General features: G+C 43.5%; 8 protein-coding genes, 5 non-coding genes and 6 pseudogenes across 54 annotated transcripts; 11 read left to right on the forward strand and 8 right to left on the reverse strand.

Moving 5' to 3' along the window:
• The first annotated feature begins 11,600 nt into the window (after positions 1–11,600).
• Positions 11,601–11,707, forward strand: LOC132223384 (U6 spliceosomal RNA). The gene has a single exon (XR_009450468.1). It is a non-coding gene; the product is annotated as a U6 spliceosomal RNA (small nuclear RNA).
• Positions 11,708–12,748: 1,041 nt separating this feature from the next.
• On the forward strand, positions 12,749–48,348 carry HEXA (hexosaminidase subunit alpha). The gene is made up of 14 exons (XM_059657962.1): positions 12,749–13,049; positions 37,356–37,448; positions 38,348–38,413; positions 39,929–39,975; positions 40,733–40,843; positions 41,759–41,860; positions 42,346–42,478; positions 43,082–43,262; positions 44,241–44,327; positions 44,594–44,666; positions 45,618–45,801; positions 45,975–46,065; positions 46,689–46,793; positions 48,103–48,348. The coding sequence occupies exons 1-14, from the start codon at positions 12,797–12,799 to the stop codon at positions 48,164–48,166; spliced, it is 1,590 nt and encodes a 529-aa protein (XP_059513945.1). The 5' UTR covers positions 12,749–12,796; the 3' UTR covers positions 48,167–48,348.
• A 22,080-nt stretch (positions 48,349–70,428) lies between these two features.
• Positions 70,429–107,323, forward strand: CELF6 (CUGBP Elav-like family member 6). Of its 6 annotated transcripts, XM_059657985.1 has the most exons (13): positions 70,429–70,763; positions 74,418–74,500; positions 83,337–83,385; positions 96,051–96,179; positions 96,288–96,367; positions 96,535–96,678; positions 96,792–96,924; positions 97,016–97,162; positions 97,382–97,444; positions 97,712–97,789; positions 97,874–98,017; positions 98,615–98,770; positions 99,594–107,323. In XM_059657985.1, the coding sequence occupies exons 1-12, from the start codon at positions 70,502–70,504 to the stop codon at positions 98,740–98,742; spliced, it is 1,440 nt and encodes a 479-aa protein (XP_059513968.1). In that variant the 5' UTR covers positions 70,429–70,501; the 3' UTR covers positions 98,743–98,770; positions 99,594–107,323. The 6 variants fall into 6 exon arrangements, with proteins under 6 accessions (XP_059513968.1, XP_059513960.1, XP_059513993.1 ...); XM_059657977.1 differs by having other exon boundaries at positions 97,712–98,017; XM_059658010.1 differs by lacking the exon at positions 98,615–98,770.
• A 25,455-nt stretch (positions 107,324–132,778) lies between these two features.
• Positions 132,779–175,171, forward strand: PARP6 (poly(ADP-ribose) polymerase family member 6). 15 transcript variants are annotated; one of them, XM_059658035.1, is made up of 24 exons: positions 132,779–132,927; positions 134,265–134,521; positions 141,836–142,031; positions 142,674–142,751; positions 143,967–144,061; positions 144,231–144,291; positions 144,596–144,686; positions 145,133–145,199; positions 149,111–149,260; positions 150,114–150,324; positions 151,082–151,135; positions 152,954–153,049; positions 153,628–153,720; positions 154,283–154,408; positions 155,600–155,665; positions 156,566–156,633; positions 159,330–159,378; positions 159,625–159,737; positions 161,033–161,105; positions 162,488–162,557; positions 173,488–173,567; positions 173,955–174,018; positions 174,408–174,492; positions 174,815–175,171. In XM_059658035.1, the coding sequence occupies exons 3-24, from the start codon at positions 142,029–142,031 to the stop codon at positions 174,915–174,917; spliced, it is 1,896 nt and encodes a 631-aa protein (XP_059514018.1). In that variant the 5' UTR covers positions 132,779–132,927; positions 134,265–134,521; positions 141,836–142,028; the 3' UTR covers positions 174,918–175,171. The 15 variants fall into 15 exon arrangements, 13 of the variants coding, with proteins under 13 accessions (XP_059514018.1, XP_059514046.1, XP_059514057.1 ...); XM_059658063.1 differs by having other exon boundaries at positions 159,628–159,737; XM_059658074.1 differs by having other exon boundaries at positions 150,114–150,264.
• On the forward strand, positions 145,210–146,831 carry LOC132212437 (small ribosomal subunit protein eS1-like; annotated as a pseudogene).
• A 1,209-nt stretch (positions 175,172–176,380) lies between the features above and the next one.
• Positions 176,381–176,520, reverse strand: LOC132224840 (small nucleolar RNA SNORA1). The gene has a single exon (XR_009450740.1). It is a non-coding gene; the product is annotated as a small nucleolar RNA SNORA1 (small nucleolar RNA).
• A 10,067-nt stretch (positions 176,521–186,587) lies between these two features.
• Positions 186,588–216,226, forward strand: PKM (pyruvate kinase M1/2). 4 transcript variants are annotated; one of them, XM_059658184.1, is made up of 11 exons: positions 186,588–186,745; positions 197,390–197,556; positions 198,190–198,281; positions 204,571–204,702; positions 205,178–205,364; positions 205,955–206,225; positions 208,197–208,347; positions 208,559–208,711; positions 212,691–212,857; positions 214,594–214,775; positions 215,487–216,226. In XM_059658184.1, exons 2-11 carry the CDS (start codon positions 197,403–197,405, stop codon positions 215,591–215,593), a joined length of 1,596 nt encoding a protein of 531 aa, XP_059514167.1. In that variant the 5' UTR covers positions 186,588–186,745; positions 197,390–197,402; the 3' UTR covers positions 215,594–216,226. The 4 variants fall into 4 exon arrangements, with proteins under 4 accessions (XP_059514167.1, XP_059514174.1, XP_059514147.1 ...); XM_059658191.1 differs by lacking the exons at positions 186,588–186,745; positions 198,190–198,281 and adding an exon at positions 194,738–194,786; XM_059658164.1 differs by lacking the exons at positions 186,588–186,745; positions 212,691–212,857 and adding an exon at positions 212,117–212,283.
• Positions 216,227–216,654: 428 nt separating this feature from the next.
• Positions 216,655–264,084, forward strand: GRAMD2A (GRAM domain containing 2A). Of its 5 annotated transcripts, none has more exons than XM_059658218.1 (12): positions 216,655–218,071; positions 255,681–255,773; positions 256,624–256,681; positions 257,027–257,102; positions 257,682–257,785; positions 258,415–258,513; positions 258,641–258,712; positions 259,233–259,295; positions 260,293–260,437; positions 260,675–260,774; positions 261,564–261,668; positions 261,934–264,084. In XM_059658218.1, the coding sequence occupies exons 1-12, from the start codon at positions 218,031–218,033 to the stop codon at positions 261,935–261,937; spliced, it is 960 nt and encodes a 319-aa protein (XP_059514201.1). In that variant the 5' UTR covers positions 216,655–218,030; the 3' UTR covers positions 261,938–264,084. The 5 variants fall into 5 exon arrangements, with proteins under 5 accessions (XP_059514201.1, XP_059514231.1, XP_059514221.1 ...); XM_059658228.1 differs by lacking the exon at positions 216,655–218,071 and adding an exon at positions 236,229–236,370; XM_059658248.1 differs by lacking the exon at positions 258,641–258,712.
• Positions 264,085–300,248: 36,164 nt separating this feature from the next.
• On the reverse strand, positions 300,249–331,526 carry SENP8 (SUMO peptidase family member, NEDD8 specific). Of its 3 annotated transcripts, XM_059658468.1 has the most exons (3): positions 331,359–331,526; positions 321,932–322,065; positions 300,249–301,527 (listed from the first exon to the last, which is right to left on the reverse strand). In XM_059658468.1, exon 3 carries the CDS (start codon positions 301,489–301,491, stop codon positions 300,853–300,855), a length of 639 nt encoding a protein of 212 aa, XP_059514451.1. In that variant the 5' UTR covers positions 301,492–301,527; positions 321,932–322,065; positions 331,359–331,526; the 3' UTR covers positions 300,249–300,852. The 3 variants fall into 3 exon arrangements, with proteins under 3 accessions (XP_059514451.1, XP_059514442.1, XP_059514459.1); XM_059658459.1 differs by lacking the exon at positions 321,932–322,065 and having other exon boundaries at positions 331,359–331,524; XM_059658476.1 differs by lacking the exons at positions 321,932–322,065; positions 331,359–331,526 and adding an exon at positions 322,735–322,756.
• Positions 331,527–331,562: 36 nt separating this feature from the next.
• Positions 331,563–815,368, forward strand: MYO9A (myosin IXA). 13 transcript variants are annotated; one of them, XM_059658340.1, is made up of 46 exons: positions 331,689–332,095; positions 400,625–401,535; positions 437,639–437,733; positions 442,481–442,543; positions 474,813–474,912; positions 477,024–477,080; positions 495,655–495,752; positions 500,437–500,563; positions 526,501–526,590; positions 531,774–531,890; positions 536,405–536,539; positions 567,438–567,559; positions 583,122–583,263; positions 598,368–598,563; positions 616,538–616,657; positions 636,305–636,380; positions 636,668–636,703; positions 674,825–674,968; positions 676,277–676,316; positions 688,173–688,295; positions 688,570–688,650; positions 691,776–691,886; positions 692,867–692,989; positions 696,349–696,498; positions 697,876–698,195; positions 698,775–700,367; positions 717,548–717,647; positions 718,160–718,229; positions 718,326–718,372; positions 726,944–727,056; positions 740,733–740,875; positions 748,460–748,683; positions 749,135–749,251; positions 749,977–750,165; positions 751,670–751,717; positions 764,019–764,130; positions 766,115–766,176; positions 778,336–778,528; positions 780,432–780,560; positions 782,115–782,220; positions 782,967–783,098; positions 784,440–784,563; positions 785,861–785,914; positions 807,673–807,875; positions 810,094–810,236; positions 810,743–815,368. In XM_059658340.1, the coding sequence occupies exons 2-46, from the start codon at positions 400,696–400,698 to the stop codon at positions 811,177–811,179; spliced, it is 7,845 nt and encodes a 2,614-aa protein (XP_059514323.1). In that variant the 5' UTR covers positions 331,689–332,095; positions 400,625–400,695; the 3' UTR covers positions 811,180–815,368. The 13 variants fall into 13 exon arrangements, with proteins under 13 accessions (XP_059514284.1, XP_059514323.1, XP_059514332.1 ...); XM_059658349.1 differs by having other exon boundaries at positions 718,163–718,229; XM_059658301.1 differs by lacking the exon at positions 331,689–332,095 and adding an exon at positions 331,563–331,657 and having other exon boundaries at positions 718,160–718,372.
• Positions 419,920–420,024, reverse strand: LOC132224073 (U6 spliceosomal RNA). The gene has a single exon (XR_009450590.1). It is a non-coding gene; the product is annotated as a U6 spliceosomal RNA (small nuclear RNA).
• Positions 534,225–534,373, forward strand: LOC132224608 (small nucleolar RNA SNORA57). Its single transcript, XR_009450702.1, has one exon. It is a non-coding gene; the product is annotated as a small nucleolar RNA SNORA57 (small nucleolar RNA).
• On the reverse strand, positions 543,312–548,847 carry LOC132212459 (inositol polyphosphate multikinase-like; annotated as a pseudogene).
• Positions 554,083–554,916, reverse strand: LOC132228226 (deubiquitinase OTUD6B-like; annotated as a pseudogene).
• On the forward strand, positions 603,582–606,517 carry LOC132228231 (golgin subfamily A member 5-like; annotated as a pseudogene).
• Positions 646,057–646,185, forward strand: LOC132225179 (small nucleolar RNA SNORA11). Its single transcript, XR_009450812.1, has one exon. It is a non-coding gene; the product is annotated as a small nucleolar RNA SNORA11 (small nucleolar RNA).
• On the reverse strand, positions 713,110–713,677 carry LOC132212555 (large ribosomal subunit protein uL15-like; annotated as a pseudogene).
• LOC132228236 (large ribosomal subunit protein eL36-like) lies at positions 724,484–725,962 on the reverse strand (annotated as a pseudogene).
• Positions 815,369–819,939: 4,571 nt separating the features above from the next.
• On the reverse strand, positions 819,940–825,453 carry NR2E3 (nuclear receptor subfamily 2 group E member 3). 2 transcript variants are annotated; one of them, XM_059658446.1, is made up of 8 exons: positions 825,360–825,453; positions 824,719–824,845; positions 824,506–824,609; positions 824,171–824,419; positions 823,894–824,069; positions 822,871–823,117; positions 822,529–822,634; positions 819,940–820,114 (listed from the first exon to the last, which is right to left on the reverse strand). In XM_059658446.1, the coding sequence occupies exons 1-8, from the start codon at positions 825,439–825,441 to the stop codon at positions 819,982–819,984; spliced, it is 1,224 nt and encodes a 407-aa protein (XP_059514429.1). In that variant the 5' UTR covers positions 825,442–825,453; the 3' UTR covers positions 819,940–819,981. The 2 variants fall into 2 exon arrangements, with proteins under 2 accessions (XP_059514429.1, XP_059514420.1); XM_059658437.1 differs by lacking the exon at positions 825,360–825,453 and adding an exon at positions 825,061–825,330.
• Between the last annotated feature and the right edge of the window lie 4,291 nt (positions 825,454–829,744).

Raw genomic sequence — 829,744 nt, forward strand, 5'->3', positions numbered from 1 at the left:
GGCCACTTCATATTACTAAGGGAATGATTCAACAAGAAAATATAACCTTTGTAAACATATATGCATTCATTATAGGAGCACCCAAATACATTAAAAAACTCTTGATGGATTTTAAGGGAGAGATTGACAGCAATACAATCATAGTGGGGTACTTTAGCACCCCACAGACATCATTGGGTAGATCTTCCAGACAAAAAATTAACAAGGAAACATCAATAATTCCAAGAGCTGATTCTTTGAAAATATAAACAAGATTGATGAACCCTAGCCAGACTCATCAAGAAACAAAGAAAGAGGACCCAAATAAATAAAATCAGAAATGAAAGAGGTGATATAACAACAGACACCACAGAAATAAAAGGATTGTAAGCAAATACTATGAACAACTCTATGCCAACAAACTGGACAACCTGGGTGAAATGGACAAATTCCTAGAAACATGCAATCTTCCAAAACTCAATCAGGGAGAATCAGAAAACCTGAGTAGGCCAATAACAACTGATGGAATTGAAGCAGTAATTTAAAAACTTGCAGCAAACAAAAGTCCTGGACTGGTGGATTTACAGGTGAATTTTACCAAACATTCAAAGAAGAACTAACACCCATCCACCTCAAACTTTCCAAAATAACAAGAGAGCCCACCGTATTGGATAACATATTTGCCAATGATACATCTGATAAAGGGTTAATCTCCCAAATTTATAGGTAACTAATACAACTTAACAAAAGGAAGATAAAAAATCCAATTTAAAAATGGGCAAAAGACCTAAATAGACACTTCTCTAAAGTGGATGTACAGAAGGCCTATAGGCAAGTGAAAAAAATGTTCAAACTCACTAATCATCTGAGAGATGCAAAGCAAATCAACAATGAGGTACCATCTCACAAGTGTCAGAATGGCTATCACCAAAAAATCAACAAACAACAATTGCTGGTGAGGATGTGGAGAGAAAGGAACCCTCGTACACTGCTGGTGCAGCCACCATGGAAAACAGTATGGAGTTTCCTCAAAAAATTAAAAATGAGACTCCCATTTGACCCAGTGATCCCACTTCTAGGAATACATCCCAAGAAATCTGAAACACTCATCAGAAAGAATATATGCACCCCTATGTTCATAGCAGCACAATTTATAATAGCTAAGATTTGGAAACAGACTAAGTGCCCATCAGCAGATGATGGGATTAAAAAGGGGTGGTACATCTACACAATGGAATACCATGCTGCTATAAAAAAGAAAGAAGTCTTACTATTTGTGACAGCATGGTTGGACCTGGAGACCATTATGCTAAGGGAAATAATCCCGTTGGAGAAAGATAAGTATTACATGATCTCACTCATTTGTGGAATATAATGAACAACATAAACTGATGAACAAAAATAATTCCAGAGACACAGAATCATCAAACAGACTGGCAAATCTCAGAGGGAAGTCAAGGGAAGGTGGGCAGGGTAGGAGGATGGGAGTGGGTGGGTAAGAGTTCAACCAAAGAACTTGTATGCATATAAGCATAACCAATAGACACAGACAATGGGGGAGGGGTGAAAGCCTGACTGGGGGGTGAGGGCAGGCTGGGAGAGGCCAATGGGGGGAAAAGAGGACATATGTAATACTTTCAACAATAAATAATTTTTTAAAAGTACCATTTAAATGTATAGTTTAACATTTTTAAATAAATTGACAGAATTATGCATCTATTACCAAAAAACAAAAAACAACAACAACATTTAGACTATTCTTTGCTCAATCTAAATCTTTGTCTCTTAATGGGAAGATTTAACCTATTTACATTAGTGTGATATCAACACTAATAAAAGAGAAAAATGGTAATTGGCGTACGAGCTACCCTTTTCATTGGCTAATCAGGGCTATATGCAAATTAACTGCCAACTAAGATTGGCAGTTAACTGCCAACAAGATGGCGGTTAATTTGCATATGTAGGCACAATGCAGGGAGGCGAAAGGGAAAGCAGGAAGAAGCCCCCTGCCACTGATAGTGATCGGAAACCCAGGGGGGAGCTAAGAGCTGGGGGGCAGGGCAAAGGCGGCCCTGGGGCCGCCTTTGCCCTACCCCCCAGCCATGATTGGAGAATCAGGTGCCTTTTCTGCCCTGGCCAGTGATAGCAGCAAGTAGGGGTGGAGCCAGCGATGGGAGCTGGGCATGGTCGAAGCTGGCAGTCCCAGGAGCTAGGGGTCCCTTGCCTGGGCCTAAAGCGAAGCCCACGATCGCGGGGCCGCTGCAGCTGCAGGTACCCGCTGCCCGGGCCGGACACCTAGGCCAGAGGCGTCAGGCCTGGGCAAGGGGCCGATTCTGCGATTGGAGGGTGATGGGGGTCAACGCCTGAGGGCTCCCAGTATGTGAGAGGGGGCAGGCTGGGCTGAGGGACACTCCCCCCCCCCCCCCACACACACACCCAGTGCACGAATTTCGTGCACCGGGCCCCTAGTTTAGATATATTGGGCTTATCCTATTTTCCTAATCTTTGTATTTTCTGTTAATTACATGTTCTTGTTGCTTCCTTTCCTTTACCCCTTATTTTGCCAGAATGAACCAGTTTTCTTTGGTCCGTTTCTTTTCCTATAATGATGTAAAGTTATATGCTCTGTTTCTGTTTTGCAAGAGCATATTTATCAATTTTATTAGTTACTAGAGGCCCAGTGCACAAAATTTGTGCACTCGGGGGGGGGGTGTCCCTCCATCCCACCTGTGCCCTCTCAAAGTCTGGGAGTCCTTGGGAGATGTTTGACAGCGGAGGAGGGAGAGGCTTCCACCACTGCTGCTGTGCTCGCCCGCCATGAGCCTGGCTTCTGGCTAAGCGGCGCTCCCCCTGTGAGAGTGCACTGACCACCAGGCAGCAGCTCCTGCATTGAGTGTCTGCCCCCTGTTGGTCAGTGCATGTCATAGCGACTGATCATTCTGCTGTTTGGTTGATTTACATATTAGCCTTTTATTATATAGGATACCTCTTTAAAAAATCCAAGGCATCAATGGTAGCAATGAAGAGATAACACTAATGTTGGAGGAGAGTAATGAAATTGATATTTTCACACATTATTGGTGGAATGTAAATTTTTCAGTTTGCAGGCCGACACTCTATCCACTGAGCCAAACCGGTTAGGGCTGGGAATGTAAATTTTTATCCTGTGTTTCTGTTTATAGCGAGGGGATGAGGAAAGTAGCCCTGATTACATGGTTTAAGCCAGGGAGGGCCTGGGGATGTGGTCAATTTCATCCAAGCTGCAAAACTAAAGGATGAAATTTCCAAGTGAAAAATGAGGTATTAATAGTGAGAAAGGATAAAAATAGATGCTGTCACAACAACCAATATCCTCTATAATTGTCATTGTAGTATTCTTTATATCTGAGAAAATGTGAATCAATGTAAATGTGCATTAATAGGGAACTGGGTAAATAGACGATGGAACATCTACAATATTCCAACTCACTATATAATCTTGGGTGAGTTATTTAACCTCTCAATTCGGGTTTCCTTATTATAAAATGGAAAAAATAAGAGCACCTGTATCAATCATAAAGTTATAGTAAGGCTTAAATAAATTAACTTATAATAGAGTCCTTAAAATAGTGTCTGGCACATGATAAGTACACAATAAATTTTATTTATTGTTATTGTTTTATTATTCAGCTTTTAAAAACAATATTATGGTGCTGGAGAGGGGGAATGGAAGAAAGTGGTTAAAAGGCACAAACTTGCAGTTATAAAATAAATATGTACTAGGAATGTAATGTACAGCATGGTGACTATAGCTAACACTGTTGTATGATGTATAAGAAGTAGTTAAAAGAGTAGATCCTAACAACGTTCATCACACAGAAAAAAAATGCATATATTTTTGTATCTATATGAGGTGATGGACATTACCTAAATTTATTGTGGTAATCACTGCATGCTATCAGTAAATCAAATCAATATGCTGTAAAACCTAAACTTACACAGTGTTGTATGTGAATTATATCTTTATGAAACGGGGGGGGGGGGCAGAATATTAGCTCTTTTACATAAGGCTATCTAATAAAAGAGTGATATGCAAATTAACCATCACTCCATCACTCCTTCATGAAAATGGTGGCAGCCACAGAGCTGGAGTGAGCAGGAGGCTTGGGTTGCCCCCGCCGATGGAGGAAGCCCTGGCCGGCACTGGGTTCCACTCAAGGCTACAAAGTTTCAATTATAGAAGATAAATAAATCCCAGAAACCTGCTTCTAGGCCGCCATGGAAAAAAAGAAAAAAAGGAGAGGCTGAGAGCTTGGGTCACTGGGGGGCGCAGCCAGCCTGAAAATAGCCATCAGCCCCTCACCCAGGCTGGCCAGGCACCCCAGTAGGGACCCCCACCCCGAAGGGGCTGTGGCCAGCCTGAAAACGGCCCTCAGCCCCTCTCCCAGGCTGGCCAGGCACCCCAGTGGGGACCCCCACCCTGAAGGGCGTGTGACCAGCTGCAAACAGCCATCAGCCCCTCACCCAGGATGGCCAGGCACCCAAGCGGGACCCCCAACCTGATCCAGATCACCCTTCAGAGCAAACCAGCTGGCCCCCACCCATGCACCAGGCCTCCATCCTGTATAATAAAAGGGTAATATGCAAACTGACCCTAACAGCAGAAAGACTGGGAATGACTGGTCACTATGACACACACTGACCACCAGGGGGCAGACACTCAATGCAGGAGCTGCCCTCTGGTGGTCAGTGCTCTCCCATAGTGGGAGCTCTGCTCAGCCACAAGCCAGGCTGATGGCTGCCAGCACAGCGGTGGTGGTGGAAGCCTCTCCCGCCTCCTCAGCAGCACTAAGAATGACTGACTGCAGCTTAGGCCTGCTCCCCGCTGGTAAGTGGACATTCCGGGCTGCCAGAGGGATGTTTGACTGACAGCTTAGGCCTGATGCCCCTGGGAGCGGGCCTAAGCCAGCAGGTGAACATCCCCTGAGGCGTCCCAGACTGTGAGAGGGCACAGGCCAGGCTGAGGCACCCTCCCGAGTGCACAAATTTTTGTGCACTGGGCCTCTAGTATATTAATAACGGAAAAATTTGCAGAATACTGCTTACTTTATGCTCTAATATTTTGTTGTTAAAGATCTTCTGGCCTCAGCGGGGAAGAGGGACTTTGAGGCAACTTTCCAGACTCCAGCAGATACATGGGGAGATAGACTTCACCCTGAGCTGTGGCATCGCTGACAAAGCAAACGACTTTCAGGGCATGAAGGACGACATCCAAGTACTGCCCCTTACGATACACCATCCCCGGGCGTGGACTCACGGTGTGGAGGCAGGATCCCTAGATGCACCTTCCATACCAATGCACGGGACATAGGCCGGAGAGGAAACCTTTGACTAAAAGTACGAAGTTTCTCAGTATCCAAACGGTCAACTTTTAGGAGAATTTCTAATGATTTCTTTTCTTCAACTCCACGAAAACCCACTTTCTCATAATATACTGACTGAAAGTTTCTCTGAGAATCCTCAGTCATGTTTCACTCTCCAGTAGTGGCAACCCTGGTTGAGACAAAGTGGTTTGGGGGAGGCCGCGGAAACCAAGCCACTGGCGCTGACGGGCGGGCGGGCGGGCGGGCAGGCGGGCGACGTGGGGGCCGGCTGGCCTGGGGACCGGGGCGGCACTAGCGCCCGGGCCACCCACCCAAGAAACAGCCTCCCCACCACCCCACCCCCGCTGCCGCCGATCGCTGCCTGTTTTAATTTTTAAAACCAAATATGTGTTGTTTTTATAATAAAGAAATGGCCATCATTTGCCTTCCCACATATCCTCTTCTAAGTGAATCCATTCTCTCACTAGCACGAGTTCTTAGCTGGTTCACTCATATTCTCTCTCTGGAGAATTTGAAACTGGAATACTAAGGGAATAAATTAGGAAGAGCAAGAGAATGAAGCAGATGCAGGGATGGAGATGACAGACAGAATGGGTCCTGAGAGACGAAGGAGTAACATTGATTCCTAATAGATATTTCAGCCCATTTGACCCTGGCTATAATTAGCTTTAGATGCTGGTGAAGATAATAAATTTCCCACTGTTGAGCTAGTTGGAGTTCTCTTCCTATCAACTAGATCTCAGATCAAGCATTTAACATGAAGGATCCTTTTCATTTCTGAAGCATTCTTATATTACATATCTCATTGGGAAAGATCACTGTTTCTTTTAAATTTGTCTCCATGGTTAGAGCTCTATGTGTTCACTTGTTGGCTCTGAAAAATTCCTTATCCTTCTACTGGCCTCCTACCACTATCTGGTTCACAAGAAAGGTTAGCAGATTTTAATATCTACCTAAGCAAACTATCCTTAGGAAGATAAATCAGCTATTTCCAAGGGAGAAAAGCATTGGTCAAACACAATGACTTGTAGAACATTTACATCATTGCTTCTTTGTAGTTCTAAAGTAATTGAAAGTTGCCCCATGCACATTTTAAAAATATATTTTATTGATTTTTTTACAGAGAGGAAGGGAGAGAGATAGAGAGCAAGAAACATCAATCAGCTGCCTCCTGTACACTCTCTACTGGGTATGTGCCCACAACCAAAGTACATGCCCTTGACCGGAATCAAACCTGGGACCCTTGAGTCCGCAGGTTAATGCTCTATCCACTGAGCCAAACTGATTAGGGTGCCCCATGCACATTTAAATCCAATAATCATTTCTCTCTAGAATAAAACAGTGGGCTAAGATCAGGATGTAGGCATAGTGGGCTCCATTATCAAACTGCATTCAATTTTGAGACTAGATGACTGCAGGCATTTTCAGAGGCACATCTATGGTCTGTTTCCAGCCATAACTCTCTCTGAGTATGGTCACATTTGGTTGAATAATATCAATATACACATTTATTGGTGTTCCTACTGTATGCAAAGCACTGTACTATGTCTAACGAGGAATTAATTTAGTAATTTGAAAGCATCTATCGAGCACCCACTATGTACTTGACACTTTGCTCAGTGCTAGAAGTATCACTATGATTAATATCCTAGTCTTGCTTTTGAGGAATAGCACTTCACTTCCCTGGTTCTCAGTTCTCCTATCTTAAATGAGAGAAGTGAAATAGATAATTTCTAAGATCACATCTAGGTCTATACTTTTTGATTTTCAAAAATTTCCCTTAGATCTTTGTACTTCTTTCTGGTGTGTGTGCAGAAATTGTTGTTGTTTTAGTTCAAGGAGAAGTTTACCAGTACAATAGAGGCTTAAGCAAAGTTTTCAAATATACATTACAAACAATATATAATGGTTTGCATTCAGTAGTACAATGCTTTTTTGTTAGAGGTTAATTCTTTATAGAATTTTATGGATGATTGGTCTTTTTAAAAAATATATCTTTATAGATTTCAGAGAGGAAGGGAGAGGGAGTGGGAGATAGAAACATCACTGATGAGAGAGAATAATTAATCAGCTGCCTCCTGCATGCCCCCTACTGAGGATGGAGCCTGCAATCTGGGCATGTGCCCTTGACTAGAATTAAACCCAGGACCCTTTAGTTCACAGGCCGACACTCTATCCACTGAGCCAACCTGGCTAGGGCTGGTAGCTTGGTCTTTATTCAAGACTAGTGACCTGGAGCATGAAATTTGTGCACATTAAAAGGGAATTAATTAGAGAAAATATTTTAATATTTCTATTTGCCCTTTCTCTATAATATAAGTGTCAGAGATGAAAGAAAATTAGTAAAATGTATGTGAAAATCTTCCTCCTGTCAGAATCTGAGGCCCACCATGGGAACCAGAGTCAAGTCCCTGCCCACCCATGTGTGCCTCGAAATTGCGTGAGACCCAGACCCGGCCATCCCCACCCCCATTGGGCTAAATCCAGACCTGGCTGGCCCCACCCCAGTCAAGTCCTGCCATGCGGGGGGCGCAGCCTCAGGTTCCCCCACCCAGGGCAGGGTGCGTGGCCTGAGGTCCCCTGACCTGGGCTGGGGCAGTGGGCATGCCTTGAGGTCGCTGTCAAGTCCTGCCGGGTGGGGGGCATGGCCTCAGGTCCTCTGGCCTGGTGCCAGGGCGGGGTGCAGCCTGAGGTCCCCCATCAAGCCCTACTGGGCAGGGGGCACAGCCTGAGGTCCCCTGTCAAGCCCCGCTGGATGGAGGGCACGGCTTCAGGTCTCATGGCCCGACATTGGAGCTGGGGGTGCGACCTGAGGTTCTCTGTCAAGCCCTGCCAGGTGGGTGGCATCCCCATCAAGCCCTGCCAGGAGGGGGGCGTGGCCTGAGGTCCCCTGCCTGGGCCCAGCACCATGCAGCATCAGGTCCTTGCTGATTGCTCGTTAAGACTACTATGGGAACTCGGCCTCTGTTGTGGGCATAGCCATCTTGTGTTACAGAATCCCTGCCTCTGCTGTGGGCGCAGCCATCTTGACCATTGTGGCGTGAGGGTCAATTTGCATATTCCCTCTTTATTAGATAAGATAGCACAATCTTCAAATCATTAAATTCTGACCAACTGCTTAATGTGGCTATAACCCTGCCAGATCTCTATGGGAGAAGCATGCTGAGGATACTCTATGCCAGGGGTCCTCAAACTTTTTAAACAGGGGGCCAGTTCACTGTCCCTCAGACCGTTGGAGGGCTGGACTATAGTTTTTAAAAAAAACTATGAACAAATTCCTATGCACACTGCACATATCTTATTTTGAAGTAAAAAAAAAAAAAAAAAAAAAACGGGAACAAATACAATATTTGTATTTGCATGTGGCCCGTGGGCCGTAGTTTGAGGACCCCTGCTCTATGCCAAGGACCATTATAGCTGGGGCCTTGACCCAGATCTCTATTGAATACTCTATATAGATGATCTAGGCATCATCACCTGGCACCTTCAGCCTAGACTACATCCTGCTCCAATCCAGGCCCAGGGCATTTTCCGTGACACCCACATTGGAGACAAATTTTAAGAGGGATAGTCAATCCCAACGTGAAGAAAAGGAATCCAAGAGAAAGATCCAAAAGCTGCTCCCAACAGAAGAAAGACTTTTTACCTGATGCTCTTAGCACTAAGAAGTCCACCTGTAGCATCAGTGAAATTGGACATTTTAGAAATCTGTATCACAATCATATGGCACTAACATTTCTAAAGCCAAATGGTAACAGATGGCTAAAGGAGAGAAAAGTTGAAGGTATCGGTGCTCTAGAGTTCCTGGAGACTGTAGTCTGGCTACTAGGTAAGAATGGAAAATAATTATGGAAGACCCAGGCAGGAAGAGAATGGGAGGAAAGCAAGGAGTGAGTGATAAATCTTTCAGGGCAATCTGGAATTCCAGTGGGCGATAATGTAGGGTCTGAATGATTTTCTGTAAAGGACTTATATACTCAGGTTATGGTTTAATTGACATCCCACTTAAGGAGTTTCAGATTATTACTTTGGATTTGGCCAGCATTAGCATCTATAACCATTAAGGCTATAGGCAGGAAGGCCTAAGAGTTCAGACTAAAGACAATATAATTACAGATAGAGCAGCCATCAGGATACCTGGAACAAGATGTAGTTTAAGCAAAAGGAGCCCTTATTTAAAGGGCCTTAAACACCACATAATTATCTTAACTATATAAATTTGTTCTATTTGGGTCTAAAAATCCTAACATCAGAGGCCCTGGTTTAGGCTAAGACCTGAAGGATATGTAGAAGCTGCTAACTAAGAAAAGAGGTATTCAGGGCTCTTCAGCCGTTCACTTAACAAATCTTCATTGAGTATCTACTCTATGATAGACACTGAACACAGAATCTGTTGTTTGAGGACCTTTTACTTTAGTGGAGAAGACAGACAAATGGACAGGCAATTACAATACTATGAGATAAGTGCTCTGATGGAGATAAGCTCAAAGGGTTATGGGATTTTACCCAAGTTTGAGGAATCAGAGAAGATTTGCAGGGTGGTAAAATATAAGCTTAAACTTTCAGGTAGGTGGTGGGAGTAGAAGTGGGAGGTGGGAGAGGGATTCTAGGGAGAGGGGAGTATGGTAAAAGTGAGATAATCATGGCACATGATTACTAGTATCTTCTTCTGCTATTCCATAAGCCCTGTGGATCAGTGTGGAATTTTCTTTCACACCCCTGTGCTTTCTCTATACTCTCCTTGCCTGATTGGCTAACTCATGCCTTGGGAGTTAGCTCAAAAGTCACATCCTTTGTGAAAGACTCCCCCAGATAAAATTAGCCATTTCCTCCTTTCTGCATCTAGAGTGGCGACCAAAAATCTGGGCACATTATCTGACGGTGAATTATTTTTCTGTTATGTAAACTAATTTACCAGAAGCTATAGATATGGAAGTTAAAGCATGTTTTATTCATTTAATAACCTGTCTTTAATAAAAGGAAACATAGCCCTGGCCAGTTTGGCTCAGTGGATGGAGTGTTGGCCTGCAGACTGAAGGGTCCCAGGTTCGGTTCTGGTCAAGGGCATGTACCTTGGTTGCCGGCACATCCCCAGTGGGGAGTGTGCAGGAGGCAGCTGAATTGATGTTTCTCTCTCATTGATGTTTCTAACTCTCTATACCTCTCCCTTTCTGTAAAAAATCAATAAAATATATTTAAAAAAATAAAAGAAAAAATAGACAAAACAACCAAATATTATATTATTTTTGTTATTTATCTACTTTCAAAAGTGGGTCCGGGATTTTGTTGAATGCTTTTTCTGTGTCTATTGATGTGATCATGTGATTTTTGGCTTTCAATTTGTTTATGTGATGTATCACATTTATTGATTTGTGAACATTGTACCAGCCTTACATCCCTGGAATAAATCCCGCTTGGTCATGGTGTATGATCTTTTTAATATATTGCTGCATCTGATTAGCTAATATTTTGTTGAGGATTTTAGGATCTATGTTCATCCGGGATATTGGCCTGCAATTCTCTTTCTTTGTAGTATCTTTATCTGGTTTTGGAATCAGGATAATGCTGGCCTCATGAAAAGAGCCTGGAAGTGTTCCTTCCTCTTGGATTTTTTTTGGAATATTTTTTGAGTATAGGTGTTAGTTCTTCTTTGACTGTTTGGTGAAACTCCACTGTGAAGCCATCTGGATCGGGCTTTTGTTTGGTGGGAGTTGTTTTTTGTGTTTTTTTTTTTATTACTGCTTCAATTTCGTTTTTTTGTTATTAGCTTATTCAGGTTTTCTCATTCTTCCTGATTCAGTTTTGGAAGATTGTATTTTGCTAGGAATTTGTCCATTTCCTCCAGATTGTCCAGCTTGTTAGCATATAGCTGTTCATCTGAGCCCTTTATTTTGAAAAGTTCATTTTCCTGACCTTCACACTTTTTCTAATACTAAAATAAAACTTTATGATTTAAAAAAACTTATGTACCAGCCAAATAATGCCACACAATAGCATTATTTTATTCTCCTTTTTTAGTCTGTGATTCAACTACACTCTGATAATATAACAGTGAAAAAGGAAGACAGTGTCCCTGACTCAAGAAACCTCTCTTGTATAAAGCCCTGTGCTTCTGAATACCCACTATTTCCTGGATCTATAGCTCTCTTCCTTCCCCACTGCTATAATTCAAGCTTTCCATTTACTTTTTTTTTTTTTAACTAACTGGATTCATCTTCATCCAACTACTCAACATGAGATTTCTAAAATGCAGATATCGTGCTCGCTTCGGCAGCACATATACTAAAATTGGAACGATACAGAGAAGATTAGCATGGCCCCTGCGCAAGGATGACACGCAAATTCGTGAAGCGTTCCATATTTTTTTGAACAATAATAGATACAGAGGCAGAGCTGCCTCAAACAGATTGTCAAACTGCAGCGGGAAAGCCGGGGAGGGTTGGGGGGCAGGAGGGACGGGGGTAAGAGATCAACCGAAGGACTTGTATGCATGCATATAAGCATAACCAATGGACATAAGACACTGGGTGATAGGGAAGGCTAGGGGACTGTCTAGGGCGGGGGGATAAAATGGATACATATGTAATACCCTTTGTAATACTTTAAGCAATAAAAAAAAAATAAAAAAATAAAATAAAATAAAATAAAATGCAGATATCAGGGGATGATTTTCAATTGCACACATAATGAAGTCCTGGCCTTGGACTTCTATATAAGCTCCTGTAGGACCAGGCCCCTGTCTTATTTCTGGGCATTCTCCATATTGAACCTAAAGTTCAACCATTGTCTTACTACTTCCAGTAAGGACAGACCCCCAGTTTGTGAAGTTTTGGCTGGGGGGAAGGGATTGGGGGACAGTTACTTGGAGATTATCAACCATCAAGAGAAGAGCCACTAGAAGCAGGAATTGGGACACCTCGAGCTTGCTCTGAAAGCACATCCCTCCCCCCCCCCCCCATTCCCAGTTATAAGTAGATCATATTTTTGTGATCTTATGATCTCCTCTCTAGAAGGGCGATTCCTACTACCTAATCCTAGCCCCACAGCATTTCGAATCACAATCTGTGGTTTTAATCCTCTCTTCTGCTTCCTGGCGAACTCTTATTCTTCCTTCATGATTCAGCCTAGAAGTCCCCAGTCTGAGGACTTTCCTGCTCCCTTCGTAGCACTTCAATAGCCTGGGGCGCTCACAGCGCTATGATGAGTGCAGGCATGGCATCGGCGGTGAACACCAGCGAATGCGCCACCAGGCCATCGCCGATGCCCATCACCCTCGGCTGCCCAAGTCGCTGGAGGCCCGGGGTCGCCAGGAGAAGGGGGCAGGGTTGTGTTCCGGAATCGCGGGTGAAGAGCAGCACCCGGTCACGTGACACGCCGGTTGTCACGCGGGCGCCGCTCACCTGACCCGGCAGTCACGTGGTCCGGCCCGCTGGGACCGAGGAGACTGGCGGGCCATGGCAGGCTCCAGGCTCTGGCTTTCGCTGCTGCTGGCGGCAGCGTTCGCTGAGCCCGCCACGGCCCTGTGGCCTTGGCCCCAATACATCCAGACCTCCGACTGGTACTACACCATCTCCCCGCACAGCTTCCAATTCAAGTACCACGTCAGATCCGCCGCGCAGTCGGGCTGCTCCGTCCTCGACGAGGCTTTCCAGCGCTACCGTGACCTGCTCTTCGGTTCCGAGTCTTGGCAACGTGCTGCCCTCACAGGTGAGCCGGCCCTGCCCTGCCTGGTTCTGGGCTCTGAGGCTGCCTGCCTTGGGACAACGCCCCAGAGACTTCCTGAGACGCCCTTCGTCGGGCTTTTGCCCTACCCTGTAGTCTAAACTTTCTCCTGTCCTGTCCCTCCGGCTGTCCCAGCCTCCCCAAGGTTAGCCCACTAATGCCATTCACTTCGCTGAACTCCTGCCCTCGGACTGTATTTCACCCAAAATGCCTGCTATAGGACTACAGTTACTGTGCCAATGGACGTCTAAGGACATCCCTCTTACGGTGTTCAGGGTCATAGGGTCCTCGTGAAGCTGTGGCCAGGGCTGGGTAGAGACCAGAGCTGACATCCAAAATTCGTATAACAAAACGTGAGAAATGTATTGATTTACGCAAAATTACATGACAGTGTCTGACACATAGCATGTTCAGAAAATGTTTAAACCATGAGAGAAATCATAGAACACTTCCGTAAGAAAATGAGTTTTGAGCAACCACCTATAGTGAGGTGGTGAATATAATGGGCTGGACTGAAAGGAGGGTATTCCAGGAAGGGGTACAGGGCTTGAGCAGTCACAAAGGTTATGATTGATCTCAAAAGTGCTGCGCTGATATGTGTGATGAGGGTGGGGGCTGGGGAGTGGTGAGGAATGAGGTTCGGGAATGGAGATGAAGTGGGATTAAATGAAAAGTCAGGAGTGCTTTGGATATTGGTTTTATCTAAATTAGCAGGGGTTAGCAATTTTCTTTAAGGCAGCTGCTGAAAATTGTGTTTGAAGATTATTATTTTAAAGCAAATTAATGAGTGCAGTCAGCAACACAAAAGAATCAAATTCTATTTTATGGATGTAAAATTTAGAGTTTTGAAAATCTGGAATCTAGTTCTCTGGTTGTGACGTGTAGGTGTTATGAGTGGAAACCATATTTATGGTTGGGCCATATGGTAACATCATTTGAGTGATATTTCAACTGTGCTTAAATTACTTTCACAAAAATTTTCATTTGATATAGAATTAAAAGCATGTAAATAAACAGATGACAGTTAGAGAATGACAGTGTCTTGGCATCAAGGTGAAATGCGTTAGGCTGGGAGGATAAAAGGCCTGCTATTGTTGTGTGGTATATCACATATTTCTCTTAGTCCTTTGGGACAAATATTAGAATGCCTTACACAGGATTGGCACTCAAAATATGTTTAGTTTTATATAAACAGGGCCTGGCTTTGTGCCTATCCTAGTGGTGGGCTCTATGGATGTTATAAGAAAAGTAGAAGACCTAGGTTCAAGTTTTACAGTCCAAGTGGGGAAATATGAAGCAAAAGGACACAGTGTACTATAAAATGCTCAAAAGGTAGGTAATTAGGATGTTTACTACTATTGTATAAATTAGGATAATTCCTGTACTTCTAAATTAAGCCTTTACCTCCATTACAGTAGAGCTACAGTTTAATCAAGAAAATAGAAACCATGGTTATGTGACAATAAGGTGCTGTAAATTCCTAATGAAATAGATTTGGAGACAGATAAGAAATTAAATAAAGTGTTTATTTAATTTTATTACCTTTTTGTGAATGAATTTACTCTACTAGTTGAGGAGTTCTTATCCATTGAAAGATAATAAAAACTGGTTTGGATGAACATTACCAAAGACATATGAGTAACTTCTTTCTCTGTTGTCCTTCCCATGGAGCCTTCCCTTTGAAACAGTTTTCTGGTGAGGCTTTCAGATGACTTGAGCTATAATCCTATTTCTGGGGAGGGGGTAGGAAGAGATGAATTGATGGAGAGGAAAGTACCATCAACAAGGCTCAAACAAGGTTATATTTCTCCTGGGGGCTGATTTTAGTAAAGAAAACAACATATGCAAGTTAAATCTTAGCTAACTGCTTTTCACCCCGTTCCTCCAAATAACTTCCTTGTAGTTGTAGACCAGTGTTTTTCTTAATGTAGCACAACTTCTGGTTTTGATCTGAACCTCGAATTCAGTGAGATTCATACTTCCCTTTTCTGAAAACAAGTCTAGTACTGAGTTTCCATTCTATTCTGAATTCACCTTCAAGGGTTAGCCATAGCCCTCCAGCTGCTAAGTGATCTATGGAGATGTTTAGGATTTGCTACCTGTCATTGAGAGGTGTTTCTGTCACCTGGATAGTGTGTGCTACATATTGTTAAACCTGTTAAATGGAATTATTTTAGGCTCTAGATATCTAGTTCTGTGTTTTGGTTATTAAGCCACATTCTGTTTGCAAATCAAAGATCTGATCATTTGGGATGGCACCCATCTAATGTTGCCCAAATACTTTTTTGGGTGATTAATGGAACTGATAAAGCCCTAATTTTTCAGATTAAGTGGCTAAATCTGATTATGTCATTTGCCTGCTGTCTTCTTTGCTTTCCCTGAAACTAGTTGATTTAAGCCATAGTATTTAATGGCTGGAGAGAAAGAATAATGCTGATTGGTTTTCTCCACTCTAATTGGACTAGTGGCTGTGTATTTTAACCTTTCCCATAACAAAGACAAGACCAAGTTAATTATCATTGACTTGATTTCCACTAAGTTTCTTCTTTTAAAAGCAAAAGAGGAAGAAAGCAACATAGAATTCTGTAGTAGAATTATTTTTCTTGTGAAGGAGAATAGAGGGACACATAAGGAGGAGAAATAATAAGATTTGGAAAGGGGATAGGTAGAAGGATCTAGTTTTTAGGAGCAAAATAATTGTTGTGCCTCAATCAGCCTCTCCTCTCTGGTTTTTTCTTTACTACTAATTTGTAATACTTTTTAGATAATCTGGATAGTACTGAGCCCAAGGAGCTCTGCTTGATCAAGGTGTGTGTGGTAGTCTAGGCCTGGATAATGAAAAATTCAAGTCTTACTTCCTTGAGCCAGTGTTGATCCCCCTGCCTTGTATTTTCTGCTTGAAGACTGTATACAGTGGAGCACTTGGTCTGGAGCATGATTTATTCAGGAATCAGCCAGAGAATGTTTACTAGTCACTTATTTAACTACTAGCAGCCCGGTGCACAAAATTCGTGCATGGGTAGGGTCCCTAGGCCTGGCTGGCGATCAGGGCTGATTTGTGGGGCAACTGGCAGGGCGATTAGGGAACCCCCAGTGGCACCCGCCTTTGCTGTCCTGGGTCCTGCGGGCGGGGGCAGCTCCTGTGTTGAGCATCTGCCCCTTGGTGGTCAGTGCACATCATAACGACTGTTAATTCCACCAGTTGTTCCGCAGTTCGGTTGATTTGCATAGGCTTTTTTTATTATTAATATTTTCTTTATTGTTTTATTGCTTAAAGTATTACAAAGAGTATTACATATGTCTCCTTTTTTTCCCCGTCCTTGACAATCCCCTGGCCTCCCCTACCCTCCAGTGTCTTATGTCCATTGGTTATGCTTATATGCATGCATACAAGTCCTTCGGTTGATCTCTTACCCCCGTCCCTCCTGCCCCCCAACCCTCCCCGGCTTTCCCGCTGCAGTTTGACAATCTGTTTGAGGCAGCTCTGCCTCTGTATCTATTATTGTTCAAAAGTTTATAATGGTCTTTATTATCCATGAATGAGTGAGATCATGTGGTATTTTTCCTTCATTGACTGGCTTATTTCACTTAGCATAATGCTCTCCAGTTCCATCCATGACATTGCAAATGGTAAGAGTTCCTTCTTTTTTATAGTAGCATAGTATTCCATCGTGTAGATGTACCACAGTTTTCTAATCCATTCATCTACTGATGGGCACTTAGGCTGTTTCCAGATCTTAGCTATGGTGAATTGTGCTGCTATGAACATATAGGTGCATATATCCTTTCTGATTGGTGTTTCTGGTTTCTTGGGATATAAGCCTAGGAGTGGGATCACAGGGTCAAATGGGAGTTCCATTTTCAGTTTTTTGAGGAAACACCATACTGTCTTCCATAGTGGCTGCACCAGTCTGCATTCCCACCAGCAGTACACGAGTGTTCCTTTTTCTCCACATCCTCTCCAGCACTTGTCGTTTGTTGATTTATTGATGATAGCCATTCTGACAGGTGTGAGATGGTACCTCATTGTTGTTTTGATTTGCATCTCTTGGATGATTAGTGACTTTGAGCATGTTTTCATATGTCTCTTGGCTTTCTGAATGCCCTTTTTTGAAAGGTGTCTATTTAGATCCTTTGCCCATTTTTGGATTGGATTGTTTATCTTCCTTTTGTTAAGTTGTATGAGTTCCCTATAAATTTTGGAGATTAGGCCCTTATCAGATATGACATTGGCAAATATGTTTTCCCACGCAGTGGGCTTTCTTGTTGTTTTGTTGATGGTTTCTTTTGCTGTGCAGAAGCTTTTTATTTTGATGTAGTCCCATTTGTTCATTTTCTCTTTAGTTTCAAGTGCCCTAGGAGCTGTATCAGTGAAGAAATTGCTTTGGCATATGTCTGAGATTTTGTGGCCTTTGAATTCTTCTAGAATTTTTATGGTTTCCTGTCGTACATTTAAGTCCTTTATCCATTTTGAGTTTATTTTTGTGTATGGTGTAAGTTGGTGGTCTAGTTTCATTTTCTTGCATATATCTGTCCAATTTTCCCAACACCATTTATTGAAGAGACTATCTTGGCTCCATTGTATGTTTTTGCCTCCTTTGTCAAATATTAATTGAGCATATTGGTTTGGGCCGATTTCTGGGCTCTCTATTCTATTCCATTGATCTATAAGTCTGTTCTGGTGCCAGTACCAGGCAGTTTTGAGAACAGTGGCTTTGTAATACAGCTTGAGATCCCACCTACTTTGTTCTTTCTCAGGATCGCTGCAGCTATTCGGGGTCTTTTTTTATTCCAGATGAATTTTTGGAGAGTTCGTTCTAGATCTCTGAAGTATGCCGTTGGTATTTTAATGGGAAGTGCGTTGAATTTATAGATTGCTTTGGGTAGTATGGACATTTTAATGATGTTGATTCTACCAATCCATGAACATGGTATGTTCTTCCATCTGTTTATGTCTTCCTCTATCTCTTTTTTCAACGTCCTGTAGTTTTCTGAGTAGAGGTCTTTTACCTCTTTAGTTAAGTTTATTCCTAGGTAGCTTAATTTTTTTGGTGCGATGGTAAACGGGATTGTTTTTATAATCTCTCTTTCTGAAAGTTCACTATTGGTGTATAGAAATGCCTCAGATTTCTTGGGGTTAATATTGTATCCTGCTACATTGCCAAATTCATGTATTAAGTCTAGTAGCTTTTTGATGGAGTCTCTAGGGTTTTGTATGTATAATATCACGTCGTCCGCAAATAAGGACAGTTTTACTTCCTCTTTTCCATTTTGGATGCCTTTTATTTCTTCTTCTTGTCTAATTGCAATGGCTAATACTTCCAGTACTATGTTGAACAGGAGTGGTGAGAGTGGGCATCCCTGTCTTGTTCCTGTTCTTAGGGGAAATGATGTTAGTTTTTGTCCATTGAGTATGATGTTGGCTGTGGGCCTGTCATGTATGGCTTTTATTATGTTGAGGTATGATCCTTCTATTCCCACCTTGCTGAGAGTTTTTATCAAAAATGAGTGTTGGATTTTTTCAAATGCTTTTTCTGCATCAATTGATATGACCATGTGGTTTTTTTCTTTCAATTTGTTTATGTGATGTATCACGTTTATTGATTTGCGGATATTGTACCATCCTTGCATCCCTGGGATAAATCCTACTTGGTCATGGTGTATGATCTTTCTGATGTACTGCTGGATCCGATTTGCTAAGATTTTGTTGAGGATTTTGGCATCTATGTTCATGAGGGATATTGGCCTATAATTCTCTTTCATTGTTTTGTCTTTACCTGGTTTTGGTATTAAGGTGATGCTGGCTTCATAGAATGAGCTTGGAAGTGTTCCTTCCTCTTGAATTTTTTGTAGTAGTCTGAGGAGGATAGGTTTTAGTTCTTCCTTGAATGTTCGGTAAAACTCCCCTGTGAAGCCGTCTGGTCCTGGGCTTTTGTTTGATGGAAGCTTTTTGATGACTGCTTCAGTTTCTTCCATAGTTATTGGCCTATTGAGATTTTTAGATTCTTCCTGATTGAGTTTTGGAATGTTGTATTTTTCTAGGAATTTGTCCATTTCCTCCAGGTTGTCTAGTTTGTTGGAGTAGTGCTGTCCATAGTATTTTTTAACAATCATTTGTATTTCTGTGGGGTCTGTTGTTATTTCGCCTCTATCATTTCTGATTTTATTTATTTGGGTCCTCTCTCTTTGCTTCTTGGTGAGCCTGGCTAGAGGTTTGTCAATCTTGTTTATCCTTTCAAAGAACCAGCTCTTGGTTTCATTGATTTTCTGTATTGTTTTTTTTGGTCTCTATGTCATTTATTTCTGCTCTAATCTTTATTATCTCCTTCCTTCTGCTCACTCTGGGGTTTTCTTGTTGCTCTCTTTCTAATTCTTTAAGTTGTAGAGTTAGTTGATTTACTACCATTTTTTCTTGTTTTTTGAGATAGGCCTGTAGAGCTATAAACTTCACTCTCAGGACTGCTTTCATTGTGTCCCATAGGTTTTGGATTGTTGTGTTTTCATTGTCATTAGTTTCCAGGATGTTTTTAATTTCTTCTTTGATCTCATTGGTAACCCATCAATCCTCCTATTTAATAAAAGAGAAACATGGTAATTGGTGTACGACCGCTACCCTTCCCATTGGCTAATCAGGGTGATATGCAAATTAACTTCCAGCCAAGATGGCGGCCGGCAGCCAGGCAGATTGAAACTAACATGAGGCTTGCTTGCTTCAGTGACGGAGGACTCCAACGTTCCCCGCCTGCCGCTGCAGGCCTCTGAGCTGGCAGTTTGAAACAAAGTTACAAAAATAGAAGCTAAACAAAACCCCAGAAACCAGTTTTCAGCTAGCCGGGATCTCAGACCTGGAGTTGATACAGAGTTTCGATTGTAGAACCTAAACAAACCAGATACCTGCTTTCAGGAGCAGAGGCCTAAGAGCTGGAGCCTCAGAGCTAAAGCTGGCTCAGAATAAAAGAGAAAAAAAAAGAAAAAAAGGAGCAGTTGGGAGCTTCAGTCCCAGCCTGAAAACAGCCCTCAGCCCCTCACCCAGACTGGCCAGGCACCCCAGTGGGGACCCCCACCCTGAAGGGTGTGTGACCAGCTGCAAACAGCCATCATCCCCTCACCCAGGCTGGCCAGGCACCCCAGTGGGGACCCCCACCCTGATCCGGGACACCCTTCAGGGCAAACCAGCCAGCCCCCACCCATGCACCAGACCTCTATCCTATATAGTAAAAGGGTAATATGCCTCCCAGCACCGGGATCAGTGAAGCCGCGAGGTCTCCCGGCACCGGGATCAGTGTGACAGGGGGCAGCGCCCAAACCCCCTGATCGCCCTGTGGCTCTGTGTGTGACAGGGGGCGGGGCCACAACCTCCCTATCCACCCTGATCTGTTCCTGACAGGGGAAGGCGCCCCAACCCCCTGATCGGCCCTGCTCTGTGCCTGATAGGGGGGAGCTCCCCAACCTCCTGATCGCCCTGCGGCTCTGTGTGTGACAGGGTGCGGCACCCCAATGCCCCCACCCCACGGGCCCTGCTCTGTGTGTGACGGGGTAGAGCCATAACCTCCCCATCAGCCCTGCCCTGAGTGTGAGAGTGGTGGAGCCCCAAACCCCTGATCGGCCCTGCTCTGTGGGTGATAGAGGGCGGTGCCCCAACCCCCCCACCCCACGGGCCCTGCTCTGTGTGTGATGGGGTAGAGCCATAACCTCCCCATCGGCCCTGCCCTGAGTGTGACAGTGGCAAGGCCCCAACCCCCTGATCGGCCCTGCTCTGTGCGTGACAGGGGGCAGCGCCCCAACCCCCTGATGGGCCCTGCTCTGTGCATGACAGGAGGTGGCGCCACAACCTCCCCATCGACCCTGCCTTGAGTGTGACGGGGCGGTGCCCCAACCCCCCAATCGGCCCTACCCTGAGCGTGACTGAGGGTGGCATCGCAACCTCCCAATCCACCCTGCTCTGTGCATGACAGGGGGCGGTGCCCCAATTCCCCAATCGGCCCTGCTCTGAGCCGTACCAGGGGCTGCACCTAGGGATTGGGCCTGCCCTCTGCCACCCGGGAGCAGGCCTAAGCCAGCAGGTCGTTATCTCCCGAGTGGTCCCAGACTGTGAGTGGGCACAGGCCGGGCTGAGGGAATCCCCCTCCCCCCCGAGTGCACAAATTTTTTTGCACCCGGCCTCTAGTATTTAATAACATGCTATTCAGCTTCCAAGTGTTTGAGTATTTTGGGTTGTTTTTATTGTAGTTTATTTCTAATATTATGCCATCGTGGTCTGAGAAGATGCTTGGTATGATTTCAATCTTCTTGAATTTTGGGAGACTTTGTGACCCAATATGTGGTCTATTTTTGAATATGTCCCATGAGCACTTGAGAAGAATGTATATTTCGTGGCTTTGGGGTGAAATGTTCTGAAGATGTGAATTAGGTCCATCTGATCTAGTGAGTCATTTAGGATTGCTGTTTCTTTGCCAATTTTTTGTCTAGAGGATTTATCCAGTGATGTCAGTGGTGTATTAAAGTCCCCTACTATGATTGTATTGTTGTTGATCTCTCCCTTGTTATCTTCCAGGAGTGTTTTTATGTATTTGGGTGCTCCGGCATTGGGTGCATAAATGTTTATCAGGGTTACATCCTCTTGTTGTATTGATCCCTTTAGTATTATGAAGTGGCCTCCCTTATCTCTTGTTATGGCCTTCACTTTGAGGTCTATTTTGTCCGATATAAGTATTGCTACCCCAGCTTTTTTTTTTCATTTCTATTTGCCTGAAAGATATTTTTCCATCCCTTCACTTTTAGTCTGTGTGAGTCCCTTCTTCTGAGGTGGGTCTCTTGTAGACAGCAAATGTATGGGTCATGTTTTTTTATCCATTCAGCCACTCGATGTCTTTTGATTGGAGCATTTAGTCTATTTACGTTTAAAGTTATTAGTGAAAGGTACTTGTTTGTAGCCATTTCTATTTTTGTGGCTGTTTTCTTTCTGAGCTTTTTATTTCTTCTTTTTTTACACCAGTCCCTTTAGCATTTCTTGCATTGCTGGCTTGGTGGTGATAAACTCCCTTAGCCTTTTTTTTGTCTGTGAAGCTTCTTATTTCCCCTTCCATTTTGAATGAGCCTTGCTGGATAGAGTATTCTTGGATTCAGTCCTTTGCTTTGCATCACTTTGTAAATTTCTGTCCATTCTTTTCTGGCCTGATGTGTTTCTGTTGAGAAAACATTTGATATTCTAATGGGAAATCCCTTGTATGTAACTTTCTGTCTCTCTCTTGCAGCCTTTAAGATTCTCTCTTTGTCCTGAACATTTGCCATGGTAATTATGATGTGTCTTGGTGTGGGTCTTTTCGGGTTCACCTTGTTTGGGAGTCTCTGTGCTTGTGTGACTTTTTTCTTTCCCACCTCAGGGAAGTTTTCTGATATTATTTCTTCAAATGGGTTTTCTAAGTCTTGTTCCTCTTCCTGTTGTTCTGGCACCCCTATTATTCGTATGTTGTTTCGTTTCATGTTGTCCCATAGCTCCCTTAGGCTCTCCTCCTGTCTTTTAATTTTTTTCTCCAATTGCAGTTCAGTTTGGGTGTGTATTGTTTCCCTGTCTTCTAATTTGTTAATTCGGTCCTCCACTTCTCCTAGTCTACTGTTGAAACTTTCAATGGTGTTTTTTATTGCAGCTATATCACTCTTCATTTCTTCTTGGTTCTTACATAATTTATTGGTTTTTTCATCTGTTTCTTCTTGTTTCTTGCATAAGTTGTTGATTTTTTCCTCCATCCGGTTTACGCATTCTAGGACCCTTAATCTGAATTCTTTTTCTGTCATGCTGCATGCCTCGGTTTCACTTAGCTGCTTTTCTGGCAAGTCCTCTTTTTCTTTCCTTTGGGGGTTTCTTTGTCTACCCATGTTTGATCTCACCGACAGATCTAGATGTTGAGTCGTTCAGGGGCTGCTCCTGGGTGGCAGTGGCTCCTCGGGCTGTGGTTGCTCCTCGGGCGGTTGTTGTAGCAGCTGCTCCTTAGTTGGCAGGAGCTCCTGTGGTGGGTGCTGTTCACCGCTGTGGTGGCTCCTCTGGCTGGTGGGGGGGAGGCTTCACACACAGCTGCTGTTCCTCAGACAGAGGATGTGCTGATCACGAGGCTGCTGTTCCTTGGATGGGGCGGGCTACACACGCAGCTGCTACTCCTTGAACTGGGGCGGACTGCTCACGTGGCTGCTGATCCTTGAATGGGGGCTGGCTGCACACTGCTGTTGTTCCTCTGATGTGGTGGGCTGCTTGTGGGGCTACTGCTCCTAGGACTGGCTGCTGCTTGTCGGACAGGTGCAGGCTGTTGTGGCTTTGCTCCTCGGACCGGTGCGTGCTGCGTAGAGCTGCCACTCCTCGGATGTGGGCCGTCTGCTCGTGTGGTTGCTGTTCCTCGGACCGGGGTGGGCTGCCGCTGCTCCTCGAATGGGGCCGGGCCGCTCGCAGAACTGTTGCTCCTCGGATGGGGGCGGGCTGCTCACACAGCTGCTGTTTCTCGGATTGGGCAGGCTGCTCGTGCAGCTGCTGCTGCTCGGGCGAGGGCAAGGTGCTTGGGCAGCTGCTGCTCCTTGGACTAGTGCAGGGTGCGGGCTGTGCGCAGCTGCTGCTCCTCGGATGGGGGTGGGCTGCGCAGGGCTGCCTCTCCTCAGACGTAGGAAGACTGCTCGTGTGGCTGCTGCTCCTCGGACAGGTCAGACTGCTCGCGTGGTTTCTGCTCTTCAGACGAGGAAGCGGGCTGCTCACACAGCTGCTGCTCCTTGGACAGGGGCAGGCCACATGAGGCTGCTGCTCTAGGCTCAAAGCTGGCTGCTCACGGGGCTGATGCTCCCTGGACAAGAGCGTGCCGCTCACATGTCTGTTGCTCATGTGGTGGAAAAAATAATGTGAACAGAAGTAGGAAATAAAGGAACAAACAAAAAAAAGGAGAACAAAGAAAGAAGAAAGAAAAAAAGCAACAACAAAAAGGGAAAACAAAGAAAAAAGCAAAACAAAAAGCTAACAAAATAATAAAAAAATAAAATTGAGAAATTGAAATGTCATTCCTTTGGCTGGCTTAAGATCCCAGTTTTCTGGAATGTCTGTGATTCTCTGCATAGGCTTTTATTATATAGGATGTGCCTTCAGGCAACCTGCTTAATTTCCAAGTAGCTACTGCTGCTTTTAAAATAATCTGCCTATATTCCAAACATTTCTGAAGATAACAAGGAGATAGTGATGAATGCCTTTACATGTAAGTAGAAGGAAGAATTCAGTGATTTTTTTTAAAAAACAAAAATAAAAAGTCAGTCTCAGTGGTGTCCCTCCTGCTCTTCTTTCACCCACCAAACGAGTGAAGCAGGGCATTGTAGAGTTTTGCCTGTTGGTACCTTCTTTTTTTGGTTTGTTTTTGTTTCTAATAGCAGGTTTAGGCTTTTTTTCTTCTTCTTCTTCTTCTTCTTCTTCTTCTTCTTCTTCTTATAGCTATACAGCCTCTTTCTGGGGCTCATTGTCAATATATTAGCCTGTTAAAGGAATAAAACTAATCCTTTTCCCGTTGATTATACAGAAGGAAAGTTTTATTGCCTAACCAATTCTTCTTTTAGAAATGAAGAAGGTCACTGTTATGTTTCTGCGTTTTTGTAAATTTCCCCTACTGGCCCTGGAAATAAGTGATAAGAGTAGAGTCAGTGTGCACCATCAAGAGGTTTAACCAGTTGGATTAATTAGGACCTTCCTCCCACTTTGTGGGGGCACTGACAGCAAGGTCAGCTGAAGAGAGGAGGTTGTGTCTGTAGACGTGAGATAGGTTTTTGTGGAATGGTTTTCTGTGATCTGCCTTAAGGTTTATGGTCTGTAGTTCATTGTCATAGAGAAACGGATTTGCTTCTCTTCTCTATTCCTGGTTCTAGCTAATAAGATCCATTATTGAGTCAGGAACTTCTCTCTTTCATTTCCTTTGCTTCTGTTTTAAGCTTCTGTTATTGCTTAACCAGTGGTCGCCAACCTTTTGGACCTCACGGACCACCAGTGGTCTGTGGACCACCGATTGGCAACCCCTGGGAGCTTCCTGAAATGCACTCAATCCTGATTTCCAGCCAATAGTGGTGTGCTACCATTGTGGCCACATTTGAGGTTAGTTGGGGTTTGGCTATAGTGTAGAGCTCTTTGCTTTGGACATGTGTGCTCAGGTGTAGAAATTTGGGCATTTGCCAGCTCAGGTGTCAGTAAGCAGCTTCCCCTTTTGTAAAGCTTTGGAATGGGAGCAAGGGAAATGGCTTACCAGGTACACTGGATGAAAAGTTTTTAATTCTGTCCTGTTTGACTTTGTCCTGATGGTAACCAGTACTGGGATCCCACATTAGTAGCTTTGATCTTTTGACTGGGGCCACAGTCCTAGTTTGAAGCAGATTCAGAGTTCCAAGCTTATGTTCCTCTTACATGTTGAGTGTCAGCCTGTTTGTTATACAAGGTGGCATCACACAGTCATGGAGCCTTCAGGCCTCTGAAAGAAGTTCATGAAATGCCCTTGGGGAAGTTGCTGCTAATGGTATGGTTATCCCACAAGGCCCCCAGCCCCTGACCTATGGGGAAAATGGAAGTAGAAAATGGAAAGAAACTAGCATTTGTTGAATGTTTGGCACTTGCTGTATACTATGCCCTTGATCTTCATAACAATTCTATGAGGTTGGTATTATCTCCATCCTTCAGAACTGAGCCTCACAGAGGCTGAATGACATGTCCAGGGTTACAGTTGGCAGGAGCAGAGCAAAAATTCCAGTCAGGCCTGTTGTCTGCAGATATTGTGCTCTTTTTACTGTACAATTGTGGGGCAATCGACTCGTAAGTGTCTTCATCAAGTATTATACCAAATAGCGATTTGAATCACACTCTAGTGTTAATTACTTCTAACATCTAATTATTTAATTGATAGCACTCAGGCTATGAATATTTTGATACCTGGCCCATCATTATCAATATTCCGGTAGTATTTCTGGCTGGCTTCTTTCCTTCCATCTATCTTAGTACCAGTAGGATTTTAAGCAACTATAGTTTTTCAGTAGCTCTGGTCCAAAGAATATTAATTGAACTGCCCCCCTCCTTAAAGAATTTACAGTCTCTGGAAGTGGGAATTCAGACATACAAAGAAGTGTGATTTTTGCTGATAATTGAGGTACAATGTGCTTTGGGAGCACCTGACCCAAGTGTGTGTGTGCATTTGTAGGTACATTTGAGAGGCTTCCATAAAGAGCTGTCTAATCAGATCTGAAAGTAGGAGTTGGTGGAGGTGGACGTAGTAATCCACATAAAAAGAACTGCATGTGGGAAAAGCCTTCAGGAAAGAAGCTTTCATGCCATATTCAAGGAACTCGAGGTCAGTATGGTTGAAGCACACATTTCCAGGGTGAGCCAGCAGTTTCTGAAGCTAGAGAAGTAGACGCAAATCATCTGAGAAACACTCCAGATTTATGATGTAGCAATTTGAATGTCTTCTGCTGCCATTGACAAAGATGGAAAACAGCAGGAGAGGAAGGGAAGGGAGGAAGGATGGAATGAAAAGAGACAGATACTGATTAAGAGGCTAGAAGTGGGGTGAGAATAATAAAAAGTAAGTTTGATTTTGGACCTGTTAAGTGTGAGGTGTCTAGTTTCTAGCAAACAGCTACATGGTACTGAAGCTTGAGAGAATGAGTTGGAGCACTTCCAGGGGACAAGAATTTCCAAAAGATGACCATGTGGGGGTGGGGGTGAGGAGGAAAAAGGTGTTGGATAACTCCTAAGCCAGAATGTGGGTTAGTTCTTCCTCTTGAGTATTAAAATTATCTGGGATAATAGCAAGCTTTAGGATGGGGAGGAAGATCCAAAGTCTTGGGTAAATAAAGAAGTAACCAGGAAGTTGCAGGCTGTTGTGACAAGGAGAGGCTCAAGATTTTACAGCTGGATGGCATGAGCCACAGAAGAGCATTTTTTTGTGATTTGTTTTTTTAATACATTATTGATTTCAGAGAGGAAGGGAGAGGGAGATATAGGCACATTAATCATGAGAGCGGATCATTGACGGCTGCCTCCTGCACGCCCTCTACTGGGGATTGAACCCACAACCCAGGCATATGCCCGTACCCGAAATTGAACCGTTACCTCCTGGTTCATAGGATGATGCTCAACTATTGAGCCACACGTCAGGCGCGTTTTTATTTTGTTCTATTTTGTTTTCACTTGATGCTAAAAGGCCTGACAGCAACCCCAGATCCCAACCCGAGGATTGAGAAGGAGCTGCCTCAGAATGACTTGTAGGAGAGGCAGCATTCCTAGGAGAGCCAACTTCTGTTAAGGAGGAAGTAGAAAAGACTAATAATTTGATAGTTAAATAACCATGGAACAAGATTCTAGAAGGTTTGTGGGAATGGGTGACATGTAGTGCAGGTGGTTTGTGGAGGAGAGCAAACACTTACAGGAATGGGAGTGTGGGTCCAAAAATGAGCAGAGGCAATTATATATTGGGCAGAGTGACAAAAGGTGATAGAAATATGACATGGTAGATTTCCCTGCCTGTAAGGTTGCCAAGAAAATAAGTTCCAGAAATAAATAAGAGTTCATATATACATGAGAACTTAATATGTGATAAAGGGTGAATTTCCAATTAAAAGTGAAAAGCTAGATTCGTCAATAAATGGGTAGGGATGGCTTATTATCCATTTAGAAAAAAATTAAATCTTTACCTCATATCAATCACAAAAGGAAATTCCAGGTGGGTTAAAGATCTAAAGATAAAAGGTATGCCATAAAAATATTAGAAGGAAATAAAGGAGACTATTCATATACTCCTAGGGGTAGAGGAGGACTTGCTAAGCCAGCAAATAAAGGAAACCATAAAGGAAGAAATGAACAGATTTTACTGTATAAAAGTAAAGTAAAATAACCCATAAGATTAAAAAATAAAAGTCATGCCCTAGCCGGTGTGGCTCAGTGATAGTGTTGGCCGTTGCACAGAAGGATCCCGGGTTTGATTACCTGGGTTGTGGGTTTGTCCTCAGCCCTGGTTAGGGCACGGACGGGAGGCAACCAATCTATGTGTCTCTCTCACATTGATGTTTCTCTCTGTCTGTCTTTCCTCTTCCCTCTCTCCCTCCTTTCCATTCTCTTTGAAAACCAATGAAAAAACATCCTCAGGTGAAAATGAACATGAATGAATGAATGAATGAATAAATGAATGAATGAATGAATGAATGAAAGAAAGAAAGAAAGAAAGAAAGAAAGAAAGAAAGAAAGTCAAAATAGAGTGAATATTTGCAACCTTAGAAGACAAGTTTAAAATCTAGGAAGACCTTTACAAATCAATAAAAGAAAATTAACCAAAAAAAGTACAAAGAATACAGCCAGTAAATGCAAAGCAGTGCTCAAATTTATTCATTATTAAAGAAATACAAATTTTAAAATGATATATTTATCAGGCTGGCCCTAATGAAAAAGCATTGAGACAGTCTAGTTTTGGAAGGATTTGAAGAGATGGGCCCACATATGTTGGTTCAGATATAAATCAGTGCAATAATTTTGGAAGAGTAATTTGGCAGTATCAAAACAAAAATCTTTCATATCTTTGGCTTAACATTTTCACCTCTAGGAATTTTCCTACAGAAATCTCTCACAAACACTTTTTAAAAAGGATACACACAACTATTTACTAGATGTTGTTTATAATGTCAAAAACTTCAATGTCCAGATGTCAACAAAGAGGAGAGAAGTTAGGACTTTAAATCTTTGAAGTGGATCTCAAAAATGGGATTCTATTCAGCATCTACAAGTGATGTAGATTTATATATGTTGATATTAAAAGATTTGCAGATCATTTTTGTAAGTGGAAAAAAAGTTACTAATATGTATTAGGCTCTCTTTTTGTTTTAAAAATTAATAATCTTTGTCTTTTCAAAAATTGAAACACTGTGCAATATGTTAACCAGGTTATCTCTTGGAGTGTATAATTATAGGGAGATGTTTTCAATGGGGTCATAGGGGAAGAGGAGGAGAATGCATCAAGTTTTAAAAGTAGAGGGGAAAAGAAAACTTTTAACTACAACTTACAAAAGAAGACGGAAGGAAGAGCATCCAGGATTCATCTGTGGTCTGGACCAGTTGCACTTCTGCGTAGGAATTAGACGTCTCTGGAGGATGCACAATCTTGGGACTCGGGAGGATGCACCATGGTCCAAACTGAATTCAGCAGCACTATGGAGGGGCTCCAGGCTCAGGCAGCTGGCTTCTCAGACTCCTGCTTTACTGGGATAAGAAGTTTGACAGGGGTGGCCTTGCCTCTTTCCCTACCCACACCAGTGTACTTTTGCACTAACTGCTTCCCAGGCTTTGGAGTACCTCATCCCCTCTTGATGGCCTGGCAAACACCAACTCGGGGTTCAAGGTTCCTGGGCAGAGGTTCCCTCCAAGGTTAAGCCTGCTTCCCTTTTTGGAGATAGCTATAATATCTACTGTAGTCCTTATCACGCTGTTTTGTAACTGTTGTTTGTATTTGTCTCTCCCACTAGACTGTGAGCTCCTCAAGGGCAGGGACCAGGGCTTGTTTTTCTTTTTAACTGCCCAGCACCTAGCATAGTTCCTGATGCACAGTAAGTGCTCAATATATTTTGGTTGGAATAAAAAAATGAGTGGGAAATGAATTATTTCAAGGGTTTTTATTAGGTTGAGTATCCGGAAAGGAAGCCTGGATGTTATGTATATAAAGGGGTTAGAGGGAGGGGGACAAAGTGGACGTGGAGAACCAGTAACATTGGCACCAGCCTAGGCAAGTACAAGGACATATAGGGCTGGGTAGACCTGAAAGAGTGGGAAGGTGCCAAAGGCTGGGTTGACTTTCCTAGTTTCCGCTCCAGAAACCAAACCAAATGCCAATTTATAACCAAAATGAATGTGTTTTCTCCATGCTGCTAAGATTCTATGAATTAAACACATTGATACGTTAGAAATGTTTTGATTGAGGGAGGAGAAGGGCTGGTGGAAGGAGAGGCTATTGTGCATTGAGGTAAAGACAGAGTTTCCAGATAACCTAATGTAGCAATGAGTTGTTCTGTCCAGAAAAGTGAAAAGTCATGAATCTTTAGATTTAGGACCCCTTTTCAGAGCAGTGTCTAAAAAGGTACTTTCTGTATGCCTGTGTATCTTCTTACCATCTGCACCCCAGTCCCAAAATACTAGGTTTGGGTGTATAAAAGCAATCTCTACATTAACTGTCTGTCATTTATACCTGATTATCATGTAGCATAATCATTATGCATAGATAACATTAAGTATGCATTTTTAAATTCTAGCATCATTCATTATTTTCAGGAAATATTTATTGTGTCAGGTACTGGGAATACAAAGACTCTGAGATTGGTCCCTGCTGTTGAGGAACTCACAGCCTCAGTGAGGAAATGGACAAACAACGTATATTAAGATAAATGTCATGAAAATGTATGTATGTATTGATTCGTGATCACATAGGACGGTCTCTTAGGAAAGGGAGGGGGGCTAATAGCAAAGCTTTATAAAAGGAAAACCAGCGCTGTTTCTTAATCAGGTGAGATGTGGAAGCAATGCAAATTTGTTTCAATTGGAAAAAGCAATGTGTGCAAAGAAAAGTATGGAGAAAATTGGGGGTATTCAGGGTTCTGTAAAGAGTTCATTGTGCTACTGTGAGAGTTTCTATACAGAGTTTCTACAACAGAGAAAGACACGGCTGGAGTTCTTACTGTCATCCAGTGGATTCTGTACTTTATCCTGAAAGCTATGGGAGCCATTGGAGGACTTTGAGCAGAGATTGTCATAATCTCATTTTCATATTAAAAGATCACAAAGGGGAGAACCAAGATGGCGGCATAGGTTAACGCCGGAGTTTGCTGCTTTGAACAACTACTTCAAAAGTGAAACCAAAAAACGGAAGGGACATCACCCAGAACCACAGGAACGCTGGCTGAGTGGAAGTCCTACAACTAGGAGGAAAGAGAAACGCATACGGACACTCAGAGGAGGTGCAGTGCTGAAGTCAAATTCTGAGGTGCGGAGTGCGCGGAGCGAGCTGGCGGCGGAGGGCACGGTTGTTGTTTTCAATCGGGAGGGAGTCGCAGACTCTGAGCTCCAGATACAGGCGAGTCTTTAGGGACCCAGACTCAAACGGGAGAAGCGGGACTGTCTGGCTTCGGTCAGAGCGAGTGCAGCTTTCTCTCTGAGTTTTGCAGCGGGTGCTGGGACTCAGAGAGGCAGAGCCCCTGGGGACAGGACTGAGAGCCGCCATAACTGCTCTCTCCAGCCCACCCTATTGATCCTGTGCGACCCGCTCCGCCCAAGCCCTGCACAGAGGCATTTGCCGGATAGCCTCAGGCAAAGGCTAGATTGGCACCTCCCTAGAGGACAGAAGTTCTCTCACTGCTGACACAGCTGATTCTCATAGCCACTTGGCCTGGAGGTCAAACCCTCCCTGGAATTAGCTACAACAATCAAGATTTAACTATAAGACTGCGAACAAAGACCACTAGGGGGTGCACCAAGGAAGCATAACAAAATGCGGAGACAAAGAAACAGGACAAAATTGTCAATGGAAGATATAGAGTTCAGAACCACACTTTTAAGGTCTCTCAAGAACTGTTTAGAAGCCGCCGATAAACTTAATGAGATCTACAAGAAAACTAATGAGACCCTCGATCTTATATTGGGGAACCAACTAGAAATTAAGCATACACGGACTGAAATAACGAATATTATACAGACTCCCGACAGCAGACCAGAGGAGCGCAAGAATCAAGTCAATGATTTGAAATGCGAGGAAGCAAAAAACACCCAACCGGAAAAGCAAAATGAAAAAAGAATCCAAAAATGCGAGGATAGTGTAAGGAGCCTCTGGGACACCTTCAAGCGTACCAACATCCGAATTATAGGGGTGCCAGAAGATGAGAGAGAGCAAGATATTGAAAACCTATTTGAAGAAATAATGACAGAAAACTTCCCCCACCTGGTGAAAGAAATGGACTTACAGGTCCAAGAAGCGCAGAGAACCCCAAACAAAAGGAATCCAAAGTGGACCACACCAAGACACATCATAATTAAAATGCCAAGAGCAAAAGATAAAGAGAGAATCTTAAAAACAGCAAGAGAAAGAAACTCAGTTACCTACAAGGGAATACCCATACGACTGTCAGCTGATTTCTCAACAGAAACTTTGCAGGCCAGAAGGGAGTGGCAAGAAATATTCAAAGTGATGAATGCCAAGAACCTACAACCAAGATTACTTTATCCAGCAAAGCTATCATTCAGAATTGAAGGTCAGATAAAGAGCTTCACAGATAAGGAAAAGCTAAAGGAGTTCATCACCACCAAACCAGGATTATATGAAATGCTGAAAGGTATCCTTTAAGAAGAGGAAGAGGAAGAAAAAGGTAAAGATACAAATTATGAACAATAAATATGCATCTATCAACAAGTGAATCTAAGAATCAAGTGAATAAATAATCTGATGAACAGAATGAACTGGTGATTATAATAGAATCAGGGACATAGAAAGGGAATGGACTGACTATTCTTGGGGGGGGGGTGGGAAGGGGTGTGGGAGATTCGGGAAGAGACTGGACAAAAATCGTGCACCTATGGATGAGGACAGTGGGTGGGGAGTGAGGGCGGAGGGTGGGGCAGGAACTGGGAGGAGGGGAGTTATGGGGGGGAAAAAAAGAGGAACAAATGTAATAATCTGAACAATAAAGATTTAATTAAAAAAAATAAAAAAAATCACAAAGGATAGTAGATTGAAATGGGGTATACATGGAGGCAGGGAAAGACCACCTGGGAGATTTTTTTATAGTCATCCAGGTGAGAATTTATGAGAGGCTGAATTAAGGCATTGACCAATGGAAATGGGAAGATGGTGATGATGTTGTGATAATAAGGATTTGTAGTTATAAGACTTAATTGGATCTTTCTTTTCCACAGTTGTAATTTCAGTGCTTAACACAGTGTTTGATACATAGTAGACAGACAGTAAATATTGAATGAATTAACGAGATCTACTTAAAAAGGTAGGGGGAGGAGGAGGTTTATGGTCTGGGTTTATGATCTATTGATTTAATAGATGGTGCTGTTCTCAAACTGAGAGAGATGATCAGCCAGGAAAAGGAATGAAGAGTTGGTTCAGTTTTGTATTTAAGATTCGAGGTGCTTTTGAGACATTTGAGCAGAGGTGTATGAGTCTAGAGCAGCGGTTCTCGACCTGTGGGTAGCAACCCCTTTGGTGGTCGAACGACCCTTTCACAGGGGTCGCCTAAGACCATCGGAAAACACATATATAATTACATATTGTTTTCGTGATTAATCACTATGCTTTAATTATGTTCAATTTAGGGTCACCACAGCATGAGGAACTGTACTAAAGGGTCATGGCATTAGGAAGGTTGAGAACCACTGGTCTAGAGCTTCAGGAGGGTTGGCATACAAATTAAGGTTTAAGAGTCATCAGCCGTCACTAATCATCCGAGAGATGCAAATCAAAACAACAATGAGGTACCATCTCACACCTGTCAGAATGGCTATCATCAACAGATCAACAAACGACAAGTGCTGGAGAGGATGTTGAGAAAAAGGAACACTCGTGCACTGCTGGTGGGAATGCAGACTGGTGCAGCCACTATGGAAGACAGTATGGAGTTTCCTCAAAAAACTGAAAATGGAACTCCCATTTGACCCTGTGATCCCACTCCTAGGAATATATCCCAAGAAACCAGAGACACCAATCAGAAAGGATATATGCACCCCTATGTTCATAGCAGCACAATTCACCATAGCTAAGATCTGGAAACAGCCTAAGTGCCCATCAGTAGATGAATGGATTAGAAAACTGTGGTACATCTACATGATGGAATACTATGCTGCTGTAAAAAGGAAGGAACTCTTACCATTTGCAACGGCATGGATGGAACTGGAGAGCATTATGCTAAGTGAAATAAGCCAGTCAATGAAGGAAAAATACCACATGATCTCACTCATTCATGGATAATAGAGACCATTATAAACTTTTGAACAATAATAGATACAGAGGCAGAGCTGCCTCAAACAGATTGTCAAACTGCAGCGGGAAGGCCGGGGAGGGTTGGGGGGCAGGAGGGAGGGGGGTAAGAGATCAACTGAAGGACTTGTATGCATGCATATAAGCATAACCAATGGACATAAGACACTGGGGGGTAGGGGAGGCTAGGGGACTGTCAAGGGCGGGGGAATAAAAGGACACATGTAATACCCTTTGTAATACTTTAAGCAATAAAAAAAAAAAAAGTCATCAGCCTATGTGGGAGTGGATGGGATTGTCCAGAGAGAGCATAACTGAGGAGAAAAAGAGTAGTCTATGACTTGGGGAACACCAACACATAGACATTGGTGAAAAAAAGAAGAATGATGAAGCATATTCAAGAAGTTAGAAGGAAAACCAAGAGAGAGCAGTGTTTCCTAAGCCAAGGGAGAAAGAAAGCAAAGGTATATACCTTGAGGGAAGAGAGGAAGAAGAGGAGGAGGAGGGAGGAAAGGAGGGGAAGAGGAAGAGGAGGAATCTGTGACCCCTTCGATAAGCAGGCCGACACTCTAACATCTGAGCCATACTGGCCAAGGCCATGCTGGGTTCTTAATCTGAAGGGTTTTAAAGGCAGAGGAGCTCATCAGTTTTTCCAGGTGTGTCCTATTAGGGTCGTGGTCTCCACTGATTGGTCAGTACCATGACAGGGGGTCATTAGACATCACAGCTGATCCTGCTGTCAGCCATGATGGCACCCCTGTTGGCCTTGCTGCTTTTCTGGGCCTGGAGCTGAAACACAACTGAGGTCTAGATGTTATCTCTAGTGTGGCCAAAACTCTATCTCTGTGGTCAACAGACAGAGGCTTTGTTCCTGAGATTATTTGATGAGGGCCAGAACCTCATTGTCCTGAGGGTTTAATGCCTAAGAAAGTTGTATGGGAGTTGTATAAGGCTATTTTCTGGCTCTCTTGTTCCTCCTATATAGGAGTCTGCCAGGGGAGGGTTTGAATCACATAACCAGTGATATGAAAGGTTAGGACAGTGGTTCTCAACCTGTGGGTCGTGACCCCTTTCACAGGGGTCGCCTAAGACCATCGGAAAACACATATATAATTACATATTGTTTTTGTGATTAATCACTATGCTTTAATTATGTTCAATTTGTAACCATGAAAATACATCCTGCATATCAGATATTTACATTATGATTCATAACAGTAGCAAAATTATAGTTATGAAGTAGCAATGAAAATAATTTTATGGTTGGGGGTCACCACAACATGAGGAACTGTGTTAAATGACTATGGATTTAGAGAGTAGAGTGCAGATGTGTTTTAAAAAAATAAGATAGAGCAACAACAAGAAAAATTAGTTGTTTTCTTGTCTTCAAGTAATAATTCAGATAAACCTGGCGTTTGTATAGCCTCTCTTGTCCCTGGGACAGTGACCATGGAAGTTGCATACAGATTATTTGTGATTTCTCCTGTTTGGTAGCTTGAGTGAGATTCAGAGGATTAATACTAAAGTAATGACTTTGCCCTCCTTGGGAAGGCTGCCTGGATAGATAGGCAGATGCACTCTCCACATAGTGATATTGAGGCTCTGAGATATGTGACAGAGTGGGGACAAGGAGGTACAGGATGAAGGCATAGTTTAAGGAGGAATAATCTTTTATAGTTTCTTCACCACCACCTCTCAGTTGAGTCCTCCTTTGAGATTGGTCCCGGCCCTGAAAGCCTGATTGTCCTTCTGTGTTTATGGGGTTGAGTTTTTAGGGTTTAAAATGGAGTTGTGAGTTGGCCTGGCCCAGGGTAACCTCAAATTCCCTTTTCCCTGCAGAGTTTAGGTAGGTATTAGAGTGAGGATACAGGCTGTTCACTGGGAGGGAAGAGAATCTTTTCGTTCAGGATGGTTGGAAAGGGCCCCTTATTGTTCCTTCTTGGCATACCAGAGAGCTCAGATGCAGCCAGGTGGTCATGCTCTGGAGGGGTGAGCAAGCTTTCCCTGAGATGGTTCAAGGCTCTTGGGTTCCTTCTGTCTAGAGACAAATAACATTTGGTATTCCAACTTGGTTCTGGATTCTCTCTCCCTGCCTCTGCCAGGCCATTCTGTCCCTGGCTATGTAGTCCCGTAGGAATCATAGATGTTGCGGTGCCAGTGGGAATGCATGTGGCCCCAGAAAGGAGAGAGAGAGAGAGAGAGAGAGAGAGAGAGAGAGAGAGAGAGAGAGAGAGAGAGAGAGAGAGAGAGAGAGAGAGAGAGTTCATTGACCTTCTGTATGCCATAAGCATCTATAGACACAAGGATGGTTTCCATTTTGGACGCGTGGCAGTTAACTGGTTGAGGCTCAGGCTTGGGACAGTGCAATCACAATTGTACTGAAGGTCACAGAGAAGAACTAGTAGGAGGGTGAGAAGAGACAGCATTGGAATTTTGTCTTTTTTTCAGCGTATACTGGGTTTGTCAGACTCTATGCGATAGCATGTTGGGCTCAGACTACGTGGCTTTCCACTGTTGGGAAAGAACCTGGGTAGAGAAGAGGAGGGAAGGAAGCAGAATGGGCTGATGACCATATGCCGTTGCTGGGACACCAGCTGGATCATCTCAGGCCTCCTTTGCATAGGAGATCCCCTTGTCTTCATCTGCTCCCATTAGCTCCCATCTTACAAGGTTGGAAAGTCTTCATCTGGAGCCTTCGAGAGCAGTGCTACGTCAAGTGCCAGTCTGCAATGAGATGGGAAGCATACATACCAGAATGTGAAACTGTTCCCTTCATCAAGACCTTGCTATGAAAAAAATGTTAGAACTAACAGTGTGTTTGTTCTGACATCATTGATTTACATTCTGGCATCATGTAAGCTTCCTGTCTGGTGACCAACCAGTAACACAGTGTACAGATCAGCAGCTGACCCACAGACCATACTTTGAGTAGCAGTGCTCTAGAGCTGCCTCTAGTTTCAAAGCAGTTGCTAGGGCCTTAAAACTGTGTCTTTAGACTGTAGTAAGCCAGAAATCTATAGTCCTGGTTACAAAGGGCTGACCCCAGATCATTCATACATGGTCAGGGTGGGTCACTGGGGAGAGAGGGGAGCGCAACCAAAATGAAAGTCACACAAGTGACTAGGCAGCGCATGTGCCAAGGGTGCATGCCCTGCTCTGCCTCCCCTCTTGCCACAGGCAGGCAAACTGAAGGGACTAGAGCTAGGAACCCTCCTTTGGTCTTTGGTTTTGCCTGCTGCCTCAGATGGCAGGTCAGCCACATTAAGTTACACTGTCCTTGCAGGAGAACAGCAAACATTGGAGAAGCAGTCACTGGTTATCCTTGTAGTCACTCCTGGATGTGAGCAGCTTCCTTCTTTGGAGTCAGTGGAGAATTGTAAGTACCCTGTTCCCATTCTAGAAGAGCAAGCACTTGTCTGGAGCTGGAGCTCTGGGTGGCCTGGCTTAAACTGCTGAGGCTAGGCCTGGAGCTATCCATGCCTGCGAGGACTAAGTGCCCAGAGCCATAAACGGTGAGTTTTTCCTATGCCCTCTAACCAGTGTCTGCAGGCTGACTGGACGGTCACACTGGCTGTTCACTGAGTCCCAGAGTACGCCTACCTTCTGGACTGAGCATAATTCTTTTGCCATTTTAGGAATATGTGTATACTTTGCTGATATTGTCTAAGAGATCCTACATAGTAAAGAGGAGGAGTTTTGGTCATTTGAATTGAGATGAGGCAGTCCTGTAACTGCCTCCTGTCTTTCCTGATCAGCAGCATTTGGGCACTTCTCAGTCTCCAAAGTGAAATTCAAGTCTTGGCTTCTTCCTCACATTCTTGGATGAGGTAGCTGAAGCCTGGGGAAAGGAGGGTGGTTACAAAGTCTTTGTGAACATCAGAACCCTGGACTCACCCCCCCCCGCCCCCCCGAGCATCACTGTTCCCTTTGCCAGCAGGTGACTTCATACTTCCAGCTAAAGGCTGGCAGGAGTTCATGTTTCTTGGGGGAGAAACTGACCCTCAAGCAGGTGTTGGCTTGTGGAGGACTCTGCTCTAGCCTGACCCTCGTCATGTGTCATCTCCTAGGGTCTACAGAGCCCCTAGGTAACCACCCTTCGACTCTGGCTCCAGCCTGGCCGCCTGCAATTGCCCTGCTCTGGGAATGTCTCCTCTTTGAAAGAAAAAGAAAGTGATCTTGCTGTTGTCTTTTAATCCAAGGATTTGTACAGAACATGTGGTATGTAATCTGAGAGTAGAATTCTTTAACCACGTTGGGTCATTTCTGTCATTCCAGACACCCTGACCATAAACAATGAGCAGTGTTTCCTTCTGTCTGAGACCGTCTGGGGAGCTCTTCGAGGTAACAAGGTGGGGCTGATGCTGGGAGAGAGACCGGCAGTGATGTGGGACAGTTGGCATTGGTGGGGTGGGAGGACAGGACTGGGGAAGCAGCGACTACCCGCATACCTGCATTTTAAGAAGCTTTCTTTGTAGAGGGCAAGTGGCATGTTCCCCCATCCCCCTGGAAAAGAGTGTTCTCCTTCAGCTTTCCCTGGAAGTTGATGGGTTTTACCTGTGAGTGGCAGCAGCTCCCCCGGGCGGGTGCTCTGGGGAAACAATGGGAGACCCTGCAGGCTGCTGTTCAGGGTGCCAGTGGGGCCAGGTAGCTGAGGAGAGGGGCAACTCTACCACAAACACTGCCTGTCCAGCTCGCATTAAAGATACACAGTTGGCCAGGTTTTATAAAAAGGAAAACTATATCAAAGAAATAAATGTTAAAAAAAAATGCCCTTCCTCTTGGTTTACTGAAAAGGAATTGGTCCCTAGATACAGACTTAGCCAAATACCTCTACTTTTGTTAAAACATCTGCTAGTAAAGGATGAGGGACATTCTCACAGAATTCCAAACCTGGGTTTGGTTTGTCTTTATTCCTTTTCCTCGCCTCTCCCCTCTCCTATGTTTTGGAGAAACAGCATGCCAACTCCCTTTCCGCCCTCTTGTACCTTTTGTGCAAATGCTAATGATTACTTTGGTCAGTTAGGGGAAATCTGGGACTCCAGAGCGCTGGGCATCAGAGTCAGAGTGGAGGAAAGCCAAACAGTATCCTAGCAGTCTGCCTCAAATTAGGTGCTGAGTGACCATGGATTCTCTCATTCTGAAAATTTGAGACTCTGGGATTCCTTCGTGGGGCCTCCAGCTGTTGAGAATATACAATGCTCTGGACTCAACTTGCCTGCCCTTGGGCCTAGCCAGAATCTAGGAGCCTGTGTCCTGTCGACTGGGTGGCTGCTGCCTGCTACACCTCAGACCCATTTAGCTGAGTCTCTTCTCAAGCCCCGAGGAGGAAAGGGGGATGATTTCTTGTAGGTCCAGATGTGGACCCAGGTATCTTGGAAATCAAGCTTATGATCTCGTCTTCACAGTTCAGTCTGGGAGATGTGAAGGGGCAGCAAACTGGGGACTCTTTTTCTCAGCTCCCTTAGCTCTTCTGAGTATTATCTTTGGAAAGCCTTAACCTCTTGCAGGTTGACTATCCCTGCATCTGTCCTTACAAGCACACATCTTTTTAATAACCTTGTGAGTTCACACCTTTGGAAATATGTGTAGGAGGGGTGTAGGTTTTTAGGGTTAATGTGTTTCTAGAAGGGGCACTAAAGCCCCTTACATAGCCACCTTCCAAAATAAAATAGAGTAAAAATTGATACTGGCTTCCTAATATCCCCCTTTCATAGTGTTGAGAATCATCAAGCCTCCGTTACAACCACTTTAACTTTGTTTCCCCGACGTCATCCCCTGCCACACAGGGCACCTTCCAAATGGATCCACCTTTTCCCACCTCCCAAAGTCTTTATTCTGCCTCTTTACTTCCTGTAGGTTTGGAGACTTTTAGCCAGCTTGTTTGGAGATCTCCTGAGGGCACGGTAAGTGTGGGCCCTCTTTTTGATAGATCCTATTAACACTTAACAGGGCTCCTTTAAATCTTGGGTTTGCTCCTAGTGTCCATAGTCCTGGAAATCTTACTTTGCTGTAAGACAAAGTCCTGGAGGCTTGAAATGGCCCCAGCAAGAGTGTACAGCGCGGAAACTGGTTCGGTAGATTTGGCCTGTTTGGAGTCACAGTAATTTAGTTCCTCGGAGTCATTATTTAGTAACTAGAGGCCCCGTGCATGAATTCGTGCATGGGTGGGGCCCAGCCAGCCTGCCCGATTGTTGGTTGGCCTGCCCGACCCCCAATCGGGGTGGGGGCGGGGAGATTGGGAGGGCAGGCCAGGGGGAGGGGCTGCGGGCAGTTGCTTGGCTGGCCCTGCCATCTGGTCGAACTCCCAGTTGAGGGGAAAATTTGCGTATTAGCCTTTTATTATATAGGATGACTTGAGACTTACACACCGCTCTGAAGAAAACAGCGTATTAATAGTGAAAATGCAGACCGTACAGGCTGAGGTTGTGGGACAGCTGTATTTGGCTAGCCTGGGGCAGTTGCTCTCTGGGCAGGTTCCTGCTTATGGTCATTGGGGTAGAGCGGTGGGACATGTGGGGAGACACCCTGCAGCATGGTCACAGGGTGGCTTTTCAGAGATCTTGGGAGACTTTTCCTCATCCCCCCACCTCACCCAACCCCCCTCCCCCCCATAGTGAGTTCCCTTTGAATCCTGACATGTTTACTGTTTGGTCCACACAGTTCTTTATCAACAAGACGGAGATTGAGGACTTCCCTCGCTTCCCTCACCGGGGCTTGTTGTTGGACACATCTCGGCACTATCTCCCACTGCCTACCATCCTGGACACTCTGGTACCCAGGCCTTAAGGCCTTCTTTGGGGTGATGGGTCAGGGGACAGCCCAGGTGCCATATGCCTCAAGAGTTAGAGAGTATAAGTAATTTTATGGACTCCTCGGAAAAATGTGAAGGATGATGTGCTCTAAAACTCAAAAACATAACAAGAGTGATTTAAATCTACCCCAGTGGCTGCTATGGACCAGTGTCCAGCCTGTCTCCTGGGGTGCAGAAGGTGCTTTGGGATTGGCTTCTTTGACCAGCAAAGCTAACTTTAGTTTAGTTACGACAAGGTCGTAGGAAGGAGATGTTCCAAAACCGTAACTGGGGGTGTTTCTCACTATCTTGAGTTTGATGGGCAGTCTTATCTGACAGTTGCTGATCCAACTCAGGTGTCTGTCTTTTCCTTTGCTCCTCTGATGGAATCAAAGGAGTGGAGGCATCCATCAGTCTTGGCTCCTGAGATTTATGGGTTATGGGGCTACTAAATTCACAATAGACCGCACAATTTGGGTAAATACTGGTCAGTTTGGGAGCAGTTTGTTTATTTACTTGCTTGTTTGTTTAATACCCAGAACAAATGGCAGGAGGAAGTGTTAGTCTTCGGGGTATTTGGGAGCTTTTAGAAGACTCCAGGGGACCACATAACTACAACCCTCCTCTCAGTGTAGCTACAAATTATCTCAAAAAGAGGAGGCACTGTTTCTGTCAGCCATCTTTGGCTGTGCCCTGGGGAAAGAAGAAATATGCCGGTCATCCCTCCATGTCAGGCACTCCCTGATGGGAAGGTTTGATAGATCCTATTAACACTTAACAGGACGCTGGGGCTGGCTGAGGGTGTGTGGAGCAGCCTGGCAGTGTGCCCAGCTTCCCAGGCTAGAGGCTGAGTCTGGAAAATCTGGTGAGTTCACAGTGCATGCTCTGACTTACAGGATGCCATGGCATACAATAAGTTCAATGTGTTCCACTGGCATCTGGTCGACGACCCTTCCTTCCCATACGAGAGCTTCGCTTTTCCAGAGCTCACCAGAAAGGTATGTCTTGATTTCGCCCCAACCAGGTTTATGGGATGATGTTTGAACCTGGCTGTGGTGCCGATGGCAAGGACACTAGCTCTCCTCCTACCTAGCCAGTTTTAGGGACACACTGACGTGGGAAGGGCACTGGATTTGAAATCAGGAGACCTGAGTTTGAGTCCAAGCTGTGCCATAAATTTGCTCTGTAACCTTCAGGATATAATCTCTCTGGTCTCATTTTCTTTTTGTTTGTTTGTTTATATTCTGTTAGCTGGGCATAATACCTACCTTGTTCACTCCACTGGTGTTGTGGCACACAAATAAAACAATATATGTGATAACTTGTGGGAAGTTATGAATAAGTTCTATGAAGATAGTCCCTGATACCAAAGGGCTGTGGGTAGATTTTCTGATATCCAGGGAGTCCTGGAGGCATTTTTAGTATCCACTAATATATAAGCCTTCAGGAAATAAGATCCTTAATGATGTCTTGTGCCTTTCAGGGGTCCTTCAACCCTGCCACACACATCTACACAGCACAGGATGTGAAGGAGGTGATTGAATATGCACGGCTTCGGGGGATCCGTGTATTGGCAGAATTTGACACTCCTGGCCACACTCTGTCCTGGGGACAAGGTAAGAATAATTCAGGGGTTGGAGGAAGTCTACTGGTCCTCCCCTCCTTGGGGCTTTAGGGCATTAGCACTTGGATGCGCCATGCCTTCTCCTGGAAGAATGTTTTCTGTCAACCTCTTCCACCTGGCAATTAGGCAGAACTTACTTTGGGCGAAGGAGAACACTTCTTACTATTAAAATATGGGCAAATTCTTCTCAGGTATCCTTGTCTTAATGAATCCCTTGAAGATTGCGGTGCTCTAGAGTGGGAAGAAAGATTTTGCCTATTTGGCTGGATTGGTTCTCTGCTTTTCCTAGAGGCAGTATGAGAGCTGCCTTTGGGAGTGAGGGTGACCCCTGCTGGAAGCAGTGTGTCAAGGCAAGAGTGTGTGTGCTGACAGTTTGACTACACACCACCCTCTGTCTGTGATTGTGGATATAGGTGTATTTCTTTGATTGTGACTAAACGCTCATGATTACCAGTGTCTTTGAGTCCCTGAGTGTTTCTACCTGTGTGAGTATAATGTTTATTATACTTAGTGTGACTTAATGTCCTTATATCTATGGCTGGGCATGGGAGTCTATGTATTTGTGATATTTGTGTGGGGTTCTCTACTGCCTTAGGTGTCTCTGGATTATTGACTCCTTGCTACTCTGGGTCTCAGCCCTCTGGTACCTTTGGACCAGTGAATCCCATTCTCAACAGTACCTATGAGTTCATGAACACATTTTTCTTGGAGGTCAGCTCTGTATTCCCGGATTTTTATCTTCACCTTGGAGGAGATGAGGTTGATTTCGCCTGCTGGTATGAGCCCTTTGATATTCCCCTCTCAGCCTGATGAATTGCTTGCTCAGAATAGAGGTTAGGCCCTGACAGGCTACCTATCTCAGGTGCTGCTCAGGGACTAACCTCTGAGACAGCATTCTGTCTCAATCTAGATGGCTCAGGTCTTGGGCCTTTCCCCTCTAAACTACAGAGAGGCCCTGTCTGATTTTGGCAAGGCTGTGAATGTGAAACTCTCCCTTCCTCTTGTCACATCTTTGAGATATTTATGGGAAAACCAGCTCTAGGTACAGAATTGTCTTGTTAAAATCCTGGATAGGGAAAAATAATTTATGCTTTTGAAGGCTTAATATAGTCTGGTTGAAGAGGCAAGACACAAATGAATTTGAGACTAATAGATGACAGTGTTAAATTGTAAGTTCCAAATCCTCAGATCTACTTAGCTCAAAAGAGGTTGAGGGGCTTCTCTGAGAAGTGTGCACTAGAGCTGGATCTGGGGAAGTAGTTTGGTTTTTTCAAGACATGGAAGAGGAGGAAAACTTTCCAGGAGAAAATGTGAGCAAAATACAGACATTGTGGGGCAAGGGAGTGGCAGCAACACTTGTAGCCAACTGGAACAGAGAATACATAGTAAGGGGGAAACACAGTATATACGCCCAGGGTGGAGGTTAGAGAGGGAAGCCAGAATCCAGAGTGCCAGAGCCCCAGGTCAGGACCTCGAGAGCTACATGCCACAGTCCAGAGAGATCAATATGTGTTCTCTTAGTTTGAACTTAAAGCTGTTCAGGTCCACGCTCAAACTTTCTCAGCCTGTATCAATGGCCCCCTTAATACAGCCTTGTTCAGCCACACCTTCCATATTTTGGGTCTCTGAAATCCTCAGTTGATTATTATTTCAGGTGAAAAAGGAGGTTGTGGGAAGCCAGGTGACTAATCCCCAAGCTTTGGAAGGCTTTTGGATGGTGAAAGAATTAATCCTCATTTTCTCTTGGGATTTAGGAAGTCCAACCCAGATGTCCAGGCCTTTATGAAGAAGAAAGGCTTTGGTAATGACTTCAAGCAGCTGGAGTCCTTCTACATCCAGACGTGAGAAAGAAAGGAAGGAGGGCGGGCAGGGTCCCTTGGGTCACCCCATATGGGTGACCATACCAGGGCCAGGTCCTTCTTGACAACTCTGAGCCCCTGAAAAAGAGTCTCTTGTCCTATATTTTCAGGTTTGGCGTGGTCATTTCCAAAGTAGGGAAGACACTGCTTAATCAGGAATGGGCTCCTAGCTAGGCTCAACCCCCAGATCACTGGTACCGCAGCCTAGAGCCTGTCGGAGCTGAGCAGACACTTTCTTTACTCTTCAGGCTGCTTGACATCGTCTCTGCCTATGGCAAGGGCTACGTGGTGTGGCAGGAGGTGTTTGATAATAAAGTAAAGGTGAGCCAGGGGCAGGAGGAGAAGGAACCACCTTCAGTGCCTCCTTCTGGTCTTCCAGCCCTTCCCTACATGGCCTGGTCCTCCTGATTTGGAGCAGGCTTTAATGTTCAGAGCACTAGGAGCCATCTCTTCCTTTCCCTCGAGAAAGGTTGCAGAGATCTGGGTGTGGGTTTTGGAGCCTCTCTCTAGCTTCCCTCACTACAGATTGATCAAGAGTTATTTCTGCTGCTAGGTAACTTGGATTCCCAAGACTGGCTTAATGGGTTGGGTTTTTCTTCCTGAGTCTAGACCAGCCGTGGGCAAACTACGGCCCGCGGGCCAAATCCGGCCCGTTTGAAATGAATAAAACTAAAAAAAAAAATAAAAAAAGACCGTACCCTTTTATGTAATGATGTTTACTTTGAATTTATATTAGTTCACACAAACACTCCATCCATGCTTTTGTTCCGGCCCTCCGGTCCAGTGTAAGAACCCATTGTGGCCCTCGAGTCAAAAAGTTTGCCCACCGCTGGTCTAGACTAAGGTCTTACAGGTCTGCGGAAGCAGGGTTTCCCTCTTCTTCATTGTTGAGCAATGAGATCCCAGCCTCCTTCCACATGCCGGGGGTCCACGGGAACCTTGTCCCATCCTCAGAAACATCTGGAGACTCGGACATGGTAGATTCCAATGAGTCTGCTGGGCCTTACTGCTTGCCTCCCTTAGCTCACAGCCAGTATTACCATCTCAGTGTGGAGAAAGACGGGGACGAAGCAGCAGGGAGCTCTCCTATGGCCTATGGAATCCTTGACCTCTGCACTGGGCTAGGAGCTCAGTGGTTCAGAGTCACAGAGAAGTACTTTGCTGTTGGAAAGCAGAGGGAGTACACACCCCTTGGTCTGGTTGCCTGTATAAAAATGTGGCCCAGGAACCTCCTCAGCTTTAGCCATTACCACCCTTTGGCCTTTGTGACAGGTTCGGCCAGACACAATCATCCAGGTATGGCGAGAAGAAGTACCAGTAAGCTATATGAAGGAGCTGGCACTGATCACCGAAGCCGGCTTCCGCGCTCTGCTTTCTGCCCCCTGGTACCTGAACCGCATAAGTTATGGCCCTGACTGGGAGGACTTCTACAGGGTGGATCCCCTGTCATTTGAAGGTGAAAGCAGGGTGCTCTCCTTACTGACCAAACGAGGCTGGGCTTGGGCATAGGGTGGAAGGCAGAAGCGTCTGGGCTGGGTATTTGAGGTTAGGAGATGAAACAACCTATCTGAGGAGAAGGTGGTTGAAGGGGAACCTTAGAGCTGTCTGTTGTTGCTTGTTTTCCCATAGGTAGTCCCGAGCAGAAGGCTCTGGTGATTGGTGGAGAGGCCTGTATGTGGGGAGAGTATGTGGACAGCACAAACCTGGTCCCCAGGCTCTGGTAAGGGTTTTCTGAAGACATGGAAGTTGGGTTTGTGGGTATAGGGGCTCCCTCACAGACTCAATCCTGTCTAACCACCCCCCAACTAGGATCCTCCTTTCAGGCCTGAGAGGGGGGCACTGCAGTGACCCTTCTGTTTGTAGTAATAGCCACCTCTCACCTGACTTCCACCTATGCTTCTCCAACACCTATTAGGCATGTAGGACAGAGAGAGATACTGAGGCCTGGTGAGCACAGATGATTTGCTCAGGATCCAGCATGGGAGTCCATGATTCCTGTAGTAAGACTTTCCTAGACTACCTCCTCAGCAGCCTCACCAAGCCTGGGTGGGTATGGAGTTGATATTCTCACAACACCTGCCACTGCCGCTACTGTCAGTAACATGATGCCTTTAAGACTTGCTCTGGTTCCCATGTCTGTGGGAGAGAAGAGTGGGACCACTTATCACATTTAATGAAGACAGAGCTGAACTTGAGGTCCCGGGAGCCCTTCATCCAGGTTGTCGCTCTGAATAGGTGGTCATATCCCTTGGCCCTGAGCTTACACAAGAGGCAATAGCCTGTGGGTGTCCACCTCCTTGCAGGGAATCCAGGGAAACCTGGTGCATATCCCCTTTCCTCCAGGCCCAGAGCAGGGGCTGTTGCTGAGAGGCTGTGGAGCAACAAGGTGGTGACTGACCCGGACTTTGCCTTTAAACGTTTGGCACACTTCCGCTGTGAGCTGCTGAGGTAAGCAGGCTATTGGGCCTTCCCAAGGAGGTTGGGGTAGGGGGGTGTTCCCAGGTCAGGGGGTTGGGACCTCTTACTGACAGGAAAAGAACACAATAATAGCTAACACACTGGTAGAGACTTACTGGTGGTAAACACTGTGCTTAACCTTTTACAGGCATTATTTTGTTGAGTCTTCACCACAACTCCATCTAGCAGATATATCCTCATTTTAGAGATAGGCATCGAGGCACAGAAAGGTTAAGGAACTTGCCCAAAGTCGCTTAGAATCAGGATTTGAACCAGGCCAACTTTAGAGACTAAGCTGTGCTTTACTGGGCTCTTATGACCCCCTTTGCCCCTTTTGGGGATAAGACTATATAAGATGGTTATTTCCCTGATCGATTTATTGACTAGGTCTTGAGGACCTGAGGGATACTGCCTAGTGCAGAGCAGAACCCCAGGCTGAGAGCCAAGGTCTCGACTGTCTGTAATTCGCTGGGTGACTCTGAGCTAGTTCCCTGCCATCTCTAAGCACATTGCTTGTTTGGATAATGAAGGAGTCATCCCTAGAGGTGAGGCTGAGAACTAAGGGCAGATTTTCATGCCTGTATGGATTGGATAGCATCTCAGTCCCCTCCCTCCACCACATTCACAGTATTTTAGGACCCTTAAAGGGGGGCTCAGAGGGCCAATCAGTCAATAAAAAATTTTAAATAAGATAAATTTCAAAAGAAATAGGTAAAGGCCAAAGGAGGGGGACTTAAGGGTGGGTGGAGGTGGGCAAAGGGGGAGGAATGGGGACACCTGCAATTATGTCAACATTAAAATTTTTTAATAAAAAAAAGCTCAGTACCTAACAAAACATTGCTGCCAAATTAATATTAATTCACATCCCTTTGAAAATCAGTAGTATCTTATAGACATGGCAAAAGCATGTATACATTTTAGATTCTAGAGATGGAACAGATTATTGTTGAAAATGAAATGTTTGACTAGGACTATTAATCTTCACAGAATAATAAAATAGTCTTCAATTATTTGGAAAATAATAATAAAATAAATTTTAAAAGAAATAGGGAGGTGCTCCCCAAAGTTCCTGGGTGTCCCTGTATCAGAATCATCTGGAGCACCTGTCCAGAATGCAGATTCTTGCCAACACTTGGCCCCACCCCAAGTGAGAATCTCTGGAGGTGAGAATCCAAGTAATACTGGTAGACAGTGACAGTTTGTGACACACTGAAATATGGGAAGGGAATACTTGGTTGTGGTGAAGGTGTTGCTGGGGCCTAAGACTGATGTCATCCTGTTTCTACATGTCCTCTTGCAGACGAGGTGTCCAGGCCCAGCCCCTCAGTGTAGGCTACTGTGAACAGGAGTTTGAACACATCTGAGCGAGCAACTCAGGCACCGAGGAGGGTGCTGGCCCTAGAAGAGTGATGGTGGGGCCAGGCTCCCACTGTTTCCCGGCTGGGGGGTCGGAGCCCCTTGCCCACATGCCACTGCCTGGAGAGAACAGCGCTGGTGCTGTGCTGGCGTTCAATAAAGAGTGATGGTGACATTTTTCAACCATGAACATGGATTATCTGTGTAAAAAAATGTGAGTGGCCCTGAGGGGGAAAGGCGGGGGAGCTGCCAGGACTGGAGTCTGCTCCTGAGTGGTGGGGCTCAGCAGGGCCCGGCCAGGTTGGGTTCAGTATCTGCCCCTGGAGGGATCTTGTAAGTTAAAGACTGAGAATGAAACCCATAGCCTTTGTGCTGTCCTGCCTCTCCGCGCTCACATATAGTCCAGATACAGACCCCATCCTAGATACTTCCCTCCAAGTGGTGGGGTCACTTAGACCTCCAAGGCTTCTGTATATAAAGACATAGAGGGGTTCGAAGAAATTCTGGCAGTAGCAAGGGCTCCAGAGCTTACCTGGCCACAGAACAGCCCTGCCCCGTGCATGCCACATACTTCCCTCTCCGAAAGCTTTTCTGCTCTGAGTTTCTTGTTACTTCAATTTCATGCAACCATTATTTAAATGTTACAGAACACATATTATGGTCTTGGCACTGTGGTAGGTATTGAATATGAAGGACTTGGTCCCAAGAGGCCCCCAGAAGCCAATGAGTTCCATCCTCCCATTCATTCATTTTTGGCCTAATTACATCGTTTTAGAGAATTTATGGCACAGCTGAGACCAGGAAAAGAAAGTCTCGGGGGTCCAGGAGGTGGGCATATTACTCTTTGAACAAGTGACCAGTTTTCTGTGGGAGGAAGTGGCTCATGGTGGACACAGGCTGTCCCCGGGGGGTTCCGTGTTCAGAGGTGACAGTGCAGCCCTGAGGTGGGGGCATAGTGCACAGCAACAGTTTTAGATAAGGATTTCTTTGACCATTACTGACGTTCTTTTACCTGGTCCTGGTCCTGAAAGATTCCCAGGCATTTCATTCATTCTTTCTTTCTTTTTTTCTTTGTTTATATATTTTATTGATTTTTACAGAGAGGAAGGGAGAGGAATAGAGAGTTAGAAATATGGATGAGAGAGAAACATTGATCAGCTACCTCCTGCACACCCCCTACTGGGATGTGCCCACAACCAAGGTACATGCCCTCGACCTGAATCGAACCTGGGACCCTTAAGTCTGCAGGACGACGCTCTGTCCACTGAGCCAAACGAGCCAGGGCCCCAGGCATTTCTTTCAGAAAGTTTCCAGTCTGGTGGACTCAGAAGCTTGGGGAAGGCAGGACTGAGAAGGGGTCTGAGTAAGATTTGGTCCTTAAACAGCATCCTTCAGTCCCGCAATCTTTCTTTGGGGACCTTGTCGGAGGGACACCAGCCCTGCCTTCTTGTACTGTCTGTAAGGACAGAGTCGGCACCTTTTACCTGCAGAACCCTTGGGGATGGGGTTTTCACACAGCCCAGAGAAGCCATGCCTAGGGCTCTGGCCTAGAGAAACACCACGTGTACCGACCAGGGGAGCCCCCTTATGTCCATTACCCAGTGATTCCTGTGGGGTGGCCCGGTCAAGACCTTCAATGGTGGGATGTGCTGTTGGGCCCAATGAACTGCTGACCACAGCAACCACCCAGTTGCTCCCAATGCTTCCCCACCTCAGCTCCTTTCACCTGGGCTGTGGATTTAGTGCCCCACCCTGCCCAGCCTGCCTGTGTTCTCGGCACCACCAGGGATGGAGAATTGCCCAGACTTATTTGCTGGTTCCAGTCATCTTGTGGCACAAAGAGTCTGCCCCTCACTTTCCTGTGACTCTCTTATGGATGAAAGCAGGCCTAGTGGGAATACAAGTAAAGGAGTGAATGGAGGCTGGGAACACATCCAGGCCCCCCTCTCCTTGGTAGAAGTTGAGGCCATGTGCTAGGTGCCCACCCCTTCTTGGAATCTGGTGTTTTCAGGTACATCTCAGTGGATTAGCACATTTATGGGGGGCAAAGGACTAGGCCACAGGTGCTCCACAACACTAGAGATGGGGCAGCAAGGAGGCGATGAAAGTCAAACGTACTGGGAAAGGGTGCAAAAGAAATTATATGGGTATAGACTAAATTTATACAAATGTAGATATACATCCCTTTTAACAACATTAGCACTCTAAAGTTTAGATTTTTATCATTTTTGTCAATTTCATTTGCAAAATTAATCAATACAGGCCATCACAATTGTGTATCATATACATTTTTCCACTGCAAAATTAGGAATTGGGCCCAACTAGTGTGGTTCAGTGGTTGAGTGTTGACTTACGAACCAGGAGGTCACAGTTCAATTCCTGGCCAGGGCACATGCCCAGATTGCAGGCTCAGTCAATGATTCTCTCTCATCATTGATGTTTCTGTCCTCTCTCCCTCTCCCTTCCTCTCTGAAATAAATTTAAAAGTATATTTTTTTAAAGTAGGAATCGGGTGATTTGTTTATTAGAACCATTCTGTATGTTTTTCTTTGTAAATAAATAAACTCTGAAAGTTTGAAAATTAGTGTTCTTTTAATATATGTACAAAAAATGTTAAATATGTTAACATTTTTAAATCCATATGTTAAGTCCATATTAACTAGTTTTAGTGAAATGTTTAATATATATATAGTCCCAAAAATGTATACACACACTTTAAATAATTATAAAGGCGATGTTTATTAAAATACATAAAGTGTATATACATTTTGGGGGACACCCTTCAGTCCTGACAGTTGTTTTTAAAATCCTTTTTGAAGCAGTCCTTGTGTGTTGTGTGTGTATGTTCCTGCATTTTTCAATGAGATCTTTAAAATGAAATTATCACTCTGCTGGTGTGGCTCAGTTGGGCAACATCCCTTGCACGAAAAGGTTGCTGGTTCAGTACACCACAGGAAACATGCCCAGGTTGCTGGCTGTATCCCCAGTAGAGGGTGTGCAGGAGGCAGCTGATCAGTGTTTCCCTCTCCCTCTCTCTCTAAAAATCAATTTAAAAATCTTTAAAAGGGTTAGCTTGAAGATGGCAGCATAGGTAAACAGCTGTACTTGCTGCCTCCCACAACCACAACAAAATTACAACTAAAATACAGAACAACTGTCATCCAGAACCCCAGGAAAGCTGGCTGAGTGGAAGTACTACAACTAGAGAGGTAAAGAAGAAAGTGCATTGAGACTGGTAGGAGGTGCAGAGGCATGGAACAGGCTGGCACCCCAGCTGTGCTGTTTTAATCAGGAGGGAGATACAAGCTCCTGCTTGCTCTGAGCTCCAGTGCTGGCGAGACTCTGGGGACCCATACACGTACGGAAAGAAACTGGACTATCTGGCATCAGGGCAGGAACGGGGGGCAGCTTTCTTCCAGACAGAGATGCTTGAAATGGTCATTGTTCCTGTTATGGGACCTCCCCGGTGCAGGGCTGACAGGCATCCATTGCTGTTTGCCCTGGAGATTCCCTGAGACACCGTCCCACCCAGTTTACAACCCCACCCAAGCTGTGCACAATGGCTTTTGCATATGAATGGCCTGCCCTTTCTCAGCCAAAACTTGTCAAACAAGCTGCAATTGGGTCAGGGAGCCCCAAAGTTATCAAAAGAAGGCCCAAGGGCAGCACCAGCAGCAGCCTGCCTTGCTTCACAGCTGGGCCTCGTCTGGGAACTTTCAAACATGATACAAAGAGAAGGAATCTGCAGATCTCTCTGTAGCTCCTGCTGGGTGGCCCCAGGCAGTGGCTGACTTTGCACCTCCTTGGAGATCCAAGAGCCAATGCACCCAGTAGTCAGTGTGAGACTATACCAGATTACAACTCTTCACATCCATAAGTGACACACAAGGGGCAGACTCAGTGAGCACCAAAGCCCCACTGGAGCAAGTCCTGCCCCATCAAGGTGTCTCCTGCACAGCAGCTCTTCCATTGTAGACACAGCTGGTCCTCACAGCCAATTGGCCTGAAGGTCAATTCCTCCCAGTGATACCAACAGCAATCAAGGCTTAACTACAGCAAGACTGTGCACACAGCCCAAAAGGGGTACACCAACAGTGTCCAACTCAGGTGACTGGGAAGGCTGAGCCACTGGGTCCTATAGGACACCTACTACACAAGGCCACTATCAACTCCAGGAGACAGACAGTGGGGTGGCAAAGGGGTGGGGTGGGAACTGGGTGGAGGGGAGCTATGGGGGAAAAAAAGGACATCTGTAATAATCTGAACAATAAAGATTAAAAAAATATTTTTAAAAATCTTAAAAAAATAAAAGTAAGTAAAATTAAAATGTCCATGAATCTTGCCTACTTCCACAGCAATCATTGTACTCTAACCACAATCATGTTATGTCTTCCCTACCACAGTAAGTACTTTTATTTTTAATGATTTCAGATATTTCAAACAAAAATGTACAGAATAAAATAATGAACACAGTGTAACCACCACTCAGCTTTATCACATCTTAATAGTCATGTTTCTTCAGATATTATTTAGCTGAAACATTATTTACTAGGGGCCCGGTGCACGAAATTCGTGCACTGGGTGTGTGTGTCGGGGGGAGTGTCCCTCAGCCCAGCCTGCCCCCTCTCACATACTGGGAGCCCTCAGGCGTTGACCCCCATCACCCTCCAATTGCAGGATCGGCCCCTTGCCCAGGCCTGACAGAGGTGTCAGGCCTGGGCAGGGGACCCTCATTTCCCCCCATCACTGGTTCTGCCCCCAGCCCAGGCCTGATGCCTCTGGCCCAGGAATCAGGCCTGGGCAGGGGACCCCCAGACCCCTCCAATTGCTGGCTCTGCCCCTTGCCCAGGCCTGATGCCTCAGCCAGAGGCATAGACCCCCATCACCCTCTGATCACCTGATCGGCCCATTGCCCAGGCCTGACGCCTCCGCCAGAGGTGTCAGGCTTGGACAGGGGACCCCCATCTCCCCCGATCACTGGCTCTGACCCCCGCCCAGGCCTGAGGCCTCTGGCCCAGGAATCATGCCTGGGCAGGGGACCCCCATCTCCCTCTGATCGCTTGCTCCACCCCCCGCCCAAGCCTGACGCCTCTGACCCAGGCTTCAGGCCTGGGCAAGGGGACCATCATATCCCCCCAATCCCCGGCTCAGCCCCCCGCCCAGGCCTGATGCCTCGGCCAGAGGAGTTGACCCTCATCACCCTCCGATCACCAATCACCGGATTGGCCCCTTGACCAGGCCTGAGGCCTCCGGCAGAGGTGTCAGGCCTGGGCTGGGGACCCCCAGCTCCCCGTGGTTGCAGGCTCCGCCCCTGCCCAGGCCTAACGCCTCTGGCCTAGGCGTCCGGCCCGGGCAGCGGGGACCCGCAGCTGCAGCGGCCCCGCGATCGTGGGCTCCGCTTTAGGCCCAGGCAAGGGACCCCTAGCTCCCGGGACTGCCAGCTTCGACCGTGTCCAGCTCCCATCGCTGGCTCCACCCCTACTTCCTGCTATCACTGGCCAGGGCGGCAAAGGCACCTGATTCTCCGATCATGGCTGGGGGGCAGGGCAAAGGTGGCCCCAGGGCCGCCTTTGCCCTGCCCCCCAGCTCTTAGCTCCCCCCTGGGTTTCTGATCACTGTCAGTGGCAGGGGGCTTCTTCCTGCTTTCCCTTTCGCCTCCCTGCATTGTGCCTACATATGCAAATTAACCACCATCTTGTTGGCAGTTAACTGCCAATCTTAGTTGGCAGTTAACTGCCAATCATAGTTGACAGTTAATTTGCATATAGCCCTGATTAGCCAATGAAAAGGGTATCGTTGTACGCCAATTACCATTTTTCTCTTTTATTAGTGTAGATGCCCCCAGTCCCTTCCCAAAATAAGAATTTATTTTAATTCTCATTTCCTCTGGCTGTCTGATACTTAGCTGTGATTTTTCTTCATTGCTAATAAATTCTTTATGACTCACTATATAGCAAATTACAAAGGGATGTTTTAGAATCAACTCAAAAATTGTGTTTGTGAGAGGAGACAGACCAGCTGGCAGGCAGACAGGGGCTGGGAAATGGGGCATGTCTGTGCTGTGTTGGTGTGCTGCTGAACATTAGAAGGGACAAAATGGGGGTATCTGTGTAATCTATAATAATAAAAGTGTAATATGCTAATACGACCAGACAGCTGAACAACCTTTTGGATGTCATTCCAGATGTCCTTCCAGACAAAGCCGCCGTGATGGGGGCTGAGGCAGAGGCGGTTAGGGGCAATCAGGCAGGCAGACGAGTGGTTAGGGGAGATCAGGCAGGCAGGCAGGCTAGCAGTTAGGGGCAATCAGGCAGGCAGGCAAGCAGTTAGGGGTGATCAGGCAGACAGGCAGAGGCGGTTAGGGGCGATCAGGCAGGCAGGCAGGCAAGCGAGCAGTTAGGAGCCAGCAGTCCCGAATTGGGAGAGGGATATCCGACTGCCAGTTTAGGCCCAATCCCGGGATAGGGCCTAAACTGGCAGTTGGACATCCCCTGAGGAGTCCTGGATTGTGAGAGGGTGCAGGTCGGGCTGAGGGATCCCCCTGCCCCCTGCACAAATTTCGTGCTCCGAGTCTCTTGTCTATTATGAAAAAGAAGGTATTCAAACATGAAAATTCAGAGAAAACTATGTAAGTCAGAAATTTGAATGAAGATATTGTGGCGATACATCCAGGGGAATGAAAACACTGACATTTTTATGTGCTTGCTCTTTCAGGCACTGTTATAAGCACTTTATTGGACATTAACTTCTTTAATCTTTATCCCAACCACTGATATAGGTATCAGTATTTTCTTCATTTGACATATAAGTAAACAGATGTAGAAAGGTTAAATGACTTGTTCATGGTTACACAGCTAGGCTGAGTCAGAATTGGTACTCAGAGAATATGGAATAAGCTGTGGATGAAAAGAGGCCACATGCTAACCTGACTAGCTCAGAGACCTAAAGTAACCACAAAAAATTAAAACTTTTTTTTAACTAAAGGCAGTTTATGGTGGGTAGTCATGTCGTAGGCTTGTATCTTTCTTTTTTTAAAAAATATATTTTATTGATTTTTTACAGAGAGGAAGGGAGAGAGATAGAGAGTTAGAAACATCGATGAGAGAGAAACATCGATTAGCTGCCTCCTGCACATCTCCCACTGGGGATGTGCCCGCAACCCAGGTACATGCCCTTGACTGGAATCGAACCTGGGACCCTTGAGTCCGCAGGCCGATGCTCTATCCACAGAGCCAAACCAGTTTCGGTGGCTTGTATCTTTCTTGATAGAGGTCAAACTTTACCTTAACTGAGCCTGTCTATGTTGTCTACGATAACATATCGTTGAAATGTCAAAGTAATTTACCTTTTTCTAAACCCCTCAAAGCACAAGCACTGTTCTGGAGAGACCACAAATCCCCTCATTGTCATTGAGTTAATTGTTAACTATCCTGTACCTACCTAAGTAAAAGAAGTATGTGTCCATCATTTTACTTTTAATCCAATCCCAGAGATTTCCCCGCTTTGCTTTCTCCTGACTCCCTAATCTACTGCCAATGGGTTTCATGTAACCAACATACATCTCCTCTTTTTATTGTAATGTATAAAATAAGGTGCAAAACTGCCATTCTCCAGAGCATTAACTCAATCCATTGAGATTTTGCTTCCTGGCAATTGTTGACAGTTTGGCTCAAATAAACTCACAAAACGGGTTTGACAAAGCTCATGTAGTTAATTCTGCCCTGTACCTCACCGGGCCATCAGCCATTTCCCACTCTGCACCAGACAACTTGCAATTTTGGCTGCTTCTCTGTTTCTGTGTTTCTGTGTATTAGAGAGATCTGCTATGTCTCCCAGTCTTGGTGGGGTGGCCTTATGTACTAGGTCTTCTGTGGGACCCAGATGCACAATCTCCCTGATCACCTGAGTTGAGTGCTCCAAGAATGTCGCTTATGTGGGTTTGTGAGCCTTCCTGTTGTAGTTGAGTCTTGATTGCTATTGGCTCTTTCATGTGTGTGGTCGACCTTCAGGTTGACTGAAGATCAGCCCCGACCACAGTGTACAAACTGCTGTGCAGGTGCTGACCACATGAAGCGGAATTTGCCTCAGTAGGGTCTGGTGCCTGCCGAGATCTCCCTTTGGATGGGCTCCTTGTCAAGTTAATTGGATACTGCTCTGATGTCTGAATCCTGCCACTGGGTATGTTGGTTCTGGGGCTTCTTGGTCAATGTCAGACACTACATGCATGTGACTTGCCCTGAGCAACCTGTTTGAAACTACAGAGTGATTCAGTTTGTGGCTGCCTCTGCTGAGCCTGGGTATGTTGGGTAAAGACCACGCTGTGCACCAAGGCCATCTGCCAACAGCTCTGAGCCCGGAGCAGGTCAACCTAAGGCCCAAGGCTTGCCGAGATCCACCTCTGCCTGCTTATGCCTACCAACTGCCTGTTAGGCTTGGTGACTGGAAGAGCCCCTAGTGGTACACAAGTTGCCTGAGGTAGGTTCTCAGTGAGTCACCAAGTAGGGGCAATTGGTGTTCATGTGGTCAGCCCCTGTATCAGGGTGGTGGGACTAGCTGCTAGTGGATCTCTCATGGGGGAGCAAAGCTAGTTCAATATTTGAAAACCAATTCATTACATTAACATGCTAAATAGGAAAAATCATATGATCATATCAAAAGATACAGAAAAAGCATCTGACAAATTTCAATACCCATGCATGATAAAAACTCTTAGTAAACTAGGAATAGAGGGAAACTTCCTCAACTTAATGAACATCTACAAAAAACCTACAGCTACGATCATACATAATAGTGATAAACTAGATGCTTCCCCCCACAAGATCAGGAACAAGGCAAAGAGTTCCCCTTTTATTCACTCCTATTCAACATTGTACTTGCTAATGCAATAAGACAAGAAATGGAAATAAGAGATATACAGATTGCGAAGAAAGGAGTAAAACTGTCTTTGTTTGCAGATGAAATGAATGTATATGAAGAAAGTCCCAATGAGCCAACAAAAAACCTCCTGGAACTAATAAGCAATTACTGTGAGGTTGCATGATACAACAGTAATTTTAAAATGTCAACTGCTATCCTGTATTATCAACAATGAACAATTAGAATGTGGTATTAAAAAACAGAGTACCATTTACATTAGCACCAAAAAATAATATTTAGGAATAATAAATGTGTACAAGATCTATAGGTAAAAAACTACAAAACTCTGATGAAGAAATCAAAGTAGACCTAAATAAATCCATAGATATTCCATATTTGTGTATAGGAAAATTCAATATTATCAGTTCTTCCCCATGTGACCCATCTCAGCAAGTTATTTTGTGAATATGAACAAACTGATGCTAAAGTTTATATGAAAAGGCAAGAAACCCAGAATAGCCATTACAATATTTAGAAAGAAGAACAAAGTTAGAAGACTGACAATCTCTAATTTAAAGATTTGCTGTAGAGCCACTATAATAATTTAAAAAAAGACAATGAAAGTTTTGGTTTTATAAATAGATCAACTTTCTAAAATATTTAAATTACTAGATATTCTTCCTAATCCATACATCTTCAACTCACTAGACATGTGCCACATATAATATAAATATACTAGAGGCCTGTTGCATAAAAAGATTCGTGCAATAGGCCTTCCCTTCCCCTGGCTGCCAGCACCAGTTTCCCTCCAGCACCCGGGACCCAGGCCTTCCCTCCGGCCGGAGCCACCTTCAAGCCTTCACTGCTCCGGCCAGAGCTGCATTCAGTCTTCACTCTGCTGCTTCGCGTCTACGTATGCAAATTAACCACCATCTTTGTTGGCGGTTAATTTGCATATCTCGATGATTAGCCAATGGGAGGTGTAGCGAAGGTATGGTCAATTACCATGTTTGTCTATTATTAGATAGGATTTGACTTCAATAACTCCATTAATTTTTCCATAATTTAAACTAAACTAATGAATAATTCTGTTTTAATGAACATTAAAAATTTTTAAGTGTGGGGGGAAAAAAGCCACTCCAATCAAGAAAGTTTAGTATTTGGTAAAGAATAGACAAATAGGTCAATGTAACAAAATAGAGAACTCAGAAATAGATTAACACAATTGATCTTTAACAAAGGAGCAAAGGTAATTCAATAGAGAAAAGATATTCTGTTCAACAATGGTGCTGAAACACTGGACACCTACATGTAAAAAAATGAACATCCCAAATCAATTAATATAGTACAGCACATTAATAAAGACAAAACCCACAGCCTCATCTAAATAGTAACAGAGAAAACAATTAAGAAAATAAAAACCCATTCATAATAAAAGCTCTCAACAATGTAGGAATAGAAAGGAATTTTCACAACCTATAGTTGATATTTAATGGTGAAAGACTAAATGTTTTCCCCTAATATTGCAAACAAAGCAAAAATTTCCATTCTCACCTCTTTTATTCAAAACTGTACTGGAGGAGAATAAGTTCCAGTTTTCTGAGTTTTATTAATTTAACTCTTGTATTGCTTACTGAAGATATGTGCTATGGACATTTATGTAATAATTAGTGATATAACATATAATAAAAAGAAGCAAAAGTGCTTAAGGTAGAGCTTCTATAAATTATTATTATGAGACCGATTGTGAGGGTAATTTTATGTTATAAGGGTAAACTCTTAATGAAGATATCCTATATAATAAAAGAGAAACATGCAAATTAACTGTCCATCTGTTATGCTCAAGCAACGCCCACAAGCCAATCAGGAGTGAGTATGCAAATTAACCCAACTAAGATGGCAGCGGCCACAGAGCTGGAGCAAGCAGGAGACTTGGGTTGCCCCTGGCAAAGGAGGAAGCCAAGCTTCCCGCCTGCCCTGGCTGGCCCTGGGGTCTGCTCCTACAAAGTTTCAATTATAGAAGATAAATGAATCCCAGAAAAAAAGAAAAAAAAGAAGAGGCTGGGAGCTTGGCTCGCCGGGGGGCGTGGCCAGCCTGAAAATGGCCCTCAGCCCCTCACCCAGGCTGGCCACACCCCAATGGAGTGAGGGTCCCCACTGGGGGGCTTGGCCAGCCTGCAAACAGCCATCAGCCCCTTACCCAAGCTGGCCAGGCACCCCAGTGGGGACCCCCAACCTGAAGGGGGCGTGGCCAGCCTGAAAACGGCCCTCAGCCCCTCACCCAGGCTGCCCAGGACCCCAGTGTGAACCCCCCACCACCCTGAAGGGGCTGTGGCCAGCCTGCAAACAGCCATCAGTCCCTCACCCAGGCTGGCCAGGCACCCCAGTGGGACCCCCACCCTGATCCAGGACATCCTTCAGGGCAAACCAGCTGGCCCCCACCCATGCACCAGGCCTCTATCCTATATAATAAAAGGGTAATATGCAAATTGACCCTAACAGCAGAACGACTGGGAATGACTGGTCACTAAGACACACACTGACCACCAGGGGCAGATGCTCAATGCAGGAGCTGCCTTCTGGTGGTCAGTGCTCTCCCACAGGGGGAGCTCTGCTCAGCCACAAGCCAGGCTGACAGCTGCCTGCACAGTGGTGGTGGCGGGAGCCTCTCCCACCTCCTCAGCAGCACTAAGGATGTCTGACTGCAGCTTAGGCGTGCTCCCTGCTGGCAAGTGGACATCCCCCGAGGACTCCCAGCCTGCCAGAGGGATGTCTGACTGCCAGCTTTGGCCTGATCCCCCGGGGAGTGGGCCTAAGCCAGCAGGTGGACATCCCCCAAGAGGTCCCAGATTGTGAGAGGGCACAGGCCAGGATGAGGGACCCCCCCAAGTACAAAAATTTTTGTGCACTGGGCCTCTAGTAATATATATAAATCTTAAAATCAACATAACTTAGCCTCAAACAATGTAATACAAAAACTGGTAGAAAATATATATGTATGCATACATGGCAAAATGGAAACACATAGTTGTTAGGAGAGTTGTTGGGAGAATGTAACCCACCTCTCTTACAATAATACTTCATGTAAAGATTGTTGGATATAGAGGGTGTGTACACTATAACTGAATTAATACATATCTATTGAACTTTACACCCCAGAATGTTTTATCAGGTTGGCAAACTAAACACAGCTTTGCTCTTCTGTCCCAAATTATAGAACTGTTATTACATATATTCTGTAATTGGAGTAGATCAAAGAATTGGATAAAAGTTATTAGTAATTTTTCTAAGACAGAAATTAAATAGGATAGGATTATAGATGAAGCCTCACCCCAAAACATTATTGCAATAAGTGAAATAGCATTAGGATAAGTTAAGGAGTAAATACAGGGTGGTGCAAAAATAGGTTTATAGTTGTTTGTATGGAGAACAATACAATTACTAATAAATAATAATGCAAGAATAAACTGTGTTTTGCATACTCACTACTGTAAACCTACTTTTGTCATACACTGTAGATAGGGTAAAATCGCCATACTGACAGATGTATCAGAAAAATCAGAGTAGTGACAAGTAGTTGCTTCTGAGAACTACTCCCTACCAAGTAGCAAGTAGTAAAAGATGCAAAAAAGATGGATGTAGAAATTAATGGGAAAAAAATGCAACACAGTTAATACCACAATAAGATGACTGTTTAGAAAATCCAATCTTTAGTCAAACATGATGGAGAAAAAGAGAGAAGAAAAAACTTTAAGAATGAAAAATAAGATATAGCTGCAGCAATTGAAGAGATAAAATTGAGAAAAAATATTAGGTGAAAAAGTGTAAAAATACATTTAATGCTCCAATACAATTAGTTTTTTAAGGAATATATTAATTACCAAAATTGGCTCAATGGTAGGTATGAGGATATTTGCATGGTAACAGATATTTGTGTGCAAGAAATACACCACACCTTCAAGGAAGGATTCACAAACTTTTTAAAATAGAAGTTTTATATTTTTTCTAGAACATAGTTTATTACACTTTTCCAAACAATGTAGTGCTAGGAAATTTTGTAAAATAATAATCTACACTAATAAAAGAGAAACATGCAAATTGGTGTCACTCCACTACACCCACCGGCCAATCAGAGCAACTATGCAAATTAACCCAACAAAGATGGTGTTTAATTTACATACACAGGCGCCAGAGCGAAGACTGAAGGCTCCAGTTGGAGTGAAGACTGAAGACTGAAAACTGAAGACTGAAGAGGCTTGGCTTCTTCCCTCCGGCTGCAGTGAGGCTTGGCTTCTCCGCTGCAGCCGGACCAAAGGCCTGGGTCCCGGGTGCCAGAGGAAAAACGGTGCCGGCAGCCAGAGGAAGGAAGGCCTATTGTGCGAATCTTCGTGCAACAGGCCTATAGTTCATAATAAAAATAGCTAAGAAGAAAATCAGTGAGCTAATCTAAAGTGGTAGTTCTTAGGAAATTACCCAGAATGTATCCAAGGAAGTCAAAGTGATGGAAACTGAGAAAGAGGTAAAGAGATAGGAAGTCAGAGTGAGACAATCTGACATATCTAATCACAGTTTCAGGAGTGACTAGAAAGAATGAGACACTGCCGGTTTGGTTCCTTAGTAAGCTGTGTCTTAGACAAAGTTTAGCATGTAGGGTGTTTATTAAGGAATGTTTTTGGAATCAATTCCCACAAAATAGAGTGAAAAATTTCAAGCAATTGAAATAAAAATAATTGTACACTTACACACATCATTTTGAAAGTGAAGATTACCTAAAGAAATGAAAAGTTCTTAAAATCAGCCATAGAGAAAAGCCAGTTACCTGCAGAGAAATGAAAGTTAACTACCGATTTACTTCACATAACTAAAGATGGAAACCAAAGTATGGTAAAACAATATCTTCAAAATTTTGAAAGAAAATAACCGTAACTCACTAAGCCATCATTCAAGAAGTGGGTCAAAATAAATAATTTCCAAATAATTGTAGCAGAGTTTACCACTAACAGACTCCTCACTAAAGGAACTTATAAAATAGTAGTTTTTAACCTTGTTTGGTTATTGAAATTGCTGGGTGGTACCTAAGCGTAAGTATGTTTTAAGCCCACTGGAATCAACAGGGTGGCTTAAAACACTTATGCTGAGATTTCACCCCTGCAATTCCAATTTAATTAGTCTAGGCCCATGGTCAGCAAACTGCGGCTCACGAGCCACATGCGGCTCTTTGGCCCCTTGAGTTTGGCTCTTCCTAAGCCTTAAGAGTACCCTAATTAAGTTAAAAACAATGTACCCTACCTTTATAGTTTAAGTTTAAAAAATTTGGCTCTCAGAAGAAATTTCAATCGTTGTACTGTTGATATTTGGCTCTGTTGACTAATGAGTTTGCCGACCACTGGTCTAGGCTGTGGCTGTAACAAGGTATGCCTTCTCCTCCCCAATACCAAGATGGTGTCAGAGCAAATCAAATGGGGAGATAGGACTTTCATCCACACTTAGTATTAACAAGCTCTTCTTCTGTGGGTTCAATGGAAGCCACATGGGACTTCTCTCCCTCCTTGCTTTAATGGTGTCAAAGGAGGCTTTCCAATTCCATCCAATAGTAATGTGATCCCCTTCCCTCCTATTCAGGGTGGTTTTGGCAGAGACATGGTAGGAAAGCTGAATTTCAGCCCCTACCTGTCAATTACAAGGCAGTGTTTCTCAACTAGAGTAGGGTCAAAGGAGACCTGCTAAAATAGTAATTTTAAATATGCAGAGATTCATAATAAAATATCCAGAGTTTCATAACAGGCACCAACATTGATATGACACTGATGTTGGAACTGTGAAAGATTGTAAAGAAGCCATCATAAAATGCTTCAACAAACAATTACAAATACACTTGAAACAAATGAAAAAATAAAAATTCTCAGCAAAAAGTAGAAGATATAAATAAAAACCAAATGAAAATTTTAGAAAATTACAACCAAAATGAAGAACTCTCTAGATGAGCTCAACATCAGAACAAAGATGACAGAGAAAAGAATTGGTGAACTTGTAGAATAGAACTTACCCAATCTAAATGACAGAGAGAAAATAAGTTTTAAAATTTTTTAAAATATATTTTATTGATTTTTTACAGAGAGGAGGAGAGAGGGACAGAGAGTTAGAAACATCGATCAGCTGCCTCCTGCACAGCCTCCACTGGGGATGTGCCTGCAACCAAGGTACAAGCCCTTGACTGGAATCGAACCTGGAACCCTTCAGCCCGCAGGCTGATGCTCTATCCACTGAGCCAAACCGGTCAGGGCAAGTTTTAAAATTTTTAACAGGGCCTCTCAGGGACATGTCTATATATATATATATATATATATATATATATATATATATATATAGCCAGCAACTGAAATGCCATAACAACCAGACAAAGATGACAGAGAAAAGAATTGGTGAACTTGTAGAGTAGAACTTACCCAATCTAAACGACAGGGAGAAATAAGTTTTAAAATTTTTAGCAGGGCCCCTCAGGGACCTATCTGTCTATCTATCATCTATCTAAAGCCAGTGACTGAAATGCCGCAACAACCAGAATGACCGGTTGCCCACTATGGCCAGTGAACTGGCCCGATCAGGGGGTAGGGCCAGCCAGCCAACCTCCCACGGCCCCTCCACCCAGCTGGCCTCACCCTTGATCTGCCTCTCCCACCCCAATTGAGGGCAGGGCAGCCAGACAATCCCCCTGCAGCTCCTCCCCCTGGCTGGCCCTGCCTCCAATGGGCCCCCACCACCCCAATTGGCCTGCAGCCCCTTCCCCCAGCCGGCCCCGCCCCTGATTGCCCCCCCCCCCAACAGGGAGAAGGGCAGGCCAGCCAACCTCCTGTAGACCCTCCTCTCACCTGGCCCCACCCCAGATCGGCCCTCCACCCCAATCAGGGCTAGGGCTGGCTGGCCAACCACCCATGGCCCCCTCCCCCAGGCCGCTGGTCCCCGATTGGCCCCCACCTCATTTGGGGGCAAGGCCAGGTGGTCCACTGCCCACAGCCCCTCCCCATGGCTGGCCCCACCCCCATCAGCCCCCATCACCCTGCTCAGCCCACGGTCCCTCCCCCCAGCCAGCTCCACCCCCAATTGCCCCCCCCAACCCAAGTGGGGGTAGAGCCTGCCAGCTGGCCCGGCCCTGATCGGGCCCGATCGGGGCGGGTCAGCCGGCCACCCTCCCACCGTCCCCTCCTCCCAACAGACCTGGCCCTGATCCACCAATTGGGGCCGGGCCGGCTGGATCCCACTCATGCATGAATTCGTGCACTGGGCCTCTAGTAGAATTATAACAAAAGATCTAACACTCCTATCATCATAGTCCTGGGAGACAGGAGGAGGTAAAAGGGGCTGAAAAAATATTTGAAAAAGTAATGGCTAAAAACTATCCAAATTTAGCAAAAGACATAAATATGCAAATTAAAGAAGCCAAGCAAACAGGATAAAGCCAAAGAAATCCATATCAAGAAACATCATAGTCAAACTTCTGAAAACTAAAGACAAAGATAGAATTATGAGAGGAGCAAGAAAGAATTGACACCTTGCTTATAGGGGAAAATGCTTAGAATGACAACAGATTCCTTATCAGAAACGATGGAGGCCATGAAGAAGTGGCACAACATTTTTCGAATGCTCAAATAAAAGAACTTTCAGACCAGAATGCTATATCCAGCAAAAATATCCTTCAAGAAGGAAGGGAAAATTGATATTTTCAGGTGAAAAAAAACTTAGAAAATTTGTTACCAGAAGAACTACCTTAAAGAAATGGCTAAGGAAGTTCTTAAAATGTAAAGGAAATGACAAAATAAGGAATCTTGGACTATCTGGAAGGAGGAAAGAACAATGTAAAAAAGAAAAATATGTTCTGACTGGTTTGGCTCAGTGGCTAGAGCAGGGGTGGGCAAACTTTTTGACTCGAGGGCCACAATGGGTTCTTAAACTGGACCGGAGGGCCGGAACAAAAGCATGGATGGAGTGTTTGTGTGAACTAATATAAATTCAAAGTAAACATCATTACATAAAAGGGTACGGTCTTTTTTTTAAGTTTTATTCATTTCAAACTGGCTGGATGCGGCCTGCGGGCCGTAGTTTGCCCATGGCTGGGCTAGAGTGTCGGCCTGCAGACTGAAGGGTCCCAGGTTCGATTCCAGTCAAGGGCATATACTTTGGTTGCAGGCACATCCGCAGTAGGGGGTGTGCAGGAGGCAGCTGATCAATGTTTCTCTCTCATTGATGTTTCTAACTATCCCTCTCCCTTCCTCTCCATAAAAAATCAATAAAATATATTTTTTTTAAAAAAAGAAAAGAAAAATATGGGTAAATGTTGTAGGCTTACTGCTCCTCTGAATTTTCCAAATTGTTTTTGAATAACATTGTCTGAATTGATTCTCAAAGTATGTAGAAGACATGTTTAAGACAATCTTATATAATAAAGAGGTAATATGCAAATTAACCCTCATGCCTTCACAAGATGGCTGCCTACAATCAGGCTGGCAGGGGGGTTAGTGAGGGATGACCAAACGACTGAACAGCAGACTGCGTGGGGTGACCAGGCTGGCAGGGGGGGCAGTTGGGGCAACCAGGCCGGCAGGGGGAGCAGTAAGAGGCGACCAAGCTGGTGGGCGGGGGGGCTGTTAGGGGCAACCAGGACAGTGGCGGGGGGGTGCAGCTGGGGGTGACCAGGCCGGTGGGGAGGGGGGCATTGAGGGGCGACTAGGCTGGTGGGGAGTGCAGTTGGGGGCAACCAGGCTGGCAGGGAGGGGGCAGTTGGGGGTGACCTGGCCCGCAGCAGGGGGCAGTTAGGGGCGACCAGGCAGGTGAGCGATTAGGAGCCAGTGGTCCAGGATTGTGAGAGGGATGTCCGACTGCTGGTTTAGGCCTGATTCCAGGGGGTCCCAGATTGGAGAGGGTGCAGGCTGGGCTGAGGGGACACCCCCCCCCATGCCCGAATTTCATGCACCAGGCCTCTAGTTATGTTATAAATGAGGGCCGATTAAGGAAATTAAAGCTAGGTAACTTTTATATACTTTACTTCAACTGGTAAAATATCAACACCAGTAAACTATGATAAGATATGTATGTTTTATGTACCTACTAGAGGCCCAGTGCACAAAATTCGTGCATGGGTAGGATCCCTAGTGGCTGCCGGCCGGGGCCTCCCTTCACACCTGCCTTGGCCTGGTGCCATCCGCTCACCTGCCCCACCATCCCATCACAGTCCCACTCTCATCAGGGCCCATCAGAGCCAGCAGCATCTCCACTGCTGCCCACTGCCAGCACCGCATCATGACATCCACCATGTTCCACACTGGCCCCTGGTGGTCAGTGTACATCCAACTCCTGATTGGTCGAAATCCTGCCAGTATGGACAATTTTCATATTAGCCTTTTATTATATCTATAACAATAAAAGCATACTATGCAAATCGACCGAACAGCAGAACAACCGTCCAGATGACCTTCCGGACAACCATGCTATGACATGCACTTACGCCAGGCCAGCCAAGATGGGTGCGATGCAATTGGTTGGGGGGCCCGGCCATTGCCCCACAATCACCCCCTCTGCAGGGTGATAGATGGGGGAGGGGGTTCCACAATCTATTGCCCCAAAGAGGGAGACCCAGGCTACCCGGCCAGCAGCCACAGAGGGAGGTCCAGGACACCTGGCTGGCAGCACTGCAATCTGGGGCCCCACAATCAATTGACCCACAGAGGGAAGCCCAGGCCAACCAAGCAATCACACCCCATGCCTGTCACCTGCAGAGGGAGGTGACTGGTGGCAGGGGAAGCAGGGGGAAGCACCGCACAAATGGCAAGCAGTGGTAGAGGTGGGGGTGGGGCCAGCTGCTGGAAGCCATGGGAAGGAAAACCCCAATAGGCCTTGATCACCAGCCAGGCCTAGGGACCCTACCTAAGGGGTCCCAGATTGTGAGAAGGTGCAGGACGGGCTGAGGGACAACCCCCACCCATGCACAAATTTCATGCACCAGGCCTCTAGTAGGATTATAAGAAACAAGTAACCCATAGGAAGGCAGAAAAAATAAAACAGGAAAATGAACAGAGGGAAGAAAAAGAAAACAAAAAAGTGTCAGATTTAAGCCCTAACATGTTGATAATTATATTAAGTGTAAATGGCCTAAATACAATGATTAAAAGGCACAAATTGGTGCCCTGATCTTTTTAATGACCCATCACCCAGCCAGTGTGGCTCAGTGGTTGAGCATTGACCCATGAACCAAGAGGTCACTGGTTTGGTTTCCTGTCAGGGCACACGCCTGGGTTGTAGGCTCAATCCCCAGTAGGAGGCATTTAGGAGGTAGCTGATCAATGATGTTTCTCTCTCCTCTGTGTTTCTACCTCTCTCAGTCCATTCCTTACTCTCTAAAAATCAATAAAAACATATTTTTAAAAATGACCCATTATATGCTGTCTACAAGAAACTCATTTCAAATATAACAGTATAGGTAAGTTGGAAATGAAAGGATAAAAAATATACTATGCAAACATTAACCAAAAGAAGTCAGGATTAGTTATCAGATAAAATAGATCTCAGAGCAAGAAATTGATCCCAAATTCAGAGTAATAGTATAGTATAACTAGAGGCCCAGTGCACGAAATTCATGCACAAGGGGCGGGTACCTCAGCCTGGCCTACACCCTCTCACAATCCAGGATCCCTCTTGCAATTTGGGACTGCTGGCTCCTAACCACTTGCCTGCCTGCCTGCCTGCCTGCCTGCCTGGTCACCCCTAACCACTCTGCCTGCTTGCCTGATCGCCCCTAACTGCCTCTGCCTCGCCCCCCACCAGGGTGGCTTCATCTGGAAGGATGTTCAGAATGATGTTTGGAAGGTCGTTCAGCTGTCTGGCCCAATTAGTATATTATGCTTTTATTATTATAGAAGATAAAAGAAGACATAGCAATCCTAAATGTGTATGCACTAACCAACAGTTGAAAAATATATAAAGCAAAAACTAATATAACTGAAAAGAGAAATAGATAAATTCACAATTATAGACTTCAAAATCCCTCTCTCAACAGTTAACAAAACAACTAGACATAAAGTCAGCAAGAATATAAACCTCAACAACACCATCAACCAACAGATCTAATTAGCATTTACTGGTAAGAACACTCCTCTCAACAACAGAATATACATTCTTTTCAAGTAACAACAAAACATTAACCAAGATAGATCATATTCCGAAGGTCGTAAAACCTCAACAAACTTAAAATAATTGAAATCATACAGAGTATGTTCTCTGACCATAATGGGCTCAAACTGGAAATCAATAACAGAAAGATAACAGGAAAATCTCTAAATGTTTGAAAACTACAAATACATTTATAAATAATCTCTGGTCAAAGGAAATTTCAAAACATGATGAACTCAATGAAAGTTAATTAAGAACTAACTTTTATTACAAGTTTAAAATAACTTTTTAAAAAATCACAATTTAGCCTGGCGGGTGTGAGTCAGTGGTTGAGCATCAACCTATGAACGGTTGATTCCTGGTCAGGACACATATCCCGGTTGCAGGTTTGATCCCCAGTGTGGGGTGTGTGAAGCTGATCAATGATTCTCATTCATCATTGATGTTTCATCTCTCTCTATCCCTTCCTTTCTGAAATCAATAAAAATATATTTTTGAAATCACAATTTATTTCCGAGTTTGAATTTTGCTGTGATAATATTTTGTTGATTCCAATCCTACTGCTGCTCTTGAGAAGTTTCTTAAAATAATCAGTGGACACAGGTTAGAAATTTTACTTGGAAAGAAAGACAAGAAAACATTTTCTAAAATAAATTTATGTAATATATAAATTATTTATCTTTATCGTATTACTCCTCTGCCCAAACATCACTGGCCCATCAAGAGAATTCTCAGACATGAGCAAGAGTAATAATATTCCATCAGCTCAAATATTTTGCCAACTTGGTCATATAAGAAACAGCTTTATATATTTTTTCATTTTTATTATGAATGCGTATTTGTAAAAATGGGAGACAAACATTTTAACTTGACTTTTTAAAATCCTCACCTTAGGATATGTTTATTGACTTGAGAGAGAGAGAGAGAGAGAGAGAGAGAGAGAGAGAGAGACATCTTGGTGTACTTTTTTTTAATCCTCACCCCAGGATATTTTTCCATTGATTTTTTTTCTTTTTTTAGAGAGAGTGGGAGGGGTGAGAGAGACATATCGATTGGTTGCCTCCTGCACGACCCCTCCCGCCCCCAACCCCGCCAGAGTCCAGGCGGGGAGGAGCCTGCAACCGAGGTATGTGCCCTTGACCAGAATGGAACCCCGGACCTTTCAATCAGCAGGCCGAGGCTCTATCCACTGAGCCAAACCAGCTTGGGCATCTTGGTGTACTCTTCAACCAACTGAGCCACCCAGGCAGGGTGACAACTTTTAAACATGTAAACACAATTTGTCAGTTTCCATTTCTTCTCTTGCCCTGGGTTCAGCAGATGTTAGGGGTGAGCCTGATCTAAATCTCCTTCACTCTCAGACCCTCAGCTTTCTTGTCCAGAAAAGGTAGAGAGCACTCTTTAGTTCACAAATTTGGAATGAACCAGGTATCTGATCATATGGCTAATATAAGTTCCCTCACTCTCCTGAGGAGAAATCGGTGTTCAAGGAGTGTTTTTGCTTTATTCAACTTTTTTCTTTAAAATTAAAAAAAAAAAGGCGGGGGGAGGGTAGGGGAGAGATGCAGGGAAGACAAACGTGTTTGACGCTCGTGGGTAAGGAAATGGTTGTAGACACCAAAGAGAGGTGTGATGGGGTGGAGTAGGATGACTCCGAGGAATTGGCCTTGGCAGTGGGAATGCAGAAGAGTAATAACCATCTCAGGTAGTGTGCCCGTGGGTGCCAGCGTGTGAGGAAGGGGGTAACTACGACTCCCACAGACATCACCACGCATGACGAAGCTACTTCCCCTCATGCGATCCAAGGCGCACACGCGCGATTCACGGCCACGCCCGCTCACACTCACAGGGAATCTGAAGGTCTGGTTGCCATGGCGAGCAGGAGCGCGTGAGTCCAGCAGCCCCTTCGCCCCCACCAGAGCCTCGTCAACTCCTGCTCTGATTGGCCGCTGCTGCCTTATTATGCAAATTATTTGCGTAGACTCCAAGGACCGCTGCCTGACGTCACCAATCACGAGTGTGGAGCCCAGGGCTCGGCTCCGGGAAAGCTCGGGCGGGAGCCCAGAGAGCTCCGGACCCGGACCTCAAGCCAGACCCCGCATCCCGCCGGCTCATTCTGGGCCTGCCCCGCCCACGGCCCCGCCCCCTTTAGTCCGCCCCACCCTCTTTACGCCCCTCCACCAGGGACCCCGCCCCCTGGGCAGCGTCCCCGCCCTTGCCGCCCTGGCCCCGCCCTCTCCCTCCTGGCCCTCGCCTCCGGTCCTGGGAGGGGACGGCGGGACCGGCGGGACCGGCGGGACCGGAGGGAGGGAGGACTGATCAGGGAGATGGCCGCGGCGCCCGGAGGGTCAGCGCCGCCCACCGGCCCCGTCCCGCGCTTGGGTTTCAGCACCACGGACAGCGGCGTCGGCTTGAGCGGGCTAAACCCAGGTCCTGCCGTGCCCATGAAGGACCACGACGCCATCAAGCTCTTCGTGGGGCAGATCCCGCGGGGCTTGGATGAGCAGGACCTCAAGCCGCTGTTTGAGGAGTTCGGCCGCATCTACGAGCTGACGGTGCTGAAGGACCGGCTCACCGGCCTCCATAAAGGTGCGCGGGGTCAGCCCAGCCCAGCCCAGCCCAGCCCAGCCCTCCCCAGCCCTACCCACCCCTACCCAACCCTGCCCTGTCCAGCCCTGCCCAGCCCCAATCCGATTAGAGTTCGGCCCAGCCCGAACTCCAGCCTCAACCACAGCCCCAATTGTAGCCCTACCTAGATCCAGTCTTACACTAGTCTAACACCAGCTTCACTTCAACCCACTATCCTCCCCAGTTCACAGAGCCCCGAACCCAGAATTTTCTCTGACATGCTCCCTCTGATCATCACTCTAGTTCCCTGACATGTTCTGCACTCTAACCTCCAACTTCCTACACCCCAACAGTCCCCGCCTTTCAGTTGGACCTCCCTCCACCCCTCTCATCAGACATCCCAAATCCTGGAATTTGGAAACTTATTCCACCTTCTTGGTCTCTAATACCCTCAATCTCCCAAATGCTGGACCAAATCATTCCTGAATATCCTCATCTGGTGCCACCCTACTCAGACCTAACCATCCACACACATATCTTGGACTTGCACCACTCATTCTGGCCTCCAAGCCCAGCCAACCTCCAGAGCCTTCTTTTGACCCTTTGACTGCCAACCTGAAATGCCACAGGTCCAAACTCGACCCTTCTTCAGAACCCAGGCCTAGTTAACTCACAAAATCCAATCCCCCTCCTAGCTCCAAATTCTACCCTGATGTTTAATAGTAAATCTCTCCAACCCCTGCCAGAATCACAACATAGTGTTCTTCTGATTTGAGTCCAGAACCCTAACCTCAGTTTGGAACTCGTGCTCCCTCATCTCAGGTTTTCTCTCAACGGAACCCACACTACTTTCATGTTCTAATCTCCCCAATTCTATGCCTCATCTTTGTCCCTCCACAATCCTCCTATAGCGTTCTGCTTTCCCTCCCTTACAGTCTAGTCCTGGACCAGAGCCTGTGGACCAAAGCCTTAGGGTGGGTCAGGTTGAAGAGGCAGAAAGGGTCTTTTCCCTGCCCTTGCTAGAGAGACAGAGATAACATAGTCTTGTGCAGCCACACCCCTTTCTTCTGTAGAGAGAGGGAGGAGGCTGTTTACATGCAGACAAGTCTGTCCAAGCTAGCTGGAGTAAGAGAGTCAGAGTCACATGTCATACATGGGTGGGGGAAGGAAATGATATGAGGAGAAACACCTTTATCTCTCCTTACCTTCATCATATTGTGGTTTCAGGATTTGGTGAGGAAGGCAGTTTTACCTACTATCCTCCATGATCTTTTTAGAAAAGAAGTTGGGGGCCCTGGGTAACAGCTAAATGTACTTTCCTAAGGGCTGAGAGCTGTAATCAGGCTGCCACCTCTTTCCACTGGGACATCTTGGGGGGTTCCTAGGCACACTAATATAGGGACTTCAGTAAAATAAATGCCCATAGAAGCTCTAGGACCAGCTAGGTAGCAGTGTATCTTCTACCTTTTGGGCTGAGGTTATATTAAATGGGGCATAAAAGGACAAGACTATACCACCCAGACTCCTTCTAATTCAGTCCAGCTGCCTGGCTGTCCATATCCATAGCAATTTATTTTCTTATTTCCTAGACACTTATTTCAGTATGTAAGTTCAAGCTAATCTTTTAAGGCCATCTTTACAATAAGGGCAGTGTATGGAATACCTTTAATTGTCACTCTTTTCACCATCAGAGTCTCTGACTATTTCCTTATCCTCTCTCTCCCTTCCTCCCATTTTTCCTCCCTCCTCCTTTCTCTATTTAGCTCTAATTCTTCCTGTTTTTCATTCATCTGTCTTTACATGCTTTCCTGTCTTTCCATCCCTTATTCTCCCATCCCCATCCCAGTAGTCCATATAGGCTCCCTTAGGCCACAACTGGGCCCCTGAACCTTTCAGACAGGGCCCCAGCCCTGCCCAGTTCCAATGTCAGCTGATATGGTGTGTTGACAGAAGATGGAGCAGAGATGTAAGCAGAATCAGGTGTTTGGTGATTTAGCTCCCAACCAACCTGCAACTCTCCAAGGCAGGGTTGCCTTGCAAGATGATCAGGGAGGGTCTCCAAGTCAGCATCTTCCCCCTCCCTCTCCCCAGCAGTAGTGATGTCCAAAACCAGAGTGACTCATTTTCCTTTTGGTGGCTGGGTACAGAGGGAGGCAGCCACAGTGCTTTGAAAACAACCTTAGCCTAGGAGTTAAGAGACTCCAAATCCGATCCTGCCACTGACACACACTCTGGGCTTCAGTTTCCCTATTGATACAGTAAGTGTTTGTCCCAGGAGTTCTCTAAGGTTCCTTTCATGCAACAAATGGCAGATATCCACCCACCTTCAGGGGCCACCCAAATAGAATACATAGGAGAAAATGTTTCCATTTACCTTTCTAGTCTGCTGAGATCTAAGTCGAAAATTGCACCAAGCTCCTTCCTACATCTACTTTCTCTTCAGTCTTCCTCCTTCCTACACTCAAAGACTCTCTTTAGAAACGTATGTCACAACACTGCTTAAAACCCTTTAGTAGCTCTCCACTGCTCCTAGGAAAAAAAGTTCAAAATCCAGACAAGATTATAGATGACCTGATCCCTAAATACCTAACTGGCCACTCTGCCCCCATTACCAATCTTCAACCATACTAGCCTTCCATCCATTTCCCCAACACACTGGATTCTTGACTGAGTTTTTATATGTGCTATTTCCTCTGTCTGAAATAATCACCACCCTTCTTGTCATCTGGTTAAACTCTATTTATTGTTGAGAACTCGATGTACTCTGAGATACTTCTCAATTCTTTGGACTCAGATGCATGCTCCTCATGAGCCTTTACATTATTCCCCTGAGGGTGGAGAATGTGTCTGTCTTGTTGCCACTTTATCCCCAAGTCCATTGTAATGCCCCATCAAAATAAGTGAGTGAGTGCTCAATGCCTGTTGGAAAGGAAGAGATCCCTGACCTAATGCTTCCTAGCAGGCTAAGGTTCTGAGGCTGAACAAAGAGGAGTAGGACTGACCCTTTGGTTCAATTCAGACTCCTCCTCTGCCCTATTTCTACTGGCTGTTTTAAAGAAGTCAGATTTAGGCACAATAACCCTTTAAGAGGCCCTATCTTGAAGACTTGGGAGAACTAACAAGATCAAGCTCCTTGGATAGGATGGGAGAGCGCTAGAAGTTTTTACTTACAGGAAGCCCTTAAACCAGCCTCATCTTCCAAGCCTCAAATTAACCCATTCCTTGGCTTCAAACTAGGAGGAAGGAAGTGTTAAGAAGTTGTGGGGTTCTGGGCTTGGATCCCAACCCTTCTCCTTCTCTTCTGCCTCCTCTCATTGAAAATGAGTTGGGAGACAGTATGATTCCAAAAAGGAAAAGGAAGGCTGGGGTTAAAGCTGAAGGCAAAGTGGCCTAGTGAGGTTTAACCCCAGCACGATTATGGCTGGAGTGGTGAGGAGAGATGTGGGGTTGTATAAGCATGTGACTGGGTGTGAGCACACATGTTCCCTAGGCCAAGAGAAAACAAGAGTCAGAGGCACATGAAGCCCCTCCCTTCAGAGAAGGTAGGAGGCAGAGAAGAAGCAGTGTCTTTGGTTAAAGGAAAGTGACCTTGAGTTTGTCAATTTAATGGGATCTTTATAGGAAGAGTATTTGTGGGTTTCAGGAAACCCCCTGAGCCAGCCTCTTCCTCCCCAGGCTGTGCCTTCCTCACCTACTGCGCCCGGGACTCTGCTCTCAAGGCTCAGAGTGCACTGCACGAGCAGAAGACCCTGCCAGGGGTAAGTCCACCAGCACTTGGGGGGTGGGGATGGGAATCACCTCAGACGTGGGACATGCCCTGCATGCATGCCAAAGCAGCATGTAGGAGCTGGATTGGAACCAGAAACTGGCAGCAGCAGCATCTTTGTAGAAGAGGGCTTACGTGTGCCCTGAACAGCTACAGGTTCTTTTTTATATTCAGTCTTCTGGATCAAAGGAATGAGCTCAAGACCCTTGCCTCAAGTGTCCCACTCCATCTTTTAGGAGAGGCATCAGTGTTGTGAGCCATACAATTTGTTCACCTTGGCTGAAATTATGGCTTCTAGTGACATTTGTCACTGGTGTGAACATGGATGCAAATACATAAGCAGTGGTTCTCAACCTTCTGGCCCTTTAAATACAGTTCCTCATGTTGTGACCCAACCATAAAATTATTTTCGTTGTTACTTCGTAACTGTAATGTTGCTGCTGTTATGAATCGTCATGTAAATATCTGATATGCAGGATGGTCTTAGGTGACCCCTGTGAAAGGGTCGTTCGACCGCCAGAGGGGTCACAACCCACAGGTTGAGAACCGCTGGTTTAGAGGCTCTGCTGGGATGATATTCCATGTTCTCCAGTATTAGGATTCTTGATGGCAGGTCCCTCTGGTCCTCTTCCTGTAATTTTTTGGGATACCTTGACTCACCAAGATTGCCTTCCCTCTATACCTTAAACATTTGGCTAAAGTTAAGAGAGACATGATTCTACAAGGTAGCTGGGCCATTATATATCAGTGGCACCTAGCATGGCCTTGGCTAATGGCTAATCACTGGCCAAAAGGCAAAGTGGGATCTATTGACCATGTGGCAGGAAGAAAGTGGTGATTTTTAGGAACTAGCTTAGGTTCACCAAGATCCAGTAATCATAGTACCCATCCTCATTTTCTCTTGTCCAAGGAGTGATGTGTCTAGAACAAAAGCACTATTGAAATGCCCCTAGTCAGGTCAAACCTGGGACTATATCCAGTTCTAGGCTTCAGATTTAAGAGGGTCATTAGCCTACCATAAAGAGACCATGATAGGAAATAAAATATACTAATATATGGAATGATAGTTTGAAGAAATTGGAGATATTTATCTGAGAAGATAGGATTTAGTCGGGGAGCTTTATTAGGGAGGCATCATAACATAATAATTAAGAGTACTAGTTTTCTAGTCTCAAAGACGTGGATTTGAATCCCAGCTCTGCCATTTACCAGTTTGGTGTCTCTGAATACATTACATAGCTTCTTGAACTTCAATTTCCTCATGTATAAGGAGTGGGCTATACTAACACTTAGTTCACTAGGTTCTCATGAGGATTAACTAGAGTTTAGCAAGAGCCTGTCACAGAGTAGGATCTTGATAAACATTACTATCAGGGGTGGGGATAACCATTTTCAGATTCTAAAGAGGGATTTGTTTTTTATATGGCTCCAGGGTCCAGGATTAGGATCAGTGGGTATAAAGAACAGACACAATAATTTCAGTTCAGTATAAAGAAGTCATCCCTTTGAATTGCATATGCCATGAAATGGGACAAACTTTGCCTAGAGCTGATCAAGCTGTTAATGGGGTGTCAGATCCTAGAATCTTAGTGATTGAAGCAACTTGAGCCTCATTTTTGAAGATTCAGTGTCAAGTAACGCCAACATATTACCCTCACCAATCCTCTGTATGCAGGCTCTGGAGTTAGACAGACCTGGGTGTGAATCCGGGCTCCACCACTCACTAATTCTGTGACATGGAGCAAGTTTTTATCTCTCTAAGCCTAACCTTCCTCTCTGTAAAACGGAACTCATAGGGCTGTTATAATAACTAAATAAACTAAGTTAACACAGTACTTGGTAGACAGTAAGCAGTCAATAGTTAGCTAGTGGTAGTAGTAGTAAAATGGCAGCATTAGTAGTAGGAGTAGTAGAAGTCATTCATTCAACCATAGGAATAAATGACTTCTGCTGCTCAAATTAGAATTATCACTGAGGCAAACTGTAACATTTCATGTAGGAAACAGCATGGTAAAGGTGCAGAGACAAAAGGAACAGGCTGGGTGTAAAATGAGGTTGGAAGCATGGAGGAGGGCCCATGGGAGCATGGGCCTGGCCACAGAGAAGATCCACAGAGGGCAGTGGTTGAAGAGGAAAGTTTGGATACCAGGCTGAGGATTTTGGATTTTATCCTGAAAGCAATTGAAAGCCCCTGAAAAGAATTAAGATGGACTTTGGGAGAATAAAACCCCTCCTCAATGAGCCATAGGACTCCACAAAATAAGGGAAACCTAGAGGATTCTATGAACTGAGGGCACCTGATATAAGACTACTGGGATAATTTCTGGGGGAGAAAAAAAGAAATACAGAAGGCAATATTTATTGATTCCAGAACTTTACATGTTCAAAGTCATTAATCCTCTATGAATAAGGTTTTGTTATTGGCACTCCCATTTTACAGGTGAATAAATTGGACGTAGAAAACAAGTGACTTGCCCAAGGTCATGCAGCTACTAATGGGAAGATCTGGGCATTAAGGCCAGCTAGTCTGGCTCCAGAATTCATTCTGTTACCTGAGCCAATGTGGTGACAGACAGAAGTCTAAGATTCTGGAGGGGTTGGTGACTGAATACTTCTGCCCCCTCCGACTATTTCATCTGCAGTCTTCCAACATAGCCTGGCTTCCTCTGGTACTGCAGGAATTGGCTTTATTCACCCTCCCTAGTTTAACAAAGTGAAAATTAATATTTAATTCTCCTAAATGAAAATCAATGGCTTTGTTGGCTAGCCCCAGCAATGTCTGTGCCATCAATCTTTTCTCTGGGCCTGCCAGGGGCAGTGGCAGCTTTAGTCATCTGGCCTCACCCACACCAGCATGGGGGGAGGTAGGTGTCCAGCTCTCTGCAAGCACTAGGTCTTGGGCATAGCTGCCATCTGCTGGAGAGCAGGAATAAGATCAATCTGGGCTCCTGGAGACAGGCAGGACTATCACTGTGACCAGGAAATGTTGGGTCAGCTCCAAAGAGAAACCCCTAAGGTAACTGCCGATCTGGGACCTCTCCTTGGTTCCCTTCCACCTGCTAACTTTTGTCACCTATCAAAACTTGGCTTCCTTCGGACTTCAGTCATCTGTTCCATCTTCTGCAGCTCCTTCTCCATGAAGCTAGAAACACTTCTTTCAGTCTCACTTTAGGCTCTAGACCAGGGGTGGGCAAACTTTTTGACTCGAGGGCCACAATGGGTTCTTAAACTGGACCGGAGGGCCGGAACAAAAGCATGGATGGAGTGTTTGTGTGAACTAATATAAATTCAAAGTAAACATCATTACATAAAAGGGTACAGTCTTTTTTTTTTTTTTTTTTTTTAGTTTTATTCATTTCAAACGGGACGGATCCGGCCCGCGGGCCGTAGTTTGCCCACGGCTGCTCTAGAATGTACCTGAGGAAGGTGAAGCCCAACCTCGCCCCTCCTTCAGAAGGTGCCCTCTTCTTTGTCTCTCTCCCTGCTTATGGCCTTCTCTCCCTTGGGCATCCAACCCTTCAAACCCTGTGAAGGAGTCAGATAGAACTGAGTAGATTTGCTTTTGCAGGTTGTGCCCTGCACAAAACAGCTTGAGTGGAAAGGACAGATAGGGGCTAAAATCCAGCCATGTTCTACTGACTAAGCTATGTGCATTTGCACAGAAATGTGTCATCCAGAGAATGGGACAGATTTTTTCTAAGTCACACAGAGGCATTTATGTGCTAGCAGCCACCCAGTGAGTGAGTCAGAGCCTTTGTCCTCAAAAAGCTTCAAGCCTAGAAGTAACTCATTGCATCTCAGTGGGGTTCACATCTAAGTGTGTAAAAGAAGCATCAGGAGTGAAGAGGGAGAAGCTTCACAGAGGAGATGCTATCAGAGCTGAATAGTGATCAGATCCTATATAATAAAAGGCTAATATGAAAATTGTCCCCTCGACAGGGAGTTCAACTAGGAGTTCGACCAGGGGGTGGTGCCGGCCTGCCAACCACCAGTGGCTCCTCTCTCTGGCCAGCCTGGCCTGATAGGCCCGATCAGGGTGGGCCAGCCAGACCCCACCCATGCACGAATTTGTGCACTGGGCCTCTAGTATAATCATATTTGAGTATCTAGAAACCTAAAGACAAAGGCCACTTCTGGAATTCTGGGGTCAGTGTGAGAATTGGTAGGGAAGGTGTCCAGCAAAGATGGCTAAGGCTCCATGTGAATGGAGAGTATTGTGTATCTTGTGCAGCAGGGCAGGCAGGACTCACACATTTTGACTGCCAGTCTTGGGATTGGGATCTCAGGCTTTACTGGGAGGTTTGCAATGGAGAACTGTTGGAAGATTTTAAGCATGGGAGAGTGAGGGACTGGTTTTAAAAGATCACTCAGGCTACAGTGTGAAGGTTGATTTGGAAAGGAAGCAACATTGGAGGCAGGATGACTCTTTAGAACACTGTTGCTTGAGTGCAAATGAATGATGACACTAACCTGGAGCTGGGGATAGGGCAGGAATGGGAGAAGAGGAGGAATTTGAGGATCTTTATATAGATTCTAGAACCAATGAGATTTGGTAGTAAATTGAATTAGAGAAGGGGGATAAAGTAGAACAACATGCTGAAAATAGTGATGTTTGCTTTTTCTCTGCGTTACCCTTCCCTGCACCCATGACACCTCTCTTAGAATCACCAATGGTCCCTTCTTCAGGAAAGTTCTGGTAAACACTCTTTCCATGGTAGGGAAAGGGACTGAGGGCATGAGTGCTGAGTGGAGGGAGGATTTGGCATCAGAACAGAAGAGCCTGAAGAGAGCAGTGCTGAGTCTAAAGGCAGGAATTTTAGGCAAGTCAAGGAGAAAGAAGGGGTAAAGTGTTGCCTTCTCTCTGTTGATGGGGGCAAGAGGACCAGGGTATCATGCCTATCTGTACTGCCTCCAACCTTCCCCACTTCACTGCCTGGAGTGGGTTGTTCTCTTCTCTTTCTGATGTTCTCTCTCTTGATTTCCCATCCAAGGCTGGTTCTGAAGAAGACATGAGCCTGGACTCTGGCTAAGAAACTATCAAGGGAATAGGTGCTCAGCCAACCTCAAGAGCTCACTTGAGTTCCCATGAGAAGTTCTTGGCCAAGGAAGCAAAGCCTTCCTTTCTCCAAAGGGGAACCATGATTATCTCATCCCACTCCCAAGTCTGTCCCCTGGTTGTGGCAGGAACAAGGCAGGGCAGGGTTGCCCGGGCAGTTCATGTGGGCAATCCTTTTTCTCCTTCAGCCACGCAGACTACACCTAAATTGTGGGTGTCCTCCCTAACCACTTCACAGTGAAAACCGAAGGCCCAGAGCTCAATTTTGTCCTCATCCTCTTGTGCTACTCTCCTGCAGACTTCCCCTGCACCTCCAAACTTCCAACTTCCCCAAAACCTAAGCTATAAACTGAGAGTCAGCCAACATTTTCTCCTTTCCCTCAATCCCCACATCTGCTAGAACTTTAGTCCAGTTAATTCTCCTGAAACATCTCTTGAATCTGTCCATTTCTTTCTGCCCTGCTCTAGGTTACCCTCCCCCCCTTACCTGTATCACACTGGTTTTTCTACCTCTAATCTTCCCTTTCAAATCTTTTCTCTGCATGGTTGACAGCTCATGGGATCTTTCATAAGATTATTCCCCTAGTTAAAATCCTTTCCTGGATCTTTATTGCCTTTGAAATACAACGAAGTCAAAATTCCTTGTCATGGTTTTCAAAACTGTCCTGTTGTGGCCCCTGCCTACCTTTGTTTCATACCCTCCCATTAAAAAAAGAAAAGAAAAGAAGAAGAAGAAGCCCATATTACATTTGATGCACTTACTAAGACGTAGCCATTGTCATTTTCACCACAACCCTGCAAAGTAGGGTCATGATTTTCCTTTTTACTAATGTGGCTCAGAGAACTTAGTTGACAATGGTTGAGCTAGGATTTAAATCTATGTCTATCTGACTCTAAAGTAATTTGTTCTCTGCTGACTACCTCCATGCCCACCAGAACCCTTGCTCCTTATTCAGCCTGGCAGCTCCCTCTCCATGCCAAAGGCATCTGGAGTGCTCAGCTTGCCGCCCTACCTCTCCCATTATCTCCACATGACCCAATGACTCCAGTCCTGCAAATGACCCCCCAGGTCAACTCTGCCTCCTCCATGAAGTTTTCCCTGAGTCAACCACTCCACCTGGAGTCAGCTTCTCCCAGAGCACATTACCTTGCACTCCTCCTAAGGCTCCAGTCCCTCTGTGCCCCTTTTCTTGTGTTCATGTCTGAAAAACAGAGTCCAGCAGCTCAATGCAAAAATCAATGACTTCAGTGTCAGACAGAACTGGGGGCAAATTTTAGCTCAACTACTTACCTACCATGTGACCTTAGACATGTGACTATCCTCCCCACCTTCAGCTTTCTCGTCTATAGTATGGAGACAATGGTATTACCTTGCATAGTGGTTGAAAGAAATTTAGAGACAATGTATGTAAAATGCCCCAGGAAGGGCCTGGCGCACACTAGGCTCTCAGCAAATGGTGGCATTATGTTCCCCTCTGTGAGACTTTGAGGATAGGGTTCCTGTGGTCATCACTGTCTCCCCTAAAGGCCCCAGCCTGGGGATCTTCACAGAGTTCAGAAAATGCTAGTAGCATGCCCAAGTGGTGGAAAGCCTAGCTGCCCAGCTTCTCACTCCTGGTCCTTGTAGGACATGTACATACCACCTAATGCCCACTCTCCATCAAAGAGTGGGGAAGTTGGAGAGGAGTGCAGGGGCATCCCCCAGAACACCGATGAGCTCTATGCCCCCAGAAATCCAGCCTGGGGAGGCAGCTGCTGTGGAAACCGCTGCTGTCACATGTGCTCATTTCTCTATGCTCCAGACAGAAATGCTCAATATTTATTTAAGCTTCTCTCCTCTTCCCTTTCCCCCTAGCACGCTCCTCCCTGCCTTTCCTTCCTGACCCCTTGTCCCCTCATTTCCTTCTCATCTCCATCAGTATTTCTCTCTTCCCTTGCCCCTTTCTAGGTCTGTCTCTTACTCTTTCTCATGATTTCTGCCTTCCCATTTCTCTTCATCTCTTCTCATGTCTCCACTCTTCTATCTCTTGGTCTCTCCTCCACAATCACAAGTGGCCATGCTAAGGATGGGTCCTGTCCTCCTGGTCCCTGGTCCAGGCCAGTCCGGACCTGTCCAGCTCATCCTGATCTGCTTGGATTGATCTGTCACCCTCTCTAGACTGCAGCCTGAGTCCTGCTGGTGTCTTGGTCCCCACTCACAGTGGTACACTGCGGGTGCTCCACCACCAGTGATGGGCGTGTCAGAGCAGATAAAAACATGAGCTTTGGGTGAGAGGGTAATAGCACTGATTGAGGCTTGGCCTGTTTTCCTTTCCAAAAAAAAAGCCTTCCTCACTCTCCATCTTCAAATTTTATCAAAGGAAATTGCTCAGCTGCGACTGCCAAGGCATTACCATGGTTACCGGGTAGCACTTGTGGCTATGGTAACAGGAAGCTGCCTGTTGTCTCGGCAACAAGTACATTGGTAGAGGATGGAGTGGCTCTTGATTGGTGCAAAAATAGTGCATGTCCTGAGAGGAGGGAGCCAGAGCATAACCTTCTCAGGCCAGAGAAGGCATCAGTACTCTTTCACCATGACTTGGAAGGCCACTGTTCTTTCCTCCTGGCAATCAGCTGTCTGTCCCAACAATAATTCCTCACACCCTATGCACCCAGCTCTTGGACATTTACAAAGACCTTTTGTGTCCCCATTATTTCATGTGATCCACAACACCCATGAGAGGAAAGTGAGGTGGGGATTCAGTCATGAATTCTCTCAGGGTGATTGGGGGATGGGAATGTGTGGAGTGGAGTATATTTACATCACCTAAGAACTTGTACAAATCCCCCAGCTTAAGAGTCTGATTTGGTTCCCAAGTGATTTTTATCCACCCCTGATCAGGGAACCCCTGAATTAGAAGGTGAAATTGGTTGGGGGGATGGGGGACAGAGGAAGGAGTCAAGCTGTTTTTTTGGGCTTATAGCTTAGATGACTGGAAGAATCAGATTTGAGCAAAAAGATGAACTCTGGTTTTGATGTGTCAAGTGGAAGGTGCCAGTGAGACTTTCTAGTGGATGCCCAGCAAGCAGCTGGGCATGTGGGTCTGAAGCTCGGAAGAGAGGTGGTTGGATGAGATTATCCAGGAAGAATGAGAGGAACAGAATGAGCAGGGCCGAAGATGATGCCCTGAAGAACTCTAACATCCTCAGGGGAAGGGGGACCCAGGAAGGGACTGAGGCATAGAAACTATGGTGACACAAAAGCTTAGTAAAGGTTCTCCCCCATTTAACAACTTGAATCAGAAAGTAGATTACTGGAAATCATACAACCATTAAATGGCAGAGTTGGGAATAGACAGCACTAAGTCTGTCTGGTTCCAGATTGTTTAAACTAAATGGTACAGAATTATATTCTATTTGAGGCCATAAATCTGCAATATCAGTTCTACTCTCCCATCCAAAGCCTTTAAGGAAGTCCAGGAGCCAGAGGGATAGGCCTCACATGGTCCCTGCCCAGAGCCCAAGGCAAGAGAATCTCATTAGCCTCCACAATCTGTCCTGCACTTGCCACTGAGCTTCCTAACACCCAACCCTTCCGGTTTTAAGCACCTTGTAAATTCCCAGGTTTATGGAAGGAATCTTGGAGAAAATCTATAATCCCAGGTGAGACCGGTGGAGTGCAGAGTTCAAAGGTGCCAGAGCTTAGATCCTGAGGAGTCAGGGATGGAGAAGCCGGGAGGCCCAAGGGCCAGGCAGGCATGCTGACTGGGTATGTTGGTCCGATGTCTTTCAGATGAACCGTCCAATCCAAGTGAAGCCAGCTGCCAGCGAGGGCCGAGGAGGTAACTTCCCTGCCTGACAAACCTCAGGGTATCACCCGTGTAGGGGACAATGGATCCACTCCTGGAGTCAGTCCTACCAATGGTTTATTACTAGAACGTCCTTGGGTAAGGGGACAAGTGGGATCCAGAGTTGCTCCATTCTAGAAACAGCTTAGCCATCCCAGCTCAGACTAAGAAGGGATGAGACCTGGCTGGTGTGGCTCAGTTTATTGGGCATCATCCTGTGCACCAAAAGGTTGCCAGTTCAATTTCTGGTCAGGGCACATGCCAGGGATTGTTGGGTCCATCCCTGATAGGGGGGTGTGCAAGAGGCAGCTGATTGATGTTTATCTCTTTCCTTTCCTCTCTCTCTAAAAATCAATTTTAAAATCTTAAAAATAAAGAAGAAGGGATGAGACCCCAGGGTCCCCAGACCCAAAAGAGGCTGGAAGAGCCTAAGCAGATGCTGGAGATAGAGGAAGGAGGCTCTTGTCACCTTTCCCCTTGAGAGGGTTCATTCTGTTTTTCCAGGTTCTTCTTTGTTTGAAGAATGAGGCTAGAGTTAGTCTCCTTTTCTAGATTCTTCTGATTGCAGAGAACCCAGTCCATTCTAGGTTGGGCCACTCATTCCTTCATTGTAATTGCCTGGCTATTCATGGTCAAAGATGAGACTGATATAATGGAATTTGTAGGCCATATTGAGGAATTTGACTCTATGCTGAAGACCATGGGACGACTTTGAAAGGCTTTTAACTGCACTGTTTCCTGGTGCAGAAAGACCAATGCTCCTTAAGAACAGGAGCGGTTGAAACCTGTACTTTTTGACAACCAGCTGTGTTCTGATCAGCTTCCATGCTGGAAAAGCAATGCGAACATTGGTGTCAGTTCTTGATTTCTTTCTCCTCTTTCTTCGCTGGTAGCCCTCCCTGATGTCTGCTGACTATAATCCTTAGATAAGCCTCTGCCTGCCTTACCCAGGATCAGCCATGGCTTTGTTAGGAGAAAGAAGCTCTCCAAGGTCAAGGAGAGAATGGCATCCAACTGACAGACATGTACTGACCTCGACTCATTCTGCATACCTTCTCAGACTTTCTGCTCAGGACAAGGGGCTCTGGTCGCTCCATGGTTCTATTGTAGAGTTAGTTCCTCTAAGAAATTCTTCTTTCATCCTTTTAGATTCTCTGACCTTTGGTCCCCAATTCTCAGTTTCTGGTCAAGATGTTATCACCCCTTCTTTGCCTGAAGAGATATTACCAAGCTTCCTTCCTCCTCTCCACACACATATCCTTCTTTCCCATCTCATTCTTTTTTTTTTTTTAATTGATGAGTTAGAGTTCATTAAATTGAAAAACTTTGCTCTGTGAAATAAATGTCAAGAGAATGAGAAGACAAGCCACAGACTGGGAGAAAATATTTACAAAAAAATCTGATAAAAGATTGTTATCTAAAATATACTAAGAACTCTTAAAACTCATCAATAAGAAAACAAACAACCTAATTAAAAAATGGAACAAAACTAAAAAATTTATACAGGTGGCAAATAAGTATATATAAAGATTTTCCACATCTTATATAAGGGAAATGAAAATTCAAACAACAGTGGGGTAATACTACACACATATTATAATGGCCAAAATTAGAAACACTGACAATATCAAAAGCTGACAAGGATGTGGAGCAATTGGAACCCTCAGACATTGATGGTGGAAATGCAGCATTTAAAACAAACAAAATAATAATAATTTGCACTAATAGTTGTCAATCCTAAACATACACTAGTACCTCAAAGGGGGCTTTATTTAAAAAATGCCAGTGGACAAGTCACAACAATAAATATTGCTAGACATTGTGTTAAGGCAGGGGCACTGGTGTTAAATAAATTTCTCTGCTGTTTCCGATGTTCAGTAAGCATGAAAAACATTGCATTGCTCCATACTTTTATATAGTTCCTAATATAATTTGTTACCAAGACTGTTACATTCTCTTGAAGGCACAGAACTAGCAGGTGCCGTTAGCACCTGACAAAGATTCCTTGACCAAACTTCAGACAGTTTCCTCTGAGCCCTCTTTTTGACTATACCTATCCCTGGGCCTTGTCCTCAAATCTTCCTCTCCCATCTCATTCTTTCCAGCCCGGTCTTTGAGAAGTTCTAGGCCACATACCAAACCTCTGGTTTACTTGTCCCAAAAATTTCTGTTTGAAATTCTGTTAGGCATCAAGACCATTGTTGGCCAGCTTCTATGCCCTACCTACAAACACTACAGTCCCACAGCTGAGAGCACCCAATGAGCTAAGAAGCAGATAGGCTGGGATGCAGTTCATTCAACCATCCAACCAATATCTTCTGAGGAAATACTCCACATTAGAAATATAGATGTGAGCAAGGCAGACCTGGCACTTGGCCTCATGGAGCTCAAGAGCGATGTACAATTCAGTGTGATCAGTTCTTTTCAAGTCCTGGGGGAACTGTGAGGACACAAACAAAAGGCACATAACTTCGGAAGGTCAAGGTGGACTCCCAGAGGTAGAAATATTTAAGCTGAAATGTCAAGGATGAACAAGAAGCAGTCAATAGAAAAGGGAGAAAGGGGGTGGGCAGGCATTTCAGTCAAAGAGAATAGCATGTCTAGAGCTCAGAAGAACATGATGCAACTTGGAGTCTGGTTCAGGAACTAAGTTCACAGTGCTGGGGGCTCTCCTGTTGTTTGGAATCCAACACAACTTGTCAGGGTGAGGGCAGTTGCTCAAAGGAAGCCTCCATGCCAATAATAATGCTTCTTGTTCTGGCCCATATGTCCTGGTCATCTGGGCCCCAGCCAGTGGCACCAGCCTGAGTTTTATCATTTTTTTCTTCCTTTTTGTACCGTTTTTCAACTATCACATTATTGACAAATTCTGTGCATGTGAATCCCACCTCAATACCTGTTTATATTCAGATCAGCTCAAGAGATCAAGAAAAGCAAGTCTAGCTGGAAATAGGTCTGTCTGGCAGTAGAATTCACAATTTTAGTAGTTACATGTCACACATATTTCTTGACAAGTGACAGGTCTTAAGGAATATATACTCCAAATGCATCCATGGATAATCCTTCTTGCAGGTTTTGATAACAAGATCTCTCAATCCCTCCCTCTTCTCACTCCTAGTTTCTAAATGTTCTCTGCCACATATTTAAGAGAGAGGAGGCATGTGTACTAAGTCTTGGGCCTTTACAATTTCTAAGTATTTTACTACCAACTGACCTGTGTTAGATAATCTTACTAATCAAAATGTGTTCATTTTCTTCAGTGTTATCACATATCTCTTCTAAAGTTCTAGAAACCCAACTTTTAAAATGGTATTGGATTTTGCTTTTGAAATGTAACATTTGACACCAATGTGGGTCATCTTGTCCCATTCAAGTCTTATCTCTGTGATCTCAAACATTCTATAAATCTTTATAGTTAATGGTCACAGCCTGTGTACCTGCATATTTTTTATTATTCCTAAATTAAATCCCTAATAATGATTGCCTAACAGTAATTTTTATATCTGATAAGAATACTGGAATCAGCCCTAGTTGGTTTGGCTCAGTGGATAGAGTGCTGGCCTTCGGACTGAAGGGCCCCAGGTTCAATTCCAGTCAGGGGCACATGCCTGGTTGTGGGCTCAATCCCCAGTAGCGGGCGTGCAAGAAGCAACCAATCAGTGATTCTCATCATTGATGTTTCTACCTCTCTCTCCCTCTCCCTTTCTCTCTGAATTCAATAAAAATATATTTTTTAAAAAGACTGGTATCAAGGCATAATCCAAGGGGTATCAAGGCAAAAATAATCTTCCAAAATTCTGCTATTTTTTTCTTCAAAGGATTATTAGATTTTTCTTTCCATAAAATTGGAGTCACCAATTCAAATGCTACAGGAGTCAGGTAAGTAACCCTAAGTGGATGAGACTGTCATAATTTCAGTTAAAAAATACATTTTAATTATATTAAATGTTGCCAACTAACTCAATTCTTAAAGTGGACCAGCACTGTGAGAGTCTAACCAAACCTATCAGGTTTGCTTCTTTGGCCCAAAGACTCCTTTTTCCCCCATTTACCTTCTACACAAAAATGCTTGCTTTACCTTATGCCAATCAACAGAGTAGTCTTTCTCTTGTTTTTAATGAAGAGACATGAGGTTTGTGGTTGAAATATCCTGCATTTTAAACACATTGTATTACTTATAGAAGATATTGGTAACATGCACATTCAATGCCTGCAACAAATAATAGCAGTAACACAACAGGACCTGCCTTTTAGGAGGTGCTGGGGTCCTCTTCTTCCAAGGCCACCCCCTACAGCCTTGGTAACACTTGGAGTGCCAGATGGTCATCCAGGTCTTCATGACCATATTATAGCAGCCTTTTAATGTATCCCAACCAGTTCCCATAAATTTTGTAGCTAAATTCACGCTGTTCATATACTCCATGCCTATATTTTATATCCTGGAGCACTGAGCAGTATACTCTCAAAGGAAGATGCATCTAATTTTCCTAAATAAAATTATCTTCTAATATACTAAAGGCACCCACTTCTACAGTAAACATACATAGTGCCAAAAACTTTTCCTGAAGCATTTGGATTTATTTAAATGTAAACGTTAAAATCTTGGCCTGCATAATAATTCAAGGTTCATACATTTCAAAATGTTAACCTCAAATTATATGAGGTCAGAGCTTAGAGATCCCCAGATCTCTCAGACAATGGTAACTGAAGAGGTCTATTTTATTTTGCTCTTCAGCAAAATGAAGACTGTGGTTGATTTTTCCTAACTTATGGTATTTCTACTATGAAAGCACTAAGAAAAATACATTAAATTATAAGCACCAATCTTATAGGAAAAGTATTCTTCAGTCCTAAGGCAAAATCTACAAAATCATTGAACTGTATATTCTATCCTCTCTTTCAAATTTCATAGCATAAAATCGATAACGTCATAAATCACAATGGTGATTGCTCTGCTTGTTCCATTCCCCAACTTTGCTGTCTTTTTTACTAAGCAAATATTTCTGTATCCAAGATTCCTAAGGTACAGAAATAGATTAAGTAATCAATCCATGCACTCTTTTCACTTTATTTTTTAAAGATTTTTTATTAATTTTTAGAGAACGAGAAAAGGAGAGAAAGAGAGAGAAACATCAGTGTGAGAGTAGTGAGACATCAATCAGCTGTCTCCACTAGAGACTGAGCCTGAATGTGCCCTGACCCAGAATCGAACCAGCAACCCTCGGTGTACAGGACACGCCCAACCAACTGAACCACACCAACCAGGGCCACTTTTATTTTTTTAACTAAAATTTTAAGCATTCTCTGAGGTGAGCATCTCTTTCTTAATCTTGAAACTTGATTTAACTCAAAATCCAGTCATTTGTCTTCATATCAATCCTTCTATCCCCATCCTATAATTAAGTAATTTCTGCCTGAATTTGCAAGGGCTTGTTTAAATATCAGCCTAGATTTTGAGTAATAGACATATATTATTATCTAACTAGGTGAGCCCTCTTTTCCAAATTTTCCTAAGATTTTATTTAATTCAGTATTTAATAACAACTGAACATTGAGTTCCAGTTAAATTTTAAGCTAGACTTTTTAGTATTTCATAATAGTGGAACATGTCCTCTGACTGAAATAAAGTATGAACCTTAGCAGCAACTACTCTGTCAGTTGGCAATCATCTCTGTCTTTGATCCTTATACTTACTTAATTCTAAAAAGTATTCTTCCGACTAAGACCTGGCTGGATAAGTTTCATGGTACTGCTTAAGACTTTACTCAAGTTAACATTTCACTTCCTAAAATGCATTCTACTTCCAAAGGTAAAAAGAAATGCTTTCTGCCCTGCTGGCGTGGTTCAGTGATTGAGTATCGACCTATGAACCAGGAGGTCACAGTTCAATTCCTAGTTGAAAGATCAGAAGGATCTATCACCGGTCAGGGTTGTGGGCTTGATCCTGGTTGTGGGCTGTGCAGGAGACAGCTGATCAATGATTCTCTCATCATTGATGTTTCGATTTTTCTCTCCCTCTCCCTTCCTCTCTGAAATCAATAAAAATATACTTTAAAAAAAGAAAGAAATGCTTTCCTTCAGCTTAGCTCAGAGTGGTTTGGCCAAAGCTGATCGTTGTAACACTTTTAGGCCATGGACATGGCGGAATGTCTTACAAGCCCTTCAGGTACAGTTGCACAGCCTGCAAAAGGAAAAGGCACCATGGGAGGCTGAAAGTCTTCTCTTTTAAGGGAATCTGGAAGTCATGCTGGGTTTACCTTTCCTATTCCCCTCCTGGATTAGGATGATGACACAATACTTTTTTGATCTAAGTCCCTAATTTTTGGCCATCCTTAAAGCCCTTCTTTACCTTATTTTTATTTATTTTTTATTGTGGTAAATTAGAGATAACAAACTTTACCATTTTTAAGCGCACAGTTCAGTAGTGTTAACTATATTCACATTGTGTGAAACCCTTTTCCAGAACTCTTTCATCTTACAAAACTTAAACTTTGTACCATTAAACAATAATTCCCCATTCATCCTCCCTCAAGCCCCTGATAGCCATCATTCTACCTTCTGTTTTTATGAGTTTGGCAACTCTGGATACCTTATATAAGTGGAATCATGCGGTATTTGTCTTTGTGACTGGCTTATTTCACTTGGCATATTGTCCTCAAAGTTCATCTGTGTTGTAGCATGTATCAGAATTTCCTTCCTTTTAAAGCCTGAATAATTTCCATTGTATGTATGTACATTTTGTTTATGCATTCATTGGCTGATAGACATTTGGGTTGCTTCCTATTATGGATAATGCTACTGTGAACATGAATGCACAAATATCTCCTGAGACCCTGTTTTCAATTCTTTTGGATATATACCCAGAACTGGTATTGCTAGATCACATGATAATTCCATATTTATTTTTTAAAAAAATAATAAATAAGCCAGTCACAAAGACAAATACTGCATGATTCCACTTTTATGAGGTATCCAGAGTTGCCAAACTTATAAAAACAGAAGGTAGAATGATGGTTACCAGGGGCTTGAGGGAAGATGAATGGGGAATTATTGTTTAATGGGTACAATACTGTAAGGAACCACCATACTGGTTTTCATAGTGGTAATATCATTTTACATTCCCACCGACAATGCACAAGGGTTGCAATTTCTCTACATCTTTGCTGCAACACTAGCAGTTTTTGTTTTTGTTTTTTATAACAATCATCCTAATGGGTGTAAGTTGCTAGCTCATTGTGGTTTTGATTTGCATTTCCTTAATGCTTAATGTTGTTGAGCATCTTTTCATATGCTTCTTGGTCATTTGCATATCTTTTTTGGAGAGATGTCTGTTTAAGTCCTTTGCTCATTTTTAAAATAGATTATTTGGTTTATTATTGTCAGGAGCTTTCTATATATTCTGGATATAAACCCTTATCAGGTATATGATTTGCAAATATTTTCTCCCATTTTTTAGATTGCCTTTTCACTCTGATTGTGTCCTTTGATGCACAGAAGTTTTTAATTTTGTTGTCATACAATTTATCTATTTTTACTTTTGTTGCTTATGCTTTTGGTGTCTTATTCAAGAAATCACTGTCAAATACAAGGTCATGAAGCTTTCCCCCTATGTTTACTTCTAAGACTTTTATGGTGTTAGCACTTATGTTTAGGTCTTTGATCCATTTTCAGCTCATTTTTTATATGATGTGAGGTAGCAGTCCAACTTTATTCTTTTGCATGTAAACATCCAATTTTTTCAGCACCATTTGTTGAAAAGACTGGCACTTGTGTCAAAATCATTTGACCATATATGCAAGGGCTTACTTCTGGGCTCTCTATACTATTCCACTGATCTAAGTGTCTGTCTGTATGCCAGTATCACATTGTTGGATTACTATAGCTTTGTAATAAGCTTTTACATTTTATTTTTTAAATATGTTTTCATTGATTTTTTTTTAGAGAGAGAGGAAGGGAGAGGAATAGAGAGAAACATTGATGAGAGAGACACATTAATCAGCTTCCTCCTGCACACCCTCTACAGGGGATCAAGCCCACAATTGAGGCATGTGCCCTTACTGGGACTCAAATGGAGGACTTCTTGGTTCATGAGTTGATACCCAACCACTGAGCCATACCGGAAAAGCTGTAATAGTTTTAAAATCAGGAAGTGTGAGACCTTCAACTTGCTTCTTTAAAAAAGAAATGTTTATTGATTTGAGAGAGAGAGAAAGGGAGAGGGATAGAGAGAAAAACATCAATCGGCCACCTCCCCCACACTCCCTAACCAGGGATTGAGCCTGCAACCTGGACATGTGCCCTGACCAAGAATTGAACCAGCAACCTTTCAGTACATGGATGATGCTCAACCAACTGAGCCAGAGCACAACTTGCTTCTTTTTCAAGATTGCTTTGGTTATTCAGAGTCTCTTAAGATTCCATGTGAATTTTAGAATGGATTTTTATTTCTACCAAAAATGCCATTGGGATTTTGACAGAGATTGCATTAAATTTGTAGATCACTTTGGGTAGTGTTGACATTTAACAATATCATGTCTTTCAATCATTAACAGGGATTATCTTCCATTTATTTACATCTTTAAGTTCAGCAATATTTTGTAGTTTTCAGGGTATAAGTCTTTTGCCTCCTTGGTTAAGTTTATTCCTAAGTTTATTCATTTTGATACTATTATAAGTGAAATTATTTTCATAATTTCCTGTTCATATTGTTCACTACTAGCGTAGAGGAATACAACTGAGTTAAAAAAATTATTTTTGATCCTCACCCAAGGATATTTTTTCCATTGCTTTTAGAGAAAGTGGAAAGAGAGAGAGAGAGAGAGAGAGACATCAATATGAGAGAAATACATCAATTGGTTGCCTCCTGCACATGCCCACTGGCACTGGGAATTGAACCTGCAACCCAGGTACATGCCCTTGACCATAAATCAAACCAACACTCTAACCACTGAGCATACCTGCCAGGGCCACAGCTGACTTTTATTTGTTAATTTTGTATTCTGCAACTTTGCTTAATTTATTAGTTCTAAGAGGGATGTGCGTGTGTGTGCAATTAAAGGCCTTCTTGACACTCATCAGATCTTGCCAGAAGACTCTTTGCCTTGGATATTTCCTTCATGTTAATTCCCAGTCTTCCTTGGCTCCTTAAGCTTCAGTTATCCCTAAGAACACAGGGAGAGATGCTTTGCTCCAAATGCTGCCACCAGCAGAAACTCCTGGGTTGGTATTTGGAAGGAAAGGTGGACTAGTATTTTTAGGATGTGTTTGGTGGTTGATGGTTGGTATCTCAATGCTGAAACCTTGCCCTTACATAGTTTGTATAATCATGACATCCTATATGGAGGTGAGTGGGTATGAGGGACCTAGAGGCCAGAAACTTGAAAATACCTCAGGAATTCCTCTGGGACAACTTGAGGCAAGGCCTCCCTTCTTGAATAGCATTTTGGTGCCATTCCTGAGGAAGATGGAGTGGACTGACTCTGGACTCTAAACCCCACCATTTGCCAGATTAGAGTCCCTGACCTGTTTGATCAGCATCATGGGGATAGGACTCTTGGACCCAAACAACTTGGTTCAGTTTCAAAAAAGTATTTGATAAAAGAGCAAGGAGTACACATTGGTTGCCAATAGAAAAATGCATACCATTCAACTTTCCAACACCATGTCTCAACTCCACACTGATGCTATCTTTTTGATTCCTCCCACTTCAGGAAGGTTGAACCTCCCTGACTGATATTCTGATCTTTCTAGGGACCCACCCACCACCCAAGGGATGCTTTTATTCAGCCATTTCTGACCTACCTCTTATAGACTCCTTTTTCTTCTTTTTTCTTTTTTACCAAACTGGTAGAGTTTGACCTGAAGGAAATTGAATTATCTGGACTAAATCACATCATTATCTCTCCCTTGGGGCATTGATCAGCCCTCCAAATCTTGAGGCCTGTGGAAAATGTATTCTAACATTTAAGAATCACCTAAGACTTATGGTCACTGTCACTTGCTGAACACCATTCAGATCCCTGTAAAATGGCAGAGAGTATCAAGATTCAAGGTGATACCTGGGAAACAGGCAGCACAGAGCCCAGCCTATATCCTGGCCTCATTTCAATTTCAAATTCTGTACAGCCCAGTGGCCCAGGGCCATAGGGTTGATGCCTTGTAATGGAAATGGAAATTTGAAACTTGGGAGACTCTAACTGGAAAAAAAGGATCATAGAATTTCATGGTCTGTAATATGACCTTGAACTGACAACTACCTGCAGAAAAGATCAACAAGAAGAAGAGCAGATAAAAGATAAGACTACTATCCACACAACTCTCTTTCCCATCCTGGGGGTGTTATCCTGGCCTTGACATCTCTTTTCCTACCTATCTGAATGCTGGTCCATAAGGCATGACATCTTACCTAGGTACAATGACTATCTTGTAGACCCTTCCCAATGACACAGCTGCACTATAATTTAGGGCATCATGAAGCCACTTTAAGTTTGGGACTCTGGAGGCCCTAAGATTTTCTCCAACTCCTCCTGGGCCTTATGCAGCCCCATGGATATATTTAAATGTTCAACCTCAGACCAATGACACAGTCTTCTGGGGTTTGATTCCCTGACCAAATGAGGCTTATCCTCCAATGGCAAAGCAAAGCCACCAACATCATACTGGTCAAGAAATTCATGAAAGACCTTTCCTGTCTTCTCAGGTGTCTAAATAGGATGATCACAGATCCCTCTTCATACACCCTCTGGAACTCTATTCTCTTTTTAGGTCAGTGGTTTTCAAAGAAGTTTCCTTGGAGCCCCATCTAGGGGATATTAGGGGGAAATGAAGCAAGAGGAACTCCAGCATGCAGACACACACACACACACACACACACACACACACACACACTTCTCTGACCTCAGTCAGAGAAGTTTTGCTTTTCTCCTATATTTTGAGCTTCATCCTAATATTTTGTTAGAACAATGGATTCCACTGCTTTTTTTAAAGGTTGAGAAACCAGTGGTATGTTCCAATGGCACTGTTTTGTGGCTAACACTCCCAGAAGTGGAGCACACCCACCAGATTATACTCTCACTACAGAAGGTCAGCACCTCCTCTAGAATTCTGGCCACAAGTACATTATCTATCTCTTCTCCCTCAGGGTTGGCTGGGCAGTAATCCTCTGGACAGATTCTGCTGAAACACACTATGCCTGTCTCACACTATTCCTACAGCCCCCACCCTCCACACAAACACAGCATTGACTGACAGACACCTCTGGGTACCCAGGAAAGCCTGGGCTGAATCCCACACCATCCAGGTGAAATATGGACACACATATAGCCTTGTTGGAGATTCCCTCCACTGCTAACTTCAGACAGTCTGTTCTTCCTTTTGACTCTCACCAGCCTTGCTCTGTTGCGCCTGGGATCCAAGGACCCCATGAGCCTAGCCATGCTTGTGAAGGAGTAAAGGACTTTGGGATGGGTTTTCTTGGGCTCCAGGACCTTGAAGGTGAAGCCTGAAGCCAGATTCCCACCCACTTCCTCTCTCCCAACTTGTATCACCTGGAGAAAGGCCCATCCCAAATTCAGAGACTTGCCTTGATGCAGAAAGAAGCAGGGCTTTGACAGCAGGTCCTGTGGATTAGACCTCTCTACCCCAGGCTCCTGGATAGCATTCCTGAGGCCTGATTTACTGAATGTCCAGCTCCAGCTCTCCAGCTTTCTCCAAGGAACATAGTCCAGCTTACAGCCCCTTTCCTGGTCTCTCTGCCACTCCCAGAGGAAGGGTGGACACAGGGAGGGATCAGATTTATTCTCAGGTAGCCATCCAGGTCTATAGGCAGAACTTGTTCCTCCTGGAGAGGGATCAGGACAGGAAAATAGAGAAAGTCAGAAAGGGCTCAGTGAGGGCTCTGGCAGCTCAGTGAGGGAAGGGTGGATGTGGGAGGTAAGAAAAGGGGTCAGGGGGTTAGCAAGTATAGTGGGAGAAATGATAATGCTGGAGGCTTAGGAACCCAAGATTCCTGCCCTCTTTAGGTCTCTGGGAGCACCCAAGTTGAATTCGGTGCTGGGGTTTGGGAGTCGTCATTCCATAGTTCAGTGTCAGGGGATGAGACAGAATGATGAGTTAACTGCTTCTGGTGCTGCTTTTTGATCCAGAACCCTCGATTGGAGCAGGAAGGTACATCGATTCTATCCACTGCCATCAGGCTAACCCACAAGGGTATAATTCTCTTCTCCAGACCCAGTATGAATACAAAGGCCTTCTCTGAGGACCTCCTCCCTTAATAGGACAGAAATGGTCCAAAAATGGCCTTTTCCAAACTTTAAGAACAGAAAGGTCACACATATAAAAGATGCATACAGGGCTCCACCCAACCAAAGATATCAAACTAATCCATTTCCACAAGAGCAGCAGTGAGTCTTTCCACTTTTTCTAAGACCCTGGGTTTCCTGATGGAAATCTGGGTTGAATTCCTTTACTCTAGATCTGTCTGCCGATCATCCTGCCCCTCAAAGAAACCCAACCTCGTAGCCCCCCCCCCCCCCCCACCTTCTCACTCCCTACATCTCTTCCTTGCTAGACTGGTGGGCTACCTTCCTAAGTTCCTCTGGCTACTCTGGGGAGTCCAAGAGGACTTAGGGTCCCTAAATCACTCCTGAATTTGTCCCCAGAGGACCGAAAGCTGTTTGTGGGGATGCTGGGGAAGCAGCAGGGTGAGGAGGATGTCAGACGCCTGTTCCAGCCTTTCGGCCATATCGAGGAGTGCACTGTCTTGCGGAGCCCGGATGGCACCAGTAAAGGTGACTTGAGCCGACCCCAGGATTTCCTGGTGATCCTGACTCTCACTGAGCCACATGACCCTTTGGCCCCTGTGGCCTGAGCCACCCAATCCCTCTGTCCTGCCCCAGGCTGTGCCTTTGTGAAGTTTGGGAGTCAGGGGGAAGCTCAGGCGGCCATCCAGAGTCTGCACGGCAGCCGGACCATGGCGGTGAGGGCGGGCACCAGGGGCCGAGGGTGAGGCCAGTGGGTGGGGACGGGCTCCTCCTCCCCACATACGATCAGTGCCCTAGGAAAGGGCCTGATGTGCAAGGCGCTCAGCCCAGGGCCAAGACTGGGGTCTGGACCAGTCACCGTGGCCTCCCCTGCCCTGCCCAGGGTGCCTCATCCAGCCTCGTGGTCAAGCTGGCGGACACGGACCGGGAGCGAGCCCTGCGTCGTATGCAGCAGATGGCGGGCCAGCTGGGCGTCTTCCACCCGGCGCCGCTGCCGTTTGGCGCCTGCGGAGCCTACACCACGGCGGTAGGTGCCCGGTCCCTGGAGGACGCAGTGGGCTGGCGGTGGGCCAGGCCGGGTCGGGAGCTGGAGCAGCTGCCCGCCGCTGGGCCATCCACAGCCCCTCTTTCCTCCCAAAGATCCTGCAGCAGCAGGCGGCCTTGCTGGCAGCGGCCCAGGGCCCGGGACTAGGCCCGGTGGCTGCGGTGGCCGCACAGATGCAGCACGTGGCGGCCTTCAGCCTAGTCGCCACGCCGCTGCTGCCCGCGGCAGGTACTGAGCGGGGCGAGGGGGACGGACGAGGCGGGGAGAGGCCCGGAGGGCGGCTGCGGCCTGACTCTGCCACCTCCTCCGCCACCTGCAGCCAACTCCCCTCCTGGCGGTGGCCCGGGCGCGCTTCCGGGGCTCCCGGCACCTTTCGGAGTCAATGGATTCAACTCCCTGACCCCTCAGACCAACGGGCAGCCGGGCCCTGACACCCTCTACAATAACGGGCTCTCCCCTTACCCAGGTGGGCCCCCTCCCGCCCCCGCTCCGCCAAAATCTCCCCGAAATGGAGTGAGGAGCGGGGGCGAAGGTGAGGGGATACGGGGGAGTTGGGGAGAGCAGGGTGTGTGTGTGGATTGGGGGGGGGGGGTCTCCCTGGAAAGGATTTCTCCTCTCTCCCTGTTGCCTTTCACCCTGCCTACCGGCAGGCCTTCACTGTGGCCTTGTGCCCCTCTCTCCCCAGCCCAGAGCCCAGGTGTGGCTGACCCGCTGCAGCAGGCCTACGCTGGGATGCACCACTACGCAGGTTTCACTGGGCTCTGCGCAGCCTGGGAGGGTTTGAAAGGTCCCAGAAAGGAATAGGGAAATTGGGGGTGAGGAGTGGGGGGGATTATGCTCTTTTCTGAGGAGTCAACCCTCCCATCCCCCGACCCCTGGGCCTAGAATGGCCTCTCTAAGGGTGAGGGTTACCGTGGACTGGGCTGAATTGGTCAAAGTTGGCCAGGCAGATGGGGCCCTGCTTGGGGGATGGCTCCTGGGGTTCACTGCCCACTCCCACCTCTGTCTTCACCAGCCTACCCATCAGCCTATGCCCCAGTGAGCACAGCTTTCCCTCAGCAGCCTTCAGCCCTGCCCCAGCAGCAAAGAGAAGGTGAGGGACAGGGCTGGACATCAGGACCTGGTGGGGCTGGACTCAGGGTCCCTTCCCTGAAACAGCCTGCTGCTGTTCCTGCAGGCCCCGAAGGCTGTAACCTCTTCATCTATCACCTGCCTCAGGAGTTTGGTGACGCAGAACTCATACAGACATTCCTGCCCTTTGGAGCTGTCGTCTCTGCCAAAGTCTTTGTGGATCGAGCCACCAACCAGAGCAAGTGTTTCGGTAAGCTGAGCCCAATCCCTGAGCCTCCCCCACTGCCAACTTTAAGATTCCTTACAGAGCCTAAGATTGTTCCTCCGTAAGTCAATGATTCCCAAAGACTGAGCATATAGCACAAAGCAGAGTTACAGACCAGTGGTGGAGCTAAGCCCAGACCAGGAACAAGTTTAATTCAGGTTTATCTGGCAAGGTCAGGTATCTGGAAGATGTTTGACCAGGTCAGGCTTTAGAGTCTAGCCAGGACAGGAGGTGTCGGGGTCTGGACCAGAGATCCCTTCCAACTCCAACTGAAGTTCAGAAGACAAGAATGGGAGTTGAGGAGGGAGTCAACCCATGCTAGGGAAAGACAGGAAAATACCCCAGCCAACACCCACATACTCAGAATTGCTTCCTGTCCTTCCAAGACTCACACTTTTATAAAATTCAAACCATTTGACCATGTAAGTATGAGTGTGTGTACATGTACGTACAAACAATGGAGGGTAGAGGAGTATATGTTTGATGGAACTGGCCTGAGGGGAAGGGAGAGGAGGCTGGTCAGAGAGAAAAGAGGCTCTGCCAAGCAGAGTTCCCAGCTAACCTCTGTGCCTAAACCCCCAGGGTTTGTTAGCTTTGACAATCCAACCAGTGCCCAGACAGCTATTCAGGCCATGAATGGCTTTCAAATTGGCATGAAGAGGCTCAAGGTCCAGCTAAAGAGGCCCAAGGATGCCAACAGGCCTTACTGATCTGCTCTCACTGACCAGTCACAGAAAGGTGAGTCCTTGGTGGACCCCAGGCAAATGGGGTTTGAGTGACAGAGACCCTCTCAGCTTTCTGTTCTTTTTGGGATGTTGGGGCATTCATTTATGAAAAAGTCTGGAAGAGAAGAGTCAGGAGTTAGGAGGAATCCTTAGTTTGAGACTTTGTGATTTTCCTTCAGTTCAAGAACTGAGATAAAATAGACAACATTTCCCTTCCCCATATTCTGGGAGAGATAATTAAGAACTAGATCCAACCAGTTATTTTTACTCCAGAGATAGCCACAGGGGGCCATGGGAGTGCAGGGGGATAGAAAATGAGACTAGAAAAGTAGGTTTGGGCAAGGTTGTGAAGGGTCTTAAAGGCCATGGTTTTGAACTTTATCCTGAAGATGATGGAGAATCATGAAGAATTTAAGCAAAAAGGGAACATGATGTAAGAGCTGGGGAAATGGCAGTTAACATGGAGATAAGGAGAGAAGCAAGTACGCTGAAGAAGCAGTACCTGCAGGGCTTGGTGGGTGATGGGGAGGGAGATGACAGGCTCTGTTAGGTTTCTGGTGGGGCTAGCTGCCTGAAACTTTTAGAGATTCGCTATCTCAGAAGGTCCTCATGGCCCTGCCTCACTTGAGCTACCCCAGGGAGCCCCTCTGGGGTGGGTGCTGGGCTAGGGCGCTGACCAGGGCCCTGCTGTAGCTGTGCTCCTCCAGAAGAGAGGCCCAGGCACTCACCTAAGATGTAGCTGATGGGGCAAGCTGCTATTCTTATCTTGCCCTCCAGACTGACTTTTGCCTCCCACCCCCTACCTCCCTGTCCCTTATCATTAATACCAACAACAGATTCAGAAGAGTGAGAAGAAGAAAAGAGAGGAAAAGCACAGAAGCGCTTAAGCAGCCCTTCTTGAAGGAGCAGCCGCAGACGGAGGTGGATTGGGCCCAAGGCCAGTGCCTGGGGCTCAGGCCACTTTAAGGATTGTCTTCATCAAGTGGGCTGTTCTATGCCTGTGGCATAAAGCTCAGGCTGGAAAAGCAGCTGGGACTGGCTGAAGATGAACTGTCAAGGGAACCAGCAGAGGGACTTGGTGGTGCCAGAGGCTTCTCTGCAAGGGAAGCTCAGATTTACTTCATTCAAAATCATATCATTCCTTAGAGTTTAGGGACCAAAGGACTATTGCTTTTTAAAGAATATATATATCAAAACAAAACAAAACACATAAAAGAGAAACACAAAGATAGAGTCTCATAAAAGCTGCCTTTAAATATCCCTAGGAGACAGGGTGAAGGAGACCTTTAAAAGCCCAAGCCTACTCAAAGGGAGGCTGTAGAAAGATTGTTGTTCTGTGTCACATAGTCTCTTAAACCATCTCCCCACACTGCCTTTTTAAAATAATTAAGGACTTGAAGTCTAGGCTCAGATGCAGGTGACAAGAGAGTTATGGAAACAGTGAACCCACAGTACCCAAACACAGAGAGCATCACCGAAGAGGCTTCAGGAGGAACTCTGGCCTGCCCTGGCCTTTACCACCAAGAGTGGGAACCTGCCTTTCTTTCCTGACAGCCTTTCCTGTGGAACCACTACTTCTCTGGGCTGGAAGAAAAAGGGAGTTTTGGCCACCCTAGCTTTTCCCTTTCCTCTCCATATAGACAGAGGCCCTGCCTTTGGCTGAGCCGAGACACCTCCTAATTGCCCACACGGGGAGCCAGCCCCAGTGTCCCCTTGCTCCAGGCCACCTTCTATTTCTAAGTTTGACCACCTGTAAAGTAGATTCAGAATACATGTAGAGGGCTGTGACAACAGACTTGGAAGTTTGCTGCTGTATATACAGCCATTAAGAAGGGAGTAATTTTCAATATCTAGAAGGTTCAGAATTTAAAGTCCCTCTTTACCCACGACCTGGGAGAGTAGATGTTTTGCCAAAATACTTCTTCATTCCTTTAAAAAGTATATCTTTCTTATGCAATAGTGTTTCACGTGCTTATCCAAGGTGCTTCTAGATGGTGAGCAGTGTTCAGCTTAGAAGTGGTGTGTGCTTTGTCCGTCTTTGTCTGTCTGTTGTATACTGTGGGTGCCATATAAAGCTGACCAATGGTGGTACTTCCTGCTTGCGTCTGTGAGATGGGCAAAAGATTTCAGCTTAGAACGCCATGATTCATCTTGCCTTTGCCAGCCTTTCCTGGGCCTGCAGGGACTTGCACATATCAGAAGGATAATTTTCTCTCCACCCCATAGACATGGATTAAACTGGTCTGTGGCCCCACCTGTGTGGTGGGCACTCTGATCCTCAGATGTTGCTGAGGCTGGAGGCCTTTGATCTGATAGCAAATCAGAGAGCAAAGGATGTGAGGGTGGGATCAGAGGGTTCGTCCTTTATAACAGTTTTTAAGAAAACCTATTCCTACCTTTTCCTCTGTCTTTGACTCATTTTTGGAAGGAATGGGATGAAAAATAGATCCAGTAATAAAATTACCAGGTAAGGTATGGTATATATCAATTAATAATTTTCAACTGAGAGAAGAACCAGTGTTAAGGGCATCTGTACATCAGCACAATGCTGACACATAGACTGACCACCCTAGACACTGATGGAGCTAGGTAGCACCTACATATTCAAACAGATGTTCACATAGAGGTATAGAGGCCCCCTCAGTACTAGGTTCTAAGCACTGTGCTAGGAACCTGGGCTCAGGCATGTTCTAAGTACTCAAAGTTAGGAGGAAAGACAGACCAATAATGTAGTTATAATGGAGGGCCACACATGGTCTATGATAAGAAGAGTACCTAATTCAGACTTGATTGGTAATTCAGACTTGATAGATCAGAAAAAGGTTTCCTGAAGGATATTAAAAGAAGGGTCTTCGAGGATGAACTGGGACTTTTGGACAAAGACATTTGGACAGTGCATCATTTTGATCAATTAACTTAATTACCAAGAAATAATAACAATTACCATTTATTCAGTGCCTACTATGTGCAGACAATGGGCACCAAGACTCTTTTCCCATTACAAAGTCACGTTAAGAGACTTGAACCAAAATGGTATTTAAAAGTATTTTGCTTCATACTTAGGAACTGCCAGATTGTGTGCCAATGGCTGCAGAGGTCGGCAGAGTCTAGGTAAAGGGTCAGCAGACTATGGTTTGTGGACAAATCTGGCCTGCAGTCTATTTTTGTATAGCCTATAGGCCTTAGTTTGTAACTAAGGATGTTTTTTACATTCTTAAAGGATTGTAAAAAATGTTTTAAATAATACAGAGACTATGTGTGGCCCACAAACTCTAAAATATCTGATCTTTTAGATAAAAAGTTTGCTGACCCCTATAAGATCATGGAAGACTTGTAAAATGTCTAATGAGTTTGAACAACATGGTGTTTGTGTCTCTGTTGTTTGTGCATTTAGTAGTCTGAACCCTTTTAGCTGCAAGTGTCAAAAACTCAACTCAAACATGTTTAAGCCAATAAGAAATTACTTGGGTAATGTAATTGATAAATCAAAGGATATATCTTCCTTCAGGCATGGCTGGAACTAGGGGTTCAAATAATGATGTCTCCATCTTTTGGCTTGGCCTCACTAGTTCTAGCTCTAAAGTCCTAGGGAGAACTTTGGCCAGAATGGACATGTGCCCACCTCTAGGGTGGAAGAGTAGACCACCATAATTGACAACTTCACCAGGACTATGTGGAGGGGAGGAATGGCTCCCCAAAAGAAGGGATGATGGACAAATAAGCAATGTGCATCTACTATATTCCACTTCTTTATTGCTCAGCATCCACCTGTAGTTTTCTTGACAAACATACAATTTCAAAAGTGTGCCTGCCTATCAATGCAATGACCAAAAAAACATGCTCACTTCCCAATGGAAGACAAAACAGGATCATGTCCAGTTGCTTTATTGAACGAACCCCCAGTCCAGGATCCCTCTGTAATGTGCAATTCTTGATCAGGTCTGGATATAACTTCTCATGATTTTGCAATCCATATCCAAAAGATAAATTTAGCTACTTCTATATAACCAATATAAAATGGGGGAGGAAAATAGGATAACCAGTTTTTAAAAAGGAAAAACACACCTTCCATTTGGAATAGGGGAGAAGAGAAAACAGTGGTCACTGATCTATAGCATATAGCACATCCTTCTGGACAGTGGAGCAAGCTTCTTGATCAAAACTGATTGTTCTTCATCCTTTCCACTGGGAAGTACCCTTACCTATTTTCCTTTATGGGCATCCCTGAGAGGATGTCCCTTCTGGAACTGAAGCTTCCCTCTTCCCTTTGGGCATGATTTTGGGCCCAAAGAATGTCTTAGAGATTATACATTCCCAGAACCTCATTTGCCAGGTATGAGGATTTTCTAGTGATACAATTCCTTTCAAACTGATTGATTTGATTCTAGGGCTCTTGTGAGCTACTAACCATCAGCAAGATCTTACTGAGTCCTTGTCCTTGAGTCTGGATCTGGCCTTTGGAATTTCTGTCTCTCAGCAACAGACCACACTTTGTCCATTTCCTTCTCTCTTAACATCATGGCTTCCATAGGGCCTGTCTGGCAATAAGTCAACCTTAATCTGCTCAACACCCCCAGAGACAGATTCCCTATTCATTACTTGGGTGGCTCATGCTCCAGTGGCCCTGAGCAGATAGTCACAAACCCCTGAGTTGCACTGGCTCCTAAGCCTCAACCCAAGGAGATGCTTAGCACAGGAGTGAGACAACCACACCACCACTCATTCTGGCCAACCTGCAGGTTGCTCTACTCCTCACCCTCTGGCCATGGTCTATTATTACACTGAGGCCAGTTCACCAAAATATTCCTGAAGGGAGTATGGCAATGGACACCAAATTTGGGGAGCCTCAAGAACTTATATAACTTGAGGACCACAGGCAGAGCCTTTAGCTGTTAACCTTTCTCCTAGAGTAGGTCAGAAATGGCTTGATCTGGCAACCTTGGCACTGGGCCCCTTACAGAAAGCCAGCAGTCTGGGCTAGATTCCCTGTTTTTGAGCAGGAAAAAGTCAGTTGTGTCCTCATGACTTTCTTGTTACTATTGGGACCAATGTTGAGATGGGGTCTTTGATTGTGGCCCCTGTCTTAACCCAAGCACTCTAGAAAGCAGACTCTAGGCAAGGATTAAAGAACTCATACTTTTTTGGAAGATGGAAGCCCAGGATGGCAAAAGGAGAGACTTGTGAGGCAAGGAAAGATGCGGAAGGATGTAATACAATGCCTTACTGTGTTGACCACAATTTTATATGAGCCAGGGGGAGAGAGAAGATCTGACAGGTTTGTTTGCTAAGCACAAGGTGTTTGCAAGGAAAACCACACCTTGGAGCAGGTCACAAAGAGGAGAATTGAGGGGGAATTTGTCTATCTGTTCCCTTCATGTCTCCTGTTTTCTATTGGCCAAGGTGCACCCCAAAGGGTACTAACTCACTCTGAGTTGCATCATTGTCCTCTGGGCATCTGCTTGGGAATTCAGATCCCATGGCCTGTCATGTGGCATTTCTACTATAGATGTGGCAGTGGATGGGCTACTTGGCATGGGTGGGGTGCCAACTAAGGAAGAGTAAGAAGGAGGTAGCCTAGAGAGTCCAAGAAGGAGTATGAGGTTTGTGACCAATACATCCCACTCTCTCCCACAGGATTCACAGCCAAGGTCCCCAGGCACCAGAATCCTTGGCACTGTCTGAATGCTAAGTGAAATAAATACTGTTTAACTTGGGAGAAAAAAGAAGCATTCAGGTGTGGCTTGGAGGATCAGTCTTTATCTCTGGAACTTCCCAAGCCCTAAGCTCCAGTATCTCCTATTGGATTTCCTATTTCTATGCCTTTATTCTCACTCACTTTAGCTGGGGGAGGAGGATCTGGTTTTATCATCTATAAAACGCATCATTACTAGACCCTTGGCAGTCTTAGCTTGCTAGCCACAAGCAGAAAAGGCAACTCTAAACAGCTGTATACAGTTCTGGTTCTGCCAGCATAGAAGAAAGCTGAACTGCAGAACCTTACTAAAAATCTTGAGAAAAGGCCAGCATACTCCCATATCCAGACATCTTCCCAGTGTGTCCCTGAAATCTCCATCTATGATGGATGCATGACCCAAATCTCAAGATAAAACAGAAGATCATTTAACTAGCCAACTTGATACCAGATAACAAGGATTTCCAACTTCTCAACCAAGGACCATCAGATACCCACTGAAATTTCACTTCAGTTCTGACAATTCCACCTTCTGGAGTCTGTTCTTTTTACACTTCCATTTCTGTATGAGGGCTGGTTTAATTAGAAGTGATAGGAACCAACACAAACCAGCTTAAGCAAGAAGGGAACTGTGTAGTGGTATTACTGACTTCAGGTAGAGCTGAATTCGGGACTCAAACAAATGTTACCATGTCTCTCCCACTCCATCTCTCAGGGCTCTGCTTTACTTTGTGCCTTGGTCTCATTCTCTTTCCTGCCATGGACACACATTCTCCATGTGACAGAGATAACTAAATGCTAGCTGCTTCAATCTTATATGCTTCTACCACCATGTCCTCAAAAATAAGATAGCTTTGAGGGGAAGTTTATGATTGGCTTTATTAGGTCACTTCCCCATATCTAAACTAATTATTTTGGTCAGGGTGATAGAGTCCCCTGCCTGGCCTGATGGGTCATCTCTATGGAGTGGAAGGCGGTGGGGGCGGGGGGGGCAGGTAGAGGTGGCATTGTGACTGTCAGCCCCACCAAGTACTTTTTCAAAAATATTTTTTTATTGATTTCAGAGAAGAAGGGAGAGGAAGAGAGATATAGAAACATCAATGATGCATCCCCCACACTGAGAATCTAGCCCGCAACCCAGGCATGTGCTATGACAGGGAATTGAACCGTGACCTCCTGGTTCATAGGTCAATGCTCAACCACTGATCAATGCCAGCTGGGACCAAGTACTTTTGGAGTGCAAAAACATGTACTGCATGGTCTGGGAAAAATGTGTAATTTTCCTGGGTGGAGTATAGGATGCAGGTGAAAAGGTGGTGAATGTCAAGTAGGAGGCAGATCCAAAGAAAGGGTATAAGTTTTATCTTGGGGCCAGTAAGGAGCCATGGAAGGATTTACATAGAGGAATGAAATGATTACTTTGGGTTTTTGGAAAGATTCCCTTGGGCAGCTAAGTAGAGAATAGGTCGGAGGAGTAGATACCGGGATAAGGGGTCTAGTTAGGAAGCTAGAACAATGGTTCTAATGAGGAGGAATAGGAATATAAAGGAGGGATTGATTTGAGATGCATTAAGAGGTAAAATTGAAGATCTTCATGAGGTAAAATTGGTTCCATTTAAGTGATGACGGTGGGAGAAATCTAAGATGCTTCCCTCTCAAGGTTTAGACTGAACATGTCAGAGGTGTTATTTACTAAGCTAGGAACATGACGAAAATGCATATTGAAGAGGTGAGTTTGCCTGTGGAGACTTTTCTTAAAAGGCAACTTATCCACCTTGTCTGGTGTGGTTCAATTGGTTGGAGCATCGTCCCATGCACCAAAGGGTCAGGAGTTCAATTCCCAGTCGGGGCACATACCCAGGTTGTGGGAAAGGATGGATATACAGATTTGGGAGTCAGCAGTTACACAGGCTGATTTAAGCAGAAAAGCCATTTGTTGGAAAGGCACTGGGTGGGTCATAGAATTGCCAGGCAGGAGACACAGACTTAGAAAGTAAGCAGGAACAATGGGATGCCAATCCACCAGAGCAAAAGTCAGAATCAGATGCCAGAATCAGATGCTGGTTAACCAAAGCCTAGTGACAATACTGCCACTGTCATCATCACTGGACACTAAGTATCACCATGGCCAGTGCCCACATCACTACAGCCCTCCTCTCCCCCAGCATGGGATAAAGCTGACCCTACTGTGGCCACTGCCGCCAGGATGAACTATCTGTTGTTCTAGTTCTCCTAATCACTTACTGCAGAATCTACATTTCTGGGGGCTACTTGGTCAGGCCTAGGTTTCATGCCTCTGTTTTAGTTGCCAAAAAGCTGGGAAAGCAAAGACCCAACCTTTTCTATGTCAGTCATGGGAAGTGGGCTGTGTTTACCTTCAAGACCTGTAACATAGGAGATTCAGAATCTGGACATCCCCAAATTGCCAAGGTCTGCTTCTGGTAGAGACTAATGAGGTCACTAGGAAGAGTGATGAGGGTAGAAATGAGTATGAATTGAACTGTTTTTAATCTATTTAAATAGTGAATGATAGAAAAGGAGTCTATTAAGGATGCTATGAAGAAGCCATATTAGGTGTAGGAAGAGCATAGCCTATAGGAGCTAACAAAGGAAAGAGATGCAGGGATAGGGTGCCTAACAATGCCAAGTGACATTAATTAGTCGAATAAATCAGAAAATTTCCAGTGAATTTAGTAGTTTGGAAGTAATTTGAAACTTTGGTGAAAGTGTGTTCAGCATAGATTTTGGGGAGAGGTCAGAGGGCACTAGATCCAAGGAATAAATGGGAGGAGAGGACATGGAGATGAAGAGTGTAGACTACTCCCTAGAAGCTTGGTTGAAGACAAGAAAAAGTATGTAATAACCAGTAGTATGTGGGATTAAAATTGGATTTTTTTAAAAAAGGTTTGGCTAGTTCGGTGGTTGGCAAACTGCGGCTCGCGAGCCACATGAGGCTCTTTGGCCCCTTGAGTGTGGCTCTTCCACAAAATACCGACTTCTGCGCATGGGCCATGAACTTTCACGCACCCGCACATGGTATTTTATGGAAGAGCCACACTCAAGGGGCCAAAGAGCCGCATGTGGCTCATGAGCTGCAGTTTGACAACCACTGGGTTAGTTGATCAAGTTTATATGCTGAGATAAAAGAGTAGAGGGGAAGAAAAAATTGAATAGTCATGAAGGAGAGTCATAGTAAAGGAGGAAAAGGAATGAAATACATGTTACAGTGAACAGATTAACCTTGAATTTGAAGGGAGACCTCTCTACCTCTAAGAAAGAAAGGGTGGGAAAGATTCATGTTTGGAGGCTGCTCAAAATTGAGAGTTTTCCCCCATAGCGTTTATTTTCTCTGTGAAGCAGAATGGGGGATGATAGCAGAAGTGTGTAAAGACTGCTGGTTACACCAAGGGCCCAGCTGAGGAGGCTGAATTTGTAGTAGCTCTGTGTTTGGTACAAGTTAACTTAAGCAATTTATTGTAATAAAGGCGACTCAGGGGCCAAAAGATCAGAGGGCCTCAGGAAGGACCTGGGAAGCTTCCAGAAACCAAAGCACAGTCTCACCATTCTGGTCTCTGCTTCTTCAAAATCTGTTATGGGGCTCTTGCTGGTGAGTTGTTTTAGGGAGCAGAACCAACTCCTTTCCCAAGCATTCTGAATTTCTGCTCTCTGAGACTAAGGCTATAAGTCCTGTTATTTTATATCCCTCACTTTTTTCAGGTATTATAAGCAATGGGTGTAACAAACATACTGAGACAGTGTTGTGGCCCACGCTGAGTGGTAAGGGGAGAAGAAAGGGCATCAAAAAGTAGAATCAGAAAGGAAATGCTGTGGATATCCAAATGTAAAAAAGTCTCTGGGGAAATTTTAGTTGAGGCTGGCTCAGGAGGGATAGAAATGACATGTTCATATTACTTAGGGCCAAAGCCTTCCTTGTAAGTGCTATGTCCAGCTAAAAAGAGGGAGTGAGGAAGGAGAATACATCTAAGGTAAGTCTTTCCCCATTAGTGCTGATGGAAAAGAGGAGCAAGTAGGAGCCAAGACACCCAGTTCATAAGGATGAAAGAAGATCTGGCCATGTCTAACCATAATAACCACAGTTATAGCTTCTATTTATGGACTACAGTAAGTCCTCACTTAATGTCGCTGATAAGTTCTTGGAAACTGTAATTTTAAGTGAAACAACATATAAGAAAACCAATTTTATCAAAGACTAATTTATATAAACAAGAATTAAGTTCATATCAGAATATCTCTGGTCACAAAACATCACCAAACTTCTACATAAAGACCCCAACAACTTCTAATATTAGGCATTGATATAAATGTGAGTTATATATACATTTAAGAAAGATGAATAAAAACAAGTAACAGAAAGATTATTTAAAATGCTTATTCAAGTTCAGGGTCAAGGGGGGCTGGAGCCTCTCACAACAGCTCATGGTGCAAGATAGGACCCACCCTGAACAGGATGCCCTTCCATCGCAGGGACACTCATGCCCCCTCCCACTCACTCAGACTGAGACAATGAAGACATGCCAGTTCACCTCAAATTTACATCTTTGGGATGTGGGAGGAAACCAGAATCCCCGGAGAAAACCCACAAAGACATGGGGAGAATGTACCAACTCTACATAGACAGTGGCCCAGCTGGAATAAAATTTTTTTTCCTCATCAAAGTTACAATGAAGAAAAAATTAATGTAGAGAAATCAAGATGGCGGCATAGGTTAACGCCGGAGATTGCTGCCTCGAACAACCACTTCAAAAAAAACAACTAAAGACGGAACGGACATCATCCAGAACCACAGGAAGGCTGGCTGAGTGGAAATTCTACAACTAGGAGTAAAGAGAATATCATACCCAGACTCAGAGGAGGCGCAGTGCTGAAGTGAAATACTCAGGTGCGGAGTGCGCGCAAGCGGGCTGGCGGCGGAGGGCGGGGTTGTTGTTTTCAATCGGGAGGGAGTTTCAGACTCTGAGCTCCAGATCCCGGCGAGTCTCTAGGGACCCAGACTCAAACGGGAGAAGCGGGACTGTCTGGCTTCGGTCAGAACTCGAAGGCAGCTTTCTCTCTGAGGATTGCAGCGGTTGCTGGGACTCTGTGAGGCAGAGCCCCTAGGGACAGAACTGAGAGCAGCCATAACTGCTCCCTCTGCCCGCCCTGTAGATGACTGGAGGACTCGCCCCGTCCAAGCCCTGCACAGAGCCATTTGCCAGATAGCCTCAGGCAAAGACTAGATTAGCACCGCCCTAGAGATCCAGCACAGAAGCTCTCCCACTTGCAGACACAGCGGACTCTCATAGCCAGTTAGCCTGGAGGTCAAATCACCCCCGGTAATGCCGACATCAATCAAGGCTTAACTACAACAAGACTGCGCACAAAGACCACTAGGGGGTGTACCAAGAAAGCATAAAAAATGCGGAGACAAAGAAATAGGACAAAACTGTCAATGGGGGATATTGAGTTCAGAACCACACTTTTAAGGTCTCTTAAGAACTGTCTAGAAGCCGCCGATAAATGTAGTGAGATCCTCAAGAAAACTAATGAGACCCTCGATGTTATGATAAAGAACCAACTAGAAATTAAGCATACACGGACTGAAATAACGAATACTATACAGACTCCCAACAGCAGACCAGAGGAGCGCAAGAATCAAGGCAAAGATTTGAAATGTGAAGAAGCAAAAAACACCCGACCGGAAAAGCAAAATGAAAAAAGAATCTGAAAATACGAAGATAGTGTAAGGAGCCTCTGGGACAGCTTCAAGCATACCAACATCCGAATTATAGGGGTGCCAGAAGATGAGAGAGAGCAAGATATTGAAAACCTATTTGAAGAAATAATGACAGAAAACTTCCCCTACCTGGTGAAAGAAATAGACTTACAGGTCCAGGAAGCGCAGAGAACCCCAAACAAAAGGAATCCAAAGAGGACCACACCAAGACACATCATAATTAAAATGCCAAGAGCAAAAGACAAAGAGAGAATCCTAAAAGCAGCAAGAGAAAGAAACTCAGTTACCTACAAGGGAATACCCATACGACTGTCAGCTGATTTCTCAACAGAAACTTTGCAGGCCAGAAGGGAATGGCAAGAAATATTCAAAGTGATGAATACCAAGAACCTACAACCAAGATTACTTTATCCAGCAAAGCTATCATTCAGAACTGAAGGTCAGATAAAGAGCTTCACAGATAAGGAAAAGCTAAAGGAGTTCATCACCACCAAACCAGTATTATATGAAATGCTGAAAGGTATCCTTTAAGAAGAGGAGGAAGAAGAAAAAGGTAAAGATACAAATTATGAACAACAAACATGCATCTATCAACAAGTGAATCTAAGAATCAAGTGAATAATCTGGTGATCATAATAGAATCAGGGACATAGAAAGGGAATGGACTGACTATTCTTGGGGGGGGGAAGGGGTGTGGGAGATGCGGGAAGAGACTGGACAAAAATCGTGCACCTATGGATGAGGACAGTGGGTGGGGAGTGAGGGCGGAGGGTGGGGTGGGAACTGGGAGGAGGGGAGCTATGGGGGAAAAAAGAGGAACAAATGTAATAATCTGAACAATAAAGATTTAATTAAAAAAAAAGTTACAATGAAATGTCATTGAACAAAACATTATTTGCTACTAGAGGCCCGGTGCACAAAATTCGTCCGGGGAGGGGGGTGGTGGGGGGTGGCCCTCAGCCCGGCCTACACCTTCTCCAATCTGGGACCCCTCAGGGGATGTTCAACTGCAGGTTTAGGCCCGATCCCTGTGGGACATCCCTCTCACCATCTGGAACAGCTGGCTCCTAACAGCTCGCCTGCCTGCCTGCCTGATTGCCCCTAACCGCTTCTACCTGCCAGCCTGATCATCCCCAACTGCCCTCCCTGCCAGCTTGATGGCCCCCAACTGCCCTCCCCTGCCAGCCCGATTACTCACAACTGCCGGGACCCGCCTCTTCCTCCGGGACCTGCCTCCTCTGTGTCGTGCAGAGCCGCAGGACCCCCAAGCCTCACTGTGTGGAGTGGCTGCCAGGCCCTGCCTCCGTTGTGCACAAGGCCATCTTGTGATGGTCATCTTGTGATGACGTGAGGGTGTGACGCCACCTAGACTATTATTAGTATAGATACTTCCTAGTCCCAGGTATTCTGCTGATTATTTTATATGTACAGTTGACTCTTAAACAACACAGGTTTGAACTGCTCAAGTTCACTTGTATCCAAATTTTTTCAAAAAATACACAGTCACCCTAACCGGTTTGGCTCAGTGGATAGAGCATTGGCCTGTGGACTCGAGGGTCCCAGGTTCGATTCCAGTCAAGGGCATGTACCTTGGTTGTGGGCACATCCCCAGTAGGGAGTATGCAGGAGGCAGCTGATCGATGTTTCTCTCTCATCGATGTATCTAACTCTCTATCCCTCTCCCTTCCTCTCTGTAAAAAATCAATTAAAAAATATATTTAATAATAAAAAAATACACAGTCAGCCCTCTGTATCCCCAGGTTTTGCATTTGTGGATTCAGCCAACCCCAGATGGAAAACAGTTTTCAATACACACTTGGGAATCTGTGGTTGCAAAGTTCCAACTGTATGCATTGCTCTATGCCATCCTATATAATAAAAGCCTAGGTGGCGTCACGTGGCGCCCTTATGTGGCCACCACAAGATAGCTGCCGCAAGATGGCCAGCAGGGGAGAGCAGTTAGGGGTGACCAGGTCTGCAGGGGAGGGCAGTTGGGGGCCATCAGGTTGGCAAGGGAGGGCAGTTGGGGGTGATCAGTCCAACAGGGGAGGGCAGTTGGGGGCAACCAGGCCTGCAGGGGAGAGCAGTTGGGGGTGATCAGGCCAGCAGGGGAGGGCAGTTGGGGGCGATCAGGCCCCAGCAGGGGAGGGCAGTTGGGGGTGATCAGGCCAGCAGGGGAGTGGTCAGGCATCAATCAGTCTGTCAGGGGAGCGGTTATGGGGTGGTTAGGCTAGTAGGCAGAAGTGCTTAGGGGCAATCAAGCAGGCAGGCAGGCGAGCGGTTAGGAGCCAGTGGTCCCAGATTGTGAGAGGGATGTCTGACTGCCAGTTTAGGTAGGATTGGGTCTAAACTGGCAGTTGGACATCCCCCAAGGGGTCCCAGATTGGAGAGGGTGCAGGCCGGGTTGAGGGACACACACCCCCCAGGCACAAATTTCATGCACTGGGCCTCTAGTTTTATATAAAAAACTTGACCATCCAGGGATTTTTATATCATGAGGAGTCCTGGAACCAATCCCCTCTGGATACAGAGGGATAGGGATGACTGTAGTTAAGTTTTGAGGAAGTTAAAAATTACATCTGGATTTTTGACTGGGGATGAGGCAGGTTAATAAGAAGCTAGGAAAATTCTTTGGCAAGTAGACTAGGGACACTAAGACAGATAACCAAATAAAATGGTTGAACAATTTACAGCCAGGTAATAAATCACAAGGACTTATCTTCCCTAAGCAAGGACACTTAGGAGCAAATGGTTTACACCAAGCATGTCAAACTCAAAGGCTAACACGGGACAAATAAAAAGGTTTAAGTTTATGTGGGCCTCAAAAAAACAAAAGCTTCAATTTTCATAGAAACATAGGCTTATTTTGATAGAGACATGCTGAATACAAAGGGCTGAAACAAATGAGTAATCATTAACATAAAATAATAGAACATTTTAATAAAAATTATTTTTTTGAACATTAACTTACCAGACACTGAATAAATGCACAAATTAATAAGCGTAACACAAATAAACCTATTTTTCTTATTCTCTGAAAGCGAAATATTTCCTGTTCAAGTCAGTACAAGACATCATTATGTGGCAATCAGCTGCTAAACTATTCACTGCTGGTAATAGTGGAGAGAAATGGTGTGCCTGTGTGTAAGGCGCATAAGGGAAATGAATGCAACACGATTATAGCAGTCAGTCATTAGCGAACGTTGTAGTTTGTTATTAATAACTAGGGGTCCAGTGCACGAATTCGTGCACCTTGAAAGAAACTGTGGGCCATGAGGCTGCAGTGGGCACATCCTCCACGACCCCGCCCGGCCCCTCCCACCATGGCTCCAGTCCCCTGTCTGCCCGCAGCCCCGCTCCCCGCTGCTGTGCTACCACGTGCTGACGGTGCAGAGCAATTGGGACCAGTGACAGCAATGGGTGTGAGCAGGACTGATGCTGTCAACAGGTGCGAGTGGCAGCTGTTGCCCCAATCGCCCCTCAAGAGCAGGGGGAGGTGGAGAAGCCCTGAGGGGCAATCAGGGCCAGCAGCTGCTGCTTGCACCTGCTGAAGGTGCCGAGCAATTGGGACCACCACTAGGCACCGGCAGCAGGTACGAGTGGGGCCAGTGCCAGCAGGTGTGAGCGCTGGACAAGACTGCAACATGTGGGAGCAAAGAATTTTCAGTAACCACCAGAGGCTTGCCCTGATGACAGTGACTGGCACCCTGCCTTGGTCTGGTGCCCCAACTCACCTGTTTCACCATCCCGCTGTGGCTGATGCCATGTTCCACACTTTGCAGCTTGCTGCTGACACCCGCCATGTTCCACGTGCGCCCCCTTGTGGTCAGTGCATGTCATAGCTACCAGTTGTTTGGCTCGGTTTTTCTGGCATTCAGTCTATTTGCATATTAGCCTTTTATTATATAGGATTATATGTAACAGGATATTGTAAAAATTAAGTTACAAATTTTTTAAAAATATATTTATTGTTCAGATTGTTACAGATGTTCCTCTTCCCCCCCCCCCCCCATAGCTCCCCTCCACCTGGTTCCCACCCCACCCCATGCCCTTATCCCCCGCCACTGTCCTCATCCATAGGTGTAAGATTTTTGTCCAATCTCTTCCTGCACCCCTCAAACCCCTTCCCCCCGAGAATTGTCAGTCCACTCCCTTTCTATGCCCCTGCTTCTATTATATTCACCAGTTTATTCTGACTTAATTTTTAGATTCACTTGTTGATAGTTATTTGTTGTCACTTTGTTGTTCATAATTTTTATCTTTCCCTTTTTCTTCTTCTTCCTCTTCTTAAAGAATATCCTTCAACATTTCATATAATCCTAGTTTGGTGGTGATGAGCTCCTTTAGCTTTTTCTTGTCTGTGAAGCTCTTTACCTGATCTTCAATTCTAAATGATAGCTTTGCTGGGTAGAGTACTCTTGGTTGTAGGTTCTTGCTATTCATCACTTTGAATACTTCTTGCCACTCCCTTCTGGCCTGCCTGGTTTCTGTTGAGAAATCAGCTGACAGTTGTATGGATACTCCCTTGTAGGTAACTACCTGTTTTTCTCTTGCTGCTTTTAAGATTCTCTCTTCGTCTTTAGCCCTTGGCATTTTAATTATGATGTGTCTTGGTGTGGTCTTCTTTGGATTCCTCTTATTTGGGGTTCTCTTCACTTCCTGGACTTGTAATTCTCTTTCTTTCATCAGGTAGGGGAAGTTTTCTGTCATGATTTCTACTAATGGCTTTCAGTATCTTGCTCTCTCTCTTCTTCTGGCACCCCCATAATTCGGATGTTGGTACGTTTGAAATTGTCCCAGAGTCTCCTTACACTATCTTCATATTTTTGGATTCTTTTTTCTTTTTGCTTTTCAGGATGGGTGTTTTTTGCTTTCTCATATTTCAAATCTTTGACTTGATTCTTGGGATCCTCTAGTCTGCTGTTGGATCTCTGTATATTATTCTTTATTTCAGTCAATGTATGCTTAATTTCTGACTGGTCCTTTTCCTTTTTTTTTTTTTTGGCATTCTCATTAAGATCTTTGAAGGTCTCACTAAGTTCCTCAGAGGTTTGTAGAAGATTCTTGAGTAACCTTATAACTGTGGTTTTGAACTCTATGTCTAGTAGTTTGCTTTCCTCCATTTCTTTCATTTGTGACATGTTTCTTTGTCTCTGAATTTTGGCTGACTGCGAGGACCTGCTGTGTCTATAGTGGAAGAACTGCTGTGCTGGAGACACCCTTATGAGGTAGGACTTGCTTCAGTGGGGCTTTGGTGCTCACTGAGTCTGCCCCTTGAGTGTGTCCCTTATGGATGTGAGGAGTTGAAATCTGGTATCTGACCACTGAGTACCCTGGCTCCTGGATCTCCAAGTCAACCACTGTGTGAGTCCACCTAGCAGTAGCTACAGCGATATCAGCAGATTTCTCCTCTTTGTTTGGGGTTTGGAAGTTTGGAGCTCTCTGACCCAGCTGCAGTTTGTTAGGTAAGGCTGCAAAAGGGCAGGCAGTGCCTTTGCCCTGCAGCACACAGCTTGGGTGAGGATGTAACTTGAGTGGGGCGGGGTCTCAGAGAATCACCAGGGTGGAGCAAACAGTGATGGCTGTTGTCAGCCTCTCTGCGACTCCGCGCACGTCTCCGCGTCTCAGTGTCTCTGTGTTCCAGAGTCTCTGAGTCCTGCACTCCCACAGTAACAATGATCCCTGCAAGCAACTCTGCGAGAAAGCCACCCTCACTTTCCAACCTGCTGCAAGACAGTCCAGTTTCTCCCCATAGGAGTCTGGGTCCCCAGAGTCTCGCTGTAAACAAGTTCAGTGCTTTCAGGAACTCGTATCCCCTTCCTATTGAAAAAAACTGCGCACCCAGTTGCAGCCCACCTCACGCACGTGCCTCCATACCTCTGCTCTTGGCGCCTCTGCACCTCCTACTCAGTCTCAATGTGCTTCTTTCTTTCCTTCTAGTTGTAGAACTTCCACTCAGCCAGCTTTCCCGTGGTTCTGGATGATAGCTGTTTTGTCTTTTAGTTGTAGTTTTAATGTGGTTGTGGGGGGGAGCATGTACAGGTTTATACCTTATGCCGCCATCTTGGTTCTCCTCCCGTGACGAAATTTTTATTGTGGGCCACATGTGGCCTGTAGGCTGCAAGTTTGACATGCTCGGTTTACACAGTCCAGACCATATGGAGACAGACCCATCTTGGTGCTGGTCCCTTTCCAGTGACATACATTTTAGCACCACAGATGGGACCTGACGTTGTAATCTCTCCTTTACTCTTCCTTTAATTCATCTTTCCTGTCACGCCTCATCATTGGTGTGGTGTAAATCTACCTGTCAGCTGTGGAGTAAATCCTTCATGAAGAGGCTCCTCATCAACACTGGGACCAGAGGTAAGTCTGTCCTCTGGACCCAGAGTAACCAACCCACACAACCATCCTCAGGTTACTCCTGGGTTATGGGGTCGGGTGAGTAAGGGCCTGATCACCCCTGATATCCAAATGGACACTCTCCCTACCCATTTTGCCTGTGTGGAGTTGAGTCCCCTGTCTGAATAGAGTCAATCAAACCTCAGGGTATAAGGCCACCACCATGATGGTTGGTAAGTCTGCCTTCAGGACACAGGATAAACACAGGCCTCTCTCTTAGGAACCTGCCTTTCTTGACTTGGTTCAAGGCACATTAATTAGGCTCCCAAATGATGCTACTATTGTGACTCATACTATAACTCCTAGTCCTCTATTTGGGGCATTTATTACTCTGACTTTGAAAACTTCATTCTTGTCATATCACACCTTATCTTCTGTCACCAGGTTTTTCTTTCTGGTTCCAGTCCTCATGTGATGCACCTCAGCTATACCTGGTCAGAGGGGAAACTCATAATCCTCTGGGAAATTCTCCAGAGCCCCTATTTATCCACTGTCTGCTGGACCACCTCCCTAATCACTTCCTGCACCCTTTCCATATTTTCCTTTGTTGACAACCAGGCCACTTTTCACTGGGATCAATCCCTTAACTGGATTGACTCTCCATCCTGGGCCCTATATCCTGATACTGGAGGTCTAATAATTGGTCACCAGCTGTACTGATCAGGTAAAAAGAGACAAAATGAGTGGTGTCAAAATCATTCTCTGAGATTCTCCCTAGGGTGTCTCTATAACAATTGGGTCACCTATAAGGGTAATAATTAAAAGAAACAGTGCCTCATTTTCTTTTGTTATGTTACCTGGCCCCAACACAAACTGAGGGATGAAGAAGTCTAGCCTATAAATGGATCTCTCAATTATAACACTATTTTCCAGTTAGATTTTTTTTTTTTTTTGCAAAAATGAAGATAAATGGAGTGGAAAACCTTAAATTCAGATGTTTATGGCCCTTTACCAGGATAAAGGAAGTCTTGTAGGATGTGTGCTGCCACAATGTCTGGGTCAGATGAATTAGAGAACACTTTCCTCTCAGTCCCAGCAAGAAGCTGGCCTCTGTCCCAAGCAGATCATGCAGAACTCATCCCAAGCATGGAGTAACTTGTCCCCCAGGTCACTTCTCTGTTGTCTCCCAAAATGCAGCCACTGCCTAACCCCTCCTCCACTGGAGAGCCACTGGCACCTGCCCCTGCTTGTAGTCCTGCCATTACCAGGAACAGATTCAATATCACCCAAACCCTAACATGTTACCTCTGAGGGAAGTAGCAAATGGGGAGCCTGGTGGGAGAATAAGCCAGGTATATGTTCCCTTCTCTATGTCTGACCTGGCCCTTTGTAAAGAAAAATAGTTCTAGTAAATTCACAGAGGGGTTTAATCACTTGACACTGGCTTATGGCCTAACTCGGAGTGATTTAGATCGTTCTCTCCCACTACGGTATTGTAGATGAAAAGCAGTGCATAACAGGAGCTGCTAGGGCCTATGCTGATGAATTAGCTGGTCATCATGCTCAACATCATATACTAGTATACTGACCAGGGGAGATGCAATCCCAGATCAAGACCCTAACTGGGTCTATCAAACCCGGTCAGATGAAGGACGAGAGGGAAGGGACTGCTGGTCCCATATGATTACGTGCCTCATAGAGGGGATGAAAAGATGCACAATTAAGCCTGTTAATTAAGATAAAATAAGAGAGGTTATTCAAGAAAAGGATGAAAACCTCACCCTTTTTCAGGGTGATTAAAAGCAGCTTTGCAAAAGTATATAAATGTTGACCCTGAGGGCCCAGCACTTCTGGGGATGCATTTTATCCAGCAGGCAGCCCCAGACATCTGGAGAAAATTACAGAAACTAGCCTTGGGATCCCAAACTCCCATTGAGCTACCAGTATGGATGGCTTTCAGTGTTTTTAACAATGGAGACAGGGCAGAGGAAACACAAAATGCAGCCAATGGAAACAAAAGGCTCACTCATTATCTTCAAGTCCTAGGTCACCTCAGGGTTACCTGGCCCCCAGGCTTCAACAGGCATTGAAGGGACAATGCTATTCCTGCGGACAAGAAAGGCACATAAAGGAGTGCTCACAACTGGCTCTGGCATGACTGCCTTCATGTCCCCTCTGTAAGGAGGAGAGACATTGGAACAATGAGTGTCCTAGGCTCAGAAGGAAACCTAGTACTTCTAAAACAATGAAGGTGAAAACATCAGAGAGTTGATGGTGCCTAAGGCCTCCCACCAGAGCACCTGGCCATCACATCAGAGTAGCCTCAGGTAACCCTTGATGTGGCAGGTAAGCCCATTATATTTTTACTAGAGGCCTGGTGTATGAAATTCATGCACGGGAGAGGGGGATGTCCCTCAGCCTGGCCTGCACCCTCTCACAATCCAGGACCCCTCGGGGCTGCGGGATCGGGCCTAAACCAGCAGTTGGACAGCCCTCTCGCAATCCGGGACAGCTGGCTCCTAACTGCTCACCTGCCTGCCTGCCTGATTGCCCCTAACACTTCTGCCTGCTTGCCTGATCTCCCCTAACCACCTCTGCCTCAGCCCCCATACCCGGGACCCAGGCTTCCCTCCTCCGGCTGGCTGCAGGCACCCGGGACCTGGGCTTCCCTCCCTCTGGCCAGCTACAGGCACCTGGAACTCCAGGGAGCTTTGCCTGGGCCCCAGCTCTGTCAGGAAGGATGTCTGGAATGATGTCCAGTCTATCAGTCTAATTAGTATATTACCCTTTTATTAGTATAGACTAGAGGCCCGATGCACAAAAATTTGTGCACTCCAGGGGGAGAGGGGGGTCCCTCAGCCCGACCTGTGCCCTCTCGCAGTCTGGGACCCCTCGGGAGATAATGACCTCCTGGCTTAGGCCTGCTCCCGGGTGGCAGAGGGCAGGCCCAATCCCTAGGTGCAGCCCCTGGTCGGGCTCAGAGCAGGGCTGATTGGGGAGTTGGGGCGCCGCCCCCTGTCATGCACAGAGCAGGGTGGATCGGGAGGTTGCGATGCCACCCTCAGTCACGCTCAGGGTAGGGCCGATTGGGGGGTTGGGGCACCGCCCCCTGTCACACCCAAGGCAGGGTCGATGGGGAGGTTGCAGCGCCACCCCCTGTCACGCACAGAGCAGGGCCCATCAGGGGGTTGGGGAGCCGCACCCTGTCACACTCAGGGCAGGGTCGATGGGGAGGTTGCAGCGCCACCCCCTGTCACGCACAAAGCAGGGCCCATCAGGGGGTTGGGGAGCCACACCCTGTCACACTCAGGGCAGGGTCGATTGGGAGGTTATGGCTCTACCCCGTCACACACAGAGCAGGGCCCATGGGGGAGGGGGGTTGGGGCGCTGCACCCTGTCACACACAGAGCAGGGCCAATCAGGGGGTTTGGGGTGCCTTCCCCTGTCACAAACAGAGCAGGGCGGATAGGGAGGTTGTGGCCCCGCCCGCTGTCACACATAGAGCCGCAGGGCGATCAGGGGGTTTGGGCGCTGCCCCCTGTCATGCTGATCCCGGTGCCGGGAGGCCTCACGGCTCCGCTGATCCCGGTGCTGGGAGGCATATTACCCTTTTACTATATAGGATAGAGGCCTGGTGCACGGGTGGGGGCCAGCTGGTTTTCCCTGAAGAGTGTCCTGGATCAGGGTGGGGGTCCTGCTTGGGTGCCTGGCCAGCCTGGGTGAGGGGCTGATGGCTGTTTTCAGGCTGGCAGGTGACTGAAGCTCCCAACCGCTCCTTTTTTTCTTTTTTTTTAATTCTGGGCCAGCTTTAGCTCTGAGGCTTGGCTCCAGCTCTTAGGCCTCGGCTGCTGAAAGCAAGTATCTGGTTTGTTTGGGTTCTATAATCGAAACACTGTTTCAACTCCAGCTCTGAGATCCGGCTGGGTGAAAGCAGGTTTCTGGAGTTTGTTTAGATTCTATATTTGTAATAATGTTTCAAACTGCAAGCTCAGAGGCCGGCAGCAGCAGGCGGGGAATGTTGGAGTCCTCCATCACTGAAGCAAGCAAGCCTCATGTTCGCTTCAAGCTGCCTGGCTGCCGGCCGCCATCTTGGCTGGCAGTTAATTTGCATATCTCCCTGATTAGCCAATGGGAAGGGTAGCGGAGGTATGGCTAGTTACCATGTTTCTCTTTTATTAGATAGGATAGATGGGGTAAAAAGAAGGTGGGGTATGCCACTGTCAGTCTTCAGGAAACAATAGAGGCAAAACACCAGCTCCCTAGTACTTCATCCAAAAAGTTGAATTTACAGCACTCACTAGTGCAGCGGTTCTCAACCTGTGGGTCGCGACACCTTTGGGGGTCGAACAACCCTTTCACAAGGGTCACCTAAGACCATCGGAAAACACACATATAATTACATATTGTTTTTGTGATTAATCACTATGCTTTAATTATGTTCAATTTGAAACAATGAAATTGGGGGTCACTACAACATGAGGAACTGTATTAAAGGGTCGTGGCATTAGGAAGGTTGAGAACCACTGCACTAGTGCCTTACAATTAGAGAAAAGCCTCTGGATTAATATCTATACTGATTCCAAGTATGAGTATCTAGTATTACATGCCCATGCTGTTACTTGGAAGCAAAGAGGACTTTTTTAAAATTTTTATTTAGTTATTTATTTATTTAATTATTTATAATCCTCACCCAAGGATATTTTTTCCATTGATTTTTAGAGAGAATGGAAGAGAAAGGAAAAGACAGAGAGAAATATCAATGTGAGAGAAACACATTGATTGATTGCCTACTGCACCCGGACCCAGGCCAGGGAAGAGCCTGCAACCTCAGTATGTGTCCTTGACTGGAATCAAACCCAGGATCCTTCAGTCCGCAGGTTGAAGCTCTATCCACTGAGCCAAGACAGTTAGGGCAGAAAGAGGACTTTTTTTCTTTTTTTATTATACATGTTTATTGATTTCAGAGAGGAAGGAAGAGGGAGAGAGAGATAGAAACATCAACGATGAGAGAGAATCATTGACTGGCTGCCTCTCGCACACCCTCGACTTGGGATTGAGCCCGCAACCCAGGCAGGTGCCCTTGAACAGAATCAAACCCGGGACCCTTCAGACCGCAGGCTGAGGCTCTATCCACCAAGCCAAATCAACTAGGGCAGAAAGAGGACTTTTAACAGTTAAAATCTCCCCCATAAAACACCATAAAGAAATTTTAAAACCCCTGGTAGCTGTAACACTCCCCCAGGAAGTAGCAGTAATAACTGATGGGGGAACACAGACATAATTAGAAGCAATGCACTGGCAGATGGGGCCATTAAGATGATAGCCAGGTCTTCATCAATGGCCCTAGAGGCAGCTCTGTTCACCAACCTCCCTCAGACCCCAGAAGGCCCCTCCTATACCACAGAAGAGGTCCCTCAGGCCTTAGAGAATGCATTCTCTAGAGGCCCTATAGGCTGGATGTTAAGGGATAATAAACTTTTATTACCTCGAATTTTAAAATGGAAATACATCAAAATGCTCTATGATGACACCCATATGGGGAGGGAATGCTGTTGCCACTCTTGTCTCTCAGCTGTTTGTGACATAGGCTTCATAAGACTATAAAAGAAGTGATCCAAGGTGTGTACTCTGCTCCAAAAATAATCCCCAGAGTCACCTCCCTCTTCTTCCCCAATACCAGGGCTCATACCCTGAGGAGAATTGGTAAATTGATTTCACTCAGATGCCCCCTAAAGCTAATATTTGTAGACACTTTCACTGAATGGATTGAGGCCTTTCCTACCAGAAAAGTTGTCTTGAGTCCTAGCTACAACCAAGATAAAGGGCCCACATCGGGTCCTACTAAGCATCCTGACTGCAATAAAGCTCACAGGAGTAGCCAATTGGGTTCTCTTATCTCAAATTAAACCTGTTTCTTGTGAGTCCTCTCAGGAACTATAACCCAAGACTTACTCTTGTGAATTCTTAAGCTCCTCTTCAAGAAACAAAAACCTGACATGACCAGGTGACTCAATTGTTTGGAGCACCGTTCTGTACTCCAAAAGGCTGTGGGTTTGATTCCCGGTCAGCGTACACACTTAGGTTGCTGGTTTGGTTCCCAGTTAGGGCACGTATGAGAGGCAACCGATCAATGTTTCTCTTTCACGTAGATGTTTCTCTCTCTCTCTCTCTCTCTCTCTCTCTCTCTCTCTCTCTCTCGTCAATAAACATATCTTCAGGTGAGGATGAAAAAAAAAAAAGGAAGAGCCTAACCGGTTTGGCTCAGTGGATGGAGCGTTGGCCTGCGGACTCAAGGGTCCCAGGTTCGATTCCGGTCAAGGGCATGTACCTTGGTTGCGGGCACATACCCAGTAGGGAGTGTGAAGGAGGCACCTGATCGATGTTTCTAACTCTCTATCCCTTTCCCTTCCTCTCTGTAAAAAATCAATAAAATATACTTTTTTAAAAAAAAAAACAAAAAACGAAGAAACAATAACCTGTCAGAGGTAAGTAATGTGGTGACTGGGCTTTAATATAATTGTTTCTCATATTTCTGACACTTGTCCTATTAGCCTGTCAATATGCTCAGCTTCCTCTCCCAGGAAAAGAATTTTTCTGTACCTGTTGGATTGAATCCTTATCAGATTAAGTCCCAGTTTCTCTGCTCTGCTCAAATTATTCAAATTCTAACCAACAATGTATATCTTTCTTGTTTTCATGGCCCTACTGTACCCTATCTTGACCCTACATGACCCTATCTTCTTTTCAGGATCCCTACGAAGAGAATGGGAGACCAACACACTAAACTTTTCCATTATCATTGCTACTGGAAATCAACTTTCCAATGGCTGGATCTGCCATAGTCAGCCAATCTCAACAGCTCTCCTACCTCAGTTTCAATCTACAGCAGTGATTGCAAAATTTCTGAGCTCGGCATGTCAGCATTTTGAAAAACCCTACCTTAACTCTGGTGCCGTGTCACATATAGAAATTTTTTGATATTTGCAACCATAGTAAAACAAAGATTTATATTTTTGATATTTATTTTATATATTTAAATGCCATTTAACAAAGAAAAATCAACCAAAAAAATGAGTTTGCGTGTCACCTCTGACACGCATGTCATAGTTTCGCCATCACTGACCTACAGTTTTCAACTTGAATCTAATTCTACTATCAGTGTCTCCCAAGGATTTAAAAAAGGCCAGTGCTTTTTTTTTTTTTAGTAAATCTCCTTCCAGTTCCTGGGGGCTTTCCTGGCACCAACCTCACCCCAGTTATCAGGCAGACTAGTAACTGGTCAATACAGATACTCTTATGCAAGACCCTGAAAAAACCCTGTTGTCATTGTGTTACAGCCAATAAATGTATCAATAAGCCTGAACTAGATGATTCCATCCCATCTCTGATATATCCAAAGATATTTTCTTTTTTTTAATTAAATCTTTATTGTTCAGATTATTACATTAGTTACTCTTTTTTCCCACCATAACTCCCCTCCACCCAGTTCCCACCCCACCCTCCGCCCTCACTCCCCACCCACTGTTCTCATCCATAGGTGCACGATTATTGTCCAATCTCTTCCCTCACCCCACACCCCTTCCCACCACACCCAAGAATAGTCAGTCCATTCCCTTTCTATGTCCCTGATACTATTACAATCACCAGTTCATACTGTTCATCAGATTATTCCCTTGATTTTTAGATTCACTTGTTGATAGATGTGTATTTGTTGTTCATAATTTGTATCTTTACCTTTTTCTTCTTCTTCCTCTTCTTAAAGGATACCTTTCAGCATTTCATATAATACTGGTTTGGTGGTGATGAACTCCTTTAGCTTTTCCTTATCTGTGAAGCTCTTTATCTGACCTTCAGTTCTGAATGATAGCTTTGTTGGATAAAGTAATCTTGGTTGTAGGTTCTTGGTATTCATCACTTTGAATATTTCTTGCCACTCCCTTCTGGCCTGCAAAGTTTCTGTTGAGAAATCAGCTGACAGTTGTATGGGTACTCCCTTGTAGGTAACTGATTTTCTTTCTCTTGCTGCTTTTAGGATTCTCTCTTTGTCTTTTGCTCTTGGCATTTTAATTATGATGTGTCTTGGTGTGGTCCTCTTTGGATTCCTTTTGTTTGGGGTTCTCTGCACTTCCTGGACTTATAAGTCTATTTCTTTCACCAGGTAGGGGAAGTTTTCTGTCATTATTTCTTCAAATAGATTTTCAATATCTTGCTCTCTCTCTTCTTCTGGCACCCCTATAATTCTGATGTTGGTACGCTTGAAGCTGTCCCAGAGGCTCCTTACACTATCTTCGTATTTTCGGATTCTTTATTCATTTTGCTTTTCCAGTTGGGTGTTTTTTGCTTCTTCGTATTTCAAATCTTTGCCTTGATTCTTGCGCTCCTCTGGTCTGCTGTTGGGAGTCTGTATAATGTTCTTTATTTCAGGCAGTGTATGCTTAATTTCTAGTTGGTCCTTTATCACAACATCGAGGGTCTCATTAGATTTCTTGAGGATCTCACTACATTTATCGGTGGTCTCACCAGTCTTCTTGAAGATCTCACTACATTTATCGGCGGTCTCACCAGTCTTTTCAAGGGCCTTATTAAGTTTATCAGTGGCTTCTAGACAGTTCTTTAAAGACCTTAGAAGTGTGGTTTTGAACTCTATATCCAGCAGTTTGCTTTCCTCCAATTCTGTCATTTGTGTCCTGTTTCTTTGTCTCGGCATTTTTTATGCTTCGCTGTGTCGATAGAGTGCCTCTCTGTGCTAAGTGTCCCAATTACCTGAGGTAGACACTCTTGGTGCACCCCCTTGTGGGCTTTGTGCACAGTCTTGTTGTAATTAAGCCTTGATTGTTGTAGTTATAACTGTGAGGAATTGACCTCCAGGCCAATTGGCTGTGAGAATCAGCTGTGTCTGCAGTGGGAGAAGTTCTGTGCTGGAGACACCCCCCTGGGGGTAGACTTGCTTCGATGGGGCTTTGGTGCTCACTGAGTCTGCCCCCTGAGTGTGTCTTTTATGGTTCCACGGAGCTGCAAACTGGATGGTCCCACTCTGACCTCTGGGCCCAAAGATATTTTCTAACCGTGTCTTCTGTAGCAGACTGGTGTTTGTCCACTAGTCTGAATGGGCCAATCAGGTATCTGGGAGACTAATTCTCAAAATGATCCCAAAACACCTGCAGCTATTGGCAAGGAGAAACTAATTTTAACTGGAAATTCCTTTACCAGATCCCCACAGCACACAGAGCCCCCAAAGGGCCAGGGGACCCACTCCTAAAGGGGGATCTCTCTCCCCTAACTGCAAGGGAGACACCTACTGGGGTCTAACTCTACAAGGTTGTTATTTAATAATACATCCAGCAAGGGTACACCCCTCATGGATTCCTCTTCCCTTGTGGACACCCCCAAAATAGCCTACATTATGATGGCAGACCTTATACCAAGTTCTATCAGCCATTACCTGCTCTAGCCTACTCATGTGTCATCAACACATAATTTCAAGGCCAGAGAGAACCAACATGGCGGCATAGGTAAATACCGGAGAATGCTGCCTCGCACAACCACTTCAAAAATACAACTAAAAGACAGAACGGACATCACCCAGAACCACAGGAAAGCTGGCTGAGGGGAAATTCTTCAACTAGAAGGAAAGAGAACAGCATACCGAGACTCAGAGGAGGCACAGTGCGGAAGTAAAATACTAAGGTACAGAGGCGCACGCGGAGCGGGCTGGTGGCTGAGGGCGTGGTTGTCGTTTTCAATCGGGAGGGAGGCTCAGGCCCTGAGATCCAGTTCTGGGCAAGTTTCTAGGGACCCAGACTCAAACGGGAGAAGCGGGACTGTCTGACATCGGTTGGAACACGAGGGCAGCTTTCTCTCCCAGGTTTGCAGCGGTTGCTGGGACTCTGAGAGGCAGAGCCTCTGGGGACGGGACTGAGAGCAGCCATAACTGCTCCCTCCGCCCGCCCTGTTGATCCCATACAACCCCCCCCCCCTTGCCCAAGCCCTGCACAGAGCCATTTGCCAGATAGCCTCAGGCAAACGCTAGATTAGCACCGCCCTAGAGATCCAGCACAGAAGCTCTCCCACTGCAGACACAGCAGACTCTCATAGCCAGTTAGCCTGGAGGTCAAATCACCCCCGGTATTGCCGACATCAATCAAGGCTTAACTACAACAAGATTGCGCACAAAGACCACTAGGGGGTGCACCAAGAAAGCATAAAAAATGCGGAGACAAAGAAATAGGACAAAACTGTCAATGGGGGATATTGAGTTCAGAACCACATTTTTAAGGTCTCTTAAGAACTGTCTAGAAGCCGCCGATAAATGTAGTGAGATCCTCAAGAAAACTAATGAGACCCTCGATGTTATGATAAAGAACCAACTAGAAATTAAGCATACACGGACTGAAATAACGAATACTATACAGACTCCCAACAGCAGACCAGAGGAGCGCAAGAATCAAGGCAAAGATTTGAAATGCGAAGAGGCAAAAAACACCCGACCGGAAAAGCAAAATGAAAAAAGAATCTGAAAATACGAAGATAGTGTAAGGAGCCTCTGGGACAGCTTCAAGCGTACCAACATCAGAATTATAGGGGTGCCAGAAGATGAGAGAGAGCAAGATATTGAAAACCTATTTGAAGAAATAATGACAGAAAACTTCCCCTACCTGGTGAAAGAAATAGACTTAGAAGTCCAGGAAGCGCAGAGAACCCCATACAAAAGGAATCCAAAGAGGACCACACCAAGACACATCATAATTAAAATGCCAAGAGCAAAAGACAAAGAGAGAATCCTAAAAGCAGCAAGAGAAAGAAACTCAGTTACCTGCAAGGGAATACCCATACAACTGTCAGCTGATTTCTCAACAGAAACTTTGCAGGCCAGAAGGGAGTGGCAAGAAATATTCAAAGTGATGAATACCAAGAACCTACAACCAAGATTACTTTATCCAGCAAAGCTATCATTCAGAACTGAAGGTCAGATAAAGAGCTTCACAGATAAGGAAAAGCTAAAGGAGTTCATCACCACCAAACCAGTATTATATGAAATGCTGAAAGGTATCCTTTAAGAAGAGGAAGAAGAAGAAAAAGGTAAAGATACAAATTATGAACAACAAATATGCATCTATCAACAAGTGAATCTAAGAATCAAGTGAATAAATAATCTGATGAACAGAATGAACTGTTGATTATAATAGAATCAGGGACATAGAAAGGGAATGGACTGACTATTCTTGGGGGGGGGGGTGGGAAGGGGTGTGGGAGATGCGGGAAGAGACTGGACAAAAATCGTGCACCTATGGATGAGGACAGTGGGTGGGGAGTGAGGGCAGAGGGTGGGGTGGGAGCTGGAAGGAGGGGAGTTATGGGGGGGAAAAAGAGGAACAAATGTAATAATCTGAACAATTAAGATTTAATTAAAAAAAATTTCAAGGCCAGTGCACTTTAGATTTTCTTTGCCTCAAGGGATTTCTGTCACTGCTCATAATGCCACTCATCCTCAAAATAAAAGGGCCATTGGTCTCATTGTAGCTGGCACAGGGACAGCCATCAGCCTAGAATCCCCATAGGGAGAATTTGCCTATCATGAAGCCACCTTAAGAAATTTAACAGACAGTATAACTGCCCTAGAAAGAAGTACTGTGATGCCCTCAAAAACTTACAATTTCTCTTGCTAACTTTGTGCTAGATAACAGATTAGACCTCAGTTACTTACTGGCAGCAGAAGGGCTGGGAGCAGTCATAAGCACAACCTGCTGCACTTGTACTAACTCTTCAAGTCAAGTAGAGGAAGACATAAAAAAAAATTTATGACCAGGACCCCTGGCTTCAGAACTTTAGAAAGGGGAACCCTTCTGCTAGCTCATTCTGGGATTCTGTAAAGTCTGCTCTCCTCTCCATTACCTGGTTTTTATCCCTCCTTGCTCCTCTAGTAGTTATAGTTCTCCTCATCTTTGAACCATGTCTTCTTTTTTTCTTTACCATTTATTTATTTATAAATCCTTGCCCAAGGATATTTTTCCATTGATCTTTCAGAGAGAGTGGAAGAGAGAGAGAAAGACAGAGAGAAACATCAATATGAGAGAAACACATTGATTGGTGCCTCCTGCATGAGCCCTGAACAGGGCCTGTGTCAGGGAGGAGTCTGCAACCGAGGTACATGCCCTTGACTGGAATTGAACCCGGGACCCTTTGGTCCACAGGCCAATGCTCTATCCACTGAGCCAAACTGGCTAGGGTTTAACCATGTCTTTTTAAACTTCTTGTCAAAATTTTCACCTGGAGGATACAACAATTCCAAGATGATAATGCTTCAGGGATTCTGGCCCATCCCTACTTAGAAGAATCAGCTTACAGCCTCGCTGTTCCAGTCTCAGATTCCATTCCCTTATCTCCCTTTGACCAGGCAAGGAGAGACTTCCATACCCTACGCAGGCAGGAACCATGACCCTTGTCACTAGGAAGCAGTTACTGAAAACAGACCCTCCTCCTTCATCACCCCTAAAAGACTTCAGGGATGGAAGTCTCTGAGGGGTAAATGAGGCAGGTTAGTAAGAAGTTAGTAAAATTCCTTGACAAGTGAAACTGGGAAACTGAGACAGCTAGCTGAACAAATTGGTCGAGCAATTTACAGCCAGTATCTTCCCTAACCAAGTACACTTAGGATCAAATGGTTTACACATTCCAGACCATGCTGGGGCAGACCCTCCTGATCCCAGTCCCTCTTTAATGGCATTCTTTGGAGGTAAAATTGACCAGACAATGACCCTGACCCCTCTTTACACTCATTTTGATGAATCAGCATATTGAAAGGCACACCTGGAAAGCTGACGAATATTCTATTAAGATCTTTTCAAGACCAACCCTAAAATTCCCACTTGTAGAAACAGATAAAACCCCTCAAGGTAAAGGAAGCCACCATGTACTCTCTCTAGAGCATGCCTGAACTGCGTCCAGCATGGCCAGGGGTGAACATGAGAAGGGGCGGTGAAGGATCAAAGAAGACAGACAAGAGAATACAGTTGGGACCAGGTGGGATCACTGTGCCTGGATGAGGAAACAATGAGCCGAAGTTTTATTTTATAGTCAGATCACACAAAGCAAAACAAGGGGAGTGGTCAACATGTTTACAATGTTCTTGCGAGTTTCAAATCTGTTTTGTTACTCAAACCTTTTTTTGGCAGCACTTGCCAAATTAGCTACCTAGGAACAAGGGAGGACTATAAGGTCAAGCTTAATTGTGCTAGGAGGGCTCTGCCCTCCAAGCTGGGACTAGTATGTGGCTCTGCCACAAGTCAGTCCAAGGCTTGACCCTATAGCCGCTCCCTACACATGCCCACACCCCTCTTTTCCTCAGATGTGTATTTTTGCTCTCTTTCTTCTAAAGTCTAAGTGTCCGGACAAAGCTTGCAACCAGAGGAATAACAGGCAGTGGCAGCTCATCCTGGGCTAATACTTTGAACCTGTTTCTAAGAACCCTTCTTTTGTCTAACTTTTCAGTGAGCTGAAAAGCAGCTCCACCGAAGCTCACTCCTTGCCTCTTCTATCTTAAGCTCTTTGTTTGTTACACTGTCCCCAGCTTTAATAAATGTACTCCCCAAATCACCTGGACTCTAATTACAAAATCTTTCTTACATGAAGTCAAGAACCCACACATTCCAGACCATGCTAGGGCAGATACACCTCAGTTCTTGTCCTTTTCTGGTGACAAGGTTACACCCCTAACCATGGTATTGTTCAAGGGTCAACTGTATTAGTCAAATTTCCTATATAATATGCAAATTGACCATCACACCCTCACACAAGATAGTCGACCCCATGTGGGCACAATATGGCCACCACAAGACGGCTGGCAGGGGAGGGCAGTTGGGGGGGACCAGGCCTGCAAGGGAGGGCAGTTGGGGGTGATCAGGCCTGCAGGGGAGGGCAGCTGGGGGGGACCAGGCCTGCAGGGGAGGGAAGTTGGGGGGGACCAGGCCTGAGGGCAGTTGGGGGCAACCAGGCCTGCAGGGGAGGACAGTTAGGGGTGACCATGCTGGCAGGGGAGGGCAGTTAGGGGTGACCAGGCCAGCAGGGGAGCAGTTAGGCATTGATCAGGCTGGCAGGGGAGTGGTTAGGGCAATCAGGCAGGCAGGCGAGCGGTTGGGAGCCAGAAGTCCTGAATTTTGAGAGGATGTCCGACTGCCCGTTTAGGCCCAATCCCAGGATCGGGCCTAAACAGGCAGTTGGACATCCCTCGAGGGGTCCCAGATTGGAGAGGTTGCAGGCTGGGCTGAGGGACACACCCCCATGCCCCCCTGCATGAATTTTGTGCACCGGGCCTCTAGTCCTATATAATAAAAGGCTAATATGCAAATCGACTGAATGGCGGAATGACTAGTCGCTATGACACGCACGGACTGCCAGGGGGCAGACGCTCAACACAGGAACTGCCCCCTGGTGGTCAGTGCGGTCCCACAGGGGGAGCGCCGCTCAGGCAGAAGCCAGACTCATGGCTGGTGAGCACAGCAGCAGTGACAGGAGCCTCTCCCGCTTCCGTGGCAGCGCTAAGGATGTCTGACTGCCAGCTTAGGCCCACTCAAACCGGCAGTCGGACATCCCCTGAGGGTTCCCGGACTGCAAGGGGGCACAGACCGGACTGAGGGATACCCCCTCCCCCGCCAAGTGCACGAATTTTGTGCACTGGGCCTTTAGTCTATATATATAAAAGGCTAAGTGACCATCCAATTGTCCGGTAGGTATGATGCACACTGACCACCAGGGGGCAGATGCTCAATGCATGAGCTGCCAAGCTGTGGTGACTTGGCAGCGGTGGTTCTTGCGTGACACACCCTGGAACCAGAGAGGAAGGAGCCCAATTCCTCATGGGGCCCCATGATTCCACCTTCGGTCGTGGGTTATGTTGTTGCTGGGGCACTGTCGGCCCTGAAACTGGTTTACTGCACACTAGCGTTTGTGTGCCACACTTTACAGAGTGCCCTCTTGCAGTCTGGGACCCCCTCGGAGAGCCAGTTTTGGCCTAATCCCGCCGGCCAGGCTGAGGGACACCACCTGTGGGAGGAACTCCTCTCACTTCGCAGATGCCCTTTGAGCCGCAGCACCGCCCCAGGTGTGGCTGGCAGGGGAGAGAACGAGGGAAGTTGGCTCCAGGGCATGTCCTGCCCATCTAGCCCATTTCCGTCCAGCCCTGCTGGCCACCTTCTAATCAATTTCCTTTCAATGTGCATGAATTCTTGCACCAGGGCCACTAGTATTCTAATAACAGTAAATAGTGTCAGGGGGTGCAAGATTTATAAGTGATCCTTAAATAAGTTATGTAATGTCTAATCACTGGGTTATACATCTGAAACTAATATAATCTTGAATGTCAACTGTAATAGAAAAACTTTTAAGTGATTAAAAAACATTTACAGTGAATAGTAACGGTACACAGGCAACAAGATAACAAGGAGGAATTTCATGGTCTCCTGTTCTAGTGGTCTTGTGCACTGTTGTCAGTGGTTGTGTCTCTGAGGGGTTCTGGAAAAGGAAATTACTATGACAATTCAAGGGTATGTTATCCTAGAAGTGTAAGTATAACGGACAGGGCTCACTTAAGGTGAAGCTTGACCTTCCATGACCTATCCAGTTAGGAGTCTCGATCAGACCATCCTGTGTGCTTACTTTGGGTTACTGAGTATGCCAGGCCTGCCAAGTAGCCCCCTGAACGTGTCCCTTCTACTATGTTCCCCCTTTTCTCCACAACCCCACTGTCGGAACAGACGGTCTTTTCAGCACACCGCAGCCGCCAGGGGAGGAAATGTATTAAACGTAAGAATTGAAAAACCCTGAGCTGTTTGACTTCCATTACAAACCAGAGATCTCTGGAATCAGCAGGGCCTCAGGAGGCCCTTCTCAATCTCCATCTGCCGGCCTGACTTCCAACACCCTCCAATGCCCAGAGGCAGCTGCGGACTGCCTGCCCTGTTCACTCCTCCCAACCGCACGGGGCGCCAAATGCCAACGTCTCTTTTGGAGGGCCTCCGCGCACCCGCAGAGCCCCTCCTGTTTGTTCACGCACCCACCTGATATTTACGGCGTACCCCCACCTCCTCCCAATCGCACCCCCTGCCCCACCGCCCACCCAACCAGCCAGCACTGCGCAGGCTCCGCCAGCCAGGCGTCCCCAGCAGCTGCGCGCCCAGGGGGCAGGCCGCATGGTGGTTGGTCCGGAGCGGGCCACGTGGTCACGGGATCGCCGTGTGCGCATGCGCAGAATAGTTCAGCGCGCCCGTGACGGAACGACGGGGCGGGGGGGAAGCGCGACCTCGCCCGCCCGGCCCGGCCCCCGCCCCGCGCTCTGCCGCTCCGCCCCCGCGGGGCGTCCCGGGCCGCTCGTCCCCTCAGTGGCGGCCGCGCGCGGCCCGGGGTCGCCGTGAGTACTCGCGAGGCCGACCTGTGAAGCGGCTTCCACGGGGAGGGGCGGGGCGGCTGGGACGCGTGAAGGGTGCGGGGCCCGCCGCGCCGGCCGGGGTAGAGGAAGTGAGGGGCTTGCACCGGGTGGCTCTGAGGGGCTCCCCTCGGCTGGGCAGGCTCCGCTCCAGGCCGGGCGGCGGGCCACACAGTTCAGGCGTAGACCTGCTTCCCCGGGAAGCAGGAGTCCTTGGGGTCTCCGGAGGAGACTTAGACTCCCCCACGGGAGGCCTCCGGGCCTGTCCTGGAAGCGCGGTGGCGGCTCGTGTTTGGGGGGCAGACCCCGCTTCCTCCCTCCACGGGGTACCCGAGATAGCGTTCTGCGAGCACCGCCCTCGGTGGGTTCTCCTCCGCACTCTTTGTTCGGTGGCCTCGTCTTTCTGAGAAAGAGCACTCGATACGGAGCAGAGTAACCTCCTTTCCCAAGACCCCAAGCTGGGAGTCAGCCCCAGAGTTAAGCGTGGCGATCTTTGACTAGATGAAGCTGTCGCACCGAGAGCGCCTGTGGACCAGGGGAGGACCTTTGTGATCCAGACCGAGGTTTACTCCCACTCGGTCTGTTCCCAGGAAAATCCACAAAGCATTCTCGGAGCTGGAGGACGCCCCTCGACACTGCTCACACACATTTGGCCCCGCTTCTTTTGAAAAGGGCCCCTCCTTTACCTCCTGTAGATGAATCAGGTCTTTCTTGCTTAACTCATTATGAACCCCTTAAATTAGTTAAAATCACATCATGTAAAGATAGATATAATTAAGACCTGTCAAATATGCTTAAGTTTCAGTTCCTCAGTGGTTCTCAACCTTCGCTGCACATTAGAATCACCTGGGAATCTTTTTAAAATCCTGATTTCTGGCCCTCATCCTCCGGAAATTGTTTCTTCACCCCATAACAAAGAAACAATTTCCGGAGGATGAGGCCCAGAAATCAGGATTTTAAAAAGATGATTCTGATGTGCCGGCCAAGGTTGAGACCACTGCTCTATACTAAGCAAGTTGCTTGACCTCCCTACACCTGTAGTCTATGTATAACATGAAAGCTTTGAAATTGGTTATCTCTCAGGTTTATTCCTCTTGAAAAATATCTGAGTCTGAATTTCATGACTCACCACTCCCATTCCCCCACTCCTCACCTTTTAAACCCATTCTCCATCTCTTGAGAGGAATGGGCATTGTTAGTAGAAAGTGGCAAGTATCTTTCACTGAAACAGCCTGTTTTGGAAAAGATGCTAGTTTCTGAATTGTTTCTTCCTGGACAAGAAAAATCCTCTCTGAACTACCTTTTTCTCCTTGTGTTAACAGCAGAAACCAAGCAACAACAGCCCTTGGAGAGAGGCTGTTTCTTGACTTCCACAGTGACAAAGACCTGGAGGAAGTTAGTACTTCTGACCCACTCTGCCGTCATCCTACCGCCCAGCTCAAGACAGCCTAGGCTGGACATTAGTGCCTCCTCCTTTGTTCCTCTGTGATCATCCAGATTAGCACCTGACTGTTCATTTTCAAGTCTCACAAACCCAGCCCCCAGATCTTCATATTCCGGTTCTCAGCTGCTCTTAAAGGTGAATGGAGTCTTGCTTTTTAAAATCCTTTTTGAATGATTTTGTCTATGTGTAGGTGCATTTAGGTGCTTAGATGTATTTGCCCTTTGACTTAAGTATCCAGCAGACAGTTGATTGATTCATTCATTCATTTAATAAATAGGTGTTGAGAATCTGGCAATAGAGGCAGTGAAAACAGTCAAAACTTATGCCACCACAGACCTTACTTTGTGGTGGAAGATAAACACAATAAACAAACATTTTGTATGTCAAAGCATGATAAGTGCTGTGCAACAAAATAAAGCAGGGCAGGGGGGATAGAGTGCGCTAGTATGTTTGTGTTGGGGTTTTGCTGTTTTATATAGGATGGTCAAGGCGAAATTAGAGTAGAGATCTGAAAGAGTGAAGGAGCAAGCCATGTAGACATATGGGTGAAAAGCATTCCAAGAAGTGGGAACAGCAGGGGACAAAGGCCCTGTGGTGGGAATCTGGTTGGTATGTTTGAAAAATAACAAGGATGCATTTGTGGAGTCTCAGGGATAATCTTCCTGTTTACATTTAGAGTTGACTTTTTAGGGAGAGCCCTGGTAAGAGTCCAAGAATAGCCTCTGATTTTTTATTTTTAAACGTTGAGAGTACAAGAAACCCTCATGTACCTGTCACCCAGTTTCATCCATAATTGGCATTTGCCATTCTTATTTCATCTATCCCTCTCTTTTTTTTGTGCTAGAGTGGTATTTTAAAGTAGATCTCAGAAATCAGGCTATTTCATCTTTAAGAACCTCACTTTCAATTTCCTTTTGCATATTTTTTTTTATGTTTTCCTATATTCCTATATAATAAAGAGGTAATATGCAAATTGACCATCATGCCCTTGTACAAGATGGCCACTCCCTTGTGGTCATAAGATAGCCATCAGGGGAGGGCAGTTGTGGGCGATCAAGCCAGTAGGGGAGGGCAGTTGGGGGGACCAGACCTGCAAGGGAGGGCAGTTGGGGGCTTCCATGCCTACAGGGGAGGGCAGTTGGGGGTGACAGGGCCTGCAGGGGAGGGCAGTTGGGGGCGACTGGGCCAGTAGGGGAGGGTCGTTGGGGGCGATCGGGCCGGCAGGGGAGCAGTTAGGCGACGATCAGGCTGGCAGGGGAATTGTTAGGGGGTGATCAGGCTGGCAGGCAGAAGCGGTTAGGGGCAATCAGGCAGGCAGGCAGGTGAGCGGATTGGGAGCCAGCAGTCCTGGATTGTGAGAGGCATGTCCAACTGCCAGTTTAGGCCCAATCCCACAGGGATCCCAGATTGGAGAGGGTGCAGGCTGGGCTGAGGGACATCCCCCCCCCCCCACCCAGTGCACGAATTTCATGCACTGGGCCTCTAGTGTCCTATCTAATAAAAGGGAAACATGTAAATTTACCATCCCTCCGCTATGCTCACCAGCCAATTAGGAGTGAGTATGCAAATTAACCTGACAAAGATGGCAGGTTAATTTGAATACACAGGCACCGGGTGGAGATCAGAGTGGGAGAGCTGGTGGAGAGTGGAGTGGCTTGGGGAACTTGGCTCCCCAAGCTGCCAGATGGAGAGCAGAGAGGGAGAGCTGGGGGTTTAGAGGACTTGGCAGAGTGGGAGGCCATGGGATGGAGACAGAGCAGGAAGGGAAAACTAAGAGCATGGGGAGCACCAGGAATGCTGGGAATCGTAGTTCTGGTAGCAGACGGATCTAGACACTAGAGCAGGGGTGGGCAAACTTTTTGACTTGAGGGCCACAATAGGTTCTTAAACTAGACCAGAGGGCTGGAACAAAAGCATGGATGGAGTGTTTGTGTGAACTAATATAAATTCAAAGTAAACATCATTACATAAAAGGGTACTGTCTTTTTTTTTTCAGTTTTATTCATTTCAAACGGGCCGGATCCGGCCCGCGGGCCGTAGTTTGCCCACGGCTGCACTAGAGCAAAGTGAGCCTGGAGCACTATTGTGGTGGGGGATGGAGGGAAAGCAAAGGTGAGAGACATAAGTAAAATCAGACTATCTACGAAAAATTAAAGGGAAGATATCCTAAAACTTCCAGGAAATCTCCACCAATGAAGCAAAGGAAAAAAAAAATGCCTCTATTATTCTGTGAGTAACAAACCAAACTGAGTTGGGGGTCTCAGACAATTTGCTCATCTGATTGCAAAGACAGACAGAAACTCCCAGATTGGAGAGGGCTCCCATATTGGAGAGGGTACAGGTCAGGCTGAGGGACCCCCACACCCCCCAGTGCATGAATGTCGTGCATCAGGCTTCCAGTATATATATGGAAGGGACGCCCGCCACCCCCTGTCACGCACAGAGCAGGGCCAATCGGAGTTGGGGCGCTGCCCCCTGTCACTCACATATACATATACATACACACACACACACACACACACACACAAACAAACATACATATACTAGAGGCCCGGTGCACAAAAATTTGTGCACTCTGGGGGGGGGGGGTGTCCTCAGCCCGGCCTGTGCCCTCTCGCAGTCTGGGACCCCTCGGGAGATAACGACCTGCTGGCTTAGGCCTGCGCCCAGGTGGCAGAGAGCAGGGCAGGCCCAATCCCTAGGTGCAGCCCCTGGTCGGGCTCAGAGCAGGGCTGATTGGGGAGTTGTGGCGCCGCCCCCTGTCATGCACAGAGCAGGGCGGATCGGGAGGTTGCAATGCCACCCTCAGTCACGCTCCGGGTAGGGCTGATTGGGGGTTGGGGCACCGCCCCGTCATACTCAAGGCAGGGTCGATGGGGAGGTTGCGGCGCCACCCCCTGTCACGCACAGAGCAGGGCCAATCGGGGTTGGGGCGCTGCCCCCTGTCACGCACAGAGCAGGGCCAATCGGGGTTGGGGCGCTGCCCCCCGTCACTCACAGAGCAGGGCCCATCAGGGGGGTTGGGGCGCCGCACCCTGTCACACACAGAGCCGCAGGGCGATCAGGGGTTGGGGAGCTCCCCCCTATCAGGCACAGAGCAGGGCTGATCAGGGGGTTGGGGTGCCTTCCCCTGTCACGAACAGAGCAGGGCGGATAGGGAGGTTGTGGCCCCGCCCGCTGTCACACACAGAGCCGCAGGGCGATCAGGGGGTTTGGGCGCTGCCCCCTGTCACGCTGATCCCGGTGCCGGGAGGCCTAGCTGCTCCACTGATCCTGGTGCTGGGAGGCATATTACCCTTTTACTATATAGGATAGAGGCCTGGTGCACGGGTGGGGGCCGGCTGCTTTGCCCTGAAGGGTGTCCTGGATCAGGGTGGGTGTCCCCACTGGGGTGCCTGGCCAGTCTGGGTGAGGGGCTGAGGGCTGTTTTCAGGCTGGCGGGTGACTGAAGCTCCCAGCTGCTCCTTTTTTTCTTTTTTTTTATTCTGGGCCAGCTTTAGCTCTGAGGCTTGGCTCCAGCTCTTAGGCCTCGGCTGCTGAAAGCAGGTATCTGGTTTGTTTGGGTTCTACAACCAAAACACTGTTTCAACTCCAGCTCTGAGATCCCGGCTGGCTGAAAGCAGGTTTCTGGGGTTTTGTTTAGCTTCTATATTTGTAATGTTTCAAACTGCAAGCTCAGAGGCCAGCAGCGGCAGGCGGTGAACGTTGGAGTCCTCCATCACTGAAGCAAGCAAGCCTCATGTTCGCTTCAAGCTGCCTGGCTGCCGGCCGCCATCTTGGCTGGCAGTTATTTTGCATATCTCCCTGATTAGCCAATGGGAAGGGTAGTGGAGGTATGGCTAGTTACCATGTTTCTCTTTTATTAGATAGGATATTGTCTGAAGTTTTACATATGTCTCCCTTTTCCCCAATTTACACCCCCCACCCTCCCAGCCATTTCCACCCTGGGCAAGCCCCCACCGCCCCAGTGTCTGTGTCCATTGGTTATGCTGCATATTGTTTTTGATGGGTCAGGTAGTGTTGGCTGGGGAACTGCTATGCTGTTTGTGTTGGCTTTGTGCCTTAGGTCGCCATAATGGGTCAGTTACCAGGCTTAAGTTGGTATCTGAGGGAAACACCACAGGTCCTTGGAACACAAGGATTTAGAACAGTGATTCTCAATTTTTATGCACCAGAATAACTTGAAGGGCTTGTTAAAAAACAGATTATTGGCCCAAGCTGGTTTGGCTCAGTGGATAGAGCGTTGGCCTGTAGATGGAAGGTTCCTGGGTTCGATTCCAATCACGGGCACATGCCTGGGCTGGGGGCTCAATCCCCAGTAGGGAGTGTGCAGAAGGCAGCCAATCAATGATTCTCTCTCATCCTTGATGTTTCTCTCTCCTTCCTTCTCTGAAATAAAAATACAGTTTAAAAAACAAAAAAAACAAACAGATTACTGCCCCCCCCCCCCCATCTCTGGAGTTTCTAATTCAGTAGATCTCAGTAGGATTACTTGGATTTGCATTTTTAACAAGTTCCCTGGTTGTACTGATGCTACAGATCTACAAAGCCCATTCAAAAACCTCTGATCTAGAAACCAAGAAGGTTCAACAGAACCATATTAGAAACCAAGAAGCCCTCTGTTTAAGGTTGGAGTGGGTGAGACATATAAGCAAAGCCAGAAAGGCCCAGAATAGTGGTTCTTATTTTTTGAAAGGACTATGGGTTCGTGTTTTTCTGAGCATTTATTGGGATTATTATTGCATTTTGGTTTGGGAAAAGGTGCCAAGATGAGTCCAGGGCATTATTTTGGCCATAACAGCTCAGACTGTGGGTATTCAGAGGGTATTCAGTATAATTGAAGACTTTTTAAATTAGCTATGATTGTCATATAAAGGTTTCTAGTGATACTGATGTTTAATAAGAGATAATGATGACTTATAGAAGTAATTGGGGGTAAAAACTTCCCAAATAATCTGATTCTGATGGAAGTTGGTACTGTGAAAAATGTTCCAAATAAACTGATGTAATAGAGTAGCATAAACACCTGGTTGTCTGCAAGGGTTGGTACAGTGTTATGAACTAGAGCAGGAACTTTCTCCACTCCCAACTCTCCAGCTTAAATAGAACAGTAATGTCTTATATTTCTATAGGGCGTTCAGGGTTCGTTATCTATAAAGATCTATGTGTACAAGTGTATGCACATGCATGCAAGTATGTCTCGGTGTATAAGTGTCTGTACATATCTATAACTAGAGGCCTGGAGCACAAAATTCATGCATGGGGGGGGGGGGCCCTCAGCCCGGCCTGCACCGTCTTGCAGTCCAGGAGCCCTCAGAGGATGTCCAACTGATGGCTTTGGCCCACCCCCGTAGAGGGGAGCAGGCCTAAGCCATCAGTCGGACATCCTTAGCGTTGCCATGGAGGCAGGAGAGGCTGCCACTACTGCCCCTGCGCTCGCCAGCCGTGAGCCCAGCTTCTGGCTGAACAGCGCTCCCCCTGTAGGAGCACACTGACCACCAGGGGGCAGCTCCTGTATTGAGCGTCTGCCCCTTGGTGGTCAGTGCGTGTCATAGTGACCAGTCGTTCCCCTGTTGCGCCAAACTGGCTCTCCAACATCCCCCAAGGAGTTCCAGATTGCAAGAGGGTGCAGGCCAGGCCAAGGGACCCCACCAGAGCACAATCAAGGCTGGGGAGGGATGCGGGAGATTTGCCAGCTGGGGAGGGACCGTGGGAGGGCTGCAAGGTGTGTCTGGCCTGTCTTGCTCAGTCTCTATCGACCGGACCTCAGCAGCAAGCTAATGTACTGGTTGGAGCGTCTGCCCCCTGGTGGTCAGTGCATGTCATAGTAAACAGTTGAGCAGCCTTAGCATATCATTAGCATATTATGCTTTGATTGGTTGAATGGCTGACCAGACCACTGGACACTTAGCATATTAGGGTTTTATTATCTACACTAATAAAAGACAAACATGCAAATTGACCGTACCCTTACTATGCCTTAAGCCATGCCCACCAGCCAATCAGAATGACAATATGCAAATTAACCCAACCAAGATGGCGGCCGACAGCCATGGAGCGAGCAGGAGGCTTGGTTGCCTGGGTGATGGAGGAAGCCAAGCTTCCCCTCCAGTCCTGAGCTGGCTGTGGCCTCTGCAAAAGGCAACAAAGTTTCAATTATAGAAGGTAAATAAATCCCAGAAAAGAAAAAAAAGAAAAAAAGGAGAGGCTGGGAGCTTCCGTCACCGGGGGGCTTGGACAGCCCGAAAACGGCCCTCAGCCCCTCATTCAGACTGGCCAGGCACCCCAGTGGGGACCCCTGACCCTAAAGGGGGTGTGGCCAACCTGAAAACAGCCATCAGCCCCTCACCCAGGCTGTCCAAACCTCCATTGGGTGAGGGTCCCCACTGCGGGGGGGCTTGACCAGCCTGCAGCCATCAGCTCCTCACCCAGGCTGACCAGGCACCCCATTGGGGACCCCCACCCTGAAGAGGGTATGACCAGCTGCAAACAGCCATCAGCCCCTCACCCAGGCTTGCCAGGCACCCCAGTGGGGACCCCCACCCTGAAGGGGGTATGACCAGCCTGCAAACACCCATCAGCCCCTCAACCAGGCTGGCCAGGCACCCCACAGGACCCCCACCCTGATCTGGGACACCCTTCAGGGCAAACCAGCCGGCCCCCACCCGTGCACCAGGCCTCTATCCTATATAGTAAAAGGGTAATATGCAAATTGACCCTAACAGCAGAACGACTGGGAATGACTGGTCACTATGACACATACTGACCACCAGGGGGCAGATGCTCAATGCAGGAGCTGTCCCCTAGTGGTCAGTGTGCTCCCATAGGTGGAGCTCTGCTCAGCCACAAGCCAGGCTGATAGCTGCCAACACAGTGGTGGCGGCGGGAGCCTCTCCTGCCCTCCTCAGCAGCACTAAGGATGTCCGTCTGCTCCCTGCTGGTAAGTGGACATCCCCCGAGGGCTGCCGGGCTGCCAGAGGGATGTCTGACTGCCAGCTTGGGCCCGATCTCCAGGGAGCGGGCCTAAGCAAGCAGGTGGACATCCTCTGAGGGGTCCCAGACTGCAAGAGGGCATAGGCCGGGCTGAGGGACCCCCTCGAGTGCACACATTTTTGTGCACTGGGCCTCTAGTATAGGATAATAAAAGGGTAATATATTAATTAGACCCAATGTCCTTCCAGGCGTCATTCCGGATGTCCTTCCAGACAAAGTCAGGGTGGAGGGAAGCAATCCAGGTCCCAGGTGCCGGTGGCCAGAGGGAAGCCCGGGTCCCGGGTGCTGGAGGGAAGCCGGTGCCGGCAACTGGGGGAAGGAAGGCCTACTCTTGCATGGATTTTCGTGCTTCGGGCCTCTAGTGTATAATAAATGTGTATCCATAAACATGTGTGGCTGTGTATATACACTAGTTTTTATCTGGTGATGAAACCAATTGTTGTCTACTTTCTACAGGACAGTGACTTGTTACCACCACAGCAGCAGAGCCTACCATCCCCAGCAGATCTCCAGTCATCTTCTGACATCACTCCCCTCCCTTGTCTCCCTTTTTGGCCTCCTAAATGCCCATCTCGTTGGCCTGGGTTCAGCTGGTGGTATGGAGGGGTGCTGCCTAGCACTGACGGAGTGTGTGTGACCCATTGACCCAATGGTGAGGACTGACTGCCCACCTCTGCAACTGATCATCCAAGGGGTAGATGGGACAAAGCACAGACTCATCTTTTCCTGGTATTTTCCCTCCCACCCCTTTGGAAGGTAGACTGGTTCTTTGAAATTAAAGGAAGGAGAAGAGGCATGGAAACAGTATTACTTGATGTGTGTATAGGTTGATTTTCTTGGGAAGGAAAAAGATAGAAAGGGAGTGATGAGACAAGAGAGTTTACATATGCTTTGGAGCTGCCTTGGGTCGCTAGATGATTCTAGAAGAGACTAGCTTATATAGAACTTAGATAATGCCTAGGAACCAACCTTGACATTGAATTCTTTTGCATCCTTCCCCATTCTGGCTGCCAGACCCTCAATCATAGCTGACGCTTAAGAAGGTCAAAATTCCCTGTTTTTCTCCATCCTACCAAAAGAGAGCTAGGCCATGGTTATAACCAGATTCAGGAGAAGACTTAGATGCTCCCGAAGGATGAGGTGGGGGGAATAAAGGGATAGTGACTCAATTATGCTATCCCAAGGGACCTTCTTCCATTCTTTGTGGGGATCTATTTTCCACCCTGTCACTCTTCTCTGTTCCATGGGATAACAGGGATCAATAAAGGGTTATATGCTTCTTTCTCATTACTAGGACATCAAAGGCCAGTTTTGGAATGATGATGATTCGGAGGGAGATAATGAATCAGAGGAATTTCTGTATGGAGTTCAGGTGAGATTTAAGCGTCTATCATCCATGTTGGGTGGTGGAAATGTGCTTCTCTCTGGATATATCAGGAGTGAAAGAGATTATTCTGGACCAGAGATACAATGTTGGTGTAGTTTGAGCTTTATCTTGTTAGAGCTGATATATCCTTGCTCTTGCCTGGGACTCATACCTCTCCTAGAGTAAAGTACATCCTCTCTACATGGAGACTACCCAAATGTTCTTTTGTTGTTGTTGTTAATCCTCACCCAAGGTTATTTTTCCATTGATTTTTAGAGAGAGGGGGAGGGAGGAAGGGAGAAAGAGAGAAAGGGAAATACCGGTTGCCTCCCATATGGGCTGACTGGGGATTGAACCTGCAACCCAGGTATGTGCCCTTGACCTGGAATCAAACCCATGACCCTTCAGTACGTCGTGGGTTGACACTCTAACGACTGAGGAACACCAGCCAGAGCTACCCATATGTTCTTTGGAAATAATTATTTTATAACTTCCCTCACTAGCCAGTGGGATCATTTCAATCATTATGGGAAAATTACCCTGCCAGTGCCCTGGCCAGATGACTCAATTGGTTGGAGTTGTCTCAGGCACCAAGAGGTTGCGGTTCAATTCCCAGTCAGGGCACATGCCTAGGTTGTGGGTTTGATCCCCAGTTGGGGTGCATACTAGAGGCAACCAATCAATGTTTTTTTTTCCTCACATTGATGTTTTTCTTACTCTCTATCCCTATAAAAAAAAAAAATTAGTAAAAATATACTCTTGGGTGAGGATTAAAAAAAAAAAAAAAGTACCTGCCAATGATTGCTTAATGCCATCACTACCCAAGGCATGATCTTGAGCCGGAATGTTGGACTCTTCAGATAAAACCTTGCTGAGTTAAATTCTGTATTCTTCGGTCTGTTCTGAGTTTTCATAGAAGGGACACCTAAGTATTCTGGTCAAGGTGTGAGAGGGAAAGCTGAGACTTAAGGATGTGAATTCCTTAGCAAAGCCTGCAGTTGTCTATTGAAACTTCTTAGACTGGTGATGGAGAGAGACTGGTCTGTCAATGAAATCCACAACTAGGGCAGCCACCAAGAGCCCCTTTGTATACATAGCTTTTTGCTTATATGTACTGCTTCTGTTTAATTTTCCTGCTCCTGGTGTTTCTTCATTTTATTTTTCACCTCTCTCTTTACCCCTCTGTTTTCCTCCCCTCTACTGTTTTTGCTACTGACTCAGGGGAGCTGTGCAGCTGACCTATATCGACACCCACAGCTTGATGCAGACATTGAAGCCGTGAAGGAGATCTACAGTGAGAACTCTGTATCCGTCAGGTGGGATTCCACTTCAGAGATGGCAGTGGACAAGCCATTTCTTTCTGAGTACAGAGATACCTTCTACCATTCCCTCTCCCCTAGCCCTGGCTCAGTTCTCCTACCTCAGTCTCTGTTCCCTTCTTTCTCCCTTAATGAGTCTCACCTGTGATTGCCTGTATCTCTATAGAGAATATGGAACTATCGATGACGTGGACATTGACCTCCACATCAACATCAGCTTCCTTGATGTAAGTGGTGCTAATACCTGCCAACAACATATCTAGCTGGACTTAATGGATTTTGTCATGTAGCCCAGGAGTCTTATTCCTGAATGCTATATTTGGAGCATGTATTTTCCATCCCTGTCTTTTTTTGAACATCAATACACAGATGTGTGTACTGTTATGTGCATGTGTGTGTGTCGCATAGGAAAAATTTCAGGTCTCTTTCTCTCTGTTGCTAAATTGGAAACTGTTTCCCTTACTCTTCTGTTCTTTTTTATTTACTTATTTATTTTGGTGCTGTGACTCGGGTACGACCTTATTTTTTTAGGAGGAAGTTTCTACAGCCTGGAAGGTCCTCCGGACAGAACCTATTGTGTTGAGGCTGCGATTTTCTCTTTCTCAGTACCTTGATGGACCAGGTAAAGGCAGTGACTTTGGGCAAGTATGAACTAATCCAACGTCCTAAATTAAGAGAGATGAGAAGTGCTAGGAAGGAATCAGGCCCTTGGACATGATCTGCAGGCCATTGGTAGGGGCCTTTCAGCATCCTCTCACTTGTGTCTTCATTCCCTGTCAACTGGTAGTAAATTCTCCAATCCTTCTTGGTTAATGAAATTGTTTTCTTTGGTTCACAGGTATTATTTATTCTTCCCCTTCCCCTCAACTTCCTTACAGAAGTTGAGGATATTTGAAATTGGTCAGTCAGCTCCCAGACTATACCCTTTGCTGCAAATGTTTTCCTTCTCCACCATTATTGTTTACAGTATCGTTAGAATCTGAGGAAGCTAGTCCACTGAACTGGGGCTTTGGATTCCCAGGAGTATAGAGACATATACATACTAGGAGCTTTCTCTTCTCTTTGCAGAACCATCAATTGAGGTTTTCCAGCCATCGAATAAGGAAGGGTTTGGGCTGGGTCTTCAGTTGAAAAAGTAAGAACTTTGATCTTTCTGGTTATAGACATAGGTGGATGTACAGGCAGATGGAATGTTTGTCCATCCTTGGATGGAATGTTTTCTTCCAAAATGTCTTTCTGAGATATACCCAAAAAAGACTAAAATAAATTTGGGGAGCCAAATTTATGGTTAGGCACAGGAGCCTGTGGTTCTGGGGTATCCGGCCTTGAGACATCTTGAAGGTAAAAAGATAGGTTCATTAGTATTTAAGCAAAAGTACAACCCTGGAATTAGAGCCATTCTCTTCACATTTCCTCTTGTAGTTTTCTCAGAGTGGGGTCTAGGAGCTCAGACAGTCTTAATTTATTGAATGTGTTGAGCACCTTGCTAAGTATTTTGTGTATAAAGAGAATTGGGCTACCGAGTCTACCCTCAGTGAATTCCAGATAGAGTCCAGTGGAGATACATGTTCTAATACAAGTGAATACACAAGTTTTAGAAAGAACACAGAGGAAGGAGTGACTCAGTCTGGTGGCAGGAGGAAGACTATGAATGAATGAATAAAAGGGAGATGAATAATGATTTTCTAGGATAGATGAGAGTTGCCTGTATAAACAGACTCATAAGAGTGAATAACATTTGCTAGGGCACAGTAACATGAAGCAGCATGTATGTAGGAAGCTTCAGGCAGTTAATATTGCTAGTGAAATGCAAGGGAAGAGTGGCAGGAACTGAAGCCAGAAAAGCAGGAAAGGGTCCAAATCAGAGAGGATCATGGGCTTTTATGTTGTCGGGAGTGGGAGTTTTATAGGGTTTTAGGCAGAGAAAGGACATAGTTGATTTAACTTTAACCCTTTTCGGGCCAACGTGGAGACTGACTCGACAGACCAGGCGCTAGGAGCAGGTCCAACGTCGAGCTAAGGTCTAGTGAGACAGATAACTTCAACATTCAATCCCGTCAATTAATTTGGACCAGACTGTTTGAATTCCAAAAATAAAATTGGGCCGCAAAGGGTTAAAAACACTATTCTGGTAGCACTGGGCAAAATAGGTAGAAGGGGTTGAGACAAGAGATCAGAACTAGTTTATTAGGAGGCTTTTGTAGAAGTCCAGACATGAGATGATGAGGGCCTGAATCAAAGTGTGACTGCAGGTAAGAATAGAGATGAGAGATAGACTGGAGAGATTTATGAAGTATAGAATCAATAAGACTTGCTTTTTGGCTCTCTGAGCAGCATCATGTCAGTCAGCAAGAACAAGTACCTTATGAAGGGTGGCAAAAGGAGCAAAGAAAAAAGTGGTTGATCCATTTTCTAAGAAGGATATGTGTGATGTGAAAGCACCAGCTATGTTTAATATAAGAAATACTGGGAAAACACTAGTCACCAGAAGTCAAGGAACCAAAATTGCATCTGATGATCTCCAGGGTTGTGTTTTTGAAGCAAGCCTAGCTGATCTGCAGAATGATGAAATTGCATTTAGAAAATTCAAGCTAATAATTGAGGATGTTCAGGGCACAACTGCTTGACTAATTTCCGTGAATCTTACCTGTGACAAAATGTGCTCCGTGGTCAAAAAATAGCAGACCGTGATTGAAGCTCTTGGTGATGTCAAGACTACTGATGGCTATTTACTGTGTCTATTCTGTGTTGGTTTGCTAAAAAAAATGCAACAATCAGATTCAGAAGACCTCTTATGCTCAGCATCAACAGGTCCACCAAATCCAGAAGAAGATGATAATTGTGACCTGAGAGATGTAAATGACTTGAGAGAAGTGGTCAATAAACTGATTCCAGATAGCACTGGAAAAAGACAAAGAAAAGGCTTGCCAATCTATTTATCTGCTCCATGATGTCTTTGCTAGTAAAGTCAAAATGCTGGAGAAGCCCAAGTTTGAATTGAGAAAACTCATGGAGCTTTCTGGTGAAGGTAGCAGTTCTGGAAAAGCTACTGGAGATGAGACAGGTGCTAAAATTGAACAAGCTGGATGGATATGAACCCCCAGTCCAAGAATCTCGTTAAAATTCAGACATTTAATGGTGACAAAAAATTCTATTTGTGATATATTTTTTTAATCAGTAAGACTTGAAGATTGATTTGGATATATTGTATGTGGTCATAAGCCAAGGAGTAGTGGAAAGTTACTCCTCGGTTTCCATCCCAGATATCTGGGTAAATTGTAATACCACCAGTTTAAATAGGGATTTAAAAAAGAGGAGCAGGTTTGTGGAATGAGGATAGATAATTAGTTCCATTTTAAACATGTTGTTTAAAGGTAACCTTGGGATATTTAAGTGGCTATGCTTAGTAGATACATATGTAGATTTAGTACTTACAGGAGAGATTAGGATTGAAGATGTATATCAGTCTACGGGTGGAGATTACAACCAGTGTAGAATTGGAGATTGCTAGAGGAGAGCATGATGGAATGAAAAGATCAAGGGCAAAACACCTTTTAACATCCAGACAAAATACCCAAGAAATTATCAGGGTAAGCAGAATAAGAAACACTGGAGATGGGTCAGAGAAGTTGGAGAAGAATGGGAAGAGAATGGTGTCACAGAAGGCAAAGAGAAGAGTTTCTACAAGGAAGACTAAGTGCCAGAGAGGATAAGTAAGAGAACTTAGAAGTTTCTGTTGGATTTAGCATCAAGATGGGAGCAGTTGTGGTGGAGTAGTGAAGGTAGGATATGTTGAAAAGTGAGTGGTTAGCAATAAAGTAGAAACAATAGTGTAGATTGAGAAATTTGAATGAGGATAGGAGGAAAAGGGAGAGGTAGCTAGGTAGCCAAACTGAGGGGCAGAAACTTGAAACTTTTTGTAGACTGGGAAAGGAATTGATAATAAAGGGGGATAATTGATGGATCAAGGTCCCTAAAGAGACAAAAAGGGGCTGAGAGCTGGAGCACAAACAGAGGCATTGATCCTTAATAATAGGATTACCTTGTCTCCAAAGAATGGAGGGATTGTGGTAAGGGTGAAAATAGAAATAGATTTTTTGGTAGTTAGGTTGGAAAATTAAGAGAGCTGATATTTGGTGGCTTCTATTTTTCTCTAAAAGAAAGGGAGGTCATTTGTTGAAGGTGAAGTTAGTTGCTTAAAGAAGGTGATAAGGATTTAAGATAATAGTTTAGAGCAGCGATTTTCAACCTTTTCCATCTCAATGCACTAAAATTCTGCAGCACACCAAAAAATATTTTTTCTACTGGTAGGACAAAAAAAAGTATAATTTTTATTAATTCAAACCAGATGGCTATAGTTGTGTTGAGTGTTGTCATTTTAAATTTGACAATCTAAGGGAAAAGAGGTCAGTGCCCCTGACTAAATAGTCAGGTATTACATGTTTTAAAAATTCTTGCGGCATACCAGTGTTGAAAATCGGTTGAAAATCACTGACTTAGAGTAATACTAGAGAGACTGATCGAGGGCAAATAAAAGGATTGAGAAGACTAGCTGAGGGCCCAGCTCAAATTGAAAATCATAAATTTGGGGATGTAATTTTTCACTTGACAGTGTCAATACCTCTCATGTCCTTAGTTTTTTTCTTCACTATTCACAAGGCAGAGGGTGATACTTACTTCTCTACCACTATTTTTGTTTCACTCTCAGTATATAGTCATTCTTGGCAACAAATTCCAAGGTTCACAACTTTCGTATGCTCACCTTTGAGATCTCCCTCTAAAGGCAAAGCATCTCAGAATCCTTAAGGTCTATTAGACTAGGTAATGGGAGTGGGCGTTCACCCCTAGTTAGGTAAAGAGGTACATTAGGACAGTACATTTTCATGTGCTAAAGTCATACGGGAGGGGATTCAGACACATTCTGCCACCACAACTACTTTTGCAGTCCCTGGGTCTGGATTTTAGATTAGTTGCCTTTCATAGTCCTATTTCTTGGCCTATTCCCCTGCCTGAGCTTTCCTAAGCCCTTGTTCTTTCATTCCTTAGGATCCTTGGTATGTTCACATCCCAACAATGGAAACATCTCAGCAACGATTTCTTGAAGACCCAGCAGGAGAAGAGGCACAGTTGGTTCAAGGCAACTGGTACCATCAAGAAGTTCCGAGCTGGCCTCAGCATCTTCTCACCTATCCCCAAGTAAGTGCTTTTCTGGGAGCTAATCATCTCGAGTCACCTTGGTCTTGTCTAATCCCCCACCCCACCTTCTTGATTACCTAAATATATCTATTCTGTCCTCTCCTTGGGTCCTCTGAATTCTGTACCTTTAACTACTAAAAGTATCCACATGTGCTCCTTGTCCTTCTATTCCTGATCCCAATTTTTATACCTCGCTCTTTATGTAAATCACAATACCTAACTGGTATGTATTTGGAAAAATGTATGCTAATCTTTCCATATTTATTTGACCCTTGACCTTATTCCCTATCCTAAGGAGGCAGAGTCAGAGAGCAGACACCAACTCCTTGCTCTTATGCAAGGGTACATTGCTTTATCAGTTATCTAATAAATAAAGCATCACCCCTCCTGTGCTTTCTGATCTTCCCAAAGGCAAATACAGGCCCAGATTTGCAGCTTCCCAGGCACTGTTGTTGATAGTCAGGACATCAGGCTCTATGGGATGAAACTAATTCTTGCCTAGTACAGTATTTAGCACTTAATTATATGTATATACCAGTAAATAGACACACACACACACACAATGTGTAAGTGAAACAAGCATTCTCTCCAAGGGATCATTCCATACCTGGTAAGGGTGAAAATAGAAATAGATTACCAGAAAAATACATAGATAATGACATAAAAATCAATTCAGATGTATGATCTATTTATTTATTTTAACAGTTTTTAGATCCAGTAGAACTTCCTTCATACGTCCATCTTTGACTTAGGTTACTTCACTTATTCTGTCCTAGGATCCACTGTCTCCAAACCTCTCCTAGGACTCATACTGAATCCCCAGTTTAATCACTTCTCCTTGCTCTCTCTCCAGGTCTCCCAGTTTCCCTATTATACAGGACTCCATGCTGAAAGGCAAACTTGCTGTACCAGAGCTTCGGGTTGGGCGCCTCATGAACCATTCCATCTCCTGTACCATGAAGAACCCCAAAGTGGAAGTGTTTGGCTACTCTCCCAGCCCCCAGGCAGGTCTCCTGTGCCCCCAGCACTTGGGCTTCCCTCCCCCAGCACGGACCTCTCCTTTGGTACATGAGCTGGGGCGGGTTTGACTTGGGTATCAGGAGGGTGGGAGTGGAATTGTGGGAGTATAGCTTCTTAAAATGAGGTGGAAGAATGGTTTTCCAAGCATCATAAATCAAACCTGGGCATGTACCATGACTGGGTGGAATGGAACACATTTTTTAATAGCTGAAAACTTATTTATATCTAAGCTATTGAGCAAGCTTCTCTGATAGCAGGCCATAAAGCAGAAAGTCTAGGGTTGGGTATCCCAATGAAATATCATTTTATGATTTTATTAGGTATGGTTAAGACTTGATAGCTGCTGTACTAACCTATTCTACCTACCTTGAAGAAGGTTAAGGATGGGTCAGCTCTTTTTAAAGAAAAAATTTTTTTTATTGATTTTAGAAGAAGAGAGAGGGATAGAGAGATAGAAATGCCAATGATGAGAGAGAATCATTGATCAGCTGCTTCCTGCATGCCCCCTAGTGCTGATCGAGCCCACAACCTGGGCATGTGCCCCGACCAGGAATAGAACCAAGACCTCCTGGTTCATAGGTCAAAGCTTAACCACTGAGCCAGACCGGCTGGCTGGGCCAGCTCTTTTTAAGAACCTTTTGCAGAAATGTCTAAAGGTCTCTCCAGCTTTGGAATTACTTAAGCTGACTGGAGCTAGGGCTTAGCTACTTTAGGAGAATCCTAAGTGAGGGTGTGTGTGATGTCTATACAGGTGCCAGTTTTATAGGAGGCTCATGGGGTCTGTCTTTTTACTCTTATCAGGTCAGTGGTCACTGTAAGAACATCCCTACTCTGGAATATGGATTTCTTGTCCAGGTAAATCAAGTCCAAAGTTTCATTTCAAAGCCTTTTCCCTGTTGTCTGATCCATCTGATCCCCTAACATCTCCTAGTTCCTCAGTCCATTAAATATTTCCCAAGTTACTCCCAGAACTATACTAAGTATTATGTGGATAAGAGAAAAGAAGACATAGTTCCATCCTCAAGAAGCTTAGTGCATTACTGGAAAGACTGTTTACAGACCACTTATGATCAAGTGCCAAATGGTACACTGCAGATTTTAAATGCCTAGGTCTCGAGATGAGAAAGTAATTGACACTAATTTCCTTAAGATCCCTAACATTCTTGCTTAAGTAGTCTTCAATTTTCCTTATAGTCCTCTTTCACTGCTCAGCCATTACTGGTCATTTTTTCTTTTTTAAATCTTTTTATTCCTGGACATGCTTTCACTTTTGTATCCCTTTTACCTTTGTTCATGTCCTTTCTTCCACTGGATTTCCTCTCTATTTCTGCAGTCAAGGCTCAGTGTCATCTTTTTCATAAAATCTTCTCCATCACTCCAGTTATAACTCCAGTTATATTAATTAATTAGTTGAAAGTGATGTCTCTTCTTACTGAGCTCTCATGATGCTTTTTATTTTTTATGGCACCTATATGTCACACACCAAATGCTGCCTTGAATTGTAATTTGTATACACACCATATCTCCCCTATTGAAGTATAGGTTCTGAGAAGACAATTCTATCTAATAATAGACAAACATGGTAATTGACGGTACCTTCGCTACGCCTCCCATTGGCTAATCAGCGTGATATGCAAAGATGGCGGTTAATTTGCATACGTAGGCTCCAAGTGGTGGAGCAAAGCCTGGCGGCCCGGGGCCGGTAGAGCAGCAAGGCCTGACGTTTCCGGGTCGGCAGAGCAGCGAGGCCTCATGGCCCCGGGGCCGGCGGAGCAGCCAAGCCTGACGTTTCCAGGGCCGGCTCCAGCCAGAACTCAGCCAGAGCGAAGGCCTGGGCCCGGGTGCCGGAGGCAAACCAGTGCCAGCAGCCAGGGGAAAGGAAGGCCTATTGCGTGAATCTCTTCGTGCAACAGGCCTCTAGTCTTTTATATTATTGCATAATCAAGGAGACTTTCACTTGACCTGGGTACATAATAGGCATTCAATAAATTTGAGTGAAAAGCCCTTGCATGTCCCTTTACCAGCCCCAAAGTATTTGAAATGGGAATAACTTTATTTATACACGAAATGTACCTGGTTGAAAAGCCATGTTAAGACAGAATGCTTTAAAAAATACTTTAGAATATTGCTGCATGAGCTCTGGATCTATTCTCCCTTGCCAGCACAGAGTTGTATCTGGTGTGACCAGTGGATAGGCTGATTATTCTAGGTAGTTGAAATGGCTTCTTAGGACCCCCTGCCATCAGATAATCTGCAATTACTACAACTAATGTTAATAGTTTGATTAATAGTTTTAAAAATACTTTCATAGAAATCATCTTATTACTCTTAATACCTCTATGAGGTGAGTAATGTTCCACTTTAGAAACCAAGGCCTACATTAACTGATTTGCCTGAAGTTATATGTGGTATCAAGTAGTGAGGAGGGAAATCTTAACCCAGATCTCCTTCCAGGGTGGGTTGTTTTTTTTGTGTTTTTTTTTTTTACTTTTAATATATAGTCTTAGCTCTGGAGTTTGGCCATTAGTTTAACTAAGTGCAGGGCCCAGGAAAAGATTCTTTGCTAGGTACAGGGCTGGGAGGAAGGAGAGTAGCTGGGAAAGAAGTTCAAAATAGTTCCCATATCTGTGCCTGTGCTTCCATAAGATTTAATAGAATCTTTTCTCTCCCCAGATCATGAAGTATGCAGAGCAGAGAATTCCAACATTGAATGAGTACTGTGTGGTGTGTGATGAGCAGCATGTCTTCCAGAATGGGTCCATGCTCAAGGTATAAACCCTTGCTCTGTGACCCTCTTCCTTGGACCCTTAGTCAAGGCCCTTTTCCTCCTCATCTCTCCTTTATTCCTTTCTTCCTGGTTCTATGGTAAAGGTGGAATTCTGTCCTTACTCCCTGAGATTCTAGAAATAATTGTTTTACTCAAAAAATAAATGTCAGCAGTCCTACTAGGAAAGATGAGGCAATGTGAATATTTTCGAAGATATAATCTCCACCCAACATTTAAAAGTGGGTATCAGATATTGACCAAGATAATTGGATATGATACTGTCCTTAAGGACTCCAAATCTAGGTGATTAGACAGACACTTCACTATCCGTGTATAGAAGAGATGTGAGCAGTGTTGGGAAGCCCGAAGAGAGAGCATCTAACTACCTAGGGAGGTTATGGAAGGCTTTGTATAAGAGACAGCATTAATTCTCAAACTTATCAGTAAGTTTGACACAGTGGGCCCCAAACTCCTGCCTCATTATAGAGTTATCTGAAGTCAGGATTATCCCTTCCTCCCTACATTACCTTTTTACTGCATCTCCCCTACCACCACTGCGTGTTTTAATATGTCCATTTAGCCAGCCGTCTGTACTCGTGAACTGTGCGTTTTCTCCTTCTACACACTGGGAGTCATGTCTGGAGCTGCAGAGGAGGTGGCCACTGGAGCAGAGGTATCTCTCATCATTGATGTTTCTATCTCTCTTTCCCTCTCTCTTCCTCTCTGAAATCAATAAAAAAATATAATAATAATAAAAAAAAAAGCTGGGGAACCTATCAGTTTCATTCCTTGGAACTTAACCTCTGGAAATGCTTTCATATGTAAGGATATTCATGATAGTATTATTTGTAATAGTAAAAAAAAAAAAAAATGGATACAACTCCCATCTATAGAGCATCCAGTTAAATTATGGTATGTCCTTACAGCGGAAATACTATTCAGCTATTATTTATGGATAGAATATTATAACCTGCAACCTTGGTGTATTGAGTCAACACTCTAAACAACTGAGCTATTCTGCCAGGGCTTTTTAATCACTTTCTAAATCATTGTTACTTAAAATTTTATGAGTTTATATTATCTAATGAAAAACCATAAACACATTTGCTTTTAAAAAGAAGAGCAGAGAAAAATGCTGAAACTCCAAAAGGTAGACTTATTCTGGATACTACGTGTATTCTAGAACTGAGAAATCATTTGCCTTCTACTGACCCCCTTCTCTCCTTTCCCCTAAGGTGGTGGATCTGCTGGTGGCCATGTGTAGGGCAGCTTTGGAGTCCCCTAGAAAAAGCATCATCTTTGAGCCTTATCCCTCTGTGGTGGACCCCACTGATCCCAAGACTTTGGCCTTTAACCCTAAGGTATAGTTGTCAGGGCTAAGGAACAGAAACAGTGGAAAATAGTGGGAGACTATGGTATGTCATTCTAGTTACACAGCTTCTTGGAATAAGAATCAGAATAAATGAAAGACTTGTTTCTTGGGAACTCTTGAGCCCTAAGTTTTAGCTGTTTTAGTGAATAAATAACTGACTTAGTCAGAAGAAGGAGAGAAGAATTAATATTAATTATGGCATGAAAGGGAAGAATAAAGACCTTGGAGCCAAACAGACCTGGATTCCACTTGAGACTCTGTTGTTCCCTAGCTGAGTAGTGTTAGACAAGTCAATTAACCTTAATGAACCTCAATTTCCTTATCTGTAAAATGGGATAATATTTACCTTTTGGATTGTTATAAAAATGAGGGATAATATGTAAAGTATTGCATTGGATAGAGTTCTCCAGAGAATCATAACCAATAGGAGATTTATTATAAGGAATTGGCTCATATAATTATGAAGGCTCAGAAGTCCCAGGATTAGCAGTTAGCAGACTAGAGACTCAGGAGAGCCAATTATTTAAGTTCCAATGCAAAAGCTAGCAGTCTCCAGATCCAAGTCCAAAAACAGGAAAAGACCAGTGTCCCAGCTTCAAGAAGTCAGGCAGGAGGAGCCTCCTACTTGGCTTTTTTGTTCTATTCAGACCTTATACTGATTGCATGAGGCCCACACAAATTAGGGAGGGCAATATGCTTTACTGATTCAAGGGTTAATCTCATCTAGAAACCCTCTCACAGACACTCCCCAAAATAATGTTTGACCAAATGTTTGGGCATTCCATTGTCCAGTGAAATTAACACTATTAACAATTGACATAATTAATCATCACAGTACCTGACTATTATTCATTGTTATATGTCACATATTATACCAGGTTCTTTACATATGTTCTTTCAGAACATCTAGATTAGGGTAGTGGGAATTTTTATCTTCATTTATTCATAGGATTACTGGGCTTCTAAGAGGTTAAGTAACTTACCCTATTATTCTCAATTGGTAAAGAGAACTAGCATGTGATACCAGAACTATCTGACATTACATCTGTTTTCTTTCCATGATGTACTACCCTTCCCCTAGGGCCTAAACTTTTTTTGTATATCTGCGCCTACTTTTTTTCACATCTTGACTCTCCATTTTTCTTCATCTGATTTTTCTCTTCCCATTGATTCCCCACAGAAGAAGAATTATGAACGACTTCAGAAAGCTCTGGATAGTGTGATGTCCATCCGGGAGATGACCCAGGTACTCTACCCTTTTCCTGCCCTCTGCCTATTCCACAAGTGTTGTATTCTGCTTGGAATTCATGGAAGTGGAGTGAAGACTTAGAGATGCTACTCAGATTCCTCACTGTTTACTTTAGTCTTCCCTCCTGTTCTGTTTTGTTTTATTAACTCTATTACTACTCTTCTTTCTTACTCTTAATGTCTCCCTCAACCTTTGCTTTTGTTGCTAATTCCTTAACAGGTTGTTCATATTTAATGTTTATTTTTTCATAATTCTTAGGGAATTAGGTGAGGGAAAGACCTCTGCCCAGGGTTGGGAGGTTAAGAAGGGGGGCTTGGAGGTAAGGGACCTCCATCTTCTATCCTTCTAGGGGTGGGGCAGCCACATGGAGCAGTGACCATCCTTTGACTCAAAGCTGTCCCTCACCAGACTTCCCCACCCCTGGTCTGCAATCTCTGCATGAATAGACATTCATTTGTGCTCATTTACAGGTCGGCCTCTTAGCAAATCCTATATATCACAGTTTATATTAATACATAAGATACACCAATGAGAGATGATTTGCTTGTCAAGAACTCCTTGCTTTATGTAAAGTTTTACCACAGGATTCCTTAACCTATTCTTTCTGACATTGATTTCATTTATTTTTTATTTACAATCAACTTTGTAGGGTGGTAGGAATTGCATAAAATGAGGGAGACCCACCTACATGTTGTTTTGTAAGCATCTTCACTCATTTTCATATTTATTTATGAATCTTCCCAATCTGACTGGGTTCCTTGTGGGTGGGAACCCATCTCCTCTTGCCTTTGTATGGCCTTCATTACCTACCTTGCCCTGGGCCCTGATAGTCATCTGTGGAAAGTGGAAGGGCTCTCACTGCTCCTGGAAGTTAACTTTATGGCTATTGTTTTATAGGGATCATATCTGGAAATCAAGAAGCAGATGGACAAGCTGGATCCCCTGGCCCATCCTCTCCTGCAATGGTATGGATAGAATGGTTCATCTTTCCCAGAGTGGGACAGGGACATGGTATTAGACATGGAGCCTACACCTTCTCTTAGAGACAGTTTCAGCTTCCTTCCTGAGGTTATATATATATATCATGGCTGCTTTTTCTTGTGTTTTTGTTGACACCAGGCTTTGACAAGAACTCAGATCCTATAGAGAACCCACAAATTCTGAGATGTCTCAACTTTTTTTTAGGAGTTTCTTATTTCTCAGTAGGTTTTTGATGCCCCTTGCATGTAGAAATTAACACCATTCACATCAAATAACTTCAGTGTACCCTTCTACTCCCTTTTCCTGTCTCAAGGTCTTCCCCGGTGACATAGACTGTCCAGAGCCTTTCAGCAAAGATTCTGACCATTCTCTACTGCCCTCCCTCTCTGATTTATTTATTGTTGACAGTATTACAGATGTCCTCCCACCCCCCCACCCCCCCCCCCCCCCAGTCCCCGTCCGCCCAGCCCCTGTCTCTCATCACACTATTGTCTTTTCTTTGGTTAACCTCTTCCAGTCTCCTTCCTCCCTCCCCCAACCCCTCACTTCCAAAATATGTCAGTCTGTTCCATGCATCCACACCTATAGACCTATTTTGTTTTATCAGTTTATTTTGTTCATTAGATTCCACATATAAGTAAGATCATGTGGTATTTGTCTTTCTCTGACTGGCTTATTTCACTGAGCATAATGCTCTCCAGGTCCATCCATGCTGTTGCATAGTGTAAGGAGGCCCCTCTTCTTTTTTACAGCTGCATAGTATTCCATGGTGTAAATGTACCACAGCTTTTTCATCCACTCACCTACTGCTGGGCACTTGGGCTGTTTCCAGATCTTAGCTATTGTAAATAATGCCGCTATGAACATAGGATGCATATATTCTTTCTGATTGGTGTTTCAGGATTCTTAGGACATATTCCCTAAAGTGGAATTACTGGGTCAAATGGCAGTCCATTTTTAAATTTTTGAGGAAACTTCATACTGTTTTCCACAGTGGCTGCACCAGTCTGCATTACCACCAGCAGTGTACTAGGGTTCCCTTTTCTCCATAGCCTCACCAGCATTTGTTGTTTGTTGATTGATTGATTGATTGATTGATTTTTTAAAATTTTTTTTTATTGATTTCAGAGAGGAAGGGAGAGGGAGAGAGAGATAGAAACATCAATGATAAGAGAGAATCATTGATTGGCTGCCTCCTGCACACTCCACACTGGGGATCGAGCCCGCAACCCAGGCAAATGCCCTGACCGGGAATCGAACTGGTGACCTCCTGGTTTCTGGGTCAGTGCTCAACCGCTGAGCCACACCTGGCTGGGCATTTTGTTGATTTATTGATGGTAGCCATTCTGGCAGGTATGAAGTGATACCTCATTGTAGTTTTAATTTGCATCTCTCTGATAACTAGGGATGTTGAGCATTTTTTTCATGTGTCTATTGGCTATCTGAATGTGCTCTTTGGAGAAGTATCTATTCAGGTCCTTTGCCCTTTTAAAAAATATATATTTTTATTGATTTGAGAGAGAGAGAGGAAGGGAGAGGGATAGAGGGATGAGAGAGACACATTGATTGGCTGCCTCCTGCATGCACGTCCCATCCCCCACCCTCCACCCCCACCATCCCACCCCCAGCCCTGGAATCGAGCCTGAAACCCAGGCATGTGCCCTGACCAGGGATTGAATTGGTTCCTCTCGGTTTATGGGTCAACATTGAAACACTGAGCCACACCAGCCAGGCCTTTGCCCATTTTTTTAATTTAATAGTTTGTCTTCCTGGTGTTGAGTTTTATGAGTTCTTTATATATTTTGGAAATTAACCCCTAATCAGATGTATCATTGGGGAATGTTCTCTCATACAGTGGGTTCCCTTTTCCATTTTGTTGATGGGTCCCTTCCTGATCTTGATTCTTGTTCTGTTTTCTTGACATGGCTTTTCCCTTTCTTTTTAGTCAGCCTTTGACATCAATAGTTTCTCAATGCAGTATGCTCCCTCTTAGCATGAGGAATGACCAGGCATAGATCCTCCAGAATGGCATCATAAGTACATGGGTAAAACACAAAAAAACTAAACCATCCACTATAGGAGATAATGCTCCTTTGCTGACCCCTCAGTGTTTCATGCCTTTGTTCTCTCTTGTCCTCTGAATCCAGCCTACATATAGCCTAATCTATCCTTGAATCCTCAGGAAGTTTATTCTAGTTTCTTCTGCTTCTTTCTCCTGTCCAAGCAGTAATTTTCTATCCATTCTTCACCATCCCCAAGAGCATTCAAGCTTCCTCTGAGCTCAAGTGGGATGGTCCTGAGCTCAGTTCTAAGTTTCTAAATCCCAAGGGTAATTCATCACCATCCTAATACAGATTGCTCTCTAATTTTTTTAGCTGACGTCTTGTTCTCTTCCTTTTGTTCTATTCTTTTCTCTCCCTAGATGTAGCAGCTCACCTCCCAACCCTCTCTTTCATCTGTTATTTAACTATCAGTAACTAGCTTTCCTTTTACATTTTTATATGCAAGCATTACTACCCAAGGGAATATTCAGATGGTGGCCTGGATATTTCACACAATTCAGACAACCCTGGAATCCTTGCTTGTTCTCCCAAGGGCACAGCAAGGCTGCTGCTTTGTTCACAATGGCCTAACCACACACGTATTCTGTCATTTTCTTTATTTATCTGTTTTGTCCTAGGATCATCTCTAGTAACAGGTCACACATTGTCAAACTACCTCTCAGCAGGGTAAGTGACCTTTTTCCCTCTAAACTTAAATATCTGATGAGAGGCAGAGAGGGGCCTCCAAACCAACCAACCACATTGGTCCTAGATTTTCCTGGTTGTCTCTGCCCATCAATAATAATATTTGGGCCTAAGCATATTTCCTTTTTGGGGGGTCATTGCAAGCCTGATTTGCTCCTTATCCCCAATCCTTCTCTCCCTGATCTCCATTTCTGCTCTGTTTTTCTGACCCCACCCCCACCCTGGCAGCAGCTGAAGTTCATGCACACCTCACACCAGTTCCTCCTGCTGAGCAGCCCTCCTGCCAAGGAGGCACGGTTCCGGACTGCCAAGAAACTCTACGGCAGCACTTTTGCCTTCCAGTAAGAGCGGGGTGGTGGGGAAAGTGGAGGGCAACAAATGTAAGGTGATGGGAGAGTTTGTTTGAGATTAATGAGTTTGTGTTACCTATGTTCATCAACCAGTTATATTGTGGTAGATTCTGTAGAACAAGTATGTCAAACTCATGGCCCGCAGGCCGCATGTAGCCCACAACGAATATTTTTGCAGCCCAACCAATATAACGGTATGTCAGAAATGTTTTACTAAAAATTTCGTAACCTAATTTTTACAATATCCTGTTATTCACGATTATTAATAATGAACTACAACATTCACTAATGACTGATTACTGTAGTCATTTCCCTTACGCGCCTTGTACAGGCACACCATTTCTCGCCACTAATACTAGCAGCAAATATTTTAGCAGTCGATTGCCACGTCATTAGTCATGTACTGACTTGTTGAAAAATAGGTTTATTTGTGTTATGTTTATTAATTTGTGCATTTATTCAATGTCTGATAAATTAATGTTCAAGAAAAATTTTTTATTAAAATGTTCTCTTATTTTATGTTAATGATTACTCATTTATTTTAGCCATTTGTATTCAGCATGTCTCTATCAAAATAAACCTACGTTTCTATGAAAATTGAAGCTTTTGTTTTTTGCGGCCCACGTAAACTTAAACCTTGTTTATTTGGCCCGTGTTAGCCTTTGAGTTTGACATTCTTGCTGTAGAAGATAAAAAGACAGCATATGATATGGTCTTTACTCTCAAGCTACTTATGATGTAGTTGAGGAGAAATGGCATTTGCACATAAAAGGATGGTTGAAGAAACAGATTAGAGGGATTAGATTTGAAAACTATTTGGAGGAAATCAATTGATGCATAATTGTGGGAGAAAAGAGAGAAAGAAAGAGCTATATTTAAGGGTAATGCAAAGGGAGTGGTGGTACCATTTTCCCAAAGTACACCTGAATTCAGGACTGGAAGCCATATTTGCATTCAGTGATAAGTTTGTTGGGTTTGAGAAGAATTCAATTTGAAACATAGGGGAATAGGCCAATGAAAATGCTGAATCATCAGTTGAGGGTTTAGAATGGGCCTAGCTAAAGCATGGAAGAGATAGATGATGGGACTGGAAATTAAGATATAAGAGGTTAGTCACAGATACATCTGCATGCCTGTGACTATGTCCATATGCATGCCCATCACTAAGTATATGTGTCCATCTTCATGTCCTGTGTGTGGGTGAGAATGGGTGGGAATGGCATTCTTGAAAGTGCTCCTGGGAACCGCATACTGTGAAGAGACATACATTCTACCCTGCCTTACAGTGGGTCCCACATTGAGAACTGGCATTCGATCCTGCGCAATGGGCTGGTGAATGCATCCTACACCAAACTGCAGGTGAGGCTGTGCCCCTTTTTTCTTTTTCTCCACCCCGTTTTCTGCCCCACTCAGTTTTGGGAAAGTCTACCCTGGAGTACTCAGCTGTTTTTGCCTCAGCATCCTTAAATCTAGTCTGCGTGTGGCTTCCCTAGGGAAGAAGTTGGAAGTGTATGTATAGAATGAATGTAGCTTTTATATATTTTACCTCCTATGTTTTTCGGTGGTTTGGGGAATGGGAATGTAGCTATATGCAGGAGTATGGATTGCTGATTGCAGCCATTAGATGAATTACCCTATTAGAACTTTTCAATATATGTGAATATTCATTCAGAGTTATATAGTATCACCAGAGAATTAAATTTCTCCTATGTTCATGCGAGTGGGATGGTTCTTAAGGTACCACTGAAATAAGCATTTTCAGAAGCCCCATGGGAGAATGAGATGTGGTAAAAGGCTGTATTGGTGGGAGTTACATTCCTCAGGTTCCAAAGTCCCATGCTCCTTAAACCAGTCCTGAAAGAGTGCAGCTGGGGTTCCAATAGAGCCAAAAGGAGGGCCAGTGTCCAAAGTGACTGTTCCATGTTGAAGCTGGGTCCAGTGCATTTAGTCCAGATTCAGTCCATTAATCCATTGTGTGGGTCCCACATGGCCGTGAGCCACGTGGGTGCAGGGTAGCTTGCCCCTGCAACAGGATAGCCAGGAGCTCAGCTGCGTGAGAGAGAGAAGCTCCTCTGTTCAGAAGCTTAAATATTCAGGTATAGTGCTGCAGTGGCCACACGCGTTCTGGCCACTGATTCTCTCCCAGGTGTGACTGACAGACAGGTAGGCATCTTCCACATCACTCAGACCTTACTCGCATTAGTCCAAACTGCCTTTGTTCACTCCCTTCCCACATCTCTCTACGGGGAACAGACTTTAAGAGTGTTAAATTAGCAAAGCCGTGTAAATGGCATGCCTATATTACCTAGTCTTCCCTTTACGCCTTTTCTGTTAAATAATAACCTGGTTATTATAACGGTATCAATAGGAGACTTATTTCTTTGCCCTGAGAAACCCCAAGGAACAGTCATTGTTCCTCTTCCTGGCTATCTATTCTGTAGTTCTTTTTTTTGGAATCTCATATATACCGACACCTGGGGACAGGAACATGGATTCCAAGGGACTGACTCAGTGGCTGTGCTATTCCTCACTCCAAGGCTTCAATATTTATTATTTCATAGACAAAGGGGTTAACTTGGAACCGATGTTCAGCCAATCGGGATTTTAAGAGTAGGTGCCTAGAGCCATCTGAATGAGTGATAATGGAGGGAAGAGAGGGCTGGCTAAGCCTCGTGGCTCCCTAATACACAGTCATGGGAGGGCCCAGGCTCATATTGCTCATCCTGGTGTTTCCCTGCAAGCTGCATGGAGCAGCCTATGGCAAAGGCATCTACCTGAGCCCCATCTCCAGTATTTCCTTTGGATACTCAGGTAAGAAATACTTTCTGGCCACCTTGACTCTATTTATACTGCATCCATTTTGTGAATATACCATCTATGCTCTCCTCCTCTTCTACCATGGATACTTGGTCTATGTCAGCTCTTTTCCCAGTCGTGGATACAAACTCTGTCTTTCTCAGTTTCCTCTCATTAGAAATTTGGATTCTTCCTTTTTTCCATGGGGATAGTTTTATTCATTATAGAGGCTTGGCAGTGGGAACTGGGAAATGAAACTAGGCTTTTGGTAGACAACATTTTTGGTGTTAGCAATAGCCCGTCATTATAAATTGTGTATGTACACATGTGCATGTGTGTTTACCTATAAATACACTTGAAGGCTCGAGTCCCTTCTGTTGGCTTACATTTCTGAAGACACTGTTCTTCTCCCTGTCAACTCTCTTTTCAACTATGTATAATTACACATTATACTATCAGTCACATTGAATGCAAGAGAAAGCATTTCATTCCAAAGATAAGGCATGAGTGAGGTCCAGAATCTGATTAGGAGATGAGTCTAGTTTTGTCCTGCTCAGAAAATGATTCTGACTTAAAATTCTCTCAGTATTCCAGGTTCATGTCTTCATTCCTTTTCTGTTTTCTTTTGTTCTTGTTCTGTATGAAAGAGAGCCACCATGTAGTTGCATGTATACCATATGAAGGAGACAGTGCTAGAGTCTTCAATATATATATTTTATTGATTTTTTACAGAGAGGAAGGGAGAGGGATAGAGGGTTAGAAACATTGATGAGAGAGAAACATCGATCAGCTGCCTCCTGCACACTCCCTACTGGGGATGTGCCCGCAACCAAGGTACATGCCTTGACCGGAATCGAACCCGGGACCTTTCAGTCTGCAGGCTGACGCTCTATCCACTGAGCCAAACTGGTTAGGGCAAGTGCTAGAGTCTTTGTAGATTATCATTTAGTGTCCTCCAGTAATTATAACTGTATAAAGATTAGAAACTTAGCTCCATAGGTGTAGAACTAGAATAGTTGCTAACATAATAAACTAAAAAAGTAGAAAAAAAGAGATAATATAGGTAAGAACTGAAATCAACCAAATAAAAATAGGTACAATAGGTAGAACCAAAAAAGCAAAAGTTGATTCTTTTTAAGAACTAAAAAACAAACCAAAAAAACAGATACAGTTGGTTAGATTGAAGAAAAAGAGCACAGATATATGGAAAAGGGAACATAACTACAGATGTAGCAAAATTTAAGAAGCTAATGGGACAATTTTGTCAACTTTATGTCAGTACTTTGAAAACTTTGACAAAATGGATAAATTCTTAGAAAAATATAACTAAAAAAATGATTCAGGAAGAAATAGAAAGCCTAAATAGTCCTAAAACTATAAAAGACATTGAATGGTAGTTTAAAATTTTACACCACACTCCACACTGCCCTCCTACACATGCACACATATGCACACAAAACCCAAAAATCCTACCTAGCTCAGATAGTTTTCAAGTCAGGCTAAACTTTCAAGGAACAAATTATTTCACAGTTTTACACAGAATCATCCAGAGAATGAAAACATGAATTCATAAGTCATAAAAGATTGGTAAATTTGATTTTATCAACACTAATAACTTCTGTTTATCAGAAGACATCTTAGGAAAGTGAAAAGATGCCCTAGCCAGTTTGGCTCAGTGGACAAAGCATTGGCCTGTGGACCGAAGGGTCCTGGGTTCATTTCTGGTCAAGGGCACATGCCCAGGTTGCGGGTTTGATCCCAGTAGGGGGCATGCAGGAGGTAGCCAATCAATGATTCGCTCTCATCATTGATGTTTCTATCTCTCCCTCCCTCTCCCTTCCTTTCTGAAATCAATAAAAATATATTTTTTTAAAAAAAGAGAAAAGACAAGCTACAAACCAGGAGAAGACATTTATAATACACATAACCACAAAAGATTAGTAATAAAGATATATTTTTAAAATCCTTAGAAATTGCCCTGGCTGGGTAGCTCAGTTTTAGACCATCGACCTGTGCACCAAAAAGTTGTGGGTTCAATCCAAGGTCAAGGCAAGTACAGGAAGCAACCAATCAATGTTTCTCTTTTTCCCCCTCTCTCCCTATCCCTCACATCCTCCCTTAATCTCTCCTCTCCCTCCCTCTCTAAAAATCAAAAACATATCCTTGGGTGAGGATTTTTAAAAAATTCTTACAGATAAATAAGAAAAAGACAACCCAGTATAAAAATTGGCAAATGAGAAAAAGATTACTGGTCAAGATGGCCATGTAGGTAAATGTACTCACCTTCTCCACAACCATATCAAAATTGCAACTAAAGTACAGAGCAACCATCATTCAGAACCACCTGTAATCGAGCTGAATGGAAGTCTTACAACTATGAAATTGGAGAAGCCACATTAAGACTGGTAGGGCAGAGACCTGGAAGTGCTGGTCCCACACATGTGTGGCGCATAAAAATCAGGAGAGATCTCGGCGCTGTAGGCCTCCCCTGAGGAGTGGGGGGCCCCAGTCCCACACCAGACCTCCCCACTGAGGGTTTCAGTGCCAGCAAGAGAAGTCCCAGTAACTTCTAGCTGTAAAAATGAATATGGCTTGAGGCTGAGGAAGGCTTACACTGCTGGAGTGCCAGGGAGTTTCTCTTAAAGGGCCTGCACATGGACTTCCTAGCACTCACTCTTTCTGAGCTCCACCATGGGGGAGCAGCTTGAAAGGCACCAGAGACATATGAGGAGAAACTGCATTGTTTGGCATCTAGGTGAGAGCTGGAGGGACAGCTCTCTCCCAGACAGAAGTGCTGGCAGAAGCCATTCTTCCTTTGATGAGCCTTTCCCCCACAGAGCTATCAGAGAGGTGCCATATCTGAAATTCCATCAACCTAGCTTACACTGTTTGCTCACCCTGGTGATTCCCTGAGGCCCTTACCACCCAACTTTTTGGCCCACCCAAGCTGTTTCCAGTGGCTGTACTATAGGAATAGCCTGTCTTGATTGGTGCTTCAGATTTTCCTAAAATCTTTCAAATAATCAGCTTCTGGCATCAGCAAGCCCTTCTCCTTAAGTGGCCCCAGGCCCAGTAGCCTTGCCTGGGCACCTCTAAGCCCAGCACAAGAGACAGCCATCTGCAGGTCACTTTGTAGCTTATGCCTGGTGGCCCTCGGCAGAACACAGGCAATGGCTGATGTGGGGAGCCGATACAGGGTTAAGCCTCGGACTAACAAGTCCCTGTTCAGGCGCCAGATGTTGTAAATGTTTACCTCCACGTCCCACGTGGTTCAGGGTTCAGGATCTGGAAGAGGAGCCGCACACAAATGAAAGAGAAAAGACAAGAGATAAATTGGGAATATTGGGGGGCCAGGTGGGTAAGTCCAACTCAAAAGGAAGGACTTCCACCGGTGCTCAGGCCACACCAACCATTTTATAATCAGAGGTAAACAAGGTAGTGGTTACCATAGTTACACTGTTCTTGTGAATTTCACTCGTTTTGACCATAGTTGCACTTCCTGCACTTCCCTCAGCCCATTAGCTTCCCAGATAATATCTAGGGAGTGTTATAAGGTCAAGCCTAATTATGGTAAGAGGACTGTGCCCTCTAAGCTGGGACTTGTTTGTCAGTCCAAGGCTTAACTCTGTATCAGCTCCCCACAGACTGACACTGGCCTGCAACTCCTAGGAGATCCCAAAGCCAGTGCACCCAGTGATAGCTTCAGGCAACATTGAAGCACCACCACCCAGCCACCTCCACAAGTGATACACTGAAGTGGTGGAATCAGTGGGTACCAGAGCCCTGCTGAAGCAAGTCTTGCACTGTGTGGTGGGCCCCAGCACAGCTGATCTACCAAGGTGATCGGAAGTTGGTGGTCAGCTGATCAGTCTGAGTAAATCCTTTTAATTGATGTGCCAACAGCAATCAAGACTCAATTACAACAGAAGGGTGTACAGCCCACATGGGGGGTACACCTGTAGTGCCAAACTTGGGTGATCAGAAAGTCTGTGCTGCTGGACCCCACAGGTCACCAACTACATTAGGCCATGCTACTATGCCTAGGAGACATAGCAGCACTACCTAATACACAGAAACAAGGAGGTGACCAAAATGAGGAGACAAACATCCCACATGAAAGAATGGAACAAAACTCCAGAAAAAAATAAACAAAATGGAGACAAGCAATCAACTAGATTCAGAGTTCAAAACACTGGTTATAAGGACGCTCAGGAAACTTAGTGAGAACCTCAACAGCATTAAAAATAAAAAACACAACTAATTGAAATAAAGAATAATTTACAGGGAATCACCAGTAGAGTAGGTGAAGCCAAGAATCAAATTGACTTGGAATATAAGGAAGAAAAAAAAAATCAGAACAACAAAAAAAAAGAATCCCCCCAAAATGAGGGTAGTGTAAGGAGCCTCTGGGACAAATCCAAGCATACCAACATTCGCATCATGGGGGTGCTGGAAGGAGAAGAGAAAGAGCAAGAAATTGAAAACCTATTTGGAAAAATAATTACAGAAAACTTACCTAAATTGGTGAAGGAAACAGACATAGAAGTCCAGGGATTGCAGAGTTCCAAACAAAATGAATCCAAAGAGATCCACACCAAGACACATCATAATTAAAATGTAAAAGGTTAAAGACAAACAATCTTAAAAGCAGTAAGAGAAAAGCAGTTGGTTACCTACAAGGGAGCTCCCATAAGACTGACTGTCAGCTGGTTTCTCAAAAGGAACTTTGCAGCCCAGCCGGCATGGCTTAGTGGTTGAGCATTGACCTATGGTTCAATTCCTGATCAGAGCACATGCCCAGATTACAGGCTCAATCCCCAGTAGGAGGCATGCAGGAGGAAGCCAATTGATGTTTCTTTCATTGGTTTCTCTTTTTCCCTTTCCCTCTCTCTTTTTTTTTTTTTTTAATATATTTTATTGATTTTTCACAGAGAGGAAGGGAGAGAGATAGAGAGCCAGAAACATCGATGAGAGAGAAACATCGATCAGCTGCCTCCTGCACATCTCCCACCGGGGATATGCCTGCAACCCAGGCACATGCCCCCGACCGGAGCCGAACCCGGGACCCCTCAGTCCGCAGGCCGACGCTCCATCCACTGAGCCAAACCGGTCTCGGCCCTTTCCCTCTCTCAAATCAATAAAGGTATATTTTTTAAAAGAAAACATTTTTAAAAAAGAAACTTTGCACGCTAAAAGGGAGTGGCAAGAAATATTCAAAGTGATGAAAAGCAAGGACCTACAACCAACATTACTTTATCCTGTAAAGCTATCATTTAGAATTGATGAACATATAAAGAGCTACCAGCCAAGAAAAACTAAAGGTGTTCATCACCACCAAACCAGTATTACATGAAATGTTAAAGGGTCTTCTTTAAGAAGAAGAAAAAAGATAAAAATATGAACAATAAAATGGTGATAAATACATATCTATCAACAATTGAAACTACAGACAAAATGAACAAGCAGAATAGAACAGACTCATAGGTACAGAGAACTTTCTGTTGATTGCCAGATGGGAGGAGGGTTTGGGAGATGGGCAAAAAAGGTGAGGATGTAAAGTACAGCTTAGGGAATCTATGCTAATAAAAGGGTAATATGCTAATTAGACCAGATAGACCCAACGTCCTTCCAGACAAAGCCACAGTGGCTGCGAGGGCCAAGGAGGGCAGGTGGCTGCAAGGGCCGAGGAGGGCTGGCAGCCGTGGCAGGGTGATGGGGGCGGCACCTTCCCCTGATTGGTCCGGTTGCCTCCCACCATCAGTAGGACATCCCCTGAGGGCTCCTGGACTGTGAGAGGGGGCAGGCCAGGCTGATGGACCTCCCCCCCTCCCCCCCAGTGCACAAATTTTCATGCACCGGGCCTCTAGTATAGTCAGTAATATTCTAATAACTAGGTGTGGTGCTGGATGGGTGTAGGATTTATTGTGATGATCACTTATTAAGTTATGTAATGTCTGGTCACTGGGGTGAACACCTGAAACTAAAGATGAATGTCAACTGTAATTGAAAATGAAAATGATTGAAAAAATAAGCAGATGACATGAACAGGTATGTCACTGAAGAAATGACCAAAAAATGTGAAAAGCTGTTCAGCCACTATTAATCAAGTAAGTAAAATCAAGACCAAAATGACTTACCATTTTAGCACCCAAATGGATTAGCAAAAATTAAGAAATCTGATAATACCTCTGATTGTACCAGAGTTATAGATCATCAAGATTTCTTTTATTGCTTATGGGGATATAAATTAGTATGACTCTTTGGTGTTAAATTTGGTGATAATATAAAGCTGAGAAATTTTATCCCATTGACCCAGCATTTTCATTCCTGTATATGTGCACCCAAAGATGTGTACAAAAATGTTCAAAGCAGCCCTAACTGGTTTGGCTCAGTGGATAGAGCATCGGCCTGCAGACTAAAGGGTCCCTGGTTCGATTCCGGTCAAGGGCATGTACCTTGGTTGTGGGCACATCCCCAGTGGCGGGTGTGCAGGAGGCAGCTGATTGATGTTTCTCTCTCATCGATGTTTCTTTTTTTTTTTTTTTTTTAAATATATATTTTATTGATTTTTTACAGAGAGGAAGGGAGAGAGATAGAGAGTTAGAAACATCGATGAGAGAGAAACATCAATCAGCCGCCTCCTGCACACCCCCTACTGGGGATGTGCCCGCAACCCAGGTACATGCCCTTGACCGGAATCGAACCTGGGACCTTTCAGTCCGCAGGCCGACGCTCTATCCACTGAGCCAAACCGGTTTCGGCTCTCATCGATGTTTCTAACTCTCTATCCCTCTCCCTTCCTCTCTGTAAAAAATCAATAAAATATATTTTTTAAAAAAATGTTCAAAGCAATACTGTTTGCAACAGCAAATCTTGGAAACAACCCAAATCAGGATATATTTTAATACATTCTTACAATTGATTATTCAGCAATGAAAATGAATGAACAGTGGCATTCAACATCATGGAAAAATCTTAGTAATAAGTTGAGGGGGAAAGGCAAGCTCAAAAGACTAGTCTATACTACCTTTTTTTAATGTTGTTCAAAAGCAAATAAAATTAAACATTAGGCGTGTGTGTATGTTTCTGTGTGTGATAAAACTAAAGAAATTTCAGGATGGTGGTTACTTCCCAAAGGGGATGCAAGTAGTTGGGTTAGAATAGCAGCACATAGATGTAAGTCATCGGTAATGTTTTAGGTCTTGGGTTTAGTTCTTAGGTTGGATCTGAAGATATTTATTGTCCTATCAACACTAATAAAAGAGAAAAATGGTAATTGGCATACGAGCTACCCTTTTCATTGGCTAATCAGGGCTATATGCAAATTAACTGCCAACTAAGATTGGCAGTTAACTGCCAACAAGATGGTGGTTAATTTGCATATGTAGGCACAATGCAGGGAGGCGAAAGGGAAAGCAGGAAGAAGCCCCCTGCCACTGACAGTGATTGGAAACCCAGGGGGGAGCTAAGAGCTGGGGGGCAGGGCAAAGGCGGCCCTAGGGCCGCCTTTGCCCTGCCCCCCAGCCATGATCAGAGAATCAGGTGCCTTTTCCGCCCTGGCCAGTGATAGCAGGAAGTAGGGGTGGAGCCAGCGATGACAGCTGGGCACGGTCGAAGCTGGCAGTCCCAGGAGCTAGGGGTCCCTTGCCTGGGCCTAAAGCGAAGCCCACGATCGTGGGGCCGCTGCAGCTGCGGGTCCCCGCTGCCCGGGCCGGATGCCTAGGCCAGAGGCGTCAGGCCTGGGCAAGGGGCCGATCCTGAGATTGGAGGGTGATGGGGGTCAACGCCTGAGGGCTCCCAGTATGTGAGAGGGGGCAGGCTGGGCTGAGGGACACTCCCCCCCTACACACACCCAGTGCACGAATTTCGTGCACCGGGCCCCTAGTCCTATATAATAAAAAGCTAATATGCAAATCAACCGAACAGTGGAACGACCAGTCGCTATGACACACACTGACCACCAGGGGGCAGATGCTCAATGCAGGAGCTGCCCCCTGGTGGTCAGTGTGCTCCCACAGGGGGAGTGCTGCTCAGCCAGGAGCTGGGCTCACAGCTGGTGAGTACAGCGGCAGTGGTGGGAGCCTCTCCTGCCTCTGCGGCAGTGCTAAGGACCCCTCGGGGGATGTCCAACTGCCAGCTTAGGCCGCTCCCTGGCAGGCGGACATCTCCCAAGGAGTCCCAGACTGCGAGAAGGCGCAGGCCCAGCTGAGGAACCCCCCTTTTCCCAGGCCTCTAATTAAATATATGATAGTATGTCATGAACCAAATATTAGTATTAATCCACACAGGGTAAGTGCCCAATAAATATTTGTTAAATGTATACATGGATCTCATTCTGTGTGCCTGGTGTCTAAAGTAGGGTGGGGTTGGGGTAGTCTTTTTTGCTTTTTTGTCTAGGTTCCTCAATTTTTATCTTTATCACAACCTGAGCTTGCCTCTAATTAATCTCTTATTATTTTCCAAATAGTGAAATTCTCCTGGTTCTCAGTGCCCACAAGATTCTTTCTTCCTATCTATTTTCTCCCTATTCTCTCCCTCTGTCACTGGCCTTTGCTTACCATTAAGTGCCTGAAAGCCATTAGTTATCAGATGGAGCCAGGTGTCTTTACCGACTTCTTCTCTTTCTTCATTACTTTACCTATTACTTAAAAACATCATATGATACCATCCTTCTCAAAAAGGTCAATTAACTATAGATACAAAATACCATAGGATTTTGGTATTAGAGCTGTAGGTCATTTTGTCCAATCCCCGTTATTATTTAGATGAGAGCTGAAACTTGAAGATATTAAGTGACTTTGGAGTCACACAGATGAGTAGCAGAGATAAGACAGAAATCCAGATCTCCTAACTTTTGGGACAGTACTCTAACGATTATATTAGACTGATGGGGTAGGCTTTGCTTGAATGACTGACTCTGTGAGGGCCCCATAGATATTTGAGCCTATATAACAGTGGGTGGAATGTATGCAAGTGTCCAAATAACTGTAGTTACTCTAGAATTTGGTCAACTTTATCTTACTGCGTGTTTCCTTCCACCCTATTCTGCTCTGCTTTGTTCTTTCTCAGGGTAGGATTCTTAGCCAGCAGCATTGGGTGCCTTCTGGGAGCAGTATAGAGAGCATCCCTTTGACTATCAGAGCCTCCAATGACTTGGCTATAGTATGCACATTAAAATGAAGACCAGTGAGAAAGGAGATGGTAAACTCCATCTATTCAGTCCTGTTTAGAGACTTGGAATAAGTATATACTCCAGACACAAAACATCCAGGGATTATTCTAGCCATCATGTTCTTAGGGTCTGGTCTTGACAAACTGAAGATCACTGGGGCAGTATGGACAGGACAGTGTGCAACAGGGTCGGGATGGGATAGGATTTATATTGTAAGGACCATCTCTAAAACAGCCATAGAAGTCAGATTGTTCTTTCCTGTATTCTGGGGTATAACCTAAATGAGAATTTCACTCAGAATCTTGCACTGAAATAACCAGGCTAAGAAGTCATGTTTAGATGCAGAGCTAAACCTAGTTCAGGCTAATGGAGAAGGTGGAAATGGGTGGTGAGTGTAGTGCTATAGGAGGAAGAAATTAGCAGTTGAAATCTTGAAGCTCTCCTGGCCCTGAATTTTATTCAGGCCACAATTCTGTCATAGGACTTTAGTATGAGTGCATGATGAATTTACAGCCTGATCAGTAAAGAATGTTAGTCCAGTGGTTATCATTCCCACAGCAACACCGTGGCCATCACAAGACCAAAAATTGAAGCAGAGTGGAGTTAGTAATAATAGAAAGTTACAGGGTGCAGTGGTTGATAAGGGCCCTGCTTATGGCCTGTAACGATAGCATCATTCCCCATCTTCCTCTCAGTCTCACACACACGCACGCACACACGAGAGTCTGTGATAAGGCTGCCTGTGCTAAAGCTGAGCATAGAGATTGAAGTCCTAATCACAGGCGAAAAGAGTTAGGAGCAGGAGCACACAAGCACTGTTTTGTATCTAAGAAAAATCCAAAATGAGTCTATAAATGGTTATAAACAGGACTATTCACTGGTGGGTAAGGATGGTGAAGGATTTATGGATTTAGAGAGGGTGGAAACCAGGGAATTGGCAGCACTTCCTAAAGTGTGGGGAGACTTTCTGAAGGAAGCAGAATTCTTCGAGGTTTTTGCCATTGTAGTTATCTGGAAAATTAGTTATCCCTTACTGTTGTGCTTTCTCCCCTTTCTCTTGAAACACTCTGTCACAGTATTTTATGTAACTTTGAGACTAGAGCAGATCTGACGTGCTCTGCTTGCTTCCTTTCTACTCATTTCACTCAGCCTGACATTTGATCCGAAGTGCTGATGTCACCACTGTCTTGGGCACCTCATTCCTCTCATTTCATGTGTTACTCCCCTATCATAGAACCCTTCAGTGATTCCCTGATGTTCTCAGGATGAACTCTAGTTGCCTTAACATGGCCTACAAGGACTGATTGAACTGATCCTAGCTCATGTCTTAGCCATCATCTCTCACCACTCCTCTGCCATTGACTATGCTTCGTACAAACTAAGGCATACTGATTTTTCCCTCCAGACCTTCTATATCCTGTTACCTCTGCCCATAACATTGCTCCCTCTTCATATAAATTTCTCATCCTAGAGTTCTCACCCTAGCTATCACCAGGAAGTCTTCTTCAGACCTCTAGGCTAGGTTCCTTCTCTGCCTCTGACTTACACAGTGCTCTCTATTGTCCCCATTACAACACTTGGCATATTGTTTTGTAATTACTTGTTCTTTGCCTGTACTCTCCACCAGACTAAAATTTTGTGAGGAAAGATGCCTTGTTTGTTTTATTCACTCCTGTATTGCCAAGTGTCTAGTTCAGTACCTGACAGTAGGCACTTGAGTAAATGTTTGATTAAGGAATGGGTGAATAAACTGGGTTTGTTCTTCTATGACAGGAATGGGAAAAGGACAGCACAGGATGCCCTCCAAGGATGAGCTGGTCCAGAGATATAACAGGATGAATACTATCCCCCAGGTATTAATACTTGGCCCTACTCCACGGAGTCAGTACCCTTCTCCTGGGATATGTTTCGGTTACTGAGATGGATGGGGAAACAATGGTGGGGATGGAGGGTAGTTTGAAGATCATTTGAAGGAATCAGGCACATTCTAAGATGAACATGCTTCCAGTCATAAGTGGCTTTAGTCATAACTATGAAAACAGAGACTGAATTTATGAAAAAATGCAGTGACATGTAATTGTAAAGATGGAAGCTGTGAACTCATCCAGACTGGCTTTGGAGCGGGGTGGGAGAGGGTGGCTGGAAGCCTAGGATATCCCTGATCCCACCCATCATCAGCGAACAGCCTCTATAGAGAAAATTGTAACAGTCTACCTGGCCCTGCTCTCTTTCTCTTCCAGACCCGATCCATTCAGTCAAGGTTCCTGCAAAGTCGGAATCTAAACTGTATAGCACTTTGTGAAGGTAAGTAGCTCAACTAGTCCCTGTTTTCTAGGTCCCCAAACTTTCATATATGTGTGTGTGTGTGTGTATGTTTATTGGTTTCAGAGAGGAAGGGAGAGGGAGAGAGATATAAATATCAATGATGAGAGAGAATCATTGATTGGCTGCCTCCTGCATGCCCCACACTGGGATTGAGGCCACAACCTGGGCATATGACCTGACTGGGAATCAAATCATGACCTCCTGGTTCACAGATCAACACTCAACCACTGAGCCACACTGCTGGGCCTAACCTTTCTTTTTAGTGCAACTAATGGCGCATGATCCAGCCAAGGGTCATGTCTTCCCTCCCCTGCCTGGACTCTGACCTAAGCATTATATATATATAACTTCTGGCCCCCTCTTCTCAGTCATTACATCTAAAGACCTCCAGAAGCATGGGAACATCTGGGTGTGCCCTGTGTCCGACCATGTCTGCACACGGTTCTTCTTTGTGTAAGTCTAGGAGGGTACCTTGGGGATTACTCTGAGGAGGGAGGGTGGGGGTGTCCTGGGGTGTGACTGCTGTTATCTTAGACTTGCCCCTGGCTACCTGAGTGCAGCTGGCACTGGGACTTTCCCCTTGGAGGTTGGGGATGCCTATATATCACCGTCTGTTTAGAGGAAACCAGGTAAGTTGAATCTCTTCCACCCTAAGGAGAACCAAGAAAGGGTTTTTATTTATAGGATGGTCCACCTCCAAATACAGTTCCACTGGTTGACATTATTTCTAGTATTGTTCTCTCTCTTATGCTCACACTTGCCCTATCTTTGGCAGATATGAGGATGGTCAGGTGGGCGATGCCAACATTAATACTCAGGACCCCAAGATACAGAAGGAAATCATGCGTGTGATCGGAACTCAGGTTTACACAAACTGAGGGGGCCCAGCCCTCGTACCACCCCGTTACCCCAGGATCCATCTGCCCTTATTAAAGGGCTCCGGAGCAGCTGGGGAGGCTGCCCTGAGGAATCAAGGGATCATTACCAAGGGCAGGAAAAGGATAGAAGAGGCGGCCTTCGTAGTGGAGATTGACCCAGGAACCACTCCACATTGGGATGGCCCAGACTGACCCCTGTCCCTGATTTTCCCAGTTGACTTCACCCTGTTTGTAAATAAAACAATAAAATGGAAGGTGCTGTGGACTGGATATGATCACTGTGGTCTGACTGGCCTTGGCCCAGCACCTGCCCCAAGTAAAGAAGGTAAAGGGGGTGTGTGGAGGGGGGAGTGGAATATCATGAGGGTTGGGATTATTTACGTTAGGTGGAGTCAAAGCTGAGTTCATCTAGTGTAGAGTTCTACAGATCTGTCAACATTTTAATCAATTAGATAAAGAAGGGAAATGAACAGTTATGCAGATTACACAAACTGAGACAGATAATTGAATACAACAACACTGATCAACTGTTCCTCACGTTTTAAAAGGACCATTGAGGCCAAAGCAGCTCAGACTTCCCACCTCTGGAAATTAGGTCACATTAGACCTCTGCTTTCTGCACAAAACCTGTCCATTTTCCCTGCTCTGTATCTCGGGCTGGGCCCTTAGACTCTTCCTCCTCCCAGGTACTTGTTTGGGATAGGGAAGTAGAGGAGAGCTGAAAGTTGGGTTTGTCTCTAACTTGAAATCTATAAAAAGATCCTAAGGAAATGTAACCTCCCATAATGAAATAAAATTCAGATTCTCCAAGGCCAGCCAGCAAGGTGAGGGAAAACTGCTATTTCTAGATCTAATTCTTCAGTGAAATCCATATCCCTGTTGAAATTCCCACTGATAACTTCTATAGCCTTTGTGCCCCATGTACCTACAACACTTACTTGTAAGAGATAGGTTGGACATTGATAAATAGTTTGAAATATTAATGAATAAAAACAGGAATATAAGCACAGAAAATTTTTATTAAAAAAGCATTTAAAGAAGCATTTTCTAGTACAAGCACGCCTTGGAGGTACTGTGGGTTCATTCCAGCCACCACAGCAAAGCAACTGTTGCAGTAAAGCAAGGCATAATCTCTGCTGACAGAGGATAGTGCCTTCAATTTGTTTAAAAAGAAAAAAAAGGTAACCTCTGTGAAGTGCAATAAAACGAGGTCTGCCTCCCAGTAAATTCAATTAATAATTATTTTTTAAAATGAGGTCTACCTGTATAGGCTTTTTGTGTTGTTATTGTTATAACTTCTTGATTTACAAAGCCAGTGCTAGATCAGCTATTTTCTTTCATTACCTTCACCCTACTTTGGAGATACCCTTCTTTGCCTGGGTTCTTTACCTGCTTTGTAGTTACTGACTTGCCTTCACTTGGAAGTACCATTCTTTTTCTTTTTTTTTTTTTTTTTTAGCAAAAAATGTTACAGGTCTCATTGTCACCACTGTAATAAGATTACTGTGATGGAAGCATAACCTGTGTCTCAATGTAGCCACATTAACAAATTTCTGGACACCGTACACAAAAAACAGTGCCCATTTTCATATAGAATGAAGCTTGGAAGTACCATTCTTAAGGTCCAACCCCCCCTCTCCCTCCCTGTTTCTTTACCCGTTCTTGATCAAGACTACTACATTCTGACTCTACAAGTCTTCTAAGGCTCTCTCCCCATTCTGGTTTCAGGTCCAGCAGAAACTGTCTTCACTAAGTAAATGACCCCATCAGGGAGCCCACCTAATTGACATTCCTGCCTCCTGGGATGACCCTTGCAGCTTATCTGTACAGTTATCAGAGACAGCTAACATTTTAGTTTTTACTAGGTAGGTGCTAGGCATTATCCTAAACACTTTACTAATTTGCTAACACTTACTTACTTACTATATGCTTGGCATTATAAGCTCTTTACATGTATTGACTAATATAATTCTCTGAAGAAGCCTAGAAAGTAGGTGCCATTATCCCCACTTTGTAGATGAGAAAATAGAGGCACAGAAGATAGTGATTTGCCCATGTTGCACAGCTAGTGACGGACAAGCAACCTGACTCCAAAACTGCTCTTCTGGTTCTATACAAGATAGCCTTTCAGATTTTACAAATGTTTTCATTTAATCCTGACAACAAAAGGTGAAAGGTAGGTTTTCTCTAGAGATCTTAATGTGTCCAAAGTCTCATAGCTGGTTAGTGGCAATGCAGGGTCTTTAATCAGATCTGCCCAACTCCAGAATCTAAGCTGTTAACCATTCTTTTACTTCCCCTGTGGTTCTCAAACTGCTCCCACTGGTGTTCCAGCAATTGTACCTCGGTGCTTGACTACTCAAATAGTATAACATCATTTTTACTCTATTTTCAAAAACTGTCAATAGATTTTTCTGTTGTAAGCATTTCTTTTTGAAAAAAATATTTTTTATTGATTTCAGAGAGGAAGGAAAAGGGGGAGAGAAAAACAACAATGATGAGAGAAAATCATCAATTGGCTGCCCCCACACACCCCCTGGACTGGGGATCTGGGGCTCGAGCCCGCAACCTCAGGCATATGCCCTGACCAGGAATCGAACTGTGACCTTCTGGTTCATAGTTTGATGCTCAAATACTGAGTCACACCGGCTGGGCTATAAGCATTTCTTCTTTTTCTTTGACAGAGCAAATACTAGTAAATGATGGAATGAGAAGTAATGAACAGATAGGGTATGTTACCTGAGAAATGCAAATTCCTAAGCTAGTCTCATGGGTGTCTTTTTAAAAAAAAAAAAAAATATGCATGATGATCTTTTTTTTTTGGCCAAAAAATTGTAATGAAATTAAGCAAGTCCTCAAATAACATGTCTTTATGTTGTTGATGAGATACCATAGGAACTTAACTGTTTTTCTCACCAATTACCCTGTGATAAAATTGGTCTACTTGCATACAGACCTTAAAGCAGTGATGGCGAACCTTTTGAGCTCGGCGTGTCAGCATTTTGAAAAACCCTAACTTAATTCTGGTGCTGTGTCACATATAGAAATTTTTTGATATTTGCAACCATAATAAAACAAAGATTTATATTTTTGATATTTATTTTATATATTTAAATGCCATTTAACAAAGAAAAATCAACCAAAAAAATGAGTTCGCGTGTCATAGGTTCACCATCACTGCCTTAAAGTCACAGAAAGCTACTGATAACATTAAGTGAAGACTTACTGAACCCCATTTTAGTGTTTGAAAGCCATACATAATCATAGCTTAAAAAATTTAAAACGTGTGTGGTATAAAATAAATCTGATTAAAACCCTATAGCAAGAATGCCTTTATTGCAGGGGAACTTGCTAGATTGGGCCATGAGTTTCTAGAGTGGAATCCTCCCACAGCCTGGAGGAGGAATTGGGGGAATATTGCCCCTTTCCCCCACCCACGCCTGGCTACCTTGGAGGAGCGGGGTGTGAAACCCAGGTTTGAGCAAGACATTGTCCTTCACAGAGGACAAGGCTATTACTAATACTGCACACAGATGTTGACAGTGGCCTCCTACCTTTCATATAGTCCTGGGGTCAAGCAACCCTACTTCATTGAGACCTGGATATGCTTACTTAGGGATAGGGCCCAGGGCCAGGAAAAGAACTATTTTCCTCAATCAGTTCCAGGTGGAGAGTAGATGGCTGTGATTTCTGGACTGAGAACTCAAAAACCCTGGGAGCTTAACTTTCTCTTTCCCTCTCATGGTGATTTTCCATCCATGTAGGGTGTGGCCATGACTCAGTTTGTGGTGAGGATATAGACATCCACAGGGGAGGAGCCTCCTGCTTGATTTTGCCTTTCATTCTAGCCTGTGGGGAGAGGAAGGGAAGAATCTGGTGCTGAGTCATAACTGGGTTACTTACTAGCTCTCCCAGGATGAATTCTGAGCTGGAGGTTTGGAAAATGTCTCAGCTCTAGGCCCAATTTAGGAGTGATGGGAAGGAATTCATGGGTCACAGAATTCCCCCAGAGCCCTCCTCCCAAAAAGGGTGGGAATAAAGTAGGTTTAATTCATTTATGTTTGGTTTTTGTTGTTATTTTTAATATATTTTTATTGATTTCAGAGAGGGAGGAGAGAGAAATAGAAACATCAATGATGAGAGAGAATTATTGATCAGCTGCCTCCTGCACACCCCATACTGGGTATAGAGCCCACAATCTGGGCCTTTTCCCTGACCGGGGATCAAACCGTGACCTGCTCAACCACTGAGCCACACCGGCCAGGCTTAATTTATTTGAAAGGGCATCATTCTCTCTGGAGTATGGGACTTTCCATATATATTTCAGACCCCCCTGCAATGAGGCCAAATATGCCACCCTAAATTAAAGCATTGTCTACCAAAATGATTTTATTTAGTAGTGGGACCAAAGTTTCCTTAATCCTAGCTGTCATTTTTGGGCTAAGTGGGTCAGGTTAGCTGGTAGCCAGTGAGTAGGGAGGTAGAGACTAGAAGTGTAACTGGACAATCAATGGGTCCATGCTGCCTGTCACTACTTGAGCCAATTAAGCAAAGACAGGGTTGAATCATATGTGACTGTTTATTCCAATACTGCCAGCAGTATGGGAGAGCAGCAGGTCATCCACAAAAATCGGCTCTGCAGCCCTCCATAGGCCAGCTGCTTATATAGCGTAGGACAAAGTTTACACAGGGAAGTAGGAGGCTGGGGTGGGACTCCATTGTTTGGGCAACAAGGTTGTTAATCTTTCCATGATAACAGGCAGTTCCTGAATAAGAATGATTCCAAGGTTGACTCCCAGGTCCTAGGGGCATACAACTCCCAGCCAGGTCAGAATGTCCCTTCTTTATCTTATTTATTTGTTTTTAAATAAATCTTTATTGTTCAGACTATTGCAGTTGTTCCTCTTTTTCCCCACATAGCTCCCCTCCACCTGGTTCCCACCCCCCCTCTGCCCTTACCCCCCCACCCCCCCCAACACTGTCCTCGTCCATAGGTGTATGATTTTTGGCCAGTCTCTTCCCGCACCCCACACACTCCCTTCTCCCGGAGAATTGTCAGTCCACTCCCTTCTATGCCCCTGATTCTATTCTATTCACCAGTTTATTCTGTTCGTCAGATTTTTTATTCACTTGATTTTTAGATTCGCTTGTTGATAGATATGTGTTTGTTGTCACTTTGTTTTTCATAATTTTTATCTTTAACTTTTTCTTCTTCCTCCTCTTCTTAAAGAATACCCTTTAGCATTTCATATAATACTGGTTTGGCGGTGATGAACTCCTTTAGCTTGTTCTTATCTGTGAAGCTCTTTATCTGACCTTCAATTCTGAATGATAGCTTTGCTGGGTACAGTAATCTTGGTTGTAGGTTCTTGCTATTCATCACTTTGAATACTTCTTGCCACTCCCTTCTGGCCTGCATGGTTTCTGTTGAGAAATCAGCTGACAGTTGTATGGGTACTCCCTTGTAGGTAACTAACTGTTTTTCTCTTGCTACTTTTAATATTCTCTGTTTTTTGCCCTTGGCATTTTAATTATGATGTGTCTTGGTGTGGTCCTCTTTGGATTCCTTTTGTTTGGGGTTCTCTGCGCTTCTTGGACTTGTAAGTCTATTTCTTTCACTAGGTAGGGGAAGTTTTCTGTCATTATTTCTTCAAATAGGTTTTCAATATCTTGCTTTCTCTCTTCTTCTGGCACCCCTATAATTCGGATGTTGGTACACTTGAAGTTGTCCCAGAGGCTCCTTGCACTATCTTCATATTTTTGGATTCTTTTTTTCCGGTTGGGTGTTTTTTGCTTCTTCATATTTCAAATCTTTGACTTGATTCTTGGGATCCTCTAGTCTGCTGTTGAATCTCTGTATATTATTCTTTATTTCAGTCAGTGTATGCTTAATTTCTAGTTGGTCCTTTTTCATATCCTTGAGAGTCTCACTATATTTCTGGGAGGTTTCTAGGAGATTCCTGAGTCGCCTTATAACCATGGTTTTGAACTCTATGTCCAGTAGTTTGCTTTCCTCCATTTCTTTCATTTGTGACCTATTTCTTTGTCTCTGAATTTTGGCTGCTTCCCTGTGTTGATAGAGTGGCTTTGTGTGCTAGGTGTCCTATAGGGCCCAGTGACTCAGCCTCTCTAATTACCTGAGGTGGACACTCTTGGTGCACCCCTTTGTAGGCTGTGTGCACAGTCTTGTTGTTAAGCCTTGATTGTTGTTGGTACCACTGATAGGAATTGACCTCCAGGCCAATTGGCTGCGAGGACCAGTTGTGTCTACAATGGGAGAACTTCTGTGCTGGAGACACCTTTCTGGGGCAGGACTTGCTTCAGTGGGGCTTTGGTGATCACTGAGTCTGCCCCCTGAGTGTGTCTCTTATGGATGTGAGGAGTTGTAATCTGGATGGTCCCACTCTCACCACTGGGTAGACTGGCTCTTGGATCTCTTAGGGCAGTGATGGCAAACCTATGACACGCGTGTCAGAGGTGACACATGAACTCATTTTTTTGGTTGATTTTTCTTTGTTAAATGGCATTTAAATATATAAAATAAATATCAAAAATATAAGTCTTTGTTTTACTATGGTTGCAAATATCAAAAAAATTTCTATGTAACACGGCACCAGAGTTAAGTTAGGGTTTTTCAAAATGCTGACACGCCGAGCTCAAAAGGTTCGCCATCACTGTCCTAGGGGGTGAAAAGTCACCCACTGCCTGAGGCTACCCAGCAGGAGCTACAGAGAGGTCTGCAGATTCCTCCTCTTTGTTTGGGGTTTAGAGGTGCCCAGAAGAGGCATAGCTGTGAAGTAATGCAGTCTGCTGACGAGCCTTAGGCCTTTTGGAAGCTCTGGGTTTCTCTGACCCAGCTGCAGTTTGACAGGTTTTTAGGCTGAGAAAGGCCAGGCCATTGGTATGCAAAAGCCTCTGCCCACAGCTTGGGTGGGGTTGTAAATTGAGTGGGGCGTGGTCTCAGGGAGTCACAGGCAGTACAAACAGCAATTGTTGCCGTTGGCCCTCCCCGCATAGGTCCTTGGGTCTCTATGTCCCTCAGCCCTGTGCAGAAACAATGAACGCTGCAAGCACCTCTGCGAGAAAGCCTCCCTCACGTTCAGGCCCAATGCAAGACAGTACAGTTTCTCTCCGTATGTGTTTCGGTCTCCAGATTCTCACCCAGAACTGGACTTCAGAGCAGTCGTGAGCTTGTATCTCCCTCCCGGTTGAAAAAGACAACAGCGTACCAAGCTGCCAGCCCCTTTCGTGCACACCTCTGCACCTCCTACCGGACTCAATGCACTTTTCTCTTTCCTTCTAGTGGTAGAATTTCCACTTAGCCAGCCTTCCCATGGTTCTGGATGCTATTCATTTTGTCTTTTAGTTGTAATTTTAATGTGGTTGTACGCGGCAGCAAGTTCAGGTGTTTACCTACCCCGCCATCTTGGTTGTCCTCCAGAATGTCCCTTCTTTAACCAACACAAGGCAATCATGGTTAACAGAGCATGATTAATATTTCCCATAACTACAGCTAGTCCCCAGTATTCTATCTTTGCCCCTAACAGAAGCAAGGTGCCAAGGAAAAGGCAGATGGTTGATTTGCAACAGGACTTCCTGGGGAAGGGGGCACTTGATCCATTGTTCACTGATACCTTTCTTGGTCAGTCCTCCAAATCTTGATTACTTTTGGGAGATGGGATCTGCTTACATTCGTATCTTAGGGAGCCTGAGTTCTGGCTACACTTGTAGGGAAAAGGGCCTCCAAGGGAGTGGTTTGGTGGACAGGTTAACCTGCCTAAGGAGGCTTGTCCTGTGAGCCCTAGCAGTCCTGGACTAGAAAAAGATTGCTGGTGGTTACTTTAGCCGACAGGGTCATGTTGGCTGAAGCAGTATTTCTGCTTCTTCCCTCTTGCTTCTAAGTGCTGATGGGGCATTTCTTCAAGGGGGCACCAGATATATGGCTGCATTCAGAACACGTTCTTTACTGTTTCTTTCCCCTGGAATGGCCTTCCTATACCCATCTCTGTCCTGACTAACCCTCCATCTCTTCCTCCATGAAACCTCTTTCCCAGACAACCTGTTTTCCCTTTATCCTTAACTCCAAAAGGCCAACTTTCTCTTCCATCTAGGATTTTCTGGAGGGAACTCTGGAATTAACATTTTGTGCTACCCTGGTGGGCCTGAAGAGATCTTGGGAGTCTAAAGGAAAACACTGAATAAATGTAAATGTCTACTTGGTCTGGCTCTGGAAAGGGCATATAAAGGCCAAAGTTAAAATACTTCTGCTTTAAACCTGACATTCAGGGCCTATAGGCTGCTCTGGAAATCTGTATTGTCCTGAGAGAGAAATAATATTGCTGTTTCAGGTAGAGGCCAACAGGTCACATAATGGTAAAGCCTATAACCAGGGTCAAAGCTCATCTTTGGGCTCCAAGATTGGATCTAGTATCGTTTGCTGACACACCTACCCCACCAGTAACTCCAAATGGCCTTTGAGAGTTAAGCCATTAAACTCCAGATTATGTGGTTCTGTGGCCCAGAATCCAAACAGGTAACAGCAATCTATATCTCATTCACACCCCAGACCAGTGAATCTTGCGGCTATCCCTCCCATCCTGCTAGGTCACGGAGCACAGTGGAAGGACTGGCTCTAGGGAGAGGGGCCTGGCCTCCAGGAGAGTCTGTCCTTCCTCAGCTTTCCAGTTTCCTGTAGTCCTGGGATTACTTGTTGCTGGGTTGATAGAAGTGAAGATTCAGGAGGATGGCCAATAGAAAAGCAAACTGAGTTATTGGATTCAGAAAGATGTCCTGGCACTAGTCACAAGAACAACCCTCCCGAACAAGTCAATTCCCAAAGAAAGAGGATGCCTATTGGGCCTTGTGCTGACATCATCTGATCAAACCCCATCCTATGAAGCAGGAATTGTCTTCAGTTTACTTTTTTAAAAATTTTTCTTTCCTTTTTTTAAATTTAAATTCTTTATTGTTTAAAGCATTGGTCACCAACTGGTGGTCTGCGGGACCACTGGTGGTTCGTGAGGTCCAAAAGGTTGGCAACCGCTGGTTTAAAGTATTACATGAATCTCCTTTTCCCCCCATTGACCTCTCCCCAGCCACTCCCAACCCCCAGCACATGTCCTCATCCCCTACTGTCTGTGTCCATTGTTCAACTTACTTTTAAGGAACTGGACTCTTACACATTAAATTCCAGGAATAGTCATAGGGCTAGTGAATGGAATTGTAACTAAGATATAACGATGAAACACAAGCTTTCTTCTATACTATGCTACTTTTTAGCAAAATGACAATCAACTTAAACTCGATGTGACAAATTTTCAATATGCATCTAATGTGAGCAAGGATATGCTGCATTTGTCTCTGCCAGAGTTTCATGGACAGCATTTTTATAACTATTGGATGATCAACATCTGTAACCAATAGTTTGCAACCAACTCTCTAGTTTAATAAATGTGCATTTCAATCTTGGAAATACAGTCAAACCTCAGTTCTCAAACATCTTTTATCACGACCAAGTTGTTCACAGAAAAAATGTCTCAGTTGTTGAACCAAACTTCGGTTTTGGTTTTCGACCTGACAACCTTTTCTTGCTGATACCTCAGCATGACAGCCTCTGTCTGGCAACAAGGAGAGAATGCTTTTGTTGCTGGCGAAGTTTTGTTGCTAGCACAATTTTAAAATGTAAGGAGGCCATCAAGAGTGCTAATGTTGCTAAGGGTGTGAAAGAAACAATGACCATATACAATTGAAGAGGTAGAAAAACTTATAGATTTGGAAAAACATTTAAAAATACATTTTTATTGATTTCAGAGAGGAAGGGAGAGGGAGAGAGAGAAATATCAAAGATGAGAGAGAAACATTGATTGGCTGTCTCCTCCAGGCCCCCAACTGGGGATCGAGCCCCCAACTTGGACATGCACCCCTGACCCAAATCGAACCTGGGGTCCTTCAGTTCCCAGTCCAACGCTCTATCCACTGAGCCAAACCAGCTAGGGCTGGAAAAACATTTTTACCCAAAAGCAGACTGACAGCATTTCGGAGGCAGTGATACATGAGCAAGCAAAGATGCTGCATGCTGAAAAACACCCCTGGGACGTGTGCTGAGAGAACTTCGTTTAAGGCTAGTAGGGGGAGGTTTGATAAATTTAAGAAAAGAAGTGTTTATTTATAGATTAAACAGTATATAAGAAAGGTTAAAACGGAATCATTTGTGGGTCTGGAAAGGATTAATTCAACTTGCATTATTTCTGATGGGAAAAAAATGATTTCGTTTTCGAACAAATCACTTCTTGAACAGCCTTCCAGAACAAGTTATGTTCAAGAACCAAGGTTCCACTGTATATCTAGATTTAGAACTTAAAAATGCAACAGAGTACAACATTGACCAGATCACTATCCCCCCATCCCTCCAGAGTTGTCCACCACTACTTATCGAAGGAGCCAAAGAGGGCCACTTAGCCATTCCTCTCTCTGAGTAGGGAAGAATATTATGTCCTGTCTTCAACTAAAGGACCCAAATAGGCTCACAGAAGAAACTGAAAGATTTTATCTCAAACAGAAATTTACTTTTGGGCTCGCTTTTTCCTCCCATCTTATCTGAGCTAAAGGAAAGCAGAATGGAGGCCTGTGATTCAGCTGCAAGCAGTGTCTGCCTGAGCAGGTCACATCCATTGGTCTAATTTTCCAGGAAAAGCAAAGAACCTAAAAGAAGAGTCTTAACGATTTTTAATGAAGCAACATTGTATCTGCTCTCAAAACTTCGCTGAATAAAGGCAAGGGTTTACATTTGTTTCCTGATGCAACTTCTGTTATCACTGGTTGTTAGCCAATTACTGAGAAACTGGAAAATGCCTTGGAGAAAATGTAAGAAAAACAACAATATTGATAGAAATATACAAGGTTGAAAACAGAAGTGCTGACTCCAGCAAAGATCATTGGCTCTCATATTCTGACGTAGTATTTCCTGATGGTCAGTTCTGCACTAATATTAATACCTTCTATAGGATTCTACTCTCAGGGATTTCAGCTCTACTAAAGTATTCACATGGCCCCAATTTGTGCTTCCTGACCCTAAGAACGGAAGGGCCTTGCGCTCGCGCTCCAAGTACATTGCGCCCTCCCCAGTTCTCCCTTCCCCCACTCCCGAGTCCGAGCGCCCGAAAGGAGGGCCCAACCTCCAACCAGCCCACGATCTCCATCTCTCCCCACCTTCTGATCCCATCTCAGGCTCCCCAACCACCTTTTCAGCTCAGTCTCCGAGGTGTGCGTTAGGATGGGCATCCGGAGGGGTGGGGCGGCGCTGAGGGAATGCTGCCGGGGACCCCTATATCTGGGTACCGCCCCAATAGGCCAGGGCATCTGGGTGGCCTGGACCGAGGGTCAGGAGAGGAGCCCTCCTCAACGTGCTAATTGGCGGCAACAGGTGACCAAGGCGCCCGAGGGTCTGGGGGGGAGGGGGAGGTCTGCGGGGCTCCGAGGGCGGATCCTGCCGCCTCTTCGCTTCCTCATTGGCCTCCACCGAGCGTCACCGTGAGTCAATGTACAGTGTCCTTCCGCCACAGAATATAGTCCTTCCCAAAAGGGCAACCTGCAGGCCCGTTCCGGCCTCGCGGCACTTCCTTCTGAATTGACTGCTCCCCGTGAGCACGCAGAAGGGCGGGCCGGGCGAGCGGGAAGCCAGGATTGGGTCGGGGGCGGGGCGGCGGAGGGATTGCGGCGGCCCTACTGTCGGGATAACCTTGAGGCAGAGACAGCAGAGCCTGCACAGGAGTGACGCCTCCGGAGCCTCGGGACCTCCCAGCCGCAGCTCCTGCCGGACCACGCCAGAGGTGAGCGGGGGCCGAGGTTGCGCCATGCATGCCCACGTGGGCCCCCTCGGCCCGGCTCGTGCGGATTCCTGGCACCCATTCCACGGCGGTGTTGGATCCTGGGCATCTTGGACCTGGTGGGGCTGGGGGAGAGAAGCTGCTCGCACCCAGGGCCTGTTCTTCAAAGCCCCCAGCTCCCGTTTCTTCCAAAGTCAGATGGGTCAGCCAGCCCCTTTCCTGCCTCAATCCCTACTCTCATTCTGGCCCCATTCTCGCTACCCCCTTTCCCTCCTAATCTGCTCCCCGCTCCCTTTCTCCCCTTCCCGCTCCCTTGCTCGCCTCCTCCCCTTCCCCCTTAATACGATGCCTTTCGCCTCCTCATCTTCAACCTGCCGTTACCCCCTCATTCTGATGCTTTCCTTGTAACCTCTCCATGAAAGCCCTCTAGCTCCCCCCGCCTCCGTTCCTCCCCACGCACGTCCTCGTGCCCTCTGCACACCCACCCCTGCCCCATTCATGCTCCGCTTCTCGCCCCTCCCCTCCATTCGGGTCACGTCTGCTCCTCCGCATCCTTGTCCTCCGCGCCGCGCGGTCCTCGCCCCTCCCACTCCGTTCTGGTCACGTCCGTCTACTCCCCGCCCCCATCGCCCATCTCCCATCGCCCATCTCCCATCGCCCATCTCCGTCCAGTCCCTTCTCCATCACGCATCCGTCTTGGAGCCCCGGGCGCGTGGCCCCCGATGGGCAGGTTTGGCCGGGTGCAGCCGCGATGCAGCGGTGGCCCGGGTTATGTAACCCGTGACCTTCCCCGCCCCCGGGGAAGAAAGGGTGGATGCTCCTGGGACGCCCCAGATTCGATGGGGGTGGCCGCGGCGCTGCGACCGCCCGCGAGAGCGTCTCCGGGCTCCATCCCGCCGCGGTGGGGCTGCACGTAGCGGCCGGCGTCGGGGACCCGCCCCGCGGCGCGACTGGCCTGCGACGGGCCTGCGGCCGGTTTCCGCGCGGCCGCACCTGCAGCGCGATCTGCCGCGCAGCCGGCGGAGGCCACGCCTCTGCTTCCCGTTGCTTAATTAACAGACGCTCCCGACTGTGGGGCGCGGGGTGGGATGGAGTAGGTGTGGGCTGGCACCACGGACCGCGTTCACTCAATAAAAACTGCCGGGAGTTGTTTGGGGGAAAGGGATGGAGACCGGGATGACTGGATCGGCCGTAGTCCACAGTGTTCGCATTCTTACTAGAGAACTCACGCTGGTTGTGTGGTGCGGAAGGGACGCCCTTCCTGCTCGGGGAAGCGAGTGGCGGGTGCCAGGAGGCCTCACGAGCTGGCATCACTCTGAGTTTGAATAAGTAGGAAAGCACCTTATGGTCTGAAGGTTATTTAAAGGCAAGGTCATGGAAAGACTTCTTATGCATGTCTTCAAAACAGGATATTGCTCCTCTCCAGTACCAGAGAGCCTGATGGATAGAGGCATTGGGAAGTTGTCAGCAGGCTTTTAAGATTAGGTTTGACTCATTAACATACTGATAAGAATAATGAAAGGAATTCGGCCTCAGGACCTCAGTTTTCCCTGTAGGAACCTGGAGTAACGTTTTTCTCCTGATTGTTTTTAGACACATACACACACACACACCACGTTGAATAGTCAGTGCAGTGTCTAATCTATGGTGAGATCTCAGAAATGCCTCCAAATGTATACTTTTAGTCACTGAACAAATTAATACATAATTGGGCACGAAGGCTCTTCATGCCATCCCCATACACAGTTCATAGTTATCCTTGGGAGTCTCTAAAGCCAGATATCTCCTCAGGGACCCTGGTACACAGTGTTTACAAAGTAACTAATAGCGTTACTTTGAAACTCTCCATTTGCAATGGGTTTTCGTCCCCTGAGAATAAGGACCTCTTGACAAAAAGGCAAGGGGGTGGGGGATTTCAGTCTTTAGTGTTTGGCTATAAGAAAAGAAACAAACTTGCAACCCCAAGACTGAAATCTTTACCTTTTACTCCCAACTTGCCTAGATTCTAGGATTTGCCCAGCCAGCTGGTAAGGGTGAGATAAGGATGGCAGTACTCCCCCCCCCCCCCCTACTGGAGGAGTGGCCACTCCCTAGGGTGATAGGAGGGCCTAGGTCAGGACTCCCACTCTGTAGCATTGTTAGCAAATAATTTGTCCTCTGGTTATTCAAGGATGCTGCTGGGAATACAGTGGGGCTGTTCAGAAGGGCTGGGTATGTTACTATCAGCATCTTTGGGGGTGGGGGTGGGGAGGCTCTGTGGGGAAGATGACTCAACCTTTCAACTTAACTGCTTTTGAGAGAATTCTCTTCGTTGGGTGAGTGGGAAACTATGTTATGATCTTTGCAGGTTTAAAAAGTCCCCTCTCCCCTTTCAGTGAGTCAAATAATGAAATATGCATTTGCCCTGGTTAAAAATATCTCCGCTACAGTGAAAAGTGGTTGGTCCAGGTCCCAGGCTCAGTACTGCCCTCTCAGAGCAGAAGTGCAGTGCAGCAGAGACCTATCCCCAGTCTGTGCACATTCCAGAGCCTTCTGTGGTGGGTGTGGCCACCTCCAGATAAGGGCTGTAGTAGATATGAATAAGGCCTGAAAGAATGTCCTAGAACTCATTTCTGAATTACTGGATTTGAGCCAGAAGATATGGACATTAGAATCTTCCTGACTACTACAGCTGCTCTCATTTTAATCACTGCATTAGAAGTAAATTTAGTGTTGAATTTACAGTTTAACCAAGAGCATTAGTAGGTCTTTAAGAAATGTACCCTCAGTGATTTGGCAAATTTGGTAGCTGTGACTCCAAACAGCTAACACCTATGGGAGTTATTTCTGAGCCTTGAATGTTGGGACATCAATGTGGAGTCATAGGAAAAACCATTTCATTTTTTAAAACTGTTTATTTCTTAATGATGAGGCAATGGAAGAAATGAGGAAATGGTTGTGAGTGGGAAGGTAGAAAAATGCCACTCTTGCATTAAAAACTCATACTACATGAGTTTTAATCTGTTTTGCTTCAGCTTTTATGAAGACATGCCAGGAGGTGTTATTCTGACCCAGAGCTAAGGCTGAGATCAAGGCGAGGAAAGTGACTCATTTGACATTATTGTTATTTCTGAATCATTTTGGGGATCCAAAAGATGAAATCCCAATTAACTGGCACACCACAGAATGTGAGCAGAGTTTTCTTGCAATCTTACGCGATGTATAAGTGATTTATTTGGTAAAAAGTCTTATAGTACCTTGAGTCATCACTTTAAGCATCACATTCTGGTACAGATTGGGATAGAGTTAAATGAAGACCATTCTTAATGCCACCATACATTCTCTGAGAGGCAGCCTTAGACTAAATAAATGAGTAGTCTGCTTCTTCAGTACTTTGTCAAAGAAGCTTTTTGGGGAAAGGTGAGCCAAAGGGGATGGTAGGTGGTGTAGTGCAGCCTGGGCTGGGCCACTGAGCAGTGCTGCTCCACCCCTGCAGTGGTTCGTGCCAGTCTGCACGTAGGAGAGCGAGACTGCAGTACCTCTGGTGGCCTCTGAGACTAACCTCCCCCACTTCTGACCACCGGCAAAGCTCCTCTGGTGCTTTAAGCCTCTCTCCTGATGTCAGCAAGCTGTGTTTGGAAGTCAGACAGGGGCTGTGGTGGGGAGATGCCAGGACCCTACTGTGATAAGGCAGGGAGGTTGCTGGTCGTAGCATTTCTGAGTATGAGGCAGGTTAGCTGATACAGTCCAAAAATTTTTCTGAAAGTAGCCCCATCCCTTCTAAACATCTTTAATCAACCTACAGAGAGAGAATATTTCTTTCACTTCAGACAGCAGGTGTCTCTCCTGTCTCAGGTGTGAGTCAGCTGCGTCGGTTTGGTATGAGGCAAAACCGTGCACATTTTGGCGAAGCCCTGGAGTTTTGATCTAGGTAAAATGTAGGGAGGCAAGGACTTGATATCTAATATCCCTCTTTTGTTATTATTTTAGAAAGCAGACTCACAAAAGTTACCCATCAGATGGTATCAAATGTTGGCGAAGGGGTGGTAAGGCAAGAGCGGACATACTGGTTATTGTAAATGGATAGAACCACTTTGGAGAGCAATTCAGCAATATTTAGTAAAGTAGAAAATAAGCATACCCTGTGGCCCAGGAATTTTATTTCTAGGCATATAGAAGCTCACACCTGCACAGTGAGACATCTGCTAGGAAAGTTACAGAATTGAAAGCTGAGGAAAATTGGCATAATGGGGGTGGGCGGGGGGGGGGGGGCGGGGGGAATGGCCAGCCAGTAAGGAAATACATAAATAAAGCATCTAGCTGTGCAGTGGGCTGGTGTCATAGTTCACATGAATTTATTAGATCTGTATATCAACTAGATAGATGTTAAATGTGCTGAATGAAAAACCAAGTGTGATGATATTTGTACAGTATACTATATTTAGGGCATTTTAGAGAACAGCAATATTACGGGGCTCGGTATAGCTATAGACACACTTAAATGAACCAGAAGGATAAAAAATGTGTGATATTGGTTGGTGTCAATGTTTTTGATGGGGTGTGGAAGAGGTGAGGAGACCCGGGGATGGAGAAAAATAATCTATAAAATTGTAATTGTTTTTTTAAAAGTCTAAAAAGAAATCTGGCTAAATGTTAATGGTCAGTTCTGGGTGGCAGACATACAGATGTTAGTAGAAATACAGATGTTAATATTTCTTTAGTTCAAAACAAAAAAAGAAGTTAACCTATTAAGGTCACTGTAGGAAGACCAGTCACACTAACTAGGTCAGTGCTCTTGCTCAGCTGGCACTGCCTTCCTTCCATCCCTCCCTTTCTCCCTCCAGCTATGATGCAGGTCGGCTCCTCTAAATGCTGAGGCCACCACCCAGCCTGGTTGTACCTGACTTGGAAGAGCCCTAAACCAAAATATGAATCCCATGCCTGGAAGCACTGCCTCATTACCTTAAGCCTAGTAACACAGCAAAGCTTCGACCAAACTTCCTCCTCGGGCTGAAACGAGTCCTCCGCTCTGAGCGTGTACAATCAAACCAAGAAATCCTTGGCATCTGAGGACAGGGAGGTTTCCCTGACTTGGGACTTCTGCCCTGGAGTTGTCTGTTCCATTTGGGATTGGGCCCTTTTAGGCTCAGCTTTTGTGTCCTATTCCACACTCCAGTTTGAAAAAGGACCTTAGGCTCCTGCTTATTAGGTTTAAGTCACTTCGTTCTAGCCCTGAATAAATAAAAGCAAGGGAATTTTACTTGAACCCACAGGTGGGTTCATTCTGTGTAACCAGGTAAACTAGACTTTGCTTTCTGTTATGGGCCTGCTGAGGGTAGCACAGACTGCTGATTCACATTTCTTAGTTAAAAATTGCTTATCCTCCATAACCCACTCTGTATGCAAATACACTGTTCGTTACTCTAACTGTACATCAGGATGCATGCCCATTCACTCCAGACCCTAGGTTCTGTGGCTGGCCCAGTGCCTGCTTGCATCTTCTTGCTGACATCGTCAGATGAGGGCCACCCTTGGGAGTTATATTCATTGATGAGAGAGAAACATCGACCAGCTGCCTCCTGCACACACTCCCTACTGGGTATGTGCCTGCAACCAAGGTACATGCCCTTGACTGGAATCGAATCTGGGACCCTTCAGTCTGCAGGCTGACACTCTATCCACTGAGCCAAACCGGTCAGGGCATGTTTGGGTTTTTTGTATGAATCCCCCAACTCCCTGCTGGTTTCTGAAGAGTGGCACAAATGACACTATAGCTTTAGAGAGCCAGGAGCCACTTGAGAAGAAAGGAAAGGTGGAAATAGGAGCACCTGGAGCTGAGCTGACTGCCTACTCTGTCCTGTCAGCCTGTCCTGAGGCCTCTGATGGTGTCTTGTTTCCAACACAGGAGAAATGGCTCTGAGGAAGATCCTACTGCAGGGCCTCAGGCTCAAGAGTAAAGCTCCTGTACCTGGGCACGGCGTTTCCCGCCATCAGTGGATACACCGGGCTTCCACTGCTGCCCGGAGGTTGGCTCTGCATGTCTGTGCCTCCCAAGGAGGAGGATGCAGTAGTGAGTCAGCCTGACAGGGCTGGGCAGCATGTCCTGGCAGGCACTGTCCGGGCGGCCAGCATGAGGAAGGGAGTTCTTCCCAGAGGCAGGCCCTGCAAAACCAGGACTGGCTTTCCAGAAAGTGTTTTAGGCGGAATTCTAGGTGGTGGGTGGGATTGGCAGCTTGTCCTCTGGAGAAGAGGCTCCTGGAGGTCCTTGGAGACAGGCAGGGGGACCAGTTAGTTGGTGAGCCAGGCATAAAGCATGAGGTCTCTGGTTTGGTAGAAGCTTTAAGAACTTGCTGAGACCTTGTAGGAGTCTGGTCTCACTCGCTGACAAGGAAGGTTTTTTTTTATTGCTGGTATGTATTTCCACTCAAATACCAGATAAGGTTTTTTTTTAAATATATTTTATTGATTTTTTTACAGAGAGGAAGGGAGGGAGATAGAGAGTTAGAAACATTGATGAGAGAGATACATCGATCAGCTGCCTCCTGCACACCTCCTACTGGGGATGTGCGCGCAACCAAGGTACATGCCCTTGACCAGAATCGAACCTGGGACCATTCAGCCTGCAGGCTGACGCTCTATCCACTGAGCCAAACCGGTTACGGCCCAGATAAGTTTTTATTAGTTATTTTTGTGAACAAATATAACTGGATGAACATAAGATCAGAGCTTGTAAACCTTGATTTAATTTGAGATGGTGAAATAGGGTTAGTGTTTGAGCCCAATATAATTGTATCTGCTAATGGCATTCCCTGGTCCTGGAGGCAGGCCTTCTGTACCAGAACACCTTTGTAACAAAGATTTTGCTATGAAGCCTGAGGACAGACTAAACAAGAAAAGAAGCTTGCTGGATTTGGTCACATAACTAACAGGTTTTGGCATTAAATTTTTCTATGAACTATATTATTAATATTTTTATTTTATTTATGTGCTTTGAGGTTCTGAATGCAGCAGGTTGACCTTTTTTTATTTTTTAATGTTTCGGAGAGGAAGGGAGAGATAGAAACATAAATGATGAGAGAGAATCATTGATCAGTTGCCTCCTGCACGCCCCCTCCTGGGGATGGGACCTGCAATCCAGTATGTGCCCTGATGGGGAATTGAACCATAACCTCCTGGTTCAAGGTTGTTGCTCAACCCCTGGGCCACACGGGTGGTGGTGGGGGGCGGGGGTGACCTTCTTAAGCCGGTGAAACTGTCCAATTGTGACCTAGGGCCTAAGATGCATTATCTTACTGGCCACACTTAAACAGGGTATTCCTAAAGTATATAAAACAGCAATTGCGTAATAGAACCCGGAGATTCATATTTGTATTTTGTTTTTTCTATATGTATTTAGGTTCTGGCCACATTTTTTTATTGATTTCAGAGAAGGAGAGGGAAGAGAGAAACATCAGTGATAAGAGAGAATCATTAATCGGCTGCCTTCTGCACGGCCCCTACTGGGGATTGAGCCTGCAACCTAGGCATGTACCCTTGACCGGAATCAAACCCAGGACCCTTCACTCCCCAGGCTGACGCTCTGTCCACTGAGCCAAACCAGCCAGGGCATCATATTTGTTTTTAATTTCAACACTTTTACCAGGATGCTTGTAAATATATTGTTTTTGAAGAGATATGTTTGTAATTTTTCTTATTATAGAAGTTTTTCATATTAGTAAATTCATTAATAAAGACAAGAAAAAATTTTGCTGTACTTCTATCATCCTGACAACATACTGTTAACATTTGGGTAGCTATCCTTCTAGCCCTTTTATGTATGCTTAATTCGGTAACATAGCTGAATCTCTAGGAGCAGCTGCCACCTGGATACCTGGTTATTAAAGTAATTTTTCCATTACCCCAAAGAGCTTTAGTTATACTCGGCTTTCACACCTGCATCCTTGTACAGCTCCGCAGGGAAAACCTTACTCAGCTCCGAGCAGTCTTTGCAAGTGGGGCCAAGGAGCCACCCTGAGCCAAACAAAGAGCATTATGTCGCCGGAGGCCCAAGCCCAGAGAGCACGAGGTATGACCAGTAATCAGTGGCCCCGGGCAGATCTTCGCAAGGAGACCCTAATGTCTCAGGTCTAGTGAAGAGCAGGCTGATGCTTTTTTTTTTAATATATATTTTATTGATTTTTTTACAGAGAGGAAGGGAGAGGGATAGAGAGTTAGAAACATCCATGAGAGAGATACATCGACCAGCTGCCTCCTGCACGCCCCCTACTGGGGATGTACCTGCAACCAAGGTACATGCCCTTGACCAGGATCGAACCTGGGACCTTTCAGTCCGCAGGCCGACGCTCTATCCACTGAGCCAAACGGGTTAGGGCCAGCTGATGCTTTTAAAGAAGAGTGGGGTTAGTTACTCCAACCCAGTCACTCAGACCTTATTTTGTTCATGACACAGTCTTTGGGTTGGATGGCTCTCTCTACGTGGAGGCCCCAGTGAGGCCTTTGTGTCCCAGTTGCCCCATAGGCCACCTGCAGGGTACATGTCCTCAGTCATGTTCCCTTAACAGCCATACTTATTTAAGCCTGGCTGGGTGTTCTGAAGGCACGCAAGCCCTGCTTCAACTGTGAGTGCAAGTACAAGGACCTTGGCTGTCCAGCCATCCTGCTGTAAAGCAGAAGTTCCTCAGATTTGGCATGGGAGAGTGGAGGTACAACTTGGATTTTGACAAAGAGGCATTAAGTCACACGAAGAGGTATTCAACAGACACTGGGATATGTCCAAGTGCTTAAAGGTACAGAACAAAATAGGTCATGGAGGAGAGGGTTGACGTTGATTTTTTGGAGACCTAGTAAGTATTAGGGAGTTACTAGGAAATGCACATTGAAAAGGAACAGTGTGTTTGGAATGTGGACTAGTTAGCCGGTATCTTGTTTTTTATTTTAAAAGTTTTAGGTTCTGTGGTTGAAGACTTATAGCCATTAGTTTTTTTTTAAAATATATTTTATTGATTTTTTACAGAGAGGAAGGGAGAGAGATAGAGAGCTAGAAACATCGATGAGAGAGAAACATCGATCAGCTGCCTCCTGCACATCCCCCACTGGGGATGTGCCTGCAACCCAGGTACATGCCTTGACCGGAATCGAACCTGGGACCCTTGAGTCCGCAGGCCGACGCTCTATCCATTGAGCCAAACCGGTTTCGGCAAGCCATTAGTTTTTAACAGCTGACAAAAGGGTTGCTCACAACTGGTCACAAAGCTTTTGGGGCTTTTACCAGGTTTCTTAAAGATGGCAGAGATGAGTTTAGTTGTATGCTCTTCTGGATCCACCCAGAGTAGCCACAAAGTCAGGGATGGAGGAGGAGAAGTAGTAAGGTTATACGTATTGGAAGGGTGTGGGGGTATTTGGAGCCCTGAGACTGAGGAGGAGGTGGGACAGGGCTAAAGAGGGATTTGTTCCTGAGCCTGGGCTGAAGCGTTTAAGCTTGAGGACTTTCGAAGGAATGGCCCTTGGTCTGAGAACCGGAGGAAAGGGACAGCCTTCTGATGAGGAGTGTCAAGCTTCTGTGGGCATCCTTACCTGACAGTTCTTCCGAGCACTGGCCACAAGCTTCTCACTTCTTTGTCTCAAATCAGCTAACGAACTGGCTGAGTGAGTTTAGTTATAAGTCAGTAATGCAGAAAAGCAAAGGTCAGGACAGTTGTCAGGATTGTAACCTTTGCTGATTAATTACCTGGAACAGATGGTCTTTGTTACTGGGAGTGGTGTGCTTGTCAGACTTCAAAGGGCAGTTAGGATGGTGCATCAGGAAATCAGTTGGGAAAAAGATTTGACAAGCAACTTTAATCTCCTCTTGTTGCAAATACAGCTCATTTTAGAACTAGACTAGAGCCATTGTGGTTATCCTTGATTTTATGCAAATTGCTTTGCACATCCTAAAGTCCTGAGCAAAAGTAGGTGTGGTTTTTAGGTACATACTCCTGGGACAAAAGATTTTGCATTCAGAATTCCAGTGGGACTTTGTTTCGTGCCCGGGGATTGGTTTTTATTGCTTATCAGTGGACCTCCTTGGGCGAGTCAAATGAATTTATATGGTGCTTTGGGTGAGTGGAAATCTAGGACTCCGGAGCTAGGAGGACTGCCTGAGTGGTGGTTTTCTTCAGAACCAGGAACATCACTTGGGAGTTTGAGTGGGGATTGTTAAGATGCAATATGAATGCCCCACCCTTCGCAGATATTTGTAGCTTTGAGACAACTTATCATACAAAGGTCTAGATTTACAGAGGTTCTAAACTAGGCGTCAGTTGTTTATATCACTGGAAGGTGGTTACAATTTTCTTTGGAGGAAACTCCTTTGGGGCATGTAAAATGATAATATTTATAGGATTATCAGGAAAGCTGTCAAGGTAGAAACTCGGCCAGTGTGAGGGAGATCTGCTTACAGTGGATGCCTGGGAAGTACATGCATTGATTGGGGCTGAGGCTTTAACTTGCTCATGGTCCTGGAGCCCTTTGCCTGACTTGAGGAACACCCACATAGTCACTCCCTGTGGCTTGTGCACAAAACTTGCTTATTGAGTTAATGTGTAAGCAGGAAACGGCCTCCTGTGCCAAGCAGTGTCGAACCACCCGGGCTTCTCAAACTCATCATGCTCTTCAATCCCCCGGACCCAGGACCTCAGAAGCCATGTCGAAGCCCCAGAGCGATGTCGGGACTGCCTTCATTCAGACGCAGCAGCTGCATGCAGCCATGGCTGACACGTTCCTGGAGCACATGTGCCGCCTGGACATTGACTCACCGCCCATCACGGCCCGGAACACTGGCATCATCTGTACCATTGGTGAGTGGGTGTGTCCCTCCTCTAAAACAAGGCTTCATGTGAAGTGATCTTTTCTCTCCTAAAAAGAATAAATGCAGCAAACCTGGGTGGTGAGTGAGATTCTACACCAGTGATGGCGAACCTTTTGAGCTCGGCGTGTCAGCATTTCGAAAAACCCTAACTTAACTCTGGTGCCGTGTCACCTATAGAAATTTTTTGATATTTGCAACCATAGTAAAACAAAGACTTCTATTTTTGATATTTATTTTATATATTTAAATGCCATTTAACAAAGAAAAATCAACCAAAAAAGTGAGTTCACATGTCACCTCTGACACGTGTGTCATAGGTTCGCCATCACTGTTCTACACAGATTCTTGTGGGAACTCAGACCATAGGAAGCTGCGATAAAGAATAAGTATGCTTTGTTTCTGCTAACGGCAAAATGAAGGCATCTTCCTTCACGTATCTCTGTAGGATCATCTCCAAGACCAAGCAAGATCTTCTTGTCATTCTCTGTGCAACCAAGATTCTTTGGTTGGACATCTGGCTTCAGGGAGAGCAACATATCAAGAGTTCTTTAATCCTAAGCAAGTTTCAAGTGTTAATCCTTTGAATAATTAAGACTTATGTCTTTAAAACTTTGTTCACTAGGCCCTGCTTCCCGATCGGTGGAGATGTTGAAGGAGATGATTAAATCTGGAATGAATGTGGCTCGCATGAACTTTTCTCATGGAACTCACGAGGTGAGCCTTGGTAGACAGTTTGGCCACTGAGATGGCTTGTAAGATGCAGTGCTTATTTGGCACCAGTGGACCAGGGAAGAACGAGTCTGGGGTTTACAGCCAATGGAAAAATGGCCTTCACTAGCCTATTCCTTCTCTCCTTTTCCCCTCTCCTGCCATCTCATCTGGCCATGTCTCCTTAAACAAAGACCTTCTTTGTCAGTGGCCATGGTTCTCCCACATACCTGGGCTACCATTAGTCCTCACAAAGGAAAGTGGAAGGATTCTACTGGAACCCTCCCTGAGCCATTAGGTGTCTTGGCCATAGGGCTTGACACTCCCACCCAGGGTTTCTGTACTAGCTCATAATGCAGTGACGAACCAGAAGGTCACCCTACATGTTGATTCTGGCCTAGTTTAGACCAAGATAACTAGGCAGGTCCAGGAGAAGGGTTTCCACTATGGCAAGTTAAGGACTGAGTTTAAAGCACTAGCAGGTGCGCTGTTGGCACAGTAGGTAGTGCGTCAGTCTCACAAAGCACTAACTGTCTGGCATTTATTCCCAACTTCATCAGCATTGTGTTCCCAATCTCTCCCTTCCCAAGGGTTCAAGTCCTAGCACTTTCCCAGGAAGCTGGTAGGATTGTATTAGTGCTGGGCTGTTTACAAGCTGACTTGACCTGTGGACACTGGCCTTACCAGGGACCAGGCAGCTCTTGGGAAGCCCTCCATTCCTGCTTCTGTTCCCAAGGTCAGAATGCCGTTTAAAAGCCTTAGGCTCAACCATAGGCCCTGAGATTTCACACTGGCATTGATAGAAGAGTAATGGATGAGCCAAACTTTCCCTGCTCTTTTTTGTTGTTGTTGTTGTCTTTTGTTAATCCTCACCTGAGGATATTTTTACATTGATTTTTGGGAGAGTAGAAGAGAGAAAGACAGAGAGAAACATCGATTGGTTGCCTCTTGCATGAGGCCTGACCAGGGCCTGGGCGGGGGAGGAGCCTGCAACCAACGTACGTGCCCTTGATTGGAATCAATCCCGGGACTTTGGTCCACAGGCTGACACTCTATCCACTGAGCCAAATGGCTAGGGCCAAACTTTCCCCACTCTTGACTTCTGAATAAAGAGAATGCTACCTTATATGGGCGGGGGGGAGGGGTTGTCCTCTGGTATTTGGAAGTTGGTGTTAAGTTTAGACTAAAAATAAAGCCTCAGAAAGAGCAATCCAAGAGGTGAATTCCTCCTCTCTGGAAACATGAGACTTCATCATAGGTTCCCAACCCATTTTCCGTAAACAGCCTATGGCCTGGCAGGTAGCCGGCCTCCAAATGTCATGGAGACCTGACCAGGTTCAGAGGAACTGTGCTCAGCAGGCACCTCAGGCAGGTAAAAACATGCCATGACATTCTGTAATTTTCCAAAGGAGGTTCTCCGCAGGAGTCATCAGGAATTACTTAGCCCAAAGAGAGCTAAAGCCATTAGTGAAAATGGGTTCACACTTGATCCCTGCTGCTAGATCAGGGATTCAGGGTCTCCTGTGTGCAGGGGAGGGAACAGAAATAGAGTTTGAGATGTTGACCTTTCACTGGGCTTTGTGGCCTCTTCCATCCAGTAAAATAAAACCGCACAGCCTTGAAATGGCCAGGGCAAGTGCTGTCTGCTGCACCTGCTGGATGGGGGCGGGCTCAGGGATTTAACTTAGAGACATTTGGAGGTAATCTGTGCTTTAACTCTTATTCGCAGATTAGAATTGGAATTGGGGAAAAAAGCCAAGTCCCTCATGTGGGTTTATTTTCGGTTTTGGGCCAGGATGAGGTTGTCCCTGGGATCTGGGCTTTGGAAGCTGATCTGAAATTGTTCTAATATTATATAATGTAAACAAGTTATAGTTTATGCATCGTGGCTCTTAACATTTTAAATCCTCTTCTAAGCAGAACATTGAAATTGTTTTTTCTCCCTCACTCTGACAGAGGAATATCCACTGGCTGCATTTGATCTCTTCACAGCTTTACCACAGTATCTCTAGCCCCCACTTTTTTTTAAAAAATATATTTTATTGATTTTTTATGGAGAGGAAGGGAGAGGGGTAGAGTCAGAAACATTAATGAGAGAGAAACATTGATCAGCTGCCTCCTGCACATCTCCTACTGGGGATGTGCCCACAACCAAGGTACATGCCCTTGACCGGAATCGAACCTGGGACCCTTCAGTCCACAGGCTGATGCTCTATCCACTGAGCCAAACCCGTTAGGGCTAGCCCCCACTTTTATCAGTTCACATGGGCATGTGGTCCCATAATACTATGTTGGCCAGAAATACTGACTTGACCAACCTAAATTTAGACTTTTCCACAAGGGCAGCATTGAGAGATGCAATTCTTTACCAATTGGTAACATCCAACAAAGCCACAGCCACAGTGGAAGACTTCAGTAAGCCTACCAAAAGATGACCAACTTAGTGGATTTGGTAATATAATACCTGATGATCTAATTGGTTTGTGTATATGATTTTATCTACAAGACATAAATGCCTGATTATCTAACACGTTAAGCGCTATGTCAGTCACCAGTGACTGACACTATACTTTCCGTCTGGAAGACGAAACAGGCTGGGCGGTTTAAAAACACTGATGTTTGCCAGGCTGGCGTGGCTCTGTTGTTGAATGCCTGTCTGTGAACCAGGAGGTTGTGGTTCGATTCCTGGTCAGGGCACATGCCGAGTTGCAGACTCGATCCCCATTGTGGGAGGTGTGCAGGAGGCAGCCAGTTGACGATGCCCTCTCATCATTAAATGTTTCTATCTTACTCTCCCTCTCCCTTCCTCTCAAATTAGTAAAAATATTTTTTCAAAATAAAAGAAAATATGCTAATAATTCAAAAATATATTAGGCATCAAAAAAAACTAAAGTTTTATAAAGTAGAAATTATATAGGCCACATTCTCTGGCTTATCTTTTTATGGAAATTGAGAATAAAGTCTAATATAGTAATCAGAAAATTTGTAAACTTAAATCCACTTGTCAGAAAGCAAGAGTCTGAAAGTAAATGAAATAAATACATATTTAATACAAAATACTAGAGGGGAAACCTAAAATAACTTTAAAAGAGTGAAAAAAAGGAATTTACTTAAAAGAATAGTTTAATGAAGTAGAAAATAAATTTGACAAATTGAGCCATGAGCTGATTTTAACAGTCTAAACCCAGTAGTGTATTAAAGTCATGACCCTGACCAAGTAAATTTTATTCTAGACACACAGTTCACAATGGAATTAAAGTGTGATCAGTGTAGTAGAAGTTGATAATAGGTAACACTCATTAAATAATTACTATGTGCTCATTTCTGTTCTAAGTGCTTCATGTATTCTCTTACATCAATTCTGAAGAAGAGGTATTTGACAGTATTCAACACCCATTCCTTTAAACTATTCCTGTATTCTGTTCTATACTATTTTACTGCAAGTCGGCAATAGAAATTTTCATAACTTTTACAATAAGGGCCTCTACCTCAAAAAAGCCAGTGGTCCTCATTATAAAGTACTAGTGGCCCGGTGCACGAAATTCATGCACTGGGTGTGTGTGGGGGGGAGTGTCCCTCAGCCCAGCCTGCCCCCTCTCACATACTGAGAGCCCTCAGGCGTTGTCCCCCATCACCCTCCAATCGCAGGCTCCGCCCCTGCCCAGGCCTAACGCCTCTGGCCTAGGCGTCCGGCCCGGGCAGCGGGGACCCGCAGCTGCAGCGGCCCCACGACCGTGGGCTTCGCTTTAGGCCCAGGCAAGGGACCCCTAGCTCCTGGGACTGCCAGCTTCGACCGTGCCCAGCTCCCATCGCTGGCTCCACCCCTACTTCTGCTATCACTGGCCAGGGCGGAAAAGGCACCTGATTCTCCGATCATGGCTGGGGGGCAGGGCAAAGGCGGCCCCGGCTCTTAGCTCCCCCCTGGGTTTCCAATCACTGTCAGTGGCAGGGGGCTTCTTCCTGCTTTCCCTTTCGCCTCCCTGCATTGTGCCTACATATGCAAATTAACCGCCATCTTGTTGGCAGTTAACTGCCAATCTTAGTTGGCAGTTAATTTGCATATAGCCCTGATTAGCCAATGAAAAGGGTAGCTCGTACGCCAATTACCATTTTTCTCTTTTATTAGTGTTGATGCCTGAATTAGGAGCTGAGGCTTTTCAGACAAGCTTTAGGCAACACCATGCTTGGAGATTAAACTCTGGTTCAGCTCCTCTCTCTGGCCTCATACTTGCAGGAGCCGCTCTCCTGGGCAGTGGTGGTTAAAACACAAGGCCCACACAGTGCTGAATGGGGTGCCTCTGTTACCAGCAATGCCATATTGATTACATTTTTAAAGAACTTTTGACATCTTAGCTTTGAGTCAAACGGTAATGGCAAGTGGAAAAGAGAAAGGGCTTAAGAAAGAAGATTGACCCAGCCAGAGTGGCTCAGTGGTTGAGTGTCAGCCTATGAACCAGGAGGTCATGGTTCGATTCCCAGCCAGGGCATATGCCTAGGTTGTGGGCTCCATCCCCAGTGTGGGATGTGCAGGAGGCAACTGATCAATGATTCTCATCGATGTTTCTATCTCTTTTTCCCTCTCCCTTCCTCTGATATCAATAAAAATTATTTAGGAAGGAAGATTGAAGTCAAGATTGTTGCAAGGGAGAAATGAAAATAGCAAAGGGCAGTTAGTTCAGAGAAAGGCATACTTCCATCTTTCCCTATTCCACTTCAGTCTCTAGAAAGTAACTGTGAACATAGGCCGGCATGACCTTAGGAATAGGCCACCTTTTATTTAGCTTGGGCCACTGTTACTTAAGTAAATAACTTTAAGTTTGAATTGTAGCTGGAATCAATAGAGGAAAAGCTCAGAATTACCAAATCTACTCAGCATCTGATTGACAGACCAGTATTATCCAAACACAAGCCTGGACCTTTTACTCCTGTTGTCTGCTTTATTTGATGAGTTCTGAGAAAGAAAGAACCATTGAGGGGACACGGGCTTCTTCCCCTCCTGCCCCCCAAATTATTGGGAAGAAAGAAAAAGAGATTTTAGTACATAAACCCTACCAAATCAACCAGGCCGAAGATACATAATACCAATAATAGTTGCAAAGTTCCTCTTTGTTTTTGAAATATAACAGAAAATACCCATGTAAGAAATGGAAAAAAGTGTTGCAAATGCTTCTGAGGAGTGGAATTAGAGGTATAAGAGGAAGTACTCTTTTTTAAAAATTATTATTTATTGTTGAAAGTATTACATATGTCCCCTTTTCTCCCCATTGACCCTGTCCAGCGCCGCCCCCCACCCCCACCCCAGGCCTTCAGCACCCTATTGTCTGTGCCCATGGGTTATGCATATATGCATGCAAGGTCTTTGGTTGATTATCTTCCACCCACCCCCCTTCCCTCTGAGATTCTGCACTCTGTTCCATGCTGCCATGTCTCTGGATCCACTCCCTTCATCACTTTGTTTTGTTACTTAGATTCCACATATGAGTGCTATCATGTGAAACTTGTCTTTCTCTGACTGACTTATTTCACTTAGCATGATACTTTCCAGGTCCCTCCATGCTGTCTCAAAGGGTAAGAGATTCTTCTTTGTTACTCCTGCCTAGTATCCATGGTATAAATATGCCACAGCTTTTTTATCCACTCATCTACTGATGGGCACTTGGTATTTTCATTTGCTATTTTCATTTCCCTTTGCAAATAGCAACAATCCTGACTTCAATCTTCCTTCCTTCCTTCCTTCCTTCCTTCCTTCCTTCCTTCCTTCCTTCCTTCCTTCCTTCCTTCCTTCCTAAATAATTTTTATTGATATCAGAGGAAGGGAGAGGGGAAAAGAGATAGAAACATCGATGAGAGAGAATCATTGATCAGTTGCCTCCTGCACATCCCACACTGGGGATGGAGCCCACAACCCAGATCTTAGCTATTATAAATTGAGAACACAGGCTTCTTTATGTTGAGACGTGTTTACACCATGCCTTTAATGGTTTTTAGTGGCAATACTCCGAAAAGTTTTACCTTTGAAGTGAATGAGTGCTGTGGTAGAAGTGGTGGAAGCCAAGGAGCTTGAAATAAGCAGGGCGGGTACTCAGTACACGGATGAGATTAGACCAGTGGTCGCCAACCGGTGGACCACTGGTAGTCCGTGAGGTCAGAAAGGTTGGCGACCGCTGGACTAGACAATGGTGGAGGAGGTCTAGAACATCTACAGGTCTTTCCTGAGTGATCAGCATCAGCTCCAGTGCTAGACCCTGACCTGGCGTGTGGGAGGACGCTTATCATTGCCCCTCCTTTCCCCCAGTACCATGCAGAGACTATCAAGAACGTGCGCACGGCCACTGAAAGCTTTGCTTCTGATCCCATTCTTTACCGGCCAGTTGCTGTGGCCCTGGACACTAAAGGACCTGAGATCCGCACTGGGCTCATCAAGGGCGTGAGTATCCTGGGGAGAAGTGAGGGGGAAGGTGCAGGGGTCGGGGCCCAGAGATGTCCTCAGCTGTCCCCACCCTCCTGGAAGCCACATTCCTCAGAGTTTAGGAGTATAAATGAAGGTTGTATTCGTCGCTGTAAAAATGTTGATTTAATCTACTTGGCTAAGAAACGATACTAAAAAGGAACCCTTTTTACTCTAAAAAAACTACTTCTAAATCTCTACCTTTGGGGAGCAATTTGTCTCTTTTCCCCTATCATTAAATAGCATAACTAGAACATTATAGGCATTTCTGGGGTTATTTCCTTGAAATATACTAAGTTAGGCAATATGATGATTTATTCCCCAAGGAAAAAATCTTTACTGTTACTTCTACACAAGATTTGAGCATTGTTCCCTGGAGGAAAGAATTTCTTTCCCTGCCAGGGCCTGCTTGGCCTCTGAAGTTTAGACGTGGGGCTTACTCTCTTGTCTGCAGAGTGGCACCGCGGAAGTGGAGCTGAAGAAAGGGGCCACTCTCAAGATCACTCTAGATAACGCCTACATGGAAAAGTGTGACGAAAACACCCTGTGGCTGGACTACAAGAATATTTGCAAGGTGGTGGAAGTGGGCAGCAAGATCTACGTGGATGATGGACTTATTTCTCTGCAGGTGAAGGAGAAAGGTATGTTTAAAACCAGCTTCCATCTCTAAATTTCTTGGACACAGGAAGAGAGGTAGCTTATTCGGCTGACAGCAAGATTGAGTCTGTATTCCCAGGAATTCCCTTTATAATAACTCCTTATCCTCAAAAAAAGACTTGAGTCCTGCTTAATCATGCTCTTGGGAAGTATATAAGATTTCTTTTTATGCATCCTCACTGCTTTGAGCTTTCTGCTTCTCTCCTCCATTCATCAATGTGATATGTACAGGACTCCAGTGTTTCTGGGAATGATAGCTCATTTAAGTGCCAGGCACTAGTCTAAGCATTTTACATGGTAATTTGTTTAAATTTTAAGACAACCTTATGAGGAGGTATTATTCCTATTTAACATGTGAGGAAACTGAGTCACAGAGAGATTAATTCACTTGCCTAAGGTTACAGTCAGTGGAATTGGGGTTTGGACTCTGGCAGTATGGCTCCAACTGCCCATGCTGTGCTGCTTCCCGGTTCACTGTCCTGGGGACAGAGGCAGCGGCTTTTCGTTTCTCCCCTTCCTGGTGAGGACACATGCCCTCATTGCCCTGCCTCCCCACCTACTCCATTGTGCACAGGTGCTGACTTCCTGATCACAGAAGTGGAGAATGGTGGCACTTTGGGCAGCAAGAAGGGTGTGAACCTCCCTGGGGCTGCTGTGGACCTGCCTGCCGTGTCAGAAAAGGACATCCAGGATCTGAAGTTTGGGGTGGAGCAGAATGTAGATATGGTGTTCGCATCTTTCATTCGCAAGGCATCTGATGTCCATGAAGTCAGGAAGGTGCTGGGAGAAAAAGGAAAAAACATCAAGATAATCAGCAAAATCGAAAATCACGAAGGAGTTCGGAGGTAAGTCCCGACCGTCTATCCCCGCCTTCTTCTGCCCCAGCCCAGCTCTCTGAGGAAACAGGTGTACCCTGTGAGTACCCGGCTGCCTGTGCATCAGAACACAGCCTTAGCTTGTTCCAGACCCACTGAACCAGAATATCTGCAGGGGAGAATTGGAAGGCGTTGGTATATGTTTTTAAAAAGCTTTCCAGGTGATTGGAATGCCAGATTCTTGTCATTGTTCCAGAGACCCAGGGATCAGCCTTGGAGAGGACAGGGTCACTGTTCACAGGATCAGGAGCCATGGGGCTACATGCCTAACCAGGAGTACTACCTGTGTTTGCTGGGATGGGGTGCCACCCAGAGGAAAGGCAGCAGCGGGCTCTTCGGAAAGGGCCGTGTGGAAGGAAGCTCAGGGCCTGGGGCTGATGCTGAAGATTATAGCTTCCTAGTCTTCACTTAGAAAGCAGCTGGCTGGGTGACCGGGCTAGCTCTGGCGTGATATCAGCTTCCTGCAGGGGGCATGTGGTTCTCCTCTAGGCTTAGATTGTCCCAGCTCAGCTCACAACCTCCCCAGTGCCCACCAACGAGAGTCAAATGATTGTGGCCAGCGTGGTGACATCTGTTCTTTGGCTTCCTACTAAAAACATAACTCAATGCAGCTAAAACCCTAGACTAGGGGTGGGCAACCTTTTTGTGAGTGCGTGCGAAAACCAGCAAAACCTCTGGCTCAAAATTCTTCTGCGTGCCAACCCTAATTTTTTGAGGACATGTTACCCCTACTTGGTATCTCTTAAGGTGTATGTAAGTGAAGAACCTTGAAGAAATAATAAAGTTCATTCACGCAACAAAAACACAGTATATGATGATGAAAAATACATTTATTTACATTTATTACACTGATAGTCCGACAGAAAACTTTATGACTCTGTTTGATATTATCAGTGGGACTTTTGCTGCTGCATCACTGATGACAGAGATTTTACATCAGGTTTATATTTCGTGACCTTCAGAGATATGCACGAGCTACTGCTTTCACCCGTCAGGCTACTCCTATTACAAGACTTAACAAAATTCATCACTGAGAACAAAGATTCACAAGCATATGTGGATGAAAACATGGAGAGTAACGCTGTTGCAAAGTTTTTTAAACAAAAAATTTTCTGGAATGGCAATCCAAGTCCTCAATAGTTGGTTTTTGACACTTCTCTCTGGTACTCCTGTCTCTAATGGCTTTTTTCAATGTTTTCCAAGTCAACTCTAAGGTCAATAAATTTCTGCTTCCAAATAAAAAAGTCGATATTAAGAAAAAAATTGTAAATGGAAGTTATAAGAGAGGGTTTCGAGTGCCAGCAAAAGTTACTGGCATGCCATGTTTGGCACGCGTGCCAGGGGTTGCCCACCCCCGCCCTAGACCTACTCGTGTGGATTAGGCGTGTGCTTGAGGATGGAAGGAGCAGCCCTACCCACTGTTGTGACCTTGTGGTCCTTGACCTTGTGTAGATGTCCTTTGTATTAGGTAAGCCAGCTGACCCTGGACCCAGGCCAGGCAGAGCCATATGTCCTCTTCCCTTCGGCAAGTTGGAGGGGGAGCAGCCTCAAGGAGCAGCCCTCGGGTTCCTGGGCTGGAAGAGGCCATGGACCTTTGTGTTGGGAGCTTTTCGCAGGCCTGAGGTTTCCTTCCTGCCTTGGGAGTGTAGCTAGCAGAGGGGCCGCAAAAGATGCAGATGGAAAAGAAATGAGCCTGTGGGGCTTGAGAGGAAACCTCACCCCCGCGCCTGTCCCTAATGAAGCGTCCATACTGCTGCTGAAGAAACCCAGCAGGCTAAACTGTTGGGCCATGCTAGGGAATGAGGTAGCTGGAACTCCCACCTCCATATCAATGGTGACATCATGGGTGGCAAGGATAGCTAAGGCCGAGGATCCCAGGAAAAGTTCCTTTGCATTACCATACCCCTGTTCCACATAACCTCTCTTTCACCTTTCCATCAGGTTTGATGAGATCCTGGAAGCCAGTGATGGGATCATGGTGGCTCGTGGTGATCTAGGCATTGAGATTCCTACAGAGAAGGTCTTCCTTGCTCAAAAGATGATGATCGGGCGGTGCAACCGAGCTGGGAAGCCTGTCATCTGTGCCACACAGGCATGTGCCTCTTCTCACTACAGATGCTTGCCCTGTTTCTTCCACAGACCCTTCCCCACGTCACACACACATACACACATGTTCCTTTCCCCCTGTGCACCTACACAAAGCCATACTCTGTGTACATACACACTCTCCAGGGAGTCAGCTTGCAGTCATTCATCTCTGAAGACAGCCCAGGCCCCGTCTCACTAATGCTGTCTCCTCCCAGATGCTGGAGAGCATGATCAAGAAGCCCCGTCCCACCCGGGCTGAGGGCAGTGATGTGGCCAATGCAGTCCTGGATGGAGCTGACTGCATCATGCTGTCTGGAGAGACGGCCAAAGGGGACTACCCCCTGGAGGCTGTGCGCATGCAGCACCTGGTGAGTTCTTGGGGCCTGCCTGTCTCCCGGGCTCGGGCTCGGGCTCAGGCTGGGGTGGAGGCAGCTCTTGTACAGAGCCAATGCCTTTTAGGCTTCTGCACCCACATTTTTTTATTATCCTTCAAATTGCAACAAGAGTGAGGAGGTGTGTGTCCTTTGTTTTTTTCTGTTCTGCCTTTCCTCCCACATCCTCCCTCCTATTTCCCTCTGTTTTGGAGTGTTCTCCTTCATCAGACATAGCCCAATCACTCTGGCTTCTTCCTTTGGCTCAAGTATCAAGATACTTGTACCTCTTCCTCTGCACAGCCCAGAGGACCTCGTACCTCTGCCCTGCTCTGGAAAAGGCCAAGGCCTCCTGCTCCTAGCCATCCTTTGTTTGGCTTCCATTTGATTCCCCACCTGTCCCACAGACAGGGGGCTCCCCCACAGGGGCCTCTGGGCCTGTACTGGAGACTGTTGTCCACACTGAGTTGACTGTGAGCTGGCCTTGCATGGTGTCTGCAGCTGGACCTGCTGTGCTGAGTTGTTGCACTCACCCTAGACTAAAAATGGGGTTTAAGTGACAGGTGACAGGTTCACAAATAGAGACTGGTGGAAGGATGGCTGATCCTGGCTGGCCCTGGAGTGAGAGCATCTGGTGGAGCCTTGGAGGTGACTCTTCCCCCCTCCCCTCCCCCCTCCCCCCTGCCCAGGGAGCTAACTAGCTTTTCAAGGCTTTTCTGCTCTGCATGTCCCACTGCCTGGCTGTGTCACGGTTTGTCTGCTCCTGCTCTAGAGCTTACTGAAGAGTGAACGTAGGGATCGGCTATCAGGGTTATGATACCCGAGAAAATGAGTGCTACAAATTAATGTGCCCATAATAGTCTTAGGTCAGTGTTTATAATGTGTAGCTCAGTGAATTTGTATCTTATCCTGAAATGGGTTTTCTTTAACTTCCTACTCTCTTTCAATCAACAAAGGACCCCATGCCCTTTGTGCAACACCTCTCCTGCATTTCCCCAAATTTAAAACAACCCCCAAAAAGAACCTCTGGACTAGGTACCTTCCTTTCCTCCATTTTCTGTGTCCAATTATTAGGTTTAACTAGCTTCCAGAGAAGATGTCATTTATAATTTCATACCATTTCAGTGGTGAACTGAAACATCTTTTTTTTAAAAAAATATATTTTATTGATTTTTTACAGAGAGGAATGGAGAGGGATAGAGAGTTAGAAACATCGATGAGAGAGAAACATCGATCAGCTGCCTCCTGCACACCCTCTACTGGGGATGTACCCGCAACCATGTGCCCTTGACGGGGAATCAAACCCGGGACCCTTCAGTCTGCAGGCCAACGCTCTATCCACTGAACCACACCGGTCAGGGCAGAACTGAAACATCTTAACAAAAGTTGTCCTTTGGGCTGTCTTCAGCATCCCCCATGGATTTCCCCATGAGGAAATCCTGTCCCTGGCATGTCTGTGTACCTTGGCCCTGGCGAGTATGCACCCGTTTGTGAGACAAGCTTGCTGTTCTGATGCTCAGGTACCCTGAGCCATCCTCTCTCCCATCCTCTCTCCAGTGGGCCTTGAACCAGTGACCTCTGGAGTGGCTGCTGGTGTATTTATGGGCCTCTCCACACCTCACCAGTCTCTAATTGCCTTGCTTAGATGTATGGCCTCAGGTACAAGAGTGACCTGATACACTGAACCATGAAACATGTAGGGACTTTAATGTGTCTCAAGGCCTTATCTGTAAAATGAATTAGATGGGATATGTTTAATTATAAACTTAACATTAAATATTCACTGTAATTATTAAATGTCTGTTAAGTCCCTGTGTAGACTGATGTAATCTTCATAGCCTCCATGAGATATAGAAGTCACCCAATTTATAGATGAGGATTACATGGTAATATAAAGCCTGAGTTTGAACCAATATCTGACTTTGAAGCCAGTGTTCTGTCCTGCACCATAACACTCTAATCTCACAAGAGGTAAGGCCAGGTCTGGGGTCAAAGACAAAGAATCAGGCTCTGGGCTCTCACTTCATGTCCATTTTTTCCAGACCCTAATCTTCCCTATAACAGATGGACACCTTAGAGAGAACTGCAGGGCTCGGATTACATGGCCCTGCTCATAAGATAAGTTATGGGGTCCAGGCCAGGTGGTGCTGGCCTGTCCTTTCCATGTCCCTAGTTAACACTGGCTGACAGCTTCTCTTAACTGTTAACTCCTTTCTCCTGTGTCTTAACTGATGCAGTAAATGGCCTGTAACTAAGGACTAGGCAGTACCGGGTATGGTTCTGTTCCTCTCCCCGGTCCTTTGGGCTGCATGCATTCCATTCTTGAAGAGAGAAAACTAGTGAATCCTGCCACATACCTGTCAAATTAATGAGATGATATTACTGATTCTTCCCTCACCCATTATTCTCTAAGCCAGTGGTTCTCAACCTTCTGGCCCTTTAAATACAGTTCCTCATGTTGTGACCCAACCATAAAATTATTTTGTTGCTACTTCATAACTGTAATGTTGCTACTGTTATGAATCGTAATGTAAATAATCTGATATGCAGGATGGTCTTAGGCGACCCCTGTGAAAGGGTCGTTCGACCGCCAAAGCGGTCGCGACCCACAGGTTGAGAACCGCTGCTGTAAGCTGTTGACGATTGCATTTTAATCCTCTAAAACTTAAATTTTCTTTCTAATTTTTAGTGTTATGTGAGCAGGTGGTCTGTAAATAACTCAGTGGCTTTCTCATGACTTTTCATTAGATTTTAATCAGATGTCTTGTTCAACTTGCTTCCACAGGCATCTGTCTCCACATGGCTGTTCAGTCATCCTGACAAATTTGCCAGTTTTCTACCTTCCTGCTTAGAATGCAGTGAAGCCGCATGGCTTTCAATTTCCAGCGCTGCTCAGTGTGTTTCCATGGCAGGCCATCGGAACACCCCTGTGCCCCGTGCCAAACCAAGCGCTCCATGGAGAACTAGACAGCCATGTGAGGAGGGCGGGCCTGTTTCTTCCTGTCAGCTGTGTCATGAGGCAGTGTGATCCAGCCCTGCCAGGCAGTGGCCCGGGCCCAGCCTGGACATGTTTCCATGCTAAGGTCCCAGAACCTGCCACCACATTGTCTCCTCCACCCCCACCCCCAATCCAAATTCCTTCCAGAATGGAAGAACCAATTTCCCCTCGGATGGAGGGGAAGCAGCCGCAGTTGAGGCTGGAAATTCTTCACATACCCCTGAACTGGCTTGTGTCACCCTGCCTCTGCATCTGCCTGTGGGACAGATTTAGCCAATTAACCTAAAGTTACCTTCTCTTTATTCTCTGATTAATTCCTCATTCTGTCTTTCCATGTTGTTGTCTCTCATATTTTTTTCCTCCTCCTCCCCTTTCCTCGCCTCCCTTCCCCCTAAACCTTACAGATAGCTCGTGAGGCTGAGGCAGCCATGTTCCACCGCCAGCTGTTTGAAGAACTTGTGCGAGGCTCCCGTCACTCCACAGACCTCATGGAAGCCATGGCCATGGGCAGCGTGGAGGCTTCTTATAAATGTTTAGCAGCAGCTTTGATAGTTCTGACGGAGTCTGGCAGGTAGGGCCCTAAAGGCAGGTAACTCTGTAGGATAACCAGCCTCTTGCTCCAGCTGCTCTAGAAAACAGCCAGGGCCCAGCCCTGCACCTGGGGCCTGGGCTCACAGCCTCTTTTTTTCATCTGCAGGAAGCTAGCCAAGGGAGCTCAGGGCAGGGCAGAACCAAAGGGACTGTAGCTCGGCAGGCACAGGTGGTGTCACAGGCACCTGGTGAAGGACTGGTCCCTGCGAGTCTTGATCTTGGTCAGCTCAGAACCTACCGTGACTGGGTTCCTTTTGGCCTTTGCACCCAGGGATGTGTTCCCCACCAGCTGTCTGTGCAACTCTTCCCCTCCCTCTCCCATTGTGACACAGCTCTGACAAAGCTCTGTCCCCCTCTCGTTCCTCTGGACGGATGTTGCTCCCTTAGATTGCCCGTGAGGCAGAGGCCGCCATCTACCACTTGCAATTATTTGAGGAACTCCGCCGCCTGGCGCCCATTACCAGCGACCCCACAGAAGCCACCGCCGTGGGTGCCGTGGAGGCCTCCTTCAAGTGCTGCAGTGGGGCCATAATCGTCCTCACCAAGTCTGGCAGGTAGGAGGTGGCAGCAGCTCCCTGGGAATGCCCTGCTTAGTGGCACCTTTCCTTGGGGGTCCTGGGAGCAGTGCATTGAACAATGCTCAGATGACATGAGCCAAGGTAAGACCCTGCTGCCTGCCACCTGGACCCTGCAGGGAAGGAGCTCCCTCAGCCCCCAGGCCAGGATCCAGGAATAAGCAGAGCCCATTCCCTGGGCGCAAAGGACTCCAGGCAGCACTCAAAAGGCATGGGACCATTTGACTCCAAAGCAAGTTTATATCATCAAGACTTCGCTGTTAACTACAGATAGACTGACTACAGTTGATTACTTGGTATTTAAAGGCTGGTCTTCTAAAATGGTAGTAGGCCTCCAGCTTTGCTTCTTTCAGTTATTGTATGCTCTTTAAAAGTTTGGTTTGGAAAATTAGTGCTGTTCACTGACATGCCCTTTGGTTGGTGCGTGAGCCCCTGTCTATCTTTGAACTCCAAAGACGAGTGGTTTCTGGCCCGGGAAAGGTCACCATGTTGCCATGCAGCCAAGCTGGGGCCTGTTTGGCCATGGACTTAGGATCCCCAGGACAGTTTTGGGGTATGCTCCTCGTGCCTGTCCACAGGACAGCTAGGGTTTCCTGGAAGAGGAGCAGACAGGCAGTCCCCGTGCACTGAGAAGCAGCAGGAGGGGCTACCCAGACACTAGATCTATGCAGATTCCCTCAGCAGAGAGCTCAGGGTAAACAGCCCAACCATTGGGTTGACATTTATGAAAAGGTCCAACCTTTGCTATCTGGCTATTTTTAGCTCCTGTCTTCTTGGATTTCACTCTCAGCCTGTCCTGATTTCAGCAACTGCTTCCCTTTGAAAGTCTTATAGAGGCCAGGCTTTAAGCTGGGCATTCTCTGCTGTAATATGGTGTAGGTTTCCTTGACACCTGTTGAGTGTCCTCATAGCTTGCTTTCTGGGGCCCAGTCACTCCTGCACACTATTCTCCAACTCCTGAGACACATCTGCAACTGCAAGTATACAGGAAGTACCCAACACTGGGGCTCCAGAGGGTCCCCTACCTTCCGGAGGAACCTGCCAGAGCCTCCCACACCACACTTCCAGTTCCTGGTCTTGCCCTCACTTAGATACGCAGGTTTGACTCAATCTTTAGAGCTCAGTTGCTGGAACTATTTCAGGACCTGGAGACCTGGGGGCCACATGGGGCTGGGAGGGTCTAACCGTATGGAAGGCAGCTTGTGTTGTAGATTCCCAGGGGGTTGGTAGGCTCTGTTCCTGTTCTTTGCAGATGTCAAGAGTCAGGTGCTATTCACATGCTGCTTGGCTTGTAGGAGTTACTGGCATCTAGAGAAATGGGTACTGGTGAGCTTGGGTGAGGGCTGCCTCCCTGTGCCAAAATGGAAAAGTTCGGAGGGAGCATTCTGCCAACTATGGGCCATGTGAGGAAAGTGGGTGAAACTGATCATTCTGGGTCAGGAGGATTTCTGGGCCTGTGAGGAGGGGTGGAGGACAAATGGGTCTCGCAACTATGAAGAGGAGCTACATGCTGTGGAGGATACAGGAAGAGGGGCTTCCCAGCCATGGGAATTCCCACAGGGGCCCAGGGGATAGATGTTTAAGTGGCCAAAGCCTCAGGCTGGCATAGTGAGTTGGATTAGAAGATAAACTGTTGGAGCCCCTGAGGGGCTTCCTGGGAGGCTTCTGGAACATTATGCAACGGTCTCTTCTGCCTGTCCTTCATCCCCTCTCAGGTCTGCTCACCAGGTGGCCAGGTACCGCCCCCGTGCTCCCATCATTGCTGTGACCCGTAATCACCAGACAGCTCGCCAGGCCCACCTATACCGAGGCATCTTCCCTGTGGTGTGTAAGGACCCAGTGCAGGACGCCTGGGCTGAGGATGTGGACCTCCGGGTGAACTTGGCCATGAATGTTGGTGCGTGACTGGGAGCAAGGGCTGGAGCCTGGGGTGGAGGTGCTTGCACACTGAGCTCTCTGGGATGCTAAGGAAAGGGAACATGCAGACCTTAGGGTGCAAGAGTCCTGGCTGGCCACTGTCAGTGGGAATGTTCTCTCTGATTCCTCCATCCCCATCTTTGAAGTCTTGGGCTGAGCCCAGGAAGGAAGAAGGCCTTTGAGTCGTGGGGCTAAACAGTCTAGTTTGTCTCCTCCCTCTTCTAATCTAGGGCCCAAAGCCAAAGGACCTAAGCAAGCAGGATTGTCCATTCTTTGGCATCTGCTCATTACTGGGTTTTGTGTGTGTGTTTAATAAAATTGGCCAGAGCTCCTGCACTGTGGGGTGGCACACACACAGATTATGTACTGATGTGGCCTTTGTCCCAGTGTAAATGTAGGGTGCCACTGAATGAGAGGAAGCAGCTAGCTCTAACCTTGAGCAAGGGTCTCCATCCTCCAGTGTATAAAATGAGTGATGTCCAAAGGTCCCTGCCAAGTCTGCCATCGGAGTGATAGGGAAATCTCAGGACTGCCCTCATCCCTTTTACCTGGCTTTGAATCTGGGGCCACCTTGTGGTGTAAAGAAGTAATAGTCAGCCAGCCCTGCTTGCTATCTGGCTGTGGGGCAGTGTCCCAAGTTCATACCTGCCTGACTTGGCATTTACTCACCCACATGCCTTCTCTTCTTCAGGCAAGGCCCGAGGCTTCTTCAAGAAGGGCGATGTGGTCATCGTGCTGACCGGGTGGCGTCCTGGCTCTGGCTTCACCAACACCATGCGTGTAGTGCCTGTGCCGTGATGGGCCCCAGAGCCCCTCCTCCAGCCCCTGTCCCCTCCCCTTCCCCAATCCACCCCTTAGGCCAGCGATGCTTGCAGTGCTCACTTGGGGCTGTAGTATGGCACCGATGGGCTGGGGCTCCAGGGAAGAAGATTAAGGCCTCTGTAAAGCATGGCGATTTCTAAGACCCTGCTCAAGTGAGGTGTAGTCCAGAGCCAGGCTGTCCATCTTACAGCCCTACCCAAGCAAGGGAGGCAGGGGTGCAGGACTGGAGGCTCCGAAGCTGAACATAGAGGGCAATCGCTCCTGCTTCTCTGTGCACTCCATTCAGTTCCTGTAGAAATGGACACTCGGAGAACTCCCAAGCCTGGCCTGGGTCAGAAGATAGCCGGCTAGAGAGGGCAGTGGTTCCAGTGTCAGCAGACTGTCTGGCCCTGGCCTTCACTTGCTTCTCCAATCCCCTCAGCCTCCCCCACTCCCATCTTGTGCACTGTGCACCTCTGTTCCTCACTCCACTCAGCTGTCGCTGCAGACAAACTCCATCCTCCACCTTGATTATCCCCACTACTGCAGCCGCCTCTAAGCCTGTTGCTATAGAGCCTACCTGTATGTCAATAAACAGCAGCTGAAGCATTTGTTGCCTCTTTTCTGAAAGGGTTGGTGGTGATCTCTGCCCTCTGAGAAGGGCGAAAGGGCATGAGCCTCAAGGCTCCTGCTGGGGACTCCCAAACAGCTCAGGCCGCCTGCCATACTGTCCATCCCCAAGTGCAGATTTGCACAGTGAGTTGGATTAGAAGGTGAACCGTTAGTAGCCGACTTGCATAGGTTGCCCCCTTTAGGTGGCTGTGTAAAAGCTCCTGAAGCCGCCCTGGCTGGTGTGGTTCAGTTGGTTGGAGTGTTGTGTGCACCAAAGTGTCATGGGCTTGATTCTGGTCAGGGCACATACCCAGGTTTTGGTATCCATCCCTGGTTGGGAAGCAAGTAATGTTTCTCTCTAAAACAGTTCTCAACCTGTGGGTCGCGACCCCTTTGTGGGGGGTCAAACGACCCTTTCACAGGGGTCGCCTAAGACCATCGGAAAACACATATATAATTACACATTGTTTTTGTGATTAATCACTATGCTTTAATTATGTTCAATTTGTAACAATGAAATTGGGGGTCGCCACAACATGAGGAACTGTATTAAAGGGTCGCAGCGTTAGGAAGGTTGAGAACCACTGCTCTAAAATCAGTACCCAAAACTGCAGCTGGGGAAGTTTTTTTTTTTAATCCTCACCCAAGGATATGTCTTTATTGATTTTTAGAGAGAGGAGAGATGAGAGAGAAACTGATCAGTTGCCTCCCCTACAACCTGGTTATGTGCCCTGACGATCAAACCTGTGACCCTTTGGTGCAAGCAAGGGACAATGCTCCAACCAACTGAGCCACGGCCAGGGCTGCAGCTGGGGAAATGATAATGGCTTGTTTGAGTCAGATTGGAAGGCAGTGACCAGGGCCCTTTCCTCCTGTTCTGGTGGGTAAACTGAGTGGAGTAGTCCTTGCCCTGCCCGCCCCTTAGGCCTTCATGCAGTAGAGGCCCCTGATGGGAGCTGTAGGACGAGACCTGGCTCCTGAGACAGCATCTGCTCCAAAGTTCCCAGAACAGTTTCAAACCTGGGCTCTGTTAGTGCCCCTTGCATCTTCCTATGCCCTCCCTCCGTGGTACAGCTGGGTGAAGGAGGTGGGGAGAAGAGGTTTGGGAATGGGACCAAATCCACTTGCACCTTTCCCAGTCTCCTGACCACTCCCAAGGACTAAGCTCTACCTGGTGGGGGTAGGAGGGAAGGGGCCTGCAGGCCAAAAAGGTTGGGGGAACCTGAATTTGAGCCGGTTCTCAAGGCCCAGTTCTTTGTCACCCCCATTGACACCACCAAGCCCCACTCTTCATTTCCTGGCCGTCTTCAGTCCTCCCCAGACTTATCCAAAAGTCTTTGCCTGGCCACAGTGAAGTTTCCAGCTCTGGGCAAGGTGCATGGCAGCATTTCGCTCACAGTTTGACTTGTTCCACCATTACCTCTAGTATTCCCCACTCAGGCCCTCAGTAATCCGGTGTGGAGAAAAATGGAAAGCTGCCCTGGAGTTCAGTGCCGGGAGGGTTTATTTAGGGAGGGCTGGAATTGGTTGCTGCAGAGCTCCGCGAAGAGACCCGGAAAGATGAAGAGGAAGAACGTGCAGGGGCCCCAGGCCCTTGCAGTGCAAGGCTGGAGGAGCAGACCCTGAAAGGGGCGTGGAGATCTGTGAGGCGTTTGGGCCCCACCTTGAGTCTGGAGAGGGTGAAGGACCTGCCAATGGGCAGGGCCCGTCCCGTGCGGGCAACCAATGGGCAGGAGGAGGTGGGCCCTCCCGGCTGCGAGGACGAGGACCGGCTGGTGGCAGTCCGGCCGCTGGGTCTCCCGCGCTGGCCGGAGGCGCATCTATGACTGCTCTGAGCAGGGGCGAGACAGTGGCGGCTGGCAGGTAAGGGACTGCAGCCCGCCTGCCTGGTTCAGGCGAGGGGCGGGACGGGGCCCGACGCGCCTGGGTGCCTTCTGCCCGGAGGGCAGGCACTTCCCGCCCGCCGAAATGCAGGCTCAGCTCCAGAGCTGCGCTTCTCAGGTTGCGGGGTGTTTGCGGCTAGGCACGTTGTCCCGGCTGCTGTGCTCCGCGCGAGGGGTCCGGGCGTGGGGATGAGGACGTCCGGGCAGCGGAGGGCACCCTTCTTGGGACATCTCCGTAGCCCACCACCACCACCACCCTCTGCCATCATCCCTGTTCGTTCGTTCGTTCATTCATTCATTCATTCATTCATTCATTCATTCATTCATTCATTCCCCAGCCCTATCGACCCCCAGCCCTGACTGCTCCCCACCCAAAGGCTGATGCTTCCCTGCTGGCCCGGGGTGGGGTTTTCAGCCTTTCTGCCCTCCCAGCTGAGTGTGCAGTTATGTCTGGCCGCGGCTGCCCAGGAGACAGTGTGGAGCTGTCCTGGCACGAGTGGGCCACCCCCGTGCATCAGGCCCGTCCTGGTCGGGCGGGCTGGGGCTGGTCTTTCAGCCTCGAGATTTGATCCAAAGTCGCCCTGGGAGGAAGGAAATTCTTGCACCTGGGGAAGGGGCAGAGAGGCAGGGCAGGTGGAAGGTGGTGTTTAATGTGACATCAAGAATTGTGGCCTCTGCCCCTGAGGTCTTGGGGCTTTTGGCGGGGGTGCGGGGTGGGGGGAGTGGAGAAGTGGGGATATTTGGTGAAGAAAGATCCAGTGGGTGAGGCTGTGAAGTCCTGCCCCTGCTGTAAGTTCCCAGATGCCACAGTCTGAGCTCTGGAGGGCAGCCTGCCCCCTAGTCAGCCAGCACTGGGGCAGGTGACATGCCTCCTCCACAGTCCTCAGATCACATTGGCTGGAGTCCAGTCCAGTCCATGTTGGCAGGCACACTCAGGTGTGAGGCTGCAGTTTGACAGGACCAGTAAAGCAGTGAGCAATTCTAGAGCAAATGGGCAGTCTAGAGGGTGAACCTGAAAGAGGCTGGCACTGAGCTTCCAGGAGTTTCTGCTCGGGGCAAATCAAAATTCTCCTTCCTGCTTTGAAGAATGTTTTGAATAGCCTCGAGGGGACAGCCCAGGCCCTATCTATGTCTTGATGTTACTGGTTGCTTTCAAATTTAAAAAAAATTTTTTTTAGCTCAGGCAAGTCCTCAAAGCCTTAGTGCAGACCAGAAAGACCTGTGTGCCAGTTTATCCACCTAGGATGCCCCCCAAGGTTGAGGTTGCCAGTACTCAAGGTGGCTTTATGCCAGCCAGCCTCCCTGAAGCTCTTCACTGACCTGCTTGGGTGGCTCCACCCAGGCCTTAACCTGGTTAAGTTGTGGCTATGGCCCTTGAATGCCACATACCATATTTATCAGACCAACATGAAGAGCCTCATTCAGGGAATCAGAAGTGAGTTCTCAGCCTAATACTGTTCCTATTTTGCTGTGACTTGAAAACAAGTCAGGTTTTCTCTTTGGGCCTGCTTTGCCCATTTACAACTCCAGCTGGCTCTGAAGTCTAGCTTCTTTCAGAGCAAAGACTTCCAGAGTTGTAGAGAGAGAGAGGTGAGTAGAGGGTGTCTCCTCTACCCATTAGGTAAGGCAATTGAACTGTAGGTCCCCTAAAGCCCTTCTCCATTCAGTCATTCTGCTACCTAGCATGTTTCCCCTTTATTTCCGAAGGCATTTCATTTCTTTTTATTTACAATTTCTTCTTCACTGTAACTACTTAGGGAAAGCCCATGAATTTGAGAACAGTGCAGCATTCCGCTTTGGTGCCCAGTGTCTGAGTCCAGACACCAGAAAATCATTTGTTTTTCCTTTCTGAGAAGTGAAAATCATTCTTTGGCATGAAGTCCATCTTGACCACTATGCTGCTATTCACCCTGGATGCAATTCACCTGGGCTGCAGGGCATCAGTTTGTCACCACCTGTTCTCTATCACCAACCTTTGAAGCTTTGATGAATTTCCAACCTGTTTACTAATGTAGGAAAGGAAAGGGGATGGGGGAGAGCAGAAGCCTCTGGCATGGAAATTCCTGTGTAATTCAGAAGGAATTGTCTCCCCAAAGAGGATGTGCCTACTCAGCACAGATGACAGGAGGAAGGGGTTGTTTTCCATAATATAAACCTTTCATTTCTTCTTTTTTGTTTTTGTTGCAATGTATTTGTTGAAGAAATAGGATTATTTGTCCTATACCATTTCCCAGTTTCCTGGTGTTGTTTAAAATATTCCCCTGACTCTTTTTTTCCCCCCAATATATTTTAATTGATTTTTTTACAGAGAGGAAGGGAGAGGGATAGAGAGTTAGAAACATCGATGAGAGAGAAACATCGATCAGCTGCCTCCTGCACACTCCCCACTGGGGATGTGTCTGCAACCAAGGTACATGCCCTTGACCGGAATCGAACCTGGGACTCTTCAGTCCGCAGGCCGACGCTCTATCCACTGAGCCAAACCGGTTAGGGCTCCCCTGACTCTTGTATTTCCTATAAATAGTCGGTCTAGATGTTGCTCAGTTTCAAAAGGTATTGAGCATTTGAGGAAGAACATTAGGAAGCACATCTGGTTATTTCTCTTTGGAGGATGTCAGCAGGCATTGATGATCATTTTATTTAAACCCGTTATTTCATTAGGGATTGTAGAATGGTATTGCTCTAATTCTATCACTCTTTCATCATTTATTGGCTTGAATCTTCCCATAAAAAGAAATGTTTCCTCTTTCAACTATTTGTTTACCCTGAGGTATAGCTAGTACTAGAAAGACAGAATTAAAAACGTAATTCTTTCTTTTTATTTACAATAAGTTTATTGCTAGCTGAGTATTTACTTTTTTTAAGTAACAGTTTTGGAGTTTATATTTTAAATCCATTTTGTTGCTGATCAAATTAAAGTTGTATTTCCTATCATTTTGGTAGTCTTAGGTACATTAAAAATCTAATAAAAGTGAAATGCTCTCTTTCCAGATGCATACCTCTTTGTTCAGATATAACAATTTTGCCCAAAATTTCAGGAGTTCCCAGGCCCACCCTGAAACTCTTGCCTGGACTCTGGGGTCTCTTAGACTGTCAACTGTGGTCCATAAAGATGGAGGACTGGAAATAACCAGTTGGCTCCCTGTAAAAGCAGCAGTAGGAAAGCTATCGGGTCTTCCAATATCACTCAGGAGAAGAGAGGTTATAAGTGGTTATAGCCCAGACTCTGCAGTGGTCGCACCAACAGTGGAAATCTAATTTTATCAAGGAAGGAACATGGTGACAAAGGTTTGTTCCTTGATGAAAGACCACTAGATAGAGTTAGGCTTATTTGAGTGTTGGAAAGAACTTTCTAGTAATCAGGGCTACAGTGATATACATGATGAATGATATTCACATGTAGGCACATACTTTGAAACTTCTTGCCCTGGCCAGCTTGGCTCAGTGGATGGAGCGTCAGCCTGTGGACTGAGGGGTCCCAGGTTCGATTCCAGTTGAGGGCACATGTCTGGGTTGTGGGCTTGATCCCCAGTAGGGGGTGTGCAGGAGGCAGCCGATCAATGATTCTCTCTCATCATTGATGTTTCTATCTCTCTTTCCTTCTCCCTTCCTCTCTGAAATCAATAAAGAAATATATTAAAATAAATAAATAAATAAATAAATAAATAAATAAATAAATAAATAAGGAACTTCTTGTGCCCAATTAGATCGCCACCATTTTTCCACCCACATGAATATTTATTTAGTTCCTTTATATGGATAACAGTGAACAACTTCTTTCTTTTCCTTTAAGTCTTTCGCAGATGTAGTCACTGTGACATAACAATAGGAAAAGCATGCGCTTTCAGAAAGAGTTGGACACAAATCCTTGCTCCAGAAATGAATGCTGAGACACTACTGGGTCTGAGCCTCCCTTTCTTCATCTATCATCACATCTGGTTCATTTAAAGGTTCTCAGGTGGTGTAATAGGCTGGTCACCAAAAGTTAGTTTCCCTTCAGTGCCTCCAGCTTTGAGAATCTGAGACCCAGACTCTCTGATAATTTAGCCCCAGCTCTAAGAAAAGCTTAGCATGTTTACTTTTTCAAGGTGCAAAGTTCATTTTTAATACACTTTTTATTTTCAAATAATTGTAGATTTACAAGCAATTATATAAAATAATACAGAGATCTCATGTATCTTTCACTCAGTTTCTCCCAATGGTAACATCCTACATGACAGCAGCACAATAACAATCAGAAAAATTAACATTGATATAACGCATCAACCTTGTTCAGTTTACACCAGGTTTCCACGCACTGGTGTGTGTGTGTGTGTGTGTGTGTGTGTGTGTGTGTGTTTAGTTTTGTAGTTTTATTACATGTGAAGATTTGGCAAAGTTTATTTATTTTTTAAATCTATTTTTATTGATTTCAGAGAGGAAGGGGGAGAGAGAGAGAGAGAGAGAGAGAGAGAAACATCAATGATGAGAAAGAATCATTGATTGGCTGCCTTGAGCCTACAACACAGGCATGTGCCCTGACGGGAAATTGAACTGTGACCTCCTGGTTCATAACTCAACCACTGAGCCATGCTGGCCAGGCTCAAAGTTTATTTTTAAAATCAATGTCATTTTTTTTTTTTTTTTGATTCTGAGGGTTTCCATGTAGGAAGAATGAGGTTTTAGGAATTTGGAATTTTAGAGGTATCTATTAGTTAATATTGCTGTGCTGTAGGAATAAGTTTTTATGTTGTTGTTTGTTTTGCTATATCCTCCTTCTTCCTTTGAATTCTTAGCTACAAGTGAGATTGTTTGTTGTGATCATAAAAATCAAGCAGAGCCATAACTGGTTTGGCTCAGTGGATAGAGCGTCGGCCTGTGGACTGAAAGGTCCCAGGTTCGATTCCAGTCAAGGGCATGTACCTTGGTTGCAGGCACATCCCCAGTGGGAGGTGTGCAGGAGGCAGCTGATCGATGTTTCCTTCTCGTCAGTGTTTCTGACTCTCTATCCCTCTCCCTTCCTCTCTGTAAAAAATCAATAAAATATATTTTTTAAAAAAATCAAGCAGAGTATATGGAAAAGTCTAAAGAAGAAAATTAAAAAAATATCTAAAATCCCAATTCATGAAGAAAAATATTGTTAGAATTTTATGAGCATCCTTCCTACATCTATTATATTATACATGCTGTTCTATATAATGCTTTTTCTTTTTTTTTCTTTTTTTAAATATTTTATTGATTTTTTACAGAGAGGAAGGGAGAGAGATAGAGAGTTAGAAACATCAATGAGAGAGAAACAGCTGCCTCCTGCACATCTCCCACTGGGGATGTGCCCACAACCCAGGTACATGCCCTTGACCGGAATCGAACCTGGGACCCCTCAGTCCGCAAGCCGACGCTCTATCCATTGAGCCAAACCGGTTTCGGCAATATATAATGCTTTTTCAATGTTATGTAATGCTATCTGTCCATGTTAATAGACTGTTTTTAATAAATGTTTTAATAAATAACTTGATACATATTATTTTAATAGTTACAAAGCCATCTATTCTATGAATAAATCATAATTTTTATGCCTTATTCTTTCTCTTCTAACTATACTTCGTGAACATTCTTGTGCATTTAAATGGGTCCAGTTATTTTCTAACAATAAATTGTTAGAAATGGAATTTATGATCTGAGGTTATCTACATATAAAATGTATCTACTCTTCTCACACTGCCCTAAACACGACAGTATGTGAGACTGTCCATTCACCAACATGCTGATCAACAGTAGGCATTATTGGAGTTGGTGCATATAGAGACTGGCAACAGTAGCTAGATCCTAACAAACAGCTGCCATTTCCAACCACTTCCTTTGAGCCATGCATGTAAGTGTTTAATGTCAATCAACTCATTTCAGTCCTCACAACAACCCAGAGTCCCATCTCACAAGTGAGGCCATTAAGGCACAGAGGACAGGAGGAGCTTACCTAAGGTCATGGTAAGAAGTAGTAGTGTCAGGGATTCCAAAATGGCTGTGGGGTAAGTGGAAACTACACTGATGCTCTCCCAGTACCAAACTGGAAATACAACTAAATTACAGAAGACCCACTCTGAAAAATCAACTGGGGACTAGCTAGACAGAACCCTGATAAGCAAGGGTGGAAAGTGGAGACCACACAGAGACTGGTAGGAAGTGCAGAGGTGTGCAAGGGCTGACGGGGCTCCCACAGAAAACATCTGGAGTCCTGAAGGGATATCTCAGTGGTGACGGGTTCCCACTGAGAATTCTGGGGTCTAAACTGCAAACTGGGCTCCCCAGCCCAGAGAACCAGAACTGAGAAAAGTGCACACAGAACATCTGGCTGTGAAAAGCAGCAGGGTTGCTATCAGCCAGCAAGAGATGGCTGGAAATGCAGGAACCCTCTTAAAGGGCCAATACACAAAATTTCATGTGTAGCCACTCACCTTGGAGGCCAACAGAGGGAGGGCAGAGTGAACTGGAGTGGTGTGAGGACAGTTCAGGGTGGGGGGCTCTGGGTTGGAGCTCAGAGGGCAGTCACCCTGGTTTCCTGTGCTGATTTATTCCTTCACGTGTGGAGACCATCTTTCTCCCATGGACCTTTCTAATCCAGGCAGTTTTGCCTGGGGGGAAGGCAGTTGTCCCACCCTGTTGGAAAAATCCCTCACCCTACCCTGTGGTCGATAGCCTGAGGTTAATCAAGGCTGATAACAATCAGACTGCAGGAAGAGGAGGATCTCTGGAGGCGTTGAGTTTTTGCCTGATCTCCTTCTGGGCATGGGGCCAGGGAAAGCAGACCCTGGTGTGCATATTGGTCCTTTCCAAAGGCACCCAGTTCCAGCAGAGGGAGCCACAAGCTGTGTATTGCTGATAGTTCCAAACAGTACTCAGGGCCAGTCACAGTGTCTGACATTGTCTGGCACTACAGACTGGAAGTCATGGCAGATCTACCTACAGACATAAACCCAAATAGGCAGACAAACAAACAAACAAATAAAAACAAGCTTGAAATGAAAGAACAAGAGAATTCCCCAGAATAAGAGCTAAATGAAATGGAGATAAGAAATTTATCAGACATAGAGTTTAGAATAATGATGGTAAAGATGCCCAACAGCATGAAAAAAAGATATAGTAACTATAAAGAATGACATGGCACTAATAAAGAACACAGTGGAAGGAATACATAGCAGATTAGGCAAAACCAAGGATTGGATCAGTGAATTAAAAGACAGAGTAGAAAAAAATCACTCAATCAGAGAACCAAAAACAAAACAGGAGGACAGCTTAAGGAAGCTGTCCTCATTTAACAAGTGTGCCAGAAGGGGAAGACAGTGAGTAGGCAATAGAGAACATGTTTAAAGAAATAATGGCAGAAAACTTCCTTAACCTGGTGAAGGAGGCACAGAGAGTCCCAAACAAGAAAAACCCAAACAGGCCCACACCCAGACACATCATAATTAAAATGCCAAAAATTAAAGACAAAGAGAGAATCTCAAAGGCAGCAATGGAAAAGCAATGTGCTACCTACAAAGGAGCTCCCATAATGCGGTTAGCTGATTTCTCATCAGAATCTCTACAAGTCAGAAGGGAATGGCATGAAGTATTCAAGGTAATGAAAAGCAAGGATTTGAAACCATGATCACTATATCCAGCAATGTTATCATTCAAAATAGATAGTGAAATAAAGAGATTCCCAGACCAAAAAATAAAAAAGGCTAAAGGAGTTTATCACCACTAAATCAGCACTGCAAGAAATGCTAAAGGGACTGCTACAGAAAGAAGAAATATATATATAGAGAAACATAGGTATAAAGAATTAAAATGGTGCCCGGCCATCATGGCTCAGTGGTTGAGTGTCAACCTATTAAACAGAAGGTTACGGTTCGATTCCCGGTCAGGGCATATGCCTGGATTGCAGGATTGATCCCCAATGTGGGGCATGCAGGAGGCAACTGATCAATGATTCTCCATCATCATTGATGTTTCTATCTCTCTCTTCCTCTCCTTTCCTTTCTGAAATCAATAAACAAATATTTTTTAAAGAGAATTAAAATGGCAATAAATAAGTACCTATCAATAGTAACCTTAAATGTAAATGGATTAAATGCTCCAATCAAAAGACATAGGGTAGCTGAATGGATACAAAAACATGACCCAATTATATGCTATTTACAAGAGACCCAGTTCAGACTAAAAAACTCACACAGGATGAGCATGAAGGGATGGAAAAAATTTTCCATGCAAATGGAAAGGAAATAAAAGCTGGGGTAGAAATACTCATATCTGACAAAATAGACTTCAAAATGAAGGCCATCACAGGAAACAACACAGGTCACTACATCATACTGAAGGGATAAATTCAGCAAGAGGATATAACCCTGGTAAACAATGTGCCCAGTAGATAGATAGATATATATAAGCAAGGATTTGAAACCATGATCACTATATTCAGCAATGTTATCATTCAAAAAAAAAATATATATATAACTTCTAGAGGACTTTAAGGGAGAGATCGACAGCAATACAGTCATAGTAGGGGACTTTTAATACCCTGCTGACTTCACTGGATAGATCTTCCAGACAAAAAATTAACAAGAAAACAGAGACTCTAAATGATACACTGAATCAGATGGATTTAACTGACATTTATAGAACATTTCACCCCAAAGCTGCAGAATATACATTCTTCTCAAATGCCCATGGGTCATTCTCAAAGATAGACCACATATTAGGACATAAAACAAGTCTCTACAAGTTCAAGAAGATTAAAATCATATCAAGCATCTTCTCAGTTCACAATAGAATGAAATTAGAAATCAACTACAGTAAAAACACTCAAAAACATTCAAACACCTGAAGGCTAAATAGCACGTTGTTAAACAACTAGAGGCCTAATGCATGAAATTCTTGCAAGAATAGGCCTTCCCCAGGCTTCTGGCACCGGCTTCCCTCTGGCACCGAGACCCGGGCTTCTCTTGCAGGCCTCGGCTTTGTCTGGAAGGTTGTCTGGAAGGACGTCTGGTCTAATTAGCATATGTGAAATGGAGTTGTTGGGTCAAAGTATTTGCATTTCATAAGGCATTGATATATGGCAGAAAGGTTAACTTAGCTTTCACTCTCATTGTGAGGTATAAAGAATGCTTATTTTCTACATTCTTGGTAATGTTGAGTACTATAATTTTTAAATGTTTATGAACAAGATAATTAAGAGAGAGATTTCTTTTGTGACTGGCCTGTTCATATTCTTAATCACTTTTCTATTAGTTTACCTTTTCCTTTTGCCTTGGATGAACTCATTAAATATTAAAAAGTACCAATTCATTATTTGATGTACAAAGGTTTTTAATTTTTATGTGATTCTGAGTTTCATATTTTTATGTGTTCTGGGTTTTATATTTTGCTTAAACATTTCCTGATATTTTAATAATTTCCTCCATTTTATTTTAGTATTTTATTAATTTAGAAAATATTTGGATTTTTAATCTACCTTGAATTTATTTTGTGACTGATGTTTGGTAGCCAATTGTCCCAATACCATTTATTGGACAATCCATTCTTCTCTTACTTATTTGAAATACGTTCTTAATTATATACCCACTAGAGGCCTGGTGCACAAAAGTTCGTGCACTCAGGGGGCGGGGGGGGGGGGGTCCCTCAGCCCGGCCTATCGCCTCTTGGAGTCTGGGACCCTTCAGAGGATGTCCACCTGCTGGTTTAGGCCCGCTTCCTGGGGGATCAGGCCCAAGCTGGCAGTCAGACATCTCTCTGGCAGCCCAGCAGCACTCAGGGGATGTCCACTTACCAACAGGGAGCAGACCTAAGCTGCAGTCGGACATCCTTAGTGCTGCTGAGGAGGCAGGAGAGGCTCCCGCCACCACAGCTGTGCTGGCAGCCGTCAGCCTGGCTTGTGGCTGAGCAGAGCTCCCCTTGTGGGAGCACACTGTCCACCAGGGGGCAGCTCCTGCATTGAGCATCTGCCCCCTGGTGGTCAGGGTGTGTCATAGTGACCAGTCATTCCCAGTCGTTCTGCAGTTAGGGTCAATTTGCATATTACCCTTTTATTATATAGGATAGAGGCCTGGTGCACGGGTGGGGGCTGGCTGGTTTGCCCTGAAGGGTGTCCTAGAATCAGGGTGGGGGTCCTGCTGGGATGCCTGGCCAGCCTGGGTGAGGGGCTGATGGCTGTTTTCAAGCTGCCCAAACCCCCTTCAGGGTGGGGGTCCCCACTGGGGTGCCTGGCCAGCCTGGGTGAGGGGCTGAGGGCTGTTTTCAGGCTGCCCAAACCCCTTTCAGGGTGGGGGTCCCCACAGGGGTTCCTGGCCAGCCTGGGTGAGGGGCTGATGGCTGTTTTCAGACTGACCAGGCCCCTGGGCAACCAAAGCTCCCAGCCTTTCCTTTTTTTATTTTTTGTTTTTATTTGCTCCAGCTCCATGGCCACGGAGACTGGAAGCAGGTATCTGGGGTTTATTTACCTTCAATAATTGAAACTTTGTTGCCTTGAGAGGAGGCAGCAGCCTGCCTTGAAGCTTGGCTTCTTCCATTGCCAGTGCAACCAAGCCTCCTGCTCACTTGAGCTCCGTGGCCATGGCAGCTGGAAGCAGGTATCGGGGGTTTATGGCCGGGGCAACCAAGCCTCCTGCTTGCTGCAGCTCTGTGCCTGCCGGCCGCCATCTTGGTTGGGTTAATATAGTTGCTCTGATTGGCTGCTGGGCGTGGCTTAAGGTATAGCGAATGTATGGTCAATTTGCATGTTTGTCTTTTATTAGATTAGATAGGTCATGTTCTGAACTTATATGTTCTATCAGTATATTAATCTTTACTAAACTAGTAAATACTGTGTTATGTTAATTGATTTGGCTTTGTCATTTGTTCTAACATATGGTAGGGCAAAGTCCTTGAATTAAATTTGAGATAAATTTGCTTCTTTAAAACTTTGAATCTTCCCACTCAAGAACAGAGTTTATCTCTCCATTTATTCAAGTCTCCTTTTATGTCATTTTAAAAATGTTTGTGATTTTTCTCTCACATTTCTTTACATTTTAAAAAATATATATTTTATTGATTTTTTACAGAGAGGAAGGGAGAGGGATAGAGAGTTAGAAACTTCGATGAGAGAGAAACATCAATCAGCTGCCTCCCACACACCCCCCACTGGGATGTGCCCGCAACCAAGGTACATGCCCTTGACTGGAATCAAACCCGGGACCCTTCAATCCGCAGGCCGATGCTCTATCCACTGAGCCAAACCGGTCAGGGCTCTTTACGTTTTAAAATGTTTATTCTTGGGTATCTTATGTGTGTTGTTGACATATAAGAATAATTTTCCCAAATATATTTTACAACTGTTTATTGCAGGTCTACAGAGAAGCCACTGATTTTTTTTTTAAGAGAAAGAGGAAAGGGGAGGGGGGGGAGAGAGAGAGAGAAAGAAAGAGAGAGAGAGAGAGAGAGAGAGAAATTGATGGGTTGCCTGGGACCTGGAACGGAGCCCACAACCTGGGTATATTCCCTGACCAGGAATCCAACCCGCCACCTTTGGGTGCATAGGACCACATTCAGCAACAGCCACACCAGGCAGGGTGAAACCACTGATTTTCATGTTAGTCTTGTAACCAAGTAATAATTAATTCCATAAGAGGTCATTATGTTTCTATTCCAATCACAGCTCTGCCTAGCCCAGTGCTAAATATAAGAATATCTGGGCCAGTTTCTTTCAGTTGATTATATATCCTCTGGATAACCTTACCATCTTTCAAATTATAAGAGTCTTTTTAATATTTCTTTTTCTTGCCTTTGTGTGATGTCTAGAACCTTCTGAACAATGTTGAATAATGGTGGCAAGAGCAGGGAGTTTCCATTATTTGGACAATCAGGGGTTCTCCCTGGAGGAAAAGGTCCCAACAAGCTCCTTAAAAGTAGGTCATCGCTCAGGAATGTGAACCCTTAGCTGGAGTACAGCTTGGGGCGGCAGAGCTGGCCAGGCCTGCTTGGAGTGCCTCAAATCCAGCCCGCTGCCGGATACCATGCAAGAGGGGTTCCATGATGGGGTGGGGGCTTCCTTTGCAGGGAGGCCAGGAGGCGTGGGCGTGTGGATGCACCTTCCACAGGCCCCAGGCTGCACCAGCTTTTACTCCCACGCCTAGGGACCCACCAGCCCCACCGACAGGCGGGCGTGGTCTCTGGCCTCTGGTCTCTGGCGCCAGGGCCTGGGCGGGCTGACTGCTGTGCTGGAATTCTGGGCGTGGCTGCCCTCTCGGCGCAGAAAATGGACTTGTGGTTTGAGGGCTGGGCAGAGAGGCCCGGAGTGGATTAGTGTCAGGGGAAAATGGCTGGGGACAGTGGACCAAGCTGCAAGGCTGAGGGCAAGAACAGTACCTTCTCCCTCCCTGACCCCAAACACCCCTCAAGGAGTCAGGAGAGGAACAGACAATCCCTCCTCCTGCTCACACTCCAGTATCTCTGTGGTCTTTCCTGGGAGGAAAGCAGAATCCAAGGCTGGTGTGGTGCTGAGCCGGTGGTGACCTGAGTTTCAGCTGTGCTCAGCAGCGTCCTTACTTGTGCCCACGGGCCTGTCCTCACAGTCCTTCCCTGGGCTGCAGTCGCAGGCAGGGAAGGAGGAAGGAGGGGCAGGCCTTTGGCACCAGAATCTGGATTATGCCTGCCTTTCAGGCTTCTCCGGGCCTCTCAGTAAACTGCACTGCCTCCCCATTCCTCCTTTTTGAAACACTCCTTGGGCTTTCATAACAGCCGATACACCTGACTTTCTTTCTACCTCGGGGCCTTCTCTCCTAAGCTACCTGCAGGACTGTGTTGTGGTTCTTGAGGGCCCAGACTTCTCTCCCCAACCCCTCCTCCTGGAGATACTGTTGGCCCTACATCCTCTGGCTTCACATGCCTCGATTCAGTCAACCAGGGATCGAAAATATTCTTGGGAGGGGTGGGGGTAGGGCGAGAGTCCCAGAAAATTCCACTCTGAATCCCCTCGAATGAGTGATATGTAGGCGAACCCTGCTGAAGCCTATATAGGTGACATAAAGTACAACACTATTTTATTTAAAGGGCTTGAACATCCTGGAACTTTGGTATACATGAGGACATGGGGGGAGAGGGAGCTGGATCCAATCCCCTTGTGTATACCAAAGGACAACTGTATAATTTACATACCATAAAATTCACCCTTTTAAAGTGTACAATGTGTTGGCTTTTAATAAATTCACAAAGTTGTGCCACCATCATCACTAATTCCTGACCAGTTTCATCATCCCAAAAGAAACTCTATGCCCATCAGTCACTTCCATATTCCCCTCCCCTCAGCCTCTGGCAACTACTAATCTACTTTCTGTCTCTATGTGTTTGCCAATTCTTGGTATTTCCTGTAATGGAAGCATAATATATGTGGTCTTTTGTGACTGGCTTCTTTCACTTAGCATAATGTTTCCAAGATTCATTCATGTTGTAGCATGTATCAGTACTTTATGTCTTTTTGTGGTGAATAATATTCCACTGTATATATACCACAGTTTATCCATTCATCAGTTGATGGGTTTGGGATTTACCTTTTGGGGCTATTATGATGACTATGATTATAATAAGGATTATTATGATTATTATGATGACAGTGATTATAATACTTGTACAAGATTTTATGTGGACATGTTTTCAGTTCTCTTGGATATAAACCTAGGAGTGGAATTGCAGGGTTATACAGTAACTCTGTGTTTAACCATTTGAAGAACCACCAAACTGTTCTCCAAAGCACTTTCATCAGCAATATATGGGGGTTTCAATTTCTCCACGTCCCACCAGCACCTGGCACTGATCATAGTCTCCTAGTGGGTGTGAAGCAGTATCTCATTGTGATTTTGAGATGTTGAGCATCTTTTCATTATTGGTCTTTGATATCTTCTTTGGAAAAAATATTTACTCAAGTATTTGCCCATTTTAGTTGGATTTTTTGTCTTTTTATTGTTCAGTTTTAAGAATCCCTTTTTAAAAAGTTTTAAATTGTGGTTAAGAAAACGCATAATAACTAGTGCTGGTGAGGATGTGGAGAAAGGGAGCCCTAGTTCACTGCTGGTGCAAATGCAGACTTGTGCAGCCACTATGGAAACAGTATGGAGTTTCCTAAAAAAATAAAAAATGTAACTGCCATTTGACCCAGCAATCCCACTTCTGGGAATATATCTTAAAAACCCTGAAACACCAATGAGAAAGAATATATGTACCCTATGAAAATAGCAGTGTTATTTACAATAGCTAAGGTTTGGAACAGCCCAAGTGCCCATCAGTAGATGAGTGTATAAAAAATATGTGGGCCCAGCTGGCATGGCTCAGTGGTCGAGCATTGACCTATGAACCAGGAGATCACTGTTTGATTCCTGGCCAGGGCATATGCTTGGGTTGCAGGCTTGATCCCTGGTAGAGAGTGTGCAGGAGGCAGCCGATCAATGATTCTTTCTTATCATTGATGTTTCTCTTTCTCCCTCCCTCTCTAAAATCAATCATCCTATATAATAAAAGCCTAATATGCTAAGGGTCCAGTTGTCCAGTCAACCATTCAACCAATCAAAATGTAATATGCTAATGATATGCTAAGGCCCCTCAACTGCTCACTATGCTGTGCACTGACCACCAGGGGCCAGACAGTCAACTAGTCGACTAGTCACTATGACACGCACTAACCACCAGGGGGCAGACGCTCCAACTGGTAGGTTAGCTTGCTGCTGGGGTCTGGCTGATTGGGACTGAGTGAGATGGGCTGGACACACCCTGGAGCCCTCCCGCGGTCCCTCCCCAGCTGGCCAACTTCCTGTGTCCCTCCCTGGCCCTGATCGTGCACGGGTGAGGTCCCTCAGCCTGGCCTGTGCCCTTTCACAATCCTGGCTGTGGGACCCCCCTCCCCCCGCCCAGTGCACAAATTTCGTGCACCAGGCCTCTAGTATATATCTATTTTAAAAGCTGTGGGACATTTACATAATGAAATACTATGCAACTATAGAAGAGAGTGATCTCTTACCCTTTGGGACAGCATGGATGGACCTGGAAACTATTATGCTAAGTGAAATAAGCCAATCAGAAAAAGACAAATATCGCCCTAACTGGTTTGGCTCAGTGGATAGAGCGTCATCCTGTGGGCTGAAGGGTCCCAGGTTCGATTCCGGTCAAGGGCATGTACCTTGGTTGCAGGCACATCCCCAGTAGGGGGTGTGCAGGAGGCAGCTGATCGATGTTTCTCTCTTATTGATGTTTCTAACTATCTCTCTCCCTTTCTCTCTGTAAAAAAATCAATAAAATATATTTTAAAAAAAGACAAATATCACATGATCTCACTTATTTGTGGAATCTAATGAACAAAACCAATTGACCTATAAAATAAAACCTGAATCATGAAGGCATGGAACAGACTGAAATACCTCCATGTGGGGGTGAGGAGACAAGAAGAGATAAACCAAAGAACTTATATACTTACTAGAGGCCCGATGCACAAAGATTCATGCAAGAATAGGCCTTCCTTCCCTTGGCTGCCAGCACCGGCTTCCCTCTGGCACCCAGGACCCGGGCTGCTTTGCTCCTGCCACTGCCAGGCATCTGGGACCGGGGCTGCTTTTCTCCAGCCGCTGCTGCCACCCACTGGGGGCATGCTCCAAGCCATGCTGCAGCCACTCAGAACACGTCCCCACCCCTGGTGTGTGTCCGCTGGGGCTGGGGGTGGCACACAGTCCCCTCCGCCCATCTGTGCTCACAGCTCCTCCTGTGCGGTTGTGATGCAGCAGCCTCCTTCTGAGCTGGTCGTGATGCCCAGCTAATTTCCATATTACCTGTTTTTATATATATAGACTAGTGGCCTGGTGCATGAAATTCATGCACATTAAAAGAATTAATGAGAAGAAATATTTTAATATTGCTATTTGCTCTTTCTCTATAATAGAAGTGTCAAAGATGAAAGAAAATTAGTAAAATGTATATAAAATCTCCCTCCTGCAAGAGTCTGGGGTGTGCCGTGGGACTTAGAGTCAAGTCCCCGCCCACCACCCTCACGTGCTTCTAAAACACAGGAGACCCAGACCTGGCTGGCCCCACCTCCATTGGGTGAGACCTAGACCCGGCTGGCCCCACCCTGGTCAAGCCCCTCTGGGCAGGGGCGCAGCCTCAGGTCCCCAGGCCTGGCGCTGGGCGGGGGGTACAGCCTAAGGTTTCCCGGCCCAGCGCTGAGGAGTGGGGCACAGTCTGAGGTCTCCCAGCCCAGAGCTGGGGTGGGGGCTGTGGCCTGAGGTCCCCTGTCAAGCCCCACTGGGTGAGAGGTGCAGCCTGAGGTCTCCTGTCAAGATCTGCTGGGCGGGGGTCATAGCCTGAGGTCTCCTGGCCCAGAGCTGGGGCGGGGGGAGGGGGTGCAGTCTGAGGTCTCCCAGCCCAGAGCCTGGGCAGGGGGTGAAGCCTGATGTCTCCCGGCCTGGAGCCGGGGCAGGGGTCCCCCGTCAAGCCCCACCAGGCAAGGGGCATGACCTGAGGTCCCCTGTCAAGACCCACTGGGTAGGGGGTGCGGCCTGAGGTACCCCATCAAGCCCTGCGGGCGGGGGCCATGGCCTGAGGTTTCCTGGCCTGGCGCCGTGGTGGGGGGCATGGCCTGAGGTCTCCTGTCAAGCCCTGCCTGGTGGAGGGCGTGGCCTGAGGTCCTCTGTCAAGCCCTGCCGGGCGGGGGGCACAATCCGAGACCTCCCGGCCTGGGGTTGTGGCAGGGGGCGCAGTGTGAGGTCTCCCAGCCCAGAACTGGGGTGGAGGGACGCGGCCTTAGGTCCCTCATCAAGCCCAGACCCTCCCTCCCCCACAGCATCATACGAGTGCTGAACAGGGATGCACACAGGCAGCGTGATGTTAGCACTGGGGGCAGAAGTCCCTTCCCCTGGCCCTGTCCAAAAACTGGTTGTGACTGAGACACCGTACTGGACAAATTAGCATATTACCTCTTTATTATATAGACTAGAGGCCCGGTGCACAAAAATTTGTGCACTCGGCGGGGGGGGGGAGTCCCTCAGCCCGGCCTGTGCCCTCTCGCAGTCTGGGACCCCTAGGGAGATAACGACCTGCTGGCTTAGGCCTGCTCCTGGGTGGCAGAGGGCAGGCCCAATCCCTAGGTGCAGCCCCTGGTCGGGCTCAGAGCAGGGCCGATTGGGGAGTTGGGGTGCCACCCCCTATCATGCACAGAGCAGGGCAGATCGGGAGGTTGCGATGCCACCCTCAGTCACGCTCAGGGTAGGGCCGATTGGGGGGTTGGGGCACCGCCCCCTGTCACACTCAAGGTAGGGTCAATGGGGAGGTTGCGGCGCCACCCCCTGTCACGCACAGAGCCGCAGGACGATCAGGGGGTTGGGGAGCTCCCCCCCTATCAGGCACAGAGCAGGGCTGATCAGGGAGTTGTGGCACCTTCCCCTGTCACGAAGAGAGCAGGGTGAATAGGGAGGTTGGGGCCCCGCCCCCTGTCACACACAGAGCCGCAGGGCGATCAGGGGGTTTGGGTGCTGCCCCCTGTCATGCTGATCCCGGTGCCGGGAGGCCTCTCGGCTCTGCTGATCCCGGTGCTGGGAGGCATATTACCCTTTTACCATATAGGATAGAGGCCTGGTGCACGGGTGGGGGCTGGCTGGTTTGCCCTGAAGGGTGTCCTGGATCAGGGTGGGGGTCCCCACTGGGGTGCCTGGCCAACCTGGATGAGGGGATGATGGCTGTTTACAGCTGGTCACACACCCTTCAGGGTGGGGGTCCCCACTGGGGTGCCTGGCCAGTCTGGGTGAGGGGCTGAGGGCTGTTTTCAGGCTGGCGGGTGACTGAAGCTCCCAGCGCTCCTTTTTTTCTTTTTTTTTTATTCTGGGCCAGCTTTAGCTCTGAGGCTTGGCTCCAGCTCTTAGGCCTCGGCTGCTGAAAGCAGGTATCTGGTTTGTTTGGGTTCTACAACCAAAACACTGTTTCAACTCCAGCTCTGAGATCCCGGCTGGCTGAAAGCAGGTTTCTGGGGTTTTGTTTAGCTTCTATATTTGTAACAATGTTTCAAACTGCCAGCTCAGAGGCCGGCAGCGGCAGGCGGTGAACGTTGGAGTCCTCCATCACTGAAGCAAGCAAGCCTCATGTTCGCTTCAAGCTGCCTGGCTGCCAGCCGCCATCTTGGCTGGCAGTTAATTTGCATATCTCTCTGATTAGCCAATGGGAAGGGTAGCGGAGGTATGGCTAATTACCATGTTTCTCTTTTATTAAATAGGATATGCATAGCCCATGGACACAGGGTGGTGAAGACCTGCGGGGGTGAGTAGGGGTTAGATGGAGGGGTAGTAAATAGGGAGGGGCAGGGGGAAATGGGAGACATCTGTAATACTGTCAACAATATAAGTAGATAAATAAATAAATAAAATTGATGAAAAAGAAAAGCACATAACATGAAAATTACCATCTTAACCATTTCTAAGTTCATTGTACAGTTCAGTAGTAGCAAGTATATTCATATTGTTGTGCAATCCATTACCAGAACTTTTTATCTTGCAAAACTGAAACTCTATATCCTCTAAATAACTTTCCATTCTCCCCTCCTCTGGCCCCTGGCAACCACCATTCTACTTTCTGTTTCTATGAATTTGACTACTCTAGATTTCTTCAGAGAATTTGTATAATACAGTGTTTGTCTTTTTGTGACTGGCTTATTTCACTTAGTATAATATCTTCAAGGTTATAAGAGTTCTTTGTATGTTCTGGATACCAGTTTCTTATGATATACTAGTGGCCCAGTGCATGAAATTTGTGCACAGGGGGGGTTCCCTCAGCCCAGCCTGCACTCTCTCCAATCGGGGACCCCTTTGGGGATGTCCCCACAGGGATCGGGTCTAAACCGGTGGTCGGACATCCCTCTCTCAATCTGGGACCACTGGGACCTGGACCACGCTCATCTGCCTGCTTGCCTGATCACCCCTAACCTCTCTACCTGCCTGCCTGATCACCCCTAACTGCCTCTGCCTGCCTGCCTGATTGCTCCTAACCCCTCTGCCTGCCTGCCTGATCGCACCTAACCTCTCTGCCTGTCTGCCTGATCACCCTTAACTGCCTCTGCCTGCCTGCCTGATTGCCCCTAACTGCCCTCCCCTGCCGGCCTGATCTTTCCCCTAACTGCCCTCCCCTGCTGGCCTGGTTGCCCCCAACGGTCCTTCCCTGCCAGCCTGATTTCGCCCCCAACTACCCTCCCCTGCCAGCCTGGTTGCCCTCAACTGCCCTCCTCTGCCGGCCTGATCTTGCCCCCAACTGCCCTCCCCTGCCAGCCTGGTTGCCCTCAACTGCCCTCCCCTGCCAGCCTGATCTTGCCCCCAACTGCTATCCCCTGCCAGCCTGATTTCCCCTAACTGCCTCTGCCTGATCGCCCCTAACTGCCCTCCCCTGCCATCCTGATCTCGCCCCCAACTGCCCTCCCCTGCTGGCCTGATCTCGCCCCCAACTTACCTCCCCTGCTGGCCTGGTTGCTCCCAACTGCCCTCTCCTGCTGACCTGATCTCACCCCCAACTGCCCTCCCCTGCCGGCCTGACCTCGCCCCCAACTGCCCTCCCCTGCCAGCATGATCACCCCTAACAGCCTCTGCCTCAGTCCCCACCACCATGGCTTTGTCTGGAAGGAAGTTGGACATCCAGAAGATAGCCAGTCAACCCAGTCTAATTAGCATATTACCCTGTTATTAGTATAGATAGATTATATAGGATAGGATTGCTTAAATGGGGGCGGGGGGAAGCCTTTTTCATCAGGAGGAGATGATCTTGGCAGACAAAAATACATAATCCCTACATCTGGACTGATAGCCAGCCATATGCACTGTACTACCAAACTGGGCATTAAAAAATTGAACCACTTTCTTACACCTTACACCTTACACCAATCAGCTGTTGCCCTTAAAACCCCTCCTCAGCCCCCACCTTAGGTTCTGCCTTCTCAGTTCACCCAAATTAGGTTCTGATTGGTCAGTTTCTATGCCAGTCAGCCTCAAAAGCTCCGCCTCCTAGGCAGCCATTGGCTCCTCACACTTTACTCAGATTTGGTTCTGATTGGTCAGTTTCTATGCCAGTCAGCGTCTCCAGGCCTATCAAAGGGCCTGATCAGAGAGGCAGGGCTGATCAGCAGCCCAGAGGAAGTCCAAGAGAAAGAGAGGCCCAGCTGCTGGCCAGGCCCAGAGGGGAAAAAAGAGGCAAGTGCTGATCAACAGTTGCCACGGAGGCTATGGATCAGACCCTGGTTTTCTCTCCAGGCCTCTCTCTGGGCCTGATCTGCAGCCCCCTCGGCAGTCAGTGCTGGGTTGGGGCACCCGCAGCAGTGGCCGTGGTGACCCACCACTGACTTCCGGTCAGTCGAGCCTTTGGTCGTTTTGGATGTTATGGATCCTGGGTTTTTATATATTAGGATATGATTTGTAATTATTTTCTCCCATCTGTGGGTTTTCTTTTCACTTTCTTGATGGTAAAAGCACAAAAGTTTCTCATTTTTATGACATTTAATTTATCTATTTTTTTCTTCTGTTTCTTGTGGTTTTGGTGTCATATCTTAAGAGACCATTCTGTAATTGAAAGTCACAAAGATTTACACCTATGTTTTTTTCTAAGGATTTAAGAGTTTTAACTCTGATTTTTTTTTTTAGGTAATTTTTATATATGGTGTGAGATAGGGGTCTAACTTAGTTATTTTGCCTGTGCATATCTGGTTGTACCAGCATTTTAAAAAAAAAATATTTTTATTTATTTCAGAGAGTAAGGAAGAGGAAGAGAGAGAGAGAAACATCAATGATGAGAGAGAATTATCGATTGGCTGTTTCCTACATGCCCCCTAATAGGGATTGAGCCCAAAACCTGAGCATGTGCCCTAATCACTGGGAATTGAACCTTGGACCCTTTAGTCCTCAGGCTGACACTCTATTCACTGAGCCAAACTGGCTAGGGCTGTTCCAGCATATTTTTCTGAAAATACTATTCTTTCCCTCACTGAATTGGTCTTGGCACCCTTGTTGATAGCGTCTCTTCTTTATGTACCCACTTTCCCTGGGGAAGCTTCCTAGAGTCTATACTACCATGGGGCAGTAACTCAGAAAGTTTTCCCTCTAGTTGGACCTTTCTTCTGAGTGTTTTACCCGTATATAGCCTGACATCTCCACTTAAATGTTTCTCACACATGTTCAAGACTGAACTCATGGTTGTTTCCTTCAAAGACTCTTTTCCCAATACATTTTCCTCTGTTTTGTCTCAGCAAAAGTAGTATCCTACTTGATTAAATCAGAAATTAAGAGTCATTTTATACTTTTCCCTTATCCCCTACATTTAATTGATCACCAACTAAGTTTCCCTGCCAGGGCCTCCATCTATTTCTTTCATCTCTTTGTTCCTTACTTGGTTTGAGTGCTTTGATAGGAGAGGCCACCAACAGGTATCACCATTTGGAAATATATATCTTTTTTTAAAAATATATTTTATTGATTTTTTACAGAGAGGAAGGGAGAGAGATAGAGACTTAGAAACATCGATGAGAGAGAAACATCAATCAGCTGCCTCCTGCACATCTCTCACTGGGGATGTGCCCGCAACCAAGGTACATGCCCTTGACCGGAATCGAACCTGGGACCTTTCAGTCCGCAGGCTGACGCTCTATCCACTGAGCCAAACTGGTTTTGGCTGGAAATGTATATCTTGAATCTATCTCTGGCCCTCCATCTTCACTGCCACCAAGTCTGAGACATTATTTCTCTGCTGGAATACAGTCTCTTAACTGATCTGTCTCCATGTAAAAAGTTAAACAAAAAAAAATGGAGACAGTAGTAGGGTGGATGACCATGAAGCCATCACCCAGAAATGTAAAGTTGTTCCTATTTCATCAATATTCGTCCTCTACTCCCCTTGCCCAGCCTCCTCTGGATTACTTGGAAGCAAATCTATGAATCAGAGCGATCTCTTTAACATACAAAGTTGACAGTGTATTTTCCTATTTAAATCCCTTCATTGGTTCCCCATTGCTTTTAAGAGAATGTTGAAAACCTTACTGGGGCCCACAGGGCCTGCATGATTTAGCGCTGCCAACCTCTCCAGACTCATTGCTCACCACTTCACTATTCACTTCTACCCTCCAGACACAAAGGCTCTGTTTTTGTTCCTCATAAATGCCACACACCTCTGGCCACAGGACCTTTGTACATCATAACCTCATAACCTCTCTACAATGACTCCTCTCCAGCTCCTTCCAACCACCTTCAACCCCACCTGATTAGCACCCATTGAATATCAGCTCAAATGCTGCTGCTGCTTCAGAGACGTCTTCCCAGCTCTGCCTGGCTGAGGTGGGACTCCCTGATAGAGATCTTCCTAGGACACTGCACTTTTCCTTTATAGAATATATTTCACAATTATAATTATGTATTGATTTATGTAAATATTAGTCATGTCTGCCTCTCCCACCAGGCATTTGGGGATAGTAGCTTGCCTTACCCTCTTAGCATACACAACGCTTACATAGAGCTGAGAGAATAGCAGGCCTTCAGTTGGTATTTATAGGAGGAAGGCGGAGAAGCTGGCAGCCATTGGAGGACTGTGCTCTGCCAGCCGCTCCTGCGACGGGTTCTTCTGACCACAGAGGGCCAGTGGCCATTTGTAGTCCACCCAGTGCTGGGCTCTGCTTTGTGTTTCCCTCGGGCATTTGCTTTCCCTCCTGGGCTGAGAGTTTCTTGCCTTGTTGCAGAGGCGTAACTGAGGCCCAGAAAGAGCGGGTGGCTTCCCCAAGGCCCATCAGCAGTGAGGCACCTCCAGGCCTGCCTCCCTGTCTTCCTGCCTCCACACTCAGGCTCTTCAGCACCCTGAGACCCCTTCAACCTGCCTGATCACTGAGAAGAGCCTGGCGAGTCCACAAGGTCAGAGTGATTCTGAGGTCGCTTGGTGGTTGGAGTGGAGTGCGCTGGATGGACAGAGCTGACTTGTCCCAAGAGTAGCCACACCTCCTGGCAGCCTGGAGTCGGGGGTGTCTGAGCGGCTGAGGCTGTCTGCGGGTCTTCTTTCCAGCAAGCCCGGCAGAGGGTGGCCACCCGAGTACAGGCATGCTCTGTTTCTTAATGAATGCAAGTTTGTTTTTAGACCTGAATGACCAGCTTCTTGTCTGAAAACGGCCAGGCCCCAAGTGGCCTGCCAAGAAAAAGCGGTCTGTGACCAGGTCCAGGGGTGCCAGCTCCAACAGAAGCTGCTGTAGGAACAGGCAGCCTCTCTCTGCAGAACCAGTTGCCTGCTCCATGGTGTGGCCTGGGCTTCCTAGGAAATCCTGGATATTCCCAGAAGCAAAGCTCCTGGGTTTCAGCCTTTCAGCTGTTTATCCTATATGTCTTCCTGGTAACTGTTTTCACTCTGCAGGCGTTTGAGCTCTGGCCAGGAAGGGGGCAGCAATCGCTGGCCTCAACCCTCTGGCAGAGGGAGAAGGAAGGGTGGCATCCTGAGCATGGCTGGGCTGAGCTGAGGGAGAGTGTCTCTGGGCTCAAGATGGGTGGGAAGTGTCACTGGGTGCAGTCCAGATGCAGAGAAGGCCCTGCTCCCAGCCGCTCTCTCTTGCTATAGTCCCAGGGGAAGGACATATATGGAGCTTTGTGGGTGCAGTTCAGGGTCTAGTGGTGCCTCCATCCCTGCTTCCCCTGGGGAGCTGCACCTCTAGGCACCCTTCAAGGGACATGATAGACTTGGGCCAACTAGGCTCTCAGTGGCCTGGCAGGGGGAGTGAGGTTCAATGGGCAAGGCTGTGAGAACTGGCCCCTCCCTGGGACTGGGCCATGACCTCTCAGATCCTCACAGCAGCCCTGAAGATCTGTAGGTCAAGGAGAAGCAAACTCAGAGGGAGGTGACTGGGACCACCCAGAGGGTCAGGGAAAGCCAGAAGTGAACTTGAGTGGGTTGCTCTCGCTCCAGGTCTTATGTTTGTGTCCTAAAGCCCTACTGCTACTGAACAAACACAGAGGAGCCTTTTATTAGGAGGCATTTGTTTATTCAGTGAACCGTTATTGAGCACTTACTGTATATTTGAAGCTGTGTGAGGCCTGGGGGCAAGAGATGAATACACAGTCTAGTGGGAGACAGCCACATAAACAGGCAATGCAGCAAAGGAAGATACCTGAGCGTACAGGGTATACACCAGTGATGGCGAACCTTTTGAGCTCGGCGTGTCAGCATTTTGAAAAACCCTAACTTAACTCTGGTGCCGTGTCACATATAGAAATTTTTTGATATTTGCAACCATAGTAAAACAAAGACTTAATATTTTTGATATTTATTTTATACCAGGGGCCCGGTGCACGAAATTCGTGCACTGGGTGTGTGTGTGGGGGGGAGTGTCCCTCAGCCTAGCCTGCCCCCTCTCACATACTGGGAGCCCTCAGGTGTTGACCCCCATCACCCTCCAATCGCAGGATCGGCCCCTTGCCCAGGCCTGACGCCTCTGACAGAGGCCTCAGGCCTGGGCAGGGGACCTTCATTTCCCCCCATCACTGGTTCTGCCCCCAGCCCAGGCCTGATGCCTCTGGCCCAGGCATCAGGCCTGGGCAGGGGACCCCCAGACCCCTCCGATTGCTGGCTCTGCCCCTTGCCCAGGCCTGATGCCTCAGCCAGAGGTGTAGACCCCCATCACCCTCTGATCACCTGATCGGCCCCTTGCCCAGGCCTGACGCCTCCGCCAGAGGTGTCAGGCTTGGACAGGGGACCCCCATCTCCCCCCGATCACTGGCTCTGGCCCCCGCCCAGGCCTGATGCCTCGGCCAGAGGAGTTGACCCTCATCACCCTCCGATCACCAATCACCGAATCGGCCCCTTGACCAGGCCTGAGGCCTCTGGCAGAGGTGTCAGGCCTGGGCAGGGGACCCCCAGCTCCCCGCAGCTGCAGGCTCCGCCCCTGCCCAGGCCTAACGCCTCTGGCCGAGGCATCCGGCTTGAGCAGCGGGGACCCGCAGCTGCAGCAGCCCCGCTATTGAGGGCTCTGCTTTAGGCCCAGGCAAGGGACCCCTAGCTCCCGGGACTGCCAGCTTCGACCGTGCCCAGCTCCCATCGCTAGCTCCACCCCTACTTCCTGCTATCACTGGCCAGGGCGGCAAAGGCGCCTGATTCTCTGATCATGGCGGGGGGGCAGGGCAAATGCCGGGAGCCGGTCCATCCTTGCTGTTTCAAGGGACCTGGCATATATGGCATACGGTTCTTAATATGTTTGCTCACCTTCTTGGCACTATGTGTTTTAACCAAGGTCACCTCTCCGAGAAAGGTTGAATCCCCAGGTAGGGATTTTCCCCTGAAGTTAGGGAGGGAATAAAACCCCTCAACTAAGTGCCAGGCGGGTAATTAATCACTTTAACTATGAACAATCATGCTTAAGCTACATAATCTTTACTCCCTGGAATGGAGATAAGAAACGCCCTAACCTTTGTAATAGAGATCGATAGGATTGAATCAACTGGTATAAATACAGATGTAACAAGACAGCAACACACACAATTTAGGAGACAGAATTCAGAACACAGAACCTACACAGAACGTTCTCTAGAGACAGAAGAACTTCGCTGGAGAGAACATGGCAAAAGATCCTGGACTGAACCTGACTACAGAAATTGGCAAGAGAACCTGACTAGAACCTGGTGACTGAACCTGACTGGAGAACCTGGACAGAACCTCTCTGGAGATCCTAACCAGAACCTCTCTGGAGATCGAGACCAGAACTTGGCTGGAGATCCTGGCTAGGCTGCTGATCAACTGAACGCTGTCTCCGTGTCATTCCTTCTTCGCCGACTCCGTCCACACCTTTGGGAAGCCCTGGACCTGCTGGGGTTGGACCCAGCTCTTAGTTCCCCCCTGGGTTTCCGATCACTGTCAGTGGCAGAGGGCTTCTTCCTGCTTTCCCTTTCGCCTCCCTGCATTGTGCCTACATATGCAAATTAACCGCCATCTTGTTGGCAGTTAACTGCCAATCATAGTTGGCAGTTAATTTGCATATAGCCCTGATTAGCCAATGAAAAGGGTAGCTCGTACGCCAATTACCATTTTTCTCTTTTATTAGTGTAGATATTTAAATGCCATTTAACAAAGAAAAATCAACCAAAAAAATGAGTTCGTGTGTCACCTCTGACACACGTGTCATAGGTTCGCCGTCACTGGTATAGACACTGGCAGGGAGAGTCTACTTTCCCGCCAGCCAGGCTTCAGGGAGGAGAGGTTCTGGGGGATGAGAACAGGAGGGATTCCATCTTGGGCAGGATCAGGTTAGCAAAGCGGGGCCCAGGCAGAACTGGGAGGGGCACCTCGTTAGCACACTTCCCTAGTACATAGGAAGCCTAAGCCAGAGCATTTGCTCCTGAATTTTGTCTACATGAGGACTGGGCCTTTTTGGTGTGCTGAGAGAGCCAGGCCTGGGTGGAAGGTCAGGAAGCAGGGGAATGGGAATTAGGGCCCTTTAACCAGGGCCCTTTAACCAAGCCCCGTGAAGGGACTTGGCTGAGCAGCTCTGGGATCCACTGGGAGCTCTGGGCAGTGGGCATGTTTTGGCTGCTGAGAGTGGGAGATAGGGCCAACCTTGCTCTTGGCGGTGCCTGCTCCACTGGATGGGAGAACCTAGGGTTTCTGAGATCCCTGTAGGTAGAAGGAGTTCTTGTTAGCACCAGAGCTCAAAGGGGTCCTTGTTCTAGATGGATCCAGCCACCCACAGAGAGAGCTGGGCCAGCCCACATCTGCTCCTGAACAACTAGCCCTTCCAGTTTGTTTGGCTCTTTGTGTAAAGAAGATAAAAACTTGGGAGAGGGGATCTGATTTAGGCAATCCTACTCCCCAGAGGGCACCTGCATATTCATCTCAGCCCAAGAAACCTCCTTCTGTCTCCCCCAATCCTCCTCTGCTGGGGCCTTCGGGGAGAGCTGGGCCTGGCCCTGCCGGCAGGGAAAGCTGTAAGAGAGGGCAGAATTCCAGGGCCCTCGAGTCCTCATGGCCCTGTGCCACATTAGAAAGAGTATACAGTTTCAGCCAGACTGGACTTCGAATTTAAGCTCCACTACTTTCTAGTTATGTAGTCAGGAGCAAGATGCTTTAACTCTCTGGCCTCAGTTTCCTCATTTGTATAATGGGGATGATGCCATTTCCCTTGTAGAACTAGAGCAGAATGAGGATGAGAGGAGATCATGAGCCAGATCTGGTTGCCTCCCTTCTCCCAGTGGCTCCCTGGGCTCGGAGGTCTTGACTTAGTTTGAGCATCCAGGGAGAGTCTGCTCCCCTTCCTGGCCCTGAAGCCTTGTGGGAGGTGTGGTATGACCCAAGCTTGGATGTCAGACACACCTCCATGGAGTCCTGGCCCTGCCAATGACTGTGTGTGGATAAGTCATTGAACCCAGCTGAGCCTTCATTCTCCACCCTGCCTAAAAGACATCATATGTGTGCCTTGGTTTGTCATCTTTGGGCAAACCAGGTGTGGGGTTTTCTTGTCTGGCTGTAAGTGCTAGGGCACTGGAAGCAGAATTTAAGGTCATTGGGCAGCCACAGGGAGTGGACTGTCTTTGCTGCCCCTAGCCTGGGGGCTTGGCCCATGGCCCCCTGCTCCTCTCTGCTCCCATTTCCCATGCTCTAGACCCTGACCCAGAGATTCTGCTCCAGCATGCCTGTTCACTGCTTCTGGCTACACAGCTCTACATCTCATATTTCCCAGTTAGGACTCATTAGAAATGGAATCTGATGGGCCTGCTCATCTCTTCCCTCTACAGAGGCTGTCGGTCAGCTTCTGATGGCTTTGCTTGGGCCTGGAGCATACCTGTGGCTCTGTTGGCTGTGGCCAGGGTCCTTCGGTACAAACCATGATGTCTTAGGAAGGAGGGCCTCTGGCACTCCACATCTCCCTCATTTCAAAGTGCCTCGGGTAGTAAAGGGAAACCAAGCACCTTCCTGGCCTAGGTATTCTTGGACCAGCTCCTGAGAAGTGTGTCTGTGACTGTGCTGAGCACCTCCCATGCCTGAGTCCTTTGCCAGCATTACTGAGTAAGACAGCTAGATCGGGACTGAGCATGTAGCCCCAAACTCCCTGATCCTCACCCCTTCCACTTAGTATGGAATTCAATTATGAAATTTCCTCCCTTTTCTAGTCAGCAGAAAGGGCCAAGCAGTTGTCCCATAGATATGGACTATCTGCTTAGAAAATAAAAAGCAAGGTGCAGCTTCTGTGCCAGTGTGTAAGTGCAGCTCCTGTGTAAGAAATATTAGGATTATTTTTTTGCAAAAGGAGGAGATGACCTTTACCTTCAAGGTTCAGTGTACTGGTGACGAGCCTGACTCTGTCCCCAGGATTCCAGCTCCCCTTTGGCAGCAGTCTGGGCTGTGTGTCGGGACCGTGGCCCCTCAGGAAGGGCACAGTGTGGCTCAGAGCTGGCCGTGGCCACACAGGAAAGCTGCTGGTCTTCTTACTTCCTTGGCACAACTTAGTAAATGGGCTCTGTGACCTTAACAGATGAAGGAAATCTCCATGAACAATGTGATTCCTATCTTGCCAAGGATGTTCCTGGAACTCTAGGGCCCTGGATCCAGAGCCCAGATAGGAGGATTGGCCCCGGAGGCCAAAAAGCACAAAGAAAGGATGGGTCAGGCAGGGTTCATCCAGTGGTTTCATAATGCTGGGGGGGAGGGGGGATTTGAAAATCACCTGAGAGCCTTTAAAAGTCTGAAGCTGAACATACGCCTTCCTATGACCCAGCAATTCCAATCCCAAGTGTTTACCCATAGAAATGAGTACCGTGTCCACAAGACAGGTACTAGAATGTTCATAGAAGCACTTCTGGAACAGGAAACTGCCCAGATGCCTATCAGCAGTAAAATGAATAAATCAATTATAGTATGTCCATAGAATGGAATTCTAAACACTAGTGAAAAATGCAGTTTACAAATACATGTAACACTGGGTGAATCTCACAAATGCATTGCCGAGTAAAAGGAGCCACATAAAAGAGCACATAAGATATGATTCCGTTCAAAGAAAGTCCCCAAGAAGCGAAGGAGCCCCAGTGGCCAACATTCCTTCCAGAACAGATGTCCACTCAGCTTCCTGTCCCCAGTTGTCTATTATATGGTCTCTGGGTTTGTACTGTCAGCTGCCTGCTGCTAAGATGTGTTTTTTTGTTTGGAAGAGGAGCTCCCTGGGTCCCAGGTCCCAGTTGGGGAGGGTGGAGCTGTGCCTGGACCTGGCTTTGAGAAGAGCTGCAGGACCCGCAGGATGCTCTAGCGTCTCAGCTGTGCATGGGAAGTCCTGGGGAGAGTGTGGGTGTCTCCCTGGAGCAGGAGACTGCAAAGAGGACCTGCCTGTGACCACGAAGGCCAGCTGGTTCAGGCTGCCAGGCCTAGCCAAGCTTTCTGCTTCAGCATCAGCCATGGCACTGCTTCTGCCAGAGGTGTGGAGGAGCACTGGAGGGAGGTCGGCCCTGACTGGGAAGGTTGGGTTGGAGAAGGGGGCTGGGCAAGCTGGAGGAGTGCTGCCAACGTGCCTCAGCCCAGGGGAGTGCAGCCAGGGGAACAGTACAGTGGGCACAGCAGGGGCACAGCTTGTGATTTCCCCAAATAATTCAGCCCATCCTGTCTGGGTCACTTTATCCTTTTCTATATGTTGTCTATCTCCCACCTGAGTTCCCTCTTTGATCACATGGATTGAATGCCTGGTAGTGCTGGGCCAGGGCAGACCAGGCGCCCATGGTGTCCTCTGCATAGGCATCCTGCCTTCAGACCGGGAAAAGTCCTAATTTGAGGACTTTTCCAACCTTTTCTACCCTTTCAATGTCCAAAATACTGGGCTTCCCCTGCTCCATCCCCCTCATGACAATATTGCTATTTTTTTGTGTGGCTTTCATTGAAAAAATAAATATGAATTTGAGAAACCCTGATTTTAAAAAAATCTATTTTTATTGATTTCAGAGAGGAAGGAGAGGGAGAGAGAAACATTAATGATGAGAATCATTGATATCAGCTGCCTCTTGCATGTCCCCTACTGGGATTGAGCCTGCAACCAGGCATGTGCCCTGACCAGGAATTGAATCGTGACCTCTTGATTCATAGGTCAATGCTCAACCACTGAGCAACACCGGCCGGGCTGATTTTTTTTTTTTTCCAATTAAAGTTTATTTCAATATTATTTTGTATTGGTTTTAGGTATATACATAGTGGCTAGATAATCATATACTTTACAAAGTGTTCCCCCTGATATTTCTAGTACCCACCTGGCACCATACACACTTAATATAGTATTATTAACTATATTCTTTATGCTATACTTTACATCCCCATGATTATTCTGTAACTGCCAATTTGTACTTCTTAATTCCTCTACCTTTTTTACCCAGTCCTCCAGTCCCCCTCACCCACCTCTGGCAACCAACAGTCTGCTCTCTGTGTCTATGAATCTGTTTCCATTTTGTTTGTTCATTTATTTTGTTCTTTAGATTCCACATATAAGTGAAATCATAGGGTATTTGTCTTTCTCTGACTGACTTATTTCACCAAGCATTAATACCCTCTAGGGCTATCCATGCTGTCAAAAATAGTAAGATTTCATTCTTTTTTATGGCTGAGTAATATTCCATTGCATATATATATATATATATATATATATATATATATATATAACCTCTTCCTTGTCCAATTGTCTATTGATGGGCACTTGGGTGACTTCCAATCTTGGCTATTATAAATAATGCTGCTATGAAAATAGGGGTGAATTAGTGTTTGGGGTTTCTTTGGACATATTCCCAAAAGTGGAATTGCTAGGTCAAAGGCAGTTCCACTTTTAATTTTTTGAGGACCCTCAAAACTGTTTTCTATAGTGGCTGCACCAATCTGCATTCCTACCAACAGTGCATGAAGGTTCCCTTTTCTCCATATCCTCACCAATACTTGTTGTTTGCTGATTTATTGATGGTGGCCACTCTGACAGGTATGAGGTGACATCTCATTGTGGTTTTAATTTGCATTTCTCTGATGATTAGTGACATTGAGCATCTTTTCATATGTCTATTGGCCGTCTGCATGTCCTCTTTGGAGAATTGTCTATTCAGGTCCTCTGCCCGTTTTTTAATTGGATTGTTTGCTTTGAGTAGTATGAGTTTTTTTTAAAAATTGTGTATTAATACCTTATAAGATACTAGAGGCCCAATGCACGAATTCATGCACAGGTGGGGTCCAACTGGCCCGCCCTGATTGGGGCAATTGGGCTGGGCCGGTGGGGGGAGGGGCCAAGGGCAGTTGGCAGGCTGGCCCCGCCTTGATCACGGTCCCCACCCCCTGGTTGAAATCCCAGGCAAGGGGACAATTTTCATGTTAGCCTTTTATTATGTAGGATATCATTGGTGAATATCTTCTCCCATTCGGTAGGTTTCTTTTGGTTTTGTTGGTTTCCTTTGCTGTGCAAAATCTTTTTAGTTTGATGTAGTCCCATTTGTTTATTTTTTCTTTTGTGTCCCTTGCAACAGGAGATAAAATCAGAAAAAAAAAATTGCTAAGAGAAATGTCAGAGATTTTACTGCCTATGTTTTCTTCTAGGAATTGTATGGTTTTGAGCCTAAAATTCAAGTCTTTAATTCATTTTTTAAAAAAATATATTTTATTGATTTTTTACAGAGAGGAAGGGAGAGGGATAGAGAGTTAGAAACATCGATGAGAGAGAAACACTGATCAGCTGCCTCCTGCACAGTCCCCACTGGGGATGTGCCCGCAACCAAGGTACATGCCCTTGACCGGAATCAAACATGGGACCCTTGAGTCCGCAGGCCAACGCTCTATCCACTGAGCCAAACCAGTAGGGCTTTAATCCATTTTTTTTAAAGGAAATGCTTTGTGTTTTACACATATTTTTATCTATCTATCTATCTATCTATCTATCTATTTATTTTATTGTTTTTTTACAGAGAGGAAGGGAGAGGGATAGAGAGTAAGAAACATTGATGAGAGAGAAACATCGATCAGCTGCCTCCTACACATACTGGAGATGTGCCTGCAACCAAGGTACATGCCCTTGACCGGAATTGAACCGGGGACCTTTCAGTCCGCAGGCCGATGCTCTATCCACTGAGCCAAACCGGTTAGGGCAAGTCTTTAATCCATTTTAAAGCTGTTTCTTGTATATGGTGTAAGAAGGTGGTCTAGTTTCTTTCTTTCTTTCTTTGTTTCTTTTTTTTTTTTGCATGTATCTGTCCAACTTTCCCAATACCATTTATTGAATAGATTGTCCTTGCAGACTGTCTTTACCCCATTGTTTTTGCCTCCTTTGTCAAATATTAATTGACCATGTAAGTGTGAGTTTATTTCTGGGCTCCCAGTTCTGTTCCATTGCTCTATATATCTGTTTTTATGTCAATACCATGCTGTTTTGATTACTGTAATCTTGATATCAGGTAGCATAATACCTGTTCTTCTTTTTCAAGATTGCTGAGGCTATTTGGTCTTTTGTGGTTCCATATAAAGTTTTAGATTACTTGTTCTAGTTCTAGGAAATATGCCATTAGTATTTTGATGGGGATTGGGTTGCATCTATAGATTACTTTGGGTAGTATGGACATTTTCATGATGTTAATTCTTCCTGTTCATGAAACGGTATATGCTTTCATTTATTTGTATCTTATTCAATTTTTTAAGTTATCTTAAAATTTTCCAAGTACAGTTCCTTTACCTCCTTGGAAAATTTCTGATATTATTAACTCAACAATTTGCACATGGAGATGAGATGGGGATGAAGGTGTAATTCATAGTCCACAGAGTAAGAGAAACTTGCTTGAGGAAATCTATGGGGGAATAGACAGGGGCTGCCGCAGGGTGAGGGGACCAAAGTAGTTCCCCACCCCCACCTTCCTGCTCTTGAAGCCTCTTTGCTTCCCCTCTCTACCCACGCCACAACCCAACCTGCCTGGTTCTGCCGGTGAATGCTAGGTGACCACTCAGCCCCAAATCTCATCTGGCCTTACTCTCCTTTCTTTATTTTCACTTATCTAAACAAACAAAAAAACAAACACTGTAGGAGTGAAGACTACTTAGTAGAAAGTTTGAGTTAAAGATATTTTTTGAGCCCTGACCGGTTTGGCTTAGTGGATAGAGCATCAGCCTGCGGGCTGAAGGGTCCCAGGTTTGATTCTGGTCGAGGGCATGTACCTTGGTGCAGGCATATCCCCAGTAGGGGGTGTGCAGAAGGCAGCTGATCGATGTTTCTCTCTCATCGATGTTTCTAACTCTCTATCCTTCTCCCTTCCGCTCTGTAAAAAACAAACAAACAAACAAAACCAATAAAATGTATTTTTAGAAAAAGATAATTTTGAAAGCAGTACATTTCAGCCATGTCAGACAGAGTCTCTTTATCAACAGCTTTATCAGGACAGCCAGGAGGGTTGGCTCATGAAAGAACATGAAAAAATGTCTTGTAACCATTCTACGGATAACAAGTAAAGGGGCTGCTTTTAGTTTAAAAATATTTGGAAGTCGTGTGTTCCAAAGTGACACTATTTATTACTCTGATTTTCTTCACGGAGGTGCAGTGGGAATGTGCACAGCCTTCTTTTGTAATTCTCATGGCCTTAGTCCTCCAGCCCCTGCTCTTTACTTTGCCTACACTGTCTTCTCCCAGCCATTCCTCAAACATGGCATGAGTGTCTGCTGCACGCTGGTGTTCAGGCTTAGGCAGTTCAGTGTTGTGGAGGCAGAGTCCCTGAGGTCCTGAAGCCCCTGGAGATGGACAGTGGCGCACTCCAGTAACAGGACAGGTGTAATCAGGGTGCGGCGGGTGCCCCAGCAGGGCTCCTTGCTAGGCTGGGGAGGACTGAGGGAAGCCTCCCCTCCCCAAGACAGTCACATTTAAACCCAAAGGTGAGTGGCATTATCATCCATGCATAGTTAGATTATGGAATCCATGTGCAAGGTGATGGTCTTACCCCGCCGGTAAGGTCCAGCTTCATTTTCTCTAGGAGCCCTTCTGTAACTCTGTCACTCAACAGGAATCTAAGTGTCCTTTGAGCTCCTGCAGCCCTGACAACTCAAATCATACTCTTTAGTGCTTGAGTGACAGTTTTTCAGTTTTTTTTTGCCTCTGAAACCATGGGCCAAGCTCCCTCTCCTTCTCCTTGGGTTCATTCTTTATCCCCTGGTCTCCAGGCTGCGGGTTGTTCCTTCGAGTGGAGCTTGCCCTTCTTGTCCCTGGAGGCCCAGAGGGCTCATGGGCTGCAGGCTCACGCTCTCTAAGGGCTCAGTGGTTTGTCTTCAAGGCTCTCCTATCAAAGCACTCAAACCAAGTAAGGAACAGAGATGAAAGAGATACATGGAAGCCCTGGCAGGGAAACTTAGTTGGTTAGAGAGTTGTCCTGATACCCCAAGGTTATGGGTTCAATCCCAGTCAGGGCACATACAATAATCAACCAATGAATACATAAATAAGTGGAACAACAAATCAATGTTTCTCTCCCTTCCTCTAAAATCAATTAATTAAAACAAATTTAGAAAGAGATAGATGGAATCTACCACACAACAATTAAACATAATTATAGCAATAATACCAGACAAAACTAAAAGGCAAATGACATGTTTTGCAAAAATGATAAACCAAGGGTTAATATTCTCAATAAAGAATTTATATAAATCGCCTTGGCTGGTGTGGTTCAGTTAGTTGGAGCATCTTCCCATACACCAAAGGGTCATGGGTTCGATTCCTGGTCAGGGCACATAACTAGGTTGTGGGTTAGGTCCCTGGTTGGGAGCATACGAGAGACAACCAATCCTTGGGTTCCTTCTTTATATATTTCTATATTTTATATCATTATTTCTCTCTCACATTGATGTCTCTCTTTCTCTCTCATCCCCCTTCCTCGCTCTTTCCCTTCCTTTCTCTAAAATCAATAAACATACCCTCAAGTGAGGATTGGAAAAAAAAAGAATTTATACAAATCAATAAGAAAAACATGAAGATCCTTATAGACAATTCACATTTCAATGGTTAATAAGTATTTGGGGGTAAAATGTTCAACCTACCAGTAAGTAGAAATGGAAATGAAACAATATATTCTCATCTATCAAATTTGTAAAAATGAGAAAAAGATAATGTCCAATGTAGGGCTTGGATATAAGGACATGGCACCCTAATATAGTGCTGAGGCCGTGTCAATTGGGATAGCATTTGGAAAGCATTTTGGAAGTGGGTCTAAAGAGCCTGATAAATGTTCATTCTCAATCCACTAATTTCACTTCTGAGAATCTATCTTAGAAATGGACAGTGACATGGGGAATTTCTCATGAAATCATGTTAAACATCAAAAATAGGGTGTACAGCCCTAGCCAGTTTGGCTCAGTGGATAGAGCATCGTCCTGCAGACTGAAGGGTCCTGAGTTCAATTCTGGTCAAGGGCATGTATCTTAGTTGCAGGCTAGATCCCTGACCCTGGTCAGGGTGTGTGCAGGAGGCAATCGATTGATGTGTCCCTCTCACATCGATGGTTCTCTCTCTGTGTCTCTCCCTGTCTCTTCCACTCTAGCTGAAAACCAATGGAAAAATCCTCAGGTGAGGATTACCAACAACTACAAAAAATAGGGTGTACAAATTATATGACATATAATCCCACTCACATAAATTATGTATTTATGCATAAATGTATTTTGGAGTGATTTGGGAGAATATTTTTCTTATGGGTGATTTTGGTGATCATATTTCTATATTTTATATTTATATACTCTCTATAATGAGCATTAATAAAAAACCAAGGAAGGAAAAAACCTCCATGAAATGTAAAATGATGGAACCAAATAAATTCCAAAATTAACTTTGGGAGTCAAAAGGTCAAGTCACTAGTACAATCTGTCACTTTGCAAGATTCAGGAAATGCATGTTGATGTCTATATCAAACTCCATAAGACTGAGGGAGGCTCACCAGGTTACAGCTGTGACCGGGCTGATTTTGTAGGTAAGGTCATCAGGTCAGATGGTTGTGACATTGGATGCAGCCTGTCCCCGGCAAGGTCTCCATTTCCTAATCTGTACAATAGCACGGTGGGAGGGTCAGACTGCTAGCAAATAATCTCTGAGGGTCCTGGCAGATCTCTGCTGAGTCTGTAACTGTTGTAGTTTTAAATCCTCACCCAATGATATGTTTTTATTTATTTTAGAGAGAGAGGAAGGGAGAGGGAGAGAGAAATATCGATGGTTTTGCCTCCCACACGCACCCCAACTGGGGATCGAACCCACACCCTTTTGGTGTACAGGACAACACTGGGCTGTAACTCTGTTCTTGAGGGAGAGAACTTGGACTTGCCTGTGTCACAGAGCTGAGAGCAACTGAGTGCTGGGATGTGCAGGTTCTAGGTCCTTATCTGCTGAGAGACTATAGCACAGGACTTTGTTAGCTATTCCCACCACTGCATGTCTTGTCTTGGCTCTGCTTCTTGGCCACACTCTCTTCCCACCAGCCCCTGGGCCCACCCATCTGGGGGCTAGTTTGACTGCTCAGCCGTTATTGATTTCAAGCCTGTCTTCCCTGGAGGGGCAGAAAGCAGGGAACCTTATTGTTTGGAGCCACTTAGTGGAGGCATGAACTCAAAGGCCACTGAAGGACTAGCCCTCTCTGCCCAGGAAGAGGGTGTCTCCTCCTTCCAGGGCCTTCTCTCTGGGCATTTAAGAGAGAGTGGGAGAGGGAGAGAGATATGGAAGTATCAGTGATGAGCGAGTCATTGATCAGCGGCCTCCTGCATGCCTCACACTAGGGACTGAGCTGCAACTCCGGACTGGGAATTAAACCATGCCGCTCAACCACTGAGCCATGCCAGTCAGGCCTCTCTGGAGATGGTTTGGCTTTCAGGCTGAGCTACCCAGATTGTTCAAAAAAAATCAATGGTGGCTTACTGGCAGTCCCTCCCTTTCCAGCTCACACTTAACCTGAGGGTTGACTGGAGTCCTCTCTCACACCATCTGTTGCATCAGCTCCTCAGCTTTGATAAGGCCTCCTGTGTTTGGCGTCCTGTCTATGAACCCAGAGGTTTAGAGCAGGGTTGGGGAACCTTTTTTTCTGCCAAGGGCCATTTGGATATTTATAACATCACTCGGGGGCCATACAAAATTATCAACTTAAAAATTAGCCTGCTATATTTGGTCAAACTTTAATTAACTCACCCCTTATGCCTTGGCGGGGCCAGACCAAATGATTTTAAGGGCCTTATATGTTTCCCACCCCTGGTTTAGGATAATGCTGCTTGGGTCCCTCAGAAACTTGCTTTCAGCCTTGAATCAATCTCAGACTCCATCCTCCCAGTGTGCCTTCTTAAGGTTGGGGCCAGAGGCCTAACTGCCTAGTGCTCGGATGACGTAGATTGATTTTCTTCCGCCCAGTATTAGCTGACCTTCAGGCTTCTAGAGAAGACGACTAGTAAGACTCCCACCTAGCCAGCTGCGCAAACCCCCTGCCTGAGCTGCTGTCTCCGGACTGCAATGTCTTCAACCTCACCCTAAGTAGCAGGGCCAGTCTTGGGTGGCGGGCAGGCTGCCCCGGGTATGGTGGAGCTAGTAGAGAAAGGTGTCCCCATGAAAACTCCCTTCCTGATGTGGGCCTGTTTCTTCCTAGAAACCAACAGATGCATAGGAAGATGACTTCTCTGAAGAGCCCCCTGTTCTGCACAGAGAAACTAGACAGAGTTCAGACAACCCCTGACTCCAGGTGAGCCCCCTTCCCCAGGTCAGATAAGCATGTGGATTGGGGGTGGGAAGTCCTCAGGAGGTGACCTGTTAGAAATGGGACTGTAAGGCTGAGATAAGATGTTAGGTCTAGCATAGGCTGCCTAGGGCCTCTTCCTCCCACTCCCAGGCCTGACCCAGTGAGTGCACTGGGACCTAGCAGAGTCTAGGCAGCTCAGGTTACCAGCCTCCTCCCCTGCCCACCTGTCCTCAGGCCAATTTGGCTAGGACAAAGGTTTGCATTTCAGCACCACCCCATTTCTCTCAGCCTGGTAGCCTCCTTCAGGTCAGGTGAGTCTGCTCCAGGCCACCAGGAGGAGGCTGCTAGGAGGCCGTTCTGCCGGGGATCATGGCCCATGGGCAGGCCCCGGAGCTGTGAGTCTGACACCTCCATATCACCCACTCCCCAAACTGATCCTCATCCCTGTGCCTACTGCTCAGTGATTCTTGGGTCTGCTTCTCTGCTTACCTCTTGGCCAGAGAAATAGGAAAGGGCTTTTGACACCCAGGGGTGGATGGCTCCTAAGCATCTCTGAGAGATCTAAGCTCAGGCTGAGCAAATCTCCTCGGAGGGAGGGGGACACTGCTCACAGCTGTCTGGGAGGAGGGGCCACTGAGACACCTTTGAGCGACCCCTTTGTGCATCCAGGAGTGCCCTTCCCCAGGGTCGAGCTATTTGCTTGCTGTGCTTATCACTGCTGCGGCCTCTAGAGGACTCCTCTCCAATCTCTGCCCCAAGCTTCTGGCTTGAAGCCAGGGCAGAATTGGCACTGAGGATCCATGGGTAGGACTCAAGGGTGCCTTGTCCCTGGAATGGAATGTCTCCTTTGCAGTCTGCACTGGCCAGAAGGCTTGAAGGGTGAAGAGATAAAGAAATACAGTCGAGAAGGGGTAAGTGTGTGGAGGCTGACTACTTGCTGCCCAGCAAGAAAGGGGCCCTGGGCTGCCTGAATTCCGTGACTGCTGGCTCCTTGGCCACCACGAAACCTGAGTGGTGTCCCTCCTGGGTGGGAGTGGTGCATTCCCCTCCAGTCACAGGCTGCCTATTAGGACCCAGAATTACCAGGAGACAAGCTGTGCTTGGAACTCAGCCATCTACACCCACTGGCTATTTACCAGTGACTTTATGTTCAGTCCCCAGGGGGCCCTGTGGCAGTATTTCCTGGTGGCTGGAGCAGGGCCCCTTTTGTGTTGTGATCTCCCAGGACTTCTCAGCCCAAGCCCCTGTGTTTGCAGACACTACTAAGTAAATACAACCAGCAATACCACAAGCTGTTCAAGGACATCCCCTTGGAAGAGGTGGTTCTCAAAGGTGAGCTGTGTCCCTGGTATGCCTGGGCAGGTGCCTGTAGTGCCTGAAGCCCAGGTACTGTCCTCACAATTTAGAAATGGGAACCGGCTGCCCTTCGGATGTGGTTGGTTCTTTTTTCTTCAAAAGTGTGAGAAGACTGAACTGGTTTGGGATATAGAGTTGAATTTATGAAAGTTTTCTTGAGGAAACTAAAGGGCTTCCAAGTCTTATTTCTGTTCTTATCAGTCAGGCACTTCTTTCCTGTCAGGCACAGTCAGGGTCCTCTCTGTAGGCAGGAAAGGGCAGGGCAGGGCATTCTGCCTGAGGGAGTGAGAATCCAGGCTTGAGTGGGACCAGGGCAGAAACCTGTCTGGACCATTTGAGACATGGATAGAGAAAGAGGAAACATCTAGCAGTCTGCTGGGGTGGAGTGGGGGCAGTTAGGACTCGGGGTACTGGAGGATGGGTTATTTGGGAAGTCGCATTCTAAGGAAGACAGTTCCTGAGGCTGGACTCTAGACTCTTCAGTGTGAGGACCCAGGCCCTGGGGCTTCCCAACAGACCTTGCTCATGGTAGTCTTCTCTCCTGTGACTTCCCAGTGTGCTCCTGTGCCCTCCAGAGGGACCTCCTTCTCCAGGGTCGGCTCTATATCTCCCCCAACTGGCTCTGCTTCCATGCCAGCCTCTTTGGCAAGGATATCAAGGTAGTAATGAGTGGTAAGGGCTGCCATAGTCCAGTGAGATCCCTGCCCAGCCCAGGAAAGAGAGAGGCACCTGCCCTGCGGGCATGCCTTGAGTCACACCTGTCCTCCTGCATGCTGGTGAGGCCTCTCACTGGTTGGATGAACAGCTATGAGGCATCTTACCTGGTGTCAATGCAACCCCTTCCAAAACAGAGGCCCCAAATATAGACTCTACATCGGCCTGAGTTGGTCTGAATAGTTCACAGCCAAATTATTCTGCCTCTGAAATGCCTTCAGAATCAGAGTGGGATGTCGTACTTAGGGGGAGCCATACTTGTGGTCAGGACATAGCTCAGGGAACTCCATTATTGGAGTATGGGATTCAACAGAACAGCCATCCTTGGCCTCCAGGGTAAGAGGGCGAAAGCCTGGAGTGACATGTGCTGCCAAGGCTGGGCACGGTGTGGGTAACGGGAATGGGAATGCACATGGGAAGGGGGAGGTTCACACACTCTCCCACATGGAGCCAGGCTTCTCCATGGTGCCCGTGCTTGGCTCACTGCAAGCTGGGGCTGGGGCCCTGTTCTGGAAACAAAGGGACCATGTCCTTGGGAATGAGTCCTGAAAGAAGCATGCCTCTCCTCCTTCAGGTGGTCATTCCTGTGGTGTCTGTGCAAATGGTCAAAAAACACAAGATGGCACGGCTCCTTCCCAATGGCCTGGCCATCACCACCAACACTAGCCAGAAGGTCAGTGAGTCTCTGAGCCACACTCTCTTGTCAGTTTCCCCATCGGAACCCCAGGAGCCCACAGCCTGACTCAGCACACTCTCAAGTCTTTACTCACCCACCCCTTTGTTTTCTTTCCATGTCCCAGTATGTTTTTGTGTCACTGCTCTCCCGGGACAGTGTCTATGACATGCTGAGGAGGGTCTGCACTCACCTGCAGGTATGGAGCTCAGGCACAGGAGTCAGGCCAGGGAGGCTGCTCAGGCCTGGACTGAAGTGTTGGGACGAGGCTGTTGGGGGAGGCTAGCCCATTTCTTCAGCACAGGGAACGGGGCAGAGAGAGGCGAGTGACAGGCTCAGGCTCAGTGTATCAGAGGCAGTCCTTGGACTGTGTGTCTGTATTTGTGAACATGTCTCTTTGAGGCCAGTGACCTTTGTATGTCCCCATGTAGATGCCCTCACTTGTGCTTCTTCTGTGTATAGACAGACAGTCAGGAGCATGGGGCTGCTCCCCAGGATACCTATAGCTCTCTCTGGCCTATGGTAAGAAAGGGGGAGGGGTGGCAGCAGGGGAGAGTAGATTGCCTTGGATTTGACCCTCTGCTCCAGCATTAGATAGGGCACCCCTGCAAACTATGGGAGCTAGGCTCCCTCTGATCCAAAATGGAGGTAATGCTTCCCCATGCCTGATCTTCGCTGTTCCAGAAGGACAAGTAACTTCTGTTCCCTTTCCTCCTCAGCCTTCCAGCAAGAAGAGTTTGAGTGTAAGAGAATTTTCAGAAGAACCTGAGTGCGAGTCTCTGGTGAGAGCTGAGGCTGGGAGCAAAAGCTGCTGGCTTGAGATTGCCTGTGGTTCTGTCTTCAGGGCCTCCCAGGCAGGGCCCACAATGTAGAACTAAGGAACCAGGCTCAAGAGCCAGCAGTCATGCTGTCAGGGTTCTCCTAGACCTGCCACACTCCAACCATGCAGAGCCACCAGGTCCTGGCAGGTGTGCTGACTTTATGAGCAGAACAGATGTCTAGCCCCAGAACACTGTCCAGGTTGAATCCCACACTGTACCGGCACGGAGCCAGTGACCCGTCCTCTTCCTTTCGGCAAAGTCAGGAGGGCCTTTAAGGGGATAGAGATGTCCCTGGGGAAGAACTTCAAAGGCTATTAATGTAGAACCCAGACAGACTCATTTTAGATTTGCTGAGGTCCCAGTAGTTTCATTTGGCTGCTGGGGTTTGGGGTAAGTAGAGCTGAGTTTCTAGAGTAGGGATGGGGGTGAAAATGGCCCCAGAGTGTTTGAAGCCTTCTTCAGTAACTGTAGCAGTCAGCCAAGCACACAGCATGCACAATGCCATGCAGGGAGATAGAAGGTGATGTTCCCATTTTTGTTGATGGGGACCTTAAGTGCCCACTGCCAAGATCGGTGACATGCTTAGGCATAGAGCCCAGATTAGAAGTCATGACTTATCCCATCTAAGATAGGTTGTGCTGGGCTTTCTCAGACTCAGCTGATCTGACCATATACTGCAGTGAGCGTACATCTTGGATCTCATGTCTTGGATCTACACTAGCAGTCTTCAAAGACATTGTTCCCTGGAAGAGTAGCTGGTTACAGCAGGGAAGCAGATAGGAGAGACACGTGATTGCTATGGCAATGGTTTCCCCTTCCCGTGTACCTGCTGCCGTGCCTTTCTAGGCATCTGTGTTGGTAACATATAGAGAAAGCTTTGATAAAGTGGTGGGGGCACCTTAGGGCAAATAAGGCCCCAAGGGCCGTGGTGAGACAGCTTCTCCTGCTTTTCCTGCAGGAAGTCCTCACCCCTGAGATGAAGTGGAGAAAAATATGCCCTGCCTCCAGGTCCCTGTCCCTCCCAGACAGCATCCCTTGTATCCCTCCAGCATCCATGGACTCCCCAGACAGCTTCTTCTCCTCCAGGAAACCTCCAGGGTCTGGTAAGTTCAAGGGCCTTGTCCCACGGTAACAGCGTGCAAAGACCAGGCTTCTCCTCCTCCCACTTCTGTGAAAAGGGGTCATCACTGCCAACGGGCTTCTGAGAGCTGTTTCGTTCTCCAAATCCGTAGGGAAAGCCAAGAGCCCGGGCAGCTTCAGAGAAGCAGGAGGTTGGCATGCCCCATGCTGAGCTGGGGTCTGCTGTCCCAGGAAGATGACTAACTGCTCTCTTCTTGCAGAAAATGCTGTCTGTGAGGAGGAGACACTGGAGGAGGAGCCCAGGAGCAGCGAAGAGCTGAGGCTCTGGAATTACCAGCTCCTCAAGGTCTTCTTCGTGCTGTAGGTGATTGTTTAGGGGAGGGGGGTGTATGGGTGTTTGGAGCAGGGGTCTTGGTGTGTGAGGAGGCCACTGTCCAGAGCAAGGGGAAGATTCTGAGTCAACTGCAAGCTCCTGGTTAGCGTCTGGAGGTCACATGGCAGGCAGGCCCTACTGTGGTGAAATTATCTCCAGTTTTATTTTTACAATCTTATAATTTAGGATTAAGGCTGTGCAATGGGGAGGGGCAGGATATGAAACTGTTGAAAAAAGGGAAAGTTGCATAGGATTGGAGAAGGCTGGCAGAATTGGGGAGGACCATCAGGTGGACTAGGAAAGCCATGGCCTTCTTGCTGCCCACCATTTAGGGCAGTTTCTGGTCCCCAGACTCACCTGTAACTCCGCCTGAGGACCAGCAGATAGTGAGCATGGTGGGAGCTTCAGAACAGCCTGCCCCTGGTTCCTCTCACCTTACCTCACCAGCATCCTCTGGCTCTGCTGCCTGGGGCTACCACCTTAGGGGTAATCCTGGTCTCCCAGAGGAGGTGCAGGACCAAGGTGGCTGGTCATAGGGAAGTGGGGTCAGCTGAATAACCCAGAACTCTGGCTGGGCTTTGAGGACACCTCCATGGAGATGAGTTTCAGGACCCCCATGTGGCCTTTGGGATGAAAGATGCCCAGGCTTGAGCAGGGCAAAGGGTTCTTTAATTCTTCCAATTGTAAGAGGAGCTTAGTCCCACTCCTATTTTTGGTGAGCCTCTAAAAGTGCCCTTTTTCTAGATGAGAAAAACTCTTGCCCCCTTTTTTTCCAGGATCTGCTTCTTGGTCATGTCCTCATCCTACCTGGCATTCCGCATTTCCCGGCTGGAACAGCAGTTATGCTCCCTGAATTGGGATGGCCCAGTCCCTGGGCACAGGTGATGCCCTTTCTCTTCCCAGTGCCTCTGGGATTCAGGGCTAAGGACTGGGACCAAAACCTACAGACAGGCTGCTTGTTACCTTGGCTGAATTGGCCCTACCCTTGATAAGCTGGCTTGATGGTCCCAAGCGAGATTGGACAGAGTATGTGGGGTACACAGATTCCCACCTGACCCACTCTATGGGGGGTAGGGGGTGGTTTCAGTGACCTACTCTCTACCTTCTAAGCCCTTTCTTTGATCTACGCATCTCTCCTATGTGCAGGTAACAGCCACTTGGCCTTTGTCCCCGCTCCTCCATGAAGAATGCCTTGGGTGCTAAGGTTCCATCAACGGTCCCCTTGGTTTCTGATGCTGCTGTTGTGCTGGGACTGATGATGAAGGAAAACATTCCAGATCCCTCCTCTTCCCCCAACTCTTCTCCTTCCTCCAATGAGTGATCTGAAGTACCTGTTTACAAAGTTCCTACAATTTTTGAACTCAGACAAAAAGCCAGGTTTTTTAGAACCAGCTGAGGAATTCTGTACATGAAAATTCAACAATCACTTAGGTGGGGAAAAAATTTACTTTGTTCCTTAGAAACAGTTCTGGCACACAGACCACCCCAAGGGACAAGGCCGTGCTTTGCTACCTGGAATGCAGCTCTCTGACTGTCACGTGGCTCACTCCAGTGGTGGGACAGAGCTAGAACCCAAACCACCAGTGTGGGCTCTTCTCTCTCCCCATAATCTGAGAGTCCCTGCTTTGGGCAAAGGACTTCTCTGCAGGGACCCATCTGGCCTAGGGCAGACTATAGGGAAGTGGGGGCAAATTATGAAAGGGCTTGTAGCCAGGATTCCTTCAAGAAAGGAACATTTGTGCTCTGTGCTGAGACTGTTCTGGCCACTCATGAAGAGGCGGAGAGGACTGGAGCAGCGGACAGTGGCAGAGCTGTGAAGGAGAACAGAACATTCCATATCCTCAGTTGCCACTTCCTGGTGAGACAGGTGTAGTAGGGCCTTTGATCATAGACTGGTACCAGATCTCCCCTTGGTGTACGCAAACATTTCCAATATGCCCAGGTGGAAAGTAGGTATGACAAGGGTGGTGTCTTTGATCTGCGGTATTGCTTTTTTCTCTCTGCCTGACTGCCTGGATCTTGGATGTGGCCAGTAGCAGCCTGTTGGGAGGCTTGGCTGGGTAGCTGGGCATGGTGGTGTTGGGCCACCATAGGGCAGAAATCACTCGTATTACCTGTAGCCACTCCATGGGGTCTGTTATCCATCAATGAAGTGAAGATGTCCAAAGTGTGCCTGGTACAGTACAGGGACCAAGCCAAGGGGGTCTGCCTGATACCTCTAGGGACAGTAGAGGTAGAGGATGCAAAGGGTAAACACAGCAGTGGCTTTGCTGTAGAGATTCCTCCTTCCCTGTCAAGGTCGTCTTTCGTATAAAAAGCTTCGCTGTGCCCCAGAACTCTGGCCTGCTCTCCCCAGAAGTCCCTTCTGCTAAGATAGTGATTTTGAAGGTTCTGTAAGGGCCTTGGTGAGGAGGTCAGCAGCATTGGGGAAAGTCACTGGTGATGGGGTGAGTGGTGTTTTCCCCTTTTCAGGCACCTGAGAGGGTAACCGGGGAGAAGTCCAAGTGGAGATTATTTATTACAGAACCATCTGTCCTGTTTATGACAAACCCACACGAGGACTGGAGGGACTGATGGTAGGTGACAACTTCCAAAGCTCAAACTGAAGGTCTCTTCATCTTCTCCGCATGCCAAGTTGTAGGATTAAATTTAGAGCCTGGCCTTGTGGGTTGCTTGTACCAAATCTGCGTATCTCAGGTGAAACTCACTGTTCTGTTTTCCCCACACGCCACACTGAATGAGGACCCAGCCTTTTTTTTTTTTGGAACCAGGCCCCTTCATCACTCCTTTTCATCCTATTTTCAGGAAAATAATCCTATTTGCCCTAGAGCCTCACCTCCTTGGTCTTTGCTGAAGGGTGAGGAGGATAGATCCATTCTCTGAACCTTGCTAAGTTGAACCAGAGGCCATGAGAGATGCCAAGTCATGGCTGGCTGGGCCAAGATGCTGATCAATGGCCTCCAGCCGTGCCTCAGGCTCAGAAAGGGCAAGAGGCATGCTGCAGGGTAGGTGGCTCTGCAGGCCCTCGCAGGGCCTAGGGCTTTCAGTGGTTTGGGTGTGCCTGTCCCTCTGGAGGGTCCTCTCTCTGTTTCTCCCTTTTGTATTCCAGCCTGGTTCTCTTGGGCCACTATACCTTCTGTTGTGCTCATTTATAAACTATGTGTATTTATATAGACCTGCTTGCATTGGGTGATGCTCCTCTAATTCCCTGAGAGTTTGGTTCAACTATCCGTGGGTTGTTCCACTATGGCATTAGCCTTTGAAAATATTTTTAAATAAAATAATTCTGATTTTTTTTTAGTGTCCTGTGATATGGAGAGTTCATTTTTATCTTTTGACTACTAACTAAAGATACTCTTACTGACATATCTGGCACCAAGGAGACTGATAAAGCCCAAGTCATTCCCAGAATCCCAAGTATTCTGCGAATCTCACAGGACTTTGCGATTGTGAAGCTAACTCTACCTCAGGCACACGGTGAAGGGTGAGGACGGCCACAGCAAACTGCCACAGTCTGTTTCTGGTGGGGAGACACAGAGAATGCTTCCCCATTTCTTCTGGGAAACGAAAGCAATGTCCATGATTTTAATAGTACTATGCTTCCGACTCAAGAATTAAAGTCTAGAACTCAGCACCAGAAAATTCCTATGACATCAAACCTAGATTAGTAGGGATTCATTCATTCAGTAAATATGGGGCCCAGACTGTGCACCAGGTACTATGCTGGGCCCTGGTTATAGCATTGACCACATTAGGCAGTATTTCTGCATCTTCCTGGCAATTGCATTCCATGTAAATGTAAGTTCCAAGTAAATACGTAAACAAATGAGGTAATTGCAGATTGTGATTAAATTCCAAGAAGGAAAGAAACAGTGATATGAGATTAAATAGGGAAATGGCTTTAGATGATGGTCAAGAAAGATTCTCTGGCCCTAGCTGGTTTGGCTCAGTGGATAGACTGTCGGCCTGCGGACCAAAGGGTCCCGGATTCGATTCTAGTCAGGGGCATGCACCTTGGTTGTGGGCTCCTCCTCAGGCCTGAAGCCAGGTCAGGGCTTGTGCAGGAGGCAACCAATTGATGTGTTTCTCTCACATTGATGTTTCTCTCTGTCTTTCTCTCTCTCTTCCACTCTCCCTAAATATCAATGGAAAAAATATTCTCTGGTGAGGATTAAAAAAAAGAAAGATTCTCTGAAGGGACATTTCAGCTAGTTCTTAAAGGAGGAGTGGCCAGTCATTGGAGGAACTATAAAAAGAGCATTCCTAGCAAATAGATTAGCAGCTGCAAAAGGTGGGAAAGAATACATATGTCTGTGAGAAACAGATCTTTTTCATGCTTCTAGGATACTAATCAAGTGGGACAGTGACATGAAAAGAGGTTGAAGAGGTCAATTCAACAACAACAAGCAACCCTATTTTAAATAGGTAAAGGCCTTGGTCCGTTAGCTCAGTTGGGTAGAGCATTGTCTTCATACACCAAGGTTGCAGGTTCAATCCCCAGTCAGTGCACATACAAGAATCAACCAATGGCCCTGGTCAGTGTGGCTCAGTTGGGCATCATCCTGTGTACAAGAAAGTTTCTGGTTCTATTCCCCATCAGGGCACATGCTTGGTTTTCAGGCCCAATCCCCAATAGAGGGCATGCAGGAAATAGCCAATCGATGTGTGTCTCTCTCTCCCTCTCTCTCCTCCTCTCCCTTCCTCTCTCTTTAAAAATCAATAAATTCATTTAAAAAAAAAATCAACCAATGGCCCTGGGTGGGTAGGTCAGTTGGTTAGAGCATCATCCGGATACACCAAGGTTGTAGGTTCGATCCCTGGTCAGGGCACATACAAGAATCAAACAATGAATGCATAAATAAGTTGAACAACAAATCATTGTTTCTTTCTTCCCGCCTTTCTCTCTCTCTCTCTCTCTCTCTCTCTCTCTCTCTCTCTCTCTCTCTCTCAAAATTAATTTAAAAAATGGGTAAAGCATTTGAATATACATTTTTTCCAAAGAAGACACACAAATGGCAAACAAGCACATGAAAATATGCTCATAATCACTAGTCATTAGGCAAATGCAAATGGAAGCCATGATCAGGTACTTCACACCCATTAGGATGGCTGTTGTCAAAGAAACAGAAAACAACCAAAGTTGGTGAGGATGTGGAGAGATTCGAACCCTTATATTCTGTTTGAAGGAATGTAAAATGGTGTAGCCACTGTGGAAACAGTATGGCAGTTCTTCAAAACATTAAAAATAGAACTGTATGATCCAGTAATGCCACTTCTGGGTATATACCCAAAAGAACTGAACAGTTTCAAAGAGCCATATGTTCATAGCAGCATTATCCACAATAGTCAAAAGATAGAAGCAACCCAAGTGTCTATCAACAGATGAATAGATAAACAGAATGTGGTATATCAATACAATATTATTCAGCCTTAAAATGGAAGGACATTCTGACACGTGCTACTACATGGATGAACATTGAGGACATTATGCTATGTGAAATAAGCTAGACACAAAGACAAATACCATGTGATTCTACTTATATGAGGTTCCTAGGGTGGTCAAATCCATATAAACAGAAGAATGGTGGTTGCCAGGGGCTGCAGGAAGGGGCATAGAGAATTATTGTTTAAAGGGTATAGAGTATCAGTTTTGCAAGATGAAAAGAGATCTGGAGACAGATGATAGTGATTGTTGCACAATAACGTGAATGCACTTCAAACTATTAAACTATACAGTTGAAATGGTTAACACAGTAAATTTTTTAAAAATGTTTTATTGATTTTTTACAGAGAGGAAGGGAGAGGGATAGAGAGTTAGAAACATCCATCAGCTGCCTCCTGCACACTCCCCACTGGGGATGTGCCCACAACCAAGGTACACGCCCTTGACCGGAATCGAACCCGGGACCCTTGAGTCCACAGGCCGATGCTCTACCCACTGAGCCAAACCGGTTAGGGCAAGGCAGTAAATTTTATATGTATTTTATAATTTAAAATATTTTTTTAAAAAAAGAGGTTGGAGAGGTAGGCAGGAGAAGGGAGTTTGGGTTTTATATGATCCCAGCTCAGATCTGAAAGTTTAGAGCTAGTAGATTCAGTGGTTGCTGAAACCAGTGCTTCTCTTTGCTAGAAGAAATAGACCTGTGGATGCAATGTGCAGAAAAATATGGCTGATAATCAACATGTGATGGTGTCCCCCTTTCTCTATTCCTAGAGACTAGTCCATAGTAGCAGAATCACAGAGAGGGCATATAATTTCACATTGATATTTTTAAGTTGAAGTGAGCTAACTTTATAAGGGAGAAACAACTGCCTTGAATTTGGATAAACAAGAAATTCGCATATATATATATATATATATATGAATTTATATATATATATATATATATATATATGAATTTATATATATTTGTATATAAATAATGCAGGAGCTTCAGTTTTGCAACATGGGCTTTAGCCAGATATGAGGAATGGTAATGGAAGGGGCAGGAGTTCTAGTGAAAAGGGCATTCAGGAATGAGGAGAGCTGGGGAAAACTGCATCTTGCAGGAGAAGTCGTGGGAGCAAGACATTGCTCCCACCCTCACTGTCTCCACCCAGATGCCCAGCCATCCCAGCCCTGGCCCCCCTACCTGCTGGTCATGGCATTAGGACACTTATCAAGCTGGGTGAGGTCGTAAATCTGTGCTGCTCGGCTCTCCTAGCTGCTGGGCCACAGAATCAGGGGATGATACTAAGGCAAAGAAAGGCAAGACTGAGGCCAGGTCTTTAGGCTGGTCTACGTGTGAGGGGAAGAAATGCAACTAGGCCACTAGGTGGCAGCAAAGTCCAACAGGAACTGGAGCCCAGGTGGTGAGAAACAAATTTCTTTGTTTCTCAAAGAAATGCCCCTTCTGTCCCCTTTTGGGGTGAAAATGAGCCCAGGCCTGGTCCAATTCCACTGCACTGCCTATCCAACAGGCTCACGTGGCCGTTTCTTCCCTGAACCCTTTAGTCTTTTCTCCTCTTTCTCTTCTTTCGCAGCCAGGAGGAAGGCCCAAGGCGATTCTGAAAGGAAAGCATTCCTGAGGACCCTCCAGGCCTTCTGCAGGTCAGGCCTGTAGGAAGGCAGACTGGCCTGGGTGAAAAAACAATGTGAATGTTTGTGTTTGGGGATACAGAGTCCACAGGGGTGAGAGCTCAGCTTCTCTTCCATCAAGGGCACAGAAATCTTGGGCTTTCACCCTGACCTGCCCTCGTTGTCAGTAGCCTCTCCTTTTACTCAGGACATAGAATTACAGAAACCCGGCTCCTGCAAAGTGTGATTTCAGGAGGTAACAACACTCTTTCCCTCTTCCTTCAGTTAAAGATAAGGGACTGAATCCCAGGGCAGAGAGGATTCCAATTTAGGAGTTACATCTGATTTGTCCACTGACAGTGAGAGGAAGGGAAGCAGTTAATTAAGCCTCTGAAATGATAATCCAGAGAAACCTGAATCCATCCCTCTGTGTGCCTGACCTCCACAGAGCCAAAGAGCACCTAGCACCCAGCAGGCCCTTCTTGCTGGGCCGCCTTCACATTGGCAGGGCTCTTTGCCTTCCTGGAATGTGTTCCTTCTTGTTTGCCACTCAGTGCCTGGCCCAAAGCCAAACCTGGGCTGCTCAGAATACCATGCCCCACTCACTTCTCTCACAGGATCTGAAACAAGGCTCTCTCTTCCACTTGGGGAAAGGTCAGGCCCTCACGGCAGCCTCATCCCACTGGTACTGACTTCTCACATCAGACTCTCCTCCAGTGGCTGGTAGAAAAAGCTCTTAGAGCAGACACAGTTGTGACCCCAGCAAAGCAGAGTGTAGCATATTTATGTCTTACCCTATTGGCAGCCTTCTAAATTGGGTCAGAGTGGGCAAAGTGTCATTGACAAGCTGTTCATTAACTAGGTTTTTTTTTTTTTAAATATGTCTTAATTTATTTTAGAGAGAGAGAGGAAGATAGGAGAAAGAAAGAGAGAGAGAGAGAGAGAGAGAGAGAGAGAGAGAGACATCAATGCTGAGAGAGACACATTGATAGGCTGCCTCCTGCATGGCCCCTACTGGGGATTGAGCTTGAAACCAGGGCATGTGTCCTGACCGGGAATGAAACCGTGACCTCCTGGTTTCATAGGTCAATGCTCAAGCACTGAGCCACACCGGCTAGGCAACTTCTTTTTATTCTTATTTTATAGCCTTCCTCTTTGTTATCTGTCATAAAATGATAGTGATGTTAGTTAGTAGTACAACTTTCAGATATCTTTATCTGAAAAAATTTACAAGTTGGAAATCCTATTTTGGTTCCCAAACTTAAAAAAGAAAAGATTTACTTTTAAAGTTTTAGTTGACTTTGTTGGGGTGCATTAAGTTGCTAAATGCAGAAATGTTGGCATAAGTACCACTTTAAGGAGATGTGACACCCAGGCTCCTGGATTCACTCTAGCATGAAGATGTGTTAATTGGTGTAGGATTTCTGATGGAAGTTTTTCTTTGCTCTCAGTTCTAAATACCAGGCTAGTCTGAATGCACACTCTCTTCAGTATGTAACTACTATATTTAAGAGATTCATTAAGCACTTTCTATGGCCTCTGGAATGTATGTTTGTATAGAAATACTATACTTTTCTGAGCATTTAACTGGCTACCAGGTTCTATACAAGGTGCTTTTATACTCATCTCATTTGACTCTCAATACAACAATATAGTTTGCATACCCCATGTAGTGGAAACTGAAACTAACAGGCCAGAAATACCATATGACTCCTTCAGGGAATTTATTGAGAAGACAATGTAAAGGGAATAGCTATATAACAATGTAAGGCATGTGACCTCATGGTGAACACAGAAGGGAGTGGTATAGACTGGCTCAGTGGCAGAGGCACGTGCAACACATGTGTGTTTCAAAGAATGAGTAAGTTTGGGTAGGAGACATGTAGGGAGGATCCTCACAAGATGTGTGTTTTGGAGGGAATATCTGTAAAAGGATGATGGTATGGAGGATGGTGCCAATGAAAGCTTGGAGAAGCAGAATTCCCGCTGAGGAATGGATTTGTAAGTGTGCAAAATCCCTCAGGATCTAAACACCAGGATAAGAAGAAGAGACTTGATCTTTCAAGCAATGAGGAGATATTGCAGCTCGGCAATGATGGATAAATTCAATGGTTTAGGAATATTGGTTTGGCAGTGGAGTACAAGGTAGATTCAAAGTCTAGCAGAATAGTCTAGATAAGTTTCCCAACCTCAGCACTACGTGACATTTTGGTCTGCATAATTCTGTTATGGGGGTTACTCTGAGCCTTGTGGGGTGCTTAGCCACATCCTTGGCCTTTGCTCACCTGATCCAGCAGCACCTCCCACTCCAGTTGTGACAACCCAAAACGTCTCCAGACATTGCCACATGTTCCCTGGGGGGAGGGGGGATGCTCCTGACCGAGAATCACTAGATTCACTAGATGGCAAGAGATGAGCAAGTATTGTCATAACCAACTGCATCAATCCACTGACTTTAAGAATAGCTGACAAATGTAAAAATGGTTTCCTTACCACGGGAAATACATCATCAGTGCCAAAGAACTAATGGCATGGAGACAAGAGGCTCCAGAAGTAGATCATTCTGCATATTAGAAACCTCTGAAGGATACTCCAAAGTTACAGAGAATGTACTCTGGATGTCTCCTTAGCAAGAAAGTGGCTGATAACAGGATTCTCTCTCTCCCAACCCCCTACCGTCAACTCACATCTTATTCAGTGGCCACTTTGAATAAGGAATGCTCAGTCTGTCTCAGGCAGAGAAGTTACTGATCTGTAATTTTGGTAAGTTTGCATTCACCTTTCTAAATTTTTGTTTTTGGCAATTGGTAGAGTGGGTGGATAGAGCCTAGCCTGTCAATAAAGTGCTATGATTTACCCTGATATATATTTGTCTCAATCAGTAAAGTACCTGTACTGCCTATTGGCCACCTGTTTATTTTCCCAAATAGTTTTATTGGAACACAGCCACGCCTATTTGTTTATATATAGTCTCTGGATGCTCTGGAGGTCCAAAGACAGCATTGAGTAGTTAAACAGAGTTCACATAATCCATAAATCTGTACTATTTACTACCTGGCCCTTTAAGAAAAAGTTTGCTGACCCCTGATCTAAAGGAAAAATGCCTGTGTTGTACAAAGTTATAGAATCAGATTCTCATTCCGTTGCTAGGGATAACAGATTTCCTTTTTTTTTCTTTGTCCATTCTAATAATTATCACCGAGTACCTACTGTGGGCTACACACTGTGCTAAGTGCTTGGGATATTTTAATGAACAAAGCAGATAAAGATCTTTGTCTTCATGAGGTTACATATTCTAACTGGTGAGAGAAGGGATATAAGACAATAAGCAATAAAAATAAATTACATATTATATTAGAAGGTGATAAGTGCTAAGGGGAAAAGAAAAATGTAGAGCCAAAGAAAAAGCGGGATTGGAAATGCTGATGAGATGTCACAGTTAACAGAGGATGGTCAGGGAAGGTCTGATTGAGAAGTTAATATTTTACAAAGTGAGAGAATAACTTTGTGGGGGCATTCCAGGCAGAGTGAGTAGCCAACATAAAAGGTCTAAGGTGGGGGAGTGCCTGGCTTGTTCAGAAACCGCAAGGACCCAGGTGTAGCTGAAGAGAGAGAATAAGGGAGCAGGGAGCAGGACTACGGAAATGAGATCAAAGAGGTAACGTTGGGCAGCACAGGATCGTGGGGGATGGAGAGATCATGTAAGACCATTGTAAGAATTTCAGCTTTTACTCTGAATGAAATGGGAAGGAGGGGAGTAAATAATGAGCTTTTATTATACAGGTTTTAAAAGGATAACCCTTGGCTGGTAGGGAGGGAAAGGTCGGAGCAGGGGGGTCAGTTAGAAGACTTCTGTGACAACCAGCTGAGAGACGATGGTGGCTCTGACTTTGGTGGTAGAAGTAGATGGTGAAAATGGAAAAATTCTGGATATATTCAAAGGTAAAAACAATAGGGCTTCCTGTCAAATTCAAGATAGAATATACCAGAAAAACACTCATAAAGGATAACTCCATGATTTTGGGCTCGAAAGGATGGATGGAGTTGCCATCAACTGAAATTAAAAAGGCCATGAGTGGTGAAGTTTTTGGACAGAAGATCAGAAATGTAATATTGGAAATGTTAAGTTTGAGATGGGTTTTAGACCTCTAAGTGGGGATTTCAAGTGAACAATAGATTATATGGGTCTGGAGTTCAGGAGAGGAGTCTGGGAGATATAAATCTGGGAACTGTTGGCATATGGATGGTATTTAAAGCATGAGAGTAGATGAGGCCATCAAGCGACTGAGTGTCGATAGAGAGGAGAATGGAGGCCTGAGCCCTAAGGCACACTGTCAACAAGAGATCAGGAAGAAAAGGAGGGACTCTCGAAGGAAACTGAGGAGTGCCTGATGAGGTGGGAAGAAAACCAGAAGAGTCTGGTGTTCTGGAAGCTAATTACCGTATATCCACGGAGGAGACTGACCAATGCTGCTAATAAATCACAATTCTTTTATTGAGGTTCAACAAAGTTCTTTCTCACTTGACTATAACCCAGAAGTTTCCAACCTGGACAACTCCAAACAACTTAAGTTTAGAGATCACTCTTTTAATACAAAATGGCCCACGCCCCATTCTCAACCACTGTGGGAAGTCCTGAGACCTCAATTTCTCCAAAGGTTTCCAAGGTTGCTTCTGTGTATCCTGGGTCCGTCTATAATGCAGCCTGCTTGTCTACTGTCCCCTGACCCTTTGGCTGTTGCCCTCTTGCCCATAATGTGCCATTCCTCATCCTTCATTCCTCCAAATAGCCCTCCACTAAGACGGATGGTTGGATTCAAATTGCATGAAATGTTTAGAGTTAATGGAAGGCTATAATGCAAAGCAGAAAACAACTTCAAATTCAATGCATACATGACTGCTTATGGAAATAATAGCCTTTCTCTACTATTTCAGGAAACTTCTCATCAGCCATGTCCTCTGGAAGTCCCCTGCCTCCTGCCATGTTTCTGGGATACATCCCATCTCAGTTCTTTTCACCAACCTCGCTCCACCTTTTTCTTTCCCAGGCTCATTCTTTTCTAGGGCATATGATGGACATTTAAATTTCTTCCATTTTATTATGCAGAGTAACTGATCTCTTTGTATCCTCATGGCCCACTCAGGCTAAACCCAGGGAGTTGATCTTTCCTAGGCAAAAGGTCCATCTAGATACTTACCTCAACAAAACAATGACCTTTCTAGCAATAAATTATGCCATACTTCTGACACCAGAAAGGCTACTTTCAGTTTTTGTTTTTAATAGTAATTTTTCTTTTTGGGTAAAAAAATAAAACATTACCACCAACAATCAGAAAACATTACCTCATGGTGTTTAAGAGTACGGGTTCTGTCCAGGCTGGTATGCCTCAGTGGTTAGAGTGTCTGCCGATTCCTGGTCAAGGGCATGTACCTGGGTTGCGAGTTCAATCTCCACCCCAGTGGGGACACCTCCTCTCTTACATTGATGTTTCTCTCTCTCGCTCTCTCTCATCTCCTTCCTCCCTCCCTTCCACTCTCTCTAAAAATCAATGGAAAAAATATCTTTGGGTGAGGATTGAAAAAAAAGAGTACAAGTTCTGGATCAGTACATCTACATGTAAACTGTGTTAATTTACTTAATTTGGGCAACTCACAGGCTCAGTTCTTTCATCGCTAAAAGGGAAATGGCACTACTACTACTACTACTACTAAAAAATAAATGAAAGGGGGATAATAATAGTATCTACCTTATAGATTTATAGTGATTATTAAATATGAAAATTCATGTCAAATCTTTAGAAGTCTCTGGCACATAGAAAGAGCTCAATAAATATTAGTTATTATCTACTACTCTTCAAGAAATCAATTTAAACTACTATAAAACCCAATGTTGGTAGGGCTACCTGGAATTAGATAGAGGCTTATATTATACATTTTCAATGGTATTACATATTGATTCTTTCCTTTCAGAACTCTCTGGCTATCTATATGAAGGAATATAAATTGGTCATATGCTTTGATGTATCAATTCCTCTTTTATACTCCTCAAGGAGATAATTTGAAATAAAAAGTTATTTATGAAGAGTTTTTGCATTATTTCTATTCATAGCATACCAAACATTCAGAACTAACCAAAAAAGCCTAACAGTTGGAAAATGGCTAAGAAAATCATGATCTATTGATGTAACTCTATGTTACCTTTAAATATAACAAGCAGACAATGATTAAATGTGGGAATTCATAAAAAGAAGAATTAAAAGTTAACACATGAATTACAACTATGTAAAATGTAAAAAATTTCTAAGGAATCAGCAGATAATTTAAAGAGATGTCCCTGGTTAGAGTTACATGTTGAGTGAGTTCCTTATTTTCTGTCAGGTTGCTTAAGTTCATCAAACCCTCCCCCCTACAATAGCTGTTCTTAGGCAAGCATGAAATACTATGCAATGCCATGGAAGGATGATGGGCTGGGTTGTGTTTTGTTGTTTTTTTAATAAATTGCTTCTACATTTGCATTTACTTATTCAACAAATAACCTGTGTCTATTTGCCAGGCACTATATTAAGCAGCAGGAAGTCAATGAACAAATCAGACAGGGTGCCTGGCCTCCAGGGCTTTTATAGGTCAGTGGTAGGAGAGATACAACACCAAAAATTTTAAGTGATTTGGGCACATGGAAAAGATTCATGATTCTAAGGAAGTTTATTTTTTCCAGTTTTTTTTTAATTTCAAGAAAAACGATTTTAAATATAATAATGCTACATGCAATAAACATTACTATCTCAAGAAAAATGATTTTAAATATGACAATGTTACATGCAATAAACATCAATTATTTAAGAAAAATGATCTTAAATATAATAATATTACAAGCAATAAACATTAATATTTCAAGAATAAAAGAATTTTAAGTATAGTATTACCAAGACTGTACTAGCATAGTATGATATCACAAAAGTTGTAGGAAATATTAAAAATCTGCAAATAACAGGATTACTTCTATTATATTCTAGAATTGTTTTCTTTCTATTTTTGTTCATCAGTTTATGTTATTCATTATATTCCACAAATGAGTGAGATCATATGATATTTATTTTTCTCTGACTGGCTTATTTCTCTTAGCATGATGCTTTTAAAGTCTATTTTGTCAGATATGAGTATTGCTACTCCAGCTTTTATTCCTTTTCCATTTGCATGGAAAAATTTTTTCCATTCCTTCACTTTCATCCTGTGTGTGTCTTTTGTTTTGAGGTGGGTCTTTGTAGACAGCATATAGTTGGGTCATGTTTTTGTATCCATTCAGCTACTCTATACCTTTTGATTGGAGCATTTAATCCATTTACATTTAGGGTAATTATTGAGAGATACTTATTTATAGCCATTTTAATTCTGTATGGCTAGGTTTTTCTCTCTGTTTCTTCTTCTCAGAAATCCCTTACAGCAATTCCTTTAGCACTTCTTATAATTCTGGCTTGGTGGTAATGAACCCCTTTAGCCTTTTTTTTTTTTTGTCTGGGAAGCTCTTTATTTGGCCATCTATTTTGAATGATAGCCTTGCTGGATATAGTAATCTTGGACTCAGATCCTTGCTTTCCATTACCTTGAGTACTTCATGCCATTCCCTTCTGTCCTGTAGAGTGTCTGATGGGAAGTCAGGTGTCAGCCTTATGGGAACTCCTTTGTAGGTAACATTTTTCTTTTCTCACGCTGCCTTTAAGATTCTCTGTCTTTAATTTTTGGCATTTTAATTATGATGTGTCTGGGCATTGGTCTGTTTAGGTTCTTCTTGTTTGGGGTTCTCTGTGCCTCCTGAACTTGTGTAACTTTTTCCTTTACCAGGTTGGGGAAGTTTTCTATCATTATTTCTTCAAACACCTTCTCTATGCCTTTCTCCCTTTCTGCCTCTTCTGGCACACCTACTATTCTAATATTGTTACATTTCACATTGACCCACAACTCTCTTAAGCTGTCCTCCTGTTTTTTAATTGTTTTTTCTTTTTGGTTTTCTAATTGATATTTTCAACCCTGTCTTCTAATTCACTGATTTGATCCTCAGCTTCCCCTAATTTACTGTCTATTCCTTCCAATGTGTTCTTTATTTGTGTTATGTCATTCTTTATCTCAGACTGTTTTTTTCATAGTTACTGTATCTTTTTTCATACTGTTGAGCTTTTTTTTTTACTTTCCAAAGTTAGCAGGAACTGCTTTTATTTTTTTTATCTTTAATTTCTTTATTGGTTAAGGTATTACAAATGTGTCCTCATCCTCCCATTAACCACCAACCCCCGCCCCCACCACTCATGTTCTCATCCCCCTGTTGTCCATATCCATTGGTTTCACTGAAATGCATGCATACAAGTCCTTTGGTTGATCTCTTCCCCTTACCCCCACCCTCCCTTACTTTCCCTCTGGGGATTGATAATCTGATCGCTGTTTCTCTGTCTTTGGATCTGTCTCTGTTCATCAGTCTATGTTGTTCTCTATGTTCCAGAAATGAGTGAGATCATGTGGTATTTATCTTTCTCTGACTGGCTAATTTCACTTAGCATAATGCTCTCCAGTTCCATCCATGCTGTTGCAAATGGCAAGGGTTCCTTATTTTTTACCGCAGCGTAGTATTCCATTGTGTAGATGTACCACAGTTTTTTAATCCACTCATCTCCTGATGGGCACTTAGGCTGTTTCCAAATCTTAGCTATGGTGAATTGTGCTGCTATGAACATAGGGATGCATATATCCTTTCTGATTGGTGTTTCTGGTTTCTTGGGATATATTCCTAGAAGTGGGATCACTGGGTCAAATGGGAGTTCCATTTTTAGTTTTTTGAGGAAACTCCATACTGTTCTCCACAGTGGCTGCACAAGTCTGCATTGCCACCAGCAGTGCAGAAGGGTTCCTTTTTCTCCACATCCTCTCCAACACTTGTTGTTTGTTGATTTGTTGATGATAGTCATTCTGGCAGGTGTGAGATGATACTGTATTGTTGTTTTGATTTGCATCTTTCGTATAATTAGTGACATTGAGCATGTTTTCATATGTCTTTCGGCCTTCTGTATGTCCTCTTTCGAAAAGCCTCTATAGGTCCATTGCCCATTTTTTGATTGGATTGTTTATCTTCCTATTGTCAAGTTGCATGAGTTCCCTGTAAATGTTGAAGATTAAACCCTTATCAGTGATATCATTGGCAAATATGTTCTCCCATGCAGTGGGCCTTCTTGTTGTTTTGTTGATTGTTTCCTTTGCTGTGCAGAAGCTTTTTATTTTGATGTAGTCCCATTTGTTTATTTTCTCTTTAGTTTCCATTGCCCTAGGAGCAGTATCAGAGAAGAAATTTCTTTGGCATATGTTTGCGATTTCGCTGCCTGTGGATTCCTCTAGTATTTTTATGGTTTCCTGTCTTACATTGAAGTCCTTTATCCATTTTGAGTTTATTTTTGTGTATAGTGTGAGTTGGTGGTCTAGCTTCATCTTTTTGCATGTATCTGTCCAATTTTCCCAACACCATTTATTGAAGAGACTGTCTTGACTCCATTGTATGCTCTTGCCTCCTTTGTCGAATATTAATTGGGCATAGTGGTTTGGGTTGATTTCTGGGTTCTCTATTCAATTCCATTGATCTATATGTCTGTTCTTGTGCCAGTACCATGCTGTTTTAAGAACAGTGGCTTTTGATATTTGGAGTTTGATATCTGGTATTGAGATCCCACCTACTTTGTTCTTCTTTCTCAGGATTGCTGCAGCTATTCGAGGTCTTTTTTTATTCCAGATGAATTTTTGTAGCGTTCGTTCTAGATCTGTGAAATATGCCATTGGTAATTTAATGGGGATTGCATTGATCTATAGATTGCTTTGGGTAATATGGACATTTTGATGATGTTGATTCTACCAATCCATGAACATGGTATGTTCTTCCATCTGTTTATGTCTTCTTCTATCTCTTTTTTCAGTATCCTGTAGTTTTCCGCATATAAGTCTTTTACCTCCTTAGTTAAATTTATTCCTAGGTATCTTAATTTTTTTGGTGGGATGGTAAATGGGATTGCTTTTTTAGTCTCACTTTCTATAAGCTCACTATTGGTGCAAAGAAATGACATAGATTTCTCGGCATTAATTTTGTATCCTGCTACATTGCCAAATTCATTTATTAAGTCTAATAATTTTTTGATGGAGTCTTTAGGGTTCTCTATGTACAGTATCATATCATCTGCAAATAAGGACTGTTTTACTTCTTCTTTTCCAATTTGGATGCCTTTTATTTCTTCTTCTTGTCTGATCGCAATGGCTAGTAGTACTTCCAGTACTATGTTGAACAGGAGTGGTGAGAGGGGGCATCCCTGTCTTGTTCCTGTTCTCAGGGGAAATGGTGTTAGTTTTTGTCCATTGATTATGATGTTGGTTGTGAGTTTGTCATATATGGCTTTTATTATGTTGAGGTATGATCCTTCTATTCCTACATTGCTGAGTGTTTTAATCAAGAAAGGGTGTTGGGAAAGAAAACCAAGATGGCGGCCTAGGTAAACACCGGAAATTGCTGCCTCCCACAACAACTTCAAAAATACAACGAAAAGACAAAATGGACATCATCCAGAACTACAGGAAGGCTGGCTGAGTGGAAATTCTACAACTAGAAGGAAAGAGAAAAGCACACTGAGACCCAGAGGAGCTGCGTAAGTAAAGTGCAGAGGTAGGAGGCTTGAGCGTGCGCTCGCGGAAAGGGGCTGGCACCTGAGGACACGGCTGTCTTTTTGAATCGGGAGGGAGTCACAAGCTCCCGACTGCTCTGAACTCCAGTTCCAGGAAGTCTCTGGGGACTCAGGACTCATACGGGGAGAAACTGGACTGTCTGGCAGCAGGCAGAACTCGGAACTTGAGGGCGGCTTTCCCGCAGAGGTGCTTGCAGCAATTACAGGGACACTGAGACATGTGGCCCCTTAGGGCAGGGCTGAGGATCAGCCATAGCTTCTTGCCGCGCCCTTTGATTCCCTGAGACCCCGCCCCACCCAGGCTGCGGCAGAGGCTTTTGCATATGAATGCCCTGGCCCATTGCAACCTGAAAATTACCTAACAAATTGCAGCTGGGCCACAGACCCAGAACTTCCAAGAGAAGGCCCAAGGCCCCACAGCAGCTTGAATTGCTTCACAGCTGGGCCTCATCAGGGCACCTCCAAACTCCAAAAAAGGAAGGGGAATCTGCAGTTCTCTTCGTAGCTCCTGCTGGGTAATCTCAGGCAGAGGCTAAATTAGCACCTCCTTAGATCAAAGAGCCAGTGTACCCAGTGGCCAGAGTGGGACCATCCAGATTACAGCTCCTCAGATCCATAAGGGACACACTCAGGGGGCAGACTCAGTGAGCACCAAAGCCCCACTGAAGCAAGTCTTGCCCCAGAAGGGTGTCTTCAGCACAGAAGTTCTCCCACTGCAGACACAGCTGATTGTCACAGCCAACTGGCCTGGAGGTCAATTCCTCCCAGTGATCCTACAACAATCAAGGCATAACTACAATAAGACTGTGCAAAAAGCCCACAGGGGGGTACACCAAGAGTGTCCACCTCAGGTCCCTGGGGAGGCTGAGCCACCTGGCCCTACAGGACACCTAGCACACAAAACCACTCTAACAACACAGGGAAGCATAAAAAATGTGGAGACAAAGAAACAGGTCACAAATGACAGAAATGGAGGAAAGAAAACGACTGGATATAGAGTTCAAAACCACGTTTATAAGGTTTTTCAAGAATTTTATGGAAACCACCGATAAATTTAGTGAGACCCTGGAGGTTATGAAAAAAGACCAATTAGAAATTAAGCATACACTGACTGAAATAAAGAATAATATACAGAGATCCAACAGCAGACAAGAGGATCCCAAGAATCAAGTCAAAGATTTGAAATACAAAGAAACAAAAAATACCCAACCGAAAAAGAAAAAAGAAAAAAGAATCCAAAAATATGAAGATAGTGTAAGGAGCCTCTGGGACAACTTCAAGCATACCAACATCAGAATTATAGGGGTATCAGAAGAAGAGAGAGAGCAAGATATTGAAAACCTATTTGAAGAAATAATGACAGAAAACTTCCCCTACCTGGTGAAAGAAATAGACTTACAACTCCAGGAAGTGCAGAGAACCCCAAACAAATGGAATCCAAAGAGAACCACACCAAGACTCATCATAATTAAAATGCCAAGAGCAAAAGACAAAGAGAGAATCTTAAAAGCAGCAAGAGAAAGACAGTCAGTTACCTACAAGGGAGTACCCATACGACTGTCAGCTGATTTCTCAACAGAAACCATGCAGGCCAGAAGGGAGTGGCAAGAAATATTCAAAGTGATGAATGCCAAGAACCTACAACCAAGATTACTTTATCCAGCAAAGCTATCATTCAGAATAGAAGGTCAGATAAAGAGCTTCACAGTTAAGAAAAAGCTAAAGGAGTTCATCACCACCAAGCCAGCATTATATGAAATGCTGAAAGGTATTCTTTAAGAAGAGGAAGAAGAAAACGGAACTCTTACCATTTGCCACAGCATGGATGGAACTGGAGAGCATTATGCTAAGTGAAATAAGCCAGTCAGAGAAGGATAAATACCACATGATCTCACTCATTTGTGGAATATAATGAAGAACATAAACTGATGAACAAGGACTGATCCAGAGATGGAGAGGCATTGATTGGACTGTCGGGCCATGGAGGGAAGGTAGGGGAGGGTGGGGGTATGGGGTAAAGATCAACCAAAGGACTTATATGCAAGCATATAGGCCTAACCAATGGACACAGACAACGTGGGGGGGGGGTGAGGGCATGAGCGAGGGTGGGGGGGTTAGGGGGTAACGTGTGGATAAGGTCACATGTAATATCTTAATCAATAAAAAATATATTAAAAAAAAGAAAGGGTGTTGGATTTTGTCAAATGCTTTTTCTGCATCAATTGATATGACTTTGTGGTTTTTATCTCTCAATTTGTTTATGTGATGTATTACGTTTATTGATTTGCAGATATTGTACCATCCTTGCATCCCTGGGATAAATCCTACTTGGTCATGGTGTATGACCTTTCTTATGTACTGCTGGATCCGATTTGCTAAGATTTTGTTGAGGATTTTGGCATCTATGTTCATGAGGGATATTGGCCTGTAATTCTCTTTCATTGTGTTGTCTTTATCTGGTTTGGGTATGAGGGTGATGCTGGCTTCATAGAATGAGCTTGGAAGTGTTCCTTCCTCTTGAATTTTTTGGAATAGTCTGAGGAGGATAGGTTTTAGTTCTTCCTTGAATGTTTGATAAAACTCCCCTGTGAAGCCGTCTGGCTCTGGGCTTTTGTTTGCTGGAAGCTTTTTGATGACTGCTTCAATTTCTTCCATAGTTATTGGCCTATTGAGATTTTTAGATTCTTTCTGATTAAGTTTTGGAAGGTTATATTTTTCTAGGAATATGTCCACTTCCTCCAGGTTGTCTAGTTTGTTGGAGTAGAGTTGTTCATAGTATTTTTTAACAATCCTTTGTATTTCTGTGGGGCCTATTGTTATTTCTCCTCTTTCATTTCTGATTTTGTTTATTTGGGTCCTCTCTCTTTGTTTCTTGTTGAGCCTGGCTAGAGGTTCATCAATCTTGTTTATCCTTTCAAAGAACCAGCTCTTGGTTTTGTTGATCTTTTGTATTGTTTTTTTGGTCTCTATGTCGATTATCTCCGCTCTGATCTTTATTATTTATTTCCTTCTGTATACACTGGGCTTTTCTTGTTGCTCTCTTTCTAACTCTTTGAGTTGTAGGGTTAGGTAATTTATTATCATTGTTTCTTGTTTTTTGCAGTAGGCTTGTAGAACTATGAACTTCCCTCTCAAGACTGCTTTCACTGTATCCGATAGGTTTTGGATTGTTGTGTTTTCATTGTCGTTTGTTGCCATGATGTTTTTTATTTCTTCTTTGATCTCTCTGGTAACCAAGTTATTATTTAATAGCATGCTATTTAGACTCCACGTGTGTGATTTTTTTGGATTGTTTTTATTGTAGTTGATTTCCAGTTTTATGCCATTGTGATCTGAGAGGATGCTTGATATGATTTCTATCGTCTTGAATTTGAAGAGACTTTGCCTGTGACCCAATATATGGTCTATCTTTGAAAATGACCCATGTGCACTTGAGAAGAATGTATATTCTGTGGCTTTGGGATGAAATATTCTGAAGATGTCAATTAATTCCATCTGATCTAGTGAGTCTTTAGGATTGATGTTTCTTTGCTGATTTTTTGTCTAGAGGATTTGTCCAATGGTGATAGTGGGGTGTTAAAGTCCCCTACTATGATTGTTTTGCTGTCAATCTCTTCCTTGATCTCCTCCAGAAGTTTTCTTATGTATTTGGGTGCTCCTATATTGGGTGCGTATATGTTTACCAGAGTTATTTCTTCTTGTTGGATTGCTCCCTTTAGTATTATGAAGTGGCCTTCCTTATCTCTTTTTATGTCCTTCACTTTGAGATCTAATTTGTCAGATATAAGTTTTGCTACCCCAACTTTTTTTTTCATTTCCATTCGCCTGAAGAACCTTTTTCCATCCCTTCACCATCAGTCTGTGTGCATCTTTTTTTCTGAGGTGGGTTTCCTGTACATAGCAGATATATGGGGTCATGTTTTCTTATCCACTCAGTTACCCTATGTCTTTTGATTGGGGAATTTAATCTGTTTACATTTAAAGTTATTATTGATAGATACTTGTGAGTCATCATTTTTGTTCTTTACTGCTGCATTCCTTCTTTGTTTCCTGTTTTTTTCTATTTACAGCAGACCCGTTAGCATTTCTTGCATTGCTGGCTTGGTTTTAATAAACTCCCGTAGACCGTTTTTGTCTGTGAAGCTCCTGAATTCACCCTCAATTTTGATTGATAGCCTTGCTGGGTACAGTATTCTTGGGTTCAGACCCTTCCTTTGCATGACTTTGTATATTTCATTCCATTCCCTTCTTGCCTGATGTGTTTCTGTTGAGAAATCAGTCGCTAGTCTGATGGGGGATCCTTTGTAGGTAACTTTTTGTCTCTCTCTGGCCGCTTTTAAGACTCTTGCTTTGTCGTTGGTGTTTGCCAATTTAATTATAATGTGCTTTGGCGTCAGTCTTTTGGGGTTCATCTTGTTTGGGACTCTGTGAGCTTCTTGGATTTGTGTGAACTTTTTCTTTCCTATATCAGGGAAGTTTTCTGCCATTAATTTTTCAAACAGGTTTTCTATTCCTTGCTCAGTTTCCTCTCCTTCTGGCACCCCTATAATGTGGATGTTTTTTCATTTTGTGTTGTCCCAAAGTTCTCTTCGGCTCTCCTCCTGCTTCTTAATTTTTTTTCTAGAAGCTCCTCTGCTTGGGTATTTTTTTCCTAGCTTGTCTTCTAGCTCACTGATGCAGTCCTCTGCTTCTTCTAGTCTACTGTTGATGCTTTCTATTGAGTTCTTTATAGCAGTGATGTCATTTTTCTTCTTGTCATTGGTTCTTCTTCATTTCCTCTTGGTTCTTACACATATTGTTGAGTTTGTCTTCCATTCTTTTCATCCACCTTATGACCATTTCTCTGAATTCTTTCTCTGACAGGTTGCTTGCCTCCATTGCCTCCATTTCGTTTACTTCCTTTTCTGGTAATGCCTGTTTTTCTTTCATATGCGGGCTGTTTCTTTGTCTCCCCATGATCTCTCTTCTCCGGGTGTTTGGTTATGTAGTTCTCTCTCTGCTGCATTGATATAAAGGCACAAAATACCACACAACAAGGCACAAAGCAGAAGGCACTTAACACAAATGTATTCATGATACTAATAACCCCAAATAAAGGTGACCACCAGATCAAAGAGAATTATGGGGTAAGGAAGAAAGAAGAGAAAAGAGAAAAAAAAGGAGTGCAAAAATGAAATTGGGAAAAATAGTAAGAGAGAAAAAAAAGAGAATGAAATAGAAGAGGGGAAGAAACTATTGATATGGGGAGAAAACTCCAATAGAACAGCCACTAACCCCAACAAATTCCAGCAATAGAATGCAAACTACAAACAACAATTGATATCAAGTGAGGCGAGGGAAAACAGGAGCAAAAAAAATAAAAAAGAAAAGAAATAACCGAGACCTCTGAGGGAAAGCTGCCCTCAAGCTCGCCTGCTGCCAGACAGACCAGTTTCTCCCCGTATGAGTCCTGGGTCCCCAGAGACTTCCCGTAACCGGATTTCAGAGCCATCGGGAGCTTGTGTCTCCCTCTGGATTCAAAAAGACAGCTGTGTCCTCAGGCCCGGATTCTAGAGGAAGCGCTTCTAACACTGAGAAGGAGACGGAAGATGGCGGCGATATAGGCAGACGCGTCCCAGGTCGTGTCCCGGAGCAAATGGAGTGAGCAGCTGAAACTAATAACATCCACCCCGAATTGGCGAAATTGCTCAGCTGGTGAGACGGTTTGCAGCCGGGAAAAGTAGAACTCCCCTGGAAAGTGCCTGGTACGTGGTGCCTTGTTGTGTTGTATTTTGTGCCTTTAAATCAACGCAGCAGATCCAAGCAACAGCAACCTCCTGAGCACCACACCCTCTGCTGAGGAACAGCAGCTGTACGTGAAACCTCGCCCCACCAGCCAGAAGAGCCACAACAGCTGTGAACAGCATCCACCAGAGGAGCTGCTGCCAACTGAAGAGCAGCTGCTACCACAACCACCCGAAGAGCAGCCACAGACCAAGGAGTCACTGCCACCAAGGGAGCAACCACTGAACGACTCAACGTCTAGATTTGTCAGTGAGATCAAACATGGGTAGACAAAGAAACCCCCAAAGGAAAGAGAAGGAGGACTCTCCAGAAAAGCAGCTAAGTAATACAGAGGCATGCAACATGACAGAAAAAGAATTCAGAATAAGGGTCCTAGAGTGCATAAACCGGATGGAGGAAAAAATCAACAACCTCTGCAAGAAGCAAGAAGAAACAGGTGAAAAAATCAATAACATATGGAAGAAGCTAGAAGAAACAGATGAAAAAATCAACAACTTAAGACCCAAGAAGAAATGAAGAGTGATATAGCTGCAATGAAAAACACCATTGAAAGTATCAACAGTAGACTAGGAGAAGCGGAGGACCGAATTAGTGAATTAGAAGACAAGGAAGCAAAACACACCCAAAATGTACGGCAATTGGAGAAAAAAATTAAAAGACAGGAGGAGAGCCTAAGGGAGCTTTGGGACAACATGAAACGAAACAACATACGAATAATAGGGGCACCAGAACAACATAAAGATGAACAAGGATTAGAAAACCTATTCGGCCGAAACAGGTTTGGCTCAGTGGATAGAGCGTCGGCCTGCGGACTCAAGGGTCCCGGGTTCGATTCCGGTCAAGGGCATGTGCCTGGGTTGCGGGCACATCCCCAGTGGGAGATGTGCAGGAGGCGGCTGATCGATGTTTCTCTCCCATCGATGTTTCTGACTCTCTCTCTCTCTCTCCCTTCCTCTCTGTAAAAAATCAATAAAATATATTTAAAAAAAAAAAAAGAAAACCTATTCGAAGAAATAATATCAGAAAAATTCCCTGAGGTGGGGAAGAAAAAATCACACAAGCCCAGAGAGTCCCAAACAAGGTGAACCCGAAAAGACCCACACCAAGACACATCATAATTACCATGGCAAATGTTCAGGACAAAGAGAGAATCTTACAGGCTGCAAGAGAGAGACGGAAAGTTACATACAAGGGATCTCCCATTAGATTGTCAAATGATTTCTCAACAGAAACACATCAGGCCAGAAAAGAATGGACAGAAATTTACAAAGTGATGCAAAGCAAAGGACTGAATCCAAGAATACTCTATCCAGCAAGGCTATCATTCAAACTTGAAGGGGAAATAAGAAGATTCACAGACAAAAAAAGGCTAAGGGAGTTTATCACCACCAAGACAGCAATGCAAGGAATGCATCACCACCAAGACAGCAATGCAAGGAATGCTAAAGGGACTGGTATAAAAATAAGAAATAAAAAACTCAGAAAGAAAACAGCCACACAAAAAAAGAAATGGCTACAAACAAATACCTTTCAATAATAACTTTAAACGTAAATGGACTAAATGCTCCAACCAAAAGACATCAAGTGGCTGAATGGATAAAAAAACATGAACCATACATCTGCTGTCTACAAGAAACCCACCTCATTAGAAGGGACTCACACAGACTGAAAGTGAAAGGATGGAAAAATATCTTTCAGGCAAATGGAAAGGAAAAGAAAGCTGGGGTAGCAATACTTATATCGGACAAAATAGACCTCAAAGTGAAGGCCATAACAAGAGATAAGGAAGGCCACTTCATAATACTAAAGGGATCAATACAACAAGAAGATATAACCCTGGTAAACATATATGCACCCAATGCAGGAGCACCCAAATTCATAAAAAAAAACTCCTGGAAGATATCAAAGGAGAGATCAACAACAATACAATCATAGTAGGGGACTTTAATACACCACTGACAGCACTGGATAAGTCCTATAGACAAACAATCAGCAAAGATACAGCAATACTAAATGACTCACTAGATCAGATGGACTTAATAGACATCTTCAGAACACTTCACCCCAATGCCACGGAATATACATTCTACTCAAGTGCTCATAATACATATTCAAAAATAGACCATATATTGGGTCACAAACAAAGTCTCCCCAAATTCAAGAAGATTGAAATCATAAAAAGCATCTTCGCAGACCACGATGGCATAATATTAGAAATAAACTACAATAAAAACAACCCAAAATACTCAAACACCTGGAAGCTGAATAGCATGCTATTAAATATTGATTGGGTTACCAATGAGATCAAAGAAGTAATTAGAAACATCCTGGAAACTAATGACAATGAAAACACAACAATCCAAAACCTATGGGACACAATGAAAGCAGTCCTGAGAGGGAAGTTTATAGCTCTACAGGCCTATCTCAAAAAACAAGAAAAAATGGTAGTAAATCATCTAACTCGACAACTCAAAGAATTAGAAAGACAGCAACAAGAAAACCCCAGAGTGAGCAGAAGGAAGGAGATAATAAAGATTAGAGCAGAAATAAATGACATAGAGACCAAAAAAACAATACAGAAAATCAATGAAACCAAGAGCTGGTTCTTTGAAAGGATAAACAAGATTGACAAACCTCTAGCCAGACTCACCAAGAAGCAAAGAGAGAGGACCCAATTAAACAAAATCAGAAACGATAGAGGCGAAATAACAACAGACCCCACAGAAATACAAATGATTGTTAAAAAATACTATGGACAGCTGTACTCCAACAAACTAGACAACATGGAGGAAATGGACATATTCCTAGAAAAATATAACCTTCCAAAACTTAATCAGAAAGAATCTAAAAATCTCAACAGGCCAATAACTATGGAAGAAATTGAAGCAGTCATCAAAAAGCTTCCAGCAAACAAAAGCCCAGGACCAGATGGCTTCATAGGGGAGTTTTACCAAACATTCAAGGAAGAACTAAAACCTATCCTCCTCAGACTACTACAAAAAATTCAAGAGGAAGGAACACTTCCAAGCTCACTCTATGAAGCCAGCATCACCCTAATACCAAAACCAGGTAAAGACAACACAATGAAAGAGAATTACAGGCCAATATCCCTCATGAACATAGATGCCAAAATCCTCAACAAAATCTTAGCAAATCGGATCCAGCAGTACATCAGAAAGATCATACACCATGACCAAGTAGGATTTATCCCAGGGATGCAAGGATGGTACAATATCTGCAAATCAATAAACGTGATACATCACATAAACAAGTTGAAAGAAAAAAACCACATGGTCATATCAATTGATGCAGAAAAAGCATTTGACAAAATTCAACACCCATTTTTGATAAAAACTCTCAATAAGGCGGGAGTAGAAGGATCATACCTCAACATAATAAAAGCCATATATGACAGGCCCACAGCCAACATCATACTCAATGGACAAAAACTAACACCATTTCCCCTAAGAACAGAACAAGACAGGGATGCCCCCTTTCACCACTCCTGTTCAACATAGTACTGGAAGTGTTAGCCACTGCAATTCGGCAAGAAGAAGAAATAAAAGGCATCCAAATTGGAAAAGAGGAAGTAAAACTGTCCTTATTTGCAGATGACATAATATTATATATACAAAACCCTAGAGACTCCATCAAAAAGCTACTAGACTTAATACATGAATTTGGCAATGTAGCAGGATACAAAATTAACCCCAAGAAATCTGAGGCATTTCTATACACCAATAGTGAACTTTCAGAAAGAGAGATTATAAAAACAATCCCGTTTACCATCGCACCAAAAAAATTAAGCTACCTAGGAATAAACTTAACTAAAGAGGTAAAAGACCTCTACTCAGAAAACTACAGGACCTTTGTAAAAAGAGATAGAGGAAGACATAAACAGATGGAAGAACATACCGTGTTCATGGATTGGTAGAATAAACATCATTAAAATGTCCATACTACCCAAAGCAATCTATAAATTCAACGCACTTCCCATTAAAATACCAACGGCATACTTCAGAGATCTAGAACGAACTCTCCAAAAATTCATCTGGAATAAAAAAAGACCCCGAATAGCTGCAGCGATCCTGAGAAAGAACAAAGTAGGTGGGATCTCAATACCAGATATCAAGTTGTATTACAAAGCCACTGTTCTCAAAACTGCCTGGTACTGGCACAAGAACAGGCATATAGATCAATGGAATAGAATAGAGAGCCCAGAAATCGGCCCGAACCAATATGCTCAATTAATATTTGACAAAGGAGGCAAGAACATACAATGGAGCCAAGATAGTCTCTTCAATAAATGGTGTTGGGAAAATTGGACAGGTATATGCAAGAAAATGAAACTAGACCACCAACTTACACCATACACAAAAATAAACTCAAAATGGATAAAGGACTTAAATGTACGACAGGAAACCATAAAAATTCTAGAAGAATCCAAAGGCCACAAAATCTCAGACATATGCCGAAGCAATTTCTTCACTGATACAGCTCCTAGGGCACTTGAAACTAAAGAAAAAATGAACAAATGGGACTACATCAAAATAAAAAGCTTCTGCACAGCAAAAGAGACCATCAACAAAACAACGATAAAACCCACTGTGTGGGAAAACATATTTGCCAATGTCATATCTGATAAGGGCCTAATCTCCAAAATTTATAGGGAACTCATACAACTTAACAAAAGGAAGATAAACAATCCAATCAAAAAATGGGCAAAGGACCTAAATAGACACCTTTCAAAAGAGGACATTCAGAAAGCCAAGAGACATATGAAAACATGCTCAAAGTCACTCATCATCTGAGAGATGCAAATCAAAACAACAATGAGGTACCATCTCACACCTGTCAGAATGGCTATCATCAACAAATCAACAAACGACAAGTGCTGGAGAGGATGTGGAGAAAAAGGAACACTTGTGCACTGCTGGTGGGAATGCAGACTGATGCAGCCACTATGGAAGACAGTATGGAGTTTCCTCAAAAAACTGAAAATGGAACTCCCATTTGACCCGGTGATCCCACTTCTAGGAATATATCCCAAGAAACCAGAAACACCAATCAGAAAGGATATATGCACCCCTATGTTCATAGCAGCACAATTCACCATAGCTAAGATCTGGAAACAGCCTAAGTGCCCATCAGTAGATGAATGGATTAGAAAACTGTGGTACATCTACACGATGGAATACTATGCTGCTCTAAAAAGGAAGGAACTCTTACCATTTGCAACGGCATGGATGGAACTGGAGAGCATTATGCTAAGTGAAATAAGCCAGTCAATGAAGGAGAAATACCACATGATCTCACTCATTCATGGATAATAGAGACCATTATAAACTTTTGAACAATAATAGATACAGAGGCAGAGCTGCCTCAAACAGATTGTCAAACTGCAGCGGGAAGGCCGGGGAGGGTTGGGGGGCAGGAGGGAGGGGGGTAAGAGATCAACTAAAGGACTTGTATGCATGCATATAAGCATAACCAATGGGCATAAGACACTGGGGGATAGGGGAGGCTAGGGGACTGTCTAGGGCGGGGGGGGGGGGAAATGGACACATATGTAATACCCTTTGTAATACTTTAAGCAATAAATACAAAAAAAATTTCAAAAAAAAAAGAAAGAAAGAAATAACCGGAAAAAAAAAAACACAAACAGAAAAATAGAAAGAAAAAGCAAAACAATCTCACTAACAAGCATAAAAAACCCCCCAATATACTGAACAATCAAGCAAACAACAACCCAATGACAGAGAGAAAAAAAACTTTGGATAGTGAAGAAAGAGATGAGAGGTGTATATGGATTTAGAGCAGGGGATTGGAAATTAGATATATAAGTAGGGTGAAATTTTAACAGGGGGTAAAAAGAAGGAATAGGGAAAATCTAAATCAGGAATAGGGTAAGAGAAACAGGACAACAAAAGGGGAAAATTGAGAAAGACAGTTTTGGTGTAAAGGTAAAGTTGAGGTAGAGTAAAATGATGTTAAAGGAAATATGAAAATAGAATGTATAACGCTAATCCCAAAATAAGATAAAGAGAAAATATAATGACACTTTTAAAAAAGGTAAAATGGTAGTAGTAATAATACTGGTTAAAAATAAAAATGTTGTAATTTAAAAGGTAAAATCAGGTGATGAAAAAAGAAAAAAAATTAGTTTCTTAAGTAAAAGGTGAAAAAAATAAATAAAAATGTGCAGTAGTGAAGGTCCTTAAGTTCCTCTACTCTTCTGTTTGGCACACCTTAGTCCTGTCAGGTATTCAGGTGAGTGTTGAAGTTCCCTGTGATACACTGTTCCTCTGTGTTGTAAACCACAGTCCTGATTTTAAAGCAGGCAGTAGTTGTTTCCCAGACTGCCTTTATTTGTATTTACAGAAGAATCAGTTTGTGGTTCAGCCCCTGGGTGGCAGTGTTTCTGGATTGACCTCCGAGGCTATATGTCCTCTCTAGCCAGTAGTTTGGGAGAGTCGACTGCCACAGAGCTGTTTCTTTGATTGTTACTTCCCACTCTGATTCCCAGGTTCCACAAAAACAACTTTCCCCTGCAGTCTCTATGAGTGACCCCAATTGGGCGATCCTATGTACAGTGGGGCCTTGACTTACGAGTTTAATTTGTTCCACGACAGAGCTCGTAACTCAAATTACTCATATGTCAAATCTTTTTTTTTATTATTAAATCTTTATTGTTCAGATTATTACATTTGTTTCTCTTTTTTCCCCCCATAACTCCCCTCCTTCCAGTTCCCACCCCACCCTCCGTCCTCACTCCCCACCCACTGTCCTCATCCATAGGTGCACGATTTTTGTCCAATCTCTTCCCGCATCTCCCACACCCCTTTCCCCCCCAAGAATAATCAGTCCATTCCCTTTCTATGTCCCTGATTCTATTATAATCAACAGTTCATTCTGTTCATCAGATTATTTATTCCCTTGATTCTTAGATTCACTTGTTGATAGATGTGTATTTGTTGTTCATAATTTGTATCTTTACCTTTTTCTTCTTCTTCCTCTTCTTAAAGGATACCTTTCAGTATTTCATATAATACTGGTTTGGTGGTGATGAACTCCTTTAGCTTTTCCTTATTTGTGAAGCTCTTTATCTGACCTTCCGTTCTGAATGATAGCTTTGCTGGATAAAGTAATCTTGGTTGTAGGTTCTTGGCATTCATCACTTTGAGTATTTCTTGCCAGTCCCTTCTGGCCTGGAAAGTTTCTGTTGAGAAATCAGCTGACAGTCGTATGGGTATTCCCTTGTAGGTAACTGACTGTCTCTCTCTTGCTGCTTTTAAGATTCTCTCTTTGTCTTTTGCTCTTGGCATTTTAATTATGATGAGTCTTGGTGTGGTCCTCTTTGGATTCCTTTTGTTTGTTGTTCTCTGCGCTTCCTGGACTTTTAAGTCTATTTCTTTCACCAGGTCGGGGAAGTTTTCTGTCATTATTTCTTCAAATAGGTTTTCAATATCTTGCTCTCTTTCATCTTCTGGCACCCCTATAATTCTGATGTTGGTATGCTTGAAGCTGTCCCAGAGGCTCCTTACACTATCTTCGTATTTTCGGATTCTTTTTTCATTTTGCTTTTCCAGTTGGGTGTTTTTTGCTTCTTCGCATTTCAAATCTTTGACTTGATTCTTGCACTCCTCTGGTCTGCTGTTGGAAGTCTGTATAGTATTCTTTATGTCAGTCAGTGTATGCTTAATTTCTAGTTGGTTTTTTATCATAACATCGAGGGTCTCATTAGATTTCTTGTAGATCTCATTAAGTTTATCGGCAGCTTCTAGACAGTTCTTGAGAGACCTTAAAAGTGTGGTTCTGAACTCTATCTTCCATTGACAATTTTGACCTGTTTCTTTGTCTCCGCATTTTCTTTATGCTTTCTTGGTGCACCCCCTAGGGGTCTTTGTGCACAGTCTTGTTGTAGTTAAGCCTTGTTGTAGTTAATACTGGGGGGATTTGACCTCCAGGCCAACTGGCTGTGAGAGTCAGCTGTGTCTGCAGTGGGAAAACTTCTGTCCTCTGGGGAGGTGCTAATCTAGCCTTTGCCTGAGGCTATCCGGCAAATGGCTCTCTGCAGGGCTTGGGCGGGGGTTGGGGGGTCGTACGGGATCAACAGGGCGGGCGGATGGAGCAGTTATGGCTGCTCTCAGTCCCGTCCCCAGAGGCTCTGCCTCTCAGAGTCCCAGCAACTGCTGCAAACCTCGGAGAGAAAGCTGCCCTCGAGTTCCGACCCATGCCAGACAGTCCCGTTTCTCCCGTATGAGTCTGGGTCCCTAGAGACTCACCCAGAACTGGAGCTCAGGGCCTGAGCCTCCCTCCCGATTGAAAACAACAACCACGCCCTCAGCCACCAGCCCGCTCCGTGCGCACCTCCGCACCTTTGTATTTTCCGCACTGCGCCTCCTCTGAGTCTCAGTATGCTGTTCTTTCCTTCTAGTTGAAGAATTTCCCGTCAGCCAGCTTTCCTGTGGTTCTGGGTGATGTCCGTTCCGTCTTTTAGTTGTATTTTTGAAGTGGTTGTGTGAGGCAGCATTCTCTGGTGTTTACCTATGCCGCCATCTTGGTTCTCCCCGAGAAAAAATCATATGTCAAATCTTAAAGTGAACGAGTGAGACATGTGATGCTGTGCTGATGTTGTGGCATTCACTGTGACGTTCGCTGTACCAACTAGTGGTGGGGTATCTGAAGCTGGCTCATAACCCAAATTTTAGCTCGCAACTCAAAGCAAAAAATCGGCCGAGAGACGGCTTATATCTCAAAAAACTCGTTAGTTGGGACACTCGTAAGTCAAGGCCCACTCTAATAGTTTTTGGTGGAGTCTTTAGAGTTTTTTATGTACAATATCATGTCATCTGTGAATAATGAGTTTTACTTCCTCCTTTCCAATTTGGATGTCTTTTATGTTCTCTTCTTCTTTGATTGCTGTGGCTAGGACTTCCAGTACTATGTTGAATAAGAGTGGTGAAAGCAGACATCCTTGTCTTATTCCTGTTCTTAGGGGAAATGGTTTTAGTTTTTGCCCATTGAGTATGATGTTGGCTGTAGATTTGTCATATATGGCCTTTATTATGTTGAGATATGATCCCTCTATTCCCACTTTGCTGAGAGTTTTTATAAAAAATGGGTGTTGAATTTTGTTGAGTGGTTTTTCTGCATCTATTGATATGATCATATCATTTTTGCCTTTCATTTTGTTTATGTGATGTATCATGTTTATTGATTTGTGAATATTGTACCAGCCTTGCATCCCTGGGATACATCCCACTTGGTGATGGTGTATGACCTTTTTAATATATTGCTGGATCTGATTTGCTAATATTTTGTTGCGGATTTTAGCATCTAGGTTCATCGTGTGTTCACTTTCATTTGTTTCCAGGAAGTTTTTGATTTCTTTCTTGATCTCATTGGTAACCCATCATTGTTTAATAACATGTTATTTAGCCTCTAGGTATTTGAATGTTTTGAGTGTTTTTACTGTAGTTGATTTCTAATTTCATTCTATTGTGAACTGAGAAGATGCTTGATATGATTTCAATCTTCTTGAACGTGTAGAGACTTCTTTTGTGTCCTAATATGTGGCCTATTTTTGAAAATGACCCATGGCACTTGAGAAGAATGAATATTCTACAGCTTTCGGGTGAAATGTTCTATAAATGTTAATTAAATCCATCTGATTCAGTGTGCCATTTAGAGTCTCTGTTTCCTTGTTAATTTTTTTGTCTGGAAGATTTATCCAGTGAAGTCAGTGGGGTGTTAAAGTCCCCTACTATGACTGTATTGCTGTCGATCTCTCCCTTAAAGTCTTCTAGAAGTTTTTTTTATATTTAGGTGCTCCTATATTGAATGCATATATATTTACTAGGGTTATATCCTCTTTTTAGATCAATCCCTTTAGTATGATGTAGTGACCTGTGTTGTCTCTTGTGATGGCCTTCATTTTGAAGTCTGTTTTGTCAAATATGAGTATTTCTACCCCAGCTTTTATTTCCTTTCCATTTATTTGCATGGAAAAACTTTTTTCCATCCCTTCACTCTCATCCTGTGTGAGCTTTTCTTCTGAAGAGGGTCTCTTGTAGACAGCATATAATTGGGTCATGTTTTTGTATCCATTCAGCTACCCTATGTCTTTTGTTTGGAGTATTTGATCCATTTTCATTTAAGATTATTATTGATAGGTACTTATTTAATTCTTTATGCTTATGTTTCTATTTCTTCTTTTCTTTACAGCAGCCCCTTTAGCATTTCTTGCAGTGCTGTTTTGGTGGTGATAAAATCTTTTTTATAAATAAAAAAATTTAAATAAAAAAAGCCTTTTTTGTCCAGGAACCTCTTTATTTCACCATCTATTTTGAATGATAGCCTTGGTGGATATAGTAATCTTGGTTTCAGATCCTCGCTTTCCATTACCTTGAATATGTCATGCCATTCCCTTCTGGCCTATAGAGTTTCTGAAGAGAAATCAACTGACAGCTTTATGGGACTGTTTTGTAGGTACCAAATTGCTTGTTTTCTTACCCTTAAGATTCTCTCTCTGTCTTTAATTCTTGGCATTTTAATTCTGATGTGTCTGGTTATGGGCCTGTTTGGTTTCTTCTTGCTTGGGACTCTCTGTGCCTCCTGAACTTGTGTGACTTTTTCCTTCACCAGGTTAAGGAAGTTTTCTCCATTATTTATTCAAACACTTTATTTTTTATTTTTATTTTTTTTATCCTTTGCTAACTGCCTTCCCCTTCTGGCACTCCTATTATGTGAATATTGTTACTTTTCATAGTGTCCCACAGCTCCTCCTGTTTTATAATTGTTTTTTCTTTTTTGTTCTCTGGTTTTTTACTACCGTGTCTTCTACTTCACTGATACTATCCTTGACTTCCCCTAATCTGCTGTGTATTCATTCTGATATGTTTTTATTTTTTAAAATATATTTATTGATTTTTTTACAGAGTGGAAGGAAGAGGGATAGAGAATTAGAAACATCAAAGAGAGAGAAACCTCAATCAGCTGCCTCCTGCACACCCGCTACTGGGGATGTGCCCACAACCAAGGTATATGCCCTTGACCGGAATTGAACCTGGGACCCTTCAGTCTGCAGGGTGATGCTCTATCCACCGAGCCAAACCATTTAGGGCCATTCTGATATGCTTTTAATTAGTGCTGTCATTCTTTATTTCTGACTCGTCTTTTTTCATAGTTACTATATCTTTTTCTCATGCTGTTGAGCATCTTTGCCATCATTATTCTGAACTCTATATCTAATAAATTTCTTATCTCCATTTTGTTTGGCTCTCCTAGAGAATTCTTTTCTTTCATTAGGGTTTTTTTTTTTTTTTTTATCTCCCTATTTTGACTGCCTGTTTGTGATTGTGTCTATGTGTTAGGTATATCTACTATGACTGCTAATCTCTAGTGCAAGACACTCTCAGACACTGTTTCTGACTGGCCCTGAATCCCTTATTTGGAGCTATCAGCCATTTCTAAGCTTGTGGCTTCCTCTGCTGGGGCTGAGTGCCTTTGGAAAGGACCAAGATGTCCAGGATCTGCTTTTCCTAGCCCCAGGCCCAGAGGAGATCAGGCAAAGACTCAAAACCTCCAGAGACTCACCTCTGCCTGCAGTTTGTATTCAGGCTTGATTAGCCTTAGGCTATTGACTACAGGGTGCAAGAGGTCTTCCAATAGGATGGGGCAACTGCCTCCCCCCCAGGCAGAAATCACCTGGATAGCAAATGTCTGAGGAGAAAGATGTCCTTCACAGTGTGAGGGAATGACTCAGCATGGGAAACTGGGGTGGTTTCCTTCCGAGCTCCCACCCCAGAGCCCTCCACTCTGGACTCACACAGCTCCAGTCCATTCCGCACTCCCTCCACTAGAGCCCAAAGTGAGTGGTTGCACACGAATTTTGTACATTGGCCCTTTAAGAGGGTGCCTGCATTTTCAGCTGTCTCTTGCTGGCTGATAGCAACCCTGTTGCTGTTCACAGTCAGATGTTCTGTGGACACCTTTCTTAGTTCTGGTTATGTGGACTGGGGAGTTCCACTTGGGTTTTAGATCTCAGAGTTCTCAGTGGGAACCCATCACCACTGAGCTATCCCTTTGGACCTTCAGCTGCTATCTGTGGCAGCTGGGCCAGGCCTTTTGCACTTCTGCACTTCCTACCAGTCTCTACTCAGTTTCCACGCTCCATCCTTAGTTACCAGGATTCTCTCCAGCTAGTCTTCAGTTGATTTTTCAGGGTGGTTTTTCTGCATTTTAGTTGTATTTCCACTTTGGTCCTGGGAGAGTGTCAGTGTAGCTTCCACTTCCTCTGCTGCCATTTTTAAGCCCCCAGTTAGGCTATAGTTACACAGCTGTTTAGCTGCAATATAAAGCTAAGTTTCCAAACTTGCTGATAGTCTTAAAATGGAACTGGTAGGATAGAACAGGATTAGGTATACTTTAGTGTCTATCATGTTTTACATACAGTATTTAATCCTTAAGAGTACCTGCTTAAACAGACTATCTTCCCTTCGTAGATAAGGCTATTGAATCTCAATCATGCCTGAGGCAAAAACTTTATAACCCACAGGGCTTTGATTTGACACAAACATTCACACTCTTTCCCACACCACAGCATGTAATTTTAAAAAAACATTTAAAAAAATCCTTACCCAAGGATATATTTTTAAATTGACTTTGAGAGAGGAAGAGAGAGAGAAAGAGGGAGAAAAAGGGAGAGAAATGATGTGAGAGAGAAATAGCGATGGGTTGCCTCTTGTATGTGCCTGGACCAGGATGCAACTGTACCTAGGTATGTGCCCTAAGAACTGAACCCACTACCTTTTGGTGCATAGGATGAAGTTCCAACCAATGGAGCCATCTGGCCAGGGCAGTATGTAAATTTCTGTAAATATTTTCCCCTTTTTTATTTTAAGTGATGAAAGAATGAACTTTCATTATCAGTAATCAGGTGACTGAGAAATCATACTTTGCCATTTTTTAAATGTTTTAAAATTTATTTTAGAGAGACAGGAAGAGGAGAAACATCGAAGTGTGAGAGAAACATAGGATTGGTTGCCTCCTTCCCGTACGTATCCCAATGGTACTCTCCCCAACTGGGGATGGAACCTGAAACCTGGGTATGTGCCCTGACCAGGAATTGAACCAGTGACACTTCAGTGCATTGGATGATGCTCAACCAACTGAGCCACACCAGCCAGGGCCTGCTTTGCCATTTTAATGGAATACCTATTACTAAAACATATGGTCAACATATAGTAAAAATTATAGCACAGTAAAAATAATAAGGCACATATCAGAAATAAAATCCACTTATAATTTTTCTAATTATTTTGTTCCAATTAGGACTAGTACTTAGGAATTTCAACAAAGGGCAGAAATAATTAGGAGAGTATTAAATGGAAAAGCCACTTATACTTACTTTTATTTTTGACTACCATCTATAGGTGGTTTTATATATGCTGGACCTTTCTGAATTCCATATGAGATATAGGTTAAACAAATGTGACTATACTTATGGATCAATGCAACAAGATATTTGTCAGCAGGGTAGTTCAGTGCTCGATCCAATTTTGAATAACCTGCTTTCCTTTTGCATATTTTGAAGCTGAATTTTGCACACTGAATGCTTTTGACTCTAAGAAAGGGAACCAGCAAAAGATCTTTTTCCTATTTTGTATCATGTAACATCAATCAAACAGGTGTATAACTTACAGGCTGTTATAGTATCCAGTGAAATATTACAAGTAAACTCTGAAATTCACCTGTCAGTTATAATGCTAACATTTACAAATGGCATACTCAAAGTTTTGTAGGAGACTAATCTGCAGCACAGTCCAATCATGGTATGCATTTGGAAAAAAACACCTTAAAAAAGACTTTACTAGTTTAGTTCAAAAAGTAATTTATTTCTGGGACAAATCCTAGGGAGTTAAGAAAGATTGCTTTGATATGTTTTAACTCTTGAAAGAGACAATCAGATATCTGAACAGACTGATGGTCGTTGGTGCCAATTCAACGCCATCCCCAACTTGGAGCAGTAAAGAAAAAACTTTATTCAGTGCAAAACAGCCCAGTTGTGATACTACATTGCTGGAAAACAGCACAGCCATGAGGCAGCCCTGGAGCTAGGCTCCTCTATAGCTAGAGAGAGCTCTGCTCCTCACTGGTCCGCTTTGCTTTGCTCTGTTCTGTGCCAGCCTGCTCTGGCATGCTCTGCTCTAGTGTGACAGCTTCAGTTTTTTAGCTCCATCTATAAAAATGCAGTATTTGGTGGAAAGGGAAAGAGATATCAGAGGCAGCTGGGAGTTTACTTATATAGACAGAAGTTCCTACCCCTGGTCCCTGATTGGTTCATCCTCATGCAAATAAGGATTCCAAATCTTTGCAGTTTTATTGGTCCACAAGGCACTGTCCTGATTGGTCAGAGCCGAACTGTTCTGATTGGCCAGTGAAGAAGCTGGGGTGGGGGAATAGTTGCACAACTCAGACCGGATGAGGAAAGCTTCAGTTCTACTAGTTGAACTAGGAATCCAGGAACTCCTCTAGAAGAGCAGGCTCAGATGGCAGAAACAGTGAAGGCTTCTCCCTGAAGTGCAGTTTGCATGAGAGACCCTTATGTAGAAATGGCTGCTAGGCTGTTTTTTTGTTTTTAATTTGAGCCCCATTAAGCCACCAGGAGCCCTCCTCAATAGATATCTCCTTTCTCAGGGTCCACACATACTTTGCATTAGCAGAAAGACAAAACCTTTCCAAAAGAGGATTTTATTCAACAGTTATTGAAATATTGCTCTCATCATCATCTACACTATGTCACATCTCTTGCTGTCCCTCCTCCCTACTTCACTATGGCTGACTACCAGATCCTAATTTCTTTTTCTGCTTCTGTCTTCCATTAGGTCTTCTTTTTATCCAAAACATACTGACTTGAAATGAAAACTTTTTGTGTAGCTTTCTCTTTGCCTTTTAGTTTCAGCTCTTGTTCACTCAGGCCTGCTATCACTCAGGCCTGCTATGTAACCAGTACTTATTTAGAGTGACTGTGTTTTCCCTCCCTGATTAAAAGGAACTGAGTAACTGCCTCTGTGGTCGCTGCTTGGTGAGGTTATTTTGAGCCATGAGGGCTGAGGGCAGGGTTAGGTTGGGGAAGCAGCTGAAATCAGTTTCATGTCTGAAGCCAATCTTGGTTTTGTTTTTAAAAATTTTTTAAAGTATATTTTTATTAATTTCAGAGAGGGAGAGGGATAGAAACATCAATGGTGAGAGAATCATTGGTTGGCTGCCTCCTGCACGCCCCCTACTGGGGATGGAACCCACAACCCAGGCATGTGCCCTTGACCAGAATTGAACCTGGGATCCTTCAGTCCACAGGCCGATGCTCTATCCACTGAGCCAAACCACCTAGGGCTAATTTTGGTTTTTAAGTGTCATATGCATTGCAATCTAATTCTCATTAAGAATAGAATTAATGGGTGTACCCAACATATCATCTAGTTGTTAATTATTAGAAACAACTCTGAAAAAACACATCACTGGCTTAGGAGGGACAGCATTTCTTTTTACTCTTCATTCCACATTTTAAAAATGACATTGTCTGCATTTTGAATTAAGGTCACCCTTTCTTCTTCGTAGCTCAAAAACAAACTAATTTTTAGTTTGTAAATTTCAGGTACAATTGTAGTTCTGAAATCACCATGATATAAATCAAACAATTCTGCCAGATTAAGGGTAAAGAGGAGAGAAAAAACTTCTTCAGAAAGAAGAAATACTTATTTGAAATAAGATAACCGTGAGAAGTTATCAGCTGAGTTTTAAAACCACAGAACTTTGGGTATAAGGAAGGAGTGTGCACATGGCTAATAGACAAGGTTAATGAAAGCTATTATCAATTCAGAGTAGCAAATTGACCACTCACTGAGCAAACTAAGTGGTCTATCAGAGCCATTTAATTTAATAAAGTTACTTGATTCCCCCTTTCATAAAGCATCCAGGAATCAGATGGGGAAAGATGGGCTAACAAAATCTTTGCAAAGGTATGCTGATAGCCAGGAAAGCTTTGCATGGTGAATGGAAGAGATAGCACAGAAGTGAATAATTGATTCTCATATTTAGATCTTGATCTGCTTCCAGCCAGTGGACTATGCAATAAGTTTTTGATTCTTTTATTGTTTTCTTCTTGCATTCCTCTAGATTTCACATATCCTTAATTTGTTTTACAGATCACTGCTTTTCCTTTGGAATAAGCCAATGTGGCTAATGGAGACCAAAAGGTAATTAATAAATGTTACAATAGCTTGGTTTTAAGGTTTTGGAGCATAACTTCAAGACATTTTCATAGAACATTGTCTTTGCAAGGTACGGTTAAAATGAAACTTTCCATTAGGATAATGTAGAGGATGACATTTTTTCAGGAAAAAGTAAAAATCCTAAGCTTGCCTCTATCCGGCATCTTCCCTCAGGCACTGAGACTGCAGCCATCCAACAAATGGGGACAGGCAGAATGAGACTTCAAAAGTCACAAATATACAGTATCTAATTTTTAGCAAGTCTGGCAATGAGATCTTTCCATTCTCCCCTCTTCCTTGTGATGTATATAGGAGTGAGTAGCTGCAATAGTGATTCTGGCTGTTGTCTAAAAAAGTTCTGACACAAGGCCTCAGTGTTACATATCACGTACATCCCACAGTCATAGCTGTTTTGTTGAGCAGGGGCTTTCTCTTCCACAAACACTAGTTTGTCTCCTTTTCTGCCTAAAAAAGCCTCCAATTTTTCTGCTACCTGCTTTGCATGAACTGAGTTGCTTCTGCTATGGGAGTCATAATGAAAAAAGCTATTTTTATCTTGGAGATAAACCAGCAAACTCCAATGGGTTCCCCCAGCTGCCTGGTTGGAATTATCATTGATGGCTAAAAATACAACTCTCTTGTGGGGGATGTCCAGGGGTTCAAGGAACATGGCAATCTCTGCTGGGTTGCTAGTGCACTTGATGAACTGGGTGACTTCAGGACTGATGAAGCAGACTTGGTCAGAGCAGTCATGAAACTGACTATTGGCAAAGTACTCAAAGGCAAACCCAATAATACGGTCATTGAGCCAGCTTGGAGGATCCAATAGTGAGACATCTGATTGCCGCAGTAGACTGTCCATGTAACTCAAGACTACAGGGTCCATCTTGTACTGACCAGGATTGCTCAGAAATTCTGGAAGCTGAAGGAGAGGCAGAAGACAATATTTAATGTTGAATATGACACCTGCCTGTCAAATGGGGATAATAAATCATAGCTACTCTCACAGAGTTTTGGGAAAAATTAAATACAATTGTAAATTAACAATGCCTACCTAAAAGTAAACATTCAGGAAACTGCAGGATAAATGCTTTATGTTTATAATTAGGTGGAATGAAAACTTGGGAAATTTTCTATGCTGAAACAGTAAGCATGGATTTTTAATTTCCTTTATAAATATAGGGATTGGTTAAAGTTATAACTAGTGTTTTTCTAAACTCCATGGCATTAACCATATATTTGGCCCTTTAATGAATATGCATGATTACAATGGCAAATTATTTTTAAATTAAAGATGAATTTTCAAAGAATCTAAAAAATGTTACTAATTACCAAGGGAAGTAGTTTCTATTTCCACTTTAATTTTCAAGAGATAAAACATTGCTTCCTCATTCCATAATGGAAAGTGACAGTGATTAGAGTTGTAGTTAATGTGATTTTTATTTTTTTAAATATATTTTATTGATTTTTTTACAGAGAGGAAGGGAGAGGGCTAGAGAGTTAGAAACATCGATGAGAGAGAAACATCGATCAGCTGCCTCCTGCACACACCCTACTGGGGATGTGCCCGCAACCAAGGTACACGGCCTTGACTGGAATCGAACCTGGGACCCTTGAGTCCGCAGGCTGATGCTCTATCCACTGAGCCAAACCGGTTAGGGCTAGAGTTGTAGTTAAAAGTTGTAGTTAACACTTTCTGTAATGTGAAGAACAGAAAATCATGAGGGTAATAGAAATGAAATTCATTTCTGACTCTGCCCAGCCAAGGGACAGAGAGGGAGAGGGGGAGAGAGAGAAAACATCAATTGGTTGCTTTCCGTATGTGCCCCACCTGGGGAATGAACCCGCAACCTAGGCACATGCCCTGAACCAGGAATGAAACCTGCAAGCTTTTTATTTATTTATATTTTTGGTGCACAGAACAACACTCCAATTGAGGCACTCAGCCCAGGCCATTGGTTGATTCTTGTATGAGCCCTGACCGGGTATCAAACCGGCATCCTTGGTGTATGGACAACGCTCTAACCCTACCCTGCCAGGATTGGTTACACTATTAAAACAATAAAATTTTGTGGCACAATTATTTTCGTGTAATCAAAATCCTGCAAAAACCTATATAAAAATAAACATACAGTAAATAAATGAGGTAACTAAGAAAGACCAAAGAGGCTTTTATGTGCATGAGGTATGCCATAATATGAACTACTTCAGAAACAATACAGGGCTGTTTAAGTATGTGTCTGTCTGTCTGTCTATCTATCTATCAAATGAGATGGCATGAACTAAGATTTTCTTAAGAAAAAAGAATAATTTGAGCAGAGACATAAATTGGAACTAGGAACAAAGTTAATGAGGCACAGAGCCCATTTGTTATGAGTGAGCCACAAATTTGGCTCTAACTATTTGGCAGCTAACCTAAGAGCATTAAGTTAAATATTCACAATCTCCATAAGGTAAAAACAAAGCATTTGCTCAGGAGAGGTAAAAGTTTTCTTTGCATTAAGGTCAGACAGTTTTCTCTCAAGAAATTTTAATGCCCCTCAATATCTTTATAATAGATGAAATTGTTTCAAAGGATTGTTTCTTCTAATGATCTGTAGTATTCAGCCTGATGGCAAAATGAGCTAACAACAATTTACATGGACACTTGGTGCTCAGCTTGCTGCTGATCTGACTTAAGAGTATATGAATATGAAGAGGGAATGACGCATGTGTACCATGCAAGGCTCCCTTAATCACTCCCCTATACTGTCAATGAACACTACATAGTGGTGAGTGCCAGATTGTACTGCCTAGCAAACACCTGGAGACCTGCTCTCTACGCTGCCAGCTGAAATCAGACTCATTATTTTAACAGCCAACCCCTACTAGGGATAGAAGTCTACAAGGAGTAGAGTGCCTGGATATATAGGCCTCTCACTTAGAAGGGAGTATCACAGGCAGAGCCAAGATTTTCTTCAGAAAATAGTTTTTGATTTGTCTGTTTGATTTTGAAAACATCCAACACACAATGTATCAATTAAGGACTTAATTCTATTCCATAGTGTATGACTGCAATAGCTTAACATCAACAATTGTAAAGCAAATGGGCTTAGCCGGTATGGCTCTGTAGGTGAGCTTTGACCTATGAATCAGGAGGTTGGGGTTTGATTCCCTGTCAAGGCACATGCCTAGGTTGCAGGCTTGATCCCTAGTAGGGGGCGTGCAGGAGGCAGCCGATTTATTTCTTCTCTGAAATAAATAAAAACATATTTTAAAAAATAAAGCAAATGGAACCAAACTAGCCTTTGGAAAATCACCTTTGGTCAAGAAAATGAACTCTAAACTTCACATGTGAAGACTTGAATTTTAGACTCAGTTCAGTTACTCCTACAGTTTTGTGTGATCATAAACTACTTAATTTCTTGAAACCTGTTTCCTCTTCTGAAAAGTGAGAATATTAATACAAATATATAGATTATTTGTCAATGTAAAATGAAGAAACAGAGGTAACTAAAATTAAATATATATATATATCATATAGTATTTCCAGATACCTATTGTGTCATCAGGAAATTTATGTCTTATACTCAATAAGAGAAGAAACCCATTAAGGCACACACACAAAAAAAAATGTATAGGAATTCAGTACAATCATTCCTGGCAAAGAGGGTGATAGGGAAGGAGAGCTTAGATCAGGAAAGACTTCAAGGAGAAAGTGGCATACTAGTGAGCTCTTGCAAGACTGGTAGAGTTAGATGCAAGGAGAAGGGTATTAAGAAGGCAGAGAGGCAAGGAAAGTGCCTTTAATTGTGTAGTCTAATCTGGCTGGAATGAAGTGAGAGTAGGTATGAAGGAAGTAGGGTTAAAGGAAGATTACTAGAAGTTACTAGTGTACTGGTTAATAATGCAATTTTTTTTCAATAGATGGAGTTACACATATGTTTATATATGCGATTTGATATATATGCTATTTTGTTGTATTGACAGCAAGCTTCAAAACTTTGTCAAATTTTCTGAAGGTGTTAACATCATAAATATTTTTATGCTTAAAAATGTGGAATTTTGTGCCCAAAAAAGAGCATTTGTGGGAAGTTTTAATTCATTACTTTATGTTGAAGAAAAGTGCTGCTGAAAGTTATCATATACTTCGGGAAGCTTATGGTGAACATGCTCCATCTCAAGATACTTGTGAACGCTTAAAAATGATGATTTCGACGTGAAATACAAAGAATGTCCAGGTCAACCGAAAAAGTTTGGAGACCAACAATTAACAAGCATTATTGGATGAAGATGCATGTTAAACTAAAAAACAACTTGCAGAAAGATTAAACGTTGCTCAGCAAACAATTTCCGATCGTTTACAAGCAATGGGAAAGATTTTAAAGGAAGGAAAATGGGTGCCACATCAACTGAATGAAAGACAAATGGAAAACCGAAAAGTCATCAGTAAAATGTTGCTTCAACGGCACGAAAGGAAGTCTTTTTTGCATCGAATTGTGACTGGCGATGAAAAGTGGATTTATTTTGAGAATCCCAAACGCACAAAATCATGGGTTGATCCAGGTTAACCATCAACATTGACTGCAAGGCCAAATCGTTCTGCGTTTGGTGGGATCAGGAAGGTGTGGTGTATTATGAGCTTCTAAAACCAGGTGAATCTGTTAATACTGATCGCTACTGACAACAAATAATCAATTTGAACCACGCTTTGATCGTAAAATGACCAGAAAGGACCAGAAGACACGGCAAAGTAATTTTGCTTCATGATGACGCACCATCACACACGTCAAAACCAGTTAAAGACATGTTACAAGATCTTGCCTGGGAAGTATTAACCCACCAGTTGTATTTACCAGACCTTGCTCCTTCAGATTACCACTTGCTCCGATCGATGGCACATGCACTTTCTGAGCAGCACTTCAAAACGTACGAAGAAGTGGAAAATTGGGTCTCTGAATGGTTTGCCTCAAAACAAGAAAAGTTCTATTGGGATGGTATCTACAAATTACCTGGAAGATGGGGGAAATGTGTAACTCGCGATGGAGATTACTTTGAATGAAGCACTTTTGATGTTTCTCTTGAAATTATCGTGTTTTCGTTGATTACAAAATCCGCATTAATAACCAGTATACCTGGTAAGTGGTGACAGGCTGAATTCCAGGTGAAAGAGTTTGGAATTTATACTGGAGGAAAATGTGAGCCATTAATGACTAGCTAAGCCAATGCTTTAGGAAGATTAACAATTCAGCATAGCATATAGAATTAATTTTTGGAAGAGAAATTGAAGGTAGAGATCAATTAGACTTTTATTAAAAGTAAAGGTAGGAGGACATGACTTAAACCAGGGGAAATGGTAGTTGGAATGGAGAAGCAAAGAAGAAAATATATTGTAGACAGAGCCTCAATAAGTGATCAAAGGAAGGTGAATTGCATAGGAAAGAATTAATGACCTGAGAATTTTAGTTGGGGTGCCTGGGATTTTAGCTGTAGTTCATTATTAATGTTGTAGGGAAAAGGAGATGGAAGGGAACCTAGCAAAAGAACCAAGAACCATCTAGAACCATCCTAGGGATATTTCTTTCTATAAAATGAGCACTATGCTTGGCATATCTGAGATACAATAAATGTTTGCCAGAGGAATGAAATGTTTGAAAAAGAGAGTCAGAAAAAACAGATTAGGGGAAAAAGAGAGAAATGAGGTCTCTTAATATTTTTGTATTGTTTGTAACAACCCATTTTATTTATTTGTTTGTTTGTATGTTTTAAAAGATCTCTGTACTTGGTTTTGGTGAATGCTAAGGGATATTGGGGAGTGAACTGGGGAGACAATGACCTCCTCAGAGTCCTATTTGTAAAATCCTACAAAATATATTATAGTTCTACGTTTTGGGACAAGGAGTTTTTGGGTCCAGGCTCTGACTTTGATACTTGCTATGTGACCCTGGGCAAGTTATTCATCCTCTTTTTGAGTCTCATTCTCCTTATCTGTAAAATGATATAATAATAAAACTTGCCTCCCAGGGTTGTTACATGAATCAAAAACAAATGAAAACACTCTGCACAATATCTGCTATATAGCAGGCTCTCAAAAACTGTTAATTTCCTTCCCTGTTCCTTATATTTGGGGTGATAATAATATACCTTAAAGGTTTCCTGAACATAAAGCATTTGCTTGTTTACATAAAGCCACAAAGTCATCAAGGATAGATATGGCCAGGGCACAACTCCATGCTCTTGTGCGTTATCTCTGGAAAAGAAGTGTGAATGCTAAACTCCAGAGAAAATGGTTCTCTCAACCTCAGAGTGAAGCAATAATGTTAATGTGTTGTTAGTATAAACAAACCCTGTGATTACAAGGTTTAGTTTTTATCTTCCAACTTCTGTAGTGAAATGAAACTAATATTGAATTCAATAGTATAGAAAACTTCCTAAACAAGTTAATTTTCACCTAAGGAAAAGACTATTTTTTCATATAAATCTTAAAATCCTTAAAATGCATACTACTACTTGAATATTTGCTTGTTATAAAAATAAGATAATTAAATAAAAAGTAAAAAATAACTTAAAGAGAAAAATTACAACTCAATAATCATTGTGATTTCCTGCTGATATTAAAGGAAGAAGCTGCTGGTCTAGTAGAGAAAAACACCAAGTTGGGAGTCAGAAGATTTGGAATTTGGCTCATATCTTCAATTAACCAGTTGTTTGACTCCGGAGAAGTCATTACATTTCTGGGTCTCAGCTTCATCACCTGTATACTGCATTTTGGACCAGAAATATAGTGATTGTAGCTGGGGTTACACATTAGAATCATCTTTGTGAATTTAAAAATTAAAAAAAAACACCCTGATTTTAGAGAGGGAGGAAGAGAGAGAGAAATAGAGTTATATATATATATATATATATATATATATATATATATATATATATATAGAGAGAGAGAGAGAGAGAGAGAGAGAGAGAGAGAGAGAGAGAGAGAGAGGAATTGAACCTGAGACCTTTGGATGCACAGGACAATACTTCAACCAACTGAGCCACACCGGCCAGGACTGAGAATTTAAAGAGCAGATTTGATCTATTTCTGAGGGTAGGGTCTGGGTACCTATATATTTAAGATGTTTCCAAGTGATACTATGATTTCTACAATTCTAAGTCTAAGCTCTCATCTTTGCCAATTTTAAAATTTGTCATCCTCTTTAAAAAATCCTAAAATAGATTCTAGTTTTCTTGTCCAAGGGTCAATAAATTAGTCCACAGACTAAATTTGGCCCACTGCCTCTTTTTGTAAATAAAGTTTTACTCCAACAAAGTCATCTTCATTTGTTTACATATTGTCTATTGCTCTAAATTTGGCCCACTGCCTCTTTTTGTAAATAAAGTTTTACTCCAACAAAGTCATCTTCATTTGTTTACATATTGTCTATTGCTGTTTTAGAGCTACAAGAACTGTGTACCCTGCAAAATCTAAAATATTTATTGTTTGACTTAGAGAAAAACTGTGCCAATCCCTGTTATAGACCACTCTTATGTAATCTATTGTAAATTTCTAGGTTGAATCAATTTTAAGATCTTTTAAAGGTCTAATAAAGCACTGGGGCTATTTATTAAAATATCTTCAAGGCATTTTTTCAGGCAGAATAACTAACCTTTAACTAAAGGTGTTGACTGTTTCAATCTGGATTTTTGACGAGGAAATGTCTAAAAATACTTACTACAGTGGACATAAATAAGAATTGCCTAATTTATAGATACATAACTATTTTAGAAGACCAAAAATATACCTGAGGATCTTAATTAACAAGTATTTCATAAGGTGTCAATGTAAGAAACATCCAAACCTGTAGAGAATTTTTATGAGTTTATTTGAGCCAAATTGACGAAAATTGCTGGAATGCAAAATCTCAACGGACTGAGAAAACTCTCTGGAGAACGGCAGTTTTGCACCTTATTTTGCTCATGAGAATCAAAGAAGATGTAAGAGGGTTACATGAAATACACTGGTGATAGATTAGGGAGGCTGGAGAAAGCAAAGGGAAGTGGGTCTCTGGAATTGGATAAAAAGTAAAATGAATAGACACTTCTTTTACATTGGTGGGTATAGGATAGTTAACAGTTAACAATGAACATGATAACGGTAACAATGAGGTTTTCATAGTATCTGTTCTGGTGCTGTGTCCAGAGGGGTCTGAAAAAAAAAATTACCCCGACAGTCCAAAGGTATGTTATCAGAGATGCAAAAAGACAATAGATAGGCTTAGTTAAGGAAGATAACGACCTAGGACATGACTACTCACCATCACTTGCTTTTAGATAGAAAGTTTTAATTTCAGACCATCATGTGTGGTTACTTTGGAGTTTGTGTGAGACCTGTCATGCAGGCCTCCCCTGAACTTGTCAGGTTTAGTATGTGGCCCCATTTTTATCCATTAAGCATGCAACAATTCTCATAGCTTCTGGGAAAATATCCCTGGGCTAATGAATAAAGTAATGATCCAGATAGAGCCCAAAGAGAAAACATACTATCCTAGAATTGTAACTTTAAAATAAATATATATATAAATTGATTTTAGATTTTAGAGAGGAAGGGAGAGGGAGAGATAGAAACGTCAATGATCAGAGAGAATCACTAATCGGCTGCCTCCTGCATGCCTCACTGGGGATTGAGCCCACAACCCAGGCATGTGCCCTTGACCAGAATCAAACCTGGAACCCTTCAGTCTGCAGGCTGATGTTCTATCCACTGAGCCAAACCAGGCAGGGCTAGAATTGTAACTTTTACTAATTTTTCTTTAATTATTTAGTAAGCAGGGGAGGGTCGGGGTGAGGGGGAAAGATCAACCAAAGGACTTGTATGCATGCATATAAGCATAAGTGATGGATGTGGACAACAGGGGGTGGGGGTGAGGGCAGGATTGGGGGGATGAGGGGACATTGGGGGGATAAGGACACATTTGTAATATCTTATTCAATAAAGGAAACAAAAACAAAAACAAAAGCAAAAACAAAACAAAGCATAAACCCAAAACAAAAACAGCCTCATTTGGTTATATATTTTTAAAACATTACAAAGTGCAAAGTGCAGCTGCTCTACTCATTTTAAGTGAAGATAATAAAAGTTTCTAAATGCAGTTCCCCTCCTTGCTCCCTCTGGCTTTTGTTTCAAATTTGATCAAACTGCAAATGCTCACTAATGTGGTCTGTACTTCTCTAACTGGATACATGGCTATGTCTAGCAGATATTAATAAACATATGAAAAATAAACACTGGCTAAGCACAGTGCATTTTCCTTGGGTTTCACTTTCAATAGCTTTGGGGGAAAATAAGCAATTTAATTGTTGACTTAAAATATTTTCATTGGTAACATCTTTTTTTCCTACTTTTTCTATCAACATTTTACTATAAACATTTTTAAAAAATTAAAAAAAAATATTTTTATTGATTTCAGAGAGGAAGGGAGAGGGACTGAGAGAAACATCAATGATAGAGAGACTCATTGATTGGCTGCCACCTGCACGCCCCACCCACACTGGGGATCGAGCCTGCAACCTGGACATGTGCCCTGACCTGGAATGGAACTGTGACTTCCTGGTTCACAGGACAGACAACGCTCAACCACTGAGCCATGCAGGCCGGGCTGAACATTTACTTTTTTTTTTTTGAATATATTTTATTGATTTTTTACAGAGAGGAAGGAAGAGGGATAGAGAGTTAGAAACATGGATGAGAGAGAAACATCGACCAGCTGCCTCTTGCACACCCCCTACTGGGGATGTGCCTGCAACCAAGGTACATGCCCTTGACTGGAATGGAACCTGGGACCCTTCAGTTTGCAAGCTGACACTCTATCCACTGAGCCATACTGGTTAGGGCTGAACATTACTTTTATTTAAAAGATTTTTTAAAATCAGTAACATCTTAATTATTGACATAAACATGGACATATTGTAGCCTAAAATGCAAATCATGGTTTTTAAAAATAAAACATGAGATTCCCAGGGAACTGCTGCTCCAGTGGCAGCAATTCTCTCTGCTTCATCCACTCTACTCTACTGGCTGGGATAGTTCAGTGGAACAGTCTAATTACTATCCATAGTTGATATGCCTGTAACATAAGGCCCTAATTCTTAGGAAGCTGATTCCCTAATAATTAATTAAGGCATGAGCACAAACTTAACTTTACTAGCTTATATAGAAGCAAACTTATTTATTTGGTCAAAATATATTCATTGGTGTTTTCTGTGTACCAATTTTTCCTCTAATAATTAGACCAGAAATTAAACCTAGTACTTTATAATGAAATATATACAGCACCCCAGAGTTTTCTATTTTCTTCACACATTAAATTAAATCCTATATAATAAAAGCCCAATATGCTAAGTGTCCGGTTGACTGGTCGGCCATTCAACTAATCAAAGCGCAATATGCTAATGATATGCTAAAGCTGCTCAACCGCTCGCTATGATGTGCATCAAAGCGTAATATGCTAATGATATGCTAAAGCTACTCAACCACTCGCTATGATGTGCACTGACCACCAGGCAGCAGACGCTCTGACCAGAGCTGGGGTCCGGCCAATCTGGACTGAGCGAGACGAGATGGACATGCCCTGGAGCCCTCCCATGGTCCCGTGGCCTGGCTTGCACCCTCTTCCAATCCGGGACCCATTTGGGGGATGTCAGAGAGCCAGTTTCAGTCCGATCACGCAGGCCAGGCCGAGGGACCCCACTGGTGCACAAATTTGTGCACCGGGCCTCTAGTCAATAAGTCCTTTTGATTCTATAGCCAAAATATTCTGAATATGCTCAATGTTTTCCATCTTTAGGAATATCCTTAGTCAAATCCATCAATATTTCTTATCTAGATCTACCCTAACTGATCTCTTTTCTTCCACAATTGACTCTCTGGTAAATTCTCTACACAGTTGTCAGAGTAATTGTTAAAATTTGACGCAGGTCAAGTCTGTCCTCTGTTTAATACTCTTTAATAGCACACTATCACACACACATTACTCAGTTGTGGATATTGGACTCTAGTTCACACACACACACACAAACACAATGCCCAGTTGTAGATATTGGACTCTAGTTCAGTTAACTGTCTTCAAAGCTTTGGTTTTCACCTATAAAATGAACTGAATCCTGAATTCTTCTAGTTTTCTTCAACCCTCCAAACTAATGTTATATTTTTCTTCCATCCGTTGACTTGGAATCATTAAGAATGAATACTTTTTTGCCTTGGGCTGTGTACAGTATACAGAATTTACTTGAGCACCTGATGACATCAACAGAGATGTTCAAACTGAACACCAGGAGGATCTATCAGATTGTCACTGTTTGTTTTCATTCTAGCAAAAGCCTTACACTTGGAAGTCTTCTTGAGTGACAGTAGACTCAGAAACTGGTTTATGATTTGCTGTGTTCATTAAACTTTGTATATTTTTCTTCTGTTTTCATAGGCATACCCCTTATTAAATGCCTGATGGCTTGTTTATATAGTATAGGTCTCACTTTGGAACCACGTCTGCATCGCTGCCTCCTGAAATGAGACTCAGTGGTTTGGCTAAACTGACTGTTGTCAGGACTAGATGGTTAAGTCAGTAAAGTATGGAGAGGTCTATTGGCTTCACTTCTAGAATGTAAAGCTTTATTATTTAAAAGGCAGGGTGAAGAGACCAAAGTTCTGCCATCTTGAAACTGCTTTGGAGGATATTGATTTTTAAACTGTCTGTTGGGAAACGAAGGACTCAGAGGAAACTTTGATCCTTCCTCTTACCAGCCCAAGAAATTCAGGCAGAAAGAAGCTGCTTCAGAAAGAAGATCTTAGAATGTCCTTCCTAGCCCAATTGAAATTATGATAAACAAAAGGGCTTCAAACAGGTGTAACACACCTTCATCTAGGGAAGTCCCTCCTCCCACTTAATCTGGGACACGTAAAGCTGGTCTCTCCCTCTATCACCTGGTTCTTACCTCTCATCAGACCTTTAGTTGCTATAATTCTTATTTTTGGGCCATACCTTTTTAACCTTTTTTTTTTTTCAAATTTATCACCAGTAGGCTACAATAAGGATGCCAACTTGTCCAGGACTTCTCACCTGGGCTCACCAGGCCCAGTACTTCTTCTACAGCATGACAAAGCTAAGCCACCTGGCCATGGATAAGATTGGGCACCTGGGGGCAGTCCTTTGTTTTTGTTACTCTAGGATACAATAAGGATGCCAACTTGCCAATAGCACAATCCTCTAGACATTGTGCCTGACACCTTCCAAGGAGGACAGCAGACATTATAAAACCCCTCTCCCTCACATGAAGGCTCCTGTTCCCCTTTGTTCCCTTCTTCTTTTGGCAGACAGCAAGAATTTTTGGGTTCAGGGATGGCAGGACTACGCCCCTTGACAGCAGGAAGAAGCTAAAAAAAAATGAGACCTACATCCATTTACCCTTGTAAGATTGTAAGAGCCCAGGATTCTTGAAGGGGTGTGTGAAATATTAGTGTAGGTAGCCAACTAGATATTATTAAAGAAAGCAAATGAAATTAGGAATTAAGCCTAATAAACTAGGGAGCTGAATTAAACATTAGGCTTGATTAACTAGGAAGTTGCAGCAGTCACAGGCTCTCCAGGTGACCACTGCATCCTCTGCTGAAGGGACTTAATCCCTGAGCAATCTCCAAGTAGTCAGGAAGAATCGGCTTTACAATCTACCCAGGGACAACCAGCCTGGAAGTGGAACGGGGGTGGGGGGTAGAGGTGGGGGAGGGGAGGAATCTATAATAAAAGCATAATATGCTAATTAGATGGGACATCCTACCAGACAAAACCAGCACCGTGAGGGGAGCCCGGTCCCGGGTGCCTGCCAGCAGCCAGAGGGGAGCCTCAGTCCTGGGTGCCAGAAGAGGCGGTGCCAGCAGGCAGGGGAAGGAAGCCTACTCTTGCACGAATTTTGTGCATCGGGCCTCTAGAAAACAATAAAGGGGAAATTCCTCTGCTGGGCACATGTGCAGTAGAATTCAAGATGGTGCAGGAGGAGGTAAGCGCATGCACAGTATAAACCAGATGACAAGGCAAAACTGAGGCATGTGCAGTAGGGTCAAAATGGCAACATAAAGGAACAACATCTAGCCTGGAAAACCTGGGTAAAGAACCAAATTGGATAAGGGGAGGACCCAAAACAAACCCATGAAGAATTGTGAAAGAGATTGATTAGTTTGAAAGAAAGCTGGCCCCTTCCCAAGCCCAAGGAGATATAATTAAAGCTTAATGAAGGCTTGCCTCTGTAGTACATGTTCTTTGTAAGTTTGCTCATTTGTTTGCATGCTCTCTCTCTGTAGCAGCCATGTGGGCCCAAGCTTAAACTTGGGTATGGCAGCACAGAACTGGCCAGGAGTGCAGCTGGGAGCAGAGACTATGTTGGACTAACAGAGCCCAGGGTGATGGTACATATAGTTTTGGATCCTTACGCTCTTGGTGGGGACTTATGCTCACCAGGCTCAGGACTACTTCTACAGCAAGATAAAGCTAAGCTACCTGATCATGAATGAGACTGGGCACCTAGGGGTAATCCTTTGTTTTTGCTCCAATAAATCTTGCCACCACCCCTCATCCTCCTATGGGTCTCTGAAATGCTTTTCTCCTGACTCCCTGAAAGAACACTATTTCCATCAGCAACACCTCCTGAGGGCTGGTATACTAGTTGTGCTGGGACCTTAGAGTGGTTGGCTCCTTCTGTTGGTAGGTTTCAGTTTAAATGCCACTTATTCAGAGATCTCCTGTGACCAGCCAAAACTAGAGCCCCCCCCCCCCCTTTTGTTAATCCTTACCTGTGGGCATTTTTTCTATTGATTTTTAAAGAGAGTGGGAAGGAGGGAGAGAAAGAGAAAGAGAAAGGGAGAGAAACATCGATGTGAGAGAGACACATCAATTGGTTGCCTCCCACACACATCCTGACTGGGGCTGGGGATCAAACCTGCAACCAGGTACATGTCCCTGACCGGGAATCGAACACATGACCCTCCAGTGCACAGGCTCACACTCTAACCACTGAACAAGTAACACTGGCCAGGGCATCACTCACTCTCTTATTCCTTTAATTTCAGTTCCTTGCATAGCACTCAAGGCTTTTAAAATTTGCTCCTTTGTTAATTTTGTTCTTTTTCACTCCAAAACAAGAATGTAAGCTCCCTGAAAGTAAGAAAACCAAGGAACCTTGTCTGCCTAAACTTGTTTACAATTCTAGGCCTTGGACCTAAAACACAGCTGGCCAGGCAGATAATAAATAATTGTAGAATGAATTAATGAGTAATGAAGTATGGATCTCAACATGATATAAAGTTTGGCAAAGAAATGTTTATATTTACAGAGTAATATAAGGGCCTTTAATTATCCCTTCTAGTCTAACTTCCTACTTTATGCAAGAATCCTTCAGTTCTGCTCTCAGAGAAAAAAATGCTGAAGCTTGACTCTCAACTAGCTGTATGGTACTGGGACAGAAAAACAAACCCACACATTCTTAGAAAATTTTTTTTAAAATTATTATTATTATTTTTTAATATATTTTATTGATTTTCCACAGAGAGGAAGGGAGAGAGACAGAGAGCCAGAAACATCGATGAGAGAAAAACATCGATCAGCTGCCTCCTGCACACCCCCCACTGGGGATGTGCCCGCAACCCAGGCACATGCCCCTGACCAGAATTGAACCCGGGACCCCACAGTCCGCAGGCCGACGCTCTATCCACTGAGCCAAACCGGTTTTGGCCATTTTTAGAAATTTTAAATGGAATGATGGAGCCATTACAAATCAATGGGAGAAATTATGGATTATTCCATGTTTTCAATGAATATTGTGTTCTATAGAAGCACTGTCCAATAGGACTTTCTGCAATAAAGGAAGTGTTTTGTTTTTTAAAATTATTTATTGATTTAAAAAATATATATATATTTTATTGATTTTTTGCAGAGAGGGAGAGGAATAGGGAGTTAGAAACATCAATGAGAGAGAAACATCGATCAGCTGCCTCCTGCCCACCCCCTACTGGGGATGTGCCGCAACCAAAGTACATGCCCTTGACCGGAATTGAACCTGGGACCATTCAGTCCTCAATCCAACGCTCTATCCACTGAGCCAAACCGGTTAGGGCTATTTATTGATTTTTGAGAGAGAGACATTGGTTTGTTGTCCCACTTATTTATGCATTCATTAATTGATTCTTGTACTTAGTCTGACCAGGGATTGAACCCACAACCTTGGTGTATTGGACAATACTCTAACAAACTGAGCTACCTGGCCAGGGCCAAGATCAAAGTGTTTTTATCTACAATGTCTAAAATAGTAGCCAATAGCCACATGAGGCTACTGAGCACTTGAAATGTGGCTAGCATGACTGAGGAACTAAATATTTAATTTTATTTAAATTAATTTAAACTTAAATTTAAATAGCCATATGTGGCTAGTGTCTACTATTTTGACCAGCACAGTTCCATAGGATTTCATAGGTATTAGTTGAAAGAAAAAAATAGGATTACATGGTTAAATACATTAGAAAATGCCATATATTAAAACTCTTTATTGGAGATTCTTAATATACATAAGCATATTAAAGGCTACAAGAAGTTCTGCAATAAAGAAATTTACCTTTCCTTGGTCTGATTTACTTCCCAAACTCATTTGATTCATTGAAACACTTTCTGTTTGTTTTTTTGTAGAATATCTATTAGCACCTTATTGCCTATGAAGTAAAGTTTGAGATATGCTTGCTGAGTTACTTAATGGCATTGTGATAACTTGTTAATAATTTGATTTTAAAAAAGCTAGGGGAGAACCAAGTTGATGGCCTAGGTAAATGCCTATACTTGCTGCCTCCCCCAACCACGTCAAAGTTACAACTAAAATACACAACAACTATTATCCGAACCACGGGAAAGCTGGCTGCGTGGAAGTACTGTAACTAGAGAGGTAAAGAAGAAAGTGCACTGAGACTGGTACGAGGTGCGGAGGCACGGAACGGGCTGGTTCGGCACCCGGGTGTGCCATTTTTTTAATCGGGAGAGAGATCACCTCTGTGGAGGCCACTCGGAGGAGTGAGGGGTCCCAGCACCACACCAGCCCACCAGCCCAGGGTCCCAAAGCTGGGGAAAGAAGTCTACGAGCAATAAGAACTATGGACTGTAAAAACCAGTGTGGATTGGGGTTGAGTGACATAGATTGCTAGAGACTCAGCTGCTCCTCTTAAAAGGCCTGCACTACAAAGTGAACTTACAATCTCCCGCTTATTCTGAGCTCCAGTGCTGGGTGAGGCTCTGGGGGACCCAGACACATATGGGGAGCAATTGGACTGTCTGGCATCAGGGCAGGAACTTGGGGGCGGCTTTCTTCCAGACGGAGGTGCTTGCAGAGGTCATTGTTCCTGTCCTGGGACCTCCCTGGTGCAGGGCTGACTGGCAGCCATTTCTATTTGCTCCACCCTGGTGATTCCCCGACACCCCACCCCACCCAATATATAACCCCACCCAAGCTGTGCACAGTGGCTTTTGCATATGAATGGCCTGTCCTTTCTCAGCCTAAAACCTGTCAAACAAGCTGCAGCTGGGTCAGGGAGCCCCAAAGCTATCAATAAAAGGCCCAAGGCCAGCAGCAGCAGCAGCCTGCCTTGCTTCACAGTTGGGCTCATCTGGGCACTTGCAAACCCGATACAAAGAGGAGGAATCTGCAGATCTCTCTGTAGCTCCTACTGGGTGGCCCCGGGCAGTGGATGACTTTGCACCTCCCTGGAGACCCAAGAGCCAGTGTACCCAGTGGTCAGTGTGAGACCATATCAGATTACAACTCTTCACATCCATAAGGGACACACTCAGGGGGCAGACGCAGTGAGCACTAAAGCCCGACTGAAGCAAGTCCTGCCCCATAATGGTGTCTCCTGCACAGCAGCTCTCCCACTGTAGTCGCAGCTGGTCCCCACAGCCAATTGGCCTGGAGGTCAATTCCTCCCAGTAACACCAACAGCAATCAAGGTTCAACAATAACAAAACTGTGGACACAGCCCACAAAGGGGTGCACCAAAAGTGTCCACCTCAGGTGATTGGGGAGGCTGAGCCACTGGGCCCTATAGGACACCTACCACACAAGGCCACTTTATCAACTCAAGCAGACTTAGCAGCTACCCAACACATAAAAACAAACACAGGGAAGCAGCCAAAATGTGGAGACAAAGAAACATGTCACAAATGAAAGAAATGGAAGAAAGCAAACTATTGGATATAGAGTTCAAAGGTTACAAGGTTACTCAAGAATCTTCTAGAAACCTCAGAGGAACTTAGTGAGACCTTCAAGGATCTTAGTGAGAATGCCAAAAAAATGGAAAAGGACCAGTCAGAAATTAAGCATACACTGACTGAAATAAAGAATAATACAGAAGGATTCAAGAGTAGACAAGAGGATTCCAAGAATCAAGTCAATGATTTCAAATATGAGGAAGCAAAAAACACCCAAACAGAAGAGGAAAACGAAAAAAGAATCCAAAAATATGAAGATAGTGTAAGGAGCCTCTGGGACAACTTCAAGCGTACCAACATCCGAATTATGGGGGTGCCAGAAGAAGAGAGAGAGCAAGATATTGAAAACCTATTTGAAGAAATAATGACAGAATACTTCCCCTACCTGGTGAAAGAAATAGACTTACAAGTCCCCAAACAAGGGGAATCCAAAGAGGACCACACCAAGACACATCATAATTAAAATGCCAACGGCAAAAGACAAAGAGAGAATCTTAAAAGCAGCAGGAGAAAAACAGTTAGTTACCTACAAGGGAGTGCCCATACGACTGTCACCTGATTTCTCAACAGAAACTATGCAGGCCAGAAGGGAGTGGCAAGGAATATTCAAAGTGATAAAAAGCAAGAACCTACAACCAAGATTACTCTATCCAGCAAAGCTATCATTTAGAAATGAAGGTCAGATAAAGAGCTTCACAGACAAGAAAAAGCTAAAGGAGTTCATCACCACCAAACCAGTATTATATGAAATGCTGAAAGGTATCCTTTAAGAAGAGGAAGAAGAAGAAAAAGGTAGAGATAAAAAATTATGAACAACAAAGTGACAACAAATACATATCTATCAACAAGTGAATCTAAAAATCAAATGAATAAAAAACCTGAAGAGCAGAATAAACTGGTGATTGTAATATAATCAAGGGCATGGAAATGGAACAGACTGACAATTCTCAGCAGGAAGGGAGTGTGGGGGGCGGGGTGCAGGAAGAGAATAGACAAAGATCTTATATACATGTATGCATTACCTATGGACAAGAACAGGAGGGTGTCGAGGGCCTGGGGTGGGGTGGGAACTGGGTGGAGGGGAGCTATGGGGAGAAAAAAGAGGGGCATCTGTAATAACCTCAACAATAAAGACTGAAAAAATAAATTATATCCTAAACAGAAAAAAAAAAAGCTAGGCCCCTATCTCATACCTTATATCAAATTACTGTATTTTAGATGAAGTAAAATGTAAATGTTAAAAATGAAACAATCCCTGCACAGGTAGCTCCGCTACTTAGAGCATCATCCAGATATGCCAAGGTTGAAGTTTTGCTCCCCAGTCAGAGCACACACAAGAATCAATCAGTGAATATATAAACAAGTGGAACAACATATCCATGTTTCTCTTTCCCTCCCTCCCTCCTTCCCTCACACTCCCTTCCTCTCTCTCTCAAATCAATTAATAAAAAATGTTTAAAAAAAGAGGAAACAAAAATTTAGAAGAAAATAGAGCTTATACAATTGTATGACTGGCCAATGAAGAGATGAAAAGATACTCCACTAGGAATCAAAAATACTTACTATGAATCAAAGAAATTCAAGTTAAAGTAAGATTTCATTTTTTACTTACCAAATTAGCAAAGATGAGAAAAACTGATAATAACCAGCATTGCTGTTGACTGGGAAAACAGCCATTCTCATTGTTGACAGAGTGCAAACAAATGTGAGCTTTTGGAAAAGTAATTGGCCATCGTATTTTAATTCTTTTTTTTTCTTTGATTAAGGTATTATATATGTGTCCTTATCCCCCCCCATGGCGCCCCCCACCCCCATATTTTAATTTTTAAGAAATGTGTAGCCCTAACTGGTTTGGGTCAGTGGATAGAGCCTCAGCCTGTGGACTGAAGGGTCCCTGGTTCGATTCTGGTCAAGGGCACATGCCTGGGTTGTGGTCTCAATCCCCAGTAGGGGGCATGCAGAGGCAGCCGATGAATGATTCTCTCTCATCATTGTTTCTATCTCCCTTCCTCTCTGAAATCAATAAAAATATACTTAAAAAAAAGAAAGATGTTCATAATATGCTATGAAAAGGAAGTTTATATAAAAATTTGTAAGAGAAAAACATACATAAAAATAATAAAAAATGAGAGCCATCACAAATTTAGATAGTTTTTCTTTAAGAATAGGATTATTTAAACATAAACTTTTTCCTTCTATGTTTTGATACTGTCTGATTTATTCCCCCCTTTCTTTTGATAATGAGCACATATCCAGTAAATGCAATTATTTCTACTTAGAAAAACAATGTACCACCTCCCACTTTTTATTTTTACAGTTTACATTCAATATTACTTTATATTAGTTTCACGTGTACAGCACAGTAGTTAGACAGTCATAAACTTTACAAAGTGTTTCTTCTAATATTTCTAGAATGCATCTGGCAAAACACATATTTATCACAGTATTACTGACTATATTTCTTATGCTGTACTTTTTACATCCTCATGACTATTCTGTAACTACCAATTTCTACTTCTTAATCCCTTTACGTCTTTCACCCAGTCCCCTAACACCCCTTCCCACTGACAACCACCAGTTCACTCTCTGTGTTTGAGTCTGTCCCAATTTTGTTTGTTTCATTTATTTGTTCTTTAGATTCCATATCCTATCTAATAAAAGTTATATGTAAATTAACCATAACTCCGCAAAAATGGCCACGCCCACAGCCAATAAGGAGGGAATATGGAAATTGACATGACAAAGATGGCCGCAGCCGGCCAGGAAGTTTGCAACAAGGCCAAGTTGGATGAGCAGCACAATGAGCGCCATCAGCAGGCCCATGCCAGCCATCTACTGCTGCAACAGCAGGGCGGGCCCTCGCTGGCCAGAGGCAGCAGTGAGGTGGGCGGCAATGCGGGCACCAGCAGTCTCCCCGAGGTGGCCAAGCCTCTGGGGAGATGCGCAGACAATGACAGGTTTTAGGGCTCGAAGGAGCCCAGGGCAAGTGCTACTGCGCCCATGCCCAGCTGCAGAGGCCAGGGGCGGGGGGGGGGGTGGTGGTGTGGCGGGGTTGGGCAGTGTTTGGGGAACATCCCAGAGGTCAGGGTGGCTGGGCGCCTCCCACAAGCAGGCTCGGCAGCCAAAGGGAACGGCGAAGCCGGGGCCTGACTCCTGGGCAGATGGACGGTGCCCCCAGCAGAGAATGGCTACCACAGCAAACCCCTAAGGAAGGGCCAGACAGAAAGGCTGGTTTCACATGTGGGTGGGCCCCACCAGCATTTCCATCTTCACTCTCTTCATTATCATGAAAAGTCGGAAACCCTTCCCCACTGCTGAGCCAGGAGAATGCTGCGTCTGCCTAAGAACCCATCTTACAAGTCTTGCTCCCATGGTGGCCGATGAGACAGGAGTTAAGAGCTCAGGCTCTGAAGGGAGGGATGAAGGGAGGGGTTTGCTTCCCAATCCCGTCCTGCGTGGGCTGGGCCCTTCCGAAGGCTCAGCTTGCTCATCTGTGCAATGGCACCATCACAGGGCTCAGGGGCTGGTGGTGAGGGCTATGCGAGCCAGCACCTGGCACAGTGTGACACTCATACATGAAACACGTGGTTCTAATGGCTGACAGGTGGTGTTGTGACATAGGACATGGGGTTCTGAATTTTTTTTCTCCTGAGCTGCAGTCTGTTTGGCCCTCATGGCAACCTCCGTCGGGTTGTGTTAGTCCTTGCTTAACTCCACTGACAATGGGAAGAGAGAAATGGACCCTGAGCAGCAGAAAAACTACCTTCTGAAATGACCCCGTCTTAGCGCATCCAGCGTTATGTTCCCTCCTTTTTCTAAGATAAAAAGTTGCATGTTGCAGTGGGCTGGGGACATTATCGCGTGATGAGTAAGGGAGGCTATTACTAGACCACGCACGAAATGAAAGCTGCCTGCTCTCCCCAGGGGACTCTCGAAAATAACCCTCTTCCCCAGCAAATGGCCATGGAGAAGGTGGATTGCAGTCGTGTATAGCATCACAAATCCTTTCTCAGATCCTCTGTTATCTAAACTGGCACCTGCCCACCACCTCTCAGGAGCTGGGAGGGGCTCACTCACCCATCGGCCGCACCTCACAGCCCAGGAGGCAACAGGAGGCCACAGGAGGCCAGTTCTCTGTCCCCACCGCCTGGTTCTCACAGCCTGAGTCAGCACTCCCCACACCTCAGTTCCACCCAGAAAGGTGATACCTCCTAAGGATGGGATTTGGCAATTACAGAAACTCTAATCCACCGTGGAGAGATAAGCAGTGAAGGTTAGGGAGCCATCACCCAGCGACCTCCCCCAAAAGGCCCCATGTACAATTTTAGTTTTAAGTATGGAGGGTGCCCCCCCAAAATGTCTACACATGCTCTGAATAATTCCAAAGGCAGTGCTTATTAAAATATCTCATTTTCAGAATTGATCTACCAGCTGTTAAAGTGTGTGTACGCTGTATATACAGGGTATACACACACACACACACACACACACACATATATATATACACACACATATATCTAAAACTAAAATCTTTTAAATATATACACATATGAATATGTATGTGTGTATATGCATGTATACACATACTTTGAATAATTACATGGATGTATATAGATACATATGTGTGTACATATACATGCAAATAGCCGGCAGGTGGACATCCCCTGAGGGCTCTTGGGCTGCCAGATGGATGTCTGACTGCCAGCTTAGGTCTGTTCCCCAGGGGAGTGGGCCTAAGCTGGCAGGTGGACATTCCCCAAGGGCTCCCAGGTTGCCAGAGAAATGCCTGACTTGGAGGGGAGGGATGTCCCCCCCCCACCTGAATTTTCGTGCACTGGACCTCTAGTATAAGTGAAATATGGTATTTGTCTCTGACTGACTTATTTCACTTAGCAGAATATCTTCTAGGTCCATCCATGCTGTGACAGATGGCAGGATTTCATTCTTGTACTCAGAAAATTGTAAGATACTGAAGAAAGAAATCGAAGAAGATACAAATAAATGGAAGCATATAGCATGTTCATGGATAGGAAGAACTGATATCATTAAAATATCCAAACTATGCAAAGTAATCTATAGATTCAATGCAATTCCTATCAAAATACCAATGGCATATTTTGCGAACTAGAATAAATAATCCAAAAATTTATATGGAACTACCAGTGACCCCAAATAGCCTAAGCAATCTTAACAAAGTTGGAAGTATCACGCTATTTGATATCAAACTATATTACATGGCTATAATAATCAAAACAGCATGGTACTGGCATAAAAATAGACATATAGATCAATGAGTCCAGAAATAAACCTACACCTATATGGTCAATTAATATTTGACAAAGGAGGCAAGAACATACAACGAGGAAAAGACAGACTATTCAAAAAATGGTGTTGGGAAAATTAGATACATCCACCTTCTCTTTCTCTCTCTTTTTTTTAAATCTCACCCAAGGACAAATTTATTGATTTTGGAGAGAGAGGAAGGGGGGGGGAGGAAAAAAGACAGAAAGAGAGCGAGAGAGAAAGAGAGAAAGAGAGAGAGAGACAGAGAGACAGAGAGACAGAGACACTGATCAGTACGTACCCAGGCTGTAGACTGAACCAGAAACCTAGGTATGTACCCTGCCTGGGAATCAAACTCACAACCTTTTTGGTGTATGGGACGACACTCCAACAAACTGAGCAACCTGGTCAGGGCTTTACTTCCCACTCTTTTTTTTGTGTGTGTGTGTGGTCAAACTGAGTGTTTTTATTTATTTATTTATTTTTATTATGATGATGAAAAACATGTAACATACAATTTTCCATCTTTTTCTTTCCATTATAGTTCACATTCAATGTTATTCTGTATTAGTTTCAGGTGCACAAGATAGTGGTTAGACCAGTGATGGCGAACCTATGACACACGTGTCAGAGGTGACACGCAAACTCATTTTTTTGGTTGATTTTTCTTTGTTAAATGGCATTTAAATATATAAAATAAACAGCAAAAATATAAATCTTTGTTTTACTATGGTTGCAAATATAAAAAAATTTCTATATGTAACACGGCACCAGAGTTAAGTTAGAGTTTTTCAAAATGCTGACACGCCGAGCTCAAATGGTTCGCCATCACTGGGTTAGACAATCATATACTTTACTTCCTACTCTTACACTGACCTAAAATATATCTGTATCTTCAACTCACTGGTCTCACTTCTGTCTTCTAGAAAAAACAGAGTAACTGTAATGTCTCTTCTATAAATCTTCAAATATAAAGATGTAAAAATAACCTGATGTTTACTAAAATTAGATTATGTCCAACTTCTAAGTATGATTTAATTTGCAATTTCACAAAAAGAATGACATGCAAGACCAAATGTGCTTTTCATGGCAGGGTATGTACAAAAATTCTCAGGAAGAAATGTCAAGCCGTTTTTATTTGTTTGTTTCAATTTCCCCCAATTTAACATTTCCTTTTAATGTAGCCTAAACCATTCAGGGATTTCTATGAAGAGCGATGTAAAAATTACCAACATTTATATATCCCTCTTCGAGGCAGAGATTAGATTTTACTCATCTCTGTTATCTTCAGTGCTTGACAAACTGAACAAGTATTAATAAATTATTTTTTTCTTGAACAAATACATTTTGAAAAAACTCCTAAAAACACGAAATTGTCCTAAACATAGAAGATTTCTCAATTTTGTAAGTTATTTATAAATTTGAACAGTATTCCTTTATCATCACTAGTTTACAAGTAGAGGAATTCAGCTTTCAAAGTAGAAAAACCACTTGTTATGATGATGATGATGCCTGGTAACTCTATTGCCATTGATACCATTTGGTCCTGTCTTGGGCCAGGGAGGCAGACTAGGTAAATTTTAAGGATTTCTTCTAGCACCAAGTCTATTCATTTATTGCTTTGTTACTAGGCATAGCTATCAATGGCTAAGGTGTCATTAACCATAAAAACAGTTTTATTCTCAGTCTACCATTACTATCCCGAGGGTTCCATTTATACTTGTGTCACAATTTTTTTTTTTTTTTGCTCACTATAAACTTGTTGTAAACATCAGCCTTTTCTTAAACTGAGTTTGTTTTGCTTAAAATTTTCTGAGAAATGATTTTATACAATTCCTAAATTGAAATAACTAGGGTTATAAAGACAGTGTATGTGGAGGCCATTAGATTTAATGAGAGGTTTGTGTAAGATTATCTACACTAATAAAAGAGAAAAATGGTAATTGGCGTACGATGCTACCCTTTTCATTGGCTAATCAGGGCTATATGCAAATTAACTGCCAACTAAGATTGGCAGTTAACTGCCAACAAGATGGCGGTTAATTTGCATATGTAGGCACAATGCAGGGACGTGAAAGGGAAAGCAGGAAGAAGCCCCCTGCCACTGACAGTGATCGGAAACTCAGGGGGGAGCTAAGAGCTGGGGGGCAGGGCAAAGGCGGCCCTGGGCAAGGGGCCGATCCTGCGATTAGAGGGTGATGGGGGTCAATGCCTGAGGGCTCCCAGTATGTCAGAGGGGGCAGGCTGGGCTGAGGGACACTCCCTCCCTCCCCACCCAGTGCACGAATTTCGTGCACCGGGCCCCTAGTATTTAATAAAAAAGTGGGCAGAATTGTGTTTTGGCATATACAGTAACAAAAACTGATAAGCTGTGACTGAGCTGAAGTTATAATCTGCCAGATTTCATAAGTAATCACTGTATTCACCATATATTAGCTAAATACAAACACAATTTGAAAAAAATATGAAAAAGCCATCATCTTTTAATTTTTTTGGTGTGTGTTAATCCTCACACAAAAAGGGATATTTTTCCATTGATTTTTACAGAGAGTGGGAGAGGAGAGACAAAGAGAGAGAAACATCATCGATTGGTTGCCTGCCTCCCTCACTGCCCCTACAAGGGCAGGGAATGGAGACTGCAACTGAGGTACGTGACCTTCACTGAAATCAAACCCTGGGCCTTTCAGTCCATGGGCTGATGTTCTATCCACTGAGCCAAACCCGGTAGGGTATCTTTTAATTTTTTTGTCCTGTAGATTTCAAAGCTTGGTATGTTATTTTTTTCACAGACATTTATTTAAGAGGTAAATTATTACAAACTTCTAATTAAAGGGTTTCAAAAATGTGCTTGGAACATAGTGGGGGCTTAATAAATATTTAATAAGTGAATTAAATAAATGATGAATTTATGTTTTACTATAGTGTGCTGATAGAACAGGGTCTGATGACACCAATTATGACATATAAAATTTTGTCTTGCAATTTGTCTTTCAATGTTAATTAACACGAACACTTGTGAATTATCTAAGTTTGAATTATATTATACATTATTAAGTAGGGCTAAACATTTTCAGCAACTATTTACTTTAGTTGCTAAAGTGCCAAGTTGCTGCAATAAACAGTAGTGAGAAAATTCGAGCCAGATAAGGACAGAAATCCCCAAGTTATTGTTTTAAAGGAATTTAACCTATCACATTACTCTCAGAGAAGACTTATTCATTGGCCACCAGGGAAGCCAGGCCTAAGGTTTTTAAATGTATAGATGTTCAAAAATAATAACTGTAATCAGGACAATTTTTAGTATCAGGACTGTGTTCTAGTACTTTCAAAACAGATGAATGTGAGAAGGGGTAGCCATTTAATTGGAAATCAGAGAAAGGAACTTTTAGATTTTCTGTAAGTAAAAAAAATTCTTATAACCCTCATAAGTTTCAAGTATTCTCTTTGCTTTAAGATAGATTCATTCCTCCATTTCCCCCACAAAGGGAACAGACAGATGAATCTCAACCTCTGCATAAATCTTAATATAGACTGAAATCTATATTAAACCGTATCACCACCCACATGATCTCTAATCGGTGGACAGAAAGTCAGTATAGGCCAGTCACGCTGAAGAATGTAGTCTCAGAGAATCTGGTTCATAAAGTTAAGTAACTTATTTGGTTTAGTAATACTTGGACCCGAAATTCAATTTGTTGAATAATATGTTTTAAAAAGGGCACAACTTGGGGACTATCTGGGATTTGGGCAGTAAGTTTTATATGGTCTGGTATCAATCAGTTTCCAAAGGGATGGGCTATCTGGGCTTTGAGGAAGTCCTTTTTGTTTCCTAATATATTGTATTCATCAAAGAGGTTTAAGGGATTGGCAAGGAAAGGAGTCTTGACCTTAAAAAGTCAGAAATGTAGGACCTACAGGTGTAGATGACAGTTAATCAAGAAAACCTTAGCAACATCTGGGAACTGATTTATGAAGTAAAGCCATTGCTTATCAGAAGTGCTAACATTATCATTTTATAATACAAAAGAATGGAATAGCCTCTTGATTACGTAAAATGCTAACTGACCTCTACATTGGTGTACACATCCCTGTTGAGAGGTATGCTATTTATCCCAATCTATGTTTCTTTAACACATTGTTTGCGGGTAGTTTTTATCGTGCGCTAACAGGTGGCGCGGGCCATTTTTGCTAATTTTTTGCACAAATGGCAACGTTCAGTAAAATTATAATTTTAGTTTTACATATTTTTTTTCAATGAAACTTTTTGTGATTTACTATAAAATGTATACTGAATTATTTTTCTTAGAATCGCACTGAATGCATGCCGAGGCAGAGAATTGTGTGAAGGGATGACTCTACGCAGTTGAATAGATTACCGTTATACCTGGAAGTACATACATAATTCACCATTGTATGTGTTAGAGACCCAAATTTTGTCCTTTGGATTCGTATATCTGCATGTTAGCATCCCTTTAGAGCAATAAAAAAGTATAAAAATAAACGTATTTATACATTACCCGCATTCTACCGCTAGTCTATAAAAAACGTATTAATACGTGTCCTGCGCTCTACTACCAGTCAACGTAAAACGTATAAATACGTTTCCCGCATACTTAAAAAAAAATTTATCGATTTCAGAGAGGAAGGGAGAGAGAGAGAGAGAGAGAAACATCAATGATGAGAGAATCATCTATTGGCTTTCTCCTGCATGCCCTGACAGGGAATCAAACCTTGACCTCATGGTTCATAGGTCAATGCTCAACTACTGAGTCACATCAGCCAGACCCAATGTACGTTTCTTCATTGATTTTTTTTTTTTCAGAGAGAGGTAGTGGGAAAGAGTGAGAGAGGGAAGAAGGAAAGAGGAGGAGGAGGAGGGAGAGAGGGGGAGAGAGAGGTGTAAGATTCAGTTGCCTCCTTTACAACCCCCTCGCACCCCCGCACTGGGAATTGAATCTACCATCTTCTGGAGCACAGACAATGCTCTAACTAACCAAGCCACACTGGCTAGGGCCAATCTGTGTTTTATAGAGTAGCCAGCACATTGGAGAAATAAAGTAATTTAGCAGACTCTTTAGAATGTCCCTTGATAACATTTAGTTTAAAAAAATCATTTATCTATTTACTTATTTTATATAGTATCTTCATTCCTATCTTATCTTTTGATGATCTAACCTATACATTACTGCTAGAATAATTTTTCAAAAAGAACTTTAATTACATTATTCTACTCCAAAAATTTTTACATCTCTCCATTATCTGCCAAAGCAAGTACAGATTACAGGCTGGCATTCAATGATTTCCACAAAAATAGCCCCAACCTATCTTTCCCAATGTATTTCCTAGTACTGCTTCTACAAAGAGCTACAAACTAGGCCCCTCCTCCAGGAGGCCTAAAGTATTAGGCAACAGTGGATTGCTGCACCTAAGGTACTGGAGGAGAAGACAATAGCCAGTTCCCCACTTGAGCTCCAACAGAGAGGTTGGGAAGTGAACACCGCGCTAGTACCTCTCTGAAACACAGATTTCATATACCATGCTATTGCTTAAAAACAATAGAGTGAGTTTTTTATAAATCTAGGCTCCATGGGCCAGGATGTGGTTAGAATTTAAAGATTCCATGGACTTGGATTGGTGAATAAAATTGCATTAAAAAATATTTTTATTGATTTCAGAGGGGAAGGAAGAGGGAGAGAGAGACAGAAACATCCATGATGAGAGAGAATCATGGGCTGGCTGCCTCTCACAAGTCCCCCATTGGGGGTTGAGCCCACACCTTGTGCCCTTGAGTGGAATCAAACCCGGGACCCTCAGTTCTCAGCCTGATGCTCCCTCCACTGAGCCAAACCGGCCAGGGCTAAAATTGCATTTTTATTTCCAATAATCTCTAGGTGAAATTCGGTATTTTTGTCAATAAATGTAGGCAATGATACAGAGTAGTATCAGCAATCCCTGTCTTTTGTCACCAATAAGAAATAGGATATTTTCACATCATATTAAAGTTGTTGCAGGTATCTCAAAATATAATTTACACTCATCATCATTTTGGAATTACACAATAAGACCTGCTGCCAGATGATTAATGCATAAAGTACATATATAACTACATCACACACTTGTTTTAATATTTTTAAAACTTTGAATAAAATTGGTTCCATTCATTTCCATGTATTTTATTTAACATTTAAAAACATTCTGAGATAGGGGCCATAGGTCTGTCTATCACAGAGGTCCATGGTGTAAAAGAGGTTATTTTCTTTTTATCTTTGTTATTTTTACCTATTAATTGCTTATAGTATATAAACTAAATGTTTTAGCATGGGATTGAAGACTACACTTTATCATCTTTCTCTCTGCTCCACCCATTCTCCATACTATGGTCTAGTCATAACACACAACAATGACTCTCTCTTATCTGGAGGCAGACAGACAGGTTTTTGGATTAACCCAAGTTAATGGATAGTAGTCTTGCACTGGCTTGGGCTTTGTCTTTACAGCTCTTCTCTGCCAGCCAAGTGAATTATTCTTTTAAAGGTTTGTTTTCCCTAATACTATACCCTAATAGGGCTATATCCTAAATATGTTTATATCTCATTCCTAACTTAAATGATTGATGAAATTAATAATTGGCAAGGCACTGTGCATAGTAATTTCTAGGAGAGTGAAGTCAGTCTTTGCATTTCATAAATTGGCTCAACTCTGATCTTTTGGGGGATAAAAATGAGGATACTCTTGAGCTATAAGACTGAAACCCCAGCTGATAGACGAGAAAAGGAGAGGAAAAAGAGCTGTAAATGAGGGGACCTGATTAAAATTAAGGGATGGAACTGTGCTCAAGGGAAAGGCAGGAATAGTTTTTTTTCTTCCATTTCCCAGAACAGTTATTCAAAAATTTCATCTCTGCTCAAGCTTCTCATTCCATCCCAACTCTCTCTCATCAAATGACTCCCATCCTAATGTCACACAGCCAACTCCATACCTTTATGTCCTTCTCTACTTCCCATTCTTTACATTTTTCTAGCTTAGTGGTTTTCAACCCTCAGCATTAGTCATCTCAGGAGAAAATATTACTGGACCAGAGATTGTTTAATTGGTTTTGGATGGAGCAACAACATTGATTTTATTTTTTTTATTATTTTTAAAATATATTTTTTATTGATTTCAGAGAGGAAGGAAGAGGAAGAGAGATAGAAACATCCATGATGAGAGAGAATCATGGATTGGTTGCCTCCTGCAAGTCCCCCACTGGGGATGGAGCTCACAACCCAGGCATGTGCCTTTGACCGGAATAGAACCTGGGACCCTTCGAACCTGGGACCCTTCAGTTCGCAGGCCCACGCTCTATCCACTGAGCCAAACCGGCCAGGGCTGATTTTATTTTTTTTTAGCGCGTCCCAGATGATTCTGATGTGGTACAAGGTTGAGTTCTATTAGAGATCTTGATTCTACAAATTGGACACCCTCACCCATGGACTCGCCACTTCTTGGTTCCATGGTACACTAAGAGTCTCTCATCTTTAAAGAAAATGTACTTGCGCCCCACATTATCGGTCCTCATCCTTCTTAGCCTTTACAACGACGCTTCCTTAAAGTGTAGGCTACACCAGTATGGTTTCCACTAGCTATATCCTATTCCTCGAGCTTTTTACTCTTCCGGACCAAATACTGTCGTATCCCTTTGTACCTGGCACTCTTTCTGCTTCTCCTATTTCTTTGACCAGCAATTGCTCACTAGCCTTCTAACACAAGTTACGAGTGAGCCGAACGTCGCCTTGAAAGGGTTTCCTCGTCCTCCGCAATCGAGGGGGGGGGGGGTGGTAGGGGGTCTCTTCTATACTCAGAGAGTATCCTGTGCTTTTTTCTGTTATAATTTACTTTACTACCACTGCGGACTCTCTCATCGTCTCCCACGTAACACAACACTTCAGAAAGCTGAGGCTATTTCATTCGTTTCTGACTTTCTTGAGTCCAAGGTATGGAAATCACTGTAAAAAGTCGGATGAATGGAAAGGACTTAAGAAAAAAAAAAGGAGGTCGGGGGCGGGGAGAGGGGCGTGTGTGTGGAAAGGGGCGGGGGCTCAGAGGGGCCGCTGAGAACCTAGAGCCCGAGCGGGGCTGCCTGGGGAGGGGGCGCGGATACGCTAGCTCTGCGTGGGCAGCACAGCGGCCCTAGGCCCGGACACAATCCCCGACAAGCCGAAGCGGGGAGGCGGCTTCTTACCTGCCTCGGGCCTCACCACCTCAACCGGCCTTCAGGCACGTCTGTCTCTGTGTTGGCCGGAAAGCGAGAGCTACGGTCGCAAACCCAGAGCTTTCTACCCCAACCTTGCGACAGTACACTCCAGTAGAGGGAGAGGCGGAGGCAGCGTTCCCAGCTCCGCCGTTCGCAGCGGGAAAAAAAGCTTGGGCGGGGCTGCCTGGAGTCGACGGAATGGGTGTGCCCGCGCAGGCGCACACTGGACTCCCTGGTGGCGTCACGTGCGAGCGGCCGACTCGGGTAGGCGGTAGGGGGCGTGGGAGGTAAGTGCGCGCGCCTGCTGGTCTGCAGCTGGGGAGTCGCGCGGGGCGGGGCCGCGTGCGCGGGACCGGGGGCGCGCGGGCTGGAGCCGACCGAGGACTGGGCGGCGGTTGATGGTGGCTGCGCAGAGTTCAGCCAGGACCTTGAGAGTCGGCGGCAGAGGCAGCCGCGGCACCGGCTGCGGCGGCGGCCCGACGCGTGCTCTCTGGGCGGGGTGCGGCGGGGGCTGTGCCTGCCCAGGCCGGGCGGAGTCTCTCTGACAGGGAGGGGGATGCGCGGCGGCCGCTCGCCCGGACCCTGAAGCAACTGGGCCCACCCTCCCGGAACCCTTGTGGGCCTCCGTCTCTGCTGTCTCCTCCGGCCTCACCCTGGGGCCGAGGGTGGGAGGCAGCTTCCGCCATAGAGGAGGGGCTGTAGTGGCCACCGCAGCGAAGCCCGAGGTAAGACCCGCCTTAGCCACCCAGCGGCCCCGCCGTCGGCCCGGCCCACGTCTCAGTCTCGCTCTTGGGCTCCTGCGGGGCCGCGCGGCCCCGCCCCAGCGGAGACGCCCCAGGAGCGGGTCTGCTCCGTAGCCTCCCCGACTCACGATCCCTGCCCCGGGTCCCCAGTAGACCCCACCCATCGTCTCTCTGACCCGACACCATTCCGGCCCTCCAGGCGCCGGGCGGTTCGGCCGCGAACCCCCGTACTCGCAGCACGCCCCATTAGAACCCTCCTCGGACTCTTAGGATTCTTAAAGGAGCCTCCAGACTGCGTGACATCCTCCCGTGAGCTTACCGGATCACAGTTTCTCTGAGACCCAATCACGGCCGCCCCCTTACCCATTGCAGCCCCCAGCTCCAGGGCGGATTCATTGCTGCCCACCCCCTTCCGAGAGGACCGCTCCCTCCCAGGTCGCTCACCGCCAAGCGAACCAGCTCTTTCCCTACCCAACTGAGCTTTCTCATAGTCTTTTTCGTGATGCTCTTCCCTCCGGTAGATCGGGTGTCAGCCACTCTTTAGACACCCCCTTCTGTCCCCACTCCTCTCTCACAGACCTCTCCCTGCACAGACCTTCTTTTTTTTTCCTGGTGGTGATCCTTTCTTTGGTTGAAAGGGCTTAGCCGTGAAATGCTGAAGGGATGTTTGCTTCGCGTGTATTCTCCCCACTTGGTCATAAGGGAACCAACCAACTGACACCCATGTTTGAAGGGTTTAGCCTGGTGCTGTGAAAGGGAGGGGGAAGAGTATGGAAGCTCAAGGCAGGGTGTGTGTGCTGTTATAAGGTCACACAGCCTGCTTCACATCTTGTGTCTTCTGTAGAACATGTGAGATAGTCCAGATCTGATTTTAGGAACCTCCATTAAGGATTAAGTCATAGTCCACTAATTCAGCGGTTCTCAACCTGTGGGTCGCGACCCCTTTGGGGGTGGAACGACCCTTTCACAGGGGTCGCCTAAGACCATTGGAAAACATATATAATTACATATTATTTTTGTGATTAGTCACTATGCTTTAATTATGTTCAATTTGTAACAATGAAAATACATCCTGCATATCAGATATTTACATGACAATTCATAACAGTAGCAAAATTACAGTTATGAAGTAGCAACGAAAATAATTTTATGGTTGGGGGTCACCACAACATGAGGAACTGTATTAAAGGATCGCGGCATTAGGAAGGTTGAGAACCACTGCACTAATTGGATGTAACTGTCTCCATGTAGTATCATTTGCTTCATCTTGCAGATTTTACAGATCTTTTGTACTGGTTTGAAGGATACTGGGAACTTCTTTTTTTTGATTTGCTGTTTATGAATTTGCAGGAGAAGTAATATTTATTGGTATAGCTTTCTTTAATCCCTAAAGATTTAATGTCAATTTAATATATTTCTCCTACCTACGGTTGCTTGCTGTCTTGCTTTTCCAAGGAGCAAATACAGTTATCGTGCAGTGTTCACTGGTGTCATTACCAACAGCATCTCAGCAGTAGTAAAATCTATATATATAAAAGGCTGATATGCTAAGTGTCCATCCGGGTAATGACGTCACGTAGCAACGCCTGGCTTCCTCTCCCTAGTGACTAGCCTCCTTGGAGTTTCTTCAGCCCAGGAACACGACTTGCTTTATAGCCAAGTGCAAACATTCTACACTTTAACCAAATGTCTGTGAAATGTTTTCCCATGCCTCCTCTCATTGATCCTCACAGAAGTCCTGGAGTAGGTAGATGGGAAACTTGGTGGAATCCTATTTCCTTTTCATTAGCTAGAAAACGGAAATTTAGAAAGCTTGGAAACTTGACCAGACTGAAAAGAAGTAAATCATGGACCTTGAAAATGACTTCAGGCTTTCTCACTGCGCAGAATATAGTCAAACACTGCTGCAGTAAAATATTTTACCCTTTGTTCTCCCTGCATGATCTACAATAATAATCTGCTTCATGTTGATATTTACTGCTGTGTTGCTGATAATTACCTGAAAGAGAAGTGGGGTGCTTCATTGGGCTGGAAAAAGTTTAGCTACATCAGAAATAAGGTCTAATTAAGCAAGTTTATTATATATATATATATATATATATATATATATATATATATATATATGGCTATATTGACTCACACTTGCGCGATACATATAAAGCGCTCACTGGTGCCAGTCGCACGCGTGTGTTTCAGTCTGTCATTGTCGATTGTGAATTTGGTTGACACTTCTATTATAGAGAAAGGGCAAATAGCGATATTAAAGTATTGTAATTAATTTCCTTTCAGTGTGCACGAATTTGTGCACTGAGCCCTAGTATTGAATAAAATGTTGAAGTTGCACTCCTGAGCTGTAAAGAAGGAAATGTAATGTTACACCAAATGATCAGTGCATAATTTTATGTTGTAGGGATGACGTATAGAGAGGTTTTTGCAGTCAGTATATTTAACATTTTTATTTTGTGTGGAACTGAAGAGGGGGATAATCATGTTTAAAACTATAGATAATAATTAGATGGAATATAAAAATCAAAGAGGTTAAAAGAATAGGAAAAAGTTTCTCTTTATCCTCTAACCACCTGTTTTCATTCTTTAGAGGCAACCACTAATTCCATATCTGTGATATTTCTAGCATATAGAAGCATATACATTTATATTATTAAAACACTAAAGCATACTGCACATTATATAACTTTTTATCCCCACTTTATAATAGACCCTAGAGACCTTTCAACAACAGTACATGTGTTAGTGCCTCATTTGCTAGCTGAATGGTAGTTCCATTTTGGTGGTCGGGATATTTTCAGTCTTTGATTTTACAAACAGTGCTTCATGCTTTTCTTTTAAATGTATCAGTCATTATATGTATGTTTTAAGTATATTTTAGGATTGGAAAAATTTTCCTAATAATTCTTTTGTGCTGAACCTGCCAAAAAAAGATATAACAAGTAAATTTGATCTGCTGAACTTCCATGGAGTGACTAGCTTTTTTTTTTTCTTTTTTAGATATATTTTTATTGATTTCAGAGAGGAAGGGAGAGGGAGAGAGAGAGATAGAAACATCAATGATGAGAGAGAATCATTGATGGGCTGCCTCCCACATGCCCCCTACTGGGATCCAGCCAGCAACCTGGGCATATGCCCTGACCTGGAATTGAACTGTGACCTCCTGGTTCATAGGTTAACACTCAACCACTGAACCACTAGCTTTAATGGTGACTATAGTATTTATCAAATAAGTTACTGGAGGATTTAAAGTAGGGGTCTGAAATGATCAGACTTGCATTTTTTAATTAATTAATTAATTAATTTTTTAGAGGGAGAGGAAGGGAGAGGGATAGAGAGACAGAAACATTGATGAGAAAGAAACATCATTGATCGGCTGCCTCCTGCACCCTGCCTACTGGGGATCAAGCCCGAAATCCAGGCATATGCCCTGACCAGGAATTAAACCAGTGACCTCTTGGTTCCTGGGTCGATGTTCAATCACTGAGCCAAGTCAACGGGGCGAGATTTGCATTTTTAAAAAAGTCACTCTGGCTTCAGTGAGGAGGGTAGATTGAAGAGTAGACAAAGGCTAAAGGCAGGAATATCAGGAAGGCAATTCAGGCAAATGATGGTAGTGGGTCTGGACTTGGGTATTGGGAGTAGACAGGACTAGGTGATTTCAATGGATTTGGGATTAGGGAGAGGGATCATAGAAGATACAATCTAGGTTCTAGCTTGTGGCTTTCACTGATGTGTGGGGATCCATATAAGGAAGGAGTTTAATTTTTATTTTTGTCAAGAAAGAGGAATTCAATTGTAACATGTTGAGTTTGAGTGGATTATACTTCTGTCAAATATAGATGGCCAGTTGGCAACTGGATTTGTGGCTTAAGGTAATTATTAAGTTCTGAGTTCATAGTAATAGATTTTGGAGGCAAAGGACTTGGATGAGAAAAAAGGATTGTAGGACAGAAACCCAGCATTTACAGTGCAAGTAAAGTTGAATGTCTAAGCTAGTAAATTATGTGATTAACCCCCTGAGTGCCAACCAGTATCCTAGGAACTATGCTAAAATTGCCAAGGCATTTTTGCTGATTTTCCTTAGGTGCCATCTGTCAATAAAGAGTGAACTACTAGCATCTAATAGTGACACTGCAGGAGGAGCGCAATAGTGCTCCCGGCACTTTTGGCAAAAGACAGGAGGAGCGTGATCGCGTTCCCCGGCACTCTAGGGGTTAAGTCTTTAAGAAATCTTGTTATTATCTATCCTATATAATAAAAGCCTAATATGCTAAGTGTCCAGTTGTCCAGTCACCAATCAAAGTGTAATATGCTAATGATACGTTAAGGCCACTCAACTGCTAGCTATGACATGCATATGACGGGTCAACCAGTTGCTATGATGTGCCCTGACCACCAGGGGTCAGACTCTCCGACCAATAGGTTAGCTTGCTGCTGGGGTCTGGCTGATCGGGACTGAGTGAGATGGGCTGGACATGCTCTGGAGCCCTCCTGTGGTCCCTCCCCTTCTGGCCAACCTCCCACATCCCTCCCTGGCCCCAATTGTATACTGGTGGGATCCCTCGGCCTGGTCTGTGCCCTCTCGCAATCTGGAACCCCATGGGGGGTGTCGGAGAACCAGTTTCAGCCCGACGGCGGAACGACCGGTTGCTATGACACGCACTGGCCACCAGGGGGGCAGATGCTCAATGCTGGAGCTGCCCTCTGGTGGTTAGTGTGCTCCCACAGGGGGAGTGCTGCTCAGCCAGAAGCTGGGCTCATCACTGGCATGTGGAGCGGCAGTGGCAGGAGCCTCTCCTGCCTCCGTGGCAGTGATAAGGATGTCTGACTGCTGGCTTAAAGCCCCCGAGGGCTCCCAGACTGCGAGAGGGTGCAGACCAGGCTGGGGGACCCCCCCCCAAGTGCATGAATTTTGTGCACCAGGCCTCTAGTATCTATATATATAAAAGGCTAAGCGACCGTCCGACCGGTAGCTGTGATGCACAATGACCACCAGGGGGCAGATGCTCAACGCAGGAGCTGCCAAGCTGCGGTGACTTGGTAGCGGCGGTTCTCGGGTGACGCACTCCGGAACCAGAGAGGAGAGAGCCCAATTCTGGGGTACATCACCTGAGAACTGCCCTCTTGCAATCTGGGACCCCTTGGGGGATTTCAGAGAGCAGGTTTTGGCCCAATCCCTGCAGGCCAGACCAAGGGACCCCACCTGCTGGAGGAACCCCGCTCACTTCACAGACGCCCATCGAGCTGCAATGTCAGGGCGGCCGGCCGGGAAAGGACCAAGGGAGGTTGGCTCCAGGGCATGTCCAGGCGACTCGCCCAGTCCCACCATGCTAGCCACCTTCTAATTAATATCCTTTCAATGTGTATAAATCCGTGCACCGGGGCACTAGTCCTATCTAGTAAAAGAGAAACATGGTAATTAGCCATCCCTCCGCTACCCTTCCCATTGGCTAATCAGGGTGATATGCAAATTAACTGCCAGCCAAGATGGCGGCCGGCAGCCAGGCAGCTTGAAGCGAACATGAGGCTTGCTTACTTCAGTGACGGAGGACTCCAACGTTCCTCGCCTGCCGCTGCCGGCCTCTGAGCTTGCAATTTGAAACATTGTTACAAATATAGAAGCTAAACAAAACCCCAGAAACCTGCTTTCAGCCAGCTGGGATCTCAGAGCTGGAGTTGAAACAGTGTTTCGATTATAGAACCCAAACAAACCAGATACCTGCTTTCAGCAGCGGAGGCCTAAGAGCTGGAGCCAAGCCTCAGAGCTAAAGCTGGCCCAGAATTAAAAAAGAAAAAAAAAAGGAGCGGTTGGGAGCTTCAGTCACCGGCCAGCCTGAAAACAGCCCTCAGCCCCTCACCCAGACTGGCCAGGCCCCCTGTGGGAACCCCCACCCTGAAGGTTGTGTGACCAGCTGTAAACAGCCATCATCCCCTCATCCAGGCTGGCCAGGCACCCCAGTGGGGACCCCCACCCTGATCCAGGACACCCTTCAGGGCAAACCAGCCAACACCCACCCGTGCACCAGGCCTCTATCCTATATAGTAAAAGGGTAATATGCCTCCCAGCACCGGGATCAGTGGAGCCGCGAGGCCTCCGGGCACCAGGATCAGCGTGACAGGGGGCAGCACCCAAACCCCCTGATCAACCAGCGGCTCTGTGTGTGACAGGGGGCGGGGCCACAACCTCCCTATCCACCCTGCTCTGTTCGTGACAGGGGAAGGCGCCCCAACCCCCTGATCAGCCCTGCTCTGTGCCTGATAGGGGGGAGCTCCCCAACCCCCTGATTGCCCTGCGGCTCTGTGTGTGACAGGCTGCGGTGCCCCAACCCCCTGATTGGCCCTGCTCTGTGTGTGACAGGGTGCGGCGCCCCAACCCTCCCCCCTGCCCCCCCCCCCCCCCCCACGGGCCCTGCTCTGTGTGTGACGGGGTAGAGCCATAACCTCCCCATCGGCCCTGCCCTGAGTGTGACAGTGGCGGTGACCCAACCCCCTGATCCGCCCTGCTCTGTGTGTGACGGGGCGACGCCCCAACTCCCCTATCAGCCCTGCTCTGTGTGTGACAGGGGGGAGCTCCCCAACCCCCTGATTGACACTGCTCTGTGCATGACAGGGTACGGAGCCCCAACCCCCCTGATGGGCCCTGCTCTGTGAGTGACAGGGGGTGGCGCCGGAACCTCCCCAACACCCCAATCGGCCCTACCCTGAGCGTGACTTAGCGTGGCATCGCAACCTCTCGATCCGCCCTGTCCGTGCATGACAGGGGGAGGAGCCCCAATCCCCAATCGTCCCTGCTCTGAGCCCGACCAGGGGCTGCACCTAGGGATTGGGCCTGCCCTCTGCCACCCTGGAGCAGGCCTAAGCCAGCAGGTCGTTATCTCCCGAGGGGTCCCAGACTGCGAGAGGGCACAAGCCAGGCTGAGGGACCCCTCCTATCCCCCCCGAGTGCACAAATTTTTGTGCACCGGGCCTGTAGTATCTACACTAATAAAAGAGAAAAATGGTAATTGGCGTACGACGATACCCTTTTCATTGGCTAATCAGGGCTATATGCAAATTAACCGCCAACTATGATTGGCAGTTAGCTGCCAACTAAGATTGGCAGTTGACTGCCAACAAGATGGCGGTTAATTTGCATATGTAGGCACAATGCGGGGAGGCGAAAGGGAAAGCAAGAAGAAGCCCCCTGCCACTGACAGTGATCGGAAACCCAGGGGGGAGCTAAGTGCTGGGGGGCAGGGCAAAGGTGGCCCTGGGGCTGCCTTTGCCCTGCCCCCAGCCATGATCGGAGAATCAGGCGCCTTTGCTGCCCTGGCCAGTGATAGCAGGAGGTAGGGGTGGAGCCAGCGATGGGAGCTGGGCACGGTCGAAGCTGGCAGTCCCGGGAGCTAGGGGTCCCTTGCCTGGGCCTAAAGCGGAGCCCACAATCGCGGGGCCGCTGCAGCTGCGGGTCCCCGCTGCCCGAGCCGGACGCCTAGGCCAGAGGCATTAGGCCTGGGCAGGGGCGGAGCCTGCAACCGCAGGGAGCTGGGGGTCCCCTGCCCAGGCCTGACACCTCTGCCGGAGGCCTCAGGCCTGGTCAAGGGGCCGATCCGGTGATTGGTGATCGGAGGGTGATGAGGGTCAACTCCTCTGGCCGGGGCATCAGGCCTGGGTGGGGGGCTGAGCCAGGGATTGGGGGGATATGATGGTCTCCTTGCCCAGGCCTGAAGCCTGGGTCAGAGGCGTCAGGCTTGGGCGGGGGGTGGAGCAAGCGATCAGAGGGAGATGGGGGTCCCCTGCCCAGGCATGATTCCTGGGCCAGAGGCCTCAGGCCTGGGCGGGGGCCAGAGCCAGTGATCGGGGGGAAATGGGGGTCCCCTGTCCAAGCCTGACACCTTTGGTGGAGGCGTCAGGCCTGGGCAAGGGGCCAATCGGGTGATCGTAGGATGATGGGGGGCTACGCCTCTGTCAGAGGCGTCAGGCCTGGGCAAGGTGCCGATCCTGCGATTGGAGGGTGATGGGGGTCAACGCCTGAGGGCTCCCAGTATGTGAGAGGGGGCAGGCTGGGCTGAGGGACACTCCCCCCCCCCACCCAGTGCACGAATTTCGTGCACCGGGCCCCTAGTCTACACTAATAAAAGAGAAACATGGTAATTGGCGTACGGCCGCTACCCTTTTCATTGGCTAATCAGCGAGATATGCAAATTAACTGTCACCAAGATGGCCGCCGGCAGGCAGGCAGCTTGAAACTAACATGAGGCTTGGTTGCCTCAGTGACGGAGGAAACCAACGTTCCCCACCTGCGGCTGCAGGCCTCTGATCGGGCAGTTTAAGAAACTCTGTAACAAATACCGCCGGACTTGAGCCAGCAGATTCGCAACATTGTAAGCCAAAGCCAGAAACCTACTTTCAGCAGCGGAAGCCTAAGAGCTGGAGCCAAGCCTCAAGCTAAATGTGGCCCAGAATAAGAAAAGAAAAAAAGGAGCAGTTGGGAGCTTCAGTCACCCCCAGCCTGAAAACAGCCCTCAGCCCCTCACCCAGACTGGCCAGGCACCCCAGTGGGGACCCCCACCCTGAAGGGTGTGTGACCAGCTGCAAACAGCCATCATCCCCTCACCCAGGCTGGCCAGGCACCCCAGTGGGGACCCCCACCCTGATCCAGGACACCCTTCAGGGCAAACCAGCCAGCCCCACCCTTGCACCAGGCCTCTACCCTATCTAGTAAAAGGGTAATATGCCTCCCAGCACCGGGATCAGCAGAGCCATGAGGTCTCCCGGCACTGGGATAAGCGTGACAGGGGGCAGCGCCCAAACCACCTGATCGCCCTGAGGCTGTGTGTGTGACAGGGGGCGGGCCCACAACCTCCCTATCCACCCTGCTCTGTTCGTGACAGGGGAAGGCGCCCCAACCCCCTGATCAGCCCTGCTCTGTGCCTGATGGGGGGGAGCTCCCCAACCCCGCCCCCCCACGGGCCCTGGTCTGTGTGTGACGGGGTAGAGCCATAACCTCCCCATCGGCCCTGCCCTGAGTGTGATAGTGGCGGCGTCCCAACCCCCTGATCGGCCCTGCTCTGTGGGTGATAGAGGGCGGTGCCCCAACGCCCCCCCATTCCCCCATGGGCCCTGCTCTGTGTGTGACAGGGTAGAGCCATAACCTCCCCATCGGCCCTGCCCTGAGTGTGATAGTGGCGGCGTCCCAACCCCCTGATCGGCCCTGCTCTGTGGGTGATAGAGGGCGGTGCCCCAACGCCCCCCCATTCCCCCATGGGCCCTGCTCTGTGTGTGACAGGGTAGAGCCATAACCTCCCCATGAGCCCTGCCCTGAGTGTGACAGTGGCGGCTCCCCAACCCCCTGATTGGCCCTGCTCTGTGGGTGATAGAGGGCGGCGCCCCAACCTGCTGATCCACCCTGCTCTGTGTGTGACGGGACGGTGCCCTAACTCCCCTATCGGCCCTACTCTGTGAGTGACAGGGGGGAGCTCCTCAACCCCCTGATGGGCCCTGCTCTGTGGGTGATAGAGGGTGGCGCCCCATCCCGCTGATCTGCCCTGTTCTGTGTGTGACAGGGGGGAGCTCCCCAACCCCCTGATGGGCCCTGCTCTGTGCATGACAGGGGGTGACGCCCCAACCCCCTGATTGGCCCTGCTGTGTGCGTGACAGGGGGCAGCACCCCAACCCCCTGATTGGCCCTGCTCTGTGCGTGAAAGGGAGTGGCGCCACAACCCCCCAACCTCGCCAACACTTGTTGATTTATTGATGATAGCCATTCTGACCAGATGTGAGGCTATATCTTGTTGTGGTTTTAATTTCCATTTCTCTGATGATTCATTAAACTTAGATTTTTAAAGAAAAAGTAAAACCTCAGTAGAAATTAGTAATATTAACTCTACCTTTCCTAATCATTTGGATTATACTATCTAGTAGTTTGTTCTCTCTTCACAGAGAAATTCAGGAGGCTTGAAATGTGTTTTGCCAAGAATATGTTGCTTTTAGTTTGTATGATTTTTTGTTATGTTAACTTAATTTAAAATAAATATTGGCCAAAGAATTTTCAGTTTCGTTTTAAGACTCTAACACCAACTTTATTTGTTCCTAAGTTTAGAGCTGCAGTGTAGAACTCTTGTCTCTATCTAGACCCCTATAAATTATTGCTAATGGACATCTCCACTTGGATTCACATTTCACAAGCACTTCAAACATGTACAATATAAAACTCTTCTCTGCCTCTCTTATCCCCAAAAAGGTGAGTAAGAGGGAGACCGCAACAAAATTTTTTCTTTTGATTTCCTATCTTCATGAATAGCACCACATCACTTAAGTCCTGCACATTCCCCTTCATGATATTTCATATTCTTAATTGATATTTTTGTCTCGACTTCATTTTAACCCAAAATATCTCTTGGGCTTTTGTAAAGTTTTTTAAGTGGTTGTCTTGCTTTTTCTCTTCTGCCTGTTGTTATGCCATGCCCTCCAGTTCATTCTCTGCATTGCTGCCAGAGTAAGTGTTCTAAAATGCTCTTTTAGTTAGGCTCTTTCAGGCAAAGAAGAGACTCAAGTTACCTTAAGTAGGTGTGTGCTTATTGAAAGGAAACCCAGGAAACAAGGGAACCCAGGAAAAGTTAAACAACTTGGTTTCAAGAAGAATAGGAGCTTAATAAATAAAACTAGAAACGGAAAGATAGATTTCACTCTAGTGCTCTACTGTTAATTTGTCTTAGCCACTTTTTTCTCTCTACTTAGCCCCCCCCCCCCCCCCCGCAACCCAATGCCCAGCTCATAGCATTCATTTATTCCTAATTTCTGCCTCCTTATAACTGCTATGTCACTTTCATGCTAGCATCTTGACTCCTGGCTGCTATCTTTTTAACTTGAACTCCTGTTAACTTCTTCCTTCTCTCTAGGATTTTCTGGTTTCTCTTCCCAAGAAACAATCTCTTTGACTCAGTTGTGTGTTTTTTTTCTCTCATGGACTGCTACAAAACCTGTGTAATTTGGTCATGTGACTCTTCCTGGCCACTTAATGCTGGTATGTGTTTATTTGCACATTTGGGAGTGGAGCAGGATCATAAAGGTGAAAAGCATGGGGCAGTGTGTAGGCTAATTTCTCACAAAATGGGGTTGCATGCAGTGCTTTATCATTGCTTTCAGGATAAAGTTTAAACTGTTACATGACATGTATGTGAGATCCTTAATGATCTGCCTCTTAATTCTCTGAACTTTCCTTCCTTGCTGTCTTCCTTAAATCTTTGGTTTATTCTTATTGAATATACGCTTCCTCTTGCCTGTTTTGCATTCTTTGTTCTTTACTGTCTTTCCCTCCCCCCCCCCCTTTTTTAAAAAAATATATTTTATTGATTTTTTAAAGAGAGGAGGGAGAAGGATAGAGAGTTAGAAACATCGATGAAAGAGGAACATCCATTAGCCACCTCCTGCACACCCCCCACTGAGGATGTGCCCGCAACCAAGGTACATGCTCTTGACCGGAATCAAATCTGGGACCCTTCAGTCCGCAGACCGACGCTCTATCCACTGAGCCAAACCGATTAGGGCTCTCTTCCCCCCTTTTTTGCTTGGTTAACTCCTGTCTGAACTTCAGGATTCAGTTCAAGTGTATCTTCTTTACCTCTTCCATGTTAAGTTAGGTGCCACTCCTGTGTGCACCTGTACATAGTGCTTGCTTCTCTAACAGCTCTCTAATGAAGTTCCTAATTACTAGATTTTCTTCCCTGGCTTTAACTTCTTTGGTTTGAGTGCAATATAATTAGGCAGATTTTTAGACTGAGGATTTAAAAAATATACAAACTTTTTATAAATTATACATAAAAGTATCCAGATCATAAATGTACAGCTCAGTGAGTTTTCACCTAACAAACAACATTGCAACCAACACCCACATCAAGATACAGAATATTACTACAACTCTGTAAGCTTTCTCATTTATGCCCTCTTCCAGTCACTAATCAGTTCTAAGAGGATTTAATTTTAAATGGGAAAATTCTTTAACATAAAGATTTCTCTACATATTTTGAGTGTATCTTTAGACATATAAGAGACATAGGTATTGCAATTTTGATCCTATAAAAATGACCTATATAATTTATATTATGTTATAGAAAGGTAATTTTGGCATATTAAAAAAAGTTTTTTTGTTGTTGAGGATAATTTTTCCATTGCTCTTCAGAGAGAGTGGGAAGGAGGGAGGGAGGAGGAGGAGAGGGAGATAGAGAAATATAAATGTGAGATGCCTCCTGCATGGGCCCTGACTGGAGTGGGGATCGGGAGGGGGGCGGGGAATGAACCCGCAACCCAGGTATGTGCCCTTGACTGGGAATCAAACCAGAGACCCTTTGGTTTGCAGTCCGATGCTCTAAACCAGGCGTGGGCAAACTACGGCCCGCGGGCCGGATCCGGCCCGTTTGAAATGAATAAAACTATTGAAAAAAAAGACCATACCCTTTTATGTAATGATGTTTACTTTGAATTTATATTAGTTCACACAAACACTCCATCCATGCTTTTGTTCCGGCCCTCCGATCCAGTTTAAGAACCCATTGTGGCCCTCAAGTCAAAAAGTTTGCGCACCCCTGCTCTAAACCATTGAGTACACCGGCCAGGGCTCACATATTTTTATGTACTAGACAAATTCAGAAGCACATAATACTAATATTCAGTTGTGGGATATGTGTAGTTTAAGTAGATTTCTTGCTTATTAATTTAATATTTTAATTTTTAGTTTAATATTTTAGTATCAGGAAAGAATATGATAGATCAAAGAATATTTGCTATTAGCGTATTTTGAGTGGTAAATATGTTTAAGATGAATAGAGTAAACATGTAGAGCACTTTCCATTTTCTAAATGGTGGTTGGCCTCTGGGTTTAATGTGAATTATGTTTCATATTTTGGCAGTAGGGTAATCCAACGGGCAACTGGAGTGTAATTTTACATCAAGGACTAGTTTTCCTCATAGACAGATAGCTGGCTTGCTAAGAATTGTCCTTTTTTGCAACTAGCAATAATTTTATAGTGTACTTTTTTCTGTTGATTTTTTTAAAATTTAATTTTCAATTACACTTTACATTCAGTATTATCTTTTTAAAAAAATAAATCTTTATTCAGATTATTACAGTTGTTCCTCTTTTTCCCCCCATTGCTCCCCTCCACCCGGTTCTCACCCCACCACCTGCCCTTATCCCCCTCCACTCCCCCCACGGTCCTTGTCCATAGGTGTACGATTTTTGTCCAGTCTCTTCCCACACCCCCCACACCCTCTTACCCCCGGGAATTGTTACTCCACTCCCTTTCTATGCCCCGATTCTATTCTATTCACCAGTTTATTCTGTTCGTCAGATTTTTTATTCACTTTATTTTTATTTTTATATGTTAATTCTTTTAAAAAAATATATTTTATGGATTTTTTACAGAGAGAAAGGGAGAGGGATAGAGAGTTAGAAACATCGATGAGAGAGAAACATCGATCAGCTGCCTCCTGCACACCTCCTACTGGGGATGTGCCCACAACCAAGGTACATGCCCTTGACCAGAATCGAACCTGGGACCTTTCAGTCCGCAAGACGACGCTCCATCCACTGAGCCAAGCCAGTTAGGGCATATTCACTTGATTTTTAGATTCACTTGTTGGTAGATATGTATTTGCTGTCACTTTGTTGTTCATAATTTTTATCTTTACCTTTTTCTTCTTCCTCTTCTTAAAGAATACCCTTCAGCATTTCATATAATACTGGTTTGGCAGTGATGAACTCCTTTAGTTTGTTCTTATCTGTGGAGCTCTTTATCTGACCTTCATTTCTAAATGATAGCTTTGCCAGGTCGAGTAATCTTGGTTGTAGGTTCTTGATATTCATCACTTTTTTTTTCTTTCTTGGTGTGGAGACTTTCTTTTCTTTTTTTTTGTTTTATTTTTTTAAAGTATTTTTTTTTTATTGCTTAAAATATTAGAAAGAGTAGTACATTTGTCTCCTTTTTTCCCCCCCTTGACCTTCCCCCAGCCGCCCCTACCCCCCAAGTGTCTTGTGTCCATTGGTTATGCTTATATAAATGCATACAAGTCCTTTGGTTGATCTCCTACCCCCTCCCCAACCCTCCCGAACCTTCCTGCTGTAGTTTGACAATCTGTTTAATACTGCTCTGCCTATGAATCTATTTTTGTTCATCAGTTTATAATGGTCTTTATTATCCATGAATGAGTGAGATCATGTGGTATTTTTCCTTCACAGACTGGCTTATTTCACTTAGCATAATGCTTTCCAGTTCCATGCATGATGTTGCAAATGGTAAGAATTCCTTCTTTCTTACAGCAGCATAGTATTCCATTGTGTAGATGTACCACAGTTTTCTAATCCATTCATCTGCCCATGGGCACTTAGGCTGTTTCCAGATCTTCGCTATGAACATAGGGATGCATATATCCTTTCTGATTGGTGTTTCTGGTTTCTTGGGATATATTCCTAGAAGTGGGATCACTGGGTCAAATGGGAGTTCCATTTTTAGTTTTTTGAGGAAACTCCATACTGTTCTCCACAGTGGCTGCATAAGTCTGCATTGCCACCAGCAGTGCAGAAGGGTTCCTTTTTCTCCACATCCTCTCCAACACTTGTTGTTTGTTGATTTGTTGATGATAGTCATTCTGGCAGGTGTGAGATGATACTGCATTGTTGTTTTGATTTGCATCTCTCGTATAATTAGTGACTTTGAGCATGTTTTCATATGTCTTTTGGCCTTCTGTATGTCCTCTTTTGAAAAGCCTCTATAGGTCCATTGCCCATTTTTTGATTGGATTGTTTATCTTCCTATTGTCAAGTTGCATGAGTTCCCCGTAAATGTTGAAGATTAAACCCTCATCGGTGATATCATTGGCAAATATGTTCTCCCATGCAGTGGGCCTTCTTGTTGTTTTGTTGATGGTTTCCTTTGCTGTGCAAAAGCTTTTTATTTTGATGTAGTCCCATTTGTTTATTTTCTCTTTAGTTTCCATTGCCCTAGGAGCAGTATAAGAGAAGAAATTTCTTTGGCATATGTTTGCGATTTCGCTGCCTGTGGATTCGTTTAGTATTTTTATGGTTTCCTGTCTTACGTTTAAGTCCTTTATCCATTTTGAGTTTATTTTTGTGTATAGTGTGAGTTGGTGGTCTAGCTTCATCTTTTTGCATGTATCTGTCCAATTTTCCCAACACCATTTATTGAAGAGACTGTCTTGACTCCATTGTATGCTCTTGCCTCCTTTGTCAAATATTAATTGGGCATAGTGGTTTGGGTCGATTTCTGGGTTCTCTATTCTATTCCATTGATCTATATGTCTGTTCTTGTGCCAGTACCATGCTGTTTTAAGAACAGTGGCTTTTGATATTTGGAGTTTGATATCTGGTATTGAGATCCCACCTACTTTGTTCTTCTTTCTCAGGATTGCTGCAGCTATTCGAGGTCTTTTTTTATTCCAGATGAATTTTTGTAGCGTTCGTTCTAGATCTGTGAAATATGCCATTGGTAATTTAATGGGGATTGCATTGATCTATAGATTGCTTTGGGTAATATGGACATTTTGATGATGTTGATTCTACCAATCCATGAACATGGTATGTTCTTCCATCTGTTTATGTCTTCCTCTATGTATTTTTTCAGTGTCCTGTAGTTTTCCGCATATAAGTCTTTTACCTCCTTAGTTAAATTTATTCCTAGGTATCTTAATTTTTTTGGTGGGATGGTAAATGGGATTGCTTTTTTAGTCTCACTTTCTGTAAGTTCATTATTGGTACAAAGAAATGACATAGATTTCTCGGCATTAATTTTGTATCCTGCTACATTGCCGAATTCATTTATTAAGTCTAATAATTTTTTGATGGAGTCTTTAGGGTTCTCTATGTACAGTATCATGTCATCTGCAAATAAGGACTGTTTTACTTCTTTTCCAATTTGGATGCCTTTTATTTCTTCTTCTTGTCTGATCACAATGGCTAGTACTTCCAGTCCTGTGTTGACCAGGGGTGGTGAGAGTGGGCATCCCTGTCTTGTTCCTATTCTCAGAGGAAATGGTTTTAGTTTTTGCCCATTGATTATGATGTTGGCTGTGGGTTTGTCATATATGGCTTTTATTATGTTGAGGTATGATCCTTCTATTCCCACTTTGCTGAGAGTTTTTATTAAAAATGGGTGTTGGACTTCGTGAAATTCTTCTTCTGCATCAATTGATATGACTGTGGTTTTTATCTCTCAATTTGTTTTTTGTGATGTATTCTGTTTATTGATTTGCGGATATTGTACCATCCTTGCATCCCTGGGATAAACCCTACTTGGTCATGGTGAATGATCTTTCTGATGTACTGTTGGATCCGATTTGCTCAGATTTTGTTGAGGATTTTGGCATCTATGTTCATGAGGGATATTGGCCTGTTATTCTCTTTCTTTGTGTTGTCTTTATCTGGTTTTGGTATGAGGGTGATGCTGGCTTCATAGAATGAGCTTGGAGGTGTTCCTTCCTCTTGAGTTTTTTGGAATAGTCTGAGGAGGATAGGTTTTAGTTCTTCCTTGAATGTTTGGTAAAACTCCCCTGTGAAGCTGTCTGGCCCTGTGCTTTTGTTTGCTGGAATTTTTTTTTTTTTTAAGTATATTTTATTTATTTATTTATTTAATATATTTTATTGATTTTTCACAGAGAGCAAGGGAGAGAGAGAGAAAGTTAGAAACATCGATGAGAGAGAAACATCGATCAGCTGCCTCCTGCATATGTCCCACTGGGGATGTGCCCGCAACCCAGGTACATGCCCTTGACTGGAATCGAACCTGCGACCCTTCAGTCCGCAGGCCAACGCTCTATCCACTGAGCCAAACCGGTTTCGGCAAGTATATTTTATTGATTTTTTACCAATAGGGAGGGAGAAGGATAGAGAGTAAGAAACATCGATGAGAGAGGAACACCGATCAGCTGCCTCCTACACACCCCCCACCAGGGATGTGCTCGCAACCAAGGTACATGCCCTTGACCAGAATTGAACCCGGTATTCTTCAGTCCGCAGGCCGACGCTCTATCCACTGAGCCAAACAGGTAAGGGCTGCTGAAAGCTTTTTGATGACTGCTTCAATTCCCTCCATATTTATTGGCCTATTGAGATTTTTAGATTCTTCCTGATTAAGTTTTTGAAGGTTGTGTTATTCTAGGAATATGTCCATTTCCTCCAGGTTTTCTAGTTTGTTGGAGTAGAGTTGTTCATAGTATTTTTTTTAACAATTCTTTGTATTTCTGTGGGGCCTGTTGTTATTTCTACTTTTTCCTTTCTGATTTTGTTTATTTGGGTCCTCTCTTTGTTTCTTTTTTTTTTTTTTAAATATATTTTATTGATTTTTTACAGAGAGGACGGAAGAGAGATAGAGAGTTAGAAACATCGATGAGAGAGAAACATTGATCAGCTGCCTCCTGCACATCTCCTACTGGGGATGTGCCCACAACCCAGGTACATGCCCTTGACCAGTATCGAACCCGGGACCTTTCAGTCCGCAGGCTGACGCTCTATCTACTGAGACAAACCGGTTTCGGCTCTCTTTGTTTCTTGATGAGCCTGGCTAGAGGTTCATCAATCTTGTTTATCCTTTCAAAGAACCAGCTCTTGGTTTTGTTGATCTTTTGTATTGTTTTTTGGCCTGTAGGTCATTTATCTCCACTCTGATCTTTATTATTTCCTTCCTTCTGCTTACAGTGGACTTTTCTTGTTGCTCTGTTTCTAACTCTTTGAGTTGTAGGGTTAGGTAATTTATTATCATTGTTTCTTGTTTTTTGCAGTAGGCTTGTAGAGCTATGAACTTCCCTCTCAAGACTGCTTTTGCTGTGTCCCATAGGTTTTGGATTGTTGTGTTTTCATTGTCGTTTGTTGCCATGATGTTTTTTATTTCTTCTTTGATCTCTCTGGTAACCCAGTTATTGTTTAATAGCATGCTATTTAGTCTCCATGTGTTTGATTTTTTTGGATTGTTTTTATTGTAGTTGATTTCCAGTTTTATGCTATTGTGATCTGAGAAGATGCTTGATATGATTTCTGTCTTCTTGAATTTGAAGAGATTTGCCTGTGACCCAGCATATGGTCTATCTTTGAGAATGACCCATGTGTACTTTAGAAGAATGTATATTCTGTGGCTTTGGGGTGAAATGTTCTGAAGTTTTCAATTAATTCCATCTGATCTAGTGAGTCATTTAGGATTGATGTTTCTTTGCTGATTTTTTGTTTAGAGGATTTGTCCATTGGTGATAGTGGGGTGTTAAAGTCCCCTACTATGATTGTTTTGCTGTCAATCTCTCCCTTGCTCTCTTCCAGAAGTTTTCTTATGTATTTGGGTGCCCCTATATTGGGTGTGTATATGTTTACCAGAGTTATTTCTTCTTGTTGGATTGCTCCCTTTAGTGTTATGAAGTGGCCTTCCTTATCTCTTTTTATGTCCTTCACTTTGAGACCTAATTTGTCAGATATAAGTATTGCTACCCCAGTTTTTTTTCATTTTCATTCGCCTGAAAAACCTTTTTCCATTCCTTCATCATCAGTCTGTGTGTGTCTTTTTTTCTGTGGTGAGTTTCCTGAAGACAGCAGATGTATGGGTCATGTTTTCTTATCCACTCAGTTACTCTATGTCTTTTGATTGGGGCATTTAATCCGTTTACATTTAAAGTTATTATTGATAGATACTTTTTTGTCACCATTTTTATTCTTTACCCCTGTGTTCCTTCTTTGTTTCTTATTTTTTCTTTTTACAGCAGACCCTTTAGCATTTATTTATTTATTTTAAACATATTTTATTGATTTTTTACAGAGAGGAAGAGAGATGGATAGAGAGTTAGAAACATCGATCAGCTGCCTCCTACATACCTCCTACTGAGAATGTGCCTGCAACTAAGGTACATGCCTTTGACCGGAATAGAACCTGGGACCTTTCAGTCTGCAGGCCAATGCTCTATCCACTGAGCCATACCGGTTAGGGCACTTTAGTATTTCTTACATTGCTCATTTGGTGGTAATGAACTCCCGTAGTCCTTTTTTTTGTGTGTGAAGCTCCTGATTTCACCCTCAATTTTGATTGATAGCCTTGCTGGGTACAGTATTCTTGGATTCCGACCCTTCCTTTGCATGACTTTGTATATTTCATTCCATTCCCTTCTTGCCTGATGTGTTTCTGTTGAGAAATCAGTCGCTAGTCTGATGGGGGATCCTTTGTAGGTAACTTTCTGTCCCTCTCTGGCCGCTTTTAAGACTCTTGCTTTGTCGTTGGTGTTTGCCAATTTAATTATAATGTGCTTTGGCGTCAGTCTTTTGGGGTTCATCTTGTTTGGGACTCTGTGAGCTTCTTGGATTTGTGTGAACTTTTTCTTTCCTATATCAGGGAAGTTTTCTGTCATTATTTCTTCAAACAGGTTTTCTATTCCTTTCTCAGTTTCCTCTCCTTCTGGCACCCCTATTATGTGGATGTTGTTTCGTTTGTGTTGTCCCAAAGTTCTCTTAGGCTGTCCTCCTGCTTCTTAATTTTTTTTCCTAGAAGCTCCTCTGCTTGGGTATTTTTTCCTAGCTTGTCTTCAAGCTCACTGATGCGATCCTCTGCTACTTCTAGTCTACTGTTGATGCTTTCTATTGAGTTCTTTATAGCAGTGATGTCATTTTTCATTTCTTCTTGGTTCTTCTTCATTTCCTCTTGGTTCTTACACATATTGTTGAATTTGTCTCCCATTCTTTTCATCCACCTTAGGACCATTTCTCTGAATTCTTTCTCTGACAGGTTGCTTGCCTCCATTGCCTCCATTTCATTTACTTACTTTTCTGGTGATGCCTGTTTTTCTTTCATATGCGGGCTGTTTCTTTGTCTCCCCATGATCTCTCTTCTCCCGGTGTTTGGTCATGTAGTTCTCTCTCTGTTGCGTTGATTTAAAGGCACAAAATACCACACAACAAGGCACAAAGCACAAGGCACTGAACACAAATGTATTCATGATACTAATAACCCCAAATAAAGGTGACCACCAGAGCAAAGATAATTAGTGGATAAGGAAGAAAGAAGAGAAAAAGAAAAAAAAAGAAGTGCAAAAATGAATTTGGGAAAAGGAAAAAAACCAGAAAAGTAAGAGAGAAAAGAAAGAGAGTGAAATAGAAGAGGGGAAGAAACTATTTATATAGGGCGAAAACTCCCAATAGAGCAGCCACTAATCCCCAAAAATTCCAGCAACAGATACCTAGAGATGAATGCAAACTACAAACAACAACTAATATCAAGCAATGCGAGGGAAAACAGAAGCAAAAAAATAACCGGGGTGGGGGGGGGGGTGGGGGGGAACCACCAAAAAAAGAAAAAGAAAAACAATCTCACAAAGAAGCATAAAAAAAACCAATATAATCAACAAGCAAACGACAATACGACAGAGAGAAAAAAAAGAAAAAAAATTTGCATAGTGAAGAAAGAGAAGAGAGAGGTCTATATGGACTTAGAGCAGGGGATTGGAAATTAGATCTATAAGTAGGGTAAAATTTTAATGGGGTAAAAAGAAGGAATAGGGAAAATCTAAAGCCGGAATAGGTTAAGTGAAACAGGACAACAAAAGGGGAAAAGTGAGGAAGAGAGTTTTGGCATAAGGGTAAAGGTGAGATAGAGTAAAATGATGCTAAAGGAAAGATAAAAATAGAATGTAAAACACTAATCCCAAAATAAAATAAAGAGAAAATAAAGTGACACTTTAAAAAAAGGTAAAATGGTAGTAGTAATAATACTGGTTAAAAATAAAAATGTTGTAATTTAAAAGGAAAAATCAGGTGATGAAAAAAGAAAAAAAATTTAGTTTCCTAACTAAATGGTGAAAAAAAAAAAAAGTGCATTAGTGAAGGTCCTTCACTTCCTCTACACTTCTGTTTGGCATGCCTTATTCCTGTCATATATTCAGGAAAGTGTTGAAGTTTCCTGCGAGACACTCTTCCTCTGTGTTGTAAACCACAGTCCTGATTTACAGCAGGCTGTATTTGTTTTCCAGACTTCTTTTATTTATATTTACAGAAGAGTCAGTTTTTGGTTTAAGCCCCTGGGTGGCAGTGTTTCTGGATTGACCTCTGAGGCTATAAGTCCTCTCTAGCCAGTATTTAGGTTTTGTTTTTCCTATCACACTTAATACTGGTTTGGGAGAGTAAGCTGCCCCAGGGTTGGTTGATCTTTACTCCCCGCTCTGATTCCCAGGTTCCACAAAAACAACTTTCCCCTGCAGTCTCAGTGAGTGACCCCAATTGGGCGATCCTGTGTATTGGGTTTAATAATCAAACACAAAGATTTAAGGAGGAAAAAAAAAAAAAGAGCCTGAGTAAGTGTGTGAGCCATCCAGCTCTGTGCGCAAATTTCCCAAAGTCTCTTCCGCACGTCCTCCCTTCCCTAGCACTAAGCAGCTGGCTCACTGGTAAAATCTGAGGTTGCCTTTTTGCAACCAGTCCAGCTATGGGCTGATTTTTAGAGTTTTCTTCAGCCAGCAGCCCTGCGGGACCCCTTCCACACTTGCGGATCACGCTTGCCCCAACGGCCTTGGACTTTGTGGGGTGCAGACTTCCCTCGTGCGCGTTCCTCTCTCCGACCTTAATTACAAACCACACCTTTAGGCGAAATCTGACCTTCCCGTGAGGAGGACCAGGGCTCATCTGAGTCCACGCATTTGCGCTTATTGAGATCCGGTGTTCCCAGGTTCGTAGCTAGTCCCTGGGTGCTGTGGTTGCAGGGTCCCTGGATGTATAAGCTTAACAGCCACTCAAGATGGCGCTGTCTCTGCGGCTGAGCCAGCTGCTCCGGGAGAGATTTCAGCAGCAGTGAAAGCTGCCCGGTTAGGGGAGCCTGAACCGACAGTCTCCAACTGTCCCCTTTCTCCGGGAGTCCTCTGCCTTTCCTGGCTGCAAACCGTCTCCCAGCTGAATTTCCTCTGCCAATTCGGGCTGGATGTTACTTGTTTCAGCTGCTCGCCCTATCTGCTCCGGGACAAGTCACGGGACACGTCTGTCTATACCGCCACCATTTTGCCTCCTCCTCTCTTCATCACTTTTAATATTACTTGCCACTTCCTTCTGGCCTGCATGGTTTCTGTTGAGAAATCAGTTGACAGTCTTATGGGTACTCCCTTGTAGATAACTAACTGTTTTTCTCTTGCTGCTTTTAAGATTCTCTCTTTGTCTTTTGCCCTTGGCATTTTAATTATGATGTGTCTTGGTGTGGTCCTCTTTGAATTCCCCTTGTTTGGGGTTCTCTGTGCTTCCTGGACTTGTAAGTTTTCTGTCATTATTTCTTCAAATAGGTTTTCAGTATCTTGCTTTCTCTCTTCATCTGGCACCCCTATAATTTGGATGTTGTTATGCTTGAAGTTGTCCCAGAGGCTCCTTGCACTGTCTTCATATTTTTGGATTCTTTTTTCCTTTTGCTTTTTTGGTTGGGTGTTTTTTGCTTCTTTGTATTTCCAATCTTTGACTTGATTCTTGGGATCCTGTAGTCTGCTGTTGGATCTCTGTATATTATTCTTTATTTCAGTCAGTGTATGCTTAATTTCTAATTGGTCTTTTTTCATAACCTTGAGGGTCTCACTATATTTCTCGGAGGTTTCTAGAAGATTCTTGAGTAATCTTAACCATGGTTTTGAGTTCTATGTCCAGTCGTTTTCTTTCCTCCATTTCTTTCATTTGTGACCTGTTTCTTTGTCTCTGCATTTTGGCTGCTTGTCTGTGTTGATAGAGTGGCTCTGTGTGCTAGGTGTCCTATAGGGCCCAGTGGCTCAGCCTCCTGGTGCTCCCCTTTGTGGGCTGTGTGCACAGTCTTGTTGTAGTTATGCCTTGATTGCTGTTGCTATCACTGGGAGGAATTGACTTCCAGGCCAATTGGCTGTGAGGACTAGTTGTGTCTACAATGGGAGAACTTCTGTGCTGGAGACACCCTTATGGGGCAGGCCTTGCTTCAGTGGGGCTTTGGCACTCACTGAGTCTGCCCCCTGAGAGTGTCCCTTATGGATATGAATAGTTGTAATCTGGATGGTCTCACTCTGACCCCTCGGTAGACTGGCTCTTGGATCTCCAAGGATGTGCAAAGTCAGCCACTGCCTGAGGCCACCCAGCAGGAGCTACAGAGAGATCTGCAGATTCCCCCTCTTTGTTTGGCGTTTGGAGGTGCCCAGATGAGGTGCATCTGTGAAGTAATGCAGGCTCCTGACGAGGCTTAGGCCTTCTTTTGGAAACTCTGGGGTTCTCTGACCCAGCAACCGGTTGACAGGTTTTTAGGTGGAGAAAGGCTAGGCCATTCGTATGCAAAAGCCTCTGAGCACAGCTTGGGTGGGGTTGTAAATTGGGTGGGGCAGGGTGTCAGGGAATCACGAGGGCAGAGCAAACCGCAATGGCTGCCAATCTGCTCTGCCTTGAAGTGGTCCTGGGGTCTGTGTCCTGCGCACCATGCAGGAACAGGGAACCCTGCAAGCACCTCTGTGAAAAAGCCGCGCTTACATTCTTGCCTGATGTCAGACAGTCCAGTTTCTCTCCGTATGAGTCTGAGTCCCCATATTCTCACCTGGAACTGGAGTTCAGAGCAGTCGGGAGCTTGTTTCTCCCTCCTGATTGAAAAAGACAACAGTGTACCCAACTGCCAGCCCCTTTCGCGCGTGCCTCTTTACTTCCACACTTCCATACCTCTGCACCTCCTACCGGACTCAATGTGCTTTTCTCTTTCCTTCTAGTTGTAGAATTTCCACTTAGCCAGCCTTCTCGTGGTTCTGGATGGTATTCGTTTCGTCTTTTAGTTGTAGTTTTAATGTGGTTGTGTGCAGCAGCAAGTTCAGGTTTTACCTATGCCACCATCTTGGTTGTCGTCTACTTTCAGTATTATCTTATATTGGTTTCAGGTTTACAGCATAGTGGTTAGACAGTCACATACTTTACAAAGTGTTCCCACCTGATATTTCCAGTTCTCAGTTGGCACCATACATAGTTATCACAATATTATTGACTCTGTTCCCTTAAGATTATATAGTTCTTTGGATATAAAGGTATTCTTTTAAAAATACTTTTTCCTTAGATGGGCTTTTCTGTCTGTAAATATTAAAACCACTAAGGCCAATTAATTGAAAAGCATATGGACTTTCAAACCTGCATTTCCAATAGACTTCATTCAATTTCCATCCTTAATACTTATGAGCTGTCATTTGTGGGCAAGTCACTTAACATTTCTGATGGTTAAGAATGTTGATTTCTCAAATGAGAATATTTACCTCACAAGATAATCATTAAAATTAAACACTTTTAAAGCACGATGCACATAGTTGATATTCAATAAGTCTTTCTTTTCCCCCTTGAATATATCTATATCTTATGTTTAAGTATGAGATCAAGGATTTAAAGAATTTCATTGTGTGACATTAGAATAAATGGCTAACCAAAGTTTGTTGCTAATAGAAGTAAATCTTGGAAGGATCATCTGCCAGCTAGCTCTCTTTCAAGTGTAATCACATTTTTCAATTCAAAAAATTTAAAAGAAATGCTTTTCTTAATGTCAGCATATAAAATTAATGGATGTTAGAATATATTTCGATTCAGTATGAGATATCAATAAAATGTTCTGTTTGCCAATGACAAATATTCCTTAAATCATTGATAGATTGTAGTTTTATTGCTGTTTGTAGAGGGTCAAGTATTTGTTTGAAATCTGTTTACTTATATGGAGCAGAAGATAGTGGGCTGAGTAATCTGGATTTTTTTTTTTTTTAATGTAAGGGTGAAAGGTTTTCAGGTGATTGTGGATATGTGTTTATAAATGATTTTTAGCTCATAGTTCTTTTTTGACATGCTCTTTCTTTTAATTATCTTCCTGCCAACTCTGCTGTTTTATAATAAAAAACAAAATATTGAAAAGTTGAAAGAATAGAACAAAGAGTAGTGCTATATTTGCCACCCAGATTCAGAAGTTAATATGCCATCCATATCTTTATGGGTTTCTATGTATATGTGTGTGATATACTCTCACTGAACTTAAAAAAAAAATCCCTTTTCCTTTTTTCACCCAGTCCCCCATGAACCTTTTTGAAAGTTTTGAATATTGTGACATTTACCTCAAAATACTTCAGCATACTAGTATATTGCTTAAGAAAATAGGTGTTCTTATCACAATGCCATTACCAATTCCTAAGAAAAATAACACTAATTTCCTAATAACATTTTATTTACTCTATGTTTAAATATTCCCAATTGTTCCATAAAATGATATTTTTAAAACCAGAATTCAATCAAGATTTTGCATTTGCATGTGATTATCTTTGTAGTCTCTTTTAATCTAGCAAAAATTCCTTTCTCCACTCCCCTTTCTTATGATATTGAAATTTCTCTTGAAAGGCCAGATCTTGTACAGTGGCTTATGTCTTAAGATTATTTGGATTGTTTCTTTGTGTTTTTTACTTGTTCCTTTATTCCCTGTATATCCTGTACACTGGAAGTTATATTTTAAAGGCTTCATTAGGTCCATGTTAAAAAGTTTTGGTAAAAATACTTAATAATTGATGTTATATTTAATGTTACATAACTTGGGAGGAATATAATGTCACAATTAGTGATCTCAGTTTTATGAGATTTATGGTGGTGTTTGTTATATCTTTCCATTGTAAAAGCATATCTTTTTCCTTCTGTGATCATTAAGTGCAGTAATCTGTGGGGGTGATACTTTGTTACCATACTTTGGTACCATTCCATTCTTCAGTATTTTTACCAAATAATTTTAGCATCCTTTGAGTCATTGGCAAATCAGTTAACTGAAGTTTGAAAACTGGTGATTTTTCTAATTCTGTAATTCAGTTACAATTATTAGCTGTTGTTTTTTTAGTTAACAAGAGCTTTATAACCTTCATAAACTGGGAGTGAACTATACAGTTTCTTTAAAAAGGGCAGAATAAATAAATGCTTAATTCTTTCACATCTAATTTTCAGAGTGAGGAGTTGGTCTAATAATCACCTACAATGGTGGCAAATGAGTTTTTATGGTCTCAGATTTTGATTTGTTGTACTAGGGGCCCGGTGCACGAAATTTGTGCGGGGGGGGGGGTGTCCCTTAGCCCAGCCTGCCCCCTCTACAGACTGGGAGCCCTCAGGGGATGTCTCCCCCTTATCTCACCCTCCCTTTGCCCTTGTCAGTATATCCCCTTCTGTAAAGGTTGCTATTATCCTGACCTTTGTGACTATAATTTTCTTTGCTTCATAATTTAAAATTCCAGGTTATATATTTTGAAACTATATAATTTTGTTTTCCTTGCTTTTGAACTTTATGAGTATTTTATGTGATTTCAAAAATTTAGTTCAGCATTTATAAAAGTATTTCCAGGTTGTAGTTAGCCTTAATAGTTCATTAGATTTCATTGTGGTAAAAGGTATTTCATTGTGTGATTATAATACAATTTCCTCATTCTGGTTTTTAAAAAATATATACATATATTTTAAATATACATATATTTATACATATATACATATTTTTTAAATATATATCTTTATTGATTTCAGAGAGGAAGGGAGAGGGAGAAAGAGATAGAAACATCAATGATGAGAGAGAATCATTGATTGGCTGCCTCCTGCACACCCCACACTGGGGATCGAGCCCGCAACCCAGGCATGTGCTCTTGGCCAGAATCGAACCCAGGACCCTTCAGTCCGCAGGCCGACGCTCTACTCACTGAGCCAAACTGGCTAGGGGGGAAAAATATGTATTGTTATTGATTTCAGAAAGGAAGGGAGAAGGAGAGACAGACAGAAACATCAATGATGAGAAATCATTGATAGGCTGCCTTCTGCACTCCCCTTACTGGGGATCCAGCGTGCAACCCTGGCATGTGCCCTGACCAGGAATCTAACTGTGATCTCTTGATTCATAGGTTGATGTTCAACTACTGAGCCATGCAGGGCCAGGTTACTCATTCTAGCATATAAAAAAACAAATCTGTTTTTATTTATTTTAGAGAGTAGAAAGAGGGCGAGAGAGAGAGAATATCAATGATGAGAGAGAATCATTAATCGGCTGCTTCCTGTACACCCCCCCACAGGTAATAGAGCCACAATCTAGGCATGTGCCTTGATTGGGAATCAAACCATGACTTCCTGGTTCTTAGGTTGATGCTCAATCACTGAGCCACGCTGTCAGGGCTACTCATTCTAGTTTTGTGAATTGATTTTAGTTTTTTGCTGTTACACAAAAAGTTCGGTGGTGAGTGCTCTTGTATCTCTTTCATGTTTGCAGGTATGCAAATATTTCCCTAGGATTCCTAGGAATGGAATTGCTGGGTTGCAAGGTATGCATATAATAAATCTGATAATAGCAAAGCGTTTTTCAAAATTATTTCAATTTACACTTTCACCAACGTAATGTATGACAGTTCCCATTGCTGTACTTTCTCAATACTTGATATTGTCATACTCTAATTGTTGCCAGTCTAAAGGTATGAATCTATTATTTTAATTTGCATTTCCATGATTACTATTGAAGTTGAGCCAAACCAGTTAGGGTGAGATTTTTTTTTATTGAAGTCATTAAGTTTGTTTGTTTGTTTTTATAAATGGGACCATTCAGGTCCTGGCCAGGTAGCTCAGTTGTTTGGAGCATTATCCTGTACACTAAAAGGTTGCAGGTTGGATTCCTGGTCATGGCACATACACCTAGGTTGCAGATTTGATCCCCCAGTTGGGCACAGACTGAAGGCAAGTGATCAATGTATCTCTCTCACATCACTGTTTCTCTCTCCTACTTTCTCTCTGTTTCTCTCTCCCCCTCCTCTCTCTCTAAAAAAAAAAAAATTAGTAAAACATATCCTCAGATGATTAAAAAAATAATAAATAAACAGGACCACTCAGGTTTTCTGTATCTTCTTGAGTAAGTTTTACTAAATTATATAGTGTTTATTAGGATTTTTTCAATTTCATCTAAATTAAAAAATCCTCTTAAATATTTAATATTTACAGCATTGGTAGTTTTGTCCCCTTTTTCATTTTCCCCTAATAACACTATTTTTCACTTGTCATCTTGACAGATATTTGCCAATTTATAGTTTTTTCAAAACTTCTGGCTTTTGGACCTAGTGTATATTTTTGTTTTGATTCTCATTATTTCTTTTATTTCCTTTTACTTGTCCAAAGTTTATTTTGCTATTCGATTTCTATCTTATTGAATAGATAGAAATACCTATTATATCTATTATACCTGTTTGGGGTTAGAAATTTTACTGTAAAGCAGCGGTTGCCAACCAGTGGTCTGTGAATCACTGGTAGTCTGTGAGGTCTGAAAGATTGGCAACCAGTGCTATAAAGTATTGCTTTAGTTGCATTTCTCAAGTTTTGAAATGTATTTTTGTTATAGTTTAGTTCAAAATATTTTCTGTGTACTTATTTGTCACGTGGATTATTTGGAAATATATTTTTAAATTTACTACCTATGTGAGCATTTTCTAGTATGTTTGTTATCTATTGTGGCATAAGAAGTTAACTCCAAAACTTAGTGGCTCATTATTGTTTACAGTTTTTGTGGGTTAGGAATTCAGGAGTGGTTCAGCTTGGCAGTTCTGCTTCAGTTCCTTTGTATTTGGATTTTTCCATGGGGCTTTTAAAGTGCTGTTACGGTATGACCACTGGAATTCCTTAGGGAGAAAGTGACAGGTAGAAGCCATACTGCTGTTTACTGTTTATGAACTAGCCTTGTTATTAGCGGGGTGCTCTGCGTGTCCCCACCTATCACTGGTGGAAGTGGGGCTCTTGGGGTGCTGTGGGAATAAGAATTTCCTGTGGGTCCCACGGGAGGATGAGATGTTGTGGAAAGATTTATTTCTGTGGAATTAAACCTCTGTATTTCTAAGGTCCCGTCTCCTTCCATCCCACCTTGGGAAAAGTCCCATTTTGTCTTCAGTAGAGTTAAGATCAAAGCCAGTGCCCAAAGTTTCTGCTCCATATTTGCACAGTCCAGTCCAGCATCTGGCTAGGTTAGCTTGTGTTCCCAATTGCAGTCCATTGTGTGTGAGGTCCTTATGACTGTGGAGGCACACAGTGAGTGCATGGAAACAAGAGAGAAGTAAAAGGAACAAGAGAGTGAGAATTCCTTTGGGGATTATGTATTCCCAAATTTTCGTGGGCTTGCATTGGGGTCCACCCTCCTAGCCAGTGATCTTTGTTTCTAGGTTAGACTGATAGGCACCTTTCCCACATCACCCTGACTTCACTGCACATGTGTCCGTTTCCCCTTTGTTGGACCCCTTCCCCAAGTGATTTGCAGGGAATTTACTGGTGGTTCCCTAGGTTATATAAAGTTGCAGCTTCCTGGTGAAGCTGCCGAGATGCCATGCTAATAATGTCTGGCCTTACCTTTGCTTTCTTCCATTAATATTAATAACTAGCTAGTTACAATACTAACAGCCTCACTTTACTAGATTCTTTTGGTCTAGACCAGCAGTTCTCAACCTGTGGGTCGCGACCCCTTTGGTGGTCGAACGACCCTTTCACAGGGGTCGCCTAAGACCATCCTGCATATCAGATATTTACATTACATTTCATAACAGTAGCAACATTACAGTTATGAAGTAGCAACAAAAATTTTATGGTTGGGTTACAACATGAGGAACTGTATTTAAAGGGCCAGAAGGTTGAGAACCACTGGTCTAGAGCAGTGGTTGGCAAACTGTGGCTCGGCAAACTGTGGCTTGCGAGCCACATGCGGCTCTTTGGCCCCTTGAGTATGGCTCTTCCACAAAATATCAATGCTTCCACAAAATACCGACTTCTGCGCATGGGCCACGAAGTTTCAATCGCACTGTACGTGTGTGCCTGCACGTGGTATTTTGTGGAATCATTTTCAACTGGTGCTGCGAGAATTTTTAACCAGTTAACTGCCATGCGTCCAAAACGGAAGCCAGTCCCATACACCATAATATTTTGAATTTAATTTAAAATATCAATTGCAATGAATATTATAAAAATAAATATATTACTCACAATTTGGGTGTTCTTGAATATTTTCAGTTGAAAATTCTCATGAAAAAATGATTTTAAAGCATAGATGCTTATGTCATACAAAAGGTTAAAACATGGACTACTTGGCTATTTAATCAGTGGCACTGACGTCTTTCCTTTAGACTGTCAAATAAAAAAATGACAGCAGCCAACACAACAATAGCTGTCCGGTGTGACTGAATCAAAGTTATTCCTATTTTTTTTTTGTCAGATTGACAAAAAATAGATTTTTCAGTGTGCTGCAGAATTTTAGTAATTAGTTTGTGTGCCATGAGATGAAAATGGTTGAAAGTCACAGGTCTAGACAGTTGGAAAGGTCCACCAAAGTTCAAGGGGGAGAGAACTTAGGGGAAAGTATCAACATTATATTATCAACACTAATAAAAGAGAAAAATGGTAATTGGCGTACGAGCTACCCTTTTCATTGGCTAATCAGGGCTATATGCAAATTAACTGCCAACTAAGATTGGCAGTTAACTGCCAACAAGATGGCGGTTAATTTGCATATGTAGGCACAATGCAGGGAGGCGAAAGGGAAAGCAGGAAGAAGCCCCCTGCCACTGACAGTGATCGGAAACCCTTTGCCCTGCCCCCCAGCCATGATGGGAGAATCAGGTGCCTTTTCCGCCCTGGCCAGTGATAGCAGGAAGTAGGGGTGGAGCCAGCGATGGGAGCTGGGCACGGTCGAAGCTGGCAGTCCCAGGAGCTAGGGGTCCCTTGCCTGGGCCTAAAGCGAAGCCCACGATCGCGGGGCCGCTGCAGCTGCGGGTCCCCGCTGCCCGGGCCGGATGCCTAGGCCAGAGGCATCAGGCCTGGGCAAGGGGCCGATCCTGCGATTGGAGGGTGATGGGGGTCAACGCCTGAGGGCTCCCAGTATGTGAGAGGGGGCAGGCTGGGCTGAGGGACACTCCCCCCCACACACACCCAGTGCACGAATGTCGTGCACCGGGCCCCTAGTCCTATATTATAAGAGAAAACGCAAATTAACCATCCCTCCGCTACGCCCAAGCCATGCCCACAAGCCATGCCCACCAGCCAATCAGGAGTGAGTATGCAAATTAACCAAACTAGGATGGTGGCGGCCACAGAGCTGGAACGAGCAGGAGGCTTGGGTTGCCCCTGGCGATGGAGGAAGCCAAGCTTCCCGCCTACCCTGGACTCCGCTCAAGGCTACAAAGTTTCAATTATAGAAAATAAATAAATCCTAGAAAAAAAGAAAAAGAATAAAAGGAGAGGCTGGGAGCTTGGGTTGCTGGGGGGTGTGGCCAGCCTGAAAACGGCCATCAGCCCCTCACCCAGGCTGGCCAGGCACCCCAGTAGGACTCTCCCTCCCTGAAGGGGCTGTGGGCAGCCTGAAAACGTCCCTCAGCCCCTAACCCAGGCTGGACACACCTCCATGGGGTGAGGGTCCCTGCTGGAGTGCTTGGCCAGCCTTGGTGAGGGGCTGATGGCTGTTTGCAGGCTGACCAAGCACCCCAGTGGGGACCCCCATCCTGAAGCGGGTGTGGCCAGCCTGAAAACGGCTCTCAGCCCCTCACTCAGGCTGGCCAGGCACCCCAGCAGGACCCCCAGCCTGATCCGGGACACCCTTCAGGGCAAACCAGCCAGCCCCCACCCATGCACCAGGCTTCTATTCTATATAATAAAAGGGTAATATGCAAATTGACCCTAACAGCAGAACTACTGGGAATGACTGGTCACTATGACACATACTGACCACTAGGGGGCAGACGCTCAATACAGGAGCTGTTTCCTGGTGGTCAGTACGCTCCCACAGGGGGAGCTCTGCTCAGCCACAAGCCAGGCTGATGGCTGCCAGCTGCTAGCACAGTGGTGGTGGCGGGAGCCTCTCCCGCCTCCTCAGCAGCGCTAAGGATGTCTGACTGCAGCATAGGCCTGCTCCCCGCTTGCAAGTGGTCATCTCCCAAGGGCTCCTGGGCTGCTAGAGGGATGTCTGACTGCCAGCTTAGGCCCGTTCCCCCAGGGAGCAGGCCTAAGCCAACAGGTGGACACCCCCGAGGGGTCCCAGACTGCAAGAGGGCACAGGCCGGGTTGAGGAAACCCCCGAGTGCACAAATTTTTGTGCACCGGGCCTCTAGTTCTATATAATAAAAGGCCAATATGCAAATTGACTGAATGGCAGAACTACCGGTTGCTATGACGTACACTGACCACCAGGGTGCAGATGCTCAATGCAGGAGCTGCCCCCTGGTGGTCAGTGCACTCCCACAGGGGGAGTCCCGCTCAGCCAGAAGCACTGAGCCAGGCTCATGGCTGGCGAGTGCAATGATGGTGGCGGAGCTTATCCCGCCTGTGTGGCACTCGGACATCCCCTGAGGGCTTCTGGACTGCAAGAGGGCGCAGGCCAGGCTGAGGGATTCCCCCCCACCCCCAATTCCGAGTGCACGAATTTTGTGCACCGGGCCTCTAGTAGAAGTGTATAGAATGGGATATATATTGGTGTGAAAGATACCATTTGTTATTTCTAGTTATCTCTCTTTTTTTAATGTGTGCAAATTCTCATTATGTAAGTAAAGTATGTTGCCAATGGTACAAATTATAAACTCCATAAGCTTCTGTTATTATGATACTAAACAGCCTATCATCAAATCCCTTCTTAGAGGCAATTCTGGATCTGGTGGCACTGTTAATTTGTGAGGAAACACAGTGCTAGGCTTAAAAATGGCCCCGGAAATGGAAAATGAAGGTATTTCCCCAGGTTCCGGACTTTCTCTGCTCTTTTTGTCTTATTTATGTTACTCTGGCAGCTACTATTGCCTGTATGAATACAACTGTATTGCAATCACTAATTTCTATCCTAAACTCCAGTGCCACTTTGCAAGGGTTGGCTGGACACTGCCATCTGACCTTCTGCCAGCAACAAATCACTTCTCTCCTAACTTTATGCCCAACTTTTACTAAGCACTTCAACGTTGTGTAACAATTCATTCCAACTTAAACCACCTTCCAAAGACAGCACTATATTATCTCTATCTTATCTATCTTATTTCTACCGTATATCTCTATCTTTAAATAGCTTATATTTACAAGTTAAATAACTAGCCCAAAGTCACATAGTAAGACAGAGAACCAGCGCGGGAGCCTAGTCATTTCTGCTCTAGAACAGATGCATGTAACCGCCAGTACACGCCACAGTGACCGAGCTGTGTGTCTACAGGCAATAGATGCGAAACGAAACATCGTTTATTTCTCCCAGCCCTCCTGCCAACCGCTCCCATGGCCCTCCTTGGAGTGGAAAGGAATTGAAACTCCAATTTCCTAGCCTGAAAACTCAAGTCATCTGTCATGCCTCCTGTGGGCAGTCAGTCCTTGCTGTAGCCCAGGCTGCCTCCAAGCCACTGGGCCCCTAGTTATCTTTTTGTCACTGATATCTGTTTGTTTTAAAAGGAAATGATATTATGGTTTCAGTGCTATTTTTTTCTTTTTCTGAATCTCTGATTTGCATATATGTATATATATATTAGATTTTCTCCCTTACATGTTTTTTTTTTAAAAAATATATTTTATTGATTTTCTACAGAGAGGAAGGGAGAGGGATAGTGAGTTAGAAACATCCATGAGACAGAAACATCAATCAGCTGCCTCCTGCACACCCCCTACTGGGGATGTGCCCACAGCCAAGGTACATGCCCTTGACCGGAATCAAACATAGGAACCTTCAGTCCGCAGGCTGACGCTCTATCCACTGAGCCAAACCAGTTAGGGCTCCCTTACATGTTTTTAACCTTGTTTTTTTTTTTTTTTTTTTCCTTCTTTCACTATTGGTAATTTTTTCAGATATGCCCTTTTTAAAAAAATCCTCACCTGTGGATATGTTTTTATTCATTTTAGAGAGAGGAACACAGAGAGAGAGAGAAACATCATTTAGTTGTCTCCCGTACATGTACACACCCCAACTGGGGATTGAATCAGCAGCTTGGGTATGTGCCTTGATCAGGAATCAAACCAGTAATCTTTTGATGTATGGGATGATGTCCATCCAACTGAGCCATCGGCCAGGGCCAGATATGTCTTTTAATTCACTAATTTCTCTTCAACTATTCCACTTTATTTTAAATTTCAATTGTTGTGTTTTATAATTCCATAAATTGTTTTTAGTTTTTTTCAAATCTTCCAAGTAATTTTTTGTGGTTCTTGTCCCTTTTAGGTATTTTAAGGCTTGTTTATTCTTTTAAACGTTAGTAAACAGTTATTTTATATTTTGTGTATGATCATTTCCTATATCTGAAATTTTTGCATATTTATTTCTATTCTTTCATGGTGCTTCATTTCCTTCTTGCTTGTTCTAAATAATGCCTTTTCTTGGGTCATTATTTGTGACATTTGCAAATGCATCTTCTAGATGTCTATAACTTGGGTTTTCTGTGTTATCCAGGTTATGTGAATTAAGGTCACAAATCTGTGTGTGTGTGTGTGTGTGTGTGTGTGTGTATGTCTGTGTGGGGTAGTGGTAGCTGAGGCGGCAGTATATGTCTTGTGGCCTATAGCCTGTTTATGTAAGGTTGCAAGTTAAGAATGGTTTTAACATTTTTAAGTAAGTGGAAAGAAAGGACAGTATTTTGTGACATGAAACTCAAATTTTAGTGTCCATAAATAGTGTTTTCTGTTTTGTCTGTGGCTGTTTTCATGCTACAGTGACAGAGTTGAGTGGTGGCAACAGAGATCCCATGGCCTCTAAAAGCCTAGAGTATATATATTTGGCCCTTTACAGAAAAAGTTCTAACTTGTCAAGAACTCACCTTTTCCTTTCTCCTTTAAACCGCAGTGCCAAAGAACTTTCCTCACAATTCTTAGGAGATAGGTTAAAATGGATCACATTTACTTTGGTTCATTTATGGGTTCCAGGTATAGTATCTCCTATAAGACTTACTACCTAAGGTGGGCCCTGGGCATGACTTTTATTTTTATGAGACAGTGAAAACCAAAGCTCAAGTTGGGCAATAGGGAGCTTATTTATGATCTAGGAAGGTGAACAATTATTATTTCTACGTTCCCAGTACAGTCTTAAGGATTTCTGATGTTTGGGTCATGCAGAAGAAGTATTTCAGTTACAGAAGACAAGAAAGGCATAAAATATTCAAAAGCTATTTGGCAGAATATAGAGATTATATATAGATACTTGAGAACTAAAAATGTTGAAAAAGAAATGGAAAATTTTGTTGACTGAATAAAAGACAGTAAAATTCAGTAAATTCGCCATGTTAACTATATGATTCAAAGATCAAAGTAGACCTTTGCTGTGAACCTGTTTTGTAGCAATCATTGATTTCTTATAATATATAATAGCATATTTAATATCATAGCAAATGTGAGCTATGAAATTATGGTGATTTCTTGTAATAAATATGCATAGGGAAGATGTTTATTACTTAGCCAAGATTACACATCTAGTAAGTGCTAATAGTAGAATCTGAACCCATATCCTATCCAATAAAAGAGAAACATGGTAAATAGCGTACGATGCTACCCTTCCCATTGGCTAATCAGGGCGATATGCAAATTAACTGCCAGCCAAGATGGCGGCCGGCAGCCAGGCAGCTTGAAACTAACATGAGGCTTGCTTGCTTTAGAGACGAAGGAAACCAACGTTCCCCGCCTGCCTTGCCGGCCTATGAGCCTGCAGTTTGAAACATTGTAACAAATATAGAAGCTAAACAAAACCCCAGAAACCTGCTTTCAGCCAGCTGGGATCTCAGAGCTGGAGTTATACATTGTTTCGATTATAGAACCCAAACAAACCAGATATCTGCTTTCAGCAGCAGAGGCCTAAGAGCTGGAGCCAGAGCTAAAGCTGGCCCAGAATAAACAAACAAACAAAAAAGAAGCAGTTGGGAGCTTCAGCCCTCAGCCCTTCACCCAGACTGGCCAGGCACCCTGTGGGGACCACCTCCCTGAAGGGTGTGTGACCAGCTGCAAACAGCCATCATCCCCTCACCCAGGCTGGCCAGGGACCCCAGTGGGGACCCCCACCCTGATCCAGGATACCCTTCAGGGCAAACCAGCGAGCCCCACCCATGCACCAGGCCTCTATGCTATATAGTAAAAGGGTAATATGCCTCCCAGCACCTGGGATCAGCGGAGTCACGAGGCCTCCCAGCACCGGGATCAGCGGAGCCGAGAGGCCTCCCGGAACCGGGATCAGCATGACAGGGGGCAGCGCCCAAACCCACTGATAGCCCTGTGGCTCTGTGTGTGACAGGGAGTGGGGCCCACAACCTCCCTATCCGCCCTGCTCTGTTCGTGACAGGGGAAGGCGCCCCAACCTCCTGATCAGCCCTGCTCTGTGCCTGATACAGGGGGAGCTCCCCAACCCCCTGATCTCCCTGCGGCTCTGTGTGTGACAGGGTATGGCGCTCCAACCCCCTGATTGACCCTGCTCTGTGCGTGACAGGGGGGAGCTCCCCAACCCCCTGATTGGCCCTGCTCTGTGCGTGACAGGGGGTGGCGCCGCAACCTCCCCATCGACCCTGCCTTGAGTGTGACGGGGCGGTGCCCCAACCCCCCAATCGGCCCTACCCTGAGCGTGACTGAGGGTGGCATCGCAGCCTCCCAATCCGCCCTGCTCTGTGCATGATAGGGCGGCGCCCCAACTCCCCAATCGGCCCTGCTCTGAGCCCGACTAGGGGCTGCACCTAAGGATTGGGCCTGCCTTCTGCCACCCGGGAGCAGGCCTAAGCCAGCAGGTCGTTATCTCCCGAGGGGTCCCAGACTGCGAGAGGGCACAGGCCGGGCTGAGGGATCTCCCTTTCCCCCCCGAGTGCACAAATTTTTGTGCACCGGGCCTCTAGTCCTATCTAATAAAAGAGAAACATGGTAATTAGCGTACGACCGCTACCCTTCCCATTGGCTAATCAGGGCAATATGCAAATTAACTGTCAGCCAAGATGGCGGCCGGCAACCAGGCAGCTTGAAACTAACATGAGGCTTGCTTGCTTCAGTGACGGAGGACTCCAACGTTCCCCGCCTACCGCTGCCGGCCTCTGAGCTGCAACTCTAAGCAACTATGTTACAGATATAGAAGCTAAACAAAACCCAGATACCTGCTTTAGTCCGCCAGGATTCAGCCAGCAGGATCACAACATTGTTTCAAATACAGAAGGTAAACAAAGGCCAGAAACCTGCTTTCAGCAGCGGAGGCCTAAGAGCTGGAGCCAAGCCTCAAAGCTAAAGCTGGCCCAGAATAAAAAGAAAAGAAAAAGAAAAAAAGGAGCCGTTGGGAGCTTCAGTCACAGGCCAGCCTGTAAAGAGCCCTCAGCCCCTCACCCAGACTGGCCAGGCACCCCAGTGGTGACCCCCACCCTGAAGGGTGTGTGAACAGCTGCAAACAGCCATCATCTCCTCACCCCAGTGTGGACCCCCACCCTGATCCATGACACCTTTCAGGGCAAACCAGCCGGCACCCACCTGTGCACCAGGCCTCTATTCTATATAGTAAAAGGGTAATATGCCTCCCAGCACCGGGATCAGCGGAGCCAAGTGGCCTCCTGGGATCGGGATCAGTGTGACGGGGCGGGGCCACAACCTCCCTATCCGCCCTGCTCTGTTCATGACGGGGGAAGGGGCCCCAACCCCCTGATCAGCCCTGCTCTGTGCCTGATAGGGGGCAGCTCCCCAACCCCCTGATCGCTTTGCAGCTCTGTGTGTGACAGCGTGCGGCACCCCAATCCCCGATCATCCCTGCTCTGTGTGTGACGTGGGCAGCACCCCAACCGCCTGATCGGCCCTGGTCTGTGTGTGACGGGGTAGAGCCATAACCTCACCATCGGCCCTGCCCTGAGTGTGAGAGTGGCGGCGCCCCAACCCCCTGATCAGCCCTGCTCTGTGGGTGATAGAGGGTGGTGCCCCAACCCCCACCCCATGGGCCCTGCTCTGTGTGTGATGGGGTAGAGCCATAACCTCCCCATCGGCCCTGCCCTGAGTGTGACAGTAGCGGCACCCCAACCCCCTGATCTGCCCTGCTCTGTGTGTGACGGGGTAGAGCCATAACCTCCCCATCAGCCCTGCCCTGAGTGTGAGAGTGGCGGCACCCCAACCCCCTGATCAGCCCTGCTCTGTGGGTGATAGAGAGCAGCGCCCCAACCCCCACACCATGGTTCCTTCTCTGTGTGTGATGGGGTAGAGCCATAACCTCCCCATCGGCCCTGCCCTGAGTGTGATAGTAGTGGCACTCCAACCCCCTGATCCGCCCTGCTCTGTGTGTGACAGGGTCGGTGCCCCAACTCCCCTATTGGCCCTACTCTGTGAGTTACAGGGGCGAGCTTCTCAACCACCTGATCAGCCCTGCTCTGTACGGGACGGGGGAGCTCCCCTACCCCCTGATGGGCCCTGCTCTGTGCTTGACAGGGCATGGAGCCCCAACCCCCCTGATGGGCCCTGCTCTGTGCGTGACAGGGGGCAGCACCCCAACCCCCTGATTGGCCCTGCTCTGTGCGTGACAGGGGGTGGTACTGCAACCTCCCCATCGACCCTGCCTTGAGTGTGACAGGGGGCGGTGCCCCATCCCCCCAATCGGCCCTACCCTGAGCGTGACTGAGGGTGGCCTTGCAACCTCCCAATCCACCCTGCTCTGTGCCTGACGGGGCGGCGCCCCAACTCCCCTATCGGCCCTGCTCTGAGCCCTACTAGGGGCTGCACCTAGGGATTGGGCCTGCCCTCTGCCACCCGGGAGCAGGCCCAAGCCAGCAGGTCATTATCTCTCGAGGGGTCCCAGACTGCGAGAGGGCACAGGCCGAGCTGAGGGACCCCCCTTTCCCCCCCGAGTGCACAAGTTTTTGTGCACTGGGCCTCTAGTATGACTATAAAGCCCATGTTTTCCCTATACAATTGTATTGCAAAAAAAACAAAACAAAAACAAAAACAAAAAACGGTCTCTACACGTTAGTGGAGAATTTATGAAAATACTAGTGGCCTGGTGCACAAATTTGTGCACATCAAAGGAAATTAATTAGAAGAAATATTTTTTTTGATATATTTTATTGATTTTTACAGAGAGGAAGAGAGAGAGGGATAGAGAGTTAGAAACATCGATGAGAGAGAAACATCGATCAGCTGCCTCCTGCACACCCCCTACTGGGGATGTGTCCGCAACTAAGGTACATGCCCTTGACTGGAATCGAACCTGGGACCCTTCAGTCTGCAGGCCGATGCTCTATCCACTGAGCCAAACCAGTCAGGGCTAGAAGAAATATTTTAATATCGCCATTTGCCCTTTTTCTGTAATAGTAGTGTCAACCAAATTCATGATCGACAATGACAGATCGAAACACATGCTGGTGATTCGCGCCAGTGAGAGCTTTATATATAGAGAAGAAAAACTTGCTGAATTAGACCTGCTTTCTGATGTAGCTTACCTTTTTCCAGACCAGCGAAGCACCCCAATTTCTCTTTCAGGTAATTGTCAGCAACACAGCAATAAATATCAACACGAAGCAGATTATTGTTGTAGATCATGCAGGGAGAACAAAGTCATGGAGCAGTGCATGACTATTCTGCGCAGTGATAAAACCTTAAGTCATTTTCAAGGTCCATGATTTCTTACTTCTTTTCAGTCAGGTCAAGTTTCTAAGCTTTCTAAGTCTCTGTTTTCTAGCTAATGAAAAGGAAATAGGATTCCATCGAGTCTCCTGTCTGCCTACTCCAGGACTTCTGTGAGGATCAAATGAGATGAGGTATGGGAAAATGCTTCACAGACTTTTGGTTGGACTGTAAAATGTTTGCACCTGGCAATAAAGCAAGTTGTGTTCCTGGGCTGAAGAAACTCCAAGGAGGCTAGTCACTAGGGAGAGGAAACCAGGCATTGCTACGTGATGTCATTACCTGGCGCTCACAGCCACCATTTCCGGGCTGGACTGGGCTGTGGGCTGCATTCTGTGCCATGGGTTCTTGGCAGTGTTGGCTGTGATTTGGTGAGTTGTCACTCTGGGGTGGTGGCAGGACCTGTGTCCCACTTGGGGGAAGCTGGGTGTTGCTTTTTGGGCACCAGGTCTGCAGTGCCCTTTCTCTGTAAATGGCCAGTGCGCGTCACGGCAGCTCCTGCATTGAGCATCTACCCCCTGGTGGTCAGTGCGTGTTATAGCGACCGGTCGGACACTTAGCATATTAGTCTTTTATATATACACTAGAGGCCTGGTGCATGAAATTCGTGCACTGGGGGGTGGGGTTCCCTCAGCCCAGCCTGCCCCTCTCACAGTCCCGGAGTCCTCAGTGGATGTCCTACTGATGGCCACAGTCTGGCACCAGAGGGTCGGAGCAGGCATCCTGTGTGTGTGTGTGTGTGTATGTGTGTTTGTGTGTATGTGTCCGCTGGGGGCCTGTCCCCAGTCGCATTGGAAGCTCAGAGCAGGCGCTGTGTGTGTGTGTGTGTGTGTGTGTGTGTGTGCGCGCGCGCGCGTGTCTGCTGGGGACCTGCCCCCAGCCACATCATGGAGGCTTGGAGTAGGCGCCCCTCTGTGTTGATCTATCAGGCCCCTGGCCTCTACTGCGTGTTTTTCTCTCCCTTGAGCTGTGGCCAAGGTCGGGTGCTGCCTGCAGGCTGTGCTTTCCTGCTCATGGATCACCGTATCATTGCAAAGACCGGGAGCAGACCCTGCTGGGTGCTGCCTGTGGGGAACTTTCCTGCTCTGGGATCGCCGATCCCAGGAGCAGGCCCACCTGGGGGCTGCCCGCCCTCCGCACTTGCCTGCTCTGGGATTGCCATGGCGATCCTAGGAGCAGGCCCACCTGGGTCCGCCTGCCCATCGCCATGGGGTCCCAGCTGGCAGTGGGGGTTCCGACTGGGGCAGGGCTTAAGCGGTGTGGGGCTTAGGCGGCACACTGGGGTCCTGGCTGGGGCGGGGCTTAGGTCACTCAATTGCGCCACCTAAGCCCAGCCGCCCAGGGCCACACATGGGGCCCGGATGGCGTCTGGCACTGGCCAGCCCTGCCTGCAGTATGCAAATTATCCACCATCTTTGATGGCGGTTAATTTGCATATGGTGCTGAGTAGGCAGTGGGAAGCATAGTGAAGGTATGGTCATTTACCCTTTTCATCTTTTATTAGATAAGATAGATATGGTTAACATTTCTATACTTATATGAGAATCCCTCAGACTTTTCATTTAGAGGTTAGTTTATTTTAGACAATATAAGTGAGTATTTGGTTTTCAAGGTCACATGGATTAGAGGCAGCAATAAAACAGGGATGTTTGCAGGTTGTTATGCTGACAGGATGAAAAGCTTCTCTATAAACTAAAAGTTTGCTAATCTTGTGATATTGAGGATGGAGGCAGATGGCCTTCCATATATATATATATATATGTATGTATATATATACACACACATATATATATGTACATATATACATATATATACACACATACATATATATACACACAGACACACATATATATGTGCATGTACACATATATATAATACATATATATATCAGTAGTTTCTATGAATATCACTACCATATAAAAATTGACATTTATTGTAATTTTTCAAATTCTTAAGTAAAACATAAATTATATTCAGTATACCCTGCTTAAAAGGATACAAAGTTCTTGAAATATGTTGTGGAAATAATTTCATCCAGAGTATTTGAAAACAACTTCTAATACTTAAAGAGCTGAAATTCCAATTCATTTCAGCTAAAAGTTTATCTGAAATTTTACTAAGAAGTAATTCTGTACTAATAAGTAATTTGTGACTAGCTATCTGATTCTATGCAGTAAAATAATGATTACCATGCTGTAAAGTAATAATTTGTACTTTTGTTTTACATAATGTTAGTAACTTCTTTTCACGAATACTCAGTCTTAATAAGTTATTAATTTAGAATTGTTATCTTACAGGTTAACAAAGCAGAGGTAAGATTATTTATAATCCCACTTGAAGCCATTGTCATAATATAGTTTTTGACACATAGTGAATGATGGCACCTTTTTAAAAGGACCAAAACCCAAGGAAAAATTTAAGATTGAACTTTTCTGTAACTGGTCTGACAACATTACTGGTGATAAGATCAAGACCTTGAAGGAATAAAAATGATTCATTTGCCATGTTTGACTCTTTAGGCAGTAAGGTAATATTTGATGAACATTTTGAAGCATAACTTACCTGTTTTCATTCTAATGGTAACAGAATTTTAGGCTTTATTCTTGAGTAAGTTGGTAAGGGATACTCTGTTCTCTGATCGTACTACTACTTTTGGAGGGCTATTGCTTTGCAAAAATGCACATTATTGGTCAGAGAAGGGACACTAGATGAGTAGATAAATGAGCACAGATTTATCAGTGTAAGTAGAGAAATCAACTCTTAGCACATGTTTTGTTGATGGTAATAATGAAGCTGGACTCTCTTGATAGTATTTGAAGAGCAGTGTTTTTCACTTTAATAATCTACAGAGTTAACATTTGGACTTTCTGAACTGAAGGAATAGCTGCAATAGTCAGAAAAACAACCCCATCCTTCTGGTGTGAGCAATAAGCTAAATAATCGACAGAAACATCATGTTAATGGTTTGTTCATGAACCAGAAGTGCTCTCATTAGCTGGTGATGCTTCTAAATGCCTCATTGTCAACACTGCTGAGGCTAAGAAGTATAAATGAGGCATCTGGTAAAGGAGTGAGTGAAGATGAAGAAGTTGTCAGAGTGGCAAGTGTCAAATATGTCAGATTACAAATTTGATAGTGTGTTGGAAAATAGCCCTGATAATGGAGGTAAATACTAAGAATAGAGAACAGAGATGATTACAGTTGAGGGGATGGAAGAGAAAGGAACTTGAGTATAATATTTGAAGCTCTGTTAGAACAAGAAAGATACTAGGCATAGAGGAAGTTGTATTTCTTAGACAATGGCAGAAAACTAGAGTTTGTATCCTTTGGAGTTCATTATAATATAACTAGTGGCCTGGTGCACGAAATTCATGCAAGGAGGGGAGGGGTGTCCCTCAGCCCAGCCTGCACCCTCTCCAATTTGGGACCCCTCGGGGGATAACCGGCAGTCGGACACCCCTCTCACAATCCAGAACTGCTGGCTCCTAACCGCTCACCTGCCTGCCTGCTTGCCCCTAACTGCTTCTGCCTGCCAGCCTGGTCATCCCTAATTGCTCCCCTACTGGTTTGATTGCCCCAACCATCTCTGCCTCAGCCCCGCACCCGGGACCCAGGATTCCCTCCTCTAGCGGACCACAGGCACCTGGGACCTGGGCTTCCCTTCCTCTGGTCAGCCATTGGCACACGGGACCCGGGCTGGCTTTGCCCAGGCTGGCTGCAGCCGCAGGGGATGGTGGGCAGGTGGCTTCGCCTGGGCTGCAGCTGCAGGTGCTGGTGCCTGGGACCACAGGGTGGGCAGCTTCTTCATCTCCCGGGTCACAGCCAGCCGCAGGCACTGGTGCCTGGGACTGCCGGCAGGTGGCTTCGCCTGGGCCCTGCTTTGTCAGGAAGGATGTGTGGATGTCATTTGGAAGATGTGCAGTCTAATTAACATATTACCTTTTTATTAGAATAGATCATGGTGTGTTTTTTCTTGCCATCATTAACCATAGTAACTGTTGCTTATGTATTAAAGTTCTATTCCTGCTAAGTCTAGAAGCAGCCTCAGAATCCTTCTCACTGTTCATCTTAAGTCTGATGCTTAGTTGATCAGAATTAATACCTGAGGTGAAGCCTCTTACTGCAGGTGTATTCCAGAATATATGGCATCCTCTTTGCTTTATGATGCAGGTAATAATACATTGCCTTAATCATGTTGATTGAGGTCATTTTTCCCCTTGCAGTTTCTAGTAGTAGATTACTGCCTAGGAAGTAAAATTGACTGTCTCCATGTAGGTCACAAAATAAGGCATTTTTCTCATCAATAAAATTTCATTCTTTCAGCATGAGTAATTTTGTCAACAATGTTTTGAGGCAGTAACAGTTTATAACAAATTGAGTGAATTATTGTTTCAGGTACTGTGCTGTGTCATACACAGATTTCATTTTATCTTTGCAACAACTCTATACAGTAGGTACTATAATTACACAGATGAGAACACTGAGGTATAAAGAGATCAGGTAACTTGACTAGTAAAACCTGAAAGTGGCTGAGTCTCATTTCAAATCTATGAGCCATGCCATTTAACCATTATACTCCACTCAGTATTGTGCTAGAGCAGTGGTTCTCAACCTTCTGGCCCTTTAAATACAGTTCCTCATGTTGTGACCCAACCATAAAATTATTTTCGTTGCTACTTCATAACTGTAATGTTGCTACTGTTATGAATTATAATGTAAATATCTGATATGCAGGATGGTCTTAGGCGACTGCTGTGAAAGGGTCGTTCCACCGCCAAAAGGGTCGCAACCCACAGGTTGAGAACCGCTGTGCTAGAGCCTGCTCTTACTGGCTCACAAATTTTCAGGAATTTTGTAAGCTGGTTGTTAAACATGTTCATTATTAAAAACTAAATTATATAATCTTAAAAGTGAATAAGTTACATTAAAACCAAAGGTAGCCCTAACCAGTTTGGCTCAGTGGATAGAGCGTCGGCCTGCGGACTGAAGGGTCCCAGGTTCAATTCTGGTCAAGGGCATGTACCTGGGTTGCGGGCACATCCCCAGTGGGGGGCGTGCAAGAGGCAGCTGAATCGATGTTTCTCTCTCATTGATGTTTCTAACTCTCTATCCCTCTTCCTCTCTCTTCCTCTCTGTAAAAAATCAATAAAATATATATTAAAAAGATAAAAATAAAACCAAAGGTAATACATACTCTAAATTCATCACTCCTCAATTATTTACTACACTTTACTGTTCTGACTTGACATTATTTATATCTTTTGGGTGTTTCTGGTAGAATATAATAGTGTATTACTGCATGTTTCTCCTCACCTCTGCATTTAGTGGCATCACATTAGCAGCTGAAATCAGCCATGGATGGAGAATTTATGCCACAGAAGTTGGCCGATAGTATAAATCAGAGTTTTGTTTTCTTTGATTGAGAGCCAGTTGTTAAACATTTATTGGCACAACGCTGATCACATTGGTGGTGGTGGTCTTGTCAGAATGTTTTATATTATACAGATGAAAATCTATTTAAACAGACTTGATGTAGATATTTTCAAAGATGGAAGAATTGTCCCTGTCAACTATTTTAGTTGATTCATATCTTCACTAATTGTCATCACTGCATTTTCAGTCCCCATATGGATTGCTGGATATAAAATGTCATGCCCTGTCTCTCTGTCCCCTCCCTTTGTAGCCTTTGTTACCTTAAGGACTCTAGTTTTCCATTTATATATTTAAGTATCAACCTTACCAGCTTAAAAATGTAAGCTTTTAACACTGCTCTCTCTGTTCCATATCCTTCAAATGAAAAGTGGAGTTGGGTTGCGGCAGAGGAAAGAAATTCAGAAGGGGAATATTGGAGTAATGACTGCAGTGGGAGAAGAGGGAACCTATCTCCCAGGCCACAGGTGCTGGCGCCCTGGACCACAGGGCTGGCAGCTTCTCCAGGTGGCTGCAGCCTGGGACCTCGGGGTGGGTGGCTTTTTTGTCTCCTGGGCCGCAGCCAGCCGCAGGCGCTGGCACCTGGAATGCAGGTGGGTGGCTTCTCTGTGTCCCCTTGGGATGCATTGTGGGCGGCTTCTCCGGCTGGCTGCGGCCTGGGATCACGGGGCACGCGGCTTCTTTGTCTCCCAGGCTGCAGCCAGCCTCAGGCGCTGGGCCCGGGTTCTCTGTCTCCCCTGGAATGTAGTGTGGGCTTCTCCGGCTGGCTGCAGCCTGGGATCATGGGGTAGGTGGCTTCTTTATCTCCCAGGCCATGCGGCTTCTTCATCTCCCGGGCCAAAGCCAGCCTCAGGCGCTGGAGCCGGACTTCTCTGTCTCCCCTGACTTCTGCGTCTGCAACAGGCATGGAACAGCCAGAGCCAGGATACTTGCATGGTAGCTGTGGCTGCAATGCAAGTATCCCGGCTCTGGCCTCCGCCATCTTTGTTGGATTAATTTGCATATCACTCCTGATTGGCTGGTGGGCATGGCTTGTGGGCATCGTGAAGAGATGGTTAATTTGCATGTTTCTCCTTTATTAGTGTAGATATAATGTCAATTAAAATCTACACTAATAAAAGAGAAACATGGTAATTGGCGTACGACCGCTACCCTTCCCATTGGCTAATCCCCCTGTCACTCACAGAGTAGGGCCGAGATATGCAAATTAACTGGCAGCCAAGATGGCGGCCAGCAGCCAGGCAGTTGATGCGAACAGGGAGGCTTGCTTGCTTCAGTGACGGAGAACTCCAACGTTCCCCGCCTGACTTGCCGGCCTCTCAGCTGCAACTCTAAGCAAATATGTTGCGAATATAGAAGCTAAAAAAACCCCAGAAACCTGCTTTACTCAGCGGGGCTTCAGCCAGCCGGACCGCAACATTGTATCAAATACAGACGGTAAACAAAGGCCAGAAACCTGTTTTCAGCAGCTGAGGACTCAGAGATAAAACTGGCCCAGAATAAAAAAAAAAAGAAAGAGCGGTTGGGAGCTTCAGTCCCAGCCTGAAAACAGCCCTCAGCCCCTCACCCAGACTGGCCAGGCACCCCAGTGGGGACCCCCACCCTGAAGGGTGTGTGACCAGCTGCAAACAGCCATCATCCCCTCATCCAGGCTGGCCAGGCACCCCAGTGGGGACCCCCACCCTGATCCAGGACACCCTTCAGGGCAAACCAGCCAGCCCCACCCATGCACCAGGCCTCTATTCTATATAGTAAAAGAGTAATATGCCTCCCAGAACTGGGATCAGCGGAGCCGCGAGGCCTCCCGGCACTGGGATCAGCGTGACAGGGGGCAGCGCCCAAACCCCCTGATCGCCCTGCAGCTCTGTGTGTGACAGGGTGCGGGGCCCCAACCCCCCCGCCCCCCACGGGCCCTGCTCTGTGTGTGACGGGGTAGAGCCATAACCTCCCCATTGGCCCTGCCCTGAGTATGAGAGTGGCGGCACCCCAACCACCTGATCGGCCCTGCTCTTGGGTGTTAGAGGGCAGCGCCCCAACCCCCCCGCCCCCATGGGCACTGCTCTGTGTATGATGGGGTAGAGTCATAACCTCCCCATCTGCCCTGCCCTGAGTGTGACAGTGGCGGCACCCCAACCCCCTGATCGGCCCTGCTCTGTTGGTGATAGAGGGCGGCGCCCCAACCCCCTGATCTGCCCTGCCCTGAGTGTGACAGGGGGCGGTGCCCCAACTCCCCTATCGGCCCTACTCTGTGCATGACAGGGGGGAGCTCCCCAACCCCCTGATTGACCCTGCTCTGGGCATGACAGGGTATGGAGCCCCAACCCCCCTGATGGGCCCTGCTCTGTGCGTGACAGGGGGTGGAGCCGCAACCTCCCCGTCGACCCTGCCTTGAGTGTGACAAGGGGAGGTGCCCCAACCCCCCAATCGGCCCTACCCTGAGCGTGACTGAGGGTGGCATTGCAACCTCCCAATCTGCCCTGCTCTGTGCATGACAGGGGAAGGTGCCCCAACTCCCCATCGGCTCTGCTCTGAGCCCGACCAGGGGCTGCACCTAGGGATTGGGCCTCCCCTCTTCCACCCGGGAGCAGGCCTAAGCCAGCAGGTCGTTATCTCCCGAGGGGTCCCAGACTGCGAGAGGGCACAGGCCGGTCTGAGGGACCCCCCCTTCCCCCGAGTGCACAAATTTTTGTGCACCGGGCCTCTAGTGTATTAATAATTGTGTGCTGAAACTGTATTAGTTTGCTAGGGCTGTCATAACAAAATACCACAGACTAGGTAGCTTAAATGACAGTAATTTATTTTTTTCACAGTTCTGGTGGCTGAAAGTTCAAGATCAAAGTATTGGCAGGTTTGGATTCTCCTGGGACTTCATATTAGAGGATGATGTTATAGAAATAGATTACTAACCATGAATGATTTATAATAGGAAAGATGTCTGTCTGCTTATATGTAGGTAATGGAATACTCAATAATTATTATTATACTAATAAAACTTGCCGACACCTAATGGCTGCTTACTGTGTGCTCGATATTGTTTGAAATTCTTTCCATATGTTAAACTTATTTATCTCTCACACTAATCCCATGAGGAAATTGAGGTACTTGCCTAGAGTCAATCAGCCACAATCATAAATCAAGCACAAAAATGGTCATAACTGATTTCCATAGTTAAAAATATATAGGTCATTTGTCTACCCTTATCTGACTTCATTTGCTACTTCTTGAAATACTTCTCTTTTTTCAAAAAAAATATATTTTATTGATTTTTTACAGAGAGGAAGGGAGAAGGGATAGAGACCTAGAAACATCGATGAGAGAGAAACATTGATCAGCTGCCTCCTGCACACTCCCCACTGGGGATGTGCCCGCAACCAAGGTACATGCCCTTGACCGCAATCGAAACTGGGACCCTTGAGTCCGTAGGCCGACGCTCTATCCACTGAGCCAAACCGGTAGGGCTGAGATACTTCTCTTTTGTGACTCTTCATTTGTCTGGTGGTTTTCCTTTGCTTAGAAATGTCATCTACCAGTAAGCAGGCTGTTTATCCTCTTCTTCAGTTTCTTCATTTGAAAATGGTGTTAGTAGTGCTTACCTTCCAAAGTTGTTCTTCGATTTAATGACTTTAATGAATACTTTGGCACAGAAGTATTCTAAGGGTTAACCATTACTTAACCACTGTTACTACAAGTGCTTTTAAGTCATTAGCTGCACTGTTTTTCACTCCCCTTTCTTTCTCACCTGGTCCACTAAACATTGGTAACGCACAGGGCTTGGTCATAGTTCTTTTTCTCTATCTGCAGTCTCTTCATATGTGAGTTCATCTAGTCTGGTTGCTTAAAATGCCAACCATATGTGGATGATTACCAGATGTGCATTATCTCTAGTCTTTTCCTCATTTGTTTTTCAGTCTGTATATATCCAATTATTTACATGATACTTTCATTTGCATATTCTATAGGAATTTTAGATTTAATATGACTGAAGGCATTTGAAGTCTTATTCCTCTTTCCCATATTAGTAAATAGAACCACTGTTTACCCAGTTGCTTTCAAATAAACCTACATGTTGTGTTTGTTCCCACATCTAATTCAAATTGGCTCTATGGGATAAATTTACTCGAGTATTTCAGTAAGTTCAGAATACACATCCAATCTGTCCACTTTCAGTCTCCACTGCTACTGCTCTGTCAAACAACCATTGTCTTTGCTATACTACTACAGGCACCTCCTAATTGATCTTCTTGCTTCTACTCCTCCATTCCTCCCTCCCTCCCTCTAATCCATTCTCTTTCAATCAATTGGAGTAATCTTTTAAAAATATACATTAGGTTGTATTATAATATAACCTATATATTATGATATAATATAACCTGTATAATAATATGACTCAATATTATTCCCTGTATCAAAACAAAATACCTAGAGGCTTTCTATTGCATTTTGCAAGGTACTACACAGTCCAAACCTTTCCTACTTCTAACCTCATCTTTTTCCATATTCTTTTTTGAAAAGTTTGCTTCAGACACACTAACCTCTTTTCTCTTTCTCAACATGCTAAATTCGTTTCTGATTTTGATATTTTGCACTACCTATTCTTCTTACCTTGAAGTATATCACCCATATATTAGCAGTTTGCTCCTTTGTGTCCTTTCGGTTTCTGACCGTCTCCCAGAGGCCTCACTGAGTGTTGCGATAACTAAAATAAGCACACATCAGTCCTCTGTTATAATCATAGACAGCTACTGCCCACAGGCCAAATCCGGCAGGTAACTTGTTTTTGTAGTGTCTGAGAGCTAAAAATGGTTTTTAGATTTTTTTAAACATTTGAAAAGAGTGAATATGTGACTTAGGTTTGATGTGACCCACAAAGCCTAAAATATTTACTGTCTGACCCTTTACAGAAAGAACTTACGGATATTCAGAATTACTTTGTGCATTTGTATCCTTGGTATTTTTTTTGTTCTCAGAATACTTAATTGTTGAAGGGTTTTGACATGTTGGTTAAGATCTCTGCAATGAAGAAATTGAGCATCCATCTATCTATCTATCTATCTATCTATCTATCTATCTATCTATCTATCTATCTATCTATCAAAGGCTAAGTGTCTCTCCTTCCCTCCAACCGGTAGTATGATGTGCACTGATGACCCGGGGGCAGATGCAGGAGCTGCCATGATGCACATTGGCCATTTAAAAATAAACGGCACCACGGACCTGGCACCGACAAACCAACACTCCGCTTTCTCTTAGTGGGACAAAGGCCCCACTAGAACCCTGGAGCGACACCCCACCAAATTGCAGCCAACGCTGTCCCATTTTGCTGTGGGACAAAATGTAGCCCACAGCCCAGCCCATCCCGGAAATGGTGGCTGTGGGCGCAGGGTAATGACGTCACGTAGCAATGCCTGGCTTCCTCTCCCTAGCGACTAGCTTCCTTGGAGTTTCTTCAGCCCAGGAACACGACTTGCTTTATAGCCAGGTGCAAACAGTTCAACCAAATGTCTGTGAAGTGTTTTCCCATGCCTCATCTCATTTGATCCTCACAGAAGTCCTGAAGTAGTTAGGAGACTCAGTAGAATCCTATTTTCTTTTCATTAGCAAGATCGTGGAGATTTAGAAAGTTTAGAAACTTGATCCGACTGAAAAGAAGTAAGAAATGGTGGAACTTGAAAATGACTTCAGGTTTTCTCACTGTGCAGAGTATAGTCAAACACTGCTACAGTTAAATATTTTACCCTTTTCTTTCTGCATGATCGACAATAATAATCTGCTTTGTGTTGATATTTACTGCTGTGTTGCTGACAATTACCTGAAAGAGAAGTTGGGGTGCATCACTGGGCTGGAAAAAGTTTATCTAAGTCAGAAAGCAGGTCTAATTAATAAGTTTATCTACATATATAAAATGCTAAGTTGACTCACGCATGCATAATACATATAAAGCTCTCACTGATGCCAGTCGCATGCTTGTGTTTCGATCTGTCATTGTCAATCGTGAATTTGGTTGACACTTCTATAGAGAAAGGGCGAATAGTGATATTGAAATATTTCTTCTAATTAATTTCCTTTCAGTGTGCACGAATCTATGCACTGGGACACTAGTAGTTAATAAAGGGACTATTAGAATCATTGTTCAAAGAGTAGAAAGGCAGAACAGATAAAAATGTTGTAGGGACAAAGACTAAAAAGTCTGTGGGACTTCTTCCAAAGTAGACAAGAAAAGGTGGTTTGTTCAAAGGATCTACTGCTCATATGACTCTGAAAGCCCCTTCAAAATCATTCATATGGAGGATTGAAATCTGAATTTTAAGTATATCTGTGAAACTATTCAGATAATTAAGAGTATGTACATCTGAAAAGTGACTAAGTACCTGAAACCTGTCATATTATGGAGGCATGTGTTCCCTAGGCAAAGTAGTAGAGTGAAAGATATTCCTAGGCCATGCTTCTAAATAAGTGCTGAGCTGTTGTTGCACAAGCTTAAGAATATGGAAAGTGATGCTGAGTCTCACAGCATTTTGATGTGCACTGTATAGCCATACAGTGTCTTATTTCCAAGACACCCAAAATATGAAAACATTTGTGAAGTTCATAAATGGATCAACTCATAGATGAACTCCCCTAGTTTCTTATTCTTATTGAAAATCAAAGGAAGACAGGTGCTCAATGAAGGGTATCTTGAACAAAACTAAAGGCAGACAAATTTATAAATATGTAAATTAAGAAAAAGAAGTCCCTTTTGTTTTACTTTGCTCCCATATTTACTGCTGGTTATAACATATGTCTCTACTGCCTATTACTTTACTTTCCTACTTCAACAACCTAATAGGTGGTTCACCACAAGTTATATAATTGCTTATGAGTCTCTTTTATATTATTGATTTTATTGATAGTGGGGATTGTGAGGTATAACACTGTGTAATAAGAGTTTCATATATTTGTTCAGTAAACATTTTTTGAGTTTCTGCTAGGTATAAAGATTGTGAAGCAGATACAAAGTCAAAGAAAAAGCCCTCAACAAGCCTGTAGATTAGTAGGGGAGACTACTAAGTAATTAGATAATGTAATTTTTGGAGTTCAGTGGCAAGGCAAAGCTCAACTATTACTATTGCAAAGAAGCCTTTCTTAGGGCCCCAGTGTATACCTTCTAGTCGCCCCTTATTACTTACCAGTCCCTATGCTAGAAAAAAACCTAATCCTGTGGTATAGTGGGGCTAAACTTGATCTTTGCTCTCTAATAAAAGTTTATAATTTCATAGAGTAAATGTGACATTTACTTTATCAAATGTAATATAAGGTAGTTTCTGAAAGGAAAAGTAGATGGTAGTTAAGAACCCCAATTCTGGGGCTAGACCACTGACTATGCCAGTAACCTTAGAGAAGTGGCAACCTCATGGGCTTCAATTTCTTGATTTTTAAAATGCGGATGATAATAGTTTACATTTAATTAAGATTGTTATGAGGATTAAATTATCTAAGCACATAGTAAAAGCTATATGAGTGTTTGTTGCTATTATTTTTAATTATCATGTTTCTCACTAGTGCTTAGTATATTGATTAAGAAATTGGAATCTGGTTCCTAACCCCAAATCACCCACATATTAGTTATATATCTTGGGATTACTACCCCCCACCCCCTCACCCCCCTGTGGATCAAACCTGCATGTGCCCTGACCCGAATTGAACTTTGACCTCCTGGTTCATGGGTTGACCCTCAACCACTGAGCAACTCTGGCCATGCTCTCATGATTTTGATTTGCATTTCTTTGATGACTAATGATTTTGTATTAGTCAACTATTACTGCTTAATAAACAACCTGAAAATTGCCAGTGATGTACAATAGTATTTATTTGTTGGTCATGATTTTGTGGATCAGCTGGAACAACTCTGCTCTATATATCTCATCTTTCTACTGGGACTAGTATTGGTAAGCTAGATGAGGCATGTTTTCAGGGCAGTGACACAAGTGCAAGAAGGCATACCTAGCTGGCCAAGCATATTTCAAGACCTTGTTTATATCATATCTGTTACCTTCCCACTCTCCAAACTAAGTCATGTTGCTTAGCCCAAATTCAATGCATGGGAAGGTATACTTCTCCAACAGACATGAAGGTAGGTAGTGAATATATTTGAATAATCTACAACATATGTTGAGTTCTTTTTCATGTTCTTATTGGCCATTTGGATAACCTTTCTTAAGAGCCACTCTTCCATATATATTGCTTGGCATGCGTAAATGTATCAGTAACATTAACTACTTCTAAAAAAGGACTTTCATTACTTGCTCATTTTTAAAGCCAAACATTATCACATTATTGTTGAAAATAGCTCTTAGAAAGTGAAATAATGGAAATAGACGAGGAAGTCAGCAGGAAAAGGAAAAAATGCTATGGATACCTCTGATGAAAAAGACAAGTCTTTTACCCTTTAGTGGGGAAGTCAGAGAATAAACAAAAAAGAAAATAGTCCTCACTGGTTTGGCTCAGTGGCTAGAGCCCTTGACTGAAGAGTCCCAGGCTCTATTATGGTCAAGGGCATGTACCTAGGTTGCAGGCTTGATCTCTGGCCCTGGTCCAGGACATATGCGGGAGGCAACCAATCGATGTGTCTCTCTCTCATATTAATGTTTCTCTCTCTGTCTCTCCCTCCTACTCTCACTAAAAATCAATGGGAAAATATCCTCGGGTGAGGATTAACAAAAACAAACAAAAGCAAACAAATGCCATTTTAGGTAGTGCATCAAGTTTTTTGATTAAAAATAAATTAGGATAAGGAGAATAGAGTGGTGAAAGAGGCTTATTTTGTTTTTTTATTATACTAGAGGCCCAGTGCATGAATTCATGCACATTGAAAGGAAATTAATTAGAAGAAATATTTTAGAGGCCAGGGAGGAGGGCTCCATAGCCTGTCCAGCTCCTCTCACCCAGTCCCAATTGGGGCCTTCTCGCCCAGTCCCCATCGGGGCCGATCAGGGCCGGCTGGCTGGGGAGGGACTGCAGGAGGTTGGCCGGCCAGGGAGGGACGGCGGGAGAGCTCCAGGGTGTGTCTGGCCCGTCTCATCCAGTCTCAATTGGGGCTGTCTCACCCAGTCCCCATGAGGGCTGATCAGGGCCGGCTGGCTGGGGAGGGACCGTGGGAGGGCTTCAGAGTGTCTCCAGCCCATCTCACCCAGTCCCGATCAGCCGGACCCCAGCAACAAGCTAATCTACCGGTTGGACCGTCTTCCCCCTGGTGGTCAGTACACGTCATAGTGACTGGTTGAGCGGTTGACCGATTGGTCAGACACTTAGCATATTAGGCTTTTATATATATAGTAGAGGCCCAGTGCACGAAATTCGTGCACTGGGGGTTCCCTCAGCCCAGCCTGCACACTCTCCAATTGGAGACCCCTTGGAGAATGTACGACTGCCGGTTTAGGCCCGATCGGTTGGACATCCCTACCATAATCTGGGACCGTTGACTCCTAACTGCTCACCTGCCTGCCTGCCTAATCGCCCCTAACCCCTCTGTCTGCCTGCCTGATTACCCCTAACCTCTCTGCCTGCCTACCTGATCGCCCTAACCACTTCTGTCTGCATGCCTGATCACCCCTAACTGCTTCCCTGCAAGCCTGATTGCCCTCAACTGCTCTCCCCTGCTGGCCTTGTTGCCCCTAACTGCCCTCCCCTGTCGGCCTGGTCGCCCCCAACTGCCCTCCCCTGTTGGCCTGGTTGTCTCCCAACGGCCTTCCCCTGCTGGCCTGGTCACCCCCAATGGCCCTCCCCTGCCAGCTTTATCGCCCCTAATTGCTCTCCCCTGCCAGTGTTGGGGCGCCGCCCCCTGTCACACTCGAGTGGGGTCAATGGGGAGGTTGCGGTGCCACCCCCTGTCACACACAGAGCAGGGCTGATCAGGGGGTTGGGGCACTCCCCCTGTGACACTCAGGGCAGGGCTGATGGGGAGGTTGCGGCTCCACTCAGTCACACACAGAGCAGGGCCGATCAGGGGGTTGGGGTACCACACCCTGGCACACACAGAGCAGGGCCAATCAGAGGGTTGGGGAGCTCCCCCGTATCAGGCACAGAGCAGGGCTGATCAGGGGGTTGGGGCGCCTTCCCCTGTCACGAACAGAGCAGGGCGGATAGGGAGGTTGTGGCCCCGCCCCCTGCCACACACAGAGCCGCAGGGCGATCAGGGGGTTTGGGTGCTGCCCCCTGTCACTCTGCTCCAGGTGCCAGGAGGCCTCTCTGCTCCGCTGATTCCGGTGCTGGGAGGCTTCGCGGCTCCGCTTGACACAGGGGCAGTGAGGCCTCGCTGCTCCGCTGATCCCGGTACTGGGAGGCCTCTGTTCCACTGATCCCGGTGCCAGGAGGCCTCGCGGCTCCGCTGATCCCTGGGCGTGAGGCCTTGCGGCTCCGCTGATCCTGGGTTCGGGAGGCCTCGCGGCTCCGCTGTTCCCGGTGCTGGGAGGCATATTACCCTTTTACTATATAGGATAGAGGCCTGGTGCACGGGTGGGGGCCGGCTGGTTTGCCTTGAAGGGTGTCCTGGATCAGGGTGGGCGTCCCACTTGGGTGCCTGGCCAGCCTGGATGAGGGGATGATGGCTGTTTGCAGCTGGTCACACCCCCTTCAGGGTGGGGGTCCCTACTGGGGTGCCTGTCCAGTCTGGGTGAGAGGTTGAGGGCTGTTTTCAGGCTGGCCAAGCCCCCCGGTGACGGAAGCTCCCAGCCTCTCCTTTTTTTCTTTTTTTATTCTGGGATTTATTTACTTTCTATAATTGAAACTTTTTAGCCTTGAGTGGAGCGGGAAGCTTGGCTTCCTCCATCGCCAGGGGCAACCCACGCCCCCTGCTCGCTCCAGCTCCGTGGCCACGGCCGGCTAAAAGCAGGTATCTGGAATTTATTTATCTTCTATAATTGAAACTTTGTTGCCTTCAGTGGAGCTCAGAGCCAGCACGGCAGGCAGGAAGCTGGGCTTCCTCCATTACTGGGGCAACCAAGCTTCCTGCTCGCTGTAGCTCCATGGCTGCCAGCCGCAATCTTGGTTGGGTTAATTTGCATATAGTCGCTCTGATTGGCTGGTGGGCGTGGCTTAAGTCATAACAAAGTTACCGTCAATTTGCATGTTTGTCTTTTATTAGTGTAGATAGATATTTTTTAAAATATATTTTTATTGATTTCAGAGAGGAAGGGAGAGGGAGAGAGAGAGAGAAACATTAATGATATGAGAAAATCATTTATCAGCTGCCTCCTGCACACCCTCTACTGGTGATCAAGCCCGCAACCCAGGCATGTGCTCTTGACCCGATTCGAACCTGAGAACCTTCAGTCTGCAGGCCAGTGCTCTATGCACTGAGCCAAACCAGCTAGGGCAAGAGGATTATTTTAGACTAGAGACCCGGTGCACAAAAATTTGTGCACTCGGGGGGAAGGGGGGCCCCTCAGCCTGGCCTGTGCCCTCTTGCAGTCTGGGACCCCTCGGGAGATAACGCCCTGCTGGCTTAGGCCTGCTCCCGGGTGGCAGAGGGCAGGCCCAATCCCTAGGTGCAGCCCCTGGTCGGGCTCAGAGCAGGGCCGATTGGGGATTTGGGGTGCCGCCCCCTGTCATGCACAGAGTAGCGTGGATTGGGAGGTTGCGATGCCACCCCCAGTCATGCTCAGAGTAGGGCCTGTTGGGGGGTTGGGATGCCACCACTCTCACACTCAGGGCAGGGCCGATGGGGAGGTTATGGCTCTACCCCATCACACACAGAGCAGGGCCCGTGGGAGGGGTGGGGGTTGTGGCTCCGCCCTCTATCACCCAAAGAGCAGGGCCGATCAGGGGGTTGGGGCGCCACCACTGTCACACTCAGGGCAGGGCCCATGGGGAGGTTATGGCTCTAATCTGTCACACACACAGCAGGGCTGACCAGGGGGTTGGGGCGCCTTCCCCTGTCACGAGCAGAGCAGGGCGGATAGGGAGGTTGTGGCCCCACCCCCTGTCACACACAGAGCCGCAGGGCGATCAGGGGGTTTGGGCGCTGCCCCCTGTCATGCTGATCCCGGTGCTGGGAGGCATATTACCCTTTTACTATATAGGACAGAGGCCTGGTGCATGGGTGGGGGCTGGCTGGTTTGCCCTGAAGGGTGTCCTGGATCAGGGTGGGGGTCCCCACTGGGGTGCCTGGCCAGCCTGTGTGAGGGGATGATGGCTGTTTGCAGCTGGTCACACACCTTTCAGGGTGGGGGTCCCCACTGGGGTGCTTGGCCAGCCTGGGTGAGGGGATGATGGCTGTTTGCAGCTGGTCACACAGCCTTCAGGGTTGGGGTCCCCACTGGGGTGCCTGGCCAGCCTGGGTGAGGGGTGAGGGCTGTTTGCAGCTGGTCACACACCCTTCAGGGTTGGGGTCCTCACTTGGGTGCCTGGCCAGCCTGGGTGAGGGGCTGAGGGCTGTTTGCAGCTGGTCACACACCCTTTAGGGTGGGGGTCCTCACTGTGGTGCCTGGCCAGTCTGGGTGAGGGGCTGAGGGCTGCTTTCAGGCTGGCGGGTGACGGAAGCTCCCAACCGCTCCTTTTTTTCTTTTTCTTTTTTTTAATTCTGGGTCAGCTTTAGCTCTGAGGCTCCAGCTCTTAGGCCTCCGCTGCTGAATGTAGGAAATCAAAACAATATATAACTCCAGCTCTGACTGCAGCTCTGAGATCCCAGCTCGCTGAAAGCTGGTTTCTGGGTTTTTTTTTAGCTTCTATATTTGTTAAAATGTTTCAAACTGCATGCTCAGAGGCCGGCAAGGCAGGCGGGGAACGTTGGAATCCTCCGTCACTGAAGCAAGCAAGCCTCATGTTAGTTTCAAGCTGCCTGGCTGCCAGCCGCCATCTTGGCTGACAGTTAATTTGCATATCTCCCTGATTAGCCAATGGGAAGGGTAGCGGTCATACACCAATTACCATGTTTCTCTTTTATTAGATTAGATATGGTAGTAAACAAAAGCCAATGGGAACAGTTGGCATTTGAGCAGAGACCTCAGTGATATAAAAGAAGGCCTAGGCAGAGAGAGCAGGAAATGTAAAGGTCCTGAAGCAGGGAAAAATTTAAACACAGATAAAAGACGATTGAGGATGGGATGGAGTGGAGTGAGGGAAAGATGAAGTTAGGCCACAGTAAGAGGTTTCAATTTTATTTGTGTTATGGGAGATCCACTGAGGGTTTGCGAATAGGAGAGAGAGTGACATGATCTGATTTACCTTTAAAAAGCCTGACTGTGTATTTTGCATAAATAACAGACTATGGTGGAGCAATAATAAAGCAAGGATATCACACTCTTTCACTAATTCAGATGAGAGAATGGTGGTAGAGATGGGAATATTAAAAAAAATAGATTCACGATATATTTTAAAGGTAGTTCAGTATTATTTATTGATGGATTGAATATAAGAGGATTTCCTTACGGAACTTCTACAGGGGAAAGCATGGGAAAATTTTTATAGTAATGCATTAGGGTAACTGCTTAGTTTAGTTACAACTAAAGAACTAAGTATCAATGGCTCTGCACAGTAAGACTTTAGTTTTTATTTATATCACCGTCCCATGTAAATAAATGGAGGAGGGGTGATGGTGGGCACTCTTCTTCAAGTAGTCATTTTGGGCCTAGGGTCCTTCCATCTAGTGGCTCTGTATCCCTTAGGACCGTGGTCGGCAAACCATGGTTTGCGAGCCACATGCAGCTCTTTGACCCCTTGAGTGTGGCTCTTCCATAAAATACCACGTGCGGGCCCGTACGTACAGTGCGATTGAAACTTTGTGGCCCTTGCGCAGAAGTCGGTATTTTGTGGAAGAGCCACACTCAAGGGGCCGAAGAGCCGCATGTGGCTCGTGAACTGCGGTTTGCCGAGCCGCAGTTTGCCGACCACTGCCTTAGGACCTTAGAGCAGTGATGGCGAACCTTTTGAGCTCGGCGTGTCAGCAATTTGAAAAACCCTAACTTAACTCTGGTGCCGTGTTACAGATAGAAATTTTTTGATACTTGCAACCATAGTAAAACAAAGACTTATATTTTTGATATTTATTTTATGTATTTAAATGCCATTTAACAAAGAAAAATCAACCAAAAAAATGAGTTCGCGTGTCACCTCTGACACGCGTGTCATACGTTGGCCATCACTGCCTTAGAGCTTTTCCCTGAATCCTCTCCATTTTTCCAGCAGAATGAGAATCTTATTTGATTAGCTTGAAGGGAATGTTCATCGCCCCTGCCCACATACCATTTGCTTAAGATTTGGTCACATGGCCATATGTAACTAACTGCAAGGAAATTTGGGAAATATAGTCCAGGTATGTGCATAGGAAAGGAGGAAATGGGTTTGTAAGAGTATTTGGGTTGTACTGAAAAAAAAATCATTATGAAACAGTTTGTAGAGTTTAAAAATATGTTTACATATGTAAGTTGCATATATATATATATATATATATATATACACATATATATGTGACTACACATCGTTATAATAACTATGTTTATTTGTAGAACATTTGAATTAATGAAGAAACATGTACACCACTTTCCCAGAGTTGTTTTTCTAAAATACGTTCAAAGTGTTTAATAGCTCTCTCCCCATGAAATTTATAGGTGCACTCAAATCACTGTTGTTTTCCACAATTGGACCTTGCCTTGATAATAATAGAATGCTCTCCTTTTAATATGTACTGGTGTGACCTTTGCTTTGAGTGATTTTTAAAAAATCCTCACCTGTGGATATTTTTCTATCCCTTTTAGATCGATTGGAGAAAGGGGTGGGGGGAGAGAAACATTGATATGAGAGAGACACATCAATTAGTTGCCTCCTGCACATGCACCCTGACCTGGGCTGGGGAACGAACCTGCTACCAGGGTATGTGCCCTTGACTGGGAATCAAACCTGTGACCCTTCACTGTGAGGGCCGACACTCTGGCCGCAGAGCCACACTGACCAGGGCTTAAGTGATATTTTTTTTTCCTTTAGTGAAGCTAGATTTTTATTTTTCAGACATATATTTGCCTGATTCTATTCTTCCACTTCTCTTGTTACTGAATGATAATGTATGATTCTGTTTACTAACATTCATCAATAGATTCCTATGATAAAACATGTATAAAGAAAAAGGATACCCTTTTTTGTTGTTGTTGGAAAATAACCTTAAGAACTTGATAAAAAAGTAAAAGCAATAGTATATATTTTTTGAAAATTAAATTTTATTAGCGCACAGATACAAAACTGCATTAAAAATCTGTAGTCATTTTATATTTTTAGCTGAACTTGTAATTTAAAGCAAACTGTAATTACTAACTTCGTTCTTTTGTCACCATAGTTTCCCTCTATAATTAGTCTCTTCTAACTTAGTCCAGTGAATACCATCATAAGCTGGCCTATTCTGAACCACACCCTACTCTCCACAGCAACTGTCTACCACATTGTTTTCCTCTGTTAGTATATATTTTTGAAATAACTACTTTGGTATAGAGAATAAAAAGAATATTAATTTCCTTTATAAAAGATGCAGCAATGTTTGATTGCTGCAGAAGTACCAGTAATGTGCTAATTCTTTTTTAAAAAATATATTTTATTGATTTTTTTACAGAGAGGAAGGGAGAGGAATAGAGAGTTAGAAACATCGATGAGAGAGAAACATGGATCAGCTGCCTCCTGCACACCCCCTACTGGGGATGTGCCTGCAACCAAGGTACATGCCCTTGACCGGAATCGAACCTGGGACCCTTCAGTCCGCAGGCCAACGCTCTATCCACTGCGCCAAACCGGTCAGGGATTTTGTATAATTTTATTTCCACATTTATCCCCACATTATTATAGCATAATTTCCTTTTCTCTGGTGATTTGAAATGCCATCTTTACCTTAAAGTCGATTTCTTTCCTTTTTAAGCCTGAATTTTCTGACTTGAAAGGTTTGTTCCCTTAGAGAATTGCTATTAAACTCAAATGAGATAATGCACTTCAAGCTTACTTTTGGTGAAAACTATAAAAGGAAATTTTGAAGATTTCCCAGAAGCCTAACATTTTTGTCCATTTTTACATATATATACCTTCAAATAGAATTTTATATTTTGTGGGTTGTCATTTAGCATTCTGTTGTATATTCCTTGCCATATTTCTTCAAGATTGGCATTACAAGTATCCTTCACTATCTAACTCTTTTTTTATTTTTTAATTTTTTTTAAACATTTTTTTTAATATATTTTATTGATTTTTTACAGAGAGGAAGAGAGAGAGATAGAGAGTTAGAAACATCGATGAGAGAGAAACATCGATCAGCTGCCTCCTGCACATCCCCCACTGGAGAAGTGCCCACAACCCAGGTACATGCCCTTGACCGGAATCGAACCCGGGACCTTTCAGTCCGCAGGCCGACGCTCTATCCACTGAGCCAAACCGGTTTTGGCCACTATCTAACTCTTGTTTAATTCTTCAGTTTGAAATGTGAATTTGGATGTCGGGAGTACTGCCTTATTTGAATCTGTTTGGTTTCTCAAGTTTGGATAGCAAGTAGTATGATAGTGAAGGAGGTATCCAAAAGTTTATTTAAATATATTTGATTCCTGAGTTTAGAGAGATATTTAGATATCAAGGATTTGGATAACAAAGAATACGTATATTCTCAAAGGGTATTGCATTGTTATTTATTGTAGTGGGATCTTTTGATTGCAGAGGACAATCACAGTGGCTTAGCGCATAAAAGAGTATTGATTGGCACACTTAACAAGAAAGTTCAGTGGTTGAGTTTATTTGATTCACAACTGGATTCAGTGGCCCAAACAGAATGTATGTTAGTTCATTCTTTTTTACTACAGAGAAACTTTTTTTTAATTTAAAAATTTATTTATTAATGCATTCAGGGATGGCTGCCAACAGCTCTAGGTTTACAGTAGTCCCCCCTTATCCACGGGGCATATGTTCCTAGACCCCCATGAATGCCTGAAACCATGGGTAGTACTTAACCTTACTATGTTTTATCCCATACATATGATAAATTTTAATTTATAACTTAGGCTCAGTAAGAGATTAACAATAGTAAATAATAATAAAATAGAAAAATTATAAAAAATACTGAAATAGTCTGGCCAGTGTGGCTCAATGGTAGAGTGTCGAACCATGAACCAGGAGGTCATGGTTTGATTCCTGGTCAGGGCACATGCCCAGGTTGTGGGCTTGATCCCCTGTAGGGGGTGTACAGGCAGCCAATCGATGATTCTCTTTCATCATTGATTAGAGGCTTGGTGCACGAAATTCAGGCATGGGTAGGAACCCTAGCCCTGGCCGGCGATCAGGGCCAATTGGGGCCTTCTGGCTGCCAGCAGGGGCCTTCCTTTGTTCCACGCTGCCCCTGGTGGTCAGTGCATGTCATAGTGAGCGATCAAACTCCTGGTCTCCTGGTCGAACTCCTGAGGGGATACTTTGCATATTAGCCATATATATATATGTTTCTATCTCTCCCTCTCCCTTCCTCTCTCTGAAATCAATAAAAAATATTAAAAATTAAAGAATTACTGTAATAAAAGTTATTTGAATGTGGTCTCTCTCTTGCTCTCAAAATCATTGTACTATACTCACCCTTTGATGATGTGAGATGATACAATGCCTACATGATGAGATGAAGTGAGGTGAATGACATAAGCATTGTGATATACTGTTAGGCTGCTATTGATCTTATGGCAGAAAAAGGGTCATTTACTTTGCGTGATCCTGGATAATCGAGCTATGGCGAGCTACTAAGTTACTGATTGTTGAGTAGCTTATATAGAGGGATACACTGGACAAAGGGATGACTCATGACCCTGGGGCAGACAGAGTGGGATGGTGTAAACTTTCATCACACTACTCAGAATGGCACACAATTTAAAACTTACGAACTTATTATTTACTTCTGGAATTTTCTATTTAATAGTTTTGGACAGTGGTTAACTGTGATAATTAAAAATACAGAAAGTGAAACTGTAGCTAAGTGGGGCAGTAATGTACATCTTTCTAGATTAGCAGCCCTAGTGGAAAAAAGCATTTCTTTTTTAATAGTTGCAGCCAAGTTTCAGTATAGTGAACTGCCACCATCATCACTAGAGTGAATGGAATAAACTGACTGGGCCTGGGTCACAATTAATAACCACCCCTCTACCTTAACTAGGGGTTGAGTTTGATACATTTAAACTGTGTAAGATGACAAGATAGTTCTTCAAAGAAAAACATAGTACTTTCACCAGGAGAAGGTATAGATTGCTTATTGGGAAGATTAAATTGATAGCTGTCCATGTACCTATGCTATAGTGTGTCATGTAGTAACATATTGTACATCACCTTTTCTTTAGTTGAAATACTACAAAATGTTTTTTCTTTCTGCACCCAATTTGGCAATACTGTATGTAAAAGGGGGACTGTATATGGTGTATGTAGTGATGAAGATCAGCTGACATGTACTCATCAAATCTTACCTGAAAAGCTGTTTCTCAACCCATCTTTTTTTTTTTTTTTTTTTTTTCAGAAGAAGAAATAGTAAAAAGCACCTTTCGGCTTTTGACCTAATCTCATTTAGTCTTGTTTACCATAAAAACCTTAGTTTATCAGTTAAATAATTTTTTATTGATTGAGCCTGAAATCCAGGCATTTGTCCTGATTGGAAATCCAACCAGTAACCTTTGGTGCACTGGACAGCACTGAACTAACTGAGCCATACTGGCCAGGGCAGACATTCTTTTAAGTTTTCAGTTTCTGCTTCTCTACTTGATTCTATTTGTAGCTGTGAAGATGTATTCCCAAGATCCTAACACACATTTAACTCATACTTCTCTTTCTTTTTTTTCTCTCTTTCATTTATAGACTATTTTATTAATACCTGCTAGTCTACTTACTTGCCAGTCTGCTACTTCTTCCTTAACTTAGTCTTTTTCAGGATCACAAATGATATCCAGAGACCTTTGTCTCAGGCCAGGGGTCGGCAAACTCATTAGTCAACAGAGCCAAGTATCAACAGTACAACAATTGAAATTTCTTCTGAGAGCCAAATTTTTTAAACTTAAACTATATAGGTTGGTACATTGTTATTAACTTAATTAGGGTACTCCTAAAGCTTAAGAAGAGCCACACTCAAGGGGCCAAAGAGCCGCATGTGGCTCGCGAGCCGCAGTTTGCTGACCATGGTCTCAGGCCTACAACTAGAATTATAAAATGCAAGGTCTAAAAGGGACCTACGATATATTTAACTCAATTTTCTTTTTCTATTTTGCTTGATGTTATTTTAGATTATACCGACTTTCTTTTGGCTAGAATTTCCATGGTATATCTTCTCTTTTTTGTCTTCTGGATTCTGTTTCCTCATATTACAGTTTTGTGTCTATTGAAAACAGCATATAGTTGGATTTTTAAAATCTGGTCTGATAATCCTTGTCTTTTAACTGGAGCATTTACACTTAATACAGTAATTGATATATTTAGTTTGCTTTCCATTTGTTCCATCTATTTTAACCTACCCTTTGTTGCTTTTCTTTGGAATTGACTTTTTTTTTTTGCTAATCCTTACCTGAGGATATTTTTCCATTGAATTTTAGAGAGAGTGGAAGGTAGAGGGAGAAAGAGAGAGAGGAAAACATTGATGTGAGAGAGACACATTGATTGGTTGCCTCTGCATGCACTCCCCGACCAGGGCCAGGAATGGAGCGCAACTGAGGTATGTGCCCTTGCCTGGAATTGAACCTGGGACCCTTTAGTCTGCAGGCCAATGCCACATTCACTGAGCCAAACTGGCTAGGGCATGGAATTGATTATTTTTCATCCTTCCATTTTTTTTTACTCTACTAGTTGAGAAGTTAAACTTTTAAGATAGTTTTTAATGGTTACCCTGAAATAGGGGTCTATAAACTTTTTCTTTTAAAACTACATAGTAAACATTTTTGGCTTTATGGACATATGGTCTTTATCACAACTACTCAGTTCTGCCATTGTAGCACAAAAATTCATAGATAATAGGCAACTGTATAAATCTTATAATAAAAGGCTAATATGCAAATCGACTGAACAGCGGAATGACCTATCACTATGATGTGCCCTGACCAGCAGGGGGCAGATGCTCAACGCAGGAGTTGCTCCCTGGTGGTCAGTGCACTCCCACAGGGGGAGTGCCACTCAACCAGAAGCTGGGCTCATGGCTGGCGAGCGTAGCCAGTCTGAGGTACCTCCCCCCAACCCCGAGTGCACGAATTTCGTGCACTGGGCATCTAGTTATAAAGAACTAAATAAAATTATCCAGGTAAAAGAACACTGGGTTGATACCAGAAACTGAGAATATTTTTATTTTTAAAGTGAGGAAAAAGAGTTATAAGAGTGCATCAGAAAGAGTGAGCCTATTAGAATATTGCAAAAAAAAGTAATTGTCATGTGATTGCAGTTTCAAGAATAAGATGGCCACTTCAGTGTGGTGTGTTAGGATAAGAATTGAGAAGAGGCTCTTGGATTAGGCAACTTTATGGTAATTGGTGATATTTTCAAAGAACATTGGCAGTAACTTGCTATGTGGGAAGAGTGGTAAGGGAGTGGAGAGTGGAAATATAGACCATTGATTTCCAAATGCTTTACTCTGGACCAGCAACAACAGAATTGCCTAGATTTCCCAACCTCAGAAACATTATTGGGCCTAGAAATGTATCTTTTAAAAATGTTTCCCAGATGATTTTGATAAACTCTCATGGCTTATTGTCAATATGTATTTGTGATGATATTTTGAGGCAACCTTCCCCCCCCTGCCCCCCAAACACAAAGCAGTGATTGATAAAGTAACAAGAAGAGAAAAATCAAATGGACATACATGGGGCTCAAAAAAAGAAAAACATTTTTATGTTTCAGGAAGGGAATAGAACACAAAGTAGTGGGTGAGGCTATGGCTTGGAGCCTAGACTGCAGGTAAAGCAACAGAGGTTTGGCTTCTTCGTTGAAAATGGGGAAGAGTTCTTACAGTTGGTCTCATTGTTGGAAACCATGGGCCAGGATAGGTAGGGTTCCTCTGTTGAAAGAGGTATTTCTGAGTTTAGTTCTAGGACTGCCATCTTGTACACCTTTGGAGATCAGACTACAGTTTTGCATTGCATCTCCTGGTTGTGCAAGGTACAGCTTACTTGACTGGAAGGAGTAGCTTTGCTGTTGACTGGTGCCAGAGGCCACAGTTTATATGAAGCCATATACCTAGAGATTCAGGAGAATGCAAACATAGCTTTACAACTAGGAACCTGCCAGCTCATAGCATGTCCATACTGTTACTTCAGGACAACTCTCCTGATTTGAGTAGACTGTAAGAAAAATACTTATGAGTTAAATGGGAAAATTGAACGCTGGGGAAGTAAAAAATAGTAATATTAAAAATTGTTAATTTTTAGCCTGGCTGGTGTTGCTCGATTTGTTGAATGTTGTCCCATGCACCAAGAGGTCACAGATTCCATTCCCAGTCAGGGCACATGCCTGGGTTGCAGGCTTGATCCCTAGTAGGGGGTGTGTAGGAGGTAGCCAATTGATGTTTCTCTCTTTCCCTCTCCCTTTCTCTCTAAAAACAAAAATATTTATACAAATTTAAAAAATTGTTAATTTTAAAGGTGCAATTAGTGGTATTGTGGTTATGTTTTTAAAAAGTAGAAAATAGTGGGTTCTCAGTAAATGTATGAAAGACCAAAAAAAAAAATCTTGTATCAAAAAATGTGGCCAAACCGGTTTGGCTCAGTGGATAGAGCGTCGGCCTGCGGACTGAAGGGTTCCAGGTTCGATTCTGGTCCAGGGCATGTACCTTGGTTGCGGGCACATCCCCAGTGGGAGGTGTGCAGGAGGCAGCTGATCGATGTTTCTCTCTCATCGATGTTTCTAACTCTCTATCCCTCTCCCTTCCTCTCTGTAAAAAAATCAATAAAAACAATATTTAAAAAAATGTGACTATAAAGCTGAATTCTCAAACAAATTAAGCCATCTAATGCTGAGAAAGATACAAAATAAAATCAATAATCAAAAGAGCAGTTTACAGTGGATACAGAAGAGCAGTTTAAAGTTTTAGTTTGGAAAATATAAAATTATATATATTTAGGACTTTCAAGGAGATAAGTGAACAATTAATATCCCTTAAATTAAAACAATTATGAAATTTAAAGAGGGAGAGAAAAGATCAAGTGGATATGAAAATGAAAGAAATCTTAGAAGTGAAAAATAGTATAATTAAAAAAAATAACATGGTATTCATGAATGGGAAGTCAATAGGATGCCAGTTTTTTCCTATATTAATCTATAAAATCTATACAATATCAAACTGCCAAAAGGTTATTTTATGTTAGTATGTGGCTCTTAAAATTCTTATGGCAGAGCAAATAGTGACAGTAACGTTAAAGAAGAACAAATAGAGGTGATATGCTTTCCAGATATCAAAACTTACAGAGCTATAGTAATTAAGATAGGCCTAGGGATGGACAAGTGGGGGGAGGGAAAGAAAAACATGGAAGTGAAAGAGGCACATCGATTGGTTGCCTCCCGCATGTGTCCCAACCCAGGTATGTGCCCTTGATTGGGAATTGAACCTATGACCCTGTGGTGTGTGGGCTGACCCTCTAACTAACCGATGACCAACATCAGCCAGGGTAAGGGCATGATCTTTTTGCCCCCTTCTCCTCAAGAGTATAGAAGTTTTTGAATATGTCTATTCTTTAGCAGGTTTTCTTATCTAATTATTAATTAAATTAAAATAGTTTACTTTCTTATTTCATCTTACTGTTTTCTATTTCACAAAATATTTGCTCCATCAATGGCATTTTTTTCTTGTTTTTGCTTTATTCATAAGAGCTTTTCAGTGCAGGATGATTAGATTTGTGTGATTATTTTGTCCATCTTAGTCTTCAGAGAGGCTCTTCAGATATAAAGAAAGGACCTAATTCTAATCTCAGGTACTTTAAAAACATTTGAGATAGTAAAAGACAAAATAATTTTTTATTTTGTACTCCTTGGATTTTGATTTAATATAAAACATTGAAACAATTTTTGGCAAGTTGCTGTTTTAGAAAGAGTCTTCATTTAAACAATAAAATGTAATATTATGTGGTCTCAATGAGATTGTTTTCAAGACTGTTTCTCCTTGACATTGCTAGATGGGATGCTGCCCAATTCATGAATCACTTAGTAAAGCCAATTAGATTTTTTTCCTTTTTAATATTTTTAAAATTGATTTCAGAGAGAAAGGGAGAGGAAGAAAGAGTTAGAAACATCAATGATGAGAAAGAATCATTGATCGGCTGCCTACTTCATGCTCCACACTGGGGATTGAGCCTGTAAACTGGGCATGTGCCCTGACTGGGAATTGAACAGTGACTTTCTTGTTCATAGGTTGATGACACTTAACCACTGGACCACATGATCCGGCCAAGCCAATTAGATTAAAAAAAAAAAAGACTTTCCATACTGAGTTAGGATTTTATGTTCTAAAAATGTAATAAAAATGATTGTTAAACCTTTCTTTGTTGAGCATCAGAAAGCAATGATTGTGTAATGTGACTTCTAAATGTTTCACATCTTTTATATTACAGTTCTTTTGCCACGAAAATGGTTTTCACAATCCTGAACATGTACTATTCATGCTGATGGGACAAGATTCAATATGAATATAAATGATGGAGGAAGACGACGCTTTGAGGATAATGAACATACATTGCATATATATCCTGGGACAATTTCAGAAGGGACAATCTACTGCCCTATTCCTGCCAGAAAAAACTCCACAGCTGCTGAGGTGATCGACTCTCTTATAAACAGACTTCATCTTGACAAAACAAAATGTTATGTTCTAGCAGAGGTAAAGGAATTTGGTGGAGAAGAATGGATACTCAATCCAACAGACTGTCCAGTTCAACGAATGATGTTGTGGCCTCGAATGGCTCTGGAAAATCGCCTAAGTGGAGAGGACTACCGATTTCTTTTGAGAGAAAAAAACCTTGATGGGTCAATCCATTATGGTAGTCTTCAGTCATGGCTACGGGTAACAGAAGAACGTCGCAGGATGATGGAACGGGGTTTTCTTCCACAGCCTCAACAGAAAGACTTTGATGATTTATGTAGCTTACCTTATTTGAATGAGAAAACTCTCTTAGAAAATCTACGAAATCGCTTTAAGCATGAAAAAATTTATACCTATGTTGGCAGTATTCTAATAGTCATTAACCCATTCAAGTTTCTTCCTATTTATAACCCCAAATATGTAAAAATGTATGATAACCACCAGTTGGGAAAACTTGAGCCTCACATTTATGCTGTGGCTGATGTAGCTTATCATACCATGCTTCAGCGCAAAAAGAATCAGTGTATTGTGATTTCAGGAGAGAGTGGTTCTGGGAAGACTCAAAGCACAAACTTTCTTATTCACCACCTTACTGCTCTCAGTCAGAAAGGATTTGCCAGTGGAGTGGAACAAATTATTCTTGGAGCCGGACCAGTTCTTGAGGTGTGTAGAAATACTTTCCTTACTCCTAAACATGTATTAAAAAAATTAAAAATAAAAGTCTGGTAGATGTGAGAAAATGAAATGAAACTAAATAGAAGTATGGATGTCATAACTTACCAAGGAATACGAAAATGGAACAGCAAAAAAAGAACGTTGGGAGATAGTGGCAATATTTTTTCTAAGGGTGTTTTTGGGTCATAATGATGCAAAATAAAGATATGATTGAAGTCATATGTATCCCCCTGCAAAGGGAAATAGCGGTGGCAAAACTGTTAGTAATAGGGTTATGGAAATAGGTGGTTGGGGAAAATATTCTTGTCAATATATTTTTATCTTGGCAGCCTTAACATCTGTGTCTAGCATTGATATTCTAAGGGTTCACTTTTGAAAATGTAGAGATTATGGGGTAATTTTTTTTTTTTTTTAGTTCTGTAATGTTTTGAGAGTAATACTATCAAGGCTGGAAAGGAAAGAAAATAGCTTTTTGTTTTAGAGCTGAAAGGAAAAGGTGATATTGCTTATTAAGGAGAGAGATTGCGCCATAACCAGTTTGGCTCAGTGGATAGAGCGTAGGCCTGCAGACTGAAAGGTCCCAGGTTTGATTCTGGTCAAGGGCATGTACCTTGGTTGCGGGCACATCCCCAGTAGGAGATGTGCAGGAGGCAGCTGATCGATGTTTCTCTCTCATCGATGTTTCTAACTCTCTATCCCTCTCCCTTCCTTTCTGTAAAAAATCAATAAAATATATTAAAAAAAAGATTGCAAGGTATAATTGAGATACAGTGAACTAACTGCACATATTTAAAGTGTACAGTTTGATAAATTTTGACACATGTATATACCTATTAAACCACTACCATAGTCAAGATACAGAACATATCTATTATCCTTAAAGTTTTGTCATATCTCTTTGTAATACCTCTCTCACACCCTTTCTAGTCCACTCATTTGCAGAAAACCACTTATGTGGTTTGTGCTACTGTAGATTAGTTTGTATTTTCTACAATTTCATATAAATGGAATTTTACTATATAATTATATGTACTCCTTTATGTTTGACTTATCTTACTCAATATGATTATTTTAAGATTCATCCATGTTATGTGTGCCTATAATTTATTATTTTAATAAGGTAGCATTTCATTGTGTGGGTATACCACACTTTATTTATTTATTTTCAATCTTTATTGCTGAAAGTATTACATACGTCCCCCTTTATCCCCGTTGACCCCCTCCCATTTGCCCCCACCCCCTGCCTGAGTCCTTCACCACCCTACTATCTGTGTCCACGGTTTATGTATATATGTTACAAGATCTTTGGTTGATTATCACCTAAACACCCATCCTCCCCCACTTTCCCTCTGAGATTCCACACTCTGTTCCATACTTTCATGTCTCTGGATCCACTCCGTTCATAAGTTTATTTTGTTACTTAGATTCCACATATGAGTGCAATCATGTGTCTTTCTCTGATTGACTTATTTCACTTAGCATGATACTCTCCAGGTCCCTCCATGCTATCTCAAAGGATAAGAGAGTCTTCTTTTTTACTGCTGCCTAGTATTCCATGGTATAAATGTACCACAGCTTTTTTATCCACTCATCTACTGATGGGCAAATGGGCTGTTTCCAGATCTTAGCTATTGTAAATTGCAGCATCATACTGTTATTTTTTTTTAAAAAAATAAATCTTTATTGTTCAGACTATTACAGATGTTTCTCTTCCACACCCCCCATAGCTCCCCTCCACCTGGTTCCCACCCCACTCTAGGCCCTTAACCTCCGCCACTGTCCTCATCCATAGGTGTAAGATTTTTGTCCAATTTCTTCCTGCACCCTTCACACCCCTTTCCCCCTGAGAATTGTCAGTCCACTCCCTTTCTATGCCCCTTCTTCTATTATAGTCACCAGTTTATTCTGTTCATCAGATTTTTTTATTGACTTATTTTTTAGATTCACTTGTTCATAGATATGTATTTGTTGTCCCTTTGTTCATAATTTTTATCTTTACCTTTTTCTTCTTCCTCTTCTTAAAGAATACCCTTCAACATTTCATATAATCCTGGTTTGGTGGTGATGAACTCCTTTAGCTTTTTCTTGTCTGTGAAACTCTTTATCTGACCTTCAATTCTATATGATAGCTTTGCTGGGTAGAGTAATCTTGGTTGTAGGTTCTTGCTATTCATCACTTTGAATATTTCTTGCCAGTCTCTTCTGGCCTGCATGGTTTCTGTTGAGAAATCAGCTGACAGTCGTATGGGCACTCCCTTGTAGGTAACTAACTGTTTTTCTCTTGCTGCTTTTAAGATTCTCTCTTTGTCTTTTGCCCTTGGCATTTTAATTATGATGTGTCTTGGTGTGGTCCTCTTTGGATTCCTCTTATTTGGAGTTCTCTTTGCTTCCTGGACTTCTAAGTCTATTTCTTTCACCAGGTAGGGGAAGTTTTCTGTCATGATTTCTTCTAATAGGCTTTCAATATCTTGCTCTTTCTCTTCTTCTGGCACCCCCATAATGTGAATGCTGGTAACTTGAAGTTGTCCCAGAGGCTCCTTACACTACCTTCATATTTTTGGATTCCTTTTTCCTTTTGCTTTTCCAGTTGGGTGTGTTTTGCTTCTTTGTATTTCAAATCTTTGACTTGATTCTTGGGATCCTCTAGTCTTCTGTTGGATCTCTGTATATTTTTCTTTATTTCAGTCAGTGTAGCTTAATTTCTGACTGGTCATTTTCCATTTTTTGGGGATTCTTATTAAGATTCTTGAAGGTCTCACTAAGTTCCTCGGAGGTTTGTCGAAAATTCATGAGCAACCTTATAACTGTGGTTTTGAACTCTTAATCCAGTAATTTGCTTTCCTCCATTTCTTTCATTTGTGACATATTCCTTTGTCTCTGCATTTTGGCTGCTTCCCTGTGTGGATAGAGTGGCTTTGTGTGGTAGGTGTCCTATTGGGCCCAGTGGCTCAGCCTCCCCAGTCACCTGAAGTGGGCACTCTTGGTGCACCCCTTTGTGGGCTGTGTGCACAATCTTGCTGTAGTTAAGCGTTGATTGCTGTTGGTATCCCTGGGAGGAAATGACCTTCAGGCCAATTGACTGCAAGGACCCGCTGTGTCTATAGTGGAAGAACTGCTGTGCTGGAGACACCCTTATGGGGCAGGACTTGCTTCAGTGGGGCTTTGGTGCTTACTGAGCCTGCCTCTTGAGTGTGTCACTTATGGATGTGAGCAGTTGAAACCTAGTATCTGACCATTGGGTACACTGGCTCCTGGATCTCCAAGGAGGTGCAAATTCAACCTCTGTGTGAGTCCACCCAGCAGGAGCTACTGCGAGATCTGCTATTTCTCCTCTTTGTTTGGGGTTTGGAATTTTTGGAGTTCTCTGACCTAGCTGCAGTTTGTTAGGTTAGGCTGCAAAAAGACAGGCGATTCATTTGCACCGCTGTGTACAGATTGGGTGGGGTTGTAAATTGGGTGGGGCAGGGTCTCAGAGAATCATCAGGGTGGAGCAAACAGCGATGGCTGTCCTCAGCTGTCTCCGAGAGTCGGCGTCTCTGTGTCCCGAGTCCCGCCCCCCAACAGTAACAATGATTTCTGTGAGCAGTTCTGCAAGAAAGCCACCCTCACTTTCCGACCCAATGCCAGACAGTCCATTTTCTCCCCGTAGGAATCTGGGTCCCTAGAGTCTTGCCGGAAACAAGTTCAGTGCAGTTGTGACCTTGTATCTCCTGATTGAAAAAAACTGCGCACCTAGGTGCAGCCTGGTTTGCGCGCTTCTGTACCTCTGCTCTTGATGCCTCCGCACCTCCTACCCAGCCTCAATGCGCTTTTTTCTTCCCTTCTAGTTGTAGAACTTCCACTCAGCCAGCTTTCCCGTGGTTCTGGATGAAAGCTGTTTTGTCTTTTAGTTGTAGTTTTTTTTTCAGTGTCTTAATTATTTATTTAGTGTCATTCATTTTTTATTTTTTTTTAATTAAATCTTTATTGTTCAGACTATTACAGTTGTTCCTCTCTTTTCCCCCCATAGCTCCCCTCCACCTGGTTCCCACTCCACCCTCCGCCCTCACCCCCCCTCTGTCCTCATCCATAGGTGAACGATTTTTGTTCAGTCTCTTCCCGCATCCCCCACACCCTTTCCCGCCCCCAAGAATAATCAGTCCACTCCCTTTCTATATCCCTGATTCTATTATAATCACCAGTTTATTCTGTTCATCAGATTATTTATTCACTTGATTTTTAGGTTTACTTGTTGATAGAAGTGTATTTGTTGTTCATAATTTGTATCTTTACCTTTTTCTTCGTCCTCTTCTTAAAGGATACCTTTCAGCATTTCATATAATACTGGTTTAGTGGTGATGAACTCCTTTAGCTTTTCCTTATCTGTGAAGCTCTTTATCTGACCTTCAGTTCTGAATGATAGCTTTGCTGGATAAAGTAATCTTGGTTGTAGGTTCTTGCTATTCATCACTTTGAATATTTCTTGCCACTCCCTTCTGGCCTGCAAAGTTTCTGTTGAGAAATCAGCTCACAATCTTGTGGGTACTCCCTTGTAGGAAACTGACTTTCTCTTGCTGCTTTTAAGATTCTCTCTTTGTCTTTTGCTCTTGGCATTTTAATTATGATGTGTCTTGGTGTGGTCCTCTTTGGATTCCTTTTGTTTGGGGTTCTCTGCGCTTCCTGGACTTGTAAGTCTATTTCTTTGACCAGGTAGGGGAAGTTTTCTGTCATTATTTCTTCAAATAGGTTTTCAATATCTTGCTCTCTCTTCTTCTGGCACCCCTATAATTCAGATGTTGGTGCGCTTGAAGCTGTCCCAGAGGCTCCTTACGCTATCTTCGTATTTTTGGATTCTTTTTTCATTTTTGCTTTTCTGGTTGGGTGTTTTTTCCTTCTTCATATTTCAAATTTTTGACTTGATTCTTGCGATCCTCTAGTCTGCTGTTGGAACTCTGCATAATATCCTTTATTTCAGTCAGTGTATGCTTAATTTCTAATTGGTCCTTTCTCATAATCTTGAGGGTCTCACTAGATTTCTTGAGGGTCTCACTACATTTATCAGCAGTCTCACCAAACTTTTTGAGCGTCTTACTAAATTTATCAGCGGTTTCTAGAAAGTTCTTGAAAAACCTTAAAAGTGTGGTTTTGCACTCTATATCCAGTAGTTTGCTTTCACCCATTTCTGTCATTTGTGTCCTGTTTCTTTGTCTCTGCATTTTTTATGCTTCCCTGTGTTACTAGAGTGGCTTTCTGTGCTAGGTGTCCTATAGGGCCCAGTGGCTCAGCCTCCCCATTTACCTGAGGTGGACACTCTTGGTGAACCCCCTTGTGGGCTTTGTGCACAGTCTTGTTGTAGTTAAGCCTTGATTGTTGTAGGTATCACTGGGAGGAATTGACATCCAGGCCAATTGGCTGTGAGAATCAGCTGTTTTCTGCAGTGGGAGAACTTCTGTGCTAGAAACACCCCTCCAGGGCAAGACTTGCTTCAGTGGGGCTTTGATGCTCACTGAGTCTGCCCCCTGAGTGTGTCCTTCATGGATCCGAGGAGCTGCAATCTGGATGGTCACACTCTGACCACCGGGCACACTGGCTCCTGGATCTAAGGAGGTGCTAATCTAGCCTCTCCCTGAGGCTACCCAGCAGGAGCTCAGCTGTGAAGCAATGCAAGTTGCCCTTGGGCCTTGGACCAGCTGCAGTTTGTTAGGTAATTTTCAGATTGCAAAGGGCCAGGCCTTTCATATGCAAAAGCCGGCACACAGCTTGGGCGGGGCAGGGGTCCCAGGGGATCAACAGGGTGGAGCAAGCAGCTATGGCTGCCCTCAGAGGCCCCGTTTCTCAGTGTCCTGGCAATCGCTGCAAGCACCTCTGAGAGAAAGCTGTCTTTGAGTTCCGACTGATGCCAGACAGTCCAGTTTCTCCCGTATGAGTCTGGGTCCCCAGAGACTCGCCCAGAACTTGAGCTCAGAGCTTGAGACTCCCTACCGATTGACAAATATAACCGTGTCCTCAGCCGCCAGCCCTCTCCGCGTGCGCCTCCATACCTCTGTACTTTACATCTGCACCACAGCTCCTCTGAGTCTCGGTATGCTTTTCTCTTTCCTTCTAGTTGTAGAATTTTCACTCAGCCAGCCTCCTTGTGGTTCTGGATGATGTCTGTTTTGTATTTTTGTTGTATTTTTGAAGCTGTTGTGTGAGGCAGCAATTTCAGGTGTTTACCTATGCTGCTATCTTGGTTTCTCCAAAACATGCCTAGTTGTAGTTTTAATGTGTTTGTGAGGGGCGGCACGTATAGGTATATACCTTATGCCGCCATCATGGTTGTCCGCATCATACTGTTTGATTATTATAGCTTTATAATATCATTTAAAATCAGGAGGAGTGATAGTTGCAATATTTTTCCTAAGACATGTGATGCTTTCAGCTTTATTTTCCTTTTTCAAGATTGCTTTGGCTATTAGTGTCTTTTGTAACTCCATACATATGTTAGGATTTTTTTCCCATTTCTGTGAAATATGCCATTGGAATTTTGATAGGAATTGCAATGAATTTGTAGATTGCTTTGGGTAATATGGACATTTAAAATCCATGAGCATGGAATACCTTTCTATTTATTAATATTTTAGAGTTTTCATTGTACAGAACTTTCACCTCCTTGGTGAAATTTCTCCCAGATTTAATCATCTCTTTTTTAAAAATATTTTTATTGATTTGAAAGAGAAAAGGAGAGGAATAGAGAGGTAGCAACATCAACAATGAGAGAGAATCATTAATTGGCTGCCTCCTGCACTCCCCATACCAGGGATCGAGCTTGTAACCTCAGCATGTGCCCTGACTGGAAATTGAACCATGACCTGGTTCATAGGTTGACACTCAATCATTGAGCCACACTGGCTGGGCTAATCTTGTTTTAATAGTACCTTTTGAAGACCATAATACTAAATTTTGATCAATTTCAATGTAGCCATTTTTTTCTTTATGGATTGTTCTTTTGGTGTTACATTTAAGAAAACTGCCTAACTACTAGGTTGCAAAGATTTTCTTGTATTTTTTTCTATTTACATTTAGGACTGTGGTCCATTTTTGTATATGGTGCAAATAGAGATGCAGAGATTACCTGTTAATATTCATTTGTTTCAAGTCTATTTTTTCTTCACCTTATTGCCTTTGTGTCTTTTTTTAAAAAATAATTTGCCCATGTATATGTCAGTTTATTTCTGGATTCTTCTGTCACATTGTCCTGTTTGTTTGCCTTTATACCAGTGCCACTTTATTTTCATTTTATAGCTTTACAATAATTCTTGAAATTGGGTAGTATTAGTCCTCCAGTTTCTTTTTTTTTGCAGAGTTGTTTGGACATTCTAGATTCTTTGCATTTCCATATGAATTTTATAACTAAGTCATCAATTTCCCTATAAAAGCCTTTGGGACTTTGATTGGTATAGCATTGAATCTGTAGCTCAGTTTGGGGCAGATTTGACATGGTAACAATATTAAGTCATCTGACCCAAGAACAAGTTACTCCATTTATTAAGATGTGTAGTTTCTGTCAGCAGTATTTTGTTGTTCTCAATGTACAAGTCTTTTATAACTTTGGTAAGCTTGTATCTCAATTTTTCATGTATGGCATTTAAAATTTTTCAATTGGTAATTCCTAGTGTATAGAAATACAGTTGATCTTGGTATATTGTTTTTGTATTCTATAACCTGGCTAGATGCAAATATTAGTTCTGTTATTTTTTTTTTTAGTTTCCATTAGCTTTTGCACATAGGAGATCGTGTTTGTGAATAAAAGGGCTGTTTTATTTCTTCCTTCCAATCCAAATGTCTCTTTTCCTTGCAGATTTCATTGGTTACTCCAGTATAATGTGGAATATAAGAGGGAAAGCATTCAGTCCTTAAATAAGTATGATGATATCTGTTGGTTTTGTGTAAATCCTCATTATTAGACTGAGGTTGTTCCCTTTTATTACTACTTTGTTAGATTTTTTTTTATTAGGAATGGATGTTGGATTTTTTAAAAAATTGATTTTAGAGGGGGAAGAGGCAGGGGGAGACAGAGACAGAGAGACAGAGACACAGAAACATCGATTTGTTCTATTAATTATGCATTCATTGGTTGATTCTTGTATGTGCCCTGACCAATCTACAACCTTAGGGTATCAGGATGATGTTCTAACCAGCTGAGCTACCCAGCCAGGTCAGGTATTAGATTTTTTGTCAAATGCTTTTTCTCTGTCTGTTGAGATGATCATATGATTAAAAAAAATAATTTGTTATAATATGGTGAATTACATTGATGGATTTTTGAATGGCAAACCAGCTTAGCATTCCTGGGATAAAGGCCACTTGGTCATGATGTATTATCTTTTAATGTTTTTCTGGTTTGACTTGCTAACATTTTTGTTTAGAATTTTTGCATCTGTGGTCATGAGAAATATTGTTTTCTTTAATGCCTTTTTGTTTGTTTTTGGTATCAGGGAAATGCAGGCCCAATGGAAAGGAGTTGTGAAGTCTTTCACATTTTTGGAAAAGTTTGTGTGAATCTGGTATTTTTTCCTATTATCTCTGTTAGATATTATCAATGAAGTAAGACCCTGGTGTGGTTTTGTTTGTGTTTATTTTGCCCCCCCCCCCACACCCCCAAAGTTTTTAAACAAAGTTTTAACTTTTCAAGTACATACAGAGCTATGTGTATTTATTCTTCTTGATTGAGCTTTGGTAATTTGTGTTTTTCAAAGAAAGTTTTTGGTCAATCTATGTTAAATTTATTGACATCATGTTTTATATAATATTCTTTTATTATGTAAAGCACCACATTTTGGTTTTATGGATTTTTGTTGTTGTTCTTTTGCTGTTTTATATTTCAGTATTTTCAGCTTTGACCCTTATTTTTTTTTGGTTTACATCACATTTAATGTAACTTAATTACATTACATTTACTCTTTTAGTTTCCTAGTGTGGTATGTGAAGTCATTGATTTGAGACCTTACCTTTCTTTTCTGTTTGTTTTTTTTTTGGTCTGTGTGGCCTACATATTGATATTATTTTATTTTTTTTAATATATTTTTTATTGATAGTATTACTGATATCTCCCATTTCACCCCCCCTCCTCCCAGGCTCTAGCCATCCCCCAGGTGTTCATTACCCTATTGCCTGTGTCCATGGGTTATGCATATCCTATCTAATAATAGACAAACATGGTAATTAACCATACCTCCGCTACGCTTTCCATTGGCTAATCAGCAGGATATGCAAATTAACTGCCAACAAAGATGGTGGCCGGCAGCCACACAGCTGAAGTGAACATGAGGCTTGCTTGCTCCAGTGATGGAGGAAGCCAGGGTTCCACAACTGCATCGGCCCAGCTCTGAGCTCCGGAAGCAACAATGTTTCAAGTATAGAAGCTAAACAAACTGAGATACCTGCTTTCAGCTGGCAACGGCCTCAGAGCTGGAGCTGGGCCTCAGAGCTGGAGCCAGCTGTCAGCTCCAGTGACAGCTATAGAAGGTAAATAAATCCCAGAATAAAAAAAAAAAAAAAAAGAGGCTGGGAACTTCAGTCGCCCGCCAGCCTGAAAATGGCCCTCAGCCCCTCACCCAGGCTGGCCAGGCACCCCAGTGGGGACCCCCACCCTGAAAGGGGTGTGACCAGCTGCAAACAGCCATCATCCCCTCATCCAGGCTGGCCAGGTACCTAAGCCGGACCTCACCCTGATCCGGGACACCCTTCACGGCAAACCAGCTGGCCCCCACCCATGCACCAGGCCTCTATCCTATATAGTAAAAGGGTAATATGCAAACTGACCCTAACAGCAGAAAGACTGGGAATCACTGGTCACTATGACACACACTGACCACCAGGGGGCGGACGATCAATGCAGGAGTTGCCCTCTGGTGGTCAGTACGCTCTCACAGTGGGGAGCTCTGCTCAGCCACAAGCCAGGCTGATGGATGCCAGTACAGCGGTGGTGGTGGGAGCCTCTCCTGCCTCCTCAGCAGCGCTAAGGATGTCCGACTGCAGCTTAGGTCTGCTCCCCGCTGGCAAGTGGACATCCGCCAAGGGTTGCCGGGCTGCGAGAGGGATGTCTGATTGCCATCTTAGGCCCAATCCCCTGGGGAGTAGGCCTAAGCCAGGAAGTGGTCACCCCCGAGGGGTCCCAGACTGTGAGAGGGTACAGGCCGGGCTGAGGGACCGCCTACCCCCCAGCGCACAAATTTTTGTGCACCGGGCCTCTAGTCTATATGTATAAAAGCCTAAGTGACCCGCTGACTGGCTGACCGGCTGGTAGCTATGACATGCACTGACCACCAAGGGTGCAGACACTCAATGCAGGAGCTGTTGAGCGACAGCAATTTTTCAGAGTGCCCTCTCGCAATCTGGGACCCCTTGGGGGATGCCAGACTGCCGGTTTTAGCCTGATCCCTACAGGCCAGGCCAAGGGACCCCACTGGTGCACCAATCTATGCACTGGGCTTCTAGTAAGTATATAAGTTCTTTGGTTTATCTCTCCTGTCATCCCAAGCCCACATTAGTTATGCCAGTCTGTTCCATGCCTCCCTGCTTCAGGTCTTATTTTGTTGGTCAGTTCATTTTGTTCTTTAGATTCTACAAATAAGTGAGATCATGTAATATTTGTCTTTCTCAGTTTGGCTTATTTCACTTAACATAATATTTTCTAGGTCCATCCATGCTTTCTGATGGCTGTGCCTAGGACTTCCAGTACTATGTTGAATAAGAGTGGTGAAAGTGGACATCTTTGTCTTGTTCCTGTTCTAAGGGAAACACTTTTAATTTTTGCCCATTGAGTATTATGTTGGCTATAGGTTTGTCATATATAGCCTTTATCATGTTCAGGCAGTGATGGCGAACCTTTTGAGCTCGGCGTGTCAGCATTTTGAAAAACCCTAACTTAACTCTGGTGCGGTGTCACATATAGAAATTTTTTGATATTTGCAACCATAGTAAAACAAAGACTTATATTTTCGATATTTATTTTATATATTTAAATGCCATTTAACAAAGAAAAACCAACCAAAAAAATGAGTTCGCATGTCACCTCTGACACGCATATCATAGGTTCGCCATCACTGTGTTCAGGTATGCTCCCTCTATTCCCACTTTACTGAGAGTTGTTATAAAAAAAGGTGCTGGATTTTGTTGAATGCTTTTTCTGCATCAATCGTTATGATCATTTGGTTTTTATCTTTTGTTTATTGGATGTATCACATTTATTGATTTGCAAATATTGTACCAGCCTTGCATCTCCAGAATAAATCTCACTTGGTCATGGTGTATGAGCTTTTTAATATATTTCTGGACCTGATTTGCTAATATTTTGTTGTGGATTTTAGCATCTATGTTCATCAGGGATATTGGCCTGTAGTTCCCTTTCTTTGTAGTGTCTTTATCTTGTTTTGGAATTAGGATAAAGCTGGCTTCATAAAAAGAGTGTGGAAGTATTCCTTCCTCTTGAATTTTTTGGAATAGTTTGAGGAGGATGGGTGTTATTTCTTTGAATGTTTGATAAAACTCTTCTGTGAAGCCGTCTAGACCAGGGCTTTTCAAAAACTCTCTGGCCCTGGCTGGTTTGGCTCAGTGGATAGAGCATCAGCCTGAGCACTGAAGGGTCCCAGCTTTGATTCCCGTCAGGGTTACATGCGCAGGTTTAGGGCTTGATCCCCAGTATAGGGCGGCAGGAGGCAGCTGTTCAATGATTCTCTCTTATTATTGACTAGAGGCCCGGTGCACAAAAATTTGTGCACTCGGGGGAAGGGGGGGTCCCTCAGACTGGCCTGTGCCCTCTCGCAGTCTGGGACCCCTCGGGAGATAACGACCTGCTGGCTTAGGCCTGCTCCCGGGTGGCAGAGGGCAGGCCCAATCCCTAGGTGCAGCCCCTGGTTGGGCTCAGAGCAGGGCAGATTGGGGAGTTGGGGCGCCTTCCCCTGTCATGCACAGAGCAGGGTGGATCAGGTGGTTGCGATGCCACCCTCAGTCACGCTCAGGGTAGGGCCGATTGGGGGGTTGGGGCACCGCCCCCTGTCACACTCAAGGCAGGGTCGATGGGGAGGTTGCGGCGCCACGCCACCCCCTGTCATGCACAGAGCAGGGCCCATCAGGGGGGTTGGGGCTCCATACCCTGTCATGCCCAGAGCAGGGTCAATCAGGGGGTTGGGGAGCTCCCCCCTGTCATGCACAGAGCAGGGCCGATCAGGGGGTTGAGGAGCTCCCCCCTGTCACTCACAGAGTAGGGCCGATAGGGGAGTTGGGGCACCGCCCCCTGTCACACTCAGGGCAGGGCAGATCAGGGGGTTGGGGCACCGCCCTCTATCACCCACAGAGCAGGGCCGATCAGGGGGTTGGGGCGCCGCCACTGTCACACTCAGGGCAGGGCAGATGGGGAGGTTATGACTCTACCCCATCACACACAGAGCAGGGCCCGTAAGGGGGGGGGGGTTGGGGTGCCGCCCTCTATCACCTACAGAGCAGGGCCGATCAGGTGGTTGGGGTGGCGCCACTGTCACACTCAGGGCAGGGCCAATGGGGAGGTTATGGCTCTACCCCATCACACACACAACAGGGTCCGTGGGGGGCGGGGGGGTTGGGGCCCTGCACCCTGTCACACACAGAGCTGCAGGGTGATCAGCGGGTTTGGGCGCTGCCCCCTGTCACGCTGATCCCGGTGCGGGGAGGCCTAGCGACTCTGCTGATCCCGGTGCTGGGAGGCATATTACCCTTTTACTATATAGAATAGAGGCCTGGTGCATGGGTGGGGCTGGCTGGTTTGCCCTGAAGGGTGTCCTGGATCAGGGTGGGGGTCCCCACTGGGGTGCCTGGCCAGCCTGGATGAGGGGATGATGGCTGTTTGCAGCTGGTCACACACCCTTCAGGGTGGGGGTCCCCACTGGGGTGCCTGGCCAGTCTGGCTGAGGGGCTGCGGGCTGTTTTCAGGCTGGGACTGAAGCTCCCAACCGCTCCGTTTTTTCCTTTTTTTTTTTTTTTATTCTGGACCAGCTTTAACTCTGAGGCCTCGGCTGCTGAAAACAGGTTTCTGGCCTTTGTTTACCGTTTGTATTTGATACAATGTTGCGGTCTGGCTGGCTGAAGCCCCGCTGAGTAAAGCAGGTTTCTGGGTTTTTTTTAGCTTCTATATTCGCAACATAGTTGCTTAGAGTTGCAGCTGAGAGGCCGGCAAGTCAGGCGGGGAACGTTGGAGTTCTCCGTCACTGAAGCAAGCAAGCCTCCCTGTTCGCATCAACTGCCTGGCTGCTGGCCGCCATCTTGGCTGCCAGTTAATTTGCATATCTTGGCCCTAGTCTGTGAGTAACAGGGGGATTAGCCAATGGGATGGGTAGCGGTCGTACGCCAATTATCATGTTTCTCTTTTATTAGTGTAGATGTTTCCATCTCTCTCTTCCTCTCCTTTCCTCTCTGAAATCAATAAAAATATATTAATAGCCACTTGGCCTGGAGGTCAAACCCTCCCTGGAATTAGCTACAACAATCAAGATTTAACTATAAGACTTCGAACAAAGACCACTAGGGGGTACACCAAGGAAGCATAACAAAATGCAGAGACAAAGAAACAGGACAAAATTGTCAATGGAAGATATAGAGTTCAGAACCACACTTTTAAGGTCTCTCAAGAACTGTTTAAAAGCTGTCGATAAACTTAATGAGATCTACACGAAAACTAATAAGACCCTCGATCTTATATTGGGGAACCAACGAGAAATTAAGCATACACGGACTGAAATAACGAATATTATACAGACGCCCGACAGCAGACCAGAGGAGCGCAAGAATCAAGTCAATGATTTGAAATTCGAGGAAGCAAAAAACATCCAACCGGAAAAGCAAAATGAAAAAAGAATCCAAAAATGCGAGGATAGTGTAAGGAGCCTCTGGGACAGCTTCAAGCGTACCAACATCAGAATTATAGGGGTGCCAGAAGATGAGAGAGAGCAAGATATTGAAAACCTATTTGAAGAAATAATGACAGAAAACTTCCCCCACCTGGTGAAAGAAATGGACTTACAGGTCCAAGAAGCTCGGAGAACCCCAAACAAAAGGAATCCAAAGAGGACCACACCAAGACACATCATAATTAAAATGCCAAGAGCAAAAGACAAAGAGAGAATCTTAAAAACAGCAAGAGAAAGAAACTCAGTTACCTACAAGGGAATACCCATACGACTGTCAGCTGATTTCTCAACAGAAACTTTGCAGGCCAGAAGGGAGTGGCAAGAAATATTCAAAGTGATGAATACCAAGAACCTACAACCAAGATTACTTTATCCAGCAAAGCTATCATTCAGAATTGAAGGTCAGATAAAGAGCTTCACAGATAAGGAAAAGCTAAAGGAGTTCATCACCACCAAACCAGGATTATATGAAATGCTGAAAGGTATCCTTTAAGAAGAGGAAGAGGAAGAAAAAGGTAAAGATACACATTATGAACAACAAATATGCATCTATCAACAAGTGAATCTAAGAATCAAGTGAATTAATAATCTGATGAACAGAATGAACTGTTGATTATAATAGAATCAGGGACATAGAAAGGGAATGGACTGACTATTCTTGGGGGGGAAAGGGGTGTGGGAGATGTGGGAAGAGACTGGACAAAAATCGTGCACCTATGGATGAGGACAGTGGGTGGGGAGTGAGGGCGGAGGGTGGGGCGGGAACTGGGAGGAGGGGAGTTATGGGGGGGAAAAAAAAAGAGGAACAAATGTAATAATCTGAACAATAAAGATTTAATTAAAAAAATATATATTAAAAAAAACCCAAACCAAGACAAAAACCCTGTGGTTTTTAGAGCCTGAATTTACAGGGGCTTCTCTTCCTAACTCTGGAACCTTTGTCCAGTGGTCTGGTGTGGGGCTGGGACCCCTTGCTCCTCATGGAAGACCTCAGCAACCAAGATATCCCTTCTGATTAAAAACATGCCACATACCCGTGGGTGTCAGACAAGCCCATTCTGTGCCTCCACCCCTCCTACTAGTCTCCATGTGCTTTTCTCTTTACTTTTCTAGTTTTAGGACTTCCATTTAGCCAGATTTCAGGTGGTTGTGAATGATGGTTGTTCTGTATTCCAGTTGTAATTTTGATGTGGTGTTGGCAGCGGTGCTTATTGGTGTTTACCTACGAAACTCTCTTGGTTGTCAATGGGCCTTGCTTTTTTAAGTAATGTGACTATCTCTGGCTTTTAATTGGGCTGTTTTTACCATTTACCTTTAATGAGATTCCTGATATGGTTACCTTTGAATGTATCCTCTTGAATTATTTCCTATTAATCCCTTATATTCCTTGTGTCCTTTATCTTTTTTTGCCTTCTTGTAAAATTTTTTTTACTTTTTTGAGGTGAAATTCATATAACATAAAATTAACTATTTAAAGTGTATACTTCAGTGACATTTAATATATTCACGTTGTTACACAACCTCTTCCTCTGTCTAGTTTCAAAACTTTTTCATTCCAAAAGAAAATCCCATGACCATTAATCAGTCACTTCCCATTCTGCCCTTCTTCCCGCTCTTGGAAACCACCAATCTGTGTTCTGTCTGTGGGATTACCTATTCCAGATATTTCATTGTATAAATGGAATTATACAATATATATTCTTTGTGTCTGACTTCTTTCACTTAGTATAGTGTTTTAAAGGTCCATTCATGCCCTAACCATTTTGGCACAGTGGATAGAGCTTTGGCCTGAAGACTGAAGGGTTCCAGGTTCGATTCCAGTCAAGGGTATGTATCTAGGTTGCAGGCTCAATCCCCAGCGCAGTTGGGGCGTGTTCCAGAGGCAACTAATCTATGTATCTCTTCCACAGTGATGTTTCTGTATCTCTATCTCTCCCTGCCCCCCCCCCCCTTTCACTCTCTCTAAAAATCAATGGGAAAATATCCTTGGATGAGGATTAACGAATAAAATAAAGGTCCATTCATGTTGTGAGATGTTACCAGTACTTCATATCCTTTTTTTTAGCAGAATCATATTTCATTGTATAGACATACCAATTTTGTTTATCCAGTTATACATTGATGAACATTTGGGTTGTTTCCTTTTTTTTTTTGGCTATATGAATAATGTTGTTATGACCATTCATGTACAAGATATTGTGGGGACATATGTTTTCAGTTCTCATGGGTATATACTTAGGCATGGAATTGTGTCATTTTGTAGTTGTATTTAACTAACTGAGGAACTTCCAAACTGTTTTTTGAAATGACTACACTATTTTAGATTCCTACCATTAATGTCTGAGGGTTCCATATTTTCCACATCCTCACCTATACTTGTTATTATTATTGTCCTACTATGTGTGAAGTGGTATCTCCTGGTTTTGATTTGCATTTCTCTAATGACTAATGATGTTGACCATGTTTTCCATGCCCTTGTTGTTCTTTTGTATATCATCTTTGAAGATATGTTTATTCAAATTCTTTGCCCATCTAAAACTATGAATCTTTCTTTTTCGTTACTATTGAGTTGTAACAATTCTTTATATATTCTGGATGTGGATCAGATATATGACTTGCAAATATTTTCTCCCACTCTGTGGATTGTCTTTTCATTTTCTTTATTCTGTCTTTTGAAGCACAAACGTATTTAATTTTGATGAAGTACAGTTTATTTTTTCTTTAGTAACTTGTATATTTGGTGTTATTATAAGAAACCATAGCCAAATCCAAGATCATGAAGATTTATACCTATGGTTTCTCCTAAGAGTTTTATATTTTTCACCTTGACATTTAGGTCTTTGATTCATTTTGAATTATTTATTTATATGGTATAAGGTAGGAGTCCAGCTTTATTATTTTGCATATGGATCACCATGTGTTGAAAAGACAGTTTGTCCCCATTGAATTGTCTTGGCATCCTTGTTGAAACTCAGTAGACCATTAATGCAAGGATTTATTTCTTTATCCCAGTTTTAACCCATTGATCTACTTGTTTATCTATATGGTATTACTGCCTTATCTTAACACATTGTATGCGGGAAACGTATTTATATGTTTTACGTTGATTGGAGGTAGTAGAGCGCGGGACACGTATTAATACGTTTTTTATAGACTAGCGGTAGAATGAGGGTAACGTATAAATACGTAAACTAAAGTCATCGTAATTTTACTGAACGTTGCCATTTGCGCAAAAAGTTAGCAAAAATGGAGAAGACAGAACCTACACAGAACCTAGAGACAGAAGAACTTCGCTGGAGAGAACATGGCAAAAGATCCTGGACAGAAACTGGCCACAGAACCTAGAGGCAGAACCTAGCAAGAGAACCTGGCTGAAGAACCTAGAGACAGAACCTGGCTACAGAACCTGGATAGAACATGGCAAGAGAACCTGACTAGAACCTGGTGACTGAACCTGGCTGCCGGGAGCCGGTCCATCCTTGCTGTTTCAAGGGACCTGGCATATATAGCATACGGTTCTTAATATGTTTGCTCACCTTCTTGGCGCTGTGTTTTAACCAAGGTCACCTCTCCGAGAAAGGTTGAATCCCCAGGTAGGGATTTTCCCCTGAAGTTAGGGAGGGGATGAAACTCCTTAACTAAGTGCCAGGCGGGTAGTTAATCAATTTAACTGCAAACAATCATGCTTAAGCTACATAATCTTTACTCCCTGGAATGGAGATAAGAAACGCCCTAACCTTTGTAATAGAAATTGACAGGATTAGAATCAACTGGTATAAATACAGATGCAACAAGACAACGACAGACAGAATTTAGAACTCAGAACTCATGAGACAGAATTCAGAAGACAGAACCTACACGGAGCCTGGAGACAGAAGAACTTCGCTGGAGAGAACATGGCAATAGATCCTGGACTGAACCTGACTATAGAACATGGCAAGAGAGCCTGACTAGAACCTGGACAGAACCTGGCTGGAGAACCTAGCAAGAGAACATGGACACAGAACTTGGCTGGAGATTGTGGCTAGAGATCCTGGCTAGGCTGCTGATCAACTGAACCCTGCCTCCATGTCATTCCTTCGTCGCCGACTCCGTCCACACCTTTGAGGAACCCCTGGACCCGCTGGGGTTGGACCCCGGCACCTGGCTAGAGAACTTGGACAGAACCTGGCTGGAGAACCTACCTAGCAAGAGAACATGGACACAGAACCTGGCTGGAGATCCTAACCAGAACTTTGCTGGAGATCCAGACCAGAACTTGGCTGGAGATCCTGGCTATGCTGCTGATCAACTGAACGCTGTCTCCGTGTCATTCCTTCTTCGCTGACGCCGTCTACACCTTTGGGAACACCTGGACCCGCTGGGGTTGGACTCCAGCAATTCTTCCTTTAAGGTCCTTGAGCATCCTTATAACCATTATTTTAAAATTTGCATCTATTTTGATTGCTTCCATTTCATTTAATTTTTCTTTAAAAATATGAAACACTTCACATATTTGCATGTCATCCTCACTCAGGGGCCAAGCTAATCTCCTCTTTATTGGTCTAATTTTAGTATATGAACTGCTGAAGCGAGCATAAGATTGCTAATTTTTAATTTTTGAATGTCCTCATAATATAATTTATTGTGTGCTGCAACAGATGTATTATCACTATTATGCTTGTTTATATTTTCATTTATTACTCCACATACCTTTGAGGGAAATAATTGACATAATGAAAACAAACTTCATTTAGAGAAAACATACAGAAACTTGTGAAATTATGTTTGTGTTTCTTGACTTTAAAAAAGAAGAATGAAGGAAGGTTACTATTGCATCAAGGAAATGGATTACTTTAGTTATAACATGTCCTAGCAGAGTTAGAGATTATATTTGTGAAAATGAGTCAATAAACTATAATTAATTTATATTTAGTATGTCATGTAGGATTTTATCATTTTCTTTTAAATAGTATCATTTCTATTGCATTATTATCTACTTAAAATTTACTATGCCTTTTTGGAGTTTCATTAAATTATCTCTAAGTTAGTATTAGTTCCTTAGTTAGCCTAATTATGTTATTATGGAGTAAATAAAACCTTTCATATGGACATTCAGCAAGGGATATTTCCATGTAGGGTATTAAATACAATCCTTAATATCTGATATAAAACCAGCATTCATATACTCTACCTGTTTTTTTTCACCTTAGAAATGTTGCTGACAAACAGGCTTATTGATACTCAATAATGAAAATGTGAATAGTTATGACCAAAGGATAGAGAGAAAATATGAAGCCCAAGTCACAGTTATGTACATATGACAGTTTGATAAAAATTGAGTAGAAAGATATTTAGTAACTTTATACTAAAGTCAAAATGAATAATAATAATAAAAAAATTAGCAAAAATGTCCTGCGCCACCTGTTAGCACGCGATAAAAACTACCCGCAAACAATGTGTTAATTACTATAGCTTTGTAGTAGTTTTTAAAATCAGGATGTGTGAATCCTCCAAATTTCTTCTTCCTCAAGATTGTTTTGGGCATTTTGAGTCTTTTGACTTTTTCTTCCAAAGATGGTAGCTTTAATTTTGATAGGAATTTTCCTAAATCTGTAGATTTCAACAATATTAAGTCTTCAAACCCAGGCATACAGGATGTCTTTTCTTTTGTGTAGTTATTCTTTAATTTTCTTCAACAATATTTAAAAATGTTTAGTGTATAAGTCTTACACCTCTTTGTTAAATTATTACAAGTATTTTAGTTTTTATGCTACCGTATATATAATTATTTTTCTTAATTTTATTTTCTGTTATTGCTAGTATATAGAATACTAGAGGCCCGGTCCACAAAAATTTGTGCACTCGGGGGGGTTCTACAGCTCCCTGGGGGATCGGGCCTAAGCTGGCAGTCAGACATCCCTCTGGCAGCCCAGGGCTCTTGGGGGATGTCCACTTGCCAGCGGGGAGCAGGCCTAAGCTGCAGTCAGACATCCTTAGCACTGCTGAGGAGGCAGGAGAGGCTCCTGCCACGACCGCTATGCTGGCGGCCGTCAGCCAGGCTTGTGGCTGAGCAGAGCTCCCCGTGTGGGAGCGCACTGACCACCAGGGAGCAGCTCCTGCATTGAGCGTCTGCCCCCTGGTGGTCAGTGTGTGTCATAGTGACCAGTCATTCCCTGTCGTTCTGCTGTTAGGATCAATTTGCATATTACCCTTTTATTATATAGGATAGAGGCTTGGTGCATGGGTGGGGGCCAGCTAGTTTGCCTTAAAGGGTGGATCAGGATGGGGGTCCTGTGGGGTGCCTGGCCAGCCTGGGTGAGGGGCTGATGGCTGTTTGCAGGCTTGCCACAGCCCCTTCAGAGTGAGGGGGCCACCTGGCATGCCTGGCCAGCCTGGGTGAGGGGCTGAGGGCCATTTGCAGGCTGGCCACACTCTCTTCAGGGTGGGGGTCCCCACTGGGGTGTCTGGCCAGCCTGGATGAGGGGCTGATGGCTGCTTGCAGTCTGGCCAAGCCCCCCAGTGTGTACCCTCACCCCATGGGGGTGTGGTCAGCCTGGGTGAGGTGCTGAGGGCCATTTCAGGCTGGCCATGTCCCCCCTGGCAACCAAGCTCCCAGCCTCTCCTTTTTTTTTTTTTTTTTTGGATTTATTTATCTTCTATAATTGAAATTTTGTAACTTTGAGCGGAAGCCACGGCTGTCTGGAAGCAGGTATCTGGGATTAATTTATCTTCTATAATTGAAACTTTGTAGCCTTGAGCAGAGCCGAGGGCCAGCCAGGGCAGGAGGGCAGCTTGGCTTCCTCCATCGCCGGGGGCAACCCAAGCCTCCTGCTTGCTCCACCTCCTTGGTCGCCACCATCTTAGTTGGGTTGATTTGCATACTCGCTGCTAATTGGCTTGTGGGCGTGGCTTGTGGCGTGGCTTGAGCGTACCAGAGGGACAGTTAATTTGCATGTTTCTCTTTTATTATATAGGATAATGGATTTTTTGCATATTATGTTTGTACCCTGCAGCTTTGTTGAATTTGTTTATTAGATCTAATAGGTTTTTTTTATTCTTTCACAATTTCTATGTATAAGCTCATGTGATCTATGAATTTAGATAGTTATACTTCTTTTTTCAAAATCTGGATTCTTTTTTCTCCAAGTTGCCTACTTCTCAGTGCTTTGAATGTATAATTCTACTGTCTTTTGTCCTTAATGGTTTCTGTTGAGAAATTAGGTGTATTTCTATTGAGGATCCTTTGTATGGTACGTGTATGATCATTCTCTTTTGCTGCTTATACAATTCATTCTTTGTCTTTCAGTATTTTGATCATGACTTGTCTAGGTACCCATTTTTCTTAGTTTATTGTACTTGGAATTTATTGAGCTTCTTGATGTATAGATTAATGTTTTTCATTAAAATTGGGAAGTTTTTTGTTATTCTTTGTTAAAATATTTTTTCTTCCCTTTTCGCTCTATCCTCTCCTTCTGGTGTTCTCATTATATACTTACTGGAGGCTCGGTGCATGAAATAGTGCACGGAAGGAGTCCCTTGGCCTGGCCTGAGATTGGGGCCCATCAGGGCACCTTGCCCAGTCCTTGATTGGGGCTGGCCAGCAGGGGAGGGCCATGCGAAGTTGACCTGCCGGCCTGGGAGGAGGGGCCACGGGAGGTTCTGATCAGGGCCGCTGGCCAGGGGGAGAGGCTGCAGAGTTAGCTGGCAGGGGGAAGGGCTGTGGGAGGTTGGCTGGCTAGCTGGGGGAGGAGCTGTGGGAGTTTGGCCAGCTGGGGGAGGGACCGCAAGAGGTTGACCAGCTGCGGGAGGCTGGCCCGTGGGAGTGTGCTGACCACTGGGGGCTGCTCCTGAATTGAGTATCTGCCCCTGGTGGTCAGTGTGTGTCATAGCAACCAGTTTACTGGTTGAGTGACCCTATAGGCTTTTATATATATACTAGGGGCCCGGTGCATGAAATTCGTGCACTGGGTGTGTGTGTGTGTGTGTGGGGGGGAGTGTCCCTCAGCCCAGCCTGCCCCCTTTCACATACTGGGAGCCCTCAGGCGTTGACCCCCATCACCCTCCAATCGCAGGATCGGCCCCTTGTCCAGGCCTAACGCCTCTGACAGAGGCATCAGGCCTGGGCAGGGGACCCTCATTTCCCCCCATCACTGGTTCTGCCCCCAGCCCAGGCCTGATGCCTCGGCCAGAGGCGTAGACCCCCATCACCCTCCGATCGCCTGATCGGCCCCTTGCCCAGGCCTGACGCCTCTGCCAGAGGTGTCAGGCTTGGACAGGGAACCCCCACCTCCCCCCGATCACTGGCTCTGGCCCCCGCCCAGGCCTGAGGCCTCTGGCCCAGGAATCATGCCTGGGCAGGGGACCCCCATCTCCCTCTGATCGCTGGCTCCCCCCCCCGCCCAAGTCTGACGCCTCTGACCCAGGCTTCAGGCCTGGGCAAGGGGACCATCATATCCCCTCAATCCCCGGCTCCGCCCCCCACCCAGGCCTGATGCCTCGGCCAGAGGATTTGACCCTCATCACCCTCCAATCACCAATCACCGGATCGGCCCCTTGACCAGGCCTGAGGCCTCTGGCAGAGGTGTCAGGCCTGGGCAAGGGACCCCCAGCTCCCCGCGGCTGCAGGCTCCGCCCCTGCCCAGGCCTAACGCCTCTGGCTGAGGCGTCCGGCCTGGGCAGCGGGGACCCGCAGCTGCAGCGGCCCCGCTATCGTGGGCTCCGCTTTAGGCCCAGGCAAGGGACCCCTAGCTCCCGGGACTGCCAGCTTCGACCGTGCCCAGCTCCCATCGCGAGCTCCACCCTACTTCCTGCTATCACTGGCCAGGGCGGCAAAGGCGCCTGATTCTCCGATCATGGCTGGGGGGCAGGGCAAAGGTGGCCCCAGGGCCGCCTTTGCCCTGCCCCCCAACTCTTAGCTCCCCCCTGGGTTTCCTATCACTGTCACTGGCAGGGGGCTTCTTCCTGCTTTCCCTTTCGCCTCCCTGCATTGTGCCTACATATGCAAATTAACCGCCATCTTGTTGGCAGTTAACTGCCAATCTTAGTTGGCAGTTAATTTGCATATAGCCCTGATTAGCCAATGAAAAGGGTATCGTCGTACGCCAATTACCATTTTTCTCTTTTATTAGATAGGACTAGAGGCCCGGTGCACAAAAATTTGTGCACTCGGGGGGGGAAGGGAGAGGGGTCCCTCATCCCGGCCTGTGCCCTCTCGCAGTCTGGGACCCCTTGGGAGATAATGACCTGCTGGCTTAGGCCTGCTCCTGGGTTGCAGAGGTCAGGCCCAATCCCTAGGTGCAGCCCCTGGTCGGGCTCAAAGCAGGGCCAATTGGGGAGTTGGGGCGCCGCCCCCTGTCATGCACAGAGCAGGGCGGATCAGGGGGTGGGGGCGCCGCCACTGTCACACTCAGGGCAGGGCCGATGGGGAGGTTATGGCTCTTCCCCGTCACACACAGAACAGGGCCCATTGGGGGGGGGGGTTTGGGGCGCCGCACCCTGTTACACACAGAGCAGGGCCGATCAGGGGGTTGGGGCACCGCACCCTGTCACACACAGAGCCGCATGGCAATCAAGGTGTTGGGGAGCTCCCCCCTTTCAGGCACAGAGCAGGGCTGATCTGGGGGTTGGGGTGCCTTCCCCTGTCACAAACAGAGCAGGGCAGATAGGGAGGTTGTGGCCCCGCCCCCTGGCACACAGAGCCGCAGGGCGATCAGGGGGTTTGGGCGCTGCCCCCTGTCACGCTGATCCTGGTGCTGAGAGCCTTGCGGCTCCACTGATCCCGGTGCTGGGAGGCATATTACCCTTTTACTATATAGGATAGAGGCCTGGTGTACAGATGGGGGCCGGCTGGTTTGTCCTGAAGGGTGTCCCGGATCAGGGTGGGAGTCCTCACTGTGGTGCCTGGGTGAGGTGATGATGGCTGTTTGTAGCTGGTCACACACCCTTCAGGGTGGGTGTCCCCACTGGGGTGCCTGGCCAGTCTGGGTGAGGGGCTGAGGGCTGTTTTCAGGCTGGTGGGTGACTGAAGCTCCCAAGTGCTCCTTTTTTTCTTTTTTTTTTTTTTTTTATTCTGGGCCAGCTTTAGCTCTGGCTCCAGCTCCGAGTCCTCTGCTCCTGAGAGCAGGTATCTGGTTTGTTTGGGTTCTATAATCGAAACACTGTATCAACTCCAGCTCTGAGATCCCGGCTGGCTGAAAGCAGGTTTCTGGGGTTTTGTTTAGCTTCTGTATTTGTAACAAAGTTTCAAACTGCAAGCTCAGAGGCCGGCAGCGGCAGGCGAGGAACGTTGGAGTCCTCCGTCACTTAAGTAAGCAAGCCTCATGTTCGCTTCAAGCTGCCTGGCTGCCGGCCGCCTTCTTGGCTGGCAGTTAATTTGCATATCACCCTGATTAGCCAATGGGAAGGGTAGGGGATGTATGGCTAATTACCATTTTTCTCTTTTATTAGATATGATAGCTGTTGATTTGTTTAATGTTCCACAGGTCTTGGAAGCTCTGTTCATTTTTATTTTTTCCCCTGTTACTTAGATTGGATCATCTCAATTAATCATTCTTCAATTTTGCTGATTCTTCTACTTACTCATGTCTTTACTTGAGTCCCTCTAAGGAATTTTTTATTTTAGTTAATGTATGCCAGAATTTTTATAGTTTCTGTAATTCCAACTTCTTTACTGATACTTTTCATTATTAAGGCATCTTTGTCATACTGTCATTTATTCGTTTGAAAATACTTAAAATAGGTGATAAAAGTCTTTGCCAAGAAAGTTCAATATCTGGGTTTGTCAAGGACAGTTTCTATCTATTCCTCTTCTTATTTTTCTGTGTCCATACATTATTATTTCTTTGCATGTCTTACATTTCTTAATTGAAATCTGGGCATTGTTATTAATGCAGTGTGGCAGTTCTGGAAATAAAATTTTTCCTTCTTCCAGGGTTTGTGGTGGTCGTTTTGTTATTGCTGTTTGGTTCTTTGTAATAATTCTGCAAAGTCTGTACAGTAAATCCTCAATTTTGCAGACCTTGGTTTAATGGACTTCAGAATTAATGAACAAAATTTCCAATCAGTATGTCATTTGTGAAAACACCCTGTTAAATTTTAAATGCTTTAAACCAAGATTTGCTTATAATTAAATTAACAGTTTTTTGTTGTTAATTCACTATTTGAAAAAAATTTATTTTTATTGTTGTTGAAAGTATTACATATGTTCCCCTTTCCCCCCATATTCTTCCCAGCCTGCCCTAATTCCCCGCTCTTCCCCACTGCCTTTTCTCTGGATCTATTTTTGTCCATCAGTTTATGTTGTTCATTATATTCCACAAATGAGTGAGATCATGCGATATTTATTTTTCTCTAACTGGCTTATTTCGCTTAGCATAATGCTCTCCAGGTCCATCCATGCTGTTGTAAATGGTAATAGTTCCTTCTTTTTTACAGCAGCGTAGTATTTCATTGTGTAGATGTACCACAGTGTTCTAATCCACTCATCTGCTGATGGGCACTTAGGCTGTTTCCGAATCTTAGATATTGTAAATAGCGCTGCTATGAACATAGGGATGCATATGTTCTTTCTGATTGGTATTTTTGGGATATATTTCTAGAAGTGGGATTACTGGGTCAAATGGGATTTCTATTTTAATTTTTTGAGGAAACTCCATACTTTATTCCACAGAGGCATTCCCACCAGCCATGTAGGAGGTTTCCCTTTTCTCCACATCTTCGCCAGCACTTTTCATTTGTTAATTTCTGATGATAGCCATTCTGACTGGTGTGAGGTGGTACCTTATTGTTGTTTTGATTTGCATCTCTCAGATGAGTAGTGATTTTGAGTATTTTTGCTCAAAAATATGCTTTTTGGCCTTCTATATGTCCTCTTTGGAGAAGTGTCTATACACGTCCTTTGCCTAAATTTTGTTTGTATTTATTTTCCTTTTGTTAAGTTGTATGAGTTATCTATAAATTTTGGAGATTAAACCCTTATCTGAAATAGCATTGGCAAGTATGTTCTCACACGCAGTGGGCTCTCGTTGTTTTGTTGATGGTTTTTTTTGTTTTTTTTTCTGTGCAGAAGCTTTTTATTTTGATGTAGTCCCATTTGTTTATTTTTTCCTTAGTTTCTATTGTCCTAGGACAGGGGTGGGCACCGTGGCACACATGCCAAACATGGCACGCCAGTATATTTGCTGGCACGCGAAACCCTCTGTTATAATCTTCCATTTACAATTTTTTTCTTAATATCGACTTTATTTATTTATTTATTTATTTAATATATATTTTATTGATTTTTACAGAGAGGAAGGGAGAGAGATAGGGAGTTAGAAACATCGATGAGAGAGAAATATCGATCAGCTGCCTCCTGCACATCTCCCACGGGAAATGTGCCTGCAACCCAGGCACATGCCCCTGACCAGAATCGAACCTGGTACCCTTCAGTCCGCAGGCCGACGCTCTATCCACTGAGCCAAACCGGTTTTGGCTCGACTTTTTTATTTTTCAGATAAATTCAGTGTAGGGGCATCTTAGATAAATAAATAATTTTACATAACAAGTTTACTTAAAGACCATAGACATGGATTGACGAGAGAGGGGAAGAGCAATTTCTATGCCTCTGCCTTAACTTTCCCTGCCTTCCTAGATCCGACCAGTGTTTTGGTTTCATCCACAAACGCTTGTGAATCTTTGTTCTCAGTGATGAATTTTGTTAAGTCTCGTAATAGCAATAGCCTGACGGATGAAAGTAGTAGCTCGTGCATATCTCTGAAGGTCACGAAATATAAACCTGATGTAAAATCTCTGTCATCAGTGATGCAGCAGCAAAAGTCCCACTGATAATATCAAACAGAGTCATAAAGTTTTCTGTCGGACTATTAGTGTACATGTATACATTAAAAAATAAAGGTATTTTTCGTCATCATATACTGTGTTTTTGTCGCTCGAGTGAATTTTATTATTTCTTCAAGGTTCTTCACATACGTACACCTTAAGAGATATCAAGTAGGTGTAACATGTTCTAAAAAAATTAGGGTTGGCATGCAGAAGAATTTTGAGTCAGATTTTGCTGGTTTTGGCACGCACTCACAAAAAGGTTGCCCACCCCTGTCCTAGGGGATGTTTCAGTAAATATATTGCTTCGAGCTACATTCAAGATATTTTGCTGCCTATAGATTTTTCTAAGATTTTTATGGTTTCCTATATTACATTTAAGTCCTTTATCCATTTTGAGTTTAATTTTGTGTATGGTGTAAGTTTGTGGTGTAGTTTCATTTCTTTTTTTTGCGAGTATCTTTCAAATTTTCCCAGCACCATTTATTGAAGAGATTGCCTTGACTCCATTGTATGCTCTTGCCTCCTTTGTCAAATATTAATTGAGCATAATGCTTTGGGTTGATTTCTGTGTTCTCTGTACTGTTCCATTATTCTATATGTTTGTTCTTACACTGTTTTGAGAACAGTGGCTTTGTAATATAACTTTATGTTTGGTATTGTGAACCCTCCAACTTGGTTCTTTTTTCTTAGGATTGCTGTGACTATTTGGGTCTTTTTATTTTATACTAGTGACTTGGTGCACGAAATTTGTGCACATTATAAGGGAATTAATTAGAGGAAGTATATTAATATTGCTATTTGCCCTTTCTCTATAATTGAAGTGTCAGAGATGAAAGAAAATTAGTAAAATGTATATGAAAATCTTTCTCCTGTCAGCGTCTGGGGCATGCCACTGGAACCAATGTCAAGTCCCCACCTACCACGTGTGCCTTCAGATTGTGCGAGACCCAGACCCGGCTGGCCCCACCCCCATTGGGCTAGATCAGGGGTGGGGAAACTTTTTGACTCGAGGGCTACAATGGGTTCTTAAACTGGACCGGAGGGCCGGAACAAAAGCATGGATGGAGTGTTTGTGTGAACTAATATAAATTCAAAGTAAACATCATTACATAAAAGGGTATGTTCTTTTTTTTTAGTTTTATTCATTTCAAACGGGCCGGATCCGGCCCGCGGGCCGTAGTTTGCCCACGGCTGGGCTAGATCCAGATGCGGCCGGCCCCACCCCCGTCAAGCCCTGTTGGGTGAGGGGCGAGGACTCACGTCGCCTGGCCTCGCTCTGGGGTGGGGAGCGCAGCCTCAGGTCCCCTGGCCCGGACCGTGGGGCACACCTTGAGGTCCCATGGCACAGGCTGGGGGGCGTGGCCTGAGGTCCCCCTGTTAAGCCCCGTGGGTGGCGGATGCAGCCTCAGGTTCCCCGGCCTGGCACTGGGTCAGGGGGTGCGGCCTGAGGTCCCCCTCGTCAAGCCCTGCTGGGCAGGTGGAATAGTCTGAGGTCCCCTGTCAAGCCCCGCCGGGTGGGGGGTTCGGCCTTAGGTCCCCCGGCCTGGCGCTCGTGTGGGGGGTGCAGCCTGAGGTCCCCTGTCAAGGCCCCAACGGGCGGCAGGCGCAGACTCAGGTCCGCTGCCCCGGCTAGTCCACGCAGCCTCAGGTCCCTGCTGATTCCTCGTTAAGGCTTGTTACGGGAACTCGGCCTCTGCTGTGGGTGCAGCTACCTTGTTACGACGTGATGGTCAATTTGCATATTCTCTCTTAGGATAATTTTTGGAGTGTTTGTTCTAGGTCTGTGAAATATGTCATTGGTATTTTAATGGGGATTGCATTGAGTCTATAGATTTCTTTGGGTAGTATGGACATTTTAATGATGTTGATTCTACCAGTCCATGAACATGGTATATTCTCCCCCTTGTTTATATCTTCCTCTATCTCTATTTTTAATGCCCTGTAGTCTTTCAAATACAGGTTTTTTTACCTCCTTAGTTAAGTTTATTCCTAGGTATATTAATTTTTTTGTTGCAATGGTAAATGGGATTGTTTTTTTAAATTTCCTTTCTGTGAGTTCACTATTGGTGTATAAAAAAGCCGTAGATTTCTGGGTGTTAATTTTGTATCCTGCCGAATTCATTTGTTAAGTCTAATTTTTTTTTTTTTGGAGTCTTTAGGGTTTTCTTTCTTTTTTTTTTTCTCTTAATATATTTTTTTTTGTTTGTTTGTTTGTGTTTTTTTTTCCTACTTTTTTAAAAAAGATAATTCTTTATTCAGATTATTACAGTTGTTCCCCTCCCCACCCCCCCCCGCCATCTTCATCCATTGGTGTACGATTTTCGTCCAGTCTTTTCCTGCACTCCCACACCTCTTCCCCCCAGAGAATTGTCAGTCCACTACCTTTCTATGCCCCTGATCCTATTATATTCACCAGTTTATGCTGTTCATCCGATTTTTTTAAAAATACATTTTATTGATTTTTTACAGAGAGAAAGGGAGAGAGATAGAGAGTCAGAAACATTGATGAGAGAGAAACACCAATCAGCTGCCTCCTGCACATCTCCTACTGGGGATGTGCCCGCGACCAAGGTACATGCCCTTGACCGGAATCGAACCTGGGACCTTTCAGTCCGCAGGCCGACTCTCTACCCACTGAGCCAAACCGGTTTCAGCCATCAGATTTTTTTTATTCACTTAATTTTTTAGATTCACTTGTTGATAGATATGTATTTGTTGTCAGTTTGTTGTTCATAATTGTTATCTTTACCTTTTTCTCCTTCTTCCTCTTCTTAAAGAATACCCTTCAGCATTTCATATAATACTGGTTTGGTGGTGATGAACTCCTTTAGCTTTTTCTTATCTTGAAGCTCTTTATCTGACCTTCAATTCTGAATGAGAGTTTTGCTGGGTAGAGTAATCTTGGTTGTAGGTTCTTGCTATTCATCACTTTTAATATTTGTTGCCACTCCCTTCTGGCCTGCAGAGTTTCTGTTGAGAAATCAGCTCACAATCTTGTGGGTACTCCCTTGTAGGTAGCTAACTGTTTTTCTCTTGCTGCTTTTAAGATTCTCTCTTTGTCTTTTGCTCTTGGCATTTTAATTATGTGTCTTGGTGTGGTCCTCTTTGGATTCCTTTTGTTTCGGGTTCTCTGGGCTTCCTGGACTTGTAAGTCTATTTCTTTGACCAGGTAGGGGAAGTTTTCTGTCATTATTTCTTCAAATAGGTTTTCAATATCTTGCTTTCTCTCTTCTTCTGGCACCCCTATAATTCGGATGTTGGTTTGCTTGAAGTTGTCCCAGAGGCTCCTTACCAACATTTAGCTATTTTTTTTCTTTTTAAAGATTTTTAAATTGCTTTTGAGAGAGAGAGAGAGTAAGGAAGAGGGGGCGAGAGAAACATTGACATGAGATCAAAATATTGACCATTGCCTCCTACATGCCTCCCAGTGGGGATGGACCAGAAACCCAGGTATGTGTCTTGACGAAGAATCTTGAATCAGCAACCTCTAGGTGTATGGATAATGCCCAGCAAACTGAGTCACACTGGCCAGGGCTCAGCCATTTTTCCATGATTAAGTTTTCCCCTGCAAAGAAATATTCCAAGCCTTTGGTTAATTTCCAGTGTCATTAAAAAGTTGATTTTGAAAGGTTTTGTTATTCTGTTTTCTCTTATACACTGAGTGGCCAGATTATTATGACCACATGGCGTTTGTAGGCAAATTAGCTATAATTTTGCGCTGAAGTTGCTAGAGGGCCAGACCATTATAAATAGGGAAGCAGATTGTTTACCACGACAATAGAAGTGATTTTTTTCTGAAGATATGAGTAAACAATGCGATTTAACAGCCTTTGAAGTTGGGATATATATTATTATGAGTGGCCAGATTATTATGACCACTCCATCAGTACTTCATTGGGCCACCTTTTGCCTTCAATATTGTGATGATTCTTCTTGGCATTGACTCCACGAGATGTTGAAAGGTGATGCAAGGAATCTGAAAACATGCCTGATGAATAGCACTGTTCTGTTCTTTGAGATTTGATGGTTGTGGAACCAGTTGACTGATGGCCCTTTTAACTTCGTCCCACAAATGCTCAATTGGATTGCGATCTGGTGATTTGTGGGGGCCACCTAAGCAAGGTAAAATCTCCCTCATGTTCTTGAAACCACTCCTGCACAATACAAGCACCGTGGCATGACGCATTGTCTTGTTGGAAGAAGCCATCTCCATTGGGATACGCCATGAACATGATAGGATGAACCTGATCAGCAATGATACTTAGGTATGTTGTGCTATTCAGATGTTGTTCCACACGAATTAAAGGGCCCAAATCATGCCAGGAAAATATTCCCCAAACCATAACACTGCCCCCACCAGCTTGAAGGGTTGTACTAATGTATGCGGGGTGCATGCTTTCATGCTGTTTCTGCCAAATTCTCACTCTGCCATCTGCATGATACAACTGGAAACGTGATTCATTGGACCACATGACTTTTTACCAATGCTTGACTGTCCAGTCCTTGTGTTCCTGTGTGAATTGGAGACGTTTTATTTTGGTAACTGCAGACAGCACAGGTGTTCGAACAGGCCTTTGGCTTCCATATCCCATACGATGCAGTGTACAGCTAATTTGTCTACAATTTCAGGTGGTCATAATAATCTGGCCACTCAGTGTATATGGAAAAGGATTCTCAGAGATCTTTATTACTAGATGCCCGGTGCGTGAAAATTCATGCACTGGAGGGGTGTCCTTCAGCCCGACCTGCCTCCTCTCACAGTCTGGGAGTCCTCAGGGGTGGGAGACGACCTGGCGATCAGGGAAAGGCAACGCCCCTATCACACGTCTGCTGCTGCCACTGCCGGCAGCGCAAGCCTCGGGTGGCCCTGGGTGGCTGGGCAGCCACCATCTGAGGCTTGCCTGTGCCTCGGGCCGGCCTGGGTGGCTGGGCAGCTGGTGGGTTGAGGTTGGGTCCAGCCACACCGTGTGCCTGCTACCCTCCCGGTCGGGCTGAAGGGACTGGGGGACTCCGGCGGGACTACGGAAGTGGGCACTGCCATTTTGTGGCTATGGGCGCCGCCATCTTTGTGACGGTGTGACAGTCAATTGTTATAGTTCCTATTTATTAGATAGGATTTTCTCTAAACCCATTCTCGTGGTCTTTTTAAAAGATTTAACTAATAAAATATATTTTGTATACTTACTCATGTGACTACCATTTCTGCTGTTCTCTATTCCTTACATTGATTTATATTTGAAAATATACTTTCGTTCTGCATGAAGGACTTCATTTAATGTTTCCTTTAGTGTGATTTGGCTTATGATGAATATTTTCAGATTTGTGTATTTAAAACTTTCTTCTTTTGGCATTCATTTGCTAATGATTTAGGATTTCAAATAGATATTATTATGTGAAGAAATCACCTTCCAGAAAAATTCTATGAATTTTAAAACATATTATTTGAATAATCATTTATATGCAATCTGGGCATAGACTAGACTCACTATTTTATAAAACTACCTCATGCTATTGCTTATCTTTAGATTTCTCCTCTCCAATATATTATTATTTGTGGGAACTACTTGTCTTTTCTCCTTTGCTGTTTTTTTTTTCTTCCCCAAAATGTCATATTAGTGGAATCATACAGTATGTAAAGTTTTGAGACTGGCTTCTCTGATACAGCATTATGTCTTGGAGATTCAAGTTGTTGAATATGTGATTTCAACGTTTTTTTTTTCTTTTAGATCTTAGTTTTAATAATTTTTATTGAGACATAACTTACAATAAAGTATAGCCATTTAAAATGTACAGTTCAATAATTTTTGATAAATGTATATACCTATGTAACTAAATTAATATAGTCAATCTGCTTTTATTACCCTTGTGTACTTCTTTGTAGACATTTTAAAAAAATCTTTATTGTTCAGATTATTACAGATGTCCATCTTTTCCCCCCCAATTGCTTCCCTTTACCTGGTTCCTATCCCACCCCAGGCCCTCGCCATCCCACTGTCCACGTCCATAGGTACTGCATACATGCATATAAGATCTGTGTCCAAATCTTCCTGCACCCTCCACACCCCCTTCCTCATAAGAATTGTCAGTCTGCTCCATTTCCATGCCCCTTATTGTATTAAATTCACCAGTTTATTCTGTTCATCAGATTTTAAAAAATATATATTTTATTGATTTTTTATAGAGAGGAAGGGAGAGGGATAGAGAGTTAGAAACATTGATGAGAGAGAAACATTGATCAGCTGCCTCCTGCACTCCTCCTACTGGGGATGTGCCCGTAACCAAGGTACATGCCCTTGACCGGAATCGAACCTGGGACCTTTCAGTCCGCAGGCCAAAACTCTATCCACTGAGCCAAACTGTTTAGGGCCATCAAATTTTTTATTTATTTGATTTTTAGATTCACTTGTTGATAGATATGTATTTGTTGTCAGTTTGTTGTTCATAATTGTTATCTTTACCTTTTTCTTCTTCCTCTTCTTAAAGAATACCCTTCACCATTTCATATAATACTGGTTTGGTGGTGATGAACTCCTTTAGCTTTTTCTTGTCTGTGAAGCTCTTTATCTGACCTTCATTTCTAAATGATAGCTTTGCTGGATAGAGTAATCTTGGTTGTAGGTTCTTGCTATTCATCACTTTGAATATTTCTTGCCACTCCCTTCTGGCCTGCATAGTTTCTGTTGAGAAATCAGGTGACAGTCGTATGGGCACTCCCTTGTAGGTAACTAACTGTTTTTCTCCTGCTGCTTTTAAGATTCTCTCTTTGTCTTTTGCCCTTGGCATTTTAATTATGATGTGTCTTGGTGTGGTCCTCTTTGGATTCCCCTTGTTTGGGGACTTGTAAGTCTATTTCTTTCACCAGGTAGGGGAAGTATTCTGTCATTATTTCTTCAAATAGGTTTTCAGTATCTTGCTCTCTCTCTTCTTCTGGCACCCTCATAATTCGGATGTTGGTACGCTTGAAGTTGTCCCAGAGGCTCCTTACACTATCTTCATATTTTTGGATTCTTTTTTCGTTTTCCTCTTCTGTTTGGGTGTTTTTTGCTTCCTCGTATTTCAAATCATTGACTTGATTCTTGGAATCCTCTTGTCTACTCTTGAATCCTTCTGTATTATTCTTTATTTCAGTCAGTGTAGCTTAATTTCTGACTGGTCCTTTTCCATTTTTTTGGCATTCTCACTAAGATCCTTGTAGGCCTAAGTTCCTCTGAGGTTTCTAGAAGATTCTTGAGTAATCATGTAAGTGGTTTTGAACTCTGTATCCAATAGTTTGCTTTCTTCCATTTCTTTCATTTTTGACATGTTTCTTTATCTCTACATTTTGCCTGCTTCCCTGTGTTCATTTTTATGTATTGGGTAGCTGCTAAGTCTCCTTGAGTTGATAGAGTGGCCTTGTGTAGTAGGTGTTCTATAGGGCGCAGTGGCTCAGCCTCCCCAATCACCTGATGTGAACACTCTTGGTGCACCCCTTTGTGGGCTGTGTGCACAGTCTTGTTATAGTTGAGCCTTGATTGCTGTTAGTAACACTGGTAGGAATTGACCTCCAGCTCAATTGGCTATGGGACCAGCTGTGTTTACAATGGAAGATCTGCTGTGCAGGAGACACTCTTATGGGGCAGGACTTGCTTCAGTGGGGCTTTGGTGCTCACTGAGTCTGTCCCTTGAGTTTGTCGCTCATGGATGTGAAGAGCTGTAATCTGGATGGTCTTACACTGACCACTGGGTACACTGAGTCTTGGATCTCCAAGGAGGTGCATAGTCATCCACTGCCTGTGGCCACCCAGCTGGAGCTACAGAGAGATCTGCAATTTCCTCCTCTTTGTATCAGGTTTGGAAGTGCCCAGACGAGGCCCAGCTGTGAAGTAAGGCAGGCTGCTGCTGGTGTGGCCTTGGGCCTTCTTTTGATGGCTTTGGGGCTCCCTGACCCAGCTGCAGCTTGTTTAACAAGTTTTAGGCTGAGAAAGGACAGGCCATTCATATGCAAAAGCCGCTGGGCACAGCTTGGGTGGGTTTGTAAATTTGGGAAGGAGGGGTCTCAGGGACTCTCCTGGGCAGATCAAACAGCAATGGCTGTCATTCCGCCCTGGGATGGGGGTGGTCCCAAAAAGGAACAGTGACCATTGCCAGCATCTCCGTCTGGAAGAAAGCCGCCCCTGCGTTCCTGCCCCGATGCCAGACAGTCCAGTTTCTCCCCTTATCTGTCTGGGTCCCCCAGAGCCTCACCCAGCACTGGAGCTCAGAGCAAGGGGGAGCTTGTATCTCCCTCCCAACTAAAGGAGCTGCACACCCGGGGGCAAGACCATTCCATGCATCCACACTTCCTACCAGTCTCAGTGCACTTACTTTCTTACCTCTCTAGTTGTAGCGCTTCTACTCAGTCAGCTTTCCCACAGTTCTGGATGATAGTGGTCATATTTTAGTTGTAATTTTTATATGGTTGTGGGAGGCAGCAAGAACAGGTGTTTACCTATGCCGCCAACTTGTTTCTCCCCTTTGTAGACATTTTTCAACCCCATGCTTATTTCCAAACAACTTGTAAGATGCTTCCTGATTTTATTGTTTTGTTTTTTCTAGAATTTCATATTACAATATGTATTCTTGTGTCTGGTTTCTTCCTGTGACATAATGTTTAATATTCATCAATATTGATGTCATTACCAGTAGTTCATCTTTATTGCTGGGAAATATTTAATTGTATGGTATATACTTTAGGTAATAATTTAGGGAGCCTTTGTATTTTTATTTTTTTAAAAATATTACTTTACTTTTAATTAGGTGTAATAAATTGTAGTACATTGTGCAATGAAACTTTATTTTATTTATACTATTCTAAAATTTTAATTATTTTGTTGTATTTTTTACCTAGCGTTTTAAAATTTCAGTTTAGCAAGATTAGAAATATACCACACATATATTGCCCTGGTTGAGTAGCTCAATTGGTTAGAGAGTCGTCCTGATATGCCAAGGTGGTGGGTTCCATTCCTGGTCGAGGCACATACAAGAATCAACCAATGAATGAATAAATAAGTGGTATAACAAATTCATATTTTTCTCTCTAAAATCAATAAGTAAATCAATCAACTAAAAGTATATATATAAATATATTATGATAATTTGTTGATTCTAGAACGTGAAATTTAAATTTGAATCAGCATTAAGTTTTTAAAATTAAGTTTTATTTTACCCAATAGCATTAAATACTGTCTACTTGTTTTTATTTCAATTAGTAGTTGTTTTCTTTTACTTTACCTGAACTATATGAGGGTGAAGGTATAAATGAATTCTTTTTCTGCTGTTTCTTTAGCATTTTGTTTCTTAGGATTTTTCCTACATAGGATTTTTCATTTTTTGAAAATTAAATTAATGAGAACTATTTATTTTGACAGGCCTTTGGAAATGCAAAGACAGCTCATAATAATAATTCAAGTCGTTTTGGCAAGTTTATTCAAGTAAATTACCAAGAAACAGGCACTGTACTTGGGTAAGTAGCAATGTCAGGCTTTGGAGCATGTTTATATTTTTGCTAGTGGCCCGATGCACGAAATCCGTGCAAGAGTAGGCTTTCCTTCCCCTAGCTGCTGGCACCGGCTTCCCTCTGGCTGCTGGTAGGCACCCGGACCCGGGCTTTCCACCAGCCACTGGCAGGCACTCCAGACCCACCTTTCCTCAGGCCCCAGCTTAGTCCGGAAGGATATCTGGTCTAATTAGCATATTACCCTTTTATTATTATAGATGACTAGAGGCCTGGTGCATGAAATTTGTGCACAGGTAGGGTCCCTAGGCCTGGCCGGTGATCAGGGTTGATCTGTGGGGCACCTGGCGGGGTGATCGGGTGCCCCCCACTGGCACCCACCTTGGCTGCCCTGGGGACTGCGGGCTGGGACAGCTCCTGCATTGAGCATCTCCCCCTTGGTGGTCAATGTACGTCATAGCGACCGGTCGTTCCACTGTTCACTCAAATTGCATATTAGGCTTTTATTGTATAGGATTATTCCTTTATTAGCCATAGGTTGTTCATTTGCTCTTTAATGAGAATAGTGATACTGGGAAGCATTGTTTTTTCTTTTTTCTTTTTTGTTAATCCTCATCCAAGGATATTTTTCCATTGATATTTAGTGAGAGTGGCAGAGAGGGAAAGTCAGAGAGAAACATCGATGTGAGAGAAGCACACCAATTGGTTGCCTCCTGCATGAGCCCTGACCAGGGCCTGGGCCCAGGAGAAGCTTGACTGGAATTGAACCTGGGACCTTTTTTCTCAGGCCGATGCTCTATCCACTGATCCAAACCAACAGTGGGAAGCAGATTGTTAATGGTGTCTGCATTAAAATTTTTTAAAACTTTTTTCTTTTGGAATCTAATCTTACCTAATAATAGACAAACATAGTAATTGACCATACCTTCGCTACGCCTTCCATTGGCTAATCAGCAAGATATGCAAATTAACTGCCAACAAAGATGGCGGCCGGTAGCCACAGAGCTGGAATGAGCAGGAGGCTTGCTTGTTCCAGTGATGGAGGAAGACAAGGTTCCCTGCCTGCCGCGGCCTGGATCTGAGGTACACTCTAAGCAACAAAGTTTCAATTATAGAAGGTAAATAGACCCCAGATACCTGCTTTCAGCTGGCGTGGCCATGGAGCTGGAGCGCAGGAGGCTTTCCCTCCCACCCGCCCTGGCCAGCTCTGAGCTCCACTCAGGCAACAAAGTTTCAATTATAGAAGGTAAATAAACCTCAGATACCTGCTTTCAGCCGGCCGTGGCCACTGAGCTGGAGCCTTGGGTTGCCCCTGGCGATGGAGGAAGCCAAGCCCTGGCCAGCTCTGAGCTCCACTCCAGGCTACAAAGTTTCAATTATAGAAGGTAAATAAATCCCCCCCCCCCCAAAAAAAAGGACAAAAAGGAGAGGCTTGGAGCTTCTGTTTCTGGGGAGGCTTGGCCAGCCTGAAAACGGCTCTCAGCCCTTCACCCAGACTGGCCAGGCACCCCAGTGGGGACCCCCAACCCTAAAGATGGTGTGGCCAGCCTGAAAACAGCCATAAGCCCGTCACCCAGGCTGGCCAGGCACCCCAGTGGCACCCCAGTGGGGACCCTCACCCTGAAGGGCAAACCAGCCGGCCACCACCTGTGCACCAGGCCTCTATTCTATATAATAAAAGGGAAATATGCAAACTGACCCTAACAGCAGAAAGACTGGGAATGACTGGTCACTATGACACACACTGACCACCAGGGGGCAGATGCTCAATGCAGGAGCTGCCCCCTGGTGGTCAGTGCGCTCCCACAGGGGGAATCTTTGCTCAGCCACAAGCCAGGCTGACGGCTACCAGTACAGTGGTGGTGGTGGGAGCCTCTCCCGCCTCCTCAGCAGCACTAAGGATGTCAGAATGCAGCTTAGGCCTGCTCTCCACTGGCAAGTGGACATCCCCCGAGGGCTCTCAGGCTGCCAGAGGGATGTCTGATTGCCAGCTTAGGCCCAATCCCCTGGGGAGCGGGCCTAAGCCAGCAGGTGGTCATCCCCCGAGGGGTCCCAGACTGCGAGAGGGCACAGGCCGGGCTGAGGGACACCCCTCTTCCCCCTGTGCACAAATTTTTGTGCACCGGGCCTCTAGTGAATAAAATAAACTGGTGAAGAAAATAGATCCAGAGCCATGGAACAGACTGAAAATCTCAGAGGGAAGGGGGTAGGGGGTTTAGGAAGAGATTAACCAAAGAATTTATACATGTATATGCATATTCCATGGACGCAGACAATAGTACTGAGAAGGTCTGGGGTGGTGTGGGAGTGAGGTCAAGGGGATCAATGGGGGAATAGGGGATATCTGTAATACTTTCAACAATAAAGATAAATTTAATAAAAATGTTATAGGGAAGAAATGAGCTGAGGTGGGGCTGCTTTAGCTTGCTGGGAAGTCAGGTTTGGTGGGTTAGCTGCCTCTGCCCATTTCTTCCCTGGTTGACCATCTCATGGGGTCCCTTAGAGTTTAGGTGATGCATGCTTGTAGGGAAAGAAGAAACCAAAGGGGAAGGTGCCAACATGCTCCTGGGAGGGAGAGCACTCGAAAAGGTGATTTTTTATCTTGGGTCTATTTGTTGACTTACTACTCAAGATAAATATTTTTTTGATCATTATTGATTTAAGAGAAAGTTGAACCCTTTTAGGTAGTCACTTAACATAGAGGATCCTGAATTTCATCTATAAAATGAGAAAATAAACATCAGCCATTTCTAAATCATTAAATTGTCTTAAGAATCAATGAATGTATATAATGCTACTTTGGAAGTTACAAAGCAATATACTCAACTTTACCCATTAGTAATGTCTCCAACAACACAATCATAAATACTAGGAAAGAGCAGCCAGACGTGACTGCATCCCGCTTTTATGAGTAAAAGTACCAAACTGTACCTTTGAAAATTAACATTCCTTAACTCAGGAAAGGAATGAGCTATTAAACTTGTTTGCCATTGTAAAATTATCCTTGTTTTTGCTTTTGTTTTCTTGGGGGCGAGGGGTAAGAATACATATAGTGTTGGTCAAAAATTTTAAATCTAAATGCAGAAGCATTTGAGACCTTGCTTCCCAGCATATATTGTCAGCTTGACTGAAACAAACTCATATAATTACATACATACATACATACGTACATACATACAAAAAGTAAAGCGATAAGACTTAAGCATAATCAAAATACAGATCAATCTCACTTATTAACATAGATGCCTTTATTTTATAAGTGGAGAAATTAATACTCAAAGATATGCAGGGTGTGTATACGAATTTAACACACTAGTTTGTTAGTTCTCCTTTTCCCATTTTAGACCAATAAGACCCGGTTTCAGTAGTTTAGATTAGAGGTAATAATGATAATTCAGAAGAAATGATAAATTTTAATTACTGGTGATAGTAGTGACAGTTTGCAAAGAAGGTACATTTGAGCTTCATTTTAATAAATGAATTGAATCTGCTAGATAGTGGGAATAGTCTACAGAATTAGAAGTGGAAGGAAGACCGTGAGCAATATATTCAGGAGTGAATATCTTTCTTGAGGGATTAGCCTGTATTTGGGAGTGGCTGAAATCCAGAGCATGCTATGGGAGGGAACTGAGGGAGATAAAAACTTAAGAATCAGATTTTGACCCCAAGAGGTTAATGCTAAGTAATTTGGGTTCAGTAGTCTAAAGCTTTTATATTTGTAGAATTTCTTTTTCTTGTTAGAGCTTAACCAATTGCTCCAATTTGGATAAAGAGGTATTGAAGATTTGAAGGACACAGACTGGATAAAGATAATAACATCAGAAATACAATTCATGTTCAAGTTCCTTATTACTTTCAGGATAAATTCCTTTCTTCTGGCACACCATATATTGTTCTTCTTGATCTAATCCACTTGCCTGTCTCATTCTCTAGCCATGTTAAGTATCTTCCCTAAAGTTGATAGGTTTCCTTCTTTTATGCCTTTACATAAAGGCAGTTCTCCTTGTCTTATTCTGGGCAGTCTTTCAGATTTCAGAGTCATTTAGTCACTTACTAGGTATATTTAATGAATGTTTACTGTGCACTATGTATTCAACCTCTGTGAGAATTCTTCCTTACATCCTTTTTCCTTCTTGGATTAAATCTTATGTGTTCCTCCTACTACATCTATAATTGGTTATTGTTCTATAATAAACCCAATCAACTCAGTATTGTAGCTGCTAATTTACTTATTTCCTCCACTATTTTGTAATCCCCTTGGGAATAGGTAGTGTATCATGTATTTCCATATTTGAACAATGCTTAGCACAGTGCACAATTAATGAATACTTTCCGAGTAAATCAGTAAATAATAATTGATTTCAGAATGTGGCAATAGCATTAATATGTAAAGAACGTATATTTTTGAGTCCTATTTAGTAGTCTGGCCAAAGTATGATATTTGAAATAATGTACAGTGTGGTAGATGAGCCTGGAAAGAAAGTAAGGTCTACCTTATGTTACAGGAAGTTCTTGTGTGCCATGTTTTGAACTTCTGGCTTTATTTTGCTTATTGAAAGAAAAACAAAATAAAACAAAAAGATTTATGATTTATGAATCAAACATGGATAACACTCTAACAGTATCCATACACGTTTACTAATGGTAAATGTACTGAAATGATCTGGATAGCCTTCTTTATACTTTTTCATCTTCTTTGAAAAAATATTTGTCTACCTTATATTAATTATACTAACCAATTTTATTTTTCTTCTAGTGCCTATGTTGAAAAATATCTACTGGAGAAGTCCAGACTCGTTTATCAAGAGCATAATGAACGGTACATATTTTCATTTGTATAATTAGATCAAGTTAACACTTGTATAATGCTGATTGACTTTTAGAATCTTTGTATATTATGATCTTTAATTCAGTTTATACCATGCATAGCTTTCCACATAATTGCCATTTCTGTCATGGACAGAACAGTGCACTTTTTCTGAGGCTGCTAGGAGATTATTTTTTTAAAATCCTCACCTAAAGATATGATTTATGGATTTTAAAGAGAGTTAAAGTGGGCGGGGCGGGGTGGGGGGAGAGAGAGGAACATTGAAATAGAGAGTAATGTCAATCGGTTGCCTCCTGTTTGCTCCTCAATTGGGGATCAAACCCAGAACCTAGGTATCTGTCCTGACTGGGAATCTGAACCTGCAACCTTTTTGGTGTATGTGACAACACTCCATCCAACTGAGCCACCTGGCCTGGGGCTGCTAGGAGATTTTTAAAATGGGTATATAGAACTGTTCACCTTTCTAAATTCTAGGCAAAATATCAGAATAGGAAAACAGCGGTTATCTTTGTGCTCTTTGTGAGCATTGTGCCTTTGGAACATTTTCCGTGTCTTTTCTGCAACTTGAGAAAAGTTTTTAATAAAGCTTTTAATTTCATTGTAATATATGAGGTATGTGTGCTTCAGAGATGATATATATGCAACCTCCTTCAGATGAAGGAACCAAATATTGGAAGATGTAAAGGATTTGCTTCATGTTACAATGAGACAAAATTAAAAGGCCAACTTTGAAGTTAAACAGACCTAATTATTCAAATAATGGATACGCCTTTGGCATCTCACTTAACTTCTCTGCTTCTTAGATACTCTAATTTTACAAATAGAAAATTAGCCTAAAGTTGTTTAGAGGATTGTATAAAATCCTATCTAATAAAAGGTAATATGCAAATTAACCATCACTCCATCACAAAATATGGCAGTGCCCATAGCAACAAGATGGTGGTGCCCAGTCCTCTCAGTCCTGCCGGAGTCCCCCAGTCCTGGTGGAGTGGCCGCTGAAAGTGGGCAGGGTGATCAGCCTGGTGGAATGCTTGCTTTGTTGCTATGTCGACGAGGCAAGCATTCCACCCTGGCCACGGAGGGCCTCTGGGCAGCGGGCATGGAGCAGCTGGGGTGCGAGTGGGGGGGGGGGGGAACTGTTGGCGTTCCACCCCGGCCGCGGATGGGCCTTTGGCCAGGCTTGGGTGCTGAACGCTTGCGTCGTTGCCCTGGCGATGAGGCAAGCATTCCGTGCCTAGCTGCAGATGGGCCTCTGGCCGTGCCTGGCTGTTGATGGGCCTCTGGGCTGCGGAGAGCCTATGGGCAGCGGACATGGAGCGGCGAGGACCTGCAGAGAGCTACTGGCGCACGCATTCGTGCATAGGGCTACTAGTAATATTTATAAAATGTTATATGTATAATAACAGTTCAATAATTAATAGCTAACATTATCATAATGAATTATCTGCAAGGTTAGGACTAGAACTCAGATTTTCCTATTACTTTTTTTGTGGCTAGCAAATGAGAAAATCTGAATTAGAGGTATTTAAAATGAAGTGAATAGAGTTTTGGGAAGAGAATCTATCTATATATATAAAAGCTTAATATGCAAAGTGTCCCCTTTGAAGTTCGACCAACCAGAAGTTTGATCGCTCTCTATGACATACACTGATAACCAGGAGGTGGCACGGAAAGAAGAAAGGTCCCGGTTGGCAACTGGCAGCCTGCAGCTGCTAGGGACCCCACCCATGCACAAATTTTGTGCACTGGGCCTCTAGTATATATATAACAGGCTAATATGCAAAGTGTCCCCTCAGGAGTTTGACCAGGAGACCGGGAGTTCGATCCCTCCCTGCGACGTGCGCTGACCACCAGGGGGTGGCGCAGAATGAAGGAAGACCCTGGCTGGCAGCTGGAAGGCCCCGATTGGCCCTGATTGCTGGCCAGGCCTAGGGACCTTACCCATGCATGCATTTCGTGCACTGGACCTCTAGTAGCTTCATAAAGACTTGCAGAGATAATAGGTCCTGTTTTTAGAAGGTTATTAGTAACTTTTTTCTAACACATTTTAATGGAATGGTAGGGATATATGCCGGGTTTCCTTGGTTTTGAAGAATTTATAGGAGGTGAAGATCCAGAGCTTATAAACTGACTCTCTGTTATTTTACTGGATTTGATTTGCGGGTGTATGTATAATCTTTATTATATGTTGGTGGATTTGGCTTGATAATATTTTGTTGAAGGTTTTGTGTGTATATTCATAAAGGATATTGCTGTATTATCCTTTTAAACTTTTGAAGTCTTTTTCTGCTTTTGGTATCAGGATAATGCTGACTCATTGAATAAGACTGGAAGATTTGTGAAAGATTGGGTTAATTCTTTTTTAAAGTTTGGTAGAATTCACCAGTGAAACCACTTGATTTGGGTTTTTGTTTGTGAGAAATTGTGTTTTTTTTAAAAAATATATTTTATTTATTTTTACAGAGAGGAAGGGAGAGGGATAGAGGGTTAGAAACATCGACCAGCTGCCTCCTGCGCACCCCCTACTAGAGATGTGCCCACAACCAAGGTACATGCCCTTTACCGGAATCGAACCCGGGACCCTACAGTCCCCAGACCAATGCTCCATCCACTGAGCCAAACCGGTTAGGGCTGTTTGTGAGAAGTTTTGATTACTGATTCAAACTCTCAGGTTTTTATGGGTCTGTTTAGATTTTCATTTTCTTCTTTAGTTAGATTTGATAGTTTTTATCTTTCTAGGAATTTATCCATTTGATATAGGTTACAAAAATATTGTTTATAGTTTTCCCTTATGACATATTTTTATTTACGTAGGTTGTTAGATTATAATATTCCCCCCTTTCATTTCTGACTTTGAGATATATCCTTGTTTTAACTCATCCAGGCTGGTACAGTGGAACGTCAGTTCTTGAACTTAATTTGTTCCAGAAGGCTGTTCAAGAAGTGGTTTGTTTGAAAAACCAAGTCATTTTTCCCATTAGAAATAACGTAAATTAAATTAATGTGTTCCAGACCCCCAAATAATTAGCTATTTTAACCTTTCTTAATTGTCTGTGATCATTGTTTTGTGAGCACTTTTACACCGTTAGCCACATCTGCACATTTTGTTCTTGTTAATCCTCACATGAAGATATTTTCTCCATTGATTTTTCAGAATTAGTGGAAGAGAGGGGTGTTGGGAGACAGAGGAAGTGAGAGGGAGAGAGAGAGAGAGATTGCCAAAGAGAGAGAAAAACATCGATGTGAGAGAGACACATCGATTGATTTGTTGGGATTGGGGACCAAACCTGCAAACCAGGTACGTGCTCTTGACTAGAAATCCAACCCATAACCCTTTGGTGCGCTGGCTGATGCTCAAACCACACTGGCCAGGGCATATCAACATTCTTTTTTTTTTTTTTTTTCCCCATATCAGCATTGTTGATGGCCTCTTTATGTTTTAAAATTGTGCTAATCATCAATTTCACCATGCCACACTCAGTAGCCAGATCAGACACGCAAACAGCTCTGTCATACTTTGCAATTATTTCTTTTTTAAGCTCTATCATTCTCACAACTTTCCTTTTCACTTTGCTGCTTCACTAACTTTCTTAGGACCCATCGTAACTTACTGTATGTATTTAATAATAATAATAAGCATTAACAAAAGCAAAACAACATGAAAATATTCAGAGCACGATTTCCTGGGAGTAGTTTAGTGGGAAACTGACTCATACTCTCATTTGCACATTCTCTCATTTGTTGCCTGAAAGACCTGTGAGTGATCATACAGGTATCAGCATGAAAGGGTTGTCAGTCAAGAACCTGACAACCAAGACATTTTCCGTGAACATTGGAAGATGTTCAAGGACCGAGGTTTGACTGTATAACAAAATACTACAGACTATGTAGTTTCATTTCTCACAGTTCTGGAGGCTGGGAAATCTAAGATGAAGGTGCCACCATGGTTGCATTCTGGTGAGAGCCCTCTTTCCTGGGTCCTCATGTGATAGACAGGGATAGGGATCTCTTTTATAAGAGCACTAATTCCATTCATGTGTGCTCCACCTTCATTACCTAATCACCTTCCAAACGCCCCACCTTCTAATACCACCAGCTTTTTGAGTTATGATTTCAACATAGGAATTTGATGGGTACACATTCAGACCATAACAATCCACCCCCTCTTTCCAGAGGACCAAGCTATGGTTTCATTGATTTTTTTTCCTCCTGTTCCCAATTTTATTTCTGCTCTCATGCTTATTACTTCATTCTGCTTGCTTTGGGTTTAATATGCTCCTTTTATTTATTTATTTCTCTAGTTTCTTAAAGTGGATGGTCAAGATATAGCATTGAGATTTTTAAAAAATGAGTTTACAGCTATAAAGTCTCACTGAACATTGTTTCAACTGTTTCTCATATTTTAGTATGTTGTATTTGTGTTTTCATGCATTTTCATGATTTCTTCTTTGATCCATTATGTTATATAGGGTTGTGTTGTCGAATTTCCACATATTTGTGTATTTTGTTATTGATTTGTAAGATGGTCAGAGAACATACTTTGTATGATTTCAGTCCCCTTAAATTTATTGAGATTTGTTTTGTAGTCGAATATTGTCTATCCTGGAGAATATTCCATAGGTACTTGAGAAAATATGTAACCTGCTGATGTTAGATGGTGTATTCTATAGATGTCTGTTAGGTCTAGGTGGAATATAATATTTCCAAGTCCTTTTTTTCTTGTTGATCTTCTGTCTAGTTTTTCTATTTTTTATTGAGGGGGTGGGGAGTGTTGAAATATCTCAGTACTATTATTGAATTGCTTATTTATTCCTGCAGTTCTTTTAGTTTTTGATTCATGTGTTTTGGGGCTCTATTTTCAGATGTATTTATGTTTAGTATTGTTATACTTTCTTGATGGATTGGTCCTTTTGACATTATAAAATGACCTTTGCATCTAGTAAAAAATTTGGTCTTGAAATCTGTTTTATATGATGTAAGTATAGACACTTCAACTTTCTTTGGGGTACAGATTGCATGCTATTGTGTCCATCATTTTACTTTCAACCTGTTTGTCTTTGAATCTATAGTGTATGTCTCTTGTAGAAAGCATGTAATATATATATATACATATATACATATATACATATATATATATATATATATACATATATATATATATATATATTGATTTCAGAGAGGAAGGGAGAGTGAGAGAACGATAGAAACATCAATGATGAGAGAGAATCATTGATTGGCTGCCTCCTGCATCCCCCCCACTGGGGGTAGAGCTCACAACCTGGGCATGTGCCACGATTGGGAGTCGGACTGTGACCTCTTGGTTCATAGGTTGACACTCAAACATGGAGCCACACCACTGGGGCTAATTTTATATAAATATATATACTAGAGGCCCGGTGCACAAAAATTTGTGCACTGGCGGAGGGTGGAGGGGGTGGGGGGTGAGGGCGTGTCCCTCAGCCGGACCTGTGCCCTCTCACAGTCTGGGACCCCTCAGGAGATAACCACCTGCTGGCTTAGGCCGGCTCCTCGGGTGGCAGATGGCAGGCCCGGATCCCGTGCTGGGTCACAGATGGCAGGCCCTCTGCTGTGCCGCCCCGCTGCCTGCTGCCCGCTGCACACGGCAGGGTGGGGCAGGGCGTGGTGGATCGCAATTTGCTGTGCCCCACCCAGCCGGCCCCCACACCGTGCACATGGACAGCAGGCCTGGTGGCAGCAGGGCAGGGCAGGCGGATCATGATCCGCCGTGCCCTGCTCTGCCGGCCGCTGTGCTGTGCACACAGATGGCCGGCAGGCGGCTTCTGGGGTCACACATGGGCACCTGGATGGTGGCTCACGCTGGCGGCTCGCACTGTCCTGCCCTGCCTGCAGTATGCAAATTAGCTGCCATCTTTGTTGGTGGTTAATTTGCATATCACGCTGATTAGCCAATGGGAAGCGTAGCGAAGGTATAGTCAATTACCATGTTTGTCTATTATTAGATAGGATTTTAAAACATTTATATGTCAGTTATCCACTTGGGGATTGGAGTGTTTAATCCACTTATATTTGATGTGATTACTTTAGGATTTACGAATCCTGCTATTTATTTTGTATATGTATTATTCTCCTATTTCTGTCTTCTTTTGTATGAAATAGATGTTTTCTAGTGCACCATTTAAATTCCATTGGTGTTTTTTTAAATTATACAGTTGACCCTTGAACTACCACAACATGGGTTAAACTGTATGGATCTACTTCCAGGAGATTTTTTTCAATTGCCCTGACCAGTTTGGCTCAGTGGCTAGAGCGTCGGCCTGTGGACTGAAGAGTCCCAGGTTCGATTCCGGTCAAGGGCATGTACCTTGGTTGTGGGCACATCCCCAGTAGGGGGTGTGCAGGAGGCAGCTGATGGATGTTTCTCTCCCATGGATGTTTCTAACTCTCTATCCGTCTCCCTTCCTCACTGTAAAAAATCAATAAAATATATATTTAAAAAAATAGAAAAATAAATACATGTAGTATTGTAAAATGTATTTACTCTTCCTGTGATTTTCTTAATAACATACTTTTCTCTAGCTTACTTTATTATAAGAATATAATGTACAATACATATAGCATACAAAATATGTCTTAATGGACTTTGTATTATTAGTAAGGCTTCAAATCAGTAGTAGGATATCAGTAGTTAGGTTATGGGGAGTTAAAAGTAATAGTGGATTTTCAACTGCAGTGGGTTAGCACCGCTATTTCCTGTATTGTTCAAAGGTCAGCTGTATATTTCTTAAGTTCTTTTTTTTTTTTTTTTTTACAAGTTTTACGTTTGATGTTAACTATATTGTTTTTCTTTTCTGTATTTTTTAAAAAAGAAACACTTTTTTAAAAAAATAAATATATTTTTATTGATTTCAGAGAAGAAGGGAGAGGGAGAGAGAGACAAATGTTATTAACCCAAACCAGACAAACGTCAATGATGAGAGAGAATCTTTGATTGACTGTTTCCTGCATGCACCCTACTGGGGATTGAACCCACCACTGTGCATTTGCCCTGACCAGGAATCAAACCGTGACCTCCTGATTCACAGGTTCATGCTCAGCCACTGAGGCACTCCAACCTGGCTTAATGATTGCTCTGGCAATTACAGTTAACATCTTAACAGTCTGGTTTGGGTTAATTTTGGCAGCTTACAAATGATTTTTCTGCTATGTAGATCTATTCCATTCCCCCTTTGTGCTTATTGTCATGAAAAATATATTTTTACTAGTGGCCCAGTGCATGAAATTAGTGCACATTGAAAGGGAATTAATTGGAGGAAATATTTTAATATTGCTGTTTGCCCTTTCTCTATAATAGAAGTGTCAGAGATGAAAGAAAATTAGTAAGATGTATATGAAAATAATATATAAATTTATTAATAAATGAACAATAAAAATATGATATAACAACTACAAAGACATATAAAAACAACAAAAACATGATATGAAAACAACAAAAACATGATATAAAAACAACATTGATACAAACAATGACTGCTAAATTGATTAAACTTATTCTAATATCTCCCTGTATACCACATTAAGAGTGAAAACATTTTCAGAGTGCTTGACTAATTTCTCTTGTGATGAAGTATTTACAACTTTAACATCACATGCTCTTTGAACTTGAGAGAAAGCAACATATAACTGACCATGTCCAAAAATGGGTTCAGGTAGGAATATTCCTACTCTGTCTACAGTTTGTCCTTGTGATTTATTAATAGTCATCACAAATGCTGGCATCACGGGAAACTGTCGTTGAATTCATTTAAATGGGAGGCCAGTGTCAGATGGGGACAAATCAATTCTTGGAATCAGAACAACCTCTCCTTCTGCAGATCCTGTTAATACTTCAACTTCAATAATGTTAAATCGCAATCATTTGATAATAAATCTAGTACCATTACAAAGACCCCATTTACTATTAAGATTTCTCAGTATGATGATTGTACCCACTTTCAATTTTAATTTATGACACGCATTCCCAAAGGAGTAATACTATTAAGAAATTCTATGGGAAAATTTTCATCTTCATCATCATCTGTTGAATCAGTGGAAACATCACTCAAATATGTGTGAAAATTTCTTCATTTTAATTGTTGAATGTGCTCAGTTTTTGGACAAAGAATCGCATGTTTAGATATATTTTTATTATCTAAAGATACAGTATTCCCAAAGGTAGCTTCAATAATAGATCTGTTACAAATCATTTCACAGGGGACTTCAATAATATCCATTCCTAAATTAAAACTGCTATCAAGTTTGCCATCTCCAGGTTTTACTAACCATTTACTATAAGCAGAATCCTCTGATCTCATATTTGTTTTAAGAGACAGCTTTCTGAAACATCCCCAAACATTACAGTACTTTAAACTCGTTTGTACTATGGCCGATTGCATAGCATGCGGTAAAATACTGAGACATTGTCAAAAATCCCATCCGAGAAGGAGAACTTTCCCACCAAATGCAACATTCAAATTCATAATTTCTCTTAGAAATCTGTCTGTGGCGATTATAGCATGACTGGATGCCATGGTGCATTCATCAATAATGAGAAGTTTGGTCTTTTTAATGGTTTTAGCAAGTTCTTTCTTTATATCGAGTTTAGAAATTGAAGTTTCATTTAATGGAATTGGAAATTTATATTGGGAATAAAAGGTTCTTCCACTGAGAAGTAAATTTGCAGTGATTCCTGTAGATGCTGTGGGTAAAACAGTACCACCACGACCTCTAATATAATGTATTAAAACTTTATAAAGATATGTTTTTCCACTACCACCTGGACCATCCAAGAAAAAGCATTTGGGGTATACAGTTTGATCTTCGATAGCTGAAGTTATAGTCTGAAAGGCTTCCAACTGTTTATCATTCAGAGAATTTATCAAAATCTCTGCCTTTTGTTGCTCGTACGATTGATCACATGTATTTGTATTCCTTAATAAAGCATATTCCGGAAGTTTGAAATGTGAACATTTCATTCTATGCAATGTGAATACCTCTTGAATTTCCTTAAGGACATGCATTTCACAGTTCATACAGGCACCTTCTCTTCAGTATAATTTCCAACAAAAATCTTCAATAAAATGAGATTTATTCTCATCCTATAATTTATCTGCATCAGAAGGACATCCAAACACACATATATATGCAAAAAGTTGCCGTAGTTGTTTGGGTATATTAAGGATGATCACATCATCAATTGTATCTTTCCAGATAGTGTTATTGATTAACTAGAGGCCCGGTGCACAAAAATTTGTGCACGCGCGGGGGGGGGGGGGGGGAGGGGGAGGGTCCCTCAGCCTGGCCTGTGCCCTCTCGCAGTCTGGGACCCCTCGGGAGATAACGACCTGCTGGCTTAGGCCTGCTCCCGGGTGGCAGAGGGCAGGCCCAATCTCTAGGTGCAGCCCCTGGTTGGGCTCAGAGCAGGGCGGATTGGGGAGTTGGGGCACCGCCCCCTGTCATGCACAGAGCAGGGCGGATTGGGAGGTTGCGATGCCACCCTCAGTCACGCTCAGGGTAGGGCCGATTGGGGGGTTGTGGCGCCACCCCCTTTCACGCACAGAGCAGGGCCAATCAGGGGGTTGGGGAGCTCTCCCCTGTCATGCACAGAGCAGGGCCCATCAGAGGGTTGAGGAGCTCCCCCCTGTCACTCACAGAGTAGGGCTGATAGGGGAGCTGGCACACCACCCCCTGTCACACACAGAGCAGGGCGGATCAGGGGATTGGGGCGCCGCCCTCTATCATCCACAGAGCAGGGCCGATCAGGGGGTTGGGGCGCCTTCACCTGTCACGAACAGAGCAGGGCCGATAGGAGGTTGTGGTCCTGCCCCCTGTCACACACAGAGCCGCAGGCCAATCAGGGGGTTTGGGCGCTGCCCCCTGTCACACTGATCCCAGTGCCAGGAGGCCTCTCAGCTCCGCTGATCCCAGTGCTGGGAGGCATATTACCCTTTTACTATATAGAATAGAGGACTGGTGCACGGGTGGGGCCGGCTGGTTTGCCCTGAAGGGTGTCCTGGATCAGGGTGGGGGTCCCCACTGGGGTGCCTGGCCAGCCTGGATGAGGGGATGATGGCTGTTTGCAGCTGGTCACACACCCTTCAGGGTGGGTGTCCCCACTGGGGTGCGTGGCCAGTCTGGGTGAGGGGCTGAGGGCTGTTTTCAGGCTGGCGGGTGACTGAAGCTCCCAACTGCTCCTTTTCTTCTTCTTTTTTTTTTTTATTCTGGGCCAGCTTTAGCTCTGAGGCTCCAGCTCTTAGGCCTCCGCTTCTGAAAGCAGGTATCTGGTTTGTTTCGGTTCTCGAAACTCTGTATCAACTCCAGCTCAGAGATCCCAGCCAGCTGAAAGCTGGTTTCTGGGGTTTTGTTTAGTGTTTATATTTGTTACAATGTTTGAAACTGCAGGCTCAGAGGCCTGCAGCGGCCTGCAGGGAACGTTGGAGTCCTCTGTCACTGAAGCAAGCAAGCCTCATGTTAGTTTCAAGCTGCCTGGCTGCCGGCCGCCATCTTGGCTGACAGTTAATTTGCATATTGCCCTGATTAGCCAATGGGAAGGGTAGTGGTCGTACGCCAATTACCATGTTTCTCTTTTATTAGTGTAGATAATCCTCAATAATTGGCAGCTTCATGAAATATCATAAATTACACCTCGTACAGTTTGCAGATCATCAAAACTTACTGCACGTTTTACATGCAGAAGCAAAAGTCTAAGGTAATATTGTTCTGGTTCTCTAAAACTCATAGTGAACAGTCTAATACTTTATTCCCACCCTTTTGGCATTTTATTCAGAAAGAATTATTAAACACATAATCTGTGGAATATCCCAATAATAATAATTATGCGTATCAGAATCTTCTCTATTCAATAAGAACCAAGCCATCAAAGTCGAGTTATGCCTTTTAGCCCTAACTATAACTTCAGCAAAATCATCAGTATGAAAATACAAATTCTGTTCATTTGGCAGATGAATAGCTGATCTTGTGATTGCATGAGATTGGTCATGCATTCACATTGCAGTAAGTCTCCAAGCAGCCTCAGGAGCGCTCACATACTTGGAGTCAATGAAGTCCTGTACTTCGTCATGATTGATAATATTTTTTTCAGAAATTTGAATATTTGCACAATCGTGCCCTTTATAGATGTATTTAAATAGATATTTGACACGTCTAATCGATGCGCAGACTTCAACGTTTATATGACAGTTACACTTAAGGCACACATACAGGTTATAAGGGACAATCCAAGTGTTATCAACAACTTTATTTCCAATAGACATGGTGCTACCAGATCTTCATTTGTATTTGGGATATCCATCACTATTTCCAATAGTCACATTTTGAAATTATTTCGGGTATCCCTTTGAACATTTTCCATTTTCCGTACATGGACTATTTGGATTTTGTATTCCACATGATCCATGTTCCATATTTGATTTTATAATTTGAAAAAGTCGAGGACATTGGCTTTCATCCAGAATTTCTGCCTTAACTATATGGTCAATGTCATCTTCTGTTCGTAATTTGGATTCACTATCTAATATCTAATATCAATAATATGTGAGCTTGAGGCAGTCCACATTTCTGAAATTCAGTGACATGAATTTTAGCTATTACTTTGCCAAATAACTGGAATTTACATATATCATTTAAAAGAGCATTCAGCTTAATATTAAAAACTCTGGCTAGCAAGTCATGTATATTTTCAACTTTTTGCCAACGTTGTAAATTGTTTGTAGTATCTCCCCATTTGGGGTTGCATGTAATGGTTATGAATAAATTGGGCTTGCCATACTTTGTTACAATTGTCATAGCATCCTGATATTGCCGCTGCATATTTCTGGAACTACCCTCAAAAGATGATGTAAGCATTATCATTTTACCAATCGGTACATTGTCATTTTCAGATTTAGATGTGATATAATCCATCAAACCACTATATTTTTCAACTCTCAACTTAGATTGGTTTGCTGTAATGAAATTTATCTGATTGGCTTCCATTTTTGAATATGAATCAACAATATACTGTTGAGTTAATTTTCCTGCATTTAAAATAGGATTGAACATGTTCTGAATGGAGAGATGAAATCCATAATACTGCATTTGTGTGACTTGTGTTCTTACATTTCATCTAGTACAGCTGTGGGCAAACTACGGCCCGCGGGCCGGATCCGGCCCGTTTGAAATGAATAAAACTAAAAAAAAAAAGACCGTACCCTTTTATGTAATGATGTTTACTTTGAATTTATATTAGTTCACACAAACACTCCATCCATGCTTTTGTTCCGGCACTCTGGTCCAGTTTAAGAACCAATTGTGGCCCTCGAGTCAAAAAGTTTGCCCACCCCTGATCTAGTGTCATTGCCAATTACACTGTCATCTCTGAGTCTTAATGCAATATCCGTCCCCCAGCCGTTTTCACCATGTGGAAAAAGAATAGGATATGTCATTGCATCTAATATAGGAAACAGGATACTGATTTATTTCATTTTAGTGGCATTCAGATTATTGGTGTCTGGTTTATAATGAATGAGCAAGTCCCTTTCAAAAGGAGGCTCTCCATCTTCGTTTCTGAATATGATGGCAACCTCGGTTACACAGGGAGAATTATATCTACCCGGATCATTATTATGATCACATTTAATCACCATTGTTACTTCTATGGGAGCAATACCTTTCGCTGCTGCTTCAGATTTGGCTTCCTTTTCTACCTCATGTAGCATCTTGTATGATTTTGTTAATTCGTTTATTTCATGCATGAGGTTGTTGATATTGATTATGAGTTTTTCCAAGCAACCTTGGTTTTCTGGCATTGCTAATGTTTTACTCGTCGCTTTGCCGTATCTAAAATATAGAGTTGATCAAACTTTCGAGAAACACCATCCGAAGGATGTAAAGTTCCAGTACGGTGATAAAGTTGTCCATGTATTCTAAAACAGTATGGCCCATATCCTGATGGTGATGCAATATTTTCACCCATTGAAGCACAAGAACTATTTATCGAACGAATATTTTCCATGAAATTTTTACTGTCAGAATATTCATTTATCATTAATTTCTTTTTTTTTTTTAATATATTTTATTGATTTTTTACAGAGAGGAAGGGAGAGAGAGATAGAGAGTTAGAAACATCGATGAGAGAGAAACATCGATCAGCTGCCTCCTGCACATCTCCCACTGGGGATGTGCCCGCAACCCAGGTACATGCCCTTGACCGGAATCGAACCTGGGACCTTTCAGTCCACAGGCCGACGCTCTATCCACTGAGCCAAACCGGTTTCGGCTATCATTAATTTCTTAAAATATGCTGAGTATCCTGGAAAATGTATATTATTTGGACAAATTTTACCTTTGCTACAACATTGAGTAAATTTTCCATCAGATGGTTTTTCATCAGAGAAATTTAGTGATAGGCAAAATGGACATGGAATAGCCATTCTGCCACAACTATGTTCGATAATTGCATCCTCATTTACTTCATTTTCACTGTGAAGGCAGTTCCTACCAGTATTGGTAGTACTTGTCAATACTGTTCTTCAGACATATTCTGTCTATGACGCTGGCTTCTTTCAGCTTCGGAGGTACATTGTGCCAATAATTGGTGTTCAGACATATTCTGTCGCTGCCGCTGCTTTCTTTTGGCTGCAGGGGTATGTTGGGCCAATAGTTGGTCTTCAGATACATTGTGTTGACAACACCGGCTTCTCTCGGCTTCAGAGATATGTTGTGCTAATAGTTGGTCTTTAGACATTTTCTGTTGATGACGCTGCTTTCTTTCGGCTGCAGAGGTACGTTGTGCCAATAGTTGGTCTTCAGATACATTGTGCCCAATGTATCTGGCTTCTCTTGGCTTCAGAGTATGTTGTGCCAATAGTTGGTCTTCAGACATATTCCATCGACACCGCAGCTTTCTTTTGGCTTCAGAGGTACGTTGTGCCAATAGTTGATCTTCAGAAATATTCTGTTGATGACGCTGGGTTTTTTTTGGCTGCAGAGGTACGTTGTGCCAATAGCTGGTCTTAAGATGCATTGTGTCGATGCTGCTAGCTTCTTTTGGCTTCAGAGGTACATTGTGACAATAGTTGGTCTTCAGACATATTCTGTTGTCGACGCAGGCCGAGGGAGGGACAGGTGGAATTAGGCTACCTCCTCCCTCCTTCCAGGGTCAGAAGTGGGGGGGCGATTGAGGGCGGGGCTGGTAGAGGAAGGGGCCTATTGGGGCTTTTCTTCCCCTGGCTGCCAGCAGCTGGCCCCACCCCTAAGGCTGCCACTGCCTGCCATCTGTGTCGCGCTGCCCCTACTCCGCTACTGGTCGCCTCCCTCTGTGGACAAAAGGCATGGGGTTCCATGGCTTGGCTGGCCTTGGCCTCCCTCTGTGAGGAGTTAGCTGGCCGGCTCCACCCACCCGCCACAGTGTTGCTGGCCGATGACCTGGGCCTCCCTCTGTAGGGCGATGAATCACAGGGCCCCCAGATCGATGCCCTGCAGAGGGAGGCCCTGCCCACCCTGCTGGGGCTCTGCGATTGATGGGAGCCAGCATAGAGGGAGGCCCTGCCCACCCTGCTGAGGCTCTGTGACGGAGGCCCTCCTTACCCGGCCTGGACTCAGCCATTGATCACTGCCCATAGGGAGGCCCTGCCCGCCATGCCCACCCTGCCAGGGCTCTATGATCAATGCTGTGCAGAGTGAGGCCCTGCCCACCTGGCCAGGGCTCAGTGATGGGCCCTCACAGCCCCGGCTTTATCCTGAAGGTTGTCCAGAAGGACCTCTGGAAGGTTGTTTGGCAGTCTGGTCTAATTAGCATATTATACTTTTATTATTATAGATTATTATAGATAATTAGAGGCCCGGTGCACAAAATATGTGTATGGGGGCAGGCTGTGTCCCTCAGCCTGGCCTGCACCCTCTCCAATCTGGGACATCCCTCTCACAATCTGGAACTGCTGGCTCCTAACCGCTTCTGCCTGCCAGCCTGATTGCCCCCTAACTGCTCCCCTGCTGGCCTGATTGATGCCTAACTGCTCCCCTGCTGGCCCGATAGTCCCCAAATACCCTCCCCTGCCAGCCTGATGGCCCCCAACTGCCCTCCCCTGCTGACCTGATGGCCCCCAAGTGCCCTCTTCTGCCGGCCCGATGGCCCCCAACTGCCCTTCCCTGCTGGCCTGTTTGCCCCAACTGCGCTCCTCTGCTGGCCATCTTGTGGCGGCCAACTTGTGATGACGTGAGGGTGTTGCACAACAGTGCGGGACCATCTAGGCTTTTATTACTATAGATAGACACAGCAATAAAAGTTTATAATTATTGTTTTTTGTAGAACTCCTTAACTTTAATGAGGAAAAACAGTGTTACAAACAAAAATATACATTTATGCTGTCTTTTATATTTACCTATGTCTAACCTTTATTAGTTACATTTTTAAATGCTTAACTGAATCTTTAGTTACCTTTCATTTCAGCCATAAAAAACTCCCATTCACCGAAACCGGTTTGGCTCAGTGGCTAGAGCGTCGGCTTGCGGACTGAAAGGTCCCAGGTTCGATTCTTTTTTTTCTTTTCTTTTTTTTTCCTTTTTTTTCTTTTTTTTATTTATTGCTTAAAGTATTACAAAGGGTATTACATATGTGTCCATTTTATCCCCCCGCCCTAGACAGTCCCCTAGCCTCCCCTATCCCCCGGTGTCTTATGTCCATTGGTTATGCTTATATGCATGCATACAAGTCCTTTAGTTGATCTCTTACCCCTCTACCTCCTGCCCCCCAACCCTCCCCGGCCTTCCCGCTGCAGTTTGACAATCTGTTTGAGGCAGCTCTGCCTCTGTATCTATTATTGTTCATAAGTTTATAATGGTCTTTATTATCCATGAATGAGTGAGATCATGTGGTATTTTTCCTTCATTGACTGGCTTATTTCACTTAGCATAATGCTCTCCAGTTCCATCCATGCCGTTGCAAATGGTAAGAGTTCCTTCCTTTTTACAGCAGCATAGTATTCCATCGTGTAGATGTACCACAGTTTTCTAATCCATTCATCTACTGATGGGCACTTAGGCTGTTTCCAGATCTTAGCTATGGTGAATTGTGCTGCTATGAACATAGGGGTGCATATATCCTTTCTGATTGGTGTTTCTGGTTTCTTGGGATATATTCCTAGAAGTGGGATCACAGGGTCAAATGGGAGTTCCATTTTCAGTTTTTTAAGGAAACTCCATACTGTCTTCCATAGTGGCTGCACCAGTCTGCATTCCCACCAGCAGTGCACAAGTGTTCCTTTTTCTCCACATCCTCTCCAGCACTTGTCGTTTGTTGATTTGTTGATGATAGCCAGTCTGACAGGTGTGAGATGGTACCTCATTGTTGTTTTGATTTGCATCTCTCAGATGATTAGTGACTTTGAGCATGTTTTCATATGTCTCTTGGCTTTCTGAATGTCCTCTTTTGAAAGGTGTCTATTTAGGTCCTTTGCCCATTTTTGGATTGGATTGTTTATCTTCCTTTTGTTAGGTTGTATGAGTTCCCTGTAAATTTTGGAGATTAGGCCCTTATCAGATATGACATTGGCAAATATGTTTTCCCACACAGTGGGTTTTCTCGTTGTTTTGTTGATGGTTTCTCTTGCTGTGCGGAAGCTTTTTATTTTGATGTAGTCCCATTTGTTCATTTTTTCTTTAGTTTCAAGTGCCCTAGGAGCTGTATCAGTGAAGAAATTGCTTCGGCATATGCCTGAGATTTTGTTGCCTTTGGATTCTTCTAGAATTTTTATGGTTTCCTGTCGTACATTTAAGTCCTTTATCCATTTTGAGTTTATTTTTGTGTATGGTGTAAGTTGGTGGTCTAGTTTCATTTTCTTGCATATATCTGTCCAATTTTCCCGACACCATTTATTGGAGAGACTATCTTGGCTCCATTGTATGTTCTTGCCTCCTTTGTCAAATATTAATTGAGCATATTGGTTCGGGCCGATTTCTGGGCTCTCTATTCTATTCCATTGATCTATATGCCTATTATTGTGCCAGTCCAGGTTCGATTCTGGTCAAGGGCATCTACCTGGGTTGCGGGCACATCCCCAGTAGGAGATGTGCAGGAGGCAGCTGATCGATGTTTCTCTCTCATCAATGTTTCTAACTCTCTATCTCTCTCCCTTCCTCTCTGTAAAAAATCAATAAAATATATTAAAAAAAAAAACCCCAAAAAACCACCTCGCATTAACCATTTCTTGTAGGGCCCATCTGCTAGCTATGAAGCTTCTTTGGTTTTGTTCATCTGGGAATGTCTTAATTTCTCTTTTATTTTTTAAAAATTTTATTTGTATTAAATTTATTAGTGACGTTGGTAACTAAATTATATAGGTTTAAATTGTACAACTCTTTGATACATCATCTGCATATTGCATTGTGTGTCCACTACCCAAAGTCAAGTTTCCTTCTGTCATCATATATGACCCCCTCTATCCTTCACTGTCGTCTATCCCCCTTTCTCTCCAATAAGCACCATATTGTTTTTTGTGTCTATGAGTTTTTGTTTGTTCATTTGTCTTGTTTGTTCATTTGTTGCTTTTAGTTTTATAGTCCATATATGAGTGAAATCATATGGTTTTTGACTTTTTCTGTCTGGCTTTTTTTGCTTACCATGATATTCTCAAGATCCATCCACATTGTCATAAATGGCTGTATTTCTTTTTTTTTCCTTTACTTTAGTATAGAGTAGTGATTTTTTTTCTTTTTTTTTCTTAAATTAAATCTTTATTGTTCAGATTATTATAGCTGTTCTTCTCCCCCCCCCCCCATAGCTCCCCTCCACCCGGTTCCCACCCCCCCTCTGCCCTAATCACCCCCCTCCCCCACTGTCCTCATCCATAGGTGTACGATTTTTGTCCAGTCTCTTCCTGCACCCCCACACCCCTGCCCCTCCCCCCCGAGAATAGTCAGTCCACTCCCTTTCTATGCCCCTGATTCTATTATATTCACCAGTTTATTCTGTTCATCAGATTATTTATTCACTTGATTTTTAGATTCACTTGTTGATAGATGTGTATTTGTTATTCATAATTTGTACCTTTACCTTTTTCTACTTCTTCCTCTTCTTAAAGGATACCTTTCAGCATTTCATATAATACTGGCTTGGTGGTGATGAACTCCTTTAGCTTTTTTTTAATCTGTGAGGCTCTTTATCTGACCTTCAATTCTGAATGATAGCTTTGCTGTGTAAAGTAATCTTGGTTGTAGGTTCTTGGTATTCATCACTTTTAATATTTCTTGCCACTCCCTTCTGGCCTGCAGAGTTTCTGTTGAGAAATCAGCTGACAGTCGTATGGGTACACCCTTGTAGGTAACTGACTGTTTTTCTTTTGCTGCTTTTAAGATTCTCTCTTTGTCTTTTGCTCTTGGCATTTTAATTATGTGTCTTGGTGTGGTCCTCTTTGGATTCCTTTTGTTTGGGATTCTCTGTGCTTCCTGGACTTGTAAGTCTATTTCTTTGACCAGGTAGGGGAAGTTTTCTGTCATTATTTCTTCAAATAGGTTTTCAATATCTTGCTTTCTCTCTTCTTCTGGCACCCCTATAATTTGGATGTTGGTTCGCTTGAAGTTGTCCCAGAGACTCCTTTCACTATCTTCATATTTTTGGATTCTTTTTTCATTTTGCTTTTCTGGTTGGGTGATTTTTGCTTCTTCGTATTTCAGATCTTTGCCTTGATTCTTGCGGTCCTCTGGACTGCTGTTGGGAGTCTGTATAATATTCTTTATTTCAGTCAGTGTATGCTTAATTTCTAGTTGGTCCTTTTTCGTAACTTAGAGGGTCTCACTAGATTTCTTGAGGGTCTCACTAAATTTATCGGCGGTCTCACTAGATTTCTTGAGGGTATCACTAAATTTATCAGCAGTCTCACTAGATTTCTTCAGGGTCTCACTAAATTTATCAGTGGTTTCTAGAAAATTCTTGAAAAACCTTAGGAGTTTGGTTTTGAACTCTATATCCAGTAGTTTGCTTTCCTCCATTTCTGTCATTTGTGACCTGTTTCTTGGTCTCTGCATTTTTTATGCTTCCCTGTGTTGATAGAGTAGCTTTCTGTGCTAGGTGTCCTATATGGCCCAGTAGCTCAGCCTCCCCAATTACCTGAGGTGGACACTCTTGGTGCACCCCCTTGTGGGCTTTGTGCACAGTCTTGTTGTAGTTAAGCCTTGATTGTAGTTGATATCACTGGGCTGTGAGAATCAACTGTGTCTACGGTGGGAGAACTTCTGTGCTGGAGACACCCTTCTGCGGCAAGACTTGCTTCAGTGGGGATTTGGTGCTCACTGAGTCTGCCCCCTGAGTGTGTCCCTTATGGATTTGAGGAGTTGTAATCTGGATGGTCCCACTCTGACCACTGGGTACACTGGTCTTGGATTTCTAAGGAGGTGCTAATTTAGCCTCTGCCTGAGGCTACCCAGCAGGAGCTACAGAGATATCTGCAGATTCCTCTTCTTTGTTTGGGATTTGGAGGTTCCCAGATGAGGCCCAGCTGTGAAGCAATGCAAGCTGCTGTGGGGCCTTGGGCCTTCTTTTGTACGTTCTGGTTCTCTCTGAGCCAGCTGCAGTTTGTTAAGTAATTTTAGATTGCAAAGGGCCAGGCCTTTCATATGCAAAAGCCTCTACGCACAGCTTGGGTGGGGTGGGGTCTCAGGGACTCAACAGGGCGGAGCAAATAGCTATGGCTGCTCCTCAGTCTACCCTAAGAGGCCCCACATCTCAGTGTCCCGGTAATCGCTGCAAGCACCTCTCAGAGAAAGCCGCCCTCAAGTTCTGACGGATTCCAGACAGTCCAGTTTCTCCCTGTATGAGTCTGGGTCCCCAGAGACTTGCCCGGAACTGGAGTTCAGAGTAGTCGGGAGCTTGAGACTCTCTCCCGATTGAAAAAGACAACTAGGTCCTCAGTTGCCAGCCCTTTCCACGTGCGCCTCCATACCTCTGCACTTTACGTCCGCAACTCCTCTGAGTCTCAGTGTGCTTTTCTCTTTCTAGTTGTAGAATTTCCACTCAGCCAGCCTTCCTGTGGTTTTGGATGATGTCCGTTTTGTCTTTTAGTTGCATTTTTTTTTTGAGGTCTGGTGCACGAAATTCATGCATGGGGGGAGGAGGTGGAGGGGGAGAGGTCCCTCAGCCCGACCTACACCCTCTCCAATTCGGGAGCCCTCAGGGGATGTGCTACTGACAGCTTGGACCCACTCCCTGTGGTTCTCTGCTCTCTGTGGGGCCTGCCTGCTCCATACCACCAGGATGGGCAAGCAGGCCCTGCTGGGTGCTGCCTGCGGACTGCTTGCCTGCTCGTAGTTCACTACCGTCACCACCCAGCAGGCCCTGCTAGGTGCTGCCTGCGGGCCCCACTTGCCTGCTTGCGGGTCGCTGCCTCGACCGCCCAGCAGGCCCTGCTGGGTGCTGCTTGTGGCTCCGATTGCCTGCTGCCCTGTCTCTGCTGCGACCGCCCAGTAGGCAATGCTGGGTGCTGTCTGCAGGTCGTGCCACCACTGCCCAGCAGGCCCTGCTGGATGCTGCCTGTGGGCCCGATTGCCTGCTCGTGGTCACCACCGACACTGCCCAGCAGGCCCTGCTGGGTGCTGCCTGCGGGCCCCACTTGCCTGCCCCCGGGACACTGCCTCAATCGCCCAGCAGGCCCTGCTGGATGCTGCCTGCGGCCCCACTTGCCTGCTGGGCTCACGTTGCCAGGGTGATGCTGCCAACGTCCTGCCCAGCCTCTATGGGTGCCATCTTTGTTGCGGAGTATTAGTTAATTTGCATATTACTTTTTTTTAAATTAAATCTTTATTGTTCAGATTATTACATTTGTTCCTCTTTTTCCCCCCCCATAACTCCCCTCCTTCCAGTTCCCACCCCACCATCCGCCCTCACTCCCCACCCACTGTCCTCATCCATAGGTGCACGATTTTTGTCCAGTCTCTTCCCACATCTCCCACACCCCTTTCCCCCCCAAGAATAGTCAGTCCATTCCCTTTCTATGTCCCTGATTCTATTATGATCACCAGGTTATTTATTCACTTGATTCTTAGATTCACTTGTTGATAGATGCATATTTGTTGTTCATAATTTGTATCTTTACCTTTTTCTTCTTCTTCCTCTTCTTAAAGGTACCTTTCAGCATTTCATATAATACTGGTTTAGTGGTGATGAACTCCTTTAGCTTTTCCTTATCTGTGAAGCTCTTTATCTGACCTTCAGTTCTGAATGATAGCTCTGTTGGATAAAGTAATCTTGGTTGTAGGTTCTTGGTATTCATCACTTTTAATATTTCTTGCCATTCCCTTCTGGCCTGCAAAGTTTCTGTTGAGAAATCAGCTGACAGTCGTATGGGTACTCACTTGTAGGTAACAGTTTCTTTCTCTTGCTGTTTTTAAGATTCTCTCTTTGTCTTTTGCTCTTGGCATTTTAATGATGATGTGTCTTGGTGTGGTCCTCTTTGGATTCCTTTTGTTTGGGGTTCTCCGTGCTTCCTGGACTTGTAAGTCCATTTCTTTCACCAGGTGGGGGAAGTTTTCTGTCATTATTTCTTCAAATAGGTTTTCAATATTTTGCTCTCTCTCATCTTCTGGCACCCCTATAATTCTGATGTTGGTACGCTTGAAGCTGTCCCAGAGGCTCCTTACACTATCTTCGTATTTTCGGATTCTTTTTTCCTTTTGCTTTTCCAGTTGGGTGTTTTTAGCTTCGCATTTCAAATCTTTGCCTTGATTCTTGCGGTCCTCTGGTCTGCTGTTGGGAGTCTGTATAATATTCGTTATTTCAGTCCGTGTATGTTTAATTTCTAGTTGGTTCTTTATCATAACATCGAGGGTCTCATTAGATTTGTTGAGGATCTCAATAACTTTATCGGCGGCTTCTAGACAGTTCTTGAGAGACCTTAAAAGTGTGGTTCTGAACTGAATATCCTCCATTGACAGTTTTGTCCTGTTTCTTTGTCTCTGCATTTTTTATGCTTTCTTGGTGCACCCCCTACCCCTAGTGCTCTTTGTGTGCAGTCCTCCTGTAGTTAAGCCTTGATTGTTGTAGTTAATACTAGGGGGGTTTGACCTCCAGGCCAGCTGGCTGTGAGAATCAGCTGTGTCTGCAGTGGGTAAACTTCTGTCCTCTAGGGAGGTGGTAATCTAGCCTTTGCCTGAGGCTATCTGGCAAATGGCTCTGCGCAGGGCTTGGGCGGGGCGGGTGGGTCACTCGGGCTCAGGATCAACAGGGTGGGCGGGAGAGAGCAGTTATGGCGGCTCTCAGTTCCATCCCTAGGGGCTCTGCCTCACAGAGTCCCAGCAACTGCTGCAAACCTCGGAGAGAAAGCTGCCTTCGAGTTCCGACTGAAGCCAGACAGTCCCCTTTCTCCCGTTTGAGTCTGGGTCCCTACAGACTCACCCGGATCTGGAGCTCAGGGCCTGAGACTCCCTCCCGATTGAAAGCACCAACCGTGCCCTCCGCCGTCAGCCCGCTCCGCGCGCACTCCGTACCTGAGTATTTCACTTCAGCACTGCGCCTCCTCTGAGTCTGGGTATGATATTCTCTTTCCTCCTAGTTGTAGAATTTCCACTCAGCCAGCCTTCCTGTGGTTCTGGATGATGTCTGTTCCCTCTTTTAGGTGTATTTTGATTTGGTTGTTCAAGGCAGCAATCTCCGGCGTTAACCTATGCCGCCATCTTGGTTCTCTAGTTGTATTTTTGAAGTGGTTGTGAGAGGCAACAATTTCCGGTGTTTACGTATGCCGCCATCTTGTTTTCTCTGGAGTAGCTATTTTCAATCTTGACTGTATTTCTTTTCTTATGGCTGAGTAGTATTCCATAGTATATATGTACCACATCTTATTTCTTTTTAAATATGTTTTTATTGATTTCAGAGAGGAAGGGAGAGGGAGAGAGAGATAGAAATATCAATGATGAGAGAGAATCATTGATTGGCTGACTCCTGTATGCCCCACACTGGGGATTGAGCCCAGAACCCATGCATGTGCCCTTGACCAGAATCGAACCTGGGACCTTTCAGTCTGCTGGCCGACGCTCTATCCACTGAACCAAACCAGCTAGGGTTGTACCACATCTTCTTTATCCAATGATCTATTGAGGGATACTTCAGTTGTTTGTTTTTCTGGATATATAATTCTTGATCCCCAGGTTTTTCCTTTCAGTGGTTTGAATTTATCCTTCCATCATGGCTTTCAATGAGAAATCAGTTGAAAATCTTATATAATATTCTATTGTTATATTCTAGGCAGTTCTCTGATGTTTCAGTGAAAAATTTTATCTTTTATAGCAGATCTACCTAATACATAAAAAAACAACAACAGAGAAGCAGCCAAATAGGGAGTCAGAGAAATGTCCCAAATGACAGAACAGGAGAAAATTTCAGAAAAAAGAACTAAATGAAATGGAGGCAAGCAATCCAGCAAATGCAGAGTTTAAAATCCTGGTTATAAGGATTCTAAACAAAGAGATAGTAAGCATAAAAATGAGATAGAAACCATGAAAATGAATCAGTCAGAAATGAAGAATACAATAACCGAAATACGAATGCACTAGAAGAAATCAATAGCAGATTAGATGAAGCAGATTATCAACTCACTGATTTGGAAGACTAGCTCAAGGTAGCAGAAAACACCCAATTGGAACAGCAAAAAGAAAGGGATAAAAAAATAAGGATAGTTTAAGGTACTTCTAGGATGTCTGGAAGAATATCACATGTAACAAAATTCACATCATAGTGGTTCCAGAAGGATGAGAGAGAGGGAGCAATAGATTGAGAACTTATTTGAAGAAATAATTATGGGTAACTTTTCTAACTTGATGAAGGATATAAACATACAAGTCCATGCCCTGGCCAGTATGGCTCAGTAGGTTGGATCATTGTCCTTTGCACTGGAAGATCATGAGTTTGATTCCTGGTCACTGCACATGCCTGGGTTGTGGGTTCAATCCCCAGTTGGGGCATGTGCAGGAGACAGCTGATCAATGTATCTCTCTCTCATAAATGTTTCTCCCTTTAGAATCAATAAAAATGAATAAGTAAATAAAAATAAAAAACACAAGTCCAAGAAGCATAGAGAATCCCAAACAAGATGAACCCAAAAAGACGGACACTGAGACACATCATAATTAACCCATTGTACGCCATAAGTGTTTGTAGACGCATGTGGCAGACCTTCCCCACATGCCAAGTGCATCTATAAAAAAAAAATGTTATCCCTACGTGGCAGCCCTGACAAACTTTAAAATTATTTTTTGTGGGAATTTTCATCTGAAAACTTTCAAGAACACCTGAATTGTAATATATATATATATTTTATAATATTCATTGCAAATTGTTTTTTTTTTAAATTAAATTCAGAATATCGTGACGGGTGGGGAGGGTTTTCGTTTTGGACGCGTGGCAGATAACTGGCTAAAATATCAAAGATTAAAGACAAATAGAGAATCTTAAAAGAATCTAGAGAAAAGCAGTTTGTTGCCTAATAGTTAGCTCTCATAGATTGTCAGCTGATTTCTCAACAGAACTTTGCAGTACTGAAGGGATTTGCCTGAAATATTCAAAGTAATGAAAACAAGGACCTACAACCAAGACTACTTTGCTCAGCAAAGTTATTTAAAATTGAAGGAGAAAGAAAAGAAAAAGTTAAAGCATTTACCACAATTAAGCCAGCATTAAAAGAAACAATAAAGGGATTTCTTTAAGAAAAAGGGGAAAAAAGAACACAAACATAAATAACAAATTGGCAGTACTGCATACGTTTTAATAATGACTTTAAAAATAAATGGATTAAATTATCTAATCAAAAGACATAGAGTAGGCTCTGACCAGGTAGATCAGTTGGTTAGATTTTCCTCTCTGAAATTAACCCAGTATGCCATAGTTGTGTTTGATCTCTAGTCAAGGCACATATAAGAATCAACCAATGAATGCATATATAAGTGGAACAACAAATTGATGTCTCTTTCTCTCTCTTTCTCTTTCTCTTTCTCCTTCTCTTTCTTCCTCCTCTCCCCTCTCTTCCTAGTTCCCTCCCTTCCTCTTCCCCATTCCTTTCCTATGTTTCCAAAATCAATAATAAAAAAAAGATATAGAGTAGCCAGGATAAGACAACAAGATCCATACATATGCCATCTACAAGAGACCTATTCCAGATTGCAAGACACACACACACAGACTGGCAAAAAGGGATGGACAAGGATATTTCATGAAAATGGAAATAAAATGAAGTTGGGGTACCAATACTTATATCAGACAAAGTAGACCTTAAAACAGGTTATAGCCCAGCCGGCATGGCTCAGTGGTTGAGCATCGACTAATGAACCAGGAGGTCATGGTTCGATTCCCAGTCAGGGCACATGCCCTGATTGTGGGCTTGACTCCCAGTGTGGGGCATGCAGGAGGCAGCTGATCAATGATTCTCTCTCATCATTGATGTTTCTCTCTCTCTCTCTCCCTCTCCTTTCCTCTCTGAAATCTATAAAACATTTTTTTTTAAATCAAAGGCTATAATAGGATATAAGAAGGACATTTCATAATGGTAAAGGGATCCATTCAACAAGAGGATATAACCCTTGTAAACATTTATGCACCTAAATCAGTGATGGTGAACCTTTTGAGCTCGGCGTGCCAGCATTTTGAAAAACCCTAACTTAACTCTGGTGCCGTGTCACATATAGAAATTTTTTGATATTTGCAGCCATAGTAAAACAAAGATTTATATTTTTGATATTTATTTTACATATTTAAATGCCATTTAACAAAGAAAAATCAACCAAAAAAAATGAGTTTGCGTGTCACCTCTGACACGCATGTCATAGGTTCGCCATCACTGACCTAAATATATAAAGCTAATGGAGACAGACATAAAAGGAGAAATTCACAGTAATACAGTCACAGTATGGGACTTTAACACCCCATTGACATCATTGGATAGATCGTTTATACAAAGTCAACAAGGAAATCATAGCCTTAAATGACACATTAGACCAGAAGGATTTAATTGATATTTTAAGAGCATTTTACCCCAAGTCAGCAGAATATACTTTTTTTTCAGTTACACAAAGTAACATTTTTCACGATATACCACGTTAGAACACAAAACTAGTCTCAATAAATTTTTTTTTTAAAATATATTTTATTGATTTTTTACAGAGAGGAAGGGAGAGAGATAGAGAGCTAGAAACATCGATGAGAGAGAAACATCGATCAGCTGCCTCCTGCACATCTCCTACTGGGGATATGCCCGCAACCCAGGTACATGGCCCTGACCGGAATCGAACCCGGGACCCTCCAGTCCGCAAGCCGACGCTCTATCCACTGAGCCAAACCGGTTTCGGCAAGTCTCAATAAATTTAAGAAGATTTGAATCATATCAAGTATTTTCCCTGACCACAATAATATAAAGTTAGAAATCAAATACATGGGGAAAAAAACCTGAAAAATACACAAACACATGGAGGTTAAATAAAATGCTACTAAATAATGAATGGGTTAACAATGAAATCAAGAGAGAAATCAAAAGATAATTTGAGACAAATGAAAATGAAAATGCTACAACCAAAAATCTGTAGGAAACAGCGAAAGCAGTCCTAAAGGAAATGCATAGCAGTAAGGCCTACTTCAAGAAAAAAGAGTCTCAAACAAACAGTCTAACTTTACACCTAAAGGAAAAAGAAAAAAGAACAATAATGTTCAAAGTGAGTAGAAAGGAAATAATAAAGATTAGAGTAGAAATAAACATAATAGAATCTAAAATAAAACTAAGCCCTGGCTAGTGTGGCTCAGTTGGTGGGAGTGTTATCCCATACACCGAAAGGTTGTGGGTTCAATTCCCAGTCAAGGCACATACCTAGGTTGTAGGTTTGATCTTTGGTTGGGGTGCATATGATCAGCAACCAGTTGATGGCTTTCTCTCTCTCTCTCCTCTCCCCCTCTCTCTCCCTCTCTCTCCTCCCTCCCCTCCCCCTTCCTCTCCCCTATCACCCTCTCTTTCTTTCTTTCTTTCTTTCTTTCTTTCTTTCTTTCTTTCTTTCTTTCTTTCTTTCTTTCTTTCTTTCTTTCTTTCTTTTTCTTTCTTTCTTTCTTTCTTTCTTTCTTTCTTTCTTTCTTTCTTTCTAAAATTAAATGAAAATGATCTCGGGTGAAGGTTGAAAAAATATACATAAAGTGAAACTGAGAACGGGTTCTTTTCGAGATAAACAAGATTGATAAACCCTTAACCAGATACATCAAAAGAAAAAGAGAGAAGACCCAAATAAATCAGAAATGAAAGGGGAGAAGTGACAATGACATGACAGAAGTACAAAGGATTATAAGAAAATACTATGAACAATTATATATGCCAAAAATTTTGGACAATTTGGAAGAAATAAATTTCTAGAAACATAGTTTTCCAAGATTGAATCCAGAAGAATCAGAAGAATCTGAACACATTAGTTACTACTAATGTATTCAAATCAGTAATCAAAAAATTCCAACAAACAAAAGTTTTGGAATGGATGGCTTCACAGAATTTCACCAAACATTCAAAGAAGAATTAACACCAATCTTCCTCAAGTGATCAAAAAAAATTCAAGAGGAGGGAAGACTCTCAAGCTTAGTTCATGAGGCCAGCATTACCCTGATTCCAAAATCAGACAAAGACATTACAAAAAAAAAAAATTATAGGCCAATATCTGATGAACATAGATGCAAAAATTCTCAATAAAATATTCCCAAACTGAAGTCAGCTATACTTTAAAAATATTATACATCACGATCAAGTGGGATTTATTCCTGGCGGGCAAAATCAGTTCAATATCTGCAAACCAGTTAACATGATACACCTTATAACAAATTGAAGGATAAAAATCATATCATATCAATAGATGGAAACAAAGCATTCAATAAAATCCATCATTTATGAAAAAAAGAAATTCTCAGCAAAGTGGGAGTAGAAGGGACATATCTCAACATTATAAAGGCAATATATCACAAACCGACAGGTTACATTATTCTCATTAAGATCAAGAATAAGACAAGGATGTCCACTATCACCACTATTAAAAAATATATATATATTTTTATTGATTTCAGATAGGAAAGGAGAGGGAGAAATAGAAACATCAATGATGAGAGAGGAGTCAGTAATCGGCTGCCTCCTGCATGCCCCATACGGGATTGAGCCCACAACCTGGGCATGTGCCCTAACCGGGAATGAAACTGTGACCTACTGGTTCATAAGTCAATGCTCAACCACAGAGCCATGCTGGCCCAGCCACTTTAACCACTTTTATTCAACATAATACTGGACGTCCTAGTCATAGCAGTCAGATAATAAAAATAAAATGCATTTAAACTGGAAAGGAAGATGTAAAACTATCACTTTTTGCAGATGACATGATACTATAATACATAGAGGACCCATCAATAAACAATTATAAGTGATAAATGAATTTAGTGTAATGTAGTAGGATAAAATAATTAATATTCAGAATTTGGGTGTATGTGTATATATCAGTAATGACCTCTCAGAGAAATTAAGAAAACAATTTCATTTATAATTGCATCAAAAAACACGAAAAAATTTAACCAAGGTGGTAAAAAAGTGTACTCTGAAAATTATAAAATGTTGAAGAAAGAAATTGACAGTATTATAGATAAATGGAAGCATATTGTGCGAATTGTTAGGAAGAATGAACATTGTTAAAATGTCCATACTACCCAAAGAATTTTATAGATTTTATTCAATTCCTATCAAAAAACCCACCCAGCATTTTTTTCACATAAATAGAGCAAATAATCCTGAAATTTAAGTGGTACCACCGAAGTCCCCAGACAGCCACAGCAATCTGAGAAAGAAGAACAAAATTGGAGGTGCCATGCTACCTGATATCAAACTATACTACAAGATGATGTTATTAAAATGGTATGGTACTGGCGTAAAAATGGACACGCAGATCGATGGGACAGAATAAAGAGACCAGAAATAAACCCACACTTATGTGGTTAATAAATATATGACAAAGGAGGCAAGAACATACAATTGTGTAAACACAGTCCATTAGATAAATTGTATTGGGAAAACTGGACAGGTACATGCAAAAGAATGAAACTGAATCACCGTACAACATACACCAAACTTAAAATGAATTAGAGACTTAAATGTAAGACTTGAAATCATAGAACTCCTAGAAGAAAACATAGGCAGTACACTTTTTGACATTTCTCTTGGTAATATTTTTTTTTGAGATGTGTCTCCTTGGGCAAGGGAAACAAGAGAAAATAAACTAATGGGGCCACATCAGACTAAAGAGTTTTTGCACATCGAAGGAAATCATGAACAAAATGAAAATACAGCCTACTGAATGGGAGATTATATTCACCAATGATACATCTGAATGTCCAAAATATATAAGGATCTCATGCAACTGAACACCAAAAAACAAACAATCCAGTGAAAAATGGGTAGAGGACCTAAATAGACATTTTTTATCTTTTTTTTTTGAATAGACATTTTTTAAAATGAGACATACAGATGGTCAATAAACATGAAAAGATGCTCAACATCACTAATCATCAGAGCAATGCACATTATAATCACAATGATGTATTACCTCGCACCTATAAGAATAGCTTTTATCAACAAAGCAACAAAGAACAAGAGTTGGCAAAGATGTGGAGAAAACGGTACATCAAGCATTGTTAGTAGGATTGCAAATTGGTGCAGCCACAATGAAAGCAGTATGGAGGTTCCTCAAAAAATTAAGAATAGACTCAACATATGACCCAGCAATTCCACTTTTGGGTATTTATCTGATGAAATCCAAAACACTAATTTGAAAAGATATATGCACTCCCATGTTCATTGTAGCATTATTTACAATAACCAAGATATGGAAGCAACCTAAGTGTCCATCAGTAGATGACTAGATAAATAAGAGGTGGTACATATATACAATGGAATATTATTACTTAGTCATAAAAAGAATGAAATCTTACCTTTTGTGCTTGACCACATGGATGGACCTAGAAGGTATTATGCTTAGTGAAATAAGTCAGTGAGAAACACAAATACTATGTGATTTCACTTATATGTTGAATCTAAAAAATGAAATGAACACACAAAACAGAAACAGACTCATAGACACAGAGAACAAAATGATGGTTGCCAGATGGAATTGGGATTGGTGGCTGGGTGAAACAGGTGAAGGAATTAAGAAGTACAAATTGGTAGTTAAAATATAATCACGGGTATGTCAAGTATGGCATAGGGAATATGGTTAATAATATTGTAATAGCTATGTATGGTGGTTGGTGGGTACTAGACTTATTAGGGGGATCACTATAAATTATATAAATGTCTAATCACTATGCTGTATACCTGAAACTAATATAAAGCAATATTGAACATCAACTGGAGTTGAAATATTACAAAAAAGAAAATTTTGTCTTTCTCTTTCAACAGTCTTGATTTGTCTAGGTTTGGATCTCGATTCCCCTTCCACCACCTGGAATTTTTTGAGTTTCTTTGATGAACAGAATATTATTCACCAAATTTGGGGAGTTCTTTGTCATTATTTTTTTAAATATTCTTTCTGCACTTTTTTCTCTTTTTGTTTTGAACTTGCATTGTCCATATCTTGGTACTCTACATTATGCTAGTGTTGTTGTCTGTATAATGGTGTCCCACAGAACTCTGAGACTCTGTTCAGTTTTCTTCATTTCTCTTTTTGTTTCTTAGTCTATTCTCAGTTGACCTGTTTTCAAGTTCACTGATTCATTCTTCTTGTCCGTTCAGATCTGATATTGACCTCTAGTTTTTTTTTAAATTTAAATTTTTATAATTAAACTATGTTTTTCAACTTTAAGATTCCTTTTTGACATTTATGGTAAGTTCTGTGGATTTACTGATAGTCCATTTGATGAGATATTATTCTCATATTTTCCTTTAGTTCTTTTAAACATAGTTTCCTTTAGTTTTTTGGACATATTTAAAACTGTTGTCTAATAGTAATGCCTGAGATTCCTCAGGGACAGTTACTATTGATATATATGTATGTTTTTTTGTATGTGCTATGCCTTTTTGTTTCTTTGCATGCCCTCATATTTTTTTTTGAAATTTTGACATTTGAAATAATCATGTGGCAGCTCTAGATATGAAATTCTCCCCATCCCAGGATTTGTGGTTGTTGTTTTTGTTCCTGCTGTTTGTTTCTTGACTTTTCTGAGCTAACTTCGTGAGGTCTGTATTCTTTTTCAAGTATGGGCATTGAAGTATATCTGCTTGGTTACCTAATGATTAAAAAGAGATTTCCTTAAATGCTTGGAAATAGTAAGTTTGACATGGCTTTCACAATCAGATAGGCATTTTATAATTTTGCCTTCACCTTTACTTTCTGCTTGTGCAGACCATTAAGATTAACCAGAAGTGAGAGCTTAGTACCTCTTCTGCTATTTGCAGAGCTGGCATGTAGCCCTGGGCATGTGCACAGCTTTATGTATGTGCATGGTCATCTAGATTCTCAGCAATATATTGGAGCTTTTCAAAGACTGGGTGGAGATTCGCAGAGTTTTCCTTAAAGTTTTTGGTTAGTCTATTTTTTGCGCCAACATTTAATCCACTGCTTCAGACAATAACATATTAAAAATTTACCTATAATTCTTTTCTAAAAATGCCCCTGGGGGAAAGATTTTCACACTTGGTTTACTTTCGGTCAGGTCAAATGAGGACAATTTTGAATATGGGTTCTTCCAGACAGTTCTGATAATGATATTTCTTATGGAACCAGGCTCTCTTTGGAGACTGCCAGGCTTCGGTGTTGACCAGGATTGTAAGCTGTTGGTTTTGAAGGCTACCATAGATCTGGCAAGCAGCAGGTTGAATAGGACAAGTTAAAAGGCCGCAAAGCTTACCAGTTTTACTGAGATTCAGCCGTTTCTCTTATATAAACACTTCCTGGATTGCTGTAAACCTGTTAATTTCCAGAGTTCTAAAATGTTGATTTTTGACAAATTTGCTAAGTATTCTAATTGGTTTATGAAGGAGAGAATTTTCAGAGGTTATAACTTTGCCATGTTCTTGCCTTCACCCCTCTGCTTTGAATTCAACATCCAAAACATTATTTTATTTTATAGTACTTAAATATTGAGCTTATCACCTTTGTTTTAAAAATGAAGCAAAGCTGAAACATTTTAGTAATTAATGTTTGCTTTTTTCCCAGTTAAATGATAACCATAGATCATATTCATTATAAAACCATGCTTCTTTGTTTCCAACAGGAACTATCATGTATTCTATTACCTCCTGGCAGGAGCAAGTGAAGAAGAGAGATTAGCATTCCATCTTAAACAACCAGAAGAATATCATTATCTTAATCAGGTAAGCATTAATGAAAAGCATTTTCAAATTTAGGGCATTATTAAATTTTAGCTCTTAGTAACAGTTTTCTTTTCTTTCTTTTTTTTTTTTTTAGTACTTTGTTTTCCAAATCTGGTAATGGATATTAATTAGTATTTCCAAACATGCAATCTAAAAATTTGTGTGATGTAGTTCTCAAATTTAAAAATTATTACTCTCATGAGTTTTAAAAGAGTAGTTATATGTGTGCCTTTTGCATTTTTTGAGACTCTTTAAGAAAATAAAATATTTATAGGTATCTCCACGTTAGAAAAATGGTTTATTGTCTCAAAAGTAATTTACCTTTTACAGACCACCCATGTTAAATGATACTAATGCTTCCCTGCCCAGGTTGATTAGTTGTTTAGAGCATCATCCCCATATGCCAAGCTTCCGGTTCCAGTTCGATCTTTGGTCAGGGTGCAAACTAGAAGCAACCAAGGAATTAAAAAATAAGTGGACCAACAAATCGAGGTTTCTTTCTTTTCTTCCTTCTCTCTCTCGCAAGTCAATAAAATATATATATATTAGTATATATTGTTAAATGATACCAATGCTTAATGCTTGACCTTTGCAAGGGATTACTTGAGATTTCATTTGCATATTTTGAGGTCTAATACATAACCCTCTCTGCATTATACTGTAATACTGCCTTAAGGTATTATTATTTTCATAATTTAGTGAATGATCCTGTTAAACACTCAATATGAAATCTATCAAAGGAGTGACTTAGGAAATTTCTATCTTCCTTGAAACTAACATCATACTCCCAAACTTCCATAATAAGTACTAATTATCAAAACTTTTCATTACATTGATTTCACTAAGTTTATTATTTCTCATATTAGCAAAAATTCTAGGACCAACATTAATAGAATTGGTATGATAGTACATCAATGTCCCCTTCTTATTATTTTAATTTTTTGAGGCAAAAATATCTATGGAAAGACATTCATTTATGGTAATTAAAAAATCCTTATGAAGTTTTTGTAAGCAAATTGACACTTTGATAATGGCTGAAAGATTGTAGTATGTATTTAGGGTTATGAAAGAAACATCTTAGACTTTGCTGAAGAAAAAGCCTGCTGTATAACGGGTATTTCTTAATTTTGAAGTGACATTGAAATAACTTCGAATTGATATATTGAGAACTATGAAATTATTAAAAATATCACTTCCTGATATAATACTAGGCACTTGTCATATATAGACTTAAGTAGTATTTTTTACAAAAAAACATTGATGGGGCTTCTGATTTTACCTCCTCCCCTGTTTAAACGATTTTCATTATATTTGGGTAATTAAATATATTTATTTTTAAAAAGTAGTAATTGCCCACAAATGAGCTGATAGTTGTTCATATTAGAGAAGTTTAGAGTTACTGTTCTTCCAGATTTTTTGTAATCGGTGGCCATGCCATATGTATTCTTGTCATTAGGTCAGTATTCATAAATATGAGACTCAGCAGTTAATAAAAATCTCAGAGTCACTGGACAATAGTAGGTATCAACACTAATAAAAGAGAAAAATGGTAATTAGACTGGATAGATTGGATGTCTTCTGGATGTCCTTCCAGACAAAGCTGCAGTGGCTGCGAGGGCTGAGGAGGGCCGGCAGCTGCGGCGGCTGGCAGTGGCAGCAGCAGCAGGGTGATGGTGGCGGCGCCTTCCCCTGATTGGCCTGGTTGCCCCCTGCAGAGGGAGGCCAGAGGGAGCAGCAGCGGTGAGGTGATGGGAGTGGTGCCTTCCCCTGATCAGCCTGGTCACCTCCTGCAGAGGGAGGCCAAACTGTGGGGAGTGGGCCTAAGCCATCAGTAGGATATCCCCTGAGGGCCCCTGGACTGTGAAGGGGGCAGGCCAGGCTGAGGGACACCCCTCCTCCCAGTGCATGAAAATTCCAGTGCACTGGGCCTCTAGTGGTTATAATAATATATGATCCCTCAGAATTGGAATGTTTACCTGGTTGTTTCTTGTTTTATGCTGTTATACAAAATAACTTTTTTTGGATAGCATCAGTGACATCTGAACACTATGAGATTATTAGAAAAGTGTAATAACTATTATTTCTACCTAACTAATCTGCCTTACTTTCAGATAACAAAGAAACCCCTCAGACAGAGCTGGGATGATTATTGCTGTGATTCTGAGCCGGTCAGTACAAGTACCTAAATACTGTATGTTCCTCTTTTTTTAAAAAAATATATTTTATTGATTTTTTACAGAGAGGAAGGGAGAGAGAGAGAGAGTTAGAAACATCGATGAGAGAGAAACATCGATCAGCCGCCTCCTGCACATCTCCTACTGGGGATGTGCCCGCAACCCAGGTACATGCCCTTGACCGGAATCGAACCTGGGACCCTTCAGTCCGCAGGCTGGCGCTCTATCCACTGAGCCAAACCGGTTTCGGCCTGTATGTTCCTCTTAAGGGGCCCTTATCTTGCTCATGTGCATCTATTTCATGACTTAGAAAGAAAATCAGCTGACATACAAACAATCTAGGAAAAACTTACTGTTAAATTTCTTTCAATTGATATATATGGTTTGTTGACTAAAAATCATTTAATTTACTTTTTTTAGATATTTTTCTGCTAACAGTTATATTTAGTATTTAATGTGACAAATAATAAATTGATTGCATTCCTGATTTCAGCATTGATGTGGATCCTTATGAACTACAGGGGATTTCTCCTTAACATTTTTTTTCTCAAAAATTTTTAGTGGTTTACTCACATGAGTAGTATTTATTATTTATTTTTAAAAGTTATATCCTTCCTGTTTTATGTGTCAGTTAGCAGTCTACATCTGAATGCATGTGTAATTTTTCTGATTTTTTAATAGCAAGGGAGGCTATATTTATATTTTATGCTTTATATTATTTCATGTTTTACCAGGTGTACCGGTTAATAATGTGGACTTTTTTCAATAGATGGAATTGCACATATGTTGATATATATGTGATTTGATATGTATGCTATTTTGTTGTATTGACAGCAAGCTTCAAAACTTCATATGTCAAATTTTCTGAAGGTGTTAACATCATAGATATTTTTACGTTTAAAAATGTTGAATTTTGTGCCAAAAAAGAGCATTTGCGGGAAGTTTTAATTCATTACTTTATGTTGAAGAAAAATGCTGCTGAAAGTTATCATATACTTCAGGAAGCTTATGGTGAACATGCTCCATCTCAAGATACTTGTGAACGCTGGTTTAAATGCTTTAAAAGTGATGATTTCGATATGAAAGATAAAGAACGTCCAGGTCAACTGAAAAAGTTTGAAGACCAACTATTAACAAGCATTATTGGATGAAGATGCATGTCAAAGTAAATAACAACTTGCAGAAAGATTAAATGTTGCTCGGCAAACAATTTCCAATCATTTACAAGCAATGGGAAAGATTTTAAAGGAAGAAAAACGGGTGCTACATCAACTGAACAAAAGACAAGTGGCAAACCGAAAAGCCATCAGTAAAATGTTGCTTCAATGGCACGAAAGAAAGTCTTTTTTGCCTCGAATTGTGACTGGCGATGGAAAGTGGATTTATTTTGAGAATCCCAAATGCACAGAATCATGGGTTGATCCAGGTCAACCATCAACATCGACTGCAAGGCCAAATCTCTTCGGAAAGAAGACAGTGTTCTATGTTTGGTGGGATCAGGAAGGTGTGGTGTATTATGAGCTTCTAAAACCAGGTGAAACTGTTAATACTGATCACTACCGACAACAAATAATCAATTTGAACCACGCTTTGATCATAAAATGACCAGAATGGGCCAGAAGACACGGCAAAGTAATTTTGCTTCATGATGACACACCATCACACACTTTAAAACCAGTCAAAGACACGTTACAAGATCTTTCCTGGGAAATATTAACCCACCCGCTGTATTCCATAGACCTTGCTCCTTCAGATTACCACTTGTTACAATCGATGGCACATGCATTTTCTGAGCAGCATTTCAAAACGTACAAAGAAGTGGAAAATTGGGTCTCTGAATGGTTTGCCTCAAAACAAGAAAAGTTCTATTGGGATGGTATCCACAAATTACCTGAAAGATGGGGAAATGTGTAGCTAGTGATGGACATTTCTTTGAATAAATCACTTTTGATGTTTCTCTTGAAATTATTGTGTTTTCTTTGATTACAAAATCCACAATTATTAACTGGTACACCTGGTAAATTGAGTGATTTAAGGGCATATCTCTATATATAAAAAGTCAGTGTCCGTGATGACCAAGATGACCAAATGACCGGTTATCATGAGGTGCATTGAGCAGGCTCTGATGATTCAGCAATGGTGAACGGGGGAATTGGGTTGGGTGGCGGGAGGACTAGGTTGACTGTCAGGTCGTTGGGATCACCAGCTCATCCCCTGCTGATAGGGGGCTCAGGCCTGTGGGAAAGCAAGTGCTGGCGACTTCACCTCAATGCGTGTGTGCTGGGCTGGCTGCTGATGGATTGCGCTGCCTGCTCGAGGCCACTCATGCCGGGGCAGGTAGGTCGGGGGTGTGCCCCACAGCTTCAGTCAGTGACTCAACCCCCAGCCCCAGTGGCAATAGCGGCAGCGCATTCCATCAGCAGTGACCCAGCACACACACATGGAGGTGAAGTCTCCAGCACACACTTTCCCACAGGCCTTAGTCCCCGAGCAGCCCTGCGGCGGAGGCGGCATTCAGCCTGGGGATTGGTGAACAGGCAGAAGATAGCCCTGATTACAGGAGGTTAGGCCTAGGGACCCGACCCACATGATTTTGTGCGCTGGGCCTCTAGTAGAATATAAAATGACTAGAGGCCCGGTGCACAAAAATTTGTGCACTCGGGGAGGGAGGGGGGGGGGTCCCTCAGCCCGGCCTGTGCCCTCTCCCAGTCTGGGACCCCTCGGGAGATAACGACCTGCTGGCTTAGACCTGCTGCCGGGTGGTAGAGGGCAGGCCCAATCCCTAGGTGCAGCCCCTGGTCGGGCTCAGAGCAGGGCCATTTGGGGAGTTGGGGCACCGCCCCATGTCATGCACAGAGCAGGGAGGATCAGGAGGCTGCGATGCCACCCTCAGTCACGCTCAGGGTAGGGCCGATTGGGGGGCTGGGGCACCGCCCCCTGTCACACTCAAGGCAGGGTCGATGGGGAGGTTGCGGCGCCACCCCCTGTCACGCACAGAGCAGGGCCCATCAGGGGGGTTGGGGCGCCGCCACTCTCACACTCAGGGCAGGGCCGAAGGGGAGGTTATGGCTCTACCCTGTCACACACAGAGCAGGACCCGTTGGGGGGGGCGGGGGGGGGAGGGGGTTGGGGCACCACACCCTGTCACACACAGAGCCGCAGAGCGATCAGGGGGTTGGGGAGCTCCCCCCTATCAGGCACAGAGCAGGGCTGATCAGGGGGTTGGGGCGCCTTCCCCTGTCCCGAACAGAGCAGGGCGGATAGGGAGGTTGTGGCCCCGCCCCCTGTCGCACACAGAGCCGCAGGGCGATCAGGGGGTTCAGGGGGTTTGGGCACTGCCCCCTGTCACACTGATGCTGGTGCCGGGAGGCCTCGCGGCTCCGCTGATCCCCGTGCACTGGGTGTGTGTGGGGGGGGGAGTGTCCCTCAGCCCAGCCTGCCCCCTCTCACATACTGGGAGCCCTCAGGCATTGACCCCCATCACCCTCCAATCGCAGGATCGGCCCCTTGCCCAGGCCTGATGCCTCTGGCCTAGGCGTTCGGCCTGGGCAGTGGGGACCCGCAGCTGCAGCAGCCCCGCGATCGTGGGCTTCGCTTTAGGCCCAGGCAAGGGGCCCCTAGCTCCTGGGACTTCCAGCTTCGACCGTGCCCAGCTCCCATCGCTGGCTCCACCCCTACTTCCTGCTATCACTGGCCAGGGCGGAAAAGGCGCCCGATTCTCCGATCATGGCTGTGGGGCCCCCCAGCTCTTAGCTCCCCCCTGGGTTTCTGATCACTGTCAGTGGCAGGGGGCTTCTTCCTGCTTTCCCTTTGGCCTCCCTGCATTGTGCCTACATATGCAAATTAACCGCCAACTTGTTGGCAGTTAACTGCCATCTCAGTTGGCAGTTAATTTGCATATAGCCCTGATTAGCCAATGAAAAGGGTAGCTCGTACGCCAATTACCATTTTTCCCTTTTATTAGTGTTGATAAGGTAAATTTACCTTTATTTGTTATATTTTATGAGGACAACTTTATAATCATATAAAAGACACAAAATAATCTTTTTCCTTCCCTTTAGTTTGCAATTAGGTCAATGTAATAGGCTGAAAACACACACTCATCTATGTCAATTACTTACATAATGAACTAATTTATTAACAGGTCCTTTTGGAAACATAAAGTATCTTAGTCCTTGCTTTAAATAACCAGCATTTTAATTCTTACTTCATGTGATAAGAAACTCCACTAATTACAAAACAAGCTTATTTCAGAGTTGAAAAACATCAGTAATTATGGACATTAATTTTTCCCTTCAAAGTTTGTGTTAGCATTTTCTAATAAGTCAAGCAATTTAACATTTTGGAAAGTAAATTTTAGACATTTAAATGTATAGATTCTGATAAATTTTAGTAGAAAAATTTTATGCTCTTTTTCCACTGTTGAGAGGCTTCTATTTCTCACTTATTATACCATTGGGAAGTAGGTAAGAGACCTAGAAACTCATGGCCAATATAAGACTTGATTTTCTGTGCAGAGATTATAATAAAATTGTGAACAGATCTGCTGTTCTTTAGATAGTCTAAATAATGCTTATGAATTTGCGCTCCAAAGTAAACAGACCTAACTTGAATACTGGCTCAACCACTTACTAGTTTTGAGAACCTGATCAGGTCACTTAATTCTTTTGTTTCTATAATTTATTTAAGGAGTTAATAATGGCCTTTATCTTTTGTGAGTATTAAATTAGTGCATCTAAACAGCCTGACAGAGTGCTTAATCCTTAGTAAGTGCACAGTAAATGTTTCCACCACTGCTGCCACCATTGGAATCATCATTATCCATTTTTTCCTTTTGGAAGGATTTTTACAGCCATATTCTCCTACACCCTTAAGATTACTTTCATCACCACCATCCTGCTTCTTGTTTTCAAGTGTATTATAGTTTGAACTTTAATTATATTTTCTGTTGTTGGTTTTTTTCATAAGTAAAATTAATGAAAGCAATCAGTCAGTCCGAGGATCTTTTGTCCTTTCCTCTTAGCTCCTCCTCATAGTATATTTTGGGGCTATCTAAACTTTGTTTTCCTCTCTGTTATTAGAACTTATATAGTCCTATCTGGTTTGGCTCAGTGGATAGAGCGTCAGCCTGCGGACTAAAGGTCCTGGGTTTGATTCCGGTCAAGGGAAGATGCCTGGGTTTCAGGTTTGATCCCCAGTAGGGGGCATGCAGGAGGCAGCCAATCAATGATTCTCTCTCATCATTGATGTTTCTCTCTCTTTCTCCTTTTCCTTTCCTCTCTGAAATCAATATAAATATATTTTAAAGAAGAACTTATATAACTAGAATTATAGGAAGAGAGAATTGGTAAGGACTGTAATGCTAGTTGTGCTATATTACTTATCATACATATTATGGAATTGTATAAATGATCCCAAGGGAAACTATAATGAGAAAATTGCTTTTAACAGAGAACCTAGTGTTATCTATTGGATGGTGATTTAATTTCTTTTAAGAATTATCCTATTAAATAAGCTCAAGCAACTAGTGTTACATGGTAATGCAGAATATTTAGTACTGGATAGATTTTGGTTTGGCTGTCCATGTCATATAGGCGAGTTATTTAACCGCTGATTCTGTTTCTTCCCTACAAATGGACATACAGTTATATATACATACCCATCTTTTTGTGTTTTGAGGATTTAGTGAGATTATATATGTGAAGTGACTCTCTCATCATAACTCCCATATGTAGAAGACAATTATTAATGCTAATTTCCCTTCTTTAAACAGTAATCATCTATTCAAATAGTTTTACCTTAAAGCTAGTTTTGAATAACTTCTTATTTTTCAGAGCCAATCTTTGAATGATTTTAGGGTCCAACTATGAGGCAAAGTTTTAATGAGAATTATCATAATAAATCTCAGAATACTGTCATGTCTACCATGCTGCAGAGGAATTAGATTTTACTATCCAATGAGAACAAGTGCACACCGTGGTCATTACTACTACCTTTGTAGGAATCCAAACATCTGTATAATACCTGGCAGCCTATTTTTCTATGAGGTAGACATGCTGCAGTATATAGGTAGATCCTGATGCAATTTGAGTAGGATCTTTAGAATCTGTAATGTTTCCATTTCTTTCTATTTTATGTGTTTCTACAGCATAAAGACTCTTACTACCATTCCTTGTCTGAAAGTTTATAAGTTTGTTGTAATTCCCTCCAATGTATCTTTTCTGGCTTTATTCTTTACCCTGTGCCAGTCCAATATAAGGTCTCTTCATGCTGTAGATTGTTTTTTGCATACATTTTTCCATTTAAAAACCACTGTAACATCCATATTATATTTGATCATTATAAAACCCCTGGCTGTAGTTAGTTTGATTACCTCTCACCTGAGAAGCAATGGGGACTCAGAATTTAAGGGACTTCCCCCAGGGTGGTGAAGGAAGTTAATAGTGTAACTGGGATTCCAGTCAGGCTATTTTTTCTCTCTCTGTCCCCCTCTCCCTCTCTCCCTCTCTCCCTCTTTCTCCCTCCCCCTCCCTCCCCCTGTAAATGAACTCCAGTATCTTTACTCTCATAATGAATTATTATGACTTATGTCCTGCACCATCAACTGTAGTTATAAAAAACCATGATTTTCCAAATATCATTTTTCTTCTTTTTTTATCATTTAAAGTATTACAAATAGTACATATGTCTCCTTCCCCCCCCCCCCAGTTGACCTTCCCTCAGCCTCCTCTACTCCCCAGCACATGCCCTCTCCCCATTCCCAGTGTTTTGCGTCCATTGGTTATGATTATATGCATGCATAAAAGTCCTTTGGTTGATCTCTTACCCCCGCATCCTCCACCCCTTCCCAGCCTTCCCCCTGTCATTTGATAGTCTGTTTGATGCTTCTCTGCCTCTGTATCTACCTTTTTGTTCATCAGGTTATAATGTTCTTTATTATCCATAAATGAGATTCATGTGGTATTTTTCTTTCACTGACTGGCTTATTACACTTAGCATAATGCTCTCCAGTTCCATCCATGCAAATGGCAAGAATTCCTTCTTTTTTATAGCAGCATAGTAGTCCATTGTGTAGATGTACCAAAGTTTTCTAATCCACTCATCTGCTGATGGGGATTTAGGCTGTTTCCAAATCTTAGCTATTGTACATTGTGCTGCTATGAACACAGGGGTGCATATATCCTTTCTAATTGGTGTTTCTGTTTTCTTGGGATATATTTCTAAAAGTGGTATTATTGGATCAAATGGCAGTTCATTTTTAATTTTTTGAGGAAACACCATACTGTTTTCTTTTTTTAAAATTGTTTTATTGCTTAAAGTATTACAAAGAGTATTATATATGTCTCCTTTTTTTTCTCCCTTTGACCCTCCCCTAGCCTCCCATACCCCCCAGTGTCTTGTGTCCATTGGTTATGCTCATATGCATGCATACAAGTCCTTCGGTTGATCTCTTACCCACCCGCCAATTCTCCCCGGCCTTCCTGCTGTAGTTTGACAGTCTGTTCGATGTTGCTCTGCCCCTGTATCTATTTTTGCTCATCAGTTTATAATGGACTTAATTATCCATAAATGAGTGAGATCATGTGGTATTTTTCTTTCATTGACTGGATTATTTCACTTAGCATAACGTTCTCCAGTTCCATCCATGCTGTTGCAAATGGTAAGAATTCCTTCTTTTTTACAGCAGCATAGTATTCCATCTGTAGATCAGGGGTCCTCAAACTTTTTAAACAGGGGGCCAGTTCACTGTCCCTCAGACCATTGGAGGGCCTGACTATAATTTAAAAAAAAACTATGAACAAATTCCTATTCACACTGCACATATCTTATTTTGAAGTAAAAACAAAACAAAACGGGAACAAATACAATATTTGTATTTGCTTGTGGCCCGCGGGCCGTAGTTTGAGGACCACTGGTGTAGATGTACCACAGTTTTCTAATCCATTCATCTGCTGATGGGCACTTAGGCTGTTTCCAGATCTTAGCTGTGGTGAATTGTGCTGCTATGAACATAGGGGTGCATATATCCTTTCTGATTGGTGTTTCTGGTTACTTGGGATATATTCCTAGAAGTGGGATCACTGGGTCAAATGGGAGTTCCATTTTTAACTTTTTGAGGAAACTCCATACTGTCTTCCATAGTGGCTGCACCAGTCTGCATTCCCAACAGCAGTGCACGAGTGTTCCTTTTTCTCCACATCCTCTCCAACACTTGTCGTTTGTTGATTTGTTGATGATAGCCAGTCTGACAGTGTGAGATAGTACCTCATTGTTGTTTTGATTTGCATTTCTTGGATGATTAGTACATTTGAGCATGTTTTCATATGTCTCTTGGCTTTCTGAATGTCCTCTTTTGAAAAGTGTCTATTTAGGTCCTTTGCCCATTTTTTGACTGGATTGTTTATCTTCCTTTTGTTAGGTTGTATGAGTTCCCTATAAATGTTGGAGATTAAACCCTTATCAGTGATAACATTGGCAAATATGTTCTCCCATGCAGTGGGCTTTCTTGTTGTTTTGTTGATGGTTTCTTTTGCTGTGCAGAAGTTTTTTATTTTGATGCAGTCCCATTTGTTTATTGTCTCTTTAGTTTCCAATGCCCTAGGAGCTGTATCGGCGAAGAAATTGCTTTGGCATATGTCTGAGATTTTGTTGCCTTTGGATTCTTCTAGTATTTTTATGGTTTCCCGTCGTACTTTTAAGTCCTTTATCCATTTTGAGTTTATTTTTGTGTATGGTGTAAGTTGGGGTCTAGTTTCAATATTTTGCATGCATCTGTCTAATTTTCCCAACACCATTTATTGAAGAGAGTATCTTGACTCCATTGTATGTTCTTTTTTTTTTTTAATTAAATCTTTATTGTTCAGATTATTACATTTGTTCCTTTTTTTCCCCCCATAACTCCCCTCCTCCCAGTTCCCGCCCCACCCTCCGCCCTCACTCCCTACCCACTGTCCTCATCCATAGGTGCACGATTTTTGTCCAGTCTCTTCCCACATCTCCCACACTCCTTTCCCCCCCAAGAATAGTCAGTCCATACCCTTTCTATGTCCCTGATTCTATTATAATCAACAGTTCATTCTGTTCATCAGATTATTTATTCACTTGATTCTTAGATTCACTTGTTGATAGATGCATATTTGTTGTTCATAATTTGTATCTTTACCTTTTTCTTCCTCTTCCTCTTCTTAAAGGATACCTTTCAGCATTTCATATAATCCTGGTTTGGTGGTGATGAACTCCTTTAGCTTTTCCTTATCTGTGAAGCTCTTTATCTGACCTTCAATTCTGAATGATAGCTTTGCTGGATAAAGTAATCTTGGTTGTAGGTTCTTGGTATTCATCACTTTGAATATTTCTTGCCACTCCCTTCTGGCCTGCAAAGTTTCTGTTGAGAAATCAGCTGACAGTCGTATGGGTATTCCCTTGTAGGTAACTGAGTTTCTTTCTCTTGCTGTTTTTAAGATTCTCTCTTTATCTTTTGATCTTGGCATTTTAATGATGATGTGTCTTGGTGTGGTCCTCTTTGGATTCCTTTTGTTTGGGGTTCTCCGCGCTTCTTGGACCTGTAAGTCCATTTCTTTCACCAGGTGGGGGAAGTTTTCTGTCATTATTTCTTCAAATAGGTTTTCAATATCTTGCTCTCTCTCATCTTCTGGCACCCCTATAATTCTGATGTTGGTACGCTTGAAGCTGTCCCAGAGGCTCCTTACACTATCCTCGCATTTTTGGATTCTTTTTTCATTTTGCTTTTCCGGTTGGATGTTTTTTGCTTCCTCGCATTTCAAATCATTGACTTTTTTTTTTTTAATTAAATCTTTATTGTTCAGATTATTACATTTGTTCCTCTTTTTCCCCCCCCCATAACTCCCCTCCTCCCAGTTCCCGCCCCACCCTCCGCCCTCACTCCCCACCCACTGTCCTCATCCATAAGTGCACGATTTTTGTCCAGTCTCTTCCCACATCTCCCACACCCCTTTCTCCCCCAAGAATAGTCAGTCCATTCCCTTTCTATGTCCCTGATTCTATTATAATCAACAGTTCATTCTGTTCATCAGATTATTTATTCACTTGATTCTTAGATTCACTTGTTGATAGATGCATATTTGTTGTTCATAATGTGTATCTTTACCTTTTTCTTCCTCTTCCTCTTCCTCTTCTTAAAGGATACCTTTCAGCATTTCATATAATCCTGGTTTGGTGGTGATGAACTCCTTTAGCTTTTCCTTATCTGTGAAGCTCTTTATCTGACCTTCAATTCTGAATGATAGCTTTGCTGGATAAAGTAATCTTGGTTGTAGGTTCTTGGTATTCATCACTTTGAATATTTCTTGCCACTCCCTTCTGGCCTGCAAAGTTTCTGTTGAGAAATCAGCTGACAGTCGTATGGGTATTCCCTTGTAGGTAACTGAGTTTCTTTCTCTTGCTGTTTTTAAGATTCTCTCTTTGTCTTTTGCTCTTGGCATTTTAATTATGATGTGTCTTGGTGTGGTCCTCTTTGGATTCCTTTTGTTTGGGGTTCTCCATGCTTCTTGGACCTGTAAGTCCATTTCTTTCACCAGGTGGGGGAAGTTTTCTGTCATTATTTCTTCAAATAGGTTTTCAATATCTTGCTCTCTCTCATCTTCTGGCACCCCTATAATTCTGATGTTGGTACGCTTGAAGCTGTCCCAGAGGCTCCTTACACTATCCTCGCATTTTTGGATTCTTTTTTCATTTTGCTTTTCCGGTTGGATGTTTTTTGCTTCCTCGTATTTCAAATCATTGACTTGATTCTTGCGCTCCTCTTGTCTGCTGTCGGGCGTCTGTATAATATTCGTTATTTCAGTCTGTGTATGCTTAATTTCTAGTTGGTTCCCCAATATAAGATCGAGGGTCTTATTAGTTTTCGTGTAGATCTCATTAAGTTTATCGGCAGCTTCTAAACAGTTCTTGAGAGACCTTAAAAGTGTGGTTCTGAACTCTATATCTTCCTTTGACAATTTTGTCCTGTTTCTTTGTCTCCGCATTTTGTTATGCTTCCTTGGTGCACCCCCTAGTGGTCTTTGTTCACAGTCTTATAGTTAAATCTTGATTGTTGTAGCTAATTCCAGGGAGGGTTTGACCTCCAGGCCAAGTGGCTATGAGAATCAGCTGTGTCAGCAGTGAGAGAACTTCTGTCCTCTAGGGAGGTGCTAATCTAGCCTTTGCCTGAGGCTATCTGGCAAATGCCTTTGCCTGAGGCTATCCGGCAAATGCCTCTGTGCAGGGCTTGGGCGGGGTGGGTCGCACAGGATCAACAGGGTGGGCCGGAGAGAGCAGTTATGGCGGCTCTCAGTCCTGTCCCAAGGGGCTCTGCCTCTCTGAGTCCCAGCACCCGCTGCAAAGCTCGGAGAGAAAGCTGCACTCGCTCTGATCGAAGCCAGACAGTCCCGCTTCTCCCGTTTGAGTCTGGGTCCCTAAAGACTCGCCCGGATCTGGTGCTCAGAGTCTGCGACTCCCTCCCGATTGAAAACGCCAACCGCGCCCTCCGCCGCCAGCCCGCTCCGCGCACTCCGCACCTCAGAATTTGACTTCAGCACTGCGCCTCCTCTGAGTGTCCGTATGCGTTTCTCTTTCCTCCTAGTTGTAGGACTTCCACTCAGCCAGCATTCCTGTGGTTCTGGGTGATGTCCCTTCCGTTTTTTGGTTTCACTTTTGAAGTAGTTGTTCAAAGCAGCAAACTCCGGCATTAACCTATGCCGCCATCTTCTCCATTGTATGTTCTTGCCTCCTTTGTCAAATATTAATTGAGCATATGGTTTCGGGCCGATTTCTGGGCTCTCTATTCTATTCCATTGATCTATATGTCTGTTCTGTGCCAATACCAGGTAGTTTGAGAACAGTGGCTTTGTAATACAGCTTGATATCTGGTATTGAGATCCCACCTACTTTGTTCTTTCTCAGGATCGCTGAAGCTATTCGGGGTCTTTTTTTATTCCAGATGAATTTTTGGAGAGTTCGTTCTAGGCCTGTGAAATATGCCGTTGGTATTTTAATGGGAAGTGCGTTGAATTTATAGATTGCTTTGTGTAGTATGGACATTTTAATGATATTGATTCTATCAATCCAAGAACATAGTATGTTCTTCCATCTGTTTATGTCTTCCTCTATCTCTTTTTTCAACGTCCTGTAGTTTTCTGAGTAGAGGTCTTTTACCTCCATAGTTTAGTTTATTCCTAGGTAGCTTAATTTTTTTGGTGCGATGGTAAACGGGATTGTTTTTATAATCTCTCTTTCTGAAAGTTCACTATTGGTGTATAGAAATGCCATAGATTTCTTGGCGTTAATTTTGTATCCTGCTACATTGCCGAATTCATTTATTAAGTCTAATAATTTTTTGATGGAGTCTTTAGGAATTTTTATGCATAATATCATGTCATCTGCAAATAAGGACAGTTTTCCTTATTCTTTCCCAATTTGGATGCCTTTTATTTCTTCTTCTTGTCTAATTGCAATGGCTAATACTTCCAGTACTATATTGAACAGGAGTGGTGAGAGTGGGCATCCCTGTCTTGTTTCTGTTCTTAGGGGAAATGGTGTTAGTTTTTGTCCATTGAGTATGATGTTGGCTGTGGGTTTGTCATATATGGCTTTTATTATGTTGAGGTATGATCCTTCCATTCCCACCTTGCTGAGAGTTTTTATCAAAAATGGGTGTTGAATTTTGTCAAACGCTTTTTCTGCATCAATTGAAATGACTGCGGTTTTTTCTTTCAATTTGTTTATGTGATGTATCACATTTATTGATTTGCGGATATTGTACCATCCTTGCATTCCTGGGATAAATCCTACTTGGTCATGGTGTATGATCTTTCTGATGTACTGCTGGATCCGATTTGCTAAGATTTTGTTGAGGATTTTGGCATCTATGTTCATGAGGGATATTGGCCTGTAATTCTCTTTCATTGTGTTGTCTTTACCTGGTTTTGGTATTAGGGTGATGCTGGCTTCATAGAATGAGCTTGGAAGTGTTCCTTCCTCTTGGATTTTTTTGTATTAGTCTGAGGAGAATAGGTTTTAGTTCTTCCTTGAATGTTTTGTGAAGCTGTCTGGTCCTGGGCTTCTGTTTGCTGGAAGCTTTTTGATTACTGCTTCAATTTCTTCCATAGTTATTGGCCTGTTGAGATTTTCAGATTCTTCCTGATTGAGTTTTGGAATGTTGTATTTTTCTAGGAATATGTCCATTTCCTCCAGGTTGCCTAATTTGTTGGAGTAGAGTTGTCTATAGTATTGTTTAACAATCATTTGTATTTCTGTGGGATCTGTTGTTATGTCGCCTCTATCGTTTCTGATTTTGTTTATTTTGGTCCTCTCTCTTTGCTTATTGTTGAGCCTGGCTAGAGGTTCATGAATCTTGTTTATCCTTTCAAAGAACCAGGTCTTGATTTCATTGATTTTATGTAGTGTTTTTTTGGTCTCTGTGTCATTTATTTCTGCTCTAATCTTTATTATCTCCTTCCTTCTGCTCATTCTGGGTTTTTCTTGTTGCTCTCTTTCTAATTCTTTGAGTTGTAGAGTTAGATGATTTACTACCTTTTTTCTTGTTTTTTGAGATAGGCCTGTAGAGCTATAAACTTCCCTGTCAGGATTGCTTTCATTGTGTCCCATAGGTTTTGGATTGTTGTGTTTTCATTGTCATTAGTTTCCAGGATGTTTTTAATTTCTTCTTTGATCTCATTGGTAACCCAATCAATATTTAGTAACATGCTATTCAGCTTCCAAGTATTTGAGCATTTTGAGTTGTTTTTATTGTAGTTTATTTCTAATATTATGCCCTTGTGGTCTGAGAAGATGCTTGGTATGATTTCAGTCTTCTTGAATTTGGGGAGACTTTGTTTGTGACCCAATATGTGGTCTATTTTTGAATATGTCCCATGAGCACTTGAGAAGAACGTGCATTTCGTGGATTTGGGGTGAAATGTTCTGAAGATGGCAATTAGATCCATCTGATCTAGTGAGTCATTTAGGATTGCTGTTTCTTTGCTGATTTTTTGTCTAGAGGATTTATCCAGTGATGTCAGTGGTGTATTAAAGTCCCCTACTATGATTGTATTGTTGTCGGTCTCTCCCTTGATATCTTCCAGGAGTTTTTTTTATGTATTTGGGTGCTCCTGTATTGGGTGCATATATGTTTATCAGGGTTATATCTTATTGTTGTATTGATCCCTTTAGTATGAAGTGGCCTCCCTTATCTCTTGTGATAGCCTTCACTTTGAGGTCTATTTTTTCCATTATAAGTATTGCTACCCCAGCTTTTTTTTTCATTTCCATTTGCCTGAAAGACATTTTTCCATCCCTTCACTTTCAGTCTGTGTCAGTCCCTTCTAATGAGGTGGGTCTCTTGTAGACAGTAAATGTACGGGTCATTTTTTTTATCCATTGTGTCACTCGATGTCTTTTGATTGGAGAATTTAGTCCATTTACGTTTAAAGTTATTATTGAAAGGTACTTGTTTGTAGCCATTTCTGTTTTTTTGTGGCTGTTTTCTTTCTGAGCTTTTTCTTCTTTTTTACACCAGTCCCTTTAGCATTTCTTGCATAGCTGGCTTGGTGGTGATAAACTCCCTTAGCCTTTTTTTTTTGTCTGTGAAGCTTCTTATTTCCCCTTCAATTTTGAATGATAGCCTTGCTGGATAGAGTATTCTTGGATTCAGTCCCTTGCTTTGCATCACTTTGTAAATTTCCGTCCATTCTTTTCTGGCCTGATGTGTTTCTTTTGAGAAATCATTTGATAATCTAATGGGAGATCCCTTGAATGTAACTTTCTGTCTCTCTCTTATAGCCTTTAAGATTCTCTCTTTGTCCTGAACATTTGCCATGGTAATTATGATGTGTCTTGGTGTGGGTCCTTTCGGGTTCACCTTGTTTGAGACTCTCTGTGCTTGTGTGATTTTTTTCTTCCCCCACCTCCGGGAAGTTTTCTGATATTATTTCTTCAAATATGTTTTCTAACCCTTGTTCCTCCTTCTGTTGTTCTGGCATCCCTATTATTCGTATGTTGTTTCTTTTCATGTTGTCGCATAGCTCCCTTAGGCTCTCCTCCTGTCTTTTATTTTTTTCCTTCAATTGCTGTTCAGTTTGGGTGTGTTTTGTTTCCCTGTCTTCTAATTTGCTAATTCGGTCCTCCGCTTCTCCTATTCTACTGTTGAAGCTTTCAATGGTGTTTTTTATTGCAGCTATATCACTCTTCATTTCTTCTTGGTTCTTACATAATTTATTGATTTTTTTCATCTGTTTCTTCTTGCTTCTCGCATAAGTTGTTGATTTTTTCCTCCATCCGGTTTATGCACTCTAGGACCCTTAATCTGAATTCTTTTTCTGTCCTGTTGCATGCCTCTGTATCACTTAGCTGCTTTTCTGGTGAGTCCTCCTTTTCTTTCCTTTGGGGTTTCTTTGTCTACCCATGTTTGATCGTACCACCATATCTAGATGTTGAGTCGTTCAGTGGCTCCTCAGGCTGTGGTTGCTCCTCGGGCGGTTGTGGTAGCAGCTGCTCCTCAGCTGGTAGCAGCTCCTTTGGTGGGTGCTGTTCACAGTTTTGGTGGCTCCTCTGGTTGGTGGGGGGAGGCTTCACACACAGCTGCTGTTGCTCAGACAGAGGGTGTGGTGACCAGGAGGCTGCTGTTCCTTGCATAGGGGATCATAATCTGTCTTTGAATTGGTGCATTTATGCCACTGACTTTCAGAGTGCTTACTGATAGAGTTCCTACAATATCAGGCGGCTTCTGGGGCTTCTGGGGCAGGGATGCCTTGCTGCCTAGGACCCGCCAATGATCGGGTCCCCGGCAGCAAGGTGGGGCCTGCTCCTGGGGGTGGCCCTGCCCTGGATGGCAACGCGCTGGCGGCTCGCGCTGTCCCACCCTGCCTGAAGTATGCATATTAGCCGCCATCTTGGCAGTTAATTTGCATATTGCACTTATTAGCCAATGGGAGGCATAGCAAAGGTACGGTCAATTGCCATGTTTGTCTATTATTAGATAGGATTGTAATATTCCTTTGGGAACAGACAAGAAGACTATTAATTATGAGAATCATTGTTATATCATTGAGTTTACTCAAGTGGAAGCACAGAACCCCTCAACCCCCGTACTCGTTATAGATAAATGTTTATTAAATCATAAAATAAATGAGATGTTTGGGGTCTTGGAGGAAAGAAGCAAGAGCATTTTAAAAAGTTTTACTATAGGTAAAAATGTGTTAAAATTTTTTAGTGAGTAGGACATTGTCTTAAATGTGTCTTAAAATTGCTTACCAAAAACGTTATAGGCAGAAAATGCATGGATTCTCAGAAAGAATTCTTATTGAAGTGTATTTAAAAATTTAAACTATATTGCGATGTAGTCAGTAACTCATTCTTACAGTATCTGAAGCATATTATACATGATAGATGCTTGATACTTAATAAAAATAAATGAGCACTTCATTTCTCACAAAGGAGTGTTTCATTCAATTCAGTACTTATTTAATAATTCAATGATTATATATTTATTTCAATAATTACCCACTTTCTTCTTTGCCCTGACTTGATGCTGGCAATAATGAAGTGAATACAACAGATAACAATTTACTGAGTGTTTGATACAACATGCCTTTGGATAGGCATTACAAACATAAATACGTGGAAGGTTGTTTTTGACTATGTAAATGTAATGGACTCTTAGAACATACAATAAAGGAATGTATATACTTAAATGTACAGCCCTTGCTGGTGTGGCTCATTTGCCCCATGCACTGAGAGGTCGTAGGTTAGATTCCTGGTTAGGGGACTTACCCAGGTTGTGGGCTCACTCCCCAGTAGGGGGCATGCAGGAGGCAGCTGATCCTTATTGATGTTTCTCTCTGTCCCTTTCCCTTCCTCTCTCTCTAAAATCAATAAACACATTCAAAATAATAAAAGAAACATAGTAAAATAACTTTAAAGAAAGGACTTAAGTGTACAATGTTAATGTTTTGGGGGGAACTGAAGGAGGATGGTTATTCTGAAAAAGTAATATGTTTTACCTGGTAGTATACACTGTTTTCTTTTGCTGATTGATTATCATATTTATATTATTTTATTTGGAGCCATTTATATTATATCTGAATTGACATTAATATGAACATTTTTGTATCATACAAATCTACACTCCATTCCTCAATTAAATTATTGCCTCTTCTAAAATTTATTTTTGTGTCCCAGGCTCTAGTTCAGTGACTTGCTGATGAGTAGGCATTTATTAAATACTAATGGCCCGGTGCACGAAAATCATGTGGGGTGGGGGGGGGGGGTTCCCCTCAGCCCAGCCTGCACCCTCTCCAATCATACATGCCTCTCGCAATCTGGGACTGCTGGCTCCTAACCGCTCACCTGCCTGCCTGCCTGATCGCCCCTAACTGCCCTCCCCTGCTGACCTGATTTTGCCCCCAACTGCTTTCCCCTGCCAGCCTAATCTCGCCCTCAACTGCCTCTGCCTGCCTGATCACCCCTAACTACCCTCCCCTGCTGGCCTCATCTCGCCCCCAACTGCCCTCCCCTGCTGGCCTAATCTTGCCCCCAACGGCCCTCCCCTGCTGACCTAGTCTCGCCCCAACTACCCTCCCCTGCCGGCCTGATCTCGCCCCCAAACTGCCCTCCCTTGCAGGCCTGATCTTGCCCCTAACTGCCCTTCTCTGCAGGCCAATTTGGTTCTCATTGGTTGGTTTCTATGCCAGTCAGCGTCAAAAGCTCCGCCTCCTAGGCAGCCATTGGCTCCTCACAGTTGACCCAGATTTGGTTCTGATTGGTCAGTTTGTCAGTCAGCGTCAAAAGCACCACCTCCTGGACAGCCATAGGCTCCTCACAGTTGACTCATATTTGGTTCTGATTGGTTGGTTTCTATGCCAGTCAGCGTCTCTAGGCCTATCAACGGGGCCTGATCAGAAAGGCAGGGCTGATCAGCAGCTCGGGTGGAGGCCTGGAGAGAAATGGAGGTGCAGCTGCTGGTCCGGCCAGGAGAGAAAGAGAGAGGCAAGTGCTGATCAACAGCTGCCACACAGGCTACAGATCAGACCCTGCTTCTCTCTCCAGGCCTCTCTCTGGCCCTGATTCGCAGCCCTCTCAGCAGTCAGTGCTGGGTCGCCACGGCAACCCAGCGCTGACTGCAGGTCTGACTTCCAGTTGGTCAAGCCTCAGGTCGTGATGGATCCATGGTTTTTATATATTAGGATTTGTTGAATAATTTGCACTCATTTGTGTAATTGAGGTCTTTTGAATGCTTTGGGTCTTTAAAACTCTTCTGAACCACTAAAAGTAAAAATTGCTATCATAAGTTACTTTGGAGATTCTTGCCTTGGTGATTGTGAAAGGGAGAAAACAACGTAACTTTATAGTATTTTGGTAAGTACTATGTGTTTAGTTTGCATAAGATTAGATGTATAATGAATTTGACTATCTAAGTATTTTACCAGCTCCAATTTTTATGTGTAGGTGTACTTATCTAAAATTACTAAATTTCTGAGTGGCTTATGTTAGTTTTCAACAGGTAATTTTTATTTCCCCCTCTTTTTTTAATTTTTTTTTTTAAAATAAACAGGATTGCTTTTCAGTGGAGGGGGAGGATTTGAAGCATGACTTTGAACGCTTACAACTGGCCATGGAAATGGTAGGATTTCTTCCCAAGACACAAAGACAGTGAGTTTATTTATTGTTTTTATATACCTTGAACAGAGAACAAATTTTGATGTTTGTTTAAGAATTCCTCTTTCTTGGTCCTTTGAGACACTTTTATTATAGTCCTGATTTAGTGTCTTTTCCTTCTTAGGTGTGGCTTAGAACATTTATTTTTCTAAAAGACTTGTTTTGAATTGTTTTTTTGTCAAACATTCTTTGAGATATTTTGAAAATCAGTTGAAAGCCCAGGAGCTCTTCTTCCTGTATAATTTATATTTACAAACATTTGTTTATAATTGCAAGAGTTTCTGGTGTCCCTGAAGCCTCTTCATGAACCTTATGTAAACACTGTTGCTTTATAACACTATTTTTATAGCTTTTTATTTTCTATATCATTGATCTCTAAGCTTATTAAAGCTCACATACCTATCAGTAAAACATAATTTCCATATACTTACTCTTTAAAGTTATGTCTGTACTATTGTACTAAACATTTTGCTTATTGTATTAAATATGTTGAACTAAAATAAAATGTAAAAAGGTTGAGATAAAGATGAAGTAAGCAATACATAACAGAAACTATTTCAAATTAAAGACACAAATAACCTTGACTCTCACCAGAAAAATAATTGTAACATTACTAATTTTAAAAAAAAGTTTATTGATTTTTAGAGAGAGAGGAAAGAGATTGAGAGAGAGAGAAAAACATCAATGATGAGAGATAATCATTGATTGGCTGCCTCCTGCATGCCCCCCTACTAGGGAAAGCCTGTAACCCAGGCATGTGCCTTTCACCGGAATAGAATCTGGAACCCTTCAGTATGCTGTCCAACACGCTATCCACTGAGCCAAACCTTTTTAATGAGATTTTCTTTAACTGGACATTGTTTCTGCTTCTGTGTTTTTAGGTATCCTGCCTTATAGTATGGTTATTGTTATCTACAAATGGAAGATTATAAGCTTTTTGAGAACTGGGACTCTTATTTATATTTATTAATCTTTTTTATATTGAATTATAGTATATTGTGATTTGCTTATATGATGTTTCTTATTCCTGGAGTCTATGCATTACATATTTGTGTATGAGGAAACATTAATGTGCTGATTTTTGAACCCAAAGTTCTGAAACAATGTAATTACCAACCATAGAAACTACTGCAAAAACAGTTTTTAAAAATGGCTCAGGCCTGGCTGGTGTGGCGTGATGTTTGAGCGTTAGCCCATGAACCTGGAGGTTATAGTTTGATTCCCAGTCGGGGCACATGCCCAGGTTTCGGGCTCAATCCCCAAAGCGGGTGTGCAGGAGGCAGCCAATGGATGTTTCTCTTTCATTGATGTTTCTATCTCTCTATCCTTTTCCCTTCCTCTCTCTAAAATCAATAAAAAAATATTTTTAAAAAATGGCTCAGTAATTACTGTTTGTATATCTTTTGACTTCCATTTATTTTTATAATATTTCACTTGATACTAAGTTTCCTCTTTAATTTAACCCAGCCTAACTTTATGACTTAGTCCTTTATAATTGACTTATTTTTTGTTTGAATCATTAAACATTTTTAATTATTTAAGAAATTAGACCTATAAATTAGATGTTGACTCAGGACCTCTAAAAATATAGCTATAGGTCTCTAAAGAAGTATCTTTGTTTATTTAGAATACTTCCTAATTTTAGTAAGACATATAGTGTAAATTTCATAATTAAGGACAAATTTATCCTAAAGAAATAAAGTGGTCAAGGCACAAATATATGTATATATCTGAATTTTCAGGAATGGCTTTTAGATAGAGTTGTGTTCAGTTTTAGATGGTCAGTTGTGTTAAATGCCTTTGAGATGTCAGGTAAGTTAAGGAATAATATGCTTTTCTTAGTTACATGAAAATCCTTGGTAACCTCTATGAGACATTTTAGATGCCAGAATGTGATTGTAAAAAGGGATGACAAAGTAAAGACAAGGATTTATAAGTCAGTCCTTATTAGTATGCTTGTTTGTGAAGGGGAAGAAGAAGATGTGGAATGTAGGATGGGTTTTTTAAAGTAAGAGAGAAGTGAACATGAGATTATTTTGATTAAAAATTCTTATAGGTTTAGGTGAGTGATACGAAAAAAGTATAATAATGTATCCCAGCAAACTGGAGTTCATGGGATGGAGAGCGCAAGTAGAGGGATTAGTTTGCTGACTGGAAGAGGGGCATGTGTTCCTCAAAGACTGGAGGGTGGGGCGGGGGGAGAGAAAAGGGAGGGTCTAGATGTAAATGTCTCACAGTTGGGGCCTGATATTAGATAATGTACCGAAATGGCCTCAGGCTGTTTTAAAAAAATATTTATCAAGGGTACCATCATATGATGTAGGAAAGCCTTTTTTTTTTTTTTTTTAAATTTATCTTTATCATTGAAAGTATTACAGGTGTCTCATTGGGCTCCTCTGCCTTGTTCCAGTCACCTTCCTGGGCCTTCCTCCACACTATTGTCTGTCCATGGGCCATGCATATCCTACGTAATAAAAGCCTAATATGCTAAGTGTCCGGTCATCTGTTCAACCAATCAAAGTGTAATATGCTAATGATATGCTAAGGCTGCTCAACTGCTCACTATGACATGCACTGACCACCAAGGGGAGACAATAGACCAGTTTACCAGTCGCTATGACATGCAATGACCACCAGGGGGCAGACAGTCAACTGGTCAACCAGTTGCTATGATGTGCACTGACCACCAGGGGGCAGACGCTCCAACTTCCAACTGATAGGTTAGTTTGCTGCTGGGGTCCTGCTGATCGGAACTGAGCAAGATGGGCCGAACATGCCCTAGAGCCCTCCCACGGTCCCTCCCCGGCTAGCCAATCTCTCGTGTCCCTCCCCAGCCCCAGTCGTGTACTGGTGGGGTCCCTTGGCCTGGCCTGCACCCTCTTGCAATCCGGGACCCCTTGGGGAATGTCAGAGAGCCGGTTTCAGCTTGATCCCGTGGCATTTGGACATCCCCCGAGGGCTCCCGGACTGCGAGAGGGCACAGGCCAGGCTGAGGGACCCTCCATCCAAGTGCACAAATTTCATGCACCAGGCCTCTCGTATACATATAAGTTCATTGGTTCATCTCTCCTTACCCCTCTCCTCTGAAATATGTCAGTGTATTGCATGCTTCAATGTCTCTGGGTCTCTTTTGTTCATCAGTTTAATTTGTTCATTAGATTCCACATATAAGTGAGATCATGTAATACATGTAGGAAAGGCTTTCTTAAATACTAGAGGTCCGGTGCACAGATTTTTGCACTTGTGGGGTTTCTCAGCCTGGCCTGCGCCGTCTTGCAATTCAGGACCCCTCGGGGGATGTCAGACTGCCGGTTTTAGCCTGATCCCTGTAGGCCAGGCCAAGAGACCCCACCGGGCCTCTAGTATGCATAAAAGATCTTTGGTTAATCTCTTCTCACCCTCCCTTCTCCCCCCTTCCCTCAGATTCATCAGTGTGTTCCATGTTTCCATCCCTGTGCGTTGAACGTTTGCCCCCCTGGTGGCTAGTGCACATCATAGCTACTGATTGAAAGGTTGAACAGTCGCTTAACCTTTTATATATATAGACTAGGGGCCTAGTGCATGAAGTCGTGCACCTTGAAAGGAACTGTGGGTCGGGAGGCTATGGTAGGCACAGGGGCGGGTCTCGGCACACCTCTGTGCCCCCGCCCACCCCCTTCTGCCGTAGCCCCTGGTTCCCTATCAGCAGGCAGCTCCGCCCCCACTGTTGCTGCTCCCACATGCTGATGGCGCCAGCCCCGCTCGCACCCGCTGAAGGCACGGAGCAATTGTGGCTAGCGCCAGCAGCGGGTGCAAGTGGTAGCTGCTGTCCCGATCTCCTCTCAGGAGCAGGAAGAGGTGGAGAAGCCCTGAGGGGCGATTGGGGCCGGTAGCCACTGCTCGTACCCGCTGATGGTGCTGAGTGATCGGGCCTGGCACCGGGCGTTAGCAGTGGGTGCCAGCGGTGGCTCCAATGCCAGCAGCGGGTGCAGGTCAGGCCAACGCCAGCAGCAGGTGCAAGCACCCGGCGGGACTGCGACACGCGGGAGCAAAGAATTTTCAGTAACCACCAGAGGCTTGCACCGATGACAGTGACCGGTGCCCCACCTTGGTCTGGCACTCCTGCTTACCTGCTCCACCACCCCACTGCAGCCGACGCCCACGCACGCCCTCTGGTGGTCAATGCACGTCATAGCGACCGGTTGTTCGGTTGTTCTGCCATTCAGTCTATTTGCATATTAGCCTTTTATTACATAGGATAACTACTAACTGAAAAAAATCACCTAGGATATGTGGTTAAAAATACAGATTCCAAGGCATGAAACATTCTTATTCAGTAGATCTTAAATAGACAGTGTAGGAAAAGGGCATTCCAGTCAGGTTGAAAAGCATTTAGGAACGAATGGACTTTTGAAACACTACAGCAGATTCAGATAATAGCAAGATGTCCCCTTCAGATAACTTTTCTGACAAGTGGTAGGTACAATACTGAAGTTAAGGTTTTTTAAAGCACTTGGCACAGTGACTGAAGTAGTAAACACTCAATAAATTTTATAGTTCTAATTACTTCCATATTTCTTGTTTTCTGAAGACTACGTCATATTTGTACTAGTTAATTTGCTTGATTATGATTTTTGGGATGAAATAAGCTTAGAGAATACACAGAAAGAAGTTGTAATTTGTAATTTTATTTTTGCAGGATTTTCTCTCTTCTATCAGCAATACTACATTTGGGTAATATCTGTTACAAAAAGAAGACATACCGGGATGACTCCATAGATATCTGTAATCCTGAAGTTCTTCCTGTTGTCTCAGAATTATTAGAAGTGAGTGATTACATTTTCAGTTGTCATTTCAAATACTGGGTAACTTGTCAGTTTTTATTTTGTGGAAGTTTTGTAGGGGTAAATAGGTTAGTGCTTTTTTATTAATAGTGTTTGCCCAAAAGATGGAAATTTTGCTATTGTGTGTGTCACAATGTTTGGAAAATTTGGGTTTTCTACCCTGCCTCCTCTCCTTAGATACCCATAATCCCTCAATTTGCTGTATAGGATGAATATTGCACTCAAGATGGCATAATATTCTAGGCCTTTACTACTTTTTCTTCTATATTTCAGATTTCTTCTCATGTTAAGACTTTGTTTAGAATGTTTTATTTGAAGATGGGGTACCTGGATGGCTGGGGAGAAAAGGATACTAACTTTTCTTTCTTCATAGTTATATAGAAACCTACAATGCTTCTTTCCATAACAAGGTCTTTATTACCTTACTAGAGGCCTGGTGCATGAAATTTGTACATGGGGTTGGGCCCTTCAGCCCAGTCTGCACCCTCTCCAATCCAGGACCCCTCGGGGGATGTCCTACTACCTCTTGCAATCTGGGACTGCTGGCTCCTAACTGCTCACCTGCCTGCCTGCCTGATTGCCCCTAACCCCTCTGCCTGCCTGATCGTGCCTAACCACCTCTGCCTGCCTGCCTGATTGCCCCTAACTGCTCCCCTACTGGCCTGATCGCCCCTAACTGCTCCCCTGCTGGCCTGATCGCCCCTAGCCACCTCTTCCTCACCCTGCACTTGGGACCCAGAATTCCCTCCTCCAGCCAGTTGCAGGCACCCAGGACTTGGGCTTCCTTCCCTCTGGTTGACTGCAGGCACACAGGACCTGGGCCGGCTTTGCCTGGGCCAGCCACAGCTGCAGGGGACCATGGATAGGCAGCTTTGCCTGGCCACAGCCGCACGTGCCTGGGACCATGGGACGTGCGGCTTGTCCCTCTCCCAGGCCGCAGCCTGGCTGGTCCCCATTCCTCTTTTGCGAACTCATTTGTGCCTGCTGGTCCTCATTCCTCTCTCCCCAGTGTTGAGTGTCTGAGCCATTATTGCGTGACGTCGTGAGGGCATGATGCCCATTTGCATATTAGCTCTTTATTATATAGGATTATATAGGATTCTTTCTGTAGTGATGATTTTTCATGCTTCCCAGCTAACTTCTCGTCTTGCCAGATTCATTTTGAAAAGGATATCATTTTTCATAGGCTCTCTCCTATGACAGAGTAAGGAAATATATGTATGTATACTAACCTAAGTATATTCATATATCTACAAATATTTTTGTCTATATATATATACATCTTTATATATATAAAGATGAGGTTTGCTAATGTTTCTAACTAATCCATTATCACATGTATCAGTCTAGCCTTCTCCCCTTACTTATATGTAAACTCCCACTCTAACATTGAGGAACCTGCCTCTCATCATCTTCCATTCATTAATTATTCAATTCTAGTATATAACAGTATTAGAACTGTTAACCCATACTTCGGTGGGAAATGACTTTGTCAGCTAGAGTAGAGTGCTATAGAGTGTATTTCCTTTTGCCTTTAGTTTTATAGACTTCCTTCATTTTCAGAATTAGTTTTCTTCCCACCCACTTTCTTGAACATTGTGGTTGTTTCATAAATTTGTCATATAGTCAAATTCTCTTGTCATGGTCTGAATTCTTTTCTAGGATTCCCCGGTGCCTTAAATAATTTTCTAAAACTTTGTATAGATTAAGATTCACTCTTTGTGCTGTATGGGTTCCGACAAAGGCATAATGTCACGTATCCTCTGTTAAATAGTGTCATACAAAATAGTTTCCTGCCCTAAAAATCTCCTTCACCTAATCAACCCCTTCCCCACTGATGCCTGGCAACCACTCACCTTTTTACTGACTGTAGATTTGCCCTTTCTAGAATATAGCATAATTGGAATCATACAGTACGTAGCCTTTTCAGACTGACTTGTTTCACTTAGCAATATGCATCTAAGACTCATCCATGCTTCTTGTCTCAATAGCTCATTTCTCTATATTGCTGGGTAATATTCCATTATAGCTTTATCATGGTATAGCTATATCATAGTTTATTTATCCATTCACCTCTTAAAGGATATCTTGGTTGTTTACAGTTTTTTTGTTTTGTTTTTGTTTTGCAATTATGAATAGCTTGCTTTTTTCTATTAAAATATTGCTCATCTTTAAAATCTTGATTCATGTGCCAGCTCATGAAGTTTAACCTTGTTAAATGGTCTGGTTCATCAGTTTCTACTTAACATAGTTTATTTTTAGTTTTGTAGCAGAAAGTTAATTGTTAACTAGTTTATGCCCATTATAAGGTGGCAGTGTTCTCTGAGAGCAATGGATGCCTCTTTCTTGTTTATCTGACCTTAAAATGTTTATTATTTTGTACATGCCTGGGTGTTGCTTATTAACTTCAATGGAATGAGTTAGCCTGGCAGAAGGGGCAGGAGAAGGGAGGAGTACCTTAATTCGGAACTAGATTCACTCAGTGGAAATTCTACCAGGATGTTGAGTGTGGTATCTAAAGGTTGTAATTTTGAAGGTCATGAGGGTCAGAGAAAATTTCAGTCAGGCATTTTAAGTAATATTTTAGTCAAACATTTGGAATTGTAATACAGGGATTGTGGCTGGTGATCAACAAGTAAGCAAGGTTTTTGGTTCTAGTGCAGTATTTATTCTTTGGTGAGAGACTGGTAAGCAATTCAAAGCAGTACTCAGATATTGGTAAAAAAAAAAAAAAAAAAAAGGAGAAATAAAATCCTGAGAATGGTTACCAGTGTCAAAGTTAGGCCAACAGCAAATGTGATTTGATAGCAAATCTCACTTTATAACATAAGCTTTTAAAAGTCTTTCTTGTTATATATAGTTTGGATTGGTTCTAGGAATAGAGATTGGGTAATAAGCAGAAAGAAGATATCTTCAAAGATGAGGAGCTAGAGAAGATATGACAGCACCGACCCTGGTATCCTGTCTATAGTTAGCATAGTGATTAATCACAAAAACAATATATAATTATATATGTGGTTTCTGATGGTCTTAGGCGACCCCTGTGAAAGGGTCATTCGACCCCCAAAGGGGTCACGACCCACAGGTTGAGAACCGCTGCTCTAGCCAAAGGGCAAATAAAGGGATAACCTAGCAAGACAGAAAACATTTAAATAATAACCACTCAATTCCAGCCAAACACCATAGGAAAAAAACTATGCTCCTGCACCCAAACTATGCCAGCCAAAGTCAAGTAGGGAGCCCAGACTGCCACCCTACTTGTCTGTAACAAGGATTGGGGTGCAATGTTAGAGGAGGCCTAGTGGAGAGGCAGGACTTTTACCATAGCTCAGTGGTAACAAGGTCACCTACTTCAGTATCAGTGGAGACTGCCAGAACTCCCCACCCCATCCAGTGGTAATGAGGAGCTCCCTCTCACATGCCAATGAAGGCTGAGTGGAAAACCTGGACTTCTGCCTCCACTTTGCAGTAACAAGGGAGTTCCTCCCACCCCTTTCTGGCTGGAGGGGTATCAAAAAAGCCAGATAAGCCATCAATAATTATTCTAAATGTAAATGGTCTGAATTCACCAGTAAAGAGGCACAGAGTAGCAGAGTGGGTCAAAAAACAAAACCCAACCATATGCTGCCTAAAAGAGACACATCTAAATAGCAAAGACAAAGGCAGATTCAAAGTAAAAGGGTGGGAAATTATTCTCCAAGCAAATAACATCTACAGAAAAGCAGGTATAGCCATACTTATATCTGACAAAATAGATCTCAAGATAACAAGTGACAAAGATGGACATTTTATGATAAAGGGAACGCTACATCAAGAAAACATAACATTTCTTTTTTAAAAAAATATATATTGATTTTTTTACAGAGAGGAAGGGAGAGGGATAGAGAGTTAGAAACATTGATGAGAGAGAAATATCGATCAGCCGCCTCCTGCACACTCCCCACTGGGAATGTGCCCGCAACCAAGGTACATGCCCTTGACCGGACTCGAACCTGGGACCCTTGAGTCCTCAGGCCGACACTCTATCCATTGAGCCAAACCAGTTAGGGCAAACATAACATTTCTTAATATATACGCACCCAACCAGGGAGCACTGGAATATATTAAACAGCTATTCACAGAACTAAAAGGAGAAACAGATCAAAATACAATTATAGTTGTCGACCTTAATACTCCTTTGACAGCTCTAGACAGATTAACTAAACAGAAAATCAATAAAGAAATATCAGCCTTAAATGAAGCATTAGATCAAACTAATATAATTGATATTTACAGCACCTTTTGTCCCAGATCATCAGAGAATGCATACTTCTCTAACACACATGGAACTTTCTCAAGTATAGACCATATATTGGGTCACAGAACTTGCATCAACAAATTAAAACAGATTGAAATTATACCACGCATATTTTCTGACCACGATGCCTTGAAATTAGAAATCAACTGCAAAAGGAAGTAAAACCTCCCGCAAATATTTAGAGATTAAACAACATACTACTAAAAAATGGCTGGGTCAAAGAAGAAATAAAAAATGAGATCAAAAGATATATAGTGACAAATGAGAATGATAACACAACATATCAAAAGCTCTGGGATGCAGCAAAAGCAGGAATAAGAGGGAAGTTTATATCATTACAGGACTGTGAGGGGGCAGGCCGAGCTGAGGGACATTCCCCCCCGCCCCCCCACTCCAGTGCATGCACCAGGCCTCTAGTAAATTCAATAAAAAGAAAACAAAAAAGAAAACACAACATTAAAAAAATATCCCTCCCAGAAGGAATTAAAATAAGGTCCAGTCTTGGCTCGGCTGTTTGCAGTACTGTCAAGTACACGGAAAGGTGGCAAGTTCAATTCCCTGTTGGGGGCAAGTTCAATTCCCAGTTGGGGCTCATGCGGGAGAGAATTCATCCTCCCTCCCTCCCTCCCTTTCTCCCTCCTTCCCTTCCTGCCTCTAAAATCAATGAAAGACATAATCTTGAGTGAGGATTAAAAAATAAGAATAAATAAAAAAAATAGGATTGGAGTCTCATAATACAGATGTATCCAGGTTTTAATGAAATATCACTCATCATACCAAGAAGGAAGATCTCAAACTAAATTAAAAAGAAGACAAGAGATGACAATGACAACACTGAAATGATAAAGATGTGAGAACTATCTAACAGGTATCAAAACAGCCATGATAAAGTGCTTTAATGAGAAATTATAAACATGTTTGAAAAAATGAAAAGTTAGCTTCAGTAAAGAAATCCTATTTAATAAAAGGCTAATATGCAAATCAACCGAACGGCAGAACAACCGGTCTTTATGACACACACTGACCACCAGGGGGCAGACACTGAATGCAGGAGCTGCCCCCTGGTGGTCAGTCCACTCCCACAGGGGGAGCACTGCTCAGCCAGAAGGTGGGCTTCATGGCAGGGAAGTGCAGTGGCAGTGATGGGAGTCTCTCTCCTTTCTTCCCTGATAGCGCCAAGGCCTGAGGGGGAGGTCCTAAGGACACCCATCTCAAGTCAGCCATCAATCCATCTCTCTACTCATTTTTCTTTCTATCAATAGGTGCTGAATACCCACCAGGTGCCAGACCCTGAGTTTCCTCTCCCCCCCCCCTCCCTCCCTTCCTCCCTCCCCCCTGTGTGTGTGTGCGTGTGTGTGTGTGTATGTGTGTGTGTTGGGGTTTCCCCTCAAGAATGGGTGTCCTCATAGTCATTTCAGTGGGAAGGTGGAAGAGACTTATCTGTGACATTTGCTGCAGTCATCAGCTAGAACTTTGCTTGCTGTAGACAAAGCATGTGAGCAGCCTACACCCAGTGGACTGGAGGCCAAGGGAAGGGGGGAACCCCAGGCAGCGGTTCCTTTGTCTCTCTGCAGAAGCAGAAACAGCCATCTGGAAAGGTAGTTGATCCTTCTGTGACATTTTGGTTCTTAGGAATCCAGATACGTATCCCAAGTATTTTTGGCAAGAAATTGCCAAAGTTTTCTTGTCCCCTTTTTTTCTCTTCTCTCTTCCTTTCCCTCCCCTCTCACTCTTCTTTGTTTCCTTCCCCCATTTCCTCCTCCTGCTTTTTCCTCTCCTCTTCCTCTCTTTCTCTTCCCATTCCAGGCTCCTTTTAATTCTATCACTTCTCCACCCAGTTTCTTGTCTTCCTTCTTTCTCATGTTTTTTGTATGTTTGTTTGTTCTTTTTTTTTAATGTATATATTTTTTATTGATTTCAGACAGGAATGAAGAGGGAGCTAGAGTTATAAACATCAATGATGAGAGAAAATACATTGATGGGCTGCCTTCTGCATGCCCCCTACTGGGAGTCAAGCCTGCAACCTGGGTGTATGCCCTGACTGGGAATCAAACTATGACCTCCTGGTTCATAGGTAGATGCTCAACCACTGAGCCACACCGACCCAGCTTCCTTCTTTTTCAACTTCTTCTTTCATCATTCTCTGTGCTTTCCTACCTGCTCCCCTTCTCTCTTCTCTCTACCTCTTTCTTTTTCTACTCATATTCATTCCTCTCTCTCTCTCTCTCTCTCTCTCTCTCTCTCTCTCTCTCTCTCTCTCTCTCTTGCTCTCGCTCTCTCCTGCCAGAGGCTGAAAGAGGCAAAGGCCATTTTATTACCCACTCAAAGCAGATCCCACATTTCTCATCAAAGATGAAGGAAAAGTTGCTAAGAGCTGCTGGCCCTTCACCCTTCAGTTTACCTGACACAAAGCCAAACAGTCAATATGAGTGAACACATATCTGTTTTCAAGTACAATTATCTAAGATAGTTAAATTTCAGTCATACTTTAATTCAGGTCACTTAAATTGATCAAGTAATTACATAGCCAAATACTACTAAGCAGATGCTTCGTTAGTAGAAAGAGGAGAAAGCAGAATAAACTTAGCTAATGAAAGATCTAGCCAGTGGGGAAATTTTGAGAGCTTCCAGGCAGGATGCAGGGGCGGGCAGGGATAATGAGTGTAAAGACAGGGAAAAGTTCTTTTATTTTTTTTTTACGTGGCCTTCCACAATTTATGAAAAGCACCTGGTGATTAACCGCATGATTATTAGCTCCTCTGATTCAAACAGGCCCTCTGTTCAAACTGAAAGATAAGATAAGCTACTCTCAAGACTACATTCCTCCTCCCTGCTGTTTTCAGAATTCAGGGATATGTAATTCATTCCACGGAGTCTCTAGTTAATAGAAAGTTTTCTTCCCCCCTCCCCTTCAAACAAACTTCTTTTGAACTCTTCATAACTTTTTCTCTAAGCATGCTTTACAGGCTTGGAAAAAAGTGCTGATAAGACACCTGCCCAAGACATCTGCTGGATCTTCTCCTGAAGAAAAAAAAAACTATGACTTTTCAAGACAAAACCCCCCTGGTGTCTGCTCAACTTCAGCCCAAAATCCTCCTCCCTTCCCTGTCACCTAGCAAAATCAGCCATTATTCTTTAAAAGGGAAAGCCACCCTTTGTTTCTTACCCTGTATTGATTAGCAATACTTGGCCCTTTCCTCTCTTGGAAAGTAAAATAAACTTCCTCTCTGAATCTTGTCTTTTAGTTGTAAATTCTTTCATATCTCGAGTCATCAGCCAAACTCTAACACTGAGAGAGTTGAAAGAAATGTGGGAGATTGATAAAGACAAACTTAGACTCCCTTATAATTTTGTCAAAAACCATGAAGTCATCAGATGTTTTTGAGTGGTTTGAAACCTGTAACCACCATTTGGTCTTATTCATACCCATCTTCCCATGTATCATCCACCCATCAAAAGTTACAGGTACAGATGATGTGTCATAGAATTGTACACCTGATACTTATATAATTTTATTAACCAACTAGAGCAGGGGTGGGCAAACTTTTTGACTCGAGGGCCACAATGGGTTCTTAAACTGGACTGGAGGGCCGGAACAAAAGCATGGATGGAGTGTTTGTGTGAACTAGTATAAATTCAAAGTAAACATCATTACATGAAAGGGTACGGTCTTTTTTTTCAATAGTTTTATTCATTTCAAATGGGCTGGATCCTGCCCGCAGCCCGTAGTTTGCACACGGCTGAACTAGAGGCCCGGTACACAAAATTTGTGCACTGAGGGGGAGGACTCTCAGCCCGACCTGCACCCTCTTGCAGTCCAGGACTCCTCAGAGGATGTCCACCTGCCAGCAGTCAGACATCCCTCTTGCAGTCCTGGGCTCTCGCAGTCCAGGACCCCTCACTCCTTACTGCCCGCCTGCAGCGAAGACAGGAGAGTCTTCCGCCATCGCTGTTGCACTTGCCAGCCGTAAGCCTGGCTTCTGGCTGAGCAGCGCTTCCCCTGTGGGAGTGCACTGACCACCAGGGGGCAGCTCCTGCATAGAACATCTGCCCCCCTGGTGGCCAGTGCGCATCATAGCGACCAGTTGTTCTGCTGGTCGTTCTGCCATTTGGTCGATTTGCATATTAGGATTTTATTATATAGGATATCACCCGAATACATTAAAAAGAAATTTTTTCTTTATTGATTTCAGAGAGGAAGGGAGAGGGAAAGAGAAACAGAAACAGCAGTAAAGAGAGAGAATCATTGATTGACTGCCTCCTGCATGCCCCACATTGGGGATCAAGCCCACAATCTGGTCATGTGCCCTGACTGGGAATTGAACCATGACCTCCTGGTCATAGGTCAATGCTCAACCACTGAGCCATGCTGGCTCGGCCTAAATAAATTTAATTTAAAATAAAAACAAAAGATTTATGGAATGTTAACAAGTAGTTCACTGGCTAGCAGGGAATAAACGCAATAAGAGTAAAGGATAAAGTACAGGTTTGAGGAGTTCTAATAGCACATGAAAGGCACAGCACACCTATTGCAGTCTAAGGACATCAGAGAAACTTGCTGACCAAATTTCCCAACACCATTCATTAAAGAGACTGTTTTGACTCCATTGTATGCTCTTGCCTCCTTTGTCAAATATTAATTGAGTATAATGGCTTGGGTCAATTTCTGGGTTCTTTATTCTGTTCCATTGGTCTATATGTCTGTTCTTGTGCCAGTACAGGCAGTTTTGAGAACTGTGGCTTGGTAATATAGCTTGATGTCAGGTATTGTGATCCCTCCAACATTGTTCTTCTTTCTCAGGATAGCTGTGGCTATTCATGGTCTTTTTTTATTCCAGATCAATTTTTGAAGTGTTTGTTTTAGATCTTTGAAATATGCCTTTGGTATTTTAATAGGTATTGCATTGAATCTATAGATTGCTTTAGGTAGTATGGACATTTGAATGATGTTGATTCTACCAATCCATGGACATGATATGTTCTTCCATTTGTTTTTGTCTTCTTCTATCTCTTTTTTCAATGTCCTGTAGTTTTCCGAGTACAGGTCTTTTACGTCCTTAGTTAAGTTTATTCCTAAGTATCTTAATTTTTTTGGTGCAGTGGTAAATGGGATTGTTTTTTTCAGTTCTCTGTCTGTGAGTTCATTATTGATGTATAAAAAGGCCATAGATTTCTGGGTGTTAATTTTGTATCCTGCTACATTGCCAAATTTATTTATTAGGTCTAGTATTTTTTTGATGGAGTCTTTGGGGTGTTCTATGTATAGTATCATGTCATTGGTGAATAAGGACAGTTTTACTTCCTTTCCAATTTGGATGCCTTTTATTTCTTCTTGTCTGATCGCTACAGCTAGTACTTCTAGTACTATGTCGAACAGGAGTGGTGAAAGTGGACATCCTTGTCTTGTTCCTGTTCTTAGGGGAAATGAGTTTAGTTTTTGCCAATTGAGTATGATGTTGGCTCTAGGTTTGTCATATATGGCTTTTATTATGTTGAGGTATGATCCCTCTATTCCCATTTTGCTGAGAGTTATTTTTTTTTTTTGGAGTAGATTAAAGATTTATTGTGGGAGGCAATTTTTTTTTAATTAAATCTTTATTGTTCAGATTATTACATTTGTTCCTTTTTTTTTTCCCCCATAACTCCCCTCCTCCCAGTTCCCGCCCCACCCTCCGCCCTCACTCCCCACCCACTGTCCTCATCCATAGGTGCACGATTTTTGTCCAGTCTCTTCCCACATCTCCCACACCCCTTTCCCCCCCAAGAATAGTCAGTCCATTCCCTTTCTATGTCCCTGATTCTATTATAATCAACAGTTCATTCTGTTCATCAGATTATTTATTCACTTGATTCTTAGATTCACTTGTTGATAGATGCATAATGTGTATCTTTACCTTTTTCTTCCTCTTCCTCTTCCTCTTCTTAAAGGATACCTTTCAGCATTTCATATAATCCTGGTTTGGTGGTGATGAACTCCTTTAGCTTTTCCTTATCTGTGAAGCTCTTTATCTGACCTTCAATTCTGAATGATAGCTTTGCTGGATAAAGTAATCTTGGTTGTAGGTTCTTGGTATTCATCACTTTGAATATTTCTTGCCACTCCCTTCTGGCCTGCAAAGTTTCTGTTGAGAAATCAGCTGACAGTCGTATGGGTATTCCCTTGTAGGTAACTGAGTTTCTTTCTCTTGCTGTTTTTAAGATTCTCTCTTTGTCTTTTGCTCTTGGCATTTTAATTATGATGTGTCTTGGTGTGGTCCTCTTTGGATTCCTTTTGTTTGGGGTTCTCCGAGCTTCTTGGACCTGTAAGTCCATTTCTTTCACCAGGTGGGGGAAGTTTTCTGTCATTATTTCTTCAAATAGGTTTTCAATATCTTGCTCTCTCTCATCTTCTGGCACCCCTATAATTCTGATGTTGGTACGCTTGAAGCTGTCCCAGAGGCTCCTTACACTATCCTCGCATTTTTGGATTCTTTTTTCATTTTGCTTTTCCGGTTGGATGTTTTTTGCTTTCTCGCATTTCAAATCATTGACTTGATTCTTGCGCTCCTCTGGACTGCTGTTGGGCGTCTGTATAATATTCGTTATTTCAGTCTGTGTGTGCTTAATTTCTAGTTGGTTCCCCAATATAAGATCGAGGGTCTTATTAGTTTTCGTGTAGATCTCATTAAGTTTATCGGCAGCTTCTAAACAGTTCTTGAGAGACCTTAAAAGTGTGGTTCTGAACTCTATTTCTTCCATTGACAATTTTGTCCTGTTTCTTTGTCTCCGCATTTTGTTATGCTTCCTTGGTGCACCCCCTAGTGGTCTTTGTTCGCAGTCTTATAGATAAATCTTGATTGTTGTAGCTAATTCCAGGGAGGGTTTGACCTCCAGGCCAAGTGGCTATGAGAATCAGCTGTGTCAGCAGTGAGAGAACTTCTGTCCTCTAGGGAGGTGCTAATCTAGCCTTTGCCTGAGGCTATCTGGCAAATGCCTCTGTGCAGGGCTTGGGCGGGGTGGGTCGCACAGGATCAACAGGGTGGGCCGGAGAGAGCAGTTATGGCGGCTCTCAGTCCTGTCCCCAGGGGCTCTGCCTCTCTGAGTCCCAGCACCCGCTGCAAAGCTCGGAGAGAAAGCTGCACTCGCTCTGATCGAAGCCAGACAGTCCCGCTTCTCCCGTTTGAGTCTGGGTCCCTAAAGACTCGCCCAGATCTGGTGCTCAGAGTCTGCAACTCCCTCCCGATTGAAAACAACAACCGCGCCCTCCGCCGCCAGCCCGCTCCGGGCACTCCGCACCTCAGAATTTGACTTCAGCACTGCGCCTCCTCTGAGTGTCCGTATGCGTTTCTCTTTCCTCCTAGTTGTAGGACTTCCACTCAGCCAGCGTTCCTGTGGTTCTGGGTGATGTCCCTTCCGTTTTTTGGTTTCACTTTTGAAGTAGTTGTTCAAAGCAGCAAACTCCGGCGTTAACCTATGCCGCCATCTTGGTTCCATTGCTGAGAGTTTTTATCAATAACGGGTGTTGGATTTTGTCAAATGCTTTTTCTGCATCAACTGATATGATTATGTGATTTTTATCTCTCAGTTTGTTTATGTGATGTATAATATTTATTGATTTGTGGATAGTGCACCATCCTTGCATCCCAGGAATAAATCCCACTTGGTCATGGTCTATGATGTTTCTAATGTGTTTCTGAGTCCGATTTGCTAGAATTTTGTTGAGGATTTTAGTACCTATGTTCATCAAGGATATAGGCCTGTAGTTCTCTTTTTTTGTGGTGTCTTTATCTGGTTTCGGGATTAGGGTAATGCTCGTTTCATAGAAAGAGCTTAGAAGTGTACCTTCGTCCTGAATTTTTTGGAATAGTCTGAGGAGGATACGTTTTAGTTCTTTGAATGCTTGGTAGAACTCCCCTTTAAAGTCATCTGGACCAGGGCTTTTGTTTCCTGGAAGATTTTTTAAAAATATATATATTATATTGATGTTTTACAGAGAGGAAGGGAGAGGGATAGAGAGTTAGAAACATCGATGAGAGAGAAACATCGATTCAGCTGCCTCCTGCACACCCCCGACTGGGGATGTGCCCGCAACCAAAGTACATGCTCTTGACCGGAATCGAACCTGGGACCCTTCAGTCTGCAGGCTGATGCTCTATCCACTAAGCCAAACCGGTTAGGGCTTCCTGGAAGGTTTTTGATCGCTGTTTCAATTTCTTCGGTAGTTATTGGCCTATTCAGGTTTTTTTTATTCTTCTTGGTTGAGTTTTTGGAGCCTATATTTTTCTAAGAATATGTCCATTTCAACTAGGTTGTCCATTTCGTTGGAATAGAATTGATCATAGTATTTTTTCATAATCATTTGTATTTCTGTGGGATCGTTTGTTACTTCACTTCTTTCATTTCTGATTTTGTTTATTTGGGTCCTCTCTCTTTTGATTCTTGGTGAGCCTGGCTAGAGACTCATCAATCTTGTTTATCGTTTCAAAGAACCAGTTCTTGGTTTTGTTGACCTTTTTAATAGTATTTTTGGTCTCTATGTTGTTTATGTCCACTCTGATCTTTATTATTTCCTTCCTTCTGCTTATTCTGTGCTTTTCTTGTTGCTCTCTTTCTAACTCTGATTTGTACGGTTAGATAATTTATTACCATTTTTTCTTGTTTTTTTTTGAGGTAGGCCTGTAGAGCTATGAACTTCACTCTCAAGACTGCTTTCACTGTTTCCCATAAATATTGGATTGTTGTGTTTTCATTATTGTTTTTTGCCATGCTGCTTTTTATATTTTCTTTGATCTCTCTGGTAACTCAGTCATTGTTTAATAGCATGCTATTTATCCTCCAGGTGTTTGATTTTTTTTGATTGTTTGTATTGTAGTTAATTTCTAGTTTGCCATTTTAATCTGAGAAGATGCTAATATGATTTTTATCTTCTTGAATTTGCAGAGACTTTGCCTATGTCCCCATATATGGTCTATCTTTGAAAATGACCCAGGTGCACTTGAGAAGAATGTATATTCTGTGGCTTTGGGGTGCAATGTTCTGAAGATGTCAGTTAATGCCATTTGATGTAGTGTGTCATTTGGGATTGATATTTACTTTCTGATTTTTTTGTTTAAAGGATTTGTCCAGTGTTGTTAGTGGGGTTTTAAAGTCCCGTACTATGACTGTATTGCTGTAAATCTCTCCCTTGTTATTCTCCCGAAGTTTTTTGTATATATTTTGGTGCGCCTATATTGGGTGCATATATGGTTACCAGAGTTATTTCTTCTTGTTGGATTGCTCCCTTTAGTATTATGAAGTGGCCTTCCTTATCTCTTTTATGTCCTTCACTTTGAGATCTAATTTGTCAGATATATATATATTGCTACCCAGCTTTTTTTTTCATTTCCATTCGCCTGAAAAACCATTTTACATCTCTTCACCATCAGTCTGTGTGAGTCCTTTGTTCTGAGATTGGTTTCCTGTAGACAGCAGATATATGGGTCATGTTTTCTTATCCACTCAGCTACTCTACGTTTTTTGATTGGGGCATTTAATCCATTTACATTTAAAGTTATTATTGATTGGTACTTGTTTGTTGCCATTTTAATTCTTTATGCCTGTATTCCTTCTTTGCTTCCTATTTCTTCTTTTTACAGCAGACCCTTTAGCATTTCTTGCATTGCTGGTTTGGTGGTGATAAACTCCCTTAGTCCTTTTTTGTCTGTGAAGCTCCTGATTTCACCCTCAATTTTGATTGATAGCTTTGCTGGGTACAGTATTCTTGGGTTCAGACCCTTACTTTGCATGACTTTGTATATTTATTTCATTTCATTCCCTTCTGGCCTGATGGATTTCTGTTGAGGAATCAGTCGCTAGTCTGATGGGGGATCATTTGTTGGTAACTTTCTGTCTTTCTCTGGCTGCTTTTAAGATCCTTACTTTGTTGTTGGTGTTTGCCAATTTAATTATAATGTACCTTGGTGTTGGTCTTTTGGGGTTTATTTTGTTTGGGATTCTGTGAGCTTGTTGGACTTGTGTGAGTTTTCCCTCCTTTATATCAGGGAAGTTTTCTGTCATCATTTCTTCATATAGGTTTTCTGTTCCTCGCTCAGTTTCCTCTCCTTCTGGCACCCTTATTACGCAGATTTTTTATTTTTTTTATGTTGTCCCAAAGTTCCCTTAGGTTCTCCTCCTGTTTTTTAAGCTTTTTTTCTAGATGCTGCTCTGCTTGGGTATTTTTTCCTACATTGTCTTCTAGTTCACTGATGTGGTCCTCCGCTTTTTCTAATCTACTGTTGATGCTTTTTATTGAGTTATTTATTACAGCAATGTCATTTTTCATTTCTTCTTCATTCTTCTTCATTTATTCTTGGTTCTTACACATATTGTTGAATTTGTCTTTCAACCTTTTCAGTGACCTTATGACCATTGTTCTGAATTCTTTCTCTGACATATTGCTTGCCTCCATTTCATTTACTCCCTGTTTTGGTGATGCCTCCTTTTCTTTCATGTGCAGTTTCTTTGTCTCCCCATGATATCTCCTGCCCAGGTGTCTGGTTATGTAGCTCTGTCTCTCCTGCATTGACTGAAAGGCACAAAATAGAACACAACAAGGCACAGCGCACAAGGCACTGAACAAAAAGGTATTCACGATACTAATAATCCAATATAAAGGTGACCACCAGAGAAAAGAGAATTAAGGGATAAAGAAAAAAAAAGTGCAAAAATCATAATGAGAAAAGTAAAAAATGTCAGAGAGAAAAGAAATAGAAAAAAAAAGAAGGGGGAAAATACTATTTATATGGGGAGAAAACTCCAATAGAACAACAACTAATCCAAAAAAATACAAATAACTAATACCAATATATGAATGCAAACTACAAATAACAACTAATAACAAGCAAGGAGAGGATAAACAGAAGAAAAAAAAAGAGAAACAATCACACAAAGATACAAAAAAACAATCTAATCAACAATCAAACTAGAAACAACAATAAGACAGAGAGAAAGAAAGGCAAAATAAAACAAAATAAAACAGAAAACATAAGTAAAAAAACAAATAAGGAAAGGGAAGAGCAAAAAATTTGGATAGTGAAGATACAGAAGAGAAAAGTGTGTATGGACTTGGACCAGGCGATTGGAAGTTGGATATATAAGTAGGATGAATTGATAATGCGGTAAAAAGAAGGAATAGGGAAAATCTAAAGCAGGAAGAGGGTAAGAGAAACAGGACAACAAAAGGGTAAAAGTGAGGAAGAGAGTGTTGATATAAAAGTAAAGTTGAGATAGAATAAAATAATGCTAAAGGATAAATGACAAAAGGATGTAGAACACTAATCCCAAAATGAAATAAAATAAAGAGAAAATGAAATGAAATTTTAAACAAAGATAAAATAATCCTATATAATAGAGGTAATTCACAAATTGACTGTCACACCCTCGCACAAGATGGCTGCTCCCATGGGGTCTCAAGATGGCTGCGCCCATGTTATTACAAGATGGTCACCACAAGATGGCCTGCAGGGGAGGGCAGTTGTGGCTGATCAGGGAAGCAGGGGAGGGCATTTTGGGGTGACCAGGCCTGCAGGGGAAGGCAGGTAGGGGCAACCAGACTGGCAGGGGAGGGCAGTTAGGGTGGACCAGGCTGTCAGGGGAAGGCAGTTGGGGGCGATCTGGCCAGCAGGGGAGCAGTTAGGCGTCGATCAGGCTGGCAGGGGAGCGGTTATGGGGCAATCAAGCAGAAGAGGTTAGGGGCAGGCAGGCAGACAGGCAGGCAGGCGAGCTGTTGGGAGCCAGCAGTTTCGGATTGCGAGAGGGATGTCTGACTGCCGGTTTAGGCCTGTGGGATTGGGCCTAAAGTGGCAGTCGGATATTCCCTGAAGGCTCCCAGTTTGGAAAGGGTGCAGGCTTAGCTGAGGGACACCCCGACACTCACAGTTCACGAATTTCATGCACCTGGTCTCTAGTAGTAGTAACAGTACTGATTAAACATAAAAATATAATAATTGAAAAGGTAAAATCAAGTGAGAAAAAAATTAGTTTCTTAAGTAAAAGATAAGAAATAAGAATGTGCAGTAGTGAAGGTCATTCAATTCCTCTATTGTTCTGTTTGGCACGCCTGGCTGTTTCTTGTCAGGGAGTCAGGACAGTATTGAAGTTCCCTGTGTTCCACAGGTCCTCTTTGTTATAAGCCAGAATCCTGTTTTCAAGGAGGCAGTATTTCTTTGTTTCTCAGCCTGCCTGTGGTTGTATTTACACAAGAGTCAATTTGTGATTCAACCCCTGTGTGGCAGTGTTTCTGTATTGACATCCGGGGCTATAAGTCCTCTCTACCCAGTATTTAGAATTTGTTTTCCCTGCTGCACTTAATACTGGTTTGGGGGTATGGACTGCCCCAGAGCTGGTTTTCTGATCATTTCTCCCCACATTCCACAAAAACAACTTCCCCCTGCAGTCTCTGAGAGTGTTTTTAATTGGGTGATCCTATGTACTGGGCTTAGTAATCAAAAGCAAGGATTTAAAGAGAAAAAAAGATCCAGAGTAAGTGCATGAATTTGCGACTTTTTTGCCCCTTCACTGCATGCAACTCTGCTCACTTTGTGCATGTCTTTTTCCCCTGGCACAGTGCAGCCGATTTACTGGTAAAGCTTCATGCTGCCTTTTTGTGCCCAGTCCAGCTATGCATTGATTTCTAAAGTTCTCTTCTGTCAGCAGCCATGTGGAACCCTTTCCACATTCGCAGACTACGCTGGCCCCAGTGGTTATGGATTTTGTGGGGCACATACTTCCTCCAAACCCCTAGATCCCACTGCGTGCGTGTCTCGCTTCAGCCTGGATCGCAGACCTCACCTTCCTCTGAGCAAAATCTGACCTTTCCTTGAGAAGGTGCAGAGCTCGTCTGAGTCCGTGTATTCGCGTTTCTGGGTTTGCAGCTGGACCCTGGGTGTTGTGGTTGTAGGGTCCTGGGAGGTATCCAGTTCTTCCCGATTGAAGGTAATCCTAGGCTACCGAACACAGCCACTCTCCACTTTAAGATGTCGTGGTCTCTGTGGCAGAGCCGGTCATTCCGGGAGAGATTTCAGCTGCGGTGGAGGCTGCCTTGTCAGGGGAGCCAGTCTGGTAATGCCCAACAGTCCCTTGGAATATACCTGTCCCTCACTCACACATAGACACTCCCTGTACGTCCACACACTCTCCTTTTGTTCTCTCACTCACACACTATCTTGCAGCCAGCTTTCCCATCGGCAGCCATCTTCGATCTCAAAGATATTTTTGAGCCAGTAGTAGTAACAGCACTGATAAAACATAAAACCAATCTAATCAACAATCAAACTAACAACAACATATATATATGTACTATTGGCCCGGTGCACAAAAATTTGTGCACTCAGGGAGGGGGGCGGGGGGTCCCTCAGCCCGGCCTGTGCCCTCGTGCAGTATGGGACCCCTCGGGAGATAACGACCTGCTGGCTTAGGCCTGCACCTGGGTGGCAGAGGGCAGGCCCAATCCCTAGGTGCAGCCCCTGGTCGGGCTCAGAGCAGGGCCGATTGGGGAGTTGGGGCACCGCCCCCTATCATGCACAGAGCAGGGCGAATCGGGAGGCTGCGATGCCACCCTCAGTCACGCTCAGGGTAGGGCCAATTGGGGGGTGGGGGCACCGCCCCCTGTCACACTCAAGGCAGGATCTATGGGGTGGTTGTGGTGCCACCCCCTGTCACGCATAGAGCAGGGCCCATCAGGGGGGTTGGGCTCCATACCCTGTCACGCACAGAGCAGGGTCGATCAGGGGTTTGGGGAGCTCCCCCCTGTCACGCACAGAGCAGGGCCCATCAAGGGGGTTGGGGAGCTCCCCCCTGTCACTCACAGAGTAGGGCCAATAGGGGAGTTGGGGCACCGCACCCTGTCACACTCAGGGCAGGGCCGATGGGAGGTTATGGCTCTACCCCGTCACACACAGAGAAGGGCCCGTGGGGAGGGGGGCAATGGGGCGCTGCCCTCTATCACCTACAGAGCAGGGCTGATCAGGGGGTTGGGGCACCGCCACTCTCACACTCAGGGCAGGGCCGATGGGGAGGTTATGGCTCTACCCTATCACACACAGAGCAGGGCCCGTGGGGGGCGGGGGGTTGGGGCGCTGCACGCTGTCACACACAGAGCAGGGCCGATCAGGGGGTTGGGGCGCCACACCCTGTCACACACAGAGCCGCAGGGCGATCAGGGGGTTGGGGAGCTCCCCCGTATCAGGCACAGAGCAGGGCTGATCTGGGGGTTGGGGCGCCTTCCCCTGTCACGAACAGAGCAGGGCGTATAAGGAGGTTGTGGCCCCGCCCTCTGTCACACACAGAGCCACAGGGTGATCAGGGGGTTTGGGCGCTGCCCCCTGTCATGCTGATCCCCGTGCCGGGAGGCCTCTCAGCTCTGCTGATCCCAGTGCTGGGAGGCATATTACCCTTTTAGTATATAGGATAGAGGCTTGGTGCATGGGTGGGGGCCGGCTGGTTTGCCCTGAAGGGTGTCCTGGATTAGGGTGGGTGTCCCCACTGGGGTGCCTGGCCAGCCTGGATGAGGGGATGATGGCTGTTTGCAGCTGGTCACATACCCTTCAGGGTGGGGGTCCCCACTGGGGTGCCTGGCCAGTCTGGGTGAGGGGCTGAGGGCTGTTTTCAGACTGGTGGGTGACTGAAGCTCCCAACCGCTCCTTTTTTCCTTTTTCTTTTTTTTATTCTGGGCCAGCTTTAGCTCTGGCTCCAGCTCTGAGGCCTCTGCTGCTGAAAGCAGGTATCTGGTTTATTTGGGTTCTATAATCGCAACACTGTTTCAATTCCAGCTCTGAGATCCCGGCGTGCTGAATGCAGGTTTCTGGGGTTTTGTTTGGCTTCTATATTTGTAACAGTGTATCAAACTGCAAGCTCAAAGGCTGGCAAGGCAGGTGGGGAATGTTGGAGTCCTCCGTCACTGAAGCAAGAAAGCCTCATGTTAGCTTCAAGCTGCCTGGCTGCCGGCCGCCATCTTGTATGGCAGTTAAGTTGCATTTCGCCCTGATTAGCCAATGGGAAGTGTAGCTGAGGTACGGCTAATTACCATCTTTCTCTTTTATTAGATAGGATTGTTTCTAATCTGTTTTGTCTTTCTTTCTCTCTGTCCTATTTTATATATATATATAAAACTAAGAGCATTTGGAAAGTTATAGAAGTATATAATGAATTCAGTAATATTTTCTTTTGGATGCTTATCAGATAGAAGCAAGATTAGTTTTGTTTATGTGCTTGTGCATAGTGTGTAGATGTGTGTACAATTGTTGTCAGGTTTTAGTGCCAGCATTAAGCCAACTTCTTAAGTTGAGTTAGGTTGTTCTTCATTCTTTTATGGATTCTTCTGCAATTAAAAGAAGAAGTTGGATCTAGAGGGTATTATACTATGTGATATAAGTTAGTCAGAGAAAGGAAAGTACCATATGATTTTACTTATATGTGAATCTAAAGAACAATAAAACAAACAAACAAAACAAAAACAGACTCATAGATACCGGGAACAGAGTGATGGCTGTCAGAGGGGAGGTTGTAAGAAATACAGATTGGAAGTTATAAAATAGTAATAGGGATGTAAAGTACAGTATAGTGGATATAGTCAATAATATTGTAAAAACCATATATGGTGATGGTTGAGTATTGGAAATTTCAAAGTGTATGATTTTCCAACCACTATGCTGTACACCTAAAACTGATGCACAGTAATATTGGGTATCAACTATAATTGAAAAAATTAAAAAAAATTAGCAGATTATTATATTCCATAAAAATTTGAGAGATATCAGCCCTGTGATCAACTATATTTGATGTCCTTTCAGTTTATTTTGGGTTAACTAATTATTTAGGATTTTCAAATTTTGCATGAGTTAATGTTGATAATTTATGTTTTTCTAGGAATTCATGTGTTGATTAAATGTTTAAAGATTATTATGTTTGTGTTCTTTGTAAATATGCTAATGTTTAAAAGTTTTTTTCTGTGGTGTTAGCTTTCTGTATATTATTTCCAAACTAGAGCAGTGGTTCTCAACCTTCTTAATGCCGCGACCCTTTAATATAGTTCTTCATGTTGTGGTGACCCCCAATTTCATTGTTACAAATTGAACATAATTAAAGCATAGTGATTAATCACAAAAACAATATCAATATGTAATTATATATGTGTTTTCTGATGGTCTTAGGTGACCTCTGTTAAAGGGTAGTTCGACCCCCAAAGGGGTCGCGACCCACAGGTTGAGAACCGCTGAAGTAGAGGCCTAGTGCACAAAATTAGTGCACGGGGTTGTGTGTGTCCCTCAGCCCAGCCTGCACCCTTCCAATCTGGGACACCTCGAGGGATGTCCGACTGTAATGGGCAGTTGGAAATCCCTCTCACAATCCAGGACTGCTAGCTCCCAACCGCTCTCCTGCCTGCCTGTCTGATTGCCCCTAACTGCTTCTGCCTGCCAGCCTGATCACCCCCTAACCGCTCCCCTGCCAGCCTGATGTACGCCTAACTGCTCCCCTGCCAGCCCGATTGCCTCTAACTGCCCTCCTCTGCCAGCCTGGTCACCCCTAACTGCCTTCCCCTGCTGGCCCAGTCACCCCTAACTTCCCTCCCTTGCCAGCCTGGTTGCCCCTAACTGTCCTCCCCTTCAGGTCTGGTCGCCCCCAACAGGCCTGATTGCCCCAAACTGCCCTCCCCTGCCGGCCATCTTGTGTCCACATGTGGGCAGTCATCTTTGACCACATGGGGTGGCCATCTTGTGTGTTGGAGTAATGGTCAATTTGCATATTACTCTTTTATTGGCTAGAATAAGGGGCCTTTTAGCCTTGGCTGTTGTTTCTGAGTGGTTAGAGCGCTGGCGCATGCACCTAAGTGTTGCAGGTTCGAGCCCCTGCACTTGTTGGGGCATGTGTGGGAAGCAACCAGTCAATGTGTCTCTCTCACATGGGTGTTTCTCTATCTCTTCCCTCCTCCCTCTATCTATTCCACTCTCTCTAAAAATCTGTGGAAAAATATCCTTGGGTGAGGATTAACAACAACAAGAAAATAATGGGCCTTTAGATATATTAGTTCTGCCATTTAACTTATTAATTTTTGTTTTTATACATGTACTTTTCCTCTGTGTTAAATTATGAAACATTTTTAGCACAATACATATAGGAAATGATTTAACTACCTGAATGTATACTTACAGTCCTACACAAGTAATAAGACACTGCATATAATATAAAGCTCACTGTGTGCTCTACCCCTTCCAGAAGTAAACACTATTATGAATTTGATGTTTATCATTCCCATTCTTGATTTTATATTTTCAGAATTATATTTTCAGAAAAATAAAGAATAGGAACTATAACGAATATATAGTTCTGCATGTTTTCACACTTTATATAAATGTTATACTGTGTGTATCATGTTAAACTTGACTTTTTCATTCCATATTATGATTTTGAGATTTTTCAAAGCTGATTTATATACTCTAGAGCAGCCGTGGGCAAACTACGGCCTGCAGGCCGTATCCGGCCCGTTCAGCTGTTCTATCCAGCCTGCGGAGCCGAAAGAGCGGAGGGTTCTCTTGCTCTCCCCTCCGCTCCTTCACCAGCAGCAGTGTTAACATGTATTAGTTCACACAAACACTCCGTCCATGCTTTTGTTCCAGCCCTCCGGTCCAGTTTAAGAACCCATTGTGGCCCTCAAGTCAAAAAGTTTGCCCACCCCTGCTCTAGAGTCTTCTTTTTAGTTGCTTTTTAAAATTCTATTCTATGAATAAAACAACATAGCTTATCTGCTTTAGTGGGGATTGAGGTTGTTTGTAATTTTTCATTTATAAATAAGAGTAGAGGCTGGTGCATGAAATTCGTGCACAGGGGAGGAGGATCCATCTGCCTGGTCTGCACCCTCTTGCAATCCAGGACCCCTTGGGGGATGTCCGACTGTCTAAACCGGCAGTCGGTCATCCCTCTTGCAATCTGGGACCGCTGGCTCCTAACTGCTCACCTGCCTGCCTGCCTGCCTGATCACCCCTGACCACTCTGCTTGCCTGCCTCATCACGCCTAACCACTTGCCTGCCTACCTGATCGCCCCTAACCACTCTGCCTGCCTGCCTCATTGCCTGTAACTGTTTCTGTCTCGCCCCCACGACCGTTGCTTGTTCAGGAAGGACGTCTGGTATGACATCCGGAAGGTCATTCGGCTATCTGGTCTAATTACCATATTATGCTTTTATTATTATAGATTATGATAGACATTCTTGTACATGCCTCCTGTTAGCGTTTGTGAGCATTATTCACAGGACAATGATTTTCAACCTTTTTTAAATCTCATGACACACATAAACTAATTACTAAAATTCTGGCACAGTGAAAATATATTTTTTGTTGATCTGACAAAAAATAGGTGTAATTTTGCTTCATTCATATTGGATGGCTATTGTGTTGGCTGCTGTCATTTTTTTTTATTTGAAAGTCTAAGGGAAAAGAGGTAAGTGCCCCTGACTAAATAGTTAGGTATTGCATGCTTTAAAAATTCTTGAGGCACAGTGGTTGAAAATTGCTGTTCTAGAATATAGTTTAAGGAGTAGACTTTTGTGTTAAGGTATATACACATATTGAGGTTACTGATATTGACAAATGACTTTCTACAGGGGTTGTACCAGTTTATACAAGTATATGGAAATAACCGTTGCTCCATGTTTTTGCCAGCTTACATTTGCTCATTCCTTTAGAAAAATTTCTTGACCATACTGCAAAGATCTTTTATTTTTAAATGTTTTTTTCATTTTTAATAATAATTGCTGAAATTTAGAAATAAACCTCACAGTATAACACTGGTTTTTTTCTTTTATTGTATGTATGTATGTATGTATGTATGTATGTATTTAAAGATATTTTTATTGATTTCAGAGAGGAAGGGAGAAGGAGAGAGAGATAGAAACATCAGTGATGAGAGAGAATCATTGATTGGTTGCCTCCTGCCCGCCCCCTACTGGGGATTGAGCTCGCAACCAGGCATGTTTCCTTGATTGGAATCAAACCCAGGACCCTTCAGTCCACATGCCAACACTCTATCCACTGAGCCAAACCAGCTGGGTCATAATGCTGGTTTTTTTAAAATCACATGTGTTTTCTTAGTTTTATTGTGTTTTTGTAATCCCATATTTATTTTGGTTTATAAAAATATTTTAAATATATCTGAAAGGATATGGTTTTATATTTAATCTTTGTTCATTTTTAGTTTTACTGTATTTTGTGAAAGTAATGTGCCTCAAATTGTTTTTACTTTTTGAAATTTGAGGATTGGGCAATAAAAGGTATATTTTTCAAAAGAAGGTGAATTTTCTTTCCTTTTTTTTTGGTTAATCCTCACTTGAGGATATTTTCCCATTGATTTTTAGGGAGAGTAGAAGAGAGAGGGAAAGATAGAGAGTAACATCAGTGTGAGAGGAACACAGCGATTGGTTGCCTCCTGCACGAGCCCCTACCCAGGCTGGGGAGGAGCTTACAACCAAGGTACTTGCCCTTGACTGAAATTGAATCTGGGACCCTTTGGTCCACAGGTCGATGCTCTATCCACTGAGCCAAACTGGCTAGGGCAAAAGAAGATATATTTTCTTTATGGTGCAGTCATATTTTAATAAAATGATTGATCTGTCATGAATTGCTGGTGTCAGGATAATATCGTATTCTCTTGTTTTTATAACTCATTTCTCCTTGTAGTCTAATCTATTTTGCTTTATGTATTTTATATTATCTACATAAAATTTTATGAAAATTCTATATTATGCATGGATGCTTTATAAAATACCCTGTTTTACCATTTCATGCTCACCAGTGTGGTAAAAGTAAAAAGTCTGATAATACCAGGTATAGTCAAGGTTTGAAGAAATAGGAAACTCTGAGTGCTGCTGCTGAGAGAGCAGGTTGGTAAAAACTGTGTACAGGCAATCAACACTAATAAAAGAGAAAAATGGTAATTGGCGTACGACGATACCCTTTTCATTGGCTAATCAGGGCTATATGCAAATTAACTGCCAACTAAGATTGGCAGTTAACTGCCAACAAGATGGCAGTTAATTTGCATATGTAGGCACAATGCAGGGAGGCGAAAGGGAAAGTAGGAAGAAGCCCCCTGCCACTGACAGTGATCGGAAACCCAGCCATCGGAAATACAAGCCCCCTAGTCATGATCGGAGAATCAGGTGCCTTTTCCGCCCTGGCCAGTGATAGCAGGAAGTAGGGGTGGAGCCAGCGATGGGAGCTGGGCACGGTCGAAGCTGGCAGTCCCAGGAGCTAGGGGTCCCTTGCCTGGGCCTAAAGCGAAGCCCACGATCGTGGGACCGCTGCAGCTGAGGGTCCCCGCTGCCCAGGCCGGACGCCTCAACCAGAGGCGTCCGGCCTGGGCAACGGGCCGATCCTGCGATTGGAGGGTGATGGGGGTCAACGCCTGAGGGCTCCCAGTATGTGAGAGGGGGCAGGCTGGGCTGAGGGACACTCCCCCCCGCCCCACACCCAGTGCACAAATATCATGCACCGGGCCCCTAGTATCCTATAAAGCTGAAAATGTGTACACTACAACCTGGTAATTTCACTTTTAGGTATGTACTTCAGAGAAACTCTTGAAAGCATATGCAGGAATATTTACTGCAGTTTATTTTCTAATAGAGCAAAAATATAAGTGGTGTTAGTGCCTAAAAGTAGAATGGATCACACAGTGTGGTAATTGATATAGTTTTGTGCTATATAGCATTTAAAATGAACAAGATTGATCTAAATTATCAAGATAGTTATATCTCAAAAATAAATGGGAATATGATATACAGATAAAAGTTAAATTCACATGACAGTATAAGATAATGTTTATGAAAACATCTAATAATGTACTGTATGTATACATAAATAAACTGAAATGACACATATCAAATTTATGATAGTATTGGCCTCTAGAGAGTGAGAACAAAGGAAGCATGAACTTTATCTTAAAGTTTATCATCTGCAAATAAAAATAAACAACTGAAACATAAAATTATTACCCATTGCAATGTTCCTGGAACTCAAGAAGTGTTACTGTTCAGTCCTTTTCTCCAGGTTAGGAGATTATGGTTGATCGTCTTAAAAAGTTGTTTATATACTATTTTATATTTTCCATATTCTGCACAATAAAACATGTTTCTCCATTATGATCAGAATCAAAACTTTAATTTAAAAAGACCCCTTTGATTTCTTTTTTTTGGAGGTCTGGGAGTGGAGTCTATGGGACACCTGCTTAAAAACATTTTAAAATAAAATTGATGTTAGAGATAGGAAGGGAGAGGGAGAGAGAGATAGAAACATGGAGGAGGGAAAAACATTGCTGCCTCCTGCATGCCCCCTACTGGGGATTGAGCCGGAAACAGGGCATGTGCCTTGACAGGGAATTGAACCTTTGACTTCCTGGTGCATGGGTCAGTGCTCAAGCACTGAGCAAAACCCTCCAGGTAGGACACTTACATTTCACTTTGGCCAATATTTAAAATTTTCCAGTGTATTTTCTTTCTTTTACTCTGTTGTCTACTATTTGCTAATCTTAATTTTTTTCTCTATATGGCTTTTCAATAAATAATTCAAACCATTGTTATGAATCTTATATATTGAACTTACTTTTCTGTTGTACAGGTTAAAGAAGAGATGCTATTTGAAGCATTAATTATGAGGAAGACTGTGACAGTGGGAGAAAAGCTTATTTTACCATACAGACTGGCAGAGGTAGGAGTAGATTTTCTCTGGATCAAAGTACTCTGATAATTTTTAGAAGTTTGGGTTGTGTCATTTCTCTTAACACAAAATGAAAATAACAAGAAAAAATGTTGATTGAAATATTTCTGGGCCCTTGAAATTTGTGAACTTTCCATCAACTTGAAAACTTAAAGTTGAATGTGATTTAAGGAATTAGGCTTACATTTTTCTTAAAAGCTCTTAATCTATTCACCATTCTTAAGTTTCATATTAACTTGAAGAGATGATAGAATTATAAATGAGCAATATTTGACCCAATTGATTATTCCTTCTTTTTGGGAAGTATGTTTTTATTTATTTCAGAGAGGAAGGGAGAAGGAGAGAGAGAATCATTGATTGGATGACTCCTGCACACCCTACACTGGGGTTCGAGCCCGCAACCACAACCTGGACATGTGCCTTGACTAGGGATTGAACCGTGACCTCCTGGTTCATAGATTGATGCTCAACCACTGAGGCAGTTTCTTATCTTTTGGTTATTTCAGACTCTCCTGGTTTATTTTTTCAGTTTTTATTTTTGTCTCCTTTTTCTTTCTTTCGTTCTGACCTCTGAAAGATGGAATGCCCTATGACACAATCTTTATTTTTTCCTCTCTGTATTCTTTATCTAGATTATTTTATCCAGTCCTATGACTTTAAATATAATCTGTATAGTAAGGTTTCCAGGTAAGATTTATTGCTATAGTGAGCCATTGTTGTTGTACTATCCAGGTGTATAGAAGTAAGAAACTACTGAAAATCTGATTATTTTTAATGTAATTTTATGAAAGTGGTAAGAAATGAAACTCTATGAGAGTTATAAAAATAGGACAGCAATATGAGATTAGAAGACACAAGGGTGGGGAAATAATGATTGAACTGTAGAGAATGCTTTATGGGCTGACGTTGATCCATTTATCCCACTTTTTGGGTCCCTCCTAACTGTACCTACAGTCTACATATTTTCATTATGTCATGTATATTATGTCATATAATGTCCACCTTTGAGAGCTTTTTTCTAAATAGCAGAAAAAGCCAACCTGTTTTTGTGTAAGGTTTCATTGCTTTTGTATTTTCTTTAACAACTTTTTTCATTATAAAACATTTTAACTTTAAATTTAGTTTTTTGAGATTATATTTATAGCCTCTGCTTTATTTTTTATTTATATTTGGTTAGTGTATTTGTTTAGAAATATGTGCTTAGAAATGTGCTAGGCATTAGGTATAAATGAGGAGCAGTCCTTAAGGCTTTTAGTATTTCATCTGAAGATAAATGGAAATTTCCAAATAAACCTTCACTCTGGCAGCAGTGTGGAGAGTTATTTGGAAATGAGTATATTAGTTTTGTGTAGCTGTGTAACAGACTTAGCCACTTAATACAATTTTATTTTCTGACAGTTTCCAAAATCATGTCTGGGCACAGGTTAGCTGGGTACTCTGCTCAGGGTTTCACCAGGTTGAAGTCAAGATGTATGTCAGGGCTGTGTTCTCATCTGAGACTCAACATCTGCTTTCAAGTTCACAGGTTGTTGACAGGATTCAGTTTGTTGTAGTTGTAGCACTGAGACCCTGAATTTCTTGTTGGCTGTCAAGAGCCATTCTCAGCAGCTAGAGTCCTGTTCACAACATAGCAGTTTGCTTCTTCAACACCAGCAGGAGAATTTCTAATGAAAGAAATCAGTTTAAGAGTTTTCTCTGATTAAGTCAGTTCTATCCAGGATGATCTTCCTATGATTAAGTAAAAAAATAAAAAATAAAAAAAATCAGCTGATTTGGGGCCATAATGAAATCTTTAAAATCTCTTCATCTTTTTCATATAATATACTAGGGGCCCGGTGCACGAAATTCGTGCACTGGGTGTGTGTGGGGGAGTGTCCCTCAGCCCAGCCTGCCCCCTCTCACATACTGGGATCCCTCAGGCGTTGACCCCCATCACCCTCCAATCGCAGGATCGGCCCCTTGCCCAGGCCTGACGCCTCCGCCAGAGGTGTCAGGCTTGGACAGGGGACCCCCATCTCCCCCTGATGACTGGCTCTGGCCCCCACCCAGGCCTGAGGCCTCTGGCCCAGGAATGATGCCTGGGCAGGGGACCCCCATCTCCCTCTGATCGCTTGGTCCACCCCTCGCCCAAGCCTGACGCCTCTGACCCAGGCTTCAGGCCTGGGCAAGGGGACCATCATATCCCCCCAACCCCCGGCTCAGCCCCCCACCCAGGCCTGATGCCTCGGCCAGAGGAGTTGACCCTCATCACCCTCTGATCACCAATCACCGGATCGGCCCCTTGACCAGGCCTGAGGCCTCTGGCCTAGGCGTCCGGCCCGGGCAGCGGGGACCCGCAGCTGCAGCGGCCCCGCGATCGTGGGCTACGCTTTAGGCCCAGGCAAGGGATCCCTAGCTCCTGGGACTGCCAGCTTCGACCGTGTCCAGCTCCCATCGCTGGCTCTACCCCTACTTCCTGCTATCACTGGCCAGGGCGGAAAAGGCGCCTGATTCTCCAATCATGGCTGGGGGGCAGGGCAAAGGCGGCCCCAGGGCCGCCTTTGCCCTGCCCCCCAGCTCTTAGCTCCCCCCTGGGTTTCTGATCACTGTCAGTGGCAGGGGGCTTCTTCCTGCTTTCCCTTTCGCCTCCATGCATTGTGCCTACATATGCAAATTAACCGCCATCTTGTTGGCAGTTAACTGCCAATCTTAGTTGGCAGTTAACTGCCAATCATAGTTGTCAGTTAATTTGCATATAGCCCTGACTAGCCAATGAAAAGGGTATCGTCGAACGCCAATTACCATTTTTCTCTTTTATTAGATAGGATGACAGTTAGTGTAATGAAATCCATCATAGTTACAGTCCTGCTCACACTTAGGTTCTGTACATGTGATATAGACCATATACAGCAGGAGATGGGAATCTTGGGGATGATTTTAGGATTAGGAAACAAGGCAAGAGTGAATATGGAAAGATGAATTTGGAGGCTGTATTAGTACTGAGGAGAAAGGTGTTTGCTGCTTTGTCTAGAATGGTAAGATACTTGTAGGGAGATATCATTATAGTTAAAAGAAATTTAGATGGTGAAACCAACTGGATCTGTCAATGATTTGCTAAATGGGAGGCAAGGAGGAAGAAATAATGTCAAGGATGAATCCTAATTTTCTGGTTCACACAACTATAAGAATATTGGTATTATTCAGTGAGATAGGAAACACTAAATGAGATCTTGTTTGTGTGGGAAAATATTAATTGATATTGGGCTTATTGAGATTAAGCTGTGATAGGCAGGACTGCATTTCAAAAAATAGGGGCTGAAAATATGATATTGGGAGTTGTGGGGTTAATAAGTATTGGTATACTTTGGTAAATCTGGATTCTATTTAACTACATTTTATGAAAATAGTATCTAACTCTAAACCATAAATAAGTGGGTTTTAGTTTTTAATTTAATATGAAGGTCAGTCTTTTAACTAAAAAATTAACCCATTTATATTTAATGGGTTGAAATAACCAATATTTTGTCTTCTTCTCTCTTTTTTTGTATCTTGCTTGTTTATTTAGATTTAAAATGTTTTACTTTTGCTGAATATGATCAGATTATCTTTATTCCCTTTTCTCCCTCTGGGAAAAATAGAATGGCAATTCTTTCTAGATATTCTATTGTGATTTTATTGGTATTTTAAAGATACTTTGTTGATAACTCGCATAAGTATAGAATTCTAGGGACACATTCCTTTTTCTCTGAGAACTTGTAAATATTTTCCAATTATTTTCAAGTTGATAATGTTAAAGATAGAGAATTTGATACCTGTCTTCTCTTTGGTAGTGGTTTTTAGGTAGCAGTAATATTTTTGGCTAGAACTTGAAGCTTTCTTTTTTTTTTTTAACTGAAATTCAGAAATTCAGTCATCATCTGTATGATATCTATTTTGCAAATGTGTAAGCTGTAGCCTAAGAGTTTAAATAATTTGACTAAAGTCACACAACTAGAATAAGTAGAGAATTTGGTATTGGAAGGTAGTCCAGCTATTAATCATTACTCTTTACTTCCTCTAAACTTCAGAACTGAAAATAAATGTGTACCTGAACATACAATCTTCAAAATAAGTCCCTAGGTGATAACTATATAAATAATTATATTCTAAGTGCTAAGACTCAAGATTATCTAAGACATATGTCCCCCTCTTTAGGTTGTAGTACTTTTTTTTACTTTGAAAAAAATATGTTTTTATTGATTTTTTTTTTGAGAGAGAGGAGGGGACAGGGATAGAGAAATAGAAGCATTGATGAGAGAGAAGCATCATCAATTGGTTGTCTCCTGTACACCCCATACTGGGGATGGAGCCCGCAACCTGGACTTGAACCAGTCACCTCTTGGTTCATGGGTTGATACTCAACCACTGAGCCACACTGGCTGGGTGGTTGTAGTACTTTTAAAATGTTGAATTTTCTTTAACTAGTAGAATTTGTGTTTTAGAACAATATCAGATTTACAGAAAAATTGAGCAGTTAGTCCAGAGTTTCCATAAACGGGAAAGTTTGAAATGAGGGAAAAATAGATTGCATAACTCTGTAATGAAAGAATTGTTACTCTGTGTAGGGATGGAGAAATTCTAGAAGCTACTCTTGATGACAAGCTGAAGATAACCAGGAATGTAGCTGTAGTAATATTATGGTTATGTTTTAAGAATCTGACTGGGATTCTGCACATAATTGATGGCCTTTTTGCTAACAGATTTATTGCTTTGCTTGGAATACTCTTCCTCACTTTAAATGGCAATGTCATTTGTTTGTAAACTTCCTGTTATACCTTCTTTACCAGGTGAAAAAAAACACATATACACACACACACACACACACACACACACATACACACACACACACATACATATACACATACACATACATTAATTTTCAGTAAAACTATTTTGAACTGAATAACCTTCATTTTTCCTTATTTTTCAAGACAGTTTTAGCCTAGATTCTTTGAGTTGGACTAAATCAATGAATGTATACAGAAAACTTATAGCTTATTATAATTAGAGGTATTTATATTGAGAGAAAACTTAATTTTGAATTCATGCTAGTAAACTTTTTTTCTTTAATGAGAGCAAAACACACTTTGTTATAATATCTTAGTTAGATTATTGCTAATTTCACTTGTATTCATAACCCTTTCTTTTTTTTTCAGGCGGTGACAGTGAGGAATTCCATGGCTAAGTCTTTATATAGTGCCCTATTTGACTGGATAGTTTTTCGGATTAATCATGCACTTCTGAATAGTAAAGATTTGGAGCAAAATACCAAGGTAGACATACATAAATTATATATTTTTACTAGAAAATGGTTTTAATAAAATGGTTAATACATTAAATTTAAAAAGACAGAGTTATGTAAAAGTCATAAGTAAGAGTCATCTTTTATCTCTATTCCCTGCTGTTTTCTTCCTTATTTCTGTTTTTATTATCCTGTGTAGAGGAGGTGTTAATCTGTGTCTTTTTTCTTATGCACTTACATTCCCATAAATGTGCATATAGAGTTGCTTTTAAACATAAAAATGTAATTATGATATTGTCATTGTAAGAAATGTCCTAACCTGTTGTGGATTTCTATGAGCTAATTTGAGCCAAACTGATGATATATACTGGAGAGCAGCAGGATCTCAAGTACTGCGGAGAATAATATTTTTTGCAGTTTCTTTTATGCATTTGAAATTAGGAGGGAACTTAGGGAGATTACCTAAAGGTGGGAGGAGCCAACAGAATAGTTAAGATTATGTGCTCTCTTGAGAGTTAATACCACCTTCGAGGGTTATTGCTTCTGGTTTTTCAAAGGTGTGTTAACCAAGATGCACTGGAACAGTGGACATGGCTGGCTTAAAGCTTTGCACCAAAGAGGTTGTAGGCCTGGGACATGACTCCCCACAGTGAACTGCCTACTTAGGCATTTATGAGAAGATCACCGTGAGGTTACTTTCAACAGAACCTCCCATTGTGTCCACAGGCTCTATATTGTCTGTGTGTGTTTAAACCTAGTATGTCTTGAAATATAGCTGTACCTCATTGTTTTATTTTTATTTTTTTAAAATATATTTTTATTGATTTCAGAGAGGAAGGGAGAGGAAGAGAGAGATAGAAACATCAATGATGAGAGGGAATCATTGATTGGCTGCCTTCTGCATGCTGACCTGAGTCCACAACCCAGGCATGTGCCCTTGACCGAATTGAACCTGGGACCCTTCGGTCCGCAGACCGATGCTCTATCCACTGAGCGAAACCAGCCAGGGCCTCATTGTTTTATTTTAATTGAATTTGTTATGGTGACATTGATTAATAAAATTATATAGGTTTCAGGTGTGCAATTCTATAATACATCCTCTGTATATTTATTCTGTTTACCACCACACATCAAGTCCCCTTCCATCACCATTTATCCCCCCCTTAAACCCTTTTTTACCTCCCCTATCCTCCTTTTTCTTTGGTAATCACCATAGTGTTGTCTGTAACTATGAATTATTGTTTTGTTTTGTTTTTTATTAATCTCTTCACCTTTTTCACCTGGCCCCTAAACCCCGCTCCCTCTGACAGTTTTCAGTCTGTTCTCTGTACCAGTGTGTACCTCATTTTTATCAACTTTGTAATATATAAATTCCCCCATTAAAAATATATTACATTTTTTTATTTTTAAATAATAATGTAACAAATATTCTTTGCGTACATTTCTCTAGGACAAAATCCTCAAAATGAATTGCTGGATTCAAAGATGTATATGGTTAAAATTTTGGTAGATGCTGCTAAATTGCTTTTAAAAAAAATACTACACTTCCACCAGTAGTGCATAAAAGTGCCTATTTCCCTGCTACACCTTTAGTCACATTGGATATTCTCAGAATTTCCATTAGGCTAATCTGACAAGGAAGATAGTTCATTTTGTTGTCAATGTTTATGATAGATGAAAATTGAGCATCTCATGTTTTCTCTGTTTTATTTCTTTATATATTTTTCCTATTTTTGTTCATTTTATCTTTTTGTTATTCCTTTTTAGGAGTCATTGTGGATATTGCAGAGATTTATAGTTTGACGTACATTGCAAACATTTTCTCTTTACTTTAAAGATTTGTTTATGTTGTGTTTTTTGAAGTCCTTATGTTTTAAATTTTTGTACAGTTCTGTCATTCTTTTCTTTTATTGTCCTGGACTTTATTTATTTATTAATTTATTTTACATTGGAAGTCCTCTTCCAGCCCAAATTATAAAATATTTATTCTCATACATTTAGAATATAATTTTTTATATTCAGACCTTTTTTCCAATTGGAATTTACTTTTAACATGGCAGATTTTTGATACTTAATTTTAATAACTTCAATTTCATTTCCTAACAACTTTTTAAAAAAATATATTTTATTGATTTTTTACAGAGAGGAAAGGAGAGGGATAGACAGAAACATCGATCAGCTGTCTCCTGCACACCCCCTACTGGGGATGTGCCCACAGCCAAGGTACATGCCCTTGACCGGAATCGAACCTGGGACCCTTGAGTCCGCAGGCTGACGCTCTATCCACTGAACCAAACCGGCTAGGGCAACTTTTATGGAATGAATAGTCTACCTTTTCAGGCTGATTAGAAATGTCATCTTTAATCCTCCTTTTCCTGGGGGAGATCAGGTGTGTTGTCTCTGTCCCTATAATGTACTGAGGCAGAAGGACAGGGCACCAGCCCCCTTGGGGTCATGTCTTTGGTGCTGGTGGCTTCCAGTCTGCAGGTTCTATCCTTAAGCTCTGGGACACAGGGAAAAGATAAAAGAAATGTCATCTTTATTACTTAATTTGATTATTTTAAATGTAAAATTGCTTTTAAATGAACTTTTCATGCTTTATGTGAGCCCACAGAATATTAATTTTAAATGTAATCCAACTTACCAAATTAACTTATTTTTGAAGGTCATTATTTTCATAAGGGCTTAGAATTTAGTCAACAGAATTAATCAAACAAAATACTTTCATTTTGGGGGTTTGAGGGGACAGTGGAAGTAGATCTGAATTTTATTGATTTAGGTACTTATGGAAAACAAAATACTCTTTTTTTTAAAAAATTTTTTAAAAATATATTTTATTGATTTTTTGCAGAGAGGAAGGGAGAGGGATAGAGAGTTAGAAACATCGATGAGAGAGAAACATTGACTAGCTGCCTCCTGCACACCCCCTACTGGGGATGTGCCCGCAACCAAGGTACATGCCCTTGACCGGAATTGAACCTGGGACCTTTCAGTCTGCAGGCCAACGCTCTATCCACTGAGCCAAATCAGTTAGGGCAAACAAAATACTCTTAATGGAAACTTTAAAAACATCTCTCACTACCACTCATTACATCATTTTGCCTAGTATCTCTCTTAGCACCAGTGGAGAAAAATTATTTTCATTTAACCAAAATTGTCATATGACTATATTTCAAGAATGAGGTGGAGTGGTGAGAAGAATGTTGGTATGGGGGTATTAGAGTTAAATCCCTATCATCCATAGTAAGTAGTTAGAAGATAATTTCTACAAGTGAAATATCAAGAAATAGAAAAATAAGCACTTGTATACTATACTATACTATACTATACTATACTATACTATACTATACTATACTATACTATACTATACTATACTATACCAAACAGCTCAACAATTTGAGTGTTGTTGATATTAGGGTGCAGAAATTGAGGATGAAGAATATATTGTTTTTTTGTTATAATCCTTTTAGAACTATTTAACATTGTAATCCTTGTACAATGTTGTTGTTTTTTTAATCCTCACCTGAGGATATTTTTTTCCATTGACTTTTAGAGAGAGTGGAAGGGAGAGGGAGAGACAGAGAGAAACATCGATTGGTTGCCTCCCGCGCCTGCAACCGAGGTATGTGCCCTTCGCTGGAATCGAACCCGGGACCTTTCAGACCACAGGCCGACACTCTATCCACTGAGCCAAACTGGCTAGGGCCACAATGTTTTTTTTTTTTTTTAAATAAAACATTTTTAACTTCAAGAAACCACATATTCTGATATTCAGTTCTATTTCTAGCTTGCACAAGGCTGATTAAACATCCTTGTTAGCTTGGTTTTTAAAGCAGGATTCTATTGGAATATGGAAGTCAAAGTAGGAAAAATTGCATGGCCCTCTTGGTATAAAAACAAGGCATAGCCAGTAGTGACCTAGTAGTACTTAAGTAACTTTTTGAATTCCCATAGCCTATTATTTCCATTCTCTTATCTCTTGGAGTTGAGGAATTTCTGAGATTGAGATAACTGGCCAGTGTCCCTGCTTTGTACATGTCTATAGAATAATCAGTGGGTTACGTGTGTTAAAATTTTGGATTAAAAAAATAATTAGGATAGCCGAAACCGGTTTGGCTCAGTGGATAGAGCGTCAGCCTGCGGACTGAAAGGTCCCAGGTTCGATTCCGGTCAAGGGCATGTACCTTGGTTGTGGGCACATCCCTGGTAGGAGATGTGCAGGAGGCAGCTGATCGATGTTTCTCTCTCATCGATGTTTCTAACTCTCTATCTCTCTCCCTTCCTCTCTGTAAAAAATCAATAAAATATATTTTTTAAAAAAATAAACTTTAAAAAAAAATAATTAGGATAAAAAGAAAAAGATGAAACTAAAGAGAACTAAAATGCTTTTTACTTGTGGTATAATTTGGTTCAACATTGGCCCCCAAAACCTACTCTCCAGTGCAGAAAAAGAACTTTGAGCATTTTGTTTCTTACTGTAAATATTATTTATGAAATAAATTTGAGCATCATTTTTTCAACCATAATTTTTTTCTTGCTTTGTAGACTTTGTCAATTGGTGTTCTTGATATTTTTGGCTTTGAAGATTATGAAAATAATAGCTTTGAACAGTTCTGCATTAATTTTGCTAATGAACGTTTACAACACTACTTTAATCAGCATATCTTTAAACTGGAGCAGGTGAGTACCTAAGTGCATGTATGTTTGCCCCCCCTGCCACTCCTTCATTCCCCACCTTCACATACACACATATAAATTTTTGATTCATAGTCATGATAAGCATTTAAAAAAATATTTTTATCTATTTCAGAGAGGAAGGGAGAGAGAGAGAGAGAGAGAGAGAGAGAAACATATCAAAGATGAGAAAGAATCATTGATTGGCTGCCTCCTATAGGCCCCACACTGGGGATGGAGCCTGCAACCTGGGGGCATGTACCCTGACTAGGAATCGAACTGTGACCTCCTGATTCATAGGTTAACACTCAACCACTGAGCCACGATGGCTGGGCCATGATAAGCATTTTAAGTCTTATATTGCAATACAGATATTGAAGTCTTCATATTAATGTAAGCAAATATGTCAGACCATAGGTTTTTAGATATATCATACAGGGTTTTGTTGTTTTTTTAATAGGACCCAAGTAGATTCAGTACTATGCATTTGAGTGCACCTTTGAATGAAAATTGGGTGGGTTTGTTTTGAGTTTCTATCAGTGTTACTGATTTTTAATTAGTTCCATGGGCTTGGCCACATGCTAAGTATGCTTGTTTGATTGCTTTGGTCTCTTAGTTCCAGAATGGGATATAGGAGCTTATTAATGGAATCTCGAATCAACTCATAGTATGGATATAGGAAACATGACCGTATAGAGAGAAAAAAATGGGTAACTAGATATTTTCTATGAAAAGCTCAAATTGACTTAGTGTAGGAAGAGTGAGCCATTAATTTCCATAAGAAATCTTAGGTTAAATGCAGGGTCAAAGAAAATGTGGCGTCTTCCTCCAAGCCAAGTTTGAGGTCAGTAGCAAGTTGAAATTGTAGCATTTTTTTTTTCAGTTTATGTATGCGGACATAAGCAGAAGCAGGACTTACATTTGACTCAAGGGAAATGGTAAAGAAATGAAATGAACAACCCTGGCTGGGTAGCTCAGTTGGTTAGATTGTATCATCCCGATACACCAAGGTTTTGAGTTCATTCTCTCCCTCTCTCTCCCCACCCCCTCACTCTTCCTCTCCCTCTCTGTTTCTTCCTTCCTTCCTCCCTCTCTCATATTAATAATTTAAAAAAATGAAATGAACAGAAAGACCACAACAGTCTATAAAACAGAAAAAAGAAAAGAAGATCTTTTTTATCATTGTTGCCCTTATCCTACCTTTATTTTGCTTAAAGGGTTATAAGGACTGATTAACAGTTGCACAAGCAACATTGGTCTGGTCATTTTGAATGCTTGAAGTTCTTATACACATGACTTTTTAGCTAGACTCTTTGATAGAGCTATTAAAAGATAGTATTGACTGACAATAAGATGGCAGCATAGATAAATGCCTGTAGTCTCCACCTCCCACAACCACATCAAAATTACAACTAAAATACAGAATAACCATCATCCAGAACCGCTAGAAAGCTTGTTGAATGGAAGTTCTACGACTAGAGAAGTAAAGAAGAAAGCACACTGAGACCGATAAGAGGTTCAGAGGCATGGAATGGGCTGGTATGGCACCAACATGTGCCACTTTTTTAATCTGTGGAGGCCGTCCAGAGGATCAAGGGATCCCAGACCCACACCAGACCCACAGCCCAGAGTCCCAGAGCTGGGAAAAGAAATCCCTATGGGCAGTAAGAACTACAGCTGTAAAAACCAGTGTGGATTGGGGCTCAGTGACACAGAGGCTGCTGGAGACCCAGCTGTTCCTCTTAAAAGTCCAGCACCACGAACTGAACTTACAAGGTCCCGCTTCGTCTGAGCTCTAGCACCAGAGTGAGGCTTGGAGGGACACAGACATATACGAGGAGGAACTGGATGGTCTCGCATGGGGCAGGAACTCGAGGGTGGCTTTCTCCCAGATGGAGGTGCTCACAGGGATCATTGTTCCTATGCTGGGACCTCCCCTGTCCTAGGGCTGACTGGCAGCCATTTTTGTTTGCTCCACCCTGGTGATTCACTAAGACCCCACCTCATCCAATTTACAACCCACCCAAGCTGTGTGCAGCGGCTATGAATGACCTGTTCTTGCTCAGGCTAAAATCTCTCAAACAAACTGCAGCTGGGTCACGGAGCCCCAGACCTATCAATAAAAGGCCCAAGACTTGGCACCAGCACCGGTCTGCCTTGCTTCATAGCTGGGCCTCATCTGGGCAGTTCCAAACTGGATACAAAGGAGGAATCTGCAAATCTCTCTGTATGTCCTGCTGTGTGGCCCCAGGCAATGACTGACTTTGCACCTCCCTGGAGACCCAAGGGCCAGTGTACTATCCAGTGGTCTGTGTGAGACCCTACCAGATTACAACTCTACACATCCATAAGTGACACACTCAAGGGGAAGACTCAGTGAGCACCAAAGCCCCATTGAAGCAAGTCCTGCTCCATTGAAGCAAGTCTCCTGCACAGCAGCTCTCCCACTGTAGTCGCAGCTAGTCTTCATAGCCAATTGGCCAGGAGGTCAATTCCTACCAGTCACAACAACAGCAGTCAAGTCTCAACTACAACAAGACTGTGCTCACAGCCCATGAAGGGGTGCACCTACAGCTCCCAGCTCAAGTGACTGGGGAGGCTGAGCCACTGGGCCCTATAGAGCACGTACTATACAAAGCCACTCTCCCAACTTAAGGAGACTTAGCAGCTCTACCCAATACATAGAAACAAACACAGGGAAGCAGACAAAATGCAGAGACAAATAAACATGTCACAAATGCGAGAAATGGAAGAAAGCAAACTATTGAATATGGAGTTTAAAACCACAGTTATAAGGTTACTCAAGAATCTTCTAGAAATCTCCAGAAGAATGGAAAAGGACCAATCAGAAATTAAGCATACACTGACTGAAATAAAGAATAATATACAGGGATTCAGCTGTAGAGTAGAGGATTCTGAGAATCAAATCAACGATTTGAAATATGAGGAAGCAAGAAGTACCCATCCAGAAGAGCAAAAGAAAGAAGAATCCAAAAATATGAAGATAGTGTAAGGAGCCTCTGGGACAACTTCAAGTTACCAGCATTCACATTATGGGGGTGCCAGAAGAAGAGAGAGAGCAAGGTATTGACAGCGTATTTGAAGAAGTAATGACAGAAAACTTCCCCGACCTGGTGAAAGAAATAGACTTACAAGTCCAGGAAGCACAGAGAGTCTCAAATAAGAGGAATCCAAAGAGGACCACATCATAATTAAAATGCCAAGGGCAAAAGACAAAGAGAGAATCTTAAAAGCAGCAAGAGAAAAGCAGTTAGTTACATACAAGGGAATGCCCTTACGTCTGTCAGGTGATTTCTTAACAGAAACTATGCAGGCCAGAAGGGAGTGGCAAGAAATATTCAAAGTGATGAATAACAAGGACCTACAAGCAAGAATACTCTACCCAGCAAAGCTATAATTTAGAATTGAAGGTCAGATAAAGAGCTTCACAGACAAGAAAAAGCAAAGGAGTTCATCACCACCAAACTAATATTATATGAAATGTTGAAGGGTATTCTTTAGGAAGAGAAAGAAGAAGAAAAAGAGAGGGTTCAAAAATATGAACAAAATGGCAACAAATACATAGCTATCAACAATCTACACTAATAAAAGAGAAAAATGGTAATTGGCGTACGACGATACCCTTTTCATTGGCTAATCAGGGCTATATGCAAATGAACTGCCAACTAAGATTGGCAGTTAACTGCCAACAAGATGGCGGTTAATTTGCATATGTAGGCACAATGCAGGGAGGCGAAAGGGAAAGCAGGAAGAAGCCCCCTGCCACTGACAGTGATCGGAAACCCAGGGGGGAGCTAAGAGCTGGGGGGCAGGGCAAAGGCGGCCCTGGGGCCGCCTTTGCCCTGCCCCCCAGCCATGATCAGAGAATCAGGCGCCTTTTCCGCCCTGGCCTGTGATAGCAGGAAGTAGGGGTGGAGCCAGCAATGGGAGCTGGGCACGGTCGAAGCTGGCAGTCCCAGGAGCTAGAGGTCCCTTGCCTGGGCCTAAAGCGAAGCCCACGATCGTGGGGCCGCTGCAGCTGTGGGTCCCCGCTGCCCAGGCTGGACGCCTCAACCAGAGGCATCCTGCAGGGGCAGGGGCGGAGCCCACGCGATCGCGGTGCCCCCCGCTGCCACTGCAGGTCCCCGCTGCCCGGGCCGGACGCCTAGGCCAGAGGCGTCAGGCCTGAGCAAGGGGCTGATCCTGCGATTGGAGGGTGATGGGGGTCAACGCCTGAGGGCTCCCAGTATGTGAGAGGGGGCAGGCTGGGCTGAGGGACACTCCCCCCGCCCCACACCCAGTGCACGAATTTCGTGTACCGGGCCCCTAGTTGAATATAAAAATCAAACAATAAGAAATCTAATGAACAGAATAAACTGGTGAATAAAATAGGATCAGAGGCATGGAAATGGAACAGACTGATGATTCTCAGAAGTAAGGGGGGCAGGAGGGACGGGAAGAAATTAAACAAAGGTCTTAAGTGCATATATGCATTACCTATGGACACAGGCAGTAGGTTTGCAAAGGCATGGGGCTCGGTGGGAACCACGTGGAGGGGAGCATTGAGGGGGAAAAAGAGGGACATCTGTAATCTTAATAAAGATTTTTTTTTTTAAAAAAAGATGGTATTAATATTACACCCTGGCTGATGTTCTCAGTGGTTAGAGCACTGGCCTGCACACTGAAGGGTGGTGGGTTTTATTCCCAGTCAAGGGAACATACATGGGTTGGCAGGTTTGATCCCTGGCCCTGGTCTAGGCACATGCGGGAGACAACCAATCATGTGCTCTTTCACAGCGGGGTCTCTCTCCCTTTCTCTCTCTCTCTCTCTCTCTCTCTCTCTCTCTCTCTCTCTCTCTCTCTCTCTCTCTCTCTCTCTCTCTCTCTCTCTCTCTCTCTCTCTCTCTCTCTCCCTTTCTCTCTCTCTCTCTCTCTCTCTCTCTCTCTCTCTCTCTCTCTCTCTCTCTCTCTCTCTTTCTGTCTCTCTCTCTGTGTCTCTTTCTCCTCTCCTCCCACTCTCTCTAAAAATCAATGGAAAAAATATCCTGAGGTGAGGATTAACAACAAAAAGATAGTATTGTTTGTTATAATAGCAGCTAGCATAATGTAGTGCCTACTATTTCTTAGGCAGGTCCTATTATTTTTATTCTAGTTTTATAGATGATGCCTAAAGAAAGTATTCAGTCCTTAAAACTCTAGTTCCATAATTTTTGCTTTTAATCAAAAGCTGAGCTGGGATTGGTCTCTTAACAGTCCAGTGTTCTTTTAACTAGCTCATACCAAGTTAGTATTTTTCTCTCTTGCAAATGGGTATATGTGTTTGGGGGGGGGGCGAAGGATTGCATGTAGTTGATGTGTTCTGTACTTTAAAAAGCAAAGCACCACTTGCTTTGTGGATCATTAAACAGAAGACTGGTGCTGGCTGGCGTTGCTCAGTGGTTGAGCATTGACCTATGAGCCAGCAGGTCACGGTTCGATTCCTGGTCAGGGAACATGCCCAGGTTGCAGGCTCAATCCCCAGTGTGGGGCATGCAGGAGGCATCTGATTAATGAAGTTAGGATAATAGTTAATGGGGAAGATTCTTTGTCTTTGGAAAGTTGGGATGAGATGGGATTTTGGACCACTAGTGCTGTCTATAAAAGTTCATATGTTCATACTACCTTAGTACACTTGTTAATCATCCTATAAAAAAGAATAAATAGGGGAAAAAACTTTGTTAGCACCACTTGTGAAAAAAAAACTTTTAAATACTTTATTTTTGAATTACGTTGGCATGTGTAATACTATATTAATTTCAGGTGTACAACTTAGTAATTGGACATTTAAAAAATTAATTCATCTTTTATTCTTCTGACAAACAGATAATATGAACAAAGCTATATTGCTCGCTATAGTTAGTTATACACACTCCTTTTTGCTGTATATAAGTTGTAAACATATGGATAAAATTCTTGGCTTAACACATATTTCAGAAATCCAACATACTTTTTGAGTTAGGACAAAGGAAAACTTAAGAAATTTCCATTAGATTATCATAATACAGCAAAAACTGAATTAGTATATCTGCTTTTAAGTTAATATCTCCCATTTTTTAAAGACTTCCATTTTAGGTTACAGCTAAAATGATTTTTTTAATAGGTTGTCAAATATACAGTTATTAGAATTATCAAAATATCACTTATAAAAATTGGTATATCACATTAGATGATTCTATAAAATAAAATCACACATTGACAATAACCCCTGCAGTCCAAGAACACTCCATCAATAGTACAAATTACAAAAACATTAAGAGACATTTAAACCAAAAAGTAACTCTGACTAGACTAAATACATTCATTCATCAAGTACAATAAACTTAGCATAGTCACTGACAACACAAGTTTAGGTGCAATTTCACATGCTTTCACAAATCTTCCAGTACAGCTCCCATAGTAAAGTGTCTTTGTGCACGCCATTTTCATTTATATTTAGGTGCATCATATGTCATCCTTAAGACTATTTCACTTCATAATTAAACTTGTTAATATATATTGTAAGAGAACACCAGGTTAAAATTTAGCCCTAATGATGACAAAGTTTAACAATTAAAAAAATTCTTGAGAGTATATTTTAATTTGTTTAATCGCATGAATACTATTTCCTCTTACTATGCTATCAAAATAATTTAAACATGAACTCCTCAAAAATGGAAACTCCATCCTTCCTAAAATATTAACAAGCATTTTAAGTAACAATAAAATTATCCTGTAAGTCAAACAGTAAATTTCACATTCATTGCCAAATTTAAAATACCAGTGATTTGAAGATTGAGGCCTAAAACATTAGTACTAAATTATAAAATACAATGTAAAAAATGTGCAGTAAATTGCTTGTGAAAATATAATGGGATATTTCTCACAGTAATATTAAAGCACTACTCTAAATGGACAGTTTATGTAAACGTGCCTTTACCAACAAGCAAGAAAACTGAAAAATTGAGGCCTTTATATGCTATATATTACTATCTGAACTCAAAGCCAAATAGAGGTTACAATACTGCAAAGTACTATTTTCAACCTCTCTAACATTGTTAGTTGCTTCATCTCAACTCAATAATTATTACCTTATCTTTACACAAACTCAAATGCTAGTTAACTTTATCATCTTGAAATAAATATTTCTCTGTATCTCTATTTTAATTCAGTCCCCAACCCCATGCCATTTAGACAGAATGCTGGAAATAGGGCTTTGTCTGATTAGTTCACAACTGTATATTCAGGGGCTAAAAATGGTTAGCATACGGTAAATATCCAGTATTTTTGAATCTATATAATAAAGCCTAAGTGACAGTTATGGCGGAATGACCAGAACCACCGGTCGCTATGATGAGCACTGACCACCAGGGGGCAGATGCTCAATGCAGGAGCTTCCCCCTGGTGGTCAGTACATTCTCACAGGGGGAGCACTGCCCAGCCAGAAGCTTGGCTCATGGCTGGCGAGTGCAGTGATGGTGGCGGGACCCTCCCCCACCTCCGCGGCAGTGCTAAGGAGCACTGAGCTGAGCAGTAAGGAGGAGCAAGCCGAGCAGTAAGGAGCAGTGAGCAGGCAGGCAGTAAGGAGCAAGGGGTCCTGGACTGCGAGAGGGATATCCCAGACTGCGAGAGGGCGCAGGCCTGGCTGAGGGACACACCCCCTCCAGTGCACACATTCCGTGCACCGGGCCTCTAGTGAACTAATAAGAAGCCTGACCTACATGGGCAACTCTACTTGTTTTCCCAAAGCATTAATAGGCAATTTACCTCTTTGCACAACCAAACTAACAATTTTTTAAAAGAAACTGATATCTACGCTGTGATAACATAGAATGTAATGGAAAGACAACTGAAGCTACACATATATCAAATCAAGGTTAAAGGCACTGGATCAGAAAGATTATTACAAAGCATGGTAAATAATTTTTAAAGCAAATCAAGTTTTAAAGTATCAAATGTTGAACTGCTATGAGAAAATGGTACTAAAATAATGCTTTAAAATAGTTGAGAAAATTTCTATAATTTCACACATAAAATTCTTTCATTGTTTTACCATTTTCTTTCATCCTACGTGTGTTCTATATTCCAAATCCTAGAAACAAATGTTTTCAGTTGCATGAAACAAGAAAAATGCAACTGAATTATCTTTGAAAATTAATTTTTTTCTTCAGTTATGTTTTAAATTGATAGACATTATAGAGATATGAAGAACATCATCTTGAAAATCATAAAACAGTAAATTATACTGTCAAAATAAAATTTAAAAAGTTCTTAGTTGAATAGTCTAAAGCCCCACAATAGCAAAATGTAGTGTAAGAGGCATAGTAAGTACAATCTTTCCATACACATAAAGAATAATGAATACTGAATTGAAAATACCACAAGCTCCATGTTAGAGGTATGTAATATACACATTTTTACAGCTGTTTCTTGAAAAACTATTTAGATAAAATATTTAGCATTTATCAATTTTTTTATTTGAACCTATGCAACTTCCATCCATATTAAAATATCAATTAGTGTAAATACTTTCTTATAAAACTATTATACAATTTCAATTTTTATTAGAGAAATGTAATATTCACTCCCCATAACTTCTTAAAGTTCTTTTTATTAGTGCATTCCGTAAGAAATACACTGAAACCACTGTTTGTGTTTTCTAGTGGAAAAAAAGTGATAAATCTATTAATTCAAACTATATCCTTATTATGATTACTTCTCAAGCATTTACATGTTTAAATATGCTTGGTGAATAGTGATCATTCTATTCCCGCAGAGGTAAATTTCAGCATAATGCTAAATAACTGGACTAGACAGTAAAATAATCACATGTAGATTACATAAACAGGTAATTATTCTGTTATATGTAAGCTTACTTAAAGTAACATAAAACAAGCATTAGATAACAGTGATAAAAAATGTAAACAAACAAATGTTAATCCCTTCCCTGAAAAACAAAAGATAAAAGGGCTTCTTGTTTTATTCAAATAAACAAAATATTATCTATTTTATAAAAAAGGTAAGACACTGATTTTACAAAACTATATTTCCAAATATAGGTAAAGAAAATCTGGAATAGTTGACACACTTTATTGAGATAAAATGTGCAAAAAAATCTGATTAATACTTAAATGTATTAAATTCATTTTACATAGACTGATACCATTCCCTACAAAAAAAAACAACTTCTTGTTTTGTTCAGATTCAAAATAGTGTCCAATTATCTGAACTTAAGATTTAATGAGCCACTATCCAAATAACAACAACAGCAAAAAGTCTATAGTGTAGGAAAAATCAAGTAAAACTAAAACATTTCTATTAAGTATTACTTGAAATTCATCCCCACAAAAAAAAAAACAACAAAGGCTAATACCCATTTAGGCAGCAGAGAAAAATATGAAGTGCCTATATAAAACTTACAAATAAAAAAATTAAAAACAATCAAATTTTGCTATAACAAAATGCATATGAATTTCAAAGTTATTCGTGTTTAATAGATTTATTAAACTTAGAATTCACAGAGCATTTGTTTGTGCTCAGATATTTTGCAAAGTGCCCTCAGAGGGGCTTGGAAAGGTGACATAAACATAAAATTGTGATACTTTCCTCCATACTAAAAAAAAATTATTGGATTAAAAAATTTAATTTATAATTCTTAGGAGAAATTTGGGGGGGGGGGTGGTGTTGGGACACACTAACAATTCCCAGCTCTAAAACATTTTCCAAAGATGTGGCAAAACTATTAACTACTTAGATGTGTTATTAGTGAATCAAAATTCAAGCAATGGGAGCATAAACATCTAACATATTTGCAAATTCACTTTAAAGTTTTCAATAATAACTGGTTATTTTTAAAAACGTAAATATGAAACAGATAACACAGACTCTAATTTATCCAGGAAAAATAGCATTATCCCCCATCTATAAAATTAAATCATAATTTCTCTCTTGAACATAATATAAAACTATTTTGAGTAACAATGAAACAGAAGCATGGGTTTAGATATGCACCACTCTCTATGATGTACTAATTTACACAGTATGTTTAATAACACAATATTGGATGTTGTCCTTCACTGCATATTAAAATTTTGAGAAACATTATTTTTAGCAACATAGATTTACTCTACTGTTTAACTAAATGGACACAAAAATATATAAAATTTTTAAAAATTCAAGTTATTTTAAGGAGAAATAAGACCAAGTTTCAATCACCCACCTTTTTGAAGCTGCAGTTAGAGGAAAAGGCATAGAGTTTATAACACTTTTCACAATATAGTAAATATATATTCCAATTTTCCCATAAATGAAAGATTTTAAAAGAAAAACATGTTTCTTCCAAGTAACTTGTCTCTTCTTGCCCTGGCAAGAATAATTATTAGTGCCCTTAATTTCAAGATTTTTGTTGTTGTTGTCTGTTTCAGTTACCTTTTTCATGAAGTATAAACATGTTGAAATATGAGTAATAAAAAAGGGAAAATCTGCGTTTGGAATAAAATAATTCAAAATCATTTCACTAAGAAGCACCTTTAGATATGCTGGTCTAAATTTTAATATAAAACCTAAACAGTACTTATTTCTGAAGTAGAATTTTCTCCAGTTTTAATAACTTCAAAAAGTAATACTAAGGACATCAACCTGTGCTTTCTAGATTTTTGAAAGTATTCTCATAATGTAAAGAGTTTAGATATGGCTCATTGTCACAGTTGGGTGGACAGAGATTTCATGATAAATTGGCTACAGAAAACTAAACTCTTAATGACTGAATGTTTTGCATTTTGCTTGAGCCAAATAGATGTTTAAATCATGTACCACCACATTCCCTGCTTAACATTCCAAAGTTTCTTTATTCTTCATAGTTTTCTAATGAACAAATAATTAGTTTTCCTGAGTAAGATTATAAAAAAGTTAACCCTTCTACCAAAAGTGTAAAGACAAATAAAATGCCGACTCACAATACAAATTGTTTACATAGCATTACAAGTGCAGAGATACTGACTGCTGCTCTTCACAATGATTGCCCCACCCCTTAAAAAGACTGCAGCAAAGGATTCAATTGTCCAAAATACTCTGAAGTACAGTTATTAAATTCTTCAGTCCATAAACATATCCCTCATCTATTGTGTTGCTAGGGAAAACATGAGCAGAATCTATCATTCGCACTTCTACTTCCGCAATCTTTTGGCAACCAGTGGGAAGATGGTAGAAAACTTTTTCCAGTTGGGAAAGTACATTTCCATTTAAATGTTCCTGTGACAAGCTTTTCCACCCATTGTCTTGCTCTATATTTTCAACTTTCAATGAAGTCTGACTGTGATGCTTTCTTGAATACATTATTCTGTGACGAGCATCCATCTTGGACAAGCTTTTGCCTACTGAAGCCTCCATTTTTCCATTTGTTGTGGAACTTAACACTTGAAAGTTATTATACTCCAGTACGTCTGTGTCCGAGAGTTGTCCTTTGGACAAAAACTTTTCTGCCAAAGTTCTGTCATTTGATTTTGTAGTAGTTGGATGAGATGAACCTTCATAAACAAACAGTAATGAACTTGCATGAAAGTTAAGCTGCTTCTGGCTTTCAAACCACTGCAGAATTCTCTCAGTCTTCTGAATACTGGCAGCAACAGCATCTTTTCTTAAGCAGAATCCATTATGAAAAAACCTGGAAACTCCTTCCTTTAGAGTTTCTTTTGTTAAGCTTCTTCCATAGTGCTGGTTTTGTGTCTCCTAGCTATCAGAATGAACATGATAAACCCTCATGCCAAGCACCAAGAACCCAATCTCTTCCATTAATGGGTACTTGCTGACCTGTTGCTGAATCTTCTCAGATGAGGCAAAAGGATCATAGCTTTTTCGCCCTATCTTTACATCCATTATACAGGGCTTATTAAATTTATGGGTCACATCTTCTAGTTTTAGGTATAAATCATTTGGTGCAGTGGGAGGTGACCAGATGCCGTAATATTTTGGCAAATATTTTCGTAGCTCTAAAAGAACACCATCGGTACAATCAGCAGCATAAACCATATTATAGAATTCTAACTCTCTTGGGCCCCTTGGAGGTGGCTGTAGCTTTTCAAAACTGTGCCATCGGGATGTTGCAAGATACCCATTTTGTCCTTCCCGTACATGTGCCCGGCCACCTGATGCGAGAGGGGCACGGAGCCGTTGAGGAAGCGGAGCGTGCCGCCCGCCGGTTTCGGGGTGCTCTCGGAGTCCGCCTCGCTGGCTGGTGGGGTCCGCACATCTAGGGGACCGGGCGCCTCGAGCCGAAGCCGGGACGGTGGCCCCATTGCCATCACGGAAAGCGGAAGCTGTAGCGGCGAGGGCAGAAGGGGAGAGAGAGGGCGGAGGGAGAGCGCCCTGGAGAACCGGGGGTCGCTCAGGCTGGGCAGCAAGGAGGCCCGTGGGTTCCCGCGGCGGGTGCCCGCTGAGGCCCGGAGAGGGGACCCATGACGCCGCGGAGGCGCGGGCGCTGCCCTCCCAACTGCACGGAGCGCGGCTCCCGGCTCCTGCTCTCTGCCACTGCGGACGTCAGCCCCGGAGACGGAACCCAGTGGAGGAGCGGCGGTGGCGCCCCGCGCTCCTTGGGGCCTGGCGGCCTAAAATGATTTTTTATGTGAAGTTTTATGAAAGAACAGAAGCTAACAAATAGGTTGTTCATAACCATAGAGACTACTTAAAAATAATAAAAGTAGAAATAAATCCTATAATCAAGAAAATGCCACTTGTCTTATCAGAAAAAAACCAAAAACTGCCAATAAGGTATTTTCCAATACGTTAAATATAGATGGAATTTATAATAACTAAGTTTCATGATACGTTGTTTATTACTTCTGAATGCTTATGTTTTAATTTCAAAGTAATGATTACTTCAAAATAAAGCGAAGGTGTTTAGTATTTTATAATTTCACTAGGGGCCCGGTGCATGAAATTCGTGCACTGGGTGTGTGTGGGGGGGAGTGTCCCTCAGCCCAGCCTGCCCCCTCTCACATACTGGGAGCCCTCAGGCGTTGACCCCCATCACCCTCCAATCGCAGGATCCGCCCCTTGCCCAGGCCTGATGCCTCTGGCCTAGGCATCCGGCCCGGGCAGAGGGGACCTGCAGTGGCAGCGGGGGGCGCCACGAACGCGCAGGCTCCGCCCCTGCCCCTACAGGAAGCCTCTGGCTGAGGCGTCCGGCCCGGGCAGCGGGGACCCGCAGCTGCAGCGGCCCCGCGATCGCGGGCTCCGCTTTAGGCCCAGGCAAGGGACCCCTAGCTCCTGGGACTGCCAGCTTCGACCGTGCCCAGCTCCCATCGCTGGCTCCACCCCTACTTCCTGCTATCACTGGCCAGGGCGGAAAAGGCGCCCGATTCTCCGATCATGGCTGTGGGGCCCCCCAGCTCTTAGCTCCCCCCTGGGTTTCTGATCACTGTCAGTGGCAGGGGGCTTCTTCCTGCTTTCCCTTTCGCCTCCCTGCATTGTGCCTACATATGCAAATTAACCGCCATCCTGTTGGCAGTTAACTGCCAATCTTAGTTGGCAGTTAATTTGCATATAGCCCTGATTAGCCAATGAAAAGGGTAGCTCGTACGCCAATTACCATTTTTCTCTTTTATTAGTGTAGATTATTTAATACATTTCAGACCTCCAAGAAAACTCAGATCACGGATTACAAAACAGTCAGCCTTCAGAGTATATTTTGTCTGACAGGCAAAATGGTTGTTAACTTCTTAAAATAGAATACCTTCATGTAGTACTTACTTGCTCTAGTTGCCCACCTTCCCACATCATCACCTGCTAGGCATGTGAGATTGACACCCCATTTTTAATATTATAAACCCGATATTTAACTATAAATTTGTTACATTCAGAAAGCAAAAATTCAAATGTTATATACTTCATGCTAAATGTTACTAGTTATTTCTAATTGGGGAAAAATAGATTCAACCAAAAAGGTCTCATTTACATAATACTTCCTTGCATATGAAATTATCAAACCCATTTGTATAGATGAGTACTATTTTCCTAGAAGGAATACTGTTACGTGTAACCTGAAATCTGAGTTAGATAAATCACACCAAAAAGCATTATATACTGATTTTTACTATAAAGTCTTGTCTCCCAAAGAGTAGCTTTTGACTTTATCCATACATGTATTACAAAAATTCTCAAATACCTGATTGAGTTAAGGAAAGATGACCTTAAAAGGCTAACAAGACAGCGGACTCTCATAGCCAGTTAGCCTGGAGGTCAAATCACCCCCGGTATTGCCGACAACAATCAAGGCTTAACTACAACAAGACTGCGCACAAAGACCACTAGGGGGTGCACCAAGAAAGCATAAAAAATGCGGAGACAAAGAAACAGGACAAAACTGTCAATGGAGGATATTGAGTTCAGAACCACACTTTTAAGGTCTCTCAAGAACTGTCTAGAAGCCGCCGATAAATGTAGTGAGATCCTCAAGAAATCTAATGAGACCCTCGATGTTATGATAAAAAACCAACTAGAAATTAAGCATACACGGACTGAAATAATGAATGCTATACAGACTCCCAACAGCAGACCAGAGGAGCGCAAGAATCAAGGCAAAGATTTGAAATGCGAAGAAGCAAAAAACACCCAACTGGAAAAACAAAATGAAAAAAGAATCCGAAAATACGAAGATAGTGTAAGGAGCCTCTGGGACAGCTTCAAGCGTACCAACATCAGAATTATAGGGGTATCAGAAGAAGAGAGAGAGCAAGATATTGAAAACCTATTTGAAGAAATAATGACAGAAAACTTCCCCCACCTGGTGAAAGAAATGGACGTACAGGTCCAGGAAGCGCAGAGAACCCCAAATAAAAGGAATCCAAAGAGGACCACACCAAGACACATCATAATTAAAATGCCAAGAGCAAAAGACAAAGAGAGAATCTTAAAAGCAGCAAGAGAAAGAAACTCAGTTACCTACAAGGGAATACCCATATGACTGTCAGCTGATTTCTCAACAGAAACTTTGCAGGCCAGAAGGGAATGGCAAGAAATATTCAAAGTGATGAATGCCAAGAACCTACAACCAAGATTACTTTATCCAGCAAAGCTATCATTCAGAACTGAAGGTCAGATAAAGAGCTTCACAGATAAGGAAAAGCTAAAGGAGTTCATCACCACCAAACCAGTATATGAAATGCTGAAAGGTATCCTTTAAGAAGAGGAAGAAGAAGAAAAAGGTAAAGATACAAATTATGAACAACAAACATGCATCTATCAACAAGTGAATCTAAGAATCAAGTGAATAAATAATCTGGTGATCATAATAGAATCAGGGACATAGAAAGGGAATGGACTGACTATTCTTGGGGGGGAAAGGGGTGTGGGAGATGCGGGAAGAGACTGGACAAAAATCGTGCACCTATGGATGAGGACAGTGTGTGGGGAGTGAGGGCGGAGGGTGGGGCGGGAACTGGGAGTAGGGGAGTTATGGGGGGAAAAAAGAGGAACAAATGTAATAATCTGAACAATAAAGATTTAATTTTAAAAAAAAGTCAATGGGAAAAAAAAGGCTAACAAAATAACAAATAAAAGAGACTTTGTTTTAATCCTAGAGAATGAAGCAAAAAAGAGAAAGATCTTGTAAGACAAATTTGAAAAGAGGAAGTATTTGAAGTAAATTTGTCCTTGGACCCTTTTTCATTGCTACTCCTTCAACTTGTACAAGTTAAAGAATAAGAGCGGTCCCAAACTGTTCCCTAGTGGAAAAACCTGCAAGGAAAGCAAAGCAGCTGAGCAGTGAAGGAGAAAACACAACAAAGTTGTAAAAATGTGTAGTTATGAAAATAATCAAGAAATTATGGTATTAATTCCATTCTGAAGCTTAAGAAACAGCAAGTAGTAACATGAATTAGACATTATTAATCTATTGGATCTTTTCATTTTTAACATTTATTTTTTGTTAGGTCTTTTTACATTACATACAAGTAAAAGGCTAATCTGTAATTGTTTAGGTTCAAAGCTGATAGGGAACACCTACTTACCTTTGAATTTGTGTCATCTCTTAAAGCTTAACATCTGATTCCCATCTAAAAAAAATACACGATTGAGACAAAACAAAATCCTCAGTCATTAAAAAAAGCTTCTTAGCTGCATTTTGATGGGATCATAAAAAAACTTCACAGCATTAATCCCATCAATACCAAGTTACTGCAGTCAAGTTTATAAGTGTTAATTAAATTTGCTGTCACCATCCCCACACTTTATTGCAGTGACAGAAAGACTGAGTCATTTCATTTCTTCAAGAAAAATTACACATGTGGTTACTGGAAGCTTTTTAAAAACAGTATATTTTAATTGATTTCAGAGAGGAAGGGAGAGAGAGATAGAAACATCAATGATGAGAGAGAATCATTGATCTGCTGCCTCTTGCATGACCCCTACTGGGGATCGAGCCCACAATCTGAGCATGTGCCCTTGACTGCATTCGAACCTGGGACCCTTCAGTCTGCAGGCCAACGTTCTATCCACTGAGCCAAACCAGCTAGGGTGGTTACTGAAAGCTTTTAAAAAAACATTTTAAGATTTATTTCAACAGTGTTCAGGGTCCTATATTAATAAAAATATAAGCAAACTAGAGGCCGCGAGGCTGTGGTGGGCACAGGGGCAGGTTTTGGCCCATCCTCCGTGTCCCTGCTGGCCCCTCCCTCAGTCCCCTGTCTGCCAGCAGCCCTGCTTGCCACTGCTCGAATCCACTGAAGGTGCGGAGCAATTGGGGCCAGTGCCAGCAGCAGGTGAGAGCAGAGCCGCTGTTCGAAGGTGCGAGTGGAGCTGGCACCATCAGTGGGTGCCAGTGGCAGCTGCTGCCCCGATCACTCCTCAGGAGCAGGGGGAGGTGAAGAAGCCCTGAGGGACATTCAGGGCTGGCAGCCACCGCTCGCACCTGCTGAAGGTGCCAAGTGATTGGGGCAGGGGCTGGCGCCGGGCACTGGCAGGGGGTGCAAGCAGCAGCTCCAGTGCCAGCAGTGGGTGCGAGCAGGTCTGGAGCCGGCAGCAGGTGCAAGCCCTGGGCAGGACTGCAGCGCATAGGAGCAAAGAATTTTCAGTACACACCAGAGGTTCGCCCTGATGACAGTGAATGGCGCCCCGCCTTGGACTGGCGCCCCCACTCACCTGTTCCACCATCCCGCCACAGCCAACGCCCGCCATGTTCTGCGCTTTGCCACCTGCTGCCTGTGGTGGTCAGTGGACATCATGGTGACCGGTTGTTCGGTTGTTCCGTCATTCGGTCTATTTGCATCTTAGGGTATTATATATACAGATAGGGTTGCATCTTGGTCTGTGAATGATGTTCTTGACAATGGACTTATAAGTATTTTTAAAATACCACTAAGAGGACACTGGTTAAAGTTTATCTCTGACACAATTTTTTGAGAAACCTGTTAGCAGCTTTGCCATAAAACTGATTTAAGGTAGTTGTGTTTTTCATTAATGTTTAGAGCAATCTAGCACTTGCTATGAATTATTCATATTGGCACACTGTACTAAAATATAATTGTGCAACATTTTGTAAACTAGTTGAAATTTCCAGTAGCTCTGTTCACTAAGCCATATGCATGTCTCATATATGCAAGTCTTAATAGGTTTTTTTGATACTCTTTGCCAATTACAATGGGAGGATAATCTGCCTGTATTATCTTTATTGGCATTTGTAAAATATGAGATACAGATTTTAGCTCAAGCTGACTTCCTCATGCAGCTGTGTATATAATGCCATCACAGTACTTTCCGAATTCTTCTGAAGTATACATATCTCCTGTATTAGGATTTGTTAAAAATGGCAGAAAGTCTTCCACATGGCTTTGCATATACTTAGCAGTTTAATTACTTAAGGCAGCTATAGTCAGAGGGCATTTCTGTTCTTTCAATTGATCTTAAATGGCTCTCTACATGCAGTGGCTATCAGATGGAATCTTTAATTTCTGTCTAGCTGCCAGTATTTGAGGAAGTTTTTTACTTTCTATACATCTACTAGTAGCTCCATCTAAGTTCTCAATTTCAGCTTCAGCTATCCTTTCTTCTCTTTTTCCAGTGCAGCTTTTTTGTCCCATCTCTTTTGTGCTGTTGATATCTGAGGTGGCTGATTCTTAAGAACCAAGTTTGAAATGTTAACAGCATCAGACTTTTACTCTCCCTAGAAGTTAGCTTAAATTGCTCCAGTTTCTATGTTTCTGTTCCATTTCTGATTCCAACTTAGCAACATCTTCATTGAGTTGTTTCCTCCTCTTTTTGTCATTTTTCAGAACAGCATTCTTCATACCTTGAATTTTGGCTTGCAACTCCTCCTTCTCTTTGTAATGCCTCCTCATCAACGGCTCCTCTTGATCAACGCCTTCTGCTGAGACTCTAGATATTTACATTACTTACGAAGTGACCATCCTGATAAATCTAGTAGCCATCTGGCACCATACATAGTTATTACAATATTATTTACTATATTCCCTGTGCTGTACTTGACTTTTTTTATAACTGGCAATCTGCACATTTAAATCCCTTCCCATTTTTTCATCCATTCCTCCAAGTCTCCTCCCATCTGAAAACCATCAAAATATCTTCTGTATCTATGAATTTGTTTCTGTTTTGCTTATTCATTTATCTTATTTTTTTTAGATTCCACATATAAATGAAATCATATAACATTTGTCTTTCTCTGACTCATTTCACTTAGCATAATACCCTCTAGGTCCATCTGTGTTGTCGAAAAAGGCAAGATATCATTCTTTTTTATGGCTGAGTCATATTCCATCTTCTTTATCGATTTGTCTGTCAGTGGGTACCTAGGTTGCTTCCCTATCTTGGCTATCAACACTAATAAAAGAGAAAAATGGTAATTGGCGTACGAGCTACCCTTTTCATTGGCTAATCAGGGCTATATGCAAATTAACTGCCAACTAAGATTGGCAGTTAACTGACAACTAAGATTGGCAGTTAACTGCCAACAAGATGGCGGTTAATTTGCATACGTAGGCACAATGCAGGGAGGCGAAAGGGAAAGCAGGAAGAAGCCCCCTGCCACTGACAGTGATCGGAAACCCAGGGGGGAGCTAAGAGCTGGGGGGCAGGGCAAAGGCGGCCCTGGGGCCGCCTTTGCCCTGCCCCCCAGCCATGATCAGAGAATCAGGTGCCTTTGCCGCCCTGGCCAGTGATAGCAGGAAGTAGGGGTGGAGCCAGCGATGGGAGCTGGGCACGGTCGAAGCTGGCAGTCCCGGGAGCTAGGGGTCCCTTGCCTGGGCCTAAAGCGGAGCCCAGGATCGCGGGGCCGCTGCAGCTGCGGGTCCCCGCTGCCCGAGCCGGACGCCTCAGCCAGAGGCGTCAGGCCTGGGCAAGGGGCCGATCCTGCGATTGGAGGGTGATGGGGGTCAACGCCTGAGGGCTCCCAGTATGTGAGAGGGGGCAGGCTGGGCTGAGGGACACTCCCCCCACACACACCCAGTGCACGAATTTCGTGCACCGGGCCCCTAGTTGTAAATAATGCTGCAGTGAACATAGGGATGCAAATGTCTTTTTGAGTTTGTGTTTTAGCTTTCTTAGGATAAATACCCAGAAGTAGAATTGCTGGGTCCTTCTTTGTCTATTGTAATAGCCTTTGTTTAAGTGTCTGTTTGTTATAAATAATGCTACCCCAACTTTTTATTTGTTTCCATTTGCATGAAATATTTTTTTCTACCTCTTTATTTTCAATTTTTGTTTGTCTTTTGACCTGAAGTGGCACTCCCGTAGACAGCATATGTTTGGGTCTTATATTTTTATCCATTTGGCCATCCTATGGCTATTGATTGGACCATTAATCCATTAACATTTAAAGTAATTATTGATAGACCTGGCTAGTGTGGCTCAGATGGTTGGAGTGTTGTCCCATACCAGTGAAAGCTTCCAGCACCCCCTCGAAAGCTTGAGGTTTCCTTTCCCGGGCAGGGCATATACTAGTACCTAGGTTTTGGGTCTGGTCCGGGGTTAGAGAATGTATGAGAGGCAACCAATCATTATTTCTCCCTCACATCAGTGTTTCTCTCTCTCTCTCTCTCTCTCTCTCTCTCTCTCTCTCTCTCTCTCTCTTCCCCTTCTCTCTAAAAAACTGTAAAGTAATTAATAGGTATGCAGTTATTGCTATTTTATTATTTATATTTTTTTATCTTATTTTTTGTAAAAACTGATTCGGTAGTGATGAACTTCTTTAACTATTTCTTATCTGGGAAGCTCTTTATTTGTCCTTCAATTCTATATGATAGCCTTACTGGATAGAGGAATCTTCGTTGCAGGTTCTTCCTTTTCCTCACAGTGAATGTTTTATGCTAATTCCTTCTGGCTTCAAAGTTTTTGTTGAGAAATTAGCTGACAATCTATGGGAGCTCCCTTTGTAGGTCACTAAGTGGCTTTTTCTTGCTATTTACTTATTTATTTATTGTTAATCCTTACCAGAGGATATTTACCCATTAATTTTAATCAGTTAATTATATTTTTTGTTAATCCTCACCTGAGGATATTTTTCCATTGATTTTTAGAGAGAGTGGAAGGGATGAGAGAGAGAGATATAGAGAGAAACATCGATGTGAGAGAGCCACATCCATTGGTTGCTTCCTGCACGTGCTCAAACCAGAGCCACAGATAGAACCTGCAATCGAGGTACGTGCCCTTGACTAGAATAGAACTGGAACTCTTCAATCTGCAAGGCTACACTCTATCCACTGAGCCAAACTGGGTTCTTTCTGCTTTTAAGATTCTATTTTCATCTCTAACCTTTGGCATAACATACATTCTGATGTATGTTAGTGTGAGTCTGTTTGGTTTCATCTTTTTTGGGACTCTGGACTTCCTGCACTTGTATCTATTTCCTTTGCCAGGTTAGGGAAGTTTTCCATCATTATTTCTTCAAATAAGTTGTCATTTCTTTGCTCTCTCTCTTCTCCTTCTAACACCCCCATGATGCGAATGAATGTTGGTACACTTGAGGTTGTTCCAGAGGTCCCTTAAGCTATCCTCATTTAAAAAATTCTTTTTTCTTTTTGCTGTTTTGATTGGGTGTTTTTTGTTACCCTACTTTCCAAATAGCTGATTCTGTCATCTGCTTCATCAAATTTACTGTTGATTTCATCTAATTTATTTTTTACTTTTAGTGATTGTATTCTTCATTTTTAACTGGTTCTTTTTTATGTTTTGTTTCCAATTTTTATGTTTCTTAACTCTTTGTTAAAGTTCTTACTGAGTTCATCTACTCTTCCCCTACATTCATTGAACATTCTTATAACCAGTGTTTCAAACTCTGCATCTGGTAGATTATTTGTCTCCATTTAGTTTAGTTTTCTTTAGTTTCCTCCTGTTCTTCCATTAGTGACATGTTTCTTTGTCTCCTCATTTTGGCTGCCTCCCTGTGTTTGTTTATATGTATTAGGTATATGTTTCATGTTTCCAGGCTTGATAGAGTAGCCTTACGTAGTAGGTGTCTTGTGAGGTCCAGTGGCACAGTCTCCCAGGTCACATGAGTTAGGTGCTCCCTTGTGTGGGTTTTGTGTGTCCTTCTATTGTAGTTGAGTCTTGATTGCTGTTGGCACTTCAGTGGGAGGGATTTACCCGCAGGCTGAATGGCTACGAGGAATGGTCATGATTACATCAGAGATGCTGTGTGCAGGGGTTGACCCCATGGAGCAAGATTTATGTTAGTGGGGCTCTAGTGCCTGCTGAGTTTGCCCTTTGGCAAGTCATTTGTAGAGGAGATTGGGTGGTCTGTTGTGGTCTGAAGTTAGTCACTGGGGATGTAGATTCTGGGGCCTCTTGGGATGGTCTCTGGTGCAGGCCAAGGTCAGCCACTGCCTATGCTATTCTTGGGCCACATGGTATGGGCTACGAAGTGATCTGCAAATGGTTGCTACTTGTGTTTGGCTTGAAGGTGCCTGGGAGAATCTAAGCTGCCATCTAAGGCTGGCTGGCACTAGTGCTGGGCTTGGGCCTTGCTTAACAAGAAGAATGGGGTACTCTGAGGCCAGCCAGTGCTTGTTAGGGGTTTGTGAACCTTTGAGAGATTTAGGAAAGTTCCCCAGCGCTAGCTGAGACAGGCTATTTAAATGGAAAAGTGGCTTGAGTTGGCCCACAAGTTGTGTGGGGTGGCATCTCAGAGATCAACAGGCAGGGCATTAGCCAGGTTGATGGATACTCAGACTTGGCACTGGCCTTTACCTCTAGGCTAGGTGGAGGTGGCTCAACAAAGGAACAGTGGCATCTGCCAGTGCTTTTGCCTGAGAGAAAGCTGCTCCTCTAGCCCTTGCTTTGAAGCCAGACTGTTCAGTTCCTTCCTGTATGTCCCTGGTGCTTTTTGAGTTGCTGCCCCTCCCACCCCCCCCACCCCCCCCAGTATTGCTACTCGAGAGCAAGTGAGTCAGTGAGTAAATCTGTGCACAGGCCCTTTTAGAGGAATGCAATGGTTTTCACAGCCACAGGTTATGGGATTTCTCTTCCTGGCATTGGAACCCTAGGCTGGGGAGCCTGGTATGGGGCTGGAACCCCTCACTACTCAGGAGGGACCTCTGCAGCTGAGTTATCCTTCCTGATTTTTAACTGCCACACATGGGTGTGGGACCCGCCCGTTTTGCATCTCCACCCCTTCTACTGGTCTTGATGTGGCTTCTTCTGTATATTTTTAGTTTTAGAACTTCTGTTCAGCTAGTCTTCAGGCGGTTCTCAATGATGGTCATTCCATAGTTTAGTTGTAATTTTGATGGGGGTGTGGGAGGAGGTGAGAGCACTGCATATACCTACTCTGCTGTTTTGACTGGAAGTCTTACTTGAGAAATTTTTAATTAAAAGGAAAGAATTAAACATTTTTGCTTTCCCAGTTAGAATAACTATCATCAATTGGTTGCCTCCTGTATATTAGGGTCATTTTTCTTTGTGGGATGATGATAATACAGAAAGTCATGAAATTATAAAATCACCATATTTACAGAGAAGTAAACAAGTATTTTCAGTGAATACTAAAACCATCATGTGAACATAGTATTTTCTTGGTGCCTAGATATCCCTGCAATATAGAAACATATCTTCTTAGATTCTCAGGGGCATCTTTCTGGAAAATAGTCAAAAAGTAAAAGCATCTCACTGATGGGTAAAATAATAGTTTTTCAGTACAGAGAAATATTAGTAAGGAATGTGGGGTGGTTTTTTTTTTTTTTTTATTGCTTAAAGTATTACAAAGGGTATTACATATGTATCCATTTTATCCCCCCGCCCTAGACAGTCCCCTAGCCTCCCCTATCCCCCAGTGTCTTATGTCCATTGGTTATGCTTATATGCATGCATACAAGTCCTTTAGTTGATCTCTTACCCGCCTACCTCCTGCCCCCCAACCCTCCCCGGCCTTCCCGCTGCAGTTTGACAATCTGTTTGAGGCAGCTCTGCCTCTGTATCTATTATTGTTCAAAAGTTTATAATGGTCTCTATTGTCCATGAATGAGTGAGATCATGTGGTATTTTTCCTTTATTGACTGGCTTATTTCACTTAGCATAATGCTCTCCAGTTCCATCCATGCCGTTGCAAATGGTAAGAGTTCCTTCCTTTTTACAGCAGCATAGTATTCCATCATGTAGATGTACCACAGTTTTCTAATCCATTCATCTACTGATGGGCACTTAGGCTGTTTCCAGATCTTAGCTATGGTGAATTGTGCTGCTATGAACATAGGGGTGCATATATCCTTTCTGATTGGTGTTTCTGGTTTCTTGGGATATATTCCTAGAAGTGGGATCACAGGGTCAAATGGGAGTTCCATTTTCAGTTTTTTAAGGAAACTCCATACTGTCTTCCATAGTGGCTGCACCAGTCTGCATTCCCACCAGCAGTGCACAAGTGTTCCTTTTTCTCCACATCCTCTCCAGCACTTGTCGTTTGTTGATTTGTTGATGATAGCCAGTCTGACAGGTGTGAGATGGTACCTCATTGCTGTTTTGATTTGCATCTCTCGGATGATTAGTGACTTTGAGCATGTTTTCATATGTCTCTAGGCTTTCTGGATGTCCTCTTTTGAAAGGTGTCTATTTAGGTCCTTTGCCCATTTTTTGATTGGATTGTTTATCTTTCTTTTGTTAAGTTGTATGAGTTCCCTATAAATTTTGGAGATTAGGCCCTTATCAGATATGTCATTGGCAAATATGTTTTCCCACACAGTGGGTTTTCTCGTTGTTTTGTTGATGGTTTCTTTTGCTGTGCAGAAGCTTTTTATTTTGATGTAGTCCCATTTGTTCATTTTTTCTTTAGTTTCAAGTGCCCTAGGAGCTGTATCAGTGAAGAAATTGCTTCGGCATATGTCTGAGATTTTGTTGCCTTTGGATTCTTCTAGAATTTTTATGGTTTCCCGTCATACATTTAAGTCCTTTATCCATTTTGAGTTTATTTTTGTGTATGGTGTAAGTTGGTGGTCTAGTTTCATTTTCTTGCATATATCTGTCCAATTTTCCCAGCACCATTTATTGAAGAGACTATCTTGGCTCCATTGTATGTTCTTGCCTCCTTTGTCAAATATTAATTGAGCATATTGGTTCGGGCCGATTTCTGGGCTCTCTATTCTATTCCATTGATCTATATGCCTATTCTTGTGCCAGTACCAGGCAGTTTTGAGAACAGTGGCTTTGTAATACAACTTGATATCTGGTATTGAGATCCCACCTACTTTGTTCTTTTTCAGGATTGCTGCAGCTATTCGGGGTCTTTTTTTATTCCAGATGAATTTTTGGAGAGTTCGTTCTAGATCTCTGAAGTATGCCGTTGGTATTTTAATGGGAAGTGCGTTGAATTTATAGATTGCTTTGGGTAGTATGGACATTTTAATGATGTTGATTCTACCAATCCATGAACACGGTATGTTCTTCCATCTGTTTATGTCTTCCTCTATATCTTTTTTCAACGTCCTGTAGTTTTCTGAGTAGAGGTCTTTTACCTCTTTAGTTAAGTTTATTCCTAGGTAGCTTAATTTTTTTGGTGCAATGGTAAACGGGATTGTTTTTATAATCTCTCTTTCTGAAAGTTCACTATTGGTGTATAGAAATGCCTCAGATTTCTTGGGGTTAATTTTGTATCCTGCTACATTGCCAAATTCATGTAGTAAGTCTAGTAGCTTTTTGATGGAATCTCTAGGGTTTTGTATGTATAATATCATGTCGTCTGCAAATAAGGACAGTTTTACTTCCTCTTTTCCAATTTGGATGCCTTTTATTTCTTCTTCTTGCCGAATTGCAATGGCTAACACTTCCAGTACTATGTTGAACAGGAGTGGTGAGAGGGGGCATCCCTGTCTTGTTCCTGTTCTTAGGGGAAATGGTGTGAGTTTTTGTCCATTGAGTATGATGTTGGCTGTGGGCCTGTCATATATGGCTTTTATTATGTTGAGGTATGATCCTTCTACTCCCACCTTGCTGAGAGTTTTTATCAAAAATGGGTGTTGAATTTTGTCAAATGCTTTTTCTGCATCAATTGATATGACCATGTGGTTTTTTTCTTTCAATTTGTTTATGTGATGTATCACGTTTATTGATTTGCGGATATTGTACCATCCTTGCATCCCTGGGATAAATCCTACTTGGTCATGGTGTATGATCTTTCTGATGTACTGCTGGATCCGATTTGCTAAGATTTTGTTGAGGATTTTGGCATCTATGTTCATGAGGGATATTGGCCTGTAATTCTCTTTCATTGTGTTGTCTTTACCTGGTTTTGGTATTAGGGTGATGCTGGCTTCATAGAATGAGCTTGGAAGTGTTCCTTCCTCTTGAATTTTTTGTAGTAGTCTGAGGAGGATAGGTTTTAGTTCTTCCTTGAATGTTTGGTAAAACTCCCCTGTGAAGCCGTCTGGTCCTGGGCTTTTGTTTGATGGAAGCTTTTTGATGACTGCTTCAATTTCTTCCATAGTTATTGGCCTGTTGAGATTTTTAGATTCTTCCTGATTGAGTTTTGGAGTGTTGTATTTTTCTAGGAATTTGTCCATTTCCTCCATGTTGTCTAGTTTGTTGGAGTAGAGCTGTCCATAGTATTTTTTAACAATCATTTGTATTTCTGTGGGGTCTGTTGTTATTTCGCCTCTATCGTTTCTGATTTTATTTATTTGGGTCCTCTCTCTCTGCTTCTTGGTGAGTCTGGCTAGAGGTTTGTCAATCTTGTTTATCCTTTCAAAGAACCAGCTCTTGGTTTCATTGATTTTCTGTATTGTTTTTTTGGTCTCTATGTCATTTATTTCTGCTCTAATCTTTATTATCTCCTTCCTTCTGCTCACTCTGGGGTTTTCTTGTTGCTCTCTTTCTAATTCTTTGAGTTGTAGAGTTAGATGATTTACTACCATTTTTTCTTGTTTTTTGAGATAGGCCTGTAGAGCTATAAACTTCCCTCTCAGGACTGCTTTCATTGTGTCCCATAGGTTTTGGATTGTTGTGTTTTCATTGTCATTAGTTTCCAGGATGTTTTTAATTTCTTCTTTGATCTCATTGGTAACCCAATCAATATTTAATAACATGCTATTCAGCTTCCAGGTGTTTGAGTATTTTGGGTTGTTTTTATTGTAGTTTATTTCTAGTATTATGCCATCGTGGTCTGCGAAGATGCTTTTTATGATTTCAATCTTCTTGAATTTGGGGATACTTTGCTTGTGACCCAATATGTGGTCTATTTTTGAAGATGTACCATGAGCACGTGAGAAGAACATATATTCCCTGGCTTTGGGGTGAAGTGTTCTGAAGATGTCTATTAAGCCCATCTGATCTAGTGAGTCATTTAGGATTGCTGTGTCTTTGCTGATTGTTTGTCTATAGGACTTATCCAGTGCTGTCAATGGTGTATTAAAGTCCCCTACTATGATTGTATTGTTGTCGATCTCTCCTTTGATATCTTCCAGGAGTTTTTCTTATGAATTTGGGTGCTCCTACATTGGGTGCATATATGTTTACCAGGGTTATATCTTCTTGTTGTATTGATCCCTTTAGTATTATGAAGTGGCCTTCCTTATCTCTTGTTAAGGCCTTCACTTTGAGGTCTATTTTGTCCGATATAAGTATTGCTACCCCAGCTTTCTTTTCCTTTCCATTTGCCTGAAAGATATTTTTCCATCCTTTCACTTTCAGTCTGTGTGAGTCCCTTCTAATGAGGTGGGTTTCTTGTAGACAGCAGATGTATGGGTCATGTTTTTTTATCCATTCAGCCACTCGATGTCTTTTGGTTGGGGCATTTAGTCCGTTTACGTTTAAAGTTATTATTGAAAGGTACTTGTTTGTAGCCATTTCTTTTTGTGTGTGTGTGTGGCTGTTTTCTTTCTGAGCTTTTTATTTCTTCTTTTTATACCAGTCCCTTTAGCATTCCTTGCATTGCTGGCTTGGTGGTGACAAACTCCCTTAGCCTTTTTTTGTCTGTGAAGCTTCTTATTTCCCCTTCAAGTTTGAATGATAGCCTTGCTGGATAGAGTATTCTTGGATTCAGTCCTTTGCTTTGCATCACTTTGTAAATTTCAGTCCATTCTTTTCTGGCCTGATGTGTTTCTGTTGAGAAGTCATTTGACAGTCTAATGGGAGATCCCTTGTATGTAACTTTCCGTCTCTCTCTTGCAGCCTGTAAGATTCTCTCTTTGTCCTGAACATTTTCCATGGTGATTATGATGTGTCTTGGTGTGGGTCTTTTCGGGTTCACCTTGTTTGGGACTCTCTGGGCTTGTGTGACTTTTTTCTTCCCCACCTCAGGAAAGTTTTCTGATATTATTTCTTCAAGTAGGTTTTCTAATCCTTGTTCATCCTTCTGTTGTTCTGGTACTCCTATTATTCGTATGTTGTTTCGTTTCATGTTGTCCCAAAGCTCCCTTAGGCTCTCCTCCTGTCTTTTAATTTTTTTCTCCAATTGCAGTACATTTTGGGTGTGTTTTGCTTCCTTGTCTTCTAATTCACTAATTCGGTCCTCCGCTTCTCCTAGTCTACTGTTGATACTTTCAATGGAGTTTTTCATTGCAGCTATATCACTCTTCATTTCTTCTTGGGTCTTACTTAAGTTGTTGATTTTTTCATCTGTTTCTTCTAGCTTCTTCCATATGTTATCGATTTTTTCATCTGTTTCTTCTAGCTTCTTCCATATGTTATCGATTTTTTCATCTGTTTCTTCTTGCTTCTTGAAGAGGTTGTCGATTTTTTCCTCCATCCGGTTTATGCACTCTAGGACCCTTATTCTGAATTCTTTATCTGTCATGTTGCATGCCTCTGTATTACTTAGCTGCTTTTCTGGAGAGTCCTCCTTCTCTTTCCTTTGGGGGTTTCTTTGTCTACCCATGTTTGATCTCACTGACATATCTAGATGTTGAGTCGTTCAGTGGTTGCTCCCTGGGTGGCAGTGACTCCTTGGTCTGTGGTTGCTCTTCGGGCGGTTGCGGTAGCTGCAGCTCTTCAGTTGGCAGCAGCTCCTCTGGTGGGTGCTGTTCACAGCTGTGGTGGCTCTTCTGGCTGGTGGGGCGAGGTTTCACGTACAGCTGTTGTTCCTCAGCAGAGGATGTGGTGCTCAGGAGGTTGCTGTTGCTTGGATCTGCTGCATTGATTTAAAGGCACAAAATACAATACAACAAGGCACCACGTACCAGGCACTATACACAAATATATTCACGATATTAATAACTCCAAATAAAGGTGACCACCTGAATTAAGAGAATTAGGGGATAAGGAAGAAGGAAGAGAAAAAGATAAAAGAAAAAAAAGAAAAGAAAAGTAGGGACCAAAAAAAGGATTGCAAAAATGAAATCGGGAAAAAGGAGGGGGGAAAATAAAAGCGAGAAAAGAAAAGAAAAAAAAAAAAAAAGAGCGAAAAGAGAGAATGAAGTGGAAGAGGGGAAGAGACTTTTTATATGAGGAGAATACTCCTATAGAACAGCCATTAATCCCAACAAATTCCAGCAACAGCTCCCTGGATATGAATGCAAACTAGAAACAACCAATAATATAACAATGAAAATAGAATGGAGAACACTAATCCCAAAATAAAATAAAGAGAAAATAAAATGGCACTTTAAAAAATGGTAAAATGGTAGCAGTAATAATACTGGTTAAAAAATAAGAAGGTAGTAATTAAAAGGGTAAAATCAGGTGATGGAAAAAGAAAAAAAAAAAGAACAGAAAAATAAATTAAAAAAAATTGATTTCTTAGTTAAAAAGTGAAAAAAGAAAAAAAAATGCAGTAGTGAAGGTCCTTCAGTTCTTCTATTCTTCAGTGTGGCTCGCTTTAGACCTTCCAGGTATTCAGGAGAGTGTTGAGTTTCCCTGCGATATACTGTTCCTCTGTGTTGTGAACCACAGTCCTTATTTTAAAGCAGGTCGCATTTATTTCCCAGACTGCCTTATTTTGTGTTTAGCAAAGAGTCAGTTTGTGGGTCAGCCTCTTGGTGGCATTGTTCTGGGGTTGGCCTCTGGGGCTATAGGGCCTCTCTTTCCAGTGGAAGTTCACTGCCCAGAGCTGACTGCGTAATAGTTAGTTACCGGTGCTATGTTGTTGCTGGGATTGAAAATCCCTCTATACGCCAGACCCTGTTAACTCCCAGGGACTGATAAAGTTATTTTAATCCTTGATCTCGTACAGGGTGGAATCTGGGTGTGGCTGTGCTCCTTGCCTGGGGGCCGGGGGAGGAGCCTCACTCTCTGGAGAGAATGGCTGTCCCAGTCTTGGGCTCAGGGGTGTCTCAGCACTCAATTCGCTGCCACCTCTCCCGGCTCCCCCTCTCTCCCCAGTCTCTCCCCAGATTCCACTCCTCTGCACACTCTCCCTCTCTTCAGCACAGGTGAGTGTCTGTATCCGAAATGTCCCATGAACAGGATTCAGTGAAAACAGACAAACAATCGCTGGCCGCGGAAACGGGGAAGGCTTGGTTTCTGTAAGCTTCTTCTCTTACCGGGACTGTATGGTCAGGTCAGCTCTTCAGGCTGCCCCCTTTAGGCTCAGTCCTCCGCGGTTACAGAACCCAGCTCTCAATTTCCCTGGCGGCGCCAGGAATCCCGCGGTTCTCCTTTCCCCCGTCAGGGGCTGTGCCTGTCCCAGGGGACGCGGCTGTCTGCCACGCAGTCTCCCTCCGACTCTCTGGGCTCAGAGGTCTGGCAAACTTTCCTGCCCAAATCCCTGGTGTTTTTTTTTACCTTTCCAGGGGAGTTCTGCTCTTCCCGGCTGCAAACCCTCTCACCAGCTGAGCAATTTCGCCAATTCGGTGTGGGTGTTACTAGTTTCAGCTGCTCATTCCATTTGCTCCGGGACACGACCTGGGATGCCTCTGCCTATATCGCCGCCATCTTGGTTCTCCCCCTTTTTTTTTTTTTTTTTTTTTTGTCAGAGGTATTTGAATAGTTGCTCAAGGCCTGAGGTTTGAGGTTTTAAGTGTTGGAATGTGAAACCTTGTTGTTTTGGAAAATATACTAAGGGTTTTATTTTGTTAAAGGCAAGTATATTTGAATTCTATATAATTTATATTGGTGATCACTGGAGGTAATGGTTTTCCACTTTGCCCAGACATTGTTTTATTAAATTCATTGTTGATGATTCATAGTCACATGGGAGAAATTAGGATTCTCTATTTTATATTTTTCCTTAGTGTAATCATCAAATAGGATGTCTAAAACAAATTTAACCCTAAATTTTGATCTGAATGTATCACAAGTAGGATTTAACAAAAAAATTTGGTTGCATGTACTTTTTAAAGGAAATAGACACATACTGTATCAAGATTTTATAAAATTGAAATTACACCTTTTGTCATGTGTCTTCCTGATTAAAAGAGGAAACTTTAGACTATTCTTTTTTAAGCCTGTGAAAAGTTTTTCAGTCCTTATTATCATATACCTATTACTTTCTGCAAGATGAATAAATTGTTAATTTGTTGTATCCTAGGAGGAATACAGAGCTGAAGGTATCAGCTGGCACAATATAGATTATATAGATAACACCTGTTGCATAAATCTTATTAGCAAGAAACCAACAGGACTGCTCCATCTTTTAGATGAAGAAAGCAAGTGAGTATAATTCTTTTCCATTTTGTCATAGGCCATTTGGGCTTTTCATGCATAAGTCCTAATCTTTCTTCTTACATTATCAAATGCATTGTGTGTGTGTGTGTGTGTGTGTCTAGGAAAATTGTATGGACTTCACTATTATAGAACTCATTTAAATATGTTTTTCCATTTTTCTTCTGCAGAGTTACGTTAATTGTAAATTTGTTGGAATTTATTTTGTTGTGTGTTTCTCTCTTCTTGAATCAAGTTATATATGTGAGATGTGTTTGCTGTTTTCATGTTTAGTAGAAAATGTATTATGATAGATTAGTGATACTGCCACAACTGTGCAGGTGGTAAGTGGCAATATATGCCAAATATTTACCGTCCTTTGTTAATACTGTTCAGTATACTAAACTTATCTATAAGCTTCAGAAATAAAGCTTCACATGGCATCCTCCAGAGCATTCTCAGTGCTCTATAAAGTATTATTTATAGTTAAATTATGCTAAGAGATGGCAGATTTAGAATTGGAGAAACTGAAGTGATGGAGAATGTGGATTTTTTTTTTAAGTAAAATATTTGGAAATTAAATTAGATCACCTGGTACCTAGCTTAATATTATACCCATTAAACTAGGATATAAAATATTGGGGATTTATTATAGGTAGTATGTTCATATATCATGTTTGTGTGGACAGTCTAAAGTTTATGACTGTTGTCTAGTTTAGTTATTAAAGGTACCTACTTTTACCCTCAGAATACCTGGTTTGTATAGTAAGTTATATGTCAACCTATTGATAAGCCATAAACACAAAGAATGGCTGTATAGAAATACAGAGTAAATGTGGCAGAATGAAAAATATATTGAAAAGGAGACTGCAGACAGTTACAGCTAACCTCTGTATTACTAGACTATTTACATCAATCTAAAAGGATTAAAATGTAGTTATTACAAAAATATTAAAAAAAATATTATAATTTTATGGCCACAGTTGTGTAAAAGTTTTTTGTTTTGCCCATATGCCCTGAAACATATATTATCCTATCTAATAAAAGAGAAACATGGTAATTGGCGTACGACCGCTACCCTTCCCATTGGCTAATCAGGACGATATGCAAATTAACTGCCAGCCAAGATGGTGGCCAGCAGCCAGGCAGCTTGAAACTAACATGAGGCTTGCTTGCTTCAGTGACGGAGGACTCCAACGTTCCCCGCCTGCCTTGCCGGCCTCTGAATTTGCAGTTTGAAACATAGTTACAAATATAGAGGCTAAACAATACCCCAGAAACCTGCTTTCAGCCCGCCGGGATATCAGAGCTGGAGTTGATACAGAGTTTCGATTATAGAACCCAAACAAACCAGATACCTGCTTTCAGCAGCAGAGGCCTCAGAGCTGGAGCCTCAGAGCTAAAACTGTCCCAGAATAAAAAAAGAGAAAAGAAAAAAAGGAGCAGTTGGGAACTTCAGTCACCCGCCAGCCTGAAAACAGCCCTCAGTCCCCCACCCAGACTGGCCAGGCACCCCAGTGGGGACCCCCACCCTGAAGGGTGTGTGACCAGCTGCAAACAGCCATCATCCCCTCACCCAGGCTGGCCAGGCAGCCCAGTGGGGACCCCCACCCTGAAGGGTGTGTGACCAGCTGCAAACAGCCATCATCCCCTCACCCAGGCTGGCCAGGCACCCCAGTGGGGACCCCCACACTGATCCAGAACACCCTTCAGGGCAAACCAGCCGGCCCCCACCCGTGCACCAGGCCTCTATGCTATATAGTAAAAGGTAATATGCCTCCCAGCACCGGGATCAGCGGAGCCGCAAGGCCTCCCGGCACCGGCATCAGTGTGACAGGGGGCAGTGCCCAAACCCCCTGAACCCCCTGATCGTCCTGCGGCTCTGTGTGTGACAGGGGGCGGGGCCACAACCTCCCTATCCACCCTGCTCTGTTCGGGACAGGGGAAGGCGCCCCAACCCCCTGATCAGCCCTGCTCTGTGCCTGATAGGGGGGAACTCCCCAACCCCCTGATCGCTCTGCGGCTCTGTGTGTCACAGGGTGCAGTGCCCCAACCCCCTGATGGGCCCTGCTCTGTGTGTGACAGGGTGCGGTGCCCCAACCCCCCCCCCCAGCCCCCCACAACGGGTCCTGCTCTGTGTGTGATGGGGTAGAGCCATAACCTCCCCTTCGGCCCTGCCCTGAGTGTGAGAGTGGCGGTGCCCCAACCCCCTGATTGGCCCTGCTCTGTGGGTGACAGGGGGGAGCTCCCCAAACCCCTGATGGGCCCTGCTCTGTGCGTGACAGGGGGCAGCGCCCTAACCCCCTGATCGACCCTGCTCTGTGAGTGACAGGGGGCAGCGCCCCAACCCCCTGATTGGCCCTACCCTGAGCGTGACTGAGGGTGGCATCGCAACCTCCTGATCCTCCCTGCTCTGTGCATGACATGGGGCGGTGCCCCAACTCCCCAATCGGCCCTGCTCTGAGCCCGACCAGGGGCTGCACCTAGGGATTGGGCCTGCCCTCTGCCACCCGGGAACAGGCCTAAGCCAGCAGATCGTTATCTCCCGAGGGGTCCCAGACTGGGAGAGGGCACAGGCCGGGCTGAGGGAACCCCCCCCCCCGAGTGCACAAATTTTTGTGCACCGGGCCTCTACTCTCATAATTGTAAGGTAGTGGTTCTTAACTCTGCTTGTGTACCTTTACCGCTGGTATATTTTCTTTTGAAAGCTTCATAAGTAGTTTTTTAATTCTCATCCAAGGATACGTTTTTAATGATGAGAGAGAGAGAGAGAGAGAGAGAGAGAGAGAGAGAGAGAGAGAGAGAGAGAGAGAGATTGAAGCCAGAGAGAAACAGCAATTGGTTGACTCCCATGTGCCCCCCTTTCTCCCCCTTTCCTTCCCCTGTATGTACCTTGACTGGGAATCATGATGCTCCAACCAACTAAGGGACACTGGCCACAGCCATAGGTAGTTTTTTTGTTTGTTTTTCATCTTTATTTACTTTTTTAAATTTAAATTCTTTATTGTTTAATGTATTACCTAAGTCTCCTTTTTCCCCCATTGACCTTTCCCCGGCCACCCCTACCCCCAGCAAATGCCCTCACCCACCTCCCCCCATGTCTGCATCTATTGGTTTTGCTCATATGCATGCATACAAGTCCTTTGGTTGATCTCTTACCCCCTAACCCCCTGCCTTCCCTCAGAGGTTGGATAGTCTGTTCAATGCTTCTATGACTCCGGTTGTATTTTTGTTCATCAGTTTATGTTGTTCATTATATTCCACAAATGAGTGAGATCATGTGATATTTATCTTTCTCTTACTGGCTTATTTCGCTTACCATAATGTTCTCCAGTTCCATCCATTCTATTGCAAATGGTAAGAATTCCTTCTTTTTTATAGCATCATAGTATTCCATTGTGTAGATCAGGGGTGGGCAAACTTTTTGACTCGAGGGCCACAATGGGTTCTTAAACTGGACCGGAGGGCCGGAACAAAAGCATGGATGGAGTGTTTGTGTGAACTAATATAAATTCAAAGTAAACATTATTACATAAAAGGGTACGGTCTTTTTTCTTTTTTAGTTTTATTCATTTCAAACGGGCCGGATCCGGCCCGCAGGCCGTAGTTTGCCCACGGCTGGTGTAGATGTACCAAAGTTTTCTAATTCACTCATCTGCTGATGGGCACTTAGGCTGTTTCTAAATCTTAGCTATTGTATATTGTGCCGCTATGAACAGAGGGGTGCATATATCCTTTCTGATTGGTGTTTCTGTTTTCTTGGGATATATTCCTAGAAGTGGGATTACTGGATTAAATGGAAATTCCATTTTTAATTTTTTGAGGAAATGCCTTACTGTTCTCCACAGTGGCTGTACCGGTCTGCATTCCCACCAGCAGTGCACAAGGGTTCCTTTTTCTCTGCATCCTCAATAGCACTTGTTGTTTGTTGATTTGTTGATGATAGCCAGTCTGACAGGTGTGAGATGGTACCGCATTGTTGTTTTGATTTGCATCTCTTAGATGATTAGTGACATTGAGCATGTTTTCATATGTCTCTAGGCCTTCTGTAGGTCCTCTTCTGAAAGGTGTCTATTTAGATCCTTTGCCCATTTTTTGATTGGATTGTTTATCTTCCTTTTGTTAAGTTGTATGAGTTCCCTATAAATTTTGGAGATTAAAACCTTATCGGAGATAACATTGGTAATTATGTTCTCCTATGTAGTGGGGCTCTTTTGTTGCTTTGTTGATGGTTTCTTTTGCTGTGCCAGAATACTTTTATTTTGATGTAGTCCCATTTGTTTATTTTCTCCTTTGTTTCCATTGCTCTGGGAGCTCTAACAGTAAAGATATTGCTACGTCATATGTCTGCTATTTTGCTGCCAGTGCCTTTTTCTAAGATTTTTATGGTTTCCTGTCTTACGTTTAAGTCCTTTATCCATTTTGTGTTTGCCAAATTCATTTATTAGGTCTAGTAGTTTTTTGATGGAGTCTTAGGGGTTTTCTATGCTTAGTATCATGTCATCTGCAAATAAGGATAGTTTTACTTCTTTTTTTCCAATTTGGATGCCTTTTATTTCTTCTTCTTGTCTTATCACTATGGCTAGCAGTTCCAGTACTATGTCGAACAGGAGTGGTGAGAGTGGGCATCCTTTTCTTGTTCCTGTTCTTAGGGGAAATGGTTTTAGTTTTTGCCCATTGAGTATGATGTTGGCTCTAAGTTTTTCATATAGTGCTTTTATTATGTTGAGGTATGATCTCTCTATTCCCACTTTGCTGAGAGTTTTTATCAGGAAAGGGTGTTGGATTTTGTCAAATGCCTTTTCTGCATCAATTAATAGGATTATGTGATTTTTGTTTTTCAATTTGTTTATGTGATGTATCAAGTTTATTGATTTACGGATATTGTACCAGCCTTGCATCCCTGGAATAAACCCCACTTGGTCATGGTGTATGATCTTTCTAATGTAATGCTGGATCTGATTTGCTAGAATTTTGTTGAGGATTTTAGCATCTATTGTTCATCAGGGATATTGGTGTGTAATTCTCTTTGTTGTGTCTTTATCTGGTTTTGGGATTAGGGTAATGCTGACTTCATAGAAAGAGCTTGGAAGTGTGCCTTCCTCTTGAAGTTTTTGGAATAGTCTGAGAAGGATAGATTTTAGTTCTTCTTAAAATATTTGCTGAAACTCTCCTGTGAAGCTGTTTGGCCCTCGGCTGTTGTTTGCTGGAAGCTTTTTGATGACTGCTTCAATTTCCTACTTATTTATCGGTCTGTTGAGATTTTTTTATTCTTCTTGATTGAGCTTTGGAAAGTTGTATTTTTCTAGGAATATGTCCATTTCCTCTAGGTTGTTTGGTTTGTTGGAATAGAGTTGTTCATAGTATTTTTTTACAATCCATTGTATTTCTGTGGGATCTGTTGTTATTTTTCCCCTTTTATTTCTGATTTTGTTTATTTGGATCCTCTCTCTTTACTTCTTGTTGAGCCTGGCTAGGGGTTCATCAATCTTTTTTTTAAAAAAATATATTTTATTGATTTTATACAGAGAGGAAGGGAGACAGATAGAGAGTTAGAAACATCGATGCGAGAAGAAACATCGATCAGCTGCCTCCTGCACACTCCCTACTGGGGATGTGCCAGCAACCAAGGTACATGCCCTTGACCGGAATCGAACCTGGGACCCTTGAGCCTGCAGGCTGACGCTCTATCCACTGAGTCAAACCGGTTAGGGTTCATCAATCTTGTTTATCCTTTCAAAGAACCAGCTCTTGGTTTCATTGATCTTTTGTATTGTTTTTTCTTTTTTTGGACTCTGTCATTTATTTCTGCTCTGATCTTTATTATTTCCTTCCTTCTGCTTATTCTGGGCTGTTCTTGTTGCTCTCTTTCTAATTCTTTAAAAGTTGCAGGGTTAGATAATTTATTATTATTTTTTTCTTGTTTTTTGAATTAGGCCTGTAATGCTACGAACTTCCCTCTCAGGACTGCTTTCACTGTGTCCCATAAATTTTGGTTTTGTTGTGTTTTCATTGTCATTCATTTCCAGAACGTTTTTAATTTCTTCTTTGATCTCTTTGGTAACCTAGTCATTTTTTAATATCATGTTACTCAGCCTCCAAGTGTTTGAATTTTTTTGATTGTTTTCATTGTAGTTGATTTCTAATATTATGCCATTGTGGTCTTAGAAGATGCTTGATATGATTTCAGTCTTCTTGAATTTAGAGAGACTTTGCCTGTGTTCCAATATGTGATCTATCTTTGAAAATGCCCCATGTGCACTTAAGAAGAATGTATATTCTGTAGCTTTGGGGTGAAGTGTTCTGAAGATGTCAACGAAGTCCTTCTGAACTAGTGAGTCATTTAGGATAGCTGTTTCTTTGCTGTTTTTTTGTCTAGAGTATTTATCCAGTGATATCAGTGGAGTATTAAAGTCCCCTACTATGATCGTATTGCTGTCGATCTCTCCCTTTGTTATCTTCCAGAAGAATTTTTACGTATTTGGGTGCTGCTGCATTGGGTGCATATATGTTTAGCAGAGTTATATCCTCTGGTTGTATTGACCCTGTTAGTATTATGAAGTGGCCTTCTTTATCTCTTGTTATGGCCTTCACTTTGAGGTCTATTTTGTCACATATAAGTATTGCTACCCAGCTTTTTTTTCATTTCCATTTGCCTGAAGGATATTTTTCCATCCCTTCACTTTCAGTCTGTGTGAGTCCCTTGTTCTGAGGTGGGTCTTTTGTAGACAGAAAATATATAGGTCATGTTTTCTTATCCATTCAGCCACTTGATGTCTTTTGATTGCAGCTTTTAGTTCATTTATGTTTAAAGTTATTACTGACTAGAGGCCCGGTGCACAGATTCGTGCACCAGTGAGGTCCCTCAGCCATACCTGTGCCCTCTTGCAATCTGGGACCCCTTGGGGGATGTAATAGTGTGCCAAGTGGCAGGTGGCCGGAGAGGAGCCCATGTTGTTCCTGCCACCATTGCTGCTCGTTAAGTTCGCTAAGCTGTGCTCCCACTGTGGGAGTGCACTGACCTCCAGGGGGCATCTCCTGTGTTGAGCATCTGCCCTCTGGTGGTCAGTGCGCATCATAGTGACTGGTCATTTGGTCTCTTTGGCTTTTATATACTGGTATATAGATAGGTACTTGTTTGCAGCAGTTTTTATTTTTTTCCCTGTGTTCCTCCTCAAACCACCACCCCCTTTAATTCCTTCTTTTTACAACAGTCCCTTTAACATTTCTTTCTTGTTTGTTTTTTTAAAAATATATTTTATTGATTTTTTACAGAGAGGAAGGGAGAGGGATAGAGAGTTAGAAACATCGATGAGAGAGAAACATCAATCAGCCACCTCCTGCACACTCCCCACTGGGGATATGCTCGCAACCAAGGTACATGCCCTTGACCGGAATTGATCCCAGGACCCTTGAGTCCGCAGGCTGACGCTCTATCCATTGAGCCAAACCAGCCAAGGCCCTTTAACATTTCTTGCATTGCTGGCTTGGTAGTGATAAACTCCCTTATCCTGTCTTAGTCTGTGAAGCTCCTGATTTCCCCTTCCGTTTTGAATGATAGCCTTGCTGGATAAAGTATTCTTGGATTCAGTCCCTTTTTTTTGCATCACTTTGTATACTTTCTTCCATTCCTTTCTGGCCTGATGTGTTTCTTTTGAGAAATCATTTGATAATCTACTGGGAGATCTCTTGTATGTGACTTTCTGTCTCTCTCTTGTAGCTGTTAAGATTCTCTCTTTGTCCTGAATGTTTGCCGTTGTAATTACAACATGTCTTGGTGTGGGTCTTTTTGGGTTTATCTTGTTTGGGACTCTGTGTTTGTGTGACTTTTTTCTTCCCCAAATCAGGGAAGTTTTCTGTCATTATTTCTTCAAATAGGTTTTTAATCCTTGCTCCTCCTCTTGTCATTCTGGCACCCCTATTATACATATATTGCTTCATTTCATGTTGCCCCAAAGCTCCCTCAGGTTCTCTTTCTCTCTTTTGATTTTTTTTCTCCAATTGCAGTTCAGATTGGGTGTGTTTTGCATCCCTTTCTTCTAATTCGCTAATTTGGTCCTATGCTTCTCCTAGTCTGTTGAAAGCTTCCATAGTGGTTTTTTTTAGCATAGGTATTATCACTCTTTATTTCTTCTTGATTCTTACATAGGTTTATTGATTTTCTCATCCATCTGGTTTATGAACTCTATGACCCTTATTCTGAATTCTTCTTCTGACATATTGCATTGTCACTTTCATTTAGTTCCTTTGGCAGTTCCTCTTTTCTTCCCTTTGGGGGTTCTTCTCTCTCCCATTTTTGCTCTCACTGAAGGATCTAGGGGTCAAATCACACAGGGCTTGTGATTGCAGCGGAGGTCCTGGTGGCGGGTCACATGGTCACAAGTGGCAGCTGCTCCTCTCGTGGTCATGGGATGAGGCCTGCTCCTCAGGCAGTCGTGGGTGCTGGCTGCTCCTCGTGGAGTTACGGGCAGTGGCTGCTTGCTCCATGCTTGTTCCCGGATGGTGGCTCTTTTCACATGGCTGCTGGCTTGGTGCGGTTCCCGGGGCTAAAGCATCTGGCTGGCAGGAGGGGAGCATGCTCCAGAACTCACAGTAGCCCTCAGCTGGGGAGGCTAAAGTCTGGGTGTTCGTGGGTTTGCAGCTGAGGCAGCAGTTCCCTGGCTGGTGTGGCTGTAGGTTCCTGGGTGGTATCTGAGGGCATCCTGGGTGGAGGTGAGGCTAGGCTCCCAGGCACCACATCTCTCCCCTTCAAGATGGCTCAGCTTCTGGGGCAGAGTTGGTGCTCCAGGAGAGATTACTGCACTAACAGAGGCTGCCTGGCTAGGCGAGCCTGATCTGCCAGCCCCCAAAGGTCCTGCGAGATCTAGCTGTCCCTTCCTCAGACACACACACACACACACACACACACACACACACACACACACACACCACATGTCCATACTCTTCCCTTTCGCACCCTCAGCCACTCACACTCTCCCCCTCACTGCCATCCTCCAGGCCACCATCTTGGAATCCCATAGCTAGTTATGATATTAATTGTTGACAACCATTATGGTTGATATTGAAATCATAAGCATTTTTTATGGTAATACAAAGAACCAAAAACTTTAAGCAATTTGAGAAACAGGTCATATAGGTAGTAAATGGTGGACTGAAGATTTAAACCTTCCTGGTATTTAAAAAAATTTTATATTTTTATTGATTTCAGAAAGGAAGGGAGAGGGAGAGAGATAGAAATATCAATGATGAGAGAAGATCATTGATCGGCTGCTTCCTGCACACCCCCTACTGGGGATTGAGTCCACAACCTGGGCATGTGCCCTGACCAGGAATCGGACTGGCAGTCTATTGATGCACAGAACCACACTCGACCAACTAAGCCACACCGGCCAGGGCATCTGCTATATATATCTTAATGTGGTTATGAACAGCAGTTGAGATAGTTGATATATAATTGTAGAGCAAAGGAGTCTTGTCTGTCCTGTCATTCTTTAAGCAAAATTTTATTGAGTGCACATCTTTTATACAAAGACTATGTTACCCTGGACATGTGTAACCACATAAATATAAATATTGCCCAATGAGGAGAATGTCACCTCTTTGCTGTTGCCCAAAAGCTTGTGAGGTTAAGTCATGACCAGAAATTACAGGGAGACAGATTTTGACTCAGTATATTAAAGAACTTTCTAATTATTAGGCTGATTAGCAGTTGCTTCATAATTATTTTGTATCATCTGTAAGAGTATTGTATGTAGGCTATAACTGAATAACCTCTTGATAGTTGTCCCTTCAATTATATTTCTATATTCAGTCCTCCATAAAAATTTTTAACAAACCTCAATTTATATTGCTGTTATTACCTTTGTCTTTATGCTTTAATATCCCAGAAGTTGCAAAGGCATAAAATATTTTTCCTCTGCCATGTATCTTTAAGGCGTGGTTGAAAATAAAGTTAGTCAGATGTAGGAGGAACCATTTTGGAAATCATTTAGACTAAGTAGTTTACTCTAAAAATATTTTGTTATGTAGTGAATATATAACATGAACTATATCTTTAGCAGTGTTCCTTCTTCATTCAGTGTATTTGTAGTGCTTTAGGAGCCTGGGTTTGAAGTCAGAAGTCTTTTTTAATTTTTTCTCACTATTTAATGGCTATTTTACATTGGGCAAGTTTTTTAAATTAGATTATAAGGGATTCATGCAGTGTTGAATCTAGAGAGGAGGAATAGTGTAAACAAAGTTAGGTAGGAATAGGATGCTAGGAGTGTTATTAGTCTTTCCTATAGTACTGAAAGTGTGATCTGCTGACAGCAGCACTGGCAGCATATTGAAGCTTATTAAAAATGCAGAATCTCAGACTTTCACCCTAGACTTCTTGAATCAGAATCACCGATTTAACAAACTGAAGTTAAGATCAGAGCATTCATTTAGGACAGCCTGTTGTCAATCTTGCCTGCTCATAAGAGCACTTGTAAAAAAAAAATACTAATGTGGCACCACCTAGCTTCAATTCTGTAGAACCACAGCAAGTGGGGTCCGGGCGTTTGTATTTTTTTTTTTTTTTTTGAAAGTTTCAGAATTACTTCCTATATGCATAGAAACACTGAAGCTGCCCTTGCAGATAGCCTTTGGGGGAACACTAGATGAAGAGCTTTGGAATGAACAGTAATGTCTGATTTTTTTGTTCCAAGCTCTTTTGCTTGATAATGTAGTATGTATCCACAAATGTTCCTTGAATATGGGATATGTGGAGAGCTTTCCTTTCCATCTTTCCTTGTTTGAAATAAAAACTGTTCTCATGTCTGTCCTCCTTTGTTTGAATATTTCTTTCTTCCATTTAAAAGTAGGAGAAAAAGAAATCACAAGCATTTTGATTACTCTGGATTAGAAGATAAATAAACCTTTCCTGAAGAGAAGCATTCTGTTGTGGAGTAGTGAGGCATAAGTTTGCAGAGATTGGAGTTGGTCTAGGCCAGTGGTCGACAAACTGCGGCTCATGAGCCACATGCGGCTCTTTGGCCCCTTGAGGGTGGCTCTCCCACAAAATACCACGTGTGGGTGCGCATGTACAGTGCAACTGAAACTTTGTGGCCCATGCACAGAAGTCGATATTTTGTGGAAAAGCCACACTCAAGGGGCCAAAGAGCCGCATGTGGCTCTCGAACCACATTTTGCCGACCACTGGTCTAGGCTTAGGAGCTTGGATTCCGTGTATGTGCCTGGTGATCCATACATTTTCCTGAGTAGGGAGGCACATGATTAAAGCACTATTGTAGGAAAATTTATTTTGAATCTTGATTTGGTGACTTAAAACAAGATTAGGATCACTGAGACTATTATTGATGCTGTTTGAAATTGTAAGATTGTAATCCATTCTAGAATGGCTTTAGAGTTCTGAAACGGAAAGGAAGAGCTAGGGTACAGATGTTTTAAAGAAATGATAGTATTTGAATATGAAAGCATACCTAGGTGGCTAGGAAAATGGCAGTGTTGGCAACATAAAGTAGATAACGTTTATATCATCTCTAGAGGATGCCAGCAAGTGTTAGATGTTTTTACTTGGGTTTTTAAAATCCTACTTGCATTGTGATACCTCATTGTACTAATTTTATGGATTAGGAAACCAATTCTTTTTTTTTTTTTCTTTTTCTTTTTTATTTTTTTAATTAAATCTTTATTGTTCAGATTATTACATTTGTTCCTCTTTTTTTCACCCATAACTACCCTCCTCCCAGTTCCCGCCCCACCCTCCGCCCTCACTCCCCACCCACTGTCCTCTTCCATAGGAGCACGATTTTTGTCCAGTCTCTTTCCGCATCTCCCACACCCCTTTCCCCCCCAAGAATAGTCAGTCCATTCCCTTTCTATGTCCCTGATTCTATTATGATCACCAGATTATTTATTCACTTGATTCTTAGATTCACTTGTTGCATATTTGTTGTTCATAATTTGTATCTTTACCTTTTTCTTCTTCTTCCTCTTCTTAAAGGATACCTTTCAGCATTTCATATAATACTGGTTTGGTGGTGATGAACTCCTTTAGCTTTTCCTTATCTGTGAAGCTATTTATCTGACCTTCCGTTCTGAATGATAGCTTTGCCGGATAAAGTAATCTTGGTTGTAGGTTCTTGGTATTCATCACTTTGAATATTTCTTGCCATTCCCTTCTGGCCTGCAAAGTTTCTGTTGAGAAATCAGCTGACAGTCGTATGGGTATTCCCTTGTAGGTAACTGAGTTTCTTTCTCGCTGCTTTTAAGATTCTCTCTTTGTCTTTTGCTCTTGGCATTTTAATTATGATGTGTCTTTGTGTGGTCCTCTTTGGATTCCTTTTATTTGGGGTTCTCTGCGCTTCCTGGACCTGTACGTCTATTTCTTTCACCAGGTGGGGGAAGTTTTCTGTCATTATTTCTTCAAATAGGTTTTCAATATCTTGCTCTCTCTCTTCTTCTGATACCCTTATAATTCTGATGTTGGTACGCTTGAAGCTGTCCCAGAGGCTCCTTACACTATCTTCGTATTTTCGGATTCTTTTTTCATTTTGCTTTTCCAGTTGGGTGTTTTTTGCTTCTTCGCATTTTGAATCTTTGACTTGATTCTTGCGCTCCTCTGGTCTGCTGTTGGGTGTCTGTATAATATTCTTTATTTCAGTCAGTGTATGCTTAATTTCTAGTTGGTTCTTTATCACAACATCGAGGGTCTCATTAGATTTCTTGAGGATCTCACTACATTTATAGGTGGTCTCACCAGTCTTTTCGAGGGCCTTACTAAGTTTATCAGCAGCTTCTAGACAGTTCTTGAGAGACCTTAAAAGTGTGGTTTTGAGCTCTATATCTTCCATTTCTGACATTTGCGTCCTGTTTCTTTGTCTCCGCATTTTTTTATCTTTTCTTGGTGCACCCCCTAGTGGTCTTTGTGCGCAGTCTTGTAGTTAAGCCTTGATTGTTGTCGGTAATACCAGGGGTGATTTGACCTCCAGGCTAACTGGCTATGGAAACCAATTCTTTTTTTTTTTTTTTTTTGACTCCACAATTTATTTATTTATTTATTTTTTATTGCTTAAAGTAATACAAAGGGTATTACATATGTGTCCATTTCCCCCCCCCCCCCCGCCCTAGACAGTCCCCTAGCCTCCCCTATCCCCCAGTGTCTTATGTCCATTTGTTATGCTTATATGCATGCATACAAGTCCTTTGGTTGATCTCTTACACCCCTACCTCCTGTCCCCCAACCCTCCCCGGCCTTCCCGCTGCAGTTTGACAGTCTGTTTGAGGCAGCTCTGCCTCTGTATCTATTATTGTTCAAAAGTTTATAATGGTCTCTATTATCCATGAATGAGTGAGATCATGTGGTATTTTTCCTTCATTGACTGGCTTATTTCACTTAGCATAATGCTCTCCAGTTCCATCCATGCCGTTGCAAATGGTAAGAGTTCCTTCCTTTTTAGAGCAGCATAGTATTCCATCGTGTGGAAACCAATTCTTAAAGAAGGTTATCTACCTAGCTTGCCCAAGTTTACAGACAACTGGTAACCTATACTATGACTATGACTGACACCAAAGGCCATTTTCCTTTCAGATTCCAATACATACTACGTCATTAATCATTTTTGTTGTAATTTTGGAATCGTTTTTACACGTTAGATTTTATATTCAGCATCTTTACAACCTCTTGTCACATTATTTCTTACTAGGGGCCCGGTGCACGAAATTCGTGCACTGGGTGTGGGGCAGGGGGGAGTGTCCCTCAGCCCAGCCTGGCCCCTCTCATATACTGGGAGCCCTCAGGCATTGACCCCCATCACCCTTTAATCGCAGGATCAGCCCCTTGCCCAGGCCTAGGCCAGAGGCCTCCGGCCCGGGCACCGGGGACCCACAGCTGTAGCAGCCCCGCGATCGTGGGCTTCGCTTTAGGCCCAGGCAAGGGGCCCCTAGCTCCTGGGACTGCCAGCTTCCTCCTATCACTGGCCAGGGTGGCAAAGGCACCTGATTCTCCGATCATGGCTGGGGGGCAGGGCAAAGGCGGCCTTTGCCCTGCCCCCCAGCTCTTAGCTCCCCCCTGGGTTTCCAATCACTGTCAGTGGCAGGGGGCTTCTTCCTGCTTTCCCTTTCACCTCCCTGCATTGTGCCTACATATGCAAATTAACTGCCATCTTGTTGGCAGTTAACTGCCAATCTTAGTTGGCAGTTAACTGCCAATCTTAGTTGGCAGTTAACTGCCAATCTTAGTTGGCAGTTAATTTGCATATAGCCCTGATTAGCCAATGAAAAGGGTATCGTCGTACGCCAATTACCATTTTTCTCTTTTATTAGTGTAGATTATCTCAGCTACTATTTTTTTTTTTAAATATATTTTATTGATTTTCCACAGAGAGGAAGGGAGAGAGATAGTCAGAAACATCGACAAGAGAGAAACATCGACCAGCTGCCTCCTGCACATCCCCGATTGGGGATGTGCCCGCAACCCAGGCACATGCCCTTGACCGGAATCGAACCTGGGACCCTTCAGTCCGCAGGCCGACACTCTATCCACTGAGCCAAACCGGTTTCGGCAGCTACTATTAAATGAAACTATTCTCTGAAAGATACTTGTTCTCTCCTTTCTCTATCAGTGATATTTTCTGTTTGCAACTCCTACCCAACCTTTAACATCTAGCTCATACTTGCCTTCTATACCCATATGGACCTTTTCTTTCTTTTTTATTTATTTATTTATTTATTTTTATTTTTATTTTTTTTTATTTTCATATGAACCTTTTCATTACTCCCAGTGACTAGTGATTTTTTTTCTCTTCTGAACGTTTATATTCCTGTATTTGCTGTTATGTAATTACTTTGTAATAAATATTATTTGAATTATTCCTGGATATGAAATGCTCATCAGTGAGTACAATAACATTGATATATTTGAAATAATAGATATAATATAAAAATATATAGTAACTGGTATGGGTAAGAAAATTACTGCTTAATTTATATATGAAGAAAAACAAAAATTACTGTGGATTTAAAGGACCTATCCAAATTGAGACATAATTTCCTTTTTGGAAATTCTTGGCTCCAAACAACATATGATTTAGTTTTTATTATCCTACTAGAGGCCGATGCATGAAATTTGTGCAAGAGTAGGCCTTTGCTGCTGTGGGTGGCTGCCTAGATCCCTCCCTCGCAGCCATGGCAGCTGCAGCCCTAGCTTACTCCGGAAGGATATCCAGAAGGACGTCTGGTCTAATTAGCATATTACCCTTTTATTATTACAGATAGGTTTTATAGTAGTACAGCACAATGCAACATAAGCTAAATACTTAAGAACCTGAGTTTATTTCTCAGTTCCACTTCTTTCAAAGTGTGAGTTTGGGCAAATCACAAGTTTTGATCCCTCATCTATAAAATAGGAATACTTTTCTTGTTACACTCACTTTTTAGCTTATTATGAAAATCAGATTAGATAATACCAGTAAAAACTCTTTGTAATTTGCTAAATGTGTTTGATGGCAGTGTAATTATAATGTGTGTGTGTGTTTTTAAAAAAGATTGTATTCACTGCAACATCTTTCTTTTGTTTTTAATTCAGTTTTCCACAGGCTACAAATCAAACATTGCTAGATAAATTTAAGCATCAACATGAAGAGAATTCTTACATTGAATTTCCAGCTGTGATGGAGCCTGCTTTCACCATAAAGCATTATGCCGGGAAAGTAAAATATGGGGTAAAGGTCAGTAAATTTCATATTGCATATGGCTTTAGGGTAGAGATGTATTCTTAACTCTATACCACACCACCCTCTTTGTAGGTGTGGAGGCTCTTCATCAGTAACAATTAGTGACATTATTATAAGGATTATTATAAGGATACTACTAAAATTTAGATTCCACCTTGTAATATATTACTGTCTTAGGTGATGTTTCTGTTGATTTTTTCTACATATAAACCTGATATTAGTCCATTCTAATAGCCTTTTTAGATCTGAAAGAATAGATAGTATCAGTATGTCTTAAATGTACTAGTTGATCTTAATAGTTTGTTGAATTATTCTCTTCTCTACATCCATGAGGCCTGACTGAGGCTTCATGTATTTATGCACCATTAGGAATTTGTGAGCTTGTACTACTAATGAATTTATTAAAACTCTTTAACTCCTATGGAAGGAAATATTCATAATTTTGTTCAGTTCTTTTTTTGGTAATTAACACGTTAAGCGCCCAGCCTGTTTTGTCTTCCGAACGGGAAGTACAGTGTCAGTCACTGGTGACTGGGCGCTTAATGTATTAATGAGCTATTATCTTTCAAATATTTGATGTTTGAGCCTGCCATTTAAGACAATTTCCCAGGCAAGACAGTGATGATATGGAGACTAGTGGAGCAATATATTTTCTCTTGGATCTTGAGGTAAGAGTCAGAATTAAGATCAGTTATTCAGGAAGTGTTTATTAAACACACAGCACGTCAGACCCTGAGCTTGGTATTTGGAATGATACAGTAATAAAGTAAAATAGACAAATATGTCTATATACATACTAGTGGCCGGTGCACAAAATTTGTGCACAGGGTGTAGGGTATCCCTAAGCCCGGCCTGCACCATCTCCAATCTGGGACCCCTTAGTGGCAGTAGGACACTCCTTTCACAATCCGGAACCACTGGCTCCTAACCACTCACCTGCCTGCCTGACTGCCTGATCGCCCCTAACCACTCTGCATGCCGGCCTGATCGCCCCCAACTGCCCCCCCTTCTGGCCTGATCACCCCTAACTGCCACCCCCTGCTGGCCTGATTGTCCCCAACTACCCCCCACTGCTGGTTTGCTCGCCCCCAACTGCCCCCACTGCTAGCCTGATCGCCCCCAACTGCTCCCCCCACATGCTGGCCTGCTCGCTCCCAACTGCCCTCCCCTGCCGGCCTTATCGTCCCCTGCTGCCTCTGCCTCAGCCCCACCACCATGGCTTTGTCCGGAAGGTCTCCCAGTCTAATTAGCATATTACCCTTTTATTAGTATAGATACATACACACACACACATTTGTGTGTATGTGTGTTTAAGACATACACACATATTTGTGTGTATGTATGTTTGTGTATAATATAGATAAATGGGGCTATGTGCTACTAATGAATGGGTTCTATGAGAGAAACTAGTGAAATATTAGATTTTCAATTTGTAGATCTATGAAGACCTCTCTGAGAAACTCAGATTTTGAGAGATGGCCTGAAGTAAACGTAAATATATATATAAAGCCTAAGCGACCCGCCAACTGGCCAGTAGCTATGACGTGCACTGACCACCAGGGGGGAGATTCTCAACTCAGGATGAGAAACCACAGGCATGGAAACATGGAACAGACTGAGGAATCTCAGAGGGAAGGGGAGAGGGGGGAAAGAGATTAACCAAAGATCTTATATGCATACTAGAGGCCTAGTGCACAGATTTGTGCACTGGTGAGGTCCCTCAGCCTGGCCTGCAGGGATTGGGCTGAAACCAGCTCTCTGAGATCCCCTGAGGGGTCCTGGATTGTGAGAGGGCACAGGCCAGGCCGAGGGACCGCCAACCAGTGCACGAATCTGTGCACCAGGCCTCTAGTCCTATCTAATAACAGAGAAACATGGTAATTAGCCGTACGTCTGCTACCCTTCCCATTGGCTAATCAGGGCGATATGCAAATTAACTGCCAGCCAAGATGGCGGCCAGCAGCCAGGCAGCTTGAAACTAACATGAGGCTTGCTTGCTTCAGTGACGGAGGAAACCAACGTTCCCCGCCTGCCTTGCTGGCCTCTGAGCTTGCAGTTTGAAACATTGTTACAAATATAGAAGCTAAACAAAACCCCAGAAACCTGCTTTCAGCCAGCTGGGATCTCAGAGCTGGAGTTGACACAGTGTTTCGATTATAGAACCCAAACAAATCAGATTCCTGCTTTCAGCAGCCAAGGCCTAAGAGCTGGAGCTAAGCCTCGGAGCTAAAGCTGGCCCAGAATAAAAAAAGAAAAAGAAAAAAAAGCGGTTGGGAGCTTCAGTCACCCAACAGCCTGAAAACAGCCCTCAGCCCCTCACCCAGACTGGCCAGGCACCCCAGTGGGGACCCCCACCCTGATCCAGGACACCCTTCAGGGCAAACCAGCTGGCCCCCACCCATGCACCAGGCCTCTATCCTATATAGTAAAAGGGTAATATGCCTCCCAGGACCGGGATCAGCGGAGCCGCGAGGCCTCCCGGCACCGGGATCAGCGTGACAGGGGGCAGCGTCCAAACCCCCTGATCGCCCTGCAGCTCTGTGTGTGACAGGGGGCGGGGCCACAGCCTCCCTATCCGCCCTGCTCTGTTCATGACAGGGATAGGCACCCCAACCCCCAGATCAGCCCTGCTCTGTGCCTGATACGGGGGAGTTCCCCAACCCCTGATGGCCCTGCTCTGTGTGTGACGGGGTAGGGGCATAACCTCCCCATCGGCCCTGTCCTGAGTGTTACAGTGGTGGCGCACCAACCCCCTAATCGGCCCTGCTCTGTGGGTGATAGAGGGCGGCGCCCCAACCACCCCCCATGGGCCCTGCTCTGTGTGACGGGGTAGAGCCATAACTTCCCCATCGGCCCTGCCCTGAGTGTGACAGGGTGCGGCGCCCCAACCCCCTGATCTGCCCTGCTCTGTGTGTGACGGGGCGGTGCCCCAACTCCCCTGTCGGCCCTACTCTTGAGTGACGGGGGAACTCCCCAACCCCCTGATCGACCCTGCTCTGTGTGTGACAGGGTACGGAGCACCAACCCCCCTGATGGGCCCTGCTCTGTTGATGACAGGGGGAAGCTCCCCAACCCCCTGATCGACCCTGCTCTGTTTGTGACAGGGTACGGAGTCCCAACCCCCCTGATGGTCCCTGCTCTGTGAGTGACATGGGGCCACGCCCCAACCTCCTGATCCGCCCTGCTCTGTGTGTGACAGGGTGGTGCTGCAACCTCCCCATTGACCCTACTCTGTGTGTGACAGGGGGCGGTGCCCCAACCCCCCAATCGGCCCTACCCTGAGCGTGACTGAGGGTGGCATCACAACCTACCGATCCTCCCTGCTCTGTGCATGACAGGGGCCGGCGCCCCAACTCCCCTATCAACCCTGCCCTGAGCCCGACCAGGGGCTGCACCTAGGGATTGGGCCTGCCCTCTGCCACCCGGGAGCAGGCCTAAGCCAGCAGGTCATTATCTCCTGAGGGTTCCCAGACTGGGAAAGGGCACAGGCCGGGCTGAGGGACCCCCCTACCCCCAAGTGCACAAATTTTTGTACACCGGGTTCTAGTCTCTATTATAAAAAGCCACGACCAAATGACTGGTCACCAGGAGGTGCATGGAGCACCTTTTGGTCCCTCCCCCCCAACCCCCGAGTTGATCGCCATGGGGGGGTGGCGGCGGGCTATACTGGGGACTGTTGAGCGGCACCAGGGACAGGGGGTGGGGGTGGTGGGCGGTGGGAGTTTTGTGGTGCAGTCCAGGAGTGGAGGGTACCTTGTGGAGCAGTCACGGTGCAGGGAGTTTCGCGGAGCAGTCGCGTGGTGGGCGGAGTTTCATGGAGCAGTCCAGTGGCGGGAAGAGCCTTACAGAGCAGTTGCGGGGCGGGGGCGGATTTTCGCGGAGCAGTTGCAGGGTGGGGGGAGCCTCACGGAGCATCAGAGCATGGAGGGGCAGTGGCCCCGAGCATCACGGATCGTCCTGGGGCGGAGAGCTTCACATAGCATTGCAGGGCGGCAGAGGTAATGCAATGGAGGCCAGGCTAGGCCTAGGGACCCTACTTGCACACGATTTCGTGCACTGGGTCTCTATTGTAAGAATAATTGAAAACAAGCCAATGTTACTAGGTTATAGTGAACACTGGATCTAGTGGCATAAAATGAATTCAGAGAATGGAAAGCAAGTTAATTCTTCAGGGCTTTTAGATGAAGTTAAATGAATTTGTTTTTTGTTGAAATTATTATGGGTAGCCATGAAAAAATTAGGTTAATTTTAAAACCTGTTGAGGTGAATTGGTAAGATAAACTGAACCACAGGGGTGGCAGTAGAGTTGGAGAAGATCTAGATAATTATGAAATATATTTTAGAGGTATAATCAGTAGACCTTATTAAGGGATTTTAGGTGAGTAAGTAACTTTTGGCTATAGCTGATGGATAAATTTGATGTGCTATTTTTTCTCAGATGGAAAAGACAGGAAGGAATAGATTTTAGACCAAACATTAAGAATAGCAGAGCAGAATGGTGATTACCAGGGGCTAGAACAGCAGTTTCAAACCAGTGGTCTGTCCACTGGTGGTCCATGAGGTCTGAAAGGTTGGCAACTGCTGGGCTAGAGGGTGGGGGAATTGAGAAGATGTTGAGCAAAGGATTCAAACTTGCAGTTAGAAGATGATCATAATCATCTCTAAGTTCTGGAGACTTAATACACAGCATTGTGATTATAATTAATATTATGATTATAACTTAGTGTTCAAAGTTCTTAAGGAACTAGATCCTTTTTTTTTTTATGAGATCAGATCTTAAATGTTATCAACACAAAAAAGAAATGATAGTTATATGACTTGATGGAGATATTAACACTACTATGGTGGAAATCATATTGCAACATAAATGTATTGAATCAACATGTTTACACCTTATGTTATATGTCAGTTATAACTTAGTTCAAAAAATATTTTAAAATGCATTTTAAAACAAAAACAAAATAGCTTGAGCTATAACATCATATAGTGAGTTACATAGTATATAAATCTAAAGTGTATGGATTTCCTTCATGCCCCTTCCCTGCTCATTCTCTCTTTCCCAGAGGTAACCACTATTCTACCTTTTTGTCCTAAATTTTACTTGTTATTAAATTTCAGATAAATGGAAGTATGCAGTATATACATTTGTGTTTGTGATTATTCATTCATATTATCATATAGGTTGAAAGTAGAAGGATGGGAAAGAGATATACTATGCAAACCCCAACTAAATGAGGTGGTATATTTACATTATTATTTGACAAAGTAGACTTTAAGGCAAGAAGTATTATTAGAGATAAAGTGTCAGATTTTATAACCAATAAAAGGGACCAGTTCAACAGGAAGACATAATCATCAAAAGTTATATTACTATATAACTTCATTTCAATATACACTGAGTGGCCAGATTATTATGACCATGTGGTGTTTGTAGGCAAATCCTATCTAATAAAAGAGAAACATGGTAATTAGCCATACGTCCGCTACCCTTCCCATTGGCTAATCAGGGCGAAATGCAAATTAACTGCCATAAAAGATGGCAGCTGGCAGCCAGGCAGTTTGAAGCTAACATGAGGCTTGCTTGCTTCAGTGACGGAGGACTCCAACGTTCTCCGCCTGCCTTGCCAGCCTCTGAACTTGCAGTTTGAAACACTGTTACAAATATAGAAGCTAAACAAAACCCCAGAAACCTGCTTTCAGCCAGCCGGGATCTCAGAGCTGGAGTTGACACAGTGTTTCGATTATAGAACCCAAACAAACCAGATACCTGTTTTCAGCAGCAGAGGCCTCAGAGCTGGAGCAAGAGCTAAAGCTGGCCCAGAATAAAACAAAAAAAGGAGCGGTTGGGAGCTTCAGTCACCCAACAGCCTGAAAACAGCCCTCAGCCCCTCACCCAGACTGGCCAGGCACCCCAGTGGGGACCCCCACCCTGAAGGGTGTGTGACCAGCTGCAAATAGCCATCATCCCCTCATCCAGGCTGGCCAGGCACCCCAGAGGGGACCCCCACACTGATCCAGGACACCTTGCAGGGCAAACCAGCTGGCCCCCACCCGTGCACCAGGCTTCTATCCTATATAGTAAAAGGGTAATATGCCTCCCAGCACCGGGATCAGCAGAGTCGAGAGGCCTCCTTGCACCGGGATCAGGGTGACAGGGGGCAGCGCCCAAATCCCCTGATTGCCCTGCGGCTCTGTGTGTGACAGGGGGCAGGGCCACAACCTTCCTATCCGCCCTGCTCTGTTTGTGACAGGGGAAGGCGCCCCAACCCCCTAATTGCCCTGGGGCTCTGTGTGTGACAGGGTGTGGCGCCCCAACCCCCTGATCGGCCCTGCTCTGTGTGTGACAGGGTGCGGTGCCCAAACCCCCCCTCCTACCCCCCTACGGGCCCTGTTCTGTGTGTGATGGGGTAGAGCCATACCTCCCCATTGGCCCTGCCCTGAGTGTGAGAGTGGCGGCGCCCCAACCTCCTGATGGGCCCTGCTCTGTGAGTGATAGAGGGCAGCGCCCCAACGCCCTCCCACGGGCCTTGCTCTGTGTGTGATGGGGTAGAGTCATAGCCTCCCCATCGGCCCTGCCCTGGGTGTGACAGTGGTGGCGCCCCAACCCCCTGATCGGCTCTGTTCTGTGGGTGATAGAGGGTGGTGCCCCAACCCCCTGATCTGCCCTGCTCTGTGTGTGACGGCACGGTGCCCCAGCTCCCCTATCGGCCCTACTCTGTGAGTGACAGGGGGTAGCTCCTCAACCCCCTGATCGGCCCTGCTCTGTGCGTGACAGGGGGCATCGCCCCAACCCCCTGATTGGCCCTGCTCTGTGCGTGACAGGGGGCGGCGCCGCAACCTCCCCATGGACCCTGCCTTGAGTGTGACGGGGCGGTGCCCCAACTCTCCAATCAGCCCTGCTCTGAGCCCGACCAGGGGCTGGACCTAGGGATTCGGCCTGCCCTCTGCCACCTGGGTGCAGGCCTAAGCCAGCAGGTCATTATCTCCCGAGGGGTCCCAGACTACGAGAGGGCACAGGCCGGGCTGAGGGACCCCCCTTCCCCCCGAGTGCACCAATTTTTGTGCACCGGGCCTCTAGTCAGGTATAATTTCACGCTGAAGTTGCTAGAGGGCCACCATTATAAATAGGGAAGCAGGTTGTTTACCACAACAGTAGAAGTGATTTTTTTTCTGAAGATATGGGTAAACAACACGATTTAACAGGCATTGAACATGGGATATATGTTATTATGAGTGGCCAGATTATTATGACCACCCCGTCAGTACTTTGTTAGACCACCTTTTGCCTTCAATATTGCGGCAATTCTTTTTGGCATTGACTCCACGAGATGTTGAAAGGTGATGCGAGGAATCTGACACCATGCCTGATGAATAGCACTGTCCAATTCTGTGAGATTTGATGGTTGTTGAACCAGCTGCCTGATGGGTCTTTTAACTTTGTCCCACAAATGCTCAATTGCGTTGAGATCTGGTGATTGTGGGGGCCACCTAAGCAAGGTAAATTCTCCCTCATGTTCTTGAAATCACTCCTGCACAATACAAGCACCGTGGCATGGCGCATTGTCTTATTGGAAGAAGCCATCTCCATTGGGACATGCCATCAACATGATAGGATGAACTTGATCGACAACGATACTTAGGTATGTTGTGCTATTCAGACGTTGTTCCACATGAATTAATCATGCCAGGAAAACATGCCCCAAACCATAATACTGCCCCCACCAGCTTGAAGGGTTGTACTCATGCATGTGTGGTGCATGTTTTCATGCTGTTTCCGCCAAATTCTCACTCTGCCATCTGCATGATGCAACTGGAAACGTAATTCATTGGACCACATGACTTTTTTCCAATGCTCGACTGTCCAATCCTTGTGTTCCTGTGCGAATTGGAGACGTTTTATCTTGGTAACTGCAGACAGCAAAGGTGTTTGAACAGGCCTTTGGCTTCCATATTCCATATGATGCAGTGTATGGCTAATTTGCCTACTAATGTCAGGTGGTCATAATAATCTGGCCACTCATTGTGTGTGTGTGTGTGTGTGTGTGTGTGTGTATCCCACATTCAAAGGCTGTTAAATCGCGTTGTTTACCCATATCTTCAGAAAAAAATCACTTCTACTGTGGTGGTAAACAACCTGCTTCCCTATTTATAATGGTCTGGCCCTCTAGCAACTTCAGCGCGAAATTTAGCTAATTTACCTACAAACGCCATGTGGTCATAATAATCTGGCCACTCAGTGTATATAAACCAAAAGGAGAGCAAAAGTAGAACTAGACAAGTCCATTTTTCACAATTATAGATTTTAAGACATAATCTCTTAGTATCTAACAAAATAAGCAGGCACAAAATAAAAAAAATTAAACTATTCTCAAAAAGCTGATATAATTGGCATATCATAAGGATAACTAGACAGTTTTGGGGTGTTTAGAATTTAAATAAAATTCTTCTGAATAGCCTATGAGTCAAAAAAGTTATAATAAAACGATAATACTTAAAATTGAACATTAATGAAAATACAACATATCAAAATGGTCAGATGCATTTAAAACAGGGACTTAAAACTTTAAATGCATACATTTAGGGAAAATGATTAAAAAGTAATTATCTAAGCTTCCACGTTAAGAAACTAGGAAAAGAATAGCAAAGGACCCAGCAATTTTACCTGGGTATTTATCCTATGAAACCTAAAACACTGATTTGAAAAGACATATGCATCTCTCTTTATTGCAGCATTATTTACAACTAGAGGCCTGGTGCATGGATTCGTGTACCAGTGGGGTCCCTCAGTATGGCCTGTGCCCTCGCAATCTCGGACCCCTTGAGGGATGTTGAACTGCTAGTTTCGGCCCGATCCCCACAGGCCATGCCGAGGGACCCACTAGTGCATGAATCTGTGCACCAGGCCTCTAGTATGCATATAAGATATTTGGTTAATCTCTTTCTTCCCTTTTACCTCCCCCCTTCCCTCTAAGATTCATCAGTTTGCTCCATGTTTCCATGCCTGTGTGTTGAGCCTCTGCCCCTTTGGTGGTCAGTGCACGTCATAGCTACCAGTCGAATGGTCACTTAGGCCTTTATATCCATACAGGCAGTCCTCGGGTTATGTTGGACTCGACGTACATCATTTTGTGGTTAGGTCGCCATCTCCCATTTATTTATTAAAAAAAAAAAGTTTCATCATTTCCATGTATGTACATATGTGCTTTATGTTTTTCATTATTTACCACAAGTAAAGGTCAGGAATTGTTATCTTTCTTTTAAATTTTTTGTACTGTTTCACTTCATTACTGCTGTGTATGTGCTCCATGTGAGTGACGTAGATGCTTATGTAGGTGGGTTCCAACTTATAGTGAAAATCACGTTACGTCGTGCCATAGGAATGGATCTCTGGTGTAACCCGAGAACCTACTATACTAGATGCCCGGTGCACGAATTCATGCGCCAGTGGGATTCCTTGGCCTGGCCTGTGGGATCGGGCCGAAACTGGCTCTCTGACATCCCCTGCGGGGTCCTGGATTGCAAGAGGGTGCAGGCCAGATTGAGGGACCCCACTGGTGTACGATCAGGGCCAGGGAGTGATGCAGGTGGTTGGCCAGCCAGGGACGGACTGTGGGAGGGCTCCAGGGCATGTCTGGCCCATCTCGCTCATTCCCGATCGGCCAGACTCCAGCAGCAAGCTAACCTGCTGGTCCAGGCTTCTGCCCCCTGGTGGTCAGAGCATGTCATAGTGAGTGTTTGAGTGGCCTTAGCATATCATTAGCATATTACACTTTGATTGTTTAAGATGACCGGACACTTAGCATATTAGGCTTTTATTATATATGATGATGATAGAGATAGCCAAGATTTGGAAGCAACCTAAGGGTCCATCGATAAACAAATGGATAAAGAAAAAGTGATATATATATATATATATATAGTGGAGTATATGACTCAGCCATAAAAGAGAATGAAATCTTGCCATCTGCAACAATATGGATGGACTTATGGAATATAATAAGTGAAATGGGTCTGTCAGAGGAAGACAAATTCTATGTGATTTCACTTATATATGAAATCTAGAAAACAAAATAAATTAATAAACCAAAAATACTCATAGAAACAGATAACATTTTGATGGGTTTCCAGATGGGAGAGGCATTGGGGGGCATGGGTGAAAAATGGGAAGGAATTAAGATGTGTAAATTGCTAGTTATTGAAACAGTCACAGGTTGTAAAGTACAGTAGTAACTATGTATGGTGTCAGATAGGTACTAGACTTATTATGGTGATCACTTAGTAAGTTATATTAATATTTAATCCAGGGGTCCTCAAACTACGGCCCGCGGGCCACATGCAAATACAAATGTTGTATTTGTTCCCATTTTGTATTTTTTACTTCAAAATAAGATATGTGCAGTGTGCATAGGAATTTGTTCATAGTTTTTTTTTTAAACTATAGTCTGGCCCTCCAATGGTCTGAGGGACAGTGAACTGGACCCCTGTTTAAAAAATTTGAGGACCCCTGATTTAATCAATAGGTTGTATACTTGAAGCTAATATAATATTGTATGTCAACTGTAATTGAAAAGTAAAGAATTATTTTAAAATACCTCAGTAAAATAGAAGGAAATAAGGGAAGAACAGAAATCAGTACAATAGAGTGCAGATATACAGTAGAGAAATTGACAAGGTTAAAAGTCAGATCCTTAAGAAGATAACAGAAATAATATAAGTAAAAGGTATAAAAAGTAACTAATTATTGAAAAAAAGATTCACAGATTATAGATATCAGAAATTAAAAAGGAGACTTAATTACATAACTTACAGATATTAAGAGGATATGAACATTTCATCAACAAATTTGACAACATAGATAAAATGGAAAATTTGATGAAAAATGCACATTACTAAAACTGACACCGGAAAATATAGGAAAACTTGAAATCCCATGTTTGTTAAATAATTTAAACCAGTAGTTTAAAACTTTCCCACAAAGGAAATTCCAGGACTGCCTTGTTTTACTAGACAATGCATTCTTTCAATTTTGAAATATAGAAATATATGTTAGACGTAACAAGAAAGATCTGAGCTGGAAAAACAGATTTGGGCCTCATCATATAGGTATGTTATTTATTTATACCTAAGGTAGTGCTTCAAACCATCATTATGTTTGAGATCACCTGGTGTAAGATGAATGAAAAGAGTACATAAGACCAGATAGTAAGAATTTCTAATATGAAACCAGCAGTGGAGACAGGGGTAGCATAAAAAGTAAGTAGTAAATCACAAAATGTGATAATAGAAACCAAGAGAAAAGAGTTTCAAGTAGAATGATGTGACTAGTTTATGAAATGTATTTAGAAATCTAGACCTATATAGACAGAGAGACACAACCATTACATTTGGAAAAGGAAGGTCTTTATCAATATTTGACAGTCATCATGGTAAACAATACTAGAATTTTAGGTTTTACAGTGTAGTTATAGGATGGGATGGTCTAGGGGTAGTAAAGATTGATGTTTCAATTCTTGCACTGGTACTTACTATGTTTAACTTTTGGCAAGCTTCTGTACCTCTCTGTTTACCTATCAATGAAGTGTAGCTTTTATTTGATTCTACTATATTGAGTAATTGATAGAATTGAGTAGTTTATGTATAGTGTTTAACTTAGTGCCTGACATCTTGTCTGCCCTTGGAATGTATTATTTAATATGATGATGATAATGGCAATGGCGATGTTTTGGATTTGAAAGTTATTACTTAGTTTTACTAACTTTTATACAAGTTTCAAGAATAAACTGTTTTGTGTATTCACAACTGTAAACCTACTTTTGCCCCACCCTTTACTCAAAGGGTATTTAGGGAAAAGCCAAGGACGAAGACTTCTGCCTGTTTGCCCCCTTTTTCCTGTTCTTAGGTGAACAAAGAAGAATTAGGAAAGGAAATCCCTAAAAGTAGTAGGATGAGCCCAACTGCCTTTTGGACATCAGGGTAGATGACATCATATTAGGCATGTTCTTCATAGAATTCTGAGCTAGATCTATTTTTTAAAGCTGAACAAACTTGTAGTGATTCACTCCAAGTTTTGATCCTTCCATCTGGGTTTGGCTATAGCCAAATGCCCAGACTATACATATCAGTCTGGGATTTCCTTCCAGTAAGCTTCTTGCCCTCCCTATCATTCTGTGGGATATTTTAACCCATTTTATTGTGTTCTGTCCCTTCCAACCTCCATCCATGCTTTGGCAGGGCTTTTTACTGCTTATTTACAGTCCTTAAGTACTTACTCAATTTTAAAAAATCTATAGGCAGATGATATCCAAATGTATTTTCTGAAATTTCTGTAGGACTCTAGACACATATATCCATCTGCCTACTTGATGTCTATATGCGGACATAGTATAGTGCTTATGGGTGGTTGTATTTGAACCTTTGTTCTTCCACTTACTGTGTGATAGGGGCTGAGATAGTTAACCTCTTTATTACTCAGTTTCCTCATCTATAAAATAGGAATAATATTAACTCAAGAAGTTGTTAGGAGAATGAAATGAGTTTAAATAAGACAACACGTGTAAAATGCTTAGAGGAATTTCAACACATAGTAACCTCTTCATAAATGTTACTTGCTATTATAATATCCTTACCATTTTAAACTTAACTTGGACAGAATTGATCTCTTAATCCTTATTTCCTATCTCCGCACCTTCTCTTTTCTCTAGTTTTCTCCATCCTATCTAATAAAAGAGAAACATGGTAATTGGCGTACAACCGCTACCCTTCCCATTGGCTAATCAGGGCGATATGCAAATTAACTCCCAGCCAAGATGGCTGCCGGCAGCCAAGCAGCTTGAAGGGAACATGAGGCTTGCTTGCTTCAGTGACGGAGGACTCCAACGTTCCCCGCCTGCCGCTGCAGGCCTCTGAGCTGCCAGTTTGAAACATAGTTACAAAAATAGAAGCTAAACAAAACCCCAGGAACCAGCTTTCAGCTAGCTGGGATCTCAGACCTGGAGTTGATACAGAGTTTCGATTGTAGGACCTAAACAAACCAGATACCTGCTTTCAGGAGTGGAGGCCTAAGAGCTGGAGCCTCAGAGCTAAAGCTGGCTCAGAATAAAAAGAAAAAAAGGAGCAGTTGGGAGCTTCAGTCCCAGCCTGAAAACAGCCCTCAGCCCCTCACCCAGACTGGCCAGGCACCCCAGTGGGGACCCCCACCCTAATCCCGGACACCCTTCAGGGCAAACGAGCCAGCCCCCACCCATGCACCAGGCCTCTATTCTATATAGTAAAAGGGTAATATGCCTCCCAGCACCGGGATCAGGGGAGCCGCGAGGTCTCCCAGTACCGGCATCAGCATGACGGGGCAGCGCCCAAACCCCCTGATCGCCCTGTGGCTCTGTGTGTGACAGGGGGCGAGGCCACAACCTCCCTATCGGCCCTGCTCTGTTCCTGACAGGGGAAGGCGCCCCAACCCCCTGATTGGCCTTGCTCTGTTCTTGATAGGAGGGAGCTCCCCAACCTCCTGATCGCCCTGCGGCTGTGTGTGACAGGGTGTGGCGCCCCAACCCCCCCCCCCCACGGGCCCTGCTCTGTGTGTGACGGGGTAGAGCCATAACCTCCCCATGGGCACTGCACTGAGTGTGAGAGTGGCGGCGCCCCAACCCCCTGATCGGCCCTGCTCTGTGGCTGATAGAGGGCGGCGCCCCAACCCCCTGATGGGCCCTTCTCTGTGCATGACAGGGGGGAGTTCCCCAACCCCCTGATCGGCCCTGCTCTGTGCGTGACAGGGGGGAGCTCCCCAACCGCCTGATCGGCCCTGCTCTGTGTGTGACAGGGGGCAGCGCCCCAACCCCCTGATCGGCCCTGCTCTGTGTGTGACAGGGGGCAGCGCCCCAACCCCCTGATCGGCCCTGCTCTGTGCATGACGGAGTCGCGCCTCAACCTCCCCATCGACCCTGCCTTGAGTGTGACAGGGGGCGGTGCCCCAACACCCCAATCGGCCCTACCCTGAGCGTGACTGAGGGTGGCATCACAACCTCCCAATCCGCCCTGTTCTGTGCATGACAGGGGGCAGCACCCCAATTCCCCAATCGGCCCTGCTCTGAGCCCGACCAGGGGCTGCACCTAGGGATTAGGCCTGCCCTCTGCCACCTGGGAGCAGGCCTAAGCCAGCAGGGCGTTATCTCCCGAGGGGTCCCAGACTGCGAGAGGGCACAGGCCAGGCTGAAGGACCCTCCCTCCCCCCCGAGTGCACAAATTTTTGTACACCGGGCCTCTAGTATCAGTATATGGCACCTCTATTCACCTAGTTACTCAAACCCCAAATATAGTTGTTAACCTAATTCCCTGATTTTCTCACCATGCCCTAATCCACCAACAAGTCCTTTGTCTTTACCTCCATAACATATCATAAATATGATCACTATTTTTCCTTTCTATTCATACTACCAACATAGTCCCAGTCACTGTCAGCTCTTACCTGGAATGTTACAATAGCTGGTCTCCCTTTTTCTATTCTTTGCACAATTCATTCCCTTCACAGCAACCAAATGGTGTTTAGAAAACACCAGTTTGCTCATGTCATCACCCCTTTAGTGACTTGCCTTTACACTTAAGTAAAATCCAGACTCCTAATTCAGGTTTATATAGTCTACATAGCTTATTTATTTGTCTAATCTTTCACAACACTCATTGCCTAGAAAACTCCAGCCCTTGCTCTTAATGCTTTTCTCCTAACTTGTTCAAATATTCATCACCTTCGGGTAGTAGATGTTCCTTTTGCTTAGAATGCTGTTTCTGACCTTCTTATGTCTGATTCCTTTTCATTATTCAGCTTTCTTGTCATTTCACATGGTACCCTTTCAGAGAGGTCTCCCTGACCAGGGTTTATAAAGTACAATAAAATTGTGGAATATACTTTCTAATTCAAATGTAATATAGAATCTAATAGTTTTAGGATTGAGTGGGACTTTATAGAAGATATTTTGTTCAGTTAGCTACTTAGAACAGAAATAACTTTTATAGTCCTTATTCAATCACTGTTCAAATATGTGACCTGTTATCTTCTTGGTTTAATAATTTTATAAAAAAATAACACTGGTATTTTTTTCATATAGGATTTCCGGGAAAAAAATACAGATCATATGCGCCCTGACATTGTAGCTCTTCTGAGAAGTAGCAAAAATGCATTTATCTCTGGGATGATTGGAATTGATCCTGTATCTGTTTTCCGATGGGCGGTTCTCCGAGCCTTTTTCAGGGCTATGGTTGCTTTCAGGGCAGCCGGGAAGAGACATATTCAGAGAAAAACTGGTAAGCAGTAGTATTAGTATTCTACCATGTTTCATTTTATAATTTTTTACTTCTCTAAGGAGACATAATAATCTTATGCCATTCTGTTTTATTACCATACCCTACCATCATGTTTCAGATATCATTTGTTCTGGTGAACTTCATATAATTGAATTAAATAGATATGTGATTTATATTTGTTATATGGGTTGTCATTTTTTATTAATAAACACCAATAAGAACGAGTGTAAAGCACCTGATATTTAGTAGGCACTCAGTAAAACATTGCTATGATTTTTAAACAAAAAGTGAAATTTAATTATTATTTAAGTATATAGAATTTGATATTGATATCTTTCTCTGCTTCTTATGTGATAGTTTTTACTAGAAATAAAACAATTTAATGTGGAAGCATAAATTAGGAGTCAGAAAATTAGATGGAGGTAGTGGAGATAGTAGAGATAACCTGACTTAGGTAATCAACCAAATGTCATCTTTTCTCTTGACTCATTTTGCAGCTATTAGCAGTATTTCTTGGAGTGCTACTGCTGCCTTTAAAATTGTGATGGTAAACTCAGATAATACATGCAAAGTATCGGTTTATGACTTTTTTTTATTTACTGGTTTTAGATAGGAAGTGGGGAGAGAGAGAAAGAAAAAGAAACATTGATTTGTTGTTCCACTTATTTATGCATTGTTTGATTCTTGTGTATGCCTTGACCAGGGATCGGACCTACATCCTTGGTGTATTGGCATGATGCTCTAACCAACTGAGCTACCCAGTCAGGGCTTTGAATTGTTAGGCCCCCCCCACTTACCCTTAACTCAGTTCATTGGATTTTACTTTGACATTTAGAAATGGTTAAAGCAGGTTTCTTTTTCTGTATGCCTCTTCCTTAAATCATAAAATATCCCGTTTCACATTCTGCGGGAGGGCATCTTCATAAGCTCTTGTTAACTACTGCAATCACACTATTGCCTGCTGTAGTTCTAGCCTTTGATAGACCATTGCTGTGTAGTGAGAATTTTATACGTAGTCATTTTCTGGCCAAAGTAACTTCAATAGAAGTGTGCTGGTTACACCTGTGTTTTTAGGACTCTGAGACTTATATGGCTTTTTGGCATGTGCACTACCAGTAAAACATTTTTCTTTAAATTAAATCTTTATTGTTCAGATTATTACAGTTGTTCCTCTTTTTTTCCTCCCATAGCTCCCCTCCACGTGGTTCCCCTCCCACCCTTCGCCCTCATCCCTCCCCCACTGTCCTCCTTCATAGGTGCACGATTTTTGTCCAGTCTCTTCCCCCATCCCCCACAACCCTTTCCCCCCAAGAATAGTCAGTCCACTCCCTTTCAATGCCCCTGATTCTATTGTAATCACCAGTTTATTCTGTTCATCAGATTATTTATTCACTTGATTTTTAGATTCACTTGTTGATAGATGTGTATTTGTTGTTCATTATTTGTATCTTTACCTTTTTCTTCTTCTTCCTCTTCTTAAAGATACCTTTCAGCATTTCATATAATACTGGTTTAGTGGTGATGAACCCCTTTAGCTTTTCCTTATCTGTGAAGCTCTTTATCTGACCTTCAATTCTGAATGATAGCTTTGCTGGATAAAGTAATCTTGGTTGTAGGTTCTTGGCATTCATCACTTTGAATATTTCTTGCCACTCCCTTCTGGCCTGCAAGGTTTCTGTTGAGAAATCAGCTGACAGTAGTATGGGTACTCCCTTGTAGGTAACTGACTGTCTTTCTCTTGCTGCTTTTAAGATTCTCTCTTTGTCTTTTGCTCTTGGCATTTTAATGATGATGTGTCTTGGTGTGGTCCTCTTTGGATTCCTTTTGTTTGGGGTTCTCTGCGCTTCCTGGACTTGTAAGTCTATTTCTTTGACCAGGAAGGGGAAGTTTTCTGTCATTATTTCTTCAAATAGGTTTTCAATATCTTGCTCTCTCTCTTCTTCTGGCACCCCTATAATTCTGATGTTGGTACGCTTGAAGCTGTCCCAGAGGCTCCTTACACTATCTTCGTATTTTTGGATTCTTTTTTCATTTTGCTTTTCTGGTTGGGTGTTTTTTCCTTCTTCATATTTCAAATCTTTGACTTGATTCTTGCGATCCTCTGGTCTGCTGTTGGGAGTCTGTATAATATTCTTTATTTCAGTCAGTGTATGCTTAATTTCTAGTTGATCCTTTATCACAACATCGAGGGTCTCACTAGATTTCTTGAGGGTCTCATTGAGTTTATCGGCGGTTTCTAGAAAATTCTTGAAAAACCTTAAAAGTGTGGTTTTGAACTCTATATCCAGTAGTTTGCTTTCCTCCATTTCTGTCATTTGTGTCCTGTTTCTTTGTCTCGGCATTTTTTATGCTTCGCTGTGTTGATAGAGTGGCTTTCTGTGCTAAGTGTCCGATAGGGCCCAGTGGCTCAGCCTCCTCAATTGCCTGAGGTAGACACTCTTGGTGAACCCCTTTGTGGGCTTTGTGCACAGTGTTGTTGTAGTTAAGCCTTGATTGTTGTAGGTAACACTGGGAGGAATTGACCTCCAGGCCAATTGGCTGTGAGAATCAGCTGTTTCTGCAGTGGGAGAACTGGCTCCTGGATCTCTAAGGAGGTGCTAATCTAGCCTCTGCCCTTGGCTACTCAGCAGAAGCCAGCTGTGAAGCAATGCAAGTTGCCCTGGGCCGTTGGGCCAGCTGCAGTTTGTTAAGTAATTTTCAGATTGCAAAGGGCCATGCCTTTCATATGCAAAAGCCTCAGTGCACGGCTGGGCGGGGCGGGGTCCCATGGGATCAACAGGGTGGAGCGAGCAGTTATGGCTGCTCTCAGTCCTGCCCTCAGAGGCCCTGGCAATCGCTGCGAGCACCCCTGAGAGAAAGCTGCCCTCGAGTTCCAATCGATGCCACACAGTCCCATTTCTGCCGTATTAGTCTGTGTCCCCAGAGACTCGCCTGGAACTGGAGCTCAGATCTTGAGACTCCCTCCCAATTGAAAAAGACAACCATGTCCTCAGCCACCAGCCCTCTCTGCATGCACCTCCGCACCTTTTTATTTTACTTCCACACCGCACCTCCTCTGAGTCTCAGTTTGCTTTTCTATTTCCTTCTAGTTGTAGAATTTCCACTCAGCCAGCCTTCCTGTGGTTCTGGATGAGGTCCGTTCCTTCTTTAGTTGTATTTTTGAAGTGGTTGTGCGAGGCCACAATTTCCGGTGTTTACCTATGCCGCCATCTTGGTTTCCCACCCCAATAAAACTTTTAAATTCAGCTTTGATATATTTCAAAAGAATAACTATATGGGAGGTTTTATTTCTAAAATGAGAGATTAAACTAACTGTATGAGTTTTCATTTTTCAGATTTTCATGTGTGTAAATTGGCCTTTGTAGATAAGGGAGAGTTATAGTTGTGTGTTTTTTTAAGTAAAAGGAATATCTTAAATTTTCTTTGCCTTTTGCAAAGTTATTTCTAAGAAGCTATCTTACAAAAAGGCTTAAGGCGAAGTGTTTTTCTTTTAATTTAAGGTATGTTTTATTTATACAATGGACATCAGTTTTGAAAAATTTAAAGTTGACTAAATATCCTGCTAAGATGTAACTAAGCAAAGAAACATTTCTTCTATTTACTGTTACATATATTCTTTTCTAAGAAGATTATTTACATTATATGCTCCTTTAGCATTTAAAATATTATTTGTGGAAACTGTATGTGTATAATAATTTATACAAAGACATTCAGTGTTACTAATGATCAACAGATCAAACCTGTATTACTTCTGCTTTCATAATTTCTGGATTCTTCTAGTTTTCTAATCTAGTTTTTTCTTCCTGGCCCATTTAGAGGTTTTATATAATAAACTCTCTTTGAAAATTTTTTTATTCTTGGACATAACATGCATACAAAAATGTGCACACACAAAAAATGTATAGCTCAGTGAATTGTCAGAAACGAAAACACCCTTGTAACTACCACCTAGGTTAAGAAAAAGAATATTACCAACACCCTAAACTTCCCCCTTGGAGAAAGTTTTTAAATTGTACTTCCTATAAAGGAAAAGAAGAGCCATAGTTTATTTGCGTTTTGAGCAATTGACTCAGCAGATATGTTATTGAGAATGATTGTATTACAGTGTATTACTGCCAGTGTCAGAGCATTTTTGCTCTTTCCACACCACTTTACCATCTACTATTTTCTGGTGTGTTTGAGGTAAAAGGATACCATAAAATTAGAAATTGTAGCATCACAAAATAAAAACTAACAGAATAACTAAAAATGAATTAAGTAGAAGATTCAGAACATTTATAAAGACTGTAAATAGTATGCAAACATATTAAAGTGAAACAGGAATTGGAGGTTATTTAAGCAGAAGCAGAATATATGGAAGGCAAAAGGTAACTAAATTCAGATCTTGAATGAGAATAAGAGGACAGTCAAGATCGTATTTCTAATGGAGAAAGAAGATGTAGACTGCAGAAGTATAGTATCACTTCTTTTGAGTTTGTCTTTATAAAAAATTTCAATGGAATCTTAGTTAATTGTCAACAGATATCCTTACAGTGATCCAAAAATCCTGGATTTTCAAAATTATATTTATTTATTTACTTAATATATTTTTATTGATTTTAGAGAGGAAGGGAGTGGGAGAGGGAGATAGAAACAACAATAATGAGAGAGAATCATCGATTGGCTGCCTCCTATATTCTCCACACTGGGGATCGAGGCTGCAACCTGGACCATGCACCAGTCCTCTATCCTATATAATAACAGGGTAATATGCAAATTGACCCTAATGGCAGAATGTCCAGAACAACCATTGGACCAGTCACTATGAGGTACACTGACCACCTCTTGGTTCCTTTCCCGGCCGGCAGGCTCTGATCGCCTGAATGTCACCCGCTGTGGGGCAAGGCTGGTAGCCGATGGGAACAACTGACCTCTTGGTCCCTTCCCCCAGTTGTCAAGCACCGATCACCCAATGGTGAATGGGGAACCCGGGGTGGGTGGCGACAGGGGGCGGGGCTGGCTGTGGGCAGCTGGGGAAGATGGTCCTGATCGCAGGGTACAGGCCTAGTGACTGTACCCGCGCATGAATTTCATGCCCTGGGCTTCCAGTACTAGTCTACACTAATAAAAGACAAGATGCAAATTGACCATACCTTTGCTATGTCTTAAGCCACGCCCACCAGCCAATCAGAGCGACTATGTGCAAATTAACCCAACCAAGATGGCGGCTGGCAGCCATGGAGCTGGAGCAAGCAGGAGGCTTGGTTGCCCCAATGATGGAGGAAGCCAAGCTTCCCGCCTGCCGCGGCGGCTCTGAGCTCCACTTAAAGCAACAAAGTTTCTATTATAGAAGGTAAATAAACCCTAGATACCTGCTTTCAGCTGGCTGTGGCCACGGAGCTGGAGCGAGCAGAAGACTTCCCTCCTGCCCGCCCTGGCCGGCTCTAAGCTCCTCTCAAGGCTACAAAGTTTCAATTATAGAAGGTAAATAAATCCCAGAATAAAAAAATAAAATAAAAAAGGAGAGGCTGGGAGCTTCCGTCGCCGGGGGGGCTTGGCCAGCCTGAAAACGGCCCTCAGCCCCTCACCCAGACTGGCCAGGCACCCCAGTGGACTCTCCACCCTAAAGGGGGTGTGGCCAGCCTGAAAACAGCCATCAGTCCCTCACCCAGGCTGGCCAAACCTCCATGGGGTGAGGGTCCCCACTGGGGGGGGGGGCCTTGACCAGCCTGCAAACAGCCATCAGCCCCTTACCCAGGCTGGCCAGGCACCCCAGTGGGGACCCCCACCCTGAAGGGGTTTGGTGAGCCTGAAAACAGCCCTCAGCCCCTCACCCAGGCTGGCCAGGCACCCCAGTGGGGACTGGGCAAGGCAGCCTGATTGACCCTGATAGCTGGCCAGGCCTAGGGTCCCCACCCATGAATGAATTCGTGCTCCAGGCCTCTAGTTAGAAATAAAAAAGCCACCATCTTAACTGCCACCACAAATTTGAAAGCAGGACCTAGGACATTAGTAGAAAAAGCATGAGTTCCTAGGCCTTAATCCCAGTTTGGAGAAAAAAGTCAGAACCTGGTGATGAGCTGTTGTTTGATTTTCTTAATTGTTCACAGAAGGAGCCTGCAGAAGGGTGGAAATAAAAAAGTGGCAAGACACTGGTGCTTCATTGTTCTCAGACTAGTGTCAGAGCTATAAACACCAGCATAACCATCATCAAAACCACTGAAGAAAATCTTTCTGGGAGCCAAAGCCATGAAGCCTTTAATAATTCAGATTCTGGTCATGAATTCCAAGAGGATTCTTCAAAGAAAAATGTATCATCAAATGCTTCTTGCACTAATCACAACCCATGATGGCAAATTACATGAACTATCTAAACTTCAGCTGGATAATCAACTGCTGAGGAATGAAGTTCAGTCTTTAACTAAAAAAAAATGGCCTCATGCCCTGGCCGATCGCACAGTGGTTAGAGCATCAGCACACACACTGAAGGGTTGTGGGTTTTATTCCTTCTCAAGGGCATGTACCTGGTTTGCAGGTTCGATGCTCAGGCCTGGTTGTGGCATGTGTGGGAGGCAACTGATCGATGTGTCTTTTTCCCTGTTCTCTCTTTCTCCCTTCCTCCCTTCCACTCTCTCTAAAAAGTCAATGGAAAAATGTTCTTGGGTGAGGATTAAGAGCAACAACAAAAAATGGCCTCATTATTCCTGGCCAGTTTGGCTCAGTGGATAGAGTGTCGGCCTGTGGACTCAAGGGTTCCAGGTTCGATTCCGGTCAAGGGCATGTACCTTGGTTGCGGGCACATCCCCAGTGGGGAGTGTGCAGGAGGTGGCTGATTGATGTTTCTCTCTCATCGATGTTTCTAACTCTCTATCCCTCTCCCTTCCTCTCTGTAAAAAATCAATAAAATATATTTTTTTAAAAATGGCCTCATTATTTCAAAGAGCCAAGGAAATTCAAGAAGAATGAAATAAAGCCAGAGCAAGAGTTGAAAGTGGAATGCTGACCATTCAGAGTGACTGAGTAACTCAAGAACTTTGAGCCCAAGTAGACAACCTGACTGAAGTTAGGGCTACAAAGGATTCCCAGCTGGCTGTACTAACAGTGAGAATCCAAGAAGCTGACCAGCTACTGAATTCTTGCACAAAAGCATTAGAAGCCTTACAGAGTGAAAAATCACAAGATCTGCATGAAGTGGATGCTACTCTGGAGAGCCAGGAGAGCTATCAAGTGAATGCAGAGTCAGCTTGCTACACACCTGAATAAATGGAAATGAAACGTGAATTTGACAGAAGCCATTACTCTGGCAGAAAGACAATACTCAGATGAGAAGAAGAAAGTTGATGAGCAGAAAATCAAAATGTGTAAGTCCAACTTGGAGTCCTTTAAGCAGGAACTGACTATAAGCAAAAAGCTACTAGAATACTTCAATCTACAGATAAGCTGATTAACAGCTTAAAAGAAGGATCTGGTTTTGAAGGCCTAGATAGCAGTACTGCTAAATAGCATGGAGCTAGAAGAACTTTGGCATGAAAAACAGATGCAAAGAGAAGAAATACAGAAGCTGATGGGTCAGATACATCAGCTGAGTTCTGATGGATATGGAGGCTCAGCAGGCCAGTGAAGCAGAATCAGCAAGAAGACAGCTATAGGATCTCCAAGACCAAGTAAATAGCTGGACATAAAGCATCTAAACAAGAACCAGAGGCAGAAGTGGACCGACAGAAGCAAGAATTCCACTACGTAGAAGATCTGTATTGAACAAAGAACAAATTGCAATGCAGAATTAAAAATTGAGAAGAAATTTAAAATCTCAGGAATCAGCTTACCAATAAAACTTTAAGCCAGTGATTTTCAATAGATATGCTGCAAGAATTTTAAAAACATGTAATACCTGACTGTTTAATCAGAGGCACTGACCTCTTTTCCCTTAGATGTCAAATAAAAAATGACAATAGCCAACACAACAATAGGCGGTTGGTGTGAATGAATAAAAATTATACCTATTAGTTTTTTGTCAGATTGGCAAAAAATATATTTTTTGGTGTGCTGCAAAATTTAAAAATTAGTTTGTGTGTGCTATGAGATGAAAAGGGTTGAAAATTGATGCCTGAGTTAGAAAATTGACTCCATCAGCTGACAGAGTCCCTCATCCAGAAGCAGACCATGCTGGAGAGTCTCAGCACAGTAAAGAACGTGTTGGTCTTCCAGCTGGAGCACCTAGAGCAGCAGATGAAATCTGCCACTGGAAGTGGTAGTAATGGGTCTTTTAGTAATCTGTCTGGAGTTGACAGTGGTGAAGGTACACATCTGTGAAACATTCCTGTTCTTTTTAATGACACAGAAACTAATCTGGCAGGAATGTATGTAAAAGTTCAAAAAGCTACTAGTTCAGTTGACCAATTTAGTATCCGTCCAGGAATTTTTTTTTCCAGAGATACCCTACAGTATGATTTTTTTTGTAATTCTATATATGGCTTTGCTTCACCTTTTTGTCATGATTGTTCTATTGACTTATACAATAGAAATGCACCATTACCAATCACTTGGCAAAAAAACTGAACCCAGTTGTTTAAATCAGCGGTTGCCAACCTTTCTGACCTCACGGACCACCAGTGGTCTGCTGACCACCGGTTGGCAACCACTGGTTTAAATGACTGGTTATCTTTTTTTAGACCTGGGGTCTGCAAAAGGGTCAATTGCCTAAAATCCCTGAGGAGGGTACAGAAGATTATTTTATCACTAAAAAAAACACAAAAAAACAAATTATCCAAACTAGACCAGGAACAAGCATGAGCAAGCACTAAATTAACCTGATTTTAAAAGGAAAGATAAACCGAAGAAATTATATACTTATATGTTTAGCCCATGGACATGAACAATAGGGTGGTGAAGACTCGGGGGGTCGGTAAGAGGTGGGTGTAGGAGGGTAAAGGGGCATGAATGGGAGACACCTGAAACACTGTCAACAACAACAAAACAAAAAACCTCAAAAAAAGTTTATGAGATCCCCTTAGAAAATAACTTCTACTGAAAATATACTTCTAAACTATCCTAGAAAGCCAAACCACTTTGACAGGGAGTTGGTACACACAGGAAACAGAAGGAATATCACTTTAAAGTTTGAAGTAGTATTATAGTCTGTAAAATAATGTTTAAAACAGTTAAATAGTTAGAAGAGGACATAGAAAACAGAATGAAAGAACAGAAAGGAAGTAAAAACTGAGACATGATGGTGTGAAACACTAAACAATCACAGATACAAAATTACCCATATCTAAATGGTATTGCCACAATTTGTTAGATAAAATAGAAAATAGAATACAGTGGCTGTGGTAATGTTGAGTGCGATTTCTTAACACATTGTTTGTGGGTGGGTAGTTTTTATCGCGTGCTAACAGGTGGCGTGGGCCATTTTTGTTAATTTTTTGTGCAAATGGCAACATTCAGTAAAATTACGATGACTTTAGTTTAGGTATTTATACGTTACCTGCATTCTACCGCTAGTCTATAAAAAACGTATTAATACGTGTCCCGCCCTCTACTGCACTGGTAGAAAGTATAAATACGTAAAACGTATAAATACGTTTCCTGCATACAATGTGTTAAAACTATGTAATAAATTAGAATTTTTAATATCTTGAACTTTTAATATACAGTACTTTAATACCATAATCATAATTCTCTGACTAGCAGATTATCAAGTTAACTACTGAAGGGTCTGAAAATCTGTTGTTAATTTTATAAATTACAGTTTGGGTGGAGTATAAATAGAACTCAATAGGTGTCCTTTTCTCAGAGGGTCTCCTCAACAAATATCTCCTCTCTGTCTAAACTACCCAAGCACAATGTAGTCTGAGCCTAAGAATTCTTTCTCCAGGCAGCCCATCAAGGGGAAAATCCTATCTAATAAAAGAAAAACATGGTAATTAGCCGTACCTCCGCTACGCTTCCAATTGGCTAATCAGGGCGATATGCAAATTAACTGCCAGCCAAGATGGCGGCCGACAGCCAAGCAGCTTGAAGGGAACATGAGGCTTGCTTGCTTCAGTGACAGAGGACTCCAGTGTTCCCCACTTGCCGCTGCCGGCCTCTGAGCTTGTAGTTTGAAACATTGTTACAAATATAGAAGCTAAACAAAACCCCAGAAACCTGCTTTCAGCCAGCCGGGATCTCAGAGCCGGAGTTGAAACAGTGTTTCGATTATAGAACCCAAACAAACCAGATACCTGCTTTCAGCAGCTGAGGCCTAAGAGCTGGAGCCAAGCCTCAGAGCTAAAGCTGGCCCAGAATTTTAAAAAAAGGAAAAAAAGGAGCGGTTGGGAGCTTCAGTCACCCGCCAGCCTGAAAACAGCACTCAGCCCCTCACCCAGACTGGCCAGGCACCCCAGTGGGGACCCCCACCCTGATCCAGGACACCCTGCAGGGCAAACCAGCTGGCCCCCACCCGTGCACCAGGCTTCTATCCTATATAGTAAAAGGGTAATATGCTCCCAGCACCTGGGAGCAAGGCCTCCCGGCACCGGGATCAGCATGACAGGGGCAGCGCCCAAAGCCCCTGATCGCCCTGCAGCTCTGTGTGTGAAAGGGGGCAGGGCCACAACCTCCCTATCCGCCCTGCTCTGTTCGTGACATGGGAAGGCACCCCAACCCCCTGATCAGCCCTGCTCTGTACCTGATAGGGGGGAGCTCCCTAACCCGCTGATTGCCCTGTGGCTCTGTGTATGACAGAATGCTGTGCTCCAACCCCCTGATAGGCCCTGCTCTGTGTTAGATAGGGTGCGGCGCCCCAACCCCTCCCCCCACGGGCCCTGCTCTGTGACGGGGTAGAGCCATAACCTCCCCATCGGCCCTGCCCTGAGTGTGACAGTGGCAGTGCCCCAACCCCCTAATCAGCCCTGCTCTGTGGGTGATAGAGAGCGGCACCCCATTGCCCCCCTCCCCACGGGCCCTTCTCTGTGTGTGACGGGGTAGAGCCATAACCTCCCCATCGGCCCTGCCGTGAGTGTGACAGGGGGCGGCGCCCCAACCCCCAAATCGGCCCTACCCTGAGCGTGACTGAGGGTGGCATCCCAACCTCCCAATCCGCCCTGCTCTGTGCATGACAGGGGGCGGCGCCCCAACTCCCCAGTCGGCCCTGCTCTGAGCCTGACCAGGGGCTGCACCTAGGGATTGGGCCTGCCCTCTGCCACCCGGGAGCAGGCCTAAGCCAGCAGGTCATTATCTCCCGAGGTGTCCCAGACTGTGAGTGGGCACAGGCCGGGCTGAGGGACCCCCCCCCCCCCCCGAGTGCACAAATTTTTGTGCACTGGGCCTCTAGTTATCTAATAAAGAGGGAATATGCTAATTGACCCTCACACTGTCGAAAAGATGGCACCCACAGCCAATAAGGAGGGAATATGCTAATTGACTGCCCTGCCCTCAAAGATGGCGGTGCCCAGTCCTCTCAGCCCCGCCAGGGTGGCAGGTGTGTGGCAAGGCTGGGCCCGTCCCCAGGCAGTCCCGGCCATTCTCTGTGCCTGCCTCCAGAGTCCCCCAGTCCCCTCAGCTGCCCAGCTGCCCAGGGACTCCCAAAGCTCAGGTAACCAGGGCAGGCCGAGGCTCGCGCTGTCAGCAGTGGCAGCAGTAGAGGTGTGATGGGGCATCGCCTTCCCTTGATCACCGGGTCTCCTCCTGCCCCGAGGTTTCCAGGATTGAGAGAAGGGCAGGCCGGGCTGAGGGACTCCCCCCCCCCCAGTGCATGAATTTTCATGCACCAGGCTTCTAGTCTGTATATGTGTGTTTGTGTGTGTGTTTTAGTGTGTATATATATATAGCCAGCGACTGAAACACTGTAATGACCAGAACAACCGGTCACTATGACACCTACTGTGGTCAGCGAACTGGCCCAAATGGGGTGGGGTTGGCTGGTCAACCACCTGCGGCCCCTCCCCACAGCCGGCCCGCTTCTGATTGGCCTCTCCCACCCCGATTGAGGCTGGGGCAGCTGGCCAACACCCCCGCGGCCCTTCCCCACGGCCAACCTGCCCTATTGCCTCCCTACCTCTATAGGAGGCGGGGCCTGCTGGCCAACCTCCTGAAGCCCCTCTCCCAGCTGGCCCCAACCCTGATTGGCCCCCACCACCCTGATCGGCCCTCAGCCCCTTCCCCTGGCCAGCCTGGCCCCTTATCGCTCCCCCACCCCAATAGGAGGTGGGGTCGGCTGGCCAACTTTCTATGGCCACTCCCCCCAGCCAGCCCCGCCCCTGATGGGCCCCCACCTCCCTGATCAGCCTGCAACCCCTCCTCCCAGCCAGCTCTGCCCCTGATTGGTCCCCCCCCCCCAACTCTGATCAGGGGCAGGGTCGACCAGCCTCCCACCATCTTCTCCTCCCAACAGTCCCAGCCCTGATCCGCCCTGATTGGGGCCAGGGCCAGCCGGACACCTCCTATGCACAAATTCATGCACTGGGCCTCTAGTCAATAATAATGTGCCATGATCGGCAATATAATCCAGGACCTTTAGTGTATGGGAGATCACTCCAACCAACTGAGGCACACCAGCTAGGGCAATAGCTGTCTCATTTTGAAACATTGAACATTTGCAACTATAGGCTCTCCTTTTTTGGTAGATAAGATAGTGCTTTATTAGCTTACCTATTTTTAGTATTGGATGTGAAAAAAAATATTCAAAGTCATTTTATTTTTAAAAGCCTGGTACTTATATGTATACTATTACCTTATCTTAGGCTCTAATAAAATTCCATTTCCTTAGCTTAAATGTAGATGCATATTCTCTGGATTTAGAAACTAAACCAAGCTTTGCAAACTTTTTTTAATACTCTGCCTCTGTTTAACTTTTTAAGAGTCTTCCTTTAGAACTATTCATAGGTAGTATTGCATTCTTAATTATACAGTCAACTAGAGGCCAGATGCACAGGTTTGTGCACCAGTGGGGTCTCTCGACCTGGCCTGAGGGGATAGTGGACCTCCATGTTACTACAGCCTGGCCTTACACACCAGCTTGGTGGGTTCCAGCTTCTGTCCACATTGATCCCACACTGCACCAAGTAGTGTGCAAAGTGGCAGGCGGCCGGGGAAGAGCCCGAGCCCTAGCAAGGTGCCATGCCACTCCTGCTCATCCCAGCCCAACTACGCATGCCGTCACTGCTTGATAGGCTCCCTGCCACTCTGCTGCAGTCTCTGCACGTTTGTCCTAGGGTGATATGAGTGCGGCGCCCATGACCACACAGCCACCGCTTGTCATTGCAGCCTTGTTCCTCACATGGCGCTGGAGAAGGGGCCATGGGCTCATGCCCAGTCAGTACGGATGGTGGTCCCAGATCCCGGTCCCAGTCCAGATGGGGGAGGGACGCGCAGGGGGAGTGTCCACGGGAGAGGCTTGCGCTTCCTCAGCTGTGCTTGCCAGCCATGAGCCTGTTGGTCAGCTGAGTGATGCTCCCACTGTGGGAGTGCACTGACCACTAGGGGGCAGCTCCTGTGTTAAGCATCTGCCCCCTGGTGGTCAGTGAGTGTTATAGCTACTGGTCGACTGGTTGCTTAGGCTTTTATATATACTAGGGGCCCAGTGCACAAATTTGTGCACCTTGAAAGGAACGGTGGGCCACGAGGCTGCGGTGGGCACATCCTCCCGGCCCCTCCTGCTGTGACCCCTGGTCTCCTGTCTGCCAGCAGCCCTGCTCCGCCGCTGCTGCTCCTACGTGCTGATGGCACAGAGTGATTGGGGTCAGCACCAGCAGCGGTTACGAGTGGGGCTGGCACCATCAGCGGGTGTGAGCAATGGCTGCCGGCCATGATCGCCCCTCAGGAGCAGGGGGAGATGGAGAAGCCCTAAGAGGCCATCAGGGCTGGCAGCCACTGCTCTCACCCGCTGATAGTGCTGAATGATCAGTGCTGGCACCTGGTGCCAGCAGCAGGTGCGAGTGACATGCGGGACATCAGTGAGTGGGAGCAAAGAATTTTCAGGAACCACCAGAAGCTCGCCCCGATGACAGTGACCAGCGCCTCACCTTGGTCTGGCGCCCCACTCACCTGCTCCACTATCCCACCGCAGCTGATGCCCACCATGTTCCATGCTCTGTTGCCCATGCTCACCATGTTCTGCACCTGCCCCCTGGTGGTCACCACACATCATAGTGACCGGTTGTTCGGTTGTTCCACTGTTTGGTCTATTTGCATATTAGCCTTTTATTATATAGGACTAGAGACCTTGTGCATGAAAATTCATGCATTTGTGGGGGAGGGTCCCTCAGCCTGGCCTGCAACCTCTCACAGTCCAGGTGCCCATGCGGGATGACCACCTGCTGGCATAGGCCCGCTTCCCCAGGAGATCGGCTCTAAGCTGGCAGTGAGACATCCCTCTGGCAGCCTGGGAGCCCTTGGGGGATGTCCAACTAACAGCTTAGGCCTTCTCCCCGCAGGATTGTTCGGTCGCTTAGGCTTTTATATATATACTAGAGGCCCAGTGCATAAAAATTTGTGCACTCAGTGGGGAGGGGGGGTCCCTCAGCCCGGTCTGTACCCTCTCTTAGTCTAGGACCGCTCAGGAGATAACGACCTGTTGGCTTAGGCCTGCTCCCGGGTGGCAGAGGGCAGGCCTAATTCCTAGGTGCAGCCCCTGGTCGGGCTCAGAGCAGGGCCGATTGGGGAGTTGGGGTGCCGCCCCGTCATGCAGAGCAGGGCAGATCGGGAGGTTGCGATGCCACCCTCTCACGCTCAGGGGAGGTCTGATTGGGGTGTTGGGGCACCGCCCCCTGTCACACTTAAGGCAGGGTCGATGGGGAGGGTGCGGTGCCACCACCTGTCATGCACAGAGCAGGGCCCATCAGGGGGGTTGGGGCTCCATACCCTGTCATGCACAGAGCAAGGTCAATCGGGGTATGGGAGCTCCCCCCTGTCACGCACAGAGCAGGGCCCATCGGGGGTTGGGGAGCTCCCAAATGTCATGCACAGAGCAGGGCCTATCAGGGAGTTGAGGAGCTCCCCCCATCACTCACAAAGTAGGGCCGATAGGGGAGTTGGCACACCGCCCGATCACACACAGAGCAGAGCGGATCAGGAGGTTGGGGTGCCGCACCCTGTCACACTCAGGGCAGGGCCGATAGGGAGGTTATGGCTCTACCCTGTCACACACAGAGCAGGGCCCATGGGGGGGTGTTGGGGTGCCGCACCCTGTCACACACAGAGCAGGGCCCATCAGGGGATTGGGACGCCGCACCCTGTGACACACAGAGCAGGGCCGATCAGGGGTTGGGGCACCGCAGCCTGTCACACACAGAGCCGCAGGGCAGTCAGGGGTTTGGGGAGCTCCCCCCTATCAGGCACAGAGCAGGGCTGATCAGGAAGTTGGGGCGCCTTCCCCTGTCACAAAGAGAGCAGGGTGGATAGGGCGGTTGTGGCCCCGCCTCCTGTCACACACACAGCCACAGGACGATCAGGGGGTTTGGAGGCTGACCCCTGTCACGCTGATCCCGTTGTTGGGAGGCATATTACCCTTTTACTATATAGGATAGAGACCTGGTGCACGGGTGGGGGACGTTTGGTTTGCCCTGAAGGGTGTCCTGGATCAGGGTGGGGGTCCCCACTGGGGTGCCTGGCCAGCCTGGATGAGGGGATGATGACTGTTTGCAGCTGGTCACACACCCTTCAGAGTGGGGGTCCCCACTGGGGAACCTGGCCAGTCTGGGTGAGGGGCTGAGGGCTGTTTTCAGGCTGGCGGGTGACTGAAGCTCCCAACTGCTCCTTTTCTTCTTTTTTTTTTCTGGGCCAGCTTTAGCTCTGAGGCTTGGCTCCAGCTCTTAGGCCTCGGCTGCTGAAAGCAGGTATCTGGTTTGTTTGGGTTCTATATTCGAAACATTGTTTCAACTCCAGCTCTGAGATCCCAGCTGGCTGAAAGCAGGTTTCTGGGGTTTTGTTTAGCTTCTATATTTGTAACAATGTTTCAAACTGCAAGCTCAGAGGCCAGCAGGCGCAGGCGGGGAACGTTGGTTTCCTCTGTCACTGAAGCAAGCAAGCCTCATGTTCGCTTCAAGCTGCCTGGCTGCCGGCCACCATCTTGGCTGGCAGTTAATTTGCATATCGCCCTGATTAGCCAATTGGAAGGGTAGCGGAGGTACGGCTAATTATCATGTTTCTCTTTTATTAGATAGTATGCACCAATGGAACTTCAGTCCATTGTTTAATTTCCCTCTCTCTGTTAGTCGGACATTCTTAGTGCTCCCGCAGAGGTGGGAGAGGCTCCCACCACTGCTGCTGTGCTCACCAGCCGTGAGTCTGGCTTCTGGCTGAGCAGTGCTCCCCCTGTTAAAGCGCACTTACCATCAGGGGGCAGCTCCTATGTTGTGCGTTTGCCCCCTGCTGGTCAGTGCAAGTTATAGCAACTGGTTGTTCTTCCGTTAGGGTCAATTTGCATATTACCCTTTTATTATATAGGATAGGATAGAGGTCTTGTGCTTGAATTCATGCACAGGTGGGGTCCCTCGTCCTGGTGGGTGATTGGTGCCATCTCGCCCAGTCCGGATTGCGGCTGGTTGGCTGGCGGGAGGGGCCGCAGGATGTTGACCAGCTGGTGGAGGTTAGCTGTGGGAGTGCACTGATCACCAAGCTATCTGACGGGAATTACCACGGGAGGTTGGCGGCCATGGGAGGTTGACTTGGCATTGGAGGTTGGCTGTGGGAGTGCACTGACCACCAGGGGGCAGCTCCTGTGTCGAGCGTCGCTCCCTGGTGATCAGTGTGCATCATAACAACCTGTTGATGTCTTGTTAAGTCATTCAGTCATTTGGTCACTTAGGCTTTTATATACTGTGTATATACATATCCCATGTTCAAAGGCTGTTAAATTGCGTTGTTTACCCATATCTTCAGAAAAAAATCACTTCTACTGTCATGGTAAATAACCTGCTTCCCTATTTATAATGGTCTGGCCCCCTAGCAACTTCAGTGTGAAATTATAGCTAATTTGCCTACAAAAGTCGGGTGGTAATAATAATCTGGCCACTCAGTGTATATTGATATGCACCAATGGAGCTTCAGTTCATTGTTTAATTTGCCTCTATTTGTTTACTATTCACTTTTGCTTTTCAAAGGCAATGTTCATAAATTTGAAGTTAATGGCATAAGTCTAGAGATCTTCTCTAAGTAAATGATACTTAAGCTCCTCCATACCTAGAAAGCCTGTATTCTCTTTTAAATTCATGTATTGCTTATATTTACAGTACTGAATCTCCCTGTCCTCTGCCGCCCCCCCCCCCCCCACACACACACATTATTGCTTGAGTGATCCATTTTTTCAGCAACAATAATCTGGGGCTTTGGCCCTTACCGAAAGTGCTCTCTTCCCTTTCCCACCAGTAGTTGATTCTGTCTCACTTTATAAGAATTGGTAGTGAAGTAGAGATTTTTTAGCTTATTTTAGCTTTATAAATATACAGAAGTGCTGCTGGGATTTCCTGCTCTGTGGTGCTTTCTTCCCACTCTTTCAACATTGACACACTTGTTAGAATTCCTACAAGTGTTGTTAATTGCAAGATATGTGATATAATTGTTTAACTTTTGATAATTTGTTTTGGGTAAATTTCTCTCTGGGGTTCATCAGTGTTTCTTGCATTGTTGCCACCTATATGCCAATTATATTTCAGACCTGATAAAAATGAGTCTATTTTTTTAAAAAAATCTAAACTGTACCAATTGTTTTTGAAAATTCCATACCAGTTGTATTTTAAATTCGAAATTTTTAGTATGATGCTAATTCACAACACTTTGAGTACTGAAAAGAATATTTTGATTACTAAAAAGGACCTTTAGTTTTTACTGTTATTGTTGTGTAATTTCGTCAAATTAATTGGAAAAATCATTCACCTTTAACTCATATCATTTGATACATTTTTTATATCCTCTAAGATAGTTGGCAGCATTGTCCTTGATTCTCAATTGGTTTGGGCTTATATAATGTCTTTTTCTTTTCTCCATTTTTTTTGTTTTTCTTTTGCTTCCTAAGGGCATGATGATACAGCGCCATGTGCAATTTTGAAAAGTATGGATAGTTTTAGCTTTCTCCAACACCCAGTCCATCAGAGGAGCTTAGAGATTCTGCAGAGGTGCAAGGAAGAGAAGTACAGTAAGGCTAAAAATCCTGATAAACTATATCATCATATATGCATTTGGAAATGGAAACCAGGAATATTCTATACCAGCGTGGGGCATAAATTATATAGGCAATATGACCTCCAGAATCCTTTGACCAGTCGGTCTCAGGATATTTTTAATGAAACTTTAGTTTTTTCTCTTAAAAAAGTCTATATACCTGTTCTTTTAATTTGAATGCCTGTTTGCCTGTGATCCTTGAGTTTTTAATTACATTTTGTTACAGACTCTGAATTGATTTTTCTTTTTGGCTCTAAAGTAGCTGAGTGGTGGGTAAAAATGAAAAGTGATTTTCTTTCCTGCTGATTTTTTTTTGAAGCTTTATTGAAATCTAATTGAGGTAAAACAAACTGCATGTAAAAGCATAAAGTTTGGTAAGTTTTTACATGTATATGTACCTGTGAAATCATCATTAACCACAAGATGATTAATATATCCAACACAACTACAATTTTCCCCTTGCAAATTCCTGCTGATTTTTATGTTTGCTTATAGTTGAATTTCAACATCAGCAGTGTTGCTTTAGTGTATCATTGGTAAATTGCTTATTTTGATTGCAGTCTTCCTATCAGACTTTCTTATGTCTGGTTTAGAGCAAAGCTACCACATTAATGTTTTGGCTTAAGGAAGAATAACAGAATCATAGTGGATGTTCTTTTTTCTTTTAATAACTTGGTGTAAAATGATGCTCTTGGTCTCCATTTCCTCATTTTCTATTTGTTATACTCCTTCGGCATAAAAATGGGTTCTTTTGCCTGTTGTGGGATTAGAGTTATTTGGCTAACTGAAATAATGAGAATAAAAAAATACTACAGAATACTTGATGCTTAACTCAGAAATTTGCATATAACGGATCTAAACTACTTACATTTTCTGTTGTAAGCTTTTTACAGTACACTACAGATACACTTTGCTAATTTCCCAGTTTTGTGATTGAAATTCCATGAAATTTTAGTATCCAATTATCAGTGAATGAAATTCCTAAAAGCAAATGTTATGTTTTTTTTCTTTCTTAAAAAAAAATATTTTTATTGATTTCAGAGAGGAAAGGAGAGGGAGAGAGAGATAGAAACATCAATGATAAAAGAGAATCATTGGTAGGCTGCCTCCTGCATGCCCCACACGGGGGATTGAGCCCACAACCTGGGTACCGTACCCTAACCGGAATCTAACCGTGACCTCCCTGGTTGATAGGTCGATGCTCAACCAGTGAGCCATGCCAGCCAGGCTATGAGTTTTTTTCTTTAGTTTTTCTTATTCTGTCTTCGTATAAGAAAACATGTAATGTATTTTGAAAAACATTATTTAAAATGTTTTCTCATTTAAAAAAGAACAGAGGTAAGTATTTCATGAAAAAAAGACATTTTTAAATGTTATTGTTAATTATTGCTATTATTTCTAAAAGGTATACAAGTCCTTATTCCATTTAACCACCTTTCTTTTTAAAATACTTTAATCTATGGGACATTGTTCAAAACAACCTATAGATCTTTGCTGGGTAGCTTAAATTAATTGTTTTTAACTTGTAAATAGTTGCAAGTGGTTTATTTGTTTTGTTGATTTTCATGTCTCTCAGCCTGACATTCTTAGGCTTAATTGTATTCTAGCTTGGTATATATAGGCCCGGAATAGGAAAAAATAATTTCAGCACAGGCTGTAAGGAAATTGTACATTTACCTGTGTTCACATGCGAATTTATTTCTACATTTGTGGAAGTTGGACTTTTTTCATTATTTTAGGTAGTTTATTCCCTTTTCCATTGTAGTACTACCAATAATTAAAATTTTGTAATATATAAAATTATAAACTCATTTTTGGGAGATTGTTTTAAAAACAAAAATCAGGGGACTACTAGCTTTAGGTGATGGTAAATTGGTGAGGTGAATGAACCCTATCTTAGGTAAAAATGATAAAACCTTAAAAAAAATTCAAAATAACTATTTGAAAGAACTGGAAAAAGATTCCAAAGACTAGAAGACCAAAAAAGACCAAAAAGAAGCAGAAACTTGAGGAGAATCATTCTTTAAGTAGCGGGTAAGAATTGTAAATGTGTGCCTTTTTGCACAAAGTACTTCCCAACTCCCATCTAGCTATCTACACTAATAAAAGACAAAGATGCTAATTGACTGTACCTTCGTTATGCCCTAAGCCATGCTCACCAGCCAATCAGAGAGACTATGCAAATTAACCCAACCAAGATGGCGGCCAGCAGCCATGGAGCTGGAGCAAGCAGGAGGCTTGGTTACCCGGGCAATGGAGGAAGCCAAGCTTCCCGCCCTCCCTGAGCCAGCTGTGGCCTCCACTCACGGCAGCAAAGTTTCAATTATAGAAGACAAATAAATCCCAGATACCCGCTTCCAGCCAGCCTCCACTGGGAGCTTGGATGGTGGAGGGCCGTGGCCAGCCTGCAAACAGCCATCAGCCCCTCACCCAGATGGCCACACCCTCATGGAGTGAGGGTCCCTGCTGGGGGTCTTAGCCAGCCTGAAAACAGCCCTCAGGCCCTCTCCCAGGATAGGTAAGCACCCCAACAGGACCCCCCCCCCCTGAAGGGGCTGTGGCCAGCCTGAAAACAGCCATCCGCCCTTCACCCAGGCTGGCCACGCACCCCAGGGGCGACCCCCTCACTGAAGGTGCTATGGCCAGCCTGCAAACAACAATCAGCCCCTCACCCAGGTGGGTCAGGCACTCCTATATAATAAAAGGGTAATATGCAAATTGACCCTAACAGCAGAATGACTGGGAGTGACTGGTCACTATGACACACACTGACCCCCAGGGGGCAGACGCTCAATGTAGGAGCATCTGGTGGTCAGTATGCTCCAGCAGGGGGAGCTCTGTTCTGCCACAAGCCAGGCTGACGGCTGTCAGTACAGCAGTGGTGGTGGGAACCTCTCCCACCTCCTCAGCAGCGCTAAGGATGTCCGACTGCAGCTTAGGCCTGCTACCTTGTGTTTAGTCGACATCCCCTGAGGGCTCCCGGCCTGCCAGAGGGATGTCTGACTGCCAGCTTAGGCCCAATCCCCCGGGGAGCGGGCCTAAGCCAGCAGGTGGTCATCCCCTGAGGGGTCCCATACTGTGAGAGGGCACAGGCTGGGCTGAGGGACCCCCCTGAGTGCACAAATTTTTGTGCACCGTGTCTCTAGTCCTATCTAATAATAGACAAACATGGTAATTAACTGTACCTCTGACACGCTTCCCATTGGCTAATCAGCAGGATATGCAAATTAACTGCCAACCAAGATGGCTGCTGGCAGCCAGGCAGCTGAAGTGAACAGGAAGCTTGCTTGCTCCAGTGATGGAGGAAGCCAAGGTTCCCCGCCTGCCGCTGCCGGCCTCTAAGCTGCAGTCTAAGAAACAATGTTGCAATTATAGAAGCTAAACAATCCCCAGAAACCTGCTTTCAGCCAGCTGGGCCTCAGAGCTGGAGATGTAACAGTGTTTCAATTATAGAAGGTAAATAAATCCCAGATACCTGCTTTCAGCAGCTGAGGTCTCAGAGCTGGAGCTGAGCCTCAGAGCTAAAGCCAGCTCTCAGCTCCAATGACAGCCATGGAAGGTAAATAAATCCCAGAATAAAAAGAAATATAGAAAAAAAGGAGAGGTTGGGAGCTTCAGTCACCCGCCAGCCTGAAAACAGCCCTCAGCCCCTCACCCAGGCTGGCCAGGCACCCCAGTGGGGACCCCCACCCTGAAGAGGGTTCGACCAGCTGCAAACAGCCATTATCCCCTCATCCAGGCTGGCCAGGCACCCAAGCGGGACCCTCACCTTGATCCGGGACACCCTTCAGGGCAAACCAGCTGGCCCCCACCCGTGCACCAGGCCTCTATCCTATATAGTTAAAGGGTAATATGCAAACTGACCCTAACAGCAAAAGGACTGGGAATGACTGGTCACTATGACACACACTGACCACCAGGGGGCAGACGCTCAATACAGGAGCTGCCCTCTGGTGATCAGGGCGCTCTCACATGAGAGGAGCTCGGCTCAGCCACAAGCCAGGCTGATGGCTGCCAGTACAGCAGTGGTGGTGGGAGCCTCTCCTGCCTCAGCAGCGCTAAGGATGTCTGACTGCAGCTTAGGCCTGCTCCCCACTCGCAAGTGGACATCCCCCAAGGGCTGCCGGGCTGCCAGAGGGATGTCTGATTGCCACCTTAGGCCCGATCCCCTGGGGACTGGGCCTAAGCCAGCAGGTGGTCATCCCCTGAGGGGTCCCAGACTGCGAGAGGGCACAGGCCGGACTGTGGGACTGCCCCTACCCTCCGAGTGCACAAATTTTTGTGCACTGGGTCTCTAGTATATATATAAAATCCCAGCGACCGGAATAGCAGAACAAGAAGGACTGGAACGACCAGTGGGTATGACGTGTACTGCGGCAGCCAACCAGCCTGATCCGCGCCCCGATCACTCCCCCCAGCTGACCCAGCACCCAAGTGGCCCCAACACCTGATCGAGGGCAGGGCTGGCTGGCCAACTGCCCATGGCCCCTCCCTGTGCTGGCCACACCCATAATCAGCCCCCCCACCCCATCTGGAGGTGGGCTGGCCATCCAACCACTCGCAACCCCTAACTCCCAGCATCCCGGCCCGATAGACCCCCCATCAGGGCAGGCCGGCCGGACCCCACCTGGGCATGAATTTGTGCACTGGGCCTCTAGTCTACACTAATAAAAGAGAAACATGGTAATTGGCGTACGACCGCTACCCTTTTCATTGGCTAATCAGCGAGATATGCAAATTAACTGTCAGCCAAGATGGTGGCCGGCAGCCAGGCAGCTTGAAACTAACATGAGGCTTGCTTGCCTCAGTGACGGAGGACTCCAACGTTGCCCGCCTGCAGCTGCAGGCCTCTGAGCGGGCAGTTTAAGAAACATTGTAACAAATACCACCGGACTTCAGCCAGCAGATTCGCAACATTGTGAGCAAAGGCCAGAAACCTACTTTCAGCTGTGGAGGCCTAAGAGCTGGAGCCAAGCCTCAAGGTAAAGCTGGCCCAGAATAAAAAGAAAAAAAGGAGCGGTTGGGAACTTCAGTCACCCCCAGCCTTAAAACAGCCCTCAGTCCCTCACCCAGACTGGCCAGGCACCCCAGTGGGGACCCCCACCCTGATCCAGGACACCCTTCAGGGCAAACCAGCCGGCCCCACCCATGCACCAGGCCTCTACCCTATATAGTAAAAGGGTAATATGCCTCCCGGCACCAGGATCAGCGTGACAGGGGGCAGCACCCAAACCCCCTGATCGCCCTGCGGCTCTGTGTGTGACAGGGGGCGGGGCCCCAACCCCCTGATTGGCCCTGCTCTGTGTGTGATGGGGGCAGCGCCCCAACCCCCTGATTGGCCCTGCTCTGTGCGTGAAGGGGTGGCGCCACAACCTCCCCATCGACCCTGCCTTGAGTGTGACAAGGGACGGTGCCCCAACCCCCCAATTGGCCCTACCCTGAGTGTGACTGAGGGTGGCATCGCAACCTCCCAATCTGCCCTGCTCTGTGCATGATGGGGTGGTGCCCCAACTCCCCAATCGGCCCTGCTCTGAGCCCGACCAGGGGCTGCACCTAGGGATTGGGCCTGCCCTCTGCCACCCGGGAGCAGGCCTAAGCCAGCAGGTCGTTATCTCCCAAGGGGTCCCAGACTGCCAGAGGGCACAGGCTGGGCTGAGGGACCCCCCTCCCCCCCGAGTGCACAAATTTTTGTGCACCGGGCCTCTAGTCTAATCTAATAAAAGAGAAACATGCAAATTGACCACATTCCCGCTACTCCCCAAGCTACGCCCACCAGCCAATCAGAGCGACTATATGCAAATTAACACGACCAAGATGGCGGCCGGCAGCCACGGAGCTGGAGCAAGCAAGGGGCTTGGTTGCCCCTGGCGATGGTGGAAGCCAAACTTCCCGCCTGTCCTGGCCGGCTGTGGCCTCCACTCAAGGCAACTAAGTTTCAATTATAGAAGCTAAGTAAATTCCAGATACCTGCTTCCAACCAGCCTCCACTGGGAACTTTGGTGGCTGGGGGCCTTGGCCAGCCTGCTAACAGCCATCAGCCCCTCACCCAGGATGGCCACACCCTCATGGGGTGAGGGTCCCCACTGGTGGCTTGGTCAGCCTGTGAACAACCATCAGCCCCTCACCCAGACTGGCCAGGCACCCCAGCAGGACCCCCCCACCCCGAAGGGGGTGTGGCCAGCCTGAAAATGACCCTCAGCCCCTCACCCAGGCTGGCCAGGCACCCCAGTATAGGGACCCCCACCCTGAAGGGGCTGTGGCCAGCCTGCAAACAGCCATCAGCCCCTCACCCAGGTTGGCCAGGCACCCCAGTAGGGACCCCCACCCTGAAGGGGCTGTGGCCAGCCTGCAAACAGCCATCAGCCACTCACCCAGATTGGCCAGGCACCCCAGCAGGACCTGCCTCCCTGATGGGGGTGTGGCCAGTCTGAAAACGGCCCTCAACCCCGCACCCAGACTGGACAGGCACTCCAGCACTGACCCCCACCCTGAAGGGTTGTGGTCAGTCTGAAAACGCCCCTCAGCCACTCACCCAGGCTGGCCAGGCACCTCAGCGGTACCCCCACCCTGATCCGGGACACCCTTCAGGGCAAACCAGCCGGCCCCCACCCATGCACCAGGCCTCTATCCTATATAATGAAAGGGTAATGTGCAAACTGACCCTAACAGCAGAACAATTGGGAATGACTGTTCAATATGACACACACTGACCACCAGGGGGCAGAAGCTCAATGCTGGAGCTGCCCCCTGGTTGTCAGTGTGCTCCCACAGTGGGAGCTCTGCTCAGCCCCAAGCCAGGCTGACGGCTGCCAGTACAGTGGTGGTGGTGGGAGCCCCTCCCGCCTCCTCAGCAGCACTAAGGATGTCTGACTGCAGCTTAGGCTTGCTCCCTGCTGGCAAGTGGACATCCCCCAAGGGCTCCCGGGCTGCCAGAGGGATGTCTGACTGCCAGCTTAGGCCCAATCCCCCAGGGAGTGTGCCTAAGCCAGCAGGTGGTCATCCCCTGAGAGGTCCCAGTCTACGAGAGGGCACAGACCAGGCTGAGGGACCCCCCTGAGTGTACAAATTTTTGTGCACCGGGCCTCTAGTATATATATAAAAGCTTAATGACCTTTACGACCGAAAAACTACTGGTAGGCCAGTCACTATGACGCACACTCACCACCAGGGGGCAGACGCTCAGTGCAGGAGCTGCCACAGTGCACTCCCACAGCCAACCTCCCCTGGTCCCTCCCCCTGTCCCTCACCCCGTGCAGCAAATATAGAATTCAGAAATAATAAATGTATAAAACAAATGACTATACGTATTTTCTTAATTTCTCTAAAAAAGATATATGACTATTTAAGGTAAAAATTATTTCATTGTTCTGGCGGTTTAAAATGTGTCTACAAATTATTTGGTACACCTCCCTTCAAAAGGTTTGTGCTGTACTTAGTGACTCACTTCTAACAAATGGAATGTGGAAGAAGTGACTTTGTGCCCTTCAAGATTAAGGCATAAAAGGTATTGCGGCTCTTCCTCCTCCTTTTTATTTCTGGTGCTCCCAACTTCCCTCTGCAGTGACTAATTCTCTGAGATTTAGCAGGGAGGAAATTAGAGATTTGGGTAGAAATTGGGGTTCTTGGGAGTATGAGATGAGACCTCACTTCTTTAAAAGTCAGGAGCTCTGGAAAGAATAAGGCATAAGATGGCAGGAGGAAAAGAAAAAGGGTAGAATAGAACTTCATTTCAATTTGAACCCTTACTTTTGACCTTCAGTCTCAGGACAATGGAAATGGTGATGTGTATGAAAAAGATGAAGGATCAATAGTCAGAAAAGGGCTGTGTGTGGGCTTGATGCTCCTAACGACTCTCACCTTGCTGACTGTGGCTGCCTTAATGTCTGGGACCTCAGGCTTTCGTTTAGTGTGGTTACACAAATGATTGAAATTTAAAGTATGTTTTTTAACCAAAATGGACAGTTAACAATAGAAAGTTATCTGAGAAATTCTTATATATTTGGTAAATAAACAGCATCCTATATAATAAGAGGATAATATGCAAATTGACCCTAACTGCGGAACGACCAGAATTACTGCTCTACCAGTCACTATGAGGCGCACTGACCACCTCTTGGTCCCTTTCCCCTGCCGGCAGGCTCCCATCACCTGATGGCAAATGGGGAACCGGGAGTGTGTGACGGGGGATGTAGGAGGTGCCAGGCCAAGGCCCCCGCACACAGAGGTTGACCTGCAGCGATGTTGGGGCCAGGGAATGGCTGACATCTTGGTCCCTCCCCCGTGCAGCAGGCTTCAATTAACTGATGGTAAATGGGGACCCGAGGGTGGGTGGCAGTGGGGAACAGGGCTAGCTGTGGGCAGTTGGGGAAGTGGCCCTGATCGCAGGACAGGCCTAGGGACCGTATCCGTGCACTAATTTCATGTGCTGGGCCTCTAGTGTATAAATAACTCATGAGTTAAAAAAAAAATCATAAGGGAAACATGAAAATCTTTTGATCTGAATAATGGAAACACATTGCATCATGTGATATGCAACTAAAGAAGTGCTTAGAAGAAAATTTCTAGTTTTAAATATTTAGGAGAAATAAGATAAAAATATCATTAATGATGTAAGAAGCTAAAGCTACAAGAAGAGCAGATTAGACTCAAAACAAGTGGAAGGAAGTGAAAAAAGTTAAGAGCTAAAGTCTGGGAATAGAAAGCAGCCAACAGTGGAAACCAAAAGCTGGTGTTTTTTTTTTAAAAGAACAATGAAATTGATAAAGTTCAAGTCCAGCACTGTCCAATAGCACTTTCTGTGAAGATGGGAATGTTCTCCAACTATGTTGTCCAAAACTGTAGCTATTAGCTTACATGTAGCTGTTAAGTACCTGAAATTTTAAAAAATTTAAAAACTGAAGCTTTAATCAATTTAAATTTGAATGGCCACATATGGCTAGTGGCTGCTGAATTGGACAGTGCTGTTCTTGCCATTCTGATCAAGAAACATGAGCAAAGAGCAAATACTATTACCTGGATTTAAAGAATAGACACAGTTGCATATGGTACAGATCAAAAGGTTGAGGAGCAGTGGAATTGTGAACATTTATGGCAATAAATTCAACCTTTATGAAATGGACAAATTCATTCAGTATCAACAAGTCATCTAAATGGACCCAAGGAAAAATAGAAAATCTTATTAGTCCATAAGATATTGGATTCATAAGTAAAATTTTCACACAAAAACACAAAAGAGTTCAAACCCAGGTAGCTTCCATCGTGAATTTTGTTTAAGAAACGTCTAAGAAAAGAATAATATCAGTTCTCAACTCTTTCAGAAAACAGAAGGAACACTGTAAAAATCATATCATGAGGCCAAGTATTATTACTCAAATACCAAAATCAGACAAAAATATTATAGGAACTAATCTACAAACCAACATACCTCTCAATGATAGATGTAAAAATCCTGAATAAGAGCACATTGAATTCAGGAATATGTAGAAAATAATATATGAAGACTAAGTGGAACTTATTCCTGGAATGAAAGTTTGGGGTTTGATAATAAAAAATCAATATAACTCGCCATATTAACCATCTTTAAAAAATGCTTATCTTTGTAGATGTATAAAAAGAGTTTGTCATAATTCTGTACCCAGTCCTATTATAAAACTTAGCAGCCTAGGAATAGAAGACAACTTGTTGTTGTTAATCCTCACTGAGGATATTTTTCCATTGATTTTTTTAGAAAGAGTGGAAGGGAGAAAGGGAGGGGGAGATGCAGACAGAGAGGAGAGAGAGAGATAAATGTTGATGTGAGAGAGACACAACAATTGGTTGCCTCCTGCACGCACCCCGGCCTTGGGCTGGTGATTGAACCCATGACCCTTTGGTGCACAGGCTGACACTCTAACCACTGTGCAACACCAACCAGGGTAACTTTTTTATTATCCTCACCTGGGGATGTGTTTTGATTTGATAGAGAGAGAGAGACAGAGAGACATTGTTTGCCTCCTGATTGGAGATCAAACTCGCAAACTTTAGGTTCACAGGAGGATGGTCAACTAACTGAGCTACCCAGCTAGGGCAGCTTTTTCAACTTTACACATGAAAATTCTATAGCAGACTTTATACTTAATGGAGAAAGATGGAATGCTTCTCCCTGACATTTAGAACAAGACAAAGATGTTTGCTTTTACCACTCAACAATGTACTAAAGCAGCGGTTCTCAACCTGTGGGTCGCGACCCCTTTGGCAGTCGAAAGACCCTTTCACAGGGGTTGCCTAAGACAATCCTGCATATCAGATATTTACATTACGATTCATAACAGTAGCAACATTACAGTTATGAAGTAGCTACGAAAATAATTTTATGGTTGGGTCACAACATGAGGAACTGTATTTAAAGGGCCAGAAGGTTGAGAACCACTGCTAAAGGTAAGAAAAAGAAATAACAGGTACATAGATTTAAAAGGAAGATGTAGACAGCATGACATCTGTATAGAAAGTACTAAGGGGTTTAAAAAATGCTCTTTGATCTAAAAAGTGAATTTAACAGTCAAAGGATACCAGGTAAATATGTGAAATTAAAATGTAATATACTAACCATGAATACTTGGAAAGTGAAATTTATAAGTTACATTTATAAATCTATGGCTGCCAGCCTCGTAGATAGGCCCAGTTATCCACATCTGCTGATATTTATAACTTCGTGTAATCTCCCACATTTTACTAGTGTTAGTCTGTGTGACCTATAGTACATGGCAGAAGTGATAGTATGTTGCTTCTGAAATCCCATCTAATAAAAGAGAAACATGGTAATTAGCTGTTCCTTCACTACCCTTCCCATTGGCTAATCAGGGTGATATGCAAATTAACTGCCAGCCAAGATGGCGGCCGGCAGCCAAGCAGCTTGAAGCGAACATGAGGCTTGCTTGCTTCAGTGACGGAGGAAACCAATGTTCCCGGCCTGCCTTGCCGGCCTCTGAGCTTGCAGTTTGAAACATTGTTACAAATATAGAAGCTAAACAAAACCTCAGAAACCTGCTTTCAGCCAGCTGGGATCTCAGAGCTGGAGTTGATACAGTGTTTCGATTATAGAACCCAAACAAACCAGATACCTGCTTTCAACAGCAGAGGCCTCAGAGCTGGAGCCAGAGCTAAAGCTGGCCCAGAATAAAAAAAAAAAAGAAAAGAAAAAAAGGAGCAGTTGGGAGCTTCAGTCAGCAGCCAGCCTGAAAACAGCCCTCAGCCCCTCACCCAGACTGGCCAGGTTCCCCAGTGGGGACCCCCACCCTGAAGGGTGTGTGACCAGCTGCAAACAGCCATCATCCCCTCACCCAGGCTGGCCAAGCTCCCCAGTGGGGACCCCCACCCTGATCCAGGACACCCTTCAGGGCAAACCAGCCGGCCCCCACCCATGCACCAGGCCTCTATCCTATATAGTAAAAGGGTAATATGCCGACCAGCATCAGGATCAGCAGAGCGGCGAGGCCTCCCGGCACCGGGATCAGCATGACAGGCGTCAGCGCCCAAACCCCCTGATCGCCCTGCAGCTCTGTGTGTGACGGGGCGGGGCCGCAACCTCCCTATCTGCCCTGCTCTGTTCGTGACAGGGGAAGGCACCCCAACCCTCTGTTCAGCCCTGCTCTGTGCCTGATGGGGGGAGCTCCCCAACCCCCTGATTGCCCTGCGGCTCTGTGTGTGACAGGGTGTGGCGCCCCAACCCCCTGATCGGCCCTGCTCTGTGTGTGACAGGGTGCGGCCCCTCTTCCCCCCCCACGGGCCCTGCTCTGTGTGTGACGGGGTAGAGCCATAACCTCCCCATCGGCCCTGCCCTGAGTGTGAGAGTGGCGGCGCCCTAACCCCCTGATCGGCCCTGCTCTGTGGGTGATAGAGGGTGGCGCCCGAACCCCCCCACCCCCGACGGGCCTTGCTCTGTGTGTGACGGGATAGAGCCATAACCTCCCCATTGGCCCTGCCCTGAGTGTGACAGGGTATGGCGCTCCAACCCCCTGATCCGCCCTGCTCTGTGTGTGACAGGGGGCAGTGCCCCAACTCCCCCATCGGCCCTACTCTGTGAGTGACAGGCGGGAGCTCCTCAACCCCCTGATCGGCCCTGCTCTGTGCCTGACATGGTACAGGGCCCCAACCCCCCTGATGGGCCCTGCTCTGTGCGTGACAGGGGCCAGCACCCCAACCCCCTGATTGGCCCTGCTCTGTGCATGACGGGGTGGCGCTGCAACCTCCCCATCGACCCTGCCTTGAGTGTGATAGGGGACGGTGCCCCAACCCCCCAATATGCCCTACCCTGAGCGTGACTGAGGGTGGCATCTCAACCTCCTGATCCGCCCTGCTCTGTGCATGACGGGGGGCGCCCCAACTCCCCAATCGGCCCTGCTCTGAACCCAACCAGGGGCTGCACCTAGGGATTGGGCCTGCCCTCTGCCACCCAGGAGCAGGCCTAAGCCAGCAGGTCGTTATCTCCTGAGGGGTCCCAGACTGGGAGAGGGCACAGGCTGGGCTGAGGGATGCCCCCTCCCCTCCGAGTGCACAAATTTTTGAGCACTGGGCCTCTAGTTAAGTTATAAAGGACTACAATTTCCATCTTAGGTAATTTCTTCCTAGCTCTCTGTTCATTGTCCCTAAGAAGATCAAATTGCCATTTGTGAGTAGCCCTATTAGAAATCCCACTGAAGCCTCTAGTTAAGAGGCACTGAGGCTTGCCACCAACTACATGAGTGACCTTAGAAGCAGATCCTTTAGTTCTTTTTTTTTTAATTAAATCTTTATTGTTCAGATTATTACAGTTGTTCCTCTTTTTTCCCTCCATAGCTTCCCTCCACCCGGTTCCCACCCCACCCTCTGCCCTTACCCACGCCACCCACTGTTCTCATCCACAGGGGTACAATTTTTGTCCAGTCTCTTCCCACAGCCCGCCCCCCCACCCCCAGGATAATCAGTCCACTCCCTTTCTATGCCCCTGATTCTATTATATTCACCGGTTTATTCTGTTCATCAGATTATTTTTTTTCACCTGATTTTTAGATTCACTTGTTGATAGATGTGTATTTGTTGTTCATAATTTGTATCTTTACCTTTTTCTTCTTCTTCTTAAAGGATATCTTTCAGCATTTCATATAATACTGGTTTTGTGGTGATGAACCCCTTTATCTTTTTCTTATCTGTGAAGCTCTTTATCTGACCTTCAATTCTGAATGATAGCTTTGTTAGGTAAAGTAATCTAGGTTGTAGGTTCTTGGTATTCATCACTTTGAATATTTCTTGCCACTCCCTTCTGGCCTGCAAAGTTTCTGTTGAGAAATCAGCTGACAGTCCTATGGGTACTCCCTTGTAGGTAACTGAGTTTCTTTTTCTTGCTGCTTTTAAGATTCTCTCTTTGTCTTTTGCTCTTGGCATTTTAATTATGATGTGTCTTGGTGTGGTCCTCTCTTGATTTCTTTTGTTTGTTGTTCTCTGCGCTTCCTGGACTTGTAAGTCTATTTCTTTCACCAGGTAGGGGAAGTTTTCTGTCATTATTTCCTCAAATAGGTTTTCAATCTCTTGCTCTCTCTCTTCTTCTGGCACCCCCATAATTCGGATGTTGGTATGCTTGAAGTTGTCCCAGAGGCTCCTTACACCATTTTCATATTTTTGGATTCTTTTTTCTTTTTTTTTTCGGTTGGGTGATTTTTGCTTCTTTGTATTTCACATCTTTTGACTTGATTCTTGTGATCCTCTGGTCTGCTGTTGGAACTCTGCATAATATCCTTTATTCCAGTCAGTGTTTGCTTAATTTCTAGTTGGTCCTTTTTCATAACCTCGAGGGTCTCACTAGATTTCTTGAGGGTCTCACTAAATTTTTCGGTGGTTTCTAGAAAATTCTTGAAAAACCTTAAAAGTGTGGTTTTGAACTCTATATCCAGTAGTTTGCTTTCCTCCATTTCTGTAAAATTTCAAAATGGATTTTCAAAACGTTTAGTTGACTAATTATAAAATTCTTAAAATGATGAAAATGAAAGGCTGGACAAAGATATACCAGGCAGAGATGAAGAGTAGTCATAAATAAATACAGTAATCTGAACAAATCTTTATAGTAGAACTTATGAAAAGATTTCATGGAGAAAAAAGCTAAGATCTGGAAACAGCCTAAATGCCCATCAGTAGATGAATGGATTAGAAAACTGTGGTATGTCTACACGACGGAATACTATGCTGCTCTAAAAAGGAAGGAACTCTTACCATTTGCAACGGCATGGATGGAACTGGAGAGCATTATGCTAAGTGAAATAAGCCAGTCAATGAAGGAAAAATACCACATGATCTCACTCATTCATGGATAATAGAGACCATTATAAACTTTTGAACAATAATAGATACAGAGGCAGAGCTGCCTCAAACAGATTGTCAAACTGCAGCGGGAAGGCCGGGGAGGGTTGGGGGACAGGAGGTTGGGGTGTAAGAGATCAACCAAAGGACTTGTATGCATGCATATAAGCATAACCAATGGACATAAGACACTGGGGGATAGGGGAGGCTAGGGGACTGTTTAGGGCAGGGGGAAAAATGGACACATATGTAATACCCTTTGTATTACTTTAAGCAATAAAAAAAAAGGCTGAACTAACTCACTAGAAAGTTTTGAGTTCTGATAACGAAATTGGTAAATGTGTGTAAATCTAAATAAACAATCTATAAAACTTAATAGTAATATCTAATTTGGTTGATCAATGTTAAAAAAACAAGGTGAAAATAAGTACTGGGTATTATCATCTGTTACTGGGATGATTTGACTGGAATGAAAGCATTAGAAAGTTCTTGTACTCTAGGAAAAGAAAAGAATTTAGATTTGAATTCATGAATATGTTAAAAATTCATAATCAAAGTGCGAGTGTATATAACTTTATAAAATGAGAAAATGAAATCGGAATATAAATACAGTGGAAATCTGGATAAAACTGTATAGTAATTAGGGTAAATACAAAGCATAAAATAAAAAGGCAGAAAAAATCCAGATATATTAGTAACTCCAATAAATTATTTTTTTTATAATGTATATTTTAAATCCTCACCTGAGGTTATGTTTTTATTGATTTTAGAGAGGGAAACATCGATCTTTTTCCTCCTGCATGCACCCCTGACGGAGTCGAACCTGAAGCTTTTTTGGTGTATGGGAAATGGCTCCAACCAACTGAGCCACCTGGCCAGGGCAATACCAATAAATTAAAATGAACTAAACATTTAAAAAACAGATTATTCAGTTACAAAAGATAAAATAATATTTAGTTATAAGGTAAGAGACAAACCTAAAACATGAACATAAAATGATTAAAAATAAAATATTGGAATAAAATTGTATCAGAAAATTTATTCTTGCTTTCTTGTACATTTTCCCAGCTCCTTTAGACAACTTTTTTAAAATATATTTTTTATTGATTTCAGAGTGGAAGGGAGAGAGATAGAGAGATTGAAACATCACTGATGAGAGAGAATCATCGATTGGCTGCCTCCTGCATGCCTCCTGTTGTGGGGGATCAAGCCTGCAACCCAGACAGATGCCCTTAGCCGGAATTGAACCTGGGACCTTTTAGTCCACAGGCCAATGCTCTATCCACTGAGCCAAACCAACTAGGGCTAGACAACTTTTGTTAAGATTCCTGTAATAATAATAAAAAAGATTTCTATTACTAAGTAAATTGGTTTGCCTTTTCTAAAAAATTTACAGAAATGGAATCATACACTGTGTATTCTTTGGTGTTCTGAAGTTATGCAACATAATGCTATACATATTCATCTGGGTTGTTTTATATCTCAGTAATTTGTTGCTGACTTATTCCATTGTGTGGAATATGTGTGTATACACACACACACACACACACACACACACATATACAGTTGTATATACTGTGTTGTGTTTATCATTCATTTCATGGTGGTTAAGAGGTTTGTGTACTGTTTTGAGCTATTGTGAGGGATCCAGCTATTCAAACATTTTTGTTTGTGTCATTTGTATACATATATTTTCATTCTTAGGAATGGAACTTATCAGTGGAGTTACTGTGTCATAACATGACATGTATTTAACATCATTAGGAACTATCAAACTTTTGGCACTTTAAGGATGTTTTTTCATACATTATTTGTGCTTATAAACTCCGATATCACCCTACTGTTATTCTTTCACATCTAATGCTCCTTTTTTTTTTTTTACACTGGTGATTTTCTATTTATCTTTTGAATTTTAGCAATTTGACTATGGTGTCCCTAAATTATTATATTTATCCTGTTTGGGATTTTCTTCACCTTTTGGACTTGTGCTTCATTCTTTTTAATCAAATTTAGGAAATTTTTGGCCAATATTAAAATTTTTTTTTCTGCTACAATTTTTCTTTTTCTTCTGAGATACCAATTTAGATGATCTTAGAATATTTGACATTATGACATATATTCCTCATACTCTGTTCATTATTTTCTATTTTTGTTCTTCAGATTGGATAATTTTTATTTATCTGATTTCAAGTTCATTATGCTGTTTCAAGTCTTCTCTTAAACCCATGAAATGAATTTTTCATTTCACAAAATTTCAGTTTTTAGTTCCAGAATATTCATTTGGTTCTTTTTTAGTTTCCATTTCTTTCTGGAGACTTACTATCTGTTAACTCAATAAGATAATCTTGTAATTTAAGTCATTGAATATTATGATAGCTGTTTAAAGTACTTTTATGATGATTCCAACATGTGATCAATTTTGGGATTGGATGCTGTTGGGATAGGATCCGAGTGTGGTGCACTGGGCTTCATTTCCTAATCTGAGTGATCAGTTGTAAGTGTTCAGTATACTATTCTGTCTTTTTAATGTTTAAAATATTTAATAATTGATACTACATAATTACACAGAGGAAAATAAGGGAGTTATGCATAAAAGAACCACCCTAAAAGAAACACCCTATTTTGTTTGCAGGAAAAATACTCCCAAGAAAAAGTTCCCTGTGAGCAGTTAACAGAATAGAAGAATTTAAGAACATGAAGCCAATAAAGCAATAGCACATATTTGAGGATATAAAATATCAGTATGATAATGAAAATAGGTATTGGGCTACTGAAACAAGCAGAGTTATAAAGCAACATCTGTATGAGCTCAATAATTATAGGAAAGAGTTGAAAATTGAATTACTAATATTGAGGAAAGGATTGAGATGATTGTTTTAATATGCAGAAGAAAAGAATGGATGTAGAGGATAGACAATGATAATCTGTTATAGGGAAATTAGTGTCCATGACTTAGGAACTGAAGAAATGAAATTATTTTTCATTGAATTGTCTTAGCACCTTTATCAAAATTAAGTTGATCATAAATGTAAAGTTTTATTTCTGTACTCTCAATTTCTTTCCTTTGATATATTTGTTTATTGTTATGCTGGTACCATGTCTCAGTTATTGTTTCTTTGTTCCAAGTTTTGAATTCAAGGAGTGTGAGTCCTCCAACCATGTTCCTCATTTTCAATGTTGTTTTGGCTATTCTGGGTCTCTTGCATATACATATTAATTATAGGGTCAGTGTATTTATTTCTGTAAAAAAAGGCAGTTGGAATTTTAATAGAGATTGCATAGATCTGTAGATCCATTTGGGAAGCATTGCCATTTAACATTATTAAGTTTTCTAGTCCATGAGCATGGATGGCATTCCATTTAATTAGATTAAATTTCTTTTAATGACGTTTGTCATTTTCATTATAGATAGTTTATACTTTTTTGTTAAATTTATTTCTTTTATGTTGATGTTATTCATGGAATTTCTTAATATCAGTTTCTGATTGTTTATTGTTATTGTATAGAAATACAATTTTGAATATTGATCTTATATCTTATTATTTTACTGACCTCATTTATTCTAATTTTTTTGTGGGTTAATTAGGATTTTCTGCATAAAAGACTGTTATCTTGAATACAGATACTTTCACTTCTTCTTATATGTCTTACCTATAGTAAATGTCTTTGTGTGGATAGGTTATAAAAATTGGTAGTCATATGCTTATAGAGTTTCAATGTTTATTGGATGATTTGAAGAAAAAACTTAAGAATATTGATAATCCTTAAGAAAGCAATTTGTCATCTTTGATTCTTAGTGTTTTTATCTGTAAGATTAATTGATATTTAAAATCTATAGTTGAAACAGCATTTGACACTGTCTTGCACTAGAGATTGAGAGGTATAGAGGATCTATCTAATACATAGTCACAAACCCAAACAGCCAATCAAAATGAGGAGACAAAGAAACAACCCTCAATGAAAGAACAAGTGAATGCTCCAGAAGAAGAGATAAATGAAGCAGAGATAAGAAATTTATCCGAAACAGAGTTCAGAGTAATGATGGTAAAGATGCTCAACAGCATGAGAAAAGATATAGTAACTATTAAAAAAGAACAGTCAGAAATAAAGAATGACATAACACAAATAAAGAACACATTGGAAGGAATGCAGAGCAGATTAGGGGAAGATGATGATAAAATCAGTAAATTAGAAGACAGGGTTGAAAAAACACTCAGAGAACCGAAAAGCAAAAACAATTAGAAAACAGGAGGACAGCTTAAGAGAGCTGTGGGACAATGTGAAATGTAATAATATTAGAATAGTAGGTGTGCCAGAAGAGGCAGAAAGGGAGAAAGGAATAGAGAATGTGTTTGAAGAAGTAATGGCAAAAAACTTCCTTAACCTGGTGAAGGAAAAGTCACACAAGTTCAGGAGGCACAGAGAACCCCAAGCAAGAAGAACCCAACCAGACCCATGCCCAGACACGTCATAATTAAAATGCCAAAAATCAAAGACAAAGAATCTTAAAGGCAGCAATAGACAAGCAAACTGTTATCTACAAAGGAGCTCCCATAAGGCTGACATCTGATTTCTCATCAGAAGCTCTACAGGCCAGAAGGGAGTGGCATGAAGTACTCAAGGTAATGGAAAACAAGGATCTAAGACCAAGATTACTATATCCAGCAAGGCTATCATTCAAAATAGATAGCCAAATAAAGAGCTTCCCAGACACACACAAAAAAAGGCTAAAGGAGTACATCACCACCAAGTCAGCATTACAAGAAATGGTAAAGGGACTGCTGTAATAAGAAGAAGAAAGAGAGAAACCTAGATATACAGAATTAAAATGGCAATAAATAAGTACCTATCAATAATAACCCTAAAGGTAAATGGATTAAATGCTCCAATCAAAAGGCCTAGGGTAGCAGAATGAATACAAAAACATGAACCAACTATATGCTGTTTACTAGAGACCCACCTCAGAACAAGACACACACAAGATGAGAGTGAAGGGATGGAAAAAAATTTTCCATGCAAATGTAAAAGAAAAAAAAGCTGGAGTAGCAATAGTCATATCTGACAAAATACACTAAAATCTATAGTCAATGTTAGCAATATACTTATTGCTGAAAAAATTGGGTTCACTGTTGGTCAAGTCAGATTTGTAAGTAACAATCATGGGACTTGCTTCATATTATTATTTAGCTATTTCTGACATATTTAGCAAATATTTACTATCAAAGTATATTCATTTCATTTTTCCTTGGAAATATTACTTCATGTTTAGTTTTTCTTAGCACTGATTTGAAAATTTTTGCTTTTTATATGCTAGGTGTAACCCGGAAAAATCCTAGGACACCTCTTTCTGACCTCCAGGGCATAAATACTTTAAATGAAAAAAACCAACAGTAAGTATGTTTGGCTTTTGTTTTCAAGGAAGTATAGAAAAAATAACTAGAATTCTTATACTTTTGTGGCTTTAAAAATATAATGAAAATCAGGCCTAGTTTGCTTTATATTTTTTAACTCTTTTATAAATGATGTAATTTGTTACTAAGGTTAGAGTTAACAAAATTGCCTCTGGTAAAATGGTTGTACAATTAAAAACAAGTTTTCCCAGAATAATTTAAAATAACCACTTATGTTTTTATTTCTGAGTCCCTTCTTGCATTTTATGTCTTTTGCAAATTTTAAGGGTTATTCTGCTGCTCTTTGTGGAGAAATCTTATTGGTAAGTAATAATTGAGTATGGTTTATATCAAACCATTGAATACCTTTTGTTGCTCAGTGTGATAATCAGAGCTTACTTTTTAACCATTTTTAATGAAGAATACTTTTTTTTAAAATATATTTTTTATTGATTTTTTGCAGAGAGGAAGGGAGAGAGATAAAGAGTTAGAAACATCGATGAGAGAGAAACATCGATCAGCTGCCTCCTGCACATCTCCCACTGGGGATGTGCCCGCATGCCCTTGACCGGAATCGAACCTGGGACCTTTCAGTCCGCAGGCCGACGCTCTATCCACTGAGCCAAACCAGTTTCGGCAATGAAGAATTCTTGAGTAAATTTTGAAAATAAAAAGTATAATTTTCACAGTTTGTAAATAAAGTTACTTTGTTCTTTATACATGCTGTTTTCAAAAGATTGTACTTTATATGAGCACATTGTTCTATCACCTGTTTTCTCTAAAATATGTGTATTTAGTGTATATCTAGAGCAGGGGTGGGCAAACTTTTTGACTTGAGGGCCACAATGGGTTCTTAAACTGGACCGGAGGGCCGGAACAAAAGCATGGATGGAGTGTTTGTGTGAACTAATATAAATTCAAAGTAAACATCATTACATAAAAGGGTACGGTCTTTTTTTTTTTAGTTTTATTCATTTCAAACGGGCCGGATCCGGCCCACGGGCCGTAGTTTGCCCACGGCTGATCTAGAGTCTGCTTTCTACATTTTAAACATCATCAAGTAAATTGAGCTTCCTGGTAATAAGGATGTAGTTATAAAATTGTATCTTATTGTAGTTATAATTTTCATTTTCTTGCTTATTAATGATGCTGAATATATTTTTGTGTAAAATGCCTGTTCTTCCCTACCCGGTTTGGCTCAGTGGATAGAGTGTAGGCCTGTGGACTGAAGGGTCGCAGGTTCGATTTCAGCCAAGGGCACATGCCTGGTTTGTAGGCTTGATCCTCAGTAGGGCGCTTGCAGGAGGCAGCCAATCAATGATTCTCTCTTATCATTGATGTTTCTGTCTCTCTCTCTTTCCCTGCCTTCCTCTATGAAATCAATAAAGAAATATATTTATATATGTGTGTGTGTGCGTGTGTGTGTATATCCTATCTAATAAAAGAGAAACATGGTAATTAGCCGTACATCCGCTACCCTTCCCATTGGCTAATCAGAGCAATATGCAAATTAACTGCCAGCCAAGATGGTGGCCGGCAGCCAGGCAGCTTGAAGCGAACATGAGGCTTGCTTGCTTCAGTGACGGAGGAAACCAACGTTCCCCGCCTGCCTTGCCGGCCTCTGAGCTTGCAGTTTGAAACATTGTTACAAATATAGAAGCTAAACAAAACCTCAGAAACCTGCTTTCAGCCAGCTGGGATCTCAGAGCTGGAGTTGATATAGTGTTTCAATTATAGAACCCAAATAAACCAGATACCTGCTTTCAGCAGCAGAGGCCTCAGAGCTGGAGCCAGAGCTAAAGCTGGCCCAGAATAAAAAAAAAGAAAAAAAGGAGCAGTTGGGAGCTTCAGTCACCAGCCAGCCTTAAAACAGCCCTCAGCCCTCAGCCAGACTGGCCAGGCACCCCAGTGGGGACCCCCACCCTGATCCAGGACACCCTTCAGGGCAAACCAGCCAGCCCCCACCCGTGCACCAGGCCTCTATCCTATATAGTAAAAGGGTAATATGCCTCCCAGCACCGGGATCAGTGGAGCTGCGAGGATTCCCGGCACCGAGATCAGCGTTACAGGGCAGCGCCCAAACCCCCTGATTGCCCTGTGGCTCTGTGTGTGACAGGGGGCAGGGCCACAACCTCCCTATCCGCCCTGCTCTGATTGTGACAGGGGAAGGTGCCCCAACCCCCTGATCAGCCCTGCTCTGTGCCTGATAGGGGGAGCTCCTCAACCCCCTGATCACCCTGCGGCTCTGTGTGTGACAGGGTGTGGTGCCCCAAACCTCCCCCCCCCCCCACGGGCCCTGCTCTGTGTGTGACGGGGTAGAGCCACACCCTCTCCATCGGCCCTGCCCTGAGTGTGAGAGTGGCAGTGCCCAAACCCCCTGATTGGCCCTGCTCTGTGGGTGATAGAGGGCGGCGCCACAACCCCCCCCTCCCCTCCACGGGCCCTGCTCTGTGTGTGACGGGGTAGAGCCATAACCTCCCCATCAGCCCTGCCCTGAGTGTGACAGTGGCGGCGCCCCAACCCCCTGAACGGCCTTGCTCTGTGGGTGATAGAGGGTGGCGCCCCAACCCCCGATCCGCCCTGCTCTGTGTGTGACAGGGGGCAGTGCCCCAACTCCCCTATCGGCCCTACTCTTTGAGTGACAGCGGGGAGCTCCTCAACCCCCTGATCGGCCCTGCTCTGTGCGTGACGGGGGAGCTCCCCAACCCCCTGATTGGCCCTGCTCTGTGCGTGACAGGGTATGGAGCCCCAATCCCCCTATAGGGCCCTGCTCTGTGTGTGACAGGGGCCAGCGCCCCAACCCCCTGATTGACCCTGCTCTGTGCGTGACGGGGTGGTGCCGCAACCTCCCCATCGACCCTGCCTTTAGTGTGACAGGGGGCGGTGCCCCAACCCCCCCAATATGCCCTACCCTGAGTGTGACTGAGGGTGGCATGGCAACCTCCCAATCCGCCCTGCTCTGTGCATGACAGGGGGTGGTGCCCCACTCCCCAATCGGCCCTGCTCTGAGCCCGACCAGGGGCTGCACCTAGGGATTGGGCCTGCCGTCTGCCACCTGGCAGCAGGCCTAAGCCAGCAGGTCGTTATCTCCTGAGGGGTCCCAGACTGCGAGAGGGCACAGGCCGGGCTGAGGGACCCCCCCCTCCCCCCGAGTTCACTAATTTTTGTGCACCGGGCCTCTAGTGTGTGTGTGTGTGTGTGTGTGTGTGTGTGTGTGTGTGTGTGTGTGTGTATATTGCCTGTTCTTTGTTTGCACATATTCTTAAAAAGTTCTTAAAATAAATCTTATGTACTGATGCCACTTAAGTAACATGTTCCAAATATATTCTTCCAATTTATAGCGTAGCTGTTTACTTTTGTTGTTGTTGCTGTTAATCCTCACCTGAGCATATATTTTTTCCATTGATTTTTTAGACAGGGTGGAAGAGAGGGTCGGGGGAGAGAGAAACAGAGAGAGATAGAGATAGATAGATAGAGCTGTCCTGTCATTAAAGTTAAGGTATAACGCTATGATCACTTTTCCTATTTTGCCTTACTATATATTTTAATGTATATTGTCACTTCCCTGCTCAATAACGTTTTTATAACTCTTTGTTGTTTGTTAAAAGAAGTCTAGATTCACTCGTCTCAAATGCTAGAGCTGTTACAGCCCAAGTATCCAATCTCAACTCTATTTACCTTCAATGCCAACAATTTGAATGATTTACTATCTTTACAGTTATGCATCTTGTTTTCTTAACAGTAATACTTGACTAATGATGAGATTCACCACTATAGTTTCATGTTAAGTTTCACCCAAGAACAAATTAGATCTTTAATCTGTTGACCTGTGTACCTTCAATTCAGTCTTGATAGTACAGGTGTACATTGTGGGGTTGGTTCCAGACCATCGCAATAAAGCAAATATTGCAATAGAATGAGTCACATGAATTTTTTGATCTCCCAGTGCATATAAAAGTTATATTTACACTGAACTTAGTCTTTTAAGTGTGCAGTTGTCGTATGTCTGAAAAAGCAATATACATGTCTTAATTTAAAATTACTTTATTGCTAAAACATGCTAACCATCATCTGTGCCTTCAGCAAGTCATAGTATTTTTTGCTGATGGAGGGACTTACCGTTAATTTGTAATAAATGCAATATCTGCAAAGTGCAGTAAATCAAAGTGCAATAAAATGAGGTGTGCCTGTATTCTAACCCTGGTCATTAGAGATCTCTGAGTTGACGAACCTGTTTTGTTGATTTGGATTAAAAAAAAGAGCCCAGCTGGTGTCGCTCAGTGGTTGAGTGTCAACTTATGACCTATGAACCAGGAAGTCCTGGTTCGATTCCCGGTCAAGGCACATGCCTGGGTTATGGGCTCAATTCCTAGTGTGGGTCATGCAGGAGGCAGCTGATCAATGAGTCTCTCTCATCATTGATGTTTCTATCTCTCTTTCCCTTTCCCTTCCTCTCTGAAATCATTAAAAATATATTTAGTCCTTGCCTGGTTTGGCTCAGTGGATAGAGCATCGGCCTGTGGACTGAAGGATCCCAGGTTCGATTCTGGTCAAGGGCACATGCCCGGGTTGCGGGCTCAATCCCTAGAAGGAGGCAGCCAATCAGTGATTCTCTCTCATCATTGATGTTTCTAATTCTTTCTCCCTCTCTGAAATCAATAAAAATATATTTTAAAAATATATATGTTTTAAAAAATAAAAGGTTACAGTGACTTACCCCATTTCCCAAAGCAATTTAATGCTTATGACTCTCTTAATTCCCAGCTTTTTTTTCTTTATACTTCCAATTTTGGATACCTGGAGTGATCTATATGGATTTCTGTTTTTTATATATCAGTTGGGATAGTCTAATACAGTGGTTCTCAACCTTCTGGCCCTTTAAATACAGTTCCTCATGTTGTGACCCAACCATAAAATTATTTTCGTTGCTACTTCATAACTGTAATGTTGCTACTGTTATGAATCGTAATGTAAATATCTGATGTGCAGGATGGTCTTAGGCGACCCCTGTGAAAGGGTCTTTCGACTGCCAAAGGGTTCACGACCCACAAGTTGAGAACCGCTGGTCTAATACTTTAGACTGATTGAGTTGGTCTGGACTCAAGCAATTAACTGAATTTAGGCACTCATGAAATGATAAGTTAATTTTGTAAATATATGTATATAAATTCATTTGAGACCCTTCTTCAGAGGAAATTATATTACATCAGCTTGATTCTTTTCTGTTGTATACAATAAAGAAAGATATATGTGGCATTGAAGCAATGTTATCAGGAAAAGGTCAGCTAGCGTTCTTAACAAGAGGATTCTTCCAGATTGTATTTATTATATTGGTGAATTTATTTTATACATATTTATACATATTTAGAGAAAATAGGTGAGAAGAGGGAGAAGACAGGGTATTAGATACTTAGAAAATAAGATCAACTATAAAATCATTAGCTATGTCTATTAAGTGGGGTCTTTTGGATCTTTTCTATGTAATGCTTCTCATAAGTGACTCTTAAATGATAAAAGGGTGGACTGTCCAATTTGGTGGTGATCTAGGACTAAGAATTGATATAGTCTGTATAAAACCAATGAAATGTAAACAGTAAAACAGTTTTTAGTTAGTGCAAATATTCCTCAAGTGAGAGATAAAACTTTCATTAATGTTGAAAGGGCAATTGTTATTTTTGGTAAGTGAGTATAAACTGGAAACAAATGTCTTTATATCAAACTATGATTTGTGAAAAAGTACAGAGCCACTGATTACATATCACAAAGCAAAGATTGTAAATGTTCTAGGGACACTGCTATTATGACTCTTATTATGCATAAAAAGACTGCACTAGTAGCCAAAGACACATATATTCCTAGGTGGAAATAGCTCTTGTGAGTGAATAGTTTCAGAGCAGAATGTGTGAAGACTAAAATATACCATCTTATATTGACAAAAACAATGCCTTTGGAAAGTTGTTATCTAGAAGGAAACAAAAGTGTGTGTCATTAGAATTTATTATCAACAAATACATAATGAATTTTGTACATTGTAGAAGTATATGGTAGGTTTCATAATTAAATGGTACCTATTGTACTACCATGCAAATACCAAGGCATTAAGGAACAGGAATAACTCTCATTAAAACTCTTAGGTAAGGAACTCTTACCATTTGCAACGTCATGGATGGAACTGGAGAGCATTATGCTAAGTGAAATAAGCCAGTCAATGAAGGAAAAATACCACATGATCTCACTCATTCATGGATAATAGAGACCATTATAAACTTTTGAACAATAATAGATACAGAGGCAGAGCTGCCTCAAACAGATTGTCAAACTGCAGCGGGAAGGCCGGGGAGGGTTGGGGGGCAGGAGGTAGGGAGGTAAGAGATCAACTAAAGGACTTGTATGCATGCATATAAGCATAACCAATGGACATAAGACACTGGGGGATAGGGGAGGCTAGGGGACTGTCTAGGGCGGGGGGAAAAAATGGACACATATGTAATACCGTTTGTAATACTTTAAGCAATAAATAAAAAAACAAAAACAAAAAACTCTTAGGTTATGGCACCAATCTTTAGGACTTTGCTATATTGATATCCACATATTTGATGACTGAGATAGAATTATCCTGTAAAAGTTAACTGTAGCATGTTGTGCATCCTGATTTCTATTCTTAATACAACTAAAAACTCGCTGTCTAAAGCATTATTGATGTTGAAATTAAACTTTTCCTCTTGATCTGGACAAATGTGTATCATCTGAGATATTCTATTGTAAGTACTTCTGATAAAGTTTTGTTAAAAATGTCAAATTATTAATACCATTGTTTTAGAAATCATATTTAACATTTTTAAAGATGACTGGATTTCAAAGTTCTATTAGAATTGATATAAATCACATTGAATTCTTCATGTCCTAGTATCTATTTCGTTTCCCATATTTTCTAGGAAAAATAGAAAACTTGGATATTAGTGTAAAGAGGTGTATGTGATTACTAAAGCCTATGCAATAAAAGAGAAACATGGTAATTAGCCGTACCTCTGCTACCCTTCCCATTGGCTAATCAGGGCGATATGCAAATTAACTGCCAGCCAAGATGGTGGCCGGCAGCCAGGCAGCTTGAAGCGAACATGAGGCTTGCTTGCTTCAGTGACGGAGGAAACCAACGTTCCCCGCCTGCCTTACTGGCCTCTGAGCTTGCAGTTTGAAACATTGTTACATATATAGAAGCTAAACAAAACCCCAGAAACCTGCTTTCAGCCAGCCGGGATCTCAGAGCTGGAGTTGAAACAGTGTTTCGATTATAGAACCCAACCAAACCAGAAACCTGCTTTCAGCAGCCGAGGCCTAAGAGCTGTAGCCAAGCCTCAGAGCTAAAGCTGGCCCAAAAGAAAAAAGAAAAAAAGGAGCGGTTGGGAGAGTCAGTCACCCGCCAGCCTGAAAACAGACCTCAGCCCCTCACCCAGACTGGCCAGGCACCCCAGTGGGGACCCCCACCCTGATCCAGGACACCCTTCAGGGCAAACCAGCTGGCCCCCACCTGTGCACCTGGCCACTATCCTATATAGTAAAAGGGTAATATGCTTCTCAGCACCGGGATCAGCGGAGCCGTGAGGCCTCCCAGCACCGGGATCAGCGTGACAGGGGGCAGTACCCAAACCCCCTGATCGCCCTGCGGCTCTGTGTGTGACAGTGGGCGGGGCCACAACCTCTGTATCCGCCCTGCTCTGTTCGTGATGGGAAGGCATCCCAACCCCCTGATCTGCCCTGCTCTGTGCCTGATAGTGGGGAGCTCCCTAACACCCTAATCACCCTGCGGCTCTGTGTGTGAAAGTGTGCGGCGCCCCAACCCCCTGATCGACCCTGTTCTGTGTGTGACAGGGTACGGAGCCCCAACTCCCCTGATGGGCCCTGCTCTGTGAGTGACAGGGGGCAGCGCCCCAACCCCCTGATGGACCCTTCTCTGTGAGTGACAGGGGGAGGGCCCGCAACCTCCCCATCAACCCTGCCTTTTGTGTGACAGGGCGCGGTCTCCCAACCCCCCAATCGGCCCTACCCTGAGCGTGACTGAGGGTGGCATCGCAACCTCCCGATCCACCCTGCTCTGTGCATGACAGGGGGTGGCGCCCCAGCTCCCCAATCAGCCCTGCTCTGAGCCTGACCAGGGGCTGCACCTAGGGATTGGGCCTGCCCTCTGCCACCCGGGAGCAGGCCTAAGTCAGCAGGTCGTTATCTCCCGAGGGGTCCCAGACTGCGAGAGGGCACAGGCTGGGCTGAGGGACCCCCAAGTGCACAAATTTTTGTGCACAGGGCTTCTAGTCATATAATAATAGCAAATTAAAAGTATGAAATAATACTTTTATTTTACTATAAATTTAAAATGTTATGTATTGTGTAGTCATTTCAGAAGTCTTTTTTGTGTTTTTACATAGTTTGTTGGTCCTTTATTTGTTATAAAAATTACTGGCTGTTTTTACTCAGGCATAATTTGCTTTTTATATCCATTCCTAAACAGATAAATTAAGAAAAATACACCTACAGTTCTGGCAGACCACTTGTTTATTTAACAAGTACTTAGTCTTGGGTAGAAACTAGAGAATCAACTATTTTGTAAGATAGGTGTGGTAAGTGAAATGATCGAAGAAATAACACATAAAGGGACTGCTTAGTTTAATTTTTTAAAAAATATATTTTATTATTGATTTCAGAGAAGAAAGGAGAGGGAAAGAGAGATGGAAATGTCAATGATGAGATAGAATTATTGATCAGCTGCCTACTGCATGCCCCACATTGGGGATTGAGCCTGCAACTCGGGTATGTGCCCTGAATGGGAATCGAACTGTGACCTCCTGGTTCATAGGTTGATGCTCAACCACTGACCTATGCCAGCCAGGCAGTTTAATTTTTATGTTGATGGCATTTGTAAAGAATTGGATGTAGGGGTAGATATATCAGAAAGGTTTTTTCAGAAAAATAATCTTTTAAACTATTCTCCAAGAGGAGAGTAAGAGTAAGCTCTCTGAAGAGAGCTGTGACATACTCCAGGCAGAGGAGCAACCTGTATAAAGGTTCGGGGAAAAAAGGGAGGGGTGATAATTGAGGGAGGTGGGGAGAGAAAGAATGACACAAATAAAGAATTACAAGAATGTGAGTATGAAGCGAGAAGTGTTGAGTATTGACTCCAGAAAGAAAACTGGTATAGACTATTTCATGTAGGGCAGTTATGATTAGAATTTAATGCTGTTAAGCAGGGGACTGACATTTCAGAAGAATCTTTCTGGTTGACTTATGGAGAATGATTTCTAGATACAGGGAGACTAGTAGTTCCGGCAAGAAATGATGGTTTGGAATGGATGGTTGTGGTGGATATACATTGATGTGAACCTTTATTAAGAAGGAAAGTTAGCCTGAACCAGTTTGGCTCAGTGGATAGAGCGTTGGCCTGTGGACTGAAAGGTCCCAGGTTTGATTCTTGTCCGGGGTATGTGCCTGGGTTGCGGGCACATCCCCAGTAGGGGGTGTGCAGGAGGCAGGTGATCGATGTTCCTCTCTCATCGATGTTTTGAACTCTGTATCTCTTTCCCTTCCTCTTCTCTCTCATTGATGTTTCTAACTCTCTATCTCTCTCCCTTACTCTCTGTAAAAAATCAATAAAATATATTTTTTTAAAAAAAGAAGGAAAGTTAATTGGTTGTGGAGAGAGCAGAGCGCCTGAAGAATGGCTTCTCAGTGTACAACACATCCAACAGCAACTTGGGCTTACTCCTCACAGGTGGCAGAATACTATGCCTTTCTTGTGACATTACGCTCTATACATTAAAAAAAAAAAGTAGGGAACTTAAAAGGGTTGAGTTTGCTGAAAAAGGAATGGAAATGACTCCAGAAGAGCTGCAAGACCTAGTCATCATGTATTGGCAGGAAGTGGAGAAGCCACTTTGGACTTGACAATGGAGTCTTGGATCAAGCTCTTTCAAAAAATACATTCTGGTCTGGTGAGGCACTCCACGGACAGAAAGGTCAGATATCATCTAGAGTGTCAATGGAGGAGAGAGAGAGCTACATAACCAGACACCCTGAGATGAGCTATCATAGGGAGACAAAGAAACAGCCTGCATACAAAAGAAAAGAAGGCATCACTAGAAAAGGAAGTAAATGAAATAGAGGCAAGCAATATATCAGAGAAAGAATTCAGAGCAATGGACATAAAGTCACCAAAAACGATGGAAGACAAATTCAACAATATGTGTAAGAACCAACAGGAAATGAAGAACAAAGAAGAAGTGAAAAATGACATCGCTGCAATAAATAACTCAATAGAAAGCATCAACAGTAGACTAGAAGAAACAGAGGACCACATCAGTGAGCTAGGAAAAAATACCCAAGCAGAGCAGCATCTAAAAAAAAAAAACTTGCCCAAACTGGTTTGGCTCAGTGGGTAGAGCGTCGGCCTGTGGACTGAAGGGTCCCAGGTTCGATTCCGGTCAAGGGTGTGTACCTTGGTTGCGGGCACATCCCCAGTTGGGGGTGTGCAGGAGGCAGCTGATTGATGTTTCTCTCTCATCAATGTTTCTAACTCTCTATCCCTCTCCTTTCCTCTCTGTAAAAAATCAATAAAATATATTTAAAAAAAACAACTTAACCAGGAGGAGTGCCTAAGGGAACTTTGGGACAACATGTAATAAAACAACATCTGCATAATAGGGGAACCAGAAGGAGAGGAAATTGAGTGAGGAATAGAAAACCTGTTTGAAGAAATAATGACAGGTAACTTCCCTGATATTTGGAAGAAAAAACTGACACAAGTCCAAGAAGCTCAAAGAGTCCCAAACAAGATGAACCCCAAAAGACCGACACTAAGACAGTATAATTAAATTGGCAAATACCAACGACAAAGTAAGAATGCTAAAGGCTGCCAGAGAGAGAGAGAAAGTTACCTACAAAGGATCTCCCATCAGACTATCAACTGCTCAACAGAAAGACATCAGGCCAGAAGTGAATGGAATAAAATATACGAAGTCATGCAAAGCAAGGGTCTGAATCCAAGAATACTGTACCCAGCAAGGCTATCAACTAAAATTGAGGGAGAAATCAGGAGCTTCACAGACAAAAGAAAGACGTAATTGAGTTTATTATCACCAAACCAGCAATGCAAAAAACGCTAAAAGGTCTGCTATCAAAAGAAGAAATAGGAAGGGAAGAAGGAAGACAGGCATAAAGAATAAAAATGGCGACAAATACCTATCCTATTTAATAATAGACAAACATGGTAATTAACCATACCTTCACTACCATCGCCTTTGGCTGATCAGCATGATATGCAAATTAACCACCAACAAAGATGGCGGCTAATTTGCATACTGCAGGCAGGGCGGGACACCAGGGGCCGCCATCCAGGCCCCTGTGTGCGACCCCAGGAGCCGCTGGAAAGCCAGGCCGCAGGCAAGGCATCCCCCCAGCACCCAGGAGCCCATCGGTGAGGTTGCAGGCGAAGCAGCGATCAAGCAATGAAGGGGAGGGTGGGGGGTGGAAGGAGCTACAGTAGCAGCTCTGGCTGGAGACTGAAGACTCTGGCTGGAGCAAGGAGCAAAGACTGAAGGCTCCAGCCACAGCGAAGACTGTGTCCAGAGCGAAGATGGAAGGCAGTGGCCAGAGTGAAGGTCTGGGTCCCGGGTGCCAGAGGAAAACTGGTGCTGGCAGCCAGGGGAAAGAAGGTCTATTGCACGAATTTTCCTGCAACGGGCCTTTAGTCAATAATAACTTTAAATGCAAATAGATTAAATACCCCAATCAAAAGACATAGGGTAGCTGAGTGGATAAGAAAACATGACTCATATATCTGCTGTCTACAGGAAACCAATCTCAGAACAAAGGACTCACTCAGAATGATGGTGAAGGGACGGAAAAACGTTTTCAAGCTAATGGAAATGAAAGAAATGCTGGGGTAACAATACTTATATCTGACAAACCTCAAAGTGAAGGCCATAACAAGAGTTAAGGAAGGCCACTTCATAATATTAAAGGTAGCAATTCAACAAGAAGATATAACTCTGGTAAACATACCAGTATATGCACCCAATACAGGAGCACCCAAATATATAAAAAAAAACTTTTGGAGGACATCAAGGGTGAGATTGACAGCAATAAAGTCATAGTAGGGGACTTTAATACCCCACTAACACCACTGGATAAATCCTCTAAACAAAAAATCAGCAAAGAAACAGCAATCCTAAATGACTCACTAGATCAGATGGAATTGACATTTTCAGAACGTTTCACCCCAAAGTCACAGAATATACATTCTTCTCAAGTGCACCTGGCTTATTTTCAAAGATAAATCACATATTTGGACACAGGCAAATTCTCTTCAAATTCAAGATAGAAATCATATCAAGCATCTTCTCAGATCACAATAGCATAAAACTAGAAATCAACTACAACAAAAGCAATAAAAAAAATCAAACACCTGGAGGCTAAATAGCATGCTATTAAACAATGATTGGGTTACCAAAGATATCACAGAAGAAATAAAAAGCATCATGGCAACAAATGACAATGAAAACACAACAATCCAAAATCTATGGGACACAGTGAAAGCAGTCTTGAGAGGGAAGTTCAGAGCTCTACAGGCCTATCTCAAAAAACAAGAAAATAAGGTAATAAATTATCTAACCCTACAACTCAAAGAGTTAGAGTGCAACAAGAAAAGCCCAGAGTAAGTAGAAGGAAGGAAATAAAGATCAAAGCAGAGATAAACGACATTGAGATAAAAAAAAAAATACAAGCCCTGACCAGTTTGGCTCAGTGGATAGAGTATCGGCCTATGGACTGAAGGGTCCCAGGTTCGATTCCAGTCAAGAGCATGTACCTTGGTTGCGGGCACATCCCCACTGGGGGGTTGTGCAGGAGGCAGCTGATCGATGTTTCTCTCTCATTGATGTTTCAAACTCTCTATCCCTCTCCCTTCCTCCCTGTAAAAAATCAATAAAATATATTTTTTAAAAAAACAAAACAATACAAAAGATCAACAAAACCAAGAGCTGGGTCTGTGAAAGTATAAACAAGATTTATGAACCTCTAATCATGCTCACCAAGAAGCAACGAGAGAGGACCCAAATAAACAAAATCAGAAATGAAAGAGGTGAAGCAACAACCAATCCCACAGAAATACTAATGATTATGAAAAAATACTATGATCAACTCTATTCCAACAAAATGGACAACCTAGATGAAATGGTCATATTCCTAGAAAAATACAAGCTCCCAAAACTCAAGAAGAATCAAAAAAAAACCTGAATAGGCCATTAACTTATAAAGAAATTGAAACATTGATTAAAAATCTTCCAGCAAACAAAAGTCCTGGTCTGGACAGCTTTACAGGGGAGTTCTACCAAGCATTCAAAGAAGAACTAACACCTATCCTCCTTAGACTATTCCAAAAAATTCAAGAGGAAGGCATACTTCCAAGCTCTTTCTATGAAGCCAGCATTACCCTAATCCCAAAACCAGATAAAGGCACCACAAAAAAAGAACTACAGGCCTATATCCTTGATGAACATAGATGCGAAAATCCTTAACAAAATTCTAGCAAATCGGATTCAGCAGTACATTAGAAAGATAATACACCATAACCAAGTGGGGTTTATTCCGGGGATGCAAGGATGGTACAATATCTGCAAATCAATAAATGTGATACATGACATGAACAAACTGAGAGACAAAAATCACAATCATGTCAATCGATGCAGAAAAAGCATTTGACAAAAATCCAACAACCTTTCTTGATAAAAAGTCTGAGCAAAATGGAAATAGAGGGATCATACCTCAACATAATAAAAGCCTTATATGACAAACCTACAGCCAACATCATACTCAATGGGCAAAAACTAAACTTATTTCCCCTAAGAACAGGAACAAGAAAAGGATGCCAACTTTCACCACTTCTGTTCGAAATAGTACTGGAAGTTCTAGCCATATCGATCAGACAAGAAGAAGAAATAAAAGGCATCCAAATTGGAAAAGAAGAAGTAAAACTGTCCTTATTCACCAATGACATGATAATATACATAGAAAACCCCAAAGACTCCATGCAAAAACTGCTAGACCTAATAAATGAATTTGGCAATGTAGCAGGATACAAAATTAACACCCAGAAATCTATGGCCTTTTTAAAAAAAAAAATATATATATATCCTATCTAATAAAAGAGAAAAATGGTAATTGGCATACGACGATACCCTTTTCATTGGCTAATCAGGGCTATATGCAAATTAACTGCCAACTAAGATTGGCAGTTAACTGCCAACAAGATGGCGGTTAATTTGCATATGTAGGCACAATGCAGGGAGGTGAAAGGGAAAGCAGGAAGAAGCCCCCTGCCACTGACAGTGATTGGAAACCCAGGGGGGAGCTAAGAGCTGGGGGGCAGGGCAAAGGCGGCCCTGGGGCCGCCTTTGCCCTGCCCCCCAGCCATGATCAGAGAATCAGGCGCCTTTGCCGCCCTGGCCAGTGATAGCAGGAAGTAGGGGTGGAGCCAGCGATGGGAGCTGGACACGGTCGAAGCTGGCAGTCCCGGGAGCTAGGGGTCCCTTGCCTGGGCCTAAAGCGAAGCCCACGATCGTGGGGCCACTGCAGCTGCGGGTCCCCGCTGCCCGTGCGGGACGCCTCAGCCAGAGGTGTTAGGCCTAGGCAGGGGCGGAGCCTGCAACCACGGGGAGCTAGGGGTCCCCTGCCCAGGCCTGACACCTCTGCCAGAGGCCTCAGGCCTGGTCAAGGGGCCGATCCGGTGATTGGTGATCGGAGGGTGATGAGGGTCAACTCCTCTGGCCGAGGCGTCAGGCCTGGGTGGGGGGGCGGAGCCGGGGATTGGGGGGATATGATGGTCCCCTTGACTAGGCCTGAAGCCTGGGTCAGAGGCATCAGGCTTGGGCGGGGGGTGGAGCAAGCGATCAGAGGGAGATGGGGGTCCCCTGCCCAGGCATGATTCCTGGGCCAGAGGCCTCAGGCCTGGGCTGGGGGCAGAACCAGTGATCGGGGGGAGATGGGGGTCCCCTGCCCAGGCCTGACGCCTCTGGCGGAGGCGTCAGGCCTGGGCAAGGGGCCGATCCTGCGATTAGAGGGTGATGGGGGTCAACACCTGAGGGCTCCCAGTATGTGAGAGGGGGCAGGCTGGGCTGAGGGACACTCCCCCCAACACACACACCCAGTGCACGAATTTCGTGCACCGGGCCCCTAGTGTGTATATATATATATATATATATATTTTATTGATTTTTTTACAGAGAGGAAGGGAGAAGAGGGGTAGAGAGTTTGAAACATTGATGAGATAGAAACATGGATTTAGCTGCTTCCTGCACACTCCCTACTGGGGATGTGCCCACAACCAAGGTACATGCCCTTGACCGGAATTGAACCCAGGACCCTTCAGTCCGCAGGCCGATGCTCTATCCCCTGAGCCAAACTGGTCAGGGCTCTATGGCCTTTTTATACACCAATAATGAACTCACAGAACGAGAAGAAAAAAAAATCCCATTTACCATTGCACCAAAAAAAAAAAAAAAATTAAGATACCTAGGAATAAGCTTCACTAAGAATGTAAAATATCTGTATTCTGAAAATTACAGGACATTGAAAAAAGAGATAAAGGAAGACATAAACAAATGCAAGAACATACCATGTTCTTTGATTGGTAAAATCAACATCATTAAAATGTCCATACTACCCAAAGCAATCTACAGATTCAATGCAATCCCCATTAAAATACCAAAAGCATATTTCAAAGATCTTGAACAAACTCTCCAAAAATTTATCTGGAATAAAAAAGACCTGAAATAGCCACAGCAATACTGAGAAAGAAGAACAAAGTTGGGAGGATCAAAATACCAGACATCAAGCTATATTACCAAGCCATGGTTCTCAAAACTGCTTGTAATTGGCACAAGAACAGACATATAGACCAGTGGAACAACCAAGAACCCAGAAATTGACCCAAGCCATTATGCTCAATTAATATTTGACAAAGGAGGCAAGAGCATACAATGGAGTCAAGACAGTCTCTTCAGTAAATGGTGTTGGGAAAATTGGCCAGAAACATGCAAAAAAAAATGTTGTGATGAATGTTGTGATAAGGGTGCACATATCTTATCAAATTACTGTTTTCAGTTTCTTTGGATAAATAGGAGTGGAATTGCTCAATCATATGATAGTTCTATTTTTAATTTTTTTAGGAACACTTACTGTTTTTTTATAGTGGTTACACCCATTTATATCCCCACCAACAGTGTACAAAGCTTCCTTTTTCTCTACATCCTTGCCTATCGTTCTCCTAGTAATAGCCCTGTTGGTTTTTAAAGGCCAACATTTTGGGGGCTCATCTCTCCAGTGCAGGTTCCAAGGGTTGGGATGACAGATGTGGGGCACAGTCCACTGTCTCTTTAGGGAGGAACTCCATGTTTATGAGATTCCTTCCCAATGTGTTTTGCTATGCTGGATGTGGGTTTTTGGGCAGACCATGTCTCTGTCATCCCTTTCAGTGTCAATGTGGTCCTTTTATCCTTTATTGTAGAGGATCTGATTATTTAGTTGTAAGGACTTTTTCAGGGAGAATTGTTCCATATGTAACTATAGATTTGTTGTGTCTGTGAGATGAAGTGAGTTCAGGATCTTCTTATGCTGCCAACTTGAACTGCCTCCTAATTCCTTCTCTTTTCAATGTGACCTCACCTTTACCTTTTGCTATGCTTAATGTCCCTGACTTCTGCTGAGATCCGATGCTTCTAGCTTCTCAATAAATTAAAATTTCCATCTTTTATAGGTATGAGGAAGGGAATGTTACTTAACTATATAGGGTAAGGGCTTAACTTTATTTATTTTACACTAGAGGCCCGGTGCTCAAAAATTTGTGCACTCGGGGGGGTCCCTCAGACCGGCCTGTGCCCTCTCGCAGTCTGGGACCCCTCGGGAGATAACGACCTGCTGGCTTAGGCCTGCTCCCGGGTGGCAGAGGGCAGGCCCAATCCCTAGGTGCAGCCCCTGGTCGGGCTCAGATAGGGCAGATTGGGGAGTTGGGGTGCCGCCCCCTGTCATGCACAGAGCAGGGCAGATTGAGAGGTTGCGTTGCCACCCTCAGTCATGCTCAGGGTAGGGCCAATTTGGGGGTTGGGGCACCGCCCCCTGTCACACTCAAGGCAGGGTCGATGGGGAGTTTGCGGCGCCACCACCTGTCACGCAAAGAGCAGGGCCCATCAGGGGGGTTGGGGCTCTGTACCCTGTCACTCACAGAGCAGGGCCAATCAGGGGGTTGGGGCGCTACCCCATGTCACACACAGAGCAGGGCCCATCAGGGGGTTGGGGCGCCGCCCTCTATCACCCACAGAGCAGGGCTGATCAGGGGGTTGGGGCGCCTCCACTCTCACACTCAGGGCAGGGCCGATGGGGAGGTTATGGCTCTACCCTGTCACACACAGAGCAGGGACCGTGAGGGGGGGGGGGTTGGGGCGCCGCCCTCTATCACCCACAGAGCAGGGCCAATCAGGAGGTTGGGGCGCCGCACCCTGTCACACACAAGGCAGGGCCGATCAGGGGGTTGGGGCGCAGCACCCTGTCACACACAGAGCCGCAGGGCAATCAGGGGGTCGGGGAGCTCCCCCTATCAGGCACAGAGCAGGGCTCATCGGGGGTTGGGGCGCCTTCCCCTGTCAGGAACAGAGCAGGGTGGGTAAGGAGGTTGTGCCCCTCCCCCCCCCCCCCCCCCCCCGTCACACACAGAGCCGCAGGGCCATCAGGGGGTTTGGGCGCTGCCCCCTCTCACACTGATCCCGGTACCTGGAGGCCTCGCGGCTCCGCTGATCCTGGTGCTGGGAGGCATATTACCCTTTTACTATATAGGGTAGAGGCCTGGTGCACGGGTGGGTCCTGGATCAGGGTGGGGGTCCCCACTGGGGTGCCTGGCCAGCCTGGGTGAGGGAATGATGGCTGTTTGCAGCTGGTCACACACCCTTTAGGGTGGGGTCCCCTCTGGGGTGCCTGGCCAGTGTGGGTGAGGGGCTGAGGGCTGTTTTCAGGCTGGGGGTGACTGAAGCTCCCAACGGCTCCTTTTTTGCTTTTTTCGTTTTTTTTATTCTGGGCCTGCTTTACCTTTGAGGCTTGGCTCCAGCTCTTAGGCCTCTGCTGCTGAAAGTAGGTTTCTGGCCTTTGCTTACAATGTTGCAATCCTGCTGGCTGAAGCCCGGGACTAAAACAGGTTTCTGGGGGTTTGTTTAGCTTCTATATTTGTTACATAGTAGCTTAGAGTTGCAGCTCAGAGGCCTGCAGCGACAGGCGGGGAACGTTGGAGTCCTCCGTCACTGAAGCAAGCAAGCCTCATGTTAGTTTCAAGCTGCCTGACTGCCGGTCGCCATCTTGGCTGGCAGTTAATTTGCATATTGCCCTGATTAGCCAATGGGAAGGGTAGTGGTCGTACACCAATTAACTGGGTTCTCTTTTATTAGATAGGATAATTCTTTTAAAAATGTTTTTATTATTTTAGATAAAGAGGAAGGGAGAGATAGAGAAATAGTGAAATAGAGACATTGATTAGCTGTTCCTGCAAACCTGCTATAGGGAATCGAGCCCACAGCCCGGGCATATGCCCTGACTGGGAATCAAACTGGGGGTTGATGGTGCCAGGGCTGACCAGCAGACCCTGAGCAATGGGTGAATGATTACTGTGACACATTTTTATTTGATAGAGAGGGCTAAAGGATTGCCTGGCTATAGAAACCAAACAGCCCCATTTGCCTCCCTTCTTAGGCTTTTATTGTAACAACAGCTTGAACTAAAATTAACTATTAGATACTATCAGTAGGGTAAGTTCATGGGTTGATGCTCAACCACTGAGCCACACCAGCTGGGGAGGGGTTAGCATATTTTAAATACTTTCAATAAAATATTTATTTTAAATATTTTCTTAGTTTTGGCCTCACTCAGCACCACCATTGCAGTGGTACCAGTTATCTCTAATACCTGAACCTTTCCAGAATTCTCAGTGAAATCCGCATGCATTTTGTTGTGTTAGTCTCTCTCATACTCCCAACCCTAGCTTCTACACACACACACACACACACACACACACACACACACACACACACATGTATATATGGTGTGTGTGTGTGTGTGTGTGTGTGTGTGTGTGTCTCCTCAATCACACATACACATATATGCCCTCCTTTCCTGTGATTCCCATATATTGAGGTTGATGCTCAAGGATTGAGCCATGCCAGCTGGGCTGCTTTTTGTGTTTTATATAGTCTTTCTTCCTACTCTTTTTCTTGTAAATGTATGACATTTTTATTTATCATTTTAGTGGTATTTCAGCTTGGGGGCTTAGTATGCCCCAATTTAGTATGCCATCGAGGCTTATTACAGGTTTCCCTTAAGTAGAGACTAAGTAGTTTATTTAAGGACTAGAGGCCCGGTGCACAAAAATTTGTGCACTCGGGGGGGAGATGGGGTCCCTCAGCCTGGCCTGTGCCCTCTAGCAGTCTGGGACCTCTCGGGAGATAACGACCTGCTGGCTTAGGCCTGCTCCCGGGTGGCAGAGGGCAGGCCCAATCCCTAGGTGCAGCCCCTGGTCGGGCTCAGATAGGGCCGATTGGGGAGTTGGGGTGCCGTCCCCTGTCATGCACAGAGCAGGGCGGATTGGGAGGTTGCAATGCCGTTGCAATGCCATCCTCAGTCACGCTCAGGGTAGGGCCGGTTGGGAGGTTGGGGCACCGCCCCCTGTCACACTCAAGGTAGGGTCGATGGGGAGGTTGCGGCGCCACCCCCTGTCACACACAGAGCAGGGCCCATCAGGGGGTTGGGGAGCTCCCCCCTGTCGCACACAGAGCAGGGCCCATCCTCCCTGTCACGCACAGAGCAGGGCCGATCAGGGGGTTGAGGAGCTCCCCGCTGTCACTCAGAGAGTAGGACGATAGGGGAGTTGGGGCACTGCCCCCTGTCACACACAGAGCAGGGTGGATCGGGGGTTGGGGCGCCACCCTCTATCACCCACAGAGCAGGGCCAATCAGAGGGTTGGGGCGCCGCCACTGTCACACTCAGGGCAGGGCCAATGGGGAGGTTATGGCTCTACCCCATCACACACAGAGCAGGGCCCGTGGGGGGGCGGGGGGGGGGTGTTGCGGCACCGCCCTCTATCACCCACAGAGCAGGGCCGATCAGGGGGTTGGGGCGCCGCCACTCTCACACTCAGGGCAGGGCCGATGGGGAGGTTATGGCTCTACCCCGTCACACAGAGAGCAGGGCCCGTGGGGGGTGGGGGGCTTGGGGCGCCACACCCTGTCACACACAGAGCCGCAGGGCGATCAGGGGGTTTGGGTGCTGCCCGCTGTCACGCTGATCCCGGTGCCGGGAGGCCTCTCAGCTCCGCTGATCCCGGTGCCGGGAGGCATATTACCCTTTTACTATATAGGGTAGAGGCCTGGTGCACAGGTGGGGGCTCCTAGTTTGCCCTGAAGGGTGTCCTGGAGCAGGGTGGGTTTCCCCACTGGGGTGCCTGGCCAGCCTGTGTGAGGGGATGATGGCTGTTTGCAGCTGGTCACACATCCTTCAGGGTGGGGGTCCCCACTGGGGTGCCTGGCCAGCCTGGGTGAGGGAATGATGGCTGTTTGCAGCTGTTCACACACCCTTCAGGGTGGGGGTCCCCACTGGGGTGCCTGGCCAGTCTGGGTGAGGGGCTGAGGGCTGTTTTCAGGGTGGGGGTTACTGAAGCTCCCAACTGCTCCTTTTTTCCTTTTTTTAATTTTTTTTTATTCTGGGCCTGCTTTAGCTTTAGGCTTGGCTCCAGCTCTTAGGTTTCTGGCCTTTGCATACAATGTTGCGATCCAGCTGGCTGAAGTCCAGGGTATTTGTTACAATGTTTGAAACTGCAGGCTCAGAGGCCTGGAACCGCAGACGGGGAACATTGGTTTCCTCCGTCACTGAGGCAAGGAAGCCTCATGTTAGTTTCAAGCTGCCTGGCTGCCGGCCGCCATCTTGGCTGACAGTTAATTTGCATATCTCGCTGATTAGCCAATGAAAAGGGTAGTGGTCATATGCCAATTACCATGTTTCTCTGTTATTAGTGTAGATGTTATCCTAAAGAGCAGGGATGGTGCCAGGGCCAGCAGACCCTGAGCAATGGGTGAATGATTACTGTGACACATGTTTATGTGAAAGAGAGGGCTAAAGAAACCAAACAACTCCGTTTTCCTGCCTCCTTAGGCTTTTATTGTAACAACAGCTTGAACTAAAATTAACTATTAGATACTATCAGTAGGTAAGTTTCCTTGAGAAGATGCATGTGTCTGCAGTGTCCTTTAAGCAAGGACGTCTGAAGACTTATCAGAAAGATTCCAGTAAACACTCGGGGGTTTGTACTTGTTTGGAAAAGTCAAGGCAGGGGCTGCCGCCTTCAGCCAACTCCTGTCCCGTGCTTCCCCACAGGGTGGGCTTATAGGAGTAAAATAGGGAAGGATGGGAAACCCAATCAAGAATGCATTAATGAGAAGACACACAGATGGCCAACAGACATGAAAAGATGCTCAACATCACTAATTATCAGAGAGATGCAAATTAAAACGACAGTGAGGTAAACCTCACACCTCTCAGAGCGGCTACCATCAAGAAGTCAACAAATGACAAGTGTTGGTCAGGAGATGGAGAAAAGGGAACCCCGTGCACTGATGGTGGGAATGCAGATTGGTGCAGCCACTATGGAAAACAGTATGGAATAGCCTCAAAAAATTAAGAAAGTGGAAATGCCTTATGACCTAGCAATTCCACTTCTGGGAATATGTCTGAAGAAGCCCAAAATAAATACTAATTGGAAAGAATATATGCACCCCTATGCTCATTGCAGCATTATTTATAACTAGTGGCCTGGTGCATGAAATTTGTGCACATTAGCCCCTAGAGTACCTGGGAGCGCGATTGCGCTCCTCCTGTCTTTTGCCAAAAGTGCCAGGAGCACTATCAAAGCTTCAAAATGGCGTCCAGTTCTAAGTCTGCTTTTATTAGTGATGATGATATTGCTAAATATGTCAATGTAGTAAAGGTTTCCTTAAGTTTTTGAATATGTAACTTCATTTACTTGCGATTCATAATTTTTTTCCTAAACTGCTGTAAAATCAGCAAAAATGCCTTGGCAATTTTAGCATAGTTCCTAGGATATTGGTTGGCACTCAAAGGGTTAAAAGAGAATTAGAGGAAATATTTTAATATTGCTATTTTCCCTTTCTCTATAATAGAAGTGTCAGAGATGAAAGAAAATTAGTAAAATGTATATGAAAATCACCCTCTTGTCAGAGTCTGGGGTGTGCCACGAGACCCAGAGTCAAGTCCCTATCCACCCATGTGTGCCTCAAAATCGTGTGAGTCCCAGACCCAGCTGGCCCCACCCCCTTCAGGGTGGGGGGGCACAGCCTCGGGTCCCCCAGCTGGGCACCGTGCAAGGGCACAGCCTCAGGTCCCCTGTCAAGCCCTGCCAGGTGGGGGGCACAGCCTCAGGTCCCCCGTCAAGCCTCACTGGGCAGGGGGCAGGCACAGCCTCAGGTCCCCGTCAAGCCCTGCCGGGCAGGAGACACAGCCTCAGGTCCCCCAGCCTGGCGCTGGGCAGGAGGTGCGGCCTCAGGTCCCCCACCCCCGGTGTGAAGGCGTGATGTCCATTTGCATATTAGCTCTTTATCATATAGGATAGCGAAGATACAGAAGCAGCCCAAATGCCCGTCTATAGATGGGTGGATAAAAAAGTTGTGGTACATTTACACAATGGAATACTACTCAGCTGTAAAAAATAATAAAATCTTACCAACAGCATGGATAGCCTTAGAGGGTATTTTACTGAGTGAAATAAGTCAGAGAAAGACAAATACCATGTGATTTCACTTACATTTAGAATCTAAAGAACAAGATAAATGAACAAAACAGAAACAGATATAGAGAACAGACTGTTGATTGCCAGAGGGGAGGGGATTTGGGAGGATGGGTGGAAAAGGTGAAGGGAAGGGATTAAGAAGTATAAATTGGTAGTTAAAGAATAGTCATGGGCACATAAAGTACAGCATAGGGAATATAATCAGTAATATTGTGATAACTATGAATGGTGCCAAGTTGGTATTGGGAATATTAGGGGAACACTTTGTGAAGTATATGATTGTGTAACTACTATGCTATACACCTGAAATTAATACAAAATAATATTGAATGTAATTTGTAATTAAAAACTGAAATTAAAGCAAAAGAAAAGCTTAGGCTTCTCTGGATTTTTTAGAGGCAGTGTAAACTGCCTAAGAGGAAAATAAACGTTGGAACTACAGTAGGCCTTTGGGTTACATTGGAGATTTGTTCCTGCGACGTAATACGATTTTCACTGTAAGTCGGAACCCACCTACATAAGCACTTACGTCACTCACCATGGAGCACATACACAGCAGTAATGAAGTGAAATAGTAAAACAAATTTAAAAGAAAGATAACAATTCCTGACCTTTACTTGTGGTAAATAAATAATAAAAAACATAAAGCACATATGTACATACGTTGAAATGACAGAAATTTTTCTTTTTTATAAATAAATGGGAGATGGCGACGTAATCACGAAACAACATATGTCGAGTCCAACATAACCCGAGGACTGTCTGTAATGGGAAAAAATAAAAAAGAATGCATTAGTGAGTTGGCTACTGCTTACTCATCCCCGTGGGACCAGTTGATAAGCTGAATAATTTGTGTCTCAGGACCATTTGTTTGCCTGCAAAAGAAAGGAGTAAAATCTTATCCCAAAGAGATTTATATACTAGTAAGTGCAGAGGAGAAGCCTACATCATATAAAAGGAGCCTGAAACCAGGTGCTATTATAGCATCTCTTTAAAACTATATAAAGTATGTAGTTAACCCATCATAGTACTGTTGGCAGGAGCAGTAAACTGAGGATTTTAAATGGTACATATGAAGTGTTTACTGTACCTGTTTTATGGGAAGCTCCTATTGTCTTTGTACATTAATGTAGCATTTGATAGAAGAGACTACACAAAACACATGTACATTAGGAAGCATACCAACAAAATAATCCCTCCACCCAAGATCAGAACCAGAAGATCATTAATACTACTGTAGCCACTTTTATTTTACTTTGTGATCATTTCCCTTCCTCACATCCCACAGGTAACTGTCCTCCAGAATTTTATGTTTATCATTATTGTACTCTAAAAATGTTAGTTTTATAATAAACTAGAGGCCTAGTGCACAAAATTCGTGCACTTGGGGGGGGGGCGGTCCCTCATCCTGGCCTACGCCCTCTTATAGTCCAGAAGCCCTCAGGGAATGTCCAACTGATGGCTTACCACAGGGAGTGTGCCCAAGCTGTCAGTCAGATATACTTAGTGCTGCCGCAGAGGCAGGAGAGGCTCCCGCCACTGCTGCTGCACTCACCAGCCATGAGCCTGGCTTCTGGCTGAGCACACTAATCAACAATGGGTAGCTTTTGTGTTAAGTGTCTGCCCCCTGGTGGTCAGTGCGCGTCATAGCGACTGGTATATTTGCATATTAGCCTTTTGTTATATACTAGAGGCCCGGTGCATGAAAATTTGTGCACTGGGGGAGGGGGGAACCCTCAGCTCAGCCTGTGCCCTCTCGCAGTCCAGGAGCCCTCAAGGGACATACATAGTGCTGCCACTGAGGCTGGAGAGGCTCCAGCCACCGCTGCTCCACTCGCCAGCCACAAACCCGGCTTCTGGCTGAGCAACGCTCCTCCTGTGGGAGCTCACTGATCACCAGGGGGGCCCCCTGGTGGTCAGTGCGTGTCATAGTGACCAGTCGTTCTGGCGTTTGGTCGATTTGCATATTAGCCTTTTATTATATAGGATTAGTGGCCCGGTGTTGGAAATTCATGCACGGGGCAGGGTGTCCCTCAGCCCGGCCTGCATCCTCTTCAATCTGGGACATCCCTCTTGCAATTCGGGACCGCTGGCTCCTAACTGCTCACCTGCCTGCCTGCTTGATTGCCCTATCCCTCCACCCAAGATCAGAACTACCCCCCAGCTACCCCCCACTGCTGGCCTGATTGCCCCTAACCACCTCTGCCTCGGCCTTGCCACCATGGCTTTGTTCGGAAGACATCCGAAAGGTTTCCCAGAAAGTCTCCCAGTCTAATTAGCATATTACCCTTTTATTAGTATAGATAGGATGTATTTTTCTAAGCAATATATTGTTTGGCTTTGATAGTTTTTGAGTTTTACAGAAATACTAATATGTAGTCTTCTTTGACTTTTTTTTCCCTCTCAACAGTATGCATCTAAAATTCATTCATCTTACAATATGTAATTTGTTCTTTTTAGTTGCTATATAATACTATATGATAGTGGGGGGAATGGGCAGTTATTGTTTAATGGGTACAAAGTTTCAGTTTATCTAAAAGTGCTAGAGATGGAGAATGGTGTTTACACAACAATAATGTACCTAATGCAACTGAATTGTACACTTATAAATGGTTTAAATTAGTAAATTTTATGCTATGTACATTTTGCTACACAAATATTTAAATAGAAATTTATGATCTTGGGGGAATAGGGAGTTAATATGTATTGTATACAGAACTTTAATTTGGGTTGATAAAAAATTCTGAAGATAGAAGGTGGTGATGGTTGTACAACAATGTGAATGTATTCAATGGCACTGTATTGTACATTTAAAATGGCTTAAGTGGACAGAGAACAGATTGGTGTTTGCCAGAGGCAAGGTGGTAGGGGATTGACAAAATGGGTGAAAGGTGGTTAAAAGGTACAAACTTCCAATTATAATATAAATAAGTCATGGGGATATAATGTACAGCATGGTGATGATAGTAATACTGTATTATATATTTGAAAATTGCTAAGAGAGTAGAAAAAGTTCTCATCACAGCCCTCGCCAGGTAGATTAGTTGGTTGGAGCATCATCCTATACAACAAAAGGTATTGGGTTTGATTCCCAGTCAGGACACATACCGTGGTTTGGGGTTCTATCCCCGGTTGGGGGCACCTCCTGGAGGCTGCCAAACATACCCTCAGATGAGGATTAAAAAGCAAAAGTTCTCATTACAGAAAAAAACAAAACGTAGCTATGTGTAGTGATAGCTGTTAACTGGACTTATTGTGGTGATCATTTAGCAATATAAAAAATTTTGAGTCATTATGTTGTACACCTGATACTAATATAATATATGTCAATTACATATCAATAAAAATAAATAAAAGTATTAAAATGGTAAATTTTAAGTTATGAATATTGTAGCACAATAAAAAATTACATGGTATGAATATACCATAATTGATTTATTCGTTAATCCTGTCAGCGGGATTTGGTGTTGCTGCTTTAAACATGCTCAAACATATCTTCTTGTTAACCTATTATTAAATCTGTGAGATATATACCTAGTAGTGGAACTGCTAGTTCATTAGGATGTGTGCATATTTTATAAGATAATCCAAAATTGTTTTTCAGGATAGTTATACCAATGTACACTAACAGTGGCAGCTAAAAATTCCCTTTGCTTCATTCCTTGTCAACATAACTTATTGTCAGACTTCTTAAATTTTGACAATCTAGTTATAAAATGGTATCTTATTGTAGTTATAATTTTCATTTTCTTGCTTATTAATGATGCTGAACATATTTTTATATAAAATGTTCTTTGTTTGCCCATATTTTTAAAAAGTTTTAAAAATAAATCTTACGTACTGATCCCACTTAAGTAACATGTTATAAATATATTCTCCCAATTTGTAGCTTAGCTTTTTACGTTTGTTGTTGTTGCTGTTAATCCTCACCTGAGGATATATTTTTTCTATTCATTTCTTAGGGTAGAAGAGAGAGGGGGGAGAGAACAGAGAGAGATATAAAGATAGATATTTTTTCCATTGATTTTTAGAGAGAGTGGAAAGGGTTGGGGAGGGCAGGAGAGAGAAACATCTATGTGAGATGGGAGTGGAGAGAAACATAGATGTGAGATGTGTCTACTTTGTCCATATATATAATTGGTTGGTTGCCTCCCCCATATGCCCTGACCAGAGATGGGGATTGAACCTGCAACCCAGGTGCATGTCCCTGACTTCTTGACCAGAAATTAAACCGTCGATCCTCCAGTTGCTCCCTTGCATAACTAAATATTACCTCACACTTGATTGGTAATTTGGCTGTTTATAGAACTCTTGGTTGGAATTATTTTCCTCAGAAGTTAGAAGACATTGCTACATTGCATTTTAGTTACAGCATTCCTGATTTTTGAGCCCTTGTTTTAAATAGCTTTATTGAGATACTACAGGCCCGATGCATGGTCCCCTGGCCCAGCCTGCAGGAATCGGTTGAAACCAGCAGTCTGACATCCCCTGAGGGGTCCCAGAGTGGAAGAGGGCACTCTATAAAGTTGCTGATGCTAGGCAGCTCCTGTGTTGAGCGTCTGCCCCCTGGTGGCCAGTGCGCATCATAGCTACTGGCCAGTTGGCTGGTCAGCTGGTTGCTTAGACTTTTATATATATAGACTAGAGGCCCGGTGCACAAAAATTTGTGCACTCGGGGGTAGGGGGGCCCCTCAGCCCGGCCTGTGCCCTTTCGCAGTCTGGGACCCCTCGGGAGTGACCACTTGCTGGCTTAGGCCCGTTCCCCGCGGGATTGGGCCTAAGATGGCAATCAGACATCCCTCTGGCAGCCCGGCAGCCCTCGGGTGATGTCCATTTGCCAGCGGGGAGCAGACCTAAGCTGCATTCAGACATCCTTAGCGCTGCTGAGGAGGCAGGAGAGACTCCCACCACCACTGCTGTATTGGCAGCCATCAACATGGCTTGTGGCTGAGCAGAGCTCCCCCCGTGAGAGTGCACTGACCACCAGAGAGCAGCTCCTGCATTGAGCGTCTGCCCCCTGGTGGTCAGTGTGTGTCATAGTGACCAGTCATTCTCAGTCTTTCTGCTGTTAGGGTCAGTTTGCATATTACCCTTTTACTATATAGGATATAGGGTGGGGGCCGGCAGGTTTGCCCTGAAGAGTGATCCGGATCAGGGTGGGGGTCCCGCTTGGGTGCCTGGCTAGCCTGGATGAGGGGATGATGGCTGTTTGCAGCTGGTCACACCCCGTTCATGGCGGGGGTCCCCACTGGGGTGCCTGGCCAGTCTGGGTGAGGGACAAAGGGCCGTTTTCAGGCTGGCGGGTGACTGAAGCTCCCAACCTCTCCTTTTTTTCTTTTTTTTTTTATTCTGGGGTTTATTTACCTTCTATAGCTGTCACTGGAGCTGAGAGCCAGCTCCAACTCTGAGGCCCGGCTCCAGCTCTGAGGCCTTGGCTGGCTGAAAGTAGGTATCTGGGTTTGTTTAGCTTCTATAATTGAAACTCTGTTGCCATCATTGGCGCTCTAAGCTCTGAGGCCCCGGCTGGCTGAAAGCAGGTATCTGGGATTTGTTTAGCTTCTATAATTGAAACATTGTTGCTTCCGGAGCTCAGAGCTGGGCTGCGGCAGGCGGGGAACCTTGGCTTCCTCCATCACTGGAGCAAGCAAGCCTCATGTTCGCTTCAGCTGTGTGGCTGCCGGCCACCATCTTTGTTGGCAGTTAATTTGCATATCCTGCTAATTAGCCAATGGGAAGTGTAGCGGAGGTATGGTCAAATACCATGTTTGTCTATTATTAGATAGGATATTTTGCATACCACAAAATTTCACCTATTTAAAGTATACAATTCAGTTGGGTTTGGTGTGTTTCAGAGTTGACCAACCATTCCGAAATCTTATTTAGAGCATTTTTATTACATCTAAAAAAAAGCTTCCTACTTACTCATTTCTCTTTTCCATTCCAACTATAGGTAAATATGAATCCACTTTTTATAGCTATAGATTTGCTTGTTCGGGAAATGTCATATAAATGGAGTCTTATAATATGTGGTCTTTTGTGTGAAACGTGTTTCACTGAGCATAATGTTTTCAAGGATAACCCATGTTGTAGCATGTTCTAGTACAGGTACTTAATTCCTTTTTATGGCTGCATAATATTCTCTTGTATGGATATTTTACTTATGCATTCATCAGTTGATAAACACTTAGATTATTTCCACTTTTTTATGAATAATGCTGCTCTAAACATTCATATACAAGTTTTTGTGTGGACATATACTTTCAATTCTTTTGAGTGCATACCTAGTAAAGGGTCACATGGTGACTGTTCTGTTTAACATTTTAAGAAATTGCCAAACTATTTTCCAAAGTGACTGCGACATTTTATATTCCCACTTGTAACTGGATAAAGAGTTCCAGTTTTTCCACATCCTTGCCAATATTTGTTTTTGCCTGTCTTTTTTATTTTAGCTACCTTAGTGAGTATGAAGTAGTAGCTCATTGTATTTTTGATTTGCATTTCCCTAATGCTTAATGATGTACAGCATCTTATGTACTTACTAGAGGCCCAGTGCATGAAATTCGTGCATGGGTGCACTCCCTAGGCTTGACCAGCAATCGAAGCGCAAGTGTCTGGTGTGGAAGGGCAGGTCCCAGCTGACCTCTGGCACCTGGGCCCCCGGATTCCTGCACACCCCTCTCCGCCTGAGTCACGGCACCCGAGTCCCCACACGGAGATGTTGTGAGCGCAGCCAGATGCTGTGGGCCAGGGTGCAGCACACTCTCTCCTGGCCGGCCTTGCAGACCAGCTCCTGTGCAAACCCATGGGGATCCTGACCAGCCCCTGCGGTCCCGGCGACTGCAGCCTGGCTCACCCAGAAAAGGCCACGTATGTGTGGAGCAGGCTTCTTGTGGGTTCCCGGCACATGAGTGCGGGGCTTTCCTAGTGCCCGAGCCCTGGCATCCTGGGGAAGGGTAGCAGAGAGAGTGAGAGTGAGCTCGGCGGACACTCCGCATTCTCACCACACCTCTGTCTCCATCATTCCCACCCCCAGGGAACTGGCGAGAGGTCACAGTGTGTCCCCAACCCTCAATGTTCCATGTCTTCCCCTGGTGGTCAGTGCATGTCATAGGGAGCGGTTGAACTCCTGGTCTCTTGGTCAAATGAACACCTGAGGGGACCGTTTGCATATTAGGCTTTTATTATATAGGACTAGAGGCCCGGTGCACAAAAATTTGTGCAATCGGTGGGCAGGGGGGTCCCTCAGCCCGGCCTGTGCCCTCTCGCAGTCTGGGACTCCTCGGGAGATAATGACCTGCTGGCTTAGGCCTGCTCCCGGGTGGCAGAGGGCAGGCCCAATCCCTAGGTGCAGCCCATGATCGGGCTCAGAGCAGGGCCGATAGGGGAGTTGGGGCGCCGCCCCCTGTCATGCCCAGAGCAGGGCGGATCGTGAGGTTGCGATGCCACCCTCAGTCACGCTCAGGGTAGGGCCGATTTGGGGGTTGGGGCACCGCCCCCTGTCACACTCAAGGCAGGGTCGATAGGGAGGTTGCAGCGCCACCCCCTGTCACACACAGAGAAGGGTCCATCAGGGGGTTGGGGCACTGCCCCCTGTCACTCAAAGAGCAGGGCCCATCAGGGGGGTTGGGGCTCCGTACCCTGTCATGCACAGAGCAGGGTTGATCAGGGGATTGGGGAGCTCCCCCCGTCACTCACAGAGTAGGGCCGATAGGGGAGTTGGGGCACCGCCCCCTGTCACACACACAGCAGGGCAGATAAGGGGGTTGGGGCGGCGCACCCTGTCACACACAGAGCCGCTGGGGGGGGGGCTTAGGGAGCTCCCCACTATCAGGCACAGAGCAGGCCTGATCAAGGGGTTGGGGCGCTTTCCCCTGTCACGACCAGAGCAGCGGATAGGGAGGTTGTGGCCCCGCCCCCTGTCACACACAAAGCCGCAGGGCGATCAGGGGGTTTGGGCGCTGCCCCCTGTCACGCTGATCCCGGTGCTGGGAGGCATATTACCCTTTTACTATATAGAATAGAGGCCTGGTACATGGGTGGGGGCCAGCTGGTTTGCCCTGAAGGGTGTCCTGGATCAAGGTGGGGGTCCCCACTGGGGTGCCTGGCCAGCCTGGGTGAGGGGATGATGGCTGTTTGCAGCTGGTCACACTCCCTTCAGTGTGGGGGTCCCCACTGGGGTGCCTGGCCAGTCTGGGTGAGGGGCTGACGGCTGTTTTCAGGCTGGCAGGTGACTGAAGCTCCCAACCACTCCTTTTTTTCTTTTTTCTTTTTTTATTCTGGGCCAGCTTTCGCTCTGAGCCTTGGCTCCAGCTCTTAGGTTTCAGCTGCTGAAAGCAGGTATCTGCTTTGTTTGGGTTCTATAATTGAAACACTGTTTCAACTCCAGCTCTGAGATCCCAGCTGGCTGAAAGCAGGTTTCTGGGGTTTTGTTTAGCTTCAATATTTGTAACAATGTTTCAAACTGCAAGCTCTGAGGCCGGCAGCGGCAGGCGGCGAATGTTGGAGTCCTCTGTCACTGAAGCAAGCAAGCCTCATGTTCCCTTTAAGCTGCCTGGCTGCCGGCCGCCATCTTGGCTGGCAGTTAATTTGCATATGCCCTGATTAGCCAATGGGAAGGGTAGCAGAGGTACAGCTAATTACCATGTTTCTCTTTTATTAGATAGGATTGGTGATTTATCATCTTTGATAATTCATATGTTTTCTGTATAAGTACCTACTTTGCCCATTAAAGATCATTTCTTTTTGGTATGTATTCTTCTTTCCAAGTATAAATATAATTGTCCTAAACAAAACTGTGATAATACAATCATATTTTATATAAATTAATAATACATGCAAACATCTTTTTATGCCATTAAATATTATTCTGCAACATGATTTTTAATGCCCTCATAGACTTCCATTGAGTGGGTATAACAAAGTCTATTTCACCTATTTCTAATTATTGGTTATCTGGGTTGTTACTAATATTTTATAGTGCTGAAAATTTTTGTAATTAAAATGTTTGATTATTGTCTTATCTTCTGTCCCTCTTAATGAAAAGCTTAACCAGAAGAACAGAACTAAATTTGTTATAAAAATTTAAAGATACTGACTTGGCTACTCAAGAAAAGTATTAGAGAGTTTAAATAAGGAACTAATAGGAAAATAATTTTTAAGGTTATGTTCTATTTTTCAAAGCAGGATGTTTCAAAAATAGTACAAAGGGAAAAAAAATAGTTCATTGAGTCTCATGTACTCTTCATTCAGTTTCCCTTAAGTGACATCTTATGTAATAGTAGTACGTTATCAAACCCAGGAAATTTATATTAGTACATTCATGTTAACTGAACTACAGTTTATTCACCATTCAAAATATGCATATATGTGTATCTGTAGTTTTTTTGTAGTTTTACTTCATGTATAGATTTTTATAATTTTTTATTAATATTTTATGTGCATCAGTATTCATAGAAAAGCAAATCTAGAAGCAGTTATACTTGGGGTCTTATATTCTGTTAAGAAAGAAAAGGTTATTTTGGTTTTAGGGAATGAAATGACCTGGAAATATTTGGGGAAGCTAATGGAAGTTATTTTCATAAGGTTTGTTTATGCAAATTCATCTCATTGTCTGTTTTATGACTCTGATGAGAAGAGTTGCTCTCCTTTTCCTTGTAAGGGAGAGAGGGACACCTTCACAAAGGGGAATTTATGCCTTGCTTTTGAGGGCAGAGAACTAACTCTTCCTGTTATGTATTGATTCTCAGTTCCTTTCAGCTAAAAATAATCCTTATGCCAAAGTAGCATATTTTTTGGGGTTATACATCCTAACCTTCTTAATAATTTTTTGAGGTTAACTTTTTTCTCTAAACACAGTGCTTAGTCTGTCAGGTAGTTCATTCCTTTTATTTCTGAGTAATTTTCCTATTTTTAAATAAGGTTCTCTTAGTATTTTTGAGTGATATATTTATATATTCCGGACGTAGTTCCCTTATTAGGTATATGATTTGGAAGTATTTTCTCTCAGTCTGAGAGTTAATTGTCCTTTCACTTTTTTATGGTAGTGTTTTGAAGTGGAAAAGTTTTTTATTTTGATGAAGTCTAATTTATGTATTTTTTTGGCTATCCTTTTTTGTCATATTTAAGAAATTTTTACCTAAGCCCATGTCACAAGGGTTATGTTTTTTCCTAAGAATTTTATAATTTTAACTCTTAAATTTAGATGTATGATCCATTTTGAGTTTATTTTTTGTATCTGTTATAAGATAGAAGTCCAAATTCATTCTTTTGCCTGTGGATATCCAGTTATCTCAACACCACTTGTTGAAAATACTGTTCTTGCCTGGCTGGTGTGTTTCAGTGGTTGAGCATTGACCAATGAACCAGAAGATCCATGGTTCAATTCCTGGTCAGTGCACATGCCCGGGTTGTGGGTTTGATGTCTAGTAGGGGTCATGCAGGAGGCAGCTGATCGATGATTTTCATCATCATCTCTCTCTCTCTCTCTCTCTCTCTCTCTCTCTCTCTCAAATAAATAAAAACATATTTTAAAAAAGAAAATACTGTTCTTCCTCCATTGAATTATTAACACCTTTTCAAAACTCAGTTGACTATAACTTATAGCATTTATTTCTGGGTTCTCAATTCTATTCCACTGACCTTATGCCAGTACCATGTTATCTTGATTACTGCAGCTTTGTGTGTGCTTACACATCAGGAACTATAATTCTTCCAGCTTTGGTGTATTCTGTAAACATCATTTTGGCTATTTTGGGTTCTTTTCATTTCCATATGCATTTTAGGATCAGCTTGTCAGTTTGTTAAAAAAAGGCAGCTGGGGTTTTGATAAGGTTATGTTGAATCTGTAGATCAATTTGGGGAGTATTATCAGCAAGGCTGAGGTAGAATAAGCTGGGGAAGAGTGATAGGAGATAAAATTGGAGGAGGAGGCCATGTTACATATACTTTTTATATTATACTAGCGGCCCGGTGCACAACATTTGTGCACTGGTGGGTGTGAGGGTCCCTTAGCCCAACCTGCACCCTCTCCAATTTGGGAGCCCTCAGGGGAGCCCTCTCCAATCTGGCAGTTTCTGTCTGTCTTTGCAATCATATGAGTGAATTGTCTGAGACCCCAACTCAGTTTGGTTTGTTGCTCACAGAATAATAGAGGCATTTTTCTTTTTCTTTGCTTCATTGGAGATTTCCTGGAAGTTTTAGGATATCTTCCCTTTCATTTTTTCCTAGACACTCTGCTTTTACTTATGTCTCTCACCTTTGGTTTCCCTCCATCCCCCACTGCAACAGTAACTTGCTCCAGGCTCACTTTGCTCTAGTGCAGCGGTTCTCAACCTTGGCTGCACATTGGAATCACCTGGGAATCTTTTTAAAATCCTGATTTCTGGGCCTCATCCTCCAGAAATTCTGTTTCTTTGTTATGGGGTGGGGCCACAACATTAGTAACAAAGAAACAGAATTTCTGGAGGATGAGGCCCAGAAATCAGGATTTTAAAAAGATTCCCAGGTGATTCTAATGTGCAGCCAAGGTTGAGAACCACTGCTCTAGTGTCTAGGACAGTGATGGTGAACCTATGACACGCATGTCAGAGGTGACACACGAACTCATTTTTTTGGTTGATTTTTCTTTGTTAAATGGCATTTAAATATATAAAATAAATGTCAAAAATATAAATCTTTTTTATACTATTGTTGCAAATATAAAAACTTTCTATATGTGACGCGGCACCAGAGTTAGGTTAGGGTTTTTCAAAATGCTGACACGCTGAGCTCGAAAGGTTTGCCACCACTGGTCTAGGAGATCCATCTGCCACTAAACTACAATTCCCAGCATTCCTGGTGCTCCCTGTGCTCTTGTTTTTTCCTTCCTGCTCTGTCTCCATACCATGGCCTCCCACTCTGCCAAGTCCTCCAAGCCTCCAGGTCTCCCTCGATGCTCTCCATCTGGTGGTTTGAGGAGCCAAGTTCCCCAAGCCACTCCACTCTCCGCCAGCACCTGTGCATGCAAATTAACCCACCATCTTTGTTGGGTTAATTTGCATACTCACTCGTGATTGGCTGGTGAGTGTAGCGGAGGGACGGTCAATCATGTTTCTCTTTTATTATATAGGATAAGAATTTTTGGCTTTTAATGGGAATGAGAAAAACACAGGATGATTTTTTTAAAAATAATTCTTTATTGTTGAAAGTATTACATATGTCCCCTTTTCCCCCCATTGACTCCCTTCCAGCCCTCCTCCCCCCAACTCCCTGCCTCACCCCAGGCCTTCAGCACCCTATTGTCTGACACAGGATGATTTTGAGCAAAACACTGACCTGATTAAGCTTATAGGTTAAAATAAATGATCTGGCTGACTTCTTAGTATATTTCAGACTCCTTAGCAACATTTCTGCCTCTGGAACTTTGTGTTTTTTCTTCTCTCTACATGGAATACTCTTCTCCCAGATAACTGCTTGATTTTTTAAAAAAAATCTCGTTTACATCTCTGTGTAAATGGAACCTTATTGATGCTAACTACCTTATTAAAAAGACTATCATTCTCACATTTTAAAAAAATACTCTTTTCTGTTAAAATTTCCCCTTAGTGCTTGTTATGCGGCATCTACACTAATAAAAGAGAAAAATGGTAATTGGCGTACGGCGATACCGTTTTCATTGGCTAATCAGGGCTATATGCAAATTAACTGCCAACTACGATTGGCAGTTAAATGCCAACTAAGATTGGCAGTTAACTGCCAACAAGATGGTGGCTAATTTGCATATGTAGGCACAATGCAGGGAGGCGAAAGGGAAAGCAGGAAGAAGCCCCCTGCCACTGACAGTGATCAGAAACCCAGGGGGGATTTAAGAGCTGGGGGGCAGGGCAAAGGCGGCCCTGGGGCCGCCTTTGCCCTGCCCCCCAGCCGTGATTGGAGAATCAGGTGCCTTTTCCGCCCTGGCCAGTGATAGCAGGAAGTAGGGGTGGAGCCAGCGATGGGAGCTGGGCACGGTCAAAGCTGGCAGTCCCGGGAGCTAGGGGTCCCTTGCCTGGGCCTAAAGCGAAGCCCAGGATCGCGGGGCCGCTGCAGCTGTGGGTCCCCGCTGCCCGGGCCGGACGCCTAGGCCAGAAGCATTAGGCCTGGGCAGGGGCGGAGCCTGCAACCGCGGGGAGCTGGGGGTCCCCTGCCCAGGCCTGACACCTCTGCCGGAGGCCTCAGGCCTGGTCAAGGGGCCGATCTGGTGATTGGTGATCAGAGGGTGATGAGGGTCAACTCCTCTGGCCGAGGCATCAGGCCTGGGCGGGGGGCGGAGCCGGGGATTGGGGGGATATGATGGTCCCCTTGCCCAGGCCTGAAGCCTGGGTCAGAGGCGTCAGGCTTGGGCGAGGGGTGGAGCAAGCGATCAGAGGGAGATGGGGGTCCCCTGCCCAGGCATGATTCCTGGGCCAGAGGCCTCAGGCCTGGGCGGGGGCCAGAGCCAGTGATCAGGGGGATATGGGGGTCCCCTGTCCAAGCCTGACACCTCTGTTGGAGGCGTTAGGCCTGGGCAAGGGACCGATCAGGCGATCGGAGGGTGATGGGGGTCAATGCCTGAGGGCTCCCAGTATGTGAGAGGGGGCAGGCTGGGCTGAGGGACACTCTCCCCCCCCCCACACACACCCAGTGCACAAATTTCGTGCACCGGGCCCCTAGTACAATATATTTTGTCATGTGTTTATTATTTGTCTTTTTCCACCTGAATTTAATCCTCATGAGGGTAGAACTTTTAGTATGTTAATTGGTATATGCCCACTACTGGAAAAATACTTGACACTAGTTGGTGCTCAATAAATATTTTTGAATGTGTGAAAGTATATTCTACTGCATTTTCATTAGTGTCATATTTTAATTTTCATACATTTTTTGTTACTAATTTTATCTTTTCTATGCTTTTTATAGCATCTTGTTCTTATTTTATACATGGAATATTTTCTCTCACCTCTCTAAAGATAATAATGATAGCTTTAAAAATTCTTTTCTTTTCTCTGTCTAGTCTTTTTCCTTCAAGCTATTTATGTCATGATTGTTTTGATCTTTATGTTTCATGCGAGGGACTTCCTTCAGATGTCTAGTGAGCCTTGGTCAACTGTTCATATTTAGGATTGAGATACTGAAACGCTAATTTGAATCTTTGAGTAGTCTCTGGAACTTACCAGTATCTTTGGGTCTTTCCTCTTGGCATAGTCAGATTTCACCCAAAAGTTTATTCTAATTTTCTGCCTGGAGACTATACAGTTGACCTTTGAACAACACAGGGGTTAGGGGCACCGACCCTCCTGTGCACTAAAAGTTACACATATAACTTTTGACTTTCTAAAAACTTAACTACTGCTAACATAGTCTTTTAACACAGCTTTTATATGTTACATGTATTATGACTATTCTTACAAGAAAGTAAGCTAGAGAAAAATAAATGTTAAGAAAATGTTATTAAGAAAAAAATACATTTACAGTATTTTTTGAAAAAATGTGTGGACCTGTGCAGTTCAAATTTGTGTTGTTGAGGGGTCAACTGAAGCCCAGATGCCAGCATTCTGGAGCCAGCTGGGTAACAAACTGAGACCTCTGTTTTCAGTATTTCCTTTGACTTCTATATAACATACCCATCCTCCATTGTGCATGGTTTTCTCTTTCATCCTCTTGCTTATGTAAGTGAGGGATGGTCATCCGGTTTCATGGATTTTTAAGTGCTTCTTAACCTGACTTTCAACTAGGGCTCCCATTTTTAACCTACATTTTCACCACTTCCAAAGATACTTGCTACTTCCAGTTTCAGAGCCTTTGGGGAGTCCTGCAGAGTAAATAGAGATGCTTATTAACTTTTCCCACAACCAATTTAAGGTTTACTACTGAAAAAGCTATTTACTCTCTACATCTGCTTTCCATATTTCAAAAATGTGTTAGGGTTGTGTATTAGTGTATTCTCTTAAGTATTTCTTTAAAAGTTATTAATGCTTTTATGGGTTGCTGGAGGAATTCAATATGAATGCAATTTGCTGTCTACCTGGAAATCCCCCTGTTAACTCTTTTTATTGTAATCACTGATAATTTTATTTGTTTTGTTCATTCCTATATCTTCAGTGCCTAGAATAGTGTTCAGCCCTAGTGGACATGTGTGTAATAGTGAGACCTCCCAGGAGGAAATGAAATATTCCACAATGGGATGGCCTGTTAGAATTGGAAATTCCTTCAGTAGCATTTGAAAGTTATAAAATCTAACAAAGACAAACGCCTTTACATTATATTATATACTGATTGTTAAACGGTTACAATATATTTAAAGACAGCTGTATGATGTGGTCATCTACATGCACACTTGCATGTAAATATGCTAGAATCCATAGAAAATTTTTTGTGTTGAATGAATAAAAAATTATTTTAAATTGATTGATAATCTCTCTGATAAAAAAAAAAAAAACTTGCTGCTTGTTTAGCATTTTGTCTAAATTAAAACTTTATGTTTAAAGTTTCATTTTACTTTTTAAAGCAGTTTAGAGTGTTAGAGATGTTTTAATTAACTAAAGCAAATTGTACTATATTTAATTTTTACAGTGATACATTTGATATTGCCTGGAATGGAAGAACTGGGATTCACCAGAGCAGACTATCAAGTAACACATCCTTGCTTGACAAAGATGGGATATTTGCTAACTCAGCTAGCAGCAAACTATTGGAAAGAGCCCATGGAATTCTCACGTTAGTATTAATTAGTGATGTGGATTACTTTATGTGACAGGTTTAAAATCCTGGGTGACAAAAGAGGGAGTGTGATGGAGATACTACTTCATGAGTAGAATTTTGAGTTAAAGCAAGATTTAAAAATACTCAACATTTAGAGCTCTCAATCTTATGTATTATTAAGCTGGTATGTTTTTGTTTGTTTGTTTTCATCTCACCAGGAGAATCATGGTTGAATATATACTCATTATAGAGATGATTCTTTATTGCTCTTTGAAGGACCTTACACCGAGAGAGAGAAAACACTATTAGCCCTTTTTAAGATTCCTGGTCTTTAACAGCAATTGTCCTTCAATTCTGGCAGTCCTAACAGATTGGGCAGGAAAATTCTCTATGAAATGGTGAATGGTACCACATAGAGTGATAGATACATAACACTTATCCAATTGGTTTGAGGACATAGATACACCATGCATGGTAGATTACTTAAAAGTTTTTAGCTACCTATATCAACATATTCCAGATACTTCCAAAGCATAGTTTTGGACCACTAGTTGGAGGTGTGACTAAATTGGATTCCTTAATCCCTAAATTATTGTTTGACAGTGTCATATTTCAATTTATGTGAATCTTGCTATAATCCAGAATTATGAATTAACTAATTTAATTCTCACAATAACTCAGAGGTAGGTGGTATTATCATTTTTATTTTACATTACCATGTAATGAAACCAAGGCTTGAGAGGTTAAAATCATACCTTCGTAGGAGAAAGAGCTTAGATTCAAGCCCAGGTCTTTATGACTCCCCAACCCACGTTCATCATTATTAGCTTGTATTTTCTTCCCTTCTGTGGCCATAATAAAAAATAATGGTCTTGATGTAAGTATGCTTTTGAATTATGAATAAGAAAAAAAAGGAGAAGAGAATTTTTAATTTCCCAAAGTGGAAAACCGCAAGTTTTAGTGAAAAGTACATTTAAAAAATTCATTAAAATGTAAGCAAAACTTCTGTAGTCATTAGAAATTAGAGACCTATTAACATCCAAAAGAAAATGAAACTTAAGCTTTAACTATATAACATTATGTTATTGATTATCAGGCATAAGTCTATTTATACCTATATTACAGAGCAGGCATCTCTTTCCTTGTTGTCATTTTGCTATCATTCCTTCCTAAAGGTACCTGCTTAGTTGAATCAGACAGCATTTTCATATAAATGATCTGTGTCATGGAAATGGGTATATAACCTGTTGTTTCATTTGAGACCTTGAAATCATTCATCTTTACAATAGTTTTTTTTTTTCTGTGTATGATTTGTCTCTTTAGGAGAAACAGAAACTTCAAATTCAAGCCTGGCCTTCCAAAGGTGGGTATTATGAAAAATCTTTTAACCATTGGTGTCCTATTTCATAATTATATTTTTATTACTCATGCAAATAATCTTTAGAAATCAAAGACAAGAGATACCTTATTTATACCCAAAATAGGGACTATATGCATTCAGTTAAATCCATTTTAGAAGTAAGATTGGATGTTATAAAATGGCCAAGCTTGATGATTCAGGTAGATTTATTTGTGCTATATCTTTTTTCCTAGTATTTGAAAAACCTCTGAATAAAATGAGTAATTTATTGAGTAATTGCCTGTTTACATGAGATCTTTTTATTTCTCTTTGAGCCAGGTTAATATAAAAATCTGAATTTTACTTGATTTTTAAATAATTTCTAATTAGACCTTGCCTAATTCTTATTATCATTAGCATTAGTTAGTTAAGTTTTTCTGTAAAGGTCCATATAGGCTTACAGACCTATGGTCTCTGTTCTAACTGAATAGCTTTGCTATGTAGCACAAATGCAGCTATAGACAATACATAATTTTTTTAAATTAAATCTTTATTGTTCAGATTATTACATTTGTTCCTTTTTTCCCCCCATAACTCCCCTACTCCCAGTTCCCGCCCCACCCTCCGACCTTACTCCCCACCCACTGTCCTCATCCATAGGTGCACGATTTTTGTCCAGTCTCTTCCCGCATCTCCCACACCCCTTTACCCCCCAAGAATAGTCAGTCCATTCCCTTTCTATGTCCCTGATTCTATTATGATCACCAGATTATTTATTCACTTGATTCTTAGATTCACTTGTTGATAGATGTATGTTTGTTGTTCATAATTTGTATCTTTACCTTTTTCTTCTTCTTCCTCTTCTTAAAGGATACCTTTCAGCATTTCATATAATGCTGGTTTGGTGGTGATGAACTCCTTTAGCTTTTCCTTATCTGTGAAGCTCTTTATCTGACCTTCAGTTCTGAATGATAGCTTTGCTGGATAAAGTAATCTTGGTTGTAGGTTCTTGGTATTCATCACTTTGAATATTTCTTGCCATTCCCTTCTGGCCTGCCAAGTTTCTGTTGAGAAATCAGCTGACAGTCCTATGGGTACTCCCTTGTAGGTAACTGAGTTTCTTTCTCTTGCTGCTTTTAAGATTCTCTCTTTGTCTTTTGCTCTTGGCATTTTAATTATGATGTGTCTTGGTGTGGTCCTCTTTGGATTCCTTTTGTTTGGGGTTCTCTGCGTTTCCTGGACCTGTAAGTCTATTTCTTTCACCAGGTGGGGGAAGTTTTCTGTCATTATTTCTTCAAATAGATTTTCAATATCTTGCTCTCTCTCTTCTTCTGGCACCCCTATAATTCTGATGTTGGTACGCTTGAAGCTGTCCCAGAGGCTCCTTACACTATCTTCGTATTTTTGGATTCTTTTTTCATTTTGCTTTTCCTGTTGGGTGTTTTTTGCTTCTTCGTATTTCAAATCTTTGCCTTGATTCTTGCGCTCCTCTGGTCTGCTGTTGGAAGTCTGTATAGTATTCGTTATTTCAGTCCGTGTATGCTTAATTTCTAGTTGGTTCTTTATCATAACATCGAGGGTCTCATTAGATTTCTTGAGGATCTCACTACATTTATCGGCGGCTTCTAGACAGTTCTTGAGAGACCTTAAAAGTGTGGTTCTGAACTCAATATCCTCCATTGACAGTTTTGTCCTGTTTCTTTGTCTCCGCATTTTTTATGCTTTCTTGGTGCACACCCTAGTGGTCTTTGTGCGCAGTCTTGTTGTAGTTAAGCCTTGATTGTTGTCAGCAATACCGGGGGTGATTTGACCTCCAGGCTAACTGGCTATGAGAGTCCGCTGTGTCTGCAGTGGGAGAGCTTCTGTGCTGGATCTCTAGGGCGGTGCTAATCTAGTGTTTGCCTGAGGCTATTCGGCAAATGGCTCTGCGCAGGGCTTGGGCGGGGCGGGTCCCTGGGGATCTCAGCACTTCACTCCAGCACTGCGCCTCCTCTGAGTCTGGGTATGATATTCTCTTTCCTCCTAGTTGTAGAATTTCCACTCAGCCAGCCTTCCTGTGGTTCTGGATGATGTCCATTCCATCTTTTAGTTGTTTTTTGAAGTGGTTGTTCGAGACAGCAATCTCTGGCGTTAACCTATGCCGCCATCTTGGTTTTTCTCGACAATACATAATTGAATGAGTGTGACTGTATTCCAATAAAACTTTATTTATGGACACTGAAGTTTCAGTTTCATATAATTTTCACATGTCCTTAAGTATTATTTTAATTTTTTTCAAGCGTATAAATTATATAAAAAATAGTGGGCAGGATTTGGGCCTTGGTGAAATCCTATAGACTCTTTCATACCTTGCTTTATGAAGCATTTTTGCATGCATCTGTACAACTTTTATAGCTAGTGGAAATAAGATTCAATCACTTGTATTAAGGCACCTCTCATTTTATTGAGATTGGTAGTCTTTAGAATGCTTTATTTTTACTACAATCCCAAACAGTTAAACATCAGCAAATATTTAAAAAATGCAACTTTCAAAAGGCCCTAGCTCTCTGTTACTATAGTTCTCTTTTCTTAAATATATTTTTTATTGTTGATAGTATTACAAATATTTCCCACTTCCCTCTCCCCAAACCCCCATCCCCCCATGCCCCAGGTCTCCATGACCCTATTGGCCATATCCATGGACTATACATATCCTATATAATAAAAGCCTCATATGCTAAGTGTCTGGTCATCAGTTTAACCAATCAAAGTGTAATATGCTAATGACATGCTAAGGATGCTCAACCACTCGCTATGACATGCACTGACCACCAGGGTGCAGACAGTCGACTAGTCGACCAGTTGCTATGACATGCACTGACCATGAGGGGGCAGATGCTCTGACCAGTAGGTTAGCTTTCTATGGGGGTCCAGCTCATTGGGACTGAGCAAGATGGCCAGACATGCCCTGGAGCCCTCTTGTGATCCCTCCCTAGCTGGCCAACCTCCCGTGTCCCTCCCCAGCCTCAATCATGCACCGGTGGGGTCCCTTGGCCTGGCTTGCGCCCTCTCGTAATCCGGGACCTCTCGGGGATGTCAGAGAGCCAGTTTCGGCCCAATCCTGCAGGCCAGGCCAAGGGACCCCACTGGTGCACAATTCGTACACCAGGCCTCTAGTAAATATATAAGTTCTTCGGTTTCTCTCTTCTTGTCCCCCAAACCTCACATTGAGGTATGTCAGTCTGTTCCATGCCTCCCTGCTTTATGTTGGTCAATTCATTTTGTTCATTAGATTCCATAAATAAGTTATATTATGTGATATTTCTCCTTCTCAGATTGGCTTATTTCACTTAGCATAATATTTTCCAGGTCCATCCATGCTGCCCCAAAGGACAAGAGATCCCTCTTTCTAACAACTGCATAGTATTCCATAATGTAAATGTCCCACAGCTTTCTATTCATCTAATGATGGGCACTTGGGCTGTTTCCAAATCTTAGCTATTATAAATAACACTGCTTTGAACATAGGGGTACATATGTTCATTTTGATTGGTGTTTTGGGGTCATTAGGATTTATTCCCAGAAGTGGGATCACTGGGTCAAATAGAAGTTTCATTTTTAATTGTTTGCGGAAATTCCATACTGTTTTCCATAGTGGCTGCACCAGTCTGCATTCCCACCAGCAGTAAACTAGTGTTCTCTTTTCTCCACATCCTCGCCAGCACTTGTTGTTTATTGATTTTTCATGATAGCCATTCTGACACGTGTGAGGTGATATCCCACTGTGGTTTTAATTTGCATTTCTCTGATGATTAGTGACTTTGAAAATTTTTTTCATTTGTCTCTTGGCCATTTGTATAGTTCTGTTTTGATTGTACTTTCCTTTTTCTCTCTTAGAATTTATTTCCACTCAGTTCTCTCTCTTTTTTTTTTCTGTTCATCAGATTATTTATTCACTTGATTTTTAGATTTACCTGTTGATAGATGTGTATTTGTTGTTCATAGTTTGTATCTTTACCATCTTCTTCTTCTTCTTCTTAAAGGATACCTTTCAGCATTTCATATAATACTGGTTTAGTGGTGATGAACTCCTTTAGCTTTTGCTCATCTGTGAAGCTCTTTATCTGACCTTCAATTCTGAATGATATAAAGTAATCTTGGTTGTAGGTTCTTGCTATTCATCACTTTGAATATTTCTTGCCAGTCCCTTCTGGCCTGCAAAGTTTCTGTTGAGAAATCAGCTGACAGTCGTATGGGTATTCCCTTGTAGGTAACTGAGTTTCTTTCTCTTGCTGCTTTTAAGATTCTCTCTTTGTCTTTTGCTCTTGGCATTTTAATTATGATGTGTCTTGGTGTGGTCCTCTTTGGATTCCTTTTGTTTGTTGTTCTCTGCGCTTCCTGGACTTGTAAGTCTATTTCTTTCACCAGGTAGGGGAAGTTTTCTGTCATTATTTCTTCAAATAGGTTTTCAATATCTTGCTCTCTCTCTTCTTCTGGCACCCCTATAATTTGGATGTTGGTACTCTTGAAGCTGTCCCAGAGGCTTCTTACACTGTCTTCATATTTTTGGATTCTTTTTTCATTTTGCTTCTCCTGTTGGGTGTTTTTTGCTTCTTCGTATTTCAAATCTTTGACTTGATTCTTGTGACCCTCTGGTCTGCTGTTGGGAGTCTGTATAATATTCGTTATTTCAGTCAGTATATGCTTAATTTCTAGTTGGTCCTTTATCACAACCTCGAGGGTCTCACTAGATTTCTTGAGGGTCTCATTAAGTTTATCGGCGGTTTCTAGAAAATTCTTGAAAAACCTTAAAAGTGTGGTTTTGTACTCTATATCCAGTAGTTTGCTTTCCTCCATTTCTGTCATTTGTGTCCTCTTTCTTTGTCTCCGCATTTTTTTATGCTGCACTGTGTTGATAAAGTGGCTTTCTGTACTAGGTGTCCTATAGGGCCCAGTGGCTCAGCCTCCCCAATTACCTGAGGTAGACACTCTTGGTGCATGCCCTTGTGGGCTATGTACATAGTCTTGTTGTAGTTAAGCCTTGATTGTTGTAGGTAATACTGGGAGGGATTGACCTCCAGGCCAATTGGCTGTGAGAATCAGCTGTATCTGCAGTGGGAGAACTTCTGTGCTGGGGACACCCCTCCGGGGCAAGACTTGCTTCAATGGGGCTTCGGTGCTCACTGAGTCTGCCCCCTGAGTGTGTCCTTTATGGTTCCACGGAGCTGCAATCTGGATGGTCCCACTCTGACCACCAGACATATTGGCTCCTGGATCTCTAAGGAGGTGCTAATCTAGCCTCTGCCTGAGGCTATCCAGCAGGAGCCAGCTGTGACACAATGCAAGTTGCCCTGGGGCCTTGGGCCAGCTGCAGTTTGTTAGGTAATTATCAGATTGCAAAGGGCCAGGCTTTTCATATGCAAAAGCCTCCTGCACTGCTTGGGCAGAGCAGGGTCCCAGGGGATCAACAGGGCGGGCGGAGCGAGCAGTATGGCTGCTCTCAGTCCTGCCCTCAGAGGCCCTGCTTCTCAGTGTCCCGGCAATTGCTGCTAGCACCTCCGAGAGAAAGCTGCCCTCGAGTTCTGACCGATACCAGACAGTCCAGTTTCTCCCATATGAGTCTGGGTCCCCAGAGACTCACCCGGAACTGGACCTCAGAGCTTGAGACTCCCTCCCAATTGAAAGACAACCATGTCCTTATCTGCCAACCCTCTCTGCATGTGCCTCTGTACTTCTGTATTTTACTTCCGCACTGCACATCCTCTGAGTCTCGGTATGCTTTTCTCTTTCCTTCTCGTTGTAGAATTTCCACTCAGCCAGCCTTCCTGTGGTTCTGGATGATGTCCATTCTGTCTTTTAGTTGTATTTTTGAAGTGGTTGTGCAAGGCAGCAATCTCCAGTGTTTTCCTATGCCGCCATCTTGGTTTCTCCCCACTCAGTTCTCTTTTGATAGTACTTTCTTTTTTTTGTCTCCTTTTTCATCTTCTTTAATTCTCACAACACTCTGTGAGGTGGGTATTACTAAGATATGATTAAATGAATGAATGGTTTCAGATTAAACCTCAACAATAGCTTTTTTTTCTGATCTTCCAACTGGACAGGCTTCTTACTTGACTGACTTCCTTCAAGGCTTCCTGATTGGGTGGGCAGGGAGAGAGACCAGGGGACAGGCACCTGCAGTCCAGCTCAGTCCCTCATTTCTCAGGCCCCTGGATGCTCAGCAGGGCAGGCTGAGCTGCTTTCAGATTCAAACCTTTTGTGCTTTTGCATGCCTCTGGCCTCAGGTGGTGGGGCCAGACCTGGCTGGTGCTGGAGTCTTGGGTGAGATGTTGTTCCGCCAGTGGACACAAGTTCATTCAGAGGGTATGACTACATTCTGGAGAGAACATTTCCCACATCAAAATGTCAAATGACCACACATCACTCTGGGTAGCTTAAGCCTTGTAAAAAATGGCTTTAGGCGCCATCCACTTGAGAGTCTTGCATCTCTATTCTAGATATAGTCAGGGTCTTTGTAGATGTCTCTGGCCAAACCAAAGTCACAGGTCTTCACAATGTCGTCATTAGTTAGAAGGATGTTCTGAGCAGCCATGTCCTGATGAATACATTTTCTGGAAGCAAGGAATTCCATGCCCTTGGCCATTTGGAAGCTATAACAGACTAGGTTCTCCAAAGTGAAGGCCGTGCTTGTACAGATTATTGGAATCTAGTTGGTGAGTTATTGTGGCCCCCAGAAGGTGGCCATTAATTCTTCCTCCTCATCAGATTCAGTATAGCTCTTGTTCTCAAGTATTATTACAGATAGTACTTTCCCTTTTCCCTCTTAGAATTTTTTTCTGCTCAGACCTTGAAACTGTCACTTCTGCTAAATCTACTTTTCTAACATGACCTCACTTTTAATTTCCAATTTTTTACTGACAGTTGCTCTGTTGTACATTTCTACTTTGTTGTACATTCTGCTCATCTTTCTTTCTTGGTGCCCAGAGTGATTTTAGTATGTCATTTCCTTATTAAATTTTTAGTCACTCAGGCTCAAGACATGAAGTTAATTTTAGTCTTCTTTAACATGAGCAGTATCTTCTTTTTATAAATTAATTTAATTTCAATTACAGTTGACATACAATATTATGTTAGTTTCAGCTATACAACACAGTGATTAGATACCTTACGAAGTAATTTATATATCTTACGAAGTGATTATCCTGATAAGTCTAGTACCCTTCTGGCATAATAAATAGTTATTACAATATTACTGATGATATTCCCTATGCTGTACTTTACATCCCTGTGACTGTAATTATAACTGGTAATTTATTTATCTTAATCCCTTATTTTTTTCATATATTCCCCCACCCACCTTTTGGCAACCATCAGAATGTTCTAGAGTTTGTTTCTGTTTTGTTTATTACTTTATTTTGTTTTGGTTTTCTTAGATTCTATATATAAGTGAAATCATACTGTATTTGACTTTCTATGTCTGACTTATTTCACTTAACATAATACCCTCTAGATCAGTGATGGCGAACCTATGACATGCGTGTCAGAGGTGACACGCGAACTCATTTTTTTGGTTGATTTTTCTTTGTTAAATGGCATTTAATTATATAAAATAAATATCAATATAAGTCTTTGTTTTACTATGGTTGCAAATATCAAAAAATTTCTATATGTGACACGGCACCAGAGTTAAGTTAGGGTTTTTCAAAATGCTGACACACCGAGCTCAAAAGGTTTGCCATCACTGCTCTAGATCTATCCAAGTTGTCACAAATGACAAGATTTAATTTTTTTTTATGGCTAAGTAACATTCCATTGTATATATGTACCAACTCTTCTTTATCCATTTGTCTGTTGATGGGCATTTGGATTCCTTTTATATCTTGGCTATTGTAAATAATGTCTAAGCAGTATCTTTTTGGAAGGCTGCTATGCTCACCACTATACCACAACGCAACCCGAGCAGTATCTTTTTAATGTTTGTTTCTACACCTTGTACAGCAAGCACTAAATAATAGGTTTTTAAAAAATAACTGATTAATTAAGCTGAATAAATCAAACAATGAAAATGGAATTAAGAAAGGAATAAAGTAGATAATGAATGGAAGATCTAAGAAAGAAATTAACTCGATATTTTTTCCCCCACTAGATCTCTGTTCTGCATTCTAGTTTGTGGTTTCTGTCACATCATGCTGGACTATTGCAGCTGTCACTTAACTGGATTCATCTCTCTCTTGTCCCCTTAGTCTCTTGCCTTCTACCTTGTTCTGTTTTGCCTTGTCTCCCCATTATTTACTTGTCCTATTTTATCTTCTTTATAAATCTTAATAACCCTCAAGTTATCATCTACACTAATAAAAGAGAAAAATGGTAATTGGCGTATGACGCTACCCTTTTCATTGGCTAATCAGGGCTATATGCAAATTAACTGCCAACTAAGATTGGCAGTTAACTGCCAACAAGATGGCGGTTAATTTGCATATGTAGGCACAATGCAGGGAGGCGAAAGGGAAAGCAGGAAGAAGCCCCCTGCCACTGACAGTGATCGGAAACCCAGGGGGGAGCTAAGAGCTGGGGGGCAGGGCAAAGGCGGCCCTGGGGCCGCCTTTGCCCTGCCCCCCAGCCATGATTGGAGAATCAGGAGCCTTTGCCGCCCTGGCCAGTGATAGCAGGAAGTAGGGGTGGAGCCAGCGATGGGAGCTGGGCACGGTCGAAGCTGGCAGTCCCAGGAGCTAGGGGTCCCTTGCCTGGGCCTAAAGCGGAGCCCACGGTCGCGGGGCTGCTGCCACTGTGGGTCCCCGCTGCCCGTGCGGGACGCCTAGGCCAGAGGCGTTAGGCCTGGGCAGGGGTAGAGCCTGCAACGCGGGGAGCTGGGGGTCCCCTGCCCAGGCCTGACACCTCTGCCGGAGGCCTCAGGCCTGGTCAAGGGGCCGATCCGGTGATTGGTGATTGGAGGGTGATGAGGGTCAACTCCTCTGGCCGAGGCCTCAGGCCTGGTTGGGGGGCGGAGCCAGGGATTGGGGGAATATGATGGTCCCCTTGCCCAGGCCTGAAGCCTGGGTCAGAGGTGTCAGGCTTGGGCGGGGGATGGAGCAAGCGATCAGAGGGAGATGGGGGTCCCCTCCCCAGGTATGATTCCTGGGCCAGAGGCCTCAGGCCTGGGCGGGGGTCAGAGCCAGTGATCGGGAGGAGATGGGGGTCCCCTGTCCAAGCCTGACACCTCTGGCAGAGGCGTCAGGCCTGGGCAAGGGGCCGATCAGGCGATCGGAGGGTGATGGGGGTCTACGCCTCTGTCAGAGGCGTCAGTCCTGGGCAAGGGGCCGATCCTGCGATTGGAGGGTGATGGGGGTCAACGCCTGAGGGCTCCCAGTATGTGAGAGGGGGCAGGCTGGGCTGAGGGACACTCCCCCCGACCCCCCCCCCCTACACACACACCCAGTGCACGAATTTCGTGCACCGGGCCCCTAGTTTATTTTATAATGCCCTTGTAGCCTGTTTCCCTGCACTTAAATGTACTGTATTCCAGACACTTAGAACAGAGCCTGATCTGTAGTAATCTGAATAGTTTTTGATTGATCTGAGCATGGTGATTTTATGGGCAGAAGTCTGACCTCCAGTTGCTAAGGAAACAATGCTCAAAAATCATTAGTTGCTAACCATCCATCCATTCATTCATCAAAACTAATAGTTTTTGAATACCTACTCTGCACCAGAACACAGGCATTAGGGGTACAGGGATGAACAGTCTAGTCTTTGCTTTCCTTTAGTTTATCTTCTAGTGAAGAAAATGTAAATAAATATATGAAAAGATAACCAGATGATATGTGCAAAGAGGAAAATGAAATGACATGTTGACTTTGGGGTAGTTAAGCAAGAACTTCATGAGAATGTTTTGGGAATTTAAGCTAGAAGTTGAATGCCAAGAAAAATCAAGCCATGTGAAGATCTGGCTTCAGAGTATTCCAAGCAAATACATATATGTTATTGTTTTACATGGTATTTTTTGTCAGTAGTATTTGCAAATATTTCTCCATGTCAGGAAATACAGGTTTTTAAAAAAATTGAATTTATTGGGGTGACATTGGCTAATAAATTTATATAGGTTTCAGGTGTATCATTCTATAATACATCATTTGTGTATTGTATTGTGTGCTCACCATCCCAAGTAAAGTTTCCTTCCATCACCATTTGGTCCCCTTTTACCCTTTTCTTTACCCCTTTCTTCCTCCCTTCCCCCCTCCCCCCTTTCCCTCTGTTTTATGATCTATGATAGTACTCAGTTGTGCGGATGAAACATACTTTATGAAAAAAGTTCCATATAAATGCATATCTCTGTTCATAATTTTTTATTATTTTTTGAAGTACATTGTCAGAGATAGCATTCAGATCTTATCTGACATTCTCCTTAAATAAATACCTGAGAATGACATTGCTTATCAGGAAGGTTATACTGATTTGCATTCCTAAGAACAGTGCATATATAAGCCTATTTCCCCACATCTGCATGAATGTTGGGTTTTGTAAGTCTTTATTATGTTTGCCAATCTGATATGCAGAAAATATCTTTAAAAGAAATTGTTTCTTTTCTTACAAGTGAAATTGAATGATTGTCATAATGTTGTCATTTATACTTTGTGAATTTTTATAGGATTTCTTACAGTTCTTATATACTTTCTTACAGTCATTATACTTGTTGGAAACATTTTTCTCGCTTGAAAGTTATTGTTTTTTAATGCTTATATTGACAACATTTATATTTTAAAAATTTTCCTTACTTTCACTGATTTTTTAGAAAGAGAGGAAGGGAGAGGGAGAGAGAAAGAAACATTGATGTGAGAGTGGAACATCAATGATACACTGCCTCCTGCACACCCCCTGCTGGGGGTTGAGCCTGCAACATTATTAGTTGCACATTTGTATAGATATATTCTTTTCATTAACAGTCACTGCCATATATAAGGTGTCTCCCCCAAAAATATATACACTTTAACAGCTGATAGCTCAATTGATGTTTCTTTTCAGATTTAACCCATTGGAATTAATAATTATTCAAAGTGTGTATACATTTTTTGATACACCCTATATTTTTTGATGGGCTAAAAAAGCTCCCACATACTTTATTAATATTTTATTTTACATTCTTTAATTGCTTATGTGTAATTTGGATCTTAAGATTAATAATTAGCACATCAGGATGACTGTTAATAGGGAGTTTCTCTTTTGTGTGTTCATGGCATATCTGATATAGCCCTGGGATTGAATTTAATTTATCTCTGTGAGTTAGGATTCTGTTGCAGATAACAGTAATTATTGTAGACATTTTTATATAGAAAGGGACTTAATTCAGAGAGGCACTTAGAAAAGCGCTAGAAGTGTTAGTTTCAGACTAGTAAAATAACAATGCAGAACTGACCTGAGCTGCAATCAGAAAGTTGTAGCTGCTGGAGAAGCTGCTAAAACTATTGGCTCCAGGGCTCAAGTGCCTTTATTTGAGTTGCAGTGACAATACACTCTGTCTCTCAGCACTCAAAAGAGTAGTACCTGGCCAGAAAACTGAAGCACTTATTATGTACACGCTTGCCAGCAGAAACAGAAGCTACTAGCCAAAGCCTCTGTCTCATTATACTTTCCCAGTTTCATGTGTGGAAATTCAATTGTTGAACTTAAATCACTTTCTGAACCTGAGATGAAAGAGAATTTGGGAAAAGTAGTTTTCTTTTTAGCTGGAAAGCTTCTGCAGGAAAGCCGGAGGAAGGTAAGATGGATGTTGAATGTCAATCTCCCATATTCACCATAGTCATTATACACAGGAAATGATGAAAATGGGCTGACAATTTTGTGTTCCCTATTCTTAGATTAATTTAAGAAGAATTTGATCTCCCCCTCTACCCTGTTTCTTTTTAGCACTTGCTGGAGGTAAATTCTTTAAAGCACCTGACAAGACTGACTCTGCAGGATCGCATTACCAAATCCCTTCTTCATTTGCACAAGAAGAAGAAACCTCCCAGCATCAGTGCTCAGTTTCAGGTTAGTTCCTATTTTACTTTTAACAAAGAGGAATCTGTTTCCTTCAGATTGATACTGAAAAGTCAAAATGATTGGCAAGATAACCTGAATGGGATATGGTTGATGTGACTAAAAAGCCAGGCTGTAATGGTCATTTGGCTTTTCAGAAATAAACCTATTTCTTTGTATACCACTCATTTTTGCATATTTTAACAACATTATTGTTTATATTTATAAATTGCTCCCAATGTGGGATGGAAGAAAATTCTCATTATATTATTGTTTTCTATCACAGGCCTCATTAAACAAGCTGATGGAGACACTTGGTCAAGCAGAACCATATTTTGTAAAATGCATTCGCTCTAATGCAGAAAAGGTAAAAATGTCCGTACATGAGAACTCGCTCAGCTTACTTCAAACCAAGCTTTAAATTCTTTCTAAGAAGAGCAATTGGATAGAAAGAGCAATCTAATCTAATAAAAGAGAAACATGCAAATTGACCATACCTCCACTACACCCACAACCCACACCCACAAGCTACGCCCACCCACCAATCAGGAGCGAGTATTCAAATTAACCCAACTAAGATGGTGGCGGCCATGGAGCTGGAGTGAGCAGGAGGCTTGGGTTGCCCCCAGCAATGGAGGAAGCCAAGCTTCCCACCTGCCCTGCAGGCCCTGAGCTCCGCTCAAGGCTACAAAGTTTCAATTATAGAAGATAAATAAATCCCAGATACCTGCTTCCAGCCTATGGCCGTGGCACACCTGAAAACGGCCCTCAGCCCCTCACCCAAGATGGCCATGCCTCCCAGTAGGGCCCCCTTCACTGAAGGGGCTGTGGCCAGCCTGCAAACAGCCATCAGCCCCTCACCCAGGCTGGCCAGGCACCCCAGTAGGGACCCCCACCCCGAAGGGGCTGTGGCCAGCCTGCAAACAGCCATCAGCCCCTCACCCAGGCTGGCCAGGCACCCCAGTAGGGACCCCCACCCCGAAGGGGCTGTGGCCAGCCTGCAAACAGCCATCAGCCACTCACCCAGACTGGCCAGGCACCCCAGCGGGAACCTCCACCCTGAAGGGGCTGTGGCCAGCCTGAAAACAACCATCAGCCCCTCACCCAGGCTTGCCAGGCACCCCAGCGGGAACCTCCACCCTGAAGGCGGTGTGGCCAGCCTGCAAACAGCCCTCAGCCCCTCACCCAGGCTGGCCAGGCACCCCAGCGGGAACCTCCACCCTGAAGGGGGTGTGGCCAGCTTGAAAACAGCCTTCAGCCCCTCACCCAGGCGGCCTCCCCCAATGGGGTGAGGGTCCTCGCTGGGGGGCTTGACCAGCCTGCAAACAGCCATCAGCCCCATACCCAGGCTGGCCAGGCACCCCAGCGGGACCCCTACCCTGATCCAGGACACCCTTCAGGGCAAACCAGCTGGCCTCCACCCATGTACCAGGTCTCTATTCTATATCTATATAATAAAAGGGTAATATGCAAATTGACCCTACCAGCAGCACCACTGGGAATGACTGGTCTCTATGACACACACTGACCACCAGGGGACAGATGCTTAATGTAGGAGCTGCTCCCTGGTGGTCTGTGCGCTCCCACAGGGGGAGCTCTGCTCAGCCACAAGCCAGGCTGACGGCTGCCAACACAGTGGTGGTGGCGGGAGCCTCTCCCGCCTCCTCAGCAGCACTAAGGATATCCAGTTGGAGCTTAGGCCTGCTCCCTGCTGGCAAGTGAACATCCCCCAAGGGCTCCCAGGCTGCCAGAGGGATGTCTGACTGGCAGCTTAGGCCCAATCCCCCTGGGAGCGGACTTAAGCCAGCAGGTGGACATCCCCCGAGGGGTCCCAGACTGTGAGACGGCACAGGCTGGGCTGAGGGACCCCCCAAGTGCACAAATTTTTGTGCACCGGGCCTCTAGTCTATAATATTTTTTAAGGAAAACAGCATTCTATAGTTTCTATGGATATTTTTCTTGTGTTTACACCTACTTGCTTGTAAGGTATTTACATGGTATTGATTTAATATCTACAAGGATTTTGAGAAGCAAATTCCTCTTGAAATTCTATAATAAAAGTTTTATGCAACTTGTATTACCCGGAGATTAATCCCTCTTGTTTGGATATACATTGTCACTCTTAAAGAACATGCCAGGCATTTTTCATGTTTAGAGATTCTTATCTTTGTAAAATAGGGAAGATATGGGCATTCTTGATTCCTTTCTATTTTCTGTGACAGATCCCCTAATTAGGAATTTGCAAAATATATCTAAAAAGTGTAAACATTTGTCATCTTTCATTATGTTCTTCATAGGAAAAAATAGTTCCCAGCCTGAACAGCTAAACTGTGTAGGAATTATGTTCAGCTTTCGTAATTCTTAAGAAGTAGTCTCTAACTTAGTTATATACAAGCTTTGTGACCTTAGACAAGTTATCCTTTCTGTAGTTTAAATATTTTCATCCATGTAAGAATATATTGTATTTGTAGGACCTCATAGTGTTTTGTGAGTATGTGTGAGTTAATACTGGTAATATACTAAGAGTGTTCCCAGCCCATACTAAGTGGTTAGTAAATGTCATTATTCTTTTATAGTGGCTAAAAAAGAAATGATTTTATTTATAGTTAAATAGAAGTTTGAGTCCCTGTTATTAAATGAGACCTTGCTATACAAAGAGTTCAATTAATGAAGTAGTTCAGGGTATAGAATAAGTACTAAATAAATGTCAACTATTATTATATTATTATTTAACATAAGTTGCCCATTGACTTTATTTCCTTGACAGCTGGTATGCCCCATCTGTCTGAAGGAAAATGTTTAGAATTGCTTTAGGGAATCATTGAAAATAGTATTTAGAATGAATATGGAGAAATATCAGAAGCTCCAAATGCATATTGTTTTGAATGTCTGAAAATGTGCCTACAGAGATACCTTGGAGTTTCAGGGCATTGTGACTACTAGCTGCTTCCCTATCAATGCCTTTACAATGAAATCAGTTGTCAGGTACTGGAGGAATTTTTTGTTTTTCAATGTGTCATACCAATATTATCAGCAAAAGTATTTAGGGAAATAAACTACTCTTAACCTTGTACTAGTCATTAGAAGAAGAATCTGTCAGCTCTCGGTTAACCAAGGTAACTGGTAAAGTAGGGCAGGTAGTTTCTGAGTGAGATTTTAGATACAATCATAATTAAAAACAAAAATGCAGACACTCTTGACTACATGTAAGTAGGTTAGTTTTGTTATGTATTTTATATTGACTCCTTTTGAACTACAGCTAGAGAAGTCTGGAAACGTGGTTCCTCATATTCCTTAGGGTCAGGCAGTCAGAACTTTTTTGAAGCTACCAGCTGGGGAAGGAAGATTGTCCTGTCACTTCACTATATCTTAACCAGACAAGCTTCAAGTCAGTTCCTAGATATTCAAAAGTTATTCATATTTGTAAGACAAACATTAATTTGGAGATCTATTCTTCTAGGTTGATGTTTTTTTTCTATTGCTTTGTTTTAGCTGCCATTAAGGTTCAATGATGCCTTGGTACTTAGGCAGCTTCGGTATACTGGGATGCTGGAGACAGTTCGAATTCGCCAATCAGGATACAGCTGCAAATACTCTTTCCAGGTTATACTTTTACAGTGATCTTTAAGTATATATGCATATCAAGTAAATTCTTCCTGTCTTGCATATTTTTTATTTGGGGCTTATTTCTCTTAATTCTTCCTTTCCATTCCATCTTCTGTACACAGAATTAACCAGGTAATGAGTACTCACTTCCATTGAATGGCACCAATCTTATTAAGCTTGTGTTTTAAGAGAATCCAGTACTTGGCTATTCTCATTTGATCTGAATGTTTCCTAATACTAAATTTACTCATAACATAGCAGTTCTTCACACTGATTGCTTCACACTTAATGTACTCATAGCATAGCACTTCTTCATACTCTTATGAGTAAATACTAAATTTACTCGCAGCATAGCAATTCTTCACATGTATTACAAGTCTTCACACTAAAATAATTCAATCAGAACTGTCTAGTTCAAAAGAAAAGATTCCATTTGATTTTTGCTAGAGTTTTCTCAGCAGGATTTTCTTTTATAGGAAGCTGCCAGCAAGACTCATGCTTATTCTCATCAGTTGCTGCTCTGGGTAGAAAAAGTATATTGAAGCTTTCCAGCAGCTGAGCAAGTTATATTGTTACTTGGAGGGAAAGCTTCATTCTCAATTATATTCTGTAATAACTGTACTTTGCTTATTTTTCTAAATTTTGCTAAAAGTTTCTGATGATTGTTATATAACTTTTTCTTTGTTTTTTAGTACAGCTTTCTCAAAAGGGATGATTAGTTTCTGCTCTTCGTTTCTTTTCCCGCTTCCCTTTGATAACAAAATACTCTGTTGAACTCACTACACCTCCTTCCATTTGATAAGTTAACCTTCGGTAATACTTTGTTAACAAGTACTTCCTTGGTTTCACCATATTGAAAAGAATGAGAAATGGATCAATAAAAGGATAGTTAGCTAAAGTTTAGGATCTTGTAGCTTTATAACATTTTCATGTCATTCTTTTGTGGCCTTATAACATTTTCTTTTCATTTTTTTCAGGATTTTGTGAGCCACTTCCATGTACTTCTTCCTCGAAATATTATTCCATCTAAATTTTACATTCAGGATTTCTTCAGGAAAATAAATATTAATCCAAATAATTATCAAGTTGGAAAATCTATGGTAAATATATATTGTCAAAATTGAGTGTATTTTTGTGTTTAAATAATAATGAGAATCTTTGCCTATGATAATGTTTTGTAAAAAACATAATTTTCTAGCCCTAGCCAGTTTGGCTCAGTTGATAGAGCATCAGCCTGCAGATTGAAAGGTCCCAGGTTCAATTCCATTCAAGGGCACATACCCAGGTTGCAAACTTGATCCCCAGCCGTGGTGTGGTTGGCAGCCAATCGATGTGTCTCTCTCACATTGATGTTTCTCTCTGTGTGTCTCTCTCCCTCCCCTCCACTCTCTCTAAAAATATATAGAAAAATATCCCCAGGTGAGGAGTAACAAAAAAGCAAGATAACAAAAACATAGTTTTCCAGATGTCATAAGGAAATTGAGTAGGCCACGATTTTTTTACTTAATAATACAGTCAATTTAAAGAGCTTCTGGCCAATTCTCTAATTCTACCTATAATGTTAACTGCCTAAAAATCATCTCCCCTAGTGCTCTACTGTAATCTCCAACTCTACTTGCCCAAAGTCACCTTATCCTGATTTCCCTATTATCCTTAATTTGTCAACTACTCTTTTCTGTCATTCTTCTTCTAGTTTCTTAGGCTAGAAACCATAGTCATATTTGGCTTACCCTTTACTTTAATCCTTTTACAAAATTGTTTCTTTTTTTGTTTAACAAATGATTCTCACATCTCTGCCTTTTTCTCTAATGCTACTGCGTCCATAGTAGGTTTGTTTCTTTACCTTTCACATATATTTCTCTTACAGTAAACAGATCCCTCGTCTAGTTCCAGTCTGTTTGTTATTCTGTTGAAATCTACCCATTTTATGAAAATCATCTTAATATATTTCTTTCTTTAATTTGACTTCCTGCTCAGTAATAATCCCCTGATAACCTTCTCATTAGATTCAAACATCTTTCTCCTTTTTAAGAACCTTCATATTGTGATTTTACACTATTTAATTCCTTCATTATAAAGATTAGGTATTTCATTGTCCCTATATGTGCCTTTATCGTTATTTCCAACTCCTTGTTTTGTTATCTAATATCTATGTGCTCTTTTTAAAGGCAACTTATTTTATGTTTTAATTTTCACCCAAGGATATGTTTTTATTGATTTTAAAGAGAAAGATACCAGGCCTCTAGTGTATCAATGTGAGAGAGAAACATTGATCACTTGCCTCCTGGGTGCCCCGATCGGAGATTGAACCCACAACCTAGGTTTGTGTCCTGACTGAGAATTGAATCCTCCAACTGACTGACTGAGCCTCTGGCCAGGGCTGGTGCTCTTTTTAAAAATATTTTTTTATTTTTATCAAAAATGGGAGGTGATGCATATGTTAATTAGTTTGATTGTGGTAATCATTTCACAGTGTATACATACATCAAAACATATACCTTAAATGTATACAATTTTTAATATCTACCTGCTCTTTAAGGTGACTGCAAATCCTATTTTCTAAGGGACCATGTCTAAGTTATCTTTGTATCCCCCTAGATTTTTTTTTTAATGGAATGAAGGAGTAAATAAATAAACTGATAAATAGCTTTGGGCAGCAAGAAGCCTTTTATGCCTACTGGGTTTCTAAAAGACTTATTGTTGGTTTATTCATCTTATGATCAAACTTGAAGATTTGTGGTTCTCAACTTGTTTCCCCCTACTCCAACATCCTTGAAAAATATGACAACCTGGCTTGTGTGGCTCAGTTGTGTGGAGCATTATCCTGTACACAGAAAGGTGGTGGGTTTGATTCTTGGTCAGGGCACATACTCAGGTTGCAGGTTTGATCCCCAGTTAGGGCATGTGTGGGAGACAACCAATTGATGTTTCTCTCTCACATCAATGTTTCTCTCTCTCTTTCCCTTCATCTCTCTTAAAAAAAAAAAATCAATAGACATAGGACATACTGCCAGCAGTACATTGGCTCATGATGGTGGTGAATTTCCCAAGGGAATAATCTATATACATTGAGTGGCCAGATTATTATGACCACCTGACGCTTGTAGGCAAATTAGCTATAATTTCGCGCTGAAGTTGCTAGAGGGCCAGACCATTATAAACGTCCCAATAGCACAACATACCTAAGTATCGTTGCTGATTAAGTTCATCCTATCATGTTGATGGCATATCCCCATGGAGATGGCTTCTGCCAACAAGACAATGCACCATGCCATGGTGCTCGTATTATGCAGGAGTGGTTTCAAGAACATGAGGGAGACTTTACCTTGCTTAGGTGGCCCCCACAATCACCAGATCTTGATTCAGTTGAGCATTTGTGGGACGAAGTTAAAAGAGCCATCAGACAGCTGGTCCCACAACCATCAAATCTCACAGAACTGGACAGTGCTATTTATCAGGCATGGTGTCAGATTCCTTGCATCACCTTTCAACATCTCATGGAGTCAATGCCAAGAAGAATAGCCGCAGTACTGAAGGCAAAAGGTGGCCCAATGAAGTACTGATGGGGTGGCCATAATAATCTGGCCACTCAGTGTATATGTAAAAGGCTAAGCGACCGGCCGGTAGATATGATGCACACTGACCACCAGTGGGCAGATGCTCAACACAGGAGCTGCTGAATGACAGCGACTTTGCAGAGTGCCCTCTTGCACTCCCGGACCCCTTAGGGCAGTGGTTCTCAACCTTCCTAATGCCATGACCCTTTAATACAGTTCCTCATGTTGTGGTGATCCCCAATTTCATTGTTACAAATTGAACATAATTAAAGCATAGTGATTAATCACAAAAACAATATGTAATTATATATGTGTTTTCCGATGGTCTTAGGTGACCCCTGTGAAAGGGTCGTTTGACCCCAAAAGGGGTCGCGACCCACAGGTTGAGAACTGCTGCCTTAGGGGGTGTCGGATTGCCGGTTTCAGCCCAATCCCTACAGGCCAGGCTGAGGGACCCCACCTGCTGGAGGGACCCTGCTCACTTGGCAGATGCCCTGCAAGCCCCGGCGCCACCCCAGGTGTGGTCGGCCAGGGAGGGACTATGGGAGGTTGGCTCCAGGGCATGTCTGGCCCCTTTCACCCAGTCCCGCCCCGCGGGCCACCTTCTAATTAATTTCCTTTCCACGAATCTGTGCACCAGGCCTCTAGTGTATCATAATATCTTGCACTGGAATTTTTGTACACATGTGCACCTTCCCATTTCCCCTTCTATATCCTAATGTTTTATTTTCATTTTGAGAATGACCACTTTGGATAAATTGTAGAAATATTTATCAGTACTGCTTTTATTAATCTGCCACTGTATTTGCTCTTCTCTAGAAAGGCTAATTACAGAAGGGATGATTCATGAAACAAATTTCTCGTTTCTTCTTAAACTGTATTTCTCATCTTCTTTTTGGTAGGTGTTCCTAAAGGAGCAGGAACGACAGCACCTACAGGATCTGCTTCACCAAGAGGTGCTCCGCAGAATAATATTGTTACAACGATGGTTTAGGGTCTTGCTGTGCAGGCAGCATTTTCTCCATCTGAGACAGGCATCAGTTATCATTCAGGTGGGAGACAAAAGATTTCTTGCATGAGATTGGCTAGTTTATTTGGCCTTTGTTTTAGTAACCAGAATTATTTTACTATGAAACATATAAATAAGAATATAAACTTCCTCAGAGGTGAGAATGTGTTCTACACATTTTTGAAATGTTGATAGCACTGAAAAGATTACTTGCCATATAATAACAGACTATTAATAAATATCGATGGAGTTGAATTTAAATTAAATTGAATTTATAGTTATAATGGCTTGTGAGGTATGATCAGGGCAAAGGAATTATGTGCCTTAATTTTTGTTACATAGTTATTCTATATAATAAGAGAGGGGTATGCAAATTAGCCCAGATATACTAATTAGCTGCAACCAGATATACTAATTAGTCATGACCAGTATGCAGATTGACCATCACTCCAACACAATAATAAGAGAGGGATATGCTAATTAGTCACAACCAGTATGCAAATTGACCATCACTCCCAACACACAAGATGGCCGCCCCCATGTGATCAAAGATGGCCGCCCCCATGTGGCCACAAGATGGCCTGCAGAGGAGGGCAGTTGGGGGCGATCAGGCCAGCAGGGGAGGGCAGTTGGGGTAGACTGAGCTGGCAGGGGAGTGGTGAGGGGTGATTAGGCCGGCAGGGGAGTGGTTAGGGGTGATCAGACTGGCAGGCAGAAGTGGTTAGGGGTAATCAGGCAGGCAGGCGAGCGGTTGGGAGCCAGCAGTCCTGGATTGTGAGAGGGATGTCTCTCTCACAATGGACAGTCAGACATCCCTCGAAGAGTCCCAGATTGGAGAGGGTGCAGGCTGGGCTGAGGGACCCCCCCCCCCCGTGCACAAATTTCGTGCACTGGGCCTTTAGTATTTAATAGTTTTCTGAGTGACATTTGCGTGTTATAAATACATTGTTGTTAGGTACTCATCTTGGTTTATAGGTACCTTGTTTCACATTTACCTGTTTTACTTTCTTTCTCATCGATGTATACAATAGCTGTTTCCACAGGACCTTTTCTGTTTGTACAAGAATATCTTCTTATCTTAATTTTTGAAATGTGTACATATTGACCTTGAACCCAATTAATATAGGCAAATTGTAGTATGCGAATAATTTATAACTTGTTTAAATTAATTCGTAGGACATGAAAGCATCAAAATTTTAAATTAAGTTCTATAATTAACTTTATTGAGGTTTTATTATCTAAAATACTTGCTTTAACTAAGCATATCTAGAAAAGAAAACTTTTTAAAATCACCCACAATTTAGCTGTTTAGCCACTTACCCTCTAATTATGACATAAGAAATTTATTCTTTTTTCCTTTTTCTGTGAAAATGTGGTATAAGATATGACAACAGTTTCTATTATTTTGTCTTCCCCACAGCGATTCTGGCGGAATTACCTAAATCAAAAGCAAGTCAGAGATGCAGCTGTGCAAAAGGATGCTCTAGTTATGGCTAGTGCAGCTACTCTTCTCCAGGCTTCCTGGCGTGCTCACTTAGAGAGGCAGCGGTATTTGGAGCTCCGAACTGCAACCATCATCATCCAGCAGAGATGGAGGGAGTGCTATAGGTGGAGGCACATGGCTGCTATTTGTATACAGGCAAGATGGAAAGGCTACAGGGAAAATAAGAAGTATCAAGAACAAAGGAACAAAATTATCCGTTTGCAGTCAATATGTAGAGGATTCAGAGCAAGACAAAGGTAATCTTTGTTGTTATAATAATTCTCTCTGTTCAAGTACATTATTTATACTTTTGTTCTAACACTTGCCTAACTTGTGTTAGAATTGGTTTTGTGTAATTTGTCTTCTCCACTAAACTGTGATACTCCTAGCAATTTTAATCTACATTGTGTCGTCTATAAGAGAAGCTAAATAAGTGTTTATTGAATTAAAGTGGACTGAAAACCTACATGGTCTGTGGTTATAACTGCTGAGTTAACTTTTACATTAGGTTGAATCTTTAAAAATTGGCATTCAACTGTTTTTACTTTTAGAAACTTTAATTTTATGTTTAAGGTTTATGTTAAAATAAGGATATTGTTAAAGGAGAGCTTACTTCTGGTTTTATAATTTTTTTTTAGTAAAATGCCTAATTACAAATAATGCACTTAATGATATATAATCTCACTCATCAAAATAGGATTATGAAATGTGCTTTGAAGTTAGTTTGAAAAATACTTAGGTATATTAAAATTTTCTTCTTTTTTTTCTCAAATTCTCAGTAAATGTATTTTCTCCAGTAATAACCTCCTTTTTTTTTTTTTTCTATTTTCATATAGATTTAAAGCTTTAAAAGAACAAAGGCTAAGAGAAACAAAACTAGAACTTGGATTGATGAATATTGAGCCACATGGAGCTCTGAAAATTCAGGGTTCAGACCCTTCAGAATGGGAGGATTGTTCTTTTGACAATAGAGTAAAAGCCATAGAGGAATGTAAATCTGTGATAGAGAGTAATCGAATTAGTTCAGTGGACTGCTTGAAGGATTCCCCAAACAAGCGACAGGAGAGAGCCAGAAGCCAGAGTGGTGTGGACTTGCAGGAAGATGTGATTATAAGAGAGAGACCCAAGTCCTTGGAGGATCTCCACCAGAAAAAAGTAGGTCGGGCCAAAAGAGAAAGTCGAAGAATGAGAGAACTAGAACAAGCTATATTTAGCTTAGAATTGCTAAAAGTTCGTTCTCTTGGTGGTGTGTCTCCTTCAGAAGAACGCCGATGGTCTACAGAACTGATGCCTGAGGGCCTTCAGTCTTTACAGGGTACACCTGATAGTGAAAGCTCTCAAGAAAGCTTGGAACTTCTGAGCTGCGAGGAAAGCCAAAAGAGCAAACTAGAGTCTGTAATGTTAGATGAAAGAGACTTGCAGTTTCTATCACGTAAGATATCTAGCAGTCAAAAATTTGATTCACAGGCCAATGCCCGAAGTACCTCAAGTGAGACTAACTATACATTGAGTCAAAAGGGAGCATCCTCTGACTCAATGCATTTGAAGAATGGGACTATGAAGGAAAAATTGGTTTGCAGTTCTGAATCTATTACCTGTAAGCCACAACTGAGAGACTCCTTTGTTTCCAGTAGTTTGCCTACATTTTTTTATATTCCTCAACAAGACCCACTGAAAACAAGTTCCCAACTAGACACAAGTATCCAGAGAAACAAATTAATGGAAAGTAAAGAAACAATTCCAGCTCTTACTTTGGATATTAACAGGAAAACTAGAAAGTATCGCTACTCAGGAGAAAATCAAGTTGTTGCTTTGAGTACAGATTCTTCTAATACTGTGCTTAAGAAGTTGGAAAAGCTGAACACTGAGAAGGAAGAAAGGCAAAAACAGTTGCAGCAGCAGAATGAAAAAGAGATGATGGAACAGATTAGACAGCAAACAGATATTTTAGAGAGGGAGCGTAAAACCTTCAAGACAATTGAAAAACAAAGAATTGGGGAGTCTTTTCCAGTATCATCTTTCTATCAATCAAAACAAAGAGTAGAGAGGCCATCCTCTCTCCTCATTCCGAATACCCCAAATAAGAAAGAATCTGATGTACTAGGGCATCCATCAGTAACTGTAAAAGATGCAGCTCTTGCCCTAAAAGACAGTCCCTCTGCTCACTTTCCCCTGAAGGATCGACCTGCCACCCTGTTCTTTGAAAGAAAAGGGGGCCCATGCCAATCTATTACTGTCAATGAATTATCCAAGACAGACAGAATGTGCAACCAACTGAATGTAGCCTGTAAATTCAATAATAATGGCATTTCAAAAAGAGAACACTTTAGGCCAACTCAGCCTAAGAGCCACAAATCTAATGACCCTCCCAGAGATGGAACTACTATGGCCATTTTCTTCACACCAAAGGAAAATATGAGTATTTCCCTGTAAGTGAAATGTTTATTTATTTTCATGTATAAATGGGAAACTTTTTGGAGAATTTTGCAGACATACCTCAGAGATACTGAGGGTTCAATTCCAGACCACTGAGCAAAGCGAGTATCACAGTAAAGTGAGTCATAATCTTTTTGCTGATTAATCATTAATCATCCTTGTGAATTACTTTTTTGTGAATTATTTTTTTAAATCAATTTTTCAAGATAAACTATCTGTAGTCTTCTTGATCTAGTTTGCTTTACCTAAGTAAGAACTGCTTATCTTCAAAATGATTATATATTAGATTGTTTATGTAAAAGCTTAAGTAAAATGTATATTTCAAGTCTCTCATTCTATAAGTAATACTAGAAACCTTAGCATTTTATAGAATTATAAATGTTGATGTTTTTAAATTTATCTAGTCCAGTTCTCACATATTATAGATGAGCTCACTGGTGCCTCCAGAAGTGAAATGACTTAAGGTCACATTAAATAGCTGGGACTAAAACCTGAGTTTCATGATTAGGAATCAGCATTGGGTTTCATAGTGGTGATAAGTACATGATGGTCTTCATCTGGTTCATGAGGAAGAACAAAAAGAAATGGAATCTAAAGGAAATGCCATGGGTTTAAAAGTTAGGGTGGTCAAATGCTATCAAATGTTCTAGTGCCCGGCCAGTATTGCTGAGTGGTTGAGCGTAAGCCTATGAACCAGGAGGTTACAGTTCTATTCCAGTCAGGGTACATGCCAGGGTTGCGGGCTCAGTCTCCGGTGGGGGGCGTTGCAGGAGGCAGCCGATCGATGATTCTCTCTCATTATTGATATTTCTATCTCTCTCACCCTCTCTGAAATTTAAACAAAAAAGCCTCTAGTAATTATTGCTCTCTTTGGAGAACTAATCAAAGACCAATAGGTACAACTGTGGTAAAAGAAATTATAATGACCAAAAGGGAATCTTTTAGGAGAAGTTAGGATTGCTAGGCTTGATCATACATAGTCAAAAAGGGAGATTTCTGAAATGCCATTACCTAGGAAAGATTGCCATCTATGTAGGATTGTTTAGGGATTATTACATAGGACAAAGGACAAGATATTAATTTTGTATTCTGCTACTGTGATGAGTTCATTTATTAGATCTAGTAGTTTTTTGGCGGAGTCTTTAGTTTTTCTATGTACAATATTATGTCATCTGTGAATAATGACAGTTTTCCTTCCTCCTTTCCAATTTGGATGCCTCTTCTTTCTTCTTCTTGTCTGATTGCTATGGCTAAGACTTCCAGCACTATGTTGAATAAGAGTGATGAGAGTGGATATATCTGTCTTATTCCTGATCTTAATGGAAATGCTTTTATTTATTTTTTGCCCATTGAGTATGATATTGGCTATAGGTTTTTCATATATGGCCTTTGTTATGTTGAAGTATAATCCCTCTAGTCCCACCTTACTAAGAGTTTTTTTTATCATAAATGGGTGCTGGATTTTATCCAGGGCTTTTTATGCATCTACTGATTTGATCATATTTTTATCTTTTATTTATGTGATGTATCACATTTATTGATTTTTGGATATTGTAGCAGCATCCCCAGTATAAGTCCCACTTGGTCATGGTGTATGATCTTTTTATTTATTCATTTTCCTTTATGTTTTCAATGGATCTTTTAGTAAGAGTGAAAGAGAGATGGGGGAGAGAGAGAAACATCAGTATGAGAGAAAAAATTAATTGGCTGCCTCCTGCATACCCCCTACTGTGGATGGACCCCAAAACCAGGGCATGTGCCCCGACCAGGAATCGAACCTGAGACCCTTTGGTGCATGGGTCAGTGCTCAACTAACTGAACCACACTGGCCAGGACATGTGTATGATCTTTTTAATTTTTCGCTTGACCCGCTTTGCTAATATTTTGTTGAGGATTTTAGCATCTATGGCAGCTGTGGGCAAACTACGGCCCGCGGGCCGGATCCGGCCTGTTTGAAAGGAATAAAACTAAAAAAAAAAGACCGTACGCTTTTATGTAATGATGTTTACTTTGAATTTATATTAGTTCACACAAACACTCCATCCATGCTTTTGTTCCGGCCCTCCCGTCCAGTTTAAGAACCCATTGTGGCCCTCGAGTCAAAAAGTTTGCCCACCCCTGATCTATGGTCATCTAGGGTATTGGCCTATAATTATTATCTTTATTTGTAGGGTCTTTATCTGGTTTTGGAATTAGGATAATGCTGGCTTCATATAAAGAGTTTGAAAGTCTCCCTCGAATTTTTTGCAATAGTTTGAGAAGGATAGGTGTTAGTTCTTCTTTGAATGTTTGGTAAAATTTGCCTGTGAAGCCGTCCGTTCCAGGACTTTTGTTTGCTGGGAGTTTTTTTTTTATTACTGCTTCAATTTCATAAGGTATTACTGGTCTCTTCAGGTTACTAATTCTTCCTGATTGAGTTTTAAAGGTTGTATGTTTCTATGAATTTGTTTATTTTGCCCAGGTTGTCCAATTTGTTGACATATAATTGTTCATAGCATTTTCTTACAATCTTTTGTATTTCTGTGGTCAGTTGTTACTTTGATTATTTCATTTCTGATTTTATTTATATGGGTCCTCTCTCTGTTTCTTGGTCAATCTATCTGGCTAAAGGTTCATCAGTCTTTTCCTTCCTTCCTTCCTTCCTTCCTTCCTTCCTTCCTTCCTTCCTTCCTACCTTCCTTCCTTCCTTCCTTCCTTCCTTCCTTCCTTCCTTCCTTCCTTCCTTCCTTTAACATATTTTATTGATTTTTTTACAGGGGGGAAGGGAGAGGGATAGAGAGGTAAAACATCCATGAGAGAGAAACATCCATCAGCTGCCTCCTGCACATCCCCTACTGGGGATGTGCCCGGAACCAAGGTACATGCCCTTGACTGGAATTGAACGCTCTATCCACTGAGCCAAACTGATTAGGGCTTGTTTATCTTTTCAAAGAACCAACTCTTGGTTTCATTGATCCTTTGTATTGTTTTTTTAACATTTTATTTTTATTTTTTTAATTAAATCTTTATTCAGATTATTAAAGTTGTTCCTCTTTTTTCCCCCCATTGGTCCCCTCCACCCGGTTCCCCTCCCAACCTCTGCCCTCACCCCCCGACCACTGTCCTCATTCATAGGTGCACGATTTTAGTCCAGTCTCTTCCCGCATCCCCCACACCCCTTTCCCTTCCAAGAATAGCCAGTCCACTCCCTTTCTATGCCCCTGATTCTATTATAATCACCAGTTCATTCTGTTCTGATTTCACTTGATTTTCAGATTCACTTGTTGATAGATGTGTATTTGTTGTTCATAATTTGTATCTTTACCTTTTTCTTCTTCTTCCTCTTCTTAAAGGATACCTTTCAGCATTTCATATAATACTGGTTTGGTGGTGATGAACTCCTTTAGCTTTTTCTTATCTGTGAAGCTCTTTATCTGACCTTCAATTCTGAATGATAGCTTTGCTGGATAAAGTAATCTTGGTTGTAGGTTCTTGCTATTCATCACTTTGAATATTTCTTGCCAGTCCCTTCTGGCCTGCAAAGTTTCTGTTGAGAAATCAGCTGACAGTCGTATAGGTACTCCCTTGTAGGTAACTGAGTTTCTTTCTCTTGCTGCTTTTAAGATTCTCTCTTTGTCTTTTGCTCTTGGCATTTTAATTATGATGTGTCTTGGTGTGGTCCTCTTTGGATTCCTTTTGTTTGTTGTTCTCTGCGCTTCCTGGACTTGTAAGTCTATTTCTTTCACCAGGTAGGGGAAGTTTTCTGTCATTATTTCTTCAAATAGGTTTTCAATATCTTGCTCTCTCTCTTCTTCTGGCACCCCTATAATTTGGATGTTGGTACTCTTGAAGCTGTCCCAGAGGCTTCTTACACTGTCTTCATATTTTTGGATTCTTTTTTCATTTTGCTTCTCCTGTTGGGTGTTTTTTGCTTCTTCATATTTCAAATCTTTGACTTGATTCTTGTGCCCCTCTGGTCTGCTGTTGGGAGTCTGTATAATATTCGTTATTTCAGTCAGTATATGCTTAATTTCTAGTTGGTCCTTTATCACAACCTCGAGGGTCTCACTAGATTTCTTGAGGGTCTCATTAAGTTTATCGGCGGTTTCTAGAAAATTCTTGAAAAACCTTAAAAGTGTGGTTTTGAACTCTATATCCAGTAGTTTGCTTTCCTCCATTTCTGTCATTTGTGTCCTCTTTCTTTGTCTCCGCATTTTTTTATGCTGCACTGTGTTGATAAAGTGGCTTTCTGTACTAGGTGTCCTATAGGGCCCAGTGGCTCAGCCTCCCCAATTACCTGAGGTAGACACTCTTGGTGCATGCCCTTGTGGGCTATGTACATAGTCTTGTTGTAGTTAAGCCTTGATTGTTGTAGGTAACACTGGGAGGGATTGACCTCCAGGCCAATTGGCTGTGAGAATCAGCTGTATCTGCAGTGGGAGAACTTCTGTGCTGGAGACACCCCTCCGGGGCAAGACTTGCTTCAATGGGGCTTTGGTGCTCACTGAGTCTGCCCCCTGAGTGTGTCCTTTATGGTTCCACGGAGCTGCAAACTGGATGGGCCCACTCTGACCTCTGGGCTTCCTGGCTCCTGGATCTCTAGGGAGGTGCTAATCTAGCCTTTGCCTGAGGCTATCCAGCAAAAGCCTCCCTGCATGGCTTGAGCGGGGCAGGGCCCAAGGGATCAACAGGGTGGGGCTAGCAGTTATGGCTGCTCTCAGTCCAGCCCTCAGAGGCTCTGCTTCTCAGTGTCCCGGTAATCACTGCAAGCCCCTCGGAGAGAAAGCTGCCCTCGAGTTCCAACCGATGCCACACAGTCCCGCTTCTCCTGTATGAGTCTGGGTCCCTAGAGACTCGCCTGGAACTGGAGCTCAGAGCCTGAGACTCCCTCCCGATTGAAAATGACAGCCACGCCCTCAGCCGCCAGCCCGTTCCGCATGCACTTCCGCACCTTAGTATTTTACTTCCGTACTGCGCCTCCTCTGAGTCTCGGTATGCTTTTCTCTTTCCTTCTAGTTTTAGAATTTCCACTCAGCCAGCCTTCCTGTGGTTCTGGATTATGTCTGTTCTGTCTTTTAGTTGTATTTTTGAAGTGGTTGTTCGAGGCAGCAAACTCCAGTGTTTACCTATGCCACCATCTTGGTTTCTCCCTGGATTCTTTTTTTCATTTTGCTTTTCCAGTTGGGTGTTTTTTGCTTCTTCATATTTCAAATCTTTGACTTGATTCTTGTGCCCCTCTGGTCTGCTGTTGGGAGTCTGTATAATATACTTTATTTCAGTCAGTGTATGCTTAATTTCTAGTTGATCCTTTATCACAACCTCGAGGGTCTCACTAGATTTCTTGAGGGTCTCATTAAGTTTATCGGCAGTTTCTAGAAAATTCTTGAAAAACCTTAAAAGTGTGGTTTTGAACTCTATATCCAGTAGTTTGCTTTCCTCCATTTCTGTCATTTGTGTCCTCTTTCTTTGTCTCGGCATTTTTTATGCTTCGCTGTGTCAATAGAGTGGCTTTCTGTGCTAAGTGTCCTATAGGACCCAGTGGCTCAGCCTCCCCAATTACCTGAGGTAGACCCTCTTGGTGCACCCCCTTGTGGTCTTTGTGCATAGTCTTGTTGTAGTTAAGCCTTGATTGTTGTAGGTAACACTGGGAGGATTTGATCTCCAGGGCAATTGGCTGTGAGAATCAGCTGTGTCTACGGTGGGAGAACTTCTGTGCTGAAGACACCCTTATGGTGCAAGACTTGCTTCAGTGGGGCTTTGGTGCTCACTGAGTCTGCCCCCTGAGTGTGTCCCTTATGGATCTGAGGAGTTGTAATTGGATGGTCCCACTCTGACCACTGGGTACACTGGCTCTTGAATCTAAGGAGGTGGTAATCTAGCCTCTGCCTGAGGCTACCCAGCAGAAGCCAGCTGTAAAGCAGTGTAAGTTGCCCTGGGGCCTTGGGGCAGTGGCAGTTTGTTAAGTAATTTTCAGATTACAAAGGGCCGGGCCTTTCATATGCAAAAGCCTCCTGCACTGCTTGGGCAGAGCAGGGTCCCAGGGGATCAACAGGGCGGGCGGAGCGAGCAGTATGGCTGCTCTCAGTCCTGCCCTCAGAGGCCCTGCTTCTCAGTGTCCCGGCAATTGCTGCTAGCACCTCCGAGAGAAAGCTGCCCTCGATTTCTGACCGATACCAGACAGTCCAGTTTCTCCCATATGAGTCTGGGTCCCTAGAGACTCACCCGGAACTGGAGCTCAGAGCTTGAGACTCCCTCCCAATTGAAAAAGACAACAGTGTCCTCAGCCGCCAACCCTCTCTGCATGTGCCTCTGTACCTCTGTATTTTACTTCTGCACTGCACCTCCTCTGAGTCTCGGTATGCTTTTCTCTTTCCTTCTAGTTGTAGAATTTCTACTCAGCCAGCCTTCCTGTGGTTCTGGATGATGTCCATTCTGTCTTTTAGTTGTATTTTTGAAGTGGTTGTGCAAGGCAGCAATCTCCGGTGTTTACCTATTCTGCCATCTTGGTTTCTCTGATCTTTTGTATTGTTTTTTTGACACTGTGGTTTATTTACTCTCTGATCTTTATTATTTCCTTCCTTGTACTTTCTTTGGGCTTTTCATATTGTCCTAGTTCTAGTTCTTTTAGGTGTAAGGTTAGATTGTATATTTCAGATTTTTCTTGCTTTTTGAGGTAGGCCTGTTATGCAGTGAACTTCCCTCTCAGTACTGCTTTCTGTGCATCCCGTAGATTTTGGGTTATTATGTGTTCATTTTCATTTATTTCCAAGTAATTTTTTATTTCTTCCTTGATCCTTGATCTCCTTGGTAACCCATTGATTGTGTAAAAGCATGCTGTTTAGCCTCCATGTGCTGGAATGATTTTGAGTGTTTTCATTTTAGTTGATTTCTAGTTTCATGCCATTGTGATCCTGGAAGATGCTTAATATGATTTCAATTTTCTTGAATTTGTTAAGATTTCTCTTATGTCCTAACATGTGGACTTTTTTTGAGAATGTTCTATGAGCACTTAAAGAATGTATACACTGCTGCTTTGGGATGAAATGTTCTCTAAATATCAGTTAAATCCGTCTGATCCAGTGTCATTTAAGGTCGCAATTTCCTTGTTGATTATTTGTCTAGAAGATCTATCCATTGATGACAGTGGGGTGTTAAAGTCCCTTACTGTGACTGTATTACTGCCAATTTCTCCCTTAAAGTCCACCAAAAGTTTTATATATGCGCTCCTATATTGAGTGTATATATGTTTACAAGGGTTATGTTCTCTTGTTGCAGCAGTTCCTTTAGTATTGTGTAGTGGCCTTCTTTGTCTCTGTTATGGCCTTTATTTTGTAGTCTATTTTATCAGATATAAGTATTTCTACTCCAATTTTTTTTTCATTTCCACTTGCATGGAATTTTTTTTACCATCCCTTCACTTCCTGTCTGTATGTTTTGTTCTGAGGTGGGTGTCTTGTGGACAGCATATATATAGGTCATGTTTTCTTATCCATTTTACTACCCTATGTCTTTTGATTGGAGTAAGTAGTCTGTTTACATTTTAGGTTCTTATTGATAGGTACTTATTCATTGCCATTTTTTTCCTTTATACCTATGTATCTCTCTTTATATTTCGTCTTCTTTTAAAAGCAGTCTATTAACATAAAAAAAAATTCAAATCTGTAAAGAATTTTTGTGAGTTTATTTGAGCCAATCTGTTGACAGTTGCCAGGAAGCAGAACCTAAACGAATTGAGATAATGCTTTGGAGAATGGCAGGTTACATCAATATTTATACATTGCAATCAAAGAAGGGACAAAGGTGGGTTACATTAGATCCATTAGTGATAGACTAGAAAGGCAGGAGAAAGCAAATCGTGGAAACCCTGGGATTGGATAAAAAGTAAAATGGTAGACACATACTTAGGTGGGTGTAGGAACAGTTAACATGATAACAATGAAGGAATTTGTGGTATCTGTCTTGGCGCCCAGCCACATTAGATTGTGCTGCAAGGGGTCCAGAAAAAGGGAAGTTACAAGTTACCTAGACATTTCAAGGGTATGTTATTATAGCTGCAAAAGGTTATATGGATATTAAAGGTTGACCTTGTCAGTGAAGATACTGGCCTAGGATGTAACTACCCATCATAACTGCTTTTAGTTAAAGTTTAATTTCAGACCATCCTTTGTAGGTTACTTTAGGTCTCTGAGTTTGCAAGACCACCATGCAGGCCTACCCTGAGCTTGTCAGGTTAGCATGTGGCCCCTTTTGTCCACACATCCCCCTTTTGGTTATAAATCAGTCCAAAGGATACATTGATGACCAATCTTTTGGTTGGATAATGGAGTCCCACAGTGCTAGGAAGGCTTATTCCTAGAATGTCTCAGTGTCAGCATGTCTTGCTGAATAGGGGGGAACACTGTGGATGGGGCAAGACCATAACCTTAGATGGCATTTAAGGTCGAATTGTTATTATTCAAAAAGGGCAGGTAAATGGGAGGCAGTCAGATCCTATATGTCCTTGTTAAAAAGTATTCTGGATCATTTTTAATTTTTGAGTCACTATGATCCAAGTCTTTTTTGCTGTTTGTCAAGTTTTGTTTTTCTGCATCTAGTATAACATTTACATACCAGGAATAAAAGTAACAACAATAAACCAGTAACACTGGTTAGAAACAGAAAATGTCTAATATTAGACAAAGAAGGATCTGAGGGGAAATAAGTATCTGCTATTATCCAGAAGTTCCAATTTTTCTTCTGGGCAATTAATTTTACCCATTCCTATATTTAGACAGTATTCATCTAAAATACTCATCTAGATTAGATCTATATATAATTCTACCAGGGGAATTATTAGGGAGGTGTTCTTAGAGAGGTTTGTCCAAGGTAGATCCTTTATAATAGACTAGGGGCCCGGTGCACGAAATTCGTGCACTGGGTGTGTGTGGGGGGGGGGTGGGAGTGTCCCTCAGCCCAGCCTGCCCCCTCTCACATACTGGGAGCCCTCAGGCGTTGACCCCCATCACCCTCCAATCGCAGGATCGGCCCCTTGCCCAGGCCTGACGCCTCTGACAGAGGCGTAGACCCCCATCACACTCCGATCGCCTGATCGGCCCCTTAACCAGGCCTAACGCCTCCGCCAGAGGTGTCAGGCTTGGACAGGGGACCCCCATCTCCTCCCAATCACTGGCTCTCACCCCCTCCAAGGCCTGAGGCCTCTGGCCCAGGAATCATGCCTGAGCAGGGGACCCCCATCTCCCTCTGATCGCTTGCTCCACCCCCCACCCAAGCCTGACGCCTCTGACCCAGGCTTCAGGCCTGGGCAAGGGGACCATCATATCCCCCCAATCCCTGGCTCCGCCCCCCACCCAGGCCTGATGCCTCTGGCCCAGGCCTGATGCCTCGGCCAGAGGAGTTGACCCTCATCACCCTCCGATCACTAATCACCGGATCGGCCCCTTGCCCAGGCCTGAGGCCTCCGGCAGAGGTGTCAGGCCTGTGCAGGGGACCCCCAGCTCCCCGCGGTTGCAGGCTCTGCCCCTGCCCAGGCCTAACGCCTCTGGCTGCAGCTGCAGCGGCCCCGCGATCGTGGGCTTCCCTTTAGGCCCAGGCAAGGGACCCCTAGCTCCTGGGGCTGCCAGCTTCGACCATGCCCAGCTCCCATCGCTGGCTCCACCCCTACTTCCTATCATCACTGGCCAGGGCAGAAAAGGCACCTGATTCTCCAATCATGGCTGGGGGGCAGGGCAAAGGCGGCCCCAGGGCCGCCTTTGCCCTGCCCCCCAGCTCTTAGCTCCCCCCTGGGTTTCCGATCACTGTCAGTGGCAGGGGGCTTCTTCCTGCTTTCCCTTTCGCCTCCCTGCATTGTGCCTACATATGCAAATTAACCGCCATCTTGTTGGCAGTTAACTGCCAATCTTAGTTGGCAGTTAATTTGCATATAGCCCTGATTAGCCAATGAAAAGGGTAGCGTCGTGCACCAATTATCATTTTTCTCTTTTATTAGTGTAGATACTAGAAGCCCAGCGCACAAAATTTGTGTGCAGGTATGGTCCCTAGGCCTGGCCTGCAATCAGGGCCATCTTTCCCAGCTGCCCACAGCTGGCCCTTCCCCCCACCACCACCCTCCCCCAGTTCCCCTTTCGCCATAGGGTAGTGGTCGGCAAACTGCGGCTCGTGAGCCACATGTGGCTCTTTGGCCCCTTGAGTGTGGCCACGAAGTTTCAATCGCACTGTACATGCGCACCCACATGTGCTATTTTGTGGAAGAGCCACACTCAAGGGGCCGCAGTTTGCCGACCACTGCCATAGGGTGATCAGTGCCTCATGGTCGGGGGAAGGGACTGAGAGGTCGGCTGTTATTGCCCTCTCGCCCAGCCCCTGCCGCGGGTTTCCCTGTGTGTAGAGGGCAACTGGTGGGGCAGGGTGCCTTGGTCTGGAACTGTCCACATCCTCCATCACCCACCCCCAGTTCCCCATTCGCCATCAAGTGATCGAAGCCTGCCGGCTGGGGAAAGAAACCAAGAGGTGGTCAGTGCACCACATAGTGACTGGTCCAGTGGTTGGTCTGACTGTTCTGCCTTTAAAGTCAATATTTATATTTCCCTTTTATTATATAGGATAGAGACCTGGTGCACCGGTGGGGGCTGGCTGGCCAGCCCTGATGGGAGCCCCGGATCCAGGCAAGAGTTCCCCACTGGGGGTGGGGCCAGCCTGGGCGACGGGCCATGGGCAGTTTTTAGGCTGGCCACGCCCCTATTGGGGTGGGGGACCCCTCCGGGGTGTGGGGCCAGCCTGGGCAAGGGGCTGCAGGCGGTTTGTAGGTCAACCACACCCCCATTGGGGTGGGGGAGTCCCGGCTGGGGGGCAGGGCTGGCCTGGGTGAGGGGCTGCAGAGGGGTTTTGACCAGCCGCCCTGCCCTCAATCAGGTAGGAGAGGCTGATCAGAGGTGGGGCCAGCCAGGGGGAGGGGCTGGGTCCACTGGCCCCAGTGGGCATCATAGCGACCACTCACCCAGTTGTTACGGTGGTTGGCTTTTCATATATACACTAGAGGCCTGGTGCACGAAATTCATGGACTGGAGAGGTGTCCCTCAGCCCAGCCTGCACCCTCTCCAATCTGGGACATCCTCTCACAATCTGGGACTGCTGGCTCCTAACCGCTCTCCTGCCTGCCTGCCTGATTGCCCCTAACCGCTCCCCTGCCAGCCTGGTTAACACCTAACTGTTCCCCTGCTGGCCCAATCATCCCCCACTGCCCTCCTCTGCCGGCCTGGGAGCCCCCAACTGCCCTCCCCTGCCAGCCCAGTTGCCCCCAACTGGCCTCCCCTGCTGGCCTGTTCACTCCCAACTACTTTCCCCTGCTGGCCTGTTCACTCACAACTGCCTTCCCCTGCTGGCCTGTTCACTCACAACTGCCTTCCCCTGCTGGCCCGATTGCCCACAACTGCCCTCCCCTGCTGGCCATCTTGTGATGACGTGGGGGCAGCCATCTTGTGACGACGTGGGGGAGGCCATTGTGTGATGATATGAGGGCATGACGGTCACCTAGGCTTTTATTAGTATAGATAGATAGCCTAAAAAATGCACCAAAGCTTATATTGATAGTAGAAGACCACTAGTGTGTGGCCAACAAAACATTAACTTCATTATCATAGGTGATAATCAGAATATCACTGTCTAGTACAGGGGTGGGCAAACTTTTTGACTCGAGGGCCACAATGGGTTCTTAAACTGGACCGGAGGGCCGGAACAAAAGCATGGATGGAGTGTTTGTGTGAACTAATATAAATTCAAAGTAAACATCATTACATAAAAGGTACGGTCTTTTTTTTCAATAGTTTTATCATTTCAAACAGGCTGGATCCGGCCCGCGGGCCGTAGTTTGCCCACGGCTAGGGGAAAGATTAGCAGGTACCCAAGTTAAATTTTTCATGTCTAATAGGGAAAGGGGTCTAGGGAGACAGATATTGTTTCCACTAGGAAACCATAAGGAAGATAATGGCAGTATAAAAAAATTTTATATACATTTAATTAATAACAATTAGGTGATATATGAACAAGGTTGAGCAGCATCAATTTGTGAGTATACAGGCCTTGTTGATGTCTTGGGATGGCTGTCTACTTCCTCCGTAGTCGGTGGCTTCTCATCCTTGAGATGAAGGCGTGTGTCAGAGACAGGGGCAAATGTCCATTCATGGTTAGGTACCTGATAAGGTCAGGTCCCTTTAACACTGTTGGAGAGAGTCTTACATAAATGTATTTTCCAATGGACAAAAATCTCCAGGTTGTCGTAGTGTTTGAATCTTTGTCTTCTGTGAAATGAATGTTACTAATTTGTTAGTTCCTATAATGCAGCGGTTCTCAACCTGTGGGTTGCGACCCCTTTGGGGGTCGAACGTCCCTTTCACAGGGGTCACCTAAGACCACCAGAAAACAGACATATAATTACATATTGTTTTTGTGATTAATCACTATGCTTTAATTATGTTCAATTTGTAACAATGAAAATACATCCTGCATATCAGATATTTACATTACGATTCATAACAGTAGCAAAATTACAGTTATGAAGTAGCAATGAAAATATTTTATGGTTGGGGGTCACCACAACATGAGGAACTGTATTAAAGGGTCACGGCATTAGGAAAGTTGAGAACCACTGCTATAATGAGAATGTCTGCCTTTTAGTTTTCCTTATATTTGGGAAACAAAAGATTTAAAAATCAACAATATTTTAAACAGAGTCATAAGAATAATTATTCTCAATTCATTTAGTCCCATAGTTATTTTTGTTTATCCTGATTATTTGCCAGTATAATTTTTTTCTTTTAGAAGACAAAAGTACTTGGACATTTTAATGAACTTCCCTCCATGTAGCTTCAAGCTACCAGGACACAGGCCCCACAACACCCTTAATCTTCTCCTCAGCTCTGCTGAAGAACTTGGCCTTCACGATGACAGGCTGCTTTGGGAGCTTTCCCTTCCCCAGAACTTTGTAGTAGCCCGATTGCACCACATCAATGATAGGAGCAGCTCCAGTCTTGCTTTTGGCAGCGTTTACCCGTGTCTGCTCACTGACCAGGGTCCACAGTTTATCAAGGTTGACAGTTGGGCAGAAGCTCTGGTTCCTCTTTAAGTGGTAATGCCTCACACCAACTTTTCCAAAGTAACCTGGGTGATATTTGTCAAAGTTGATCCTGTGATGATGCAAGCCACCAGCACTACTGCGCTCCCCTCCCCCCAGGTGCTTCCTGTGCTTGCCGATGTGGTTGTGTCCGTGGCTCATGTGGCCCCGAAGTTTTCAGGTCTTCCTCAGTCTGGATGGCATGTCGGTGGCCGAGTTGCAAGAGTTTGCCAGTATTTTTTTTTAATTCATTTATCCCTTGAAGTTCTATAAATCTTCATACAGTTCAAAGATATGACCTGATTAGAAGCCTGCAATTTAGAGTAAGTCAGAATCCTCTTCATAGATTTTTCTAAAGATACTAGAGGCCTGGTGCATGAAATTCATGCACAGGTAGGGTCCCTAGGCCTGGCCGGCGATCAGGGCTGATCTGTGGGGCGACTGGTGGGGCGACTGGGGCTCCCACTCGCACCCGCCTTGGCTGGCCTGGCACTGCCTGCTCACCATCCCCCCCCCCGCTCACCACCGCTGCTGGTTGGGGCCTGCAGGCTGGGGCAGCTCCTGCATTGAGCATCTGCCCCCTGGTGGTCAGTGCATGTCATAGCGACCTATCATTCCACCGGTCATTCTGCTGTTCAGTTGATTTGCATATTAGGCTGTTATTACATAGGACTAGAGGCCCGGTGCACAATAATTTGTGCACTCGTGGGGAAGGGGGGTCCCTCAGCCCGGCCTGTGCCCTCTCGCAGTCTGGGACCCCTCGGGAGATAACGACCTGCTGGCTTAGGCCTGCTCCTGGGTGGCAGAGGGCAGGCCCAATCCCTAGGTGCAGCCCCTGGTCGGGCTCAGAGCAGGGCCAATTGGGGAGTTGGGGCACCGCCCCGTCATGCACAGAGCAGGGCAGATTGGGAGGTTGTGATGCCATCCTCAGTCACGCTCAGGGTAGGGCCAATTGGGGGGTTGGGGCACCGTCCCCTGTCACACTCAAGGCAGGGTCGATGGGGAGGTTGCGGCGCCACCCCCTGTCACGCACAGAGCGGGGCCAATCAGGGGTTTGGGGCGCCGCCCCGGTCACACACAGAGCAGGGCCCATCAGGGGGTTGGGGCGCCGCCACTCTTACACTCAGGGCAGGGCCGATGGGGAGGTTATGGCTCTACCCCATCACACACACAGCAGGGCCCGTGGGGGAGGGGGGTTGGGGAGCTCCCCCCTATCAGGCACAGAGCAGGGCTGCTCAGGGGGTTCGGGCCCTGCCCCCTGTCACACACAGAGCCGCAGGGCGATCAGGGGGTTTGGGCGCTGCCCCCTGTCATGCTGATCCCAGTGCCGGGGGGCATATTACCCTTTTACTATATAGGGTAGAGGCCTGGTGCATGGGTGGGGCCAGCTGGTTTGCCCTGAAGGGTGTTCTGGATCAGGGTGGGGGTCCCCACTGGGGTGCCTGGCCAGTCTGGGTGAGGGGCTGAGGGCTGTTTTCAGGCTGGGAGTGACTGAAGTTCCCAACTGCTCCTTTTTTTCTTTTTTTAATTCTGTGCCAGCTTTACCTTGAGGCTTGGCTCCAGCTCTTAGGCCTCCCGGCTGAAAGTAGGCTTCTGGCCTTTGCTTACAATGTTGCGAATCTGCTGGCTGAAGTCCAGCGGTATTTGTTACAATGTTTCTTAAACTGCCTGCTCAGAGGCCTGCAGCCGCAGGCGGGGAACGTTGGTTTCCTCCAACGATCCTCCGTCACTGAAGCAAGCGAGCCTCATGTTAGTTTCAAGCTGCCTGGCTGCCGGCCGCCATCTTGGCTGACAGTTAATTTGCATATCTCGCTGATTAGCCAATGAAAAGGGTAGCGGTTGTACGCCAATTACCATGTTTCTCTTTTATTAGTGTAGATATTTTGAGATAATGTTTCAGAGAATGGCGGTCTTACATCTATTTTTATACATTGCAACCAAAGGAGGAGACATAGATGGGTTACATGAAATCCATTGGTGATAGATTAGAGAGGCAGGAGAAAGCAAGGGGGAGGGGATCCCCTGGGATTGAATAAAAAGTAAAATGATAGACACATACTTAGGTGGCTGCAGGAACAATTAACATGATAACAATGAAGGAATTTGTGGTATCTGTCCTGGTGCCCAGGCACATTAGACTGTGCCTCAAGAGGTCCAGAAAAAGGGAATTTACAAGTTACCCAGACATTTCAAGAGTATGTTATTATAGGTGCAAAAAGACAGATAGGCTGTTAAGTTAAAGGTTGAGCTTGTCAGTGAATATACTGGCCTAGGATGTAACTACCCATAACTGCTTTTAGTTAAAGTTTAATTTCAGACCATCCTTTGTGGTTACTTTAGGTCTCTGAGTTTGCAAGACTGCTATGCAAGCCTTCCCTGAGCTTGTCAGGTTAGCATGTGGCCCCTTTTGTCCACAAGTCCCTTTAACATTTTTTGCAATGCTGGTTTGTGGTATTGAACTTCTTTTACCTTTTTGGGGGGGGGGGGGCGGGGGGGCTGGGAAGCTGTTTATTTGGCCTTCAATTTCAAATGATGACCTTGCTCAATAGTGTCGTGGATTCAGGTCCTTGCTTTTCATTACTTTGAATGCTTCATGCCAGTCCCTTCTGGCCTGAAGTGTTTCTGTTGGAAAGTTAGCTGATGTCCTTACGCGAATGCCCTTGTAGGTAACTTTCTCTTTTGCTGCCTTTAAGATTCTCTCTTTGTCTTTAATGTTTGCCATTTTAATCTTGATGTGTCTTGTGGTGGGTCTCTTTGTGTTCATCTTGATTGGAACTCTCTTGTGCTTCTTGAACTTGTGTGACTTTTTCTTTCACTAGGTTAGGGAAGTTTTCTATCATTATTTCTTCAAATAGGTTTTTGTTCCTTGCTTACTTCTTCTTCTGGTACCCCTAAGATACGGATATTATTATGTTTCATGTTGTCCCAAAGTTCCCTTAAACTATCCTTGTTTTTTAAAATTCTTTTTCTTTTTGTTGTTCTTATTGGTTGTTGTTTTTTTCCTTACACATCACTGATTCAGTCCTCTGCTCCATCCAGCCTACTTTTAATTCCTTATATTTTGATGTCAGATAAGGTATTCTTTATTTCTTTCTGGTTCTTCAGGGTTTCTGTGTCCTTTTTTATGCTGATGTAGTAATTCCCACTAAGTTCCTTATAGTTCCCATTAGGTTCCTTGTAATTCTCACTAAATCCCTTGAGCATCCTTATTCTGAACTCTATGTCTGACAAATTGCTTGCCTCTATTTCATTTAGATCTTTTTCTGGAGAGTCCTTTTTTCTTTCATTTGGGGTTGTTTCTTTGTCTCCCCACTTTAGCTGCCTCTTTGTGTTTGTTTCTATGTATTAGATATAGCTGCTATGACTCCCAGGCTTTGTGAGGTGGCCTTAACACGTTAAGCACCATGTCAATCACCGGTGACAGACATTATACTTTTCATTTGGACCATGTCAGTCTCCGGCCACCAGCATATTGGTGAAATTGGATATCGCAGGCTAAATGGAAGGGAAGACAAAACAGGCTTGGCGCTTAACGTGTTAAGTGTCCTGTGGTATCCAGTGGTGCAGTCTCTTTTACCTCCTGAGCTGGATGCTCTAGAAATGTTCCTTTTGTGGGTTCTTTGGGCTCTCTTCTGGTAATTGGGTCTTGATTGTTGTTGTCCCCTTTGTGGGTGGAATCTCCCTTAGGCTGATAGACTGTGATGCTCAACCCTGACCACATCATACAAGCTGTTGTACAGGTGCAGTCTCAAGGTGGGTTTTGCCCTTAGTTGTTTAAAAGTCTCCTCTTCAGCTAGTCTTCAGTTGGCTAATTCAGGGAGAATGTTCCCCAATTTAGTTTTATTCCTAGTTTGGTTCTGGGAGGAGGATCAAGAAAGATACACCTATCCCGCCCCACCTTGAAAAAACCATAAATTCTTTATAATGGTATCAATGTGATAATCAGAAAATTTTTGATATTTTTGGGGGGAATTGAATATGTATGAAATTTGCTGGAATTCTTCAACCTGGCTGTGGAAGTATATTTTATGCTGTACTTGAAGACTGCTGCCAGGAATTGAAATGTAATCCTGCTTTTTTATTTCTAAGTGTCAACAGGGAATCCTTAAACAGTGGAAATCCTAAAGTCCATAAACAAGATGAACCAATTTGGAAACCTATGAAGTTAACTGGGCCGGGTCAAGGAGAGGTAAGTATGGAATTTTGCCTATCTATATTTTATGCAAAATCAATGCATGCTATTTTGGAAATTATTATTCTTGTAGACATAGCATCTCATCTACCCATTTAATCTGAAGCGTTTATAGAGAAAGAAGCCATGAGTTAAGTTTGTTCTTACTTAGGGAGGTGTACTTTAGGCAGGGAATGGTGTCTACAAACCCAGATGGTATTTACAAAAAAGAAGTTGCTAAGAAAAAGAAGGCAATTTATGCAAGTGATTTTTGTGACTTATTATGGCAGTGAAAGATGACTTCCTTGGCTATGGAGAAGAACAATGTAAATTTAGCATCCATTCTCATCCTTTGTCCAGAGTAATGTATATGGATTGCTTTTGGTTATCTCTGTCACTTCTAGTGGAAAGTACATTGTGGGTGGAGGGATATTTCAAGAAATTCATGAGCTCTCTGATATCTTTCATTGGCATCATCACAAAAACAAAACAAAACATTGTTGTGTTATTTGTTTTATCATTTGGTCAAGCAGGTTGCCAGACCGGCCCATAAAAAGAAAGCTCGAATGGCGCGGACGCGCTCCGATTTCTTGACTAGAGGTACTTTTGCTGATGGGGAGGGGGATACAGAGGAAGATGATTACGATGACATTGAGCCCCTTCTCTCCCTTGACCAACCTTCTCACTCTGAGCTAGGGCCAGCTCCCATCCTGGGTCAGGCCTCTCACAGTGACTCCGAAATGGTAATTTTATATAAGAAAAATAGGCAACAAGCAAATCTGATGGGCATAGTCTTTGCTAATCTAAAGCTAACCTTCACAGCTTCTTCCCTGTATAATGGTTTGTACATGAGAAACCTCAGTGAACACAGCAAATAAGCTAAACTTCAATAGGACAAAGATAAAAGGCACTTTAGCAGTTTATGTCAAATCATAAATTAGGCAGCATTACGGTTAACTTAATGTAGGAATGTTCTGTATTATGTCTTGAAAGGTCTGGAACATGGACCCTTAAGTATTTTTTCTGTAACAGGTAAGATGGTAAACATTTTAGACTCTGTGGGTCAAGCAGTCTTTATTGCAACTACTTAACTCTGCCACCACAGAGTGAAAACAGCCAGAGACAATAAGTTAACAACTGGACGTGGCTGTGTTCCAATGAAACTATTTACAAAAACAGCAATGGGCTGTATTTCACCTGTTGGCCATAGTTTGCTGATCCCTCTCTGATCTAATGACTTAGGTTATGTGTTAGAGTTAGACAACCAATAGCTTTTAATTGAAATGGTATTCTCTTTTTCTTTTTTGCATTTAAAGTTTCTTTCCCTCCCTAATTTTTTAGTAATAGAAAATAAACATGGATTTTTAAAAATTTTACATAATGAGCAATGCCAAAAATGACTCCCTAGACCAACCTAGCCAAGTAGAGGTTTTGTATGTAATATAAGTTTGTTATAATAAAAAAATTATAACATTGGAATTAGGCTTGAATAAAACTGCTTTATTTCAACGAAGAATATAACTTTATCATCAGATCTCAACCAAAATTAGATATGTATATATACACATCCCCCCCCAAAAAAAATATGTAAACACACTAACAGCTGATAGTTCAATTTTGAAAATGAAATGTATTTTAATAAACACTGCTTTTATAATTATTTAAAGTATGTGTATATATTTTGGATGGACACCCTATAGTTGGGCAAGTGTGAATATATTTGTGCATATAAAGTGTTAATTTTGGAATTGACCTGGAAAATACACAATAAAAGGACCCTGTATGTCTGTTATGTATTAAAACATTACACTGGTAAACGTGGAGTGATATGCAGATTATTACCATGCGTATCCTTAATTAAGTTGGATCTCATTCTTTTTTATGGGAGGAAAATTTTAGAATGGTCTTCTTTTGACTCATTAAATATTTTATCTTTGAACTGTTTTAAGCTGTTTGTGCCAAAGATCGAGTTTATTAAAATGTTTGCTAATTTCCAGAATATTCTCATTTTCTTTATCTTTCGTTGTAGATAGACCCCGTTTTAAAATGACAGTATTGACATTCTAAGAAAGAAAAAACAACACAGAAAAATGCACTATCAATTCTCTTATTAGACAAATGATTCATTACACTGAGCCAAACTGTAGGATTGTAAATGATTGTAACAGTTTATATATCACTAATATATATAATTAGAGCCAAAGCCCTCTCTTTAGGTACAATAAAATAACTCCATTTTGGAGGTCCCTTGTTTTTTAGTTATAAATAGCAACACATACTTTTTTATGATTATTAGTTAAAGATGAATTATGTAATGAAGCAAACTAATTTTAATGAAAAGTACTACCTACATATTTTTTTTTACTGTGAATAGGGAGCATGCTTAATTTATTCTCTAAAACCTAAATAAATATTTTATTTGTGGAAGAACTTATCATTTGTAATTGCTGCTTTGTTCCTGAGAGTTTCCTTTGTTACAAACCTTAGTCTTTTTGGTGGTAGAATTCTTTCTTACTAAGAACTCTACTTAGATGAACCAGGAAGTTGGGCTTTCTGCTTGGAGCATTCAGCCCCTTTAAGGGTTCTAGCTGGTAGCCTCTGCCAATGATTCTGTTCACCTGCTTGACGGTCACTGCATGCCAGTAGTTATAGAACACCCTCTGCAGTATGTTAGTCACCTCTCCAGCTTTCTCACTGCCCTTCTGTTTCATTACTATTTTAGGAACAAGTGGTGGTGGTTGCTTCTGGTGGATACTTGCATGAAGAAGCTTTGCTTTCTAGAATATGCTGATAGATATTTGGTGGGGTTAGGGGTGGGAAGGTTAGGGACAGTTTTAAAGTGTTTCTGTTTATCTTGAAAATATGCCATGTTCTAATGTTATCTGATATTGTGAAGATGAATACTAATTGTTTCTAAATGGAATCTACTGAATTTTCAAAATTGAGATATCTTTAGGATTTTAAATGGGCTTTATTCTATGGCACATAGATTTTTAAAAACATCATTGTTTTGTAGTTTGTTTTACTAGACAAAGTGATCCTATCACTGACTTTTGCTAGAATGTGTGTCAGTTCTATCTTGGAAGAAGCCATCTATCCTTTCCAGTTGTGAAACATCTAATGGGATAAAGGCAGTTTATTAATGAATTACATAAAGGGAATTTAATAAGCATTACCTCCTAAGTTGATGAATTGTTGCTCAACAGTTGTTAACCAGTTGTGGAGGAGTGGAAACAAGAATAGTAGTTTCCCTCCTTAAGACTTTGGTGTGTGTGTGTTTATTTAAATTCCTACTTATAACTCTGCCATTTGAATAATTGTTTAGTCTATGTATACTGCTCTCACTTAGTTCTTATACCCACTATATTGGCTTTTACCCAAGAAGAATGACACATTCTGCTAAGCAGTATTTTTAAGGTGGTTTTTGTATAGGATTCTAGTCTCTCAATCTTCTGAATGGTGAGTTTAATAAAATAATTTCTATCCCTTATTCATAGGATTGGTCTAGGTAACATTACAGTTTTCTCCGTATAGTTTCTTCTATTCTCCAGAGTTAAAGCAATCATTTCTATGGGTATGACTCCAAAATAGCACTCCAGAATTTGTCTTTTTTATCTCCAGTATGATAAAACTAAATTTCTCACCACCTCCCAACTGCTGTCGCTTCTTATATTCTTATTTCTGTGTGTTATTCTCTGAGATACTCTCCAATCCTTATCTGTGTTAAGTTTTCCTTCTTTTCCACTCCCCCAAAATCAGCTAGAAAAACCTGCTGATTAAGTATGGCTAAGTTTATTAACTTATTTTATAGTAAGTGAAAATCAACCTTGATTAGGTCTTACTAATTTCTCAGAAAGGAGAAGTCAAAAGAGGGTGTGTATAGGATTTTGGGACCTACGCTAGTGATTTTGAGGTAGTCTTAATAGTTGGAAAGCTGGTCGGTAGTGAACAAAGTTTATGACATAAGAGGTTTGGATTGGTGGCCCCCACACAACAGCCACAATGTTAAATACACTGAGTATTTATATGTTTATTTTATTCCTTCCAGAAAGTTAGTGATAGTTTATAGCATTGTGGCTCTGCTCTTTGAAGATTGCATAAACTTTTCCTATGAAACAATCAGTACTTTTAAAATTTATTATGTGATCAGTTTTTGTGAATATATCATGTGCATTTTCTATTTATAGTGTAAAATTTTAGTACATGTCCATAATCTCTACCTTATTGATTATGTTGTCTTCTATATTTTTATTACTTTTTGTACACTTGATCTGTCTTATACACAATGAATGTTGTGTTAAAGTCACCTTTTATTCATTATGAATGGTGGCTCTTGTCCCATTCAGTACGTTTTGCTTGAATTCTTCTCAATAGTAATACCACAGCCTCTGTTTTCTTATTATTTCTATTTGTCCAGAATACTTTTAGTCATCCCTTATTTTAGCCATTCTGGATCTTTTTGTGAGTTTGGTCCTGCTTTGTGAGCCAAATTAAAAATTTCTTCCCCTGATAGATGAGTTCAATCTATTCTTATTTATTAATATAACTGATAATTCAGTTTCAACTCTTATCTATCTATCTATATATAAAAGGCTAATATGCAAAGTGTCCCCTCGGGAGTTCAGTCGGGAGACCGGGAGTTCGATCGCTCGCTATGATGTGCGCTGGCCACCAGGGGGTGGCGCGGAACGAAGGAAGACCCCGGCCAGCAGCCGGAAGGAAGGCCCTGGCCAGCAGCCAGTAGACCCCGATTGGTCCTAATCTCCGGCCAGGCCTAAGGACCCTATCCATGCATAAATTTCATACACCAGGCCTCTAGTAATTTTATATTGTTCTACATCAAATTTGCTATGTTATGTTACATGTGTTTTTTTTCTCTTATTTTTAAAAATTTCTTTTGATGTTTAGGGAGGATTGTGTTCTTGTTCTATTGGTTGTTTTCCTTTGTATATAACTTTTTAATTTACTACTTTTATTTACTACTTTTTAACCAATTATTCTTCAGTAATTTTTTAATGAGTAATATTCTTTAATTCTCATCTACTGTGACCCAACTATTGATGAGTTACTCTACTCTCTACTTTTCCTCTTCCTTCAACTCTTGTTTCTTAGGTTTCAACTTTGTCAGAACATGTAATTTTCCATGTTATTCTTTTACCCTAGTCCCCATCCTTGTTTTTGCCTGAGATATACTATTAAATATATTGAATAATGAAATTAAATGTTTTGCTGAAGTTTCCTGATTTATCTCTTGTTTGGATGAAGGTCTTCCTCATCCAAATGAAAATTTAAAGGGACTAAATGAAAATTACTCATGAAGGGCACATAGATGTGGAATTCCTTGAGTTCTTTTTAAAGGCTTGATATTTGAAGGGACATCCTGGCCATACATAATTTCCCTGATTTTTTTTAAAATGATGTTTTATTGTTTACTTTCTCTATTTGTTATTCTTGGTAAGTCTATTGCCAGTATAATTTTCTTGCCCTCATAAGTTATTTGATTGTTTTACTTGGAGGCTTTCAGAATTTTTTCTTTATATTTAAAGTTTCTGATATGTCCTCAAGTTGATCATTACAGATCAGTTACTCCATATACCTGCAGGACTCTGTCAATATTTAAATTCTGGTCTTGCCTTATTTATGAACAGTTGTAATGGATTACTGTTTTAAATTTTTGTTGTTTTCCTTGTTTAGGAACTCCAATTACTATAAATAAGTTTTTTTCTTATTTTCCTGTCTTCCATTTAAGCCACCTTCTCTCTGACCCTTTTTCCTTACTTCTTTATATCACCTTATATTCTTTACTAGAGGTCCGGTGCACAAAATTCATTCACAGGTAGGGTCGCTAGACCTGGCCAGCGATCAGGGTCTATCGGGGCCTTCAGGCTGCTGGCCAGGGCCTTCCTTCCCTGGCTGCCAGTTGCCGGCCACGGCCTTCCTTCATTCCACGCCTCCCCCTGGTGGTCAGTGCATGTCATAGCGAGCGATTGAACTCCCAAGGAGACAATTTGCATATTAGGCTTTCATATATATAGATTATCCTCCTGCCTTTGTTTAGTCCCTTTAAATTTCCATTTGTACCTTTTTCCCTTAGTCATCTTATAAATTAGTCTTCATTGCACTATCTTTTTATTTCTTTTCTGAATTCATTCAACATGTTTTTTCATTTCTTACTGGTATTTCGTACATGTGAGGATATTTAATTCATTTTTGAATTACAGTTTTCTGCTTCGAGCTTGGTGTGTTTTTCTCGGAGGAAGGGGCATTGGGATGTGGAGTTAACCAACTGAGTTGTTTTGGTTTGAATTTTGGTTTTCTTACTGTAGCTTGTGTAGATTTTGTATGTTTTAACTTACTGGTTTTGTACATTTGGAGTAGTTTATAAGAACAAGTTCAAGCACTTTCTCTTCTACCATTGTAGCAAAGTTCAGTTTCTTTTATATACAGCCTTTTTGGGTTTGTTTTTGTGATGGCAGAGGCATTGTGTGTCTGCTATTATTTTTCTTTTCTTTTGTTTTGCTGGATTATAAATTTAAAAAATATGTATATATTTATTGAATTCAGAGAGGAAGGGAGAGGGAGAGAGAGATAGAAACATTAATGATGATGAGAGAGAATCATTGATCGGCTGCCTCCTGCATGCCCCACTTTGGGGATCGAGCCCGTAACCCGGAAATATGCCCCAACCAGAAATTGAACTGTGACCCCCAGGTTCATAGGTCGACGCTCAACCACTGAGCCACTCTGGCCAGGCATTGGGTTATAAATTTTTACCTTCTGCTGTGTTCCCTCTTTAATACCCAATCTCTAAAAGGCACCCCTTTCTTCCTTTTTTTAAAAAATTTTTTTCCCCAACAGGTTTTATTGTACACAGAGGGGATGGAGCTCAGTCCTCCTTGGCTGCTGCCTTCCTCATGGCTGCAAGGGCATTGCTCAGCTCCTCTCTCCTCCTCTTGGCACAGATGTGTGTCCCCACCCTTTTCTTGATGAACTTCAGGGCCCTCTTGTCCTTAGAGACCTTGAGCAGTTCCATGGCATGCCACTCATAGGGGGCAAAGCCCACACACCTCTCAGATCATGTCCCACACGAACTTAGTTTGCTTCGTGAGGTATCCACGGTGGTGGCTGTGCCTTGACTTGCTCATGATCTTGGTATGTCCCTTGTTGAGGCCCCTGGCTATGGGCTAGCGCAAAGCTTTGGCTGCTGCTCCTCTGGCTGCCCACCTGCCTCCCCTTTTTATCTTCTTTAACCTCAGAAATAATGCCTCTAAAAATATGCCATTTTGAATCACATGCCATTTTATGTTCTTTCTCTTTAGTCAGTTCTCTAACTACCAGTACTCGATAACATTTGTGTTAGTATTTTTCTTCTCATTCTCGGTGTATATTCTTACTTATTTGCATGCCTAGTTATTTCTTACTGGATGCCTGACTTAGTGAATTTTGTCTTGTTGGATATTTATGTTTAATTAATATTCTTGAGCCTGTTATATTCCAGCAATATTCCAAAGCTTTGTTCTGGAAGCAACTTGGTCCTTTTAGGTTTTTCTTTTAAGGGTTGTTAGGCTCACTGTATTGAATACTGGAAATTTGTCAAGAGAGTAGATTTCAGGTGCTCTCATCAGCAAAGGAGACATGTTAATTAACTTGACTGTAGTTATCTTTTTACTATTTATATGTAAGTAAAATTCTCACAACTTAAACATATATAATTTTTATTAAATAAAATAAAAATTTTGAGTTTGAGTACTGCTCTGCTTGAGCCTAACAAATTTTTATTAAATAAAATAAAAATTTGTTAGGCTCAAGCAGAGCAGTACTTAGGCTACCAGTGGTCGGCAAACTCATTAGTCAACAGAGCCAAATATCAACAGTACAACGATTGAAAATTTCTTTTGAGAGCCAAATTTTTTAAACTTAAACTATATAGTACATTGTTATTAACTTAATTAGGGTACTCGTAAGGCTTAGGAAGAGCCACACTCAAGGGGCCAAAGAGCCACATGTGGCTCGCGAGCCACAGTTTGCCGACCACGGGGCTAGACTACTGAGGCAAGATTCTCAATGTACTTTATTCAGTGCCCTGGGAATCATAAAGTTGTGTACTCTGACTCTTGGGCACAGGCACTGGATGAGCACTATTACCTTTAATCTTTTCAGGTGACCTTTTCCTGGTCTTGGGCAGTTTTCTGACACAGAAGTGTTGATTAGTTCTCTACTAAATACTCAATGTGTAAACTCTGAAGATCTCCAAAGTTCTTTTTCTGTGCATCCTCTTCTCTCCAATCTCCTAACTTTTGGTCACCTTCATCTCTCTGGACTTTTAGCTTCATGGATTCAGTTCAGAGAGTCTGCCAAGTTTCACCTGGATTCTCCCTCTCTGACACAATTTGAAAACAACCACAAGTCACTAAGCTGGGGCAGTTGTAGGACGCACTTTCTTTTTTTCTCTCCTCTCTCAGGGATAACTGTCCATCATCTTGATAAGTGCTGTTTCATGTTGTTTGGGTTTCTGTTTTTGGTTATTTCAGCAAGAAGATAAAAAGGGTCCCTGTTACTTCATCTTTGCCAGAAGCAGAAGTTTGTTCTTTAAATTTTAACAACTCAAGATAGTTTTTGTTGATAAGGCCATAGTCAGGCAGACCAAAGGATTAAGGAAAAGATATTATAATTTTAGAAAAATTAAATATTAGGAAATGACTTGAATAGGTAACAGGAAATTCACTCCTTTAAAAAGGCATATTGTAAACAAGTGACACAGTAATTGCCAATTGAAATTCAGGTCCCAGTTGGATAGCCATATAAGTTGTTTATAATTTAGACTGTTGGTGGTAATAATGATTTTTTTATTCTTTGCTCCTTTGTTTTTTCTTATCTTTCTGTGTACTTGCTCTTTTAAATCCTTTCCTGGATATAATAAAAATCTATAATAGCAAGTTAAGCCATAAAAATGAGCTATGAAAGACTGTACTTAGCATCTTATATTTGTCAGATCCTGGATCTCTTGTCTATATCTTTAGATGGTTTAACTTTTTTCTTATCGTTCCACTTGATATTTTTGTTAAACTGTCAGAAAATATGAGCTGGTAGGTCTTATTTAGCATTTTCATTGACTCAAGTTTTCTTTACTTCAGATTACACCAGGCAGAGTTTTTAATAGTTTCTCTATGTCAGAAAATCTCTGTATAATATTAATGTATTTTTGTATGTTTTTAATAGGTGTAATTCTCAAAAAATTATATAACCTGAATTTCAGTTATAGTGCTATGATATATTACTTAGTTTTAAAGTCTCCGCATATGTAATTATTACAGACATCACAACGATTTTCTTCGGTTGATGAAGAAACAAAACTTCATAAGACTATGTCTCAAGGAGAGATTACGAAGTTGGCAGTGAGAGAGAAGTCTTCAGATTCGGATATAAGGTATAAAGTATACACTGAAAGTTAATAGGGATAATATAACTTATTTCCTAATTGACTATAGTTAAATACTTAGCTTCTTTTCAAAAACGTAATTGACAGAACAGTTAGTTTTGAAATTTAGCTATTTTCAACAAGTATTAAGTACCGACCGTGTGACAGGCACATAATAGTTCAGATGTATAATAAGGTTTATCTTTCTAAGTGTGAATTGAGCAAAGTGTTTAAATCATTATATGATTTGTGATTTTTTTTGTTGTTGTAAAAGAAAAGATTAGACCAGATGAGATTGAAAATATTTTTCAGTTTTAGACTTAGATTTTATTCTGAGTTTAGTGATTTACAAATGGAACTGGAAAAATCTTTTGGGAAATCATTCTGTTGTTTTTAAGAGAGTATGTAGAATTTTTATTTGTCAAATAAATATATTTGGGATGTGAAGAAAAGGGAAACCTAGTGCACTGTTAGTAGGAATGCAGATTGTTGCAACCACTATGGAATGTTCCACTATGGAACATCCACACTGTGGATGTTCCTCAAAAAATTAAAAATGGAACTGCCTTGGGTATCTATCTGAAGAAACCTGAAACACTAATTTGAAAGAATATATGCATGTGTATGTTCACTGCAGCGTTATTTACAATAGCCAAGATATGGAAGCAACCCAAGTGCCCATCAGTAGATGTGTGGATAAAAGAGCTATGGTCCATTTATACAATGAAATACTGCTTGGCCGTAAAAAAAAAAAAAAAAAAAAAAAAATGAAGTCTTACCTTTTGTGACAGCATGAATGGACCTAAATGGTATTAAGCTAAGTGAAATAAGCCAGTCAGAGAAAGACAAATACCATATGATTTCACTTATATGTGGAATGTAATGGAACAAAATAAGCAACAAACAAACAAAAAAAACCACACTCATAGATACAGAGAACGGACTGACAGTTGGGGGAGTTGGGGGAATGGGTGAAAAAGGTGAAGAGATTGAGAACTACAACATTGGAAATGTAATCAGTAATATTATAATAACTATGTATGGTGCCAGGTGGATGCTTGGGGCAGCAGGCAGATCATTCTGTAGGCTATGTGATTTTCTGGCCACTTTGCTGTACATCTGGAGCTAGTGCAGAATGGTATTGGGCATGGACTGTGCTTAGGGGGGGAAATTAAAAGAAAAAGAAAAACAGCCAGTTTACAATAAAAACACAATTTTATAGTATTTTTTTTTATTGCTTAAAGTATTACAAAGGGTATTACATATGTATCCATTTTATCCCCCCGCCCTAGACAGTCCCCTAGCCTCCCCTATCACCCAGTGTCTTATGTCCATTGGTTATGCTTATATGCATGCATACAAGTCCTTTAGTTGATTAATTGACAATGAAGAAATCATTATAGGAAAAGAAGAAATTTTAAAGTAATCTTACATTTATTTTAAAAAATGAACTTGAAGCATAAATAAAATTGAACTATTTCAAGAAAAATATTTACTACCAAAACTGACTCTGGAAAATATTTAAAGAAAAATTAAGCAGACTAAATAATTAAATATCTTTGTTCCTTATTGTGTTATATAAAGCAGTCAGGCTCTCACTGAACACTTAAAGATCACATTGAAATCTATGGTTCATAACACTATTAAAGACCAATTCCTTAATGATTGTATAGGCATAAGCCAGATAACCCAAATCCAGAGAAAATTTGGCAAACTAGAAAGAACATATAGCTGGAGATAGCAGAGTAAGTATACAAATTTAATTTTCACTTTCTCCTTCAAAATTACTAAAGTGATAAAACCTATGCAGGACAAAAAAACAACAGGAAAACAGCACAAGACAACAATAAAACTGTGGTATCCAAAAAGTAAATAGCCCAGCTGGCATGGTTCAGTGGTAAAGCGTCGATCTATGAACCAGGAGATCACGGTTCAATTCCCAGTCAGGCCACATGCCTGGGTTGTGGGCTCCATCTCCACTGTGGAGCATACAGGAAGCAGAAGGGAGAGGGAGAGAGAGTTAGAAACATCAATGATGAGAGAGAATCATTGATCAACTGCCTTCTGCACACACCCCTACTAGGGATCGAGCCTGCAACCTGGGCATGTCCCCTTGACCGGAATCAAACCTAGGACCCTTCAGTCCACAGGCCGACACTCTACCCACTGAGACAAAGTGGCTAGGGCTTGTTTTTTACCATATTTTTTGATCACTACACATTTGAGGGAACATCTTAAGTGAAATAAACTAAAAATAATACATAAAATACAATTTGGAAGAAATAAACTATAGGGGAGAAGGAGGAGGAATTCAAGACAGACAAGTACAATTTTTTTTGACAAGTAAAATTATCATTAGACCTATATTAATAAATATTACTACATTTATCAAATCAGAGTGCATGAAAAAGAAACATTCATAATGAAAAGAGCTTTTGAAAATTAAAAGTATAATAGCATAAAGAAACAACTCAGACGTGTTAGAAAAATGAGGCCATATCTCATAACGTTGAGCAAATAGGCAAAGAGATGGAAGAGACAAGAAAAAATAAGAAAATTAGAGGAGCTGTTCAACAGATTCAATGACCCACTGATGGGAGCTCTGGAAAGATAGAACAAAGAAAATGGAAGGGATGAAATCATTAATAAAGTAACTCAAATTTTATAGAACTGAAAGACATGAATTTCTAGATAGAAAGGTCCCACTGAGAGCCTAACATAATGGCTGAAAATAGACTCATACCAAAAGATATCTATACTAACGAAAGGGTAATACGTTAATTAGACCACACATCTTCCAGACAAAGCCAGGGTGGCGGGGCCGAGGCAGAAGTGGATAGGGGCGACCAGGCCGGCAGGGGAGGGCAGTTAGGGGTGACAGGCTGGCAGGGGAGGGCAGATAGGGGCAACCAGGCAGGCAGGGGAGGGCAGTTAGGGGTGACCAGGCAGACAGGCAGAGTGCTTAGGGGCGATCAGGCAGGCAGGTGAGCGGTTAGGAGCCAGTGAATCCAGATTGCGAGAGGGATGTCCGACTGCCGGTTAATCCCCTGAGAGGTCCGGGAGTGGAGAGGATGTAGACTGGGCTGAGGGATCCCCCCCCCAACACACACACATACACATGAATTTCATGCACCGGGCCTCTAGTCCATATATAAAAAATCCAGGGACCGAAACGACCAAACAACTGGTCACCATAAGCTGGCATTGACTGGCAAGCGGGCTGAACTGCTGACCTCTTGGTCCCTCCACCTGACTCCCGTAGGTGGCGGTGGCTCCCACCCACCTCCAGTGAACCACTGCCGCCCACTGTAGCCAGCGAACCAGTCCGATCAGGGGTGGGGCTGGCCAACCTCGCAGCCCCTCCCCCTGCCAGCCTGCCCCTGATTGGACTCTCCCATCCTGATCAAGAATGGGTTGCACAGAGCCTGGACCCTTCCTAGCAGCCCCAAGTCCTTGGGGTTGAGAATTCTAATGGCCCTGCCCAGAGAGTAGAGGCACCTGACAGACAGGGACAGGGATCACAGGCCTCCAGGGAGCACTGCAGAGTTGGTGAGGAGAGGAGAGGGCCTGCGGAGGGAGGAGGTGGTGAAACCAGCAGATATCAACCCAGAATCCAGCCCTTGCCCCCAGAGGCAGCGGGCCCTCAACCAGAACCCCAGCATGAATCGGAAGAGCCCGAGGGAGGCTTCAGGAAGCTCTACGCAGAGCTGTGCGTTGAGAACGAGAGACTTCGTGAGGCCCTAACTGAGACCACGCAGCTGGCTGGCGCAGCTCAAGGTGGAGCTGGAGCGTACCATGCAGAGGCAGGAGCGCTTTGCAGAGAGGCCAGCCCTCCTGAAGCTGGAGACATTTGAGCGCAGGGCCCTGGAGCACATGGCCGCTGAGCTGAAAGAGGAGCTGAAGGGCCTGTCCAACCTCTGGGCTGACAACCAGCACCTCAAGGACGAGAACACGGCCCTGATCTGCATCATCAGCAAACTGTCCAAGTGACCCCAGAGGACTTGCCCCTGCACCCGCATTTATACACCTGCTTCTACTACACACACCCTTTCCCCTGTGTGAACACAAGTGATAGGGCTACCGGGGAGTCTCTGAGAAGCCATAACCTCCGCCTGAGACCTCCAGGCTGGGAGGGGAGCACAGAGCCCCCAGGAGCCAAGGGGGCCATCTGAGGCCAGGATGGAGAGGGAAGGCTGAACCAGGTAGGGGGACCAAGGCTGCAGGCAGGACCAGGAAGGAACCGAGGACCAGGAAGTGCCAGGACCAGTAGCCAGGACCAGAGTGGCCACCTGGAGGTCCCCTCTCACATGTGCTGCCACCAGTCATCCCTCCTGCCCCTGAGCAGGGATCCGAGAATGTGCCAAGCATCCCGCTGGCCTGGGTGGGTGGGCCTGTATATAGGGTCCATGAGCAATAGGGAGGGATGTCTTGTATTTTTTGCTTCCCCCTCCCTGACGCTGGGGGGGAGGGTATTTTTGAGCACCGCAGGGCAGTGGGTGGGGCTGTGAGCAGCGCAGGCTACCACACGTGTGATTTCATGCACTGGGCCCCTAGTCCTATCTAATAAAAGAGAAACATGGTAATTAGCCATACGTCCGCTACCCTTCCCATTGGCTAATCAGGGTGATATGCAAATTAACTGCCAGCCAAGATGGTGGCCGGCAGCCAGGCCAACTTAAAGCTAACATGAGGCCTGCTTGCTTCAGTGACGGAGGAAACCAATGTTCCCCGCCTACCTTGCTGGCCTCTGAGCTTGCAGTTTGAAACATTGTTACAAATATAGAAGCTAAACAAAACCCCAGAAACCTGCTTTCAGCCAGCCAGGATCTCAGAGCTGGAGTTGATATAGTGTTTCGATTATAGAACCCAAACAAACCAGATACCTGCTTTCAGCAGCAGAGGCCTCAGAGCTGGAGCCAGAGCTAAAGCTGGCCCAGAATTAAAAAAGAAAAAGAAAAAAAGGAGCAGTTGGGAGCTTCAGTCACCCACCAGCCTGAAAACAGCCCTCAGCCCCTCACCCAGACTGGCCAGGCACCCCAGTGGGGACCCCCATCCTGAAGGGTGTGTGACCAGCTGCAAACAGCCATCATCCCCTCACCCGGGCTGGCCAAGCACCCCAGTGGGGACCCCCACCCTAATCCAGGACACCCTTCAGGACAAACCAGCCAGCCCCCACCCATGCACCAGGCCTCTATCCTATATAGTAAAAGGGTAATATGCCTCCCAGCATCGGGATCAGCGGAGCCAAGAGTCCTCCCGGCACCGGGATCAGCGTGACAGGGGCCAGCGCCCAAACCCCCTGATAGCCCTGTGGCTCTGTGTGTGACAGGGGGCAGGGCCACAACCTCCCTATCCACCCTGCTCTGTTCATGACAGGGGAAGGCGCCCCAACCCCCTGATGAGCCCTGCTCTGTGCCTGATAGGGGGGAGCTCCCCAACCCCCTGATCGCCCTGCGGCTCTGTGTATGACAGGGTGCCACACCCCAACCCCCTCTGATCGGCCCTGCTCTGTGTGTGACGGTGCGGCGCCACCCCCTGCCACGGGCCCTGCTCTGTGTGTGATGGGGTAGAGCCATAGCCTCCCCATCGGTCCTGCCCTGAGGGTGACAGTGGCGGCACCCCAACCCCCTGATCGGCCCTGCTCTGTGGGTGATAGAGGGCGGCGCCCCAACCCCCTGATCCGCCCTGCTCTGTGTGTGACGGGGGGAGCTCCTCAACCCCCTGATTGGCCCTGCTCTGTGTGTGACAGGGGGCAGCGCCCCAAGCCCCCTGATGGGCCCTGCTCTGTGCGTGACGGGGTGGCGCCGCAACCTCCCCATCGACCCTGCCTTGAGTGTGACAGAGGGCGGTGCCCCAACCCCCCAATCGGCCCTACCCTGAGCGTGACTGAGGGTGGCATCGCAACCTCCCGATCCGCCCTGCTCTGTGCATGACAGGGGGCGGCGCCCCAACTCCCCAATTGGCCCTGCTCTGAGCCCAGCCAGGGGCTGCACCTAGGGATTGTGCCTGCCCTCTGCCACCCAGGAGCAGGCCTAAGCCAGCAGGTCGTTATCTCCCGAGGGGTCCCAGACTGTAAGTGGGCACAGGCCGGGCTGAGGGACTTCCCCTCCCCCCCAAGTGCACAAATTTTTGTGCACCGGGCCTCTAGTCTATATATAAAAGCCTAAGCGATAGTTATGATCAGAATGATCGGTCAGCCAGTCACTATGACACGCACTGACCACACGGGGACAGATTCTCAATGCAGGAAATGCCCCCTGGTAGTCAGTGCACTCCCGCAGCCAACCTCCTGTGGCCAATCAATGTCCTCTGGTCTCTCCCCACAATCTGCTGGCCTCCCGATTGGCCCAATGGGGGGATCGGCCAGCCAACCTCCCACAGCCCCTCCCCCTGGCCAGCCCCAGCTGTGGTCCCTCACCCCTGGTTGGCTGCTCTGAAGGCCCATCCCCCCTCCTCCCACTGGTCAACTTCCCACAGCCCCTCCCCCTGACCAGCCCGGCCTTGATGGGCTCCAATTTGGGGCAGGGCTGGATGGCCAACCTCTCATGGTCCCTCCCCCTGGCTTGCCAGCCCCCATTGGCCCCAATTGCTGGCCAGGCCGAGGGACCCCACCCATGCATGAATTCGTGCACCGGGCTTCTATTGTCATTATAAAACAGAGACAAAAGTACTCTCTATTGTGTCTGTGAAAGTAGCTTTTCAACTGATAGTTGTACAGCAAGCACTGAGGGAAACCACATCAGAGAGGCTCGGGAGAGAGATTTCAAGAATATGAAACTTGACGGAGTACCTACTATGTTTGAACATGTTGAGAGGAGATATACACAAATGGGGAAACTATGGAGAAAAGTAAGCAAATATGGAATAACATTTATTAACTCTAGAAAAAAACAGGTTATGCAGGGAACTACATGTTTTAGCTGTGAATATTATTTATATAAGAAAAATAGTGAAAATTAATTACTAAAAGAAAATACTGTATATTGATCTAACTAAAATTATGATATTCTGTTGGCGGCACATCTGTGTTTGTGGAAGGTGTATAAATATGTGGTGGAACATGCTTAATCATTATCTGTGGCTATAAATATGATAGCAATGTAAGTACAATAAATATTGATAGAATCAGTTAAATTAATTCAAAAGCATTGTCTTCAGGGAGTAGAAAAGGAATGCGAATGGCAGAAGATTGCTGTCATTTGCAATGAGCCTTATAGAAAATTTCTCCTTATGCTATGTGGACATAGAAGTTTAGTAAGAAGCTTTAAAAAGCACAAACAAAAGAAAAAAGATCATGGGCTTCAAAACCCATAGATAGACCTCATTTTACCTTCTAGCTTCATCAGCCCTCTGAGTTTCATTTGCTCATATGTAAAAGTAAGGATAATAATGATTATTTATCATAGTACATTTGACCCTTAAACATGGGTTTGATCTACTTGGGTTCACTTAATATGCACATTTTTTGCAATAAATACATATAGTACTGTAGATATATTTTCTCATGATTTTCTTAACACTTTCCTCTAGCTTACTTTATTGTAATAATACAGTATATAATATATGTAACAAAAATTATGTGTTAATTGACTGTTATCAGTAAGGCTTCCAGTCAACAGTGGGCTATTGGTAGGTAGTTAAGTTTTTGGGGAATCAAAAGTTACGCACGATTTTCATCTGCACATGGGGTGGGTGCCCCTAACACTCATATTTGTTGTTCAAGGGTCATCTGTAGTTGTGAAAATTACACATATCATATATAAAACATAATACTTGGCTTCTATTAGATGTTCAAAAAAATTTATTAACTCAGTGAATATATGAAGGAACAAACTAATGTACAAATAAGTCTCCTAGTTTGGGGTTAAGATAATTGATATATAGTCAGTAAATGTGAGCTGTTATTATCTCAAGGTGTTGCCTTGCTCTATCTATATCTACACTAATAAAAGAGAAAAATGGTAATTGGCGTACGGCGCTACCCTTTTCATTGGCTAATCAGGGCTATATGCAAATTAACTGCTAACTAAGATGGCAATTAACTGCCAACAAAGATGGCGGCTAATTTGCATATGTCGGCACAATGCAGGGAGGCGAAAGGGAAAGTAGGAAGAAGCCCCCTGCCACTGACAGTGATCGGAAACCCAGGGGGGAGCTAAGAGGTGGGGGGCAGGGCAAAGGCGGCCCTGGGGCCGCCTTTGCCCTGCCCCCCAGCCATGATCGGAGAATCAGGCGCCTTTGCCGCCCGGGCCAGTGATAGCAGGAAGTAGGGGTGGAGCCAGCGATGGGAGCTGGGCACGATCGAAGCTGGCAGTCCCGGGAGCTAGGGGTCCCTTGCCTGGGCCTAAAGCGGAGCCCACGATCGCGGGGCCGCTGCAGCTGCGGGTCCCCGCTGCCCGAGCCAGACGCCTCAGCCAGAGGCTTCCTGCAGGGGCAGGGGCAGAGCCCGGGCAATCGCGGCGCCCCCCGCTGCCCGGGCCAGACGCCTAGGCCAGAGGCGTTAGGCCTGGGCAGGGGCGGAGCCTGCAACCGCGGGGAGCTGGGGGTCCCCTGCCCAGGCCTAATGCTTCAGCCAGAGGTGTTAGGCCTGGGCAGGGGCAGAGCAGGAGATCGTGGGGAGCTGGGAGTCCCCTGCCCAGGCCTAATGCCTTGGCCAGAGGCGTTAGGCCTCGGCAGGGGCAGAGCCTGCAACCGCGGGGAGCTGGGGATCCCCTGCCCAGGCCTGACACCTCTGCCGGAGGCCTCAGGCCTAGTCAAGGGGCCAATCCGGTGATTGGTGATCGGAGGGTGATGAGGGTCAACTCCTCTGGGCCAGAGGCCTCAGGCCTGGGCGGGGGTGAGAGCCAGTGATCAGGGGGAGATGGGGGTCCCCTGTCCAAGCCTGACACCTCTGGCGGAGGCGTCAGGCCTGGGCAAGGGTCCGATCCTGTGATTGGAGGGTAATGGGGGTCAACGCCTGAGGGCTCCCAGTATGTGAGAGGGGCAGGCTGGGCTGAGGGACACTCCCCCCCACACACACACCCAGTGCACGAATTTCGTGCACCGGGCCCCTAGTATATATATAAAGAGCCAGGGTCTGTAACATCCAAAAAGACCGAAGGCATGACCAAACACCAGGCGGGGTTGGGCGGGGCGGGGCCAGGCAGGCGTGGTGAGGTAGCCTCGGGCCTGGGCGCCCTGCTGCCTCAGTGGTTGACTCCAGCAGGACCTGGGCCTTCCCCTCTGTGGACCAGAGGCTCTTTTCCTGATACCATGTTCCCAGGATCTCTCAGACCCATTTGTGGAAGTTAGGAAACACTGCGTGTGGTCATCCTGCCCTGGGGACTCTAAGGGTTGACAGCAAGGGTGGGCTTCTGTGGGGTCCCCTCTGTTATGTAATCCAGGATCCCTACATCCTAATATTGACTCTGGCAGGACTTCGGCCGGTCCTCTGTGTATCTGAGGTCCCACTCCCTATACCAGGGGTGGGCAAACTTTTTGACTCGAGGGCCACAATGGGTTCTTAAACTGGACCGGAGGGCCGGAACAAAAGCATGGATGGAGTGTTTGTGTGAACTAATATAAATTCAAAGTAAACCTCATTACATAAAAGGGTACGGTCTTTTTTTTTTTTTTTTAGTTTTATTCATTTCAAACAGGCCGGATCCGGCCCACGGGCCGTAGTTTGCCCACGGCTGCCCTATACCAACGCCCCTGAGTCTCTGAGACCGGATGCAGAAATTGCCTGTTGTCGTCATCCCACCCTGGGGACTCCCAGGGCTTACACCGGGGGAGGGCCTTGGTGGTGTTGCCTCCGTTGTGGTATACAGAGTCCCATTACTGTTTCCTTGGGGTCCTCACCTTGACTCTGGCAGGACTTGGGCCGGTCCTCTACGTTATCTGAGGTCCTGCTCCCTATACCAAAACCCCTGAGTCTCTGAGACCCGGATGCAGAAATCGCCTGTTGTTGTCATCCCGCCCTTGGTGGGATGATTCTGTTCTAGGGTCCAGGGTCCCTCCCTCCTCCCTCATGTTCCTCACATTGAGCTCTGGAAGGTCCTGGGATCCTCCCTCTGTTGACCCAAGGCCGGACTCCTCAGATCAAGGCCTCACTGCCCTGAGTACTCGGCAGGAAGTCAGTATACCTCACATCCGGTACCAAGCCCAGCAATTCCAAAGCCTGCTGCCAGGGGCTGAGATGGATTCTGTAGGGTCTTTTAGCCCTCCCTCTGATACTTACTTTGACAGGGCATGGGCTCTCCTGTCCTCTATGAATCTGAGTCTGCAATCCTCAGACAAAGGGTCTGACTACCCGAGTTCCCTGAGGAGGTGGGGTAGGGGGAGGTGCAGCTTTCAACATAAAAACAGGAAGCCCAACTTTGCCGGGGTCCAACCCCAGCAGGTCCAGGGGTCCCCAAAGGTGTGGACGGAGTCGGCGAAGAAGGAATGACACGGAGACAGCGTTCAGTTGATCAGCAGCCTAGCCAGGATCTCTAGCCCAGATCTCCAGCCAAGTTCTGGTCTGGATCTCCAGAGAGGTTCTGCTTAGGATCTCCAGCCAGGTTCTGTACAGGTTCTCCAGCCAGGTTCAGTCACCAGGTTCTAGTCAGGTTCTCTTGCCAATTTCTGTAGTCAGGTTCAGTCCAGGATCTATTGCCATGTTCTCTCCAGCGAAGTTCTTCTGTCTCCAGGCTCCGTGTAGGTTCTGTCTTCTGAATTCTGACTCCTAAGTTGTGTGTCTGAAGTTCTGTCTCTCTGTCTGTTTACATCTATATTTATACCAGTTGATTCAAACCTATCAATCTCTATTACAAAGGTTAGGGCGTTTCTTATCTCCATTCCAGGGAGTAAAGATTATGTAGCTTAAGCATGATTGTTTGTAGTGATTAACTACCCGCCTGGCACTTAGTTAAGGAGTTTCATCCCCTCCCTGACTTCAGGGAAAAATTCCTACCTGGGGAAACAACCTTTCTCGGAGAGGTGACCTTGGTTAAAACACAGCGCCAAGAAGGTGAGCAAACATATTAAGAACCGTATGCCATATATGCCAGGTCCCTTGAAACAGCAAGGATGGACCGGCTCCCGGCACAACTTTGGGAATTTAAATTCCTGCCTCATTCACCTTATACTGTTAAACTCCAAATCTAGATACTATACCTGCTATGATCACCCCCAAGATTTTAAACAAAGCTAAGATAACCAGTTGAACAACTCTATTCATTAAAGACAGCCTAAAGGCTATGATTTCATCCTTGAAAACAGAAAGCTGGGGAGAGCCACATGGACAGTGGAAAAAGGGGGATGAGATGGAAAATTTCTCTGGTAGTAGCCAAGAAGTGAATGGTTTTCAAGAGCAATCTATACTAGGGAAGCAGGATGATTCACATCTCCACAGAGACAGTCACATTACCTTGAAAAGATTTTAGGTAAATCTTATAAAAACTAGCTAATGGTGAAGGATGAGAAAGAACAATGAACCACTGAAATGGGTGGGCTAGAGAAACATTTGGAGGAAGCATCATCTCCCTACCATATGACCCATCAGAATTGAACATGGGGTCAATAAGTTTGAGAAGGCTTAGGAGTGCTAAAAAAATGCCCCCTTTCTCTTACCAAAACATCTTGGCCTCCCCCCACCCCCCATGGAAGTGTCAGGATGGTGCTTTATGATGTCTGAATTTCTCTCCCAGAGCTACTATTAGCTGGAGGGGAGGCTTCCTGATTCATTAAAGCCTAGAGGGTGTGGCCCCTCATTTTCCTAGAGAAAAACGTATGTTCAGGAGGTCTTGGATAGGGCCCTGGGAAATTTTGACATGGTGATGATGACCAGGAAACCACAAAACTCCTAGCACAGTTATGTACCAACCAACCCCATTCACCAAAAGAAGGCAAAAGAGGAAGAAGCCCTGTTAACCCAGGTCCAGTGTCCAGGATGAAAGGACCACACCCAAACTTCTCCTCCTCTTTAGTGGCATCTCCCCAAGACTCCCTGGTCTTGCCTGGCAGATTCCATCCGCAACCCAGCCTTTTTCTCATGAAGACTTTTTTCCCTTTCATCCCAGCCATTTCCCCACAAACCAATGTCCTTCTGTGCTCACTCTGTTGTCCTTACAGGTACTAAAGACATTCATGAGGGTGAAAAGATGTCTTTAAGGGAGTTCAAGGAAAGGAGCCTTTCCAAAAATTCCTACCCCTTGAAGAAAAGCTATAAAGCCAACAATATGTGACCGTTATCACAGGTCAAATGAGGAACTGAATAAAAATGATCCAGAAAAAGACCAAGACGATGTAGAAAAATTCACCACCTTGAGTGATAACTTGGGCAGCCAGTAACTTCAGAGCAAGGCCAGAGACCTCAGAACTATCTATGAAGTCTCTGAAGTCTGACCCCAAGAAATGCTGACAGTGTGGAAGCCAAATTTTACACCTACAGGGTATACCAATAGTGATGATTAAAATAAAATTAATAAGTGGTTCATTTCTAGTGTAAGCATAATTTTCAGACAATTTTTATTAAATTTGTTGGGATAACATCTATACTAATAAAGGGGTAATATGCTAATTAGACTGGGAGACCTTCCGGACAAAGCCATGGTGGCGGGGTTGAGGCAGAGGCGGTTAGGGGTGATCAGGCCAGGATGGGAAGGCAGTTGGGGGTGAGCAGGTTGGCAGGGGGGGGCAGTTGGAGGCGATCAGGCAGGCAGGCAGGTGAGCAGTTAGGAGCCAGTGGTCCTGGATTGCGAGAGGGATGTCTGACTGCCGGTTTAGGGCCTAAACCGGTAGTTGGACATCCACCGAGGGGTCCCAGATTGGAGAGGGTACAGGCCGGGCTGAGGGACACCCCCCCACCCCCCCGCATGAATTTTGTGCACTAGTTTATGTGATAAAAGAGTATGTCATTGCGAAGAATGAGGCAATATAGCATAGTAGGTGTGATTTGCAATTTTGTCACTCACTAGGTGTGCATCCTTGGGAAAGGTACCTACTGGTTAAGCTTTCAGTTTTTCACCTGTAAAATGGTTATAATAGTTTGAAAGTAAGCTTGTTGTAATAATTGTAACAAGTAATCCTATACAAGCACTTAGTACTGTGCCTGGAGCAAGATAACAACTCAAGTTAAGTGGTGGCTTTTTAAAATAATATTGATGACTCATGAATATAAAAGAGTAACATTAAATCCTTTGTTACATAATGGTAAGAGGAAAGATTCAAAATTGTATCTGTATCATGATTACAAGATGTGAAAATAGATATGCATATGGATAAGTACTGGAAGGAAATTACCCCCAAAATGTAAACTAATATGTTTTAGAGTGATGGCATATCAGTGATTTTTTTAAAGTATTTTCGTTCTTGTTATCTATACATTAAATCCTAGCTAGAAGAAGGACAAGAATGAAGAGATAACTACTTTAAGAATCAGAAAACCTGAGTTGGAATCCTAGTTCCACTGCTTTGTAGCCATTTATTTTAGGAAATTATTTAATGTCTAGGTCTTATTATTTCTGTATTCTAGGTGCGGAAAATATTTACCTTTCAGATAAAATTTAAATGTGAAATTAAAAATTAAGTATGATTAAATTTACATGCGAATATTAAATGAACTAAGGTATACTTACAGTATTGCTTAAAATGGTTACAAATATTATCACTGGAACTGGCTGATTTCCATTTTGACCTTTATTTTATTTTATTTTTCTAAATAGACCTCAGAAAGCGAGGATGAGATTTTGGGCCAAAGGGAAACAAGGGGAGAAGAAGACCACCAGAGTGAAACCTGCCACCCAGTCGGAGGTTTTACCGCTCGTGGCTGGCTCAGATATGATTCCAGTGCATCAGTTTCCAGATGGTAAAAATGGACAAAGGGGGAGATTGTCTTTGTAATTCCTATTTAATCTTTCTGAAAGTTTGCTATTTTTCTAATATCGTAACGGCAATCCTGTTAGCTACATTTTCTACTGAGATAGGACCAGGATTATGAAATCCTTCCTTAACTAAAAGATAATTATGTGGTACAAAATGGTGAAGCAACAACTACTTTAAGAATGATTGAATCTTTGGTTAGCCTCATTTTTTTAAAGTGTTAAAATTTAGTCCTCATACACTCACAAATATATATTATTAGTAAAAATAACAGCAGCTCATATTTGAGTGCTTACTATGTATAAAGCACTGTACTAAGCATGTATGCATTAAATCAGTTGATCCTCACAACTTTTTGAGGTAATATGATTATTATTCCTAATTTATAGATGAGAAAACAGGCACAGAGAAGTTATTTGCTTATATACATATAGTAATTGGCAAAGCTAAAATTTGAATCTAGGCAGTCTAGCACCAGAGTCCACATTCTTAACCACCATGGTGCATATTAAGTAACTACCATATGTCAGTGCCTGGAATTTTATAATGGTAGGTGTTATTTTAACTTTTTGGACATCAATCATAAAATATTTGAAAGTACCCAACAGTTAGTTCATCTGTTGAGTGCACTGGCTTTTTTTAATGATAGAATTACTAACTCTAAGGATTTCAGTAACCCCTCTATTAGATTACCCCATTCTTCCCTTTGCTTAAGCATGTTTTTTGTTTTTTTAATTTTTTTAATAAATCTTTATTGTTCAGATTATTACAATTGTTCCCCTTTTTCCCCCCCATAGCTCCCCTCCACCCGGTTCCCACCCCACCCTCTGCCCTTAACCCCCGCCACTGTCCTCGTCCATAGGTGTACAATTTTTGTCCAGTCTCTTCCTGCATCACCGCACCCTCTTCCCCCCGAGAATTGTCAGTCCACTCCCTTTCTATGCTCCTGATTCGATTCTATTCACCAGTTTATTCTGTTCATCAGATTTTTTTATTCACTTGATTTTTAGATTCACTTGTTGATAGATACGTATTTGTTGTCACTTCGTTGTTCATAATTTTTATCTTTACCTTTTTTTTCTTCTTCCTCCTCTTAAAGAATACCCTTCAGCATTTCATATAATACTGATTTGGCGGTGATGAACTCCTTTAGCTTTTTCTCATCTGTGAAGCTCTTTATCTGACCTTCAATTCTAAATGATAGCTTTGCTGGGTAAAGTAATCTTGGTTGTAGGTTCTTGGTATTCATCACTTTGAATATTTCTTGCCACTCCCTTCTGGCCTGCATAGTTTCTGTTGAGAAATCCACTGACAATCGTATTGGTACTCCCTTGTAGGTAACTAACTGTTTTTTTCTTGGTGCTTTTAAGATTCTCTCCTTGTCTTTTGCCCTTGGCATTTTAACTATGATGTGTCTTGGTGTGATCCTCTTTGGATTCCTTTTGTTTGGGGTTCTCTGTGCTTCCTGGATTTGTAAGTTTATTTCTTTCACCAGGTAGGGAAAGTTTTCTGTCATTTCTTCAAATAGGTTTTCAATATCTTGCTCTCTCTCTTCTTCTGGCACCCCTATAATTTGGATGTTGGTATGCTTGAAGTTGTCCCAGAGGCTCCTTACACTACTTTTATATTTTTGGATTCTTTTTTCATTTTGCTTTTCTGGTTGGGTGATTTTTGCTTCTTCGTATTTCAAATCATTGACTTGATTCTTGGGATCCTCTAGTCTGCTGTTGGATCTCTGTATATTATTCTTTATTTCAGTGAGTGTATACTTAATTTCTAATTGGTCCTTTTTCATATCCTTGATTGTCTCACTATATTTCTAGGAGGTTTCTAGAAGATTCTTAAGTAACCTTATAACCGTCGTTTTGAACTCTACATCCAGTAGTTTGCTTTCCTCCATTTCTTTCATTTATGACCTGTTTCTTTGTCTCTGCATTTTGGTTGCTTCCCTGTGTTGATAGAGTGGCTTTGTGTGCTAGGTGTCCTATAGGGCCCAGTGGCTCAGGCTCCCTAATTACCTGAGGTGGACACTCATGGTTCACCCCTTTGTGGACTGTGTGCATAGTCTTGTTGTAGTTAAGCCTTGATTGCTGTTGGTATCACTGGGAGAACTTCTGTACTGGAGACACCCTTATGTGGCAGGACTTGCTTCAGTGGGGCTTTGGCGCTCACTGAATCTGCCCCCTAAGTGTGTCTCTTATGGATGTGAAGAGTTGTAATCTGGACGGTCTCACTCTGACCACTGGGTCTCCAAGGAGGTGCAAAGTCAGCCACTGCCTGAGGCCATCCTGCAGGAGCTACAGAGGGATCTCCAGATTCTTCCCCTTTGTTTGGGTTTGGAGGTGCCCAGATGAGGGGCAGCTGTGAAGCAATGCAGGCTGATGATGAGCCTTAGGCCTTTTTTGAAGCTCTGGGTTTCTCTGACCCAGCTGCAGTTTGACAGGTTTTTAGGCGGAGAAAGGCCAGCCCATTGGTATGAAAAAGCCTCTGCGCACAGCTTGGGTGGGGTTGTAAATTGGGTGGGGCAGGGTCTCAGGGAATCACCATGGCAGAGCAAACAGCAATGCTTGCCTGTCGGCCCACTCCGGATAGGTCCCTGGGTTTCTGTGTCCTGTAGCTCCGTGCAGGAACAATGACTGCTGCAAGCACCTTGGTGAGAAAGCCACCCTCACATTCCGGCCCAATGCCAGTCAGTCTAGTTTCTCTCTGTATGAGTCTGAGTTCAGAGCAGTCCGGAGCTTGTCTCCCTCCCGATTGACAAAGACAACAGCGTACCCAGCTGCCAGCCCCTTTCGCGCACACCTCCATACCTCCACTCTTCCACACCTCTGCACCTCCTATTGGACTCAATGCGCTTTTCTCTTTCCTTCTAGTTGTAGAATTTCCACTCAGCCATCCTTCCCATGGTTCCGGATGCTGTTCATTTTGTCTTTTAGTTGTAGTTTTAATGTGGTTGTGCGCGGCAGCAAGTTCAGGTGTATACCTATGTCTCCATCTTGGTTGTCTCTGCTTAAGCATGTTTTAAATTACTATATGTAAAGAGGTCAGCTATCTTCAGTAGGGATATACATCAAAGATGAGTATGTACTGGGTAAAATACCAGTATTGAATAAATGGAAAGAAGTCCTAGGAAGAAAGTTATTATCTCTTAAAGAAAGATACAACAGAAGCAATTACAATAAATAAATAAAACTGTTAATATATATGATAAAGGGACAAGGAGGACAGATCATTAAGTTCCACATAGGGCCCAAGCAGCTTTGGCTCAGTGGATAGTGTGTCAGCCTGCAGACCAAAGGGTCCCAGCTTCAATTCTGGTCAAGGGCACGTTCTTTGGCTGCAGGCTTCTCCCAGGCCCGGGCCCTGGTCAGGGCATGTGCTGGAGTCAACCAATCAATATGTTTCTCTCTGTCTTTCCCTCTCTCTACCACTTTCTCTAAAGATCAATGGAAAAATATCCTCAGGTGAATATTAACAAAAACAAAAAAGTTCCACATAGTCCACATAGTCCACTGTGTGTCAGACAAACTGATAAGGGTAAAACCAATAATGAATTAAGTGAATACTAGTTTAGTTTGGAAGATTAGTTCCTTTCTATTACATTACTAACAGGAACAGTTTCATATATCTTATCTGGTTTATAGAAATCATTCTAAATTTTTCATTTTTCATAGTTATTTCCTCCGTTACTAATTCCCTAAAAGGAAGATTAAAACTCTTTAATTGGAGCATATATTATTAACAGTATTGTCTATTTGCTCCATAAGGATATATGTATAAAATTTAAGATTGTAGCTTTTTTATTTTGAATACTAGAGGCCTGATGAACGAAATCCATACAAGGGAATTGGCCCTGCCGCTGCGGCGGCTACCTCTGCCTCGCCCCCCGCCACCATGGCTTCATCTGGAAGGTCGTCCGGAAGGACGTCCAGTCTAATTAGCATATTATGCTTTTATTATTATAGACTAGAGGCCCAGTGCACGGGGTTAGGGGTTGTCCCTCTGCCCAGCCTGCACTCTCTCCAATCTGGGACCCCTCAAGGGATATCATCCCTCTCACAATCCAGGACTGCTGGCTCCCAACCGCTCACCTGCCTGCCTGCCTGATTGCCCCTAACCACTCCCCTGCCAGCCTGATCAATGCCTAACTGCTCCCCTGCTGTCCCGATTGCCCCTACCTGCCCTCCCCTGCCAGCCTGCTCACCCCTAACTGTCCTCCCCTGCACGCCTGGTTGCCCCTAACTGCCCTGCCAGCCTGGTCACCCCTAACTGCCCTCCCTGCCGGCCTGGTCGCCCCTAACTGCCCTCCCCAGCAGGTCTGGTCACCCCTAACTGCCCTCCCCATAAGGTCTGGTTGCCCAAAAGTGCTCTCCCCTTCAGGTCTGGTCGCCCCTAATTGCTCTCTCTTGCAGGCCTGGTTTCCCCTAACTGCCCTCCTCTGCCAGCCGGGTCACCCCTAACTGCCCTCCCCTCCTGGCCTGATCGCCCACAACTGCCCTCCCTTTCTGGCCTGGTCCCTCCCAACTGCCCTTTCCTGGCAGCCTGATCACCCACAACTTCCCTTTCCTGCCGGCCATCTTGTGTCCACATGGGGGTGGCCATCTTGTGTGTTGGAGTGATGGTCAATTTGCATATTGCTCTTTTATTAGATAGGATATTTTTATTGATTTCAGAGAGGAAGGGAGAGAGAGAGAGAAATAGGAACATCAATGATGAATCATTGATCGGCTGCCTACTGCTTGCCCCACACTGGGGATGGAGGCCGCAACCTGGGCATGTGCCCTGACTAGGAATTGTACTGTGACCTCCTAGTTCATAGGTTGACACTCAACCACTGAACCACGATGGCCGGGCAAGATTGTAGCTTTTTAAATATCTTTGGATAGAAGTTTATTAAGGTAGCCCTTATTTTTAATGGTGAAATAGGATTATAAACACTTACTTTAGTAATTATTATTTCTTTTATTATAAGAAAGATCATTAACTTTACTAAATGGAATACTTATATATCTAGGTTATATAATGGAATTAAAATCAGTTGATATTTGTATATACTCCTATCCTATATCTTTGTAATTTTTATTCTGGCATCATATCTGAGATTGGGTTAGTTACACTTCTGCCTGAGGTGGAATTGGCATTTTTTTCCAATATCAGAATGAGCGTTTTTTTGTTAATCCTCACCCAAGGATATATTTTTCCCATTGATTTTTAGAGATAGTGGAAGGGAGGGGAGAGACAGAGAGAGAAACATCTATGAGAGAGAGACACATCAATTGGTTGCCTCCTGCACACACCCCAACTGGGGTCAAGGTGAGAGCCTGTAACCGAGGTAAGTGCCCTTGATCAGAATCAAAACCATGACCTCTCAGTCCATGGGTCAATGCTCTAACCATTGAGCAAACCGGCTAGGGCCAGAATTAGCTTTTAGATGGGATGAGGATATATCATTGGAGAGAGGGTAAGGTGAATACATGTGGGGAAACAAACAAATATGTGAAATGAGAAGGGGCCAATATTCTTAGAAGCCCCGGGTAGGGTTTTAGAAATCCACTGTAGTTCTAGATTGTAATGAACTCCACTGAATCCAGTTTCTTTGGTGTAAACAATTGTAGAGAAAATCTGTTATGTTTTCTAATATATAATACTAGGGGCCCGGTGCACGAAATTCGTGCACTGGGTGTGTGTGGGGAGGGGAGTGTCCCTCAGCCCAGCCTGCCCCCTCTCACATACTGGGAGCCCTCAGGCGTTGACCCCCATCACCCTCTGATCGCCTGATCGGCCCCTTGCCCAGGCCTGACGCCTCCGCCAGAGGTGTCAGGCTTGGACAGGGGACCCCCATCTCCCCGTGATCACTGGCTCTGGCCCCCGCCCAGGCCTGAGGCCTCTGGCCCAGGAATCATGCCTGGGCAGGGGACCTCCATCTCCCTCTGATCACTTGCTCCACCCCCTGCCCAAGCCTGACGCCTCTGACCCAGGCTTCAGGCCTGGGCAAGGGGACCATCATATCCCCCCAATCCCCGGCTCCGCCCCCCACCCAGGCCTGATGCCTCGGCCAGAGGAGTTGACCCTCATCACCCTCCGATCACCAATCACCGGATCGGCCCCTTGACCAGGCCTGAGGCCTCCGGCAGAGGTGTCAGGCCTGGGCAGGGGACCCCCAGGCCCCCGCGGTTGCAGGCTCTGCCCACTGCCCAGGCCTAACGTCTCTGGCCTAGGCGTCCGGCCCGGGCAGTGGGGACCCACAGCTGCAGCGGCCCCGCGATCGTGGGCTTTGCTTTAGGCCCAGGCAAGGGACCCCTAGCGCCCCGGACTGCCAGCTTCGACCGTGCCCAGCTCCCATGCTGGCTCCACCCCTACTTCCTGCTATCACTGGCCAGGGCGGAAAAGGCACCTGATTCTCTGATCGTGGCTCCCCCCTGGGTTTCTGATCACTGTCAGTGGCAGGGGGCTTCTTCCTGCTTTCCCTTTCGCCTCCCTGCATTGTGCCTACATATGCAAATTAACCGCCATCTTGTTGGCAGTTAACTGCCAATCTTAGTTGGCAGTTAATTTGCATATAGCCCTGATTAGCCAATGAAAAGGGTATCATCGTACGCCAATTACCATTTTTCTCTTTTATTAGATAGGATTATATTATATTATATATAAAACAAAGCCAAGTTCATTCCAGGAATTCTCTGGGAAATTCAGACTGTTATGTGGAAGATATATAAGAAAATCCCAAATACAAAAGAGATCGAAGTAGAACCAAGTTCAGATATTATTACTGAAGCATTCATGGCTTTAGCTCCTAGTTGAAGCATATATTATTAGCAGTCTTCATTGTGTATTTGCTTCATAAGGATATGTGTATAAAAGTTAAGATTGTAGCTTTTTAATTATCGTTGGGCAGAAACAATAATAATAATCAAACTTCACTTGTTTGTTCAAGTTTTATAGAGCTGGATGTTCTTTCAAATAAATACAGTAAAATTATGACTGGGTTAACAGCATTTAACATGCTAGTGTGATTTTTGTACTCTTCTTTCTTTTCCTTGGCACTGGCTTCAGTTCTTTAAGATATTTCCATTCAGGTTTTCAGTATCAGACCTTAGGAAGACAGGATAGATAGAATTTTTATTGAAACGTGGTCATTCTTGTCCAGATGTGGTAGATCAGTTATTGAGCATGAAACTATGAACCAGAAGATCAGAGTTCAATTCCCGGTCAGAGCACTATGCCCTTGTTGCAGACTCCATCCCCAGTGTGGGAGGCAGCTGATGAGTGATTCTCATCATTGATGTTTCTATCTCTCTCTGTCTTTTCCTTACTCTATGAAATAAATAAGAATATATTTTTTTTTTAAAAAAAAGAGAAGTGGTCATCTTAAATACATTTTATGTACAAATGTGCAGCCTGGATTATTGTTTAACTGCCTGACCTCAAACATCATTGTTATTTTGCTTTTCAAATATTTACATGTGTTTCTTACAGTAACTTACTAAAGGAACTTAAAAAGAAGGATGTGGAGATTTCATTATTTTTACTAAATTTCTTTTCTTTTTGGCTACTCTTTGTTGAATTGTAGAATTAGCTCAGTATCACCCAACACCTCCTTTGAGCCCAGAATTGCCTGGGAGTTACCAGAAGGAGTTCAAAGAGAACAAAGAGCCCTCTCCAAAGGCAAAGCGCAAGCGAAGTGTGAAGATCAGCAGCCTGGCTTTGGAATCTGTGCATTGGCAAAATGACTCTGTCCAGATCATAGAAAGTGCCAGTGATTTAAAGAGCATGGATGAATTTCTTCTGAAAAAGGTATACTTTGAATGCTGAGTTAGGTTCCTGAGCAGCTTTGACTACGGAATACTTGTATATATCAGGATATGGCCCCTAGAGATCAAGGTGACATATGCTTTATTAAATTAGATGGTCTTTCCTTTTCGAAAAAGGTGTAAATAATATACATTAGTCAGTCTGGGTAAACAGAATTTTACTTTAACTGTCATGTTATATATTCCATATGTGAAGATGAGGCTTGTTATTGCATACCATACTTGAAGTTGTTTTTCTGGTAGAACTATAGAATCATAAATGTTAGAAAGGACATTAGAAAATCATCTAGCAATAATAAAACTTTGGCTATTAATCGTGCTTTTACCTATAATAGAGTGGTTTGCACTTTCAGGACAGTCATATGTGTTCACTATTTCATTTACCTCTTTTCAATTACTTGATTCAGTACAAAAACTCTTTCTGTGGTCCCCAGATGAATGACCTAGATAATGAAGACAGCAAGAAAGACACACTAGTGGATGTTGTATTTAAAAAAGCCCTGAAAGAATTCCGGCAGAATATCTTCAGCTTTTATTCATCTGCATTGGCGGTAATTAGTATATATTTTGTAACTCAACATACAAAAAATTTGTCAATACTGTAGAAGATAATACAGAGGCCATGTTCAACTAGAGATTTCTTTGGTTCCTTGTTTTTGTTTTAGGTATAGCTAGGGAAAAGCATACTGACTGTTCTCAGATTAGTAACTTCCTCGAATTTCCTTAAGTAGTTTTCTTTTTCTCCCTCCTGGGTATATTTTCATCTTCCTAAGATATTGAATTTAAATATTCTATATATTACCCAGGGACTCTACTATTTTGACTTTTCATAATCCTTTAGTTCTAGCTTCTAATTCTTATATATGTGGAATTATTATACAGTTTTTTCCAGTAGTTTTGTTCACTGATTTTTACCTATCAGTTTATATCACTTTCAGATTTACTTTATGCTTTCATATGATATTGGTTGTGTTTTAGAAAATTTATTTTATAATGCCAGACTATAGGAGAAATTCCTAGGACTTTTTAAAATTACATTCTTTAAACTGGTTAGTATTTTGCTAAAATTTAGCAGGTTTTACTCAGCAGATATTTCACAGTATAGTAGGAATTTACATCTATAAGTACCACATGACCTCCTGGGCATGCCCATTAGAAAGTATATCAGGTTCCTAATTTTCATTCTGAATATTAACCCAATGCAAATTGAATCAATCTTCTATATGAAAGAATTTCTTCCTAAAAACCTTAAATTTCTTCTTTTATTGCTTATTAGATAGATGATGGGAAAAGCATACGGTATAAAGACCTCTATGCACTATTTGAGCAGATTCTGGAAAAGACCATGAGACTTGAGCAGCGAGATTGGAGAGAATCTCCAGTCAGAGTTTGGGTCAACACTTTTAAAGTGTTTTTAGATGAATATATGAATGAATTCAAGACTTTGGATTGTATACCCCCAAAGGTAAATATGGTATATTTTGATTTCTTAAAGGATTCAGTTATTAACTCTGCTTAAGAGTCTGTTTGAGACATCTGGTATTTGAGAAAAATATTACAGTGAAATGTCAACTTAGCATTACTTGAGATTTAACAAACTCCATTATGTCTTACAAGTTCATCAGACCATATTTTCTAAATATGTCATTTAATACATTAATACATTCTTCACTGAGATAAAATATAATGTGCCCTCAAGATTATACCTTCAGCTCTGATAGAGGTTATTACATGAATTTTCTTTTGTAAAATGGTGGTTGAAGGTTTGAGTCACTGTATCATCTAGTGACCTTGACATGAGGATCCACAAATTATATTTCTCCTTGAAGTAGGTTTTAGGAAAATGTGTGTTTCTGGAAATCTGTAGAACAGTAATAATAATATTTATTAAGTACCAGGAATTGGTCTAGGTCAGTGGTTCTCAACCTTCCTAATGCCGCAACCCTTTAATACAGTTCCTCATGTTGTGGTGACCCCCAATTTCATTGATACAAATTGAACATAATTAAAGCATAGTGATTAATCACAAAACAATATGTAAGTGTGTGTATATATATATATATATATGTGTGTGTTTTCCGATGGTCTTAGGTGACCCCTGTGAAAGGGTCATTCGACCCCCAAAGAGGTCGCGACCCACAGGTTGAGAACCGCTGGTCTAGGTGTTTGGTATTTTATTTAATTCTTGCTTCAGCCCTATTAAATAACTATTATGAAATCCATTTTTCAGAGGAGTAGCAGGCTTAGAAAAAGTTATCAATGTGTTTCCTTTTAGTATCCCAGCTTAAATAATTAGCTGGGATACTGAATTATTAGGTATTAATATTATCTAATTATTAGGTATTAGGAATAGTATTAATCCTTTTTGTTATGTTACATTTTATTTTCAGTTATTCTTGTTATATGTTTTTAGATTTACAAACTACATTAAATCATTTTTGAAGTAGTCAGATACAAATAAATCCTTAGAAGTTCTTCTGTTCTAGATCTAGGTTAAGGTCTTTGTTATGCAGAAGATTTTTACTAGGCTTATACAGTGTTTGTTTATAATTTTAAAAGGTTAGGCTTCAATTGTTCTATACTATGGTTATCAGGAAATGTCATATGTAAAAGAACTCTTTTGTGTTCCACATGCTAGTTTTTTATATTTAGCTCTGAGATAGTTTTCTAGAGCCAAAATAGGGAAAATGCAATCTTTGTCATTAGTAATCATTTAATTAATGAGTAAAATAAAATCATTTAAATTAATATGGTGTGGTCTCTGGACAGAACTGAGGTTTAAAAAGAAAATAATTTCTAAAGTATCCTTTCATTCTGTTGTTTTTATGAATATTGTTTTAGCAAACTTCAAATTTTATCACATTTGCTTACTCTATTACCTTTTGAGCAAAAATCTTAGCATTTGCAAAGAAGTAAGAAAGTATGTTGGTCTTTGTTATATCACAGTTTTTATATTTATTTCCCACCAGGTGCCAAAAACAGAAAGAAAGAAAAGAAGGAAAAAAGAAACTGATTTAGTAAGTCATAGTCTTTTATGCTATAAAAAAGGTAATTTTTAGACTAGCAGTCTGAAGCATATCATACCATATTTATGTGGCTGTGTTTAAGGAATAAGTTTATCAGTTGCCTATAATGTAATCATTTTTGGCTTTAAAATATTTGGAATGACATGTGGCTTTGTCTTTTGTGATTTGACTTGTTATCAGTGGTGGCTCCCTAAAATGGCTGGCTGACTTCAAACCTACTAAACTGTGTGATAATAAATGGGTATTGTTTTAAGCTGATAAGTTTATGGTAATTTGTTACAGTAGCAATAGAAAACATATAATAGCTGTGCATAGAAATATGTTTTACAGCTGTCTAATATTCCTTGCCGGACCTTTGGGTTATTTCTAGTCTTCTGCTGTTACAAACAGTAATGGCACAGTCAGTAACTCTGTGTGTGTGTGTGTGTGTGTGTGTGTGTGTAAGTGTGTAAATGTGTAAGTGAGTGGGGGGTTATTCTTAGAATTGGAATTACTGGGTCAAAATGCATCTGTTATTTTTATAAATATTGCTTTGTTTCCCCATAGGGGTAATCTCATTTTTCAGTTTCAACAGTAATATCTGAATATGGGTTGTTAAATTTTTAGATTTTTTGCCAGTTTGATAGACAAGGAATATTGTATCTCCTTATAGTTTTAATTTTATTTTATCTTATTATCAACTAGAGGCCTGGTGCATGAAATTCGTGCACTCGCAGGAGAGGGATGCTGGGGGTGCCTCAGCCTGGCCTGCGCCCTCTCGCATTCCGGGAACCCTTGGGGGATGTCCGACTGACGACATAGGCCCAAGCCATCAGTTGGACACTTTTAGCGCTGCTGTGGAGGTGGGAGAGGCTCCCGCCACCGCCACTGTGCTTGCCAGCCATGAGCCCAGCTTCTGACTGAGTGGCGCTCCCCCCTGTGGGAGCGCACTGACTACCAGGGGGAAGCACCTGCATTGCGTGGGATTAGGCTGAAACTGGCTCTCCAACATCCGCTGAGGGGTCCCAGATTGTGAGAGGGTGCAGGCCAGGTCGAGGAACCCCACAGGTGCATAATTGGGGCCGGGGAGGGACGCGGGAGGTTGGCCAGCCGGGGCGGGACTGTGGGAGGGCTCCAGGGTGTGTCCGGCCCATCTCGCTTAGTCCTGATCAGCTGGACCCCAGCAGCAAGCTAACCTACCAGTCGGAGTATCTGCCCCCTGGTGCACGTCATAGCAACTGGTCAACTATCTGCCCCTTGGTGGTCAGTGCACGTCATAGTGAGCAGTTTAGCAGCCTTAGCATATCATTAGCATATTACGCTTTAATTGGTTGAATGGATGACTGGACACTTAGCATATTAGGCTTATATTATATAGGATAGGATGAGTTTATCTCTTTTTATGCTTAAGTACCATTTGCATTTTTCCTCATGTCCTGTATGTTTATGTTCAATCCCCATTTTTCTATTGAGGTTTTGGTCTTTTCTTTCTCAATTTCTAGGAATTTTATATATGAAGCAGATTACCTTTTGTCTGTGATATAAGTTGCAAATATGTTTTCCCATTTTGTCTGTTGTTTTTTGACCTGCCTTTTGATGTTACTTGCTGTATAGATTTTTACTTTTACAAAATTAGACTTACCAATCTTTTCTTTCATAGGCTCTGAATTTAGAGTCTCAATTAAACTTTCCCCTACTTAAAGGTTAAAAAGAAATTCTAAATTTTTATCTCCTAACATTTTAATGGTCACCTTTTTTTTGCATTTAAATTCTAAGTGGAGTTTATCCTGATGTATAGTATGAGATACAAATATAGTTTTACCTCTTATCAAATCTAATATCATTTATTTAAAAGTCCATCTTTTTGAGATGTCACCCTTTTTATGTTCTAAATTCCCCTTTATGCATTGATCTTTCTTATTCTGTTCCATTAGTTGATCTGAATATTCATGAGTTAATTTCACATTATGTTAATTATTAAATTTTTCTTATGTGTGATAGTTGGCAGGGCTAAATCCTCCTTAATTAATTTTCTCTTTTAGAACTTTTCTGGCTATTCCTTCTTGTTTTTCCATATGAACTTTGAATTTACTTGTCTAGTTTGTTGAGGCAAAAATATATTAGTTGTGTTTTTTTTTTGCTTCCCTTATAAGTTAATATAGAACTGACATCTTTATAATTTTGAATCTTTTCACGTTTGTTTTTGTATTCTTTAGGAAGGGTTTTAAAGTTTTTCATATATAGGTTTTTATTATTTCATGTTACATCTATTTCTGGGAATTTTATCTCAGCAGAGAGAATCACTGTAGTTCATAGTATGTGTATATCCTTCTATACTTTTTCTCTACTTATATAAACTCTTTAATCTGGTGGTTCTCAAAGTAATCTTCAGGTAAAACTGCTGACAACTTAGCTCAAATCAGGGGTTTCTGGGATACTTTGAGGGATTTTGCAAGATCAAAACTATTTTCATAATAATAATATTATTTTTCTTCTTCACTGAGTTAACAATCATAGGTAAAACTGCTGACAACTTAGCTCAAATCAGGTCAGTTGCTCCAAATGGGAATGGGAAAAATTCAATAGCTGCAAATAATGGTTGTCTCAAAAAAATAAAATCTCTTGTACAATTTAACTGTAAACTGATATAGCCTTTAAAAAACTGTGACAAATATAACAAAATTTATAATTTTAAAGTATACAGCTTAATGTGGTTTAGTAATAGTCATGCACTACATAAGGACATTTCATTCAATCATGAACTGCATATTCAATGGTGGTCCCATCTATATATCCTATCTAATAAAAGAGAAACTTGGTAATTGGCGTACGACCGCTACCCTTCCCATTAGCTAATCAGCAAGATATGCAAATTAACTGTCAGCCAAGATGGCGGCCGGCAGCCAGGCAGCTTGAAACTAACATGAGGCTTGCTTGCTTCAGTGACGGAGGACTCCAACGTTCCCCGCCTGCCGCTGCAGGCCTCTGAGCTGCCAGTTTGAAACATAGTTACAAAAATAGAAGCTAAACAAAACGGGAGAAACCAGCTTTCAGCTAGCCGGGATCTCAGACCTGGAGTTGATACAGAGTTTCGATTGTAGAACCTAAACAAACCAGATACCTGCTTTAAGGACCGGAGGCCTAAGAGATGGAGCCTCAGAGCTAAAGCTGGCTCAGAATAAAAAAAAAATAAAAGAAAGAAAGAAAAAAAGGAGCAGTTGGGAGCTTCAGTCCCAGCCTGAAAACAGCCCTCAGCCCCTCATCCAGACTGGCCAGGCACCCCAGTGGGGACCCCCACCCTGAAGGGTGTGTGACCAGCTGCAAACAGCCATCATCCCCTCATCCAGGCTGGCCAGGCACCCCAGTGGGGACCCTCACCCTTATCCGGGACACCCTTCAGGGCAAACCAGCCAGCCCCCACCCATGCACCAGGCCTCTATTCTATATAGTAAAAGGGTGATATGCCTCCCAGCACCGGGATCAGCATGACAGGGGGCTGCGCCCAAACCCCCTGATCGCCCTGTGGCTCTGTGTGTGACAGGGGGCGGGGCCACAACCTCCCTATCGGTCCTGCTCTGTTCCTGACAGGAGAAGGAGCCCCAACCACCTGATTGGCCCTGGTCTGTGCCTGATAGGGGGGAGCTCCCTAACCTCCTGATCGCCCTGCAGCTCTGTGTGTGACAGGGTGTGGTGCCTCAACCCCCCCCCCCCACCCCCACCCCACGGGCCCTGCTCTGTGTGTGACAGGGTAGAGCCATACCTCCCTATCGGCCCTGCCCTGAGTGTGAGAGTGGCGGCGTCCCAACCCCCTGATCGGCCCTGCTCTGTGGGTGATAGAGGGCGGCGCCCCAACCCCCCCACCCCATGGGCCCTGCTCTGTGTGTGATGGGGTAGAGCCATAACCTCCCCATCGGCCCTGCCCTGAGTGTGACAGTGGCGGCGCCCCAACCCCCTGATCAGCCCTGCTCTGTGAGTGACGGGGGAGCTCCTCAACCCCCTTATGGGCCCTGCTCTGTGCGTGACAGGGGGGAGCTCCCCAACCCCCTGATCAGCCCTGCTCTGTGCGTGACAGGGGGGAGCTCCCTAACTCCCTGATGGGCCCTGCTCTGTGCGTGACAGGGGGCAGTGCCCCAACCCCCTGATTGGCCCTGCTCTGTGCATGACAGGGGGTGGTGCCGCAACCTCCCCATTGACCCTGCCTTGAGTGTGACAGGGGGCTGTGCCCCAACCCCCCAATCGGCCCTACCCTGAGCGTGACTGAGGGTGGCATCGCAACCTCCCGATCCGCCCTGCTCTGTGCATGAACAGGAGGCAGCGCCCCAATTCACCAAATGGCCCTGCTCTGAGCCCGACCAGGGGCTGCACCTAGGGATTAGGCCTGCCTTCTGTCACCCGGGAGCAGGCCTTAGCCAGCAGGTCGTTATCTCCTGAGGGGTCCCAGACTGCAAGAGGGCACAGGCCAGGCTGAGGGACCCCCCCCCCCCCCGAGTGCACAGATTTTTGTGCACCGGGCCTCTAGTATATATATAAAGAGCCAGGGTCCCTAATGCCCAAAATGACCGAGGAACGACAAGTTGCCTCCCCCCAGCCCATAGGGGACTGGTGTGCTGAGGCAGGCAGCAAACAGCAAGTGGCTCACGCTGGGCCAGGCCCTCTCCTCCCCCCGCCGGCAGTGCAGCAGGGCCTGTGCCAGGCAGAGGCAGGATAGGCACATCACGCACCCTACCAGGTTCTCAGACCCCTGTGCCAGCATCAAGGCCACAGATGCCAGCGCTTTGTTATCCACCACAACTCCGCGGCCCTGGCACTGCCCTGGCAGAAGTTTTGCGCGCCTCACCTATCTGGCCCAGGGCCATTTTCTCCATCTACTCTTGCCACCTGCTGCCCGCCCTCTGCTTAGACACCCAAGCCAGGGACTGGCTGTGGGGCGCGCTCAGACGCTCCTTTCCACCCTCAAGCGTCTGGCAGCGGCAGCCTGTGAGCCCTGGGATGGTGGGTCTGGGCTAGGGATCCACAGTCCCTCCTCTGCAATGTCCCACCCAGCAGTGGGGGAGTGGGCAGCCTCCCTCCTTTCCAGCTCTGTCACAGTACAGAGGCTGGGGCGCATCTCTGCCCCAACACCCTCTGAAACCCTGGGAAGTAGTGCCCGCCAGCCCAGCCTCAGGCTCTCCACCCTCAGGAGCCTACACCTGGCTTGCCAGTGGCTGTCGCTCCCCTCAGCCATCAGCCCGCCAGCATGCGAGGAGAGGAAAGGGGAGCTGAGCAAATGGCCTGTTGTGAACAACTGTGTGCCAAGCACTATGCTAGATGCTTTTGCATAAATGCCTCGACTTAATCTAAAATATGCCCCAGGGAAGAAAATCTTTTTTGTTGCTCGTAATCCTCACCCAAGGATATTTTCCCACTGATTTTTAGAGAGAGTGGAAGGGAGGGGGAGAGACACAGAGAAACACTGATATGAGAGAGACACATTGACTGGTTGCCCCCACATGCACCCTGAACAGAGCCAGGGATCCAGCCTGCAACTGAGGTATATGCCCTTGACCTGAATTGAAGCCAGTTAAGGGCAGGGAGGAAAATTTTAGTGCAAATGAGGAACCTGTGGCTCAGAGATTAAGGGTGATAAATGAAAGAATGCCAATACCATTCATACCTTAAAAAACACACAAGTTTCTCAAGACGATACAAATAAAAAGAGGAAGAATATGTTTTCTGTCTCCAAGGTTGAAACAAACCTTCATTAAGGGCAGGGTAGACAAACTATGACTTTCAGGCCAAAACTGACCCACCACTTGTTTTGACACAGTTTGCTTGAAAACAGCCATGCTCAATGTCTGTAGCTGCATTCAGGCTACAAGGGCAGAGTCAACAGCTGTCACAAAGATCATGTGGCACAAAAAGCCTTAAATACTTTCTCTCTAGCACTTTACAGAAAAAGTCAGCTGACCCCTGATCAAGTGTAAAAATTTATCAAGCAACTTCTATGCTGTATACTAAGCTTCAGCTAATATGTTGCCGTAAACAGAAACTTCATGAAACAAATTTAAATTTTCTTTTTCTTTTTCTTATTAATCCTCACCTGAGGATAAATTTTCCACTGCTTTTCAGAGAGAGAGTGAAAGGAAGGGGTATAGAGAGAGAAACATCAATGTGAGAGAAATACATCAACTGGTTGCCTCCCTCACATGCCCGCAGGGAGGGGGCAGTGCTGGGGCCCATGCTGTGTCACAGATCAATGTGAACTATAGTAAACTTAAAAGCAACGGACTTGTCATACATATATCCCTACTGCAGAAATTAATAAAAATAAATATTTAGCAAATACATTTGTCAAAATTATTTAAATGAACCTAAAAACTTTAATATCCTAAAAAATATCATTACCTTTGGATTGTGCATAACAGTCGTCTCTCCACTTGGAAACTCTAATCTGCGGTGCCGCTGATTTGTGGTTACAGCTTTTTTATATTCGACCTACAATAGTAAAAACAACATACATACATCCATTAATACAAATCTATATCACATTGAGAAAAAGTGGAAGAAAATTATAACTATGATGGTTGAAGCAGGTGCTGTGGGAGCAAAGGGACCAAAAAAATGGTTATGTCCAACAGCCATCTAACGCCACACATGGTGTGCGATTTAGTCATTGTTAGAACCGAATTTAGAACTGGTGTGCCCCATTTTAAGCAGACCCCTCAAATAGACTTACCATATTGATAATTTACTTTACTACAGAAAGAATGCACACAGGTTCTTGAAATAAGCAGAATATTTTGCACCTCATAGTATGAAACGTTTAAACATCACTAAAAATAATCTGAGTAAAGATAGTTGATATTAGCAAAATCTAATATACCCAATTCAAAATGTCATTCAGAAATGCATCTACTTGGAAAATCAAAGTATGGGATCTAGGGTTTGGAAAAAGCAACTTTATTCTGCTCCACCTGCTCATCATCTCAGGCTTATGCTTTGCACAATAGTTCCAATAAAGAGATGGAGCAGAAGGAAAAGTAATGCCTCATGGCACTGAAATTTATCAGTTTCCTCAACAAATATTTATAAAAGTTGTATTAACTTTGTGCCTGTATTATAGAAACACAATACAGCTCTGTCCCTATCTTCAAAGGGCTTAAAGCAGTGGTTCTCAACCTTCTGGTCCTTTAAATACAGTTCCTCATGTTGTGACCCAACCATAAAATTATTTTCGTTGCTACTTCATAACTGTAATGTTGCTACTGTTATGAATCGTAATGTAAATATCTGATATGCAGGATGGTCTTAGGCGATCCCTGTGAAAGGGTCTTTCGACCGCCAAAGGGGTCGCAGCCCACAGGTTGAGAACCGCTGCACTGGAACAAGAATTAAAAGGAGCAAATAAATATAATGAATGAATCAGAACTCCTTTGGGGACCCCAACCCTCAGGGACTAACAGGTTTTGTGAGGCCTAAAGTTTACTGAACCTGAAGGACTATTTTTGGGAGAGGGGGATGTTTTAATAAGGTTAAAAATGACTTTATTTAGAATAAGAAAATAAATTGCAAATAACTGTAGGCTTGGGGGAATCTGTCCCTTTCTCTTTTAAATCATTTCAGGCAGGTTATCCAAAATGCTGCTAGTTGCAACTTGCTTGCTCTCTCCCCCAAAACAAATCCAACTCTCACAGGGGCTCTGAAGCTTCCTTAGCTTTACCATAAAAATAAAAATAAAAATTTCAACAACACTCCTTTCTGGACAAAATTCTTTTTAAATTTTTTAATTTTATCAGAGTAGTAAATATGTAGTTATAAAGTATCTTTTTTTTCCCTAATAGGTGTGTAGTGTAGTGGTATATTGTTGTTTTTATTTTACTGTTGACACTATTATAGATGTCTCCCATTTCCCCCCTTTATCCTCCTCCACCCAGACCCCCACCTCTGGCCATCACCACACTTTTATCTATGTCCATCCCCCTCCCCTCTGACCCCTGTCAGTCCCTCCCATCCTATATAATAAAAGGCTAATATGCACATCAACCAAACAGTGGAACAACTAGTCGCTCTGATGCACATTGACTACCAGGGGTAGATGCTCGATGCAGGAGCTGCCCCCTGGTGGTCAGTGCACTCCCACAGGGGGAGTGCTGCTCAGCAAGAAGCCCTGAGCTGGGCTCAAAGCTGGCAAGTGCAGCAGCAGTGGCAGGAGCCTCTCCTGCCTCTGTATCAGAGCTAAGGATGTCTGGCTGCTGGCTTAGGCTTGCATCCCCTGAGGGCTCCCAGACTGCGAGAGGGCACAGGCCGGGCTGATGGACCCCAGCCATGTGCATGTTGGGGGCGACCAGGCCAGCAGGGGAGGGCCTTTAGGGGTGACCAGGCAGGCAGGCAGAGGCGGTTAGGGGCAATCAGGCAGGCAGGGGAGCAGTTAGGGCATTAAGCAGGCAGGCAGCTCAGTGGTTAGGAACCAGTGGTCCTGGATTGTGAGAGGGATGTCCGACTGCCAGTTTACGCCCAATCCTCAGGATCGGGCCTAAACTGGCAGTCGGACATCCCCTGAGGGGTCCTGGATTAGAGAGGGTGGGGTCCCGGATTAGAGAGGGTGCACCCTCCCCGCTACCCCCCCCGCATGAAATTTGTGTACTGGGCCTCTAGTAATATTATAATGAAGCTGAAAAAGTCTGATTGCCTAGTGAGGTTAGAACTTTCATAATGTCAGAGCACAACCCTTTACTCATATGTCTGTGGTGGTAATGGTGTAAACAAATCTGTGCTGCCAGTAAAAGTATAGCACATACAATTGTGTACAGTACATAATAATTGATAGTGATAATAAATGACTGCTACTGGTTTATTTATTGTACTATATTCTTTATTGTTATTTTTAGAGTATATTTATTCAAAAAACTTATTCAAAACACTTGGCTCTAAAACAGTATGATGTGCCTCATACATCTCGTGTTTACTATGTCTCTAGATTGCATCATTTTCTTTTATGCTTCATTTAATCTGGGGTTGTTTTATAAATTTGGTGTAGCTTAAGTGTACAGTGTTTATAGTTGAGTGGTGTACAGTAATATCCTAGGCCTTCACATTCACTCACTGATTCACCCAGAACAACATCTAGTCCAGCAAACTCCATTCATGGTAATAAATGCCCTATACATGTGTACCATTTCTTATCTTTTATACTATACTAGAGGCCCGGTGCATGACATTCATGCACTTGGTAGGGGAGGGAGGCCCTCAGCCTGGCCTGCACCCTCTTGCAGTCCAGGAGCCCTAGGTGGATCTCCGACTGATGGCAGTTGGACATCTTTAGCACTGCTATGGAGGTGGGAGAGGCTCCCACCACCACAGCTGCTGCACTCACCAGCTGTGAGCTTGGCTCAGGGCTCCTGTGTTGAGCATCTGACCCCTGGTGGTCAGTGTGCATCATAGTGACCAGTCATTTTGCCTTTCGGTTGATTTGCATATTAGCCTTTTATTATATAGGATTATTGCTATACCTTTTCTATGTTTATATATGTTTACATACATAAATATTTAACATTGTGTTACAGTTGCTTACAGTATTCAGTACAGTAACATGTTGTATAGATTTGTAGCCTAGGAGCATAGACTCATACAGCCTGTGCATGTGGTAGGCTGTTCCATTTAGGTTTCATAAGTGAATTCTATGATGCACAGTGACAAAATAACCTAATGACGCATTTCTCAGAATGTATCCCCATCTTAAGCAGCACATGACTGTATTCACTACGTTGGGTAGCTATCACCACTGAGAAGTCATTCTCCATTCTGTCTTCCCCCAGCCTTGTCAACCACTAATCTCCTTTCTGTCTCTGTGGATTTGCCTGTTGTGGACATTTCATATTGAACAAAAATCATACAATATTGGTCTTTTAGGTCCATCTTCTTCCACTTAGAATATTGTTTTCAAGATTCATGCATATTTTAGCATGTATGGTACTTTTTTCCTTTTTATAGCCAAAATGTATTTTATTGTGTGGATTATACTACACTTTATCCATTCATCAGTTTATGGACTTTTGGGTTTTTCTACTTTTTAGCTAGAGTAATGATACTAGGAATATCAACTTTTTATATCATTATATGTCTCCACTTTTTAAATAGAAATCACTTTTACTTTATTAATAAGCTATACTTACTTAGACTTACATATTTGGCAGACATTTTCTGCAAATGAACCAAGTGACCCTCTCACTTCAAAGAAAACACCTGACTATATTATAAGTGGTAAAGTTTGAGATTTCAAGCAAATATTAGAATTGTGGAAAACTTTCATTTCCCACTGTGAGCATGACAACTTTCCAGTAGAGAACTTCTGATGAGATTGTTGATAATATGAAGGAACATGACTTTCTGATAGTGTTTAATAAAGTGTGTCAACATTTGGAAATGCCGCACAACTCTGTGAACCACTATTTTCTGAATCACCAATGTATAATACTATAAAACCATGTCCATTTAAAGTGTAGGAAAGACAAAAATGTTTCTTAAAAGAGTTTTATTGAGGTAAATTTAATTATAATGTAATTTATCTCTTCTAAGAATACAGTTCAGTGATTTTCAATAAATTTATAGTTATAACCATTACCTCAATCCAATTTCAGAGCATTTACATTACCCTAAGAGGATTTTTTTATGCCAATTTGCAGGCATTACCCTTTACAATTCCCAGTTACAGGCAATTACTATTCTACTTTTTGTTTTTATATTTATATTTTAGCATTTTCTGGACATTTCATAGTAATGGAATCATACAATGTGTGGCCTTTTGCATAATGTTTTTGTGGTTCATTCAAGTTATGTTATCAGTAGTTTGGTGGGTTTTGGTGCAGAAATACTACTATCCCATTGTGTGGATATTACACACTTATTTATCCTTTTATCATTTGATGGCTATTTAAATTATTTCCACATTTGGGGTATTATAAAAATGCCACTACATGAATATTCGTGTTTATGAATATTTTTTGTGAGAATATATGTTTTCAGTTCTCTTGTATGTAAACCTAAGAATAGAATTTCTGGGTCATACGATAACTCTATGTTGAATATTTTCAAAAAATGCTAAACTGTTTTCCAAATGACTGTACCATTTTACAGTCCCAACTGCAGTATCTGAAGGTTCCAGTCTCTCCACATTCTCACCAAAAGTCATTATTGTCTTTTTAAATTGTAGCCATTCCAGTGAGTGTGAAACAGTATCTCATCATGGTTTTAATTTGCATTTTCCTGATTACTGATGATTTTGAATGTATTTTCATGTGCCTGTTGGCCATTTGTACTTTTTAAATAAACTATCTATTCAATGTTTTGCCCATTTTAAAATTATCTTCTTATTTTTGAGTTGTAACCGTTTTTCATATATTCTAGATATAAGTTCTTTATCAGCTATACTAGTATGATTTGCAAATATCTTCACAAGTCTGTGGCTTATCTTTTTATTTTCTTAATGGTACTTTGAGTAAAAGTTGTAAATTTTAATGAAGCCCAGGAAAATGATTTTAATGCCACAGAGCATGAAGTGTTCATTGGTATGGTTTTAGTTTCCATATTTTAATTAACCTTTAAGGTATCATTTGTAGAGTTTTGATGTAGTATTATCTAAAAGGACAAAGTATTCTTTTATTTTTATCAATTTTATATCTGTGTGAACCTGGATTTTCTTCGTATCTTTCAAACTAAACTGTACCTGCCAACAGGTTGAATGAAGATGGGGATATGAGATGCAAGTGTCTTTTATTAAGCCCCATATTAAAGAGATCTACAAAAAGTTAAAACAATACCCTTTTTGTCATTACTTTTTTTAATTTTAAAGATATAGTTGTTTTTCATGAAAATGTTATGTTAACGTATAATATGTTTAGTGTTAATTTTAACTGAATTGGATAAATATTTAAAATTAATACTGATACGATAGTAAATATCAGTAGGTATAACTTATGTTTGAGGTCGTCAATAATTTTCAAAAGTGTAAAAGGTTTTTGAGGTTAAAAATTTGAGAACTGCTGCTTTTAATTTAACATGCTGATTAGACTCAAATAAGGTAGCTCTTAAGTGTTTATAGAATTGCTTTTTGATTTTCATATAAGTTAGTCTTGTTTCTCTACTAAATTATTAGCTTTTTGAAAGCAGGGAACACATATTTTACTTTTATTTTATTTCTTATAAGATCATAATTTTCCTTGTGGGATAAGTGCTCAAAAGGACTTAATAAGGGATTGAAGGATTTCCTAATGGCTGACCATGTTAGGGCAACATTTACTGTTGGCTTTTACATAAGAAGCTGTATTCTTTCATTCAGGTGGAAGAGCACAATGGTCACATCTTCAAGGCCACTCAGTATAGCATTCCTACGTACTGTGAGTACTGTTCTTCTTTGATATGGATAATGGACCGAGCCTCTGTTTGCAAATGTAAGTATAAGAGATCTTTGAGGAATTTTTTAACTGCTTGTCATTTCTATTTCCCTTACTACTTCTTTTTTTTTTTTAAAGACCTCTTCTACTTAAAAAAAAAAAAAAAACCAACTAATTTATTTTAGAGAGAGAAAAAGAGAAAGAAGCATCAATGTGAGAGAAATACATTGCCCTGACAGGCAATTGAACCCCCCACCTTTGGGTGTATGGGACAGTGCTCCAACCAACTGAGCCACACAGGCAGAGTTCCGTTAGTTTTCTTATGTCACTATTTCTAATTCTCTAACCTCATCTCTCTCTACTCTCAGTAGCCAAACCAGGTATTTTGATGTCTTTGGTCACTCTACTTGCAGCTCACTCTATCTGAAATGTTCTAGATGTTAGTTGGACTTTACTATTTCAGTTAATTTATGCCTCTACTCAAATGTTACCTCTTTGAGAGCTCTCTCCTTATTCTGTACCTAAAATGCCACCCGGTCCCCTAATTTTCTGTCCCATTACTCAACTTTAAAAATCTTTTATAGTACTTATCGCCACTCAAGATTATATTAAGTATTCATTTATTTTCTTGTTTTTTGTCCCACTAGAATGTATGTCCTATAAGGTTGGGAAACTTATCTGTCCCTTCTATATCACCAGTGCCTAAAACAGTTCTGGCATATTGTAAGTTTTAATAATATTTTAATGTAGATGGACCTATAGAATGGATTAATTACCTAATGAATTCTTAGATTATAACCTAAAAGGGTACTTTTTTTTTACTGTAATCTTTCCATCAGAACATATAAATCCTAGATTGTAAATTGGGACTTTTTGTAGGTCAACTTGGTGCTGGCTTATAAGAGGACCTTTCTTCATTCCTGTCATTTCATGGATCTACTCTGGTGCTGTCAGTAATTCTTTGAGGGTTTAATTACTAAGGCCTGGGTCTAGTAAGGCAACAAGGATAAAAGTCATCTTCTCTATAGCCAAATCACCACTATTGCTAGATATGTTTACTATGCTTTAACAATTGTTTCCTTTTGTTTTGTTTAAAAAGCTATAGTGACTTATTTAATGTCAGTCTGATTCCTTTTGGTTTGGTATAATTTTATCTCTGATTTGAAACTGAAATGTAAAGAATCTGCTTTTTTATGACTTGGGTGGGCTTGGTTTGATTTCTTAGTAGAATTACTTTCTTTGTGACTATTCTGGTGATTTCACCGGTCAATGAGGTCCTTACTTGGTCTTGGCCTTGAAACACCACAAGTTATACTATTGGAGGTCAAGGATATGATATGCAGGTGCTGGTGCTTGTATAGCAAAATGACATAGGCCAGCTGTGTTCTTAGTGTCTTCCTCTTGATGTGCCTCTTCCAACCTGCCTAGACACCCAATTTTCTCCTGCTCTAAGATGTTATTTCTGCTCTGAACCTTTTTTTTATCTTCCCAAACACAGCTGATATTTTTATGTTTTGATCTTCAAAGCTCTATTCTGGACCTTTAAGGCCTTTCTTATACCTTATGCGTTAATTTTTTATTATTATTTCAGTAAAGGTCTTTGGCAGTAATGCCTTTCTTAACCATTGGAATGTTTGCCAATGTAGCTATTTCTGGCATTTTAGCAGATTTTAAAATGAGGGGAACATGAATAACTTGTGAATCAAACCACAGAGACAAATAAATATTGTACTGGAATATGGGAGGGGAGGGGAGGAATAGTAGGCAAAATTATAAAAAGTATAGACATTGTTTAGAAACTTTATGCATGTTTTTCAACTTTATTTTTCCAAATAGAATGGGTTAGATAAGTAAATTGAATTTATAAAGGATGGGTTAAATTTTTTTTCTTTCTAATATTGTACAAAGCATATATTCAATATTATGGCAGTCTGGGATCTAAAGAAAAAAAATTTATATCCAAAATAAACATAAACTTTTTAAGTTCTTGTCATTGATGTACAGACTTCTAAAAATTCTGCATTCTTAACCTGTTTTTCAGTATGCAAGTATGCTTGCCATAAGAAGTGCTGTCTGAAAACCATAGCCAAGTGTTCTAAAAAGGTAAGAAGTTATTACCTATGAGTAATAATTAACAGATCTGTTGGTTTTTTGTGCCTCATGAAAAGAAACCAGGGCCTCTTTCATAGTTTCATAGAGCAGTGGGTTTTAAACTTTGACTGCAAATCATAGTAAGAAATATACATTTTATGTCATGATCCAGCATACACATATAGAAAGATGTATATTTATATATAACTGAATTGATTTTCCTGGAACTACATTTTCCTTTACTACATGGGAACTACTAAACTGATTCCCCTACAATATATTAAAACACTGCTTTTAAAGGTTTTCTACTTCATTAAACACTCATATATCTTCCTAGGAGTTGTCTTAAAAGTGGTAGTTTACCATTAAATATTTTAACATGAACATCAAAATGCACCATTTAGTTGGTGGATACACAGAGGTCTAAAAGATACTGAACATGTATTTTGGTGTCTCATGCTTCCAGGAAGCAACTGTTTTTGAAAGATTTCAGGCTTTTAATGATGTATAATCACATTTTCTTACTTATTAGTAACATACAGACAATTGTAACAATACTGTGCAAATCTGAACTATAATATAAATGTGTGTGCATGCTGTCTATAGCCTATAGATAGAATTTTCATTTGTTCCAAATTAGTAGACAAATCATGGCTACTTAACAGAGAGAATAGGGTGAATCCTCTGTAAAGAGAGAGAACATCATCCACAGCTTTTATAATTTGTTTACATACAATATCAGACATTAAGAAATGAGACTAAGAGAAAAACAATATCAATAGACTCACAGATGATCCAATTACTGAGTTGTCAGACATGTACTTTAAACATTTTTTATTAGAATGTTCAAATAATAGGTAAAAAGATAGAAATTTTCTTTTCTATCAGAAAGAAACTAGACCACCTTCTTATAAGAAAAAGCTCTGAATGGATTAAAGACTTAAATGTTAGACTCAAAACCATAAAATTCCTAGAAGAAAACATAGGCAGTAAAATCTCTGACATTTCTCTTAGCAATATTTGTTCTGATATATTTCTTCAAGTACAGGAAACAAAAGAAAGACAAATGGGACCATACCAAACTAAAAATTTTTTGCATAACAAAGGAAATCATCAACAAAACAAAAAGACAACCTTCTGAATAGGAGAATATATTCACCAATGATATGTCTGATAATGGGTTAATATTCGAAATATATAAGGAACTCATACAACTTAAAACACACACACACACCAAAAGAACACAACAACAGACAAAGCCAATTCAATTAAAAAATGGGCAGAGGACTTGAAAAGACATTTCTCTAAGACAAGCATATCAAACTCAAAGGCTAACACAGGCCACATAAACAAGGTTTAAGTTTATGTGGGCCACAAAAAAATAAAAGCTTCAATTTTCATAGAAACGTAGGTTTATTTCGATAGAGATATGCTGAATACAAAGGGCTGAAATAAATGAGTAATCGTTAACATAAATAATAGAACATTTTAATAAAAATTAATATTTTTTCCTGAGCATTAACTTACTAGACACTGAATAACTGCACAAATTAATAGGTAATACAAATAAACCTATTTTTCTTGTTCTCCAAAAGTGAAATATTTCCTGTTGTGCACACCAAACAAGTCAGTACAAGACTAATTCAGCTGCTAAAATATTCACTGCTAGTATTAGTGGAGATAAATGGTGTGCCTGCGCATAAGGCGCATAAGGAAAATGAATGCAACATGATTCTAATAATCAGTCATTAACGAACGTAGTAGTTTGTTATTAACTAGAGGCCTGGTGCATGAAATTTGTGCATGGGAGGGGAGGGCAGGTCCCTCAGCCCGGCCTGCACCCTCTCCAATCCAGGACCCCTCAGGGGATGTCCAACTGTCGGTTTAGGCCCAATCCCACAGGGATTGGGCCTAAACCGACAGTTGGACATCCCTCTCACAATCCGGGACTGCTGACTGCTAAGCACTTGCCTGCCCGCCTGCCTGCCTAATGCCCCTAACTGCTGCCCTGCCGGCCTGATTGCCCCTAACCATCTCCGCCTACCGGCCTGATCACCCCCTAACTGCCCCCCCTGCCAGCCTGATCACCCCTAACTGCCCTCCCCTGCTGGCCTATCACCCCTAATTGCCCTTCCTGCTGACCTGATTGCCCCTAACCACCTCTGCCTCAGCCTCCGCCACCATGGCTTTGTCTGGAAGATGTCCAGTCTAATTAGCATATTACCCTTTTATTAGTATAGATTATGTATAACAGGATATTGTAAAAATTAAGTTGCGAAATTTTTATTAAAACATTTCTTACATACCGTTATATTGGCTGGCCGCAAAAATATTTGTTGTGGGCCGCATGCAGCCCGTGGGCCACAAGTTTGACATGCTTGCTCTAAGGACATATAGGTGGCCAGTAGATATATGAAAAATGCTGAATGTCACTGACCATTAGGGAATTGAAAATGAAAACCATAAGATATCACCTCACACCTGTCAGAATGGCAATCATCAATAAATCTACAAACAGCCCTGGCATTAGGTTTGATTCCCAGTCCGGGAAACATATCTAGGTTGTGATTTGATCACTGGTCGGAGTACACACAGGGGGCAACCAATCAGTGTTTCTCTTTCACATCAATGTTTCTTTCTCCCCCATTTCCTTCCCTTTCCCTTCCTTTCTCTAAACATATCCTTGGTGAAGATTAGAAACAAAACATATCCTTGGGTGAAGATTAATAAAAATAAATAAATCAATCAACAAACAGCAATTGTTGGCAAGGATGTGGAGAAAAGGGAACCCTCATGCACTTCTGGTGTGATTGTAAATTGATGTAGCCACTATGGAAAACAGTATTGAGCTTCCTCAAAAATTTAAAAATGGAACTACCTTATGACCCAGCAATTCTTCTTCTGGGTACTTATCTGGAGAAATCCAAATCACTAATTCAAAAAGATATATGCACCCTATATTTATTGCACCATTATTTAGAGACCCAAGACTCAGCAACCTAAGTCTCCATTGATAAATGAATGGCTAAAGAAGAGGTGGTGCATATATATAATGGAATATTACTCAGCCATATCAAGCAAATTAATCTTACAATTTGTGATAACATAGATGGACCTAGAGGATATTATGCTAAGTGAATAAGTTAGAGAAAGACAAATCCCATATGATTTCAGTTATATGTGGAATCTAAAAAATATATTAACAAGCAAAATAGAAACTCACAGATACAAAGAACATTTTGATAGTTGCCAGATGGGAAGGAGGTTGGGGGATAGGTATAAGGGAGAAGAAATTAAGATGTACAAATTGCCAATTATAAAAATAGTCATGGGTATGTAAAATACAACATAGGGAATATAGTTAACATTGTAATAACTGTGTATGGTGTCACGTGGGTACTAGACTTATCTGGGTTATCCCTTTGTAGGTTATATAAATGGCTAAATACTATGTTATACACCTGAAACTAATATAATATTGCACATCAACTGTAATCGAAAAAAGTTTTAAAAACAAAGAAAAATTTGCCCCAAACTATCCTCCTATATAATAAAAGCCTAATATGCTAAGTGTCTGGTCATCCAGTTGGCCGTTCAACCAATCAAAGCATAATATGCAAATGACATGCTAAGGCCGCTCAACTGCTCACTATGACATGCACTGACCACCAGGGGGCAGATGTTCCGACTGGTAGGTTAGCTTGCTGCTAGGGTCCAGCCGATTGGGGCTGAGCAAGATGGGCTGGACATGCCAAGGAGCCCTCCTGTGGTCCATCCCCAGCTGGCCAACTTCCTATGTCCCTCGCTAGCCCCGATCGTGCACTTATGGGGTCCCTCGGCCTGGTTTGTGCCTTCTCACACAATGTTATGAACATCCGGGATGTTGGAGAGCTGGTTTTGGCCCGATGGCGGAACAACCGGTCACTATGATGCACACTGACCATCGGGGGCAGATGTTCAACACAGAAGCTGCCCCTTGGTGGTCAGTACGCTCCCACAGGGGGAGCGCTGCTCAGCCAGAAGCCAGGCTCATGGCTGGTGAATGCAGCAGCGGTGGTAGGAGCCTCTCCGGCCTCCACAGCAGCGCTAACGATGTCCGACTGAGGGCTTAGGCCCTAAGCCGTCAGTCGGACATCCCCTGAGGGATTCCAGACTGTGAGAGGGCACAGGCCTGGCTGAGGGACCCCCCTGAGTTCATGAATTTCGTGCACCAGGCCTCTAGTAATAAATAAACAGCATATTAAAAATAAAAAATGTTAATAAACCAAATACTTTGAATTACAACATTAGGTTAAAACCAACTGAAAGACTTCAGTGATATCCTGTTTATAACAGACATGCTTAAATATAAAGATAGAGAAAAGTTGAAAGCAAAGGATAGATAGATATAGGATAGAAAGAGTAGCCAGTAGAAAGGTGGTGTAGCTGTATAATATTAAAGTGTACTTTAGGACAAGAAACATTATGTCAGATAAAGATGTTTAATAATGAGAAAATGGTGAACCTATCAGGGAGACAGAAAAATTTTATCTTTAGAACAGTCTAATATAGCTTTTAATACCTGGCAGACAAAAATTCAGTAAAGATGAAAATGATATGAAAAACAAAGGTTAAAAAACTTAACCTAGCCCTAGCCGGTTTGGCTCAGTGGATAGAGCGTCGGCCTGTGGACTCAAGGGTCCTGGGTTCCATTCCAGTCAGGGGCATGTACCTTGGTTGCGGGCACATCCCCAGTGGGGGGCGTGCAGGAGGCAGCTGGTCGATGTTTCTCTCTCATCGATATTTCTAACTCTATCCCTCTCCCTTCTTCTCTGTAAAAAAAATCAATAAATTTATTAAAAAAAAAAAAAACTTAACCTAGTTGTCATGTATTGAACTTGACATCCTATAATTGCCTGACTACAGTCTTTTCAAGTGCACATGGAACATTTGACAAAATCAGTCAGGTTGGGCCATAAAGCAAGTTCCTACAAATTTCAAAAGATAGAAAATATTGAGAGTATATTCTTTGAGCAGAATTGAATTAAGCTATACATAAACATAAGGATAACTAGACAATTCTCATGTTTGGAAATTAAGCAGTATACTTCTAAATTGCAATAAAAGTAGAGAAATATTTTTATTTCAGTGGTAATGAAATTATGACATAGCAAAAGTGTGGCTATAGATAAAGAATAGTTATAACTTTAAATCATATATTACAAAAGATACAAGGATAGAAATCTAAATTACCATTTCTAGAAAAAAAAAAATCCCAGGAAGTTAAACCCAAAGACAGCAAAAGGAAGATAATAAAGAAAAATAAATTAAATCAAAAGCATTTGTTCAAGAGATATAAATGTACAAAGACACATTTTAGCTCTTTAAAAAACCTCAAACAATAATCTCTTAGCAAACGATAAAATTTTTAACAAAGTGCCATGTCACTGCAGGTATTGTATACATTATAAGGTAAATAAAACACTATTACAAATACCTTGATACCAATAAATTTGACAATCTAGATTAATTGGACACATTTCCACAAAACACAACTTAGCTACTAAACTAAGGTAACAAAAAATAGGAAATAGAGTCGTATTTATTATAGTGGAATCTATAATTAAAAATCTTTCCACAAAGAACTCTCTAGGTCCAGATGGTTTTACTATAAATATGTGTTAGTATTTAAAGAAGAATCAACACTAATATTTTACAAACTATGCCAGGAAATGGCAAAAGAGTGAATACTTTGTGACTTTTTTTTAACCAAATTGACTTATGTGAAACCTTGAAGGCAAGCATTAAAAGGATATTGCACATCAATATATATCATAAGCATAGATGTAAAAGTCTTAAAATATTGGCACATTGACTCTGTACTAATGATTAAAAAGTGAAAAAGTAACTCATGATAAAGTTGGTTTTTATTTTATGAATGCAAAGTTGGTTTATCATTCAGAAATCAATGTAATTCACTACATTGAGCAAGTAAAGAAAAAAGTGTGATCATCTCTATAAGTACAGGAAAAGTATTAGAACTCAAAACCCATTCATTATTCAAAGAAGACAGGAAATGCAAATTGAAACGATAGTGAGATAATAGTATATGCCCACTAGAATGGCTAAAATTAAAAATACCCTAGCAAGGATTAGAGCAACTGGAACTTTCATCCATTATTGGTAGGAGTGTAAGTTGACATATTCTTTTTTTTTTTAATTAAATCTTTATTGTTCAGATTATTACATTTGTTCCTCTTTCTTCCTCCCACAACTCCCCTCCACCCAGTTCCCACCACTCCCTCCACCCTTACTCCCCACCCACTGTCCTCATTCATAGGTGCACGATTATTGTCCAGTCTCTTCCCGCATACCCCACATCCCTTTCCCCCCCAAGAAGAGTCAGTCCATTCCCTTTCTATGCCCCTGATTCTATTATAATCACCAGTTCATTCTGTTCATCAGATTATGTATTCCCTTGATTTTTAGATTCACTTGTTGATAGATGTGTATTTGTTGTTCATAATTTGTATCTTTACCTTTTTCTTCTTCTTCCTCTTCTTAAAGGATACCTTTCAGCATTTCATATAATACTGGTTTGGTGGTGATGAACTCCTTTAGCTTTTATTATCTATGAAGCTCTTTATTTGACCTACAATTCTGAATGTTAGCTTTGCTGGATAAAGTAATCTTGGTTGTAGGTTCTTGGCATTCATCACTTTGAGTATTTCTTGCCACTCCCTTCTGGCCTGGAAAGTTTCTGTTGAGAAATCAGCTGACAGTCCTATGGGTACTCCCTTGTATGTAACTGACTTTCTTTCTCTTGCTGCTTTTAAGATTCTCTCTTTGTCTTTTGCTCTTGGCATTTTAATTATGATGTGTCTTGGTGTGGTCCTCTTTGGATTCCTTTTGTTTGGGGTTCTCTGCGTTTCCTGGACCTGTAAGTCTATTTCTTTGACCAGGTAGGGGAAGTTTTCTGTCATTATTTCTTCAAATAGGTTTTTAATATCTTGCCCTCTCTCTTCTTCTGGCACCCCTATAATTCTGATGTTGGTACGCTTAAAGTTGTCCCAGAGGCTCCTTACACTATCTTCGTATTTTCGGATTCTTTTTTCATTTTGCTTTTCCAGTTGGGTGTTTTTTGCTTCTTCGTATTTCAAATCGTTGACTTGATTCTTGCGATCCTCTGGTCTGCTGTTGGGAGTCTGTATAATATTCTTTATTTCAGTAAGTGTATGCTTAATTTCGAGTTGGTCCTTTATCACAACATCGAGGGTCTCACTAGATTTCTTGAGGATCTCACTACATTTATTGGCGGTCTCACCAGTCTTTTTGAGGGCCTTACTAAATTTATCGGCAGCTTCTAGACAATTCTTGAAACACCTTAAAAGTGTGGTTTTGAACTCTATATCCAGCAGTTTGCTTTCCTCCATTTCTGTCATTTGTGTCCTGTTTCTTTGTCTCCGCATTTTTTTTGCTTTCTTGGTGCATCCCCTAGTGGTCTTTGTGTGCAGTCTTGTTGTAGTTAAGCCTTGATTGTTGTAGGTAACACTGGGGGGGATTTGACCTCCAGGCCAATTGGCTGTGAGAATCAGCTGTGTCTGCAGTTGGAGAACTTCTGTCCTGATCTCTAGGGAGGTGCTAATCTAGCCTCTGCCTGAGGCTATCCAGCAAATGCCTCCGTGCAAGGCTTGGGTGGGGCAAGTCCCAGGGGATCAACAGGGCGGGCGGAGTGAGCAGTTATGGCTGCTCTCAGTCCTGCCTTCAGATGCTCTGCTTCTCAGTGTCCCAGCAATTGCTGCAAGTACCTCGGAGAGAAAGCTGCCCTCGAGTTCCGACCAATGCCAGACAGTCCCGCTTCTCCCATTTGAGTCTGGGTCCACAGAGACTTGCCCGGAACTGGAGCTCAGAGCCTGAGACTCCCTCCCGATTAAAAACGACAACCGCACCCTCAGCCGCCAGCCTGCTCCACATGCACCTCTGCACCTTAGTATTTTATTTCCACACTGCGCCTCCTCTGAGTCTCAGTATGCTTTTCTCTTTCCTTCTAGTTGTAGAATTTCCACTCAGCCAGCCTTCCTGTGGTTCTGGGTGATGTCCGTTCCATCTTTTAGTTGTATTTTTGAAGTGGTTGTGCGGGCAGCAAACTCCGTTGTTTACCTATGCTGCCATCTTGGTTCTCTCCAACATATTCTTGAAATTATTTGACAGTATTTATCAAACTTGAACATAAGCTTTCTCATGACTTTTAGCAGTACCACTCTAAGATATATATACTCAACAGATATACATAGATATTTGTGCCCAAAGACAAATATAAGAACATTTATATCATCACTGTTTGAAATAGCCCCAAACTGAAAGAACTCTGAATATCCATCAGCAATAGAATGAATAAATAAACTGTGGTATATTTGTATAATGGAATGCTATATAGCAATGAAATTAAACTGTTGGTACTCAGAAACATAAAGTTCAAAATTGATGAAACTAACTCATGATATGCATGTTCTACCATTTATATAATGTTCAAAAGCAGATAAAACTATAGTGATACAAGTATAGATACCGGTTATTTGTAAACAGTAAAACACAATTGCTGAGAGTGGCTTGAGGGGAATTTTATATTGCTGGTTATATTCTATTTCTTGATTTGGGTCCTGGTAACAAGTGTGCATTTATTTTGTCAAAGTCTATATACACTTAGGATCTGTACACATTTTTGTATGTATGTCCTACTTCAATAAAACTTTATTTAAAATTCTCAAGGAAGTTAATTTGGAGGAAAAAATTATAAAAAACAAATTTTTACAAAGAAAACTCAGTGAAATTTTTCAGTTGAAAATATTCAAATTAATTTTTCCTTGATTTCTTGAGTCTTCATTAACATTACCAATGCCCTAGCGATAGCCATATCATTTAAATAAATTAATTATATAAGTGCATGTGTGTATTATAATAATAATAGTAAGAAATTTGGCCAATATTCATTTTGTTTTAATCACTGCAGCAAGCATTATTTTATTTATTTAACAATTCATTGAGCATTTGTCATTTACCAGGTACTGTGCTATATATGTTTATCTGTAACTTAATCTGTACAATAACCCTCTGAGATATAAAAATGATATTCCTGTTACAAATATGAAATAACCTAAATAACCTAATTTATATAGTGATTATATAAAATTTTTACTTGTATCCTATAAATAGTTCAAGATTGTCTTTTCTATTCCACCTCAGACCTAGAAATATTTTTCAGAGATATTACCTTGTATAATTTAAGGCTGCTGGAAAGCAGAGTATATGTAGATGAATGATGAATAAAAATATAAAACTTATATCTTCTCCTGCTTAAAACTCTTTGGTGGCTTCCCCTAGCTATCAGGACAAGACCCAAATTCTGTAACTTAGTATTCAAAGTCCTTTATAATGTTAGATTTTTCTCATTTTTAGTTCAGCTATATCAGATTAATGTTAATTTGCCCAATTTTGTAGTTCTTTGTTTTCTGTGTCTAACGGGTGCTTTTCTTGCTTTCTTTACTCATATACTAGTATTTTCTTTCCAACAGATTAAGCATCAGGTCTTCTCAAGGTCATTGTTACCCAGCCCAATCCTTCCTGATCTAGCTGTTTCACTTCTGTAGCTCCATAATACTGAATAAATCTGTTGTTTCTGTTCTATTTATCTCCACACACTTAAACTACTAGTCTTAGCATTAGTCTTAGGATAAGGACTATCTCTTATTTGATTTTGTTTCCCCATTATCTAACACTTAAGTGACAAATGCATTAACTTAAGACTGTAAAGAGAAATTAGGATCAATTCAAGTAATATCTTAAATGTTAGACTGAGGAATGTTTGCACCTTTTATTCGATATATACTAATTAACCCTGAAGATTTTTGAGGATAATAAAGTAGACTATAGCCCCGGCCAGTTTGCTCAGTGGTTAGAGCACAGCCCTAGGACCAAAGGGTCTCAGGTTTAATTTCCAGTCAAGGACATGTACCTGAGTTGCAGGTTTGATCCTCAGCTCCCAGTCACGGTGCATGAAGGAGGCAACCAATTGGTGTGTCTCTCATTCACATTGATGTAATTTTAGAGAAGTTCAACTAAACACTGATGCCATAGCTAAAGGCAGAGGCACACACAGATTGGCCCATGTTTAGTGTTCTAGCTCTTTTTTATTTACTTCAATAGTGTATCTGACATCATATCTTACTAACTACAGTTTATGTGACTGCAAAAGAATAGTTTATCCTTAAGGTTATTTCAATTCTCAGAAAAGAAAAATGTGAGGTATTATCTCTGAGCAAAAACCTTTTGTGTAAGTTTCATTTTTGTCCTTTCCCTCTCCTGCACCATTCTTCTTCCCTAATCCTTCCGCCCTCCTCCCACCCTCTCCCCCCCACCCCCTTTCATTCTCTCTAAAAAAGTTATCGAAAAAATATATCCTCAGGTGAAGAATAACATAAAAATAAAGTAGACTATATATACTTTACAGTATATTAAGTGAAAATAGATATGGGGAAATTCATTAAGAAGCTATTGGAATAGTCCAAGTATGCAGTGATGCAGGTTTGAACTAGGGTGATGGCACTGAGAACAGGAAATTAAAAATAGAGTGTATTGCTTGATTAAAAGAACTTGGCACTGATTGGATGCAGATAGGAGGACAGAGTGGGGTACACAGTGTTGGATTAGGGAAGAAGAATGGTGCAGGAGAGGGAAAGGACAAAAATGAAACTTACACAAAAGGTTTTTGCTCAGAGATAATACCTCACATTTTTCTTTTCTGAGAATTGAAATAACCTTAAGGATAAACTATTCTTTTGCAGTCACATAAACTGTAGTTAGTAAGATATGATGTCAGATACACTATTGAAGTAAATAAAAAAGAGCTAGAACACTAAACATGGGCCAATCTGTGTGTGTCTCTGCCTTTAGCTATGGCATCAGTGTTTAGTTGAACTTCTCTAAAATTACATAAACATTGAAGCATTTTTTTAATCCTCACCTAAGGATTTTTTTTCATTGATTTTAGTGGGGGGAGGGGGGCAGAAAGAGAGACAGAGAGAGAAACATCTATTGCTTGCCTCCTGCATGCGCCCTGAAGCCCGGGATCAAGCCTGCAACAGAAGTATGTTCCCCCGACCAGAATTGAACCCTCAACCCTTTGGTCTGAGGGCCAACTGAGCTGGCCAGGCGACAATTCTAATTCAGATAAAATTGGTAGATTTTCTAATGGTATCTGTTAAATGTTAATATACATTTAAGTTCCTTCTCTCTCTCTCTCTCTTCACTTTTACATGAAGAGATTTTTAACAGGAAGGGAAATAGCAGCCTGTTACCTTCATTCTTCACCCCATTATTTTTGGGGGGTATTCCTAGTGGGAGAGGGTGGAAACTAACATCAAACGTATTTATACTGTCAGCTTTAACCATGATCCCCTTTCCCCCTAACTCTCATAACTAGGCTCATAAGGGAAATAAGTAGTTCCTCTTAAAAAATTGGTTAAACATGTTTAACACTAGATTGCCCAAGGAAGTCATTTTGATTGCTTTTTAATTTCAATTAGAAAAACAATTATGTATATAAGGACACAATGTCTTAGAATTTTGTGACTTTTTGTACAACATATAAATGCGTTTATTAATAATTGTAGTTACCTCCCCCTCCTTCATTTCCGGTATATATATATATGTGTTATACTTATATTGCCCAAAAGCAGTCATTTTGACTGCTTGGGGAAATTTTAGACTCTTATTATTGAATTGAGTAAATTTCTTATATGACCAGTTCGGCTCTGTATTGAAATAACAGTTTTCATTTTTTTTCGATTACCGTCACATGATAACATACAAGTACATGATAAATTGTCGATACTTGATAAGTTGCAGTTGCTTAATAAGCTAAACTAGTACTTGTTATTCGAATCTTTATGCAGTGATACTTGTTCTAATGTTTATTTTATTTCTTTTGCGCCCTAAATTCATGAAAGAAATGTCGAATAGAAGTGAGTTATTGGAAAAGCTAAGGAACATAAGTGAAGAGTGCTCTGATATTATTCTTTCACAATGCAGTCATTTTGACTGCTTTTGGGCAATATAGGTATATACTAAATTTCAGTCTTTCTAGTGTTAAAGATGTTTGAACGTATTTAGAAACAAAAATTATCTTCCATTTAGTATGACCCAGAGCTATCATCTCGACAATTTGGGGTTGAACTGTCCCGTTTGACTAGTGAAGACCGAACTGTTCCTTTAGTGGTGGAAAAGCTCATAAACTACATTGAAATGCATGGACTGTACACAGAAGGTATTTACCGAAAGTCTGGTTCAACTAATAAAATCAAGGAGCTTCGACAAGGTCTAGACACAGGTAAGAATGGAGTCCTCCAAATCAAGACCAAATGACAAAATAGTCATTTTGTGCTCTTAAAGTTTTTATTACCTCCTGCATGTGCCCTGTTGATCATTTTTTGTGCCAGAAGAATGTAATTTTTTCTGTGATGCTTATTTAATCATTTTGTGGCTTTCTAAAGAGACTTTTTACAAAAACAAAACGTTTTTGATTTTAGAGAGAGAGAGAGAGATCAATGTGAGAGAGAAACATTGCTTAGTTGCCTCCCAGTACACACCTGGACCAGGAACTGAACCTGAAACCTGGGCTTGTGCCCTGACCAGGAATTTAATTGGCAACCTTTCCGTGCATGGGATATCACTCAATCAAATAAGCCACACAGGCCAGGAGGCTTTGATTTTTATGTGGTCAATTCAGCAAACATATACTGAGTGTGTCATTTATACAAGACATTATTAGGTACTTCAGACAAATCTCATTTAATCTTTTTAACAGTCTGGTAAGATTATGATATCTGTAATTTGCAAAGAAAAATTTAGGTTCAGGGTAATTAAATGAACTGTTGATGATGCAGGGCACTGAGCTAATGCTGTTATATGTAATACAGTGGGGCCTTGACTTACAAGTGTCCCAACTAACAAGTTTTTTGAGATACCAGCTGTCTCTTGGCCGATTTTTTGCATTGAGTTGACAGAGTAATTTGAGTTAACGAGCTCCTTAAGGAGCTCGTTTCGGAACGAATTAAACTCGTAAGTCAAGGCCCCACTGTAATCTTCACAACAATCCTATGAATTAGGGATTATTATCCCTGTTATAGATTAAAAAAACAGAGGTTTAAAGAGGGGCTTGCCCAAAGACTCATTACCCTTAAGTAGTCAAGCTGGAATTTAACACCAAATCTTTAGAATTCATAATCTAAACTACTGCCTGTTAATCTCTATTTTTCTGATTCCAAGTACAGTTTGCAGTGCATCTTCCTGCCTTCCTACATTGATGACATAGTTATTTAAATTGATAATTAGTGGGTTGAACATGTAGCTGTGAACAGCTTTAGCTATAGCTCTGGAATGTATCCAGGGGTTTGACTTTGGTTTCATTCTCAACTTCTACTCTTTATTGCTATTGGAAATAGGTCATTTTGAATCACACTTATGTATAAAGCCTCTCTCTGCATAGTCAAGAAGCTACCCACAGTAGTTGTTTTTTTAAAAATGAACAAATCAATGAGAAATAAATCAGTAAGGAAATAATAACAGAAAATGCCTGGTAAAATTTAAGCAAGAGGTTCTGCCTACTCCAGTTTAAAGGCAATTGCCAACTTGACTCTTGGATATTGAGTCAATACAAGTGAAAAATCAATCATCCTATATCCTTTCGATCATCTTGATTATCTCATCTTTAAACCTCATCTGTAGAAACTCCTTAAGGAATTAATAAGTGAAACAGAGTAAAGGTATTTCCTTTACATTTCCTAAGTTCAATTATTACTCTCCTTTCATCTCTAAGAATGACTTAAAATCAGCCTTACTTTTAGAAAATGTCCTCTGGGACTTTTTTCCATTTGCCATCTAAAGCATTGTTACTAAAAGTGTGGTTCCAGACAAACATAGCAAGATAAGTACAGAAGTTGAGAGTAAGCATTTGGAAACTGTTAGAGCAATTTAACAGTGCTTTGAAACTGATCTTTTATTTTACAGATGGATCAGTCTATAACAGATTTGGAAAACAAACATAAACTGCTCATTTACTAACTACAGTTAGAAGCACTATTCCAAAGCATGGGATTAGATTGTAGAAGATATAAATTAGCCTGATTAAGAACATGAAGCCTTCTTTTGGTGATGATAGTTTCTGAAATGAATTATTTGAATCCCCTTGCATGTTTTGTCTTTATTATCTATAAACTCTTGTCTATAAATAGATGCTGAGAGTGTAAACCTAGATGACTATAACATACACGTCATTGCAAGTGTATTCAAACAATGGCTTCGTGATTTGCCCAATCCACTCATGACCTTTGAACTGTATGAGGAATTTCTTCGAGCTATGGGTAAGCACAGGCTTCCTGAGTTTGAGGGAAGGCCTACACTTGGGAAAGGAATGCCACCTTTGTTATAGATTATTTAGGCATCCTCTAGTGGTTTTACCATGAAGATCCAAAAGTATGCTTTTGGTAGTCAATATAAACTGGCAGTAAATGTTGACTTTTTTAGAGGCTCATTAAAATGTCAGTGTCCTAAAAGTTTTCCGAGTTAGTTGCTTGTCACCGATTGCAAGACTAGGGTTCCAAACAAATTAAAAGATTAAATAGGATATGTTATAGGCACCTCTCACAGACACCAGAGAGGTGTTAGGGGACAGCCCCATGAGTGGGAGGGAGAGGGCTGTCCCCTCCTCGGTTCTAGTCTTGTATGAATGAATTCAAACAAGTGACTCCAGATAATTGCATTGCATAAAAGTTCAATTATTAAGAAAGTAAAGCATTCGAATGTATTAAAGAAACAAGGCAAGCAAATCTATCTGGCATGAAGCACGGATGGGCTCTCAGCTAATCTGAAGAGTGAGTGTGGTGTGGGGATGGGTTGCCTTATATACTTTTCTGTCTATAAATTTTAAAATTCCTCTGCTAGACATCCTAGTACAGGTTAACTCTGAAAGTCTCTCTCTCTTATACTTTGTTATGGCTTTCTCAGAATTTATGAGAAGCACCTGGCAATTAAATTCAGAGACTGTTGGCTTTTTTGTTTAAACAGTGGGATGAGATGAGACTGCACTCTTCCTTCCCTCTTTTTTTTTTTTGTTTTGTTTTTTGTTTTTTGTTTTTTTTGTTGTTTTTTTTTTCTCTTTTCTTCCTTCCCTCTTATTCCTCCTCTGTGCCTCTCCCTCTTCCCTTCCCCGTCTCCTGCATTCTTTGGAGAAACATTAACTATTTGCTCTCATGCATCCTTGAGTGGGGGAAGATAAGGGCTTGCTATTTATAAGCTGGCTACAGGCTGCCAAACTGTTTGGCCTTGTTTAATTTTCTTATCTCAGTTTCCCTATTCCTCCCACCATGGAATTTTCCTAGCTGCTTCTTAAACTATAACAGGATATTTAAGGGTTGGTTTATGATCATTTAAATTGTGAATCTAGGCAAGAACTCTGTGTAAAGCTGGCTGTCTATTTTATGCCAGGTTTAACAGGTTATGGAATTTAGTTTTTCAGTGCTGATATGTAGACTATGGATGAAGGCCTAGAAGTATGTAGTCTCTGAGGCATGACTTCTCAAAGGCCCATAAGACTTACTTAAAAATTATATGGCAGTTGATTAATTTTAATGGGGGATCAGTTAGCCACCAGATGCCTGAAAAACTAGGGCATCTCTTTCCCCTTGTTGTAATCAAGGGTTACTGGAATATAGATTAAAACTCAGGAGATTGCTAATGAAAATAGAACTCAAGCAATGAGAGATAAGTGGTAACTGAGTTAACCTGCCACATAGGCACAACTACCTCTCCTAAAACTCTAGAGCCAGTCTCCCCTGCTACCTAATGTCTATCCAGGAGGGATATGCTGTATATAAGAGGAGATATTCAATCTTATATGCTGCTCTTACTGTTTTTAGGTCTTCAGGAAAGGAAAGAGACAATCCGTGGTGTATACTCTGTGATTGATCAGCTCTCCCGAACTCATCTTAATACACTGGAACGCCTCATCTTTCATCTTGTCAGGTAACTTCAGCAGTTCCTTTTGGATTCTTTTAAATAAATGAAGAGCTCTTTTATTTGGAAAACTGATAGATCTTTTCTTCCCTATGTATAAAGTCAATGCCTGAAAGAGATAATTAACAATTCCTTGGAGCAAAAATTCTCAGACTAGTTGGACAATCTGTCAGGTGCTTCTCTGCTGAGTCAAGTAACAACTTTAGCTTCAGGGTGGCACTGTGTAGCCTGACCTATTATTTAAATCCTGACCTAGAAAGTTTGTCTCTCTGTTGACATAACCTGATTCATAGGAGGTAGGTTCAGATGGTGCTTAGGAATGGACTGACCAAAGAGACTTCAGGAGTAGTTCTCTTCCTCTGAGTGTAAATATCAGCAGTACTTGGAAAAAACACCATCTTTCTTTTTAGATAAATAAGACTATCTGAAAATGCCTTAAAGTCTCTATTCTACATTCTTCAGACATGTTCATCTAGTAATGGTAACCTTGAGCCATGGGCCATAGATTTCCCTTGATAAGCTATCTGCTGGCCTACTACATTGCTTCAAAGAAGGGACAGAGTAAAAGTGTTTTCCAGAGGCAAAGGAACAGCTTTCAGAAAAGCCTACAGTATCTCCCTTCAACTGTTATGAATATCCTTCAGTACTATGTATTTGATGGCATACGTCTTCTTTCTCATCTCTTCTGCCTACCTCCCTACTATTTTCTCTTTGTTTCACTTGGGGTCTTTCTTTCTTTTTTTTTTTTTTTTTAGGATTGCTCTGCAGGAAAACACTAATCGAATGTCTGCTAATGCTTTAGCCATTGTGTTTGCACCCTGCATTCTACGCTGCCCTGATACCATCGACCCACTACAAAGCGTGCAGGACATCAGTAAGACTACCACGTAAGGCCAGTCACCATCACCTCTTCAGTGTAGTCACTTTATCTAGATATCAAACATAGTAAATTATTTTATAAGCTCAGATTATTTTTAAAAGATTTCTGGCCCTAGCCGGTTTGCTCAGTGAATAGAGCATTGGCTTGCGAACTGAAGGGTCCCGGGTTCGATTCCTATCAAGGGCCATGCCTGGGTTTCAGGCTCGATCCCCAGTAGGGGGCATGCAGGAGACAGCCAGTCAGTGGTTCTTTCTCATCATTGATGTTTCTCTCTCTCTCTCCCAAGCCCTTCCTTTCTGAAATAAATAAAAATATATTAAAAAAAAAAGATTTCTGGACACCTTGGGTTTTTTAATGCTAAAGTTCTTTCGAGTCAGTTCAAGTGAGCATCATTTGTTTTGAGGATTCTTATTTTTAAAATTTGGCTTTTCTTGTTCAGTTGGTTAGAGCATCATTCCAATATGCCAAGGTTGTGGATTCTATCCCGAGTCAGGAATACATAATGAATACATAAATAAGTGGAACAAATCGATCTCTCTATCTTCCTTTCTCTCAAATCAATAAAGATAACAAAATGATTGAAGCAAAGTGTCAACCTTTTTGAACTTTTTAAAAAATGTATTTTTATTGATTTCAGAGAGGAAGGGAGAAAGAGAAACATCAATAATGAGAGATAATCATACATCAGCCGCCTTCTCCACTATCCCTCCCAAAGGTTGAGCCCACAACCCAGGCATGTGCCCTGACCTAGAATTGAACCTTGACCTCCTGGTTCACAGGTCGATGCTCAACCACTGAGCCACAACAGCCGGGCAGGTGTCAACCTTTTTAAAAAAATAAAATGTGGCTTTTATTTAGGAATGCTATGGTTTCTAAATATATTTTAAAATTTCAATTTACCAACTTATATATACTTCGTACCTTTTTGTAATCTAGTCTGGTCTTATGGTTCTGAATTCCTTTGCCTTTAGTATTCCTGTATTTCACCTTGGTCTTTTTCTTTGTGAGCCTCTGCTTTCCTTCAGGATTAGTGGCTCTTAACTTATCTGCCCAAGGCGGTTTTAAAAAATACTGGTGTTTGTGTCCTATCCCCACAATCTAGTCTGATTTAATTGTTCTGGGGTATGGCCTGGGCTTTGGGACTTATAACCACTCCTCAGATGGGTACTGAAGTGCAGCCAAAGTTCTGAACCACCATTCTAAACCCTACCAGCTCATAAAATAAGGGATGTTGATTTTTCTTTCTCCCTCTGACATCTACCACACTTAGCTGAAAGACAGTCTGTGGGTGCTATATTTTATTTGATTTATTTAGCTCTTAACAGTTTTCTCTTTCCTCCCATTTCAGTTGTGTGGAGCTGATTGTTGTGGAACAAATGAATAAATATAAGGCTCGTCTCAAAGACATCAGTAGCCTGGAATTTGCTGAGAATAAGGCAAAGACCAGGTTGTCACTGATTCGTAGATCAATGGTAAGATGCACGATGTGAAATCACGGGGAAATGAGAGCCTTCCTGGGATTTTAAGTGTGCATTTATGGTGGAGAGAGATTATTCTCTGAGTCTTTTTCACATGAAACAAGTAAAAAAAATCATCAAATCTCAAGGTACTATGAATGCCTCATGTTTGATCTTTTAGCTCTCTTTATTGTATGTGCAGAACATATATGCAGTTAAATATGTAGGATTTTAAAAATCAGGTATTTGAGTAAAATGTTGGTGGTTTAATAATCTGTCCTATTTTCTTTTCCTGTCCTTTCTATGAAAACTTAACCTATCTTTAACTTTCTTCTCTATTTCCTTCCACCATCTGTTTCTACCCTCAGCCATATCATTTTTGGTGGTCCTGCCAATACTCCTGGGATGTAGAGAACTTAACCAATTGCAAAAATATGATTTATAAGGAATTAGAATTTCATCTATGAGTCTACCATTATCAAATAAAGATTCTTCAAGGGTTTATTATTGTGTTTTGAGAAAAGTCTTGCAAAAATGGTATTTTATTTCTTCCATTTGGCCACTTTTCTGTTTACTATTTTTCTTTATAACCAATGACCTACTAGAATATATAGATAATTCCAGTTCTCACTGACCAATAATCAATAGGTTCTGGATAACTGAAAAACTACTTTGAATTAAAGTTTAATTATTGCACATTTTCTACCCTTCCCCTCAATTGTAAAACAAAATTGTAGTGATGAACACCCACTCAGATCTCCAGTAAATCTCTAAAAAGAAACAGGCTTCCCCATCATCATACCTGTGTTTTTCCAGTGGCCCAGCAATACTTCCTCCATCTTCATGGTTTATAGTTAGATTAATATTAAAATAACTCTGTTCTTCCTTCAATATTAAAACTGCCTGGCACAGAGCAAGTACTCAACAAATGTCTATTGATTAGATTAGAAGAGGGTCTTTTCTAAAAACAAACATAAAGATAGACTTTTTCCAAGCAGTAAAGCCCATCACAGGACACTATCTAAATCTTTTCCCCAGAAATTGAAAAAAGAAACACCATTTAAAAGTGAAACCCTTTCTGTAGTATGAATTTTCAGGAACTCAGTTCTGAGAGGCTCATTTTAGCTCATCCAGGCAGGAAGGGAAGAGACCTTTTACTAAAAAGCTACTTTTCAAAGCAGATAGGCTAGCTGTGTTTTTTTGCTGATGCTGCAGAATAAGTCCACTGAAAGATTAAACCTTCTCTTTTAATGGGACAATAACATGTACATTCTAACCTTCTGCTTTCCTTTTCATGTCCTTCCTAATCCAGAAACCTGTACTAATTGCAGTTAGATTTATGAGCATTACCCGCAGTTCAGTCTCGGTATGTATTAATATTGCAATGTGTCAGCCACTTTACATTATTGTCTCTCATCCATCCAAGAGCTGTTCTACTCTGTCTGTCATTCATGCTTGTCCATCCGCAGTGTGCAGCCCAGGTAAGGCCCCACTTCCTGATCAGCCTTCACTTGCTTTTCTCTTACTCTCTTTCTTTAGAACCTTCATTTTTCCTTCCTCTGTTTCATGCAGCTGAATAATCTCCATTTACAATATACACATTTTTCCTCTTTGTCAGATAAGCCTCTTTGTGGTTTCCTCTTTGGTTGGATCATTAAAAGGTGAATGTTGAAAGCATTGAGTTATCAAATTAATTTCTGTTTTCTGAGCTGTGTTCTCATTAGTCTCCTTCACTTCATTACTTGAAATATCTGTTGCTACTTCCAACATCCTCCATTATTAGTAATGCTTATATGTCCATTCATATCTGTGACTTCAATGGTGTCTTCCCAGGTATAAAAGTATGGCTCTTATCCAATTAGCATTTTTTAGACTGAGCAGCAAATAGTAGTGTGCAAATTGATGGCCTTAAATATCACAGTATAATAGAACTTACATCAGGATTTTATTAATTATACAAAATAGAAATGGAGATTTGAGAACACCAGTATATAGGGAAACTAATTTCAGAGACTATCCATCTATGTGTAACCAGTTCTTTGAGGATCTCAACTTGTTGGCAAATAAATACAAATCAGTTTTGCTTTTTATCTAGTAACTGTCCTCTAACTCTACCATGCCAAACTCTTTTCCTACTGGATATTGACTACCTTAACAACATCTTGTCACTATTCCATAGTACTCAAATGCTGTAGTCTTATTTCAGTATTTAAGACTTAGTTCTCTTCATACAGCTTCAGTCACGGGCTTGATGTAGTACTCTTATAACTTCATCCAAGGACAAACTGATTTTAATCTGGGGTTGAAAACTTTGGGGGTAGATGAGTAGGGGTTTGTTTCCTTTTTTTGGTCACACACTTCTGCCCTCTCTTTTTCTTGTGCTTTTTCTTCCTCTGGTGTTGAAGCTGGGAGGAGTCATAGGGAGACAGAATTCTGCATATCCCAGTGTTGAGGTGGCACTTCTCTTTCTTGGTTGTTCCACAGTAATTTCCAGCTCTTTGTCAACAGGCTAAATGAAGATGAGTGATAGCTCGAGTTTACCCTGATGACAGTGAGCTCGATCCTATCCCATTTCCATAAGCATTGATGTCATCCCATGCAAGATTTTGTCACATCTTCTAGCTAAACCTGACTGATGGCATTCACACCTAGTGACTCTGATATGTATTTGTTTTGCAAGACTTTATCCAATCAAATCTACCTCTTATTGTACATTGGGGTAGAGGTTACATTTTTTTATACTTCTTGGGAACCAACAACTCAGGTGGGCAATAGTTTTGCCTACCTCTCTACCTGACACTGACCCACCACACTTTCTCTCCATTTCTCTTTTCTCCTGTGCATATAACAGGGAGGCAAATCAGTAAATCTTTTGCCTATATAGGTAACCAAACGGGATGAAATACTAGTGTGCCTTTCTTTTAGATGACCTCAAACTTTGATTCTAACTTACACAATGGATTCACATACAACTGCTTTTTTTCTCCAAAGAGGGAATGGAATATCCTTTTTTCATAAACTCTGTGTTTCCCTCAAAGTCCAATAAACCCCTCTTTTCAGCCTTTTTAGATCCACACCGAGGGAAGGTGTTGCAATATTGACGATAGGGCTGGTTCAATAAATCGATGCCTCTCAGTAAGCCCTAAGAGAAGAGGCCAGTACTAACTGCTATTGGCTCATTGAAGTTAGAATAAGGGGTATTTAATTTGGGCATTATTCACAGTTTTGGAACAAGAGGAAAAATCCCATTGAACGTCCTAATGCATATGCATTTAGCTGTAGAAAAGACTTTAGGCCCAGTCTTAAGAATAAGACTGTCTCTGGGACATATTTGATATCCAGTAAGCATCTATGGAAAATTGAATCTAAAAGAGATAGAAGTTAGTTTTAAGGATATCCATTAAAAATAGACTGACTCTAATCAAAGTCACTGATGTTCTTGTATTCATAAATTTTTAAAAATTTCTACTTTAAATACAATAGTGGCTTTTCTGAAATGCCAAGTAAACTGCATTTATAAGAAGTACGTTTCATTATTGACAATGTGAAAAGTCATTTGAGTTGTGTGTTGAAAGATGAGTAGTAATTTAACAAATGGAGAAAAGAAAGAGGAAGACAATTCCAGAGGCAAGGAAGCATGAAACAGCAATCTATGAATAATAACTACTTTGTATAGCTAGAGCAGGTGTGGAAGTGACAGAAGAATTCGGAAAGGTAGATTAGAACCATGTGTGCAACATTAAGAATTTAGAATTTTCTACTTTGAAGCATTTCGGAGCTATAGAAAGGTTTTTAAGTAGGAATATCACTATCAATGTGCCTTTTAGAAGATAATCTGAAGAATAATGATTAGAGATGGGCAAAACTGAGAGCCATATATCAGAAGGCCCTCGACTTGTAAATAATCATGTTGCCATTATTAAAATAGATTGAATCCTCATAATTTCATTTTGAAGTGATTTTGAAAATATAGATGACCCTTGACACCATGGGTTTGAACTGCATGGGGCAGGGCCACTTATACGTTGTTTTGTTTTTCAATAAATACCCAGTCAGCCCTCCATATCACCAGGTTGGGAATCCGCGATGTGGAGGGATGATTACGTGCATTGTTTCTTGCCGGGGTCCAACCCCAGCGGGTCCAGGGGTTCCCAAAGGCGTGGACGGAGTCGGCGAAGAAGGATTGACACGGAGACAGTGTTCAGTTGATCAGCAGCCTAGCCAGGATCTCCAGCCAAGTTCTGGTCTGGATCTCCAGCGAGGTTCTGTAGCCATGTTCCCTCGCTAGGTTCTCCAGCCAGGTTCTGTCTGAGATCTCCAGCCAGGTTCGGTCACCAGCTTCTAGTCAGGCTCTCTTGCCAACCTCTGCAGTCAGGTTCAGTCCAGGATCTCTTGCCATGTTCTCTCCAGCGAAGCTACTCCATCTCCTGGTTCCACGTAGGTACTGTCTTCTGAGTTCTGTTCTAAGTTCTGAGTTTTTCTGTCTTGTTACAACTGTATTTATACCAGTTGATTCAATCCTATCAATCTCTATTACAAAGGTTAGGGCGTTTCTTATCTCCATTCCAGGGAGAAAAGATTATGTGGTTTAAGCATGATTGTTCGTAGTTAAAGGGATTAATTACCCGCCTGGCACTTAGTTGAGGGGTTTTATTCCCTCCCTAACTTCAGGGGAAAATCCCTACCTGGGGATTCAACCTTTCTCGGAGAGGTGACTTTGGTTAAAACACAGCGCCAAGAAGGTGAGCAAACATATTAAGAACCGTATGCCATATATGCCAGGTCCCTTGAAACAGCAAGGATGGACCGGCTCCCGGCAGTTTCTATGTCATTTTATTTAGATAAGGGACTTAAGCATCCATTAATTTGGGGCAGGAGGTCCAGGATCCTGTCCCCCATGAATACTGAGGGACAACTGTGGCAAAGTTCTGGGGGAGTCAAAAGTTATATGAGGATTTTTTACTGTGTGGGTGGTTGACACCCCTAACCCCATGTTGTTCAAGAGTCAACTATTTCTATTTCTGCTACTATGTTGAAAGGGGTAATTAGGTTTATGGGACATAACCTTGACTAAGCTATTCTCAGACTAACTACAGAACATGATATGCTTACAATCCACCCAGTAATACCTTTTCTATAACAAATCTTTTTTTGTTACTTATTTATGCTATAATTCCAAGCATAAACGTTGATTTAGCACTATTTAAGCCAAGAAACTATGAAGAACATAATTGAAATAAAGTTTACTAATCTGTAAAACCCTCATAAAGTATCTTCTTGAAAGATGTTACACACAAAGGCTTCCATAGCCAAACAAAGTTGGGATATAATGTGTAACACTTTCAAGACTTCGACCATGGAGTCCTTTTTTTCATAATATATCTAGTTGAACAAGGGTTCTAAGAATAACATTTTTATTTTTTTAAAATAGTATCAGTTGCTATATTTATTTAGTGTGGAATTTTAAAATTGATTTAGGTTTTTTTCAGTATTTTCCTGCTGTGCTTGTAGTGATTGGCAGTATTTGTTAATTTTGTATATGCTAGGCTTTATTAAAGACACCTGCATATGTCTTGTTAGAAATTGGTATACCTGCATTTCTTTATTAATGTGGGTAAGTAGATATGTGGGGTTAAGCTTTGCAATTTACACCAAAAGAAGCAAGAAATGCCTCTCCAAAAGTTAAGTTTTAATAGTTTGAAAGCCAGCAATCAATTGAAAAGTTGCAGCTCTAAGGAGCTCCAAAGGAAAGTAAAGAGATATTCTAAGTGTGGACTTGGACTTACTTGACTCTAGCAAAGGGTCCCGCCATCCTCCTATATAATAAAAGGCCAATATGCAAAGTGTCCCTATGGGCGAGAGTTCAACCAACCGGGCGTTAGACGTGCGCTGACCGCCACGGGGCGGTGCAGAACATGACGGGCATCGACAACACAGTGCTGACAGCGGGTGTCAGTGGAGGCGCTGCTGGCCCCGATGGGCCCAGACAAGAGCAGGACTGCATCGGGATGGTGGAGCAGGTGAGCGGGCGGTACCAGGCCAAGGCGGGTGAAAAGGGAGGCCCTGGCTGACTGCGGCAGCAGGTAGCCAGGGGAAGGGAGGCCCTGGCAAGCAGCCACTAGGGACCCTACCCATGTATGAATTTCATGCTCTGGGCCTCTAGTCTATATATTTAAAAGCCTAAGCAACTGCTTGACCACTTGACTGGTAGCTCTAACGCACACTGACCACCAGGGGGCAGATGCTCAAGGCAGGAGCTGCCTCCTGGTGGTCAGTGCGCTCCCACAGTGGGAACACCGCTCAGCTCACCAATGGGTGCCAGATGCCGGGCTCATGGCTGGCAAGCGCAGCTGTGCTGGCACGAGCCTCCCCCGAGGACACTCTCCCTGCGTGCCCCTCCCCCATCTGGAGCAGCAGCGAGCCTACCAAGCAGTGGTGGCAGCAGGCACAGCGGGGCCAGGATGAGCGGGAGTGGCGTGGCAGTCAGCCTGGGCTCCTCCCGCCTGTGGCTTTGAGCACTGCTACATCCCTCAGGGGATGTTGGACTGCTGGTTTTGGCTGATCCCTGCAGGGCAGGCCGAGGGACCCCACCAATAAACGAATCCATGCACCAGGCCTTTAGTTTTTTTATATTAATGCATGGTGTTTAAGTCTGTTGGTCATATTCAGGTGTCTTGACATAATGAGAATTAGATTCAGAGAATGAGGGTTTTCTCAGAATATAGAGGCATTCTTACTGTTAGTGGTACTGATCAGCCGGTATTTTTAGCTGGTTTGGCTCAGTGGATAGAACGCCAGCCTGTGGACCATAGGGTCCCAGGTTCAATTCCAGTCAGGGGCATGTACCTTGGTTGCAGGCTCCTCCCTGGCCCAGGCCCTGGTCGAGGCTCGTGCAGTAGGCAACCAGTGAATGTGTTTCTCTCAAATCAATGTTTCTCTCTGTCTGTCTTTCTCTCTTCCACTCTCCCTAAAAATCAATGGGAAAACATCTTCTGGTGAGGATTGACAACAAAAAACAAACAAACAAAAGAGATATAATCTACACTAATAAAAGAGAAACATGGTAATTGGCGTACGACCGCTACCTTTTCATTGGCTAATCAGCGAGATATGCAAATTAACTGTCAGCCAAGATGGCGGCTGGCAACCAGGCAGCTTGAAACTAACATGAGGCTTGCTTGCCTCAGTGACGGAGGAAACCAACGTTCCCCGCCTGCGGCTACAGGCCTCTGAGCCTGCAGTTTCAAACATTGTAACAGATACTGCGGGACTTCAGCCAGCAGATTCGCAACATTGTATGCAAAGGCCAGAAACCTACTTTCAGCTGGAGGCCTAAGAGCTGGAGCCAAGCCTCAAGCTAAAACTGGCCCAGAATAAAAAAAAGAAAAAAGAAAAAAAGGAGCGGTTGGGAGCTTCAGTCACCCCCAGCCTGAAAACAGCCCTCAGCCCCTCACCCAGACTGGCCAGGCACCCCAGTGGGGACCCCTACCCTGAATGGTGTGTGATCAGCTGCAAACAGCCATCATCCCCTCACCCAGGCTGGCCAGGCACCCCAGTGGGGACCCCCACCCTGATCCAGGACACCCTTCAGGGCAAACCAGCCGGCCCCACCCATGCACCAGGCCTCTACCCTATATAGTAAAAGGATAATATGCCTCCCGGCACCGGGATCAGCGTGACAGGGGGCAGCGCCCAAACCCCCTGATCGCCCTGCGGCTGTGTGTGTGACAGGGGGCGGGGCCACAACCTCCCTATCCATCCTGCTCTGTTCGTGACAGGGGAAGGTGCCCCAACCCCCTGAGCAGCCCTGCTCTGTGCCTGATAGGGGGGAGCTCCCCAACCGCCCCCCCCCCACACGGGCCTTGCTCTGTGTGTGACGGGTAGAGCCATAACCTCCCCATCGGCCCTGCCCTGAGTGTGAGAGTGGCGGTGCCCCAACCCCCTGATCGGCCCTGCTTTATGGGTGATAGAGGGCGGTGCCCCAACTCCCCTATCGCCCCCACTCTGTGCGTGACAGGGGGCAGCGCCCCAACCCCCTGATTGGCCCTGCTCTGTGCATGACGGGGTGGCGCCGCAACCTCCCCATTGACCCTGCCTTGAGTGTGACAGGGGACGGAGCCCCAACCCCCCAATCGGCCCTACCCTGATCATGACTGAGGGTGGCATCACAACCTCCCAATCTCCCTGCTCTGTGCATGACGGGGCGGTGCCCCAACTCCCCAATCAACCCTGCTCTGAGCCCAACCAGGGGCTGCACCTAGGGATTGGGCCTGCTCTCTGCCACCCGGGAGCAGGCCTAAGCCAGCAGGTCGTTATCTCCCGAGGGGTCCCAGACTGCGAGAGGGCACAAGCCGGGCTGAGGGACCCCCCCTCCCCCCCAGTGCACAAATGTTTGTGCACCAGGCCTCTAATCCTATCTAATAATAGACAAACATGGTAATTGACCGTACCTTTGCTATGCCTCCCATAGGCTAATCAGCATGATATGCAAATTAACTGCCAACAAAGATGGCGTTAATTTGCATACGTAGGCTCCAACTGGTGGAGCGAAGCATGATGGCCCGGGGCTGGCAGAGCAGCGAGACCTCACGTCCCCTGGGGCTGGCGGAGCAGCAAGGCCTCATGGCCCCGGGGCCGGCAGAGCAGCGAAGCCTGACGTTTCTAGGGCCGGCTCCGGCCAGAACTCAGCCAGAGCGAAGGCCTGGGCCCAGGTGCCAGAGGCAAAACCGTGCCAGCAGCCAGGGGAAAGAAAGGAAGGCCTATTGCACGAATCTCTTCGTGCAGCAGGCCTCTAGTTGACATATAACATTCTATTAATTGTAGGTATACAACATGATTATTTGATATATGTATGCCGGGGTCCATCCCCAGCAGGTCCAGGGGTTCCCAAAGGCGTAGACGGAGTCGGCGAAGAAGGAATTACACGGAGACAGCGTTCAGTTGATCAGCAGCCTAGCCAGGATCTACAGCCAGGATCTACAGCCAAGTTATGGTCTCGATCTCCAGAGAGGTTCTGCTTCGGATCTCCAGCCAGGTTCTGTGGCCATGTTCCCTCGCTAGGTTCTCCAGCCAGGTTCTGTCCAGGTTCTCCAGCCAGGTTCAGTCACCAGGTTCTCGTCAGGTTCTCTTGCCAATTTCTGTAGTCAGGTTCAGTCCAGGATCTTTTGCCATGTTCTCTCCAGCGAAGTTCTTCTGTCTGTAGGTTCTGTGTAGGTTCTGTCTTCTTGGTTCTCTTCTCAGTTCTGTCTTGTTACATCTGTATTTATACCAGTTGATTCCAATCCTATCAATCTCTATTCCAAAGGTTAGGGTGTTTCTTATCTCCATTCCAGGGAGTAAAGATTATGTAGCTTAAGCATGATTGTTCGTAGTTAAAGTGATTAATTACCCGCCTGGCACTTAGTTAAGAGGTTTTATTCCCTCCCTAACTTCAGGGGAAAATCCCTACCTGGGGAAACAACCTTTCTCAGAGACCTTGGTTAAAACACATAGTGCCAAGAAGGTGAGCAAACATATTAAGAACAGTATGCCATATATGCCAGGTCCCTTGAAACAGCAAGGATGGACCGGCTCCCGGCATATGTATATATTGCAAAATGATTATCACAATAAATTTAGTTAACATCCATCACTTCACATAGTTAACAGTCTTTTTCCATGTGATGAGATCTGGTAGTGTTATCTTTGATAACACTAGTCAGAAGATTTCCTACTCTGTTTTTCCCTAACTCCCTTCCAGAGATCATTATGGTGAGCAAAAGGCATTACTTGAAGATGTGCATGCAGTGGTCATGCAAGAGCCAGTGCTGAAGAGGATTAGGCACAGGATCTCTTGGGGGTAATAGGCAAAAGAAGAACAATATTTAGGTTCTTTTTTGTAAAAGAAGCACCTCTTTCAAAGCCTTGTAATCTTCTCTCAGGTGGGGACAAACAGGAAGAGAAATTATACAGGGAATTCTTATAGAAAAGAGAGGAAGAACTACAGTAATATATGTCAAAGAAACTTGACTTTTTCAGGAGGCCTGCTAATTAGGTTTGGGAGAATAAAAAGCAGAAGGTAGAAAGAGACAATAATATAAGGATTAGTGTGGTGTTGAGATGATAGGATTATATGTGAGAGAAGAGAAAGTGAAGAGTTCACAAATGGTAGAGTGATCCAAAGGGGTTATGTGTTTAGAGTACACAAAGTACACAGTACTAGACAAAAATAAATTATGTTGGCTTCCTATGTGGTTTTTGCTGCTAGAAAGAGATAACCCCAACCCTGCAGCTGAGATGTCCCTCCTCACCCTTGGGCCTGGCCTATGTGAGTTGGCCCAGCCCTCTCTCAACCCTGCCCTTCCTACCAGTCTGGAGGTGGTTTGTGCCTTGTTTAAAAAGTCTCCTCTTCAGTTAGTCTTCAGTTGGTAATTCAGGGTGAATGTTCCCAAATTTAGTTTTATTTCCAGTTTGATTCTGGGAGGCGGTGCAAGAAAAATCCCACCGATTCCACTGCAATACTAGCTCTTTTTTACATAATAACATACTTACTGCTTTTAAGGAAACTTTTATAATTTCTCATAGAACTTGAAAATGAAAGATAAACTATTTTATATTTAGCAATTACTGAACTTATTTCTTTTAAAATTAGCCATTTGATAAATCTTATACTTCTACATAAAAGATAGATTTAGATACTTGTTTCATGTTCAATTTAGAAAATTTTTAACAGTAGGGTAAAGTGTAAAAGGCAAGAAGAAAATCACCAGTGTCTATTAATATTTTTGAATATTTATGTTTTCCTTATGTATGCTTAATTGAATTTATGACAGTACTATGGTATTCCTAGCTTTATATTTTTAGGAAGATTTTTGTAGAGATAAAACCTGAACTCAATTTAGTATCATAAATCCATTTAATATTTTTAAACTTTTACAGTTTTACTAAGTAAAAATGAGACAATTTTAAATACATGTTTCTTTAGAAGTACTTCTCTCTGTCTTTTTTTCCCTTTTCATTCTCTTCTATAGATGAGACCTGTTCCTTTAACTTCATTTATTCAGTTTCATTTATTCTCTTTCTTTTTCTTTCAACAAAAAAGGCCATGTTTCAGGCATTGTGCTAGGTGTGCTGGAGGTTTAGAAACGACAAGATCTTTGCCTTAGATAAATTAACAATCTAGTAAACAAAAATGTAAATCATGGTAGTTCGGTTTATTAAGTCTCATCTGTTCGAGGCGATAGCTGGGTGACTAGTACTACTTGAGAAAATTGAATAAACTTCAATGGCTACAATAGAAGATTTCTTGGTAGGAATGAAGGAAGGGAAGATTGATAGTAAGGTTTTAGGTCCTTAAATTTCAGGACCAGAAGTTTGGATTTCATCCTTTTAGGCCTTGAGAGGCCATCAAAGTTTTTAAACCAGGAAATAGTACCACCAAACTTTTCCCCATCACCAAAGTCTTCCAGACCTTTAGGGAAAAACAATGGGTTTACTCAAGTGGTAGCTTCTAGAATGTGACTATTAGGTATGCATGGGATAGCCTAAAGTCATCAAGTATATTCACAATAATCTTCCCTAACAAACACCCAAAAAATTAATTGGCTTGATATAATAATTATGTATTTATCATTTATCTCTGTGAAGTGGCTAGGGCTCAGCTGATTTGGAGTAAGTTTCAGGTTGAGTCCAGCTTTGTTCTGTACATCTCTCATTCTTCTTGAACTAGTGAACTATCTGGGATATATTTTTCTAATGGAAATTAATTCTATTACAGAAGGTTAGAGAAGTGAAACCAGTAATTTAATTTATCATAGTCTTTGATAATGTCTCACAGAGCAAGGAAGATAGCTCAGGAACATATGTTTCTTTACAAAGAAAGCAGAGAGTTTTCCCCTCATACATTCCCCAAAACAACTTAGTTATTTATTCCACCTGCTTAGCATCTGCTCTTGATCCAAAGCTGTGTTTCCTTCTTCCCTGTAGAATGTTGGCCTTGTAGATGAAAAAACCCTTGCTTCTTTTATTAAAAGGGGTCAGCTCGTAGCTCTTTGAAAGATGCCATTAAGAGATTCAGACTCATACCTGTTAAAATGGACTTACAGAGCTGTGTGGTATCTCGAGTGAGGGAAGTGGCCCATATAGTTTTGATCTGGTCATTCACATAAATTTGTTTGCTCTTTGGGCCTACACCTCCAAATCAACAAGTTTTAGTTTCTTATAAGTTAGTTGCAATATAGACTGTAACATTAAAATCTGTTGGTTGCCCTAGCTGGTTTGGCTCTGGATAGAGCATTGGCCTGCAGACTGAAGGTGAAGGGTCCCAGGTTCGATTCCAGTCAAGGGCACGTACCATGGTTGCAGGTTCTATACCCCACCCTCCCTCCAACCCCCCAACCCCCTGAGCAGGAGGCAACCAATTGATGTGTCTCTATCACTTCAATGTTTCTCTCCCCCCACCCCCCCACCCCCACCCCCGCCTTCCACTCTCTCTAAGAATCAATGGAAAAACATCCTGGGGTGAAGATTAACAACAGCAACTATATATATATATATATATATATGAGCCAGGGGCCATCGCAACCAAATGGACGACCGAACAGGCTGTGGGACGACCAGGCCGGCAGGGGGGTTAGTGAGGGTCGACCAAATGACTAAACAGCAGGCTGCGTGGGGCGATCAGGCCAGCAGCAGGGTTAGTGAGGGACAACCAAACAACTGAACAAGCAGGCTGTGTGGGGCAACCAAGCGGGCAGAGGGGGGCAGTGAGGGGTGACCAGGCCAGCAGGGAGGGCAGTTGGGGGCAACCAGGCCAGCAGGGGGTGCAATTGGGGGCGACCAGGCTGGCAGAGGGTGACCAGGCTGGCAGAGGGGCGACCAGGCTGGCAGAGGGGTGCAGTGAGGGGCGACCAGGCTGGCAGGGGGGGCAATTGGGGGTGACCAGGCTGGTGAGGGAGGCAGTTGGGGGCGACCAGGCCTGCAGGGGGGCAGTAAGGGGTGACTAGGCTGGCAAGGGGGCAGTTAGGGGCGACCAGGCTGGTAGGCAAAGGCAGTTAGGGGTGATCAGGCTGGCAGGGGGGCCAGTAGGGGTGGTCAGGCAGGCAGGCAGATGAGCAGTTAGGAGCCAGCGGCCCTGGATTGTGAGAGGGATGTCCGACTGCCAGTTTAGGCCTGATCCTAAGGCAGTCGGACATCCCCCGAGGGGTCCTGGATTGGAGAGGGTGCAGGCTGGGCTGAGGAGGACCCCCCCCCCCATGCACAAATTTCATGCACCTGTCCTCTGGTAAAAAAAATAATCTATTGGTTATTTCACATTTTGAAGCGATTTTTTAACAACTCATATATGGCTTCGTAATGTCATAAGTGAATCATTCAGAAAATATTGGTTCACTGAGTTATGCAGATCTTTCAAATGTTTCATTATACAATATCAAACAAAAATAACATTTGTTAATATTACCACCAATCTCTTCAGAAAATCTTTAGTACTAGGCAGCTGTCAAACTCACTTTAATATTTGTTTGAAAGCTTGAAATGTTGTCATTGACAAAAAATATGGTCATACATTTATTTTATTCGAAATGATGGGCTCCCTTCTTAAATTTTTAAAGACAGTGTCTGCTGTATGCAGTAGTCATACTTTGTCGATTATTTTAGCACATTGCAGATGGATCACGAGAATTCTTCATATTACACAGTGTTTTACAAAGTATCATACTTAAAAAGATATTAGCTTGTAAGAACATGTAATAACTTCAAAATACAATGGGTATTTAATTTTAAAGCGTGCCTTTAACATTTATATAAAACTTTTTTTGTACTCGTTCAATAGAAACTTATCTGACCACTCGGTAAAGCTAGCAATAAAACTACTGGTCTGCAATGTGTTAAGTAGCATTTCATGAATAAAGCTCTTAATTCAGCTTGCATTTCAAATGTACACATATTTTTTTCTTAAGATAGCTAGTCAGTATGTAGCAAAGGTTCGTTGTGTATAAAACTTTTAATTTTATCACACAGAAAATTAAAAATAGTGAACTCAAAGGTTAAGAATAAAATTAATTTATACTGCTTAATGGAAGACATGAAATGAAATTGACTTTTTTTTTAAAACTATGCATGGTAGCACAGAATATGATTACTAGTATAGTTTGGTACACTGCTTTCATTTATGCAAAGATGCCAACAGCTTGTACAGTTAGTGCAATTGTCAAGTGGAAGGACAACTAGCATCTTAGTATCATTATAAAAATAATTTGAGCCCTGGTCAGTGTGGTTCAATGGTTGGAGCATCAGGCCATGGACCGAAGGGTTGTAGGTTCAATTCCTGGTTGAGGGCATGTACCTGGGTTGCAGGTTAGATCCCAGCCTGGCCCTGATTGGGATGCTTACCAGAGGCAGCCAGTCGATGTATCTTTCACATCAATGTTTCTCTCTCTCTCTCTCCGATTCCCTCCCACTGTCTCTAAATATCACTGGGGAAATATATCCTCAGGTGACGTTTAAAAAAAAAATCATAATAATTTTGACATCTCCATGGGCTTGTAGACACCACCTAATTCCTTCAGGGATCCATGGACTACACTTTGAGAACCACTACTCTACAATACATACAACGCTCCTGGCTTACAGAATTACACAGAAATATTTGGTGAGGATAATTCATGTGTAAGAATAAATGCACAAAAAATGACTAAAATGTTTAAAGTGCTTACTAATCTTCATCTGGTGAATCATAACTACAAGCATTGGGATATTTGAACAAGCCTGGTTACCTAATTATAACACTATGCAAAACAGCCAATTTTCTAGACCTCTCCTTATCAGGAAAGTAAACTCCTCAGGAAGTGGTCCCATAATTCAATTATTTGCTTCCTATTTTTGTGACTTAACAGAAGACACTCAAACAGTGATAGTCTATCTTGGTCCAAAGTGCTGTTTGGGGGTATGGTTTCTTCATTAGGATTCTGAGATTTGTGCTTTAGCTAGTTATATACAGTCCTATCTAGATAGTGCATATTTTTTCCTTCTTATATATCCAACCCATGGACAAACTCCAGTCCTATATAATAAAAGCCTAATATGCTAAGTGTCCAACCGTTCGTTTGACTGTTGGACCAGTCACTATGACATGCACTGACCACCAAGGGGCAGACGCTCCGACAAGTAGGTTAGCTTGCTGCTGGGGTCCGGCTGATTGGTACTGGGCGAGATGGGCCGAACACGCCCTGGAGCCCTCCTGCGGTCCCTCCCCGGCCCCAATCATGCACTGGTGGGTTCCCTGGCCTGGCCTGTGCCCTCTCACAATCCAGGACCCCTCCAGGGATTTCAGAGAGCTGGTTTCAGCCCAATCCCCGCAGGCCAGGCCGAGGAACCTGACCGGTGCACGAATCTGTGCACCGGGCCTCTAGTTATACATATTTTTCTTGGATCTTCATGATTCCCTAGTAGTGTAAGAGATGTCTTTCCCTACATAGTCATCAAGTTGTTTTTGTTTGTATGTTTTTAAATATATTTTAATTGAATTTTAGATAGGAAGGTAGAGGGAGAGAGAGATAGGACCATCGATCCACTGCCTTCTGTAAGCCCCCCCACCAAGGATTGAGCCCACAAGTTGGGCATGAGCCCTGACTGGGAATGGAACCAGCGACCTCTTGGTGCATGGGTCGACGCTCAACCACTGAGCCACAACAGCTGGGCAGTCATCAAGTTTCTTTAAGGGTTGTGCGACCCACTCCCTAGTTACCACCACAAGTATCTCTAACTTCATCTATCTTTAACTCTTTGGGCTTATTTTAACTCATAGCATTGAATATTTTTGTGTCCCCTCCACCATACCTTGCCATTCCTTCCTGCATTCTTTCTCCATCATGGGCCTTATAAGGGCATTTTTCTGAGAAATCAAAACTCTCCTCATAGGCTTTATACATTTTAACACTTTGGTGTACCTTCTACTTGTTTATATTATTACCTCTTTAAACCTTATGAGAAAATGGAAATGCTGGGCTCAACTGAGGATTACCTCAAAGAGGTATTTTCACTTAGATCCTTCATATTACAGCATTTGGTTCCCAATATTTTTGTTATAGTAGGAAAGCTTAATACAGATTGGTCTCACAGAATAATAGGAAAGTCTATTATGGACTGTTCTTACAGAATTCTGACCCAAATTACATAATTAAGGATCTCTGTTACATTGTTCTGGCTGGTGTGTCTCAGTTGGAGCATCATCCAGTGCACCAAAAAGGTTGCGGATTTGATTCTCAGTCAGGGCACTAGTTTCTCTCACATTGATGTTATTTCTCTTACCCCCCGCTCCCCTTTCTTTCTAAAAATTAAAGAAAGATATCCTTGAGTGAGGATTAAAAAGACCTATGGTTTACAAGTTTATGTCCACTTTTTAACACAATATTAACATTTTCTCATATTTCTAAAGCCCTATGTAATCAACTTCAAAAGTTATTTTCCTTGACCTTGTAAGAGAACTCTGGGCTGTAGAGGTTTCAGGTTTTCCTTCATCTTTATTTAATGCTGTCTTAAAAGAGCTAGACCTGTAGAACTTGTTTGATTTTCTTTAGCTCTGTTAAGTAATCCTTAGCTAACCCATGGTAAAGTACTTGGGCAGCTAGGAAGGTGATGGTATGGACACTGAACAAAGGCAACTTTAAATATATATATAATTTTTTTTTCCAGAGAGGAAGGGAGAGATAGAAACATTAATGATAACAGAGAGATCATTGATTGGCTGCCTCCTGCAATCTCCCCCCCCCCCCCCCCACAACTGGGGCTTGATCCCGGGCATGTACTCTGACCTGTAATCGATCAACGCTCCCGGTTCATAGATCAACGCTCAATCACTGAGCTACACTGGCCAGGCAAAGGCATCAGTGCCTTCTTCTAAGGCATTTTTTGTTGAATTTGCAGACTGATCTTGTGTTTTGAGCAACTTTTTCTTAATATTTTCTTTACTTCTTGCTCTCAGAACTAAAAGTGGAATAATAACTTTGTAATCCTCTTGATTTTCATCCCATTGCATATTTTAGAACACATAAGTTTAATTAGCCTGAATACCCTTAGAACTTGCCCTGCACTTCCACCTCACCTCAACACCAGGGCTAGATCAATAGTTTCTGTTTCTGATACAGCATGTCTTCCTTCTTTCTCCCCCAAACTGAGAAATATGTCAGTTTATTGTCTCATGCTATTCAAAAGATAATGGCATATTTGCATAAAAAGCTAACATTGAAAAGCTTTAAAATACCACTTTTGTTGTGAAATACAACACATATAGAGAAGCACAGAAATATACATAAACTTCTTAACCTCTCTATATAAAAGCATAAGCAACCGTTTCGGCAGAACGACCGGAACGACCAGTCGCTCTGATGCACATTGACTACCAGGGGCAGATGCTCGATGCAGGAGCTGCCCCCTGGTGGTCAGTGCACTCCCACAGGGGGAGTGCCGCTCAGCACTGCTACATCCCCCGAGGGGTCCTCGACTGTGAGAGGGATGTCCGACTGCCGGCTTAGGCCCGATCCAGTGTTGTTCTCTGTAGAAGGCAGTCAGTCTGAACAACTCAGTGACTCAGAGAAGCGCAGGGAACTCAGGGTGAGCTTGCCTCTATGCTTGACTCACCCACTCAATGGTGTCCACAGGACAGACGGTGTTGGCCCAGCCCGTGCACATGCAGCAGTTGCTGAAGCTCAAGCCGCAAGCCGTGCAGCAGCAGAAGGCCATCCAGCCACAAGCCAGCAGTCAGACATCCCCCAAGAGGTCCCAGACTGCAAGAGAGCACAGGCCGGGCTGAGGGACACCCCCCCCACCACCACCACTGCACTAATTTCGTGCACCAGGCCTCTAGTGAATTATAACATGAACATCCACGTACCACTCACAATCAAGAAATAGAACATTGCCAGCACTCCCAAAAGCACCTCTTTTTCTTTCCAATCACAATCCTTTTTCTCCCTCAGAGGTGAGCAGTAACTTGAGTTTTATGTTACTTGCTCTATTTTCTTTGTTGTTTTCCCACTAAAGGATGTATTCCTGAGCACTATAGTTTTGTTGTGTTTGTTTTCAGCTCTATATAAATGGAATCATATTATTCTGTATCTGACTTATTACAGTCTTATTATGTATAAGACTTACCATGTTGTGTTTTTTTTTACCGTTATTTTTTTTCTTTTCTTTTTTTTATTATTAGTTAAGGTATTACAAATGTGTCCTCATCCCCCCCATTAACCCCAACCTCCCCTCCCCCCCGCCCCGCACACTCATGCTCCCATCCCCCTGTTGTCCATGTCCATTGGTTTGGCTTATGTACATGTATACAAGTCCTTCGGTTGATCTCTTCCCCTTACCCCCGCCCTCCCCTACTTTCCTTCTGGGGATTGATAGCCTGATTGCTGTTTCTCAGTCTTTGGGTCTGTCCCTTTTCATCAGTCTATGTTGTTCTCTATAATCCACAAATGAGTGCGATCATGTGGTATTTATCTTTCTCTGACTGGCTAATTTCACTTAGCATAATGCTCTCCAGTTCCATCCATGCTGTTGCAAAAGGCAAGAGTTCCTTTTTTTTTTTTTACCGCAGCATAGTATTCCATTGTGTAGATGTACCACAGTTTTCTAATCCACTCATCTGCTGATGGGCACTTAGGCTGTTTCCAAATCTTAGCTATGGTGAATTGTGCTGCTATGAACATAGGGGTGCATATATCCTTTCTGATTGGCGTTTCTGGTTTCTTGGGATATATTCCTAGTAGTGGGATCACTGGGTCAAATGGGAGTTCCATTTTTAGTTTTTTGAGGTAGCTCCATACTGTTCTCCACAGTGGCTGCACCAGTCTGCATTCCCACCAGCAGTGCAGAAGGGTTCCTTTTTCTCCACATCCTCTCCAACACTTGTTGTTTGTGGATTTGTTGATGATAGCCATTCTGACAGGTGTGAGATGATAACGCATTGTCGTTTTGATTTGCATCTCTCATATAATTAGTGACTTTGAGCATGTTTTCATATGTCTTTCGGCCTTCTGTATGTCCTCTTTCAAAAAGTGTCTATCTAGGTCCGTTGCCCATTTTTTTATTGGATTGTTTATCTTCCTTTTGTTAAGTTTCATGAGATCCCTGTAAATGTTGGAAATTAAACCCTTATCGGTGGTATCATTGGCAAATATGTTCTCCCATGTAGTGGGTCTTCTTGTTGTTTTGTTGATGGTTTCCTTTGCTGTGCAAAAGCTTTTTATTTTGATGTAGTCCCATTTGTTTATTTTCTCTTTAGTTTCCATTGCCCTAGGAGCATTATCAGAGAAGAAATTCCTTCGGCATATGTTTGCGATTCCACTGCCTGTGGATTCCTCTAGTATTTTTATGGTTTCCCGTCTTACGTTTAAGTCTTTTATCCATTTTGAGTTTAACCATGTTGTGTTTAGTTGTAATTCATTTTTGTTACTGTATAGTATTCCAGGATATATGTATACCACCATTTAACCATTTTCATGTTGGTAGACATTGGCTTGTGTTTTGGGAGTTATGAATATTCTGATACATGTATTTTTTATGGACACATGCATGTATTTTTGTTGGGGAAATATAGGAGTGGAATTACTGGGTCATGGTACATATATATCATCAACTTTGGTGCATAAAGTTGTGCTACAGTAGTAGTGTATGAAAGTTACCAGTTGTTCCACTTCCTTGTCAATTTCTTTGAGTATTTTTGTCAATATTTTACTTTAAATTTATTTATTTTTATTTATTTATTTTTTTAATATATTTTTATTAATTTTTTACAGAGAGGAAGGGAGAGAGATAGAGAGTTAGAAACATCGATGAGAGAGAAACATCAATCAGCTGCCTCCTGCACACCTCCCACTGGGGATGTGCCCGCAACCAAAGCACATGCCCTTGACCGGAATCGAACCCGGGACCCCTCAGTCCACAGGCCGACGCTCTATCCACTGAGCCAAACCGGTCCTGGCTTAAATTTATTTTTTTAAGTTTATTCCTTAAGTTGAACAACCTTTACACACAAAATAGATGGTTTAAGATTTTTTAAGTGGAAAGAATTTTAGGACTTAAGAGGTTTTATGAGTCTTGCTAATGTTTTAAGACCTGTGATGGCTGCGGCCAGATAGAAAAGTACTTTAAATTTCTGAAGCCATTTCTTCAGAAATGGATATTTGCAAATTTGGAAATAATGTTATATCTTCTTCATAATTTGAATTTTTGTCATTGTGAAATATCCCTCTTCATCACAGGTAACACTTCGTACCTTAAAGTTTACTTTGTCTAGAATTAAAATAGCGACACTAGTTTCCTTTTGATTAGACATGGTATGCCTTTTATTTCCATCCTTTTATTCTCTGCCTTTCTGAATTCTTATGTTTTATATGTGTCCCTTGTAGACTTCATATAGTTTGATTTTTTTTTAAAATACAGTCTGATAATCATCCAATTTTTAACTAGAGCATTTAATCAATTTACATTTAATGTAATCACTGATGTATTTGGATATAAATCTATTATTTTATGATGTGCTTTTACTTTACCTGACACATGTTCCTTTTCTTTCTTGCCTTTTTGTTCCTTTTTGCCTTTTTCTTTTGACTATTCTTTATTATTCCACTTTTTTCTTTTGTTAGTTTAAAAGATTTTACACTCTTTTACGCTTCTTTTAGTCATTAAACTAAAGGTTACAATAAAAATCCATTACCTACCAAAGTCTATTCATTGGTACTTTTATCTTTTTCCAAGATAATGCAAGAACTTTAATATGCTTTAGTTATGATATAGTTGCTTGTTTGTATTTTAAATTATGTGTATATTTTTAATCCAATGTAGTATTATTATGTTTTATGCAGTCACTTTTCATTTAGATTCACTCACATATTTACTATTTTCATTGTTCTTCATTCTCCCTCACTAACATTTCTTCTTGTGTCATTTTCTATCTCTTCTTTAGTGCGGGTCCGCTGGTGACAGATTCTCTTAGACTGACTAAAAATGTCTTCATTGCAATTGAATTCTTGAAAGTTGTTTTGCTATGTATAGAATTCTAGATTGGCAGTTACTTTTATTTCATCACTTTGAAAATATCTATTTTCTGCTTCCATTGTTTCTATTGAAAAGTTGCTTCTTTATTGCAGCTACATTTTTTTTTCTTATGGCTTTTAAGATTTTCTCTTGCCTTTGATTTTTAGCAATTGTGTCTGGGTATGGACTTTTTAAGTGTATCTTTCTTATAGGTTGAAGGCTTTCTTTAGTCAGTAGGGTGACATCTTTAATTGGTCTTGAAAATGCTCTGCCATTCTCTCTTTAATATTTCTTCTACAGAATCGCTCTTCTCTCTTGAGATTGAGATATATATATATATATATATATATATATATATATATATATATATATATATATATAGTAGGTCTTTTTATTGTGTCCTGTTGTTTACCTTCTTTCTTGAATTTTTCCTGAAAGTTTTTTGTTTTGTTTGGTTTTTTTCTGCTTGATTCTTTATATTTTGTTCTGATCTAACTTCTGGACCATTAATTCAACAATGTATTTCTATCTCCTTCAGCATGGTTATTTTAAGTTTGTCTTATAGTACAATGTCTGGAATCATTGAGGGTTTCTGTTTTCTGTTATTTTTACTGGTTTTCATTTACATTGTCTTGTTTCCTTTTGTTCTTGGTTACCTTTGATTGTGTGTCAAACACAGTATTTAAAAAATTATTTCTAAAAATATTTTGAGGCCTGAGATGATGTTTCTTTCCTCTAAATAGTATTTTTACTTTTTCTGCCAGGTGCCAGGGCACTAAAAATCTGGCTTACTTTAATTCAATTTCAGGATTACAATTTTCTGGACTATTCAACTGACTTGAAGATAGGCTGCAGTATCTGCAAGGACTATTATGATTTCAGTTTACCCTGAGGTCTAGGATATAAATCTTGGGGATCCCAGTGTCAGGCATAGAGCCCACACCCTTGTGTGGTTCTGGACTCCCACTTTTATTCTCTATCCCATGGGTTGGCAGACTCTTTCTGAAAAGGACAAGAGAGTAAATATTTTAGGCTTTGTAGACCTTACAGTTTTAGTTGCAACAATTAATGCTGCCATTGTTCTGCAGAAGAGCCATAGATAATGTGTGAATTAATGAGCATGAATGTATTCCAATAAAACTTTTTTTACAAAATCAGGCACAAGGCCAGATTTGGCCCATGAGCTGTAGTTTGCTGACCCCTGATATAGTCTGTCAGAAGCTCTGTTCAGATCTCAGCCACCTTTTCTTAAAATTAGATTAGCCCGAAGTGCTGGGCTAGCCTTTCCTTGGCCTATCTTGTTAGCTCTCTGGTGCCTTTAAGAATATGTTGGGTTTTTTGTGTTTTTGGTCCAGTTGTTCTCGGCACTCCTGCTGAGATAATCTGAAATATCTAACCTGCCATGATCAGAAGCTAAAGTTATATATAAAGTAACCAATTTAAAAGTAATAAGAATTTTTCCCCCCTCTGATCTCAAGAAAGAAATTTCTTGAGTTTTTCTCAGAGAATCTCTCTCACCAGCACCCTGTGATATAGAAATGATTTTTCTTTTTTAATGAAACTGAGTTTTGGGACATGTTTTTATAGTCTTCCTTGAGAGATTGTGCATTCCACAGTTAAAGGTGAAGAGCATTGTTATCCATCAGAACTTTATGGGATGATGGAAATGTTCTATATCTGCACTGTTCAATATGGTAGCTTTTAACCACCTGTGACTATTGAGAACTTGAAATGTTGCTAGTGAAAATGCAGAAATAAATTTTTACTTACTTAATTTTAATTGATTTACATTTAAATAGCCATGTATGGATATTTAGTTTGGAGTGGATGCAGCCTATATTTACAAGAAGAATCACATCCCAGTACACAATGTGTTCTTATACTCCCACGTGCTGAAGTATTCATTTCCCAGTGCTCTTGAAAGAAATATTTAATCTAAATGTATTTGATGGATGGTATCTCACTAAGTATCTTGGGCCTTACAGAATTTTTTCTAACATTTATTCCTAACATTCACCTGGTATGATGGAAGTACTCTTGTTATCCTAAATGGGTCATGTAAAACTGATGTAGGCACTCAATTTACTTTACAACATATATTTTTCTTTGTAGGGAAAGGGGTGTCTTCGTCGAGGAAACTATGCAAGTCCATCCTCTCCTGTTGTAGTTCGGTTGCCCTCTATGTCTGATGTCCCAGAAGAGACCTTGACTAGTGAGGCAGCCATGGAGATGGACATCACAGAACAGCAGCAAGCAGCTATGCAGCAGGAGGAGAGAGTGCTGACTGAACAGATTGAGAACCTACAGAAAGAGAAGTGAGTTTCCAGGAGGAAAGAGAATGACCAGTTTATTTGTTTTCATTTCCTTCCTTCTGTCCTTTATATTTCCTTATTTATTAAGTATCTCCTACGAGTCAAGCACTGTATCATCAGGTGATAGAGAGGATGTGGAGATGACAAAGATATGTTGCCTGAAGGAAGCTCCGTGAGCATGGAGACTTGAAGCTGCTACAGTGATGATTCTAGACAGGCTGACTGGGACAGGGTGTGTCAAGGAATCTTAGCCGAGATTCTAACAGGTCAGAGACCAGCTTCGGTGAACAGATTTATCTTGAAAAGGGGGAAATAAAGATTCCCAGGCTAAGACAAAATCCCTTCTCAGAATAGGCATTATTCAGAACTCCATGAAGGAAGGATATTGTCTAATGATCAATATAGCCATGGGGCCAGCAACTAGATGGTCAGAGTAGGGCAGCAACACTAATGGGTGCTGGAATATTGGGTAGAAAAATTGGTTGTAATTTAGGGGAGGGACAAATAAGTAGCTTTGTAACCTTTGCTGTCACTGGAGCAAAGATGGTAACAATACATCTTGGGGATAATATGAACATCCCATGGTTCTCCCTGAAGGCACCATATACTGATCTTGACTGATGATGCTTACTCTTAAGTTTTAAGGGGATTTTTGTTCCTGAGTTCCAGAATCCCAGGTCTGAGAGCTTGATTCATGTGGGGATATGAGTCTGTTAAAGTACTTTTTGCTTGCCAGGCTTGAGTCTAGAATTTAGGCAAGCTAAAAAACCAGCTGGAGCTCAGCTTGGCAGAACATGATAAAGCAAAAGTGGGGTACATTGTCTGGGCTATTTGATACAAGAATGATCTAAAAAGAGGACCTAACTCAGCTCTGATGAAAATGGTATTGGAGGTATTGAAGGATGAATAGGAATTTGTAGGAAGGGGAAAATCTTTCTAGCGAAAGGAAAAAGTATGAGCATTGTCTCAGAGGTGTGAATACACATGGCTTATGACAGTGGTAATTGCAGCAATGAGATTATCTTTGAAATGACTGTCTAAGCTAGGTAGTGGAAGTGAAGCTTAAGGGCTTTGAAAGGGACAAGATGAAAAAAGAAGTAAGAATTGGAATGACAAGGAGTTTGTGGGCAAGTAGAGTATGCGTTAGATTCAGAGCTGGTATAATTCCAGATCTTCCCATTGGAGAAAGTTGCCTATATAAAGTGGAGGGAAGGCTGTTAGAAGTTGCAGACATAAAGGAACTTTGGTGGTAGGGTATTAAAGTGAGCGGTTTTAAAGATATTGATTAAAGTAGATTAGAGTGATATCAGGCAGTAGTTAGAAAAGCAAGATTAGGAGCCATGTACCAAAGACTTCAGGGACTGAGGGGGCATGACTGAGATAGGTAGGTGATTGATGAAGAGGAGAAGAAAATAAGTGGAGATGGCTTAAGCTTCAAGGACAGAAAATATCAAGTCAGTGTTTTACTTCATCCAGAGGTTTCTCTGTAGTCAAGGTAGAGAATATAGTAAAGTTTCATGGAAAATAGTTGAAGAGCTGGAAGGAATCTTAGAGATTATCTAGTTTAACCTCTTTGTTTTGTGGATGAGGAAACAGGACCAGAGAGGAGAAAGTTCCTTCCTTTGGCATTATAAATGAGTTTAGAGTGAATGTGAAAAATAAATAAATATATATATATATATATATATATATATATATATATATATATATATATATATATATATATTTCAGAGAGGAAGGGAGAGGGAGAGAGAGATAGAAATATCAATGATGAGAGATAATCATTGATTGGCTGCCTCCTGCACACCCCCAACTGGGGATCAAGCCCGCAACCCGGGCATGTGCCCTTGACCGGGATTGAACCTGGGACCCTTCAGTCCACAGCCCCACGCTCTATCCACTGAGCCAAACTAGGTAGGGCTAGAGTAAATTTAGAACACTAATCTGATTATTAGATCTTACAGCTTCGGCATCTTTCCCTACCTCACCATTGGCCCTTTTATGGGTCCAGCCTTTGCTGCATTTTGTCTTTTAGTACATAGTGTTAGCCTTCACCATTACTATGGCTTTCAGAGCCTTATCACCACCCTGATTGGGAACAGTAAGAAATGTAACTGGTTTTGCTACTTAAATTCCTGACTTTTATGGAAGGTCTTTTCTCCTGTTGACTTCCTTCCACTTCTTATTAAATACTAATGGATTTCTTGATTGTATCTTACAGGGAGGAGCTAACATTTGAGATGCTTATACTGGAACCCCGTGCCTCTGATGATGAAACCCTTGAGTCTGAGGCCTCCATTGGGACCGCGGATAGCTCAGAAAACTTAAATATTGAGTCTGAAGGTGCCATCTCTGAGAAATCGGGTAAATGAACACATTAGTGCAAAGGAGGATTAAGGATTCCCAAGTTAAGACAGAGTCTTAAGGAGTTGGAAAATAATGATCTTGGTGAAGCTTTTATATAAATTATTCATTAGATGAAGCCTTCAATGTAATGTAGCTTTTGGTAATTTAATGTTTTCTCTAGTATTTACTTTGCCAAAGAGAAAAGCCAATAATCACAACAATGTTGTCCTACTGACCCATGATCCATTTTCTAAGAGTGGGTAGTTTAAAATGACAGTGACAATTGTAGGCATCTCCTAATGGCATAGTCAAATCCCAGACTTCATTGCGGTTGATTCTGAAATGATGTGTGTAGAAATGGAGGGTGAGCTCTTTTTGAGTTATGTGTGTGCACAAAGTAGTTTAGCCTGGACCCTCCAAATCTAGCTCACCTCATTTCACATGTGAATAGTCATGCCTGTTCATTATATAATGATATGCTTTCGAGGGAACTGTCACTTACAGCTTTGGTCTCTTTGGATTAGAGAGAAGCTTGGCTCTTAGCTCCCTGAGGGCAGCTGGCAAGTCTGCACCTTCTAGCAAGTTGAGAAAGCAGCTAAAAAAGCAGCACGACTCTTTGGATTCAGTGGACTCTTCAGTCTCTTCTCATGGGACCAGAAAACGATTTCAGATTTATTCCAAATCTCCATTCTACCGAGCTGGCTCAGCTGGTGAGGCCCTGGAAATGGAGGGACCATTGGGCCTAACCAAATCCCTAGAAGACAGACCTCAGTTCATCAGCAGAGGAACCTTCAACCCTGAAAAGGGCAAACAAAAATTAAAGAATGTGAAAAACTCACCTCAGAAAACCAAAGAGACCCCAGAGGGGACCGTGGGGTCTGGCCACAGGAAAACTGTGGACCCAGACTGCAGCTCCACCCAACAGCCAGCTCTCTTTGGAAATAATGAGTTTATGGTCTGAACTAGCAGATGTATATTCCTTCATAGCTGCAGAGTAGTAAACACATCTCATTTTTAGGCCTCTTCTCATTGCCTCGTCCACAATAGTCCGTTCTAAGTGAGGTCCAGCCTCTTGCCCAAGCATACAACCAAGACCTGGTATGCTAAATTCCTGGGCCTCCTGTGGAAGTGGAAAGGCCTCTTTGAAGCCTGCCGGGATAGTGCCAGCTGTGCCTTGGCTGCAGTATTTGACCAGAGATTTCACTAACAAAGCCACCGAGCTAGGACTTGGGGATTTGGGTCAGTCGTGGAGGTCTTTGTAGTTGCCTCTCTTCCATCCTCTTTCCAGAAGTGGGTGTGGAACTGGTGAGCACATTGTGGGCCTGAGGGGCGCGTTGATTTCTGGCCTTGGAAGAAAACATGTAAATCTTTCTTAACCATGTAAGCAAAAGCCTTTCAGTTTATTTTGGGATAGTTAGGAGCTGGGATAGAATATACTTTTCCCCCCCAAGGATTTATAAAAAAAGGCTAAGCTATTTTAAGATTTTTTTGAAAAACACTTCATGTTATATTCTGGGGAAAGTAAAAAGGCAATTGTTTCCATTAAGCCATCAGAGCATGTCTCAGACCTCTGGTTACACAAAGAAGAAGAGAGTAGAAGTTTTGTTTTTTGATGATGTTTGATGTAATAATAATCAATGCTGGTTTAACTTCTAGTTAGTTCCTGCCAAATATATTGCATGGGCTGAAGTTTCAGTAGCCATACTGTTCTCATATTCTCTGGTCCTAGGATCAGTTTCCTCTAATTTTCTTAAATGACCCAGAGATATGGTGAACACTAAACATGAGGGTTTCACCCTAATCCATCCACGCTTTTCTCTTTGTGTATTGAACTGAAGATCACATATTCATCTGCTGGTAGATTTCAACCTAGAACTCAAAGACAAATGACCATTTAATCAATTCTCTCAAAACATTCAAAACACAATACTACATGAATAAGTGTTACAGAAAGCTGCCAAAAAATAAGAGAGAACTTTTTCAGATGATTCATTTAACTTATTTTTTCCTCAGACCATCAGTATTAAATAGACTTTTTTAAAAATCAAGGACTACTTGAAGCTACTTTTGTTAATATTCTGGTTACTGAAGTTTACTGTAAATATAAATGTATAGTATGCATATTTCTTTTTCACCTTATGCTTCCCTCCTCCCATGGAATTTCTTCCTAAGATTAGGGATCATTGGACAGGGAGGTGAGAGCCACACATCCCTGGGTTGAGGGACAAGTCACAAGTCAAACCATCTTCACCACTAGGTGTCTCCATACACCTGAGTTATAATAGCATTTTAAGCTTCTTAGCATCAGTAGGATTCAAAATCTATTTCTGCTATTTATATAATATATGAGAAATGAAAGATGCTCCTCTTTCTTGAGATAAATATGTGAAAATGTTTATTTTTAAAGTTACTAAATGGATCTTGTCTAACTACCACATGCACTGTTACTTAAATTTTGGTTATTCTTCCTTTTAATGCTTCTTGAATTTGAAGTTACAGAACTATTAAGACATGTTAAGGCAGTCTTTCCTGTTACATGACACTGAACCTCATGCCACTGCCAAAGTGGTGGTTGTCGAACTCCAGAGATGAGGCTTGGAACATCATTCTGAGTGGCAGCTAAAGGCAGCAGGAGTCTTCTCTATCTCTGGTTTGGGTTCCAAAATGAGCTAGGAAAAGGGATCTTTATAAATCCCCAGAATGATGATGGTTAGTGAATAAATGTTCCATTTTATATACCCCGCAAACATCTGCCACCTTGTCCAGGCTGTCCTGAGGAGTCATAAATAAAGCCTTTAAAAATCTGAATTTCGGAAAGTTTCCCAGAGGAAAACCTAATTCATCCCCAGCATGGCTGTGTGAAAGTGGGATTGCTGCAGCCTTGGCGCCGCTGCCAGACTGCAGGTCTGTGTCAGTGTTCTTGGGAGAGTAGCATTCTGCTGGGCATGACTGCTGCTCTTCGCTTGCCAGGCATTGGTCAATACCATACAAAAGGAGAGAGTACCCTTATTGCACAGTTTCCTTTGGTCCAGAGGAATGGCCTGCAGAACACATCTTGGCATGTTCTAAATTTTTGTGGATTTTTATTGTTTTTGCAAAATAAGTTTTGGCAATTAAAAAACAACTCATATAGGACGTTTTATAGGAACTTGACAATGGATGTTAAGAGACTTTATAATTTTTCTCAGGGACTTGAAACCTGAATTTGGATAAAGTTAAATAAAAAATACTGCTTTTCAGTTGCTAGATTTGTGGATTTCTAGTCATTTAACAAGCTGCCAGAATGGAGGGTGGTAGGGAGGAGAGAGCCACACAATTGCAAAAATGCAGAGCAAGTGTGGGACCCTCCCTTTGAAGGAAGGAAAGCTGCTCTTCTCATGGGATAATAGGTGTTGTGGGCCTGATACAGAGATGATGCCATAACTCTCAAAAACTGTCAGAACCAAGTGTTCTGTCTCCCTCCATTTGATCTTAATTGGTTCTCTCCCTGGTTATGTCACCACAAAGTGATGCTGTATGCATTGCAACCACTTATGATTAAGATATTTAACCTTAACATGTGTCACATCTGTATTTCCTATTGCTTTGCATGTTTACTTTGATCTCAGATGCCTCAAAGAAAATGCCTGCATGGCAGCAGCAGGATGGCCCCATACTTGGAGCCCATACTCCAAATTGAAGAGCATTCTGTTCTCTCACACATTCCTGGCCCCAAACAAAGCCTGGATTTCAATTTTCCCCAGTGAAACCAACACATCCCTTATCATGAAAAATGTGATAGCATCAAAAAGTCTAATTTGGATCACATTGGGTGCCACAAAGCGAAGCAAATGATTCTAACAGCAAATACAGGAAAGGTTCAGGGAGGTGGTATGCTTAGTTTGTAATGCACTTTGTGCTTCCTGCCATTTTAATTGTTTTCCCACTCTGGGCTTCTGAAAACACTAGGGGAGGTACGCCTTCCCTGTAGGAGCCTTGCAGAGGCAAGGGACCCAGGTCAGGGAAGGTGATACCAGAGCCCTGCCTTCTCATTCCTCAGAAACCAGCTGCAGCCCTCCACTCACCTCTGCTGGGAGGTTAGAAGAGGCTTCCCTGTTCTAGCATGAGGGGGTTTTTTCACTGTCAGAGACAAAGGATCCCAGAAACCTGCTGCAGGCCCCCTTCAGTGCCTGTGGGCCTTGGTGTTTTTAAAATTGTAACTAATGACTGTGTACATTTCACAAGCACTTTGGTAAACCAGAGAGAAGAAAGTATTCTCAGGATGTGTTCAAAGCTAAGAGTTTTAATTTTAAAGAGAAACACAGTCCAAACAGCTTTCCTCATCCTCCTCTCCTTTTTTTTCCCCTTGATGGGGAGCTGGATATGGGACATGCATCATTCTGTGTTGAAAAATGCATCTGTCACCCATAATTTTGTGATAACTTCTCAGCCCTGTTCCCCAACACCATGCTAGCCTTGGTTGTAAAATTCCTCGGTATTTGTGGGAGTCCTTTGTCTTTTCTAAGCCCCTAAAATACTTTTAACCACTTTTTTTCCGGAACCATTCCCACGTTTGATTTGGTGTTCAACAGTAAAAGCAAAATGATGAGTGTGGACATGGACCTATTAGGTTTTGTTGGTCTCTTGGTTGAAACTTAAAAAAAAACAAAACAAAAAAAAAAACACCTCACCAAGGGGCCTATCACCTTGCTATCCGTCCATACTTAGTACCTATTTATCAGTCTTCTTAGGTCATATAAAAGTTGCACCTTTTGAACCATGTAATTGTATTTAACTAGGGGAAAGGTGTATACTACAGATTAGTATTATATTATTTTAATGGGTTTAAATAATTTATAAGTATGCTGAGTGTAAATTTTTAAAAGACTATGTATTGTAAAAGGACATATCCTGTGAAATATATTTTACTGTTAAACAGAATAATTCTCTAAGAAGAATGATTTATCTCACCCATGGAACTGATTACATTCCTAATACCATCACCAGGCGCTTTGTAATTTCCCTTTGCTTTTGTGGAGTGTGGGGGAGCAAGGTATCATCTGTATAGAGCCCAGTTTGTGTCACTCAAGATATGCGCTGTATGGCTACACAAAAGCAGCTTGATGAACAAATCACTCCAATGGCTCATTAAAGAACAAAAGCTTCCAGAAGCAGCAATACGTGTGGTTTGTTTTCTGACCATCCTGGCTCCCACCCAACTCGCTCCATCTTGATCCCAGGGAACAACAATGATTTTTGTTAAAGTGATTTTTCTCTTTTTCAAGGAAAGGACTGAGCCCGCAATTGACAAAGTGCTGAAGTAGTAGTTATTGGAACTCAACTGAATTCAAGTAAAGGTGAGGTGCAAGCTGTTAGTTTTTGCAATAGGTGCTAGCTATTAAGATCTCATTGACTCAGGTTAGCGCTAGCTGGGTAGAGCAGGTAGTGAGTCTACATTTAGGATCCTCACCAAAAAGGCCATGAAGAAGTAGCAATATCTGCTAATAGAGGGCCCAATGCTAGTTTGTCATGTTTGTTCTACCACTATGTTGCATGACTGGGAAAGTCATTTGTCCTTCCTGGACGTTAGTTTTCCTATCTTGCCCAGGTTTCATGCTCTGGATAACTCCTCAGGTCTCAGTGTAAAGCACAAACTCTACCAGGAAATTTCTTCTTCCCCCTTAAACTAGGTTAGATGTCTTGTGTTCTCAACAGCTCCCAGTATTCATAGCATCAAAAACTTAAGAGGTAAGCTTCTCAAGGCAGAAGCATGACTCACTGTCTTGTTGACTCAGAGTCCCAGCACCTAACAAAAGGTAGCCAGCCCTTGTGTGAGATCAGGGTTTCCCAATGCCAAACTAAGTGTCAGGTGAAATAGGAAAAAAAAAATGTTAATTTTCCCCTAACGCTATATTTATTCAGTTTTTAAACTCTGAAGGTTATCCTTCCCATTTCTTTTAAAGTTTTTATTTACATTTTTGCATTAAATTACATAGAAATGATAATGATACAGTGAATTGTTTCTAAATTTCTTCAGTTGGCCAAATAAGACCTAGAAGTGCCATTTTTAAAACTTGTCCCTGTGATTACTGAATTTACAACAAGTCTTTCTGATTATGAAGATGAGAGCATGAAGGTGCAGGGAGATACAAGTTATAAAGAGAGCAGCACTCTGACTTTTTAAAAAATTGTTCCTTCTATAGTGGGGAGCAGTACAGTGTCATAGAGCCAGTGACATACCATGAAAAGAGATAAGATACATGCGATATTTAATCTTTAGGCATCTCGGATGCCTAGTGTTGCCATTTGTCCATTTTTTCAACAAATACCGAGCACCCACGGGTCCTGCTTGGGCTACACTGGTGAACAAAACGAAACTCCCTGCACCTGTGGAGCTTGCATTCTAGTGGGAAAGCCAGTGACACCCACCAGATGGAGACTAGTCGTCCATAACATCCAGGTCCCACTACTAGGCTACATTTATTAATTTGAAGGGTGCTTCTGGCATCTTCGAGTCTTTCTCTGCCCTTTCTACCTTTAAATACTACCTTAAGGGTAGAGAAGTGCCTCACGAATCTGAAAACTGCAGCTGAAATGAAAGGCTCAGAGAGGCCACGGGGACTACCTCTGTGTACTTCATAACCAAAGACATTTCTGGCATTGAGGGCACAAAAGCTTTCATAGTATCCTCTCTTCTAGCAAGGGCCCTGGATGCAATGAAAGAAGTATTTGTTAACCATTCGAATTCCAGCGGGGCCAATTTAGAGCAAAAGGTTGAAGAGATGCTGGGATCGACTGAGAGCTGCATTGTTAGGGAAACAGAAGCCATCCATACATTCCAGGTGAAAAGGACTCGATACAGTAATTAGGGGCTTAAGATCCACAGTGGAAGAACTGGAGAGACAAAGGTCAGAAGCTCCCGCAGAAGGTAAAGATTTCTGCCAAAAGGTCAGAAGTTCTCAAGAGTGTGCCTGAAGCCACTGCAATTCCAAAGAAGGCCTCTGCAAATCTCCATTTTCCCACACATCCAACTGCAGCCGCCTCCGAAGAATAGTTTCTGCTTACTTTCCAAGTCCCATGTGAGTGCCCTACTTCCTTCAGCAACCCATGGGGGAAGGGATCATGGGAAGTGTAGTTCTTTGGAATCTCTGCAATGAACAAGACCATAGAAGAGGGTGGCATTGATGCCAGGTTGACCGCAGACAGTCCAGCTTATGTACCTCCTCTAGTCCTCCAAGACTTCCTCCTGCAGATCCCAGGCAAGCTCCCAATGTGGAAGTGCTATGCTCACTTCTACATTCCAGACACTGCCTATGAACTTCAGCAGGCTGCCTTTGCAATGAAAAAGGGAGAGTGTAGAATAATTGTGCACATCTGGTCATATTTCAACTATGTTCTTGCCAAAGTTCCTTTGCTTAGGCTTTCTAAAATAGGTCTTTAAACCTTGTGGATAAAACTTTTAATAGGGAATTGGGTAGCACTGTGGCATCAACATTAAATGAGCCAAATAACTGAGGCAAGTCTTACGCTTTTGGAAGTTGAAGAGCCTCCACTAGTTCGAGTGCTTAGCTGCAAGCGGCTCAAGCTGCACAGGATTTGCCATGCGTGTTCATCTCTGGGCACCAATCCAGCTACTGTCATTTCTAAAGAAGCGCCTTCCGAACCATTCTTCCTCCGTCTCTGTCAGCTAGGAGAATTTGTACACAGGCCAAAGGGCAGGGGACCCCAAGGATTTCACAGATTCCTCACAGGACCTTTTTCATTTCAAGCATTTCTTCTTTGGAGACAAAAAAATGCAACTGACTGTTCAGTGGATTCCAGGGGTAGAAGGGGCATGGGGAGGAGGCAGTGCCAGAGTTGAGCAGAGCTAAGTAAAGTCACAAGAGTTGAGTCTTCTCTAAGCCTCAAGTTTTTTCATTTGTATATGGGGATGCTTAGTCCCTTCCCCAGAGTTAATGTGAGGATTAAATAACAATGAACAATCAGTGCCCACTTCACTGCCTAGTATAGAAAGTGCCTGATATATGTTAGCTTTATTTTAAAAAATATTTTAACTGATTTTTATAGAAAGAGGGAGAGGGAGAAAGAGAAACATCAATCAGCTGCCTCCTGCACACCCCCTACATGGGATCAGGGCTGCAACCTGGGCATATGCCCTAACCAGGAATCAAACCAGCAACCTTTCGGTGCGTGGGATGATGCCAATCAACTGAGCCACACTGGCAAGGGCTATGTTAACTTTTTATTATTATTTTCTAAGTCTTCTGGGTCTGTCTTTGAAAATGATGTGAGGTTTGTCTATGCTTTATCCTTCATAAGGAATTAAGAAGTGATGGAGATTCCCCTTCACAAAAAATGCCTGCCTATGAGATGGATGGTGCTCATCTTTGTCTATGGAGGGGTTAGGAGGGATAAGGAGGAGAAAAATTGAGAGAAGCCATGGGATGGTGAGATGCCCTCTGGAGAGAAGCTTGAATTCATGGACGCTGACTCAGAGTGGAAACCAAGTGGATCTCTGGCCCCTGTGCCCCTTCCTCAGTCGGGCCCTCACAGGGAGGGCTCTGGCACAGTTGTTTTCTGCTTTTGTGTTTTTACTTCTTTATTGAGATCTAACATAAAACAGTAATGTGCACAGCTTAAATAATGTTTATGAATGAATAAACTTGTGAAACCACCTCCAGATCAAAATAAAGAACATCTAAAACACACCAGAGGGCTCCCATGGGCCCCTTCCCAATCATCCCGCCTCCCACCTAAGGGAACCACTCTTCTAACTTCTATTACCACCTGTTAGTCTCACTGGTTCTGGAACTTTGTGTAAGTGGAACTTGTGCCTCGCTTCTCTTGTTCAACTTTCATGTCTGTGACATTTATCCATGTTGTCACATGTATTGGTGGTTCATTCTTTTTTGTTTTCTACTCACTATATGGTTATACTATAATTTATTAATTATACTGTTGATGTACAGTTCAGGCTATTATGAATAAAGCTGCTATGGATATCCTATATAATAAAGAGCTAATATGCAAATGGTTGTCACACACTCATACCATCACACCGTAACGGCTCAGACACTCAACACTGAGGACAGAGGAATAGGGACCAGACAGGTACAAATGAGCTGGCAAGAGAGGAATGGGGACAAGCCAGGCTGCGGCCCCAGGAGAGGAGCAAGCCACCTGCCCCGCGGTCCTGGGCACCAGCACCTGTGGCTGTGGTCTGGGAGAGGGACAAGCTGCCCGCCCTGCGGTTCCGGGCGCCTGCGGCTGCAGCCCAGACAAAGCCACCTGCCCATAGTCCCCTGCAGCTGCGGCTGGCCCGGGCGAAGCCGGCCCAGGTTCTGGGTGCTTGCGACTGGCCAGAGGAGGGAATCCTGGGTTCCAGGTGTGGGGTGAGGCAGAGGTGGTTAGGGATGATCAGGCCAGCAGGGGAGCAGGAAGGGGCAATCAGGCCAGTAGGGGAGCAGTTAGGGGCAATCAGGCAGGCAGGCAGAGGGGTTAGGAGTGATCAGGCAGGTAGACAAGCGATTAGGAGCCAGAGGTCCCAGATTGCGAGAGGCAGTTGGACATCCCCCGAGGGGTCCCAGATTGGTGAGGGTGCAGGCTGGGCCGAGGGACCCTCCACCCCCGTGCACAAATTTCATGCACTGGGCCTCTAGTTCTTATATATTGGTGGACAGTTCTGCGAAGTACAGGCGGAATTACTGAGTCACAGGGCAGGCAAATGTTTAACTTCAGTAGATTGTTTTACAAAGTGGCTTTACCCATTTTATTTCTACCTCCATTAGTTTTTGAACATATCACAGAGGAGCTTCTCCATTGGAGTATTCCCTATGGTCTTGCGGAAAAAGAGGAGCTCAATGCGTTCAGAAGTGATAAACCTCAAAGACGGGAGGAGCAGGAGCAATTTCCCAAACCTGAACAGGAGAGAGGACACATCAGTTTGATTATCAGCGTCCGAGCACAAGACCTGGGGGCACTGCCCTCAGGAAAGGCGGAGGGGGAGCAGAGAGGAGAGGAGCCCAGGGTGAGTGAGGAGGAATTCTGAGGAAAGGTCCCACTCACTGGAGGGCTGCTGCCACCTACCCCTGACCCATGTGGCCCCTTTACAATATGTTTAGTTGAGGAGTGGGATGAAAATGGTTTATTATGTGTAAAGATTATAAAGTAAGAAGTTCTTTATGTTAATAATATATACAATTACTGTGATAACTAACCTCCCAATCACCTATGGACTTGTTTTGCCAACCCCAGGGCTTGCTTTCTCCTGTGAGTGCGACTGAGTGGCACAGAGCAGTCATAATGCCCTCCCCTCTTCCGTGTTTCTGATCTAAGGAGGGTCACTGCAGGAATTGATCGACTAGTGCGAGGGTGGGGAACCTTTCTTCTGCCAGGGCCATTTGGATATTTATAACATCACTGGCAGGCCATACAAAATTATCAACTTAAACCTTAGCCTGCTGTTTGGTCGAACATGTAATTGACTCACCCCTAATGCCTTGGCAGGGCCTGACCAAATGAGTTTGCAGGCCTTACATGGCCGCGGGCCGGACGTCCTCCACCCCTGCTCTAGTGGAGCACAACCAGTCTTTACAAAAAAACGAGACAAATGTCAGAGTAAATTACACAAAGTGAGGGCAGGTAGGATTTGGTGAGCTTTGTTTCAGCGTCAGTGTGTGTACTGGGTTATGATGGGAATTGCGTTTCTTCCCGGGTGCTGCAGTGTTTAAACACTGCAGTGTGGTCACTGTGCCAGCCGCCGCTCTCAGAGAACTCACTCGGCACTCAGTTCTGCCCGAGTTACACTGAACTGCCTCAGACATGACATAGAAATCTTAACCAGAATTTTGAAATGTGAGACAAAACCAGTATGCCCAGACATTTCTGGAAGCTGATTCCAACAGAAACTTGGCCCAGGAGGCCTCTGCTGTCTGCTGTGTGACGGTCACCCTTAGGCTGCTGGGCACACAAGCTGCAGAAATCTTTCTGTGACTCTTCTTCAAGGGAAATGACCTCTTCTTGTGACCATTTTTCAGATTAGGGTTGATTCCAGGGTGTCCATGCTAGCTTACTTCTTCAGAGAGAACTGCTGGGAACCCCAAGAGAATGCAGATAATATGGTCTAAAATAGCCAATAGATTCCTGGAGGCCAAGTGCTCCAACTTTGCGGTATCCGTTGGTGCTGGGACAGGCTGGGTGCCCCCTCCCCCCACCACACTCGCAGCCTGCGGCTACTGTCCCCCAAACCCAGCCGGGACAGGCTGTTGTCAAGCACATGGCTTATGCACGGACATCCCCAGGAGATGTCCTTCCATACCTGCATCAGACCTTGTCATGCTGCCTCAAAACTATCTTTGCCTCCCGACTTTCCCTTCTATGTCATGACTACCCCTTCTCACAATAGCTCCTCTTCCCTTACATCATTCAAGTGCCAGGTCTGATCCATTCTAGCTTCTAGAGCAGTGGTTCTCAACCTTCCTAATGCCGCAACCCTTTAATACAGTTCCTCATGTTGTGGTGGCCCCCAACCATAAAATTATTTTCATTGCTACTTCATAACTGTAATGTTCCTACTGTTATGAATCGTAATGTAAATATCTGATATGCAGGGTGGTCTTAGGCGACCCCTGTGAAAGGCTCATTCGACCCCCAAAGGGGTCGTAACCCACAGGTTGAGAACCGCTGTTCTAGAGGCTCTCTCATCTGCCATCAGACTCCATGACTTCCCTGGATGATGGCAGCATCCTCTACATTCGCTGCCACGTTAGTCTGCACCAAATCAGATATGGCCTTGGCTGGCATCCAAAGTCCTGAACGGGCTGGTCCAGAGTGCTGTTCTAGCCTCGTCTCCCTCCTTCTCACTGGCAGCAATCTGTTTCACCTTCCAAACAGGGCTCTTGTCCTAAGAACACAGCCGAGTTTGTCTCTCTCCCTTGGTAAATTATGATTTCTCTTTTTAGGCGCTAGCCTGCCTTCCAAGCCCAGCCTTGCCTCCACAGAGTCCCTGCCAGTTCTGCCGTACACCCCACCCTCAATGGGTCTCTGCCTCCTTCAGATCCATACAAACCCCAACACCTGCCCAGGGCAGTTCTCGTCTTCAGTGCAGTCACTGTGCCGGGCATCCCTGGGAGGCTGCGACTTTGTCTTACACACATTTTGGTCCCCACCCTCGGGGCCTGGCACTGTGCCTGGCACGCAGTAGATGTTGGATATGTTGAACTGAGACCCTGGTCCTGTCTAAGTAGTGCAGCCCTGAGGTGGAGCCAGACAGATGGGCAGGGGGTGAAGAGGCGAAGGGGTAGATGTGCAGGGAGGCATGTGCTCAGGTCACCTCACGGGCTGGCTGGGGTGGTGGGCCTTGCTGTGCTGGCTCAGCATCACTTGGGACTGGTCCTGCAAGGCCTCCACATGCTCAGGATCCTTCAGGCCCCGCGTTTCTGGAGAGGAGCAGCAGCAGTGAGCTCCTCTCCCGCCTGCCCTGCCCCTCACAGGCAGCCAGGGCCCAGGAAGGTGTGCTCCGCCTGCACTCTCTCCTCCTGCCCCCAGGGAAGAAGTCTGCAAACATCTGGGTCTATGTGGGTTGATAGAGGGAAAGTGAGAGCCAGAAGAAAGTCACTGGAATTCCCATTCTTCGTTCCCAACCACGTCTCTGGTTGGACAAAGACCCAGCTACCTGGTTTGAAGAGGACCAGGGCCTTCATGCAGGCAAACTCCGTGGGGTCCACTGCCAGCACCCGGAACCGTGAGATGGTTTCCTGCAGGAAGCGCATCTCCGCACTGGCCAGCGCCAGCCGGCCCTGGGAGCTGCCAGCAGCTGAGGCCTCGGGTGGGGCTAGCAGTGGGCAGCTGTCCAGAGGCAGAGAGCACTGGATGGCTCCAAGGAGGAAGAGTTCGCTCCAGGCCTCTTCCAGCAGGATCACCTGTGCTCAGAGAGGGAGGGCGTGTGCTGGCTGGGACAGCCTCTCAGACCAGCCTGCAGACCAGTGCCTTCGGGAGGGAAGGGCTGGTCCTGGGTAACTCCTGACCTCCTGACTCATCCAGGGGCCCAGCTGCCTTTTTCCATCCAGAGTCACACCTGGAACATTGTGGAGGGCTTGGAGCTTGGGAAGGTAGCCTTGGGGACACTGCCCACGGGCACCCCACGCTGAGTGAACTTGGGAGACGCAGCCTGGGTTCTGGCCTAAACCCTGGCTCAGGGCTTAGACCCTCAGTGTGCCCCTCAGATTTATCATGACAGGTTGGTCTGCTTGCCCACGAGAAGTCCAGGGAGCGTCTTGGTTGGGCTGAAGCTCAAGCTCTGAAGTCAGAGGCCGTTGTGCTCCAAGGGAGCCCAGCACCATCTGCTCACGTTGGTCAGGGTGTGCAGACCACCCTGTGACACAGTGTCTGTAGGACCTGAGGTTTTGTCTAGGAGGAAAGAAGACCAGGGGGGCGTGGTATTGCCTTCAAATCCCTGGTTCCTGTGTGTCCCTGGCCATCATGGTCCCCTGGAGGCTCACCCGCCACAATCTCTGCCCAGAGATGTGAGCCACCCCAATAGTCACAGCCCTGAGACTGCGCCCTGACCACCCTTGCCTCACAGGCACGTGCGTCCCCAGCCATCACCTCCCCAAGCCACATGCACCTCCAGTCATCACCTGCACAAAGAGGTATGTGCCCCAATCAGCTGACTCCTGGGGGCACCCGACGGGTGTACCTGATCCCGGAAGGGTAGGTTGGAGAACACAGGCAGGCTCTTGGCCCACTTGACAGCCATGAAGAGCAGGCGGGCGGACGTCTCATGGATGCTGTCCACACCACAGGGTGAGGAGGAGGAATGCGGGGACGAGGGGAACTCGGGGTCATTGCTGGTGACATCGATGTTCTCATCAGCTGTTGGGGGGGGGGGTTGTGACATAAGCCACTGCTCCTTAGCAGGAGGCAGGGGTGCTCTGGGGCCCAGGTGTGGGGATATAGGCCATCCTCCCGCTTACCATCCTCTGGCTCCAGCTTAGCACAGGTTTCGGCCATTATGAGGCTGGCCATGAACTGGTGATGCCCTGGAGGTGTGATGGCCCCAGGCCCCAGGGCTCTGGCTGCAGAAGCAGGTGTGGGGCCCCGTGGGCTGGGCCCTGTGGGGGCCAGGGAAGCCACCAGGGGCTCCGGCCGGGCCTCCCTGCCTGACTCCGCCCTGTCCAGGCGGATCTGCGCTGCGCTTCGTGGCTGGCGCTCATTCTGCACAGCTGGGGAGGCAGGAAGGGTCAGGACACCCACCAGCCGTGGGCCCCAGCTCTGCTGTTATGCCTCTCCGGTTGACTCCCCAACTCACCATCCTGGTTCATGCCCTCCTGCAAGCACTTCTTCAGCCGACAGGCCTGGCACTGGTTCCGGTGGGCCTTGTCCACGGGGCACATCCCTGCTCCCACCTGGCACCTGAGGCAGAGGGGAGCCCCAGGGGGCAGTATCCTTCCTGAACTCCCCTCCCCCTCGCAGGGACCCTTAGGAGCAGGGCTCTCCTGGCAGGGGTCCAGCCCTCCCTCACCTGTAGATGAGCTTCCGTCTCACACTCCTCTTGAAGAAGCCGCTGCAGCCATTGCAAGCATAGATGCCATAGTGCTTCCCACTGCTGCTGTCTCCGCACACACGGCACTGGAGCGAGGGGCCCACGCCTGAGGGGCAGGGGCAGGGCAGGGGCTGGGTGAGTGCACACCCTCTCCCACCTCTTTAGGGACCCCTCTCTACTTCTCATTCCCTTTCCCATTTTGAAAAGTATCTCCCCTATTACACACACCCCCAACCCACCGCACCCACCCAACTCCTGTCCTCCCACCGCCGTCTATGGCCAATTTTCAACTAGCGTATACTGTCTGCCTCCACACCCCACCTGCCACCCCTCTCTGTGCAGGTGGCTTCAGGCTCCATTAGCCCACAGAACATTCTTGACACCACCACTGGGATCTCTGCCCACAAACCCGAAGGGCGGGCTCTCTCTTCTTTCCTTCCTATCAGCTCAATTGTCCTGACCTGGCTCTGCTGACCCCATGCTTCTGGGATCTGGGTTCGCCAGCAGGTTCCCTCACACCTGCTCACAGCCTGTGGGGCTGGGCCTGAGTCGTTCTGGCCCCTTTCATGGTGCAAACTCCGCTCCCCAAGGTCCGAGACTTACCTCCACGAAAGCCATACCTGTCTGCTCCTCCCCCAGGCCCCATCTGCCTGGAGACTCCTTCCTGGAGGCAGCCACAGCGGTGGGTGCAGCTGCATCCATGTGGAAGCTGGAGGGAGCTGCTGTCCAAGTTCTGGAAGGTCCCAGGGCAGCCTCCACCTTCCTGCCTGAGGGAGGCCTCCTGGGACACTGAGCCGGTCAGCCGCCACCTCCCTCTCTACCCTGCCCCTCTGTTTGTGCCCCTGTCCTCTTCTATCTACTTCCTTTCCCTGGCCCTGGTGACCTCCCTCTGTCTCTCTCCCGTCTCTCCTCTCTGTCCTCTCGCCTACTCGGTCCCCTCTGTCTGACTCAGGGCTGCCCCAGCTTCCTCTCACAGCAGGGGTCTGGGTACTGAGGAGCTCTCTCCCAGGGCAGCGCTGGGTGAAGCTGGTGATCCTCTTAATCTTTCCTGTCTCCACCGGGGATCGGCTGGCCACACCTGCAGCATTACCAAGGCGCCCAGGGCTGGTCAGCCCTGCTGCCGCCACCCCGCCCGCAGCGGCCAGTGCCCCATGCTTTCAAGCTGTTTGCCATCCAATGCCTCCAGGACTTGCCTCTTTTTGAGGTGCCCGGATGCTTCCTGCACGAGTACGTGTGGCCCTGTGTTCGCTGGGTAGGCCCAGCTCTCCCCCTGCCTCCCCGCCCCCCGCCCCCGTGTTTTCCCCCTTCTCTTGTTAAGGGACTGCCCTGCCGAGGATGCAGGATTCCAGGGTCCTGGCCTCCCTGGAAGGCTCGCACTCCCCAGAACCCAGAACCGCAGCATGGAGGCGGTGCCCACACACAGGGGAGTGGGCCCGTGGAGGCTCTGAGGCTGGCTCGGAGGCGGGAGGCCTGTGGTGCAATGTGGAGGGTCACCTTCAGGCCTGCAAGGCAGTGGAAGAGGAGATGGCAGGTGTGTTTCTTACCCACCTGGAGAGCTAGGCCCACAGAGGGAGACGGGGACACAGCCCCGAGCCTGGCTATGGACTCACAGGCGGCCGCACCTTCTTTCTCTGACTTGGCCTCCATGTGGGCCCCTCAGCTGGCCCCAGACCCAGGTTTCCCCGCCTGAGCCCAGTGATGCTTCTGAGGGGAGGAGGCAGGAGGAGTCTGCCTCCTTGGACCAAGCGCCAGAGCCCAGAGGGAGGGTGGAGAGAGCAGAAACAGGCCCGAGTTCAAGTCTCTGCTCCCTCACAGGACAGCCATGTGTCCCTGAGCAAGTGACTTAACCTTCTGAGCTCCAGGTTCCTCATCTGAGAAAGGGGTGACAAAAGTACCTGTCTTGTATGTAGGAAGGGACACTAAGTAAGATCATTCTTGAAGCGTTTCAGTGCTTGGTACTTCCTAATAGGACAATAAATGTGGATGCTGTTGTTATTGTTGTCAGGGTTACTGAGGAGATCAGAGAGCAATCCTCAGGAAATAGCCTTTCCTTTCCCTGCCCCCCTCCACTCTCCCACGCCCACCCCATGCCCAAGAGGGAGCAGAAAGCCCCATGTTGGTCTGGAGGGGCCACCCGTCCTCAGCAGACCTGAGCTCACCTCTAGGGTGAGCTTGGAGAAGGGGTTGACCCAGCCTTAAAGCCCAAGGAGCAGGGGGACAGAGTGAAGCTTCTGGGAGGACAGGCGGGGTGGGGCGGGGCCCCATGTGAGTGGCTTTAACCCTCGTTGTGACAGAGAAGCACTACTGGGGATTTGGAAAGTCAGCTCGAGGGACTTTGTGTGTAATCTGCTCTCTGGGGCCTCAGAGGATTGAGGCCATGGGCTGAGGCCTCTCACCTGACCCTCTGCCTCGTCCTCACTGCGCACCCCTGTCCTCCCAGGCAGCCCCTCAGGGCCTCCACGGCAAGGCCTCCAGCTCCACCTCCCTCCAAGGCCAGGCCAGGGCTTCTCTCTTGAACTTGGTTGACCAGTCCTTCCTTTCCAAAGCTCTTCTGGAGCTCACCGTTGTCCTGCCTGCTCTGAACTTGTCATCACCTCAGTGAGCCCTAGCATTGGCCCCAGCAGACCTTTCACCCCCTTCTCGGGCCATCTTGTACACAGTCACAGCTTCCACGGTCACTTCCTAGCACACTCCTGCCTGGGGCTCTGCCCCCAGCTTCCAGCCACAGACCCACCCAACGCGCCCTCCACGTGTCTGCACAGAGATGGGCACTGAGCCCAGGACGGAGGGACCGCCTGGAGCTTGCATGTGCCGGGAGGGGTGCCCTGAGGCTGACCCGAGGACTCTCGTCCTGGAGGTCGGGGCCCAGGAAGACCTGCTGGCAAAGGAGCTGAGAGGGAACATCAGGACAGCGCGGGCCAAGGGAAAATGGAAGGGGAGGCCTCAAGGATGGTGGCACCCACCAGGTCAAGTGTCCTATGCGGCCATTGGTATCACTAGTAAAAGGTGGGAGAGCACTCCGGAGAGTTTTTATACAAATACCTGCAATATCATATTCGAAACTCACAGCAACCCTCTAAAGAAGTTACCCTCATCAGCCTCAGCTCACAGAGGAGGAGCCAGAGTTTCAGAGAGGTTAAGCAATTGGCTTCAGACCACACAGCTACTGAGGGGTGGGGAGATGGCGGTGGAGACAGGCTTCACACCTGCGGCCGATCCCCACGCTCCCGCTTTCCACCAGGCGCTCTCCAAGGAGACGGCCATCTCTGGCCTGGACAGCAAGAGGGGACTGGTGCCCTTGGCGAGCGGTTCTGAAGGAGGGGAGACCCTCCGGCCCAGGTGGGAGGGAGGGACTGGAAGCAGAGGCCCACTGAGGAAGGAAGAAGACAGGGCTAAGGGCTTTGTAGGAAGGGGAGCATTAAGGAGACTTTTTTCTATCAAGGGAGATATTTTTAAACAATATTTAAGGAGTTCCCTTTAAAACTGGGGGACACAAAGGAAAAGGAGTCAAAGAGATCGAGGATAAAGCTGGCGGTGAATCGACTGCCTGCTACCTGAGCGAGCCCCAGGGTGGCAGAGTACTAGTAGGGGCCGGCTGTGGCCAGGGCAGGGGCCACCTGGAAGGAATCAGAGCCCAGGACGGTTCAGTATCTTTCTGGCTGTGTGAGCTTGGGCAAGTTATTCTGCCTCTCTGTGCTTCGGTTTCATCATCTCTAAACTGGGTGGCCTAGTGCTGGGATTAAGCATTAGCCCAGCCCCAGGTGAGAGGGAGGAGGCAGGTGGAAGCAGGCCAGAGGGCAGAGGTTAGGGGTGACCGCTGTGGGGAAAGGGACTCAGGGAGAGACTTCGGAGCAAGCTCTGAGGCCAGATGAGGTTAAAGATGGTGCCTTTCCAGGTGGACAGAGTGGGAAGGTATCGGATTTTCCCTGAAGCCCTCCACAGGGAGGCAAATCCTGGGAAAAGGTAGATATCAGGACTGCTCCCTGGCTCAGTCCTTCCCAGTACACGCACGGGAAGGGCCCGAGGGAAGGAGCTGAAGGCTTCAGGGAGGGTCCTCCAGGCAGGGCCTGGCAGCCTTTTCTCTGCTGCTCCCACCCTCCAGCCTGTTCAGCGTTCGCCTCCTCCAGACGCCAGCCCTGGCTGGTCCACCCGCTCTCCCTGCAGGGGCCGCTTCAGGGCCAGGTCCCGTCCTTAGTACTGAACCTCACTCCAGGTCAACTTTCTCTCCTCAGTCCAGATGAACAGTCCAGGGACCAGGTTCAGAGCTCAGGTCACCTTGATATGTGGGTCACAAGGTGCATAATGGACAGGAATCTGTTTTTAGCTTGCCTGTATTCGCTTGCTGTTCTGTAGTGGACATGTATTACCTTAGGAGGCAAAAAACAAATCCATTGAAAATAGACATGGGGCTTGCCCTGCCCTGGCTTCCTCTGTTTATTTCGACTTTATTCTGTCACCCCCTCACTCACTGTGATCCCTGCTGAGGTCCTCTCCGCCCCTGGCCCTCGGTTCTTTGCCAGGTCAGGCCCAGCCAGAGCCGTGACTGGGCAGCCGGAAAGGATGACAGCCAGCAGGCCTGGGGCAGGGGAGGGTTACCGATCTGTGACCACCAGCTGCCAGGGCAGATGCCAAAGGATTACTCAACCCAAAGCTTTGAATCTGCTGACAAAGCTGCCAGAGGCCACCTTATCACTAATACTATTATTCCCCCAGAGGACACGTCAGCAACTCCCTTCTGACTCCCTGGAGGTCTGGGGCAGGTGGTAAGGGTGGCGCTGGGCGCTGGGGGCTGAGGTGGGAGGAACAGAAGATGCATGATAAGGCTGCAGCGGACTTCCCTCTGGACACTTGAGACCCTGGAACGTAAAGTCCCCTGCCCAGCCTGTCTTGGGCCTGCCACACCCTGGATTACAGGCCCCAGGCTGAGAGATGACCTGGGTTCTGCCAAGGCAGGAGGGAGCGGTTTCCGCAGTGACCCCGGCAGGCTGGCTGGGCTGGTGACCAC

Source organism: Myotis daubentonii, chromosome 1 (assembly GCF_963259705.1).
Source record: "Myotis daubentonii chromosome 1, mMyoDau2.1, whole genome shotgun sequence".
Taxonomy (NCBI): domain Eukaryota; kingdom Metazoa; phylum Chordata; class Mammalia; order Chiroptera; family Vespertilionidae; genus Myotis; species Myotis daubentonii.

Bases quoted from the DNA above. Each gene is read 5' to 3' on its own strand.
- PARP6 (XM_059658035.1), top strand. The intron at 151,136-152,953 runs GTAAATCAAGTC...TTCTCTCCCCAG, and splicing joins AATATGGATTTCTTGTCCAG to ATCATGAAGTATGCAGAGCA. The intron at 162,558-173,487 runs GTAAGAAATACT...CTTCTATGACAG, and splicing joins TATTTCCTTTGGATACTCAG to GAATGGGAAAAGGACAGCAC.
- NR2E3 (XM_059658446.1), bottom strand. From the start codon at position 825,441: ATGGATGCAGCTGCACCCACCGCTGTGGCTGCCTCCAGGAAGGAGTCT. The intron at 823,118-823,893 runs GTACACCCGTCG...CTCTGAGCACAG, and splicing joins ACCTACCCTTCCGGGATCAG to GTGATCCTGCTGGAAGAGGC. The intron at 820,115-822,528 runs GTGACCTGAGCA...TCTCCTGTTCAG, and splicing joins CACCCCAGCCAGCCCGTGAG to GTTTGGGAAATTGCTCCTGC.
- PKM (XM_059658184.1), top strand. From the start codon at position 197,403: ATGTCGAAGCCCCAGAGCGATGTCGGGACTGCCTTCATTCAGACGCAG. The intron at 212,858-214,593 runs GTAGGAGGTGGC...ATCCCCTCTCAG, and splicing joins GTCCTCACCAAGTCTGGCAG to GTCTGCTCACCAGGTGGCCA. The intron at 214,776-215,486 runs GTGCGTGACTGG...TCTCTTCTTCAG, and splicing joins GAACTTGGCCATGAATGTTG to GCAAGGCCCGAGGCTTCTTC.
- HEXA (XM_059657962.1), top strand. From the start codon at position 12,797: ATGGCAGGCTCCAGGCTCTGGCTTTCGCTGCTGCTGGCGGCAGCGTTC. The intron at 13,050-37,355 runs GTGAGCCGGCCC...CTGTCCTTGCAG, and splicing joins GCAACGTGCTGCCCTCACAG to GAGAACAGCAAACATTGGAG. The intron at 46,794-48,102 runs GTAAGCAGGCTA...GTCCTCTTGCAG, and splicing joins TTCCGCTGTGAGCTGCTGAG to ACGAGGTGTCCAGGCCCAGC.
- MYO9A (XM_059658301.1), top strand. From the start codon at position 400,696: ATGAATATAAATGATGGAGGAAGACGACGCTTTGAGGATAATGAACAT. The intron at 727,057-740,732 runs GTATAAAGTATA...TTTTCTAAATAG, and splicing joins TCTTCAGATTCGGATATAAG to ACCTCAGAAAGCGAGGATGA. The intron at 810,237-810,742 runs GTAAATGAACAC...TCTTTGGATTAG, and splicing joins TGCCATCTCTGAGAAATCGG to AGAGAAGCTTGGCTCTTAGC.
- GRAMD2A (XM_059658218.1), top strand. From the start codon at position 218,031: ATGACTGCTCTGAGCAGGGGCGAGACAGTGGCGGCTGGCAG. The intron at 255,774-256,623 runs GTGAGCCCCCTT...TCTCCTTTGCAG, and splicing joins CAGACAACCCCTGACTCCAG to TCTGCACTGGCCAGAAGGCT. The intron at 257,103-257,681 runs GTGAGCTGTGTC...GTGACTTCCCAG, and splicing joins GGAAGAGGTGGTTCTCAAAG to TGTGCTCCTGTGCCCTCCAG.
- SENP8 (XM_059658468.1), bottom strand. From the start codon at position 301,491: ATGGACCCTGTAGTCTTGAGTTACATGGACAGTCTACTGCGGCAATCA.
- CELF6 (XM_059657977.1), top strand. From the start codon at position 70,502: ATGGCCGCGGCGCCCGGAGGGTCAGCGCCGCCCACCGGCCCCGTCCCG. The intron at 96,180-96,287 runs GTGACTTGAGCC...GTCCTGCCCCAG, and splicing joins CCCGGATGGCACCAGTAAAG to GCTGTGCCTTTGTGAAGTTT. The intron at 98,018-98,614 runs GTAAGCTGAGCC...CTAAACCCCCAG, and splicing joins CAACCAGAGCAAGTGTTTCG to GGTTTGTTAGCTTTGACAAT.